Source organism: Melitaea cinxia, chromosome 5 (assembly GCF_905220565.1).
Source record: "Melitaea cinxia chromosome 5, ilMelCinx1.1, whole genome shotgun sequence".
In the NCBI taxonomy this organism is placed as follows: Eukaryota; Metazoa; Arthropoda; class Insecta; order Lepidoptera; family Nymphalidae; genus Melitaea; species Melitaea cinxia.
In genome coordinates, this window is record NC_059398.1 from 11,777,380 (window position 1) to 12,928,494 (window position 1,151,115).

Genomic DNA, 1,151,115 nt, shown 5'->3' on the forward strand with positions numbered 1-1,151,115 from the left:
TAATGCAGCTGTGGCGATTTCAATTTACTTTCTATAATATCGAGGATTTACAATCTTTTTTTATTATTAAATTGATAATAAATTGTTAGCTCGTCCATTTTTAGATTTATAATGTCTGAAACAATATAAAATAATTCAATAGCAATTAAAATAAAATAAAAAAACATATTTTAAAAACATTAAATATTACTTTATTTTTTTTTCCTAAAATTACCTTTTTTATTAAGCAATTTTTGTTGCTACATTTTTAGGCTTTGCTTATCACTTATGACGTAATTATATTCTATACCATTATATTATAAATACGTTTAATTTTAAGTATGTATAATAAGGTTTTAAAAACGCTTGAACTCTTGTGTCAGTAAAGATTACTGAAATGTGTGTTATCGTCATTTGCTATTGAGAGAAGTGGACGAGATTTGGTTTGAGATGAGGGTCTAAGTAGTTTTGCCCATCTTGAAATTATTTTTCTAAGATGTAACTTTAAAAAATGTTTTTATTTGTAATATATCTTTGCATGTAAATGTTACATAAAAAAGTATTTTTATTAATCTGTAATATTTTCGGATATATATTTTGGTACAGTTTACTGACCCTCGTTTCGCTGTGAAGTCTGAGCCAGTGTTCAAGTTTGAGACAATATCTAAGGTTCTATGGTTAGCAACACATTGCTCATACTAATAAAAAAATTGATTAACGTAAAATCTTTGTTTTCCATAGGAGCATTCCCATTCCCTAATCAGAAAACTATTTAGATTCTCTTTTTACTTTATCTATGTGTAATTAAAATATATTGTACAAAATGTATGTTTCGTGACGTGTGGTAATTTAATAAAATTTTTGATCCTCAGTAAATATTTGTTTTTATTTACAACAGTTTCCGAATGCGACTTCGTCAGTGTAAGTAAGTTACGGTCGATTTGAGGTCGGGAAGTGGTAGGGAGAAGAAACGGATTCTCTACAAGTTCTATGGAAAAAAGTTAAATGGCCAAGCTGTATAATATAATAAAAAGATTTACAACTTTTGTATTTACACTTTTTTCACATAACCTCAAAATTCATGTGAAAATTCAATTTAATTTTCAAAAATTAAAGTTCTTTTACAAAAAAAAAAAAAACAAAAACGTAATTTGGTGAAAACTCACCTTTTTATGTCCCAAACACGCTAATTTTTTTTTAAATAAAATATTTATTTTTTCAGTTTTTGTACCTTATTTTGATCTCAATATCGAAAAAGCATGGTCGGTCGGCTTTTTCCTCATTGAAATCTCTACTTTCCGATGGTGTAAAAAAATACATTACTATGGTAAATGTTATGATAAAAATGAAAAGAATATTTAATAAGACATATACAATATTTTGAGAAAGTTATAGAATCTTCTTTAATATCTCTATTATATATTATTCTATTCTCTTCGTTTTACAATGGGTTTCATCCAACTATAATTTTTTTTTGGTTTCAAAAATTATCGGCCTTGGTCTAGTCTACTAGCGAAATAGTTTTAAAACAATCCTGTAGTTTTTGATTTTATTTTATTACAAACATATATCTACTAGCTGTGTCTGCGACTTCGCTCGCGTGGAATCTAACAAAAACGTATTGTTCATTCGCAGTTATAAAATAAATAAGTTTCTAAAATAAAAGTAGCCTGAGTTACTCCATATTCCATCAGCTATCTACCAGTGAAAGTCCTGTCAAAATCGGTCTAGCTGTTTTAGGAATTAGCCGGAACAAACAGACAGACAAAAATTGTAAAAAATGTTATTTTGGTAGATGTACCGTGTATGTGTACCACACGCATTTAGTAAAAAGCAGTTATTTAATATTACAAACAGACACTCCAATTGTATTTATTTGTATAGATAAATGCAACTTATTTATTTTGTGCTCTACAATATAATAATTTATTAAAATAGACGTAAATGTCAATAAAATTAAAAATATCTACTGACTATATTTCAATTGCCCATTGGCGCAGTTTGCTGTTACCACGCTTTCTGCTACAAAGTTCTGGGTTCGATTCAGTCGCCAGCAAGCGAAGTGTTTATGTACTTTAAACAAAAGCATATTCATGTAGGTAATTTTCAAGTTTGTGATTGATAAAACTTAGAATTTTGTAAAAAGCATACTACAGAGTTGCATTGTCGTTTGAGGTGACATTAACATAAATGTTTTGCTTCTTTTGGAAAGGACTCAAAGAACTTTATTAAAAGTAATGCTTGGTAAACCAAGCCTCTACGGTGTACAGTAGGTACTGATAGATGATAGATAGTGATTACCAAGTTCTAACGGCAAGTAATTTCTTTAAATCTAATTTTCCATACACATACACAACAGGCACGAACCCAATATACTTTTTTTTTTTTAATGTCACTATATATGTAATATTTTATATAAGATTTTAGATTAACATGGTTACTTCTATTACTAAAACTATTCAAAAACGGGATATTTACTATGTTTTTTATTTTATTTTGCGGAGATCGATATTTCGACATTGTTGCGAATGTGTTGTTCACGAGTCTCGCAAAATAAAAATAAAAAATATAGTAAATACCCCGTTTTTCAATAGTTTTAATAATATATATGTAGTATTTAAAATAATTGAAATCTCCTTTTGCTTGACGCTATTATTCGCAGCTATTACTAATTACCAGGCCATTCGACTTCAACTCTTCCACTTTGCTCGATCTTGCGTTTCATACGGGGTTAGACAATTGTCTCTCATGTCCTGGTTCACGACGTCTAGTCATTGCCTTCTTAGACGTTCTGGAGGTGTAATTCAAGGGACTGGCATATCAAGGCACTTTTTTTCCAACGTAGTCTTCAGACCGGTGTGCAATAAGGCCATACCACCCCAGACGCTGCTCTTAAAGTTTACCTGTTGTGTCACGCATCACGATATTACCCCGAATGGAGGTTTTGCGTATACGGTAAACCAACGTTACGCTGCAAATTTATCTCAACATTTTTATTGAAATATTTTAAAATACATAGGTGGGAATTTAACAAATGTAAACCTATAGGTATATTATCTAAAACTTTTCAGCATAATTTGTGTTTTGACCTAAAGTAGCATTTAATCATTTAGGTATACCTACCTAATTTATGTAATATGTACTACCTAATATATTTAAGGTCAATCTATAGCATTTCCAGGATTTATCTACATGTTTTATTAAATCAAATCATGTTTTATTGAATTTTGCTTAAGCAATTACGAGTGTAAGTTTACGTTAATGTAGGTAAATACTTTTAATTTTATTTTTTATTTTGGCGGTATAAAATTAGGATAATATGTAGTAGGTGTTGGGTTAAGTTCCATTTGCGCAGGGGTACCTAGCGTACCTATGTTTGTATACATAAGATACGTATAGAAGAAGATATTTAAGTTCAAAATTAGTTTTGTAACTGAGCAGTTCACTGCCTAAATTAAAATATATAAATAATAATTAAAACTTAATAGTTACAGTATCTAATAGATTATTATCCTTAGCAACGACGTCAAATTTGTTATTAATGCTTGTCTATTATCTTGCTTGTTGTGTAAAACAAACTGTTCGGGACAGACTTTTTTTCTAGTGAGGGGCTGTTTCGGCTGTCACTGAGTAGAAAGAGCGCCTTTTGCAGCTAGCCGCCACACCGCAGGGTGTCTCCGCTCCGCAGAATTTCTTAACCTACGTTTTATTTTTTGCGTAATAGTTCCTAAACTTTTATATTTATTGTATTCATAATTTTCTGTAAGGTGATTTTTACGACATTTTAAATTAACTTTATCATAAAATAGCGAATACTTACCAAATAGATTTAAAACAAAATTGTAGACTAACAAGACGTGAAAAATTTATTCCTAATAAAAAATTAAAACGTGTGAAATATAACAACAGCTGGGAATTAACGCGAAATAAGACGTGATGTTTTTAATACCTTTTATAGAAAACGTTACTTTTTCGACTTTTTTTACTAAGAAACGTCATTTTAAGGTCGAAAAGGGAGCAACGTGCGAACCTGTGCTTCATTGTCAAATAACAGGTACTTTGAGTGATCTTGTTACAGGATGACAATAGCAACGAAGCGATCTTCACTCCTTTAGAGATTAGTGAAGCAGAGCGAAGTTCCGATCAGATAACAGACGCCTCCGTTGTGATTGAATAGTTACACAAAATTCATACCTCATACAATTGTTACATCAGGTTTTTTAATATCAATTCTTTCGATTGTTATTGTAAATATCATCTTAAACATTTTTATAAGACGACCAAGACGAATATTACGATATTGTTCTGCACATTATTTTTTGTAAATAATACGTTGAAGATAAGTATATCTACAGTCAATAAACTTACTAAGTTACAAGATTTTTATAAAATATTTTTATTTTGTATGTATTGTATTAATTTTTTGTCATTGTCATGTTTTCAACGTCATATTCAAATACATAACTTTTAAGGCATTTGTCGGTTTGGGTAGTCGTTATTAAGAAATCATTTCAACGCAGCGTGGGTGCGCCGCCACAATGAGTGCAACTTGACACCATTACATCGTGTCGGTACTTTGTGCAAGTCGCCACAAAGCTGTATTCAAGATCCGCCAAAAGACAGGAAGTGGAGGACAACGCACGATAGAACCAATTACCCGCCCCCGATACATGAAACCTGTAATTAGTGTAAAATATCCGCGGAACGAACGGAAGCTAACTGCCCTGCACGATTCTTTCATAACTTCAATATACCTTTGCTTTATTATAATTAGTCTCTGAACCTAAAGTTTGTTATAGATACATATACCTTCATGTCTTGAATCTTCTGGTAACTTTCAATGGTTGAAACCTTACTACTATTGTTTTAATCAACAAAATAGATTTAATATGAACTACCTAGGTGTTTATATTTTAATATTTTTGATATATTAAATAATTATACCATAAGTGTATTGAATATTCCGCTCAAACAGAACACCGAAATAAAAGTAGAAGGTACAAATCTATTGATGTAATTAAATTATTTCTAAGAGTTTTATTCTTAGTTTTATTAAATTTCAAATAAACGGTATTTTAAGTTAGATAAAATATTATAACTTTTTTAGTATCTGTATTACTTGTTCTATTACATTATATTTTAATCCATCATTGGGTTCTTATTTTTAATAGGATTCCCATCTTTTGTGCGTCTTGTAAGTCAACAAAAACACAGTAGCCGTCAAAATTTATGGCGTGAGGAGAACGATCATCACGCATTAGTAGTTACTATTGTCCACTGCAAGGGGCTTTTGTGTTTGACGAACTGCCGCCGAGCAAGACAGAAGCCTGCCAGACGTTTTGTCGTACTTCCTAAAAATATACTTAAAGCGATTTAAAGCATTGGACGAATGAATAGACGTTATTGCTTTAAAGTCGTTGCAGCGCTTATATGATTATCGGGTGTAACTTGTAGTGCTATTGTTCTATGCAGTCGTAAATATGTCGACAGGTTATTGCATTTGTAATCGTAACCATGGGGTGTAAAGTGTTGAATGTCCGAGTTAACAGTAGCCAGTTGCTTCTGAGAAAATGTAATGGATCGTTATTAATTGATGTCTAAAAAAATTGCTACCGTGTTTACAGGTACTCGTGCTTTGTGATTTGAAATAGAACAGAAAATAGAGATTTAAATATCTAAATATGAAATATTTTTAATGATCTGATATAGCATGTTTATATATCAGAATAATTAAAAATATATTTTCATTTTTAACTGACTTCCAGGAGGAGGTTCTCAATTCGATAGTATTTTTTTAATGTATCTTACTTTAGAACTTTTGACTGGGTGGACCGATTTCGACATTTTTTTTTAATCGAAACGTTGTGTGAGTTACTTGGTCCCATTTAAATTTATTTGAAATCTAACAACTACTTTTTGAGTTACATCTAATAATGCGATCTTACTTAACTATTTTTTGTTTTCATTGACCTACGTTGTATTATACCGCTTAACTTTTTACTGGGTATACCGATTTTGATGATTTTTAATTCAATCAAAAGCTGATGTTTATCATGTAATCACAATTAAATTTCATCGAGATCTGATTACAATTTTTTAAGTAATCTTTGATAACGCGTATTTACTTGATTATCTTTTTCGCCTATCTACGTTGCATCACTTGTCGATGTAATTGAAGTCGTTTTTTTTTTCGTTTGCGAGCAAATACAATTATATATCAAACTTTTGAAGTTTTACTGTTAGAATTTTAGTATTTTAGACTAGCCCGTTGGCGCAGTTTGTAGTGACCCTGCTTTCTGCTCCGAAGGTTATGGGTTCGATTCCCACCCCGAGTCTGAGTGTAATACATATATTTATTTATATATTTATACATGTCTTATTTATAAGAACGTACCAATCGGCTATTACCAAGCATTACACAAGCATTAAGTTGCTTAATTTAGGAACAGACGACAGTGTGTGTATTGTGTAGATATTTATTATTATTATTATTATGTGATCGGACGCCACTCCACCCGCTCCATACACGTTCGCTTCAGCATCCTGGCTGCGAGCGAACCGTTCCGGATCCCCAGTTGCCTCAGATGGTGAGCGAGGCTAATTAAACCGTTGGCAGATATTACGATAGGGATTATTTCAGCGGACCCCACACCCACATGTCGACAATCTCGTGCGCCAGATATTTACGTTTTTTCTCAATCTCGGATTTCACAAGGTTCTCGTTATGCGGGACGGTGATGTCCACTAAAAATACCCTCGACCGTGCCCTGTCCATCACCACGATATCAGGCTTGTTCGCCAGTAGATATCGTCCTGTCTGTGGCGATAGGCAGGTCCCAGTAGAGCCGGACTCCGTCGCGTTCGATTACTGGCAACGGTACGGCAACGTACAATACGGCATCCTCTGTTCCAGGAGATCGTACATAAGAGCAAGTTCTTGGTGGAGAATCTTGGCCACTTGGTTGTGTCTGTGGAAGTACTCAGTATTTGCACAGACACAACAACAATTATTATTATTATTATTATTGTAATAAGTATACCTCACTCACTTAAAGCTATCGCAGTCCACAGCTGGAGATAGGCCTCCCCAAGTTCGCCAGATATTAGGTATATCTATCATAGTAAAAATATAATTCTTGACATTTTTGGATTAAATATTTTACATTAATAAGTTAAATTATTTTTAATATATTACTGGTGTCACTTCATCATCATATCATCACTTTAGCCTATCGCAATCCACTGCTGGACACCGGACCTCCACAAGCTCGCGCCAAAAATGGCGTGAACTCATGTGGGTTGCCTATAGTCACAACACTGGGCTGGTGGGTTGGTGACCGCAGGGCTGGCTTTGTCGCACCGAAAACGCTGCTATCCGTCTTCGGCCTGTGTTTTTCAAAGCCAGCAGTTGGATGGTTATCCCGCCATCGGTCAGCCTGTGGTAGTGAAACTGTGTTATCCCTTAATCGCTTCTAATGACACCCACGGGAAAAGAGGGGGTGATTATGTTCTTTACTGCCATAGCCACACAGCAGTATCACATAATTATAATACTTAATCTATGCTAACATTATGAAGAGAAACGTTTTGTATTTTTGAATGTTTGTAAGGGACAAACTCAAAATTGCCGGATTTATTTTAATCTTGGCATGAAGTGACATTGGCTCTATTTCAATTGACAATTCGAAACAGCCAAAAATGTGTACCTAATCCAAGCGGGCGATTGGAGATTGGAGAGATTGGAGAGAGTGGCGAGCGTGGAAAAAGTTAATGCTTATTTGAATGGCAATTTTTTTTAAATGATACTTTAAAAATAATTTGCCATTCGTTATATAGGCAATGAGTTTTTGTTAAAACGCTTGCTTCTGCTCTTCAAGACGAGCTTTATGTTTTTTACCGCATCTTTCTTTTACATAAAATACTAAAAATCATTACAACATTACGGACATGAAATAAAAAGAAGCCTAAGGTCGCTCGAAGAAAAGAAAATTTAGATCTATAAGAGAGCGGTGATCTTAAAAAACAAAAGCAAAGCAAACGATTTAACAAACTGCTATATTTTAACAACGTGTAATTAAAGGTTTGGCTTCGCTCGAATATGCATAAATCATGCGTCTGCCGCGAACTGCCGACCGAAATAGAGAAAAAATTAAAAACATTAAGCGTCTGAGATACAAACCGAAAAATAATAACTATTCAGAACGTGGAGCTGGTTGTGTGGGTATTGGCCGAAGATCTGTTAAACAAAGCGTGGGAAATGTTTCTTTCATTATATATACAAAAAAGGCGATGACTAGGTGATGGTTATCTTTAGATAATTATTAATTAGTCCGAAACCTAGGCAGTTCCTAGATTCCTTTTTTTCTGTATTTGTCTTATTGACGTAGCAAAATTAAGAGAGCGACAGGATAAAAAAAATACAATTAGTTAGGTACAGTTAAATAGGTCAAATATTATACTGTTCATCGATATCATACATAATTATGCCTATACTAAAGCAATTTACCTGAATTGTTTCCGAAGTTGAAGTTACTTTTATTATGTTGAAACAGGGCGGGCTGTCCCACATAAAGGTAATGCTTATTAGTTTTTCCTAATACAAGACGTTAAGAAATTGTATAAACTCATAACTCACGAATAGGGTGGGGTGTGGCAGAGGCTGTGCCGGGGGACGCGGAGGCTGAGGCCGGGGTGCGCGTGCGCCGGTGCCAGCGGGCGGGGGTACGGGGCGAGGTGACAACCGCTCGTTACGTTTATCCTAAGCCAGTTATTAAAAACGTCTCGGCGCGAGCGGTGTGCCGCCCTGTAATTATCCAGTTGAAGGTTCTTTACGCTACGTTGTCACCACCGTCGCCGGAAATGCAATACGTGGATCCGCCTGCACAACAGGTCCGTCCGCCCGCCTACGCCCACTACTATTATTTGAATATTTAACGAATATCTTTAGTCGAACCAGAAGTTTTTTGTTTTTAACGGAACATATAGTTTTTAGAAGTAATTTCGAAAGTATTTAATTGAATAAATAGTTTAAATTAAAATTCAAGTGAAAATTAAATGAAAATTGATTCTTAATATTTTGGTTGTTGCAGATGATGAATGTAATGAGTAGTTACGGTTGCGGCTACGGGCGAAGCGATGCTTTGTCACCAGCATCGGACATGTCGTCCTGCAGCAGCGCTTCATCGAATACTTGGTGTGGGAATACATGGCGAGAATTTCCGCCTTATCCGCAATACCCTGCCTATTGGCCGCCGAGTACTACCACAGAGGATGCTAGAGAACTACAGCGAAGATGTGCAAAATGTCGTTGTCCTAACTGCCTTACAGAAGCAGCTGGTTTTGGACCTAACTACGGAAAAGATGGTGCGAAACGTGAGCATGTTTGCCACGTTCCTGGGTGTGGAAAAGTATACGGAAAGACATCTCATCTAAAAGCTCATCTCCGCTGGCATACCGGAGAACGCCCATTTGTTTGTAATTGGCTTTTTTGCGGTAAACGGTTTACCCGCTCCGACGAATTACAGCGACACTTACGCACTCATACTGGTGAAAAACGGTTTGCATGTCAATTGTGTACAAAACGTTTTATGCGTTCCGATCACCTTGCCAAACATGTAAAAACTCATGCGAATGTATCGAGAAAATCAAAGAAAACAAAAGACGATGATAAAGCCGAATCCCCAAAAACGAATGAAGACAAAAGCGAGCAGTCGAAAACGTCAAATGAGATCATTATTCCACCCGCACCTCCTGCGTCGATTGAAAGCACCAATTACGGAACTGTTCCAGTTACTAACGCGGAACCGAAGCAAATGCTGACTTATGCAACAGTGGCTCCTCACGTTATGCACAACACTCCAACTGCCTACAACGGTAGTTCTATGTTCGGTAGTGGTAGTGTTATGTATGGAAATGGCTGGTGTCCGGAGGTACGTCAAGATGCGCTCTACCCTCGACCACAAACGAGGGATCCCCGGTTTTATCAACAGTACACGCCTCTTGCAGCATATCAGTGCGCCTCCAAGGATAGCTACACAGTGTTTCAAGGACATTATAACTTACAACCTCCTGTAGCTATTGGACAGTAATCAATCAAACTGTCTGTGTGCCTTAAAGTTTTGCATGCAGTGAATAAATTTGTTGTTAGTGAATTAAAATAACTTAGAATATCATATAAGTTTACATAGATAAGTAAAAAATTATAGGTTTTGTTTAAGTTACCATATTAATTGAAATGTGATGATGTGCCTTGATAGGTTAATGTATATTTTTTTTACATTTTTAATAAAATATTTGAAAATAAATTCGACTTTCAAATTCCGCGATTAACATTTTATACGAATCTACTTCATTTCTAAGTATAATTATTTAAAGTAAAACAGTATCTTAAAATTACTTACACAAAGCATTTAATATGTTATTAGAATAAAAATGAATTACTAAATTATGAAAACAATTGTTTCCAAAAATATTTAATTATATTATAACTAGTTAACTACAAGCTACTTCAAGTACAATTAATAAAAAAGTAACGAGCAGTAACTCGTATTGCGGAGCTAACAATTGCCACTCCAGTAAGATGAATGTTTACCTTAGCACCGTATTAATCTATATGTATGTATTGTGAATGAAGACTAGTTAGAGTTTCTTTAAAACAAGCCAGATTTAATTATGTTTTTTTTTTTAAATACGTTCTTAAACGTTCAACAATAAATGAATTTAATATAAACTTGTAGTAATAATTTCTTGAATCACTAATACTACTGAATTGAAATCGCGATCATGTTTATGTTTACTACTCCGTCACGTCTTTCGTTCGTCGTGATAGGATGAAGGATCTATACCTTAATTTATAGTCGAATTTTATTTTAATGGCCAATACCGCAGCAAGAAAAAATTTCTTTTTCTTCCTAAGTATAAAGAACTAGATCTTATTCTACTACGCTGTCCAATTGTGAGTTGGCAAACATAAAACAGACACATAGATTTACACCTGAAAGTTACTCTACGATGACATTCACAGCCGAACCCGAGAAAAATGCATAAACAACGAAAATATTAAAACCTGTTACAGTTATTATTCACCTTTTCTGTTCACTAGATTATATCGAATCATATGTTTCAATTCACTTCACTTCATATATGCTCACTTTATATTCAAATGAATTTTTATTGTATTTCAATGAAATTACATTAAAATTCGGGACATTACTAAAGACTACAAGATTAAAGGTAGGTTAAAAAAGATGATTATATAAAAGAAAATGATCACACATAATTATATTTCTAATGATTTATAGAAAAGATCGCATAAAAAAAGATTTATAAGAAAAAGAGAAGTGAGGGCAATTTTTAAGCAAACCTTTATGATTAAATGAGCTTTTATTCCTTTTACATGTTTTGATATGTCTCAGAGAAAATAAAAATGTCGCTTTCAAAATATTTATTTAGTTGATTAACTACCATCAAATACCTACGACATTTAAACTGTTTTGTTTTAAATGTAAAAAATATCGTAAACGTATTTTCATTGCTCTACGACTCGGCTACGCGATGCTACGATTGAAGATGTAACTGTATATGTAACACGTGTGTGTATTTTATACTTAGAAAGTTTTGTTTATTCTTTATTTATATCATATTTTAATATATTTTAAGTAGATTTGATGCTAATAATATTTACCATAACACATAAATAGATATGTTATGTCGAATTTATGCTAATTATAAATACAAGACTAATATTGACAATAGTAAACACTAATCAATTTTACATAATATATTAATTATTAACCTATATAACATCTGACATATTTAACTTTTTTTTTTGAAATTCTATTGTTACTTTAATAAAAGTAAAGCTGATTTCCTATTAGGTACTCGGTTATTGCTTCTCGTCACGAGATGTCGCTAGGTATCGCAATCGCTAGGATTGAAGCGGGTTTGCGACGGCAGCGCGCGGCCACGACGGTAATTGCACGAGGCTATTATCTGGGCGGCGCTCGGCGCGCATGGCGGCCGGTGCGAGCGGGATGCACTCGATAATACGTAAAACAAAACGAGGGAGTAATGATGGTAAAAAACGAGCAGCACGCAAATTATAGTGAGAAATGAGGCAGCCGGTAGCGGTGGGGGCTCGTGGTGCGGTGGGGGCCGGAGTGCGGCAGTCGCGGTCGCTCGGCGCACGCAGACCGCCCGCGCCGCCTGCGCCGCGCCTCGCGAGTGCTGTGAGTGAGTGACATGCGCCAGCTCCAGCGCCATGAGCGGCAAGGGCTCTTCCTCTCCGGACCTGCTCATGAATGTGAGTTCAGCGTGCTGACAAACGTCACTCACCTACATAAAGCCTTCTACGATTTACACAAACACCACCTCCTACCTCACACTCTGTTTTGACAGCTTAAATGTCAAAAAAAGTTAATATTACGTATCATAAACTGTAAATTATTAATATACCTAATTATATATGAATATCTTAGGTTCTATCTATATAATTTTTGAACTTGTGACCTCTATAACTAAAATGATAATATTAGCTGTAATTTATTCATAATTAATAACATTTAAATAAATAGCGCTCAACCGTGATTTCATGGTTTATAGACTTTAATACTGAGATTAAATCTCGGTTAAAATAGGTGAGCTCATAAAACGGCTTATTAGTCGCAGCGAGCTTTGGGCATTGTCGATTTAGCACGCACCGTAAGCGGCACAAGCCGGTCCCTCGAGCCCTACCCTCTATTACTATTCATAGGTCCTCCCGGGTCGAGTGGCCCCAACGGAGTCATCGTGCTGAAATATTTTATCAGAACTATTTGTACTGTCCTCTTAAATTGTAATGTTCATTTTACATAATCTTTCAGTTTATTGAATCTAAATAGCTTATATTCTTGTTAAAAATCAATGTCAAGTCGTATCTATCAATGTCTAATAAATATTTCTAAACATAAAAACGGTCCAACATATTGAAAAAAGAGTCTATTTTATTAATATTTCTTGTGAAATTAGGTCGATTAAAGAGCTACTTGGAACGGACATTTATTAACACTTAAAGTAATAATTGTGACGTGTATGTTATTGTTATTATCTAGAAATTGGCTATTAATGTTTGTTTCGAACATTACTAGCAGGTCGTAAAAACGACCGAAATGCTAATTCAATTAACCGTAGTCAAATAAATAAAGGTCGAAACGGCTTTCGAGGTCCGTATCCAATTCTTAATGACACATAGAACCTAAATCCATTTTCTACTCAATTTCCTTTTCATATTAGTTTAATCTAGAGGCAGGACTACTGGCGCCAAAAATTATGCGGCGACGACCGTGTCGGGCGCGGCTAATCTGTTTAGTGTTGTATTGTAGAGCGCCCGGCTCCTTTGTGCGGTGAAAAAGGAAGAAATTTATGCGTTTCGGCGTCGTGTGTGAGTTTTTTGTGAGAATGTAATTAATAATTCGGCGGCAAAACTAACAGTGTTTTCGTTGTTACGTCGCAAGTGATTGATGTATGTCGGACGGCACAATTAGATCATCTTGAAACAGACTAATGTACGCTGACCATTACTAAAAAATGGAGAATTGTAAATGACCTTTGTTAAAAAAAGTAGAATATTTAGTAAAAGGTCCTGTACCATTTTAAAGGTTTCTTAACTATAATAATCGTTTCTGTTATGATCTTTTTAAAGTTTTGTCAAAACTTTAGTAAGTAATTATGACATTTGTTTCGAGTAATTCTAAATCTATATAATCTTGTATAGCTCTCATTATATACAATTCTCTATAACTATTTCGTAGCAAGAACAAAATAAATTCTCAGAACTTCGCAAATAGTCCGTACCTTATATTTTTCTTATGTTTAGCGTCGTTTTACCACTTTACTGTTTTCATACTTCAAAACATGTTTTTCCGGAACCGAGCGGTGACCACGAGATGCGTAGGCGCAGGCCTCCCTTGCGTTTTACAAGTCACGATGTTCTCCGTGCTTCAGGTGTAATGGAATAGAAGAATATTTGTTTAGTAATGGCGGCTACCAGAATGACTGGCTTTTAAACAATAGATGGGACGGATACGGGATATGCCTTATCGATTGAGTGTTCTAATTTAAATAAAATAAAGTTGCATAATAATTTTATAAATTGAAATTTTGATTATTCAATAACTTATTTTCTTTTCACGTAAATAATTTTTATATAGGCAATAAATTAAATGTTGTAAAATAAACTGATAGAAAATACTAAGTACCTAATTAAAGAAGTCGTTAGTGTGAGAATTATTAACGTAACCGTTCGTTCTTTCAGTAAGTGCAGCAGTTTGAAAATTTCTTTTAATTCTAGAAAAGTCGAATGTGTCATTTGCTAATAAGGCGTTAGTCGTAGGAACGACATGGTAGTTATTGACGGCGTCAACGGATCGATATCCTTCTACAATTATTTAGATAGCAGGATACGAGCAATTGAAGCGAGGAGAGTTGCCACTTGCCACGTATGGAATACCGTTGAGTTGGCCACTTGCCGGCAGTCGCGCGGCTACATTTTAATTGACCACGCGATGTTGTGCCTCGTCTCGTCCGACTTTTTCTCCACAAATTGCTCTAAAGTGCTTAATGAGCGATGCGTGCAATCGCCGTTTCCCCGTACGTGAGGTTGCTCTTATTTTACATAAATAGTTCAGCTCGAACTAATGCCGATTCTCGGTACTGTAATTGCGTCTGTGACAGGCTTCCGTCGCGTTTCCAGAGGCCGGCGGTTGAACGCTGAACACGCCAAACGTCTGCGTCGCCTAAATTGCTGTTATTTTGCATTAATAGCGTAAACGGTAAGTGCGTGCGCATGCGGTTTTATATCTGTAGCATTTCTATTGCAGATCTAGTCGGCATTCTACTAAACGATACCGAACTTCAAGAAAATTCGCTTCTGGCATTTCATAGTCTCTAAAAGTATAAGAAGATATTTTCAATTCATGTTGGAAAGCTTTTGTATTTACCTTATAAGCAAATATACCTGGCGGAGTCCTTACAAATGAACACAATACCTACAAAAAAGCATAATTAAATATTTTTCGCAAAATACCGTGCAAAAGGATATTAACTATTTTTTAACCGAAAAAAAAGAAGAGGTTACTCAATTATGTATGTGCGGGGATAACTTCGTTGTTTACGAATCGATTTTGATAATTCTTTTTTTGTTGGAAAGTCGGTTAAAAAACAATAGAAAGTACTTCAATAGAGACTCCAGTAGAACTATTCGAAACTATTTTAAAAACACTAAGTTTAATTTATTAGTTCAAGGGTTAAATTTCTAAATACCAAAATTATAAGATAATAAAAATGACATTTTTGAAATTGTGTACTTGATGAAGCACTGCACCAGCTCTGGAAATTTTATCTCCTGTAGACAGTTGAAATTAACTTTGACTTGAAGCTAGGTAAATTGAATACTGTAATTTAAACTTTACTTTATTAATTATATTTTTAATAATTGCTTAATTTATTTTTAAACACAACTTAGTTTAAGCTGAAAGAAGCACAAAAGCACAAAATTTTGTATCCAAACCTTTTATAAGTAATGTTTAATAAAAATTCATACAACTGAATATAATACATAGAATAATGGGGATATAAGAATATAAAGATAGATATATATATTTATTAACAGACAGTCGTTTTTCAAGAAGAAAATAGGAAAAAAAGTGTGAACGTGTTACTACTAGGTAATTGTTACTTCAAAATGATAAAATTATGGACTTTCCAAGATATCTTAGCTTTAAAAATATAGATAGAGATCAAGCAAAAGAGCGTATTAAGATATAAATAAGAATCCTATCATCAGGTGGCTAGTTTACTTTATCAACGTGTATGACTCTTTTTTAAGTTATAACCTTAAATAGTGTTTGGGTTGTCATTGGCTTAACAAAATGACTTAAAAGTATAACATTATGTAGTTTGTATAAAAAATATTATCATTTTTAATTTATTTGTTTTATCAGCTCAAGGGAAATAATATTATAATACGCTCAAATTAAATAACACGGAGAGCACCTAATGAAATAAAAAGGTAAGGCAGGTTTAAAGGAGATAACGATGTCCTGACCAATGGTGAAGGAGCGTGCATTCATTGGTAATGTCAACTAAAACAGGTCCCTTGACGTCACGCGCGATGCGAATAAATAGGTTGACCGTCTACCGTACAAATATTTATATCTATCGCTTCGCTGCATCTTGTTTTAGCATGAGATTTAATTTTAAACCTTAAGGTTTAGTATAAAATTTTAGCAGATTTAGAGAACAAAAAACATATTTTTTTTTAAATAATTGCTTTATAGCTTCTTTAAATATTTAGGATTGTTTGATGTTACAATTTACAGATTTTTATAAGCCATAAACTTCATAATAATAGAGTAATTGTTTTCTCTTTTCTAGCAATTTAGGATCTTAAAGTCATCTTGCACTTTATGCAAGTGAAGTGATTACATCGATGTTTTTCACAACAACTGGCTGTTGCTTTAGCAGTAGTGGAATGATGATGCACATGATCAAACTTTGTACGTATCATACAGATGTTTGACATGGTTTTGACTAGTATTTAACATGCCTTATTTATTTTTTTATTAATATGTTAGATATAAGTTTAATTGTTTATTATTAATAAATTAGATTATAGAGTTTTTGTATAAGTTAGTAATGATAGCCACTGATCAGTAGAAAGCAGCCTCTCACTGTAAAAGCAAAGCACTCAACTGTTCCATATCTCCTGTAGAGCCAGCCTCCCGACCTGTCCAACAGGTTCAACGCATGACCGGAACAGATGTATCTGTCTGAATGAATTCGAGATTTATTTTATATTGTCCATTTAAATTCTCTCGTGTTGCTTTTGCATTTCGACTTTTAAAGTCGATTCGTATTATTATTGGCTTTGGCAATCAATTTCTTAACGAGTAATATATAAAATTAACCTCATATTGAGAAAGCCATATTGATTATTTATTCATTATTGCTGTTGTATAAGACATTTAGGTATATTCCACAAAATGTAGTATATAATCGATTCGTTTTGTAGTTAAGGTGGTTATATTTTTTATTAATTGCAATTATTATAATAATTCTTCAAATGTTTCGTACCACAAAAACAATTTACGTATCAGATGTTCATTAATGTGCTAGTTTTGAATTTTTATTAACTGTCAATGCTATATATTTTAGGTTTTCGGCGACGGTCACGTTAACTTCTAATACTTAATGTCTGCACCTATAACGTTTTTTATAAAGACGGTGGCTTGCAGGAGAAACAGCTTATGCCTGTCATTACAAAGCGCATGTTTTTGCAATCGCAACTATCCGCATAGTTGCGATTTGTCAAGGCATAGAGGCTGCTATTCCCGTAGTGCTTTAGACTTAAGAAGCCTGTCTGATTGACTACCAAAAGTTAAAGTATTTAATATATTTATATAGTCATGAATTGACTTTAGGGAAATATAGGATGCCGATGCACTAGTTACAATTCCGCAATATAATTTCTCATTGTTATTTATTTATCGTTACTTGTTTCTACATCCTTAGTATTAGAAGTTAACCTTAGATTTGTAAATATATGGGGGTTTTAACGTGACATTAATATGTAGTTAGCCTTAAGCTTTTCCAATAATAATATGTTTTATGTAAGCGCGTATTTTGTAATAATTATTTTGCATCAAATAACGTAAATGTTAATCTTTTTTATTATCATAAACCAAATAAATCTTAAAATATATTTACTCAGTATTGATTCAAAAAGACTTAGCTAATAAATTAAACTTGATTTTAGGAATCTTTTTTAAAACAGTGACACCAAAGTACTTCTAAACATTTTTTAATATCATATTTAATAATTCTGAAATTTTTTTAATATCATATCAAAAATCGACCTTTCCAGCGGGGATCGACCCATAGCTTATTTGGCTAGAGCACCGACACGGTCAGTCGGAGATGCAGGTTCGATCCCCGCTGGAACGGTCGATTTTTGATATGATATTAAAAAATGTTTAAAATTTCCTAATTTGTGGGTAACACGAAAATAAAATCGTACAAACCAAAGTACTTATAAATTTTTTAGTAGATATCTATATATTATAAATATTGCGTAATAAATCTTTTAATGTTAGATTATCGTGTCTAATAAATCTTTTTGTACAATAGATACTCTGAAGAAGAAAAAATTTATTGAAACTATTGCAACAAACTTTTTGGGGTAGAAGACTGTTGTCAGAAAAAAATGTTAAAGTGAATAAAAAGAGATGTTCCCTACCCTTTGGAGTGTTCCATTTCCGGGACAAGTCGCTTTGTCGTCAGGCATATTTTATTTTCCCGGGTAAATGGAAGTATTTCCATAAAATTGCAGTTTGTTTTTTTTTGTGTGTGTGTCAAGACGCGTCGCTGCACGTGGCGCTTGTAGTTAATGGAAAGTTTTGACTCGCCATGAAGATTTTGACGTATGGCTTTAGCTATTTCTAATGCCAAAAGTATTTTGTCCTAATTTTCCCTACGGTGAACAATAAACTGTTGGTTTTTGTAAATTTTGTAGATACTTTTATTATTTTTTCGAATGTATTTCATTATATTAGTTATTGATAAATGTATTAAACAAGTTTGTATATATAATTTTCATTAATTTTGTATTATAAATTCGATATGAAATTGTTGATTGTAAAAAAAAAACAAGAAATTCTTAATTATTAATATGTATACATGAAGGTAATTATGTACAATCGAGGAGTGTAATTTAACCCTAACCTATCTAACTTAAGAAGTACAACGTTTAACGACAGTTTCGTTTAACAAAAAAAAAAAAAATATCTCTAACCTATCTAACTTAAAAAGTACAATGTTTAACGACAGTTTCGTTATACAAAAAAAAAAAATAACCCTAACCTATCCATACACTCCCCGATTGTACATAATATCTTACATGAATTATTTCTTTTTGTGAGAATCGGACGCAACAAAGTTTATAAGTCTAAAGGTTTCTTAATTCTATTAGAAATTAGAAAACCACACATTTTTCCTTAAACTGCAAGTAAAACTGAAGTTAACTGTTAACTAACGTATTTCGCGGAACAATCAATCAATAAATTAAATAACCTCAAAAAGCTCAGCTTGAATGGTCTTCAAAAGCTGTTAAACATTCATTGATGTCGGTGATAGCTTCTTATCAATGTGATCTTTTGCGTCTAACGCCATTGCTTAATATATTCATATATAATCTTATATTATTTCAAATATAAAAAGCGTTTGAAAAAACTAAAATTATCTACTATAACAAGTAATACATATGTGTTATTCACATATTTTGGTTAAGGATACAAACTAGACATTAGCACTAAACTGATAGCGACGCTCATTACTAATATTAAGCAATATATCCGTCAACCCGCCATGGAGCAGCGAGGTCGATTAAGCTCTGATTCTTCTCCTACATGGGGAAAGACGCCTATGCCCAGCAGTGGAATATTATAGGCTAAAGCGTACAAACTATAACTTGACATATATTATACATTTATAAATAATATACATCTTATTTTAGATAAGTATATAACAGATATTTTGCTTATTGTAGAATATTTCCTAACAGTAGTCAGGAGGAGGAGGTCCTTCTTGGAGCTAACAATCAAAATGATCACGTGACTTTCAAAATAGGTAAGGGTAATTTCCAAAGTAAGAAAGCATTTTTTTTTAAATTGATCTCGCACGTGGGGGTGAACAAAAGTTAATAAAGTACAATATTTTTATAGTGTACATATGGACCCAAAATACATAATATGCTGTGTGGCTATGGCATCAAAGAACATAGCCACCCTCTCACTTCCCGTGAGTGTCGACTAAGGGATAACACAGTTCCACTACAACCTTGAAACTTATAAAGTCAACCGATGGCGGGATAGCCATCCAACTGCTGGCTTTGAAATACACAGGCCGAAGACGGGCAGCAGCGGCTTCGGCACGACAAAGCCAGCCCTGCGGTCACCAACCCGCCGGCCCAGCGTGGTGACTATAGGTAACACACATAAATTCACGCCATTTTTGGCGCGAAATTGCGGAGGTCTATGTTCAACAGTGGACTACAATAGGCTGAAATAATGATACATACGTATATGGCGCCATCATTTCCAAACTTCTCAATGTTGTTTAGACTTGTAATTTTTTTTAATCTTCAATCTTCAAATTATACTGGCTAAGGTAAACAAGCAAACAAGTACACCTATTTAAAATTTGTCGAGGTTTTACACTCTTTATTAGTTGTGGCCTACGTCAATTTTGAGTAGGTACAGAAGTGGATTTTTAGGATTAATTTACTAGTTTACTGAAGTAAATTATTAAATTCAGCTAGAGAGTTAGTTTTAGAGACACTTATTAATATTTATTACTAGCATATAAATGATCAACATACTTTTTTCTCCATTAATACGTGTGTCACAACATGAATTTTGTCACCCCGAATGTTTCTACACCATTGATCGCGCTATCGTTTCCGTAATGTAGATGTTATTTGTTAGCTACAAATATTTCTCTGTAGCGAATACTGCTTGTATTTCACTATTGTAAAAACGATATCAAATATCTCTAAAATCCTGTATTTGTATGTTTTAACTAAATTGCCTTATGGCTGCATGAAATCTTTATAGGTAAAATGGTGGGCAAAATGTATGTACGCGTATATCTCCCACATTCCGGTGCAATCGACCGCATTGGATACATAGTTCTTTTTTGTTCGTTCGTTCTAAAAAAAAATTAAATAAATACCTACTTTAAAAAATTAGCGATACGAAATTCGCCGGGTCAGCTGTTTTAGTATAAAAATATTTTGAGCTTTAAAAGCTAGAGCTACAAAATAATTCTGTTTGATACCAAAATATTTAAAGGTTTTAAGGTTTAAAGGTTTGATACCAAAATATTTAAAGGTAAAAGTAATTAGAAGTAGATTATACTTTTAATATTAAAAAAAATAAAAAATGAAAGTATGCGTATTTTTACAATATAAGTTCAATGGTGCATCTAGTGTCGAGGATGTCTGCTCACGCGCCGCGCCCCGAGCGCGACGATTATAATTTCGAGCGCCGATCAACATTAAAATGAAGGTCCATAAATTTATTAGACATAGTGTCGGCTGACTCGCCTCGGGCCCGCATTATATAAAATATGTCAAGAATTAACCATTATCATACTAGGAATATATTACTTCGGCTATTCAAGCATCTATGCTAAGATTGCATGGGATTTGAATAAACGTGACTGATTTTATGGCTAATGATAAGAATGTGCTAGAAAAGTATCGTTAAATAATGATATTATTTCGGCAATTAAGGAACCCTGCAGCATAGCTAGCATAAGAATAAGAAAAATTATGTGGTGTCATGGGACACCAGGTAGGAAAGAAGTTGATTTTTTTTAATTTTGTTGATTGGTTTTTATCAAGTACATAAAAGTATTTAGGCAATTTAGTATTTTAGAAAATAACAAATACCGTAAAATAAAATAAATCAAATAAAATAATAATAATTCGAACTATTCGGTGAAATAAAAAACATGTGTCTTTATTTATTTTTGTCGACAGTATAAAATTACAGAATTTTTTTAAAAAAAAGTTTACTAGTAGTATTTTAGTTTTACAAACGTCATATTATACAGTCGTGTGACTGATATTACGTCACTTCCGTTATATATTTTTCTTACGGTTTTAGTATCACATTTTTTTTCAGTTCGGTCGCCCAGCTAAATGTCAAGCCTGCCGTAAGGAACTTTGTTCCAACTGATAGTATTCTCTTACCATACTATTCATTATACAGGTAGATTTAATATCTAAAACAACATACATAATATAACTGATACTTATAATTTTTGATAGGTAAAACAAGTCCCCTTGCACAGATCTTTTCAAAGTCCCATGTGTTTCTTTTATTCATTATTACAGCTATACAGCCTGAAAGATTAAGTCAGCTTTATGTTTAATTATCACTTGTAAATTAGTAAAGTAAATTACTTTCATTTATTTATTGTATTTATTTATCGACTACGCCGAGTTTTATTTGAATTTAGAAAGATTATTTTTATATACAAATTTTTAATAAAATTAGTCAACACAATTTACGCCTTCTACGCAATTTGTTTTTCTAAGTTACGCATTGCGTTTTTCATGTTTTTATCCCATAAACATTTCTAAAAAACATAGCGATGAACTAATATACTGACGTAATAGTAATAATGAATAAATAAGGTTGGTAAATAAATAAGATAATGTAATAAGTAATAAATAAGGCTGGGAAAAAAGTCTTTTCGTATTTTCTTGTAAAAAGTTGCAAAGAAGTTTTTTGGTTGTATTCTTTGTAACTGGCTGGTTTTGATACCATGAAAAGGCGACATTTTTAAATGAAATTAATAAGTAAAAAACAGTTTCAACCCATTTAAATTGTTTTTCATCATGATCATGCTCAACCACATACCTTTTTAGCTACTCAATAAAAATTGAGAGATTTTGACATATATCCCCAATCTTCCACCCTCAGATTTCCATCTGTTTCGGTCTCTTCAGAATTCTTTAGGTAGTGTCGAAACTACTGGTCGCGGTTTTTTAATGAGAAGTCCAAAATTCCTACAGCAACGAAATCCTGTCATTACCTATGAGATAGCGGAAAGTCGTGAAACAAAATGATACTTATATGTCTTATAATTAATTCAAATACATTTTATAAAATCTCACCTTGGATTTCTATTTAATATATGAAGAAACTTTTTCCCTGACCTAATATAATATATTCACACTGGTGAAAAACGCAACCTTCGTTATTCCTTCATGGAAGTCAAGTAAGACTAGATTCGATCGATATATAATATAATGCTTATGGTAATTCTCTAATAATACGTCAGTTATATCGAACAATTGGTACGTAGGTTTGATATAAATTTTCTAAGACATAATTGTTTTATGATCGATTGCTTCAACTGTGATGATGCTTAACAATCATAACGTGTATAATAAATACAGATTTGATGGAGTAGATACATGCGTATATCTACTGTGATTTAAAATCTATTTAATACATTCACAAAGCGTTAGCTCTTTTAAAATTTTCACATTTTTGGAAAAAATAATTGAAAACCTTTCATAAAATGTATTATAGATTCTGAATTTTATATAAGATTAGGGATTTTAAAAAAATCTTAGTCCAGTTAAATTTAAAACTTCGAAAAAAAAAAAACTTTATGCAATTTGCTTTAATTAGCCACTCATATATTGAAGTTCTCAGTACATGCATATAAAATAAACATTAAATAAATATCCAAAACTTTAACGATACAAATCAAATTAATAATGAATTCATTAGTATTAAATCAATGAAGGCGGCATTCTATGACCTGCTCAGTTTCCGATTTTTCAAAGTAAATGACCAGATAATACCTTGATCCTAAACCGAGATATCTCCCGACCCGACTAAGTTTTATAAAATGTAAATTTACTGCGCGATATTTTACATAAATCCAAACTGACCGCTGTATGTCGATGGCCTTACATAACATCACGTAATTATGCCGCGCACAATTATTATAATTTTCGTATAATCGCTTTCATAAGGACGCGCGAAAAAACAATTTTATAACGTATTCACTTGATTTATGGACGTGTTTAAGATTGATGTTGAAAGGATTCTCGTGTATATTTAAACATTGTTTTTAAATAGTCTTTTCAATAGTTTTAATTAAATAAAAGGTTGTCTTTAGATACGTTAGTAGACAGTCAAGATAAATTTGTCAAATAAGTATTTTAAGAGGTTTTTGCCGTTAAAAATTATACTTTAGTCCGTTAGCATTATTTATTTATGGGAAAGATTAGAGATATTTAAATACTTCAGCTATTAAGTCGTTTTGCATTCAAACAGCGTTCCGCTCTAAGCATATGCCGCACACTTATAACATTTTTAGTAATCATAATTTAATGTAATTATTTTAATTCTTTCGAGTCGTGAAAAGATCATTAATTTTGAAAATGGGTAATTATAAGTTAAACATCTGCGTCCACGCGGTCACGGCATCCTTCCTCTCTCATCTAATCATCGGCGATTCATCTAACGAAACAGAGAAATTAATTACAGACTAGCTTCCCAAATCTTACTAGTTCGTGATTTTAATTATAGCCTGCATTTTTTGATTTATCGAACACTTATCTACGCCGTTTATTAATAAAGTTTTACGAATCTCGAGACGGTCATGATGGCGACTATTAACGTCTATTACAATTGTATATATATATTTGAATTGTATTTTTTCACTCTAACTGTAGCAGTTCTCCTTCGAACAATTTACGTAGCGTAGCTATTAATTAAATTGAATTGCAATTATAGTTTGAGATTTTCAAAGCTACCGCGTGCTACGCGTGAAAACGAACACCTTTCCTTTCATAAGTGGTTGTAATTAAATCCACTGGTGTCATTATGTCCTTTGCTCCATTTATTCGATAGCATTATAGTTTTTAATTATAGGCCGTTTCATATTTAAAATTCAGTTAGTAGTAAATAATAAATCGCTGAAGTTCGGTCATTTGGAAAAGTGGAAAGTGAAATTTATAGGGAGTCCGAAATCTCTAATCAAATAGCGCCTCAAATAAGCTTCGTTGGAACATGTTAGAAAATTAATTGGTTAGTAATTACTAGTTAACTACTTTTAGAAACGAATGACTACGGAGTGCGAGAGACTTTTGTTTATTATATTTAGAACTACTCGCGTAACTACACATTTGTGGTGATAATACGAATTTGTTTTCTATAGAAGGCAAATAATTATTCGATTTACGTAATTTTTGTAAACAAAAATTGCAAGGTCTAAATATGAGAACTTAATTAATTAATTTTTAAAATACTTAAAACTACTCGTTTTGTGTCATCCAACACATTTGAAATGTAATTCATTCAAAACAAAAAAATAAAATTTCAAGTACGAACTAGGAGTTATGGGGCCCTCAGTGATACGGGGGCAAATCAACCATATGTTGTGTGACAGCCCCAAAGCTATTGTAAATGACTTCATACATTCATCATATCGCAAACGTTAGCAATTTCGTTTGTTTGTTTTAAATATCATCAATATATTATATTCTCTTCTTCGTGTCATACGATACTATTGTCTTCATCGTCAAAAAACTAGACTTGAATTTTTTTTATTTTATAAATTTATTGTAAATTTTCAGTCATTTTGTAAACTCATTTTTTTGTACTTTAATAATTAATTGCATGAAATCTACTGCAATAGATACTTTATGGATTAAAATGATTGATTTAAAAGAGTACTTAAGGCCACTTCTGCCGACATTACATTCGCTTTTTTAAGACGTAAAATATAATTAGAATTGGGTCGCTTGCGGTCGTAATGATGAGCGAGTAATATTCCCTTTCCGGTCTGCATTAGGTAATGAACCGAATTACTTTATCGACGCTCTTCTCTAAGTGTGAAATATATTACACGCCCTAATGGCGAGTCACTTCCTGTTAAAAATTCTGCAATAAAACATATTTAATGCTGTTTTTGTAGCCTTTTTATAGCCATGTAAGTAAAGGTGGAACTGACCATATTTTACATGTTTATTTATATAAATATAATTTTTAATATGAAAATGAAAATTATATGAATGAATATAAATTGTTTCGCCAACAGCAAGTTTTAATAATCAATGTAGGTTTGCTTTTAGATACTTGTGATAAAAAGTAATTAATTTATGATGTCAAAATAATATCTCAAGTAGAATTAGAGATAGATAGATTATTAAGTCCGTTAGACAATATGTTCGGAAAATGTAACATCTATTTGTTTGAGTTTCAAACTATTTATTCGTTGACGTCACACATTCCCTCGTCGAAACGAGCGCGAATTATTTTCGCTACAATTACCCGCTCGTGTTACTAATTGAGACATCAAAGACTTCGTTCCGTATGTACTGCTTCGATGTCTCCTCGCGTCATTTTAAGTACTTCAGAAATGCAACTTATTAATAGATTTAATAATGATAATTGTTTTCTTTGTTATTTTAAATTACATTTCTGAGAAGATTTAGTCTTTCTATTTATTTTATGATAAACTTTACAAATATGACTTTTTATTGATTTGGCGTAATACTTTATTGTCGTATCTTAAATTTTACAAATTAAACTTATTCGTGATAAATATAAGCAAAGGTCTTATCTGAGTTAGTGATCCGCTGTGTTCGCCGCAGGCTACTAGCACAGTTCGACCGCAAATATGGGGTCACTCGATAATGCCTGCGCAATTACGCCGTATTACCGGCCCACTCCTCAAATACACTCTTGTTATACGATCAAATGTCTCAGACGTGATTGCCAATGCAGTCGATATAAATGCATTATCTTACAATGCAAATTATCCTCAAGCGACCGCTAGGCGCCGGTATCAAGGACGATAGTAACGGTCTTATTGAATATTTATTACCTTTAATTTTTCATTTAATTACCTACATGATTTTAAAAAGATTAAAGTAAATTTGTATTTTTGATGCACCTACTGTACGGTATAAATTAACAGTTACTGCAAATAATTGCGAAAAATGTAAAATATATAAAAGTAATTCAATGGACTTCGATTCGGTTTGAGTAGTTAAAAGGATTTACAGGCACTGAATTTTGTACTAAAAGCAGTAGCATCAACCATTTATTAGAAAACAAATATTCCCTGACAAAAGAAAGATTGTAATCAGTTGGAATCGAGCAGCTAAGTCGTGGCATTTGGAAAGATCTGTGAGATGTTCGAACAATCGATGGGCTGACGCACTACAATTTGCGTAGTGGCAACTGGCAGCTCGTCTTGCAATTTGTGTCCGTCGCCTTCGCCTGCCGTTATCCGGTAAACGCTACTGGAATATCTTGTAGCCTGTGGTTGAGTTCTCAGTTTAAAACGCACAGTCCGGATGAGTGAAATACATGCTAATTATGGGTAATTTTCAAAATCGATCGTCGAGCTTTTGCACTGCTTGTAGCTTTATGCCTTTTGTCGTTCTCAAGCTGATTGATAGTTGGTAAGCTAGGCGATAGACATGTGTGTTTAATTTTTTTTCTATCAGTTTGCATATTTTTTAAGCCATACATAAATTTTGCAAATACTTAACTATATTCTTTATATATATACATGTAGACACGAGACGTAAACATTTAAATGAATTTAATAATAGTAAAAATAATATGCCTTGGCTTCCATTTAATAAGGTATCTTCGAAACAAACTCATTGGCTTGATGTGATGAGTGATTGTGAAATCACAGATGCAGTAGAGCAAATTATGGGACGATCGATAGCCTCTAGATTGTATCTCAATAAAGCTTGTTCGAACCGTAGAACAAGATTGCGAGCGAGCGTGCGCCTAGCTACTATTTGCTCATTATGATGCTTGGTCTAGCTATGCGTTTTGTTACATTTATTTTTGGAACCATTTCGCATGAAGACAAAAGTGACTAAATGTGTCGTACTAATAATGACTTCGGAAAGGATATTAGGTATGCGTCTCTAGTGCCGAGAGCGCACGGTGACCGTCGGGACGCGGTAATTGATGACGTCGCGGGCAAGCGGTGTCCGCCCATTTTCCGTCAATTTTCGTCACTTGAGTGATGGTAGCCGTTACCGCCCATAGAGCCGCTCCCCACGCCCCGCACACCCTCAAGTCCCGCGTATGGCACGCGCCGCGCTAAATTTAAATGGGATGAACTTGTAACGGGCTGCGGCCGACGATGAATGTGAGCGGCATAAAGCGTTAATCATATATTTGTGACAGATACACTCCGAGATGTCGTCGGATGAGCTGTAAAAATTGGCCATTTGGTTAGTTTCTTTGCTTTGTCCTGCACGATGATTATATTTAACCGTCTTTTAATGTGCCTTTCTCGGAAATGTGATATCTTGTCGTGGCGTAAATAATGTGTGCAAAGTTTGATGTCAGTATGGAGAGGTATTTCACATTTGTCGTTTGAGTTTTATGCTAAATATCCAAATTTCTCGGTACTAATAAGAAAGCAATCCGTCGAGATTTCAGCAAAATTGCAAATTCAGCTAAGAACAAAGTGCTACCTTATCTCCCCTACAGCGAACAATAGACCGTTGGGGAATAAATAAGCTTGGGGCACTTAATGAACGCATAAACTTCGTAAGTATAAAACCGGTAGATACTGCGTTGTTGTAAGAATGTCTTAAAAACAGTAAATCCTTCTACAATATCGTAAAAATAGAAAACAACTTCCCGAAACCTATACCAATTTAATTTTATTACTTTTTTGATTTTCTAGTGTAATTGCATTCTACGAATAAACTTTTTACTATGTAGAAAATAAAACTTTAGGTATGTTATGTGTCAAATGGAGTGATAAGAAATTTCATACTCAAACCTTAAGCTAACATACGTTAAATAATTGTTTTCCTTTGTGTTAGTTACAAAACTTGCACTCAAACTGTAAATCTGACGTCACCTAACCTAAAGTTACGTTAGATAAATACTATGAAGTCACAGAGATTTTTCTTTATCAATTACCAACCAAGAACGATTATGGCGTCGAAATCAGGCCGAGAGACCGTTGATGAGCGGGATCATGCGAGCACGTGTTGCTTTTTGTTGCGGTTATTATGTTGTCAGATGATCTTAAAGTTCATTGTCTTGACTGGAGTATTGGCGGTAATGGATCATCCATTGCAATGTGTAATTGTGAGCCTAGAGCTATAAATATTTTTGATACGTTAAAATACTAAATTACCTTAAAATTAAATTTTATACATTTTATTAATGGTCAATAAAAATGAAGTAGAATAAGAAATTCCACTGTATCCGTCTGCCCGTTTGCATCTTAGCTCAGATATGTTACAGGTATATTAAAAGACTTGCAAATCAATCAGCGGGGCTAAAGGAAATCATGGAAAATAATTTTTTTAAAGTACCTCTCTTATTCTATACAAATAAATAAAATTGGAGTGTCTGTTTGTAATATTAAAATAACCGCTTTTTAGTAAATGCATATGGATGGATGTATACATGGTACATGGACCAACATTTTTTACAATAATCGTCTGTCTGTCTGTTCCGGCTAATCTCTGAAATGGCTGGACCGATTTATACGGGACTATCACTGGCAGATAGCTGATGTAGTAAGGAGTAACTTGGGCTACTTTTATTTTAGAAATTTATTTATTTTATAATTCTACGAACTGAACAATAACTTTTTTGTTAATTTCCACGCGGACGAAGTCGCAAGCACAGCTAGTACGATACAAAAAAATAAACCGCCTGAAATATCGGCAATTTCAAAATACTAACCACGGCAACTCCCGTAGAATCCAAAGTGATGTTTTTATGTATATTACACAATCCATTCCATTGCTATCAATTTCATAGGCCTGGACCCCGCACCACCCCTGAGTATCTTCAACAAAACCCTTGCCATCGACATGTCGGGCTTGTAGGTGTGGTACTACCGCATGAGGCATACTGTCATGGACTTGGAGCCTCTCAGTCTTTGTCTGGTTGATGATGACCTCGCAGTAGGATTGTTCTTCTACTTCATGGATGGTTATGACGCCCGATCCTTCGCCGGTCCCGTACCTATCTATTCTAAGGGTGTGGATGGTGGGATTAAACTAGTACATGTTTATGTAAACCTCGCTGATGGTATATATAACATCCATGGGGCTCTGGTATGGTCAAGTAAGGTCTGGGCTTACAGTCCTCATTTCGAACAGCTTTTCCCTGTCTATATATAAGGTACTGGTTGACATCTCCGATGAGAAAGACTTCGTTTGCCCGTGACAGCCGTGCCACTATCACTACGGCGCCAAAATGATTCATATGGGCTTTATCTACCATTAAACGGTTACATTTCGTACCTTCTTTAAAGCCATTTACCAAGATAGAAGTATAGTGCGCAGTCTGGTTTTGACGCCAAAGTGGTGGTCCAGTTTCTCTTTAATATCTCTGGCAGCTTCGACCGTCGTAGTAATTACTACTTCTACATTCCCATTGAGGTTCCAGACTATGTGTGTCGTCTTTCCACATCTAGGTATCCCGCTATACCACGTCAACTTTAGTAACTGCTACCCTACCAGACCCGCATCGACATCAAGGTCTCCTGAAATGGATTTTGTCATCTCGAGTATACCTATCATCCAGCATCACTTCGTTTACTTGATTCAGCTGGGCTTATCGGTCCCGGTTTAAGGAGTCCTTGGGTTAACTGGTTTTCCTGGATGGTTAAACTTAAGGAATTCCTTAATGGTTATAGCCATTTCGGCCAGTCGATATCGAGGGTCTAATTGCAAGGTAGGATTGGACGCCGTTTTTATCAGTGAGACTAATCTATGGATAGAACTGCAATGCCGTCAAACATATAGATACCCAAACTGGCTCTTTATTACTATTAGTCTTGGAAGTTGTGGAGACTGTCGCCGACGCGCCGTGGCAAATCTCTGTGTCGCTAAGTTGTTGTTTAATTGCTATATTAAAATTTTTGTGATTGAAATTATTAAATAAATATTGGTAGATAATTATTGTTACAAAAACATTTTCCATTATACATATTTATAATATAATCATAAATGTTATAACAGAATAAAAACTTAAGAACATTGCAATAAAAAATATAGTGCTCTAATAAAAACAACAAGTAATTAGAATTAAACCTAATATTTTATATCAATTAACTTTTTATATCACATATAAAAACCAGCTTTTTATCATAAACGATTTATATACAACCGCGTAATCGTTGATAGATGATTTCGTGAATTGTTTTTCTTGCTTTTGCAACAATTATAAGTGAACAATTGCAGGTTTTCAATATGTAATTGAAGGTATCGCCTAAGATCCGCGGTATTATCAGTAATAGTATTTGTTTAAACGTTTAGCTCACCTGAGGTGTGATTTATGGTAGATATATCATTTATATTGTGTATTACATGTTATATTTGTAATAAGTTATCTTTTAATTAGGTTTTTTTTTTTATGTCAATAGATCAGCAAACAAGCGTACGGCTCACCTGATGGTAAGCGATTACCGTAGCTTATAGACGCCTGCAACACCAGAAGAATCGCAAGCGCGTTGCCGACCCAATCCCCAATCCCCCCAGGAGCTCTGGTCACCTTACTCACCAACAGGAACACAATACTGCTTGAAAACAGTATTATTTAGCTGTGATCTTCTGTAAGGTCGAGGTACTTCCCCAGTCGGGCTGCTCCATATTTTGAGCAGGAAATTCCTGCTGTGCCCTACCTCAGTGATTAGGTATTTACCCAGGTTGATAGTTTTAATAAAAACGATTACTACATATTTACAGCCAAAAATAAATATCAACATTTTTAAGCGTGATTATGTATGTAAGGACATATTTGTCTGTGTATAGTGTTAGTGCATCATATAAAAACACAATTTGATCTGATTTTAATGTTTGAACTCCAAAATAATTCTATTTTAGTTATCTGTATGTTATTAACATAGCTAATGTACAAGTGGTCTTTTGAGGTGGGGCAAAGCAGGAAATATCTTAATCAAAATCTGGGGCAGCCTGACTCGGGAAGTATCTGACAGAAGATCACAGCTAAATAACACTGTTTTCAAGTAGTTTTGTTCCTGTGGTGACTAAGGTAATAAGAGCTTCGGGAGAGGAACCGGGCTAGAGTCAGCAACGGTTGCAGGCGTCCATAAGATACGGTAACCGCACACAGGCGCAAAGTATGCTTATTTTTAACATTTCTGGTGTAAAAAGTGAAGTTATTCATTGAATCGTAGAAATATTTCATTCTACCAAGTACGCGCATAAAAATTAATGGCACAAAGCTAGTGATTTTTTGTTCTTTAACTAATTTTAGAAAAACTTTGACTCTCCGCTCTCACATAAGGTTTTCGGAGAGAAATTGCTGTAAGCAATAAGACCACGTTTGTGCATTGTACTTATTAATAATAGATTATTTCTCTACCTTCCTTATGTCTATGTAGATCCCTAAATTTTATTTTGAAGTGAAACTTCTTTTGGCTCATTAGGGGTAAAAATTTTACGGATCAAACGCGTCACGGCGACACTGTCATGAATTTTTAAACGTCCATACCACGTTGAATACACCGGTTCTCATCCGATCACCAAAGTTAAGCAACGTTGGGCGCAGTCAGAACTTGGATGGGTGACCGCCTGGGAACACCGCGTGACGTTGGCTTTTTGTGTTTTCTCAATTCTTTGTTTAATCCCTTTTTTTTCAATTAGTTTTCCAAAGAAATAACACTTCAAACATGTTTACTTTTTATGCACGCAATTTTTCTTTATAGGTATGTCCATGCTGCTGTGTGGTTATGGCAGTAAAGAATATAATCTAACTGTTAGCTTTGAAATACGCAGGCCGAAGACGTAATGCAGTGTCGTCGGTGCAATAAAGCCATTCCTGCGGTTACCAACCCGTCTGCCCAGCGTAGTGACTATGGGAAACACATATGAGTTCACGCCATTTTTGGTGTGAACTTGTGGAGGCCTATGTCCAGCAGTGGATAGACGATAGTGCGATAGACTGAAGTGAAGTGATGATTTGTCCATGCCAGATGTTTTGAAATTTGGATTAGATAGGTTTTGATAGGATTTTATTTATAAGATATATTTTGACAGCGAAATAATGAAGGGATAATGTAAATTGACTATTATGATTATGATTGGTCGCAGTCTTGCGTGTTACCGGAACACAGACCAGTGCCGTAGCGTGCCTTTTGAGGAGCCCTGTATCCAATTTAGTTAGGGGGCCCAAAAGAACGGTAAATATTTCAAACAAAAATAAAATAAAAATGCTGGCATTAAATAAAAATAAATATTTATTGACTATAAGTTATCACTTCCTTCTAGAAATTGGGCATCTAATTAAAATAAAGTAAGTTTTGGAAATCCCGGCAAGCACGAAATTAAGTAACATTTTACTATTTTTTTTTTGTTTAAACACGCTACGGGCCCCTGTAGCACGGGGGCCCCGAATCTTTAGACAAATCCATTCTGTCTTTCAGCAAATTTCACGAGAACTAAATACAAAATTACTTATTTATGTAGTAAATATTAATATATAAACTTATATTAAAATTCCGTGTTGTGTAGAGACAACGTGACATCACCGCGGGCTGGTTGACGCAACCCGCGGTGCCGGGGCGGGTCCGATACGCCCGATACCCGTGATTTACCAACCAAATACCACACGAATGAATGCCGTTATAAATATAATTAATAGTATAATATTCCGATATTGATTACCTTCGACGGAATTACTTTTATAAAATTAAAAAAATAATTATTCACCGTATGTTTTATGACAACCAAGCCAAATTTAATTTTTTAAAATATAACAGAATTTTAGCTTTATTTTTTATACAGTTGCCGTCGTCTAGAATTTGTAGAAAAATATAAGAAGTGAGACTAGAGAATTTGGTATACGGACGGCGTCACGCTGCCTACGCACGACGGAAACGTGCCGCTCATGCATTATTCAAAGGCAAAGGCAAATACAAATAAATAGGCACGAAATAAATACAAACAGGCTGAATGGAGCCGCGGCGTTGGGAGGGGCCAAACGACATAAATATCGGTCGCGTCATAGCAACGGATATCTGCCGGGCTATTTTGGCCGCGACTTGCCACTACAGCATTAGCTAGTTTATGAGTTACCAGAGGCCGAGATTGTCTTCGAATATCTCTTCGCGGTCTTCCATAAAATATATATATATAGAATAGGTAGAAATAGGCTTAATTTAAGGTAAAAGTTAGCCTCTATGGTGTTTTTATAATTCATAAGATCATTACGTGTGTGGGAGCAATTTTATAAGTAGAATTTTAAATTAAAATAATAAATGAATAACACATCAAGCATTTAACATAATTCTAAGATTCCCTGATCCTTTTGTTAAAAATATTGAAAGTTTTGATTTTATTGACAACATATAGTGATTTGTAACAACTACAACGTTTGTGACTAAAATTATTATTTCAAAATAAACATAAGCAGATTTAAAACACTGCCGTTTTGTTAAACCAAACTTCATTTAATATAAAATTAAAGTATTCATATTTAGTAATAATAAGTAGTTTAGCATATAATACGTATTATTATGTCATTTATCTTTGGTGCCTGATATTATACGTACGAAACCTGGTCATCGCGGTTACATTATACATGCAATATTTATCTTGGACGCGAGCGTAGTTACGGACATAAAGATCGCTCACCTCTCTCCATTTATATTAAGTGCAATTTATTGCTCAAGGGTCACATTAAATTAACATAAAATAATATGAAAACAATTATTTCATAAATTGTTTAATAAGAATCATTTGTAATGTGCATGCTTTCATAAGTTTAATTGCAGTGTCATTGAACTTAAATTTTATGAACACTGGCGAAATGAGAAAGGGGTGATGTTACATAAAATAGATTTATTGTGTAAATTTTTATTATTTTTGAAATATATTTAAATTTTATTGTTACCTAAATTTATTTAAAAATAATTTCTCACAGGGAAGTTTATAATTTCAATCATCGCAGTAGTTTCCGATTCTAATTTAAGTATAAATAGATTACGGAAAAACTAAAAACATATAATTTTTTGTTATAATAGGAAAAACATAATTAAAAAAGTAATATACTTGTATCGTTTTGTTTAATAGGTATATGATAAAACCAGTTTTAGGTCATACTTATCTATGTTGCACAACTAGCATCAATGTCTTGCATTTTGAAGTATGTTTAAGCCAGTGTATTAAATCCTACGGTTAGTACATAGAAAAGCAAACCTCTTTTAACGCTAACGTCCATAATCAAAGGTGTTAACTTACCCTTGGGTATCACGACGTCTCGTCTGCCATCTCGTTTTCGATAACTGAGAGATATGAGTAATTATAATTAAATAATAACAATAACACTTATTATAATTACTCTATTTTATATTTGGTAGTTTTCTAAACGAACGTAATTTCCAAATATAGGTATCATCACACTAACATTGAATGATGTATGAAGAGAGAAGTTTTGTTTGTCAGTAAACTATAAGTAAACTCTGTAAATTTAATAAAATTTCTTTAAATTTTCTTAAGGAAGGTTATAATATGGGATAAAAAATATCTTGTTATAAATATAAGCAATATTAATGCTAATGAAACGGATGCCCGAGTAGAAATTTTTTCGTCTTCCTTAGAAGGACCGGACCAGGCATGCCTGATCAGGACTAGATATGGCATGTAACGCAGATGATTGGTCTGGACCTGATCAGGATGAGATGAGATTTCCTGATCTGGACCTGTTCAGGAAATCTCATCTCATCCTGATCAGCGGGTTCGGTTCGGTCCTTTTAAAAAACACGAATATATATTTTTGAAAAAATTGTTTAACAAAAAAAAAGCGAATTGATATAAATATGTATTAACATAATTATTATAATATTTATTTCCGTTTATTTTTTCCAATGTATTATTTATTTATGTTTTTACTTTACATATTAATTATTTTTATTTATTTTTATGTTATTAATTAATTATTATTATTAATTAAATTTTATTTATTAACTTCTTATGATTAACTACTAACTACTATTTCCTATTACTTACGACTGCTCCACTGTGTAGAAAATACCCCTGTGTAGAATACTCCCTGCTAGACTGTCCTGATAGCTGTATATATACTAAGTGCGCTTAAAAACATTAATAGCGCGATTCAGGCTCAGTTCGCGTCATTTCTTTCAGGCCATCCTGATCTGGACCGGACCAGGTCCTGATCCAGTATGCCTTACCATACTTGATTATATTTTATATCAGGCTATCCTTGTCTGGACCGGACCTGGTCCTGATAGAGCTTGCCGGATCAGGCATGCCTTATTCCATCCTGATCCGGTCCAGATACATGATCTGGTTGAGCCTGACCTTTTTTCTACTCGGGTGGGTATATGTTTATTTATTATGAGGTTATTTATAATTATTACACATATGTTAGGTCTAATAAAATTTAGAAGAATAAACTCGTAATAAACAAGTGAAGATCATATGATCATTCGCGACTTTTTAATAGGATATAATTGTCAGATAATTTGCGAAACATAAAATTTTAATTGAAACTCTGACTCAATTTCGCTACAGGCCGAGTACAGAGCGTCGCCCACTTGTCTGCTGCTCGTAAATTGACTGCATCGCCATAAATTGCGTAAAATCACCAATTACAAAGATGATGTCGGGAGCGCACATCGCACGAGACGTAGCTCATGGTAACTGCGAAAATATATAATAAACTTACTTTAATTTTATATAATCAAATCGAGCGCGCTAGAGAACATGGATTATCCTTTTCAACGTATATTATTTAATTATTTTGAGCGATCACGTTAAACATCGAGACGAAGTATCATGACTTTATCGATGTTATATAAAACATGGAAGAACAAGGAGTAAGCGGACACCTGCAACACAAAAACGTCTTCAACTGTCTGGCCAATGTGACTACTTTGAATTTTTTTTAGCTCAAGATCGTAAATGTCAATTATCGTTAAACAGGTCTCTTGATCGAAGTTGTTTTATTTATTAATTATTAAATGTTTTAAGCAGTATTTGTTTAATATAATATTCTTTTTTTGTATATGTAGTACATATAATTCTTTGCTTATTACTGTGTTGTTAGGGTTTTGTAGGCTAAGCCATTATGTGTAGTAGTTCCGTGTATTTTTGGAACCTCAAAGATCGTAGGTAGAAACTTAGGTATTTTAGGTAGGTTCTTAGCTCAAATCAAAACATTAAGCTTTTAACGTTTCATTGTGGCACACAAACCCTAATAAAAAATATTAACTAACTAATATTAAATCGGTTTTCTAACGCTTGTATCTTATACAGTATAAAACTACAAAAACAGGAACTCAAATACTTGTATGTGTTGTATTCTATAAATAGTAGAAAGAGTCTTGTACATTAAAGTAGCTAACCCAGTGAAGTTTATACTACCGTATTTTTTTCGTGAAGATATCGATTTTTTTTTTTTAGTTTTCTTTGAAACAACCCTTTTGTTCTGATATTAACGAATATAAAAGAATATATGAAATTTGGAGCAATTTTTGGGATGTATTACATGTTTGTATATGTTTACGAATTGTGTGTAGGTATTTATTTGCTATGTTATATTTCATAGAATGGCTTTCTCAAACGATGAATAGCATTGAATCGTGATCTAGGATAGTCGGGAGCTCTCGGATGCGCTCGGTGACGGCGTAATAGCTGTTTCATGAGCCTCATTACAGCCGTCCGCTGCGCATGCTTGCATGAACCTTACTGCAACTACTACTAGCTTCCATCCCAATCACTTTTATTATATTCCAAACTATCGAAGAAAGCTATCAGTTTAAGTTTATATTATTTATACATTGTTTGTTAAATAAAAGTCTATAATTTCTTTAATGACCTGAATTATGATATATAAATTTTTTGTGTTTAGTCAGGTCATCGACTTATTCCAATCTTTCAGTTTTAATCCAAGACGTTAAATACATAATGACGGCAATTTAGTTTTAAAATTTTAGCACGAAAATCTCATCAACTCTGGAATAATATTGTCCCTTAAAACCGAGTCCTTGCAGACAGGATCGCTCGAATAAAAGGCGGTGTTATTATGTTGGTAAAACAAAATTCCCCGTAATGGGCTCATTATGTGGCGAAAATTGCTTGAGAGATTTTTTGTGGTGGTAATATAAATGTATTTGTAATAGCGTTTTAGAAATATTGCGAAGAAGCGGGTCAGAAATCGAGCGGCGCCTGATTACCGAAACTTAATTTATTTTGAAGTAAAAAAAAGACTTAAAATTGTCCGTAGCGGCGTGGGAAACGACCCTGTCGCCGGCGGCCTTTATTACGTCATTATTTTCTATTAGATTTTATATTAAAACGTAGATTAATTGTAAATCTATACACTACTCAGCCATATTTTATATTTTATTGAGCGTTCCGACAAGAGATAGATATCTTTTAATTTTTATGAAGTCTGCATCGCGAAACGATTTGCAATTTCTTAATAGTGTATTATAATTAGTGCAAAAGTACGTTTAAAGCTATAAACTAAAGTATTTATAATTAGCGACAGCGCGTGTATTTGTCATACTTAACTGGAAAATGGAAACCAGTTACGAGTGAAATGAACGGACAAGTAAAAAATTATCACTTTTATTTTAAATACGTGTTAAAATATTTTTAGAGAAATGATAATAACAAAATAATTTTCTTAATTCATTATTTTCATTCAATGGCCAGTTTTTTATTTACTTTAATTTTCTGCAATATATTGTCTCATATTTTAAAGATAATAAACATTAAAACTAACTATTTTTCACAGATTTAGATACGAGTGTATCTTGCGTATCGTGGTGGTCAAACTACATCACCCATATTTTATTGCCTTTACGGCTGATCAGCATAATAAAATAACTAATCAATACCACGATTACTTTATAAAGGGTCTCCGTGAATTGGTCCTAATAAAGTTTGTGAATGTTAATCAGGCGAACCGTTGAGCAACGTGTCATAAAATGAGCCACTGGTTCGGATGTCGCGGGCGCATCGCTGCGGGGGGCCTAAGGGGGACCTAATTGATTTGAGCCCCAGGCCACAATCAAAACAGATCGTATTTTATAAGACGTATCCTCGATAGAGGGCGAGGGTGGAGAGTTGGATGAATCTCGAAGCGTCTAGCTGGCTGTTTTGTTGACCTTTGATTTTTGAGTACAATTTAAAAATATGTATATCTATTATGTTTTTCGCTTTGGAAAAATTCAATTTATAATAATAATGTTAAATATTTTAGTTTATCTTTATATTTTCATTTTTAAGATTAATTCCATAAATCCAATTATATAGAGATTATTAAAAATGTGATTATAACTAGTAATTATTTAAATTAATTGTAAATTGGTATTCGCATGCTACATTAAATAGTTTATATCATGATACCGAATCATAATCAAATGAAAGACAAAAAATACGACTGTATTTATTTTTAATAAATCCAAAAAGAAAACAAATAAAAAGCTGTCCCGTCTCTATTTCCACTCGTTGCTGTTGCAAATTCTAATGTGTTCAGTGATCAAACACAAGAAAATCAAATGATCATTTGATAAATGGTCCCCAGGGCTGCACCCCGCTTTGTCGCGCTCGTAATGTGGTCAGAGCGCCCTGCCGTACCCCATACGATGGGAACTCGAGTGCGCTATGGGAAATTATAGCCTCCCCATTGATACGCTTTAGCTGAGTGCTTCTGGATTAATATGTAGCAAAACTTGCTCTGTTTATCTTTAAACAAATTGACAAAATTATATGTATTTATATTGACGATTTTTACACGTCTCATAATTATGTTTTGCTTAAGTCTATGCCAGACAAAGTGTGAGGATCGCATAAAGCAAAAGCCGTGATTCTTTTTTTTTTTTGATAACTTTATCTGAGAAATATAGACACAATTTTACAACAACGTTTTATATATACTAGTGGTCACCCAGAGGTCGAAATTCGACCATTACTTATTATACTTATTAACTTCAATTAAAGAAAACCAAAACATAATGATAATAAAAAACTTTTTTTTTTAAATTTTCAATTCGACTACAGGCTTTGACAATCAATAAAAGAGTAATATGCGTGTATGTGTCAAATACACGGTAGTGTGTGTAATGTTTTTTTAAATGATATCATATATTTTTATGCATAATAAAAAAAGTATTAGCATTCTGCACTCCTTCCCTATATAAACTTTAAGTGTACGAAATTCCATACTCCCCCGTTCGCGCATATTTCGTAAACAGGGGTACAAAGTTTTTGCTTCACATATTAATATACCTATAGATGAAATGACGTTTTACATTAAACATTTTAAAAGCTTTTTTATATAAAAACAATATGCATATCATGTATATGCAATATAACATGCATATCTTATGTAGGTTCAAAGCATATTTGTAGAGTTTTTTTTTAGCTTAAACTTGTGTTTTGTTAAAGGTTATACAAGAGTTTTAAAAAACCTTTAATATTGTGACTAAAACGATTAGTTTCAAACTATTATAGGTACAATTTCGCTAAAATATATGGAGCAGCAAATAGATCAGTCCATTAATCACAGCGTGATTCGACTCGAGTCGACTGTGCGAGGGTGAACTGATGCGATAAATCTACCGGCGACTGCATTGCAGTACATACGCGCTGAAAAATTACCGATTGAAATAAACATGCCAAGCTGATCACGCCTACTGATATTTTTGGTGCTGATATTGCCCTCGCTTTAAAGGATGGTGGAATTTTTTCGATTTCAAGAAGAGTTTATAAGAGTTGTAAGAGTTATTGATATTAGTATCCAGTATCTTTTTTGCTTGCTCAACTTCCGACAAGCAAAGTTTGGAGTCGTTCCAGTACGTCGCACATGTTGAAGACTATAATTTTGTAATCATCATTTTGTCATATATTTGATCAGTAGAATAAGGTTTGAATAAGGTGACGTTTAGCAACACAGGTTGTGTTGCTAAACGTCACCTTATTCATTATTACATAATTATATCTTGTGGTAATAATACTCAGATACCCTTAAGTACATTAATATAAAAAAATACAGGTACACGTAACATTTAAATTTTCTAGAAATATATGACTGCCAAAAAGGTGAGGTAGAATATATAGAGGAGGGGTTAATTAAATGAGAAATTTTGTTATTTCGACCCTACCTCTGAGATTTATATACCTGATGTTTCTGCTCAAAGCCGCAGACAATCTCGAAACAAATGAGCTTATATGTCAGTAAATACCCACACTTATTGTTTATTTCTTTATTACAAGCGTACGTCAAAAGAGTGTACAGGATGTATTGTGAAAGAGGATGTTTGAAAGCGAGCTCTGGGCGCTCGGAATGCGCCCACGCATGTCCATTGTATGCAAATTGTGGGTCGCAGGTCGCTATTCGCGTCCCTGATTGTCCTTCTCTTCTTTTGTATGACAGCTGTTGCATATAGTATGTATATCGTATTTACAAGACGACATTTAAAACGGAGAAGTTAAAATTTTTCATCCAATGATTTTCTTGTTCTTTATTATTATAATTTTTTTAAATTGTATTTCGGTCTAATGACTTCAATTTCGTAATTCGTAAACTTAATCGTGATTATTTGATAGTTTACTTTTATTCTTAAATTGTATTTCGTCTCCTCTTAAAATGTCCATCTCACTCCGACATCGTCAATTTAAAATACTAATAACTAATACATAAAATGAAACGGTTAAAATCAGATATTTCACTAGAAACTGAAGAGTGCTTATCGCACTGGCAGTCAACGGCACTCGTATGTGGTGCAAAGAGTATGAATGGCTAGCATTCTGCCGAGTCATGGCGGGAATTCCATTGTGTCTCGAAATCACGACGGAACGACATTACGTGCCACGACATCATTCTGATTGTGAATGAATGGGGGTTAGAGATCGGCGCGTTTCGAGTTTTATAATATTTACCTTGTTATGGATAACACGTAATGTTACATGCTATGATAATTTAAGTACAACTTCAAATTACAATGCCGTATGCTAATTTACAATGTTTTTTTTTTGTATTTATATTTTTAATGTTGCTGTTAATTAATACTGGATATAAATTCACGGTCATATTATTCAAACTTTAAGTATAGTTAGAAAACTATGTATAATTATTAATTTTTTTTTGTGGAGGTAGAGTTTGAAAAGGAACACAATTATGTATCTTTTAATTAAATAGACATGCAATTAATTTGAAATTAGTCAATATTTTTTTCAATTGCAATATTTTTAAATATAATATATTTTATAAAATGTTATTCGATATATGAAGACAGGCGTAAAAAATGGATTTAGTAAGTGAGTAATCCCTTAGGAAAAAAACACAAAATTAAAAAGGGTGTACATGTCTCTGATTTAACGTCATAGTTTAATAAAAGAGCGAGTAGAAAAAAACTTTTATGCGTTTTAATAAAACTTAATCACACTCAACTCACATTACCTCACTTATATGAAAACATAGACTTCCATAACTCCTAGGAAATAAAGATCAAAACTCTTGAAACGTTAGAAAAAACTAAAATCATTAAGATGTACATGAAGATAAAAGATAGAGATGTATAATTAAATGTTCCTTTATCGACATGTTTCTATTCCAGCTGAAATGTTCGAATACGAGAAAAAAAGCATTATTCAAATCTTATTTTACTGATTATAATTTGTAATCACAAGAAATGAAAACAGTTAATTGAATTAAATGAATAATAATTTAACATAATTATTTTTATTTGAAACATTTTGAAAAAGTAGAATTACATTTTGTATTAATCCAAATTTCAAGTTTTATTTCTATGAATTGTACCGTACTACTTAGAAAATGAAGCGATAAGCTTCATATAAACGCTTGACACTAGATAGATAGATAATTGATGTGTCACTGGTACAAAAATAAATGGTATATTTTATCAAAAACACAGCACATCGGTCATGGCTTGACCTATCTATAATAATACCATTAAAAGTATGACACATTAAAACAAATACTTAACTTGGCAATAAAAAGTTTTCAGATGAGCAAATGTAGTACGCTAGCCGTATAGTATCAGATAGAACAATGTGCGGGGCCCTGATCAGGATGCGTCCAGAAATTTACGGACCATAATTACAGGGTAGCCACAGTTAATTGCAGCCCAACCCGCCGCCGCTCCCCACTTTTTTGATTAAATAAAAATTGACTAATATTCATAATAAATAATGAACTCTCCGTTCGATCCGCGAGATTACCGCGTATAGATTTACTCGATTAATTTTTGTGCTAATCAAATGATCTGTATTCTGTACAGCTTCACAGGCAATAGGGGTAAGATTTGAATGTTGATTATATTACTGTAAAAATGTACGCGATGACATTCATCAAAATTCAATCGCACAAGGAGTGCAAAATTTATCTAATACTATTAAACGAGCAATTCTTGTATATATACATCATCTGAATCTCGGAAACGGCTCCAACTATTTTCATGAAATTTAGTATGCAGAGGATTTCGAGGGCGATAAATCAATCTAGCTAGCATTAATTTTTAGAAAATGTCATTTTATCCCTGTTTTTAAGCAATGAAAAAATGGCTACAATGTCGTTAGAATACGAAGGTAAATTCCGCAGATGTCAATTAAGTTATAATAGCTCAGGTGAGAAATCGGCCGGTCGGCGTAGACTGAAAAGACGATGGTTCAAATCCCCAGGCTCCATCCAAATCGATTACTTTTTTTCTATTTTTTTTATCATTGCACTCGCGATTTTTTTATTTAAATAGCCTGTTCATATTTTTTATTCATTTGTATTTAAATATGATTTCCAAAATACACGATTTACTAAAAATACCGCGCTAAGCTCGGTCACCCAGGTACTGTAACATTAATACGTGGAATAAACTTCATTGAGTATTTTATATAATCGAACTGAGATTTGTTATAGACGGAAAAAAATATGTTGATATACAACGTATGCAACCTAATTTAGGAAAGATGCCGATGGACGAAGCAAAAACACGTTGGTTGCATGTTGCTTGTTGTGGCTCGAGGCTCTTCTTATAATTGCAGGGTTTCACCCAAAAGCCCTCAATTATAAAATAATAGCAGATGTGGATCATAGTAATAACAATTATTATCACGCTCCTCCGCTATCATTATTGTTGAAATATGGCCGATGTGCCGCGAGATGTATGCAAACTGAAGTATTCGTAGAATTCTTATCATTTCTCAAACGTTTGCAACTCTTAACGCGTTCTCTGAGTTAAGTTCTAAAAACATTAGCTTCGACCAGTATACATTTTTTTTATTCATAATTAAAAAAATATTTTGACTGAGTTTGTGGCTAATTCTTGAACTACTAAAGTAAGTTTCCGTGTGATTTGATTATAGTCAGCTATAATTAGATGTCGAAACCACTTTGTTGTTCAATAATGTTTAGTTGTAATGCGATTATTCAAATTCTACGAACAAGTGAATGGCTCCGCCTCTTTGCAGTCGCAATCTTAATAAAGACTTCCTAGGTGTACTACAAACGTATTTTATTTTTATGAATAATAGTCTGTGCTTTAATTAAAGTTAACGTTTAATTAAAGAGAATCGTAGGTCAGTTAAACAGCCAGATGAGATGCGAGAACGGCGTATATATGGGCTAATCATAATTACATTTTGATTGTACACGCTCAGTTTAAGCTTTACTCACAGTTTATCTGGTGTATTTAAATAAATATTAAATAAAAACCGACACCCAATTAAAACACTATTTAAGTCAACTTTTTGTGTACACAATTAGTTTTAAATATGATCATTTATTTATATACTTTTTTATGCTATAGGTAAGATTCGTTATTGTAATGTGTATTTTCGTATATTTTCGATTAATTAGCCACTTTTTCTTGACAACTCTAGTCAAAATGGCGAGCTTAAACTAAATGAAGTTTGGAGTAGTATATTGTATGTTGTATGTATTACAAGCTTGCGTATCAATAAAATTAATACAAACTATTATTTTGACTTAATTCATGTATGTAACAACATATATTTTAACATATTATTTTACATGTCTAATATGGTGATATTGAAATAATTTAAAATAATAAATAATCCAATAATAATGAGACCACAATGTAAACTCGTCACAGTGTTTTGAGTTTTCGAGAGCCGCAGTTTAACAGTTTGTAAACTACTAACTACTTGTATATATTGACAAAAAGAAGAAAATATATGTATGCACTAGCATTCTTTTTGGTAACAATGTATGTAGAGTAAGATATACTTTGATTTACGATTTGTCAAGACTAGTTACGGGAGCTTATCAAGTGGAATCTACTAAGTAGATCGATCAGCGCTGCGCTACGAACAATTGTGGCGTGCAGCGCGCTATAGTCCCGTCATTACTCCGGCAGCTATGCGATTAATCATTGTTTCTACCGGATAATTCGGCAGTTGATTTAGTGAAAAGCAACATGTTATTACGGGATAAATCTCTATCTAGAAAAGCTAAGAGGCCTAAGCGCGCGTCTGATTTATGGCGCCTCCGGCCATCGCCGAGTTTCATTTGATTTGTGATTCTCCCAGATCTTCGTTGTTTTCATCTTTAGTTGAATTTTAATAAATAGCTTCAAAATTATACAACACAGTCTATAATTATTGCTTGTAGCGTTTGATTATTGCTTTTATAATGACACATTTCGAATTTATATTTGATAGAGATTGAAATATGAGAGAGAAGAGTTGCTAATACGTTACAGGAATGTCAGTTCGCGTACGATTTATGTTACTTGGATGAATCGAGTAACCGACTTACCGGTGTATAGGCTTAATTGTGTAATTTCTTTGATGCATAATAAGTTTCGTACGAATCCGATAAAGAGCGGCGACTTACCCTTTAGTATCGGCGAGGCAATGCCCACGCAGATAACATCTTGATTTATAACGGCTATCAACCCCTCTACCCCTTCACTTTATTTCGCCGTTTTCTTTTCTTATAAAAAAGAACCAACAATTGAAATGTATTCAAAATTAATGTTTTAGGTCAGGGATATTATTTCATAAGTACCTTGGTTACGGTTATGAGAAAGATACTTTTCCAGGATATATAAACATAACTTATTATGGATATTAAATATTGAATTCCATCCCATGTTTAGTTTGTAAATCAAGTGCAACTTTAGCAACGGTTGCAGCATATTAATACCATTAAAAATATAATAAATTTCAATATATTAAACCGTATAGTGATGGAAGTTTCATTAGTAAGTAATCTAACTAAATGGGTTTTAAATGCTTGTATACTTACCAATTTTTTTAACAAATTAGCGTAAAAAAATTTAATGCGTATCCTTTTCACCACTGAAAGTTCCCTTGCGGTACGTATATAAATAGTCCAATTTTGTACTAACTTAATTGTTAATGAACCTTAACAAATATATTAAGAAAATACAAAACAGTTAAAATGATTAATTAATAATAAATCTATCGGTCATCTCGAGTATTTTGAGGCGTAGTCGTTGTGGAAAATTAATGAAGTCTTCCGCAGAGTTCGCGGTTTAATAGCGGCTATTAATTTTATCTCGATGACGGACTGTTCGCGGCGGCGACGTTACGATATCGTCTAATCTCTAGTTGAAATAAACGTTGAAAATTATGTTTATCTGATCATTTCTGCCATTGGTCGAATTGTTGTGTATATCGTTAATAATTGTGAAAGTGTTCACAATTAACAAATCCAAAAGTTAATTATTGAGATAGTTTTAAATAAAGTCTTTATTAAACTGTTATATTTATACTTACTATTAAATGTCTCTTTCCTTTTATTTCCTGCTCTAATATAATCACATTTTTAAGTAAATATACAAACATAAGCTATCAATTCGTTACGTTACAAATAAATTTAGCATAATCCATGCTTGTGCACCAGAGAAATAATCGACGATAATATCTGCTTACAACAATTTGTTTTAAAATAGGATTGATTATAACGTACGTCAAATATATTTAATTTTACGTGTATAATTTAGGTTGTATTAACAAAAATACAAGTATAATGGAGAAAGTATTCGATAAAGTTTAATTAATTTCTTTATGAATATGTCATGTATACGAACGTCATGGCCCGCTGTATATGGCTGTAATTTATCTTGTATCGAACACCCATAACGAATGCCGATGTAGCCAATAAGATATCAAGTATCCATGTTTCACTTCGTAAGTCTTATATTAAAATACCGAAACGATTTTAATTTCAAGAATTTTTTATAGTCTTGAGATATTAAATCAGCTTTAAATGTACGTATAATAAATAAGACTATCACTTTAATATTTAGCTTTTTTATAACGTGACATGACAAAGAATACAATTTCATTGTGTTAGCTCTTTTTTGTACGGTTAAATTAATAATAATTAATTCCTAAAGGCAATTAGTTCTTTTTGTATGTATTCAAGGGTAGGATACTGACTTCTGCACCGTAGTACTGCTGGTGCAGAAGTCAGGGTAATCTCTTTATTGTATTACAAATTATAATAGTATAGTAATCAGATTGAAATAAAATTTGGATAACTAGTAGTCTAGTATTTACTGCTCTCGCTCTGTGTATTTAATTGATAAAATCATCCGTGTAATAAAAGTTGTGACAACGATTCTATTATCTACATTTTTAATTTAATTTGAAATGGAAAGGAATTTATTTCACGAGTCTAACAATACGATGAAGGCATAAATGGTAAAGGGACTTAAGATCCTCGTTCGACTCAATGAATGAATCTTTAAACTGAGAGTAAGTATTCAATAAAATATTTCGAACCGTAAAACTGCGTTCGGTGCAACGAGCGGCGTTTATTACAAAAAAAAACTGCAAGTAGAAGCTTCGACAAGCTCACAAAAGCTCGTAAAAGCTCTCGACTATTATGTAGTTATTGTTACAGGGTGGAAACACCATTATTACACTGGTTCGCTGGTTTATTTTGTTGTACACATCGTCGACGGCTCGACGCTGGCTGCCGTACCACTGCACTGCCTCGAATTGCGAGCGCATCTTCACCTACGTCATTGCGTGTTTACCGGCGGTTGGGTTATTACTTAATTTGTTCTGTATCACTTCAAACGTTTGCTGTAAAGTGCCAGTTAATTAGATCATCTTGATGATTACCCGTAAGTCTTATCAGTATCTATAAAAATAAATACCACTTTTATATTTAATGAAATTCGCATAATTCGCGCAAAAAAAAGTCGCATTCGGAAATTTTCTTTTAAAACCACTGAAATGAATTGATGCTCATATAAGTATAAAAAAAAAACAATCTAAGCGGATTACCTTGATGCGTTGGCGCAATGGTCACAGCACTGGTTTGTGACAGTTGCCCTGGCGGTAGCGGGTTCGATCCCCGCACTTGACAATCATTTGTATTGGCCATACACATGTTTAGGTTGTGTGGTACCACCTTGGAACTTAAAAAGCCGACCGATGGCGGGATAACCATCCAACTGCTGGCTTTGAAATACACAGACCGAAGGCAGGCAGCAGCGTCTTTGGTGCAACAATGACAGCCCTGCGGTCACCAACCCGCCTGCCCAGCGTGGTGACTATGGGCAAAGCACATGAGTTCACGCCATTTTTAGCGCGGACTTGTGGAGGCCTATGTCCAGCAGTGGACTGCGATAGGCGGATGTGTGTGTGTGTGTGTATACAAATGTTTGCCGTGGTGTAGGTGTTTGTGCAGTGCTTGTGGGTCATCCCACCGTGCCTCGGAGAGCACGTTAAGCCGTCGGTCCCGGTTGTTATCATAAATACGTGATAGCGATCGTTACTCATAGTACAGAACATATCCGCCAACCCACATTAGAGCAGCGTGGTGAATTAAGCTCCAATCCTTTCTTTCCAACCCTTTTCCAAAAAGGTATGCCCAACAGTGGGGATGTTACAGACTGAATGAGTTATGTATATACGCTATAGATTTTCTTTAAAGAATAAGTGTACGTTTATTAAAATTTCTCACGTTATTATGTATAAAATAATCCAAAAATGTTCTGAATATATCAAAACACAATTCCGTTGTTGCTGCTAATCCCATTATGTCTACAAACACTGTCAAGTACTGACGTCTCAATGTCTACGTAAAGTGAACAACTATATCTCGACTTATTGTGTCGACACTTGCATTTAGTTCTGATCGCTCAGCGGAAACATTCAAATGCGCACCTTTATTCCGGGATTAAACGGAATTTTGCATAGGAAACGGTCGTCAAATGTCCCATTGAAGGCATTGAAATATCCAATGAATAGCGCTAAGCGGACTAGGGCAACAATGAACGTATCAAAAAGGAGAAATCACACGTGTTTTGAATGAAATTTAGACAATATTTTGGGTATGTAACAAGGGATTATCCTAGGTTCGTTATCAAATATTAAATCTGAAGATATGACATACTTATAGCAGATTTTTTTTGTAATATTATTCAAATAATTAAATATTTTTTTACTTGTATGATTAAAGAGTATTTTATATAGAACTGTAGCTATAATTTTATGCTTTTCTTTAAACGGAGGCTACATATACATCCTATATTAAGAATATTCAATTTCATTTTTTAAAAATACGAATTTTTATCAAATTATTATGTGTTTTTGTAGGTATTTGTGTACGTGTATATGTGTGTATTTGTGTAGGTGTATTTGTATGTATATGTATGTATATGTGTATGTATGAATATATATAATATATACTTATGTTTATGACTGATAGCACTTATTTTGCGCCCATATCCCCAATAACAATCAATTCTAGTCCTCTGCCCAAAGGTTGCCTGGAAGAAATCGCTGCTTTAGCGATAAGGCCGCCTGTTGCAACTAATGCAAATTTATTATATTTTTTTACCTCATTAAACTTATTTTACTTTTGTGTTGGTGTGCAAAAGTGTAAATAAATAAATAAATAAAATTGACCTAATAGACCAGTACCGATAGTTTTTGAAAACAAAAATAATTATAGTAGGATGAAACCTATTGTAAAATAGAAACCAAAATATAAGGAAAAATAAATTACGGGCGATCTGAGGTCGGGAAGTAGTAGGGAGGGGGTTAAGGGTAAAAAAACGGTTTATCCCGATTTTTGGCTAAACTACAAGTCCTATGGAAAAAAATGGCAAAGTTGTAGGTAATAACAAGATGAACGTCTTTTGTCTTTACACTTTTTTTACATATCCTCAAAATTCATGTGAAAAATTCAAAAATGTTTTTTTTATTTTATTTTAAGTTCTACAATGAGTACCTACTCTTCCTTTTACAATGGGTTTCATCCTACAATTTTTTTTTTCACTTTTTACTATTTTCAAGGCTAAAAGCACTGTCTATAAACATTTTAACCGACTTCCAAAAAAGGAGGAGGTTCTCAATTCGACTGTATTTTTTTTATGTATGTTACTTCAGTACTTTTGACTGGGTGGAGCGATTTCGACAAATTTTCTTTTAATCGAAAGGTGGTGTATGTATGTTTATTTGAGATCTAACAATAACTTTTCGGGTTATATCTAATAATGCGTTTTTACTTGACGCTTTTTTCGTCGATCTACGTTGTATTTATACCTCATAACTTTCTACTGGATGTATCGATTTTGATAATTCTTTTTTTGTTGGAAAGGGGATATCCCTAGTTTGGTACCATGATAAGGAAACGAGGATCTGATGATGGAATCCCAGAGAAATCGAGGGAAACTCTTAAAAATCCGCAATAACTTATTACTGGGTGTACCGATTTTGATAATTTTTAATTTAATCGAAAGGTGATGTTTATCATGTGGTTACATATAAATGTTATCGAGATCTGATAACTACTTTTTGAGTAATCTTTGATAACGCGTAGTTGCTTAACTATTTTTTTTGTCGATCTACGTTGTATTACTCGTCGATGTAATTGAAGTCGGTTTTTTTTTCGTTTGCGAGCAAACACACTTATTTCGTTTGCGAGCAAACATAATCTATTTACTTTTCAGTTAGTATTATCCTACTAATTTCATCACTAATAGTAATGCGTTAAATGCAAGTCTAATACATGAAAACCGAAGATACTACTAACGTTACCCTTTTAATTTTCAATACATTTTTTTTTTCAATGATAATATTGTATAGGTGTCGGAAGTGAGTGTAAAATTGCAACATAATCTTTTGCACCCCATGCGTTGATAGGTGAGTCGTCCACACAATGGTATTGAAAAAGAGACTCCATACCTTGTTCATCTGTGTGTGTGTGTGTGTGTGTTTTGATAAAATATTGTATTACAGACTGAATAGTGTATAATATATCTACATATTAAATTTATAGAATATACTTTTTTTTATTAGTACTTTTTTGTAATGTAAATGCAATTAAACGATGGTATTTTCATTTGATCAGTGTAGTGGAAAAAAATTTAACTCTTTCCCTTTATAGTTATCTTCCAATTAATCTGCTAATTTTTAAAATCTTTCTACCTATAAACTGCTAAATTAGAAATATGAATATTGTTTCTTTATGTAAAACTATCAATAGGATTTATAAGTCCGAGTGTACAAAGAAACTCTTTCGAGTTTATGTTTACACTTTTAGACATAAAACTAATAAAAATGTACAATAATATTATGTGAAAAATGAACAAAAAAGGTAACCGTTACTAAAATTAATAGATAGTGTCTCTTAGACTACTTTGACATTTTTACATCTACAAGCTAAGTTCGTATATTGTAAGATCTTTGTGTGAGTAATACTTCTAATTAGACTAAACGAAGAGTAGAGTATTTCTAATCTATTATACTTTCTTAATATATTGGTTAAAAATGTAAATGGTGAACAATATTACTCTTTATTGTAAACAACAACAATCAACACAATAACATATTACAAATAAAAAACAGTGTACAAAGGCGGTCTTATCGCTAGATTAGCGATCTCTTCCAGACAACCTATGGGCATATAGGACACAGCGTAGTGAAAGCGGTAGGGAAGTGTACACAGAGAAGTGACAATTAGTGTCTCCTTGAACAATATCAACTATCGAGTACAAATACACATACATAAACAGCACGATACATACATACATAGATACCTACATACATCATCACATCAGCCTTTAGCTGTCCACTACTGGACATAGGCCTCCACAAGTTCACGCCAAAAATGGCGTAAATTCATGTGTTTTGCCCATAGTCACCGGTTGGGCTGGGCGGCGTTTGGCAGACTCCGTCGAGGCTTCACTTCGAAGATTCCGCAATGCTTGAAGACAAAAGTTTTCGAGCAATGCGTCCTGCCTGTGTTAACATACGGAGCCGAGACGTGGACACTGACCAAGGGACTGGTCCACAAGTTTAAAGTCGCACAACGTGCAATGGAACGGGCTATGCTTGGGGTCTGTCTCAAAGACAGGATTAGAAATGAGACTATCCGCGAGAGAACGAAAGTAACCGACATAGCCCACAGAATAAGCAAGTTGAAGTGGCAGTGGGCTGGTCATCTGTGTCGCAGGACCGATGGCCGTTGGAGTAGACGGGTCCTAGAGTGGAGACCGCGTCTTGGCAAACGCAGTGTGGGACGTCCTCCGGCCCGTTGGACCGACGATCTACGTAAAATTGCCGGTGTAGGCTGGATGAGGATTGCGGAAGACCGGGATGTGTGGCGCGAACTTGGGGAGGCCTATGTCCAGCAGTGGACTGCGATAGGCTGAAGTGTGTGTGTGTGTGCCCATAGTCACCACGCTGGGCAGGCGGGTTGGTGACCTCAGGGCTGGCTTTGTCGCACCGAAGACGCTGCTGCCCGTCTTCGGCCTGTGTATTTCAAAGCCAGCGGTTGGATGGTTATCCCGCCATCGGTCAGCTTTTTAAGTTCCAAGGTAGTAGTGGAACTGTGTTATCCCTTAGTCACCTCTTACGACACTCACTGGAAGAGAGGGGAGAGGGAGAGGGAGACAAACAAAGGAGAATCTTAAATGAATAAAGAGGCTTATGCCCGTCAGTGGCATGTCGGTGTCGAATCGACTAATCAATCTTATCTCCAAAACATTTAAATAAATAAATTATTTATTTCGAACCAAACACTTTTACATTTTCTTAACACGCCCAGCTCCATTAAGTTGTAAACGAATGTATGAAGTTAAAATTTTACAACAAATAACATTATATGTAATTATATACAATTCTTTAAAAAATAATAACACATTCGTACAAAGGGCTGTAGTAGTAATGTACCTAGCTCTTTGTGACGGTTATTTGAAACCTACAGTTCTCATAGTCCTGGGCGGGACGAGGGCGGTGACACGAAATGCGTGCGCGCAGCGCGTGCTCAATATAAAGCCAAAAATAATTATAATTATTAAGGAAACAGTGGCACAAAGCTTTTGATATTACTTGCAAAATTTTTTTTCAAAGATTATTGCTTATTTATATTTGACTTATTTATTTAACGATACAAATGGATACATATAGTAAAGATAAAGAGCTTGAATTAGCCAATTTCGAACTTTATAATTTGTTTTCTCTTCTTAGGCTGTGCTCTTGGTTAAGAATAAAGATCAGGTGTCCGCTTACGAAACAGTAAATGATTGGACGAGTATCAAACTTTAGCCAGACGAAACCGTGGGAAGCCAGTTGTTGTAAACTGCTATAAAGGAACATTGGTAATAATCTCACATGTAATACACAAATTATTTCCATGATATTAATTAAGTATTATAAAAAATTAAGAATCATATTGCTATGGAATAAGAAATAATTTTGAAAACAATAATGTAATTACCACAAACAGTTAAAAACCAGAATACTACTTATTATTTTAACTGTAGCAAAATCTTTCTGAAGAATTACTAAAATAGTCATAACAATAGAAACAGCAAAGCTCGGCAAGGAACGCGGGAGTGACGCCTGCGCGGGCGCAGATTATTATAATTACGCACACGCGCCGCCCAGAGCGCTCTAATCACTATCATTTGCACATGTTACACATTCTGTGTACTACACAAAATGTACTATCGCGACGACATCTGAGCTTTGTTGTCGAAATGATTAAATAACGGCGCGTGGTTAATGTTCGTAGACTAATAACGATCACATTTATATTTACATTTTATACCAAAAAAAAAACAACACATCATACTAATTTTCATTTCTCATTTATAGTTGTTGTAGAAAAATTTACATACACGTTTAATAATTGCGTCATTTTTTACAATAATATATTTTTTACATACCTTACGAGTATTCGCAATATAAATCGTTGAATTACAATAGGTATAAGATAAGGTGTATATGGATATAGTACCGATAATACCTTTATATTAATATAAACAACAATGGTGAAAAAGTTGTTGATAGAATTCCCAAGCGTCTATAAATGTCTTAATGTCGAATGTAAATAAAATAATTTCTTACGTTTTTTCAATATATTTTTAAGATCTGTGTAAGTCTAGGAAAAATATCACTTTTAATGAAAAACCATTTGATTATTATAAAAATGATTTGACATGTCTTTGGAATATGAGGTACCTAACGATAGTTCCGTTGAATGTTGCCACATGGTAATAAATCTTCTCTCAGTAACAGTAAGTATATTTTGAAATAGGGGTAATAATAAATAAAACATAAACACAATTGAACATTAATGTTAGGTAGCAGTAATAGTAGGTTGGTAAAATTTAATAGTAATATTTTACTAAATATGTCATTGTATAGTTATGACTTGTTATGCCTCTTTTACTTTCGTGGCATTGCGTCATTGGAAAGATAAAACACATTAAGCCATCAAAAAGAATACTTAACCTTTAAACTGTAACAATAATTTTAAATAATTGGAAATAATGACTGCCACGAATACGTTATTAAACCGTTGTTAACACTTGTTAATACTAACTACGATGTAAATAGGATGATTTCTATAAAGTCCAGTATACAGTCAATGAACAAAAAATGTTGAAAAGGAATATTACATCTGTTACTGTATCACATGACTAGATTTCGCGTGATATCAGGAAAGTGCATCCTGTCATACGAGGCGTATCCGCCCCCGCAGAGATTGAGGACGTAAAAAATAGACCAATTTTTATAATAGCGCTGGGGTAACGATGTACTTTATTATAAACCGGAAACATTTATTATTTATGTGAAGAAAAAAAAAAACGATTTTCATGAAACTTTATACTTTAACCCTCGGCTTAGATTAAAATTGTAGCAGCTGACGTGTATTTGTCGTTTAAATACTTGTTTGAGATATTTTACGGGTAGCAATCTAAAGAATAGAAGGTTTTACATGATTGTTTCTAGGTAGGTACTTTAAAAAAATATTTATGAGATTATATTGCGAAATTTAGTTCAACAGTTTACCACTAACATAATTGTTTTAGTACAAATCCGTAAGTAAAAAATTAATATGAAAAAATTACTGTCAATATTCAATAATATATTAATTTGTTTCAATAATGCCATTAACTGCGCAACAATTCGTACTTAGTTTATGAGACAAAGCCTCGAAGCATTCTGGACTAGGATTCTGCCTAGTATGTTCTTATGAACCGACCTCATCTCGTGCATAGTATCTACACATTCAAGATGGAAAAAATGTCAGTCTGGCAAATAGTTTAAATCCAATTTAAGGGAGTAATCAGTGTGTCAAAATTAATTTATGAAAACTCACACGGGAGCAATGTCATCGAGGCACATTTTCATAAAAAGGATATACCCACGTCCTGATAAATCATACCTAAATCAGTGCTTTTACATTTTTATTCATTGTATTTTCACACATTTCTAAATGTAAATGTAGTCTTCAACATATTATATGTACTTTTAGTTAAGTGTATTTTTTAATAAACTATGCTAAATTATTTTGTGATAAGTCACCGATAAACGAATCAATCACGTAGCAAATTAACAGTTTACGCCTCAGGATAATCTCAAATATCGTTTGTATGAGTTACAGCAATGTATCTTTAGTTCGGAAAGCTTCGATTACATCGACAATAAGTAATAAGCGCTTTATCGGTTTGTATTAGTTTTGCGTGAGCCCGCCCTAACCGGCCGCCCTGCGCGACCCGCCCCGCGCGTGAGCAAACACTCGCCCAGCGTCGCGAGTGAAACGAGCTATGTTCGAGCGAGACCGCGCTCGCGTTCAGTCGGCCACCGAAACCTACAATTAGTTGGCGAGATTCGGCCGCGGCATCGATTCGTTACGAGATAATACGTGAATATTTCTTAATAAAATATATAAAGTCGCGTGTGTTGACGTTGCTCTTTGTAGCGAGGAAACGGATGGGCTGATATGAATTGTGCATATTATCACCAACACGGGGGTCCGCACCCCGCGCCTCATAATGTCAACAATAATTACTTCAACGAGGTAATTTTTATTATTGAGTGTTAATTGTTTTATAATATTCTTTTGTCAAATTATTCAAAAAAAAAGTTCTTTGTAATTATTGTATCAACAAAATAAGTTTCTCACAAAAAATATCTATCAGTTTAGTAAAAATCCACAAATATTTTCCTATTCTATTTCCGTTAAACATCTGTAAGCTATTGTAAACTACAATTAAAATTTTAAAGATTTTTAGACAAAATCTTCAAACTTCTTTTTCATTTATTATTAAACTTAAAAGAAATAAGTTTCAGTGGTGTTGAGAACATTGATATTAATTAATTACTTATTTTATATCAGTAGCTAAAAATAATTAGTAAAAAATATTACAAAACGAAGAATTAAAAAAACGATTGTCCTTTAGACCACCCGACTGAAGTAAAATTTCTTTAGCAATAGGCCTGAACAATGGGCCTGCACTACTTATGTGTTAGTTATACGAAACTTTACCGGCTGTGAGAGAAAGAAAATGTGTGCTCGTACCTCTCTCTTTTGCTACGTTCGCCTCGCCTGATCACACTATTCGTAACGCTCTCGTCACGCATTCACCAGCTTACTCACCAAGTCAGGCGTGCGTAAAAAAGTTTACTTCAAAAATGCTACAATATTACAGTAAAAGTTGATTAATGATGGCTGCTCTAATTAGTGTAATTTTTATACAAGTAAACTTCAATACGTTAAGGTTAGGTCCTGCCAATAATGTATTCTTGTCAACTTGACGTATCGATTAGAGTTTTATCGTTACAGGCAATCTATATGACTAATGACTGTAATCTTTGAGTTATTTATGAAAAATAGGTTAATCAGATAAAGGAACTAATTAACCGTAAAATATGACAAAGAAAACATTGACGTATTGGTAAAACAACGACAATGTTGTAACTTATTTATGTAGTAAGCTACAAATTTTACAAAAAACTGTTGTATAAAAAGTTTATCACATTATCATATTAAATAAGAACAACAAAATAATAATACGTTATTATAATAATATTAATTTAAGATATCTTTACGTAATATCGAATGAAAAGTAAATTAGGTAGTTCACGCGAAACCAAATACGAACAAAAGACGTTCACAGAGCGAGTCAACAAAGCGAAGTTAACAAAGGGGCGAATGGGAATAAAAATATTTAATTGGTATGATTATAAGTGATTACAGCACAAACACCTCCCGTCGACTCGTCACACTAGACGAAAAGAGCCGTTCGACTTCTTTTACTCGCCTTTGTGTGCACGGAATGGATATTGTTTTGTTCGATGATTTCGATTAGCTTATAATGGCTTTGTTAGTATATTATTCTTTTTGTGCGTAATAATCAATTGTAATGTAAAAGTGCTTAGATTAATTACTAACAGTTTATTTGAACTTATCATAAAACTCTGAGTAGGTATTTTATAAAAAATAATGAATGTCATTAGAGTTTGACTGTAAATAATTTTATTTTACAACTATAAATCACTTAATAAAATTAAACCTTTTTCCTGTCATATCGTAAAGGGAAATTTGTTTTTCGCACAACTGTTCCATCTAGCGTGATCGAGAGCAAGATCTGCAAGCAGGATGGTAGTTCTAGCGCACGAAAGGTGAACTACAAAAATGTGGTATACAAGGAGGTCCTACATTGTTGTATTATAGTGATTATACACATCTTTACCTCCTCTTTGTAAATAGAGAGGCCACGGGCAACTGCTAGTTCTGTTATTTTAAAATTTGTAAACAACTTTATTTTTAAGTTAAAACAAATGCAAGTTAAATAACAATAATAAAATTAAGAGTAGCATATAACAAAAATGCGTGTTTTGTTACGTTATGAATGAGAAAAAACGAGAACCTTCTCATACTCAAAATAACTTTGATAAACGTATATTTAATACCCACATATTACGGTAACATATGAAATAATTGTAAGCATTAACAAAAGGGATAGATCATAAACAGTAGGCTATTTTTTACTCGCATGGTTACTATCTGAGAGTATAATTATTATAATGTAAAGTTAAAACACTTTTTCGGTGCACGTTAAGCCAGTCATCATAATTAAATGCAATCCTTTTAACCTATCTATGACTAGCAGCAGATTGTGACTCCACCTGCGTTAGATTTTTTTGTAACTTAACTATTAACTATAAAATATAAATCGTAATAGGTAATTTTAGAGTTATTTAAATTCGCATTTGTTTAGATTTGAGATATCATATACCATATGAAACTGTTTAGTAAATTAGGTGAGTTAGGTGAGAAATTAAAAAAAAAAAAGGTAAAAAGGGATTTATAAGCATAATTATGTTCATTGAACGGGATGGTAAAGATGGTTATAGGCATAGGAAGAGAAAATAAACTTTACCAAAGTTTGTGCAAAATCAGTGTACACTGAACAGCTATAATAGACTCTGATTATACGCGTTTTAACAAGTTATAGGAAATAAAAACTAGTAATTAAGGTGTTATATTATTATAGGGTTATAACTAACACAACAAACAATTTAAAAGTATAAGTTGCAATGTGACTCCCTTTATCTTATTTTAGCCGTTATAGAGACAGATGTACAGACATAGGTATTGACAAGTATTAAAAAACTTTTTTAATTTATAACTATAAACATTTCACAAAACACAGTAAATTTTTTTGGTATGCAGAATGTAGTAATTTAATTCTTTTTACTATTTATGTGCTTATTTTTTTTACAACTACGGCTCTAGTATAGTAATGTGAGTAGTCGCCTAAAACACCGACGGTTTGCGGGTTAGATTCTCGCTCGGGATGGATATTTGCATTTGTACAAATATTACTTTCCGGTTTGGATGTCTGTCTTTGTGGGTCCACTCACCGTGCCTCGGAAGCACGTTAAGCCTTCGACCCTGGTCCTTATTATAACTACCTGATAGCGATCTTTACTCACCTACTTTCGTCTTCGATGCGACAAAGCCAGTTCTGCGTTCACCAACCCGCCTTCCCAGCGTGGTGACTGTGGACAAAACACATGAGTTCGCCTCATTTTTAGTGCGAACCTGTGGAGGTCTATGTCCACCAGTGGGCTGCGATAGGCTGATGTGAGTGTGTGTGTGTGTCTTCACTAATAGTACAGAACATATCCGCCAGCCAACACAAAACTGCTTGAAAGCAATATTATTTAACTGCGATATTCTCTAAGGTCGAGGTACTTCCCCAGTTGCTCGGATGGGGGTTGCTCCAGATTTTGAGCAGTATATTTTCTGCTGTACCCTACCTCAGTTAAACTTGTTCCACAACATCCTCTGTCTACCAGTGAAAGTCGCATAAAATCGGTTGAGCCGTTCCAGAGATTAGCCCGAACAAATAGAAAGACAAACAGACAAAAATTTAATAATCTTTTATTTGTGTTTTAGTATCGATTAAATAACTATGTGCACTTGAAAACACAGTTATTTACAAATCACAGACAGACACTTCAATTTAATTTTTATGTATATGTATGTATTGTATGTATAGATAAGACCATTTACAATATGAACACACTGACAATATTATCTATAGTTTAAGTTTGAAATAAAAAGTGTAGAGCTAGCAGTAAAGATAGCGGTTCTATGTGATTCTCTTAAGTGTATATTTTTAACGTAACCATGATGGTGTAATAGAGGTTATTGATCCAAATAATTATGTCAAATGATTTTGTATGGAGCACATTGTATTCATAAATTACTTACACACGGTTAAACATTAAAATTAAATTGATTTATACTTAATAGTTTATTTAAAGTTGATACAGATAAAAATACCTCACGTTCTTTCTAAGTTAAAAACCAAAGGAGGCGGGCGAACGTCCATAGAAAGTTGGGCCTGAACGTTACATTGATGATTTTAGTGTTATTCTATAGAAACTATAGTCCTTTATCAAATACAGAACATTTTGAATAAATCCTTCATGGGAGAAAAAAGTTACAAGATCACTTTGTTTAGTAAAAAAATAACCTCAAATCGTTATAGTCACTCAGTACTTGTGTTATTTAAAGTACAATTACACGATTATGGACACCTAGGTTTAATGATAAAGCATTATTGCAATTGAATCTATGTGTTTGTTATTTTTCATTTGTCAATAATAAAGGGGAGAGTTAAATAAAAAATTGTTAATTATTTTAACATTTATTTATCCATCATCATAAATTATTAGAACGTTATCTATAAATTGTGCAGGTGGTATTAGATTTTCTTGATGTCTTGCCCAGCCTAGGTACCATATTACGGACATTACATGGCAACAGCAACCTACTGTTCGTCTCCCTACAACACAATTACAATAATAAGCTCGGATGGCGTCCCTTCCTCTGCGAGAATTGTCAATTAATATGTAAAAAACGTCGTTGTGTTGTTGTTGTGCTGTTGTTGTTAAGCGTAGCGAAAGTCGTGAAAGAAAACCAAAAGATCAAACGAAATGCATAAAAACACAAAAATATTCACTGCCGCAAGCTGAGAACAAAACAAGTGAATGGCTTTGACACTTGATTTACACCTGACTAAACCTGACAAAACATTAGTTTTTACGCCTTCGATTGCCACCTTAAAAAATAAAGGTAGTCGTTTTATACTTAGAATCTCCTTTTTTTAGATAAAACCATTAGACCCATTGCAAATCACGATAACATTGCATACTCTTATTATGTAATATAAGTACATAATAAAAAACCTTAAAAATAAAGACAAATAAAACAAATCGGTAATCCAATAATTCGTTTTTTTCAGCTAGCAACATTTGAAGTCTCTCTGTAGGACAGAAAAATATACTAGGGCACAGGAAAACAAAAGTGTTTCAATTTATTATTCAATTTACTATCCCATGGTAAAATAACGAATCGTTTCGCCATTGGGAATGAAAAAACTTGAAACGAATATTGATAAATATTTCAATGATGTAACGGACCGTAAAGTTCAGGCCCATTTTCGCCCGTCGCCTTTATAAACCAAGCTCCTTTTCAAACTTCGAATATTTTTTAAGACTTTTGAATCCGGAAAAGCCAAGCCTTTGGAAACGCAAAACCATTTAAGTTAAATGTACCTATTGCTAAATTGTTGTTAACTATTATTATTTATAAACTCCTAGCTGACCTCGCAAACGTTGTTTTGTCATATTTGTTATAAACCCCCTTAATCCCCCCCTTATAACTTACGGGTATGAAAATGACGACGATGACGGCCGATTCTCAAACCTATCCAATATGCACACAAAATTTCATAAAAATCGGTGTAGCCGTTTCGGAGGAGTGTGGTAACTAGCATTGTGACACGAGAATTTTTATATATAAGATATTCAGACACTAAAATTATGCATTCCTGACAAGTCTTAGTCTTCTTCTTCAATATTTGAAAGATGTAAGTTTGTAGCTCTTACTTTTATTATGTATCATTATTATCTTACGAGAATTGGCACTAACACTTGCTTATTAACATACAAAACAGAAATGTTTTTGAAGTTTAATACTTGGTAACAAATAATATATAAAAAAAGGTGTTACGAATTTTAAAGTTGTAAGTATATAACTGAGGTAGGGCATAGCAGGATTTTTCCTGCTCAAAATATGGAGCAGACCGACTGGGGTAGTACTATGTTTCTGCTGGTGAGTAAGGTTACCAGAGTTCCTGGGGGGGGGGGGGGGGTAGGAGATAGGGTCGGCAACGCGCTTGTGATGCTTCTGGTATGTCAGGCGCCTATAAGCTACGTTCGCTTAGATACCATCAGTTAAGCCGTACGCTTGTTTGCTAACCTAGTTATATTAAATATGTATAATATATATATATATAACGCACGATAAATAAAAAGACTGTAAAGACGAAATAATATTAAATTTTAAGATTTAAATATATACTTTTGCACGTAGGTACTAAAACACAACATTCCTAGATAATTTCGAATCACTCAAACACTTTAAAACGTACAGACAAACATCTGTCACTATGTTATTACTGTTATTATTATGCACTCGTAATACAGAAAGATGGCCGGACGAATACATTACGTAGGCCGTGGTGTAATTACAATTTTCTATTCCCCATAAGAAATTACTCGTCCAGGCTATTTTAATTTAATGTGTTATACATTATCACTTCAAATACGGTGCATTTATTTTTTATATTTAAAATAACGTATGTGAATGTTATGGGAAAAATTAATGAAATATAATGTATTTTGTTATTTTAGTTGATTAGCTATACCTACTTCTTTTTTAAATTTAATGATTTATATCTAAAGCTCACGAATGACATAAAATTAATATAAGAACAAAAATAAATGTTATAATGATTCCAAATAACGCTATACTAAAATTGAAATCCTGATATTATAACTGCATGTTCAATAGGTATATTATGTGATACTTTTAGATTAATATAATTATCATACTTTATATAAGACATTTATAACACGAATTTAATCAAAAATTCTAAGATAAGTAGAGCGGAGCATCAAAAAGGGTGCATCCTAATTTCAGTGGCATAATACAAAGCTAGACGGTCGGCGTAGGGACTACGGTCTCGGCCTCGGCCTCGGCCTCGCAATTACTGGCCATAATTACAGGGCTGCCGCCGCTCGGCGCCGAAACTGGCCGACTCCGCTGCCATAATTAAAAACCTTCTAAATTAAATTCGCTCGTGTACCCACGGACTTATGATAACTTTTTAGGGACTTTCTAATTAGTTTCTGTTTTTGTGCTACGTTTGAAATAGAGTCGGGTAACCTTTTGCATATGGTGTAATTTTAAATTCATTGATACATCGTTTGATGTTTGTTCTGCTTTGAATTTTTAATGAATTTCTTATTTTCAATAAACTTTTTTATAATTTTAGAATGTAATCATTACTCGTTTCGTTAAATATAATAGCTACGGATACTATGAAAAATGTAAGCAAATTCTAAAGATGTCATCAACAAAATTTTCTATATTTTGTTTTCAGGTTAGTATCGACCCCGTGTCCGCGGATCCCAAGGACATGAAGATCTTAGTAAGTACTAAACTTCTTACAATTTATGATAATTGTAACAGTACCAATTGTAATAGTCCAACCGGATTCGAGACATCATATTGCGTGAAACATGTGAATCAGTACTAGATATTCGCGGCTTTAAACAAGGCTAGCACCGTCATTTTTTCAAGTACAAGCTTGATATTTATATCGTGAAGAAAAACATCGCGAGTGAACATGCATATTTAAGAAGAAATACCTATAGAGATATTTACCCAATCATATGCTAACCCACAAGTGAAGTACCTAACGTAGCGATTTAAGCTCCAATCCTTCTATTTCATAGGAGTATAGGTTTTTGCCCAGCGTACGACATTTAAAGGCTGTTAAAGTAAAGCACATTACAGTAACGTTAACATGTAAGTGCTAACTAATCTTAAAAATTGTTCCCATAAATTGATGTATGAAATGATCAGTGTTCTACTTTTGTTTAGATACATAATGTATTCTTAACTGTAGCCTATTTTTTATATAATTTAACTTTTAACTATTTATATTCATTTATTCACAACCAAACTTTGTTGTGGTACTTAATAGAACTGGCATCAAATAAAATTAGTAAAAACTTTATTTTTGAAATTAGAATATTCTTCGTACATTTACAGTTTTAGAATAAATGTATTTAAAGTACTGATGTTACAAAGCGACCATTGTCTTCTTTCCGCTATAATAAAATATGTCCAACAATCTATCGCGATTTTCGAGCACGAACCGAGGAAATTATATCGGAACGAATATCGAATGTCGAAATCGGTAATTTGTTTTGATTGGTCGACGATACTGTGAAATGGCCATTGTGCTGAGGTGCAAGTAATTCATTCGTCACGGGCCGCATTACCACGCGACACACGGACAATGAAAACTTCGATCAAACAACTATTATTGTGAATTCTCTAAATGTAAATTCGTTTTGAAACTGTTGCCTTCAACTCTCTACATTAATAGGTAAAGATAAAACGTAATTTAACTTATGAGATCGTGTTTCATACTTTACTTACTATTGAAAATTTGTTAATAAATATTAAACATTGGTTTGTAATACTAGTACCTATTGTTTCACTTTACATCGCAGTAGCAGAATGAGTTCCAAAATTTTTGATATGTGTTATTCTTAAGACTTGAAAGAAGCTTCCACATATCTACGTTACGAAATAATACTAATAAGAATTATTATTAACATTGTACATTAGGAAAGAATATTTATTTTTGACTAGGTTCTACAAACTAATTACGCTGTATGAAAAATAACATAATCTCATAGATATACATACACTATTCAGACGTAGTTACACAATTCTGTGTAAGTACCTTTTAACATAATCCACATTTGATAAGAATAACTTTATTACTAATACCTATTAATTTTTAACAAACCGCATTTGTTTAATTATTATTTACTTGACATGATTCCAAAGAACTCTGTGATTTGTGACTCCCTGTAATAGTCTCACGGACCGTCAGTTTAATGGATACTATATACATGGACTATATATAGAACAAGCTGTGTGGCTACGGCAGTAAAGAATTTAGTCACCCCCTTTCTTCCCGTGGGTGTCGTAAGAGGCGACTAAGAGATATCCTGCTGATAACTGCTGGCTTTGAAATACACAGGCCGAAGACGGGCAGCAGCGTCTTTGGTGTGACAAAGCCAGCCCTGCGGTCACCTATTCTTAAACTATTCTTATGTAGAATTATTAATGTAATAAAATGGGTAACTAAAAGTTACACGCTTACACAATCGCGAGCTTATGTAAGCATACAGTACCCGTAATTATTGTTATGACTAATATTTTAAATATCATAGTGACATTCTTTGTAATTTAATAAAGGTTCTCAATAATACTTGTACAATAATTATAATTTTAATGATTCGTTACAGTATGTTTCATTGAAATACCAATAATAGTGAATCATAAACTGTTATAGATATTAATACAGTTCCTAAGTATCCCAAGTTTTTAGGATCGATGTTGTTTCTTAAAAAAAAAAAAGGAATCGCTATCTCAGGTTTAACTGAAATTTACAACAGTCCTATTATATAATTCGATTTAAAAATAAAACCAACTTTATTCTTCAAAATATAAACTTATGAATCTTATGAGCATAAAACATAACTAAAAACAGGGTTAAAGCCGCGTCAGCAATCTACTTATATACTCGTATAATAAAATGTTTATGTATTTATTATTAAATTGTGACACAAAGAAAATGACAAGAAGTAGGATTAACTTCTTTAACGGATTTTTTTTTAAGCACGATATTTAATTTTCACTCATGATTGATTATCTCATTCGATCGTTCCATATTTAAATAATTCAATTATTTTTACCCGAACACTTTGTATTTAGGTAAAAAAAATATTCACCCCAAGGCGAATGCTTCCTTGCATCATCATTAAGCAAATTGCAAATGCTCACCTTAAGTGTAGATGAGCCCGACTCCTTTCATTTGTTTTATTTAAATATGGAGTACTTAACGTGCTTTATTAGCCGAGTAATGAATCTGGGAGTATTATTAGTGTTTTTTTTTTAAATATATTTCATTTGTAACGTGACTACGTCGTTCTATTCGGTAGATCTATAAAAAATATTTTGATTTAATAATTGTGAAAAACAGTTTAATTGTTTTTCGTTTATTCTTTTTTATATGTATAGTTTGCTTCGTTATAAACCATTTTTATTGATACATGTTTATATACTACAGTAACTGACTATCTACTTATGTACCTACTATCATAAGAATAATATACTATAAATAGTATTTATAAATACTATAACATGCCAGCAAACCGTAACTACAGGTATACAAAATAAAATATATAATTTATTTTTGATTATTATTCTACCTTTGATATTATTCTTGTACATAAATTTGACCTTTTTATTGAGTGAATAAAAAGGTCAAATTTATGTACTTAAAAGGCATTTTAAGTGTAATTCAAACATGGTGCGGATATTCAATTCAAAGGGCCATAACGAATACCTAACAGTGAACGTAAAGGAACAATATCCATATTGGATGCGCAAGCGCTGCAGGCTTACATAGATCGCGTGTGGTCAAATTGTGCTTGTCATGGTTTGAAAATATTATACGTAAATGTAAAAATAGGTATGATATATTTATCCTTAGTTGAAATTTATTATTTATGAGAACATCTTAATCATTGACGATTATTAGCCCAGTGATCACAGCCACTGGCTGTTGAATTAGCGGTCGCGAATTTGATCGCTTTTGACAAATATCTGTATCGACTTGCATATGTTTATTACTACGTCACAACATTAAAACATTTTCTCGAACATTAATTCATTTATTTCACCTTAAACCTAAATGTAGTCTTGTTAATTAAACAAACTAAGGAAAAACTTAATTTTTTTTTTGTGCTGGCAATACATTGAAAAGTTAGAAAAAAATTGTTGATAATTCTCTTATGTGTTCTAGGTATTAACGTTATAAAGTATTTAAAATGGAACGTACAGAGGTTCAGCGGGAAAAGTGGAAGTATTTCATTGACGGGTAAAACCATGAAGGTAGATTGTGTGCATTGTATGCCAAACATTGGACGAGTTTTTGTTTTGATCTTTCTTAGTTTAAAAAAAAAATAAAATTACTTACTTTATGATATCTTTTAAAAAAAAAATCTGATTTTTAATTATACCTAGCACTTACAAACCAACATACAAATCGAAATAGGCTAAAGGAAAAGACAAATAGGTTAAATATAGAATAAAAGTAAACAATATGTTTTTCTAATTGGTACATAAGCAACATCTATAGGCATACAAACAGTACACACTCACACACATATAAAAAGCACTTAACCAAAATTAAAAACGCACACAAAAGTATCTATCTAGCTTAGGTACGAAAACTTTATTCAACATTTCCTTAAGTGAATATCGGAACAAGTGGCCATCCATGACACATACAAAATGCAGAGAAAATTCATGGGTACCTCATCGAGTTACTCAAGAGTGCTTGTACTCTTTACTATATACGTAAATATATGTAATTATCACTGGATCATCGACTTTATTACCATCGGCATAAGAATCACTTAAGTTATAGTGAGATAGTGGAAACATTTAACTTCCAATATGAACTTTATCTTGATAGTGATAAGGTTTAGATTTACTACTTGATAGATAACGCTGTGAGGCTTAAGAGGAAAGGGGAGATGTGGGAGGGTATAGTCACCTTCATAAGGCACTTTATGTCGTCATGTTATATTAAGGAGGAAAATCGACAGAAATATATATAGAATATATTTGTAAGACAAAATATAATGTAACCTATGTAGTCTATATCTATATGATTAGATTTTACGTACATATTTTAAATTTTATAGTTCTCGTGACATGCTTTTGGAGACATCTCTGACCTTTACAAATATCGTCTATAGATTGATGAGTTAATTATTTATAGTCATGTTTTAATCAAATAAAAACTCATTAGTTTCCAAACACGAATTGGAACTTTTTTGACCTATAATTTTAATATCGAGAATTACTAATTGAAACAGTAGTAGACGTATCGGGATCGAATTACAAAATTTTTATAAATCGACAATAATAATAATAACACTTTATTTGATCAAACACTACAATTTCATAATAAATAATATAATTTAATAATAATTTTTGACGATTAAACACTAAGTAAACTTTTTACAATACCTCATTACACAAGTAGATAAATGTAGGCCAAACAAATGTTATGTATTAAATAATAATAGGTACTGTTATATCATTTTAACAAAAAGTATCTATTACTCAATTGAGCTTCAAGCAATGCTTGTTGTCATATTGTTCCATTATAAAATTAAGTATTTAAAACATAAAACGGTCAATTAGCAATATAATCGTTAAGTGACATCAAAACAAAACAGCAGTGGACTCTACATTTATATTATTTTTTTACGTATGTAAATTTTAAAGAAGTTTCGGCGTTGTTATTCTAGACATTGTATATGGACATTTGTTATAAATTGCAAACTTTAGGTACCAGTTAATGTGCTTGGGTATAGATAATGGTTATTGAGAGCGTTTTGCAGACGTCTTGAAGTATTTTTAATTAAACTAGCTGTGCCCACAACTTTGTCCGCGTGTAGGTAATTTAGCAAAAAGGTTATTGTTCAGTTCGCAAAGATATAAAATAAATAAATTTAAAAAATAAAAGTAGCCTAGTAAGTAAGTAAAGTTACGCCTAAGTTACTCCTTATTATATCAGCTATCTATCAGTGAATTTCCCGTCAAAATTAGTCCAGCCGTTTCAGAGATTAGCCGTAATAAACAGACAGACAGACAGACAAAAATTGTAAATTTTGCTATTTTGGTATATGTACCGTGTACTAAATGCATATGGATTTAATAAAAAGCGGTTATTTTATTTATTTCTTATTGGTATATAGCTTAAGCCTATTAGGTATTTACAAATTTGAGTGTCTATTTAATTTCAATTTTATTTTAAGAATTCTATATTGGTATGAACAATTGTCTTTATTGTAAACTGTATTGTACCTGGCAAATAGTTGAAAAATAAAAATGATTGGTTTGACAATTTCTCATATTCTTATATATGCCGTCGCAACCTTGGCGTACCTACAGTCAATTTGTCTAACCAGAGCTAACACAAACTCTTAGTACCTATCGAACGTGTATTACATCTATGATAAACGTGTGATGTCAGTAAGTCGATGATATGCCCTGGCGTCGCTCACTTCCGCCGCTTCCGCCGGTCATTTGTGTCGCCGGTCGCCGCCTAAACTGATCTGTCGATGTATCTGGATAACAGTTTACTGATACACGTCTGGTTATGATATCTTACTGTTTACTGCTTATATTTATTTTACCTGTTTGCACATAATTAAAAAATAGTAACTGTAAGTGACGCCGCGTTGACGCAACGTTTACAGCCATGGATTGTATCTGTTGCGCTGGCGGTTGCGGGTTCGATCCCCGCACATGACAAACATTTGTATTGGCCATACAGGTGTTTGTTGTGGTCTGGGTGTTTCTGCAGTCCTAGTGGGTCTCCCCCCCCGTGCCTCGGAGAGCACGTTAAGCCGTCGGTTCCGGTTGTTATCATGTACACCCGATGGCGATCATTACTCATAGTAGGGAATATATCCGCCAACCCGCATTGGAGCAGCGTGGTGGATTAAGCTCTGATCCTTCTACTACATGGGGAAAGAGGCCTATGCCCAACAGTGGGGATGTTACAGACTGAATGAGTTATGTATATCATTACAGCCTTTACAGTTCACTACTGGACATAGGCCTCCACAAGTTTACGCCAAAAATAGCGTGAACTCATGTGTTTTGCCCATAGTCACCACGCTGGGCAGGCGGGTTGGTGACCGCAGGGCTGGCTTTGTCGCACCGATGACGCTGCTGCCCGTCCTCGGCCTGTGTATTTCAAAGCGTGGTGACTATGGGCAAAACACATGAGTTCACGCCATTTTTGGCTCGAACTTGTGGAGGCCTATGTCCAGTAGTGGACTGCGATAGGCTGATGTGATGATGATGTGATGTTGAGTGTAAGGCGTTTATTTTGTACTGTTGAAAAAAAATTTTAAGCCGTAGCGTTTAGATATTGATATAGATCCATACTAATAAGGCTGTACTTACGTCATAAGATGTAGAAAATGTTATATTTTGGAATAATTACAATAAACATTCATTTAGTTTGATTATTCAAATAAATATTTGGGCACCTCACAAGATTGTGAACTTATATTGTATATGGATATGTTGTGAACTTAAATAATAACTTATTATTTACATTTAAATTATGGTTTAGCATTAATTAACCTTAAGGATAATTACTTAGAAGAAATAATGGGATGTGAGTTGAATATAAGTATAATAACTATACATAAGAACCTAAGTACTGAGTACTGCGTTTGTAAATTTATTTATTTATTTATTTTTAAATTTCACAAAAGGTACGTAGAATAGGTTTAAATTCCCGTTCAGTCAATATACAATATGCTTATGCACTTACTATTATAATTATTTAAACATACATTTTTTAATTAAAACAAAAAATAATTAATCAAGAACAGTACAAATGTATCTAACCCATATTTCTGTACCAAAACATTGTCGAATAAGTAGAAAATATAATATAAGATATCTAAGGATTCCCATTCTCAGTGCGATTCAGTTCATAACGTAATTCTCATTCCAAAATAAAAACATATTTATCTTCATAAGAGATGCATACGAAACGTCCTCATAACTCGATTTCCTTGCCTCGCCGCCCACTCTCGCTGTAATTTTACATCTCAGCGTGAATTTCGTGTTCAAATTAAAATGTTTATTGCGTTAAGCGGAGTTCGCACGGTCGAGCCCCGGGCGTTTTATTTCGTTATCCCGGGCACGCCCCTTTTTTATCAAACTCCCCCCTCGCCCCGTACACCCCGGACACCTAGAGTTTTCCTACCTTTGGGACTCTCCCCTGTCTAATGTCGCTATAATGCTCTGCGACTGTTATTTCCGTTCGATTATGAATGGGATAATAATTCTTATGTTAATGTAATAAGGATGGTTATGCTATGATTCGGATATGAATCCCCGTGTTATGCGTGTCATAAAACTATTAGCCGCTTAAGCTATTCTTAAAGCGACGACATTTCTCTTGGATACATTTAGCGGTTCGATGTAGGTATTATTTGGGGTGCGGAAGGGCGCTATCTCGTTTTTTTTTCATATATCAGGTGGAGTTTCTACCTTTACAGTGTTTTTGTTCCATTATTATTTGGTTGTGTTTATGTGTTCTTTTGTGGGGAGCATTTTTTTATTATCTTTAGCACCTTGTTGGCGTATAAATGAGCAGCGTACACGGGATAGATAAGTGCTTAGAGTTGTATGAAAGACAGATGTTTACAATTACTTGTATTAGAAAAAAAGATAATTTGAATTTTCTCTTTGTATTCTGAATGAACTACTGTGCCCTTCATTCGTAAACGATTGGCAATATGTTCCTCTATCTGTATAAAGAAAAATGAAATAATAGGGGATAGTTATGTACCTATCACTTAAATTGAACTGATATTTGCTATGATTTTTTTCTTGTGTTTCTAAGTTTTGTAGTAAAGTAAAATGTTAAATTCTCCGCCATTTCTACTGTTAGATGGCTATTATCAGTAATCAAAATAGCATAAACAATTTCGTCAGTGTCAAGTAGGATAGAAAAGATACAAAGGAGGTTGATAGATTGTAATAATTAAGTCAATAACCTCTTTTTCATTTATGTAGATATACCTAATGAAATATCTCCAAAACTATATGTGATGTTCAGTTTAATAGTTCAGCTGCTAAATGTTTCCATAACAACAGCTTCTAAATAACTGACAAACAACGCACAAACTGCGTAAATGGATTCAGTTGGGCGTTATTGTAGAGATATGCTATTAAATAAACATTTATACTAATATGGTAGGTATGTGGAAGACTTTGTTGTTACAAAATTAAGTTTGAAAATAATTTATCCAAAACCAATTAAAACTTTTTATATTTCAACTGCAAAGTCTTGCTACAGCTATCTAGAGCAGCAAATCTGTGTAGAGTAAACGCATGTATGTGTTTAAGATAAAAAGGAAATAAAAAGATTCTTGTATTACAATAATAGCGTAAGTTTTTTTTTTTTTTTCTTGAATTTTATGCTCAAATATTTGTATATAATATATATGTGCCTGCGAGTAGTAATAAAAGTAAAAGTAAATTACCAACAAATCTAAAACCTCAGAAGGTATCGTTCCAGACGTATACTTAGTACAAAGTAGGCAATAATCGAGGTCTTATCGACGATTTGAAACAAAAAAGTTTATGCAAATCGAGGGAGCCGAAATAAAATGGAGTCGCGCGTGCGATCGATATACGACCTTGTGGGCGGGGAGTAGTGTGGGCGGGGCCGGATAAGAGGCTGGGATTGGTAGGGCCGCCCACCCCGCCCCGCACGGCGATCTCGCCCGCACTCTACACGTATACTCGCGCGCCGCGACACGAGACGTCATGCCGACGCTCCGAGTGACACGTATCGTGTAGACACGGCGTATACCTTTCCGTCGTCGATTGTCAGCGTTTATCGTCGAGTATCGTTGTTTGTCGTTAACTATTGTTGTGGAATGTGCTTGTGGCAATGATCACCGACATGTACGCGCCGCTGCCGGCGCCGCCGAATAAAACTATTGTGAGTTTGATTATTTTTATGCAATATGTGTACTTATCAAATATCATACGTTGTATATTGAGCTCTTTTTGAATGTTGCTTTCGCATACATCATAATAATAATAAACGTTATTTAAATAAAGTTCCAGATATTTTTGTTCAAAACCTTAAGAGTCACCGTCAGTCATTAATGAAATGAAAAAATAAAATTATTAAAATATAATTTCCTAAGTTAGGTACTTCGATAAGATAGAATATTAAAGAATTATCCTAAGAAAAATTGATATCTGATATCTCAAAAACGAGCATGAGCATTTTAATTGAAGTGTATTTTTTTGATACGTAAGTTAAACGAAAATATCAAATACTTATATTTCTTTTAAGCAAATCTTTTGTGTATTATAAAACAAAGCATTAATAATTTATTACTATATGATAGTAAACAGCCTTTATTTCCTTACAAAAGTTACACAATGTTCAGTGTAAAATAAGAAATAAGTAGATATATGTAATTTTATTCCGTCGGCAGTCGCTTACAAAAACATTGTCATGTTGACATAGAGTCAGCTGTTTTTAATTATTTATTTTAGCTAACGTACCTATATACAATTAAAATTTACTTACTTATATAAATATATCTAATAAATGTATAATATTTAAATGAAAATTTCTTTGCTTGGTTAAAAATAAACGATGTCTTACGATAACACTAGAGTTGAAAGTATGGTGTATTAGGTAGTGTACGTTTAACACATTTTAAATAAATATTTAACACGAGCTAGAATTCTACGTTTTATTGACGTAAAATATCAAGTCGGTACATAACAGAAGGGGTAACATTCAAAAAGCAACAAAAACTCTTATTGGTTTTTCTTTCCTTCTCGACATGAAAAAAAATCCTGTGCCTAAAAGTGAGATGTTACAGATAAAATCAATTGATTAAAAAAATAGCCTTACAGAAATGTATGTTCAAATAAACAAATTTTACAGCTGTGTACCAAATATTTATATAAATCTCACTCACAAAATTTAATCGGGACTGACTGTCACTGTCAAAATCAACAAATGAATTTCGCACGTTTGACACATCATTACATGTCAAATTAGAAAAAAGAATTTCAAAACTAATAGCACAGACAACCAGGCACGTCATTTTGGCGATTATCACCGCCATATCCGTCTTTCTTCCGCCAAAATGTTTGTCACACAGAGGTATTACAAAGTACAGTCGATATCATAAATACAATTTAGATTTTTATTTCTAACAATTGTACCTATTTTATTTAAATGTAAAGAATTTAAGTTATAAATAGCTTAAATATTATTTCTACTTGTCAATGACACAGATAGATGAAGTTTTATGTATTTTATTTTACATTTACATTTAAAAAATATATAATTAAACAAAAAAATTTGAAACTACTCGAGAAAAAAAATATTTAAATAAAGCTTGTCTAATAACCCAATCCATATTAACTTATTAATTACATGATAATTTATAAATTTCACGTTTACTATTACAAATTACAGAACACAGGTTAAAGGATACACAAGTTACAGGATAAACATACCTTTATTTAGAATAATTTGGTACGTTTGACGTACATACGCATAAACACAAACACACACACACACAGCCCCACACACACACACACATACACACACACACAGCCCCACACACACACACACACATACACACACACACACACATACACACACACACACACATACACGCATAGACATAAATACAAAGGCACGCTCTCATGCAAATTCTTTCGTATGCACAGTTATACCTACACATACTCGCACACACTCGCGCATACGCAAACAAAAATAAAATCTCCGTCGATATTATTGATTATTAGAATGCTTAAGATACATTTGTTACCAACTGTATTAATCGGATATCAATTTCTATTTGAAAGCCGGTGTGCCGTTATTAGATTTATGAAGCGTTGAAACGTAGAACAATAAGGTATTGTTCTAACGATTTACAATTGAAAGTAATCTTTCTATTCCACCAATACAAATTTATTTGATAATTTCACGAACAATGGTCGATGTTCGTACATTACGATCGTGATCGATATTGATGTGTGTATCACTTTATCGTTTATACGATTTTCTTTATGAGTATATCACTTATTATACGTTTGTATTTTGTTTGATATGTTTTTTTTTATATTATCTATGTACCACCCAATAATGTATCTCATGTTTAAATGGTAGAGAAGTTCATGGACGGTACCGTACCTACCGTTACCGTACATAATACCCCCCACCCCCCGCCACCGACAGGAGATTAGGAGATACCTAATCTTAGTGGGGTCGTTGAGTATGAGGCGTTAATTACTTATTTATTTATATTTAATAATAAAGCTTTAGCCCTATAAACTTTTAACGGCGCTTTAATATCTTAACTTACTAGAATTCATTAATAAAGTCTCTATTTTACGATTGATAACAATAACGGACAAAACTATGAAACGGTAATATTAAAAAATTACAAAACTATGAAACACTAGTAGGTATAAGAAACCTAGAAAAATCCCTATCAAATCTAGAACTAAATCACATCTAACAGTTAAAAAGGTTTAATAAAATCAATACACAGTCAAGAATAACATTCGTAAATCGATGACGACACGTCGATATATCAAATCCATTATGCGTATCTAATAGATTTTTTTGGCGCTGGCCCATTCACGGCGCTCAGCGTGGAGCCTCGTGAATGGCCATTGTGGCATTGAGCCGAACCGACTGACAAACTTTTATTTGTAATGCCCCTAAATGGCTGTTGTCGGGATTAAGGTGCTTGATGCATTGTCATTCCCGAGTGGAAATCGACAAATCTGAAAGTTACCTTTATATTACCTTAAAACGGTACAAAGGATTCGCAAGATCTGTCACTTCTGATACGAAGTACCCTTTTGTGAGAGATTAAACATTTTAAATAGGAGATTACGGTTATTTGGAGTGTTTGCGTTTGATGCGCTAATGGGAAGCGGTTAGGTTATGTTGATTTTTTTAAAACAGTTTTATGATGTTTTAGAGTAAATATGTCTAAGTTAAGTGGCTATATCTTGGACTATCATTAGTGTCAGCTGCGATTTTGGTTTGTTTTTAATACAATTCATTCATTTTAAATAGAAATACTACTAGGTATTGCAATAAGAAAAAAATTATATAGGTATTTTTTTAAAGACACAATTAGAAGCGGCAATTTCAAAGTAAAAACTTAAGTCAACACCAGAATAAAAAAAAAGACTCGAAATTGTCAACACACTTCATTAAAATTTATCTAATTAAAATATTTGTCTCATGAAGCAATTATGAAAATAATAAATCCGTCCCGGGCACGGTAGCGACGGCACCCCACAATATATCTTTTTTATCGTCGGAACGACGTGTTTAACCCGTTCATTGACAAAAGGTATTTAAATGAAGCTGTCGAGGAAATTATATTTACTGCTCGACGACATACCGTCCGACCGTTAAATACTCACGTGATTTCTGTTACCGTTTTAGATTTGTTGACAATATTTAAGTTACATTTACAACGTTAAACTGAGGCTGTGCGTATGGATCTTAACAGGTACGAAAATAATAATTTTTATTTTGTATTTATGTGCCTATATTGTATTTATTTCGAAGATAGCTCTTTGAACCATTTTGGAACTTGAATATACATGACGGCAGTTATGATATTATATTTCAATTTTTTGTTACAAGTATTGTAGGAAATCAGTTATATTAAAGGGCGAACAATAATTATACAAGTAAATATCATAATTGTTTACAAATAAAATAATAGTAATATTAAGAATTTATTTTATGAATTTATTTAATGATACTGAATACTGGGACAGAAAACCATTGTAATTATTAATAAATGATATCAATGAATTAAAATGAGAGTTTACTTAAACCAGTCCAATTATCATTGTGGTAAATAAGTAGATAATAAATAGTAGTAATATATAATATTAGTAATAAAAGTAATAAGTAAATAATATAATAGTAGTAATAAAAGGTAAAGTAAGTATAAATAAATAATAAATAAATATCTTATGACATACACACACTGTCGTCTGTTCTACTACTTACAAACTTCGCCAATGGTACTAGTCAAATAAAACAAAGAACAGTGAACGTTCATTAGATGTTCTACAAACAAGTAAGTTAAAATTAAGCGTTCGTTAAATCTTCATCGAGTTATTTATGCCAGCATCAGTCAACGAAACGTCTGTCGCGAGACAAATTTAACAATGCCAGGCGACACAATACGTAAAAAAAATTCGGATAATGATGTGCGAATCTGTCAAGATGAGTGTTCTAAGTTATTTATTGAGTAACTCAAGTAATTCATTCTGGTGGAATTTTACACTCAATTTCAACGCAAATTTACTTAATTCGTATATTCAAGGACGTCTTATATTTTTGTTTTTCTATAACATTAAGGAAATATAAACAAATAAAGTTTTATTTATATATATATTTATTATACTTACTAAATTTTAATTTGTAAAATGACGATTTGAAGTTACTTTAGAAGTCTGTTTGAATAAAGCTACTTTGATTTTGAGTTTTACTAAACGAGTATGCTTCAGCTTGTAAATATCCCACAGTTGGGCATAGGCCTCTTTCCTCATGTAGGAGAAGGATCAGAGCTTAATCTACCACGCTGCTCCAATGCGGGTTGGCGGATATATTCCCTACTATGAGTAACGATTGCTATCAGGTGTACATGATAGCGACCGGGACCGACGGCTTAGCGTGCTCTCCGAGGCACGGTGAGGAGACCCACAAGGACTGCACAAATACCCAGATCAAACACCTGTATGGCCAATACAAATGTATATCATGTGCGGGGTTCGAACCCGCAACCGCCAGCGCAACCGGCACTAAACGAGTACCAAGAACAAATACGCGCACACATATACACACAATCACTCACACACACACATACACACACACTTCCCTTATTATTTGCATTTTATGTAAATATGATCGTAGTTATATTGTAATGTCTAAAATAAGCCTATATAAATTCCCTCATTATACTTTTTCGTAATATACTTTTTCGTACCCATATAAACGAATAACATTTTGCTCGAGTACAATCATTGCATGTGAACTTCTCATCGTTACTTTATTAATTAGCATTACAAATGAGTTCTCTAACCTGTATATATATAAACAAAAACTAATAAAGGGTATATATATATACCTATCTATGTATATACATATAAAAGGCATTTTAAAGACTGCACGTTTAACATTTTATATACATACCTATAGCTTAAATTATAAAGCTTTGAAACTTTACGAGAAAATATCTCATAAGTTAATCGCAATAAGAACTAAAAACGCTTAACAGAAAATGATATCAGTAAATGTATTTATTGGCTATAGAATTATAATTTATTCAGGACATGTCTATTGCGGTTTTTAAACGCAGCAAGTAAAAACAACTCAATAGGCTCAACCACAGGGACGCTACGGTTTCCTGCCATTCCCGCAAATGACCTTTTAATATACTCGGTTATACATATTTATGGTTTTTACTCATGAATCGATGATATTGACGCGAAATTATGTTATATAATTATTAAGATTGCAAACAGCTGATGGCTTCAACGGAGAAAGAGTTTGTTGGATATAATATCACTATTAGCATACTAAATAACGATTGTTACTCACGTCAAGAAAATGACATGAAGCTTAACGTAAAATATGTTTATTGTATATTTTTATATTAAGGTGATTACTTTATATTGATGTATTTATGCTGTCAATTTAGTAATAATGTAGGAATTTTAGTAGTAGTAGAAATTAGGAATCAACGTTAAAATTCATTTAAAAACTCTTGAAATATTCATACTCCAATTACTTATAATATTGACTTATATTATCAAAACAGAAAAAAAAAATGTTTGACTGATTCTATTACTGATAGAACTTACTTTAAGTTAGATATAAAGTAATTTTATTTATTTTATGAACAACTACAACATAAGTAAATACATAAATAAAACCAAAATATAGACATACTAGGTACTTAATATTCATTTATATTCTAATTTTCCATAGTAAATGTATGTGTGAACGAATGAACATAATAATAAACAAGAAAAGGGTAAGATGGTGCCGCGACGGTCAATTTCACACTGTGATATGATTCACTGGTTACCAACTGCAGTCAATCATTATAACTTGCGTATCTCGGTGTACCGTCATGTTTAATTTAACCTTTTTCTGCTCTTGTCATGAAATATGCAACATATCGTAATTTTAAATGGCTAACGATTTCTGATTATAACGTTTTTATCCTATTCTGTTTTAATAAAAAATATTTCTACATCCGGAGCTCACACTCAACTTATAAATTATAAATCGATTTCTGACCTTTAAGATTCACCGCAGTTTTTAATACAGACAGCATCACTCAAAAGGTCTTCAATTTCAAAAAGTCTAATATATCTTTAGATCTTTAAAGTGCCTGATTCGGGCGTCATTAATGTCATCAGAATGGGCTGTGGTCGGCTTCTGTGTTTGTACACTAATATTTATTGTTACGGAAAAGTAGAACTTCATTTCAAGGGTGAAGGACGATAATCGTACAATAGGTCGTGTATATTTGCAACTCATTGCATTAGCCGGGCTTGTTAGTGGCGAGGTACGGGCAGTGGTAATGAAGGTAAAACGCAAGTCACGAGGGTAGAGGCGCCGTGCCGTCATCGCGTCCTGTCAATACGTGATGGCTCGACAGCGGAAAAGGTTATTTTCAAAGACGCACCACTAATTAATACCCACTACTCGATAAGATGCGAAGGAGCGGTAACTTCTTTGTTCTACTGTCGACGCGATCTACCAACACGGTTGCCTATTAGTGTCAATGAAGTATCGACGACGCTTTTCATCGGCCGATGACGATGATGATTTAGTTTTTGTAGATGTTATTTCAAGAAAAATATAAGCGCACCAATGTTTTATATTAATACTGACCCCGCAAATGTTGTTTTGCCATATATGTTATTAACCCCCTTAACCCTTTTTTATTTTTATTTTTTTTTTTTACGTGGGGAAAATCCATCATGGATACCCTCCAGCGCGGGGGCGCCAGAGGGTTATGTCAGACTCCTACTGACTAAAAACCACCACGTGTTAGCAGTCATCCGCCTGGGTGGGGCGAGAGGGGTCGCGCTAGCATTCGCCACCTCGCCTCAGCGGTAGGCCCGGACAAAGCTTCCGGACCCCGGCATGATGGTGGGGTGGCCTCGCTCACAACAAGGCCACCCCCAGACGTATGGGGTCGTGTCGTCCGGCCGGCCGAAGTCCCCCGACTATCGACCGCCGACCCCACTATTACGAGGGGGGGGAGGAGGTGGGCAAACCGCCTTCTCCTTGCCCCCGTACGTCTGCGCCGGAGTGGGCCAGCAGAGGCGTCTTCCTCTCTGGCCCGCTCCGCGGTCTCCTTCTGCCTCATTACCTCTTCGCAGAAGGAAACCACCGCCTGCCACGATCTCTCGCTGTCAAGCATGGCCTTTACGACACTCGGCAGCGAGAGATCGCTTCCGATAACCGCTGAAAGCGTGCGCCGCTGCGGTTCCCAAGTGGCGCACGCCTCCAGCGTGTGGAGCGCCGTATCTTCTGGCGCTCCACACTCGTGGCAGGCTGGAGTCGCCTCCCGTCTCGCGATTTGGTGCAGGTACTTACCGAAGCACCCATGTCCGGAAAGCACCTGCACCAGACGGAAGGTCAGCGGCCCGAACCGCCGCCTCACCCACTTCCGAAGGACCGGCTTCACTGCGTCCACCGTCCACTGCCCGGGGACTGGCGAAGCCAAGTCCTTCGTCCACCGCCGCAACAGGGTGTCCTGCGCCAGCCTCTGCATGCGTGCGAGCTCCTCCCACGTAGGAGACTCCCCCCGGGATCTCCTCGCCGCCACAAAATGATATGTTTCGGCGAGGATCTCCGCCTGCAATTCCCAGGGGGGATCGCAGGCCAGCACGCACGCCGCCGTCCAGGACACCGTCCGGTAACCGCGTATCGCCCTCGTCGCGATGACCCGCTGCGGCCGTCGCAGCTGGATTTTGTTGGCGCGACCGAGGGCGTCCGCCCAGAAACCCCCTTAACCCTAACTTAACCTAACCAACCTAACCATAACTTAGGGGTATGAAAAGTAGATGTTGGCCGATTCTCAGACCTACCCGATATGCACAAAAAAAAAATTGATAAAAATCGGGCAACCCGTTTCGGACTAGCAAAATATAAGGAAGATTTATCAATAAATGAAATCTTAGTTAGTAGTAGAAAAGAAATTTATTCAGTATAAATAAGACGTTTAAGGAAGGGGTAAAAGGCACTGTTTTTCTATTAATGAAATCTTTATATGTAAAAATATTTATACCTGTTATGTAACTACGAATAATGTAAGGTAATACAGACAAACGTAAGTATAAACCTTTTTTCTCCAATACTATTCCAAATGTTACTAAAAGTGTTACAATAATTATTAATTTGGCACTTTGATCTCAAAGAAAGGCGGTGGCCCCCCGGAGGCGTCTCCCGCCACGTCTTGTCACTCTAACTAATCCTTCTTATCAAATGACCGGCACAAATCTGATACAAACCAACAGTGACTCGCATATTCAGATATGGACCAGTTTCGATATATTTCACAACGTTTATAAATCAATGTTTTGTAATGTTAAATCTTGTTCATAAATATTACATAAAAACTTTGAAACTACAGAATCATCAAAACTTACATTTCCTAAGATATTATGGTACACTGATATCTCTGGATAAGTCTCAAGAAATCCCAATTTTGGACTTTTATATGAAACGATACGAAAAATGCTTTGTATAAAAGGCTTGTAAATTTTTTATAAGATTGATATAAATAGTTACCTGTAATAAAATTTTATTTTATTTTATGATTCAGAAAAAAATAACGATTGAAAGGATCACATAAATCGGAACAGTACAAAACTATAAAACCATTGCAAATGTTCCATTATCTCCGTTGTAAGTACTATCGGAAATTGCAACTATCAACTGTAGCATCCGGCTTTTAACTGTAAATTTTCCGTTGGCAATTTGTTATTGTGTAAGACTGACGGATTTAAACAAATAGTATTTCCTTGTATCCCAACGACCATTAGCTATAGCCGTATTCGAATAAGCTATTAAAATTTTCGCTCATATTAAAAGGGTTTTTGGTTTAAACAATTGTAAGTCTCAATGTTACATAATGTTTTAAATGTTACCATAAAAGAAACACTAAATAAGTATGAGATGACGTCAAAAGTTTTAAGAACATTAAATTACAAACGATTACTGTGTTCCTTAAACAAGAATTTAAAATATATTTCAATACAACAACCGGAACACCAGGAATATGTGCCACACAATATAGCGTAAAATTAACAAATTGACATTTAAAACGAGACGATCTGAAATCCCTGATATTTAATATTAGAGGGTCGTAATGGTACCATTAGCTCCCTCCGCAGATATTTTATGTCCTCCACGACGCAGACAAACCGCCATGAATACTCTGCACTTCACTCGAGGGCTTTGAATCGCGTCTGTCGTTAATGGTCACAATGTTCACATTGTTGATCTCTAGAAGGGTCCTTAGTTAATTGTTAATATTTAAAAATAAACGAGCGTTAAGTTACGAATTTCTTAGTAATCACGTCTAACGTGCGTATGCACAATTATCTGACATATTAGGCAACCAACAGACAGCGCTGTGGTCGTTGCGGTCACTTCATTCAGTGCGTCCGATGTTACTCATTCATAACCAATCCAAGCCACAACGTTCAACTTGTAGAATAACATTCAGCATATACTTAGTTTAGCACCAATTGCGGTTGCAATTAAAGACCATTTAATCGTTGATTGCATAAAAAGTCAAATGATTTAATAAAGCTTAAAAATTAAGACTGCACTAGGGATTTCTAATCAAAAACGTTTGCGATGACGATAAGACTTATAAAATGAAAACGAAACGAAATGAATGCGATGTACTTAGGTGGTCGCGTGGCTTACACCGCCCGCTGTGACCGACACTGCGCTATGCTAATTCAATTGTGTTATGAGAGCGGATAGCGGCGAGCGATACCATCGACTCCGCCCGCATTATCATAATAATGCGCGAGTCACCTCGCAGACGCGCCTTGACGGTGTCGACATGCTCGATATCCGATCTACAAACGATACATGACTACAGAAATAAAATATGCACAACAACATGTAAGCGACGTCGGTGTATATCTAGTTATGGCGTTGTTCGAGTCGCCGGAGAATATAGTTTAAAGCAATCGTGTTGAGTCACGGAGAGGCACCGTCTAATCGATTCGCAGAAGTGTGAAAAGTGGCGAAAGCCGTTCTCATGGAGCGTCGCCCGCGGGTACTCCGATACTCACAGTTCTTGTCGACAATTACATTCATCTAGCGGGATGCAAATTGAATTATGGGACTTTTTGTGGTCTTTCATTGTTTAATATCACCGCTTTGTTCTTTCGCCGCTCCGTAAGTACGTGACGATCGAACATTCAGCGCCTTGTAATCGTTGGTATCTCCTTTAACCCGTGCGCCGCAATTGTTCTGTTGCACTACGTTCGTGACGGCAAAATGTAGTGCTTTATTTTATTACTTGCCTAATTATTGCTATTATTACAAAGAACTGTATTATTATTTAACCAATCACATTTTATATCATTTTTTAAATAAGTTTGCATTTATTATAGAAGTATCAATGTAGTTTGGCATGCAACAAAAAAGATCTAATTATGTATACAAAATTAATAACGCGTCATTTCATCTCAGTTTGAAAACTGAGGATCTTAAAACAATTTTTTTCTGTTATATAACCCAATACACACGCAGTTCTCACAAGTAATAGAAAACGGAATATATTACTCTGGCAAAATAATCAATACAATTGTACCTACTAGTACATTTTGATGACATGAAACGTCTTTTTAATTGCTTCTGTAGTTGTAGTTTTAATTTGACATATGTCGTTGCGGTTTCATTACATTATCCTATACGACAAAGTTATATTGATCCAGAAATTAAACGGCATATGTAACGTATAAGGCCAGTACCGCATAAAGAAGTCAAGAGCTCACGATAGCGTTTTCGAAAGCCTCCGGCATCGTGTTCGGAACATTTTATTTGTTTGTTACTATCATAAATGGAGCTAATTATTATAATTTCAGCGAAAATTATTGGAATTATCTTGCTACCAAAAAATACGTGAATTTAAATGGAGTTTAACGATGTTTTCTCGGAACTCAAAAGACGCGCGGCCGAAGGCGATGTCGAACCGCACGCAATGTTGTAGGAATTATTTACAACCTTGAACTTACGTCTACTTTCAATTTGAGATCGATACGTGTAAGATAAATGATTTTTAATTACCATATAAATATATTTAAGTCTAGATTTTATATTTGCACAGTACTCCATACTTATAAAGGTGGATAGATATGATTGTAACATATCTAAACATCGCAGCAGTCAACGCAGCCAAGATGTTTCAAAATGTATCTTTAAAGCCTAAACTTTAAATTAGCAATATAAGTATTTTGTGAATTCACAAAAAAGGAAATTTTATATTAACGTACCAAGCAGTGTGTGCAGTGATATTATGTTTGAAACCAAAGATCTATAGAAGGGGATCCCTTGTTTCCATTTCGTTTCTCAGTTTTTACGAAGTTTCAAAACTGGTTTGTCAAATTGGTGTTCCTATTATCTGCACTCCGTCGGTGAAGGTCGACCGACACTTCAAAATTTTTGGAACGGATTCCGTCACGCAAAATATTACTGAACGTTTTTTTTACTGTTAGAATATAAGAGTTATAATAATCTTAAATTACTCCCTCGTAATTAAAATAATGAAATAAACCATTACTTATAATAGTGCAATTAAATTATTAATATGTTAGAGACATATAATAAGTGTTTAATCTCTAAAGAATTTATATATACATTGTAGGTCGGCAAACAAGCGTACGGCTCACCTGATGGTAAGCGATTACCGTACCTTATAAGCAAGCGCATTGCCGACCGATCCCCCAATCTCCTCACTACAGGAGTTTTGATCACCTCACTCACCACAGGAACACAGCACCGCTTGCAAACAGTGTTATTTAGCTGTAACCTTCTGTAAGGTCGAGGTACTTCTCTAGTCAGGCTGCTCCAGATTTTGAGCAGCATATTTCCTGCTGTGCCATACCTCAGTTAGACGTATGATGTATGATATTTTTTTTCAATCAAGTGAATAAATATTTTCGGTAAAAAGTATATCATATTTAACGTCAGTTAAAACGGTCGGTGAGTGAAGGCGTGAAACCGCGCTAGTTATAATGGTCATTAGAGCGCTTCACGCTCCCACATGGCGGTCTCGAATTGTGCCGCAGCAAATTATTTATTTAAATGGAAATTATCGACTTGTGACGTCCGCTTTTCACGCGCATGTGTGTTTAATTCACCGACATATGCGTTAGAGGGCCTAGTTTTTGTATTCGGATTGAAATCGTCACGCTCTATTGACATTGGTTCGCTTTTAGTCCTTTTTGTTTAAAAGGCCATTTCATAATTTTCTGCATAGTCTCAAAATGTATTAAGTAAATAAAAAAGATATACAAGTACATTAATCTTGTTTTGTTTATATCATTAACTACATTTTCTTGTTTTAATGTCTTTAAAATTATACTAAAATTATTAATGATATTTATTAATACAAATAAATATATAAATATCTCTCTAGCTTCGTGCTAATACACACAACACACGTCATCTGTTTCTATAACGTTTAGAGTCCATCGATATTGGTTACGTTTTAAATTTTTCTTTAAGCTGACGTTTCTAGTTCTCGACTGGAAACTAAAAAATGAACTTTGTAATATACCTATAATGATGATATAATAATGTTCATTAAAATACAATAACTTATATGTAATTAAAAAAAAATACCTGTACGTAGTAATTAAGAATAAAATTAGAAGGTACAAAGTAATATGACTTAGGGGCATTCACTTTTAGACAGTCACACGACCAATACCTATATAGAATACATAAAAATAGAATACTCTGCTACGAAATAAGTACAGATGCACAAAAACTTCTTTTGAATTAATTACATCTGTTGGCATACGGCTGACGACACGTTGACACAGCGCTCAGCACTGTCTGTTGCGGGTTTGTGGCGAACATTTTTATAGTCCATACAGGTGTCTATCGTGGTCTAGATGTTTGTTTCAAGGCCGTTGAGCGAGAAGCGTTTATTTTTATTAATACCGGTTCAATTTATTGATATCTCATACAAATAGCTTAACATTATGACCATTAAAGTATGGTTTATTTGTAATTCCACGCTAAAATTGACGTTTGTCGCATATGACAGCACTGAAATTTTTTATGATTTAGTCCATAGATAACACATATTTGATATAGTCTAAGCGCGGGCGTACGTGGTCGGTCGGTCGCGTGTAGTCGGTTAATGCTGAAGTAATGTCTTACAGTCATTATCTTTTACTTAATTCTCAACTACGAGAAGTAGAAGAAAAATACGTAGTTGTATAACTTTTAAAAATCTTTTGTAGTTATTTATGTGTTCTTTAAATAGTGAAAGAATGAGATTGTATGTGTAATTTACAAAATTGTTTTTAATGTTTTATATGGGACGGATGACTGCTGTGGTGTAATCGTGCGTGTGTCGTGTCGACGGCGCCTAAACAATGACGGTCGCAGGTTCGTTTTCGCGTTAGATATTTGTGTTTATACAAATATTTATTTCCTGCCTGGTTCTTAGTCCTTGCGGGTCTCCCACCCGTGCCTCGGAGAGCACATTATGTTGTCAGTCCTCGTTGTTCTCATGGACTAATATATCCGCCTAAGGATTTCTCCTGGCCGCACCCTTCTGGGTCAAATAACAAAGGTCATGCCCTCCTCGCTGCAGAAACTGTTCAGGAATAGAGCCGACCAAAACGCACCTCCGCAACCGACCCACAGCGGGATGAAAAAATCCTCGCTTAGCGAAGGGAACGGAAGCGAAGTAGTGGGAATTAAAACCAGATGCGTGGCTCTGTTCATGGACAGCGAAGTAGAGAGGATGGGAATAAGTTTCTGTCGTTCCGAAGGACGCGATCGGCTGGCGATTTCGCCGGGGCTCGCTTTACTGTTAAAGGGTAGCACGCAAAAGACAAGTATAAAGCGCACTAAAATCACAGCGCTATCGCAAGAACAGAAGGGCGACTCGACCTACCGTCTGGTGCGTTTGAATAACAAATCCATCGTGCTGTTCGAGTGGGGAGAGACGACCCCCTTTGCGCAATCTAGTGTGTGGCTACGCCGGTTGAGCGAGACCCCCGGTGGAATCCCCAAAAGAATTAGCGTGGATTCGATGAGGGTCGGATATGATAGAGGTGACGTATCTGATAGGTACGGTTGCCTAATGGCCTCCAAGTACAGTGAGATCATAGTCTACGAAGACAGGGGGGAGGATCTCGGATATCTAAGACCGAAATCCATAACACCAACACCTCCTGCATCTCCGGCCGTCGACGAGTCCACGCTCTGCGGCTCGGAGCGCCTACAACAACGGATCGAGACCCAGAAGGCAGAGCGAATTAAGGCAAAGACCACACCTGAACCTAAGCTGAGCTCGATGCCATTGGCGACCTTTATCCACGCAACCATCTCCCCAAAACCAGGCAAGCTCCCGCATCACCTCTCTCCCAAAAAGGCTGGACAGGGTGAGCGGCAATCGGCGGCGCTGAGCAGGTTCACCAGAGACAATAGTCCGAGGCACCCGGAGGCGTCACCGGCCGCTCGTACTAAGGCCGACATGGGACATGTAACACCGCCGAGACTTCGACCTGCCTCCACACCGCTACAACATGCGGAGAACGCCCTAATCGAGTTCCTGGCGATAATAAAGGCAAACCGCGAGGTAAGCCTAGCCACCTGCAAAAAGATCATGCAGGCCTACCAGTACGATCACCAAAGATTACTGGAGGTGGAACTCGAGGAAGCCGAAGCGGCCATATACAAGAGTGAAACCCGACAAATACTCAAGGGCAAGATGTCGGGTAGGTATATGGCAGCATATAACAGCACAGCAGGCTTCGTGAGCGCAGTCGAGTCGGAGGGGAATGTCGAGGAGCCACAAACCTTCGAAACACCTGAAGGGGACCCAGTGGTGGTTGTGGCCAGATGCACGAAAGTAATGCTGGGGGACCGGATGCTATGGATGGCGAAAACCATCTCGGGCGACCGGGACGGCTTACCGACCGTGCCCTGGGAACTGCCATCACTGGAGTGGATAAACGGGGTACCGGGATGCGGCAAGACAACTCGCATAGTCGGGGACTTCGATGAGGACACGGAGGTCGTGATTACGACCACAGTCGAGGCGGCCAAAGACTTAAAAGAAAAACTGGCGCACCGCTACGGCAACAAAGCCAAGCAAAAGGTGCGCACTATGGCCTCCGTTCTAGTTAATGGGTTCAACGAGGGCTCAAAAATCAACCGCCTAACGGTGGACGAGGCCCTCATGAACCACTTCGGAGCCATAGTAATGGCCGCCCGACTATCGGGAGCTCAGAAGGTAGTCCTTATCGGAGACATAAACCAGCTGCCGTACATCGACAGGGACAACCTGTTCGAAATGCGGTACTGCAGACCAACCCAGATAACAACCATCTCGTGCGAGTTGTCATGCACGCATCGAAATCCCAAAGACGTCGCCCTTGCCATCAGCGAAGTTTATAAAGACGTATACAGCTCAAGCCCAAAGATCCGATCTTTGCGAGTGGAGAGCCTCACGGGCGCGCGTATTCCTGCAAGAAGAGACCGAACCTTATACCTGGTCTTTACGCAAGAGGAGAAGAGGTTGCTGACTGACCAGGGATACGGATCCGGGGAGGGATCGCGCGTCTTAACCATCCACGAGGCGCAGGGCCAGACCTACGAGGACGTCATTGTCCTCCAGACGAAGGCGAGGAGGCTCAGGATCCACGACAGCGTTTCGCACGCTGTAGTCGCGGTGACTAGACACACCAACACCTGTGTCTATTACACCGACGACCGTGACGACGCAATTGGTCGCTTTGTGGCGAGGGCAGCGGAGACCGCGGATAAGAAAATACTCGAGCACAGTCTCAAGATGGCGATTCATCACAGAGATGCCGCCGTCACTGAGAGTGTGCTTGACATGTTGAAAACTATTGGCGGGTGAAGACACTTGTTTGAATGAATAAATAGTGTGTATATAAACATAAGTACTAAGTGCTAAATTAAATAGGATTAATTATATAAATATAAATACTAATTACTAAATTAAATAGGATTAATTACATATAACATAACGTGTACAAATTATTTATATTTAACATGTGTAACAAATTAACTAAGATTAATTATATAATATTAATTTAAAAAAAAATTACATATATGGTGATAAATATATAAGAATATATATAAAAAAAAGAAACAAAAAACGAAAAAAAAAAATATCTTACTAACAGTAACCTAGGCTAAGTGTATATTGTAAGTAGGCCAGTAGGCCATAAGTGTATATATAAGGTAACTAGGAAATAAGTGTACATATATGATAACTAGCATATAAGTGTAAATATAAACTTAGATAATAAAAATAACAGTATAAATACAAAAATGTCAAGAAATGTACACAGCTTCTACCCCTGGATAATTGTAAGATAAAAGTGAAGAAAAGGAAAAAGTAATAATAAATAGTAGTAATTATATATATAAGTAAATTAAGTTAGCATAACTTTAAATTTTGGTCGGTGGACTCACGTAGGATTAGAGATACTAAGCTTAGTTTAACTAGTCTCTAAGTTGCATATGTAGGTGCCAAGGTAATCGAGAGTAACAAAAAAATAATTGGAATAACAAGAGCACGGGCATTATAAGCCTGTGGATATATATTGTAATAAAAAAAAAAAAAAAAAAAAAAAAAATATATCCGCCATCCCGTAGTTAGTGCAGGGTGGTCGATTAAGCTCTGATCCTTCTCCTACATGGGAAAAGAGGCCTATGCCTAGCAGTGGGATATTACAGGCTGAAGCGAAGAGAAGCAGTGATGAGTTCACATTCATATCACTATTTAATGACATTTTAATATGTAATATGTTTGGGTTGCTAGTGAAAATAGTAATGTCTTTTTTATTTTACAATTATCTCTTTTTCAATAAAATTTACGTTTTATTAATATTATTTAATTAAAATTGCAAACAATATACATAAAAATAAAACATAGAAATAAATAGCTTTTATAAATAAATAAATCCAAAAATATAAATAAACTCTCCCTACCCTAGTCCTCGCGTCTAAAACAGTTCTGTATTTTTCAACAGTAAAAACTCATATTACCTCAAATACAAACTTTTCTAATACATTCGTATTCCTGACACACACGAAATGTGTTTTCGCTACTTCTATTTTCTTCTGCTATTTTCAGCTTTATCAAAATCATCACCAGTTCTTAGTGTATATTAATATCACTGGTACTTGACTAGTTTTATTATCCTAAAATAAAATGTCTATTCTAAACAGTATTTTTTGCAGATAATAAATGGAAATAGTAGAATTTTCTACAATTATGGCTCAAAAAGCGACAATATGCTTACAATATTGTGTCTTAGTATAATCAATACATCCCCTCGAGTGTCGTATTACTGGCGACGGAACTAAACCCCTTGCCTCCTTTCTCGTAATTAGGCAGTATATTATAGAATAGTTTCGAATTATTCCGTAATTTGATGTCACGCTTTAATTGGAAAGTGACAAACTAATAATAATTGTCTTGATATTTTAAATACAAACTAATACATTAATTACAATGAGGTGGTGAGTTTCACTGCTGAATATAGTAATCAATAGGGTACTTAAAAATGTAACTGTTAATTAAATTTAAGTAAGTTTTGACTTCTATTAGTTAAAACAAACCACATAAGTATTATAGCATCAAGTTGATACAGTTAAATATCCAATAGTTTTTAAGATAAGACTTTGGATTAAGCTATATCTTTAAGAATATTACGTTTCAAAATACATTTATAACAACTACTAGCCAACCCGTGCCCACTTAATATTGTAGTTTTCCTCTCGCTCGCATTTCTCCGACTTGATTTACATATACTATTATTTTTCACTAAATTTTTTGTTCGATAACAATAAAATATAGCCTATGTCACTGCTGAATGTTGTAGCTTTCTGTGAGCGAAAGAATTTCATAAGCGGGTTAATATTTGCGAAGATTATCCGCTACAAACAAAGTTAGAAACTTTATAATATTATTATAGATTAAGTGCAAACGGTTAGTATCCAATACTAAATACTAGTCTTTTTAATCACTAAAAAGTTATGAAAAAAAATTATATACACATTTTTATCGATTCAATAATATTTTGTTAAATAGAACAATATTCAACTGATTAAAATCTTCAACGTGTAAATGTATTTCTGTATAATGTATACAATGGGGAAAGCGTCGCGACGGGATGCGAACAGCGTACTGTTTCACCCGGAATTAACTGGATAATACTATAATAGTGCAATTAGCCATTGGCAATTTACTCTCAGATTATCGATTATACCACTCGACTTACTTTGTTCTCTATGTTAAAACAACTACAGCAGTCTTTGTAAGTAAATTATTTTCTAATAAAAACGGAACCAACTACAAACAATTCAATACATACTAAGTAATATTGGATATGAATTAACACGACGACCCCCAGTAGCATGTAAATAATTTATTTGGGGTACAAAAACACACAACACAGTAACATACAACTAAACTATATTTTAAAAAAACGTATTTTTATACGACTAGGGTAGCAAATAATCGTACGACCCACCTGATAGGAAGCGGTTACCTTAGCCTATAGACTTCTAAAACACTAGAAGCATCTCAAGCGCGTTGATGACTTACCCTTTACCCTCCCCAGGAATCGTGGCTACCTTACTTATCACGGTGTTATTTATCTGTGATCTTCTCCTTGTGACTAATACAATCATTTGTCATGTGTGGAAATCAAATCCGCGATTGCTTGTGTGTCAATACATATTTGGGAGAGTGAGGAACGAGGTGTTGAGTTCCTCGTCCGCAATCACAAAGGGACGATCCTCCGACCAGACGGGTGTTTTGTCTGGTGGGCTACTGCCCCCACGGTTGTTGTCGGGATCTTGTATATATACTCAATCACTTTGATAGCGCGATGTAGGTAAGATAAGTCAGTTTTTCTCTAGTTACGTAGTTCGTAGTCGCGCGATGGATGTCGCCACACATATTTTAATACTAAATTGCACTTATTAAGTTAACTACTTACCAAACACTTTTTTTTTTTAATAAAATTATCTCCATGTAATAAATAACCAAGTCAAGTTCAATATGATGTCGATGACTAGTATCATTACATTGAACGGCGTGTTGTCGAAAAAATATTAGGTCATAAGTATAGTTATGAATTTTATGAAATACAATTTCCTCTGTAACGACTTCACGATCATCTTAATAACACGTCGAGGGCTAAGCGTTTCGCTTGAATATTCATTTTGGTTCATCATAATTTTGGTAGATAATTTTAAATTATCCAATCTGAACCGAACCAGCGTCGTATGTGCTCCGGTATTTTTTTTTATTCAAAAGTTATTTATTGCGCTAAGCCGTTATGTTTTTTTTTTTTTTTTTTTTTGATAAACAAACAGTGTTCTTACTTTTGTAAAAAAAAATGATCAGTAAAGTTGACCTAAAAAGTATTCGAATGGTATATATTTAATTTTGAATTGTAAGTAGGTAGGTACCTGTATAGAATATGCACCTACCTCTACAAAAAATATTTACTTTATATAATTTGATTGTTATAAAATTATTAAGCTAATATATCTTTATAATGAATTTTAATTATCGCATTTCTAAATATATATAAGTATGATTATTATTTAGTTTCTGATATCAGCCTATACCGGGTCAGCTTACACCAGCATATAAATTAGCTAAAATGATTTATTTCATTTCCCTGGAAAATGTAACTTTATGTTGTTATTTTAACCAATTTCAACGAACAAGCACTAAAACGATTATTAAAAAAGAATTATAGAATTTAGACATAATAATACAATAAGTGTAACAACTTTATACTGATTTAATATGGTATTTAAAACATGTACCACTAGGTATATTTTTACGCTGATATGTAAAAGATATTTGACTTCATACTATAACTTAAAGATACAATGAAAACAATAATTAGGTAAGTACCTCAGTCATCTTAAAGTATTATAAAATACAAATGTCTTCAATCGTTCACTGTTATTATGTAGTTATAGAAGTACACAAATACGATATAGGATGTATTAAGTGCGCATTGATTAACTTAATAACTCCCGTTTCTAGTTAATAGCGAAGCCTGCCCGCAATTTAGTAATTCGATTTATTGGCCTGTTTAAAACATCCGGCTACCTTTCAAACCACATAATTTGCTTTATTATTTTTCTTATTCAACAACTGCAAATTATATTTTATAATTACAAAAGTCAATGACACATCTGGGGGCACGGTAGTGCCCCCGCCAAGACGAAACAAAAAAAAAAAAAAAAAAAAAAAAACGAAAAGCACTACCTATCTTTTCTCGAAGTGCTTCGTCGTTTTTTTGAACCCTCATAACTTGGGTTTGGATTATACTAGATAAACAAAATTCTGGGGATATGATGTCAATATTGAACTTATTAAACATATAAAGTTTGAATTGCATAGCTCTTATACTTTAGATTTTATTGATATCTAAAAAACCCCGATTTCGTCACTCACTGATGATCATCAAAATTCATAGAGTACTTCCTGAAGTCCCAGAAAGCTGAAACTTGGTATGTAAGCTAGAATTAGTACACAAACAACAAAAAAATTCTAAAACTTGGAACTTTTACCCCCCAACCCCTTAAACTAGGAGATGGAAGTTTGTATGAGACTTCCGCAAATTTTGATGCTAGAGGTCTGAAAATTGATATAGGGACTCCTTGTTATTAATAATAATAATAAAATAAATAAAAAAATAAAAATCGGTTATTAGTTTATGTCGAAAATTTACATTTTGTAATTTTGGTATTTAAGTTTTGGCGGAGATCACCGTTTGCATATCAGTTCAACATAAAATCAAAAACAGCGTGCTTAAACCGAATATGGTGAAGATTGGATGATATTTATGGTATAAAATGTGTCGGAGGTAAAATGCAACTATAATATTGTCATAAGCAACTTACAAAAAGAAGTGAAATCCCACCAAAAACATTTTCATGTAAAATGTTGCCAAGACGAGATCATATGGCTCGCACTGTCAAAAAGTTATCAGATCTCATGTAGAGCCAAGCTTCTAACTCTACACGCCCTAACTCTACAAGCCCTAACTTCACAAACTCTACACCTTAGTCAAAATATGTGGCTTGGCCGTTTCGCTACCGTCACGTGGGTGTAAGGTGAAAAATTTTTTCACTGTTTTTTACTTTTCTGTCATACAATAGTTCTATTAAAGAAAAAATAAAAAGAAGAAGAATAATTGATATACATATAATACAAATAAAAATAAAAAGAGAAAATATATTTATATAAATGAGACAGGAAAGTCGTCATCTACAACATCGGCAGCCGGTAGTAACGAAACGGCCAAGCCACATATTTTGACTAAGGTGTAGAGTTTGTGAAGTTAGGGCTTGTAGAGTTAGGGCGTGTAGAGTTAGAAGCTTGGCTCTACATGAGATCTGATAACTTTTTGACAGTGCGAGCCATATGATCTCGTCTTGGCAACATTTTACATGAAAATGTTTTTGGTGGGATTGATATATATAGAAAGTAATTGATACTACAATTGATATTCAAATCAATACGAACGATAAAGCGCCATTATATACACCTATTACATCACAAGTAGTTCATAAAGTTAAAATTTGAGCGTAGGTATACATTCTGTTGTTCATATTTAGGTATACTTATTTTGTTGTGGGCCTATATTTATAATAATAAATAAAGAAAAACTTTTTATATGTAACGTAAGACCGATTCAATTACCTTAAAATCAAAATCGTGTTAGTTAAAAATGATAAGTAACTATAACCTAAAATTAATGTTAAAAAAAATTAAATCAGCACAGATAAAACCGCACGCAACAGTTACCTACAAATAAATAAATTTAAATAATTGACTTTAAATTATGACTTCGTATTTTTAACAACTCGTTTTGCACTGGTCTTTAGAGGTACCAATAAAATGTCTCGTGATAATTAAAGTTTAAAATCTGGAACATACATAAAGTTGTCCGTAAAAAAAACACACTTAACTCGAGCACATATCGCCGGCCGAGGCACGCTTTATTCTTGACCGTCTTACCTGTTCCAATACTACAATTTCGTGCTCACGTAAGGTGATTTCGTTTTATTCCGGCTCATATTTTTTATGACAATGATCTTCGTCATTTTTGACAAGGAAAAGGCCATCAAGTTTGTAAAGCGACGGATGGCGCCGCTGTGTCGGCTCGGGCTCATCTACGCTTTGATCCAATCTGAGGTTAGTTGAGTCAGTTGACGACCAATTACCTATATCATTCGACCCGCGCCCAAATGGAGTATAATGTTTACTGTAATTATGACTCCAGCTCTCTCACTTCTCACATCGATTTTATATTTACAAATATACAATATAACAGTGAGAATGATTTTAAGAAATTAAATTTTAGTCGTACACAGTTAGGGTAAAAGCCGGATAGTTGTACCACTTAAAAAAACTTTATAAACACTATAATTTAAACCCTAATGCATGCGAACAGAAATTTTACTGTAATCTCAAGCAGTAATAAAAATATACAATAAAGATAAGTTACCAATATAATTTCAAAGCTTATCAAAGTAACTCAGCGAAAGATTTTTACTCACAAGCATAAAATTCGAGCGCCTACTCATCAGGTTTATGAGGCATCAATGCCTACACGGGAGGCACTGCCGATTACGATCAATCGCTAGTCAATTAATAGCCTTACATAGTGCATTCAAAACTGAGGCATGTGTTCCATCGAGGAAACTATCCGGCTTTTAGCCTATATTTGTACAAGTGTACACTATTTGTATAAAAGAGTCACGATAGTCCAGTGGAAAGGATACGAGGACGGATTATTATCAATTTTTTCTATCCGGGTATTTTTTTTTAAAGTGCTTACGAGTCAAAATGCTCAGACGTGTAGTCTGTAATTAGTATCTAAAACATAGTGACGAAGCCTTCGTATTTTGGAAGTAGTTTTGAGAACGATATAATTAATCATTGATCCGCATCGGAACAGCGTGACGGATTAAATTACAGTCGATGTTTCTAAAAAAAGTATTTCTCCAGTAGTGATCCAATGTTTACATTAAACACATATTTTTTATTTGTATTTTTATTAGTTATGTTATACTTACCTATATTTTTTTTTAAGAAAATTCATTTGATTATTATTTAATTTATCATATATGTAGATACCTAAATATAATACTTAAAAAATAAAATAAATCTAAATATATATATTTTATGTAAGTTTTTAAGTGTGTTACGGTTTGTATCAATATGAACTGAACCGATTAAGTCCGTAAACGTCCCACTGCTGGTCAAAGGCCTCTTTCTCTCTTTCTTAGCCATTTAGGAGAAGGGTTGGAGCTAAAACGATTGCTTAAGTTGGATAAAATTATCTACCAACTGTAACGATTGTTGTTTGGTGTCTATGATAACAACAGGTCTCTACGGTGTTCCTGGTTTCTGAGGTTACGGTGCAGATGACGAGGCTATTCATCTACACCAGAAATAAATGATGATATAAAAACCAATATCTGCCTCGAAGGGAGTCGAACATGTTATCGCCAATATTAAGGCTATACACACGACTACACTAAAAATATGGTATGTATCAATATATTGTTGTATCATCATTACAGCCTATACAGCCCACTGCTCGACATAGGCCTCCACAAGTTCGCGCCAAAAATAACGTGAACTCACGTGTTTTGCCTATAGTCACCACGCGAGGCAGGCGGGTTGGTGACCGCAGGGCTGGCTTTGTCGCACCGAAGACGCTGCTGCCCATCTTCGGCCTGTGTATTTCAAAGCCAGCAGTTGGATGGTTATCCCGCCACCGGTCGGCTTTTTAAGTTCCAAGGTGGTAGCGGAACTGTGTTATCCCTTAGTCGCCTCTTACGACACCCACGGGAAGAGAGGGGGTGGCTATATTCTTTAGTACCGTAGCCACACAGTACAGTACAGTATTGTTGTATCGATATGTCTTTATCAAAAGACTATAGGTAATAAATAAATAAATAAATAACACACTCTCAGTAGGATGTATCCTATCTTGTATTTTCACACAAGATTACGGCACCAAACAAAATAAACACAAACTAAAAGTTATTTGCTGTGACGACTACTCCAACCTGTCAACATGAAAATTAAAAAAAAAAACATTAATTGTTGAACACCTACAAAAAAATTCAAAAGTCAGATCATCGGGTACGTAATTAAATAACATTTTTTTTTTTTTAAGTCAAACTTCTTTAAGCACGCTTGACTTGGGGGGTAAGCTGGTGAATGCGTGACGAGAGCATTACGAAAAAGTGTGATCGCGCGAGGCGATCGGAAGTTGAGAGGGTGTCTTCCTCTCTATCTCATTTAAGTTACTGAAGATAGAAAGAGAGAGACATTCGTTTACATTTCGTAAGTTTTACTTCAGGTGTGTGATCTAAAACACACTCGTTTTTTGTTTAATAAGTTTACACGATTAGAAATAAAAAATTAGTAGATAAAGAATGAAAATATTTTATGTTTTCAAAGTAAACACATGGAAACAACAAGTGGAAAGGTATATTTAATAGATAGTTTATGATACTATACCATAGAAGGTTGATAGTTATTTAAGTTAACTACATAGAAGTACCTAATAAAGTTGTATGTGGTCATCAAACAAAAACATTAATATTTCTAATCAACCCACATAGATATAGAAAATAGATATTGATGATCTAGTAGTCTTGTTGTGTTTTATTATTTTTATATGCTAATCATTCTTATCGTGGAGATAATTAAAAAGGTGGTTCCGTTTGTTTTATTTATTTTGCGTATTGTAGTACAAAAACTGTTTGTATGGGAAAAAATTTAATTAATGTTGACTATTAATAGTTACCATAATTGGTTGCCAAAAGACAAATTATGAGCTTTTAGAATGTACACAGGACAGCGTACATATTACATTTAGGAATATAACATATATAGAATTTACATAGATGTGTATCTTTATAGTTTGAGTATTATTTTAATTTATGTGTTGTTGAAGCTAAGAATGAGTGTTTTTATTTCTTAGTTTTTCTATTGGCATGATCTCTCCTTGATCTAAAGTTGACCAACAAATGTAGGTAATCATTACATAGTATAAAAAAGTCACTTCACGCTGTCTGTATGCTTAGATCTTTAAAAATACGCAACGGATTTTGATGCGGTTTTTCTTAGTAAATAGAGTGATTCTAGAGAAAGTTTGATATGTATAATACATGCATAATATAGTAGAGGAACCCTGATAGTTTTTGCAACCATGGGAAGCCATGGCAGGTCGCTAATTAAAGAGCTAAAAAGAGAGATAAAGCTCACTTTAAACTTAAGGTTTTTGGCTCTATGTAAATATATAGAGCCAAAAAACGTTATGTAGTTACATAGTTAGATAAATATGAAGTATATCAAGTACTGTTTTCAATTCTGAGTGTTTTCTAGGATTTGATAAAATCCAGCAGTTGTAAACCCGCGCACATTGCGGCGACAGCTGCGCCAATCACAATGTAATGGGCGTGGCACCGCGCCCCGGCCCGGCGACTCGTGATCCCCGGATTATATTATTGCGTACAATGAAGCTTTTTTATTGAGCCTTTGTCTCATATTAGGGTGAAATATCCGGTCGGATGTTTCTTCTCCGTTCGTTTTATTGTAAGCGAAATGAATACCGATGAAAGGATGGTTCGTGATTTACGCATATATTTTTATCTTTATATTGGCGCCTTTGCATAGAACTGTATATAAATAATAACGCATTGTAATAATAACGGCGATACTGAGGTAGCACCGACCACCGCAGACAGCGTTTATTAATTACGACATCCCGCGGCGTCGAGCGGTAGCGGTCGGGAGCTGTCACCGCTCTGCCTAATTGTAAATACGCTACCTATAAACTCCTTACAATTTATTTATATTGTTTTTAAGCGCCTTAGGCATGAACTGAATGCTCTGCATTAGTTCCCATACACATATATTAGAACATAAATCAGACCCAGACGATTCTCACGGTCCCAAAGTCGACGCTTAATTAAACCTCGATAAAGTGTTCATTCGAAGATATTAATTATTTATTGTCTATCTTTGCAGGAACACCCGAGTCTACGCGGCACGCCTCTGGCGATGCTCGCAGCACAGTGTAACAAACTATCGAGTAAATCGCCACCCCCATTAGCTGATGCGGCAGTCGGCAAAGGATTTCATCCGTGGAAAAAGAGTCCCGGTACACATTCACCGCCTGGTGCTGGCGTTGCCCCACGCTCCCAGGCACAAGCTTGCGCGCCATATGCACGGGCCCCCACATCTTGTGCCGCAGCACCATCATATGGCAATGAACTTTACTTTCCATCATCGGGTGACCAGCTGCTTGGAAAAAGTGAATCAAGTGCTAGTTTAGGGTCTATGTATTCGAGACATCCCTATGAATCGTGGCCGTTTAATGTTGGAAGTGGTGGCAGTAGTGGTGCACTTAAAGCAGCAGAAATGGGTGGCGTCAGTGCCGTGGGTAGTACCTGGTGGGACGTACACAGCGGTTGGCTAGATGTTGGAGGACAGATGGCAAATTACGCTGGACAAGATTATTCCCAACTTACACATTCATTATCTGGTGGAGCACATTTATTGCCTCCTGCACCTCACCTCTTACAAGATGCTTACAAATCTGTACTGCCTACTCAAGGGTCTTTTGGTCTTCATGGTCCCGGTTCACCTGCGCCGCCAGCTCAAGCACCATCGCCTCGATCACAGAGGCGGTACGCCGGTCGAGCTACATGTGACTGTCCCAATTGTCAGGAAGCCGAACGATTGGGTCCCGCAGGAGCACATCTTCGTAAGAAAAACATACACAGTTGCCACATACCAGGATGTGGAAAAGTATACGGCAAAACATCACATTTAAAAGCACATTTACGCTGGCATACCGGTGAGAGACCGTTCGTTTGTAACTGGCTCTTCTGCGGTAAAAGATTTACACGCTCCGACGAATTGCAACGGCACCTGAGAACACACACCGGTGAAAAGAGATTCGCATGCCCGGTATGCAACAAACGTTTTATGCGATCGGACCACCTTGCGAAACACGTGAAAACGCACAACGGTGGTAAGAAAGGAAGCTCAGAATCATGTTCAGATTCAGAAGAAAACAGTCAGGGCGAGACCGGCGGTGGAGGCCGGTCTCCTGAGCACCCCCTAGACGTGAAGCCGGGGGCGCTGGTGTGACGGGGGAGCGCGGCGCTCGCAGTGCCGCACCATACCTCAACGCTCCTGTGATAACGCCGCCGCGAGACTATGACGCTGCCGAGTGCCGCCGCCCTCGTCTGTACATAGCACATATCAAGCACTGTATATTGAAGTGAATTTGTAATTAAAAATAAAGACTCGGCAGTGTGTCACTGCCTCGACAAAGTGTATCTGTGGTGAGACTTGAAAGTGTACAGTATAGATATTATTAAATATTATCTATTACATATTTGCTTAATATTATATCGTAAAATAGAGTAAGTAGAAACGCACTCTTAGTCCAAAATGACAGTTGTAATTTATTTCATTAATTGTTTTTATTGTAAAGATATATCTATAATAATTACCTCAACAAATCACATTAAAGGAAATACATGTATTTATTATTATATTCCTTATTTTAAATAACGTATTTTTTATTTATTTTATAATTTCAATATTACAATCAGATATTTATGAAGGACAAATGGAATGCGTAAAAATATGCAAACTAAAATAATGTTAGTCCGTATTTGTCAATAATTGTATGTCTAATAGTAGAAAACTTTTAAATGTTGACTATGTTTTTCTATACACAAAAGTAAACAAGAATTTTACTGAGCATCTGTACTTATTGTGTAATTTTAATTCAGTAAAATATTATCTATATTAACGTCCATCGACAAGTAACAATGAAACTGGTTTGTGAATGTAGAAATCATACAAAACTTCGGTCGGTAATAAAAAGTGCTATTCTAATAGCTTAATAATTGTATGTGTAAATTAATATTTGTTATATTATGTACAAAATTGTGCGAATAAAATTGCCTGATATGATTTTATAAAAATTGAATATATTTTCCGAGTGGATATTTGTATTTTCATTTCACACTAACCTTTTTGATTTAAAAAAGGAAAAATAATATAATGCCTATATTGATCATTAAACTTATCTCAGTGCTCGTCTCTATATGTGTGCGTGTAGTTGACATTATGTAATTATGATCCGAAGTGTCAGCCATCATCCAAGCGACACGTAGTCTTTGTTTTCGTCGAAATATAAATAATCAATAAAATTTTGATAAATATTCAATTTCGCAAAATAAGTAATTAATATTATTAATATGCATTTTTAACCGACTTCAAAAAAATGAGGAGGTTACTCAATTCGACCATATATATATAGATCTCGATTTTAATGATTTTTAATTTAATCGATCAATGTTTATCATGTGGTCACATTTAAATTTCATCGAGATCTGATTACAACTTATGGAGTAATCTTTGATAATGCGTATTTACTTGACTATTTTTTCGTCTACCTACGTTGTATTACTTGTCTATATAATTGAAGTCGGTTTTTCTTCATTTGCCTGCAAACAATTATACTGTATTCAAGTGTAAAGGACTATGTTGTGACACGCACATGTATTTTTAATGTATGAATTAGGTCCATAAATATTAGAACTTACGACACTGACTTGAATTTTTTTAATGGAGTAAACAACATATATAAAAATGAAGTCAGATATAAAGAAAAAGATTCATTAATTATTAACAGTTTTTGTTCCCTTTAGATAAATCAAATAATCAGATTTCTATTTCGTAATACTTTTGATAGTAGTTAGGTACCTAACTGTATTGAATAATTAATTACTTAGGTACGCCACCTAAGTGTAGGCTAAGCGTCCATTTGTACGCGATATTACTCCCAAGTGGCCTCACAGAGGACTCTATCACATGCTGAGTTGTCATATCCAATACAAGTTTTTTTATACAACCTGACAAACAAGCGTACGGCTCACCTGATGGTAAGCTATTACCGTAGCTTATAGACGCCTGCAACACCAGAAGAGTCACAAGGGCGTGGCCGATCCTACTCCCAATCCTCCTCAGGAGCTCCAGTCACCTAACTCGCCGTAGCAACACAGCGCTGCTAAGTAAGTAAACTAATAATACCTAACTGTGGCGAAAGAAGTAACAAAGGCATCTAAAATTCTTATCACAGTTGAGTATAGAAACATTAGTGTAGGTAAAGCATCTTGGTGGTTAGTCATTAATAAAAATGAGTGCTATAATTAGAGCATAGTAACTAAAATGTTGTCTCTTTTAGTTTGATAGTCTTAGATTAAAATTTTAATTGATGAATTTCATAAATATTAGTGAAGTAGATATAATAGGAAGTGAAAGGTCAAATAAAATTTTGCCAGTACTATATTTATTCAATAAAATTTTGCCAGTACTATATTTATTCAAGTAATACCAATATTATGCAATGAGATAACATTGATTTCGAAGATACCAGTTATAATACACAGTTACGCACGTCTTTTCTTAAGATAAGCAAAATTAATGCTTGTGTAGCCGACTGATGTAGCTAAATATTTTTTTTTTAGATTTAGTAAAATAGATTTAAAAATTAGTGCTGATTGTAGAATAAAGTACTTACACATTCAAAACTGTTGGTAATATATCAGTTTGGTTTTGTAAAATATTTGATATACCTAACTTTGAAACGATACGCTTAATTAAAATTAAATAACTTGAAAGTAGTGTATTACACATAAAATAATTACAAAACTGCTTAGTAATTGAAAAAGAATAACATCAAAAATTAAATCAGTTATAGGAACTTTAGTTATATTTGTAACTGACTCCAAATAAAAGATTTTTCAATTCGACTGTACCTATATGTTTTTATGTGTTACCTCATAACTTTTCACTGGATGGACTGATTTTAATCATTCTTATTTTAATTGAAAGGCGGTGCTTGTGCTTATGGTTCTGCTGTTTTGATCGAGATTTGTACTTTTTGACTAATCTCTAATAAAGCGTATTTACTTGACAATTGTTTTGTCTTCCTACGTTGTTTTATTTGTCGATGTAATTGAAGTTGTTTTTATGTCGTTTGTGAGAAAACACAATTATGTTAAAACTAGCTGTCCCCGCGACTGCGTCCGCGGGGACAGCTAAAATAAAAGTAGCTTAATAAGTTTAGCCTTAGTAGTTAGCAAAACGGTAAAAATCTTTGATAAACTACAAGACTACTTACTATAAGCGATAAACCAGCGTTTTGCCGTCGGCTAGCGACGGCAGGTTACGTCAATGTCGAGGTAGCTTTTATTATAGAATATATACCTAGGTTTTTCCAAAAATTAAATTGAAAAGATAAACGTTACGATACAATATAGTATACTTTTAAGAATACCAACACTACCAATACTTTTTAAGACATTCAACCCTATATTGCAACATTTTCTTTGAAATGTTAAAATGTTAATAAATAATGTTAATAAATAGTAAACTTTTTTTATACATTTTCCTAAGTCTAATAACCGGAAAAATTTAAGGATGACATAACTTTTATACAAACTTCCTAAGAGCAAATTTGTGTAGCTTTTTTTAAATGTATTAAGATTTTAAAAATTATAACGAAGCCGCATCAATACAATTCTTTTTTGTATAAAAAATTGGTTTGCGGTAAGTGCCTCTTTGTTACACAGATAAATTTGTAAAATTATTTGATTTTTGTAGAAGCATAAAATATTGAAATAATAAGAGACATGATATTCAAATTATTAATTTAATAATAAAATTTCATAAAGCTATCCTATATATGTACTTATTACCATACAAAGTAGTAAATAGGTGTAATATTCATTTGTCAAAGCTATTGCATGCTTTTGTGAAATTTTCAAAGAAATAAAATTGAAAAGTTAATCTTATTAAAATTTACCAAGTAAAGTACTTAAAAAAAAAACTTTAAACACAATAAAGTTTCTGATGCGTTTTCGTGTGTTCGACCTTACAGTTTTTAATCCGAAAATTCGGTGCACTCTCACCAAAAAAACAAATTTGCAAGTCGCAAAAGACTTTTATTTAAATTTGAGTCTTACAGTTTTCTAAAAAATGTTGTTTTTCATTAACACCAAAACACGATTATGTCGTTTATATTTAATTTATCGAACGCCGCGAAGAGGGCGACGTTCGACGTAAAAAGCGAATTGAAACCACAAATAATGAGGAGAGGGGAAGTGTCGCCTCCGCGGGTGGGCATCACCTCGTGCTTGAAAAACTGAGTAAAACGGAACTCATCTGCAAACCGCAGACTCCATTACGATCCTCGTGTCGCGGCCTAGCTTAATCTTGCTTTATTAATGACGCGCGCGACGGTGGTCTGACGGTCGACCGCCATTGATATCTCTATTCGCTTGGATGGTAATTTTTTGCTCGGTGCTGAATCTAATGTTTGTTTAGCTTTAAAATAAAATAAATGTCGTCGAAGACGTCCTTTTACGACGAAAAGAAATCTTTATTATGAGCCATCAACTTTAATTTACTTCTAATTCATTGTAGACCAGTGCTTTTAGCCTTTGTAAATAGTAAAAAGCGAAAAAAATTATAGTCTGAAAATATTTACCATAATAATTTATATTTATTTTACACCATTAGAAAGTAGAGATTTCATCAAACAAAAAACCTACAGACTTTTTAAATAAAGATGATATTTTGACATCAGAATTTTCGAATGAAAATTAGGGTCATTTATCGGCACTGGTCTATTGCAAACTATTACAACTAAACCAGAGCGAGTTAATAAAACTATACAGCGGTTATATTATTACATATAAACATAACCCTAAAAAGTAATAATAAATTTATATTAAATATTTCGATAAATTACAGTCTTTGAAAATCTATTAACTTTCGTGAAATAATAATTTTGAATTTGATCTACTGAAGTAGATAACTCAGAAACTGTTTAACAAAGACATAATACGTGTAATTAAATAAGTATTTAATTATAATGCTATCCGTTATAATGAATATCACTCACACACGCATCGGTGAAAATCGAAGGAATAATTAATTTAGTGACCTTTATAATCAAATGAAGTAGAACGATATTACGTCGTTTGGTTATAAAATTAAACCCCATTCCCCACGACTAAACACAGATTTATCACCCCTAACTGAATTACTCGTAAACTGATTGAGCATGAGGGTGTCTTTAGCTCCACATCAGCTCTTTCGTATTCCAGTCATGACGTCTCTCCCACATTTGGCGAGCGAACAGACAGAACTGTAACGTGATGTTTAGACTAAATAACGACAATTTCTGTAAGTTGATTTACATGAACTGAATTATGTTTATAATATAGGTACAATAATTAAAATATTTTTTTGTTGCTTCTACTGTCTATTATGAAATGTTTTTCTTTAGTTTAAAATACGGACTATAGAAAAGATGGTAAGGAAAGACAAGCAATTAACAATCTAGAATTCTATAAAGTGCACTTTTCTTATAACTTTAACAAGTCTCATAAAGAGAGATGCTATGCTAATAAAGAAAATAAATGAACTACATTATTTTTTCATTAAAGATAGTTTCTCGTATCAGAGTAAATGTCTCTTTTAAAGAAATAAATAAATGATGCAATTTCTTATACAATGACTATAGGCTACGGTAACAACGTACTATTATGTGGGCCGTACGCTTGTCTGCTAGACTGGTCGATTTAAATTTTTTTTTCAATAAAGTCTATTACAGCGCTACTTGAAAAGTTACATTAATAATTCATAAAAAACAAATGCAATTTATATTGAGATTTCGCATTTAAAAATAAATAAACAAAACGATTAGAAATACATTGAATTGTTTGAATGTATTTAAGTTATAAGTTTTATTGTATGTAATTTTTAATGTCTAATGTAATATATAAGAGAATAATTGAATAAAAAGCAACTGCACTTTCTTTTATTTTGATAACAATAAAAATATATTCACATACACACACACATCTATAATATATATAAAAGCGAAAGGTCACTCACTCATCACGAAATCTCCGAAACTATAACACCTACAAACTTGAAATTTGGCAGGTAGGGTCTTTATAGGACGTAGACATCCGCTAAGAACGGATTTTACGAAACTCGACCCCTAAGGGGGTAAAACGGGGGGTGCAAGTTTGTATGAAAGTCCTATGTTTTTGAAGTAAGAGACTTGAAATTTAAAATGTATGCTCTATAGATAATGAAAATGTGTCCAAATAATGTATCTTTAGAAATAAACTCCCTTTTGGGGTTAAAACGGGGGATGGTAGGTTGACTCACTCATCACAAAATCTCCAAAACTATAACACCTACAAACTTGAAATTTGACAGGAAGGCTCCTTATAGGATTTAAATATCCGCTAAGAACGGATTTTACGAAATTCGACCCTTAAGGGGGTAAAACGGGGGTTGGAAGTTTGTGTGAAAGTCCCATGTTTTTGAAGTAAGAGACTTGAAATTTAAAATGTATGTTTATAGATGGTGCGAAGGTGTCCCAAAAAATGTATCTTTAGAAATCAACTCCCTTTTGGGGTTAAAACGGGGGATGGTAGGTTGACTCACTCATCACGAAAGCTCCGAAACTATAACAGCTTTAAACTTGAAATTTGGCAAGTACGTTCTTTAAAGGGCTTAAACATTTGCTAAGAACGGATTTTATGAAACTCGACCCCTATAGGGATAAAACGGGGGTTGAAAGTTTGTATGAAAGTCCTATGTTTTTGAAGTAAGAGACTTGAAATTTAAAATGTATGCTTTATAGATGGTGCGAAGAAATCCAAGTAATGTATCTTTAGAAATCAACTTCCTTTTGGGGTTAAAACGGGGGATGGTAGGTTGACTCACTCATCACAAAATCTCCGAAACAATAACGGCTACAAACTTGAAATTTAGCAGATAGGTTCCTTATAGGGCGTAGACATTCGCTAAGAACTGATTTTACGAAAATCGACCCCTAAGGGGATAAAACGGGGATCGGAAGTTTGTATGAAAGTCCTAGGTTTTGGAAGTAAGGGGCTTGGAATTTAAAATATATGCTCTATAGATGTTGAGGAGGTGTCCAAATAATGCATCGTAATCTATATATATATATAAAAGAGAAAGGACACTAACTCACTCATCACGAGAACTCAAAAACCGCTGGAGACTTTAACATTAACATCTGCAGATCTGCATAAATGTTATCTTAGTATCTCTCCTCAGGGTTGATAGAAAAATCCAAAAATATGAAATCATGGATAGAGGTAAGTATAATTACAAACTTTAAAAACTTATTAACAAGGTAAACGATTTCATGAATAAAACCAAACGAAACTATTAATCTTGAAATTAGGTAGCAACATTCTATACAGATGAGAAAATGTGTCAAGCTAAAACAACAAAACTTTATGTTTCCTTCAACGGGTGTTCAGTTAACTGGCAATTGCTAAGCGTAGTAATGTTTCATGCACTTACCTTAAACATCATCCGTCAGCCTTTGAGGTTTGTATTAGACGTGGAAGTCAATATTTCAAATCTTATTACTCATGCACCTTAACTCAATGGAACAGAACATCAAAAGGAACGAACACCAAAGAAGATTCTAACGACAGGTGGGTATTACTCAGGAAAATTTATTGGTGTAATAGATACCTACGTCGTATTTGTGTTATAACTTACATCTAATAGGGTTATGTGTGAATTTTTTTTAATGTATCTAGGCCAAAGAAGACTTTAAGAAGAAAATTTTCGAATTGTTGTAGACCATGATTTTATTTGTAACCGACTTCAAAAATGAAGAGGTACTTAAATAAATTGTATTAGGTATATAAGTGTCCTCATACATTTTTACTGGTTGGACAGATTTTAATGATTCCTTACCGAAGGCTGGTGCTAGTCATTTGGTCCCATTTAAATTTGATTAAGATCTGACGAGTACTTTGTAAGTTGTCTCTGATAACGCGTATTTACTTGACCATTTTTTCGTCTCCCTACGTTGTATTACTAGTTGATATAATTAAAGTCAGTTTTTTTTCGTGTGCAAGCTAACACAATTATAAATGCTATAACTTATAATTGATATAAATCAAATATCTTGTTTATTAGTATTTTTTAATAAATCAGCCGTTATTTGTGACGCACTTGCGCTACTCGTAGATTTGCTTACACAGAAATAGATTATATATACTCGTCTAAACGAGCCATTTATTTATTTCACTACCTTTGTAGTAAAACTCCTTTATCTACATGTCATAATTATTTTATTTCATATCGTATATCGGCAAAATGCTATAAGGGAGACCTAGGAGAATTGCAGCACTTTTAAATTAAGATTCATAGCTTTGAAAATAAACGATACTATGTAACACGTTAAATTAAACCTTGCTTAATTAAGTAACAAATGGATACGACAAATAGTGCCGTTATTTCCTTTGTACGAATAAGAAATCAACTTGAAAGCAATCGGTGACTGTTTCAACTCTCCTACTAGTGAGGTTAGTTGAGACAGTGGTTTAGGAGCATGGAAATATATATTTCATATGATGTCATAGAAGAAAGTTGCTATGAAAAACAAACACTGGCCCGTTGGCGTTGGTTAGCCCGCCTAAGTCTGGGTGTAATATTTGTATATATATATACAAATGTATTATTTCTATGTATATTTATCCAAAAAATATATAAAGTTATAACAGTCATCTGTAACACAAGCATTAAGTTGCTTATCATAGGAATAAACGACCGTGTGTACGTTATAAGACATTTATTTATTTTTTCATTACTTCAAGGATAAACCAAGAACCAGGCTTGTGTGTCCATAGACAGGAACTAATCTCAAACAATTAATCATCTTTATTATCTTTTCAGTACAGTCAATTTAATACACCGCGGTCATTTCATAAGATATTAGTTTTTTAAATATAGCAAGAAGTGTCATATTACACTAATTTAGTTGCATGATTAATAAGGGATCGTAAATTTTGGCGCCTCGGATGAAAAGAAACGCCGCCGAACATGTGCGTATGTTATTCTAAGAACTATCGACATTTTGACCGAATTCGCAGTCTGGATGTTGCTAATTAAAAATGCCATAAAGAAATGCTCTTCTACGTATTTTTGTCATAATTATGAGAGCTTTCGGAATCCTGCTTCGATTATGATGAGTGAAAAATATGTTTCGTTGATATCAATTTTGAATATCTTTATTGAATTATTTTTTTTGGTGGATTATAATTTTTTTTTTTTTGTTGTGCGTTAAAAGTATTACGAAAAAGTCATAAATTGATTAAATCCAGAGTAATAATATTGAAAATATAAAAAACGTCTCTTTTTTGTAATTTTTTTTACCATACATCCATACCTACAAATAAATAAAATTGGAGTGTTATAATATTAAAATATAACCGCTTTTTACTAATTGCATACGGATGTATACGCGATACATATACCAAAATAACATCTTTCAACATTTTGTCTGTCTGTCTGTCTGTCTGTTTGTTCCGGCTAATCTCTGAAATGGCTGGGCCGATTTTGACGGGACTTTCACTGGCTGCTGATATAGTAAGGAGTAACTTAGGCTACTTTTATTTTAGACATTTATTTATATATGCGATAACCCTAACCCTGCGAACTGAACAATAACTTTTTGTTAAATTCCACGCGAACGAAGTCGCGGGAACTTAACAAAAAGTTAGCGGACGTATATGTGACATATAATATGTCAGTCACACGACTGTATGATATGACGTTTGTAAAACTAAAATATTACCTACTAGTAAACTTTTTTAAATTATTTATGTAATTTTATACTGTCGACAAAAATAAATAAAGACACATTTTTTTTATTTCACTTAATAGTTTGAATTATTATTATTATTATTATTATTTTGTTTGATTTATTTTATTTGTTATTTTCTAAAATACTAAATTTCCTAAATACTTTTATGTACTTAATTAAAAACCAATCAACAAAATTTAAAAAAAAGCTCAAGAACTAGAAAATATATATAAAATTCAATTTTTTTTTTTCAAATTGAGTTGCTTCTATACTATCCGAAGGAACTTCGTTTCTACGTGATGTCCTATGACACCGCATAATTTTTTATATATATTTTAGTTACCTTAAATCAACAAAGGACTGATTACTTACAAAAAAGGTGTGGACGAGATAGATTTTAATAAAATCAATGTATCTTTTTTCTAAAGACTTGACTAGCCCGTTGCCGCAGTTTGTAGTGACCCTGCTTTCTTCTCCGAGGGTCGTGGGTTCGATTCCCACACCAAGTCTGGGTTTAATATAAATATTTAGTTATATATTTATATATGTATTATTTATAAGTATTTTAATCGAAAAAAATATGTATTTATGTATCAGTCGGCTGTTACCTATAACACAAGCATTAAAATTCTTACCATAAGAACAGACGACCGTGTGTGTATTTTGTAAAAAAATAATAATAATAAAAGGTCATATCTATTTTTATACTTATGTAAAAAACATAAATAATCCATAAATGTATTACTAAAAATCACAAATATAAATGCTTTTGAAGCAAAATTAGGATGGTAAGGAGATAGCGAAATAAATGTCAAGACATTGTTGCAAAGAACGACGGAAACACAGGCAGTTTACAACTTTTTAACAGCAACCCGGTCGCAGTAAATCACAAGCTTTAGACCCCCCTTCAGAAATTATATTGACTTCTTCGAACACACATTAATCTGCCATTTCTCAATATTCAAAGGGAAGCTACAATATGCAAAAATTTTCGGAACTCGTTTTGTTACAAAAGTAAACTTTTAAAGCTTGCGTATTTGTACCTCTTCTTCTGCTTATAATGAGGGTGAGTTATAAGACGTTCATTTAATTTGTAAAGTAAGATAAAACATTTTGAATTATTTGATTTTTTTTCGTGGACATCCATTGCATCTGTCATCGTGCTTCATAAAACAGAAGCTCTTGTTACAAACATCCCAACTACAGTGACATATTACTATTGGTGGGACAGGGGAACTATGGACTCTACCTGTTTTTATTTTTTTGTTTTAAATTTATACATATCTGAAATCGTTTATATATGCAGGTCAAAGGGTCGTAAAGAATAATAATCTTATTATAAATAAGGTGTATTAGTCTGTTTCTGTTTGTAATATTATCAGCGTGCGTTTGTTTTACAATAATTTTACTCCAGACCAGCAATTCTAAGACTGTCTAGAATCGCTTTTTGCTGATTTTTGCTGTTGTAAACATATTAAATATATACTTAATATATATAATTACATGTCAGTTTTTTATTTAATTTATCGACATATACTCGTATTTATACACGTACATATCTCAAATATATATTACATTAACATGCACTACATTATTATTAATAACTATGTAAGGATCGTAGCAAGTGGAAAGAAGTGGTCTCTGCCTACCCCTACGGGAAAGAGGCGTGATTATATGTATCATCATTACAGCCTATACAGTCCACTGCTGGACATAGGCCTCTACAAGTTTACGCCAAAAATAACGTGAACTCATGTGTTTTGCCCATAGTCACCACGCTGGGCAGGCGGGTTGGTGACCGCAGGATCTGTGTATTTCAAAGCCAGCAGTTGGATGGTTATCCCGCCACCTGTCGGCTTTTTAAGTTCCATGGTGGTAGTGGAACTGTGTTATCCCTTAGTCGCCTCTTACGACACCCACGGGAAGAGAGGGGGTGGCCATATTCTTTAGTACCGTAGTCACACAGTACGTATATGTATGTATGTACATTATTATTACATACAAACATAAAATACCTCATTATTATATATACATATTTACAACTACGTTATTAAATCGTGGTTCTTTATTTCTCCATTGATCCTGCCTCGGCCTTCAACATTCCAAACACAGCTCTTGCGACTGCAGTGTCGTGTTTGTGTATGGACACCTTTAAGCTATCATATGCTTCAGAATGGTTGTCGCTGTGGCATCTATCGGTCAGGCGACGAATCTGCCAATGGTATCGTCACCATTGTCAGCGTAGTAAACACAGATATTCGTGTGCCTGGTTACTGCCACTACCGCATAAAGCACGCTGTGGTGAATCTGGTATGTAATCTTTAACTAAGTATAACTTGTTCGTTTGCTAATCTTAATAACTTTTGATAAACGTATCCCACCAAAAACATTTTCATGTAAAATGTTGCCAAGACGAAATCGTATGGCTCGCACTGTCAAAAAGTTATCAGATCTCATGTAGAGCCAAGCTTCTAACTCTACACGCCCTAACTCTACAAGCCCTAACTTCACAAACCCTACTCCTTAGTCAAAATATGTGGCTTGGCCGTTTCGCTACCGTCACGTGGGCGTAAGGTGAAAAATTTATTCACTTTTTATTACTTTTCTGTTATACAATAGTTCTAATAAAGAAAAAATAAAAAGAAGAAGAATAATTGATATATAATACAAATAAAAATATAAAGAGAATATATAGATTATAAAATAGTTTATTTTTAATACGTAATAATATAAAGATAAATTAATGTTTGTTCAATCTTTAATTATGCAACAACCTGTCAAAACATATATAAAACTAATTTAAATAGAGGTTAGTATCCACGCATTGCAATATTCTCCAAAGGCAAATCCCCGTTAAAACTCGTTCTATATAACCGTGACACGGGCTGTCAAGTTAAAATGTTATAATTTAGTGGCGCGTTCCGTCATAAGGCATATCCGCCACCGCTACTTGACACTCGTTCTCTGAGAGGTGATAAATCTGCAGCTTGGCGGCACTAATCACGGAAATGAAAACAAGCCTTTATTCCTTCTACTGCTACGCATTGTCGACTGTCGAACGGAAATTATTTTCAACATTAAATAGATTCTTGCTGTATTTTGAGACAAATTATATCGAAGTAACTGTTTTCAATACAAATATTAAATTAACGCATCGTACTCGATAATATTAGATTGATTTCGGTTAAGAATTTAAAATAGTTTTACACCGCTTCAGCCTGTAATATCCCCACTGCTGGGCATAGCTCTTTCCCCATGAAAGAGAAGGATCAGAGCTTAATCCACCACGCTGTTCCAATGCGGGTTTGTGGATATATTCCCTACTATGAGTAATAACCGGGACTGACAGCTTAACGTGCTCTCCGAGGCACGGTGGGGAGGACGACACAAGGACTGCATAAACACCCAGACAACGACAAACATCTGTATGGCCAATACAAAATAATGTTTGTCATATGCGGTGATCGAAGCCGCAACCGCCAGCGCAACAGCCACAAACCAGTGCTGTGACCGTGGCGCTAACGCGTCGTCGTCGTAGTTTTACATAATTTATGGAAATTAAAACTCGAGAAGTAACACTTCCAATAAACATTTTTTTATTTTATTAATTAAATGAATTGTAGTAGTAAAAAGTCTTCTTTATATCTGGAACAATGTCAGTGATTAAACAGTGACGAGTTCGTTGGCAGGAAAACAAACAGTTTATCTAGGTATATATCCCTCGCCAGCGCAAAACAAATAGTAGCTAATAAATTCAAGCCGACTCCAATAAAAGCGTGGGGCGTCATGTTTTCACACACACTGTCTGGTAAATTTAAAATTTGTAAATACGCCGACGCAAAACCCGCTCATCTTTTTGTGACGTGATAAAATAATGACAGCAAATTGCCCTGGGGCCGACGCGTCCCCCTTCGCGAATACTTAACTCGAACTTGAATACCGCCAAAATTATCTAAAGAATTTTTGTTGTAAACACATTTTTTCAATTTTGTACACCTGCTTATAATATTCAATTATTTATATTCCCTTTTAGAAATTTTTATCTATTTTTTATTTTTTCTAAAATAATAACTATCTCTTTTCACTAATTAATAAAAAAATTATAGAAAGTAACTGTTATGATCAAGATATTCTTATTGGATAGGATTAAAGCTGTGGGAACTTATGAAAAGGGCTCACAATCAATATAGCCCGTATAAAATGAGGAAAAACAATTGACAATAAAATACAAACAAGAGAAAAGTTTAGTTTGCCCATATTTATATGTAAATAAAAAAATCATTTATCCACACGCGTTTCTCAGAAAATAAAAAGTGAAACATTGCAATAGCTCTTTAACTTTCAAAACTTTAAATTTCGTATATTTATATGCTTCTTTTTAAAACAAATTATCATTTAATTATTTGAAACTTCTACTTAAATAACTGCACCCTCAATTTTATCTGCATGTAATGTGTTTTACTTGTTTATATTTTCAAAAACAAACATAGCCTTAATTATTTCTTATTTTATTATATAAAGGACTAGCTGTGCTCACGACTTCGTCCGCATGGAATTTGAAAAGAGATGTTGTTCAGTTAGAAAATAAACAAAAAATCTAAAATAAAAGTAGCCTAAGTTACGCCTTGTTACATCAGCCAGTGAAAGTCCCGTCAAAATCGGTCCAGCCGTTCCAGAGATTGTCCGGAATAAACAGACAGACAGACAAAAATTGTAAAAAAATGTTATTTTGGTATATGTACTATGTATACATCCATATAAATTTAGCAAAAAGCTGTTATTTTCATATTACAAACAGACACTCCAATTTTATTTATTTGTATAGATAAATCAAAAGAAGGCTTAAGTGTCTAATAAAATAATACAATATTATGATAAATTAATTTTATTTATTAGTATAGAGGCGTTGATAATAATAATAATAAGTAAGCAAATTCTAAACCGTAATTTTGTCAAAGGATGATGCAAATTAGCGCATCTATTGACTAAAATGAAGACCAGGCTCATTTGACGGCTGGGGGAGCGTTTCAATCAGCCCTCGTTTGGGGTTTAAACATTAAAGCAATCTCCTATTGCGTCTCTTTATTAGTTTCTGCTTCATTTTGCTCTTTTTGATGTTTGAAATCACTCGCGTCGCTTTGTGCAAATACGCTTGTTGTTATATTTTTGCTTTCTTTATTCTTGGCGAATAAACTACTATTATAGTATTTATTTATTTACCAATTTTATACGTACGGAATTGTATAAAATATTTGTCATTGAGGCTAACATTTAATGAATAAATTTTAATTAATGAATTCGAAATACTTGTTTTTATTGAGTATATTTTAATACGTATTAATACAATGTAATATACTAATATATTTTTTTCTGTGGTACATTGATGGTGAGAATTATTGATACGAATGGATTTTAACATTAAGATTCATTATGAGAGTGTTAAAGATACACTTATCAACATCAACCATACCAACGACACCAACCATACCACAAACCAATATGACCTTGACCGTCTTTTAATATATTTTCACAATTTATAAATAATAAACATATTTCTACATATGTCGTAACATATGTATTAGAAAGCCAACATGTGACATGATAAAAGAAATTGGTAACCGAACGAACTCATTAGCATAGCATTGGGTATGGAATAGGAATGAGGATGGCGTACGATGTGAATTACAAAGTGGATGCAAATGTTCCTTTGTCGGTGATGTTGCCAATCAAAGGTAACTGACGGATGTGCTGAATATGGTTACGCTTTTACTTGCTATTTCCTGAAACTGTGTCTACAATAAGAATAACTGTAACACATTCATCTTGATATATTCTTTAACATGCAGTCTACGAAGACGACAAAAACAAATTTGATAACTTAATGCCAGAACTTTTTTATTAAGTACATAGAAGCGTTGAGCTAAATGAGCAACAAAATTAGCTTCAAAAGGCCTTTCTATAAGTTCGCAGTAATATTTTGAAGCGTTTTTTAAATTACTATTTATATAAAGTTTTAATGATATTTACAAAATTACTCAGTTTATTTTCGTTAATATTATATAGAATACAAATCGAACTTACGTTACTTTTTCGTAGAGTTAAACTGTTAATGGTTGTCGTGTGTCAAGGCAAAAACTAAACATTTGTCGTGGTTATAATAAATCTCTTCAGTTATGCAACGCGGTGGTTGCGCGAGACCTTTAAATTGTCATGTGAATTCCTTTCACTGAACCCTGCATTCCACAAATTTATTATGAAAAATAGCTGATATCCGGTTTCACTTCACGTGATTGATAGTATGAAGAATCAGTTCTTCCTTCTTTCAGCTTTACCCGCGATAACATTTTTGTCTACCGTCTTAAACAAATCAACACGGTAGAAGTCGACAGAAAAAACTTTTTAAGAGCCTAACAATCTATGTGCACACTTAACCGTACGAGTATATTAATAAATATAATATTCATAGGCTTCATATGTTATGACCGATTTACTATTTACGTATATATTAAACTATTTCTTCTGAATTTGAAGGAATCCATCCCACCTCCAGGTGTAGCGTGTCCGCTTGCCTGTATATTGCTTCTGCGGGACGGGCAGTATCTTCGTCTTAGGGAAAAAAGGACAGAGATAGACCTTAAACAGGTAAAGAGTTAAAGATTTGTCAACAAGAATTTCATAATATAATACCTGTAGCAATTCAAACTCCTTTATAAATTATTTCTTTTGTAAGGTATTGGCGAAATAATAAGGCGTATATAATAAGGCGTATATAATAAGGCGTAATAGTACCACTGAAATACATTAAACCAAATCAATAGCTGTTCGTTCGTTTTTACCAAATGTCTGTTGTAAACCTTTACCTTTTCAACATCCTAACCCAAAGCAACTCATGTTAACGATTACTCTAATTTGGAACTAAAACCACAAATATTACACACTTACGGGTAACTAGGATTTTAACAAATAACGTACCTATGCGTATATACACACATATACCTACTCGTAGTAGGTACGTAAAGAAACAACAATTTCTTGCAAACGTTAAAGAACAAGAAGTTTGTTTTTTAATTTCACATGTGAACGTTAGAGAACAAGATTTTTTTTTAATATTTATACATTTTCTGTAAGCATATGTTCTAATTAATAACATTCTGAGTTAACAAAGATAATAAATATGGTTATTATTGTGATAATAAACCAACCATTTTTCAGCAATTATCATTTGTGATTAATTTTGTACAAAGTTCTGTTAATAAAGGCACCTAAATGAAAAGTACAGATAACGTGCAATTAATTCATGTAATTTATTACTGTAAGTGTTAACTACTTGTAATTAATTTTTGTAATATTAATTTTTTGCGCTATAGGTATCTGATATCAAGTCATGGGCGAGAGGTCATTTGACATCATTAAAAGTGTTGAATTTCATATTTTCTTTGTGCGGTGGGCGTGATGGCAACGTCACGTTGTGCGCACGCGCTTCCGGATGCGGAAGTATGTAATTATGGCGGTATTTTGCAAAAATGTCTCAATCCACGCCCAGCAGATGGCGTAAGACGAGCATTGTTAGAACATTCTTTAAATAGTTTCAATTTAGCCCACGCCCTTTAATACTTTGTATCACATTATGTTATGCAAGCGCATGCTTTCTAGACCCTTAATTGTAACTAAAATTCAGAATCCCAATGCTTCAAAACTCATTACTCTCTATAAATATACAAACATTGTGCAATAAAACTGTATTTGAAAAAGCTTTATTTATTGAAATAAAAACCGAAATTCGTTAAAAATTCGTTAGGACATATATAACCAGATTTATCTACCGATGCTGTATTGAACACTTTTGTTTTCTCAAACCGGTACGTTTGGTGCGAATAAAATATGAATAAAATAATTTATTGAATGTCTTTTTAATAAAGCCCTTATTGTTTTATCGATATAATGGAGGTCCCCGTCCATTGTGTCCCGGCGCCGCCCAGGTTTATTCCACAGCCGGCGCACAAAGAGAAATTAATAAATAGTCGTATTTTGTTTGCGTTTTCTGCGCTTGGTCGCTTCGCCGTTGTTCCATTAATTGGTGGATGAAATAAATTAATTGAATTAGATCGCTTGAGCTGAGAGCGACACGTCGGTTCTTTAACTGTTTGGACACAAAAATTAAATCGGTTTTTAGGTGAACTCAGTTGTTCATGTTTAATTAAAATCTTTGTTTTCTTTCATAAAACGTTTTAATTTTATTTTACAGCTAATGTGATTTAATTATGACGACGCTGGCGATAAACTAATTAGTCACGGTTAATAGAATCCAACACAGTGATGAAATAATTTGTTCTCACGCTAAATAAATACTAGGTAATTGAGAAATAAACTTTTATTACTTTACTGTTATAAAAGAACACTGTTAGTGTAAAGTATGATCCTGCTTTAGTACACACAAATTACAGATGAGTTTAAAAATATTTCTTCACGAAATACATTTAGAAAAGTCTGTTTAATGAACCAGAATTTAAAATAAATATAGTTATATAACTGTGACATAGGGGAACACCGGGCAAGATGGGGTAGTTAAGGTTTAAAGCTCCAGAAATCGTAGGGGTTCATGGTTTCATAATCATATTTATTCTTAATCAGGCTTGTGGTTATCAATCTTACATATTAAATTCAAATCAGGAACACAGCACCATAGAATTGTTAATAATATAACAAAATGTAAAATATGACATATCACCCCATCATGCCCGATAGGTCGGGTAAGATGGGGTGGGCCTAATGGGCAAGATGGGGTATAGCCATTCTCTCGACTATTCAGGAGTGCAGAAATCGCAAATGAATGTTGCTTCGGCATCATTATCATCCACTCCTGCGCAGCCATAATGTAACCATTTACCACAAGAAGAATAAGCAATCCAACCTTTCTTGGAGTCGAAATATAACCCTGTAGAATGTAGGCATGGAGTGTTTTCGGTTTCAACATCACTCTTTTCAGAAGAAGACTGTCTAATACGTTTCTTTGGATTATATTTCTTTGTGGCTTTAGTCTTGAAATAGGTTTTGTTTCTCTTCCTTTTTCTGTTTTCGTTCCTTTTTTTCTCTGTCTGATATGATTTCTGTCACATTTTTTAAAATAAATTCTTTTAACTTAACTCTTAACAACTTCTGTTTATAGGGTGAAGACGTTATGATAATAGTTTTACCGCGTTTTTTCGCAGAGGCAATAGTTGCTTTGGGCTGGCTAATGCACTAAATTAGGCCAATAAGAAAATCTAGAGCTTCCTCTAGATTTTCAAACTCAAATTTAATTAAGTGTTAATTTCAGTTGCACTAGTTGTCACAACTGTTGAAGTAGCAGGATCTGTAACAACAACTGCAGCGCTCGTTGCTGTTGTTGTAAGAGGTGCTGCCACAGTATCTACAGTTAAAAAAAACCGATTTCTATGTCTAGTAAATAATCCATCAAGCTCATCCTCTTCTTCTTTTTGCGAAAATACTGGTACCCAAAGGTACCTTTACATTCTTTTTTAGCCTTTTTTACCTTTCATTCCTATGTAGTTTGTGGGACTAAGAAAAATTTTGCAGCCAACATATATCCCATTTCTCGCTTCAAAACAACTTCTATCGCCTTATTCAGTGCTTCCCTTGACCGTTTTCCTCTTCCTGAGTTTCTTTTATAAACATATATGACTTTTTTAAAATATAAACCATCCTAAAACAATATATAAAAAAATATAAATAATCAAAATCGTGTCAGGCAATATGGGGTATCAGATACCCCATCTTGCCCGTTGATTCGTTTCAAAATTAATATTCAAACAAAAAAAATTGAATAATGTTTCATAACAAAACAAGTTATTACCTCTTACTGCAATGTACTGTAGATAGGATTAACCGAGGTGCCGCTTACAATTCACCAAATACAAGTTTCATGCACTACGAAACGTAAATATAAGAAATTTTAATACGAACAAACGAAATCTACTTTTCGACGATAACTAAAACAAATGAATAGCCGCTGTGTTAGTACTCGTGTGACTAAGAGCTGTCGTGGCGGCCAGTAGCGAGATGGTAGAGCGAATGAGATTGATCAATTTAAATCACCTGAAAAGCCTGATGCCCCGTCTTGCCCACCACCCCGTCTTGCCCGGTGTTCCCCTACTTTTGAACAAATAGCAAGCAAAATACAGAAATTTAAAAACGTATTATATAAACGATTTTATTTGCAGATCATTAATTAAGATTTAAACACAAATATAGAATTATCTATACCTATATGATAGAAGAAAGATCTATACGTATGTATACGTTGCATATTAATTGGCAATATTATAATTGTGTTTGCGAGCAAACGAAAAAAAAACGACTTCAATTACATTGACAAGTAATACAACGTAAGTAGACGAAAAAAAATAACAAACGCGAAATAGTCGCCAATACGATTTTCGAAGGTTCCCCTCGATTTCTCTGGATACCATCATCATATCCTGGTTTCCTTATCATGGTACCACCCTTGGGATACCTCTTTTCAAACAAAAAAGAATCATCAAAATCGGTTCATAAATGACGAAGTTATCCGCGAACACACATAAATATATATATATCGTCGAATTGAGAAACCTCCTCCTTTTGTGAAGTCGATTAAAAATATTATATTTTTAACATAAAACCGTTCGTTGTTTAAATAATTTTAATACAATTACTTTAAAGTCTAAAAATTTTACTTGACTTCTACTGACATCTAGTGTTGAATAGCATTAACTAACCTATTAAACTTTTTTTGAAGAAAACTCATAGAAAACTATTTACTTTTATTTTAGTTAGGGTTTAAAATTGTATTTTTTTTTTTCACTTCAATGCACACAAATTATTATTGATTGTAAATAAGATAAGTCAAACTATCATAATAATTATCATAGTTATTTAAAAATAAAATAGTATATAATAAACATATATTTCTTAAAATTTAAAAATGTAAACTGGAAATGCAGTTACATGCAAATTATGTTTTTATTTATGTTTAAAGTCTAATATATAATTATTTAATGCCAAATTATGTAGCGGTTAGCACCAAACTATCAATTTTACGGCAGTTTGATTTTGACAGGAACTGAAACGGCTTTCTACCCGTTCTGTCTTTGTATTGTGTACTTTCATATTTCTTTATTACGTAATTGGCTTTTAAAATATTAAACGTGTATTAACAAAAGGCAGTAGTTGAGATACGAGCGTTTTGAAAGCATAGGAAGTAATTAGGGCGGCAGATGGCGCTGTACGCAACCGCAAGGCTCCGGTGACCCGCGTTGGATTCACATATGCCGTATTAAAATATCTTTTATACCGCAACGATAAACATTTTGTTTGGTTAAAAAACTTTTTGGTGTATATTGCCAAAAAATTGACCTTTTAAAAATGATAATATAATTATTATAAGTCTGGCGAGCTTTTGTAAATTTAAAATCTATTTCTCTAAAAAATATCTTTTTCTTTTATAATTCTTTATGTAGGAAGATTATATGACACCTTCTACTTTACGATGGTATGGTTTACAGAAAAATAAAAGTAACTAAATTCATTAACTGAAACGTTAAAACTGTTTAGGTTGCCATTGGAAGATTAAAATTATGTCACACTCATTAAAATTAAGTAATAATAAGTGTTGAGTGTATTTAATTTTACAAAAGAAAACTGACATCATAATCACAAATAAACAATAAGTTAATCTAATATCAACAATTAAAAAACTACTACTTATTAACAATTGATACTTAAGTTTAATGATCAGAAATTAACTACGCAGAATTTGCATTACATAAATTACATTAATAAAATTAAAAGTACACAGACCTAAGAATATAAAATCAATCATATTTATAATGGGTCGACAAATAATGGATTGTATTTCGATCAATATTACTTTCAAAAATATGATTTAAAATAACAATAGTCGAATCGTCTATAATGCGACAAAATTACCCTCATTATTGATGGGAATACGAGATCGTGAAGGCGCTTTGTCAGTCATCGGCATCTACGCGGCTAACAGCTGGTGACAAATGCTTCGTTCGCGGACATTCTCTATGCCTTTTTGACTTTGATTTATGTATTTTTTATGCTCCATTCAACCGTCACGCTTACTATAGATATTGTATTTCATTTCAACCATACCAAACTGGTTGTTAAAATAACAATTAAAACTCTAATTGAATGACATAAAGCTCTAAATAGCATACCAAATATTTTTACGACTATTGTAGAACGAAAAATTTCGCGCTTGCGTCCGCGCAGTATATCGCTACATCATCACTTAACAGTAGGGAACGTGGTTTTTATTTTATTTTCATAGTAATTTATTTTTGTATAGACACAATAATGTTATTGTCCCTTTCGATTTTAAAGCAAATAGTTGCGAGTTTTGAGGGAGTGCCGGGGATACGGTTCACACCCTCCTTAACTCTTGCAATTAAGTAACGTAAAATAAATAATCTTCAGTCTTAGAAATCAGAAGTGAAAGAGAATTTTATTTTAAAAAGAATAAGACACGGAGTAACCTTACAAGATTTATTCATTTACATCAACTAATTGTTTATCGACACAAGTACAAGTACGCGTCCTATTAGCACTAGAGAGTACGTCCGTCGCTGCCGCGAGCTCGAAGCAAAGAGAGCGATGCTACCGCATGATGCGACGTGGCGCACGCGGCGTTATTGCCCCGCTCTCCGCGCTCCGTTGCACGACGTCACTGAGTAGAGGAGCCGGGTCGTGGGAAAGTTTCTAACACGGCCTCTCCTGACAGCTGAACGTCCTCGTCAGCTTAACTCCCCTCGGCTTGGCTCTGCTCTTCTTCAGCAGGAGTTCCTCGGGCTTCATCTTCCTTTAACCCCAATCAAACCACCGTCATCTAAAGCAAAAAAAAATCTTTTGGTTGTTGTTTCATACTTTGTTGTCGTTGACAACATCCCATTGTAAAATGATCACAAGTGTGCATTTCAAGTGATCAGATTAAAATAGGTAGCTACAACTCGTATTCACAAACTATAGCCACAATGTCGGGGCTAACAAATACCACAATGTCGGGGTGAAAACAATTGCCACAATGTCGGGGCAAACTATAGCCACAATGTCGGGGCTAACAAACGCCACAATGTCGGGGCGAACAATTGCCACAATGTCGGGGCAAACTACAGCCACAATGTCGGGGCTAACAAACGCCACAATGTCGGGGCGAACAATTGCCACAATGTCGGGGCAAACTATAGCCACAATGTCGGGGCTACAATATTAATCCCTCTGCGAAGCGTCACACGCAGCTCACTCTTCTCTGCCCAGCACTGCAGCACAGGCCCATCAATGCAGCACAGGCCAAGCAATTCACCGCTTATCAGCAGGCTGTACGATGCGACGCTCAACTGAGTGTGTCACGCGTTGCGCACACCCGACGCAGCTCAGGTCGCAGGATGGAACGCTCAGCTGAGTATGTCACGCGCAGCAGTACTCAACGTAGCTCAGGCAGGCAGCACACACTATTCGCACCTCTGGCCACGCTATGCTACACATGAAGTTGGTCGTTAGTGGTCACAGCTGTAACATTTTAAAATAGGCAACAAACATCTAGTCGTACGTAGTCATGTTTAGGCTAAGCTCCAAATCACATCTCATGTCGGTGGTAACAGTATGTAGCACTGTTTTATATTGTCCATCAGTATCACTCAACTTATTTTTTTTTTTTGGTCCAATATCAGATATTACGTGTTGCAATGTGATGCACAAAATATCACTTATTTTCAAAATTCTGGACTCTAAAACAAGTGTCGATGTGTACTACAATTCGTATGGGAGTAACCAAACAGAGAACTCACATTTTTTAATAAAAGCATCAGTTACAGTTTCGTTAGATTAAGATATAGCGCGTCTGAGTTAATTTTTCTTTTCAAAATGAGTGCAATACTTTTATTACGAAAGTATTAAATCAAGAGGAATCTCAACAAAAGCTTCGTCTTTTGTTCGCTCGGTCATACCTGACCTTGACTTATGTTACGTTCAATACTATCTCAGTTGATTAAAAAAAACAGCATTCCTAATGATTGATATTGAAACTCGGAACCAAACCACTGTCTATCAAAAAAACTTTATTCAAATAACCTTCAAAAGCACTATCGAATCGTCATTTTACCAATTAAAATTTTAAAGTGATTATTATTTTTAAAAGTAAAGCTACCACCGATTTGGAAATCGTTACGGCGTTACACCTATTTTTCCACGTCTGTAGCATGACAATCAACCGTACCTAATAGCATCACGTTTACGTGGATTTAACGTACTACTATCGCTTGACGAACGAACAGGATTATTCGCTGAACGCGCGCTCTTAGGCTTTACATATACCGACAGAAATTCGACCATATTATTTAACTGTAACCTAGCGTTCGTTGACACGGCTTTAATCTGAGATCAGAAATGCCTCCGATCACTGAAGCAGTTTTTAATTCACCTCACATGGCCACAACAATCGAAATTCAGTTTTAAAATTCGTATACGTGCAGTCCAGCCATCCAGCCATGCATTAGCATTTAGCATCACACGTAAGCAATTGCCTGTGTCCCAGACATTCTCGATAGTCTCAGTTATTTAATTTCCGAGCGCGATCTAGTTCTGCGCACCACAGGTCAGAATCATGAACACTGGGGTCGAAGTTTGATACATAGTAATGCTTAGATCTTACTTGAATGAAAAACGCGTCAACAATCCTGTCCGCTGTCCCTGCGCTGTCATCGCGAAGCGCCTCGGACGCTTGACCTGTCGCGTGCGACTCCGCATCTTCTACAGAGACCTCGTTGTTTCCTGGTGCGAAAGTTGGGATGCACGCTCGGCGCTAGGATGCGGTATCGTACTTGACGTCAATGACACCGTAGTAGGCAGCCTACTCTCTAGTGCATTTAACCACTTGAGTATTCGATTAAAAGGATCATCACGTCGTACACTATCGCGACGGCCATACGAACTATCGCGGCGCCTATCCCTCGTACTTTCACAGGGAGATTTACTACGATTGTGACAGGAACGAGTTTGTCTATCCAAACGGTCGTAATTACTACTGCGTGAATTACCACGACGTCTACAAGAATTCTGCTTTTTATATCGTTCTTCAGACGGAGTGTGTCAACCCGTAGACCCAGACTCACGATCAGACATTTCTAACTAAATAGCTGAATACCACACATGACACAAATAACGTAACGAACAACACAAAGCTTTCTTTCCTAATAAAACAAAAAATATTACGCAATCACTATTGTTGATTTTAAACAAAATACCACACTCGACACACATTTAACGAGCAACACGAGGTTTTTTTTTCGTATGAAAGAAGAAAAGAAATGTTACACAATCACTATTGTTGATTTATAACAATGGCGAACGGTCGAAACGCGCGTGTATCTATCCCACTTCTGATCTTAGAAATCAGAAGTGAAAGAGAATTTTATTTTAAAAAGAATAAGACACGGAGTAACCTTACAAGATTTATTCATTTACATCAACTAATTGTTTATCGACACAAGTACAAGTACGCGTCCTATTAGCACTAGAGAGTACGTCCGTCGCTGCCGCGAGCTCGAAGCAAAGAGAGCGATGCTACCGCATGATGCGACGTGGCGCACGCGGCGTTATTGCCCCGCTCTCCGCGCTCCGTTGCACGACGTCACTGAGTAGAGGAGCCGGGTCGTGGGAAAGTTTCTAACATCAGTTTATTTTCTATTTCAATAATGTTGTTAGAAAATTGTACAATATGTTTAGGAATTAATTTCGTTGCAATATTTTTAGTCACTTTCATTATTTCGTATTTGTAAGATGTTTGACCTGATGTAAAAGTTCTATGACATCGACGTACGCTAATCATAGCGTTGATTGAGCTTCAACCCTTCACCTTCATAGAGAACAAGATAACTTTGCGAAGTGGGACGCTTACATGATGTATCAGTACAAAACAGAACAACTTATCTACTTCCGACTGTAATACAATGTATCAAGCTGTAGATAATGAGCAAAAAGATCAAGTCTATTAATAAATAATTTTCGAAGCGTATCCTGCGTGCCACACTTCCTGAGAGCAGATTAGCAAATCTATATCGTCACGTTGTTTGTCCGCGATGGACTCCTAAACTACTTAACCAATTTTAATGAAATTGTACACAGATATGTCACAACTTTGTCCAACTTAAAATATAGGCTACATTTTATTTCGATATATATAATTATTATGTACGATGCGTTACAGCGACGGGAGGGAGGTTCGAACAACGCGAATCGAATTATTAATAATGCCTAAAATTGACACACAATTTAATATTAACATCACAATAAATAATAATAATAGGTAACGAATTAAAAAAAATCGTGAGTAAATACAACTATAAATAGGAGATATTGAAAAAGTTATATTTGATTTTATCTTCAATTTTATTTGCCCTAAGGATGATCCTTTTCAAGCTCAAAAATAAAATCCTATAAATCAATATTTATACGATACTAGCCTTAATATTGTAAGTCAAACATGGTCAATTTATCAAATCAAAGAAACCGTCTGTGACCCGCGTGGTACAATAAAAAGCGATTCGCAACATTCCTTACTAGAGGTGAAAATGATACAAACAATTGTTATTGGATAATGTCGCGGCTTTGTACTCGACGATAACAAAAGATTCTCGCGACGGTAGTCGACAATGCGGCGGCAAGCGAGAGGGGCAATTTGTCAGAATCGACAATACTGCTCGACATATTGACCATTATTTATGGAGCTGTAAAATTCGTCGGTTTTATTGCGGGAACGATTGAACATCGTGTATTACACGATGACGTTGCAAATACTCGTACTTTGTTGCGGACATCTTACGACCGTTTGTTATTTTGAGCTTTTTTATACTCTTATCATTTTTAAGTATGAAATATTTTATGACGAGTTATAGGTTTAAAAATGATGCTAACACTACAATGGTCTTTGAAACATCCCTATTTTGTATACCTAATGTTTTAATACTAATGTTATTTTTTATTACAATAATGCAAATATTCAATTTCTATGTAAAGTGTAGAGATTGATATTGTTATTTTTAATATATATTAGCACGGATATTGAATACTCGGTGATAGATTGCGGACCCTTTGGACATCGCGCAGGGTCGCAAACAGAAATTAGTTTTTTTCCAGTACAAAAATAAATAAAATGTAAAACTATCAAGTACCTATTAAATATTTTTATATCTTTGTCAATAAATGCTGTGGTAATTTCTGGTCAGTGCTTAATATCCGTTCTGATATTTATATTTTTTTTTTTTTTTTTTTTTTATTTATAAATTTTGATCCACGGGCTCAAAATGCCCGTGCCATTGTTTATCATGCATGCATTATAATACTACAGGCGATTTTTCTACTTATTATACTACAGATCGACAGTCCTGTGACTGCCTAGTAAAACTAGGACGTGGTCCGACGCAGACGGTTTTTTTTTTTTTTTCCTTACTAAATACTGTTTATGCAGAAGTATACACATAATTGCTTTCTAATTTCTAACATTATTCTTTTCTTATCTATGTCTATATTTACACTTATTTGCCTAGTTATCATATATGTACACTTATTTCCTAGTTACCATATATGTACACTTATGTTCTACTTACAATTTACACTTAACCTATGTTACTGTTAGTAAGGATTTTTTTTTTCTTATATATATATATTATTTTTTATATAGTTATTATTTGTTTATCTATGTATAAGTTATCTATTTCTGTTATTTACTTAAATTTCACTACATAACTATTTATTTATCTATTTTTTTTTTATTTTTTTTTTATAGGTACATCCACAAAATACATATGGAACATTATATATAATTCACTATTACATTTTTATCTAATATGTATCCCATCACGGGGTACACAACATTCCACAATATATTAATGCCGTGTAGCAAGTATAATTAAAATTACTTCGCATAAAAAATTAACAGTAAAGATATTACTTGTTAATAATAAAATTCATTTAAAAAGGTCATCAATCAAATTTATATAAAGTGTAAAGTTGAGATAATATTAATAATCAAACTTAGCTTAACTAAAATTTAAATAAATATTTAAATAAATATATCAGCATGCAAAATAACTGCTATTTGTAACTATTTGATAAACCAAAAGGATATAAGAATTTATATATTTATATATCTACTTTCTTATTACTATATCATGAGCCACGCCTGATCCCAGCATCTTGAGCAGAGCCCTTGCCAACGACATATCACGCTTGTGGATGGTTCTTTTCAGGTTGTGCTCCAAGATTGTTTTTGTCGAGGCACCCAGCGCTCGGCTAACGAACCTGCCGATTGCGTCATCACCGTCGTCAGTGTAGTAGACACAGGTGTTAGTGTGTCTTGTTAACGCTACTACCGCATGAGGCACACTATCGTGGATTTGTAGCCTCTCGGTCTTTGTCTGGACGATGATGACCTCGCTGTAGGTTTGCCCTTGTGCTTCATGAATGGTCATGACGCGCGATCCCTCTCCAGCACCGTATCCCTGGTCCATCAGGAATTTTTTCTCTTTCTGCGTATAGACCAAGTATAGGGTGTCCTTTTGAAATTTTGGTATTGGCGCGCCAGTGTATCCATTCATTCTGAGGGAGTGGATGGTGGGATTTGACGAGTACATGTTTATATATACCTCGCAGATGGCATATACAACGTCCATGGGACTCCGGTATGTGCAGGACAACTCACGTGAGATGTTGATTGTCAGGTAAGGTCTACAGTACCTTATTTCGAACAGATTTTCTCTGTCTATATAAGGCAACTGGTTGACATCTCCGATGAGAACAACTTCGTTTGCCCCCGAAAGCCGAGCCGCCATTACTATAGCTCCAAAATGGTTCATAAGGGCTTCGTCCACCGTTAAACGGTTACATTTCGTGCCCTTTTTGAATCCATTTGTTAAAATGGAGGCCATAGTACGTACCCTAGACCTGATTTTGTCGCCAAAGCGGCGGGCTAGTTTCTCTTTAAGATCTTTGGCAGCTTCGACCGTCGTGGTAACTACTATTTCTACATTCTCATCGAAGTTCCTAACTGTGTGTCGTTTTTCCGCACCCAGGTACCCCGTTTATCCACTCCAGCTTCGGCAATTGCCAGCCCACGAGGCCCGCGTCGACATCAAGATCAACTGAAATGGATTTTGCCATCTCAAGCATCCTGTCATCCAGCATTACTCTCGTGCACTTGGCAACCACCAAAACCGGGTCCCTCGGAGGTGTTAAAAATTTTGGTGACGTGTTTTCCCGCCCCGCAGCCTCGGCCGTGCCCACAAATCCACCCGTGCCGCTATAGGCTGCCATATATTTTCCTGACATGTGTCCTTTGATATTTATATATCCGTTCGGATAATTATTGCAATGTTCAAAAAGTACAAATATATAATTGACGTAGGGAATAGGAGGAAATATCTTGCACAAAATCTGGAGCAGCCTGACTGGAGAAAGTACCTTAACCTGACAAAAGACTATAGCAAAAAACTACTCCCAAGTAGTTTATTCTTGTAGTAAGAGCTCCTGGGTAGGTGGGGGGTCGGCAACACGCTTGCAATACTTGTGGTGTTGTCCATGGGCTACGATCTCCGTTTACCACTAGGCAGACTGTACGCTTGCTTGCCACCCTAGCAATATAAAATCATATTTCAAGAAATTATATTTCAAGAATGAATTTTAAACAGTTCCAAATATGAAAAAACTTTCCTTAAAAACAACTTATACCTCTGAGCAACTTCGTTCTTACTTTTTATCGAGATAATAGTTCAATGTAAGTTTGTAAACACGAAAACAAAACATTTTACAAAAACACAATCCGTTACGAATTGGACAATAATCATTTATATAAAAAGCGTAACAAAATTAATACTTAAGGGGTTTACCGGCATTGTGGCCGCGCGATCTGCAAGGCGGGCCGGTGCCGCCCTGACCGCCCCCTCAGCTGCCGCACAGCTACATGCCAGCACGTGTGTCAGCACAAAAACTGTTACCGCTTTTGTACTACAAACTGAATATCTTTTACACGGCAACTTCTATATTTGACCGTTCTTTGATAAGCGTAAAATCAAGAAGAAAAAAACAAAATAAAAAAACATCAAACTATACCTACGAGTACTTTGTGGTCAAAATGGAATGTTCATTTGACTGTGTTTCTCCTAGTTTACAGATAGAATATATCAAAGTTATTAAAAAGAACTGTAATTAATTTCGTTGACTTATTTAGCTGCTGGTATTTTATTATAAATACCTATATGCAATAAAATGCATTTGGCAGATAAAAAGGCTTATACTTAGTGTTATTGTGTTATATGCGCAAAGTATAATGTGCGTGTATAATGCGCAATAAATTCATATAAAATTAATTATAATATGATATAGGTTTTAAATATTAACAGTAGGCAGACTACTTATTGATATTATCAATCATATCAAAGGTAGCCTTAATATTTCTTAGGTTTTATTACAAGTGTAACATTGTATAAAATACAAAAATTAATTTAACAATGCATCATCAATAATGGCAAAAACTGCAATAAAAACGATGAAATATGAAAAATGAAATAGAAAGTAATACTAACATTAATAAAGAATGTACGTATTTATCAGTGTAACGAAGGCATTATCTATTAATCGCCAATGTTTATGCCTGATGCAAAGGTATCATACAATTTGCAATATAATTAATTCACGAATGCAGTGTAGCTATTAAATATATAAATAAGGTAAAGGTAATAAATAAGGTTGCATATAACACTGGGTATATTACCTAAGTTTTTTTTATTGTTTGACTTTTTGCTACCTTATTTTAAAAATTACCTTATTGTTCTTTTATTATTGTCGAATTTTTTATTTGTTTATTTGTATTATTATTTTTGTAAATGACATTATTTTGACTTTCGTTATGTGTGTGTATCACCTTATAACGAAATAAATGTTTTCATTCCATTTCATTTCAAATGTAACTTTTTATTAAAATACTTCAAAATTGTTTATCGTTACTACTGAAGCATCATCATTATCATCATTACAGCCTATACAGTCCACTGCTGGACATAGGCCTCCACAAGTTTACGTCAAAAATAACGTGAACTCATGTGTTTTGCCCATAGTCACCACGCTGGGCAGGCGGGTTGGTGACCGCAGTACTGGCTTTGTCGTACCGAAGACGCTGCTGCCCGTCTTCGGCCTGTGTATTTCAAAGCCAGCAGTTGGATGGTTATCCCGCCATCGGTCGGCTTCTTAAGTTCCAAGATGGTTGTGGAACCTTGTTATCCCTTAGTCGCCTCTTACGACACCCACGGGAAGAGAGGGGGTGGCTAAATTCTTTAGTGCCGTAGCCACACAGCACACTACTACTGAAGCATATTATTCAGTTAAACACTAGGTACTTAGATGATACCAATGAGTTGGTATTATTCACTTTATATAACATATAAACTAAATATTTCTTCTGATGATCTCAACATAAAATTGAATTATTTATTATAAAAAAATTAATAGATAAAGCGTATTATTCGGTGCAGGATTATATAGATGATAAAGTTGTGATTCATGTAAGATATTACTGATTTTGTACTAAAACACAGTTTATATATTATCTTCAAAAGAGTTACTACGGAGTTTCTTGTCGGTTCTTCTCTGAAGGCTTATAAAAATAATAATGACATGAAAATTTTATTTAGTCTATTTGAATAATATTATTTTTGCTTTTGATTGATTGATTTGATTTTTTTAGACTAAAATATTGTAGATATAAGATTCAAGTCACTTTTAAAGGCTATTTATATACTTAGTTGTTATTGTTTAACGAGAGCTAAAAACAATACTTAGCTCTTTGTTTCTTTAGGTTTTCGATTTATGTCGTGTTTTTCAAATATTTGCACGTTCTTTATAAAAATTAGTTTTTTTTAAACATATAACAAAAACCATTAACAAATTTTTTTTCCGATAAATTGGACGAAGATTCGAAAAATAAAATTGAAAAATAACTTTTTCAAGTTTCAACGATTAATTTGTTTAAAACATAAGTATGAAGAATAACACTGTAAAAATTTTTTTTTACGAAAGTGAAATAAGTGCTGTGTGGCTACAGCACCAAAGAATATCCCCCCTCTCTTCCCGTGGGTGTCGTCAGAGGCGACTAAGGGATAACAAGGTTCCACTACCACCTTGGAACTTAAGAAGCCGACCGATGGCGGGATAACCATCTAACCGCTGGCTTTGAAACACACAAGCCGAAGACGGGCAGCAGCGTCTTAGGTGCGACAAAGCCAGGCCTATGTCCAGCAGTGGACTGCAATAGGCTGGAATGATGATGATGATGATGAATGATGAAAGTGAAAAATTATCAACACTCGTCAAAAATATAACTGTCTTGTACTATGCGTTATAAAAATTTATTAAGAAAATTTATTAGTAGATAGTGTAAAAATTAATCAGATATGCAATTTCTATAGTTTTAATTGAAAAAAAAAGCTCAGTAGAACATTCAAACAAAAACATTAGGCTTCGTTAAAGTTCTAAGCATATAACATTAAATATATCATTGTTTTACTTTATCCCAGTGACAGACAGTCGTAACAAATAAATATACAAGTTACAATGCAAAGAATTTGTATGTTTAAAAAAGTATATCATTTAGTCGTCCTGTTATACTCGTAAACGCCATCTAGCGACAAGTAGTATGAACAATAAAATTTAATTCAGTATACTCGTTACATTTGTATTATAACGTTAGTAAGATGAATTTTGAACTTTTTGTTTGAAACAAGCCCTATGCAAATAATTTAAGAGTCCTATTTTCTACCTTCTACCTTCTTTAGCTGATATTTGTCAACATAATGTATATACTTATGTACAAATATATATTTAGGAGTAGATGTTAATGTATTTACGTCTTAAATATATAATTTCTTGTAATATTGAAAGAGTTAAAATAAATTAATATTTTATTTTAAAACAAAACATGTTGATAGCTTCGTCTATTTTAAAAATTAAAACCACCGTCAGATCAAATATTCTTGTAAGATAGATTATTATTATTAGCTGGTTATTGAAGCCTTAGAGATACATATTTATGTTATTACTATTACAAAACTTAAGGTAAAGATGCGATTACATTAATTTTGTAGTTGATAGCTGAGATTTTAGTAAATGTAACCTACAATACAAGACAAATAAGAGACAATCACAAGATATCGCATAAAAGAGGCAATTTTCCACTCATAATATATACTTATATTTGAGCCTATAGTGTACTGTGTCATGTTGCAGTGTAATACATAACATTCACGAGTGCTGGTTGGTGGATAATATTCCTACCATGGGTAAGAACTGCTATCAAGTGTTTGTGATAACAAACTACAGACTACACCACAAAGACTGTTTAGGTATAATGAAATAATAGCTGACTGAACAGTACATTTGCTTTCTTTTAATTTTCTCTGCACCAAACTTATCCTAGTAATGCCAAAAACATTAAAAAAAAACCAATTTGCCACAATCGTTCGGAACCCAAAAATATATTTTTTTACTAATAGATTGTGCATTCATTTTTTATTTATATAGACATATAATTATAAAATTTATTTTAATGCAATGAATGAAACTCAAAATAAAACCCATCAAAAACCTTTTTGGAAAATACAACTGTGGTATTACAACAAAACAGCGTAGACTCTACGCTCGCCGTAGAGGATTAGGCACTTATGTTCAGAAGTGTGAAGCTTACACAAAGTCCCAGGACATTAAAAATATCTTCAGTCCCCATCATTTAACTATTAATTATAGCACCATATTAATATCTTATAAATAACAATTACTCTCAGGTATTATTTTTTTACGACTTAGTCACAAAATCACCTACGAAGCAACTTATTAACGTTTACTTATATCCAAAAATTTTTTTTATTGCAAAGTGTTTGTATACGCTAAATTCAAGCTACATTTAATCGATGTCCGTAGGGTAACTGTATCACCATTACCTGACAAAATTAGTCTTGAAAATAAGAAACTCATAAATTTTAAACAAAAAAGAGGTAAAACAGATAACAAACCCTTCATTCCTTAGAAACCTTACCTATTTATTTCTTTCTAATATACTAAAATTTTTAGATTTCCAGTTGACAGAAAAGAAGGGTTGATGATGAAAAAGAAATGTAATATATAACTTTTCTATACTAACTTACTATAACTATGTCTACTTTAAGTATCAGATAATTTTATCGCCATCAGGGGAAACAGGCCTTAACAACATTAAACATAGCTAGAAGGCAAGCCGTCGGTCCCTGTAGTTATCATGTACACCTGAGAGCGATCGTTACTCATAGTAGGGAATATATCCGCCAACCCGCATTGGAGCAGCGTGGTGGATTAAGCTCTGATCCTTCTCCTACATAGGGAAAAAGGCCTATACCCAGTAGTGGGTATCCATTAAGCAGATCGGTGAAGATCACGTCTAGTTCGTATCTTAGATTATTAAAGATCAGTTGTTTATGTAAATTGTAAGCCCATAACAAAATCTTAGTACCTACCTATAAACTAAAAATCGTTATCAAGACGTACTAATAGAAACATATGGACAAAAGATTTACTAGGTATTATTAAAAAAGTCACGTCCTTCATAAATTATAATTCTTTTTTATATGGCACGCGTGCTAGTGTTGTACCTAAATATAGTGAGTGCATGCATAGCTAGTAAGTACTTACTTAGATAAAATTGCGTAAGTACTTTTATAGTTGACCTGTTGACCTATGGGGTTTAAAAGTAAGTACCTGGGTGACCGAGCTTAGCTCGGTATTTTTAGTAAATCATGTTTTTTGGAAATCATATTTAAATACGAATTACAAATGTATAAAATATGTATAATATTTTTTTACCGACAATAATAAAAAATATAAATAAATATAAAAAATCAAAAATAAAAAGATAATTTAAAAATAATAGTAATGAAATGTGAATAATATTTTTCGCTTTTACTGACATAAAAATAAAAAATAAGAACTGGCTATTTAAATAAATAATAACGAGTGCAAGTAGAAAAAATAATAATAATAATCGATCTGAATAGTTGAGGATTAGAACTGTGGTCTTTTCGGTCGGTCGCGACCGGCCGATTTCCTACCTGAGCTATTAGAACTTTATTGACAAATGCATAAAGTGTATCCTGCACATAAGTTCCGTATAGACTTTAACAGCACGGTGTAGATTTATAGAATAGACCATTAGGACCTACTTCTCCGTATTCAATAAACTACAAAGTTTTTATTTATATTTGAAAATATAAACGACTCATTATAGTGGAAATCGATGGTAAAAAACAATACTATATTAGAAACTTTTATGTATTGGTACTGTCATCCGTCAAATAGCTTTACCAATAACTGGTGAGACAGGCCTTAAGAGGCTAAAAACTTAAGGCTAAGCCTATCTAGGTACATATTAAATAACGACCTACGAGCAAAGGGAGGGGTCAGAAGCACTGACCCATTGGTTATTACCCCAACTTATTTGTAATAAAAGGACTCTAAAACTATTAAGTAGGGATTGCAATACCGTAATTCAATTCTACGGGATCGAAAAGAGAGAATGATTAATCTTGCGCGGGATACTGCACTCTTAAATTAATATTATAAAACCAAAGGTGTAGTAGTAATTAAAACTACATGTTTTTGTTTATCATATTACATTCATCATCATTACAGCCTATACAGTCCACTGCTGGACACAGGCCTCCACAAGTTTACGTCAAAAATAACGTGAACTCATGTGTTCTGCCCATAGTCACCACGCTGGGCAGGCGGGTTGGTGACCGCAGTACTGGCTTTGTCGCACCAAAGACGCTGCTGCCCGTCTTCGGCCTGTGTATTTCAAAGCCAGCAGTTGGATGGTTATCCCGCCATCGGTCGGCTTCTTAAGTTCCAAGATGGTTGTGGAACCTTGTTATCCCTTAGTCGCCTCTTACGACACCCACGGGAAGAGAGGGGGTGGCTAAATTCTTTAGTGCCGTAGCCACACAGCACCATATTACATTGTACATAATAAATTTTCATTCGACACTTAGGTGCAACAACCATCTTTGACTCATATTCATTTGTAAATACAAGTTGCATCTATGTTACTTTTGCCAATGTCATAATAAGTAGAATAAATTGGTAGACCTTAAGTAGATAGACACAAATCTTTCTCCATATAAGAGAAGGTTTGGAGCTTAATCCATCCAGATTGTTGGATATATTCTGGATAACAACCAGGACCGATAGCTTAATGTGCTCTCCCAGCACGATGGGGAGACTTAAAGGAGCAGATATCCAAACAGGAAAGAAATATTTATACAAATACAAATAAAACTATCCGTCCCGAACGGGAATCGAACCAATTAACGGCTGGTGTTTAGGTGCGTAAATGGCACACGCACCACTAGGTACACCAGAACGGATATTAGTTGGACATAATGGAAATGTTTATTAGTTTGTAATAATTTTATAAGTGTTTTATATAGTTATAAACTTGCCTAACTAAAGTGCAACTAAGTGCTTATAGCACACACACACACACACACACACACACACACACACACACACACATCAGCCTATCGCAGTCCACTGCTGGACATACGCCTCCACAAGTTCGCGCCAAAAATAGCGTGAACTCATGTGTTTTATCCATAGTCACCACGCTGTGCAGGCGGGTTGGTGACCGCACGGCTGGCTTTGTCGCACCGAAGACGCTGCTGCCCCTCTTCGGCCTGTGTATTTGAAAGCCAGAAGTTTGGATGGTTGGTTATCCCGCCATCGGTCGGCATTTTAAGTTCCAAGATGTTAGTGGAACTGTGTTATCCCTTAGTCGCCTCTTACGACACCCACAGGAAGAGAGGAAGTGGCTATATTCTTTACTGTCTTAATCACACAGACAGCTTATAACAATATAGATATAATCGGTTCCCTGAAGGTACAGTTAGGTAAAAGTAGGTAAATCAAAATAATTAAAATATTAAACCTACAAAATAAGATATGAAATTATTATAATGTCTGTGAGTGAATAGTGTAATTTTGTATATAGTGTAATTTAAATTAATTAATTTTTACACAAAAAAAAAAAACAGTGATTATAAACTTAAACTATAAGAGGATGTCGTAGTACCGACGTGACATAAAATCCTAGTTTAACTGTTTTTAATTATTCCTCCTAACTCTTATAACAACACAAAATTTTAATCCTATTTCTTAAACATAAATTATTATTTAAAAATTGTATTCTCTGCTTTCTGAACGATCTTAATTATTATATCATTTCAAACCAGTCGCAATATAAACGTCTATTTAATTTCAAAACTATGTCGATAATGATGCTCCTTTTGACAAATTTGTGTCAATTTAGAGTAATAAAATAGAGTTTAATGTCGCATTTACAGTGATGCGGTCTTCCGTAACGTGTAATTATCAGCAAAAAGGACTCGTTTCATAAGGATATTAGGTCTATTATCTACCTACCCACTACCTATTACGATCCTATCATATTCATTAATGTATTTTTAGAAATAATACGAACGATAATAAATGTTCATATGAACGATATCAATGTATAATTCAAAAGATAAGTTTTAGAAATAAATTAGTTGAAAAAAATAATGCTAAATCGATAGAGATATCTTTGTACGAATTCTAACAAATATTGACTATCTCTATTATTATTGTTTTGTACGTAAATGATGCCGCGCCGCGTTAGCGCAATGGTCACAGCACTGGTTTGTGGCTTATGCGCTGGCGGTTGCGGTTTCGATCCCCGCACATGGCAAATATTTGTATTGGTCATACAGATATTTGCCGTGACCTGGGTGTTTGTGCAATCCTTGTAGGTCTCCCCACCGTGCGGAGATAACGTTAAGCCGTCGGTCCCGGTTCTTATCATACACATCTAATAACGATCCTAACTCATATTAGGGAATATATCCACCAACCTGCCTTGGAGCAGCGTGGTGGATTAAGCTCTGATCCTTTTCCTATATGTGAAAGAGGCCTATGCCCTGCAGTGGGATGTTAGAGGCTGAAGCGCATGAACCGCATGTTAATATTTATTCAATTTAGAGGCATTGTGCCAAAAAGCGACATGTAATAGGTATAAAACTGACGTTTCAACAATATTTAATACATTAAAGATTACAGGTACATGCAAGGGTAGGCATTATTAAAATGTTGTTATGTTAATTTCTCAAACTGATACTTTTTTTTCAAACTGATACTTATTAGGTATGCTGTTTGTTTTCCCGCTTGAACAACTATTTGCAACTATTTTTAAAGCCATAGGTATATATATTCTTTTACCTCCTCAGCAAGTAAATTGGATTTCTTTCGACTTCAATTATAACATTATTGACGATATTATTAAAACTTCGATGTAATTCAAAAGATGTTTTGCTTTGTAATATTACTTCCATTATTTTTCTACCGAGTACGATAACGCAGACGGCAATCAATTCGCATCTTTTGTTAATGCATTCCCGTTACAAGTCCCACGAACACCACTATCACTGCTAGCTCTGTAATCTTGAACGTCTATTATGCATAGAAAACACTAGTTAGGACAATAAAAACTCCCGCTATTACTACGTGGAAAATCAAACGCCATTACAGCCTATTACATGAAGCCGGCTCCTATGCACTCGCAGTAGGAATCGTTGGTTGCATAAGGTAAAAAAATTTGCATTTTTCATAAACAAAAGACTTTTGTTGTGACATTTGTATGTCCAGCGTATAATTTGAAACGGTAATTAGGGATAATTCTCACACAGACATACTTTTACGGTGCCCTTAGCCTAGTATTATTCGTTTTATGTTTGCACACGTACTTGTAATTTATTTTTTTGTAATTACACGGATACTATGCAAATTTATGGGGCTGAAGTTAAGGTAATGAACATCCAATTATAAGTTATTAAATTATATTACAATTTGTTTACTTTAATTATTTATTTAGTTATCTATACCATTTCTTTTAAATAATTAAATTATTTAGAATTGCTTCTTATAACACATTTTTGTCTAAAAACCAGATATTTACATACTGCGTTTATGTGTCCTGGTATAAGGTACCTGAGGGTATTAAGGCCTAGCTAAGGGGTTTCTGTGATAAAATGAAAAATATTCAATATAATCAACAAGTTTTATTATTAATCAGTCATGTAATTAAATTACTCCTGAATTTTAACAAAAAATAGCATCTCCTGCTTAAAACTTAAATAATAATAAACTTTTTTATAAACTCGGTCTGTAGGCCTTATTATACTAGGGTAGGGTAAAAAGGCCTATAGTTAAAACTATCTAAAAAACAACTAAAACTCTGATAATTGGTGTTTTTGAGATCGATAATCATATTATTAAAGCAATAGGAACATAATTGTCTTAGAAAACTAAATAAATAGCTACTTAACAACCATCAGGACACTGAAAGTCATCAGTATCTTCTACCGACAGCCCGACACACTCTTCATGATACCATTTCGAGCATCGCGAGCATTTCCTCATGGCATCATCCATTCTGTCTTCTTCGCAGGCATGACAGTACCAACTCGATTGGTATTGTGTGGTATCTTTGATGGCGGCTGACTTTTTTGCAGATACGATTTTAGCTTTCTTTGGATTTGAAGTCTTTTTAGATTTCTCTTTTTCTGTCCTATATTTCTTCCCTTCACTGAAATTCTCCTCTTGTCTATTTTTCTTTCTTTTGTTACTTGGCTTTCTTTTCTCATCATTGTATTTATCAAACAGATCTTTTGTGACTGCAGTGCCTCGATAATTTATGGCTTTACGCCTGATAGTCGGTATTTTCGTTTGAACTTTAACAGGCGTAGGCAGGAGATCGTAAAAATCATTTCTTTTTAACTGAATGAGTGGCAAATCATCAGATTCCTCTGAACTAGAGCTTGTACCATAAACTGTGCGGTGAAAGTTACAGTGCACAGTTGGATTTCTTGAGATCTGCCCTGTTGATGTTGACCCTATAGCTGGTGATTGCTTAGCTTCTTCTGGACTCGTCGGTTGAACACAATCAACAGGGGTAATATTTCCTCGAGGGATCTCGGGTATTGAAATCTGTGCCAAAGTTGATGGTGAACTATTACCAGATTCTGGGGTCTCCCGTTGATAATACATAGGTGGCACATTTTCTTTGTCAATATCAGGCGTTGAGACTTCCGATAAAATAGACGGTGTTGTATCTCCGGATTCTGGAGCTTGTGTTGGAGGACGATCGAGAGCCGGTACGTTCTCTTGTTCGATATCAGGTGCTGGAGCTTCTGATAAAATTGAAGGAGCAAAAGCTGTTTCTGGTATGGCCTGTGGGTTGAAGGGATACAAGCCCGTTGCCCTTAACCCACTTGTAATATTGCTGTGGGTCATACATTTCGACCAAACGCTTGAAAGAATGATATTAAAGCGTGCTTTGGTGAGTTTTTTGTCTCTATTTTGGTCCATAAATGATAAAACTTCAGCATCCCAATGATGCTCAAACGATCGATATACAGCTTTATCGAGCGGCTGCAGTTCGTGTGTTGTGTTGGAAGGCAAACAGTACAAATTTATACCAAGGGTGTTAGATACATCCACTATAGACAGATCTAAATGACATGCTGCTCCGTCAAATATCAAAAGGCATGGCCCCGCGCTTTTGTACCGAGACAAATGTCCTAAAAATGTTTTAAAAAGTTCATTTGTCATATACCCCTTTGCTGATTTTTCAACCAAAGATCCTGGTGGCAAATTATCGAATAATTCTGGTTTCAAGCGTTTTCCCTTGAATATGACCATAGGTGGTATGGCAGTACCGAGAGCATTAACACATCCTGCAATAGTTACACTTTCAGCATGTTCAGAAGACTGCAAATGAACCCTTTTAGCCCCTTTTTGGGCCAGAACACTTTGCTGGTGGTGGACAGTGAGACGGCATCCTTTCTCGTCCATATTATATATTCTCTCGGGGTGATCATTTAAGTCAAATTTATCATAGATATCTTTCAATTTTTCAAAATGGTCATTGACAACAAATTGGTTGAGTTTTTGGGCTCTAGCTGGGTTCATGAATTGAGCTTTTCTGACCGATATTTCACTGTGTCTTTTCATGAAAGCTTTAAACCAGTCTTTACCTGCAAGTTTGGCAGTATCATTGAAATTGTGCTTTATATTATTTTTTTCACAATATTTATAAACCAATCGACGCAATATTCTCGGTGTCACAGGCAAGCCCATTTCAGAATACCGGATTATCCTTTGCACAAGTTGAGCTTCCTCTTCATCATTTAATATAGGTTTACGTCCTAAAGTTTTCTTTAAATTGCCAGACTGCAGATGATTTCTGATTGTTCTTCTAGGAACTTTATATCTTTCTGCAGCCGTATACGTACTCATAGATCCTCTTTGTACTGCTCGAACAGCTGAGATCAGATCCTCTTCTGACCACAATGCCCGTTTAGGAGGCATCGCCACGGTGATAGCTGAAAAAATAGGAGTATAATAAGCGCTTCAGCCTGTAATATCCCACTGCTGGGCATAGGCCTCTTTCCCCATGTAGGAGAAGGATCGGAGCTTAATCCACCATGCTACTCCAATGCGGGTTGGCGAATACATTCCCTACTATGAGTAACGATCGCTATCAGATGTACATGATAACAACCAGGACCGACGGCTTATCGTGCTTTCCGAGGCACGGTGGTGAGACCCACAAGGACTGCACAAATACTCAGACCACGGCAAACATCTCTATGGCCAATACAAATGTTTGTCATGTGCGGGGTTTGAACCCGCAAGCGCAACAGCCACAAACCAGTGCTGTGACCGCTGCGCTAACGCGGCGAGTATAATAAGGCCTATAGCAACATTTTATAGGCCTTAATATCCGCCGACCACGTGCGCAAAGAAAACGAAATAAATAAAATTTCGATCACGACACATCACTTAATATAGTAAGGTAGGGCAAGCATACACTAATTAATAAGAAGGCAGTCAATACTTGTATGTAAGTATGATATTTCAAAAATTACTTACGTTTTACTTGAGCCAATTTTAATAATTCGTGCAGCGTGAACGCTCCTTAGAATGTTGTCGGCGACACTGGCGCAGAGGGCAGTAACAGAACGCGTCCGCCGCTTCGCAGTGACTTGTATACGTACTATGCATGTGTGAGTGTAACCTTGATCGTCAACTACTATATTTCGTACGTTTTTTGTCACTTAGGCCTTAATAGCCGACAGGCCTTAATACCCGCGGGTACCTTATTTCTTAAATTTTCAGCTATGACGATTGCATTGCTAAATTAAATCCAAATTGCAAAAACAGTTATGCATTTTATGAAAATAAAAAAACGGACCCAGTAGGATTTCCTTCTATATCCCGGATCCAGAAATACACAATACACAAAAGAATAAACGCCCAGACCACGACAAAAACAAAGATTAAAATATATATAACAAATGTTGGTCATGAGCGAGGATCGAGCCTGCAAACTCCAGCATAACAGCCAGTGCTATAAAGTATTCAAAATTATCAGTAACTATCTATATAATATGATATAATTATGTTTGTTCGCAAACGAAAAAAAAATTATATGACATCGACAAGTTATTCAACATAAGTACACGAAATAATAGTCAATTAAATATGCGTTATCAAAGATTACTCAAGAAATATTCATCAAATGTGGATCAAATTTAAATGGGACCATATGACCAGCTTCACGTTTCGATTAAACCAAGAATCATCAAAAATGAAACATCCAGTGAAAAGATATAAGGTATAATACAACGTACGCGTTCTTTCCAACAAAAAAAGAATTGTCAAAATCAGTACACCCAGTAAAAAGTTATTGCGGATTTTCAAGAGTTTTCCTCGATTTCTCTGACATCCCATCATCAGATCCTGGTTTCCTTATCATGGTACTAAACTAGGGATATCTCCTTTCCAACAAAAAAGAATTATCAAAATCGGTACATCCAGTAGAAAGTTATGCGGTATAATACAACGTAGGTCGACGAAAAAAGCGTCAAGTAAAAACGCATTATTAGATATAACTCGAAAAGTAGTTGTTAGATCTCAAATAAATTTAAATGGGACCAATCGACACACACCACCTTTCGATTAAAAAAAAATTGTCGAAATCGGTCCACACGGTCAAATTAAAGTGCTGATGTAACATACATAAAAAAAAATACAGTCGAATTGAGAACCTCCTCCTTTTTTGGAAGTCGGTTAAAACCGATTTCTTATTACCTATGTAAACGTTTTTCTAAATAACTATGTATTTTGAATAAGGATATTTTGAATTTATATTTAGAAAAAATTAAAAATGAAAATCTTTTATGAATATTACAACATTTCCATATTTTTCTCCTTTTATAATAAAAAAAAACCAACAGAAAAGAGAAAATCGAAAGCAGCTAACGGTAATTTAAAATTAGCAGGTTACTCTAAAATCATACTTAAGCAGGTACTTAAATACGAATTCGTAATTGGCGTGTTACTGGCATCAAAACAAAATCGATATCCAACGGTATTCAAAATAGTCAGGTGCACTGAGCGCAGCCCCGAGGATCGAATTGATTTGCAACACTAGCTGGTCCCTGCTTTCCGCCAGCTCCAATCACAGTTATCAGTGCTTGGACCGTCACGCCGCGGGCTTCGATTATGTCATTAGATGGACAATCTCCCATATCGAAACGGTGGAAAATATCAGTCGGGCCATAGCCCACAGCGACGTCCCAATTGTCTTCGATGTCCGCAATGCTTTTTGTTTAGGGAGGTATGGCTAGCGTTTTTGATTAAGAATATGTTATTATGAACGGCCTTATTATTCAAAGGTTTCATTCAATTAAAAATAAATAAATCACATTAAATTTACTTTATTGTGTTCTTCCATTACTCGTCTAAGTTTATTTAAAAATAAAATTCATAATTCTCGGTTGAAAAGTGTTAAATCGAATGAGTGATTCAAGCATGCATAAACTTTATAGAATGTGGGCGTAACGGCGGTCGGCGATTGGAGCACATGGCGCCAATGCGCGCGCGCCGCACAGTAGTCCCCGTGCGTCAGTTATCACACACTGGATACAATCTTTGCATAATTTAATATTAATAACGCTAACATCATTCTTAGTTTAAGGAATTTACGAAATTATCTTGAATTGTTCATAAAGACTATGACCTTAGAACACGTGAGCGGCTCATCATCTGACGAACCCGCTAGTCAGCTTCCTCAAAACGTTTAAAGATCTGGTATTACTAATAATTGAAGGCATCGAGCCAGTAAACTTGCCGGGGCAGATTCTATGTTGATTACTCGTAGTTATCAAGAATTTGAGCATCGACCGACCTATTATGATAATACGAGGACTGCAGGTTCTCTTCGAAATAACGATGATAATGTCAGAGATTATATGATTTGTGCGGAATTTTGTTGGAAATGGCGAAAACATTACAGAAAAGTACAGGGGTCGTAACGACGCCGGGCGGCGCTTGCCCGCGGCGAAAACCCCGCCACCCATATGCAAATTAAACGTAATCAAAATAATCATTCAGTTTGAAACGAACAAAAGTTTGATGATAGCCGATGCTGCTGTCTCATTCTTACTACCGTACTAAAAATGAATAAGAAAAGGATTACCGATTCAACGGGAAATTAAAATATGCAAATCCTTCAATTAAATAAAATTTTGGTAGGTAAAATAACGCGATACTAGCTGAATATGTAATTTGTATGTATAAGTATATAAAGATTTTAAAAAATAGTTAAATGATAGGTATAAGATAGTCCAATTATATACTTCACTTAGTTAGTTTATTCTTATTGGAATAACGATATGACCGACTTATCACAAATATTTTTCGTTGAATATCGCAGATAAGTACCTACACCATAAAAAACAAGTTCACAATATATATATTTTATATACTTATGAAATTCTCGTGCCACAATGCTAGTTAACATACACCTCCGAAACAGCTGGACCGATTTTTATGAAATTTTGTGTGCATATCTGGTAAGAAGGTCTGAGAATCGACCAAGATCTATATTTCCATAAATTTAACTATATATATATATATATATATATATATATACTAGCTGCGCCCGCGACTTCGTCCGCGTGGAATAGTAACTTTGGACATCATTTTTTGGATATATCTTTTCAGACTCAGATCAAAATCAGATTTTTAGAATCAGATCGATAATACACAGATATCAGAATAGCTTTAATATTTTGTCTATTATCGCAAATTTGTAAAATATTCATATTAACCTTAAATATTTCCATACAAACTTTCATCCTCTTTCCATATTATTATGGGGAGGTACCCCTTGAGGGTAAAACTTGAGCTTAACAAACTTTGAATTTCATATTTATTTATATCGAATCAACGGCCTAAAAAAAGTTTCAAGCTTTTAGCTCTAAAAAATGACGATACTTCCATACAACTTTGCATCCCTACCTTTCAATCCCTTACACCCATTTTTTCGCATAAAAAAGTAGCCTATGCCCTTTCTTAGGCTCTACACTATCTGTGTACCAAATTTTATTTAAATCGATTCAGTAGTTTTGGTGCGAAAGTGCGACAGACAGACAGAGCTACTTTCACATTTATAATATTAGTAAGGATATACCTATGAAGCTTAAAGTTAGGGTAAACTGACTCCTGAGTAAGGATCATTTAACGTCATAAAGATATTTACTCAATATATTACTGTAAAAATCAGAAATACAAAGTGAAACATGTTTCACCTTTATCAACAGCAAAAAAAAAATCACCAGAAAAAACTTACGTCGAAATATGTAATTATAAATAATTAGCCTAGAAAAGACAAGGTAATGATACTCGTATCTACAACTTACAAGTGATAAGGTTAAAATAATTTTAATTTGTGTTATTAGGTAGTTTTTATTTTATTTATTATGTAGGTGTTTATATTAGATAATTATACAGTATGTTCTCGAATAAAATTCATTTTCCTGTTTATGCTTCAAGTCATAAAATTTCACTTACCAAAATATGTCGTCTTGTAGATATCTAGTGAGACCTCAAATCCTTTATATATATATGGATATATATATACCTATATCAAGTAGGAAAACGGTAAATGTTCAAGATAGGTTTGATGGATAAATTAAAAATCTTAAAAATCATAAATTCATAAAGTTTATAGTTTGCTGGATCACCGCACCACCTCTTCTTAAACAGGTAGGTAGTATAGGTACTACTGTCATAGCTGCAACGGTCCCTTCAGCTACTGGGCAAGAAAAATAAAGTAAGTATTTTAACTCCTTACATAGGTATCCCTCTCGAAATGGCAGTATCTACTTAAAAAATATTTTATAAATAGGTATACCAACCTACCACCAAGGATAATGCAAAAAAGTACTGAATACTTATTATCTCAACCGATAACCACTAAACTGCATTCTAAAGAGCGTGACACAGCAGAGAAATGTGTTGGTATATTTTACTAGACAGTTAGCAAGCAGTAAAAATCAAAATACAAACTTTAGCTATCACTGAATTTTGTCGGGATCGATTGTAAAGTGTGTCTAGACTTAAATGAATATAATGCCCATAAATCCTATGATACAATACTATGAATAAATCATAGTTACCTATACATATATTATGATCGGTTACAAATATGGCCGCAGTGCGTTTAATTAATGTCACGCTCGGCTTAGTATACAACAGTGGTTAGCTAGTGGTTACCCCCGTCACACAGCACGCAAATTGGTCGTGATTAAAACTAATTTTCATTTCTGATGTCATTCCCGTCGCTATTAACATCGGACATGATGCGAGTAATTTATCTGCAACGCTAGTAATGTATTGATATGATTATATTTGTATGATATAACTGTTACGTATACTATAGTAAAATGTTCTATTGCTCATTATATATAATATATTGAGCAATAGAACATTTTACTATATTAGTTTTCCAATAAAACTTTCTCTTTACTTTCCTCCTCATAATTTTGCAGACGTCTTTTAAAATACTTATCTTTTTTTTGGTTTTTTATATAATAATTTATTCACATTTCATTAACATTGTATAGGATGTATAAATTGTTTAAGTTGAACCAATCGTTAAAGACTTATTTAGTAAATTATTCAAGTGTTACAGAAATCACATTTTTTCCTATAGTTCTAAGCGTTGATTAAAACCATATTTTATCAAGATTTATTAAATCGTTATGAAATCAGTAACACCTAAAACAAAATAGAGCTATGAGGTTCTTTAAAGAAACTCAGATGCAATATATTTATTACTAGCTCTGCCTGCGACTTCGTAAGTGTGGAATTTGACAAAAAAGTTAGTGTCCAGATCGCAGAGTTATAAAAAAATAAATTTCTAAAATAAATGTAGTCTAAGTTACTCCTTATTACATCAGCTATCTGCCAGTGAAAGTCCCGTCAAAATCGGTTCAGTCGTTTGCGAGATCAACCGGAACAAACAGACAGACAGACAGAAAAAAATTGTAAAAATGTTTTTTTGGTACATGTACCGTGTATACATCGATATGCATTGAGTAAAAAGCGGTTATTTTACCCAACAGTTATTTTATAGGTACCAGTCGGCTGTTACCTAAAACACAAGCATTAAGTTGCTTACTTTAGGAACAGATGACAGTGTGTATATGTAGTAAATATTTATTTATTTAATATTTATTATTTTGATATTACAAACAGACACTCCAATTTTATTTATTTGTATAGATTTTTAATATTTACTGTACCTATTTGAAATTATAATAGCTTATTATGTATGTCAGAGTTACATGGCAAAATACCTACACAACGGAGTGAGGTTTCTAAATCCTGATTAGCATACACGCTAATGCTGAAGCGATTCGAGTCATGCTTTTACCGGCAGTTGGCATTATCGGCAGTGCGTTAGATGTGCGCAATTTGCCTCCATTTGCCATAATGACAGGCCGCGGTCTCTCTTCATGGATGCTGCATAATGAGCCGAACCTCACCGATTGATCTAATACGTATACGTACCATGCAAGTACATGCGTTCACAGTTCATGAATGTCTGTGTATATTTAAATATTAACAACAGCTTATATTGTTCTAAACTACTTAGTGAATAAATATTTGTAGTGAGTAGGTAGGTACTTATTTCTGAAAATTTACGCTTAAAAATGCATGTTAATACTTTTTAAATTGACGAATTATGTATATAACAGAGTTTAAATAATAGTAATGTCAAACAGAGCAATAATTACATAAATTACAATAACAGAAAAATTATAACAGTAGATTATAAGGATTCTGAATATGAAAAAAAGCATAGAAAACCCAATTTCAATATATATTTTTACTGTATTAATTTTTAAATTATTTATTTACAGAAAAAAAAGATACAATAATACTTCATAAATAGACATGAACTTAGGTAGGTACATGGTTATGGTGCCATTGGTTGTTTTCAAATTTGGAAGTATTGATTGAAACTTGCAATTTGCGAATATTATCTATTGCATATCTACCTTTCCATATAAAAACTTCGTCTAATAATGTAATCATTATTAATAAAAGAAATATTAAATCAGAGGAACATATTTTTATTGGTAGTTAAGAAAACTCTTAATTTAAAAGTAGCTAAACAAACGAGGCTTGTACGGGACAAAAGTGACCTACTGGATCAAATGAGTAACAAAAGCATATGTTTTGAACGCTAGAGCATAACTTATCATTTACCGCATTACGTGTACAATGATTATAGTAATCTACTCATGAGGGAACAATGGCGAAGTACTAGGCCTGCCACCATGCGTTTGGCTACAGGATGCTTACTTTTATAAAGTTTCTAAACACTCAAATACTCAAAAAGTAAAAAATGAAACTCGAACTTAATTTTTTTTTCGCATTGAATAGTGCGTTCACCAAAAAAATCTATAATGTAAGGACTAATAAGTACCTACTAATCGTAAAGTTACAACTAACATAGTCAGAAAACGTAAGCGCTTAAAATTTAACGCAAAATATTTAGAAATTACGAGGACAACATTCTTAATTTTACATATATAGAAAGTCTTGAAAACTAAATTCGAAATCGAAGAAATTTGGAGCTTTTTTGTATCGAAATAAATCAAAAAATCTCCTTTTTTTAATCAACTTCTAAAAGATGAGGATGTTCTCAGTCTCATATCGACTGTTTTTTTTTGTGTATGTTACCTCAGAACTTTTGACAAGGTAGACCGATTTTGATATTTTTTTTAATCGAGAGGTTGTGTGTGTCATTTAGTCTCATTTAAATTTAATTGAGATCTAGCGAGTACTTTTCGAATTATATCTAATAATGCATGTATTTACTTGACTATTTTTCCGTCGACCTTCGTTGAATTATACCACATATCTTTTCACTGGGTATACCGATTTTGATAATTTCTATTTTAATCGAAAGCTGATACTTGTATAGTAGTATCATTTAAATTTGATCAAGATTTTATTTGTACTTTTTGAGTAAAATTTGATGCCGCGTATTTACTATACTATTTTTTTGCCTACTTACGTTTAAGTATTACTTTTCGATGCAATTGTAGCCGGATTTTTTTTTTTTTCGTTCGCGAGCAAATAATTATTATTAAACCGTAGGAAACAAAAATTGTATACGAAATACTGCATCAAATTTTTAAGTGCAGTAACAATTTCATACAAAAGCTTGTGTTACCTGTTCATGTTAGGTATAAATCTTAGTTAGGTAAATTTACATTTTAAAGTACTTATGTAGGTACATAAAAATGTATCTCCGAATATATTCACCACATAATTATCGAACAGAAAACTGAAATTCGATTACTTTTTTCGGAAGTTTGATTATTTTTTGTTGTGTTTTACCCCGTTTACTCCAATAGTCATATTTTGTTGCACATCAATTAAAATTCCAATAAACAAAAATATCGTTGGTATAGGTTCATTCCTTTAATTTAAAGGATAAGAAACACCATGTATTTTTGAAGCACAAATTTAATAGAAAATATGACCCTTTCACTGTTCCACATAATTAAATAGTGCGCAACAGGACAAAGAGCCGATCGGCTACACGTTGTTAACTATGTTTTATTCGTTCGAATCGGTTAACAATGACGGCGCGAGGGTACCCTTTCTTCGACAATTTGACGACCAGCAGGCGACGGAAGTCGAGCCCTCACCCTGGAATTAGGAATCTTTAGACACTCCAGGATCTCATTGTTGGAGTAAGAACTCCGCCCCCCAAGATTTTAACGCGAGAAGTCAGCGCGTGACACATTTAAAGATTCGTGTTACAGAACCGTTAGACTTATTTTTATGTAATTGTTCGTACAATATATGTAAATTAATTTTATTAGGAGGTTTTCGTTACTCTATTAATGTATTCTTAAATAAAATGTTATGTTAGTTCATAAATAAAACGCACCCAAGTATAACGTAAAACAGATATTTTTAAACCGTGTCTTGTCGATATTTTCGAACATTAGTGTGCGCTCTTTCATGTGCCTGCATTTGGAGTGCTCAATGTGACATATTTTCAAATGTCTCTTTTGAATGTCCTTACAGCGTAGGGACTGGCCAACTTATTCTCGCTTGCCGTTCTGGAGTTTAAAAAAGGAGATGCGTCTCGCCACTAATTCATCGGGCATTCGCAAGAGACCACACCAATGAAGTTGTCTTCTCATTAAATCAGCCTCGATTCCTGTGCACGGCGAAGGACGTCCGTATTCCTTACACGATCTGATCAATGGATATTCAGGATGTAGCGCAAGCACCTCAGGTGGAATCTGTCCAACATATGGTACGCTTGCGATACAGAATCCACGTCTCTGATGCGTACAATAAATTGGGAATTACAAACGCCATTCAGCGTGAAATTTAAGTTTTCAATATGAGAGCGTGGGAACGCAGGATTTTAGAGCTTAGCTTGCCGAAGGCAGCATGTCTCGCCCCAATAGTTTATTCCAAAATCCAGATTATATTTAGTTGTAACTGTGATCCCTAATTACTTGAACTTGTCCACCCGATCAAGTACTTCACCTATAATATTAACCTCTTGTGCTTGGCGGTCGTGGAAGTCGATCATCATTACTTCACTTCTATTACTAATGTTGATTTTTAGACTATATCTACAACAGGCCTCATCGCAACTGCACATGAGGCTTTGGAGTTCTGCCGAGGTACCAGCCCGCTGCTTGACTAAGCGAGTGAAACAGTCCCTCACTAAACAGGGCTGCTTCGTCGCTGATGGTGCTTTTTAAACCACACTGTCACCCTAATGCAGCACAAAAGCGACCACTAAACTAATAGGTATCTACATCTATACATCTATACAAATAAATAAAATTGGAGTGTCTGTTTGTAAGGTGTGGATGAACAGGCATGAACCCTCAGGCCTGATCAGACATGAAAAATGTCCATGCCTGATCAGGCTTGATTATGTCATTTTTCATGTCTTATCAAACCTAAAGCCTCGTACCTGTTCATGTCTGATAAGATCTGATCATTTTTTCTCGGTTTCTCCTTAGCCACCTACGTTCAAACTTTGTACAAAGATGAATTGTATTACAGCTCAACCTCTTTACCGTCAACTATCACTGCATGACTTACCACGCTTGGAGTCCGTAACAAAAGCAGTTAATGACATAGGATATATTTAAGTGCATAAACAGTCGCGCAGTTGTAGGTGCACTCACTCGTCCCAGTGATCAATCCCTTTAAAAATAGTTCGAAATCATTACGTCTTAAGAGAGAATCGTAAATGAGTACACGATTTCTTTCAGTGAGTTCATATGGCATTCATAAATCGAGCTTTTTTGTATAGCCAGCCTTTTTCGGATGGGTCAAAACGGTTTTATGGCCAATACTCAGATCTTCAACTTAATCGTTACTACTCAAATGTCGATGTAGCACCACTTTTTCAAAAATGTCGTCACGTTTATCCGTAACCGCGGCCGACCAGAGCGAAATACATCATAGACATCAACATTTCCTGACGAAAAACTATATTAGGTCCATAAACGTCACAATTTAATTTCGAGGCTTGAATAGCATTTTTTCTTCTTTTTGAAATAAAACTTTAAAATGTACTGAATTTCTTCGTTAGATTCACCTATTTAAGCGAACAGAAAAACAAATAAAAAGTGGCAGGAAACTGTTTTTTTTTTTTAGTTTTTAATTTAATTTTTAATAGCCACCTTTTCGTGGTAACAAAACCAACCAACAATAGGTACAACAAAAAAGATTTTATTGCAGCTTTTTACTAGATAATACGAAGAGAACTTTTTTCCCGACTTATTATTTAGAGTCTAACAAAATATCTAAGAAACGATCGTCACATTAGCGAATCATCTCATTGTAATCCCGACGGTGACCTTGTCCAAACTAAAAGCTCGTAACTAATGATTACCGAATTACTAAATCCTCGTCTATACTTAGTTCTCGTACCCGCTCGCACCGCGATAATTTAAATAATAAATATCTTATCTAAATAGCACCAAAGCATTGTTTTATCCCCTACAAACATGATGGTAATGACCCACATTAAGTCGAATCGCTAATAAAATTAGGCTCGCCACTTAATTCGACTTAATTTTACAACAATCATGTTTGACTCATATTCATATATAAATACAAGTCTCATCTAAATCGCTTTTGCCAATATCATAATAGAGAATAAATTAGCAGTCTCTTAAAAAGATCGTCACGTAAAGTGACATGAAATTAAGAAAATGTTTAATTATTTCTGTCTGACTTCTTGAAATGAGTATCTTCCTTTCTCGAGACAAAATCTTCGTTCATCAATAGTTACGTGATATTTTGTAAGCTATATTCGCAGACGTCTCTCTTTTAATACCAAGAAACCTGTTCAGTTTTTTAACAAAATGGTTAGTTTTAATGACAAGAAAATGAAATACAAAAGACATTTGCAACCGATGGCCTCAATTGAAAGATGTATTCATTTGTAATTGCACTATTAGTCGTGAGCAGAAGCAACCGTGATTAAACTAACAATTAAACTGCCATATTAGTTTGCTGCCCGCCTTTACCCCCGCAACAGGTACGCTTCAATCGAGCTGGATAATTGTAGATGTTCTTTCCGCTCTTCTGTTTTTCAGCCCTCATTAAGATCGATGATTTCCCGGTGTTCATATTTTTTTATATATTACTTACAGAGCCTAATAAAACTAATTGTGATTACGGTCTATTTTAGTCTAGACTTCTACTAATAATGGGCACTTACTATACGCATTAGGTAACGATTAGTTACAAACATGTAATTTATTTTATAATGCGCGTAATTGAGCGAATTTGAGTTTAGTTCAATCTTTAAACTTAATAATATAGGTAACATAAAAAAAGTAAAATTATAAGAAAATTTTTGACATCAATACACTATTTGGTCGATTACTTTTATGAGAGACTTACTTATTACTTTCCCAAGATGTTTTAATACCTTCTAATACATTTCATTTAAAATGTAGAATATTAAAGGTATATGCATACCTATATATACAAGTCTTTCTATAATAAGAATAAACATTTAGGAGAATTATCGTGCAGCAAACTCTCTTCGAATATGGATCTGAAATTGGTAAAAACGCGCTGGCCAATTGCATATGAAATAGCGGCTATTCTTTACCAGATATTGTTCTTCAAAAGGGGAATTATGGTTGGTTTATTGCAGTAAACACGGCTCTTCATGTATACCCACAGAAAAAAGACTGGTAGTGTCAGATCTGAACTTCTGGGTGGCCATGCAATATCACCTCTGCTCGATTTGAGTTTTTTTATAACGTCTCGTTTACGACCGCCTATGAGTACTTAGATGTATAGGTTTAAAGAACTTTATTTCTCATAAGAATTTAACATTCACTTAAAATGAGATACAATGACATTTTTATACATTTGCAAGAATACAGTTTCAACATCTGGGTCGTTGGAAGGCTTTCTTATTTACTATAGTGAGGATATAATATATTTTTTTAGTTTGGTTTTAAATATGTTCATATAATCACAGTTTTATTACATCTGGTAGTTTATTAAACAGCTGTACTCCTTCAAACAGAATTGTTTTTTTACCATAATTAGTTCTTACATTATCAATATGAAGTTTATATTTGTTTCTTAAATTCGAAATATGCGATCTCTCATAAATACTCATTTCCGACTGCACGGAACCTGATTTAATTTTTTTGATTAGAATGCATGTATTGTATATGTAAAGTTGTGATATATTCATTATTTTTGTGTTATTATAAAGTTGTGTCGTTGGAGTAAAATAGTGATAGTTATATAGAATTTTGATTATCCTATTTTGTATTCTTTGTAAAGTATTTAAATTTGAAGTAGTAGCGGATCCCCAAACCTGTATTAGATATTCTAAATGTGATTTTACTAATGAATTATACAAAATGTTTCGGATTCTTTTTGGTAGACAAGTGGAGATCCTGTTGATTGCTCCTAATATTGATTGTAACTTTGTTTTAATATGGTTAATATGTATCTTGAAATTTAGTTTGTCGTCTAACCATAAGCCAAGGTATTTTTCATGATGAGAGCGCTGTAGTATATCATTGTTTATCGTCAGCGGGGTGAAGTCAGGTATCTTTTTATTTTTAGCAGAGAAAATAATAAATGAAGTTTTAGCTATATTGATTGTTAGTAAATTGTGTTTTAGCCATTCATTTATCAAATTGAGATCATTTTGTGAATTGATTATAATTTCATGAATAGATTGATGGAAGTAAAAAAGACAAGTGTCGTCTGCATATAGTGTAAGGTGGCCAGTCAATCCTATCTTTTCTATGTTGTTTATATGAATTAAAAATAATAAAGGTCCCAAAATAGATCCTTGAGGGACACCGTACATGACATTTTGGGAAGCACTAGAAAAGTTATTAATTTTAACTACTTGCTGTCTATTTGTTAGATATGACTTAAACATCGCTAACGCAGTACCGGTTACGCCAATGTTACATAATTTGGATAAAAGCTTTTGATGACTTACTGTGTCAAAGGCCTTTTTTAAGTCAATAAAGATACCTAATGCAATGTTCTTTTTATCAATGTTAGTTTTAATTTTAGTATGGCAAGTTGTACCATCTTTTTTAAACTATGTCGCACAGTTATAAGTTTCAAATTCTTGCATTTGTGGAAAGAAAAAAATCTCCGTTAGAATTCACATAAAGCTTGCGCTTGACGCATCTCAACGTACGTATGCTGAAATGGCCGCCAAAACAGTTATTTACAGCAAATGTAGAGTTTCTGATGTTTTGAATGTGGATTGTAACGACGTTTTTTATACTTCAAAAAAGGAGGAGCTTACTCAATTCGGCCGTATATATATATATATATATATATATATATATTTAATGTATGTTTTGTGATAACTTCGTCTCTTATGAACCGATTTTGATAATTATTTTTTTGTTGGAAAGGAGATATCCCAAGTGTGGTATAATGAAACCAGGATCTGATAATGAATTCCCAGAAAAATCGAAGCAAACTCTCGAAAACCGTAGTGACGACTAGTGCGTTTGTTAATTTTTTTTCGTCTATTTACGTTGTATTACTTATCGATGTAGCTGAAGTCGCTTTATTTTCGTTTGCGAGCAAACACAATAATACATATATAGTAATTACTACTTAGATGGAACTGTCCTTAACCACGCCGTGACAACTTGTAAATAAAACAACACTCAGCAAATTATTGTAAACTTTTTGTAAAATCTGTATTAGTGTATGTTTTGTAAGTTGTCCTAAAAATAAATAAATAGTAAACAATGAATAATATTAAAAATAGTAACAAATGACAACTGACTCGAAGGTATCTACAACTGCGCGTTATTTTTAAATGTGCATGAAAAAATTTAGGCCCATGCTTACACTGCTATTTTTTATACATTAGTCGTCATTTAGTTGGCTTTTTCAAGAAAGATTGTAATTGTTATATTCAATAAATGCTTTATTGTAGAAAATAGAATATTGGTACAAGTAACGTTACTTGTATGTATTACTAAATGTATTACTAAATATATTTTTTTAGGATCGTATCACAAACCTTTTTTTAATGATAAATATTTGTAAGAAGTCCTTTGCCGGCTATTTACCATCGAGTTTAGTTTTTGTGATAATACAATAATTGTTACATTATTTAAAAAATAGAATAATAAAAGCCACGAGGCGTTGCGTGACAGCCACGGGCAATGGGCGTGCGCCGGCTGGCCAATAGTAATCAACTGCGTTCTTCGCAAAAGCCTCCCCAAACTCTATGTTTTTCGTTTTACGCCACTTTTATTAATTGAGTTATTTTGCATAATTTCAACTAAAACACAATGTAGTTTAGGTATTTTTTTCAATCGTAAAAGAATTGTATTAGTGTACCTTATCGAATTCAATAGAGTATGAATATTAAATGCAGTGCATCTAGAAAATCTTTAATATTTTCAAAAGTATCTGATCTAGCTTTATGAAATAAAGACTAAATTTAAAAAAATGGTAGTTATAGAGACTGCCGATAGAATTGAAAACTTAGAAATTTTAATATTAGAATTCGAAATATTCATATGTTTTTGTATGAATTCATAATGTTTGAATACAGATACCTATACTAGTATAAGCCGACGAGATTTCACCCATCCACAAAGCGTCTAACGCGCACAGCATACGGCTGCTGCGCGTACGCATGTCGGTGACACGAACCTATAAGATTTTCCCCTACCAAAAAGTACTCAGCGCGGCTAAAGAAGTTTTCACTTCAGAAATATAATAATATGCTTTAATGAAAATAACAAAATGAATCCAAGTTTTTATTTTTAATAAATATAAGATAAATAAAAAAAGGGGAAGTTTTTCCGGTATTTTTGTAAATTTAGATTAGTTACAGATGTGCTGCTTTCACGCATTTTAGTTTTTCATGCTGCTTCCGCAAGCTCGCAATACTGCTTTTATGCGATTTGGCAAACTTTCTACTAGGATTTTTACGCAATACTGCTGAATAATCTGCTGTTCCTTTATTAGAGCTTCCTTCATTTCACGTAGCGTTATTAGTGGAGGATTCCGCTGACGTACACGTCGTCCAATACCTTGTACTTATTTTTAATGGGGTTTAAGTTGAAAATAGGCAAACACTATCTGAGCTGTATGCGAGCGAGCATTTTCTTGCGTAAAAACGGCATTTTCGTCCACGTTCAAGAAAAATGAACCAACGTAATGATACAGAACTTCAGTGACATATGGACATATCCTTCTGCAATTAAAGTTTCATTTTCTATCACCACTAGCTCAGTGCGGCTTTCGGAAGAGTACCCAGCCCATACGCTAACAGAGCCTCCACAGTATGCTATTTTTTCTACTATACAGGCTTGGTTATAGCGCTATCCCAGTCTTCTATACAAACTTTTCCTCCCATAGTGCTTGTATAAACAGAAGCTAAGGTCGTCTGAATACATATCTCTTGACTAATCAGAAATCAGAATCCAATCATCGTGTTCTCTACCATAACTCAATCTTGAGTTTCTGTGGTGTCTTTCTAGTTTGAGCCGTTTGCAGGTCTACGTGGTTACGGCAGTAAAGAATATAGCTACTCCCCTCTTCGCGTGAGTGTCGTAAGAAGGCACTAAGGGATAACACAGTTTCACTACCTCCATGGAACTGAAAAGGCCGACCGATGCCAGGATAACCATTCAACCGCTGGCTTTGAAATACACAGGCCGAAGACGAGCAGCAGCGTTTTCGGTGCGACAAAGCCAGCCTTCCGGTCACCTAAAACAATAACTGCATTCTCATCCAATTTAAAAGCGTGGTAAAAACATCGCAGGCCTTAGTGGCAAATTTTGTAATTGGAAAACATATTTGAGCGCCGTCAGGTGCCAGCAATATGGCGGAATGGTGAAAACATGCAGCTGTGGGGGTTGTGAGTAAATATTTTACTTTGATTGGAGTAAAATTTTATTCAACGTGGATTCCCGTGAATTTATCGTTTCATTTTTTAATGAACCGATCGAGAGATAACGTTCACAATTTAACATTGACAGTTGTTTTTTCAAATTCCCGCCAGGTTTTAAGGGGCATCCATTAATTATGTGAGCTGATGAGCTCAGAATGGAGGGGAAGGGTCCAATGAAATCTCACCAAATCTCATTTAAACCGAGGGGAGGATACTTGAAAATCTCACATTAACTTCAAAAAATATAAAATATTACAGATATTTAAAAAAATTCGTGTGTTCATTTTGCCCGCTAAAATAAATCTCATGGCTATTAAAATAGTTTAGTTTTGCTTTGAATTTTATTTAATTTAAAAAATTAACTATAGTATACAAAAAGGATTATTATTTCCCATCAATCTCTATTATATTTAGTGTCAATTTCATGTAAGGGAAGGGTGGGTCCAGGTAAATCTTATTAAATCTCACCTAAGGAGGGAGGGGTCTTCCCTAATCGAAAAATAGCTCACGTAATTATTGGATAGCCAACTCTGACCTACGCATATTTTGTGGGTGAAGTGGGCGCGATGGGCGCGTTTATCGTTCCACCTAATAAGACCGGTGGTCATCGTGTCTCGCGAGTCAATGTCATAGGTGACGTTACTGTTCACGACCACATACATTACATACAAACGTTAGTGGAATGGTAGTTTTAGCGGTTGTGGTCGATAGCGTTGTGGCCCTTCTATGACTTTACACTTACAAGTTACAATCGTTGCGATCGCTTAGTGGAACGCACCCCTTAAACGTCACCAGCTCAAATCTAACTTCAACTGATCAATAAACTCTTTGCCATGGAGCTCTTTGCAGCAGTGTTGCCGTTTTAGCCATTTTGTGGCTAGATCTAGCGGATTTTCAACGGTTTTATTCAAAAAAACAATCCATTTTAGCCACTAAAATAAATCTAGCTACTTCTGGCTGCTTTTCAGATTGTTACTGCATACGTATTTTTATTACTATAAAAAGTCCACCGACTAATACATACCACCATACGGTACCAATACTACCAAACTAAAATACATAGTTAATTTTAGGCAGCACCAATAATGTCCGCATTATAACAGGGGGTTTCCCGAATGAATGTTCATCTTTAACGTAATTTAGGTTTGATCGTATGAAAATGGACCGTACTGCTATTGCTGTTGAGCCTAGTTTGTTTTGCATAACGTTAATACTACTCATGTCAAAATGTCAAACGGAGCGCAATGTTGTTATTGTTTACGCATACGCATTTTTTTTAAATCAAAGCGTGTGAAACCGCGGGGCTCAGCTAGTATATTTATAGTTAGTAATTCAAAGTAAAGTAAAGTCGTCGTAGTTTGTTTAGGTGTATTTCAAAACGAATTCAAGTTCCAATTAAGCATCAGCACAATTTAGCATTGTGCTCCACTGAGTCACATTATGCTCTGTAATTGGAAAACTCACACTTTAGCCACTTCTAGCGGAATTTCGAAAGTGATTTATTTACAAAACTGGCAACTTTTTTCTTTGATGTAGCCACAAACAGTATTGTGCTCTGTGCCACAAACTAAATTGTCCTAACGGCAACACTGCTTTGCAGATCAACTCAAGTACCTACTTAGTAGTTACCAAATCTTGAATAGGGATGGGCAAATGAAAAAATATATCGATATATATCGTATCGATATGTTTAAAAATATCGATGTATACTGAATAAAAAATATCGATATTTCGATATTTTTACTACAAATTGTAATTAATATATATACAGGGTGAGTCTGCATAAAGTGCACATATCAAAATCAGGAAAACTACACCCTATTTCATCGATGAAAAAATTATCAAAAAAAATAAAAAAATTATATTTGATTTTTTATGAATATTTTAAAATTTTTAATTGCCGCTGCTAGCGCTATTTAAATAAATCGGTATAACTTTTAAACTAAATGTCCTGTCACGATGGAGTAAATTTTATAATGCTTGCTAATAATAGGCTATGCTCTCTCATTATAAGTTACACCTTATTACCCCAGCTATCTGCTAGTGAAAGTCCCGTCAAAATCAGTCTAGCTTAATGAACATGTACGCACACGTTACACCATAGATTAGCATTAGATTCCTAGATTAGATTCACACTTTGGTCTTTGATCACACTCAAATTTAGTCTAATAAAGGGGCCTACTCAAAGCACTGCATGCAGGGCCTGCTTGCAGTTACTGCCGCAGAGGATGTTGCTCCACAAAGCACTGCAAATCATTTACGCGGCATACGTTGTCGTGTTCACTTGTGTTGTCTTTGTCCTTGCCTAAATTCGTCAGTTTTTATAAATGGCTCCTACATTATTCAAACACCAAAAAATAGCATTGGGTTTGACTGTATTGAGTACTTGTAGCGCTCAAAAGAAAAAAAGGAAGCACTGGTGTAAAAAAGTTTTATATTTTTCATGTAAAAGCGACATAGCCTGCGACCGCATATCTTTGTTATGATAATGATCGTGGTTGGTTTTCCAAAGACATGGCAAATCCCTATACAATTAGATTACGTCCTTCCACACGTCTTTTTCTCGCTGGCTCATTTTTCTTGAAGAAAACAGAGCCAAACAAATAATATAATAAAACTAAACCAACTAACCACCAACTAACTGATTAATTGCTAAATGACAACCACTGACAAGACAAACCCCAGGTCAAATAGAGTAGACAAACGTCGCAATGTACCGACGTAAACAAAATGGTGGTCTAAATCGGCCCGACCGAGCTACACATGTCCCTGATTGCAGTTTACGGAGTGGGGAGATCGTGTGTCGGGCTGGCAGAACGACACTGCGGCCCTGCGACAGGGTGAACAATTAAAATATCGGCCCTGCATGAATACATACAATACGATCGGCAGTGGCACTGCAAGCAGGGCCCTGCAGGCAGTGCTTTGAGTAGGCCCCTTAAAGAAACTATCCATAGACATATTTTTTGGTTGCGTTCACAAACTACAGAGGGATATAGACAGCACTAATACTAAAACTCGAGCGCTCTGTTTTATATTCGTTTACAGATAAAACGGACCATATGTTGCAATAAAAGTAGAATACATAATTCATTTAAAATATAATATAGTTTAAAAAAAATATCGACTTCGATATTCAAAAATAAATATCGATTATCGATATTTTGAAATTAAAAATATCGCCGATATTTATCGATATTTTTTTGAAAATATATCGATATTTCGATATATCAATATTTGATCCCCTTCCCTAATCTTGAAGTGTCATTATAATTAAAATATAGTGTTAATACATTATTTTTAATTAAATATATATTAATTAAAATAGTATTTTCATTCCATGTGCTTTTTTAGACCGCATTTTATAGGAAAGTATATCATACAGTTTTAATTATTTGCGGGCCAGTCTTAAAACCTACAAAGGTAAGTCAATTTCGCGATTTATATTTCATTTATATCCATACTAATTATGTCGTTTCAATTTGTATTTTATAAATAGGGACATAGAATATGCCAACAGATTTATACTAAAATTGACTTTAATATTTAAATGAACTAAAGGTTTTATTATTAGATGCAACTATCAGCGGACCCTAGGCGAGCTGATCGTGAACGTCGCTACAAACCCCCGCCAGCATCATCCGCTCCAGCTGAGGATCTTACTACAGACTACATGAACATTCTTGGTAATATTTAAATTATATATAAACTCTTATATACCTTGACCTACTTAACAATTGTTTAACATTATTTTATTTATGTGTAATCTTCAGAAACGTATAGAAGCAAAAAAAAGCTCATTATTGTTCACATTGCCTTGTAATTTTGTGCTAAGTATATCATTGTTGTGTAAATATCACATAATACTATTTTTTAGTTGACAACAAGGTATTTTACATCAAAGTAATGTTTTTATTGCACATAATTAATTACACAAAATTTCTTCTTACTTTATTTTCTTTTCTTTTACAGGTATGGTATTTTCAATGTGTGGTCTTATGATGCGCTTAAAGTGGTGCGCTTGGACTGCTGTATTCTGCTCAAGCATTAGTTTTGCCAATTCTAGAGTGTCAGATGATACAAAACAGGTGACTTATTCATTATTAATTATTATACATGTAAAATATAACATGATAAGTAAAACATTATGTTATTACTATTTATTTATTTTTAAAATAATTATCTACCTTGATATATTCATTTTTAAACTACAAATGTCTGATTATGACGTTAACTGTAAAATAATGTTACAATTACTTTTCAGATTGTCAGCTCCTTCATGCTTTCAATATCAGCTGTAGTCATGTCTTATCTGCAAAATCCTGCACCAATGTCTCCACCCTGGGCATCACTAACTTCATAAGTCATAAATAAATAAAAATAATATATTTAATTTATTATATTCTACTTGTGTTCTTTATTCCAAATCAAAAATGTCCTTTTCCAAGTAGGGTTCAAAAGCACATTTGTATTGGCATTTTTCAATTTATAATTATTTTAGTTTTGATGAGTTAAACTTAACTTCATATTTAACTACCAATTTGGTATTTAGATTCAGATTTATATATGTTATGTTGCTAAAAAGTGGTAAGAGTAAATATTTTAATAAGATGTGTAACTAGATATAGGTAATAAGATGTGTAACTAGATATAGGTAATTATATAGATTTTCTGGTACCTCTGGCTTTTCTATTATCTTAGTAAATTGTAAATTATTAGCTACAAACACATATATTATAAGTAGATTGAACGTAGAATGGAAGATTGTTGATATAAATTGAAAATACCAACCTGATTTGTATCTAAGACTGACCTATGAAATATCCTTTTAGGTTCTTTCTCAGGTCCTTTCAAGTTTAGGGTAGGAAGAGGGACAAAATTTTGTGATATCACATTTCTAAATATAACGGGTATTTGTTAACTAACATGTTACTTAAAATTACATTAAAACTAAGATTTTTGTTATTTTTACAAAAAAATTAAGATTTGTCATGACCAAGTACCTCCCAATCCCTCCCAAAATATTAGCTAAACTATAATCTGACAAATTTTAACATCTGTGCTCATTTGGCACTATTAAAAGCCATTAATCAAAAAGAAGAAGAAGACAAATTTTAAGGTGGGAGGAAATTACTAAAAAAACTTTTTTTCTTCAGGCGTGGGAGGCTGCCGCTGCCAGCCCCACCAACGGATTTGCAGCCGACGGTCGCGAATATTCATAATATAAATCCCTACTGCATTTTCCGAAGTTTCGCACGAGAAGAAATAATTGACCGAATTTTGGTACCGGGCTCCCGGACCATTAATACAATTAAAATACTTTGTAATAATATTTGTACACTTCCCTATCGCTTCTCATTTTATATGCCCTGTCCTATAAAGGTTATTGTTATTTATAAGGTTGTCTGGAAGAAATCGCTCTTAGCGATAAGACCGCCTTTGTACATCTTTCTTCGTATGTATCCCTTTTTGTAACATTTCTTTGTAGTGTACAATAAAGAATATTTATTATTATTATCTATAATATAAAAATGAGTCGCTGAATGTGTTGCTAAGCGCAAAACTCGAGAACGGTTGGACCGATTTCGCTAATTCTTTTTTTAAAATATTCCTTGAAGTACGAGGATGGTTCTTACGGAGAGAAAAATTCTAAAAAAATTAATAAAATAAAGAATCGACTGTTAGGCGATACGAAGTTCGCCGGGTCAGCTAGTTATTAATACTAATTTACCCTTATCGTTCCGTATCACGGTGTTTTGTTGACTTTAGCTGACAATTCATTATAATTGAATAATTTTGACATAAGCTTATTTAATCTGTAGATAAGGTAAACCCGTATACGAGTACCGCATCGTGGGTTCGCATACGATTTTATTCAAATTTATTTAATTATTGTAAAATTTACTAACAGTTAAGTGAGTGATAGCTTTTAATTTTATACTTTAACATCTTATAATAACTTATTATTTTCATAACTCTATCTGGTATGAAAGTAGAGGTTATAAGTAAAATTATATTTATTCCAATATTTTCGATTAAATATTATTCCACGTGTATACCCTTTAAAATCAAATTAGTAGAATATATTATTTAAAAAAAAAAAACAAAGTTATTTATTGTTTGCGGCATAATTAATGGTGTCGTGACGATAACAGTTTTCTTTTTATACACATAATTTCATAAGTGTACTCATTGTAATTTAATACGATAAAAGCAGTTAACAACAATTAAAATATTGGTTTTAAAATAACCATATTATGATTTCTTTTTGTCTCTTTCTTATTATGTCTTATGATAAAACAATGAAGCTTTTTCTTTTACAGTAAAAGTAAATTCTTTCTGCTTTTCAGAATGCCTCCTAAAAAAGTAGAGGAGCCCGAAAAGAAACCTCTTATTGGAAGAGTGGGTACGAATTTAAAAGTGGGAATAGTTGGTGTCCCAAATGTGGGGAAGTCTACATTTTTCAATGTTTTAACTAAAAGTCAAGCAGCTGCAGAAAATTTCCCTTTCTGTACAATTGATCCTAATGAAAATAAGTATCACCTTTTTTAATACACTTTCATTTACATGTGCTATTTAAATGTAAAAAAAATGTAGTAAGTAATTTAAATGTTAAACACTTGTGCGTGTGTGTGTTTACTATCTAGAAGTTCTAAAACTACTGAGCCAATTTTGTTAATTATATCTCTGTTGTATAAAAGTAAACTCATAGATATCTAAGATCAATATAAGTATATCCAACAATGATTTCTACTTTAAATATGTGTGTTTGCTTACAATTACAAAATAAAAACTGACTTCAATTTACGTTGACAAGTAAGAAGTCAAATATGTATTATAAGGGATAACTCAAAAAGTACTTGTCAGATCTCAATCAAATGGGACTGGGAAATGGGAACACAGAAAAGCACAGCAGCAAAGCTTTTGATAAAAAAATAAATCATAAAATCGCTACATCCAGTAAAAAGTTATGACGTAATAAACATTATAAAATACAATCAAATTGAGAATCTCCATCTTTTTTTAAGTCAGTTAATAAAATAGAATCAAGCTACAGACTAGCTCATATTTAAACAGCCGTAACAAATTATTTTCATTGAAATGAAAGTCTAGTGAATGATAAAGATAAAATATTTTCTTAAATTGATAATTATTTTTCTTTGGAGCTGTTATTATTTTCATTGAAATAAATATTTTATCTAATATATAAAATTCTCGTGTCGCTGTGTTTGTAGTTAAACTCCTCTGAAACGGCTTGACCGATTCTCACAAAATTTTGTGTGCATATTGGGTAGGTCTGAGAATCGAACAACATCTAATTTTCATCCCCCTAATGTTAAGGGTAGTCCATCCCTAAATGTTTTTAATTTGTAGATAAATTATTTATTTTTTTATGATACAACATTAAAAAATACATAGAACCCTAAATTTACAACCATCTATGATCAACACCTATTTTTAAACAGCGTTTAGCGGCAAGACAACGTTTTCCGAGTCAGCTAGTAATGTTTAGATATAAATCCTTTTTTCTCTATAATTTGAACAATGAGTATTGGCAAGATAGGTTTTTTAATTGTCTCAAATGACACTTGATAGATCATTTATTTTTTCTTATAATAAATATAAATTCATAATGCTTTATGAAGAAAATAGTTATATTAAATGGGAAGATAATTTCAGATTACACAAAAATAATGTTAATCGAAATGTTATATACAATGGTGATTGTGGCATATTTAGTAAAACCAACTATGAAGAGGAAGATCTTCGCCAGAGACCTTTAGCCGCTGCTGTTCTAGGCATAAACAATACTGATATTCCTTTGCCAGATGATTTAGAATTCCATAATATTTGGACTGATATGGATGCACAACAAGCATATTTAAAAGAAAAGCCTAAAACATATGTAATACTAGGCAAAAATGGATCTGGAAGTTATAATCTAGGAGAAGCTTTGTCTAAAAAAATTAATTGTATTCATTTATGCCCCAAAAATGTCTTGATAGATGAAATAGAGCAAAAGAGTTCAGCTGGTAAATGCTTAGAGTTTAACATGCGACATAATAAAGTGTGCAAGTTTGACATAATAATGTCCATTATAAAGGAAAAATTAAAATCTCCTGTTATATCACACAGAGGATTTGTTATATCAGGGATACCCCTAGTATTATCTAGTAAAAATGATTTAAATTTCTTTAGTTCTTTGTACACTGAAGAATCATTTATGGTAGTTGAAAGCATATTGTTTCATTTATTATACAACTTTAAAAAGAAAAAATCTAAAATTAATAAGTCACTATCTAACTCGTCTATGAGCATTGAACATGAGATAAGTGCTGAAGAAGAAGAAGAAAAAAGTGATGAACAAGAAACAGATGTAGAAGATAATGCAGACCAAATAGCAGAATTGCCTAAATTTTTGTTAGAACCTTGCAGTAACCTTGTATTTCATATAGATCCATATTATGAAACAACAAAAATATTACATTTGAGGCAAATGAAGGAATTATTTAGTTTAAATCCAGATATTATAATTTTTATTACATGTCCCAGTACAGATGTAGTAACAAAAAGAAGTCATAAATATATTAACTATCCTAATAATTCAAGCACTTTTGTTCAATTTCCAACAAACATAGAAAATGGATCAAGATGGCCTGCTAATTACTACCTAACAAATTTCAAAAGACCATATGATAGCCATATTTTTAACCCTAAATACTACTGCAAGCAACCAATCAATTTCAAACACAAAGCTATAGATCAACTTTGTAACTATTCACATACAATAAGACCTTTTATTGAATTAAAGTTAAATGATTTTGACCCTCATGCTGTTATCAAAGTAGACGGACGAACTTCTACACATCAAATGATATATATAACAATGGAGAAAATTCTACAAATGACAATAAAAACAGTAATTATTCCAGAACCATTATATCTCGAGGATCCGCCTAGTGATTTTGACGAGTTTTGGAATTTAGTTGAAGAATTAAATGTAATCAGGAGTGGTGACGTGCAATTTAATAGATATGCCTCACTTTGGTATAACAGATGTCCAGTTGAACTTAAGAAGCGAAAGTCTGTACAAGGAAAGCCAAAATTTGCAGTTACATTTTTTAAACATGTATATTTACTGTCTTCATTAGATGCGATGGTGAAATTTTGCAGAAATCCTCGACCTTTCCTTAAACTTGAATATCTTGAACCAACTTGTCGCATAATAATTATAGGCACAAAATCGAGCGGAAAAACTATGATTGCTGAATGCTTGTCTTGGCTTTTTGATACACCTATAATTTGTTTTTCTACATTTTTAGAAAAAGAAAAACAAAAGAAGTACAAAGCATACTCTAAAAGTATTTTTTCTGAAATAGTATCGTCAATCGAAGACTCTCGTATTTCTAGATGGCAAAGTTTAGAAATAGATAGAATATCTAAATTAAATACGTGGTTTAATACCCAATCCAGTATTTTAAACGCTTATGTTCCTTTACTAAGAAAAACATTGATGTATTCTGATGGAGAACATTCTGAAGAGCATCAAAGTTATTTAAATAAGTTTCATAACCTTAGGAAGCAACTTTCCTTTTTACCTATAGATGATTTAAATGAATGTGAACATTTGTTAAAAGATAATAATTTAATTAAATTTGCCCCAGTTGATTTAACTGCAGAAATAATCAAACCTTCTGTACCTAATTTAGGTGATGAAGATGTTACTGAAGCAATATTTGCTTATATAAAGTCCAATGAATTAGAAAAAGAAATTGAACCAACCCCTGAAGAAGTTATGGCTGAAATAATTACAATTTTAAGAAACACAGACTCAGAATCTTTAAACAGAAGTGGTCCTGATCAAAGTTTTGGAAAATTTATAATTGACGGATTTTCTTCTAACCCTGAATATTGGAAATATCTTACTGAAAGTAACTTACTACCTGATTACACAATAGCTGTGCTAGAAAATAGAGAGGTTGACTTTGACCTTTTTCAATATTACCTTACAATAGAAAAATGCAGAAAAAACTATCAAGAAAGGTATCTACTATCGAATGATAACATGGTTAAAATAAAACTACGTCTTTATAAACCTCCTGATGCTACGAAAACTGATGTCCAAATTATACTTGGAAAATTTCTCGATGAAGTATTTGATATTTTAACTACTGTAGAAACCGATACAGATATAGAAAATGATAACAATTTACTAACATCATTTACAGAAAGTATAGAAAAGTTTCGTGAAGATTGGGACACATTGAAACAAAATATAGAAGAAACTTCGAGAATATTTATTGAAGTAGAACTCGAAAATAAAAGTGATATTGAGATTATTGATGAGGTCTTGTTAAAATTACGTAAAGGTTATTTAAAAACTCCTTTAAATGTGGACGATATTTCTGAAAATCAAGATGATGAAAATGAATTAGTAAAAGGATACCTTATTCACAACGATTCGAACTATTTGGGAGAAACAAATATTTACTGCCCTATTGCATTTTATGACCACGGTGTCTTGTGGAAAGGCAAATCAGAGTTCTCAACTAAATATGATAATAAAATTTATTACACGTCTAATGAAGAATGTAATCAAAAACTGCAATACGATATTACGAAATATCAGTCGTACAACAAGCCTTTCAAAAATATTCCTCCTTTCCGTATATGTGTAATAGGCGGTATAGGAAGTGGTAAATCAACAATATCTAAAATAATAGCCAAAGAACTAGGCTTACTGCATATTGATTTTTCAAATTTCATTAATGAATTTTTAATTCCAAAACATTTTAAAAAATGTGGATGGCAGTACGAAAATAGTTTTACCGATGCTAACATAGAGGAGGAAGATGTTGTCGAGTTTCAAATGGATGAAGAAAATGTAAACATATTTGACGTTGTATCAAATGAGAAAGAATTACGACGCGTAATTTACAATTATTTGGAACATGGATCACCTTTACCTTCTATCTTAAATCAATCCATGCTTAAAAAGCTTTGGTTCGAAAGCCCTTATGTAAATACTGGAATTGTAATAGATGGTTTTCCTAAAATGACTAGTGATGTGGAAGACATGACAATATGCTTTTGCATACCCGATTTAGTAATATTTCTTGAAAGCAACTCTGAAATAACTCTTGAACGATTATCGTCGAAATTGTTAAATAAGTGGAAGACGCAACTAATTGAAGCTAAAACAAAAGCTTTCCAGAAATTAGAAGCAGAACGAAGACATTGGAAAAATTTTATAACAAAGACAGCAGTAGTTCAACTTATAATTGACGAAATTTTAGATGAAATAATTCCTGATATCGAAGTCCCTTTAAAAAGTTCATCCGTTCAGAGCACAATAATAGATGCGGATCCAACAGGATCGTCTAATGTAGATGTCAAATTATTTACTGTCTATAATAAACTAATAGAAGAATATCCTGAACCAACGGATCAAAACGAATGGGAAAATGTAGATGATGCTCTTGAAAAGATAAATAATAGATTGGAAAACATTTTTGACATAGATGATGCGAATATTCAGACAGTAATGGATATTTTGGAAGAACAACAAATTAAAACGGTACGTTTAGACGCCAAAAAAACATTAATCAAAGTAACACGTAATACGATTTACAATTTGTCTGATTTGAGAAAGAGATGTGAATCATTTTTGGAGCAAACCTTTATAATAAATTGTGATATAGCTGAAATGCTTTTGTTGGAAGGATTCTTTTTATTAAGTAAATTTCACAGAATGTGCCCAGTCTTTATTTTGGAAAATCCTTTTACATTAATTAATTCTTATAATTTAAATCGTCGAAGAAATAAAATTTTCCCAGTCATTCATCGATCTTTTATATACTTTATTTCCTCAGAGGAAAATGTAGAAAAATTTAGAAAAAATCCTTTAAAATATGTCCAAGATGATACTATTAAATTTTTCCAAGGGTATCCCTTGAGAATCGGTGTAATTGGACCACCAAAATCTGGTAAAAGCAAGTTAGCTGCCAAACTTGCCAAGGAATATGGATTAATGTGTATCTCAAAAGGAGCGGCAATTCGACATATTATAGAGAATATGAATTGGACTATGTTAGGAGAAAATATTGTATCACAATTACGTGTAGGAAAGTGCATCGATAACGAATTAATTATAAAAGCTGTCGTTACCGTTGCGATTGACAGTCGAATAATGACTAACGGCTTTGTCTTAGATGGATTTCCGGAATCTCCATATGAAGTTTGTGAATTGTCAAAAGTCGGTCTTTTTCCACTTGTAATGTTCGATTTAAATACTGATAAAGGGATCGTATTAAAAAACTCACAACGTGAAATTTACTACAACATATTTAAAAGGGTACCTACATATTCTGGTCCTTTCGTAGAGTACAAATATAATAAATGGTGTGAAAAAAGTTCAAACGTCAGACATTGGATTAATCAAGACACACAGAATGTTTATACTATTAATGGAAACAATTCACAATGGCAGTGTCATGCTGATGCTTTAACGACAATTGAAAGTATAATACCAAAAATACATTACTATTTAACTCATGTAAAACTAGGCGTAGTACGTGCGGATATTATGTGTATATCTAACGAAATATTTCAGCAAAGAATGTCATGCTTTAAAAATCTTTGCCCGGTTTGTTTAAGTAGAAATATTTTACGTCACAGTGGTTACCCTGTTGATAAAAACGGAATCGTCCAGTACAAAGGATTATTTTACTGGATTTGTTCTGAACATTTGAACATAGTGTTAAATTCTCCGGAAATATTTTTATCGGCGACAACAATTAATATACCCGAAATTCCCGTACCAGTGAAAAATGTAAACACTTCTGTCGTTTACGAAAATGGTACATGTATAGTAACTTATGCCGAAAATTTACCTGCTCAAATAGTAATTAAAGGAAATAAAAAGTATGCCGCTGTTTATAGGACAAAAACATATTTTTTCTGTACTCCCCAGTGCCACAAAAAGTTTTTGGCAAAACCTCATTTGTATTATAATATTAAGGTTTTTAAAGAAACCAACATTTTTCCTGAACTTGAATTGAAAAACATTCCTAACTTAGGTTTCTTGGAACAAAGTCTTGGAAATATTCTAACACAAGCATGTTGTGCAGTTAATGTCAATAGGCCAAAATATCCTGGATTAGATCAACGTCATTCAGCTATTTTATACATAGCATTGTACTTAAAAACGCATAATAAATTACTGGACAAAGCCACGTTATCGACCTACATAAAAGTTTTGAAAACCTTTGAAGCCAGGTGTAAGTTAGTCAGAGACATAAGATTACAACTACGATCAATAGATAATCCTTTTGCAATGTATCCAAATTGTTGTCGAAAACTAGGTAATATCAGCCAAGCAGACTCTAATACTGTAAGAAAACCTTCGACACATATTACTACTAATACAAGCCTTTTTTAGTATCTAAAAATAGTTTATTATCTAATTAGTATTGGTTTTAAATATATTTTAATAATTGTACTCTATACCATTACAATAAATATATAATAACAATGTGCTATTGTTTTATTTAATTATAATATTCATTGAAACTGGTAAATAATATTTATTTTTAATTACTTGCAATATTTTTGATATAACAACAAAGTTAACAAATATATTTTTTTCAGCAAGTAGGGTACCAGTACCGGATGAGAGGTTTGACTACCTTGTCGCCTTCCATAAACCAGTTAGGTAATTCCTATCGTCAATATTAACATAAAACTGCTCTTAAATTCTATTATACGTGTTTTGCTAATTTGCAAAATGTTTTACAATTTTAGTAAAGTACCTGCATTTTTGAACGTTGTGGATATCGCTGGTCTTGTCCGAGGTGCCGCTGAGGGACAGGGTCTTGGAAATGCATTCCTATCCCATATTAAAGCGTGTGACGCAATTTTCCATCTCTGCAGTATGTATAAAATGACAATACTTATTATTTTTGTTTGTAATATTTCAGATGTTAAGTAACATTCTTCTTTTAATTCTAGGAGCATTTGATGACGAAGATGTAATTCACGTAGACGGTGATGTTAATCCTATTCGAGACTTAGAAACCATTGGAGAAGAGCTGCGGCTTAAAGATGAAGAGCAACTCATGCAAAACATCGAAAAATTAGACAGGACTGTCAATCGTGGCGGTGATAAAAAACTGAAACCCGAATATGTAAATATATTTTCTTTCCAAAAAAGGGATGCTCTACATTTTATGTGTTTTAAAGTCTAAATACAAGTAAATGAAACTAGCAAATGCTAATTTTGAAAATATTGCTAATAATCATCGTCATAACCTTTTATAAAAGCAAGCAACTTGTTATTTTTCAGGAAGCCTTGACAAAAATAAAAACAGTTTTAGTAGATGAAAAAAAACATATTCGATTTGGCGACTGGAGCGCAGCCGAAGTATGTATTGCATTTGGACATATTTATTAAAACTAGTGGTCGCCCAGAGGTCGAAATTCGACATTAATTAAAAATTTAAATAAAAGAAAACCAAAAAAAAAAGGAAATTAAGGACCTTTTTTAAAATTTTCAATTTGACTACAGAATTAGACAACAAAAGAGTATATGCGTACAGGGTAGTGTGTGTAATGTTTTTTAATCGATTTAATATTTGTTTATGCATAATTAAAAAAAAAAATGTTAGCATTCTGTACTCCTTCTTTATATATACTATAAAGTGTACGAAATTTCATACTCCTCCGTCCGCGCAAATTTCGTAAAAAGGGGTACCTACAAAGTTTTTGCTTCGCGTATTAATATATAGATTTATAGGTCAGTAAGTGAATAAATAATGTACTGGATGTTTCCTAATATTTCAGATAGAGGTTCTCAATAAATACCTGTTCTTGACATCAAAACCCGCACTTTATCTTGTGAACTTATCGGAAAAAGATTATATCAGGAAAAAGAACAAATGGTAAGGACTATTTAAAAAAATTCGTCATAGAACTGTTATCATACAAATAAATATCAAATAATGTTTTTTTTATATTTATTGTAGGTTACCAAAACTTAAAGAATGGATCGACAAAAACGACCCTGGAGCCCCTCTTATACCATTCTCTGGTGTATTGGAGAGCAAATTATTAGATATGGAGCCCGATGAAAGGCAAAAATTTCTTAAAGATAATAACATCACAAGGTATTTAAACTCAGTTATAATCAATATTTATAGATCAAAAATAATGGAAACCAAATTATGTATAGAAACGTATTTATTATAATCTGTAATATTGACCAGAACCAACGGCTTTACATGCTTTCGGAGGCATGGTAAACAGATCTGCAAGGACATACACCCAAATAAAAATAAACATATTAATGATATTAGCTTTGAACGGAAATAAAACATAGACTGACTCAGGCTATGTTAAGGCAACTAATAATTAAGAATAATAACAAATCATAACTGCAGAACCAGCATCGTCTATAAGGAAAAGACAGATAATGTTAAAAAATTTAATACTTTAAAATATGTACTTTTACAAATAATAAATTTATATGCTATGTATGTATTTCAGCCAGGGATATTCCGGTATGGGTTATTTACCTTTATAAAACGGTACTTATCGAATCAAAATAACGGTAAGAGAATCATTCGGTAACCGAATCATATCGGTAATACAGTATCGAAATAAACCGGTAGTAGGCATAACGTTCGTGTCGTAAGTTTAAGCGGGCAATTCCCGTTCTTGTAGCTGCGCTGCGCTAGCTCGGATTGCGGTCCGAACGTACACCATATCTCTATCTCATTCGCTCCCGTGTGTTGCGTGATTTTACTTAAAACTTATTTATTTGTGATAGACGACAGGCCCCGGGCGTGGTGCGAGCAAAATTTCATCTCTTTTTAATGTTTACATTGCATATAACGAATAATTCAAAACAAAAAACTTAATTACTTTCATAGTTAAAGAAGCCAGTCTTATGAAAACCCAAGCATTATCAATAAAAGCAAAGGAACATTACAGACTCTTCATTTTAAACGATGGCTCACAGATTTTGTCACCCTCTGGTACTTCTCCGAATCATTTAAAACCGAAATACATAACGTTATATTTCGGTATTACAGTTTAATCGGTAACCGTTTTATTACGGTTTTGGAACCGAAATAAAACGGTAACCTTTTCAATCGGTAACCGATTCATATGGTAACCGTTTCAAACGGTTACCTTTATGAATCGGTTTGGCGAACCCTGATTTCAGCGCATTAGATAAAATAATTGTCCAAGGCTACAAGGCGCTTCAGTTGGAATACTTCTTTACTGCGGGTCCAGATGAAGTCAAAGCCTGGACTATCCAGGTAAATAAATATATCTCTATTAATAGATCTCTATTAATCAAACTTTATTGTGTTATATTATATGATATTACGCAAATAAAAATCATCTTGTGTGTAGTAATCAGAAAAATATGGCTAATGGAATATTAAAATTTCAACTTCAGCCATCATATTATAACTAGTGTACCATACGCTGTAATAGTCAAATATGTACAGTTGTTAGTAAGTACAATCTAGCCCAAAAGAGTATTATAAATATTTAAGTATCTATTGTTGCAACAAATACGATTGGAAACCCTGAAATCTGCTAGAAATAGTGTCTACCAAATTAAAAGCAATTTTTAGAAATAAATATTTTAATCTCTTTAATATAGAAAGGCACTAAAGCACCTCAAGCTGCGGGAAGGATTCACACGGATTTCGAGAAAGGTTTCATTATGGCAGAAGTTATGCATTATAAGGATTTTAAAGAAGAAGGCTCAGAAGCAGCTTGTAAATCGGCTGGGAAATATAGACAACAAGGTAAATACATTTTATTCATAATATTATGTTGATAACTAGCTGTCCGGACAGACTTCGTTCTGTCAAAAGCTATTACTAACACGGAAAGTTTTAATAAAAAAAACTTTTTTTTATTAAAACCTTCCGTGGGCCTTAAGGAACATACAAAAAAATAAATTAGCCGAATTGGTAGAGCCATTCTCGAGTTACGCGCTTAGAACATTCATTTTTATGTATATAGATTATAAAAAAAAAATATGGATCCCCCAGTTTTCATCACAAATGTCCCTATACTATGAAATTTCAGAAATGTACGCTTCAGCCTGTAATATCCCACTACTGGGCATAGGCCTCTTTCCCCGTGTAGGAGAAGGATCAGAACTTAATCCACCACGCTGCTCCAATGCGGATTGGCGGATATATTCCCTACTATGAGTAACGATCGCTATCAGGTGTACATGATAACAACCGGGACCGACGGCTTAACGTGCTCTCCGAGGCACGGTGGGGAGACCTACAAGGACTGCTCAAACACCCAGACCACGGCAAACACCTGTATGGCCAATACAAATGTTTGTCATGTGCGGGGATCGAACCCGCAACCGCCAGCGCAACGAGTACAATCCATGGCTGTAACCGTTGCGCCAACGCGGCGTCCAGAAATGTATATGTATATATATATATATATATATATATATATATATATATATATATATATATATTGACTCTTATTCCATATTGAGTTTTATGGCGTCTGTGATCGTGTATTGTTTGTGCTTCTGTATCATCGACTCAGGAGATAATCCTACTGGGAGTCATTGAGTGTGAAGTGTTTGTTTATTTATCCCAATTGATTTCATACTCTTTATTTAAAACAGTAAAAGACACCCTTACATCATTACATCTTCATCAGTAAGAGAGTACTGCCAGCCAAATATATCAAATAGTTTTACAGAATAATTCTAAAACTTGAGAAATAAGAAATAAAACAAACAGAAGGAATAAGAAGTATTTTACGAGTAGAAGTTATTTAAATCTATTACTGTATTATGTACCTGAAATGAAAATGTATTTGTTAGATTGTCATAAAAAAAGCAGCTAAGTAAACAATAAATAGTCAATACGATAGATAAAGAAATAAAAAGCAATTAAAACGGGCGCTTGTGGGGCTCAACCTATGCTGACACACTTGCTCCACCTCATGTCAGGGAACATGCTTTTATAGCCAGCTTATATATAAAACTAGGTCGGCAAACAAGTGTAGGGCTCACCTGATCGTAAGCGATTACTGTAGCTTATAGACGTCTGCAACACTAGAAGCATTGCAAGCGCGTTGCCGACCCTATCGCTAATCCCCCCCCCCCCCCCCCCCGAACTCTGGTCACCTTATTCACCAACAGGAACATAATACTGCTTGAAAAAAGTATTTTTAGCTGTGGTTTTCTGTAAGGTCGAGGTACAACCCCAGTCGGGCTACTCCATATTTTGAGCAGGAAATATCCTGCTATGCCCTACTTCAATGACTGCAGAGAAAGCTGAACCGACGAAACGGCACAAATTTCAAATTACATCTTTGTGTCGTTTGCAGTCATAGCACTTGGATCTTAGAGTAGCAGTGCCAAAAGTTTTTTAAAAGATTTCAACTCCTTATTGCCTCCACTGGTGACAAGAGGGCTGGTGCATTTTTGGCCCGAAAATCGGCATAGCAATTCAACGGGGAAATGCTGCCAGCACTCTTGGCACCATTTCACGCGGTCATAATTTATACCGCAACTATCTAAATATTAAGTTCTTAAAGTGTGAAACGTAAATAACAATGTATGTACATATATAATTTAATTAAATAACAATGTATTGATGTTATTAAAAACTATGTATAATTTGAAAAAAAAATTAAACTCCAAGTACAGTTTGGTTGTATAACATTAATTTTTTCATTTCCAGGGCGTAATTACGTGGTAGAGGATGGTGATATCATTTTCTTCAAGTTCAACGCTGGCGCTGGACTCAAGGACGCTAAGAAGAAATGACGCGACAAAGTTCTTTTACTCTTAGTACACATGCTGTACCTCAACCTCGCGTTATACACGCTATTACACGTTGCTTGAAATGCAGACATTTTTATACCATAATAAATTATTATATAGGTGGGCCAGAAAGTTATGTATATTTCAAAAATTCGTAATCAAAGCAAAATTAGTGTATAAACAAGTATTTATATAATAAGAATAAACATTTAGGAGAATTATCACGCATCAAACTTTCGTCGAATGTGGATCTCAAGTTGGTAAAAACGCGTCCGTTAGAATTCACATAAAGCTTGCGCTTGACGATTCTCAAAGAAATATATGGACCAATGAATCCGTATGCTGAAATGGGCGCCAAAACGGTTACCTACGGCAAATGTAATGTTTCTGATGTTTTAGATGTGGATTGTTAACGGCCTAGTAACGGCGATTTTGTTTATTTATGTTTCTATCTAAGTGAAAATGGGCTTCATCAGAAAACAATATTGTAAAACTTTAAAAGCCATCAATCATTAATTCGACCAAACCACGGCGTAAATCGTGATAATTTGGGTTAAGAGCTTGCACTAAATAAGTTTTATACGGGATCGATTTAGATCTTTCGTCAAAAATGTTCTGGATACAGCAAGTTCCGCTGATTGCTTGCGAGTTGAAAGTCCTGGAGTACGCTCTACAAAAGTTCTAAATTAGTTAATTGTTTCTTCTGTTCTGATGACCTTGGACGTCCTGCAGGTTTCTGGTTAAGAGTCGAACTACTAGATTCATGTTTTCTAACCTAAGACCCAATTACACTCTTACTGGGACACAGACTTAGGTCATGTAATCTGAACTCAAAACGAAATAAGCGACGAAAAACAATACAAGAATCGTTATTTTTGTAATATTTTTTTAGACAGAACGTTCATGCTCACTTTGGAAATTCTCCATAGTGGTTAATTACTGAGACTTGAGTTACTTAGCCCAACGACCCGCGTACTTCTCTCGCATTCCATACTAACGCAATGGAGTTTTTAGAATAATACGTCTTTCTGTCCCAGTCTATATGCCTTATATACTAATAAAATAAAGTTGTTATTGTTTGTATGACTAAGTTTATTAGGAGCTTTTGTAAATCAACCTTGTAATAAGTAATAATTAAATAACTTCAACAAATTCTTCTGTTCGTATTATGTTACTTGTGACTTCTTGATCTTGACTGTCAGTTAATAGTTTTTCAAATATTATACGCAACTGTTTTAAAAGTTTTTTTAAATTCGTTTGAGATAATATATCTTGATCGGTGACAGGTGCAAGTTTCTCTTTGTCTTTTTCTGATTTTTTGAAAAGTTTATTGAGAATGTACGACAGACCTTGTGCAACATTTTCCTCCCATTCCTAGAAAAAAATTCTTATAGGCAAGTAAAGTATAAATTTAAAGAAAAAATAATTAATCATTGTATCTTACTTGAAATTGTTCATTAAGAGTATTTAGAGAAAGCATTTCTTCAATAAGTTTCACTTTGAACTCATCCTTTACATTTTCCCTTAGTATATGAACAATGATGTTGCAAACCCTTCTCAAAATATTACCCATTCTAAAAAAAATCACATTTTTCCAGGAATAGAAGTCGATTATTATAATTTTTGATAATAAGCAATAAATATATTTGTAATTTGACGACGCGTTGGCGCAGCGGTCACAGTACTGACTGTTGCGCTGGCGATCGCGGGTTCGATCCCGCACACGACAGATATTTGTATTGACCATATAGACGTTTGTCGTGGTATGTATATTCCAACGAAGGAATCAGGATTTATCTGTGGTCGGTCTTGGAAGAGTCTAACAAAATTTAAACAGACAAAACTAAAACAAATTTTATCCAAGAAATGTCTTAACTTTATGGGTCTATGAAATACATTAAATACGTACCTAAACACGTATTGCTTACTCTGCATTATTTCGAATGCAACTGTCTTAATTCGTTCGTGAGTATCGTTCATTAGAAATTGTAAAGCATCGCAATTACCCGGAGGTAGCGATCCATACTGTACTAACAGCCTTTTCTGCACTATAGTAAACTGTCTTTGAAGTACAGCGAGGTTCTCCTAAAATGTTGGTATAATCAATTAAATATAATTCAAATTTTATTGCAGAGTAATAAACGATTTTAAAATTTAATTGTAGGTACCTAATATTTTATTGAAAATATTGTATAAATAAAAAAATTGAGTATATTTTTTTTTGTTTTTTTTTTAAATACTTCCATATAAGTAAAATGTACAAAGAAACTTACCTCCAAACTCTTCATTTTGATTCTTTCTTTAGAATGATTTTCTATACTTTTCAAAAATGTATGCAAAACGAGTTTAATTGAGTCTCCGTTTAAGATAAAATTCATTTTGAAATCTTTTATACCACTTTCAGTGTAGTAGGTTTTTAAATTCAATACAATATATTCTAATAAAGGTGACATAACAGAAAACTCGTTCGCTTCTATTGTGTAGATATCTTCACTTTTAAATGTCACTGTTTTATTTAACGTTCGATACTTAAAAGTTAGCGTATTTTTAGATGAAAATTGAGCTAACTCTTCTTTTGCAATATCTATAAAATTGAATGAAAAGTAATTTAAATTTATTTGGGATTCTATAAAATGGTAGGTACCTAACTTAAACTTAATTTTATCATCTTAAATAATCAAGTCATACTAACCATTAAATATTTCGGGAAGTTCTAAACACGGTTTATTAGTTCTAATACTTATTTTAAAGCTATTTTCCGATTCGTTTTCTACTGGTACGCAGTACAAAGTAAGTGGTAGCAATGCCCTTTTAGACAATATTTTAATTTTCCCATTTAAATCGACAACAGTTATAAATATACTTATACCGCAATCTGATATATCTGCGTCACCCGATAGAAGAACTTGTGTTTCTACAATTTCTGTACCGTTTATATTATCTAAGCACAGTGTCGTGTCTGTGCAAATAATAGGAGGAACGCAGTCGTAAGTTATTTGTATGCTTTGAACAAAATCAGGGTTATCGCAAGTTAAAATAACCACCATTGAACATGTTTGTAAAATTTCCATACCGTTTGATGGATAGTTTGTAATAGGATCGTCATTAGGTTTACCAATACTGACTTTAACATTTACTAGTTGATCGACTTCCGGGTCAATATCTTCAAATTCTGTAAATGAAGGAATACGATTTTACAATTAGGTACATATATATCTTATTGTAAAAGAAATTTTTAATTCCGCCTTTACCAGTTTTTCTAGCGTCCATAACTTTTTGTAACGAATTTTCGACGACAACCAATTCGTCTTGAATTTGATCAGGATTGACTATATCATTCATTGGTTTTCCGTTCGCGTTTAAATCTGGTTCAGTGCCCAAATAACTGATATTTACAACACCATTAGTAGAAAGTGTTACAATACCACCTGGTAGGGAATTTAGGTAACATCGAGCTATTGATATTGGTCTATGCGTTAAGTCGCAAGACCACAAAAGTGAAGTGCCTTCATATATATTTAGTTTGGAATCTTCAGAGGCTACCATAACCAGAAGTCGCGAATTAGGTTCTGTAAAAAATTAAATTGTTGAACATTAAAATAAAAAACTAGTAAATTAACAACGTAATAAAATTTTGTAAAAAAAAGTGTGCCCTAATATTTATGTAAGGCATTAAAAACTTACCGTAGTACCATCCAATTAAATAGGCGTGAAAACAAATTGGCATGTAATCAAACCTAATCATAAATTTCATTAATCCGTTATCCTGAAAGCAATAGAGGTGTCTCTCACCTATCGCTACTATACTGGAAAAACTGCTACTTGTCTGAAATGAAGACGGGTTTAAAAACTTCATTTAAAACACAGTTTACCCAAGATAATGCGGTTTAGGGACCAAGATTGAAGCGGTAACAACTACTAAAGTTCAATAACTTGAAATAAAAGAGAACCCGTATATTGTGACTTTATAACAAATGTTTGATGGTGTTAGTGTATAGTTAGCAATTATATCATTAAAAGATACTTTCAATTTTAGTTTTTAGATTACTTACTCGTATCACTTGAATAGATATAATTTCTTCCCCGGCATTATAAATCCATTGTGGAATATTCTTTTTATTCGCTCGCACACTCAATTCGCTAAATTCGATCATCTGTTGATAACTAGAAAATTTGAATTGTATTATTAACAGTATTAAATTCTGTTTTTCTCGTATAGTTTTAAATTTACCTAAATATTTCCATTATCCATGTCGATTTGCAAACTATAAAATGGTCGCTGTTTGCTATAAAATGTACAGGACCCGGTATTACAATATCGTTGAACACACACATAAATAAAAACGTGTCCTGGTCAAAAAAACTTAACGTTCCATCTAAAGCTTGAATACATATAAGATCTCTTTTGGAATTACCAAAAGGACCACAAGTTGTGCTAAATGCTCGTCTATTAAACGAGTGACTTATAGCAGTAGAAATTACATTTTGTTCTCCTAAAAAAAGAATAATTTAATAATTGGATATTGCACCAAGAAATTTGAACCATTAAAAATGAACATACCAACATCGGTTTGTCCTTCAGTTCTTTCTAAAAGATAAATAATATAAGTTGTCGGGTGTAATATTAATATTTGACGATCGGCGCAATTTCTACAAAAAAAAAAAAAAAATAGCTTAAAAATATTGTTACAATTTAACTAGTTATCGATGGAGAAACAGAAACTCACGCTAAAAATTTTCCTGTTTCAATTTGTAGTATCACATCATTTAATTGCGATTCTAAGATTGAATGAGTATCATTTTCTAAGTTTGGTTTGTAAATTTGCAATACGGAACCCTGACCAATTATAATGCAATCGCTATCATTGTGTGAATTAAATCTATCTATTTTAATACACTTGCTATTTTGAGTACCATCATCACAATCCTCAGTTATGAATTTTTCATTAGACCACCATTGTTTTACTTTAAAAATTGACATTTTCTTTAAATTTATAATTAATAATAAATGAAATGTATTTGCAGCAAGGTATTATGTGTTTGTTGTTGTCGATTCTTATTCACCATGGTAACGATAATTTTATGGGAGTCACTGATTTTACAGTAGACATCGACTTATTTCCCCGGATACGTTTGTTTACTTCCTACAAATAACCCTATAGTTATATCGCTATCCTTTTTCTCATTCTATTAATCTTTAAAAAAATAATAATTTATTTTTGTGGCATTACACATTTTCTTAACAATATTTTAGTTCGCATTTTGTCCTATGACGTCACTTATTTCGATTCGTAATATCGCAGTATATTAAGAAGAAAAAGTAAACATTTTGAAAAATTAGTTAAAATAATAATTATAGGGTAATATACTTCCCTATTGTTATTTTATGTAGGTGATTTAGGAAGAAGATGTTAGATAATTAGACACAGGATATTATATAACTTTCACAGACATCTTTTTGTTATAAGTGTAAGGAATTAAAAATTAAAATACTATCCAAATTTACAGTAATTACATGACTCTTACGTCGTTAAAAATCTAGGCATTATACTTTGTGTCTTGAGAACCTCAGATGTATGCACCTGTAGATTGCGAAATTTTATACCAATATCAACTAAAATTTTTGTTGTTTAACCTATTCTTTTGTTATTTGTTTGGTTTCTCGTTATTCTTAAGAGGTTCTCAATAAACTTTAATTAACAACACAACGCAGCGGTGAACGCGCAAACACAAGTTTGCGCGTTCACCGCTAAGAAGACCCCCTTTTCTGTAGCGCCTAGTTTTCAGAACACATCCCTAAATATCACTAAAAGTATTGGGATCCTTGGGGTTGACATTACGAACGAGGTCCAATTCCGGGGTCATTTGGAGAGCAAAGCTAAATTGGCTGCAAAAAAGCTCGGGGTTCTGAACAAGGCGGGCCGGTACTTCACATCGGGACATCGATTACTGCTCTATAAAGCTCAGGTCCGTCCCCATGTGGAGTATTGCTCGCACCTTTGGGCAGGTGCCCCTCAATACCAACTTCACCCATTTGACTCCATCCAACGCCGGACAATTCGCATTGTCGACGATCCCAAACTCACGGACGATTTAGAACCTCTAAGCATAAGGAGAGACGTTGGCTCTCTGTGTGTTTTTTATCGTCTGTACAACGGTGAGTGTTCTGACGAACTATTTGATATGGTACCGCCGTCACGATTTTACCATCGTACCCTTCGCCGAAGGACTAAGTTCCATCCACACCATTTGGATGCATGGTTTGCGGCCAATGTGCGAGCTTCACGCGCATTCTTTCCGCGCACCTGCAAACTGTGGAATGACCTTCCTCCTGAGGTTTTCCCTGAGCGCTATAATTTGGGGGTTTTCAAGCGTCGAGTGTATAGGCATCTTTTTCCTAAAGGCCGGCAACGCACCTGCAACTCCTCTTATGTTGCAGATGTCCATGGGCGACGGTAGCTGTTTAACATCAGATGGCTTCGTATGCTCGTTTGCCCCCATTCTCACTAAAAAAAAAAAAAAAAAAAAAAAAAATTAAAATCTTTGTACACGTTCAACACACGAGCTATCCCGTTGGTGTACAGTTCGCAGTAACTCTGCTTTCCGTGAAGTAGTTTGTGGGGGTCATAAATTCAATTCCCGTTTTAAGTCTCTCAATTGTGTCATTTTATTTACATTTATAAAAAAAAATCTATATCAGCCGGCTGTTATCGAAAACACAAACATTAAATTAACCTATGGAACAAACGAGCGTGTGTATTAAAGATATCTATATACAGAGTGTCCGGTAATTAATGGATAACCGCGAAGGTCTAAATAATAATAAATAATAAATAAGGAATAGTCTGCACAAAAAATAATTGTGTTTGCTCTCAAACGAAAAAAAAACCGACTTCAATTACATCGACGAGTAATACAACGTAGATCGACGAAAAAATAGTCAAGTAACTACGCGTTATCAAAGATTACTCAAAAAGTAGTTATCAGATCTCAATAAAATGTATATGTGACCACATGACAAACATCAGCTTTCGATTAAATTAAAAATTATTAAAATCGGTACACCCAGTAAAAAATTATTGCGGATTTTCAAGAGTTTCCCTCGATTTCTCTGGGATCCCATTATCAGATCCTGGTTTCCTTATCATAGTACTAAATTAGGGATATCTCTTTTCCAACAAAAAAAGAATTATCAAAATCAGTACATCCAGTAGAAAGTTATGCGGTATAATACAACGTAGGTCGACGAAAAAAGCGTCAAGTAAAAACGCATTATTAGATATAACTCGAAAAGTAGTTGTTAGATCTCAAATAAATTTAAATGGGACCAATTGACACATACCACCTTTCGATTAAAAAAATTGTCGAAATCGGTCCACACGGTCAAAAGTTCTGATGTAACATACATAAAAAAAATACAGTCGAATTGAGAACCTCCTCCTTTTTTGGAAGTCGGTTAAAAAGAAGGTGCTTGTGGAGGGCATGGGGCCAACTCAGAAAAAAATAAAAAATTAATCTATATGCAGCGGTCTAGGATTTTTTTATTTTTTTTAGTAATTTATATTATATTATTATTAATATTATATTATAATTGTGTAAATTTTGTAGTAAGTACGATATTTGATACCTTTGTTCAAACTTTTCGGCATTACGGCTGCAAATTCAATAATAACGGATTGATTTTTTCTGGAAATAATCTTGGTTAATCGGCCTTGCTATCGCGCAATGCAAAATATTTCTAACCACAACTGTTTCTTTTTTTCAAATACTTAGGTGGTTCAAATACTTTAGGTAGCAAACAATCTGAACATCTATCTATACATATAATAAAATGGTAGGAAAGTTAAATTTGTACATTGAATATTTTTTTAAAAGAATACTTGGGGTGTGATCTACAATCGACACCGAAGCCAAAAATATAGTTTTTAGAATTTTTGTCTGTTTGTCTGCCTGTGTGTCCGGGATAAACTCAAAAAGTACCGCATAGATTTACTTCAAATTTAGCACGAATATTATTAAGAAGTCGGGTCAACATATAGGCTATATATTATTATGCTATCACCTACCGGGAACGAGCAGTGAACCTTTATTTCCTCAACGCATTCTGTAACAACGTGTAATCTAATGACGCAAATTTGAATGTTGTTGTTATTATGTTAATAACCATGCTATATAAGCTAAAAAATCACACAATATAAGTAACTATGCCGATAAACATGATTAAATGAATATAAGTAGACAAGACAATTTTAAAGCAGCGCCATCAATGAGATTTTTCTGTAGATATGAAATGTAAAGAAGAAACAGGTAAATGAACTTTATTTAAAAAGGTACTAGCGACCCGCCCCGGCTTCCCATGGGTGCAATGCTGATACTAAATATACTACAGAATGTCTTTATTTATAGTGTGAAGCTAGCTTATGACATGGTTATTAACATAATAACAACAAAATTCAAATATGCGTCGTTAGATTACACGTAGTTACAGAATGCGTTGAAGAAATAAAGGTTCACTGCTCGTTCCCCGTAGGTGATAGTGTGATAATTTATGTAGCCTATATATTGACCCGACTTCTAAATAATATTGGTGCCAAATTTGAGGTAACCCCATGCAGTACTTTTTGAGTTTATCCCGGACATACATACAGATAAACAGACAAACAGACAAAAATTCTAAAAACTATATTTTTGGCTTCGGTATCGATTGTAGATCACACCCCAAGTATTCTTTTAAAAAAATATTCAATGTACAGTTTTAACTTTCCTACCATTTTATTATATGTATAGATAGATTAATAGCCTAGTGGTTTGGACTGTGGCTTCCTATTTGGGCGGTCGCAGTTCGATCCCGAGCATGCACCTCTGACTTTTCGAAGTTAAGTGCGTTTATGTAATTAAATAACACTTGCTTCAACGGTGAAGGAAAACATCGTGAGGAAACTTGCACACCTGAGAGTTCCCCATTATGTTATCGAAGGTATGTGAAGTCCTTCAATTCGCATTGGGCCAGCGTGATAAACTATGGCCCATAACCTTATTCTAAGAGGAGACCTGCGCTCATTAGTGAGCCATTGATAGGTGGCTGATAATGATGATGATCTTTATCTAAAAATCTTTTTAAATTGTTTTAAGAATCTTTGAATCTTAGTGTACAGTGCAAATTTCATCAAGATCGGTTCATTGGTTTAAAAGAAATGGACCATAATGTTACACAAAGTCATTTTTCATTGTAACTTTTGTTACATCAGTTTACCTTTTCAATTCACTCTTGGATGTTTCTAAAAACACAAAATGATCTAATTATTTATTATGTTAGGTGTCATTCATGTGCATTAAATACTCAAACTGTGCGCGCCATAAAAATAAAACAGCTAATTGGTATAAGTCTGTTTATCAACACTAAACTATACTGAGCGAGAACATATTGTCCACCAGGGGGTGGACCAGGGGTGTGAAACTCTCATACAATATCGTAATTCAAAAATATTCATACAAACTAACGCCATCTTTTAGAGGAGGAGGGTGAGTTCGGGGTGATAGATTAATGTGCCAAAAATAGATGGCAGTAGCAGCAGTAGAGTCTAGAATTTTTGTAAATATAATTAATTTAAATAATCAATCAAACATGTTTTGTACGATTCATAGGTATAAAAAAATATATTATAAAATATAAGTATATTTTAATTTATCTCCAATATTTTTTGCCGTGGCAATATTATTGAGGCCCATCGTGCATTAGTCGGCCATATTTGAATTTTGAATCACTCGTTTATTTGTGTTTGTTCAGTGTTCGTTGTGATTTTAATTTTATTGTGTTATTCCCTACGTTTTGGCTTGTTTACGGACTTTTTGATCTTCTACGTGTTACGACATCACCTGGATTGTTATTTGGACCCCGGACTGATTGCATGACTGTTAACTTGGCTCTTTATTACACGGATTACAATTTTTGCAATTTTGATTAAGTATTTTAAAATGCCGAAATCAGCTGAATTAAAATGTTATTTCAAATGTGATATTGATGGTGAGTATTCAAATTATTTAAAGAAACGTTTCAAAGCAGTATTTAGACATTAAGTATTATACCAAGATTACTCTTTTCTTCTCTATTCGACTTAGTAAAAAAAAAATTATAAAAGAAGTAATTAATTTGTATGCCATTTTAAAATTTGGTTAGCAAGAAAAACAGCCTATAAATCATTTGGCAAGCATACAAGGATTTTTTCAGTAATAATAAAATGAGGCTGCAAAATTTTTTTCTTTATAAAATCATAATAATAGTTAGTAATTCAAACATAAGCAAGCAGCTTGTCTTATTATATATCTACAAAAAAAAAAACAGTCATACTGCAAAATAATTATTTTTTCGGAGCAAGATTGATTGGCATTCATATTTAAATTTTGGTTAGCAATAAAAATAGATTACGTTTTTTTTTCAAAATCAGCAGTGTTCGTTAAAAGTGGGTGGAAAATAAAGCTATATATATGACACTATCCCAATATTACTAAATAGGGATCCCTTTCTTTCGAATTTTTGTTTTTCTAATTTAATTTTGCAGTTAGGTATTTTTTGGCATACTATTTCAGTAGGCATAATTATCTTAAAGGCTTATATTACCAGCACATGGGTCACTCATTGCTGCTTTTACATATATTCAGCCACAAAAAAAAAATACTATAACTGTTCAGAGACAATACAAATTGCAGACGGATTTAGAAATATTTGCTGACTATATGTTGTTGCCCAATTGTACTAGCTAATCAGTAATATTTTTTTGCTAACAATGATACAAATACTTTGCAAACTGTTTAAATCACACCCTTAATAAAATAGAAGTAATAATTAACTCTTTTTATTCCTTTCATTGCATTTAGAATTCATTATTATGGCTCTTTAGTATCACTTTTATATATAAAGCAATATTTTAAGAATATTAAAAATTTTCAGGACCCTTACATCGCTTTCCCAAATGGGAATATCCTCATACAGAGAAGTTAAACCAATGAAAATTTTGAAATTTTGATAGGAATGATCATGTTAAAAAACAAGCATCCAATTATTATAATAAAAGATGAAAATAAACAACAGTTTTATAAATTCTATATGGTACTGGTGTTTTATTTTTAAACCCTCGATTATCTGTTAATATTAGGTAAAATAGAATTAATTTGAAATCAAATTTTTAATACTTAACACAAAAAAAAAATAGAAAATATTCTTAATGTACATACTTGTTACTTTTTGATTAAAGTTAATGATAAATATGAAATACTTTTCACACTATTTCCACCAATTTATTAATACGAACTGTTTGTATTAATAAATAAGTGGAAAAAGTGTGAAAAGTACATACAGTATATTATTTAAATAATAATCAATCTGGTAAAAAATAAATAAACAGCGCCACCTGTAGTATTATTATAGAAATAAAATTGTATGTGCACGCCATCTGTTAGTGGGGGAGGTCGTGATACATCAATTTTAATTTCTGAGTGGCGTATCTATACCAGTATATAAGTGTATAATCTATGGGGTGGACACTTGCATAGTAACCACCTACCCCACCCCAGCCTGCAAAATAATGATATTTGTAATAAAAAAAAATACTAATTGATAGATTTTGAATTGCTCAATTCAACTACGTTGTCCTTTTAAATTGCTCACCTCAAATTATATAATTAAAAATCAAAATTTAAAAAAAAATTCAAATATTTTCAAACTCCTATATCTTTTGATGTATACAATATTTTAAATTGCTCAAAGTGTTAAAAAACTGCTCAAGTTGCATTTATAATTGCTCAAGTATAGTTTAGAACAGATCCACTTCCCTAAATTTTTAAATAAATATAAATAGTTTGAACAAATAAAATATTGATACTTGTAAAAAAAAAAAAATACTAATCGATACATTTTCAATAGCTCAATTCGACTACGTTGTCCTTTTAAATCGCTCACCTCAAATTATTTAATTATAAATTAAAAAAGTCGTTGAAAAATATTCTTTTATCAATATTTTCAAACTCCTATATCTTTTGATGTATACAATATTTTAAATTGCTCAACGTGTTAAAACCCTGCTCAAGTTGCATTTATAATTGCTCAAGTACAGATTTGAACAGCTCCACTTTCCTTAATTTTTAAATAAATATATAAAGTTGGAACAAATTTAACGTTTATATCGATAAAGTGAGCGCTGCAGATGCGCATAGACAATGATGCGAAGCCAAAAAAATTGCGGATATTCGTAATAAAAAGATGCTAATCGTTCGATTTTCAATAGCTCAATTCAACTACGTTGTCCTTTTAAATTGCTCACTTCAAATTATTTAATAAAAATCAAAAAAGTCGTTGAAAAATATTCTTTTATCAATATTTTCAAACTCCTATATCTTTTGATGTATACAATATTTTAAATTGCTCAATGTGTTAAAGAACTGCTCAAGTTGCATTTATAATTGCTCAAGTACCGTTTGGAACAGCTCCACTTTCCTTAATTTTTAAATATATATAAATTGTTTGAACAAATAAAATAATGATATTTATAAAAAAAAAAAATACTAATCGATACATTTTCAATAGCTCAATTCAACTACGTTATCCTTTTAAATTGCTCACCTCAAATTATTTAATTATAAATCAAAAAAGTCGTTGAAAAATATTCTTTTATCAATATTTTCAAACTCCTATATCTTTTGATGTATACAATATTTTAAATTGCTCAATGTGTTAAAGAACTGCTCAAGTTGCATTTATAATTGCTCAAGTACCGTTTGGAACAGCTCCACTTTCCTTAATTTTTAAATATATATAAATTGTTTGAACAAATAAAATAATGATATTTGTAAAAAAAAAAATACTAATCGATACATTTTCAATAGCTCAATTCAACTACGTTATCCTTTTAAATTGCTCACCTCAAATTATTTAATTATAAATCAAAAAAGTCGTTGAAAAATATTCTTTTATCAATATTTTCAAACTCCTATATCTTTTGATGTATACAATATTTTAAATTGCTCAAAGTGTTAAAGAACTGCTCAAATTGCATTTATAATTGCTCAAGTACAGTTTTGAACAGCTCCACTTTCCTTAATTTTTAAATAAATATAAATAGTTTGAACAAATTTAACGTTTATATCATAAAGCAGGTGTACGCTGCGCGTGCGCATAGACAATGATGCGAAGCCAAAAAATTGCGGATATTCGTAATAAAAAAGATACTAATCGATAGATTTTCAATAGCTCAATTCAACTACGTTGTCCTTTTAAATTGCTCACCTCAAATTATTTAATTAAAAATCAAAAAAGTCGTTGAAAAATATTCTTTTATCAATATTTTCAAACTCCTATATCTTTTGATGTATACAATACTTTAAATTGCTCAACGTGTTAAAGAACTGCTCAAGTTGCATTTATAATTGCTCATGTACAGTTTTGAACGGCTCCACTTTCCTTAATCTTATTATATATATATATATATATATATATATATATATATATATATATATATATATAAATCAATTGCTGTTCTTTAGTCTCGCTAAAACTCGAGAACGGCTGAACGGATTTATCTTATCTTGGTCTTGAAATGTTCGTGGAGGTCTAGGGAAGGTTTAAAAGGTGAGAAAAATTCGAATAATTTCCGGGAATACCCTAAAAACAGCCCTTTTCTTTTTCCCATACAAACGTTTTCTAAGTAAAATGTAGAGTCAATTTGAACTTTATTGCTAGTCAATAAAGTTCATGTTAAATAATATATTAGGGCGCATTTTACGTAAGTTATTAATGATTAAATTGATCTTAATCGTAGACCGCATTTTACATACTGTAAAAATTGTATTAACTAGCTATTTCACATTACTAATTATATTCTTGCGGGGGCGTTAACAATGGAAAATTCCCATTTTTAAATTATATCTCCTATCGACTCCAAATTTGGTATGAATCTCCTATATATGTGATCATAGAAATGATCAATGAGCGGATTTTAGGATAACTCATCCCCAATAAGGATTTCAGTGGTGGTCGTTAACTAAACGTACGTAACTCCGAAACCACTGAACCAATTTTTATCATATTTTTGCACGCATCTATAATTTGGTCCAAGTTGGGAGATCGGGTTATTTTTTATCTCAGTCGGACCCGGTAGGTGGCGCTACTATCGGTAAATAAGCTATCAAATTTGGTAGCTGTTTTCCGGGCAGGATTATATTTATTTAAAAATTAAGGGAAGTGGATCTGTTCCAAACTATACTTGAGCAATTATAAATGCAACGCGAACAGTTTTTTTACACTTTGAGCAATTTAAAATATTGTATACATCAAAAGATATAGGAGTTTGAAAATATTGATAAAATAATATTTTTCAACGACTTTTTTGATTTGTAATCAAATAATTTGAGGTGAGCAATTTAAAAGGATAACGATATAACGAGGTTGAATTGAGCTATTGAAAATCTATCGATTAGTATCTTTTTTATTACAGATATCCGCAATTTTTTGGCTTCGCATCATTGTCTATGCGCACGCACAGCGTACACATGTCTTATGATATAAACGTTAAATTTGTTCAAACTATTTATATTTATTTAAAAATTAAGAAAAGTGGAGCTGTTCCAAACGGTACTTGAGCAATTATAAATGCAACTTGAGCAGTTCTTTAACACATTGAGCAATTTAAAATATTGTATACATCAAAAGATATAGGAGTTTGAAAATATTGATAAAAGAATATTTTTCAACGACTTTTTTGATTTTTAATTAAATAATTTGAAGTGAGCAATTTAAAAGGACAACGTAGTTGAATTGAGCTATTGAAAATCGAACGATTAGCATCTTTTTATTACGAATATCCGCAATTTTTTTGGCTTCGCATCATTGTCTATGCGCATCTGCAGCGCTCACTTTATCGATATAAACGTTAAATTTGTTCCAACTTTATATATTTATTTAAAAATTAAGGAAAGTGGAGCTGTTCAAATCTGTACTTGAGCAATTATAAATGCAACTTGAGCAGGGTTTTAACACGTTGAGCAATTTAAAATATTGTATACATCAAAAGATATAGGAGTTTGAAAATATTGATAAAAGAATATTTTTCAACGACTTTTTTAATTTATAATTAAATAATTTGAGGTGAGCGATTTAAAAGGACAACGTAGTCGAATTGAGCTATTGAAAATGTATCGATTAGTATTTTTTTTTTTTTACAAGTATCAATATTTTATTTGTTCAAACTATTTATATTTATTTAAAAATTTAGGGAAGTGGATCTGTTCTAAACTATACTTGAGCAATTATAAATGCAACTTGAGCAGTTTTTTAACACTTTGAGCAATTTAAAATATTGTATACATCAAAAGATATAGGAGTTTGAAAATATTTGAATTTTTTTTTTAAATTTTGATTTTTAATTATATAATTTGAGGTGAGCAATTTAAAAGGACAACGTAGTTGAATTGAGCAATTCAAAATCTATCAATTAGTTTTTTTTTCATTACAAATATCATTATTTTGCAGGCTGGGGTTGGGTAGGTATAGTAACCTTCATTTTCATATATAGTGGTGCCATCTGTTTAATGATTCCGATAAAATGTGAACAGATAATAAAAACAGTTAATAAATACAGATAATAATTTAAATCAAAATCAAATCTTAGCCGTTAATAATCAAAGAGTAGATTAACTTGCCTATGAATTTAATTTTTACAAAATGGCGAGAACTCATTGCGTGTAATCGTGGTTATTTGTGCTCGTTCAATTTTGTGGCTTTTTGGTTGTGAATACTAGTTTTTACGTTGAGTTGAGTTTCGTATTCCTCCGTAAAACTACTAGGACTTCGCCCCGATTCGAGATTCCAATTCGCTGCCTGTACTAACAGAGTGGCCGGTATAATATTTTAAGTTTCAAAAGACATTAATAAAAGAACGTGTTTGTTTTGCGAAAAGGACGCTATAATATTCTCTTGTGTTGTTTTGTGCTAGGATTATATCAAGATGCCGAGACGTTGTGAATTAGGATGTGAACCTTCTGGTAAGTTGAAACGAAATCATGGGGTCATATCTAACTTTCTTTTTAGATATCTTCCCTATTTACCAGTATCAGTAAATAAACAACTTCTAATATAAATGTAAATTTCAATTTCAGGTGCTCCACTCCATGTTTTCCCGGATCCGGCCAAATATCCTAAGCGGTTTAGGGCATGGGTAACTATTGTTGGTGGAAAATTGGAAACACGTCATGATTATGAAGATTATAGAAAGAGGAAACTTTGTGACATTCATTTTACAAATAAAGACCGAAATCGTAATCATCGGTTAAATGCATTAGCAGTTCCATCTTTACATTTACCTAGTAAGTTAGATTTTTTGGTCATTCGTTAGTTAAGTGGGCTCCGATTTATGGGGTGAAATGGGGGTGGGGGGGTAAAGGGTGGTGGGGAGGGTGGGTTTTTTAGCCCCCCGTAGTGTGCTTTTCGCGTAAACCCCGTGGTTTCGAAGATATCGTGTTTGAAGTTTTGGGGTTAACTTTACGTGATTCAGAGATATTACAATACCTTAGAGCTCCGCGTCGACTCCACCTTAACTCCGGTGCAGCGGGAAGTGCACTCATATACTCCATTCACCAACTTTCACACTGTATTTTCGAACAAATTTACGTAAAAACGATCTCGATTGCAAGACCAACAAACGATACGAACTGACGCTTAACGACTGACAAATCGACACTTTTAAACAAAATAACGCGTCAGACATAATATTCTAATAAAATTAGTAACATTGCGTGCTAGAATATAGGTTTAGAAATTCGAAAAATACCCAAAACCGAATCGGAGCACCCCACTGTCCACGTGGTCTTGGTCTGTCCTACCCCTAGAGTGTTTTTTTTGTGCCGCGGAGGCGCGGAGGGAGGGCAGCCCTCGCCCGCCGTGCGAAAGCGCGCGAACGAATGCGGAGAGGAGCGGCTGAGGCTGGTCGCCGAAGGCGACCAGCCTCCGCTGCGGAACGGAGCATGAGTGAGCGTGCTTTCGCACGCAAGGGCGGAAGGGCTGCACTTCCCGCAGCGCCGGAGCCAAGCGTTCCTCTAACTTTCGAAATTCTTCTTCTAACCTCAAAACTTTAACCATGGATATCTACATAACCATGGGGTTCTGAGGTGTGACAGTGGTACCAGGGGTAGCGCCCCCCCCCCTTCCCCCCACGGTCCCGAAATTCGGTTTTTCCTAATCTAAAGCTTTGTGTTTTAAAGGAAATGCTAAGTGACGCCTTATTTTGGTCAACGGTGTCTATTTGTTAGTCGTTAAACGTCAGTTCGTATCGTTTGTTGATCTTGCAATCGAGATCGTTTTTACGTAAATTTGTTCGAAAATAAAGTGTGAAAGTTGGTGAACAGAGCATATGAGTGCACTTCCCGCAGCACCGGAGTTAAGGTGGAGTCAGACGCGGAGCTCTAAGGTATTGTAATATCTCTGAATCACGTAAAGTTAACCTCAAAACTTCAAACACGATATCTTCGAAACCACGGGGTTTACGCGAAAAGCACACTACGAGGGGGGTAAAAAACCCACCCTCTCCCCTCCCTTCACCCCCTCTTCCCCCAGGACCCCATAAATTGGAGCCCACTTAACTAAAGGTTTACCGCTGTATGTTTGTACATTAATGAATACCATTATGATACAACAGAATAAAACCTGCATTTATAAATGTTATTGTTTTTCAGGTAGGATTCTTGCTATTGCACAGCAAGAAACAAATATAAGCTCTGTTTCTGAAAGCTTATCTACTGGGCCTTCAACTTCTTTCACAGGTAATTTTTGTTAAAAATGTATACTTATTTGTTTTTATATATATATTTAGTGTAAAGAATATTCTGGTTCTCGGTTCTTTAAAATATGTAGCATTATTTACTATTATAAATATTTACTATTTATTACAATCTTAAAATTAGGCAGCGGTAGTTAATAGTTAGTAGACGTACCTTATAAAAGGATTATGTGACAGGACTGGTTTAAGGTGGGTTTAAGGCTTATGTGAGTCTGTCGGAAACTCACTTAAGGTGAGCCATAAATGAGATCATAAATTATTGTAATGAAGCTGTGGGCAACTATTAGTACCTGTAGAATATATATTTTTAAGTATCTATGTTTTAAAAACTATTCTGAAAGGAGTAATAATTTTAACATTAAATAATGTCATTACTGATAAGAATATTCTTTCATTTCAGTCAATGCAACCTGTTATGAGGCTGAAGCTGCCATGCTGGAGCATGATTACTGTATCACATATGATAAACCATCTGAAAAACGTAAATATGACTAATCCATAACATATTTTACATATAAAAATAATAGAAACGTAAAGGACAATGTTAAATTATCCATAAAATGTAATTATAATACTATTGATGAAGTTCATCGTGACTTAACATTTTTAGAAATACTTATTGGTAATATAATTATTGTCAACTAGTAAATGCAATGAAAGGTTGAATGCGGTGACTTAGATACTAGGTTGTCTAAGAAATTACCATTTTTTTCTATATCTACTATATAGACATGTCAAAGTCTGCCAACCCTCATGGGCTATATCCCCTTCATTGTGAAAAGAAACCCATGCCTAAATGTGGGTGATATAAAAAGTTTATAAATATAAACTTTCCTTTCATTCAACAATGATAGTATGACTAATTGTTGTTTTTCTGTTTACAGGTACGAAAAAAGGTGTAAAATCTTCAACAGATAATAAAATTTGTAGTTTGCGATCTGAAATTTCAAGACTGCGAAAAAAAGGGACAAATCTTAAAGCAAGATTAAATAATGCTGTGAAGCTGTCCAAAAATCCTTTGTTCTACAAATTTACCAAGGACATGACAAGGCCTGCCAAACTTTTTACACAGATGCAAGTGTATCAAACGTCCAAAAAACCAAAAGGTAGACGTTATACTACTGATGAAAAAATACTGTGCTTATCAATGTACAAAAAAAGTCCCAAATGTTATAATGTTTTATCCAAATTCTTTACTTTGCCATCAGCAAAAGCCATGAAACGCTTGTTGGCAAAAATAAAAATTAAATCTGGTATCAATACCATATTATTTGAAAAAATTAAGAAAACTGTTGCTGATAAAGACATCTCTGATTGTTTATGTTCATTAATTTTTGATGAAATGGCAATAACACCACAAATTCATTATAATACACAAAAGGATGTATTGCAAGGTTTTGATGAGGAAGGAAAAAAGTTTGCCAATCATGTCCTTGTATTTATGATTAAAGGTATAAAAGAAAACTTCAAACAGCCAGTAGCATACTATTTTACGAATAGCTTAAACACTTATGAACTAAAAAAAATCATTAAAATAGTCATTCGAAATGTTCAGGATACAGGACTTATTATTTTGAACACTGTGTGCGACCAAAGCACTGTTAATGTAAGCGCAATTACAAGCTTAATAAATGATACAAAAAAAATTTATTTCAAAAAAGGTAAAGAGTGGCGCCATGATGTCATACAAATAAATAAACAAAGCTTGATACCTTTGTATGACGTTCCCCACCTAATAAAGGGAATAAGAAATAATCTAATAACTAAAAATTTGAAATACAAAATTAATAATGAGGAAAAAATAATGAAATGGGAGTATTTGGAAATGCTTTATGCTGCTGATAAATCATATGGAGAACTGCGACTTCTGCAAAAAATTACTGAGGAGCACGTGAATCCAGAAAAAATGAGCAAAATGCGAGTAAAAACAGCAGTACAAACATTTAGCCATAGTGTTGCTGTGGCTACAGAACATTTGACAGGGCGGGGTGACCTATCTATAGAATGTCGCCAAATGATAGACATCGTTATTCTGTTGGATAATTTATTTGACTCCATGAACTCGAGTACCTTTCATATCCCTAATGGCAAAATATACAAAGGTCCTATCAGAAGGAATTCACCTCACCATCAGCTCTGGTTACAAGCTAAAAATGTTTTAAAAACTGTTAAATTTGTAAAAAAAACTAAAAATGGATTTGTAGACACAACAGTTCCATCCGTAAAGAACTTTATAAAAACAATTGAGGGCATGGAAGCATTATGGACAGTTCTTTCTAGAAAGTATTCATTTGACGCTGTGCTAACTAGACATTTCAACCAAGACCCAATAGAAAATTTTTTTGGGAACATCAGAAGTTATGGGGTGAGAAATAATGCACCAAATAGTATTTCGTTTGAAGACGCTTATAAAGCATTGTTAATTAATAATTACAATTCACCCCATTCATTGAAATCCAATTGTGAGGAAGATGCAAATGCATACTTACAAAATTTAGATTTTTTTTTAAAAGATAAAAATATAAATTGTAATTCTGATGTTCCCAAAGGCGAAGAAATAATTATTAACGAAAGTTTATTTGAAGATCATGTTGTAGCTGATGTAGGTCAAAGCAATTATGTATGCGGATGGGTTTTGACGAAATGTCTTCAAAGTGTGGTTAAAAATTGTAATAATTGCAAAGCGTCATTGATAGCTACTAAAGATAACAAAAATAATTCTTACATACGATTAAGAGAATATAATAAAAATAAAAAATGGCTTTGTTACCCATCGGATGAACTAACCAAATGCTTCCAAAATATTCAAAATATTGTTACATCGACATTGTCAAAAAATGTTCAGATTTGTTATGTAAAACAAAACATGGTTCTACTGACAGATACTCTTGTGGTCTTCCCATTTAATTGTAAAATACATAAAGACAAATTAAAAAATTTTTTTGTAGATACAACGATAAAATTACTAATTTATAGTTGGTGTCGTTCGGTAAATAGAATTTTAGCAGGGAGAATTAGATATGATGGTGAGGATGAGACCAAAATTGCTGCAAAATTGTATTATGAAAAACATAAACATAATAAAAATAAAAAATAAACAAACTGAACATGTTTAATTAACTACCAATTTTCCCCTATCGAGTATTAATATATTTACAGATATATTTTACTAGTTAACAAACAATATTTATTTCAAAGAATATAATAGGTAATAGGTAGGTAAAATTATTAGCAATTTTCATTTGTTACTCATTTTGTGTACATATTCATAGAAAACGTATATTTAAATCAATAATCTATTATATTGTTCTATACTATTATTTTATTGTATTCGTAAAATTCTGCTTTATAACATGTTGAATAATGCGTTTTTTATGAATATTTACAAAAGTGAGTAATACCAATACGAATACATAATTTGAACATTTATAGGTGTATATATATATATATATTTACAATTGACGGAATCATTTTGCAGAGGGCGCTAGTGTTCACAGTTAACAATAAAACCTGCAAGAGGGCACTCTTTTGTATAAGCAAGTTACTTTACTCTTTGTTGTCCACTGATTTTTTATGTTACGCATCGGCCTACGAGTGACAGTAAATTGCAACGTTGCCACATCCACTACATGGCTCACTACAGGAGATAAAGACGGATATGCCTGCGTGGATTGGGCTGAGATCAAACTAATCGCAAATATTACGATAGGGTCCATCAAGTAACAACGCATCTTCGTCATCACGTTTTTTAGCCTACCAAATTTGATGGATCTAATTATCACTTTAGTTTGAAGATTCCTTATTTCTAGCGCATCATAATCTACCGAAATAATCTTCAAAATGAAGCTAGAAACGATAAAAATATCAGCTCAAATAGTTAACGTTTTTTGATAGATTCTTACCATTATCGTCCATAGGGACGCCGCTGTCCCTTTTCATTTTTGCGAGCTAACAGAATAAAGAAGTCTTGTGAATCCTTGACAAAATTTTTAAATAGTATGGATCCTGAACTTAGGATCAACGTGGACACCCTACAGAAAGAGATAAAGAATATACGTGACGTAATTCAAGGTCAAATTTTTGTCTTCAAAGCATTGTTTACGATGCACTCTCCAGTGTTTTTTATAAGCTTCTTGGATTTCGCCAATGTCACGTAGAATGGAGAAGACACGAAGGAGATTAATCGGTGCGGTTGAGAATACGGCATCAATAGACTATTGAAGGTCGTAGTAATAGTAGGTATTTAATAGTTAGCCCGTAACCTAAAACGACACAAACATACAGAGTACAACAAACACATCCAAACATTGTTAGTAATCTATGTACAGTTAATTTACAGTTTAATTTTATATTGTTTAATATATTTACATAAGAAAGGACAAAAAGGACTAAACACGAGCATTAGCAGGCATTCAATATTTATAGGACGGGGGATTTTACAAGGAAGGACATCATAGATGGGACAAACGAGTTTTGGACAGTTGAAAAGGATATGGGATGCTGTACCTTCGTGTAGACCACATTCACACAGGGAATGATCCCGCACCCTAATCTTAGCCAGATGAACTGGAGTGCACGAATGTCCAAGACGCAAACGACAGATTTATTGATAAGAAAAAGATGGCCATCCACGTAGTGTTCGTAAGAGAAAGGCGATCAAAGCAGTAAGGGAAAGAATTCGAAGAAACCCTGTCCCAAAGCAAAAGATTTTACCTCGGGAGATGAAGATAGCACCAGTGATAGCACAAATTTTTGCCGATTGTAGATGTTACCCAGCGGTCTGCATGTCTATGAAAAAAGGGCATCTTGGAATAGAAGGTTGGATGGAGGCATAATGTTTACCCTTGATCAATTTTGACTCAGCCCACGATGCCGCAGGTCTAAACATGTGTTATAAAAATGGTCTAAGGAGCCAAGTTGGATTGCTAATTTGGCACAAGAGTCAGCAGTCTCGTTACCTGGAATACCGGAGTGACCTGGGATCCATACTAAGACAACTTATAAACCATTTTGATAGCATGAGAGTAGAGCCTCCCTGATCTTAAAAATGATGGAAATTCTAAATTTACTACGGAAGGGTTATTTTTAATTGCTAACAAACGACTTAAGGAATCACTGCAAATAATTGTTTTCAAAATGTTATGAGAAATATAATTATTATATATAGATAATACGTATAACGAATTGCTTCTAACAGAGCAACGGCTTTTCCTGTGAATACAGAAGTTAGAGGGGGACATTTGTACAGAAGTATAATTTTATATTTAGGTATCCAGCAGGCAGCACCGACACAGCTATCTGGGGAGAGCTTAGATGCATCTGTATAGATGTGGAGGAAGTCTGACCAATTTTGATGGACCACATGTTGGAAGTTTATTTTTGTTTCAGATGCACCTTTGACTAGACCAAGATCTGTGATAACAGGTGGGATATAAACTAGGGCTTGGAAAGGAGTGCAGAAAAGAGGATTTAAAGGGAATGATGTTATGGGATGGGGAAGACTGGTGAATTCAAGAAAGCTGTCTAAAAGGAGAGAGGAGGATCTATTCATGTGATTGGGGCAAAGAGAGGATAATTCGATAAGACAGTTATCGTGAGTATCGAATAACGAGTCGTATGGTTACTTCACCATTTACTTTCCGATGACAAATGTCAAAACGGGCCTATTATTTTGTGACGAATATAATTAATGGAAAGTCGGTTTTTCGTTCGGTTATACCGCGAAAATTACTGATACTGAACCGATCGGAATAATACTTATATAAGATGCACCGTATTTCGGGGTATGTTTTAGTATATGATATGTTGCTGATTACTTATCAGTTATCGTATAAAAAAAATTGGACGTATAGAGGTCTCTAGTTTTTTATATTCCTATTTATCGGGCTGTGTATTTTTATTTTATTTAAGTGTTAAAATTTATTTCTTTTTTCTAAAATTTGGTAAATGTAATAAGCATGTAAGTATTGTAAACTGTTGTAAACACTTTCTTTCTGTTCTCAGTTCTGACTTTTCGTTTGTTGTTTCTATATTATTAGTCTGTATCCTTATATACTCTTTCTTAGTCTGTGGGCACTAGGCAGTCTATGAGTCTAGTCTGGGCACAATAAATTATAGAATTGTTTCGTTGTCTGATGTAACGCGTGTTTTTTTTCTTTCAATTAAAGACGAGAGCGCTCTTGAAATAGTAACGGTTCTACATATATCGACGTTCTTCTATATCTCAAGAGAATTTTCATCTTCCTAAAGGAGCCAAAATGTCTGATTCAAACAATCAAGATAATGGTGGTGTTGAAAATGAAACGGAACAAAGACCCAACGGTGGAGGAGATGAAGGCGACGCATGGGGAAGTCACGATTCTTCATCAGTACGGCGCTACGCAAAAATGCCTGTAGATAGGAATGCACCATTTTATAATATGAACCATAAGCACCGCGGAATGGCAATCATATTTAACCACGAGCATTTCGATATACACAGTTTGAAATCGCGTACAGGAACAAATGTTGATAGTGATAACTTGTCGAAAGTACTGAAAGGTTTAGGATTCCGTGTTACTGTTCTGCACAATTTAAAATCTGGTGAGGTAAACAAATATTTACAACAAACGGCTGAAATGGATCACACTGACAATGACTGCTTACTTATTACGGTGCTGACTCATGGGGAAATGGGAATGTTATACGCCAAAGATACCCATTACAAAGCAGATAATCTTTGGTACTATTTCACTGCTGATAAATGTCCAACTTTGGCAGGAAAGCCTAAAATCTTCTTCATTCAAGCTTGCCAGGGTGATAAATTAGATGGCGGAATAACCCTTTCCAACAGAACTGAAACAGATGGCTCCTCAAGTGCCACATACAGAATTCCGATTCATGCTGACTTTTTGATAGTGTTTTCTACAGTTCCAGGTTATTTTTCTTGGAGAAACACAACCCGTGGTTCTTGGTTTATGCAAGCCATGTGTGAGGAGCTCCGTTACTCAGGTACTGATCGGGACATCCTAACATTATTAACATTTGTAGCTCAAAAGGTGGCACTTGATTTTGAATCAAATACACCCGATATGTTGCCTATGCACCAACAAAAACAAGTGCCTTGCATCACCAGTATGCTTACAAGATTACTTGTATTTGGCAAGAAGCAATGAACTACCAAAAATGATAGAACTATTGATTCTTTATATTACCAGTATTAGTGTGATTGTAGGAATCTTTTTAATATTTTTTAACGTAATATCTAGTTTAAATTTTACGGCATTTATCTCTAAATGTGTTTTGTTTTTGTAAACTTAGAACAAACAGCAATGGTTCTAATTTATTTACAATGATTTTCTTAGATCTTGTAATTACTTTACTAATTTTAGTATCTATTTTTTATTCATAAATATTTTGAAAATAGTAATGTTGTCATAATAAAAATATAAATAAAAAAAATGCAGTTTATAATTAATATGCATTTAAGACATTCATTTATGTGCTCAAATATAATATGTATGTAGTGTATAATGCATGCACAAAGTTTTTATAAAATTATCTAATAGTTTTTAACAATTTACTATGATAATATAAAGTATGTACTTAAGAATGCTGCCATTTTTATTAAACAATAACATTAAGAATGATTCGAAAATTAATGAAGTTATTTTAAATACCAATTACAATTTTTCGTATTATGAAAATGTATACACAAAATATGGTATTTAAGCTTTTTAAAATTATATAAATGTTTAGTACATATCACTTATTGGGCTCTAATTTATGAGTTTCGATATCACATGATACTAAGATATTTTCCCATTTCAATACATTTTTTGTATAACTTACCTCTATTCAATTTATATTTATGTAGAGATTGAGTTTTTTCTGCTTTTTGAACAATATTGTTATATTTGTATATAATTATACTGTCAATTTTTTTTTTCATTAACATAATGTTAGACTAATTTTTCTTATATATCGAGGCTTGAAAGGCAATAATTACTAAGCGACATGTTGGCAACTTTACACTAGAGCATTTCAAAGTTTTTTTTTTTAAATTCGTCAAAAATCGCCTATTAGTCATTGTTACTCGATTCTAACGGATTTTAAATGTAGTTTGAAAGCTTTGTAAGCTGATATTAAAGGATTATTAATTTTCTCAATATTTTAAGAAATAGTGTCAATATCGCCCAAAATGTCGCTTGGTAATTATTGCCTTTCAAGCGTCGATATCGATATATATATATAATTTTTTTTTTCTTTTTTTTGAGAAATTGCCATTTGTTATGTTTTGCAATTAATACTTTCTAATAATTAAAATAAGTTAGATTAATAGGGAGTATAAAATAAGAGTAATACATTTCCATTACAGAAAATATTGAATAATTTTAGTAAAATCACTTTACCTCAATGAAATTGGATTGATGTGATAAAAGTGTTCTGACTGATGTTAGGGTATGGTAAGATTAAGTAAAATGTCTGTGAGGAGATCATTTATAGTATTTGTCCCTTCAAAATTGTGCCTTTCAAAGACACTGAAAATTTTATAGTAGTATATTATTATAGTACAGAATATTGAAAATATAAAACACAATGAATCTCTTCATAGATGTGAAATGGAACAAAATGATGTATTTTGTTAAACTTATTTTTATATTTTGTGTAAGCAATAAATTCTTCAAGTTTAACAAATTTTCTTATTTTATTTTAAAAACACCTTGATTTGTTTACACAATCTTGCTTTGGCTGTCAAGGTCGGATAACTAAGTAACTAACAATGTGTTAATCAAAGGAACATGTTTTGACTAAAGCAAAATCTAGCAAGATTGCATAACAACAAATAGAGTAGGTAATAGCCTTTTTTACCATATGAAATGATATTATATTACTATACATGAATCCATAATTATGAAGATAGTAAACGATTAAAGACTTTTTTAAATTGTTTATAGGGATACCTTTATTTTTTTCTACTCTTGTTTTTTAATAACTCACTGTTATACTGACCACGGTTATAGCAATTACAGTTGTTTTTTTTTACAAATAAAAAACAATATGAAATATAAAATTTTAATAAAAATCTATAGACATTTAAAAACATTTGATTCCTTTAGCTTTCTCTCGAATTTCCCAGCACTGATCCCAAAACTGGCTCAACCTTTGTTCATGATTGGCACAAAAATGTTTAAAATCGCGTAACATACGCATCTGGAAATTTTCATCTCCTACAGCTGGAGTCTGAGGCCATTTCCATTTCTTCGATATCATATGATTCCATGACCATAAAAAGCCCATCTGAAATTGAGTCCTGTTAATTATAATTTCGTAATAGAAGTGAGTTTTTTTAAAAGAGTAATTGCGGAGTTTCTTGTCGATTCTTTTGTGCTAATCTACTTTCCGAATCAGTGGTAGTAAAGTCAAAGGTTTTTGAGTTGGTACGACCAAAAAAAAAGGGGAGCAACGTGCGCAGGGTACAGCTAGTATAATATGATAAATATATAAATGAAAATAATAATAAAGTCATACCCGCCGACTATTATCGTAATCGTCTTTATTTTTCCCACTGACGTGTCTTGTTATGTAACCTTCATGTGGACTCGGAGCAGCCTCATGTACAGGATATCTGTAATCCAAAATCCTTAGTAACATTTGAAGTGCAGACGAGTTTACTGTTCTGATTGTTTTTTAAGACTAATTAATTAAACAAACTAGATAACGTTTTTTTTAGTTGCAACGCTGACTAGCAGGGTGATATTAAAAATCAACCCTAAATTCAGCATTAAAATTTATATATTTATACATATGGTAGGTAGTGATTAGGTGGAGAGTTTTTTAAAAATCATCGATCAGATAGTTGATAAGAAATGGTTTTAAAATAAAACTATTCCTAGCTTTAACAATGATAGAGCTCAAGTAAAAACTTTTAAGTTTCATTTTAAATTTTTTTCCCTCGTAGTTATTAGGTTATATAATTAATTGTGTTTGCTCGCAAACGAAAAAAATTAACAAACGCACTAGTCATCACTACGATTTTCGAGGGTTTCCCTCGATTTATCTGGGATTCCATCATCATGTCCTGATTACCTTATCATTGTACCACACCTGGGATATCTTCTTTCCAACAAAAGTATTATCAAAATCGGTTCATAAACCAAGTTATCCCCGAACACACACACACACACACGTGTGTTGTACGGTCGAATTCAGATACCTCCTCCTTTTTTGAAATCGGTTAAAAAGCGATGATATGCCAAGAAGTTTTTCTTTTGGTGCTGTGATTAATTAACTTTTGCCGCCAGTGAATTGATATTTGATATCCGCTTGTTCATAGAATATTTCTCAGTTTAAAAATAGGTTTATAGGAGAACTCTACTTATGGCAAAGTAATGCGGCACATTTACAATAAATCATGTACATGATCATGACCATTAGCAGGTAGGTACTACCTAAAAAGGTCTAACACTTACTAGTTACTTTTAAACCATTTGGTTGTTTGATTTATTAAATAATAGATAAAAAAAGACCAATGCTTGGGTACCATTTACAGTATTAACATCTTACACTGTTGTCTTCTTTATTATTATTATTATTGTCATAAGACTTAAGATTATTTTAGCAATATAGGTTAATATAGGTACTATTTAAAGCACAGCGGGAAACCCATTTGATTGTGCTAGGGTTTATGTTAGAATTTGTACATACTATCAAAAATACATGATGTTATAGTTCTCAATATTTCGTACTTGGTTTTGAAATTGCATCATAGTCTTTACGCCTAACTTTAGGTTTTTACATATTTTTATTAAAACTTCGGAAACCCACCAAGTTTTTGTAAGTTTGTGCTTTCCAACCTCTTTTGATAATCAATATTTAAAAAATGGGATTTCAGCAAATTATTTTTTCCTTGAATATATAATATATCTAGTTTTATATTCCAAAATATTTCAAGTTCATTGAACAGGGGCGACGGTCATTGGTCGGACGTTCTCCTATACGTAGATCAGTGAACTTAATTTACTGCATTGCGTCATATTTCTACGTATATTGTGGTCAGTTTATCAAAGTAGACCATTTTGTATTTTATTGTCGGAGTAATGCAAAGTGCTTTTGTCAGATATGGTATCCGCAGTGGTTACAATACATCAAAATATAATGGATTTTCAATTAAAACCTATATTTTGATGTAATTATATTATGACGTTAATCTATATTTCCTCCCTTTTTTTTCTTCTTTATTTGAATTTTACTGGTAATCGATTTTGCACAACCTACAAACGTCTGTTCTTGTACGTCCTAAGGTTGGCTGGTAGAGAATGCTTTTAGCATTAAGTCCGCCTTTTGTATAATTCTATAATGTATTGTGCAATAAAGTATTAATAAAAAAATAAAACCTGTTCTGTAAGATAGCTTATTAAGATACGGTGGGTTTGACATGCCGAAGGAAAAAAATAATAGATATAAATAAAAAGTAGACCATAAGATAGTTAAGTTGTTAAAAATATTACTCTTGTGGATGAAAGCTTTATCGGGATATTAAAAATCTACAATTTACAATAGAGCTATTTTGTTTTGAATACGAACACAAATTTTGGGACCATTTAAGATATAAAATCCTTACTGTAGAATTTAATTTTGTAATTATAAAGAATACCTAATAATAATAAATATTTAGAAGAATATACAAACACGGTCATCTGTTCCTAAAGTAAGCAACTTAATGCTTGTTTTATGTAACAGCCGACTGGTAATAGTTACATAATTTCTTTTTTTCGATATGTATATTACACTCAGACTCGGGGTGGGAATCGAACCCACAACCCCTAGAGCAGAAAGCGGGGTACTACTGTACAAACTACGCCAACGACTCACAATATTTTTCTACTATTTAATTTTATCTTTTAACCATAATTATATTGATAATGAATAACAGATGATTTGTACATGGGAACTGTTAGAAATTCATATCAACTAAATTAATTTATGGTAATTCTCGGCTATTGTAATAGTCTTATTATACTTAGTTGGTAATCAATACGCTCTCTCCCTTCTACTAAGTTAAAATTCTTCCCCATGTTTCTTCTACTTTATACACGATATCTATTTAAGAGGACGGTTACAATATGAAATTTATTCAAAAGATAACAAACAGATACACCAAAAAAAAAATACAAAACAATATACAGAAAATACACAACTAGCACGAATTACAACTGTAAATATATAAATTAAAAAAAAGGTGTACGAGACAAATTAAAAAGATTTACATTATACGTCGTTTTGTAACATATATATGTACATATATCACATCTTACCTGCTAGAATTAAGAGGCTTGTTAACCGGCTTCGTCTTTAGTCCCTTCTGCTCCGACTTGACCGTAGTCGGGATGAGTATGAACATGTTACCGGTCACGTGGACATAGAGATGGTCACCCACGCCCGCCGCGTGAGACGTACTCTCTACCGTACATTTAATAAACCCGAAACGACCTACTATCGCCTCTTGGAAGAGAAATAATCGTTCCAGCCACGTTTCTTCAGGGAAACCTAGAAAAACTAGCGAAGTTAAACGACGTCTATACTTTCAAGCCATATCATAATAACTCTTTATATTTACATATATTCATCATTATAGCCTATACAGTCCACTGCTGGACACAGGCCTCCACAAGTTTACGCCAAAAATAACGTGAACTCATGTGTTTTGCCCATAGTCACCACGCTGGGCAGGCGGGTTGGTGACCGCAGTACTGGCTTTGTCGCACCGAAGACGCTGCTGCCCGTCTTCGGCCTGTGTATTTCAAAGCCAGCAGTTGGATGGTTATCCCGCCATCGGTCGGCTTCTTAAGTTCCAAGGTGGTTGTGGAACCTTGTTATCCCTTAGTCGCCTCTTACGACACCCACGGGAAGAGATGGGGTGGCTAAATTCTTTAGTGCCGTAGCCACACAGCACATTTACATATATTCGCATTGTATAAAACCAAGAATAAACGGCAAGTAGGTATGAGTTATTTGTAAGATAAAATGTAAACAGCCGTAAAATAATAATGTACACCATAGCGTGATTGCTTAATTACTTATTACTCATTAGCTTGACCTACCCTAATATCGTTTCTTAGAAAGGCAATCATTTACGTTACGTTTTTTCAGGGAAACCTATCAGAAAATCTTAGCCAAGCATTGTATGAATTTAGTGAAATAATTTGTTTACTCTGAAATAAACTTATCAGAAAAACTTCTAGCTCCTTTATAATTAAGGCATAAATGATGCAACAATCATATTATACTAATCTTAAAGTTTTGTCTTCAAAACTGTAAGTATAACAGGATGAAATAAATTTTTAAGCATTGTCATATAGTCATGTTAATCGTAATATTACAACTATTTTTATGCGACTATAATTACAAGATTACTTTAACGTAGCCCAACTTTTGTTTCTAGGAAATAGAATAAAATATATTATATTGTAGAATACAAAATATTTAAATAATTTTTTAGATTATTATCGTCGTAATCTTTAAGTATAGTAAAACACGCAGTAAAATGTAAAAGTATTAAAACAATGAAACATATTTTTCTTGATTTATGTTAACAAAAATATAAGAACCTTTACGTGATTACTTTCTTTTCACTCTATTCGTGCTTGTTTAATTCATGATTTTCATGAATGAAGCTTAAATATTATTCTAATTGTACGTAATTTCTTAATTTTACCTTCGAACAATGCCGTTTTGCCTCTTAACAAAGGTTCTTCATTTAAGGGCACATATATGGGGCCTCTTAATGGATCAGATTTTTCAGTAAAGGGTAGTGCTAAAGGATCCGCTGGGATTGGAACCATTTGAAGGCGACAACTTGGAGCTTTACGAGCCCAACCAATTATCTAAAATAAAGGAAAAAAATCAATATACATTAGTGTCTATCATCAAACTTAAAATGTTTGCCTTGTAACGTTGTGCTGGAACGTTACTCTAATAAATAAGATCTTGTAGTAAAAGTTAAGTTTTTTCACTTTATTTTTATCATGCTTCTACTTGTGGCGCCATCTATCGGCATGTTTCAACACTTCGTGACTATTGGTGTTTCATATCGGCGTTTTTTCTCTAACGGACTTGATAGATGCCGCTGATGTTTTTTGGTAATTATTGATCTTTCTTTAATAAAATCAATTTAATTGTAATTAGAAATTCTAAATTTAATATTCCTGTCTACTCCTTAAATTATAAAATAATTTAATATCTAAATTTAAACTTAATAATTTATAAAAATACAGACTATGCTTAACGCATAGACTTTTGCTTGTCAATATTCCCTTGCTCGCGTGTCTTTTTTTCTTTTTCTTTGCACTTCGTTGCCGCCGAACCTCGAGACCTAACCTCGACCCTAACTCGGCTTAAATCCCGCTGGGGTGAGTTCTCATGATATCTATTATAATTACATATTGCTGGTGTTCTTAACTTAACGAGAAAATTGTAATTATTTATTATTTTGCTAATTGTGACACTGGTTTCTGAATTGTTCTTTTCCTGACTCGGAACTTTCTTCGTTCCAGGATTTTTACTTTAAGATTTATATCTTTAATTATACTTTGCTACAAATCGAGTCACTGCCCTCGATTAATAACGGGCTGACTGATTACCGGCATTTACACCGGTGGAGATCTCCGCCGGTCATCGGACGAAGACGGAACTGAAGACCATCATCGCCGGGAATTAGTCAGGCCAGTGTCCTTCCATATTACTTCTAAGGTACGTTGTCGCGGCGTGGGCCAGCTAAGGAAATAAAGGCTGAAAATCAGGTGCCTAACGCGCCTGATTCCGAACCTACCCCCTGTTTTCTGACCGCGTGCTATTAAAATTCATAACTTTAAAAACTAGTATACAATTCTATTTCTACAACTACTCAACCCACAAAGCGCGGCAGTGGCGCCCTTAACGTGTAATTTCTAAGGCCTGCTCACGTTGTGATAGCGTATTTTTTCGTATTTTGTGTAAATCTAATCTACCTACACTTGCTGCATTGTGAACGTGAGGTGACCTATCGCCGAGCGAACTGGTACGTACTTATTTATTTGCTTAATTATTGTTTAATTGTCACTATATTTCCTATAATTGTATAATTGTTTCGTATGTTATAATTTGCTACAATATTTTGTTATTTCGAATCGGCCGTGCTATACGTCAAAATTTTTAAGTAGTTATTTAACATATCGCTTTAAAACTATAAAATTACTACAAAACTCTAATAATTGTTGTAATACGTGTTAGTTCGCGGAGCTATAGTAATAACTATTAAATTCAATTTATTTTTACAAAATTTTTTTCAACTACCTACAATTAGTTTCATTTCCGAATTCATTAATTTTCTATCGTTGTTTTTACATTTTATTTGTCACTAAGCGTAATTCTGTGTAGGTAATAGGTAGCATACTTTGTAAAGAACACCATTTAACTATACTTACATGTAAACAGCTGATCTATTATTCGACAATCTTAACTATTTGCGATTTGTATAACTTCTATAACTTTTAAAATTTTAACTATTTAAGATTTCTGTAACCTACGTTATCTTATTGTTTTGTTTAACTTAATAGTAATCGTTTTGTTCGCTAGATATCATGGAAACATACCCCATTAAATTCTTTTTGCTAAACAAAAATGAATTAAACTATGAAGTATTAATCAGAGGCGAGGAATCTGCTTCAACCGTACTAGGGTTGCGTAGACAGATTAGGGTACAGACAGACTAGGGTACCCATATAGACTACAATGGACCCCCATTTATACTAAGACTAAATACTGCTGTCAACTTTAATATTTTTAACATCTACTACCTAAATTATGCTGTATTAAATAAACTAAATAATACTATTTAATACTCTTAACTAGCTTATTGAGTGAACAACATAGTGCTGCAGTTGTTTACTCTGTGTGTAAGGATCTTTGTGTCGCTACCTACTACTGACTAAAAGATTATTATGAGAGGTGAAAGAGTGTATGTGATGTGATGTATGCAATGTGATATATGGATATGATGTATGTGATGTGATGTATGTATAGAATGGAAGTGTAGTAAGTTTAGTTGTTATGCATAGTTGGTGTGTAGGACTGCAATTAAGTATTTTGTCTTGCAGTGAGTTTAGTAGTTAGTTCAGTCGGATTTTGCTCTAGTAGGCAAAATCCTACGCTTTTTGGCGGGGTACTGTAACGTTGTGCTGGAACGTTACTCTAATAAATAAGATCTTGTAGTAAAAGTTAAGTTTTTTCACTTTATTTTTATCATGCTTCTACTTGTGGCGCCATCTATCGGCATGTTTCAACACTTCGTGACTATTGGTGTTTCATATCGGCGTTTTTTCTCTAACGGACTTGATAGATGCCGCTGATGTTTTTTGGTAATTATTGATCTTTCTTTAATAAAATCAATTTAATTGTAATTAGAAATTCTAAATTTAATATTCCTGTCTAAAAATAATTTAATATCTAAATTTAAACTTAATAATTTATAAAAATACAGACTATGCTTAATGCATAGACTTTTGCTTGTCAATATTCCCTTGCTCGCGTGTCTTTTTTTCTTTTTCTTTGCACTTCGTTGCCGCCGAACCTCGAGACCTAACCTCGACCCTAACTCGGCTTAAATCCCGCTGGGGTGAGTTCTCATGATATCTATTATAATTACATATTGCTGGTGTTCTTAACTTAACGAGAAAATTGTAATTATTTATTATTTTGCTAATTGTGACACTGGTTTCTGAATTGTTCTTTTCCTGACTCGGAACTTTCTTCGTTCCAGGATTTTTACTTTAAGATTTATATCTTTAATTATACTTTGCTACAAATCGAGTCACTGCCCTCGATTAATAACGGGCTGACTGATTACCGGCATTTACACCGGTGGAGATCTCCGCCGGTCATCGGACGAAGACGGAACTGAAGACCATCATCGCCGGGAATTAGTCAGGCCAGTGTCCTTCCATATTACTTCTAAGGTACGTTGTCGCGGCGTGGGCCAGCTAAGGAAATAAAGGCTGAAAATCAGGTGCCTAACGCGCCTGATTCCGAACCTACCCCCTGTTTTCTGACCGCGTGCTATTAAAATTCATAACTTTAAAAACTAGTATACAATTCTATTTCTACAACTACTCAATCCACAAAGCGCGGCAGCCTAATTTATTTATTTTGTTTTATTCGCTAAGTTGGAATGGTTCAGGAAGAAGGTGTAATAGCAAAATCTAGTAAATATGTTTAATTGGTATGAAGTTTACTGGGAAATTTGTGTAATGGACTTTAAATTCCAAAACTGTCTCCTATATAATTGTGTTTGCAGGCAAACGAAAATAAACCTACTTCAATTATATCGACAAGTAATACAACGTAGGTAGACGAAAAAATAGTCAAGTGAATACGTATTATCAAAGATTACTCCGAAAGTTGTAATCAGATCTCGATGAAATTCAAATGTGACCACATAATAAACATCGGCTTTCGATTAAATTAAAAATCATCAAAATCGGTACACACAGTAAAAAGTTATTCGGATTTTCGAGAGTTTCCCTCGATTTCTCTGGGATCCCATCATCAGATCCTGATTTCCTTATCATGGTACCAAACTAGGGATATCTCCTTTCCAACAAAAAAAGAATTATCAAAATCGGTCCATAAACGACGGTAAGCCAGAATTATAGACGCATTTGCAGATATTTAGTTTAGTTTTCACTTAATATTTGGATAGATTAACTAAATATAATTAATATAAATATATACCAATTCAGCAACAATATTGCCACTGGCGATAGCCCACTGAATGCACATTTCGAAAGCCTGGTCCGGTCTGAAGGTAGCTTGATAACGCGCGTGACCCCATTCTATGCGATCACTCTTATTGTTCACATCTATATCGAGATGAGTGTTCTTATACAAAGGCACTAAAAAATATATACAATCAAATATAACATAAGAATAATACATATAATAAGTCTGTAATATTGCACAGTTGGGCACAGGTTTCTTTCCCCATCTAGGAGAAGGATCAGGGCTTAATCCACCACGCTGCTCCAATGCGGGTTGGCGGATACATTCCCTACTATGAGTAACAATCGCTATCAGGTGTACATGATAACAACCGGGCCCGACGGCTTAACGTGCTCTCCGAGGCACGGTTGGGAGACCCACAAGGACTAACAACCAGACCGGAAATACATATAGACACCCGATAACTCTCCGACTGTTCTCCTACATAGAGAAAGAGGCCTAGGTCCAGCAGTGAAATGTTACAGTCTGAATCTTAAATTATTTGGATCAATAGGAGCTTTTTGTATTTATCGTTTTGTCTAAGATATTACTTTGTAAACTTATTAATCACAGATTTTTTAATTTATATATCTTGTAGTTGTAAAATCAATATATACCAGTATATGTTATTGATTATTCTTTTTGATGAATTGCAAACTATGACGCATGAAAGATAACAGTGAAGGTCGACACGGACAAGTGTTCTAGTGATATCGATTAAAAATATAAATAGATTTCATTTATTAAGTCCTCGCCCGAACAGTGACCTGTTAACCTTTCCGACCTCTACGTTAACAAGAACGCATTCATAGGTCAAACGTAAATGTCTAGTTCCGATAACATTTCATTTACTTTGAACGAAATGTAACAAAAGAAAATGGGCTATAGGTACGGACGAGAGGGAAATAGTTTGAACAAACCATCATCATTATTTACTATAGTAGGTATTATTAAACACAAGTTTATATTATTAATGCAAGTTTCAGATTCTAAGAACAGATCTATTGAGAAGATCGTATTGTGTTTGGCTACTACGTTCATAATAAAGAATTTAAATAAACTTTAGCAAACTTACAGTCATCATTTTCCATATCCATATAATTAGGATCAATATTATCACAAAGAAAAGCCGGCATATCAGAGTCATCGGTTACTGAATTTCCAGAAATATCTATAGCTCCCATGACTTCAGAGGACAGTAAAGGTGATCTTGGTCCTAAAACTTCGACTTCCATCCATTCGTTTTCAAAGCTTTGTAAGTCTCCCAAAGGTTTCACGTAGTCCGTCAATTCTTTAATTAATAAATGTTTTTAGTAACACAGGGTATAAAAAAAAATGGTTTTCATATAGGCAAAGTTAGTCACCTTTGTCTTTCTTCTGTGGCAAGATGTGATACATATAATAACCGACTATAAATCGTTTAACTGTATCACCGGACGCGTGACATATCATTTTTTCACGTAAAAGTCTCTGAAAAATACCTTTATTAGCTATCCAGAATAAATTAAAAAAATATTTTGGTATTTTTAATATAATTGGGAATGATACCATAAAACCTCTTTTTATTAATATACCTACCTCCATACAACTTGTAGCCTTTTCGTATGTCATGTTTTCCATATTGGCCTGAAGCCAGTGAATCGCATAAATTGAAACAAATGTATGCGAAGGCAAACTGACGGTCTGTTGAAGAAAGCCTACACCTATACTTGGACTACGCATTCTGTCAACGATCTCTATTAGTGTTGCATTTGCTTTCAACTTTGGTTCTATTACTCTAAAAAAGAAAATGGGTTAGATTTTTGGACATAATTGATGAAAATTGTACATTCATTTTCATAATTTAACCAACCCATCATCATATGTATCATCGCATTCATTTGATTGCGATTGCGACCTTTCTAAAACTGTTTTATTTGCTGCAGCTCTGAAATGTTTTTTGTAAATCTTAGTACAGAAAATTTAATTTTCTAAAGAATCTGTAGATGTATGTATAGGTATAAGTTACGATAAATATAATGCCATGCGCTTAAGCATATCAAGCTAAGAATTTTATTATAGAGAAGGAAATTCATTAATAAAACTGGAATAGATTCTTCTATTTCAATCGCGTTGTAATGGTCGATCAGTTACATGAATAATAATAATAATTTTTTGTTATGTATATATTATGTAGATTAACGAAGCACTATGATAGCTGAAACATTAGTGAGCCAAATCTGTAAAAAATAATCATTCTCCTGTAAGAACGTCAAGAGACTGACTGACTGATCTTACCATTACGACGATTGTAGTAGTAGAATTTGAATTTAGGGTTTGAGTAACTGAAGGCTTATTAGTCAATATCGGAAGAATTGACAAGAAAACGTTGGTGGAATGATGTTTAGCTTTCGATCTTTAGTTACTCCTTAATGTTATATGAGCGATGAGAGCTGATAGCTACTTACTTGATCCCGTGACTAGTATTTAGTGACTTAGTGGGTGATACTTGCTGCAATGAAACAGTTGATAAATGTAAGAAAAACAAGCAATTATAAACCGCAAGCATTTAAATTATAAGAAACTGTAAAAGAATTCATTAATTAGAAAGCTTCTTGAATTAAGATCATGGTATTCTTTTTAGTGAAAAGGTGCAAATATAATAAAGCTACAAAAATAGAGGCTGGCCACCAAATATCAACAAAATAAAAAAGAAAGCAGTAACACAATGATCATCATGAAAAGATAAATGAAAAAAAGAAATTCTGTGGAGAAACGAAGCCAAAAGCCCACTGCCATGCAATAAGCAAGCACATATTGAAGAACGAAGCATAAACTAGAAAATATATTTAGGTACGTACAAAAAGTCTAATACACACAAAAGAAGAGACACCTTGAATTAGCAGAAAACAAATAAATTCTAAGCTGAACTTATCATTCCAATAGAGATAAGAAATTTTATTATCACAATGAACGCCATCGATTTTATAACTCTTACCTCTGAGATCGAATTTAATTTGTAAGTTAGAAAAGCCTTTTATATTAATTTTTATGTTATAATTTTAATCGGTCTCTTAGTTACATTAATATACACATATATTTTAATTCTTTAGGCGAAAATTTTAATTTTCTAGTAATCATGTTAAAAATTGTATATTAAATTTATGTCTCGGACTAAATGGCGCTTAAAGTGTTACACATTTTGAATAGGGACGTAGCTACCGCCCGGGCGCACTACCAGCCATATCAATCGAGGCTCCAATCTTTAGGAAGCCCGTATTGGATAGACTTAAAAATGCATAACCCTTCGAAATATAACCTGGCTAAAATAGGTTTGCCAATTTTTTTTAAACAAATAAATAAAATTTAATAAGCTTGTTCTTAATAGACCTATTAAAAACTAGCTACGCCACGTATTTAGTAGCGTTTCATACAAGAGATACTGACATAGCTTCGATCCGAAGCCGAGGACGATCGGGTAACCGAGTGCTGCCGACGCGCTCTCTGAAGGGAGAGCTGGACATCCCGCCCTGCTACATCACACATACTTTAACTTTACAATACTACGAACAATGAATGGTTAGAGAATTTTTATCCGAAAAATAGACTAATCTAATTATTTATTTTTAAGTAAACCACGATTAAACCTGATTTGATAGCAAATGTAAAAGTTTATCGGATAACAATTCTACTAAAATAAAAACAATAATACTTTAAAAATATGTCGTACAAAATTATGGTAGATATTTGTACGCATATTTCACGAACAATAATCAAACTTGTACAAACAAGAGGTATCACTGTTTTTCGGACGAAAAAAATAGTACTTTTATTAATTAATTAAATTTAACTGCACCATAAAAAATCCATCGTCTGAAGAACAGATGTTTCCTTCACTGATCTGAGTGAACTCGATCTTCAAATAAACAAAAGAAGCCAGCCAAAGTAAATACAGTTTGTGTAGCAATCCGTGCATCGATTTATGTACATACATGATTTTATAAGCAGTGCTATATGTACGCATATAACATTCAATCGGATTACTTTGAAATTATGGTATAAGAAGCAATTTGTTACTATGAATATGGTATCAACTCAATGTTTTTACTTCTATTATTTTTGAAGAATTGCGGTGCGACCTCGGAATGCACTATTACTTTGTTTGTGATATATTATTATAGAAGATTACTACGTAAAATTGTTATGATTAGTTTTGACTGAAGCTATTTAATACCAACTTCCAAACCAGCTGATTGTTAAGTTTTTAAAACCCTAATTTATAAATTTAGGACCTATTTTAGACGATTGTTGAACTGAAATTAAGGGTACATTTTTTTTTCTAAAAATATTCAAATTCCGTTATAATAGAAAAACAAGGAACGATTAAGGACGAATGAAATTCGGAAGAACAATATTTTTTTTTGACATATTGAATAACAAAACTAAAACAGAGGTCATGAAGATGAAAACAAAAAAACTAAAACATACTTAATATGCAAAAAATAACAAATAAAATAAAAAAGTGACAATATCCTAAATTGTATCTATAACGAGGCTAGATATTCGTAGGCGTCTTACTAGCTAGGTAACGTGTGATTTTCTAAAAAGCGACCAATTTTCGAGTTACCTTACACGACATGTAAACCAACTTTAGCATCTCTGGTCTTTTTTTGTTATCTAAATAGTCCCACCATTGGTGACTTTGCTTTTATTAATTTTTTTTGCCCTTTATTTGTTTTTTTGCGATAACGTCTGAGATATTAATTTAAATTACCCACTTACATAGTGAAGAAGCATCATAAAGCACGTGAAATAATTAAGGTAACTAATGTTTTTAAATTTGTAAAGATTATAACTAGGTATACCCGTTGATACAATATATTAACATACAACGCAGATTGCAAGCTATCCTTAAAAGCATAATAGGTGGAAAGGTATATCGTTGTGAACTTTTCAGTACACCTATTTGAACCCTATGGAAAAAATCTCATAAAACACGGACAAATGCAGACCAAATTCTCATACCGAGTTATGAGAGTCTACGAGATCTCTTATGCTCTCATAACTCGGTATGAGAATTAGGGAAGGAATAATTCCACTATATATTGTTTTATCTAACAGGGCTATGATCTCTGTTATTCCGACATTTTCAACAATTGTTGTTTTGTATAAATTATTTACACAAAACCTTCACAAATTATACACCTAACCCTTCCTCGTCGCAAACGAGTTGTCGACCCTATTAACCCCACGACCCCCCCCCCCCCCCCAGGAAGCTATGCTCACCTTACTCATCAACAGAAACACAATATTGCTTGAAAACAAAGATTATTTATCGTGGTCTTCTATAAGGTGAAGGTACTACCCCAGTCGTTACACTGTCTCTTGATGAAAAACATAACAGACAAATAGACAAGCAGACAAAGCGACAAGGCTGGTAATCTAATTATATATAATGTAGTGGTATCTGAAGCTGAAATTCTATTTTTTTTTTTTATAAAAAAATATTATAGGTACATTACATTGGACCAGAAATGCGAAAGAATATGGTTGAACGTGTCAGTGGTATTGCTAGAATCAGGCGCGAATCCAAGTTAATACGATGGGGTAATTGCTTATTTTCTTAAGATTTTACACAGACTAAAATATTGAAAAGAAAATGAAGTAAATTGAAATATCTTATTATGTTACTTAGTAAAAAAATCTTGGAATAAGATCTTATGAAAATTAATCGCGATTTTTCACGATATACTAAATTGCCTATTTTACTAAAAGTGAAACGAAAAAATAGTGAAATATTACAATTTACTGTGTTTCATAACAAAAGAAGTTGACAAAAAAGATTAACAAAGTCATAACAAAAATAAAATATAAATATCAATAAAAAAAAAATTGAAATACGACAAAATGAGGGTAGTTTTTATCCCGTAATAGTCTATAGTAAATCTTGGATCAACGCCTGAATAATCCGTGTACCTGCGCGTTCCGAGTGAGGTTTGAGGTGGAGTGCCGCCGCCTTGTTAGCGCCGTCTCTGAAGAACCGCAAGTCGTCGCCACCTGTGCAGCCGAGTTGTATTTCTATCCTGCCCTACCCTATCTCTGATCCGGCCCCACTTATATCCGTACCCTAAGCATTTCGCCTATACACTAAACATCAAAAACGTGACACTTTAGCAAGGCCTTTTGACATATTTCCCTTATTTAGGTTTGGGTTCTGTGGAGAGATTGGTCTAGTGGCGAATCTACTATTACTATCGTAATCAATCAGGTCAGTTATTGGTACGTTATAATGACTACATTATATAATTGAATAAATGTTATAAAATTGAATTTAGTTATGTTGTATGTCTGATCCCAAAGAATAACGATGAAAATCATCAATCACTGAATACAACAACAAATCTTAACGCTAACAGTTGTCCAAATTAAGGTTTTAAAGATGCATGATGACAGAACACGTAAATCTAAATCAGCATTTCAATAATTTTCGCAACATAGTAAAGGGAATGTAAAATATTATGTCAAAATAAGCCTAGCTAAAAGCACGTGCCGACCGTCGATTTTAGGCCACTAAGAAATAATAAGAAATAATAAAATAAAATATTGTTGTTCACGAATTATGATACAAGTTATATGAGTTAAAAGAAAAGAAAGAAAGAAATAATTAAAAAGCAATTTAACTTTTTATCTATTTTAGATTTATTTACATTTTAAAGCTGATCCAAACCGTTGTAGTTAATAATTTCATTTCAATTTCAAAATTACCGATTTTTTTACGACGCTGTGATAGTATTTTCAAGACTTCAATTTTTTTTTTGTAGGGCCGGTTTTGATTATATTGCCTCTGTGGATCGGACATTCAAACAAATAATTTGACGGCCCGGGTTTGTGAGGCGTAAGAGAAATAATTATGATGAAAAAGAAACGTTTTATTTTAAACTTAATAATTATTAGAACTGTATGTCAAAATAAGTACTAATTTAAGTATTAGCTTTTATAATGCACTATTAATTTGATTATTATTTCAGGCATGCAACTATACTCAAACAGGAAATTGAACATATCACGGGTGTAGCAAATAAAAATATATACATAAACTATACACACATGCAGACAAAATGTTTTATACATTACGGCAGTATAATTGTGGCAGTGTTGAAAATAAAAATTTCGAATAAAATATATTTAATCCAAAATAATGTGACTATTGTGTCAGAATAGTACGTGACATATCATTCAATAAAATTTGTGTTGTTATCGAACTAAAAATTTCGTGTTTGAGTTATATATTTTCGCTAGTGACTATTAACATCGTCGGAACTGCAAAATCGAATTTTTTTTGTTTATTTCATAAAACGTTCCCAAATAACCAAGTCTATCATCAGCTGAAGAGATTTTTTTTATTTTATACATATATTATTTAGTTGTGGTCATCATTACAGCCTAAACAGTCCACTGCTGGACATAGGCCTCCACAAGTTTACGCCAAAAATAACGTGAACTCATGTGTTTTGCCCATAGTCACCACGCTGGGCAGGCGGGTTGGTGACCGCAGTACTGGCTTTGTCGCACCTAAGACGCTGCTGCCCGTCTTCGGCCTGTGTATTTCAAAGCCAGCAGTTGGATGGTTATCCCGCCACCGGTCAGCTTCTTAAGTTCCAAGGTGGTTGTGGAACCTTGTTATCCCTTAGTCGCCTCTTACGACACCCACGGGAAGAGAGGGGGTGGCTAAATTCTTTAGTGCCGTAGCCACACAGCACGTTAGTTGTGGTACTTCTGTGGCGACATCTATCGCGCGAAATACGAACGACTACAAACTACGTAATTAGAGAATAACTGACGTATGCTACATCGCGCTATCAGAGTTTTCAAAGTGATTAAGTATATATACAAGATCCCGACAACAACCGTGGGGGCCAGTAGCCCGCCAGACACAACACCCGTCTGGTGGAGGATCCTCCCTTTTCATTGGTTGATGAGGAATTCCATCACCATGTTCCTCACACTTCCAAACTGGTGACCCCGAGCATGAACGTCAGCGCAGCCTTCGCAAGTTACGTCATCGTGACGTCATCATCACCTGACGCATGAACATCAGCGCAACCTTCATCGTCATCATCACTTGCTCAAGTTTTCGAGCAGCGAGTAGCAACCAGCATCTACGGCTTCAGCCAGCCAGCATCTACGGCTACTACGGGTATCCTGACCACCAGCATGCAGCGGACGCGCATTCCTGGTCATCGCCCACAGCCTTCTCAGCGACTTTGGCACAGCACACTGCACTTCGGCCGGTCAGCAAGCAGAGACGCACTTCTCTCCTGGTCGACGCAGCAGCAGCCACTACGCAGCACTGCACCACTCCGACTCACTGGAGCATATGCAGCATCACCGCAGACAGTTCCGACTCACCGTGAACTATGCGGCATCTGGTTCCGACTCACTGGAACATTCCACTGGCCCGGCAAGCATCACAAGATAAATGGAAGACTTAACCTGCTATCGACCTCCGGTCTCGGAGGGGAGTGATGTGGCGACATCTATCGCGCGAAATACGAACGACTACAAACTACGTAATTAGAGAATAACTGACGTATGCTACATCGCGCTATCAGAGTTTTCAAAGTGATTAAGTATATATACAAGATCCCGACAACAACCGTGGGGGCCAGTAGCCCGCCAGACACAACACCCGTCTGGTGGAGGATCCTCCCTTTTCGATGGCGGACGCGATTCTTCACACTACGTTTCACACGCATCGCCAAACTTCTGACAAATCAGTATCTATTAGTCTTTACCTGTTAAAAATGTAACAAGTGACTTGTCTCATATTTACAAATTAAATACCGGCTAGTAATAATATTAAACATAGATAGCCTGTACAGCATTACTTTCAAATTTCATGATCCTGCTTAAAATAAGTAAAAAGATACACGCAATTTACACTTTGAATCGCTCTCCTGTAAAGTTGCTGTTTTTCACATCCGACGTTTTTAATAGTCATGAGCGTTTTATGTAAAATTATAGAAAAAAAATATCGATTATATTATGAATGTGTAATAAATTAATTCAGCAAAAGTGCTTTTATTTACTAAAATCGCATGCAGTGCTATATTCTTTTACATATGCATTCAGGTGCATTTAATATTCATGCCCAAAGCACCGTTAGATTGTAAACTACGATAGGAATTTAAATGAAATATTTACAAGGCTCTCTCCTCTATGTAGAGCATTCCCTCCATATAGGAGAAGATCAAGAACAGTTCAATATTTAACGACTTTTTTGTATAATAATTCATTTCTATATTTTTTGATTTGTAATGTCTTAATTAGAACGATGCAATTTTCTTACCCTCTGCTTGTTCGGTCTTTTGACTTTATTAAAATAAGATTCCGTCATTTTTAGGAATCCTTCAGTGAGTTGATCCAAGTCCTGTCTTGTTGGCGTCGGATAAATGTCACAGTGGGTCGATTCGTCCTCCAGAATAGTTTTAGTGGCCGGGTTGATCAGCGGTAAGAGGAGTGTACGGAACCGCCAATATTTAAGAGGCTAAAATTTTACACAGTTTTGTTTTGTTGCTTAAGCCTATTGTATTCTAAATTTTCAAGTATATTGAACATCAATACAGTGCCGTGGTCGCAGACCATAACTTACATGGCTAACTAACGTTAATTTAACTTAAAATTATAAAGTATTCAAAGCCATTGTTACGTGGTTATAATACCAGTAGAAGTATAAATCTTCTGTGTCCAAATATTTTTTTGTATTAAATCTGAAATTTCACTCTAATATCCATTAGTATAAAGTTATTATGTTTATTTTTGACAATCTTCTCTTCTACAGATACATTAGACTATTTCCTAGATTATTAACTTCGAGTGAAGTTAGACCATGAGTTACGTTATAATATAAGTGTTGCAAACGTACCTCGACGAGAGCAAAGTCAGTATCGCCTCGTGTACATATGTAGTGGTCCATGTAGTTCCAGTTGTAATTTTCAAGCTTCTCAGTAGAGAAGGAAACCCACGACACTTCGTAGGTGTCATGGTTGGGTGCGTGGAAACGATATCTGTAGTGGATATTGAAAGGCGGATAGGGATGTCTGAAAATATACAAAAGAATAATAATAATAATAATTGTAATACTTAAATTCTTAAAAAATTGCAAGACATCAGAAAAAATTGAAATCAAAGTATTGATAATTTTGAACGACGTTCGAGGCACTGATTATTGATACACTGCAAAAAAACCCTCAAGTTCAGTTACATATAGTTCAAGATTTTTTACGGAAGATTGCGTTTGTTGAACGTGTAAAAATTTAAGGATTGGCTTTCTTTCTCTTCTCGTGACTCAAACTCAAAAATTATTATTAATAACATAAGCATCGAATGGAAAATTTAACAAGAAAATGGATAACAGCTCAGTAACAGTAGAACTGTATTATCTGTTATTTTAGAGATAAAATATTGGTGTAAAATATATTAAATAATTTCGGATGCTGCCGAAAAAATACCCGAAACGTTTGTAATAGTTTATCATATGGTGCTACAGCCATTCATAAAATTCATTAAACCAATTTATTTCTGCTGTGTGGTTAAGGCAGTAAAGAATATAGCCACCCCCTCTCTTCCCGTGGGTGTCGTAAGACGCGACTAAGGGATAACACATTTCCACTACCACCTTGGAACGCACCGATGAAGGGATAACCGTCTTCGGTGCGGCAAAGCCAGCCCTGTTTGTCACCACGCTGAGCAGGCGGGTTGGTGACCGCAGGGCTGGCTTTGTCGCACCGAAGACGCTGCTGCCCCTCTTCGGCCTGTGTATTTCAAAGCCAGCAGTTGGATGGTTATCCCGCCATCGGTCGGCTTTTTAAGTTCCAAGGTAGTGGAACTGGTGGCTATATTCTTTAATGCCGTAACCATACAGCAAAAAAATATTGAATAGGAAAAAAAAAAAACGTTCGTCTCGGGACGCTCGACAAAAGCTTATACTAATCTAAGAAACAAGCGTCTGTCCGAAATACGGCTACGGTTAGAGTGAGAGGGGAGGAGCCCGCCTACCGCTGCCGTATGCGTGAAAGAAAGGGAAGCCAGTCAGGCTGGCTGGTAACCCGTAACGCGGTACCCTTTTAACTGAGGTAGGGCACAGCAGGAATTTCCTGCTCAAAATATGGAGCAGCCCGACTGGGGTAGTACCTCGACCTTACAGAAGATCACAGCAAAATAATACTGTTTTCAAGCAGTATTGTGTTCCTGTCGGTGAGTAAGGTGACCAGAGCTCCTGGGGGGATTGGGTCGGCAACGCGCTTGTGATGCTTCTGGTGTTGCAGGTGTCTATAAGCTACGGTAATCGCTTACCATCAGGTGAGCCGTACGCTTGTTTGCCGACCTAGTGACATAAAAAAAAAAAAAAAACATGACGAAGCGGTTGACCCCCCCACAAGAAGTTATCGGCGACGCGGCAGTGACCTCGGGCGGTAGCGCGTGACGGTGATGGTGGAGCCCACGAGCGACAGCTTGTGGAAGACGCGGCCGATGGACAGCAGGTGGCGGCGCGCCGCGGCGGCGGGCGGGCAGCGCGGCGGCGGGAAGTGCGCCTCCGTCACCTCGCTCTCGTTCACGCCCACTATCAACTGGAATCCCTGGATAACAGATAACAAATATAAATCTCTAATATTTCCTTTCCTTTATAATTTTCTAATGGCTCCTGCGACCAGAACTAATTTTGCACGAAATTTATTTATCAATAGAAGTTGTAATAGGTACAAAAAGTTGTTTCTGGACTGTGATATATTTAATCTTTCATTGACCATATTTAATTCTCATATTAGAGATATTTTGTCTAAAGGTAATCGTATTTAAAATGATTTAAAATTATAATTATAATTATTACTATCATTTTTTATCATTTTTAATTTAGATTTTAAATTTTAGTTGACATTCTTATTGATCGACACAATTGTTTTATTTATGGTATTTTTGATGTAATCTGTAAATTGGATAGTTTCACACTCTCTTTAATCTCATTGACTCATGTAAGTTTGCTTTGTTTTGTGGCGCATCTACGCAACGTACTTGTTATGTGTTATTAGTCGTTGGAAACTGTTCTGGTGATGATTTTGAAAATATGTGCTAATTTGTAAAAAATATTGTATACTGTTTGTTTCCACTGAAAATAAATAAATAAAAAATAAAATAAATAAATAAAAAATAAAATAAATAAATAAAAAATAAAATAAAATAATAAAAAATAAAATAAAATATATAAAATTCTCGGCTCGACCGATTTTAATAAAATTTTGTGGGCATATCGGGTAGGTCTGAGAATCGGCAAACATCTATTTTTCATACCCCTAAGTTATAAGGGGGTGGGGGGGGGATTAAGCGGGTTAATAACATATATGGCAAAGAAACGTTTGTGAGGTCAGCTAGTATCCTATAAGATTCATAAACGGTCGGTTCATAAGGTAAGCCACTTAATGCTTGTGTTATGGGTACCAGTAGACTAGCTATTTTTTTTTTTTGATTAATATACATAGAAATAATAAATATTATATAAATACAAATATTACAGACTTGGGCGGGAATCGAACCGACACCGACGAACTAGTAAAAAAACTAATTATTGATATATTTTCTTATTTATTAATATCCAGACTTATTAGTTTCGCTTTTGGGCGATGTGTCAAAATCAACTTATTTTTTTTTATGTTTTTAATCTGAAATCAGTCCTTGGACTATAAGCGGATAGTGCGATAGTTGGTGTGATGAGTGAGCCCTCTATCGAGAGCACTTCTCGGGTTATAAGGGTGCTACACCCTCTCGTGCAGCTGTAGTACATGCCTCTTTAGGCGCCTAAGATGTTTTTCGCTTTTCAGCTGGGTTGCCAATTGATTAGGGTGTAGGGCAAGCCGTTTTTGGTATATTTTTGAAGCAGGTCTAATTTCCTCCTTCATTGTGGTCATTTGCAAGGTGGCATGGATTTCACCGTTTGTGAAGAACCAAGTAACATTGGAAATGCTGGGCAATATGATATTTTGTGATCTTTGTATCATAGCAATATTTGAGTTACTGGCACTTCCCCAGAGCTGTATCCCACACGTCCACACTGGTTTCAGGAGCATATTGTAGATTAGGAGTTTATGTCCGTTGACAATTTGCTGTTTCGTCTTAGCAGCCAGAGTATGGTTTTATATTGTATGTTCAACTCGAAAGAGATCTTTTGAATTTAATATTATTTTTCCAAGTTAGTCTGCGGTGTACTGAAGGGCAATCTTCTTTTTTCAGAATGAATGTTATGTGAGTCCATTTGGATGCACTTGCTTTAATTTTCCATTTATTCAACCACTTATTTATTTTGTTTAGCCCCTCTTGAAACGGGTGAGATGCAATAGCCGGATTTTTGCTGCTAACTAATAGTGCAGTATCATTAGCGAAAGTAGCTGTGGTGACTCCCGTCACTACTGGGAGATCTGTCGTGAAGATTGTGTACAACACTGGGTCCAACACTGATCCCTGTGGAACACCCACTTTGATATCACGGAAGTTTGACGTTTCTCCTGATTCCTGAACTTGGAAAATACTGTCCGATAGATATGATTGCATCAACATGCAGTAGCTGTGGAATGTGGAAGATATTTCTTGATCTTATAAAGAAGTCCTTCATGCCACACTTTGTCGAATGCCTGCTGTATATCAAGAAATGCCGAAGAACAATACTCTTTATTTTCTAGGGATTCTCTTATTGTATAGGTTACTCTATGGACTTGTTCGACTGGTGAGTGGGATTGTCGAAACCCAAATTGATGGTCAGGCAGTATTTTGTCTTCAGTCAGAACAGGCAGTAGTCTTTGCAAGTCCATTTTTTCGAAGACCGAACTATAGGACTGATCAAACATAGAAGGGAAGTATTGTACTCTCGAAATTCTGTTATATAGGTGGTCAAGTATACCACTACCTTTTTTGGTAGTTGTTGTAGTATTTCTTTTGTTATCAGGTCGTATCTTATTTAGTTTTAGTTCAAATTTTAGTTTTATGAAAAAATCTAAAATTGCACAGGCTACAATTTTAGAACTCTATCATCCTAATTATACTAACTACAAATACAAAAAATTACCTGCGCCAATCGTTGCGACACCAACTCTTTAAAAACCTCCATCGTGGTAAGTGGTTCTTTATAAATAGCTCTGTTCTTAGCGAAATCCGCATTCACATCGTCGGGCAAGAGATTGTAGTCCGATACTAGATAATCATTTTGGAGTGACCTTTTATCCGGAAAATAATCAGTTGTTATTGGTAGACACGCCGGGATAGTTAGTGACTTCCAATCCACGCCTGGAGAGAAAAAATATTTTTTTAATTGTGTATTGGTATTTTTTTTTTTTTTTTTTTATATATATATTAAGGCGCTTAATGAAAGTGGTAAAATTCACAAAAATGGAAATTTCTATTGCAAAATAACAAAATCACGCTTTTTTTCATACTTTGGTAACGTAGGTCAGCTAATTATATATCTTTATTCTTATTTCAATATATACGAACAATGATTTAGCTTTTATTCAACGATACAGTTTTTCTGTCTTCTGAGCGTAGAGTTACAAGGTCTGATAGACTTGATTAGGCTAACCCATAACGTAAAAACACAAAAATAAAATTTTATGAATTGGATTTTAATAAAATTATTTCCACGTATTATTACTTATTTTGTAATTCATATTTGCATTTTTGTGAATTAAATTATACTGATAAGGAAGTAGCTCGACATTAAAGCGACAGTTAGGAAAAGCGATAACCAAAAATTAATAATTTATTATTAATAAGCTAAGCATCGAACGGAAAATTTAATGAGAAAATGGATAATAGCTCAGTAACAGTTCTAATTATCTGGTATTTTAGAAATGAAATATTGGTGTAACAAAATTATTAAATATATTCGAATGCTGCCGAAAAAAGACCCGAAGCGTTTGTAATAATTTATCATATAGTGCTACAGCCATTCATAAAATTAATTAAACCAATTTATTTATTCTATTCCGTTTATTGTAAGAATTTATTAAACACGAAAAAAAGAATTTGCAACATTAAACTAAATTGTGAGTGTGGTGTCAGTAATATTAATTTTAAAAGATGTGACATGCATTTATTGAATTAATTTAACATAATAAATTATTATCACAATTTATGTCAACTCACTACTGACGTGGTTTTAAGCACATTTTAATCATATTTGCGATTGATCACAAGTTTATTTTAGTACCAAGTAGCATATACGATTGACAAATTAAATAGCAAAATTAAATGGGAGACTTAGTAGAAAAGATACGTACAATTAATTTGTTAGATCTCGGATCGGAGATTAATATGATTAAAATAATAGTATGATAAAACTTGTGACCTATTGCCAACGAACAAACCAGCTCAACTTTTAATATACCCAGGCTAGTTCGTTCCATACGAATAGCGTATGGATTTGCTACTGAAATACTAAAAAGCATATTACATGTAGTGGAAAAATATCCCCAAAACGTAAATAAATTATGTTTTAATTCATATAAAAGGGTTTGCGGCAACTACTTGATGCAAATCCAATAAATATCAAACCTATGGCTCGGTTCGCTTTGGGCCGCATTCGATCCGAATTTGAAGATTTCAATTCGACGATATCATGAAAAATTAAAAATGACATGAAGATTTAGTAATGGTTATAAATGAGGCGTAACATCCTACGTTAATAGAGCACATTATGATACATTGTAGCACTATTCGGGTTTTCAGTGACAAACTATTTCTTTCGTAAAAACAGACCTTTAACAATCCCTTATCCTTTCCCTCAAAAATTTATGTCATATATCCTCATATAAAATTCTGTTCACAATTATTTAAAAAAAAGAAAACTATCTACATATATAGCCTTTAGAAAGAGAGCCTTACTCCAGAATTGAAGTTGACCTTATCAGAATAAAAAAAAAATATCTATTCCACATATTATATTAAGTTGTCAATCAAAACAATTCATATTATAAATTGATATACGTACTAAACCATTTTGATACGATTTGATATAAAGATAACAGGACATTCACAAATAACACTGCTGCTACTTTTTATATAAAAATGCTCACATAATTGGGAATGTAAGTAAAACTGAAAACTAGAACTAGTATAACAATAAATACCGGTAGTTAAAGCCGGCGTCCACTCCTGTTCTCCTGTAGCTCCCCATAGTAACGCGAGCGATGCGTTGTTCGTTGTGGATGGCGTACTTAACGCAGCTCCTAGAATACTTAATGCTCCAGAAGTACTTATCATACGTTTGCGACCTATAATATTGCCTGAAAATAATTAATTATGATATATGAAAAAAAAATTAAGATAAAAAAACTTTATACAATATTTTGGACACGCAGTTACAACTTTCAAGAATTCATATTTAACTACATTTATATTTTTGTGTTACCACACATTAGGAAATCCTAAACATTTTTTTTAACATCATATCAAAAATCGACCGTTCCAGCGGGGATCGAACCTGCATCTCCGACTGACCGTGTCGGTGCTCTAGCCAATTAAGCTATGGAACGATGTATCCGCTAGATCGAAATTTTTGATATGATCATTTTTATATTCGGTCTAAGCGACGGTAGATTTTTGATATGATATAAAAAAATGTATTGTTATTTTTGTCTTATGTTTTTTTGTCTTATTAACACAATTTGACAATAATTACTTAACTCAAGTAGGCTTCAAAAGTACAACTGAATCATCATTTTGTAAATTAAAATTATATTAGTCTTTAATAAATTAATTATTACAGTTAACGTGAAGCTACCACCAAGAAAGAGAAGAATTGGAAAGAATCTCCTCAGTGTTACATACCTACTTATTGTTTTAAGCTCATATTTTCTGATATTTAATCATATAAAGATAACAATTTCTATAGATCACGTCAATTTATATAAACAGTGTTGAAACAACTATTATTTAGAAAAACAAATATGGTTACTTACCATCAACTTGATAAACAGGGTGGTTATTACTAATAGAACCATTTTCCTTGCTCATAATGTTTTCACGATTTACGTCCGTCTTTGAAGTCGGTTCACCCGCCGGCCTCGCTTGATAGTGATGTTGTTGTATTAGCACTCCAGTTGGACCTTAAACGTAATTTAAAAATATATTATTGCCGAATTCATTTTATATAACATAACGACCGCTCTGGTGCGTATGCCGGCGGTATGTAGGCGGCACAACGGCGGTTGCGGGTTCAATTACTTCTCGGAATGGACATTTGTATTAGTTCAAATATTAAAAATATCTTTATTTATTAATATATTTATTTCCGGCAGAAGGCCTTGTGGATCCCCCCGCCGTGCCTCAGAGAGCACGGTAAGCTGTCGGTCCCGATTGTTATCATATACACCTCATAGCGATCGTTATTCATAGTACTAATAGGGAATATATCCGCTAACCCGCAGTAGAACAGCGTGTCAGGTTAAGTCCTGACCCTTCTCCTACGTGGAGACAGAAGCCACCAAGACGAGTAACATCCCATTGCTCGACATACTGAGCAGTATAGTAAATATACCAGCTTCATTAAATACTTATGTTATTTGTATGTTTTATTAACATGTTATGTAACAGTTATATTACATGATATTAAAACATTCATAACATCCATGAAATAAAAATATTTAAAACGATTAAATTAAGAATTTTGATTGACCTTTAGGAAATATATGAGTCCAACGTCGTCGATTGCTAGTCAGTTTGACGGTAACATGTGAAGGGTCGAAGGGATTTATAAGCGCCCTTCCAGTTCTTTTCACAGGTTTGTTTGATACGGAACTACGAGGTGAGAGACGGTTTAATGATACTGGAGAGTCGGTGACGTCACTACCCGCTTCGTTGAAATAAGGCTTGCCTGGAACGTAAAATTATATTTAAAATATGATAATCTATACCTCGTTCATCTTTGTCCCACATAGTCTTTTATTTTTTAGGTTTTTCTATTTATATTTTTTTATTACTGGTATAGAGGTAAATATAAAAAAAATATATATTGATATAGTTATCATCGAGTCTACAAAACAAGAGAAGGATAATTATTTCTCAGATATAACAAGACATAATACAAATACTTTTGCATAGCAAACGTCCGTACATCAATAGTACTACTTTAGAAGTTATACTTACTGTTTCAAAACTAATATATTAAAAAAAATTAAATTTACTGTCTTACAGAGTAAAAACTGTCAACGTATGTTAAACTATACATGTTGTACTCCTTACGATTTTATCCAGCCTATCGGAGATAAGAGAAACTGTACATGATTAAATACACTTACTACTTGATAGAATGTCTGACCCAAGACTGTGGTGTATATCAGGATCGGACATCTTTCTATGATGGATGGTAGAGGGACTTCGTATACCTTCTAAGCCTGCTTCTGATGTCTTTTTAGTACGAGTCACTTTCTCTACACTAAATAGAGAACATACAGATCTTAAAAATGCTTATTACTTTAATAAAATATTAGAGAATACAACTTTACTTAAATTCTAATTGTTTCCTTATTTCTAATAAAATAATACTACAGACAAAAAAAAAAAACCCAAATAATAATTAAAATACGAACCAAGTACTATGTGCTGGGGGTAATTGGAAAATTTCCGCATCATATGCATCATAATCAAACATTGAATTGTGCATATTATAGTCATCTTCCTTTACCAATTTCCTCCCTTTATATTCATCCTCATACATTTTCTTCAAAGGCTCTTGACTTTTCCGTGGTGGTAGTTTAATCCTTGGAATAAAGTTCGAATATGCTACCTTTTTATTTGTCGAATAGAAAGATAAATTTATCCAATGTGGCATGGAATAATCATCTATTGAGTTCATATTATTATCTTTATTGTGGAATTTTAGTAAAGGTACTGCATGCAAGGGTTGTTCTCCTACACAGACAAGGTCGCTTCCAACTCCATTGTCTATGATTCTTTGTTTTGTTACATTTGTCAGTTCTCTGTCTACTTCAAATACACCTACCCCTGGTGTTATCACTACACTCAATTGACCAGTACGATCAAAACATCTGTCCAAGTAATGTTTTTCAAACACTGAAAGCCCACATGGTTAAAATAATATTATACTATAGATAAATTACTTATGTACTATAGGTAATAAACTTTACCATAATACACATTCATAACAGACGGTTTAGAAATGTGTACAAAAGTAAAGTGTGAAAATTCACTCTGTCTCTCTTATTCTTGGCGAACATTAAGACATAACAGAATAATTACAAGATATAAATCAATGTCTTTAGCTGTTTTTTTTTTAAAGCAACGGTAATGAAGTATCAAATGAGGTCGAGTTAATGGTCGAGTATTGTGAATTTTATTCATTCAATTAAGTCAGAAAAATAGTAAAATTACGTACCATTTAAACTCATATTAAGAACTTCTAGGAAGTTTCCTTGAGCTGCGGTTGAATTTATAGCTGTTGGTATTTCTATGTTAGGCCTCTCATGATACTGCAATACAATCTTTTGGTAATCAGTGAAGAGCCGTCTCAGTTGGAGTAGTACGTTAGACCAGTCCTCATATCTCTCGTTTTGTACTGCAACCCTTAAAAATTAGAATTAATGTAGTTTTTACTTTTGTGGGTCATGGTATATGGTATTGAGTTGACTGGAAGAAATGTTTAATTAGCAATAACATATCATAATAAAGTTTTATTTCAATAAACATTTTTAACAAGTAGTTATTACAAATTTTACTTATGCAAATGGTTGAATTACAAAAAAAAAAAAATTGAGTTCGGAATGAATATCTTAAATGGATTATTAGTATAATCTCTGTTAAAGATGATCACCCAACTTTCTCCATGATACAATATATATTTTGGGACAAGTTCTTATATGGAGAGATAGACATCTTAACAACAAAATCAATCATTAAAAAAAAATCAAGCATATGAGGTACTGTATATGCATTTGAGTATATGGGTTTATTTGTGTACGTATGCGTGTATGTGTGTGCACTATTAAGTCTGTCCATTGTACTACACAATCTCTTATCTTTAAGTAATTAACAATGTATGTACAATTAAGTATAAACAAAGAAAAAATCAAATAAAAAAGACACTAATATAATATTACAAAGAGGAAGATTTGAATTTCTGTTTACTTGTAATAGATAAAGTAAACACTACTAGAAATTTTAAAATTCTGTTACCAGGAGAATGTTACGTTATCATTAAGTGACAATAGCTATATTTTATGGGGAGAAATTGAAACAGTCAAAATAGTCAACGTGGCTAAGTTGGAAGTAAGAACCTAGTTACCTATAAAAATCTTCATAAAACCTGCCCCTGTAATCTTTTTGCAAACATTCTTTCATGTGTTGTGGAAATTCTTCCAAAGTTTTAGCTTTGTAAAATGTTCTAGAAAATAACACAATGGTTACTTCGTGATTACTACCATTTTTCTGAAAATAGAACAAAAAATGAGTGCATCACTATGTAGTCAGATGTTGGTAATATTAATCTAAACTAATGATTGTTTGCTATACCTTCCATTTAGCAAAAAGATCTGCAAGGAATCCATTTACAGCCTTTTCAAAGTATAGATCTCCATGAATATCAAAATCCCACATTTCGGATGACATTTGTATGAACAGATAGACCATTGATGTGGACGATCTAAATACAATTTTCGTATCTTCTGTTATAACACCACAGGCAACCCTGTCTCCTTGAGACCACATTTCATACACTTGACATCTTACGGCTCCACCACAATACTCAATCTTTTTATTGAGATAGACACAAGAGCTCACCTAGAGGCAGTAATTTTTATCCTAGTAATACCATTTTTAAGCTTTTCTGTCACTATCAACACTTTTACTTATATGAAATCAGTCATTAGTGACTATATAACAGGAGTTTCATTATGAAAAGTGTGCTAAGTCCCATATAAGTAAAAGTTTAAATACACTAGAACTGTAGCTTTATTTTTGTAATTAATAAATAGAGCTTAAATAAATAAGAGCAAATTTTTAAATAGTTTCAATAATTTCATAGTATAAGTAAGTAACAAAATCTTACTAAGTGGTTTTTTATTCTCCACATTTCAGACCTTCCCAAGTACTGATCTTTGAATGTTAATTCTACTGAATCCAAAGCCACGTCTGCCACATTTACAATATTTACATAAACATCGGCAAAGGTTCTTAACTGAAATGTTGTTGCGATGCTTTGTTCCACACTAATTGTATCTGTAATTTTTTTATAAATAAAAATATTATGTAGCAAAAATTTATTTGCAAATAAAATAATGTATTTAAATTATTATATTAATATATAAGCTTGCAAATTTATTTTACTTCATGCCACAAAATGGGACAATTGTATAAAAAATTATAAAAAATGTGTTTCACAATTATTTTCTAAATATGAACAATGAAAAATTTTTTATAATCAAATTAAATAATATTTACAATTTGTAACATATAACACAGTCAAAAATATTTATTAAAAAAACAAGATCCTATTCTTAGAAGATGAGTTTTTACTTATTAACTATATATATCTTTGTATATTACATTATCTTACCTCTTCCTCGACCTGGAGCATCCACTTTAGTAACTTGTAATAGAAGTCGTGGGTAATCATTTTCGGGGTGATAAATTTCTATAATATCCTTTTCTTTCAATCCAGGATAATCCTTAAGATTGATTATAAGGTCTTCCGCTAAACAGTATTTAAACATTAGTTTAAGATATTTACAAAAAAAAAATCATACATATAATAACAAATAATACCTACATAAACACATTAACGTTATAATTAAATTAATAATACTTACTACTAAAACTAGATTGATGAACGATTAATTTAAAGGACTTCATCGTTTATAATTAATTTGTGTAACACTTATAAGATAAACAACACATCGTTGTGAACTGAAATAAAAAATAAATTCTTGTATGGTACATTTATTTCTAAAATTTCATTAAACGAGATAATGGCAAATATTTAAATGTTGAGTTTACAAACACGTAACTAGTTAATAAACAAATTAACTTAATAAAACACTTTCGTGTACCTATATCGTAAACAATTAAAGCAATTTTTTTTTACTTTTGACATTGACAAATTAATAAGAATGTTGTTGTTGTTGTTGTTGAAGACGATTAGGAGACGAAATAGAAGAGTACGATAACTATATTCTCTATTACAAAGGTGTGAAACAAGGATTGTATGGCGTAGGGTTCATAGTTAGAAAACAACTCAAAAACAAAATAGAAAGTTTCCATGGCATATCAGATCGGGTTGCGATATTAAATATAAAACTAGCAGGATATGACAAGCCCTGGTCTATAATACAGGTTTATGGCCCTACAGAAACATCGGATGAGAGTTTAAAAGATCAGTTCTATGAAGATCTTAACTCTGCACTACAACAAACACACAAGAATATAATTGTCATGGGTGATTTCAACAGCCAAATAGGAAAACGAAGACAAGGTGAAGAAAATATCATAGGTAACTATAGCACTGGGAAGAGGAATAAAAATGGACATCGTCTGGTTAATTTCTCTTTAGAAAATAATCTCACCATATTAAATACTTTATTCAAGAAAAAGTTAAAAAACAGGTGGACCTGGATCTCACCATGTGGGAAATACCGAAACGAAATAGATTATATATTGACAAACAAACCAAAATATTTTATAAATACAGAAATACTTAGCGTCAACTTTAATACCAACCACCGAATGGTAAGAGCAACCCTATATGGCAAGACACCAAAGCAAGGACGAAAACATATAAAGCCACCCATGCAGGTTATAAACTTACCAATACCGGATAGGATACTAGAGAAGCTAAAAACTGCCTTGGCTGGTGTTCACGAACAAAAGTCTGTGCAAGATAAATACGATAAGCTCGTGTATGAATTACAACATATTATCAGTGAATTATCGACCTCCAGTAAAGTAAAAGATAAATTAGGTACGAGAGCCGTCACTCTGATAAAAGAACGTAGAAACATGTTACTTGATAGGAAAAATAAAGAAAAAGAAATAGTAGAAATAAGCAAAAAGATAAGACATGCAATTAGAGAACACAAAAACAAAAACTTGACGAGAACTTTCATGTATCATATACAAAGAACGGGTGGTATTAAAAAAGGCCTAAGAGAACTGAGAGAAAAAACTAATTGGATACCAAACATTTCAGTTAAGAATCTTAAAATAACAGCAGAAAGACCGAAAATAATGAAAGTCGCTACTGAGTTTTATCGTCACCTATATTCAGAAGAAGATAATGCCCCTCAATCTCAATCTGATAATGAACTGCAACAATATACATGCGAAGAAGAAATGGTACCGGAAATATTGGAAAGTGAAATAAGATACGCTATTAAAACCCAAAGAAATGACAAAGCTCCAGGTGAAGATGGAATTAGAAATGAGTTATTAAAGGGTACTTTGGAAGCTATCACAGAAATACTAGTACACCTTTTCAACCTGATACTAATCAGGGAAACAATACCTGTACAATGGACCCAATCGACCATCATACTTTTGCACAAAAAAGGAGACAAATCAAACATCGAAAATTACAGACCAATAAGTCTATTGTCCAACCTCTATAAGATATTTGCCAAAGTTATCCTTAACAGAATTTCATTAGTCTTGGAAGAAAACCAACCGCGAGAACAGGCAGGTTTTCGCAGCAACTTCTCAACTGTAGACCACATACACGTTGTCAAGCAACTTTTAGAGAAATGCAAAGAATATAATAAAAGCTATTACATAAGTTTTGTTGACTACAACAAAGCATTTGATTCCTTAAAACATAAAGCGATCTGGGAGACACTAAAAAGTCAAGGTGTTCACTGCAAGTACATCAACTTAATTAAAAACATTTACAAAAACAGTACCTCGAGAATACGCCTAGAGAGTACAGGAGAATGGTTTAAAATAAACAAAGGTGTAAGACAGGGTGACCCACTTTCTCCAAAATTATTTGCAGCCACACTAGAGAGTGTCTTCAAAAATTTACACTGGGAATCCTTTGGCATCAACATAAATGGCGTGAAACTCAACAATTTAAGATTTGCCGACGACCTAGTCATTTTTGCAGAGGATGCTCAGACCTTAGAACTGATGTTACAGCAATTAGCAATTGAAAGTGGGAAAGTTGGTCTTACCATGAATACAACTAAAACAAAAATTATGAGTAACAGAAATAGAGAAAAAATCTATGTAAACCAGTTAGAAATAGAATATATTAACGAATATGTCTATCTAGGCCAAATCATATCACCAAATGATCAAACCAACAAAGAAGTGGATCGACGAGTCTGCAACACGTGGAAAAAGTTTTGGGCTCTTAAGGATATAATGAAAAATAGGGACATTCCAATGACTGCCAAGACTAAATTACACGATACATGTATCTTGCCATGTATGATATATGGATGCCAAACGTGGGCTCTGACTAAAAGGAATATGGAAAAACTAGAAACATGCCAACACGGTATAGAAAGAAGTATATTGCATATAAAGAGGAAAGACAGACAGCGATTAGTCACAATTAGAGCCAAAACAAAAATATATGATGTTAAAATGAAAATTAGAGAACAGAAATGGCGATGGTGCGGCCACATGGCAAGAAACAAGTTTCGGAAATGGACCAATGATATCACGGATTGGTACCCAAGGGATGGAAAACGGAAAAGAGGACGGCAACATCTCAGATGGGTAGATGACATCGAATCCTTGGCAGGAACTACATGGCAGCGAAAGGTCATAGACAGAAAAATATGGAAGGGAATGGAGGAGGCCTATGTCAGGAGACACACTGGGGATTGAGAACGGCTACCGACGACGGGTGCTTATATTATCCTTCAGTAAATAAAGGCTTATTATTATTATTATTATTATTATTAAGAATGTTGCACTCACATCAATAACATTTTGATTTAATAGTTATTTTATTTAACGATAGTTTGTAATAAAAGTACATGGGCATTTTATTTTTTGACATAATTAGAAACATAAAATTAGGTATTTTGTTTCTATTTTATATTTTCCTACAAATCACAATACTAGTGTTGAATATTATTACTCAAAGAGCAACACGACAACGACAACGGGAGAGTAGCCATAGGGTTTTTTACCGATACAAAACTGTCTGTCAGTTATCGCTGGGGGAAATCACACACACACGCACACTTTATTTAATTCCCACACAAAAATAATCGTCTGTCACTACGAAACTCAATACATACTAAATTAAAAAAACACTTACATTTTTAATACACACATAGATACATTCTGTGTCATTACAGTATAATGACATGCCGCAACTACGCTGGCAAGTAGCTTACAGCCGTGGTTGTAACAACTGTCGATACGCACTATCGATAAATTCCAGTAATCGGTTAGGGAAACTAGGTTTTTAAAATGATACAAAGGTGCTGTGTGGCTACGGCACTAAAGAATTTAGCCACCCCCTCTCTTTCCGTGGGTGTCGTAAGAGGCGACTAAGGGATAACAAGGTTCCACAATCACCTTGGAACTTAAGAAACCGACCGATGGCGGGATAACCATCCAACTGCTGGCTTTGAAATAAACAGGCCGAAGACAGGCAGCACCGTCTTCGGTGCGACAAAGCCAATACTGCGGTCACCAACCCGCCTGCCCAGCGTGGTGACTATGGGCAAAACACATGAGTTCACGTTATTTTTGGCGTAAACTTGTGGAGGCCTATGTCCAGCAGTGGACTGTATAGGCTGTAATGATGATGATGATGACCTTTTCCATAAATTTGCAAAGCATGGAGGTGGTGGCGTTTGGTCGGTAGTTGCAGGGATTCACTCGCCTACCCTTTTTGGGCACTGGCTGCACATTAGCCAGCTTCCAAGATTTTAGCACCGTTCTAGTTTGAAGAGAAGGGCGGTACAGGCGCGTGAGAACAGGAGACAACTCAGGTGCATAGACCTTTAGGACACGCGCAGGTATACCGTCAGGTGCAATAGTTTTATTCACGTCGAGATTCAGCAAAACTCAACGAACCTCTTTGTTGTGGATCGTGATCTCTTGCATAGAAGAGTCACATCGAGGCAAAGATGGTGGCTGTGTAGAACCAGCATCAAGACGCGAATTGCTCGCAAAGAGAGATGTAAACAATTTTGCCTTTTCCACTGCGGAGTGAGCCAGCGAACCATCAGGCTTTTGCAGAGGAGGCAATGTAGGGCGGCAGAAATTGGACTCTACTGCATTCGACAGACACCAGAATTTTCTACTACCAGGGGGGTAGGAGGTATACTATGTATGTTAAAATAAAGCTCGCAATATTATATTATAAATAAATCAGAATCTCAAATATATCTTCTTCTTCCTTTGACTCTGTCGTTTTTATCGATAACTATCTACAAAAAAACCGGTAACAACACTATCGCTCGGCGACAGCAACTTCTCGGAAATAGACTTGGATCAGTCACTCGACCAATCCACATATTGTATGAGGGCGAGCAGCCTGTGTTGGTAAACAAATCCGAAACAATACGACCGATAACATTTGTAATTTTTAAGTTTAAAAAAGGTTTAAAAGAAGTATACAGTAATAATGTGATTAAAAAATACGTATATATGAAAGGTAACGCCATCTTTTAGTTAATTTGACGTGGCAGATCTCTTTTTGCAGCAAAAAACAGAACAATTCGGCATTTTTTGAAGGACGTTGATTCGATCGCGCAACTAGATTTGGTCTAGTTATCAGTGCGGCTGCAACTAGTTTTATTGTACGCGTAGGACCATTTGGGTTTATACCTTGACAGAGAGGAACGCCTGTGCATGGCTACTCCCCTCTGTGTTGCTTTATGTTATTAAACTCTATTTAAATATTATTTAATCACTTTTGATATTACTTAATAACCAGTTTTATCAAATAGAAAGTATTAAATATATTAAGGGAAATAATTTTGGGCACCATAAAATAGATTATGCCTTAATATGGCATAAGACATAATCTATTTTTAATCTAAAGAGATTGAAAGAGATAATTAGCTGTGCGTTGTGATAGTCTTGCCAGCTTGCCTTGCACGTCAATGTAGTCAACGTCAGTCAACGTATAATTGTTTACATGCAATGTTGTGCTATTTAAAATCAGCGTTTGTGCTAAGAATTTACAATAAATTTGAATTTATAAACTAATTACATAAATATAAAATGTACTTATCAGATTTAAAGGAACTTGTGGCAAGTTTGGCTGTTATAACTACAATTTTACAATTTTTATCCGGCACGTACGTGTTATTTCTGAAAAAAATATATAATAATACTATAGCAATATTCGTAATTTTTAATTAAGTTTGATATAATATTAATTTTAGGCTTGTGTGCCGACAATATGTCATTAATGGGACAACATCAGAATCGTCACCACTTCCATTCATATGTGGATTTATATCGTAAGTTATTACGATGGAAAAAAAAATAAGAAAATTATTTATGATTCCTATAATAACAATATAAACGTTTCTTACAGATCAGGCCTTTGGTTTTTATACGGATTGACAAAACAGGATAATAAAATAATTTTAGTCAATATAGTTGGTATAATATTAATGTTATCATATATTATCGTATTTTATAGTTATACCTTCAAGAAATCCTCTGTTTTAAAACAATTATTAGTTTCTCTCACTGTATATGCCTTTACAATTGGTTACATGTCTGTGGAAGAAGACAATGAGAGGCTTCTTGGTAGATTAGGTTTGTATATTTAATTTTTCATATTTTCGTTTGAATAGTTATTTAATTTAGTCTTCATAATATGATAAACAAATAGTCAACAAGTAACAACATAAATAGATACTTATTATGAAATGTAAAGGTGGCCTTTCGCGCTGTTCAACACAACAGTGTCACGATCTGACGCGGTACCTATAAGGGCTATAAGTAAACAATAGCTGCCTCTTTCCAACTTTAATAACTTGACTAACCATCCTCAATCGTATAATCGAAAAGCTAAAAAAATCTTTTTAAGAGTTATTATAAAAAGAATGTGTATTGTGCTAAAGCTTTGTTGCAGAGTGTTTATACATAATATACCATAATGTACACATAAATGCACCTAATAATTTAAAAATAATGGGTAAATATGTTACTAGTCTTTAAATTGTTGAAAAATTAAGTTTTAGTACTCAAATAATAAATAGAAATTAAATAAAATATAATAGAATGTATAAACATATTTATCTAGAACTTTTCCACTGTCATCACTCAAAGAACTATCGAAAACTTTTAATGTGAGAGACAGAGTATAAATTAAATAATTATAAACTTTTTTCAGGTTTTTCAGCTTGCTCCTTTACCTTGTTAACAGTTGCTGCACCAATGAGCAAACTTTTATATATTATTAGAACAAAATGTACAGACTGTCTTCCTTTTCCGATGATATTCATGTCATTAATTGTATCAAGCCTTTGGTTTCTCTATGGTGTAATAGAAGAAGATATATATTTATCGGTAAGTTTTGTTACACCATAAGGGTAAATACATAAATTATATTGTAGATGTATGTATTTCATTTCTTGTATTTTTTCAGGTACCTAATTTTATTGCCGGTGCACTAGCCTGTGCACAACTTTCTTTGTTTGTGATATATCCTAGTGCTCCACCATCTCCACTTCTATCAAAAACAACTTTAGCTTAATGCGATAAACAAATATAAAATAATTTTTAACAAATGATTGAGTGTTAAAAAGAGCATTAGAAGCTTCAGTCAGTCAGTTCAGCCTATTGCAGTCCACTGCTGGACATAAGCCTCCACCAGTTTGCACCAAACATCCCGGTTTTCCGCAATCCCCATCTAGCCTACACCGGCAATCTTACGTAGATCGTCGATCCATGGAATATAGAAGCTTAGCACTTTTTTAAAATGTGTTTACTATGCAAAGCAACTGTTATATATAAAACAACCAATCGTAGCCTAATTTTTTATTTTTATTTTATCTACTTATAAACTTGTTTGCAATTCCTATTACTATATAACACTAATTATAAATTATTTATTGTTAGTTAATGAAGTGCTATCTTTAAAGATCTATTCTAATAACAAATTATTTTTATGAATGTATATCATTAATTATATGATAGTTTGTAATCATAATAGCTATATCAGTTGCAAATTATTCCTAAGCCATTGAGTGAATTTTTAAAAATAACATTGTCTAGTCATCTAGAAAAACATACTTCAGAACCATTTCAAAAGGTAGACAATTTCTTTTTAATCAAATATTGTAAGATGATTTTAGTTTAATACATGAAAAGTTCAAAGTATTTATTTTAGTTAGCATAAGATCTATGTACAAATAGAATTTCTATGGTATTTTGAAGTAAAAATAAGTAATTTGATTGACAGGTATATACTAGCTATAGAATAATTAATTTTAGTTAAGTAGAATATAAAATATAGGATAGTAACAATACTATCTACTATAATGTATCTGTTCTAAAAAGCTATTAGCATGAGTTATTTGTAAATTGCTTGTACAGCTGTGACCGTATTTAAAATGTTTGTAGGTACTACAGAAAGTTAATGTATTGTTTGTCTGTGTTTGAAAAAAAACTAAGTTTGATAGAATATTAGAGATTGGCCACATCGCCATAGTGTGGCTCCGTTGTCGTTCCAATGCGGCGTTTTGATAGACTACGTTGACGTGATACCATAATTATTAAACATTTTTGAATATCATATCAAAAATTGACCGCTCCAGCGGGGATCGTACCCGCGTCTCCGACTGACTGTGTCGCCGCTCTAGCCAATTAAGCTATGGAACGATGTACCCGCCAGATCGAAATTTTTGATATGATGATTTTTATTTTCGGTTTAAGCGTTGTTCAAACTTATTGCCATGTCTTATAAAAATAATGATATGCTGCGAAGCAATAAGCATTTATATGCTACACTTTTTTTCTGACGCCGCAACTTATCACATCAACGGCGCTGCCTTCTGATGATGCGACCAAACCACCTAAATTAATAGCGAAATAAAATTTCGTTAACACAGGAATATTATATTAGTACGATATGAATTATGGGAACGTACCCATAGTATGCGAACCATTTTTTAATTTTTCAATTACCTTTGTCCCCTTCGGTGACCACCTTTAGTATTCGCTAAGCCCCTCAAGTTTTATCTTAGTAGTTTGAAAAGCGCTATACGCTGCGGCTGCGCGCTATATTTGAATAATATGTACCTTGTTCGAAAATGTGACGATAACCTAAAACCATGTCCAAGCGTGATGTTTTAAGATAGTATCCGACGATATTTTTTTTTTTATATTCATTCTTTTTTACCAAAGAATTCTACTTATGAGATATTTTTATTTGCATATATTAATGTAAAATTGTAGTTTATTAATTGAGGAGAAACAGGTCCTACTAGCCTATTCTACCTCCCGCTGTCAATGTCTATTTGTAATTTGTATATACCTAAGACCGTGATTTCTATCGTCATCCGTCATATAGCGTTATTCACAATTGGTGAAAAAGGCCCGAACATTACATTCACTAGGATTTTCCCGTCCCTCTGAACGGATTAAGTAGTATGGGTACGTTCATCATCTAGATAATTATGGTGCTTTAGTCAATGTAAAATTGATTACTTCCTTCTTACAAGGTTGTGTTTGTTTTAAATTATTAGAAGAGTTTTTACTTTAGTGATAAAAAGTATTTTGAAAAATAAAAACAGTAAAATAATTTCAGTGTTTAATTTTACATTTTGCTATTTTTGTACAAACACAATATGAACGATGATTTGGTTCAATGACGCAGCTACCTCTGACGTTATAAGGCGATATGGTGTATGTTGGATTTATAATATCAAATTTGCCATTACGTTTGACAATTGTTGCTTCATAAGCAACATCTGCAGGACTCATTACAATTGCCAGGACATAATACGTACTATTAAAGGTTTCGTCGTGATATGTGTGAATTCGTAAAACTTTTTTTAAATTTAATACAATACATTTCATACACGGAATCGTTTTTATATTTCTCATTTTATCTTGCAAATATTTAACAACTAATTCTATAGTTCCATTTGCATCAACGTGTTTTTGATCAATACTGGTCATTTCATGGCATGTACACCATTTTTCATCCACATTGGCGCCAGTGCAAGTCCTGTGCGTATTGATTTCTTTAAAAATACTCTCACAATATGGACAGTCATCTAAATTAGTTTTATTAACGAGTATTTTTGACTTCAAAATAATATCCCAAAATGTGGCGTGTAAGTCATATGGGGTAAGTAATCGATTTTGATTAACAATTAAGTTTTTATATTCATTTTCGTATATTTTACGAAAATCATAGGGAACCCATAAAAATAACATTGGAAGACGTTCTTCATAGTATGACTCAAAAAGTTTCCTCGAATCACCGTAACGCAGGCCATGATCGCTTAAGAAAAATATGAAAGTTTTATTCATGATACCGGAATCGTGGAGATTGCTATAGAATTTGACAATATCGTGATCGATAAGTTGTGGCACATTTATTAAATTGTGAGTGTAGGAATTAAACCAAAACATTCCAAAGAATTTGTCGTCTTTATAACTTTCTGCAAACGAAGTTGCATAATCGAGTATATGATTTGTTGACGGCATCTTTTTTGTGCATACAAGGTTTCCGTGTGAATTTTCTCCTGTTAAAAATAGTTGTCGAAGGTAGTGATCCGTAGGTGACGATTTATATCCCAATTTGCCAAAAGTGTCCGGTAGACTTAAGTAATCTTCACCAGTAGCTGTTACGTATCCTGCTTTTTTAAAATCTGACCATATTATCATATGATTACAACTATCCATTGTCGGAACGCAGGCCTTGTACACTTTTGATACGTGTTTGCCCGTCAATAGAGACATGACATTCGGAAACGTATTATATCCTACCTGAAACGTAATAAATAACATACAACATAATAATTACAAAAGATTATTCTACTATTAAAATTAAAATGATACTTGTTATACAATAAATTAATTCGGTTAGCTTATTGATAAACTAATTGTAAATGTGTGTTTCTGCTGGAGGAGGCCACTTTGAAAACGTATTGTAAATTTTTTCTTCTTTCTTCTTCTTACTTAAAACTTTCCTTATCCAACCCACACGATAGGTTTCCAGCATTCTCTAATCATCATTTAGCCCCAGGAATGATAATTTTTTTAAACCAGTTTGTTAATTTTAAGAATTTTCCACCTTGCTGTCTGAAGACCGATTTTAGCCAAATTCCCTCATTTAGTACCACTTTTCTTTTATTACTATGAAAGCTGAGAAAGTGTCGCATTTTTAAAACTAACTAAGAAGTCATAAGGTCGCCTGTTTAGATTTTTAATTTAAAGTTGAAAATTTAAGTCATAATTCACGGAACGTAAATTTTTGACTTCAGACCAACATTTTCATAACTTTCATCAAAGCTACGAAGTTGATTATTTTATGCAAAAAAGTACAACTTATGCGAATTCAGTTGCCAACAAATAAAACTTTTTAGGATGGTCATGTCGAAGTTCCTCAAAAAATCGAAAAAAAAAAAATTCATAACGCCTAAACTATAAAAAGTCGTGGAACAAACACGGTGGTGATTCGGATAATCCATAACATATCGGACCTAAATTTTTTGTGACGTCAATTGACCGGCCACTCTGTAAAATAACAAGTGCAAAATGTTGTCACCGTGTTTGTGAGACGTTAATTTATAATTGTAATGTTGTGTTAATTTATAGTTAATAAAATATGTATTGCTATTTATATCAGAAATTCATAATACCTACCCCTCAAGATCTTGGGAAAAATGATCAAAAACTGAAGGAATTATAAGGGTAAACTAGTACAAAATTGACTTATTTAATCATTTAAGTAGGTACCCACATACAAAAAGAAAAAAAAAGATATTTGCTATAAAACTAGAAATCGTGATGAATACCTACTGTGTAACTAGTATAATAATGCCGTGGCATTATTTTAGATGTGAATCTACGAGTATAGCTGTGTCCATTATAATTTCATTTAATTAGTACCAAAACTTATAAAGATTAAAAAGCAATCTTTTGATTAGATACCCCTCATTTTTCTTTTGACAATAACACATAATTTGAATCCACAATAAATTTCAGCACAAATAATAAAGGAATATTTATTATTATATTAGCTGACTCGGCAAACGTTGTCTTGCCGCTAAAAGTTATTAAAAAATAGGGGTTGGTGGTAGAAGGGTGAAAATTTAGGGTTGTATGTATTTTTCAACGCCAAATCATAATAAAATAAAAAATAAATAATTTATCTAAAAATTAAAAAAATGCGATGGACTACCCTTATCATTTAGGGGGATGAAAAATAGATGTTGTTTGATTCTCAGACCTACCCAATATGCACACGAAATTTCATGAGAATCGGTCAAGCCGTTTCGGAGGAGTTTAACTACAAACACCGCGACACGAGAACTTTATATATTAGAAGATTTATGACAACCACTATGTTCCAGTGGTCTGTGTGAACTGGTACCTAAAATCGGCCGTCGTGGGCGCGACTCCCTCTCGGAGTGGATATTTGTGTTTACACATATATCTATTTCCGATCTGGTATTCTGTCCTTATCGGTCCTCCACAATGCTTCGGAGAACACGTAAAGCTGTTTGTCCCGGTTGTTACCATAAGCATCTGATAGCAAACTAATAGGGAATATATCCAGCAATCGCAGTGGAGCATCGTGGAAGATTAAGCCCCGACCCTTATCTTATTCGGGGGAAGAGGCTCAGTCCCAGCAGTGGGATGTTACAGTCTGAATTAATAATTTATATATGTGTGGTATGTGTGGTTTGGGTATGTTGTGTTTAGTGTATTACTTACCTTTTGGTATCCTCTATAATCTAACCAATCGTGTTTTAACATATAGTCAGTTGTTTTTGGGATGCTATTATAAGCGCGTGCTCTTGACATCGTATCCATTCCTAATATTATTACGTTCCATGATTTTTCGTTTTTCTTTACATCATTCCTTTTTATTTTCTTTAGTATCGCATATGCATCTTTGTATATAACTGAGCTCTTAGCGGCAGTGCACGTTACTGTTATGATTTCCTCTTTCAACTCCGCTTTCGTGCCATTTTTAAAATCTTCACATTTTGAGTATCTAAAGAAACAATAAAATTTACTAGAAATTATTGTATCAGTTACTATTATGTGTATTTAATAACAAATGGGACCTTCTAGGAGCGGTGGGTATATACCACAAGGGCATACTCAGAAACAAATATTTGTATTTTTACTCATATCTGCTCTCGCAAGTAATGTTTCGCGTCACTGTCGGTACTAACAATATGTTTACCGGAATGGTGATAAATTAGGCACTTAAATGATACCAACTTGTTGTAAGAGTTAAAGAGTAAATATTTAGGACTATTATATAGTAAGACTAGCTGACCTGGCGAACTTCGTATCACCTTATTTTTTTCTGAAATATAATAATAACATAATATATCAAAATAAAATATAGCCTATCTTTTAAGTTGGATCAAACTGCACACGGTGTGCGAATTTGATTAAAATCGGTTAAGTAGTTTAGGAGTCCATTGAGGACAAACATTGTGACACGAGATTTATATATATTAAGATATGTCATAACGTTTCATTCTTTCATTTCATATGAATAAAATGTGACATAGTAAGAATCATGTACGATGGAAACGAGAACTTCTATGCAACAAACGATAAATAGTACCGCGACACTAATATCTAGGGCAGGGGTTTCCAAACTTATTTTGTCTACTGCCCACTTAGAGAATAAATTATTTTATAGCGCCCCCTTTGAGCTATCTTATAATTAATATTAGTTGATGTTCACAAGTTGTAGTAGAGAGTCCTTATAGATTAAATGACAAATCGCCCCTCAAGCGCCACCATTCCATCTACACAACGCCACCATTTTTTTTACTACCTACCTTACCGCCCCTTTTTAGTACTGCAGCGCCCACAAGGGGGCGTTCTCGCCCACTTAGAAAAAGGCTGATCTAGGGCATATTATAAAATTAATTAAATTGATTTTTGAATATCATATCAAAAATTGACCGTTCCAGCGGGGATCGAACCTGCGTCTCCGACTGACCGTGTCGGCGCTCTAGCCAATTAAGCTATGGAACGATGTACCTGTTAGATCGAAATTTTTGATATGATGACTTTTATTTTCGGTTTAAGCGAACCTACACATAGATTAATTGGCTAGCATGGTGTCGTCTCCTGTCAAAAATTTTCATTGTAATATGAAACTTTGAATAGTTACGGGTTTCTGTAAAGAACTCACTATAAACGTTTTTAACTGAGGTAGGGCACAGCAGGAATTTCGTGCTCAAAATATGGAGCAGCCCGACTGGGGTAGTACCTCGACTTTACAGAAGATCACAGCTAAATAATACTGTTTTCAAGCAGTATTGTGTTTCTGTTGGTGAGTAAGGTGACCAGAGCTCCTGGGGGGGATTGGGGATTGGGTCGGCAACGCGCTTGCGATGCTTCTGGTGTTGCAGGCGTCTATAAGCTACGGTAGTCTCTTACCATCAGGTGAGCCGTACGCTTGTTTGCCGAACTAGAGAAATTAAAAAAAAAAGACGGCGCCACGGTTCGCTTAAACCGAAAATAAAAAATCATCATATCAAAAATTTCGATCTAGCGGGTACATCGTTCCATAGCTTAATTGGCTAGAGCGCCGACACGGTCAGTCGGAGACGCGGGTTCGAACCCCGCTGGAGCGATCAATTTTTGATATGATATTAAAAAATGTTTTGATATGATATTCAAAAATGTTTAGAATTCCTAATGTGTGGGTAACCCAAAAATAAAATCGTACATAATTAAAATGATATTTCTTTGCTACCTTGATGTTTAAAATGCTTACCTCAACGAAGTATAATCTTTCTTCCCTAAAATAATAGACGGACTAACAAACTGATAACAGCATGAGTATTTCTTTTTTGTATAATACTTAATTTTATTCTTGTCTATTATAAATAATATTTCACTATCGAATACTTTTTTAATAAACACTGCTCTTACGCCGCAGGTTTTATTCATCACATTTGCTTCTTTGAATTTCATTGTTTTTTCATAATTAGGTATGTAGCATCCAGGATTGTTAATTAAATAATCTTCGGTACCTGTATTTAGTAAAATAATTAGTTAAAACTTGAGAATTAATTTACAGAAGTATCTTTCTACAATTAATTAGTACACGCGGCTAGTTGTTAGGCTGTATATGCTGTATATCTCTGACTGATTGAAACAGAACAGTTGGAGCATATTTAGCCACGCTGTTCCATTGCGGATCAACAATTGTACCTACATATCTAAAAATTTCTTCTGAAATAAATAGTTTACTTCCTTTTACTTAAGACAAAGCTTAAGGACAAAATATGGTTACAATTGCTATTTGTTTTTTTTTTTTTTTTTAATTTATATACACCTAGGTTGGTAATAAAGTTTACGGTTCATCTAATGGTAAGCGATTAGCGTAGCTTATATATCCTTACAGGAACACAGCACTGCTTGAGAGTAGTGCTATTTAGCTGTGATCTTCTGTAAGCTTAGGGTACTTCCCCTGTCGGTTTGCTCCAGATTTTGAGCTGGGTAGTTCCTTCGGTGCTCTATGTATGTTACCTCAGAACTTTTTACTGAGTGGACCGATTTCGATGATTCTTTTTTTATCAAAAGGTTGTTATTGTCTGGTGGTCTGATTAAAATTTAATCGAGATCTGACAAAAAACTCTTTTCGATTTATATCTAATAACGCGTATTTACTTGACAATTTTTTCGTCAACTTATGTTGTATTATAAACTCATAACTTTTTATTAGCTGTACCGATGATTCTTTTTTCAGTTGAAAGCTAATGTTTGTCTTATGGTCCAATTCAATCGAAATCTGATCACTACTTTTTGTGTAATCTTTGATAACCCGTATTTATTTGACTATTTTTTCATCTACCTACGCTGTGTCACTTATCGATAAATATTTTTTCAATTGTGAGTAAACACAATTATGTTCCATTCAACTAATAATTTTATCAGAAATAACAAGATTTCGTTAATTCTATTTACTTACCTAATTTGTCTTGATTGTATTTTATAAGTTCATTATCACCATAATATACATTAGGATATATTTTGTATACGGTCAAAACCAAGAAAAAAGCCATTAAAAACGACTTTAATATTTTCGAACTGTACATGATTGTGTCGTCTGATCAGCTCTGAAATAGGACATATGTTAATTATTAATTTTTAATAAAGACATTTTACTTACTGTAGTAACATTTTTACAATGCAAACATATTTTACTTCATTGACATTCACTCTCTTACGCTATTATACAATTATAACATAACTAGAGGTTGCTCTCAGCTTAGCTCGCATAGAAATTGATAGATTTAAAGGAAGGAGTAAAGTAGTACCTATTATATTACAATATCTTAGGACCTCTTTGTTATACCACATTTATGATTCGACTTACGACCGCTAGAATTACCAAACAGCTCGCAGAACTCGCTTTCGATTTGGCTTCATATAACATTCGCGCGAAAAACAGTAACAGTAAAAAGTAATTTCAGTAATGCGAATTAAGCTCTTATTTTACTCTTCAATAATAATTTATTTAATAGGCAGACGACCGCTCTCTTATTGTGGTACGCATGCCGCGTCGACGCCTATACCAGTGGTTGCGGGTTGGTTCCCCGCTAGAAGTAAATATTCGTATATGTACAAATATTCTAGTATTTCCAGTCTGGGTGTCAGTATTGTTGGATCTCTCCACCGTGCTTCGAAGAGCACGTTAAACTGCTGGTCCCGGTTACTATCATAGACACCTAATAGCGATCGTTACCTACTCTTCGTAAGGAATAATTATATTGACCAACACGCAGTTAATCAGCATGAGTGATTAAGCTTCGATCCTTCTCCTACGTGGAGAAAAGAATCTATAATACAGTTAAAAACCTAAAAGTACAATTTCATGCTTCTATCTTCTCAAGTGATAGGCAAAGTTTTGAGATGTGAGGCGTGAAAATGCCGTTTAGACTGAGGACTTACTTATTTACTTATAATTTGTAATCAGTGCCTAACCGGATCCAAGAATAAAAGTAGGTATTTATAATATTGAAAGCAGCCCAAAAATAGTTTTAGACTACCCTCTATACCCATAAATGAAGTGCATTTTCTGGTACAAATACTCGTATAATCTGATTAAATTTTGGAAAATTAAGCGTCGTGATAAATACTTAAATATGACGATAAATAGATATGTGATATTCAGATAAATATTAAGGTTACAAAGTGTTTGTTGGTTGTTTATTTGGTCTAAAAATTTTACGTTGAAAGAAAAATAAATATACGTGATATCTCATTAGAGCCCTCCCCCGATCATTTTGATGTTTCGCGATATATTCTTTTGATCTCCTCTCTCTATTGGACCTTTACGTGATTAATTCACTATTCCTAACCCCAAAAATGAATGACTTACGACTTTACGAATTACACCCCCTCTGGAATAAAATTTTGTTACACACTGAACACATATTTACTAATTTTAAAGCCAAAAAAAAACAAACAAAGTTTCATACCTCTGACATTTAAAAATTGGACGCTTTGAACAAACACTTGTAAGGTTAAAGATCATTTATTTTTCAAAAGAATACATTTCATTTACATGAGGCACACTAAAATTAAACAATTATTTATATGTTGGGTACAAGACAAGACACAAGAGACAAGAAACAAACAATATGTAGGGTAGATTTACAGTATCTATACACAAGTTAATAAAAACATGCGCAACTGTGTCATTGTTAGGGATTTATTTTGTTTCATTAAGTAACAAAAATACATATTTTTTTTTTCTCTAAAGTACCAACGTATTAGTGGTTTTGCTATATTATACGTATATACTTTTAGTATTATATGTATATAATTTTTGTATTATATGTATATAATTTTAGTATTATATGTATATAATTTTAACCATTATATCACCCCTTTAATGCTAAAATTTCCTCAAACGCTGGAATTTATTTACTAATTTTTGGATCAGCAAAAAGGATCTTTAGTCACAAAATTCTTTCTTAGAAGATGTCTACTAACTAATAACTTTCTCTCAAATTTCAAGCAATTTAGGAACAAAAAATGAAGGACTTTTATTCAAACTTGTAAGAATCCTTAGACCCCTTTAATCGGGCCCTACCGAAAAATCTGTTTAGCGGACGTTTACTAACTATAAAGTACCACAAATTCCAACTTTAATTTTTTATTTTTTACTTTAATTTCGTGATGAGGCAATGACCTATCAATTTTTATATATATAGATAACAGTTCTTTTACTGACTACTATTAATTCCTAAAAAACTGTTGCACTTCATTTTTTATAATTTAATTTACATGGTTAACAGCCAGTTTTGCAGGTTAACATTTCGCGTTTCAGGTTATCATTTACACAAACTGCTCATATTATTTTATATACTAGCTGTATCCCGCAGTTTCATTCGCAGTCATAAAATATAGCCTATATTTTAAGTTCTAATAAATACTAAAATAATCTGTGCAAAATTTCACTTATGAGGCGACTAAGTGATAACACAGTTCCACTACCACCTTGGAACTTATAAAGCCGACCGATGGCGGGATAACCATCTAACTGCTTGCTTTGAAATACATAGGCCGAAGACGGGCAGCAGCGTCTTAGGTGCGACAAAGCCAGTCCTGCGGTCACCAACCCGCCTGCCCAGTGTGGTGACTATGGGCAACACACATGAGTTCACGCCATTTTTGGCGCGAACTTGTGGAGGCCTATGTCCAGCAGTGGTTTGCAATAGGTTGATGTGATGATCAAGATGATGATATGGGAGGTTAGACTTTATTATCATTGACCTTATTTGTCGAAAAATTTTATTTGGAAAACATGCAATGATTGATTTTTTAACCCGTTGATTGCAGTTTTTCTACTTTTTCATCTATCCTATGGTTTTCTATTCCATTCGATAATTTTCCATATCGGTAACCTTTACAACTTTTTTTTGTAATATTTAATGTTGGTGTGTATGTGTTGGTATGGGGTTGGTATCTCTATCCTAATATTTCATACTTATTTAATTAAGCAGTCAAATATTTGCGTGTTCTGATATATTAAGTTAGATTTGATACTTTAAATTTGTATTGAAAGTAGGTATACATCTGCTATCTAATTGTACTTATAGAAATATGCTGTGCCACAAAAAGTTCATGCAATAGTTATCATGCAATTATACAACTCATACATGCTTGAATTTATATTTAATTAAAATATAATTTAAGTATAGAATTCTTAATCGTACATTAACAATATTATTTTACAATGTTTAAAACCAAATATGTTACGGGATTGGATTCTGTAACAATATAATAATAATAATGTATAATTTATTTGTATAATAATAATGTATATGTAATTTAATAAGAAAGTAAAGAAAATGTTCTTCAAAACAAACCCACACACTTACTGTGACACTACCATTTGATTAGCGTAAGATATCATTCCCGCGCATCCGCCCAATCCTTGCATCATCGGCGTCAGTGCAGTCAGTGCCTTTAGAGTGTGTCTGTTAATTATTCTAGTTTTGTAGTCATTGTTTGAAATTAATGCTGTACAATTTATGCGATAGAAATACCACTATTAATGCCGGATGTGATAAACTATGATAAAAAATGCGTACATATAAATATATTGTATTATTATCTGTGACAGGACTTCCTAAATCAACTACAAAACTAGACTATAAAGCAAATTTTCAATGGGGGAACGCGAAACAAGTGATTATACACATTCTTTAAAAGGTTTCTTTCAGTACCTATGATCAAGGCACGGAGGCACCACCAGCACCTACTTTACAGTTGCTTACAGTCCCTTATCAGGCTCTAGGCTATCTGTGTACCAAATTTTATTTAAATCTGTGTACCCAATTTTATTAAATCGGTTCAGCAGTTTTGGTGTGAAAGCGCGACAGATAGAGTTACTTTCGCATTTATAATAATATATTTCGCAATTAGTAAGGATGTTATTATTTGCATTTAAAATAAATCTCTTAAATATTTTAACAACTGCTTTGGTGTAGTGACGCGTGTGTCATTTACCGTCATGTACCAACGCGCCTATACACCGGCCGTATTACGGGCTCGATAACTTAAATAAAAGTTTTTAATCAATAGGTTACGTTTGACACATACAACGCATACATTTAAATAAAATTTTATCGTGATAATTTTAGCTAGTCCAGAGAAAAACAATATAAACTTATTTTAATTTATTAAAAAAGTTAAAAATTAAAAACTAGTTTTGACAGAAACATATTCTTTTACGTTTTTACTGTTTTAATTACTCAAATCATGCTATGTGCGTCGCATACCTACTGTAGACTATAAATAGTTAATTTTAAACGTAGGTAGATCATGAGTCACTTATGGGAGTGTTATAGGAGTCTCTTCGTAAAGGACTAGAATGAGTATAGAACATTGTTTTTTTTGAAATTAGAAGTCTTTTTCTTCAAAAAAGGAGGCGGTTACTCAATTCGACCGTATATATATATATTATGTATGTTCGGGGATAACTCCGTCGTTTATGCACCGATTTTGATAATTCTTTTTTTGTTGGGAAGGACATATCCCTAGTTTGGTACCATGATTAGGAAACCAGGATCTGATGATGGGATCCCATAAAAATCGAGAGAAACTCGAAAATCCGCATAACTTTTTACTGGCTGTACCGATTTTATTTATTTTTAATTTAATCAAAAGCCGATGTTTATCATGTGGTCACATTTAAATTTCATCGAGATCTGATTACAACTTCTGGAGTGATCTTTGATAATGCGTATTTACTAGACAATTTTTTCGTCTAACCATCTAACTGCTGGCTTTGAAATACACAGGCCTAAGACAGGCAGCAGCGTCTTCGGTGCGACAAAGCCAGCCCCGCGGTCACCAACCCGCCTGTCCAGTGTGGTGACTATGGGCAAAACACATGAGTTCACCCCATTTTTGGCGTGAACTTGTTGAGGCCTATGTCCAGTAGTGGACTGCGGAAGGCTGCTGTGATGATGATGATGGTGATGAAATGGGTTGGAAAATTTTAATAGAAAAATTCTCATATTAATTTTTTTATTCGGTTATTTGGTTTCTGGTTGCCTCATTTCTAGATTTACATTAGAAAACTGTCCTGCATTGTGACTGATGGTAGTAAACAGGACATAATATTGATCATTTGGATGACCGTCATTTTCAGCTTTAATTTGCGTCAAAGATCTTCTGTATACGCAGTATTTGCTATTGTTTTACTATACAACATAAAATCGTTTCATTGGTTTTAAAAAATATCGGCCAAGTACGAGTCAAACTCGCGCACCGAGGGTTCCGTACAAAAATTATTTTTTTTTTATTATATGAAGTAATTAAAAATTTATGATTTTCTCAATTTTTCCTTTATCTGTGCTATAATACGTTGCTTCGTACCAAATTTTAAGATTCTGAGTCTACGGGAAATATCCTGTAGGTTTTGATTCCCTTGCGAGTGTCAAAAATTTGCAGTATAAACGGCTGTACCTTTCGATTGCTTTTTTAAAAGTTTGATTAATTCACAGCTCCAAGGGACATTAAACCTGAGTATTTGATGTGAATTTCAGCTTCCTATAAGGGTTCCGTTTTTTCTTTTGAGGTAAGGAACCCTAAAAAGGTTAAAAATTTAATTTTAACTCGTGTGAAATAGCCGGGCACAGCTAGAGAACCGGTGAAACAGTAAATCAATTAGATTTTATGAATTTTTGTCTCTTAAGTTACGTATCGATATTAATCTTACTCAATACCCACGTATTTAGGATTCATCATTACAGCCTATACAGTCCACTGTTGGACATAGGCCTCCACAAGTTTACGCCAAAAATAACGTGAACTCATGTGTTTTGCCCATATTCACCACGCTGGGCAGGCGGGTTGGTGACCGCAGGGCTGGCTTGTCGCACTGAAGACGCTGCTGCCCGTCTTCGGCCTGTGAATTTCAAAGTGGTACAAACTAAATCGATAAATTCTTGTGCGAGATTTAGTTTAGTTAATTATTAAAATAATAGAGCTAATTAATATTGAGAACTATATGTATTTATTATACTGATGTAAAGGTGACACACATGTTACATAACACGTTCTGAAAAGTAAAAATTTACATAAATAAATATACCTAACTATTGAATAGTAACGACATCCATTGAAAATATTCATAAACATTTATGAGTATATATAATGCATATCCATATTTTAAATCGATTGTACTTAGAAGGCTATGTGCTAGGTTATACATCAATTATAATAGGTTTTTATGAATAGTCGTTGCACAAGGTCGAACAGTTGAAACAATCCATAATATATAAATTTACTTAAAAATTTGACCACGTCAAACAAAAAAATAGTAACTTAACAAAATTTGCTCGATTTATATACTTACGATTTAAATTTTATATTAGTTGTTAAAATAATACATATAGGGCGTCCGACTCCTAATTGCGTTCCTTAAAATGGAGGGTTCTTTGGGTGTAATAGATTACGATCCACGAGGAAAAAATCCTAGCCCATTTATCAATGAAAAATATTATATGAGAAAAAGAGTTCGTTTTCTTACGCGTTTCTTTTATTGTATGCAGCATTTAGTATTAGTATATCACTTTATCGACTTTTGCCAGATAGCTCTTATGTTAAGACAAAGTATTTGTTTGTTGTTGTTGTATCTTTGAAATAGAATATATAATAAAATATAATTAAAAAAAAATCCAAAAATTCCTAGTCGTAACGTGACTAAACGTGATCTACAACACCTACAGAATTTTAAAGAAATTTTAAAGGAATGGAGTAAGAAGTCGAATAGCATATACATATATGCTATTCGACTTCTTACTCCATATACCTACTGCTTTTTTACATTTATGGCAAATGTTCTGATCCTACTGTTATTATCCTTCGTTACCTGGATTATTTAATAGTATGAGTATAGATATAGGAATGAGGAAACAATTAAAATTTTCCTCTTTATAATGAAATTAAAGAAAAGGCTTGAAAAAAAATTATCTAAGTATATGAAAATAAAATAATTTTTGAATTCTGTTTGTTTCTTTTCTTTTCTGAGTCACTTAGATTATTTACTGTAAAGTATGTAGGTATGGTAATGTTCGACGGCCGCTGCGTTTTATCGCTCTGCGAGCCGCAAGGGCGTAGTAACCTTGCACAGTGTCCTACATGGCATCGTGCCTACTTGCCAGCAGCCCTCCGTGGGTGCTAGAAGCTGATGTCCTCGTATCGGTCTTCTGGCGTACGATCGAGGCGCACCTCGAAGGGGAAATCGCCTTTTCCGCAAGATGTCGTGCGATAGAAGAGAGCAGCTTGGCGACATCACCATCATAAAAAAAATGATCATAGGGCCGAAACTTTCACTGCTGGATTTAATTCGGGCCACGGTTGGCAGTCCCCGGACTAGTCCCAGGACTCTTACTTACTCTCAGAGTAGCCATATTCTGCAGCGACCTCATGCTGCAGATGGAAGCGACAGAACCCGAGCGAGAACAAGATCCAAATTTACTCTCAAGTCATCGCAGAAGGCGCGGTCGACGACGCAGGGCATCTGGCCAAATTGCCGCCGTAATACCGGACCGGCGGACGATAGAGCATTGAGCTGCGAGCCTTAGGAATTGCTAATTGCGACAGGCCCTTAGGGCGAACGCTGGTGGGATCGCAGGAGTGCAATAGCGTCTCCGTGATTCCGCCCAGGCGTGTCGAAGGATCACCCCAGGGGTTTTTTTAGTTGGTGCAAGTTCGACATACCCTCCATCTCCCGCGAGCTGAAGGCTGGAGGCATCCATAATAGATTTTTTAGATATATATGTAATAAAAAAATTCCCTTTTATTTTTGAAATAGATTTAAAAATATATAAATATGATTAAATTTATGTTATATTAAAAATAAGCCGTTTTTTTTTCAATTTTTATGTTCGGGCGTATCAGTCCATTTCAAGAAAGTAAATTATATTTAAAAATTGAAATCCCTGAAATAAAATTAATATTAAGAAAAATATGTTATATACGTAGGTAATTAAATAATTAAATGCGATACGATTCAGTCTGTAACATTTCACTGCTGGGCATAGGCCTCTAAGATTTTTATAATAATTTTCGTAATAGGCCTCTTTCTTCGTGTAGGAGAAGGATTAGAGTTTAATCCACTACTCTGCTCCATTGCGGGTTGACGGATATGTTCTCTACTATAATTAACGATTGTTATTAGGTATTTATGGTAACAACCCGGACTGATAGCTTAGAGTGATCTCCGGGGTTTTTGGTTAGACCCACAAGGACAGTCATCCAAACCGGAAAGAAATCAATAAATCCCGAGCGGGAATCGAACCTGCAAACCTTGATGTTGTAGGCGATACGCACTACTACACTAGAGCGATTGTTGACATTGATAATGTGAAATTAGATTCCTACCTGCTAATGGACTACCGACCGTGATCGATTACAATAAAAATTAAATACGATAGATGGTTTTACCTGTTACTATTATTTTAATTATAAAACAGACTATTTATTACTTATTACTTTAAAAAAAATCGAAAAAAAAATCGCCAAAAAGGGTGTTTAAATAAAATGTTTCTTGATATTAATAACTAGCTATGTCCCGCGTTATGATACTTGCGTTACTTTAAGGAAAAAAGTAGCGCATATAGCCTTCATCTATAAATGGGATATCCAAACTGATAATTATTTTTTCAATTTTATAATATTTATATATTTTAGCTTTATAATATAAATTGCACATTGTTATCACCGTCACCATTTTCATCACCAATGTTACTTACATTACAAATGTACAACGTCGGAAAATTTTTGCGATTTATCTTATTTTAGTTATAATATATTTGTTTAAGGGTAACTGTGAAGTTTCTTGACTATTCTTCTCTGCAGGATCTACATTTGAAATCGGCGGTTGATTCACTTTAACTATTGAATAATTCATTTTAATATGTGTGTCAAATGATGATTCAAAATTGCTTATGAAGCCTACTTGAGCAAAGTAATTTAAACAAAATGTAATTAGATTAATTATAATATTTGCTTTCTCAACCTAGTAAATAATATACACGTGTATCAAGTTTCATATCGTATTCAAAACTCAAAAGCTTATTTATTATTATTTTTTGTTAAAAATGTTCTTTACCTGCGTTGTAAGTGTGATATTTTATGACGATATAGCTGAAATTTACAGCGCGTCTAGTAATTAGCATAGAGTTTCATTATACTAATGAAACGTGTTAAGCGTTTGTAATCAATACGCCTGTTATTAACATGTAACTTTATCGTGTAATGTGTATATTTTATTAAAAAAAATTTATTTAGAAAAAAATACTTTTTTTATTTTAGGATATATCAGATAAATATCGAAAGTTCGATAATTAATGTTGGTTGGGCTTGAATTATGAAATTAGTAATTAAAAATTTTCCTTACCTTATAAACAAAATAAAAAAATATGCTTATTATCTAGTGCAAAATAATTCACTTATATAAGTTCACATATTATTGATAATAGTGAGAAAACGAAATTGTTTTAAATATGATATTTGTTTAGCATTATTCATGGCATTAATCAGAACATTATACACTTTTTTACACTGTAATTTAAATATTCATATTTAAAATTGTTATCGGCCTTTGTTTACTAATTTTTCATTTTATCAATTACGTAAAAACAGTACGTCCGTCAGTACTGATACATGACGGTGAACTGGGATGAGTAGGTAGTAGGTACCTATATGAGGCAGATATGATGTAGTGAATTAGAAATAATTGTTAATTTTCCCTCTACGTATGGATATGAGGCATCCCCGTACTCACATAAAGTTGATTGTCTTTATTGACAGTTATTATATCATAATTTTGTTTTGAGGAGTACTTATAATTAAACGCGAATATTAAGAGATACACTATCGAGAGATATACAGAGATAAAACTACTTTAAAAGTATGTAAAAATAATTTATTATGAAGAAAGAAAATTGAATCATTAATAGAAAATATTTCTGAAAGATAAAGATATAATGTTATCACAGCTTTATAAAAGATTTTTGTAACTTATTAAGCAACAACCTGTAACTTATACTAAAATTATTAAATCATAATATTTTTTATATATGACAATTAGTTATTTTTCGGCATACGCAGAAGATTTTGTCTTCATAATCAATTGTGCAATCTCCAAAACCTTTATAAGGAGATATAATGCTGACAGGTCCAACAACAGTCATATTTGTATCCTGTTTCAACACAGTAGCTTCATAGAAAATATTTTTCGGTATCATAGAAAACGCCACTACATAATATAAATTTACTTTTTCGTTATCATAATAGAAATGTATTCTGCTTATATTTTTTACAGTTAGATCTAAACAAGTCCAACATTGTTTGGTGTTTATAGTTTTTATTTTAGTTTTAATCTTTGCTGCTACGAAATATACGCTCTTAATTCCTTCCGCATCTTCGATGTCAAGGGGATACAATTTGTGGCAACTACACCACTTATCATGAATGCCAACGTCCTGGCAAGTGCGATTTACACTTATAACGCTGAATATACTTTGATGTCCAGAGGAAGACTCATTTGTTTTGTGTACAGCGCCAGACAACATGTTTATATCGTACAAAGTGTCAAATATATCATAGGGCGTTACCAGTCGAAATTGGTTAATTAAAATAGATTTAACTTTTTCTGGATATTTATATTTAAACAATTCAGGTATCCTTAAAAATAAGAAAGGCAATCGATCGTCATAATACGATTCTACATTGTGTCGATATTCCCCAAATCGAACGCCGTGATCGCTTAATAAGAATATAAATGTCTTTTCTAAAGCTGTTGTATAAATGAGACGATTTAAGAAATTTTCGAAAATTTTATCGCCTTCTTGTGGCCGGTTGTTTATGTTATGACTAAAGGAGTTCACCCAAAAAAATCCAAGGAATGGGTCTTCTCTGTACGTCATAATGAAGTCGTATGCGTAATCTAATAGCTGTTGACCAGACGGTACTTTTCCAGTACACAATAAAGAATGATTGTTTTTTTCTTGTTCCCCATTTAGAAAGAAAGGTCTTAAATAGTGGTCAGTAGGTGATTCGTGAAATATATAGTCTCTACTAAAAATATCAGGAAGCCGCAAATAATCTTCTCCATAAGCAGTCACGTAACCAGCTTTCTTGAAAATACTCCAAATAATTAGTTTATTGCATTTGTCCATCTTTTTGGCACATTTTTTAATATTGTTTGATATATTCTGACCAGTTAACGCTGCCATCAAGTTGGGAAATGTGTTGTCACCTACCTAAAATCATCAATCATGAAGAAATGTAACTAAATACTATACACGAGTAAAAAAGTTATGTAATTTGATAATAAATAGGATTAGAAAAGACAATAAGTAATTATACACAATGTGACAATTTATATACCTACGAGAAACGCATCCTCGTTTAAAATAGAAAATTACATACAAATTTGATGAACAAAAATAAATTTACACATTCAAATAAAATAAATTAACATACCTAAGATAGATGATGGTACCTAATAGAATAGGCATGTTTAAAATATTACTAATCTTTACCTTATGGTATCCTCTAAAGCCAGGCCAGAAGTTATTTTTTAAAAAGGTCACAGTTCTAGTCATGGTTTGAACAAATCGAGACAGAGACATTGAATCTATTCCCAAAATGAGGACGTTATATTTTTCTTTGCGGTTCTTCGTACTATGTTTTACATTTGTGGTATTTACTTTTTTACAGAAAGCGTACATGTCTTGATAAACGAGGTGCGATTTATTATAAGCATTGACTTCGGAGCACTGTACATTAATAAAGTCACTCTCTAGCGAGAATATTTGTTCGTTTTTCAAACTTTTACATTCTGAAAATCTAAAAGAAATTGGTTACACATAAGTAGTTTTAAATAGATTTTAAATAAAGATATATTTTTAAACATATACATATATACGTATTCTAATTAAACCACCTAGAACATCCTATGTTGGGGATTTACCGTTTTTTATGAAATACGTATTAACTTCTGTGCCTCCTGTGACAAATGATACAACTCAAAAATCATTTTAAGGAGAGCAAAATCGATTTAAGAAATTCTTGTTCGTGATTTAATGGGCTATGTTGTATGTGTGATAATTGTGTGATAAGCGATACTTGTACAGTTAAATTACTTTACACCTATAACTTGTCATTGTTTAAGTTCTAAAATAATGATGCATACGGAATGCTCCTCAAATAAAGGATAAAAAATATAACCCTTAAGATTTAATGTTTTGTTTTTTTTGATATCAGTCTATAGGAGACATAATTTATCAAAATTTTACCAGCTTACAAAATTGTCAAGGGATATAACTCTAGATAGATCAGTAATTACAAATAATTAGTGAAAAATAAATGTGAAATTAAATATAATCGGATTTAAATCACAAAGCGCGAAAACTTATGCCTGAGTGATTACTGAAAAAGGGGTACCACTTGACAATTATCCACGATTTTTTTTAAACAGTTATATCACTTTGTACAAAAAATTCTTTCCGTAACTATAGCAGATAGAACTACGTGAGTTAGACCTAAAAAAGTCTTTTTTTTTTCTGATGGGCACTATCACATCACGAAAGATATAACTCGACTTATATCACTCATCATATGAAGAAAAGGTCATCAAATAAGGTTTCTTTACACTTTATTGAAATATACGTTTCAGTAAAAATAGTGCAAAACTATTCCCAGTATTGAATCATCGTACTTTTTAAATAAATGTCCACAGTAAATTAATTATATAGCTACAGTTAACATTTTTAAATTTAGTACTGAATGATACTCTTAGTGTCGATAACAATTTAAAATAAACTCACCGAAGTTTTCTGTGCTTAAAGCCTGTGCCTCTTAATCTTTTCAAGTATCTATAGCAACATACATATTTAGATGACTTCCTTAAATATTTTCTCATAGCTTTCTCCTTTATTGAAACTTTAATTTTATTTTCATAAACTTTTTTTAAATAAACTGCACGATTTCCACACGATCCTCTTTTCAAATTTTTTATTGATGAATAGTTAACCATCGCAACCGGGATACGACAGCCTGGTGTATCTATCATATAAACTGAAAAACATTTTCAATAAAAAAAAAAATAATGAGTATTTTTTTCACAACGAGGTACTTTACATCGCGTTACGAGTATTAGTTGTTATTTGAAGTTAAATATTTGATATATTTATGCAAACAATCAAATTTTTTTTTTACTTTTATGTAAGAACCTATATAGGTCAGTATATACTGATAAATAAGAAACTTCTGAAAATTTTCTTTATTATACTTTATTATAATCTTCGTTTTTCAAGGTTAATAAAGTCGTTAAGTTATACAGTTTTTTTTTCTATTTTATTTGGATAACAACATCGAGTTGTACAACTATCGATATCCGACTTTGGGCGGATGAATTGAGACTTCCGCTTGTACGATAACAACAATAATTAATAACAATGATGTCGATGTTATGAAATACTACAAATACTTTATTCGATAAGTCAAACGGAAATTCTTATTATTTTTAGTCCAAAAACATATTGTATCGAATGTGTAGTATTGTGACAAATTTAGTTTTTTATAATTTCTTAAGGTTTTCTATTATGAAAGGTCACAAACTTTTCACTATATTATTTATACATCTTATTTCTTTTACGTAGTTGTAATATAAATAACATTATAATTAATAAGAGCACCTTGTTTTGTCTCTTCTAATTCAATGGAAAAATCCTGGTTATGGTCGGGAATGTCTTTGTAAATCTCATTTAACGGTACATGCTTCATGGGTGTGTCGATTCGTTTCGTACTCGATGATAGTTGAACAATAGCATAGTCATTTGTTTTGTAAAATGAAAAATGATAAAGATGGTATAGTACCAATGTGAAGATAAATAAACAAATTATTAACGTCCATAATGAAATTTTTATTGATCTCATACTCAGTTTTCTCTTTAGCTTTTTTAACCTGGAATTAAAATATTTGAAAATTTATTTAAATATTAGGAATTAAACGAGCGAAACAAGCGATTTCGAAACGAAAAGGAAAGAAGTTATCAGTGAGCCTTTATTTTTGAGAATCACGTGTGAGTATTTTTAATAGTGTGTTTAATTAATTCTCGATTTTGAAGCGAAGAAGAAAAAAGTTGTCTGTGAGCCTTTAATGTGAAATATCAAATGTGACTATTTTGAATGGTGTGTTTAATTAATTCTAATGGTTTTTTTTCTTTCTTTTAATTGTAATTTCCTTAACCTTCAAGCAGTCGCGCGACGTTGAATCGATGCCTTCTATATACTTTTGGCCGTAAACAAAATATCGCGCGACCGCTTGAAGGTTAAATAATTTTTTTCTTTGTCTCAACGTACCCCACGTTTACGTAGCAATATATTTGTCTATAAAATGTTTATTTAATTTATATTTTACAGAATACAATACCTAGGCGTAAAAGAGGAGAGATCTTGCCAGTACTGCAGCGAAACGGCAGAAACAAAAAGAATATCGAAGAAATTAAACGGAAGAAGAGCACGAAGCACGTTTACAAAATCAACGAACCAGAATGAGCACCCTGAGAAGCAGAAAAAGCGAAGAAATAAAAGAAAAGAAAAGTATTGAAGAATAACTACCACGTAATCTCGTCATCTCATATCAACTCCCGAGCGAAGCCGGGTATCATAGCTAGTAGTTTAAAAAACAATACAACGAAAATACAGTCGAATACGTACTTATCTAGAAATTTATTAGGTCCATTGCTGTCACAAAAATTTTCTGAACTAAATGGAGATAATCTTTTAGTCGTGTAAACATACTACTTTACAAAATTAACATTTCTCGTTTAGTTAAGAAAAAAAAGTAAGCAACTCTGCAGTTTATGCAATAATAATAATAATAATAACACTTTATTGTACACTAAACAAAAAAATAAATAAATAAACAATATTAACAACAATTGGTAGAAAAATGTACAAAAAGAAATAGAAAGCAATCTCTTCCAGGCAACCTTAGGGCAAAGGAGTTGATATATTGAATAGAAAATAATGTGAAACAACTCAATAAATAAACATACATACATATATATAGATTGTTTACATATATAATTCATATTACATAAATGAGAAGTTGCAACTTGAATTAAATCACAAATAAACATGAAGGTTGGGATATTAATAGTTTTTAGATGGTGAGTGATGCCACTAACCTTGATCCGGGAGTAAGATAACATTTTAAAATTTTGACACACGCAATTAAATGTTTTAATCGCTCCATAGAATTTTTACGAATGATTGTTTATACGTGTTGTATTGATTTCGTTGGTGATGATTTATGTTATCAATATGTCTTATAAACAACATCAGTTTTGTTGATACAGATATTTATTATTGAGAAAACCAGAAAGATAAACACAGTTCTGTATGTACCTACTTATATTTATGTGCAGGTATAGATGACATGTTTAAAAAATAAATTTTAGCCAAGCTATAATCTGCATATTTAAGTTGCGTATTGCATTCAGCCTGCAACATCCCAATGTTGGGCATAGGTTTTTTTTCCATAGGAGAAATATTAAAGCTTAATCCACTACTGTAACGATCCCTATCAGGTATTTATGATAAAAGGGACCGATGGCTTAACGTGCTCTCCGAAGCACGGTGGGGAGACCCACAAAGTATCCAAACCTGAAAGAAATATTTGTACAAATACAAATATCAATCCCGAGCTGGAATCGATCCCGCAAACCATCGGTGTTTTAAGTGACTACTCGCACCACTACATCAGAGCGGTTGTTGCGTATTGTAACAAACAAATATTTTAATTGAATTAAGAATAATTATGCTGTCAAGGTAAATCGAATAAAATTACTCATATTATTTGATGTGTATGGATTGCGTGAGAAATATTGTATCTTAATATCTCACGTCTATCAAAACGATCCTTAGGAGTCACGAACTATGAATATCTCTGATTTTAAATAATTTTATTTGAATAGACTAAGCGGTGTTGCTACATACGTTCGTATTTTTATTTATTTATTTATAGTATACATACATAAAAATAACGCTTGATTTCAGCTAATATTTGTACCTATTTGTATGAAAAAAATTTTCGGTCATCTGTCTTATGTTGTGGATTGGCCCACTGTGTCTAGGAGAGCAAGTTAAGATTAGTTACATAAAGAAAAAAAATATGTGGAGAAAAAAGCCTATGCTCAACAGTGGGATGGTACCGGTTAGCATAGACAGCAATATTCCGAGGCCGATTATATCTCGGGTGGTAATGGTAGGACAGATTACAATTCATTTTTGAAATCGAGACCTCCTTGGAGCATGTGTCCGAATGAGGTAGGCATAGTCTCTTTCGTCTAATTTAACCCCTCGTTGACAACATTTGCGCGTTTCTTATTAAGGAGGCTCTTTCTATTGTAGTGCCGAGTTTTCCGAATGTTTTATTTAACATTTATAAAAGTATAGGGATCCTTGGGGTGGATAATGAATGAAGTACAATACTGGGATCACTCGGAGAGCAAATACAAAGGGTGCAAACCATGGGCGTCCCCACGGTGGGAGAAGGTGGGTTTGCCCCACCCTGACTTCAAATGTAATAATTGATATTTTAGTTTTTAATATGAAAATTTTGGGTCATCATCATCATCATTTCAGCCGATCACAGTCCACTGCTGGACATAGGCCTCCATAAGTTCACGCCAAAAATGGCGTGAACTCGTGTGTTTTGCCCATAGTCACCACGCTGGGCAGGCAGGTTAGTGACCGCAGGGCTGGCTTTGTTGCATTGAAAACGCTGCTGTCCGTCTTCGACCTGTGTATTTCAAAGCCAGCAGTTGGATGGTTATCCCGCCATCGGCCGGCTTTGTAAGTTCCAAGGTGGTAGTTGAACTGTGTTATCCCTTAGTCGCCACTTACGACACCCACGGGAAGAGAGGGGGTGGCAATATTCTTTACTACCGTAGCCACACAGTAGTAATTTTAGTTAAATTTAACTAAAATCTCCGCAAGCTGTTATTGTAGTAGTGTTGATAGTGAAACTGAATGAGAAGTTGCATTAAATGAAAATAATTTAATTTTCTACTACTTATCTAGTTTTAAATTTATTTGTTTTTGCCCCGACTTTCCAAAATTCTGGGTACGCCCATGGCTGCAAAAATGATAAGAATTTTGAGCAAGGTGGGACCATACTTCACATCGGAACATCGGCCTCTGCATAACAAAGTTCAAGTTAGTTCCCGTGTACTGAAACGTGTATACGTGTATACATACAAAAAATTTTGACAGGAGCTTCCCTATAACAACTCCAGCAATTTGAGTCCACTCAATTCACACCCAGTTTGCATTGTCGACGATCCAAAACTTCAAGTATAAGCAGAGACTTTGCCTCCTGTATGTTTTATACCGATTGTGTTATGGGTTTTCCCATTTGTTTTTCTTTGTTTACCCATTTGTTTTGAAGAACCGTCCATCACGTTTTTACAATAGCATCCTTCGCTACGTGACTAGATATCATGCACACCGACTGAATCTTCTCCCTCATTTTTTCCACGTAGTTACAAACTGTGAATTGACCATTTTCCTGAGCTTTTCCATGAGACATATAATATTTTGTTTAAAGTCCGGCGATTCACTCGTGCATCTTATAAATTTGCAGATATTCATAAGCGATGGTAATTATTTACCGTCAGAGTGTACCGGTCGTTCGTCAACCCCCTTATTATTAAATATCAACAATGGGTCACTCAACTTATCTTGGCTCGAATATATTTGGTTCAAACATGACCTATACAAAATTTCATACTTTTCTGAAAAGTCAACATTCACACTCGGATTCGCATTCGCGAATGTGATAAATCCAACATTCGTTACATCACTAGTACATACATATGTCTATTTTAAACACATCCTAAACAGTTCTGGTTTTTATCACTACCGATAATATATTCGAACTAATTTAATTATAAAAGTAGCGTAACGTTAGTTTACTTGGAGCAGATTGTTTAAATTGTAAATGATAAGTAATGATTTAATTGACATTATATTTTTATTGATGTTTAAAATAATTGAGAATGTTTTACTAAAAGCATGTATAGTGGTCTAAGGTTTTGAATAAAGTTACTGAGATTTAATTTGATTTAATGCAAACTGTTATAAATCTTTATAATTATACATTTTAAATTATACAAATTTCATTTATATATTTGTATTTATTGTTTACGACTTTTTACTCTAACATATGCTTATCATATTAGTAAATATTAATATGCCGCAGCGTTGGCGCAATGGTTACAGCCATGGATTGTACCTGTTGCGCTGGCGGTTGCGGGTTCGATCCCCGCACATGACAAACATTTGTATTGGCCATACAGGTGTTTGCCGTGGTCTGGGTGTTTGTGCAATCCTTGTGGATCTCCCTACCGTGCCTCGGAGAGCACGTTAAGCCGTTGGTCCCGGTTGTTATCATGTACACCTGATAGCGATCGTTACTCATAGTAGGGAATATATCCGCCAACCCGCATTGGAGCAGCGTTGTGGATTAAGCTCTGATCCTTCTCCTACATGGGGAAAGAGGCCTATGCCCAGTAGTGGGATATTACAGGCTGAAGCGAATATGTCATTATATATTTTTTTTCTGAGGTAGGGCACAGCAGGAAATTTCCTGCTCAATATATGGAACAGCCCTACTGGGGTAGTACCTCGACCTTACATAAGATCACAGCTTCTGGGGGTATAGGGGATAGGGTCGGCAACGCGCTTCCGATGCTTATGGTGTTGCAGACGTCCATAAGCTACGGTAATCTCTTGCCATCGGGTGAGCCCTACGCTTGATTGCCGACCTAGTTATATATTATATATGATGGTTGTCGCAACTATTGTTGACTGTTACACCCATACTCCCTTGAACTCCAATTAAAAAATCGTGATTGTTTAATGACGATTCAATTTTATAATCACTATGTTGATACTACTTTCTGTTACTCATCATTACAGCCTATACAGTCCACTGCTGGACATAGGCCTCCACAAGTTTACGCCAAAAATAGCGTGAACTCATGTGTGTTGCCCTTTCTGTTACTATTGTAACTTTTTTCTACTGTTATATATTGTGAATTCATGAAACTCTATTTAAAGTCTACATTAATAAATATGTACTATTTGTAATGATATGATAACGCTTATATACAAATTATAGCTAAATATTTTTAAATTCTGCCGAACAGTGCAAAATAAAATCACGTTCAATCACTATATTGCTATCTACTCAAGGTGCCAAAACAATATACCTACTAAAAGTTCACAAAAATGCACTGTACTCACCCATTTTCACCCACAACTGAAATCGTTCAAACTTAATTTATATTAACGTTCAGACAGTTATTTTTCCAATCATTTTTGACAGGAGTTTGTTTTTGGATAGACTTTGTTTTTGTTATTTGTCTCGGTGGAGATTTACCGGAGATGATTCTGTCGAGTTTTCATTGACTTTTTTCTTAAAGGAGGCTACTGCGCATGCTCACAGAACTTATTGACATCTCAGTGAGCTAGCTGTACACATGCTATACTTTTTCACTAATAAATATTGTGTATACTTATCACAATTTTAGACGTATGAATATATGTATACGAATAAAGTTATTTTTACACATTTTTGAATTAAGAATTGTAATTAATAGCGCACACGCGTAAATGAAAAATGACAACTAAATATATTAAAGATTCATAAAAAACTATAAAACCTCTAGGCATAAATTAACTACCTCTAAAGAAATGGCGCCACATAGGTCAAAGTTTGTCATGGAGTAATTGGTAAAAATTTTTTTTGCAAAAAACCATTAAAAGGAGTTGCTTGAAAAATTCATCACCGCGTACGCTATCCTGAAAACACATAATACGTAATTTGGATACTTATTTCTTCTTGTGAAATTGACGTTCACTAAGAAGTCATGTTTCGTTATTCGACTCCAAAGGTCGGACTTTTATGAAACACGGGCTGCAAAGTCTGTGTGGGGAAAAACTTTGTTTATTGATGTCAAACTTAGTAGCAAACATTATCAATAATGTTTGCCTACCTACCTGTTAGTTTTAATGCAGTAGTGTCATGGCCTATAGGTCTAATCAAGTATGATTGTTAAGGAAAATATTCGTAAAACAACAATGCAAAATAGGCGTAGATCGTCTACGAGAACAGTATAGTCTTAAAACAAGTAAGGGGGCATCCATAAATTACGTGACGTGTTTTTTTTAAATTTCCTGTCCCTCCCTCCCCCCCTGATGAGAAGTCGTGAAATTATATTCAACCCCCTCCTCCAGCCCCCAATCTCACGTGAGATTTTTCAAAATGTGGGTTTCATACGTAAACGCGTTGGATTGTTATTGTAAAAAGAAAAAAAAATGCTTCGTGCTTTTATTTACGACCATTAAGACTAGTAATCAGACACAATCAACAAATCAGACAGTCAGTAGATGTATAACATCAAAGTATGAATAAAATTATTTTCTTTCGAACGAATTAGTGAATGATCTTAATCGTATTACGATTACGCTTCAGATTAAATCTTAAGGATGTACAATCTGGATTAAATGGACCACAATAGTATATATTTTTTTTGTTTCAATCAGAAAAAAAATTGCGTGATATTTTCCGAGCCCCTCCCCTCTCTCCAACGTAAGATTAGATGAGATTTGCCTCGACCCCCTCCCCCCCTTAAACATCGCACGTATTTTATGAACTCCCCCTAATTATCACACAAGTTTTAAAGTTTCTGGTTAAAGTGTACATTATTGTGGTGTTTGTAACTACGTTTGTGCGGCTTCGCTGTGGCGTTTGTACCTTAGATTATGCATAAGTTTTAATGTATTTTTGTTCAGTTATTTTTCCTTTTGAAGTAGAAACTACCCTCCTTTCCAGATTTCTTACACCAGTCCTCTTCCCGAAGATTGCCTGGATTAGATCGCTGTATTAGCAACAATGCTCAATTGCTTAAAAGCTTGAGGAGCCCGTCTGCGGAAATTCCTCCACCTTACAAAAAACGCAGATATTATTTGTACTACAGGCGTGGAAAGCAAGCGTAAGGCCCTCCTGATGGTAAGCGACTACCGTAACCCATACACACTTAAAACACTAGAAGTATCGCAGTGGGTTGTCATCCTTACCCCTGACTTTCCTTACTCGCTTCAGGAATACAACACAGTTTGAGAGCAGTGTTATTACGCAATTGCTGGATCTCACATTAGATACGGTCTAAGTAGCTACGGACGGACTTATAAAACATACACTGAAAGAATCTTGAAACTTCAAATAAAAATAATTAAAGCTATTTTAAATTTTAAGGATAGACATAAACACTGTGATGATGACCTAAATTTTTTTAAACATTGTAATATCTTACCAATTAATATTCAATTTAAGCATATAATGTTAAAGGAAAATTATTCAAATCAAAAATTTTGGCAACATATTAAACACCCTACTTACACCCGTGCTATCGCAAAAAACCGATTATGGACTACTAGGCGCATACACAACACATATGGTGAGCGAACTACCGCTTATTTAGTGCCTAGACTAATAAATGACTTACCATCAAAATTGATTGAAAGTATTACACCAATTAACTTAAAAAATAAACTTAAAAATTACTTTCTTGATACTATTGTGACTTGACATATTTAGTGGTGTGCATCTTTTTATTTGAGTTTGCCAGCTTGCTTCTAATAGGAGGGTGGATAATTATGTAATTATTTTATATATATATTTAGTTCATTGGGTACTAAATAGCATTGTCATAAACCTGCGTGGTTTTTAATGCTATTTATATTAAATATGTACAATATTGTTTATTTGATAAATAAATTAAATTAATTAAAAAAAAAGCTATGATCTTCTGTAACGTTGAGGTAATTCCCCAGACTAGAGCTATACCAAATTTTTGCAGAATATTCCCTGCTGCGCGCTATCTCAATAAATATCATTTGAAACATTTTTTAAATATCTTGTTAACAAAATAAAAATAAATGTAACACGATTATGTTTTAATGAATTATTATTATAAATAAGGTTTTTTTCCGGAAATATAGCAAAATATTAAATAAAAGGCAGGTATTTTATTTATTATAAATATAATTGATTTACATTCACACACATCAACACACTATAATACAATAAGTTACATTCATTTTCACAACGCTAATTGTAAGATCTACTAGTAGTTGATTTTAACACAATTATTATAAGGGTATAATATTTTATATTAGATTTTAGACTATTTTTCAAAATATAGTAGAAAAAATACTAAGAATTAATTTGATATCGCTTATACAACAAGTAATATGATAAATAGGAAAAATAAATAATTTGAAATCAGTCTATCGGTGTTGACCGACGTGAGTTAATTGTTTCGTTCTATCTTTGTATAAGTAGTCAAAATCTGTATATGGTACGTACACAACGTCAGTTATAGAATAATATGAGAAGTCTTAAATATGTTTTATTGAAAACTTTCTTGGTTTAACTATTCGGTGACTTTAAATTTTAGAAATAGCCGATTAATTGGTGTTTTTTATTGTAACAGTAAGTTATTGAAATCTGCAAGATTTCTCCCTAAAATACTTTTTCTATTAATGTGTAATTTTGTAAAAACATACTTAATTTATATGTACACTGCGTAAGAATGCTACTAAAATATATGTGCGATAGAAGGCGGGGATAACTTTCTAATTTTAATACTTTCTAACTTAAACAATGAACTTAAATCAAAAACATCGTTGTTTTTTTTTAAAGAAACTACTAAGAAGAGAAATGTAAAAGCAAGCAATTAATCTTTATTCTCCATTTACACTAGTATCATAAATTTATTTTAATTTCTATAAAAATTAATAGAGAGAAGCGTTTGTTTATCTTACAGCTAACAGCTTAAAGTCTAAGCTTTTTAGAATTGGAATAAACAAGATGGTGGTTACAATTGAACAGTTCGTGTGCTAATTTTACTAACTCACGAATTTTGTAAAATTTAATACTTGTATCGCAAGAATATTGTGTTTTATCGTGAAGTCGATTGTAGCTTTTTAATTTGATCTGATATTTCTTTTGAATTCCAATGGCCTTACCTTTTCAGTCTTATGGGATGTGGCTTATGAGTAGGTATTATAAAAAGGCAAATAAGTATTATATTCATGTTTACCACGTATTTTGTAGGATTTTGTTTTTATTCTTAATTACGTAAAATAATCTGCAGTAAGAAAAAGTTAGGTGATTTAAAATTAAATATTAAATTTTTTAATGTAGATATAAAAAATATATATGTTCACTAAATTCTTACAATTTTATTTCACTAAAAGCCCAGCGGTCTGATTGACAATCAGCTAATTACAGTTACTTTATAAAAAACCTGACTACTCATTTGACTTATAATACAATAGTAAAATAATCGCAAATTAAAATATACAAACTCTTTGTTTGATCTAATTTAATGACTGCTTTTCAGTCAGGCTGATTGAACGCTTTTAATAAAAATATTAAGTAACTGATTGAGTGGTCAAAGTAAGCTATAGAATAAATTCATAATGCCTATTATAGGTGCATAAAGTTAAATGAGATTAAGTTAATTATATGATCATATTATATTTTCCTAGTGCTGTGTGGCTACGGCACTAAAGAATTTAGCCACCCCCTCTCTTCCCGTGGGTGTCGTAAGAGGCGACTAAGGGATAACAAGGTTCCACAACCACCTTGGAACTTAAGAAGCCGACCGATGGCGGGATAACCATCCAACTGCTGGCTTTGAAATACACAGGCCGAAGACGGGCAGCAGCGTTTTCGGTGCGACAAAGCCAGTACTGCGGTCACCAACCCGCCTGCCCAGCGTGGTGACTATGGGCAAAACACATGAGTTCACGTTATTTTTGGCGTCAGCTTGTGGAGGTCTATGTCCAGCAGTGGACTGTATAGGCTGTAATGATGATTATATTTTCCTAAAATGGAATGTCAAAATAGTGAATAATACGTAATAAATTGCTTGCATCTGGCGTCTGGTGGTATGTATGAGGCAAGCTATCAAAGTTATGTATTTACAAGATACGCAAAATGCTGTGATGTGCTAAGTTCAGTTAGGTCTATATTAAATTTCATGTGCGTAATGTTAAGCATAGATTGACATTTTGAACAATTAAATTTTTATTTCTAATTCCTGTTTTTAAATATTTTAATATGTTATAAAAAATATCATGCTATAAATACGACATTAGTATTTAATCTCAATTATGAGTGGTAGTATATCTTAAAATATTTTTAGTCGTTATTTGATTTAAAAAAAATCCAACTGTTGAGATCTGCCGGAGATTAAATAATTGGATCGTAGTCTTCGTCTCTTCAAGGTTGCGGAGGAGCTGCACATTCTGGAAATATATAAGTTTAATATCGTTAGTATATTTTTTTATATTAATTTTATTTAAATAATAGTAGTTTTTTAAATAGTAGTAATCTTACTTTTATTGTTCTATTATTTTTTTTTAAGATTCATCATATGTTTGTGATAATATAGATATGGTCTGTTATAGAAATAATTTAATATGATCATATACATTATAAAATATCAAATTATATTACGTCTATATTTTATACTAAATATTTACTATTAATTTGTCTGGAAGACATCGCTACTAATCGATACAGACCACCTTTGTACATTAATATATCTATGTGCAAATAACATATGATGAATCTTAAAAAAAAAAATATTATTCTGTTATTTTTTTTTTAAGATTCATCATATGTTTGTGATAATATAGATATTGTCTGGCATAGAAATAATTTAATATGATCATATTACATTATAATATATCAAATTATATTACGTCTATATTTTATACTAAATATTTACTATTAAGTTGTCTGGAAGACATCGCTACTAATCGATAAGACCGCCTTTGTACATTACTATATCTATGTGCAAATAAGTGTTTTATGTAAGTCTTTTCTGAGTGGTGTGCAATAAAGTACATTCTATCTATCTATCAATGAAGAGAAAAGATTACATTTTTATTAGTTTGGAATGGATAAACTCAAAAACTACTAGGGTGATTTTAAAAATTTAATGATGAAAGCACCAGCGAGCGAAAAGCTAGTATAGGTACGTAATAATGAGTTTACTAAAAAAATTGTATAGGACATTTTAAAAGGTCATCTAACCAATATTTTACAAGTACACACGACTTTTCATTTAAAATGTAATGTACGTAGCACGACTACTTAAATAACGGCAAATATCGTGAAGAATCAGATATTTTGGACTTCAAAAGTATTTAGGGCATATTTAACTAGGTGTTATCTACACGCATATTTATGCAGACCTTTTAAAATTTGTATTCAATGTTGTCACTTCACATTGTCACTACCGTGCCTCTAAGCATAATAATATGGTTAATTTCCAACATGAGGTATTAGATGAAGGTTTGTAATAGTTTATGAGCGGTATTTATTCTACGAATGAAAACATTAGATACACGTGAATACCAGACAAAATCACTAACATTTTTAACTAATTGGTTCAGTTGAGCAATTCATAGAGGTCCTTTAAGAATAAGATAAGATTTTTTACGGAATTCTACAAAGAGGTCATTCAAATATTAACTTTCTCTCAAGTATTAACTTTCCCTTGTCAGCAAAAGTCAGCAAAACACCACCCCTCCTCCCCTATGCTTACGTAATCATTGGTGTATATATATTTTTAATTTGTTCAGAAATAATAAATCCACCCCCTAATGTCATCTAATGTCAAAAATAACCAAACAAACCCCCCCCCCCCATCAGTGTTTACGTAATACTTGAATGACCCCAAACCCGTTTGACATAAAGAACTTTCATTTCATTTTAATTTGTTATTTTATTTTATGTTTTGTAATTAATCTCTATATAGTTAAAAGTTTAAAGCTTTCTTCATGAACATAAAAACTAAATATAAATTTTTATTTAATAGATTCATACATTTAGTCCGTATAAAAGTTACTATCATCCTTGTTAATGTTAACATGGTACAGTTTATGTTTTACAATGATTTGGTTTTAATAAACTACAGTTACATTATTTTATTGGCATTAGACTAGCAAGGTTTGATATGTTTAGGTTTTGTTGTTTATCGTCTTTAATCTAGATACATATAATAAAATGGTAGGAAAGTCAGAACTGTGTATTGAATATTTTTTTATATGAATACTTGAGGTGTGGTCTACAATCGATACCGAAGCCAAAAATTAGTTTTTAGAATTTTTGTCTGTTTGTCTGTATGTACGTCCGGGTTAAACTCAAAAAGTACTGCATGGATTTATTTCGAATTTGGCACGAATATTATTAAGAAGTCGGCTCAACATATAGGCTACATACATATTATCACGCTATCCACCTACGGGGAACGAGCAGTGAACCTTTATTTCTTCAACGCATTCTGTAACAACGTGTAATCTAAGGACGCATATTGGAATGTTGTTGTTATTATGTTAATAACCATGCTATAAGCTAGCTTCACACTATAAATAATGTAAATGTAAAGTAATATAATCTGTAGCATATTAAGTGTCAGCATTGCACCCGTGCAAAGCTGGGGTTGGTCGCTAGTTATTAATAATAGCTTTCTTGCTTAAAGTTAAGTTATGATAAGACGATATGAACGACTTCGACTATGATGATTTTTATATCAGAAGGATATTTTTTAATTGTGCAGAGAAAATAACATCAACATTATTGGAAGCAATAATATACTTTATTTACAAAAATTTCTATGTTAATAATATTGTTTTCTAATATTTACGCGAATTTCACTCTTTACAATGTTATAGCTTTTTCGAATTTTATCGCGGTTTATTAAGTTTTTTAAATGCCCGACCTTTCGGATACTTTGCAGCAATAATGGTCACGGGAGGTTCATTGTCATAGGAGGTTGGTTGTAATAATGTTATTTTAACAAGCGTCACTGAATGCGTATTTAGTTGTTTCGTAAAAGTTTGTACAAAAATAAATGCATCTAAAAAGCTTTTTTACTTTACTTGTAAGTCCTTAAAGTGTCTAAGAAATAAAACTAAGAAGACCGCATCAAAATCTATTCAGTTTTGTGATGACACGTGTACAATTCCAAGAGTCTATACGTTCATTATTTTATAGATTTACGAGTAAATTTCACTATAAGCGTTATCTATATATTATATTTATATGTATTAATGCGTGAAGCAAAAACTTTGTAACCCTTTTTACGAAAATTGCGCGGACGGAGGAGTACATTATTTTGCACACTTATAGTTTATACAGAGAAAGAGTCAGTCAACCAGTTCAGCCTATTATAGTCCACTGCTGGACAAAGGCCTCCCAGTTCCCCTTCCCAAGTCGTGCCAGACATCCCGGTTTTTCGCAATCCTCATCCAGCCTGTACCGGCAATCTTACGTAGATCGTCGGTCCAACGGGCCGAAGGTCGTCCCACACTGCGTTTGCCAAGACGCGGTCTCCACTTCAGGACCCGTCTACTCCAACGGCCATCGGTTCTGCGACACAGATGACCAACCCACTGCCACTTCAACTTGCTAATTCTGTGGGCTATGTCGGTTACTTTCGTTCTCTCGCGGATAGTCTCATTTCTAATCCTATCTTTGAGAGAAACCATAATCATAGCCCGTTCCATTGCACGTTGAGCGACTTTAAACTTGTGGACCAGTCCCTTCGTCAGTGTCCACGCCTAGGCTCCGTATGTTAACACAGGCAGGACGCATTGCTCGAAGATTTTTGTCTTCAAGCATTGTTCAATCTTCGAAGTGAAGACTTGACGAGGCCTGCCAAACGCCGCCCAGCCCAACCAAATCCTCCTATCGGCCTACTTCTCGAAGTGGTTGCGGCCTAGTTGGATAGTAACCTAGTGACCTAGGTAAATATAATCCTGAACAACTCCGAGAAGGACTACAGAATTCTAATATTTTTTTACAATTATGTATAAAAAATACATCAAATCAAAAAAAAAAAAAAAACATTACACATACCATGTATTTGACACACACACGCATTACTCTTGTGACTTTTATAATTCAAATTAATTATGGTTGAATTTCGACCGCTGAGCGACCTCTAGTAGATTTAAATAATCGTAAATTCCAATTTCATTGTATATTTAGTATCAATAAAACTGTGTGTAATAAATAAATGTCAATTTTAAAGAATAGAGCAATCAGCTTGATATAATTCACGCTGTGAATTAATACTTTCTTGTTACTCCATCTCATTATTTTTATTATTATTGCTTACAAATTACTTGCCTTGAACAAACGACCATAATAAATAAACGTAGAGGTATTTTTCTAGATCATTATTCTTAAAATATCTATTCCGAGCAGATATTATGTTATTAAAATATTTTCTGTTATAAACTATTAACTAACGTCTTGTCACATTATCTCTATAACGTGTTGCTTTGCGTTTGGTCGCTATTTTTATGAACAGTAAGCATATTTCACGTGTCTTTGTCATAATACATTTACTAAGGGCCTATTTCACCTGTTTTGGACAAAGTTATTCCCATAAATAAGTTACGATTAGACTTTAAAAACAGGAGGTAGATTAGGCTACTAGAACTTTTTTAACTTCTATCAATAAACTATAACTATTAGATTCATTTTTGCAATAGAAATATCTCATAAATACAGTGAAATTTGATGGTGAAAATGAATAACACATTAAAAACTTTTACCTGTTAGATATCGTCATCCTTCAATATATAGACAGCGTGATCTAAATAGGCCCTAAGTGTGTGTTTGAGCATTAGTTACCTACTGACTGAATGGCTCCCTAGTCGTTGTATGAGATAATTATCACTTTATTAGGTCCATCATCTCTATTCTAACCGTCTCGACTTTCCATTATAAATAGTGCAATTGTCTATGTAGTGTGTATGAGCGTGAGTACTTTGTCTTTTATTAGTAGGTAACATAGCTTAATGTTAAGCTATTATTATATTATATTATATTATCGTGTATTTTTTTTTAATTGTAAAGATTTATTAATAAATACTCTCTATTGTACACTATAAAGAAACGTTACAAAAAAGTAAACACGAAGAAAGATGTACAAAGGCGGTTTTATCGCTAAGAGCGATTTCTTCCAGGCAACCTTAGGGTATTGGACAGGGCGTATAAAATGAGTAGTGATTTATTTTGTATTTGATATATAGTCGTGATTTTTCTAGAGGTATTATGACTTTATCGTGGCTAATGCATAATAATGTATACTTACTGCAAACGGTACAAGCTATCTCATCACTGTTGTCTCCGCACCCGTCTCGTCCCGAACACGCAACTGCTGTACTTCGGCAGCGACCATTGCCGCATCTTAGAGGACAGAAATCTGCTGCTCGCCAACTGAAAATAATCCAAGTGTTATAAATATATACTCGTGATTATTTGAACAATTTTATTAACGTCATTTTCTTTGATTATGTTTTCCTGACAGGTATAATCGGAGTATTTAACGTCGAATATGTAATGTAATGGGCCCTGTAAATGATAAAACCTAATTAACCAATCTTTCACGCCAATGTCCACTTTAATTTAATAATAGTATGTGTGGTTAAACCGAATATAACAAATTTAACGAATATATTTTTTTTCTTGTTACTGTTGCAGTATGTCATCTAAATATGGAGTTCATTAGTCACAGTTTTTGTTTGACAAACAATGTAGTACTTGCTGCTAAAACAAAATTTTCATCAAACAAATCCAATACGTAGACTTTGTGACAAACACGTTAGTAAAACTTCATATTATCTCACGTTTTATTAGCTACATAAATTATGAAAAACGGTTAGGTCAGTTACGAAGCTCTACTTTTTACATTTCCCGTTGGAGGTTCACTTTAAATAGTCACAACTCACAACCTTCACTCAAAATGACCAAAGTTCAATAAATAACTTGTGTATATGGTTATATTATGTAGTTGTATTTACCGTGATTGTTCGTTGCATAGATGTGGGGGTTCATCTGAAGCGTCCTTGCAGGATATTATAGCATTGCAGAACTCGTATTCCGGTAAGCACTCGCCCGACCCGCAGCGGAATGTGTGTCGCGGACAACTGGAAAAACAAGAACGTACTGTTACACAACTTTTTACTATCAACCTGTTGTGTACATTCCTACAATCTAATACTTTTCACGACATTTTCTAGTTAGCCTTGAAAAAATAGACTATCATGATAATAGTTTGCTTCCATATTCCATTGAGACTGATCATTAGCAAACTGGTCTAGGTGATATAATTCACATATATTTTAATATATATTATATCCTTATTGTATTTATTTCCTTCTCCTTCATGGGGAAAGAGGCTTATGCCTAGCAGTGGGATATTACAGACTGAAGCGTAAAGTATCCCCGGAGAAAATTTTTTTTTGTAAATAAATGTGCTGCTTGATATATAAGATCGCTAAAGAAGAAGAAGGGGAGCGAGGAGATATATAACGATGTATTATCAGAAGCTTGATAAAATTAAACGTATTTTTAAATATTATATGTACTTATGCAAAATATTTGGTTTTTTGCTTTCAATTGCTTAAAACAAAGCAGGCACGCAAGTTTAGTTTGTACTCGTATTATTTCGTCTATTATGAAATCATTCATAATCTTAATTTACCAACCGATTATTCCAAGAATCTCAAACGAGTATTATTTTAAGTTGTATAGAATTACTTACCCTCTTCTCTTTGTAGCACGACAGTTTCTTTCGTCTTCTCCACCTGGACATTGCACAGTACCATCACATCTGGATGCTCGCGAAACGCACGGCGAACCAGGACCTCCACACCGAAAAGCGTGCATTGGACATCGCTCTCCAGTGCCGTCTGGAAGAAAATTTTGAAATCCATAAAATATAATGAACATCCTTTAATTAAATTACTATATAAAGTTGGTCTCGGCTCTTCCAGGTTTCCTTTAATTATAAACAACGTGGTATGCTTCTATCGTCAAGATGTTTTTTTTTTAATAAGACAAAATTAATATTTTTTTGTGACTGCTTTAAAACCATAACCTTAATTTAGCACTGAATTTGCTGGTCTAATTAGCGCCTAACATTAATTTCCAGCAAAAACGGTAAAGTAAAATATTGTTAGTTACTTTTATTAGCCACCTTTCGATTTTAGTTATGTGGGAATAGAAATAGTTGGATATTGATAGAGGACTTATAGGTTTGAATAATGTTATTTCATTAGATTTTGGATAAGAAATAGACGTGCAAGGAAAGAAACCCGTGCATAGATATTTACCTCTACCAGTACCTTGACATTTTTCGTCCGAACCATCTGGACAGTCCTTACGACCGTCACAAACAAAGTACCAACTTATGCAAGAGCCAGTTGTACGACACTGAAATGCAATGAAAGAAAATTAACAATTTTTTAAGTTTTATTTGTATATAAAGATAGTTGAAATGGACTTACTTGGAATGTTCCTGGTAAACATCCTCTATTACGAGCCGAACAAGCTGAAGTAGAATTTGTGCGGTATGTGCAATCGCATCGCTTATTAACGCATCGTGTGTTAGGATCTACCAATTGACACTGACTATCAATATAACAGGGCATTCCAAGAGATGCTGGGCCAACGTCAAATGGTACTGTTTCGGTGCGAACACGATTTTTATCTATAAAACAATATAGAGTATAGATGGCATAAATTCAACAATATAATCTATGTTATATACTGTATGATATATTATACTAGCAAACCTTTTAAAGACGACTTTTTCTGATGACCAATTTTATTTGACTTATTACTGTTTTGTTCCTTCGAAGTTCCCTTTTTGTTTGATTTTTTTTCAGCTGATGGCTGAGTTACAACTCTATAAATTGGTTGATCGTTGGCATGCAAATTAGCCGTCATTTCATCAATTCTTATTAATTCGTTCGGATCACCGTTTTTTCTATTAGTTACAGGCAGTTTACTAGGTTCTACAGTTGGTAATTTTAGGACAGTTTGCATCAGAGGACTGTCCTCTTGTGTACTAAGTACATCATTTTTACTCGTAAACATAGGTAAGTTACTTGGTTTAACATCCTCTTTAATGACCATCAACTTATTTTTTCCAATTACGTCAACTGGATTAGGATTCTTTTGAACTTCAGAGATTTTATCATATAATTGTTGGGTAGATGGTGTTCCTTTTAAAGAGGCAGTTACCATATCTTGTTCAAGTATCACTGCTTCTGTTGCATAAGAATATTGTTTTTGAGCAATACATTTATCTCCTGTTTGCTTGAAAAATGCATTACAAGAACATCTTCCGAAAAGATTTGGAATGACAAATTCACAATGACTTTCTTTATCCCACAAACGGCAATGTTCGTTACTGTAACAGACGTGTCCTGGTGGTGCAGCTAAAAAAAATATCAGTTATATCAGCAAACAATAAATCATGGATCATAACTGACAAACCGTAGTAAACTTGTCAACCGTAAAGTCATTACTAGTGAGAGGGTACTATTAAGCGTAGTTAGCAATTTACTTGACAGTGAATAAACGATTCCTCATTGTACGCTCTAATAACCACTTTCATAAATAAATATAACCTAACCTAACCTATAATTTACGTTAAAACTATCATTAAACATTTTCAACTGAATAAGGAGTGTATTAAGTCATTGGAAACTGAATCGTTGAGTTTACTTGACGTAACGGATTGAAATTAATAAATTGAAAGTTAATTTTTGACTAAAATTTAATTTTTGATTGAAATAAAAAACTTTAGTGATAGATTCAATTTATGAGTCACGATCAGTTTTAGTAATTCGTCTATTTTGGATTTTGCTAAATTTAATACAATTTTGAGAAAATTCGTATCAAATTTATGTCAAGATATAAATATAATTACCTACTCTAGTAAACAACAACAAGAGATCAATAGCTTATTATTGAAATAGGTCGTTACTAGGTTTTACATTTACCAGCTCAACTAAAATGATTAAATAGTACTATGTTAATTTAAAAAGAAAAGAAAATGGTCAAGTCCAAGTGCTACTTTCCACATGGACAGTTTCTAACTCTATGAAATGGTGACCATTGTATATATTTTTAAGTAACTTCGAAATAAGCTGTGTGGCTACGGAAATAAAGAATATAGCCACCCCCTCTCTTCCCGTGGGTGTCGTAAGATACGACTAAGGGATAACACAGTTCTACTACCACCTTGGAACTTGTAAAGCCGACCGATGGCGGATAATGGTTTCAAATACACAATCCGAAGACGAGCAGCAGCGTCTTCGGTGCGACAAAGCCAGCACTACGGTCACCAACCCGCCTGCCCAGCGTAGTTATTATGGGCAAGACACATGAGTTCACGCCATTTTTGGTGCGAACTTGTGGAGGTCTATGTCCAGCAGTGGACTGCAATAGGCTAAAGTGATGACGAGTGATGATGATGATGAACTTCGAAATAATACATTTTGTATATGAAGAATTTTCAGGGATAGCTTTATGACAGACATACTGTTAGACAGCGGAGTCTTAGTGACATAATTCTGCCGGCACCCATTGGGTATAGAGTTTTAAAAAATTACTACCTGTGGTATATTCAATAATAACTATGTATTGTAGCCGATAATTATCAATGTTCTAGTTCTACTTTAGGCGTAACATAATTCTCACACCTCATAAGAATTACGACAAATAATAAAAGATGCTATTATAAAAATTGGTTTGACAGAACAATCACGGTGCTTTCTCACAGAATATATAGGATATGGAAATGATTACTATGTAAGTAACAGGCACTTATTAAAATTGGTTTGTGCGTAATATGTAGTTTTCGGAAACTTAATTACAATCGTTATACTTACTACACCATCTGCAGTTATAGTCAATTCGTTTTATTGATTAGATAACAATATCTCAACTTTCATCTGCCCGAGTTATAATAGAATTACACGGTGGCGTGTCTGCGTCAAAAGCGACAAGTTATTTCCCGTGACGTGACTGATTTGGCGTAAGTTCACTATCAAATAGCGGTAATGAAATCGAAAGTACAACTAAACAAGTTGCTGTTGACTTACTTTATAGTGCATTAAGGAAAATTTGTATAAGACTACCCCAATGACTATTAATTTAATTATTGAACAAATTTACTCTAAACAAAGTAGAGTCTATTAGCCTTTCAATAAAGACCTTTTAGGGTTTTAAAAGTATAAATCTTACTTACACGTATATCTACTCATAATATACTTATTTTATTTATTTATTTGTTTGTTTATTAGGGATGGCACACAGTACAGAAAAAGTTATGAATAAAACAAGAATAAAATATAATCATAAAGGCTAATTTACGGCCATCCATTAGCTTAAAATAAATTAACAAACGTGAAAATAAGAAATATAATAAAAATATATAAATAGGAAAATAATGAAAACACAAAAAAAACCAAGATGATAAAACCGAACAAAATAAAAACAAACTTATTTTCTTATTAAAATAAAGCTATTTTCCTGAATATTTTGAGCTTAAAAGTTTTAGATTTAAAGTGATATAGCTCTAGATAGGTATATCGGTATTCACGAAGAATGTACTGAAAAATAAATGTGATATTAAATACAAATGCATTTAAATCACAAAGCACGAAAATTGTATTGAATACTAAATACTGATTAATTACTGAACAACCTGACAAATATTAATATTCATGAATTTTTAACACAGTCATATCACTTTCTACTAAAAAATATTTCCATAACTATAGTACGTGATCACAAAAGGGGTTAGCTCGACTTATATCACTTATCACCGGAAGCACAGAAATATAAAACTTGATTTAAGGAGGTTAGTAAAGACTTTTCATGTCAGAAGTAATTAAGTAAATTAATTTTAAAATACGTTGCTGTCCTGCGAAACCGGAAACTACGTCTTATTATCGTCATAGCTAATCGTTGCTCATTGTATTTATACAAAATTACTTACTATTTCTCCTTAAGAAATTTATATTTTATAGAAACAGTACATGTTTTTGGAAATTTATTACATGCTAACTGTAAATTTTGAAGTATTTACTTTAAGTTTACCGAAAGAATTACTTCGAAGAGCTTACTAGCTTAAACCACTTCTTTAATAAAATTTGTGTCAATGCCAGCATTACCCTAGTATTTTATACAGTATTACACCGTAAGACATGAGGCTCATAAAGTTGCTACAATAAACATATGAGCTATATTGATGTCAGTTTTGTTTTACTTAATATTATCGTATTTATTGCCGACTTGAGTCTTACCGCAAGAAGATGTTACTAATAACTGTTTACTGTATAATCTTAATTTAATATACTAAAGAGTTTAGGCGTTATATTTAAACAAAATTAAAACTTATATATTAAAAATAAAAAATACTTACGAGAAAGACAGGTATGCTTCCTAAACTGTAAATGGCCATCTGAACATCGACAAACTCCATCTAAACAGGCGCTGTAGGCAACTTTTAGGGTGCACTGTTCTGACACCGTGCACTCGGAACCCAACAGAGTTGCTGTAAAGCAATTTTATTATTAGAGGCTGAGCTCACTTATTTTGTTAAAGAACTTGTAGACAAATACAATATCACGGACATGTTTCCGATACCGATTGGTGATAAAGTTATCTGACGTATAACGGTATCCATCATACAAAAGTTTATGATCTATTTTTCTTTTTCCTCATCAAACTGGTTTATCTATATACTATTTTATATATTACTTTTCTAAAATCTATTTATTAGAAACGAATTTAAAATGAAACTAAAAAGAGTTTTTTTTTTTTACAATTGACTGACAACGTTATACTTGTATAAAAATGTTTAAGGACTTATAAAACATTACTTGTAATATTATAGCGAACGTAGCAAAAAATTAAATTAATGTTGACATCCATGTCATGTGCAGTTAAGATGACTATCACGTGATAGAAAAAAAATGTGTTCGGAGCAATTTACACGCTAGAAGCTAGACCATTGAGAGTGATGTGTTTGTATTATAATTTATTTGTAATGCCATTTTGCCATTTGCATATATTCGCTGCTATGAGTAAGGATCGCTATCAGGTGTACATAACAACCAGGATCAACTGCTTAACGTGCTCTCCGAAGCACGGTAGAGAGACCTACAAGAACTGCACAAACACCGAGATAAACGACTTTATGTACGTACACATGTGTCTATAAAACGTTTAAAAAGTATATACGAATATACGAAATACATAGTTAGAATGGTCAAATTAACATTAAATATAATTTATTATTTAATTTAATTATATAATTTAGTTTATTACATAGAAGAACTAGAATACAGTTTTAAATAGTTGAATATACTAGTTGAAGATACTAGACTAGATTTTAAAGCACTGGGCGTCTACCGACAGATTCTTCGAAGCGTATGAATGAAGGTGGACAAGAAAATTGAGTGACGAGGTCATGACACTGCACAAACGCGACCCTATTACATGGTTCAAGTTCACGATTGGTTTATACTGGATCAATTCGTATGCGATGGGTTTGTATGTGTTTTTTTGACATTATTTATATGTATTTGAATTGATATTTTATTATTACACACACGTATGCGATCCCGTTAAGCAACAAACTTAGAATTCGTTTAAATGTAGCACAACAGTTTTTCGTAAGCATATTTATTCATTGCAACGTGTTGTCATAAGGATATAACGATAGTCTCACTTTAATCACAATGTTAGTTTTTGAAATAATTTTGCTAAATTCGAGCGATTTGTGTTCGATACTAAAGTCAAAATAAATATTTGTATAATTTAAATAAACACCACACACTCAAGTAAGATTACAATATTTGTCTTTATTTATTTTTATATATATTTTTTTAAATTAATCAATAATAATAATTTCTTAAACGCAAAATATTTGATTTTAATTCTATTTCGTTTATGAGCACAAAATAACTTATTTCAGTAGTTAAAGATAAACATGCAAGTATACACGCTACATGCTTCAGTCTTTTTTATATTCATATTTCTTGCTGTTTGTTATTTGAATTATTTTTTAATATTTCTAAATTATGTAATCATTACTTTTATAAGGCGGCAATGTCGCATAGTATTCTGTAATTTTAAAAGTATGGTCGAGCGATTATTGTAAAAAATGAACAAATAGTTTTTTTTTTTAAAGAAGCATTAATGCATTTATCAATCATGTTTGCATGTGTCAACACGGTGTAATTTATAGTAAGTAATTTGAAGGTATTTTCTAATAACATTAATTTATTTTAATTATAGTGTTGGTATGACTTTCCGCTTCTGTGGGCACATAGCTGACACTTTCAAACGATTGCCGGATTATGCAACTGTCGCATAAATAATTTCAAATGTTGGCGGAATTTTTGAATTGATAATTTTCCGATAAAGTCATTTACGTATGTGTTTAAATAATTTTATCCTTCCTTTTTAATTATGTTAATTAAATACCTTTACTTACTGACTTGTATGAAATTCTTGTGATTAAATTAGTTTAATCTCTACTTAAATTTTAATTTTGTTTCGTGCAACTCGGCGTAAGTCTAGTGAACATTCCGCATTTTACAAAGAAGTGAAATAAATACATTTATAAGTACGTTTTACGTTCTCGTTTACTGGAAAAGTATTTACTTTGTTTTTTTTTTTAGTAATAGATTTTGTTAAAGTTTAAAGATTCTTCAATATCATTCTTCATTGTAGATACTACATATACTTTTTTATTTTCGTGAGTAGGTACTTACTATAAGTATGATTTTTTGGTATAATATGATTAGTATAAGAAAACATTAATTATTTAGTTTTTTATTAAAAAATACCTGACCGCATAACAATTTTGACGTCAAAATATTCTAGCCAACTCAGAGCCTGTTTCGATATCTTAATATACATAAATTACGCGTCACGTTGTTTGCCCCCGATGGACTCCTAAACTAATTAACTGATTTTAATCAAATTTGCACACCGTGTGCAGTTTTGATCCAACTTGAAAGATAGGTTATATTTTATTTTGATATATGTAATTATTATATTTAAGAAAAAAAAATAAGGCGGAACTAAGTTCGCCTGGTCAGCTAGTAATTATATATACGATACAAAATAATACAAATGGTCTTTGACAGCGGGAGATAGAACAGACCAGTAGCACCTGCTTTCCTCCTCATTTAATAAACTGCAGCTTTAAGATTAGAATAGAAATATAATATCTAAATAAATAGATTCTACTATATTTATGAGAATAAATATTGTAATAAATGATGTATTTGATGGTAAAAAAGAATAATGAATCAAAAACATTTTACCGTCGGGTAGGACAGTCATCCGTCAAATAGCGCTATCCACTAGTGGTGAAACAGGCCCTTAGGAGACTTTCATTTGTTTAAAATCTTAGATAAAATAATGACACAAATTTCCAAACAAAACTAGCAACGATGAATTTGCATTAATAGTAGGTATTGTTCATAGTTGGATAGCCGTAAAAAATTTATTTGCGTGACGTTACGATTTCCAGTCAAAACATTTAGTCTTTGACCTAATTTATTAGAGCGTCTTACTGATCGCGATTCATAGACTTAAAACAATTTTTTGTACCGTAGAAATCAGCATAACGTTGTATCAAGCTGACGTGTAAAGTAAAATTACACTTCGAGTTGTTATATTTTTACATAGATTATTACATATATGAGTTTGAAGCGAGATTATTATTTAGTATCAGTTATAGAATTATGAAATATATAATACAGTAAAGATAATAATCATTTAGAGGACCCTGTTAAGGTATCATTTTCTCAAGTATGTCCTTTGTGTAAAGAAAATCACACAGGAAACTTACGAGAACTTTGCGCGAACAAAAGTATTTTTTCACAGTCATACTCTTACAGTCAGTCAGTCGTGTAATACTACGTGTTTTTTCTTCCATCAGCTTGAAACTTAAACAAGACAACAAGATTTAGTTAATAATTGTGTTTGCAGGTAAACGAAGAAAAACCGACTTCAATTATATCGACAAGTAATACAACGTAGGTAGACGAAAAAATAGTCAAGTAAATACGCATTATCAAAGATTACTCCAAAAGATAACATGATAAACATCGGCTTTCGAAATCATCAAAATCGGTACACCCTGTAAAAAGTTAATCGATAAAGTCGAGTTTCTCTCGATTTCTCTGGGATCCCATCATCAGATCCTGGTTTCCTTATCATGATATCACACCTGGTGTCGGATGTCTCCTTTCCAACAAAAAAAGAATTATCAAAATCGGTTCATAAACGACGGAGTTATCCCCGAACACACATAAAATAAAAATAAATATACGGTCGAATTGAGTAACCTCCTCCTTGAAGTCGGTTAAAAAGCAGTGAAAAGTTTTCCTTTACACACCCTAACAACTTGGGGATACGCATATGGGTCAATAAAGTGCCTTAGAATATAGTTATTTTCTTTTTTTTTTAAATTTATTACGACATGACAACTTCTTAATGTAATTACTTAAAGATTTATATAACATATTTATATGGTAACTACTTCAGAGCAATGTTTATTCCAATCAAGTGTGGATCCAGGGGGAGAGGGGGTCATGGGGGTCATGATCTCCTCCTGGGCTGGGTCCAGGACCTAGGTGGACCACTAATTAAAATTGTTAAAGAATATTTTTATATATTTTTTGTCACAATATAGATATTTTTTAAGTACTTACATACAATACAAATACAATACAAATATACTTTATTGTACAACCAAAAACAATACAAATAACATAAAAGAAAAAGAAACAAGCGAGAAATAATAATAATAACAAAAAAGGAATGTACAAAAGGCGGTCTTATCGCTAAAGAGCGATCTCTTCCAGACAACCTTTAGAAAAAGGACATGAATAAGAATAAAGCGGCATAGAGGTGTACTTTAAAATAATATATGTAAACACATATAATTATATAACTATACATACACTTGAATAGATATAATTACAGGCATGAAACTACATATAAGAGTACATACATAAACATACATATACATACATACATACATACATACATACATAGATTCATATCACACACATATATATTAATATACACATATATATTAATAAAATACCCACTTTTTACCTGTATCTATTATTATCAAAATTAAATTACAACTTCTTGTGACTTGACCACGACTATGTGACCCCTGTCGCCAAAGCTGGATCGGCTCTTGATTATAATTGTCTTTTTGGCCAATAATTAAAAGTTAAGTTTAGTGTTTTCACTGAATCGATAAACCTTAATAAGTTCAATCGAGACGTTTAAATCTCGTATATTACGTCCCTATAAAAGTAATATCGGTATTATTGATTCAATGCTATTACCCTCATAAAAGTTGAAAACATTCCGTTTTTACTATAAATAAACCAGTTCACAATCTGCATTAATGTAAGGTGTATCAACAATTTAACCCACTCTATCGTATTCTTTTAGAGTTTTACCGTTTTAGGTGATTTACTGTTGTTTTTATATTCAATGTCTTTGTTAAGTTAATAAAATGTGACAATAAAATTTGGAAATGAGTACAGTGATTTATTTCTATTATATATTTGTTGGTTGAAAAAAATATGTGTTTTATAACTCATAATTTAATTATATTTTTATTAGTTGTATTGTTTATTTGTCAAATTCTGTTTAGTGTCGTTTTATAAACGCGTTTTATTGATGCCTTCTTGTTTTATTTTTATTTGTATTACTCTAGACCTGCAATATTCTAGTGCGAACTGGTCACAACCGCAGCATACTTCTTTTGTTATAACGTCGTCGTTCAAGTATTCTAATACCTAATGTAATAACCGTCAACAAACATAAACTAAACATCTCTTTTTCTTTATCAAACTTTATTTAATAAAACAGTTATCCGCTATTTATTTTATATACCTAAATACTAGACAAACATTTATTTCAAAATATGCTTACGCATAGATTCACATGAAATTTGATTCAAAATTAAATTCGAACAAGTTAGCGGTGCATCATGTGGTACAGTTAAACGTTGTGCATAATTGATATTTAGATGTTTGATTGACTACTATTGTGGGTTTAGCCATTTAGTTAAATGGTTATTTTAAGCAATTGGCTGTAATGTTCATAACAAAACATATATTGAACAGTTTAAAAATGAGAGAACTGTATCTTGGAATTGGTTAGTAATGTAATAAGCGTGTCTATAAAGGCGAGTGAATCGTAAGCGTAACTGATTTTAAGACCCCGACTTTTAATGTAGATTTATTGGATATGGTGTCATTGGGTAATAAGTCTTTGACTGCATATTGGAAGTACTTTCGCGTTACTAAATGCAGAGAGACGAGCGTATAAAATTATTTTTTGCGTATTCCCTTAGGTTGAATAAAATTTAAAAGAGAGACAAGGCAATTTTTTTTGTATCGCATTATTGTATTAAACTTGCACTAAATGATTTAAAAATAATAAACATCTTATACTTAACGATCCCTAGCAAGATATGAATCTTGTGACGGGAAATCGAAATCACACACAACACACAAGCATAAATGCACAAACAGAAATATTTATTAAATCTGGGGATCGAACCTGCGACCACTGTTGCGTCAGTCAGTTGCTGAGACGTCAAAAAAAAAATTAACTTAAAATACGTATACGTATACGTATGGGACGCCGCGTTGGCGCAACGATTACAGCCATGGATTGTACCTGTTGCGCTGGCGGTTGCTGGTTCGAACCCCGCACACGACAAACATTTGTATTGGCCATACAGGTGTTTGCCGTGGTTTGAGTGTTTGAGCAGTCCTTGTGAGTCTCCCCACCGTGCCTCGGAGAGCACGTTAAGCCGTCGGTCCCGGTTCTTATCATGTACACCTGTTAGCGATCGTTACTCATAGTAGGGAATATATCTGCCAACCCGCATTGGAGCAGTGTGGTGGATTAAGCTCTGATCCTTCATGAAGAAAGAGGCCTATGCCCACTAGTGGGATAGGACATGAGGAAAGAGGCCTATGCCCACTAGTGGGATATTATAGGCTGAAGCGATACGTGTGGGTAACTTATTTTAATTATTGATAAAATTAAATATTAAATAACAGACATAATTACTACACAGATCATTAAAAAACTTAAGTATACATTTCTTGTTGAATCGTTATAATGAATAAATAAAAAAAATAATCGCTTCAGCCTGTAGTAGCCAACTGCTGGGCATATATGCCTCTTTCCCAATGTAGGAGAAGGATCAGAGCTTAATCCATCACGCTGCTCCAATACGGGTTGGCGGATAAAAAATAATATTTTAATAAAAAATGATGTTGTAATAATTTGATTATGATTAGTATGTCGATGTTGAAGATTGTTTGATACGATCAATAAACAAGTTTCAGAGTTATCCAAATTATTTTTAATTGTCTTTTATGTAACTGTCTATGACAAAATATGAAGTAGGTATAGTGTGTTGGTTTTTACTTCTATGTTGCTTTTGTTCAATTTTATTAAATTATACGAGTACATAAAAAAATAATCTTAAATGACGTTAAAGTTATTTCCGTGCTTATTAAATACTAGCGACCCGCCCCGGCTTCGCACGGTTGAAAAAACTATCAGTGTCCCTCTACTATATTATGCATGTATTATACATATAAACCTTACTCTAGAATCCCTCTATTACCTGAAGAAAACCGCATCAAACTCCGTTGCGTAGTCTTAAAGATCTAAGCATACAGACATCGGGAAGAGACCTTATTTTATACTATGTAATTAGTGGACAATCAAATCAAAATAGGACAAAATCAATCACATGCCACATATAATTTAATTATATAGATTAAAAACACATTTCATCGTTATATTTACGTTATCAATAAGTCAAGAAATAAAAGTTTTTTTATTATTCTGACAACAGTACATTACAAAAATTACCAAATAAAATATATCATAAAATTTTAGTAGGTTTTTTTAATTAATACGACTGTCGAAATCCTCTATATAATAATGATTAATTATTAATGTAATTGATTTAACGAATATAACCACCTTATAAAACACTTTTTGTGCCCTAATAGAATAAACAACCTGTCATTCTGTCAATTCAAAAGTTGTTTAATTTTTTTATTTTAAAATTAGGTCGGCAAACAGCCGTAGACTAATCTGATGGTAAGCGATTGCGTATAGTTTATAGATGCTTGCAACACCAGAAGCATCTCAAGCGCGTTGCCGATCCTACCTCTAATCGCCCGCAGGGTCGCTGGTCAATTTACTACAGGAATACAACAATGCTTCCAGCAATATTATTAAGCTGAGATCTTCCAGAAGGTCGAAGTGCTTCCCCAGTCGGGCTGCTACAGATTGAGGCTGGATATTTCCTGCTATGCTTTACCTCAGTTAACTCACTACTTCGATAAATGAAAGTACATAATGTTAGTATATAGACTGTTATAAATTATTATATTATAATTATGAAGAAAAAAAAAACAATTTATTGTGTGTATATTACATATATACAATAGGATATAAGTAAACAGATATCTTATATATAAAATTCTCGTGTCACAATGTTAGTTATAATACTCCTCCGAAACGGCTGGACCGATTTTTGTGAAATTTTGTGTGCATATCGGGTAGGTCTAAGAATCGGCCAACATCTATTTTTCATGCTCCTAACTTATAAAGGTGGGGGGGAGATTGAGGGGGTTAATAACATATATGGCAAAGTAATGTTTGCGGGGTCAGCTAGTAATATTAAATTAATAAATGTAAATAATTCGCCAAAATGAATATACCTACTTGCTTACCGAGCGACCGCACCGCATTAGATAATTCTATTTTTTGTGCTCGTTTTTGTCAAGACAAGGTGTATATACAAAAATAATAAACAAATGTGATTATTTACAAAAAAAAAAAAAAAAAATATGGCGTCACGAAAATAGGCCGCGCCAGTAAGTTAATTATAATGAAAAATTTTAATGTGTATACATATATGTGATTAAAGTAATCACTGAAATCTAGAAATATGTTGGTTAGATAACAATATTATAAAGTTTTAATTTAGTTTTTGAGTAGTGTTGATGGAGACACTTATAGAGCGTATGGCGTTCAGGTACATTGATGTACCTAAAAGAAAATGAAAACACTCATTTAACGTCACTTACACTTTCTAAGTAATTATTACAATTAAAATATCAACGGATTGCTAGAAAACAACTCTTTCACGCGAAGGCTTGACAAGTGAAATGTTGAAGATATAATTTAAATAAGTGGCAATTATTTATTAGTTTGTATTATAATTTACACCAATGTCCTATTATTCGTAAAGGTATAATTTTGTCTATAAAATGCTTTTTTATTATAATCAAATTAGAAAAACCATGTACTCTGTTTCAAAACAACGACTTTAAAACTGGATTATATTGTACATAAACGGTATATAACTGGTATTCGAATAAAAAATTATAACGCGCCTAATAAGAGAAAATATTACTAAGGCTTGACAAAAACTCGGTTGTTAAAGCTAAAAATAGACAAAACAAGGAGACTTAATAAGACAATGGAACGTAAACAAGAATGGAACATAAATCAGATTATAGAAACCATATTTCTAAGACATTGTATTTTTGTTTTTATTTACCAACTATTAAAAATACTGATTGGTTGTATTTTATATTTGGTGTATAGGTTTTCATATAAAACAGCTCAGGAGAACGAATACACAACTTATTATTGAAGTGATACTTCTTTAAGCGCATGAGGGTAAAATTTTTACGGATGAAACAGCAACGTTTTTGTCGATGGCGCTGGAACGGAAATTTAAAGCTTTAATAGGTTTGTATAAATTTAAACGAGACTTAAAAATTAGTTTGCCAAAGAAGTTTCACTTCTTACATGTGTAATATGTACGCACGTACTTTTTTTAAATTTAATAACGTATTTTAATTAATTTCTTACTCTGGTCTGTCTTTTTAATAATTAATTTTAAATTTTAATCACGTTTTGTACAGACACAAATATTCGAAACTTCTGTTTTTCTTAAACTAGTACGTCTTTTGAAATTCCATTTGAGTCAAAGTAGTAGGAAATTTTATTATTTATAAATTGCCATCATGATCATCTTCCAAGTTAATTTCCTGCGTTGAAAAGAGCCGAAGTTTATTGGTCGTTTCACGTTTGAATCAACTCACCGCACTTCAATTATCTAACAGCAATCACATTTAGTAATACATAATCTATTATGTGTTTAGCATATACAGCGATTGTGATAGGTAAGTAATAAAATATTATTAGTTACCTATCCTAATCGTTGTTTGTCATGATTAAACTTAATCTCTAGATGACTTAGGCGCAGGTTACACTGAGTATATAATAAACAAGTAGTTCTGTCTATAAAAAAAATACTAAAAGAGGGTAAAAATATATTACTATATACATTATGTATATACATAATATCACTACTTATTGCGGACAAAATAGACATTTCAAATTACAAAAACTCTGACAGAACTGGTTATACCATAAATCTTGGGCATACCAGTAGAATTGAGGTATCAAAAGTCCCCATCGAAAATCCCCATGTGTGCTAAAAGCTATTCAAAGTCAAAAGTGAAAATTTTCGGTTTTATGAATTTTTCTCCAAGTTTTATCAAAAATATGGCCAAAAAAATTGTAGATCATAATCTTTATCAGGTACAAAGATGGTGGTAGTATGGTAGTTGTTTCCTAACAAAAAATAAAAAGAAATAAAAAATATAAAACGAGTTTTGTAGATAATTTTATGATTTACAATTTTTTTCTGGGCCATATTTTTGATAAAATTTATCATTTTCGAGAAAAAAAAAACCGAACGAAACCTTTGAACTTGAATTACCTTTTTTAGCACTCATGGAATCTAAGGAAACTCTTGGCATATAATTTCTACGCTGGGTACCAAGGTCTCTAACAAAATTCAGTTTTTCGAAGTTTTTGTTCTTTGAAATTCGTTTGTATAAATGCGATGTTGTAAAGAAAACTGTTTTTATTCATACTTTACGATTTTGAAATTCCTGGATATCTTTTATTTTGTTTATTACATTAATTACATATTTAATTTTTTTAGTGAATATTGTACGATAAAGCTTATAATTATGCACAGTAAGAGGCAATAAAAAGAGGTAAATAACTTACATTCCAAACATGTAGAGGAGTCAACCTGCGCGTAGTACGGCTGACATGCACATATGCCTCTCGTGCAGTGTGCGTTCGTAACACTACACTCGGAATTCGATCTGCAACTTGATCCTAAAGATGATCCTTCAGCCTGCCAGACCTGAAACATTGTTAGTTAAATAAAAAAAAAGTTAATATTCACAGCAATCAATTTACATGAAATAATACACGAGTAAATTATTCTACCCTTATTAAAGATACCTACTCAACTTATATATTACATGTATAATTGTATATAAAGAGAAAACATTGTATTATGAGATAAACAAAGTTCCTTCTCTATAATTTTATAGCAATAAATCCATAATAGTCTTTGGTTCCTTTTTTGTTACAAAAGAATAGATATAGGTTTATGGTTGTTTTTGAGTCTCTTATAGCGCTATAATACAATATTTGGAAACATGCAGAGTCATGTTGATTACTGGTGATAGAGTATATCTATATCTAGCGTAGTGTATGGCCGAAAGTTTCCCAAATATCACATAAAAGTAACAAATCGTATAGACTAAAGGGCATCGTAAAACTACGAGATGAAAGAGGGATGAGATTCCCTCTGTCCTGCGAATGTCTGGTAATAATGAAGCTACATTAATCTCAGAAATTGAGTGAACGCTGGAGACTAAAGATAGGCCCAACTTTATAGAGGTATATAAAATTAGACAAAAAGAAACCTACGTAAAAATAAATAGGTATTGTGTTAGGGGTTCGCAACATATAACACAAGCACTAAATTCTCACTTACGACAAACACCTACACTTATTCAATTTATATGTTACCTATGAACGAGATTTTATAAGTGGTACAGGTTTATAATGCGATTGTTCATTATTATTCAGTTTTGCATATTACATCATAGTTTTAAATTGCTGTGACAATCTTAGTTAGTAACGTGTCTCTCTGAATATGAGGATATCCTTCGTGCCTACGCTTGTGATGTATCCAGTATACGTATAATTATCTTATAGCGAAAATATAGTATGTATATAATGAAGGCAAATTAAATGCAAAAATACTTTGTAAGACTCTATTAAGTTTTTTTAAGACTAATTAAGTGAAATGTTTGGAATATTATAGACAAATATATAAGCTAACTCCTTCTCTTTAGATGCAGACCCACACTGTATTTTCACAAGTTTTGAAATTTTGTAAATAGCGAAATAATAAATAAATAATAATGAATACGTCTGTCTTATCTTTTCTGTTCTCGGTATAAAATACGAGGTAATACGGGTGATACTATGTCTAAATAACAGCAACGCTGGCTTCTATAAAAATAGAAGGCTCTACAAACCATTGGGACACTTTTTACCCTTTTAATTTTGTTTTCTTCAGTTCTGGACGACGACTACTAGAGTTATGTAAATCTGTCTTTGCGCTTCGTAGTTGGAAATCACATTATGTTTTTCGCCTATCCCTGGTATTGTTGATCCATTAAATTTTTTAAGCCATAACTTTAAGCATTCCTGTATTTAAAAAGCTATATTAATTTAAAACATTAAATTTCTGTAAAAAGAGTAATAACAATAAATAACAAGAGATATTTTTATTGCTTTTCAAAAAACCTACGAAATTGGATACTCATATACATAAATAATGCGCTTGGAGTTCCCTCACGACAAAAATTAAATTTAAAGAGAATCGTTCAGAAACGTATCTATAAGTTATTCAAGCTACGGAATATGAAATTATTCAGAAAGGAAGTAGGGTCGACATGTTACGCTATTTCATAATTTACGAGTAACTTGCTTTTGTGAGGCATAAAGTCTTTGATATAAGAATTTGTTACACTTTGAATAAATAAGAGGGTACACTCAGAGTACGTGTACGATAAAAGAAGCATTACCGTTTTTTGTTTGGAAAATATCTTTCTGAGTTTCTGAGAACATCTAGTTCTTTTTATATGTTGGTTTTGTATATTATCTGAAATTTTTATCATACAACTCGCTCTCTTACTCAAAAATATTATTATTAACGGTATTATATGCCTACTTATATAAATAGCTCTTTCTGTTACTTTGATTTGCACTGTGTACCTACACGTGTTAACGACAATGTCATTGGTGGCGGAAAGTAAATCTTTACGCCATCAAGATGTAATATTAGTCACAAAAAGATTTATACAGCTATTTGACGCATTACCTACTTATATAATGAAAGGCGTAGAGCCGTAGAAGATACGTTATAGTATGATCAAATGTAATACAATTTTTTTATCGTTTACAAAACTAATCAAGTCATTATTTTTTGCGAGCGGAAATCAACACAAATAATTGATAAAAAACACACTTTTTATTAATCTGATAATAAAATTATCTATCGATTATTCTTGCACTGTATGCTAATAGTTAAGATTGTTTAAACCAATCCGTCGACCTATTTTGACCAATTTCACAAACCGTAAGGTATTATTAAATTGTACGTAATTAGCCTAAGAGTGAGATGAAAACTTAGATAAAATGAAAAAGGAATTTTACTATTAATGAACCCATGAGAGCGTAACCAAGTATTATGAATCTCTCGGTCACCTCCCATGACTAAGTCCAGGAAAAGGATGTATTAAGTATCAGGATACACTTTCAAAGACAACAAAAACTTTATTACTTACATACTTATATTTCCAAGCAATATCCTGAACTATCATTATCATGGTAGATCTTTGCAAATTTTCCCTTTTCCATCGTCAACGCGAGGTTAATAAAAAACCTAACATCTCTCGTCATATTTTTCTTACAATGCTGTAACATTAAAGTATAACAATATTTGTATATTAACTACTTGCTAAAATCATAATATTATGTTTGATAAAAAAGAAAGCACAAATTTAAAATGTTGCTTTTGTTTTATTTGTTCCATAAATCACGTCGGAATTACAGACTTTTTAAGTGGTCGCAGTGTTACTACTTTTTTTTTTAAATTCCCATCAAGGCATAACATTAATGAGTTAACATATATCTCTATCATATATTATATACTGATTGGTTATTATTATTTACTGCTTGACGTATTTTACTCGTATCATCCGAAACATCAATGGTCATAGAAAAATTTAGCAGTTACATTTATGGTTTTTAATTTCCAAGATCTAAAATTGTTCGATATTTCTTTGCGTGCTAGGAAGTGTAGAAAAACGTCTTAATGATAATTGTGGAATAAGTAACAGCAACGGGGTTCAGCTCCGGATTAGAGCTTTTAAAAAACACCGATGACACGGTGGTTCCCGCACGATATTTTCTATTTGAACATTCCAATTTTTCTCCATAAAAGGAGAAAAAGCCACTGTCTTATAGTGGGTCATTTAAGGGCTTTTCCATTATACTTTATTACAGAGGACTTGTTCAAAGTTCTGTTTTCTGAATAGACGAATATGAGAGCCACTTGTGCTTTTGCGCAGAATTTGTAGGAATCATATTAATCTATGCTAATATTATAAAACTGAAGAGTTTGTTTGTTTGAACGCGCTAATCTCAGAAATTACTGATCCGATTTGAAAAACTCTTTTAGTGTTGATAGCCCATATATCGAGGAAGGCTACAGGCTATACATTATTACACTAAAACCAATAGAAGCGGATTCAACGAGGAAAAAAGTCGCGGGCTGTATTAAAAAAATATGCTTAATAAAAACTTATTAACAAAAAATTAAACCGCCGAAAAAAGTGAAAAGCAAAAATAATAAACCTGTTTTAATTAACCTTAATAACTAACTACCTTCTTAAAGTAATGAAACTATATCTAAGTATATATTTTTGTAAATATTTGAGTTTTTAATTAACTTTAATAACTTAAACTAATGTAAGTATAGATAAGTAATTTTGAGCCGGCGCAAACAATCCAACAAGTATAGGAGAGTACAGAATGCTACTTTTTTTTTATATGTATAAAAATACCTACTCAAAATCAATAAAAAAAAATATACACACTGCCATATATTTGACACACACACACACGCTCTTTATACTCTTTTATATACTTTTTTGTTTATTGTTATAGAAGTATAGTTTTTGACAACAGAATATTAATAATGACCAAACTTAGAATTTAAATTATTTATGGTCGAATTTCGACTACTAATAATAAATACCTTATAGATAATTACAGAAAAACGTGAATACGTTTATCGTGTTATGGTACAATAAGTGTTACTTATTTTAAAGTTTATGTGATTTATCATACACTTAATAAATATATAAAATACCAGATACAATATTCAGCTTAACAAAAACTTAACTGTACCTTTATGAGTCTTGAGAAAATCTACGATGCGGCGTCTATTCACACATGACAAGAGAACAGTAAAATGATGTAATAAATAAACCTGCGGTGTAAATTATGAACTCGAGGATTGATAGACACAGTTACTTAAAACTATGTACAATACTTTGCTGACATTAACCACTTTGATAGCAACTTGGAAAATTTCTACCACAGATTTTTTAATGCTACAAATATGAATTTATTATTTTAAGTAGGGGAAAGTGGTCACCATTCGTACGCGGGGCACATTCGTACAGTTAGTATAACAGAAAAACTAAAATGCACACAAACACGCCTTTGCTTGTGTGCATAGACATACCAACCGCCATGTTGCTAGCGGAGTGTCGCACCAGTCACACTACGGTGTATCACTTGACAAGACGTAACGTGTTTTCGCGCGCGGTGAGTAAATTTTTTTACCTAAGTTTAGTTCGTAATTATAAGTAGAATTGTTATGTTTTTGACAAAATGGTGATGTTAGATTAATGTTAATATTGTTAATTTTGAGCTTTAATTGTTATATTTCTCAAACTAAATTAGAATTTGTATAAAGTTGTATTTTAATTTTGTGCAAGGCATGGGGTGCATTCGGACAGCAAGACAGAGGGCACATTCGTACGCGTACGAATGCTCCCCTTTAGATTTCATTAACCACCAGTACATCAAAATTCGATTTTTTTATATATAAAATATAGTATTCCCTTTTAAAATTATCGTGCAGACAGCACAATAACATATTTTTCCTTTTATGAATTATTCTACTTCTAACAAAATGAAATATTTTTATTAAGTAAACCTTATAATTAAAATTTTTATTGCAGAATCATGGTGCGAAAATATAAAAAAAAGGGTACGAGAACTCAAGAAGTGGATGAAGAGTCCATGAAATTAGCAATTAATGATGTAATACAAGGACGGTTGTCGTATAGAAAAGCCGCGTCAAAATACAACATCAAGACATCAACGTTGGAAAGCAGAGTCAAGAAATTTAAAGGTGGCTCCAACGCCGATGTACCCTCACGAACTTTTCATTCAAAATTCACGAGTCTACAAGTCTTCTCCTTGGAAGAAGAGGCACGCTTAAATGACTACATCATTAATTGCTGCAAAATGCACTATGGGCTAACGATAGTACAAATTCGGAAGCTTGCCTACGAATACGCGAAAGCGTTGAATTTAAAATATCCAGCGAAATGGGACGAAAATCAAATGGCCGGCTTAGAGTGGATGCGTAAATACAGGGAACGAAACCCCAACCTCAGTCTGCGAAAGCCAGAAAACACTAGCGCTACTCGATCGTTCGCGTTTAATAAGACTGCAGTCCAAGAGTTCTATAATAATTTGGCTGATGTGTTACAGCGACATAATTTTGCTGCCAACAGGATATTGAACTTTGACGAGTCCGGCGTGTCTACTGTTTTAGAAACGCCTAAAATTTTGGCTCCCAAATCACAGAAACAAGTAGGACAAATCGTGTCAGCGGAAAGAGGTGAAATGATAACATTTGGCGCTATTATTTCTGCAAGCGGAAATACTATCCCTCCGCTATTTGTATTTCCACGTGTGCACTATAAAGACCATTTTCTTGAAGGTGCGCCAGAAGGAAGCCTCGGAGCTGTTAATAGAAGTGGGTGGATAAATGCTGACATATTTGTTTCAGTATTAAAGCACATTCAGAAACACACACTGAGCTCTAAAGAGCATCCAATTTTACTGTTATGTGATAATCACGAAAGCCACATCAGCTTACAGGCTATAACATATGCTCGAGATAATGGCATAATTTTTGTGTCTTTTCCCCCGCACACAAGTCATCGATTGCAACCTTTAGACGTTGGCGTGTTCGGCCCATTCAAGGCAAAGCTAAAAATAGCGTTCAATAATTGGCATATGTCGAACCCTGGCAAAACAATCAATATTTATAATATTCCTAAACTGGTAAAACTTGCATATTTCGAATCTTTTACCGCAAAAAATATTACAAGTGGATTTGAAAAGCCAGGCATATGGCCGTTCAATGAAATGGCCTTCAGCGATGAAGATTTCGCTCCCATTGACGTGTATACTTCAAATAATTCAGTAAATGTGCCACCTAATCCGGAAAAAAGTACTGTCACTCTAGAACCACAACCTTCCACCAGCATGCCATCGACTGTTATTAATGAGTCAAATATTCGTGAGCAGTCGCCTTCTTTGCTTCAAAATCCTCAAGACATTGTTACTGGAACTGGCGAACCTTGCACTTCTGCGACTGAGACACAATCTGAACCAAGTGCTTATCTTCCCATAACACCAGAAGTCATAAGACCTTATCCTACAGCTGTTAGAAACAGAAAAACCAATAAAGGAAGAAAACGGGGTAAATCTCGCATATATACAGATACACCTGAAAAAAATGAACTAGAAGAGAGATATAGACGGAAAGAATTGAAAAAAATAGAACAGGAAAGGAAAGTTAGAGCCAAAGCAGTGAAACGTAGTTTGAAGGAACTAAATTCAAGACAAAAGAAAAAGAAAGCTAAGAAAATAGAAAGTGATGAAGATTCAGAGGAATCTGAAGGAACACAATTAAGCTTGCGGGAGAGTTCAACATCTTCAGTTGATTTAGAAACGGACGAAGAGACTGATGATTGTAGTATCAATAATAATTTAAATGTGATACCAGAGAAAATCAAAGACAATTGTTATGTTTTGGTAAAGTTTGAAAGAAAGACTTCTGTTGTTTATTACGTAGGAAAAGTTCTCAGTCATTATTCGAGTACAGAGCTGAAAATATCTTATCTTCGGAAGAAACCAGGATTATCATGGTCATTTTTTTTCCCTGATATAGAAGACATACACACCCTGTATATCCGCGATGTCGCCATGATCCTCCCTGATCCTGAACCACGAGTGGGCTGTACAGCTAGAATGGCTAGACTTTTCACTTTTGCAGTTAATTTAAATAATTATAATGTGCAATAAGTTCCAAAGGAACAACCAAATGTATAATTATCTAATTTACGTTTAAATTGTCAAAGACTGTACAACGATCTCATACAAAGTAATTGTTAACATTTCATTTACTCTGATTGTAAAGCTTAGAAAAGAATTATCAATAAGTAATTTAAGATGATCGATTATCGATCGATTTTATTTTTTGTTATATTTCTAAAGGAAGATTTATCGACTCAAGTCAAGTCAAATGTTATTAAGTTAGTTTTTTGATAAATAAATATTTTTATAATTTAATTAATAAAAATTTAACGACTTTAATAGGCTTTTTAAGTAACCTGTATGAATCTACCCCATGGCGTACGAAAGTACCCCACCTACTGTACGAACGTACCCCATACGTGGGGTACGTTCGTACAAATATCTTATCGTAGAAAAATGGCTTTAACTCTTTAACCTTTTGACATAATAGTTTAGGACTTTTTTGTCACAAACTACAATATATTTCTTACACTTAGGTACATAAACTAGATAAATTTGACAATTAATCATAAAGTAAAAAAATAAAAACCAAAAAGTGTACGAAGGGTAACCACTTTCCCCTACATATCTAATTTTCCTGACAACTGTATGGACCTTATTAAGCACATATTATACGATCTAATAATAATCATGCAGAAACTAAGATCATGCATCTTCATCAGTTGAATAAGTTATATAGCATTTGTTAAATACTCTGCAGGTGTTCTTAGTCAAAATTCCGCTCATGAGTTTGCCTAGTGCAGAGTGCTGACCAATTAACATTTAAGAGTCATTCTAGATGAGTATGTTTAAATATTGTTGTATGCACACAATGTAAGTGACGATCCGAATATATCTCAAAGTGTGTTTTAGTTACTTGCGTTAAGAAATATTATGCTTTGATTAAATAAACCTGTTGCTGTGTGACCGGAAACTAACATGCGTGCGAACGCCCCGAGGTTTTATAATGAATCAAGCAATATCGTCTCACTCGTTGGCGCCCGTGACTTTTAACAATGGAGTTTGTTATTGACTGTCAATTTGTAGTAATTGGCGATGTCAATGTTTATGAAAGTACCTATAAATTAGTGTTGATGTAAGCTGTTTGCAAGTAATTTTAATTTAGGCATATATTTTTTTATGAAATAAAGGATTTAACTTTGAAATCGAAAAAGGCATTTTAATTATAAATAAAATCAGTTTTTTTTGTTAGGTATGAAGCAAAAACGGTGCAAACAAATTTATATTAACAATGAGAGGAATTGAATTAATGAATGAATTCGTTTCATCTTAAAATAACAACAAATAAAGATAGCAAGAAAGACGCTGCTTTGATGTGTAAATCAGATAAATATAATTAAGTTCCTATTAAATAATTCGTAATGCTTCATAAACTTTTAACAACCATTTGTACGGTACAAATATAGTTAAACATTTTCCCATCAAACGGATAGAACTGTACGTGGATGTTGTGGTAGTTGCAACGTTGTTGGAATGTCATTAACATAACGCCTGAGGGTTCATGCCGTCGATTGTATAAGGTAATAAATACAAAGACAACTCGTACTTACAAGACAGTAGGTAAGAATTTTAAGTAATTCACGCAACTTCGACTCGCTTATAAAAAGATTGATGAGGCGCGCTTGAATGTGAATAGAAGAAATGACTTTGAGGAATTCGCTTCTGCGGTTTAATTCGTTTATAGCTATCAGTAAGTTAAGATTAGATTGTAAAAGTGTGGCGTTGCTCATGGCTCGTGCGACTTCTATGAGATTGCGATGAATGGTCGTTGACCGCGCACGCGCCCTACGTTACCATAATTTAAGCCTAGATGTAGGAATAGCTGATTGTTTATGGGGTAACTTCTTTTTAGGTGAGGAGTGAATAATTTTGTTTTATTTAAAAAATATATCAATTTAATATAGTATTAATGCAATTTTTATGATGCGCTTTGTTTTAGTAAGTTAATGCGACAGTATCTAATTTTATACAGGATTAAAACATCCCTTCGTCTCTAATCACTATTTACTAATATTCGTTATTAATAAAGAATAATGTACAGTAAATATACAAATTATTAAAATATATTATATATAAGCGTAACAAAGTAATACCTACGTTTCTTAATAAATTTTATATCAAATTTAAATTTTTAAGAAATACGTAATACGTTATTAAGACAGAGTACCTTAACCTTATTAGTTTATGTAGGTGTCGGTGACACTGAGATTAAGGTACGCATAGAGAAAAGTTGCGTTACTCACGATGCGCGTGCGCCCGTGTGACTTCCCGCTTGCAATAAATGGTCGTTGACCGCACACGCGCCCTGCTCCATCCTCCTCAAATTTATACTACGAATCTAGCTTTATTATCTAACTGATAACATCTTACTAAGAAACTTTAAATAAATGTCATAATAAACATACTTTTTGTGTGGTGTAAGTTTTTTTGCTGTATTTACAGTCTTGGATAAAAAAATAATGTACCAGATAGTAACAACCCATTTTTTTATTTTTACAATATACCTATACAGTAGAGCAAAATGACAACCAAAAACTGATCACTATTATGAGTGGATATAAAAATAAAATTATCAAATTATTTTTATTTTAACTTTTTTAATAATAACAATAATTTTCTAAATATCTTACGAAAAAAGTTCTAATTTCAGAAAATAGGCACCATTTTTAGTTTTTTTTTTCCTAATGTCAGCCTTCCAAAAAAACATAATAGGCTCCATTGAATAGAAATGGAAACCTAATCTCAATTAAACATGTTTTTTTTTCATCGTAAATTCGTAACAATGTTGTTCGTGCTCTGACACAGCACTTAGTATTGTTATGAAAGGTGCGAACTTTTGCATTAAGTGTGTCAAAGTTCAGCTTGACCGTTAGATGTGCAGTCGAGTTCCCAGAAGATGAAATCAATCTTCAATAGATGAAATAACATTAAAAATAACTCATAGATATTTTGATTCGTTATTTCAATTAAATTTTAGACCGATTTGTCATTATAACTAATAACAAAAGTAGAAACAACACATGAAAACAACAAAAAAATTATATATTCTGGTTATTGCTCTTCACAACTAACTTAAATTTTTACTAACATTTTCGCAACATAAAAATTTTAACAAAAACTAAATCTATTAATACTTTTTTGTTTAAATTTGTGGTGTTCATTGCAAATATTTAACATATTATATTTTTTTTCTTTGGAATAGGTAAATATTTAAAAACGTGTTGTTCTTTCAGTTTTCACTAAACACGTTTCTGTCTACTAAATAAAAATAGTGTTATAAATATTGATAAATCTTAATATAGTCTGAACATGGTCTAAACATTGACTCTGCCAGTGTTCGTATACCATCCTGACAACGCCTTCTTTTCTAAAAGCAATTATTAACAAAAAATATATTAAAACTAATTACTTATATAAAAGAAAATTCTCTTTCGTGCGTCATTAGACAGCGGTTGCTTTCCATTAGTTACGGTGATTTACTTTTTCTTTATATTATTAGGTTCGTCTCGACACAACTGATTGGCTCGTGCTGTGAAAATTACAGCAGCTTTCTCGTTCTTTGATAACAGCATAATAAGTTGTGCCACTATTGAAGAAAAGTCGGTATTATCAAAGTTTTTGATGATATAATTTAATAATGTGGTTTAATAAAATTTTATTCTTATAAAAGATTTATTTAATAACTTTGTACAAAATAAATATTGTTATTATTTTAATAATTATTTTTATATAGACAATTAATTGAGTTCTTACTATACTTATTTTTTTTATACCACAAGGTTGACACTACCCCCAATGCCCATCGGAACTTTGGTCACCCTACTCACCACAGGAACACAACACTGCTTGAAAGCAGTATTATTTTGTTGAGATCTTCTGTGAGGTCGAGGTACTTCCCCGGCTGGGCTGTTCCAGATATTGAACAGGATATTTATTGCTGTGCCCTACCTTAGTTAAAATTTATATTTCTCTCTCTTCTCTGTTATATTTAAATTAGTATTACAATTACGCATTTTTTGAATTTTAAGAGGACATAAATAAACTAACTTAATTATTATAGCTGTTTTATTTTACATTCAAAAGGCTTTTTATAAGACAAAGTCAACTTACTCTCCAAATGAAATAAAATTAGTGGTAAAACAATAAATCTTGAGATATTTTTGTTCGTTGGTTACAAAAATAAAACTGTTATCTTAATCTGTAGTCTCCAGTTAATACCGTATTAAAATCGCTTGTCCCGGGAGCCACCCGCGTCTACCCCGTCTAGACTACCCGTATCAACTTATCTAATTTTAACCGTTCGCAAACGAGGTGACGGTCGTTAGCAAACATTTTTCAAAGGACATTTAAAATTGTCCGCTTTCACTGTCTATTCTACGTGAATTTTCTTTTTTACGAAAACGTCTATGAGAACATTTTCTAACTTTCACTCTAAAAATATATTTGATTTTGATTCGTTATTTCAATTCGAATTCAATTGTTCGAAATAAGAGAAATGACTATTGTTGTAACAACAAAAGATTTTGCCTATCATTCATTATTGTTAGGGTGAATTTGTCAACTTATACAGTAGTAAGTTATTTGTTTGAATAATTTTCAATGCATTTTCCAGAAATGTGAACAATATTTCGCAATATTCAAGTTTGTAATATACGTAAAAAAAAAATGGAAACACGGGCTATATTATTGCGTGATCATCAAATTCAAAAGGGTCGAGTTAGGTAGTATTTGTGTGCGTATTATGGACACAACCATTTTATTCAATTCTTAAAGATCCTGACCGGTCAATGTTATGAAATGTCAATGGGGTTCGTCTCCTCACCGTTGGAAACTAATCTTCCTCCCGACCCAAGTGACGATTTAGTGTGCACTCTATAATTGGGTATTACGGTTAATACATTCCTATTATAATCATCTTTTAATAAATTTTTATAAAAGTTATAATGACTACATAATGTTTATGTTAAAATATATAATGTTAAATTATATTTTTATTAATATTTAAACAGTGCCAAAAGATTTTATTTAAGTGGTGCTGTTCAAATAATCTTAGAGTTAAACAAAAAATGATGTAAGGCACCATACCAGAAAGATTTTCTTTAATCTAATACTATTATTAAACGAGCAATTCTTGTATATATATTATAATCTGAATCTCGGAAATGGCTCCAACGATTTTCATGAAATTTAGTATATAGAACGTTTCGGGGGGATAAATCCATCTGGCTAAGATTCATTTTTAGAAAATGTCGTTTTTGTCGTTGTTTTTAGGCAATGAAAAAATGGCTACAATAGAAGAAATAGAATAGTTAGAACACGAAGGTAAATTTCGCAGTAGTCAATAAAGTTGTAATAGCTCAGGTGGGAAATCGGCTGGTCGGGATCGACAAAGAAGAACACGGTTCAAATCCCCACGTCTCCGGGTCGATTATTTTTTTTTTTTTCTAATTGCATTCATGATTTTTTATTTAAATAAGCAGTTCATATTTTTTTTTTTAATTAAAATATTAAAGCTGGCTACGGCATTAAAATATATAGCCATCCCCTCTCTTCCCGTGGGTGTCGTAAGAGGTGACTAAGGGATAATACAGTTCCACTACCACCTTGGAACTTAAAAAGCCGACCGATGGCGGGATAGCCATCCAACTGCTGGCTTTGAAATACACAGGTCGAAGACGGGCAGCAGCGTCTTAGGTGTGACAAAATCAGCCCTGCGGTCACCAACCCGCCTGCCCAGCGTGGTGACTATGGGTAACACACATGAGTTCGCACCATTTTTGGCGCGAACTTATGGAGGCCTATGTCTAGCAGAGGACTGCAATAGGCTGAAATGATGATGATGATGAACGATGATTTTTCATTATTGTCGGTAAAATCGAAAAATATTATTCATATTTTCTAAATATGTAATTCGTATTTTAATATAATTTCCAAAAAACACGATTTACTAAAAATACCGAGCTAAGCTCGGTCACCCAGGTACTTAAATTAATATTGTTCCGCATATTGAAGGCATGGTTGGAAGAGCTTCCAAGCTGTTAGGTTTTGTTATCAGAAACGTCAGGGCATTTAAGCGCTCATCAACCAAAATAGCTCTCTATAAGAGAATTGTGAAATCAGTTCTTGAATATGGTAGCGTGGTATGGCGTCCACATTATGCTTGTCACATATTACGTATAGAACGTATTCAAAAGCGGCTGGTTCGGCATTTAGTTTACAATCATTACAGAGACAAGAAGTCACTCTCGTATAATGATATTTTAGAGTCACTGAAAATGCAAAGTTTAAACAGCCGACGTGACTTACTTGATCTCCGTTTTTTCTATAAAATTATGAGAAATTATCTAAGTTGCCCAGCTCTTTTGGAAAAAATTATGTTTAGAATCCCTCTTCGGATGCCTCGCAAGCCGGTTGAGCCACTCTTTCGTCCACTTCGTAGAACATTTTTGGGTGCAAACTCGCCAATCTCACGAATTTGTATGCTCTATAATAGGTGTGGGGGATCGATTAACGTACACTGCATGTCTCTAACTGGATTTAAAACAGAAATTGCCAATAGGCTGACTTAGTGGTTATTGTAATAATAATAATAATTATTTTTTGATTATTAGTCTTGGTGTTTAACACATAATTTAGTTTCTAAGAAATTTTCTTTTGTATACATAATATAAAAAGCATGTGGAGTATACCTGTAACTGGTTGTGCAATTAGCATAAATAAATTAAATATTATACTATAGATGTAAGTAACATTGTAACACTCGTTGGTGTACCAAATAAATAAATAAATAAATAAATAAATACAAGAAACGTTTTTAAATACCGTAAGGGTTAAGGGTAATGTTTTATGGCATAAAACTTATTAATCAGGCACTATAAAAAAATGTATAATATTTACAATCAGCACATATTACATTCATTTTAATTTTATTTTTAACAACAGAACGACCCAAGAATCGAGATCAATTTGTCGTAATAATTAATTTGCAATGTCAACGTCGAGTGTAACAATTGTCCCCATAAACGTACGCGTGTTCGACCATCGGGATTATTTGCTAAGTTATAGAAATTCTGAGAGTATTCCGGACAGTGATTTATAAAGGGGGTTATGCCACCCTCGCAAGGGGCCCACACTGTCCACCGCAATATAACGAACATTGATTTCAGAAATCGAAAGAAAATTTATCCAAAACACGTTAGCAATTACGTTTGTGTTTAACAAATAAAATGTTTAAACGAAATTAAAGTTATTAGAAAAATACTTTTTATAATTCTCCATATGATGTTAGAAAGCTTTTTAGTTTCATGCATCATTTTTATTTCTCTTATGGTTAATAGAATATAACCATCAAATTTCTTGACTAAGCAATTCTCCTATCTTGTCATACACTAACGGAATCGTACGAGTAAACAACAAAACTGTCCGTTATGCTTTTATTCATGCTTGCACCTTCTTTTGTCTGAGAACTAACTGTGTTAAATAATGTCGGCTATCCTGATTAGTTTTTCTCTTGTCCAGAGTAACTGGGTCGTTTGTTGATCAGATGGTAAGGCGGATAAGGTGCTTGCGATTGACTGTAACGAGTTTTTTTTGTAAGCTGTCTTTCTGTTTCTACGACATGCTGACATCTCTTGTCATTTTTTAATTGAATTAATCGCTGATATAGCAAAAAAGATGTAAGTACCAATTAACATTTGCAAACATTCCTGTATTAATTTAATTTGAATATCTTTTAATGGATAATTTCTTCTGACAAGTGGGACGGCATACGAATCAACTGAATAATATTAATTGAGAACGTATTTTCAGGACAAGCCGTTATAAATATAATTAAAAAAATTAACAATATGTTATAATTAACAATGTAAAAAAAATGTTGGCAAATAATTAATGATATTTGTATGTGGTAGGTACCTAAGTATATTGCAATGAATAATGTACTAACTAAGACTTATTACTTTTTATTTGTAGAAAAAAAAACTACACGTTATTTAACCCTTAATTGAAAATCCATATCATTGACTTAGTATTAAAAAATAATAATAATGCAATGGACTATAAATACTTTTTGTTTTTACTATTAACATTTTACAAAATGTTTATATTTGTATGAATACTAAACACAACGAAAGTGTTAAAAAAAGTAAATGTACGTAAAATTGACAATAAAATTATAAAGTAGCATATTCATTTTTTTTTAATTAAAGGCGGTTTAGTTCATCGCAATTTTGTTCATTGAAAGAGATATATATGTATGTAAAGGTACGGAATGACGTCGACTCTTAATTTAAAACACAAGAGATGCTCAAATGTATGTAATACAATCAATAATTACCGTTATTTTCATTATAATACTACTATTGAAGTTTTTATTCAATTATTCTTATTTTTTGAAGATTTGATGTTATAATAACAGCGCTTGTAATTATTTATACCTTCAATCACCCACATTAAAGTTTACAGTTTTGTTTATCGAAGAAAAAAAACATATATTAGTCAACTAGTGCCTATAACACAGTCCTTAAGTTGCCTGCCTTAGAATTACTTCTATAACTGTATGTTTATCTTAAACAACATAATAAAGAGGAACTCATACTTGGGTGATAATAAAAGCATAGCTAGTAAAGCGCTTAACAGTAACATTAAGTTACACATATTAATACGTCACCTATTTCCTATGTTTCGTTATAAATATTTACATATCCGGACGTATATGATAATTAATACAAGCATTTAAACGAACTTATGTTCCTCTTCTAAATCCTTAAGGCAAGTAATACAGTATTAATTATGTTTATTTAAATAATAGGTATAAACAAACAATGTTATTTGTATCCGTACAAAATCAGACGAGCGACTAGTACTGTAGAGAAATGAAAATTTTAAATAATTGAATGAATTGTCTTCTGTTTAAAATAAAATGCATTATTCCTATTTAAAAATTCCATAATATCATTTGACTTAAAGATAATTATCACAACAAATAAGTTAACCAATCGATAGTTGGAAGTTCCAGGCGGCTCATATATGGATCGATAGGGCAAACAGGGTCGCAGGCACACCTACTTGACCACGCAACGGTACTGCTATGACCAGCCGATTCACCAACATACCAAGACTTGATTTAATGCTTCTAAACCTAAGATCAACTAGCCTTAAAGGTGCCTGGATTTACTGGATTTAATGAACCATATGACGTTTCGGCATTTACATGGTAAATTTACATAAGTATGAATATGTACATATTATTTTGCTATTGTAAATGGAGTAGATGTTTTAAGTGATACCTATATGTCATTATATAAAGTGACCAAAAAAGGTAATAAAAATATTTTTATACGAAATCAATATTAAAGGTATTAAAATATATTTAAAAAATTATAATATATAAAGATTTTCATTATAAAACCATCCAACACAAAATGCTAACAATTACACAATAGTAGCAAACGTAACAGACTTTTTTATCTGTACGAAAAAAAAAAAACAGACACTGAAGCTATTTTGGAACCATCTAGTTTTCAAAAAGTCTGTCTATCGATTGGACGAAAGTGACTGACATATATATGAAGGAGATTAATTATATGATATCACCGAGAAAAATTTTTTTCGGTGATATCATATAATTAATCCGGTTTTGAATATCTATTAAACCTTATTACGGATAACTCAAAAAGATAAATGTTATGATAAATCGATCAAAATGTGAAGTGAATAATGAATATACAAGCCATTGTGATTTGAATTCAATTTATTGCGTGTAACGTTTTCTTTTATTGAGGTGTAATGGAATTGGATCAACAATTACAATATCTTTGTATAGCGTATCGAGTATAGCTGACTTACACAATTAACTTATTCAAAGATAAAAATATAAAACCTTTAAGCCGTTATAATGTTTTCGAATTTGATTATTATCTATATAAAACTTTAGAACAGCTTAGAACCTAAAAATACTTATTACATATAGTAACTACAAAATAATTTTAAGTTTCGAAAACTAATTGTTACAAATGAACGTCAAAAAATTTTTACGAGTAAGAAAAGCTCGAAAAGAAATTCGAACATACATAGGTATTTATAAAAATGGAACCAATGTGATCTGGTGTTCATTTTAGAGACAAAACCATAAAAAACTCTGTTAATTTCAAACTGATAAATTAATGTGAAAAAAATATTTAGCGTCCAATGACTCCTGTTTCTATTAATCTTTTTATGTGTTGTTTGATAAGTATTACGCCTTTATTTCAAGCTACATCTGTAGCTGAAATTAGCGTGAATGTATTTCTAATTTTTTATAAAATTAATTAGCAAATATTAAGGAAAAGTTAAATATTTTAGTTACTCTCTTATTTAAATTGAATATAATAATAGCTTAGAAAAATCATGCAAACCTATGATTAAAAATTCAAAGTCATTTAAAACCATTCAGAGATTGATGCAAAAAACTGTTGCAGAGATGAATATCGACAAGGAGTCACGATCTTCGTCATATAATCTCGACTTTCACGGAGTATATTTTTCAACAGTTCTGATACAGCCCGAAAAGAACTTTTAATCTTTTCATAATAGTCGTCCGACTAGAAAGGCATCATGATACCAATAGTTCTTAGTTCAATGGTACAAAGTTTTACTGGCACAAATCCCACTGATGTAATTTTGTAAAAATAAAGATATAAAAAGTAATTTAAAACTATTTTTATATAAAAATAAAAAGAAATATAACAAACTTTTAATAGGTATCTATTATTTAACATTTTTCATGTCAAGTAAAGCAAATCGTTAATCTTAGTATTTTATATATTCTATCATTATTTTATGATTTTATGCCATTATATATTATTCTGCTATTTATAATTTTTATTAATTTGTAAAATATTAAAAATATTTTAATCTTTAAATTTATTTTTATGTACTAGTTCGCATTGTAAGCTATTTTAATAACGCGTTAAGTATTTTTCATATAGGTATCCCAAACAATGTAAACCAACTGCCACAAGGATGTCTGTTATTAGCTGAATAAAAAAAACAACTTGACTAATCTATCGTAAAAAAAAAACTGTATCCCGCCGATGTATACTTATGCAAAGTAAATGACAGTCAAGTGGGAAACTTAATACGGATCTCAGTGTGAGAAAATAGTTTTCATACGTGCGTTTACACTTAAGAGTGAGTTAAAAAAAAAACAATCGTTCAAGTAAAATCTATTAGCTTTAGTAATGGACCTTTCTCAGTAAACATTCATACAGTATACAAACATTACGTGTAAGACAATCACAAGCTTCAATAACAAAAATAATACGGTGCGTTGTTAACCACAATAATGTTTACTAAAGTCTGAGTTTATACGTGGTCAATATAAAACTGATGTATAGTGTATACATAGCTTATACGAACACATGCAATAAATTATATTAATTATTTTAAATAACAAAAGACTAAAAATGTATATAGGTACGGGTAACTAATGTTAGATTATTTTGTAATACCTACTGGAATTATGTGTTATGAAGCTTCACATTATTTTTTTTCAACTTATTGTTTTTTTTAAAGTATATCTTGAATTTACTGTCACAATGTCATTCTATAAATATTCTTTAAATACTTAAAAAATATATTTAAATGATTTGTCTTTATAGAATATGATAGACGTTTAACATCAATAAAATCAAAAGAAACAACATGAAGCATTTGAAGGCTGATCTAATGGAGATGCTTTCAAAGCATCAAAGAGTATTGCAATAATAATTGTGTTTGCTCGCAAACGAAAAAAAAAACCGACTTCAATTACATCGACGAGTAATACAACGTAGATCGACGACAAAATAGTCAAGTAACTACGCGTTATCAAAGATTACTCAAAAAGTAGTTATCAGATCTCAATAAAATTTATACGTGACCACATGACAAACATCAGCTTTCGATTAAATTAAAAATTATTAAAATCGGTACACCCAGTAAAAAGTTATAGCGGATTTTCAAGAGTTTCCCTCGATTTCTCTGAGATCCCATCATCAGATCCTGGTTTCCTTATCATGGTATCAAACTACAGATATCCCCTTTCCAACAAAAAAAGAATTATCAAAATCAGTACATCCAGTAGAAAGTTATTGCGGATTTTCGAGAGTTTCCCACGATTTCTCTGGGATCCCATCATCAGATCCTAGTTTCGTTATCATGGTACCAAACTAGGGATATCCTCTTTCCAACAAAAAAAGAATTATCAAAATCGGTACATCCAGTAGAAAGTTATGCGGTATAATACAACGTAGGTCGACGAAAAAAGCGTCAAGTAAAAACGCATTATTAGATATAACTCGAAAAGTAGTTGTTAGATCTCAAATAAATTTAAATGGGACCAATTGGCACACAAAACCTTTCGATTAAAACAAAATTTGTCGAAATCGGTCCACACGGGCAAAAGTTCTGATGTAACATACATAAAAAAAAAAAAAAAAAAAAAAAAAAAAAAAAATACAGTCGAATTGAGAACCTCCTCCTTTTTTGGAAGTCGGTTAAAAACAGATCGCGTAGGTAATTGAGCACCCTCCCGACATTCCCTGATTGCACGCTCAACAATTCCCACGCGTTAGTTTCGTTCTCCTAGCGCAGTTCTTATGAAATTTTAATCAAAATTGCGTAAAGTAGGTACTAGGTGGGCTATTATATCATCGATAATGACTTAGAAGATAATGTAATTACTATATCGATTGGACGCGAAGCTGCCTATTGTGTCGGTATAATATGAAATTTTACGGAATTTTTATGCTTCATTGTGTTGTCATTTGTTACTACTGAACCTTCTATAAGAGCACCACTGTTTAGTTCGTACTTTTTCGTGTAGAAATTCTAATAATAATTAAATAATATGTATGTATATGTTAACATAAAACATGATGATATACCTTAGTATTAGCGATCGTGTTCTGTTTTGTGAAATAATCGTCCAGAAAAAAGGAAACTTATTTGGAAGACACTTTTTTGTAAAGATTTGTTTTTCCATAGTATACTTAAGCTGTGTATTTCTACTACTATTTTTAGAAAATTATATATTTTTTGGCATTTACGTGATTGATCAACCTTGAATAAAGAGATTTCGTTTTATATTTTTTATGAAACACCTAACAAAGGCTGTAACGTGATGCAAAAAGTTTTGTTTGTAAAAAGAACAAACACTACAAACAGACGTCGGGTAAAACATAGATTCCGAGAGGGCACTAAATGTAAGTTTGAAGTAACTCCTTGAGCGAGCTCGCGTGCTCGAGGATTCTTCCCGTAATCTTACGGTTATGAATAGGAATCATGTGAAGCAGAGCTAGTAATTGGGTGCACCCGAGCGGCGCTAGTAATTGATATGGCAGCCTAGCGGTTCTTCAGCGTCGTGTGCATTTATCTACGCCCTTAGATATAGATATAGCAATCCGATGTTTAAGACTATTATTAAATCAATTGACTTCTGAGCAGAAGTTAATAATTTTTAAAAAAAATTGCGAGCGAAATTTAGATCGAAGTTTTCTTATAAGTTATGAAATTGAAACGCCTTTTTCTTATAAATGAAATCTGTTGAATACATTATTTAATATTATTATACTGTATGCACATGCAGTTTTAAATAAATGTTTTGTTGGATAAATTATTTCAGTAAAAAAAATTAAAATTTTCCGCCCGATTCGCGTAATAAATACAAATAAATAATAAAAATCAAAACTAATATTATACAGACAATCTATGATTATGTTTGTTTGTAATAATGAATAATAACTTTGTAACTACTGAACCGCTTTTAATAATCATTTTACCTTTGGAATAATTTGTAACATAGGCTTTAAAACATTACTCTATGATTTATTGCGGGGTAATAGTAGTTAACTATAAATGTCAACTCGGATGAATATTCTACTAATAAAAATTTATTGTACATTAGCGCATTTTTTTTATTGTATTTTGTTTTGTATTTGTTAACCGTACAGGCAAAACTAAATTCAAATAAAATTTTGGTTTTCCTTCATGTCTCCAAATATTGCTTAATGAAAAATATAAATTAATTATCAGTAATAGTAAATTCCTTATTGTTATCGTTATGAAATTATTATTATTCTTATTTTGATGGTTTAATATTTTGGTTAAGATATCTATGTGTCTTTTAGTAACTTACCAAAATATTCATTACGATGAGCCATTTTAAAACCATGAGTTTTCTAGAATTTACATGCATCGTTCACGAGTAACACTAAAGTTCAAATGAGTGGTTCTTTTATGTTATGGTTTACGAATCGCGATCGTTGTTCCCGCCAACAGTTATGAGCCGGGTGTACACAAGTTTATTGTGACGGCTAGCCCGCTAAACTGAAGGAGTAAGCAGCGTGAGAGCTTCGCGAACCGTCTCTGAATGGCCCACTCTACGGAGGGAGAAATGGCGGGAGGGACGTTCTTGTAGGGGAAACCGCGCCAACCGCCTCCGGTAATTCACTAAGAAAAGTTATTTTTTGATTGCCTCAAAGGGTCTCCTTGTACCTATAGAAAGCGAAAACATTTTTTTTGCAGCGTTTTGTATAACTACAGCATAGTTTAGCAAAATGTAAAAGATTTCTTATATTTTGTTATGTAAAAGTAGTGAAAATATCTTAATTAATATAAGGTTACTGTTAAATCTAATACAGCAATAGTACTTTTATAATACTCATATTTCTAAACAGTCATTTCAGCTGTATTGCTAATAATTTTCACTAAGGAAAATGATAGCTACGGTTATAGATTAATCCCCTTATACCTAGTTAGTATTCGTGTGTAGTGAACTTTTAAAGTGCTATTATTACACACACAATAATAAAACCTTACTGTAGGGCTCACGATTAGTCAACGATGACGTTTAGTTTACTATTGGGCAAAATGTAGGTAAAAAAATTCAAATAAATGCAAATAAATAATAAACAATAATGCATTTCACGTTATATCTTTTTTTATTTAAGTAAACAAATAATTCGGAATTTCGGAAAAGGATATGGGTATTAATAAGCACTACTTCATAACGGTCACGGTATCGTCTACGGACACGAAATAATTTTCGATGATCGCATAGATTCGGTTAAACATATGTTTTTAGGTATAATGGAAAAAATGATGAAAGCAAATAGCAAGGTGTTGGTATATTCGCAGTATAAACTTCTCGATAATTTGTTACAGCTACAGTGGTGATTATAACTATACATTTTTAAGGACATTATGTATAAGTAAAATTTATTCGGAAGGACGACTAAATCTATATTTATAAAATAAATATATATTTCGTGTCACGATGTTTGTTAGCGATAAACTCTGAAACTACTGAACCAATTTTTATCAAATTTTGTAAGCATCTGTAATTTAGTCCAACTTGGGAGATAGGGTAGTTTTTATCTCAATTATTGATCTCAATATTTATTATTGGAAATTAAATGTTTAACATACGACTTTGTGTATTTATCGGTTAGTTCTATAAAATCCTAATAGATGGCGATTTGGCATCTAAATTACACAGATATCCCGTAGATGGTGCCGTATTTCTATTTCTAGATTATAGATGAGAAAACTGCTAGCTTATTATTAAGCTAACATTGTACTGCTAGTTGTAACACTCATAGTGCTAAGCAGAACTAAGTGTTACCATTAATAATTTAGTGCTCATTGAGTTCTGAAAATACTGGTAAAAGACAATTTTTTTTCGGTTTTGAGTATCATTTCAGAAAACTTTTTATCAAGCTCGCATTGTACTGTCGGCGATAGTACTAATGGCGATAAACAGCCCTAAATGTGAGTAATATTAGTTATGCGCTCACTGAGTACTATCAATGCAGGTACATGATGTGTAGTTTTTTTTTCGATCTTGAAAACCATATCCTTCAAACTTTCTAACAACCATATTCTAGCTTTACAGACGTCGTTGGCGCAGCGGTCACAGCACTAGATTCGATCTCCACTCACGACAGACATTTGTATAGGCCATATAGATGTTTGTTGTTCTGTGGTTTAGGCGTTTTTGTGTTTCCGAATCCTCGGCACAGGAGAAAATCCTACTGGGGTTTATTTAATAATTCGGACATAATATAAGGTGGCGGATATTAAGATTGTTCAAGTAATATCTTAAAGGAAAATTTACCGTAAGATCCTAGGACCAACTAAAGGGCAAGATGGCAGCTGGCGAATAAAAACCAATGCTGAAATTGCAAACCTGGTGTCTGAGCCAAACATCATTGGAGTTACCAAATCCCATCGGTTGCGGTGGCTCGGTCATGTCGAACGCATGGGGGAGGATCGAGCAGTTAAGAGAGCGTATCTGGGTCGACCAACTGGACGTAGACCGGTGGGTCGCCCCAGGTACCGCTGGAGGGACATGGTTGAAGCAGACTTGAGTGAGATCCAAGCCAATAATTGGCGGGAAATCGCGCAAGATCGTGCAAAGTGGAGAAATCTTGTTTCGGAGGCCAAGACTCACTTCGGGTCACTGAGCCAGTTGAGTTAGTTTAGTTAGTCAAGTAATATCTTAATAAAATATTATCAATTAATAAATATTGAAAATAACTTGAACTAATACTTATCCTTAACTTGAATACTTATTTGATTTTATAAGCTGTGTGAACTTGTGGAGGGCTATATCCAGCAGTGGACTGCGATAGGCTGAAGTGACGGATCATCATGTCGAGGGCAAAAGAAATGCCTTATAAATGTTAATAACAAGATAAAATTAATAATATCGTAAGCTTACAATTTTAGCGACTGATGTTTGAACCTGAAAGATATGTAAGAAAAACGTATTTAGGTCAGTTTATGAGAGCAATAGTGATCAATACAAATATACCTACTACGTAAATTTTATCTGTTTTTCTCTACCTATATTTTTTCCAGGAAGGCTCAAAATTTGTTGTACGAAATTCACAGCAGTTTTCACAGATGCAATACTGAAGGTGGTCTAAATTTAAATATGTCGAAGGTTACGACTTAATAAAACTAAAAGTGGAGATATTACTCTATAAATAATCATAATCGCATACATATTATCTACCACGCAGTGATTTAAGACGCAGAGCAACGCATAGCTAATTAGGAATATTTTTACAATTTCTTCCTTAGATGATACGTAACATGTGCTGGTAAACAGGCGCTCAATGACTAAACATATTATAAGGTATACAACTGTTTTTTTTGTTTGTTTGTTTGATCTAGTATAAAAAAAAATTATTTTTAATATGTTACCTATAAAACACTGTCTTTTTGTGAATTTATCTTTACTAATTCACTTATTTGTTTTAAATCTAGGTAGTTAAAGAAGCCGTTCAAAGAGACAAGCAGTTTTCACGGTGATAACTACGAGTAGGTATAGGCATGTAGAAAAAAGCTTTATAAAAGCTTGTAGCTTAGACGATTTTCAAGTTAATGTACGTAGATATCAAAGGAGAGCAAATTTATCTGTCAATATGATATTATTATTAAAATATTAAATTAACTAGTCTTTTTTAAAAAAAATACTGTGTATTTCTAAAACCCTACCAAAGGATCATCTTCTGCTCGCCGGTCTCCAAGATGATCCTAAACTTTGTAGGTATACCTACTAAATGTAATTTTTAAATTATATTATATTATTTAAAAAATCTCCTTTTCTTTGATCAACATTATTTTAATGAGCTTCTTAGTAGCCAGAGTCTATATTACATAAAATAGATCATTCATTTAACATCTTTCCAACTAAACTATTCCAAAAGATTTTTTCCGTGAACAACATTTGAAATAAATAAATCCGTAAATCTTCTCTAAACTCCGAAATTTATAAAACAAAACAACATAGAAAGTTTCAAAAAGTAAAACAAGTTTTAATTTTGTGAACCTTTAAAAAGTAAACGTTTTCTCCTGGTTACAATAAACAAATCACCAGAGAATTCGTAATTATCATCATATAATCCATCCCTGCACACGCTACATTTTTTTATCCATCTTTCATGCCTATTGTCTTTGGAAAATGTTATCGACCAATAAATGGATTTTCTATCATCATTTTCATCAGATGTATTAGATTCGGGGATATAAGTTTTCTTCTTCCTATTTGTTTTCCCCATATCCTTTCTATTTCATTTTAGGAATTACTTTTTTAACTCGAATTTCTTTTCGGATTCATTTGTGTTCTTTTTCATTCTTTTTACATATCTGTTATTTCAAATAAACTTTCTCTTACCTATGTGTACGCTTCAAAATTACTTACTTCTTCCACCTACAATCATTGGTAGTTATTGAATCTGTGCCGGCAAGATATCAAAATTACGTTGTTGAATATCATCAGAATGGTATCAAGTTTTGTTTTAGAAAAAATGGACAGGGTGGGACAGGTTGACGTGATCTATACTGATTTTGAGAAGGCTTTTGATCGTGTGCACCACGTGATCCTGTTACATATATTACAAATTCTGGGTATTCACGGGGACTTCCTTCGGTGGGTAAAGTCATATTTGACTAATCTTTCTCAGGCGGTAGTCATGGCTGGATATCCATTTTTTCCACAAGGCTCACATTTAGGACCACTCTTTTACAATGCATACTTGTATGATATTGGTTCAAGTTTGAAGCACTGTAACTATCTTATGTACGCTGATGACAAAAAGATTTTTTATGTAATGAATACCATGCAGGATTGTTTGTCGTTGCAATGCAATCTTAATAATTTATTTAACTTTTATACAGAAAACAATATAACAATCAGCGCTGGCAAATGTGAATGCATCTGATTAACGCGAAACCAAAGCCTATTCTATATAGCTACCATTTCAATGGCGAACAAATTAACAGAAAACAAAGTTTGAGAGATTTGGCTGACCACTTTGATCAAAAAATGATACTTTCAGATCATATAGAAAATATACTAATGAAAGCATATAAAAACCTGGGATTTATTCTTTGCGTGTGTAAACCGTTTACAAATATATCAGCTATTAAGTGTGTTTATTTTGCCTATGTACGGAGCATTTTAGAGTATGCTGGCCCTATATGGTCACCTCAATACCGCATTTATCAGAACCGCCTAGAACATATGCAAAAAAAAATCATTAAACATTTAAACTTTCGATGTCGTAAATTTTGTGAGAATTATGAAGATGGTTGCGCGGAACATGAAATACTTTCGTTGGAGCAGAGACGTATTCTTTTGAATATGGGTCTGCTCTATGACATAATAAATAGTAAGATTGATTGCCTACACCTAGTATCTAAAATAGGTTTTCGAACTCCTAAATATCGTACCCGTAATATATCTATGTTAGAAGTTCCTCAACATTATTCGAATTATTTAAAAAACTCGCTGTTACCGAGACTCCCTCATACGTATAACACATTATTTAAAAATGTCGACATCTTCACAGTCTAAAAGGATATTCAAAACCAATATAATAAAAATACCATCTGAGTCACCGTAACAATTTATAAACTATAAGTATATATTATGTATCTGCATAGGTATGATGTGTAGTTATTTATATATGCCTCTTTTACCATGTTGTGTGTGTATGTGTATTGCTAAGTGTTAGTTAACTGTGTCTCAACATCAAAATTCTCTTATAAGGATTTTTTGTGTATCGGAATGTACTGATTGTGACTGTTGTTTTCTTTTTCTTTTTTGTCAACGATTTCTCCATAATACCAATTTGTTAACTTTAGGAAAACCCGTTATTGGCTATATTATTTGTTGTGTGCTTTATGATGAAAATAGTATGCATAAGCTGTTGGTTTTCTGAATAAATAAATAAATAAATAAATAAATTGACTGCCTAAAACAGAAGCTACTTAGCCTACCTATCTAACCTTGGAATCGAACTTACCTTATAATTAGTTAAAACCGCATAATTTAGATTTTTTTTCACCAAAATACACTCGTCACTCACACCGGCGCCACCATTACAAATTGACTGGATATCTAGATATATATTATAGTTTCGCTGCAATTGAAATCTTACCTTATAGGATCATCTTGTACACCTTTAGTCTAAAATTGGACCGGCTGGTTTTAAGTAGCTTGACGTAGGAGAAGTTGGCCTTAAGCGGGTAGACTAAGGTTAAATGACTGAAGCTAAATAGCGCTTTTATCTAAATCCCTTACAAAAATAATTTTTGTTATAGAGTGAGATGATCAAACTTTGAAATAAAATAGTCAAATATAACCAAATCCTGGTTATTAATTTTTTTTTCCATGAAAAAGTAAGTCTCCGAAAACCCGCTTTGCCCATATGATGGGCTTAAAGAAGGTATACTTTTGTGCATAACAGGTAAGGTTATTCTGCAAAGCAAAATTTATTTGATTACGAACGGGCAGAACAACATTTTTACTAACAACAAAATTAAATAAAACAAAGTACTAATTTATTTATCACATTGAGATCAGAACATAATCAGATGTATTTATTCATTTTACATTTCACAAAATCGAACAGGCAAAAAAATCATCAAAGTATTTATTCATCCATGGGTCAGTTTCATATTCACTATATGAGGCTTGATTAGTTTGCATCTTGTACTTGTTCACAATTTAAAAGAATTCCAAAAACTCCGAGGCATGGTGGGGAGACCCATAGACTGCACAAACACCCAGACTATGGCGAACATCTGTAACACTCACTTCACCCTATCGCAGTCCACTGTTGGATATAAGCCTCCACAAGTTCGCGCCATTGGCGTGAATTCATATGTTTTGCCTATAGTCACCATGCTGGGCAGATGGGTTGGTGACTGCAGGACGGGCGTTGTCGCACCGAAGATGCTGCTGCCCGTATTCCGCCTGTGTATTTCAAAACCAGCAGTTGGATGGTAGCCGCCATCGGTCAGTGGAACTGTGTTATCCCTTAGTCGCCTTTTACGACACCCACGGGAAGAGAGCGGGTGGCTATATTCTTTACTGCCGCAACCACACAGCCAAAATAAACTACATAAAAACAAAAAAGGCTGTGTGTGTTTTGGTGAAAAAGGGTGAAATATTGGGTAATAATGAGGTCCAGGGTTTTACTGCCTAGTAATATTTAAAAAAGATATGATTGACTGATTATTTGATCCAGTCTCTATTCTACACAGGTGGGCAGTCTTTTTAGTTCTCTAAATATGAGAAGGGTCGGAACTTAATCCAACGCGCTATTACACTGCGGGTTGGCGGAAAGATTCATGCCTAATTATTAGTAATAATCGCAATTAGGTTTCTAGTTCCGGAAAAGGTACCTTTAGGTACTTTTTGAGACACTGTGGGAAGCCTCCTACAGCTACAGGACATACACCACACATACTAAAAACTAATTTTTCAAATACTGCACCTAGCGGGAATTTAATCCGCTAACACCTCACCACTACACCAGAACGGTTAACGAAACGAATTTAGATCACAAACAAAGAATCTCCCAATCGTAAATTTGAATAATATTCATGTATCGCTGAATTAAATTATATAATTGATTATTAGATACCATTTATAACTAATAATGAAACTCAAATTAAAATAGACTTCTAATAATTGTGATAGCTCGCTAACGAAAAAAACCGACTTCAATTACATTGACAAATAACGAAGACGAAAAAATAGTCAAGTAAATACGCGTTATGAAAGATTATTCAAAACTACTTATTATATTCCGATAGATGGCGTCGTAGTAACAAAGTATTGAACATGACCACAGGCACATCCCTGCACCATCATGTAAATACGCGTCATCGAAGATTACGCAAAAAGTACTCATTATATCACGATCATATTTAAATGGAACCACATGACAAGTATTAGCTTTTTATTTATACAATAAACATAAGATCGGTGCACCCAGTAAAGTTATGCGATATATTACAACGTAGGATGACGAAAAAACTGTCAAGTAAATATGCATTATTAGATATAACTCGAAAACTATTCATTAGATCGCAATTAAATTTAAAGGGGACTACATGACACATAACACCATTCGATTAAAACAAAAATCATCGAAATCCGTACACCCAGTCAAAAGTTCTGAGACAACATTATGTACATTTAAAAAAATACAAATGAATTATGAACCTCCTAATTTTTTACAACTCGGTTAAAAACAAGATAGCAGTGATATGATAGATGATAAGGGATTTTTAATACAGATAAGAGTGCATATGCTGTAAAATCATATTTGTCGAATATTAGACATTGGTACATAACATTTTTAACCGACTTCATAAAAGGAGGAGGTTACTCAATTCGACCGTAAATAATTTTTTTTAATGTATGTTCGGGGACTGTAACTGCGTCGATAATGAACCGATCGTCCGTGGATTTTGATAATTCTTTTTTTGTTGGAAAGAAGACATCCGACACCAGGTGTGGTATCATGATAAGGAAACCAGGATCTGATGATGGAATCCCAGAGAAATCGAGAGAAACTCGAAAATCGACTTTATCGATTAACTTTTTACAGGGTGTACCGATTTTGATGATTTCGAAAGCCGATGTTTATCATGTGGTCATATTTAAATTTCATCGAGATCTGATTACAACTTTTGGAGTAATCTTTGATAATGCGTATTTACTAGACTATTTTTACGTCTACCTACGTTGTGTTACTTGTCGATATAATTGAATTCGTTTTTTTTTTTTCGTTTGCGTGCAAACACAATTATTATAATTTGTTTTTTCTTCGTTCGATTTGTTTTAATCTGCATATTCTTGACCTCACAGAATCCATATCGAACTTCCATATCTCATTATCTTGTTAACAATTGTCAATCTATATAGATAAATGAATAAATCCCTATTTTTCTTGGTCATGCTATCACGCGTGAACGGCTAGACCGATTTCACTAATTCTTTTTTGTTGTTTGTTATTGTCAGATGAAAGAAAAAATTAAGAAAATTAGAAAACTTAAGTATAGGTACTTAACCACCATACAAAATTATTTCTAATCTAACCTTAGTATTTTTGACAATATAAACTTTTTTTAATGTAACCTTATGACGTTTGACATAGAATTGACAGGAGATTGGTTATAACTTTTTAACCAACTTCAAATAAGGAGGAGGTTACTAAATTCAACCGTATATATATATATATATATATATATATATATATATATATATATATATATATATATATATATATATATATATATATTTTATGTATGTTCGGGGATAACTCCGTCGTTTATGAACCGATTTTGATAATTTTTTTTCTTGGATCGGAGATATCCCTACTTTCGTACCATGATAAGGAAACTAGGATCTGATGATGGGATCCCAGAGAAATCGAGGGAAACTCTCGAAAATCCGCATAACTTTTTACTAGGTGTACCGATTTTGATGATTTTTAATTTAATCGAATGCCGATGTTTATCATGTGGTCACATTTAAATTTCATCCAAATCTGATTACAACTTTTGGAGTAAACTTTGTTAATACGTATTTACTTGACTATTTTTTCGTCTACCTACGTTCTATTACTTTTCGAAATAATTGAAGTCGGTTTTTCTTCGTTTGCCTGCAAACAATTATTTATTATTAATTATAACAATTGAAATTCAATATTCATAGTTAAGACAGGACAACGTCAGTCGGATCAGCTAGTAAGTGATAAAAAACAATTTTTACATTAAGTTTGTGATAAGAAATGAGACTAATAACGGATAAGTCTATTACTACACAATAAAATTGTCGTTGGAATAATTCACATAAAAATCATTCCGAAATAAGCATAAACTTCTTATCAATGAAATAAGTTACGTTGTGCTGTAACAATGGTTGCAAATGTCTCGCTGTTGAGCAGAGGCTTCAACGGTGGCAAAGATTTGGTTCAAATTTGCAACACTAGCCAGTAGCCTCGTGAATGGTTAATGACGCTCCTGTGTAACATAAAAGTTAATAATAAATTTGCTTAACGTAAAATAAATATTTTTTCAGAATAAAACACTAATGTTACTTTATAATTTATTACACCGTATAAAGTTTTAATATATTCTTTTACCCATAAATAATTAATATATTAATTATAAAAACAAAAATGTTAATAAGCATTACAAGTTACTCAATTGTTTCACTGTGTATAGTCATTTCCCCAAACTTTTTCGTAAATTTTCAGCCAGTTTATCCATAAATTCAAATGTTTCATAATAATCTGATCTCTTTACATTGTTCATACCTTTGATACATATAGCAAGATCTTTAGTCATAATTCCTGACTCAATTGTGTTAATACAAACACTTTCAAGTGTTTCAGCAAACTTCTGAAGTTCGGAGTTGTTGTCTAGCTTAGCACGGTGCAAAAGTCCTTTGGTCCATGCAAAGATAGAAGCAATTGGGTTTGTAGAGGTTTCTTTTCCTTGTTGATAGAAGCGGTAGTGTCTGGTGACGGTTCCATGAGCTGCTTCAGCCTCTACAGTTTTTCCATCTGGACAGATCAATACTGATGTCATCAATCCCAATGACCCGTATCCCTGAGCCACCGAATCGGATTGAACATCACCGTCGTAGTTCTTACAAGCCCAAACGAAACCTCCTTCAGACTTCATAGCATAAGCGACCATATCGTCGATCAAACGATGTTCATACCAGATACCGGCGGCTTCAAATTGACTCTTATAATCTTTTTCATAAATTTCTTGGAAAATATCCTTGAAACGACCGTCATATTTTTTGAGAATAGTGTTCTTAGTGCTTAAGTAAAGTGGGTATTTCCTATCCAATGCATATTTGAATGAAGAATGAGCAAAGTCAATAATAGAGGCATCTGTATTGAACATACCAAGAGCGACACCGGGACCTTTGTATTCATTTACAACGTACTTTACTGGTTCACCAGACGGCGGAGTGAACACGAGTTCAAGTTTGCCTTCGCCAGGAACGACAAAGTCAGTAGCCTTATATTGATCAGCGTGTGCATGACGTCCGATTATAATGGGCTTCTCCCATCCCGTAACTAGACGAGGAATATTCTTACAGATGATTGCCTCTCGGAAAACAGTTCCTCCAAGGATATTACGGATTGTTCCATTAGGACTTCTCCACATCTTTTTCAAATTAAATTCTTCTACTCTTTTTTCATCTGGCGTAATAGTAGCGCACTTAATACCAACATTGTATTTCTTGATAGCGTTAGCACAATCGATTGTCACCTGGTCATCCGTTTTGTCACGGTATTCCATTCCCAAATCGTAAGTATGTAATTCAATATCCAAAAATGGTAAGATTAATTTATCCTTGATAAGATCCCAGATGATACGAGTCATCTCATCGCCGAGGATGTCAACAACAGGTCCAGCCTTTATTTTCGACATGGTTACTTGATACTGCAAAAAATAAAAATACATTTTTATGCTTTTAACCAATTTCAATATTAAGAAAATCAACACATGTTAATGTTTAAAAAATTTTTGAGCGTATTTCTTCGGCACAGAAATGTGTAATTAAAACTGGTTGTATTATTACTGATTGGGTATATAATATATTCATGCAGTTTTTTAGCGATGAAATTAAGTTCTCACAATCTTGTTTATTTATAACCGGTGCTGAGTAACTCATTTTCTTATTATATATATATAAATTATTATATTGACTAATACAATAACTGAAATCAGAAAAGTTTCTACTATTAGCATGAAATGGTTATTTACTAACTTTTTAATAGTTATTAAAGTTTACGCGAATTTTACTCATTTAATGAAACAACTTTTTTTCGGATTTTACCGCGATAAAATCCGAAAAAAGTTGTTTCATTAAATGAGTTACCTGCTATATGTAAAATATTAAATATTTACTTCCCATATTTATCACTAAATATTATACCTTAAACCAGTTTTTTAATAAAACGAGAGAAAAAAACAGTAATTATTAAAGGCTTATAAACAATGTATGGCGGAATTATTCTTCTTTTATAGGTCTACAAGAATGGCATCTATTTTAATTATGATTTGCTATAACCATTCTAAAATTAAAAAAAAAAATGTTCCTTAACAATTCAGTAGGCTATTGGAAAGCTATTTACAATGTTAATCCTTATCAACTTAAATAAACAAGTTACTTTAAGCATTTTATATAACATTAAAATTATTCTTTACATCATTTTGTTTAAAGAAATACCACGAGTTATCATCAAATAAAAAAAAAAACCGCGTGACAATAAATCCAGACGCAGGCCTCATGTCAAAATTTGCTTGATCCGGAACATCTGGAAGTGTACAGACGCGCCTCTCGCTGTTGTTAAGAGCATAATAATAGTCATACAGGTAGGGCGAGTTACTTAGTATAAGTATAATAGAGTAATAAATAGCTTTTGCCGAAAATTTTAATGAATGTAAATAAACGTTTGTTAAGATGTACGAAGTTCCGTGAGCTAGGTTTTATAAATAAGCGTTGGTTGTTTGAAAGAGTAATTTAATGTATGTTTTTGAAAATAATATTAGAGTTGTCACATGGTTGTCACTTGATGTCACTAGCCGCGATAAGATCGTTCATATGTAATAAATATTAAAGCAAATATTATAGTAATTGCCTGCGGTTTTATATATTAATTAGGTTGTACTAACTGGGTTAAATAATTTTATGTATTATTTAAAAACATTATTTTATAGTGGACAAATAAACAATTCAAAATTTTGAATTAGAATAGGTATAATGTACAATTATTTCTTAGCTTAAACAAGTATTCATTTCGAAGTACATAAAATTTTAAAATCTGACACTATTTTTTACAGAAAATTATGCATGTATTTTGTATACTCTAGTATGGAAAGTAGTGCAAAGAGTAAAATATAGAAGAATGTTTAATAAAAAGTAAACGATAATTTGAGGAACATTTTTAATGTTTTATTTTAACATACCTGAAATTCTTTCATGACTTTAGAAGAATGTTTAATAAAAAGTAAACGACAATTTGAGGAACATTTTTAACGTTTTATTTTAACATACCTGAAATTCTTTCATGACTTTATATAACTTAAAAAAAATTAAAAAATATTCTAAAAAATATAACGCAAAAGTGTTCGTCTACCCTTGTCACTCACGCAAAATAGTTCGTCTACCACTTAGTTGTGTCGCCTTTGCTCTCAATGACAGATTTAATGCGAAGAGGCATGGTTGCAACCAGCGCTGCACACTTCTCAGGCTAATTGACTCCCAGACAGCCAAGAGTTTAGCCTTTAAGTGGCTCTTCCATCTTGATGGATTTTAGGGAGAACTTTTTTATTTTCCACCATAGCGTTTCAATCGGCGACAAGTCCGGGCAGTTAGATGGCCATTCGATTGTAAGGATGCCTTTCGCCAGTAGCCACGTCTTTGTTGTCCTTGCAGTACGGCAGGAAGCACCATCCTGTTGAAAAATGAAGGAATCTTGATGTTTGAGTGACGGAATAGAGGGCAGTAAATTTTCTTCCAAAAGGTTTTGATACCGTGCAGAATTGATAGAACCATCCACAAACTTCATACCACCAACACCTTGTGCAGACATGCAGCCCTATATCACAAGAGACGCCGAAAACTTCACTTTGCGTTTGAGACAATCAGTATGAAATGCCTCATTTTTGTTCCGAATCACTTTTTTTCCTTTTTTCGCCGACTGTCACTTCAAATTTGGACTCGTCCCTCCAAATGATACTACGCCACTGACCGGAAGTCCAATTAAAAGGATCACGAGCAAACTTCAACCTCTTTTTCTTTTGTACAGCAGTCAACAGTGGTTTCTCCTTAACGGCGTAAAATTCGTAACCCATGGTTTTTAGGGCTCTTTTATAAATATCAACTGAGACGTCTTTGTGAATCACGTCCTTCCATTGCACCGTGAGTTCTCCAGCTCGAGCACGATTATTTTTGATAATTTTCTTCAGGAATCTGTTTTCTGCTGCACTTGTGATGCGTGGTCTACCAGTTTTCTTCAAGCAAGAAGTCGTTCCATTCTTTTTATAGTGCTGAATGCTAGATTGAACTGTAGACCTGGGAAGTATCAAGTCTTTAGATATTTGGTAACTTGATTTGCCAGCATCGAACCCACAAACTATTCGCTTTCGAAGCACTTCACACACGGGTATGCCACGACCCATTTTTATTTGAAAACTAATGAAAAAAACTGAAATTTTCAGAATTTATACTGGTTCACTTGACAAATGACACAGAAATACTTTTATAAATTTAAATTATGCAACATAATTGTACAAAGAAGGAATAATCACCGATAGACGAACTCTTGCATCGATTAAAAATTAGACGAACTATTTTGCTTATAACTTCTTCGAATTTAAAACAGGATATGTATAAATTTAAAGAGCTAAAATATAGTTTATTTGTTCAGTTAAAAAAAAAAATGGCGTAAGTAACGCGATATGCGATAGTTGCTTCAAATTTCAACCACTTATTTATTTCGTCTAGCCCTTTTTGAAGCGTGTGAGATGCAATAGCTGGATTTTTGCTGCTAGCTAATAGTGCAGTATCATTAGCGAACGTAGCTGTGGTGACTCCTGTTACTACTGGCAGATCTGCCGTGAAGATTGTGTACAACACTGGGCCCAACACTGATCCCTGCGGGACACCCGTTTTGATATCACGGAAGTCAGACGTTTCTCCTGATTCCTGAACTTGGAAAATCCTGTCCGATAGATATGATTGCATCAACATGCAGTAGCTATGTGGAAGATATTTCTTGATCTTATAAAGAAGTCCTTCATGCCACACTTTGTCGAATGCCTGCTGTATATCAAGAAATGCCGAAGACCATACTCTTTTTTTTCTAGGGATTCTCTTATTGTATAAGTTACTCTATGGACTTGTTCGACTGTTGAGTGGGTTTGTCGAAACCCAAATTGATGGTCAGGCAGTATTTTGTCTTCAGTCAGAACAGGCAGTCTTTGCCATACAAATTTTTCGAAGACCTTGGACAGAATTGGTAGGAGACTGATCGGACGATAGGATTCAACTTCATTTGGTGGTTTACCAACTTTGTGGATCATTATTATTTTAGAGACTTTCCACAGTGCCGGAAAGTATTGTACTCTCAAAATTCCGTTATATAGGTGGTCAAGTAAACTACGGCCTTTTCGGTAGCTGTTGTAGTATTTCTTTTGTTATCAGATCGTATCCTGGAGCCTTTCGGTATTTGAGGCCATTTATCGTTCGTCACACTTCGATTAACTTTACTGGGTGTGGTGGTAATGCCATCTGATACGGTTGATCTAAAAAGCGTTCCACATTTTTTTGTGCGTCAATATCGTCTTTTTCGTTGGGTGAGAAAACAGCAGCCAGATGATTAGCAAACACGTTAGCCTTTTCCTGAGCGGTTTTAGCCCAGCTATCATTGCTCTTCCTTATGGGTGGTTTGGCTAGCTGAGGTTTGTTGTAGAACTTGGTGAATTTCCATAAGGAGTAGTTACTTGATGCGGTAGGCGTAAGAGACGCTAGCTTAGCTTCGAGTGTAGTATCGTGCCATTCAGTGAAGAATATTCTTAGCTCTCGTATAGCTTTATATGAACATATGAAATTGGCGTTTTGTCGTACTAGCCACTTTGATCCCAAACATTTCCTCTTTGGTTAAGAATACCAAATTCAAATTTAAACAGCTATTTACTCGTGCATTTGCGTTTCGAAAACTGTTATTCATTTCCTTTTTTTTTTCCTCTTTTGTTTTTCATCTTTGCGTAACTCAGTTTAAAAAATGGAAAACTTGAAATATCGTGTCTTGTCGAAAACTTTAATTACGGGTTCCATCGTGGCACCAGTGATGCAGAAACGGCTCTTAGCATTAATGATGTGTATGGCTGCGGTGTCGCAAAAGAAAAGACAGTGCGTTTTTGTTTCCAACGTTTTCCTTCTGGAAATTTCGACCTGCAGAACAAGATCCGTGGACGGCCGGAGTCCAAAGTTGATAATGAAGAATTGAAGACAATTATGGAAGCGGATCCATCACAAACAACGTCCGAGTTAGCGGCAGGCTGTGGTGTTAGTGATAAAACTGTTTTAATCCACTTGAAGCAAATTGGGAAGGTAAAAAAGTTTGAAAGATGGGCACCTCGTCAATTGAGTGAAGCAAACCGACAAACGCGCTAAGACTGCTGCGTTACATTACTAAACCGGCACAATAATTAAGGAATTTTAAAGCGAATCATTAGATTACGGGAGTTGTCTATTGTCAGCAATTGCCAACCGTGATGGAAAAGCTAACTGCTAAACAACCGAGGCTAGTCAGTCGCTCTAGGCCACTACTGCTTCAGGACAACGCTAGACCACACACTGCACAACAGACAGCTACCAAATTAGAGGAGCTTCAATTCATTCTTCAATTCAAGACATTCTATGTCTAAGACATTCACCGTACTCCCCGGACCTTGTTCCAACATCATCATCACTTCAGCCTATTGCAGTCCGCTGCTGGACATAGGTCTCCACAAGTTCGCACCAAAAATGGGGTGAACTCATGTGTGTTGCCCATAGTCACCACGCTAGGCAGGCGGGTTAGTAACAGCAGGGCTGGCTTTGTTACACCGAAGACATAGCTGCCCGTCTTTGGCCTGTGTATTTCAAAGCCAGCAGTTGGATGGTTATCCCGCCATCGATCGGCTTAATAAGTTCCTAAATGAAGTAAGTTTACTTTGGGTATGGTTAGTTCATTAAAATTTCTTAGTTTTCTAAGAAAAATATCGCTTTAAAAATTGTACTTATTTGAACAATAGTTATTTGTAATTTTAAAATGTCATTATGGACTAACTGAGATACAAATGGAAAAAAATCTAAATAATGTATCATCAAAAACATAAATATTCCACATATTACTATATTTTTTTATACAGTTTTTAGAGGTTATTGAAAAATAGGACTTTAAATTATACATTTCGACCGTTTTAGCTAAGGAGCGACTAATGAAAAAGTTAATAATTTTGTACACAAAATATTAATCGAAATTCTGGTTCATTATGTTACTATAACAAAGCTTGCTCTGTTACATTTCGAAAATAAAAATTATATGATTGCATGCACTGAGATTAACGACGTCAAAATGTTACAATTCGCAGATTGTTACTGACTTTTGTGAAATGCCTCTTAATATCAGTGTATACTATTGATATTATTTTGTACTAGCTGTGCCCGCGACTTTGTCTGCGTGGAATTTAACAAATAATTTATTGTTCAGTTCGCAGTCATAAAATAAATAAATTTCTAAAATAAAATTAGCCTAAGTTATCTGGAACAAACAGACAGATGACAAAAAGTGTAAAAAAATGTTATTTTGGCACACGTACCATGTATACATCCACATGCGTTTATAAAAAGCAGTTATTTTAATATTACAAACAGACACTACAATTTTATTTATTTGTATAGATTAAACAACTTTGAAAATTTCTTTTAGTCTTATAGTTATGGTTAATACGTCATTAAAGTCAATTGTCTGATAAGACAGATCAAAAATTGGAAACTTAAATATTAATAAATATTTAACAAACCTTATCTTTTTTTATAAACAATTTTGCTATCAACAAAACCAGCTGAAATATGTAAACACAATATGTAAATGTTTCATTTATAGCATTAAAAGTAAATTTCATAAATTATTACAAGATTCTAGAAAAAAAAGTCTTAATTTCCATCAAGCATTGTAAACAATTGTTCATTTTAAACATGAGAATTGTGACATATATATGATGTATATTAAAGTACAGTAATAAATATTCTTAGTGGCCGATAATATGGAACAATGTAATTTCTAAAATTATATTAATACCTATTTATAATGTATCTAATACCTTTATCCTTTAGAATAAGGAACAGTGACTCAAAAATTACACCAAAAGATCTGATTTAATTAAAGTGTAACTTCAATTTGATTACACTTTCAAAATTTTGGAATAATAACAACTAATCTAATTTTATCATTTTTATGTAACTGTTTTCAATATCTGTACCTACATTGCATGCAATACTAATATTAGTATGAATATCAACATAATGTTGATAAAACATTGAAAGAAACTTATATATTTTTTTTAATTTCACCTCTTTTTATTTTCTGTGCATCAAAAATACTCTTATATATTTTTAAATAAAACTAGATCTGTCTAGACTAATGCTATCTTAATTTGTTATAAAATAAAATTAAAATCAAAAATTTCTTTATTCAAATAGGCTTAAAAAGCAGTCTTGAATCATGATTTCACAAACTATAAAAATATTTAACCAATGTGGTATAAGAGAAAGTATTATGTATGTTAACTTTCATTTTTCTACTGATGCTTTTAAAAATCCAAGTAAAAGCTGTTTAAAGTTATTAATAAAAATTAAATATTATTCAAAATGATATCTGTTTACAGAAGGGAATGGTAAATTCCAGTTAACTAATAATAATATTAACATTTTAACTGAATTTATTTTAAAGTTAGTTATTTAAGCCGTTCGAAAATTACGTCTTAAAATAGTTCTACCTTGAACACGAATTTTCCAGGTACAAAGTTCAGGCATTAGGCTAAACAGTTAAATCAAATGCATATTTGAAATCTTCTGAAAAGTTTTTGTATACATATTAATTTAAATTTTTGCTCCTCTTTTCACTTACCAAGAATTACAACACCTGTATGTGATATGATAAGGTATTGATACTTATTATTAGTAAAAAGAAACTAATGCAACATCCTATCTATACGATAGCGTTCAGTGAACTAGTGAGCAAGATGGAATGTTCGTCCCTCACTGCTAACTTTTAGCCGACACAAACAGGCGTCTATTGATTAGAATACATTGACTTAATCAACGAATTATTCATTAGCTTTAATAAATTATACAATTTAAAAAATACATAAAACTAGTACCTTGCTTAGAAAAACAATAAAAATGATTTCACACAAAAATAGACTATAATGCTTGTTCCGCGTAATTCGTTAACAACTTAAATCAAGCACAGCTCGCGTAAATATATAACAAAATATTTCTTATACACATACAAAATAAACCAACAAAGTAAATTTTAAAAATATAATTACCAAAAAGAGAAAGGCCGATAACTCCCTTGGTCAACAGTCTGATATGATTATCAGACTTCAAACCACAGACGTGTCAATTGAGGACGAATTCATAGACATTTGGTGCGTTCCACCAAGCGACCGCAACGATATCTGTACTCTTTTGACTGTAAACTTCGAGATTGATGCGAGAGTCACCGTTATTTCGAGTACTGACTCTGCTTAATGGTGTATTGGCGTAGGATCCATCTCTAGACTTTTTTCAACCTACCCCACCCCAGCCTGCAAAATAATGATATTTGTAATCAAAAAAATACTAATTGATAGATTTTGAATTGCTCAATTCAACTACGTTGTCCTTTTAAATTGCTCACCTCAAATTATTTAATTAAAAATCAAAATTTTTTTAAAAAAATCAAATATTTTCAAACTCCTATATCTTTTGATGTATACAATATTTTAAATTGCTCATAGTGTTAAAAAACTGCTCAAGTTGCATTTATAATTGCTCAAGTATAGTTTGGAACAGATCCACTTCCCTTAATTTTTAAATAAATATAAATAGTTTGAACAAATAAAATAATGATATTTGTAAAAAAAAAATGCTAATCGATACATTTTCAATAGCTTAATTCAACTAAGTTGTCCTTTTAAATTGCTCACCTCAAATTATTTAATTAAAAATCAAAAAAGTCGTTGAAAAATATTCTTTTATCAATATTTTAAAACTCCTATATGTTTTGATGTATACAATATTTTAAATTGCTCAATGTGTTAAATAACTGCTCAAGTTACATTTATAATTGCTCGAGTTTAGTTTGGAACAGCTCCACTTTCCTTAATTTTTAAATAAATATATAAAGTTCGAACAAATTTAACGTTTATATCGATAAAGTGAGCGCTACGGATGCGCATAGACAATGGTGGGAAGCCAAAAAAAAGCGGATATTCTTAATAAAAAAGATGCTAATCGTTCAATTTTCAATAGCTCAATTCAACCTCGTTGTCCTTTTAAATTGCTCACCTCAAATTATTTAATTAAAAATCAATTTTTTTTTAAAAAAATCAAATATTTTCAAACTCCTATATCTTTTGATGTATACAATATTTTAAATTGCTCATAGTGTTAAAAAACTGCTCAAGTTGCATTTATAATTGCTCAAGTATAGTTTGGAACAGATCCACTTCCCTTAATTTTTAAATAAATATAAATAGTTTGAACAAATAAAATAATGATATTTGTAAAAAAAAAAATGCTAATCGATACATTTTCAATAGCTTAATTCAACTTCGTTGCCTTTTTAATTGCTCACCTCAAATTATTTAATTAAAAGAATATTTTTCAACGAGTTTTTTGATTTTTAATCAAATAATTTGAGGTGAGCAATTAAAAAGGCAACGAAGTTGAATTGAGCTATTGAAAATCTATCGATTAGTATCTTTTTTATTACGAATATCCGCAATTTTTTGCATTGCATCATTGTCTATGCGCACGCGCAGCGTACACCTGTCTTATGATATAAACGTTAAATTTGTTTAAACTATTTATATTTATTTAAAAATTAAGGAAAGTGGAGCTGTTCCAAACTGTACTTGAGCAATTATAAATGCAATTTGAGCAGTTCTTGAACACTTTGAGCAATTTAAAATATTGTATACATCAAAAGATATAGGAGTTTGAAAATATTGATAAAAGAATATTTTCAACGACTTTTTTGATTTTTAATTAAATAATTTGAAGTGAGCAATTTAAAAGGCCAACGTTGTTGAATTGAGCTATTGAAAATCGAACGATTAGCATCTTTTTATTACAAATATCCGCAATTTTTTTGGCTTCCCATCATTGTCTATGCGCATCTGCAGCGCTCACTTTATCGATATAAACGTTAAATTTGTTCCAACTTTATATATTTATTAAAAAATTAAGGAAAGTGGAGCTGTTCAAATCTGTACTTGAGCAATTATAAATGCAACTTGAGCAGGGTTTTAACACGTTGAGCAATTTAAAATATTGTATACATCAAAAGATATAGGAGTTTGAAAATATTGATAAAATAATATTTTTCAACAACTTTTTTGATTTATAATTAAATAATTTGAGGTGAGCAATTTAAAAGGACAACGTAGTTCAATTGAGCTATTGAAAATGTATCGATTAGTATTTTTTTTTTTTTACAAATATCAATATTTTATTTGTTCAAATTATTTATATTTATTTAAAAATTAAGGGAAGTGGATCTGTTCCTAACTATACTTGAGCAATTATAAATGCAACTTAAGCAGTTTTTTAACACTTTGAGCAATTTAAAATATTGTATACATCAAAAGATATAGGAGTTTGAAAATATTTGATTTTTTAAAAAAAAAATTGATTTTTAATTAAATAATTTGAGGTGAGCAATTTAAAAGGACAACGTAGTTGAATTGAGCAATTCAAAATCTATCAGTTAGTATTTTTTTGATTACAAATATCATTATTTTGCAGGCTGGGGTGGGGTAGGTCTTTTTTCAACCTCTGCTGTATTTCGCAGAGCGGTAAAGCGGTATATTGAGACCAAAGTTTGATATAAATCAAATTTTGTAAACGCATTAGATTATTAAAATCTGTAATGTTTACAATAATATTACGTGTAAATAAATAAATAAATAATCTATCTTCATTCCTCTGGCGGCCGTAAATTGAAAAGAAAAACGCAACTATTAAGCCATATTCACACTACTGTTTTTGTACGACCTGTGTAGAAGACCGTGATTGCGAAACATAGCTGACACCTGACAGCACTCAAATATGGGTTCCCTCTATGCTCCATGGGTTCCACCATGGAGCATACCATGGCGTTCCACTATCCACATAATTGGTTCCACTTATAAAACCACCATATAAGGCTCCCCACCCCATACATTCCTATTAATTGTATTTTCAATATATGAAAGTTCTATCTTAAAAAGTGGGGCCAGAAAGAGCTACAAGAGGCTAAAAAAGAAATACTTCTTTTTTGAAAGTAAATTTTAATCACACAGTCTCAGATTAATAAAGTTTTGTTTATTAATCTGAGCACACAGTGAAAACACTGGCAAATTTAATGCCACAAGGTGTTCAATATTTTATTTATCAACTCAATAAATATGGCAAGAGAGATTTTTGTGTGATGTTTAAAAAAATATTTATTTTACTAGAAAAATTATAATAATAATGTGAAGAAGCAAAGTAATTGTATTTTGCACTAACTTTTTACATCGATTTAAGATTTGTACCGAAATGCGTAGAAAGAAACAGTTGAAACGAGAAAATTGATTGACTTGACATTGTTGATTGTAGACAGACATTTTAAAAGTTGGTATAATCAAGATCAAGCTTCTTCAACCCATGAACCCAGCCTACTTGGAATTGAACTTTACAAATATGAAATGGGACTTGATATACTTTCTGTGCAATATCGATAATATATGAAGTTTTTTAATGAAATTTTTATAAACTTCTAATCGAAATGGTTATTCAAAAGAATAGTAATAATATAGATGCTAACAAAAACATAGCAGTAATTGATAATAATACTGCAAGTACATGGAATTTTCAAGCGCCTGCTAAAATAATTAATATCCGTACAAGTACAACAACAAATATGCAAGCGGTATGATAAATAAGAAGAAAAAAAAATACTTATATGTTTATTTATTTATTTATAGTAATGTAATGTTTGGTTTTGTTCGTATGATTTTAGAAACAACCCATTACTCGTCAAATAGCAATCAGTACGTTGGCGGCTATGCATAGAAGGTTTAGCTTACCAGGCCCTGTGCAGCCACATTCAAGGCCAATTGCAGAATTTCGCGCCAGTGCCAATAAATCTCTAGATATGTTGAGACAGACCATTCAATCTGCAGTGACTCGTGAAATTGATCAAGTTATTAAGAAATATTTAGAAGTAAGTATGTCATATATATTTAATTTGAACTAATAAAATCTCTAACAATGAACACGATTTTTTTTATTGAAGTTTTACTTTCAAATAAACTTCAAGTGGAGTTATCGTGTTATTAATGTATTACCATGAAATCTGCACTTCTGCATTAATCTGTAAGATTTTTTTTTTTGTAATTATCAAAAATACATTTTTTGTAATATTTAATATATATGTTTCATTAAAAATATATTAATAACAATTTATTACATTTATAAATAGAAAAAATAATATGATAATAAATAATAAATGCTTCACACACAACGACCCCCAGAAAATAACAAAAATCAATAGACAATTACAGATCATTAATAAATATATCTAACACAAAAAATTAAATGAATAAATTTTATTTCATCCTAGTAATAGTTTATTTGTATTTATAGAAATTCTTTGTCCCTGCTGTGAACAACATTCGATTGAACTTAGGCGATGAATCCGTGAGCGAAGATCAGGTAAGAAAATTGTTTTTAATGAAATACTTTTTTTTTTAATACCACAAGGGAGGCAAACATATATGGTCCCCTTGATAGTAAGCAGTTACAGTATTATACCCTATGGGTGTTTATACTTTGTAACTGTAACTTTATTGAATGTATTAATAAATATTAACATTTGTAAACCATTTGCAATAGGATTAATTTATGATAGATATTTTTGAAATTAATTTATACTTTTGTTACAGGTTCGAGCAGTTTGTCGAGCCATGTTGGATGCTACTAGACTTTTATATTCGACACCGTCTCGTACAACACAGCCAGGTTCTGAAGCAAGTGAAGATAGCAACACTGATAATAAACTGACAAAGCAAACGGTAAGTAAAATAGGTATACATAAAAAATGAATGTTTAAGTAGATACAGTAATTTGAAAGAATAGCAAATAGCAAAAATGCAAATATTAAAGCTGATAGATAAAAATAAATAAATAAAAATAAATAAATACCTACACATTATTACATATATTTAGATTAAAAAAAAAAATACTACAAATTGACTTTGATGATTGACGACTTGCATTGCTTTTTTTGGTAATATAATTTTTCTTCATTTATTATCACATCAAACTTCAATGTCACTTGAACTTTGGATCTCATCATTAACTTTTAACAAATTTTTTACTTCATTGGTGAAAGAAAATTGCTTGCCACAAAAATATTCTGAGAAATTAATACCTACTCACTCCTATTGGAGTACTCTAACGAAGCTCCAAACTCAACTAAAATGAAGTCCTTGGCTTAGTCTTGGAATATTAACAACCTGATACGAATACTGAACATTCTTTACTATTTTAATTGTAATAATTATATTATTTACGTTAATAGCTTCAGAGTTCAATGCAAACTAAGAGGAAGGAAACTGAAATTGATATAGATTTCATAAGAGCTAAGAAAATTAAACAAGAGGAGCCATCAGATGGTTGTTCATCACCAGTACCATTACCAGCCATTCGAGATCCAGAAAAGTGGAACCCCGCGAGACTTACACAAGATACACTATTCATAATGGGATCTCATGCTCATAAAGTAAGTATATTTGTGCAATATTTCTATACAAATATTTATCATCATTCCAGCCGTCCGTATTGCAGTCCACTGCTGGACATAGGCCTCCACAAGTTCGCGCCAAAAGGCGTGAACACATGTGTTTTGCCCATAGTCACCACGCTGGGCAGACGGGTTAGTGACCGCAGGGCTGGCTTTGTTGCACCTAAGACGCTGCTGCCCGTCTTCGGCTTGTGTGTTTCAAAGCCAGCGATTAGATGGTTATCCCGCCATCGGTCGGCTTCTTAAATTCCCAGGTGGTAGTGGAACCTTGTTATCCCTTAGTCGCCTCTTACGACACCCAGGGAAAGAGAGGGGGTGGCTATATTCTTTGGTGCCGTAGCCACACAGCAAATAAATAAATATTTATACGCGTGTATATAATACATATTACGTTATACATATACCATATACTGATAAACCAACTATATCAGCGTAATGATATATAAGGTAATTAATATTACATTAATGAATTACATCTCAAATGAACACAGAACTTGGCACCTATACAGATCTCAATTTTTTTTACCGACTTTCAAATAAGGAGGAGGTTCTCAATTCAACTGTATTTTTTATTTATGTTACCTCAGAACTTTTGACTGGGTGGACAGATTACAATGATTTTTTTTTAAATCGAAAGGTGGAATTTGATTGAGATTTGACAAGTACTTTTCTAGTTAAATCTAGGCATATTTACTGGACTATTTTTTCTTCTACCTATGTTGTATTATACCTCATAACTTTTTACTGGGTCAACCGATTTTGATGATTCTTGTTTTAATCGAAAGCTGATGCTTGTCTTGTGTTTCTATATAATTTGATCGAGATATGATTATTACTTTTTGAGTAATCTTTGATAACGCGCGTATTTACTTTGACTATTTTTTCGTCGGTACGTTGTACTACATGTCGAAGTAATTGAAGTCAGTTTGTTTTTTGATTTGTGAGAACGATGCAATATTCCATGTTGAATTTGGCTATCATTTTACATTTATGGTTTTATTTTATTTTACATAAATCTTTATTATAACTTTTAAATTAATCAGGACTTCTTTAAAGTAAAAACATACATATTTATTCAAAAACGATCCCGTTTGTGGAGCTCGTTATTTCGACATTAGCTACGAATGTCTTGTTCAGTCTCGTGAAAATGAAAATAAAAAACATGGTACAACAAACAAACAACAAATATCCCGTTTTTGAATTATTTTAGCAATAAGAATAACTATGTTAATTTAAAATTGTTTATAAAAACATACGTACCTTAAGAGCAACATTTATTAATCAAATTAAAAATATTTCATTAATGATTAAATAAAGAACTCATAGGGATTTTGCCCATAGTTACCCAACTGACTGATAAAATAAAGTTATTTGTTATGATAGATTAACGCTTAGCCCTTTATTTGCAGGTATTGGGTCTTGGCAATTCTCGAGGCCGTTTATATACAAGACATGCAGGTCTGTTAAGATACCCAGCTGATAGTGCAGACAAAGAGTGGATTGCCAGTCACAACTTGGTTAATGCTGTTGGGGGTAAAACTTATATTATGGTAAGAATATTTTAATATCTTTATTATTTTCTTACAGAATTCGATTTCTTAATGGTCTTATAGTGTTTTCCTGATTTTGTTTGTGAGATCGGAAAATTTCAGCAGATTTGCCTTTTTTTGTCACAACCTTTTGCACAAAATAAATTTAATTCATAAATAAATAAATAATAATAACTAAACGCTGCAACTCAATAAAATAAAAAAAATTAAAAAACTTTTTTTTACAAAGAAAAAGGATAGAACGGCGACTGCTAGCGTTATGGTCTGTTCTGCTGTGCTTAGGGAAAAGGCAGTAAAGTATAAATATTGACATCTGAGAAAATTGGGTTCAAAGTTTTGGATTTATCGGAACTTAGTAAATGGTATTATAATATTAATAAAGTCTAATTTACTATGTATGTTTTTTACAATTGTAACCATAAAATGAATTTAATGGCGTAATTTTTTTTTTAAGGCCTTTAGCTAAGCACAGCAGTTGTTTTGATCAAACCCTGTGCAAAGTCGCTGGTTAATTTTTTTTCGCTAACCCATTGGCAGGAAGAATAATAACGATATACCTTATTGTACATTAATTATTTATTAGTTTTTATTTTGAGTTTTAAAAATTGCGCGTTTTGGGATGTAGCATATATAATCTTGTTTTTGACGTGACAACGTCTAATAAATCAATGAACGCCGACTGCATGAACGAAAAAGGATGACTAATTGTTAATGTAATCCCGTTACGCTCATTGTCCCGTTACGCCATTGTACGCTTGCACCGCATCTATCTCTTCCTTTCGATTGGCCCATGCGTCCGAGGAGATGTTTTGTTATGACGTTGTCACATTAAACTATCGTCCGTAAACCAACTTTACAGACAACCAATTTTTTTAAAATAAATTTCTTTTTGGTATTCTACTTGGTATGGAAGGATGTCATTAACATAACATTATAAATCAGATTTTCCTTAATCTTCTCTAATTATAGAAAATCTTATCTAATTTCCTAAATTACATGTGATTGATACGTTCAAAAAACACACAGACATAGGAACAGATTGCTTACTTATGGACCTGTACTATTTGTTTCCTTTTATTTGAAGAGACATTAAAGTTTTGATTTTATTTTGTGTACAGATTAGTATATATTTTATCTCATTTAAGGTAAAATTAAAATTTAAATGAAACAACTTGTGATATCATGAAAGTTATTCATTACATCACACGTTTCGTTTCGAATAACTTTGTAACGTTAGGACGTCTGACACCTCGGACCTCCCGTGACCATGGTTGCTGTATCCGAAACGTCGGGAATTTAAAAAGTTAATAAACCGCGATAAAATCCGAAAAAGTTGTTTCATTTAAATTAGTGAAATTCGCGTAAACATTAGAAAATTAAACAATATAAAATTAAAATTCTCAATTTACTTTACAAACCGAAACTTTGATATTAACTTGCATAAAATGTGAAAATAAGATAAATTAAAATTAAAATATTTTTAGGTATTAGAAGATATTGAAGAACTTGCTACAAGTGATACATACAAACATAGCTCATTGCCTTTACTGGGTGAATTGACTGGATTTAAAGTACCACCGTTTATGTTGCGTAAAATAAAAGCTTACGTTTTAAGAAGATCTCTTAGCGGTGATCTTAATGCAGATAGCCCTCAACCATCCACAAGCGTCGCTCAAGAAGACAAATTCAAAATTGAAGATATAAAATTAGAAGCACATGATGATTTCGACTCAGCAAATTTTAATGCAAGTCAGTATATGACAAATTCCGATAATTCTAGAGCATTTGCAGAGGTACCAATGATGAAGGAGGACACTGATTTCGCTGATATCAAAGTAGAAGACATAGACGACATAAAAGTTGACGCCATAAAAATGGAAGTTTTGGATGAAATAAAAGTTGATGGGATAAAAGTTGAAGATTTAGAAGCGAATGGAATTAAATTCGAGAATATTGATGATATTAATGTTGATGCTAATAATGTCGAAGATATTAAATTAGAAAGTGACGATGCTTTCGATCTTTGCAAGCAAGCTGATGATGAACAGAGCAATTTAGTTGATGGTCTCATAGAAGCTGATATAGAATTTTTGAGTCGCAATTTGGGTAACATTGAAAGTGATGCCGATGCAAGAAAAACTATTGAAAAATTAACTGGAGCTTACCCTGATACTATTACATTAGTTGGAGATGAATTTGATTTAGGAACGACTCTTAATACACACAATGTGAGCATAAGCCTTATAATATTTTTTAATAAGCGATAATATAACTTTATTTAATAAAGATGATTGAAATAGTCCTGGCCTGTGTTGCTATGTTGTATGCGTCAAATTTAATTTATTTTTGTACATACAATTACTTTGTATTACTTTGCATTTGGATTGTGTTGTCATTGACTACTCGCAATATATAAAGACCAAAACTTATGTTGCTTAAGTAAAGACAGATGTCTGCTACGTGATAAATAACACGGCATGCATACAACGATAACACGCATTTAGCAGCGCGCGCTATGAAAATCTGAGCCATTTTACCATTTTATAAATTGCTGAATTTTTTTCTTTAGTTTTCAGGCAGTCAAGGTACTAAGTGTATAACGGTGGCCTCAACAACCAGTGGAATGGTGCATAGTGTACCAGTGGCACATATAGCTCCACCACGTATTACTGGCAGTACCGTCCATTATTACACCAGTAGTGGTGTTCAACCAAGCGGACAAAGAACTATACACCATTTGCCACAAGCGACTGTGACTATACAGAGTATCCCTGGATCTAATTCACAATTGATACGGGGGTTAGTAATTTAGGTTTTTTTTTCAATTTTTTTTTTATTCAATTAAATATCGATTTTATATACAGTACATATTGACTTTATATGTAATATTTTTTCTAATACAAATCCTCAGATAGTATACTTGTTTGCGTGAATATGAATAGTACCCTCAATATTTCATTTCTTTATCGTAAGTTTTCTATCGAAGGAAGAACTGGTTATAATACATGTGTTATTTTGTTACAGAATACCTATAAACGCGAAATCTGGTACAATAAGCACAGTCATGTCTCAAGGTACGGGCAGCACGATTATCGGCTTTGGCACACGAACATCAAATGCAACCATTATAGGAACACCTCAGTATGTGAATGTTTCATCTAAATCTTTTCCAACTGGGAACATTTTACACAACGCCATTGTTTCGAAGAACATCGTCAATCGCAACTTGGGTGCCAGTTCCCCTGCAATGTCATTCAACGTGACAACAGTAAGACCTACACACACAACTCAAAAAAGCACGATTACAGACTTCGATAATATTTCCACCACAAAAGATATGATCGATAACGCTTGTAACTCGTCTGTTATGTTGAAAAAAGTTTTAACCTTGGGCAGTGCAGCTTCAAAGTCCTTTATGATGCATAATACACAAAAGGTACTTTCAACTGGCTTTGCTAATGGTGTGAGTGCGCCGCCAAACGTCACTATTGTTAGTTCAGGTACAAGTGGGGGTATACCATCAATGATGAATAACTCTAATTTACCCAGTGGGTCAAATATTGGAATACCGACTTCTGGCAATTTAAGTGCGACACACGCTACACTATCTGCCTTACTAGCTTCTAATGCAGAAAATGCGAAAGGTAATAACTTTTATAAGAAAAATGAACCGACTTCCTCGATCAAGCACATTAATGATTAATTAAAATTTCACTAACTTCATTCTGTGGTTTAATCTGTAATTCTGTAATTTTTTTGAAAACGTTTTATAGATTAAACTTTCACAGAACAAAAATTGGAACATGAAACTTATCTAAATTTAACCAGTAGAGTTAAAACTGTAGGACTTTTTTGATGTTCAATCAAAAATAATTAAGTACACATTCCTGTTTACGATTTAGTAGTTTGTGAATTGATCTCGTTAATGTTTGTATCGTTTTATTGCATACTTATTGTTACTTCGTACTTAATGCACATGCGTTTTTTAAATAGTTTTGCACTGATTATGTTTAAATATGATCTAAATAGATCTCTAAAATTTGTGATAAATATCTCTACTGAGTAATTTTATCTACCTCCTAAGTTACCTGAAGATTAGTTTAGTGGTTGTGCCAAAGTATAACATTATATCAGTATTAATAAATGTGAATTTATTCTTCTCTCGTAGGTTGAAAAAAAATCAGTGTTCAGTGTGTTTTAATTAAGTACATATAATTAAATATACTATTAACTATATAAGGTACATTATACTTGGAGAAAAGTTTTAAAGTGTATAAATAAGTACCTATATGTATATTTTTGCTTTATTAGAAAACTATTCCAATGCATCAAACAATTTTATAGATTATAAATTTGGATGATTTAAAACATCCATAGATAAGAATTTTGCCGTTCTATAAATAATATTATATCATAATTGTATGGTACGCCAACATATAGGAAATATGCTTAGTTCTGTTGGTCAAATATCTCTATGTTTTGTGCTAGTTTTCACATTTATTAAAAAGTTAAATAATATCACTATTTTAATATTATCTGAGGATAATTTATTTTGGTATTTCTTTACATTACTTGCTGATTAACAAAGTAATAATTACACCTATGCTAGATGAAATCTATTAATTTATTAAATTACTCGATATAATTGTATGTTAGTCGTAAACTTTAAAGAAGTAAATAAGAAATCTTAGTTTTATCATACTTTCTAGCATATGTTGTAAATGCTGTGAAAACTATATGTTTTTAGTAAAATAGTTTCTTTTATCATTGACTTAAATGATATCATTTATATGTAAGCACTTGCTCTAAATTATTAAGTTAAAAAAGGCGAATTTCTCACATTTCAGTATTAAAATATTCGAAAGGCTGTGTTTTGATGATATTGCTTTATTTCACGATCATATATGTATATTTTTGTAAATATTTTTAAGTACTTATTATTAATTGAACCGCGTTATTTTACACTCTCTGATTAGATCGTTTCATTATCTATTGTAAGTTTTAAATTGTTTATAGTACGAGAAATATGTTTTTCGAACTAAATGTTATACTGAGTTGATAGAAAATCAAAGATTTTTTTATTAATCAAGGTACGAAATGACTAATATTTTTTACAATTATTGTTGCTTTTATGTTAGGTTGCTTGTATGCTTTGTTTGTGGCAATATTTATGCTTTAATTTTCCAAAGAAAAGACTGCATTATTTATTCGTGATACTGCTTCAGCAGCTTTCCGTGCAATTGTGCTTTATTATTATAAAAATTTTGGTAACTGCTTTTTTATTTATATCTATTTTAAAATTTTATCTGTGGAATTGAATGTTTAATGATAAATTTTAGCTTAGCTTTAAAATATATTGTATTAATCTATTAGATATACATATGAATAGTGTGGCTTTGCAGTTAATGATTGATGTTGTACTAAAGCTGCTTCTATCATGTATTTTCATACGTTTTTACTATACGACAATCGTGAAATGAACAAAATAGGTGTAAAATAACATTCCATAACCCTAATAGTTGTAATTTTGTAATCAACAATATAATGTTCGTCTGGAATAGTGCGAACTCTCATAGATATAATATTATTTTTATTGTTTACTCTAAGTAGCCTTTGAAATAAGGTTTAGGTATTTTAAGTAGCTTGTTCGCGCGTTTTTGTACTATTCTCGACGACAGATTAAAAATGTCAATAATATTTCAAAATACATTAAATAATACTTTTACAAAAATAAAAAAATCCACCCCTTTCATTTATGTTTGTCGTTATAGTAAAAATGGTTGTTATAGGAAAGTTAATTTCAACATTGTTTAAAATTGTGGTTGTGAATTTGAAATATAATTTATTTTAAGATTAAATATTTCGACAATATTTTTGTGAATGTCGGTATAACGGATTTTTATTTCATAATATGTTGAGTTTTAAGTTTTTTTCTCAATCTCCGTTAAAGTTTAAAATTGTGAATTTATATATGACAAGTGCAACAATGATTTACTCCGTCGATTCATACCTCTGTGTTACACTCTCTCTGTTCAACACTTCTGTGTTGTCATAGCTCTCTATACTATTACTATATCTCTCTAAAATAATCCTTTTGTGTTCAGTTTTATGTAAGTTAACATTACGATGAAATAAAGTCAGTTCTTCTATGACAAACTGAGATAAATATCAGCATAATGATTATGAATATTCATATTTTTTTATCAAGATCGTTTCGTCAACCCATATGACAGAAATTTAGTTACAGTGACAAACATTATTAGAGGTTTGCCAAAGAATTACTGATGATCAGAATAAAGTGAAATATGTCATATGAAGTTACATAATTCCTTAGAATAAGATAATGTACCTATATCTTTTAAAATTGCGACAAATGTATGGATTAGGTAAAATAATTTTTTGAGAACGATTTCAAGCTTTTTTTCGTCGTGGAATATAAATGTAGATTTTTTTTGTATTCATAGTCACTGCTCAAACTTCTAACACTGATATCCAGAAGATCTAAGACGTTTTGGGAACTATTTAACTTTTCGAAGCTGACAACTCATGACTTGTCTTACGGAATTTCTTTTTATCACGAAATTAATTATATAAGGTCAAAATTAAATTACGAGCTTATCATCGCGAAAGATATTTATTTTTACTACAGTATTTTAGTTTTGAAGCGTTAGTTGGCAACGCTTACACATTCACAGTACCGATAGCCGTCACGAACTCACGAAAGCATAACTCGTACATCGCGGAGTAAATCACTTTTGCGTTCCATTGCATTGAATAATTACTGTTTATTTTTTTTTGTATCATTGTTTAGTACTTATATTTGTGTATTGTTATTTTTAATGAATGTTTTTTAAGCACGCTCTATTAATTCACTACTATATAATGTATACGTAAGTCGTTTTAAATATTGTGGCTGTGTAATAAATTATAAGATGATCAAATCTTTAAATGTTTCTTATTAGTAAATCTTTTTATCATAGAATATTTAATACTTATCTATAAAATATACTAATTTAAATTTTAACGTAGTCGTGCTACTAGTGGTCTTAATCTACGTCTACGAAAGACCCTACACCTTGCAGTGTATAGAACCTAATATAAACGGGAAGTTTCGATAAACATTTACTAAGTCATGTTAATTACATCATTTTCATTTGAGTACCACTAACAACAATTTGAGTTAGGAACGTTTATTGAAAAATGAATGTGTTATACTTCTTCTCGTAATTATAAAGATATTCGCACGTTATAATTGTATGTTTTTACGGAACTATTATGTCAAACCTACGATTATGTCGAAAGATTTTTGTTTTGAAATGAGAAAAATTTATTTAATGAACGAATATTTTTAAAATATTTATACTTACCTTGATTATATGTAATTATATATGATTATCAGTAGTTGGTTATATATTTAATATCTACGCTTCGCTGTGTCACCCGCGTACAATCCCGTGGGAATGATGGGATAAAAAATAGCCTATGTATTAAACTGGATCTCTCTAGGTATCAACGTAGCAAGTTTCATTTCAATTACTTCAACACTTCTTTATATAGCTGTGGTTGCCTAGTGGTCGAAATTCGACCATAACTAAAATTTCAAATTAAAGAAAAAAAAAGTATTTTTTAGTAGAAATGACTAAAAAAACTTTTTTTCTTAACGGAGTCGCAGCTGACGGTCGCGAATATTCATAATATAAATCCCTAATGCATTTTACGAAGTTTCGATTGGGAGGAAATTGGTCATGAAAATCTGCCACTGGCTCCCTGACCATATACCTAGCCTTTGACAACAGAACCTTACCTTAATTTTCGAACCTGTAATTTAAATTAATTGTGGTCGAATTTCGACCACTGTGCGACCACTGGTATATATTAATACGCTAAGGATTAAGATGTTTGCCTCCCTTTTTAGAAAAAGCCTCACAATTACTCCACATAAATTATATATCATTTTATAGATAATTGCTTGGTCTACCGGCGACAACAACAAAAAAATTTGTTATTGTTTTTTTGTAAATTAATTATTTATAAAATTATATATATACCAACTGTGCCCGCGCTTTCGTCCGTGTGGAATTTAACATATATATATATATATATATATATATATTGTTCAGTTTGCAGAGTTATAAAATAAATAAATTTCTAAAATAAAAGTAGCCTAAGTTACTATTTACTATATCAACTATCTGCCAGTGAAAGACCCGTCAAAATCGATCTAGCCGTTTCAGAGATTAGCTGGAACAAACAGACAGACAGATAGACAAAAATTGTAAAAAGCGGTTATTTCAATAATACAAATATACACTAATTTTATTTATTTGTATAGATGACTGCTTTAATTTTGAAACAACGTCAACATGATTGACGGTAAATTTTTTGTTAAATTGCAATCTAACTCACATGTAAATACTTTTTTGTGATTTTGTAAGATGATAATTATTATACCTTTTTGATGCGAATTATTCGCACGGGTATAGCTAGTATGGTTTTATTTAAAAAATACTACAACAAAAACGATTTTAAAATTTTGACAGTCTGTCTTTTTGTTTGTCCGGGCTAATCTTCGCAATAGCTGAACCGATTTTTATGGTACTTTCACTGATGAATAGACGAGGGGATTCACGCGAAAAAAACCGTGTTTAACACGTGCGAATATCTACCTACCGGAAAGATAGATATGAAATAGCCTAACAATTTTCTATTAAATTTGACAATTTTTGCGAGCAAAACCAACTAAAATCTTAAAATAAGATAAAGGGGGTCACACTCCAATATATAACTACTTTTTATCCCATAATTCCCTCGGGATCAGGGTCGCGCATTTAAAAAAATAATGAGTACCTAAATCAATTTACCAAGCAAACGAAGTGGCGGGTGCAGTAAGTAGTAAATAAAAATAAAAAGTGATAATTAGTGACAAATTTAATATTGCAGTAGATTCATCAATTCTTAGTAGTGTGACGTCTTTCTTAATTCCAGGTTGCGACTGAAATTCTACCAATGTAGAAGAATTTGGCAACGCTCTTAATTTTCTAGGTTACCTACCGTGGAGATCACTCTATCCACTTTTATCTCTATGCTTCTCCAACGACCATGACGGGATTTTTAGCAGGAGTTATTTGCCGGTTTTAACGTACTGTTAACTGCTTAGAAAATAAGAGCATCGATTTAGGTTAGTAATATTATAAAATGGCTTGTATATATATTGGTCGTATGTATTGTTCTTAATATGAAGGTACTAAAGACATCGCAACGCGCCATTTGAGGTGACGCAAAATTTTCAAGTACTCTATTGTACTCACCTGTACTGTCTTACGATGTCTCATCTCTCACGTCTGTGAAGTGCTATGTGAGAACTTGTTCTCTCACTCCTTAACGTTTTTATTGCTTATCTAGAAAAAAAAAACGAGTTTTACATTTATTATGGTTATGTTTGACTTTCAGTATAGATTAACAATATTAATCTATAATCTATTCTAAAGTGCAGGCCGCTTCTCGAGACATGCCGCACTTAACGATATCATACGCCGGTCCCTTGCCACCGTAAACGTGCCAAGTCTACTTGAGCCGACTGGTATTGCAAGAGACGATGGCAAGAGACCGGACGGTATGAGTTTGATTCCATGGAAGATGGGTCGGGTGCTGGTATGGGATGCAACCTGTTCAGACACGCTAGCCCCTTCCCATCTACATGGAACAAACAACAGAGCTGGTGCGGCTTGTGAAGCGGCTGAAAAAACAAAAGTAGACAAATACAGGGGTCTAGGCTCCGAATATGATTTTGTCCCATTCGGTGTCGAGACCCTTGGTCCGTGGGGTCCTAGTGCTATAACACTATTTAAGGAAATAGCAAAAAGGTTAGTCGACGTCACAGGAGACCGAAGAGCTGGCAGCTACTTCGGACAAAGAATTAGTCTAGCTATTCAAAGGGGGAACGCTGCCAGTATCTTCGGAACCTTGCCTAAAGGGACTCCTTTTAATAATATTTTTTAGTTATTATATTATGTGTATATATATACTTAAGGTTTTTTTTTTTTTTTTTTTTTCTTTTTTTTAGTTTAATGTAATTTATCTGTTAAATATAGATTATTTTATTTGTTAATTATATACCTAATATTAATATTGACTATGTTTTATGTTGTATTAATAATTCTATAATGTATTTTGCAATAAAGTATTAATTTATGTATCACATTTACATCTATTCTCAATTTGATGTCAGACTTACAATATACAAAAGATTATATATGCGCGTGTGTGTGTGTCAAATGTGTTAGTTTTGTTATTAATTTAATTTATATTTTATGTGTATTTAAAAAAAAATATTAGCATTGCACTTCTTCGCTATATAAACTATAAGTGTGCGAAATTTCATACTCCTCCGTCCACGCAAATTCCGTAAAAAGGGGTAGGTACAAAGTTTTTGGTTCTCGTAATAACATAAATATTAACGAGATAAAGTTGATAGATAGAAGTCGAAGTGCAGTCCGGTCAAGCTTTTCGTGTTTTTATGAAGTTGAAATCATTTGGATCTTTTAGGACGAAATTAGAATAGCTACAGATATTTATTATATATAATTATGTATAAAACAATTGTAGCGCACTATAAATCTACCTATATGTTATTTGTGATGATCATGACCTGATATCCCGTGAGAATTTTAGATACTTGTATAAATACGTATCCGTCAATCGTGATGAATTAAGCCATTTGATAGGGAGTTTCTACGAGCCTAGGAATCATTGAATAGTCTACTCTAATTTATTAGCCCTTTTAACCGACTTCAAAAAAGCAGGAGGTTACTCAATTCGACCATATATATATAGATCTCGATTTTAATGATTTTTAATTTAATCGAACGCCGATGTTTATCATGTGGTCACATTTAAATTTCATCGAGATTTGATTACAACTTTTGGAGTAATCTTTGATAATGCGTATTTACTTGACTATTTTTTCGTCTACCTACGTTGTACGTACTACGACAAGTAGTACAAGTAATGCGTATTAACTTGTCGACATAATTGAAGTCGGTTTTTCTTCGTTTGCCTGCAAACACAATCATTTATTTTACTTGTCGATATAATTGACGTCGGTTTTTTTCGTTTACCTGTAAACACAATTATTCTTTTTTAATTTCTACTATTATGTTATATTTTAATATGGTAGCCAAAAAATATGAAATTTTCAATTTTATTTTATGTAAGCGAGTCATAACATAATCCTAAGTTATTGCGATTCCGTTGAATTCAGACGAAAAGTGTGATGTTGGCCTAGCCATGTGTTACGAAGAAAAATTATGTGTGGAATTTCCATTGGATTTTTGCAGTATTTAAATTTTTTCATTTCATGAGTGAATTGTTATTTGACCACTTGTGAAAAATTTACAGAAAAGCGAACAGATTTTCCGAATTATATATTATCATATTAAAATAGCAAAAAAAAACTTAATTTCCGACTTCAAAAAAGGAGGAGGTTACTCAATTCGACCGTATAAATAAATATATCTATATCAGTCAGTCAGCTCAGCCTATTGCAGTCCACTGCTGGACATAGGCCTCCCCAAGTTCGCGCCAAACATCCCGGTTTTCCGCAATCCTCATCCAGCCTACACCGGCAATCTTACGTAGATCGTCGGTCCAACGGGCCGGAGGACGTCCCACACTGCGTTTGCCAAGACGCGGTCTCCACTCCAGGACCCGTCTGCTCCAACGACCATCGGTCCTGCGACACAGATGGCCAGCCCACTGCCACTTCAACTTGCTAATTCTGTGGGCTATGTCAATTACTTTCGTTCTCTCGCGGACAGTCTCATTTCTAATCCTATCTTTGAGAGAGACCCCAAGCATAGCCCGTTCCATTGCACCTTGTGGACCAGTTATATCTATATATATAATGTATGTTCGGGGACAACTTCGTCGTTTATGAACCGATTTGGATAATTCTTTTTTTGTTGGAAAGGAGATATCCCAAGTGTGGTACCATGATAAGGAAACCAGGATCTGATGGTGGAATCCCAGAGAAATCTAACGAAACCCCCGAAAATCATAGTGACGACTAATGCGTTTGTTAATTTGTTTCGCCTATTTACGTTGCATTACTTGTCGATGTAATTGAAGCCGGTTTTTTTCGTTTGCGAGCACACAGAATTATACTATAAGTTTTGATTTTTTCTCCTGTAAATTATTTCTTGCTTCTCTACACTAAGTAGCTTAAGAACTACTTACTGTATGTTATGGAAATAGTTTTTATATTTGGTCAGCATATTAATATAAAAAAAATTACAAGTAATAAAGCTTATGGTTATTTGTGTTAACGTACCAAAATAAGAAAAAAAAAAATATTGAGTACTATTAACTGCATTTGTGCTCCTGGTAGAATATGATTCATCTAAATGTGCGCTTGTGTTATAACTATTAAAATATTATATCGTCTATAACTATTTTTGTCAAATTTAAATTTTATACTTTCATACTACGCTGTTGTCTTTTTTATAAAACTGCGCGTGTATAGGTAACTCTGTCGTTTACTATGAAGCGTTTGGCAGCGTGAAGTAAATCGGATTTCCGCGCTATGTACTCTATTTCATAATACTTTGTTGTCGAACTGTTTTGTGCCGTCTTTTCTGACGCAACTGAAACCTTATAATACTTGGATGCAGTTCTCTCAAAAATGTTGTTTTCAGTCGTTACAGTGGTAAGTAGTGTGGAAAATATAATAATTGAAAAGTTTATTTAATTTGTTTATCAATATTAAATTATAGAAGGTAAAGTTTCGAAGTTCGCCGGTAGCGTGGGGGTGGCTTGTCGGCAGTGGGTGCGCGGTGGGCGTGCTCGCGGGGGCGGCCGCTCGGCGCCGCGTGCTGGCGCGCAGCGGCGCGGCGGGGGGCGAGCACGTGTCGCGCGCTCACGTGGTGGTGACGAGCGCGTTCGCGTCCATCGTGCGGCCCGTATGAATAATTGTGTATGAAGTGAATGAATCGATGCGGCGGCGGCGCGAGAGCGGTGGGGCGGCGGGCGGCGGCGGCCGCTGCGTGGAGGGGTGCGCCGCGGCGCGGCAGTCTCGTGCCGGTAGTCGGTAGTGCAACCGAGCGACTCCGGGAGCCGTTCCCACCGCGCCGTCGCTCGCTCGTAGTCGTAGTGCCTCCGCCGGCCCGCCCCACGCCGCCGGCGTTCAAGTCCATGGAAACCCAGAACCAGGATGTGGCCCATAGCCCCGCCGAGGTGCCTAACGACCCGGGGTACGTGTGAACTCAACTCACGTGCGTGCAAAAACAGCTCGCACCGGTTTCAGGATCTAATCTTCATGTTTATATTGCAGGAAGATGTTCGTCGGAGGTCTCAGCTGGCAGACTAGTCCAGGTACGCAAGTCGAAAGCCGGCCGTGCCCTGTGCGCGCCGCCGACGGAAGTGCATCCGATGCACTCGACAGTGATATCTGATCGTCTAGTTAGATTACGTGAGATCGGAGACTCAATAGTTACAAACTTTACGGAAAACGCGGGTAAATTTCAGTGACAAATTTCACTTCCGAAATATAAACATCGGTAAAAGTTTGGTAATCAGCTGATTTGTTGTGTTGCGAAGTTTTCGTTATCGATGGAAATCATGTTGCGTATGTAATTATTTTGACTTGAGATAGCTACTGAAGATGATTAAGTTAAGGGACATGTTAATATAGATAGGTGCTGTAATTCAGTTAAGATGTCAAGGTGTATTGGCAGTCAGGTGTGCGGTGGCGGCCATGCCGGTTGCGCGCGCAGTTTCATCCGTTGCTTTGACATTTTCCTCGCATAAGCGAAAATCGTTCTTAAGGTAACAAAATTTAGTATGAAATTCGGTTACGATTCTTTAGCCGGCTTTTATCCTAAACAGTTATCACAATATAACCTCAATTTTAAGAACATACTGATGTATACACGAAACGTTGAGCTCGGGACCGGAACTTTACACAAATATGTATTTATTATATTAACAATTGGCATTAACTATATCTGTAAATAAAAAAGCTGTTTTTTTCTAAATACAAAACAAAATAAAAAATTGTTTTATTCCGATCCTGAAAATTATTATTTAAATTTACAATTTTTTCTTACATACACATTTTTTATAATTTAGTCGTTGCTAAAATGGGTCCAACTCGCAGAAATTCAATAGTTAAAACGAATTAGTTTGATCATTTTTAATTTCTCGCTGTCACGTATTTTTTTAAAATGAAATTGTGTGTATGCTAATTAAAAAGGTCCGGTGCGCGTGCGCAAGTGATGTGCCGCTTGTGGTATTGGGTCGTTCGCCCACGCTGCACTTTGATCCCTATATCTATGCCAACTTTGTTCTTCTTTGGAAATATCTAGCGCGATATATCTGCTATGACTCTAAATTAATTAAATATTATATGTTCTATCTGCCAAAAGATGTAGAGTCGCTAATATCACCAACAATTTTTATTAGCTACATATTTGTTTATTTTTGTATTGGAAAGTAGAATTCTCCACAAGGAATGTTTACTTTCTATGACCTAAAATAATTCTTGAGATTTTTTTACTTATTTTCATGAAGACGATTTTTGCATCATTCAACTTATGGCTAGATGCCAAATGTGCTTTATGGAGAGACAATTGATGCTTTGGGAGAAAATAAAAAGGAGAAACTTTTATGTTTGAAACTGTGGTTTGAAACAACGTACCTTTGAAAAAATCTAAATAATGCATTTTCTGATAACTGACTCGTTTGTTTTAAGTAAGTTTATTCTTCCCGAAGTTTGTTTGTTGAATATGTTTGTACCGTAGAGTCTTATAGATAAGATAATTTTTAAAATTAATATCACGATACTCGGTTATCGTTAGATAAGAATTGAATGTTAGTCGTCTTAACCTAATCTCGTGCGTGAATATCATCGTGTTTTGTACAATATTTGCTCAAGTTTTTCACTCAAATGACTTACACCTTCAATACCAAAAATTAATTAAAAATACTTTCTACAATGCAAACAAGCTTAGAAAACCTTAACATTTTAAAGGTTGTGACAAGATTTCGACGATAACTTTATTGTACCTTTAATGACAGTTTTATGATTTACTTTTGCAACATCCTTAACGAACAATTTTTCTGAAGTAAATTCCGTCACATTTCTATTTTAATAATTAAACGTTCTGTCATCTAAATTGGTTTTTTGCATAATAGGACAAGGTTTCTAACCTTTGTAACAAGGTTAACTTTCTAACTTTGTTCTAACTTTGTTTGTTAAAGAGAATCTCATTATTGTAGCATTACAAGTGTAAGCCATGTCCCGCAGATATTATTCGTAGACAAAAGGTTGAGTTTCGTTATCTGGCTCACTTCGCGCGCCTGGCATATCATCGACACGGCGACTCAAAGATTTACACTGCTGACTTTAACAGAAATAAACGCAGTAGGTATAATATGCATACCGTCGAGTTAATTTAACAAGAGTCCTTCGTCCGAGCGTTATGTCATTATATTAATAGGCCATTTGAGTAACGCATCTGCGTAACGACAGTATTTACATTTGTATTTAATGCACAAATGCCTCTACAAAACTGTCCAATAAATCAATCGTTGAAGTAAACAAAATTATACAGAATTTGCTTATGGAGCGCGAGTAGGTATACAATAAAACTGATATTAAAAAAAAATCTTAATCTAATTTTTTAAATTAAATTGTGATTAAATTATTAAGCTTTCATGAATCTACACAAGCTAACAACAGAGATAACTAACATTCCTTTATTAGACGGTTTTAAAGTAAATTTTCGTAATGGAATAGATATGATACGGATAGCGGTAAAGTGGCATTCAATTGAAGACGAATTTTCTTTGAGTTTATACAAACCGAGGCAGCTTTAGGTCGTTGCGTGGTCGGCTGGACTCAACACAATACAGATGAGAACGAGATCGACGTTGAACTCGTTACGGTTATTACCACGACGATTGTTTGCAGGGATCGTGTTCGCGCGACGCGCGCTTTGCATCTACCAACGTCTTACTCAACTGTTTTGTTACACAAATTCTTTTAACTATTTTATGAGGCTTGACAGATTCAATAGTTTTGCAGACGTGACCAAGAAAATTCTAATAATTGTAAATAATATATATGTTTTTTTTTATGATCTAGTTTTACTATATATATATTTATGTCTGTTACTACTATGGCGTAATGATTTTATCGTTACATGCGTATCATTACATGTAGTGGTATCAATTTTTTAAATTCTGTCTGTAGCGGTAAAAAAATCAATTTAAGTGTATTTTTCAAACTTAATTTAAAAAAAAAAAAAACATAATGGTCTTGATTTTAATGTTTTTTAAAAGCTACTTTATCAACTATATTAATTTAATGAGATTATCAATTATTCTAGAAATGTTACTATTTTGTACTTTGAGGTTATCTAAATCTTTAAAATATTACTTTAAGCACTGGGAGCAAAAAATGATTTACTTACCTATTTTTAAGAATTTTTCATCTATTGGACAACTTTTAAAATCAAAATTCACATCCATTACCGATTACTTGGGAAGACACTTTTGCAATCCTCTTATATTGGTTTCGGTAAAAAGACTTAGCCTTCGTTGAATAATACAGAGTCTTACATATGGAACAGACTATTTAGTTTTCACATACTGATTTTAATACATTTGAAAAAGTAACGTATTAAATATAAAAAAAAAAACCATCATTATCCGAAATTTAGTTTATCTAAAACAAAAGCTCAGCGATCTTTAAATTATAATAGTTGTGACAATCGTAAAGTGGAATTACGTGCGAACAGCAATAAATTTTACTGACTTGTAGACTGTAGTCCGTTAAAGACTGTGAACTTGGATCACAATCATTCTAGGGCTGATGATGAATTAGGGCTTGCAAGTTAAATGTGCTTGGTTCTTTAACTAATTATTGAAGTAAAACTTCTTTATGCTCGTGTTAAGAAAAAGAAAGATAAATGTAAATAAGATAAAAAAATAAAAGCAATTTATTTAATCATCATTTCAGCCTATCACAGTCCACTGCTGGACATAGGCCCCCACAAGTTCACGCCAAAAATGGTGTGAACTCATGTGTGTTACCCATAGTCACCACGCTGGGTAGGCGGGTTGGTGACCGCAGGGCTGGTTTTGTCGCACCGAAGACGCTGCTGCCCGTCTATGGTACTATTATTACTTACTACTATTTATTTAATATTCATACTTTATTAATTTAAGAATATAATCTGAACAGTGAAATCAAATACTTTTATTTTTAAGAAGCGTATAATTAATTAAATATCTCTTAACAATTTACGTCCCTATCGCTTATCTTTTCTTTTCCCGAGAGCTCAGCACCGGTCGATGTCTCAAACAAGAATGCCCAATCGAGTCGGAACACTTGTTTTATAGACGATGAGAAACAAGTATGGCTCCTACCCACTTGTTATATTATCAAATATTACATTTATTTATTGACGTGACAACGTCTTATAAATTGGTTTGCCGGGTGACACTTCAAGAAACTGCGTTACGCTCCGCTCACGTTATGCGCTCACAATGAGAGCGAGTGAGAGGCACGCGTCCCTTCCACTCGGGCATGGTTAGCCCGCCTAAGAGCGAGAGAGACAGACATAAAAAGTGAATGAAATTCAGTGCGAGATTCTTTGTATAAATTAATGTTTTAAATATAATTCTTTGTATAAATAAATGTTTTAAATTGTTACTATTATTTCATCCTTCTTCCTACTATACGAATGAATATTCACATTAAAATTATTTTACCACTCAAAGTCGTTGTCACGTAAAACTTTCGCCCGTATACAGACTTTACAGGCAACCAATTTTTTTATTTACACTTTATTGTACACCAAATAAGAAATAAAATAAACAAGCAACATTAACAATAATTAGTAGAAAAAAAAATGTACAAAAGGCGGCCATATTGCTTAAAAGCAATCTCTTCCAGGCAAGCTTAGGGCAAAGGAGATGATAATTATATTGACGGTGTAGGTGTACAGTTTAATTTTATAAAAAAATAATGTTAAACAACTCAATAAATAGACATACATTATAAATTAACTATTTCTTTACCTAATATAAAATAATCTGACACACGCTTGACTTGGAGAGTAAGCTGTTGAATGCGTGACGAGAGCGTTGCGAAAAGTGTGATCGGGTGAGCGACGTTACTAAGACGCTTAAATACAATTAATAAAAAACGAGTGTGCTTTAGGCCACACGACTGAAGTAAAACTACTTTAGCTCCATCTAACTTATATCTCCCTCTCAACTTCCGTTCGCCTCGGCCGATTACAATTTTCGTAACGCTCTAGTCACGCATTCACCAACTTACTCCCCTAGTCAAGCGTGCATAAAGAAGTTTTACTCCAAATATCACCGATATGAGAGAAACTTTCAACTTAGAAAGGTTTCTTATATTCATAGTCGAGCAAACATAAATAAAGCAAGTTTACCGTCCATAGAATGTCATAACACGTCGCAACAAATTATTTCTCTAATTTCTCATTTCTCCAGGCTTACATAACATCCAATATACATCCAGACGCACATCTGTGATCGTTCGGTACAGGCGACACACGCCACTGCGTTGTTGTCATTACTCATATGTCGCGCACACGACTTCACGTTGCCGATCCGCCACCGCATCCGTGAAATGTCACATGTCATAAACGCCGTCACTGATACTCAACTTTAAAACGCAAAACGCAGGGAATACTTCTGAATCCAACGGTTCATCTCTTGTCCCATTTCTAAATCCCGATGAAAGAGAGCAGCCCATCTTCAAACGACATGCTAATTGACGGCGGCGTGAAGCGAGAACTAAAAGCTGAGACTATTTTTTAGTTTTTAGTCACGTCCTAGCGTTTGTTCTCAAATAATAATTTTATGACGAAAATTTGAAACTGCAGAATTGCTTCTTGTTAAAATTCATTTTTTGTTAGTTGTAGTAATTGAGTTTTTTTTTGTAATTGTCGTTGATTGATATTTTTTCTTATACACAAATATGTACTGACAATAATTTACGATAGCGCTACACTGCGCGACACTTCGCGGGACCACATGATATAAAAATCATCACCCAGTTCGACCCAGTCAAAAGTTCTTAGGTAACATACATAAAGGGGCTGATAGACGTGCGAACTTAAAGTACGCGGTTTTTAAGATCGCGAACTTACTCGGCTCGACGTCGGTGACACACGTGAAGCTTACTCATTCTATATTGCGATGTCGTCGACAGAAGAAGCTTTGTGTTATTTAGAAATTGTATGGTATTACATCTTAAAAATCAAAAAAAAAAGACGAAGTTCGGAAATCATTCATTCTGAGTATTTTCTCAGTCAATAGTAACAAAAATTACAAATACCAATACTACAAGCGTTGCGCGTCCACGAACTGACGAAACATAATTTTGTCAACAAGTAATATATCGTAGGCAGACAAAAAAAAAAAAACAGTCAAGTAAACACCTTATTAGATAACACATTATTAGATATAACCCAAAAACTACTAGTTAGATCGCAATCTAATTTAAATGGGACCACACGACATACACCAACCACCTTTTGATTAAAACAGAAATTATGGAAAGCGGTCCACCCAGTCAAAAGTTTTGAGGTAACATATTACATATACAATCGAATTGAGAACTTCCTCCTTTTTTGGAAGTCGGTTAAAAATGGCGGCTCGCGGCTCGTAGTGCTGCCACACGTACGAACGGGTTACAAGCAAAATTTCAAACTTGTCGTATCGCCAACGGACTTACTCGGCGGTTTTAAAGTACGTACTTAGGGTGACACACTAGCGAAAAAGGTCGTCGAGCCACAAGTTCGCGAACTTACTCGCACATCTATCACCCCCTTAATAAAATACAACCGAATTGAGAACCTCCTCCTTTTTTGGAAGTCGGTTATAAAATAAGAAGTTTAGTGCTTTTTTAAATAGGTTTTTTTTTGAGAATTAGTAAAAAGTCGTTCCCTTTTTAACTACTGTAATATTTATTAGGTACTGTAGGTAATAATTTGATTGATTTTTTATTAGTTGGGAAACACTTTTAATGAAAGTAAAGAAAAAATTAATAAAATGTCAAGCCTGCCGTAAGGAACTTCGTTCCAATAAAAGAGGTGAAAAAAACTCTTAAGTAGATTTGTGAAATAAATATTTTCCTTAAACGAAATAAAAATGACATGTTATATTCTTACCTTAAACACCCATGTCATTTGGAAAAATTGTCCTTGTGCGAGTCAATTGGCTGATCAGCTTAGCTCTATAAGGATTTACAAACATAAAAGTACGCAAAACGACATAAGTAATTAGCACACTTATAGGCACAAGTATTTATATGGCTCTACTCATATTTGATATCAAACTACAATACACCAGTAATTTATTATCATGATTTATACGCGTCAATCTATTTGGTTCGACGCTAGTGTGTTTTCGGGACGGATCCTGTCGACCACACATTCAGTTTGTTACTTTACATTCTGGCATATCTATACATCAATCTATTTCGATATTGATAAAATAACAGTTCGTTAACAGAGTGATTGATTTATTTTTCTAATTGCTCTGACATATAACAATCATCTAGACAATTCAAAATCAAAGCTTTATAACGCAATTTTTTCATACACCTAAATCTGTAATTCACACATCACAACAAGTCTACTTACATAAGTCATCCGTTTGCGTCGGAATACAATTTGTAATGATTGACTTTGTTAATATTTACACGAATGTAGCGGAAAAGATTCGAGGGATATTCAACGTTAAAACAGTATTTTGAGTGTACTATAAACGGCGACTCACATTGTTTAGTGTTTATGGACTTTTTAACCGCTTGATTTGTACAGATACGGAATAAAGATGTAGAAATGAGACGGGCTCTACTCATTCTCTACTAAAATTTTTTTTTTGTCTCAAAGAACTTTCGCAATCGAATGTTTACTTTTTGAGTAATTAATTCTGTATTATTTTACTTATATTTAAAAAACGCAATGTCATTATGTTAAAGAAACGTTATATTAAAGAAATATTTTTGTAAAAACATCTGGCCGTTTCTATTTTATTTATGAATCGCCATCGTTTCTTTAAGTTTCTGACCTTGACTCGGAATCAGACTAACTGATATCTTGTTGTTTGTGATTTATATTCACAGATATCGAAGCGATATTTTCGTTTCATTTATATTTATTTACTATACATTATCCGATATCCTTTGGATGAAAATCTATTTGATTTACGGCAACTAACAGCCGCTCTGGATATTTTTGCTGTAATGGTTTCCATTAATAGAATTGTAGCGCTATATTCCTCAAAAATTTAAGTAAACACATGCAAAAATATTTTAGTATTATTAATCTGATATGAAAGATCCACATTGTTACGTCGATGCAAAGGGCTTCAATATTAATATTAAAAATGTAATCTATTAAAATAAATCGAATATAGGTACATTTTATTTCACGGAATCTGAGTTTTATTTGATAATAACAATAATCATCAGATCGTTGATATGTCGCGCAATATTAATTAAAAGTTTATTGAATTCGATGCAGGCGAAAGTAATTATCTCAGCTAAAACTTATTTTACGAATATCCTCTGTTATGACAGAACATATTAGCGTTGCGTCTGTCGAGTGTGTGTGGTGTGTGTGTGGTGTGTGTGTGGCGTGTGTGTGTGTGTGTGTGTGTGTGTGTGTGTGTGTGTGTTTTTTTTTTTTTTTTTTTTTTTTTTTTTTTTTTTTTTTTTTTCCAGAGGTATGAAAGAAACCTCTGGCGTCAACTTCCTCTTCCCCCACGGAACCGCCGCTAGGCATTACTTCGTGGAGGGAGGCTCTAGCTACTGCTCTTCCGTCATGCTGATGTCACGGGTTTTGTTTTCCGACCGCTTTCTTTCCAACCGACGGAGCTCCTGAAGAACTTCCGTCGCGAAAGCGCTTGTCGCCTGCCATGCTGCCTCCGACGATAGCATAGCTTCTATCAGAGACTCTGGCTGAATTTTCTTCGTAAGGACCTCTGACCAGGTACTACGTAACAGGTCGAAACGAGGACATGCAAAGAACACGTGCTCCGCATCTTCACTGACTCCTGGGCAGGATGGGCATATCGGAGACATATCCCGCTTATATTTATAGAGGTATTCCCGATAGCACCCATGTCCTGAGATCATTTGTGTCAGGTAGTAATTGACCTCACCATGATTACGGTTTAACCAGACATCAACCTTTGGAATAAGACGGTAGGTCCATCTGCCTTTTGTACTGGTATCCCACTTCAATTGCCATCGTCGTATGCTATTTAGTCGTTCCTCCTTGCCAAGTTCTCCAGGGCTCAGTGTGGTCGTTACTTTACGGTGGTATAGGGCTTTCCGTTCTTCGGCTAGTACTTCAATTGGCAGCATCCCAGCAATAACGTTCACAGCATCGTCAGACACTGTGCGAAAAGCACTGGCAATTTTTAAAGCGCTCAGCCGATATACTGGTGCAATTTTTCTTCGTGCTTCCTGTATTTTAAGCGCATCGGCCCAGATGGGGATTCCATACGTGAGTACAGATGTTACTACAGACGTCAGTAACGCCCTCCTTCTCTGCTTCGGGCCTCCTATGTTGGGCATTAGCCTTGATAATGTCGCTCTGACCACCGACGCTCTGGCACCCACGTGCTGCGCCTGCTGCTTGAAGTTGAGTCGGGCATCAATCATAACGCCCAAATACCGAAGAGACGGCTGGGATGTGATTTCATGAGCTCCGACTTGCAGTGTGATGGTTTCTAGCCGCTTCCTGCTAGTGATGAGTACTGCCTCAGTCTTGTGCTCCGCTAACTGCAGTCCAACTGTGTTCATCCAGTGGCTAATTTTTTCGATGGTAGCGTCAAAAGCGAAGGTGATTTCTTCGAGATGCTTTGCAACGACCACTACGGCCACATCATCTGCATATGCCACGAGTTTGGCTTCTTTTGGAAGTTGTAGTTTTAATAACCCGTCATACATGATATTCCATAAAAGTGGGCCTAATACTGAGCCCTGGGGCACTCCTCCAGTGACTTTGTATGTTTTCGGACCAGTCTTTGTATCATATTTTAGGATCCTGTCGGAAAAGTAGCTTGCAACCATCCTTCGTAAGTATCCTGGTACCTTCATTTCGTAAAGAGCTTTCATAATGCAATCCCACTTGACGGAATTGAAGGCATTTTTTATGTCTAACGTTGCTACTAGGCAGTACTTCTTAGTACCTCCCTTCCATCTGGTTCCAGCGATTGCGTCCTTAGCTGTATTGACGACGACGCTAATTGCGTCCAAGGTAGAGCGTCCTTTCCGAAAGCCGTATTGGTTGCTGGCAAGTAGCGGTTCGACTGCTGCTTCAATCCTCCTGTGTATTATGCGTTCGAGTATTTTGCCAGCAGTATCCAACATGCAGAGCGGACGATAGGATGTTGGTTCTTCCGGAGGTTTCTTTCCTTTGGGGAGGAGAACTAGCCTCTGTTGTTTCCACATAGTTGGGAATGTACCTTCTGTAAGGCAGTTGTTATAGACGTCAAGAAATATTGCAGGCACTGCTTTGATGGCAGCTTTTAGTGCAATATTTGGAATTCCACCTAGACCCGGAGCTTTCGTATTCCCTACTCTAGACCACGCTTCGAACAGCTCATTTTCTGTAATGGGTGGAAATTCTTCTGTTTCATATTGCTCTATCTGACGATGTAGTTGCATTTGGTGAGGAAACAGCGTGGCAACGATCTTGCCTAGGAGTTTGGGACAAGTGGGCGATGGCATTGGCTGGCTCTTCAGACGAGTCATGACCACCTTATACGGCCTGCCCCATGGGTGTGTGTGTGTGTGTGTGTGTGTGTGTGTGTGTGTGTGTGTGTGTGTGTGTGTGTGTGTGTGTGTGTGTGTGTGTGTGTGTGAGCGAGACAGAGGGGTGATTCGGAAGAAGTACAACGAATCAGAAATTTATGCGCTTTTATTAGGTAATAGCATAAGATATTTAATGAAGCAGCAGTCAATGAAGTTTCTACTTTAATACTAAAACTAAAAAATTGACTGAACTACTTTTCGAATTTCAATATCACTTTTATAAATGTCATATCCACAAGAAGGGTTAAATTAGTCTGGGGGCCTAGGCTGTGATTTTGCGCCACGAGTAGTTTCAAATCTTTGTCTAAAATGCTAAGAAGCATGCGACTATTAAATTCAAATGACATAGTACTGTAGTCGTTTGACGGTCGATAGTAGACTTTGTTTTACCTTATCTTATATGTAACCGGTTTTAATTTTTAGTTAAATACCCATATTTATACCACGTTAAATAAAAGTTAGTTTGTTTTATAGTACACGTTCAACTCAGGAAAGTTGCTAAAATTGGTCATCTTAAGAAGTTCTATTGAAATTCTAAACTTAACCTTGTTATGAGGATAACGTATCAACATTTATTCTAGTATAACAGTAAGGCAAACTTGGTTTCTAATTGAAATAAGACATTACAAGACATCAAATAACTGTCCGAAAGTAAAGACTATTATTATTGTCGGAGTAAATCCATGGCCAGAGTCACTAGTCCGTTGACATAGTTTTTAGTGGCCTTGGTTTCTGCTCCGGAGGTTGTGGGTTCGATTTACACCGGCGTCTGGGCGTATTCTTTATATTTATTTCTATACGTATTATTTCTATGTATATTTATAAATATATATACACGAACATATTTAACAGTCCATGTTACCTATAACATAAGCATTACGTCGATTATCATAGGAACTTATGTTCCTATAAGATATTTATTTATTTAATTTATCGTAGTACCTAATTGGCAAAAATTGCTTTACATCAGATGACAGGTGAAGCGGGCTGTTAAACTTATTTCGGACATTGAAAATCCCTTGACGGGATTGGTTTGTACAAAGAAATTAGATAATTTTATTTTTTCCGGTATAAATAATTTGTTATAGTTTACTGCAAAAATGTACTAAGAGTGTTGATAATTACAGATATAGAATAATTAAAAAATATTAGCTTTCTTTAAAACAACTCGAATTCATTTACTCGAGGTAAACAAAGCAACAATGAAGTACCTAGTTGTTTGTATTTATCGTTGCTATTCGTTTTATTCAAATGCAGCTATAATACTGACTGTGTGTATAATGTTAACAGTTTATTATTTTGGCCTTCACTTATTTCATCGGAATATGCATCACAATATGAAGTAACGCATGCGTTAATCCTTGGCAATTGTAACTGTTGAGGAATTTACTGAGCTATGCTTGAAAACTTCTTATATACAGTAGCACAAATTACAGAGCATGTAGTGAAATTTAAAGTTATTTAGTAAAATTAGTGACGACGAATATCAAACAAGCGTGAAAATCGTATCAGGTAGCTGTCACACCTAATAGTGATAATGGTAAAGGTAGATGTTTAATTTCACCCATTTATTTTCGCCTTAGATTATATTTTTAAGACAAATCGTAGGTTTGAAGACAACTAAGTTAATTATAGAGCTAGTGGTTTAACATGCGTAAATCACACCGGCGAATATTAACATTTAAAGTAAGTAGATACTTCTTTCAACTAACAGATTTTTTTGCAGACCTAGATTTGAAAAATCATATAAGTACTTTCATAAGTGTATACAAAATTGCTGACTATAATGATAATAATTTAATTAATTATAAAATATTTTCTTTTGTTTTGTTAGTTTCTAAATATAAATAATTTTTATTCTCTTCTCTCTTAGATAAACCTTTTTAAGCTTCAATAGCAATAAAACTAAAATGGTTGTAAGACACAATCTGACTAGAACAATTAAAAGTCCCAAGAAGAAAACAATAATTTTTATTAAAAAATTACATCAAAATACCTTTTATTATTCTTTTCTATTAAAAAGTTTATGCAACTTTTTCTCTAGATTCTCATTTAGAATATTAAAACTAGCTCTATGACAAAGTAGCGACCTTTTAGTATTAATTAATCTATAGAAATTCCATTTACTATCAACAATTTCTAAGGAAATGTTTACGTCAAGTAACTGACGTAAAATTAAACAGTGACGGTGCTACGTAGTACGTACGTCTGTCGATAGTCAATAAATACATTAGATCACTGCGGATTTCATGCCACATATATCACTAATAACGTCTCTTCTATTAGGTTCACTTCTTGCTAATGGCAAGATACAAGAAATAAACGAACTTGATTTATCGTTGTTCCGTACATTTAACTTAATTTTAAACACTGGTGAGTGAGTGAGTAAGGAGTGTAATTTAACTGTTTGAATATTTTTGTTTTGTTCTCAAGAACTACACTGATCTATTTTCAGATTAGTTTAAGTATAAGTTCGTATGTATGTGAATAATTAAATCGAATACACGTAATCGACCACAACTTTATTTCTGATTTTCAAGACTAATTTCAGGTTTAAGAGGTTTTTTAAAAATCTTTTTTAATAATTATGTAAAACCGAAATATAAATATTTTTCATTGGTAACACTAATTTAAACTTCTGCTATGGAACCTTTAGAAGCGAGAAATTAAAGAATTCGAAACCTGTGTGTTGTTTATATATATATATATATATATATATATATACTTAAGTATTTGAAAGAAATGACACAAATTATATGTAGTTTAAAGAATTTATTACTTACTACTATTCGGATTTTTTTTTTGTTATTTATGTAGCTTTAAAGTAATCTGAATAGAGGTACACAGTTTTATTAAGAGAGTTCTGATTTAAGAGAAAGTTCTTGGAATAATGCCAAAACACGTGTCTTACCGCTACGATAACATTATGAACGTAGTGGAATAAACACGTTTACTCAATCCGTGCCTGACGTAAATTAACATCGTAAAACTATTAGCAAACGCTTTTTGCGGCTTAAATGATTAAGTACACGCTAATTGATAAGTGACCATAGCGTATTCGGTGAAAGATAGTGCCTTATAATTCACAGTTGTATGTTCAATTATTATTAGATTACCTCACGTTGTGTACCGAGCTTAAATTTTAATTTAATATCTCTATTGCTACCTGTTTAGAAACACATTACAATAAAATATGATGCTACAACTATGCATTATATACGAATAGAATTAAAACGTTTTTCCGTACATTTACCGTAATTGTTAAATTTGCTGCACCATACTTACTAGCCGCTTATTGTGCCGGATCTTCAAAAATGTATATCCGCGGATACGGATCCGGATACGGATATTTAGTCTGAAGATCCGCGGATACGGATACGGATCTTTATTTACTCACTCAATCGGTGTCGGCACGTGACCTTGAAACGACAATCTTCAAAAGTGGAAATAAGAACGAGGTGAAAAGCTAAAGACCGATTTCTAAATTATGTATTTTCGCAAAAATACTCGATAGAATAGTTCATACCCAGGTGTACAGCTTTTTCTCATCTTTGTTTATCCCCGAGCAACATATATTTGTTAAAAGCTGCTCAACAGTTTCCAATTTGTTACTTTTGACAGACTATACTACTTTTAGCATGGACTCGAGTGCGCAGGTTTACATTCGCTGATTACTGTAAATATTTTGATCGTATTGATCATACGATACTCCTGAAAAAGCTCCTTGATGCTGGAATTCACGGGAATTTATACAGGTGGTTTAAAGCTTACGTTGAAATGAGATCTCAAGCTGTTGTTCTCAATAGCTATATATCCTCATGCAACTGAGTAGCTTCTGGAGTCCCACAAAGCTCACTACTAAGACCCTTGCTGTTTAATATTTTCATAAATGAATGTAGTCTCATGCTTCAAGCATTCGAAATTCCTACTTTATGCTGATGAGATGAAGATCTTTCAAAGTGTACGTAGTGAAAAGGATTTTCATCTTCTACAGGAGGATCTCTTATTCGAAAATTATTTTTACATAAATAAATTAGATATTAATGTCGCGAAATGCTTTTAGAAATAATCGCGTAATATTAATAATACCAAATTTAAATATCTATTAAGACAGCAGGAGCTTAAATTAATAATTGAAATACGAGACTTAGGCGTTACTCATAACTCTAAACTGACGTGTGAGAAACATATAAACAATATTGTAAAAAAAGCGAATAAGTCCATAGGTCATTCTACGCCAAAGTACTAAATTTAATAGTATTAAACTTGTTAAGACCCTTTATTGCTTATATGTGCGTAGCATACTCGAACACTGTTCGCATCATTTGGAATCATCCATATGTTGTTTATATCAATAGGTTAGAAAAAATCCAGCGTAAATTTATGCAGCGTAATATATATATCTTCAGTTCAAGTCTAACAAGTGTGACGAATGTTATGAAAATAGATGTAAAAGACATCATATATTACCGTTGCATGAAAGGTATAAAATATCAGACATTACATTGTTGACCAGGATAACGCAAAATGAATTAGATTATTCCGATTTTCTCAGTAAAATTTACCTAAAGGCGTCTAAAAGATCCTTAAGACAACCCCTCAACTAATAATAAATGTTTACAATTATAGATGCCAAATAATTATTAATTATTCTACTTAATCACACAATCTAAGTTATTATGCAGCATTTTATCGTTTCAATTGAATTTGAAAGTTAATAAAAGATCTGCAAAAGATCCGCGAGAAAAGTGACGGATACGGATACAGATACGGACCTCATTTTTCCCGCGGATGTCCGCGGATACGGATAAGGATATCCGGAACATCACTAATACCTACATACATATATACCACCGCATCATAACTTACCTAATTTAAAAGTGGACATAAAGCATTAGTTGTCAATTATCTGACTAACTATAAAATTCATTCTCATTTATTGAAAATTTGTACTAAAGTAAGATAGACTTCTTAATAAATTATTTGCGTAGGCTCATCAAATATACTAGACAGAAATAAAAATAGTCTCTCGCAGGAGTGCACGGGCGGAATTTCGCGTGAGTGTGACATTCAGCTTCACGTTTTGCTGGATTTCGATGCGGTACGCTATTTTAATTTAAGATATGCTATGCATTAGTCGGTGGGCAATTCCTATTTCTGTCGCGAGTGAATGACAGCTAGCTGAGAGTAGTCATGTCGATTGCAAACGCGACCTTTGCGCTGAGCGCACGCACTGCACTGCTGGCCTATGATAGCCCTATGCACTAATCCACTTATATTCTGATACTAGCTCACATCGACATGGTTTCTTGTCACGCCATTGAACTTTGTCATTCTATTTGTACTTATCATTATCCAATGCTAGATTATAACAACTTAATTGATAAAATTACCACTAGCGTTGTTAAATAGTCTTATATAGTCGTATGTCGTTAGTCTTATATATAAAATTCTCGTGTCACAATGATAGTTACCATACTCCTTCGAAACGGCTGGACCGATTTTTATGAAATTTTGTGTGCATATCGGGTAAGTCTGAGAATCGGCCAACATCTATTTTTCATACCTCTAAGTTATAAGGGGGATTAAGGGGGTTTATAACAACGCAACCGCAAAACAACGTTTGCGGGGTCAGCTTAGCATTTTATATAATGATAATTTTTCTCGCTCCGTTGGCATATGCATACGGACGTATGCAGAAATAAACAAACAGAAGTTTAGTCCATTCACTCTGTACTGACATTTCACAGAACATTTCGTGCCAATCCCAACCAATTGTATAGAACTTACTTTAGTCTTAATTATTACCTCTCTGTTTCCTTGTGAAAATTTTATTAAATAAATCGATCTTGTATCTTAGATAAATTAAATAATTTATGAAGAATTTACATGTTTGATACGATATTGAGATGAGGGAAGTAATAAAATCTGTATTATTTATGTGACTCTCATTTCAATAGAAATTTTGGCTTGATATTGCTAGCTAAATATACTTTCAGTTTTGCTGCGTAGTCTTCTAATCCGATTACTGAATTTAAATGTCCGACCTTCAGGATTAAAAAGTTGATTAAGTGAGCCTAAATAAACAGTAAAAACTGTGGTAAAATGATTACATTATAGTATAAAAATAATATATATATTTTTTTAGAATTTATTGAACTTCAGTAATTTTGACATACTCAATTAAATAAAATATTCATTGGGTTAAGCGTTTGTAGAGCAGAAAGAAGACCGAGACATGGAATGCGTGTTTTAAAAGAAAATTCTAACGGACTGTTCACAAAAACGGTCAGGAACCCTTTTGAAGAAACGTTTAAACTTTTATAAAACGGTTCTCAATAAAATTAAGTAGAAAAAGGCGTGTACCGGTATAATGGTGTGCTTGAGACCATCTCATACAAAATTTACTATAATAATACAAGCAATTTTGTGAGCTATGTAGTTACCTACGAGCGTTTTGACCTATTTTTCAAGTAAGTTTGTTTTTCCTTAGAGCATTTATGTGAATAATACTTGTGGAAATGCGGAAAATATTTTTTGATCCTATTTATACTTTCATGAAATATATTTAACGACGTATTAAAATTTGAAATAAATGAAAAGAAAAATACAAATAATAATATGCTATAATACTATCATGGAATCTAATGCTTGTATTTTTGGTACCTACCCACTAATATTCACTAATATTGTAAAAAATTACTAATTAATTAGTACACGTCATTCGACGATAATCCTTTAAAGTTCACGTATTTGTGTAATGTGTAGTATTTTGAAAAAAAAAATTAAAATACGGGTTTCAAAATAGTAAATAATTGTACTGTAACCAGTTGTAGAAATATATTTATTTGTTTTTTTTTTAATCGTTTGGTTGAATGTGTTTTTTCGTCAACTTAATAAGATCATTAAAATAGGCATAGCCAAAAAAAATGCGATTGAATTAGTTTCGAAAAGTCGTTGTTTTATATTTATTTTATTTTATTTAACGACGGGCATAAATATATAGAGCACGCGACGCCGCAGGCACAGGTACATATTATTATAAAAATTAATTGTGGTCACTGACCTTTCCTTTGGAAATGATAACATATATTCCTATTTTTATTTTTTATTTATTGTTTCATGACCTTTCCTTTTGAAATGATAACATATATTTCTAATTTTATTTTAGTTGTTGTTTTAAAGCCATGAAAGTCTATGTTATTTTAATTAAGTACTATGTCGTCGACTAGTATTTATGAATAAAACGAGTTATGTTAATTTATCAGAAACGTTTTAATTGCTAATCACAAAATTCCAATTTTGGAACGAAAAATATTTTCATTTAAATTATTTAAGGTGACATTAAAGAATATTTATTAAACATATCACGCAAAGTCTTTAATCTGCAATTTTAGAAATTCATCACGCGGCTGTTTTACTTTGAGGCGTCATATTTAGAATCTATGTATGAATCTATACATCTAACTCTGATAATTTGTGGCCATGGACGTATATTTTGAAATTATTAAAAAGAAACACGTTTATTTTCAATGTTATCGAAATGAATTAAAGTTAAGCGATTCAATGAAATTTTTAAACTTTACTTTTTGTTTCGTCATCAATTTTTCTGTTATAAAACTATACAAAAAATGTGACAATTTTTGATCATTCTGTTGATCAAGAAAAAAAAAATGGCAACTACGATCAATGTTTTATTTCACGCTTGGAAGAAGTTGTACTATTAAAATTTGACGATAAGTTTTAGACTCAATTTCAATTTAAACACATTGTTATCTGTGATATTATTTCCTACTTATTTATTACCTAGTTTTGTATTCGATTTTCTTTTTCACATTAAAAAACATTATTTAAATTTGTACGATTTTATTTTTGTGTACCCACACATTTAATTGGCTAGAGCGCCGACACGGTCAGTCGGAGACGCGGGTTCGAATCCCGCTGGAGCGGTCAATTTTTGATATGATATTCAAAAAAAAAAAAAAAAAATATTTAAATTGTATATAACTCATGTGTCAGTAAAATCTGTTTAAATTGTAGGTTAATATAATGAATATAGACATATTGCTACATTCTTTAGCAAGATCAAGGCGTGATCAACAAATATTAAATGCCACCTTTAATCCTTTGAAGATTTAATGAACTACCATGCGTATTCTATAAATTTTACCAACTTAATATATTATCCATATAACTACTTACAAGCGGTTGACTGTAATTTGTGTCTTGTTGAAATAAATAACTGATGTTTCGCCGAAGCTAGAACGATATTTCAAGGCGACTAAAAGCTTAAACAATATTCGTCATATTGTGATTCTATATATAAATGTGAAGAGAGCCGAACCACTTCAAAAATAGCCGTATGTGTGACACCGTAAATCTTAGTTACGATGAAAGTTAGCGTGTAAATCAGCAGCCCGAGCGGCTAAATAATACATTGAGTTTTATTGCATTTTCAATTGTCTATTTTCCCCCCTAAAACGAAAATGCATCTTAAACGAAAAGTGCATGTTTAATACATTAAAATAATGTTCTTGAATATTTTTTATTATTATTTCACAATGTAGAAGATAATTGTTTGAAGTAGAGAACCAAGTTGTTTTATAAAATCAAATATGTTTGGTATGATAAAAAACTCTTTTTAAAAACCAACAAAATGTTTTTTCCCGAATGGAATTAGCACTCGGAAGGTATTTATTATTATAACTTATTTTAATATCGACAAACTAAATATAGGAAAATATGAAATGAAGCAATAAAAAAATTTATAATTAATCTTCCAACGCTTATTTAAAAATTATTAAATATTCAATAACATACAATTTTTCAAATTCTTTAAGGGAGAATTCATATAAAATCACTCTCGGCAGGCTAACATAAATAAACAACAACATATTTTCAATAAAAAACCTATTGAATGTATTGTGATAAATACGATATTACAAAAACAATACTTTACCTCGTTGTCATCGTTGAAAATAATCTAGTAAACTTGACAAATCTTCAGAAGTTTCATTAGTCCCACGTGCACAGCAACGAATGACTTGTAAAGTTCGTAATTACAAATTATATTGCATATAATATATTTCTATAAAAACCCATCTGTTTCATATTATAAATTAATTCCTATGGAGCCTAAACTATTACTGAACAATATTTTACACTGTAGGTAAACATGAATGTATGTTTAGCGTTACCGTAATTTAATACAATTGCACTTTTGGCGTATTTAGAGTAACTGTATAAATCGTGAGCCAGCAGATAGTTTCCGATGAATGGGTCAGTAATCATCTGCATTTGTGACCATTATCTCAATTGGCGACTCAATGAGCGGCCTCCAGCGCCGGACACCGCACCCGCGCGTTACCCCACAATGTTCGTTTGTTTGCTTCATAATGTGCTTTTCGCTACATATGTGACTAGCTTTTGTCTGTGTCTTTGTTTGATCGTATTTAATTTTGATATAAATAAAATGGCTATAGGCTTTATTATTAACATAGTTGTTGGAATCGATTTATAACTTATAATCATCCCGTTGCAAAATAAATAAAAGTATCTACTGTCAAGTTGTCTCTATTAAGTTGCAAACTGCCAATTTTGCCTTGCACTGTAATACTCAATTAACATGTGTATGTGTGCTATCATCAAATAAACTACACGCGTCATACATTGTTTTGACGAGTCAAGAACGCGTTATCTTCTGCAGTGCGTAGTAATTAATTATTTGTCTGATTGCCAAAGATAACAAATACTGCGGCATCTGATACTATAAACTGCCTAATTTAATTACGAAATTTCAGTTAACTAACCCTAAAATACCTGAAGTTATTTAGCAGAATGGTTCTGTAAATTCGCGTTCTTAATTTTATGACCATTTTGTTTATAATAAAAAAAAAGTCGTTTATGTTTCAGTATTTTAATATCGTGTATAATTTTTATCATCTATACACTAATAGTTGTGATAAATTTAAACAACCTTGTCATATTTTTATGCATATATCTTAAACTTTTTTATAATTTTTCAAATAAAAAAAAATGATGTTATGAAAAACTATCAGGTTCAAATTAAAGGCTATGAGTATTTATTTAATTTACAATTTTTTACTAACGACATTTTCCCAAAATGTATAGTTTTTTTATTGTTTAAATTTGAATTTTAATCTATACTTCTCTTCAGCCTGTAATATCCCAATGCTGGACATAGGCCTCTTTCCCCATGTAGGAGAAGGGTCAGAGCGTGATCCACTATGCTGCCCCAATGCGTACATCGTACAGCGTAATCAGGTGTACATGATAACAACGGGGACCGACGGCTTAACGTGCTCTCCGAGGCACGCTTCTGAGACCCACAAAGACTGCACAATCACCCAGACTACAGCAAACATTTGTATAGCCAATATAATTGTTCGTCATGTGCGGGGATCGAACCCGCAACCGCTAGCGCAACAGCCACAAATCAATGCTGTGACCGTTGCGCCAACGCGTCGTCGCGCGCGTTATTCTATATTTTAATGGTAAAATTTTTGATTAACGTGCCAAAATATAAAATAAAAAGTTATAAATAATAATGTTTTAAGACGTATTTGTAATAAAATATATTTTAAAGTGTTTTTTTCGTTCGAATGTTTCACAAAATGTTTAAAAAAATGCCCGATTATAATAAAAATGAATAATAATGTGACTAAATTTTTTACAGGTGAATACAGTATAGCGTACTCCTTTAGATTTTATGATGGTAATATCGATCATACATAAGATATCAATTCACTTTTTTGTATTTAGTAGAGTAATCGAGTTTTCTCTATTTTTCTTACTTGTGTTTAAGATTAATTTATTGTTTTATTAAAAATAACATTGTCTGGTAACAAGATGTGTGTTAGAAAATGTATTCATAAATAGATATAACAATATTTTGTATTAGTGTTATAGACTTTATTTTCTAGTAAACACCGACTAGCGGTATTTAGTATGTTTATTTTGAATTTTTTACATTGATTTAGATTATACCAATGCAGTTTTCCTTTTAAGTAATGAAACACTAAACTGTATTAAAAACCACTTATAGTAAAACCCTTGAAACGGATACAACTCCCAGTATTCACTAATTTCCAGCGAAATGAAGCATGTTAGTTATAAGATACACCGTAAGCAAATGTTTCACGGAGTAATGTGGACATGCCATGTTATTATGTTATAAGATCAATCACTGTAATAAGAATAAATTACACGTTAGATTCACGGAAAAATATTTTTCCCAGGGTTACGCAAGCGGTAATTGTGGTGGAGCACCTTAGTTGCCATCCTCCGAAGTTTGGTAAGTGAGGCACTCCATTTTTACACAGTCTGCCCGACGTGATTCCGGAGAGAAATATTTTGTTGATTGTACCGCTCGTGACCTGTAACACAGCTCTTGACACGAACATAACCAGTGCGGAACATAACGCATAAATAGATCTTTCCCGGGAACCACCGGAAGCATATTTCACACGTAGAGTAGCCGCTTGAGACCTAGTCAGTGCTTAATAGTTAGCTTAGCGTCTAACGGTCGGTGTCACGCTATGCATGATTATGATAAGAGCACGATTAGTTTCTTCTAATACCATAGTTAATTACTTCACCTTTTTGTGATATTTTAAATTTTATTGCACCTTTTTTATTCATTTTTACTTTCTACGACACTTTTTTATTATCTAATAAAATATTAAAATGTACTATATAAGTGAGATAATTGATCACATTTTTGTTAAAGCAAAAACTGGCGAAATTCAAAGGAAGCCATCGATGTAATCTTAGAAGATCCAGGAAGGGTTTAAGCCAGTGAACCTGAGCGCAAGACAACTGATCCGTGTAATGGAAGTCTGCGAATTTAGGCCCATCATTTTCCTTTGTCCCTCTTTCTTTATGCATATGGTAACGTCTATATTTGAGTGAGTACGATCTACTTTTATACCTAATCTCTTTATACGTGAGTATATTTCTCGTGTATTTCGGTATTCGCACAGTCATGTCAATTGAAACGTTTGAACGAAACGAGAATTGTTTGAAAGAAATCCTTTAAAAGTGTGACGGTTGTATTTTTATACTGTTATAAACAGTAGGAAGTATATCTGACTGAAATGTATTTATATGCGGACGTCGTACAAGGCGCATACGCCGGCAGACGACACTCGTGTAATCCGATTACGTGTAACAAAATGCTACGCGCACCGCGGCTAGTCTCGCCGGCAACCACCCCTCTCGTTTGTTCAGTATATGTTACCATGTAATAACTCTCTACAAATTTGACTTGGAAGATTTATAGAATACGATGACATCAAAGAGAACGACAAAGGTTTTTTAAACAGCGGTAAAATATATTTTGTATTTTGATTATTTTTTTTTGCAATTTTGGTTTTGAGGTGTAGTTTAACGTAGATATTTTTTATAGTCACTCTCGAGAAATTGTGCCTTTTATTTTAAGTTTAGCGTTACATTATTGACTAAAAAGAAACAAATATATGGAAGTGATCAAGTTCAATATGCAATATACAACGAAAAAACAGCATCCTATAAAATAATAAGAAAATGTACTTCGCACTTATAGTTTTATAAATTGTGCTATTTAAAAAGACTTATACGCCAGTGCGCTACTGTACTACCACCAGTGTACTACTTTATAAATTATATTCTTATAAATTAAATTAAAATTGACTTTTGCTTAAGCTGGTTAAAAGAAAAAACAAGCCACGTCCAAATGTAGAGAGAGTTCTCGGTCCTCGTGTAATCCGATTACGTGACAAAATGTTGTCACTCCATGACCTCCCGAATCTACCAACATTTTTATACAATTTATATGCCTTATTTAAAAGGACATTAAGTTATCATCGCTTTAATGTCATTGCGGTATATTATACGCGATGAACGTTGAGTTCTTAATTTTTAATAATATTATTTAATATTTTAAAGAATAATGTTATTTTAATAAAAATATTTGATTTAGTATTGGGAAATTATTCTAAATAAGTGCCAATGTTGTATTTCATACGCGACACATAACATCTAAGTTATTTTAACTATTTATTTAGCAATTTAAAAACTAGCTATCTCAAGTGATTTTATATGCGTCTTCCTATGTAATTGTTGCTTCGCATGTGCATATGAGTTTCAATTATGTCTGTTAATTGTTTAGCAAGCCCTTCAAAAACGACCATAATGCTTTGATTAATTATTGATCTGAACAAGTTATCTGTTACAATTTAAACATTAGACAGCCCCGGTGTATAAGCTACCTTGATGCTTAATTTCTCCGAATCCCAAAGATGAATGTTACAATTATGACTCATGTTTATCTCACTTTTTTATACACATGTAGCCTATACCTATAGCGTATATAAAAATTTACCTATCATATGAACTCGTACATTAATTCCATATTCTAATAATATAAAACTTATTTGAATGCTTTAATCATATTACGATGTTAAATAAACTATAAATATAATGGTGATGATAAGCTCAGCAAAAGTTGTCGCGATCACGCGTTTCCTATTGGACTTTAAAATGCGTGAGAAGATTTTTTTTCACTGTAATATGGATGTCAACAGCCTTTACATAAAATATCACCATTATAAAAAAAAATGTCACGAAACCATTACAACATTGAATGTATGAGATAAAGTTACAGTATAGGTTATTGAATTGCAAATATTTTATAGATAAAAGAATTGCAATAAAAGAACTATTACTACATGCTGCGACAGATAGAAAAAAGAATAAATTGTTATATTATAGACTAGTTGAGACCGCGACTTCGTCCGCGTGGAATTAAAAAAAAATATTGTTCAGCTCGCGGAGTTACAAAATAAAAATATACCTTAATAAAAATAAACGTAGCCTAAGTTGCTCCTTATTACATCAGCTATCTGCCAGTGAAAGTCTCGTCAAAATCGGTCTAGCCGTTTCAGAAATCAGCCGGAACTATGGTCGGTATATGTACCCCGTGTATACATACATCCAAATGTATTTAGTAAAAAGCGGTTATTTTAAAATTACAAACAGACACTCCAATTTTATTTATTTGTATAGATGTACCTACGATGATTTCTACGGCGACTTATACCTCGAATATTATAATTATTATAATATTATAAGGCCGAAGACTTTGTTTGTCGATTTTCTATTAAATTAAGCTTACCTATTATTTATTAATACCATAATTTTAATAATTAAATTAAGCAAAAAAATAAATAAACGTCAAATCATTACTATTTACAGGTAGAATGTAGTTGAAAAATTTCGCTTAATGACCGTGACAAATTTTATTCTTCCAATTACCGTGATTGACTTGAACTGTGAAGTTTTCGGTAATAGTCAGTACTGGTTTACTCGCGTTTAGACGTTTAGTAACTGTCGAAAACTGGTGACAACTGAATTACAGTGTCAACATTCGCTTCCTCGACCGGATAGCAACACTAAACTTGAATATTGTAGATGCTGTTTAGTCAGCGCAGACATAAGTCAGCTTCATTGCTGTTACTAAAACGAATTACTTAACTTTAGTCAATAAATTGAAGAAGGTTTCTCTCTTTACAGTTTCACCTGATTTTAAAATAAGTGGTAATAGGAAAGGCCTTATTTTTTCCATACGGAATTTTCATGATAACACTTTCAATACCAGTAACAATATTTAACAAAATTAAAAAGAAAGGCTTATCTTAAAAGTGTAATAAAAGTAAAGGGTTTACTGTTTCATTTGTTCCAAAGCGCTATTGTCAAAAGTTATCAGTTTGATTTGTATTTTTTTTTTTTTGGAAAACAACGACTAACCTGATATAAATCTCCGAGAGATATCCGACTACGAAAAGTAAACGTCTCCTTTTTGGGTTATGGTATTAGCGTGTATAATAAAATCCCACAAACGATTTTGAAATTATATTAGAGTAATTTAAAGTTTTTATTAAAAATAAATTAATACCTAAAGCTTATTATTCGGTGCAAGTTACAAAAATAATAAAGAAGTGTGGACTTAGTGACGCTGCCTTTCATGCAAGATATAACCAAATTTGCGAAAAGTTTATTTTTGGTTCTTCTCTGTAGAATCTGCATTCCGAATCGGTGGTAGCGTTACTTTAAAAAATAATTAAGAATTTTAAAATGACGATTGGAGGGTGTGGATGAATATAGTTATTTTTGATTTTGATTGGAGAATTAGACATAACAGAGCCATGTACTATTTAACGGTTAAACGTTCTTAAGTAATTCTTTACATTTGTAACAATTACGTTCTTCATTATATATTTTTTTACATTGAACTTATTTTCGTTTGTTGCCATTGTAAACCGTGTCCGTAACCGTTGTCCGTAAACTAATCACCTAAAGTAGAAAATTAAAATTGATCTTAGGGTTATTTAATTTAATTTTTGTCTTTACGAATGTTTGCGCAAGAACTCTAGGCGTAGCATAATTTGTTATGCGTCATACTTAATATCAATTCGTCTTCGTTATCTCGATTCAAGATGTAACTGAAAGTGACAGAGTTTGCTGAACAACTACACATTTATGGGTGAAATATTGCTCAAAATATTCTAATTTTTACTTAAAATTGCTACTTCCTTGCTATCAATAATTCTTATAGGCTTAAAACTTTATGTATCGTTTTTTTAATTTGTGTTTTGCGTATGATGTCTTAAAACATTTGACAAGTCAATTTAAAGAGATTAAATCGTATCGTGATTATTAACTTAAAATGCGGGTATGAATTTCATATTTAGATAATGAGTGACGTAAAATGTGAGAGTCACATTACAATTTCATCACAATGGAAACATTGGGTGTGTTGTAAAATACCTGGCCTAAAATATCTAGCGTCAAGACGACACAGTTCATCGTCTTCTTGATAATGTTTGAGCAGTAGATAAGATTTGTTGACTCAACTTCACTAAATCTGTGGGTAAAAATCAGGATGTGGTTGCGATAAAGAATTTTATCAACTTATATATTTTTTTTATTGATTTAAACTAGATAGTGTGTAAAAAGATTAAAATAAAATATAAAGAGATTACACATGAATTGTATGTGTATCAGAGTATCAGATAACACAGTTCCACTAACACCTTTGAACTTATAAAGCCGACCGATGGCGGTATAACCATCCAACTGCTTTCTTTGAAATATACAGGCCGAAGACGGGCAGCAGCGTCTTCGGTGCGACATAACCAGCCCTGCGGTCACCAACCCGCCTGCCCAGCGTGGTGATTACGGGCAACACACATGAGTTCGCGCCATTTTCGGCGCGATCTTGTGAAGCAGTAGTAGCTATGTCCAGCAGTGGACTGTGATAGGCTGAAATGATGATGATGATGATTTAATTAAATGCTATTTATATTTCAATTATATAACAAAAAAATAATATTATCCTTTATATAAATTCAAAAACTATCGAATTAAGAAGAACGAGCGTAGTTTGCGAAATTCCGAAGCGCTTTCTTGGCAATGCCAGGATGTTATACTTGCCTTATTATAAGACTCATAATAAGCGCAAAGTCTAAGAAAGAAATGGATGCAGGGGTCAGTGCAGCTGGCATGTGTTATTCAAATGTAGGGAGTATGAATAAATAAGATGCAGTATCAATGCCAGATAACGGCAGTAATTGCCCTATAAAGACGCGAAACGATGTCACAACGCTTAGAAACGCAATTACGCTCACGAACATGCCTTCGCGAACGTATTACTTGCTATAAATATTTTTTCCGCCTTTATTGCTGTCTCTAAGATGTTTGGGAAACTCGAGTCAGTTTTAAGCTTGGTCCCTTATTTTACGATATAATCAATTTATATTTATTTTTGCTATTTAAATAAAACAATATAAATTGTTAGTATAAGAAACTAGCTGTGCCGGCGCCTTCGTCCGCGTGGAATAGTGTATTTGGGTAGAATTTTTAATTAATTAGGCTAATTATTTTCGAAATAAGACACATACGTACAAATACTTTAATAAGCTATGTGCAGTGTTTCACTGCAAAAAGCTTATTAATTCGGGTAAGTACACTTAGGGATTTTTCCAAACCTACACCGTGCTGTACCACGCCGCGCTCCCCCCCGCCGGACGGCTGCACAGATCTCATTGTGTACGGCGAGGTGCTTGGCAAGTTTCTTACTAATTTTTTAAGTTCAGTTCCACATTTTGTAATTACTCCGTAAATGTTACATCAGAATAGCTCTAATATTACGTCTCTTGTCGCAAACTTATAAAACATTCGTATAAAACCTTATATATATTTCCATACGAACTTTCATCCTCTATTCCCTATTGTTATTTTACACCCTTGAGGGTAAAACTTTTACAAACTTTGAATGTCATGTTTATATATATCGAGTTGACATCCTAAAAAAAGTTTAAAGCTTCTAGCTCTAAGAATGACGATAGTTCCATACAACTTTTCATCCCCACCTTTTACGCCTTACGCCATTTTTTTTGCATTAAAAAGTAGCCTCCGTATGTCCTTTCACGGGCTCTAGAATATATGCGTACCAAATTTCATTTAAATCGGCTCAGTAGTTTTGGCGTGAAAGCGCGACATACAGACAGAGTTACTTTCCCATTTATAATATTGGTAAGGATTATTACAGCTTGTCACTCACAAATTTCCGTCATCATTGCTAAGCGTAGTTAAGTTATTCTAGCCTGAAATAGGCGTTCTGTTTTATACGCGACTATCGGATTGGATTGTTCATATCGAGTATTGAGACCGTTCGATTCTATAAACGGTATCTACTAACTTATAAAGTATTTTTATTCACGTTCCTACAATTCTGTAATGGTTGGTCGTGAGTCATCACGTTTCGAATAATCCGGAAGCAATTCTTGCAGCCAAATGGATGGCAAAATGGATTCGCAAAGGCGTTTTCAGAAAATAGGATATGATATCATAAACTGTCTCACTTCATATGGGTATAAGTTAAAAATTTGGCTGAGCAGTCCATAGCGGGTACAAATGGAAGTGCTCAGAGTAATATGGTCTACAATGTTCGTCGGATTTAGGGTATTTCGGAAGCTCTAAGAATAAATACGACGTGAGTTCGCGCTCTCTGGCTATTTTACAATGCTTCTTTGAGTTTTGTAACTTCAAACGTTATGATAATGTATTCTTAGCACGTGCGCTGTATAGATACATTCGAACTTTTGTGCAGAACTAATAAAATCTAGATCGAAAATGCGTTGTTTGTGAGACTAATTAAATTATTGCAAATAAATTACAGTCCTAATTTTAACATAACGTAAATTTATCAACTTTCAATAAGCTGATAAACTGTTATAACTTTAGGCTAAAAGTATTCCACTTTTGTTTATTTTTAATATTAGAAATATATAACTTTAGTATCTCAAAATCAGTTCGTGAATAGCGAGCGTTAATCTGGCAAACAGACTTGTCCCAAAGAGGAACTGTCAAGTTTATTCTCTGTCACGCTAGAAACCGAACCAAGGAATTCGAAGTAGAGCACATTGAAATTTAGCAACTGTCTGTCGAGCCGCATTACGGAGTTCGCTACCGTATTTATAAATATTCCGTCGGCGATTTGAGCACGTTGAGTTATAGGTCAGGATATTTAGAGCTTCAATTCAAAAATAAAGACAAACAAACCAATTTTTCATAAACTCGAAATAATGACTTGACATTCCAATGTCGGACACGAATTCTTTTGTGACTTGATACTATAAGTGCTTTTCTTTTACGTCTGTGCGAGTGACTAACGATAATTGAGTAATTGTTTGTTTTGAAAATGCTTCTTTTGTCCGGTTTTTATTATGATATAAAATTTTCATTCGCTTAATGAGATAAACCTTTTTATATAATAATTTTTTTTGTACAAATTAATATTTTACAAAATAAAATGCGATTGTAAATGTAGTTCTTCTGTTCATAGCGTCTTATTTTTATATATTGATATTGTCGAATTTTTTTCGATAAAGTTGTAAATGAGTTTTTACAGCAGTTTTTAGACTATATCAGCAATATTACAGCTGCTAGTTGCTTTTATTTTAATTCGTAGATAAGTGTATTGAATTCAAACATAGCTTTTGTAAGAAATGAAAGAACGTATACCTTCGGACACACTATTTTTAATTTTATTTAAAAATTATATTGATAATACAACTTATCGACAACTAACTAAAATACTCTAAAATGTAGGAAAATGTTTTGAAGCTGTAATATTTTTTGTTAGAAGTGGAAACGATTAATAATGTGAAGATACCAAAGTATTAAGAAAAGTCCACAGTAATGAAATGTATTTAAAATTAAAAATACCCATAAATTAATTAGTTTCTCTTTGTGTTCACAAATTATAAAGAACAAAACAAGACGTAGAATGTTAATTTTAAATGACGTTGAATGTTATTATGCAGTGCTGTGTATTTGTTGCTGTAGCGTCCTCTTTGAAAACTATTCAATAGAAATAATGCAAAGAAAAGATACGGTTTAAGCTGACATATGCGAGCATAAGCCGTCATTAAAATCAAATTTTGGCACAGATCCAGGCCTTAGGAGATATTGTTTGCCATCCTTGTAGAAAGGATGGTAATAATAATGAACTTTATTGTCAGACAAAGCACATAGATTGTTGGTTTATATCTTATAAATACAAATATGATGAGTGGATTGTATCACTTGGCAACAGTAAATCGCCTTATTTATTCCTAAATCGAATATTAAAAGAGAGACAATTTCGTCTTACTTCTAAATGTTCAATAGAAAGTTCTATATAGATTTTACTGTAATTCCTTATAATAAATTACGTTTCATACGAAAGAAATATTTCAATTGTACCGTCTTATGCTTTATCTAAATTGAAATGATATTAAGTATAATTTGAAAATTTATTTAGGTACGTGAACAGCTAAAAAGTAATTAATCATATATTTTGTCTTAGATTCGTCAACAAGATTAAGAGGAAAGGTTAAGAACGGTGAGCATTTACAGTATTTTTTATGGCCTAATTTATTATCATAAAATTTCTTATTGCTCTGATAAACGGATAATTGTTTACAGATTTATTTCATCCAATAGAATATTATTTACAAATTTATGTTTGTCTATATTGAGTATAAAACATTTATACACGAATACGTTATCTATACATATAATAAAACGGTAGGAAAGTCAAGACTGTACATTGAATATTTTTTTAAAGGAATACTTGGGTTGTGATCTACAATCGATACCGAAGCCAAAAATATAGTTTTTAGAATTTTTGTCTGTATGTATGTCCGCGATAAACTCAAAAAGTACTGCATGGATTTACTTCAAATTTGGCACGAATATTATTAAGAAGTCGGGTCAATATATAGGCTACGTATTTTCACGCTATCACCTACGGGAAACGAACAGTGAACCTTTATTTCTTCAACGCATTCTGTAACAACGTGTAATCTAACGACGCATATTTGAATGTTGTTGTTATTATGTTAATAACCAGGCTATAAGCTAGATTCACACTATAAATAAAGACATTCTGTAGTATATTTAGTATCAGCATGCACCCGTGCAAAGCAGGGGTGGGTCGCTAGTAATATAATAAGATAATATAAATATAATAAGAGTGTTTTGCATTTCAATTTATGCCATTATTTTTCACATTATTAGCTGTACGTTTCTTGTACTAATATTTTGTGTTCTAAATCTTCAACTTAAATTCATATTCAAATAATGAATCTAGTTTCCTTGTTACTATCCTTATATATTTAAATCGTTAACGAAATTTTACATGAATGCTTCCAGACTTGTTAAGAAATTAAAAGTAAAACAAAACCTTTCACTTATGAATAACAAGAAGAAATTTTAGTTATAGGTTAATAAACATCAGACCTATGTTGGCCAAACATCTGTCGCTTGTAAAACATAGAAATAATGTAAAATTTAAAATAGGATACCATATATTAAACGAAGTTTTATAGCTCTACAAAACGAAAGACATAACAATTGAAATTAATTTTGATTGTAATATTAAATATAAATAGGAACGTATAGTAGTATACTATAGTATTAAATATAGTTTTGGTCTGAACAATTCTAAAGTCTCCGATTCGTTGTTACAAACGGACAAAAAATAAAAAAATACTTATAAATGATTGATGTTCAGTTTCATTCATACTCGTCCAATCTGGCAATCGAGGATTATAAGTGTGAAGCGACAAGCGCACTATTATTTTCAATTCTTTGGAATACGACACTCGGAGACAAGTTACAGAGTTAGTGAAGGTACGACGTTTTGTAGTTAAAGTAGCGACATAGTTAAAATAATTGCTATTGAGTTACTTTAGTCTAACTATATTTTCTTTTAACCATACTTTTTTCTAATACTTATGACGTTTATTCAAGTGTTTATTTAAAAGTGTGTCTAGGAACAAGTTTTATTTGATATTTTCGCGCAGGTTATTGAGTTAGACGGCTTGCGCAGGAGGCTGGGACGCAATCTCCGGTGGCTGCGATTCTCCCTAGTTTTGACACCCTGCGGGCGCGTTCAACCCTGCTCGTACCTCGTGCCGACCCAAGCTATCGCACATTCAATTCTTGTACCTGTGACAACTAAATCGATGTTTTATAGAGTTACTGAAATCATTTTGAACAATGAAATAAAATTCCTCATATAAAGAACTATTCGCGTGTACTTAAAATCATGTTCTGCTAAAAAAATCTTAGTGATCTAAATGAATCATACATAATTGTCACTATTTTTAAAATACTTTACGTAAAAGGGATTGCAATAAAATATAGTGCTACTAAGACATCAAATTCATCATTCTTAGAAAACATAAGAAAGAGGGAAGATAATTAGTATTTTGTAAAAAATCAGCGTAGAATATAATAAAATGTCTGTCATTTTAAATGAATTTATAATAATAATAAATAAATAAATGTAATTTTTGTCTTAAAGGAAATTCGGAGAATATTTTCTGATCACAGCAAGGATCTAGTTTCCGCTGTAGCACGATAAGCGAGTTACTGTCAGAGGACTGCGAGGGGGAAAGTGGGGCGGGATGGGGGACAACTCACCCGTGTAATTAATAAACGAAGCGAAGAGAAATTCGAATGGATTCAATGATTTGCGAAAGTGTTTTGAGACAAGATACATAAGATGCGAGTAACTCAGTGTGTCGTTAGCAGCACGTTGTTTACTCGTTATATTTAATCTGATTTACACACTTATTACTGTGAGTGAGAACGTGTCAAATGTCGGCGACCGCCCTGCTGCGGCTGCAATAGAATGTAATGTAGACCGTTGAAATCGACCGGACCTGTTTGCTTGTCTGTCTTTTTTTCGCAGCAAATGGAACTTTATTATCTCTTCATAGGAGTGACAAACGTTTGCTATCGACGTTTCTAGACATCCTTCAGTAAGCACTAAGCAACAGTTCATTTGTTTCCGTTAGTATTTCGCTTCTACTTCACGAGTTCTCCAAAGTATCAGATGTTAGATTCTCGGTGATTAGAGAGGCACGACTTTAGCGTCAACCGTTCGGATGGGTGACCGACTAAGCAAACATCGTCTTAGGTAAATTTTACAGAAACCTCGCTATCTTTTTTACAAATATTAAATATTCGAGTCAACTTTGTACTTTATAAAGCGCTAAACATTTTGTCACGTCGCAACTTTTTAGTGAAAGTATTATTATTAGTCATTATACGTCATGTTAATGTAAAAAATAAATAATTAAAAATAGTTATATAGTCTTCTTTTTAACAACTAGACGAGTATTAAACGCAATATTTTATTAAACGTTATTTTGTAAGTAAAACAAATTTTTCTATTTTTAATTACTAGCAAAAAAATGTCGACAATCGACATGTGTTTTGGCAAAACTATACAAAAATAATTTAACTTAAAGAAATGACATGTGATGTTTACATACACGTGACTTCTAATAATAATTTAAATTGAAGAACCGCTGAGTTCGTTAAGCGTTTTCTAATAAGTAGTGGTTTAACGATATGACAGCATCATGAGCAAACCTGCCTATGTCGGAAGGAAACATGTTTATCCGCTTAGCTGCTATGACACAGATTATATAATCCTGTTCTTTAACAGGAGAGTAGATTTTATCCGAGAGTAAGACAAGTACAGAAAATTCCCTTAATCAGCTTAAAATAAAATGCAGAACATTAAATTGCGTTCTCTGTTAATATTTTATGTTAATAATGCCAGGAAAAGAAAATTGGTTGAATCTGCAAAAAAAACTTCTAATTGCATAGAATTATGCTCACAATAAAAATAAATAATAACTTATGATTAAAAATTAAAATCTAAACGTAGTATGAGCATATTATTTATATTTTTATTTGACTAGCCCGTTGGCGCAGTTTGTTGTGACCCTGCTTTCTGCTCCGAGGGTTGTGGGTTCGATTCCCATTATATATATATATGAAATAAATATACTAGTTTTGTCTTTGTTGATGTAAAATAAATGTCAGCGGGAATCATTGAAAAACAAAATAGGAAGGAGAGCAAGGACATTTGCAAGTTGTTATAAAACAAAAAATATTATAATTAAAATTAAAGCACTCATTGATAATATTTATGTAACCATTGCGGTTCGGTTTTTCTCTGAAAATACAAAAACCATTACAACAGTTTGAAGAGATCTTACCAGGGGATTAGGTTCCATTCCCAGCCGAGATAATAACTGTAAAGCTTATGTATTTTCGAGTGTTTGTTCAGGACTCTGGCTCGTTATTTCGGTTTCAAATAGACAATCCTGGCAAAACAATGTGTTTGTATGGAATACCATGTTTTCGTGGTTGTTTAATGTTTACGTTGCTTCCAAAATCTGATTTATCAGTTTTTTATTGACACAATTTAAATAGAAAATTCATGTGCTTAATGCGACAAGGGTGATTGAAAATTTTCTTTATCATCATGAATTAAATAAAGGGTTTGTTTATGACGACAATTTTGATTGATTTTATATTTGTAAATGTTATAAAAAAATATTATTACTCTATATTTAATAATTCAAAATCAAAATAGCTTTATACAAATAGGCTTCAAAACACCTTTGAATGACGATCTTACAAATTAAAATTTGAATTATTGTTAAAAGTGTAACTATCACCGATTCAAAATGTAGATTCTGCAGAGATAACCAACAAGAAACTCCGCAACTACCCTTAAAAAAAACTATGTCTTAATCCAAATTTGGTAATATCTTGCGTGAAATACAGCGTCACGAAATCCAAACATCTTTGTCATTTATGTAATCCTGCGCCGAATAACAAGCTATTAATTTCTTTTTAATAGAAACATAAAATTTATTCTTAGACAACTGCAAAATCGTTCGTGGACTTTTATTATACAAGCGAATACCCTACGATATACGTTTACTTTGCGCAATCGGAAAGTTGGAGTTACAATTTTATTATTCCTTCTCGTGTTTATACTGTGATTATTACTATTTATGTCAAAACAATCGATATTCTTGTGAATATACACAATATTGTTAGTAATATATCGTGACGCAATTATTATTATGTCTACCTTATGAGAAACATTCCGCAGGGTGACTCGAGCTCCAAGATCCTATGATATATTTTTAAAATTCAGTTACTGTACAAGTAACCCACTGTTAAGAGGTTTTCATTTAAAGAATAATATGAATAATGTACTTATCTATTTCAAATTCAAACATGTTTTTATCACCAAATATCTGTCACTTGAAGATTAAAGACTAGTAAAATTTGTAAAGGTTTATTTGTGGATAAATCATTGTTATGGAAATATAAGGAAATAATTTATTATTATTTCTATAAGAAACAAAGTACATTATTCAAGTTAATTTTAAATACAGTCGCAATTTATTTTCCATTGCAATTTCTTTGTTATTTTAGAACGCTAATATTTTATGATTCAGATATCAGCTGAGAAAATCAGTCAAGTCAAATTTAGAATTATCAGAATAGATTAGATTTTTTTTATTATTAATAAAGGTAAGAATATATTAAAGCGAAACGGTAACCATAAGTGTCAACGAATAAAATACGCATCGAAAACAAACATGCTTCTAATTTAGTGATAAGACGATACGATCGCCCTCATACTGACTTGTTATGATCAGAATATTCTTGGTTGATAATTTGTAACAATTGGTTAGGTAAATATGTCACCCGCATGTGTTCCAAGTAAGTATTTCAATTTTAGTTTTCGGAGAAAGGTTTAGATTCTAAATCTATTACACTTAATGCATATTTAATATACACGTTACTAAGTATAATATGACAAATTATGTTTTCAAATAATGTAATTTATATGCATAATGTATACAACGTATTTTAAAACTGGTTTCCTTCAATTTAACTGCGATATCAGAATCGATATAATAACCTAGATATGCATCTTACTTGCACTAACGCTTTAGTAAAAATAATTAAATTAGTTATACCAATTATAAACAATAAAACTACCGTTGTGTGTACGTTAGTGTCGTGTCAATGATCGAGTCAACTGAGTTTTACAGTTAAGTCGGTTATTTATAGCAAATTTTTCCATGTATTCACAACATTTTTTTTCCAATTTTGTCGATTTTAAAGATAAGTAGTTATGTTCTGTACTTATTACTGCTTCATTTTTTTCACGTATAATTTCGGCAATTGTTTGCGGCCATGTATTTCTATATAGTCCTCAACGGAAGGACGGCAGTTTAATAACACGTTGTATATCTATCGAAAGACAAAGATAATTTTAAATTAAAACTGGTGTAAATAATTACTTACAGAAAATATTTTAAAAAGTTATTACAAGCTGAAATCATTTTTGTATTTTGAAGACACTTGAGATTAAATCTGTTTAACTCTAAAACCGTAGAAAAACGCAATTTATCGATAATATTACCTATTAACTTATAAAAGTGTGTAATAAGTAGAAAACATTGTAGTCCCTACTTAAAGATTCTTTTTGCATGAGATAATAAATCGGTACAAGTTGACAGTGATTTTGCAAGAAAACGAACGACAAGGCTTTTTAATCGTTGTTTATTATATTCTCACGCTTGCGGCTATTTGTTGCGGTCGTCCCAGAATCCTATCTTGCGGGCAAATCGATTTTATTATTGAGTTTAAGGTTTATCGTTATGATGTGCGAACTACAAGCGCTTATTTTATGACGTTCCAACGATGCTGCAATATGCAAATTCAATGCATCTCCTTGTACTTCTAAAATAAAATTACTTCGCATCTCAATAAAGTTTTAAATCATAATTCTCATTGAATATTAAAATTAAAATATTGTTTACCTTAAACGCAATAGACGATTGGAATATGGTAGTCTATCACTCCAATCCGTCTTACACTGACATACACGTAAATCGCTTTTCCACAGATTTTCTGACTCCAGCTCCACTGAAGATGTTTGCATAAGCTAAGGTCTTCTGAACAATCGATCACTGTCATAGAAATGTACTCGCTTGTATTATCATCAAGGAACGTTGACCTCTTTAGTTAGTTCTCTATATTTCGTAGCTCGGCTCACAAGAACGCCACCAAACCTCATACAATGTGATAACGTCACACATGCGTAATTCCTAGCGACCCGTTATCTAGTTTGTTTTGTAGTTGTAATGATAACATAATCCCTCTTTGGTAACAAGTTGTTTTACGTCGTATTAGAACTACTTTTTATTAATATAAAAAAAACTTTTCCTAATTTTACATACTTTATAAGTGTTATAGTATTTAAATGTTCATTTTATTGAATATTTTAGTATAAGAAATTACGGCATAGGGATATATATCGTATAAAAATGACGTCGTATTATTAAAGTTGTCCCATTTATATTCATGAAATTTTGACTTCATATAAAACAGCAGAAATTCCAATCGCAGTAAAAATATTATTGTATTTACTCGCAATAAACACATACTTAACAAACACATCGTTCGATGTTCCCCAATATTACGCACGTGTGTATGTGCCTGACGAAATGTAATTTCAACAAAAACACTTTCTAGGAAACATAATTAAAGTTTTTCTATGCCATTTATAAAGACTCTCCTTTACACAAGCGCTTGAAATATATTTAAGCCTTAAAGCAATTCTGTGTCGTCTTGTCGCATTGCACTTAGGTACTGAATATGGTAATGAGGTGATAAATGACAAGTTAACAGGCAGCTACCGAGTTATCTGTGCGATGTGAGATCTGAAACTACTCCGCTAAGATGTCGTATGTAATCTTTAGTAAAGTAATGTCACTACGATATATTTCTTTACATTTTTTTCTATAATGCTGTTTAGTTATAGTTGGTTGATAAACTGACATGCTTATTTTTACTCATCTATAGTTTAAATATTGCTAAATAATTCGAAATAATATTATAAATCGTTGAAAGGAAATAGGCCTAGATCTAATATAAATTATCTTTAAAAATACATACAAAAAAGGCAAATTGTGCTCCGAAACTGTATAAACCCCAGTTTTAAGGAAATATAGATTGTGTGAATTTCATATATTTATTTTAATTACTTGATTTAAAGAGATTATATCAGTATTTCTGACTGTCAACAATTAAGCTTAGAGTCGTCAGTTGGGAATTCGCTAACTGTAAATATCGGTTTAAACTGTTATGTATGTGCCTACGTCAATTTATTAAACAAATAGCTGTGCTCCGCCGTTTCGTCCGCGTTAATTTGAGAAAAAGGTACTAAAATATTATATAGCCTTATACCCTTACTCGGAAAGAGGACTATGTAGTGTTCTTGAGATTTGCGCGTTTAAACAAACAGACGCTTCAGCTTTATTGGTAATTGGTAACGGTTTGGATGTCGGTTCTCGTGGGTCTCCCCATCATGTCTCGGAGAGCACATTACCGGGACCGATAAGGTCCCGGTTGTTATCATATATGCGTGAAGCCGATCATTACTCATAGTAGGGAATATATCCACCAACCCGCAGCGTAGTTGATTATGCTCCGATTCTTCGTCTACGTGAGAAAAGAAGCGGTAAAATGTTATAGGTTGAATCATTAAACGTAAGGTGATGAAAGTTTTTTTACTGTAGGAAATAACAGTGCTTATTATTTAGCTGAGGTAGGGTACTGCAGGGAATTTCCTGTTCAGGTGGCGAACGTTAGCGCGACCCCATCTCGCTCCACGCGGGTGGATGACTGCTCACACGTGGTGGTTTTTGGTCAGTAAAAGTCTGACATAACTTTTCTGGTGCCTGGCGCTGGAGGGGTGACCAGTGATGAGGATTTTCCCCACATAAAAAGAAAAGAAAAGGGCACAGCAGGAAATATCCTGCTCAAAATATGGAGCAGCCCGATTGGGGTAGTACCTTAACCTTACAGAAGAACTTCACTGACTTCAATCTATCGCAGTTCACCGCTGGACATAGGCCTCCCCAAGTTCGTGCCAAAAATGGCGTGAACTCATGTGTTTTGCCCATAGTCACCACGCTGGGCAGGCGAGTTGGTAACCTTAGGGCGGCGTCGCACCGAAGACGCTGCTGCCCGTCTTCGGCCTGTGTATTTGGAAGCCAGCAGTTGGATTACCCCGCTATCGGTCGACTTTAACAGTTCCAATTAAGGTGGTAGTATGTTATCCCTTAGTCGCTTCTTTCGACACCCACGGGAAGAGAGGAGGTGGCTATATTTTTTATAATATAAATAATAATGTTTTCAAGCGGTAGTATGTTCCTGTTGGTGAGTAAGGTAACCAGCTCCTGGGGGGAATTGGGAATAGGGTCGGCAACGTGCTTGCGATACTTCTAGTGTTGCAAACGTCTATAAGCTACGGTAATCGTTTATTATCAGGTGAGCCGTATGCTTGTTTGCCGATCTAGTTATATAAAAAAATGCTAGAAACAACAAAAACACACAAAAACAATTAATAACTAGCCAGGTATGTATTAAGTTTACCTTTTGAAAACATTCATAGAGTTTTAATCTAATCTAACATATATGAAATTCTTACGGTAGTGAAATGCGTTTATTAAAAGCGGAGTAAAGATAAATAAAACGAACATTTATCTACCCTATTGTAGATACAAAAAATACAGAATTGTTTAAATCTTAGATAAAAGCTATAAATAAACTTAAGAACAAAATCTGTGCTATATCTGTGGTATCTCTTTTATAGATAAACATTTTGTGTTCTTAATAAAAAATATGTAAGTATTGGCATTATAGTCAAAAAAAGGTCCAATTGCCCTCATCCCACGTATGTAGTATCCTTTTTAACCGATTGCCAAAAAGGAGGAGGTTTTCAATTCAATCGAATTGTATTTTTTATGTATTTCACTTCAGAAGTTTTGAATGGGTGGACCGATTTCGATTAAAAAAAAATATCGAAAGATAGTGCGTGTTATTTGGTCCCATTTAAATTTATTTGAAATCTAACAACTACTTTTCGAGTTATATTTAATAATGCGTTTTTATTTGACTATTTTTTCATCGAACTACGTTGTATTATACTGCATAGCTTTTTACTAGATGTACCTATTTGGATGATTTTTAATTTAATCGAAAGCTGGTGTTTATTATGTGGTAAAATTTAAATTTCATCGAGATCTGATTACAACTTTTTAAGTAATCTTTGATAACGCGTATTACTTGACTATTTTTTCGTCGACCTACGTCTACCTACTACTTGTCGATGTAATGGAAGTCGGTTTTTTTCGTTTGCGAGAAACACAATTATTTGAGACTTGGTTGAAGGAATCTTAATCTGTCGCTTCATTTGTATAGAAAAATGTGTTCAACTGAAATATATTCTTTCTAATATTGAAGATTTTTTCCCTTACATTGAGTTTTGTAACCACACGTGGTAATGGTGTTCATTCAATTTATTTGTGTGAAATGTGAAAGTGGTCAAGTCCTATTAGTGTTCACCCTTAAATCGTTTTTGTCCACCCCTGAATATACTGTTTATTTATTTTGGTTAGTAGATTTGTGCTTTAAAATGTTTTAAATTTTTAATCAAAGTGGTCACATGAGTGTTTCCAAAACTTTTATTATGGAGGTCTAAATGTACCTTTTCTACATCCGATGAATAATTTACGTAAGCGTTCATTTTTTACATTTTTCGTTATCATTAAAATCCTTAGTTTCGTCCTGCAAGTGCAAACCAAACGATGTACATCTTTCCTCTCTTCTTCCTCCGGAAGTGTAAAGAATTTTTTTATGACGAAGTAGATTCTACTAATTCTGGTTCATGTTTTCTGGAAAGTCAAAGAAATTAAGTCCCGGAAGTTTTGCACAACAAAATCAACAGTATTGTTAATGATGGAATGAAGAATATCTGTCATAGTTAAATTTCCGCGAAATTCTCGTTTAGGCAAGCAGCCAATGACTTTTTGCAGAATTATATTTTAGTAAGCTTATCCCAATACAAAACTATAGTAATTACACCGATAGACATCATTAAAATGCGTAAGTAAAAGTAACACTAAGAGGTTTGATGAGCATTCTTTTGTACTTAAAAAAAAAAATAGCGCTGTCTATCGTGGGATCATACTCATCTAAAGTATTTGTAATAAAAACGTATTATACATACATAAAAATAAATCTACATAATTATTGGACTGTTCTGGACACTCAATAAAAAAATAGTGCTTCAGATTTTTATACGACGGACGAAATTCACAAAATTGGTATCTCTTATGACAGAAAAGTAGGTACCACGTGATGCAAAAACTTGAATGTGGATGGACATGTGTTAGGTATAACAAGTAAATCTAATTTTAGTTAGTAGTATCTTTTTCAATACAATTTATTCTATTTCAACAATTTGATACTCTCCAGTTACTATAGAAATTCTAACATCAGAATACTCATAAAGGATCTTTTCCGTTCCGACTAAAGCTAGCTTTAATAAATTTATAAAAAAAATATGTCCTCGTCATAACTAGTTTAGGCGATAAATAAATTAAGTAATGTCGGAGTCAGTCATTAATACGAAACGAAAAAGGAAAGTTTGGCGCGCGTTCTAAGGATGGCGGCACTGTCAGGCTATTCCTTTGGGTTGAAAAAACGTTCTCTTCGACATGTATAACAATAATTGTCACAATTTTACCAAGTAACAAATGTTGATTTATAATGAACGGAACCAAGATGAGTAGTTTCATGAAACCGGTCTAAAATGTACATCCTCTTCTTTTGTCATGTTAACTGGGTACTATAAAACAATATGTTATCTTAGGACAAAATATGTTATTGTACAAGACTGAAGTGAGAGTTCAGTTCAGTAGCTTTAGTTTAACATGTATAAGTAGTTGATACAAGCGGCATTAAACTAAACCATGTCGATTTTAAAGATAAGTAGTTATGTTCTGTACTTATTACTGCTTCATTTTTTTCACGTATAATTTCGGCAATTGTTTGCGGCCATGTATTTCTATATAGTCCTCAACGGAAGGACGGCAGTTTAATAACACGTTGTATATCTATCGAAAGACAAAGATAATTTTAAATTAAAACTGGTGTAAATAATTACTTACAGAAAATATTTTAAAAAGTTATTACAAGCTGAAATCATTTTTGTATTTTGAAGACACTTGAGATTAAATCTGTTTAACTCTAAAACCGTAGAAAAACGCAATTTATCGATAATATTACCTATTAACTTATAAAAGTGTGTAATAAGTAGAAAACATTGTAGTCCCTACTTAAAGATTCTTTTTGCATGAGATAATAAATCGGTACAAGTTGACAGTGATTTTGCAAGAAAACGAACGACAAGGCTTTTTAATCGTTGTTTATTATATTCTCACGCTTGCGGCTATTTGTTGCGGTCGTCCCAGAATCCTATCTTGCGGGCAAATCGATTTTATTATTGAGTTTAAGGTTTATCGTTATGATGTGCGAACTACAAGCGCTTATTTTATGACGTTCCAACGATGCTGCAATATGCAAATTCAATGCATCTCCTTGTACTTCTAAAATAAAATTACTTCGCATCTCAATAAAGTTTTAAATCATAATTCTCATTGAATATTAAAATTAAAATATTGTTTACCTTAAACGCAATAGACGATTGGAATATGGTAGTCTATCACTCCAATCCGTCTTACACTGACATACACGTAAATCGCTTTTCCACAGATTTTCTGACTCCAGCTCCACTGAAGATGTTTGCATAAGCTAAGGTCTTCTGAACAATCGATCACTGTCATAGAAATGTACTCGCTTGTATTATCATCAAGGAACGTTGACCTCTTTAGTTAGTTCTCTATATTTCGTAGCTCGGCTCACAAGAACGCCACCAAACCTCATACAATGTGATAACGTCACACATGCGTAATTCCTAGCGACCCGTTATCTAGTTTGTTTTGTAGTTGTAATGATAACATAATCCCTCTTTGGTAACAAGTTGTTTTACGTCGTATTAGAACTACTTTTTATTAATATAAAAAAAACTTTTCCTAATTTTACATACTTTATAAGTGTTATAGTATTTAAATGTTCATTTTATTGAATATTTTAGTATAAGAAATTACGGCATAGGGATATATATCGTATAAAAATGACGTCGTATTATTAAAGTTGTCCCATTTATATTCATGAAATTTTGACTTCATATAAAACAGCAGAAATTCCAATCGCAGTAAAAATATTATTGTATTTACTCGCAATAAACACATACTTAACAAACACATCGTTCGATGTTCCCCAATATTACGCACGTGTGTATGTGCCTGACGAAATGTAATTTCAACAAAAACACTTTCTAGGAAACATAATTAAAGTTTTTCTATGCCATTTATAAAGACTCTCCTTTACACAAGCGCTTGAAATATATTTAAGCCTTAAAGCAATTCTGTGTCGTCTTGTCGCATTGCACTTAGGTACTGAATATGGTAATGAGGTGATAAATGACAAGTTAACAGGCAGCTACCGAGTTATCTGTGCGATGTGAGATCTGAAACTACTCCGCTAAGATGTCGTATGTAATCTTTAGTAAAGTAATGTCACTACGATATATTTCTTTACATTTTTTTCTATAATGCTGTTTAGTTATAGTTGGTTGATAAACTGACATGCTTATTTTTACTCATCTATAGTTTAAATATTGCTAAATAATTCGAAATAATATTATAAATCGTTGAAAGGAAATAGGCCTAGATCTAATATAAATTATCTTTAAAAATACATACAAAAAAGGCAAATTGTGCTCCGAAACTGTATAAACCCCAGTTTTAAGGAAATATAGATTGTGTGAATTTCATATATTTATTTTAATTACTTGATTTAAAGAGATTATATCAGTATTTCTGACTGTCAACAATTAAGCTTAGAGTCGTCAGTTGGGAATTCGCTAACTGTAAATATCGGTTTAAACTGTTATGTATGTGCCTACGTCAATTTATTAAACAAATAGCTGTGCTCCGCCGTTTCGTCCGCGTTAATTTGAGAAAAAGGTACTAAAATATTATATAGCCTTATACCCTTACTCGGAAAGAGGACTATGTAGTGTTCTTGAGATTTGCGCGTTTAAACAAACAGACGCTTCAGCTTTATTGGTAATTGGTAACGGTTTGGATGTCGGTTCTCGTGGGTCTCCCCATCATGTCTCGGAGAGCACATTACCGGGACCGATAAGGTCCCGGTTGTTATCATATATGCGTGAAGCCGATCATTACTCATAGTAGGGAATATATCCACCAACCCGCAGCGTAGTTGATTATGCTCCGATTCTTCGTCTACGTGAGAAAAGAAGCGGTAAAATGTTATAGGTTGAATCATTAAACGTAAGGTGATGAAAGTTTTTTTACTGTAGGAAATAACAGTGCTTATTATTTAGCTGAGGTAGGGTACTGCAGGGAATTTCCTGTTCAGGTGGCGAACGTTAGCGCGACCCCATCTCGCTCCACGCTGGTGGATGACTGCTCACACGTGGTGGTTTTTGGTCAGTAAAAGTCTGACATAACTTTTCTGGTGCCTGGCGCTGGAGGGGTGACCAGTGATGAGGATTTTCCCCACATAAAAAGAAAAGAAAAGGGCACAGCAGGAAATATCCTGCTCAAAATATGGAGCAGCCCGATTGGGGTAGTACCTTAACCTTACAGAAGAACTTCACTGACTTCAATCTATCGCAGTTCACCGCTGGACATAGGCCTCCCCAAGTTCGTGCCAAAAATGGCGTGAACTCATGTGTTTTGCCCATAGTCACCACGCTGGGCAGGCGAGTTGGTAACCTTAGGGCGGCGTCGCACCGAAGACGCTGCTGCCCGTCTTCGGCCTGTGTATTTGGAAGCCAGCAGTTGGATTACCCCGCTATCGGTCGACTTTAACAGTTCCAATTAAGGTGGTAGTATGTTATCCCTTAGTCGCTTCTTTCGACACCCACGGGAAGAGACGAGGTGGCTATATTTTTTATAATATAAATAATAATGTTTTCAAGCGGTAGTATGTTCCTGTTGGTGAGTAAGGTAACCAGATCCTGGGGGGAATTGGGAATAGGGTCGGCAACGTGCTTGCGATACTTCTGGTGTTGCAAACGTCTATAAGCTACGGTAATCGTTTATTATCAGGTGAGCCGTATGCTTGTTTGCCGATCTAGTTATATAAAAAAATGCTAGAAACAACAAAAACACACAAAAACAATTAATAACTAGCCAGGTATGTATTAAGTTTACCTTTTGAAAACATTCATAGAGTTTTAATCTAATCTAACATATATGAAATTCTTACGGTAGTGAAATGCGTTTATTAAAAGCGGAGTAAAGATAAATAAAACGAACATTTATCTACCCTATTGTAGATACAAAAAATACAGAATTGTTTAAATCTTAGATAAAAGCTATAAATAAACTTAAGAACAAAATCTGTGCTATATCTGTGGTATCTCTTTTATAGATAAACATTTTGTGTTCTTAATAAAAAATATGTAAGTATTGGCATTATAGTCAAAAAAAGGTCCAATTGCCCTCATCCCACGTATGTAGTATCCTTTTTAACCGATTGCCAAAAAGGAGGAGGTTTTCAATTCAATCGAATTGTATTTTTTATGTATTTCACTTCAGAAGTTTTGAATGGGTGGACCGATTTCGATTAAAAAAAAATATCGAAAGATAGTGCGTGTTATTTGGTCCCATTTAAATTTATTTGAAATCTAACAACTACTTTTCGAGTTATATTTAATAATGCGTTTTTATTTGACTATTTTTTCATCGAACTACGTTGTATTATACTGCATAGCTTTTTACTAGATGTACCTATTTGGATGATTTTTAATTTAATCGAAAGCTGGTGTTTATTATGTGCTAAAATTTAAATTTCATCGAGATCTGATTACAACTTTTTAAGTAATCTTTGATAACGCGTATTACTTGACTATTTTTTCGTCGACCTACGTCTACCTACTACTTGTCGATGTAATGGAAGTCGGTTTTTTTCGTTTGCGAGAAACACAATTATTTGAGACTTGGTTGAAGGAATCTTAATCTGTCGCTTCATTTGTATAGAAAAATGTGTTCAACTGAAATATATTCTTTCTAATATTGAAGATTTTTTCCCTTACATTGAGTTTTGTAACCACACGTGGTAATGGTGTTCATTCAATTTATTTGTGTGAAATGTGAAAGTGGTCAAGTCCTATTAGTGTTCACCCTTAAATCGTTTTTGTCCACCCCTGAATATACTGTTTATTTATTTTGGTTAGTAGATTTGTGCTTTAAAATGTTTTAAATTTTTAATCAAAGTGGTCACATGAGTGTTTCCAAAACTTTTATTATGGAGGTCTAAATGTACCTTTTCTACATCCGATGAATAATTTACGTAAGCGTTCATTTTTTACATTTTTCGTTATCATTAAAATCCTTAGTTTCGTCCTGCAAGTGCAAACCAAACGATGTACATCTTTCCTCTCTTCTTCCTCCGGAAGTGTAAAGAATTTTTTTATGACGAAGTAGATTCTACTAATTCTGGTTCATGTTTTCTGGAAAGTCAAAGAAATTAAGTCCCGGAAGTTTTGCACAACAAAATCAACAGTATTGTTAATGATGGAATGAAGAATATCTGTCATAGTTAAATTTCCGCGAAATTCTCGTTTAGGCAAGCAGCCAATGACTTTTTGCAGAATTATATTTTAGTAAGCTTATCCCAATACAAAACTATAGTAATTACACCGATAGACATCATTAAAATGCGTAAGTAAAAGTAACACTAAGAGGTTTGATGAGCATTCTTTTGTACTTAAAAAAAAAATAGCGCTGTCTATCGTGGGATCATACTCATCTAAAGTATTTGTAATAAAAACGTATTATACATACATAAAAATAAATCTACATAATTATTGGACTGTTCTGGACACTCAATAAAAAAATAGTGCTTCAGATTTTTATACGACGGACGAAATTCACAAAATTGGTATCTCTTATGACAGAAAAGTAGGTACCACGTGATGCAAAAACTTGAATGTGGATGGACATGTGTTAGGTATAACAAGTAAATCTAATTTTAGTTAGTAGTATCTTTTTCAATACAATTTATTCTATTTCAACAATTTGATACTCTCCAGTTACTATAGAAATTCTAACATCAGAATACTCATAAAGGATCTTTTCCGTTCCGACTAAAGCTAGCTTTAATAAATTTATAAAAAAAATATGTCCTCGTCATAACTAGTTTAGGCGATAAATAAATTAAGTAATGTCGGAGTCAGTCATTAATACGAAACGAAAAAGGAAAGTTTGGCGCGCGTTCTAAGGATGGCGGCACTGTCAGGCTATTCCTTTGGGTTGAAAAAAACGTTCTCTTCGACATGTATAACAATAATTGTCACAATTTTACCAAGTAACAAATGTTGATTTATAATGAACGGAACCAAGATGAGTAGTTTCATGAAACCGGTCTAAAATGTACATCCTCTTCTTTTGTCATGTTAACTGGGTACTATAAAACAATATGTTATCTTAGGACAAAATATGTTATTGTACAAGACTGAAGTGAGAGTTCAGTTCAGTAGCTTTAGTTTAACATGTATAAGTAGTTGATACAAGCGGCATTAAACTAAACCATGTATATAGATAGACACTACATACCGTTTTTGCGTTTACCTAGTAAAAATCTAAAACATATCGCAAAACTAAAAACCGATCTCGTGTCCAATTACTGCTCATATTTTTTTGGTTTATGAATAAAGCATTATTATTAATTATATATGTATTATTTAAAAAAAGCATTGTAATTATTAAAAAAAAATAACAGATTTTTTGCACATGGCTTATAATTATACAGTATGTATTATATGAGGTTTAATGCAATATCCCTAGTTTGTATCCGACCTGTATGTTCTTGTCTAATGATGCTAAGACGAAGAGGTTAGACGTTTGTTATACGTGTAAACACTCAGATGATTGTACAAAATGTAGAAAGGTACGGGTATAATACATACTTCTAAACAAATAACGCGGTGCTATATTCAATAAATCCTGTTAATGTTAGTTGAAGCTTATAGCTAGTTTTCATTTCATTTTCAGATCATGAGACAACCGTTATATAAGTATTTTTTTTTATATTTTTGAGGTCTAGAATTATACCATTTTTTTTTATTTCAAAGATTGTTTCAAGTGGAATATGTTTTATTTTTCTTTTTATGATCATGATTATGTCAAATTAGACTTATTTTGAAAAAAAAAAATATGAAAATGATGACACAATATACACGATATACTTATAAAAGTGACATTAAAGTTAGAGATATATTATCACTTCACGTAAAACCAGCTCCAGTAAGACGTGAATCTCGTGTCGGAGCTTTGGAAACACACACAATACCAACACAAACGCTCAGACCACGACAAACATATAAACATATAAAGTTATAAACACAGGCTTTACAAATATTTGTCAAAACCAAAACGCCAACCCATCAAACATATTGTATAATTTTAATGAAACGTATAGACACGAAGTACTTACTGTTTATTTAAAAATCACGATGCTCGCGTGGTTATTATGTTGTTTTACATTTGATGGCGGCCAGAGACGTGCTGTAAACATATCATACGATGTTTATACAGACATCATCTTTTAAAACGTAACCCGCGTTTTAAATGAGATGCCCGCGTTGAAATACAAGTGCTGTATATTTTTCTCCTCATTTTGAGTCTTAGGCTCGCTGAGAAAATTATGCAAAGTTTGTTCCTAAGATAGTTTAAGTGAAGAGCCTCAGGAGAAAATAATCTTACATTTTCCTTAAAATATCCGTAAAGCTAGCTCGGGCATTCAATAGAAAGGAGCTATGTATTGTCCGGTAGTCAGTCTGACAGTCATTATAGTAGAAAATAGGGTAGTGGGCTCCGGCTGTACCCGTAACTGAATACCTATTGTTGTATTTACGTTGATAATGAAACAATTATTTTCTCAATTTATTTTTTGTTGGTATTAAATTTAATGAGGTTTTAGTATACTAGTTACAATAATCACATTTTCTCGTAATTTTTTTCTTTAATAAGATTTCTACGTGTTATGATCATTGTATGAAATTATTACGTTAGTTGAATAACTAATTTGTAAATTTTAATTGTCAGCTATAATTTACTAGTCAAAAAGCCATTTATATTCATTCATTGATTATTTTGTAGTGAATTAGTTATTATTTAACAAATTATAAATAGTTTGGGATGTAAAATTATGTATTGGAATTTTGAATCATTGCATTGCAACATCACTCGACTCTACTATGTATAATAGGTACGTCTCCACAGATTTATGGTAAAATTGAACATCAGTTTCCAACCATTTCTAGACCTTTTTGCTTTTTTTATAATTTAAGCCAGTAAAGTTAATTCTTTAAATATCGACTTTGTGTAGATGCATCTACAATAAAATTTAACTGATATTTCTGACAATAATATATAACACAAAAAAAAATTAAAAATTATATATATAAATGTATATCTGAGATCTTGCAATTGACCTGAGAGGGGTTAGGTGATAGTCAAATTTTACGGTCCTACGTAGCTTCACTGCACGTAACAACAGGAGTCTGAAAATCTGAAGATAGCTGCTGGAAATTTCCCATGACTACTAAAATAGAAAAGCTAATGTGTGTGTGTGTGTGTGCTCTCTATCTGTTTGTTCTATTTAATAGTCTTTCCTTAATCAGGGTTTAAATATATAAAAAACATCTGAAACTATCTGTTGTGTTAAGAGCTCGTGTACTAAGTTTTTATGAGTAGATTGTCTTTTCTTAATAATTTCGAGTTTAAATTTATGAATACAATGGTAGGGTAATCAATACTATTGTTGGTTCAATCATGAGTTAATAATTTGTCATTATGTTAATGACAGAATATGGAGAAAGCACAAAAAAAACAGACACATTTTGCAGATACACATTTTGCAGTCAATTCGTATAGCTTAAATTTCATTGTTAATCTCCAATATATATTTTATTATTATTAGAAACTTTTGGAAAATTGTGAATTTAATTGTAAGTTCCATGTATCTAAAAGAGAAGATGGTACTTGAGATGTCTCACTACGTTTTTAAGGTTCTTACTGCATTGGCCTTTAAGTCTCTTGATCTTTTACTCTTCGGGCATAGACCAACTTTATCCATTTTTATCTCTTAGTGCCTGTCATATATCCTGCTCAATAGGTTCTTAGTATTTTTTCATTATTTCATATAGAATATTAGTGATGAGACGTAATCGATGGTCGAGAATCCCGTTCAAAATCTGCTCGTTTCTTCCATTCATTCTTCTTTATAAAAGGTTTAGGTTGTAGGCTTATTCTGGCAAACTTGTCTATAGTAAAAATCATTGTGTAAGGCAGGTTGGACGGAAGTTATTAAAATCTTTTTATTTTAATTTTCTCAAAGAGATTATAGACACTGGGTAGTTATTTGATAAACTGATCACTCACTGTACTTTTCAGAATACATTTTTTTTTTTATATTACTAGGTTGGTAAACAAGCGTACAGCTCACATAATGGTAAGCGATTATCGTAGCTTATAGACATGTACAACACCAGAAGTATCGCAAGCACGTTGCCGACCCTATTCCCCAATTCGCTCCAGGAGCTCTGGTCACCTTACTCACTATTGGAACACAATACTGCTTGAAAGCAGCATTATTTAGCTTTGATCTTCTGTAAGGTCGAGGTACTACCCCCGTCGGGCTGCTCCATATTTTGAGCAAGACATTTTCTGCTGTACCCTACCCCAGTTTTATTTTTTAATTTAATTTTTTTTACTAGACCTCCGATATGGTCGGAGCCTGTATTTACGTTGTACTTTTTCATTCCAGTTCTATCAATTATGCCTCTCGTACTTTCATGCCTCATACTAATTTCTTTCTCGCATCCATCATTTTTCATACTCAGGGTGGGTTTCCAAACTATATGCTTTCTAAGCTACTCTATTGTACCTTATTTTTAAGCTTTTATTTAACAGGATAATAAAACAAGACTTTTACTGGTTGGTTGCTTTTTACAATTTATGAGCTTCACGATTTATCGGAGTTACTTTTTTTTTTGAGACCCTACCCCAGTTACAGTATACATGGTAACACTTCTTACATTTGAGGTACAGAGGTGAGTTAAAATATGTCTGGTGACGTGTAAAGAATTGCAACAGTCCTTGCGAAGTTACAGAAGTTTATACGAATTTAACTCATTATAATGAAACAACTTTTTCGGATTTTATCGCGGTTTATTAAGTTTTTTTTTACATACCGACGTTTCGGATACTTTACAGCAACTATGGTCACGGGAGGACGGAGCCTATATTATATATACATTGAATCTTACCGTTATTTCAATAACACTGTTTTAAATTTTTTTTTTAAGAGGTAACTATTTATGTACGTGTTTTTCCATATCCAAGACTTATTAAATGGTTATGATTCAAGGTATTATTGGTTATATTATGCTGAAAAAATATTGTTGAAAGTAATATCGATGAATGAATGAACAATGAAAACAATTTTTTAAATCAGATTAATATCCACCAAACGGATTTATGGATATTTCTTTCAGAATATTTAATAACGTACGCTTCGCGAAAAACTTACAAACCGATATAAAATATATATAAAACACTAGAAAAGGGTGAAACAATGTGTTAAGTCATTATGTATTACGAACAGCAAGAAGATGTGCAGGATGATTATGAGAAGTAGCGTATAGGACCTGTCACGTGAGTTGGTTTTTAATCGACCAAAATCTGTTATGAATTTTCAAAATGGCAAGCCAAATAGTTTTTACACCTATATGGTGTGTATATCAAATGAGAGTTTGCTCAAAGAAATTATAGAAACAAAAAAAAGAAGTGTGCTTGGCTGAAGTAAAACTTCTGCACTATAATGCAATAGGCCTGCACTGTGTCTTCGATATACGAAACATTATTGGCTATGAGAGAAAGAAAGTAAGAAAATGTGTGCTCGCACCTCGCTCTCTTACTCCAGTTGTTTCGCCCGATCACATTTTTCGTAACGCTCTTGTCACGCATTCACCAGCTTACTCTCCAAGTCAAGCGTGCGTAAAGAAGTTTTACTTCAAAAAAAAAGAAACAGGAAATATTTTTTTAAATATTATATTGTTTGTAGAAACTGTTTAACTCTTGTTTCTTATTAAGAGTTATATCTATTTAAGCATTAATAATAATCTATACGAGTAATAAAGTGTTAATGCTTTATAGTACATAATTAAATTACCATTTTTAACGCAGTTGCAAAAAAAGAAGTATATTAAACTTTGACTTAGACACAAAGATTTATATGAACCATACCACCAAAGTACAAAGCTGTCGTAATAGAGATGCTATGAGATAACTGATGTTCAACCCTTTACCCCAATAGATGGTGCTAAACAAATGATGTTCATTTCCCGATTGCTATGTCAAAATTCGCTCACCCTACTGCTACTGAATGACAAGGCATCTTGAATTTCGGTATACCTATCATGTTTGTTCAGGTATACTAAATTATCTTACATGTTCGATGAATGTTGTTTGCAATATGCTTGTTATGTATTGTTATCGTCCGAATTCTCAATTCAATGGTTTTGTATTTCAGTCGATCGATGTTTTAATTACTGTAATATAGTATCGATGTTTTCTATCATTGTATCGATTTGTATTTGTAAGTTTAACATCCTATCACCCACGTGTAAAAGATGTAAATATCGATTCAAATTCGTCTTTAACGAATCAAAAACGAGTCAAATTAAATGGACTCTAACATATAACTTATAATTTTTTATATCACATACATACATACATACATATAATCACGCCTCTTTCCCGTAGGGGTAGGCAGATACCACTTCTTTCCACTTGCTACGATCCTTACATACTTCTTTCGCTTCGTCCACTTTCATTATTCCCTTCATACACGCTCTTCGGTTTAGGGTACTCTTGACCTGGCCTTTTTTCAAGACGTCCCTTATTCGGTCTCGAAACGTCCGCCTAGGTCTACCCTTTCCAACCCTTCCATCCACACTCGCCTTATACACTTTTTTCGTCAATCGTTCTTCACTCATTCTCTCAACATGACATACCTGAGCCATCCCATCTGAGCATACCTTTCTCAATTTTTGTCACTATATCTTCTTTCAGACCACAACGTTTCCTTATCTCACTATTTCTTATCTTGTCATTCAGTTTAACTCCTATCATACTTCTTAACGCTCTCATCTCAACTGCATTTATTCTGCTTTCATGTTTCTTCTGCCATACCTAACTTTCACTTCCGTACATGAGTGTCAGAACCAACACTTCCTCATGCACTGCCAAACGAGCCTTGTTAGAAACCTTCTAACTGCTCATAAAGGAGTGCATAGCTCCATTCACCCTGATTCCTGTATACACTTTTTTTCCAATATCACTCTCACACTTTCCATCTCTTGTAAACTTTGAACCCAGATACACAAACTCATTCACCCGTTCAATTTATTCATCTCCAATCACGATATTGCAGTCTGTCACTGCCTCATCTTTATCAAACACCATCACTTTCGTCTTCTTTACATCCATCTTCATTTCCTTTCTTACAAAAGCTCCACTCATATCAGTTACCATCTCCTGCAACTCCTCGGGCGAAGACGCAAGTAATACTTGATCATCAGCATAAAGAAGACATTTGACGAGTAACTCATTCATTCTCAACCGATTTTCATTCTCTTTTAAATCTGTCAAACAATTGTCCATGAATAGATTAAACAGCCACGGTGACGCTTCACATCCCTGTCTAACACCTTTTTCGATATTAAACCATACAGTGTATGCCCCATTTATCCTCATACAAGCACTAGAATCCCTATAAAGAGATTGCAATGCTCGTATGAGGACGCTGCTCACACAATTCACGGACAATGCTGATCACAATTCATTTCTCATCACTCTATCTTTTTACTCACGTTTTTCGCCAAACACTTTTCGGTTATGCACCGTAAAGAAAATACCTGATTCGTACATCCCATTCCCTTTCTAAATCCCATTTGTGCATCCCATACTTTATCGTCTGTTTCATTCATAACCCTCTCAATCAACACTTTTGCATACAATTTACCGACGACGCTGAAGAGCCTTATACCGTGGTAATTCCTGCAGTCCTGCCGTGACCCTTTTCCCTTGTACAATGGGATGATGCACAAATTGAAAAACAGCTACGGCTTTGCACCAGTCTCCCCGATACTAGCCCATTTCACCAGCACAAATTGAAAAGGCGGTACAGCTGGCTAGCCACTATGCCATAACCAGACTTATATCACTAAGGTAATTATAATAATAAATAATAAATGCTTCACACTCAACGGCCCCCAGTGGGATTTTCTCCTATGTGGGGGGTCCGGAAACACACACAATACACAAACACAACGCCCAGACCACGACAAACATGTAAATGGTCGATACAAATGTCTGTCGTGAGCGGGAATCGAACCCGCGACCGCCTTCGTAACAGTCAGTGCTATGACCGCTGCGCCAACTTGTCGTCAAGGGTGGCAAACTAGTGTACAATCTACCTTATGGTATGCCCGTAGCCAATAGATACTTTAACGGCATGAGCATTGCAAACGCGTCTCTACCTCACTCACCACAGGAATACATCACTTGAGAGCAGTGTTCTTTTTGAGCAAGATACTTCCTGCAATGTCTTACCTCAATATAATCAATTAAAGAATAATATTATTGTCAATCATATTCTATAACTAAATTTTAAGTTAATTTTGGAAACACGAATGGTGATTTATTTATAAACTGATAATAAATTGAATAGCGCGGACAGAGCCAGAGTTATACGAGTGCAACACTGGTAATTTAATTTTAGCAATCCACAGCTCTAATCTTAAAGTATATTTTACATACGACTTTTATTAAGAAGTAAGAGGTAAGCCCTCTTTTAAAACCTCAATAAAAGTTATTTTAGTCACTGACGATGTTCTGTGGTTTTATTTATTACACAGCGTTATAAAATTGCGAAACTCGTGTATAAAATGTATAATTGTTAATTAAACTACAGTTTAACATTTTAAAATTTTGTATTATTGTCAACATTATAAATATTAAAATATTGTTATATATTAAGATAGTAAGTTTTTTCTCATTATATCTTCCTTATTTACAACTTCAAGGTCTCAGTAAATAACCTCTAGTAATGTGTTTTTGCGTCGCGTTGGCGCAACGGTTACAGACATGGATTGTATCTGTTACGCTGGCGGTTGCGGGTTCGATCCCCGGACATGACAAGCATTTGTATTGGTCATACAGGTGTTTGCCGTGGTCTGGGTGTTTGTGCAGTCCTTGTGGGTCTCCCCACCGTGCCTCGGAGAGCACGTTAAGCCGTCGGTCCCGGTTGTTATCATGTACGCCTGATAGCGATCGTCACTCATAGTAGGGAATATATCCGCCAACCCGCATTGGAGCAGCGTGGTGGATTAAGCTCTGATCCTTCTCCTACATGAAGAAAGAGGCCTATGCCCAGTAGTGGGATATTACAGGCTGAAGCGTAATGTGTTTTTAAGCAAGCGGTTGGGAAGAGAGCCGGCCACCCGCTTGTGATGCCTCTGATGCAGGCGTCTGTGAGTTACGAAAACCGTTTATATGATAGGCCGGCTGTACGCTTTTCTGCAATCCTAACAATTACACAAAAATGAAAACTTGACGGTGAGCTTAAATATGTTTAAACTATCACTTAGACCGCAAGACTCAGATTGAATAACGTTAAGATACATAGTGCTCATTTTTGTCTTTTTCAATAAATTCGATTTTGAAAAAGAAATATGCAAATTTAGTACCCAATATAATGTACATAATATAATTGGCATTTACCATAGAGTTGAGTCATGGGAATTTTTTCAGGTATTGTTTTAAAATTTAAAGTAACGTGTATCTAAAAATAAGGAGCCATACATAAATTACGCCATACGGATTTCATGATTTAAACCCCTCCCCGTCCTTGTTTATGGTCACATTTCTGAAACCCTCTAGGGAGGGTTCCCTACATTTTTGTTATTTTTATTTGTCTCACAATTAGAGACTATATTTTGAAATATGATGTCACTAAATTTTGGACCTTGTCACACAATAACACACTTCGTCGACCCCCCTTCACGTTAGGCATAATTAATAGATGGCCCCTAATCTGGCGAACAAATATTTTACAAGAGAAATTTGATCGTTCCTGTTTCGTGTCCTGTCAGTTGCTATGAGATACGAAACCATTAAAGGGATTCGCGAGTTCAAATCTAGAGACCTGGGTTATCAAACCCAGGTCTCACTGGGTAACCAAATTGTTTTCTACATTCTAAAAATACATCAAACATTCAGCATTATTGCGTTTATTATTACTAGTGTTCGCCCAGAGGTCGAAATACGACCACAATTAAAAATTTAAATTAAAGAAAATCAAAAAATAATGAAAAAAACAACCTTTTTTAAAATTTGACAATCAAGAAAAGAGTTATAATATGCGTGTGTGTCAAATACATGGTAGTATGTGTAATGTTTTTTTTTTTATTGATTGAATAATCTGAATCACGGAAACGGCTCCAACAATTTTTATGAAATTTAGTGTGCACGGAATTTCGCGGGCGAGAAATCGATCTAGTTAGGATTCATTTTTAGAAAATGTCGTTTTATCCCTGTTTTTAGGCAATGAAAAAATGGCTACAATATCATTAGAATATGAAGGTAAATTTCGCAATTGTCTATAAAGTTGTGATAGCTCAGGTTCCCCGGTTCAAATTATTTATTTATTTTATTCTTTATTGTACACCACAAATATATTACAAACGAAGCATAAAGATACTTAGTTACAGACAGTGAAGTACAATGGGCGGACTTATGGCTAATTAGCCATTTCTTCCAGTCAACCCTCAAATTACTCATGTCTCCAGGTCGATTATTCTTTTCTCATTTTTTCTAAATGCACTCGTGATTTTTTTTTAAATAACCAATTCATATTTTTTATTATTATGTCGTTAAGATCAAAAAATATTATTCATATTTTATCAATATGTAATTCGTATTTATTAGATATGATTTTTATAAAACACGATTTCCTAAAAATACTGAGCTAAGCTCGGTAAGCCAGGTACTTTATATAAACGCAGTAACATACAAACACACAGTGAGTTACACCATATTACACTCATACTACCCACAAACACACACACACACACACACACAAACACACACACTCACATATCCTAGGGACGTAAAAAAATATTAATTTATATAATAATCGATTAAGTGTTTTGTATAATCGATTTTAATAATAGATAATCGACGAAGCTTTGGCGCATTGTAGGCGCAACTAATGCATCTATTTTGACCCAACTCCGGACAAAAACTCGATTTGTCGACTATATGTAAACAACGCATATTCTCATATTTTGTACATACAATGCGCAGAGACTAAGAAAACCCGGAAAATCTGACTTTCGTAGGGAACACCGTGGGCAAAAGATCGCTCAGCAGTTCACCAGCGAGGTGGACCGATCAAATCAAACGACTCGGTGTCCAATCTCTACACTATCGGTAAAGACGCGCTGGGCAGGTACCGGTGTAAACAGATCATCCGATGATGCAACCCTGATGGTGCCCAAGATTCTTAGATATAAGGGACCGGCTCCAGAGAGAGAGAGAGAGAAAGAAAGAGAGAGAGAGAAAGAGAGAGAGAGAGTCATAATGAATCAATTTTAAAATTTATTTGGTGACATATTAGCCTTATGTCTGAAAGATAATTCTAAGTAACTTATTATTGTTTATATTTATATATATGAGTATATGTGTATGTATGTATGTATGTATTATTATTATTATTATCTTTAAAATTTATTACTATTTGCTCGAATTTGATTAAATTATTTATCACTTGGAGTACCTTTATAAATTAAGCGTTTATCATCTTTGCTGTGTAATACTAAAGAAATATAGTCTTTATAATAGAGACATAAACACTGCAAATGTAACATGCGAAGCTGCAGGTAGCGATTATTTAAGTAAGATAAAACTTGCTAAACCGGGATATTTATTTAACAAGTTACAGCCGGCTGTGTTTACCTGAGATAAATATTATGCGCCGCAAATTATATAGAACATTTTCATTATTTATTATATAAATAAACAAGTAGTTTATGTACTAAAACTTTTTACAGTATATTTCATGTAATATCAAAATAAACACTTACTTTTAAGAAGGTACAACAAGATTTTGTTAACAAATGGTTTCTAAAGTAAATTTTATCGAAAAGTACAAAAAAAGTGTCAAAAGGAATAGTTATTTATTAAGTAATTTGTGAATTATAAACAAAGACCTTATACATAAAAACCTATTTATGTTGAATTTGCATAATTCTTGTGCAGATAGTGTAAACTTTTCCTATTTATTTTTTTACACGATTAAATTATATTGCTGAAGATTTAAAATTTCTTAATTGCTAACAACAAAATAAAATAATAAGTGTATGCGATCCTATATTTAAATGGTAAATGTTTTTAATTCGAGCAAAGCGCGTTATAAATGAAACAATGTGAGACCAATTCTTCCAGAAAAGCAGGGCTCATTTAAAAACTTGAATAGTGAATGTGAAGCCGTCTGCACTCGGCGATAGTGCCTAAGCCCGCGCTCTCTATGCCGCGTTTGAGCCAACTATCGTTGCACCATCCACTTTGCACGCTCTCTGCTTCTTGCGTTATGTGGCGTTCGGCTTGCTACTGCAATATCAAATTAAACCAAGTATCAAGTTAAGCCTACTGTCATACGCATTCAAACGCCATGAGTGTGTTTGAGTGTCGGTGTAAGTGCTTGTGTAAGTCAAATATATCTAATAACATGTGACTGTATAACCTTAGACATTGTTAGGTTGTGGCTGTGATTGTTTCTATTACATTTGTCGCATTTCATTGGAAGCGTGCTGAGACGTAGAAATTTATCACGCAAACTTCTAACTTCCTCTATTCTGTTGTAGTTTTAGAACGTCTTGCTGTTTCACGATTTCAATCATCCACTATGGTATTCAGTGAATTTCGCAGTGCCAGAATGTTATTTAGAGCCCATTGTGTGGTAGCTTTGGAACGGAAGTTAGATATGCGACAGGTATTACCAACATAATGCTGGGCAACCATTTTGAACTCTACCGACAGTTTGCGTTTGCACTAATACATTCTCGTAACTGACCAAAAGATTGATGCTTTTTGCTCTGTAAGAATTATAATAAACAAAGATATACATCGCTGCAAATCAAAATGCTAATAAAAATTCAATTTATTATACTGAAATATCCGAATATGTGCCCGTAGCAAAATCCTATTAGATGCATATCATGTCCCAAATTAATCCTATAAATGATTAATGTATTCGAACAGTGCTTAAAATACGACCAAACTAACGGCTTATTCGGGAACTGTCAGGGCGATTAGGTCAAAAGTGAGAGGTTTATATTTAAAAACAAATGACACGATGGGTCCATTAAAGTTGCAGCGCTGGCGGCAGGTAGCTCGGTAACCAGGTCGCTTAAACTTGGAACGATCGAAACGTGCTATTATTGGATTGTTTCGGCCGAATGCTTCGGAAATTCAACTGCCTTTTTCTGTCCGAGTCATAATGTCATAGCGTCAGTTGATTAAATGCCGAGTAATTATTGCTCTTTCTGTTTTCGGATCCTCACTGGCTTTTTTTAAATTAATGTGATCTTACTTAGCGTTGCAGAATTTTATGAATCTTTATTTGAAGCGTATTTATTCCCAGTTTTTATGCCTCAAGATTAAAATGATTCCTTTAAAAAGGTTTCCTTTTAAATGCGATCGTTTAAAATAATTTGTTTATTAAAGTTTCAATATAAATTTTCTTCTTAATATAACAAATAAAAAAAAAATATAGATGAAATGAACATCTGGTAATTTATTTACGTTCATCAATACTTTTCTCACTAATTTTAGGTATTGTATATGATTCACAGTCTTTTTAATTTTAACCTTGAACTAATACATTTTTTTCTTGTTTCAGGTAGAATTATGCAATAAATTGCAAGAAGTTCTGTGATTCGATTGCACATGATATAAACGAGGAAGAAACGTAAGTTATTAAGATTAAGATGTTAAGTCTTGAGACATGAGTGTCATAGTATTTACTTCAGAAATACTCGAAAATATTTCTTATGTTAGTGTTTTCAAATAATTTTAAGTAATGGTCTAGTCGCATAATGTAAAAAAAATATTTGAGATTATTAATTACAGAATTATTTGAGTGCATGTATGAGTGTGAGCGTGTGTATGAGTATATATAAAAAAATAAGCTATAAAAACAGTTTCCGCCTATAGTATTAGGCTATATGCAAATTAAAAAAAATGTACGCTTCAGCCTGTAATATCCCATTACTGGGCGTAGGCCTCTTTCCCCGTGTAGGAGAAGGATCAGAGCTTAATCCACCACGCTGCTCCAATGTGGGTTGGCGGATATATTCCCTACTATGAGTAACGATCGCTATCAGGTGTACATGATAACAACCGGGACCGACGGCTTAACGTGCTCTCCGAGGCACGGTGGGGAGACCCACAAAGACTGCACAAACACCCAGACCACGGCAAACACCTGTATGGCCAATACAAATGTTTGTCGTGTGCGGGGATCGAACCCGCAACCGCCAGCGCAACAGGTACAATCCATGGCTGTAACCGTTGCGCCAACGCGGCGTCAACATGAAAAAAATGTACCTACAGTTAATTTTTTTTTAAATGTAACGGAAAAATTTCGTCAGCGTCGGACCACGTCCTAGCTTTACTAGGCAGTCACAGGACTGTCGATCTGTAGTCTTAAGTAATAAATAGTTTGTAGGATAAGCATAATAAATTATAATGCATGATGAATGAATAAATTATAATGCATAAATAATAAATGATGATGAATAAATTATAATGCATAATAAAAGGCATGGACATTTAGAGCCTTTGGATGTTAATTTTAAATAAAATAAAAAATGCAGTACTATTTAAAGAAAATGGTTCAAGTCGGCTGATCTAGTGGCGAATGTGTGGTCTTGATTCTAACTCAAAAGATATAATTTTGTTTTTGCTGGCAAATGATTCGTAACTTAGCAGATAAACATAGTGTATAAAACAAGGAAATTAACATTAAAAGAAATCACAAATAAATACTAATTCAACTAGAATTTCACATATTAAATGAAAGCGGGTCTAATTAGCAATATTATGGCACGATATCAGATTTATAAAATTTTAGTTAAATTCAACGTTAACGATTTGAACAAAAAAATCTCATTACTAGCTTTAAACGCTCGTGGAGGGGCCGTGTTATAATAGGGCATAATATATTCAGGGTGAGTCAAATAAAATTAGCACGGTGAAAAATGTAAACGGGCCTTTTACGGTCTTGAGGACGTGTAAGTATTACACTGCCCGCCTTATTTTGTACGTGAATTACCTATTTGAATTTCCCTCTAACTGGTCGGACTGTAGTATGATTGTTTTTTAATATTTCAACACTTATATGTTTTAAACATTTGTCAAAGTAAGAAAGTAAATGTAATCTGAACTTTTTAGATAGAGTTTTTATATAATATATGCGTATTTTTAAATAAATACTTGTTCGGTAATAAATGCTTGAAGTGATGTTATTATTAATATAATGAGTGGTTCTAATTCCCGATGATATCGATACACCATTTAAAGATCGATGCATGTAACAAATATTAATTGCTTATTATCGGTAGGCATTACTGGTGCATTTATTAATCGAAATGCATTCGGCACTCACCGCTAATGGAGATGTCAGAACTTGATGCGACATTTGAATAATTTTCGACGGTTTGAATTTACCAATTGAGTTCTGAATATTACAGGTATATTAGATGGTTATAAGATTTATTTTCCTTAAATCGGTAATGAAAAATTTAATGAAGACTTTATTGATACGCTGGGATTATTACATTTTCTTCATAAAGTATATGTTTTTTTTTTACTTTGGTGTATGTCAGACCATATTTTAGGGTGTTTTAATGTACTTGGGTAAAACTATTGCTTATACTATATACTACTGTACAAACTATACCAGTTTTGTTTTAAAGCGCTACAATTATTAACTTTTCTGTTTTCTTAACTTAGTAGAAAAAAAACCTTTTTATTATCAAAATAATGCTACACTGCAACTACTTACGATACAATACTTTCTTTACAACACTTTCTTTACTAGTTTATTTGAAAAATATTTATATACAAATGATTTCTTGCAAATTAATTAACCACGCATAACGAACGAATAAATAAATAAAACAAATAAGATGGTTGTCAAAGATCTTTTTATAGATGACATTTAAATAGCAGTGTCGTGATGAACATTGATCTAAATGAGCAATGAAATAAGGCTGATAAAAATTCTCAGAGAGGCATATATGAATGAAGTTAATTGGACTCATTGAGGCGGGCTGATACAGTTTGGCCGGCGCAGGCGTCTCGCTTGCCAATTGGCGGCACCTATTGCCAGTTTGGAGGCCTATGTCCAGCAGTAGACTGTAATGATGATGATGATGATGATGATGATGATGATGATGATGATGATGATGATGATGATGATGATGATGATTGCCAGTTTGGGGAAGTATTTTCAAAACGTAACGGTATTGCATTTATTTTAAGAATTTTTTGAATAATTGTTATTTTTTCGTGGTAACGTTCGTCGACTTGTTAAATTCTTCGTTTTTTTAATCAGTATGTCTAAAGACCAGAGACGAGCTTCACGGTTATTACTCCATTTGTAGATAATTCAATTGTTATGATAATTGATATTCTATAAGTTACCTGCAATGGGATGTTACTGTATTTTTATATGTTAGTTGCCATGTGTATATTCCCTTTCTGAAGTGTCTGAGTAATGAAACAAAATATTTTTTTTTAAATCACGGACAGCAACATATGCTTCTCTTCCGTTGTCTTTTCTAATGGCTTAAGAATAGCGTCTCCCGTCGACAAATTTTTCCGTGGTCGTGCTCTGCAGGGTGCCGCTAAGTGTTGATTAAAACTTCCATGTGCTGGCAATGATATAGATATAGATGCTACATCCCTAACGACATTGCTTTTGTTGTCTTCAGTATTTATCTTGTCATATTAAGTTTTATATAAAACTTGACGGTGAGGGGAATCTCCGTATCATCCTCATTTCAAAGGTATTAGATGAAATTAAAAAAAAAAAACATGACTGTTTTCAAAGATAAGATGAAACTCGAGTGTATTTACTTTATTTCTGCGTATTATTTTGAAGTCCAATAAGTCATTTGGCTTATTGTTGTGAATATGACTTTGGCTATTGCTTTTCTATAAAAATACAATATGTATATTTTGGTAGTCGAGCATTGAAAAAATACGGACATTTCAGGAAAAATACAATGCGTATCTAACACGCTAGGAAATGGGACAGAGCTCATTTGTTTCAGGGAATAAAAAGTATGGCCAGAAAAGAAATAAAGAATGCTCGAAGCATAACATTTCGAGTATAATCTATACGAAAGGCAATATAAAAAAATGTAACTGTCTCATTTTTGTACATTCAAGTAAATAAAGAAAAAAAAATTCTAATCTTTTACTCCTATCTCTCGGCTATAAAGCCTTATTATTAGTTGCGATTTTAAGTTTTGTAATGCTTAAGATATAGTTGTGGAGCGTTTTTTCAATTAAGAAAAAGGGTCTTCTGCATAGATTCAGTGATATTAGAAGATTTAATTTGTTTTTGTTATGTCGCGAGCTAAATTTTATATATTAGTTTATGATGCTGTGAAAAGTCATTCATCAATTTCTATTTTAATCAGATTTTTTCTTAAATTTATTATTGTTCATTTAAAGATCCACTTTGTTTAAATTTTTTAAGATTGTAGTTTAATATTTTGGTATTTAATACGTTCAGTCAAACGTTCCATTATATCCTACGTGGTACTTGACTGTTCGTGTTGACAGATCTACTTAAATAAGAAAGATTTAGACATCGACCGCTTGCCCGCCCTCTGGTGATATTAAAATTCTCACTACACATTTAATATTAGTCTGATATGTTCCGTTGTTTTTGTCAACTACAGTTGAAAAAAAAGGCTAATAAGACAGTAATATGTACTAATTATAATAAATAATAATAGACATATTAATATATGCAGGTACATGAAGCCAACGGTGATTATATCTGTGACTGTCTCTGTTTGAAATGCTCCTTTGATGTCGAGACTTGGTCATTGATTTATTTCATTTTCTAATATTTTATTGTTTCTTTTTTATTGTTCGAAAGAAAAGGAAAATTATATTCAGCTACATTTAATGTTGCCTTAGTCATCAAATTTATTTTGATGGTTTATAGAAATTTTTTGAGCTGGTCTAACATATAAAGATATCGCGTCACGGTGTTTCAGGTTCTACTAAACGTATATATCATACCATATATCATACATAGAAGACTAGTTTGTCACTATCCAGAATCTTTTTTTTTTCTATTTAAACTTTATGCGTGTTACAGATGCAAGACAGAACAACGTCTGTCGGCTTAGCTACTTTTGTTCATAAATACGAGTATACTCGTAATATGCCTTGTCCACGGAAAATTAAAATAATGTTGCAGAAACAATTTTAATCTTATTTTAATCTTAATAATATATGAAGTGCATGAATCAAACAAGTTGTGCAGTTATAAGTTATTCTGTACCAATTTAAAGAAATAATAAACTGATTGTTGTAAATCATCTCTGACGAGCAACGAGCGTAACTATCTAGAATAACTCACAATTTATGAACTGCTGAATCAAATAGTGAATAATTATTTTCACTAAATTTATATCAAAACTGCAAAATGGGTTGATTTACTTTTAAAAATTAAAACGTCAGTCAAAAAACAACTTTGAATAAAGTTTTTAGATTAAATTTTTTTCCTATTTTAATGCATACATAAACCAAAAATATATAATATTAGTAACATTTATTAACCAACTAACGTGTAAAGTTATATAAATTTCACAAACCTTTTCTTTTAAAGTTGCCCATTTAAGATAGGTAAATTAACAGTTGAACGTTAGAAATGATACTACTTATGTGATTTAAGTTAAACGCAAAAAATACCTGTTGTTTTTGCAAATGATAAGAATAATAACCTTTACCCCGATAGATCTCAATAATAAACGGCGCCTTTTGTACTTATCTCCTGATTTTATTTTTGTAATTTTGCTCACTCTTGGTGTACAACAAAGAGTTTTTATTATTATTGTACTGAATGTCACTCCGCCCGCCCAATACATAATAGATACATATATTATAATAACTACTTATATAAATAATATAGTAAATTTACTTATACTTACATATATAAATATAAGCGGGTGGAGGAATACGCCCCGGCAGGGAGATCAAACGGCCGGGGGTTAGGGCTGTAGGCTGAGAAAACGGCGGACAATCCTAGCCGAGTCAAGTAACACCGCCTTCTGCATCCTGGCTGCGAGCGAACCGTCCCGGATCCCCAGTTGCCTCAGATGGTGAGCGAGGCTAACCGGGATCAAACCGTTGGCAGATATTACGATAGGGATTATTTCAGCAGACCCCACACCCCACATGTCAACAATCTCGTGCGCCAGATCCAGATATTTACGTTTTTTCTCAGTCTCGGCTTTCACGAGGTTCTCGTCATGCGGGACGGTGATGTCCACTAAAAATACCCTCGACCGTGCCCTGTCCATCACCACGATATCAGGCTTGTTCGCCAGTATCGTCCTGTCTGTGGCGATAGGCAGGTCCCAGTAGAGCCGGACTCCGTCGCGTTCGAGTACTGGCACCGGTGAGTATTGGTAATACGGCATCCTCTGTTCCAGGAGACCGTACATAAGAGCAAGCTCTTGGTGGAGAATCTTGGCCACTTGGTTGTGTCTGTGCAAGTACTCAGTATTAGCAAGCACGGAACAACCCGAAAGCACATGCCTGAGTGACTCACCGGGATGACGACAGGCTCGACAGAAGTCGGGAGTGCCATCCTTCAGGACGTGCTTTCGGTAGTTGTTCGTCTTGACCACCTGATCTTGTATTGCACAGACAAAACCTTCGGTTTCCCCAAAGAGGTCGCCGAATCGCAGCCACTGCACGGAGGCCTTACTGTCCACGTGTGGTGCGTGAAGCGCCTTGTAGAACCGTCCATGCAGTTCCTTCTCCATCCATACGGTCTCCCGGTCAGAGGTGCTCAGTACAACCGGTTTCTGCCAGTTCTCTTTGGCCAAGGCTAGGGGGGTTAGTCCTTTGTCACACATTGAAACGTCACCATGCAAAGCGCTGTCCCGTCTCGTTTCAAAGTAGGCCCTGAGGCTGCACACCTCGCGGTTATGCATAGTCTTAGCGCTTAACATGCCTCGACCACCACACTTCCGCGGGATGTACAGTCTCATGACCGACGACTTAGGGTGGTGCATGCGATGGTGCGTCATAGTTGTGCGGACTCTTCTGTCCAGGGCGTCAAGTTCGGTCTGAGTCCATCTGAGTATGCCAAAGGTGTACAAGAGAGTGGGCATGACCCAAGCGTTATAGGCTCGGACCTTGTTGGCTCCAGATAAGTAGCTCCGAAGAACTTTTGTCAGCCGTCCAAAAAAGATTTCACAAACTGCCTGTTTCATGTCCACTTCCTTCACCCCTATGCATTGTGACATACCCAGATACCGGTAAGATTCAGCTTCGGAAAGGGTCTTGAATGATGTTAATTCGAGACTAAGCTGCGACGATTGAGTCACCTGACCCCTGTCCACATGCACGACCGCACACTTATCTACTCCAAGCTGCATCCTGATGGAACTGCTGAACTCCGTAGTGATTTTCAGCAGTTCCTGCAGGCGTGCAGCGTTAGGTGCCAGCAATTTGAGGTCGTCCATGTAGAGAAGGTGGGAGACTTTAGTACCTCCTCTCCGAAACTGAAAGCCTGTCCCCGAACGCTCCAGCAGGGTGCTTAGAGGGTTCAAGGACAAGCAGAACCATAGTGAACTCAGGCAATCACCCTGGAAAATACCCCTCCGTATCCTGATTGGGTCATCCGCACCCGTCAGTCGCTCGCCCTGGAGACATAGGATCGTGCTCCATTGCCCCAAACATACTCCGAGGAAGTCTCGAACTGCCTGGTCAACCTTGTACAGCTCGAGGACCCTCAGGAGCCATGAATGAGGTACCGAGTCGAAAGCCTTTTTGTAGTCGATCCAGGCGGCCGAAAAGTTCCGACGGTTGCGTCTGACAAGCTGGCCCGCCACAGAGTCGATGAGAAGGAGCTCCTTTGTACCGCGACCGCCTCCACGACATCCGTTCTGAGCTGCAGACAAGATATTAAACTCACCAATATGTCGTGAGATCTTACAGCTCAGAACAGACGTCAGTGTCTTGTAGATGGAGGTCAGACACGTTATGGGGCGGTAGTTGGTGAGATCTGCGGTGTTGGTGGACTTAGGAGCTAAGTGAGTGATCCCGGTAGTGAAAAGGTTCGGGAGTGTCTTCCGATCTATTGCCTCTTGGTATTGTCGAGCCAAGGTCGCATGGCAGACCGAGAGCCCTTTCAGCCAGTAGTGATGCAGACCGTCGGCCCCCGGACTTTTCCAGTTCGGAGCCCGCCGGACCGCACCACTGACGTCCTCCGTAGAGATGGCGATTGGGTTCATCGGTTCGATTTTAGCACATGCGTCCTGAACCGCCGCAATCCAAGGGCCCTCCTCGTGCTCCACCTCCCCTGACCATATGTTGCGCCAGAAGGCGACGAGGTCAACCGTACTCGGTTTTAGGGAAGCAGAGCTCGATATCGGGTTCTCCAGCTTTCTATAGAACCTTTTCTGATCACTCACGAAGAGGCGATTTTGTCGAAAGCGCTCAACTCTCTCAGAGTACCTGCGAATGCGCTTTCCCCATGCCGCGATTCTCTGCTTCAGGCCGTCGATGCGCTCCGTTAGTTTATCGGCTATGTCAGGCTGATCGAGGCTGATGCCTAGCCCGTTGAAGGCCATTCTAACAGAGCGCACAATCCTTGGCCTTGTGTTGCCCGACCTGAAAGCTAGCAGCCTACCAATGAGGGCCCTGGCCAGGTTGATACGGCGTTCTATTCTCCTCTTCCAGGCTGGTACGTCGCTATTCTTATGAGTAGCGCGTCCAGACTCCTGGGTCTTGGCTCCGACAAGGCGGTGCACCGCTAGAGCGGCGCCGAAGAGAATAGAACCCGTATCCTCCAAGCTGAGGCTGCCTTCCAAATAGGGCGGCAACAGTCTGTTGGCTGTCTCAATGGCATTCCGCGTCGCGGCATTGAGGGGGAGGCGAGAGAGTCGCGGTCTCATTTCCAGAGGAGCGCCTCGAGTCTCGGAAATCGCCTCTTGCAAGATCCCTCTCATCTGTTCTACTTTTTGGGCGACTGCTCCCTCAGTGATCACCTCCACAGGCGCTTCGCTACGAACGCCTTCTTGTTGCGTTGACACTTCGTTGCGCACCGTGGACACGGGTTCGACTTCAGGAGCAGCCTCACGTCGAAATCGTTCGAGCTCGGCGGCGTCAAATATGCCCTTTCGTTGGATGTACCGAGCTCGATCTGCCAGGTTCTGTTCCGTAACAGTTAGCGTAGGCTCAAGCAGTAGGAACTCGCGGTGCATTACTGCCCGGTAGCCAGTCCGCCCGGTTTCACGTCCTACAGCCCTATAGTACGCACGCATGACACTCTCGTTCATTTTCGGTGTCCATCTCATGCGACGTACTCCACTCCGGGCAACGAATGCTGAGTCCCTTGGGACTCTGTCGTCGCCAAGCCAACTGGCGGGGATGGTGGATAACCCGACCGGTCAGGTGGTGGTGCCGGTCGGCGGGGTTGGCTGGCGGCCCGCATGCTGCCACGTCCAGCGCCAGCTCCAGACGCGCCCTGGCGTCCCCCAGGCAGCGGCCCTATGCGCCTTTGTAAATCATCCTCCATCATAGTATTTTTTTGAGTGCTAATATACTCACTTGGAGAGGCACTCACGCTCTCCAAGGAGGCTGCGCGGGTGTTATGCAGCTTTTGTTGCCCTTAGTCGCCTTTTACGACACTCTAGGCGTAGGAAGGGGTGGTCCTATTCTACTCTGCCGGGAACCGCACGGCATATTATTATTATTATTATAAACTAAATTTGAAGTTTTATGTTCTGTAAGCTTTCGTCAAAAAATTATAAGATTAAAAATTATATTACAATTTAATTGTCCAAACATTAATACATCGGTTACTGTGGATATTTATGGAAATATGTTCACAACTGAGAGACCTAGACTAGTTGAGATTTACTAGACCGACTTTAAATATGCAGAGCGTTGAATTGTATTGAAAACATTTACGTATACATATTTTTATTTATACTAGAGTAACATTTTCACGTGTAGGAGTATAAATCGTTTTGTTCTTGTTCAGACGCAGCGAAGTCAAAAACTAGAATACGAGACTTAGACATCCTGTCACCTTTCTTGAAAATGTCATTGCATTTTAAACTGTATATTATTAGAATGAAAGTTCATTTTTAATGGATCTTCGTCTTCACTGAACATGGCTTGTAATTTGTTGGAAGTTATAAAATAGAAATAAATTACGTACGAGTCGTGATTTATAGTTGTTACAATGATATATGGCGACTAAATTTTTAATGTAGGTATAGCAAAATGACTAACTGAAAATCGGTTTTGTATACGAATATTCGTAAAGCACTTCAATAGCGTACGTTAAAATCTACTTTTTTGTCTCTTCTTTTTCTGTGTCAATTCTATTTCACTGTTGTTAATATTTATAGTGCAATAAATTATTTTTCAATGTTCTTAACATTTTTATTAAATTTTAAAAGTAAGATAATGTTTGATTTAGTATAATCTCCTTTATTACTATACTAGCTGACCTATGCACTTTTTGCTTGTAAATCACTTTTAAAATTTTTGATACAAATATATGTAATACTGATAACCTATCAGGGTTGGATGATAAATGGTTTGAGGACTTCTTTTTCTATTTACTAAAGACTAATCTCTTGACGACTTTGATACTAACTTTTAGAGACTAATCACTGTATTAATTTATCAATAATATAGCAACATTTTTTTTATTAATATTTTAAATTTTAATCTGTGTTTGTGTGTGCACAAAAAACATGAAGTTCAAGTATATCTGGAACGTCTCAAGTGATGGTTAATTTGAATTACGTTACATTCAACTGACTGAGTAGGCCGAGTTCAAACGTAAATATCCTTTCATCAAAAATGCACTCTTTTATGATGCACTAAGCCGTTACTTTAATGGACACAAAATAACATTCAAACCGCTGTCAGTCAAATAAAGCTTCGAAATTTTTGGACAAAAAAGGACAATTACTACGAGTATACATACTAAATTAATGACAATACTCGCATTATTGTTTTGTTAACGGTTAGATATGTTTATGTAATTTAAATTTAGAATGTCTTTTCTTAAAAATAAAACTGAATATTATAACATTTATATTCAGTGTCCAGTAATAACATTTATTCAGTTGTCGTTATATAAGTTTATAAACGGTCGAGGCGTATTTTTCTTTCTGACACGCTACTCGTAGTATTGACATGTTTCGATCGGAAAATGCAGTCAACTGGTGTTACTGAAACAAATATTATGAAGTTCGCTATTTGTGTAAATGCAGTTGTGATATTTTACGCGTTCGTTTTTAGGGTTCGTTGGGTAAAGAATGCAAACATTTCCTTTGTGTATATATTATACTATATTTATAATTTTATTTAGGTAGGATACACAGGATATATCTTGCTTATAATCTGGAGCAACTTTGATTAATTTATTTTGCTGTTTTAGCTCGTTTTTTTACAAATATACAACCGTTATTATTGTGTGACAGAAAAGTCTTGGTGTTTAAATTAGACTAGCACTTGGTTTTTATTTCTATTATTTTCATTTTAAATATTTAGATCAGTTATACTTTTGAGTATCCTTGCTCGTAAAATTATCTCAAATCATACAAGGTTTCATTCATATTTATTAAGTAATTTTGGCGTGATGCGCGGCCAGATTACTGATAGAGATAAGTACATTTTTGGCTTCATATGATTTATGGATAGGCTCTATATATAGAAAGTAGTTTAAAGTTTATTTATTTTAAAAAGGTTTAGTGTATCAAAACTCTTTGAAACTAAAACATTATTATAAGCATAGATTACCAAATTATTTATTAGTTGATTTAGAATGCATTCCATTATGTTTCAAATTTTTTAAAATTGTATTTCCTTTTTGTTAATTGACACATATAACGTAGAAACGTAGGAGCTAGTGAGTTATGCGTTAGATCTGGTTTGTCAGCAGTAACGTTAAATGAAGCAATTTCCGTCACTTAAATTGATTCCGTTCTCCCTCTCGCTTACTTCATGCAGCATCCTATTAGAGCTATTAGTTCAATGAGTTGTTAGGTTAATCACAAACTCTCTACAGGTTATATAACCTTTACATTAAAAAGCAATTTTTGGCAAAGCTTCACTTTATCTCTGTAACTCAATTAGTATCAAATTATTTTGGTCACGTTTTATTACGCTGTGGTTTTCTATTACGTCTGTTTCCGAAATGTTGTTCATTAGTATATTAGTATAGCGCCGTTACACTTTATTCTTAACATCCATTAGAGGGCGATTAAGTCGTAAAATAACGCATGAAATGTATGCGCGGTACTAATTACTCTCAGTTGGATACAGTTCTAATTTCCTACGTAATAACTGGATCATGTAACCCGATCTTCAGTGTCATTATGCAGAGATAAGTGCTGGGGGCAGACCATGGCTATAATTCATAAGGTTCCCCCCTCCCTCAGAGAAAACCCCTCTCCTAGGGTCTGTTGTCACGTCTCCGACAAGCCGTATTTTGTAGCAGACAAGAGGCTCTCCATTAAAGATAATTGTACTTCTGATATACCGTTTTTTGATACTGTACATTTGGGACCGATTATATAAAAATGAGAGTGACAAGTAATATTGTAAAGTATTATGTATACTTGTCTCTAGTTTAGATTGTCGCTAAAATGCGATGCATACAAAAAGCTCTTTAGCGTTTCGTGTATATATGTATACCCATGTACATATGTACGTGTGCAGCAACTGAGAAACATTGTATCGTCTATGCTTTTAGTTAATTGTCTCCTGGGCATAATTACCATACAAATTATGCCGCTTTAATTCGTCCAGAAAGAGAGGGTTGGATTTAAGTGTACACCAGCCATTAAGCGAAGCTGTCTCGATTTCGCATGGCCATTAATTTAAAAGCGCGTTTTCTTTGCAACTACCTTGCCTATTAAACGACTTCTAGAGGCGATTAATTTAAACACAGTTCCACAATCACGCAGTTAGTGCGGCCGCCGGTTAAGTATTAAATAAACAGAAAATAATATCAGAAATAAGATCACAAATTCAGTAATGGATATTAAACTATACATTAAATGATTTTATTAATTAATTCCGTTTTATAACAAAATACTTATGTATTTCTAATAATACTTAATATTTCTATTATAAAAATTTAAATATTATTGCAAAATAACGAAATGAAAATTAATTTATGTTGAATAAATACAAATATTTAATATATAATAGATTGTAATTTTTTTTTTTTTTGTATAGAATAGGAAAACAGCCAGTTTGCTCACCTGGTGTTAAGTGAAATCAAATAATCAGAAGAAAAAAAATATTGTTTTTATAAATTTTAACGCGGCCTTTAAGTAGATAAGAAGAACTAATAAATAAATTGACATTAGCTGGAATTGTCGACATTTATACCAAACACTGATGCACTTATATCATACATAGACTAATATTTATATCCCAAAAATTTTCACATGAAAGCTATCCCATGCAAAAATATTTTCTTTTATTGAACTGTCTATTCTAAGACTAACGCTTTGAATAAATCAACTCTTCAGATTTTTTGTAGTTTCGATTTATGAATATGGAAGCTGCTAATACTGATTTCTTAAAATTTTCCAACACATCCAATGTAGGTCTAAATTATCACATTTATAAATTACTGGTTTTTACCTGAAACGGGCGCTTAAATAAAGCGTCTCATTTATAATCAATATAGCTACGACACCTTCTAAAACCCTTTCGAATCCCTTTTAGTATCGCAGTAATTGAGGGACCCATAACTTCATGTACCTAATTATGTTCAAGACGTAAAACGATTGAATTACGTGTAGTCATTAATAATAATGATTAAAATTAGCGAATTTATTTTACATTTATTATCATTATTACGTTTTCATAATTGGTTAAATTATAATGATATTTTAGCTAAGAAAAGTCGTTCATTCGGAAACATTAATATGAAATAATATAATTGTATGTTTGCAACAATCTCGAAACTCTATGTATGTATGTATTTATATTAATAATATTTTATGCATATGTACAAGTACTTATTTCAAAGTTTTCCATAATAATTAATATAATAAAATTCTCTTGTGTTAAATTGATTGTGTAAATTAAATAAGTTGACGCTTTAGTTCTTAATTACAGAGGCTTGGAGCAGTTTCGTTTGCTGTTAAATTGTAGTGTCGTTCTGCTTTCCTTTTGAACGCGAATAATATTTTATATCAATTTTATACGCTGTATAAACAAAGCCGTGCATTTTTTAAAATATGATTTTGTATCATATTGGGTTCTTGTTGATACTACGCTAGGCAAAAGTAAAATTGTATGTAATATAAAAAAGACATAAAAGGAAATTAAATGTGTTGCCTTTTCATGGTGAATACAATAATTAGTTTCATTTTGTTTCACTCGTTTTAAAAGTTTTTATATTCATTTATATTTAACATTTTACGTATTTTTAATTTTACATATACTAGTTGAAGTCGTATAAATTACATATATAGTAGTATACGTAGTATAATCTGGATTCCATAACTACTATGATGAATTGATAAATTTAACCACATATTACCTCATTTGATCGTTCATTCATCGTTCAATAGTTCAAGTTAATATTTTATTTTATTTTTACAAGTTATGCTTAGTATAAATTAAAGAATTTTTGATATGATATTAAAAATGTTTATAAATTAAAGAACTTAATAAAAGTAGTTTAAAGAAAGCGAACGAATCAATTTTTTTTTTAATTTTGACGTCAGTAACACTTGAGTTCGTTTATTTGAAATATAAATACATAAAGCTAACGGAAATATGTTTTAAAATACGTGCGTGAAATAGAGACAGCTATGTTATATTATAGATTTGGGATGTTTCGTAAATAAACTATGGCAACGGATTATTAAATTTCAATGAAGTAAGACGAGTTCTTTTATCTTGAAAGAGATGTCACGTTTAGTTTCCTTTGAAATTATATACATATGTAACACACTGAATTAAAAATGTATATTCTAAGGGCGTGTTTTAAATAGAGCTAGCTATACAATTTATAAAATATATTCTTAATACAAATGAATGTTGTAATTCTCGTAAAACTACATCTGCATTAATTGGGCTTTATTAATTCTACTGCCGGGCAAAGACGTATATTTTGACAAAGGAAATGGTTAATATAAGTTACAACACTACTTGACATTTTTAGATAATTGTTATAAGGTAAATCTTAGTGATGTTTTCTATAGTCTTATTATGTTATATGAAATATTTTATCAATATTAAATGCAAAGATAATTATGTGTGCATAATGTGTGAACATCCTAAGTATTTCCAACGAGCATTGTCCTCTTTTTATACCATCCGCCAATATTGTTGCGAACATAATGAACATGCATTCCCACGCCCTTCTTACTTCCTGTTATAGTTTCCTACCCATAAATCTCACTTTATTGCTGTTAGTTTTAAAGACTGATGTTTTGAATAATTGATTAACTATTATTAATAAATAAGTTTCTGCATAACGTATTTTTTTTTAAAAATCAACTCATATCATTTGATAAGTATTATTTTCAAAAGTTTTAATAGTTTATTTTTATGCAATTTTCAAAGAAAAGTTTTTATATTTTTAGGGAGAATTTTTCTAACAAAACTAAAGGTATAGGTGATAGTATATAAAGTTCGTTATTCTTACTGGAATATGAAACTATTAATAGACTATTAGACTATGCCTGAAAAAACCCATATCGTAAACGTTTTGTGGTTCATATTTTGGAACGAGTTACAGAAGATCAAAAGACTATAAGGCGTCACTTGATGTGACTGTATATTTGAATTTTATAAATTGATTGTAGTTACTGATAAATTTTCAATTATGGTTTAAAAAAATGTATATAATATAATGATCGTTGATGGAGGAAAGCTACTTATATCAATCTTCATATTTCGAGGGAAATTTTGTATTATGCATATGTTTTCTTGTACAGAAGAATAATCCTTTCTGTTTATTAATTGGTAGATTGGTAGATTGATAGCTAAGGTCCAAAAATATTGGTCGTGAATGCGTTAAGTAAGATGGTCAGGAAGTTTCATTAGTATGAACTTTAGTAGCGTTAGAGTGGTAAATATAACGTAACATATATTTAAAGGTTGAATAGGATTTATTCCATTAATCAGCAATTTGACGTTTTAATATTTACAAATTGATGTCTTACTAACTTTCCACGCATTAACTAAATGGCGTCGAAAACGGTTTTAAATGTAGGTTGTTAAATACCTGATATATGTAGGACAGTTTAACTTTTGCTTGGTTAAAACATTCAATATTTCTGTATTTATTTTTTATTAATAGTGTCTTCAACAGTATTTTCTCAGACTTTTGTGACAAACACAGTTAATTGCTTTAAGAACTTATATACTTAGGTACGAAATAATAAACTGATATTCAAAATAGATAGCCTTAGATCGAACAATTTAAAGTATTTTGAAACAAGTGTTTTTTGTTAGTAATTCAGTACTTTCCTTTCTTTTTTTCTTATATCATGTTAAACATGTCGCACCTTTGGTGCAACAAAGTCACAACAGCTCATTTCTTAATTTTACAGGAGAGGAATTTTAATATTTTTTTCGTATTTATTTCCTCATTTTTGGATTACTATTTATGGTAGGTTTGAAATCTTTATAAAATTAATAGTTTATTTTCTTTGCTACAGTTTGTCGTTAAAAATCTTATATTGAATTATCAAAACGTCCTAATAAAAGACATAACAAAAAAAAGTGTCCTAAATTGTGACTTTGTTGCACCGAAGGTGCGATGTACTCTGTATCTATAATCAGAAACTGTAACTACTTTATAAAATTAATTTTATAATATTGTACAATGAATAGCGTAGTAAATATAATCTATTATATTATTATATTTTGAGTTGTCGATCTATATTGAAATGCGCATCTACTGAGTATTCTTCACTGTAATTGTATTTATCGGGACGATTTGCTGTCATCAAATAAGAAATTCTGTTTACTGGGTTCCTATTTCATTGAATTTCGCTCTTCTGTTCTCTTTATAGAACAATGAAAAGGAATAAAATACATTAAAAGACTTGTTAAAGTTAGGCGATGTCGATATTAAAATTCGTGTCAACATAGAATTTTACAAACAAGCGGTACGAAATCAATTTAGAGTCTCATTTTTGTAAGTCAGCTTTGAGTTAGCACAAGAAGGAAAAAAATAAATTAGCTTAATACAAATAGCTTGATTGTTTATGATATTTATTATGCAGGTATAATTCATCGTCCATCACTACCTACATCGTACAATTTTAAATGATAAATATGCAGTTATGTGGATTTTATATACTTATTAAAATCCATTATTGATTATCCGGCTTCTAGAAAGCCTGTGAAATCATGATATTGGACCCTCAAACTCCAGTTCGACCCTGAATTTAAGCATCCTGGCTATGAATACGATAGATACGTGTTATGTTAAATTATTATAACAATCGACTAACTTGTAGATGATTCGGCTTGTTACCAAATTATACGTATCGACATGAATGCCAAGTTCTGGTACAGAATTGCCAAGTCCTGGAATAAAGCACCCTGGCATCGTACAACAACAACACCCGATATCGTTTCTCACCAATAAAGCAGGTGTCTTACTAGAGGGCGTTACTATGTTCCACTAAATAAAAAAAAAGTAGAGAGTCGCTAGCACTTTATTTAATTTGAAAAACTATAAAATTCGAAGAAATTTGGATTAAAAACTGCATTGTGCTGTACTTTAAATACTTAATAAGATCACCATAACGATTCTGATAACGAAATATATGTTTAGTTTTTTTCAAGTTGCATACTCGATACTGTAATTAGTAATGTTTCATATCGTATTATTTTGAGGGAAGAAATTATTAAACAACACAAACATCATAATCCTGACGAGATGGTAGTTAGAGTTACATTAGTAGAATTATCGCATTTATGTGCGACAAGTGCTTTACTGTAATGCCTTCACAGTGCTTCGGTATGATGCAATGCAGTAAGCAAAATACTCGCGATATTGTACTCGTAATGAGTTACCTCATTCAGACGATTTTCAAAAAACATATCTTTTGTTACTCATTTTAAATTGCTTAGGGTATACCATTTTACTATATTTTAAAGTGCTGAAATAATTTTACAACAAAAGTTACCGAGCACTGTCAGTTGGTGACCTGTTTTATTTGATTAAAAAAAAAAATTGATTAAACTACTTACAACATACAATAACTGTTTCAGATTGTATTGAATAAATGGATTATCGATATCGGTTTTATATTGAACGGGTATTTCTACTATTTCATTTCAGGCTTAACAAAAAACTGAATACTACACTAAAGGATTTTCTTCGATATATTATTCAGCATGCGATTTATTCAAGAATGAGATTGTCGTAAAATAATGTAACAAGATATTGAAATAAATAATCTCCAATCTTAATAAATTCTTATTTTCCTGGCCTTTGAACTTTCTCCTGGTATCGGTGTCAGCAATCTGTGGGGGGAAATTTGAATAATTTGACTTTTAACCATCAAAGGATTTTATTACAACGCAACAAGCCTGCGGTATTTCAAGAAATCTCAATTTGAATTTTGGATAAAGATTTTGATGGACCAATTGAATTTTTTTTATACAGCTATGATTTTATAGTTCGAATTCAATATATTATAAATAAATAACGAGATACTGATTCACGTTGTCACGTACGAAGTGAAAATTTTAAAATATGAATAATTTAATCTCATTTCATTAACGAGTATAAAATTGCAATATCGAGCGTGTTAAGCGATCTTCAATGTCTCGTGCAGTACTCGCTAATGAATTTGATTAAAATCGCAATTCGAAATGACCAAAATTCTGTAAAACATTTCAATACTTGGCATTTAATTCAGTGTACTGGGATAACGTCGGATATAGCGGGCCACGTGACGGCTTCCGGCGCCGGTCGCTTGGTCACGTGACACCGATCTCTTCATTGTGTCGCTGAATGTTGATGGGTAGCCGCATTCATGTTAATTCGTGCACTTTATTAAACAATGCAAGTTTTATCCTAAAGATACATGTATTTTAAGTTTCTTTACCATTATATTTGCGTGAATGTAGGTATGTCTTAAGACACTTTACATTACTTATCCTTATTAAGATTTGCGCGCTATAAAATTTTAAGCTATGCCGATTAATAATACGACGTGTCAGAAACACAACAATAATAAATTTGCAATGCAGGTAAGATATAAAGGTATTTTTATAATATTTACATCCAAGTATTTAGAGTAAAAGAAAATATCTGAAATCGAGAAAAATCAAAGTTCTTTTATTTGTAAAATTTCGACAGGAATATTCCAGACTGGCGAGCTACCAGTCTGTATTATTTTAACCTCGTAAGTCCTGTGTTTTATTAACACCAGTAGTCATATCTGCCGGCTGTACTATACCAAGTACAAACTAAGAATAATGCTTCAGACCGAGACAAAATTATGTCGATTTTAGGCAATTTTTGAAGTGAGGGTTCGTTGTGTGTATTTTTTACGGTATGTTTGTGATGTATAGCACCTTCTTAAAAAGGAAATAAATAAAAATATTTTGTACTTGTGGGAGTACATTAGGTTTTAACACAGTATAATAACACAATATAAAAAAGTTATAAGGTTTTATTTCGTATCAAAATTAAATATTATTTTTGTTCTAAAAATCACTTAGTAGTATATATTTTATTTTATTACAACATAAACAATATTTTTCTTCTAGAAACATTTATAAAATACTCCCTCAAAGACAATATTAGCATAATTTACTTTTATAAACCAGAGGATAACAGTATCACTATTCTTAATTATCGAAATAGGATAGAAGACATAACAATCTTCCTTACTTGCTAGTTTAATTGATATCTTATTTCAAAATCACTTTTTATTTCTTATTATTAATTCTCTTGTCGATGAAAGGCCCTGCAACAATTTCTGGTTGAGTTTAGGCAAATAGCTACATTACAGTCAGAGCATTTAAATAAACTCCTTTTGTCACACCCAGAGAGATGGCCTCGTTGTTGTTTGTCTAGATGTTCCGGTAAGTGGATATTGCCATATAAGCGTCGCATTTTTGATGGTACAGGCACTATGCCCGATATGTCGTGCCCTTGTACTTGTACTTCTACCACGGCCACGTCCAACTCGGTGGTCACGAGCACTTTGAGTACGACGAGTAGATCCACCTCCACTTACAGCGATTTCTGTTTCTCCACCTTCAGATTCCGAGGACAGGTTTAGGTTAGGTCAGGGAGGTCAGGTCAGGCACATCTTCATCATCCGAGTCTTCGAACTCCGAATTATTAAGAAGTTCTGCTATTTGTATTTCGTCGAAAGCTACAAATACGAAAAAAAAAACAGTAGTTATATAGACCGAATGTACCACCTCAAGTACAAATTATAAACAGTTATTTATGTAACAAACGCCTAACGTACCATGTCAAGTACAAATTATTTTGACTGATCAGGAACCATTTTAAATATATAGTTTTCTTACAAATATTGCTTGTTTTACAATATTCATAATTTAAAAGCACTATTTCATTTCAAAAACAATAGAAAAAACAAATGATTTAATTGATATAAACAGACAATCTTACCTCGTGTTAGCCGATGAGCCGACCGCATGGTCATCTTGCTAAAAAGTGACACTAACACTGACAGTTGACGTAATCTGTCTAACATGACGGAATTGACTACAGAGTAAAGAATTATAATAACAGTAGCAATGTTGGCGATGTAAAAAAACTACCCGGTAAATGAGCAATCCCTCATTTGTACTTGGGTAAGTACATTAGGCAGTTACTCCATCTATGTACTACAAATCTCAGGTCTGAACTGTTATCGTTAATTTGTACTTGTACAAGTACGTGGGGACTTACGAGGTTAATATAAGTTTTATTATAAATTGTAAATGCAGAAACTCTAGTTCCATCTGGCTAAGTTTCCCGATAAGATACAGATGTGGCCATACCACACGTGAATGTCGCGTGACCGACCAACATGTATTGTCGTCAAATGACAGCTATCTTTTATTACGAATACGATAGTGAACAGTGTAGTATTCTCAGAGTAGCTATGTATTTAGCACTTCAGACAGCATGTATTTTAGACGCTGTACGTCTTCATAATTCACACTACTTAAAATTATTAAGCTTATTTAGATAACTAATTGCCTTTTGATACTATTTAGTACTAAATATTATTCGTGCATTTTCATAAATATTCTGCGCTGTTTTCACAGAATGAGCCATTATTATTTGTTAAGTTCAGTCGAGTAAGCACATTGTATTTAGTTTGAAATAATTGTAAATTCTGTGGGATAATAATGTTTATTCTTAGTATTGTTGTGATGTTAAATTATTTTTACTGAGTTGTTAAATCTGGAGTAAATACATACTTTAATGAACTTTTAGTATTTATGTACTGAAAGGGGCATTATTGAAATGTTATGCCTTCATTATAATTGTATGATACATTTATTAAAAGAAGTTTTTAAAGTTTTTAATGTAACTATTTTGCAATGTGTTGAAGCGGAGGTTACGGTAGGTATCTATTGGCTGTTGCGTTGTCGTTCGCTGGTTCAAACGACGTTCATGCTAAACATTTGTATTGGCCATATAGTTGTTCGTTTGTGCTTGGGTGTTGTTTTTCCGGGTCTCCGAGATAATAGTAAGTTCTAGTGAGAGGCCGTTGATTGTGAGACGTTTACTTATTTTTTTTTCATGGAGTTTAATGAAATGTTTAGAAAATGTTGTATTTTTATGGTATTATTCTATTCAGTTAAATTACAAAATGAGTCATATACAAACAATACAAGTCACAATTTGTGAATATATATATGTGTACCCAGATATGCATATATATTCATGTTAGTGTATTTATAATAAAGTTTTTAAATTATCTAACAATGGCTTTAACTTTCAATCGAATTTAATATTGATATAGTGAAATTCTTTAGAAATAACTCATGTTAATAGATTATAAATAAAAATGTTCAGTCGAAATTGGAGCGAAACTTATTTCTGTAATGTGGCTGTCAGAGCGCTCATCGGCTAGAAACCGGACGTTTCGGATAAGGTTTGTTTTTCTAGTATATATTTTTGGTTTGAAGTGATGTGGATAAACAAATAAAAAACCGTGATTTTTTAATCAAAGAGTGTAATTATTAACTTTGGTTTCTGTTTATAGATTGTAACATTTTTAATTCATCAAATATCTTACGATTTTTTATCCTTGCCTAGACCGTTTAACTAGACATCCCATGTGACTTCAATAGCTTTAAATATGATTACTTGTAAGATTGTTGAAATTTTTGTTATTATCCTACAGAATAGTAACAGTTACAGTGTATTATATATACAGAAAAACACGAGTAGCTTTTTTAAGCTACTGATTCATATTCAGATTAATTTTCTTAAAAAAATTCGACGATTCGAAACCCATTGTATAAGAAACCCTACCTACCGGGTAGTAGCTATTGTTACATAAAAAAACATAATCCAAAAACCCACATTAATACATTTTATATATATTTTATAGAGGATAAAAGTTATTTATGTACAAACTATAGTAATGTAATCGTCTTAGTGCCTTGAAAGTTTAGGGCAATACATAATTCTTTGCGTGATTCGTAGAGTCATAAAATTATACTCTTTCGTTCGCTTGCTTGAAATGATAGTACATTTCTAAAATCAATATAGGCGCGAACAGTATTTTTAATATTAGCGTAGAACGGGAGAAAGAACTGGAAAATATTACATTGGAGGGAAAAAGGTCTTTCATTGGGTACAATGAAAACTATAAAAAGTTGCTTGCGTCAGCTCTTCGATTTGGTTTATTGAGTTATTAGTTGGAAAAAAATGGGTTAAGATTTTACTCAAAACGTTCTATAATTTGGAATGTCCTTCCAGCTTCCGTTTTTCCAACTAATTATAACTTGAAGATACCCTTAAATCAAGAGTGAATAGGAATCTTCTAGGCAAGGGCGCACCATCTTAGGCTACATCTTCACTTACCATCAGGGGCGATCGCAGTTAAGCGCTAGTCTATCTATTAAAAAAAATCTTAATCTGTGTTTTATATCATCATCATCACTACAGCCTATTGCAGTCCACTGTTGGACATAGGCCTCCACAAGTTCGCGCCAAAAATGGCATGAACTTATGTGTGTTGCCCATAGTCACCACGCTGGGCAGGCGGGTTGGTGACCGCAGGGCTGGCTTTGTCGCACCGAAGACGCTGCTGCTCGTCTTCGGCCTGGGTATTTCAAGGCCAACCGTGGGATGGTTATCCCGCTATCGGTCGGCTTTTTAAGTTCCGAGGTGGTAGTGGAACTGTATTATCCTTTAGTCGCCTCTTACGACACCCACGGGAAGAGAGGAGGTGGCTATATTCTTTGATGCCGTAGCCAAACAGCTAAATGTTTTATATATTAAACTTTTATTAATATATAGTGTCCTGAGTATAGGGTGAAATTTAGTCAAAGAGATTTTATAATCAGGTGTTTTCAACACATATATTTTTCAAATTCTTTAATTTAAAGCAGGAAGTAAGGAATGGAAGTGTGTACGAGAGTTTATTTTTCATTAGAAATAAAAAAATATATGTACTCTTTAGGGGTAGGGTAGAACAGGAAATGAAAGTTAGTATAGAAGTTCTGCTATTTTGTGCTGTAAAAATTTATTTTCTGCTAGTAAATTAAAAAATAAAATGTTTTAATTCTACCGGAGTAAATTTACTAATAACTATTATGAGTCGATGACAATGTGGATGACTATTGTGCTATTTTTAAGTTTGATTTAAGTTGAACATATACATACATACATACATACATATAATCACGCCTCTTTCCCGTAGGGATAGGCAGAGACCACTTCTTTCCACTTGCTACGATCCTTACATACTTCTTTCGCTTCGTCCACTTTCATTATTCCCTTCATACATGCTCTTCGGTAGGGTAATTATATTATTTAAGTTAAATAATATAATTTAGTCATTTAATTAGCGAGTAATAAATGCACGTTTTAGCTTTCTTTTATTCAAATGTTATGTTACGTACGTTTAAAAAGGTACGCAAGTAGTAAAGTAAAGTAATTTTTAACCGACCGACCGACATTTTAACCGACTTCCAAAATAGGAGTATTTTATCATGTATGTTAACCTTAGAACTTTTTACTGGGTGGAAAGGTGGTATTTGTCATATTTTATTAAAATTTAAATGAAACCTAATATGTACTTTTCGAGTTATATCTAATAATATGTATTTACTTAACATATTTTTTGTTGCATATTTAAATTAATATGTTGATGAAAATCTCAATCATCTCAATCACAATTTCATAAAAAATTTTGATGATGCTTGTTTTGTGGTTCTATTAAAATCCGATCTAGATCTGAAAACTACTTTTTAGTAAACACAATTATTAATACTACAAATATACATTGAAATAAAAAAATAAAAAAAGTGTATAGGAAGTACATGTCATTAACTTTAAAATAACAGAGGTGGATAATTTCGGATCTCATAGATGACCTTCTCTCGTGAGGACCGATCTATTATAGGGATTAGGACGCGCTTATCACTCCCCATATCACTTTATATACAACTGTCTGATCATTTTATCTTCAAACGGGGTAAAGGATTAAAACCTCAGATTGAATAATAGTTTAATTTAGATACCCTCATAGGCTTATTCTCTATAGACATGATATTTGGTTTTTATTTTTGCATCAATTTTTCGTCAACCTACGTTGTATTATAATAACGCATACCTTTTTACTGGATGTACCGATTTTGATGATTTTTAATTTAATCAAAAGCTGATGTTTATTATGTGGTCACATTTAAATTTCATCGAGATCTGCTAACTACTTTTTGAGTAATCTTTGATAACGCGTATTACTTGACTATTTTTTCGTCGACCTACGTTGTATTACTTGTCGATATAATTGAAGTCGTTTTTTTTCGTTTGTGTGGACACTGACGAAGGGACTGGTCCACAAATTTAAAGTCACTCAACGTGCAATGAAACGGGTATTGCTTGGGGTCTCTCTCAAAGATAGAATTAGAAATGAGACTATCCGCGAGAGAACGAAAGAAACATAGCCCACAAATACAATCATTTAAGAATAATTTAGAAAAAATATTAGCATTCGGCATTCCTTCTCTATATAAACTTTAAGTGTGCGTAATTTCATACTAATACACAAGCCGAAGACGGGCAGCAGTGTCTTAGGTGCGACAAAGCCAGCCCTGCAGTCACCAACCCGCCTACCCAGCGTGGTGACTATGAGTGGTGAGTTCGCGTTTTGGCGCGAACTTGTAGAGGCCTATGTCCAGCAGTGGACTGCAATAGGCTGTAATGATGATGATGAATGATGAATTTCATACTCCTCCGTCTGCGCAATTTTCGTAAAAAGGGGAACAAAGTTTTTATTCACTTTTATCTCAGCATTGAATATACTCTTTAAACTTTTAAACGAGCGTCGCATATTAAAATAATTAAAAATTCTATAAGTAATATATTTACACAGAATTTATCTAATGTACATTTGTATCGTTTGATAAGTTTCACGTTTCGCGTGATCACGTGGCGCTCCACGTTTCTGAACTGAGCGTGTTTCTGAAACCCTCCCTTTCGAACTAATTTCAATTCTCATCTCAATGTGAATTTTCGATTGATTATTATTCGGATAGTGCGTTTTATTGTTCAATTTTGTATTAAAGATAAATTAGTAGATTTTAATTATAAGATATTGCATCAAATCTATTTTATATAGTTTTGGTTGTAGAGTCTAGATTTATGTCACGAATTTGTATATAGCTAACTCGGCGGACTTAGCAGTGTCTTCTACACTTAAATATATAGGAAATATCGTTGGAGTTAATGTTATATCTACGTTGCGTCATTGGAAGAGATCTAGATTTAAAAGGTATAAAAAAAGACATTAAACTAAATTTCATTTGATTCTATTTTTTCTTTAGTTTTTTTTTTAGCTGTTTGTCTGTTTTAAGAAAATATATCTGAAGAGTTCATATGAACGTCAAACATGTTTAAATTCTAGTAGTTTATAACTACTGATTTGCGAATGAACTTTTGCGTCCAATAGCATTCACAATTAAAAGGTTTTTAATAAGAATGCTACGTTTAATATATAACAACCGCTTACCATATAAGACAAACAATCTAATAATTTAGGAGAAATCATATGCAGTTGAAGCAGCAAGGTGTCTTTCTTCTTCAGCCCATCGCAGTCCACTGCTGGACATAGGCCTCCCCAAGTTCGCGCGTCAAGGTGTCTTTACATTATTACAATAACAAATTCAAACAGGATACAACCAGCTTAACATTTTTTTGAATTACGGCTTATTATAACTTTTTAATTGAGGCTTATAAGTTTTCGAAGTTTTCTTCGCCGATAATAATTAATTATTCGTTTGTTTATGTTTAAATAAGTAGTCTTTAAGTTAAGATATAACATAATTAATAGCTCTTAAGCGTAAAAAAGAAAAATTTTAAAAGTAAATATAGGCCTCTGTTAATATATAGCATACGAAAGTACGAAAAAAAATCCGTTAAATAATAATTACTACTACATAGTTATTAAATCGTTTTTGACCTTTTTAATTATCCGTAATATAAAAGTGTCGTAAACTTTCTTAGTTTTTAAATAACAGACTTGTCACTGAAGGTCGGTTAGTGTTATACAAATTATTAAAATACAAGTATTATGATTCCATCTTTACAAATTTACAAATGTAAAGGTTACTAGGGGCAAGATATTTCATCATTTACATAAGCGGTTGCATATTGAATGGGCGAAGATTTTAGCTTGACACGGCAGGTTAATGACTCCGCAGAGGTCGACTATTGTTGTGCTAAACAATGCGCCGACCAAGCCGTCAATCCTTCCAGTTATTTGCCTCACTAGGTGACGTACGACCCTTTCAACGCTCGTGAAAAATCTCGAGTAATCGTGTTTCAAGAACTTAATTAAATGATACTCTGGTAAAGCGGGGTTTCCTTATTTTTGTTGAAATATTTAAAGCTTAGAATTTTTTTGTTACTTTTTCTCGTCTTAATATTACGTCTAAATGGGAAACGTCTAAAAGAGTAAACAAATGTTTGTAATCGATGGCTGAAAACGTAGTGCTTTCCATAATTTATCATACTACAAAAGCAAAAATATTGCTATAACTACTCGTACTCTTATTGCTGTCTAGTTTAAGTTCCGAATTAGAATATCAAGTGAATTAGACACACGCAGCATCCGGTTAAAACCTGCTAAAACCAATTTTGTTATTTTTTTTAAAGTTATGATTACTTAATTTTTAGGATAGTAATTCTTTCCGTTTACAACCATACCATACCATACCATAGTTCCACTACTACCTTGGAACTTAAAAAGCCAGTCCAGTGGTAGACTGCGTAAGGCTGCTGTTAGGTTGAACACAAGGAAAGATAAAACTTATGAATTACATATATATGTGTGTGTATTTACATATACATATTGTACTCAATCTAAAGTATTTCTGTTAAAAATAGCCACTTAAAGAATATGACCGTCTTTGTACGTGAGTTTTTGTGTTAAAATTACTTATATATGTAAATTTCTTCAAAAATTACGTACAATAAATACTGAATAATCTGTGTCATGAGGCTGAAATATTGTTTATTTGTTTTTCTTAGGATTTACTAGTTTAAATTTACAATTTGTTTATGTAATGTAATTTAAAGAAAGCTTATTTTTCTTATTGGTAAAGGTTAGAGATACGAAAGTCGCGTCGTGATTTATAGAAATGGGGAAAGATACACGGGGAAGAATACAATGCGGGTAAAACCGCAAATCTTCTCTAGCATAAAATATGTAAAATCGTTTTAAAGTTATATAAATTATTAATTTTATGCATATTTTGTAATATAAGAAATGTTGTGGTTATACACAGGGGTTTATTATAAAAAAAAAAAATTTGAATGTGACAAAGGCATCTTCTGAGTATCGAGCTGAACAAACAAGCCTTATACAAATAGCTTCTTATATCGACGTAGTGGTAGAATTAATGTATCGTACGAACTATAATTAGGTTAATCCTTTGATGAAACGAAATAAATAAAATAAACTTCAATCTCATTCCCTCGCTCTTATTGCAATACTTAGTACAAGGAAACTGTACAACAGAAGAAATTTAACTTTGATCAAACGATGACTTTGAACGTTAGAATACATTTGCACAGGATTAAATGGCGTATTGACATTAAATCTCTTTAAAGTCAACAAGGCAATTAAGATTTGATTTATGTGTTCGAACGAGATGAACGGAGTTTGGCTTATTATTATTAGTGGTTATTATGGAATGTGGAATCTCAATCGAAAGTTGAGTTCAAAATTGATTGTATTCGATGTTGGCAAATAGTTAAGAAAAATTTGCCTCTATAGTAGAGTTCCGAATGTACAGTCGTAAGAAATTCTGAGAATGGTACGTCTGCCTTTCCTCATTAGAGTACTGTTGTGAATTTCTCCCAATCCTTCTAGTTAATAGGCTTAGTTCAGCATTGGACTAACAGTAAAGAGATAAGATAGAAATATATAAAAAGTAATGAATTTATTGTATAACATATTCGCAACTACGCTTAAGATTTCATAAAGTTAACTAGAAATTGCTAGAAAGGTTTTTATTGCTAGTAAGATTAGTTTATATTTATGTCACAGCTAAAAACGTAAATAAATGAAAATAAATATTAAGAACGATTATGATTTTTTTTTTAATTAGTAGTAAATGATAATAGTTAAGTGCTAAGATACTATTAAGAGTGATTTTGTCTGACTATTAAAAAACGAAACTTGTATTCACTTAGCTCGTAATTATTTATTTTAGGTTTTAATCAACGAATAATATATAAACCCTGGTAAGCGAGCATCGAAACGGAAAAAAATGAGCTCGCGGATAATTAATGACTTCATTTATGTTTCTGCTTTTGAGAGCCGTGATTGTGCTGACCGTTTTTTTATTTTCTTTTTTCATAGCCAGCTTTTCACGCGTTAAAATCATTATTGTTCGAGCAAAACCAAATGGAAAATTGTAAGAGTTTGGAAATCTTTAACGAATCGACCTCGTTGCGGAGTAACTTAAATCGAATTTTAACTACGATTTTACTCTTTAATTAGACGCGATTGTTTCGAAACTCGGAATAAATGTTGTATTTTTTTATAACGAAACCTTAGATTTAAATTTGAAAAGTAATATAAGGATTCATTGTTACAAATATATTTAATTATAAAAGTGGTTTAACTGCGGCCATGAAAGATTTTTATAAGACTGTGTTTTTGTGATTTATGTGTAGTAAAATTTTTATTTTTGACAAATTTCTGTTACCATATATATACTTATAGAAATATAGTCTACAATAGTCTCCGCACCGTGCATCGGAGAGCACTTTAAGCTGTCGATCCCGGTTGTTATCATATCTGATAGCAATCGTTATTTATAGTAGAACATAACCGCCAATCCTCAGGATTAAGCTAGCAGAAAGAGGCCTCTTCCCAGCAATGGAATGTCACAGACTGAATTCATTATCTTAAATGGAATAACCATTTTCAATATTTTTTGATGTAATGTTGTTTTACTGTGTAATAAAATATACTTACAATATTTATTCGAGTTTTTAAACTAAAATTTTGAGATATTAAAGTAAAAGTAACATCATCCTTATTTCTGCACGCTTTAAAACATTAAACTCGACTTACAATTCTCCACGACCTACTTTTTGACAAATCATAATTATGCTGAAAACGTTTTTATTAAAAGCAAAGCAAAGTTATTTATCATGTAAAATGTTTAGATTGTTTTCTGTTCATAAGGTGCATTCTATTATGCAAATTCGTCATCGGATCCTAGCCCAGAGTATTGTCATTCGGGCCACGATCGTCCCGATTACGTTTGCCAGCCCTGACCCTTTGAACTCAATCGGGAAATGTCACCAGGACGTTTCCCCTACTTTTTGTTTTCTTCGAATTTATAAGTATGTTATGAAATATAGCAATTTATAGAATTTTCTGTTAATGTTCATGAGACAGACACTTTATTTTGTATTTAGTATATTTTAATGATGAATTATGATATTTTTAAAACGGTAATTATTGACAAAATACTGCTGCTTCATTTCTATGCAAAAAGTAATTATGTGTTGTAACAACTTTTAATGTAATTCATTTTAACATGGAAACAGGAAAAATATTTTAAAAAATATTTTCTAGCATTGTAAGTTACCAGAAAAAATATATTACTAGTCAGATTGTGAGAGTGGAGACGCAAGTAATGTTCAGATGTATTTCACGCTATTATTTATACACTGTGATGCCGCAATGTTATTGAAATCATCGAAATCAAATTAAAAAATTAAACAAGGAAAAGTTATTATTTAAACTATATTTTACACGTTGTTGTATTTTTCACTTTATAAAATTGCTTTAGTTTTAAACACATTAAAATGTTGATACATTTATTGTTGCCAAAACCAGAAAAAATTATGTGTACTACATTTATTTGTTGTTGGGCACCAGCGTCTTTGGTGTGACAAAGTCAGCCCTGTGGTCACTAAGCCTAGTTGGTGACTATGAAAAAAACATATGAGTACATGCCATTTTTGGCGCGAACTTGGGGAGGCCTATGTCTGTCTAACAGTGCGATAGGCTGAAGTGAATGTATGAAGTGACATTTATTTGTTTCAAGATTGAACTCTTCACTACAGCACATACATTTTATTAATTCTTTCCTCATTAGGAAACTAAAAAAATTGAAGTAACAATTGTCATTAATATTACGCTGTAGCGAAAAAGCGTTTAGTGCTGTGTGGCTACGGCACTAAAGAATTTAGCCACCCCCTCTCTTCCCGTGGGTGTCGTAAGAGGCGACTAAGGGATAACAAGGTTCCACAACCACCTTGGAACTTAAGAAGCCGACCGATGGCGGGATAACCATCAAACTGCTGGCTTTGAAATACACAGGCCGAAGACGGGCAGCAGCGTCTTCGGTGCGACAAAGCCAGTACTGCGGTCACCAACCCGCCTGCCCAGCGTGGTGACTATGGGCAAAACACATGAGTTCACGTTATTTTTGGCGTAAACTTGTGGAGGCCTATGTCCAGCAGTGGACTGTATAGGCTGTAATGATGTAGCGAAATAAATGCCACAATTGTCAACGCTGATTATACGTAATATGGTGGATATAGGATAATTTGTAAGCTTTTTGAAGTAGAACTTCTTTACGCACACTTGACTTGGGAGTAAGCTGGTGAATGCGTGACGAGAGCGTTACGAAAACTGTGATCGGGCGCGGCAAAAAGAAGCTGTTAGATGGAGCTAAAGAAGTTTTACTTCGGACGTGTGGTCTAAAGCACACTCTTTTTTTAAAGTTTTTATTAACTTACAATCTATATAACAATGTATGTTTATTAGGGTAAAATCTTACAACTCAATTTTAAAGCTATATCTTTAACCCATTGAGCTGAATTTTGTATACACGATTAGTTTGGATGACAATGAGTGGTTAGCTGAGTGACGTCATTCTAAATCTACAGACCACGTCTGAGGACTAGTTATTTTATGTACTCTTACAATATGGGTATCTAATTTAAGGACTTTCTGAGAATAGCTCGAAAAATAAGGAGATTTCACTGTAAATACAATATGACGAACTTCTAAAGATGGGGGTTAGTTTTTTATGCTTTCCTACTATATGAGAGTCAAATGAAAGGATTTGCTGTGGATACTAGACTGAGTAAGCCGTCTAGTGATATCTAAACAGTAAAAATAAATAAAACTATTTTTTTTAAACAAGCATGTATTCAAATGCGCTAAAAATTATAAAGTAAACTTTTCCTTTAAAAATTTTACTATTATCTACATTTACCGTCATTATACAATTCATATGATATTAAAACTCGTCGTGAGATTTTATTATAAACAAAATTCAATAACATGATATGACTGATTTTAATATTTAAAATTTTGAAACTTAGTAAATATCAATATTTAAATCTCGTATTTATTTTTTGGCAGTTAGCGGTATATTTATTAGTTAACAGCTGTTATTATTAAGTGGTTTTACATTATAATTTAATAGGAAGCCAGTGTTATTTTGATAGCGCAGTTTAACTTGTGAGGGTAAAGTTCCCTGTTTACTGCACAAAAAGCATTGTTTTTCGTAATTACAAGAAATAAGAAACTTAGTTGCGCTATTGAAAATTTTCAATGAGAACTTTGTTATTAAAGTTTACGTAATTGTTTACGTGCGCTAAGCTTTAATCCCATTAAAATTGATAGACGCCGTTGTACCTATTTTTTGCTGTTCTTCCGATAAATTCTTTAAGTGCAAGTTTCAATAAAAACAATTAAAAGAATGTACAGTGTAAGTTTATAAGGGATTTTTGTCTTGTTCCTTTTTAAATAAAATGTGCTCTCTTAAAATATTTCAATCATGCAATGAAAAAAAAAATCTTCAAGGATGTAAGTATATCTCCGCTTTGACGTGGATAATAAATCTTTTTTCAAATTTTTTCAGAGCCTTTTACCTATTTCAAATAGTCGGTCAATGGGTACGTCCTTAATTAGAATAGATACAGAGAGAAATTGAGGCTTCTCTTCTGTTTTAATGAGAAGGTAATCGTGTGATCCCTTTCGCACAATTTTGACTCCGCCTACCGGGCGGTGAAAATCAATAACGTACTCCAGAAGTGCGTTTGGTGTCCTACCACACGACGTTGGTTGCGGACCGACGTTGGAGCTGCTTACAGTGATGACAGTTGTACGTTCACGTTGCCGGCTAAATTGATTATTATTCGGACGCTATACTTAAAAATAATAAACATTTTTTCTATTTGTTATTGATACTTTTTAAATCGAGTAATATATTAGAACTTTAATAAAGCTCCAATTTAATTTATAAGATAACATTGTAACTAGTTGAGACATTACTATAAATTAAATTGTCTTTCAAAATCAAAATGTTAATTGGAACATTAAAGAATATAGAAACGTTTTAAGTGTTAAAGATGATAAAAATAACTTAATTAACGAGTGGACGTACATTAATCAAATAACTGTACAGTTGGCATTCCATTTATCTTCATTCTCTCATAGATTTTTTTAAAAACATATTTGAGTTTAAAATGTTTTTGTGTAGCTATTGTTTCAGATAGGATAATTAAAAGACATCGCATTATATCTATATTAAAGAAAATAAGATAAATATCTATAACACACACACGGTTTCGTTTGTTCCTACAGTAAGTAACTTAATGTTAGTGTTCAGATAGCTGTCGACTGGTAAAGCTATATTTTTTTCTATAAACATACATATGAATAATACATATATATATATATTACACCAAGTCTCGGGATAGAAATCGAACCCACAACCTCGGAGCAGAAAGCTACAAACTGCGCCAACGGGCTAGTCAAAAATTATATTGATAGATTGTATAAAATCGTTAAAATTCTATTAATATAAAGAAATTTTCACGTTCTGTTTATTAAATTTTATTTTCCAAGCGGTTCATTTACTCGAGAGCGAGAGATAATTAAATTCTTCAAAATCTTCATTTCATTAGAAAAATGTTTGAGGGCTTTTAGTGGATTTACTTATTATATAATAATGTCCACTGTAGAGTGTGATAGATAGTGAGTATTCGATAATTGTGGACGGTCCTCGCCTCAGCGGCATCGCGCACCTGCATTAATTACAAGATTTAACGTCATCCTTCCATTTAAAAGGTAAAAGCCCACTCCACTTTCTTTGTTCGCCTTTGTGTACTTATTAAAACGAAAGATTAATTACGATAACGAATTTTAAGAATTCGCAACATTGTTGACTCGGCGGTATTCAGAATTTAATTTAAAAATTCCGAAGTTTAACGAGACAGGTGAACCAAACTGCTAAGCGCGTTATGAATTTCGCTCCACTGTAGTTTCGTGAATTTTTCCCGCGGACTCTGCGAACTTTATGGCTTATCCTTCGAGCGTATTCGTATAGAATTTTTTAAATCTAGATAAAAATTTTACACGGCTTTTTCACTCTTATACATTAAAATTCAAAATTCCAGCTGACCGGCAATCTTTGTTATGAAACGGTTGCATCGTTTTGAAAAGCTCGACTCTTTTTCAGTAAAACGCGTATTATCAATGCGAATATTAATGTTCAATATTTTGCTTTTATGAAAATTTTCACAGCTAGCTTGTATCAGCACAATCTGTTTTATTTTCCAATTACCATTAAGCGAAACAGTGCTTTATTATTTTATGAGAACGATAAAAATTGGATATGAACTCAATTTGTTAGAGAGCTTGCGTTAATTCAGCTACTTAAATAGATTTATCGATGACATTAGTTTCCAAAAATAAATCCAGTATAAATTTATTGTATCTGCATACATGCTTAATCCACGTAGGCCAACGCTCCTGTCGTTTCTGCTTTAATTAAGAGACTTAACCTCTTCGTTAATGATGGCGGGTCGGACATTACAGATAATAACTTTGCTTAGACCTCAATTAGGCAACTGTAACCACCCATAATGTACTTACAATACGTGGAAGGAGAGTAAAGTGTACATGTAAACTTTTCTTGAATTCAAAGTGCGAGTATAATATTATCAATAATATTATTTTAATAATTAAATGCAGGTAGTATTAGAAATTTCTGATAAAGAAGTAAATCAGTGATTTTATCGTATTTTTGACTCCGGATCAAAAGACCGGGTTGCACAGCTTTAGCTGAGTAAAGGATAAACCGTAATGAGCATTTACCTATGCAATAAACTGGCATTACATTTCTAAAGAACTGCAATAAACAAGCTGACTACGTGTATATGAACTCATTTCATGCGAAATTAAAAATGAATATGCGGTGCTATTTTAAATACTACTTTGACAGTGTACAAAATTACACAATAATATTTTAAAAGATATTCATCGAATCATATTCTACACTTTCAGTAGGTACTTGTCATTGGCAAAATCATCGGCGAAAAGCTGATGGAGCCATAGTCTTTAAAGAAGAAGAAGAAGAATCATATTCATTCAAGTTAATATTAACGTCTCTGTTAAACCTTAAAGGTCAATTGTATTTTTGTTTAAAGTATATTTGTAATTTATAAAAAAAACAAAAAAAAAAATAGGCATTTTAGTCTTTGGAGTCTACAAACTCCCCGTTACGAATCTGTACCATACAAATGCGGTCGAAGTGTAAGTTTTATGAGGAAATTGTGTCAGTGACGTTAAAAACTTTATAAATTTAATATTATAACTATCAACACTTTGTCAAAAAATCATACCCAAGATTTATGTAGAAAACGTTAGAAAGTTATATTCAGATATACTCTTCTTAGCGAAATTTTGTAATGAAATTCTGCTCTAGGTTTCTTATTTAATAGTTACTTATAATAAAACATATAATAGCAAAAAAAAAATGCAATAATTATTAAATGAACATATAAATTATATTTCACAATCAAACGACGATTTTTAAGTTTATATTGAATTATTTATATATTTATAGTTATTAATACGTTTGAATGATTTAAATGGAAATAAATCTTGACCAAAATGGCTTGTTAAATAAAATACTCTGACGCTGGCTTGATAAATAAAATCATCTAAAAGACAGAATGATTTATTATTTTTCATTCTTGACAGATAGAAGTAACTATGAGAGTTTTTTTTTTTTCATACAAGTTAAGTATCGGAACAAGCCACCATCAAAGTTAAAAGCGGTCATTAAAACAGCAGTAAATCTCGCTAACAGGCCACTTTGTTGCAATATTACTACTAATTTAAATTTTGTTAATTATCGACTATAAAGTTTACATTGTATCCGGTAAGTTTAAGTCGGTCAAAAAGTTAATTTTACTTGTATTATATATTTATCGAAATATATTATTTATATTTAATTTAATAGTAATACTTTCATTCTTAGTTGAAAATTGTTTTTTTATTTATTTTTTCAATATTATTAATGTAAATGTATAATTAATTAATGATTATTTAATTTTTATTTTAATATTAGAGTTTTACCGACATATTTAGGTAGAAATAAGGATTCAGATAGAGAGCATTTTTGCTTATTGAATCCAGCTGTACGATACTCCTTCTTTAGCCATACTTTATTTATAATGTGCTAATTACAGAAAATACCGGTTGGCATCAATAAATTCTTTTAGTGTTTGATAGACCCTTTAACGAGGAAAGCTATGGGCTATTTTTTCCTTAAATTAACACAATAATTTAGCTAATTTTTTTGGTTAATATACTAGGGACTGACGCCGCGTTGGCGCAACGGTAACAGCCATGGATTGTACCTGTTGCGCTGGCGGTTGCTGGTTTGATCCCCGCACATGACAAACATTTGTATTGGCCATACAGGTGTTTACCGTTGTCTGGGTGTTTGTCCAGTCCTTGTGAGTCTCCTCACCGTGCCTCGGGGAGCACGTTAACGGTCGGTTCACGGTCGGTCCCGGTTGTTATCATGTACACCTGATAGCGATCGTTACTCATAGTAGGGTTCGTATATCCGCCAACCCTCATTACAGCAGCGTGGTGGATTAAGCTCTGATCCTTCTCCTACATGGAAAGAGGCCTATGTCCAGTAGTGGGATATTACAGCCTGAAGCTTAAACTACTAGGGAAAAATCCTTGTAATTATATAATAGAAATAGACTATTGTGACATAAACATTAGATCAGTCAGTAAATCTTAAGTTATCTTCCGTTGACACTACAACACGACAGCTTCTCTCCATAACGATTAATGTGTCAGTATTTAGAACTCTATATATGATTATTAGTGGTATTGATTTTCTTGTTATTTATGTACAAAATATTTCTGCTAATGTAAAAAAAGACATAAGAAAAAAAATGCTACCTAAAATACATATTTGACTATAATTTTGCCTAATTCTTTAAGTATTATGTAGTATACACGTTTACTGTCAAAATACGAATTCCAACATGGAAAATATGTTAATTTGTTTTTGACAAATACTGAATACAGTTACTTAGTATATTTTTCCAATATTATATCAAACACTAGTGATATAGCAACAGTATATAATAAAAAAACAATATGAAATATTCAAGAGTTCAAACTATTCCGGTTTGAATAACACAATTCAAGATCATATTGACTGACAGAATTACCAATTCCGATATTTTTGAAAATTATACAGTTCATCGACGATTACTGAGATGTTGTAGAAATAATCAATTTAATCGGAAGGAAATGTCCAACGTTCATTTAATATAATTGTGTAAATGAATAAAATATTGCAAGAGCAGGAGAAATAAAAAACTACACAAATTAACATATTGAAATTTATAGCAAGTGAAAACGTGAATGAGTTCTAGTATTACGATAACAACATTCGAATTATTAGATAATATTTTATCTAAAAACAATAATTAACTCGGTACAGAACTTAGTCGTAACAAGAAAGCATTCTAAACACACAATGTGCAAATTGTTGAATTTATCAATACATAAAACCTCGTACAATATCGTATATTTTCAGGGATATGACATGCTTTGTTGGGGTTTTAGGAGGTATTATGTTCTGATAGGATTAAATCCCAATCTCTTTTTGTTACCTTCACAAAGATAATTGTAGTGGCTTCCTATGCCCGTTTCATAAATGATTACTCGAAATAAATATTCATTATACATTATATTGTATAACGATCAATTGTTTGTGTAAAATGATTTCTATATTGTGGTACTTTTTTGTAATTTTCCCAATCTAGAAAAATCTTGTATTTATGTATTCTTTGTTCTATATCTTAGGATATAGTCATATATTTTATACTATACCTTCACTATGTACTTAGACGTCTGTTACGGTTTCCAGTCATTTGATTTTATTTATAGTTATTGTCACTCTACTACTATCACGATTCGTAGTGAGATGTTTGACAGCTTTTGTAACATTTTTTTTATACAACTCAGCAAACAAGCGTACGATTTACCTGATTGTAAGCGATTAAAGATTAAGCGTCTTCGGTGCGACAAAGCCAGCCCTGCGGTCACCAACCCGCCTGCCCAGCGTGGTGACTATGGGCAAAACACAGGAGTTCACGTTATTTTTGGCGTAAACTCGCGGAGGCCTATGTCTAACAGTGGACTGTATAGGCTGTAATGATGATAATGATGAAGCGATTACTGTAGCTTATAGACACCTGCAACACCAGAAGCATCTTAAGCGCGTTGCCGAACTAACCCCCCCCCCCCCCCTCAGGAGCTCTGGTCACCTTACTCACTATCACATTTAGATGATGCATATTACAATAAGTCGAAGTAAATATTAAACTGAAATTAGTACCTAGTTTACGAGTTCAAATCAATGTCTTTTCTCTTCAAATTGTTGTAAGATTTTAATTAGATATAGACGGTTGCTAAGACCAAAGGACGTTAGATTATTTTGTTTGTCTTTAAATTAATGCGCAGTAGTGTACTAAAATTAATAACTACATTGTATTTTTCATCTATAGATTCTATAGAAGTCTATACATTCCGTGATTTAACTTACAAGTAATCTCAAATACATAAATAGTGTTACACTTTTATTTAAAGTTTTTATCTGAAAAACCCTTTCCTATTAATTGTTAAACTACTAAAATGGTTTGGTGGTAGTGAATGTTATTTTTGTGCCAATTTACAGTTTTGATTTTAGCTCAGAGGAGATTATTAACAATATCTATTTTTGGTCTAGATGTTTATGCTAGTTCTACCGTGTCGTAGAGTGAAGTCGGCTGCAATTGTTATTAAAACATCTGACGATAACAATAATAGTCTTTGTTCTTGCTGTTAAATTATCTGTTAACTTTCAAATAATTAGCGTAGAGGGCCAAGCCCCTAATCCTTCTTATATACGGAGAAATGTCCTTTGCCCAGCAATGGGAAGTTTGTAAACCGTATCAGTTCAGTTTAATCACATACATGATCAATTAATTCAAATTTAAGGCCTCGTCGTAAATAAACATTCCTTAAAAGATAATCCCTGAAATTCTCAATTAATTACTATTATTACCGTATAAATTTAGTTTGCCTGTTTTAGTTTTACTCAAATTCGTTTAAGTGTAAAATATTTAATATTTTTTTTCATATTTTTTTAATATATTTTATTAATTCCACGCGATTTTTTTTAAATAAAATATTTTATTTAGTACCAACACTAAAGTTCTTCGGATAATTTACAGATTTAAAATTCAGTTCTATTTTCAGTTTATCCCTCTGCACATCACTGGCCTATTGAAAAAAAAACAGTTATCGTAAAACGAACTCGGTTTAATTAAAACAGTATTCGTAATTATCAAAATACGAGTAATCGACAGCACTATCAAGCATTACCTGTAAATTAAAATTGGTGTTTAAACTTTTTAATGTAGTTGTGCATTTTATTTAAATAAATAAATTTTTAATTTTTAACATACCTACTTACACATTTGTCTATTTTTGAAGTAGTTAAAGTAATAGTTCAAAGAATGGACAAAAATAAAAATAAAAGATTGTTTTTTTTTTCTTTTTAAGAATGGACAAAATTTTTGAAAGTCAAAATATAATTAAGATTTATAGATCATTAAAGCGATATCAAATAAAATTATATTGATTTAATCTGTATAGATAAAAAACAAATCACTCAATTGTATGTACGCGTACTTTTAACTTCCGATAAAATGTTGTTTTTTTTTTGTTTTCGTTATTGTTCAGACCAAATTGTTAAATTCACAAAAAAAAAATTGATAATGGCAGTACGAAGATGGGTATCTTTGTACTGCTGTATTATATATATTTTTTAGCATCAGGTAGTTAATTACAAATAAGTCTTACAGTAATAAGTACGTTTAAGATAGTTAGTAGTTAGTAAGTTACGTTTTTGATATCGTCATACTATTTATAATAAATAAATTTCCAATCTAATAGTATGTTTTTAAAGATTTATTAAATAAAAATTGACAATCAAACCAACAATCGTTTCGAACTTACTATATTTTTACCCTTTATTTTACTCTACGTTTTATTTAATGTTTTTTATTTGTTACTTATTTAAAGGTTAACTTTACATCTTTATGCATTAAAATATTACCTTTAAGGCAATTTAAATGCCCACACATAAGATAAGTTGAAACTTAGAATTAATATCATTATAAATTATAATTTGAAGAGCCAGTTGTCACAGTTCGCAGTGTCCTTGCTTTCTGCTTCTAGGGTTGCCGGTTCGATACTCGGTTCGAGTCTAGTTGTGGTATACGCATTTACTTATTATATGTATTACTACTATGTATGTATTTATATATCATTATTATCATGTATTTATAGAAAAAAATGTAGTTATATCAGCTGGCTATTACCTACAACACAAGCAATTAGTTACTTACCTTATAAATTGACCAACCGTGTCTGTATTTTATAGATATTTAATAGATACTAGTGGTCATCCAGTGGTCGAAATTCGACTATAATTAATTTAAATTATAAGTCTGAACATTATTAAGGTTTTAATGAATTTGTTATGGTTATATTTGACAATCAGGAAAGACAAACAATATATATCTAGAATTTATTTTCAATTTGACTACAGACTTTAACCATAAACAAAAGAGTATATATGCGTATGTATGTCAAATACATTATTTATACATATTTAAAAATAATATTACCATTCTGCACTCCTTCCTTATATGAACTATAAGTGTACGAAATTTCATACTCCTCCGTCCGCGTAATTTTTGTAAAAAGGGATATAAAGTTTTTGCTTCACATTCATATATAGATAATTATTAATAATCAACATAAATATGTCACTAGAGTATCGGGGACGAAAATATGCTCGGCGAATGCGATGAGTATTTTAAATATAAACTATGCATGATTTAGTGGTTCAACCACGTTATGTGCACGACGCTGCGAAATGTTGTGTCGAAATCTTTAGTGATTTATTTGATAAAACGATTGTTGGGAACGTATCCGTCACCACTTGTTCGTCAATATATGCGTGTCATGCATCACGCATTGGTCGTACCCGCGGTCGCGTCATACTCTTGTGACCAAACCTTTATCATGTCTGATAATTGTAATTATGTAATAGTGTGAAAGTAATGACTTTTAAATGTCCCATTATTATATTGAAGAATATTTCACGCTCTTAAAAAAGTTTTTGGTTTATATCCCGTTATGTTATTTATTTCATATAAATTCATGAAAGTAACAGTTTGCCATTTTGATATAATTATGCTAACACAGATGTTTTAAATACGTTAAAACTTTGAAATTCTAACTAATGGGATATTGTTTTGGTTTATTTAAATTTGTTTTTCTCGTCTATTGCGTCAGCGGGCAATAGCCTAGTTGGCCGACGCGATCGTCATGTGACTGATGCTAATTCCCGCTATACTCCAATGTCTAAAACTGATCTGTACTGACTTTATTTTTAAATTAACTTGCACGTACTACGTACAAAGTGGCCGTTTTCATCGGTTATTATAAAAGCGTTGTTGTAATTTGAAATGTAAACATCAATTTATTTTACACGGTATTTACGCGTCTGTCCCAGTAATAACAATCTTCTAAGCTCGACCGACCGCTTCTTAACTTCGGGAAATTTTTGAAGTTTTTAACTAATATGCACTCTATTGTATTCTAGGAAACGTCATTATTGCGTACACGGTTTTGCAGAAATGGTAGTAAAAGCTTCGTGCCTTGTTGCGCTCAATGTTTTCATAACAGATGTTAGTGGTTCAACTCCTCGTTAAAATGACCTCGATAAACACTGCTAAATGAATTAGCTGATAAATATATAGCACTACTATAACTACTTTGAGGAAAAATTAAATTGACAATATAACAAACTCTCTCATATAAAATATTAGAACTACAAATACTAAAAGACAAAACAGTTTGTTTTACCGATCTTTTTTGATTTTATTACTTAGGTAATATTTTATCTTTTGTCTAATATTTATTTCCCTTGTTCAAAAGAAATTATGCGGTCTAAAATAATAATAATGGATTCGAAGTATTTCGGGTGTATGGGGAATGGTTAAGATGCGTCTCATTACGTCGGGCGTTTGATAAATGAGCCTATTGGAAAACGCCTTGGCACGCCTCTGCCGTCACGATGACAGTTTATAAATGAGTTTTATATTGTCTATTCGCACCTAAGCTTCATCTGATAACCGATCAGGAATACGGCTTAAAACGTCAACTCGTTTCATTCATTTTGCGACTAGACCAACTTAGACGGCTGGTTGAAATGTTTGGCAAATGTCCAGCGTCGTAAATTAACGCAATTGTTTTTTATTTTCAGGTAAATCGCCGAAAGATACGGAGACAAGCGGTTCCTTAAGATTTGTTGGCCGCTTTTCACCATCGCGTGACATCTGATACATCTAATGCTTTATTTGGCGAATTTATTTCTGTTTTCGCATGGATTTGAATTGAAAATAGAATTTGTTTACAAAATGTCTGATTATTCTAGAGATAAAAGTTGTAAACGTAGTTTTTTTTTTATAGCAAATGTCAATATAATTACAATAGTATTCGATGAAAATTTTATATTGATTTAAGATTTGTACAATAGTAAATACATTTGAATTTAATGATATAATCATGCAATAAAAATATAACCCTGTTCCTAGCGATAACGATATTTATTATATCTGACGCCTTTATGAATAAAGTAATTTAATTTGTCATAAAAAGATGCATATTTTATCCAGTATAAATACGATATAATTCAATCCAACACGTTTATGTGATTATGAAATAAAAACTCATAACATGTTTAATTATTTTTGTATACCTTTCTCCCTCTACATTTAGTTACAAACTTTTCAATCAAGTTCTAATCTAATTTAAACTAAGTACCGAATTTCTTCAATGAAATTACTTAACCGTTAAAACTAGTTGTGACCACAAAGCAAGTACGCAACCTGGCTTTAAATGACTATTGCCAAACTCGGCACTCAACGTTGCCGTTGTCTGAAGTGGTTTTGGCAGTCGAGCCAACGTCTGTTCGACTTAATCACGCTACACCTTAACCAGGTTTCAGTTCAAGCAAAACTCATAATGAGTTGGAAACGATGTAAGCTTCAACATCGTTTTACCTAACGTAAGTTTTATGCTTGATAGAAGTGTAGTTTTACAAACACCGCTGTCTCTTGTGACGCCGTAATTATAACATCACTGAAGTTATCCACATCAATAAAACTTTGTTTTAATAATGTAGATTCTTAGAACCAGTAGTGTCACAGATTTGTTAGTGCTTGACGTTTAATTTAGATACTGAACTAGTTTTTAGTTAGTACTCAGTTAGTAGTAGACAAATTGTTGGCAATATTTAAAAAAAATATTTCTATTTATTTGAAAAAAAATTATAAGATTTTTAGTATAGCAATACCTACAAAGGAAATTATCCACTAATTTAAAGTTGACAGTGAAAAAAATTAATCGAAATTCTTTGTAGCGAACATGTTATGTTGAATAAAGGTACAGTGATATTGCTATTAAATATGACATAAATATTAAAAATATTTTTTACCCAGTAATCAAAAGGAATCAAAATTTAAAAACTATAGTAAAAGCAATAAATTTGTTGAGCTGTCCCTGCCAAGTGGCGACCATTCGCGATTGTAGATTGATTCGTTGATTGAAGAGTTCCATTCGTTTCAGCCTGTACGAACTGCTAGTCTTAATTACTATCCGAGGTTGGTGTATTGAACCTAGGATATGCTTTGCAGATTTATGAATCGTTCTACCTTCCACCTACGCCGTAATACGTTTGCCGTGTACTGCACTGCACCGATTGACTATAATGACTGATATTAATTTAGTTACATACTACGAGTATACGTATTTAAATCAGAAACTAGCAGTGTTAAATCACTTTATCTTTATTGTCATATATTGATAAGTAGACGCTATAAGCAGGAATTTCATATTATACTAGATGTTTGTTTTACACTGAGGGTTGTAACAAAAAAAGGTAAAAATCGGATAATTGTATCGATTGAAATTTAAAAAAGGTACAACAGCATTTATTCAAAATATTTAACAGTAATTTAAGTTAGAAATATGAATTTCCATTATTCTATCATGATTTTAGTATTGTAATAAATAATCTATACAAATAAATAAAATTGGAGTGTCTGTTTGTAATATGTAAATAACTGCTTTTAGTAAGTGCATAAGGATGTATACAGAGTACCAAAATAACACTTTTTACAATTTTTGTCTGTCTGTCTGTTTGTTCCGGCTAATCTCTGAAACGGCTGGACCGATTTTGACGGGACCTTCACTGACAGATAGCTGATATTTAGAAAAATAGCTGATATATAGAGAGATTTTATTTTTGAAATTAATTTATTTTATAGCTATGCGAACTGAACGCAGACGAAGTCGCGGGCACAGCTAGTTTGACAATAAATATTGGTGTTATATTACTAAAAAGAAGACACCAACTTACGAATCTGTTCGTAACAGTTTGTATTTTACGTCACTGAAATTGTTAACTATGCAAAATATTCTTAAGCTATTGTAATCTCCTATGTAAAAGTTTTTCATATTTAATCAATACTTATAAATTTTTCTTCAAAAGTCCTGTACTGCATGAAAGTAGTAAAAAAATCACATCATTTCTTCACATCTATTTTTATAGCATTTGCAATACCAATTCACTGTAATTCATTCTTTGCATTCAGTCTGTATCATCCCACTGCTGGGAATGGGCCCGTTTCTCCACGAAGGAGAAGGATTGGATCGTAATCCACCACTCTGTTTTACAATGGGTTGGCGGATATGTTCTCTACTATGAGTGACGATCGCTATCACGTATTTGAGATAACAACCGGGACCGATGGCTTAACGTGCTTTCCGAGGCTCGGTGGGATGATCCACAAGTACAGACATCCAAACCGGAAAGGAATATTTGTAAAAATGCAAATATCCATCCCGAGCGGGATTTGAACTCGCAAACCGTCGGTGTTTTAGGCGAGTACTCCTACCACTACACCAGAGCGGTTGTTTTTATTTCATCATTCTCTATAAATATTTTCGAGCTAGACTGAAGTTAGAGAGCTTTTCATAAAGCCTTTCTATCAAGTAAAAGAAAATCCATTGATAGAAACTATCCAACATTTGATACAAAAGATAATTTCAATATTTTATTATTATTTTTAATTTATTAATATCGTACTTATTTTATAAATTGACATGTTTACTTTTTTCTGATTCACATTTAAATTTTTAATCTGTTTAATAAAGTAAGAAAATATTTTTTAAATATCTAAACTATCAGATAATGTTACAATGTATCACAACGCAAATAATTCCAGTCAATGTGTTTTCTTACACGCGATATCCATCGTAAGGCGATGTCAAGAAGTGCACGAAGCTTTAGTGTGACAAGGAGTGCTTCGCTAGGGATTGTACCACTCGACCCGACCCAGTTTTACAACTCCTTCGATTCTTTAAGAACAGTCTATATTTATATATACAAATTTTACACTTACTTTATATCTACATTGTACCATAAAATGTTAAATATACGTGTTGTTATATAATTACGTAATTTACATTGATATATAATATACGTATTCATAGTATAATTACTATACTTATATTTTAAACGGTTATAGTTTCCAAATATTTCTTATATTTGGAAACTATAACCCTAAAAAAATTTCGGTTACCAAAATTTAATTTTAAAATGACAATCGCAATCGATTAATGACAATTCGAAATAGTCTCTTTCTTTTGTCGTTCATTAAATCTTTTTATTAATTTAATTAAAGTTATGAAATTATTTGGTTGTAGCAGTAAACTGTTAAATAATTCAAGTTTAAACGCTGGCAATTTTGTTCGCTTTTTTTCTGTACGAAAATACAGTATTTGGTAATCCCCTGCGAGGGTTTTCATTTCACGGGATATAAGGTCATACATATGTTGACCTATTGTATAAGTTACTATTCTGAGTTTTATTAAAATCTATCTAGTTTTATATTTGTAAAATGTATAAACTTATATAGGAATGTTTTTAATATAATATGTTTTTCACTCTAACGTTTTAGACAAGTAGGTTTTAAAAAATTAACGACGGATTGTCTTATAATTTTATTAGCTGTAAAAAAGCAAAACAGGACAAGCAGTATTCTATTTTGCAACTATGCATGCTCGTAGGATAAGTTTTAAGTTCGAACAGCATGACAAAAGGGAAAAAATCCTTACACTTCAGTATGAGAACTGCTTCGTGTGCAAGTGGCAGCCGTGCAGCTATTCACAGTTCGAAGACACTTAAAAAATCTTTGACAGGCACTTAGACCGAGCATTGGCTTTACCATACTCCCTGCCTCATTTGCTCACTTTAAACCTCCTTGTTTCCTTTTTCTACTTTAGATTCTCAACATAACCACTTAGGTTTTTGTGGCAAACAAACTGTTTAGCACTGACAAATATTTTTCAGTCTTCGAAGAATGTATTTATGTTTTCAATTATTATTTTATATAAGGCTATCTTAATTTTATGACAGTGTTGATAAATTTGAGAATAAGTAAATATTAAATGTTTGCATGACGACGTCTATTAAATCAGAAGAAGAATAAAAATACCTTTTGGCAAAATAGAGCAACTTTTGATATCGTATATAGCCCTATTCATTATCATAATTGTTGCATCCAAATAAACTTTATCTAAATATCGTTTATAATTGCACGCCACTAAGGTGTTTTTAAGACACAGTTCGAAGACAGGCAGCAGCGTCTTCGGTGCGACAAAGCCAGCCCCGCGGTCACCAACCCGCCTGCTCAGTGTGGTGACTATGGGATAACATGCACACACGAGTTCACGCCATTTTTGGCGCGAACGTGGAGGCCTACGTCCAGCTGTGGACTGCGATAGGCTGAAGTGATGATGAGGAAGGTGTTTTTAATTAATATATAACCTTATAGAATTAATCAATGTTCTTAAATATGACTCTTAATCATCTATCACTACAGGGTCAGGAGTATTTATGTTGTTGGTTGCATAATTAATTTATACGCTCACAAGAAGGCGAGTTGTGATGTAATTTTTCAGTAGGTACTGAGTAGTTGTTATGATTTTAATTAGTGATTGCATTACGTTATTTGAGATAATGTATTAATTAAATTTTATGCTATACCATATTTATTCATAACATGTATTTTATCGATTTCACAGTCCTTTCTTTGGATATTAATATTAATCTTTATTAATCTCAATATTATTAAGGTAGTTGAACTTTATTTAGTTTTACCAACATTAAATCATTCTAAAAATTTTGATTTAAGCGTTTTTTATTTATTATACGACAACTAAACAAACTCACAGGTTAGTAATGAGTCGTAAATGTTTATCGTTTTTATATGTAGTTTGATTTTCGTATGCTATTCCTGTTTGATGCAGTATTCATATGTAATCAGTGGAATCACATCCAATATTGCATTTGCTTGTATTCACTTTGATAGTCGATATATCTGTATCAAACAACATTTATTTCGGAACACCACATTGTAAAGTCGTATTATAGCCGGCTTATTTATAGGACTATAGTGATTGACGAATACGCTTGTAGATCAAATGAATGAATATGAACTGAGCACACGGTACGTCATTTGAACTCTTTCTCTCCCTGTAACAAAATATTAGTCATAGATATTTATGATATAATCTTCAATCCATTGTGAATGATGAGAAGATGAATACATGAGCATGTAATTCTATTTTATCTTGAAATGGTCAGTAAAAAAAAATCTTAATACTTATATGACTGTTTTAGCAATGAAATAAAAGCTGTAAAGCATACAAAGAACTTTAAAAGCATACGCCACTGGACGTGGAAAAAATATACCTTTACAAATTATATCGCAATTTGTATATACATGTATTTTTAAGATACTAGATATAAATTCGGGATAAGAAATATTTGTTGTAGACGTGGGCTCCTCTCTACTAGAATTTAAATACTTTGTCGGAGACCCAGAAATAATTACAACACGTAAGCATAAATGCCCAAACCATGACCAACATCTATATGGCCTGATATTGTGGTATTTATTAATTAAAATGTCTCCTATTTTTGTTCTTTTAAGGTTCAATCTTCAATGAAATACAATCTATATTATTAAGACTCTAATGTCCATCCGTCATGTGGCGCAAGTAGGTCACTAAAGTCCTGGAAAAAAATTCAATCGAGAGATGTAATCATCTCGAGGCTACTTACTTATACCTGGGAAGTCTAAGATTTTTTTTTGTACTGAAACGGATTTGGCATCAATATCAATAATGAATACACCACTGAATTTGGAATTGCTAACGATGTAGTGATTAAGGATGAGATTGAAAGGCCGCAATGATGATAATGATCTTACTTGAATTTCATTGATATCTATCAATGAAAGTAAACGAAATTTTTTATTTTTAGTAAAAGAAATTTTTTATTTCTCATGTTCTACACCTTACAATCTACAACCTTGGGTTTTCAAAATTGTCACCTAATTTATGTACTTGGGATACACGGTCGTATTAAGTATGTAAAAGTCAAGTTGAGAAAGGAGTAAACCACAGATTCTAACTCGACTAGCCAGCTTTCAGAATTTCCGGATGCTTGGTCAACGTAACTACTCTATAGTTAGTCATTATTTCCACAACAGTAGACATAATTTAATAAAAATATATTTACAAATATATTGGCCTTAATGAAAATAATAAAACTTACGTTGCAATATGTTAACGACTATGAAGTTTATTATACTCTATTTTTCAGTAGTTGAGATTTGATTTACAACTAATGTTTATGAATATGGCACTGTTATCAAAATCAGTGTTAAAATACTTGACAGCAGTAATCAGTCATTATGATAACGTGGTGTGTAAAATTTATCGACTTCAAGACTTTTAGTTGATAACAAAAATGGTTAAAAATTAGTAAATTTGATTTGATTTTATTTTATACTTTAATAATTATTTGATAACTCGTGATAATATTTATTGCTACTGTAATAAAATGTATAAAGTTATATTACATTATTTATCAGGTAAAGCAATGATTGGATTGTAAATTTTTTCTCATTTAACGTAAGTTAATTTTGTGGCTTATTGTTTTTAGTTAATGTTTTAAACTAAAAAGTAATAAGTATATTTCATAATATAAGCAATTTATTGCTTAAGTTAAACTCTTTTGCATTATCTTAAATTCGATGAAACTGTAGTTTTATTGTACATTTTATTTTATTGAATAGACGTCTATTATTCATTTATAAAAAATAATTGAAAAATACGTTAAAAGTATATAATTATAGTAGGTAGGTACCTAAAAAAAAGTCAGATTGCAGGATAACTCGTTCATAAGACAATAAAAAAATCATAGGTAATCTGACCATAAACATTTTTTTGCCGACGCTGCCAAGTATTTTTTAAATCGGGAGAATGTAATATATTTTCATCACGAATGCATCAACAGCGTGTCTTCTGTGGTATATTAACAAGTTTCACTGATTGCTGGATAGATGGCGCTGTAAAGAAAATGTTGAATATTTTTTCACCTTGCGACCAGTACAATATATTTCTTGTCTAGATGTACATTTTAAAATAATATCAGATATTTTTTTTTAATACCCGGGAGTATTTTATTGAAATGCATACGGATTTTTTACGTAACTGTTAGTGTTCGCAATCTAAAAACTTAAGGTATGTTTACTGTTTGGTCTCAAGTTCGGCAAATACTTTTTCTCATATGGAAGCAAATTCTAAATTAGCCCTTTAGTAAAAAATGAGCTTTTCGATATTACAATGTAGTTCTATATACATTACGTTCAAACTGATTAGACCTTGTTTTAGTAGTATGCTGTCACAAATCATCGAATTCACAAATGCATTATCAGAATCGGACCCATGTAGGTAGATAGCTTATATATAATGTAACATAGTTATTAGAATTTATTTTGTATAACATAAAATATTTATAGAACAAAAATATTTTCTATCATAAATTGTAAATCGTAGTACTTACAACTTAAGCGAAAGCACTTGCGATGCATTAATAATAGAGGAATTAGAAGTCGTTAATTATTATATTATATAGATATCATTCATTATTTTTTATTATAATATGTTTTATGTAATAACTTAATAAATTTTATTAATAAAAGAAATACTACAATTGAAACAAAGATTTAAATAATTGATTTTCGTTTAATAACTGAGTTTTAAAGGTTAGAATACGTACACGCTGTTGATAAATTATAACTTTTTACTTCATTGCTTGTGAACGGTAAACACATGAGCATAGATAATGCATATACTTCAATGAATACAAAATACTTCAAATCCGTACATGTCAAATAAACTTTTAATTTTTTTTAAGGAAAGAATTATTATAAAATATATATAATATTTATTACAAAACAACAAAAATTTGTAATTAATTTGTTGTTTCATAACTACAACATTCCGTTGATGCTATTCTTAATTGTAATTGTTACGTGAAAATTGAAAATTTTAAGTCAGCGAGGAAGTTCGCTATGTATTCATTAAAGTAGTATCAAAATTCAAAAGTTACTTCAATCCCATGGCTTAATTACTCTGGAGTCATCGTTTCCTTCATTATTAACTTGATACATTGCGGTTCGTGAAATGAGTTGGTTCTGTTTAAATTGCATAAGTATTGTTTCTTTAAAACTTTATTATATTTTATTAGGATGGCTTACACATTTTTATCATCATTATATAATCTATAGTTTTATTCGCAACATACAAAAAGAATATAAATCACCCATAAATTGCCCCAAAGAAAAATCGAATTAAAAATATTAAAATGTAAGTAAGATAAGCGAAAATTGCGAGAAAATTTTGATTTTTCAATTCCCTTATGATAATATTGCCTTTTATTAATTTGTGAGACTTTGTGAGATTGGTAAAGACGCTAGATATTTTCATAAAACAACAAATTTAATAAAGTGGACGTCAACGTTGAATAATTCAGGTGCGGTGGGACCTAGTACATTATTTATGATGATGGCATGTCGTAAGAGACATACATCTACCTTTGCTGCGGTTTTGCATCTCGGGCACGTATTTGTAATATCGGAGACTTGGTGCAGTCTTAAGATTGCATCGTCAGGTAAAAGGAGCGATGTTTTGTCATCGTTCGTTGGGAACAAACATTGTTTTTCTTGATTAGGTCCTTTAAAGTTTGAAAAGAGTTTTCACTTTTCTTATGTTTTGTTTAGTCCATCCACTCCACATCCACTGTTCATATAATATTACAATTATTCAAGGTTTAATAATAATTGAGTACGATATAAAAAACGAAATCTTATTTACAATTTGACATTAAAGGCGGCACGTAAATAACAACCCAAATAATTATGTTCCAATAAATTCTAGACTCTGAAACCATTAAAACTTCGTACGCAGAGAAAGATTACTTGTTATTATAATAAGCTGTCATATTTAATTTTATTAGTTAGCAGGTACATTATGTATTTAGTAATTGAAATAAACATAGCGTGTCACTGGCACGTTTATTTTAAGCAGTCGAGATTGTAAGATGTGAATTTTAGTACTAAGCGTACGCAGGCACATCTATACAAATCATTAAAATTGGAGTGTCTGTTTGTAATATTAAAATAAACGCTTTTCGCTAAATGCATAAGGCTGTATACAGGGTATATATACCAAAATAACATTTTAACACTTTTTGTTTGTTGTCTGTCTGTTTGTTCCGGCTAATCTCTGAAACGGCTAGACTGATTTTGACGGGCCTTTCACTGCCAGATAGCTGATGTAATACGGAGTAGCTTAGGCTTCTTTTATTTTAGAAATTTATATATTTTTATTAATATAAAATATCGAACGACGATATTTTTATTAATATAAAGTATCGAATGATGAAGTCACGGAAACAATAACTCGTTTTGGTTAACTAACTAAGTAGTACAAATTTTATTTATATTATTTTATCTAATTGCTTTTCGATATTATAGGAACGTAAAATAACCAAAAAGGTGAAATTGTTAAAAGATATTTAAAAATAAAAAATAAAAATTATAGGATATCCGAATTAGAAATGAATTTCAGCCATCTGCATGTATAAAAATTATTTTACATTTATTTTAGTATATTAGAAAAAAATCGCGAAAGAGTTGACTGAGAAATTACTGGCCAGGCTATATTTAATTAAAAATTAAAAAATTTATTCTTAAAAATGCACCTACGAGTTTAAATATCAACCGACAGTATGAAGAAGCTCGTAGAAAATTCAAATGTCGAGTTGTCTATTATTTTCCTGGTTTAACCACTGCGGTGTGGTATAAACAGATTTATTAATATATTTTATCCTAGTTTCTTTCACCCTCATGTTTAAAAAATAAATTTTATATAAAAATGAGCGCTATTTCATCGCGTATACGATGACATAGAGTTGTCTGCTAAAAGTTTGGTTTGAATGGCGAATATAATGTTGCCTGGCCAGGTATTTTCTAGCTTGATTTTTCGTGATTTATTTTTAACGTACTAAAGAAGATAATTTATTAAAGTTTAATCCATTCAGCAGATGGGCGATAATAACGTCTAGTTCGTATCTTAGACTAAGAATATTCATTCCTTTGTGATTCCAAATGTGATTTATTACACAAATAAAATGTATATCAATGTTCGGATGAGAATACGAATAGTGTTGTTTACTGGAGCTACATAAATTACCTGTAATATAAATAAAAATATGTATATTTCTTAGAATAGCGCTTTTTAGATTTTGTATCTTTATATTTCTTTTCTTTGTTTATTAACAAAATTTAAATATTACGATAAGCATTATTACAAGCAATTATAGTTATTAAAAAGCTATTAATTAGCGTCTTCGGTGCGACAAAGCCAGCCCTGCGGTCACCAACCCGTCTGCCCAGCGTGGTGAGTATGGGCAAATCACATGATTTCATGCCGTTTTTGGTGTGAACTTCTTGAGGCTTAAGTCCAGCAGTGGACTGCGGTAGGCTGAAGTGATGATGAAGTGATAATTATGAAAAATATTTTAATAATTTTTTAAGGCATTTAAAAATAATTAAATATTAATTTTGTTTTAGTATATATAATCACAAATAACTCACTCGGTAATAATCACCAATATCTCGACACAAACACAACAAATACTTAGATAATTACACTGACAACTAAGACACAGCGTGTAGTCAGTGTTTGCTCAGAGCGAAATATCACCATCTGTAGTAGTTTCCAGAAATCAACCCATATAATAAACACGGCAGTAACACGGTTTAGCAATTTAGTTAAATTGAGTGAATTTATTTTCCAACAATCGAAGCACCTACCATTTGTAGTTACTTATTTACAAAGCGTTGTTGAAATCGATGCGGCTTTATTATTTATTGCGTACACGATATACCAATTTCTTGCTAGATATTGGTAATAGTTCAAAGGGCGCGGCTGTTATTTATTTCATGAGGTTGTATTTTCCGAAGCGCTTCGAGTCTGCGGTACTGACATTTTCTTTATTTAACAAATTGTATGTTTCTATATTTGATATGATCTGCAATTTCGTTGAGGGTTAAAAATGATTTAAATTATGGGTGTTATTACTAGAATTAAACGTCTATTTGTAACAAAAATATATGAAACATGGCTTAGTCTACGTTTATGGTAACAGCTCATCTCTTTGAGTCGTTGACTTGATATTATATAGTCTGTATCAATAAAAGTAAATCGTCGAAATATACGTATGCACATAAGTTCTGAACAACTGCATTAAACTGGATAAATTTTGACGACGCGTTGGCGCAACGGTCACAGCACTGTATGTGGCGCTAGCGGTCGATGGTTCTATCCTCGCACACAACAAACATTTGTATATGCCATATAGATGTTTGTCGTCTGGGCATTTTGAACATACTTGTGTATTTCCGGACCTTTGACACAGGAGAAAATCCTACATTGGGCCGTTAAGTGTGAAACGTTTATAATAAATAAATTAAAAAAAATCGATATTCCTTTTCCTAAGAAACAATATTGCCCCAATAAAATATACCTACACACCTTACCTCGTCCTATTACATAAGTACAAAAAAAAAAACCAGCAAAGCTGACAAATAACGAGAACGTATACACAATAATTAAATCACATTCTAAAATTAAAAAAAGAAAATAAGTAAATTTAGAGGTCGCAGTAAAAGTTAGTAAAAATAAATTAATGATAATAATTATAGACAGTTTATTTGAAATGACTATACTCGATGATGACTTTCTTTCTTTGTAATGGTAAAAAATATTAAATGTTCTATAATTTTATTCGTAGTAAAATACTAAAATGAAAGTTTTATTTTAATTTATTATAAGCTCGGTGCAGTTATTGTGACAATACAGACTTGATATATGAACGGCAAATGTTTTAAATATTATATTTAGTAGTTTTAAAATATCCCACTTTAAAATGGACAGCTGCTGTAACCGGGAACTTTATAAATTGAAACTTTAACTTCCAACATTTTTAATGGACGTTTTTGTGTCTGTACCCGATAAATACTTTTTTATAAATAGATATTTTAAGTTTTATCTAGAGTGTAGTCGTAAAATTTATGAAACAACTATACGATGTTGGATTTTTTTTTATGGTTATCATGATTTTATTAGTTTCTACATTTGTATTGAAATACAGTTAACTAACTGTAATAATGTGAATTTTATCTTTGTTTCTTTAAAAGGTTGATTACAGAGAAACTGTTTTATTAAGTTTTGTTTTATATACAAACATAGTTTGGACTTTTTAGGTTATATGATGTAAAGGAACAAAGTTTCTATTAATTAGCTACTCCATAACAGAAAAGTGTTTTTTTTTTTTTTTATGTCACTAGGTCGGCAAACAAGCGTACGGCTCACCTGATGGTAAGCGATTACCGTAGCTTATAGACACCTGCAACACCAGAAGCATCGCAAGCGCGTTGCCGACCCAATCTCCAATCCCTCCAGGAGCTCTGGTCACCTTACTCACCAACAGGAACACAATACTGCTTGAAAACAGTATTATTTTGCTGTGATCTTCTGTAAGGTCGAGGTACTACCCCAGTCGGGCTGCTCCATATTTTGAGCAGGAAATTCCTGCTGTGCCCTACCTCAGTTGATATATAGACGACAAAAATTAAGGGGTCTAATATTATTATATATATATTATATACATATCAATACATAGTATAAAACAAAGTCAATTCCTGCTGTTTGTATGCTTACATCTTTAAAACTACGCAACGGTTTTGATGCAGTTTAATAATAGAGTGATTCTAGAGGAAGGTTTATATATAATACATGCATAATATAGTAGAGGAATACTTATAGTTTTTGCAACTGTGCGAAGCCGGGGCGGGTCGCTAGTATATGTATATACGTACCTACAGTACACACATTAATTAAATTATTTGAAATGTACTTCGTAATATTTTAGCATTTGACCAATATTTACATTTGGAGAGGTACATGAGTTAATAGAGATCATATAATATATATGACCATAATTCAATTTATGTGTAGGTAATATAGAGTTACCTTCATTAGCGTGCAAAATTCATTAACCGGCGTATTTTCAGGGCATTTCAGGAAGGAGAATTTAGCCTCAGGATCTTACTATATTTAATATTTACATTTTAATTTTATATCAATTAATGATGCATAAGTAACTATTTGATTTAAAAAAGATGTAGAATATTAATATAAATATGGTTTCGTCCGTTAAATATTCTCTTAATTTTAAACTAAATACAAATTTAAAAAGGTATCATAGAGATAATTTCAATAGTAAATAAATATCAGGAACTATTAGGCACTTATATTTTTAACCGACTTAAAAAAAGTATGAGGTTACTCAATTCTACCGTATATATATATATATATATATATATATATATATATATATATATATATATATTTTTATGCATGTGCGGGGATAACTTCATCGTTTATGAACCGATTTTGATAATTCTTTTTTTTGTTGGAAAGGAGATATCCCATGAGTGGTACCATCATAAGGAAATCAGGATCTGATGCGAGCAAAGACAATTATATAAAAATAAAATCTGTTAAGATTTGCCTAAGTGTGAAGAAAATTTTAATCACTTATTCTCGTTATAGTAGTTACGTCATGTTATTATTGGGGATTATTATTTTGAGGTAAGTTCTTCTGACGTATAATACGATGATATGAAATTTCTGTTATTATCCTGTTCGTGACATGTTAGAAATTTTCTTTTGATACACGAACTAGATACGTGCCTTTATAATTTAAGATAAATGGCGTCTTTTGCTTTGTATGACTAATCGTTTATCAATAAAGATTTAAACCTTCTACTGTAATATTGGAGTAACATTACTTTGCTTAACAGCGGGTGTTTATACATAATGTACTAGGAATAATTTCTAAGTATGGTAATAGTTAATCATCTCAGACATTTTTTTATTCGTAACGATTAGGACGCAAGTTTAGGCTTATATGAAAACAGTAAATTAAAATCAGCCTATCGTGCAAGAAATGTTTATATAAATATAACAATGCTACAATAAAAGGACTGATAGGCAACTTTACGTAAACACGAATAATTCCTTCTTCATGCAATTCTTACTAATCGGATTAATTAATTGATTAATTTAATTTATTTATTTATGGCCAAAGCCTTTAGCAAAATTTTGTAACATCATCAATTATACGTCAACTGTTTAATTTTACAATAATAACGTAGACTAACGTTTAGTGAATAGAAACATGTTGAAGTCTTGTCTATAACGCCTAAATTTATATTAAACTGACGTATGTTTGTGACGCACCAGTGACGAGGATGCGCGCTCTATTGCGGGATGTTATACGTAATTACATAGTTATAAATAATCTTAGAACAGTCAGCTGAACTCGGCCTGTAACCAATCGGATTGTCGCGCCAAGATAAATGATGGCTCGGTTTCGTTTTAACTAATCGTTGCATTTGTAATTTCTTAATCGAGAACTGACTGAGACGAAATACTCCGACATGGTCCATGACATTATTTCCCTTTGAATTATAGTGCTGTAATGAGGGGCTAAGATGGGCTTTTATTAAAGAAAAATTTTTTTTTTAAATGTAACAGTTTCATTGGCTTTTAAACTTTTTTGCGTATTTTAAATTATTATATCTATAATATAAAAATGAGTCACTGAATGTTGCTAAGCGCAAAACTCGAGAACGGTTGGACCGATTTCGCTAATTCTTTTTTTAAAATATTCCTTGAAGTACGAGGATGGTTCTTACGGAGAGAAAAATTCTAAAAAAAAATTTAAATTTCCTGAAGAAGTCTAAAACACTTTTCTATACTCCCATACAAAAGATTTGTGATAATACTTAAAAGTCAATTTGAGCTTTAATACCACACGATAAAGTTTGTGTTAGGCGATACAAAGTTCGCCGGGTCAGCTAGTTTGGAATAAAAAATCATCTCTTAACACGAATAATAAGTATAAGTAGTGTACAGTTTGTTATTTGAATTCAGCTACAAAACTAAAGAGAAGATTTCGTTGTAAATAATAAGTTAAACGCTTCTTTGTGCCACTGAAGTTATATGTTAAGGCTTTCTCTGAAATATAGCTAACAAAACGCAACCGACATTGCGACCGACTTTGACCGCTGCAAATGCAATTGCTCTGCAACTGCCGATATTAAAACTTATAATTAATAGTGGTCTCTTGCGAATTAGTCACAATGCAAAATGCGGTGAACGTTGAAACGTAACGTAATTAACAATAGAGCAATTAAGTTTGGCGGGCAACGCAGTTCGGTCGAAAACGAATGCCATTTCGCGGCGGATGGCCGCAGCCGCGCTTCGTTCCGCTCGGCCGACGGACAATACATTTTACTGATTCTGCTGACGCCGATTGCTGATTCCCACCTTTATAGTCAACGCGAGATAGTTAGAAAGATCGTACAACTATTTTACTTTCAAGTGTACACGAATACGCTTTCTATGAATATCGATTGTCGATAACGCCTCGATTTACAGGCTGCTATCTAAAATTGAATTTTAAAGAAGGAAAATGGATTTATTCAGGTGCGCTTCGGCACTTAACTCAAAGGATTCTGTCGTTACTGAAAAGGAATTTTCAAACCGCCTTATAACATGTAACTACTAAACCTAATATCCCGACGACATTATTTATATTCTGTTTTTTATAAAGAGGAAAGGATATTAGATGTGCTACAGCCTTAATGTGTATCAGCTGTTGTTGGAGTCGATGTTCCGTAAAGCCGAGTAGTTCTCGTCAGTTCGCATAGATCGGTAGGTCGGGACTATGATGTATGTTTCTATCGACTCAACCAACTATTTATGGATGTAGCTTATTGAAGCACTAACGATGTGCGGCATTCGAGTCCCCGTCGTATTTACACACGATTAGGGCAACTCAAATACATTATTGTTTCACATGTAAGCCCATTCCCTACACACGACACGTGGCATTTATTGTTAATGTAGGGTTGCCACGGTGCGCTTAAAATTAATATTAACGATGATATAGCTAGACAAGTTTCTATTGAAAACCAAAGATTTTTAATCAGGATTTAAATCTAATCATTGTAAATATATTAATAAAAAAAAAAACAAAAAAAACAGATCACATCACTAAAATGCTAATGCGATGCAAATTTTGGTTTTCGTATCATGACTAAAGTATAACAAAGATCTTTATTACTTACTAACGAATACATAATTTTCAAATTAATAGACTAATCATTGAGAACCAGAAATATCCTGAAATCGAAGGTGACATGGTTATCCTACAACAATGCCATAGCCCTAACCACATTCCGCTAATAAAAACTAACGTTGTAATTACACGCGCCTTTTATTACGTGCTTATCAATAAACAATCACAAATTGTATTACACTAAGTTACGACACTTTAAGCCCTAATTTGACACTTAACGGCTTTTATATGATACGAGAATACTTTGTGCCACTTTATTAAATGTGTAATTAATGTTAAGAAAATAAGTAATCCAGACGTGGTAAAGTAAACAATACTATGGGGGTAATAAAATATTTTGAGAGATATCGCGTTAAGTATAAGTATTATATTCGCAAAATTGTTTTGGCGAAATTTATTTGCTTATAAATATATTAAAAATCCTACTTTTTGTAATACAACTAGGATGACAAACTAGTTTTCACTCGACGGTAAGTAGTTATCCAGTAACAATATCAGAAGCATTACAAACATTGCTAGCCTATCTCCACTGTAAATGCAAATAGTAGGTACTCAGGAGCTCTGGCTGCCTCAATCACCACAGAAATACAGCGCTATTTGAGAGCTACTTATGATTTGGCTGCGATCTTCTGTAAGGTTGGTGGAGTTCCGCTCTCGGCTGCTCCATATTTTGAACAAGATATTTCCGGTTGAGCCCTACCTCAATTGAACTAAATATAACATGGTATATAACTGCCTACTATGAAATTTAGAGGCGAGATAAGAAGTCCCAACTAGTAAAAGTATAATTTCACGATGAATAATTATATAATTTAGAAGATGAATGATTCATATAATTGTACATTGATTTTGTATGAAGTGGCTTCGAGCTAATTACATATTTTCCGTTTTATATATATTTAGAAAACAGCTTATGATTATTTACTTGCAACACTTTTAACAATACATATTTACTTGTGATGAGACTGAAGTATTGTTCCTCGTTTTGTTTCCTACTTTGTATCGATTACGAAAAGCTAGGTTTTTTTCTAGACGAAATTTCACCCAGCTTAACAATTTGATTTCAGAAATAATTATTTAATATTTATCAGCTAAGTTTCGTTATTTCAACCAATAGATAATTTTGTAAGTCAACTACCGGAAAAGATTTAGCTTTATTATTAAAATGAAAGCTTGGAAGATCCACAACTCTGTTGTTTTCATTTGAATTGACATTTAATATTACAGCTTTGCTACAAGTTTCAACTTCTTAAATAAAAGGAAATTTAAAATTCAAAATAAAAAAAAGAATTACATTCGGACTAAGAAATTATCGCTTTTAAAAATGAGACAAAAAGGAATAGATTTTGTTGCAAATTACAGAGAATATATTTATATAATTTGTACGTATAGTACCTATAAGTAGGTAGTGAAATTCTCACTTTAAAATATTACAAATTAACATTCATAGCAAAAGTAATTAAAAAATACATGTGATATAAAATATCATATTTTGTTCAATTCAACAGTGGCGCGACGAGCGAGTACAGGAAAAAAAAATTAAAAATTTTCAATAAACAAACTTAGCCTACATATTACATGTACACCACTCGAGACCGGTGAAACAAATTGAAAAACAAATAAAGGCTTTACGTTAAAAACGACGGGAACTTTTTCAATTACAAACTTGCGTGGTGCGCGCATAATATCTTGTATGCTAGGTTATTTACCATACATATAATGCAATATTATAAGAAATATGTTTCTCTACAAATTGATTACGAATTTTCGAATTATTTAAAAGTATGCTCCACTCACATCCAACTAAATGTTGAAAACATCTCCGATATTATGCAATAATATTCTAATGAAAACAATATGTACTGCAAAACTCTATTTTTAAAGTTGCGTATAATCTAAATATCATACAAGAATTTAAACCTGTTTAAGTTAAGGAGTAAAATAGGTTTTTTAATTGTAGCTAGTTCCATTATCGGCCCGGATAGGATATTCGCGCAAATTAAATCTCTATTAAAATTTAAGAAAGGGCCGAAACTTTTATCAGTTATGAACTTTCGTGACATTTCTCGAAGAATTATTATCGTCTTATCTTCGACGCAGTTCTCTGCAAAGCGACTTCTACTCGGGTGTTCTACTTTCAATTAAAGATACTTAGTACATTTTTAGGTACAGTATAGTTTGTTAAACGACGGAAATTTTTAAATGAAATTTTCGGAAAGTTAAAAACATCGTTCTAAACAAAAAAGCTGGACGTGGAAAAAAAATCAAACTGAAAAGTGAGTGAAACCGCGCGTAAATTAGTCAGCATTGTGTTACACCCTTGCCTCCCATCCCACATGTCTCACAAACGTGCGGCGGACGGTATAAGTTAATTAAATAAAAATACCCACTGAATCCCCTCCCGCGGAGGTGTCAAACAGCAATTAACAAATAAAGAACCGCCAATAAGTTAGCGAGCTATTCACAGAATCGGAAAGGTTTTGATTCATTGTCACGTCTCGTTTTGATTGGACGTGCTTTGATAGCGATAGCGGGGATTGCGACCATTCGAAATTTTAATATTTTTTTTCATTCCTCCCTCATATTCGATTCTATCCTGCTGCGGTTTGGCAATATTTATGACGAGTTGTTTTGCTTTGGAGAGACTCGGTTTGGCGGTTAGATATAACTGTATTTGCATTCGTTTATCGTGTTTTTGATTCTATGTTTTGCTGAATTAATTGTTTGGTTTATGGATTTCCATTTCGAAAGTTTATTAATTACTGTTTTTATGTATATTAAAGTATTATAGCATGTGGTTTGATACAGTAATATTAGTTTTCATTTGTACACGTATTTAAAGTTATGATACATAAACAATAGCAAGTTGAGACGTTTTTCTTAGGTCTAGATAAAGGCACAGATGACACTTCTTGCGATCTTTTATTATTTTCATAATTGGAAAGACACTCCCGTGTCCCTCTTGACCGGTTTCTGCTTGCAACTTAACTTGGAGCTGCCAAGAGACTTCTAGATAGCTATCAGTATATTGTCTTTTGTCTTAAAAATCTATTGTCTGTAAAAATATGAACTTAAAACGTACTGGTTATCCGAAGTAAGAAAGGATGCTATTTACTACCAACTTTCATGTTATCTACAATTAACACTGTAAATATAATTGTTATATTTGTGTAAATATATAACACATACATACATATAGATGTATATTCCATAGTGAGGAGTATGTTTTTAATTAATGTCTGTTACAGACTTAAAAGAAAGTAACGAAACTGTTTTCATTACCAAAAAATAGTATTTGAACGAAATGAATTAATGAAACTACTTACAATGAGACCGCCTCAATGTCATGTAGGTACTTCATTATTTTTTCTTTTACTCTTTTCTGTGCTAACTTTCATCTGAGAATTTGAAATAAAGTATTTGTATATTTTAACATTTTACCTATTAACAAGAAAATCAAGTTTTTTTTTCAGTAATTATCAACGTACTTGATGCTTTACTTTTACAACATTATTTCTTATGTAGTTTACGGAAATACAAAATTAAGAGTTGATAGATACAGCTAGCTATAGTATTTATATATTACATCGTGGGCAAAACAAATATTTTGAAATAGTCACAGTTTAAATGAACAAAGTTTGTTATACGGAAATTGCACCGTGCAATTTTGGTAAAAAAAAATATGTGGCCCTATATCCAGTTTTATGTATTTCTTTGTGATATTTCTTCATATTAGTTATTAAATAATACTAAATAGTTTTTATTTACGAACACATGTAATTTAACACGTTTTTAGACAGGAACAACGTTAAAGAGTATAGCAGTATAAGCATGGGTCAGATGCCTCTGGGGAAATTTATGTCAAAATTTTGATAACGTAATCACCGTCTTAAGAGGTACATTTTCCTAAGTTACCACACCTGCGAACGCGCTAGTTTTTAAAAATTTTAAAATTTTGAATTTGTGATATTCCGATATATCAATTACTGCGAAGACTTCAAAAGTACCTTATTTAATGCTTCTTTAGTGTATCTAGCGATTGTTAAAAAAATTACAAATAAATATTGTATTGCAAGAGAAAAAAAAAATTTCAAAATTTGAAAAAAAAAAAAAATTAAATGTAGCGCGTTCCGAGGTGTGGTAACTTAGGAAAATGTTCCTCTTAAGATGGTGATTACGTTATCAAAATTTTGACATAAATTTCCCCAGGGGCATCTGACCCATGCTTATACTGCTATACTCTTTATTCGTAATGTTTGTGTTAAGTGTTTATTTATAGCTTTAGCTATCATTAAACTTCATTGCAAGTTGGCGGATAGTTGCCCTATCATGAGTAACATAGCTATCAAGTGACTATGTATAATGACCAGAAAGCCGCAAGAACCTACACCTAGGAGGAGAAAAAATATTACACGAAGTAATCAGTAATTACCAATATTTATATAATAAAAACTTTGTTTGTGCGCAGTAAAGGACGGAATATATCAGGCATAGTTATTTGAATTATTGTAAGTGGTATGAAACATGAAATACACCAGATACGTCAATTCGGATAAAATCGCGTTGGTCGTCTATCTTAATATGACATCGACACTAAAATACCAACGGTATAAGATTATTCTTTACGTGGCGACGCAGCGGTGACGTTTCATTCATTATAGTACTGAATGCGATGTTGGATAAAGCGTACTAATTATTTCCGTGCCTTCTCTGAAACGTAGGCGCGTTGACTAGGATGGTGTATTGATCGGATATATAATTTTTAGAACAAAAAATGAAAGTATTTAATCTGCCACGGTCACTATTATCCGCCAACCCGCAGTGGAGCAGCGTGGTGGATTAAGCTTCAATCCTTCTCCTACACGGAGAAGGAGGCCCAGCAGTGGGATGATACAGGCTGGATGGGGTTACTATTATCATATTACCAATATTTCTAAATTAGAAAAAAGACAATATTATTAATATGTCCATAATTTCCTCTATTAACATTTTATTCTAAAAAAATTGTTGCTTTATGTAAAACGTCGTAAACGTCTACCAAATAAGATCAGTACTAAACTAAAATAATCATGAAAATTTAATGTTACGTTCGAAACTCATTCGTTAAAAGATAGTTCATTTAACAGCGTTACTGTATTTTTGATATAGTAACATTAATACAGTACATCGTACTCATATACGATATTTGCGTTGCAGACAGATATACAAATCTTCATAATCCAGACCCAAAATAATGACTTTATGCATGTCATGTGGATCAAACAGCAGATCATAAATAAGTAGAGAACAGGTGCATCGCAAGAGAATGTATGCATTACAATCGCATCCACATCATTTCAACATAAGTAACATTTTTTATCTGTTTTAAACACGAGAAAAAATGTTAAATCTTTATAAGACAAATCAGAGATTTAGTGAAACCGAGTGTGCCTTCTAAATACGAAGTAGGTCTTACAGCTTGCGTCTTTGTGAGTTTTTCCTTTGTCTTATCTCGAGAACCACTCAACAGATTGTCGCGAAATATTCAGCTCATGATTCTAGATTTTTTATTAAAAAAAAAAAAAACATTTCGTATTCTTTAAAAGTTTTTTAAGCGAACAGGATGCTTCATTTCCGAGTTTTCTTTTGCATACATAACTTAATTTAAAAATTTCCTCATTACGATTTTATGCGTATGAAAAAATGTATGAATTTGTTTATGTCAGAGTTCATTCCAAACATTTATTACTTGCTATTGGCAAGAGAGTCTCGCGCGAAAATTTATCGAGCATATGCAATGCACAACATTTGGTGAATTGGCGCTGCGACGCTGAAGTCGGCAGTCGGCTGTATTTGTTGAGTGTATATAATTTTGCTTCAACCAGCCATCGCCTACACGCGACACGCTCGTTTTGTTTCAGACTCCAATAAGAGTAAGCAAATCGATGATGTCGATAGCATTACATATTCATTGTTCAACATTTTTATTTGTTTTAAAGTAAAAGTAGTTTTATAAGTAAATTACTTAAATAAGTAGACCAACAAAATTGTTTCCAATTTCATTTATAAAATGATAATATCTTCGAAAATCACAACCGTATCAATTGCCGGAAAATGTAATTGTTACACAGGAAAATGTCGTAAGCAAATTAAATTAAAAATATTGATTTCGAAAACCTTCCGCGTAAAGAGCGAAAGCAATTTTCGACAACATAAAAGTGACCATAGCAAAGCAAAACCTTACAAAGTATCGCCACTAGCACAAAGCGGCTTGAATCTGAACCCTCGTTGTTTAAGCGCAATTTGTTTGAGCCTATTTAATTTTCACCCAACGACGTTTCATACTTTAATTAACCAGAAGGTTGTTTGTTCGCTCTAACGTTCAGTCGAAGCGGTCGAGATTTGCAAGAAATTAATACAAATAAAACTGCTATTATACTTTTGCTATGAAACCTAATATTATTTGTGTCTTTTTAATTGCTTGCGGAGTCGAAAGTAACTTTCGTGGCGTACTTGACGATAGTATAACACCTTATAAAGTAACGACTTTATAGATAAACAGTTTTTTCTTCTGTAAAATATTCTATATTTTGTATTTGTAGAAATATTTCTTTCCGGTTTGGATGTCTGTCTTTGTGGGTCTCCCCGCTGTGCCTAAGCTGTCGTTTCCGGTTGTTATTATAAATACCTGATAGCGATCGTTACACATATCCGCCAACCTGCAGTGGAGCTGAGTGGTGGATTAAGCTCCAATCCTGCTCCTACGTGGAGAAAGAGGCCTATGCCCAGTAGTTGGATGTTACAGACTGAATCATGTTTTACATTTTACATAAAATTTTATATTTTATACTGTGGAGTTACAGCTAGGTAAAGATTTTTATCAATTAAGAAAAAGAATTGGAGCATAAACCATGCTATATTTACTGCTACAGATTAGCGGATGTGCATGACATGTTTTTGACAGGGATAATACTTTCAACGTCAAACGAGATATGAATGATTGATTTCAACTAAATTTAACACTCGAAAAATCACCATTGTACTGATTTAACAATAATATTTAGAGATAAAGTTGATTTAATAATAATATTTACAGACTATAGCTATCAAGTAGAATAATAATACAACAGATAAACATGTAATTTCAGACACAATAAAAAAAAAACACTTTGTTATCATCAAACACACTTATAACACTTTTGTTATCAGATAAAAAAAGATGATCCACAAGTTTAGAGTAGAGAGTAACGTTTACGTTCCAAAGTTTCTTATAATTTTTTTTATTCTTTAAATAAATAGGAGGTTTTTATCACACAGTGACCACGTCACCTTCATCGTTCATATATAAATCAACAACGTTTCTTTAAATATATTAGGACTAATTTATAAAAATTTCTAGCCTCTTCAGAAGTTGTTGAAGCCAAGATACTGTTGAATACCCCCACATTATTTACATTTTCTTCTAGTTGAATCTACGTATATAAGCGGTGATTGAAGATGCTTTGCTGAGGAGAAATAGTTTAAACATCTTGATTCAATTGATTACATTATTAAATGCAGCTATAGATTTAACTTTTCATCAGTGATTATTATAATGGACATTATTATCTCTCTGAATGATGAGTTTTGTTATACACTTGGTATAGATCGTTTTGTTGGCGTTTGAATACTTCTCAGATTGACGTCTGTGGTTACCGTATAGCCCTATAATGTCCTATCAATATAATAATGAATTTTTTATTTGTTAATTATATACTTATATTATTTATAAATAAATAAACAAACCACTCCACGCTCCCCAGTAGGATTATCTCCTGTGTCGGGGGCCTGGAAACACACGCAATACACAAGCACAAATGCCCAGACCACTACAAACATCTACATATATGACTAATATAACTGTTTGTCATGTGCGGAGATCGAATCTGCGACCGCTAGCGCAAAAGCCAATGCTGTGACAGCTGCGCCAACGCGTCGTCAAATATTTATGATAATATAAAATTGAACAGCAATTTCAAGGTACCTTTATACAAACTTTTTACTTTTTTTTCTCCGTTTCAAAATATCAAATTATTGTATGTTAAGAATTTAGCAGTAAACTTTTTTATAAATCGAACTTATAAATTTCCGTAAAACATTAAATTTGTATGTAGGTGGGCGCTTTACACGAAATAAAGTGTGTTTATTGGAACTAATAAAAATTCATTTTCGTCTAGCAAATCGCCATTTATTGCGCCTTGAAGTTTCTAGATATGATTTAAAAAATTCAAAGACACAACTTGTTTATAAGTTCAAAATTATTTATAAAGTTTTGAATTTTTAAATACTTAAACAAAAAAGAAAGTTTTTAATTAGTAATTGATGTGTTCATAATTTATTAATATTTCTCCTGTATGAGTAGTAATAGTAATATACATAACACTTAAGCAAAAATAAATGAAAATAAATGTTTTAATTAGTTATCAATGTGTTCATAATTTATTAATATTACTCCTGTCTGAGTAGTAATAGTATAAGTGAGTTATGTGATATAAAATAAAATGCAATGATAGTCACTTCAATTAAAATAGGTTTCACAAATCAAAATGGAAAAATGGCAAACGCCGTGAGGGACGTCCTCCGGCCCGCTGGACCGACGATCTACATAAGATTGTCGGTGTAAGCTGGATGAGGATTGCGGAAAACCAGGATGTCTGGCGCAAACTTGGAGAGGTCTATATCTAGTAGTGGACTACAATAGGCTGAATTGACACACAAAAATGTCGAGTTGTATATTTATAATCAAACAACAAAAACACTAAAATAAAGATTACCGTTTTAAATGAAGGATATCAAAAAACTAAAATAGATATTATTGAATCGTTAAATATACCAACTCTGTAAGCTCTATATGAAATTACGGTACACGTAGAAAAAGAAATCATAGCGAACCTTATATTCTAACATCGCGATAAACAAATCATCGACTATATTTCATATTCTCGTAGCTACAGATTGCGCCATGGAACAGTGATAAAAATTTGTTCTTTTCCGAGTAGTTCTGATCGCGCCATTTATTGCATCTTGGAATAGTACAAGTTTCCGCTGTGAGTTCTAAGGCTGGCTTCTTTTATAACTTTTAAAACGCCTTACGAACTACGCTTTGAATTTCTTTTAATATAAAACGATATTCATATTAAAATTGCCGCAGTAAGAGTTCGTTCCTAATTGCATTAACGTTTTGTATTACCTGACTACAATAAAGTCGAAGAGCACTTACTTAGTGTAATGAAAATAGCTTCTTTTGGATCTTATGGAGTGTGCAAATGTATTTAATTTATTATGCGAACGACGAGATATATTTTCAGATAGGTTATTAAGTACATACTAGTTTTATGTTTGCAAATTTACTAACGACAACGCGGTGGCGCAACGGTCGCAGAATTGGTTTGTGGCTGTTGCGATGGTGGTAGCGGGTTCGATTCCCGCACATGACAAACATTTGTATTGGCCATACCGATGTTTGCCGTGGTTAGATTGTTTGTGTAGTCCTTGTGAGTCTGTGGAAAGCAACCATTCCCCAGAGAGCACCGGTTGTTATCATGTACACTTAACAGCGATCGTTACGCATTGGACCAGCGTGGTGGATTAAGCTCTAATCCTTCTCCTACACGAGGAAAGAGGCCTATGACCAGCAGTGGGATATTACAGGCTGAAGCCTCAAGTAGTGTAAATTTACTAACAAGTTTATCATACAATAAAAATATCTTAATAGTTTGTTAAACTTCTACAAAATAGTATACTGTGTCTAAAAGAAGAATCTTAAAGATATATCGTTGGTGATTACTAATTTCAATAAAAAACAGTTTGTGATTGAAGTAATTATACTAATGTATAAAATTAATATATTGAATTTAAGGTTATTACGATGGAGATATAAAGTCTTTCCTTAGATATATTCGTGGAATAGACGATTTACTTTAGTAATAAATGTAAAATACTCATCAGTTCTGTGTATAAAAGTAAGTTAAATTTATATTCTTATATAGCTTTTATTTTTTTTCACATATCAGTTTTGAAATCGGACACAAGACATGCATATTACACGAATCCGAGTCGACCTTTTTGTAACGAAAACAACATTTAATAAAACCGCGGTATATTGTGGGTAGTTTCGAGGTAGATTCGATTTAGTCAGCATTCAAGCAACCTGCGACCCAGTATTAGACTTCTATTGTATGTATAGTTTAACTTCAGCGTTATATGATGTATTTTCTATATATTGCCCTTACTAACAAATTTTTGAAAAGTCTTTTCCCATAAGCAATATTGATTTTCTTCAGATTTAATATTTTCTAAAATATTGAGTTAATACATCGCATTTGAAATTCCATTCATAAGATATAATTATGTTTTAGATGTTGTTTTCATTCTATAAAGGAATAATTGAAATCACATTATCGTTTCAAAGTGCTTAATATGAAACGTACAACGTACATAAATTTTGCCTATCGACATCACTATTCACGCGATTAATTCGAAGCGATGCTATCGTTACTTGCTGAATCTCGTGAACTGATTATCATTACGTACTAAAGCCGAATTCATATTGTCTAGGTAACAAACTTTAATAATACTAAACAACCATATAAACTTAATATCCGAACATCTCCAAACAAAGTAGAACCAAATCCCGCTACACAGTGATATCCTTAACTATTCGATTCTAAAACAAAACAACGATTCCCGAATAGCCAGAACAAAACACGTAATGACCGTGTTCAACTTCCGTTGTTACATATATACTAACGAAACAAAAGGTTTAACCTACACAATTAGTTCCATCTCTGTTTAACATTGAGCATTTAATCTTTTTTTAACGCATCATTACTGGTATATGTCTAGTGATTAGTGACGAGTATATTGAACAAAGGGAGTTAAAAATTACTTTAAATGGCTTTTAGTGTGCTGACTAAAGTGTGATTGTAAGGGCTGACTACACGCACCAATTTGGTTGTGAATTCCGATTTGTGTAATAAATCAGAAATTACAATACATACATTTTATATTTTAATGAATGTATTGGTTTGATCGCGTAAAAAAACTGGTAAGGACTCTAGTGTAGTGGTATGAAAGTTCCGATAACGTATTGACGTTTTAATTTTCAGAATCATTGGATTCTATTTCCGTTTAAAGCAGATTTTGGTATTTATGCTAGCATGGTGTTAAATAAGTATTTATTTTGATCAAGGTTTTGACCTTTTTGGTATCTTTATCGTGCTAAACAACTACCACAGCATATAAATTCAGTCTAGATTATTATCATAAAAACCTGATAAGGATTGTTGGCAGGAAATTTATATACCAACGCAGTAGAGCGTAGCAGCGTAGCGTAGTATTGAAACTTTTGTCTAGCAGAAGTATGTTTACATATTTGTTTCAGTTTAGTGATTAGTAATCGTCATAAAGTTAAAAAGTGCGTGGTCTAAGCCAATTCATATTCAACTACATATATACATAAATATTGTATAATCTGTTTTGAGTATATGCGAGAGTGTTTTAAACGCACACGCTTAACGGTGCAAACAGTTTGCACAATTAAGCGCGAAGTTATATTTGAATATGTAGGTAGAGCTGCTTTTAATTTGATTGCATTGAGATAATACCAGAGAATTATTTATTTAATACCTTAAAAGGTTCGGTAAGAATTTTTTACAGACATTTAAAATTAAAACCGAAATATGGTATAGATTTGGTTATATACCAAAATCTTTGCAATAGTTTTTAGTCTGTGAAATTATGTTTAGTAAAACGTAAATATTTGCTTTTTAGCGTATAAAATGTTACTAATTTAATAGTCATATAAAAAAAGTTCAGTAATTTAATTATCAATACTTTTTTTTTACAATTATTGAAGCTTTTTTAATGTGACTTAATATTTTATTGTTTTTTGTATATGAATTTTTATTACTGTACCTAAGTCTTACCTACTTATTTTACGAAATACAACTTGTATATTATTTCAATTCAATGAACTACCCGAAAAAAGTTTGATTTCTTGAGTATAAATGCTTTATACATTTTTCATGCTATTTTTAATCAGAGCCGTGAAAGAACAAAGCGGTTACTGATTTGTGGCCGTAGATGTTGCATTCATTGTCTCATTCCTAGTGAGAATGGTCAGATCGTACATAGACAGTAAGTACAATAGGTTTTATATGGAGCAAAAAGAACAAATTGGCGTGTGCCCAACCAACTGTACAGCGGCTTGTTTCATACGTCACATTAATTAAGCATTAGATATAATCTTAGTATGCGAGCTCCGATATGTGTGCGATAACTTTTGAACGTAGTAAACAAGATATTTTGATGTCACACACCTGTCCAGGTGTTTCTCGATTATGAAACTAGTTTAAACATAAAATCTTTTATTAGCTAAGTTATTTATAAAATATATGACGTAATGAAATCCTTATCTTCGTATCTTTTTGATCTTACTCCGCAGTTGCATCATTACGAAGTTCAGAAGAGCTTTGCCATTCCAGAGAAATTTTTCTACATTTATATATTCTACTTAAAAGATACAAAAGTCGACTTGAAATCATAGAGAATAATGGTTCGCTCGGTTAGTTACGAGAAGAATTAAAAGTGCATTTAGAAAACTTACCAAGTTTAGTTTGATTAAAAAAAATCTTAAAAAAAAACACGTAACGGTACTGTTGTTTGACATTGTCCGAAGAATAAGAATGCAAATCATTATTTACATACGACAGTGGCGTGGGGACAACCTTAGTATCTACTATCTATTTGATTTACCGGTCTATTCAATTGTTAGCAGGCCTCGTAACACAAGCCGCTACAGACAAATGGCACTAGCTATATATCACTTAGTAGATATATTTATGTATGATAAAGCAGATTAATTTTGCCTCTCGATTTGTAATCAATAGTTCTATATAAGTATTCATATTTATAAATATAATAAAAGAAAATATGTATTTGAAATAAAAAATATTTAATGTCTAACACTTTAGTGTAACTAAATCTCAATAGTTAATTTATAATAAATAGTTATTTTTTAATAAAATGTTTAAGCGTAAAGTAAACGCATAGCTTCTTTATGTGCTTACTCTCCTCTAAAAAGTAAAACTTTTTCAAAAATTGATCAGACGCACACAGCAAATTCTCAATAGGTTGAACGTTTTGAAAATTTTCGTACGGAACATTGAAAACGGTTTCTTTCAAGCCGTCTCCCGGTTAACAAGGCTGCGTTTTCTTTGACGTCCTCGGGAGTCTCGACGTAGGTAAACAGCAAGGTACGATTTATGCGCAGTTTCAGCGGCTTTTCCTCTTTGTCTCATGTAATGACCCTGCTTTCATCTCGGCTTCAATGGGCGCTCGCAAAGAGTACAGATACTGGTCTTCGTGAGACCGTCTCAAGATTAATACTTATATACATAATATATAGCTATCGAAAATGTTAAGGAATATTCTTTTTATAAATAAATCACGATTTCAAAATGGTAAGGTTAATTTAATTACCGCGTAAAACAAAGTGTTCTTTAAAGTAAGAGTCGTGTTCAAATTAAAATTGTAATAAATAATGTAGAGCAAATCTTTTATGAATAGATATTATGTTTAGGTAGTAATGATATACAATAAAACATTATTAACTACAAGCTTTCCGTCCGCGATTTCTAGTTTTGCTTTCACAAAAATACAGCCTTTGTCACTCAGTGATAATTTAACAATCTTCTGGCAATATAATTGATAAAATGAGTGCAATAATTTTTGAGTTTATACATAACAAATAAACAAATCAAATCTATTCTCCTTACACAACTAAATATTATTCATAATAATAAAAAACCCCAGGCCAATAATTATAATCTTGAAATTATAAGAATAGCGTTTTTAAATAAAAAATATAGAAAAATACACAATTACACAATTTCTACAATGTTTGTTCGCGATTTTACAACTGATATAAAATTAGATCACGAAAGACTAATTCATCCTATAAGTCAGACTGTAGTGTACACAGTACGTGAGAGATAGGAGCGGCTTGTAACGTCACTCTGCCCGTTCCAACTGTAATGACCCTATAACGGTCCGCATTATTATTTATGTTGTGTAGCTGAGAACGGCATAATAGTACCATAAGAATGAAATAAATTCTCACAAACTTTGAGCTCTTAGCCTCGCTTGAAAACCGCGATAGCACTTATTGTTCCACATTTGAGAATTCGAGGCAATATATAGAATGTTCTCTTGTAATTACCGTCGATTCATTCGGTGTACTATTTTGATATGACTACTTAATATTGTACTTACATCAGCTCCTACATAATGTAATATTATTAAGTTTTAACCTTTAATGATAGATTACAGTTCTAGTACTTAAAAAAATATAATAAGTTTTCAATAATTTTAAAAGATAAATACAAAATTATGCTATCTCGTTTTGAAGCTTCACTTCACATTGAAACAATTACATGCTGACTTAACTTTATCACTACAAACAATAGATTTAGGTCGATAGGTCTTTTTATTCGTTCGGTCAGATGGCGTAGGCAAGTGACGTTGCTTTATCGGTGGCCAGTGACCGATTCGGTCGATCGATCTCATGTTCGTTCGTCCACCGCAAATAGGGTCCTTGGACTAGAATACACGGTTTAGGCAAAGCACTCGCTTTTTCGTGCACTCGTATTTTTGTTTTAGATTAGTTTACGAACTTCTGTTTTCATTATTCAAGCACTTTTGGTTGTATTTTTTTAAACGACTTACAAAAAAGTCGAACAAGTACACTGTTCTTGTGTCTGTTAACATGAAGCCCAGTTAATAGTTTACCTCCGCACGAGTATCTTTTTATATTTTTTATTCTTTTCCTGGTTGTGCGCGTGACGATAACACCTAAATATTTAATCCTAAATGTATTTTGTACAAATAATTTTCCTCAGTTATTTCGATAGAGCAATCGGTAAATAACTTTTATTTGAAACACGTGGAGCTAAAGCCTCAAGAAATACTCATAACGCTATGAATATCAGATGAACCTTGGTCTTCACAATATTGCCAGGCCGCTTCATTATCACTCGTTATTGGAAACTCAATAAGGATGGTATAAATGCGTTTTTTTTCTTTTACCTCCTATTCCCAAAGGAGGGGTTTCTGCTTGGTTGTCTGCTTATTCTATTCCGAGGTTGGATAAATATTGAGCCACGGAGTAATGCTATTTGATTATATTAACATCGCAAACTGTTATTGTTTTGACGGATGAATAAAATAAATGTGGATAGCAGTTTCTTTTGTTACAGGGAAATACGTACAAATATAAATAATAGAATACCAACTTTTCTTATAGACTTTGTGTATTATTCACAAGTAAATGGAACAAGTTTTTATTACATTATTTTGGTTATATTTTTATAACAAATATTGCCTAGAGGTAAATTTATGTGCTTATTCCACAGTGACGGCTTGATTTTTGTAAAGAATAATATACAGAATTATATTTTTTATTACAGAAAAGGTTCATTTCAAAATACCTAAGCTGTCTGGTTGAACGATTACAAAACCGTTTGATTAAAACTTTGATGTTAACAACCTCTGTAGTTTTATTCGAGTTACACGTCAATTGGTTTCTAAAGCGATAACAAGGAATTGTAGAATAAAAAATCCTTAAGGCTCTTTGCACCGATAACTTTCGTATAGAGAAAATTAAAGAGAAATTTTAATATGAAGTAAAAATGAGGTAAAAAGGCAAGCGAACCATTAGGGACCCTAACTACTTCGATTAGATGAATAAATGATTGAATTTTCAATTAAGATTAGAGAGAATCGAGGCAGAAACTTTGTTGACAATCGTCGGTCTTAGCGGTGGGTAGGAGTGGGAAGCGCTTTATCGGTTTCTAAGAATATTGCACATAAAGGGATAATTAAAAAAAAATCGATGTATAGAAAAAAATGCAACACTGCTAATGGACTAAAATGTTACATAAATTTTTAAAGCAGTTATGCCTCGAGTCACGTGCGTTGTCGGAAACAAATGTTTCTTGAAATGTGTTTAAGATATTTAAATTTCAACTCTTTTTAAATATCAGACATTATTTTACTAAAGTTGTAATTGAAAAAGAAATTTTGTATTTTTCAGTGTTGGTAATTTTTAACATTAAAAGATGTGATAAATAACGTAGATTATTATTAATAATTTGAATTATAGGTATATACTTACTTTTAATAAAATTATTAATTATTTGTGATAAATGTTAATGAAACGTATATAAATGACGAGTTTACGGAGAAGACCAATTTGGTATTGTTCTATCGGTTGTAGGTTCGATTCTTTTATTTTGATTTATACAATCAAAAACACTTCCGTTAATTTTATGTTTGTGTGTGTTCTCAGACCTCAGATAACAACCATTCGTCTGACTGAGATCCCATATAATTAATAATTGTTAAGAAATGTCATTAATTACAAATTGAAATGTTAAATGTTAAATAAGAATATGGAATATCAATTAAATTTAATCAAAACATAATTTTCACTGGCAAACAGTGGCTTGTTATATAAAGTCCGTCACTATAAAATCATCAATCAAAAAATAAAAACAAATAATTGCGTATAAATAAAACATGAAATAGCTTTATCGGATGGTGTGAATCATCTGTGTCGTTTTTAACTGATATCTCTTGGAATATTACTTAATTTGTCAACATTATTTTAAACGTTATATATTAAACTGAGCTAACTGAGGTAGGACACAGCAGGAATTTCCTGCTCAAAATATGGAGCAGCCCGACTGGGGTAGTACCTCGACCTTACAGAAGATCACAGCTAAATAATACTGTTTTCAAGCAGTATTGTGTTCCTGTTGGTGAGTAAGGTGACCAGAGTTCCTGAGGGGATTGGGGTCGGCAACGCGTTTGCGATGCTTCTTGTGTTGCAGGTGTCTGTCTATAAGCTACGGTAATCGCTTACCATCAGGTGAGCCGCACGCTTGTTTGCCGACCTAGTGACATAAAAAAAAATACACTGCATTACTATAATCAATTACTTCAGCGTTCAATGATTATTTTTAAAAGTCCACACTTTGTCCAGTCTGATTAATGATTTTTGTTATGATTATTTAAGTTCGTAGAAATATATTTTTATTATCGCTTATAATTTGTTTAGGTGTTCTGTGTAAGAAAACTGTGTAGATAAAATAAAAATAAATCCCTTGTGTATTTATTATTAGTGTTCCCTAGCGACATTGTCTACATCGATTTTTAATTTCGCGGATATGCCGTCGTTAGTTATTCTTATACTAGCATACATGCTATGTTCATTCGCAATTTTCCTCAATATCCGTTTCTGCAATTGCTCCGATAGACAAAGTTACTTTTTCCATAATAGTACTTTTATGAATGTATGACCTCTATTTTCTTATTACAGTAATGACTATTAATCCTTTACTGGATGAATTTAAAATTAATCGTAATAAAAAAAAAATGTCTTTTTAGGCTTTCATTGCAAATAAAAAAGAAAAGAAACATGAAAAGAAAAATCACGCCCTGAAACTGAAAAAAAATTAAGACCATATATGGCTTCGTATGGATCCGTGGGTTTCTTTAACAGAACCACATATGGTTTCGTATGCATTCGGACACTGTACGTAATATGCAAGGCATCGTGTTTGCTTGCCTCTAGAAGAATGAATGATCTAACTCAATTCTATGCTTCTAATAAGTATGTCAATCTTCTCGCTGGTAATGATTCTCTAAAGTGATGATGAATACAGCTTGAGTATAGACATGTATGCTCTTATATTACTTGATTATGATATATGATATGTATGTGTATGTATGTATGTATGTGTAATATGTGTATATGTTTTTATGTAAGTATATTTGGACATTTACGTCTTACTTTTAATGTTATATCACAATTTGTACATCTACACCGACATAATACCATCTCCGCCCCTAGGTTGCCTGGTATAGATCGGTTTTCAGCGATAAGGATGCCCTTTGTACCTTATGGTACTTTATTAAAATCAATTCGCTTTATATTGTTTTTATTTTGGTGTACAATAAAGCGTATTGTTAGATTAATATATGTTGTTATTTTGGAGTTACGGTAGACTTAAAGAGAAAGAAAATATCGGTTGTTTCCAATGATTGTTTTTGCGCTTTACACAAGAAAAAAATACACAATTTGAGGAAGCATGCGATAAAGAGTTAAGTTTATTTTAAATTGGTATTTAATTAAGTAAAAAAAGTTATTTAGTAATTATAGATATTTTCAATAAAATTAACTCAACTTATACTTGTATTGTACGAAATATAAAGTTATCCATTGTAATATAGGAAAGCCGAGAAGCATAACTTAATATTTATTTGCACTAATTTCTGATTATTATATTCCAATTTTAATTTTTTGCATTTAAAATAAATTTTATTGTATATGTTTAGGCTACAACGCATAGGCAAAAAACAATAATTAGTATGGTATGCGATACTAATATGTACCTTTGATCTTACAATTACAACTACGTCTTTAATCGTCTACCTGTTTGCCGCAAATAGAAAATGTTTATCGACTTCGCTAGGCGAAGCTAATAAAAGATATCGTTCTTATAAATGTTGGAAGTACCTACCATACATGAGATACACGCCCAGCTTTGTTCTTCAGTATAATTATTCGTAATTGTATGAATTTTTTTTTATAATCCAAGTTGATAGATATTTAAAATTGGACAAAGTTATAGTTAACACGTAATGCGACTTTATATTTTATTTTTAATTTTTAAATACTCGTCTCATAATAATCATAGTGAACAGATAAAACAATGTACAAAAATAAATATTTCAAAATATCCTCTGACTAGTGCATGTGTTTTCATTAGTTCTAATATACTTCATTATTTTGTTTTTGGTCTAAGTTTAACCGAAGAACCGATGATTGACAGGGTTCTAACGAGATATGAACGGAGCCAGACGGTGAAAGATGAATCGCTTAATTTTTTTACACGTCCTTTTTGTTTCGTGTTGATGAAACTAACGCTTCACGTGTACGACACGTGTTTACATTAGACGTATTTATATAATTATCGCTATGGTTCACATAAATATTAAATTGAATAATGTATTTCCGAGTTAGTAAACTGTTCGTTAACAAACATGTTATTGCTAGTCTAGACAAAACGCAACTTAGGTACATATTTTTTATATATAATATTACCTTACTGAAATAGATAAATTATCATATTCCAATGTGATTCGCAACATCTTAACATATTATGTATATAATTCTTTTGTACGTGTGTTCGTCATCTAACTTCTAAACGGCTGGACAAATTTGGTTTAAATTTCGTGTATACATTTCAATGGGTTCATGGATGGTTTAAAAACACAATTGCACCTTGTAGGTAGCGCTGCTTTCGGCATGTCAGCAATCAAATTTGGTAACTGTTATTCCGGTCAGGATTTTGAAGTAAAACTTCTTTACGTACGCTTGACTTGGGGAATAAGCTGGTGAATGCATGACGAGAGCGTTACAAAAAGTGTGATCGGGTGAGGCGGACGAAAGTTGAAAGGGATATATAAGTTAGTGAAGTTAGAAAGACAGAGTGTTATGTTTCGTATATTACTATAGGAGTAACTAAAGAAGTTTTACTTCAATCGTGTGGTCGAAAGAACACTCGTTTTTTTTTTTTAATTTGATGGAATGATTGATTGAGACAGCTTTAAATATTTTTAACAACAACACACGTATTATTTTATTTACATTAAAAGTCATATGCTAAACATTTCATTTGTAATGTTTTTAATTTATCTTAAAAACTCGTTTCACGCTTAGCTTTATTGGAAAACTTTGATCGTGAAGAAACTTTCATAATTTGGAAAACAATTTAAGACATTAAGGCATGCAGGTCGCCCCTTATAAAAATCCTTTTTTGGCCTTTCCTTAGCATATTATGCGAATTTTAATCATAATCAATCAATCAATGTCACAATCGTACCCAAAGTTAACATAATATAAGTACATATAAATAAATATATAAACCTTTCAATAATTGTTTGGTATTAAATTAATAAATATTAAAATTTAGATAAGATATAACGTTTATGGGCTCGTATATAAACCCTATCATCGCTGTTCATCTCTCTATCTGTCAGAGAAGCGTGTCCGAGATGAGCAGACTTTTAAAATATTCTCATAACAAATGAATAATATAAATGTTGTAATCGCCTTAAAGATAAAATAAAATAAGTAAAAATAATTTATTAGTTTAAAAAAGTATTAAAATCCGTCTCGCTCTTGACCGGTTTCTTATCATTTTAAACTTTAAACGAAATAAGTTTTCCATAGCGGCATCTATTAGTGAACTGAGTGCAAACATTCCATCCCGCTTGACATTTAACTTTCGTTGTAGCGCCATCTAGTTTTATAGAAATAATTTACTTTGTTCGGTTGCAACGACTTGTGGTGCATTCATTACGTCGCGACGGCATTACGAGAATGAAAAATGTTACGTTTATGATAAACGTTGATGAGTTTTATGTCATAAACATTTTTCCGCTTGTTTATAGTTTACTTTTACAGAAGTATAAACTGTATAATATTGTTTTCAATTTTGATTTATTTATAATAAAACATTTTACACTATAAAACACTGAATCCAAAATTAAAAATAATTTCAATTATTTTTAATGAATAATTAAGTTTATTACTGTATTTTAAAAATTGGAATGTGTAATTATGTCTGTAGATCTACATTAATAAACTTAGTCTTTACTCTAAAAATGAATTCCTTAACTCAGTAAGAGATTTAGGGTTGTTTTCTCCGGTTATGGTGTTTGTCCTGCAAATAAGCTACGAATAAATTTTATCAGTAAGAGCCATAAGGATCTATTTCTCCTAACTTAATAAACTACAACTTTTTGTTTCACATTTGCGAATAGAAACATGTCATCTAATATATAAAATTCTCTTCTAGATCTAGATCTCTGTTAGATACCGTCATTAGACAAATAGCGTTATCCAAAACCGACGAAAGTTGAAATAACTAATGATTACCTTTAATCGTTAGTCCAGTAAAAGGAAAAAAGAGTTTATAGTATTGGATAGATTAAACAGAAAAATGTTTTTCAAATGATTGAAGGTAAGCTGATTATGGTACTTCACATTTGGGACGCGGCTTCTATTTCTAACGTGGTATGACCGGCCTATTTTGTCGCTGCATAGTACTCGATAATTATGTTGTCAACTGACTAAAGCAAACGGGCTATACAAAGCGGATCTGGGCCGGATCAGTCACTTTTTGTACACGACAAAGGCCATTACGCGATACGTTTCCGAGCGTAAAGTCAACACTGTTATGAAGTTTTCATTGAGTTTTCGCGTAAAATCGGTTAACGTGGGAATGTTACGATTGCGATTTGAATGGATAATGAGAGTCGGCGTATTCGTTAATTGAGTCGATATGTAAATAAACAAATGGTATCGAAGCGCCCCGTTCAATCATTCCTGGACTCAAAGGCTAGTCCATTTTATTGTTTCTGATTGTTTACCGCCTGTGTAATTTTGACCAATTTGATTAAAGCTAGTTTCGCTTAATTAACTGTTTGGCTATCCGATGCGCTGATATACAATATAATTTCACAAACAATAGAGTTAATGTGAACTGTTGTTTTATCCTCTATATAGGTAATGTTAGTCAATAGCTACACAGAGTTTTTGTCAATACACAGATATGATGACATATTATTTTGTTTTATTTAAACTACACAAAAATAGCGAAAAAAAAATATAAGCATGACTTATTAAATAATATCATCATTACAGCCTATACAGTCCACTGCTGGACATAGGCCTCCACAAGTTTACGCCTAAAATAACGTGAACTCATGTGTTTTGCCCATAGTCACCACGCTGGGCAGGCGGGTTGGTGACCGCAATACTGGCTTTGTCGCACCGAAGACGCTGCTGCCCGTCTTCGGCCTGTGTATTTCAAAGCCAGCAGTTGGATGGTTATCCCGCCATCGGTCGGCTTCTTAAGTTCCAAGGTGGTTGTGGAACCTTGTTATCCCTTAGTCGCCTTTTACGACACCCACGGGAAGAGAAGGGGTGGCTAAATTCTTTAGCGCCGTAGCCACACAGCACATTAAATAATATAATAATGACTTATTAATGTACGTACACAATACGATGAATATTAACTTCACGTGCACATTACAGTAAATATCAACAAAACTAATTAAAGAAGTATTTCATAAATAGCTAACTATAAAATATCAGTTATATGTACACCTATGTATAGATTGGACGTGGTATCAATTTAGTAAAGAGCAAATTTAAATGTTGATTTCAAAGTAGACCACTTAACTTTATTGTTAGTCAGCTATGACAGGATTTCACATTCGAGAAGAATATTTTATTCGAATATTGATACATCAAATGGATTTAAACTCTAAAATATATTCCGATCCGTAGTTAGTCGGTATTTCAACGTGAAAAGCGATGTGATACATTTCTGACACGTTTCGGGAGCGATTTGTAAAAATAATGCCTCTCCTATTTTGAACCTCTTTTTTCGAGCAGATAATTTATATATTTTGCGACCGTTTAGAAACAAAAATGTCATTAATTCTAACGGAACGAGTGGGCATATAGATTAATGTTAAAATGATATTTATTGCGTAGCATATGTTCTTTCATATTGTCTGAATAATTCTGTTTGTTTTTATTTTATAATTGTAAAAGAAATGCAGATGTGATATTAAAATACATTGGCCTAACTTTAACAAAACAGAGGCTCTAGGATGACTTTCTTGTATCATTGTTGGTAAGATATTGACTTGTAGTGTAACATAAAACCAAGTTAGATCGTCTGCACAGCAACTGGTTGTCGATGTAATTTCTTTGAAGGCTAGCATGTGCGCTCGGGTGTTCGCAGTTAATACTGAACGGTATCAATTAAAACTGTCCTGTCTGATTTATTTTATTGGTTCGGCAATTGATTACATTACGCCAAATTGACCGCAATGGATGGTAGTCTCACGACGCGTCGCACTGCGTTTAAAAATCTATGAGATTTTATTAAATTTTCCAATTTTCTTTTATCGAGCCTGGTAGGCATTAGACTGTGGAGTTTTTCTGTGTGTAAACTTTGAAATAAAATTAATTGTATTTCTGTTATTTCAGTTTAACGTAGAAACAAACAACGTTTTCACAACAATGATATTCTTTTATTTTTATAAAATATTATCTGTACAAGTGACTTTGTCCGCGTGGAATTTGACAAAAAATTTATTGTTCGATTGGCAGTTACAAAATAAATAAATTTCTAAAATGAAGTAGCCTAAGTTACTCCTTATTAAACTAGCTATCTGCCAATGAAAATCCCGTCAAATACGGTCTAGCCGTTTCAGAGATTAACCGGAACAAACAGACAGACAGACACTCAGACAAAAATGGTAAAAAATGTTATTTTGGTATATGTATCGTGTATAGATCATATGAATTTATTAAATAGCGGTTATTTTAATATTACAAACAGACACTCCAATTTTATTTATTTGTATAGATTGTTATTTTTGAAATACTGTTATTATTGTTATTTTTTAATGACGACGCGTTGGCGCACCGGTTTGAAGCTGTTGCACTGGCGGTTGCGGGTGCGATCCCCGCACATGACAGACATTTGTATTGGCCATACAGATGTTTCTCGTGGTCTGGGTGTTTGTCCAGTCCTTGTGGATCTCCCCACCGTACCTCGGAAAGCACGTTAAGCCGTTGGTCCCGGTTGTTATCATGTACACCTGATAGCGATTGTCACTCATAGTAGGGAATATATCCGCCAACCCGCATTGAAACAGCTCCCTCTCCTACATGGGGAAAGAGGCCTATGCTCAGCATATTACAGGCTGAAGCGTAAATCAATGAAAGAAGAAAACCGAGAAGGTAAAAATATAGGTAGTGAATATTTTCCAGTCTGAAAACAATTCTCTAAAATTATTCATCATTATCATCATTACAGCCTATACAGTCCACTGCTGGACATAGACCTCCACAAGTTTACGCCAAAAATAACGTGAACTCATGTGTTTTGCCCATAGTCACCACGCTGGGCAGGCGGGTTGGTGACCGCAGTACTGGCTTTGTCGCACCGAAGACGCTGCTGCCCGTCTTCGGCCTGTGTATTTCAAAGCCAGCAGTTTGATGGTTATCCCGCCATCGGTCGGCTTCTTAAGTTCCAAGGTGGATGTGGAACCTTGTTATCCCTTAGTCGCCTCTTACGACACCCACTAAAATTATTGTTATATATATATATATATATATATATATATATATATATATACCTATAAGATACTTATTTAATAATAATATTTAATTACGTTAAAAAAATATAATATTAAAACATGAAGCAACATTCACCCTGTGGTAATATTCCATGTTGTTTGTTTAATACCGAATGAAACATATTCACTAAGGTATTATTAGTCAAAAATATTGGTCATTAAGATTGAAATATGTTTGAGTTAATGTTATAATAAAAACATTTTTAATAATTTCTTATGTAAAGTTTACTGAAGCCCTGTATTTTTTTACTAACAAGGAGTTTTTACAAACAAGGAGTTCACCGTAAGACGACTTGTCTATCCTATCATAGGAATCCAGTTAAGTCATGTTGCAGGGGTGTAAATACCGAATTATAAGGGTCTTTTTTTACTCACCACAGGAACACAACACTATTTGAGATTAGTATTATTTGCTGTGAGCTTCTGTGAGGTTGAGGTACTTCCTCAGTAAGGCAATTTTGAGCAGGTTAAATCCAGTTGTACCCTGGCTCAATTATTTGTAAGACGAAATTAAGTGATTTCTAGAAATTATATAGTAAATACAATATTCAATAACAAACGCCTAGTACTTATCGATGACAACTGCGCTTCCATTTTATAACCCCCTATTTTGTGTCGAAACTATCAATCATTTTGTAAATTCCGTTATTTATCTATGGCCATTACGATATCGCGTTGTCATTCGCTCATGTAATTTTATTAAGTGGTCTCTTCGTGCATATATTGCCCAGTTATTATTTAGCTTAGTCATTATTTAATTCTTAATGTGATTAATAATATAACGCGTACTTTTTTTGTTTAATTTTTGTCCAAAACAATGTTACCAGTCTTTAAAACTATTCTTTTAGGTAACATTGATATATATTGTTTTGTGCATGGACTCTCAAGTAAAATTACAAAAAAGTTTATTAAATACTAGTTGTGCCCGTGACTTTGTCCGCGTGGAATTTAACAAAAAATGTTATTTTTCAGTTCGCTGAGTTATAAAATAAATAACATTCTAAAATAAAAGTAGCCTAAGTTACTCCTTATTACATCAGCTGCCAGTGAAAGTCTAGTCGGTAAAATCGGTTCAGCCGTTTGAGAGATTAGCCGGTACAAACAGACAGACAGATAGACAAAAATTGTAAAAAATGTTATTTTGGTATATGTACCCTTTACACATACATATGAATTTAGTAAAAAGCGATTATTTTAATATTACAAACAGACACTTCAATTTTATATATTTGTATTGATTATTATTTTTTTGGATACAAATAAACATGACGAGCGACATTATTTAGAATTTCAAATCAACCGTTAATATTGGCGAGATATTTATATTCAACTAAACTATATTTAACAATAAGAGTGATTGACTAACAGCTCAGCTTTGGTCTAATTTATGGCGCGATCGTTATTGTCGCACATTAATTTCACACCAACTATAACAGACCGATCTTCTATCTGTTGTTAATTATAGTTTACACGGAAGCCGTCATGGATCGAGACAAAGAAATATTATAGCTTCGGATTTTCATTCAAAAATAAGTAACTGCGATTAGTTAGATTAATTACCTATTTATTTATTAAATGTCGTTCTATAATTTCTGTGTTATGTAACACTCATTTTAGTTATTACCAAGGAATATATATAACATAACTTTTTATATAGTCCCAAATAAAAGATTCAAGGATTATTCTTGAAATACTACGACTTACCAAAACTCAACAATTCAATACGAGTACTTAGAGGAAAAGTTGTTCGTCTCTCGACTTTCACTAAGGTTTTTTACTAAACTTTATTGAATAATTTACTCGGAAAACAAATAACAAGCATGTCGTCATAACCATCCGAGTAAACTTTGTATAATTACATCTAGGGATCTACTCCAGAAAAGGGTCTGAATCGAGTAAGATTTTTAATCTAACAATTTAAAGTCTTGAATTCGTCACAAGAACTTTAGCCAATATCTGAAAGAGTGATGTGAGTAGTGACCAAGCTAACTAATTCCAAGAATGTTCAGTGCACTTCGAAATAATTTGTCTAGTTTGCCGAATGTATAAGCAAATGAAATGGCTCAAGCATCTGGGAACTCATTAACCCACTAGTTTCAAACGTCCAGTCGGACTCCAGTTGACTTAGTATTATTTTAAAGTGTAATAAATCTTACAACTGATTTGCCGCTTTGAACGTTAACATCATAGAATGTATTCAAATAGTACTTATTTTAACCGACTTCAAAAAGGATGAGTTTATCAATTCGGTTGATATTTTTTATGTACACATGTACACCGATTACGCCGAGATTTCTGATTTGAATTACGTGATTATTACGTGATTTTAGTCCCATAAAAATTTAATTTAGTTTAGCAAAGTAGTTTTTATTTTATTAGCGTTTTTGTTAATTTAGATATCATTTTTCAACTTTAAACCAGCCAGTAGCAAGCACATATAAATAATAGTATTTTATTAATGGTAGTAAATAAGTACGTAGGTTTTCATAAAAAGACGTATTTCAAATTAAAGCTTTATTAAGATTTTTTTTGCTTTTTAAATTTTGAAGACGAATTTTTAAACGTAGTTTTTTTATGTATTGGTAGTAATGATATGTAAAATCAAAGTAGTTAAAAAAGTTTTATTTTTATCATCATTTAATTGTGATAATGTAAGTGTTTTTGGTCTTAATGTAAGTTTCTTATTTGCGATAAAGTAGTATATATTTTTTTTATGTCACTAGGTCGGCAAACAAGCGTGCGGCTCACCTGATGGTAAGAGATTACCGTAGCTTAAAGACGCCTGCAACACCAGAAGCATCGCAAGCGCGTTGCCGACCCAATCCCCGATCCCCCCCCAGGAGCTCTGGTCACCTTACTCACCAATAGGAACACAATACTGCTTGAGAACAGTAGGCTGCTCCAGATTTTGAGCAGGAAATTCCCGCTGTGCCCTACCTCAGTTAAAAATAAGTATAATAATTTTGTAAAGCAGATTTTTTCGTTTCTAACTTTAACTAATACCTATGTATATGTAATATATGATATTTTACTAGATGTAATAATTTTATATTTAGATCTGTAAAGATTATTTGGAGGAATGTAAAAATATAGTAATTAATTTAGCTACCGCACAAACAGAAAAAAAAACCTACAATATCATTATGTTTAGGTTTTTAAACTTGTTTTATGTACTTTTTCTTAATGCCAAGCAAAGCTACAAGATTAATAAAAGCTACGAAAGTACTAAATCTCAGTAAGTTTTTCGAGTATTTTAATAATATTTTAAAAATAAAATATAGTAGAGTGTAAGCCTATTCTTGCCGAGTCGTAAGCATATTAAGTTATACCTGTGGTATCTTCTCTAGTAGTTCTTTATGTAAAGTTATTTTACTAAATTATTGTATACCTAGATTTAAAAGATTTCCTTATTGTATAAAATTACGAAGAGTCGAACAAGGTTGACAAAGAATTTTTATACCGGCGTCATCAAGTATAACTTTTTATGAAAAAAGCTTTGGTAGACGAAATTTTCTATTCATATATGAAGACACTTACATATACCTACGCATTTTAATTAATGTTTATTAATGTATAAAACATAATACACAAGTTTCGTATTGTAGTTTTTATTTATTAATTATTTTAATTTATTCGAATAAAGTTTAGAATATTATTTATCGGTTCTCTTCCCCTTGTAAAAGAATATTTTATCATCCGCAAAGTACGCAATAAATTACGAAATGCTCAAAAAACTTTTATTACACACCTGGATGACATTTTTTCGTTCAGAAATACTGTAATAAGGATTTACAAGTTTTATGGTTCGGTAAGATAATAAATAATTATAAGATTATAAAGTTAGACTGTAAAAAAAATTGTTTTTGTTTTTAAAGCAAATATTTGACAAATTTACGTTATGTTGCCATAAAACAATAATGTTAACAGCGTTTATCACATAATTAGAAAGTGTAACACTGCGAACGATTCACCCAACAATTATAATAAATTATTAGGACGAAACGAAATTGAATTTTATTCTTTTTTAAAAATTATTTTGATTTTAATAATGAAGAGTGAATAAAAGACAACAATGTAAATTTGTAATAAGACGGTGTAAATGTTACAAATACAGTTAAATGTTAGCAGTATTTTCGTGAAGCTGAGGAGGGTTGGTGGCCAGCCCGGCCGACTTGCGAATTCTGGCGATTGTGATGATATATGGGGGCGCATTATTTTCTTATCTTTACTCTTCCTAACTCCACCACCCATACTTCATTCTCGTCCGTATTATAAACGTTTTAATTTTCATATCTCGCTAAAAGTGCTCCGGGCTCAGTGCTAGCGTTACGAAAATTTTTGGTAGTTTATCGTAGGTTCGTCTTTATTTTAATTTTTAATTTTATTATTTTAGAGACTTTAGTGATTGTTGTTTTAAAAGCGATAGAAATTACTCTTTGTCTGATTTTGCCTCGAAATAAATTATTTTTCGAATATTATACCGTCGGGATGATGTTATCGCGCCGAACGATGCGACAGTTATTTTCTTAGTATAAGGAGAAGACGTAATCTTTTAATTTATTTGATTCAGAAATCATTATACGAGTATAACTTAATTTATAACGAGGAAAATGTAAAGTGTTTGATAGGATTACAAAGTCATTTTGTTAAGGTTTTTATTTTTGTGTTTTAGCTTTTCCTCACTTTTTCCTTAAGGGGAGTGGGTACTTGGAGGCGGCTCGGTTTTCGTAGTAAACTTTTTATCTTTTTTTTTTTGATAGAGTGTTTTCATTTTTACATGAATAAAGTACCTAAGTTTCCTCGAGTTATTTACTGGATTTTATATTTTAAACAGAATCGTGTTTAAATATGTAATCTTTATGAAAGAAAAATATGAATAAAATTTGTGCTGAATACATTTTCAAAATGCATTCAACGAATAAATTCCAAATATACAAACAGAAGTTATACGAATGATATAAAACTAAAGATTTTAATTGATTAAGTATATAGTTACGATTTACTATTAAAATCTGGAAAAAATTGATTTATGTTAGTTAAGGCAGACTACAGACAGTAACAAATAAAGTCACAGTTTATCGTTTATAAACAATGAAAAACGTTGAATACTTTAATCAAAATATAAATAAAATAAACGTAAGTAAAATCACAACGAATGCCTAAACGAAGAGTATTTATAACAAAAATATGAAAAATGAATTGAATCAACAAAATATATGACTAGCCCGTTGGCGCAGTTTGTACTGGCCTTGTGTGCTTTTTGTTCCGCGGGTTGCGGGTTCGAATCCCGCTTAAGTCTGGGTGTAATATTTGAATTTATATATATATATATATATATATATATATATATATATATATATATATATATATATATATATATATATATATATGTATGTATATTAAAAAAATAGTTCTAGCAGTCGGATGTAACCCGTAACACAAGTATTAAGTTGCTTATCATCGGAACAGACGACCAAATATATGCATTTATTTATCAATTTGATATTCAAACAAACATCATAAAATATTCCTAAACTAGTAAGCTACATAGTGTGAATAAAAACATTGTTGATATTGTACGAGCAAAGCGGTTGTTACGTCAAAAGGTATATTCAAATACTTATTACATATAATACGTTGTTACTATTGCTTTAATCTATTTTATTCAACTATATAACTCCTGTTATAAACAAAGTTCGAGCGCTGGGATTTGTGTTCATTACTTAATCATCTTTAGTCGTTATCTTGCAACGTGTATTTAATTATTTACTTATGATGTGCATACTCAAACAGTACTGTAAATACTTTTTTTTTGTTGATTAAGTAAGGTATATTTATCACGTGTATTACTTTATTGAAATATTTTTACACCCGTGTTGCTCTTTGTTTTACACGTACAAAATATATATTAAATTTAAGCTCGTTCGAATAAAATAGACATATAAAATCGTACGATATCGTTCATTTCACGATTGATTGATATTAATTAAATTAGTAAAAATGAAAGAAATTAAAGTCTTTTTTTAACACTTATATACCTATTACTAATTTATTGTTATCGTGAAATTCGATTTGAATATACGAAACAATGATTCTGTTAAGAAGAATCTGTAAGAAAGTCTGTAACTAATCTTTAAAAATGGCAGTACATAAGTTAGTACTTATAATGGCATGTATAAAAGCTTTCGTAAACTTCCAAATCTTTTTCATTAATTTAATATACAAGAAGCATGTTTAATAGTGTAATTTATTAATGCACTCACGAACATTAGACATTATATTGTAATTAAAATTTACAACAAAATGAAAACATGAAGTATCTCTAGATGACATAATTTTATATTTTAAATATGTTGCTTACCAAACATAATACTTCTGTGATCATGTATTTGTTATTTTAACAGAACCTGTGCCTACGTGGTTCCCTATATAATTGGTGTTTCTAAGTTGAAAATTCAGGCGGATATACTTCAATCAATTATAATATTTATTAAAATAATAGACAATACAATAGAACGATTATATAAATGTAATACTAAAATCAAGGGTTTATCAATGTATTGGCTTTTATAGTGACATATTTACTAGGAGTCTCTCGTGGCTTGACCTACCTTGATATTTATAGCCACTGTACCGTTACTATGACTCGCAATGCCAGAGTTTAACTTAAATTACTTATGTATACGATGAAGATGCGTTGGCACAATGGTCACAGCATGGTTTGTGGCTGTTGCGCTGGCAGTTGCGGGTTCGATCCGCGCATATTACAAACATTCGTATTAGCCATACAGAAACAACATGCCGTGGTCTGGGTGTTAGTGCAGTCCTTGTGGGTCTCCCCAACGTTCCTCCTAGAACACGTTAAGCCGTCGGTCCCTATTGTTATCATGTACACTTGATAGCGATCGTTACTCATAGTAGCGAATATCCGCCAACCCGCATTGGAGCAATGTGGTGGATTAAGCTCTAATCCTTCTCCTAAATAGGGAAAGGGGCCTGTGCCCAGTAGTAGGATGTTACAGGGTGAAGTGAGCGACTTATGGATAAACTAATGGTGAAATAGATATTAAAATTGGTTAAGTAGATTTATATTTGAACGGCTGTATAGAAATCTAATCTTACCAGATTACAAAAGGAGTATTATTACGTAATTTTATAAGTAGAATATCCGCCTTATTTCGATTAATAAAAAACCATTGACGTAAATCTTTGAAACATTCGAAGATTGACAACTATAGATCTACATATCTTAAAATTCAGGAATAAAATATGAGATCGTATGGATGTAAACAACTTGACCTTGTTCCTCCTTCATCTATATCATGACTGTTCACACTTATAGAAATATAACATCATTTAGTGTCACTGCGATTAGATTGTTATATCTTGTACTGAAATTTTAATTTTATTAATCTGTTTTATTAAAGCAAAAAATATTCTTACGTAGGATAAAGGTTTACGGTAATGTAGGATGTTGATTATTAGAAATTCTTAAATAATGTGGTTCGCATATATATCGTTGCAATAGTATTGCTGTCGTCGATACTTTTTATTTAAAAATAGCTTAGCAATCATAAACGTCAAACGCAAAACCAAAAACTTTCATTTGTTTGTATCCTCTGCTGTCGCCCGGTGTGCAAAAGATTTACTTGAAGATCCGCATGTGCTGAGTGACGTAAATCGTTTGTTTTCAGTATTGAATTTTTATTTGGTATTCGTGTGAACAGTAGCTCCTTAAAGCAAAAACTACATATTAGTTTTATCAAATTTCAATTTATTTAAGAACTAGATTTAAACATCAATACGGTTCGTAATTTTTTAAAATCCCCTTTAAGCCTTTTGTTAGGTTTTTGATAACATTTCTTTGGGATTTTTAACGTATTTTTGTAAATCTAATCTTTGAACACAGTTAAAAAAAAAGAAAAAAAAAAACAGGAATATCTTACTCGACGAAAATAATAATATTTTTTATATGTGTATTTTATTTTTGATGTTTTGTAATGTATATTTATTTTCTAAGCATATTTTACGAAACGAAGTGAATCTTATAGTTAATTTTACTTTTATAATCTATGACGTAAATGTGGATGGAAGCAAACGTCTAGAAAATTTGTCGTTTGGTGATCAAAGCTTAATTGCATTGACCGCGCTTCGGCGACGGACGTCCGGCGGTCTTAGACAACAATGAAACTGGATTGAAATTAAAAAAAGACACATTGAAGTTTACTCATGTAGCACTAATAGCTGTGACATTTGAACACTTGTTTTTAACGTATAGCAAGAACGTTTTTGAAACAATATATCGTAGAACACGTTACAAGATGATTTTGAAAAAAAAAAAACTGTTATTACTTTTTGTTCCGCATAATAAAAAAGAAACACAATTCCCAAAAAAGCTTAAATCCAAGCTACTTGCGACTTTGCGTCGAATGACATCACAATGGGTTAATTTGATAGCTATGTTTTTTGTAGCTAATCCACTTGGCGTATATAGGATATTTACAACAAGCGAATGTCCCGATCGCGTACCCAGGAAGCCACGACAGAAAATAAAATTGATATCGCTCCGCCGCGGGCGACCCGAGAAAAAGCATTTCGAAATAAATGACTTTTTAAATTTCATCGTTGCACACAGTTTCTCTATCAATTGGCGAGGCTCGCTACGTAACTGGATTTTGCGACAGGCATTTATTGTGTGCGACGTACAAGATCACGACTTTTATATCGCGAACATTGATAAATAAAGGCCGTAGACATGTTTTAAATTGTATTGTTGGACAGTCGTATTGCCAATCAGCTTGCTCGTTTCTCGACAGTGAGAGCGCTTGAGTTGTCGTGTATTCCGAAATATATTGTTACACGACGTTCTCGAGGTATACGATGACGCATTGTTAAAAATTTTCATGTTCGGATAATTACATTATAATAGCACGATTTTCCATTATATAACGTAATTATCTACAATGAAATATTTATATCAGGCTCAATTTTTAAGTGAAGTTTTGGATATGTAAAAACTTTTTATTTCGTTAATTGAAAAAAAATAACAATATTAATTACTCGTACGAAAACAATGAGTACAATTAAGTACAACAATGTTCTTGTAAATTATTTCGTAACTAAAACGCTACCAACGCAACGGAGCGAAGTTATTTAGCGATATAATTACTAAGCGTAGTTTCTGAGGTGTTGAAGGAACATACCGTTATTACTGAGGCTGACATGTACTCTAACCCGGTAAGAACTTTCATACACATGTTGCGAACACTTAACGTGATATAAATTACGCAACAAGTGAAAAGGATCCGTTCAAAGATTACGCAACATCGAACAGGTTTCAGACGGCTACAAAACGCAGTTTTGAATTCAATTTCATGAACCAGTAGCACGATGAAACAAATAGATTTAGCGTGGATTCCATGAATTTTTTTTTTTTTATGAAAAAGTCAAAAGTTTTCAATGTTTTATTTTCTCTAGAGTTTTATTTCCATTTTACAGTCATATGGGATTATATACTTCGTTAATTTTTTTAGTTAATACAATAGTTTGTTTTATTTTTATTTAAATTCAATGCAAAATAAGTTATATGTCAAAAATTGTGAATTTATTAAAACTCTCGGTATTAATATTATGTGTTTAATTCGTAAATTTATAAACAAGAATTAATATTAATTATATAATCGGAATTTGGTTTTAAAACAGATTAATTTGTGCACGATTCTAATATATGAAAAGTTATTCAATATTTGTTTTATTTAAAAATATATTTAGTTGTGCCTTATAATAATGAAAAGGAATAGAAAGATGGTTGGTTTTATTTCGGGTACGACATACCTTTCGTACGCGACTAGAGTGTCTCACAGCTCGTTAAATAGACACTTCGCTATTATGATCAACAATAATAGTTAACCTTAGGTAAAAATAATTCATAACCTTGTATGCGACGAGTGATCTGTTTTTCAGGGCATATGAAGGTCGTTTTATAGTTGTTTTATGTACTGTTTTACAAAATGTATCTTTTATGGAAATTGTTCAATTGATGGTTAGCATTGCTACCTATAATCGTTATCTTGCTAAATTAATATAAGGGTAAAATGTGAGCCGGCACATGATGGCTGGCAGATGTGAAACATTTAATAAACATTTATTTTCTTAATATACAAAAATTTATAGTTGATAAATTTCTTTAAAATTGCGAAAACTCAAATATTATATAGTATAGTATACTCGTAGTACACATATTCCATCATATAGCGTGGCAACGCGTCTCTACGGTCTGTATGATCACACTAACAATCAAGTTTACCCTCGCCTATAAATGTTTCACACCAATAAGAAAAATGGAAGAAGAAAAGAAAAAGATAAAAGATGTTCAGTTATAATATTTAAAAATAAAATAAAATGGACAGTAAAAAACGAATATAACTTTACAATTGAATAGGCTGATCAAGCATTGCTTATATTTTGTGGTAAGCGGATATTAAGGATTAATTCGAGCGAGCTGTAGCATTGATTTTCGGTAAAGCCTAAGGATCTAAGGTTAAGCATGCCCGGCAGCCGGGGAAGCGACCAGGGTACTCCTGGACGCCAAACTACCCATTAAAACCACACGGTGTCCACCTTAATTGCCTGTGCCGCGGCCGCAGGAATTCAGATTCTTCTGCAAAATAAGGACCTAAGGTTTTCTTTCTTTTGTAATAAGTATATTGGTTAATTTTTCCTTTGAAAAATTTTAGATGGCTTAAAATACATTTTTATTTATTTATTTATTTTAGGTTGTTTGCACGCGTTTTTTTACTATGTATAATTTCCAGAGCATCACGCATTCGCTTTAGTGCTTTGCAAATAAAAATTGAATTGACATCCGTTAATCTATTTCGGTAGCAATTATCATCAGACAATACTAAACACACTGCTCTTCCATCCATAACTGACTCGTCTGTACAGTAGATCTTAAAATGAATATGAATGAATCTACTCGTACTATTTACTTCATTAAATAAGGCGATAATATATATATTTGAGTATTTTATCTTTTTAGTATTTAGCTAGTTCAAGGTTCATAGGGAAATCAAAATACTCCCATGGTCCCAAGGTAAGTAATTTTTTCTGGGAATGATTCTGATATTTTTCAGACTTAATTCGCTCAAATATTTGTTTTCTCTTGTTTTTAGGGGCTGTAATAGGTCAAGTTGCAGGTCATATTCTATATCTACAGCTGTAATTTTAGTATAATAATTGTAAGTTGGATTGTTAGGTTGGGGTTAAACATTTATAGCATATGTAATAAGGAGTTCCTTTCTACTAAATTCTTATGCCATTTCTTCAGCTTCAGCTAGTATGCTCTTGACTCGACTTGTCTTAAAAGCTCAAATGGCAAGTCGATGAGCGGTATTTTGTATAGTTTCCAATGAATTAAGAGTTTCTTTTTCTTGCTGAATCATAAATGCCTAAACCATAATGTATTTGTTATCTTATTATAGCAAGATACATATTCAACAAACATTTCCTATGGGATACCCTTGTAGTTGACGATAAAGCTTTTATTATATTCAACCTTTTATAACAATCTGATTTAAGTTTATTAATATGTAAGTTCAGAGTCATTTTCATCAAATATTAATCACTAAAATTTTTAAGCTATTTACTTCGTTAATATTATGATTATTTAGGTTTAATTTTATATTGCTAATTTAATTATCTTTTTTTTTGACAAAATCATATATTCAGTTTTTGTTTTTGATAATTTAAATTCAACTTTCTGAACAAGTTTTAATGTTTGTTTAAGTGTCCTCCCAGTACAACTTCATTTATAACCAGAATATTGAATAATAAAAATATCACATAATATTAATATATAATAAAATACACTAACATTTATAAGAAACTTTTTATCACATAGAACAATAAAAGTAGGAATAAACGATACAATGTTTAACCCTGTTTCCACAGAAAATGGTCTACCTCAAGGTTCGGTATTCAGTGTAAAATGTATTATTAACGTCGATTGTAAAATTATATTGTATTTTAAACAATACATTACTTAATGATTAACATAGTTTCAATGAGAATGTATAAGCATTACTATTGAGAATAATAATTACTCTTGTTTAACTTTTGTTGTTGTTATTTGAAGTAATGAACAAAATTGAGTATTGTAAATCTGAACTGTTACAATGAAGGTTTTATTGTATAGTTCAAATATGTAGAAATTCAAGATAATTAAAATTAAAAAAAATTAAAAAAAAAATGAGTTCAGACCTAAACTGCGTTATTTTGATTAGGAAGTTCAAATACTGTGTGTTAGGTATATTAAGTAATTTCTCTTCAGGCCTCTTAGATCATTTTCTGTTGAATTCAATATTTATAGCTTTACGCATTCAATTTGTAACATTTTTCATTCGAATCATCTTTTCTTTCTGAATACATCTATTTTAATTTTACTTCCGTAAGCTGCTCCTTCTGCCGTCAAAAAGTTGAAACTTTCATCTCGTTGTCATTTCTTCTTTTCTTATTGTCTTGTTTTTATTAAAAAAATAATAATTTAAATACTCTAATAAACTTTTTTCCTTTTACTTCCGCCAAATCGCCACTTTATTTTATTTTATTTTTTTGCAGTCAAAGTTGGCAGCCGTTCGTAAACCATGTAATAATAACTTTACTTTTAACTGATTTAAGTAGTTAATTTAATTTTGTATATTAAATTGCTTATTTTTTAATTTTGTCTTTTTTATTCTTTTTTTGATAGCTCGAAGCGCTCCGTTCAGTAGTATTTGTGTTATATGGTATTGTTTAAAAGATAACTGGAAGAAATTATTGCGTCATGTAAATGTATATACATATATTTGTTATCACAACTTTGTACCTATTATTTTAGCCCTTATTTGTTACATCCATGTTATATATTAAATCGCATTTTTATTAACTGTAAAATATAAAATTCTTGTTCTTCAAATTTTTAGCGTTACGTTAATTTTAAAACTTTCATTAGTGACTTCTGTTAATAGTTATCAAATCTAGTTCTATAGTATTTTCTCACAATAAAAACATTTAATACGAAATGTGAGTGATATTTGAATCTCACTTAAACTTAAAAATAAGCAATATAGATGTTTTTAAAAAAGGAACCGGGAATTACGATCCGTCGATGTTGTACTTTAAATTGAGAAAGAAACTACATTTAAAAAAAAGTGCCAATAGTATCTTGACATAGACATAGACAATCTGCATCCGATCTTAAACTGTTTCGCTCCCAATCGAAGTTTAAAAAGATGTATCTTTTACCACCATCGAAAAAAAAAATCTAGAACAAGTCGTAATGCCTGACAATATTCTTGATATTGATTTATTTTCCTTTTACAGACAGTATAACAAAATAAAATGCCAAACATTAAATTATGACATATTTCTATGACTTTACCGTACATACACACCAAGCTGATAAAGGCCAGTTGTCTACTAACGAAATATTAAGAGTATCTTTAAGTAATTTCTCTTCATTGTTAATTATATAACTGTCACATCAGATAGTTTACAAAATGTCAAGGTTTTGTTATGAGTTCTGATACGACTAAGATTGGTGTAACAGTAACAATTAGTAGTAATTTTTTGTTTTGTTATTTACAAGCGACCCGCCCCGGCTTCGCACGGTTGCGTAAACTATCAATGTTCCTCGACTATATTTTGCATGTATTATACATATATGCTGTGTGGCTACGGCACTAAAGAATTTAGCCACCCCCTCTCTTCCCGTGGGTGTCGTAAGAGGCGACTAAGGGATAACAAGGTTCCACAACCACCTTGGAACTTATGAAGCCGACCGATGGCGGGATAACCATCCAACTGCTGGCTTTGAAATACACAGGCCGAAGACGGGCAGCAGCGTCTTCGGTGCGACAAAGCCAGTACTGCGGTCACCAACCCGCCTGCCCAGCGTGGTGACTATGGGCAAAACACATGAGTTCACGTTATTTTTGGCGTAAACTTGTGGAGGCCTATGTCCAGCAGTGGACGGTATAGGCTGTAATGATGATACATATAAACCTTCCTCTGGAATCACTCTATTTACTAAAGAAAACCGCATCAAAATCCGTTGCGTAGTTTTAAAGATCTAAGCATACAGACAGCAGGAAGCGACATTGTTTTACACTATGTAATGCTATACAAATTTAACAAAGCAAAAGCCATACGAGAAAGGTTGTTATAGTTTTTATCACAACTTTATTCAGGTTATTAAATAAAATATGTTTAACATAAAAACTCGTAATTATAACATCACACCGGTTTATCTATTACTAGCGACCCGCCCCGGCTTCGCACGGTTGCAAAATCTACCAGTATTCCTCTCCTATATCATGCATATATTATACATATAAACCTTTCTCTTCAATCACTCTATCTATTAAAAAAAACCGCATTAAAATCCGTTGCGTAGTTTTAAAGATTTAAGCATACATAGGGACAGAGAAAGCGACTTTGTTTTATACTACGTAATGATTGGCACCTAATGTAATCAATATTACTATAATATTAAAGAGAGAGAGTGATTTTGATTTTTGTTCACTTGTAAAATATAAAATCCAACCTACTACTTATTTTAAGAATTCTTTTACTAGGAGAATGCTACTTTAGAAAACCAAAATCGTTTAATCTAACTTCCAGGGCATGCCACGATCAATATACTACTATAAAAAAAGATACTAAAATTTCTACCCATTTATTCAAACTTATAATCGAGCAATCTATTTAAAATAGGCCTTATTAGTTTTAATTAAATGATTGTATATACTTCGATCCTTTACCCTTTAATAGTCAATTAATGTCTAGCGAAATTGATAGCAGTTATTGATAAAGCGATCTATGGTATTATTTTAATATCGTACGCTATAATAAAAATAACAATCCGTTATGTTCCCGAGTAAATATGTATGCAAGCGATGCATAAACAATTTACTCGCACATCTCATTAATGTCACTCATAGCAGCTACGACGGTGACTCTATTTGTAACGTCTAACGTCAGGTGTAAGGTTTCACTTACCTAGTTATGCTTGTAAAGCATTCGCTAATAATATTGCCTCAATTCTGTTTAATTTACCATGACTTACTTGTTCGGTCGAGATGAAAACAGTTTTACCAATTTCATCAAATAGGAAATATTAAACAAAAACGTAGTTCAAATCTGGGCTTGAAATAATAAATTTTACAGTGCATAATTTACATATAAACTCATGTTATAAAACAAGTACATTTTAAGAAAATTACGATCGATACATACAAATTTTCAATAATATATGTTACCACCAAAATACTATAAAGCGTCCATCCATCAAAACCATCAAAATTTATTAAGCGTCGTACATTTAATGTATATGTTTGTTTGTAAAAGGAGTAGCGGTCTTTGCCCAAGAGTGGGAAGTTCAATATCTATTAAATTACAGTACCTATTTCTTGTTTTGATATTCAAGGATTATTTTGTTGACACTTTGATTAAGCAAATCTTCAACAAAATTTGTAATTTCAAATATGTGTAAGGTTGAATGTGTGGATGTGAAAGTGAATAAAGAACGTTGCCAAGTCTATTAGGTCGCGTAGGACGCAGATTTGCGTTCAAATTGTAAGCATTCGAAACATTTTATTTCTCCACAAACATCTTTATCGACGGTTAGTTGAAGTTTAAATTCTGTTGCCGAATAGATTTTGTTTTGATTGTTATATTTGTGATACATTTTTCTATTTATAGATAAATATATATATATAAATTAGATACATGATTTTGTCTAATAGGTACTGCATATTAAAAATATTAAATATAAATCTACATTAAGAATATACAAACCTGACTACATCGTTACTTTATGCACGAGATATGTACGTAGATTTGTAGTAGGAATATATACATACATCCATAAATTAAACATCTCAATTCTTTGCAATATAATTATATATCGTAATAATTCATTAATCAACAACTATGACTAATATCAATCCAATTTCAACCAACTGCATTATGCGACTTAGCTTTAACATACTATGTTAAATTCTATGGTGGATAGATATATTACACGAAGGATAAAATTACAAAGCCGCTAGATGACAATAATCGAATAAAGTGTAATCTAATTGGGTTTTATTGGAACGTAATTTGACGGTAGGTATTCTGATTTTTCTTAAACGCACTCAATACTGTAAGTACGTAATGAAGCGAATGGATACTAGGAGGGCCGTACAAGGAGGCAGTGATGCGATCAGCTCATGGGCCGCATCAGGAATCAATTAGGAACGGCTGGCGGCCACGACGTGCCTGCCGCATGAATTATTGACGATGCTGCTCGTCCGCGCGAGCTTATATACCACGCAATCTCGATCTAAAGTCGATTACCAATTTCAGAATGAGATAATCAACTATTTACGTAATCAGGAGAGCTGATAATATCGAATGATTTATGGTTTCTTTGATATACGATTTTTTGGTTAAAATGTTCTTTTCATTCATTTAATACTCTATTTTTTTAAATAAAATATGTTGTACCGATTTTAAATTGACAGCGTATTGTGTAATGCATTTCCGAATATTTTGCAAAATTACATCTATGTTCCAATTTACATTTATTTTCTTGCGTAAAAAAAAAAAAAAACATTTTGATGTAGTGAAAACAAAACAGAAAATAAAAAACGAATCACTCAACGTGACTGACAACCGTACGTTCGATGTGTAACTACGAGTATATCGCTTTGCAGTTAGCGTTCTATATCATTTTCTACTTGGAATTGGACAAAATTTTGCTCATAGTTTTGTGGAGAAGACAATTGGAGGTTATCTCGATGCTCTATTATTGAGAAACTCGATTTCCTAGTAGATGATCGTGTCTATCTAATTCTCTATCTCTATTAACTGATGATAAAATTATGTCTATAAAGCTAATAAACATTCAAAATTCAGAACTAAATACAGTTATTTAAATGATACAAATTTTTCTTAATTATTAAAATAGCTTTAGTAAAGTCTTAATTTAGTCGTAACATAAAATGATAATGAAAATACATCTCAAACAATGCTTTAAATAAACAATTTAATTTAATGAGGAGTCATGAAAGAGCTTCAAAAGTTTTAAAAGTGAGTCAACAGTTTGTATTTTAAATTCTTTTGTAGTAAAATAATAATACCATTTACATATTTTCTGTCCGGCAAGCAAAAGTGTCAAGAAAGAGCGGGAGCGTTGTATGTATTTAGTAGCATCGCTTCGTCTGCTCCAGAGTGAAATGTACGTTTCATTATTGTAATACTGCACTCAAGTCGCCTGGGCTAGTAGAGAAAGGCGTGAGACGTCAAAGTTACAATTTTATTGTCTAAATGCGAGACTTAGTTTTATTTTGAAATAGTGTATCTGCGACTGACAAAATTTAAACTTAGATCTTAGAGGATTTTGTAGTTCGTATTTTGGTTCGAGTAAAGTTGCTGATGTTATTTACAGGCGCGAAGTAAAACATTAAGTAAATAAATATATGTACTTTTTTGTTAATATTGGCTACATTGGCAACGTAGGTCTTCGTTCTAGTGTTTTTATATTACGATGTTTGTCTTATATCAGTTTGGGAAATAGAAAAATTAACAGAATAAAAACAAATAGAATTCTAATAATACCTAAAAAATAAAATAGCCTCAAATAAAAAAAAAATCTCAAATAATTAAAATGAAAATACACAAGGTCGAAAATGTTTTATCAATTTACGCATTGATATAAAGCTCATGTTAAAATCAGTGTTATTTTATCACCGAATTTTCATATTAACGAACCTTATGCATATAAATGCCAATTTTGATAGTCCTACACTGGACCTACATTGGATATTATTCCCTCCGCGTGCATTACTGAAAGTTAGATGGGCACTTATTATATACCGAATTTTATTATTCAATTATTGGCATTGTAGTTCAATACAATTGTTCCTGTAATAGACATAATTCTGTCAATGAATTTTGTTGCACGATATTCATACCACGATATCAAAATGTCATCATGAATTTATATCGATGAGTTGGATAAGCAACTAAATGGTCTGATTATAAGCATTTGGCTTTTTATTAACGCACCAAAAGTTTATCTCTCGAATATTAATGTTTATTGTAATTGAAGTATATCAATAAAAAGCATAATCGACATTAAATAATAATAATAAAATAATTTTATTAGTTTTCTTAATATGTCTGATTTTTAATTATAATTTTGCTTTTAAATTACAAAGAGCAGTTGTGTGTATTTATATTATAAATTTTTAAAACGAAATAGTTTTAATCATAATATCAAATCCTCTACATGACTGTGTTGTACGAAGCGCGCATAGTATGAAATAATTTCAACTTGTGAAATAAAACAAAACGTACATATGTAAGTAAATAAAATGTAAGTTTAAATTTTCAAATAACACAGCAACTCACGACAAGTGATGTGAAAACTGCGAGTTGCTCTTCACTGTGTGCGATCCTTAGTTCTGAGGTGAGCCGAGCTCGTGACAGCACATACTAATCTACACGCGAAATGAGACAACCGCATGACAAATACGCTCAGAACTTATGACGATGAATATTAATTGAATCCAGTTTTAATTACCATTTTATTTAAAATAAATAACTTTCGAAAACGTGTTTTTTATTTTTAACGTTCACGAAAAATGTTAACGTATAGATATTCAACTTGGGACAAAAAGATTCGCCGGATTTTCTTTCATAAAGTGCTTTTTGTGAAGAACCAAGTTTTTGTCTACATATATAGTTGGGACGCACAAACATCTTGGAAAATGTTACCATTTATCACAGGGTTGTCGCTAAGTACTTATATAGCATTGTATAGGTATGATATAATAGAACTCTTTTTTATAAAAGGATACTATTTAGAAAAACTGTGTGATACCTTAGTAGTTATACCACGAATAAGTATATTTATTTGTTATTTTATGAAATAAAAAATAAAATCTTTGTATTTTAAAAACTAGTGACTTTTCCAGAAATTGTTAGTTGTAGTTTTTAGTGAGTTATAAGAAGATGTAGTTTATTCTCTCTGCTTATACAGAATTAACAAACAAGGGCTATAAAACATTTTTTTTATAAATAAAAATTATCTAAATTTTACCTATTTAATACTTCAAATTGCGTTATCGCAACTATGTAGTAACACACTTACAAAATATATTTTGTCAGCGTCGCAAAAAAAAAAATGTCCAGCCGGCCTCTATAGCCAGAAATATGATACACTAGCCTTCTAAGGAGAAAATGTACTTTGTATTTACTGTGTTAACGTCGATTCGATAAAGATTTTTCTGATATAAGTTTTATTATTGGTACAAATTAAGATTTTATTTGTTGTGAGGGTGATTTTACTGACACAAAAAATAATGCTTACCAAAAAAAAAAAAACAAATATTAAAATTCGCTACGAAAATTATCTTTTATAAGGAACTGGTTAAAGTGTTTGCATCTGTATTAAAATAATACTAGGACAACAAAAATAGTCGATTAATTTTAATCTCACTCTTTCGACTTACATATACTTACTTTCACACGTGATGTGATTTCTAGTAGGTATTTGTTTAAAGGACAACCCTGTGCCTAACCTTTAGGCTTTGCGTCCGAAAGAAACGAATATGCGAGACGGTACTCCGATAAGTTTCCTCCAATTCTTTAACTTATAGGTACATACTTATGTAGGAAATCGCTTCATAATATATTGGTATTTGAGATTGAAGTTGACTGTGAAATATAGCTTATTGGTAAAGTTTTATAGCACACGTCACAGATGTGGTCGGTTCGGGGAATTGTTTGAGTAATAAAAAATTCTTTATTTTAACTGAAACTAATATGTTTCATGAATTTTGAATATTTACAAACTATCGTGTGTATAAGTTTCTCAACTGTGTTATACTTGACTTAGTTCCGTGTCTCTCGATGTTGCACAAGTGTCTAAAATATAACACAAAATCTTTTGGTCTTGATCTTCGCGTTTGATTTTACTCCAGATTTTTCAGTGACTTTCTTTTTTATATCTTATTTATATTTATTAAACCAAATCCATGAAAATCACAAATGTTGCTTTAAGTAACATATATTTTATGATTTCATTCGATTTCATAAAATGTTCATTACTTTATTACGAAAAAATATAAAAGTTGAAACAATAGTAGTGAAAGTCCATTTAAAATTTTATAAATTCACACAAGCAGTGTACTTATTGTAAGGAGTTACGCAGACACAAACCGTGATATTTTCAATTTCACGAAACAATTATTCCGCCATGTCATCAATCGGATTCCCGCTTTGATTGCGCGGCAAATTCGTTTTGTTTGGATACAAAAATTGCAATATAAAGAGCTGCCACATCATTCCCTTTTGGTTTAACGTAGATTGTTTCAAAAATGTAATATTGTTTGCAATTCATTTTGAACGATTGGCCAATTTTAGTCCAACTATATTTATTATTTTTACTCGTTATAAATTTAATATTTTGTGAGATTCTTTAAACAAATTCAACCAGGGAAAAAAACTATGCAATCCAATTGAAATAATTTAATTGAACAGAGAACTCCTTTGAGAGAATTGTAAAGAAAGTTGTAGAAGCTGCGAGTGGGTAAGCGTCGAGGGCACAACATAATATTATAATACTGTAGATGGAACAAATACGCCTTCACCTTGTTACAACTTCTTTGCCGCGGCCGCTCTAACGACACTGGTTTTATGTTTAATGGAGAAAAACAACGTTTGAACGAACTATTGCGTAGGTACTCAAATTTTATATCCGCTTGTAGTGTTTAAAAGAAAAGCTTATTAATCCCGTCTTATTTATCCGCTGGTAAAACCTTATTTGCATATAATTGAAGTCGTCGGATTTATGAGGTTGAAAGAAGAAGTTTGTCTCTTTAAAATAGGATTTACAAAATGTTCTTCTTAGAATCGGAGGAGGCTGCGAGCTCTCTTTACGTGGCGAAGTAATCAGACTGCAGCCTCGAGCTAATCTTGATGTACTATTCCTAGACTCCACTATGTTTGTAGTATTATATCTTTTCAGGTTTCTGTTATTATATACACGAGTATATATATATATATATATATATATATATATATATATATATATATACGTTACATTTTATAATTTTTTTCCGAATGGAATAAAAACTACACGTTATTTATTCACATCAAAATTACATTTATAAATATTTATTTTATGCTTTTGTGCTTTTATGAGTCTTTTATTTGGTTGTTTAATTTTTATATAAAAAAATTATTTTACAGTTTCGTTTAAGCGGTTATTCACAGATATTATAATTGTAAATGTATTGAAAATAGGAGTTAAAAAATCCTGTTATCTGTTTTATTTTGCTAATTTGAATAATTTGTTTCATTTGGGTCCTATTTCAATAGTTGCTGCTAAAGTTCATCTTCCACACAAATTACTTATAGGCTTTATGGGCAGTGTATAAGTAATGATAGAGCTATAAGGCCTACTCTACGTTAGCTAATTAACTAAAGCTTTTGGATCTTTTGGTTGTGAATTAAAATTTCAGATAGACAAAGTATCGTTCGAAGGAGAAAGAGAAAAGTATAAAAATTATTAGTATTATCAAATTAAAACTCACAAAATTACACATACACTTCCACACATTATTGACCTTGGATATTTTACATTTTATATATTTCTCATTTTATTGTAAGTGAGTTTTACTACCTCAACTCAACTTTGTCCATCTTAACAGTGTAATTTAAATAATGTGAAAGCCGAAATTGACTTTTGTGTGGATGTTCTGTATTGGTTTAAGAAACATAAAATGTGGCTGTGGATTTTATACAAATAAATAAATAAATAAATACATAAATACATAAATAAATAAATAAATAAATAGATAAATACATAAATAAATAATAAATAAATAAATAAATAGTTAACTTTAGTCAGTGGGTTAACTCGGTTTCCTGAAGAGTGTCCTAGGCGACACAGTGTCTGACACTGTCTAAATCGTCAGCAATAGACAGATTAAGGCCAATGATGATAAGTCAGTGGGTTACCGTTTTACGTCAGATAATTTTATCATTAATCGACGAACATGTCGTTGGCGTAGTAATTTATCAAACAGAAATATGGGACTAAGATATCCATATCTGGTTTACGGAGGCTACTATATCATTCCATGCATTTAAGTTATAACTAACACTGCTATTTTTAATAAAATGTTATAATAAATTGCAAGCTCAGTCATTCATACTACGCGTTATTAAATTTTCTTTTCCGCGGGCTAACTTTACAGAGCTGTCCGCGTTGTTGTCAAGTTTGGAGTCATAAATAAAGTGCGAGCGCTTTACCCGGATGAAGTTAGCTGTGTGCGGGGGATGAGAGTTAGAAAGCGGTGCAATTCATGCAGCGCAGGTGACCGGCGGTTATCAGGGCGGCGCACACCGCGATCCTCAGAGGAGAGGACTTTAAAAGTGGCACGTGTATTAATTACGACGTTCAATGTAAACATTCAAATTGAGAAAAAAAAGATGCAGAATATTTTGAAATTAATCGCTTGGTGTATAATGTTGCGCCAGATGTGTTGATCGAAATCGATCTTCAATGTAACAATATTTTGTTTTCACAGTTTTGATTATCAAAGAAAAAAGAAAAAAGCAGCAGGGCAGCGCTAGTCTTACATATAAAATTCTCGTGTCACAACGTAATGTACCACACTCCTCCGAAACGGCTAGCACGATTTTTATGAAATTATGTGTGCATATCGAGTAGATCTGAGAATCGGCTAACATCTATTTTTCATACCCCTAGGTTATGTGGGGGGGAGGGGGTGGTTAGAGTGGTTAATAAGACATATGGCAAAACAAAGTTTGCGGGGTCAGCTAGTATTATATAAATTTGATATCGTTTCATAATCATAGACATGTAAACAAAAACTCAATTCACTGATGCATTTAAACAAAAACTATTCATTTAATGGTTTACTTATTCACAGTTTCGCACAACAATAGAAAGTTTTAACAATATGACAAATGACAATATAACAATATAAGAGAATACAAGTTGCTTCAGTTGCAACACGCGGCCTTATCGCTAATACAGCGATCTCTTCGATCTCTGCAATTTTGGGATGGGGAGCAAAAATTTTATGTTATAGGATTGTATAGATATAAAAATAGAAACAAATAAACATATACATATTATGCTCATATACATACATATACATCATACGTACGTACATATACATATAATATAAATACATACAAACATATATATCTATATTAACAAATATATTTATATCGAAAATATATTTTTATTTGTTTTTTATTATCTATAAACAACTTGATTAATAAATAACAACAGATGTAAGCATTTTATTTCGTTTATTTACCCAGTAAAATTATTGACGATGCGATGGTGCAGCCGTCACAGAACTGGCTGTTGCGCCAACGGTCGTGGGTTCGATCCCGCACATGACAAACATTTCTATTGGCCATAATTATAGATGTTTGGCGTCGTTTGGACGTTTGTGCTTGTGTATTGTGTGTTTCCGAACCCCCGACACAGGAGACAATCCTACTAGGTGTTGTTGAGTGTGAAGCGTTTATTATTATTTTTTATTATTCAACAAAATATTGATATATATTATATATATAAATATTAATTTTTTTTCATGCCTTTATAATTTAGGCGTTATCTGTTTTTTTAGTTAAAGCCTAATGCCTAAAATATATTTAAGTCCGGCTGTGCAGGTTTGCATTCGCCGGAACCGTGGATACGTTATCGTGAACAAACCGCGTCGTGGATAATCGTCTCATTTATAAAGTTTAGCGGCACAAAGCTGTGCGAGTTTTTGATTGAAAACAAACTTAGAAGGGACAGCCTCATTTGAATAAGTATTCTGAGAATAAAGTGTGGCTTCATGTTTTCCTTTAGGTGTTTTTTTCTCTTTGTTATGCAAAACAATGTTCCACCTTGTTTAGGTACTACGACACGCTTAATTTCTGAGTGAAAGACTCTTTTGAAGTTAAGCTTTATAAATTATTTTATTTTCATTAAGCCCCTATAAAATATTTTATTTTTACTGTATTGTTTGCAGAAAGAGTCTTTTGTAATTTAATGGTTGCCGTGATTTTTCACCGTGAATATTTAGTTTTTCATCAACTGAATTCGCTACTAGTGGCTTGACGACAAATAATTTTAACAAAGCGTATTTTACCTTTACAATTAGATATGATACTCAATCTGATAATATATTTTGTTGATTTCATTTGAATTATATACTGTTTGTTTGAGTTAACATCATAATTATGTTATTTATTCCGAGAAAAAAGGTACAAGAAATTTGATATTTATTATTTTAATATTAAATTCGTACAAGTGTCCTATAAAATTACATATAGGGTTTGTATATAGTTAAATACGAAGCATATTTGCCAATACACAATTATTTAATGTATTTTTTAAATTTTAATTTATAACTTTTTTTAATTGTATAAAATTAATTTTATATAAGGTGGTTGTGAGGAACATTCCATTAACGAGAGGTAAACCGTGGGTTCGTACCCCGCTCGTAGCAAACTTTTGTATTCGTGCTCTTATTTTCAGTCTGGGTGTTTGTCCTTGCTTGGGGGGGGGGGGGGGGGCAGTGGGTGTTGGTCTAAAAATTATGTTAAATACGAGAAAGCGAAAGAGAAAATGAAAATCATTAACATGACAATTTTCCTTACTTTTGGTAGAGAAATTGCCAATAGCCGTAGTAGTCAAGTGTGGTCGAGCAATATGGTATGTATACTCATTAAATTTTCATTTATTTGTATTTATATGTATTATTTATATTTACCAAAAAAAAAAAATAGTTATAACAGTCGGCAGTTACCTGCAACACAAGCGTTAAGTTGTTTACCTACCATTGGAATAGACGATCGTGTGTGTATGTTATAAGATATTTATTTATTATCTATTTATTATTATTATTTCATTAATCAGAAAAAAAAATCATTGGCAGAAGTACAAAGTAGACGGTTACTCTAACCAACAATTATATGGGCTGTGCTTAAGATGATAAATGTTATCAGCAAGTAATTGTAAACATTTTAAACATCGATAATGGTTTTACTTCTGTTTTGTTTCAAAGTTATGATTACTGTTATTCTACTTTGGTAACATATATGACTTCTGAATAACGTAAGGTATGTTTGAAATAGGTTTGAAAACCTTACTGAATAATCTATTGACAATTGTTCTGTTGAATACATTTTTATTGACAAGCAAAGAAGTATTTAGTTATGTTGGACCAAAGCATGAGAACAATACAAGTAAATGCTTAATCAGCGGAATAGGAATAACAAATGATTTCTCACGTTGTCTCATGCTTTGGGATCATATGTCTTGAGAAACTTTTATTAGAATTAAATCGGCGATTAATCCAGAGCATGTAATTCTGTTCGGACGTGTCCACTGTAATTTTAATAATTTTTAATTAAATAGTTTTAGTTTAATTAATGTAATATTTTTTTAAAAAGCCCTTTCGCGCTCCCGTAAACTTGTCTGGCGCAGCCGGTAGGATTGTTTCAAAATAATTACAGCCTTCGTTCTTAAGAATTCGTCTTCAAAATCAGCGAATAATTGGGCTTTCGAAGGTCTGTAAGAAACAATCCCGAACCAAATAAATAAGACAGTGATCGAGGAGTCCAGGAGCTGGCGATGCTGGTGACCGGTTGGTGAGTAGAACTTTTCACCTTCCTTCTGTCTCTTGTTATTTTGGGATAAGACTTCTCCTATTATAACGTTTTCTGGTTTTCTTATGTATTTTTGTTAGTTATTAATTTAAATATTAAAAATTGTACTTTTGATAAAAAGAATTTAAAAAAAAATTTGTTTAATATATTATTAATTTAATATTTCAATTCAAAATCATTGAAATATTATTAACATAATTTGTGTGTAAAATTAATAATTATAATTTTAAAACTTTTATTTTACAAAAATAAAATGGAACAAATAACTCTGATTCCAAACGAAATATTAAAATTAATTCCTCTTTTTGGTGGCGATAAACGTCAATTAAACTTATTTATAAGAAAATGTGAATATGTAATTAATAAATTTCAAGGCAGTGATGTACAAAATGTCTATATTATGCATAGCATAACGAGTCGCTTAGTCGATGACGCTGCCGCGCTTATCAGTGAACGTGAGGATATTGTTTCATGGAGTGAATTTAAAGATTTATTAATACAACATTTTGGAGATCCGCGAAGCGAAGAATGTATCGCAATAGAATTAGAAAATTTAAAAATAAAATCGGGAGAAAGTTACCTTGATTTTTGTAATAGAATCCAATCAGTGCGTTCTGTTTTATTATCTAAGGTTAATCAAATATTAAACGAGGATATTAGGCAAAGTAAAATAGTTATTTACAATAATACATCCCTTAACGTTTTTCTTTATAATTTACCCGAAAATATGGTTAGAATAGTTAGATTAAAATCAGCGACATCATTAGAATCTGCGTTGAGCATTGTTTTAGAAGAATTAAACTTTTACGAACAGTATAATCAACGTAATAAATTTTCAAATTTATTAAATTCAAAATTAAATTTTGCTACTAAACCTAATATACCAATTCCATTTAATTCATACAATCAACAATCTCAATATAAATTTGGAATACCTCAAGGAAATCAAAAGGCACATATGCCTATGCTTACAGGCTTTAGTCCGAATTTTTCGCAATTTAAAGATGAAATTCCGAAAGGACCACAAATACCAGCACCAAGAGTTAATCCTCAGTACGGACATCGTCCTGTACAACAATTAGGGTATCGTCCTTCATTTAATAATAATCATTATAAACCCCCGACACAATTTGGTTATAAGTCTAATTTTAGAACAGACGGACAAGGACAAAATGACGTTTCAATGAGAACGGTAACTAATAATAAACCTAGTTTCCCGATTAATAAAACATATATTCATGATTATAACTACAACAATTATGACGTAACAGACTATATAGAACAAACAGACGAGCAGACTGACGAAGGAAATTCTAGTGACCTTGATAATGATGATCAGGAAGAAAATTTTTCCATACGTGTAAAATTAAATGCAATAGGGTCAGATGATAATACTTCTTTGTCAGTAAATGTTGATGATAGAGAATTTCAACTCCAAGAACACTTACGTGACATGACAGAGACAGATAAAATTTTAGAGTTATCCCCAAAATGTAAAACAGACGATTCTAGAACCTTAACTGTAACTGACTCGGAGGCAACAATATCAGCAAGTCCTAGAGATTTATCTGAAATCGAATCTCCAGATCATTCTGATTCTAGCACTAGTATTGAGACAGTCCACTCAAATGTAGAACATGATTCTTCTAGTATTCCAATTTCACACGATGCTATCAATACGAAGCCTAATCAGATATTAGTATTTTCGTGGCTTAAAAACGAAATTCAGGTTAAAGATTTAACAAGGTCAAAACAGAAAATCCTTGAAGTTTTCTTACCCTTAAATAATTTTCAATTAATAAAACAATTCCTTAAAGAGTATATCCGCCCCAAAATTAAATATTTTATATATTTTGAGCACCAGGAACATAGGAAAGATTTCGCAAATATAATCATTTCCTTATTTAAGAAAGGCACTATTAATATAAAAGAATGTATCAAAAGTATAATTAATCGTAATTTAGTGCCTGTAAAGATTAGAAAGAGGAGAACTAAGGTTCCATTAAAAAATATAAAACGACCTCCACAGGTGATGCTTAATCGCCCTGGCGATGATGAAGGAGACCCAATCCCTTCAACTTCAAAAGATTGAAGGTAACCCAGGCCTGTTGCCTGTCAAACAAGGTCAGGCCTATAAACAAGAAATAAGTGGTTAATTATAAAAGTATTAGATTTAAGTTCTATATTTGTCGATTTAGAGTTTAATATAAATAAGTATAGTGATTTTAATAGAGTAATTAATATAAGTAGATAAACCTTATATGTATGAATTTAGTAATATAAAAATGCAAGTAGAATATTTAAAAGATATAACTATAGAAAAGGCAAAACAGATACTTAGCACCAACAAAAAGATTTCGAAGAGGTTTGCTTAATCCCGTAGGTTCTATTATAAAATCGATAACTGGTAACTTAGATCACGAAGACGCGCTTTACTATGATAATCTTATTAACAAATTATATAACAAACAAAATTTAATCGATAATAAAATTACCCTGGTTTCCAAAATGTTGGATTATTCTATTAATAGTACAGAAATTTTATATGACAATTCTTTAATTATTAATGAACGTTTAAACCGCGTAGAAAGTATGTTGAAAGACATGGTGACAAAAGAAGAAAACTCAATATATTCCACTTATGTTTTGAGTACATAGTACGTTTATTAATAATTTCCGTTTAATATATATAACACTCAGTGAAATTGAGACAGCCTTAGCCTTTAGTAAAATTTCTGTGCTACATCAATCAATAATTAATTCTACTGAATTGTTTTACATATTTTCTTCTATAGAAAAATATCATAGTTTAGTGTATCCTGTAACAGAAAGTAATATAATTAAAATAGAGCTGACATTGTCTGTTAAGGCGTATGTAAAAGGAAACCAGATAACATTTATAATAGAAGTTCCTCTTACAGATAATAATACGTATAATTATTATAAAGTTTATTCATTGCCTATTTTTGATCAAATTAAAAACAAAACTTTCATTATTATTCCCGAATATCCCTTCCTTATGGTGAAAGGTTCGAAGTACTTGCCGGTCGCGTCTCCGTGTCAACATGTGTTCGGCGATAATCAGTACATATGCACTGAACATAATTTTATCCCTTACTCAACGATAACGTGTATGGAACAATTGATGCAATTTCACAATGACTTAACTCAATGTCATAGACGAGTAGTTAATATCGAAGAAGTTAAAGCACAACGTCTTTCTTCTGCCCGTTGGATAATATATTCACGAAATAAGGAAGTAATGTCCTACAAATGTGGAAATGATATAACAAAAACATCTATGATGGGAACATATCTCGTTCAAATAGATCCTGGCTGCGAGATTCTACTTAATGATCTTCATTTATATTATCTTCAACACACATTGAAAAAATTGGAATACAAGGTGGCGCCTATTATTAACTTACCTCAGCCAAAGAAGGAAATCCCTATTCCTGTCGATCCGATTGATATTAAGGGAATTAATTTGGATGACATAAAGTATCTATCTGCGGCCTTAAAAATGAAAAGTTCAAGTGAAAGTGAAAGTGAAATTAAATCTATAATAAAAGTTAACAGTGTCAGTGTAGGAACTCTAATTTTATATCTTATATTAATTACTATCTGTTTAATTTTAGTTATAAAAAGTGTTAAGAATAAAATTTTAAGCAAGGGTCGAAACCTTCAGAAGTCAAATTCTTCCGACGGTTTCGAACTTAAGGGGGGAAGAGTTATGTTGGACCAAAGCATGAGAACAATACAAGTAAATGCTTAATCAGCGGAATAGGAATAACAAATGATTTCTCACGTTGTCTCATGCTTTGGGATCATATGTCTTGAGAAACTTTTATTAGAATTAAATCGGCGATTAATCCAGAGCATGTAATTCTGTTCGGACGTGTCCACTGTAATTTTAATAATTTTTAATTAAATAGTTTTAGTTTAATTAATGTAATATTTTTTTAAAAAGCCCTTTCGCGCTCCCGTAAACTTGTCTATTTATATTCTAATCTTATTTATTTATTTATATTTTATTTTATCCCTCATATTCATTAACAAGCATAATTTTAAGATAGCCATTGTATAGTTACGATGTTCGGACTTATTATTAAAAACTATTTCTTCCTGACAACTCAGAATATATATACATATTCTTATTTCTTTGTACAAAGTTAGTATAGTTGTATTGATGTGTTAATGGTTAAAACTAAATTATCAGTCCCTTAACGCTAGTACGTTAATACGTCCAGCTTTGCTAACATATTCATTTAACTGATGCACGTGAATTTTGCCTAATCAACAGTCTGACATTTTACGTAACGCGATAATTGTGTGTGTCTAAGCGATTACTGACGGATATATTGCTTGAATACAAACCTAACATTATTAGTTGACAAATGCGTTTCGGTCATCAATGGTGTGTGTGTATGATTAACTACTGTTTACGGTTGTTTGCAAAGGATATATGTAATTTAAATTTATAATGCTCACTTGTACGTAGTATAATAATTGCTAACTCTACTTTAATAGCTAATACTGAACCATAACTACTTATTTTGTTGGTTAATATAAGAACTTTTATGACCGATTTTAATCATTATTTTCATGTTAAATACATAGTCTATCGATGAATATATATATATAAGAAGTTTTAAATGTATTATGACTCAAAAATGGGAATAATAATCATAAAAATCAACAAATTTTAAAAATATTCCAACTCGACGCGGGAAAGGAAACGAAAGGGACTTCTAACATTATATATGTATGTTTGGCTATCCTTTGGGAAAACTGATATTTTCCGGGACAAAAACACCTATATCTTAACCCAGGCACTATGCCCTTACATTAAAATTCATCCTGTAGTTTCCCCCCGGTGCGTTCATTCTAAAAAATGTGAATAAAAATAACATGTATCTACTCGATTTTTGGACTGATTTTATTATTGATAAGACTTTCAAATTAACGATTTCTGTAACAGTTTTAGTGCTGAGTACTTAATAATTACTTCGTAACAGATAAACCGTTTGATAATTGTTGTTGTTTTTGAAAGGTACAGTTTTAATCGTCTACTGTAATATAAAAATAAAAAATAAAAACTAAAAAAATTAAGGGATTCCAGGGTCTAGAGTGTCAGTTACTACCCATGGTTATTCATTGTTTACAGCTATAATAATAATAATAATAATTTCTTTATTTCAGGCAACAATTGACCAATAAAACAATTCCTCTTAAACAATTCTTATAACAACTAGAAAAATTAATGAATGTCACGACAATTTGTAAAATACAATAATAAAATAATAAAATCACATTAATAATAAACAATACCTAATACAAATAAATAATTTTAACAATAATTTCATTATATTAAAACTAAAACAACTAATTACAGCAACACAATGTCAAATATGATATTTAATAAAATAGATGTGCATACATATAACGGACACGTAAATTTTACTATTTAAAAATAAAAACATGTACCCAATAAAAAGATATAATATAAATCTAATGTATTGTTCACTTCGATATCTAAGGCAAATACAACTTAAATAAAATAAAATTAATAAATGTCACGACAATTTGAAAAATACAATTACAATAATAAAATGAAACTAATTACAATCACACAATGTCCAATATGAATAATAATAATAATTAATATTTAAAGCTTTCGCTCCGGCATTTGTATCGCAAGGTGTCTATCGCAGCAATGCCGGAGGTAGAAGCAGTCAAAACGCTCCGCGATCATCTTCAGCACACTGTTTTGGCTACCCCTTACTCTACGCACAAAAGATGCGCATCGCTTACGCATGGTGGTGTGGAAGCAGTCGGTTCTTGCGTCTGCAAACATGCCTGAGGCACTGCAGCATCGGGGCAGCCCCAACAGTATCCTGAATGCATTATTGTAGCTACACATATAAAACGAGGTACAATATGCTCTAAAAAGTGTTATCTTTACTTGGGCTGAGCAACGAGCAAACCTTCGAGCTAACATGTTCGCTCTAACTGACAGTGCCCTCCGCTCCCTCTCAATGTCTGCATCATCCTTGAGACAAGTAGTAACTATATGCCCTAGATACTTAAATTGCTCCACCATTTTTAAGGGTATACCAGAGAGAAGCACGGGTGGGCTATTCGGGGGGCATTTTCTTCCGATAGCCTCAAAGACCATGCATTTGCTTTTTAAAACGTTATATTTTAAGCCATGATAACACGCGTAATCCTCACATGTCTGTACCAGCTGTCTCATTCCACTGATTGACGCACTCAGCAGTACCAAGCCAGCTATACGTAATGTTAAACTATTTATATAAAATCAATAAGTTTTCTTGAATGTTCTTCAATTTTATTTGGAGTATTTTTTGCTTACAATAAGGAATGTCCTCTATATTTCCCAATCCTTATAAATAAATAAATATCTATAACATACACACGCGGTCATCTGTCCCTAAGGTAAGTAATTTAATGCTAGTGTTATAGGTAAAAGCCGACTGATATATTAGTAGGCTGTTATCTATAATACCCATAATGGCTATCTATATTACCTTTAATGGTTACATTTTTCCGTGGCAGAAACAAAGTGGTAAAGCAAAGAACTTTTCAAAACCGTTACCTTACATCTTGATATTAGCATATTCGTATAAATAAAACAAATTAGTCACTTTAACAGCATACTTGTATGTTATTTAAATAACTGACTTACTACTTAATTAAAATAAAAATAAAAAACTACATTAAAAATAAAAAGTGACCTCTAATTATTTATTTACCTTTGTTCTAATGCGGTCAGTATAGATAAAAAGACGAAACCAATAAAAGACGTCGATTCTTACAGACATGTTACTTACAGGCGCTTTTAAGTAATATTTAATGAAGGGGCCGTCGGTCGACACTCGCTCTAACACAATTAGAAAAGATCAATACCGATTCTGTTATTTATTTAAAAGTCTTGAGGTTTGCGGGAGGTTGATGAGTATAACTGTAGTAAAACCGTGTCAATGCAATGTGTGTCTGGCAGAATACGTCGTGTCAGGATTGTAATTTAACTTTGCGAAGTCTCAACGTCGTAGTTGAATATGTAAATTAAGCAGATATTGCTACATAGAAACTGTTATTTCATATATATTTTAATTAATCGCTTTCCCAATCACTTGAATATATAAAATAAATTTAATTCATTAATTGATTAAAATACAATAATAGTCTAAAAATATATAATTTTTTTACAATTAATTTGTGTTATGCCAAAATATAGTAACATATACAAATATAAATAACATATAGTAGCATATTAATAATCTTAAATTTTATTTCCGTACTTCATTTATGTTCAAGCAGGTAATATTATTATTATTTGAATTCCGACAATTTCTGGTTGAGGTCTATGATAATATAATACAGCTAGTAGTCAAGTAAATGGTAAAATATTGAGAAGATATCATCTTTGCAGTTTTCGGTAAATAATATACGGTCGGAAAATCACAAAACGTTAGGTTATGTTCGGTTTCACGACGACACCCATAAAACAACTCTTTTATTGTTGTTACTATCCACCTGACCCGGAAGATTGTAGCTCCTATCAAATCTGAAGTAAATTTGATCGATCCTATATCGTTAAAATATAAAATTGATACAAAGTTATTGACGTTGTCATATGGGACATAAAATATATAGCCTTTTTTGTCCATTATGTACCGATATAACACAATATATTTATATAGGTATGAGTAGATATGAGATGGGCGATAATGAATCAAATAACTTTCTCATAAATTTTACTTAAAAGTTAAGCTTAAGCACCTAAATCATCGATAGTCGCGAAAATCCAATTATCACTTGCACAATGGGTCACGAAACAATCTGAACTAAGAAAATTAATCTTCTGAGTCCAGAGAGCACTGTCTGTGCAAACTTAGACAATGAATTTATAGTTCATCGATTTTGGGCCATCGGAAGCCGACCGTGACCGTATTATACCTCCTTTCTGCAGAATAGATATAAGAATAGCATTACACGAGAACATTCTATTACATTGTTACCAAGCAGTTTACTGACGTGTTATCGCTAATCAAACTTTGGCTTTTTTATATTTTTCTTCTTAACAGTTTGTCTTTCAGTAAAAAAAAAAGATTGTCATCATAGCGATATCAGTTGAATTTTTATTTAAATCTTCTACAAAGAAATTTAATTTGATTTCATTAAATTTTATTACAAAAAAAATTATTATCATTGACTGTTAAATGTTAAAAACGTTTATAGGAGGAACGTACATAAACATGTACGTTCCTATAAACGTTTAAAATTTAATAATTTTTTTTAAATACATAAAAAATATCATGGAAAAATTTATTACAAGCATTTGAGTAATAAAATCATATCAGTCCGAATAAGTGAATTTTGGTTGAATCAATTTTATATAAGCTTTACCAAACAGGTTGGCAGGAATCTTTGCACGTATGTGGGTTAAAGTACTATTAAAATGTAAATGATTTAGATATTTTGTTTTATAGAGAAAATTGAAAAACAAAACCCTCTAGCAAAAAGGGGTTTTCACTTTGTTAGAATGCGGTTTACGCAATATTTTGTTAGAGCTTACCTCAAAACACCTTTTTATTGATTCTTTATTTGTACTTTGAAAACACTTATCTGAAGGTGAAAGAAAAGATATAAATGAAAATGCAAAGGAAGAAATCAATTTTAAACTATTGAAAACATTCAGCGCAATCGCTTCTACTGAGCAATTAAAACGAGTGTAACCTTAAAAATCAACGTTATTGTATGCTAGGGCACGTTCATTCGTAAAATTGTTTGGTTTCTGCTGGTTGTGTTCGTATCATAAATGTTTCGCGATTTCCAATGTTAAAGCTCGTCCAATGTGATTTTCACATATTGATGATGTCCCTTCACAGTGACCAAACAACGTGGCGTAAACTCAATTGTTTGATTGGTACACACAAAAAAAAATCACTGCAAATAATAAAAATGATCACGTTTAAAAAATCTGGTTCCCGTTAGTTTATGTTCGGTTTACTTTGGTTGGTAAGAAACTTTATAAATCAATTAAAACAATTAATTACCTTTGTTTAAAAGTCACCACAATTTGATACTTTTTGAGTATTTTCGTGACCGTCGAATATAGCCCATTTTATTTTAAATTCACATCACATTTTTTTTACAAAGACACATTTTAAGTAAATTATGTGAATTCAATCTTAAATATATATATATATATATATATATTATATTATTATTTTTCATTATATATATATATATATATATATATATATATATATATATATATATATATATAATAAAATATATATAAATATAAAATGAGGGACAAAACGGATAAAGCTTAAATCTAATGCAGGAACAATATTCAAGGATTGAATAATTTAATATTACGTCGTTCTCAGAACTGAATATTTGTAGCTAATAAATATTAGATGCGGTAAATTACAAAAACATGATCCATTTTGATGTATAACGCAAATATCAAATTAGTGGCTCGCTGTCCCGCCGTATCCCGTCATACCGGCACGTATAATATTTTAAGTATTCGACTCACGCCCCGTCTTCAACAGCCGTCCTGATTGCCGTTAAATTGAACTAAAAACTTCTACAATGCTCCTAAAACGTTTCAATTATATTCGACTAAATATCCGGCGTTAATACAAAAGATTGTTCCTGTATTAATTTGATTTAAATGCCGTTGGCACTGTTTTGTTCCTCTATAAGATATTTCAGCCGGTGTGACGTGAAATCACTTTAAAAACAAATTCTACCCCAAAAGTAACGGAGGTCGTAATTCGGAAGCGTTTTGCATTTGCAGATTAAATAAGTTTATACGTTGAGTAGTTCGCCCGGTAATAATTTTGTAAAACAATTTATTACCCGACGTGTAGAAGTACGAACAGCGTTAAGATGTTTTCAATAGAACGCCAACAACGGGATGTAAAGTTTTGCAATAGTGCGCTACCGGATCGTGCAATTATTGCCAACCGAGTCCTGATTGAATTCTTAGGTCAAGTTTGTGTTGAAAGTTTGCATAAAAGACCCCTAGCAAATTAACAAATTTCTTTGTTAGGGATTTTTGTTTTATGTATTTTCGAATTTCTCTAATTAAAAGAAAACTAGAAAGGTTTCGACTTGAAAGCGTCGAACTTTGTCCGACGGATCCATTAGGGTGGGTACGATTTAATTTGTTACGAAATTCAACGTAAACTCTGTAAAATTTCCGATGAAATTGACGAAGCGCCAACATTTCGTTAACACGCATGTCATGTCTGGAAGTTCCGTCGGTGTTTTCGGTACTATTCAGAATTTAAAATGGATTCGTTTATAAAGGCATTTACTAGGGTCCGCATTTTCGATGAGGGAGAGACGGCAGGTGAGTGACTTGTTTGCCGGTGGCTCGCGCACTGCAACACGAGCAAAACGGGACAGTTTAGTAGACGCCGACGCCGCCAACACCGTCCATGTAGCCTCTATAAATCAGCTTCTGATTGACGCTTCCCTACAGGGAGTGATCTATTTCACCGCTTGGATCATACACCTCTCTTGCTAAGATTTTTCATTAAATTGCAGTAGTTGAGTTACGTGAAATAAAAAATAAAAATAAAAAGTAACGTGAGCTATTTTTAATTGTTTTTATTTAATTTTTAGATTACACGTCAAAATAAGGTGTTAAAAATTTAAAAAATCTGATAAATAGTTTAAACAGTACTTGTATTTACAGGCATATTTAAATAAGGAGTCCTGCGTTTGACTCATTACGCTATCGTTTTGACAACTGCGTCAAAAAAAAATTAATGTACTTCCGACGTTACGCATTTGTACTTTTTTACAAAACAAATTTTCTTTAAATGTTATAGTAAAAATTAGTTGAACATTTTTTAGTTGATACGTCTACGTCCTACGTCTTATACAACAACCGCTCTGGCAGTTGGTGCGTGCGCCATGTACGCGCCTACCATCGGTTTGCGGGTTCGATTCCCGCTTGGGATGGACATTTGTGTTTGTAGAAATATTTCTTTCCATTTTGGATGTATGTTCTTGTGGGTCTCCCCACTATGCTTCGGAGAGTAGATTATGACCTCGGTCCTGGTTTTTATCATGTACACCTGATAGCGATTTTTACTCATATTATGGAATATATCCGCCAACCCACCTTGAAGCAGCGTGGTGGATTAAGCTCTGATCCTTCTCCTACATGAGGATGTAGTATACAGGATACCCTTTCTCGCAAGAGAAGTTTTAAAGAAAGAGTTTATTTAATTCTTATTTCATTTAAAAATATATATTTTTTAATAATTTTTCTATACTTCAATCGCTGGACAGGTTTCTTAGTCTCATTTGGCACTCATATTGAAAGAAAACATAAAAAAAAACTTAGCCCGGTATCTTACTCTCAGCAAGCCCTTTCATTTGATACCCATTTTTGACTAGCCCGTTGGCGCAGTTTGTAGTGACCCTGCTTTCTGCTCCGAGGGTTGTGGGTTCGATTCCCACCACGAGTCTGGGTGTAATATAAATATTTATTTATATATTTATATATCTATTATTTATAAGTGTTTATCGAAAAAAAAATATGTAGCTATATACCAGTCGGCTGTAACCTATAACACAAGCATTAAGTTGCTTACTTTAGTAACAGACGACCGTGTGTGTATTGTGTAAATATTTATTTATTTATTTATTTATTTTTTATTTATTTTGTAAGAAGGCATAAAAAACTTAGTCTGCCATCTTTAAAAGTTCTCCATATATTTATCATTAAAAAAAAGTATTGTTATAAGATAAAATATTAAATTTACAGTGACATCACTTTATTTTTCGAGTTATTCTCAGTAAAGCAAGCTGCAAGAGTTATCGATATTAACAAACAAACAATTGGAATAACAAAAGCACGGGCATTATAAGCCTGTGGATATATATCTATTTTTATATAAAAAAAAGCAAGCTGCAAGATGGTTATCTCCCTATCTGTAGGCTTCAATAGGTCTAAGGTGGTAATGGAACTTTGTCGTCACTTAGTTGCATCTTTCAACACCCAAGGGAAGAGAAGAGGAATGAGAGAAGGTGACTTCCGTAATCAAACAGCAACGGCTTCTAGGACGTCCTCTAGCCCGCTGGACCGATGATCTACGTAAGATTGTCAGTGTAGGCTGGATGAGGCTTGCGGAAACCGGGATGTCTGGCGCGAACTTGGGGAGGCCTACGTCCAGCAGCAGACTGCAATAGGTTGAACTAATGGTATTTATGCACGTACATATCTGAAATGAATATTACATTTACATGCAATTATTATTATATACATATATAAATTACAACATTATATATATGTATTTACTACAGCACTATTAAACTGGAATTATTTGATTTTCCGTTGACCCTGTTTCAACATTCCGAGCACAGCTCTTGCGACCATAGTGTCGCGTTTGTGTATGGACCTTTAACCTATGATCCAGAATGGTTGTCGTTGTGGCATCTCAAATCATCAAAATTGAATAATAAGAAATCACCTTAACAAACATACATTCTTATATATATATTGCAAGTTAAATAAAAGATTTAAAAACAATTATAATCGTCAAAATATGCGGATTAATGAACTTATACTGTTTTGAAACTGAAGTTATGAAATTTTTTTGCTATGACACTTTTTAATTAATCACTAGTTTTTTACTTTTCATAATTCAAAAATTTCGTACTTTAATACTAAATAAAGTCTTGTAACTAGTTATGTTATAAACCTAAGGTAAATTTTAACAATGTATATTATAAATTGTAACGCGTCAAAACTTAATAAAAGTACTGAGTTAAAACGACTATGATAAAGAACTAGAAATGAAAAATATCAGTGCTTTATATCAATTTACATTAACTTGATTTTTAATAAACATCATAATTCTTGCAACCTGAAGACTTATTTTCACATTTCCCTTACGAATATGTGATAGAGGATAGAAATAAAAATCTTATAGGTACTATTTTGGATTAATCTAAATTTATCTAATTAATCGAAGAAAAGTATTTGCAATAAGAAGTTAGTACGTTATACGAGTATACATTTGAAAATCTTATACTAAACGCATTAATACGCAATATATAGAACTACGTTAAATGGATTTTAGGATTTTTTTACTTAAGAAATATTAAAACATCTGCATAAAGTATCACGAAAAAGTGAGGCCTATGCGTATTTCACTAGATTATAATATACTTCCAGCGTGTAAATTGAATATTCAGCCTTACAAGCTGAGGTTGATGAACCTTAAGGATCTTGTGAATATTAATACTCACTGAAGGACCTGGAAGCCTGACCCTGAATAATGGAGGACTTTCTTGAAAAAATAAGATGGGCGCAGTAACAATGAGAACGTGTCGGAGTATTTGTGCGAAAGGATATTAAATTATTATGTAAACGATACACAAGTTAACATGATAATAGACGGATTTTCCGCTTTTGTTATATTTTTCAATCGTATAATTCATTGATAATGTTCTATAAAAGATATTTTGAAGCGTTCAAAAACAAAACGCTTCAAAAATGTTTGTTTTATCAAGTGAGAAATTGATTACATATTGTAAATGCTTATATCTTTTTAGGATATATAGTTTTTTGTCGAATAAAGTACAGATATTCGTTTAAATTTATTTACGTGTAATGTAGGGGCCTCGTCGTTCGCGGCTACATTTAATATTTTACAAAGTCGCCTCACGCGCCGTCTTCAACGGGCCCTGATTGCCGTCCGATCGAAATTATATTTCTCTACATTCAAAGCTCACTGGACAAGATTGCTTTACGTCGTCATAAAGGACTTGTTAAATATTTGATTTCGTAAAATGTTATCACGTAACATTGTTATTACATGGGACGAAATTTACTTTACTAACATTGATTTGCCTAGCAAATAAGAAGTATATTAAAGAGTAATAATTTTTTTACAATGATTTTGAAAATAAAAATAAAATTAAGTTGCATTTAAAAAATAAACAACAATTAGGTGTTTATTTTTTTCTGTTTGAAAAAAGTTTTAAAATACTTCCTTTATATGGTATAAAATTGTAATTGTATTTGTCTAAAATTTAACGATAAAGATGTTTAAGCAAGCACTGACTAAAAATAAAATTAATGTTATTACACCAGGAAATATACTGCCTTGTTATACGTTAATTTACTTTATAAATATATTTTTTCTTGAGAGGGTGGTATCGCGTGACAGCTCTCCATATCTTAGTACGTAGAGAAAGAGTAACCGAGCTATTTGTTAATCTTACTTTCATTATACAAAATTCAGTTTTCTTAAACGAACCTCCACCGCCTGACGTGGAACGCTTGTCAAGCTAACAATGGAAATTTTGCACATGCGGCTCTCCGTGTTTTATTTTATGCTTGTATTAACATATTCTTCACAAATTTTGTACATATAATAAAAACCAGATGATCCTCTTATTCACATTTAGAGTTACCAGCATATTTTCAGTGAAATGAAGTGTTTCCCACTAAAATGTATAAAAATAGAGTAGGCGTCAAGAGGTTTAGTATTTATGGATGGAGCAAAATTTAAGTTCTTTCTTTCTGTTATTATCTCACACGCATAAAATAATATGTGGACAAGTTAGAACAGTGGTCATAGCAACTGGCGTAAATATTAAATATAGCGAGTTTGACCTCCACTTATGACAAATGTGTGTAGAGTATATGAATATATATATATATATATATATATGTATTTCGAAGCTTTGATGTGTGTGTCTCTATTTTGTGTTTTCATACCCTCGACATAGAATTCTCATCCTATGTGCAAATGGAGCTGGTGATAGTGGGGTGATTATTTATTTGTATTAAGTATGTCAAGACTGTCTAATTAAAATTTAGATTATTATAAATGTAACTATGATGAACGCAAGCAAAACCCTAGACAACGGTTATCTATCTCAGTTACTTTTATTTGAGTTACAACACAGGAGAATATGTCTTACTTGAAATTTGGAGCAGCCTAACTGGGGAATTAAACTTTACATAAAAATTATAGCTAAATAATACCACAAGTAGTGTTACGTTTCTGTGGTGAATAAGGAAGACAGAATTTGTACGATTTTTTATTTTTGTGTTACCCACACATCCGGTTTAAGCGATTTTTGATGCGAGATTTAATGTGATATTAAAAAATGTTTGGAATTTCCTAATGTGTGGGTAACACAAAAATAAAAATCGTACAAATTAAAAATAGCATGGTGTCGTCTCCTGTCAAAGATTTTCATTGTAATATGAAACTTTGAATAGTTACGGGTTTCTGTAAAGAACTCACTATAGACGGCGCCACGGTTCGCTCAAACCGAATATAAAATCATCATATCAAAAATTTCGATCTAACGGGTACGTCCTTCCATAGCTTAATTGTCTAGAGCACCGACACGGCCAGTCGGAGATGCAGGTTCGATCCCCGCTGGAACGGTCGATTTTTGATATGATATTAAAAAATGTTACGGAAGACAGAATTCATGAGGATGCGTTGTGCTAATACTGACCTCTGATGCTCGTGGTGTTGCATATGTCAATAGACTACGGTAATTCATCAGGTAGACCGTACACTTGTTTGTGAGACTAATGGTATAAATATTTTTTTTTTATTATTATATATAACTAGGTCAGCAAAGAAGCGTACAGTTTACCTGATGGTAAGCGATTACCGTAGCTTATAGACGTCTGCAACACCAAAAGCATCCCAAGCGCGTGATTGACCCTACCCTTAATTCCCCCAAGAGCTCTGGCTACCTTACTCACCAACAAGAACGCAACACTGCTTGAAAACAGTACTGTTTAGCTGTGATCCTCTGCAAGGTCTAGGTACTGCCCCAGCTGGGCAGAAAGGTAATATCAAATCTAGATATGACTATATTAATTACTAGCTGAAACGGCAAACTTCGTACTGATGTATTTTTTTTTTCTTGTGAATATATCGATTTTGTTTTAGTTTTCTATTCATAGAACTTGTCCTGGCAATAAGGAACACATAACAAATAGAATTATCCAATTTGGTGCAGTCGTGCGAAAGTTACACGCGTACATACGTTTCGCCAGTTCATTTTTATAGATATACAATTAACTTATTATATTTATTAGTAGAAGTCAAAGATATTTTTTCTAAATAGTCAAAAAATGTATAAGAAAATTATGAAATTATCTATACGCATGCGTTATAATTGTATTTTATACGCATATATTTATTACACATTTGTATTTTTACTGACGCTTTATGTAGCAAACATAGCTTAGCGAATAATCTCCGAAAAATATGGCATTCCCTACGTCTAAATCAAATAAAAACACTCAAACGTCACGATTATGAAGAACAGCAAAAAATGCCGGTTTGCATTCCTGTTACGTATGCGTTATAACTTACAAGAGTTTAGATTGGGTACATTGGAAGTTCTACTGCCAATTTATTGACGACATTATCGGCAAAGGCATCCCTATAGAGTAGGAGTCGGAAACTTTAACATATGGGAACATTCTGTACCTAATAATGTACTCTCAGAACACTCTTGTTGATATAAATCTATTGTATGGTAATTATGCAAAACAAAACGCTCTGCTTTTACAATTATTGCAATAACAAAATTAAACAGGTGCACTGTTATGTGCTTGAACTCTTTATATGACAAAAAAACTTCTTAGTTGTTTTTACTTTGTCTTTTACAATTTATATCTTAATAAATATATTATTTGTTTTAAAACTATTTCCCGATATTTAATTAACCGGCTACATTATCATCGAATTTGATATAATTTTGTGACTATGAAAACAAGCAAATTAATAATAAAAAAAGTAAATATATATATATATATATATATATATATATACATAGAGTATATTTATATATATTTTAAGCCCCTGGCGTAAGAAGAGGTTCTATGAATTCGGGTCTGTCTATGGAATTAATTACGGCATTGAATGTAAATAATAAATGCCAACATTTATTAAACAATTATTTGAGCAAATATCAATTATGAATTGTAGAAAGTAACTCCGAAATTATTCAAATACATTTAGTAATCATTTTAATACTGGTTCCTCTCTCAAATTTTTATATATTACTCTTTTATTTAAGCTTTTTAAAATAATTTAATTCAATATTGTGTGAAACTTTCTTAAGAATAACACGTCAATGTTATTTAAGTATTTTCCAATCAAAGATAATATTTTCCAATGTCCTACACAAAGAAATACGGTAATCTTTAAAAAGTTACTTAGTAGTTACACAAAATTAAGTATAGAAATTATTACATTTTATCTCCATACATAAGCACCGCAGTGTTAATTATTGTTAAAAAAGTTAAGTAAAACATCATCAAATCCTATTCCTGTCTTATGATATTTGATAATTTATTGGTCACAATCCAGACTGATTATATCCATAAAAAGGCGTCTATTAATGCATAATTTTACTTTCTAAAATCACATACAAAATACACATAATGGTATTATAACTAAGACGTCGCGAGTGCTATTTAATTGCTATTATTTATATAATAGCTTTATTTAACAGTTATTAACAAAGCGTTGATGGTATTTCGGTATATATTTTCGGTTCGATATGTCTTTCTCAACTCTGTCTAGTTTTTATAAGCATCAAATATGTTTAAACGGCAACGTGTAGTCAAGTAAAAATGCCTTATTAAATATAACTCAAAAAGTAGCTGCTAGATCTCAAATAAATTTAAATTTGACCAAATGACACGCACCACCTTTCGATTAATTTTTTTTATCAAAATCGGTCCACCCAGTCAAAAGTTCTGAAGTAACATACATAAAAAAAAATACAATCGAAATAAGAACCTCCTCCTTTGTCGAAGTCGTTTAAAAAGACGTAGAATATTTTAATTGTAAATAATTGTTTATCAAAACTGATGCTATTTACGTTGATGTTATGTACTTTGTTTTATTTACAATTGTTTTGATTTGAAATAAAAGCTTTTAGTAATTCATTAATTAGCAACATGTTTTGTTTTTAAAAGTTTTGCAATTTTATTTTTTATGGAGTGAAATTTTATCCGAGTTTTTACAAAATATGATTTCGTGTGAATGTGAAATATAGTCCGGACTTTTAGTACATAACTAGGACTATTAGTAACGAAAATATACGTAATTATTGTTTTTCATTTTTTTTTAGATTTTTTAATAGGATTTTGAACACACACATGCAAAAATAATGTCTAATTATGTACATTTTTTCCTTCTCCTACATAGGGAAAGAAGCCTATGCCCAGCAGTGGTTGAAGCATGTACATTTTTTTTTGTTTAATAATAGCTTGGTTTTAGGAACATAATTGTAATGGTGTATTTTGTTCTGCTAGTGAATCACATTTTTTTGCTATGTAACATGTATATAAACTGTTTTTTTAATGGAAGGTACTTCTTTATTTTATAGTTTTTTTTTTATATTAATAACTAACTGTGCCCGCGATTTCACCCGCGTGGAACTAAAAAAAGTTATTGTTTAGTTCGCAGAGTTAAGAAATAAATAAATTTCTGAAATAAAAGTATATAAAGCTATCGGCCAGTGAAAGGCCCGTCAAAATCGGTCCAGCCGTTTCAGAGATTACCGGAAACAAACAGACAGACAGAGAAAATTTGTAAAAAAAGTTATTTTTTGTTTATATACCGTGTATAAATCTATAATTATGCATTTACTAAAAAGCGGTTATTTTATTATTACACTCCAATTTTATTCATTTGTATAGATTACTAATGACATGCGTTCACCTAATTAAACACAATTAGTGATCCTATTCATATAAATTTGCTGTAAGTGTGTATAGAAAGACCAGAAAATATTATCTATTAATATATGTCAATAGCTCACGTGTAATAAATGTTTAATTAATGTTTAATACATATAGCCAACATTACTACCAAAAAATGCTATAAAATTAAAGCAATTGTAATCAAAAGTCCTCACAAATCAGTATTCAATGATATACGTCCAATGTTATTTGCTCTCTAAAGCAAACTAACGCCCGATCAGAGATTCAGTGGTTTCATCCGAGACAGCCTCAAGTAATCCCAGCTGGCGTCGTTCGACGAATTAAAGTGACTTCAGAGTAGTTGACTCTGAAAGTGCTATAAACAGATATAGGTACCGACTGATAGTGCTGCGTTCGAATCACTCGCTTCTAAATGCTTTAAATGAGATTATCTCTTTCCTGAGTTTATTTTAAAGTGATTTAAAATATATCATTAAATTTTTTGTTTAAATAAAAAAATATATACGAGTAAAGTAAGCTTTATTGAATGTTATGATTGTAAGTATCATTATAGAGATCATGTAAAGAAATGTACCGCTACATGATGTCATATAATAGTTTCTTATGCTTTTGAGTTTATAAAAGTAGATGGTTTTGTGAAATTTATCTTCATTGGTACACTGTAAAAATTTTTTGTAAAATTATCATTTTTTTACTCAACATGAGATGGCTAAATTACTAATCAGTGTGTATGAATTCAAATTATAACACATTTTGAGTAATTTTCCAAGACATATGAGAAAATTTGCTAAGATGCGCTTTAATTTTACAATCTTAGAGTATAAATCTTACTTGTATTGTAATTTCACGGAACAGTTTATTAAATTTTAATAACAAACTTTGAAGATTTACCAAAATTTTTAGTAATTTGAGATACTATATTTTTTTGTAAAATTACCAAATATTTTATAATTCGAATTACTGTGAAGTGTTTAGAAATTTACAAATTTTGTTATTATTTTTACAATTTGAACTGTAAAATTACACAATACATTGTAAAATTACTAAAAAATACTATTTGTCTGTTGCCATGTATAATTTTACTAAACAGGTTATCAATTTTCGATACCAAGCTCCTTAAATTTACTAACATTGTTTGTGTTTTGAATTACTAATTTTGTTGTAAATTTACAAAACAATATTGTAATTTAAACTACAATCAAAGTATTGAAAATTCAAAAAATTTTTTTGGTATTTTTACTATTCTTATTGTAAAATTACACAATGTATTGTAAAATTACTAAAAAATACTATTTTTCTTTAGCCTTGTTTAATTTTACTAAACACGCTGTCGACTTTCGTTTCCAAGCTTCGTAAATTTACAAACATTGTGCGTATTTTAATTTAATCTGTGGTCTAGTAAGATTGTGAAACAATAGTTAAATTCGAATTCTAATGAATTCATTGGAAATTCAATAATCTTCTCATTAATTTTATTATTTTGACTGTAAAATTATACAGTGTTTTGTATAATTAACAGTATAATAGGGTAACTACTTTTTTAGATGAACCAAAATTGTTAGTATTTCGGTTTACCATAGTTTCTTGAAAGATTACAAAAAAAAATGTTTATTTACATATTATTGAAATTATTAAAAATTTATCAATATTTTTATATCATATTTATATGTAAAATTTTGATTTGAAAAATATATATAGTAAAGTTATGATTAATAAAGCATTTTTAACTTCCCTCTAAAAAAATTAAAAAAATTTTTAAAAATCGGGAAGTTATTGGTTTTACCCCGTTTTTCGAAAGTCGAGTTTTCATCATATCTCGACGTTTAAAGGCCCTAGAAAGCTTCCCTGACTATTTTTACGAGGGTGTCTGTATGTCTGTGTGGATGTGTGTGTGTACGCATGTAAACCTCTTATAACTTTTGAACGGCTTGACCGATCGAAACGAGACTCGTGGCATTCGAAAGGGTTCCACTCAACTTAGACTTCCTGAAAATTTGAAGTGAATCGATTCGGTAGATTTTGAGAAATTTAAAAAAAAACCGCGAAAAAAAATTTTCGAAAATGATGTTTTTTTAGAATAACTTTTTGGCTATTGCACCGATCAATTCCATAACCTAATCAGCTCTTAAGCTCAAAAAACGACGTCGAATGCCGTTTTGCAAATCAAAATCGGTTCATTCGTTCGTGAGATATCGAAAACCAAAAAAATCGAAAAAATTAAAAAACAAGCGTTTCTTAGAATAACTTAGTGACTTTACGTCTCATCGGTTTCGCTCTCATTGTAACATTTTTACGCCTCAAAAAACTGCGTCGATTGCCGTCTTGAACATCGAAATCAAACCACGCGTTTTGCAGTTATGGCATTTCAAAAATTCCAAAAAAAACGTTTTTTCAAGATAACTTTGAAATTTTGAGACTTATCGATTTTGTTCTCTTCACAACATTTTTAGTACTCGAGAAACTGCGTCGAATAGCATTCAGAAAGTTAAAATCGGTCAATTGATGCGTAAGATATCGTTGTTGCAAAAGTTCTAAAAAAAATTTTTGAGCTCGAAGAGCTCAAAAATCATTAATGTTGAAGTGTTGATGAGCTCGCAGAGCTCAACAAAGCACTCCTGAACTTACTTCGGCGCGCTTCGAGTGTAGATAGCGGGAAGTTGCAAGGATGGCCTTCAGGGTCATCCTCTTTTCGAATTTTTTTTTTAACAAGTTATAAAGTTAGAAAATGTTGGTGAATTAGCTGGTTAGAAAATGAATTATCGAATACTTAATTTTTTTCCATTCAATCTTAATATATGTATTTAATTTTTTTCTTGCAGTTAAAAGTAATGATTTTTTTTCTCAGTTAAAGTTCTAATATAAGGAGAATAATTATGTATAAATATTTTTGTGTACAGTACACAATAAATAACACAATATTTCTCCATAAAGCTTTGAATTTTTATAATACAATTATTGAATAAGTTTTTGTTTATTTCATTTAGGTATTCAAAATACATATATTATGACTAACCCGTTGGCGCAGTTTGTAGTGGCCTTGCTTTCTGTCCTGCGGGTTGCGGGTTCGATTCCCGCCTGAGTCTGGGTGTAATATATTATTTGTATCTATATATTTATATATGTATTATTTCTATGTTATATTGTTCATATGACTATTATTAAATCTATAAAGTTTAATACTATAGACGCTGGTTACGTTGAAGATTGATAAACTATCTGTCAGTATACAGCAAAAAAGGCTGGCCAGTTCAAAAGAGTACAGAGAATAATGAACGAAAAAAAATTAACAAGTTTTGGCCATATAATACAAAAAAAAAAAAATTTATTAACGTAAACAATATGTAATAATTTTTATTTATATTTTAATTTTAAATTAATCAATTAAGTCCTATATTTTTAACGTTTAAATTATTTAAATTAACGACTTCCAGGATATTAGGAAGTATCAAAAATAAAATAACAGCAACAATAATAAGTTGGTAAAATAACATCAGATGTCTCTAGTTTTAAAAATCTCAATTGAAATCAATTGTACAGTACAATAAGAAAGCTACATAGTAAATTTACTAAACATTTTTATGATCAATTATTGATTAAAATTACAAAACTGTATAGTAAAATTACTAATCAAATTTTCTGTAACTGCTTGGCAAATTTCCAAAAATATTTTGTAATTTTATCAAACCCAATTCAAATGAATTGGTTGGTGTAGTTACGAAACTGCGTAGTAAATTTACTAAACATTTTTATGATCAATTATTGAATAAAATTACAAAACTGTATAGTAAAATTACTAATCAAATTTTCTGTAACCGCTTGGTAAATCTCCAAAAATATTTTGCAATTTTATCAAACTCAATTCAAGTGAATTAAGTAGTATAGTTACAAAACAGCATAGTAAATTTACTAAGCATTTTCATGATACATTCTTGAGTAAAATTACAAAACTGTATGATAAAATTACTATTTAAATCTTCTGGAACTGCTTGGTAAATTTCCAAAAACATTTTGTAATTTTCTCAAATTGAGTTGAAGCATTCTGTTTAGTAAATTTACTAAATTGTTTTGCGTTAAAACTTCCCACACATTTTTAGTAAGTTTACCAAAGAAATTTTTAACAGTGTATCTAAGTATTATAAATATTTAAAAAAACTGCAGTTCAGGTATATTTCTGTTTACAATAAATAATTAGTAACTATCGCTTACATACTATACTACTACTAAGTAAATACTGCTTACCCGTTATGTTTTTTAAACATTAATAAAAATAAAAAATTAAAATCATTTGATAGAACATTTACCACCCAGTTTATATCACAATACATATTCGATTAAGTAACAATACATGTAAATATGTTTATATTTTATGTGTTCTGTGTAATAAATTAAGAAGTTTTGAAAGCCTTGCTACGCATTAAACATACCATAAAATAATTCAGTCACAAACTTCTTAAATTATCTTTACATCACGACGAATATCCATATCTATATAATTACATAAACAACTTCTCAACTTGAAGCGTACGAGCCCGTCAACATAACACCCCAGGCATCATATAAACAACTCCAAGTTAATAATATAGACCACATCAACAGTTTATTCATGTCACCAGGTGAAGAAAGACAGTCTAACACTTCAAGTTACAATATAATACGCGAGTAATATGATATTCAGGCACATTACACTCAAGTTTACGACTGAAACTGAGGTGAAAAGCTTATGTTTATGAATCTTTAAGCACCTTAAAATTCCAACCATGGTAGGCTTGATATCAACAGACTATACACAGCCGGATAACACTTATCGATTTTATGTGATTTTTATTTTAGCAACGAGCTGAGATTTATTCATTTTTACTGTAATACATTTGATTGTATATTTACTGCGGATATAAAAGATGTTAGGATTTGGATATAAAGTGTTACTTTTTATTATAAAATAGCTGCGTAATAAAAATTAATACCTTTTTTGACGCAACGCATTACAGCGTTTTGTTATTGAACGACTATGCATTTTTATGACGAAGTTTTCAAGTAATATTGTTGAATATTTTTCTTTTGGATATAGTATTTGTATTTATTTTAAATGTAATTGTTTAAGTGTAATTCAATCTACATAATTTCAATTAAATAATAATTATTATTATATTTATAATTATTAATATTATAATTATTAATAATTCTATCTATTATTTCTTTATTTGCAGAAATAACCAACAACAAGTAAAAATCCCAGCTGTTCAAACTAATTATTTTGCATTACAAACAATGAAACTCATTTGACTTTTGTTGCTTTGATCTGTCGTCACATTTAAAATTCGGCGGTATAAACAGCAAGCGATAACGGTTGTCGTAATTTATATTCGCGGTTAATTGTCATTCTATTTTCAAATGCAGTTTATAGAATAATTTATGAAGCGTGCCGTGGCTCCTACTTCCTGCCGAGATTGTCTGATCTCATTCAGCTCCGAGATGTCTAAATGAATGGATGCTGCAAAATTAGCTATGTATCGCTTGCCAGCGATATGCCACATATCTCACATGAGACAGCGGCAGTTGTTGACAGAGATCAAGACAATTACTCCATATTACCTGATAATATATTATCCCGTGCAACAATCTCCTTAATCATCGCAAACGTCAAGTTAAATGATATGGGCAGAGTTACCATTAGCATAAACGCTATAAAATTACATCGTTAATGTGTATGAAATTGTTGGTGTAATATTATAATATTTATGTTTATATCAGCTATTTATAAGTGTTTAATGTTACGAAATTAATTTGTGAATTACGAATATTATAAAAAAATTTAAATATATTTTAAAGTGAATCGTTAGAATTTCTTTTAAAAAGGTATACAAAAAGTCTAATTTATTTATTTATTTATTATTTATTAATGGAAGCAACCGAAACATTAAACCGACGACCGTTCTGATTTTGCGGTGCAAAAATTATATTAACGCTGGGGCTGTCGTTTCGACTCTCGGTTGGAGTGGATATTCGTTTTTGAGCAATTATTTGTTTTTGGTGTGGGACATGGTCACAAGATTCCACAAACGTGAATCCGGCACCACAGAAAGTCATCAATCCCTATTGTAATCGAAAGTATTAAAGCTACCCCAGTGGAGCAGCGTTACCGATCACGTTCTATCATTTCTCAAACATGAAGAAGCTTTTTCCTAAGCTAGTTTAGATCATTTGTTTCATTTCAGTTCAGCTCAATTCAAATATTAAAACGATAAAATGATATGAATAAAGTATGCTTAATATTATGCCATTAATTAAATATGCTAATGAGATTACAAATTAATCTATTTGTATAATTATTAATTTACGTAAATAATTATTATTATCAATAAAAAGCATAACAATATATTCGCTTGGTTAAGTATTAAACGACAGAATGAATGAAACGACACAATTATTACATAGCAATCGTTTTCTATAAACTGAATATTACTAAATTAATTCTCTTGTGGTTACAGACACAACCTTTATTACGTGTACGAAGTTTGTTTAAATTATACATATATACAATAAACAATTGTTTTGACGTTTGTTGTACCGCTCGTTCACATATAGTGGTTAAATCTGTATAAATTATTAGATTTCATGGACGACTTTACTAACAAGTGAAGACATCATTTGTATACAATATTAGGAGTAATAAGGAGTCTGTGTTGTCGACCGTACACATGCTCGTCGCTGGCGGTTAGAAGATTAGTTGACAATGTCAGGAGGAACAAAGTTCCCCAAAGTTCATCTCGGATAGAACTTCCGGCGCTGTGTGCCCTTAAATTGAAACTGTACGACATCTGCAGTGCCTTGATAGTTATTGAGAATAAATTACCCATCATCTTCTGTGGCTAGGAATATATTTGTAAAGTTTGGCGCACGTCAATTTCATGCAACGCCATCTGTAATATAACACAGGTGGAACTTCTACCGGCAATTTAGTATTACGCAAGAGAAGTATAGTTATTTGCTTCCAATATTGATATAGGTGATTTATTTTTAAAATATTATTGTGTATTAAATGAATTTTAAAATTCGAAAATGGAATTACTGGCGCCAAATAATGACAATTTAAAATCGTTGAAAAACAATATATAATGATCGTGTATATTATGAGAGAATCTGAATGTGTCAGTGCGTAATTTATCGTGGTACGTGTTTTTTGTGGAGGCTCTCTTGACCTCATAAAAAACAGGCGGGTGCGGGCCTGCGGGGCTGAAATCAGAGGCAAGGACACTCGAGATTTCGCTTCGCGCCTATCAAAGTGGGAAAAACAAGCGATCGCCACTCGACTGAGACGGGCGGATGACACTTCACACGTTGTCGTGATTTTTACAATGTTTCCTCTCCGCCATGCTTCTGCAATCACTTTGATGTGTGGCTTGTTTCCAGCTATTGCGTACGTCGAGAGTAAATTTCAGTATTTTCTTTTATATTTGAAGTACTTATTTTAAGAAAAGAACAGCCATTGGAAAAAGAATCTGTTATTACATTTGATCTCAAAAATTTATTACATTTCAAGTGTGCACGCACTTTTCCTCGTCAAAAACGTAAATAAAAGAATAAATTCAAGACTGTTTTATTTATATTTGCACCGATATTATAACGAGGAAATTTTTGTTTATTGTGCACATAAATCTATACGTAAAGTTTCTCGCAGGTCAAATTTGCCATATTTTAGTGTTGAACTCTTTAAACAATTTTTAATATCATATCAAAAATCGACCGTTCCAGCGGGGATCGAACCTACATCTCCGACTTACCGTGTCGGTGCTTTAGCCAATTAAGCCATGGAACGATGTAACCGCTAGATCGAAATTTTCGATTTGATGATTTTATATTCGGTCTAAGCGACCGTGGCGCTGTCTATAGTTGAACTCTTTCTTTAACTAGATTTAACGTAACACTCTGGTACATATGTGTTCCGAAACTACATCCGTGTTTAGACAGCGATTATTCAGTGTTGATACGTTGAAATCATCCAAAATGAGCGTAGAGCGAGAGAGATTCACAGATTCGGACGTGTGCCTGTACGTGTTTGGCGCCTCGCCAACCACAATACACATTTAATGGCTCGATTTTATACGCAGGACACAATTTTAAAGTAGTGTACAAACGTTAAAAGTATCATTAAGTTAGTACATATTTATTAACATAAATATATAGCAATAGATACACGTTCTATGTGAAAATTTATATATGTGCCATTTGATCACATTCACTTGCCAAGTAAACTGTCATACAAGGCAAGCAATCGGCAAGGAGTTCAGTGATATTTATTCAAATTCCTAATTATTGAAAAAAAATATTTAGACTAATATTACACACACCGGCATATTTAGCGGAACATAGAATAAAGGTTTGATATCAGTAGCATATAAGGTTTCTGGCTAGTTTATACGTCATTTAATTTAAAAAGAAATATTTTCAAATTAAGAAAACAACTGAACATCACAATTTATGCAATTGTTTTAATTTTATTCAAATACACCTTATCTGGAGCGAACTTCGAGTATTTCTTCCTTCTGAGTTTGAATTAAAATTTCATTGAAATACTGTTTTTTGATAGTTTTTTTTAATCACGTATCTTTTTAGAGTTGAGGACTGAATTATGCCTAATTTAGCCCCAACGGAGATTGCCAGGGCATTCGAAATGCGAAGAAATGGTCAAACCTACAGAGTGATATCCAGAGATCTTCGTTGACCAGTTTCAACGATCCATCGCAGTATCCAACGGTTCAGGGAGACCGGTACTTATGTGAGAAGAGCAGGACAAGGTAGTGTTGCCCAAATGCAAGAACAAGACGAGACTTAGCCAGTCTTGGTCTTGGTCTTGCGCCAATACACTTGGTCTTGGTCTTGGTCTTGGTCTTGCGCTCCCAGTCTTGGTCTTGGTCTTGGTCTTGCAGCAAGAGTCTTGCAAGTCTTGCAATTACCTATTAGTCTATTACTATTTATTAAAGTTTACTTTAAATCTTAGAAAAACGTATTAGAATTGGAACATTGTGAGCTTGAATTAACATAGCCATAGTAAAGATCAAGCAGATTAATAAATAACTGAAGATTTGATAAGAAATTCGAAAAATCAACTGACCTATATGTCGTTTTCCATGGAAGTAACTGTTTCTTAATAAACATTTATGATTTATAAGCTTACATTTGCTAAAACATGTAAAAAAACAAATTAATTACAATAACTTGACTGTATTTTAAAGAACAATACTTATCTGTCTAGAAAGAGATTGAACCCTCAACTTATAAGAAATTTAATAAAAGAGTTTTACGATTTATCATTTATTTGAATAAAAAATAAAATACAACACAAATCAACAGCTTTATCATTAGGTTATGATACTTTATATCAATTTTTTTGACCATGAATTAATATGACATCTACTACCTATCCTTACCATTTTATCCTAATCATAATACTACTTGCGTGATCAGTATAATGTATTCATTTTCATTCTAAGCACTCTGAAACTTATTTATTCTTTGGAACACCTGTAGGTACTCTTAAAATTCGAAATTATTTTGCATGAGTATACCTACGCCCTATGGCGGCAATCAAATAGTGTCAAATGTTATGATTTCGGCGTGGCGGCAACGATTGTTTTAGATTTCAAAAGAAGCCGCCGGCGCGTGTATCATAACCATGTACTTCCGAAAAGCGGCAAATTTCTTTGAGAAGTAAGTACAAAACCTTTGATGCCGCATTATCAAAGTGCCGATGGTTAAAACATAACTATGCATGCACTCAGTTTGATTTTAATAGATATTTTTTTTTTTTATGTATTAGTCGTAATGCGCATAGGTCCAGTTTTTCATATTCTTTGATACAGTTTTTTGCGTCTCATAGAATTCCTAAGCGTACCTACCTATACACCGAACTGTTACACCTAACTACTCAGTGAAATAGCGCTAAGTCCTAGCTGCAAGACGCAAGAGTCTTGCAGGCTATGTCTTGTTCTTGCTCAAGTCTTGCACGGTCAGTCTTGGTCTTGGTCTTGCTAAAAATACGCGGTCTTGTTCTTGGTCTTGGTCTTGCAAAAACGCAAGAACAAGACCAAGACTGCAAGACCAAGACTGAATTTGGGCAACACTAGGACAAGGCAGAAAAAGACGCACTTCGAGTAGGGATGATCGTTTCATTCGGCTTCGTGTACGTAGGAACCCCCGTTTGACAGCCGTCCAAGCCCGACATGAGTTAGAAGCAGTGAGGGTGTAACCGTAATTGAGCGTACGGTACGAAGAAGGTTTGAAGAAGCTGGTTTGGGTTCATTTGTGCCCGCCAAGGCTCCAAGGTTCGAGGCAAATCATCGTAGAAACAGGTTAACTTTTGCTCAGGAACATCGGCTTTGAAACGCGGACCAATGGAGTAAGGTTTTGTTTACTGATGAGTGCAGAATTCTCTTAAATCAAATTGACGGCAGGCAAAGAACATACAGAAGTAAAGGAGAATGATACATTCAGACAAATTTTGAAACTACAGTTGCATACGGTGGTGGATCAATAACGGTTTGGGCGGGCATTTGTTTGGGAGCTCGCACAGACTTGGTAGTGATTGAGGGAGTCTGACTGCAGACCGCTATATCAGAGAAATTTTAGAAGAAAATGTCGTACCGTTTGCCCCATTTATCGGTGACGATTTTGTTTTTATGCAGGATAATGCTCGGCCGCATACTGCTCGGGTAACTCAAACTTATCTTAATGATATGAATATCACTGTTATGGAGTGGCCGGCGAGATCAACAGATATGAACCCAATAGAGCACGTTTGGGACTTGCTGAAAAGAAAAGTTAAGTCCAGAATTCCAGCTCCTGCCAACGTGGGTGAACTGCGAATCGCCGTAGTTGAGGAATGGCGGTGACTATCCCAGGAGACCATCGATAACATCATTCTCAGTATGCCTAGACGGGTAGAAACTTTAATAAGAGCACGTGGAGGAAATACGCGATATTAAACACCATTTTTCTAATTTAATTAATTGTTATTTTAATATTAATTTTCACTTTTCCCGGTTACATGAAAAGTTCAAAAATGTACAATTTTTCACAAATAGCCTTTACTCGCAAAATCTGTTCTTAATGTGATCTCATTTTAAGAAAAACAAATGAAACTTTAAATAACAAAAGAAGTGTAGTAAGTAGATTTTAAAATAAAACCATATTGTATGCCGGTGTGTTTATTATAAGATAGTGCACTTAATAACCGTTTTGTATTATAAAATCAGATATTCCAACAACAGGGCCACTGCTCTTGAATATATATAACGATAACAATCAGTTCATCATCATCATCACTTCAGCCTATCGCAGTCCACTGCTGGACATAGGCCTCCACAAGTTCGCGTCAAAAATGGCGTGAACTCATGTGTGTTACCCATAGTCACCACGCTGAGCAGGCGGAATGGTGACCGCTGGCTGGCTTGCACCTGGTTGCAGCGAAGACGCCGCTGCCCATCTTCGGCCTGTGTATTTCAAAGCCAGCAGTTGGATTGTTATCCCGCCATCGGTCGGCTTCATAAGTTCCATGGTGTTAGTAGAACTATGTTATCCTTTAGTCGTCTCTTACGATACCTACGGGAAGAGAGGGGGTGGCTATATTTTTTACTGCTGTAGGCACATAGTCAGTTGATATTCATCTTTTATATAACAAACGCTCTAGTAAAACAACCGCCCACTTCAGAGTGATGCGAGTAGTCGCCTAAAACTTCGATGGTTTGCGGGTTCGATTCCCGCTCGGGATGGATATTTGTATTTGTATATACCTGATAGCGACACTTACTTATAGTGGAGCTGCGTGGTGGATTAAGCTCCAATTCTTCTCCTATATGGAGAAAAGAGCCTATGCTCAGTATTGGAATGTTACAGGCTGAATGTGAGGCGATACAGTTGATATTCTATACAAATAATTAATATTTCCAAAATTTAGTTTTGCCCACGTAACTATTACTTTTTTTGCAGAGCGAATTTATTTGCTGACAGCACTGAAAATTTTTGTCAGGCTAAGTGCCAAATTTATAACATTGGACTATATTGCGAAAGGTTTTTCGCTAATTGGTTCGGTTAGGCTAGGATTGTTAAAGATAAAATATGCGATGCGGAATTTCGTATACATGCCGATTGATTGCTTCATTACAACTGCAATATTGATGGAGGTGGCACTGACGTCAGTGAATTTTACTAGACTACACGATACCGTATCGCATAACTTACTCCTATAATGAAAAAGCATAAACTTGGCGTACGTCGCGCTGCTCCCAAGCGACTTGACTAGTGTAATGTATCCTTTGGAATATTGTTAACACTATACAATTTCCTTCGTAATTTTCTTACATAATATATGATAAAAATGTAAACATTTTATTTTCAAGGGAAAAGTAAGTTCAAGGGAATTGTAATATAGACAATTGGAAATGGAGGATAAAAAGTATACAGTGTCCTAACTTGTAGTGGAGACCGAAATAATACAAAATTTATTGACATTCATTCACTAGTATCTTTAGACAAAGAGAGAGGCAGATATATAAACAAACAAACAGCCTGCCATAGTGGCAGAGAGACAAACAGACAAACATATATACAATATGGACAAAAAGATGGTTTTGTTTTCAGTATTGTATTAATCTGGATCAGCTCGTCTGAGGAAGTGCCCCGACAACTTTTACAAGATCACAGCTGAATGATACAGCTATCAAAAATAGCCGTATACTTCTTTACCGTCCTGGTTTTATAAAAATAATTGTGTTTGCTCGCAAACGAAAAAAAACCGACTTCAATTACATCGACGAGTAATACAACGTAGATCGACGAAAAAATAGTCAAGTAACTACGCGTTATCAAAGATTACTCAAAAAGTAGTTATCAGATCTCAATAAAATTTATATGTGACCACATGACAAACATCAGCTTTCGATTAAATTAAAAATTATTAAAATCGGTACACTCAGTAAAAAGTTATTGCGGATTTTCAAGAAGTTCCCTCGATTTCTCTGGGATTCCATCATCAGATCCTGGTTTCCTTATCATGGTACTAAACTAAGGATATCTTCTTTTCAACAAAAAAAGAATTATCAAAATCGGTACACCCAGTAAAAAGTTATTGCGGATTTTCAAGAGTTTCCCTCGATTTCTCTGGGATTCCATCATCAGATCCTGGTTTCCTTATCATGGTACTAAACTTGGGATATCTCTTTTCCAACAAAAAAAAATATCAAAATCGGTACATCCAATAGAAAGTTATGCGGTATAATACAACGTAGGTCGACGAAAAAAGCGTCAAGTAAAAACGCGTTATTAGATATAATTCGAAAAGTGGTTGTTAGATCTCAAATAAATTTAAGTGGGACCAATTAACACACACCACCTTTCGATTAAAAAATTTTTGTCGAAATCGGTATACACGGGCCAAAGGTATGATGTAACATACATAAAAAAAAAATAAAAAAATAAAAATACAGTCGAATTGAGAACCTCCTCCGATTTTGGAAGTCGGTTAAAAAGTAAAATATATATTCATACAGTTCAGTCAAATGATTATAGCTGTTGCAGTTTTATTTTGTTTTCATTAAAAATGAAATGATTTCTTATGAATGTTGATTACAGTAAAAAGTACACAAATGGATGCAAGGAGGAAAAAGTATGAGTTGAACGACTGCATTGAAAAACATTTTATTTTATTGTTGTTTCTAAAATGAAGTACTGGGTGATGACAATTTTTTTTTTACTAAGCCACACGTTATTCCGAACGGATTTTTAGCGGACTAGTTTCCAATTTTATGGTGGTTAAGCAGCTGTCGTTGCAAAAGGTTCCATTCTGGTCTATGCAGGTACAATGTATGAAATCGATTGGTTCAAAATTTTATACTGAATGGTGACTTGCTTGCGGCTAAACACATCATAATTGACTTTTCTTCTTTTGCTTCGAACCTTTGCTTAAAATATTATATGAAAATAAACATATATTTATTACTTAAATACACAAATATTCTTAAAGAAGCTTACTGAAAAAAAAATAAACTTAAAAAGTACACGATACGATACGATATTTTCATGATTATGTTTTTAACTAAACGAAAATGTCAAAGCAGCAAAATCATGTCAGTTGTTCGAGCGTCTCCCCCATCTCAATCTCAAAAGAATAACAAAACGACGCTTGTTTACATAATTATCGCACAATGCTGTTTCGAAATACGATTTAATTAAAATAACCGTTCCGATCCTCATAATTTGCTGAAATACATTTATAAATTCTCAGTTTGACGGTTTTGATTCGTTTTACCACCGACCACGACAAGTTGGTGCCTACTTTTGCTGAATTCCGCACAAAAGTTAGTAGATTAAAACTGCCAATTAGGGAGCATTTGAAGTCCAAGTTGTTTCAGAATTTCCGTAATTATTCTTCGATGAACAATAACTAAAAGTACGAGAATGAATATTTGACAATATTTTATTCAAATTAACTTTTTTATAACAACTTTCATTGTACTTATCTAAAACCGACTTTTATTTAATACGTCTTATTACTTAGGAGACGTGCCAAAAATATTAATTAAGTATTTCACGCTCCAGACACTTTTATAATTGATTTAGAAGATTTGAAAGACGGTAAAATGTATACAGAAAAGTTTGCTATTTTTTCCTAGTTATCGTAGGCGTATTTTCAGTACACTACTTTCTTTTAATATGTGTGATATAACTGATAAAACTCCAGTTTTTGACTTCTTAAATTCCAATAAATTATGAAAAGTCTACAGAATTATACACTATATTTCTTCCTATTTACACATTTAGATTAAAAAATATTCCTTCTATTGACTACAATAGACTTGAATATTAAAGATCTATTTGTTATGTTATCGAATGCAATAATCAATATTTATCTCTATTTTATATGACTACAAACTTCTCATAAATACTATTAAGTTGTTTTTCTGTAAAGAAATATCGAAAACATTGAAAAAATAACTGACAAAGACTGAAAAGCAAGGAGAGAGTGAGACAGAAAGGGTTTCTTAGAAACAAATGAAAGAAAAAGGACAAAAAAACTAAGATAACATCTTATAATTCGTTATGCTAAACGAAAATTAATTAAGGATATACAGACAATTTCTATATAGGCTCATGTATTAATCATGTAATAAGACTCCTATCTCTGTCAAAAGGGGAGGGATGCAGCATTTGTCATGCTCATCCAACATTAAATTGAAACTTACCGCTTTTACTGAACAAAATGCAACTGAATTACGTAATAAAATATTCTTATTTTTACAGTATATTTAAAATGTTGATTTCGTTCGATCTCCGAAAATGTTAATATGACAAAAAGCCATTAGCATTACTAATTAAAGCACAGACTAAACAAAAATATATCGTTTTACATGATAACGAAGAATAACGACTGATTTAAGGGACTTTACAAACTTATCCAAAAGCACCTATCTCTTTATTTGTAGGAATACTACAAATGTTGTAATTTGTGAGAATTAATTTTAATTCTACTTTTATGCTACATCCATTAAGTTATAGACAATGGACTTAGTATTTGCATAAATAATTGGATTAGACATAATTCACTTTCACTTTCAAATTCCCACGAATTTAGGGCTTAATAAAAAATAAAATAAAAATGTAGCGTATTTTGTATCAACGCGCGTATAAGAAAATAACTTTATAATTTTTAGTACTAAGTACAGATTAGATAATGGCATAGTATTCATGAGTAGGTTCAGCTAATAACATTCGTAATTATTAAATCATTATTGTGACAGAAAAATAAATACATAATATTGAATGCTATGTCTCTATTTATTATGGAAACTTTAGTACATGCTTAGCAATTGATATCTAGGAACAGCAAATAACTAACGTTATTAATACTCATTAATAACGTTACATACGTGTTTATATATAAATACCGTTTTGCATACAATCCCGCTAGTTGGCAGTTTCTTCTATTAAGAAGGAGAAATAGATCTTGAATGATTTTACAGATACCGTTACACTTAAGTTATAAGATTTAGGTGACAAATCTGGATCTTAAGAACGTCCAAATAATTCAGGTGACTACTTGTATTCGGCTGAAAATGCTACTCGCTAGCCAAATGCTAATTTTATGGTGGTTGAACAACTGTGTCGAATCCACCCGCACTGTCCTTCACAGTATAGTTTTGTAGGCGTAATCCGGTGTATAAACAGGCAAATTCAAAAGTCTGTTGCGTTATTTTATATTTACTTATAAATTTAATAATTTTGTAAGCCTTCCGTAGACTTTGGTTGGAACAGCTGGGGCTACTGAAAAAAGAGCATATTATATGTAGTTGAGCATAGCAGGAAAAATTAGTACCTTACAGAAGATCACAGGTAAATAATACTGCTTTCAATCAGTGTTGTTTTCCTGTGGTGAGTAAGGTGATTTAACCTCCCATTGGGGGTAGGGTCGGGAACGCGCTTGCGTTGCTTGTTGTGTAGCAGGCGTCTATAGGCTACGGTAATTATGCTTACCATCAGGTAAGTTGTAATATTTCTTGTAAAAATACTAATCTGTGATAGACCTAGCAAATCTGTCAGTTACAAATAGAGTTAAGATTAGATAAGTCTTCTTTAATAAAATGAGTGAGTGGGTGAGTGTGCGTTATTCTTAAAATATAAGAGATAGGTTGTTTTAATTCTGTGTACAATATGCAATACAATAATTGTTTGAAATATCTCAATATTTCTTCTATAATTGAGTCCCTATATCTACTAACATTTTCACTATTTGTTGAAATTAGCTGGTCGGCGAAATTTGACCTGCCTTATTTGTTTTTGAGAATAAAATAAATATTTTTTTTATATTGAAATGAAATACAACCTATCTTTCAAGTTGGATCACACTGCAGACGGTGTGCAAATTTGAGCATAAAATGTTTATCTTTTTAGTTTATCTCATTATGATATTTTAATAGTAATCAAATTTGTTTTAAAATAATGCATTATTTGGGAGGTTTTATAAACATGATATAAATTATTATCCAATTAAATAAAATTGTCATCGGCATAATTTGATTTCAATGAATAGTTTTGAAATAGCATTGCAACAATTTAATGATCATAAAAAATGTAAAGGTGATTTTATTGCATCACTTTTAGCCAAATATATGAATCCTTGCGAATGAAAAATATTTTATCGACAAAATTTTTTTATGAAGATAAACTTTGTCTTTTATGGCATTTAATTTGGACGCATATTTTAGGAGATAATGTAAAATCAAATGAAACGACGACGCTGCGTCGCGCCGCGCGCCTGTGTAAGTCGCCTGAGTCCCACAGTAATGCTTTAAAAAATATTTCATTAGGTTTTTTCCACAAATTAACGCGGTTGAAACTCTAATAGAAAGACAAAAATAAAATTAAAGGCATAAATTTGAAGAGATAATACAACAGAACGATGATAATAGTGATAAGCCCTAAAATTTTGGACGAATCTTGTACCCATACGAAACTAATGAAAACGATAGATTACATCTTCATCATCATCATTATCATCAATCCAGCCTATTGCAGTCCACTGCTGGACATAGGCCTCCACAAGTTCGCGCCAAAAATGCGTGAACTCATGTGTGTTGCCCATAGTCACCACGCTGGGCAGATTACATACACCACAAAATTAATATCCTTTGATTTTACTAAGCGAATGATATTAATTTTGTGGTGTATATTTTACTAGTAATTTAATACTCTAAATATAGTTATATTTAATATAAAAATTAAACAACCTATATAAGTCCTCGAAAGACATTTAGTATTGGTAAAAACAGCCACATATTATATACACATCTCGACGCTGTCATGTTATTAGAAACTATGAAGTTTACCGATATAAAATATTTGTGTTCTATATTATTTATATAAAAAAAATCTTTTAACGGCTATAATTAACAATTGAAAGATAATTCTTTAACGTAGAACCATTTAAAAAGAAAACTAAAAGGGGCAAAGTATCCGGTTTCTTCATACACGACGGAGCTGATTAATGGAGAAGTGGACATGCAATCGTTACTTTTCATTACTGTTCCGAAGTGCGGTACTGAAGCCGGAGTCTGGTCAGATTAGAAAAGTTCACTACGAAACAAGTCGAAAATCGACTTTAAAAGCAGAGCCCAACATTTGGTTTTAGAAGCGCTGTACTCTCAAATTGAAGGCAAGTTTAAATTGGAATGTATCCCACATTAAGCCTCTTGTGATTGGACTGTTTTTCCTTAATTAGAATTAATCGAAAACCCTCATAGAGTAAAAATAAACTAAATATGCTTTAAAATGTTGCCAGGATCGTAGATTAAATACATACAGAGTGTTTCAAAGTTATGGATGTAGAGCATGTATGGATGCATTTTCAGATACCTCTTTTATATGATACGACTTATCTGATGGAGAGGCTGTACCTTAGCAAGCGTGTTGTCGACCCTACCTCAACTGTCAACATATCCATCCAGGGGAACTGCGGCTACCCTACTCACCACAGAAAAACAATATTATTTCAGAACAATATCATTTGGCTGTAATTTTTATTAAGATTGAGTGAGGTACTTGGCCAGGCAGGCTGTAGGGTGTAAACTAATATATTTAATGATATACTCTCATTCAGTTCGTAATTTCCCATTCAACAAATATCGGTCTTGACAATTAACTGAGTGTTTCAAACAGTTCTACTCTGGGATAGCATTACTGAATATTAAATTACTTAACTTGTTTGAACATTGGATTTATTAGGCTGTAAAGGAATACGTCGTGACAAATCCTGCATATTACTTTCTTTCTTTCTCTCTTCATTCCTAAAAATTTATACATCTATTAAACGGAAATAGTTTCCTTACCTCTGACCCTTAAAATGGCCAACATACTGAAAATAATGGAAATGAGTTTTGAGTTTGGTGAATAATAAAGATATCTCCCTTGTAACGACTATAAAATTGAAACGGTCCGTGGTGCGGTGTTAAAACAAACATTGTTGGTAGGAGTAGACGTGATTAATTAGTCTTGATATTTTGTTGCTGAATTTATCTATGGTTATTTGAAATCAATCTCACGGTTTATGAAGGTTTTATGAAGCACTTTATAGACATATACATAAACAATATCGACATAAAATTACTACACAATACTACACATTATGGCTTTTACTAGTTTCAAGATTGCAAAGATGGTTTTGCTAATGTTACGTAGAAGTGAGAAGGCACTAAGGAGAGTGGTCAGTATGACTACACGACAAAGACTAACTTCTTTTGACTCAACTAAAACCATAAATTCTGCGATAAAGGTCGCTATTTTAATTGTAACACATAAATGTGAACGTCAAGACAACGGTGTTTATATTATATTCAAAAAGTTCGCTTGTTTGCTTCAGCCTGTAATATCCCACTACTGGACGTAGGCCTCTTTCCCCATGTAGGAGAAGGATCAGAGCTTAATGCACCACGCTGCTCCAATGCGGGTTGGCGTATCCTTACTATGAGTAACGATCGCTATCAGATGTACATGATAACAACCGGGACCGACGGCTTAACGTGCTCTCCGAGGCACGGTGGGGAGACCCACAAGGACTGCACAAACACCCAGACCATGGCAAACACCTGTATGGCCAATAGCAATGTTTGTCATGTGTGGGGATTGAACCCGCAACCGCCAGCGCAACAGGCACAATCCATGGCTGTGTGTGACCCTTGCGCCAACGAGGCATATTCAAAAAGTAATAATATCCAACTAAAAAGTTATGTAAACTAAAATTTAAAGTTTTCAGATAACTATTATGAAACAAAGATTGTCAATTTAATAATTTTTAATTAGATCGCTTGATTTAGGGATTATCCAACTTGGCACTAGTTTAAATGTATTAATACTTTTGTCAATATAGTTGATAAGCATAAACGAATATACATAAATATCTTGACTTACCTATTTTGTAGAAAATGAACTATTTCCAATAAATTATAAGCGTTTACGTTAAAAGCGTTAAGCGTTTAGGTAAGACTACGTTTATCAAAATAATATACATAATATAATAAAAATAAGTAGCTTGAACTAAAAAAATTGACTGATTTGTATAATGTAAATTTAAGCAAAAGGCAATAGGGAACAAATATAGTAAGATTCTGTTGAATATGAATTAAGTTCAGTTCGTGTTTTGAATTGGTGTTGTAACAGTAAGTCAGCTCAATCCTGATTTTTGCACTTTGACCCTACTACGAGTATAAAAAGTATTTGATTTTCCATTTCGTTGAAGTCAGAATTTAAACCATATTTCTCAATCAGCTATCAATGAAAACATATTCAATTATATATTTAAAATAAAACTATGAAGTGACAATCTAAAATACGTCTTTTGTATGTAGTCAAATATCGTAAATAAATCTTTTCTTTTTTGTTAATAAATTGGATCAATTCTATTAATTGAAATATCTGTTACGTTAAGGAAAGCAAATTAATTATATATTATTTAAATTTTGTTTCAATATTAAAATAATAAATATTTAAAATATATATTACGTAAGAGCATCTTAAATAAAGGTAAAACATATATACCTTAATGTACTCTTAATGACAAAGCTAGGAAAGGAGATTTAAAAATAACTTTTTTAATAAAAAATAATTACGAGCTCTTTTTAGTCGCCTCTGGCTATAAATGTTGTTTATATTTGTTAGTGTGTCGATGTATTTATTCAAAATAATGCATCAGTTACTGACCGGAAATTATGTAAAATAAGCCTAAAATACGAACGTAGGGAATCAGCATATTCATTTTAAAGGGAGACTCCCCACCCTATCCATTAGTGAGTAATACGCTGACCGCAAATCCCAACTTAGATGTTTCTTGCATGTGTTTAGAAGCAGATATTCGAGATGTTTTAACCAGCCAATGTCAATACAAAAACACATTAAACCTACGTGGCGTGAACCGAATAGCTCGTATTATAAACTCTCATCTAGAGTTTATAATACGAGCTATTCTAAATTAAGTCACGAAATTTTCCTTACAACACTCATACTCTTTAGAAGATTTAGAGGTCAATCCATCATGTTACTCTACTGCGGATTGTCGTATAAATCTAAACCTTTCACAATTTATTTTAAAACATGCTCATTACTTTAAAAATTACCCAGTCTGTCTTGAATTTATGCTCAACACTTTTCAGTTAAGATTTATATGTGTGTTGTTAGAATCAATGGGACATCTCTAGTCCTTCTTTCAGACAGAACTGTAATTGACTGGTAGAGTGAGGTGATTATGTTCACAAAATGTTATCTGTTGTTAATATTATAAAAAAAATCATGACATGTTTTAGACGTAGCGAGGTCTTTTTATTAGTAAGAATAAAGTTTAAAGTATTATTGTAGTATTTTAAAGTATTTTTTTTTATTGAATTTTCTCAATTTATGCCAGAAATGTTAAATATTTAATTCTACGTAAATTATAATTAATGTTTCTAAGAATTTCGCAAAACAAAACTATATAATTATGTTGTCAGGTGAAATGTAATAATTTTCAACAAAATTTATTACACGTTTGATAATTATAAATATTAATTGTGTTATATTTCTATTTTTTACAGAAAGTCTTCGAGACTACTTCAACAAATTCGGTGAAATCACAGAGGTTATGGTTATGAAAGATCCCACAACGAGACGATCGAGGTACGTCATTTTAGCAATTTATCATACTTATTTTAAGCAAAATTTTAAAAATTCCTTAATGTAAACATGTGAAACGTTTTCTGAGAAAATTCTTAAGGTACTAATAGGGTGGTTATCATGATGTTATGAAACTAGAATACTCTGCTGAGCTCTTTTTTTAATCAGTAACATAAAAACAAATAGACGTTCCATTATTTACATTAAAAACAATTCTACTACGACTCTTGTGAAAAATATTTAAGTACCTTTTTACTTTGCCCCAGTTTGTTTAAAATATTGGTTTAAAGGGTTTAAGGATATATTGCGTTGTTTCAATGAAAGTTTTGAGCCAACAATGATCCCTATCCAATATAGGATGCTTTATAACAAAATCTAAAAAGGAATGCCTTTATACATAGTTTGTTAGCGTGGTTGCTCAACCTACGTTGGCGTGAACTGACCAGTTCGGGTCAAAAGTTATCGGTTTGTAAATAAGTTTTGTTCTGTACAAGCATACTCGTTTCGAAATTTGCGGTTACCTTTGAATTGTAAGCAGTCAAATGTCGGACTTCAAATTTAGTAACTTAACAATGGAACTGGGAATTATTCCAACTGAATTAAGCATCTGGACGAGTTGAATGAGAGGAGATTTCGGTATCAACTTTACAGGTTGTTAAACTAAATTCCTTTAATAACTGTGTGGATTTGGGCATCGCTTGGATGCTTCGTACCGTACTGCCGAGATTCTATTTGGATTGGTAGTTGTATATGTAGTTTACAAATATGTAAGATTTTTCATTATAAATATTATTACAATATAGTACTATGCAAGTCTATTTGGAAATCTCATCTCGATTCAAAATTTTAATAACTATCTCTATCGTCGTTAACAGCAATCAAACCGCTATATAAACAAGCGAAGTGGCTTAGCAAGTCGAGACAAGAAATAAGTTGTCAAAGTGTCGAGGTAAAGTTGCTCTGTTAACAGCGTCTCCTCTTAGGTAAATCGTCGGTTTCACAACTCAATATTACCCGCGTCCCTCCACCCTGAAATAATATCCCCAGCACCGATATTGAAGCGGCTCAGCTGAGTATCTCAATGCAACCTGCCACCTATTACATGCCTTGCCTCTCAGCCAAATGTAACGTAAACGTCTTTTGTTTATACTTATTGGTATATCGGGTAACAGTTGGCTGTTATCGGTCTGTTAATTAAATGGCTTAGCTCAATCGTAGTGATTGTCTGATTGAGTTTAAGTGAAATTAGATTAATTGAGAAGTGCAATTTTCAGTAGTTCGAGTGCAGCTACTCAGACGTATAGAGCATATTAACAATTCGGTATTAAGATATTAATCGATTTATCTTGGTTACCACATTGGGATGTACCACACCAAGCTTATGCTCGTCGGGTAAAGGCTTATGTTGTAAAATTGCGGAAAATCATATCTTGCGTTTAGGCAAATAAACGTTTATCTATGTTTAAAACATGTAATTCTTATACTGTTTTCTTTTAAAGCAAAAGTAACGTACGTTTTAGTAGATAATAAAGAGTAGAATTAAAGATATGAATTGTGCGTAAGCAACATAAATCACGTACCAAACCCAACTGATAACGATGAATCGGTAGACCGTGAGATATTTTGTGGAAACGAAAAAAGGAAAGATAAATATTTTGTGTAGTTTTTCGGTTTTAAATCTTCCAAGACAATGTTCCGCGTCTCGGGATAGAAAGAAACTTTTTAGGTCGACACCTTATCGTAACCGTAAATCAAGTGGACATCGGTAAAGGCGAAATGTACCGTGGTGCCCTGAAAGTGATAACAGTTAAGAAGTTACCGTCGTAAACAACGATATTAAGTGACAACATATTTGTTATGTCAAAGATGGAAAGCCTCCAATTTGTCCATTTTATATATTCATATGTAATAAATAGCTATGATTTTTGTAAATGTTATATTTGTAAGTTAAATAATATATTATAAAACTAATCAAATAGCCAAGACTTTTTTTATGTAGACTTTTTTTAAAAGAAGTAAGATTATTAATTATTTTAAAACTCTAAGACTCTAAGTGAGTTTAGTTTAGTTTTTAGTCTACCATTAACTAGCTTTATTATATTACGGACAGTATAAACTTAGTTCTAAAGTAAAATACTGAAGCAAACACATACCGCTCTAAAGAGAGACAAAAGTCAAGAAACAGCATCCATTATAGACTACCCTTAACAATCGTAAATGTGCAAGGTGTCGCTAGTTAGTAAAGTTCTGCGCCGAGAAGTGTCCGCACGCACGAACTTTACCTTTAATTCTTCAAGTCAAAGGCCGTTAGTTTACTCGTGGACTATACCCAACTACAGCTTATGCAAGCAAAGTAAATCAATATCCAAAGTCAATGAATCAAGAGTAATATATTCGGGTACATAATAAATGTGCGCTACCTGAAGGCAATATCTGAAAAATTTGCCTGCTCGATATTGCTTACAAGGGAGTTTCCTTTCTCCCCAAAATTTAATGCGTCGTTCGCATTTTTATAAAAGAAGTAGGTAAGTGAAATAATTTGCGGTCGGTTCTTTATTTCCTTTTATTTATTTTAATGGTAGGTCGTTGTTTCTTTTCTTTTGGACTTAAAGGAAACGAGGGTTTCTGTAAGAGAAACGTGTTGAATTCTATTTTATCGTTAAAAACGATGAATATATACATAGCCAAAAACAAGACTAATTAGTATCGTTTTGATTACTTACTTAAATTACTTTCTTAATTAATTTGAGCATTTCGCGTTATAACATCACTTTCTCGATTTAATTTTCTTTAAAACAATATTATTCGTGATTTCATAGGCGTTAAGTGTTTAAACGTGACTTACAGTAAATTATTTTACTCGTAAAGACAAAACCCTTTATCATAATTTTATGGGCCAAGTTTTAAAACGTAAGACGCCCGTTTCCTGTAAGAGGGTCGAGCGGATAATATGATTAATAGATTGCTATATTTTTCTAATTCATTTAAGAGTTTATTTTTATTTCATCGCGAATAGCGCATACATTAACGAATTACAGAGCTTACTCTACACACATGTGTGTAACTTTAGGGTTTATGATATGTGCCCCTCTGAATAGAAGTTTATATCATCGTTGAGGCTTACATCGGCTTACATAGAGCGCGTCTCCATTCACGCCGGTTTCATTCGTTTCGTTTTCCACTAAAAATCTAAAATCAATAAAGGATCACTGTATAAATGCAAAGATTACTGGGCCCGCTTTAGCGTAGCATGAAAAATGTACGCCCCATTACATGAGCCGTCCAAAATAAAAACGTGAATCACTATGAGAGTATATAAGTAGCACCATAAAAGGAGGATCCTCCGTTGGAATTGCTTCGGCATACACCTACAGAAAAGCGGAGTGGTGTTAAATGAGAGGGATTGCCAGCTTCCCCCGCAACCCGCACAGACGTTGCCTACTCGCGATTTACAAGTATATCTTAACAGATGCGAGACGGGCTAAAGTACTTAATTCATGTTCGAGAATACGAAACGCAATTCAATGAGTTCTGATAGTTGAATTTATGTCTTCTTATCCTTAATAAAATCTTAAATGTGAATGTAAGTTTGTTTGGAGGTCTTGAAGGTTTTAGAAGTAACACAGGACACTTTTTATTTAAAAAAAAATCAATGCGAGCGGAGCCGCGGGTAAAAGCAGTAATCAAATAAAAATAAGTATAATAAATTTTGGTGAGATTTATGTAGTTTTTTTTTTTTGTTGGTTGGTTGGTTGTAAAACATTATTTAGTAATTTCACATTCGGTGCGTCGAACAATCTGAATATCACTTGCAGACATATTATATATATTCGCCCAGCCTAACTGCGCATTATGCTGAGTGATTTGCACAGTTATATAGCTACTATAATGGGACGGCGGTGCCACCAAAATGTGTAATAAATTCTTACAAAATAACTTGTGCGAAAAATGTACAAAGCAGATAACGACGTTGTTTTCAAGTATGTGATTTAGACGGAAGGTCAAAAGAAACTGCCATGCTACATTAGAAAGAGATATAACAAGGAACTATAACTACTTTATTCAATCGACTTTGAAAATGAGGGGGGTATTCTTCCATTTACTTACATAGCTTTTTTTGTATCATCTCGTAGATTTTATTGGTTAATTCCAAGATTTACCACCTCTCTCTTATATAAATAGCAGTGATCTTCATTTCAAAGTTTTAGCAGCATTTACTCGACCAGTATTCTGTTTTTTGGGAATAGTAAAAGGTGGTATACCTTTTACTTTTCTTAAAATGTTTTTTATAAGCTATGTAGCGTGTAGAGGATGGATGCCTACACTTTGTTACGCTAAGGCATACAGGCTTCTTATCCTTTATTGCTTTATACCTTAAAAGTCTTTTCACTGAGATTGATCACGGAAAGTTTTTCATAAGATACATTTACTAACTCTTTTGGCGTACCAAGGGCGAACTAAATTTTAGTGATTGAAGCTCGGAAAATCTAGTTATTATAGAATATCAATATTTACCTATACGTGTTCTTATTTTCAAGTTTTAAATTTAAACTCTAAAAATTATAATTGTATTATACAGATTGATTAAAAGCTCTTTTGTTATAATTTTAATAGTCTAATCTTGTTTTTTCTCTCTCTCTAATCTTCGTTGTGATTGTGATATTGATTAACATAGTCAAATAAGTAACATGGGAATTAAAATGCTTAAAGTATACTCGTACACACACATAAGTAACCTTTTATTAATCAATATTTTTATCTTTTCAAGTAGGTTTAATTTTAGTGTCAAAATTTCACATAGTTGAGATTGGATTTAAAATAAAGTCTTTTAGATACTCTAAGAATGTAAAGCTATTGCGGAGAGATAAGCGCTTAAAACTTTAGGGATAAAAATTAGTAAAATCAGAGTACTCTAAAAAGTTGCTAAATTTTGTATGCGGTAGCGTTCATTACTAGTTCGATAATCGGTCGGAAGTGTGCGATGCATAATCAAGTAGTCGGGCCGGGTCGTGGTGGAGGGGGGTGAGTCGTAAAACTATTACGGCAACGTACTGGGGAGTACGCCGGCTTCATTAATCGGCCATCGTATAAAGCTATCCACGTTATTATGATATGACGGTAGGCCGCATCGCTACGTGTCGTATCGTGTTACGTACGACCTTAAATACATCCTTTTAAACTCAAATTAAACTTTGACGTGCAGGGGAGAAGTAGGTATTCAAAATAATATATAGTTTATTAACAAAAAATTCTATCGAAATTTTAACCAAATTTAAAAGGATTTGAGGTTTCTTTAATTTCGTTCCTTCGTTTAGTTTTGCGACGCATTTTCACGCATTCATTTTCCTAGTTGATATATAGCTAAAGGATGTAAATGGTTTATGGGAAATGTGCAACATGGTGTACGAGACTGAGTGCTTTTAAAAATAGTCCTTTTCCCATCTGTGAAATGGTTGTTTAAGAAAAAAGATAAAAATATGAAGTAAACGCCTCAAAAATTTACATACAATATTTTCAAAATTCCAGTTAAAAAAATCGGACGTAACATTAACTATGGCTTCATTTAACCATAGCGAATAGCGTTTGGGCACACTATTATAATATGCTATTTTATTAATTTAGTTTAATCAGACTTACACAACATGGTACGTAAAATATAGCGATCAGTTAATAATAATCCATTTCTTACATATTTTTATAGAAACTGTTATTTTATTAATTAAGATAATAATTAATCATTTAAATTAATTCGTTCGCTTCAGCCTGTAATATCCCACTGCTGGGTATATGCCTCTTTCCCCATGTAGGATAAGGATCAGAGCTTAATCCATCACGCTGCTCTAATGCGGGTTGGCGGATATGTTCTCTACTATGAGTAACGATCGCTATCAGGTGAGTATGATAACAACCGGCACCGACGGTTTCGTGTGCTCTCCGAGGCATATACACACAGACCACGGAAAACATCTGTATTGACAATACAAATGTTTGTCATGTGTGGGGATCGAACCCGCAACCGCCAGCGCAACAGGTACAATCCATGGCTGTGACCGTTGCGCCAATGCGTCGATTTGATAAAATAGTTTAATAATAATATTTGTGCATAGCAATTAATTTTATTAAATTAATTATTATTAAACAATTATTAGTAAATTAAATTTTAATTCATTATTCTTTTTTACCAGTAGTGAGTAAATAATTTAGGCACGTTTAGTGTATTCTTTAGAATGATTTAAAGTGTTTTTAGAAGTATTTAAAAGTAATGACACGCTTTTTAAATATTTTAACCGACTTTCAAAAAAAGAGGTTCTCAATTTGATTGTACTCTTTTTTATATCTTTTATTATTTTATTCCTTCTTCTTCTTCTTCTGTTACCAGAACTTGTTAACTGGGTGGACCAATTTGTTTTTAATTTAAGGTTCGTACGTGTCATGCCCCATTAAAATTTAAATGAAATCTAATTAGTATTTTTCGTGTTATATCTAATAATAATGCGTATTTGATTAACTATTTTTTGTCAACCTACATCGTATTATACCGCATAAATTTTCACATGTGTACCATTTTTGTTGATTTTTGTTTTAATCGAAAGCTGATACTTGTTATATAGTTCCATTTAAATTTGATCGAGATGTGATGACAACTTTTTGAATACACTTTGATAACGCGTATTTACTTGACTATTTTGTTCGTGTCGTTGTATTACTTGTTGATGTAATTGAAGTCGGCTATTTTTTGTTTGCGAGTAAACATAATTGCACTATTATGTGTTAGGTCAATGAACTTTAAAAGCTTAAAAATATCTGCTGAAATATTTAAGGCTTTTATTTTAATAAACTTATTTAATGAAGATGCTTTATTGAATTGATAGCTTTCGTAATATTAAGATACTGATATGTATTATATGTACATCAAAGTTCTGCTTATGTTTTAATATTGCGTGAGCCTCTTCTTCTATTAAGAGAAGGTTCCGTGTAGTGGTACAACATTTATCCCATTTCCATCGCATACAATATTTTCGTATATTTGTAAGACATTTTTAAAGCGAATCCTGATATTGAAACGTCTCAATTATATTTCAATATTGGGTATACATTGAGAGATCGAGTTATATTCAGGCGATGGGAGAGCAATCTTCATGAGTGCTAAAGTTGTTGGAGCGATCAGGGCGGGCGAGCTAACAATACTGTTCCTGGTGCGTCACTGCGCTCTGCTTGCTAAGGTTGCGGCCACATCGATTATAATAGACGTGTACAATTTAATTGGTTTCGCTTAGTTTTCGTTATATTTTGGAAACATGTTTGTATATTTTATGATACACTCAATTAGTAATTTGATATTATGGTATATATATACTTTATTGTACTCAAAAATACATGTAAAAACAACATAATAACAATGTTTATGGCAAAGGTGGACTTATCTCTAAAAGAGATTTCTTCCAGTCAACCCATGGTCATGAGTAAGTGTTTAATATAGCGAGGCAAACAGTGCAAGAAGATTTACTAAGAACAAGAAGAAAAAAAAACGTCAAAAAAAGAAAAGATGATAAATTTGATAAATCTATACCTATATATTCAGATATACACATGTATATATATATATATATATATATATACACATACATAAACACATATATACATATATACACATACATATACATACACACATATATATATACATATACATACACATACACGTATACACACACACATATACACACATATATATCTATAATACATACATACACTACATATTAATGGATTATTAAATAAAATTTGTAATTTTGAATAAAATTGAATATCACTGTAACTATAAATGTGACATTAGTCGGTTATATTAGACATATATAAGAAACTTAGTTCCGTATGCTGTTTTAAATCACTCTACAAAACTATAAAAATGATTTATGTATAATAAATATTTAAAATAATTTTAGGTTGGAGAAGGTAGTAGTATGCATGTATCTTTGTTTGAGTGTTATATCATAGATTGCCTTAGCCTAACAGGGCTGCCTACGCACTACGCGCTGTAGTCCACTGTTTTACAGATTTGATTAAAATTACTTTGATTTTGTCATAAAAATTTGCCTTAATATCATCCTTATTAACATTACCTCCATAACAGTGTCATCAGCGATTTTTTGTGGGTCATAAAAAAATAAGTAGATAAGTAATAACAATAATTACAACATAGTATTTAATTCTTTAAATCGACAGTTTTGGATGAACAAACTAAACTCGGTTGGAATTCAAATGAAAAGTGATAAAAACCCCACTCCCGTACCGTCATTAGAATAACAGCTGATAAACATACACAACATAGTAAATACCATAACAATCAAATATATATAATACATATTTAAATTGCTTTTTTCTTTCCCGAGATATATAGGTAATATGTTATTTTAAGCCTGCCTAATAGTTTGATTGTGATATTGTGTTAATCTTGTATTGTATTAGCATGTCCATAGTGCGTTCATATTCTTATCGAAGACTAAAGCTTGACTGTACAATAGAATCTATGATTTTTTTCTTTTATGTTCAAGCTACTAGATAATTTGTTCTATACGCATTATTTAGTTTGAAGGTATAAATTACAGAGTAAATAACTAGATAGATAGCTTTAAAGAAACATTTTTAACTATAAAAATGTTCGCGGAAAAGTGAACCTCAAAGCAAAGAAGTTTTAGCTTATAGCTAGCCATTTGATATCAAGCTTTGATTACGATAAAACCGGTCTGGATAAATAGGTTTCGCTTATCAATTTATTTTCATTTTGCATTTTTTTAGAGACTGGTCTTGGCTATACCTAGTCATAATAACGATGACAAGAATAAATATGATAGCCACATATGCAATATTGTAATTGAGCCGACACCGAACTTAGGAATCGATTTCACATGAATGTGGTTGATCAAATGATCAAAATACAAGCTAAAGCAACGTCTAAAAGCAATCCTATCTAAAACGTCTTCTGAAAAATATTTTAATATGATTGGAAATAAAATGCAAAAAAAAAAATTGTCCGTAAAATTGGTTTACGGACGATAGTTTAACGTGACAGTCATAACAAAACATCTCCTTGGACGCTTAAGCCAATCGAGTGGAAGAGAGATAGATGCAGCACAAGCTTACAATGAGCGTAACGGGATAATGAGAGTAACGCTATAATGAGCGTCACGCTGACACAATGAGTCATCGTTTTTCGCGCATGCAGCCGGTGCTTATCGATTTATTAGACGTTGTCACGTCAAAAATATTTTATATTAGTAAACTCATTAGAAGCATAAAAACTGATAAATAATCTTTTTAATTTGAATTTTCATCATAGTATTTTTAATTTTAATTCGTCTGGCAAACGAGTCAATTTTTTTTGCCATTTTTTATACATATTTTAGTATAGAAAAAGTTCATGTCATGTGCACGAATTTTTTAAAGTATTTTTATTCAGTTTGGATGGACATTGTGTACATAGCTTTAGAGTAGCTTTTCTCTGCAGATTGAAATCGCAAAGACAAGACAGCTTCTGCGTTCTCATACTGCATTACCCGCAAACAATAATGTGTACACCCTTAAAAGCGAATGCCTTAAATAAAGTTAAGCTGGTTAATGCTTTTATAATTAGGTCAATAGTTCGTTCCTTAATACGGTTGAAAGTAAGTTAGGTTACATAAAAAAGGACTTATGTTTCTAGGATATCAAAATAATAAAAGGGGGAACGATCATTTAGTACAAAACAACAAACAAAAGTTTATCGAGTAGAAAGAAACAAATATTATTTCCCTAAAAAGCAACTTAGCAAAGGCCTGTTTATTAAAGAGTAATCTGAAAAAAAAAAAGCTTTTTCAAATTATCAAATATTAAGAAAAAACTGTTGTTTAATTTTTATTTTTAATTCAAAGAATTAATTTCAATTTAGTTTAAACAAATCCAACATAATAAGTGATAAATAATTCTGTGACATTTTATTTAGTCAAAGTGAAATTGTGTACACAGCTTTACAGCGACATTGCGCTGCAGATTGGTTCGGAGCAACAAGACCATGTACAGTGCGTTGCAACCCGCTAGTCTCATTGCCTATTTGGTGTAATTTACCACCGAATTTAGTGTAAGTGGACTGTAAGTATACCACAAATTTTGTAATATTACCTATCTAAAGTCGGACCTAAAGCTGAACCATGATTTACCGTACAATTTATTCAGCAAAAGTAAATTACTATTTCGTACACATATATAATATATGTTTCAAATAAAACTATATATTTTAATGGATATTGCTGGAGACATACTGTTAAAACTAGACGCATGAAACTTGACCTGTAAGATATCCTGTAAGATCTTTAATAACGTTAAACTTGTTAAGTGACTTTTGAAAAGTTTACCTCAAGAGAGTTTCAAAAAATGAATATTACCTATATTTCCAAATAATGGTCTTATAATTTGAGATTTTAATTAGTTCATAAAATGTCATCCTTTGCGCATATAAATAATATTGCAATGACAAAAATATTTTTGAAGTATGTCTCATAATTAATTATATCTAAGCTTCCGTTTTCTTAGAAATTATGTGATATGAAAGTCAATAAGCTAATTGCTATCAAGAATTCGTGTGTGGATGCGACAGTCGTGTGCCTGCATGCAAGAGGCCCTCGATCACGGATTATTTTATACGGACATGCCGTTCGCGGCTTGCCAAGGATTACCGTTGCAATTCTGGACGTGGACAAATAGGCACCATTACACATCAGTGCCTGATTGATTCTAGCGTCAAAACGCGCCATTCAGCTTCTACTTGTCACTGATTTTCGTAACAATATGTAGCACAGGACTATTTGATTAAAATACCAAGTGGACATTATCTATTACCAGCACTTGACGTCGACATATACGAATACACTTATCATATTTTAGATACATTAGCTTTAATACTACGTAACTCGTTTAAATTCCGCAGACAACTTTTGATTTAACTGTATTTATACGATTACCTTTTTATTTTAACAATATAAGTGTATTGGAGAAATGCCAATAAAAACTTGTTAATTTCACTAGTGGCTCGCACAAAATGAAAGCCCGGACTTATATTTCCAACTCATGTATTATGTATGGGAGTGTATATAAGCAATCCCACTATTCGAAGTCTAGACGCAGTGTGAATGAGATGAAATGAAATATCGACTCAATACAAACTAGTTTTCAGATTTTTATTGGATATTTTAAGGCGCATTCTTTTGAATATAAGATGACGCGTCTCACTCAATTGAAATTTGTTTATCGTTTTGTAAAACAATTTAAAAAAATATCGTATATTTTTTTTAGTGTCCGATTTAAAATATTTTGTTTAATGGGTTCATTTACTAGTTGTCAATACTAATTACAAAAATAAACTGAAAAACAAATTACATAATCTAATGAAAAAAAAATGGATGGAAAACATAAAAAAAAAACAGGAGCTATCGCGAAGGTTTGTAAAAGTTAGGATCTTTCTTAAAACTGCGGACGGTAGATTGCCGTAAATATATCACTCGCTGTCACCGCGCAGGTACGTGCTCACCTTGCCGCCACGATACGCGTATCGCCCTATCAGTAACACTGAAACAAAACAGGCTTACAGCTTTCATTATATTTGGCGAATGTGATAAATTCAACGTTAAAAGAAAAGTTTTACAGACAATCTGCTATCGTAAGAAAGATATTCTTAGAAGGTTTTCTAATCAACTTCACATTTTTTCCTCTATCGTAATACAAGGTCACTAATAAATACGGGTGGAAGCACAAAAACATGATAACATAAAATAAAACCGATATTTTTTTATACGCATACAATAAGAAAATAATAATTTAATAAAATGCTACCACTGTCGAAAAAATTCTCGAGTAGAATATACGATTACGTGTCATAAGTTTTATGCCCAGAAAGTTTGAAAGTAAATTCAAACATCCATCGATAAATCTTGGTGACGCTCAGAACGATTTCATTTTCGAATTTCAGGAGCGATTGCCTCCACTGTTAAAGTTTGCCTGAAAAATGTTCGCGGACGATTGACTTGGTATAAACGAAAATAAAAAGTTTTGTGTTAGAGCAATGGCGTTGTACATTGCGCATATAAAGTAAAGAGAGAGCTCCAAAGAGGATCACAATTTGAAACGTTGCTGGATTTTCACAGACTTAAAATGTGACCAACTTTTTGCACCAGCCGGCTATTGTAAAAGTTCTCCCCGGCGATGCAGTTGCATTCATCTTAACAGCGTTTAAAACTAACTTTGCATTTATAATCCCATTAACAGATAAAGTACATAGCGCTGCGGTTAACATGAATTCAATGAAAAGAGTACGTTAGTTTGAAAACAAACTAATTTGCTATGGCAATAAGCATAAACACGAAATTCATGGTGCACAAGTTTAATTCAGTTAGGCTAGTGTGGCGTGAGCTGCGTTCCGTATTATCATTACTAAACAGCTTTTATTATTCCACGATATTTGGCTAGAGGGGCCTCACACGCGCGCTAATGGAATAAAAAGTAAGGTTACAAAGTAAAAAGATAGCACCAGCAGAGCACCACCCGCGGCGGCGCTTCGTACAAATTTCAACTGAAAATTTTATACGTTCAATCTATTTGGACCGCCTTTATTTTGTGTCTCGCGATCTCGCCTTTGAGTAAAAGAGTTTCGTTTTCAATTATTGCCCACTTGTAGAACGGGACTCGACGGAAAAACAAAAACTTGAGCTAGAAATGATATTATAGACGAGCCGCTTTATTCGATGTTTACTGCACCTCGATTTGTTCTCGTCGAGATCTGTAGATGTTCAAAGAAAATTATTGACGGAACGTGCCGGGATAGAGTTGCTTTCTGGAAAATGAGAGAATACAGCACAAAAGCCCTTGGGTAAATCTTTGTTGGTAATTGTAGAATTGCTTTTAATGCCCTGTGAATATTCAAGTAATTCTGTGTCAAATCTTCTCATTACTAATTACACTTTTTGCGGACTTTAAAATTATATCGCGCCTCATTACGTTAATTCGTACTAAGCTTTAGGGAAATTAAAATTTTAGAGACGAAATGAGGTCTGCTAGATAAAAGTATTAGCTTAACGTCCGTCAACAAAATTAGCTCTCAAATTCCTCTGTACACTAAAATGAAACTTTTATTTAAAATTACTTTTCCTGGACGTACTCGTATATTTAATGAAATGTTGTTTTTTACATTTAGTTGAGGAATCAAACATTTTTTTTGCTTTTGACCAAAATTAAAATAAAACATTTTAACACGTTTTTGTTTTTAAATTAAAATAATTTTTTTTTAAGCATTGCTTACCTTGTTAAAAATTTAAAAAGTTATTTTAAATTTTTGTAGCTAAGTATGGACATGTGCTAAATTTGTAAGCTGCAATATTTTAACAAAATATGGAAATAGTTCGAATGCCGCGTGGAAATGCGGCCCGCGACGCCGTGGACGTGAACTCTTAACCGTAATAACAGTATTTTCATTTTTAAATTATGAAATACAAATACCTACATGAAATTTTCATAAATTAACCTTATCGCGTGTAATGTTTATGTTTTATACTATCGCTACCTAATATTTATGTTAATGCAGCAACCCTTTAGCGTAAATTATGTTAAGCGTTTGTTAGTTAGTCATTTATAAGGTTAAAAAAATACATGCATACATTACAAAAATGTTTCTTCGAATTTTAATATGAAGTTATTTTTACCTATTATCGTCAATAAATTCGAAATTTTTATCATTAGACAAGGTAAAAAAGGGTATTTGTGCTTGTAAATATGCTATGCATATGAAATTTACTTTAAAATAAAAAGTTCAATATCGTGTTATAAAGTATTGTGTAGTTAAAAAATATTTTCGTAACATATTTTGTCAGCTATTGTGCTACATATTGTTATGTATATAAAACGCGGAAAACCGCAAATACCGTGCGGCTGGTTTGAGCGCATACGATTGTTCATTTTTATCCTATTCGCCTATCGCACGAACAAAGAGTGCAAGTTAAGCTGAAAAACAGCCCGCAGACTCACAAAGCTTTGAATGGAAGGTGCGGGTCCAAGTACGGACGCGATTCCTGTGTCCTGTAATTTCGAGTTGACAACGTTCGGTGTTACGTCACGAGTTTAGTCGACTGTTGGAAACGCCGCCAACGCTATTTTTGTTGCGAACTTCTCACAAGTTAAACGAAAAAACTATTTGCGCACATTTTCGAAGATAACCACCTACAACCTCCTACAAGTTAAAGTTTGTCTAGGTAGTCTCTGAGTAAAAAATCATTCGATGTTATTGCGACAAGAAATAGATCTTTTTACGTTCATTTTATTCGGATATTGAACGTTATTAGTAATTATATATTAGTAAGTACTATTGCTCTTACAGTACGGTTATGGTACGGTTACGGTACGTTTACGGTAATTTCTCTCGACCAATTTCAATAAGTTTTTATCACTACATTTAAATTTAAATTTAATATTTAAAACTACGTTTGGCTAGTGCATTTATTTCGTGACATGGTGAAATATTTAATAGATTGTCAATATTGATACATCGTCGGATGACAGATACGTCATAGATGAAAACGGTGATATCGATTGTATGCGTAGCGGGAATCGAACCCGAGCTACACCGCGCCGCGCCATCGATCAATGCAATACGTGTACATATTGCATAATTGATGTCCCATTCACGGCAACGGAGTATTTATTCATATTCATGAATTTTACAAATTTTTCAATTTGTTTCGGTAGGAAGTGTATTTACAGTATTGCGACGTCGTATTTGCTCTGATACAATCTGTGTAAAAGCTGGACTGAGCCATCCGAGCGCAGACCAGCGTTAAAGGTGGCCACTATTACGATATTTTTGATGCAACTGCTCCCTCACTAGCCGTTATTGCTCTACATAAAACACACTTTTAGTTTTGAGGACAAATCTTGTACTATCATATACTACTTTCCTTCAATGAAATAGTATCTAATTTCTCATCGTAAAATAAAATACGATTTGTTACCACTGTGACGTAGAAATCGTTCAAAGGGAAAGAATAAAAAAACTGTAACGAATCTGATTCCCAGTAGCGCCGATGCCTCGGAGGTAATGGGAGATTATAAAAGAGGCAATAAAAGCTTAGTATTGTGTGTGAGATCCGTTGGGGAGCCTTCGTATTGTATTCGGTCCGCGGAGGCCCCCAAGAATCGTCTGACCACGGACGCGGTCAAATTGTACAGAAATGAAATTATCAAGGTACGCTACCGATTTTCCGAACCAATGAATCAAGATCCAATTCCCTTTTGTAATAGAACATCGTCACGAAACGCGCCCATGGAGTTACACTAACCACTCAGTGGACGCTTAGACACACTTTATATCACTTTATATATTACAGCCCTTTTAGTTCAGACGACTGCCTAGGACTATGCGAGTAAATGGGTTTTGTATCTCTATTTTCTTAGGTTTCGCCAGTGGGCGTTTAATCGTTCCAGGTTCTGCAATACATACACTTACTTTTATTTAAATATGTACACAAAAGTCAAATGGCGGCCAACTAGGCTTCAATATTTAGTTACTAACCTTGAATAACACAGTAAAAGTAATATATTAAATGATATAATGTTTTATTTCATATGACATTGAATAAGTAACCATATTATAATATACCATATTATAAAGGCTTAATATGAATGTTTTATAGAAAAGCACATATTCATAATAATATAGATTTTGATGTGAATATGAAAGGCTCGGACATCGTTATTCATGAAAGCACCATTTCAGAATAAATACGATCTACTTTAACAGCCTTATTGACAATATTTTTATGTTTCATTAACTTAATCTTAAATTTTAATATTTAAAATTGTATTTAAACATGATATTCATTTACATTATTTAGTGAAATTATGTTTTTGTTATATATACCATTATATTATAAATACTATATTGCACTTGTAAATAAATAAATAATAAAAAAAAATGTTTATTACGAGCATTGCAAACAAAATTAGTATTTATATACATTTTCTATAAAAGTTTAGACAAAATTCTTAATTTAATGACAAAGCATAGTTGAAAAACATAAATTGGATATATATAGTGTTGTGGTAAGTAAAGTGACCAGAGCTAATGGGTTGATTGGGGGTAAGATCGGCAACGCTTTTGAGATGTTTCTGTTGTGGCAGGCGTCAATAAGCTAGGGTAATCCCATACCATCAGATGAGCCGTACGCTTGTTTGTCAACTTAGTTATATATAAAATAAGAAGAGATAGATTGAAGTATTCAATACATAGGTATATTCCTTCTTGTTCTCCTAAATGTAACGAATTCAAATAAGTTTGTGAATCAAAAGTTGAACCGAAATTACATATTTTGTTCATATCTACGATTTGTCTGAAAATATTCGTATTTTAGTAAGATTTCATTCAGTCGCTCCGTAATCTGCGTCAAATTGACTTTTCCGGCGAAGAGCTGACGAGTCTCCGACTGTAATATGCCATAAACGACCCAAACGTATTGGACCCAATGCCTGAAGGTTGATAAATTTCGTTGATATTTGAATGCGTTATGCTCCTTTCAGGTTATAGTCGGCCGTCTCACGTCAATAAATATTTCGAAGGGGAGTTATTCCTCAGTCCCCAGTAATCTTCTATTAATGAAAAACTTTATAACGAATACTACCTACTTACACGTGTATAGAAAAAGTAAAGCTATGTAGATTTATATATATATATATATATATATATATATATATATATATAAGAAGATATGAAAAGAACAAGTATTCAATAAAAAAAATTCTTTGAAAGTTTGACACAGTGACTATATAATTTAATATTAATAGTGGTATAACACAAACAAAACAAGTAAGAAAATTGAAATTTGTTTTATTCAAGTACTTTTATATTTCTTTCCATAGAAAAATTGAGGGCAATTGAAAGTCAATTTTATTTCGACTCAAAAAAAAAATTTTCCATCGAAGTTGTAAACCTATGTGATTTCCATATCTCCGCTAAGTAAGTATAAAAAGTACTTTTGACGGGTTTGAGATAAATTTAACGTCATTTCCTTACTTTTAGGAACTCCGTTATCATCAGATATCGACTTAAGACCATTAAAAATTATTGAATAATGTTATCTGATAACGATTCAAGAAAGTTTAATTAAAATTACCTTCTTGACACTTCTGCCGAGTTGCTAATAACGCGAAAATTAAATTTTAAACGAAAAAGTTTGAAACAAAAAATGTATTTTTTAATCACAAGATACTGTAATTTATTAGGCCCGTAAACTAATATTTTGACTTTTAATGTACTGTTCTTATGTAATATTTTTTTTTTCTTACTAACGGATCTAGACAGTTCTTCTATACACGAAGAATTTTCACTTTTAGTAGTAATTAATTCAGTGTCAGTCTAAAGGTTTTTACTCTAAAAGACCGTGCCTCTTAATTTGTTTTAGTAGCAGAAGTACGACAGGTGGTCCCAAGGTTGTGTCGATTCCGTTATCTACAAGTCAGTTGTCAACAATGTTGTCACAGTCCAATGTGTGTCGAGTAGGACAGTGTGTGTCAGTGTGACTCATACTCAGAGTGATACTTTGCTGTTTGTTGCAAGGTTACACATACCATCAATATCGTAAATTTCTGTAAAGACATGTAAAGGTACTTATACGTTTAACAGTTGTAAAGTTAGAGAGAAAAAAAAACAATTTTACAGAAGTATATAATCGTATAATATATAATCGTACTACCAACATGTACACATACTTATATGTTGGACACAAACACAATCTAAACGTGTACACAAAATTTCAGCTCAATCGTTTTCAAACTATCACACATACTATTATCACACATACTATTATCGCACATATATACATACATTGATAGTTAAAATAAAAGTTTTAAAATTAGTAAAATTATCAATGTTTGGAAAGCGAAATTTTTTTATTATAGAATAGTTAGATAAATTATTCTTTAGTAAATGTTTTATATTTTTTGTAGCCGCTTAGAAATGAAATGGTTTGGTTTCGTCTAAAACTAAGCCGCTGATCTTTATATAACATAAAATATTGTTAAAAATAAGTTCAAACTTCTTTTATGAAGGAAAATATTCGAAGAATTGACGTATTCCAAATTTTGAGGAGGAGAAAATTCTATCTTAAAGTTTTCTTTTTCTGCTCCAGAAGAATTTTTAAAACAAATATACCACTATAATATTAGTGGTGCCAGCTCGGATTTTTAAACCTGCAACAATTTTACATGTTTCATTCAATAGGCCATCTCGATTCGATCAACGTCCATACTCCAGATTTTCTTGTTTATTTTCGTATTTGATTGACGGAAGTTGAATATTTGCACAATAGTCCAAGTATTTTTTACAGCTTCAGCATTTTACAAAGGAAACTCTGTATGCAGGAATAAAAGCCAATAGCAATAAAGAATTTACATCAAAAATAGTAAAACATTCGGGAAATCGCGATAAGTTCATTCAAAGAATGAAGAATCGTGAGCTTTGTTCATCTTTGAGTCAGTCAAATAAATGGTTATACACATGCAAAACACAACGTTGCTATTCGTAAGATAGATAAAGAAAATATACTTATCGTGGAAAGTAAACCTTAAATGTTTCTTAGTTTTATAATTTAAAGATAAATGATACAATACATTTATCGTTTGATTAAAAACTATAGTTTAGAACAAAAATACAAAAACAGTTACAATTTTTGCTTGTTTTAACCGACTTCAAAAAAAGAAGGAGGTTCTAAATTCGATTGTATTTAAAAAAAATGTATATTACCTCAGAACTCTTGACTGGGTGGACAGATTTCGAAATTTTTTTAAAATCGAAATATGGTGCGTATAATTTGGTCCCATTTAAATTAAATTGAGATTTGACAAGTACTTTTCGATCTATATGTAATAACGCGTATTTGACTATTCTTTCATCGATTTTAGTTGTATTATACTCATACATTTATTATTATTATGGCCTAATTAAAATTTGATCGAGATCGTATTACTACTTACTACTTTTACTACTTACTACGTACTACTTTTTGAGTAATATTTGATAACGCGTATTTATTTGACTATCATTTCGTCTACCTATTTGTTGAGGTAATTGAAGTCGGTTTTTTTCGCATCCACATTTTGATTTCATAATAAAAAAATAATTTACATTTATATTGTAAGGATAGCAAATAAATTGTAATTTTTATGTGTAAAAAAATAAAAATATAAACGTTTTTTATATTTACATAGCATCATACGCGAACTATTATGCAATATTTACCATAACCGTGTATGAAAAAAAAATACGTCATGAACGCGGAAGGGTGGTGTCGCGGTAATTGCTGGCAATTTGTAATGGCCGTGTGATTGCCGGGCGGAACGTCGAGTCTAAACTGCGCTATTAATTTCGTACATTTGATTAACGAAACTACTTGTTATGGTAATGAACGCAGGGAAAGAATGCACGCCAACGCGCTAACGCGACGCCTTGTCGACACGTTGTCGAGCTTGCAATATTTTCACTTCGCTAGTAATTACTGCCACGGTGTTTTAAAATTTTAAATATTGTTTACCTATGGTGAGCTGGTTCGAATATTTATAATTTTTTTTTTATTGAATTATGCTTTTACTTGATATTGTCATTAAAATCAACGAAATGATGATGAATTCTTAGTTTTTTTTTTTTTTTTTAATTCAATTTAGAGTAAATGAAAAAAAAGCTAATTGTAGCTATTTTACATAATGTTGATAAAGAGGCGTAAATGAAATATCGTGTTTTCGTGGATACTTGACAGTCCTATACAATATATATTAAAACGTGAAGCAAAAGTTTTGTACCCCTTTTTACGAAAATTGCGCGGACCGAAAGGAGTGCGGAAAATATTTTTTTTTAATTATGCATAAAAAAAAGTAAAGTAAAGTGCTGTGTGGCTACGGCACTAAAGAATTTAGCCACCCCCTCTCTTCCCGTGGGTGTCGTAAGAGGCGACTAAGGAATAACAAGGTTCCACAACCACCTTGGAACTTAAGAAGCCGACCGATAGCGGGATAACCATCCAACTGCTGGCTTTGACATACACAGGCCGAAGACCGGCAGGAGCATCTTCGGTGCGACAAAGCCAGTACTGCGGTCACCAACCCGCCTGCCCAGCGTGGTGACTATGGGCAAAGCACATGAGTTCACGCTATTTTTGGCGTCAACTTGTGGAGGCCTATGTCCAGCAGTGGACTGTATAGGCTGTAATGATGCATAAAAATCAATAAAATAAAAAAAAATCCATACACTACCATGTATTTGACAGATACACGCATATATACTCTTTTGTTTATTATTATAGAAGTATAATCTTTGAAAACAGAACCTAAATAATGTTCAAAAATATGATTTCAATTAATTATGGTCGAATTTTGATTACTGGGCCCTAGGCTACTAGTAAATATAAATCATTATTGAACTAGCCCGATGGAGCAGTTTGTAGTGTAGGGATCGATTCACGCCTGAGTCTGGGTGCAATATATGTATTTATAAATTTATATGTGTATTATTTCTATGTATATTTATCAAAAAAAAAGTTATAACAGTCGGCTGTTATCACACATTACACACAAGCATTAAGTTACTTACTATAGGAACAGACGACCATGTGTGTATGTTATAGGATATTTATTTATTTATTTACTATACTAAATAGCATAAATTAAAAAAAAATACTTATTTAATTTCAGTGCAACATTGAAATATACCGTTTATATAATTCTACCTTATCGTTTCTAAAATCTTTGGAATAGATAGTATTATTTATATTGCAAAGTAATAAGTATCGTAAGTAAACGAGGGGTCATTATACGTTACCAAGGGGTGTATTCATGTTGCAGTAAAATTCGTGACTTGTCAATTCTGTTCCGATATCGATTATATCTCAGACAGACTGAAAAGTTTCGACACGGAAGCATCGTTTACGACACGCACGCGAACTTACATGGAAATTTGGATAGTAAAAGAATATAAAGCACGGAATTTAACATTGAAATCCTTCTTCTATTCATTAATGGAAACCATTTTGGGACTTTGGTCTTTTTCAATCTATCATATAATGTTTATTTCAGGACGACATAACATAACCCAATATGCAGTAGAACCAAAATAATAAATTACATTGAAAAATCAAAATTTAATATTGATATAATTTTTTACTAAATATGTAAATTTTACTAACAAAACAGTATATTTGAAGACCTTAGTCAAAGCTATACTTGACCGCATTTATTTCTTTCAAAAAATGTCTCTGCAAAAAGTATTTTCTAATTTAATGAAAGAGATTTTACAAGTCTGCGTTTAAATTAAGGTAACTAATTATTCTTTCATTTACTCGAAGGGTCTCGTTCAGTGGTACCAAAGTGATTTTATGCATTAATCAAGACCACAGATCGAGATTTACAATTAGAAGGCCTCCTATAAACAAACTTGATTGCTTTACAAAAACTCAAATAACTAAGACAGTGTCTCAAGTAGAGGTTCATTTGAATATCAAAGACGAAATTCAAATTACGGCGTTTACAATAAAGGCTCAGCCGGTTCGGTATTACGAGCTGATGTAAATTTCCGATACTCATTTTGAGGATAGAGTTCTGATGTCTTTGTCGCGGATCGCGATCCTTCAATTGCACCAGATTTATGGGCTAATTTAAAATTTCAACGTGGAAATTTTCTTGTAACCTCGTTTATTAACTAACTAAATGTCTATTATGAAATTATGACTCATTAGTTTTTTTAAGCGTTATTAGGTGCAACACTGTTTTGTTAGCTTTTTGATTTGTTATGTCAACCTAATATTAATCTTATACATTGTCTTTATTTAACGCAAAATAAAATTTTAATAACTGCATATATTAATCAACAGTTAGAGAAATCAATATGTGCTTGTATTTTAATCATAGCAATATTAGTGCTTAGTCCAAAGATACTCAACATTCACATTAATATTTGTGTAATCTATACTAATATTATAAAGAGGTAAAGTTTCTAATTTTGTTTGTTTGTAGGGGGTTATCTTCGCAAATACTGATTCGATCATGAAAATTTTTTTACTAGCAGAATGATACACTATCCAGGAGTGATATAGGCTATACTTTATTGTTATTGAACAAGAAAATCAGTGAAAAATAATAGTATATGTAAATCAAGTCGGAGAAATGCGATGACAACTTTACTTCCCGTGGGTGTCGTAAGAGGCGACTAAGGGATGACAAGGTTCCGCAACCACCTTGGAACTTAAGAAGCCGAACGATGGCGGGATAACCATCCAACTGCTGGCTTTGAAATACACAGGCCGAAGACGGGCAGCAGCGTCTTCGGTGCGACAAAGCCAGCACTGCGGTCACCAACCCGCCTGCCCAGCGTGGTGACTATGGGCAAAACACATGGGTTTACGTTATTTTTGGCGTAAACTTGTGGAGGCCTATGTCCAGCAGTGGACTGTTTAGGCTGTAATGATGAATGATGATGAAGTTGGCACGGGTCGGTTAGTACCTATAATATTATAACTGTGTAATTTGTATTATTCGTGCAATAACAAAATGCAATAACATTTAGCACATAAAGAAAAGTCAATATTGTTTGTGTTCTGTCATCGGAGGGTGAAAGTTTACTACTTAGCAGCCATTCTCACGATATCCCTTTTTAAGATGTCGACAAACTGTCTAAATTTTACATAAAAATTGCGGCTGGAACGTGATATCACAAATTAATGTCATGGAATAAATATAGAAGTCCTCACAAAATAGTCTTAAAACAATATCAGATTTGGGTAGTGTAGAGTTCAGTTGTTATGACTTCGAAGGCTATATTAGTAAATAAGTATTTTAAATATAAGGAAAAGTGACTCCCAAAGTAGGTTTATTTCTCTTTGTTAAACTCTAATCAAAATACTTGGTTTCAAACCTTGTGTTATTATAAAGCCTATACAAACATATGGCTTCATCTAAGAAAAAAAAAAAAACAACAAATATTTTTCGTAAGGTGTTTATAACGTAAATATGTTTTAAACACATCGAAATGAAAATGGATATATAAACATTCGTAATAAAAAAAAATTAGGGAGCATATATTTAGTTATTATTTTTAAAACGTTCGAATTTTTATATGATTAATATATTTATTTTGTCCTATGTGTGGATATATAATAACCAAACAAATATACAAAAATGAAAATTAAACTATGCAAATAAACTAGAGTTATTACACTTCTTCAAAAACGTTAATAACTAATGTAACAAAACTATACTACAAAACATTATGTGGCATACTAAAGTAAGAGAGTACTGTGGTATATTAGACCAAAAGCAGTGTGGTAGCTTAAGCTTCGTATCTGACTTCGCAGGAGAAGTTTTTGTCCTTCTGTAGGTAAATTACAAACTACTAAATACCTTTGCTATTTATCTCTATTATTTAAGTAGACTTTCAATGCAGACTTAGTATTCAGTACAACACAACAGTATAAAAAAATCTGGCGGCTTCTTTCTGTGGATAAAAGAAAAATAGAAATATTGTTACGAACTTATAAAATGAAGTGATGTAATATTGTAAAAAGTAATACTATCTTAAGAAGTTTGCGAAAATTGCTGTGTTTTTAACCGACTTCCAAAAAAGGAGGAGGTTCTCAATTCGACTGTATTTTTTTTTTTTTTTTTTTATGTATGTTACATCAGAACTTTCGACTGGGTGGACCGATTTCGACAAATTTTGTTTTAATCGAAAGGTGGTGTGTGCCAATTGGTCCCATTTAAATTTATTTGAGATCTAACAACTACTTTTCGAGTTATATCTAATAATGCGTTTTTACTTGACGCTTTTTTCGTCGACCTACGTTGTATTATACCGCATAACTTTCTACTGGATGTACCGATTTTGATTATTCTTTTTTTGTTGGAAAGGGGATATCCCTAGTTTGGTACCGTGATAAGGAAACCAGGATCTGATGATGGAATCCTAGAGAAATCGAGGGAAACTCTCGAGAATCCGTAATAAATTTTTACTGGGTGTACCGATTTTGATAATTTTTAATTTAATCGAAAGCTGGTGTTTATCATGTGGTCACATATAAATTTTATTGAGATCTGATAACTACTTTTTGAGTAATCTTTGATAACGCGTAGTTGCTTGACCATTTTTTCGTCGATCTACGTTGTATTACTTGTCGATGTAATTGAAGTCGGTTTTTTTTTTCGTTTGCGAGCAAACACAATTATGTTGAAAACGTTTGTTTTTCATATCTATCTGGGCGGTAGGTACTCGAGCGCGGAAAACACGGTTTCCCCGTGTAAATCCCGATCTTGCGGGAATTTAGAGACATTAGCCTTTATGTTGTTCCACACGCTCCTTTATCTTCTAGTGAAAGTCATATAAAAATCAGTTCAGCCGTTTCGAAGAATAGACCGGACAAACAGAAAGACAGACAGACAGATAAAAATTATATAAATATATGCACTTAAGAACACAGTTATTTTGAAATCACAGACATACACTTCAGTTTGATTCATATATAGATAACAATAATTTTCGTGACAACATGTTTTGTATTTATTACACATACTGATTTATCATTGTGACTAAAATTCATTCATAAATATTTTAAGGAATCGGATATGGAAAATGGTAAAATAGATCATTAAAATAAGAATTATGGTCCGGTATTCATATAATTAAAATTATCGTTTAAACGTTCATCAACGTTTTTGGAAATTTTGAGTTGATTTGACAGATAATAATTAATATCTAAGAAAAATTTTGATTACTTTGCTTAGTGTTGTCGACTTTCCTTTTTTATAATAAACTAGCGACCTGCCCCGGCTTCGCAAGGGTGCAATGCTGATACTGAATATACTACAGAATGTTTATATTTATAGTATGAAGCTAGCTTATAGCGTGGTTATTAACATAATAACAACATTCAAATATGCGTCGTTAGATTACACGTCGTTACAGAATGCGTTGAAGAAATAAAGGTTCACTGCTCGTTCCCCGTAGATGATAGCGTGACAATTTGTAGCCTATATGTTGACCCGACTTCTTAATAATATTCGTGCCAAATTTGAAATAAATCCATGCCTTACTTTTTGAGTTTATCCCGGACATAAATACAGACAAACAGAAAAACAGACAAAAATTCTAAAAACTATATTTTTGGCTTCGGTATCGATTGTAGATCACACGCCAAGTATTATTGAAAAAAAATATTCAATGTACAGTTTTGACTTTCCTACCATTTTATTATATGCATAGATAGTATTAATAAATAGTATTAAATGCAAAAAAAAAACAAATTAAGTAGAATTCCGTAAAAAGTAAAGTAACTAAATCAACAAACAACATTCAACTTAATGCATAATTGTCAATTACGAGCAATACTTTTACTATGTTGGTGAGAACAGATTTGTATAAGTGTGGCGCTTAAGTGTATCAATACAGCTCAAGCACCGTGTTTAGTTATTTTCACTGCAACATGTCATGTGGTATTACTCCAGGGTTATACCACTAACATAGACACAATTTTCATAGCACAAAAAAAATTATTCGAGCTATTTACAAACTTGGAGATAGAGAATTCCTTCGGGATGTTTTTAAGCGAATAGGTATACTCGCAGTTGCGTCACATCCTCTTTACCACGATATATTATACATTTACCATAACATCAATAAATTTAAAAGACAATGTGATGAACAATGTATAAATATACTGAACGTAACGTTTTCTTTAAGCGCAATACCTATTTTCTGATTACGTAGAAGCTGATTTGTTTTTGTAGAACCAAGTATGTAATAATACGTTTTAGAAATTAAGATTAATTGGGTTGTTTGGAAGAAATGGCTAAATAGCCATAAGTCCGCCCATTGTATTTCACAGTCTGTAAATGTTTTTTTTTAATGTGTTTATTGTTTAAAATGTAGTTGATGTGTACAATAAAGTATAAATAAATCAATAAATTAATTAATTAATATTGAAAGCTTTCATTGATATGTTTATTAATAGTGTAAGATTGTATGAAAGATACTCGTAAACCAGTATGGAATTAACACACGTTGTTCACAACGAAAACTTTAAAAGAGTAACTGGTGACTCGTTTACTCAAGATTTTGAAACCGAATGGAAGATTACAAGTATACCTGAAATTATAGATTTTAATATTACATTTGTGTCGACTCACGTATTGTTTGATTGGATTCGTTACCCCAAATTAAAAAAAAAAATATTTTTTTTCTTATAAAAAGATTCTGATATCGTTTTTACTCTAATTTCATGATTGTATATATCTAAATTATCCAGATGGGCCGAAAAACTTTAATATCAGATCGGAATATAACAGAAGTAAAAAATATATTTCAACTTTATCCACATTTTACATTGCGGCCTTATCAACGATTATGAATAAAAAAAAAATGTATCAGTAGCTTTCATACGCTATAGCTATTCAGTACAATGTATCAAAAGGTTCTTACATTGACCTTTTTGAAAAGCTATATGTTTTATGAGTATGAATTATTAACTAGATACAGGTTTCTTTTATTCCGCTTTAAGTAATAATATTTGAAGTAAATATACATCGTAAGTCCCAAAAATATCAGGGATTTTGTAATTAAAAAGCTTTTATAAGGTCGAGACATAAAATAAATGGTAAGCTGATATCTGAAATGACTCTTCGAATATACTAAATATTAAGAAATTAAACACAAACGATTGCCTATTTTCAATAATTAATTACTTGTTTATTTTTACGAAATTAAAAGCGCAAATCCGGTCTCTTTATATTTTTAAGTAATTACGTTATTAAGTTAATTTAAGCATAAAACATCATTAAAATGTATACGTAATTTAAAATTGTGTTACAATTTAATATTTGTAATTAGTGAGGTAAAGGTTATATAAAAGGACCTATAATAATTTAATGTGAAACATTTACTATTTATACAGGTATAATTACACAAACCGGCATGGCTTCGCACAATTAACGTTTTTTGACAACAAAATTTATTTAAAATATGGTAATAAGCAAATATGTTAATTGATTATACTGAAACAACAAGTAACCGTTGTAGTATATAAATAAAAATGCCTTGATAGACTAAAAAAGTCATCTTGAGATGTACGTAATTGATTTTTTTTAAGGTTAGCGGTTTTAGGCGGTTAGGTGATCCATAATAAGTCGCTACCTCTACAAATACCATTGAATTCAAGTAGAAGAACGAAGACAAGCAGAGTTAAATTTGGTAAATGCATACAACACACTACAGGCGTAACTATGAGCACTTACTCTTCTACATGTTTTTAGCACTATTAAACAAAACGAACGACCGCTCTAATTTAACGGTGAGTGTGCGGTGTCAGCGGCGCCTAAACACCGACCGGTCGCGAGTTCGATTTTTTTTATAAATAGATCGGCAAACAAGCGTGCGGCTTACCTAATTGTATAAGCTATTACCGAAGCTTATAGAAGTTTGCAACACCAGAAGCATCGCAAACGCGTTTCCGACCCTATCCCCAATTCCCCCGAGGAGCTCGGTTCGCCTTACTCACCAACAGGAACACAACACTGCTTGAAAGCAGTATTATTCAGCAGTGATCTTCTGTAAGATCGAGGTATATTACTACAGTCGGGCTGCTCTATATTTTGTGCCCTATGTCAGTTAAAATTCCCGCTCGGAACCGATATTTGTGTTTATACAAATATTTATTTTCTGTCTCATTGTTAGTCCTTGTGGGTCTCCCTATCGTGCTTCGGAGAGCATGTTAAGCGAGCACCTGATAGCGATCGATATTCTTAGTAGGCAATATATCCGCCAACCCGCATTGGAGCAGCGTGGTGAATTAAGCTCCGACCCTTCCTCCTTCTCCAACGCGGAGAAAGAGGCCTATGCCCAGCAGTTGATATTACAGGCTGAAGCGTTAAACAAAGCGAATATCGCGTTACAGCATTGATGCTCCAAAAGTACATGTAAGCAGCTGATGTATAAGACACATGCATGTCTTCGATACATATGAGGAGTGTATGACAGTTATACGTAAATTTTAATTATTATGAGTATAATTTTATCATTCCAAGCAATGATCACAATTAAAACAGTTGAATAATTTGTTTTTTAAAGTAATCGTAATTGTAAAGTAAGGCTCTTTGCCTTTAAAGGCGACTAGGGTTTTTAAGTGATTTTAGAAGCTTATTTAAGTCTCTAAAATCACTTATTACTGTCATTTTAGGAAATAATGTACATACATTTCTAATGAATAGTTATTTTAATAATGACTAAGTTCGTTTCATTTATTTATTTTGTTCGCGATTGGTAATTGATTTTTTGTGTTATCGGGTGTTCTATTTATTTTTTTAAGTTATTTCTTCTTTTCTCGAATAATTTGCCCGCCTATTTTATTTACTTTGAGGTTTTATTTGTGTTTTTTCTTGGGACGGCTTTTAAGATTTGATAACTATTAGACTTAACGTAAAATAAAATTAATTTTTGATAAATAAAAGGACTCAAATTTTAATCTGAAAAATTACTTAATTTTGCCCTGTTTACATTGACCATGTTTTTCTGCTCCGGGGATTCCGGGTTCGATTCCAACCACTAGTCTTAATGCAAAATACGTATTCGTGTGTATGGTTTGCGTGTTCATGCATACATATGTATGTGTACATATAAATATGTTTATTTATATAGTTCATATCTCTCTGAACTGGTTGGCCTGTCTATTCTATCCTGTCCTGTCGCCAATAAGCATTTAATGTGTACCTACTCACATTATCAACGAGATTAATGTCCGGTAAAACTTGAATTATATATTCTTTCTTTAATGTACAGTTAATAAGTAAATAGCCTAAAATCAAGAGAATAACCTTTTTACCTTATTATCAATAAGATTTCAAACAAAGAAAAGAACGAGAAACACATAATATAAAAGAGTAACAATAAGATAAGCAAACAATTCCCTGGAATTGTATTTTTAAAGTCGATAACTTTCACAATGATTGAGTATAAAACGCCTGGATTAACATAATGGCAAAAAACAGTTCCTGAAAGAAAATTCGAGACATTCCATTTAAATTAAAATAATCTCGTTTCTTGTATCTAGTCAATATTCGACAGATAACCTTCAAGAAGTAGCTGAGGAGACTCCTCTTTATCTGTCCCTTCTGACCTACAATTTACTCGATGCCTTTACGGTTGACTTAAATGCCAAAGCAAGGCACTTTATTCGCAAATAAAGACAATGCTCGTATTTTTTATAGAAAATAATGTATAATGTAATACTAGCGTTCTATTCAAAGTTATTTTAATTTGTCAAAGTTGTGACGTTTGCCTAACGCAATTGAACAATAGGAAAACAATAAGAGGTAACACAATAAAGAGGTTTTCAAACAAAGGTTGCTATGTCATATCCGCGTCAGTAAGTACCAAGTAACAATTTAAAGTGCTCATTTGTGCTTGTAAATCAAATGTTTTGTGATGAATGAAAACTTCTCGGAGAATCGTCACGAGATATTATTTATTATCAATTTTCGCCTAACTGGTGAAGAATACAAAAAGCGTATTCAGTTCATTTTCTGTTTAATTTGTTATCGGCTTCATTTATTGTCTTGAGTTTGATGCTTTTTTTACAAAAGCAATTGATATCAATTCCATTTTATTTCCATTCAAAATCAAAAATCAAAATGAAAAATGACTTTATTCAAACAACCTCCAAAAGCACTTTCGAATCGTCATTTTTCAAATTTAAATTTTTAAAGTGAATATTATTTTTAAAAATGAAGCTACCACCAATTTCGGAATTTAGATTCCGCAGAAAAGAATCAGCAAAAACATCGCAGTTCCATTTTTAAAAATAATATATAAACTGTGTTTTAGTACAATATTAGTAATATCTTGCATGAAATATAGCGTCACTAAGTCCACACATCTTTATCATCTGTATAATCCTGCACCGAATAATATACGCTTTTTCTAATAATTCCTTTTAAAAAACACTTTAAATTTATCAACTTGAAAGATAAAAATAATTTTTATATAAAAATCAAATGAAATGAAATATTTTTATCAAAGCAATACATAATGCAAAGATAGCCATTGCATGAATAAGCAAGAATCAATCATATAGTAATCGGAATTAATCTTTCAAATAGACCGACGACTTCTTTCCATAGATAATGTGAACTTATTACGTAGTACTAACGGTCACAGGCTTTACTTTTATTATTCTTTCCGTCGGTTCCTGTTGCTTCTTTTTCTTTGAAAATATTCCGCTAATTAAGGAAGGAAAGGAGGAGTGGAGGCTGAAGATTTCCTGGTCTAGCAGATTACGGTATCTCTGAGAAAATTTTACTCATAGTCAGAATTCTTTTTTGTGGCCATCTTTTATCCGCTGTTTTATAAAATTTTCAATTTAACGTTTATGCTAAATACTGTGCCTTACATTTTACCAGCGCTAAATTTATTCTTTTGCCTAGGAAGCGATATAAATTTACTGTAAAGTGTGTGTGAGATGTTATTTTTAATAAAAAATTGTTTTATATACTTTAAACAAACCATTATTTAGTCATGATAAAGGATGAATAACGCTTTTTTTAAAATACTATGTATACTAATATATACATATACATATATATATATCCCATATAATAAATATAGTGCTTCGTTTTACTTCTATATTTTATACTAGTTTCTGCCTGTACTTTGTCCGCGTGGAATAAGAACAATTCTGTTACACAAGATTTTTGCAAAACTTTTACTGCTTACGCAGGGCACGCAGCGGAAGCTCTCAAAAGAAAAAAAAACCGATTATGAAACATTCTTCATTGGTGCTTCGCTCCTATTGGTCTTAGCGTTATGATATATAGCCTATAGCATCCCTCGATAAATGGGCTATCTAACACTGAAATAACCTTCTTCGATAATTGGGCTATCTAACACTGAAAAAAAAATTACAAACCGGACCAGTAGTTGCTGAGGTTAGCACGTTCAAACAAACAAACTCTTCAGCTTTATAATATTTGTATACATGAATTAAGTCACATCATATAACATCGTTAAAAGGTATTCTGTAATCGTATTTGTTTAAAACAACAAATTATATCGCACTGACTAAAAATCTAAAATTACTTTTAAATTAACGAAACGATTCACTTTCCAATACTGCGATAATGCATTTAACTAATTAACGTATTTTGTTAAATCAATATAAAGCGATATAGTTCAGGATCATGGTTAATGCAGACATTTAATCAATTACTGTCAGTAACGTAGCTCGAATCGGTTCGGAGATAACATCTCCAACCGACAATAGGGTCGTTATGTAAGTAGCTTCATCAGCTTTGAGGGGAAGTGTATTGCAGAATAACACCACGATTTCACTACTGGTGTACGAAGTGAAATGTTCTATCCATGTTTTTGAATGTCAAGTGCTATTTCCAAAATATTTATTGAATTAGTTTAAAACGGTATATACTTTAAATGAAAATTTGATATCTATAGAAAATAAGACGACAACTCTTTTAAAAGACGATCAAAATTATTGTTTCATTTGTTGTCCGTCCTAACTTTGTACAAGGTATTAAAACATAGCTTAAGAAAACTTATTGAAATCCGATAAGTAGTTTCAAAGATTACTCCTGTAAATTAATAATTTCACAGACTTTATAATATTTACAAGACGTGACTCATAATTTCATTTCAGTTTTAGCACTTGTTAGTTAGTGTCTGTCTCTGCCAGTTTGTCCTTGATAGTCATTGTTTAGCCTTCATAAATGAAGTGACTGTTTATATTGAGTTGAACTTAACAATCCAACGGTCACACTGCTTGGTAAAAGCCACCTTAGGATAGAGGAAAGGGGTTGGTGTTTATTTCGTGACTCAGCTTAACTGCAGGTTGACGTACTAAGAGTAAGGATCGATATATGGTTAAAACAAAATATCGCAACAGAAATCTACGGATAATGTAGTATATGAGGTATTGTATGGTGTCCGATAAGGACAAATAAATGAATAAGGTAAAAATAAAACCTATAAAAATACAAATATCTCGTTTGAGTAAATATTGTACTCGTGACCATCAGCGGATCTTCCTACTAAAATCAAATGGTTCTTGAACCGGGGTTTATATGCATGAATTTAATTGCCCTACTTGAGGGACTATGTAAAACTAAAAAGAAATTAAAATAGCTAACATTAGACAGAAAGATATAAATAAATGAATTCGGTGACTTGAAAACATTATGAGCAATATAAATTTGTCCATGGGATTTGCATATACAAAATAATAAAAAACAAATGAAACTTAAATGGCTATAGCAGGATGCTTGTTTTCGAAGATCAGATAGGTCGAGTGGCTAGCAACTTGAACGTCAAGAGTACTTATCCCGCGGCAAGCTTGCATGAAGAATGTCGAATATAGAAGATGTGAAAGAGGCAAGATCTTTCACGACTTTTATTTTTTATGAAAGCGATAAAAGTATCGCATGCATGTTTAAGTCGAACTAACTTTTCTTTGAAAACTACTAAACGCTTTTTAGTTCCGAAATTATGCGCAAAAATCTTACCAAAATAGTGAATTTTTTATTTAATTTTTACTAACCAATATTTAATCATCTTTATTATTATTTTATTAGTATATTTTGTTATCTTTATCTTTCCACGTAGGAAAAGTGTGGATACTTAATCTGCCATAATGTTGAAAATGTAGGTATTTGTAATACAATGGATTGGACTTTACTCGTGCTCTACAAGGTACTGTGCGGAGGCTTACAAGGAAATACATTGAACAATAAATTTATATTTGGAGAAATAAAATTAGCTGGCTTTAAGACTACTTTTTCAAAACTTTGAAATATTAAATTAAAATTATTTTTAAGTTGTTGATTCTTAAATACAAAAAAAAACCTGCCGAGTTTAGCGTCCATTTTAATTTGCTATCCAGCTACTGCGCTGGAGATACACGAGCGCTCATCGTACAAGGTAGGTAGGTATAAATGAAATTCGGCCTATTGTTATGCAAATACTCTGTTCGGTTTGCTAGCGTTGGTATAAAGACAAAGCGACGTTGACGACCAACATCGGCTGTAGCTATCAAGTCAACATCCCATGCTTGGATTTCCTACTAATTTCGCTCCTGTTTCTTCATAAGTAAGAACTGCGCGCTTATTTGTTACGATTTTCGCTTCTACATTACTATTAAATTTGGTATAGTACATATTTTCAAATATTATCTTCATTCGTTGTACGAAATGCAAATATTTGTTTAAGTCAGTGGTGAATATTTATGATATAATGTATTCGAAAATAAATGAAAACTGTGGAATAAAAATGTTAATCAGATAAAGCGATATCATTTATCAGCATCGTGTAAAAATGTGAAAGCGTGTACGTGTAGGTGAGACTCACGCAGGTAACTAAAGGCCATAGAATTACAAATAGCCTTTTCATTTTTTCTCTGGGGGCATCTCGGTATCAGTCGGATGCATGCCTTGAGATGCAAAGTGTGAACCGAACGAGAGCTTTTTATATTTGCGGCAGCCACGCTCGGATTTGCATAATATTGCTTCCTTAACATTTGTACTGTATCATGCTGTGCAGAATTTTTTACCAACATAGTTTCGAGAGGTAATTTTTCTGTTAAAAAGGAAACGTAGACAACGCCATAATTACGAAAAGTCTATGTCTAGTCACGTGAGATCATAATGACAAACGAGTTAGTTAATAATAACTCTTCATTTCCTTAAGTGTCAATATAAAAAACACATATTTTTTTTTAAATATTAATTTAATTATACACGCCTTACACTTATTGGCTCCCAATATGATTATGTCCTGTATCGGGGGTTAGAAAACACACACAATACACAAGCACAAACGCCCAGACCACGACAAGCATCTGTATGGCCAATACAAAATTTTGATATGTGCGGGGATCAAACCCGCAACCGCCAGCGCAACTGCTACAAGCCAGTGCTGTGAACATTGCGTCAACGCGTCGTCAAAATAATAATTTCTTGATAGTAGTACATAATCGTCGCCGCGTCGTACATAGATTTTAGTACTTCGATATATCGCCAATCGATATGACATCTCTGCAGAGAGTCCAGGACAGCCCAGGTCTCGACGGAGTCGAAGGCTTTCTCGTAGTCCACAAATGCCATACACAGCGGTTGATTATATTCTTCCGTCTTTTGGATAATCTGCCGAACAGTATGGATGTGGTCCACGGTGCTGTAGCCATTTCGAAACCCAGCCTGCTCTGGTGGTTGGAATTCGTCGAGTCTTCTGGCGAGACGATTCGTAATAACCCTCGAAAACAGCTTATAGACGTGGCTCAGAAGTGAGATCGGTCTGTAATTCTTTAACAGAGACTTATCGCCTCTCTTAAAGAACAGCACCACCACACTCCTGGACCACGCCTCCGGCGTGGTACCTCGGTGGATGACGGCGTTAAATAGTCTTGCCAAGGCTTTCAGGACAGGTCGCCCTGCGGCTTTAAGGAGTTCAGTGGTAACTCCGTCATCCCCCGGGGCCCTTCCGTTTTTAAGCTGCCCGAGCGCTGCACCAATCTCATCCTCTTCGAAGTCCGGGATACACTCCGAATAATGGCGCAACAATGGTGCCCGTGGATCTTCGGTGTCCCAAGTCGCAGGTTTGCGTGCGCTCGACGAGTACAGCTGTCCATAAAAATTCTCAACCTCTTCTCGGACCTGAGGGCGAGAGCAGACGGTTCTGCCATCTGCTGTTTTAAGCTTCGCAAGAAGGCTTCTCCCCAATGGTCTTTGGAAAACTTTGGACCCCCTATTCTGCTCAATCAGAGTAGCAACCTCTCTCGTATTTGAGCAGCGGAGGTCTCGGCGAATAATTTTCCGTACCCTCTTGGAAAGAGCCCTCTGTTCTGGCGAAGCAGCCGGCAACTCGCGCCTCTGCCGCATCAGATCCAAGGCTTCGGGAGAAAGTTTGGACTGCTTCGTTGGCTTTGTTGGTGGAAAGTGCCTGCGACCCAGTGTACACACCGTCTTCACCACGTTGTCGGTTATCTCGTCCACGTCGCTAGTAGTTTCCAGCGAATCGAATCGGTTTTGGAGTTCCAACTGAAACTGCTCGGAGCCACATAGTATTTGGGGCAGCGTAGGTCGGAGAGTAGATTTCATCAAGCGGGTCCGCTCCTTTCGGAGACATATATTCAGAGTGCCCCGTACTAGCCGGTGGTCGCTGCCGGTGTTAAACCTGTTAACCACTGAGACATCTCTGAATATATGCCTTTTATCCGCTATGATGAAATCTATCTCGTTCCTCGTCACAGTATCGGGGCTTTGCCATGTCCACCTCCTTTGGGGCTTCTTCTCAAAAAATGAGTTCATCAAGAAGAGCCCCTCCGATTCGAGGAAGTTGACAAGCGTCTGCCCCCTGTGATTCCTGTGCCCCAATCCGTGTGGTCCGATGCTCGATCCGTCGCGGCCTTGTACTCCCACTTTAGCGTTGAAGTCTCCCATAACAACGCTGTAGAAGGTCGAAGTAGTGCCATGTATGGCCCTTGTAATATCTTCATACAAGGCTTCGACTTCATCGTCAGAGTGTGCCGAGGTCGGCGCATATACCTGTATCACTTTCAGGGAGTACCTGTCGGTGAGCTTAAGTACAAGGTACGCTACCCGGGTCGACACACTACTGACTTCCACAACGTTGTTAGTGAGAGTCTTGTGAACCAGAAAACCGACGCCACCTTGGGAAAGCCCATCACCTTCACGGAAGTAGAACAAGTGCCCGGAGTCCAGGATCATCGTGTCCTCTCCCTCTCTTCGGACTTCAGACAACCCCAGTATGCTCCACTTAATGTGACTAAGTTCTACCTCAAGTTCGGTGAGGTGATGGTCCAACCGTAGCGTGCGTCCATTATACGTAGCCAGGAATATTTTTCTATGGCAGCCTCCCGTACCCCGGTGATTCTTAGCACCCTCTACCCCACCGTTACCACGGCCGCTGCCGTAGCCGGGAATAGTGGGGCTGCCGGGAACTAAGGGCCTTATTTTTAGGTTCGAACTCATGGGGGTTTTTGCCCATAGTCACCACGCTGGGCAGGCGGGTTGGTGACCGCAGGGCTGACTTTGTCGCACCGAAGACGCTGCTGCCCGTCCTCGGTCTGTGCATTTAAAAAGCCAGCAGTTGGATGGCTATCCCGCCATCGGTCGGCCTTTTAAGTTCCAAGGTGGTAGTGGAACTGTGCTATCCCTTAGTCGCCTCTTACGACACCCACGGGAAGAGATGGGGTGGCTAAATTCTTTAGTGCCGTAACCACACAGCGTTCATGTCAATGACCAAAGAACAAGACCTATTTCCCTCCGGCGCGGGGTAAGACAGGGGGATGTAATATCACCGAAACTGTTTACCACTGCGCTAGAGGATGTTTTTAAGACCTTGGATTGGGGGGAACGGGGCATCAACGTCAACGGTGAATTCATCTCTCACCTTCGTTTCGCCGACGATATTGTCATCTTTGCGGAGACGCTGGATGAGTTAGGCCAAATGCTGGCCGGCCTAAACGAGTCCTCCCGACGTGTCGGTCTCTGTATGAACTTGGATAAGACGAAAGTTATGTTTAACAACCAAGTCATACCGATACCGGTATCGGTCGATGGTACCCTTCTCGAAGTTGTTCAGGATTATATTTACCTAGGCCATACTATCCAACTAGGCCGCAACAACTTCGAGAAGGAGGCCGATAGGAGGATTCGGTTGGGCTGGGCGGCGTTTGGCAGACTCCGTCGAGTCTTCACTTCGAAGATTCCGCAATGCTTGAAGACAAAAGTTTTCGAGCAATGCGTCCTGCCTGTGTTAACATACGGAGCCGAGACGTGGACACTGACCAAGGGACTGGTCCACAAGTTTAAAGTCGCACAACGTGCAATGGAACGGGCTATGCTTGGGGTCTCTCTCAAAGACAGGATTAGAAATGAGACTGTCCGCGAGAGAACGAAAGTAACCGACATAGCCCACAGAATTAGCAAGTTGAAGTGGCAGTGGGCTGGTCATCTGTGTCGCAGGACCGATGGCCGTTGGAGTAGACGGGTCCTAGAGTGGAGACCGCGTCTTGGCAAACGCAGTGTGGGACGTCCTCCGGCCCGTTGGACCGACGATCTACGTAAAATTGCCGGTGTAGGCTGGATGAGGATTGCGGAAGACCGGGATGTGTGGCGCGAACTTGGGGAGGCCTATGTCCAGCAGTGGACTGCGATAGGCTGAAGTGAAGTACATAATACTTTTTTTAAATACATTACTGTGAACACAAAAAGCATAAGAAAAAGAAATATGTGTTTTATTCTTATTTTACTCTGGCTGGAGGTTTGGCACAATTAAAAAAAAAAAAAAGAATAATAATTTAAATTGATTGAACCTATTCGATTGAGTTTGGCAACAATATGATTTTGAAAAATCTAAGGCTAATACTGAGTCACTATTCAATCTGCATAATATTGCTTCCTTAATATGCCAACCACAGTGAAGGGAGACGTGAAATTGCTTTTTTCTCAGTACGGGAAGTCAATGAATTTAAGTCAATGGTAGATAGTGGGGTCGGAATGTTTACCTAGTCAAATGTGATGGAACGGGGCCGGGATGCGAGCGTTGATCGACTTTGAGACCCTAGAAACGTTTTTACCTCAGTACTATGTGAAAGAGTTAATTCGATTGAAGACTTTATCATATTATGTATATGTATGCGGTGTAAATAATACATATTCATCTATGCAAATAAATAAAATTAGAGTGTCTGTTTGTAATATTAAAATAACTACTTTTTATTAAATGCATATAGCTAGTCTACGATAAAAATACTAATATGGAATAAAGTGAGACGGACATTTTGTGAAATGCTAATAACTTATAAACTCGACAGTTTAAGTTTACTAAAAAAATAGGAACAAGAGTTTTATAATTTTTGTTTCGGCTTCTTCTAATATAAATATTATCTTAACTCGAAATAATTTCCATCTTGGGGTAAACCTAAAACTGTTTTTCTGCTAAATATTAATATAGCAAAAGTAGATTAAAGTGTGCTGTGTGGCTACGGCAATAAAGAATATATCCACACCCTCTCTTCGCGTGGGTGTCGTAAGAGGCGACTAAGGGATAATACGGTTCCACTACCACCTTGGAACTACCATCCAACTGCTGGCTTTGAAATACACAGGCCGAGGACGGGCAGCAGCGCCTTCGGTGCGACAAAGCCAGCCCTGCGGTCACCAACCCGCCTGCCCAGCGTGGTGACTATAGGCAAAACACATGAGTTCACTTTATTTTTGGCATAAACTTGTGGAGGCCTATGTCCAGCAGTGGTCTGTATAGGCTGTAATGATGATGATGATTACTAGCTATGCCCGCGACTTCGTCCGTGTGGGATTTAACAAAAAAGTTTTTGTTCAGTTCGCAGAGTTATAAAATAGATAAATTTTTAAAATAAAAGTAGCCTAAGTTACTCCTTATTACATCAGCTATCTACCAGTGAAAATTCTGTCAAAATTGGTCCAGAAGTTTCGGAGACTAGCCGAAACAAACAGACAGACAGACATACAGAATTGTAAAAAATGTTATTTTGGTATAATATGTTACCGTGTATACATCCATATGCATTTAGAAAAAAGCGTTTATTTTAATATGACAAACAGATACTTCAATTTTATATAATTGTATAGAATAAAGATTAAATATACTTTTAATGACAGTAACATGTTTTATCTATTTTTTCTTAATGTAATGTCTATTACGCTTAACAAAAGTTGTAGTAGGAATTTATCAAAATAAAACCTTGGATTCTTCAGAGCTTGCATGTCAAAGTGTAAAACATAAAATATAAGCCTATTTTTTGTGTTATGGATTGACAGAAATAGTAAAACAATATCATACATAAAAATTTATTAATAGATTGAAATTTGCTGTCGTAGAATATGTCACACAGTGCTCCCTTCAGTGACAGTCGGCGCATATGAAGTCGATGCCGTTATTTGTTCGAAGTTTATTTATTCCCGCTCCAGATGAGCAGTGTCCACTCCTAGCCTGTCACAGCATTGTTCGACCCTTTATTTTCACTTGACAAGAATATTTGAAACGTCCTCTTGATATTACGTTCCGATACGACTTTCTGTTCGTGATACATTTTTTTTCCAATTGTCTCCGTTGCGAGCCTCCACAGCGAGAACTAACGGAATAGAATTTTGAAACAGTTTTGATTGATAAAGGTAGACAGGTTTTCGTTTTCTTTGTTTGTGAAATTAGATTCGGGAGGTACCGTCCAGTTCGGCTTGCTTCAGTTCCACTTGATTAATGATGATTCGTGGGGGATCCGGGAAAAAAAGAAACTATTTTAGGTTGCTCGATTTTCTATAGAAAACGAATTAGAAATCGAATCGTTTTCGGTAGGTTAATTTCTATCTTGAAACGAGTGTGCTTAGATTTGATGCAATAGCGCGATATTATCCAATTTTCCGAAACAACGCTCGTGCTCTGTTAATATTTGATATGTTCTCGACTTTTCTCGAATTTAACGCGCCGATTAAACAGCGCAGGGCGAAGGATTATATGTGAATATTTAAAATGCTATATCGGTTCTAATTCAATGGAAAAGCAATAATTTTTATTAAACGAAATAATACCAATAATCTTTAACTATTAAATCACAACGTGGTGGAACAGTAAAATAGAAAAATTAAGATTTTAAAGTAACGAAAATGAGTAATAGAATTATTATAACAGTAAATTAAAGAATCTAGTCAAATAAGACATAGTTGCATATTGCAGGAAGCTATTAAAATAGAAGGATTCCTTTTATGGCCCAGTTGGCCGCTTGAGATAATATCGGTTTATTTTATGGTTGCAATAAAGGATTTTCGATTTTAGCCAGTCGTCTGTATAGCCCAAATTTAATTCTAATGGAAATTATAGTTTAGTATTTAAGATAACGTTCTTCGTTATTTGATATATTATTGAATTTTAGTAAATAATTAGAAATCTTAATAATAAGAAGTTATATACTCTTTAGCAACTCTGATTGTTCTTGAAATTGAAAATGTATAAATACGTTTTTAAATTAGAAATTTATGAAAAATGCTTATTACACTTAAATTAATTAAACGTTCGAAACGCACAAAAGATTCCCTTCGCAGGGTAAGGGCTTCTCAAAGTTTACATTCACATAATCAGAAAGTGGGTTAATGAGATTCGTTCAAGAAAAACATCTCGTTACGGCATACATTATTCAAGCTTTCTCAAAGTTATTCCGCGTTCACGCGTTCATTAGATACGAACAAACTTGCGATTCCCGTAAAGCGTCCGGACCTGACATATCTACTTATCACCCCGCCAACTATTCCCAAGTATTCGGGGACGCCGAAATATACTCGCGCCTTGTTATTTAAATTTATCACTCAACTTTTATCCTCTAAATTCATTGTAACAGGTAATATTTCACAGGTTATTAATTACGCAGTGCCGGCATCCTCGGTGTAACTCTTATTACATTATGTCAGTTGCAAATTGAAAAATTCCCGGGGCGTGTGTCCCGTCTCTCCGAAGTATTTTGGTAAAATTATTCTCATTCATTAAGTCGAGAAGTGGAGGGCGCGCGAGATTGTCGACGTACCATTCAGTCGTGAGTAACGAGGTGACTTCCTGTTATTAGTTATGTCGCTATATTGTTTTTCTTGAGATTCGTAAACTGGTCGTTGGCATTTTCCACGACATTCCAAACAAAATAACAATATTAACGTTTTAAAAACACAAATTTTTAGACTGAGAATATCCTGCTTAAAATATGGTGCAGCCCGACTGGGGCAGTACCTCGCCTCGACCTTACAGATGCGATGTTCCTGTTGGCGAGTAAGTTGACCTCATGGCTCAATTGGGGGTAGGGTCAGCAACGCGCTTGCAATATAAAATGTAATTCTGGTGTTGCAGGCGTCTATAAAATACGGTTATCGCTTACCATCAGGTAAGTCGTACGCTTATTTGCCGACCTAGTTGTATATAAAAATTACATAAATTGGCTAGAGACATAAGTTAATTAACTGTAATTACTAATTTATTTAATCCCGTGACGTATCACCAAAATAACATTCGAATCTCTACGCAGTACTCACGTCTCGTAATACCAATCCATTAATTAAAACTTATTTTGTTTCAAATACGACACCTCCTCGTCGACAAATAACGTTCGCATGCGTAATCCAAACTTAAACTTAGTTATTGTTTATGGAACATTCTATATGAGATTATTTTAATACCAAACAAGGGAGATATGAGTATGATATATTCTTCTAATTGAAGTAATATCGAAATGGGTACAGCGAATACTTGGAAACAATAAATTCTATCATAATAACAAGTTGAAAAGCACTGCAAAATGACGCAGTCTTGAATTTCGATCAAATACAAATCGAGTTTGGAATTTGAGTTGTGGAGGATGAAAAATCCCTCAATAGGGTGCGTTTAACGCGAGACAAAAAGTGATTTAGATCTCTCTGGCAAGGCCTTTTCACGGGCCACTATTTACTTCCCTCGCGGGGATCTTCCAGTCCGTGCGTCCAAATCTTTTGCTTTGTACGTAGTAGCTGCCTTTACAGGTGTAAATTTCTTTCAGTTTTAAATGTTTCTCTGTAAAATTTTGAAATTGATCTAAAAAGTCCCCTTTTCATATGTATTTAGGTAAGAATACATTAGAGTGCGTGTTAGAAATGAAATACATAAAAGTTGTAAAGGTTTTTCTAAAAGTTTCAAACAAGTTTAAGTAAGAAAGATATATTAATATCTTTAAGTTACATTTTTCTCTTAATGGTAAGTTTTTAATTATACTGAAGCAGATCATTTTCAGAATATTAAAAACGCAACTAAATTGTCCAATTTTATTTCAATCTCTACGAAAACTTGACGAAAGTTTTACGCCATATAATAGCACACTTGAGAAAGTGAACAGCTTTAAACTAGGGCCATAACCGTTCATAGACGTGTCGCTGTTAGCCGAAGATAATTCCATCATATAATTACGAATGCTTAACTCGGTATATAGTTTATTCCTTGTTACTTCTCTCCTTCGTAACGAAAGCTAGGAATGTAATCAGTTTCCAGAGCCCCTCGCGTATGGAAATGCCTCGTTGGAGACGCAGTTAGTTATTTGATTGCTAGCCTCTCTTTTCGAATTAAACAGAGTTGGAGGTCGCCCATAGCGAGAAAATTAAGGGAACATCTAATTTTCAGCGATGGCACTTCACAGTTAATATTATTATGATCGTGATTGTTCTGGCAACTGTGCGTACTTGTTTAAGTTAATCAAATGGACTCCTGACAAGGTGTAAGAATCGTTGCAGGAAATTGTTGAAATGAAATTCTTAATGAGATAGTTTAATACGGCGTGGTTTATGTAGATAATATTAGCCTAGAAAACAAATAGTTCAGCAGCAGTTCTTGTATATATATATAGAATCTGGATCTAGGAAACGGCTCCAACGCTTTTCATAAAATTTAGTATATAGGGGGTTTCGGGGGAGATAAATCTATCCAGCTAGGATTCATTTTCAGAAAATGTCGTATTATCCCTGTTTTTAGGGAGTGAAAAAAATATCGTTAGAATAAGAAGGTAAATTTCGGATTTGTTAATTTAGTTGCAATAGCTCGGTGTGAAATCGGTCGGTCGGGATGAACCGAGAAGATCATGGTTCAAATCCCCATGTCCCTGATCAATTAATTTTTCTTTTTCTTTTTCTAGTTGCCTCTCGTTATTTTTTATTTAAATAGGCTGTTCTTTTTTTTATTATTGTGTCGGTAAAATCGAAAAATATTATTCATATTTTATCATTATTATTTTTCAATTATTTTTTATTTTTGATTTTTTATATTTATTTATATTTTTTATTATTTTCGGTAAAAAAAAAATATTATTCATATTTTATAAATATGTAATTCGTATTAAAATATGATTTTCAGAAAAAAAAAAACGATTTGTTGGAGCGCCTGTCGGTTTTTGAGAAGCAATTACTCTCAATCTTTTAATTGTGTGTGACACGCGTTGGCGCAACGGTTACGCCATGGATTGTACCTGTTGCGCTGGCGGTTGTGGGTTCGATCCCCGCACGTGACAAACATTTGTATTGGCCATACAGGTGTTTGCCGTAGTCTGGGTGTTTGTGCAGTCGTTGTGGGTCTCCCCACCGTGCCTCGGAGAGCACGTTAAACCGTCGGCCCCAGTTGTTATCATGTACACTTGATAGTGATCGTTACTCGCTTAGTAGGGAATATATCCGCCAACCCGCATTGGAGCAGCGTGGTTGATTAAGCTCTGATCTCTCTCCTACATGGAGAAAGAGGCCAATGCCCAGTATTGGGATATTACAGGCTGAAGCGTTGTAATTGTGTATTTTGTATCAAATTTTTAATTTATCGTTATTTTTTATTTTTATTTTGCGTTAATTAATTACTAATAATTGTGTTTGCAGGCAAACGAAAAAAAAAACGACTTCAATTATATCGACAAGTAATACAACATAGGTATACGAAAAAATAGTAAAGAAATACTCATTATGAAAGATTACTCCAAAAGTTGTAATCAGATCTCGATGAAATATGACCACATTATAAACATCGGCTTTCGATTAAGTTAAAAATCATCAAAATCAGTACACCCAGTAATATGTTAAGTATTATGTAGTTAATGTAAAGTTATGCGGATTTTCGAGAGTTTCCCTCAATTTCTCAAGGATCCCATCATCAGATCCTGGTTTCCTTATCATGCTACCACAACTGGGATATCTCTTTTCCAGCAAAAAAGAATTATCAAAATCTTTTCATAAACGACGAAGTTATCCCGGAACATACATTAATATATATATATATATATATACTAGCGACCCGCTCCGGCTTCGCACGGGTATAAAATATAATTATAGCTTATGTCATTCACTGAAAAATGATTAAAATCGATCCAGTAGTTTTGATTTATTCATTACTGCCCGTGGCCCGCACGCGTTAACTTTAGAGTAAAAGCCGGCCGGAACTGCCACAAACGCTACGTAACGAAATCTATAATATCTTCAAATATATTCATTTAAATCATATGCTGTAAAGGGCCATATAGATGTATATTAAATCAACAATGTATTTAAGGTATTTAATTAGATAAGGATTAATGCTGTACTTATTGGTTAAAATCGCTTTAAAAATTAGCCATTATTTTTCGTAAAAAGTAAATGACAAAAAAATGTTATTGTGGGATATCCATAAGAGATAGATATATACCATAGCGGAGTTTTCTGTAGAATTTTTTAATGTGTATTATACTTAGTACATTATTTTGATAAATCTCGTAGGGTTCAGGCTGCGTTTGCAATGTAAGCGAAAAAAATGTAATTATATACGACATCACATTAGAAACCTCAAAAATAACAGTATTTCTCCACTATTTAATGGATGTTATTATACATATAAACCTTTCTCTTCAATCACTCTATCTAATAAAAAAAACCACATCAAAATCCGTTGCGTAGTTTTAAAGATTTAAGCATACATAGGGACATAAGGACATAAGGACATAGGGACAGAGAAAGCGACTTTGTTTTATTCTATGTAGTGATTGATATATATATATATTGAGTTTCCTTCAGCCGAATCGAGTAACCTCCTCCTTTTTTGAAGTCGGTTAAAAAAGACTTCATTCAAACCGGCAGCGAATCATTTTAACTCTCTCTTCTACTAGTAATCCTTCACGATTTACTAAAAATACCGAGCTGAGCTCGGTCACCCAGGTACTAATAAATTATAGTACCAAGGTAAGACTCATGCGAGATAAATCTCAATATAAAGGCAGTAAGTTTAATTATGGATTATTAAAACTCTGGATTGATAATTTCTAAATTTATTTTGAAATAATATAGTCCTAGATATAGGAAAACATCTTTAAAATGTCCATGTCTGTTGCATGTTTACTTCCTATAATTATTCTTAATTGTAGAAGAAACATCGCGTGAAATTTACATGTTGTCTAGTAGCGCGTAACTATAAATATTATGTTTAGGCTGTAGTGCACCACTATACAGCGTTCATTGAACGCGTCCACCCATGTTATTATTTCGCGCTGCCTTACCGCTGACGCTTTATTTTAAGAAGGGTGCAAATGAAATTTGTTTCAAGTTTGCTGATTTTGTTATACTATTGGTAAGATTTTCTTTTGTTGTTTACTACTTTAAGAAAAAAAAAGAATCTATTAAGTCATACTAAGCAGTTGATAGTAAGTATACTATTTAAATGTATTAGAAATTCGCTTAAATTATTTGATTCAGCCTGTAATATCCCCCTGCTGGGCATAGGCTTCGTTTCCCATGTAGGAGAAGAATCAGTGCTTAATCCACCATGCTGCTCCAATGCGGGTCGGCGGATATATTCTCTACTATACTCATAACAGCCATAAACCAGTGCTGTGACCGTTGCGCCAACGCGTCCTTTAATTTTGTAGTACATTAAAAAAAACAGATAAAAAATAATAACCTAGGCTAAAAAAATATATTGATTTTTATGAACCTCTTAAGTTTCCATTTAGTTTTATGTTTCGAATGTTAATAACTGCAGCTTGCGTACTATGTAATCTATATAAATAAATAAAATTCTAGAGTCTGTTTGTAAAAATAAAATAACCGCTTTTTACTAAATGCATATGGGTGTATATATACAAGGTCAATATACCAAAACAACATTTTTTTAAAAAAAAATTCTGCCTGTCTGTCTGTTTGTTCCAGCTAATCTTTGAAAGGGCTGGATCGATTTGACGGGACTTTCACTGGCAGATAGCTGATGTAATAAGATGTAATTTAGGCCACGTTTATTGTAAAAAAATATTTATTTTGTAACTCCGCGAACTGAACAATATATTTTTTTTAAATTCCACGCGGACAAAGTCGCGGTTACAGCTAGTAACTTACTGAACGTATTGAATGCGTTAATAATTATAATTAGAATAACTAAAGTAGTTTTGATAGCTTTCCATTATTGAACAAATGTTCCTTAGTGCTGATAAAAAAGTTATACTAAAACACCCAAATAAAACAAAATCTTCTTCATCTTAATTTTTAAACTAAAGCTTAGGAAAACATTTTATATGATTTAGAATACGTTTTGACAATCTCTCTATACAATATGCAAGAAGAAAGTTAAAAAGACTATTATCACTTAAAGTTTTAGGAGTGTTTAGGCGAATTCTAACTTTCCAGTTCAACGTATTATATCGTAGTCTATACAAATAAATAAAATTGGAGTATCTGTTTGTTATATTAAAATAACCGCTTTTTACTAAACGCATAGGTACGGATGTACTACACTGTACATATTATACCAAAATGATTTTTTTTTACAATTTTTGTCTGTCTGTCTGTTTGTTCCGGCTAATCTCTAAAATGGCTGGATCAATTTTGACGGGAATTTCATTAGTAGATAGTTGATGGAGTATGAAGTAATTTAGGCTACTTTTATTTTAGAAATTTATTTATTTTATAACTCTGCGAACAGAACAATAACTTTTTTGTTAAATTCCAATTTCGTTAAATCCTACACGGACGAAGTCGTGGGCACAACTATTATTAGATATATGTAATAAAAATAAGCTATAAACATTATACGCCCATAGTATTTAGGCTATATGCAAAAAAAAATTACAGATACAACTAAGATATTGTATCAAAAAATACGGTCAGCGTCGGATCACGTTCTAGGTTTATGCAGTCACAGGGCTGCTGATCTGTTGTCTGTAGGATAAGTAAATTTTAATGCAAGATGTTTAATAAAAGGCGTTGGCATTTTAGAGCCTGTTCCTGTTCGTAAAAGACGTATTCTATCCACTGCACTACGTTGAGACAGCAGCGTTATTAAAATGATTAAAACTATGTCGAAAGTAATTATTATCCTTTAAACAGTTTCAGACTTCAAACTTTAGCGATATAATTGTTTGAACTCACAAAAGACATTGAAAGGGCAGCGTACAAACACACAACAATAAAGTTGGTCGGATCTGCTGACCATTGCAAAAAGCACATCGTTCTCGGCATCCTGAGCACAATACAAACTTAAATTGTTCGTGAAAGCGTTATGCACTCGACGGTTTCAATTTCCTCGCGAACTAGCCATTGCAGATGTTCCGACAAACCATAAATATGATTTGAGAATCGTTTTATGTATAACTCATAAAGTTTTATCATCACTATCATTGAGGTTCACGGCATAAATGGTTCTAGTTAGCTGTTATTCCCCTACACAATGGCTGCAGACGTTTTAATATTAGACGGTCTAGTAGCACCTATCTGCCAGTGTAAATTTCGTTAGGGCGAAACTGCTATCGTGCACGCCACCTTTGGTTGGTCAAATAATAACAACCCAATGGCTGACTATTGCCTAATGTATTTTAGCTAAATGGAATAGTGTTGGCGAACAGCACTTCCTGTCCCGAGCAGGTTACGATTTAGATCGTATAAAGTGTGCCAGACGGAAGTAACGCCATCTATTATTTTAACTTTATTAAATGGGTTCGTTTTTATTGTTTTAAACGAGAATTTGTGCTGAGTAATTGTACAACCGTACACATTTATAAGATTTATTTAGTAGTTTAACGTATGTACTTAATGTATATTGTTTTTAATTTATACTGTTAGCAGTAAAGAATTTTACTGTTTCTTTTCGTTCATGTTAATAATATTTGTGTGATTGCTTATTAAATCAAATATTAAATTAAATTTTACATTTACAACCCACACCTGTAACTTAATTTACTTAGCGAAACATGCAATCGAATAGAATTAACTTAATTTGCCTTAACTATTAGCTCAATGCATAAAGCTTGTATTACTTCAAACGCTTAGTGATCTGGATTATATCTTTTATACATACTCATGACATAGTGTAGATTTCATTCATTTTGTAACTGACATTTTCTGTTTGTACGAGATTGTTGTAAATTATTAGGTTGCATTTTACTAAACTTCTGCTTATGCCTGAATATGTAAAGATGAAGACAAATGAAACCAAAATATATAAAGTAATAGGTTAAACATTTGGATGAAGTAAGTAGTACGTAAACGAACTAAAAAGTGTGACAATATGACAAATTATGTGTGTTACTACACACAAAATACCAAACACAGTGCTATTACACAAGTTTTTTTTTTTACATTGTAGCTACACGTGTAAAAATAATCCATAGTACCAATCTTAGACAAATAATCACTTCGAATAATTTCACTAAATCAATAATTATTTACTATTCAACCTCATGAGAAAAATCTAATTATTCCTTGCGTTCGCTACTTATATTTTGTTAAACAACATAATTATAATTAATTAGTATTGTTTGTTTTATCTTATCAAAACAATGTAAATCCTACAATCAAATTACCCCTTTATTAGAATTCTTAATTCCACGCAAACTTGTATTTACAGGCGTATTCAAATAAGGAGCCCAACGTTTGACTCATTACACGATCGTTTATAACATCTGCGTCAAAAAAATTCAAATGTACTTCCGACGTTACGTATTTATACTTTTTTATCATATGAATTTGCTTTGAATGTTATAGTGAAAATAGTTCGAACTTTTTTAGTTCATGCATCTAGGTTCTACGCCTTGTACAACAAGCGGGTGCGCCATGTACGCGCCTAAACATCGACGGTTTGCGGGTTCAATTCCCGTTTGGGATGGACCTGTGTTTCTACGAATATTTCTTTCGTCTTTTTGTATGTTCTTGTGGGTGTTCCCACTGTGCTTCGGAGAGCAGGAGGACCTCAGTTCCAGTTGTTATCAAATATACCCGATAGCGATCGTTATTCATAGTAGGCAATATATCTGCTAACCTGCAAAGGAGAAGCGTGGTGGATTAAGCTGTAATTTTTCCCCTACATGGAGAAAGAGGCCTATGCTCAGAAGTGGGATATTACAGGCTGAATGGAATGTCTAATACGAGACTTCTTAGTTGTTACGATTTCGTCCGCACTAATTTGTGATACTTGATACATTGTTTGACTTATGTGGTGATCTTATCCCATGTATCATGTTTGACAATAAATTTAACAGCCTAATATTACATTCTTTAATGCCAATTTTGTCTATCACAAAAGATTTTTCCCGCATTTTTTTTTTTATATTATGCAAAGTAATAGTAGCGACTTATCTTATAAATTTTTGGTCCTGTTCACTGCACTACAACTTACTAATTATTATAAAACTAAAGACTATTAAACTTAAAACTTGTAGTTTTTTCATGAAATAATATTCCCAATATTGAGGTTTGTTTAACCGGTTACTGATAAAGTTTACCCTTCAGATAATTTAATAATAGGTTTTATCAACAGAAGGTAAAACAGACTTTTAGCTCCTATTTCACCACAGCTAATAAGGAACAACCTTTACATAAATAATTTACAGCCAGTAATATCCGACAGATAAACAGTTTGAAGGTCGTAAAGAAATAGACATACACAAATAAAATAGAGATTAATTCTGAGGATGAGGAATATAACATAAATTTCTGTTTATTGAATTTTCGTTATTAGAAATCGGAAAACAGGTCCTAAATATATGAGCAAAGGATACACATGAAGCTAATTATGTCTCACATTCGTTTTTTTATATGTACATATAATAACAAGACATTACCATAGCTTAAAGACGCCTGTAACACAAGAAGTATCGCGATTGCGTTGCCGACAAAAGGTGATCTGGTCACCTTACTCACTACAGGAACACAATACTGCTTGAAATCAGTATTATCAGTTGTGATCTTTTGTAAGGTTGCGAGGTATATTCCCAGTCGGGCTGCTCCAGATTTTGAGCAGAATACTTTCTGCTGTGCCCTACCTCAGTTAGTAGTCGTTTGTACCGTTAGCTCGTTTGTTTGAATATTTGGTTTTGACAAAAACAGTATGCAACGAATTAGACAACAGGTGAACTAATTTTACATATTATACATAATTTAGACAAAGCCGCGAGCACAGCTGGTGATTAAATTAAATACTCCAATTGAGTACGGCATGCGTTTGCAATACACAAACCATTAATCTACTACGGAAGGGCTTTCAGTTACGGACCACAAATTAATTACATTACACAACTACGAGATTATGTAATGAATCAACCTTTTTTTGTATAAAAGATTAATCAGCTCGATTGAAAAAAAAAAAACAATTTATGTTTTTACAAAAAAAAAAATATTGTTATGTAATATCGTTGAATGACAAATCAAATGATAAACTGCGAGTTATTATTTATTTATAATTGTAATGGTTTTGCGTCTGCCTTGATTTTTATTTACCTTTAGCTACTGGAAGATATTTTCATATTTTCGTTGTACTATAATAATGTTTCGAACAGCCTAAGCATAACGATTTGAAACAAAAACTTTTCATTTTGTAAGGAATAATATGTTTAGAGTGATTCACTATAAATTGGGTTATATATAAGAAATTCAGAGAAGAATTTCAGCCTTAATGTCATTCCTAATTTGAAGCCTCAGCGCTAGAAGTGAAATGCACGTGTTGCATTCTCTATACCACTATTCTATTCATCGATTATTTATTTAAGGAACGTTGAAAGGAAAAAAAAAACATTTAAAGATTTCAAACAAAACCGACGGTCTTTAGTTTTCTTTATGTATGTTTAAATAGTATTTAAGAAAACAGAATAGCAATACTTACACTATTGTTTAGTTTCATAAATTTAAATTAATTTTAACATGTAACAATTTTTTTTTTGTTCTGGAAAAAAATATTTTTTTATTATTATTGTTTGTTAATTCCTTTTATATTGTTATTTCTTACACAGTATATATAAAAATATTACATCATTAGGTGTTGAATAGGTATTAAGCGACTAAATATGAACATCATATAATTTTCAACTTTAGAGAATTTACATATGTGAATAGTCAATTAATAGGACACTTTATTCATCTAAGCAATGCTACTAATTTTTTAATCTTAACAAAAGGGCACATAATTTTTATCAATAAATAAATAATTTTGTTTTAAATGAGTTATGATAGGTTATATACATGGACCATCCATAACGCAAATGACAATTTATTAACCTAATGCATGAACTAACATTAATGAGATACAAAACACTGCATTGTTTATTTATAATTTATTATTAACGATCTATTATAACAAATGACCAGCAATTGTTATAGCGAAAACGCGATTTCGTTTGTATTCAAAACAAAAATTAACAATGCACTAGCGAATAGATGACAATAATTTGTAACACATTCAAATTTGAATAGCACATTTCGAAAATTGTTTGTCATGAGTCGGGCGTCACGAAATAATTACGTAGAGTTACATAAATATTGAATAGGTAATGCACAGAGGATATTTCAATTAATAACATTTGCCGTTCACGTGAGGGTATTTGTTTTGCGGTTCAATTATAATGAAGTTACTGATAACAAACTGTCTGTGATAGCAATAAGCTAAATAGGTAATAACAAACAGAGAATAATAGTACAATTAGACGGACAGAAATTTATGAATCTAATTTATATTTTGCCCTATTATTCAGAGATAGCGATGAGGTTCTAGCGAGGAAAAAATCTTAGTATCAATCATATTTAACGTTTTTAGCATTCGTGAGAAAATTAATGGTGGGGAATTTATGCGGTCAAATCACCTCCGCCGTTTTCAAACATTTTCTTTGTTTTCTTTGAATGTGTCGAGATTATATTTTATAGCCGAATATAAAACTTTTTCTTTTCTTCCAAACTGAATTTATTGCGTGATACTGAATTAACAATTATACAACAGACTTGCGGTTTTTTTTTGTTGTTTTTTTTTATTACTTTTGATTTCATAAACAATGCTAAAACATATATCATATCAAATAAACATAGCCTTCAATATTCAAATAGCTTGTATCAATCAATTAATTTTTAGTGAATAATGTGTAATTACTATCGTTAATTCTATTTAATAACGTAGAAATAGTTAAATTATTATTAGAAAGAGCTATAAGAATAATTTGTAATTGCTTTGAATACAAATAAAATGAACACATATTTTCTAATATTGCTTATTGTATATCTCTTAGCTGGTGTCAGGATTTTGCATGGGGTTAATTTTTGTGTTAGTAGTTTATAAATCTAATGACAGTCAGTTACATTTTGCTAGTATTCTGCTGAGCTTCATCCGCATAGACAATAAGATTTTGACTTTTCTGTTGCATTCCGGTAAAACATAACCTACTCAATGTTAACGTGTTATCCTGGTGGAGGAATTTTTAGAATCGGTTGTACTTTTTAATCGACTACAAAAAAGGAGGATGTTACTCAATTCGAACGTATATATTTTTTAATTTTATCCATTACTTAAAAAAATAAATAAAATAAAATTATGTTTTTTTATTATCTAACATCTTTATTATTAGTATAGACAAGTCTTACATTTATCGCATCAGCTGATATCTCGATATCAGGTAAATTTAAATCTTATATATAAAATTCTCGTATCACAATGTTAGTTACCATATTCCTCCGAAACGGCTATACCGATTTTTCTGAAATTTCGTGTGCATATTGGGTAGGTCTGAGAATCGGCCACAACATTTATTTTTCGTACCCCATGGGGGGGGGGGTATCAAGGAGGTTAACAACATATATGACAAAACAACGTTTGCGGGGTCAGCTAGTTATTCTATAAAATATGATTAGTGCTGGAAATAGATTTTCAAATATAATATCCCCAAAAATGTCAAGAGAGAAAATAAAATACATACTTTGAGGTCTTAAAGACATATATATATCTTTTTCTTACGTTTGTCCTATTTATTACTAAGTGTGTATTCTGGCTTTCAGCCAAAATTCACCTTGACCACACCACCATTTATTGAATCAACTCTTTTCTTTTGACTGTACTCTGCTATCAGTTCCTTCAAAGATCTTATATATATGTTTATTTGGATAATTCTATATTGATTATAATCTGTGTGCAAGTAGTATTTAATTATAACTAGCTGCCCAGACAGACTTCGTTCTCTCAAAAGTTAATAGTAATTTTTATTTTTATGTATATTAAAACCTTTCGGAACATAAAAAAAGAAATCTGCCGAATTAATCGAGTCATTTGATTCAGCCATCGAGTTATGCGCTTAGCAACATTCTTTTTATTTATAAATTTTTTTATTTACATAGATTATTGTTCATTACGTATATACATTAGCGTTTTAACATGTTAATTACATATTAAGTGTTATTACGGAAAACTTAAATTATTCAGTATATGTCATAAGCATATATGAAACCAATTTCGTGTAGAAATATTTTAACATACCTTAAAAAAATAAAAATATATAAATTTATAAATATTTCATTTTAATTGTTAGTAGTTCGGTAAGACATATATTTATTAAAAATATAATAGTAAAAAGGTAAAGTATCATATGCCATAAAAACTATTGCATTATTTTAAAAGCAACTCTCGGTGAATAATTATCACATAATGGTAATCAATAATATTGAATATCGACATGGATTGTAATTATTAACTAAGTACACATTGGCCTCTATCGCGGTATCCTTGTTCTCATTTGGTAAACAATTCCCGATGCAGACGGTAAACAAATAATAACATACAATGAATTATTGAGCTTGTTATACTGACAAATGTGAATATATGCGTAATTAGTTTCGAAGTTAATTGTATATTACGTTATCATATGAAGATATGAAGCGCATGTGACAGGGAAGTCAGAGGAAGTATGACGTCAATGCTTATACTAACCTTAGAACAAGAAAAGCAATAGAAGTTCGTAAAAAATAAAAACACCCATGACATGACATGACATGACCCATGACAAATTTTATTTCTATAGATAAATAACCAAGTACCGTCTCGTTAAATACTTTTGTATAATGTGATTGAGATTACCTATACCTATACATTAGAATTATTATAAATGGTAATATTATTAATATTAAATGATGACTATGTCAATCCTGATGTAGTATTTCCAATGTGTTTTATGTTCTGAGACGGAGCCAAACTTCCATCTAATACAGACACAAGTTGCGTTTCTATACTTCGATAGTTAGTTGGTAATAAACAAACATGGTGTGTGTTGAAGCCGATAAGCGCCTGTCGCAACATGCAACTACAGTCGAATCTCCGTTTCTCATGCTACGTTTGGGCCTATTATACAAGTACAGCGTTGTATATTATATACATATAACTTTATTGTTATAGAATTATAAGATTATTTTAAAATCATTGTTTTTTGCCGTACGTACTTACGATAATATTATCATTTTAAGAGTGTAATAATATTTCTGTTAACATTTTTTTTGTACATTAATGTAATAGAATAAAAAAAAAAAAAAAAACTAAATTGTTTCCGTGTAAAACAAATTTTATCCAAGCAATTTTTGTTCCCGTGGTTATTATGTTATAATAACTTCTTGGGCGGTGACTGATGATAACGTGAGTAGATTGTACCCTATTACAGAAGGCTTGGCTATTGTCTTTTGTTTATGTCAGGTCACAAAATGCAGTGAGGCGGAGCAACGATGAGATTAGGCCATCTAAATTCGGGCTTAAATTTTAATCGGTGTTTAAGGCTTACCTAACGGAGACACTATATCGCTGCTTTATGTACCAGTTTTGGCAGTAGTATCTTACTTGCGCGCCAGGGCTTTACCACGGAAGGGCTTTATCATACCATCTCTTAAACTATCCAATCATCGCATTGTGAGAAAATAATAAACTTAATTTATTTTCTGTCCCTCTCTTGCACATGAATATTATTTAAGGGGTTTACGAATACTTGTTGCTTATTACTGATCAATGAAACGCCCAGCAGTGTCTTCGGTGCGACAATGCCAGCCCTGCAGTCACCAACCCGCCTGCTGAGTTTGGTAACTATGGGCAACGCACACGAGTTCACGCCATTTTTGCCCGAAATTGTCGAGCTCTATGTCCAGCAGTGGACTGCTATAGGCTGAAGTGATGAAGCAGTCACTTCATTCTTTTTCTTTTTTTAGTCGTTTCTGCTGTCTTTTAGTCCAGCTGATATTGTATTCTCACAATATGATGGTTAATATTATAGAGTGTAACTTGTTTTGCTGCATTTATTTAAAAACTAATGAGTATCCTAGCCAAAAAAATCATATGTGACCTTTGTGTTTATTTCGTCGTACATGTTATTTGCGAAATTTAACACACAATTGGCGTAAATAAAAGTTAGTGAATCTAAAAGTAATTGAACTGAAAATGTACAGAAAGTCTAATACAATATCAAGTTCTATTTAATTCAATGCCAAGAAAGTTATTGGTTGCAGTTAGTTTTAATATAAAAATCGAACACCACTCTACTTTTATACAATTTTAATAGAGAAATGAGAGAAATTGTGTTTTAAAAATGCTAACAGGAATCGTGATGAGCTAGACGCGTTATTTTTCACTTGGCTTTATTTTTACGCGAAGCTACATCGACGGCCAGCATCGAACGGGATTCTAATCAATTTAATTTATCAGGGTTCCCCGGAGGCGGCCATTCACTTCATTTAATGCGCGTATTTTGCGGCAGGGCTGATTGTTTTGAACCATTCAGCTGTACGGTCCATTTAGATTAATTATGGGATTACTTAATTTCGTTGTGAATTATGTATTAAGTTATCGCGTTACCGAGATGAAACATCATAATTCTGTTTTAAAAAAATTAAAAAAACGATACGGGTGATCTGTTAATTATTTTATTTTTGTTTTTGAAACTTAATATATTTGCTGAGACAATTTTTTGAGAGCGCATGAATCAAAAATTAAAGATAAGTAAAAAGCTTATTAAAAATGTTTATAGAAATCAAAATCTTAAGGATTCGACGAAATAATTTAATAATGTGTGTTAAGTGTATGTGTATGGTTATTATTACAGCCTATACAGTCCACTGCTGGACACAGGCCTCCACAAATTCGTGCCAAAAATGGCGTAAACTCATGTGTTTTGCCCATAGTCACCACGCTGGGCAGGCGGGTTGGTGACCGCAGTACTGGCTTTGTCGCACCGAAGACGCTGCTGCCCGTCTTCGGCCTGTGTATTTCAAAGCCAGCAGTTGGATGGTTATCCCGCCATCGGTCGGTTTCTTAAGTTCCAAGGTGGTTGTGGAACCTTGTTATCCCTTAGTCGCCTCTTACGACACCCACGGGAAGAGAGGGGGTGGCTAAATTCTTTAGTGCCGTAGCCACACAGCACAGTATTATATTACAGTGTATGGTTAATTGTTTTAATATTTATTATAAATTTATTGTAACTTCTAGACCTATGCTGACGCTAGACCATTTCCTTTGCCCTAAGGTTTCCTGGAGGAGATCGATTTTTAGCGATAATGGCGCCCTTTGTATTTAATGATATATTGTTAAAATATTTCTAACTTTGCTATGTGCTATTTCTGTTTTTGGTGTACAATAAAGTTTATTTTTATTATTATTATTATTATTAAATTATTCATTTACTTATTATACCTTTTCCTTTTGTAATTTGAACAGAAATAAGCATTTTTAATAATTGAAGACAATTTCAGCTTCCGTTAGTTATTTCATTGTTTATTAAAAATACTATCAATCCTAGTAGGATGTTTGTCGTCTTAGATTATTTTTCGAAGTAATAGGTTGGAGAAAAGTGTTTTCATATTTTCTAGTAAAAGTTTCTTTTTGGTTATATTATTCGTAACCGACTGGTTTTGATACCATGAAAAAGTGACATTTTAAAAATGACTTTAGAAAGTTTAAAACATTTTAACGCCACTTTTCAACTGTTTTTCTGTTCGCCTAAATGAGTGAATCCAATGAAGAAATGCGACTCAAGCGCCATAAAAAATAGTGACGTTTATAGACCTCTTGACCTATTTTAAAAATAGCACAAAATTGGTTAAAGATACATTTCACTCTCGTTGCCCAGTTAGTGATAAACGCGACGACATTTTTGAAAAAGTGGAGCTAGAGCGATATTTGAGTAGTTATGACATAGCTGAAGATAATTGACGATAAAACAGTTTGACTCATTTGAAAAAGATACAAAAAAAGTCGATATATAAGTGTCATATGAACTCACTGAAAGAAATCTGAGGACCGTATACTCATTTGCGATTCCCTCTTAAGACGTATTGACATTGAACCATTTTTAAAGAGATTGGTCATTGGTGAAGAAAAGTGGATCACCTACGATAAGAATGTACGAAAAATATCGTAGTCAAAGGTCGGTCAAGCTGCACAGACTATCGTCAAACCCAGGTTGACACGCAATAAGGTGATGTTGAATGTATGGTGGGATTGGTAAGGCATCATTCATTATGAGCTTTTACTGCAAGGCAAAACAATCGATTCGGATTTTTACTGTCAACAGCTGATGAGACATAAGGAAGAAATTGAGAATAAGAGGCCACAATCGATCAACAGAAAAGGTGTGGTCTTTCATCACGACAACGCCTGACCACATTCGTCTTAGCCACTCAACAAAAATTGAGTTAGTTTGACTGGGAAATCTTAAATGAATCCACCTTATGGCCACGATCTTGCATCCTCAGATTGCTGTTTGTTTCGATCTCTTTAGAATTCTTTAGGTAGGGTAAAGTTAACATCAAGAGGGGACTGTCAAAACTACTTATTTTCACTTTTTAACCGACTTCCAAAAAAGGAGGAGGTTCTCAATTCGGCTGTATTTTTTTTATGTATGTTACATCAGAACTTTTGACCGGGTGGACCGATTTCGACAATTTTTTTTTATCGAAAGGTGGTGTGTGTCAATTGGACCCATTTAAATTTATTTGAGATCTAGCAACTACTTTTCGAGTTATATCTAATAATGCGTTTTTACTTAACGCTTGTTTCGTCGACCTACGTTGTATTAAACCGCATAACTTTCTACTGGATGTACCGATTTTGATTATTCTTTTTTTGTTGGAAAGGGGATATCCCTAGTTTGGTACCATGATAAGAAAACCAGGATCTGATGATGGAATCCCAGAGAAATCGAGAGAACTCTCGAAAATTCGCAATAACTTTTTACTGGGTGTACCGTTTTTGATAATTTTTAATTTAATCAAAAGCTGATGTTTATCATGTGGTCACCTTTAAACTTTATCGAGATCTGATTACTACTTTTTGAGTAATCTTTGATAACACGTAGTTACTTGACTATTTTTTCGTCGATCTACGTTGTATTACTTGTCGATGTAATTGAAGTCGGTTTTTTTTTCGTTTGTCTGCAAACACAATTATTTAATGAGAAGTCCCAAAATTTGTACAGAACGGAATCCACTACCTTCCAGATGGCGGCAAGTTATCGAACATAATGGTACATAATACATATTTTTAATTAATGTAAATAAATTTTGTAAAATCTTACCTTGAATTTCTATACAAAAAAGGAAAAAAATCCCCGACTTAATAAGTATTATTTATAAAATTGATCAAAACCTCAAACACGAACAAAAAATATAAATACATAAAAACAAATATGTCACCCTTCAAGCTGAGCCACGGTCATAAGAAATATTAATTATCATCATCAAGATTAAATAAGAAAGATGGCAATCGAAGACCGAAGAGAGGGTAGAATTACGACAGCAGCAGCATTTGTCTCAGCAACTAATAAAGGAGACAATATTGCATTCGATACGTATAAATGTGCGAGCAACATTTGGGGCGTGATATTAATTCCGCCAGTAATTGCTATCGGTTTCCACCCGGGGCTGCAGCCATGAGCCATGAATACAGGAGTTACCGCTATTTGTTCCTGACGTTGCGGTTTAGGGTACCTCGACCCCGTCCTATATTTATTTTCTTCGAGTTTTGTCCAAACGGAATAGCCCTGTGGGTTATAAGGATGATTTCAATAGTTCCAGTTGGATTATTGATAACCCTTATAGGTAATTAAACCGTTGTGGTGTTGGCGTAACATACACACGCTTTCTATAATGAAACATGTCGGGCTCAGAGATTATTTATTTATTAAATGTGTCAGAAATATCCTAATTTTATATCAACAACTAAATAATCAAAAATCGCACATATGCAAGTTTGATTTACACATTCAGATAGTTTACTATAGTCACTAAGGAAATATGTTATACGCAAAAGTCTAGTTTTACCGTCTCTACTTCGACGTTTGAATCGTTTAATCTTAGTGATTTTTTTAACAGATAGTATATAATGTATATTACCGTTTAGAATTTAAAAAAAGATACGGTATTTTATTATACTTTCTCGATCTTCTTTTAATGGAGTAACTTTTTAAACGTACTGCTGATAATGATGAGAAAGAATGTTTTTGTAACCACTTCGTGTCACGTTTCACAGAAAATTAGTATTTTTTATATTTAATGATAAAATGTTTGGCAATACTCGTACCAAAAAGACCAATTTAACGACATTCTGACAGCATTAATTTATATATTTAGGAGTAAACACAGAACTGGACAGTAACGATGTTGACGAGGTTAAAACCACTGGTCTCTTTAACTGTCTGCAGCCAAGTCTGAATAAATAAAGAAAAACATGAAATACGGGAAGAACGATAGATGAAAGGAAAACTCCTTGAAAATTAATAAATAAAATAAATAAATTATAAATAAAGTTATATACATATATTAATTTGTGTTTATACAAACATTTATTTCCGAACTGCTTGTTAGTCCTCCTCCTCACCATGCCTCGGAAAGCACGTTAAGCTGTCGATCCCGTCGTTATCATGTACACCGGTTAGCGATCATTACTCATAGTAGGGAATATCTCCGCCAACCCGCATTGGAGCAGCGTGGTGGATTAAGCTCTAATTCTTCTCCTACATGGGTTAAGAAGCCTATGCCCAGCAGTGGAATATTACAGGCTGAAGCACATAGCGTTGGTTGTATTTTTTGTTGCTTGACGTAGATAATTACATTCTCGTGCTGTTTAATAACCGTAGAAGACTGAAAAACTACAAATTTTGTTTTAACTATTTCAACAATATCATTTTAAAGTGATATAATTATGATATGCCATGTTGCTACGGCATCAAATAAACCCCCTCTCTTCCCTTGGGTGTCGTACGAGGGGACTAAGGGAAAACACAGTTCCACTAGCACCTTGGAACTTAAAAAGCCGACCGATGGCGGGATAACCATCCAACTGCTGGCTTTGAAATACATAGGCCGAAGACGGGCAGCAGCGTCTTAGGTGCGACAAAGCCAGCGCTGCAGTCACCAACCCGCCTGCCCAGCGTGGTGACTACGGGCAACACATATGAGTTCGCACCATTTTTGGCGCAAAGTTGTGGAGGCCTATGTCTAGCAGTGGACTGCAATAGGCTGAAATAATGATGATGATGAATTATGATACAACATTAAAAACAAAGTGAAATTAATCGATGTAATGAAATAATTGTCGTTCATAAAAATAAAATCAGTTCAAATTTTCTCGAAGTTCTACTTCTTCTCTGTTATACAACTCTAGAACTTTCGAAGCAAAATTACGTCAAGTTATTCAAGTCCATATAAAGTAGCCGTTGTAAGCGGAATACTTCCACGTACAAATTTTAACACATGAATTTTGCTGGTATAGAGCCAAGAGATAGGCATAATATCCGCATTTTTAGATAGCAACGTGAACTGCACGTCGAATTTTTTTGTCCAATTAGGAATACAAAATTCGCCTCATATATTCAGGCTATTAAAAAAATTAAATGAAAAGGAGTATTATCGACTAATGTTTTTTTTTATTAAAAAAAAAAATAAAACTAAAATTCTTATACATTACACAAGGCGTCTTAAATATACCTACTGTATTTTCAAACGTTAAATAAGATATAAAGGTTACTAAATGGTAAATGTAAAACTGGAAAATTGAAAATAGATTTGAGGTACGTCCTAAAAATATGGGCCAGAACAACCAATGAATGAGCTTTTTTTCCCAGTTGCGCCTTACAGAAGAGCATAGCTAAATAATACAACATTCAAGTAGTATCAAGTTTCTGTGGTGTGTTATGCTGTCGGAGATTTTTTGGGTAGGCTGTGGTGACAGTAGAGGTAGGGTAGATAATGCTCTAGTGATACACCTAAAGTTATAGGCCCTGGCGACCATTAATATACCTAATAGACCGTAAATTGTTTGCCTACCTGGTTAATAACCACAAAAAAATTACAAGTTTTGTCAGATTAATTTGTTTCTAACCGACAAAGAAAAAGTCAATCAAAATTTAGAAGACAAAGAAGATTGTAACATTCGTATTGACAACAAAAAATCAATTTACTACTTATCAATAGCATTTGCCTCATTACAAAATTTATGTTCAGAAATATGCTAATAATGTTTTTAACCAACAAGAAGTTGGGTACTATCAACTTTCTTTCGGCCTACATCTACATATTTTTCATCTACACTTAGAAATAAGTATCAATTACCTATTTACGGTTTCAATTTTGTAGTAAAACATAAAAAGTAAACGATTTTTTTAACACAAAGTAACTTTTCTAGTCAAACAAATTCTACACTTACAAGCCATTTTCCCTGTTTTGTTAGAAAACTTAGTTGTTTCGTGCAGGAATAAAATAAGGCATCGTCTCCTTAAAGATAAGTAGGACGTAACTCCATTCGGCAAAAGGCCTCTCAACATCACGGTAGTGTAGTGCTACCAAGTTGAAGAGACCTGCCACGTTTCTTGTATCGGCAAAAGATTGGAAGAAATAGGGGTTAGCAAGAGGATGCGGTGGGTCGATTATTAGTGGTCGTGTTATACACAGTCAGCTCGATGTGTGAACGGAGGTCCTCGTTATTTTCAATTTCCATATACGAGCGCCCATACTATAGTACGTTCTCGTCTACAAGTATGAGGGTGTATTAAGCCATGAATCTTATAAAGACTCGAGTAGATTTAATACGCTTAGGAAAATATATTTTTTTACTTATTTTTCGAGCATCATTTAAATTTCTGTATAGGAATAATTGTAAACGACGCTGTATTTATAATAAAGCAGGAAAAGAAAATTGAATTATGTGTTATATTTTTAAAAAGGTTAGATCATAAAAAGCATAATAAGCCACACCAATAATCCTATTACGAAATTCATTTTTATTTCATGTTGTATTAAATTTATAATGGAAGATGGTGTTATTATAACACGTTTCTGGCAGTATCGTCGGCACGGCACTTACCGCGAGGTAGCGGGGGTAGGATACAACGAGAAAATTGTATTTCCATTTTTACAATTTCAATTTAGTATTAATTCGAGTCCAGAGCCGAGTCGGGCGCGCCGCCACATGTAAAATATGGATCGGCTAAGTGAAATTAAAATGCTCTATAAATTGTGATTTTTGCAAGTCCTAAAGTGGAGATGGCTTTTTATTATTTATCGCCAAGCGCCTGTCGGCCGACGTCGACTTACTGAAAATCACTGTTATTATTCAATTTACTTGTTTAAAGTTTTACTTTGACACTAGTTTTCATTTTTAAGACTATAAAGAACTTCCACGTCTTTCGCGAAAAAAAAAGGTCTCGAGAAAGGATGAGCATTTTATATAACATTGCTATTTTAGTAAGTCCGAAAGTATTAATAACTTTTTCGATGTTATATTAAGAACGAAATTAAAATAGCGTAGCTATTTTGTTTAAATAACACTTATATTGTTAATTATCTTATATATACTTTTGTAACAACGATTACTGAGTAACCGTAATATTTAATTAACCTTAACAATTAATTTATAGAACCTACTAAAAACGGATTTAGAAAACAGAAGTAAGAAGTCAGTTATTACACTGCAGCTGGAGTATGCGATGGCCTTATGGAATCCGCTTACTTTAATAGATCTATTGAGAAAGTACAAAAAAAAAAATGGCGAATTCACTTTAGATGTTATCGTAAACATAGTAAAGTAAATATAAGCTGCTAAGTCTAGGCGGGTGCAGCTTGAGGTTATGCGTTTTGACATTTGTATTAACAAATATTTATGACTGTGTAGATTTGGTAAAAAAAAAACATGTGTACCGTTACGGGTCCATATGCGTCCATTACGCTTTAAGGCTTTATTTATAATTCTAAGAGATCAAACTAACGCAGGAACTCAATACCATTTATATCGCATGCTTGAAACTTATTATAAAACATTTTATTTTCTAACGTTTATAGGAAGCAGTTCAGTTTATATCTAATATATAAAATTCTCGTGTAGCGGTGTTCGTAGTTAAACTCCTCCGAAACAAATTTTGAAATAAATTTTGTGTGCATATTAGGTAGGTCTGAGAATCGAACAACATCTATTTTTCATTCCCTTAAATATTAAGGGTAGTCCACCCCTATTTTTTTTTTAATTTTTAGATAAATTATTAATTTTTTATTTTATTATGATTTGGCATTGAAAAATACATACAACCTTAAATTTTCACCCTTCTACCACAAACCATACATATTTTTAAATAGCGCTTAGTGGCAAGACAACGTTTGCCGAGTCAGCTAGTATATATCTATATAGAACATGTAGTTAATATTCTTTCTAAAAATTAAATAAACAAAATAAACATTTAATGAGAATCCTTTGTAAGTTGAGGCATTCTACCATATCCTATTTTGCATGAATTTATCTTTAAAATTATTAATATCTTATTTTGTTATTTCTGCTGTGTGTTTACGACAGTATAGAATATAGCCACCCCCTCTCTTCCCGTGGGTGCCGTAAGAAGCGACTAAGGGATAACATACTTCCACTACCACCTTGGAACTTAAAAAGCCGAACGCGCGAACTTGTGGAGGCCTATGTCAAGCAGTAAACTGCGAAAGGCTGAACAGATTTTGTTATTTCGTATTATATTATGTACTCAACAACATTAAATATGTATGAAGTGCACACTAACTAAATTAATAACAAATCAACTTGTCACCAGTCACACGCAACCGAAACGGGTTTCACACGGTTGCAACGGGTTTCACAACTATCGTAACATGCTTTTGATTAATAAGTAACCGTATAGCGTAGTAATTATATAGCGTTTTTTAGATCCACTGTATATTACAACTTTGTTAAAGTGGTAGTAATGTTAAATTATAAAAAAAAAGTATAAAACGTGAATATTATTCATGACTACTTTTTAAAATAGTGAATTAGATGGTTTATGAGTACTTATTATTCATTTGTAGTAAAATTTAATAAATTTTCTGGATATTTTTTTTTTTAAATTAATATTATTATATTTAATCCGTGTGTTATAAAATAGTTTTACACATCGATATCAATGTTTTTAAAATTCCAAGAGAGCAAACTAACGCAGTCAATAATGTCAATATAACAAACCTGAAACTTGTGTGGTACTAGCCGCACCTCGGTTTACCCTTATTGGACACTGCTTCACTTGTTTGTATCAAAGCGTGATATTTTATACCCTATAACCTTCCGCAATAAGATGAATTAGTAAGGAATTCATTTATTATTATCATGCAGTATTTCAACAATATAATATTAAAAGTGCAATTAACTTATGAAACAGTTTGGGTTATAACAAAAATTATAGAGTCCGTAAGCAACAACGTCGTTTTTATTGTTCCTAACTTTTCTAATGTTGGCTTTATGAACAAATAAGCAAATAATTGCTTTATGATTTTAGTACATATCAGAAAAAATTAATACTCTATATTTTATATACTTTATATGATTTAATAATGTATTTACAAAACTACAATTATATAAGGCGCAGATCCAACTCCTTCCATTTGATCGTGTTCAACGCCGAGTGGCTCGAATCGTCGGCGACAAGATTCTCTCCGATCTGCTCGATTCTTAGGCGTGCTGGGCTCTGTGTAGAGATGTCGGATCACTCTGCATCTTCTACCGTATCTACCCCGGGGAGTGTTCTGAGGAATTGTTCGGACTAATACCTACAGCGGAATTCCACCACCGGACATCGCGTCAAAATTCCAAATTTCACCTACATCACCACGATGTCCGGAGGTCTACGACAGCTCGATTTTTGCGCCATTTCCTGCCATGTACGACCACTTATGGAACCAGCTGCGCCTACGGTATTTCCGATCTGATACGACCTAGGGACCTTCAAAAAAGAGTATATTCCTATTTGAAAGGCCGGCAACGCGCCTGCTAATTTTCTGATTTAGCGGGTGTCTGTGGATGTTGTTTTCACTTACCACCAGGTGAGTCAACTGTCCGTTTGTCCCCTATTCTATAAAAAAAAAAAAAAAAAAAACTACTAAACAAACTACAAATTTCACTATAGTTTAGCTATCCGCTTCATATTTTTCTCTACTATTACAATTATATTATAATATATAAGCTGCGCACATATTACGAAGAATCGAACTTCAAATTAATAACTATCGTAGCACTGGCCGAAGTACGTATTACTTAACTTAATTGAGAATCTAAAGAGCGATCTTATATGGAGGCCAGAGACAATCAATGTGTCCAACATCGACGGACTACTTTGTTATCTTATAAATTGTCTGGTCTTATATCGAATAAAGCGCTTAATGTTAATTATCAGTTAAGAGGAAGAGAAAACCGATTAGTTAGCTTACGTACAACTGCTAGTAATATATTTGGTTCAATAAAAGGGTATATAGTATAGGGTATATAGTACAGAACATAAATGAGAAAAGGTTTCTTTTCGTATGTATTTATGGATTATGGGTGAAAAAATCCCCCCTTAATGAATCAAAGATTTACTGAAGTCGGTTTTAATAACGGAAACAAGTTTCGTCGATAGTAGTTTGTTTTATGATATTTGCAAGAAATATATTTGTTTGTTTTCTGTCCTTATTATAAGATGTCGGTGTATAAAGAATATTTTATAAAATGTATGTAATTCTGTAACTTGAAATTGAAAATTCTTCTTGTTCCAGGGGCTTTGGGTTTATCACATTCGGCGACCCCGCTAGCGTAGACAAAGTTTTAGCGCAAGCAACACACGAATTAGATGGTAAAAAGGTAAGAACTTTTCATATCTTGTTTCGCTTAACACAAAATCTTTTGCTAAGTTAAAATAAGTTTTAAGGCAATATTACATAGATACATATATTTGAGACGAAGGTAAAATTTTAACAGAAATCTTGTTATACCGCGTAAGAATCAAATCAAATATAAATACCAAGTTTGGAACTAGAAATTTCATTAAAGGTCTGATAAGAACGCAAGCTCTGTGTTACTAGGTAGTTATATGATACTAGGGAATGGTTGCAGCTACGCTCGCGTATAAGTTCATTACATTTACAAAATGGGGTAAAGTAATACTTACTTTTATATAACAATAATTTAGGTCCTTTTCATATACCAAATTTCTAATTCAACATTTGAACGCTAGAATCATCAGAATGCTTGCAGAGATTGCTTTCGATTAGACTTTATTTCGTTTATTTTATTATTAATATTATTCTCCCGTTCGTACTTTCAAACCATTCAATATAACTATCTATCACTAATATGGTGTCACCATCGTGCCTCGGAGAGCACGTTAAGTTGTCGGTCCCGGTTGATATCATATACACGTGATAGCGATCGTTACTCATGGTAGGGAATATATTCGCCAACCCGCAGTGGAGCAGTGTAGTGGATGAAGATACGAACCTTATCCTACATAGAGAAACAGGGCTATGCCCAGCAGCGGGATATTACAAGCTGAATCGAAAAAAAAAAAAATTGAGTTCACCCCCATGACGTAGTATATCTACTCATATAATGTCAAATTTCAAGCTCGTAGAACAAAAAATGAAGGATATTCGTAAAAACTTGTGAGAGCTCTTTAGATCTTTTTAATCTGGCACTATAAAAAAACCGGTCTTCTTGGACGTTTACTAACTATTAACTACTTTTCTGTCATGTTTCAAGTTCATAGTACAAAGCATGAAGGACTTTTATTAAAACATTTAAGAGCCCTTATATGTCTCCTAATTGCAGCCTTGTCGCGAAATCCGTTCATGGTGGTTGTCTACTAACTATTAACTATATATACCTATCCCTGCTAAATTTCAAGTTTGTAGCAAAAAAAAAGGAAGGACGCTTGTACAAACTTGTAGACATATTTAGTGCGGCTTTAACGCAAAATACGTTTTTAGAGGACTTTTACTAACTTTTAACTATCTTATCATCAAATTTCGAGTTTATAGTACCAAACATGAAGGACTTTCATAACAAATTGTAAGAGCCTTAAAATCCCTCTAATCCGACCCTATCTAAAAATCCATTTTTAGTGGACGTTTGCTAACTAACTCTAAACTACCTCCTTGTCAAATTTCATCTTTATGCGTCCAGCGGTTTTTGATATTTCCTGATGAGAAAATGACCTCACGATTTTATATATATATACTAACTGTGCTCGCTACTTAACCCACGTGGAATAGTGACTTTACGTGTTCAACGTGATTCTTTAAATTGCCATAACTTTTTTTATTTTAGAGCCAATTGACATGAAACAAACACTTATGTTTTTATATCACTAGGTCGGCAAACAAGCGTACGGCTTACCTGATGGTAAGAGATTACCGTAGCTTATAGACGTCTGCAACACCAGAAGCATCGCAAGCGCGTTGCTGACCCAATCCCCAATCCCCCCCAGGAGCTCTGGTCACCTTACTCACCAACAGAACACAATACTGCTTGAAAACAGTATTATTTAGCTGTGATCTTCTGTAAGGTCGAGGTACAACCCCAGTCGGGCTGCTCCAGATTTTGAGCAGGAAATTCCTGCTGTGCCTCAGTTAAGTTAATATGATGTTAAGCTAAGCTTGCCACAATATATCAGAAAAACCACATCTAAATCGGGTAAACCGTTTCTAAGATTAGCGTTCTCAAACTCTCAGACAAACAGATAAAATTCTGACAATCATTGTTTTGGGTTCTATTTGCGTTTATAAAGGTCCCAATAATGTTTTTTCTCACATATCATAAATCTACAGACAGCGACCCGTTACATTTTTATTATATGTATTGCTATATATAGATGTGAAAACGGAATCTGGGAAAAATAGAAATATTATTTAAAAAAATATTTTTTTTTGATCTTCGCAAGGGATCATAAGCCTTTACATACATCCAATGTATAGTTAATATTAACCGTGTAACTATTGTGTATCTTTTGTAACACATGTTTTATACGCTCACTACACTTGTGTGAGTATAATCTAATGGATCATATAATAGCAGTGTATGACTCAAATATCATACGTGCTATGTCGAATCATATAAAATTAAACAACTCAAAAACATGTCTTGATTTTCAAAGCGTTATGACTGCAGGGAATAAGTTCTGATTTCTTGAGAGTTTATTGTCACATTCAGAGTGACATAAATTCTATGTCCTCGGGCAAATGGCCTCTGCAGCCATCATAAACCATTAAATCACGATTGCCTAACGTTTTTATAAACGTATTTATTTTTTTGAGTTTATTTTACATTCATGTTGTTCGTTACAGTTAGGCTCAAAATTTTTAATTTATACCTATTTTTATATCAGACTGTATCGTAAAGTAATTTAATAATTATTTATTCATTGATGTCGTTAATAGATAGTTGATTATTGATAAATAATAATTTATTAAAGAATAAATTTTAGCCAAAACGTTATTATTTCATCGTTTGTACATTTATCTTAGTTTGAAATGTATTACGTTAACCGGCCAATAGGTTAACTGTTACGGCTATTTTGTTATAGAACGAAACCATTATTTCAATATGCCGAATAGTTGGTCCAATTCTGCAATGAAAATACAAAGCAGACTGTTATTTATCCAATGTGTACTAATTTATGTAGATAATAATCATCTTTGTCTCGGGATTTGAGACACATTACGAGCTCTGCTCGTATTCCTCTTATAGATAGAGAAAAAAGTCGTTTTCAATAGCTCGCCACGAAATAATCTAGACAAATTACGCCGCTGTCGTTGTTTACTTTGATTAAATTGTAGTCGACTGGAGGAAGATTAGCTGAAGCCTCGCAAATCGAGCGAGAAGAGCGTTTTCTCAATTTACATAAAACGAACGCGGGTAATAGCGATAGTATTTATATTAATTGTTGTTTAAATAATTAAATACATTTGGTTAAAGGGACCGTGATGATTTAATGATTTGGTATTTATTTAAAATAATCTTACTGTAAAATAAATTACGATTTGTATAAATATTAAATATAAATTGTAAATTGTCTATAAAATGTTAAAAAAAAAACTAAATTTAATAAACCGACTTTATGAATTAAAAATCAAAAAATATCTTAATAAAGACTTAATTTGAAACACGTCTTCTTATGTAATCCTACTTACTCACTTCAGCCTATCGCAGTCCACTGCTGGACATAGGCCTCTCCAAGTTCATGCCAAATATCATAGGGTGAACTCATGTGTTTTGTCCATAGTCACCACCCTGGACAGGCGGGTTGGTGACCGCAGAGCTGGCTTTATCGCACCAAAGACGCTGCTGTCTATCTTTGGCGTGTGTATTTAAAAGCCAGCAGTTGGATGATTATCCCGCCATCGGTCTGCTTTATAAGTTTCAGGGTGGTAGTGGAACTGTGTTATCCCTTAGTCGCCTCTTACGACACCCACGGGAAGAGCTGGGTGGGTGGTTACATTATTTACTGGCGTAACCGCATAGCAAACCTACGTACTACCATTTTTTTTAGGTTTGAAGCCGGTGCCAGACCCTAAACAAAATAAAGATTGACATCATTAACAGCTTAAATGAATACTGGTAAATTACTGAAATGAATTTATTACTGCTCGTCATAAGAACGAACTCCTAAATCAAGAGCCCAGGAACTTTTAGGTTGTATGTCATACACAAAAAGTACAAAAACATGACAAACATTTGTATGACCAATACATACGTTCATTATGAAGAGGGGGCTATTATCCACGTTGATTTGCGCAGCATCCAATTGTTGTGACTATTCTGCTAACCTTTCATCATTATAGTCGTTGTCAGTTATTGAAATTAAAGGATCATATTAATGTTGAGGAGTTTCAAAGATTACCGATCATAAACAATTAATATTGCCTTATTGTTCGACAATAGTTGTAATTTAAATGACTCAAATTTGTAACATCTTATTTAGAATTATTTAATAATATTAGGTACTTCTCGTAATATCTTAAAATATTTAAATGCGGAGCAAAGTAAAATATTTGCAATTTCAGAAAAAAATATTTTTCATATAAAAATAATATTTTAGATATACTGTTTTAATTTTTTTTTTATTATTATACCTAAATAATATTGCATCAGGGATTCGTTAAGAAAACTTAGCTAATAAAATAAATATAATTGACTTTGTACTCGACATAAAATTTCACATAATATCTCTTGGGACGATTCCCCGTTTAATTCGATCTCTAAATATAAACTCATCTATATTTTACTAAGAAATTTTTAAACTTCATTTCTTCTGTTAAGTTCGTTCAGCACACATTGACTAGAAATTGCTTCAAGCGAATACACATAAGTTATCGCATAAGAAAGTTTTATTTACTCAAATTAACGAACGAATACGTTCGGGTAACGTTAGTTTGGGATTACAATTTTGAATACTTATTTTTGTTATATATTTTATTTATGAAATTTATTCTTGTTATTTCGTTAAGTAATAAGTTTCTTTCAAAAGGTTTCGTTTTTTCATCAGTATTATATGCATTGAGGACGCGTTGGCGCAGGGGTCACATCACTGGCTGTTGCGCTGGCTGTTGCGGGTTCGATTACAACAGATATTTGTATTGGCCATATACATGTTTGTCGTGGTCTGGGTATTTGTGCTTGTGTATTGTGTGTATTTCCGGACCCCCGGCACAGGAGAAAATCCTACTGAGGGCTTTTGAGTGCCATGCGTTTATTTATTTATAATTATTTATTATGTTTATTTATTGTTACAAAATAAATAGGCTACCTCAGGTTTAAACACTGAAATAATTTCTAACAGGTTCAGTTGAAAATTAAGCGTGTTTAAACAAACAAGGTGCTGTGTGGCTACGGCACTAAAGAATTTAGCCACCCCCTCTCTTCCTGTGGGTGTCGTAAGAGGCGACTAAGGGAGAACAAGGTTCCACAACCACCTTGGAACTTAAGAAGCCGACCGATGGCGGGATAACCATCGAACTGCTGGCTTTGAAATACACAGTCCGAAGATGGGCAGCAGCGTCTTCGGTGCGACAAAGCCAAGCGGTCACCAACCCGCCTGCCCAGCGTGGTGACTGTGGGCAAAACACATGAGTTCACGTTATTTTTGGCGTAAACTTGTGGAGGCCTATGTCCAGCAGTGGACTGCATAGGCTGTAATGATGAAACAAACAAGTTCTATAGCATCTACGAGTAAAAAGATGGTTAATGTAAAATAAGCTTAGTATTGAGTATACACGTTCAAAATAATGTGCGGTTTCCGCATCGATATTCCTGAAATAAAAGTCTTAGGAGTAAAAGTATAATTTTCATTCGTAATTGCCTTTTTACTAATTTGCTCTTTATACTACAATGTAATTTTAATCATTGTCATCTAAATTTATCATCATTACATAGTGTAAAACAAAGTTGCTTCCCGCTCCGTTTGCTTAGATCTTTAAAACTACGCAACGGGTTTTTAATGCTGTTTTCTTTAGTAAATAGAGTGATTCTAGAGGAAGGTTTATGTGTATAATACATGCATAAACGTATAAAGCCGGGACGGGTCACTAGTTATGTATTAAACAAAGTTAATGTTGAAAACCCCTAACTTAAATGGTAACTAACCAATAACTTAAATGGTGTAGTATGAAGTAAAATTAATTTCTTTTAGGGTTTGAGATAAATAACGGAATTTCAATGTCAGCGATCAAATTTGTCAAATATATCAAACTATTTGCATAAAATATATTTTTGACCATTGAACTTAATGGTAATAATCACAGATATTATATATTTCGTAAGAATATTTCTGTCAAAAATGTCCTCGTTATCTTTTTATCCTGCAGCATTGTAAGATATTAGATGGGACGATAAAAGATCATTGACGTATCTTGAATATGACACAAATACCTTCCATCTTGGTTAAATGGCATTTACGATCCGGCATTAATAAATCATGTCGACTTTTAAAATATGTAGCGACGGAATTTTGCGAAAAATTAAAATTTTCCTTTACGCTGGAAACTTTCGATATTTTACGTGGTTTCATATTGGCACTGTTTAAAAATGTGATGTACTTTATACTTTACGGTCCGGTTGTTGCGAGATTCAGATGTATGTGATATTAATAATGAACACGTAATTAATTTAAAACTTTTTAAACATAAATCTTCAATTTTTTGCTTGAATTTTTCTTTTTTTATCAAAATGTGTTGTATGTTTTAAGTGATTTTCAATATTGTAAATATTTTGTTTAATGGTGTTTTTTTGTTAAGCTACCATACAATATTCCTGGGGGGATTGGGGATTGGGTCGGCAACGCGCTTGCGATGCTTCTGGTGTTGCAGGTGTCTATAAGCTACGGTAATCGCTTACCATCAGGTGAGCCGTACGCTTGTTTGCCGACCTATTGACATAAAAAAAAAAAATATTTCTTCAATTATTATGTATGTATATAATTTATTTATTTAATTACTTTTAGTTCTATTAAACTTAAATACTTTTTATCACACTCCACAATTAACGTTGTCATAAAATATTATATTTGTTTCTCACTAATAAGAGTCTAGCCATAAATCTGTTAAATTCACATGCAGTGTAGACCAAAACTAATGAAGTTGTAGAAATAATTTCGATATGAACTAACAATTAAATTAAACACTATGTTAAATATATCAATTGTAATTGTCAACATGTCGTAATATATTGCGCATCGCAACCCTACAGCTTATTTGTTTGGTAAAAGTTTTATTTGTACAAGCTAATTATAAAAACGATTTTACTTAAGAAAAGACTCGATTTTAATAAGTCAGCAACAAACAGTGTCGTGAAAAAAGATTACCATTCGTTAGTTGTATGGACTATTATTTCGAGGCCAATTAAAAATCCCTTTTCCTCTCTTTTTGCCCGCTCTTCGTAGATCTTCGTGACTCTCTTTTGTGAAACAGCCACTCTGAGATGACTCTTAAATTTCATCTGCTAAGACCTAACGAGACAACATAAAAGTTACTATAATGAATCGCATTCTTTTATTTAAAAACAAAGGTTTAATTTTTTCATTAAAATGTGTTTTGTGAATACCTTTGCGGCTAGATGTAAGTTTAATTTTGAATCAGAAAAAAACTAATCTTTTGAACGAAGTATTACATATAGCGATAAGGCCGCCTTTGTACGTTATGATACTCTGTTAAAATCAATCTGATATGTATTATTTCTATTTTGGTGAACAATAAAGTTTATTGTTATTTTATGTTATGTTGTTATTATTTTTGTGGAATTCAAAAATATAATGAGAATATTTTGTCATGTAGCTACGGCTATAAAATATTAGCAATTTTAAATAGAATTATTTTTCTTTACGTCTGAATTCGAAAAATCGCTTTTTTCGGGAGTGATTTTGATGTTTAAACTTTTATATGTAGAAAAAAAATGACCAACTCAAGAACGATTTAATGTTTGCCTTGAAAAAATATAAAAATTCCAACAGTCCGATGCCTATGAAATTTAATATTTACACGTACGTGTGTGATTAAAAAAAGCGACGCGACTGTACATCGTAAGTACTCAGCCACGCGGCGAAACCCGCATTGGGCAGTCAAGTGTAAAAAGCGCTTAATTAAATTCCGATGCGTATTTCGCCGAATCACGTTCGACTTTAACGCATTTAATTTGCCATGATCATAAATTCATATTGCCACCTAACACGTTTCGCGTTCTCTGCCTGAATTCGAAAATATGAGCTAGGTAGGTAGTAGTCGCCGACGTCCATGAAAATAAAATGCTTTTCAATGCAGCCATTGAAGTATGTTACCGTGCAGCTGCATAAATTTGCTGTAGTACATATTTGAATTATTGCATAACTTGTAAACACGTCGGAGACCAGCGCTCGCTACGCAGATGCCTTAATTTTTTCTCTCTTATCGACTTATTTAAATTATTCCGTGCTTAAAAAAATCAAGGTTGGAAATTGTTTTTAAAAAAGCTTTTTTTTTAAATTTCGTAAATAAAATTTGAATCATTTGAAATAAACAAATAATAAAAAAAAGTTGGTAAATATTCCATTACTGACAAGAGATTAATCGTTCATAATTTTCCATACTGGATGGATGGCGCATACAAGTGTACTGAAATTTCGCCTAACATCTAAGTTGCACTACGTTGTTTGCCTTTACCTCAAAACACTATATGAATTACAAACACAAACGAAGCACTTAAAAACTAAAAGTCCTCTGGATTTAAATCTCGTGACTCTAGTTAGGATCACGCGCTCTACACAATATTAACATTTTATTAAATATACTTTATAAATTTGTTTATTACATTTTTTTTAAATTATTCTTTATTTAAAATTAAAAAATAAAATTAAAAAGCCTAGTCGTTAAAAACAAATCCAATCCAATGTTAAGTTTAGTTAAGTTTAGTTGCATGTGAGGCGTTTATTTATAAAATAGAAAGGAAAGAATATTAAATAAATAAATAAACTTTTCTCCTGTGACGGGGATCCGGAAACACACAATACACAAGCACAAACGCCCAGACCACGATAAACATCTATATGGCCAATACAAATGTTTGTAGTGAGCGGGGATCTACCCGCGACTGCTAGCGCAACAGTTAGTGCTGTGGCCGCTGCGCCAACGCGTCGAAATTATCTACATTTGGCGCTTTAATTGCCAAATATACGTTGTGTGCATACATATTACTCGCATCGGTGACTTTCGTCTGTTCTGGTATTTACTAACCTACATTCCATAGCTGGTGGTTAAGTCTAGGGGTTATTACGAAAACACTAAGTGATTTTTATCGTCCGACAATTACGTCCGGGCAATATAGTAAACAACACACATTTGTGGTACCACTACATAATGTAGACTAGACGTGTTTTTACGCTGGATTACCCGTGTAAATAAACCGAGCGGCCGGAACACCAAATAAAGGGAAACACTAACCGACGCCCGCGTTATTCTTCCAAAATTAACTCATAACGCCAAGAGCTGTTGATTTTTTTTCGGGCGTAATCTGCTTTAACGGGCACGGGGCCAGTAGCTTTCGTAAATCGGCCGCACGCGACTACCGCGAAATGGGAATCTTTAAATGGTATACGTACATTTTTAATGTCGTTTTAATGCCATGCCTCGGCTGATTTTGGCAACAATTAACGTTATAACGAGTTCATTAATGATGAACATTTCAAAGCGGAGTTTAACGAACATTCTTTTAAAAAATAAATTGTTGTTTGAGTTGTATTTTGCCATAAAACACAATTGATGAATATTACTTTAACTTAAAAAATAAAAAACCTCTTTTGTGTATTTTTTTTTTATAAAATATTAAATTTAAAAAAGTAAGCACAGCTTGCAAGAAATTTAATAAAGGAATGAAATATTTGTATATTAGAAGATGTAGAAGAAAAACAAATGCTTTGCATACAGCCCCAAAATAATATGTTGAAGTTGAGCGTATGTCCCGCGCCCACCTGAAGAGATTGGGGGACAGGAATGCTTAATATAGAGTCCTTTACTACCAAGGAGTCTCCCAATAACATCGCAGCGTTCTCAAACGCAGACAAGTTTTGATTGCGTCTGCTTTTATATCACACACTTGTAACAATAAAGATGTAAATCTACGAACAAATGTCAATTTTTGTTATTTAGAAGTGCGGCTTAAAACATATGCACTTTTCATCTTATGTTACATAAATTAATATTAAACAAGACTAGTTTGTCTATTTTCAATAGAATCTAAATTTAAATTTACAAGTAGGTAGTAATACAAATAAAGGCTGAAAAAATTGACACCATAAAATGAAATTGCTAATGAATCTGACTTTTTACAAAAAAAAGTTTTTACAAAAAAAAAAAGAAATACACAGTCAGGTCATATTAAAACGTTTCTGGGACTCTAAACATACAATACAAAAAGAAAAATTCAGTAAAAAGATGTGATAGAATATTGAAAAACACTGAAATATTATTAAAAGTAACGTTGCTCTATATATATATATGCATGTACATAAACGTAATTTAAACATCAATGTTTTAATATACGATAAGATACATCGAATGCATCAGACACATCTCTTTCGATGTATCGAAATAGTGCATGGCTGTGGTCTTTCTGTTTAAATTTGAGAATACTTAAAACTATTTTCGCTATATAAATATACACATTTTTTAAAATCTTGTTGACACGTTAAAAGTTTAACAAAAAATGTTTAAACGATTAATTCAAAACGAATCAATCTTCGCCGTATTTTGTCCATCTTCTATCTCATAAAATGTAAAAATTTAAATAATGTTCTATTTTTAAAAATGATTTTCTAATTTTATACGTATTTATCTTTAACACAATTATTTTTGATGTTTGATTTATCGAAAGCAAAGTTATTTACCTCTATTATTATCTCTATTTTATAGTATTTTGTTAAACATCAGTCAAATAATTCGATTTGTCTCATCCAAAAAAAAAAAAAAAAACTTTATCATTCCTATTTTGAATACATAATGAAAATTAGTTTTGTCATGTCCTCCACACTCCACGCAACTGTAAAAATATTCGCATGTTCGTTAGACAACTGTAGGAAAAGATAATGTTTAATGTGGTTAAGTAATAAAACTCATTCATTATACAGCTGAAATATAATATATTATTTTTATTTACACATTATTAACTATTTTCCCTCAATGTCTACGTTTGGGTGACAGACGTATTCATTCTATGCACGAAAAGTTTCTCATAGTCGTTTGGAGCAAACTTCCCGAGCTCGGACATCAGAAACCGGCGTGGATACAGTTGCACAATGGAATAAAGTAACATCGGAAGCTCGTTGGAGTTAATAAATAATACAGAAACGGAGTGACATGCGCAGAGTGCACGAAGCGCCCTAAGTCTGTTTTGACTGCAAATATCTGCGCCGGATGTCTGACCGTACTTCTAGTCGTGGATCACGAACATTTGCTAGATAGGATAAGCAAATAGTAATTTTTCAAAGTGAAGGCGACTAATGAATTGCCGTGGAATCCGTATCCGTTACTATCTATTTAGAAATATTTACATTTATTAGTACCTACTACGATATTCTTATCAAATCAGATTCAAATCCTTTATTGTTTCTTTTTATTTATAGAATTTCTTTTATTTGATAAATTGTATTAAATATTTTTATTCAGTCGCGTTGAAGTTTAGTAAAATAAAACATCAAGTATTATATTTGCGAAAATGCCCAAATATCTGATTCGTGAATAGAGTTTGTCGATTTGTTGTTTATGCAAATGTTGCCGTACTAAATATTTCGTGTAAGGAACTGATGACGGAAGTCTTGCATGATATACCGCTATTCAAATTATGGTATTTATTCATAACGTTTCAAATGTATGGATATATAAAGTTGATCTAAATTCAGTTTATGTTTAAGCTACAAATACTACAATATTAACATAAATAAATCACTTTTCGTATATACATAATATGTTATTGTAATTTGGTCCTATTAAACAAAAATAAATAAATATACGCCTCCCACTCAACGGCCAAAAAAAATAATATTTGTTTTGAATACAAAGTTCCTTTTTTGATTTTATGTACATTTGTTACTACTTCCTATGCAAACGTTGTCTTGCCACTAAACGCTATTAAAAAATAGGGATTGGTGGTAAAAAGATGTAAATTTAGAATTGTGTGTATTTTTTAATGCCAAATCAAAATAATATAAAAATAAAAAAATGACAATTAAATAAAAAAAAATATTTAAGGGTCGGTCACCCTTATTTAGGAGTTTGAAAAATAAACGTTGGTCGATTCTAAGACCTACCCGATACGTACAAAAAATTTCATAAAATTGTTCCTACCCTTTCGGAGGAGTTTCCTAACAAACACAGCGACACGAGAATTTTATATTTTAGAAAAAATGTATACGATATCAAAAGCTAATAAAAATAATCTTTTAAAGTCCTACATTCTTGTACTTACGTCGTTTCTTTATTTGGCAAATTATTTGCCGGTACCCATCTCTGTCGTTTGTCAACTACACAACTTTATATACTCGTATATTACACAGTAACTAAAACATGAATTTTGATCAATATAAAACTTTATATAGTCTGCAAATGACATAATTATTCATTAAACTTTATCTTATTAATATGTCAGTTTTGGTAAATTGTAAGGTTATTTTTATGCCAGTTTGTATTTTTTTTATACTGGTCTAGTATATTATAAAATTATTAGCGATATTTGAAAAGAAACTATTATAGTAATTTGATTCCTCAATTCAAAAGATATGCAGCACTAATATTAATTTACAACAGTAATAGTTATTTAGTTCTTTATTTTGTATGTATTTTTTGTTTAAATCCTGAATGTTCAAATTTTTTTGAATAGGCAGACTTAATTGTCTAAAGCGCTCGCTGTAACTACATTTAAGAGGAATTATATGTATATATAATACCTTGGCATAACTGATTGTAATTTTTTTAAGCATGCAATTCTGTTGGTGGTTCTTATCTACAAAATAAATGAAATTGCAGTGTCTTTTTATAATATTAAAATAACCACTTTTTACTAAATGCATATGTATGGATGTATACAAGGTACATATACCAAAATAACATTTTTTACAATTTTTGTCTGTCTGTCTGTCTGTTTGTTCCGGCTAATCTGAGCTGATATAATAAGAAATAACTTAGGCTACTTTTATTTTAGCTTTTTCTTATTTTACAACTCTGCGAACTGAATAATAACTATTTAAATTCCACGCAGACGAAATCACGGGCTTAGAGCTAGTTAAATAAATAAATGTTATTATATATTGATTTTTTCGACTCATATTTCATAGTCATAACGAGATTCATTTCCAGATTTACTTTAACGCCAGGTGAAGTTATAATTCGATCTATAACTTGTAACTAGAAGCTTGGTTTCTTACCAACTAGTGATGAATATGGAGATTGTTAAAATATTCTCGGAAACTGGATTACTTTGTATTACAACACTTTCTATGAGAAGACTTGAGCCTAAAGTTAATCAGGTATAAAGTTATTATATCTTAAATGTTTTGGGATTATCTAATACCAAATTAATTATAATTATTACTGTTTTTAGTCATGAAGTTAAACAGATTCTGTCCTCCATCATTTCCTGCATCATAGACTATCAATAACAATAACAACAATAACAATACACTTTATTGTACACCAAAAACAGAAAAAATACATAGCAAAGAAAGAAAAAATATCAACAATATATTCATTAGTTACAAAGGGCGGACTTTCAATTTTATATCTAAGAATTCTTCTTTTGGTGTGTACTAATATCTACGTTGCTTATTATAGTTGTGATTGATTGTCTTACTTTTTTTATCTAATATATTTTTTTAATCTTATTTAGATTATATCTTATATTATTATTCTTATTATTCTTATTTCCTCACAACCTTTCTACTAAATACGAGTAAAAATGAAAGTCTGCCATAAGATGTATCTAATCAAAATTCTAAATATAATATTACATACAACAAGGGTAAGAAATAAGATGATATATTAATATTCAAGCTAACAGAAGAATCGAGGTTTTATTACTCCGGTCAGAGATTAACAGACTACGCTATAAACGTTTCAGTCTAATAGTTAGGCTATAGAGAACAAACAGTACGTAACCATTGTCTCATGAGACTGCTTGCCACAATGTACCACCAGCGTTTGTGCAATCAGAATCTCTATATTTAACTTCGAAACTTGATTTATCCCGTAAATTCTTTAGTCTATTATAAATGATATAAAGCTTCAAAATAAATTTTTGGTTTTTGTTCGTCTTCTCCAAATAAAAAAAAAAACGAAAAAAACCAACTTCAATTACATCGACAAGTAATACAACGTAGGTAGACGAAAAAATAGTCAAGTAAATACGCGTTACCAAAGATTACTCAAAAAGTTGTTACCAGATCTCGATGAAATTTAAATGTTACCACATGATAAACATCAGCTTTCGATTAAATTAAAAATCATCAAAATCAGTACACCCAGTAAAAAGTTATGCGGTATAATACACGGTCGACGAAAAAATAGTTAATTAAAAACGCATTATTAGGTATAACTCGAAAAGTAGTTGTTAGATCTCAAATGAATTTAAGTGGGACTAAATGACACATACCACCTTTCTATTAAAAAAGCCTTTCTTGAAATCGGTCCATCTCTTGTTGGTTGGTCATGAAGTAAAAAGTTCATAAGTAACATTCATAAAAAAAAATACATTTACATACATTTCCTTTTTTGGAAGTTGGTTATAAAAGAACTAAAATCACTAAAGTATAACATTTCATGTGTGAATAAGGGTTTTGGGTAACATTTTATTCCACTATTTGGAATTTTGGCAATACAATTAAGGGAAAAGCAATATCTTACAAAGTGAAGGAAACATCTTTCGGCTGCACTTAGGTGAGAGGTAGGCCTGAGAAGGGGCAGTGTGTTGGTTCCCACGCGATCGTCTGTCCCGCATTACACAGTAGAGATTCCCTTTTTTTCACAGAGAATTATACGAACGATAAAATTCTTGCGACGTCGCATGAAAATGTGCGTTACCTGCCTTGCATATTTATGCGTGCCCTAGTAATGACGTTTGTCGAGCCTCCCAAGCGAGGTTTCATTATGGCATTTCTCCGTGGGCGTAAAAGCAAACCCTACTTTATAAACAATCTGTGTCAAGTGTTTTCCGATCGTGTCGCAGTTTGTTTGCATATTTCTTTATTGAATGTCAAAAAGCTGTAGCAATTAAAATAAGAGTATTTCGATTATATTTTGTCTTTATTTCACGGTATTCTCTCGAGAACAGCACTTGAAGTATAATTGCTTTTTAAGAAGCGCTTAAATTAAGGCAAAGCTAACGTTAAACATCTACCAACTTATTCTAAGAATGTGTATACATAAGTCGCCACTAAACATTAACTCTAGCTTAACTACGCAATTTCATATATCTTAGCAAAGGAGAGTAAATATTGTTCTTAATTTAATTCTAGTTATAGCGAGTGCACACGTTGATGCTGGCGGGAGTAAAACCGAGTGGTGCAGAGCCGCAAGTCGCGCGTTGCACATCAAATATTTCAGTCGAAACGGTCCAAATATACTTGCAATAGCTCGCTCCTAATCTTGAGCCAACTCTAGTATTGCACCGTGCACCTGCAGCCAAATTCGTTCCAATTAGGAGAGTTAGAGACCGCGTCGCCGACTGAACAGCAAATGATGCGGTGCCCACTTAACGCGGCGTGACACTTAGGTGTATGCACGTAAATAAATTCAGTTACAATATTAAGTGGATTTCATAAAACTTTCTTAACCCTATATCGGCGTGAGGGTACTTGTAAATAATTTTCAATTAAAATTTCATCAATACCGAAATTTATTGAACAACAAAAAATTTATCCTTTTTGTCTTTGTTATCAAAATGGAACAATATATTTAAAATAGGATGCAATATAAATAATAATATTTTAGTCAGACAATCTTTTCTGCCGATCGCCAAGCTTCACGTTACTCGATATTAATCTTAAATATCATAAATAGTATATATTTGAAATAAGAATTTATTCGACCGGACACTCCGATGTTGTTATCGGTTACTTGATTGAGAATCTCTATTATATAAAGCGTACTGGGATCAAGTGGCGTCCATACGCGCATCTACAAGATCATTGAATCCATTTGTGCCGTGTTCAAATGCTTAGGTGTAACTGAATCGACACCGAGGTTCAGATAGTAATCCTACTCGCTGTTACAATGGGCATTATCCAGATATCTCTTCGAAATAGTGACTGCATGTTTCTTTACTCCATACTAAATAATTTTAAGCTATGCATTCGTATAAATTTTACTTATTATGAAAACTTACATAAAAAGGTCAATCGAATACCTGTAAGTAAGCTATAGTGAGCGAGATTATATATATAATCTGAATCTCGGAAACGGCTTAAACGATTTTCATGAAATTTAGTACGCAGGGGGTTTTTGGGGCGATAAATCGATCTAGCTATGATTCATTTTTAGAAAAAGTCGTTTAATTGTTTTTTCAAGCAATGAAAAACTACTGAATTATCATTAGAATACGAAGGTAAATTTCGACACCATCTACAAGGTTATAATAGGTCAGGTGGGAAATTGGACGGTCCCGAAACCAGAAAACTCCGGTTCGAGTCCAAATATCTCCACTCCGATTATTTTTTTCCTTTTCCTTTTTAAATTCGTATAATAGTATATTTAAAATACTAGGCCATTTAAAATCACATATAATTAGGCATTTTATTATTCTATGCTATACTGCTATACAGAGAAAAGTTATATTTGTTTTTTTTTTCTTAAAATTTTAAGGTACAAAGATGGAATATATGACCTCATTCAAATAATATTATAATATTTACAAAGTCAAAAGAATTTTTTTCATTAATCCCTCTGCAAGCACCAAAACGTTATTATCTTAAAAATACATTGAACAATGCATGGAACTACAGAAGACATTGTATATTGTCGTGTATTAGACTATTTACTCAATATAAAATTTAACGTAATCGACTTTACGTCAAAGCGATCGCACGAGTATATAAACCTACACGTTCTTTTTCAACCAACAGTGATATCCCACTAATGTGCTTTCTCCTGCAATCTTTTCTTGCGATGACACGCTAAAAATTTCTCGGGGAAACTAGTTTGTAATGCGTAAGAATTAAGGTACGATTTTCATTACTGCTTCAAACTTGTCTTAGGATAATTTGAAACTTAAAGCGACGATGTCAATCTTTATCGCAAGGGAAGTTGTAGGAAGGGGGAGACCGACTAAGGAGGGTGCGCCACTGCGTCGATTGTAATCACGCAAATGGTCCCATATCAAAATGTCACATTCGTATGATATCGACGTTTCGCTGTCAGTTTTACGTGGCTTTGGTTTTTTGACTAGGTTGTTTTTAAATATCACTTGAATTAAAATATGAAATTTTTTCATGGTAAGCTGCATTTTAATAACCAATATATATCAAAAACAAATTGTTTAATAATGTACAAATATTTACTTAAAAACAACACCAGTTTTTGTTTCTTAATAAAATGTTTTCTGTCAATGTTTAAGTTGTTTAATGTTAATATTGTTAGCATCAACTTTGGAGAAGTATCTTAAAATAAAAGTGCTTGAAATCACGGACGGAGCAGTCTTTCGGTGGTTTGTTTTATTTTTCTATCGACAGAGGCTGCCGGACTGGCCACTGACTGCGATCGCTTCCATTAAAATAACTCGTTAAAATTTATCATCGACCCGCTTAATCGCTTTAGCGCCACCATCTGGGGTTTTATGATTTTTCTGCTTGCTCTGTATACTTTCGTGGTCATTTTATAACATTTACAAAATTGCTTGCGTGAGAAGCTTAAAAGGTTACAAATAGTTTTACTTTATTATAAAGAGCATAAAAGAATTACTTCGCCGGACCCAAGTGTAGAACCGTTCGTTATCCTTCTTCATGCCTAATTACAATATCGTTATAAAAATGAATATTCTCCCGGGTGAAAATCCAATTTAATCAAATTATACTGGATTTTCTGCAGCTGCGTTATTCCGTAGCGCACTCAAAAGATAATTAAATAATTAAGAATGTATGAATGACGCTGTAAAGCCGTTTCTCTGATATTGTAATAATGCAATCCTCTTGGGCAAAATCTTTTAAATTATTCTCTCACGCTTGGTTCGCAATTACGCAGACGTGGATGCCAACGGCTCTGCATCCAATACGAATACGTTTAAGTGTTTTGGAAAACTTGTTAGACAACAATCTCGTTACCATTCGTTTGTCGTATACCAAAGCTATGCAGACGCAGGCAGATGTATGTAGTTTCACTGTTACGTCATAATATCTGCGAACACTAGTTAAAATCATACCTTCTACGGTCTTTGTCGAATTTCATCATATTGATCATTAAATCTATGTCTTCCTGCTGCATTGAGGTGTGAACGTATATACCCATTTTGTAAATTTATCATTCTTATATATGTCTTCATTATGCCTTGTTTTAAAATATTGTGTATTTTAGATGGAATTGTAAAATATTTTTGGAGTGCACAAAAAGCTGTTTAAACAACTTTATAATTAAAATTATCGTTTAACTTATGAATTAAAGCCTAGCTAATTGAGTTATTTATGTTTTGTAATATAATACCCAGATTTAGGCTTCAGACTTCTTTTAAGGTCATAAGACTTCACGTTATAATAAATAATAAACAGGTTTTATCCTGAAATATAGTCGTTTATACATGTGTGGTGATAAAATAATGTAACATTTTATATATATATTTATTTAAAATACAAAATTTGTATATACTTAGGAGTAAACTAATACGCTATATATAAAATAACACAGGTATCACAACGTTTTGATCGCATATTAACACTAGCAACAACAAAAAAAGTTTAGAAACCGGACTGCAAAATGGCTAGTATAAGTGGAAATGAAACGTTTTACCTCTAAAAATGTCAAAGGTAGCTTCTTTGGGTTTATATTTTGCGTTTATAACGGTCAACGGCGCGTCGAGATATGAGAAAAAAGACCAAAGCGACAGTTCGTTGCCGGAGAAAATCTGAGGGCTTAAACAGTGCCACGTATGAAATAGTGGCGCTCGGTTACATGAAAAAGACGAGAGGAGAAATCGGGTGACAGGACCACGGTGGAGGATTTTCAGTCCGATACTTTTTTGCTGGCGGGATTTTAGGAATGGACAGTGCAGCCGCACAGGCGATGCGAATTTATCGCGCGCTCTTCCCGCCCGGACGTGCGGCCATGATTAGTTGGGGGCGGAAACGCCTGAGTGATTTTTTTCGTGCTCGAGTTATTAACTTAAAATTAACTAGCCGGCCCCTTAGTGCTGTTGACGTGGTTAAATTATTTTCATAGGTAGCTTATTACGTATTGAAACTCCTTTTAGATGCTAATGAATTTTTTTCTTTTATACTATTCTATAGAATAATCTACTGTCTTGTTAAATTTTAAGTAATAAATTTTTAAGCATTAAACAACTAATAAATTGGTTCAATATTAATTATTTGATTTTTTGATAATTAATATTTTTTATAAAAATTTTAAGCTCTTAACGTTAACGAGTTAATATTACATTAAGTAAATTTGTGATAACCCTATGAACAATAAGTGAAATTAAGAAATTACATATAAATACATTTTCAGTATTAGACAAATAGAATTACATTACAAAAACAAATTAACATGAGTTTAAATCGGTATATCAATGTTAATATTAAGTTTCTAATGATACATTTTGTTTTCCAGATTGACCCCAAAGTGGCCTTTCCCAGAAGAGCACATCCAAAGGTAAGCCTTTGATAACAATCCGTCAGATTGCGGTCGAACATAAATTGAAAATTAAACCTTGCTTTATTGAGTCCATTCAAACATTAAATTGCCGCAAGGGCACCCCGTAACGGTGAACTTACTACATATTGTGATTATAAAACATCGTGGTCGGACGCCGCTTGTTTATTTTCAAACATTTACACAAAATATTATTTTAGGTTGGACATAACTCTCGCTTGCTATTAAGATGTTGGCTCATGATGCATAAATAACTAAGGTCTAATAATTTAGTATGCAGGCTATGATCTTGAGACCGTCCGTACTCTATCGCGCTCTGATTGAAACGCGTTACTACATATTCACTCCATTTCTATCTCGTTATATTAACAAATCTCAAATAGCATTTTATTCGTATTGTTAAAATAAATGTACATTTTATTTGGCTTTTCTTATCGCTTATATCCTGTGCACTTAAAATCCTGTCCCAAGTAAAGCTTAGAAATAAATCTGATTATCAAAAAGTCATCAGAAAAAAAAATCAATAAAAAAAAACATAATCTTATAACTTATAAATATTTAATAAAAAGTTTTTTATAAAATGCGATCGCAATTAAAAGGAAAAAAAGTATAACTAGTTTAGAAACGGATTCCAAGACTCTTTTACCAAGGAAGTAGTATTTTAAAGTTTATAGAAAGCTGGACAGTTCTTAAACGAATAAAATAAATGTATGAAAGTAGAAATAGAGACAAAGTTTGATAGTAACGCACGGCTTCTCGACTACAGGATCAAAGCTTCAAAATGTTCTATTTATTTAATAAAATTCATATCTTATATTTTATAACTTTTATTACGCCATTGCGAATTTAGATCAAGTACTTTCGCTGTTTTTTTTATTTAATATGGAAGACAAGACTTTATCCAAGTTACAAAAATGCTTGTAGTATACAATTTTCACAAACTCTGGTTTTAGTTGGAAATAATTAATTTGGTACATCCCAAAAGAGTCACACAAGATACAAAGAGACACGGTCAATTGCCGTGTAACCATTAACTTTACCCGTATTGTAGAAAAAAATATCGTCCTGAAGATCGATATCACCCAGTGGATAGAAAACGTGAATTAACACCACACGGTTTACGGGATGCATTCCACAGTCCACTGCTCAACTCGCTCCAACTAAATACGTTCTATTTCATAAAAAAGAAAAAAAAAACTTGGCCTACAATTATCCTATCTGATATATTGTGCTGATTTATCAGTTTTAATACATTAGTATATTTTGTTTAAACAATAAGTTGGAAAATGAATTCAATAGTTTTTAAGTGTAGTCAATTTATTTAATACTTATATTAATTTTTATTATAATTTTTACTACATATTAATTTTATATAAAAATGCCTTTTTTTGTATCGAATTGGTTTATATAAGTGTTTTTATTTAAATCTACACTGATTATTTACATGGTAGTTGTTTATTCTTGCATCAATTTTCAAACGTATTTTAATCGAAATTCGTAGGTTTCCTCGACGGTGTGCACAATTTCCGTTGCAGACAATCAAGTTTTGACGAATTTCCTACTTCAAAATAATCAATATTAGGTTTTGCGAGTCGAGGAAATACTTTGTTTGTAATGAATTTTGATATTTCAATGATGGTTATACTTGGGTAGACGAGTTAGTATCTCCGGACGTCAGGTCTAATTATGATTGAACTACACATGCAGTTCAGTTTGTCTAGTCATCAATTACATTCCAAACTTCAGCCTCGAGAATGAGTAGTTATAATTGAAATAGTTATGTATTACAAAAGACCCAAACAATAATGATTGGTGAAGGTGGTAAGAAACAACAATTATTTATATACAATTATTGAGGAATAGTAATAATATAATAGTATATAATTTATGTTAGGGTATTAAATATGTCGTTTAAATAATTTACATAAACACATTACGAAACATTTATAGTTAGATCTGCATTTAAAAAAATAAATACACTGTGAATGTAGGGGGTTCCCATCGATAAACATAAAAACTTGAAGATCAATAAATAATAATTCACTTTATTTTTAGCCAAGCTAGATAAAAACACGGTCAGTTTTGAGATAGCATAATCTGGTTTTGTAGATTTAAGCAAATGTGAGATATTACTAGAAGAGCCAACCGCATTTAATTTAAATCGGTTTCAGACGCGCGTCGCTAGCGCGGCTAGTTTTTCACATTCAAGTAGCGGTACTTGGACTTTTATTCGAACTGGTGCGGTTAGAATATTCCTCTTTTGTATGTTTGGCATTGAGTGCAGCCAATTGATAACAAATTTGAGTACATTATGGAGAATGTTTGCAATGCTAACTTTATTTAAAACGAAATACGTATAATTTCCTACATTGAGGGCTACGATATCATGTACGGTCGATATTTACGAGAATATATTATTAACATGGCGTTATTAAATGAAAGTTATAAAGGAAATATTAACGAAATTACTTAATTACTATTGCTCGAAATGTTATAAATCTATAAAAACGGCGGAAAGAGACGGCACACTAGTAACTTCTTTTATATGGACATTAAACGTGATGGATGGTTTTAAAACATGACGTTATATTACTCTATCCGAGCAAGCCATGCGGTGTTGCGTGGCCGGTCAAAGGGGATGCCGGCTATGCGAATTACATGAATACATTAAGGGAGCACTGCCTCATACATGTTAGGTACACTATAATGCTCACGAATAAATTTGGAGCATGTTCCTTTATCATAGTATTACCAAACGGCAACTATCTATGTAAATTCATACGTTCTATAGATCCTCCGATGATAACGAAATGGCTATCGATTGTCAACTACGATACAGACTTCGTCCGCCGTCTGAAGACACTCCGACAAGACACCTTTTGCAGAAGTTAAATTACGATAGAGAAATAAATGCAAAAGTTTGTTCGAAGCAGCGCGGACAGTTGAATGAAGTAAACAGTATTCTTAAGGATGGAAAAGATAACTTTTTCTTTGCCTAATTATACGCCATAATAAACGATGCGCAAAATCGGATGATTCCGTCAGTACTCGCCGACCGAAATTCAAATTTCTGATTATCGTTTGCCGCCGCTTCTGGTTCCCTTCCTACGCAAACAATAGAAAAAAGGGGACACCTCTCCCCAGGCGCAAGCTAAGAACAAAACAAACGAATTTTTAATATCGTCCTTATCGATAATTGAGACTCTCGCGAAAACCTCTCATTTTGAAAACTTTTAGAGACTGTGAAAGAAGAATCGTGAATGAAAATGGAATTGAGAGAAAAAACTTTTTTCATCTTCTTTATTTGACATTGACAGCCACTAAACTTTTTATTTTCGCAGTGAATCTATTTAATTTAGGATCGATTCACAGAATTTAATTGTCCGACATCTGGTAGAATTCTACGTGATATTAAATTTTATTTTTATTAGAAATTCCACTTCATCGTTAGCAAATGTATTCGAATCAATAACTTTGTGCTGTTACGCCACACAAATTTCAAATATTTATGGCATAGCATTGGTAGCTAGTCGTTTAAAATATTTTTATTTTATAGAGATTTATTACCGCACGCGGAATTTCTTACAAATTTTATTGGTAGTTATAGGTAGAGGGTGAAGTAAACCGGGAACAAAGACTAATATGTCATTTCGGCCAAGTTAATTGACGCGGTTTCCGCACCGACGCGGCAGAATGCAGGCGTCAGCGTTTCCTTCGCTTACATATTTATTTGAAACGATTACTGACTCGTATGCTCGAAGTTTTCATTTCAAATTTTACATAATTAAAATTAATTACCTATTATCATTGTAGTAAAATAATTTAATTATTTTTTTAATAATTTTTACTGTGCAGAAATTGATATGAAATTAATAAGCGCAATATAACTTTTGCAGAAGAAAGCAATTTTAAAGTTTTCATAGAGTATAAAAGTTTTCATAGCATATAAAATAAATAATTTAAATGTTATTCCTAATGCGTGGTGAGCACTCACATACGCTTATATATCGCGTGTCCGGTATACCCTTTACAGTCTCGACCGACGGTAATATTATAGTTTAATAGAGCTTGGCCTTCTTGATCGATCTGTCTATAGAGTACCGGTCCGTATCTATAAATAAAATGAATCAAAGTCACTATAAAATTAAACATCTACCTAAGACAGTATCGAAACACTTGTATTATTGACATTTAGTTTTACTTTGTAAGTGATATAAAAGATTCTAAGAAGGTAGTGTATAAAATTTAAATGGTTTTTAAAACCGGTTTCGTAGTGTAGCTCGTTATAGGCATTGAAATAAATATTTCTACGTAACCGTATAACTAAAACACGCAAAGTAGTCAAAGGGTCTCTTAATTAAAAAATTATGTCCGTTCAAAGTTTATCCGAGGAGGTTTCAATTAAAAAGCTCTAATCGACCCCAAAACGGTCGCCGAAAATCGGTAGCATTTGTAATCACCATAGCGTGAGTTTATATTATTTAATGGACTTTGCTGAAGTAGTTCCAACTCTCCTTACGGGTAAGATATTTGAGTAAAAACTAGTAGCTACCGCAGAAATCGTAGTTTGGAAGTAAGGCGGTGAGCGGGTAGCGTGGCGGGCCCAGGCGGGCCCACTTGGCGCGATTTAACGTGTTTCATTAAACGTTTTGTCGGTGTAATCGCAAGTAATTTAAGTGAAGAGAGCCCGGCTTCCGACTTTGTAAGTATTTTGTGTTTTCTTTTTTAATTACTTCGTTTTAACTTTGTTGTCGGGTTTTAAAAGCTGACTGACAGCCAAATAACAAAGTTCTTTGTAACTATTTAGGGTGGATTTAATGAAATTGTAGGCTTTTTATAGGGCAGCACCTCGCGGAATAGGTGATTTGTATGTCTGGTTACACGAAATCGCACTCGTAGCGTTTTTATTGTAGTTTTTATAACTTTCAACACGCCTGTTGTTGTTATTTCTAATTTTCAGTTGAATCCAAAATAAAATATTATTTGACGAAATTGGCATCGGTCGTATTCAAAATTATTTGATAAACATACAGCATTTATTTAAGATATTAATGTAACGCAAGAAAGGTTGACGGTAAAAACCTATTAAAACTTACAAAGTGCTAAAATGGCGCTTCATCTAAGTCCAATGGTACGTCGTTAATTAAAGGTAAAATACGACATATAACATAGCCGTGAATAACGAGGGGCGGCTGCAGCTTCACTCTGCGGTCGCGGGACTTATGCGCCGCTGGACGCTAGTTATGAGCTTCGTCCCGCTCATAAGTCACATGCTACATCTGTTTCATCATTCTCTGAAGTTACCTTCATTACAAAGCAGCATTTTAGGTGATTTCCCTCTTCGATAGCACACTAGTTGAGTAGTCAGGTTGAGAAAAATGCGAACAGCGCGCGCAGCTGTGCCCAATACATACAAAACTTTGATTTTATATTGGATAAAGAAGAAAATAATAAAGCGCTTCACTTTGTAATTTACTTTTATCGAAAGCGTAGCGTATTAATTTAAACTTTTGAAAACTTTCAAAACGTTATATTGATTATGTTAGTTTTAATTATGTTTCTGTATTCTGTGATTAATGAAACTAAGGCTCAATACAAATACTAATATTAGGCGTTAGACAGAATGATAAAATCGATTAAATTCCGCTGTGTGTTGAGGTTTTTATTCAATAACAAAATATGTATTTCGAAAAGTAGCAGTTACTATCTGCTTAAATTTTTTGAAGGTCTAGGATAAAAAAAAAATGAAAAGTGACTCTGATGCACGAATGGAATTTACTCCTTCAGATTGACAGTGTAAATAGGCACAAAAAGGGTTTACTAGTCTAAGACCAGCCATTACCATTTAGTACCATACCAAACGGTAAATAAACGAATCAAGGGTTCCGATAGATGGCGGTACGAGAAACGTAACGAGGCCATACATTCAGTAGATTTTACTTTCGTTTCTTACGGAGTAAACTACAAAAATATTCATAATTTATATTCGCATCGTATCTAATTTAGCCTATCTCATCCCACTGCTGAGCATAAGCCTCTTTCGCAACGTAGGAAAAGGATTGGAGCTTAATCCACCACGCTACTCCACTGCGGGATGGTGGATATTTCCCTAATATGAGTAACCACCGCTATCAGGTATTTACGGTAACAACCGAGACCGACGGCTTAACTTGCTCTTAGAGACATGGTGGGGAACAGATCCGGAAAGGAATATTAATACAAATATCCATTCCGAGCAGGAGTCGAACCCGCAAACTGTCGATGTTTTAGACGACTACTCGCACCACTACACCAGAGTGGTTGTGACTTTATATTACTTGCACCAAACATAGCATGAGTTTTAGAGAAAGGTCTTGAAAGGAAAAGTTCAACATACGAGTACATCGGAAGCATACTTTGTAAAGAAATTGCATTTAATCATGTTGGAACCTCCTCATAACTTGTGCTTTCACTCTTATATTTTATGAATTCCTACATACTTCTTGTCAACAATTATTTTATTAATTTCGAAGTCATGTAAGGTTTCGTACCCCTTGAATTATTTTAATAAATTAATTTCAAAGTTTTATTCAAAAATAATTATTTTAGGTGAATAATTCTTTTTTACGAAATTACTAGTTTTTTTTAAAGATAGTATGTATTTGTATGCATCTGTAACGAAAGACAAAATAATATAGTTGGGTGACTGACATCTGGCAAAGCAAAGGGCGTGTAATATAAAAACGGATCCACCGAAGTTGTGGGGTAGTTCTCGATTAGCAGTGTTGTCGAGAAGTTGAGCTGAGTTGTGTTGAACTACTTAATATATTTTATATTTTTTTTTATAAAAAAAGTGTTTTACTTTACACATTTATAAAAATCTGTTTGAACAAAAAATAATAAAACTTACAAGTGAATATTCAATACGCTATTTTTAAATAGGAACTTGTAAGCACTGTCGCAACACAAAAATTCACGGTAATTTCAGCTTTACGTGAAGACCGACGGCTTGGAATCTAGCTCGTTGGCGCAATTAGTAATGACCCTGCTTTCCGCTCCAAGGGTCACGGGGTCATGGGTCCCCAGACCCGAGTCTAAGTATAGCATTTATATATGTAATATTATATATTGGTGGGTAATTATATATTTTTCGTATTTACATATGTAATAAAATCAGAAAGATGGTATCAACAATTTATTATTAATTGAGGATTTTCACAATAATTTTTAGTGTACCTATTTACGTAATAACACCCAAAAGGTTGCTTTAGCTCCGAGATTGTAAAAAGTAGTCACGTCATTTTACCACTTTAACTAATACTTTAGTTTAATGTGTTTAGAAAACTTGCATTAACTTTTCTAATGATCCGCCGTCATCTTGAGTATATTTTTAGTTTATGAATATGAACTGGTTGTACTAAAATGTCTTCGAGAGTAATCCAACCCACGACTGCCGTATTAAATACAAGTTATGTGAAACTATATTATTACGATCTTATGTAGTTCTTACTAATTATGTATAAAATGCCAATTTATTAAATTTTTTAATTCACTTTTTATTCATCACTCATCATCACTTCAGCCTATCGCAGTCCACTGCTGGACATAGGCCTCCCCAAGTTCGCGCCACACATCCCGGTCTTCCGCAATCCTCATCCAGCCTCCACCGGCAATCTTACGTAGATCGTCAGTCCAACGGGCCGGAGGACGTCCCACACTGCGTTTGCCAAGACGCGGTCTCCACTCTAGGACCCGTCTACTCCAACGGCCATCGGTCCTGCGACACAGATGACCAGCCCACTGCCACTTCAACTTGCTAATTCTGTGGGCTATGTCGGTTACTTTCGTTCTCTCGCGGATAGTCTCATTTCTAATCCTATCTTTGAGAGAGACCCCAAGCATAGCCCGTTCCATTGCACGTTGAGCGACTTTAAACTTGTGGACCAGTCCCTTCGTCAGTGTCCACGTCTCGGCTCCGTATGTTAACACAGGCAGGACGCATTGCTCGAAAACTTTTGTCTTCAAGCATTGCGGAATCTTCGAAGTGAAGACTCGACGGAGCCTGCCAAACGCCACCCAGCCCAACCGAATCCTCCTATTGGCCTCCTTCTCGAAGTTGTTGCGGCCTAGTTGGATAGTATGGCCTAGGTAAATATAATCCTGAACAACTTCGAGAAGGGTACCATCGACCGATACCGGTATCGGTATGACTTGGTTGTTAAACATAACTTTTGTCTTATCCAAGTTCATACAGAGACCGACACGTCGGGAGGACTCGTTTAGGCCGGACAGCATTTGGCCTAACTCATCCAGCGTCTCCGCAAAGATGACAATATCGTCGGCGAAACGAAGGTGAGAGATGAATTCACCGTTGACATTGATGCCCCGTTCCCCCCAATCTAAGGTCTTAAAAACATCCTCTAGCGCAGTGGTAAACAGTTTCGGTGATATTACATCCCCCTGTCTTACCCCGCGCCGGAGGGAAATAGGTCTTGTTCTTTGGTCATTGACATGAACGGTCATCGTCGCCGCGTCGTACATAGATTTTAGTACCTCGATATATCGCCAGTCGATATGACATCTCTGCAGAGAGTCCAGGACAGCCCAGGTCTCCACTTTTTATTATCTATTTGTAATTAAAAAAAAAAACGATTTCTCACTGACGTCTAAAATTAAATATATTATATTCTCCTTTCTACAATAACTGTACACAATACTATGTAGAAATTCCTTGTAAATAGTTGTACGCATTTTATATTTTAAATTAAGATAGTGACTTTTCCAACTATTGCTCTAACTCGATATTCCACAATTTCTTGTTCAAAAGAAATTAAAACGGAATGCAATCGCGGCGCTACACAGATGTTATTCCCTGGTGTACACTTGCATTGCATTGACAGTCGAATCAAGTATTTTTGCTTCGTTACATAGCTTAGATCCTGTTTAATTATTAGTTTTTTTTTTTTACTTTAAATTTATTGATATTTTAACATACGTTTCTGATTTATTAAAAAGTTATCTAATCTTAAAAGGAAACAAATCTTACGCTTATCTTAATATGTAAAAACATTAAAAAATTGTCAGAGGCCAGAGGCAATAAATGTGTTTTCAGTAATTTAAAAATACTATCGTTAAACAAGTCTTTTAAAATCAATAACAGATTTCTATTATTTTTATTTATTTTAAGTCGCTGCAGAAATATAGAGCTTCAAAGTTTGTTCCAATGCTATATTTTACACTTACATTATTAACATTGAAATGCAAATTATTTTTGTTTATTCTTAATGCGTATAGAATGGGTTCCAATTATTAATGTTAACTCGACCTCTTGATTAACGTCATTTATTTATTTATTTATTTATTTATTTATTTATTTATTTATTCGTTTACAAGCAGTCATTACACTAAAACATTCATTACAAAACGGAACATACATTATACTTAATCTAAGTGCACAACTCATGTAGGTAAACACCGTATACATATATCATCATCATCATTATCTTCGTCATCTTAATTATCAGTATTTACTTAGTTAAGGCTAGTTCCTATCTATCAGATATCTTTTTCTATATATCGTATGATTTTGTCTACTGGAGGTAAGAGGACGTAACTCGTACGGACTTCATGTCAAATATATACGAATAATATTAAGACATTAGCTACAATACTCAAAGAGAAAACTAGATTATAGGAACGAACTAACTCAAATAACATCAAATACCTTATCACCAATTTGTTTATAAAAAAACTGACTTCAATTCAGGTTGTCATTAACATTTTTAGCTGTGCTACTTTTATAAGTAGCATTCAAAACATATTAAGATATTAAATAAAATATTTATGTAATTTTATTTCAAGCTAAGGGCTTTGCAAGATATCACTAAGTGTGCCGTCTATCTAGTTATATAAATAAAATAGATATGCCAGGGCTCTATATAAACAGACGCGAACTCTCTGATCTGAAAATAAAAAAAATTACAAATGGCACTAAAAAATTACAAAAAAAATTATGTAGTGTCATGGGACACCAGGTAGGAACGAAATTCCTTCGGATAGTATAGAAGCAACACTATTAAAAAAAGTTGAATTTTATATATATATTTTCTAGTTCTTGATTTTTTAAATTTTGTTGATTGGTTTTTAATTAAGTACATAAAAGTATTTAGGAAATTTAGTATTTTAGAAAAATAAAAAATACCGTAAAATAAAATAAATCAAACAAAATAATAATAATAATTCAAACTATTAAGTGAAATAAAAAAAAATGTGTTATTTTTTTTTCGACAGTACAAAATTACATAAATAATTTTAAAAAAAGTTTACTAGTAATATTTTAGTTTTACAAACATCATATTATACAGTCGTGTGACTGATATTACGTCACTTCCGTTATATATTTTTCTTACGGTTTTAGTATAACATTTTTTTCAGTTCGGTCGCCCAGCCAAATGTCAAGCCTGCCTGAATTAAGGAGCTTCGTTCAATAATTTATTGATAAACTCAAAATCGGTACTAACTATGACATTGCTAATCAATATAACAATATTGTATAAAGAAAAAAAGGGTCTCTGAATGAATACAATTTATAAGGAATCCTTTAACTCGCTTTGAAATTAATCGCAATCACGTAGGTACATCGATAGTGTCGTATCATCATGTCCGCTCAGCCACATGTGACACGGAATGTATAATTTGCTAAAATAATAGCAATATTAATTAATAACTTGAAAGTCAACACCCTCACCCTGTCATTAGTTTGAACAGAGACGTATGAGTATATCAATCATCACAACGTTATCGCTTTCGCACACGACATGCCTTCAAGTAACTTTGTCGTGTCTTGTTTGGGTTATTTTTTCAAATTTTGAATAACCCCGTGTCAAACTATTAATTTAAAATGTTAAAATCTATTTCGTTACTCTTAGTTGATATGATAACACCTTCCTGAATTGATTAATTGTTAAAGATTATTAGTATATCCAAATCCTATTAATATGAGTTCGTCTTATCGTATTTCGCTATGTAGAGCGTCAACCTTGGAACACTAATAGTTATGTATTTGAAAACTTCACTGAATAAACGTTAAATATGTTTTTTAACCTCTCATTCCTTTTCCTCATAATACAAGAAATTATTTTTAGAGATATTCCAAATGCTCTTCAAAAATATAAATATAAATAAATAATATATATATATATATATATATATATATATATATATATATATATATATATATATATATATATATATATATGTATACACATTTGTATGTGTATATACTTAATTTATATTTTTATATAAAAAGTAATCTAAAGAAGTGATCTTATTAATTGTAATGCACAATTATATATCAATATATTTTTAATTGTAATGCACAATTTTTGTTTAAACGTTATTCAAAAGGCCTGGTAATTTATTCAGTGACATTTTTCAAAGTAAAAATTTTAATGTATAAACACAAAATATTCCAACATGGCTGCCCGCAATCAGGCGCGGGTAATTATAGCCGTAATAAAAGTTACATATATTTGTTTACAGTCCGGATGTGGGCACGAGTTTGAAACGGGTATAGGACGCAGACCCAAGCTTATCCAGGTCGAAATTCCGGACGAATTTAATATTTAAACTCACCCTCTCCTAGAACATTTACCGGTCTCATACCCCATCCGTGGAGCCGCATCGGTTCGGCACAGTTTTTTTAATCGTTCGGACAAACACTTGACGTAGTCGTGATGGATGATGATACGGGCTGGGTCATGGTTTGTCATTATATTATTGCCAAAATTGGCACACGGTGACTTGGTTTAAACGCGAAAAGAAATCATCCTTCTTCATTAGGCCTTAGATTTTTACATGTTTATGTCAGTGAAAATATTTTTAATATAGGACGTGCAAGTTTTCACAAAAAAGTATTTGTGAAAAAATAAATTACATTCTTAACATATAAAATGTTTGACAAAGCGTTTTCATTTATTACATTTTACCATAGCTCGGTAATGTTTCACGTGATCCTAATAACATTTCAAATAAACGTTTGAAAGTAATCTTTGTTCGTAACTCGTATTGTATGTACCTAACTGTTGTAATAACCATCAAAACATTTTAGCCGAGTAAGTCAGCGACTCGACCGTGGGTTAATGGGGTGTCATCGTATGATAGGTCGTCCGCACAAGTTACTTACTCATCAAGACGACGCTGCACGACACTTATTGACGCGAGCTTTACAAGAAATAAATTTAAAGTGATTTTAAAGACGATAATTATTAATGGTATGATAATAATGTAAATTTTCTATATAGTTAATAAGATTCCACATAATTTTCATTATTTTTACATACTTCAAAAATGATGAACTTTCTTGTTTTATGTTAATTCTTGATATTGCTTTATGTAACTTTTCGATACATGTAGTTTAAAATAACATAATTCACGTATATAACGGAAAGTTAATTCGTATACCGCAGCAAAGAGCACTATATTTATTAAGAGCTCTGAATCGACATAGCAATATTCAACTCTGGTTATTATAAAAGGAAGCTACTTACGTCACTATGCTACTACTTTTAATTACGATTTATTTGAAATTTGTACATTTTAAAAGGGTTACAGTAAAAATAATGGACACTATACTCTAAAGGTAAGATGTAATTATGTATCTTACCAGAACAATGTTTTTATAATAAAGTCAAATAAAATGTAAATGTATATTTAAGAAATTTCCTCTTCGAATCTTTATTATTAAATATGATCAGTACAGTCTGTAAGACTTATTATTTTATTCTTTTTTTTTAATTCATTTGACTATACAGTTTATTCGTTAACGCTACACGTTCTTAGTTGAGTTAGAGTTATTCATATTTATGTAAAAATTATGTAAATTCAGGTTTGGTTTCTTGAAGTAGTACTATATGGACAAGCGGAGATACAAGCGATCAAAAGTTTCAATAAATCTTTTTATACAGCAAGCACACTAATTTAACAATCATCTATGATTAAGAACTTAGTATTCTTTCATGTCATAAATGGTAGCGAGAATTTCATACGGAGGAAAATTCCTCAATAAAAAATTGTTTGCTGTATAAATTTATAAAAATGCAAGGCGGGAAGTCCGTGCGTTTTTGTTTCATTCCTTTAACACAATTTAGTTAAAGACTTTAAGATTTGGCAAGGGGCCGATTGTGTATATAAAGTTGTTCTGGCGTTGTGTGCTGGATTTAATTTAATATTTTTAACTGTTTTAAGAAAGTTTTTAGTTTTATGATTTATTGGAGATCATAATTATATTTTTCATCAATAAAATATAGGCGATTGGCAGTGAGGTGATTTGAGTATTTTTATATCATTTATAGATGTTAAACAGTGATTAAGTTCTTAAGTCTTAGATAAATAGCCAATTATATTAACATGATTAAGGCTTAAACAGTAGACTTATTAAATTGAGTTATTTTATAAAAGTTAAATATTATTATAATTAGACACCCTCTTACTGTTCATTTAATTATATTGAAAACAGAAAATTCTTACATAAAATATTATGCTGAGCTTCATATTTGTTTTCAAAATAACAACTTTTAAATCTTGCAAACAGAACAAACACAATTCCACGGAAGGCGGTGTGCGACTTAAATCAAATAACTGTTTTGCTTTTAGCTTTGTAAGCATCGAGTGCAATAGAATCTGTGTCGGTTGTTCTTGCTCCGTGTCTTGTCTGTACTCTATGATATTGCTCCACGCCCTTTACGTGTTGCGCGGGTCTTAAGGCGACGCAGCACGCACGCAGCATGCGACAAGGCCGTATTGCTCGCCTCTCCTTTTCCCTCTCGTTATATCGCATCAGTGACGCCCAACCTAACCGCTCCAGTTTATCCCTTTAATTACCTTTTTTCTGCAGAGTGGCTTTAAGATTCCGCCATATCTCCTCACGTCGCAATTACGGAGACGTCTTATGATAAATCTGGCGTAATTTGCATGAGATAGCATACGCTCTCAACTTTCACGTGAAGCTTTCTACTTTTGTCGCTTATTAAGTAAGGGAACGTTTCCAAGAATGAAAATGACTTATTTAACTACTAAGAACCTACTTTGACTTCCAATGGTCTAATTATTGCACCGTATATTTTGCAATATCAATCTAAGTTACCATTTTGTTTTAGCTGGTAGCAAACTAATTTACTGTGTATAAATGAAAAAAAAATTAAATAAAGCAAATAGTTGTAATATTTGAAACAATTTTCGAAAGAAATTTGTTCCCTAGACAAATTTTCTGGGCGGAAATAAGATTCTAAGAGGTAAACGAAACAGACAGTACAATCTGCACATTGCAACGCGGCGAAACGGCGGTCGACACCCCAAGGTTCCGCAATCCTGTTCTCCAATCTCGACATTTTTTTAGATACCGGTGCTTCGTTGAGCAGCAAAAATTGTAACGTCAGCAGACCGCCCTGCGGACTGCGACGGGGGCTATTTGTCGAACGATGCGCCAAAACATCGCATTGCAATCACACGGAAAAATTATTCCCCGCTAGATTGCTAGTCTTCGCTTTTTGAAGCTACATTTACGTTAGCGGGTTTTATATTGTGCGGCGTATGAGATAGAATTCGTATTATCTTGTTGGCAAGCACTTCAATACCGATTTTAGTTTCAATTCGAACAGAGATTTGATATAAAAATTGAGTCGAAGAAATTAGAGTAAAACAATTAATCCGCTGAATGAACAGATATACAAAATATAATGGTATAAATAATAGGAAATATAGAACATAGGACTTGGATTTAATTTTACATCGAATAAAAATTTAAAAGAAATCACAAATACAAAATCATTATGGAATAATATCGTTGTTTCATGAAATGTATTATTTGGGTTTCACTAGCGATTTGCTCAACTAAAAGCTTTAACATTTAATATATAAACAAAGATCGGTCATAATCAAACGACAAGTCCATCAAAATAATCATTTGCTTTATGAGAACACCATCGACATGTGACATTCGGTGTGGTAATTAATGCAAATCAATGGTGGGACGTGCGATTGATTCTGGTCTAGCGGAAAACCGATCAATTACGTTAATGAGTCCCGAGGATCCGTATCGCTGACGTTTCAATATTATGCAAATACTTATGCTTATTTCTAAGTAATAACGGCGAGAGTTCAATTCAACGCACAGAACTCAAGTTACTGATTACGTTGCAAACTTATGTTTCGAAGTAAACCTTTCGAGAAAGATTTTTAAATTAAATGAACATCTGAAAAGTAAATACTGTAATAGCCTCTTTATAGGTACTATTGAATCCTATCAGTAAATTCACTTCTATAAGCTAAGTTTTTGTTGAAAAATTGACTATTAATCGGAATTTTAATTCAATTAAAGTATGCACAGTTACAATTCATAAACCTTATTCAAAGTTGTTTAAGAAGGAAAAAAATTAAATATATCTAAAACCGAGATAATAATATATAAATACTCATGTACCAATAAATTTGTATAAAATGGTATACAAAAAGTAAGTCATTCGTTTTATACTTTAATCCGATTTGTAGCATATATATTACGAAACAGTGTTTTATCAAACTACCCGTCAAATTAATCTTTTGAAACTTCTTTTTTTTCCTGATAATTTCATATATGTTTAACGAATAAAAATATTTTTATATAATATTAAAAAAAATAAGGGTACTACGTAGGATAAAGTTACTTCATACTTTTTTAAGTTATTTCGATTTCATCATTATCACGAACTGTTAACAATAACAACCGGGACCGGCGGCTTAACGTGCTCTTGGAGGCACGGTGAGGAGAGCAAGGACAGCATAAGCACCCAGACCACGACAAACATCTTTATACAAATGTTTGTCATGTGCGGGGATCGAACCCGCAACCGCCAGCGTAACAGCCACATACCAGTGCTGTGACCGTTGCCAACGCGTAGTCGTTGAATAAATAAAAATGAATAATTAACCGACTTAAAAAAAGGAGGAGGTTATTCAATTCGACCGTGTATATATATATTATGTATGTTCGGGGATAACTCCGTCGTTTATGAACCGATTTTGATAATTATTTTTTTGTTGGCAAGGAGATATCCCTAGTTTGATACCATGATAAGGAAACTAGGATCTGATGGTGGGATCCCAGAGAAATCAAGGGAAACTCTCGAAAATCCGCATAACTTTTTACTGGGTGTACCGATTTTAATGATTTTTTAATTTAATCGAAAGTCGATGTTTATCATGTGGTCACATTTAAATTTCATCGAGATCTGATTACAACTTTTGGAGTAATCTTTGATAATGCGTATTTACTTGACTGTTTTTTCGTCTACCTAAGTAGTATTATTTGTCGAAATGATTGAAGTCGGGTTTTCTTCATTTGCCTGCAAACACAATTATACTTTACTATATTTTCTTCTTCCCTGTAACAATTTAGGTCATTCTTTTAAAATTTATTTACGTATGGTTTAACTATTAAAGGTAAACGTTGGTATAAATTATCACAACACAATATTATTGCGATATGATCGTATCTCTATGCTTAGAGTATAATGGTATTGATGATATTCATTGCCGTAACGAGATCATGTAGCTGATGATGACGAGGTATAGCGAAATGGTTTCAGAATTATGCAAATGCTATCAGCAGTGGCCGGAAAGCATCTGTCGGACATCACCGTTATCGATATAGAACAAAGACCTCCTCAATGCGATAGGTCTCATGTTTAAACAGATTATTAGGATTATAGAGCGTTGAGATGTATTTACATGAAATACATTGTTCAGAGTATCGATAGCTTGAAAGCGAGCACTGCGTGTATACTTATTAGACAGGTATTGTTATCCTTTTAGAAGTTGTATATGTTGCATTATATTAATTTGATCGACGGATTTCTTTACGGAACTATAAAATATTATATTATTTCACGTATAACAATATTAAGTAGGATATTACCTCAATACTAAAACTAAAAGGCGGGGCACCATTATTATGAGTAATAACAAGGCACCTACAGAAATGAACGAAGAAAAGATCGGACATTTTTCAAGATAGCGCTAGGAAAAATTCGACGATGTCATATACGTCCTCGAATGGAAACTTAGTGAACAATACTCCACTTATGTGCAATAAACTGTATCAAACAAATAAATAACTACCGTATGAGCTTTTTTAAGACGAAATATCACGTTAGTAGTTATAAAAAATTAAGCGAATAGTGTAAACAAGGGTAGGGTTGGTAAGACATAACCGCAATGCACCAAAGTAAGTGACGTAGCTCCTTGTAGGGCGACACTGACGAGATCGTTTATCAAAGTCAATATCGACTGTCGACACTCAGCCACTCATATTATAGCAAGTACCTATTACTTGCACACGCGTGAATGTCGTAGGCCGACTTCGCGGAATTCGGATTAAAGTTTACTGAGCTGATGGTTCATGAAATAATTTATGACGTTTGACTGTGTTACGGTACGTTTTCCTGTTGTTTGTTTGTGTCTGGGTTTGAACGTATTATTTTATGTTTACATTCGCAACTATGGTTTAGTGTAAGACACGTAACCGTATTAAATTAGTTTGTGAGTTTGTTTGCTTGAATAATAACTGCGTAGATAATCGATTACCATGTAAATTTTAATAGTGCCTATCGACTATATCTGACTATTGAGTATTGTTATTGTTTTCTTTTGAAACTCATAAAAATAAAAGTCAAGCTATTTCGTAAAACGAAAATAGTTTTAAAATGACATGGACGAAATATAAAATTAATAAATTTTGTTCAGCAAAATGTTTCTGTAGTGCATGCCTATAACGCGAGGAAGGCTTTTGACAAAAACAGAATAACAAAAACAGAAAACAGAGGAAACAATACAACGAGCAATACTGACATAAATCAAATTTTTGTATTCGTACCGACGCGATGTTTGTAATATTAAAATGCGAGTCAATGCAGGTCCCGCATCTTATAAGATCGCCGCCTGTAGTGGCGGCAACTATTTAAAATAGAGAAACTCGGCACCGTATTACAGTTGTCATATTTTACGGTTTGGTCGATGTATAAACACGTTCTCCGTTCAATCATCCGACGATAGGCGGCGCCAGTATACGAATAAATCAAGCGTCTCACTTTTTCACCTGCCATACACAAAAGCCTTCACACTGAAACTTGTTCGAGTTATTTCTGACGAAATATCAGCTCATTTGTTATACTATTGATATAAGAGAACGTGTGCTGCGTAAGTTTGTACTCGTTTAGGAGAAAGATTGAGTAAAAATTACTTTACAGAGATGTATGGGAATTTGTCGTTAAGAGACACACGTGCATAAACCATAGAAATGCCTCTGTTGATGTGACGGTGTCGATGAACCCTAATTTTATATTTATTCTTCAGTGTGTATCAATATTCCTTAAGTGATTTTCAAATATGAACGTCATCAAAATTTTACGCTATCATAAATATTGTCGCGATTACCTTCACCGAGAGTGAGTAATAATTCAATTACGGCGTAAAAGCGCGTCATATCGACGGTGATAGTACAATCTGTAAGCACGATCGAGCTAAGGAAGCTGTGAGGCATCTCATTGCGCTGTCGGTAAGTGCCTATTTGAGGCTACGTAGCCACTTACGTACGACGCGGGCCGATAGCGTAATCCGAATCGACATGTATTGTGCGTTGCGATACTGCCAACGGAATATGGCTGTGCATCGAACTATTCCGAATCTATAATCGCTATAAATGGATTTAATGCAAATTTAGCTTTGGTCGTTGCAACGTACGTTTGATTAAAATTTTCGAAATTGTGCTTAAAAGAACGTCCCGTATTTATAGTTTGTATTTCGAAACATTATTTGGATATTATTTTATAAATTTAGTTGAAGTAGCTTTGGTGTAAGAATAAAATATTCTTTCTCTTATAGTTTTTTTTTTCTTCAATTAGACAGAGATCTCTCTTTTATGACTGAATTAAAAAATTGTCTCAGTTTATTATAATTAGGATTAACATATAAATGATTTCAAGTAAATAATGTTATGCTTAATATCACTAAAATAATTTCTAAGTAATGTGTAAATAATGTAATGTAAAAAATATAATTTAAAAAATATTGTTCCCTAAAACTTATGACAATGTAAGTTAAACTACGTTACCAGCGAAGCCAACTATAGTTGTGCCTATTAGTCTGAGGAAGGTTTAATATCTGAATTGAAATCTACATAAACAGAATAGTGACTTGAGGCTGTTATCATTCAATTAAACAAGATTTGCGATACTGAGAATACACCTGTTTAACAAACTCTCTGTGCCCCTTTTGACACAATTTATTTTAAAGCCGTGTATTCTATGAATGGGGAGGATAAGCAATAATTTTGAATAAACAGCGGTAAGAGGTTAACAATCGAATGATATGGTGCCTTCAGTTTGACTTGTTAGTTAAAATTTAATGAGATAGAATTCTAAACGTATTACTGTTAAATTAAGTATTATTGTTATTTTAATTTTACTTTAAAGTTGCTCAACGTGCAATGGAACGTGCTATGCTTGCGGTTTCTCTAAAATATAGGATTAGAAATGAGACTATCCGCGAAAGTGAAAGTAATCGACATAGCCCACAGAATTAGCAATTAGATTTAGAATGGCAGTGGGCTGGTTATCTGTGTCGCTGGACTGATGACCATTGGGAAAGACGTGTCCTGGATTGGAGACCGTATCTTAGCAAACGCAGTTGGAACGTCCGCCGGCCAGTTGGACCGACGATGGACGTAAGATTGTCGGTGTAGGCTGGATGAGCATCGCGAAAAACCTAAATAGACTGACTGGTAAATTCTTATTTGTACCTCAATCATTATTTATACTTTAAATTATCTTCTGTTTTTTTTTACGTTATCAAAAAATAGATTTTGACTGTTGTGTGAATTCGTAACATTGGCATTCATAATTTAAGAATTATTTTGATGGGGTTTCACAATATTAATAGATATGATACAGGCATACGTCAGTAAAATTAACAACATTAGCGAAACTGTAATAGTTAATATTGATATTGGACATGTCACTGAATATTCGAATATAATGTAAAATCAGTTTTCCATCTATTAATACGGATTCTAATTTGCACTTTAAATATCACGTGTAATATCAACCACCTATTAAAATGCATATTAGTCAACCGATTCGACATCGCTATGGTAATGAATATAATATTTAGTAATATTATTTTTATATGGAAGCATTGAAATTATAATCACACATAACTCAACAAAAAGTTCTTAACGAGGTGTTCAATACAATATTTTATCGAGAATGGTGTATTTTTCCTGCTATAAAATTCTATTGTACGTTGTTAGGTGGTCTTGAGAGTTTACAGACGATTTGATATGCCTCTAATATTCAATACACGTTTACACTCGGCAAAGTATCTATGTTCATACTTTGTAAACATCTATGCTATGATACACGCTACTTCAATTATTGATACACGCGAAAGTAAGACCGACGGAAGCCTAATCACCCCCTATTTACTAAGCTAGAAATGACGTCTAAAATGACTGCAGGTATTTTCGTGCCAATATTCGAAATGAATATGGAATATCACCTTGGAAGTTCGTTCTTGGCCGCGACCGCAGACAGGCACTCCATCAGTCCATTTTATCAATGATAAGATGCAAATAATAATCCAAAGACGCAAATAGCGATCGCATGATTCATCTGATGAACGATCCTACCACTATTTACCTTATCTATTCACAATAGAAGCTTTAAACCTAGTAGTTGGATGGAATTTGAATACAGTCGATGTAGTGAAGGGTGCACAGTGGTACGCCTCTAGTCCTATGTACGAGCACGTGTTTGCAATTCGTAAATAGAAGTATTCCGGGACCAAATTACGACTAGGCCCCACTATACGCACTTACGGTCCATAGTGAAATGAATCGCAACAACATGAAATAGTAACGTGCAGGCTCGCTTGTAAGACCCGAGAAACATTTTCGGGTACGCAATCGCTAATAAATTCCGTTTGTAATGTACGAGATTTCGACAAACTGATTTTATGTTGACTCTAACAATAAATACATTTAGTGTTAACGGATTTACTTTATTGAATCCTTTAAATCAGCGTCGAACGTGCAAGCGTAGGTAAAATATACAGAGTAAGACAAGTAAGTGCAGCAACGAGGACGTAGAGAGCCAATCAGTTCTATTTGCATTTCTGTAGTCGCCATTATAGCGAAACCCTCCCCGCATTTGATGCTACTGATTGTGAATTAAATTTCCTCAAAATGAATTTAAAGAGTATATTAAAAGCATATCAAACGAGATGAGGTTTGAATAATGAAACATTCGGTGTTTACTCTAAACCGTTATTTTCATTTTGTGATGCATTTCCAACAATTTATTATGACCATAATTTGCTGTGTAAATAAGTGGTGATGCTTTTAATAAAACGTATTTAGCGGTGACATTTAAATGAAGAAGTAAAATTAATATTGTCCTATTAGAGAGAAGAGGACAATAGAGTTCCAAGGCGGGATACTAATACTGAAAACTGTGCATAAATATCGCGAGTAATTACAATAAGAAGCGGGATCGTGGAAAATCACTGGGAGCCGCAATTAACGGGCGAACACCCAACGGAAATAAATAAGGATATTACTTTCACTGCTGCTGAGCCGAGTGGGGATAAAAACTATATTAACGTATTGAGACTACTGCCACAACCTATTCGGTTAACAGTAATTTGTACTTTCCCATCTGCGTCCCCGAATTGTTCTTTATTCTATTGGGTCTTTTCATAATATAATTACACTATGTTCTACCAAATAGGTAAGTAGACATAAAACAAATATCTACTCGTATAATAGTGATGGTGAATTTTCTAATAATCAGATGATTTTTTTTTTGTACATTTTTCTCAAAACTTTAACCTTAATTTTATGCAATATAAAAAATCGATATTAATTTACCGCTATTAATAATGCATACGTAAGTTTGCCGGTGTACGCTGATTGAGGATTGCGGTTAACCCGAATGTCTAGCGCGAATGTGGCTAGGCCTATGTCCAGCAGTGGACTGCAATAGGTTGTACTGACTGACTGTCTGATTGACATGATGTATAAATTACCTAATACATAATTTAAGGCAATAAATGTAATTAGAGCTTTATACGCACTCAACATATTAAGCGTAAGAATTTTGTTATTGAAATTGATATTTTCCTTACAGTGGTAAAAAACAAACAGATGTAATTTACAAATAATAATAAATTTAAGATCATAGTTAGGTTGTTTTTTTATCTGTGATAATAATAATATAATTTGCAATGATAATAATAATATCTGTGATAATATAAATAGAATTAAACATTCAAATTTAATTAGATTTTTTGACTATTGCATCCAACAAGATGCAAAACCTAATTTCAAGGTATTGAAATAAGCTACAAGTTTCCTCCGAACATTTTACTACCTTCACTAATTCGATCTTGAAGAACTTAATTATAACTTAATTTAAATAGTGAATTTACGATATTTAAGAAAAATTTTCAAGGAAAGGACGTTTGCATTAAGTATGGCCGTCGACCTGATTTCACGATGCGGAAAAAAAAGACAGAGGCAAAATTTTAAAAATTCTGCATGGTGAAAAGCTGACATGAATATTTTTTTCAAAAACCGATTTTTAAACATATTTAGAAAAAAATTACTCTAAAATTACTTACTCATACTCAACTTAATTAATTATTTTCTTATTATGATCTTGTATTTTTTTTTACTAATATCCAAAAAGAAGGAGGTTGTTTACCTCAGAACTTTTGACTGGGTGCATCGATTTCGAAAAAAAATAAAATAATCGAAAGGTGTTGCGTGTCATGTAGTCCCATTTCAATTGAATTGAAATCTGACAAGTATTATATTACTGTGTGGCTACGGTACTAAAGAATATAGCCACCCCCTCTCTTCTCGTGGGTGTCGTAAGAGGCAACTAAGGGATAAAACAGTTCCACTACCACCTTGGAACTTACAAAGCCGACCGATGGCGGGATAACCATCCAACTGCTGGCTTTGAAATACACAGGCCGAAGACGGGCGGCAGCGTCTTCGGTGCGACAAAGCCAGCCCTGCGGTCACTAACCCGCCTGCCCAGCGTGGTGACTATGGGCGAAACATATGAGTTCACGTTATTTTTGGCGTAAACTTGTGGAGGCCTATGTCCAGCAGTGGACTGTATAGGCTGTAATGATGAAGTATTTATTGAGTTATACCTAATAATGCGTATTTACTTGACTATTTTTTTCTTCGACCTACGTTGTACTGCATAACTTTTCACTGGGCTTACCGATTTTGATAAATCTAAAGCTAATACTTGTCATGTAGTTTCGGTTAACTTTGATTGAGATCTATTACCACTTTTTGAGTTATCTTTGACAACGCTTATTTGACTGTTTTTCGTCACCCTACGTTGTATTATACTCGTAACTTTTTACCGGGTGTTCCGATTTTGATATTTCTCTTATAAATCAAAATATAACACGTGTTATGTAATAATATTAAAATATGATCGAGATATAACGAGTACTTTTGAGTAAGTTTTGATGACGCGTATTTATGAGACGTTGACGAGACTTTGTCACAACGCCTCTATTGGAATCCAGTAAAACTACTTCGGTGACTCGATCAAATGATGTTACATGGCCAAATCTACTGTGTACGATCTGTATTTCTACTAGGGCGGGGAGCAGTTCTTGTCTTGACCAAAAGCTGATGCCTGTCTTATGGTCCCATTTAAATTTGATCGAGATCTTATGACTACATTTTGAGTAGTATTTGATGACGCGTATGTATGAGATGGTGCGTACTTTGTCACAACGCCATCTATCGGGACCCGGTATAACTACTTCGGTGAATATCAGTCAAATGCTGTTACATGGCTACTTCTACTATAAGTTAGTGAACTATACTATCCACTATGTTAGCAGTTTATTCTTTATAAATAATTTTGATTATTCTTGTTATAATCGAAAGCTGATGCTTGTCTTGTGGTTCCATTTGAATTTGATTGAAATCTGATTACTACCTTTTGAGTAATCTTAATAACACTTATTTACTATATATTACATTTTTTGTCTACTTACGTTGTTATACTTGTCGATGTAATTGTAGACGATCTTTTTTTTGCAAGCAAACACAATATAGTGTAAGTATAGCTTTAAAAATTAAGTAGAACAGCCACAAAAATCGACATTGGGCTAATGAAATATTATGTATTAATTGGTTTCGAAAAAGTTCATACATTAAAATAATAAGACATACTTAAAAGCTTTATACAATATGTATATAAAACAAAATAATAATAGTATGTACATATAAACAAAGAAAAAGTCCGTTAATGACGGTTTTATTGGAGCAATCAAGATAAGCAGACAGATGGCACTGGGAATCAGATCATTATTTGTTCAGGGACTGTTCTAACGTCTACTGGGAGTATATAGTTGAGAAAAATATAATATCGGCGATTGCTTTTACTAACCGCTACGCAAAATAATATACTACTCGTTTATTTAATCTATCTATATGAATAAAAATGAATCGTTGAAATGTATACATATATGCGTATAACTACCGAACGACTTAAGTTAAATGTGCATTTGAACATATTCTCTCGTATAATTTTATTTTATTTTGACTGTTGCAATACATGTATAGTGTTATGTACATTATGCTATTTTTATTAACAACAATATAGCAAAAAAATACTCAAATAATCTATATCATAACTAAATCCTACTCGAGAACGGTTGTATTATCATATAATTAATTATTTCGAATGCTATTAAATATAATCTAAATACTAAATTTTTTATTATGACCAAGGTGACATAACTTTCTATTATTTATATATTTAAAATAAATAATATAGTTAGGTATTTTACAATATCAAAATGAAGTAAAATTATTCCAACATTTATTCACTGTTTAATTTGAAAAAATGTTTGGAAGTGATTGGTCGGAAATATTAAAAAGAGCCAACAAATTACTCAGCATCTTCGCCAACTTATTCGCTGGTGATGTAGCGTAGGCACTCAAATTTTACTACTCATACTTTAGTAAGGTAACCATTATTACTGTGCAGTGCTCCCATTTTATTCAACAGTTCGGTCTCTGACGCTGCTACTCGCTAAAACCGATTCCTTGTTACTTGATTTCTGCATTTCGAAAAAGCGTAAATATTTTCCTCTTGGGCGCTTTAACGGCGATGAGAAATTCAATAGACGCTTCGCAGTTGTGCATTTTTAATTATAAAATGTAAGAGATAATCTGATATATAAACCACGCTTCAAATTCCTATAAGTTTTATTGCTACTGGATGATACTCGTCTGATATTACGATATGTGCAATTCTTTTGACAGTGACCTATGCTGGATGATAAACAACAAAAAAGGTATGGGTTGGATATATTCCAACAATTGATAAAAATATTTTTAAAAATATGTTGTAGTGACAATGACAAACAGTTTAAAGTATTTTGTCATTCGCATTTGTGAGTTGCTACTTTGTGTTTAATTAACTTAGGATAAATAGAATTCGTATCTTTGGTAGATTTATTACTAAATACTGCCTAATTACAAGAATAATTTTAATGTTTTGTGTACAACGCTTCAGTCTGTAATATCCCATTGCTGGGCATAAGCCTCTTTCCCCACGTAGGAGAAGGATCCGAGTTTAATCCACCACGCTGATCAAATGCAGGTTGGCGGATATATTTCCTACTATGAGTAACGATCTCTATCAGGCGTAAATGATAACAACCGGGACCGATGGCTTAACTAGATCTTTAAGTACATATTGAAATGTAATAAATCTGTATATATTATTTTTATTAGAATAAAGAGAATGAATAAAATTCATCAAATTAATAATAATATAAATAAATAAATGCTTTACACTCAACGGCCCCCAGTAGGATTATCTCCTGCATCGGGGGTCCGAAAACACACACAGTACACAAACATAAACGCCCAGACCACGAAAAACATCTGTATGGCCAATACAACCTATTGCCTAGTGATTAATTCTTAGTACGATAGTTTAACTTTTATATTGATGAGATCTTAATAATAAATGTGTATTTTATTAATTATTTATTATGACAATTTTTTTTCGTGAACCATTCATTTTTTTATGCATTGTAAATAAATATATATATATATATATATATATATATATATATATATATATATATATATATATATTCTTTATTGCATTTAAAAAATTTATATACGTATATACAAGTTTATTAGTACTAAATTTCAAAAACAAAAAATGTTAAGTAGGTATACATATTTATTAAAAAAAGAAGTCTATGGAAATATTCAAAAAATTATTATATACAAAACTTAAGTTAATTTTTTCTTATTGCTCAAAAATATATTAAGCCAATGTTACAAAACGATCCATTTACAAACTGCGCATACAATTTTACATTACGAAACAAACCAAACACAAAACTACGTGTGTTTTTTTCCTTTAATTCATCCACAAGCCATGTAAAACTAAAACCGTTTCTATTTTTCTTTTTTTTAACAAAATGCATAGAGATTGAAACATACATATTTCGATTCCTGTTAAAAGCTAAATACGTTTGGGGTTTTTTCTGTTATTTTTTTCTTTTGTAGGAGATTGCGCTAAGTGATCACATTTCGATATTAAGCCATTTGCCGAAGGCCGGTGCCGGCTACGTATTTCATTTTACTGAGTGTCTGACGTAAGTTTTGGAGACTTGCTTTTTATTGGAATTATTTTCCAATTTCTTTATTACGTATAGTGTCATTTATTTTATTTTTTTCCTGTTTACATTTTTATGATAAATATCACATTATTACGGATACTGCGATATAAATTTGTACACGCTACGAAAAAAAATACTTATCAACTGTATTTTTACTTAATTAGTTTATAAGTTCAATATAAAATTCAACAAAATTGTCAATTGTTTAATAAAAGATAAAATAAATGATCTTATGTGTAAGTTCCTATTTTAAAATATTCAAGAATTAAAATGCTGTATTAATAGAGCTTTTTAGAGAATAGTAATTTTTGTAATGATGCTCACAACAAATATAATCAAATTCTTTTGTTCATACTAGAGAAATTTACACATTTCCTTGCTTTTCAAAAACAATTTTGTTGCTTTTGTAGTTGTTGTTGCTGTCTCCATCCGCTCCTGTCTTGTGCCTTTCCTCATCCCTCTAACTAAGCCCGGCTGCTTCAAAAACAATATACAACGTTATTCAATTTATATTATTCATTAATTTATATCATTCAATAATCTATATTATTATATTATTCAATAACCGTCAAATACATAATTGCTCCATTAATAATTTTTTAAATATCCATTTCACTTAAAGTTATCTTATAAAAGTTTAAAACGACGTAAAATAATTTCAAAGAAAATGTTACTGAAGTTTGGTCCACTGTAAAATAGAGAGCCAATCTTAAGACTGCCGTAAGAGCACGAAATGTTATTTTATGCAAACACGAAAATTAAATCAAAGGTAACATTTATGGATCGGCAAATTGAAATAGTTTTTCCATGGTAGAGTGTGGATTTTTGCCACTGCAATAATTACGCTCATTAGACTAACGTTGAGAATTTCTGCTGCGCAGTTCTTACAAGTCACAGATAAATATTCGTACATGACATAACAATATATTAAGGAAGATTTTATTAATAACATATATTGTTCAAGGAAGGAAAGTGTATTTTTACCCGACTGCAGAGGGAAGATTAGTCGAGTACAGCCTATACTTGCTTGTAAGACTTTATCCTTTGGGTGCTGTTAAATTTGTTTTGATGGCCTGAGAGGGGTATCATATTTAAAAAACATGATTAGGTGATTCCAAGTATATATTATATTGTTACTCTGAAATCCAAATGGCGGTCACAATCCTACGTGGCACTCTCCAATGATCAAAAATACTTTTGAGTATAAAAAAAAAACATTTTGTCTTACGCTATCACTGCTTAATTTAAAGCAATAAAAAATCACAAAAATTATATATGATATAAATAAATTATAAGTTTTTTTTTTAATTCATACATATTATTAAAAAAAATTATTAACTATCTCGACTAGGATTCGAACCCAAGTCACGCGAACTGCGTGAGAGTGAAAAGCTCCAACGTCTACGGAAACTTAACTCAATGAGCGTCTGAACTTTCCACATTGCTTTGCTTAGAAAACAAACATAGGTTCCGGAAAGGGACTTTTTTATCACGGACAATTTAAAAAGTCTATAATAATATTTATTTAACGTTAAATATACAATTTAATATATAAAATTCTCGTGTCGTGGTGTTTGTAGTTAAACTCCTCCGAAACAGCTTGACCGATTCTCATGAAATTTTGTGTGCATATTGAGTAGGTCTGAGAATCGAACAAGACAACGTTTGCCGAGTCAGCTAGTTATACATATAAATCATCACTTCAGCCTATTACAGTCGGTAAATTGCTGGACATAGGCCTCCCCTGATTCGTGTCAAAAATGGCGCGAACTCATGTGTTTTGCCCATAGTCACTACGCTGAGCAGGTGGATTGGTTGTCTGGCTTTGTCGCACCGAAGACGCTGCTGCCCGTTTTGTTTATTTTAAAGCTAGCACTTGGATGGTTATCCCGCCATCGATCGACTTTTTAAGTTCTAAGAAGGTAGTGGAACTGTGTTATCCCTTAGTTGCCTCTTACGACACCCACGGGAAGAGAGGGGGTGGCTATATTCTTTACTGCTGTAATACAGCATAAATAAAGCACACAAATTTTACATACATTATTACACCCAGTGTGGTGGCAGGGATCGAACCCACAACGCTCTGACAGGTTAGTTATATTTTATAATAAGTTTTCAAGTTGAACTTTATCAAAAAGTGCCCAAAGTTTATTTGTGGATTAATACGAAAACCGATTGTTAACAGAGTATCAAACATCTTTATTATTATTACCAAATTTTTATCAAAGTTTTTATCGACTTAAATACGAAAAACTTAAATTCATGAATATTAAGGCGTATTTGTTTTATGATGTATTAATTATGTTTTCGGGAAGTTTTTCGAACGTTGCCACGGTATTGTAACAGGATTCTGGAATTGAAACAATTGCGATGCTTTAGTGAAGTTTCTTTCGCTATACAACTTCCAGTTTCTTCACTCATTAAGTTCATTAACAATACCCGAGATCACTATTTTTGATGTTCTCAGCTCGTTTTTAATATTTTCTATTCGCTTAATTCACTTTATATTGAGTCTGACGTCTGCGTCGGCGGAAATATTTGAGAAACGCTCTGAATTTCAATGTTTTATGTTTGAGGCAAATAATTTAAGCACTTGTGAAAACTTCCTTCTCTTGATTAACAGAGCTCAATTAGGTAATTCGAGTTTAACATTTTCAACGGCGCTTCGTATTACCGTTTGTCATTGCTTACTGCAAATACAAGATAGAAACTAATAACCTCCTCCTATTCGAAGTCGGATAAAATGAGAACTAATATTACTCCATAATATGAAATTATCATTTTTAGGTAAAATTAGGAAAGTAATGAAATTAATCTTAAAGAAAATCTTTAGAATGACTTAGTAAATACAATAAACGACTAAGACTCAAATTTCGCAGATTTTAAATATTACAGTGTACTTCGTCGAACTGCAGTGCGGGCTCGGTAAATCCCATTTAGCTAAATAGCTTTTGAGAGAGATAAGAATCTAGCCATACAATACTTCCTTGCTTCGAGCGAAGAAACTAAGAAAATTGAAAAGAGAGTCGCATAGTATGACTGCGATGTCGATGGTCCGATTTCGTGAAACCTGAGATTTCGAATTACTAACGTCGTAAAAATTTAAAGGCGATAAACACTCGAGTGGAAGTTCAAATGTTCGGGCAAAGTTTTTCCATCGTACAATCCCTTCGGTCTTGCAATTTTGGTTTTAATAAGTATATAACGTTCCCAAGATGTACCTGTGAGAAGGAGATTTACATAATCATTACCATATCTGGCGCACTGGCGCGCGTATTATGCCCGGGAGGTTAATAATGCTATTTTCTCGCCACGTTTTCACGTTGCTATTTCACGTTATCGACCCACTTTATCTGCCTCGTCATTGTAACTAGCCACTCAAGGAGAGACTTCACCTTGCCCTATCGTACATACGCTATAATTTTATATTACTTTCACTAAGTCATAAAACTTAGCAGCTTCATATTTATGTTGACTGAGCACATACACTTCTTGCGAACTATTTTCTTTTGTCATGGCTACGAAATATATTTGACATGGTTATTCTGACGTGGCTTTAACAATATGCCCTCGACGTAAGAAGCAATCAAATTTAAATATGTAAATTGGAAAAAACGTTATGCTCTTACGGTATTTGAGCAATTTCATTTGTCCTTAATTTATTTTCGTAAGCAACATATCGTGACGTGACGGGTGGGACGTGCACACATGCGCGGAAGTCAGCTTTACTTGCTAAGTCTTATTTAACGGATCACGGAATCCGTTTCTTCAAAACCTACTTTATAATTCTTTAACAAATAGTACATACATTTTTATTAAGCTTTTGAAATCTAGATATTCATTTTACTCCGACCTATTTCGAGAGCATAGTAATGCTTTTTACTACACAGTTACTTTGTAACATATTAAAATTAAAATTTTAAAGTTAGAGATAGATTAAATCAACAAAAGGCTAAGAATTATAATAATTGAGCTTATATAAAAAACCGACTTGAATTTGCACAGACAACACAAATTTGTCTAGTATTCAAGCACATGGCTTCTATTTTTAAATTTCATTCAAAATTTGAAATAATAGTGAAAACATAATATGAAATCTTCTCTACCATTGAGCCAAACGGTAAACATAATTATCAAAACATAATTATCAAGACATTCTTATCAAATCTTAAAGATCCTTGCAAAAAGTCATTGTTCAATTCTAAAAATCCTTATACAATGTGATATTCATAATTTTAATACGAGTTAAGTACACTGGCAATCTGTTCATCAAATTTAAATTTTCATGGTGGAGTGAATGACAAAATTGAACTGACAGGGGCAATTCATTGTAGATTATAAATGTGACAGTTTCAGATGCACGTAATTCATTTAAATAAATATCACGCACGATGAAATTCAACATAGTATGTAATAAATAGATTTTTTTAATATAAAATAGCTGAATATTTACGTATAATATTATTGAAATCTTCGATTAGCTACCTAAGATCATTGTAAAATTTAAGCAATGTGCCTTGGGGACAAGTTGTGGCTAAGACCATGTTATTAATGTGAAGTATGATTGACACAAAAGATGGCGACGAAGTTTCCAACAATACACATTAAAATGTCTATCAAAATTAATTTTACTGCGATAAAATCTCAATATTATCTATTTATAAATCGGCAGAACTCTGAAATTATGTAAAGATATTTTAGTTTCTTTGTAAGAAGCTCAAGTGAAAATATTATTACATAAAAATACTCTGAATTTTTTAAATGTATCTTAGATATAGCCGAGTGTGTATGTGTGTATCTTTTAATGCATTGGCGATGCTAGCGTCAATAACAGGGACTGTTCCTAAAATCTTAAGCTTTAATATGTCAACAAAAGGGTAGCCCCCTCCCCACTTCTTAAAATTTATCAAATCATTCTGTATCTATATAAGGAGTGTTTTTACAGACCTCAGATTTATAATAATAACAAATAATATTAACTAGGTTTAATTTTCAACTATACATGACAAACAGTTAGTTGGATTATTTTCCTAGGAGGCATTTATAAAACGTGTTTTACGTTTTACAATGATGAAAATTTGGTACAACTAATTTAAATGTAGGTATTTATTTACGGTTTTAATGTGTTTGCTTGATATCAAATATTTTACTATACAGAAGCAGATTCCTATTTTAATCTAATAATGACTTCTAGACGCATTGCTCGAATACTTTTTCCTACCTCTTGTGTCATACGGTGCCGAGACACGGACACTGACGGAGGGGCAACAGGTTTAAAGTTGCTCAACATACAACGGGCTATGCTTGGGATCTCTCTCAAAGACAGGATCAGAAATTATACTATCCACGAGAAAAAAGGGTAACCGACATTGCCTGTAGAATAATAAAGTTTAAGTGGCAGTGGGCTGGTCGGCTCTGTCGCAGGACCGATGGCTGTTGGGGCAGACGTGTCCTAGAGCGAATGACCGCATGTTGTTAAACGCAGTTTGCGACGCTATCCGGCCCACTGGATTGATGATCTACGTAAGATTACCAGTGGGGGCTGGATGAAGACTGCGAAGAACCAGGAAGTTTGTTACAAGCTTGCGGAGGCCTACGTTCAGCCGTGGAATATGGTGAAGCAAGCGAATGACATTAACAATCAATAGCAAAAGTATTTTCAGCTAGTAAAAGATATTTTATGATTAAATTGCGGCATTTTCGACATACAATAAAAATGATTCATTATAATTCTAGGCAAACATTGTATACAATACAAACAATGTTTGCCTTGAAAAACTAATTGTAATTATTTTTTAGTAGTTGATTTTAATTAATAAATTAAATAGTATTGTCTATAGTTCCAATCATATAATCTTAAGAATATTAGTCAAAAAGTAGACCATATGAGCACACACTTAGAGGCTCGACATCAAAATAGTACGTGTATGAACGTAAACAATAATATTTTCTTGTACTTCGGGTGTTTGCTTTTGAAGTCAGTCAAGAGTCTAATATAACGTTATAGCGTAAAATGGAATACAAATATTTATTATTTATATATTCTATAATTATTGCTCACATTATTAAATTATCGCCGTATCCTATGGCGGTACCGTGACAGAGCACATTTTTAAACTAAAAATAATTGCGAGATTTGTTTTAGAAAACTTTAAGATGTTGATTATGTGTTAATATTTATGTAATTTTCTAAATCTTCCTATGATCCTATATCTTCCTATATTATATATTTACTAGCTGACTCGGCAAACGTTGTCTTGCCGCTAAACGCTATGTAAAAATAGGAGTTGGTGGTAGAAGGGTGAAAATTTAGGGTTGTATGTATTTTTTAACGCCAAATCATAATAAAATAAAAAATATATGATTTATCTAAAAATTAAAAAAAAAAATATTTAGGGGTAGACTACCCTTAACATTTAGGAGGATGAAAAATAGATGTTATTTGATTCTCAGACCTACCCAATATGCACACAAAATTTCATGAGAATCGCTCAAGCCGTTTCGGAGGAGTTTAACTACAAACATCGCGACACGAGAATTTTATATATTAGATTTGGTAGCTGTGCCAGCGACTTCGTCCACGGAATTTGACATAAAAGTTATTTTTAACCGACTTCCAAAAAAGGAGGAGGTTCTCAATTCAACTGTATTTTTTTTTAATGTATGTTACATCAGAACTTTTGACCGTGTGGACCGATTTCGACAAATTTTATTTTAATCGAAAGGTGGTGTGTGCCAATTGGTCCCATTTAAATTTATTTGAGATCTAACAACTACTTTTCGAGTTATATCTAATAATGCGTTTTTACTTGACGCTTTTTTCGTCGACCTACGTTGTATTATACCGCATAACTTTCTACTGGATGTACCAATTTTGATAATTCTTTTTTTGTTGGAAAGAAAATATCCCAAATTTAGTACCATGATAAGGAAACCAGGATCTGATGATGGAATCCTAGAGAAATCGAGGGAAACTCTTGAAAATCCGCAATAACTTTTTACTGGGTGTACCGATTTTGATAATTCTTTTTTTGTTGGATAGAAGATATTTCTAGTTTAGTACCATAATAAGGAAACCAGGATCTGATGATGGGATCCCAGAGAAATCGAGGGAACTTCTTGAAAATCCGCAATAACTTTTTACTGGGTGTACCGATTTTGATAATTTTCATCGATAATATTAATTATATTTAATCGATAGCTGATGTTTGTCATGTGGTCACTTATAAATTTTATTGAGATCTGATAACTACTTTTTGAGTAATCTTTGATAACGCGTAGTTACTTGACTATTTTTGCGTCGATCTACGTTGTATTACTCGTCGATGTAATTGAAGTCGGTTTTTTTTTTCGTTTGCGAGCAAACACAATTATTTAGTTCGCAGAGTTATAAAATAATTAAATTTCTAAAATAGAAGTTGCTTAAGTTACTCTACATCAGCTATCTGCCGGTCAAAGTCCCAAATCGGTCTAGCCGTTTCAGAGATTAGCCAGAACAAACAGACAGACAAAAATTGTAATATGCATTTAGTAAAAAGCGATATATAGGCAATATTTTAGTATTACAAACAGACACTCCAATTTTATTTATTTGTATAAATAATTCCTGTCAAACAATTTAAAATATGATCCTTTTATTAATAAAAAATATTCAAAATCAGTTGACAAATGTCAAAGATAGGAGATAATTCAAGAACAAAAGAAAAACACATAAACATGAAAATGAAATGTTCTATTTTAGTTATTAATGTGTTGAATTTGTTACTTTTTATAAGATAAATAACAAAATTAAAGTATGATAAAATAGTATTTTAATACAAATCTACAAAACAATAATGTGTATCGTGGAATACGGGGTTTGAAAATCTTTCAGCAATTGTTCAATTTCGTCATTCACGGGGTAATAACGCCAGAGGCACAGTATAGGAGCATGGTGGTTCTGTTATTCAAAAAATATCACAATACATTTCTGAAGCCCCTGACTCGTTGATTCATATCTGCGAGCTGTTTTTGAGAGTTATTGTGAATTGTCTTGCTTGTAAGTTCGATGATATCCGACCTATATAACAAATTTTAACATATTACCAAAAATTAAATATACTTATGTAGTATCACTGACTTCCGTTCTTACAAAAGTGGGGACGAGTATTCTATTAGTGCGCAATCACATCTACGATTTCTTTTCACAGCTGGTTTTTGTATATATAGAGATATTTCAGTCAAACCGATCACGTTTATTATATCTTTACATTTCAGTTTATTTATATCACAATACAGTATATTTTAACTAACATTGGGCACAGCAGCAAATTTCCTGCTCAAAATATGGAGCAGCCCGACTGAGGTACCTCGACATTATAGAAGATCACAGGTAAATTATACCATTTTCAAGCAGTCTTGTGTTCCTGTGCTGAGTAAGGTAACCAGAGCTCCTGGGGAGAATTGGGATTAGGGTCGGCAACGCGCTTACGATGCTTCCAGTATTGCAGAAGTGTATAAGCTACGATAATCTCTTACCATCGGGTGAGCCGTACGTTTGTTTGACGACCTAGTGATATAAAAAAAAATATACCCGTCTGGAGGCCCTTCCACGATGCTCCAAGAGGAGCACTCGCCACCTACCGTGATAGCGGAATTGTCGTGGTAGGGTGACAGAACTTAAATTAAAATTAAAAAAAAAAACAATTACAGCAAACATTACTTATTTAACCTAATAATTAACATTTTTAATTACAAAGCAAAGATTTTTTATACTACGGTATGAAAGTTGAAGGTAGACAAAAAATATTAACTGTTAAAATCATGAAATATTAAGCCAAATAAACTAAAGTATAGCTTGATAATTATTATTTAAAACTCTTATAAGCTGTACAGAATGGCTAAACAAAGCATTCACAAAATAAAATGGTTTTAAAGGGAACAGTTAGGTGTGATATTAAAATTTACCCTAAGACGGGGATTTCTCCAATGTATTTCCAACTGATTATTATAATGATTATTATTGATGCAGGATCCAGTTAATATTATTAACGTGTTTAGGAAAGAAATCAATCAATAGTATGGTAATCGATGGCTCGCGGTCAGACACAATGAAAATTAAGTACGTAGTAGCAAAAGCTTCGCATTCAAGCGCCGAATGACGAATCCTGCGCCGCCTCGGCAACGCTCGTGAGAACCGGTTATCAAACTATATACATAATTATATCTAAGATTTTTATTTTTGTGTTACCCACATTAGGAATTCTAAACATTTTTGAATATCATATCAAAAATTGACCGCTCCAGCGGGGTTCGAACCCGAGTCTCCGACTTACCGTGTCGGCGCTCTAGCCAATTAAGCTATGGAACGATGAACCCGCCCGAGCGAAATCTTCGATATGATAATTTTTAATTTCGAAAATATATCGAAAGCAAGTCGAACGTTCGCCTTAACTTTTCTCAGTGAGGTATATTTTATTGATATGATTATGTGGTTAAGATGAAAATTTATAATTACAATATTTGTAACTAAGATTTTTACATGATTATTGTTAGTAAATTAGTTTTGTAAACAAAGATTTGATTTTGTAAATATACTTCTAATTAATCAGTTTAAAATTTAATTTTTGTAAATGACGATTCGAAAGTGCTTTTGGGGCCTATTTGAATAAAGTTATTTTTGATTCTGATTTTGATTTTTATAATATCGATAAAATAATAATTAGTGTGAATAAACACGAAGTCATGTAACGTTCCGTTACAATGCACTAGTCAAATTGTCAGGCACTATAATTAAAGTCACAACGAATAAGACGAATCTAAACTCGATGAAGTCCTTTCTATTCTTACGGATTTCACACAGGAATTTTTCAGGTTTATCCTCTGACCTTTTCTGTGTAATAAGAATTTACATTGATGGACGATCGACATATACAAAACTTTACAAAACACAGTAAAACTTTAGCTCGATCTCCTCTCTTGAAACTGGAAACTAGTAAGACTTGATCACAGACAAACACCACGACTAACACTGAATGCATGTGTAGACTATGAATTAATAATCGTAACAAATTACTATAATTACTAGTATAAAACTACGAGGAAAATGCACTGTCTCGAACTGTATTAAAATAGTTTATTGTCACCTAATGCTTATATATTAGAACTAGCTGACCCTGCAAACGTTGTTTAGCCATATATTTAATTAACCTTCTCAATCCCCCCCCCCCTATAACTTAGGGAAATGAAAAATAGATGTTGTTCGATTCTCAGACCTACCCGATATGCACAAAAAATTTCATGAGAATCGGTCAAGCCGTTTCGGAGGAGTTTAACTACAAACACCGCGACACGAGAATTTTTAATATTAGATTATGAAAAACAAGAAGAAGTCGTAAGGATTAAAATGAGTTAGTTATTCCGAATTAAATAGATTTGTTTTGTTTTCTAAGTCTACATTAGGATGTCTATCAATATGATTAAGAGTAACTAAAAAGTGCTGAACCAGATGTGTAGTAGCCAATAAACTGAAATAATGGAAAAGTAATTTTTGTCTATGTCTTCATATCTTGTCTCTTGAGTCTAGTTTATTTTCTACGTCAAAAATATGTTCGATCATAAATGTTATAAGTAATTATATATATTTTTGTACCCAAGAAATAAAGTAAGAAATATAAAATTCTTCTTACATCTGACTTGCTTATCTTTGAAAATAATACTTCCTCAAATGGCAATACAGCGACTACCTGGGGGTCTAATTATACAACGGCAAACTCTACCCGCCAGTTAAATTTATGCACCGAATTTTAAGAAACCACGTGGCATTCCTGAAATTTATATTTAATGACATTTATATCAGATTTTTATTTTACATCTTTTACGGCGCATTTGCTACACAAGCGTTTTTGTTTAAAAAATTCAAAACACAAAAGGAAGAAAGTTTTGCATCTTCATCATCAAAAACAGGACGTATTTAAAGGAGCGCAGTATAAATTTAAGACGAAAAAAGTATAAATTAGAAAGTATATGAATTTAAATTATACTTTAAGTATAAGTTTATACATATAGTCGCTTTGAAAAATTATATTAAAACAAAAAAAAAAAAGAATTGAAAAAAGAAGTCTCTAGAAGAACTAGAAATAGAAGTTTATCTAGAAAGATGTAACTAAAAAACACTAATAATAAATTAATATTCTATTTTAAGTTTGCGCTAATCGAATGTTATGTCGATAATAACCTAGAGGGCCAGACTTGACATATAACAATAAAATAAAAAAACCAGTGATCATAATAAAGGTAAAAAAAAGAAAAGAAATAAGTCCTTATCTGAAAGCAATTTACACAAAAATTGTGTGGGTTTAGTTACTACTACGAGAACTTCAAAAAATTACCAACGGTCTCATAACAACCATTAAAAACGTAAAACTACAAAAACTTGACAATTTTTATATAGGTTTTTTTTTTTTAAATAATAACATACATGTATTACAAATAAAATTATAGAGTAAATACTGTTGTATTAATTGTGTCCAATGATAAAATATTTCACTAAGCCGGACTTAATAATTTAAAGATAAGTTTCCATTATATCCGCAAGGACTAAACTGAATAAACAGCAAATCCCCTAAAATTTTCACTTAGGCGGCTAAGAGAGCGCTTTGTCACGAAAATAGGAGTTTTTCAGTAAAACAGTTACCTTTATAAGGACTTAACGTCGCAGGAAACGGCCGAATAAGTATACGAGTGGGGTCCCCTCCCTGCTGATAACGGAATTATCCGAATGGTCCATCTATCTTTTAAATGTTCACCTTACTTTTGTTACTACGGGTTGCGATGTATATGGCGTGTACGTACTACTATTGACAATTTTTATCAGAAATAATATACGTAGGTAGATAGTTCGGCTCATCTTAGGCGGATTGGTGTGTGTGTGTTCTAGTAAATATACACTTCGGATTTGCTTGACAGTGATGTGGCAGACGTCGTTCAAGCAACTCGTGCTTTAAACACTTTATTTACCAATAAAATCAGTAAATAATATATGTCGATGTGGAAATTTTGTTATAATTCAAAATATATGTTTATTTAATGTAAAAGAAATACTATTTCGATAAATTCAACAAGTAATTCGCATTGGATTAAAAAAATAAAATTAAAACAAGGCAATTACGCACTATATGTTATTCACTATAGGTACCCCGCAGTTTGTACCGCGTTAAAGAAATATGAATGGTCCAATACAACAATAGATTTACTTTATGTTGTTTTGTTATTTTTATGTTTTTGATTTGTAACGACAATAAACAAGCAACAAGTATATGTACTACGATTCATAGCGGGCCAACGAGTTGAAGAGTCATAAGCTACGCTCCTCTACTATGGTGGTACATATAAATCTACTTAAATTAAATGACATAAATAAATTACGTTACTGTATTAAGGTAATAATCTACAGGTAAAGCTGTCCTAATATTTTTTTAATAAAACGGCATGGTAAATATAATCTTTCCGTCAATACAATAAAATTAACCACGATAAATTTTCAAATTAAAAATGTCGACTCTGAATTTCTATATAAATATCAATGCGTAAACATATATCTTAACACAAAACATTAATTTACGTAATGAATTTATTCAATCGTTTAAAAATTGAGCAATCACGGGCATATTAATGATATATTATTATTATTTGTAATTTACACGAAACCGCAAGGCGTTGCAATTTAATTTGTATCAATATTTATGCACACACAGTTTCCGTCCGGTTTGCAGGTTAACCGCATAATGCATTAACTGATTACTCCCGCTATCCATCTTCCAATGCGTCCGACGTGCACCGCCCAATGTCTTCTAAGACACGTTTACATGCAACTCGAGCTTTAGAGTATTATTTATTATTTAATATTCTAATTTCTAATTTTACTGCATATACAGATTATTTTATTGCACAAAATTCTCTGCTTTTACTAAAAATATCTTTAAAAAATTGCTGAAACGATTTACGGTACATTTATAGTAGCGTAAAATCAATCCGGAACTAGAAGAAAATATACTATAATTAACAAAAACATTGTCATATTGTAACCAACTTCAATATATAAGGTAATATACGTCATTCTAAATCCAACATAGCGGGACATTTTATGTGTAACAAAACGTACTGTAAAAATGGAATAGGTATGTGCAATTAATGGATACAACAATATGTACAAATAAAAATAATATTCTAATATATACTGACTTCAGTGAATGAAAAAAATTAATGAAAATAATAATGATGTTAACTCGTCGTCGTCTTCACAATATGTAAATGACAAGTACGCACACACGCGTCGTGTTGTGTATTCGAGTAAATTCTATCGCGATAGCTGGTTTGAATTTAAATTAAATTACTCGATGATCTCTCATTTAGATCTGGTGCGTTAGCGTAATTTATTTAAGGGATTTCAAATAAAGAACTAAGTCATAACAAAAGCGAGCCAAAATTATTTTTCTTTATAAATATTAAAACAGATTCTGCAACTAGTCTAAATTTATGGTAAATGGTAGGTAGTATTTTATATACAATTGTAAAAAAATTTTAAGTGGCTCGCTTCAGTTCCCTTGTGACGTATTAGTAAAAAAAAATATATATAATCCGTTAATGAGTTCAAATAAATATTATATATTGTTTACAAATTTTGAATTTGTAATCTTACAATTTGTAATCTTAATTATATTAAGCTAAAGACGTGGCGCTATATATTAGATCAAGTAAAATAATAAGTATGGCTCTGGACCTTATTTTGACGGCTATGAAAATGGTAAGACACATCGTTACCAACAATTGAATGATGTGTGGTGTGTGTAAGAGTTCCTAGAAATGTGTTAAGATGGTATTTTGTACCTTAACCTGAATGTAGGTTCTTTATCGGTTTACTTATTTATGTGTAAACAGCAGCGTTATAATTTTATTCAGGGAGAGTGAATTAGTAAAACATTTCACTTTTATCAATAGCTGCCTCATAAACGAAATCTCAAAAAAAAACTGTACTTAAAAAGTAACGGAATAAATATTGAATACCAGTTACACGCCTAAAAATACTTAAACAGATCGCTTTATGCTGCAATAGTTACAAAAATTGCGTCCGGTCAACAATATCTATAAAATATTAGTGCATATCTAAAATAATTTTTGTAACCATAACAAATACTATTTACTTGAAAATAGTAAAGGCAGCATGGCGTTATAGTACACGGGGCAACATGCCTGTACCTTTACGACCCTTATTACATCTATCATAAAGCTCGAATTGGAACAAACGCGTATACCGAACAGAGGCCGACTGTACTTATACGATAACGACCGTGATAGTTATACAACGGAAGATAGGTGCTTCCATAATAACTTTAACGTGAGTTTAATTCGAACACTGGATAATTATGTGGGAGCGGTATTAATGACAATCGTGATATATTGCTGTGGTGTACAATTTTATATTCTTGAATTGACAGTAATTTATTGAGACCACATGACATCCTGTTAAATGAAGCAATTATTATATTTTTAAACGAAAATTTTACAATTTATTCGTTCATTTGTTTTACACGTCAAATTAAACTTGAGTGAATTTTAATGATGGCGCTCCTTTACATGTCAGCAATATTTTGTACACTACGTTATTTATTGTTCCAAGAAAAAATATTTAAACAGCAAACAAGTTAAGACGAACGTGTAAAACATATATCGACGCAGCTCTGTTGTTACGACACATTTGCTACGCACCAATGAACAAACGTTTTTACAATTTAAAGAAAAACTGGGAGTGTAAAAACATTAAGTGTCGTACATTTTGTGTTCCATTAAAAGTCATAAAAATAACGTTTAATAAAGAAACGTTTGTTATGGTTCACTGATAAAATGTGTTGGTGCCCATCTTTTGCTCTAATGAAAACGAGCTGTGGTTGCAATAAATTGAAATTTATTTTCATTGATAAACGCACATATACACTATGCTCATGCATATTTATTACTTGCTAAGTCAGCGGCAATTGAAACGATTTCTACAACTTATTCAAATGAAATTTATTATACAGAAATCGAAAAACCTTTTAGGCCGTGACGCTAATAACATTATACGGGCAATCAAAGATGTCTTATTTAAGAAAGTTTTGGATTGAGTAAATCCAATCGTATTAATGAATGATCCCAGAGCGCAACACAAAAGTTCTACAGAGGTTTACTTACATTTAATAAAATGACTGGTGTTTGTCGAACTTTTCTAGCTCACAAATTATAAGTAGGAAACACAAATAATAATAGTTGACGCAGGGCTTGGGGCAAACGACGTATACGGGCGGAGGTTGAAGACGGGAGGAAGGGACGAAGGCAGTAATCAGTCCGGACAGTAATTCGGGGAGCCTTAAGGGTGTGATCGGTTAGCGCAGACAAGGGTTCCACCACTAGTATCCTTAGAGAGAAGAAATACTTTAGTTCAACATTTCCAATGTGGTTTTGTTTTGTAGCTCTTCGAGATTAGGCAATTTCTCAATAAACATGCGACTGCTGGGCAGCTGCTATTGCTTACTTTGTGAGACGTCTCCCGAGAAATTAATGTGATGTCGGATATAAGTTAAAGTATCATAATAAGATTTGTTTAGTTATTCTCATAAGATACCAAGGCAAGATTAATAAGTATATGCACTCATTTGTTTGAACGAAATTGAGTGTCTGTATAAGTACTTGTATCTAAAATAAAATCAAGAAGTGAAAAAATTTAAAAAGTTTTACTTAGCTTTGTTGAAACGTAAAATAAATTTCACCCAATTAATATTTTTCTGAATCTTTGATCACAAAAAACAGGGGAATAATAGCGCCTACGCAACACTCATCGGTTTTGAGTATATAGCCGACCACTGAAGGGCTCTCCAAGCTCCCCTAGTCGGCAGACTTCGGATATCTTTGCACCTTAATTACACTTAGCTCAGTAGAAGTACGACACGTATAGTCTCAATCGCTGTATCCAAAAAGGGAGTGAAAAAATTTGAAGATCAAGCCTCTTTGCGTGTAACTAAAGTACTCCTCGAGGGAATCGTGTGATATTCTTGATTTAAAACTGATTACAAACATTGATTGATTTCTTATCTTTTTCATGCAAAATACTAAATATTTTTTTTACAAAATTAATTTAAACGTCTCGATAAAATATAATTTGCTTTGTCTTCTTATTTATAACTTTCAAGGAAAAATATATTTCTTAATATAAATTATTGTTAAGAAAATATACTTTTAAAAGCGATAAAGCGACGCCAACAGCGTCTGAGATAATCGAAATTGATAGCGAGTGTAATCGAAAGCAGCGCTTGCTACTAAGAGGATAATAATTGAAACAATAAAAAATATAATCACTCAGAGATTAAAACAAAATAATATAAATCACTGTTTGCTTTATTTCTTTTAAAATTTTATTATATTGTGACGTAAATGCTGTAACCCTAATAAATTTGCTGTCTGATAGAAGCGAGGCGGGGTACGAGGCAAGCAGAGAAATATATATGTGCTATATATGATAGTGATGTGTAACGGTGCAGTCATTGTGTTCGAAAAATGATTTCAAACGCAAATGTCTAGGCAACCTATGTATCTGCTCGTCTTGTTAAACGCAATCGTTTTTAAATGAGATATATAAACATTGTGGCACTTTTTGTAAAAATACCAATTGATGTTTTTGTTATTTTTTAGATACACCTTGTCTTGATAATTTTTAAATATCGATTTAAAAAAGTAACCTATTTGATACGGTTGTTCTGAAGTTATATGCATACATACATTTCGAAGACGAATTCTTGTATGTGTATATATATATACATATATTATATATATATATAATAGATAGAGACATTGTTAATGTTCTTTAAATATTTTAAATACAATTTTATTCACTATCTATTTTTTTTTAACTGGACACATTCATATTTAATAAATTAACATGTATTTTATATTAACATGTTTGTTACATTAACAACTACATGTATTTTGCATTTTAATAATCTGAATGTGTAACAATTTTACAATATTTTTTGAACCGCGTACATGTGTAAATTTCCCTCTTGTGTTCAAATATAATGAAACAAAATCCAAAATAATACAAACCGTCACATGTGTATGGAAGTTATGATAACATTAAAGTATAACACTCATATAAGCTCGCTTGTATTCGTTGCAGAGCGCGAAGCCCAGTAAAGCCTCTCTTATCTGACAACTTCTACATTATCTGCCGAACTCTCCCATAAATTCTAGCCCTTGAGTCTACTTACGCTTATCAAGTCAAAACTACCAAAGTGTATATTTATTTGTTTCTATTTTCTGCCTGATTGACTCCGTAACTTTTACGAAGGAGACTCGAACGGCATGGGTTAGCCTACCTTCCGAACTTTTGCGCCCCTGATTCAAAATCAGTTAATGCAAAAGTTTATTTTTATAAGTAAGATTACACGAAGACTTCAGATGAAACTTTTTCCAAGCAGCTTTCTTTCGGAAATCCTACAAGTTATGGAAACATTACTTTGGAAATTCGTAGATTAATACCGAGTTTAAAATAATTTCGTTTCGTCTTTTCACATGCTGAAATACTAAGTAAAGAAACTATTGCATTAAGAGAGGCTGTATACAAAATTTCTTGATTTAAATTTTTATGTAACCTTTGATATAAGGCAGTGGAAATATTTTATTTCTTCTTAATTCAACGCCTCTTTTGAGGTTTTGTAAATCTATAATATAATATATAAAAGCGAAAGGTCACTCACTCATCACGAAATCTCCGAAACTATAACACCTACAAACTTGAAATTTGGCAGGTAGGCTCCTTATAGGACGTTGACATCCGCTAAGAACGGATTTTACGAAACTCGACCCCTAAGGGGGTGAAATGGGGGTTGGAAGTTTGTATGAAAGTCCTATGTTTTTGAAGTAAGAGACCTGAAATTTAAAATGTATGCTCTATAGATGGTAAAAAAGTGTCCAAATAATGTATCTTTAGAAATCAACCCCTTTTTGGGGTTGAAACGGGGGATGGTACGTTGACTCACTGATCACGAAATCTCCGAAACTATAACACCTACAAACTTGAAATTTGGCAGGTAGGCTCCTTATAGGACGTAAACATCCGCTAAGAACGGATTTTACGAAACTCGACCCCTAAGGGGGTGAAATAAGGGTTGGAAGTTTGTATGAAAGTCCTATGTTTTTGAAGTAAGAGACCTGAAATTTAAAATGTATGCTCTATAGATGGTAAAAAAGTGTCCAAATAATGTATCTTTAGAAATCAACCCCTTTTTGGGGTTGAAACGGGGGATGGTACGTTGACTCACTGTTCACGAAATCTCCGAAACTATAACACCTACAAACTTGAAATTTGGCAGAAAGGCTCCTTATAGGGCGTAGACATCCGCTAAGAACGGATTTTACGAAACTCGACCCCTAAGGAGGTAAAACGGGGGGTTGGAAGTTTGTATGAAAGTCCTATGTTTTAGAAGTAAAAGACTTGAAATTTAAAATGTATGCTCTATAGATGATGAGAAGGCGTCCAAATAATGTATCTTTAGAAATACACCCCTTTTTGGGGTTGAAACGGGGATGGTAGGTTGACTCACTGATCACGAAATCTCCGAAACTATAACACTTAAAAACTTGAAATTTGGCATGTAGGCTCCTTATAAGACGTAGACATCCGCTAAGAACGGATTTTAAGAGAAACGACCCCTAAGGGGGTAAAACGGGGGTTGGAAGTTTGTGTGAAAGTCCTATGTTTTTTGAAGTAAGAGACTTGAAATTTCAAATGTAAGTTCTATAGATGGTGAAAAGGTGTCCAAATAATGTATCTTTAGAAATCAACCCGTTTTTGGGGTTAAAACGGGGGATAGTAGGTTGGCTCACTGGTCACGAAATCTCCGAAACTATAACACCTACAAACTTGAAATTCGGCAGAAAGGCTCCTTATAGAGCGTAGACATCCGCTAAGAACGAATTTTATGAAATTCGACCCTTAAGGGGGTAAAACGGGGGTTGGAAGTTTGTATGAAAGTCCTATGTTTTTGCAGTAAGAGACTTGAAATTTAAAATGTAAGCTCTATAGATGATGAAAAGGTGTCCAAATAATGTATCTTTAGAAATCAACTCCTTTTTGGGGCTAAAACGGGGGATAGTAGGTTGACTCACTTATCGCGAAACCTCCGAAACTATGACACCTAAAAACTTGAAATTTGGCAAATAGGCTCATTATAGGTCGTAGACATCCGCTAAGAACGGATTTTATGAAATTCGATCCCTAAGGGGATAAAACGGGGGTTGGAAATTTGTATGAAAGTCCCATGTTTTTGAAGTAAGAGACTTGAAATTTAAAACGTGTGCTCTATAGATGATGAGAAAGAGTCTAAATAATGTATCTTTAGAAATCAACTCCCTTATGGGGTTAAAACGGGGGATGATAGGTTGACTCGCTCATCACGAAATCTCCGGAACTATAACAGCTACAAACTTGAAATTTGATAGATAATTTCCTTATAGAGTGTAGACATCTTTTAAGAACGAATTTTACGAAACTCGACCCCTAAAGGGGTAAAACGGGGGTTGGAAATTTGTATGAAAGTCCTATGTTTTTGAAGTAAGATACTTGAAATTTAAAATTTATGCTCTATAGATGGTAAAAAGGTGACCAAATAATGTATCTTTAGAAAGTAACTCCCTTTTGGGGTTAAAACGGGGGATGGTAGATTAACTCACTCATCACGAAATCTCGGGAACTATAACACCTACAAACTTGAAATTTGGCAGGTAGGTTTCTTATAGAGTGTAAACAGCTACGAATTAATTTTACGAAAATCGACCCCTAAGGGGGGATCGATCCAAAAAACGGGGGTCGAAAGTTTGTATGAAAGTCTTATGTTTTTGAAGTAAGAGACTTGAAATGTACAATATATGCTCTATAGATGGTGAGGAGGTGTCCAAAAAATGCATCGTAATCTATATATATATAAAAGAGAAAGGTCACTAACTCACTCATCACGAGAACTGAAAAACCGCTGGATGGTCTATCCATCCAGGTTGGACAAAGATAAAATTTGGCAGGGAGGTATAGTCAGCAGACGTCCGCTAAGAACGGATTTTACGATATTCCACCGCTAAGGAGGTTTAATTGGGGTTGATAGTTTGTATGAAACTTAAACAGCCTGAAAATAAAACTAAAAATGTGGTGTATAGAGGTTTTATAAAAATAACTATTAAATTATACTAAATTGTGCCTTTTAAAAAGTTACTCAGTTTGATAAGCGTTTCGATAAGTGACTGAAATAAAAAAATAATTTGCGTTAAACATTTTAATAGTAATGCATATCTTCATAACCACGCGGACGTAGTCGCGGGTAACAGTTAGTGTATTATAAAACAAAGTCCCCAAAAGTGTATGTGATCGATTCGCTCAAAATCTACTAACGGATTTTCACGCGGTTTCACCATTCGAGAAAGGGCTCCACCATTGGCAAGAGGAAGGTTTACGGAACGGCTAAGCCGATTTTGATGAGAGTTTCACTGGAAGTTTGCCGGGAAAACTTTGTGATACACTAATTTCAACGCGGGCGAAGCCGCGGGCACAGCTAGTTTGTTATAAAAATATTATCTACAAAAATTATAATGAATACAAATTAACTAGGTTATTACTGCTCAACGATTACATTTACATTCAATGCTTGGAATTTATGTACGCTTTCCTATGGAGCTCATAAACACTGTAAACTTCCGGCAGATGGCGGGCAATACCCGATTATTTCGCTGCCGCCTGGACCCTGTAACTATGACATGAACGTTGGTATGTTATCACGTGCAAAATTAAAAAGTCTTATTTGCTCATCGAAACTCAAAACGAATGGTATAAACATTTAGGCTTAATATTTAGGCAAAAATGGTCATTATATACTAAATATACGATCACGTAACGATAAAAAATAATAATGTTTCAATTGTGGGTCTAAAAAATTTACATCGTTTGAAACTTTAAAGGGCTACCATAATTTTTAGTACGACACCTACTCCGTCATAATACGCCATTAACGCTTGAGCGACGTGGCCTCTAATTCACGTTTAAAAGCCTGCACTCGAGTCAAAGTCAGCTGTAATTTCGTCTAAGCCAGCGATTCCTAGCAAAAATCTAATTTGTCAAGAATTATATTGTGGCCACTGGAACAGTGGGCTAGGAAAATTTGATCATTTCAAAAGGTAAAGATTTGAAGGAATCAATTTTAACAGTTTTAGATAAAAATAACGTTAGTGACAACATCTATTAATGAAATAAACAAGTATTAAAATTAATCTTATTATAATTTAAAAAATAAAAAAAAATTAAGTTCGACGCTAATACACGAAAAATACGAGCTGTCTTACATGTAGCTACGAGTAAATACATAAAAAAATTATGAAAATTTTAAATTTGCGTTCTGAAATATATACTGGAAAATAATAATTTCACTGAAAGGTATACTAATAATTTTATAAATAATTTAATTTGTTTTTATTACTTTCGAAATGGAAAGGTAATATATATTTCAAGGTTCATAATATAATTATTACAAACCTCCGTTGTGTTAGATGTATCTGATTGTAATTAATTTATAGCACAAATATTAAAATACTTTAAAAATTCACTCCAGCAAGAAATACGATTCTGACAGCGAGCACCATTTAACAAAGAGATGCAAACTAATTCGTATTAGTTACGATTAGTTCCCTAGCTTGTCAGAAGCAGTCGTGGGTCGTTTTACGGGCCCTTCCGGATCGCTGCACTGGCCTTAAGGGCACACCCGTATATTGAGCAAAGTATACAATTGTTTAGATTAACGTCTTGAACGTAACAAGTACCTAGTGCTAATCTAAATCAATCCTTAGAATAATCATATTTAAAAAAAAATGTACACAAATTACACAGTCATCAAAATAACGCATCAAGCACATAAGTCTACACGAATTATAAGTAAATTTAAATAATTTTTGCATACAAATTGCATAAAAATATTTATAAGTTATGATGATTTTTTTATTATTAAGTAGTTGTTATCTCTTCAATATTTTTGTCATCTTAGCTACCACACATTGCTATTGACGAAATACTATAAATAAGTAAGAAATGTAACATAATAAATGATAAACTTATAATATTTAATTAAAAAAAAAATATTTTTTTATCTCAAATTTAATCAAGAGTAGTAAACATTTCAAAATCATCCATAATTAAAATACAATCTCACTTAAATGCTGAACGTTGAAATTTAAATATGTAGGCGTCACATATTATGTCGGTTAGATTCTCATTACAATTACATTATGTAAATGGAACTTTGTTTAACCAAATACCTTCGCCATGCTTGCCGGGCGCTCTTTCTATTAACAAATTTCGCTGACTTAACCGTTACGTCAAAATGAGTTGAATACGAAAAATCTTGAATTCTTTCCACTGTATTCAAACGATGTGAAAAATATTTTACCTCAATGAAAACTTCTATGATATATTTAAATTACGCTAAGCATTTTTATGATAGATTTTACCGATCTGAAGTCAGATAATTTCTTTGTTATAAAACGGCGCTCTCATTCTAATAAACGCATCCCCCGCTTGACAAAGTCTTTATTCGTAAGAATTATATCATTCATCCTTAAAATGGATTCCAAAGGAGGGAGCAATTTCATTTGCGAGAACCTGCTCCTGCTTATAATCCGTCCGAGGTAATAACATTTCATATTCGTAATAGAATCATTCTGCGTCGCCCGGAAACTTTATAGTCTCATTTTCATTGAAAACGTTTAGTAGACATAAACTTGTAGAATAATTTGATGCACAACTCTCAAATGGAAGGCACAATCTCCGGAGTCCCTTGCTTAGCTAATCAACACTGCCATTTTTGAAACTAAAATTACTTTATCATCGTGTAAATAAATGATTTAATGCTTTTTACCAATGACAGCAATCATAAATCTTAGAATTCCTTTTACATTTGTCAGATATTTTGATATTTAATTTTGTTGAAATATTTATTATGATCTCCATATTATATTTCATGCATCATTTCTGTGAATCTACCTTTAAACTGTCCCGACGCTAATAAATGAGTTATCAAATGATTTGGCACATGAGTGACATATAGCGTCGAGTTAAATTATTGAGCTTACATTAGAAGCTGTTTTATTTGATATAAAATTTTTAAATTATAACATATCTGAAATTTAACAGAAATATTTTAAGACGTGTTTCCTTTTAATAAAACATTAAAAACAGTTATTCTCAGTTCGTAAAGCTATAAAATAAATAAATATCTAAAATAAAAGTAGCAGTTATTCCTTATTAACTCAGCTGTCTGTCAGTGAAAGTCCCGTCAAAATTGGTTCAGCCGTCTCAGAGATTAAACTGAATAAACAGATAGACAGACAGATAGAAAGACAGACTAAAATTGTAAAAAATGTTATTTTGTTATATGTACCGTGTATACGTGTGTTAATATTACAAACAGACACTCCAATTTTATTTATTAGTATAGATAGATAACACGAATTCATAGCATTATACAATAACCCGTCGGTGTTTCACTTGTAGTTGATGTACAATACGCATAAAAGTTTCGTGTAGGAGGCAAGAATATCAAATAAATTGTAGATATATTTCAAACAAGCACTCGTTACCAACTAAAAATGTTGTCATGTATTTCAAAACTGTCATTATAGTTTTGATCTACATTAGAATTATATTTATACTCGTTTTTAAGTATTCTTGATGTATTACATACTGAGCACAGGAATAAAACTTTATTGAATTAATCCTCGCAGAGTTACTGCCACAGACGTCGTAGAAAATCACTAATTAAACAAAGAAGGATAAGGAAAAAGCAGTTTACATTCATAAAAGTTATACTGCATACAGAGTAAGCTAGATTTTGTTTTCACCATTAGAATATTCAATTTTCATTATCATATGTTTATTCAAAAATGTACAATTAAAATTCTTTAAAGTTAAGTAAACGATATATTAAAACAAATAATACAATTGCTGTTTTCGTAAGTAGCATATTATTACATTATGTTGATGTAAATTAAAAGTAATTTTCTTCATTATTTTGCACCATTAGAAATGAAAGATTGTCGTTACTTTGGGTAGGTGTAATTTGTTGTGTCGAATTTCTCGACGCAGGGAGTGCGTAGTCACCTCAAGAGGTAAGCGGCGCCGCCCAAGTTCTCGCCGGGACAAGATTTATATTGGGACTTTTGTTTGTACGAGTAGTTAAGCATAAGCAGGGGTGGAAAGTCTCATCAACATTCGCTTTTAGTCACGCCAGATATCTAACAATGTACTGAGAGTCCCTCCTTTTGTCTATTTTCTCGCATCCGCTACAGCTTTCTTTACGAAGGAGAAAAAATGCCCCGTTTTAAAATTCGACGGGTTTGTATCTACGTACGTATAAGATACTTGTTTTTTGCAATTTCTCGCCATATACATATCATCTGGTGTGGATGAGTTTTTGTTGGAACGTAGGAAGTCCCTTTGTTTTCGCTATGAAAGTCAGAACTGTTGTAAGGAACATCCAACTCTCGGGAGAGTCGTGTGTGGGTATTGTTTTAAGAAAAAATCTACACTCAGACTTTTATAAAGCTTCACGTCTGCTTGAGCAACACGTGGCTGCAGCTCTAAGTAATGATATCGAGGCTTTAATTATAAAATTTTCGTGATATCATAAAATAAATGATTTCGAATTTAAACTACATTTTTATTACCTTCATTTTATAAAACTAATTATTATTTATTTTTCATCGCTAGACCGCTCAGCATGAGACACATAACAGGTAAATCTAAACAGTGAAATTATTTCAGTTCTAGACTGGCGCTGTAATAAAAATAATGCCACTAACCAGAAAAAAATTAAGGCATGTCTATGCCAACCCTCAGAAAAACGGAATGGTCAATTAAGCTCTAACCCTTCTATTTTACAGAGAAGATGTCTAGGTGCAGCAAGTAGAACACTTACATCGCTTTTTTTTTTCGCTTCAGCCTGTAATATCCCACTACTGGGCATAGGCCTTTTTCCCCGTGTAGGAGAGAAGGGTACTGTGTGGCTACGGTACTATAGAATATAGCCACCCCCTCTCTTCCCGTGGGTGTCATAAGAGGCGACTATGGGATAACATAGTTCCGCTACCACCTTGGAACTTGAAAAGCCGACCGGTGGCGGGATAACCATCCAACTGCTGGTTTTGAAATATACAGGTCGAAGACGGGCAGCAGCGTCTTCGGTGCGAAAAAGCCAGCCCTGCGGTCACCAACCCGCCTGCCCAGCGTGGTGACTATGGGCAAAACACATGAGTTCACGTTATTATTGGCGTAGACTTGTGGAGGCCTATGTCCAGTAGTGGACTGTAAAGGCTGTAATGATGAGGAGAGAAGGATCAGAGCGTAACCCACCACGCTGCTCCAATGCGGGTTGGCGGATATAATTCATACTATCAGTAAAGATCGCTATAAGGTGTTCATGGTAACAACCGGAACCGACGGTTTAACGTCTCTCCGAGGCACAGTGGGGAGACCCACAAGGACTGCAGAAACACCCAGACCACGGAAAATATCTGTATGGCCAATACAAATGTTTGTCATATGCGGGGATCGCCAGTACTGTGACCGTTGTGCCAACGCGTCGTCACATCACTTTTATACCCAATGACCAATTTTTTCAAAAAGTTAGACTTTTACTGATGATTCTGTTTCTATCTGGCATTTCATTCAACATATCAATAAAGCGATTATCGAACCTACTTAGCTTTTAAAAATGACACCACGAGGAATATTAAGTGGTTCTTAAGTGGTGTACATCAGGCATAATTTTGACAATCAACTTGAATGAATAGACTGTATGAAAACAAATCTGAAAATCAGTATTTAACTTTCAACAAGTACTAAGGGCTTTTATTTATTATTTATTTTTTCGTGTTGTTGTGTTTTGTCTCCTTTTGTGGTATACAATAAAATATATTTGTATTAGTATTTCTAAAGCCGTACAGAGTAAAATCTGCTCTTCTAATTTGCACGTAATTAGTATGTTTTATTTAAAGACCTAAGTTGCCTGTAGCATAATATTTCCGAATCACGTAATCTGATCTCTTAAGTAACAGAAGTAATTTCTTTTTTGCCTAATGTTGTTTATCTGCATAATGCTTACTTAACGTCTGAACGTAAACAACGTCCTATTCATATCAATATAGACAAATGTTGCATAAATTAGATATTGTATGTGTAACATGTTTTTGATTAAATTTTATTCAAATTTCATTTAAATACCACAAGTGTAATTATAGTAACATAGTTTTAATGATTCGTCGAATTCAGATAATAAAGCTTATGAATGTTTAACTCGTCAAATACTAAAATATTATACTTGTTTGTGAAAGAGTAACGCATATATTATTACTACAACTGTGACCCTTCGCTGTTATATTTTATAAAGGTCTAAATAATGCAAAGGCCAGGGTAAAATTTATAGCGGTTAAAAGCGAAAATAAATTTGAAATGTAGGTAAAACGCTTTTGTCATAGCTAGGGATACCGCCCATTTAGATTTCTTGTTAACGAGTTATTTAATGAGGTGAAGTGGTAGGGGTTTAGCAATAAAATATTTACCCTTAAACTTGAAAAATAGATCAAGACAGCGAAATTATGTTCGACAAAGTATAATTTTCTTTTCATAAAAGTTAAAAGTGCCACTACATTGCTATGTGCTTTATTATTTTTTTTAGAAGTTGATAAAAATTAAACACGATTTAATGCATGCAAGTTTAAGTAATGTTATTAAATAAAAGTAGACAATCCTAAAAACTTAAACAATTTCATCCTAAAGTGAAAATATCGTAATAATTGTAATTCTAATAAACGATTACACCTAAATAAGCTATTTTCATAATATATACGTATTACATTATTTCATTTCTCGAACAAAAGTAACTCAAGCTTCGGAGATCCTATTATGAAGTTACAAAACATAGTTAAATAATATTTCAATCAATATTACTAAGACCTAATAGTATATCACTAAAACTTTCTAAAGGAATAAAAGCACCGACCAAGTTTAGCGTGTCTTTGTCCCGTAAGAATTCAACGTACCTAGCATAATAATCATATTATTGCCTCAATTAATCATAACTTTGTATTAGTGAAATTTCTCTGGTGGGTAGACCATTGGTGCATGGGTTCATGAAGGCATGAAATTGGATCGTGAAACCTTAACGTTCGCCGCTTTCGAAATTAGAACGAACTTGATTTTGATATTATAACGCTGAACCTAATTTCACAGATAAATGAAATATTAATTAGTGAAAATGATTATGCACATACTTTTATTGAAATTTACGTTATTAAAATACCGTTAAATGTTTATTTAATATAATCGATAGAGTGTAATAATATGCTTATGAGGACACTTAAACTTCTTAACACAATTTTCTGTTCCAATTATTTTCTGCTTATTTTATATAAGTGTATACTAGACTAAGTGCCTATAAACGAAATACAAGCGAGTCATGACAAAATGTGAACGTTGAAATTATGATAATAGTTTTAAAGAGTTTAGAAGCACCGAATTATAGTACAAGATACAACTGACGCTACGGATGTACCTTCGTAGAGCTACGCTAGATACTACATCGCTACGCCGTAGTCACATCTTTATTTATGCGCTTGCATAATTTAGCATAGTTTTTGTTGGCACGTTTATTATCTAGATATTTCAGTTAAGGCGTCAAGTAAACAAATTATAGCTCTATAATTAATTCTATGCAGTAGATTTGCTCAGACATTGTTAAAAAGGTATATAATTGAATAGATTTTTGATAAATTTATTCAATTGAAGTGGAAAGCTTAATTTTATATACCTATTATGAAATCTGCATATTAACGCGTTACCCCGCCAAATTTCGTTTTGAAATGGCCCCGCTCGTCCACCCTGCGTTCCGAAGAGTCTCTCTTCGGACGCTTGGTAAAATTTGAAATTCGCGCGTCGATGCATCGAATAAGTACATCACAGAATAGAATAAAGATGCAATGGAGCCGCTATACATTAGCTGCATCACATGGTTTGTCAAGATGATTTATATTAGGCTCATAAACTGCCTATGCATACGCCTATGTCTCAACGCCATTTTAAATTGATTATGTAATATTTTTTAAATACTTATATAATTATTTCTATTAAAGTTATATTTAATATTTAAATTTCACATAATAATAGATTTGTACTACGGTTGTCATTCCAAAACTGATAAGACATAAGAAAAGTTTAACAGACATCCTTTTTTAGATTCTCTGTAATATCTCATAACTGCATTATTTATTTATTTATTTATTTAATTAATTAGAACCACTTACTGAATTGCATGTTTAAAAAAATTACAATTAGTTATATGCAAAGGTACTAAATATGTACATATAATTCCTCTTAAAGGTAGTTTTACAGCATGCGCTTTAGACAATTGAGTCATCAGCATCAAAGATTTTAAACATATAGGATTTAAATTTAAAAAAAAAAAAATACATTCAAAATAAAGAACTAAATACTATACTATAACTATTACTATTGTAAATTAAGATAAGTTAATATTACATATTCAAAAAATGAGAATAAATTATGTACAGTGTTTTTATAATTAGAGAAAAAAAAACACAATGTGCTAAATTACCTACTTATTTTACAAAAAACTGTGAAGTTTGTATTTAATTACCCCTACCTAAATAATTTTAATTGTATATGCAAAGATCAAGATTAGCTAAATGCATTTTTATTAAACTCAATCTTAGTATCAAGTATTAGTCCATTTGACTAAAAAGGAAGCCTAAGAAGAAGCCAGAAAGTCGTCTATTCTATAATATAAAAATGAGTCGCTGAATGTGTTGCTAAGCGCAAAACTCGAGAACGGTTGGACCAATTTCCCTAATTCTTTTTTTTAAATATTCCTTGAAGTACGAGGATGGTTCTTACGGAGAGAAAAATTCTAAAAAAAAAAAATTAAATTTCCTGAAAAAGTCTAAAAACAACACTTTTCTATACTCCCATACAAAAGATTTGTGATAATACTTAAAAGTCAATTTGAACTTTAATACCATACGATAAAGTTTGTGTTAGGCGATACGAAGTTCGCCGGGTCAGCTAGTTATATAATATTGTTGATATTAATCTGAAAACTAATTACGAAGACATAAAACAACATATTCAAAAAATGAGAATAAAAAAGAATATTATAAATACAATAATAAAATAATTGAGATATTCTAATCGAACATTATGTACGATATATTTTTGAAACATACAGCAGTAGTAATTTCATTGCGTTTTGCTGGAAATACGAGTAGGTTGTATAAAAAATAAAACATACAAAAAGTAAGCTCGTAACTTTCAAGTAGTAGGTGCGCTGCAATTAATTGGGATTAGTGTGTGAGGTCGTGCGTTCCATTCCCAGTTATTTTTCACGTCACGAAAGTCCGGCTGGCCCGGCGCGAGCGCCGTCGGATTATTGAATTAAAGTTGATAAGTGTATTAGCCAATGTTGTTGCTCCATTCTCCTGATTAATGGGTGACCGTTGCTTTTTCTCTCTCATTTATATGATAATGAGTCAGCAGCCGGGACCGAACACAATTATTAAGTGTAAATGAATGTAGTTGGAAGCGAAATCGGTTTTTGAAAAATGACCGAGTGAATTCGAAATGATCGACCAGCGTCCACGACTGCTGAACTGTCTGAATTTTAAAACGGAATGTTAAAGTTTATACAAAATTAACTTTGCTTATTTCCAAACCGGATTATGTTAATTAAGCAGCTGCCGTTTCGGTTGAAATCGTAATCGAAAACGCCTGTAATGTTGATTTACCTAATCAGTTTGTTTTGTATCTCGCACATATTGTAAACCGATTTAAATTGAATAAAATTTAATTGTAAAGCTTACCGTAATACACTATTATTAAAAACGTAATTTGGAACATTATGACTTTGGTTTGGCAGACTTATCACGGGGAACAAATAACCAAAATTTAAATCGAGAGATTTCTAAGACGGCCATATTTCTTATTACGCTACTAAAAATAAATCACACGTGGCACCAGCGCTTTCTGTACGAGGTGGAACAAAGTGTTACTCGAGTTGGTCACGGCTCGATTCGCTGTGCTGTCTGCTACTTAATTCCCCTTTGCTTAATACAATCTACGGGTATTGCTGGGATTAAAGTGGCGCAAACTTCACACAGGACAATTTCATCAAAATGGCTTCAAAGATGGAATATTGGTAATTTACTCAAACTATCATCAATAAAGCTTAACCTCAAAGTAATGACTGTATCGTTGAATATTTTATACATGACATTTTCATAGTAAAGAGACAGAAGACAGCATCTACGACCTAGCATTCAAATAACTACACTCCATAAAGGTTTAAATAGTGTTTGCTTCGTCGATATATTATAGTAAGTCGATCGAAGCTTTAGGGTTAGCAGACCAAAAAAAAAAAACGTTGGTATTATGAAATATATTAATATAATAACTAGTCTGATTAACTGTAATCATAAAAATAAATTTACTAATATAAAAATATTTAGACTGAACTATAATTATATATTTTATTATAATTACCGACTAAACAATAATTGTTCCTATTGTTGTATCGGTCAAAGGTCTATTAGAAATAGTTTCAACCAATACCTTAAGAAACTCTCGCTTGACTGTTGAATCAAGGGTCGAATTCAAAAGGCAGTGTTGCTTGAAATGGCCCGCATTATGAGGAGGTTCCTCAGCCTGGAACCTTAACTACCGGCGCCCTGGGCCTCAACCTGCCACCGGAGGAGAACTATTTTTATATTTTTAGATATTTTCATTTTCCTTTTTTTTTATAAATATATTTAGAAATGTAATAATAAGTATGTATGTTGAATAAAAGTATACTACTAATATTATTTAAATAAATACGTATATTATTTTATTACAACTAGTTGTCGCCCAGTGGTCGAAATTCGACTATAATTGATTTAAATTATAAGTTTAAGCATTTAGTAACTATATTTCTATAATAATTAACAAAAGAGAAATCCCCTGCATGCTAAATTTCGTGAAAATCGTTGGAGCCGTTTCCGAGAATTTTTATTATTAGGACTGTAAGATCGAAAAATATTAGTCATATTTCATCAGTATGTAATTCGCATTTAAATAATTTAAAAAAAACATGATTTACCAAAAACAAAACCGAGGTCGTCCAGGTACTATACTTATTTATATATATTAAGGAAAAAATTATTAGAATGATAAGTAAAAAATAACTCTTATAATAATCTTAAAGGTTTTGATAAATTTGCAAAGGAGTTCTTAAATTTATCTTATTAGTTAAGTCTCAAAACGAACGAGAAGATATTTGATTTTTGTTTGACAAGAGCTGTCGATTTTCTTTACAAGTACTGCTGCCGTCAATGGCCTTTGGTTCAATAGAAACTTGACGTTAGTTTAAAACTAGACAGTTTTTAATTTTAAAGTCAAATTATAAATATGATGTTATTAAACATTTTAAAACTTATAATTCAAAATAATAATAATAATTTAAAAACTTACAAAACTTCCATTGCTGTTCCATAATTAAAAATGTAGCGTTATTGGTGCAAAAAAACCTGGCTTAGTGTGAGTCCGTACAAAAATTATTAAAAATATTTTTAGTATATGATGTAGCTAAAATTTGTGCTTTTCGCAATTTTTCTTTATCTGTGTTATAAGACGTTGCTTCGTACCAAATTTTAAGATTCTGTGAGTTCACGGGGAATACCCTGTAGGTTTATATTTTGATTGCGTTGACTAAGAAGTTTGGTTTTTTCCCGATCGAACCCGCAACCACCAGCGCAACAGTCACAAACTAGTGCTGTGACCGTTGCGCCAACGCATCGTCAGTCGTATAGGTAATAGCCACCTGTTATAGTTAAATAGTATTTTTGAAATCAATATGATAGACACCATCAAGAAAATATAATAAAGCATCTATTGTAATATAAAGTACATTTATTTTAGCTGTATTAACTTCGAGAATTGCTAAAGTAAACTAAAGTCCAAAAATAATATTAAAGCAAGCTCTGCCATTCTGTCAAATACTATCAAACTTCCTTTAACCGAGAACTAAGAAAAAGGTAAAACACGCCAAAAAGTCGCGCCGATACAATAGCAAAGTTTATTTGGTGGATCGGAAAAAACGTTACAAAAAAATATGATGTATGAAAAATTACACGCATTCACAAATCATGCGGGCCGTTCTTTTGTGAAAAGTTTGTAAGCTTTCAAAGGAGTTTAACTCGCCCTTAAGCCCTCAAATTTCTTCCCTATCCTTGTCTATACTTCTATTTTCTGTTTGTTCTTTACAAATAATGTTAAGGTAAATAGAATCAACTGAAAAACAAAGATTCCGTAGCTATAACTACGATTAATTTTGGCATAACGAAAGTCTCATAGTAACCTGTAGTTATTAGATGTATTATAAAAAATCAAACAATCGACCATAATGCTAGGCTTAAAAACGTAATAATCATTTTGCGTTTTTACATTTTTTTTTGTCCTTGAAGGCTTATCAGATAATACAATTAGGATAAATATCAAGAACAGAATTGGAAAATTGTAAATCTATATTAAGGCAAACTAAAATGTTATAGAAACAATCATATTACATTATCTTTCTGTTCATGAAACAATGTATATTATTTAGAAAAAAAAACCAATGAATTTTATTAATATATTTCTGTCAAATAGGTACATACTGATTTTCATTATAACATACAGCTTAATTTTACGACGTATAACAAAATCAAATAGAAAAAGTTAATTTTATTGCTGTAATATACCTACCTATTGCAATAACAAAAATAGACGTTTATATTTCTGTTTTAATGTCATACATTTACAAATAATTTCAGAGACATTTTATCGAGAGTGAAAAATAGTATAGTTGTACATGGCATCGATATGCGACGTCACCGGTCTGAATCGAGGCCGGATTAATCGAAGACTACAGTGACGATTAGTTGATGATTAATACTCGCACGGCAGCGCCATCTGCCGAATTAATTGCTTCATTTCCTCTAGACGGGTCCAAATGGAATTTTGTACTTCGATTCGAACGCTCATCGTTTTTGTCTAAACCTATACGTTCGTTTACGTGTCATAGATTTTACGATTTCGCAGTATTTTACACCTGGATTTTGTTTTTTCGATAGGTCTTTTATTTTAGTCAAAATTGAACTGACGACCAGTTTGTAATGAACTGACGATCCATAACGCTAAGAGCTTTCAGGAAAGTTATTTGTTTTTTCATTTATGCTATCAAATTGTTGGAGCGATTTAATATATTTTGTACAATTGGGCAACAAAAATTGTTTGGCTTTTTTGCGAAATAAAAATGTGTTGAACAAGCAATTTTTAAAGCTCTCAACTTCGTTATGGTGGTCATACATACGTTCGTTGTTGTGTTTTAAATTGTATTATATATATGAAACCTACTGACTAGATTTTATAATAGAATCAGAATCATAATTTACAAATATTGAGTGTCGTATGTACCTATAAACTTAAGAATTCCATGACTAACCATGTTCTCTGACTTTAAACGTCTTAAGTTGTAGTATAGCGTTCTAGTTACTCATGTACTCAACCAGGCGTTTTGATTAGATCTAACGACATTTTAGACTAAATATGGTGGCTGAAAGTTTAAAGTGTTTATACTAATATTATACGCGCTAATCTTAGGAACAAATGGTTCGAAATAAGAAATGATTTTTGTGATGAATAGTCCATTTCCGAGCAAGGCTATATAAGCTATATAAAATTTTAGTTCGTTAATTTCCTCAAATTAACGCAAATTAAGCCGCAAGGCACAACTTGTGTATTTGCATTTTATTTTTGTTTGTTGCATAAACATAAAGTACAAAAAAAATAACAGAAATGGTTTTCTGTCAATGATATAACATAATCTCACGAATTGGCATATCGTCAGAGATCGTATCGATTAGAATTGCGGTCGTAACATGCAGATTTACTCACGAAAATATTTTGTATCACTGAATTTGAGGCAAACTATGCATGGAAATGAAACAAATAAAATTTACTTAATAATTTTAAAATTTACTTGTTCATTTTATTAACACATCTCAGCTCGTCTCACCAGAAGGCTAGACGAATCCCAACCACCAGAGCAGGCTGGGTTTCGAAATGGCTAAAGCACTGTAGACCACATCCATACTGTTCGGCAGATTATTCAAAAGACAGAAGAATATAATCAACCGCTGTGTATGGCATTTGTGGACTACGAGAAAGCCTTCGACTCTATCGAAACCTGGGCTGTCCTGGACTATCTGCAGAGATGTCATATCGACTGGCGATATATTGAGATACTGAAATGTATGTACGACGCGGCGACGATGACCGTTGATGTCCAGGACCAGAAAACAAGACCTATTTCCCTCCGGCGTGGGGTATGACAGGAATATGTAATATCACCGAAACTGTTCAGCGCTGCGCTGGAGGATATCTTTAAGACCTTGGATTGGGGGGAACGAGGCATCAACGTCAACGGTGAATTCATCTCTCACTTTCGTTTCGCAGACGATATTGTCATCTTTGCGGAGACGTTGGATGAGTTAGGTCAAATGCTGGCCGGCCTAAACGAGTCCTCCCAGCGTGTCGGTCTCTGTATAAACTTAGACAAAACGAAAGTTATGTTTAACAACCAAGTCATACCGAGACCGGTATCGGTCGATGGTCCCCTTCTCGAAGTTGTTCAGGATTATATTTACCTAGGCCATACTATCCAACTAGGCCGCAAATAATTTGAGAAGGAGGCCGACAGGAGGATTCAGTTGGGCTGGGCGGCATTTGGAAGGGTTCGTCGAGTCTTCACTTCGAAGATTCCGCAATGCTTGAAGACAAAAGTCTTCGAGCAATGCGTCCTACCTGTGTTAACATACGGAGCCGAGATGTACACACTGACGAAAGGACTGGTCCACAAATTTAAAGTCGCTCAACGTGCAATCTCTCTCAAAGATAGGATTAGAAATGAGACTATCCACGAGAGAACGAAAGTAATCGTCATAGCCCACATAATTAGCAAGTTGAAGTGGCAGTGGGCTGGCCATCTGTGTCGCACTACCGATGGCCGTTGGAGTAGACGGATCCTAGAGTGGAGACCGCGTCTTGACAAACGCAGTGTGGGACGTCCTCCGGCCCGTTGGACCGATGATCTACGGCCGGTGTAGGCTGGATGAGGATTGCGGGAAACCGGGATGTCTGGCGCGAACTTGGGGAGGCCTATGTCCAACAGTGGACTGCAATAGGCTGAGCTGATCTCAGCTCTAAAGTAACAGTCACAACAAATACGTTTTTTAACTTTAAAATTATCTTTTGTAAATTGCATGTAATATTGTAACCTTAACTTTACGTAATTTAATCAGATTAATAATAATAACAAGAAGAACCGAACTTCTACTGATTCACAGTATGTTCCGTTTTCAACGTTAATATGTCGTTTCAACTTGTGCACGCTTGTGTATTTGCCCAATGAGAGCGCTCTAATCACCGGCGCGCATGCGTAATCGAACCTCACGAAGAAAGCAGCGCCCGCGACGGCCAACAATTACAACCGCTACCATCTAACCGCACGCGTCGCCATTGCGGCCGTTGAAACCGAAAATTAAATCTGACTGTTAAATATAACTCCGTCTTGAGTAAAGTTTGTGTGGCGTGATTAGTGGACTATTCGTACATAAAACGTGGCCGGCCGGCATATATCCTAAAAGTCGCAACAATCTTATCAAGAACCCCTCCGTCTTCCGTTCCTGAAGGCATGGTGAGTTGTGAATGATATATCTAGTTCATCTATTCAAGTCGTGTACCGTTTATTTACCGGCGAGTGTATATTTACGCTCGATCCGGAATGTACGCAGATTGACATTACATTATTATAAAAGAACCGCATTCTTTTGCGTACGCAGTATTTTCTACAAACTCTGATAAGCGTTCTACATTCTGAAGAAAAAGTCGTCTGAGATAATAAATATAAAAATAGCTTACCATAAACATAGCAACTCACCCGAAAATTGTCTTAAGTCGTTATTAAATAAATACAAAGACGATAAAATGAGTTATCATTGCGGTTTTGAAACGTGTTTTATAATTAATTTTGTTCAAAGTTTCATAATATCAGAGGGCAATTAAAAATGGATTATACGTAAAAATGTAGCAAGTGGCTCTTTTGAGAGGAATCAAACCAAGAGTGGGTAGATTAAGGCACTGGTCCAAGGGATTATAGTAGGAGCAAGTGGTAATGAAATTTGCCCGGAGGAAATGGCGAGTGAGGCCTAGCTTAAGCCCTGTCCAGGCGACCACTGATTGTATTTGATGAGAGTTTTATCTGTTACTCACTATCGGTCTCACCGATCATCCTCTAATCATACCGATTAAAGTTAGAAACTCGCTTAATTACTTGAATTATTTAGGCTTCAAAGTTATTTATTTATTCGCGGAAACATATTGTTTAATTAATTTTCATTGAATTAGTCACAATAAACATTAATAACACCGTATTTTTAATCAATTATTGTTTACTATTATTGACGTCATTAAATTATGTCAAAGTATTTAACGCTACTAATATTATAAATGTTAATATAAGTTTGTTTGTTACGCTTTCACGTGAAAACTACTTGATCGATCATCATGAAACTTTGTACACATATTTTTGTAGGTATTAGAAGTAACACAGGATACTTTTTTTTGAAAAAAAAAATTAATGCAAGCGAAGCCACAGGTAAAAACTAGTTAGATATATTTTTCCTGATATTTGAAATAAAAAAGGCATTCATAAAAAAGAAAAAAAAAATCCACCTTATAAATGTTTAAAAGTTTGTATGTATATATGTTTTTTTTTTTGGTGCCTCGATCGCAGACTTTCTTAATCGATTTTCAAACACGTTTTTTATTAAGTTTATAGGACTTCCTTCGATTTAAATGAATAAGAAAAACACATTGACAGCTCTCATTTAATTTTTTTACCTACTGAAAATAAAAAAGTTTATATATAAAACAAACTGTCAAAACTCGTAAACTATGACATTTAAAAACAATTTTAAATTAAATTTAGACCTTTGAAACTTATAGAAATGACCATGATCAAACCAGATATGATTAAACTGACTATTTTACTAAAAAAATTCAATCTCCATTTCGAAACAACGTTTGACTTTTCAAAATCTAGTTTCTAACCATCAGAGTAGAATATCTCAAAGATAGACCAAAGGACAGCACGATGCATTGTCCCTAAGGGTTGCCAGCCAAAGCCTGTCGTTACATCAGTGGCTTGTGATTCGATTAGGAATTGCTATGTGACCGCTTACGTCCTTAACGAGTCGGAACATCCGTACAATAGACAGCTTTAAACTGTTAAATGTCATTTAAATGTATTTTTATTTCAAACATTTAAATTTTGTCGTTATATTTGATGTTAGAATTTATCATTAATTTAATTTATTTGTTTAACATTTTGTTGGATAAATAAAAGTTACGTGGTTTTAATGACGAGATCGTGTATTAATATTACAAAAATATATTAAACATACAATACACACTTCCTTCAACTAATTATTATTTTAATATGTGTAAAAAATTATTATATATTATCATATAGAATACATTTAACGCAAGAAGATTTTATAAGTTTTTTTTGTTTGCAAAATATCTGCAAATGACGAGTTCTGATATTCTTGTGTACATCAGGAAACCGTCGTTGTCTCTACACGCAGCGCATAATTAATCATGGCTGCTATACAAACAAAAGGCGTTTCAGTTCTCTAGTACTATCACGTAAGATTCCAGCCCTACGTAATCCTAAGCCCGTATATTCTGACCCGGTCGCAGGTAGATGCGCCTTTAGGTAGCACACACATTATTCAATACAATCTAAAGACAATATTTCTTATCGGCTCTTCTTGGTAGAATCTACATTCAAAACCAGACTGTAACTTCACGTAGATTGACTTGAAGGATCTGTAAGACATTTCTAAAGTTGTGAAAATAAAGGTTAGTTTTGTTTTCACGATAAAAGATATTTATTCTAAGTTGAAAAATAAACAGTAATGAGCGGGAGAATAGAACAAGTAGATCTTAATAAAATATATATGTTTAAATTCAGGCAAACCCTACTAATATATCTATTGCTTAAGTAGTGTAACAAATCGTCATTTGCTCATCTATAATCAAATCATGGTAAGGATATATGCATGTCACAGTATATAAGACCTCTGAAGACTGATTAAAATATTTTTCGACTATTACAATAAAGAAAAAACTTTACGATCGTGTAATGTTACTCTTTTCAACATTAAAAAACGTATACTTAATAAAATACATAAAATAGCTAACATAAATTAATTTGTGTAGGTGTAGGCTTATAAAAATGACATAATATACATACATTAATAGCTTTAATAGAACGCCGGTTGTTGTAGTGTGTATGTGTTTAGGATAGAGTTATTGATATATACTCATATTACAAAAAAATTGCTGTCATTTTTGGAATTGTTTTGTCTCGTGTCTGTGCTCACCCTTATTTTTCATATCTCTGTTTTCGTGCCGCGTACCGGTGATTATTTTTAATTTCTACCGCTCCGCTGTCGGAAAGCATGTTGTAAAACAAACCGTTTTGTGGGCTTTTTTAATGAACGCCGCCCAGTTACGACTTTGACGTTTGCTTTGACATTACGTTGGAGCTATCAACATATGTTACTGCCACTATAGCACTCAGTGTCAAATAAAAGTGTTATTATTATTTCTTAATTTACTATCTCTCAGACTGGACACCACAGCCCCTTTTTTATTGTCCCTTGGGGAGATGGACGAGGTTATGTTTAACAGATAAAATATATATTTCAAACACAATTTTAAATATTTACCCTTAGAGATTAAAAGTTAATAAATATAACTACATATTTCATTTAAAGTTTTATTTTAAAACTAGCTGTGCCCGCGAATTCGTCCTCGTGGAATTAAAAAAAAATATTGTTCATTTTGCAGAGTTACAGAATAAATAAATTTCTTAAATAACAGTAGTCTAAGTTACTCATTATTACATCAGCTATCGGCTAGTAAAAGCCCTGTCAGGATCGGTCCTGCCGTTCCAGAGATTAGTTGGAACAAATAGGCAGACAGACAGACAGAAAGACTGACAAAAATTGTAAAATATGTTATTTTGGATATATTTAACGTGTATAGAAATCCATATGCATTTAGTAAAAAAGGGTTTTTTTAAAAACACAAACAGACACTCTGATGCTATTATTTTTTGCATAAAATGAAAAATTTTAATTTTTATTACATTATAAAAATTCATGTAAGAGATATTTGATGGACTTATAATAATAAATATCATTTTAACTGTGTAAATCACAAGATATCTTTTTTTATAATTTTCTACACAGTTTTAATTAGATAAATAAATATTATACTATTAAACGTATTAAAAAGCAGTTTTGTAGAGATATCAAAACAATCAGTTATATAGTAATCGGATCTACACTTAAAAGACTACTACGGCAAAAACGTACAAAAAATTTGCAGGTAGACGATTTTCTCTGTAACTGAGTTTTCTATTTAGTGTCACTTGTCTCGCTTAGAATTTAACGACCTCGCAAAGATAGCTCGAACTGAAATCTCGGTCTGTCAGCGCACGGGGACTTATAGGCAATTTTTTACATAAAACTGAAGAATCTTTTTTGAGCTTATTACTGTTAATTTCACGAGATACTGTTGATAAATAAAATTTAATTTATAATTTTCAATTTGTTCTTAATATTAAGAATCACTAAACTTTCATACAATTTGGTGAATAAATGAAAACAATTAGAACAGATTAACGGCCAGGCTTCGCTACTGGTTGGTATATCCTTAAATTAAATAACAAAAACTGTATCCTATAAGGTTTTATGAAAAATATATCATAAATGTATGTCATCTAAAATATTATATAGAAAAGAACATGATTTATTTAGAAACTATTAAAGTTTTACAATTTTATGCCAAGTCTATATTGCATTCGTCACTGTCTTAAAACTTTTATTGTAACATATGCAATAGCTACTCACAATACAATCTCGACAGCATAGCTCTCCGTAAAACTAAAACGAAACCGCATACCATCAAAACAATTTCAAAATAGAACAAGGGTGCCTCATACTTTGCATGAAAATGCCGAGACGTCAACGTTTACAAATAACTTCTTGCTCCCGACCAGCCACTTTTTGTTTTCCTCTTTACCAAAATTATGACACAAATATGAAAACATTAAAATTGAATCGCGGCCAAATATGTTAGTTGTTGAGAAGATGCAAGCGGCCGAGTGGCCGGCGCATACCAATCAGTAGAAACGCTAGACCGATGTGCAGCGAAGGCACCAAGCTACGCCGTAGGCAGGTGCTACGCCTAACATATGCCGTTCGTTACGTGAATAAAAATGACAGAGTCTACACGTCAAATTTCATTTTGAGTAATTTATATGAAAAGAAGCCGGTTTTATTTATCTAAAGTATTAATTTATTTGTCTGCTAATGTAAGCATTGATAATAATTTTTACAACCGCATCGCAAAATTGCATCGCAATGAAGCACTTTCATATGAAACATGGTATAAACTTATAAATTTTATATTAACTTTAATTACGTACAAGTTTTTTTCTAATTACTAATAATTTATTAAATTATATAAGTTCGTAAAACTTTCTTTCTGTAAGTCATGAGCATTTATTATTTTTGGAAGGGAATTTAAATCGTCTTAATGTAGTAAGATATTATTATATCTTACTTTCGTCATTATCTGGCTTATAATTTCGATAAATTAGTGCTAATTGGAGGTAAGAGTTCGTCAGTCGATTCCATCCCAAGAATATTTCAGACCCGCCGCGGTGATAAATCAAACTCAAAACCGTAATGAAAGCGAACGGATCGCGTCGCAAGGAGAGGGAGGAAAAAATATCACGGAAAAAATCAGGTGCGTCCCCCGGTCGGTGCCGAGAGAAAAACAGTCGGGCGTCGCGGCGCTGGGCTGGGGGGGCGGTGGCGTAGCGGTGGGGTGGGGGTGGCGGTCGATGCGGGGCGGGCCGTGCGCGCGCTGGCTGGCGCGTGGGGCGCGTGGGGCGCGTGGGGACTCTCCGCTCGCGCTCACTCGGCCGCGCCGCTCCTCTCGCGCCGACGCCGGCCGCGCCGCGCGCTCTCATCACGTGTCCGCTCCGACTTTACATGTCCAAAGTGCTCAAGTCAGTGCTCCCGATCGCAACCGCGCGAGTGCTCCCGCAGCCGATCTCCGAGCCGGACCCGACCCGCACACCGCTCAGGGTTAGTAAGCCAGAGCGTCTTCGCGTTTGTGATTTGCTTTTTCGTCGTGATCAATAGCGCGCGTTGCGAAAAGTTTATTTCGGGAGCGTAAAGTTTGTCGAGTGGAGTGCGCGCCTCGGATGCACTTCGCGGGGCCACGAGTGGCCGCCGTCGGCCGCGCGGCGCCGTCGTGTCGCTCTCCGTTCGCCGCTTTCGACCCTCGATAAAAACAACAAACAGATTAATCGACCTGACCGTGCAAAAGATTTCTGTGCAAAATTTGCTCGATTACTTTTCTTCAAACGGATCAGAATTCGGCGTAGTACGGCCGTAATGTTTTGTATTAATGTACGAAAATTTCGATAAGATAAGAGTTGCTACACTAATAGCTAGAAATGAAATTGTAGGATTGCATGTAACGGTGATATTAACTGTGAATAGTTCAAGTTTACCTATATTTTTCTTAAACACGTCCGTAGACTGTTTTATGAAAATGAATTTTTTTAGGGCCAAGTAATTGACATGTTTCCGTCAGTGTGAGCGTGAAAAGTTATTTTTTTAAAAATATAAAATTATTTGAGTGACAATCATTTAAATTATTTACTCAGGTAAAATAATAGCAATATTAAGAATGTGTTTCAATAAGTTTTCTAATAAAACAGGTATGTACGAGTAACATTTCCCCAAAAAAAAAACAATATTTGCTGAAATACTTAAACTTTTTAAAGCAATATCGTAATAACTAATAATTAAGACATATTCTTATTAAATAAAAATTATAGTTATTTAATTCTGTAAAAATAATTTCACCTTATTATAGAAATTAATTAATAACACCTGTAGCTGGTGCATTTGTTTCTTTCACGCTCATACAGCCGGTCTAGTGATACTAACCGCATCACTTAAATACGCGCCAAGAAATTTCTGTTACGAAAATATTTTTAGCCAAGTGTTGTTCTTGATTTATCGCACAAGCGTTCGATTAATATTAATACATGCACAATCCATTTCGGATATGTTTCGTCATAATGGACGTAGTCGTTGCATAAAAAGTTAATTCAATCCGCGCTTACGAAAATACGACGAAACGTTTTTACCGCTTCAATAAATATTTAATCTCAAAAAAATTTGGACGCCATTTTAATATATTTTTTTACTACTTGCTGAAACTTTTTTATATAAAACCTCATTAAAAATTGAGTGTGCGACTCGATCATAAAATTAAAAAATATTTTATATTTTTCCCCATAGTGCATATAAAAATTAAATGTCTCTTCAATAAAACGTAACTGTAAAAAAATCATAATCCATAAATGTACCTAATTCATGTTTATAGCTTTTAATATTTGTTTTGCGTGACTTCCCGTAAACAGTCAATCAGAGTTATTGTGAATTATCCACGAGACCTATTGTGTCAGAAAACATACGATTTTACGGATAGCGTTATTTGTAACGTTTTATATTAAAAGCGTGCAATCCTCAAGTAAAAAACGTGACTGAACATTCTATAAGTTTGAGCTATAGATATTTAATATCGACAGTTTCTTTTATCGTACTTTAATGTTTGCAGCAAATTCGTTAAATTATTTAATTTATATTATTCTATTTTTTAATAATATAAACGTATTACATAAATAATAAAGTTATTTGTGTGAATCGTAAGAACATTTTCTTTGCAAACAATATAACAAAACCTCAAACATTTTGCAATAGTGCACTCTCAAAGAACAATAAGTTACGGAAAAGCAGTATGAAGTTTTAAAGTTTTATACGAATTCAAAATACTCGAATCTCTTACTAAATTGTTTTATTCTTCATGAAACAAAAACAGTTTTGGATTCAAAAACAGACAAAATTCTAATTGTCTACATACATTTTTATGTTCCTTATGCTTTACAAACAAGTATGTATTACTTTTGTTAATTTGTTTGCTATATTAAAGACTATGTATGTTACAAATGAATTACTTAAGTTTTTTTCTATACCAAATAAATTAAAATAATTGTAAGCTATTAAATTAAAATTTCTGGAAATGGCGATGATAACAAGATTACTGATTATAACAAATTAATTTATTTCGTATTCGGGTGGTGTTACATATACTCTTTAATTTCAATATAGCAATTACACGCCGCTTTCCAAGATTTTTCTGTATGGAAAAACTTACATGCTACTAACGTCAAAAATTACAAAATTCCCGTTTAAAAACCAACTTTGAACACTCATTTTAATATATAGCCCTATTAGTAATAAAATTCCTATAATTTCCTCCTTATCATTATGCTGAGTAGGGAAAAGACAAAATGGTGGCCAATTTTCATTTGCAATAGTTTACGCTATGCGAAAATAAATCAATCATTTATTATAACATTCGCATTATAATTAAATTAAAATAACTAGAAAACTATAAATTGAATAATATTTTCTTCCTATTAAAGACATGATTATATACAAGCATTACACATATACTTGTAAAACTGAAACTAATATAATAAAACAGATATCGTTGAACATGAAAAATCCAAAATAGATCTTAACTTGCTACGAATAGAGAACAAAATTTGACCAACCGTATCTGTGGCACGTTATACCTACCTGGAAAAAGTTTGGTGAAGCCTAACAGCAATACGATGTTTCTGTCTTCTGTCTGAGTGGGAAGCAAACATCACTAATGATCGAGTGGTGACAATGATGATAGATGAAACTTAAATATAACACGCAATTGTGATGGAACGTGATATGTGGAGACCAATGGAAAATGTTTCCCTCTTCCGATGCGTACAAACTTGCCCATCTAAGTTTCTGCTGCCAACTATACATTGATTGGTTTCACCGCAACAATTTATTTAATGGTCGTCAGCGGAAAAAACAAATGAGTATAGAAAATATTTGGATGCAACAAAAAAAATTACATACAAACGTAAATGTTTTTTAAAAGTATGATCAGGTTCAGATTGAAAATAATCTGACCGAACCATAGTTAATGTAACTATTAATATAATATAGTACGCCAAACTGAATTTCAAATAACAAATAAACTTAAATAAGCTTTTCAGTATAATCCAGTTATAATCGCGTTTACAGTAGTTTCGCGACACTAAAATTGTTTCATTATATATTTAATCTACTTATGGTAATCAAGCGTAAATCGTTAAGAATATTTACATACGTGATTTTCATTCCTTTTTATATATTTTAGTAGATTTGTAGATTTTTTAGAATTTTCGATATTTTATTTTGATGAATCTATATCTGATACTAATCTAAATACCAAAAAAAAATATATATATCCGAGTAATAAATACTTATAAAAATATTTTTAAATCGTAAATTTTACCTCCTATTACATATTATTTTAATATACGTCTTCAGGTGTAAAAACAAAAAACAAATGAAATTGATCTTAAACCAAACCCAAGTAAAAAAAATATTAGAAATTTTGTTTATAGCACAATAAGTAGTCAAATAATAAATACAATGTGTAGGATAAAACAAAAATTTTGTGTATGAAAAAAAAATATTTACAATAATTTGACTACGAATGTAGTCAAATTATACTATACTACACTATTAGAAATGATACAAAGGTAATATGCTAAAGCGATATATTTTTTTAGCAGTAGCGACGCGACAGCTTTAAAATTTTACTTAGCAACTTAAGAAATCTAAATGCAACGATTTTTATAATAATAAATGAGTCCAAAACCAAGTTAACATATCATAGTTAAAATATCTTACACACTAGACGCTGTAATCTTTGGTTTAATAAGAAAAAAATATTGATGAGAATACTGAACAGAAAAATGTTGTTCATTCGTTTAAAATTCGGGCAAAAATAAATAATCCTTCTTACATGAATGTTATAGAATCAATTTTTTAAGAATATTAAAAAAAATATAACCAATACTTTTAATAAGTAATAAGTGAAGTCCTAAGTAATATATTTTGTAAAATTAACAGAATATAGCTTTCCGTAAATCTTTAACTGAACTCAAGCGATAGATAATTACTTATTGTTATCAACTTTTAACCGAAATATGTACCGTCGTAATTTTAAAAACTGTTGCCTAGTGTTTTAATTGGCCACATGTATATACGCAGCTAGCCAGCTATCTAAGGATAGCTAGCTAGCTAAGAATATAAATGTGGCTAGTGAGTGAGCTAGCTATAAAAGCTAGCTAATTATAAAGTCATTGTATCATACTGTTCAAAACATATTAATAATATAACACATATTTTTATAAAATGCATTGATTGACTTTGATTATAATCTTAATTTAAATTGTATGTATTTGAGATGCATTACAAGTATTATAGCGACGTTTTATTGGGCACGAAAGCAGATTTTGATAATATGCTATGTAGGCAGAGACTTTGCCTATCTCCATGTGGATCACATGTCAAGTGTCCTCTACTTCAAATATGATTCATTAGTGGTTACGTCCAAACTTTAGGATGGCGACTGAAATGGAAATTATTTTATTTGTTGTTATAAACATTATTTCTATGAAATATAGTGGCTATCTATTTTTTTACAATTTAAAATATGTCATTTTAAATATGTGGTTTAATTGTACTATAAAAATTTTAATGGAGTAATTATGTACAGGCTGAAAAAGATAGGGAACTATTTATAGGCGTTCAAAAATTTGGTAATTGCTATTAAAATTAATTGCGTATCGTGCGTGACTGACAAATGTGAATTTTATTTTTTTTAACATAAGACGGGTTCTTGAATTTTACTTAGTTTTAAACTCATTTTATATTTATTATTTTCTTATTATATAGTTTTCTTGGTATAGTAAAAAAAAAAACTATCTAATCTCTATTCTATGTCCACTTAATACGCGTAAAAAAAGTACGACTCACATATTAAATAAAAATAATTATTTTACAAATATTGTACAACATAATTCTGTTATAATTACAGCTTACTTATAGTAAGGTAATAAATAATTGAATCAATTGAATATATATATATATATATATATATATATATACCCAATTTATTTTAATGAAAATGAATTAAGTAGACAAAATAATAAAACAGCTTTATCGGATTTTATCGCGGTTTATTAAGTTTTTTTAAATAAACCGCGATGAAATCCGAAAGATTTGTTTCATTATAATGAGTGAAATTCGCGTACATATTAGAAAACAATAGAGAAAATAATGTTTATATTGAAAGCGATAATCTCGCGGAGGACATGAAATAAATGATAAAATAATATGTCGTTCGAATAAGTTAATTATGGCATTTCAACTAAACGGATCATTTGAACCGGGGCTCACTCGTGGTATTTGCTGTCTAATTGACCGCTCTGTATAATTGAATATAAAACAAGACCGCCATCGACTTAAGTTGTTTGACGGGGTAATAGTTGTTCTTGTTCTAATTACTTGTAGTTTGTTTAGAAGCTTATTATTACAGCGGCCACTAATTCCCTAGAGAGCAAAGGGTTGCCGCTCTCTTTACTTATTCAGCGATTACCATGTAGTCTAATCCGATACATTCGCCTCGTAGAATTTGTAATATCAACTGGGCTTTTATATTCGCCTACCTACGCGTCCACGGAATATCAACCTACAATTTCTCAGGACAAACATATAATATTCATACATTAAATTTCAACTTTTATTTATGTGAATCTCATAGAAGTCGAATACTTAAATATATAATTTGTAGTCATATTATTCAATATAATCAATTTTTGTGTAAACTAGTTGCCAACAAAAACACTGCAAGATATCAATTAAATAATGTCATTGAATCATATTCAATTTTAAAATCATTGAAGATTTATTTTGCGACTGCCTGACTATTTTTTTCCTGACTGTAATAATCAATGTAGCTTACAATCTCAACCACACTGATCATTCTCCTTCGTGTCTTTCTATCCCACGTGACATTGGCAAAATCAACAGTGCCCCCTGGCACAACTGAAAGCCATTAAGCCCAAGAGTAAGACTTATTGTAGATTTTATTTATTATCAAATATTTCTGTTTGTTCAATGGAAATGAGGTTTTTACATTTCGTTTGTTTTACTACTGATGGCTATGATGGCATAAAGATCATAACGACATAAACGACTGATAGCTTTCCTAGTCTTTGGTATTGCCAACGCAAAAAAAAACAATTTTTAGAAATAATAGTGACTTACCTTAGCAACAGAAACTCGACACTGCTTGAAAAGAGTATTATTTAGCTGTGGTCTTCTGTAAGGTCGAAGTTCTACCCCAGTCAGGCTGATCCATATTTTGAATAGTAAATTTCGTGCTGTGCCCTACATCAGTTATTATATAAAAGGATTTGTATCAAATTGAGTTAAAATGACTTTATACTAATTTCAATAAAAACATGTCAAAGATAAGAGCGTTATATTTTGACAAAAATTTGATTGCTTTCAATATTAATTTCTGGCTTAAAATATTAAAATAAATAAATTTTCTCGTCAATCACATTAATCAATTGTTCTTCACGTCAATAAAACGTACTCGTGGGAATAGAGTGGTGTTTGTGTTTAAAAAACAGTCTGTTGTTTTATTAAATAAAGCAATCTATTTCAAATTGTTTTGAACGTTAAAATTGTAATTGTCGAAATAAAAACTTTACAAATGGAGCTTTGGCTATTATATATTAGAAAAAATAAATGCATCGTACTTCAAAAATCATAAAAAAATTAAAAATATTATCCCTGTAATATTGCTTAAATACTCGTATATCTGATGGAAAAAAAATCTTTTCACTAATATTAAATTCGACAACAAAGTAATTAATATCAGTTTATCTACACATAAATTAAAATTCGAACATTATTACCGACGCTTCAATAATTCAAGTTTAAGAGCGTAGATTAAGTATTCAAAGTTACTCGAAGGTAAAATGTAGCCATATTAAAAGTTTGCTCCGAGCTCGACCACACTATTCAAATATTTCCTTGATCACATATAATTAATCGTATTAACATATTTTAACTCGTATTAGAGTTGAACTCGAGCACTCTCACCTCAGAGCAAACTTTCATACTTATGTAGTTTCAATACAGTTGTAAACTTTCTCTATGATCGTAGCACATTAATTACGAAATGTTGGCGGGAGAGAAGCCAAATAGGACGCTGTATGAAATTTAAACGTGTAGATTTACGATCAACCCTTTCATTAAACAGGTATTAAGGAGACAGATAAGTCTATACATTACACATTTACTCATATAACTTTGGGGTATTTGTATGAAAACATTATACACACAATTGTAATGGCCAATCCCATCGTATTGTAAATATTGCGAATTCATCCAATTTAACTTGAATTACAATATTATGAACTATTTCTGACTGACCTAAAATTTTGTATTATTTTTAAATTAAATATAAAATCGTATAAGTAATAAAATAGCATTCAAAGGCTTAAAGCGTTAATAAATAACGTTTGCTTTTGGTGAATTAGGTTAAGTTTATAATTTTGATCCATTAAATAAAAATAAAATAGTCTTGTAATATGGTTAAATTAACGTTGCACATTAGACGGTAGACCTTTGTTTTGCTTTACACTTACAAAGAGCAATCGATTTTAAAGCTCGCTGAATTGAAAATTATATGAGAGCCTTAGAAAGACGGGTGCGGGCGCGGTCGTGAGCCACCAATGCGCTTGTCTTTCGGTTCAGTGGGCTTTCTTTAAATTGGCGGCGGCTCCACTGGTCGCACCGCTTATTGCATCTCCTGCCCGCAGCGTCGCGACGTCCACGATATTGCCTCCATTCGACCTTTAAGCAAATAAAATTTCAGTCTGTAAATAAGATAGGTACCTACCTTATTTCGTTCAAAATGTTGCTGTGATTTTGATTTAAGACCAACATATTTCTTGTGGTCTAACGAAGTAAGGAGTGTATTGTATTCAAAAGCTTTTGTAGAAATTAGTGAGTGATAAAAACTAATCCTTCAGCGCTTGTCAGGAGATATCGCTTTATTTATTTTCATGTTGGGAATTGGAGTCGATTGTGGATAATAGAATATCATATAATGTAGTTTTTATTTTGACAAGTGTAAGCCAAGAAAGTTGCGTGACGTTTGAATTTAGATCATGAGACCTTTCAAATAATAAGGTCGTCCTGTTCGATATAGTGGCCTGATCTATTCCGCAGTAATCGAGGACGATTCTTTTGTACTTTTTCATGATACATATTATTGTAATAAAAGGAATTTTATGGTCATATATATTAACATCAGACACAATCAAATTAATAAAAATAATCTTCATAGTTATTTAAATTTAAAATTGATTTGTGTTAAGAAAAAACGTATTTTAAATAAATAATAAAAATAAAAATTTGTTTATTATGGGCAATTTAATAATTATTTATTATTTATTTGATATTATTTGAGTAGGTGTTAATGCCTTTATCATAGTTGTATATGGTACGTAATAAATTTGTTTATTGTAATAAAAATCAAAGGGACCACAATTATTTAACTCTGGATAAAATTGTCTACATACATGTAATTCTCGTATATCGCCGAGATGTTACTCTTAATGGGTGTTCACTGTTCACATCTGCAATACTAGTGCGACCGGCCTAAGCCTATTGTCGCGGTGTGAAGAGGCATCACAAATTCTGCCCACGAACTACTTCAGAGTTTATTGTAATTTACAAAACTGACGGCGGCTTTGCTACTATCATTCCCGTGCACGTTTATTTTGCTATTTTATCTTTCACTAGATTTTCGGATTATATCTGTGTTTCGAATTAATAATAGATTCCATTTAGGAATTATATTTTTAGAATCCATCAAGGTATGCCTTTTGTGTGTATTATTTTGTATACGGGAAATTTTGAATAGAATCCAATGTACGTTGACTTATCTATATATATTATTATAAAAGATATATTAGTGTTATCGATAAGGTTGCACTAATGGCATAAATTGTAGAACGAGAACAGAAACGATCACAGAATTTTACATAGCTATTTGAAATTCAGTTTCTCACAGTCCACGACTAACGAAGATTCGAGCGTTCGTTGTTTCTAAAATTAGTAGAAATTTCGTAGTACAAAAAGCGAAGATTAGAATTTTGGAACAAAATTCGATATTTGATTTCTTAATTTTTAACACAATATTTCATTTTCTAATGTGAACGCAAATTTTACTCATTATGATTAAACAAATTTTTCGGCTTTTTTTTTGCGGAGGATTGTCCTCCCGTGACCATGGTTGCTGGGAAGTATCCAAAACGTCGGGCATATAAAAAAATTAATAAACCGCGATAAAAACTGCAAAAAAAATATTTAATTATAAAAATACCACAAGTAAATGGCGTTTCTATGTACATTTATTACTTATAACAACTTTTTTAGTTACTCAAGTAGTCATTTTTTACCACGATTAAAGAAAATATACTTTTGTCGTTTTTCTAAATACAAAAAAATACATATTAATAGATTAATTTGAGCAATATAATTATTTTAGACAGTATATAATATGTAAACGACACTCAGTGTATAGATAAGTTCGTTATATTTGTAGATACGGTTGAGGTTATTACAAATGCATTGAGCAGTCCAGGCGAGTGACAGGATCGCGGAAGAGGGGAGAGGTTCGTTATAGCGTCATATCAATCACTATTGCCGTGAAGCAGATCCCTTGGCACTTGGCCTAGATTCAAAATTACACAAATTTACGTAGTGGGCCTAACCGCCGGCAACCAAGCCCCGGGATTAGGTGAGCAGCTTACATCGGATACGCCGACCTATACTACGCTCAAGCGATCCGATCCGTGAAAGATTTTCCATACTATTTCTTTCGGTTCTTTCTCAAACTCTTAGTATACTTTATAATGCTTGTCAACGCTACCGTAAGAAAACCGTTAATAGGCAAGTTAATAAGTAGAAAAGTTTGAATAAACTTTACTCGGCTCTTCAATGTGGCAGCCTTCAAAAGCGAGTGTCTACTTTAATGAAAGTTCCTTACTAAGTAGGATTTGTGTTAAGACTTACGCTCCTCGAAAGGGATTATAGAAATATCATATTGACAACATATTCAGTGTAAGTAATTAGGTGCTTCAAATTGGTGGTACATTATTTAATAATGAGTAAGTCTCTTTTGTTTAAAATTCATCACAAAATATAAATACAAATATAGATTTAAACTCAACTTATTCAAATTCAAATGAGAATATTATATGTAATAGGACTATTCGTACAAGTATGTATAAAGATTCAATTATATTATGTTGCTATTATACAAAATGTTACAAGTAACAAACAAATAATTCCTATATAACTTGAAACAGTGAAAGCGGAAAATCTCGTTAGTTAGCTGTAAAAGAAAAATTTGTTCCGCTGCCAAAAAGACATTTAAGGATACAAGTGAACCAGATCGTATTACTGTATTTTGTTGCAAATTTGTCTTTTCAAAGAAAATAATATTAGAACTTGGTCGAAATATCACAGTACTAGAAATATAACTAGTACGAGAAAAGGGGAACGGCTGATTAAAGATTAATAAGTGACTATTGCTGTTTAATCTATTTCGATAATAATGCGTAATACCCATTCATTTATAACTCCCGGCGCGGTTCTTGATACAGGCTTGTCCCTAATTCCAACTTAATTAGTGTCACGCAAGTTCCGTAATCCTAGGCTTGAGGATACGCCCGTTCTTAAAATGGAGATTACTCGGAATATCTCGAATTATTAATCCACTACTACACTATAAATGCTAACAGATTGCTTTTCACTATAAAATTCTGTTTATTTAAAATTAATAGTAATATTAAATTTATAGGGATACGTCGTAATAACGTTCAAATTTTGTCAGCAAAGACGTACAAAGGAATGATGTTGATATTTGTCTTCTTATCTTTTAACATTTCGAAGTATGGTAATATTTATGAGCTTATACAGCCGCATACATGCTCGCACGAAAAGTCAACTGCTACTAGGAATTTTAACAGAACTGTACATAAACATCGTATTTTGTGAACGGAACTCTTTCCGTGGTCGTGTAGTACGACGGATATGCAGAGAAACGCTTGCATACTGAGTAGGCGTGCCTAAAAGACACTACGGACTTCACTTTTATTACAGCGGATTACACGAAACTTAAACATGCCACCTTAATCTGCTACAAATCGTACGAGCCAAAACATTTGTCTGACGGCTTTTAGGCTTAATGCTATGTTGAATAAACACCGAAGCTTTTTGGAACTAGTCAACCCTGCGTATACTTAAACTTGTCACCGGAACCCAACAAGAATGTCGTAATCACGGAAGAAAATAATCAAACAATATTCCTAGAAAAAAAAAAGAAAAACAACTTCTGACGCCTTCTAACCCACCGCTCTCGTTTAATTCCTTCTTAATCTCATTAAAATTTTAATCACGATTTTCTACCGTATCCGACGTCAGAAAATTATTTCTAGACTGGCCCCTGACATGTCTCTCGTCAAATTAGTCGAGTTAAGATTTATTCTTGTCAATTTACGAGCGATTTTATTTTTAACGAGACATCAAACATTATCGAGGGCCTCGATAGAAGTTGCTCAAGCGCCTGTTTACAAATAAGAAACGCCGAGGAGACGAGTGCGTAATAAATTTTATAACACGGGATCGATTCGGATTCGTACGTAATAATAATATATTGGTTCGAATATTGGAATGTTTCGGTGCGCTCGGCCCGCATCTCAAAATAGACCCTCATCAAAGACAAGCAGTTTTGCAGCTGTAAATCCATTTCAGTGTTGCTTGTCCGCATTATAAATTGGAGCGCAGTGTGTACACGCACAAGTTTGTCGGAATAGTATTTATACAGAGCAGGCGTCGCGCGAAACGTCCTGTGACCCCGCGTCCATATCATTCACATTCGTTTGTGTTTTCTATTAACGTGTCCGAGATACTATTAGCCCGACTGAGATGGACGTTGTAATTTGATTGTATACATTTGCCAAATTAGAGATGAACGAAATACACGAACTGAAGTGAAATTCTACCTTATTTCAGTGTTGCGATTATGCATTTTATTTTTATTTAAAAAATATACTACTAACAAAATTTTATGTATGGTAATTTTATATTAGGTATTTTTGACAAAAAGATGATTAAATTAAAGGTTTATTGCCTAACAAGATAAAATGAAACTTGTGATAAAAAATAATCCAGGGAGATATCTGCCTGGATTATTGTCAAATGTATTAATTTAATAATTTCCTCATCATAACTTTTAATACTTATGCAACTGGATTTTTATTTGACAATGCCGGTCGCTTTACTAAGTTCTTGTATATGATAATTCGAGTCAGATTGCATTTGAGGAAATGCGGTGAGCGGCTTCGCTAAGCACTAGACGGCCGCACTGCATAGATTTGCATTTTACGGTTTTGATACGTGAGCGAATATTCAGTACGGCGTAGGTATCTTTTCAATTCGACGCGGCGGGCGCCGAGTGGCCGGTGGAGAGCGCTTGACTAGCGGCGCGTGCTCGAGTGCCCGGCCCGATGCGCCTGCGCACTGCCACCTACCACCCCCACCGCCCCAAACTCCCCCTCTCGTCAGAAGGTTATTACAATTAACTGCAACCCGACTTAAGCCTCAATTTGGCACTAGCTCCAGATTTAGTGAATATGAAATTGTGTTTTTAAACAAAAACAAAAATATTTCCTCTTCAAATTAAAATCAAATTATACGAACAACTAGTCTCAACGTTTTATAAAAGTATATATAATATATCTTTTAGATATATATAGTACATATATATAGTATATGTAATATATCTTTTACGTAACCGCTCAAACTAAAGTTGTACTGTAATATGTTATAAAATGTTTGGCTCAAATTTTATGGAATTTTGTTTTGAATTTTTTACTTTAGCCATACAACTAATTTTCATGGTATCCCTCCGACATTTAGAAGTATGATACTTCATGTGTATTGTTTAATGGTTGACAATGCACAGTCTCAAGTACTCCGCTTAACTAGTTTTACGTCTCACCACTTGTAAAACTCGCGTCTCATGCGCCCTGCCAGCGGCCAGATTTAAAATTTACTTTTTCTGTTAGTTGAACTTAGGTTCAATTAATTTTAGTCTCGTTAACAAGATTTTATTGTTTACTGACTTTAAGCGTGACTTACGAAATAAATATTACTTCCTTTTAACTCAATTTATTCCTCTTGCTAAAGCAAATCGGACACAAATCATTTCATAACAGCTCAATACAACATAAACTAGTTTGAAATAAACAAAATCCACGAAAACTAGCATAAGACACAAAACCCTAATAAATAACAAAAGCCTTTAAAGAAAAAAATCTAAGCTATATTTCAATCTCATAGCTTGAGTGGTAGCTTAACAATAGAAATTTCAATATATAACCTTAAAACCGGTTCGACCAACAAGCCATTTTTTTTTTATTAACTTGTAGATTTTAAATAAACCCTGTAACTAATTTAAAAATGTTAATACAACTACGATAATTGTCAACATACTAGTAAAGCATTCTTTTAACAAAATTAATAGAACGCGACAGCATAAGAAATAAATAATGCATCAAACGCATAACCAAGGGTCGAGGGTGAATCTGTCATCGGACAAGAAGGATCAACATGCTCTAGATCATAATAAATATATTAAATCGTCCAACAGTGTATTGAATGAAATAACTGGCGTATAGGCCATAGTGGTTACCACAAAAGCATTTTCTTTAGCAACATTTTATTTCAGAAATATAAAAAAAAAAAAACCGATTCAAAACTTCGCAGATTATTTCCGTTTTTTTACTATAATGTCGGCCGATTACTTAATGTTTAATCTTAAAGTTAATTGTCGACATAATGACATATGACGTCGATGTTTTAATGCATAAAGAAAAAGCGTTCTCGTAAGACCACATTATTAAATTTCGTTGGAGATTATGATCCAGTAATCTTGAAATATAAGGTTTTATTTCATTCACCAAGCTCGTTCTAGGGGAACGCTTAAAATTTATCGACTTCGGTCTTCTCTTGCTATAAAAGTGCAAAACTTTTTCACGGAACGCACAATTTACTACATTTCTGGCTAGTACAAACTAGTTTAATAACACGAAGAACATACACATACGAGACATTAACGAATATAATTATATTGTGAAAGTTTAATTCTGCAATGCGCCATCGGCGACAGTTGAAAGGAACTCTCAAAACGTTACACGATTCTTTTAATCCTTTGGACTATTTCTAAGTACTAAGCTTAAGTGCATTTTTCTTGAGCGTTAATAATTAAGTATGCTCGTATTATCATCGCCCGGTGTCACTTTCTACATGTCTAATTTGAAATTCTATTTACCGTACAGTTCTGTTAAGGATAATTAACTAATTTCCAACTTATGTGACAGAGAAACAGCACATTTTCGCAAGTGGTGCGCGAGTACATACCTTTTGTATAATTAAACTGCGGGCAAACCCAGTTTAAGTTTAATCCTATAGCCTCTTGACACCACACTCCCACCCGAAGGGGAGCTTATTTTGTTCGTCAACACTATCGACCGATGCGGAGACGAAAATGCTCAACCCACGCTACAAGTGTCATACGAAATATCACTGTTTGTTAGACGTAGGATGATCCATTTTACAATGTCTTTCTTTGTTAAGATGTCATTGTTTTGAATAGGGATTTATGGAGATATGATTTTATTAAATGTAATGTCAGACGGCCATCATTGATGGAATATATTCACGATCATCATATTATTATTCACGTTTTTAGTTTCATTTATTTTTTAATTTCTTTACGAAGTACTTAAGTTTTTGTCTCAAAGAGTTTTTTTTCCATTGTGTTTAAATATTTCTGCCACATAAATTCGCGTCTATATTTTTTAAGAGTGAGGTCGCTTAAAACATATCCGATTGTCCAGACCCTTAAAGTACAAATGAATACTCTTAGCAACCTTGTGACGGTTTACAACATTTTGGCCCTAATTACGCATTCTCGACATTTGCTTAATGTATGAAAATTTGAAAGAACGAACCATGTTGATGGTACTCGAAACAAAATAATTGCTACGGTCGCGTGGTCCCGGATTCGGCCTCCGCATTCATTATTCACTTTTTATTTCACCCTCCCCTCGGCTTATAATTTGACTCAAAACATAAAATCAAGTTTTATTGGATTATGTGTAGAAAATAGAAAAAAATCTGACCTTCACATGAAATATGAGATAAGTCTCAACAACCACCGAAAAATAATGATAACTTTCTGAGAGTTTTCACAGGGAAAAAAGTTTCGTAACATACTTTTCTTTTGTATCCTACTTTTCTGTTGTACCTTTTTTACTTGATGTAAGAAAATTTCAACATTTCACCATATTTTAAGACAAAGACTCAGTGACGTCAGACGACAATGGCGAAAGCTTCATACTAGTATAGTTTTTGCATTCGGTAAGAAGGGGGAACGCGACAAGCCATCGTAGCATCTCGCTTTCATCCACTCACTAGGCGCGGTTGCATAAAAGAAATAAGTAGTATACGTACCATTCTATATGAATGCAACCCTTGTGTATATGGAGTCGCTCCGATGTGTTTCGAATGGCTTTCGATGACAAGTGCAGCAAGCTATTTCTCTTTTTAGGTGGCTAAATGCGTCTATTGTTTCGTGAGCGCTCGTGTAAGCATTTCTGAAGTAGAACAGCTTGGTATGCATCTGCGCGTTTTTTCTCTCGCTAAAATAAATTAATCTACGATATATGTTAGCCCTTGTTGTTCCATTTTTACATCTGTCAATTGACAATTACACTAATTCTGTAATATTAGTAAAACCAATAATCTTGAGTATGTACTCTAATTACATTAAGTAAGTAGGTAGGTAGACACCCAATATATCCATATCTCATCGTAAAATAAATTACTTAAAAAATTTGCACACCCTTATCAAAACATCGATCAGCAGTTGTTTATTCGGCTCACGTAGTATTACTGAGAAGTTTGTTCATTTACATGCATTCGTTTTTTTTCCTTCGTATTTACTTGTTTGTGCTTGCTTTATTGAATATTGAATGAAAATACAGTAATGCAAACGAAGTACAGTTTTGTTTATTTCATTGTAATTAAATTTCAATTAAGCGTTTCTTACAAAAAATTATAACTTCAATTTAATCTTTCGAAAAATTTTGTTATTGGGTCTGAGCTTGATATAATCGAATTTATTAACTGACAAGTAGAATAATTTATTTTGGATTTACACTTAAATAACGACATCCAAAGGAGCCAAGTTTAGATGTTCCTTGAATTATCTAGTCTGCGACACGACAAACGTCGAGCATGAGAACGAGACAGATTAATACTGTGCAAGTGTTGGTGAAGCGGAGAAGCAATAACGTTTCGTTAATGTCTGCCATTTAGAACGTACACGGTTACTGTCTTGCGTCGTTTGCTGTCTGATGTCGAGAACCGCAGCCGAGTAGGTACTTATTTTACGTCGCGTCCCAAGTCTCCAACTGAACTAACGAGACTGGCATCCTAAGCCTCAGAGTCACCATCTGCGCGGTCTCTGTATTGTTACAAATGGCATAGATTCGCTGGCAGACGGCGTGCGAGACCTAATGAGCTGTGAAGCAGATAAGGTGTACGATACGAGGAGATGGGTATCATCCTCCTATCTTAGTGGAATGCTCACTGCGCGTAAGCGAGCAGAGATTATTTATGCCTCGTCGAGGGCAATAAGATAAATTTAAATATCTTAAACTATTACTGAAGTTCCGTTGGCTTCGAGAACTCGTTAGAGCGTGCTTATGTGCAATGTAAACATTTACAAGCTTTTATGTTTACTTTATTACAAATATTTTGAATAATATAAAATTATATTGGTATTGTTGACTGCAAACTTTGTACGATAAAAGAATTATATCAATACGAAAAAAACACAATGCAATAACAGTTTGAGATACATTTATCTGTAAACAAAGAGTTTATACACACATAGACACACATACTCCAAACACGAAGTCTTTATGCATCTGTTATATGGTATCCTCAGAATTCCATCGGTTTCGGTCTCTTCAGAATTTTTTAGATATAGTAAAGTTAACATCAACAGAAGAAGACTGTCTAAACTACTTGTCGCGGTTTTTTTAAAATGATGTCCCAAAATTACTACAGCAAGGAAATTCTGTCACTACCTTTCGTGGTGGCGGCTAGATATCGAACAAAATGATACAAATATTATAATTAATGTAAATAAATTTTGTAAAATCTTATCTTTAATTTCTATATAAAATACGAAGACACTTTTTCCCTGACCTAATTTTTAGTTAAAATCTAAAACTACAATTATTGCCTTTGCCGTGCCTTCGTAATAGATAACCAAAATAGTAAATTATATCTCATTAATACAATCTTCACTTCTTTTTTTTAACACGCTTCAGCATGTGATATCTCTTTCCCCATACAGGAGAAGTATCAGAGCTTTTCCCACCATGCTGTTGCTATTGGAGCGGGTTGGCGGATATATTCCCTACTATGAGTATCGATCGCTATCAGATGTACATGACCGGGACCGACGGCTTAACGTATTCTCCGAGGCACGGTGGGGAGAGCCACAAGGACTGCACAAACACCTACACCACGGCAAACATCTGTATGGCCAATACAAATGTTTGTCATGTGCGGGGATCGCACCCACAACCGCCAGTGCAACAGGCACGAACCAATGCTGTGACCGTTGCGCCAACGCGTCCTAACATAATATTATTTTGTACTACTAAAAATTATATTCGATTTTATAAAATAGACAGATCATATTAATATTTGTTTTACTTTATATGAGTTCAGTTATGTAAAGAAATCTTAAAATAGTATAATTATTTAGTTGTTACTTTATACGGCAACGAAAACTTTAAGTTAGAGATAAAACATTTTCACCTCAAAACTGGTATAGGGAGATCAGTCTGATATGTTGTATTGTTTGAGATGAAAATTTGTACACGGTATATGGGTGAGATGTAAAAAATTCAATGCTGCACTGTCAGTGGCATGTTATGAATTGAGTTAGAGCAACTTGCGCGCCTGTACACTAGCAAAAGGACAGGCGGCCGCTGTACTCCGTAATTGATGTGTGTAGCTTTTCATCGCTGTGACCATTCAGTATTTTCAGTTACCCGTGGTAAAGTTAGCCTAAATTAAATTGTTATATTTTTCACAACAAAATGATTGCGAGTAGTCGAGTCCATTTAACGAGGGGGAGGTTATGTCATTTGTCCGAGCGTAGGTCGCACTGTTTTCTAAAACACGTTCGAATATTATTCTGTAACTGCTAGTTGTTTAAACGTTTGTTATAAGTACTATGCACAATATCTACGTCTTTAAAATATTTTTTTGGTTGTGTGTCTATTACACTACTTAAAATATAAAAATTGATACACAAATTTGGTGATCTTTTTATTATAATGAAATTATTGCAAAATAAAATCATAGTTTAATTTAAAATTGAAATTTCTAAAGCGATTATACTAAGTCCCACCGCAATAACGAATCTAGGCAATAAAGTAGCCGATTCCAATTTAGAGCGAAGCAAAAATTGGATATGCGGCGAATAATAATTGTCCCAATGGAATGAACTGCGTTGTCCACATTTAAGGTAATTGCTAACAGTTTCAGCTGACGTGGCCAACGGCAAACCTGACACTCGGTCTCTAGAGGCTACCCTTTACAATCTAATTAATGAATGCCTCTTATTCAGTTTTTATTTACTGTTTTATTCGCATCTTCTTTGAAAATCATTTTCATTTTAAAATTGTGGAACACATATCAATTAGAAAAAACTAATTTATACTAAAGTATGCAAAACTTATCTTGAATTGGTTTTAAATAAACATGTTAATTTAAGATATATATGTTATATGTATAGCGAATAATTAAGCGAACAGAAAACACCTTGAAATGGAGGGCCAACGTGACTGAGGGAGGTTGGGGGATGTTGTCACACTCAAGATTTGCAGGAAAAGGCGTGCTTGTGGGGAAAGATCTGCCACTTGGACACGTTCAGCGGAAAACACATATATTAATATTATCTTTCAAATTTAGACCCTATTACGAATACATAGAAGCTATTTTCGACTAAATATATTGACAATAAAATCTACTTGCTCACTACATCACGTTACTACGTATGTTTCATTGAATGAGGTTTCGTTTGATATCATCACTTTCCTTATACGAATCGAATGAGGCTAAATCGCATAACGAAAATTCTTTTATCTCGTAATTCTGACGGTTTGCTGTTAATATCAATAGATTTCAGCAGACCAGTTGTGACTTCTTCATTTTATAGAAAAACAAAATCTTACAAATATGTACCTGAAGTAAAATAATGATTTTAACCAATTAAGAAATTAATACCTATCATCTTTTGATGTACAGTACCCATAATCTATACATCTATACAAATAAATATAACTAGAGTGTCTGCTTGTAATATTGAAATAACAGCTTTTTACTACACATACACATGAGTTCACGCCATTTTTTGGCGTGAACTTGTAGAGGCCTATGTCCATTAGTGGACTGCGAAAGGCTGCTGTGATGACGAATATGATGAGCTTTTTACTAAATGCATATGGATGTATACACAGTACATATACCAAAATAACATTTTTTACAATTTTTGTCTGTCGGTCTGTCTTTCTATCTGTCTGTTTGTTTCGTCCGATCTCTGAAACAGCTGAACCAATTTTGACATAACTTTCACTAGCAGAAAGCTGATCTAATAAGGAGTAACTCAGGCTACTTTTATTTTTGAAATTTATTTATTTTATATGTCTGCGAACAGAATAATAACTTTTTTTGTTAAATTCCACGCGGACGAAGTCGCGGGCACGCTAGTTAATAATACACTTAGATACGTTTTATCTTTAAGTTATCTTCCTTTAGGGTTGCTTTAAATGGATTTATTTTTTATTTTCATTAGCCGAAAAATAAATTTCGTTAAAACTATGGTTGAAGGTATGCTTACTTATAAATATCACTCTAATAAAACAGCTTGTCAATGTCCTCTTGTATGATTCCTGTCTGAATTATTCTTGTTGAAAAATTGTGGACAAGATTTGATGCCTAATCCGCCACGTTTTGCCATTTTGGGTTGGTTAATGACACATAATGATTTGTCACTGACATTGACATGACAACCGTCGTTAAGTATTTTTATCATTTCAGAGAATGACTTAAAATTGACGAACAAAGAAAGCGTCTTTCTTCTATTGCTTGAAAACAGAAAAGAAATACAAGTTCACGGCCATAGTGTTGTTTATTTGTTACTAATTTGAAACTTTCTTACGTAAAGACACAAAAATAAAAAAAATATTTATAATTAAAGCGAATATCTTAAGACTTACAAGAAGATAAATAAAACATATTTATATTATATTATATATATGAATACCACCTAATTATATCTATGATTGAAACTTAGGGCTTAATTTCATCACTTCATCACTTGAGCTTATCGCAGTCCACTGCTGGACATAGGCCTGGACAAGCTCGAGCCAAAAATGGCGTGAACTCATGTGTGATGCCCATAGGAACCACGCTGGGCAGGGTTAGTGACCACAGGGCTGGTTTTGTCGCACCGAAGACGCTGCTGCCCGTCTTCGGCCTGTGCATTTCAAAGCTAGCAGTTGGATGGTTATCCCACCATCGGTCGGCTTTTTAAGCTCCAAGGTGGTAATAAAAATGTGTTTTCCCTTAATCGCCTCTTACTGGCTATTATATTCTTTGATACCTTAGCCACACAGCATATATTACCATTGTTATAGTATTGTTTATTTGTTACTACTTTGTAATTTTCTTACATAAAGACAAAAAGAAAAAAAAAATATTATTAAAACGAATATCTTTTAGGCACGGATTTACTTATATTATTTCATATCAGTTACAATTACTTATTATATGAATACCGTCTACTCATATCTATGATTGAAACTTAGGGCTTAATTTATCACAAAAAAAGGTTTTATGTAAAGTTAAAGCAAATAATGTTAGAAACGATTTGCTTACTTTAGTCGGTGTTAAATATTAACGGCTTCGTGACTTATTTTAATATTTACGACTTCGATTATCGTTATCATAATCTTATAAATATTGTTTAAAGAGAAAAATATTTCATCATTTCTCTTATTTAAGGTTTATAAATCAGATTTTTAAAAAAATGTTTGCGGCAGAAGTCTATTTATTAAGGGAGGATATTGAGAATGTAAAGATACAAAATTACGCCTTGAGAGAAGATGAGTATGCCATATTTTGAGCTATTAAAACCTCGTGGTTTATTTAATATCATTGGTATGTTTTAAATTAAAATAACTAACATAATATTCTTATTAAACCTAATTTAAAACTTTTTTTATTCGCTTTGGCTATATTTGTTATAATAAAAAATACTTTTAGCATAAAATTTTTGTTCAAGATGTAATTTATTTTGAAGAGGATAAAAAAATGTTTCTTATTTTATATAAGTGCTTTACTCTGCTGTACCTATATTTTGTAAGGCATAAGCCAACGGGCTCCCGTCTAAGATGTTTTAAGTCGTTATACCTGCACTTATTTTTGTTCAGCCTTTTCAAATGTACAGATGTAAAATATGTTTATAACTATACTAATATATTATATGTTATTATCCCTACTAATATTATAAATGTGAATGTAAGTTTATTTGTTACGCTTTCATGCAAAAACTACTTAACCGATCATCGTGAAACTTTTTACACATATTCTTGGAGGTATTAGAAGAAACATAGGCTACTTTTTATTTAAAAAAACCAATGCGAGCGAAGCCGCGAGTAAAAGATAGTATGTAGATAAAGCGGGTTTACAATAAAACATGTTCGAGAAAGGGTACGGTATATATATGGGGAAATTCTCTAAAATATTCATATTATTTCAGATGGTGACCAGAACAAAGAAAATCTTCGTAGGAGGTCTATCAGCACCCACAACGCTGGAGGATGTAAAGAATTACTTTGAACAATTTGGACCGGTAAGTTTTAATATATTTTTTTATTATTATTATAGCCTGTTTTCTCAGTGGATTATTCATCTAAAAATAGTTTAACTTCCTATGAATCCGCTTGGATAGTCAATTGATTTCGTAAAAGCGCTTGCAGTACATTTTATTGATGCTTTAAATGATGATTGTACAAAACAGGCAATTTAAATTATTGTGTCTCAAATTTTCTAAAAGCACACTTAATATTTATACCAAATATAGATAATTAAAAATTAGCCTACATATTAGTACATAATCTATATAAACTCGTAATTGATTTAACTCATTTAATAAATTAAATGTTAAAACAAAAAAAAACCGCACTCAAATCCATCAGTAATTACATTTAAAGATTTAAAATGAGAGAAAGCGTTCTCTTTATTATTTCTTCATCGATCGACATTGAATAAGAATCGTGTTATAGCCGATGTAACGTCTGGATTTATTTACAGGAATAAACAAAAAAGATCTTTATTTGGATACCTTAAGGTATCAATTCGTTTAACGGAATATCGACGCCTGTAAGGCTGCGATAACTCGACTCTTTGTCTGGCATCCGCGTCTCAGAACAGGTGTCTATCTATAAAAGTTTTGCTGTAATTAGCCCCGTATCTAGCATGGATTCTGACTAAGAAACTTTTCGGAATTCACCATTGGCTACAGGCGGCAGTCATTGTGCCAGCTCTCAAAGTAATCGGCCCAAGCCAGCCGCCCACGACGATCAAAACCTTCATTACCTATTATGAGAGTTTAGAATAAAGCCAACGAGTTTTTCGGAGTGAATGTGATTGATGCCGAGCGGAGGAAATATCCCGGGAGAGATAAAAGGAATTTAATGAAGAGTCTTTAAGAATAATGATTAAGGGAATGGTTATTCCTTTTGGTCGGCGGCGTAATGATGGAGTCTTTTGAATTACTTTTTGGGACTATGTTACGTTGTGTAAACGCGACCAATTTTATTTGAAATAGTATTTATTTTTTGTCGAGTAAAAATAATTTGAAAATGTTTATATATTATGAAATACTATGGCACTATAAGTATATTTATAATCAACCGGTATATTGTTTCAAACCCAAAATAATTTTTATTTAAAGTTATCAAACCAAACTATAACAAACATAATTACTACAATGTATCGAGATTCTATACTTTATAGGATAATCAAAGCGCGTAATATCACATAAAAGCCTAAAATGTATTCCCAACTAAGATAAATAAATGAAGGCCATTATTGAATCTACTTAGAGCGTACACCGAGAATTCTGAGTACAAATTAATTCAATAACATTCAAGCCGTGCACTGTGCTCTCGAGTCGACATCATTTCGTAAGGGTGTCACATTTTGAGCAAGTTTAATTAACAATCTAGTCGCTTTTGTAGGTACTACCTTCATTAGTGTATTTGTGGATAAACAATGCGCAAACTCGGAGCAATCCGCGATACGCCCGTGTGCGTGGACCCACGATGTCGTACGTCGCACCAAATCGTACGTCCGAATCCGGTGCGTCACGCGCGTCCATATTCAAGCTTGGCTATTGCGACTAGTGTAAAGGTAAGCCGGCACCGACAGCAATGTGTGCGTGACTTCGATATCTCGATAGTAACCTGGTCCCTACGTACGAGCTTTCCAAATGCAAACTGTCTCGGAATATCAAATGAGCCACTTAAATACTGAACACAATGACTACGCCCACCTGAAGCAAAGGCCGCGGGGACGCATGCACGCAACGCCGTCGTAAACGAAGGCCCGTCGGGTCGGAGCCGAAGGGTGGGTGAGGTTGAACCCCGGTAACGATTTCCTTCAGATAATGGAGAATTTTCTGATGAAAGCTGCTCAACAGTGCCCTTTCAAGGATTTAGGAAACGCCGGATTTATAGCCCGAACGGTTGGCGCAAATTTTGTTCGTCACTACACGACGGTCCCTGTCGCATAAATAAACCCATACGTGAGGCAGTCCCTAAGTATTCTACCATTGAATTTGTTCTATTTGCGAACTTTGAAGTGCCGGTACGTCGCATCGTACGTGTACTGCTAATGATTTAACGAGATCACAAATTTTGTGTATTTAAGTACGCTTTGACAAATTTGAAATAAAAATATTTTAAGGATAATTTTGCAGAAATTATTTTCTTAAGCGTCTGTTCAGAGAAAATTATTTTTTCTAAATAAATAACTTTTATAATATTTAGTTCTTTTTTCATAGCTCTTATAAAAGTATACTTTTAATCAAGATTAAACTTAAAACAAATTAGCCTAGATATAATTTATACATTAAATAAAAATCCGTAAAAAATAGTTATTCAATCTATAGCAAAATATAAATGCAAATTGGTTTAAATACTGCGTAGCAAATGATACCGTACAAAATAATAATAACATGTAAATTATAGTCTACTTGAAAGTCGAATGTTGGGTGCCGGCATTGAGACGTTGACTTAAAAATTAATTAGCCGAACGACCGGTGTAATCTCGAAAGCCTACACCGATTACGGAATCGTTGCTTTCTAAAATTCATTCAAACACGTAGAGAGCAAGTGACATTTTAAACATTCACCATGATCGTTTATGACCTTTCGGTTACGAGATTCATTCGAGTAAGCTTCGTCTCCGCCGACGAAATGTACAGTTGGCCCTCAGTGTCGCCACAAATCGCTAAAATTTTATTTTTTTCTGTTTTGTTCTCTCATGAAAATGTATGCCTCTTTATCTCTCTATCCTGCTTAACTAAGACGATCTTATATATAATTTCAAGCGGATAATTTTATGTCTAAAGAATTCCTACAGACATATTCAAGTATATATTTTTTTCTTTTTGTAAATATCATTTCTACATTTGTAAACGAGGGAAATATATTAATCACTTTATTTGCCTTATTTTATTCCTTATATTTTTTTACGACGCAATGTTTTAAATAAAATCTGATAAAAAATTGATAGTTTTTTTCAATGTGTTTAGGGATGCGAATTTCGCAGATTATGGCTAGATATCCTTAAATAAATAAAAGAGACTAACGACAAAGTTTCCCAACCAATATAATGTTAGCGTCGTTCGCAAAGCGCCACACGCACAAGTAGGTTTCTTTGACAAAGTTCCGTTGCATGCTTGATTCGCTATTGTTTTAGCTATCGAGCGAGCCAAAACTCTGACCGTTTCCCAGTTCCGTCGATAACTAGTACGCAAGACGTGTACTGCCTTCCGCTGCAACTTGCATGATTACTTGTTATTATCTTGGTGTTTGTTCTCAACTTCGAATCGAATATCGACATTTAATATTAAATGAGGCTGGAAATGCTTAAACGTTGAATATTACATCCGATAATATCCACTTCACATAAAATCACGAAAACGTGTATTGTTGTTTTCATGTGTAATTCGTAAAATATAACAGATTGTTGTTTTTTCTATCGATTTAAAGGCATTAAACAAAATCATTTCACGCCTCACAAAGTCATCGCTTATTAGGAAACCACCAGTCTATATATTTAATTATGTGAACTAAATTACATTCGCTACAGCTTTTAAACATAATTAAATTGTACCATTAACAAAGTCAGTTTGATTTCGCTAATAGCCCTAGTATAATTTTAATAACACTAATAATAAGACTAAATATGTTTACTCAACTATGATTTCTCAGTAAACAACCAACTGATAAGTACTGTCATTAATGTCTATCAAACGTTTCGCTAGCGATAGCAAAACGACTCTTAAGCGCTTGCATCAGTAACTAAACATCGCTTACTGTCAGTGGCACTCGTACTGTAACTGAAGCGGGTCCGGAATTTGGCTTAACTACACTATAGATACGGTATCATCGGAGACCGTATATCAATCAGTTGTTACAACGATCCACGATTGTCGTTTATCTTCGGAACCGCTCGGATCTATCTGTCCAGATTCGTGCATTGTTCCGACATTAACCAGTGCCGCCGAAACGTTGGATGTCTAAAATGCCAGTGAAACCGTTCCCGTTGCACGGCGCAACGGGCTCCCGATAGCGTTTCCAATTTCCTGACTTAAATTGCTCTAATTTGGTTATGCGCTGACGACTGATCGAAAGTTCCTAAAGCGCTGGCCACCATTCGACTGCGGTTCGTAATTTTTGCTAAATTTCGCTGTACATTTCCATGTCTGTTTTTTATTTCCAACCTCGCGGAATATTGACTCATTATTTTGCAAGTTTACATAAATTCCTTTCAATGTTGTATGCTCAATGATAAAAAAGGAAACTTTTATAAAAATATTTTCGATACCTTTTTTTTCAATGAATATTAATAATAACGTATTACCAGTAATACCAATTTTAAGTAAGTATATTTCTTTAAATCTCTGAATTCGTAATTTTATCACGTTATTCGTTGGCTAATAGCAATCTCAAATAAAGTTTCGAGCTAAATGCGCTTTCAATATTAGAAACTCTAATATCGAGCTCATAATAAATTTACAACTTGTATTTTTCAAATTAAGACTTACATTTTTTGTTTGTTCTTGAATGGTACTAGCAGCTCTGGAGTGCCAACATATTAGGCTAATGGCGAACTAATTACGCTCTCGAAGCGTTTTCAGGGCCACATAAGTACCAACCTACCACTCAAGAAGCAGCACTGCTTTTTCCATTTCATTTGTAGTCTTCTTTATATTTTACTTAAAGAAATATTTTTTCCGGAGTACTCATTTGTAACAAAATATTTTCCTTCGGTATATAATAAATATAAAAATGAATGTACATAATTTTCTTCAAATAAATCTTTCATCGATGTTTTAAGGAGAATAATTTGACTAATATAGAACCGAGAGCCGAATTTATTTCGAAACAGATTTACATATACGAGTACGTCTTATTACTTTGTGTTTAAGGGCTGTTTTCGAAATAAAAGAAAATCGTTATAGTAATAGTTTTCTCGATAACACGGGGGGTACTTCAGATAAACGTATCCCGGAGCGAGCGATTTGTATTAAGCCGCCTAGTACTACACTCGTAATTTTCGACGCTTGAGGCAACGACTCTTTGTATCATGGATGTAAATAAGTAAAATAAAAAAAGGTTTATTACATTCTATGAATAATTTTCAGATATATCATAATAATAAATATCCGAAAAAAAATCAATATATAAAGTAAGGAAAGATTTTAAGTGTTAATTAAAAATGTAGTAAGATAAAACAATTGTGTGATAGAAATAATCGAATTATTTGAAATTTCTTCGTACATAACTTGTATTTGTATTAAAAATATAGTCTTATTTCGTAAATTTTGCGATCAATATTCCAATAAAAACAAAGTCAATTGATATTCTATGAACACGTATTCACCTCGAGTAGGTAATCTTGTTACAATGGAATCGATGAGACGATATAAGCCGATCATTTAAAAACAGCGACAAATTATTTATCTAAGCTTAACTCGAGTAAAATTAATGCGTACTTAATATTATTACTAAAACTTATTGAATATTTATGTTATATATTTTTTAAAATAATGTTACAATATTTTTGCAACAATCAAAGGACACTAAAACTAGTTTATACGGTGGAACTAGTTTTAATATAAAATATTTAAATGCTTTTAAAGACTTTTAACAATAAAACAATGTCGCCTCGACTCATAAGTTTAAAATCGATTCAAAAGCAGGGCAATTATTTTCCACCGCTACTTTCTTCTTGTGTTTAATTGAAATATTTAAATATTTCATCTTACATAAGATATTTTTGCGTTAACTTTCCCTATTTAAGAACACAACTTTTCATGTGGTTCGGCTCGTTAATATATTCCTAAATTTTGATTGCCTCATGGTAAATTTAAGATACTGGGGGGAAGACTTTATTCTATTTTTTTTTTGTTCAAATTTCAAATGACAATTAGGTATGGTAATGCGGTTCTCTGTTTTGTTAAAAATTATTCTAAAACGTCAGTGTCCGGATACTGATGGAAGCGAGGTGGCATAGGAAGGGGGAGAAAAGGGGGAAAAGTTGACGTCTCGTATGGTACCGTAGTTGTAATTAATGGATTTTGATTCGTGCGTTGCCCCTACGAGTATACCTAACTTTGCCTCGTAAGATTTAACTCTTACTACAATAAACTAAAATATATGTTTTAATGATTATTGAGTTAATTTGTACAGATATTTAAACAGAAAAAAAATAAGCTAAGTTTTTACAAAAATAATTACACAGATCTGCGTTCGGGCATATATTTTTAAAATAAAAAATCGAATGAAATGTACAGAAAAGATTAACAGATTCCTTAAGTTTATTGCGAGTTCAAATGAATTTGCGCTATAGTAGAATGAAGAAAAGGGAAAAGGGGACGAGAATGGACACAGTAAACATAATTAGGTGTTCGGGCAAGCGGCCACCTTGATTAAACGAGACACTGACGTTTCCCGAAGACGAAAATAATCTTAAAGGAATGCAAGTCAAATACTAAGCATTTATCGTCCGTCGTTTTTATAACAGCATTGCACTACTACAAAAGTAGTTTAAACTTAACTTAAATTTTACTACAAAGAATATACGCTTTGAAATGTTTTACTTCTCTCCTATTTTCTGGTTAATTTTATTACCCACGCATTGTTCCGTGAGATTTTGTAGGAAAAATAACAACAGAAACAAGCGCTAGTGACAATTCAAACTGTCAAATAATTCAAGGTACGGTGCGACGTATCTCACAATCAGTAAGATCTACAGTCGGTGTTACCGAGACTATACTTTTTTCCATTCGGTTTCTTTATATCCCGGTTTTCTTCATTCGTTTTCTATATATAAGAGTTTGGCATCTTTGCACGAATTCCCCAGATAAAAAGCTATTTTCACACGTATATCCATCGGTGAGTGTTATTTCGCATCGTAGCTCAAGCGATATACAGTTGTAATTTTTTTTATTTTTTTGACGTTTCCAATAAATTCAACTATCTCATGTTTATCGTTGTTTTAACGTTAATTAAAATTTCTTATCATTCTAAGTGGAAAGCAATTAAAAATATAAACAAAATGCTTTATTAAAAATCTCTAAAGAAAATTTCAATGGATATTTTTTAAGACTGATAAGAGTAGCATTCTTTATTGCATGCACCATATAGAATTTCATCTTTTTAAAGAATCAACCGCAATCTTTTTCACGACAAAATGTCGTAACGTGCTGTTTTATACCGCAAAAGAAAACAAAAGAAAGCGCGCTCGAAGTAATAAAGCAGCTCGATTTCCGCTATTTAGAGTGGCGAAGAGAATTAAAGTTCCTTTTGAGGGAAGTTCACTACAATATAAACAAAATGTATCTGAAGTGGGTGAGTAATAAGAATTCCGTAGCGTGGCGGATAAAGGCTGTTATTTGACGAAAAAACGATGATGAAGCACGATCATGTCGCGAACCGCTGACTGATAAATTGTCGAACATTTCTTTGCAAAAAATTCTTTCCTTAGAAACCAATTATTGAGGCTTGCCGATAGAGCTCCGACATAGTATAAGATGTACCCAGTGTTGGGTTTCCTTGCTACGTTATATCAAAATACAATTATAAGAATCACTGCAACGATACTGTACTTTCATAATTATGTTTTAGTAAATTAAATTTTGTTATTTAAAAGTTACTTTAATTTCTTTTATTTATTTTTATTTTATTTATTTTATTTAAGATGACTTATAAACATACGCTGATAAATGATTTACAAACGTGTTTTACAATATTTTGATGAGTGCTGCTTATTTTTACAAGTTGTCACAGCATGGAATAAATACAGAAATGTATGTATATACATTTAAAAAATATGTATATACATAAAAAGAACTTTAATAAAAACACAATTCACAAAATAAGAATCGATTGCATTTCAGTTTCGACATATATCATTATTGTATTTTCCATGGCTGTTAACATAAACATTGAAAACAAACTGGGGCCAAATCGACCGCACTCTAAACGGCACACACTAACTCGATACAAACTGTGATAAAGGTTCGATTGTATGCAGTAAATAAAATATGACTTGGCCATATTTCCACTTTCGTTTCTTTTCGTTTTATGTCCTTTTTCTCTGGGCTCCCTGAAAAACCATTCATATAAAATACCTTTTCGATATTACCCAACTTTATTAGCATCGGGCGCGTGTCTTTATATAAAAAATTTTTTTTTTTCACTTTACGGCAATTCTTCGTATTACGTAAATACTGAACTACATTGATATAATTCAAAGGAAAATTTACTCTTCTTAACGACGTTGCTGAAAATAGGTAATTTAATTTAATTCTACCTTAAAGTAATAAAAAGTTAAACGCTGATAAAAAATTCGTTACATTTTCATTAAAAGGGCTATGTTAAAAATTTATTCGAAGCTAAATGTGGAACAGCGGAAATATTATTTGAGATACAACTTGATCCATAATTTAAGCTGCGTAGCCCCAAGTCGAGCCGCGGATTCGGCTTACGGAGCAAATAAATAGCTTCTTTGAAAGCTATCGTGAAAGCAAATTAGAATAATGTTCTGCGATTTGGCGTTTCAACAAACGAGAACGTAGAATGGGCCTCAGTGGATTATTTGGGTGTTCGGGTGGACCCGGGTAAATTTGGCTATAAATGGAAGTGTTGCGACTGTAACAGAGGTAACCTATTAACTGAAAAAGAAACCATTTCTAGACAGATTTAAGTTCATATATTTGGAGAACTCGCATTACATTCTCTCTATGGACACATTATTTCCTTTTAAGCGTTTTTATGTTCACGATACACATTCTCATCAATCGGGAAACGACTAATCCATTAAAGTAAATTCTGCAGTATTTAATAATAGCACATTTTCAAATAAAATAGCTTATCACGAGCCAATAAAAGTGGATATTATAAAGCGATAGGACAGCGAATATTAAAACCCGCAATCGTTTTCAGATAAAAATTGTATAACGCAACGTTAATAGTAATTTTATAACGCATTAAAAATTCGATTAAAAGCCGTAATCTATATTTTTAAAAACATATAATTTTACGTTTTTTTTAACAGTTAAATTATGAACGACTCCACCAGTCTACATCCATCCAGAAGTTACCAAACTCTAGTAAATACTGGGAAAGCCACAAAATGAAACCTTGTAGTATATTTTGCAAAGTTTTTATATTAAAAAAAGTTTAATATTATCATTACAGCCTATACAGTCCACTGCTGGACATAGGCCTCCACAAGTTTACGCCAAAAATAACGTGAACTTATCTGTTTTGCCCATAGTCACCACGCTGGGCAGGCGGGTTGGTGACCGCAGTACTGGCTTTGTCGCACCGAAGACGCTGCTGCCCGTTTTCGGCCTGTGTATTTCAAAGCCAGCAGTTGGATGGTTATCCTGCCACCGGTCGGCTTTTTAAGTTGCAAGGTGGTAGTGAAACTGTGATATCCCTTAGTCGCCTCTTACGACACCCACGGGAAGAGAGGGGGTGGCTAAATTCTTTAGTACCGTAGCCACACAGTACTTTAATTAAATATAATATTATATTAATAATAATTACCTGCCTGAAAGCACCTGTATCATTTAGACCTTAAAAATATATCATATAAATCACACTTAAATTGTAGGCTTTTCATATTCGTTTGTTGTATTAAAAACTGAATCATCATACTCGCATTACCGAATATCGTTATAAAACAAAAGAACGTAAATCAAAAAATACCGATAAATAAGCTCAATAAACTATCCCATCAAGCAGAAACTGAGCTCACTTTTGAATTATTGGATGCTGGATCTCATACCGTGCGCAACATGTGTTTTATATCATCTGAACCCTATATTCTGTAACATCAAGTTCGGTATAAGTATATAACAGATTGAATACGAAATATTATAGGAATTTTAATATAACGAAATGTACGGAATAGGAGGTGCACTCGTATTCATACAAGTGTTAAAAAGTAGTAATAGGTTTTCGAATCCAATTCCAATCGTTTGCATTTTTTATTACATTTCTGTGTACCTGGGGATTTGCAACAATAGTCATATTTTTTTTTTTCACTCATCTATTATTTCGCTGGTTTGGAACAACGATACGAGTATATCTATTATATTAATAATTAATAGACTGTATATTTCGTTTTCGGACATTGTTGTGAGTATTTTTATACACCATACACTCGGATTTATGCGTCAATATTTTAAATAATTCTTAGTTTAATAATAATAGATATGTACTCGTATGTGAATACAAACAATAGTATTTTGTCGAAGATAATTTTTTTGAAGTCAGATTTTTGAAAACCCTATTAATAGTTTTAAATACCATCGTTTTAAATACTCTTATTTTCATTATTAAGAAGAATTTTTTACAAAAAACTGTATTCATATATGCCAATGAAAAATCATATTTCGTTACGTTGCATTTTAAAACTGTCAGTTATACAAATATAATCGTTTTATTTGTCTCTACTTAATTCTGAAGAAATAATTTTCGTTAAATGTGGATTTAAATTAATTCATAAAAGGTGTTAGTATATTTACCTAAAATATCCGGTAGTCCATTAATTATACATTCAGCAAAATTATTTTATGCAAAGAACTTATTGTGACACGTTTACGGAACGTTTTTGGAAGTTGAAAATCACAAATAAAAATAAATTTATTTATTATTACTTCATACAGAAATATGTTTGTGCAGGCTGGCTAGAATTTTCCCGTGATTTTGTCTGTCATGGAATTCCCTTATGAAATCCGTTCTCAAACCATTGAATATTATATTACATGGTTGACTATCTTGGTTGTAAAGGCGTGACTGACAGATAGGCAGACTAACAGACACACAGAGTTTATATTACATCTATAATATTATATGTAACACTTGAAAAACAAGAGACATCTAAGTACTTATTTTCAGAACTCGTAAACATTTAAACTTTGTAATAGAAAATTACATTGAATACAAATTATATATTTTATTTTTTATTTTTTACGGAACGAATTTCGTGAGCTCTTATATATTGTCAATTAACTGTCGAACATTAAAGTTTTTTATGTGTTTAAGGGCCTTAAATGCTTTTAAATTTCTTCTTTAAAATAAATAAAAGGTCTACTTTCATCAGCGTTTCAGTAATAAAACATGGTTTACTGTGATCCAAGGCAATAAAAATGGATAGGGTGTTTTAATTTCCTCACCATTTTTACAATTTCAACAATAAGACTTATTTCTCCAATTTTTGACTCCATTTATTACATTATTTTAAACAATAAAGGCTTAAAAAGTATATATAACATTATACGTATAAAAGTATATATACATATAACATTTATTAATTAATACGTTTCGCTTAAAATATATAAATAACAAATTATATTTATTGTAAGTTGTTATTTATACATTTATCTTTATGACTAGCCCGTTGGCGCTGTTTGTACTGACCCAGCTTTCTGCTCCGGGGGTCGTGGGTTCGATTCCCACCCCGAGTCTGGGTGAAATATATATATATATATATATATTTTATTTATATATTTATATATGTATTATTTATAAGTATGTTTATCGAAAAAAAAAATATGTAGCTATACCAGTCGGCTGTTAACTATAACACAAGCAAGTTGCAAGCAAGCTGCAACACAATTAAGTTGCTTACTTTAGGAACAGACGACCGTGTGTGTATTGTGTAGATATTTATATTACATTTATATTATTTATGTCGATATATTTACATGATATAAAAGAAAAATTTTAAGGATTTATTTATGTCAAGAAATAGTAATTAATAACATTTAGTCTTAACGTCATTTTGTGAAGATGAGTCGCCGTAAAAAAAAATGATTGATTTGCTTCTTAAATCCTTTGTTGAAAATAGACAATACGTAATAGACAATTAATTATCGATTACATTACTAGAAGTTTCGGTAAGTCTAAAAATTTAAAAGAATACAGAGAATCCCGTTATGTGGGTAAAACCACGAGGTACTCCAGTACTGCTTGATAAATAAAAAACGTCATCTTTAGCATATCCATTTTCCAGAGGTATACCTAAATCTACGCTCGATAACACAATATCGTTACATTTTAAAGAATGACAAAGGTCATATCCAACTAACAAAATTAGAGAGTTCAAAGTTAGACGCTATATTATTATTTCGCGTATTTGGTTCAAAGATTTGAGGAACTGAATAAAACCCACCATTAATATGTATGTACATGTTTAACTACTATTTATGCCTATTATTTACAAATAAATTCAAAGTTACAATAACTTACAACAAATGTATAGCTAATTAATTAAGTAAATAAAAATCGATTACCTACTTTTTTGCAAGTAAAATTATCATACGAAAATCAAATGAATGTGAGTCACTTAAAACCTACTAATAAGATAAACATGGCTTGTTTTTAGTTCTCTTTTAGCTCAAACTGACATTTTCCGACACATAATTCTCCAGCAAAATTATTACCTTTATGCAAAAATTTCCCCATGTAAATGCAAATTTTAATTGAATTAAATTAATCTTTGCTGTTAAACTCTCGACAGTGGCATTACGGACGATTGTAGTAATTACATTTAACAAATTTTAATTTTATAAGAGCACTGGAAATGATTTAATAGACGTAAAAAATTAGTTATCCTTACTTACTCGTCCCAGTGTTGTCATAAAACTACGACACTGAAGCTATCAAAGGCGCTCTAATAAAAGCAGAGTAACAAAGCGGAATACAACAGTACAGAAGGCTTACATACATTCGATTATAGCTCTTTTGTACTTGAATACAAAGACTAAAGTAGGATAAAAACGTTATAACACATCGTGACCTGTACGGGACGTAACTTTGTATCCGACGTTATGTTTTCATTGATGACTTTCTCTTTTAATTCACCTCTCACATGCAAATATATTTCATTATCTTTTTTTTATAACTTTTGAATATAATTGTGTAAAAGATACATATAAGTATAATCTATTTGCCTAAAGACTAATTAATATATTATATATTGCATCGACATTACAATAGTACGTCCACTCAAAACCTTGCGATTGGTTCTAGCTGTAACTGATTGAATACAGAAAGTGCAAGTGTAGGCTATTTTGACACCAATAAGTTTCCCAGCGTTAGATTTAACCAGATAGATAAAATAACCCACAATATTTAACAAGAGACTATTATATTATATTATTTCTTAAATTTACCATCCTCTCATAAACTTTTGACAAGGTAAGATAATTAGTACCTCTCTACTACAGACTACTACCACTACTAATAATACTAATATTTAACAGGTTTTATATGAATCGAATCGTAATTCGCATATATGAAACCAAAAGCTGTGATCATTTTAATTTTCTTCACGAACACTTATTTAATAATCAAAACATCGACATTAAAACTATTCTTTCACATACCTTCATTACTGGTTTTTTTATTGCTTTATAACAGTAACATATTGTTAGTTTTATTTTATAATCATTCTTTATGAGCTGAAATACCGAAGACGGTGTAATGGATGTTTTCAATGAGCGACTCAATGCAACGCCGCAATGTTAATTGCTCAAATCTCTAAATACTCGCCAGACAGACTCAGTTTTTTACTCTCGCCCTCTGTCAACCATAATTAGTTTTTTCCCCCGAAGTAATCGCTGTCGGTACAAACATGCAACGCTCTTAATGAAAACACTCGCAAGCGGTTGTGTTTAATGTTTATTTACTTCCAGTTCGTTTTAAGATGTTTCCTCAAACGATCTTGGAAAACGATGAGCGCCCTTGTTATAAGCCACGTCGAGACATTCCGTAACATTCGGTGATAACTGTTGTTATAATTACGAGGTTTCTGTTTACTTAGCAAAAACTTTTAAGTATATGCATTATTTCTTATATGTTAGTTTAATTTAATATTTAAATATTATAAAAACAATTATTTTAATTTTATTATTTTAGCATTGCTATTAATAATAAATAATCAATTATTAAATACTGTGTTTTGTATTTGTTTACGTCATTTTATTTTGTAATGTTTATAATGTTGTGTTTTAATAGTATTGTTTTAGTGAAATATACATATATGAAATGAGAATAAGAGGAAATGTTATTATTTTTTGATATGTAATATTTAAAAAATGGTCAAATGTAACTACAATAGAAAGAATGTGAAAATTCAAATCTTCGTCTTCTAATTTTTCTTTGACATTATGTAAACGTACACATGAAGTAAAAGTACAATACTAAAAAGAGTTTTCTTCTACTTTGCTTTAGTTTTAAAAATGTAGACTTTTTATAAGTTTTCTTTAAGAGTTATGTTCCCAAGATTTTGAAATTTGCTATTTGAAAATATTAAGAAAGAAGCGATGCAAACGCAATATTTCGTCGCTTAGGGTATGAGATAACGCCGTCGTGTTTAGACGTTAAGTAAATCTCAGGCAGCTGTTGATACGACGTATATCTTCGTTATGCGTTGGAAGAAAACAATATAAATCAGTTACCTAATTCTCTTTACCTACCGTTTATTAAGCCGTAGTAAAATTAATACAACAATCTCGTAAATACATTTTACGAGAATTAACAACAATGTGTCGCTCGCCTAAGATAAATTGAGGTATAAGTCACAAAATTGCATAGGCGTATTCGAATCGTAAATAACTCGCAAATTAAAGGAAAATTTTGTATATAATTATAGTTATATGAATTATAATAGATGTCAACACCTCTACAGTTAAACTGGCGCCGTCTTCGCGTAGGGTGCGGTGAGTGGCAAAAAATGAGAGGCCATTTTACCTCTCGCCGCAAAATAAGCAAATTTTACCTTCCAGTTCCATAAGGCCAGAAAGGAGAGGCCTTTTAGCTTTTTAGGTTGGTTATATTATTACAAAAATGAATGTCACTCGTCGAAACAAGACCAAACGTAAACATGATTCCCTCTAAAGAAAAGTTTTTACTTTATAAAAACCTCTTTTTAAAGATTTTTTGATGTCTTAATATTTTATTATTAAATAGGCAGTAGTTTTTTTTTTTACTTTTATCACATTAAACGTAAACAAAACAACTACAATTTAGTCTTAAAATATTTTGAATGATATACTAATAGCTAATGTAACGATAATATTAGACAAAGCAATAAAGTAACGGCTAGAAAACGTATTCATCTTTCTTGTTTCTTACGATTTTTTGATGTCTTAATATTTTATTATTAAATAGGCAGTAGTTTTTTTTACTTTTATCACATTAAATGTAAACAAAACAACTACAATTTAGTCTTAAAATATTTTGAATGATATACTAATAGCTAATGTAACGATAATATTAGACAAAGAAATAAAGTAACGGCTAGAAAACGTATTCATCTTTCTTATTTCTTACGATTTTTTGATGTCTTAATATTTTATTATTAAATAGGCAGTAGTTTTTTTTACTTTTATCACATTAAATGTAAACAAAACAACTACAATTTAGTCTTAAAATATTTTGAATGATATACTAATAGCTAATGTAACGATAATATTAGACAAAGAAATAAAGTAACGGCTAGAAAACGTATTCATCTTTCTTATTTCTTACGATTTTTTGATGTCTTAATATTTTATTATTAAATAGGCAGTAGTTTTTTTTACTTTTATCACATTAAATGTAAACAAAACAACTACAATTTAGTCTTAAAATATTTTGAATGATATACTAATAGCTAATGTAACGATAATATTAGACAAAGTAATAAAGTAACGGCTAGAAAACGTATTCATCTTTCTTATTTCTTACGTACTTATAATGTACCGTGACCACTTCTTGTTTTAATTTTGTCTAAGGATAAACACATTTTCCATCGGCACCGCGTCTATCGCCCCTATTTTGCCGCGAGCCTAATGTCGCGAGGCGACGAAATTTATCGCGACGGTTGTAATTCTGCCCCATAGCTACCCCTCGTCCCCCAACCCTCACCCTTTCAGTCGACACACTTACATATAACGTTTTCTAATGAAATTGTCCACAAAATCAGCTCGCCAAAACCCCCGGGCCCGTTGACGCCGAAAGTACCTCTCGTTACTAATAGCTTCATTTATCTTAGTCACTAGCACTAACACGCCACGACGAAGTTTTATATTTAATTTCTCTTTTTGTTGACTAAATTACAAGGGTATCGGACACTATAATATAAAAAACAAGTCTTAAATTATTGTACAATGTTTAGACGACATATTGGATTAATTTATTAAAGGTCATATGATAAGTTATATTGATCTCTCAAAGGTCAGATGTAACGAGTCCCAACTGACCAAATACACTAAAAGTTTTAACATATTTCTTACATTCGGTTTTCGTAGAATACTTACGTTGATGTATTTAAATATTCACCAAACAAGAAACTCACTAGGATATAGAATTATAAATTTACATTAAGATTTCATAGTGTTATAGCGTATAAAAGCGAAATTGAATTATATCAGCAGAAAAGGATAAAGACTTCTTGAAGCACTACGTTGTTTGAACAATGATTTTCCGTGGTGTTCGTTTTATACCTCAGCTCGTTCCAAGCTCATGTAACGCTACTTATCCTACAGGTTTACGACAAACGATAAACGTATCCTGCCGATGACTGCAACCCTTATATTTGCGCATACGTATTTCTCGAGACTCTGTAGGCTTATCTTAGGAATTATTTCCTTAAAATACGAGGGCTATTCTTCTTCAGCTTAAATAAGAAATATAAAGAGTTATATTCTGAGGTTTGTGTTTAGTGTAACATTAATTTTTAAATATAAAAAATGTAAGCATTAAATTAGTACTGTTTTTTTTTTTATATATAAAGATTATTCCCGTAAATTGGACGAGATTAAAGTAACCCACATTTAAAAGTGAATTGTGTAATTTGGCAACTGAACAGTGATTAGCTAGTGCTTTGGCGTTGTTAAGATAATGAGAATAGTTTTTTAAACTACCCTCATAATATAATCTACATTTACTTCATAGATATACATATATTTTTGTTCTTTTAACATATTAACATAAATTTTATTACTTTCTGAGAAACTTTTTATATTCACATACGTGAAACAAGGAAAAAATATTGCTTATTTAAGAAAATTAAACCTACATTTTCATTTAGCTTCGTTATAAGTGTATATAGTGGAGTCATTAATTTTGTTTGTTCTAACACTTGATTTTCTATTTATCGTTGAAGTTGAACATACACTAAATTCCGGATAAACGATGCAGAATATTATAATGAAATATTATCCAAAAACAACAATATCTATTGTACACCATTCTAGAACGTAAATTCCAATGATTTAGATCGACCCGACAGCGATGGACAATAACGTGAATATTTTACACATAGCAATGTAAAACTATTCGTGCAAAAGTAAATAACATTTGCCATCTTAACTCGTTGCCACGGTTTGGCGAGCCTCACTATTTCGGAAGCCGTGTAAATCGTAGTCGGCCACGGCAAACTTCCTAGATATCTCGCCAAAGGACAAGACGCTAATATATGCGCAACCCTGCATTCTACGTATTGTTGCTTAATGCAGCAAGTTCCACGACTGTTTCTGTTTATGCTATCCAACTTGCAGATTTGTTAATTTCGCCTCGTTATAAGTGATGTTTGTTCTGTTTCCATAATACGTTTGACAAACTACGTTATGAAAAGGGGAAATGAGGAAAACGGAATATAAAAAGAGTTTGTAGATACGAATACTCTGATTTAGTTTCTCGATTTCTATTTTTATGATTATCCGTAATAGTTATTTAGATTTATTACAGACCGAATTAAATATTTATTATTTTTTTAAAATAATAAATGTAAAAATTAATGTATTTGTTTTATTGTATGTAACACATCCTGCCGGTAACATCCCACTGCCGGGCATAAGTCTCTTTCTTCATGCAGGAGAAAGGTTGGAGCTTAATCTACTACACTGCTCCACTATAGGTTGGCGGATATGTTCCTTACAACAAGTAACGATCGCTATCAGGTATTTATGATAACAACTGGAACTCTCCGAGGCACGGTGGCTAGAACTACAAGGACAGACCTCCAAACTGGAAAGAAATATTTGTACAAATACAAATATGCATCCCGAGCGGGAATCAAACCCGCAACCCATAGATGTTTCAGGTGACTACTGGCACCGCTACATCAGGGCGGTTGTTTATTGAATGTATCCTTTACATATTAAACGGGTGGAATGACATTTAGTAAAATAATAATAATATAAAATTTATCTTACAACATCACAATATTGTGCTGATACACTATGTACCTGATACTTTACAGATAGAAACGCGAGGTTCCCATCGTAACCTGGCAATTCCTTAGACCCTTTTATCTCAGTTAATTTAAATTAATTTATTCCCCGTCCCAAATTTATGCTCATTGTAGCACTTTGATCTGAAGTTAATACAGTATCTTTAAGAATATATAGAAATAACACTTATTTCTCTTTGCAACCCCTTGAGCTTTCTTGACTTTCCTATGTAAATACTCGCGGATTTTCCTTACAAAACCCACTGCATCGTAGTTGACTGAAGGATGCTATTTGTATTTCATTACCAACAAAAGCTTTGTTGAAAAGATGATACTCAACAAATTCAAGTAACATCTAACTGTACATACCGCACTAACGGCGCCCGGGCGAAGATATTTCGCAGTCGTATTTACTCAGGCGTGCCAAAATTGTTTGCTTACATGTTTGACGCGGCGCACGCAACGCTCATTACGGCGAATGGGCTTTGTTCAGACTTAGAAAATATATCGTTACACCCGATAGAGCATGTTCTTTTTACGTTTTATTTATTATTTCAGGTAAGTTACAAGATCCCTTGTTGGACTATAATGGTTGCGGTTAGGCGAGGATATCTCTTTGAACGATTTGTTAGTTCATGAAAGATAAAAATGATTAACACCTATTTCTCTAAGAGATAGTCCCTTTTAGTTACTCAACAAGTGAGTGCATAGACCGTAAACAATAGATGGAGATTCGGCAACGATGTATGGATTAAGCAAAGCATTTACCAACACTAAATATTCATTACGTTTCTTCCCGTTCGGGTTAAGTCGGTATACTTAATTGTTCATACAACAAGCCTGTTGGGAATTGGCTCTAAATGCTTCGTGTCTGGGACATAGCTATACCACAAACGCTATGCGATAATCGTCCGGAACTTAAAATATAGTGTTCGCTAAAACAGACCTAATTTTGCTTGTACTATGTGTGATTTTCGCACTAAACCACATTGGCCGGTGATGGAAGGCGCAATAGACGGCCATTTACACCTGCGATTCTTCTTCATCTTCCCTAAAACGGCGCACCGCTTTGTCTAAAGTAATTATGCTACATAACATATTAGTCTTTTGGGAGCGAACACGTGTTTGAAACGCTTAATCACTTACTTTACATTTGCGTACGCAAATAATCCGTTAATTTAATTTTGGCGCGGTATTTATGACGTTTATTTAATTTATTATTATATCAAAGTGTAGGCTTTATTTAGCTGATTTTGTGTGCGTGTGAATAAACATTAATTATATAATCATGTTTAACCATACACGAGGGAAAAATTTTAACGATTTCATAATGGTTACTGCTAAATGAATCGTCTTTTTTAATGCGAAGTTATTCAAACAATGGCAGCTTAATATTCATATTTTAATTTCTAGCTTTAATGATACCGTATTTAATAGGCGTCGACAATTAAATCCTTATAATGCTAAGTTTTCGTTTAAGTAATAGAATTACATAATTTTCTCCTTTTTAAAGAGGTTGTAAAATTTAATACAAATTCATGTCGTTCTACTTTGTGTATGTTGTAAAGAAAACATTCGCTTATTGAAGGAATATGACATTGATCACATCCGAATCTCTGTATTATAGACCATAAAATGCATGACAGTTTATGTATCCCGGGACGAGCCCTTCTCAACTTTGATATTTATGCGTTTTCAGGCTTCTTTTCGGGGATTACTTTGTTTTGAAAACTTTTATTTTTGGTAAAATTGGTGTTTTTTTTTTTCGCGAAAAACATAAAGCAATTGTTAGCGATCTCTGGCAGTTATTTATTGCTATGGTGAGAGAACGTTGCTCAGTCTGAAAATAGTTTTCTTATGAAGAGCAGTGCTTCCGTTAAATCGACTCCTAAGGAAAGACGAGTCTATTGAGATCTCCATACCGTTAAATAAAATCTAGAATATATGACTTCCCACGAAATTTCTTAATTGCAACCCAAAGAATTTCAACGGAGTTCTTTAGAAAAGACTAATACTATAGACAGATACTAAACGCAAAACTATTTCTTAAGAAACGTTATAGATAGATATTTGAAATATTGATTAAATATACAGTAGTATACTTGTATTACTTTATTCGTTTTGTACAATATTAAAAAAAAAAGTTTTCAATTAACTTTGTATTAACAATTTTGGAATAACTTTTTAACATAAAATAAGTCAGTAATTTAAAATGAATTATATTGATATATAAATTTAACACAATTGTTGATTTTTTTAATTATAGACTTTAAAAATAAAGGAAAATTAAACACGAAGTGCTGTAATAAATATTCTTAAATATAAATAATATATAGAGTATCACAAAATACTATCTGTTCTCCGTAATTTATCTCTATCGTTTGATTCTTTGTCATGAGTGTGAATATGGCCTGTATAGAAAGCAAAGTTTTACTGTGTCTCAACGAAAATAAGATTAATTGTGATGTATTAATACTATATCCCCAGAAATAACTTTATATTCAATTAGTTACTTCTTACAGAAAAACAGGGGTGTAGTAAGTTTATCTGGAAAAGTTAGGAAACTAACTGACATTGATACTGCTTTTGTTACGAAGGCATGAACGGAAATAGACTTGGTACATATTATTTTCGACTTATATAGTAGTGTATTATTTAACTATAATATAAAACATTCAGGTACTATATACACCTAAAATTGTTTAAAAATCTTTAGTATAACTAGTACATAATATGGAACAAAAAAGTTTTAATCTACGTGTATCGCCACGTCGTTATCGTTCTTTTATTGAACTGTTCCTTTTTCTACAACAACGGATAAAGGTTTTAATGATTTCAGTTTTCTTCTTTTATGGATAATTTGATGGTGAATTTCGATATATATTCTAATCGAAATCAAGTTGAGTCGAATTCCAATAGTCTAATTGCCTAACCTATGACAAACAACTTTCAGGCAACATTCACCTAAAGGTGAATACCGTCTAAGACATACTCGATGTTTTGACATTTATTACTAAAATATCGTATACTAAAACGAGATACAAAAGCCATTTTATCTGAAAAGACTTTGTTTGAAATCATAATAAATAGCCCTTTAGAAAACCGCATCCCGACCCGAACTGTCCTTCGGAAGGGCGAACCCCTTTACACATTACAAATCTTTGCCGCAGAGTGAGCACAGTTAAGAGGCTGTCAATGAAATTTCTATTCTCCGACTATTCGTTATGTGTCTTAATGGATTACATGGAATAAAGTATCCATCGACGAAACAAAGGCTGAAAATCTGACCACATAGTTTGTAAGCTAAAACAAAATTTATTACGTTTGACCTTAGTAATTCTTGTCGAAGGCTTCAACTTGAACCATATAGGTAGTTCTAGCTTTAAAGGGAAAGTTTGTTTGTTGCGGTTATATATATCCAAATATTTTATCACCCACGAAATAGTTAATACCAAATGTATTTTGAAGGAATCGAAATTTATTTTTATGTATGTGTTTAATAAAAAGCCTTAATACATATACAGAATATTGGAAACATCTATTCAGGCTTTCCGCTGCGCAATGCCCATCATATTAAAACTTATTTCTGCACCGGTCGTCGCGATAACCTGCCCATAGCCCGCTCGTTTGTTCGTTATTCGAATGCATTTTACTTTGAACGTGCTCATTTTACGCCCTTTGATGGCTTATTTAGACATTTGATTTCAACTCTTTTCCCATTATTCTCTCCTAGTAGCAAGCGCTAGCTTTGAATTGAGAAACAAATGAGGAGCTGCACGAAAAGAGTTTTTAATTCGCCTAATGCACACTGTCTCTTCGTCTCTTCCTACTAAGAGTGTAATTTTTCTATGGACTCGTCGCTTCCTATTGGTAGGTAGCTTACTGTCACATCAACTTTTGTGAAGACAGTTTATTTTAGCTCAACGCTGAATACGTAACATTTTGCTTTAGATGAAAATTTTTAAGTCTCCGCTTTCTAAAGTTACTATTTATTACTACAGAAACTAGTAAGTGTAAATTTAAATTAAATTTGAAATGACTCTTGAAAAATTTATATTAAAGATTAAATTACATTCCACTAAATAAATCCGAAGTATTTCTCGGCGAGATTGGACAAAGAAGATATTACAAATGCGATTTGCTAGGTGCTTAATCAGACTTAATGATTACTATGATTTCCATCTCTCGCCCGACGAAACGAGAAACTTAATGAAAAGTCAAGCAAACTTAGTCGAATACAAATTTTAGCATTAGTATGCAAGAGGAAAGTTTTTATTCAATATAACTTGCATTGCTTAATCCTTCGTTTGTTTTTTTGGCATCAACAATACACGAATTATTGTTACTTGCAATAGCGTTAAATGAAGCGATTAAGATGGTTGTTTTTATTTCGAGTGCATCGTTTGCCTTTTAATTTCAATCCTTTGTCGTGATAACATTGTTTCCAAGTTTATATTAATGTAAGTGCTTTCATAGAAACCGTAAATTGCTTATGAGTAGACAAAACTATTGAAATTGATTTTCAATGGTTTTAATACTTTATATAATATTAATATGAGGAAACCCCAAAAAGTGGTATCATATATCCCTAATTTTAGTTAGAAACTGAACATTTCTTTACAGACCTGATATTAATTAATAAAGCATATTGTAAGAAAATTAGGTTAGCTATTCGATGATAATATTAATAAATAGTTGTATTAAATAGAGAACTAATTTTAGAAAGCAAATTTTTAAGCTTTAGTAAAATTAAATATACAGAGGCCACCTTACGGAAACCAGACAATTCTATACAGAATATATTATATCGTAAAATTCACATAATATTTAATTTTCATAGCTGCAGAACCTCGAACTTACGTAGTTGAATACAGAATTGACCAGTTATTTCCTTTATTCATATGAAATTCTGCTATGTCGAGTACAATATTTCTTTCCTTAGGATGTTGAGTTATTAAAATGGCCTAATGAGAAAATAATCTTAATAATGTAGTTTCATATCAACGGAACAGAAGCCACCTCCAACCGCTACCTAATTCTGATATGAATATTAAATTGTATGTAAATGTCAGCAAAATGTACGTACAACTTGACAACTCAACAGCATTGTAAATATAAGGAAACGTTGCATTAAGTGTACCAAAACATGCGAGTTATCGAGTTTTTAGTTTATGAGTAACCGTACCTATAAATTGTTTTGACATCCACCATAATATTCTCAATACGATATGAGCTATCATAATTTACTTGAAAGTTACAAATATTCTGCCAGTCTAAAAAACTATTCTCAGTTAAACATTGTGTAAAAGATTAATCAGATTCGTTAATCTCATTTTAACTTATGCACACACCAATATTGTAAAGTTGAAATTATCTTTGACTAGATATTTTGTTATATTATTATCAATTTCATTTTGCTCGCAGTGGCGGAATCCATACAAGCACTCATACCGCAATTGTCTAACGAGTGCAATATCACCTAACTATGTTCACTAGAAATACCTTGTGTTTTAAACTAGAAACCATTTACGACCGGGAACTCTACAATTGCGCATTTTCTCGTGAGAATCGTGCCACAAAGTTAAGTTTTACCACTTGCCATAATTACCAATAAACCATGTTTTCGTTGATAGCATGTCAACGAGGCTCGCATCAGAATTATGTTGTTAGCATTTCGCTCCGTGACACCGAGTTACTGCTGACGTTTCACTCTGATTATCTTTAATTAAAAAGTTGGTTTAGGCGTCCGCAAAATTTCAAGATATTAAAAGAAATTGCTAGCGGCGCGGCAAAGTGGTAACTCAGTGAATTGTCATAATTAGATTAAAAGTGGTTAGAAAGTTTACTTAAAATATTCGTCAGGGATTTTAAATTTATAATAAAATATTTTATCTTTGTTTCCGCGTTACTAAAAAGGTTTTATGCATAGTATGCTTAAAGAATATTGACAGATATGATCACTTCTCGATTGGAGCTCGGCCAACGAACGTCTAGATTTTCTGTACGATTTGTAACTCGATACTATTTTAGCTTCCGTTTGGAATAGATATGCCATTTTAGAGTGTTGCATCTTTCTCATATTCGACATGCTTCAGTAGATATTTATGGCCATTGCAGTTCAAGTTTTCGTTATTTGCTTAAATTACTGTAGTATAGGCATAAAATAAATGTATTGATGAACCTGAACCTGAAATTGGGTAATTTTACAGTCAAATTTGATGACAAAACATAGGTTATATTGCTAAATTTATAAGAAACAAAGGGGGCGATAGCAACATCGATACACGCAAAGGCAGGTGGGTCGAGTGACAGCGCTCGCACAATATGATTCCTTTTATTTATTTTAATTAAATCTGCCAGCTGTTGTTTTGATGCGGTGAGGTTTGCTGTAGCGGCAGTTTTGTGTGCTCTATATTCGCCCATGAATTCCGGTGTACGGAGCTGCGGGTAGATGAATATTTTAACATTTTACATATCCGACGAATGAATTCGTTTTCGCAACGGATATTTTTTTTCATTTTATTCAGTTATTTGATACGTTTATGTTTGTGTTGCTAGGTACATACCTTTTATTTTAAATATCACCATCATCCGGAGATTGGTAGAAATAATAAATTTTTCAGGATCTATTTTTATGCATTGGCAGTGAATGAATACAAAGAATATAAAGAGGAGATTTAACTTTTGTGGTTTACTTTTTTTAAACTAATTGGGCGCAACGGCCCTATTGGTATTCTTGTTATATATAAACGTAATTCTTTCAAATAAAATAACATTAAAAAGTTACTTTGTTACACAATTGTTTGTTATAATAATGTAATTGAGAATTATATAAATGAATATTTTGCAAAGAGTTCATTCAAATTATGATACTAATAATACGTATTCATAACAGAAAAAGACAATACTGTAGAGCAAATTAATCCAGAATCATGCTATGAGGAATTATTATTATCGGTCAAAGCTCACAGCGGGATGAAAATCTCCACGTCGTATTTCTTTTATCTAATTGATTTCACTATCCTTTGTGGAAAGGCCAGTGCGTGCCTGCGGTCTAATTGTGCAGAAGCAATCAATGCTTATGACGCAATGTACACACAAAGCGGAACATGCAAGAGAAAAATATTTTTATCTGTCGTGAAAAATAGCATTGTTTCTATACAGCATTATTTATGTGTTAAAGCAGTAAATATGGAAAAATATTTACTAGTATTCCATTTATACTTTTAAAATTAGCAATAACAGCTTTACACTTTACCCACCAGTTGTATTGAATTAGAAAAGAATTTTTAGTTTTCCTACGTTTCGCGGTCTGTGCGCGACGGCCGAGAGACGCATCTGCACCCCGGGGCCGAGGGGACAGTAATCATTTAAAAGTGCGCATTCAGTGTAAAACGCGTATCTGCGATTGCCGCTTACGTTCTACAATCAGATCCTCCCATATCGACTTTTTCCACTTCGTTTATTGCGCCCGGTTCGGGAATAGTTTTTGTTTCTACCGTACTAATCAACGCCTGTACATGGTCATTCGAGTGAGATTTTCCATTTTGCGATTCTCAATAAAATGTTTCCCTATATTGTTGGTCCAATTCCCAGTTATGCCAGATAGTAGTGCTAAAAGTAGATTGCACTATTTAAACTTTTAGTATTAATTACATCAATAAAAAAAATCACAACAATTTTTCAATGTCATTATACGTTAAGCAGTCGAAAATCTCAAGAACGTTGATCCAGAAATATGTGTAATAAGCGAATAGTAGGGCAAAAACAAGACGATTAAACGATAATAGGAATATAATAAATTCGTCAGAATCTTTGCATAACTGCCGTCGACGATAGCCCGTAGGCCACTAATTACAATTGCGGTGATTTCTAGACCCTTCAGTTACAATTCCGCTCATTCTTCGAATGATTCAGGCTGCTGCGGCTATGCGGTGCGAATATCGATTTACATGCCACTGTATAATTCAAAGTTTGAATAATGTATCGCCTTTCATTAGCACATTGGGCAGTCCCGAACGTATTTGCACATAAATTCGGGAACCCACTCCTGAGAAGGCTTACGTGTGAATGATTACACTTTGACAGAAACTTGGATCTGTCGTTCGACGGGATGAGATAAAGTGATCTGTTAACGTTATCCATCAGAATATTAAACATACCGCGAGTAAATAAACGTTTCACAAGTGCACCGTAAAACAGAAGTTACTTCAAATTATTAAAAAAAAATACTCAATATTTGTTATTAAATAAAGGTCACGTAAATGTGAAACATATTTTGCGATTGCCAACGCAAGTTCTGCTTATAATCGTATATCACGCTAGCTCATCTTATACATTTGTATTCATATAAATACGATAACAACAAACTTTGGGCAAACTCCACAACTTTATTCCAAGCAATAACACAATACGATATTACAAGATTAGATACGCAGACTTGAATCGAAACCAATTACTAAAGGTAAAATATAACTATTATAATTAAGTCCAATAATAATTGTAAGTGCCATTATATCCTTTTCTTATTAACATTTATTGAGTTTAGATGCACGACCTCTTCATAATCGCGTCCTAAAACAGGAATAGGAATATTAAATTTAATCTACAAGCTAAAAGCGACTTACCTAAAATTCACGATCTTAAATACTTAAATTTTGTGAGTAATTTATTAACAGAGATTCGGAATGATTTAGAATAGACCCAGTAAAGAAAATACAAAACTGTCTGTTTTATTTATCGTTCAAACCTATTCCGAAGACTATATCGAACAATAAAAATGCAACCAATCTGTATGTGGCGGAAAATGCCTGAAGATTTTCGATAGATCATTGTTAGAATTTTTTTAATTTTATGAATATTATATATTTACCGGCCCACAATATTTCTCTCGTTAGTTATAGTATGACCTTTTAAGATCTATATTTATATTACTAACACTTTAAATAAGCTTGAATACTTTACTGTTCTAGTGTAGTGGTGCGTTTTGACACCTAAAATACCGAATGTTGCGGGTTCGATTTCCACTTGAGATGGGTATTTGTATTTGTACAATTTTTTTTCAGTTTGGATGTCTGTCCTTGTGAATCTCCATTCGTGTCTCAGAGAGCATATTAAGCCTTCGGTCCCGTTGTTATCATAAATCCCTGATAGCGATCGTTACTCATGGAGAACGTATCCGCCAACCCGCAGATGACCAGCATATTATATATACTCCAATATTTTTCCTACATGGAGAAAGAGACATATGTGGTATGACACCAGTGGGATTTCACAGGCTGAATCGTCGTCGTCAACGTTACTGTTTGGCAATAGGTTAAATAAAATAATAAACAAATTATAAACTAGCTATTAGCAATAGGAAATGTGAAGTGGCGACAAATAATTCAAAAAACGTACGGAATTTGAAACAATCCTAAACAATAAAAAATATTTTTATTTAAATAATTTTCATTAATGTCATCTAAACAAGATTAAATTATTCGAACCGTAAACAAGCTTATGAACCCACATAGCATTTCACCTTTTGATTCTACTTTTCTTTCTAACTCCACATTTTTTGATAACCGACTTTAGAACTAGTTATCGAATAGTACAACTTAAAAACTATTTTCAATCACACCTGCAGACTTTTAAACAATTACTTCTCGATGCGCGCCATGTAATCTTAGCCGATATTTGCAACAAGGGCTCAAATAGGCCAACCCCTCTTTTAATTGTGCATCCGTTTGCAATCAGTAGGAAAAGCAGCGTGATCAACGTAAATAACAAAGGGTATTAGACTGATCAATATATATTTGTCGAGTTGTTTTAGTTTTAATTAAGCTTCAGGCCGTTAAGCCGAACTACGCAACAAAACCAGCTACGCAGCGCGTGCGCGCTAATAAGCCTCGCGATTTTAACTCCAAACGTGGACAATAAATGAGAATTGCCGATAAATCGGTGATTATAATAAACATTAACTTGATTGTTTCCCGTTAAGCATCCCTCCCGTCACAGGTGTGGCCGCAACAATGCGCCTGGAATCTCAACGACTTCCATTATTAAGTGTTTACCAAAACCAAAACCCTTTTGGTTCCTCAAGGGGCCGGCTTGTCCATTTTGTTAGTGATAACGCCGCATGGTACGCCTATAAAATACATAAGCTGGTACTTCAAATAAACTGCTACACTCTTCTCTCTTTCTCTCCGAGAGCATCGAGTCTCCTCTAAACAATCTGTATCTATTTTTTTAATGTCACAATCTCTTTAAAATAAATTAAATGTTATATTTTGTATAGTACTTTAATGTTAGAAATGTGCAAGTTTGTAAGGATGAATGTTATTATGTTTGTTACTCTTTCGCGCAAAATACTGAACCGATGCTAATAAAACTTGGTACGTAGTTAGCTGGAGACTTAAAATAAAACTTAAGCTACTTCCCACGAGATCGGGAATCATTCGGATAAAACCGCGTGGTGCAGCTTGTTACATATATACGTATAAAATTAATTGCGAAAGTTTAATTCTATCAAAAAATTGATAAAAAAATTCAGTGGCTCTTTTTCGTTGCAAGAATTAAATAAATCATGAGACATGTCACGGTGGCGTAGGCAACACGTCGCTCAGACCGTACCGATTAGATGTATGCTAGCAAGGGAACGCCTAATCCAATTGAGGGCTTGCATAATTCGCACGAACTGCCTACTGCGCTTCGTATTGTAGTGCATTGAACTAAACGCTTATACCTTATCCAACAGGCTAGAACATTTGGGCAGAATAAGCCGAGCTCGCTCCTTAATCAGCCAAACGCTTATGTCATTATAACACCTAGCAACATTTATTTAGAGTAATAAAATTTTATTCTCATTTAACAAACAATAAAATTAATAGTAATGGACTCAGTTGAATGTCTTATCGGTATTTAAGGTTTACGCATGCACATCACGTTGTCACTAATCTCGACTCTTAGCGCAATCTCTAGCAATTCCAATGAAACAACAATACCACCTTTCGCAGAGAACAAAGACGAAATAACAAAAGAATGGACTAGACGAATCGGTACACAGCACATTATCGCCCCCAGGCCAGCAACACACATGCGACTGGCGCTGACCGGCTTTTAAAGAGAGAACTTAAAAAATAAACTGAAAGTGCCATTCAATTCGAACTATGTGGCATTACTAGTAGATTAAAAAGAAAAATAACATAGATACAATATCTTATATTATACGACACAGCATTCACATTTAGCCTGTCTCACATTTCACTGTTGGGCATAGACCTCTTTCTCCATGTAGGAGAAGGAGGCCTTAGCTTAATCCACTACGCTAATACATAGACAGACATTCAAACTGGTAACAAAAATAATTGTAGATATACAAATAACCATGCCAAGCGGGAATCGAACCCGCATATCGTCGGTGTTTTAGGTGACTACACGCAACACTACACCAAAGAGCTTTACACGACACGAGAGGGTTTTATTTTTACCTCAACCTGCATCTCTCGAACCTCATAAATATTAAGTTTACATTTATTGTAGACCCAAGCTAAACATGGAGCTAGCCACTCGAATTTTACTGATTTTTTGTTTTATGATTGACAGAACACGAGCCGTGTTCGGTCGCGCGTTCCATGCTCAGTGGGCCGTGATTCACTGCTAAGAGACCTACCTATCTACTGCATGTGGTGCCCACACTGTCACACGTTGCATTACAATTCACTAAATCCACATGAACTGAGAATATTTTTCATTTTTCGTGACTGTTAAAATTCACATCAGCTATGTCTAAAACAATTCTGATCTTTACTGCCCTTACATTATGTAGTGAGATATATAGGAAAATTGAGTTAGTTATATGAATGAAAGACACACGCTCATTTTAGTCTAAATGCATAAGAAAATATGTGTTCATCTCGTTAAAACTTTCGTCTACAAATATAAAATTCAATTTCTGAATGAGCACAAAAAATCTCTTACCCTGGTTTTCGCGTTCATTTTGCATCAACTGACGTAGAATCCTAATTATCTTTCCCAGTTAAGCTTAAGTGAATTATTCTAGCTGCCCACTGTAGCTTACAAACAAAACGGCCCGGAGTTCACAACCTCAGTCGAAAATACTAAAACATTAAAGAGAATTCCCGGCACACGTATAATATCCGCTAAGCAGTATATATGCGGTGTATAAGCCCACTATCTTAACGAAGGTAACAGAGTTGCGCTTCAGTCAGCTCAACTTTTAATAACTCCCACAAAATCATCTAATTAATCTGATTACGGCCGGATCCACACACTAACGTAAGACTCAACGCTAATTTCTACTTCTGAGCATTAAACAAACTTATTTGTCCCGTATAGCGCTTTATAGATAAGCCAGATAGGACATGGCTTATGTGCCAATATGAGCATTAACTGAAGTATCGTGAAAATTCTGTAATTCCGCATAATTGATTTTAACAAATTAACTAATAATATACGTCTTTTTCGACTGAAGTCTATGCTTTCACATAAAAATTGGCAATAAAAAACCAACATATTATCATTTCCGACGGTAAATTAGAATTTTGAAGCTAATAGTACATCCCTTTTCTTCTTTGCTCTTATTTCCGTTTGTTTCTTTAGCATTTGTGCTTTTTTGCTGTTAAAGTGTTTTTGTGCTGCGTTTACCACTTATTCTTTTGCTAGCATTAGCACAAGTCTGTTTGAACATAAAAGCACCTATTAAACATTAGTAACGTGAAATTTATAACTTAATATAACTATATGGTTATATTTTTTTTTACAAACTCTTTTTTACTTTTGTTTATCAAAAAGCAAAACATTATGGTAATTATTTACTTTCAAATATTGACTTTTAGTTATAAATAAATATTCAGTTTCAAAAGTTTATTTGTAGGCACCCTTATCAATGTAATTACCTACCATGAACTGGCCCTTCAGCCGACGCACACGATGAATGAGTTTTACATGTAATGGCGATCTTATCTTAGTCCCGAGATGAAGGTGGCTTTAACAATATAAAGTAGGTTACGTATGTATAATACGAGACTTATCTCAACCGAATAGGACAGCCCTGTCCAGATCATAAATAAAGACTGGCTTTGATTTCTGTAGGTGACCCTCGCTTTTACGGTTCTTAGGGTCGTAAGGTCCCTTTTAATAGTTTGTAAGGATATCTCCCTTAATTCGCGTAATGAACATGTGATTACATTTAATGCCCAAATAAACCTTTGTAAATAAGTTCTGCAACGTTATGAGGACCCCATTAACGGAATTTAAGTCTTAAACTCTGTTTTCTGTGAGTATTAATTTCTTGACAATTACTCGTTAATCCGTTTTCTTCAGAAATTAAATATTTTAAAGCCACAATTTAGGATGTTTCCGTTCGCCTCGCGGTATAAAGGAGGTCCGTTCGGTGAAAGTAATATTTTGAATTATATCGTTACGACGCTTTTGGATCATGTAACAATTATCTCTGCTTTAATTTAAACAGTATTTTGATAGAATTTAATTTTAAGCGTTTCATAATTTTTGATAAGAAGTATTTCTTTGTACTAACATTAATATCTCTTGTTTTTATTGGATATTAAAAATATGTTTTAATAATCTAAACAAATAAATAAAATTAGAATGTCTGTTTGTAATATTAAAATAACCATTTTTTAATAAATGGATATGGATGTATACACGGTACATATACCAAAATAACAAATTTTAAAATTTTTACCTGTCTGTCTGTCTGTCTGTTTGTTCCGGCTAATGTCTGAAACGGCTAGACCGATTTTGACAGGATTTTCACTGGCAGATAGCTGACGTAATAAGGAGTAAATTAGGCTACTTTTATTTTAGGAATTTATTTATTTTATAACTCAGCGAACTGAACAATAACTTTTTTGACGAAGTCGTGAGCACAGCTAATATCTATATAATTCTTAAAACTTCTATAAATCATATACGCAATAAATTTAAAATAAATGCAAAAGTTAATATTTTTCGAAAGGAGTTCCGAAACAAAACTTCAATTAATCGGAATGCTTTTGTCACAGTAAATGATGAAGATTTCCAAAAAAATACCGATCTCAATAAAAGGCAAAGCCCATTGACGGTGCGATCTAACGGCAAAATACTGAAAGAGGTTGGCGGGAGAGCGCAGATAGGCAGATTGAGCGACACGAAAGCGACATTTCAATTTGAGTATATATTATTCATGGTAATGCGTTAAAAGCAGCGCACACTTGCTCTCAACGAACAAGCGAGTAAACGCGGCGTACGTGCAAATTCTAGATACGTAATATGTATATTCAATGCTGTGCTTTAAAATTGTCGTTTCGTGCCATTTGCAACGGCGTTCGGCCCGATGTGCTTCGCTTACAAAGTAACACTACGAAATGTGGGCCCAGTTTTTATTTATCGTAAAAAAACCGACGCTTTTTACTTATTACGAGAATTTCCCGTTGAAAACGCGTTCCCATTCAAATCAGATACCTAAAAATTTGACTGATGTTTTTCAATAATGTGATTGCTACGAAATTTTAACGTACTCGTAACGTGATTCCAAAAAAGGTAATACAATTTTTTAAGCAGAAATATGAATACGAGCAAATTGAAAAATTGTTCGTTAATTTACCGAAAATCCATAATATTGTCTACACACGTACCTACCTACACATTCATTCGTTTTATCTTTTAGGAATTTTTGTCTCTCTTGGTGAAATTAACTTTATTTATTATATTGGTACTTTGGAAAGTTTAAAAGGAATTTCGAAAGGAATGAACTGAAACATAAATCAGGAATAATTCTTTTTTCACTGTTTTTTTTTTTTTTGTTGTAAGACAAAATTCATTTCTTTTTGACTTACTTTTAAAAATATTAGGAGCAAGAGCTAAGCTGACAATCATGTCGTTTACTTAATGTATTTTTTTATATGAATGTAATTTTTGTTTTATTTAATACTAATTTCGAAATTTGAGATTTTTGTTAATTCTTTGGGCAGTTTAAAAAAAATCTATACTTGTGTAAATTACCTTACAAATTTTATAAAATTTTTGAAATAATATTTAAAGATTTATTTAATTTGAATTAAAAACTTTAGTTTTTAAGTTTCAAAAACTCTTTTACAACGAGGCTAAACTTAAAATAAATTTCCAGTAAGTAGCCCAATCTTATCTTTTTATTATGATTGAGAAACTAGTACTAAAAATTTAAAACGTCCATTAATTTCAGAGACATACTCCTATTAATATTCGTACCATTAATTATTGTTATCATTCTATAGTCCATTGACGCCCACGATTGTCATTAAATAGTGTATTTGAAAGTAAATGTAAAATATTCGGAAAAACATACAAACTATAAGTAGTAGATAACATAAATTAAATTTGATCATACAACTAAGTAACATAAGAACTAAACACAAAACTATTTAAATATATTTTTTAGATTGGCTATCTATTATTCATTTTTGAAAATATTACAAAGAATTCTGTGGCAGTGACTTGAGTTATTTTTACCATGTTTATTGTATTTACTATCAATGTATTTATTACCTTTCACAGACGTATTTATATTGACTACATAGATGTGTAAAATTTGTACAAAATATGTTAAAATATAGATATATATAATAACTTTATAATATAATACTATGTGTTGTCAATTAAATATAGTTTGAGGCTATAGTCAACTCGTTATTAATTAAAATTAAACTTTTTTTAAGTGGTTTTGATAATAGTATTTCTTTAAACGTATTACTGAACAATGTATTTATACGTATTTAATCATATTTAAATTAAATATACGATATGTTTTTTTTTTTTTTTTTTAATATATCGCTATCCTTACTTGACGCTTGCAATAGAAACTACTACAAATATCAGGTATTTATAAGTACCATAATAATAAAAAAGAGCGTTACACAAACACATATAGTACGAAAACTTTTCAATGTTACAGTCCCATTACATTTTTTCTTGGTGTAGCTTACGTATATGTTAGAAGCGAATATGTATATAAACTAACAAGCTACAGAGCAATTCTATGGTGATCATTCATATAGCTCTGTTTATAGACCCGCTGCATCGTGCACACGCATATCGCATGCGAAGCTGCTTCAATTCATGATGGATAGTAATCGATATCGTAATGAACTTGGGATTCACTGTATCGCAAACATCTAAGCCATCTAATAATGCGACAAACATTTTAAAACATTCTCTGTTTTTTATCTGAAACTGACTACAAATGTTGTGAAAAATTTTTAGTTTGGAAACTGGTGTAAATTCAATAACTCACTTCCTTTCTTTTTCATTAGTATAGTTTATTCCAGTTTAGTTTTTATTATATAAAAAATACATTAAACGTACTTTAATATCATCATCATCATCATCATCCCAGCCTATTGCAGGTGACTGCTGGACATAGGCCTCCACAAGTTCGCGCCAAAAATGCGTGAACTCATGTGTGTTGCCCATAGTCACCACGCTGGGCAGGCGGGTTGGTGACCGCAGGGCTGCCTTTGTCGCACCTAAAACGCTGCTGCCCGTCCTCGGCCTGTGTGTTTCAAAGCCAGCGGTTAGATGGTTATCCCGCCATCGGTTGGTTTCTTAAGTTCCAAGGTGGTAGTGGAACCTTGTTATCCCTTAGTCGCCTCTTACGACACCCACGGGAAGAGAGGCTATATTCTTTGGTGCCGTAGCCACACAGCACGCCATACTTTAACAAGTTCTATAATTTGATAAGTTCTACTGTATATCTTATGCGTATATACATACTGTCTATTACTGGATAAAAAAACTCTTTTCAAGTAAAGGAAAAGGGTTCGAGCTCAATTTGTTATACTTTTATGCTGCGGATAGTGAATGAACATGTCTAAAAATAAAAAAAAATTAAAGGTTTTCTCTAACGCTGAACGTAAAGCGATATTCATCAATGAATTGTACGTCCCGAAAATTACACAGATAGGCGCTTTGTTCACTCTACTTTATATGTAATTTAAATGTAGTTTTCACTATAATAATCTTATAGGTAAATTCTTGTGTCACAGTGTTAGTTATCATACTCCTCCGAAACGACTGAACCGATTTTTATGAAATTTTGTGTGCATATTGGGTATGTCTGAGAATCGGTAAACATCTATTTTTCATACCCCTAAGTTATAAGAAGGGGGGGTAAGGGGGTTAACAACATATATGACAAAACAAGGTTTGCAGGGTCAGCTAGTAAAATATAAAAATGTTAATCAATATTACACTAATATGTTATTCAATTTAGGTTTCCATAAAGGATATTATTCGTATAAAAAATGACGTGAATTTTTTCCATAACATTCTTCGTACTGTATCTTTGATATAACATACTGTATTATTAAACTGAACACGCTTCATGAATGTAACGTATAAAATCTTTATTCGTTAATTTTGAATCTTTAAAGAGTTCAGCAACATTTTCCAATTTATTTACCCTACTCTAAATTGATATTGTTTTTATTTATAAGTATATAATGATTTTAATTGAAGTCATTAAAGTTTCAAAATAAAATTAGAAGCAAGCTTAAGATATTCCTTAAAAACCCTTTTTAAGCAAAACGTAATAGTATACATATTTTTGGGATTTACTGTAAATTTTATGGTGCGAAAATAATTCTAACAATAAAATAAACCTATTATTGTTTTCCTTGAAGAGAAATAGACTATTAGCGCAGTATCTAACTTAAATATAACTTTAGTAGGTATACTCTACAAATGAACTAGCGGATTCTTGTCTACTTCGAGTTACATCTACAAAGCTAAATACTTAGTAGTAGTCACATCGAATGTGTTTTATAAAAATTGCTATACGTTTTATATTTTATATTAAAAACATTACAATAATAAACAATATTATGATATAAGTATTTGCAATCACCGTAATATCTAACACAATCAAACACATAAATTACAAAATCACTATGTACATAAATTTATTTATGGTGAATTCTTACAGAATAATGACGAAAAAATTTAAGGCACTAAGTAAGATGGGTAATAAAAATTCCGGCAGTCACCTGTGCAAGCTCCATTTTATCGGTCGCCCAAGACATAAATTGCAAATGAAAGTAATTGTTGAAACTTTTGTAAAGTAGGAGGGGATTCCAGGAGCTTGGAATTCGTTTCGAATCACCTGCCACCAGTTTTAAGACTTCTAATTTATCAGTGGAGGCACCCAACGCGATAGACCGAAGGTCGGCAAAGCCGGACGGAAAATAGGCTGTCTCATCTCATTACATTGAGGATCTGCTAGGAATTTCTTCAATAGATTTAATGAATCTCCCAATCCTCAGTTATCACAAGCAATAACTTTCTTAACTGCCAATATTCAAAGGGATTGAAATATATATTGTTGTTGAATTCTCAGCATTAAAGGAAAATTATGTTTCTCATTCGAATTTGTCTCATGTATTTTTTCTCTGATACATTAAGAAGTACGAGTAAGTTAAGAAAATAAATTAGAACTTATATCATTGTCATTAAATGAGGCTTAAAATATTTTTTTCCTCATCCAGTCAGCTTATTGTAACTTTCCAGTGATAGATAAGAAGATGATTGTAAAAAATACAAAAAAAAAAAAAACTAAATTGTATTTGTGTCATTTTAAATGCGGATAATACCAGTTTACCGATCACAAATTCTCATAACAAAAACATTTGCTAAAATGTCAGGTCGGTTTTGTGCGTATATTATAATGGTATCGCGCAAAAAGGCGGGTTTTGATTGACGCCGGCAATCGGCTTGATGTAACCTCGAGGCAAGTTTTGCGCGGCGCACAAACGACTGGTTAAATTCAGAGGTCGACGTGAAGCGACGCAATCTCTCACACGTCACACAGAAGGAGCTTTCCATATAATTCATTTTCTTATTCATATTTGTCTTAGACGTTGATTCCTTCGCTGTGTTAGAAAGAAAAAAAAAACACTAAAAAGGATTACGGTGTAAAATGACATAATATTTTATGGCTCGAGTATTATTGTAAAAGTTTTAGGTAAAAACATTCCCATCTTACTTCGTCTTTCATACGAATAAAATGGAGTCCCTTATATTTAACTGGAACTATGCTCGCTGTATGGTTTATATTCGTCGTTAGAGATTACGTGACTGGAAATAGTAAAATCGGATGATGATGTTGATAATGTAGGTCGTAATGGGCCATTGCCAATAAAACCTTATAGGTAAGCGATGGATTAAAAGGAACTAGGTCAGAGCAAGGCCCGTGCCCTATGAAAATAACGCAGTTTTTGAAGGCAGCGCTAGTATACGCCGTCGAAAGCATTGTGTTATCAATATTATGTTACCACGCCTACAGTTCGAGTGCTCTGAATAAATATTCACCTACATTCATTATTTTGAGGTGTCGTTTTATGACACGTGAAATTTTTTTTATGTAATTATTAATACGTGTTGTATAAAAATATATGAAGGTATTTTTATTTAGAGAATTAAAACTGCACCTACTAAACAACACCTCGCACACCTTTAGTTACGAACTTTCAATCGCATAAGCACTTAAAAGGCTTTATACTTTAACGTCATGCCGCTTAAAAAGTTTCCTTAGAAAAATATCGATGAAAAAGTTGCTCTCTGTCTATTTGATGCTATCATACACTGTCTCGTTCTTGTCGGTAGAGAAATAATTTCTAAAAATGAAAAATTTGTTCCTTTATTTCAAGATTTTCTTTACTATAAATTTGTCTAACATAATTTATCATTAAATCAGACGGTATACTATATTTTAAAAGTTTTGTAAACTCTTTTGGATTATTTTTCTTGTATTTTTATATGTTTTTATACCGTAACAATAAATACGTAACAAAACATTGCAAATGATTATATTTTACGCTTTCTAGTACTATATTTTTGACCGAAACCCTAGCAATAACTCAAAGTTGTGTTTAATAAGATCATTCATGCCTGTCATTTCCAAAGTTACATGTTAGCATCGTTAGCGGGGTCTTTTCATTTCCACCCTCAGCTTTAGGTAACAGACCGTATGTTTCTGAATTTGTAACAATGGACTATATTTAATATCCCTTAGCCAAATAATTCGGAAACCTGTCAAAACTCAACAAACTAATGATATTCTATGCAACTAAGTACCTGCGATCCTTCAAAAGATAACGTAGATCAATATCATAACTTTTGCCCGCAAACTTACTGTCCGCAACGTCTAAAACTTTCATGTGGCTGATAATTTACATAATAGAAGATGGTAGGTCTATCTACTATCGGGGTCATCTGAACTTCTGGATTGGGGCTTTCATCGGCAGGGCTTATCGGATTTTGAGCGAATTTCGGTAGGTATACTTGCGATAGTGACGTCATTACGGGTACTCGATTTATATGCAGATTGAAATTGAAGTAGCGACGCCGGCATGCAGGCACGCGCCGGCGACCGCGCTCGCAAGATGCGCCGCCCACTTCAAAATAATAAATATATACCGTCTAGCAGCACACGTTGAGTTCTCATTTCACTTGGTATTCAATAACGAAACTGTATCAGACGATATCAATTTATTTCATAGCAAAGTTTATATGATATACGACCGACTATAACTATTATGAAAACAAGTTAGTTATCCGATAGTATTAGGCTCGTACGATGTTTAATTTCCTCTCGGATAGCTCAGAAGCAAAGTAATACAAATTATTTTATTATGTATAATGTGTATAGATTCTTTGTCACTTTTGGAGCTGAGAAACTTGTTCAACTTTTCCGCTCTCGACCCAGCGAAGACACTCTCTATTGTTAAGATTTAACAATATCTTGCGGCCCGTTGCATTTCATACAGTAATAATAAAATATCACAATGGATGTCAACTCTATTCATGATAAGTGCCTAAGATGGAGTGTGTCAGTCGCATAATTCACGAAATCAGATGATGACTGAATAATTTCAATGAAAGGGGTGGTTTGAACTTGTAACATTGTTACAGACGTCTTTTGTTAGAGTCTTGGTATGATTGTTTAACCTTGAAAAGTGTTATTGAATTGACATCTAGAACCTTCCTTTAATACATTTTAATAATCCCATCAAGACAATTTTAAATATTAAAAAATATAAATAAGTTAATAGTTAATACACTATTATCTAGTTGCTTTACTCGACATAATAATACAATAAAAAAAAGTTATAGAATAATTTATACAACACTAACATAAATTTTATTGACTTACAAACTACTAATAGAAGTCGATTTATAAATCTTAAGTAAATAAGTTTCCTCCTGTGTTTAATAGGAAAAAATAGCTCAGTTCTGGATATTTTACGGGCTATTTCATTTATCTCAATATCGAATACCAAAACATATTGGCCGGGACGTTTAGCACCTGAGCCAATTAACCATCGCAGTGAATTTCACTATACATTCGATTTCCCTTCGTTTTATTAATGACCAGTCTATGGAAGGTTTCATCGTGTTGAAAACACGCATCACATCAATCTTGCGATTGTTTAAAGATAAAAGAAAAGAGTTTTTAGTTGTCGAGTTTCCTTCATCGTTGCGTGGCTAATCCAAGGTAAAGCTTGTGAGGAATAATATTTTAAATTCATAACGGAAATTAAAAGTAGACTCAGAAAAAAAGGAATGACCTAGACAAGCTTCAACATTTTTATACAGTTCTTTTAAAATGTGCTGGTTAAATAAATATCGTTTTGAAGCTAAAATTAAATAGATAAGAAAGAAAGGAAGAAAATTAATAAATGAATAGCCAATCTAGATGATTCATCTCTTTCAGTGCCGCACAGAGGAATACAATATCCATGGAAGGCCGAACCCCTTTGCATGTTTTATACAAGCCAGCTGTCAAATTCAAGTTGTTTTTGTTCGTCTATTTTCCACGAAACTTTCGGCGAAAAAGTGTAATGAAAAACCCAACACATCATTCATCTTTCACCCGCGCTGTCTATTATGAATTGCAGTTTTTAAAAAGTTGGTAATTAACATCGGGCCACAGTTCAGGCCAGGTCCCAAGTTTTAAGTGGTGTGAAGTTTGAAAATGCCCTAATCATTAAAAGCGATGGGCTTACTTCAGTGATAAGTTTATGCGGGTCACGTGATGGTAACTAATCAAATTAAACGCTGCTCTAACAGCGATATATAATTTTTGAAATTATTTAAAATACATACTCGCCTAGTTCAAGAATACATTAACGCCATAATGAATTATGTACAATTACTTAAATACATTATCAAATCGCAAATAATAATCGTAATTTAGCACGAGGAATAATTTGTTTGTTTTCTTATTTAATTATGAAATTCTAAATCTATTATAGTCTGGGAAGATTATTTTTTCCCCGAAGATTTCGCTTTGTGTCGCGTACTAAAGCACAGGTTAATAAGTAATGAAGCGGATTCCGAGTTTTGTTTGTTAAAGTGATTATTCAAATACGTAAAACGTTTTCGGCTTTTCCTAAACTTCTTTCATATTTTATTCATCGATCCTTCACGGTTCGAGACATTCGTAATCGCTGATAAGATTTAAACCGTATACTCCAATGTTTTGAATATATTTTTGCGTGGCTCCTCGATTTATACTTTTAAAAGATTATTTAAATTCCATATCAATGTTATATGGAATTCATAAAGGAAATATTTTTCTTTAAATTAATTTTTAAATATAACCTTTAAATAACTCGTAGATGTTAATGGCTACGGTTTTGTAATGTAATACATATATCAGATGTAAAAATTATTGCAGAGAACAGAGAGAGATAGAACATAATATTTATGAGTTAGTAAGATTGGTTCACGCTTCTCACGAACTTCCAAAGAAAACTAATCCTATTCCGATATTATTCCGGTTCTCAATCAATTCGCCTATAAAAACAGAGGGATAAAATGCTGCTATCCTTTCCTGAGAGTTCTCTCCTTGGAGAATCATTACGTAAATACGACAAAATTGTACAGTCTATCCTCGGGAAGGGGTGTTATTTATTGAGGACAGAGGGCGGAGTGTATCCGACTGGCTGTATTAGCTCAACTAATATTTTCTTCTTCGAGTTAATTGTTATGTCGTCTTTAAAACCAGGTGGTTTGTCCCATTAGACCGCCGCGGGCGACTTAATGCCGGCTCGGAACTCGGGGAGCCACTGGGAACTCCCGCGGAAATATTTAAACAAATTAAAACTTTTTCTTTATGCCATTTCCCGAAGTCTCCTTATTCTGATTCGTTTTTATTGAGTTTTCTCCCACTTTCAACTGACTTGCCGAAAATAAGACCGTAATTCAATTTGTGTGTATAATGTTGTGTGTCCACGCGTATCCAACAAATGGAAGTTTGCCCTTGTTTACGGTGGATTTGATTATTTTGTGAAGGTTTTACTAGATAACTTTCTAGAGAAAATAGATCTGATTATTTACTCTGTAATGCATCCTTTTGTAATGTGAAACTTACTAAATATCGCAAGAGTGTCTTCTGCCCGTGTGTGCATCAGGAAGCTGAGATTTTGATATTTCAGCTCTTAGCTACCGTAACGCAACCTGTTGATTCCACCGCTATAACATGAAAATAAGAACATTTTAAACAAGGAAGAAACTTAAGTAACTTCGTTCTCTAGACAAAAGTAATAATAAAAATTTTACTTAAATTGCATTGTATAAATACACTTTTCTAAAGTTTCAACTTTATTTTGCGATTTAAATATTAAAAATGGTCCTTTTGTATCGTAAATCCGAAGTTATTCAATTAAAAAGTTGCCAACTCGACTAGTAAACCTATTTGTGAGCCGCTTTTCTAAAGGTTTATCGTAGCGGGTCCGCAAGAACTATCCTTCGTCAGATTTTATGTACCTATGTCAAAGAGCTTAAAATTCGATCTGACAAACCTTGTTGGAACACTGAGAAGACGTTTTTTGTTAGGTTTCTCGATGGATTAGTTAGCCTTAGCTAGCATCATTATATTTATAATGTATATAAAAATTGCTTAAAAATATTAAAAAAGTAAATAACTTTTATGTTTTAATTTATTCCCATTTATTTGAACTGAAGAAATCCCATGGATGAATTTTGGCATCCTAATATATTACATTGAAAAATACTTCACAGAATTACGTAAAAGCTTCTTTGTATTTCAATTAAATTTGCAAGATGTGTAGCAAATATTTGATATATTATGTGTTTGAAATGATTTTTTTTTTTCATTATTTATTCGAGTAATTTTTCTGTAATCTTCTATCAAAGGCAAAATAGTTCACAAATTTTTCTCAAATATCGTGAACACAAAAAATATAAAACAATTGACAATAAAACGCCTACTCACCAAGTTCCACAACTACTAACATTTACGAATCAAAATCAATATATTCAAGAAGACTAAACTCGCTAGACGCATTATTCCTGAAATTGTTGGTATTTGATGAACGAGAACTGACCATTACGAACGGACTGTTTCCGAACTGCCAAAGTAACCGCAAAAGTGACCAAAGTCAGAAAACAATCGTACTGTTAGAGAATTTCTAGAAACAACTGACAATTCTAATTTAGCAGGATGAGTAATTGTAATTATTGGATGCATTGTTCCCAACTACGAGTACTAACTTTGTTGGCATTACCTTAAGTGTTGTGTTGTTTTGTATTATGCATAGGCAGTGGTTATATTGAAGTAGATTTTCTATAAACTATATTATTTATTTAATTTTTATTATTTATTTAATGTTAATATTCTTCATTGAGTAAACAATTGTTCTATGATATTAAGGAATTCGATTGATTATTTCATTATTTTATATAACTGCTTACTTGACGCCAAAATTACTGAATTTATTTTAGTTATATATGTTTAACTTACACATAGAGTATTCCTATCATCCACAGTCTACGACGAAAAACATGACAGCATTATAAAAGAATTGTTGCGTTTGACTCTTACAAGTGAAAAAATATTACAAAATATTCTATGTTTAATAAAATAACGTCGATCTATATGTTGAAAAAGTAACTCACACGGAGGAGCGTCGCAGTATAAACCTTGTACGTAAAAAAATCATTTGCAATATTATATATTTCGTACAGTGAAGTGACAATCCCATAGACGGTGCGTATCACGTATTTATAACCTCGCACTACTGTTCAATAAAATAACGCTCCCTTCGTATGCTCGCAGTTGAACCTTGAATGTGGAAGAAATTCTACAATCTAATACTGAAGTAAAAACCTACAAATATATTTACATCATGAGTTCACAGGAGTATATCGCGGCTTTCAATAAAAAATAATTATTGTTCTAAGAAGATAAAACCATTTATGTTTTTGAACGATAATTTCCTAATGTACTTCACTAATAATTACATAATTACTTTTACAATAGTACAAAAATAAAATATACAAAGGTAGTTCGCGTAGTCATACGATAACATATATGATATACATGAATGTAAAAGTCGAGATATCAGTACACTGATATATACAAACTTTACAGGTACCTACAAAAAAATTAATTCGTTCTTGTTAAATTATTTGTTCCTGTCATGTAAGCTATTGGAAGCCATTTCATCAAAAAATAGAAGAAAAACTATAGAATTATTTGTTCACTGAACAAGCGTAGCGTAACAACAAGACAGTATGTATTTATTCACTGTGTATAGCTAATAATCTCGTACAGGAAAGTCGACATAAACCGTACTGCGAATATAACCTAATAAGATTGAATCGATGTCGACCTAATTCGGATATGCATTAAATACGTTTTATTAGGCTCTAGGGAGCGGTGACACACTGTATCAACGCTATAGCTAAATAAAGCAGGCTGTTTACAAAACAATGTGTCACTGCGTTCGTATAGACGTGCACACAGACAAACAATACGACAAACATAGTGATTGTGCAGATACTGGCTCTGACAAATGCTATGTTCACAAATAGCGATATCGCATGCCTGCTTTGATGAATCGCGCTACCGAATGTAATGCTCGTAATTCAACAATTGTTGTGTACGCCTTCGTAATGCCGTGGCAGGTTCAGGTTTTCGTTTCAGTAGACGAACTTTCCTATTTTCATGCTACCCACCTAATTTGTATACTTTTTAGAACCATTTTATGATTAAATTCGTATAACATCATAAGATTTAAGCTGCTTATTTTTGTTATTTACAACACTTGTTTCGTAAGTTTTATTAACTTTCAAACACTATACTTGTATTGAGGCAAAAGTGAAAACAACGAAGTACTGAACTGTATAATGCAAAATTAAAAATATCTCGCCAAAATTTAAAAATCTCCTTAAGGAAAAAATATCAGTAGGTTTAAAACTACAAGAGTGTAGTAAATCTCGTAAACAACAAAGGAGAAAAAATTAAGATTTAGAAACACCCTTAACATGCCTACGTCGCAAATTAATGCGACAGGTATCTCTGGGGACCCGAGCGGATGTCTCCCCCTTAAATAAAATACCTAATAATAGAGGCACAGCTTAGTACGAGTGAGAAACATTAGAGAAAATTGTTACAAGTGTGAATTCATTGATATCGCTCTTAAAGTGAGACTGACTGTATAATATATGATTCGGAAATTTATTTATTTCCCTCAAATAATCCGCAACAAAATCCTATTATAAAAAAATCTTATGAAACTATACAAAATTTTGTACAACTTAAACAAAAGACAGCACAAATTATGGTGTTGTAAACAATAAGTAAAACTCGTTTTGTTCTACGATGGCCGAGCTAAGTCATAAAAATTCCGAGCGTATACACCGTACATTGTCTCCAATTTCGCTCACTCATCCGGGCGACTATGAAAAATATTTCAGCAAGAGTAGAATTAGCAAAGTTCTAGAGAATTCCATACGAGGACGCCACACATTGCCCGAATATTAAAAGGCGAATTAGACTGGCCAAGCCGCGACGTGGTCATAAATGTTCATATTAGGGGTCCACTTGTAACGGAGCACTTGAGGGTACGTGACTCCTGTCGCTTCAAACTTAGCTTTTCACTAGCATTGAGGGACCATCTATTTTACGTCATGTTACATCTCTACCATCAGATGCTACAAATAATAAACCGCGGTCCACTTTCGCTAACACGACGTTCATAACTTCGCCATAAACCAAGCAAAATGTAGACGAGACACTAAACAAAAGCTTAGATTAAATATAAACTCGCAAAGTACTTAAGTTGGAGTTAAAATAATGCACGTTGTTTAAAATATAACAACGCGCGAACTTGTTCGTGTGTTAACATAATAAACATGACCTTCTATCAAAATATTTTTAAGTTGGGAAATTACAAATTATTATTTTCCTTTAATATTAACGAGCAGTTCATATCACATTATATTTAGAATTAGAGGTTGTAACAATTTGTTAATTTAAAAACAGAATAGGAAATTAAAATCAGTATATTTTACCAAAAGTATTTTTTCATGTTTTTAAACAGTTTATCTGATTATAAATTAAAAAAAATCAACCCTGTTCTAATTAAAATTTATATCAGATTATAAAGTTTGTTTGTTTGTGGGTATTTCTTAAAAAAGTGATGTTCTTATTCGAAAGCTAAACAGGTATAGCCTATGCGCCTATTATCAATTATAGTAATTTATCGTTTGCTATTAAAGATTCCTTTAGCTTGTCTATATTAATTACAATCTATCCATCAAAGAAAAAAACTACTCATTCCTAAGAAAATTATTTCAAATAGATTAAAAAATATTTCATAATTATACACCTAATACTACACTCGTATTTCATATTGTTTTATTTTATTTTTTATTTTTTCTTTAAAATAAATACATATAAAAGTTCAAGACACTTTCATTGTGTCTAAATAAAAGAGGCCAGAATCAAAACCAGCTAATGACGCCCGAGGGAATCAATCGATCACGAACGCAAAGTTTGGTAGCGTAACATCACCCCCGAGACTACACCCGGTCAATGCCAAGACTCGACTCTGTTATAACTAAACAAAAATATTTCACTCATTCCACGTGTGACTAACGTTTTGTATATCTCCGTCTTGTGGTTAGTAGATGAACAATTAGTAACATAATGACTTGTAAGTTAAAAAAATAAAAGTATTCTAGTAGTAAAATTGTTTTGAAACGTCAAATATACGTAAGCGTATTTATTTGTACTAATACTTTTCGACAACGCTTAGGTTAAAAAAAATATTATCAAATGATAAGAAAGTAACATCTGAGAATGATAATCAATTTTAGTAATGATTTCGTTATTAATGAAATTGCTCTATCAATAAATTATTACTAGTTACTAAGCTTTCATCAACGGTATTTGAAATGGTCGCGTTAATATCAGAAAGTGATTATCAAAGTACAACTTATTGAAATACCCACATCTGAAACAATTAATTTTGTATGTAATCAGCAAAATTGTTTTCATATTATTAAAGATTAATATTGAAAATGACTCCTTTGACATTAATAATTATTTCTCTTAAAAAGATTTTATCAAGTGAGAAATCTATCTTAGTAAAAGTCCTCTTGTAACTTAATTTATTGTAAAATGAGATAAATGCTTAATGTAGGTTTTATTAAGAAATAAACTAATTCATATTAACCGTATATAATATATAAGCTATAATTCAAAACTTGTAACAGAATTAATCCCCAAACACTACCAACCCCATAGTATCAAACTTTTGATATATTAACCACAAAAAAAGTTGTTAGCGTCCCTTTCTAAACAAAAACATCGCAATTCCCGGTTAAACAAATCACCTCTAAACGAATGTTTCTACAGGTAAGAATAATTCAGCAAAAGGTCACCTGTAACGGGTATTCAACATCGATCATGGGGAGTGCGTTGTTCCAAGGTTCCTGCATAATGGCGCCCGGGGGAGCGACCGACGCTGACGACTCCGGCGACTCAGACAAAACCCCAGAGCCCTACTGTCATACTAAACTTACCCAAATTTTTCAATCTAATTGTACATTTTTTCCGTACATACAATTTGACCGAAGGCCTTTCGCAGATCCGCTGGGTACTGACACAGTTAACGTCTCTGAAAGATTGAGTAGGTTCTTATAATTGCGTTTTAACATTTTTTTCATTTTTTATCGAGTATACGGTTGTTATATGAATATTAGATCACAATTTTGTGACAACAAAGACTGTATCGCAGTTTTGTAAGCGTAGAGGGAGATTTAAAAAGGTAACAATGAGCCGAATTTGGCCGTGGTATTCGAGAGCCCAGGCGGTGACAGCGCATCTCTGCTCGCGTGTATTGTTCGTGTCCTAACCGCCGACTTTCCATTTATTTCTCTATGAATACGTTATTACCTGCTCGCCCTCGCTTATCAAAGTTTATTTGCAGCGTGTGGTTTACTCTGTACCGGTGCTTATTCGTTATTACAGCGTCGGAGTGTTTTATTGCTAGGGCGGGGCTCAAATCGCGCACGACGCCCTTGTTTTTCGCTATTTTTGTTCACCGTATTTTATAAGAATTTGAAATTTATTTTATATGTTTTATCTCTTGTTACAGATCGAGGACGCCATGTTAATGTTTGACAAACAAACCAATAGGCACAGAGGTGAGTGAAATTTAAATAATTAAAATTATGATAAACGTATGCATCCTTATCTTAAAAATCTATAACACAACTATCATAAATTTAAAGCAATATTATAAAATATTAAAACAGCAAGATTCATATTTATTATTTTGAGATTAACTAACTCATTAAATATTTTAAAAATGATTCACAATTTGACTATATGACGACGTTTACATGACACGTAAGAAAACAGTAATATCATTTTCATGTGATATTCGCCCCATTTCACTGGTCTACTCACCATAGTCAATGTATAAATAGCAACAGATAAATACAGGCGCCATCGCTCAATGAATCTTATCCAGTATATGAAAACACGTCTATACCTTCCCGTGACCCTTATAATCAACACTTGTCAATAAAGTACAAAAGATATGGAAGTTCAAGTAAAAATGGTGGAAGTACAACAGTAGTGTAGTGAAGCAGAACGTAATAGTTTGTAGGCAGAGTCGTCACTATAGGTTCACCGTTATCGATATTGTATTCTCTCCCTCGTGTTACAACTATTACCGACTAATAAATAATAAATCGACGCCCGGAAAATATATCGTTACTTTTACAAGATTTACTGTATTGAATCAAAATCGAAAACATATCTTATTCCAGTAAAAAAAAACGTCAAAATTTCGTCATTTAAAAAGTATTTAATTTTTTATTAGTAAATCTTGAGAAGGACGTGTGTTCCGATTTTTTTTTTTATATATCTAGTACATTGCACTGCATACGTTAAGCCGTTGGTCCCGATTAACTGATAGCGATCGTTACTCATAGTAGGAACATATCCGCCAACCCGCAGTGAAACAGTGTGGCGGATTAAGCTCCAACTTTCTACAGGGAGAAAGAGACATATTATACGTGCAATGGGATGTTACAGGCTGAATCATATCGTAGTGGCATAGTATCGTTGTTTTTTCTACACAACAACCAAAATTTTAAAACATTTATATTCTTACTGAATAAGGCACAGCTGATAAAGCGCCTTTAATAACCCAACATTTTTTTTTTATTAGCTGCCTAGTACTAACTGCCTAGAAGTGTTAATTTGATAGTTATATAATAATAGTTTGTGGGTGCCTTAAAATGTCTCCCAAACACCTTAAAAAATGACAATATTGTTGCACTAACTTTCATCAACGTTATGCAATTTAACGAAAAAAATGTCAAAGATATATTTTTAATTGTTATCATTTGCTTAAATATAAATTTATAAGTCCACACATAACAAAGTTATACACAAACTTTAATCCACCTTCTTATCTCTTGCGAAGGAGTTGCCTATAATAATAATTTCTTAGATGACTTTTCCTACTCTTAATACACCTCAGTGTCAAACTTCAACTTCATAGATCTATAGAGTTAGATCTAGTATCATAGGTTGAGATTGTGAGATTAGATACTGAATGAGAAAATGATTTTTCCCTATTATATAAATTTTCCTTTATATGTAGCTACATAAATTACTCGTAGTTTTTTATCCACTTTACACTAATTAAGTACCGTCACTTCCGAACTATACGGATATATAAAAACAATATATGTAAATAAAAACAAATAAATAAAAAATGAACAAATAAAAAAATTGCATAAGTAAAAATGTCAGTGTTTGAAGCTACATAATCGGGCAAACCTTAGCCTATTCATGTTTCTTAGTGCAAATGTTTAATGCTAACTCAAAAAAAAAGAAAGTTTATGTTGGCTACTTAATAATATATTTGTCAATATTGTAATGAAGTTATACGATTACTTTGCCAAAAGATTTCAATGTTGTTTCGACTGCGCTAATTAAATTTTTGATAATCCAATGGTGAACAAAATAGAGAAAAATATTTCATCAGAGTAAAAACTTACGCATCAAACGAAAAATATTTATGCTTCCATTAAATTCGTTCAACGGAACTTAACATTTTCTGCTTTGCATTTTAACAAAATTTCGTAACTATTAACAAACAAATTGTTCGTAAATACAACAATACTTGTATATTGCAGAATCTGTTGCTTTCATTATGCGTAAGACTCGTAAGATTTTAATTAAAATCCACGAATTCGTATCAAGGGCGGCAATCTTTTGTCGGCTACGAAGGTTCCATTGTAACTGTTACAACAAATATAATGTTAAATTTACTTTTGTAATCCTCATTACACAAAAACAGGTTGACCTAAATATTCAGCTCAGTGAGATATCGCTGTGATGTCATTTATGCAAGTTCGCAAAAACGAATCCTATTTCATTATAAGACAAGGCAAAAGCGACATTGTTACGATCTCGGTAAGAGATGAAACGTCTTGTACCCGCCCTTAGTTTCACGCCCTCTGCGTGTCATTTGGATGATATTTAAGGTCCCTCACTTTGTAATTAGACAAACAAAGAAATAAAATATCTTGTCATACTATTTTTGCAACTTCTGCTTGTTTTAATCCATATATATTATTTTATCTTCTGATATCTCGGATCTGCTTATTATCGTCGTGACTTATATATCTTTCAAGATACTTGTTTCGACATAAAACTTTAACTTTGTTGGCGTATTTTAATAACATTATCTGTGTTAGGTTGTTTTTGTATGGTTTATTTCTTCTCATAATAATTATTAATATATATTATTATTTTTTTACATTACAATTAGATAGAGATATATGTTATATAAAGTAATTTATGTTTAAAAATGATTCCCATATTTTTAATAGATTATTCTCACAATCGCTTAATAAAAAAGTCCAGAGCCTGTCTCTGATACCAATTTCGGTTATTATCTCAAGAAAGTAATCAGTAGGGTCGGGTTATCCTTGCGAGTAATGTAAAAATATCCCCTGTTTATTTGTATCAAAGTTCGGCTAGAGGCAACCCAAACGCATATTCCGTCTGAATATGAATGCAAACTGCCCCGGCGAACGGCCGGAATGGCGAAAATCAAATTAGGTATGGCTTGAATACTTTACGGCGACGTCGGAAAAAAAAATTGAAATCAAATATTCATTGACTTTCAACCGGATAAGCCGGCCCGCAGCCATTTCAATACATTTTATTATCTATTTTTCGCGGCCTCTGCCTTCGTGACCCCAAGACGATTTGAATTATTAATTCCGAAAATCAAATCATGTAGGCGCGGAATGTTATTGTACTCCTGTTTAGCTGTTTCGCATTCCCCTCTCATCGGAATATATTTGTGAGTTGTGTCTCTTTCACAATAATTATTTAAGGTACTTGACAGCAAAAAAATACACATTTATTTATATTTAATGAACTTGTTATAAATCTGAGTATTTATTGCGATTACGCAAACTTAATCCACCAGGAGGTAAGGTATTTAACTAACAGTTAAAATATTGGCTAAAATAATTTCTAATATTTTGATCAGATAATGCTCATCGTATAAACGCTGTATTGAATATAAGCTTAAATGGCAATTTTTATATAAAGCTGTTGAAAAATAAAAAACCTTTTAGCCTTTCCAGTACATTAAATATGCGCGAATAATGCGTTTAATAGCACCCTTTACTTTTATTTACGACCTTTCCCTGTTGAAAAAAAATAATTAACGATGTCCCCTTGCAAAGTTTCCTATTGTTTTGCTTTTAATATTTATTTTACAGTCAAAATTTTAAATACCTGTAAGCGCACTGTTCTTTATAATTATAATAACCCCTTTAGAAATCAGTTGTGAACGTAACAAACGCTCTTGTGTAGTGGTCGAGTAGACGCCCAAAAAACCCCGACGGCTTCGAGTTTGATTCCCACTGGATGGATACTTGTATTTATACATATATTTATTTCCGGTTTGGATGTCTGTCCATGTGGGTCTTCCCACCATGCCTCGGAGAGCACGTCAAGCCGTCGGTACCAGTTGTTATCATAAATACCTGATAGCGATCCTTACGTATGATGACGCGTTGACGCAACGGAACACGTTGGCGCAACGGTCACAGTACTGGTTTGTGGCTGTTGCGCTGCCGTTTGCGGGTTCGATCCCCGCACATGACAAACATTTGTATTAGCCATAAAGATGTTTGCCGTGGTCTGGGTGTTTTTGTACAGTTCTTGCGGGTCTTCTCCCCACCGTGCCTCGGAGAGCACGTTAAGCCATCGGTCCCGGTTGTTAATTATGTACTCCTGATAGCGATCGTTACTCATAGTAGGATATATATCCGCCAACCCACATTGGAGCAATGTGATGGATTAATCTTTGATCCTTCTCCTACATGGAGAAAGAGGCCTATGCGCAGCAATGAAATGTTACAGGCTGAATGTATTATAGTAAAACTGTTATCGAGGTTAGAAGCAAATGTCATAACACAAAACTAAAATAAAACGTGAGACTTCATAAATATTAAGGAAAAAAAAACACTAGTGGAACCAATCTCGGTAGGGTAGGTTTTCATCTACGTTTCCTTTAGTGGTCACGCACGCCGGGACGTATTTCATGTGCGTGCCTAACACCGTGTAAATTTTTGTTGCATAAGAATTTTATCCATATCTCGTTTCGTTTTCGTGATGTGTAAAGACGCCCATCGCGTGATTCATGAACAGATATCGTTTTCGTCGAGCCCATAAAATATTCGATACATACATTTGTCTTTCTATAAATATTTATCAGATAATATATCGTCAGTATGAACATTATATAAAATATAGATACTTTTATTAAATTTTACTTAATTTTGTAATAAAATACTTTCGGAACATAAGTCTAAAGATAAATTTTATTCGTATATCAAAAAAAACTCATTGCAACGTACAATGAAACTTTGTTTATGATTAAACACTTCTGTATCAGAAGGGAAAATAATTTTTAACTTCTTTAACAACTTGAAATTTTAAAATACGATTCAATCTACAAAACACTTCAATTCGCTATTTTTGTACATGTCGAGGCAATTCTTATACTCTAAAGCTTCCAGATACTCAGGCGATCTCCGCGCTTGTGAGACAGAGGAATTTGGTCTTTATTCTTTTGTGATAAGCTTTGTTATTAGAATTTTATAAAATTCTAAATGTACTCGCCGAGTGCTAAGTGGCAGCACGTGGCAGGCTCCTCCGAGAGCGTCGAGTGTACGGACTTAGATGCATCTTGTGGGGAACAACCCTTGTTAATATTACGTCTCACTATTAATTTAGTTTAAAACAATATTAAGTTTGAGTACGCCGTGTAAATTTCTCTGACGTTGGAGCCTTAAAGTTTAGCTTTATTAATTTATTATTTAATATTAAATTTTGTTTCGTTAACATGCTATGAACGTAAATCTCAATATAGACATTGCACAAAAAATCTTGAACATAAAAAAGCATCAAAAATTGTTTAGGTTAATGAAATATTTTTTAAACGTAACGGCGTTTAACAAGGGATGATATAAATAAAATCAAAACTGCACTCTCAGTATTATATTCATAGGCAATAACGTGTTACGGTTACACTTCTATAACGGAACTATGAGTACAAAGTTGTTTGCATCGATACGATATCCACTTCCGTTCAAGCGGGTCGCCCAAGGGACGCGGCGGTTGCAACTACAACGTACCGTATGTTCTCTGTATAAGATAAACTAGATTCGAAAACTCGCGGGACTATATCGTAATCAGTGTTTTAAACGCATACACAAAGTTTTACTGTATCTATTATGGATCGAAAGATATTTTTACATTGTTATTAAACACAGTAGTAAAATCAAGTTAAAGTGAAATTAACAAAAGCTACTAATTTGTAATCGCAATTTTGCAATACTTATAGTTACTTAAAAATCATAAAAAAATGGATTGAGAAAAGATTCCAACTCAACGAAACTCCTCATCAGTTGCACAGATGACCTTAAGTGACCCTCTATCATTGTCGCTGATTCATAATTCGATGATTTCTGGCAAGGCAGCACTTTTTATACCCGTGAAGCGGACATTCATTGGTTTACAATGAAGAGTTCACTGTCGAAGACGTCAATACGCTTTAATTTATGAAAAGAAAAAAAAATATTAGAATCTCATTTTCACGTTCATTTACAAATACCTTGTTAGTAGTTATCGTTACGTTTATATCGAAATTATGTATAAAAAATATTTTATTTATAGATTTACAAGAATAAAAGGCATATATATAATAATTTATATGGCCCATGGTCACAAACCTGCCTGCTCAGCTTGGTGACTATGGGCAAAACACACTAGTTTATGTCATTTTTGTCATGAACTAGTGGAGGCCTATGTCCAGCAGTGGACTGCAACTGGCCGAAGTGATGGTTATAGGGCTGTGGTTATATGGTATTATATATATATATATATATATATATATATATATATATATATATATATATATATATATTAATTTATCCATCCATACATATATTATTCGTTAGCTGTTTTATAATATAAGATGCATAACTCTTTGGCTATTGTAATCATATTTCACTGCCATAGTTTATATTTTTATTATATAATTATAGAATAGTAAAAATATACACCGAGATACAGTTTATTAGTGATCCAATTTATTATAATCTTTCATTTTTTTATTTGACGTCCTTGCCTGCCATCGATACAAAATTACATTAATATTAAAAAATGCACCATAAAACATTTATTGCTTTGTAATATTTTTAACAGTTTTATTATTCTTAAACAGAATGTATTAATATGATCAAATTATAAAAAAGTGAATATCATAAAAAACCGTAATACTTTAATAATAGCCGGAATATTCGAAATAATTTGTTGAGATACTAAAGTTGTCATTTTTAACGGACACGATAAGCTAAAATTAATGGCACGATGCCGGGCTGTTCGTTAATTTCGCACTGAAAACTCATCGCGTATTAAAAGACTACTCAATTAATAAAATACAAAAAGGCCTTCATTTGTTTACACATCTCATAAAATTTACAGTCTGGTTCACTAAACTACGCCCTCGATTGTGATATTTCTGTTCTCTTGTCTAATCTTTAATTTTACAAGAGTATTCAATGAATGACTTCATTTCATCCGAAACTAATTTTTAAATCAACTGCTAAATCATCATTCTTCCGAGTAGTCATCGATATACGAAACAAAATCTACAAATTTTAAGTTTGAATGTCATTGAATTTCACTTTTACCTAAAGTGTCGCGTACTTTTACAAATTATTCAACATCCTTTAAGTTCAGGTTATAGTCTTTTGAAACATTGCCCTCAAAAATATAAAGCTTTATTAAATATACACTCTTATATACATACACCCATATACACAAATATTTATCGATTAATATTAAAGGATTTAAATAGCAAAGTAACATACTATTTCTTATTCTTGCTATAAGTATTGGTACACTTCAGTGGGAGATTCAAGTCCCCGGAGACAGTTGCGAGAAGTGGTATAGAAAATACAGAAAAGCATTTTAACACATCTCTGTTTTCTTTTACTGTCTACTACGAAAATGTCCTCTTGTATATAGTATTACCGCTGGGCTTCGTAGGCGGCTTTGGGTTTGTAATCCTTGCACACAGTGGAATGTTGGAATCTCAAACGATGTTAGTATCGACAGTAATGTTGGTAATAATAGATTGGTATTAACATATTGATTATAACATACAGTGTAAAGTACTTGGGTTACCGAGCTTAGCGCGGTATTTTTAGTAAATCGTGTTTTTTGGAAATCATATTTAAGTACGAATTACATATTTCGCTTCAGCCTGTAATATCCCACTACTGGGCATAGGCCTTTTTTCCCATGTAGGAGAAGGATCAGAGCTTAATCTACCACGCTGTTTCAATGCGGGTTGGTAGATATATTCCCTACTATGAGTAACGATCGCTATCAGGTGTACATGATAACAACCGGGACCGACGGCTTAACGTGCTCTCCGAGGCACGGTGGGAAGACCCACAAGGACTGCACAAACACCCAGACCACGGCAAACACCTGTATGGTCAATACAAATGTTTTTCATGTGCGGGGATCGAACCCGCAACCGCCAGCGTAACAGATACAACCCATGTCTGTAACCGTTGCGCCAACGCGGCGTGTACTAATTACATATTTATTAAATATGAATAATATTTTTCGATTTTACCGACAATATAAAAAATATGAACTGGTTATTTCAATAAAAAATCACGAGTGCAAGTAGATAATTGTATTTGCTCGCAAACGAAAAAAAACCGACTTCAATTACATCGACAAGTAATACAACGTAGGTAGACGAAAAAATAGTTAAGTAAACACGAGTTATCAAAGATTACTCAAAAAGTTGTTATCAAATCTCTATGAAATTTAAATGTGATCACATGATAAACATCAGCTTTCGATTAAATTAAAAATAATCAAAATCGATACATCCAGTAAAAAGTTATGCGGTATAATACAACGTAGGTCGACGAAAAGATAGTCAAGTAAAAACGCATTATTAGATATAACTCAAAAAGTGGTTGTTAGATCTCAAATAAATTTAAATGGGACCAAATGACACACACCATCTTCTGAAGTAACATACATAAAAAAAAGAAAAAATACAGTCGAATTGAGAACCTCCTCCTTTTTTGGAAGTCAGTTAAAAAGAACAAACTTATCGACCTAGACACGGGGATTCGAACCGTGTTTTTCTGACCTGAGCTACTACAACTTTATTGACAATTGCGAAATTTACCATCGTATTCTAACGACATTGTAGCCATTTTTTCATTGCCTAAAAACAGGGATAAAACGACATTTTCTAAAAATAAGTCCTAGCTATATTGATTTATAGCCCCCAAAATTCCCTGCATACTAAATTTCATGAAAATCGTTGGAGCCGTTTCCGAGATTCAGATTGTATATATACAAGAATTGCTCGTTTAATAGTATTAGATGTATAATATTAAATTGAAGATTAAATAAAAATTTAATTTTTCTCTTTACAATTTTCTTACAAAATTATCACTTATTTTATACATTTAAAACAAAAAACTAAGTCTTGATAGTCTTTACCTACTTACGTCATTATGTGATGTAAAGTAATAGAATTAATATCATTTAGTATGAGCTGACATTCATAAAGCCATTCTCATATAACAATGCCTCTTTAAGAAAGGATGGCAATAAATCGAATTGAACATCAATGATGTGTTAAAAAGCCAACACTTTCACAATATACATTAAGAGTGTGTTTCATCAAATCACTTCCTTTAGGACTTAGACACGAATAAAGAAATGGTTAAAAAAATAGTGAGTGCTGGAAATGACACAGTAAAAATCCATTCACAACCTCCTTGCTCAGTAAATAGAGTGGCAACAATTGAAAAGTCATCCATTCTTAGACCGGGGAATATTGAGTGCAGCCTTTACATTGTCAGGTTTCCGAACAATAAACTGAGCACTCGCCCAACAAATAAGTCCATGGTGTTGTAATTATGGAGGCAATGGTTCGCGTTAGCTTTGTGCCGTTTAACGACTTCTTTCATTGTTATTACTTACATGGTTTGGGCGTGCACCCGATAATAACTTCGTTGATTCGCAATGATTTTACAATAAAGGTAATATTGGCATGAAAAGAGTGTTTTGTAGTTTTTAATCTACTAACTTCATTATGAAACTCAAACCAATTAAGTATCTAATGAATCCTTCTCTGGGATTGTTTACATATAAAAATAAATAAAACTTTTATTATAGGTTTTATTAAAAAGGATATATTTAATTAAACTTCACCTATCTGTCGAGCAATGTAACAGAAACAGCTCTATTACAGCCATATTTTTATACATAAAATTCTCGTGTCACAATGTTAGTTAACATACTCCTCCTAAACGGCTGGACAGTTTTTTTATGAAATTTTGTGTGCATATCGGGAAGGTCTGAGAATCGGCAAACATCTATTAGACTTCTAACTTATGGTAATAAAAGGAAAAATAATTTACGGGCGATGAGGTTGGGAAGTGGGGAGGGGGTGGAGATTTTAAGATTGAAAACGGCATATCAAGATTTTCAGCAAAACTAAAACAATCACATTTTTAGATAAAATCCACTTAAAATATTTTCTGTAATACTTCAAAATTTACTAGTTTTGCGCGTTTTTTGCAATCTTTATGTTTAATGGATTTGCATTTTTTTGTTTATTAACGTTACATGGAAACTTACATTTTATGAGTAATTAATGTGTAAATTCTAATAATATTTAGACCAAATTTTACATAGTCATTAAAACAAAGTTTAAAAATAATAAATTATTTTTAGTTAAAACAAATATAAAATATAAATTAAAACAATATTTCTTATCGTTAATAATAACAAACATTAAATAATATCGTTCAATGTAAATCACCCCGTGTGTATTCACAAGCTACTGCGACTGTATTATTTTGTGATTGGTTGATTTGTAAAACTTGGAGGGTAGTTGTGTAAAAATATTTATCGTATTGTTACTGTTAAGTTGTTATAATTATGCTATTGATTTATTTTTGATATTGTGGGCGTAGGGTGTCGAACGCCTTTTTTACTTTTGATATGGGTTTCATCCTGTTCTACTTTTTTTTACCTTTCAAAAATTATCGACCCTGATTTATCTGATCAGCACACAGCTAAATGTTTAATATTGATATAACAAAATTAAAAAAATTTAAACAAACAAAACTGGTATAACCGCTTGAAATGGAGAGACATGTTTAAATTCTAACATCACTCTTTTTTGTCGAAAATTAAAAATTGCATTAAATTTCGCTGTAAGAAGTTCAACTTTAAATCCACTAAAATCTACACCACGAATTAACTTACACGCCTGTTTGGTTTATATTAAAGGATTCCTAGCATTATTATCTCAGAGCATCTTACCACGCACCCATTTATTAACCATCTTAATTGCTAAGGCCAAGTTAATTATTCTCGGTAAAACTTAGCGCCTTAGGAGCGTTATCCGTTAATTTAGTATAAATTCAACGTCGTGAAAATCCCTTTACGTCATTCCTGTACAGAATCATTCTAGCGGTAACTTTACCCTGTAAAATCATTCCCCTGTGGATTATCGTTAAAGTTGGTCGTAGATTTCGAATACTACTTCTAACAATGTCCTCAACTTTTTCATAATAAAATTATGGAAAAATCTCCTGCTACTTGGGACAATTACTTTTATTTATGGCTTCAATAATTTACTGTCGGAAGCATTGTCGTTACATGGGATAAGGATATTGTCATCCTTATTGGATTTTCGTATAATCTATTGGAAACTTTAAATAACTTCATAACTCTGGTGTGAACTTTAGGCTAGCGGTAATGTTTATCCAGGCTTACTTTTTTGACAGATTCAATTTATTCTTAAGATAATAATGATAAGTAAACACATTCTAATTTATTCCTGCCACAAAATGTCGTACTGCAAAAGAAGCCAATTTAATTAAATTTAGATTTTAAAATCGACGCAAAACCTTCAGTATAATTAATAAAGAAGCATAAGAACATATCAGAAAACCCGCTCATACTGCGGTAGCTGTAAGCGACAGCGAGTAAGCTTTATAAAATGAACCTAGGTAGTTTCCTCTTTGCAATACAAACAAAATTAATATACAGCCACGGGAACAATTCATAGACTTTACTTAATCTCTTGAGCTAACACAAAAAAAAATAACAGCATACGTTCCGAATGAGATATGAACAATCATTTATTCTTTGTAAAAGTACATTTCCATTCGTGATATACCTAGGTGTAAAAACAGGTAATAAAAATATCAAGGTCATATACATTCGAGAAATATTTACTATCAACATAATTATATATATATTACATAATCACATGAATATAAAATTTTGCTTCATTTTCAAATTATATCACTATTAATTTTTATAACATATTGAGATCAACATATATATTTATTTTCATAGACGTAGTTCATCTCGAGAAACGTGCTTTGTTGCTTAGACAATGAAATGCAGGTGATTACAGGCCCATCTCATTACTGCACTGACCGCATCTAAGCAATAGTACCATGTGCGCATCTGTTCAACACGTATTACGTTTTATTACATAGACACTACTACATCTCCAGACGCCAGCGGATGTCGAACACACTACAAATTACGTATTCAAATTATTTTATTAGTATGATCGAATGTGCGTCATTAAGTTTATATTTATTTAAATGTCACTGTCATTTATAATTATGCTGCTCCATAATAAAATTTGCATACTTTTTTTATTTAGAGGAAACATAGGTTAAATTGTAGTGTATATAGCTTCGGCAAATTATTTAACACGCATTAATGCGGGTACCGCTGTCATTGCGGTTATGAATTAATCGAACCCCTTTTAAATTGGCATTCCATTGCAGCGTTACATGGCGCTCCAATCGGGTGGCGATGTGGTGCCTACAGTACAATTGCAATCAGTCTAATATGTTGAACAGTAGGTCCATCTCATTACCATGGGCGACCACAGGTGAATGATGGCGTGGCGTGAGTCCGCTGCCCGTTTTGTTTGCGGTCGATTTAACGCTCACGACAAATTGCGTGTTTGCCGCCGCAACCGAGAGATCATTCCAGAGCTGAGAGGAATAAATCGACTGATTACTTTTGCGCAATTTGGAATATAAAGTGAATTGTTCCGCGCACCGGTGGCTCGCTTGTATAATTCGGACCACAACTGCGAGTAATAGTTTCTTTTCAGCATTTTTTTATGACAGCTCTGTAATGACTCTAGAGTGTTATTCTTTTAAGCGCAATAATTACAGAAGTTGTTTCATGCAACAACAGTTGCGTGAAACAACTCTTTTTTGCACAATTTGTTTTGTTTTTTTAAATGTAAATAGACATTTTTTTTATTTTAATTATGCCATAACATAAAAAATTTATAACTTAAAAATAGTGTATGAATTTATATAAACTTGACTCAAGCTTAAAAATGAATGTAAAACTTGATATAAAATAAGAAAAACATTCACAGTTATTTAATGAAAACGAACTCTTGTTTTTATCCTTTTAACAAGAAAATAATCTGTCTAGCTCGGTCGCGATAACAGGATTTTTGTGTTACAAACTCGACTCGCGCCTACCCTCACCTAGCCCGGGGCTCTCTTAAGAAATCCCTGCATTGTCAGCTTCTAAGGATTCGGCGTAATAAACATTTTCCCGTATTGGAAATTACTACTGTATTTTGCTCGTGTACCATAAAATCGACATAAAGGCAACGCGGCAACGCCCGGATGAAATCCTATAGCTTTTATTTAGTTGATTCCAATGTAACAATCCACTGAAAGTTTTACTGTCGACTATTCCGCCGCGGTTGCCGTTTCATAAGCCGAGCACCGTAAAGTGTAACAGGGTTAACGCAGTGCACCTCGTCTCGAGACAGATTCGTCTGCCACGTAATATAGAACTATCTACGCTTACTTGACATTAAAGTACAAACAGACGGAAAAACTTTTAAAGGATTTAAGACGTTCGTATCTCACTAAAACTTTCTTTGTACCGACCGTCTAACTTATCCGAGATATTCTATTTTTAAACGGGAAATATATAGTTCAGACAACAAAATTATTTCGAATCAATATCCTTCGCTAACAATCAAATAAAGCAATACAAGTCATTCAATATGTAGTCGTCGAATGCGATGAACTCTTCATTTATTTGAGATACTGATATCGGCTGGAGATACGTACAAAGTTCATAGGATTTATAGAAGGTTTTCAATTAAAAACGCTCCAAACTTTAAACTTATATAATATAACTCATGCTTATGACATAATGATTGTTACATGAATTACAAAAATAATAATAATATTCTTTATTCAAGTAACCGGTGACTCATTTTGGTTCATCATCATTACAGCCTATACAGTCCACTGCTGGACATAGACCTCCACAAGTTTGCGCCAAAAATAGCGTGAACTCATGTGTGTTGCCCATAGTCACCACGCTGGGCAGGCGGGTTGGTGACCGCAGTACTGGCTTTGTCGCACCGAAGACGCTGCTGCCCGTCTTCGGCCTGGGTATTTCAAAGCCAGCAGTTGGATGGTTATCCCGCCACCGGTCGGCTTTTTAAGTTCCAAGGTGGTAGTGGAACTGTGTTATCCCTTAGTCGCCTCTTACGACACCCACGGGAAGAGAGGGGGTGGCTATATTCTTTAGTACCGTAGCCACACAGTAGTACAGTCATTTTGGTTAGTAAGCAATATTTCTTACACAGTATGTTAGTTGCGTTATTACATTTTTTTTAACAAATGCTAAAATACACACGAATCACCGGTGCACCATTCCGTTTGCAACGGCACAGTCTATTGTATTCCATGCCCACAATTTTGTTGGCACTACCCCGTACTCTACGCATCAGAAACCCACATCTTTTTCTCATGGGGCGTCAAAACAGTCAACACGTGCTTCAGCGAACATCCATGAGGCGCTGCAGTATGGAGGCAGTCTCAACAGCACCCTGAACGCGTTATTGTATTGCACGCGGAGAGCACTATAAGATTTAATAATATTTATAAGAATAAATAATATTCAAAAAATAACTTACAATTTTGCACTATACACAACAAAGAGTTTTAGTTACTGTGTCTTGCATAGCATTAATCGTCTGCGATTTGTTCATATGGATTTTCCGTGAAACCGAACCTCAAGAATACATCGACAATGTCAAAACAAAAATAGCTTCCGTCGAGTTCAAATTATTTAATAATCTATGTGACTATAAAATCTAGTCCAGGTATATCCGAAAAAAATATATTTTCAGTTTCTTGGGTCTCGGTGTATATTACATATACTTATTTACTGAGATGTAAAAAATGCATTGAACAATAAAAATGAGTCCATTTAATAGAACGACATCTTAAAAACCTGTAACTAAATAATTTGCACGTTCAAAGTTCAACCGATGCTATTGGACAACTACATAGAGTTTTTTTAACCTGTATATTTTATATAGTCCAATAAACATGTCTAAACCGTAGATTACAAAAAAGAGCTTATGTTTGTATAACTATTAACAAGCAATTAATAAAAATGGTAAAAACGTTATTACTCTAGATATGTTTTTCAACGTAAACATTCTAAATACTCAAGGGAGATATTACCGTGTCAAAGTGTATTTAACTTAATTTGTGTCGTTGTAATATTGGTTAACCGACTAAAATTATACACAAGTGTCGCTTAAGGCGGGCCTGAACACGTATGGTACTAAATTTTAGTTAAAGTCATTGCAGGCAACAGGTGCATGGGATGAGCATGCTCGGAACTCGTAATTATCATGACCTCTCCTGCTTTATAAATGTTAAATAAGAATTCGTCCGACGGAAACTTTAAATAGGAAATCTGACCACTTAATGATTCCATTAAAATTTTATTTACCTCATAAAATATTGATCCGACGACCGGACTATATTAATTTATCCATTGCGTAAAGTACATTTTCATAAACCGGTTTAATTCAAATATTTTAGGATAATACGATTTACAAGTGAGAAATGTGATTATTTAATTTTTTTATATGTCCAGTGATTGCTGTCATTAACGTCAAAACATGGCCACGGAAATATTTCGGCGTTAACATCGCTACATTTACACTTTTCTACTCGCTTGTCAATTAAATATCACACGCGATTCGTTGCGAATTTACTCAGTCGCTCGCGAATATCAACGGGGTAAATGAAATTTACATAAAAAACACATAGTTTTACCACGGCGCTGTCGCGTGTAGGGTTCAGGATAAAAATGTAACTCTCTCTTTTAATACACCTGAATTTTTCCACTGAAATAAAGCTTTAGTGAGAAACGCTCAATTAAGCTTAACTTTATTTTATAACTCACTCGAGGTTCAATTGACTTAATCAAACATTGGACGTCCGGCGCATAACCAAAATAATTATAAAAAAAATCAGATGCTATGCAAATGTGTTGCAATAATATAATAACAAATGCTTTTATGGCGACGTGTTGGCGAAACGGTCACAGCACTGGTTTGTGGCTGTTGCGCTAGTGGTTGCGGGTTCGATCCCCACACATGACAAACATTTGTATTGGCCATACAGATGTTTGCCGTGGTCTGGGCGTTTGTGCGGTCCTTGTAGTCCCCCCGGGCCTCGGAGAGCACGTTAAGCCGTCGGTCCCGGTTGTTATTAAGTGCACCTGATAGCGATCATTACGCATAGTAGGGAATATATCCGCTAACTCGCATTGGAGCAGCGTAATGGATTAAGCACTGATTCTTCTCCTACATGGGGAAAGAGACCTGTACCCAGTAGTGGGATATTAGAAGCTGAAGCGTAAGCGCAAGCGTAAATGCGTTTAATAAATGATGTATTGTTTTTTTTACGTTTATATTGTTTACCTTTTATATTTATTATAATAATGTGTTTATATATTAGAGGTATATTTTATACATCAAAATAATAATATAGATAATATTATAAATAAAATATATATATATTTTTAATTTTATAATAAATGTAATTTTTAATTTACTTTTTAATTTAAAATGGTTTAATAATTCTATGAATTTTAAAGGAAACACTTGCAAATTATGCATACATTTCCTATTTAAAATTTCAACAAAGTTCTGATTAGTATATTTGACGTAGATCGTTATGAAATAGGCCCTGAGGGTATTTAAAAATCACAGCATTGGCGAGATGTGATGTATCAATCGAGAATTAATTTAAACTTTGCTGGCCAAAGCGAGCAGCGTACAGCCCTAGGGACCAAACGGGCATCAAATCGAATAGAAGGTTATAATTGACTAGCATCAAACGAATAACGGCCAAAACACCACTTAAGTGTCAATCAAACATAGCCTTTAAAATACTTAAGTTACAAACTAATTTTGTTTGTAAAGAGACTGTTCAGAGCCTAAAACTCTTTTCAGTAGCGCCTCTGTCGTTACCGCTGTAACAGACACTTAAAGAATGTTAAACAAAAGTAATTTGCAATGTGGGTGACCGATCGCTTAGGCCCAACTAAATTTACATATGTGATTAACATTTAAAATAATTATCGTTGGGTGCAAAACAGGCCGTGGTAGGCTAGTAAGTGAATTTATTAACGGTAGGACGTGAACATAGTCATACATTCATGATAATGGTTTTGTAAATTAAACCCGTTATGGGACATGGTCGGACGTTATTGTTATATTGGTGACGAGTGGAGGCGTTAATTTTACCGTTTACCGTTTTTGTTTTCATTACCATGGTGTTTCTCTGACAGATGTATTACCAGCTCCCCGTGATAAAATATGTACGATACTATGTCACGTCAAATAGCTTTACAACCTCGCTCAGGGCTATTATTTATTTCGTATTATATTTTTATGTGCCCTGTATTGTAACTAGCAGAGGCAACAAAAATTTTGCTTCGTATTTCTGTATTGTAAGAAATCAAAATATTAGTATAAAGTTTTCTTTCATAATAGTGTTAGTGTATTTCGTTATAACTATATACTAAATATATTTACAAACTATATTATATATTTACAAAAAACGATTAGTTTTGCAAAATGTCCCTTCGATAGCTTGAAATAAAAATATTTCACGAATTTTTACGATGAATTTTGTATTGTGTCGCTTGGCCGGCAAACTAACATGTCTCATTTTTTATGTGCTATATTCAAATGTAAAATATTCATTAAATAACAGTAAAAAAACACTGAAGATACTAAAAAAGGAAAGCAATCAATTTAAAGAATTTAGAGTCAGATATAAAAGTGGTTTCATTTAAAACATAAAATTAATTTGAAATCAAAATTTATTACCACTGATTTAACAATCGAAGTTTCAATTTATATTTAATTTTAATAAAGTTTATATTGAAATATCAACGTTCAGGTAAAGAGGCGAACAATTCCGAACATTTGTTAAGCCCCGAGGATCTGACCGTTTCCTGTCTACCAGTGACAGAGTCAGGCGCCTAGTCTCAACCCTACGAAAGCCTAAAGGAAAATTAAAACCGTCAATCAGAACCAACAACTGCTACTAAGCTATTACTGATCAATCACCAACTTCATTATTTGCGCCCATTAACTACTCGTACATTCGCCGTAATTGCGTTTCTTTGAGAACACATGACTGCTAAGCCGACTTCCTTCCTTTGAGGGATATTCTTTCATTTCTAATGATAGCCAAATTCATAACAACTCTAATCAAAAAACAAAGAGAATTCTTTAAACAATAAAATATAAAAAGAAAAAATAAAGTGTTAATGGCGTTTCAAAAGACTTTTCCCTAAGAAAAAGAAACAAAAATATAATACTTCAAAGTGTATACTGAATAGACGTTTCTGTAATAAAAATTAACATTTGCCTTAAAAAAACATTATTGTAATCATCCCTAACAATGGCCTGAGATTGTATTGATGTCCGCAAAAGCCTCTCGATTAATTTCATTTTAAGTAAGAAAAATATTAAAAAATGCACACAAAGATATCCTATTCAGAAAAAAGGTTCTGAGTTTTAAATAAGAAACAGATGTTTTGATGCATAACAACACACAATCATTATGTTCTCTCCACATTAAAGGTAAAATTTTACCGTCATACACCGACCTTTTTCTTTTATTGTTATTTTTTATAGTACTTCCCCTATTCAATATTCAATTTTACTTTTAATCTTATAATCCTAACATTTTATTAAACTTCTTGTCAAGTGCTTATTTTTAAGTTGATATATTTTCTTAATCGAAAAAAAAAATACAGGTAATTTTATCACTATCATATAAGAAATTGAGCTACTTTTTATCATACACCTAAAGAACGTACTTGAATAACCTTATATATTAACTGATTTATGTTCATTACTCAAATGAGGTTAAAGTTTAGAGATTAAGAAAACAAATTAAAAAAGTTCAGTCATTTTAATGGGCAATTGGTTCTTAACGTACATTTGTATTTGCCTGTTCCGGAATGCTTTATAGCGTTTCTTTTAAGTGCTCAACAGTTCACGACCTCAAGTAGCTATATCCGTAACGGTTAAAGTCATCAGTTTAAAATCAGATCGTAAGGTGCACAAGCGCTCCAAGTGGCTTTTGCCATTAAACATTTACGCCTTTAGATAACGCCTGCTTTTTGTGTACTACATCTACTTGATTTTATGGCTCTTTTATTGTTCCCCGATCTGATCGGACCATACATCTAGTTACCAAGTTATTTTACAAACAAAGCCGATTAAAACATTTGATCGCTATTACAAACTTTTCTTAACAGACGTCTGTTATAACACGGTTAAGAAATTTATTGATGTTTTAAGTTAACAGCTATAACAAAAGATTTCTTGTCTGCTTATTACTTTGTTTATGTTGAAATTTAAATAAATATATTAACTTGGCTGTAGTTTCACTTTTCAGTTCGATATTTTCAAAACAAAATATTTTTGTTACACATTTTATATGATTATTCCGAGGCTTAGTGGCCAGTAGATATCTGAGAACACAAAGGGAGAAATAATGAATAGTCCAGAAAAATGGTGCGGCTCTCGTTATGAGCTACATGCATAAATGATACGACGAATCTGACAAATGGTACGGGAGAATATAACAATGGTGGTGCTTCCAAGTGGCCGTTCAATTATGCAAATAGGAGGAGCGATGTTCGTCCGGCAATATCAAAACTGTTTAACAGCTGACAAACGTCACCCGTCCATGTTACATTTTTGTATTCAGTCACTCAAGCAATAAAATGGAAACAGGTACATCATCCGTATGACGACATGTCCACCTTTTATATTAAATTAGACCGCTCCTGGCTATCTCCTTTATTTTTATTTGAATCCCATGAAAATATGGAACGTGTTTGCTCGTTCACATTTGGAAGTACGAAGCGCCGCCGTTTTATGCGAGAGTCAATGTTTATGAATTTGTCAATAAACACCCGGACCGACGTAGTTACCTTAGCAATTTAGCTGCCGCAATATTTGTGACAATTTTTTTGTTCGTTTGCTATATTTTAAATATTACTTCTATTTGCCGCTAGCGAAAAAGACTTGCTACGTAAGTACGTAACAAAAATAAAGATCAGTCTGATAGTAATTTTGATAAAACAGTCCCTTTTACGACCTTTCAAGTCCTCGATTAGACTAGGCATTGTAGTTTTAAGAGAGGTTAGCATGCAAGAAACGTATAAAATCCACATCCAAGCGTGTGTGTCACATAACTAAATGTAATAGTAACGTCATTATCATTTACAGGAGACCTCGACCTATGTATGTATAAATATTTTAATTTACAAATTAAGTGTGATTAATGTCTATGATATTTTCAAAGTTTATAATATTAAGGTATGACTAAAATTATGAGAGAGATAATTACTAGGCAATTAATGGCAGGCGCTAATAATGGAAATGAGATTATAAATTAATCAGAAGCAATTTTTCGTTCGTAACTCCTCATTAAACTGATCCAGCGCTCTGGGTGCTTTATCACTCAGTCAAATTGCGTTTCGCTTAATTTTCTTTCGCCGGCAGGTGTGTTCGACAGAGCAATTATTTACACCGTCAGCCATGACGTCAGTTCCTAACGCTTACTCTTTGTGAGATTCCTTCACTAAAACGTTGTCTAGATAGTTTCTAAGTTACTTGTAGTTTTTGACGTCGGTTTCATTAAATGTATTTTTGAGTATGTGCTAATTATTTATCAATAAAAATTATTTAAAAAATTGTTAAATCTGAAAACAGTTTACTGTTAATATAATATAAAGTGGTACTGAAACAATAGTATAGTGTCACTAAAATTTAATGAATTGTCATATTAATTTTCCACTCAAGTCTCTGATTGTAAAGCGTCGTATCCCTCAACCACAATAGCTTGATAATATATAATAGGAGTGACAGCCCTTCTGCTTACTCAACATTAGAACCAAGGTCGCTGGAATGTTTGCTAAATATCGCATCCATTTATTTGTTCCCTCCGTATTTAGAAATGTCAGTGTGCCTGATATGCCTATGGCTTAGCGTCACTAATTTGACACTGAAATATAGGATTAAATTAGAATTTAATGCCGACGGTACTTCAAATGGATCTGTGTCGAATGTGAGTCTATATTTATGTTAGAAAATGGCCAGACTTTATTTACGTAGAACAAATTCACCTTAACTGAGATTACGCAGATCTTCAATCGCCTAAAATATTAATAAATTATTTTAAATGGAAAATATTAATTCTCACTATCTGACAGCCAAAATAAATAGAGTGCCATCCAATGTTCTTCATAGAAGGACACTTTTGTGAAGTATTGTCGACATACGAGTATGAAGCGTCAGTTTTCAGTGTAAAATTCGTTATTTTTTGTGTAAATCTAGGGGATTTTCGAAAGGATTATATTTTTATTGGTATTTTAATATATTCATCCTCCCCTTCGATAAGTCTATCTAAATCTTAAGTTAATTTAAGATCCAATGGTCAGTTACAATTAAAGTCCATGTATGAGGTATAATATGTATATTTTTATTTACGTGACATCAATATAATGCCTCTGAGAATTTATTAACTGACATTTACGCAGGTGAGGACTTGACATTTAGTTTTCCTTGTCCTTATGGTAAAATTTAGTGAAGAAACACAACAACAATCAACCACATAACCTTTAACTATAACAAAAAAATATCCAGGTCTTCATTGTCGTCACGCGATTCTTGAAAATATTTCACGTCCGATTTTTCTTCGATATATGATGGGATTTCGTATTACATGAAAAATGTCATATTTCCGATATTTTATATGCTTTACTGTAAGACTTGGTTGGAGCCTAATACTCTACGCTGCTGCACTGTGATTCAGCAAATACAGCTAAGTTTAGTAATCTTGATACCCACAGGTACAAATACAAAATTATTTTTTAGAACAAAATCTTGGTGAAAATATGAATTGAACAAGTATATTTTTACGACAATATTAACTTTACAAAACATTTTTGACGTTACAATGTCTAATAAATCGATGAACACCGACTGCAAGCACGAAAAAGGATGACTCATTGTAGCGTTACGCTCATTGTAGCGTTACCCGTTTCGCTGATTTGTACGCTTGCGCCACATTTACCTCTCTTCAACTCGATTGGCCTATGCGTCCCAGGAGATGTTTTGCTATAACATTTTCACGTTAAACTAGAGTCCGTAAACCAACTTTACAAACAGACAATTTTTTATTTGCCATCAATCATCATCATGAATCTATTTAAAAATAATCAAAACAAGTACCCCACGCAGTCGATTGTACAGAAGAATCGATACAAATTACGCGAAATAACTTCGCTCAATGTCTAATAAACTGAACAATTTCAATTCAATAAAGTCCACAGCGTTATAAACGAGGAAACAACATAAATATCTTGCCGCGGCAACCGCATCGATAACATTCTGAATACACCGGTGCATTTTAAAGCCTCGGACGAAACCGTTTTATAATAAATTCTCCCTTCCAGTACCCTGTGGGATTAATCGTCTTACTTTTCTCTCTCGGCTGGTAATCCTCACAGGGAATTGTGTGGCCAAGATGTATGATAGCAGCTACTATGTATTTCATACTCACTGCTGATTCGAAACGAACTACGAGTATAACACTCTTTTTAAACAAATAATAATATAAATATTATGTCTGAGACATCTGTTTGTTAAAACTAAATGAATTTTACTTTTCCTTTCATTTAATTATAATATTCTATTTTCAAATTTACAGCAGTTAATATTTCTAAAAAATACTAAAATTGCTTATCTCTGTGAATCCAACTCACGGCGAAAACGAAGCCTTACTTTATCTCACTCCAAAATTGCTACTTTCGTATTTTATTTCTTTACTTTCCTCGTCTCTCCTTAAAGAGATTGGTGTCTAGTGGTACGGGATTAAATTTCGAAGATGTATGAAAGGATAGTTGTGAAGTGTACTCATAGGATTTACTGCATCACTAGTTGGACTCAGATAACTATCGTCAATACGTTTTAACTTATGAAATGGTCTCTTTGTGCTCTTCCATGTCATTGTTGACTGAATGCGAATAATTGCGTTCATTCTGTTAGGGTTATGGATCACGTAACTTTAATGGAATAGCGCAGTTTGTATTCCTAGCTAATGGCTTCGGAAAGTGACGTCGTTTCTATGTAATAAAAACCAAGTTACACATTGATACGTAGACGTCTTTTGCACAAACAACGCTATTTTTATGCCTAACTTCAGATAAAAATATGCATTGTCTATCAAATACAATCCTATAAACCGAATAGAATTAACCGACCCAGTCTGCGCTTGGACAATATTAGATTGGGCAGTTCGCACCTGATGGGTTTACTGATGGCAACAGGGTTTAGTTCATGTCACAATCGGTCGCCATTGCCGCAGCGGTATTAACCGCCGCCGCCGGCTCGCTCTAAATGTCAGTCTTATTATCATCTGACACTCCGGGATTACTTCGGATAAATTGTTTTAACATTTTCGAGACGGCCTTTTCACTGGATGACGACGAGTGTTATCCTTTGAAATTAAAACTAGTCGTCAAATTGAGCCGGACTTCACTTTTAACCTTTTTAAGATAAACTAGTTTACAATTCATTCAGTCTGTTTGACCTCGCCAATTAAGCTTTTGATTGCTTGCAACAATCACTTACATGCGACACTGTCGACTCTGTCATACGAATGAAGTTTCACAGGAGAACGGGCGGCAGTTCGTCTGCTAATACCATTTTCCGTTTGGCTAATAAGTTTAGCATGGGCTATCACCAATCGGTCGTCGAGCTTTACGCTTGTTAAACTACTATAACATATTCATCAATTCGTCGAACGTTTTGATTTTCTAAATGACACCTACTCCATACTTACATAAACATTTGATATTCAAATTATTAATTACAAACGGTACAGCTATAAACCGTACATATATAACTATATTTTGATAAACGTATACGTAATACTTTTAATGGCAAAATAAATATAAGATAAACCAAAGACTAGTAAAATGTTCCATCTTTCAATTGTTATCGATACAAAATCGCAATATGTAAATGACGGGTCGAACTCTCGACGGTACAGGCGGGTCCAAAGGTCTTGGCGAGGGTGTCATCGAGTTCATTTAACATTCGAATCACGAGCGCCCCGAACGATGTCCCATCTCAGCTCGCTTGCGCCGATTGCATTAATTTAACCATTTTATAAACGATTTAATAGACAGTCATCTGATTCAGCTATTAGGTAACCACCGCAAGTAGAAACGAGAAAAACGTGCTATTTAATATACATCTATTCGCTTTGAAAAACGCTTTAATCGTTTTGGTAGTCGGAAATATATAAGAAAATGGCTATACGAGTACAGACATATAAAAAATCACTGAAAACTCAAGAGTTTTTTTTCACGTTAATTTTTTTTTTGGTTCCGATATAAATCGGGTAATAAAGTGAGGTTTCTCAGTTGACGTGAGACACCTCCGATATATCCTCGGGAGTATTCAAATAAATCTCTTAACATTTTCAATTTATTTCAGTGTCCTTATCTGTAACAGCCTCAGCGTTGAATTAATCTGAGCGGACTCCCCCCTCGCCCCATGCCGCTTCTCACCGGAAATTAAACGAATTAACGCCATCCAAATGTACATTTTTCACTTTGGAAGTCGCGCTTTCTATCGATAAATCTCATTCTTTTTCATCGAAAGCGATCATCGGATATGTTTATCTGTCTTCGCTTAGATGGAACAATTGATACGTCGGTGATGTACGTTAAATTGTAAATTGAATTCACGATATTGATTCGTCTACGCTCCATTTATTCGAAAAGCGATTTGATTAAATGTAGCGACACGGTTATATCTCTACTAAGCGAGGGTTGTATATAATATTGCTAATTGTGAAATAGGCATGTAATATTAAATTTTATTATCGATATTAATTTTGGTTTACCTAACGTTTGAATAATAAGTATTCATTCGTCTTGTGTCATGGCTACATATATATGTGTAAACTTGAATTGTGGTCAATCGCTCAAGCGTACCAACCTCATGTATTTCGATACGTAATGGGGTTGTAAAGCCTAGCGCACACCTGCCACTGCATACTTCGTACGATAGCCGCTAATTAATTTACTAGCACTATTACAACGAATCCAATACCTACGATTATTGTGTAGTGTTTAATATATATAAATATGTATGTACTTAAAATTTATTTTATTCTTAATAAACATACTAATCTAACAGTAATAAAATTGTAGACGATCGATGTAGTTAATCCGCACCTATTATAATAATCGAATGTTATTTTTAGCATTTATTATTTTAAAATTCCAATTGATAAAATATTTTATAGAATATACTCTTAGGTTTGCGTTAAATGGGATACACGCACATAATTTATACGGAGGGCTTTAGCGCTCATCCTCTTAACGAGTTTACACTGTTCAATAAATTACTTGAAACTATGTATGTTGATTTTGATTAATAAAATAGATTATATCTTTCGCTTAAGCTGAAATTTAAATAACCATCAAGTTGTTTATAACGCACAAGTTTATAAATAATTGCCTCTCACGAAATCAGCTGATTAGATTAGAATGTACTCGTAGTGGTTTAAACGAACGCGCAACATGTAATAAAGTTGTACGGATTGAACTTGTGTTTCAATTTACCGCAACTCGAAGCTTACGCGGAGTTCTGCAGAGCACCTTAAGTGTTATCGTGGTCGGGAACAGCTGCTTCTCTAACTAACCGTGATTGCCGCCCCGCGCTCCGCTCCCGCCGTCCTCAGTTCCGTCGTATATCATTTTTTTTTCAACCCTCTCGAGAAAACCGGCTCATCGTCGTCTTGAAATTGCGATACTTAGCATTAAATTGTTAGGCACTTAAAGGGCATTCCACCAGGATTACTGTGGTTAAGGCCTTTTTTTTTTCATTTTACTCTCGTAGATTGCTCCCGCTTAGCTGTTTTGTAAATATCTTAAAAGTATCGGTTCTCATAAAATGCTTCCAAATCCGCGTTGACGTTAATGAAACCATCCCTTTCGTTATCTCGGTGACGTACGGTTATAGTGAGGGCACCCGAGCTCCTAGGGAATTATTACGCTCCGCAAGATTCTTTTGACTTTTAGTTTTTTACAAAGTCCCATTAAGTGATTTCAGTGCTTTTAATAGGGTATCCAACTTCATATTCGACAACATAATGCTCTCTCATCAAGTAAATTATGACTTTAATCTCATAGAAAGTTCCGCTATGAGTATACCCGATTTTACTTTTAAACTTCTCCCTCACTGCTATTCAACGTTCGGTGATTTATGGAAACTAGAAAATTCTAAAGTGTATAAAGTATTTTTCATTGCTTCAGCAAACTTTGTTGTCTAGATGTTTAAAGATTCGACTATTTAAAACATAAATTTTAAGATTCACGTATGAAATATTGGTGTTATAAATTGCGCAAAGGAATTCACATAAATAAACCTTGATTTATTATTAGCAGCCGAGACGGTTATGTCAATATGAAGAACTGTTGGGTTGGATAACTTCTGAATCCGTTTCAAAATTGAAATATCATGTAGCGAATCTTTCGAAAAAAAATCTTTGTTATACATACATTCATTTATTTGCAGATACAAATCGAACTCCGATTTATTTCGATAAGCCGGTCATATATCCCTTAACTTGTTATAAAGAAGCATTTGCTCAGCAATAAAATCTGCATACATTTATCTTAAATTAGTATAAAATATATAATAAATGACGACACGTTGGCGCGACGGTCACAACACTGGTTTGTGGCTGCTGCGCTGGCGGTTGCGGATTCGATCCCCGCACATGACTAACCTTTGTATTGGCCATACAGATGTTTGCTGTGGTCTGGGCGTGTGTACAGTCCTTGTGTCCCGCAGTGCCTCGGGGAGCACGTGAAACCGTCGGTCCTGGTTGTTATCATGTACACCTGATAGCGATCGTTACTCATAGTAGGGAATATATCCGCCAACCCGCATTGGAGCAGTAATATGGATTAAGCTCTGATCCTTAATGGGGAAAGAGGCCTATGCCCAGCAGTGGGATATTACAGACTGAAGCGTAATATAATATATTATTTATTTATATTAAACGAGAAGATTAAGAGAAGTTGCATAAAAAAAAACAATTAACAAATGAATGTTTGCGGAAATTTTAAATATCATAACTATTGCATTAACTTTCTAGCAAAGAATATATTAATACTGTCAAAGTTGATATCATTATACAGTAAAAGTAACGTTAGTAATCTTACTCGACCAATAATATATCAGTATACATTAGTTATCTTCCTCAATCCTCCGAAGACAGATAGCATGGTAGACACGCAAGCAGCGATTGATTAGATAGGCCCACTCTTCCCTGACGGGTTAATAAAACCTCATAGCCTTCTGATTGCCTAGTGATACCCATTCTATTCTCCGCCGAAAACTATCAGTCATTCGTTGCATAACATGAAAACGTTTTTATTGTTTAGATTTGCAGTATATTTTTCATTCATGCACTATAAATTTACAATATGTAATCTACGTGCATATTTTATATATACGTATTTATATGCTGAATATATGTTTGTGTATAATATATATATTTTAGTAGTCGATAGAAATAATCATAATGAAACATCTTTATTAGACTACCAGGTATATTCAAGGCAAGAAGTGACCCTTATTTTACCCGTGGGTTTAAGATACTGCACCTGGGCATCACATTAGAATATACACTCAAATTATAAAGTCACAACACCTGGTACCACATTTGTTCAGTCTAATTAGTATGGAATGTAAATATATTTTATTAAGGATAACAATACTTTGTTATCTTCAGTTGAATTCAGTAAAAAGCTTTTATTTTTGTAAGAAACAGCGTTGTAGAAAGATGTAAAAACAGCAAAAGAAACGACTTCTTAAAAGCAATATTGAATTAAATAGTAATAACTGGCAACTGAGCTGCAATATTCATGATATCATCAGAGATAAAAAGCGCTACCATCTGTCCATTGCGTTATGCCAATTTTTGCGAAGTATGCCAAATTGACTACTTGGCTACACTTCTTGCATAAAAATGACCCTTATTATGTACCATATTCTACATGTTTGCCGCAATATAATTCGTAACAAACAAATATATTAGTAGAATTTTCATCGCATTAACATACAGTTAATTAATAGTGTTTCGTTCTAAATCTTGTAAAACCGCTTCTTTTTAATGAAACGATCGTAGTACTGCTCGTTATTATTCAAAATCTATTAATAAATGTTTATTGAACAACGCTTTGTGTTAAGATGAAGAACCAATTTAAATTTAATAATTGTGTCTTGTTCCGTAACGATGCAACATTTCAAAATAGGAATATAAAGCAAAGTACGAGTATAAAAGGAGTTGCAGATAGATAGGTCATCTATATTTTAAGTGTGCGCACAAAGTCACAAACTGATTGAATATTTAATAAATAGTGAATAAAAGTTCATATACTTATAAAATATAATTTATTATTTAGATACATAATTAACAATCATAACATAAAATCATTATAGCAATACCATATACTATTTTAAACCTACATAACAATGTACTTTATAACAATTAAAACTATGTTTATAAATTGGGAACAAAAGATCCGATTATATACTTACCAACTCTTATGAAGCTTCAGTATTAGGATTATCCTATTTGTACCACGATAACATTTTAGCATACGAAAGTTCGGTACTCTGTGGTACGATTTAATCAAAGTGTTTTGTTATTATAAAACCAGTAAAGTAACCAAGACAAGTTTCGGATACGGATTGAAATAGGGTGCTCGCGGTTGCAACCAGGTCTAGTGAACATGGTATACGTTTCACAAACTTATCCACTGGAATTACAAAGTCAGTCTACCAAACAAATCTGGATTTACTTCGCCTCGTGGAAATGTCATTTCGAACTTCTAAGTCCCAGTTTCGCTGGACGCAAAAGCGGGTTAACCGCAGTCAACTTCAGAATCGGATTACGTTATATAATTGTGCGTAAATACTTTTCTAGAATACGAGACGCCCTTCGACAGCGTCACCTCACGCCATGCGAAGCGAGCTTTGCCTAATTGTTTCATGAAAATAAATGACAGCAAGAATTAAATTGAACATGATTTTCGCGTTTCCATTAACTTCTGACGTTATTTTGTTGTCAACGTTTACAAAAATGCAAATTAATTGTAAATTAACGAATGTGTACTTTACGATTTCAATTTTATACCACTTATTATAAATTATCACTGCAATACAAAAGAATCGTAGCAGTAATAAACGTAATTGTTACCTACATTGAAATAAAAACTTAATTACGGTCACGATTTGATGTATCGTCCTGTTTAATTTAATGCGACACGCATGCGAAACGTGTAGTTGAATTGTAAATTAAATATAAAACAAACTTTGAATGAACCTTAATAGACAAACATAGAAAATAATTAACTTGTATTATGTGTAAACATGAGCCCATCAAGAAGATTGTTAGCACGCACGTCAGTGGGGCACGAATGTGGGTCAGAAATACCACAAGTGCAAGGTTGTTACACCTACAAGTTAATGACTTCACAATTATTTTTAGTCACACCCTTAAACCTGCGATGCAGGTGATAGCAATTAGTCTAAAAATCTCTTTTGTGGGCACATTTTTTTTACTATTTCACTGGAAAAAATGGCGTCAGCCACGAGCATCCTGAATTCTTCCTACAGCTTTTATGATAATCTGCATGCAAGATTTCCACAAGACATAAGAGCACTTCTCGACGAAGTCGGAAGCCACTTGACCTGATCTTCGAAAATAAGCCTAGATTTTCCTATCTTTCTCTACTTTTTTTATACAGACTGTATTGTGTGTAAAGTGATGATTCAATAAAGTTAAAGATTTCTTTGAATAAGCGTACACGGGAATAAGTTCGCATGTGTATATAATATGACGTTTATTTTGAAAAATATATAATAATACATGTAAAATGGACCGGTAAGCCTCGAAATCCTTCAGAAATTCATGAAGCTTACTCCATTAAATTATCACACAATTCAGGAAAACCATTAAGATATTATGCTGCGCCAACATTTTTTACTTAACATGAACAACAATAAAATTTCACGCTCGCGATAAAAAAAGAATTATTTCGAATGTTTTTGTTTGGAGTGTAAAAGATTCTTGACTTTTTAAAAAAGTTGTAAAAAGTTTTATTTTTTATTTTTAATAAAAAATTATAACCTTCAAAGGACCCTTCATGGTATAAAGCAATTTTTTTTCATATTTTAGATTTTGTATAGAGCTTTAAAATAACGTACGTGTACCTATTAAATTGAAATTTATCTTAAAGCACTCACATTTATGCTGATGGGAATATCAACTTCGTTCAATGTAACTTATAGAAAGCATGGAGTTTTCATACGATGTATAATGTATCAGGTATCCTGAGAATTTAATTTTCATTCAAACAGTTTAGTAAATTTAGTCAATATTTTATGTAGGAAATATAGTTCAAGTTAGAATAAAATAATAAAGTTACATTCAAATATTAAAAAAAAATTGTAACCTTCGTACGAATTTTATTTATAAAATTCCATTAATATTGTGACAACGAAACCAATGATAGTGTAATAACGAAACAATAATATCAACTATTTAATTTTTTCCGCTTAGATAAAGCATTAATTTGAAGAGACTGCTAAATCAGACAAATATAAAATGAATTTGCAGTCGTAATCGTCTCGGCTCAGTGTCGCAATATTTATCGAACCGGTCGTCACCGACCAACAAGGTAGCGAGCCACGCAAGGTTAATCCATCTTCATTTCCTATCTATAAGAATCACAGTCGAGCCCAGTGGAACGAAGTGGTAAAACATTAGCTACTATCAGGCGACTGTGTTCGTGAAAAATGATTTTATACCACACCTTAACTTTATACAATCTTTCACTGTTTACTTTGTATTTTAGGAAATTTATCTTTTGTTTGTGATGGCTCGCGTGTCCCGCTTACGTGTAATCAGTATTGTGTATTTATCAAGCTTTTCTTTAATTTTAGGTATGTATATAGGGAGATAGCATAGGTAGGCGGTGATATACTGAGGCTCGCTGACAGCTCCGCACGAGTGATCACCTCTACAAACGCAACATTGGTTGGTCGAACTGTTATAATTGCAACTAAACGATTTTCCTATCTACTTTATACATAATACACTTCATTTTTGATAAAAAAAAAATGAATGTGTAGTATAAAAATCTTCAGCTTTCAATTAAATATTCAATAGACACCTGAAAACCTTGTAAAATATACTAAAAATAATTGAAGTTCACGTGAACAACGACATGCTGAACAATAGCGTGGTTATCTCCGGCTTTGGTACGTTGGATGATGCGAGTTTTAATTACATTTTTACGATACTAAACCAGAGGTACTTAAGTATGTATGAAGGGCAGGCAGCCCTCATTTGAACTAACGCTTCCGGCACGAGCATATAAAAACAACACAACCCTTGCTGACTTCGAAAGCCTCATTCAGAGGGATATTGTCGGCGTACACTATCTATTTTCTGCTTCTATTTATATGAAAATCGTAGCAGTAATAGCGTATTTGTTGCGTGAAATAAAGTAATATTCTGTAACGAATTCAACGAAATATTTTGTTACATCATAGAAGAGATTTATCAAACATATGCCTAATTAAAAGCAAAAAACAGTTTTGCACATAACAAAACGTTAAATTTGAACGTTAATCGTACATAAATTATACTTCCATTCAAATATATATAAAACATTAGAAGATTTGGCTAAAAGAAATTCAGCGGGATTATATATATTACGAAGAAGCCTGAAGGCGATTGTTTTATTTTTATTACCTATCGTGTTTATACAAAGTTCCTTTGTTGTTTTATTGTAACCAAAACGCGTATTGAATATAGGTAATAAATATTTTTGTTGTATACACCTAATATTTTATGAGGTTATAAATTTTACTCATACATTCATATTTATATATATTACTAGACTTCGACTATGACTTTTACTCCGCGTGTTTGCTTTAACAGCATTTAATTTTAACTAACTTAACAATTTGGAAATCCTAGAATCGGTGAAATTATAAAAATACAGTAAATTTAGCTTTATATTTTTAAGTCTAAAAACACAGATTAAATGAATCAGCCTAACCTACGAGTACTTTTGTTAGAATTTTCAACAATCTTATTCTGTACAACATTGTAAACGATACAAAATTGCCCCATCAATCTTTATATTCCATTCAATCAATTCGTCAAATATAACATATTATTTTACAAGCGTAAATAGTACTTCGTTTTTCTTACAATTTTACTTCTGACCGCTTACTCACACAAATATAACGGCATCGCAATGCAAATAGGCGGTATATTCTACTAAATCACGTTTACGGTATAACGGTGGCAAATGGGCATTACCCTTCTTTACATAACGCAAAACAACCACATTTCTTTAGTACGCATTAGTCTTCCTTAGCACGTGATCTATATCATCTTAACGTACGTGAAGTGCCCACTGTGCTCTGCATAAATCACATCACCGGAACACAGCGCCTCAGAAGGGAGACCAAAAAACAAATGATTTTGTATGCTTCAGCGATCACGAAAATAGCATAAACAGAAAAAAAAATTAAACGTTAAAATGAAAACCGACAACAACAATGAAATGGCTTTCCATAAATAACGGAGCAGGCTTTCGTTACGGATATGGGTAGATTTTGAGAGTTTATACAGCGGCCAAAGCGCGGCCGGTAAACAACAGGAGAAATTTGAATTATGAGATTTAACGCTGATATTACTCGCGTCTGTTTTATCGTGAATAGATTTCAACCGTTTGAATTACGGACGAGCTAACGCCCCGCGTCGGTTACGATATATTGGCTAAGACAAATTAGTATGCTGGCCGCACAGCTGTTTTTACTTGGTAAATTTTTGTAAAAAGGAAATAATGATATTGTCAAGCGGAGATCAGCCTAAGCGTGCCGTACTGCTTATCACGTCGCAGCGAGATTTTTCCAGTGGCAGTTTGATGAGTTTATTAAAATATTAACATATTTCATCCTCGCTTTGAAGTATTTTACATTCATCTGTTACATTTTAATGATAATCAAAACGAAAATGTTTTCTTCAAAATTTATGCGTAAATAGAAGTGCGCGTAATCGCCGGGACCACTTACTAAACATTAGGCGCTTTGCATGAGGATGACAATGGCTTTATGAATTTTTAGCACGTAATCGGTTTACCTTGAGTTCTGGCAGACAATGAAGGCTCATAGAGTATGCGTACGACCGGATGCGCCTCGCACGGAGAGAACCGGTCCTTCATACATAGTTAAGTAAAACACCCTCACAGCAAAATTTAAAATTCACCCTATAATGACGGTAAAATGAACTCTGTTGTTAGGATCATCAAAATGATTCTGTAGCTACGTTGATAAAATCTTAGTTTTATTTTATTTTGTATATCGGCCAAATCGCATCTTATCTAGCGAAAGTTCGCTATTACGTTTCTTATAGACCTCTTTATGGGTCTCCGTCGGGCAGTAATAATCTGCATTGTCATTTACATGGACAGTATTTTTTTCATTCCTCACAAAAACACTGGGTACGAGCAGTTTGCCGTTGGCGGTAGAGTTTGATACGGCGCGTTATTACAAATAAATTTTTTTGAAACACACGATATGTTCTGGGAATTGTTGCAATGCGCTTATATTATCTTCTTTGATTTATTGGACGTATTTATACTAGTAGTTAGTATATTTAGTTTTAGTCGATGTGGAAAAGTTGTTCTATTGGTTATGAAATATATTTTGTTGATTTTAACGCAATTATTTGACCATAACTAATGCCGTAACGGGTGTCTCGATCTAATTATTAATGGTCTGGGTCTAACTCATTTTCAACCGCTGAAAATTAGTCTTTTAATAACGTTCCTTACGCTTCAATACCAAATTTTTTTCACGGTACACTTAGCGCAATAATATGAATTAACATAGCTCATTATTCGCATCTAAAACGGTAATACTTCCGGCATTATGTCATCTCGTCGTATGTGTATATCTCAGTTAATAGAATAAATGTAACAGTAAATCGATAAGATAAAAAGTATGGTATGATTACGAAAGATGTATTCGATCGTGACAAGGCCAGCACAGGGGTGATCTAGAGATAGCCACAACATAATATGACTGCTATACTCGTACCCGAGCTCTTATCTTTTGTGCAGCGCTGCATTTGATCCAATTTGCCAATACAATCGGATCTCGGTATTGCAATGGCATTATCTCCGTCGTGGGCCACGCGGTCTCTAATGCGATCGAGGCTAAGGATGAGTACAGATATTCAAGACATTTCAGAGTATACGTTCCCAGATATCTATCTGTGTAATCCGTATTTTATAGAATACTCCGACACTTATACAATCTATTAATCTTTCAGAAATGTATGAGATTTGATTTAGTCCATTTATTCACCTAGGCGTTCTTCACAATACCCTGATCAATTGAGATATTGAGTATGATCAAAATTATCAAAAACTATTACTTAATTTGCAAACGTTTTACTTAGCTAACTAAGTACAGAATGTAAATTGAATAAATATAATCCTATATTTATGTCTTAAAAACAATCAAACAATCATCACACCCCATTCGAATATTCTGTGTCCAATGTTCGACTTGCCTTTCATTTATGAATATTATACATGTCTATTATACTAGAATGAGGTTAAGATTATACTAAGTGACTGATTATTCTAAATTATTGACTAAATTATAGCCTGTGCCGATAATAAATACATAACCATGCAGCCTTCATACTATTGCAAGTTTAAAGAATCAAGTAACAATGAAATAGCTTATGACAGAGTACTGTATTTCTATCAATGTTGTCTTATTTATTTATATATTCTGTATAACAATCATAATAACATCGAAAGATCCATTTTTTAATTGCAAACAAACAAAACCGTAGAACAGTGCTATATTATCAAATAAACAGTCACTTAAACAAATCATTCAAAGTTTTAAAACATTTAAAAATATATCAAGTAACGTAAGAACGTTTAAAACGTTATCGTAATTAAAATTAAGCCGAAGTTTAATACCGAGTTAATTTTATGAAATTTAAGTCTGTTAAAGTGATTAAATTAATGTAATAAATAATTGTAACGTGAACTCTGATTTTTATCTCACAATACAATTTATTTTCTTCCATAAATGTAGTAAAATTATTTATGTTTGTGTTAGTTATGTAATCGTATGTTCTGTGTACGTTGTTGTTTGCATCAATACTGCATGTGACCGTATGGTTCTTATACAATCCCTTGAGGATTCTTTGATTTCTCGGAACAGTAATTAATTATAATTGCACAAATTAGTTCATTGTGTAAGCTGTTACACACCTCATGTTATTAGATGTATTCTCAATATATTTTAATATCCACAATATTTTTTCTAATCAATGTGTCAATCGATATCAAAAGAACAGATATAAAGTCTGTTGTATATTTTGTTATAAAAACCATTAAGATAAAAGACATTAAATATTTAATTGTTCTCACTCAAAATTGTTTAAAACGTTATTAGAAAACGATCGACAGAGCCTTAGAAAATTGTTACAGGCGAAAAGATGCCGGACATTGGAAAATCTCTCTCCCTCTCTCGCTGATAAGATTGTCCAGGGCAACTCCCAAAACGCAGAGGGATTGAAAAGTTCTACCGAAACGAAACCGAACACAGTATCCTGAGGGATCAATACATTGTGAAATATTATATCTGGATAGTTTCCCCCCGTGGTCTCGACTTGCCATTTCTTTGTATGTTATCTTAATGTGTTTGAACTATTTCTAGTAAATAAAAAATTACTTACGTTCTCTACGTGTATTTCATTTACAAATTGTGAGTAATGTTATATTGTACAAATTTAACTGCGGTATTGAAACGATACACTCTTTGTAGTTTTGTATTAACTAGGTAAATATAAAACAATGTCATGTTGTTGCTTGTACCTTAGGGACACAAAAATAAGTGGCTTGGCAAATTTTTCCTTGTAAACTTGAGTGACTGTTTGTTCTGAAAGTGAAGTCGTTTACTTTGGGAGTGGATCGCTAACGTAATTAGTATAGTCTGTCTACACCGTTCATCGTTGTGTTGGCCTTAAGAGTGAAAGAGACTCCTGGTGGATTAATGTAAACAATATACGATTTGAAATTTTTTGTTTCGTAGAAAACCTAACGACGAATTTACATAATTTCCGTGATTAATATGAAATTAATTTATAATGAAAACAATAAAATAGTACTGTTGCGTAAATAATTTCATATGTATTTCCCATATTACAAGATAATAATAAATAAAGTATTGTAGAACACTCAAAAGACTCATGATAAAAAGCGCTACATTTACCAAAAAGGTGTTGATTTTCAAAGATAAGTTTAATATGACAGGACAATAACTTTTTTCGGTTCATAAAATGCCGTTCAATGTCTTTTCATGAAGGACATTAAGTAACATCCTTCATCATTTCTAATTTCCTGGTCTTCGGGTGTGGTTTACGCAATTTCCTGAAGGATACCTGAGAAGGACTTTCGCCTTCAATCATAATTATTACTACTATTACATTTACTATACGAAAAAAAATCCTTTCGTGTTTGACATTAAAAGGAAACGATATTAATAATCGATAACAGTAGTACTATCAGTCTTATTGAGATAAATTTTACAATATATGAAATGTAAAATTCATAAATACATACAGTTTCAATCTATAGGATTGTTCTATGCACGTGTCTAAACTAACTTTAAATTTACCTTTTAAAAATTTAATAAATAATGTAATTCTATAGAAATATTAACATCAAATTTTTATAAAGGTTTCTCAAAATTTTAACTACTTAACAAGTCTAAATTCTTATCTGAAGCAATTCAATAAAGTTAAATCCAATAATAGAGAAAAACAAAAACAATTTTTATTTTCTTAGAGCGTCTTCTAAAAATAACTTGCAAGGAAAAAAGTCTTTATTCCAACATTCCTGAGACTCGAATATTGACATTGCCAGGGTAAGAATAAAAAAAGATAAATATTTGACTATTCGCAGTTGGGATATTTTGCCTCAGTGAATGATTGACAATATCTTCGAGTGTTTCGACGATTTCGGCTGTAAATCTTCAACGTCATATTAAAAGAAATAGATAAATTATCCCTTCCCGCATTTTTCACATAGTATCTTATACAATCATGATAAATTTAACTGACAGCTTATTTTAAGTTCGTAAATGATTCATTATGTTTACTATGCATTATAACAATTAATATATAAAAAAAATTAAGTTAATTCACGATAATTCTTTCCAACTTTAGCATTACATTCACGTTGCAGAACAACAATAACGAACTTAGATCTCTTAAACCTCTCAAAAATTTTAAACGAAGAAATATGATATCGTATCGCAGATACAGTTCCGTGTCTTGGAAGGGTTTAATTTTGAAATTCACCAGACTCAATCGACGCTCCGCGAATCGTCGCCATTTATCATTAGTCTCATTTATTTTTGCGCCTCGGAGATATGATTTATCACACCAAGACTACGAGCGTAGGTTTGTTTTTGCTGCAAAGATATTAATCGTTATCGTACGCGTGCCACCCGTCGTTTGTTTTCGTTACGCTGGCACCACCCATTAATTATCAATGAACGTCCGGCCACGCTATGATGAAGGTAGCGTTATGTCCCGAGCCTTTCGAGGTGACAAGGCTATTGCCATCAACCCTTTTTAAGCCGCCGCATTTAACGCGGAGTGTCCGATGTCATAAAAGTGTCCGATCTGGATATCTACGTGTGCGAACACTAACGCTAGCGATTAACTTGTTTCTCTGACCGGTATTAAAAATAAATAAAGGCTTTTATCCAATTTACACGTTAATTTTTAAAACTGTGAAATGCGAAACCAAGCAATGTTGGACTGATATATTTTTTTACAGGGATAAAAGTGTTCTAAACGTTTGTGACTATCTATAGTATCGTTTTCAATTATTTTAAAAACTACAGAAGGAAATATAATCGCTATAAAATATTGCGTGACATATTTCTCCGCAACGCTTTTAAATCGATTGCGTTATATTTTGTTGATGCAACAAATAGATATTTCATTTTTACTCAACAGATAGTGTTGGTCGACTTGAAACGTAAGAAGATTCTGCAGTTTTGAAATGAAGTTTCTTTAGAATCATTGGGATTTAAAACTCGATAAAAAGAAAATACGTCACGATAAAAAACAGACACATGAATGTATGATAGCATGCGCTGGAATACATTACTTCTCAAAATGCGTAAGTTGCGCGTTTTGCATAGCGCTTATATTAAGCGCTTTTTGACGAGACCGTAATCATTATCAATAGAACAAATCGCAACTGCCTACCTTCCTACGAATTTTCAGATGTTTCACTTCTGCCGTGTGTGAATTGCACACACACACTTTTTCTTTTTTTTTAGAAAATAAGAAGATTAAGCTTAAATTTCATTTTATAGTAAAAAATAAATAAAAGGCGCTTGGCTTATATTTTTTTTAAAAATATTAATTTCACGGGAGATATTTAAAAATTCCTATAACAGAAGTTAGTGAAAATTGAATTTTAATATCTCCCGCTGCTGCCATCTGGCGTGACGCGCCCGGACGTATTGATAGATGGTATTAGTCAGCCGGCTGATTGATCGCTGACGTCTCCGCAAGTCCATCTCGCATCGTATCATCCAAATATTGAACGAGCTTCTATTTAGTACAAAAAATATTAAATTTTCATTTAGTTGACACATATATTTTTCACATTTTGTGACATTCTTAACAGCGTCAGTCGCACTGATATAATTTATTATTTCTGGAGCTCAAAATACAATTGACATAATTATAATATTGTCACATTTGAAATCTGATAAACAAATTCACTTCAAATGGTTTGATTTATATGTCAAACACGATTGCAGTTCATTTAACTCTAAATACTGTTCGAAAAACCGCATAATTGATCAAACTCGTACGTCCAAAATTTAAATTGGAGATATCCTAATAGGAGATCGTCGGGTAGGTAAGTTAGACCACGAGAACGCAATTTTAGCGATTAATGGAGCGAGTATAATCCACCTAAGCAAGCGACGGAAGACATCGTGGACTTAATATTAATTATATTCCTTATAGAACACCATACCTAGTATAAACGAACAACTAATTATGCAATAACAGATGTACAAAGGCGGTCTTATTGCTAAAAGAACAATTTCTTCCAAACAACCTTTGGACATAGGAGATAGGGGATAGCCATGGATCAGGAAGATACTTAACACGTACTGGTCGAATAGGAGCGTGGCAATCAAATAATTGCAGACCACAGGTAAATAATACTACGTTCAAGCAGTGTCGTATTCCTGTTAGTGAGTAAGGTGACCAGAGCTCCTGGAAGGAATTGGAGGTAGGATCACCAACGCGCTATCAATGCTTCTTGTGTTGCAGACGTCTGTCTATAAGCTACGGTTATCACTTATCATCAGATGAACTGTACGCTTGTTTGCTGACCTACATATATAAAAAAAAATCCTTGACTTTGCTTTGACTTATCCACAAATATACATCTAATCAACTCCATCCTGTCTTAATTCGATATACGTGGTGAAGATTTATTTATTATTAATATTTCTTTTACGTAACGAGTGAAAAACAGTGTTACTTACTTATATATTGATTTGGAGCAGTTAAATAATTTGAAATAAACTTTTATCTATCAATTATAAATGTAAAAATGTATTTCTTATAGAAGTAAAGATAAAAAACAATTTGTTTTTCTTTTTATCACTAAAAAACAATGTATAAGGGAATTTATATATATAACTTGATATACAACACTTGTAATGCATAGTATTCATAGTATTTTTACATCAATATAATTTTAAATTCAAAAAATCTTAGTTTAATATTACTCAATGGAAGGAAGATAATTGAAACGGCAAAATTGATACTTTCCGAAGAACTCTTGTAAAATGTCGTGAGGAAATTAGAAATTTTGTAAAGATTCTTCTACAGATAACGCAACGGTCGTTTTAAGTTGAATAGATACGTCCTATCAATCCTTGACAATAATTGGGTTACATACCTTTACACACAATGATGTAATACAAACTTTGTGACAAATATACAAATGATTAATAAATAGTACGCCCCTAAAACTACATCCTTATTTTTTCATTAAAACTCATATTATTAATTGAGACAATTGTCATTTTATTATTAATATTTTGATGTTAATTTTCAATTGAATATTTCTGTTAATTTAATTATGAATTCGTCATTTCTCTTACTTTCTCTTAAATTTTTATCAGTTTATTTTGTTTATTTGTTTTTTCTACATAAATACATCTACGTTTCTTTTTTTTTTTTTTGTTATTGCTTATTATTCAGCGGCAACTGTTTTATTAATTATTTTTAAATGTTAGCTAGAAATGAAATTCACAATACATGTACTGTTTGTATCCAAAAAAAAAGACGAATAAAAAAAATCTATAGCTACGCTATTTAAAAGAAACTTAATCTTAATATTATAAAGCCGACAGACACATTTCACATTTATCAAAACGTAGTGATGTCACAATTCAATTTAAATATCATAAATCGATCAAACTAATCGAGACAGGAAAGCGAACCGAGTTATCTCAGCGTCGTGGGATACGCCGGTTCATTAGCCAAGCATATTATCTGCTTTAATGATTTCACGCTTGCTCAACATTCATTTCGACAACTTTGATGGCAAGGGTTCCTGTAATCATATCGTGAATTACGATTAAACTTTCGGTTTTATCTTTCGTGCTTGTTGATTACTCGAGTAGAAGTTTCATTCGAGTGTTGTGTTTAATCGATACGTAACATCTAATCTTCAGAAATTAGTTTAACTTTGATTACACGCCGCACAATTTGCGAGTATATATTGCGAAATCTGTACTTCAAAACAACTACATTTTTATATATATATATAATATATAGGACATAAGATGAGTGGTTATAATTTCAAAGTTCTATTTAAAAAAAAAATACAATACTTTTTAAAATTTAAATAATAAGTTTTTAATTGCACTAAAACGTACTAGCGTTTAAATGTCATTTGAAGAAATAATTTGATATAAATGTAAATGACGACGCGTTTGCGCAACGGTCACTGCACTGGCTTGTGGCCGTTGCGCTAGCGGTTGCGGGTTCAATCCTCGCACATGGCAAACATTCGAATTGGTTATAAAGATGTTTGTCGTGGTCTGAGTGTTTGTGCAGTCTTTGTGGCTCTCCCCACCGTGCCTCGGAGAGCATGTTAAGCCGTCGGTCCCGGTTGTTATCATGTACACCTGATAGCGATCGTTACTCATAGTAGAGAATATCCGTCAAACCGCATTGGAGTAGTGTGGTGGGTTTAGCTCTGATCTTTCTCCTACATAGGGAAAGAAGCCTATGCCCAGCATTGGGATATTACAGGCTGATGCGTTATAAGAAATGAGAATGCCATGCGGTTCATGTTAGTTACATACCGAAATTAACAAGTACCTAAAAACTAATACTAGACTACTAAAAACTACATAATACATCAAATTTTATCACATAATCCGATTACCGAGTGAAAAAACACGACGTACTCGAAAACACAATACATCCCATTGTTTTACAGAGTTATATAAACGTGAAGATTACATTTAAAGCAGACTTAGTAACCAAAATAGCTACTTTATGAACAAAAGTAAATTAACGTATATAGAAAATGGAAACGTTGAAGCGCGTGGGAATGGAAACTGAGCGCCAGGTGATTCTTCCATATTACTTTATTTGCTTACTCCCAAGATACTACAATCCCCATACGAAGCAATGTACCGTGCAACGTTTACGTCGAATAAGCCTTTATTTTATCCTGATATCGCGAAATAAGTCCTCTCATAGTAATCCTTGGGATAAAGATTTTGCTAATGTTCTGTTTATGTCAATTGTACTGTGAATATATGTGTTCTCGGCTTTGCAAAACGTCTCTTGTGCGTATTTTAGACTTTGGTATTGTATAGTATGTGATGTGTAACTTTTTTTTTTTTTCTTTTCATCGACAAGGCAATTAATTGATTTTTGTAGCTGAATGAAACGTATTTAAATTAAGAAATTGAATGTGATTACCTATATATTTAATTTTTGTAACATTTAAAAAACAATATGTAAAGGTGTAAAGGGTGTTGTAATAATGATCGAAGGTTTAAAGGTTAGGTGAAACTAATTGGTTAGTAAAATAAACTGTTTTCATAGTTTTCTTTTTATAATTTAGTAATAGCCATCTTGTGCATGTGTGCTTATAATATAAACTGAGCATGTTCCCTGATATAATGTTTATTTTTCTATTCTTGTTAAGTTTAGAGCTCCGTTGTAGAACACACAAAGCTGTATTCCTGTGTTACTAGAATTTTATTTCATCAAGATTTATTAGATTACTATTTTAAAAAATATATATGTATATTAAAAAAAGATGATGGCTGCATTGCTACATTATTTGCTACATATAGAAAACGAGTTTTACGTATGTATATTTAAACTTTGTCAAAATAGTAACGTTATATTATTTAGTATTTACGGAAGTTACGAAATAACGATATTGTATGAGTTATCATTGTTAAATTTATTTAATATTATTTATTAATGCACTTTAGACGCTACATTGACATTATGTATACACGCTACGACGTAGCAAGCTGGATCTACGAGGTACAAACTGTAGTATCATAGCTGTAGCACAAGCCGCACTGCGTTCTCTACGGTTTGATATAAATCTCTTCGGATTAACTGGTTTACTCATCAGTCTTAGTACCTCCTTAGATATTATTAAGAACTAGACATAATCCACAATTTATTCTTCATACAAATACTATTTCAATAAGTGCTTCAGTGATTTTGTTACAATTAGAATTTTATAAGAAATAAATTACACAGATAAATTATAGAAATAATAACCAATCTATTAATAATTGATTAATAAATAATATTGATTATTTCACTGCTGCATCTAGTGTGTCACTCTGTGCATATTTCATCTATCGAAAGGTTGTCTGGAAGAGATCGCTACTTAGCGATAAGACCACCTTTATACATTACAACCTTTTTTTTATGATATTAAACCACTAATAAAACAGTTTACTAAAAAATCTTTGACATGTTTTTTCTTTTAAATTATGTTAAAAAATCATAAATATAATTAAAATTCAGCATTGCAAATGATACCCATTCTAATCTGAAATTATAGTTAATCGATGATTATTAATTATTTATTCTTAAAAGCTCAAGCTATCATTCTTTTATTTTTTTATGCAATTTTGGCAATATAAGCGTGGCATGGTATGGATTGCTTATTAATTTCTCAGCGATGGTGCTTCCTTCAATGGACTTGGTTATTATCAAAAACATCTTTAACCGTTACAATTTATGTAACATTTCACTGTTGATAAAATAAACAGTACCTTATACGAAAATATTACTATAACTGTATAGATTCGCTTGGTAAAATTGTATTTCATGGATAACGTTTGGTTGTTTTTTGGTTCTTTTTTTCATATCTATCTGAACGGCAGGTACCCGCGCGCGGTAAGAACGGGGTTTTCCCGCGTAAATCCCGATTTCGCTGGTATTCCTTGATAAATTATATGTTTCTCCACAATCTTATCTATTACCTAGTGAAAGTCCCATAGAAATCGGTTCAGCCGTCCCGAAGATTAGCCTGGAAAACTAGAAAGACAGACAGACAGAAAAAAATTAAATCTTTTTTGGTTAGTATCGTGTATAGAAATAAATGCACTCAAAAAACACAGTTATTTTGAAATCACAGACAGACACTTAAGTTTTATTAAATAAACTATTTTTGATAATTGTAACCCAACTGATATAATACTGATGGAAAATCGAAGATTTTGCCAGTTAATTATTTTTATTATCACTAAAACTAGTACAATATTACCAATTAAATAGCGTAGAAGTAGATCTGTCCGAATTACAAAATCCACTTACCATTGCACATAAATAAAGACGGGGTTTTCGTTGGGATTACACCGTTATTTAGCGAAAGGTCTGAATTCGAAGTTTCCGCCATAATTCCGGGTCTGAATGTAATAGTTCGTGTTCAATTACTGATAAAGCCCTCCAGATACGAGTAAAAGGAGCATACAAAGTGTTATTATTGTCATTAATTAGACGATCGAGTTCTTAACTGGACTAATTTAGACTGACCGAATAAATACAGATGTGACAAGAATTTTTCTGATAAAATTTTGCTGTCAGAGAATTACTGCTTTAAAGTTGTTTTAAAAATATTTGACTAAATTGACGGTATTTACTTATTGATGTTTACATATCACATTGCGTTTGGAGCGGATAACATCATGCTAAATGTTTGAAAGTTATTGGTATTAGTTATAGGTTTTTTTTTTTTAGTACTAGCATTACTAACGTTTCGGTCTATGATTAATAGCCATTATATAACCTATAACTAAGAGACTTTAATTAATTGCTACGACCTCTATCATGGTGGGAAGAGGAGCCTCTCTCCTTCTCTCTACGTTATTATCCGCTGTGGAGCTGGCCAAAGACGAAACAATTACGGGTACTACCTACTTATCAAAGAAATGTATTCAGAAATTTGACATGATGTTTTTTGGTGAAGCGTGAAAAGTACTTAAAACAAATATTATTTGTTTCAGAGCCAACGGTATCACGTTGAATTAGCATCCGCAACCGACACAAAAACTCAAACAATAGATACTAATGAAATTGTAATATTTCGCTAGACAAGTATACACTTAAGAAAGTTTACTTCAACATTGAAGCTAATATCATTAACATGAGTGCAGTGCGGTATATTACGTTAAGCAAATATAACCATAGAAGTTGTTACAGAAAAGATAAGCGTCGTTTGAACAATACACACAACTTTGTTAAAGAGATCTTGAAACTACGTTCGTAATGCGAGCTCTAAATTTTATAGTCACATTAGTTAGAAATTTTGGTTGTGCTGATTAAAGATTTAAAGTCGACTAAGAACGACAAAAAGGTTGAAAGTGATATGATTTTTCAAATAGCAAGAAAGTTAAAATAAATAATCGTTAAATAAATTCTCTTTTTAAAAATTTACAAAACTCTGTCTAGTTTTAATCGTTGTCTGAATATTTTACGTTTATTACCAATTTACGTGTCTCTTCCAAAGTTGCCCATGTTATAAGGTTCTAACCGTGAGATTATTTATTCTTCCCGCCCCACACTCAGCTAGAGCTCAGAACAACGAGGCGCCGATTTGTTTATGCTAAACAACCTGCAACCGAACTCCGACATCGCACACTCAAAAATCATTTGCATATTTAAATAAAGCACGATTTGCCAATGCCATCTAATGTTCAAACCTCGTATTGGTATATTGTTTGAAAATTGTAAGATTAAAATAATTTAAAAAATCCGATATTAGAAGATATTAGTAAATATTAATTTTTTACTGTAAATAAAACAACGGTACTCTCGTAATAACGATGTTTATTGCAGATTTTATAACAGTGACGCGTTCTTATTAATAGCTCGAGACGAAAGAGTTAACTGCATTCCGGCACGATGCTTACTAAACCAGCGGAATTTTAATTCGTCAAGGAGTTTATTAAATGCGTAAAGTTACGGTGGATCTCAAGCGAGCGGCAAATTAAGTGAATTTGCTCTTAGGCTTGAGGGGAGGACTACATTTTCAATCTGATCATCGTCATTAAAACTGTTTTAATTGAACCATCTTTAATCGCCATTTACATAAAGTTCATTAATTTGTATTTTTTTTTTTTTTGTTTTAGGTAAGTGAGGCTTCCAATTTTATTCTGCATTTTTTAACACTCGAATGGACTACTTTACATCGAAAATAAGGTTCCGCATAAAAAGGTAGGTAGTAAAATGAAGTAAAATGAGCGGGTCCCGTAAAACTCTTTTCATACAATATTCAATAGAAAATATTTTATTATGCTGAGATTTCCACAATTTCTCGATAAATTCATGCTATATCTCCAGTTTTATATCCTTCTATAGGGCAAATTTGTTTCTTTTTCACGTGATTCAGTTATAAATCTAGAGCAACGCGTACGCTTCTTTGGTTACGAAACTATTTTATGACCACATACGCCGAAGGTTAACCAATAAAACCTTTTAACAGCCGTAACTATTTCGTTATAAGATCTGAGTACGCAATAAAAACAGGAAACAGAAATAAATCTAGGGGCACAATGGTCGCTGGGTGGCTACGCCCGTAGCGCTACGAGAAGCATCTCTCGCAGAAATCAATCACGAAGGGCGCACGCTTTAATCGCTTCAATTTAAGTTTTTCCTCTCTCGATTGAACAAATTGATGGAAATAGTTGAAGGTTAAATATTGCTATTTGTCAAACCCGGATACAAACTTCCTTCTACGTGCCTTTATAGAAGTAATAAATCTCTACAACCTTGTTTCGGCGCTCCCCCAAAAAATATTCAGCCATAAATGGCACGCGCTCTATTTATCTCTATTTTTGTAACTACCTACAAGTGAAAAAGATGTTGTTGACAACGATCTATATCCCTTCCCTTTTAGTTCCGAATGATACAGGTAGATATTGTTCATATTAAGCAACGGCGCCATCATTTCGCCCGGGTACCGCACAACTTTGCGAGTCATCGTTTGTATTCAGTTATTCACACACAGCGCTTTATCTTCCCTTCGAAAACACGTCCCTGAATTAGAAATAAGCCTTCGTCCGCGCGGTACTGTCGGAGACAAGCTTCTTCTAAACTAACCCGAAGATAAATTATTCCGGCACATTTCTCATCACGATCCATTCTTTTCTCCCTCGACAAAGCGTCGGTGAATCCCTGGGCCGTACGAGCGTTCTTATCCACAAAATAAAATGACGTCTGGTGGCGCATTCACTAAGTAACACGGTCACACACTTACAGTCTATGTGTGCGGGTCGTGTTCCGCCGCTGTGTATACGACGTTAGTATGAATCAGAGCTGATAAGCAAAGTGCGCAGATTTGCAGGATGGTGCGACCGCTTGGTTGCTGCCAAGTTTCTTGTGGCACGCCTACACATTTGCATGTTATGAACGGATGCTAGTGTTATTGCGTTTTAATGTGTGCATCTTTCAAATGAGTATTATAAAGAAAATTTCGAATGTATTCTTATTCTTTCCATTCGTTCGGCGCTGCTTACTTTTTAACTTAAGAACGATCTTATAAGATTTTTAATTTAATTATTGTAACTACAACATTCGAGAAAATGATATATTTTTATAAAACTAATAATATAAATGATACAGTAAGAAATAAAATCAGCACTAGAACAGAGTGAAGCGATAAATCAGCGTTTATTGCGAGTAAACAACCGCAGCTCTCTGCGTTCAATCATTACTCAAAATACAGAGTGCAACAAAAAACGAACTAATTGCGTTCTTGAAGGACAAGGGCTACTACTACGCTCTGTCGCAAATCTACTTAGTCACGTTTAATAGTTTTTCCTTCTTCAGCGATTTTTATTGCATTTACAACAATTTATATCAATTATTTGTATCTTATAACGAAGGTTAGTTATTTTTATGGCTGTAAATGGATTGAGATTAAGCTTCTTGAGTAAATAAGTATAAAAATGATCATTATTTACCAATATCAAAATTTGAAATATAAACTTTTTCCGAAGAACTTATATGCTAGCATTTTTCACTGTCGTCTTATTTTAAAATTAAAATTTCAAGTAGTTCTCTCTACATTTCCGTGTAGCACTTTCCATAAGTAAACAGTTCACAAGTTACCCTTTTTGTTGGTTGTAAGGAATTGATTTTTTAACTGGGAACAAGTTGCTTCGAAAAACTTTCAAAACATGAAAAAACTATTCTAACACAAAGTTGGAAATGAAATTAGTTTAAGCGACAGGTTCATTTCAGTTTTTTTAAAGGCAACCAGGTTCTGCAATTGCTAGGAGATTCCACTGAAGTTTTCCAGTGCAGATTTTGATTACACACGCTCCTTCAGGAAACTTGCTGTTGGATAGGAATATTAAATCTTATTTAAGTTTGACATCCGCAGCGGTTCTCGTTGTTATTTCGAATAAGGCGCTTTATAAACTCTGAGAGCGCCGCTGTATTTTCCAACATTTTATTTAACCTCTGAATATATCTTACTCGAAAATATTGTATAATTTCATATAAACACATCCTATACAAAACAAAAAAAGGAAAACTACTTCTAAAATAAACTATGACTTTCGAATATTTACAATATCCTATATTTTTCTTATTTACACCCATTTAGGCAGTTTGTTACGCTTCGTTGAGATGAAATAGAACTGCACAATCTTCAGAACAATTTTAGGACCGGTTAAATTTTAATTCTGTTGTAAAAGTACGGTTATTCCGGGGAAAAATACTGTAGTGAAGCGGATTCAATGCCTCGCTCCTGCAGACTCACGTTAGTTGCTGCATTTGCCTAATTACAGCTGAGTTCACTGGTGTGACAATTTCTGAACACTGAAATAGTTATTTCAAGAGATCCCTGCTATCTCCTAGATAAAATTTAACTAAAATTACATACTTATCTCATGCTAACTTCCATAATACTTACCTTAGTTATAACACTTATAATGTCTCAAAGTAAAAATTAATATCTGAAGAAAGCAGATCGGTAGTGAAGATTGCCATTTCGAATCATTTTAAGATTTTATATTATTACCTCATATCTCTGAAAGTTATATTTTACAAGTTTTAAAGTTTTTATAAGTCGGACAAACTGGCAGGGTGGCAAGACACAAAATTGAGATAGTGCAGTAGCCGGGTAGTATTAACAAATGGCGCCAAGGTGGCGTGAGGGCCGCAAACCGCGGCTTGTATATTTTCGAAAACATCGAAAAGTTTGATACCCTCCGTTGCATTCCACAGCCAGACATGATATCTTGTGGCACTTGGAAATCGTGCCCACTCACTTTACTAACTTAATGTGACAACCGTGCGATGTCTATGTCTGGATTAAACTTTGAAATTGATTTATTCGAAACAAATATAGAAAGTGTTCTGGTTCTTGTAACTTATAATATACAGAAAAATACACGGTCGCCAAAAATTCAGTCATGTTGTTGTTTATAACGTATCAACTATTAGATGTGTTGAATGATAATTTAATGTATTATAGGTTTACTTTTTAATAAATGGTTTTATTTATAATAGATAGACAATTATTTACAAGACGTTAGGGTAAATAAAACAAAAAAAAATAAATAACTTGAAATGCTTTATTTTTTTACAACAATTACTTGTTACTTTACATATAAAAACGATCAACTGTATTTTATTCTCAGACTATGTTTATAATTGATTAGAAGGCTTTTTTGATGAGAATCATGAAAATTAGAATCGAGGCACTGTTGCAGAGCCAATGTAAACATTTAGAGGCTCTCGTCGAACTCGGACGTTTTAATTTTGTTAAACATCACGCAGTGCCGGAGATAAAGTAGATTTCTTTTGCTGCCAAGTAAGAATTTCGACTCGTATAATAATTTAGATTACGTAGCAAGCAGTGAACGTTCATTATCGTTCTTTTGTACCTGATTTCGTAGAGATCTCATTCGGATAGAGGCATGCCGCGGCGCCGGCGCTCTCTTGAAATGGAAAGTGCGAAAATGAAATTATAAAACCCCGCGATAAAAATAAATTAAATCCGATTTCACGTTTCCAGTAGCCAGGGATGAAGAACATTTTGTAGTCTGCGAATTCTTTACGCTCTTATAATATTTATTTTAACAGTTGATTTGCATAATGAGAAAATTCTCACTACGTTCATTTTTCCCTTACTTAAGAAATTTTTACTTTAAATTATGTCTAGTCTTTAATTTTCATTCCTCGTGTATGCATTCCGATAATTCGTAGAGGAACCTCTTTATATAGTAGAAAATCGTTCTATTCTCACCTACGATTATTCAAATTAGGAAGCAGTACGACAAAGACGAATGGTACTAATATCGCTCCACGAGATCGTCGGCGCGATAGTATGCGGTACGTGCCCTACACGCGCGCTATAGATTCCGTCCAGCGATAAACCTGATTGATCTCTCTGATATGCTTTTTGCGTAAATACCTTCCTCGACTAATTTTATACAGGAGATATTGTTAGAAATACAAATAGCCACCCGTTTCAATAAGAGAAATAACTAAACATTTTGGCCAATCCATCTTCGTTTTCCTAACTTTTTTATTCGAACTTACAAGGACAAAATATTCATTTTTATAGAACGTCGGATAAAAACTCGATTAATATAGTGTTTAAAGTAATACTAACCTGAAATCATGTGTAAATAATTAAATAAAACAAAGATCAAATAAAACTTCTATAATATGTAATTAAAAAGAAACAATTAAATTAAACACAAGAACGAACAGAGCATCATTAACGATTCTAGGAAAGTTTAATTCTATTTTCGCTATCCTTCTTCATTTAAAACGAAACAATGTAGATAATTATTATTTTTATTGCTCATTCTATGTCCAGTAAATCGGGTCTGTGATCCTCAGGGATGTTTCACTGAGCCAACCCCACTTAATAGGCCGGCTAGGAAGGGGTCAACACGACTATTTTTAAATGTATTGTATTTTGTGTTTCAATGAGTTTAAATTATTAAATTTTGAACAAGGAGTTTATATTTTAGGATATGTTTTTAAAAATATTAAGTCATTAATATTTTTGCAATAAAATACGTATTTGAATTATTATAATGTATTATTTAAAAAATTTCAATAAAATCTTAATTTTTTTTTGTCTACGTGAATTCGCGCACCTACGGTTGTCTATTCCTAAGCTAAGCAATTAAATGCTTGTGTTATATACATACTTTACACACACACATTGAACATGTTTGATTATTTTGATAAAAATAAACTAACATAAAAACGTAAACATTTTTTCAAGAAAATATCTATTCTAAAATGTATTAAACAATTTTGTCAGTCCCATCCGTTTCCGTGATTTTAAAAATAACTTTGTACCGATTTATGAATTGAAACTATCTACCTGTATACTGCACTCAAAAGTGCATTACCAAATTGCTTACCAACCGCTTTCACAGACGAAAGAGTAATTTTACGGTAGAGACACCTTAGTTTTGGCACAAGATTTGTAACGAGATGGTGTCGCCGACGAATCTAACGAGACACATCAGAAAGGCGAGTTTCAAGATTTTAAAACTAAACAATAAATACGGATGTCAAATCTTAAAAAGGTTACACTTATTTCGTGTCAATGGATTTCTTCGAACATTTTATTTATTAAAAAATTAAGAATATTTATTAAATATAAAATTAGTTTTATAGTTGAATAATTTTTCACATATGTGTACATAGATATTTCATCAAATTAGAATTTCAGAGTGTGAAATATCGACATAAGGGTGTCAATGCTACACAGGTGTCTACCCTCGCCCCCATCTCTTACAACCCCTGTCGCAAATCATGATTTTCACTCGCTGAATTCAACGACGAGAATCTAAAATATATGTTTTCATAAACATATTATTTTATCTTACTTTATTTTAATACATACATATTTATATACTACGAGGGTATTAAATTTATATTGTATATTGTCAAAATTTCACTAAAACAAAACGATAATTACAAGACAGCTGTACTGAAATTTGGCTTCAGCCTTTAATATCGACCGACGGCTTAACGTGCTCTCCGAGGAACGGTGGGGTGACCCACAAAGACTGCAACAAACACCCAGATCACGGGAAATCTTTATGGCTAATACAAAGGCTTGTCTTGTGCGGGGATCGAAGCCGCGACCGCAAGCGCAACAGCCACAAAAGAGGGCGCGGAGTCTACTGAAATTGATTTACTAAAATTGTATACAAAGCAATTTGTATAAGTATTCAAAATATATATGCATATGTCGATATTACTCTTTTAGACAATAAAAAAATGTTATTTAAAAAAATAAGCAAAGAAAAAATCTCAGCGATTAGGTAAAAATGGTTTATTCATAAAACTCGTTGCATTTCTCGCAACGTAACTTAGGCCTTAATTCCAAATTTAGCGCAAGTAGAATGGAGACTCAGACGCGACTAAGAAAACGTGTCTCTTTAATCTTGTCACAAAAGCCTTACCTGAATCAGCGGGGACACGAGCACTCTCCGAAGTACAAACGTGGAGGAATGAAGCGGAAGAGTGCCCGGCACTCTGAATTACTTCCTAATGAAAAGAGCTGAGGAGTAGGACAGAGTGGGATGGAGAGCGTTCATCGCGCGGTCGCTAACGAATGCGGTGGGCCACTCGACTCACTCGAGAGCCCTATCTAAGTATACGCTATGTCGCATACGATTTCGTGGCTTATTAGTATTGTTAGGTAGGCTTGCACGTTTTGTCGAACGTTCTCACCGCAAACTAAACCGACTTTTGACGTCATATTACGTGCTAATGACTCATAAATGTGAATTTCAAAACAAATTACACATCGTAATTTCATTTAGAATTATGCGAACTATTTGAATTCGTAATTTAATTGTTCGTCACAGTAAATAAATAATATTATCTCTTACATCTCTTTTTTGAAATGTTTAATTTAATAAATAATTGACCAAATCTTTAATGTATATTGTTTTTGTAATTTTTACTTTTCTTATCAATCATCGCAAACAATTACGAGATCTGACGATAATAATAGGACTGTTGTAGAACAATACGAAAAGCAATTAAAATTCACGCAATTTTACGCTTACGGTAAATACTTGGCTCAATTTATGAAAATACCCGAAACCGAATTATTCCCCCATAAAGTTATATAAAAATTATTACAAATTTTATTATTGTAACGTCGTGAAACTAAAAAAAAAACGGGTTCAGTAATAATAATTATACCTATTTAAATATTTAATATTAATATAAAATGGTGCATCAAAATCGTCTTCTTCGTTCGCTATTTGAAGGGGATTTTTTTTTTCTGTGCAATCCTGAAAAATACATTTTATTCAGCTTTAACAAATTAACCATAACAAAAACGTCAAAATTCCATTCAAAACTTGTCAATTTTCGAAGACAATGAACGAGTTCCAAGCTCCGGAACAATATACATTTTTGACATTTATCATCATTACATAGTGTAAAACAAAGTCGCTTCCCGCCGTCTGTATGCTTAGATCTTTAAAACTACGCAACGGATTTTGATGCGGTTTTGTTTAGTAAACAGAGTGATTCCAGAGGAAGGTTTATATGTGTAATGCATGCATAATATAGTAGAGGAACACTGATAGTTTTTGCAACCGTGCGAAGCCGGGGCGGGTCGCTGGTATATAATAAAAAAAACCGAAGCTGCGAAAATGCTTGTTAGTAGCTTGAAACCAACCATAACCGGCGAAGCTGTGGACCGATTGTAATCATTCGAATATCGTCCAATTGTATATCCATTGCAAGATCAAACATTTTTATTTGTTTGCCCACTCAACCGCATGACTGAAACTAATGAAGAGAAGTTTCGATTAAATTAATACTGGTTTTATTTTCGTTTCGCATTTGCTGTTCGACGCGAAAAGTTTTTTCGGTGCACGATTCGTCTGTTATCGATACAACGGACGGTGATTGGTAAAATGCAGTCTATCAATTTGACTTAACATTATTTTCTTTCGTTCAATTTAAATGCTTATTGTATTTCTTTTTTGGCTTGTTTATTTATTTATTTATTTTTTGTAAATAAAAAATAAATAAATAAACAAGCCAAATGCCAATGTTTACTTGCTTCTAATATTTGTAAAACAATGTAAGTTAACTTTAAATAAAAATAAAAATGTATCTGAAGACATAATAAGTACCATGCGTTACAATTGGCTATATTTTCTGTCTTTTAAACGAAAATTCGCCTACTTTAAACAAAATAAATTATTATTTTTTAGAATAATGTATCTATGCTTTACTATCTTAGAGCTTATTACTAATGAAAGTATATTATTACTAAAATAAGATTACTTAACCATACCAAAAAAAAATTAGAATACCACCAAAATGCTTATTCGTAAATTATCGACAATTGTACGCGAGCAATACAGAAGTCAGATTCTGAACAAGAATAGGCACTATAAAAATAGAACACATAAATTCAATTCGTTCAATAAATTGTATACACTTATGCCAATTTTTAATAAATCGATAATGTTTATCAAAATTATACAGTTAGGTACAAAGTTCGATAAGCTGCGACCGCAAAGGCGATTTCGTGTTGAGAGCCTAACGAGTCTGGTTTACGCCAAGCTTTAATAAAATGCTTATAGTTTGACAAGATAATTGATTCGTGATTGCATTTACGTGTTACAACGTGTTAAAAATCGCGTTTTTGTTAATTTAATACTGTTATATGCCATTTATAAGCGACATTTGCGTTATAATTAGCATTTTAACGAGTTAATTAATTATGTCAAAGTAGCTTAATTTATAACATTTTTTCTTTTCAAATTATCGCTATTTTTATTGCGGGTATTTCTATTTTATTTATTTTTATTGCTTAATGTAACGCAAATCTACAATACTATCCTATTTTAAACAGTTTGAAAAAAATGCCTTGTCGCCTATAAAGTCAAGTGTTTAGAACTTAAACCGTCACACTGCTCTTCTGCAAGGTTGGCGGTCATGCATATCAGAGATTTTCTAGGAGTTACGTTTTTTGTTAAGATGCTAACCTTTAAGACCAAGCTTAAAAAATATTAAATACAAATTAACGAGGTAAATAGTCAACAGAACTATTCTAAGTTTGAATCCGCGACCGCGACTAAATACTCTCGATACTACAACGCATTGGCAAAATGGCTTATTTATTGCTAATAATATGAAATTATACATTATTAGTATTTTAATTAAAATATAAAACTTATCAACTTTTTTTAATTCAACAAACAGAAATGCAAAAACAAAATGAACATTCAATTATAAAATAATAAAATGTTGCAAAAAAAATATTCAAAAACTCATTATCGTTGCATTTTATTAATATGATAAAAAAAGGAAATTATTGTCAACTGCATTAAACTGAATCGAAAACTCGTAAAATTTTATTTACACCACTCCTACAACAATAATGTATAAAATCAAATAAAACGTGCCATATCAGTAAACATGTACGCCAATTCCTTTCTCAATTAAAAATAACAAGCCGCAATACTAACACTTCAAACATTTAATATGTATTTAATTAAACTCAAAAAAAATATATATCTCGAATTACACTCTAAGAAAATTTTCTGAATCGATCGTTAAGTAGCGTAATTAGCTCTGCAGATCTCATTAAATACAAGTTTCACCTAGAGTTATCAATTCCGTCCTCACTTTTAAATGATTCAATCGAAAACCGTGATATAAAATTAAAATTCCCCGATCCTTTGTTTGATGAAATTTCACGGCGCACAGACGAACGATCGTACAGCGTACGAAGACAAATCGATAGAATCCAACGAAACTCCCTGCAAATCGAACAGTCGTTAATGAAACTTCCCGTGCGCAATTAGGTAACCATCTTGGTTTTATTAAATTTAATCAAGAACTTGTGTAATATTACACAGATTGGGCCAATCGAGCCGTGTACATGTTCCGATAACGTTGTAGTTGCGAACTAATTTCCGAAATAAGCGGAGCTATCTCAGTTTCTGCACGATCGCCTTATAAAAAGAGGATCAGTGTTTAACGAGACGAGTTGATAAATGGCGTTTTGATAGGAAGCTCAGAGGCTCTTGCACGGATTCATATTATGCGTAGCTATATAAATCTATTACTTCATAAGCTCTTAATTTTCACATAATATAATAGGTTGCGATAAAATTAAAATTACACAAATTGACTTTACTAAAGCTAAATTTAGACGTGGATATGCGCTCGTAACGTACAAAACTGCTAGCTGGTCTATGTAGAACGCGTTATCGACAGTGATAAGCCAGTCCGGAAGCCCGTCATCGTCTGCCCGCTGTTGGCTATATCTGAGTTACATTACACCCGCTTCGCTTCAAAATCATTTCGGTTATACACTTTATTTTCTTTTCCATCTTTTATGAAATAACTTTTCGACATTTTATAAAAACAGCATTATTTTTTAAATTACACTGTAAACAAAAAATAAGTACTCTTAATTAGTATTAAAACCGACAGTTCCGTGATACATTGCGACCCAAATAAAGATTGCAAAAGGAACTTTTTGCCATTATATAAGACACCTGAAAACCACAAGCGCAGTTTCCAAATAATTATTGTACAATTTTAAAACTGTATATGGGATACAGCAGGACTATCATAAACTGTGGGTTTATGAAGCGTAAAATTGGTTTTTTGAACTTTTACAATGTTATCACTATAAGGACTAAAGATAGAATTGAAAAAGATTGCATAGAGACGGCATACATTCCCGAATATGTAATCACATTCCCAGCTAAAGTTCGGTTAGTTGATGGAGAGCGGAGTCACCCTTGCACTGTTTGCAAAGCTTGCGCAGAACTTCGCTCTGAGTGCAAGATTAGAAGTATTTACGTAACTCAAGTTAAAACCCGCGAACGTGCTTTTTAGCAATTCTACGACTTCTTCAAAAGATACAGGATAGCTATCAAGTACTCTTTAAAACTCGTTACTGTGCATATGATGCTAAAATAAAACGTTACATGTTGAGCTCTAAGTCGTTCCGAGAGTTCAACCTACTGTTGTGACTTAATTTGAAGACTACCTGAAAAGACAATTTGCATTTTTATTTTACTGTGAATGTTGTATAAAATTTAATTGAATTTTATATTCCAGGCTTCTTTTGTAAGATTAGTGTGTGTCATATATTTTTCTTATCTTTCCGATTTGCTGTGAATAGCTTTATATGTTGAATATTTTGTAACGTATAAATATTTATAAAATTTTAAGTGATTCCACGCATGAAACACCGGAAGTACGTGGTTCCGTTTAAATGCTGGGAAGGTGTGCGTTAACATATATTTCGTTTCGTCCGACTTCACCAATTATTAGTACGTGTTCCACGGCAATAACAGTTAACCCTTCCGAGACTCATAGATTAAAGATAAAAATCCAAACAATAAAACAAAGTCTATAATTGAAGTTTTGATAAATCATCGATGCGGCTATTAGGTACCTGTCATCAATTTACACGTTAATGAAAGTGTTAAAATTATTTTCGTTAGTATTTAACATTTTAATAATGATACTGGTAGAGTTTTATATATTTTTTTTAATTTAAATATGATTTATCATAATATTAAATTACGAGTATTGTTAAATTTAATTTTGATTTTCAAAATTAACAAGAACATTCGAGCTATTATAGAAACAAAATATTATTCCAATACATTAGTGTTGATAAATATAATTATTATTTACAATATTAATATCCACGGTAGAAAATATTAATTTCATTTGCGTTCATTGATCTTAAAATAGGCCCGACCTCCGCCTTTCAATTAGGGGAGAATAATTATTTTCATAAATAGAACCAAAAATTGATAATAACGCTGCATGTATATTTACTGAAGACATCGTTTGTATTAAGTGGACCATTACGGTAATTGCTTTACAGCACTGGATGGCAATAATTAAGTCGAGATTACAGTTACGATTCCTTGAGGACTTTATACATAATAAGAACTTTAAATCATTTGAGACACATAGAGATTTAACTTTTTTTAGTATCGTATTTATTTTATTTTTTGTCACATAAACGTAACTGTAGTAAATATTTTTCGATAGGTGTTTTATTTATGGTCTACCTTTTGATATATAATAAAAACATGAAATAGAAGAAACGCGTACTAGAAAAATAAAAAGAAAATTCTTAAAGTTTATGATAATACCGATGTCTCCGTGTCGCTAGTAAATATTATTAGAACATAAACAGTATTAGTGGAGGAAAATAAATTGGGTTTACTTAAAAAACATTGGAATATTCGAAGCTAGCGAATAGTGAAATATATTTCAATCTGTTACCCAGATAAGGATATTTATTCAGTGTGTAAGCGGTACAAATTGTTTGCTCCGAAGCTCTCTTTACCTGAGTCGAGTTTTCATAAGCGCGTAGCCGCGGGCGCCAGACGACAGATTGTAAGTCGTCGCTCACTGCCGTAGATTTGCTGACTGGCTTGTATACATATTCTTCCCTTACGATGCTGATGTTTCAACTTCCAAATACTGAACCATGTTATCCTTACAAATTCACTATTTTTTAAACTTTTTTTTATTGGCATCTCTCATCTATAATCCATAAATTTAAATCGCAAAGCATTATTTACGTGTGTGAACCACAAATGATTTTCTTTCTCGCAGAAACCACATCTGCTCACTAATAGGCAAAGTCTGAACTATGAAAACATTCGGACCAATCTCGGGAGTGAAATTAAGTTGTGTGGATTAAATATTAATATCGCGATACTCGACATGTGACGTTGAGACACCAAGTGATGTGTTCCTCGCTTCCGTCACATATTGTCTACAATAATCAAGCCTTTAATTCAATAATGATATAAACGATATTGTTATATAGACGCTGGCGGTTGCGGGTTCGATCTCCGCACATGAAAAACATTTGTATTGGCCATACAGGTGTTTACCGTGTCTGGGTGTTTGCGCAGTCTTTGTGGGTCTCCCCACCGAGCCTCGGAGAGCACATTAAGCCGTCGGTCCCGGTTGTTATCATGTACACCTGATCGTTACTCACAGTAGGGAATATATCTCCCCACCCGTATTGGAGCAGCGTGGTGGATTAAGCTCTGATCCTTCTCCTACATGGGGAAAGAGGCCTATGCCCAGTAGTGGGATATTACAGGCTGAAGCGTATATACGATATTACTATTATAGTTCAATGATCAAATTTACAAGTGGCAAGACACAGTAGGTTTTACTATGAAAAAGGTTTTGATTCTGCTTCGGAATTTCAAATTTCAACTTAAATTGTGAAAACAACCAGAATTTTCGAGACTTTGTAGAAATTTTTCGACACCGTGCCATATTTTGCACTGTTTCTTCATCGTTCCTGTGTTTAGTTTATAGAAAACATTTAGTCAGCACGGATGTGATACACATACTAAAACAGAGATGTCGTAAAATTTAAAAGTGCATAAGTAAACTTTGGCAATATAATGACGAGAATTGCAATTTATATATAAACAAAAAATAACGATATGTTTGTGCCAATTGAGGTAGGGTCTAGCTGGGAATATCTTTCGCAAAACAGGAGCACTGGAATTGGGAAAATACCAAAACCGTAGGGTAAAAGTTACGTCCAAAAAATTATGTTCTCAAATAATGTTATATTCCTTTGGGGAGTACGGTGGCTCTTGAAGATGCCACAACATTATGGCCACAACGGAAGCAGTGACAGTAACACCACAATTGCATGATGCTCCTGGTGTAGTAAACGTCTATAACCTACGATAACCGCTTGCCACCAGGCAGACCACATGCTTGCTCGACAGTTGCCACCTAAGTACTATAAAAAAATAGTTTACCATATGAGCTGCCACTAACCAAATACAAGACATGTCTCATTTTTTTTTTTTTTTTGATTTATATATTAATCTTGAGGTACTAAGAGTTCTTTTTCGTTATACCATCGAATCCCAAATATAAATTATTTAATTTATTCTTTTCGTGTCTATACTTCTTACTTAACTTTGATTTATACTCAACTACAATGATCGAGAGTAGACCCTACTTTACAAGTTGAATAAAAAATGCTAAAAAACGATAATTCACCTAGAACTTTGCGAATTGTTAGCGAATTTCACAACTTTTTACGATGTTTGCTTCTACTCCGGGCGAAGGATCAGTAAGATTCGTCGCATCTGCGTACCGTTTGAGCGATCATTTTTTATCTTATGATAAATCCTTATATTTATATTTAACAAAGTAAAAATTCTCACATTATCCGTCGTTATTACAAACAATATAGTAAAAATGTACCTTAATTTTAATAATTAAAATGTATTTACTAGCTTTATATTACATAATCAATGTATATACATACTAATATTAAATTAACTTTACTAATACGTTACTTCGTTCTTATATTATATAATTGTATTTGCTAGCAAACTAAAAAAACCGACTTCAATCACATCGACGAATAATACAACGTAAGTAGGCGGAAAATTTTCCAAACGCACTAGTCGTCACTTTCGAGGGTTTCCATCGATTTCTCTGGGATTCCATCACCAGATCCTGGTTTCCTTATCAGTACTACTCTTGAGATATTCTCCTTCCAACAAAAAAAGAATTATTAGTATCGGTTCATAAATGAAGTTATCCCCGAACATACATTAAAAAAAATATATATACGATCAAATTGAGTCACCTCCTACTTTTTTGAAGTTAGTTAAAAATGTTCAAAAGGATAAACACAAAATGTTGATCTGCAACAAATAAAAGCATCTTTTATTCATACAATAATCTTCCAAACTTGTGTTTGACTGAAAAATATTTACATAAGCATACACACATCTAGAGATTATTTAAATAGTTCTTAACAACGGTTCCAACAAGACAGTACTACGATCACGGGGGACTTCATTAGGGGTACCCGTCGCAAGAAGGGCGACGTGGGGCAGACCAGGGGGAGCGCTAGTCAAAACTAGAAGTATTTTGGGAAAATGTATTATTAAACATTGTGAGCTAAAATTATTATACTTTGAAACAGAAATCGAAGACTTTTACATATTAAGAATTTTGTAGTCACAAACATAAGGTTTAGTCAACAGTATAAAAATATACACAAAATAGAAGCAGTACCTTTTATGTATAAATAAACTTTAAATAACGTCGTGTTATAATAACATACATCATAACTACTTATACTAATAACGTATCATTATACCCATTTCTATTATTAACTATTCAGTAGTTGAAACTATATTTTTTAACCGACTTCCAAAAAAGGAGGAGGTTCTCAATTCGAGTGTATTTTTTTATGTACGTTACCGACCGATTACCGTGGACCGATTTCGACAATTTTTTTTTTAATCGAAAGGTGGTGTATGTCAATTGGTCCCATTTAAATTTATTTGACATCTAACTACTACTTTTCGAGTTATATCTAATAATGCGTTTTTACTTGACGCTTTTTTTGTCGACCTATGTTGTATTATACCGCATAACTTTCTACTGGATGCACCGATTTTGAGAATTCTTTTTTTGTTGGAAAGAGGATATCCCTAGTTTGGTACCATAATAAGGAAACATCATCACAGGATCTGATGATGGGATCCCAGAGAAATCAAGGGAAACTCTCGAAAATCCGCAATTACTTTTTACTGGGTGTACCGATTTTGATAATTTTTAATTTAATCGAAAGCTGATGTTTGTCATGTAGTCACATTTTATCGAAATCTGATAACTACTGTTTGACTAATCTTTGATAACGCGTAGTTACTTGACTATTTTTTCGTCGATCTACGTTGTATTACTATTCGATGTAATTGAAGTCGGTTTTTTTTCGTTTGCGAGCAAACACAATTATTATAGCAGTGACTATATTTATTTCTAGTAGTTTGTTCCGTCGTAATGCTAACTAAAAATATTTTTTTTTTAGAATGGCTTAGGTTAAGGTTTAAGCTATAAACTGTCACGACATGAATAACAGAGCTAGATTGGTGGTCATGAATGATGATAATGGTTGACACTATTTTGTTTGTAATCGACTAAACCTCAAACTACTAAACCAGCTTTAATATGTATTTAATACTAGTTGCCCGGACAGACTTCGTACTGTCAAAAGTTAATAGTAAAAATTAATTTTTTTTTTTTTAATTTTAATTTTATGGCCGAGCCATTCTCGAATTATGCGCTTAGCAACGTTCATTTTATTTTTATAGATTTAAGAGCTACATTATCTAAAAGTAAGATTGTATACAAACTCACAAGGTACATTTTAGCGGAACAGTAGTTACACATGTATAGAAACGATGATATAAACTTTTAAAACGTCATATATTTTAGTAATTAAGTAAGTTATGGTATTACAAATTTTAAATTAATTATTGAAAGCTATAACAAAACCGACAAAGCAAAGATAAACATTAAAACTTTCGCGACTGGTGGTATCTTAAAACATGTGTATTTATTTTTTGTAAAGCATCCTTACCATTTAGACAGCTTTACTACACAGTCAAAGTTAACTACTTTAAGTTGAAAAGTTTTATTGTAAATACTTCCACACAAATGAGTACCAAGTCTGCATAATGAATGTAGTTGAGGTACGAAGTTTGTACTTCATTACGTGTTAATTTCGTGTAATTGAAGATTCTTTGAGTTCTATTCTAAGTTTGAACGATAGACATAATTTTGTACTAGATTATATTACAATAATAAATTGATTAAATAACAAATTAGTGACGTCGCCTAATATTCACTGACAGTGGTGATTTATTTTGTTATTAATTAGTTATATTCTATAAATAAATAACTTATTTTAATATATGTAACACTAAAGAGCCACTTAGAAACTGGATTTAGTAAACTGTGTTATTTTATTATAACTAATCAATAGTTCATAATTTTGTCTTATGAGAAAATGTTCAGATATATTAAAATTGTTGTGTGAAACCATTTGATCCTCTTTAGTTGTACGGTAAACAATACATAAAATTCCTAAACTTTAGAGAAACTTAAATCACATTATGATATTCAAAAAAAATTTTTTATATAAATTACTTGGTGCACTTATTCGATAGTATCTTGTAAGCTGATATAATAATGCGTGTCCGCGCATGAAAAAATTTACAACAGTAGATAAAACTACACCTTAAATTTAAGCTTGCATTTTGCTAGACACATCATTATGGAAGCAAGGGGTTGTGGCGAGGACAAGGCGGGCGAGATAAGGGTTAGGTACAAAAGAATACCGTTTTATACCTACACATTGTGTGCACCGAGCCTAATATAATGGTACGGAGAGCACGTACAAGCCATTCGCTTATTCCTCCTCGTTCAAAAGGCTTATTTTATGTCAAGAAAATATTGAAGTAGATTTATAATATGCCTTTTGATTTATTCACGAGTATTTTACAGAGGGTGCTATTGACGCAACAGTTGTCTAGAAAAACGAGTTGATTTTTAAGACACATTGTAGTGAAACAAATATGAATCTGACGCAACCCTTTTTCTTCGTGGTTATTTTCTTTTGGTGTATGTATAATGAAGTACAAATAGATGAACTTAGAGAAGTTTTGAGTGATACAGTGAACGCTATATCTTTAATGAATTGTTTATTGTGTTTTATCATATCAAATGAAAAGCACCAAAATTTTCAATGTATAATTTAAAAAAAACTTATAAAAAAATATTTTGTAATTTTATGTGTGAAGTACATTAAATAATTTACAAATGTATCCTAAATACTAATTCAGTCATAATATTACGGAGTTCGAAACTCTACATTTTTTTTCGCAATCATTAAAATGTAACGAGCTATTGCGCTCGCGAGATGCCTATTTACCTCTTCATAATTCAACGAAGAACTCAAAATCATAGCGAACGTTACGTATTATATTATTAATATCCGCAAATCAAGTCCGTACGACTTGAAATGTAAGGAGAGGGAAGCCTTAATGACGATCTACAAACATGCTCTTGAAATGCAACATATATTTATGGGGAATAATTTAATTGACATTTGCGCGAGTGACTTTACACGGGGGGTAATTACTTCTATTATTGTATTAAAGGATTGTTTTTTTTTAAATAGTGTTGTATTTTTAATATCAAATACTAACCATCGAGTTGTTGCTGAAATAGCTAATGACTATTCGATTGATATCGATAATGACATTTGCGTTCCAAATTCCAAAATCTACATACTACTACGTTGAAAGTATCATAGCGTGAGACTGCCACATTCTCCAGGATTAGCTTCGTATCTCGAACCGTAGGCGAAGACGATAGGGAATATCAATCTGAGCCAGATCATTATCGTAAATGTTAATGACCACGACAATTACTACTAGCTTCGGAGCTTCATCGAGAGTCATCGAATTGAATATTCCCAATACACCCCCCGATCGATTTGTCCCTCTATAAACTCCTTCCGATCGAGTGACCTTAATTAAAATAGTTTCACAAGAAAAAATTTGTACGAGAACGACCTCACCCGCTCGTGACCTTACTGATTTTAGTCAATTTTCCCAAAAGAAGGCACCGATCCAATCAGTGCCTAATTTTTATCGCGTAATTTTAAAAGGCTAATTGTGATTGGCTCCCGAAAATCTTTTACAGAATTTCATTAACTTCACATTTTTTTTCAAATGCCTAATGATCCATTGTTAATACGCTCCTTTTTACAGATCATCTCTTTTAACCTTTTCATCCAATAAGTATTCAAGATAACTGATAATAAAACGTTACAAAACGAAAATAAAATATTTTCATAGTATACAAATAATTCACACGTATTACGTCTATTCTATTCAAAAACGTAATGATTAATTTATGTTACCCAACCAATAGAAAATATTATTTATATAAGCTACGTTGTACATGTATTATCAGATTTACTTTTTTTGGAAAAAGCCAAGCCGCTCGACTGATATTGAAATCATTTATTTTCCTATTGAATGCTTCTCATTTCTCTGCTTAGGAATATAAAATGGAAAAGAAAGCTTATCCGTATTTTCTGATATTTTTAAAAACTAGAAAGATTTTAATATCTTGTTGATAGATTGTTGTGTATACAGTTGAATGCCCAGTAAGTAAACTTATGATAAGCTAAATCTAAATTTATTTCGGAATAATATTGATTTATTTGTCATATTCGTTTTTAAACGTACAAAGACTATTTATATTTATTAATACTCAATTGCTTCTGCATAGGTAGGAGTTTGTACATCATTTAATTTTTTTTTAATAATTAGATCTGAATTTTTTTTCCCTTATGACTTGATAAATATTTACATTAAAGTTAACGCTTATTTAAACAAAAATATATTGCCGAACATAATATTACTTGTCAGGCGAGAGGTGGTCACTCTTAAAAATTACACAACACAATATAAGATCATCGTAAAACGTATATAACGAATTAAAATGGTCGTGTTTGCTTGCATATGATAAAAACCGACTTCAATTACCTACATTGGCAAGTAATACGTAATCCAACGTAGGTAGACGAAAAAATAGTCAAGTGAATACGCGCTATCAAAGATAACTTTGAAAAGTCGTCATCAGATCTCAATTAAATTTAAAATAAACCACAAAAAAATATATCAGCTTTCGTTTAAAATAAGAATTATCATAATCAGTATAGCCTGTGAAAAGTTATGCGGTATAATACAAAGTAGGTCGACGAAAAAATAGTGAATTGAATATGCATTATTAGAATAACTCGAAAAGTACTTGTGGGATCTCAATCAAATTTAAATGGGACCACTTAAAATACACCACCTTTCGATTAAAAAAATAACATAGAAATCGATCCACCCAATCAAAAGTTCTGAGGTAACATATATAAAAAACGAGTGTGCTTTAGACCACACGACGACCTTAAAACTTACGAAACGTAACTTTCTCTCTCTTTCTATCTTCACTAACTTAAATATATCCCACTTAAATTCCGTTTACCTTGCCCAATCACATTTTTCGTAACGCTCTCGTCACACATTCACTAGCTTACTCCCCAAGTCAAGCATGCGTAAAGAAGCTTTACTTCAAAAATACAATTTAATAATTTAATAATTGATAACCTCCTCCGTTTCTTGGAAGTCAACATTTATAGTTTATAACTTATGACTAGGTTATAAATATTAATTAAATATATAATTATATATCATCATTTCAGCCTATTGCAGTCCACTGCTGGACATAGGCCTCCACAAGTTCGCACCAAAAATCCCGTGAACTCATGTGTGTTGCCCATAGTCTCCACGCTGGGCAGGGTTGGTGACCGAGGGGCTGGCTTTGTCGCACCGAAGACGCAGCTGCCCGTCTTCGGCCTGTGTATTTCAAAGCCAGCAGTTGGATGGTTATCCCGCCATCGGTAGGCTTTATAAGTTCCAAGGTGGTAGCGGAACTTTGTTATCCCTTAGTCGCATTTTACGACACCCACGGGAAGAGAGGGGGTGGCTATATGCCTTAATGCCGTAGCCACATTGCTTATATATACTCGTTTAATAAATTACATTTTATTCAAACATTTTTTTACGAAATATAATCCTATCGTAAAACACAATCTTTATGTGACAAAAATGTAATTACATAAAATTTTCTCACAACTTTTTGTTTGTTGTTACAAATCTTTAAATATTTTAAAAATTCATTTCATGCGGGGCGAGATTTGTCTTCAGCGACGATCATTAGTTAAAAGGCGGGAGTACAATTTGTATAAACTTGAAATTAGATTTTACTCAGGGTTGTTTTCTTAAGGAGGTATGAAATTATTAATATATCACAAAGCGTGAAGAAAACCTCGCAGCTGAGAATTTATTTTGACTAATGGTTTTTGTTCTTCATTCTAACTTACGATTATAAAGAATATTCATTTTTAACCTTAACAAGTAGCAATGTTTTATTTTAACTCAAGCTACTAAAGCCATGGTTAAAAAATAATGCCCTTCCAAAGACGTTCTTAGTTGTTTAATATTTGTGACTACTATGCAGTGTTTTGAGTGTGGAGTCTAAACAATTTTTAAATTTAGTAATAACTGTTAAAATGCTCTTTAGTCATATTAATTATAAAATAAAAGAATATTTTATCTGACTTTAGAAAAGGAAGAAGTTTTATGTTCTATATTTTTTTTCTATGTTTTCACAGATACATGAAATATGAAAAATTGAACGAAAATGTTCGAATTTAAGAAATTCGAACATTTTCGTTCAATTTTAATTTCATAATTTTTCGATTTTTATTTTTTATTTTTATGTATCGAAAATCACCATGATGCCTTTAAATATTTTTAAAACACTAAATAGCCTATGCTAAAATATTTTCATTAAAAAGTTTCGTTAATGAAATGAAGCAAGAAATAAACACAAGTTTTTTTTTTTTTTTTTTAATTACACAGAGAAGTATCGTACATGTTTATTAAGTAATTATGCCCCGTTCTAAATAAATAAGTAGGCTGTATTATTTTTTAGGAAAATTGATACTTAATATTGATCATTAATTTTATACTCGCACATACTTCTAATAAAATATTACTTATTACTATGGTAATACTTTATTACCGTAATACAATTGCTATTTTTTCATTATGAGTAACGTACACCTAATTTAAGCAAAACATTTAATTTAATGTTATATTTTTGTTGTAATTACTACTGTTTGTTTATATTTTGGTGTACAATAAAGAATATATTATTATTATTATTATTGACTGTTTATTTTTCTTGAACTTTACTTTAGACAGTAATCCAGAAAAAGAAAGTACAAATTATATAGACTTGTTAAAAGTATAACATTTATATTTATAGCTATAAATTGTATACAAAAACTATAAAGATTATATATTATCAAAAGATATATTTTGTGTGATATCATCTACGTATTACATCAGCAGACTCATAAAAAAAGGAAACCGAATTTCATTTCTGTACAAAGTTTAATCTTTTCATGTTGAGGTATTTGCCATTAAGTTGTTTTAAAATTAAATACAGGAAATATATCAAGACTTTTTGAATAAAATGACAGCTTTTTATACATAGGAAAATAAGCAAAAACTTTACCTTTATTGTAATTAAACATTAAAATATATCACAGGAACGTAAACAAACAATTATTATCGAAACTTTTCATTTAACCTCCTTAGTAACATCATAATTATCATACAGATTAAACAGACCTCATTAAAAATAAATACAAAAAAATGTAAAGTCAAAAGAAACAATATCGGCAAGAGCCAATACAGTATTAAGGAAAAGTTGTACTAAAGGAAATGAGTAGTTCATTTCCGTAGAGAAGTCGACGTATAATATACAAAGGCGACCACTCGAGAGACAATGGAGTCGACGTAACTTTCAATATTAATGATGCGCCAACGATGCACAGAGGCTGGAGTTTCAAAAGCCCCATTGATACTCATTAACTATTGATTCATAAGTAATGCTTTCGACGTCACAGCGTCGAATGCTCCGGACAATTTTTCAAATTTAAATGTGAGGGGCATTATAATTTTGAATCCGACGTTTAGCATTCGCTCCAGCTCCGCTGTTATAGGTTTTATTCAAACATTAAATAAGCCATACTCCTCAATCAAACGATTGTTATTTGACAATGGTATAAATATAATTTTAAGAGTACTTTTATCGGAACTAGTCACGTATTTTTCTTATTTTTGGTTGGAAAAAAAAATTATATTTAAATTTAAAAAATAAAACAAAATATGCGAAATAAACAGAAACATTTTATTTCTTAGTTAAAATTATTAAATATGCACAGTCCACAAAAACCTGTTACCTCTAAACATAAAGCAAACGTAAAAATATCAGATGCCGCACATTATTTATTTAGATTTTTTAAAATTCTAGTGAAACCTAAGCTCAAACAAAACATTGTAGTTCAATTCAAAAAAGTTTTCACGTAAATACTCTACATGAAATACGTCACTGGCTTTGCTTTACGTTTCACGAATGTGTCCGAAAATTTTAAGCTATTTCACCATTTTCGTTGGTTAGCCGCACTAACGTAAAGAATTTAACAATTTTAGCAATACTTTTGTTAAATCCGTTAAAATACTGCATGAATAATTAAACTTGATTTAAAACCAAAAATAAAGTTATTCGTTTTATAGTTCAAAAAATTTAAAAGTCTTATCTCACAAATCACCCATTACCATAACAGTTTACAGATTATTTGCAAATAATAACATATCATAAAATATTAATATAGGCCTAGTAAAATTAAAAAAAAAATGAAATAAGTATAATATATAAGGCCTCCACAAGTCACACACATGTGGAGGCCTATGTCCAACAGTGGACTGCGATAGGCTGAACTGATGATGATGATGAACTAATGATGATAATATATAATGAAATAAGTAAAATAAGTATAGTATAAGTTTAGGAATGTTACAAAACATAGGAACATAATTTTGATATATATTATATAAAATTCGTTCAGCTAAATCATTTTTACGAAATTAGACTGATTTTGATAAAACTTTATAGAAAATGTAGTAAATTGAATCGAATTGATAATTATTGATTTTGTCTTGAGATTATGCGCCTAAAACATAATTTAAGTAAAATATGATGGATAATAAATTATACACCCGAAGCGGAAATAGAACGGCATTAAGGCGGTTTCATGTACCACGGTTGATTCGATCCCCGCTCATGACATACATTAATATTGGCCTTACAGAAGATCACAGCTAAATAATACTTTTTTCAAGCAGCGAGCAGTGTCTTATACTTAAATTGTTAAAATTTATTAAAAGATGATACTTTCAGATTTCGTCATTCAAAAAAATGTTACTCATAGACAATAAAAGTCACTGCATAGGTAATGTGCACAGAATGTATGGCATCAATTGATTGTCGATTTTATTATTTTATAACTAAAACTACAGCTGGTAAGGTCAAATATAATTAAATTTAGTAACAAATAAAAATAAATTTGCCCAAAACTTATTAGCTTTTGACGTAAAATATTATTTAAACGTGGAACGTATTCACATATAAGATCGTTTTAATAGCGATGTTTAGAAGTTTTTTTTTTTCGTGTGTTATCGTCGACCTCGTTGAACACTCCCTCTCGTTGTAAAACGTCCTTACAAATAAATTTATTAAATGATAACGGATCAAACACTTAGTTGAATAAAGAGTAACATCATAGTTATATAATAAATAAATAAATAAAGCCGTTATTCATTGTCCATTTTGTTAAAATTTAATTATTATAATAGTAAAATGGATATAAAGTAAATACAAAACCACCATAGTTATACTTTTATGCAAATAAATAATTTAGATAGTAATGATATTTCTCGATCCTTTAACACACACCGCTGAGTATCAGGAGAGCATAATTATTATAGAGATCACCAAAGGGATACACTTGTACAAGTAACAACTCGACACAATACCCGTGTGACTCTTTCAGTTTTATTGTTCAAACATCTGTTGTGATATGCAAAGTCGGACTCGTAAAACGACTCCAGCCTACGATTACTTCGAGCAGTTAACTCTCTCTTATAGCAATCTTCAAAGAGACCTGTACACTTGCAATCTGATTAAAAACACTTGATTACCGCGTACCGGGCATTTTAATAGCCTTAAAGACTTGTGATAATTATTTTATTACTGATTCTTCTTGTGAGTATACCTAAATTATTCAATTTAGATACAATTAATTTGAATTACCATTTCAGTCTACGCCTACAGTCAACTTTAGAATTTAATTTATAAGGAGAGTTTGTTTCTTGTTTTGCATGTTCACAATTTTTAAATTTCTAAATTATCTCAGTTGTAAGAGAAGACAAAAATCGATTAAAAAAGGAATAACGCATCCATTATTCATTCTACGTGAATATATTCTCCAAACACGAGGATTTTCCAATTAAAAATTGTAAAAAAGAACTATGTTACCGGGAACTCATAACACGTTCTATAGGTATTGTGACAGATTTGTCGCATACTGTACAATCACTCATCGCTCGATCTCGCCTAGCGAGCGATGCGTAATCGCGCTGCGTAAATACATTCTGCACTTATTGTGCACCACTCGTTTCAGGTGCTTGTGTGCACAAGCCCTTACGAGTGTGTGAGAACAAAGCGGCGGATAGAACGGTATTGTATAGAGAATCGACTTAAAAGGCCGCTCCAGCTTTTTAATAAAACTCCGTTGTGTTGGCATATTTAAGAGCCTCCCGGCTGGTGTACTCAGTGGCCACATCTCTTATAGCTTCTTATTAGTTTATGCCGTTGGCGTTTGACGACATTTCTCTAAAGCTGAATATATTTTTTCTTAATAGAACCGTTAAATTTTCGTGTTCTTATAATTTAAAATTCGTTTGAAAAATATAACAGATTATTTACCAAACCATAAATATTAACTTATTTGCTATTTACATACATACAGGATGGTAATAAAAATAATTATAATTTTAATTACTATGTATATACGTTCGATCCCCGCACATGACAAACATTTGTATTGGCCATACAGGTTTTTGCCGTGGTCTGGGTGTTTGTGCAGTCCTTGTGGATCTCCCCACTGTGCCTCGGAGAGCACGTTAAGCCGTCGGTCCCGATTGTTATCATGTACACCTGATAGCGATCGTTACTCATAGTAGGGAATATATCCGACAACCCGCATTGGAGCAGCATGGTGGATTAAGCTCTGATCCTTCTCCTATATGGCGAAAGAGGCCTATGCCCAGAATTGGGATATTACAGGCTGAAGCGTATGTATATATGTATATTTATTTGTAATCCAAAAAAACGTCTCAAAAAGGCTACATAAAAATCAAACTACAATATTGCCCAAATCAGTGCAGAAACATTTTTGTAGTGGTCGGCAAATAAGCGTGGTAGCAATAAACCGTCTCGCTGCAGACTGGTCACTCGAGAACTCGGCAGAGGACAACTCGAAATGCGACCTCGTAAAAACTTTAAGATGGCTCTTTTTCGATTGCAAAGTTTTGTATTTCGAATGTAATAGTAAATATTTGAGTTTCTCGCTGTGGTCTTCCCGGCAAGTGAACCGTGGCGTACGTGCGAGTACCACCTTCATTGTCAATCTGCGCAAGTCCTCCGTTCGCAGCCGGCATCGCAATCCGTCTCCCTCATGCCTTACGCAATTAAAATGAAATTATCAGATCCATGCACTCCACCACAACTTTCATATTATAAGAGTTTTCCCAGACATCGAATAAATTTAATATCGGCACTCGTAACATTTATGAGCGAACAATCTTTATTAAAACGCTTTCGTGTTTCGAGATTATCGTAGAATTATGAAATAGCCGCCCGGGGAAGGTACGTAATACGTAGGCCGTTATTAATAACTATTATAGAGGTCGGGGCTACTAAAATATCTAGCAGTGTGTTAGTTTCCGATATTGATTTTCGTACTCCTATGTAGTACTTCTTAATCAGTGGTACCCGAAGAATAGCATCGATTGTACGAGTTGCATTGTAACCACGACAAGGGTATTCTAGTATAGTGTCCGATGATCCCACAAATCCCTGGCCACGCCTCTCGGGCACGTCTTTCCGGTGGGATTACGCGCCTCACGCGGCGATCTCGAACGATCTCGACTCGCCGCAACAATCATACTGGGCAATATCTATCTACATAATCATTTTACCTCCTAAGCGTTATACAACGCTGATACAAGATGTTTTGACGGTGAAGAGATTTCAACTAAATAAAAAAATAAAAATTTACAGATACATATATATATAAACATATACATATTCAATAGATTTAATTACACGTTTCAAAGAACTTTTCATCAACAAAATAAGCCTCTGGTTTTGTAAGGTTCTTTATAAATTTTACTAATTAGTTACATCTCAATCTCTAAGTATTTTTCGTGTTAGGATCTTCAAACAAAACTTAAGAGATGTTTTGAATTTACGCTAAACTAAATTAATGTGTATATGTTTTCGTCTTTATATAAAACGAAAATATAATAAATACACATATCTTTTTTCACATACGTAATATTTTATATATATACAAACGTATTAATCTATATAAATAAATAAAATTGGAGTTTTTAAAATTTTTGTCTGTCTGTCTATTTATCTGTCTGTCTGCCTGTTCCGGCTAATCTCTGAAAGGACTGGGCTGATATTGACGGGACTTTCACTGGCAGATAGCTGATGTAATAAGAAGTAACTTAGGCTTCTTTTATTTTAGAAATTTATTTATCTTATACTCTGTGAACTGAGCAATATTTCTTTTTTGATTCCGTGCGGACGAAGTCGTTGGCACAGCTAGTATGTTATATACGAAAGCACCTCAAAGCATGTCGCCCACGTGTTTACCGAGATGAGAAGATAACACGCTTAATTGCACTAATTAGCAACAACCGATACCATCAGATGTCCTTTCGTCCGTGTAACTGTATAGAACTGATTAATGTGTACAGTATAATATCATATGTTTCCGTTTATTATTAATTTGTAAATAAATTCCTAATTTATGTATAAAATTCTATTTGAAGAAAAGAAAGCTGTCGTTAGTTTTGATGCGTTTAAAAAATAGGTTTATTTTTTCTAACAATTTAAATAATACTTACTAATAAATTACTAATAAATAATTTTATGCTATTTTATATTTCGTAAATTAAGGATTACAATCATAAAATAATAATAAGAAATAATTAGATAATTCGAATTAAGTAATACAATTTCTAAATACTAATATCAAAACAATTTTAACAGACTTGTTATAGAGAAAAGACATCAGAAGGTATCATTAACAGTATATTATCAATACTTTACAGGCATAACAAAGAATTAACGGAAGTATTTTAGTCGAACAAATAATTTAAGTTACCATTAGCTTTAGTTACAGGGTCTATATAGTCCTAAACTAACATGAGACGGCTCAAGCCTCTTCGACGGAAATTACCGTCGCGAAACAACTCGAAAGTACCACATTAGACTAACAATCTTAATTCACGCTTTCTCATAACTCAAAGCCCTTTTCAGTAACAACCCATAAAGTATTACAAATACCCTCAACATATAAATTATTTCTAATTTAATTTTCTTTTTCGGGTAATAAGCGCTCGTAGAACCCCCGAAGTATACTTCCTCGGGGGAAGTTTTGCAGAAAACTCATTTATTAATGTCACTTCTTCATCAAGGGCCTGAATGTAAGTTTACGTTAAGGTAAAAACTACGAAGAAATTTGATAAATATACCGAACTAAATCAAATTCAAATTTATAACGCTTTAGCTAAAATTCAGGACTAAATTCTTAGTAAAGATTTATAAGTTCATTTTCATTTGATAGTTATTATTATTTAACATAAATACCCTGCCCACCAAGCCGCCTGCCCAGCGTGGTGACTATGGGCAACACACATGACTTCACGCCATTTTTGGCGCGAACTTTTTGAGGCCTATGTCCAGCAGTGGACTGCAATAGGCTGAAATGATGATGATGATGAACATAAATATACACTCCCACCTCTCTTTTTGTAAGTGTTTATGAGAATTATGTATAGAATGTTGTTCTGACAAAACATTTACGAACATTTTATGAAAATACGATATACCGAGGTTTTAAGGTGTAATGGATTTTACGGACGTTTTACTGCAAATGTCGATAGTAAAAAAATAATGCGCACACGCTGCTCTAGGTCAATGGTCGCTATTGCGAGCAAAAGTGTGTCATAAAACAAGAGTCACGAATAAAAGGGACAGAATCTTATTAAAGCAAATATTTATGGCATTGCCATCAAGCGAATTAGGAATTAGGAATTCGGACGAGGGTTGAGTCGCCCTTGATAAATTACTCAACCGGTTGCGGCCTAACAGCTACTCTATCAAACATTTCTACTACGACGTATCGCTCTAAAATTTGATTTATACTGTAATTTTTTTCTTATCCTCGAGTACATTAGTATGATTTTATACGGCAAGCGTCGGAAGAAAAGGAATGTTTTAACTTCATAAAAACAATAAGATTGTAGGAGACGAATTTAAAAGTTGAGCAAGCCGACGCAGAAAGTAGCGGGCCAATTGTGTTTCTACTTTATTTACCTGAATGTAGACAATAAGGGTGTCTCCACACAATCAACTCCACGAGAAAGTTGATTGTTTGTGTTCCATTCAACTTCACAATAGAGAAAATGAAGAGGAGCCAATTCTTTTTGTAACAGCTTTTATCCGCCATTTTCTACGCTTGCCGAAAGTTTGCATTTAGAATACCTCGCTTGGAATGCATTAGCCTCTCGTCACATATTTGTCTTGGAATCAGGCGTGTGTATTGTTCTCGGGAACGGCAATAGCGTTAAACTGTTTGCAAATATTCCTAGACATGTTCAATACTTTTTGCGCTATTATTTGACGAAAGGCTGAACCGGAGCCTTGAGAAAATTTTTACACAGATAAACATTTACTATTTAGAAAAAAAATAGCTTCGATTTTTCTTTTGACTATTGAAAATCATTTTACAAATATTTAACAAATTCATATAATTTTTCATTTTTATTTTTTACTTCCATTTACGTTTACAAGTTTATGCGATATGTTAAGAAATGAATGAATTAATGGGTTTCCAATAGCATCGTTCGCCGTCTATCGAATGTGTGGTCTGTTTCTCTTTTCAATACGAAGTCCATTCTAGTAGATGATCTAGCCAAAGCAATCCGGCAATTATTTATGGAGTTGATATTGTATCACGACAACAGTACGTTGATAAAACTTTCATCAAACTATTACATGAAATGGGACAATTCCCTAGCATCTCTTAATTACGACGCTGCGTATTTCGTATTACAATAATGAAGCGAAACAATAACAAAAGTTTGAACGTCGGAGCGCGGCCAGCGGACAACTTCTCCGCTGCTCAGCTGAGTGCTTGTTGAGCTCACTTCTAATGAAAACTTGCTTGTTACCGCGAATGTAGAACGTTACTTTTATTTCATACAGAACAAGGGAAAAAATAGTCCCCGCTAATTCTGTTAATTCACTTCGTAGTTTTCATTTCTTCGTTTATTGTTTATTAGCTAGACTGGCGTTTTATGTACACGGATAGAGCTAGAAACTTAGTAGGGAATATGTATAAAAAGGAACACAGAGTGTGTCACGAAGTAAAGGTCTAGGATTGTATGGAGTCAGTTATCGACGCCTACAATAAGTCGCGTTTTATACGGTTATTATAGCCTCATAAACGCCACCGGCCGGTGTTTCATACAGTGCGGGACAGATTATACTGCCTGCCCTGATTCAGGCGGGGCCCGCCCACTGTCAGCCCCACGTGCCGCCCGACAGATGTGTCGAGATAGATATTCGATATTGGCAGACACATTCATAATCTTCGCTTTAACTTCTCGGTGTAATATTAAAGTAACAAACGTGTCCAAGGTGGAAGTCGTGATATCGTATACTTTATTAAATATTTTTCTTGGAAATTTTTAAGAAAATATTGATGATTTGTAAGACCCATAATTTAAAACTTCATTTATACGTTTTTTTTTATATAATATATATTTGAATTTTAATTCATAAAACATCTATTAGGCCGCTGGGGTATTAGTAAACAATATTTAAAATAACAATTAACAATATATAGGCGATTTATTACTTGTAGTACCGCTTCAGGGGACAATTTAATTGCTAGCAATCTGTACAATTTTAATCCATTCGCCTCTAAATATTGAAGACGCTGTGCCGCGATTTAAATTGAAAAAAGTTAATTCTTCTTCAAACGTTTCTAAGAAAGTTTCATTAGAAAACATCCAGAGTAACAATTGCGAGTTTAAATAATTATGTTTACGAAATCCTTTCTTACGCAGAGATTATTTATCTTCTCCATTGTTACGAGAAGTGACGCGGACGAATTTCACGAAAATGCCCCATTTATCTACAGCGAACACACAAAGGCAACGTGAAACCTAAAACTTTTTACGTGGTCAGTGACAATGCCATTTCTTTCTATTCTCTTTAAGTTTCATTTCCAACTCTTGCGAATATTGTATTACACTCATTGTTAAGATGGCGGAGAAATAACTTGATTGTAACATGAATTAGATACTTATTCTTAAAGTTTTTACTACTACTAGTTTGTTTTCAGTTGACGGTCTGATTTAATATTTGCAGAAGCGTTCTGCCCGCAGATAACTTTGCTCGCCGGACGCCGATGCTGCTTACTTCCTACTTTATTCCGTTTACATGCCCGCATAAATAACGGATGAAATCGGCTTTACCCTCATTTCGACAGCGTAACTGTCTTAAATCTATGTTTTACTTATATACTTTCCAAACTTTCCTCTTTCTATATCTTTATTCAGCAATCGAGAATTTAGGGACTGACAGTTCGTACTTGACACACGTAAATTTTCTTTAAATTTAAATATTTTTTCTTTAAACTTTGGGATAGTAATATAAACAAACTCTTTTTCCTGTTTACTAAATATGCTGTAGCGATGTTATAACGCATAAAGAAAATATGACGATCTATGGAACTCAACTAAACCCCTATTTGGCTTTTTAGGGCGTTACTATCCTTGTCTCCATTCGTACGCAAAGCCACCCGCCCGCGCGTGAAATACCAAGTGCGCCCTAGTTTCGATGAAGAGGTCGAATTATTTGTTTAGGCTTTCTTATGAGTTTCATAGAAAACGAGTAATTCAGTATTATGTAAAGACTAACTAATCAATTAATTTTGTGATTTTGAAACGTAATCCGAGTAACATATTTAAAATTAAGTATCATTTTCGATATTATAGCCAAAAATTAAGGTCGGCCTAGTTCGAAAATATTCACAAGTCGTTTATTTTAACTTTTCCAAAATGTATTATTCGTACTTGTTTCGCACTAAATCGCAGTTATATTCGTATTAACAGGTATGAAACGTTCATTTTGGTCAGACATTTTTATATTGTAGCATCTGTCGTCAATCCGTCTGACGCAGCTCAACACATAAATATGAACCATACAAATCGTTGAACATGAGACAAACAAGTTAAAGTTTTCAAGTGAACACGAGGAATCGCCACCCGTTTTACAACGTCGATACAAATGCGCGTCAGGGCATCCACTGTTTACAGAAGGGCTCGCTAATGCTATTTGCCGTCGTGGGTGGACACGTCACGTCAGTCGTGTGTATCTTAATTGTTAGTGTATAGAAACACGCTTGCGCATCGCCTCGGATTGTTTGTCACTTTAAGCAAAACTTCGTAGTCAGGCGATTGCGTGATTTCGGTAACAGTTCGACCTATTACAAAGCTAATGGATTATATGTGACACGCTACAAGCTCCCAGAGTTGTTGTTTGGAATTTTGTAAATATCGGAAAATGGTTCTGAGTTTCAAATGCGTAATTCCAATTTGTTACTCACGAATTGTATGTGGAAAACTTGAGCGAGCTTTAACGTTAGAATGGGAACGAATCGGCGAAGTTGCTCCTTGCTACGGCCACGTGAATGTCTTGTAACCTTTAACCGAAGAAATATTGCAACGATTTCCACCAATATCTTCTCGGATTATTAAATTTTTGAAAAATGTTTAAGTGATATCTTCTGACTCCATCTGCAATATTACAATACCTTCGTTGTTCGAATCGTGGCGTCTTTTAATATAACAAGAAGACAATTCATAATTAAAAGATGTAGACATCGTTTTAACTAACGAAGTAACTTCTCGAGATCGACAATTAATTTTTGAAGTGTCGCTTTATTAAAACAATTTCGATTGCTATAGACAAATAAACTTTTATCGAGTTTTACAAGATTTTAGGGGATGAATATTTATCGTGCCACAGAAATATTTTTATGTGCCTCGGTGTGGTTTACGTACTTGTGTGTATTTTTCGTGATACTAATGAAACATTTTGTAACGTAACTTTTTTTGTTTCAGGTTTCGGTTTCGTCACATTTCAAAGCGAAGATATAGTAGATAAAGTGTGCGAAATCCATTTTCACGAAATCAACAACAAAATGGTGAGTTCGAAAAAAAATAATTAAAAAAAAGTTAGTCGGCTCTTTTAAATAAAAAATATTTTATCTATATATCTATAAATATCATAAAAACATACGTCTAGTTTACTGAAAAGCTATCCAACATATTCTATTTAAAAATTGTTTTTAGGTCCGAAACAAGGTTGGTGAGCTTTTCATTTAAGTGACAGTGTAACAATGAACTTTAACAAATTTTGTAGCACTTTATGCGAGCTATTCAATAGTCACTCATGTTGCTATGTCGAGTTATTTCTTCTTTATTAAAAATACTTTACAGTGAAATATTTAAAAAAACAAAACGTTTATAGTTTAAAATAAAATCAATTCTCACTTATAAATAACAAATTTTTTTTTTGTAAATGCGACACACTTCTAAGATTTATTTATATCAACGAAAACTTACTTTATGAGTCAGCAATTAATATTATTAATTAATATTTATACCTTTATTTGCCTGAATCATAAAAAAGTTATTTGAATTTTAAGCAATATACAATGTTACATCTACAATAATTATATAAAACTGGTAAGATACACTATAGCGTGATAATTTCGAAATTGAAGAAGACTATACGTGATTCGGTGACTCAGAGGCTGTAAAACAACATATTATAACGAACATCAGTCAGTCTGTGGAGTTTCTTGCCTCTTCTTGTCTCCATAATCTACATTTGGAATCGGTGGTAGCTTCAATTTTAACGATTAAAATTTAAAAAACACGATTTAGAAGAGCTTTTCCTACTTAAGAATCGTACTTCAAAAAAATCAAATGTTGATTTTTATTTTGATCAGGGAGGTTGATGTCAACTAATCTCGGAAATGCCATTCAAAAGAAAAACATTAACATTCGTTAAAAGTAATTTATGTTTTTACATTTATATGTAGCTATAAGTTTTTTGGTTAAATTGAGTGAATACGTATTTAATGTTAACATTATCGGGCAGATATCAATTAGAGTAAGGAGTGAGCTGGCGACGGTCCAAACAGGGTCAATAAAACGCCACTAAAGCTGACTTTACCGTGTTTAGATTTTTCTCCGCAGGGAAACTAGAGACATGATTATTCGAAATTTTGCCATAATTTTATTTATTATGTCGAACTGAATTTAAAAGAAAACTTAAGTTAAATTAAAGGTATAATAAAGATTTTTTTTTGTTTTTTTACTTTTTCAATTCATTACATAGTGGTTTCTAAATAATCGATTTCAAAAAGGTTCTGTTGTCAAAGACTATCTTCTATAATAATAAACAAAATAGTATATATGCGTGTGTGTCAAATAGATGGTAGTGTGTGTATTTTTTTTTTATTGATTTAATGTGTTTTTTATCCGTAATTTTTAAAACATATTGGCATTCTGCACTCTTTCTCTATATAAACTAAAAGTGTGCGAAATTTCATACTCTTCCGTCGGCGCAATTTTCACATAAAGAGGTACAAAGTTTTTGCCTCGCGTACTAATATCTAGATACCATGCAGACCAGCCAGAATATTATGTATTAACATATATAACGTATGTGTAGAATTTGTAAGTCTTTGATTAATTACCAAACGTTTTTCTCGTCATAACAAATTCAGAAGTAGATCATTCTTTATTTTGAAAATATGAACACATGATTATACCAGTATTCGTAACTTTTACTGTCTTGTAATATTATTAGAACACATTACATCACAATAATTTAAAAATATTTAACAATAACGCCTAATTTCGTATAATTCAACATATAAGTAGCTGTTAGTCACACAAAGTAATGTCAGACCGCTAGTAAGTTATAGCATAATACCGTCCATATGTCGCAATACATTACAAGCCGTTCTAAACGAGACTATTACAATCATATGCTACTACCATGTCTCATATTGACTTGTCAACACACGAATATAGTAGACTTTTAATACGAGATAGATATCTTTGTTTGTGTTTAAATAAGTGATAATGTTGAACGGTGACAAGAGGAGGTAAAGATTTATAATTTTATAGTAATACTAGCTGACCCCGCAAACGTTGTTTTACCATATATGTTATTAACCCCTCTTTATACCTCTATATATAAAGATAACTTAGAGGTATGAAAAATAGATGTTGGCCGATTCTCAGACTTACCCGATATGCACACAAAATTTCATAAAAATTTGTCCAGCCGTTTCGGAGGAATATGGTAACTAACATTGTTACACGAGAATTTAATATATAAGATCATATAATATCATGTATAATATGCATACGCATCTACATGTAGGGTAACAAAATTATTAATTTTACAATCAAGTCATTCGTTATGACTCAGCACAATACGCACGTATGAGACTTGATATGGATTTAATGGTCGTGTAAGTACATATAATTAAATGTGCCTTTAATATGATGTGAAATTTGCTTTATAAATTATTTGAAAATACGATTTATATTTATAAAATTTATTCTCAGGCAACACCATCAAACCAAAATCCAATGTACATATAACTTAACCCATCAGAATATACTTTAATATTAAGATGTGCCTGAAAATAGATCTCTACAGGGATTTGTATATAATAGAGAATAGAATACGAGCATTGCATTAAAACACAGACTATTACCAGAGGTGTTTCGCGATAGTGCCCCGCTAATGCAACAAATGTAATCACGCCGCCCTGAAATAATAATCACTTTTAAACAACTAACATTATAAGCCTGTAATACGCGGGTTACCATGCTCATATGATAATAATAACGTTATTGCATAATTCTAATATCGTTTGTAGTTAGAATATTATAACCTATTTAATTGTTATCATCCACAATATTTGATAGCATCAATAAAAGTAAATAGAGTATAATGCCACGGCAATTAACAGAGTATTACAAAGTTGGTTATTAACTCTATTTGTTATAAGCCCATTTTAGTAAAATTAAATGCTAACTTTAATATCATTTCGGCGTGACAAACGGTGTTACGAAAGTAATTTTATATGTAAAAGCGGGTGTACGTCTCGAATATTTCTCGTATGATTTTATTGTAGTTATTCTGTGTTTAATATATGCCTGAATTTATTATATTAAATCAGGCTTTATTAGTGTAATTTATAATGTCATAACATTTGTAAGTCAAAACAATTCCTTCTACGTATAAATTCGGAACCTTGTTTATATAATCAATAATATTTTCATTCAAAGAACGACTAGTATGTTGTAAGATATGTCTAATGACAGAAAATACAATTTTACTAAAAACTAAATCACTTCATGCGTGGATGACATTTAATTATAAGAAACCTTCTCGTGAAGATCTTCTAAGTATAATAAGCTTGCGGCGATAGTATGGTATACGAAACAATAGAACCTATTATAATATTTATAATGTTACATGCTTTGAATATAATTATGCTACTTTTAACTGATTCTTTTTCAATATGATTCAAATAAATAAGCAATTAATAACTACAACTAGGACCCCCAAAAATAGCAAATTAACAAAAAACTATGTATAAAATTCTCGATCCAAATCCTTCAATTGGCACCACATACCTATAGGTGTTCAGAAGAGCCATTATCTACATAGTCACTTAAAGTTCCCTTCGCCATTCTATCGGTCTGAAAAGCCTGGGGAACAGATATATCCCGGCGTTGTCGATGCATATTCCTGATTATTAATGCTTGTTTTTTGCCTCACCCCATTGTTTCGTGCCATAATGGCTGTACGAATCTCGCTGCATGCGTTGGATAGAAGGAATCGGGGGTGATGTTCGCCCTAAGTGGAGCAAACAACGAACAAAGACATCAAACAAATGGGTAGTGTTTTAGAGTAATTACGGTTCGCTTCCGTGCGAAACGAGAGGTGTGTAAAGAGCGAACGATACGCCAGCGTAATGTATTTGTCGCAGTCTTTAATAAAAACCAGTCATTAATTTTCACGTCTAATCCAGAAGACTAATTAGGAAAGGAATCGAAACTCTAAATGCGTAATGTTGCCAGTTTTTCATAAAGTTACCTACATGTTCATTTATTATTTATAATTCAAGTTTGTTTTTCATACCGAATTATATTAATTACGGGCTTTGTCGAAAAATATCTTTAGCGTGTACAGGACAAGTCTAATCTCCTTCTACCTTTTCTTGCGTGCCAGTCCAAATATGTTACGGTAAACTCCATTTTTACAGTGTTTTCGTAAACAATTTGTGGCACAAAGTTACTATGGAGTTTCAAAGTAAGTACATTGTTTTAAATGTCACGCAAAATTTATGTGGAATATTTTGACACTGAGATGGATATTAGCGTAGCTCACATAATATTATAGTGTAAACGTGACTTGTAAACAACACCAGCCATTAAAAATTTGTGTTAGCATATCATAAAGACATCTAATAGTTATATTTACGTAGGCAATAAAGAAGATAGAGGCGTCACGTCAGCGCCGATGTTTACGCTACGAGTAGCTGCCCTCGTAAATTTAATACGTCATCTTTTATATTAAAATGGTCGTTAAGCTAATAGCTGCTCCGCCTTTCCGAACGGAGTGATATGGTGATGTCGTGCTTTACTTCGAAAGCGAATAAATTTCCTTCACAAAAAAAGAACATATTAAGCCAATTAAAACGAGGAACGATTTGTGTACATACATTTGTAAAAATACTGGTCATATTACTATTTTATATCAATTAATATTACATACATGTATTTATTTTTATGCATACAACGAATTATAATTGAATAAAAATAATACAACTGAGATATCCGACACAAGTTTAAACACAGAAGCGTGAAGCTTCATTTCGCAACATAAATACGGGCCCCATTAAAACGCTGCAACAAATTCTCTTCAGTCCATTACGTCCTTATACATTACTCTCTTAATTGCTTCACTTTAGTATGAATTTTAGCAACAAAGCGCGCGATGTTCCACAAAATGTGTAAAATACAGTGCAGTTTGAATTTCGCCCCTTACATCAATTTCTATTTGCCGGATTTAAGCAGCCAAGTCTGACACCTGAACCTTTTCTTTACCTGCTACGCACGAAATTTCATAATAATACCTCGGTCATCCCTTTTGTGTGATACGTGTAAAGTTATGTATATACGGAACAACGAGAATAAATAAAAAATAAGAAATATTCTATTGTGTTTGTTTCACGTTTATGGAATTATGAGAAACTGAGAATTAATTTCCCACGTGTTATTATATAATCGATTCAACTATTTCGAATAATTTTATACAATTTAATAGTCAATTATCTCTAATTTTACATTTAATGTGTAAGAAAAATAAAAACTCGCCTTCAAAACGTGGCGAAGTGAGCATGATATAAGAGTGCACTTGCCTTCAAGCAATCACATAAACACTTTTGCGAAACCATTTTAGGTATTGCGTACATTTTTCTTCCCGATCGTACATGAGGCAAACAAATGGTTTCCGTTTAGGAAATAACACTAAAAGTAGGCACATTTGAAACTGCCACTTAAATCTTGAGATCCTCGATCGCCATTTCTCTTAACATCTTAACAGGCTAGTGTGAGGTCGTATAACGCACCCTTGTCGTTACTGCGATTAAAGAATAGTCTCACCCATAGGCATCGCATCCGTTTCGATAAGGGAGGAGATTGCACGGTCGACGGGGCGAGTACCATTAACCTTTGCAGTATTAGTGGCAGATTTCATTTATGTTGCTCGTTAGCTAAGTCTCAGTATATTTCAAAACGACACCACTCGAGTGATCCTTAGTTTCCTGCGGCCTCTCGTTCCACCCTACTGCGACTCTCGTCGAACAATCAATCACGTGTTCCTCCTCGAGCGTGATTACCATAAACTTCCCGTTTTAACAGGATCCAGACACTTCTCCTTAAGCTTTATCGATTCGTCCAAGCCGATTTTTATTCCTTCTATATATCAAGCGCTTTACAGTACCACTTTATTGAAACTTGCAATTTGTTACCCGTATGAAATTAAAAGTTTACTGCAATTTTTTTTTGAAGAAAGTGACATGAAAATAATGTAGTATACATTAACATAATGTGATAAATCAATGCAGATGAAACCTGCAATTCAATTTAACCAGGTTTTGAACTTTGGCCCCTTTTCATCGCCTAATTCTGATTTCATATTTTCGACATCATAAAAATTTGATTTAAAGAAATAAAAGGTTGTTTAAGTGTTGAAAAAACTCACTATGAAAATGAATTATTAGGTTTTGTTATCTAATTACTTGTAAAAACTCGTGCTATACAATTTGAACTAATTACTTCTAGGCTTTTAAAGAAAATTTTATAAGTTCGATTATAATCGGACTTCAATCAGTATTCGAACAACCACCTAATTTCCTATGTACGTACGCTATATAAATTTAATGGCTATAATGCACACACGGCACGCAATTCCCAAGTGACGCAACTAACTTAAGGCGAGCGCAAAGACGTAAATTATAGCTCAACAGGCCTTTCCGGCTGTTAACGATTTTGACTCAAACTTAAATTCGGAGCGTGAAAGAAAATTAATTAATCACAGGTGGTTCACGGCAAGCCATGGCTCGCAGCTCCTATCGACTGAATTAAACTACTCCGTACTGTACAATAATGCATTGTAACAGCTTGTAAGCCTCCCACTTCTGGGCTTAAGCCTCTGTTCAATTAAGGAGTAGCTACACAGGGCAGCTTAGAAACTACGCGTCTTACGATTTCGTCCAAAATATGGTATAAAATCAAGATATTTTAATGAGATTTAATGATTCTTGAGAATGTCAAAGACAAAATTAGTTCTGGAAATATCGATGTTATGAATTTAATTATAATTTCTAAAAATATCCTTTTTGATTTCATCGAATGTATAATGTTAACCCCAATTTATTTTCACACGTAACATAGAGTTGAAATCGAAGAAACATACAGCTAAATTTATAAATATTAGTGAAGTAGTTTATAAATATTAGTGAGTATTCTATTCTATGTGTCACCCGTGGTACAAGGAAAATAATTCCTGTGAACCACACCATATGTCAAGGTGCCAGGCGACACGATTCAACTGTGTTATTTTTAAAAGCGGACCTTTTTGTTAAAGTATGACTGCGTAAGAAACCAATAATAGCGAAAGAGAATATCATCAATAAAGGCAATACGTTAGAGCAGCCCGGTTCATTACTGTGCTTCGTGGGTCGTTTCCACATTCCCATTAAGGGGAGTTAGGAGACGCTTGTAGCGATAAATAGCGGCCAAGGAGCCCTGCTTTATTTCTTTATTTCTTGTGCACAACTTAATTTACATAAGAGGTGCTGAAGCGAGTTTACTCTCGGGAGTCATATGAAAGTCGCGTACAGATTCATGCAAAACAAGTTACGAGCGACGGGGCCACGTGCCGCAAACCTTAATCTAGTCCGTGGCGGTCTGACAAGGCGCCGCAGCCGCTCTACGCTCCAACCCACTTAATTGCTACTAATTGCTATAGCTTATAATATGTACATACTTGTATCATAAACTCACTCGACAACTAGTGTCGACAACAATTTCAAACATCGGCTCATTAATATTTACCATTTCTACAACTTAATAAAGTAAATATTCGGTTTAAAAAGGTAATCCGGATAATAACGTTGACCAATAAGATTGGACTCGCTTTTATATCATTCGTCCGTGATGTAAACTTGACCAATGAATTTTCATTACCTAATGAAAGCTGAGGGCGTTTGACAGAGAAAAGAGATGCTACATAGCCTGCCGTAGAAACATCCAATTTTGCAAATTGAAGCTGCATTAACGCATACGTAACAGATGCCGACATTTTACAATTATACACTTAAATGCAAATCGCTCTAATAACTACAGACTTAGGTCTTTAATACTACTTGTCCAGATTCAGTAAATCGTTTGCATTTTCATTTGGAAGTAGCTGGGAATTCATTCTTCGAGCGTTTTAATTCTAACATGGAAACACTTTTATAGAGGTTTCGCTTGGCGTCTCCATCTAATATTATACAAATTTCATTATAGCACGTTTCAATTGACTAAACGATGCAGTCACCATCTCCGCTAGCCATTCACAACCGTTTTATTCTTTTCTAGAACATTCAAGTACCTCTTAAGCTTGATACGAATTAGTTAAGCAATGAGTCCACGGTAATCGCGTTTGCTTACAATTGCAAACGTTTGCTAACACTGTTGAGTAGTTGCCAATACGCATTTTGTTTGTTTTATTCTCGTTTTAACTATTCATATTGAATTTCATATAAATATGTATAGTTTTCCAAGTGCAATTATTGTCTGTCATATTAATTAATTTTCGTAGTCATTCTTTGAATTTATATAGAAGCTTCAATTAAAATGTTCTTTCTACTCTTTAATAAACTAAAATAGCTAACAAAAACAAGGTAATTAAAAAGAAAATATTATAAGAAATTAAAATTTCAAACGTTACGAAACGTAATGAAAGAAATACGAAGCACAAATGCTACTATTTAAAGCCTATTATAAAATATACTAGCTCATAAGTACGCTGAACAAACATTTGTTGAAGAACTACATAACTGATTCGATCGATTCACTAGAAATAGCTGTTGGCGTTCTACCGTGATAAATGTTGCAGAACCGTATACCAGCGCCACACGGCCTCTTAATATTTAATGCCTAACTAACATTTCTATAACGGTAACTGTACTAAGATAATTTTAAATTCAACACTGTTACATGTCAATGCAATTGTTGGTTTTCGAATCGCTTTATTATAAATTTCTGTTGACTAGGTTTTTCTTCGACGTACATAATGTAGGAAAGATAATACATTAGATTTCGTAAATTACATTGGAAAAGCCTCTTCCGATCAAGGTTTTGCAAAGTCACGAACCTTACCATCTAAAAAGAATATTGATTGTGCCTTCTTTAAGGTCGCATCTTAAAGAATGTCTAAAGTATAAAATATAATATTCCTAGAAATAATGTTCAAGATGGGTGTCGTAAATTTTACGAAAAAAAAAATCTTTGTGATATATTGTATGGATTTTTGGAAGAATAATTTTATGGGGTGACGTTTGCGACCACCAAGGAATTTATTTCTAACGTTTCAATATAACGGAACGCGAAATACACGAGTGGCTGGAGGGCTATCTGTGAAACGTTGCAGGTAACGTTACCGCTTATCGACAACGGGCGACGACTCGATCGTATATCTGATTTGAATTTCGGGCATTATAGCCCATCACACCTGGGCCCTGTCCTCACCCTTTAAGTAAACACTCGAACCTATGAGTAGCTTCACTGAAATCCAACATTCATTCGACAAAACGTCGACTGTCGCTTACCTTATTTCTTCGAACTACGGTTACGTAAATATGGAGAGAGATCCCGGGATGCGGCAGAGTGTTTCATTATCCGTGACCTGTTGAGCGCAAGATTTGTGACTCATCTTTTTTACGTAACATCGCGCACTCCAAGTAGATTTTTTCGGTCATCAAAATTTTATGAAAGAACTCGAGCTGTTGCGCTTAAAGAGTCATTTTTCAATGAGCCGTTCTAAGAAATTCGAGCTATACTCTGCAAAATTAAATTGTGGAAAGCAAAAATCTTTTATATCTCTTTATCTCTCTTATATCATAACACAACTTGTTTTATAAACTTTTGTTCATATAAAATAATTTATCATTATGAAAAAAAATTTGAAAATTTTTTATGTAGTCATATTTGTAGAGCTTTTACCTAGCCTCCGGTTCCCACGCTTCGCCTTCCGTTTGACGGCAATCACGGCCGAGCTAGCGACGTTATATAGCGTTTGTATTGACATACGAAGCCGAGAAGTTTCCCTGATAAACTTATCTCACTCCCCCCTCCCGCTCCCACTGCGTCTTCGTTTATCTCTCACGTACGTAAGCGTGTTCTTACAATACCAGCACTATGTATCACATGTGTACAACAATGTAGTATAAATCGTTATAAAATCGAAATACTTTGAAAGTTGTTATTACAGTATTGCCTGAAAAAATACACGTTAATAATAATTTATTTTTATCAAGTATCGTACTTATATTTTACTTTCTTTAAAAAGTTTTCTCGTTGGCCGCTTGCCCACCGTCAACCAAAAGAATTTGAGTAAAACAGTGCAACCAAAAAAAAATGCAAAATCTTTGCAGTTAATGTCAACATGTATAGGAACTTGCTCAGTAAACTTATACGGTTCTTACGGAAACTCGCTTTATTTCGTAGTGTCTTACCTGCTTCCACGCTCGAAAGACACTTGAAAAACTACGTACGTACAGTAATACTAACGCTAAAACTTTCCACATCTAATAATTTTATTATAGCGATAAAAAAACCATTTTTATACGCTCTCTATTGAATTATTTTTGACGAAAGATTCGTTCACAAGTTTATTACTTACTGCGAATAAAACTGAATACGATTTACCTGATAAAATTTACAGTCGATATAAATCCCATTACATAAACATTTTAAAAAATGAATTCTTAAATTAAAAAGGTAATAATAGTAAAATAATATTGTACGAGTATATTTTCATAATAGAAATACAAATCTTAATATTAAAAAATAGCTGCTGTGCATATTTCTCTGAATATATTGACGAAGTAAAAAAAAAAAAATACAAACAACAAAAGTTATTTCCGATTGTGTCAAAATATTCTTGATTATTTGTGACACAAATTTAACAATAAAACGAAATCACATTTGAACGTCAGTACGTGTTATTCCGTACTGACATTTAAATTTATTGACTTTTACATGCGAATGTATTTTACGTTAAAAAAGAAATTGGTCAAAATCAATGGAGTAAAAATTTAATGGCTGTTTTTTTTATATTTACATTAACGCGTTTCCAGTCCCGAGTAATCAGCGAAGGTGGCGAAGTATAAAACGGGGTCTTTTCCAGCGAAACAATTAAATTTCGCACACATCGATGAGATTAGGGGCAAAATTTGTGGGTGGTAAGGCTCAAGTTCAAGCGGCAGAAAGCTTCAGCCTATAGGATCTTAAGTCCGCTCCGTTAAACCGAGATCTTTGCGTCGATGTCGAATACTACTCGATGGAATTCGATCAATATATAAACTCGGGGGCGCGTCTACCTAGCGGGGCTAAATACAATTTACCTTTGTTATTTTTCGTGTCATTAAACTGCGTCGCGATTTCGAACGCTTGATCGGAATTGCGAACTCCGATGCGAATTGTTTGTGACCTTTTGTTTCCCACTCCGCTCGCCAGCGACGCGACATCAATTAACGTCGCATCTCAACTGAATTTTCTTCAGGAGTGATCGTATTATTGTAGATAGACACGTATAAATTGGAGTTAAAGAATTCAATTGTCGTTTTTCATTTCGTGAGAATTTACGCATAAGATAGAATTCGGAGGAATTATAGAATTTTTTGTCGCAATGCAAGACAAACTGGGGCATATTTATTTTATTTGTATGCAATAAGAAATTGTGATATTTATTAAGCGTGGTAAGTTCGTTGTTCGCGTGTTGATGGTCAGAATGATCACGGCGCTAGCGTAGGTTCTGATTCATTTGTAAAACGTTATCGGTAATGACAAATTGCGACTCACTACTTTTATGTAGCCTGATCAAAAGATGACGAATGTATTATGAAAAGCTTTTAAACCAGTATTCTAAATGATGCGACATGAACGGTACAATCGTTGTATAAAGGCGCTTTTTTCTTATACTTTTCTTTTTTATAGAAACGAAAATTATAAAAATGAGGCTACAAAAAGATTCCGTATATAAAAAAAACTTGTGTCAGTTTTTCTTGTATAATCTAAGCTTTCTAGCTCAACATCACATGTTGATTATTCAGACTCATCTAGGCATAAAACTTGGTAGAAAGACACTCCACATGATGGAGTCTTACTCTCACTTCCCCGCGTTAATGCAAAAGCACGTAGTTCCATGTCGGCGTTGAAAGTTGAGCAAAGTGCACAAAGTGCGCGAACGCCGCGGCAAAGCTTTCATTTGTCGGCTCGTGACGTAAGCGTGACAAATGTGGACGGGACTTTATGTACCGTACCTACAACGAGAACGCGTCGCGATTATGTACGCCGATGAAAAATGTAACTGCGAGTTTTAGTCCGTCTGCCAAGCGGTTTTAAACGTAACAATTTGTCATGAGATATCCATGTCTGTATTCGTAAAAATGTACTCATTTTAAGACGTTTCTTCAAACAATAACTTTAGTACGAAAAAATTGAAAATAAAATATTTATCGTAAAGAAAGATGTGAATAAAACAAATATATCCTTTTCAACGACGTTAACATAATTTAAGCCTATATACTTTTCTGTGTGGATTTCACTTGGTAGCGAAATTTCTATTGCTAGAGGTTTGGGTTAGCGTAGATTGGGTAATTTATACTTGCCTCCAGCCTCCCCGCTCGGGTGGGGAAGGAGATACAAGCTGAAGAGAACCATGCCGTTCGTTAAAATTGCTTAATGGATCGATTAAACGTAGAGTTTAATTATAAGATACATTAATATGTCTTAGTAGATGTTATTTTTATTCTTATTGGTCTTTTTTCTTTTAATTAGTAATAGAATGTTATTGAGTAATTAAGGACGATAAATAATACCATTTATACATACGTTTATATTATATAATGTAATAATTTATCATAAATATGCGAAATTAGTTCAAAGATTTTAAAAATTTGTCCTCCTGTACAATAAGCATTCAGTGGTGAGCTCTTTGACTTAATAAAGTATATCAAAATTCAATTTGTGACTCGAACCGTGAAGCGTAACGGATTGTCGACTGATTTTGTCACCCCCTTTCATCCATAATTTTGCGACTCACCCAATTTCGTGATGATATTTACTTAATGCTGTCGAGTACAATAATAGCAATTAATTCTTAAACAATTAATGCCTTTCCGCAAAACTCTCGCGCTCGTTGAACAAACGAGAACATTAACAAAGTTATCATCAATTTCGGTTCCCTTAGATTGTTTATGTTATGGAATTCTACAATAATTTTCTTTTTTACAGGTGGAATGCAAAAAAGCACAACCAAAAGAAGTTATGCTACCAGCTAACTTGGCAAAGACGAGAGCTGCTGGACGGGGCGCCTACGGTGAGTTGTTAAGTAGCGCCGTGGCAGCCAGCGGCGTTCGGTACGCTCCCTACCCCATACACGCGCCGGCGCAATTGCTGGTAACGGGCGCCGGAGTGGGTGCAGGGTCTACCAGTGCTGCTACCATGTACCGCCGTGCACTCGCAGCCCTGCGCCCAACCCCACGTCCCACTCGACCTACCCTTGCACCCATCACTATACCCCCCTTGGCCTACTCAGTTTCTGAACTCCTCGGAGCTCACGCACTCGATATCCCAACAATATACTCTCCTCTGACCCACTCGACATTGCCGACTCCATTGCCCCTTTGATCCGCAATACTCTTCCAACAACATCCTCATCAAACCTTCTAAATATCTTCTAAGTTTGATAAATTATCATTCTCCGACAATCCGAGATTTTTATATAGTTTTAGCGCTGCGCCGGTGTACTTCCCTGTCCATTCCCACCTATTTCTTACATTCCTTTGATCTATTGTATCCTTGAAGCGTTTGAATTAATGTATCTAAGGAAACAGATGATATCCAAAGTGTCTTATTTTAGTAATTGCCATTAGTAAATCAGTTAGATAGCAGATTTTCGAAATATGTACCAGCATAAATTAGAAGATCTATAGAAACAGTTGTATACAAAGGTTTATAAAAGTTACATTTTTATCAGATAGTAGAAATGAATCCAATCCAGTTCCAGAGAACAATTTTATGTAGGGTAATAGAGAGTAATATTTTTCTACCAGGTAGTAGGCGCTTAAAATCATTTGATTTATTAATAGATAGAAAAAATAGCATTAAGCCTGGTATTTTTCTGATTTTTATGTAGTTTATATGAAATAATGAATAAGAGTCATACAGCTCTGCTGATTCTTGCCAGTTTTACTACATTTCCATCCATGATAAACAACTAATGCAGCTTAGAAAAGAAATTCTAGATACAATGTTACATGCGGTTGATTCGATGAAATTTTTTTGGAAATAATATTTTTTTAAATCATATTATATTCTTTAGCTTTTTATTATAAATAGCTTTGCAACTTGATGTCGGCTTTTCAAAAAAAATGTTATCGTTGGAAGAAAAGAGGTACCTATGAACAGTCGATGTTACTTATGAGTTTTGTGATTTTTAGTAAATATATTTTATATTTATTTAAATTTTAAATTTTATCCATTTATTAGATTAGGTTACCTGTTCAGATGAGAACTGTGTTATAGTACTTTTAGATTCTACTATTTAAATATTTATATTTATAATATTCTATTGTGCATAGCATATTTTATAAAGAAGTATGTATGTTCTCTATTAGTTTTTATAAGTTTGTTTTTATTTTATTTTCTTTTTAGATGATATTTTGTTAATAACCATAAGTTGTTAATAATATATTCAACTATGTACTATCAAAAGTAGATCTCGTATAAACTAATAAATAGTATTAATTGTATTAACTTACTAAGTAGGAAACCAATCGGTAGTATTTAGTTTAATAAATATCATTTCTAAAATATTTAAAAACGTCTGTTTGTTTAACATGTTTAGCTATAGACTAACAATGTGTAGATTAGATTAACGATTTAAGTCAATATATTATCATCTCGATGATAGAAAACTAACATACCCCATTAAAGTCATTGTAGTTAATATATTAAATGGTAGTCAATTTTAGACATTTGAAATACTGTTACAATTAAATGTAATGTAAGTACTTATACTATCACATATATGTTTGTTGTTACAATCCACACGAACATTTCTCGCCAAGCAAAATAGTGTCTCACGGTACACTTTATTATACAAATTTTACTATGCGAATAATTAATGTTTTAATTAGTACACAAAATTATATAAACTAATGTCTAAGGATCGATCAATTTATGTAAATGTTTTTACATTTCTAGATTTCATGTGGTCGTTGGGTGCGCTTCCTGACGGTAAGTTTACAACTCATATTATATTATTAAAATCAAACCATATCTTTTGTACCCGCATATCCAGATCATTATATTTTGGAATGTGTATCCCCAATGCTTATGAAGTTACAATAAAACCCTAAAGACCCTTATTCGTAATTTTTATGTACCAAAACGGATCATAATAGCAAGTGACTTACTATTTTATATACTATCAATAGATACAACGATAAACATAATTAATGCATTATGAGTAAGCGTGTCGAGGTGTGCTTCCATCAGCCGTAATGGATCACGTGGCCTGACAGATACACTATTTTGATTGGCAATAAATATGATAAACGATCCGGTGTGGTAATCATATCAGCCTCCGTAGACGGTCCGGCCATCAATCATTTACATTTTTACACTGGACGCGATGTTCACAAAGGAGATTGTAAACACATTGTTTTATATGTAACTTTTAGAACTTTTAGCTGTAATAGCAGATTAGTCCACGAGTTTCCACTTTTCTAGAATAGCACTAGTTTATTCTTTTGTATAATGAGTTTGTTAATGAAATACTGTGCAAACGTTTGTTAATTGAATAAAACTATCGTTAGTTCACTCGACGTGCACTCACTACATTTAACGATGTTTACAAATTGTCTCCTGGATAATGTCCAAAGCGATGTCGTACCGAGCGTGTACGATATACTTTACCAATCTTTTATTGTGACGAGTCTATTTTCAAACGGGGCCAATGGGACACGTGCAACGAATCAAAATTTTGTACGGTCTAAATCATACTACCGTAAACGTCAACAGTAACGTCTGGTTACCTACGAACACGTTCGTCAAGATTAAATTGCTAATATGTGCCATGGTGTACTAATTGATGGTATTGAAACAATTAACACGAGTTTGTTTGTTACACAGGTTTCCCCGCAGCGTACGCCGCCTACGCGGCAGGACGTAGCTATTCGGGCTATCCTAGCTTCGGGCTGCCATACCCCGCAGGTAATCCCCTGGCGAGCTTGCACCACCAACTGTCCGGCAATCACTACCACCACTTGGCGACACTCCTGCCATATCACCCACTCGAGCTCAGTGGGGTTTACAATGTACACGCCATGCATCTGTGAACTCGCTCCAACGACAATGCATTCCACTAACTGCTAACGATTCGCAACCGACACTAACCCGCTAACCGCCTAACTCGTCAACCATAAGTAACTCTACGATCCATATGGCTTCTCGTAATCTATATTGTGGTGATTTTGCTCTAACTACTATTTCAAGTAACTTGCGCGAAAGCAACGGGAAGAGTTCGTGTAAACTAACACCAACAACTTCACTAACTACATAACACCTGTAACAATGACTGAGCCATCTAGATAAATCTGCCGTCAATTACAAAACGTCCAAGTTTTGAGAAATGCTATTTATTCTTTATCTCCGGAATTTTGTAGAGATAATCCGACCAAATGCGAGCTCCTCGTTCTATGTTTACAAACGATCCTCCCTAACGATTCTCAAATGCTACGCGTCAAGCAAACACTCCAGCGCAAATACCGCGTTAGCGTCGCCTTTCCTCATAGCCGCCGCTAGTAGCCTCGCGCCTGATTCGTCTCCGCCTAGTATTACGTTACCCTACTCCTCATTAACAACGAAAGCTTTTAGACAGATGGAAACAGATTTAAACAAATACTTTAAAACGTGACGTCCTACGTATAACGGAAAATTGTATGTAAATTTTGTTTGACGAAAAAAAATTATTGAACAAGAAAGTTTCCAAACGACCCTTAAGAACGAGTAATAATGTAGTAAAATTCGTTATTGGTTCTATATAATTCAACTATTACCTCTTTGAAGTAGATAATAAGCTATCCGATCTTCTACGGTCACGTAAACTACCTAATTGCTATGTGCGGGAGATAAGCGCAGCTGTTCAAATAGACTCAGTCACTATTTATTTAACACAGTATAATTTTCTCGTTTTACCTACATTTGCACCACTAGTCCTACGGATTTATTTAGAATAATCGGACGAGTAAAAGTTACGTTCATAAATTTTAAGAAATGCTCATTAATTTTTAATCAGTTCACTTAGCATGTTGATTTTTTAATATATAGTCACCGCGTTTAACTGCGTTTTTCAGTCATGTTAGTCAAACAAATAGTTTTGCGCTAATTACTTGTAAGCTACCAATTAACTGCACGCGAAACAGGCGTTTTAAGCTAACTGCTTACAAAAATTGTAACTGTGCGATTATGCTATTGAAAAAAAAAAACTAGAATTCTAATTTTATTGATAGTAATTATAATTGTTATTGCAAAATTATCAAATATTGCTTCAGGATTTTTTAAGAATTAACGCTTTTGCATGCTAGTTTCATATACAATTGATAATGTCTGAAATAAATACGATTGCAATTTACAAATACCATAATGATTTATAATTTTGCGAAGTTAGTATATAACTTTTCATAAAATACTAAAATATACCATATATATAAGAAAGTATCATTTAGAAACGTGTACTATTACACTGTAATACAAATTACACGCAAATATTTCTAAAAACTAACATCGTACAACGTTAAGTAACTCGGAACTCGGTGAATATTTTGTTAAAAATTCCAAGTCACGAGAGTATATAGTTGAGGCAGTTTGCACCACCTCGCTGAATAAATCTGCAATATTTCTTAACCCGCGATCCATTGTAAGCCGGGGACGAAATAAAAACGAATGCCGTAGACAACATTCATATACAATTAGACGGCTCGGATGGCCGAGACCAAGGCATTAAACCTTGCTGGATCAACTGTAAATGTAATCTGCATATTTATTGAAAATTTTAGTCTAGACGATTATTATTCATCATGTAGCAAGTAATGCTTGGACTTTGTAGGTGAATTGAGCTGTTTATCTTTTTAGATGTAATCTATAGAGTTTTTAATGCACTATTAAACGTATTTAACTTCAATAGCATGCCGTAGTGCTTAGAATTTTTATCTAGAGTTTAAATGAGACTGAACACAACTTGTTAATTTTTTCTTAAACATTTAAATTATGTATTGTTTTTATCACTTTGTGATACGGATGTAAAACTATAGGTTTACAGTACATTATTATGGATCATTATTTTGTCAACAACTTAATATTCATAAAAATGTAATGGAATGAATTGATAAAATACTTTGAATTAACATTTTCATTTCCTTAATGACGATTTGTGTTACAATAGTGTTATTATAATATCTCAATATATTGTTTAAACATTATTATAAATACATATATTATATATACGTTTTCCTGTTTACATTATTTCAGTGTAACTTGCATTTTTTATTTTACGGTTATTATTGTCAATATAGTTGTTTCTCTGGTAGAAATAATGAGTAATATTGTTGTAATTGTTGTGTTCAGTCGATATTAATACAGTTCTATATCTAAACGACTTCTACAGTATAAGGAGACAGTTAAGACATGTAGACAATTAGATAAATAGGAATTAATTTCAAAAATTACTAAGTTTAGAGGATGAGTAGGAAAATACTTCAAAATTAGACTTTCATTTGCGTAGTTCATTAATAGAGTTAGTTTAGATTTATTTTATCATACAAAAATATAATCGAGCTTGGAAAACATTATTTTATTACCTAATTGAATATTTGCTATAATTATAATGTATACTTATGTAGATAAATACCTACTTTGTGTTTCAAAGTTATTTCTCTATTATATTTTATATATTTACACTGCTTAAGCGATAATGTTATTAATAATAATATTTATTGTTGTTGTTGTGTAATATTTTTGGATGCAAGTATTTTATGCAACCTCCTTCGTGTTAATGTTATAATAAAAGGTTCAGTGTTTTAAAAATACGAAATAATTATAAAATCGTCCTCCAAATAATCTGTCGATGAGATTATCGACGTTTCATGGCAAAGCCTTTGCTTCATCACCGCGCCTCGCATTTCTTTCATCAAAATTAAGGTTTTTATCAAAATTTATTACGTAAAATATATAAGTTAATTCGATCATGAAATCGCTACGTGTGCGACCGTCCTTATCGCCATCCTCTAAACTAGTCATGTATTAAATAAGCTTGAATAATATATCGTACGATGTAATTATATTATACTTACTGTGTGGCTACCGGTTATAAGCGAAACCCATTACTAAGTAGTATCGTTGATTTCGTCATTAAAATAATAGCTTCGCATTAAGAACGTAGTATCCTTGGAAAAAAACGAATTTGTGATCAGCATTACACACCTCGGGCATCAGATTGAGTTACCCCAAGCTATTGATCTATTTGCGTGTTTAGATCCACTAATAGCAAGTAAATTATAATTCACTGATTGAACACCGTTGTTTTGAAAATATTTGGTGTTCAATTCGATATATATTGTAATATGTAATGATCCCCTTCCCTGCATTTTGGTTGTGCGTGATACAATTCGAGATTACCTTAATACCAAACACATGAAAAGTTCATCATAATATTGTGCGTGTCAGAATTTCCTAAACGTGGAATCACAAGCTATTAATACTAAGTTTATCCATAAAACGTAAATAAAAACAATTTTATCGTTTATGTTCGCGTTTAATTTTTATTAGATATTTTATCATTTTAGAAATTAAAATTAATTTACATGCCTTATATGGATTCTGAATAACATAGTTATTTTTTAATATTATTTTATTTTATTTAAGCGCCGCGGTTCTGTCGGAGCCCTTCTCAGTTCCGTGGCGGGCTTTGTAGCTTTTTTTTATTTTGTTGCCGCAGGTGTAGTGGGAGTTATACCGCCGGAAAGTCGTCTGTTGGTCGGTGTGGAGTATATAAACCCGGGTGGGCTCGGGCAGGGCTCGTAGGCCGCCGCCACCGCCCGCTCCGCGCCGCCCGCCCGCTACACGCCACAACCTAAACCACTCTCTTACCCGGAACAACCGTTAACGGCTCCCGGAATATCTTACGAAAACAAATAAATCTTTTCTCAAGCGAATTTCTCTTTGGTATCACGCCCTCCATTCTCCCCCGAATCGCAGCTAAGGAATGCAATGTCGCAAGCACGTAATTATAACAATGGTAACGCGATTTCGCAGATGCGTACGTGAACAAATCGCCCGACTAGGTTGCCCCTATAGCTCGATACGAAATAACTAAAAAATAATGCGGTTTCCATCAGGAAGTTTACCCACATTCTAGATAAATAATAATTTAGATATCGTTAATTGCTAAATTCTTCATATTGTAATGTAACCTATGTGTCAAATTTTTAATGTATTCAATGTATTATGTAAGTCACTAGTATTGTTCTTATCACTGTTTTGACATATCGTCTTAATTTTAATCGTAAGTTTAATGGTATTGTGAAGCCAATATATTTTAAAATAAAGGAATTTTCCGCTATATAAGCAAAACGTTTATCGTTTACTGTCCGACCGATTGCTTGACAATCGAGGTCAATCATAGCCCGCTTATTTAACATTCGTTCGCCTATCGATTGCGACCAAAATAAACTAAAAGAAATAGCATGTAGCGTGGAGTTGGTTAGCGTGCGGTGAAGTTTGATAATTTCTTATTATGACCGAACTTTATGCCTTTGGGGTTCAAATGAATTTTAACTTTGATTTTTCGTTCTCTGACTCATCCAATGCGGTTCATGCAGCGTGGTGTCCGCGGCGCGCCCCCCCTCAGCAGAATGGTAAGCACATGCATGTGCGTCACGCGGGGGAAGGTAGTACCTTGTAACGTTAAAGCGGTCTGTCGCGATATCGTGTGCTCTCGCTCCGCTGGTAGCTGGCACATGCGACCGCGGTCTCGTCTACGCATCTTCGGCATACCTCGCATTCTACACGTTCGCCCTCAGAATGCAGCCCGCGGATCAGGCCCACACAACTATTTTACATAGTTCGATGCTATTTTCCTGCACTCACTTGCTGAGAATGTAGATTTGTTCTCAACGAAGAACACAAATCTGATCAAAGTTAATATACTATTTTAAGGGGGGCAGTCATAGGCTATTGAAACACTTATATGGCAATGGCGACGAGTGACCGCGTGTCGTTGATAGTGCTAACTCCATTTTTTAATTTAAAATATTTGACTGTTAACTATATTAGTAAGTGTTATGTTTAGTGCTTGTTACTTAGGTTAGAGCGCGGTAAGGTCTCGCTCCATATTCTTTCTAACTCTGTTCCTTTATCTCTTCAAGTATCTATACATTAGATTCTCTTTATATACTAGAACTAGCAACTGATAGCGTGGGCGAGTAATCATCGCTCATAGAAAAAGAGTGCTGTGTTTGGATGGGTCAGAATTTTTATTTTATAGATTATAGATTTTATTTATTGAATGTCAATAGATATTATTACTTACGCGTAAATGCGTTAGTCTAGCAAACTTCATCGCCCGTACATTATTTCGTAGAAATTCATCGATGGAATGTCGACTCAGTAAATTTTATACCAATTCTATTAGCGTCCCAGCCCTTTTGAATCAAATAAAGCATTAATCAAATTAAGCCAATATGATTTCTGACGAAGAAAACCTTTTTTTATCCTATATGGAAATATATAACTTGAGAATGGTAATGCCTGAGCATTTATTAGATAATCATTTTTGAATATAAAAACGAAGATGACAAACTTTTTTCACTGAAAATCAAGTGCCGTTACACGTACTATCAATTTCGACTAAAATGAAAATAATAGTGTTAACCAAAACAAGAAAACAGCAGTATGGTGAAGGAGTGCGCAGTCAACATCAACAATAGGGCGAGTAATATTTATGTTTGAAGTTTGAACTAAAGTTTGACCAGTATTTTAATCTATTGGAAATATAGAATAGTGTAGGTAAAATTATGCGTAAGCTGAATTTCTGTTCAAAAATTTTAATAAAACGTGTGGTAGCTGTATAGAAATTACAAATTATGAAGTAAATTAGCGAAGCTTAGACCCTAAATTATAGATTATAGTATAGAAGGTGAATTAGAAGACCAAAAGTCAAGTTTATGTAAGCAAAATCTGTAGACTCGATCTGGCCATTTATAAGATTTAACTAGCGGAGTTTCTGAATAGTCTAGACTTAGTAATTTTATGACGGGCGATTTCCTTCCTATTGTAAATTAGTGAAGCTTAAAAAATTAGCGTGGAAAGGTTTTTCGTTCCGAAGTTGTAAAAAAAAAAATAAGAAAATGCTTTATATTGAACATTTTAGCGGGTAGTTAAGTAAGCGTTCGGGTAGATATTTGTCGGTAATAATAATGTGATGGTGGTGCAAACTCATTTTATAGAGGTATTTTTTTTAATTTAGTATAAGACATAGAATAGTACCTACTAAATGTATTACTAAATTGTTGTGCCTTAGGCAAATGGTATATTTAGACTCAATATGTAAAAAATAAGAAATGTTTAACGCAATTAGACTATGTAGTCCTATTTCTAATTTAACATAATATATAGAATAGAGAAAAGGTATTACTTTTCTGCTGTAGCCTTAAATGTAGCTGTAAGCGGTATTTTTCCGCAAGTATTTTATTATTTGACTACATGGGTAGACGGTAATCGTAAAATTTTGTAAAAGTAGAATAATTTTAAAGATTTCTTCTCTATTTTTATAAAGTGTGGATTTTATAATTCGCGGTTAAGTTTTAGCTTTTTTATATCGCTTTTAATGTTTTAATGATCTATGACTGAATCATAAACTAGCTCTAAACTAAACTAGCTAATAAGCTCTTCGCGACCCTGTGAACAACCTAACAGGATGCAATAAATGATATTATAGTGAGATTTAAAGAAAGGACATACGCATGCTTATATGAATTACAAATGGCGTAGGGTGGCGCATGCAAGGCGCGCTACGTAGCAAACCTGCTACGTAGCATAGAAATTCCATTAATTTGCAATTGAAATAAGTCTCAGCTAAACCATCGAAAATCCCTAAAGCGTATCATTTTCGAAGGGAGTTATTGATGGCGGCTATTAAAAATACGTTTACGGTTCGATCTATGTGAGGCCAAACTCACGTACACGTGGAAATAAAACATTTCAATCGTCCAAATTTGGAAAAGAAATGTTTTTTTTTTTTTTGTTATATTTGATATGATTACGCGATTTTGAATATACAAAACTCTCACTTAACGCCGTTTAGGTATTATTAAGCTACTAAACACTTGCAAACTTTTAACACGATTTGAATTAAAAACATTACATACATCGTCATTTAAAACGAAGTAGGGTATGGGTTTCACTATTTAGTAGAGAGAATAATAGATTATATTTATATCTAAGAACCCTTTACTCTATTTAGACATAAAAACCAAAGCTTATGACGGTTTCAAGAGTAAGTCTTACAGCGGAGTACGCTCCGTGAATATTTTGCACGGCCGTCATGCTACTTCTGAAGAAGAATTATTAAGTTTCTTCGAACTTCGCAATTATGAAAGTTCGAATAGCACTCGCAAGACGGGCTCTGAATTTATAGATGAATGTGTGCTTCCCGAGAGGTGCGAGGCTTACTTGGGGTGCGAATAACCTTACCTCTATAAAGTCCCTACGACTTCGCAGCTAAGCCAATAAAATTGGAAATTGCCTGGTGCTAACTTGTAAAGTCATTTTGTATTTCTATTACCTTATTAGAACGCTTTCCAAAACACTTTATCGATAAACGTAAGATCCACAATGGCGTTCCCTTATAAACTTCTAAAATGGTATAAGCTAAAGTATACAATGATTCGTATTTAAATAAGTAGTAGCGAGGAGCTGCAAGAAACTTAGGCGATTACGCACAAATTACATCTCAAACATATGTTACAATGTAAAGCGCGAAGTTATCGTCCGCCTCAGCTGATATGGACCGAGTAGATAACTACAAACTTCCTTCACACCATTTGACGGTAAAGAGAACTGTTTAAGTTGTAAATTATTTGAGGTCAAAATACGCCTTGAAATCAAATTTAATTGACTCCGTTTTCTGACTTTGTTACTCGTGATACGAGTCATGAGTCTCAGTCGAAGCGTTAAACGTCCGTGTACATTTGAAGATTTACAATATATAAACAAAAGCTGAAATCTTTACGTTAAATGTGTATGAGTAACATAATTCTTTTTCGCTATCATGGTACACGACAGACTATAAATATAGGTGCTGTCATGTAATGGGAAAAGAATGAGCTACGTGGGATCGACACGTTAACGATCGGTAGACGTGTCTGCGCTACTACTCGAATTCTTATTTATTACCCAGCAACCTCAAATAAATAGCCTCTTACATCGCACCGTAATATTATTAAAATGTGTCAGCATTTTAGTGAGGGCCGGTGAGCGCGGACGAGGCGGGCGCGAGTGCGGGCCGGTCGTCCGCCGCGCCATCTATCATTCATCCTCCATTACTTATATTGTAATTTTTTTTGCAAAGTCACTTGCAAGCCGGTAATCACCTGGTGCGGCCGCGAACCTTCATTTTTCACACTAAATCATAACTCGCTCATCTAACAAAAATAAAATTTGTCGTACAAGCCAATAGGACTAATGGTGATATTATGAGCAGGCAAAAACTGAATATCCGTTCATTTTGGTCTACTCGTGAACAAAGTGTGCCACAATGAAAAGTAGCACTTCAAAACATTGCGGGCACTTATTTCATTCAAAAACAATCGAGTTTTGTAAATATATTTTGATAGTAGGTGTTAACACAAAGAAGAACTACCATTAATAGGCATATATTGTATAAATCAAATTAATTTTTCATTAAAAATAAATTTTAATTAAGTTAAGCCGATAATAACACAAGTTTGACAAACATTAAAAATGTTTTCTCATTATACCTGCAAACTAGTTAACATGCTGTCAAAAGAATTTTGTATTGAACGCTACAAACACACAAACTGAGAAACGTACCAAAACGAAACCGCATCTATCACCGTCAGAGGTTAATCAAACATGTAAACTTTGACAAACGCCTAAATCACTTTATGTAAATTAACATTTTAGTAGCAATCGAGGCTTATTTAAAATTCGAAGACATTAAAAGCTGTTAAAATTCTGCGAGAAAATAGTAACTAGGACGAAAGGTAAGGCATAGCGAGTAGCGGGTTTCCGCGCGCGAGCGGCGTCAAGCCGCTGCTACGTGCACCGTATGCTAATGCCACTCCCTATTCAATAAGCAGACCGCCGCCTGCCACCGAGAACTCGCGTCAGATAATTTACTGGATATTTTGTAAAAGTTTTTTCGTCCTCTGTGATTTATGCGCGCGAAACTTCGAGCTCTCTTTTTCATTTGAATGCACGTGACATACGTTATATTTTTTGTTCCAACATAATCTTAGCCCGGGGAGTCTTATCTGTCCTCATTCGTCAGCATGGTATCTATCTTCAACGACTAAAGTATTCATGCGTTTACGCGCTTCTACTTCTAGTTTTTTCGCGTTTCACGCCTTTAATATACTTATTGCGAAATAAAAAATTAAATGAAATGGTCGTCCGAACTAAGTATACTTAAAACACAAACGATGGTTCAGTCATAGATGTGTGTGTTGACAATATGCGAGTGTGTGCGTCACTCGTGTACGTGGAGCGAATGCGAACCGTGTGTATGTTTGCAGTGGACCTGACCAACGGCCAACTCACACCGAATAACAACACACCGCTGCTCGCGCAGGCGCTCTCAGGTGAGGTCGCCTTCATGCCATCCTTACATGTAAAGATTCATACATGTGCTTTTCATCATCCTTGAGCTGTAACAATAATAACTCCGTCATAATAACAAACATCATTACATTTTTCTCATTACATACATAACCAGCTTGATATTATTAATTACTATAAACAACAATTTATGAAAACCCTCACTAATATAAAACCTTGACAAACGGAAATTGAATTAAAATATGGAATTCAAAACGTTATTCTTGCAGAGAAATTGTCTTCAGCAATGTGACTGTGACCTACCTAGAATACCTAGTGCAAACTGTAGTTTTAACCGGTTATATTTCCACAGTGATGAACAACTATCAGGCCGCTGCAGCCGGCTTCGGACCACCTGCCTCGCCGCACACGGCTGGAGGTCGGGCGGGATTCCCAGCCGCTAGCTCACCGGGGCCCGCACTCGATGTGTATGGCTCTGCAGCGGACAGCGTCGGTTACGTGCAGGCAGCTAGCCCTCAGCCCTCCGGATTCCCTGCCATCGCAGTCAGCCGTGCCCCCCTCAATTACACCCCAGTGAGTCTAATTTCATACCATTATGAAAATGCGCTTTGACGGTTCCACGGTTTGAAAAGGCTTACATTATTTTTGATGGAATAACTTACGAAGAATGAACAAATATAATAAATATTAAAAAAATAACCGTTTTCATCCCACAAAAAAATCAAAAAAAATTTAATATCGTAAATTCAATAATTAGGCAATCGGATAAAATATCAAATCGTAAGTACGACATATTTTATTGCAATAATAAGTTGAAAAAAAAAACATAATATCTTATTTCGTGATAAATGAGATAAAGTTATTAACTTTCGATTCCAACTTTTTTCATTTGTTACGTCATGCTCAAAAATGCCTATTTCAGTAAGATTCAAATGAAGGCAATTCAGAAAATTGTCCCTGTTCGAGAAGTTTCAACTGTCACGGAATTCAAATTAATGTTGGTTCTGTTTTGTTTTTCTTCCGACCTCTTGATTTGTGCTTCTAAGACATTTAAATTCATTTAATTCTGTATTTAAACTACTTCTTGACAGACAAATACGAGCTTCAATTAATTTTAAATCTAAGGTTGTGAAGCGACGTGTGACAGGCACCACAGATGCAATTAGCAGTCGACGACACTCTAAAATTTTAGCGAGACCGTCCAATCTCATTACGGAACCGATCTTCCTCGTCGCTCTTACGGCATAATCACCATAAGTTAGCGAGCAAGTGAAGCGTGAGAGATGCGATTATAAAGTGCTCCGAAATATGAGAACGGCGGGCGATGGCGGCGGCAATCTACGCGGTGCACTGCCGCGGGTAATGGCTTTTTAAAACTGCGACCGTGTTCCATAACCTCTTTCCTGAGGCGCCATCAGTCTTCATTGCTTGTCGACACCCGCGAGAACCGCCACCGCCGAGATCTTAACTCCTCACGTCATTGTGTCTCTTAGACATTTTTCAAAAGTATTTTCAATGCTTTTAGTTTTCTATATCAATAAATATATACAATTAAAGAGATAGAGTACATGCACTCGACGGATATTAGATTCTGTGACGAAACTGTAATATCTTTATAAATGATATCGAGCGAAAAAGCCTGATAGTTGCACCACTTTTCTAAAAAGTTCTGCTATCAAAAATGTGTACTTATTATTTTTGTGTTCATAATGTACATATTAATATAAGTCATACAACACGCGATACATCTCCTATAACAGCTCGTTTTTTTTTTAATATAAATATAAAGAGGGTTACTTGCCTACTATGGCGGATAGTAGCTTAACTTTAAATATGCTTCATGGGATACTTCTATGGAATACTTAATATGCTTCATGGGATAAACGCCTGTCTGTAGTTTTTTTTTCGCAACATTTATTATTTAATTGTCAAAATACCATCCGAAAATAATCTGTCTTTGCCTGTTAAACAATTTATAGTTGCCGTAAGAGTTACTCTAGTGGCAACTAACCACAGAAATCAATTGGGCAACTATCCTTTTTGATAAAGACTAGAACTATTTAACAATAAAACATTATAAACAGTATAATTTAAGACCGAATGCATGCAAAAAAACACAAATTTTACTGAAATCTCAAACAGTAATAAAAATATTCAACAGAGATTTATAATTTTAACGCTCGTCAAAGTAACGCCGCGGAATACTTTTGCTCACAACGACAAAACACGAGCACCTACTCTAATGACCTATGTGGCATCAAGAGCTGCAGGAAGGGGCACTTCTGATTATGATGAAACACTAACATAGTCAACAAGCCTATTATAGTGCATTCAAACTGATATGTCGAAATGAAGATATTATTGGTAAAAATTAGTAGTCCAGCTTCCGTGTGACTCTGAGCGTGGCTCATGTGGTTCCCGGATGTAAACGGTCTTATTAGGTAACAGGAATGCCCCCACGGGCTATAACCGTAAATCAAGGCGAACAAGCGGTGTAATTACCGTTGCCGAGCGGTTGCGCGCCGCTCTAACTCATCCACTGGCTGTTTTTATTTCGTTGGCCACAGAATTCGCTACCACTCTATCGACTTAAAGCGACTATCAAAAAGACTTTAAAAATCAATCGCTATAAATTTTTCTAACACCGGTATTTGCAATTATAACTGATATAGTATAGTATTATTTCCTTAGTCCTTTTATCGATAGCATATTAGGTTATTGTATCCATAATTCAAAACTAAAATGAGAATGGCCCAAATTTCACCTTTTCAATTTTTTTATTACAGGGACCCTTGATTCCTGCGGCTTTCACCAACGGTTATCATTGAAAGTGTTATAGCACAAATATTTAACGTGAGTATTATTTTTTATTGTGTATTCTCGCCATGCACAATTAAAATGTCATTATGTAGGACGACGCTTTAAAACACTAGTATGTGTAATTATTGTTGTTGAAAATATGAACACCTGTGTGATTATAGTTTGTATAAATGTTTCAAATAATCTTGGCGCGCGGTACTATATACTTCAAAATTGAATGTGTATATTAACTATGAGATTAAGTTTATTTTGTATATGAAATATATGATGAAGTCTTTTCTTATTTTACCTAATACATGCATACACGAAACAAGCATACCATTGCGTGCCTTTGTCTATGTTCAAATGTCGTGTTTGTGTAAACAAGGGTTGTCATATGCAGGTGGCGAGCGGCGTGGCGGCGCGTGATATGCAACGCAACCCTTACAACCCCAGCGCGACTCACCAGCCGGCCGCCCGCGCCCTCCGCCAGCCCGACTCCCGCGCACGCCGCGCCACGCGCCGCATCGGCGACGGTCGTCTAATCCGTCCGGCCACCGCGCGGACCGATCCGTCGACCGCGGCATCTCAACCTCACCGTACCCTCCACAAGATCCTAACCACCCCGACCCTACCACCCGACCTCACTCTCCCCTACCCCGACACCTTGTCTATTGTAAATAATGATAATACTTTTTGTCGTGTAAACGAGAGATAGTCTATTGATTAAACAGGTATTTTTTCAAATTATTCTCGCTTCGACTGTACTGTAGATGTGTTGTCAATAAATGATTAAACTTAAAAAAAACGATTCGTAATATATAAAAGCATCTAGACGATTTCATTGCAGGGAGGTATATCTTAAAATATTTTATTATTCATAGTTAAATACAGTTTAAGATGTAACTTGCATGTCTACTTTTTCATTCGCCTATTTTTTACGTTATCGATAGGGGATCGGTTTCGTGGCATACAAGAATCGCAACCGATATTCAAGAGTTTCGCGTACTAAGATTTTTCGGTAGTAAGCTTTTATATTTAAGAGTTTTAAGAGTCAGTAGGAGCAGAGTATCGGGCCGAGATGTATTTGCAATAAGCTTGTCCCTCCCTCGTGTTCCGCGTGTATAGAGTTGAGCTCGTCGGTAGCGTATAGGTTGGTAGGGGCCGGGCCGGCGACCAGGCCGGAGACAATAACGCGGTTTTCGACCGCGCGTTCGCCGCGCGCTATCACGCTCGTCCACCAACACATATTTTATTCTATCTATTTTTAATATTAATGTCAAATATTAACATAATTAATATTCTAATACATATTGCGCATATTTTATCTATGAATGTAATTATTTTCGCCTAATTCGAATTGTATAAAATCACCTCGGCTATTCTGTTTCTGTAGAAGAAATTTCTGGATTACTTCCTTATAAGACTACGTTAGTTACACGTATACATACTTTCTAATAATAATATATATTATGATATAAAATTTTATCCTAAGGATAACATGATCATATTTACGATTCATAAGGACATTTGAAAAACTAAGTCGGAACATTTCAGAATAATTATCTCTCATCGCATTAAGATAATAATTCGTTTCTATCTTGTACCTTTGAAAGTAGGTATTGTAATTATAATAAATAACAATTTTGTGCATTACGTAATGAATAATTCATTGTTTCTTACGATTGTATTTACCTTAATGTAAGACCACTGTTAAAAATATATACGGCTCCACTAGAAACGCGGAGTCACACAGTACTTAGTCGTATTTAAAGTTTTAATCAAATAATAATTGTAAACAATTCAATTTTCGTGCAGAATAGACCGTGAAATCACACAATTCGACTTCAATAAACCAAAGACAGGGATATATAAAAAGTCACACCAAAGTGCGCAGGTTTGAGGTAATAGAGTAAAATATAAAGTCAATTCATTAATCATATTCGTTAGGTACTGGAAAATTTTCGAAAACCACCTTGTCTAGTTTGCAACAGTAAGCAGTAAGACACGCAAGTGAAGCGCGCCGACGACAGTCGCCCGACGGTCGCTCGACGGTAGCCCGCGCGCGGCCTGCGCTTAGCCTGCGTCTCTCACTACACACGTGCACTCGATTGCAATCATTCGTTATTTACTATTATTATTACTCATTACAGACATCAATTAAACATTAATATTATAAATCTAGGTATTAAATTTAGGTAATAATAATGAACAATCTTTTAAATGCTATTATTATATAAATACGTTATAAATATAAATGTTTCCTGTTACAAAAATATTGAAAAGATACGAAGTAAATCAATATTCTTTTTAAAGGTAATTTATTACTTACGAGTATGTAGTTAATTGAATAATGGAGTGTTAAAAGGAGCGTGCCAGTCGCCGGGCGGTACGCTCGCTTCGCGTTTTTTGTTCATTCGTGCCGAAACATCGTTCGCTACGTGAGCACGGCTCGCGGCCGGCCGCGCCGCGCTTGCGAGCCCGCACATCCCGCAGGAGACGCGACCGCTATTATGTTGTTAAACGTTAGCTAGGAAATTGATAATAAAATCGAAGGTGTGAGTCTGTAAAAGACGGTCGGAATATCATACCTAACAAATTAACGTAATTATTTGTTTTATATTTACGGTGTTATAGGTATTTAAGACATTTTTCTTAGAATATTTAATTATTACGATGAAATGTTATAATTGTTAGGCCCAAGTTGACGGCGGGGCGACGCGCGCGCGCCGTGCCGCCGTCGACTGTCTCATTCACTCATACATCCTCACTATAATTATATTTTCTTACCGACCTTTTTAAAGTAGGAAAAGCGTACACGGCCGCTTATCCCCGTGCGAGTTCGAGTACAAACAAACATACATAATATAGTGAGAGATTCGTTTCGCTCGTTCGTGAGAAGCCATCGGTTCGCCGCGACTGCACCGAGACGACACATAATGACAAATACTATTGTATATACATAGTTAGCCGCATGTAAAAAGACGTATTAATCGATACTTGATACCATCTGATCGATACTATTAGACTCAATCGAGCTACAATCAGGATTAGCTTTACAAAGATTAGGTTCATTGTTGTTGTTATAGTTTGTTGATACGATTTGTGAGCTTATTTTGTTATTAGAACTTTCATGCGGGTCATCATATGGTATAATAAATGCTTCGAAAATTAAATAAATTTTACAATATACTTCAAAGAAGTGCGTAAATATTTAATTTTTAATTGCCTAGCAAAATGCAATAATTTAGTCTTATTTAATTTTTGACCAAAAGTACTTTAAAAGTAAAATAGTTAGTATTAATTCGCTTTCACTTATAATGGCCCGCGTGTAAAGTTACCTGCGGTCGGTGATTGTTAGGAATAAAAGTAACTGCACATCTCATTTAAAATGACCGCTTCGTAATAACTTATGGTTTTTACTCGACGGAAATATGTTACGTGATAACTCGCATTTAATAACTAACAGAAATTTTTGGGCAATTTATTTCAACAGTTCAAGCAGTACACTTGTAAAAGTACGCAAGCAGTCAATTGTTGAGTAAGGTGTGCGAGAGCTAAGTTTCGATAAAAATCATGATTTGTTAACATGTTCGCAAGAGATAAAACGAGCAGCACCGCCGCAGCCGCCTTGTTCTCGCTTGTTTGTTTAATGCATTAGTTAATTTCAGTCGCCATTTTAGAAATGTTCTTATATCAAATTAAAGACTACGTAATAATATTAATAAGCGAGATCTCAAATTTATGTTAAAAATTCGTTATGTGATCATAATATTGCGATTTATCGTATAATATCTATCTAAGTAAAGATTTAAAAAATTATTTATTATATTTTGTATAATAACATTCTACATTACTTTACACTATCTACTTTATATCGTTAATAAAGATAATAATTAATTTTAATCTAATAAAGTGACAGACTGGTAAAGTTCGTAGAGTCGCCCAGGCGGCTTAGATCAGTAGCTTTGCATATTCGGCAATGGCCAACTTAATGTTTCAAGGACCAAAGGTATAGTTATTCGCGTAGAACCGGACGCGCATTGGCTCCACACGAACCGACTTCAACCGATCGGTTGTATCAAGCAGCATCAGAGCGTGTCTGTGAGAGTAGCGTTTGAGAATCAGAGGCGGGCAGAGGCCGGCGCTCGCGACTCGCTCCCACTTCGACGGCATCCCTCCCGCCCGCGCAACCGCCCGCTTGGTTTCGTTCTCGCGGTTACTTCTCGATTACGTGCTTCGCGTGCTGACTGATTTTCTATAGCAATAAAAATCAATTACCTAAGATTTTACATTAAAATAAATTTGGATTTATATACGTTCGAATTTGGTGTCATGTACATTTAAAATATTAGAGAAAGGAGATAATGATAGGCGAACGATCCGCGACGTAGCTCGTCGCGGGGTCGGCGCATTATTTTCGTCATTTCTTCGTGTATGATGTTACATGAATCTGTATACAATATGGATATAAATCGTATTGATTAATAAATTAGTTTTTACGTCATCTCTTTATTAAAATAATGATAATATCAAACATTTTGTAAAAAAAGCGGCGAGTATGCCCGCCGCCCCGATTTCGTGCACCAGTGCACTTTAACTTATTGGAATATTACATTATTATAACGTACATAATACTATGAGATATATAATCATACAGCCTCTTGGGGCGCGCGTGTATGGCGATGTATGTATACACATTGTGCAATGTACATATACCTATTATAATACAATGATTTAAGACAAGGTTCACATCGTGCCGTGTGTAAGTGGTAATAAATATAATATGGACATTGTTCAAACAATAACCAGTTGTTTTCTTTCATTTCCGAAACCTATCCTTTAGTCTATTAAGTAATCATATTTTGTAAAACTATAGAACTACGAAATTTATAAATAAATTCATGATGCTCTAGTACGGATTAATCTTCAATTTTCAAATACAACCTCTAGAAATAAAAAGTAAAATGATGAAAAGAAAGCTATACTTAATTTCATGAACAGTAAAATTTCTCACTTGTCAATACTATAGTATAATATTATTCAGAACATTTAGGGGAAAGTAATCTATGAGACAGTATAGAAGTGATTTATTTCAAAGTGCAAATTAATTTCTACTATTCTGCGTCAACTAATCCCATAACTGAATGCAGTCACTTAACCTGTCTAAAGATGTTCGCTTTGTGGAATACAATCAAAGCTATTACTCAATTAAACAACATAACACCTGGATCATCATCATTACAGCCTATACAGTCCACTGCTGGACATAGGCCTCCACAAGTTTACGCCAAAAATAACGTGAACTCATGTGTTTTGCCCATAGTCACCACGCTGGGCAGGCGGGTTGGTGACCGCAGTACTGGCTTTGTCGCACCGAAGACGCTGCTGCCCGTCTTCGCCCTGTGTATTTCAAAGCCAGCAGTTGGATGGTTATCCCGCCATCGGTCGGCTTCTTAAGCTCCAAGGTGGTTGTGGAACCTTGTTATCCCTTAGTCGCCTCTTACGACACCCACAGGAAGAGAGGGGGTGGCTAAATTCTTTAGTGCTGTAGCCACACAACACCTGGATGACCGAGCTTAACTCAGTTTTTTTTTTTGGTAAATCGTGTTTTAGGAAACCTTATTTAAACACGAATTTCAAAGGTACATTTTGTCACCATGTACAAATTCTAATGAGACGCCGCGTTGGCGCAAAGGTCACAGCCATGGATTGTACCTGTTGTGCTGGCGGTTACGGGTTCGATCCCCGCTCATGACAAAAATTTGTATTGGCCATACAGGTGTTTACTGTGGTCTGGGTGTTTGTGCAGTCTTTGTGGGTCTCCCCACCGTGCCTCGGAGAGCACGTTAAGCCGTCGGTCCCGGTTGTCATCATGCATTTCAAAAGAGTAACTGCGGAGTTTCTTGCCGATTCTTCTCTGCAGAATCTACATTCCGAATCTGTGGTAGCTTTACTTCTACAAATATAATAATTAATTTTTAAAGTTTTAATTTGTAAAATGACGATTCGAAAGTGCTTTTGGAGCCTATTTGAATAAAGCTGTTTTTTATTTTGATTTTGATTTCATACCTGGTAGCGATCGTTACTCATAGTAGGGAATATATCCGCCAACCCGCATTGGAGCAGCGTGGTAGATTAAGCTCTGATCCTTCTCCTGCATGGGGAAATAGGCCTATGCCCAGTAGTGGGATATTACAGGCTGAAGCGATTCTAATGATATTATAGCAGTTTTTCATTGCCTGAAAACACGGATAAAACGACATTTTCTGATAACGGATCCTAGCTAGATCAATTTATCACCCCCTAAACCATACTAAATTTCATGAAAATCGTTGGATCCATTTCCGAGATTCATATTATAATATATAATCTCAGAATTGCTCGTATAAAGTTATTAGATATGCAAAAATATTAAATATATATATATATATATATATTATAAAAGAGTAAATATTTAATTTACATGAGAAACATATTAAAAAACACTCTGATATTAAGTAATCATAAATATAGTAAATTTACATCAAACTCAAATAATTGCTTATTAAATAAAAGTTGTTTTATTATTATTTTTTACATGAAAAAAGTTAAATGTAATTAAATGTTAATTACACTGTTTTTAACTATTGAGAAATCTAACAGAGGTAATAAAATAAAGAAAGATTAATATTTCTATATATATATATAATATTATAGAATTCAAATAACCAGTAATAACACAGACAGCTTATTTCCGTAATAAATCCTTAACTTTTACCCACACTTTTTTTGTACAATCGTGTAAGCTATTGGGCAAAGATTTATAAATTTAACACGTTAGAAATCCACTTAAGAAGATGGGACAAACTGTAAGAAAATTAACAGGCGTAGTAGCAGTAATGTCTTCAAGTACGTAATCCGTAAGTATATGACATGAGTATTATGACTTGTATAAAAAAATTGGTTGTCTGTGAAGTTGGTTTACGGGCGATGGTTTAGTGTGACAACGTCATAACAAAACATCTCCTTGGACGTATAGGCCAACCAAGTGATAGGATATGGAATATAGAGAGATGCGGCTATCACTGAGCGCTGAGCGACTATCACTGAGCGTAACGGGACAATGAGCGTAACGCAACGAGTCATCATTTTTCGTGCATGCCACCGGCGTCATCGATTTATTAGACATTGTCACGTCAAAAAATGATTCATTATTAAACAAAAGATAAATTACGAAATAAGTTACACTTTTTTCTTTCAAGATGAGTTTATTATGTAATATTATAAATGTAGAAATAATGTTATTTTCGATAAAATATCTAATTTCTTGAACACTACGAAAATAAAAATAAACGAATGCCTATATTATACAAAAAGCGGTAGCTAAGCTACAATACGCCGATGTAAAATTCAGGTCCCAAGCTAGCTTAAAGGCAATCTTGGCTACAACCTTTATTCAGGTCCGCATTGGGCAGTGAAAGTCGTCCCGCCTATAATATGGTACCATCTTATACGGTACGTGACTCTATTTGCCTCTGAGGGGTTCTCTCCCACAATTTACTTTTACCTTGAAACGAATCTGTTGCATTGTAACATAACAATAGGAGAGAAAACCTTTGATTTGACCTTATTACAAATATTGAATAGTTCTTTAGGCGAAAAGGTTGTCATTACTTCGACACTGAATATTTACAAAATTAACAAAAACGATGGGCGGACGAGATAATATCGATGACAGGGAAAAACTGGATACAAATAGCACAGGACAGAAAAAAATTTAAAAAAAAAATGGAGTATCCCTACTCAGGGGGTTCCTAAAGTACAAAATAAAATAAAAACTGACATTAGTACACTTAACAGCTACTAAAATAGAAGTTAAGAAAATGTAAATTTTGTAGGTAGGTAGGTTTAAGATTTATAGGAAATTAAGTCTTTATAATTATTATTTACAAAAATCTGCAAACTGTGTTATGTGAAAAATGAATTTATTTTTAATTTTTTATTTATTCTATTATGAAAATTGTTTTCATAATAGAATTTTACTTCGATAATAGCTCAGCCAAAATCCTATATACAAATCCACATACACCATCAGAGGTCTAAAACTAAAAATTGACATACAATTTATATAACCTAGACACCGCTTTAGTGTAGTAGTGCGAGTGGCGTATATGTGCTTAAGCATCAGTGGTTTGCGTGTTCGATTCCCGCTCGGGACGAATATTTTTATTTGTTAGACATTTGTTTCTGGTTTGGCTGTCTGTCTTTGTTGGTCTTCCCACCGTGCCTAAGAGAACATGCTAAGCTGTCGGCCCCGGTTGTTACCATATACGTCTGATAACAATCGTTACTTATAGTGAGAATATACCAACCCGCAGTGGAGTAGCGTGATGAATCAAGCTCCGATCCTTTTCCTACATGAATTAAAAGCCTATGCCCAGCTGTGGGATGTTACGAACTAAATTATGCTGTTCACTAAACATATCTGTTGCCCATTTGTAAGAACATTTGTTCCACCTTTTTAGAGTCGAAAAGAAGTCAAATTAGAAATAATCTATAGGACACAACTTATTTACTTTATTACTTAAAAAATCTATTTAAGAAATCTTCTTCTATATATTAATACGAGAAGCAAAAACTTTGTACCCGTTTTTACGAAAATTACGCGGGCTGAGAAGTATGAAATTTAGCACACTTATAGTTTATATAGTGAAGCAGTCAAGAATGCTAATATTTATTTAAAATGATGCATAAAAAATACATTAAATCAATAAAAAAACATTAGACATACTACCATGTATTTGACACACATTATTATGTAAGTATATTTGACAACAGAACACAATTTGGAAAAATAGTTTTTTTACAAATACTCAAAGAATCTAGATCCGAATAAATATCAAATCTATCTGATCGATTTTATATTTCAATAGTCGCTTCTTTTGTTTTGAAAGCAGTATAACACAAAACAAAATGATTAAATTTTTACACAGTTATTTTTGACCTTCTTGTTTTGTAACTATAAGTATCTACAAGTTCCTACCACGTATATAGCTCATTATAATCGTCACAGGCATGTGTCATTGGCACATAATAAAATCAAAATTTAATAATCTCTATTTATAGTACAATTGAGTTACTACCCATTAAGGATGATGTAATATCATATCATTTAAAAAACGTTCTATGTCTTCTATAGATAATTGTTAACTTTTCGTAATAAAAAGATTATTTCTTTTTTTATAACATGAAGGATTTAGAAATAAAATGAAATGAACAAGGCAATTTGCAATAATAAAAAACTTTATTTAAAAAAAATCTAAATCAGTTGTAAACTTTTTTTGATCACAGCAACTGATTGAAATGCTAGCTGTCTAGGCCGCAGGTTCGAACCTCGTACATGACAAACACATAATGTTTGTAGTATCTGGCTTAAACAGCGTCGGCTGCGTTGGTTGAGGCATGTGCACCGGAAGAACCCTCTCGACGTCCGCGGCAGATCAAGCTTGGCGCAGTTGCGAATGCAAGGAGGGATGTTGGGAGGCCTCTGCTCCGTTTTAAAGACAGCGCCAAGCGCGCTATAGTGGCTTTTAAGATAAACCACAACACACACACACACACACACACACACACACACACTTCAGCCTATCGCAGTCCACTGCTGGACAAAGGCCTCCCCAAGTTCGCGCCACACATCCCGGTCTTCCGCAATCCTCATCCAGCCTACACCGGCAATCTTACGTAGATCGTCGGTCCAACGGGCCGGAGGACGTCCCACACTGCGTTTGCCAAGACGCGGTCTCCACTCTAGGACCCGTCTACTCCAAAGCCAACGAAGCAGTCCAAACTTTCTCCCGAAGCCTTGGATCTGATGCGGCAGAGGCGCGAGTTGCCGGCTGCTTCGCCAGAACAGAGGGCTCTTTCTAAGAGGATACGGAAACTTATTCGCCGAGACCTCCGCTGCTCAAATACGAGAGAGGTTACTACTCTGATTGAGCAGAATAGGGGGTCCAAAGTTTTCCAAAGACCATTGGGGAGAAGCCTTCTTGCGAAGCTTAAAACAGCAGATGGCAGAACCGTCTGCTCTCGCCCTCAGATCCGAGAAGAGGTTGAGAATTTTTATGGACAGCTGTACTCGTCGAGCGCACGCAAGCCTGCGACTTGGGACATCGAAGATCCACGGGCACCATTGTTGCGCCATTATCCGGAGTGCATCCCGGACTTCGAAGAGGATGAGATTGGTGCAGCGTTGGGGCAGCTTAAAAACGGGAGGGGCCCCGGGGGATGACGGAGTTACCACTGAACTCCTTAAAGCCGCAGGGCGACCTGTCCTGAAAGCCTTGGCAAGACTATTTAACGCCGTCAACCACCGAGGAACCACGCTGGAGGCGTGGTCCAGGAGAGTGTGGGGTAAGACAGGGGGATGTAATATCACCGAAACTGTTTACCACTGCGCTAGAGGATGTTTTTAAGACCTTGGATTGGGGGGAACGAGGCATCAACGTCAACGGTGAATTCATCTCTCACCTTCGTTTCGCCGACGATATTGTCATCTTTGCGGAGACGCTGGATGAGTTAGGCCAAATGCTGGCCGGCCTAAACGAGTCCTCCCGACGTGTCGGTCTCTGTATGAACTTGGATAAGACGAAAGTTATGTTTAATAACCAAGTCATACCGATACTGGTATCGGTCGATGGTACCCTTCTCAAAGTTGCTCAGGATTATATTTACCTAGACCATACTATCCAACTAGGCCGCAAAAACTTCGAGAAGGAGGCCGATAGGAGGATTCGGTTGGGCTGGGCGGCGTTTGGCAGACTCCGTCGAGTCTTCACTTCGAAGATTCCGCAATAACGGAAAGACAAAAGTTTTCGAGCAATGCGTCCTGCCTGTGTTAAACCACAACAGCTGGGAAAAATTAGCCGAGAACAGAGACCAATGGCGTAAGAGCGTGAACGATGGTCAACAATATCATGATGAAACCTGGTTTGGACTCTTATCGCACAGGAGAAACAAAAAACTTCATTTTCCCTGTTCGGTGTGTGGTAGTCTGCCGCTCCCGTATCGGCTTGTACAGCCATCAGAAAAATGCTCTTCAGGCACCGTTTAAGTCGTCTGGAACAGACGTAAAGTTTCTGATGTAAAGGCCTATGATGACGATCTTTACCATGGTCTGAGCGTCTATGATTGTAATGTTTCATTTCTTGACTAGAAATATGATTAATTACTGACATAGATTCCTGATATAGTATTCATATTCTACTGGAGGCTGTAATACGCTTATTGATTTTATAATCCCAAGTTGATTTTCTAGCTTATTAACCTATATCAATAAACAGAGATATTACAAACAAATTATTATTTATTATTAAATAGACGACTTTTTGCAGTATATAGTACGTATTTCCTAGAAAATTTATTTTATTATAGTTTAAAATAAAAATAACATAACAACCGACCCTAATAGGATACAGATTACAAATGCCACAGAAGGAACTCTAGTTCTTTGTGACTATAAATTATTTGCATAACAATTTTACTCTATAACATTATTTCATAGGACATAATGATATTTTATTTTTAATAAACTAAATATTTTCATTCGTCAAATTGTTTATTTAAATGATAATACCACGATATGAATTACATCTGAACGAGACTTAAATAACAATAAATATTTATCAAAGCAGTAAATGGTCCACAAGAAACCCTTATTCTAGAAAGTTTTATTACTTTATAAATCAAACTATCTTGTTAAGTGGGAACGCTTTACAATTTAGTTTAAATGAAAACGACACGTTTAATATTATGGACGTGCGGGCGCAGGCAAAACGATGTTCATACCTGTGAAACAAGTTAACAAGTGAGAATTCCCTCGGGTGGCGAGTAAACTTATACGCGTAAGACACGTACCACCATTTACCGGGTCACGATGCTGGATATTATATGTATATATAATTGATTTGTATATTTAGTTTCGCCTTTCATAATATTACCTAAAATCTTTATCGCTATCCCTTAGTTATCGTTATGCAGAATAATTTAAACATTTTAAAAACATTCAATAAGTATTCAGCGTAAGCTTTTATGTTTATATCTTGAATAATAATTATAACAAGGATTTAATGTTTCGTTTTATGGGATATTTTTAATAAAAATCAACATTTATATGAAAATTTCGGTAGCATTACAAATAAATGGGCGAATTAAGCGTAATAAGCGATCCAAAGGATTAGTGTTTAGCGGTTAATGTGTGTGAACATTTTTCGTAAGATTGCTGATTATTTAATATTATCGCCTGTACATAACGGTTGCCGAGAGTAGGCACTCAGTAAAGGAGATAAATTTCGATATAAAATTTTATAATAGTCTGTTAACTGCCAGGCTGAGACCTTCGCCCGTTTTATGTTCTATGCCGAATAATATGAAAAATAATAATTATTCAAATTACATTGTTTATTTGAAATGAATCAATTAAAATATAGGATTTTGCTAATGAAATTTCCTGTTTGATGCCAATATGTAATTGGATAATATTAATCGGTGTTATAATTCACATGCACGACTAATATATTCAGGTGCATGATATACGTATATAATATTGTAATCCGGAGTATCTTCATAAAGGAATGGTCCCGCACATAACGCTGGATATTGATTGATTGCATTATCCCGATGTTCAATAGAAGGTACCTACTTCCTTTCTGCATAATTTGTCGATTCAATTAAAACGATTCCTAATCTCAAATAAATAATGGTGTTTGCTCGCAAACGACCAAAAATTACTTCAATTACATCGACTAGTAATACAACGTAGATAGACGAAATATATTCAAGTAAATACGCATTATCAAAGATTACTCAAAAAGTTCAATCAAATCACGGTAAAATCTAGCTCTTAAGCTTTCGATTTACACAAGAATCATTAAAATCAGTATATCCAGTGAAAAGTTATACGGTATAATACAACGTCTGTCGACGAAAAATTAGGCAAGTAAATACGCATTATTTATTACATACACATAACTCAAAAAGTACACACATGACAGGCACCAGCTTCAATTTAAAAAAAGAATCATCAATACCGGTATAACCAGTAAGAAGTTCTGAGGTAGAATAGATTAAAAACGGACACAAGCGAGAAACATTAACATACCTACATATATATATTTCTAAGGTAATAAAATTAGTGAGATACGCGTATATATATTAATTTCCAATGGTTTTAGTTTTGCGATATATTTTTAGATATCTCTTAAATGTTTTATCGTAAACTATTAATATGAATCAATAAAAATAATTTTTATTTCAATAATTTAAATATATTATTACATTGTTACCAACTTCAAAAAAGGATAAAAATATCAATTCGGCTAAATTTTTTTACGTGTGTTATCAAGTAACTTTTTACTAGATCTATCGATTTTGATTATTCTTACTTTAATAGAAAGCTGATGCTTGTCGTGTGGTCCCATTTAAATCTGACCGAGATCTTGCTAAACTTGACAAATTTTTAAGTTCTCTAATAATGCGTATTTAGTTGATAATTTGTCTATTGAAGTTTGTTTTTTTTAGTTTGTGAGCAAACATACTTACATATTTAATGTAAGCGCCTGATGCTCAGAAGAATGTTAATTTATTGTTTGTGTGAGGTCTGGGAAATCACCACAATACAGAAACATAAACCCTATACTAAGACCTCTACCTATGGCCTCTACAAATATTTTTTATGTGTAGGGATTGAATCAGCTACCGCTAGTCCATCAATCAGTTGCTGTACCACTGTGCCAATGCGTTACCATCAAAATTTCAATTTCATGAGAAAACTTAAGAAACCAGCATGCGTCGGAGAAAAGGTATGTAGGTTATTTCCGGAAGGGAAAAATGGGCGAAGCTTGGAATATTTATAAGCTGTTGCTAGAATTTAAACAATACCCTGTCTTTGTTGTTAACGCCTTTATAATTATTTTCGTCAAGTCATGATAATATCTGCATATACGTTACTAAATTGTGATAGAGAGAGAGTGAAGTTTTCAACAGATTAATGTGAACAATGAACAAATTTTAGATTATGATTAATAATTAACGAGCTTCTATTGACAACGTTTCTGACTGAATTGTTTTAGGTTAATTACAATTATGATTATTAATAAGCCTCCAATTTTAATATTAATACGAAAATTACTTTGTTTTGAAATTAATCGCTAATAACATACTTTGCCAGATGAGTTGATGACGAATGTAATAAATCATTAGTATTATTGAAAAACTTCGTTGTATTTTATTGTGCACAATATAAAAAATAAAAATAAATAATAAATGTAAATAATAACTAGTGTTTTGGTACTCTGTAAGAATAAACATAACCTTTTTTTATACAGTACCCCATCGTAGAAAACTTTATCATTTTTACAATTGCGGTATATATATATTAAATATCTAATTCGTGAATGATTCGTAACTTGTTATGCACTTAAAAATTTTATTATATTGCAAGTACCTTCGCACGACAGGAAATTAATTTTCAACACCTAAAGAGTTTCAGCTTTGTAATCGAAAACTAGGTTATTGCAAGACCAGCTTTACCTTTATGCCTAGCGATAACGTAAATTGCACCGCGCGCATTCGCACCGCAGACGATTTTATCAATTTCATTCATGATCTGTTCGCATTCAATAAAGTAATCTGATTTCGCGCTTCGCATTGTCGGCATGTGCCCGCCTATTTAAAATCAATGTGATCTGAATTTGGCAGCGAAATAATCTTCACACGCGACTGGGCGTAGCGGATAATTAAAGCGATCGGTTCGACGACATAAGTTGGCAATTACTGTACAATAATGCGACGGTGTAGGCCTGGCTTAAGGTAGGCTGATGTTGACAATGTGTTCAACTTCGCATATGTAAGTACAAAATGCTATCAATTCGTGGGGCTCAATTTCACGACCTATATGCCTAGCTCTGCGTGAGTCTGCGCTATAATATTATTACAACGAATTTAGAAATGTAAGTAATATTTTTGTTATATGAGCATTAATAACGTCACAATGAAAAAATCGTACTCACACATTATTTATTTACTAGAAAATCTTGAAAAACTAACATACACATTTGCAAAATTTTGGTTATTTTCAACGTTCAAAAAAAATTCTCTAAACAATGCAAACGGGTCAATACATTTCACACACCAAAACTTTCGATCGTAAATGGTAAAACCCCCTTTTCAATAAGTCAACGGAACTTCAAGTTATAAATGAACAGCCGGACAAATAATGCAGTTTTTAGTCTAATGAACAGAAAACACCCATAAAACTTTTAACATTAATAGCCCTTTTACGTAATACATAAATAATATTTTGAATACAGAATCCAAAATTAACAATAAGAGAACATTTGTTTAACAAAGTAATGGGCAAGCGATCGAAATCTATCGGACGTGAAAATAGGCTTTCCCTAATACCAGAACAAAATTTTATCATTATTAGAAATCTAAAACGGAACATTATTCGAATAACAGAATTACTCCTAGTATTTCAAATCGGATTCAAATAGCATTAACGTGCGCTGTGTAATCCTATAAAACCAGTTAGGATTTGAGAGTGGGTACACAAAATGTATGTGAACTTTATAATATAAGTAGGTAATATAATTTTGCGGGAGTTAAATCGATTGTGCTTTTATCTATTGGACGGACTAAATTGTTTCGCTAAATCCAAGATAATCTCCTTCCTGTATCGTCGACTTCTGTATTATCCTTTTAAAACAAAATGCTTTTGCAATAATAACCGAATGAGCCTGCATTAGGTTATTTTGTTCATTTTCGCGTAATCCTCGGACGAGGAGGATATTTAAGAATTGTTTATTTATTTCACTATTTTCATAAACCCTGATCTAATAATTTAGACATATCTAATCTTTTTTTAATAGCTCTGTGAATAGATGTTATCGGAATGATCGCAAAATCTGAGTCTAAACAAGTGCGTTGCTGAATTTTTAGAACGAAATAATTCATATTCCACGGTTTTGGATGTAAACAAAAAAAACATAACTAGAGACGCATTTTGTCCACTTATTATTTATATAGCAGAACACAATATTACTTCTTTAAAATAGACAAATTGTATAATATATACTATTTTAGTACAAAACAGTAACGTCTAGTTTGATTTATATAGAATCTTTCGGAAGATAATAAAAAAAAGTAATATATATAATTTTAAAAAGCGAATAGTGTGTATGGTGTATAAATCAAGATGATAATAAAAATAAATTAAAATCGCAAAAGGTAAACAGCTTTTATCTAAGGCTCGAAAACTTTGCAGATTTATGTTATATATCGTTGTCAATACATAACGCGTTGTTCAAGACTTATTTGTTTGTGAAGAAAATATAGAGGCGCGTTGCTATTGTCAATGTTATTTAGAATTTTATCTACAAAACGATTTAATCTTCCAAATACTGAAGATATTGTGGATCTATTATAAGAACATTCAACATATCACGACAGACTGCTGCCGCAACCGAAGGATAGCATAAAAGTACAGTACAGGTCATTTACCACACTCTTAATATTAAATCAGGAATAATTAAGTAACTACTATAGTTGTGTTTCTTGCGGGGCCTACGTAAATACCTGCTTCGATTTCACCCAGCTCACCCCACATGTTCATTTGTTCTAGAAAACCTAAAGGACGATTGTATGAAAAAGTTAAAGTGACTAGCTATTCGTTTTTGCTGACGTCAAACCAACAATTATTGAGAATCTGACATCGTCTGATGCTAGAATATTAAAGCAGAATATGTGATAAAAATATGCTATCGTAAATTGCCCCTTGTTTCCCGCTGAACGAGAAATCCAACAAGTATTTTTTCCATAGCCCATTTATTCTAGAAGATAGGTACTCGTAAGAGCCGCAGAAGCTCTGTTACTGATCTCATGAAAGAAACCCTAACAACTATTTAAAATTTTTACAAAATGAAAGACCATCGTGTCTAAAGTATACGTCGGAAAAAATAGAGTTTGAAGCAAAACGGCGTACCTAGTCGAAGACGGTGTGAATTGTGATACAAAAAGTCATATCATTATCTGCGAGAGTCGCAAGATTTTTTGATAAGGTTGCATACTTTTGCCTACGATTCTAGCAAGGCCTTTATTATAATTTTGCGGTAGTTAAAAATCTTATTTCAAAAATCTTATTTAATATTTGTTTACACTTGAGATAAGAAGTAACATCGATCATATTTTATTCTTATAATACTATTATATCATTTTCTACACGTCAAAAATAAATACCGGTATATTGTACTGGAAACGTATATAAAGTTACATGAGTTAAACTTCCGATTTGAGTTTGACTCGGCAACTTTAACGCAAGCCGTACGTGCGATACTATCTCCAAATAGCGTAATTTATTTGGATATCACTCGTTACCACTTGTTCGGCGCTCAAACTTGAACGAGAGAGCTTCGTGTTAGTTACTTGATAATTTTGTATCAATATACATTGAGCAGATTCATATAAGTCGACGTAGACATTAATGTAATAATTAGTTTGTGTTTTCCATTTGAACATAAATTAAAAGTTAATTTTAATAATAAAGTTTTTAAATATTTTACGTAAATTTAAGAGCTTCGACAAAACTTTAACAAAAATTAAATATATATTAAAATATTAAATATAAATATATAAAAGATTTGTGCAACTTTCCATTGCAGAAATCATGGAGCTTTTTCAAATTGTTGAAATATGTTGAAGTAATAGGTTTTTTTAGGTTTCCGTACCCAAAGGAAGGCAACTTACCCTTATTACTGATTCCGTTTTTCTTCCGTTTGTCCATCTCCAACAGGTATGAACTTTAGAATCGTTACCACTCGTCACTTATTTACCATAGCAGCTATAATATTAAACAATAAAATTATGTCCATTTTTTTCTTGCTATCGCAGGGGAACCCATTTACGCGTGATATCCAGGACCTCCGGATAGGCAGTCCTAGACCGTATGTTGGCTTCAGCACTTGGGGGTGCAATACCGACCAAACCCCTGCGGGAGCCTTCAGCCGCTTTAATTGGAAAGTCCCGGATCTGCAGGCAGTAGGATCCCTCAAGCGACAGACTGGCCTCGGCGAAAAGGCCTGACTTCTCCTCCATGGAGACTGTCCGGCTCACCTCTGAACAGTCCCGACCGCGCCATGTCTAGCAGGACCGGGTTCCCATCTCGGCCCGACATGGGCACAGGGGCGTTACTGGAGGCGCATTTTAAGTAGCGCCTCCTACGCACCCCCGTTCGTCGCCTGCGGACAGAGGCCTCGTCGGCGGCCTCCTCTCCCATCCATTATATATTAATCTTGCATTAGTAATGCTTAATAGCAGTCCACATTGGTGTACTTAATTTGTGTTTTTGCTATCTATAATTTAAAAAATATATATAGTTAATTTCGCATATTATAGTGATGTGTGTCTTATCAGCGTACAGTGGGTACGACAAAAATTGTGATCACAATTGAGTCTCCTACGGTTCATAAGGAGATTACTAAATAGTATTAAATAAGCACTTTGGTTGCTTAAGAGAAATTACCGAACCCAGTTATACCGTTCGTGAATTCTAAAATAAGTGGCTGAGTTGTTAGAATGGTATTGTGTGGAATTTACCAACTAAATGTTTAATCCCGGGACCAATTTATTCTGTATTCGCCCGTGAGTTTAAAGGAACAACTTTAAATTGTCACACGGAACGACGGAATTGGCGATCTATAAACCGTTATGGCTTCTCTTGTAAGACTTCGCTTTTGTAAAAACTATATTTGCATAATAAAGTAACAAGTTTTACAGCATTTTAAAGCAATGCAAGCGGAGGCTAGGTCTAGTCGGCGTTGCGAGCATTCGACTGGATTAATGAACTTCCTTACAGTTTTCCCGAGACGAACTTAAAATTCTGACATCAGTTTCGGGCATTAAGGGATTGTTCACTTCATAAATTTATGAACACTGCTTATTCTAACTTAATCTTGTTTATTAAGAGCCACAACTCTATTACTTATTTATAGCTTGTAATTCGTGTATAAGGTATTCTCTTTTGAGTCACATTTCATTATGAACCTCGAGATTGACGCGTAATTTTATAAGGTGAACGAGCACCGTGATTACATTAAATTTTGATCCCTCATTTGCACTACAGAAATATTAAGCTATAACTATAACTTATCGAAAAACTTGTTTACTACAAAGAGTTTCATTTCCTACTTTACACAGTAAAAAAACGTTTGATTACATCTTATTACGTGTATTATCATAACATTTCATATTTTATGAAAATACACGTAATAAGATGTAATATATCATAGCTATATATATATATATATATATATATGTGTGTGTGTGTGTGTGTGTGTGTGCGCGCGCGCGCGTGTGTATATATATAATTAATAATTCAAAATTCAGAATTTCTCCAAAAAGGAGCAGAGCTACCTAATTACATATGTATGTAATATCATATATGTTGGTGACCGCAGTGCTGGCTTTGTCGCACCGAAGACGCTGCTGCCCGTCTTCGGCCTGTGTATTTCAAAGCCAGCAGTTGGATGATTATCCCGCCACCGGTCGGCTTTTTAAATTCCAAGGTGGTAGCGGAACTGTGTTATCCCTTGGTCGCCTCTTTGGGGAGAGAGGGGGTGGCTATATTGTTTAGTACCATGTAGCCACACAGTAGCGTGTAGTAGCATGGTGACTATGGGCAAAACACATGAGTTCACGTTATTTTTGGCGTAAACTTGTGGAGGCCTATGTCCAGCAGTAGACTGTATAGGCTGTAATGATGATGATGTTCATATATGTACACACTTCGTGGCGTAACAATAAATATGTTTAAGCAGCTAATAAAATAATTTCTCATTGCTCTTTTAAGAGTGCATTACTTGTTTTCATTCCTAGCTCTGAAAGTAATGTAAATAAATGAATGAATTAAAGTATAGCTTCTAGCTACTTTATGGTTGGAAAATAAGCAAAAAAATCAACTTCATTTGTATAATGTTAATGGCGCAGACACATTTTACGACACCGAATATTTTCCGTCAAAGGAGTTTATTTAACATTAAGAAGCTTAACTTTTTGTCTGTGTGTTTATTCAATCGGTATATACATGTATAATAAAATGTTTCTGTTCATTTATAGCAAAACAATGTTGTAACTACATTTTATTCTACACTGACAATAAAACTGTATAAACCTGCAAACGTCTTACTGTTGGGCGCTTTTTCTTCAAATAGAAGAAGAGTTGGAGCCTAATCCACTATGCTGCTTTACGGACTAACGATCACTACTATGTGGTGTATCTGGTGTCTATCGTAAAAACCAGATCCGATGGCTTTTCATGCTCTCCAAAGTAAAGTATATTTGGATTTTCAATATTTTAATTACATTGAATAAAACATAAAATTGTTTGTATTATCGATACAATGCAATGTGTTGCGATGCAATTCAAACCGAGAACAATACATCATTCGTTATGGTCGACACGAAGTATTTAGTATACGCCCAAATTTTGTTGGAGTCCAAATAAAAGTACGGTGAAACTATTTTTCTTTTTTGTTTTGATATTTGTCAAAAACTCGACAGTCAGAAAACCACGTGCCTCAAATTTTGTTGAAACCTGGTTCCTGCCACTTTACCTTTAACGTTGTATGCTGTAAATACCTGTACGAAATAGTACGTACGTTACATATGCTCGTCTTGAAATATTTTATTCGTTCAATTTGAAATACATTTCTTAAGGATATCGTTATATTATATTCAGCGATGTATATTACATAAATTTGCAATGCAAATTTTATTTAAGTTCAATGACGTGTATGATTTGAAATTTGGTTTATATTACACTGAATTTCCTTGACGTACCTACGTCAAGGAAATTAATATATGCTAATTTTTGTTTAAAATATTTAAAAAAATTATATCAAAATACTTTTTATATAAATTTTATACATCATAAAAATATTGCTCCGCGTTGGCGCAGCGGTCACAGTCATGGATTGTATCTGTTGCGCTGGCGGTTGCGGGTTCGATCCCCACACATGACAAATATTTGTATTGGCCATACATTGGCAGGTTGGTGACCATTGGTCACCAACCCGCCTGCCCAGCGTGGTGACTATGGGCAAAACACATGAGTTCACGTTATTTTTGGCGTAAACTTGTGGAGGCCTATGTCCAGCAGTGGACTGTATAGGTTGTAATGAAATACAGGTGTTTGCCATGGTTTAGGTGTTTGTGCAGTCCTAGTGGGTCTCCTCACCGTGCCTCGGAGAGCACGTTAAGCCGTCGGTCCCGGTTGTTATCATGTACACCTGATAGCGATCGTTACTCATAGTAGGGAATATATCCGCCAACCCGCATTGAAGCAGCGTGGTGGATTAAGCTCTGATCCTTCTCCTACATGGGGAAAGAGGCCTATGCCCAGTAGTGGTATATTACAGGCTGAAGCGAAAAATATAACGACACTATTACGATTAACGATATACGATAGAAAAATACTGTAACATCCCACTGCTGTGCATAGGCCTCTTTCTCCATATAGGAGAAGGGTCGGAACTTAATCCCCCACACTGCTCCACTGCGGGTTGGCAGATAAAGAAATATATATATAAAACAAAATATACGAAACACAAATATAATTAGCATTAATAGTAAACAAATTTGTGAAAAAAAAATATAAGAACTCTTTCAGATTCTCGCGGGCAATATTTATGTTGAAAATGGAGTTTCAAATCTATTAGAAGTACAACTAATTTCTCTGAAAACCCGCGTGGGGTGAACGTAAGCCTGTAAGGTCCTGTACATCATGCGGGCGCTTGCCCTGACACATGGCTTTAGAATATGATGAAGCACCTGTTCTCGTATTTTATCGTCTACACATTGAACCGAAACGTATTGTTCGTTCTACAGCGTTATATCGAATACTACATAAAATATGTGAGTAATAATTTTTACCCCACGAAAACTTTGCTTAGAAATTACCTCTTAAAATTTTATACATATTTTCTTAAGGTATCTGATTTCACGAAACATGTGTGCATTTCTTTAGATATCTCGATACTTTGTCCCAATAAACAGAGTAGCAAGAAAAATACGAATACAAAACTAAGCGAAAAAGTTACGAAGCTCGCAAAACAGTCTGTTCCTCGAAGATAAAAAGAAATGTCAGTAAAAGCGTCGGTAAGAACAATGGTCGTCAAAGATGCGTTACGAGGTAATCAATTAAAGGTAATCTATACAAATACTAATACGTCATATTAACAACTACAACTAATTATAATTTAATTATAAAACTATATTATTAGCACTGAAAGATTAATTATCGTATCTTTAATAACATGTAATAAATGAAAATAATTAATATTAAATAGAGATTTAAACTGCTCAGAATATCATAAAAATTTACTGTACTATTCTTTGGACTATTTTTTAGTAAAAATACATCTATTTTAATTATACCTCCCGTGACCATGGTTGCTTGATGTAAAAAACAACCTAATAAACCGCGATAAAATCCTAAAAAGTTGTTTCATTCTCTATTTCAATCGTAGCTGCGTAATTACAAGAGAATCTGAAAAATATTTGTTACTTTTTTAATCCATGTTCCCACAATTTTTGCATCTGCATTACATTGTAACAAACTGTATAATGTACAAAAACTACTCTCGTTTATACCTATCGCACGAATTTGTTACCTTATAATAAAGATATTTTCTTAGTAAGCTGAAGTTCAAGGTTTTCAAGATGTGCTGAAATATTCGACTCCCATATATTAGGAGCAGTTGTCCAAAAGTTTATGTTTCTAAGCCCAATGTTTTATATCAATCAGATGAAATTAATTAATCGATCTGCTAATGCAACTCAGATCCGTCTTATGTAATAGTTATTCAACTCCTAAAATATTTTTTTTACGTCGGTCTAACGGTCTCTCGGTCGTTAGTACAGCAGTTTTAAAATTATTTATAAATATTTATTTTCTATGATTTTTATTACTTTAGATGAAATTAGAAAAAAAGATATCCTATTTAAAAATGAAAGTTCTTGGGCAACGGTTTTGTAAATAAACTTACCTATTTTCCTGCTTAGTATAGCGCTATATTTACAAAGCATTTTATTTTTAATACAAAAAAAGATGAAAAAGGCAAAATAAACTTTGAATATTATTCAAATGAAAAGATTTAGAAATAAACTTGGTGTGTAATGAAACCGCCAGTACGAACTATCATTTCTTAGTCAGTTAAAAAATAATATAGCAGTAATTAGTAGTTAGGTATAGTAAAGTAATCATATTTGTAGCTACACAAGTACACGCGTACTATGAAATTTGGCAGAAAAAAAAAACATAACTCGTTGTAAACAATTTTAATGGTACTTCATAATATAAAAAGGACAGAAATTAAAAAATTATATAATAGAAGTAAAATTTAAAAAGTGAGATATTCAGAATATGGACGACAGAGTTTAAATGCCAAAGATCACCTGGCGCTTTAATTTGTAACCCGTGCACAAACGTTCCATTTCAATATTTTACACAAAATACAGTAACACCTGCGTTTAAATCTTCCGTTTCTACACCACTGGACCTAACGAATTGTATGCCATTATGCAATATTTCGCTATCTTGAACTTACTCTTGAGAAGTTTTTACGCTCCGTTTCAAAATGGAAAATTTCGCATTTTCTATACGAATGTATACGAATGTATTTTGTAACGTTTAATGTTATATAATATCGCTTTTTTGTTGTGAGTCACTTCTCAAAAATGTAACGTCGTATTAGACAAATCTAATTACTGATATTTTTATTATTTTAAACAGAAATAAGTCAGTTCAATTAATAAAATTCATCTTTTGTCTGTCCTAGTTTTGATAATTTTCGAAAAGTAGTTCAGAGAATCACTTCTGCGTTTTACCTGTACGACAAGATAATAGGTATATTAAAGATATTGTGGTTCGTGAAAAACCATACAAATTATTTGTTATTTTATATGTTACAAAGAAATACCGTGACCTACATTCGCGTAAATATATAAATAACGTTTGACACTCTGTTTTATTTTTATTTATTCCACTTCCAACATTTTATTTTGTTCATTAGCTAATTAAAATACATACTTTTTTAAACGTAACTAACACGGACTGTTACACAAACGACAGACTAACAAAAATGGGTTTTCTTATGAAATAAATTTGAGAAATTTAATTAAATTTAAAAATGAAACATACAAATAAATATATGCGATTTCAACAATTTTAAATTTCAATATTTGTCACAGTAGTTGTAGTTGAATTTAGAAATTATATTCTTTTTTAGTTGAACAAATGAGCTGTATCGTAAAATTAGCGTTTTCAATAAATAATCTAACACTTTATCATAATATAATTGGTGTACATAAGCCACTTATTTAATTCAAATAAGCCATAAGCTCTTTTCAAAAGATACTTATGACTTGTGTTTATTCTCTTTCTCCTTACTAGAAATAATACCCGATCAATAGTAATAATAATGTCTCTTTGAACAGCAGTTAGACTATAAAGTGGAGCGCTAACAGAATAAGATTGTATAAAATTCGCCAGCAAAATTGAAATATACTGACAGAGCTTTAAGAAAGCCGGCGTTTTATTCTTGATAACTGTTATTTTAAAATAATGTTACATTACAATTTATCTAGCACTATATATAACAAGCAATTTAAAACATTTGTTAAGTCGGACTTATAGATAATACAATAAGGATTAAAATTTGTTTGTTAACTGTCACACATCAGCGTTGCATATTTACAAGCTTAAACTATTTTAAACTATTTATAAGAATGTTTTTTTGCTTTCCTTCTCATCGTAACATTGAATTAAATTACTCTATTCGAAATGTTCTCACCTCTAGAACAGGGACCATGTTTCAACTCTTAATTGAGAGGTCGTACGCATACTTGTCTTTAATATGGACATCGTAAATCAGTAGTAGCAGCGAAATTAAAACCAGGTCGTATGGGCACGAATTAATTTGCAGGAGTCGAGCCACCGGCGCATGAATGAGACAGATTCATGAGCCATACCTCCCGAAGCTTACTTGTGATTATTGTATTATGTAAGTGAAATATTATGTGTGATCAACCGTCATTATTCATATATTAATATTATGAGTGAGAAATTTATTTATGTAATTATAACATTATGTTAAAACTGATTAATAATTTTAATTAATGAAAGCGTGTGATGGAATTTAAGTTATGTACATAATTTATTCACGTTTAACGGATAATCTCTTAATGGTTTTATTGTCTGAGAAGCTTAGCTATTTACATATACTATGAAATTCGCATGATTTAAAATATTCAGATCAACTTTGCTCTCAACTAAAACGAACATACATAAAGAAAACAAGATTTATAGGCATACAAAATTGTATGCAAGATATATGAACGACAAATATTTCTAACTATTTTATAACAAGATATATAACTGTAAAATATTCACTTATTCTTTGAATATTTAAATGTATAAAAGTGGCATGTAATTTATTTACTCACTGCTACGACGTAGGTCTACGTACTCTACGACAACAGTTACAAATTGCTACGCGCTTAATAAGATGTAAAGTAATAGTCTACTAATGTTTCATAACTAATTATACGCTTAACTGTAATAATTACTGTACATATTACAAATCTGTATAAATTTTTTGAAGAAGCGTTGACGCAGCGATCACACACATACATATACACATCACATAATATATAGATATTATATATTATTAGTATATATTTCCAGATCGACAACGTAGGAGAAAATCCTACTGGAGGCATACTGGAGTGAGCTAATGTAAATATTATATATACAAGAATTAAATTGGCATTATGCATTAAAATACCAGAGAGAAAATGAACTTGTTATTTACTGTTTGTTTTATAACACGTGGTAATATTTTTGTATTTATATAAATCTAGAAATAATTATTTGATACTCATGGCGCTGGTATGAACTTCTGAAGCATGTTGTATCTAAGTTACGTTGGCGTTTGTGGGGTTCTTCAAATTGTTATGAGAAGGCCCGTAATTTATTCAACATTTACTTATTTATTTATTGCCATAAATATACTATCACTACAGGTTTGTGACTGCTTTGTGCTTGCTTTGTGACTGTTTCAAAACATAGATCGATAAATCTTAAGAAAACGTTACACTAGTTGTCTTTTGCTTTTCGTAATATTTTCGTAGTAAATAAAAAAACCACGAAGGAATATGACTGTCTCAAAAACTTTTGAAAGATTTGTTTCCGCCTGTGGAGAGACTAGTGGCAGAGTGACAGACTTAGATCTAATCCTTCTCTCTGAAATACTTACTGTAATAATTTTTACAATATAAAATACATAATTAAAAATTTAATTTTAATTTTTATTTATAAATTTATTTAATAAAAAAGCTTACACTGGTCGTTGATTGGATAAAATTATTGCATTTGTGACAACGTTATGTGTATTTAATTACAATAATTTCTATTAATCTATATTCCAATATCAATTGCTGCATAAACACCACCCATCATCATTCAATCTGTTTAAGTCCTCCTCTGTTGGTGTCCATTTCTCAAATGGATGGCTTTATTCAACAGCCCACAGGTGCCCGATAAGCGGGATCACTCTACACTTGATGAAATTGTCGTCTTGCATAATACCCTCTGTATATGTGGGCTTCCACATACTGAACACAAATTTGTGTAAATTCGTTTGAAGTTATTGTTTTATCATGCGTAATTTTGGTGACGTTGATATTATAATATCCTGTATATACCAGATGTTATATACGCTTATATATATATAGCTTTCGATTAAATTAAAAATTATCAAAATCAGTACATCCAGTAAAAATTTATGCGGTATAATACAACGTACGCTGACGAAGAAATAGTCAACTAAAAACGCATTATTAGATATAACTCAAAAAGTAGTTCTTAGGTCTCAAATATGTAAATTTAAATGGGACCAAATGACATGCACCAACTTTCAATAAATAAAAATGTATCGAAACCCAGTCAAAAGTTCTGAAGTAACATACATAAAAAAAATACAATCGAATTGAGCACCTCCTCCTTTTTTGGAAATCGGTTAACAATACGCTTAAACGTTACACTTTGCCGAGAGGACTCAATTTTTTAAGGATAACGTCATCATTACAGCCTATACAGTCCACTGCTGGACATAGGCCTCCACAAGTTTACGCCAAAAATAACGTGAACTCATGTGTTTTGCCCATAGTCACCACGCTGGGCAGGCGGGTTGGTGACCGCAGTACTGGCTTTGTCGCACCGAAGACGCTGCTGCCCGTCTTTGGCCTGTGTATTTCAAAGCCAGCAGTTGGATGGTTATCCCGCCATCGGTCGGCTTCTCAAGTTCCAAGGTGGTAGCAGAACTGTGTTATCCCTTAGTCGCCTCTTACGACACCCACGGGAAGAGAGGGGGTGGCTAAATTCTTTAGTGCCGTAGCCACATAGCAAGGATAACGTAATTAAACAAAATATTGACAGAGCTCTCGCCAAGATGGAAGCACGTATATTTCTAAGTAAAATCTAAATATAAATGTACCCATTTTTGCCCTGAAAGTAGCAGAACTTATATTAAAATTTAAATCTTCTTATTCAATCCTTCAAGGGTCCAGTCCAAAAAGATTAAGTCATATAACAACATTTTTGTAGTAACTTAAAAAAGATTTTTCTCTTAGTTTTAAAATAACAGAAATCCAAATCCAATTCCAGTTTTTTCCCTGCTTCAAGCTTTTAATTACTATTTTTACAATTTCCAAAATACCTGACACGAATAATTAGAAGCATTTTAGCATTTATTTCTGATTACAAATATATCGTTACATTACACACTTTGATACAACGTTTTTATCCACCATTAAACTCCCTTAAATATAAAATTCTAAACTTGTTTCTTCACTTTTTAAAAGAAAATTCATATTTTGCATTTTTCTATTTTAACACCAGCAATCACAAATCTGTAAGATACTCAGAACAGGCTATTTTTAAATCTTGTTGCAAATAAGTGTAATATGTCTTACTAACTGTAGCATCATAGCTCTTAAACAACTGTGAGTTTAAAAGTAGATAAGTATATTTTGTATCATCATCATGAAACATTCTCAAGTAAAATAAATAAGTTTGGGGTTCACGAAATGCTCTAAATTATTAAATTGGATTATTTTGCCTGACCAAAAGATTTTCATTCAAGTGTCCTTAAAGCTTAAAATTTACTATCACAAATTAAACATTTTTTCATACGTAAATGTTAATATATATATACTAGCTGACCCCGCAAACGTTGTTTTGCTATATATGTTATTAACACCCTTAATCCCCCCCCTATATATTAGAAAGAAGATATATATATATATATATATATATATATATATATATATATAATTGAAGTCGTGTTTTTTCGTTTGCAAGCAAACACAATTATTGTATTACTTTTTTAACAACAAAAAATACTAAATAGTTTATACACTGTTTTTATATTTTGTACTTAAAGTAATACCCGTAGATAATTGATTGTGACCGGCCATTGAACATAATTAATAATGATACGTCAAAGTTAAGTTATGAATATATCCATTATTGTGGCATTAAAAGATTACATTAACTGTTTCAGATAAATACTATACAATAATTATATTAATGCTACATAAATAGTCATGTATTCATAAAAATTAATAGTATATTAATTAATAATTATATTAATTATAGCAATAAGGAATTAACTTGCATTATCCGTAAATCATTAATCATATGTTTAGTCATGTATGTATTTAGTTCAATACGTGTTCGGTCTAAGACAATATTGTCATTCAATGCGTTATAATGTATTGCGGGATTAATTAGGGAATCCCAGTTATTACGTTTAATGCGTATCGATGTAATTGGCTTCTGTTTCTCGTGGGTAATAAGTGCATTTCTTGTAGAAGTTTTAATTAACCACCTCCCCTTCTGCGTTGACGTCGTGACAGCAACAATCACGCAAGTAAAATGTGATTAAGGAGACCAATACGTAATTCCCGATTACGTAACCGAAAGACATTAAGAATATCTATTTTATTTTATTTTTTCCTCCAAAGAATATCATTTTCGTTATTATCTATTGATCCTTACTAGTCTATGAACAGTAAAATATAACAACAATAAGTAAATGTCTTTTTTTAATTAAATTGCATTTAATTTGCTAATTTATTTAATATATATTTTAATTTAAAATGTTGTAATAATTGTTTTATAACTAGAGCGCCTAAAGTATTTAGACATGATATATATCATGTTAAAAGTGAGATGACACGGTTCTAAAATGTGGCTTAAAATATAAAACGCTATATGTCAGATAGACCGAGTGCTCTCGACTCTATTGCTGAGATTCTCACATATTTTATTTCCAACAACGATACCATCGTGTTGATGATAAGTGTGCGCGGTAGACGCGAAGAGTGACAGAAGTAATGAGAAGAAATTTTCATTCACTACAAACGCTACAACATTTTACTGTAGAATGTGGTTTATTAAGTGATGCAAAGAAGTGTTTAGTTAATTTAGTTTAATTTTATATGAGATTTCTTCTGTGTAATGAAAGCGTAGCGGAGAAAAATCTTTTACACCCCTTTTAGATGATTTTCATTAGAATAAAAAGACCTCTTTCAGGTCGGGGACAAAGAGAAACTAAGTAGGCTTTGTGATAATTCCTAGCTTTCATTTTGTTATGTTTCAATGGATACTATTACGGATAAAGAGGCTACGCAATAAAGTTGACAGTAACTGTACTATTTATTTATTCAAACTAACCATATATCTTCCTATTTCAATGTATTTTTAATCACTATTTCTTTTTTAATCTAAGGGAGATACATAATTAATTATTATTAGTCTAAGATGTATTATATTACAAATGATAGAAATTAAAGAAAGCGACTAGTTCATCATCGATGGTAATTAAGGAAATAGGCACCGACACGTAATCGAGTACCTGTCTATGATTAATACCGGTCAGCCGGGTGACTCGTGCTCAATCGCCATCTGCCCTTATTAATTGCCTTGTCAGCTGTAATCGTGTGTCCTTCGTTTTACTATCCTACGCTTGTATTACTTTCTTTCTTATTCTTATCCTTTTAATATTAATATAAACTATTTTTAACTACTAGCTCCTTCGGATATCGAATAATTTTCTATGTATAAGTTACTTTTTATATTTTAATTAAAATCATTTTAACGTATAATAGTGATATACTTACGTACGTAATATCCAATAATCTGCTAGTAACATAATATTACTTACACTTTTTTACCATAAAGTAGGGTTTGTAGAGAAAGGTTTGATTGAGCACTTGCAGAATAGGGTTAAGGTCATTTATTAGAAAGCGTAATTATTACTTTACGTCTCTTGGCATCTTGCTTCTAATTAAATACTCCAGATAAACCTATACTATACATATCGCTGTTAAATTAACGGGAATGAACAATTTCATTTAACAACATAAATACATAAAAATTATATTCTATGTGTTACTGTTCACTTTTATGATTTGTTTTTTTTTATATACAATATAACAAAAATTATAATTATTTATTTTTAAACCATAAAAATCCATAGTTATTAGAAAAAAAGACTTAAAATTGTCTTAGTAACATTTCAACTAAAAACAACATTATCTTTTATATATATTTTTCGTGCTGGAAACGGATAGTGCTGTTTATTAATTATATAATCATTACATTTAAAAATCGATTAACTTTATTATAATAAGGGTAAAATAATCAATAATAATATTATAAAATATTGCTAGCAGCAATTATCGACGTGACTGTATTAATATGATCGCAATGTGTAACCATAATCAATACCGCGTAGCGAAACTGCGTTAATCACTTTCTAGATTGCAGATTTGACTCATTAGTGCATAATTAAATTAGGTAATGTCCGTATACGGTAGGTTTTGACTAATGACTTGTGTAAGAGCAACGCGATCAACAGATGACAAGCAATTAATTCAATTAATTGCTAGTCATACGAGCGAAGCCTCGATTGAGTGCTATCGACTCAACTCCTGGAACGAACATCGCAAGATTTATGGGAAAATATTTCGAGTTTTATAATCACTAATTGATATATACATGTATCTGGTCAATATGATTTAATAACTGCTACGTTTAATGTTATTTTTAATGAAGTGTATTAAAGTAGATAATTACTCAAATAAAATATATATAAACCAAGCCAATTTAAATACAATCTAAAAATATGTATAAAACTAAACGATATAATTATAATAGAAAAACGGCCTTAGGCGAGAATAAGTGAACATAAGTTTTTAAGTTCCCGTATAATTTAAATTTCAAATAAATAATAAATATGTTAATAAGTATGTATTTAGTTCATTATATGCATATTTTATATATATAATTAACAGTTAAGCCCTACAGCTACGATTCTCCTGTATTAAAATCACTTATTTTATATCTTAACTAGCTGACTCGGCAAACGTTGTCTTGCCGCTAAACGCTATTTAAAAATAGGGGTTGGTGGTAGAATGGTGAAAATTTAGGATTGTATGTATTTTTCAACGCCAAATCATAGTAAAATAAAAAATAAATAATTTATAAAAAATAGATGTTGGCGGATTCTCAGACCTATCCAGCCGTTTCGGAGGAGTTTGTTAACTAACACACATATATATATACCTATGTGTATTTATGTTTGATTATATGTTTATATATGTATGTACACCTCCATGCCATCTTAAATCATCATAAATCATCTTTCACATAAGACAATCAAAGTAAACCAAAGCAATTTTCTTTAGAAATTGTTTCACGTTACATTTACCACAAATAGATTAAACCAAATCATTCATGAATCTGAAATCCTTTCACACATTGTGTTGATACATACACGTGTACAAACAAGGTCACGTTTAATGAACATTTTAAACATATTTATATTTCCGTTTAGCGTGTTCATATTATCCTAAATAAGCCTTCATTGTAGCTCTAAATGAATATTTTCCGAACTGCTAAACATTCTCTCACGCTAACAACTTGATTCGTGATTTTTAAATACTTTCATCTTGTCTATGTTCTGAAACCTTTTCTGTTTAATGTTAATTCTTAAAAACTTGTTTTATTAGCCCAAAAAAAATATCTTTAGGGATATAATAGGGATCATATGTATATGTGATTTTGCATAATTTCAAACAAATATAATTTTACTCATCTTGATGTACAACCTTATTTTTAACCGACTTCCAAAAAAGGAGGAGATTCTCAATTCGATTGTATTTTTTTATGTATGTGACATCAGAAATTTTGACTGGGTGGACCGATTTCGACAAAAAAATTTTTAATCGATAGGTGGTGTGTGTCATATGGTTCCATTTAAATTTATTTGAGATCTAACAACTACTTTTCGAGTTATATCTAATAATGCGTTTTTACTTGACGCTTTTTTCGTCGACCTACGTTGTATTATACCACATAACTTTTTACTGAATGAACCGATTTTGATAATTCTTTTTTTTTTGTTGGAGAGGAGATATCCCTAGTTTGGTATCATGATAAGGAAACCAGGATTTGATGATGGGATCCCAGAGAAATCGAGGGAAACTCTCGAAAATTCGCATATCTTTTTACTGGGTGTACCCAGTAAAAAGATAGTGTATTTTGATAATTTTTAATTTAATCAAAAGCTGATGTTTATCATGTGGTCCATTTAAATTTTATCGAGATCTGATACCTACTTTTTGAGTAATCTTTGATAACACGTAGTTACTTGAGTATTTTTTCGTCGATCTACGTTGTATTACTTGTCGATTATTATGTCGGCACGTTTAGACTGCACATATTTGACTTAATAAAAGGAAGTAATTAAAAATAAATAAAGAAAAACAATCCACAGATTCTTCAAAAATAAGAATGACATGACATTACGTACTACGCGGAAGGATAACAATTAAAAGACCATGGCTGTATCGTAACAAGCGCTGGTGTCGTTTATTGAAATAATAATGGACTATCACCCTCAACCTGAGCAATTGAGATAATGGCAGATGTCAACGTTTTCCATTAGCGTAACAAGTAAACAACTATGATTGTAGTCCCACAATGGCCCTTTGTTCCTGAAAAGGCTTTAAATTGCTTAGATACTTAGATGTTTGAATGGAAACTTAATTTGATTTACAAGAAGTTTTATTTAACTAACAAAGAAAAATTATAAAATTCAATACACCGTTTAAATTATTATATAAAAAAATCGTGTTAAAAATACATAGCTCTTTTCCTACACAAGAGTGGAAATGAGTTTGCTCAGCAGTGGGATATAATAGGTTGAATCAATTAAAACCTATACTGGTACTAAACGGTACTAAATAATATCAGAAAAACAATACAATGGTAAGGTTAAACAATCAATCAATCAATGTACTTATTTGATTATTTTTGTTATACGTTAACTTACTTTTTTTTAATAATGCAACAAAAAAAATATAAGCATAAAAAATATTTTGACGTATACTCGTATAAATTAATTAAAATATACAAATATTATTCGTAAAAAATATAATTTTAATTATAAATGAAAAATGTGGTAATTTGTGTTTATTTTTGTATACTTTAAATATTATATAGTATTGGAAGATACCAAACAAATTTGTGGTTCTGTACCTGATTTTAAAACAATGTTAACTAGTGAAAATCAATGAAACATATTTCTTCGTTTTATTATTTCTGTCGAGAATGCAAGACAATTAATCTACTCGTATGTTAATAAAAATGAATATTGCTGAGCGCATAACTCGAGAATAACTCGACAAATTCGGCTAATATATTTTTTATATATTTTCTTAAACTTAATGGAAGGTTTTAATACAAAAACAATATAATTAAATAAAATTTTAAAAAATATGATTTTACTATTACATTTTGATAGGACGAAGTCTGTCCGGGCAGCTAGTTGTAATTATTTCTGATGTTTCTGTTCTCATAGCTTGGAGATGAAGGTTTTTGTATGTCATATAAAAAGTGTATCATATAAATGAGTTCAAAAGTCGAAGTGCAATTTCTCAAGCAATTCAATCAAATAATAAAAATCTAAAAAAATACTACAGTGAGTTATATTGTACATAAAAACTATTTAAAACCATTATTTAGTTTTAAATAAAATGTGATGATATAAAAAATAGTTATAAGATTAGACTTGAGCGCTAGAGATTTCATAAAATTATATAGAATAAAGACATCATAAAAGCAGCCAACGAAATTATTTCAACTCTAAGAAACACGAGAATAGAAGTAAGTCTGCATATTTAAAACACCTACAATCTGCGATTTAAATCAAGTTTATCATCTGAGAAGGCAACAAAGCGTGTGTACGATCCGTCCAAGTTTTCCGTCGCGTCACACCTGCTACTTTCCCACAAATTGTAACCAGTTCAAACTCGCAAGTCGTCCGTTCCGACGCCAACTTGGCCTCCACTTCATAATTAATTCTTTATTCGAAACAACTTGGACAGAAACGAGCCGCGTAAGCACTTAAATAGTCCAAATTGTGCTGAAGACGCGCCCATTTTTAATTAGTTCAGAAGTGCGATTCAATTGTTAATGGCCCTATTGTAACTTTGTTAAATGGGATTAAATAAATTGGTAATAAATCAGTACTAAATTGCTTGGAATTTTACAATTTCAAATAAATGCTTTATGCTCGCTCTTAGATACAGACAAAACAAAACAACATCATAGTTTCAAAAATAAACATAATCGACAAATAAAATGGCGCATGTATGATAGTGGTAATTTAGCTACAAAGCCTTTTTATTTTATTCTTAGAACGTAGGTCGTACTTACGATTCACATATATATGAATAATACATTAAAATGGACTTTCCCCCTAAATAAACAAAACTCGAGATATTTTTTTTAAATTAAATAAAATTTCCTTGATCGTTCCAATCTGTGACACATACGTTTGATAGCTTTTAGAACGTAGCGATTTTATCAATCGAACACGTAACAAATATGTAGCTATCGACTATTAGCTATCGCATTTATTTCCAGTACATCGTGTAATGTGTTTGACAATCAATCCGCTAGCCTGTGCCAACGACAGGCTTGTTTGTACACCAGTCACCATTGTTCACGTTTATATGTGCGTTGACAGATGGATTCCATGAAAACCCTTGTTTGAGTTGATAACGAGACGTAATCTGAACCAATTTACGGAATCGAACTAAAATTTAACTTTAGTTTGTCCCTCCCTACAATTTAAATGTTTTACAGTAATTATAACACATATAAAAGAAAAAGATTATTAAAGTTTGCAGTTCAAATAAATCTGAGCAACACATTGATAATGTGACATGTTGCTAAACATGTAATTGTCAAAATCCTTTATTAATTTAATAGCGTTTTTACTATGTGTACAATAATATATATAATAAAATAATAATTAAAAATAAACAAAAAACCCGCCTGCGTGAAGAACAACTAATAGAAAATCAACTGAAAAAGCTGGAACAAGATAAAAATTCAATATGCACACAAAGTCAGCGAAATAAATAGAAACAATATCAAACATTTTGTGCTGTACATTTAAAATATATTAATACGGTAGTCCTTCGAAACTTTATGCAACGTCGTACATAACATGCAGTCGGAGACATGCACAAAGAGAGAATGATTTGACTTATCCTTCAATTTCATGCCTCCAATTTGCCCAATATGCCCTTCAATTTGATATCCATATTGTAGTATTCGAGAAAAAAAAATTTTTTTCATTAACTACAATGGCTTCGCGCAGCCGCCATGTTTGATTTTTTTTAATGCCACCTATCTAAGAACACTTGGACAGCTAAGACGAACCTAACGATACCTCAATTATGTAAATCCGTTCAGTGGTTCTGGAAATATGAGGTAGAAAAGAATATTACATACAAATATACATACATACAAGATACGCGCGAAAAACATAACCCTTCCTTGGCAGTCGGGTAATAATGTGTAAATAAGGTATACTTTTGTCATAACTAGAATTACTTTATTAAAACAATGGTTTATTTTTGTACAGTATATTTAGATCTTAGATAAAAATAATTTCACCATCAGTTAAAACTAACTCTACATTTAGGAGTAAGTAATTTAGTTATATTCAAATAAACATTTAAGACGTCAAAAGCATTTTAATTGATAACTTTAACTTTTATTTAAAAAATTCAGTTATATTAGAAATTATTTTATATATTAACACTATAATTCACTTATAAACACGACATCATCATAAAATCTATAAAGACTTTCTGTTTTATACAATGTGTAAAAATATGTGACCCGTACGCTTGGTTGACAACCAAGTTGTATAAAATAAGCAACAAAATACACTTCAACTATTTGACTTTTTTTAATTTGCAATTAATCATTATTTAAACGTCTCAAAAGAATGTCACACCATACTATGCACAACAACAATCTGGTGTTGTAAAGCTTTAAAAAATTAATTAAATATTTCAATTATTAAAATAATGTGCAAATTAAAATAAACACGAACAAGTTGGCCTTAAAACATATATGGGCACATCAATTTACGTATAATTGTTTATTGGTCATCATATCTTACGAAAAGAATTTTATCATTAATTGTAATTAGTAATTTTAGCATATAAAGTAACGAAATTGTGATCCACTTTTCTGTCAAAATAGATGCTTTTCTGTTACTAACCTTCTTTTATAAATCAATAAATGACCTTTTGAATTTGACGTCACAGGCTATATCCATATACATACTAATTAAATGTTTAACATACGTGTTTGAAAACTTCTAGTAAGTAATTAACAATAAAAACTTGTCTATATTTAGTCTAAGGTGTATCATTACTATTATAAGACGTATTACATTATAATACGTATTAGCGACTTCAAGTCATAACAATTTATCGGCATAATATAAGTATTGTCATGTTTACCATTACGGCAATTGTTATTTTCTTACGGATTAATAATAATACTTTTTATTGCAACAAAATTATAGCATTAAAATTAGAAAGTTTATCAATAACTATTGGAGTTTCTCGTCACATCTTAGAGCAATATTACAGTAAATTACTCATTCTACCTACAAATACATGCTGCTGTAGTTATTTTTACTAGTCAAAGCTTACTCTATTTTTAAGCGACAACATTTTTTTTTTGGGATAACTTCGTCGTTTATGAACCGATTTTGATAATTCTTTTTTTGTTAGAATGAGATCACAGATATGGTACCATGATAAGGAAACCAGGATTTGATAATGGAATCCCAGAGAAATAGAGGGAAACCCTCGAAAATCGTAGTGACGACTAGTGCGTTTTTTCATTTTTTTCGTCTACTTACGTTGTATTTCTTGTCGATATAATTGAAGTCGGTTTTTTTTCGTTTGCGAGCAAACACAAAATTGGTGGCGAGAGAGCCATCCAACTGCTGGCTTTGAAATACACAGGCCGAAGACGGGCAGCAGCGTCTTCGGTGCGACAAAGCCAGCCCTGCGATCACCAACCCGCCTGCCCAGCATGGTGACTATGGGCAAAACACATGAGTTCACGTTATTTTTAGCGTAAACTTATGGAGGCCTATTTCCAGCAGTGGACTGTATAGGCTGTAATGATGCTAATGATGAGCAAACACAATTATTATTTTTTCAATACAATACATTTTGGTCGATCAATACTGACTCAAATTTGGTAATTGAAGAAAAACATGGTTAAAAAATTCGGTGACTGGTATATCATTAGCAGTCTTCTAGATATATAATTTAATCAGATACCTTCAATATAAGTATGTATGTATATAAATGGTACCGCTAAAATTTTTTTTTTAATATTTTAGATTTAAAAATATAATATTTAAAACATTTTGACCTATCCTAATTGATTATAGTTAGCATTGTTATACGTAAAACATAATACGAATAAAACCTCAACTGAAACCTAATCCTGAATTTGTCTTAGCCCAATTCTTATCTGATCATAAAGTAAACTACACTGTAACATGATACAAAACGTAAACCCTTACATAATTAGAGCAACGACGTAAGCTTACTGATGTAATAAATACTATATTTACGAGTACATTGTACATCAAGAGGCGAGTCAATTAAAACTATAAATTTTTCTCTCGGTTTGTTATTACGAATAACTTTTATTTTTTAATTAAAGAGCTCTCAAACGGCACTAGTGCAATACTTGACTGCGACAACATTGCTCGTAATCACATCATTTCACTTCATGTGCATAATTCTCTCGGTCGCTCCACAATGGAACATCGGTATAGACCGCGCATATTAATCAGCTATTTCAATGGCTTTAATTAGGCCTGACACTGACAGAGTTACAGTAAACGGTGAACATTATACGCAATATCTAAGGGGAAATACATATACGATTAAATCGTTTCTCCAAAATGGACCAACTAGCGCTTTGCCATATCGGACGTGACGGTCGGCTATTTCGACTCAATTTTGTGTTGTTCCCAAACATATAATTTGAAACACGCTCAATTCAAAATGTGACACATAATCTGTTTTTAGCTATATTATGTTCTAAGTGATATTAAAGTGTTCTCATCATTGAAAATAAAAAACAGGCTTTAAATAAGATAAATATCTCAAATGTAAATAATGCAAAATTAAGTCTATTTAGATATAGATAAATATAGAAACTTGTGGATACGAAAGAACTCTAAAGAGTTATTTAAACAGTATTACGTATAAATATTTATTAGTAAGGAAAATATAAAATATGAATAAGTCTATTTCAACGACTCCTAAACTATTAAACGCTACATTGACGATTTGGTATATTAGTGTTGTTACAAATACTATTAACATTAACACAGAATCGTTTCTCTACCTTCAACTTTATTTTTTGATTACATATAATGTTGAACTCGGGTACCTATTTTAATATTATTGTGGTTTCGGCTTATACCTACAAACATTAGTGTTTAACTGTTTTCATTATCCACCAATTTGACGTTGGTCTCACAAAAAAGCAAGATTTTTTTAAGTTTTCTTACTTAAATTATGAAGTAGGTATAGTTTTTTAGACGGGTCCGAACTATTCAACATTTGTGAAAATATGAAAAATTTTGAGGTTAAGAGGACGCAAAGGATTTTAAATATCTTTAACAACCTGAATAAAGTTGTCTAAAAGAAGTGCTAAGCTAAAAGTAATTACTATAACTTAGTCTGAAGATCTGAGGTTTAAGGAAACAAGCAAACAAGTTCGCTTTATACTTTCATTACAAATATATATATGATCAGTTAATTGTATATAGCCCTTTATATTATTGTCAACACGTTAACATATGAATTAGACTCTATTAGTTAATTTGAACTATGTTATAGAGTAATCTGCAGACGCAGTAGGTACGAGGGCTGCTCATTTTTATTGAACAACATTGAACGAAAATTATTTTAGGTTGAATTTTTAAATTGTTTTGACATTTTTAAATAAACAGGGTTAATTTATTCGCAAAAGATTTTATGACGAAAAACAAACATAATATAATAATGCAATTTTTTATAGTAGCCTCTATGAGTAGCTTTGTTTTTGTTTAAGCACTTACGCGCTATCATCAAAAGGATTTTAAAGAAAATCAAAAGGAAGTCGTTCCAATTAACATCGATGCAAAGAAAATGCTAACTTCGTTTCTCAGCCAATCTTTCATTTTATTTATATCACAAAATGGACAGCGCAATTAGTAAGATTGGTTGCGTTTGAAATTATTTCAAAATAAACGCAATATCTACGTTGTAATTAACTTTAACATACATTATACCGTATCCACACAGTATGAATATTTTAGGGAATTAGCAGTTTTACAGCTTTGCAACACGCTACGAGCACGTTACTATTTGTACATTCATTTCAAATTTATATCGAACACTAAATTTTATGTTAAATACGAAGTAAAATCTAATTATATACAAATTTACAGATGCAAAATTTTGATAATTGAATATTTAAATATTTTATTTGAGTCGGAAATTAATAATTCCTAGACTACCTAAACTTTACTGCTCAGAACGGCCATTGTTAATCTTAAGCAGAGAAGACGTCGTCGAGGTTTATCTCATAATAACTTCTAGCTATTCTTAGCTCTTGAAAAATACATTTTAAATAAACATTTTTATATTAATGAGGCTTTTTAGTGATAATATCTTAATCATTTATGGTTTTTACCATTATTTATACAGATGAGAAGAAACTATACACGGAAAAATCAAGACGCAAAATATTGAATGATTAAGGTTGACTTGTTTATTTATTAATACTATACTGCACACTTACATTTAAAAAAAAAAAAAACAAACAAACAAAAAAACGTAATAAAGTGCAAAGGTGGTTTTATCACTGATAGTGATGATGTTGACTTTTCCGTTTACTTTTAAATTTAATTCTCAAACGACAAAAGTGGAACTTCTGTAAAGTCGTAGGAAAGTAGGTTGTTGCAATTTGTTCTATCGACGATGATCTCGGTCTTGTGAAAAAGGTCGTTAGCGCCATACAAAACACGCGTGCCTTAAACAAACATTTAATCAATTTTCTATTCGATTTTCTATTCAATTGAAAATCGATTTTCTATTCGATTGAAAAATAGAAAATCGTATATAAAATCAATTTTTAATCAAATAGAAAATCGAATAGAAAACCGATTTTAATCGAATAGAAAATCAAATTTCAATCGAATGGAAAATCGAATAGATAAACGATTTTCAATCGAATAGACAATCGAACAATTTATTTACTTATTTTTTTTTTCTCCTTTTTAACTTCTCTCACGCGTTGGTTGTACGGTTCACAAAAATCACAGACCAAGTCTGCCACCTACATACTGGACTGTAACTAAATCTGTCATATAAGTGTTGTTGTTTCTCATGCAAATGACTGTATGGTTTTGGAGAAAAATAAAGATCTGTAACCTTGACAGAAAATCGAATAGAATAGAACAGAATGGAAGAGAACGAAATGGAGCAGTTATAAAATAAATAAATTGAAATTGAATTACTATTGGAAGTCCCATTAAAATCGATCCAGTCGTTTCAGAGATTAGATGAAACAAACATGCAGACAGACGGACAAAAATTGTAAAAAATTTAAACCTTTTTTAATATCATATCAAAAATCGACCGTTCCAACGGGGATCGAACCTGCATCTTCGACTGACCGTTTCGGTGCTCTAGCCAATTAGCCACGGTCGCTTAGACCGAATATAAAATCATCATATCAAAAATTTCGATCTAGTAGATACATCGTTCCATAGCGACGTTTAGAATTTCCTAATGTGTGGGTAACATAAAAATAAAATTGTAACAAAGTAAAAAATGTTATTTTGGTATATATACCGTGTAAACATCAATATGCATTTAGTAAAAGCTTTTACTTTAATATAACAAACAAACACTCCAATTTTATTTATTTATATAGATTTAATATTTACAATCTCTGAGAAAACCGATTTGAATAATTCTGCTTTTAAAAATATTTATTGAGTTAAAATTCACCTACCCGCATTAGAACAGCGTGGTGGATTAAGCTCTGATCCTTCTCCTAAATGGGGAAAGAGGCCTTTGCCCAGTAGTGGGATATTTACAGGCTGAAGCGACTTAAAATAAATTCTTCAACAAAAGGGTAAACGATTTATTTTATCCTTAAATAAAAAATGAATAAATGACTAGTTAAGTACTTTTACTACTGAAAACTGCTTAAGTAATATCGCTAAAGGTCATATAATAAAATCACGAATCTTACATAGTGCCGCATTCAAAGACGCTTACATTTGTTAAAAATCTTTTTCCAAAACATCAAGCTGATATTCAAATGTAGTCGTTTGTGATTCTAGGCATAATGCAAAGAGACATTATGCTTACTGACACATCTCTCACTTTTAGCTAGTTAGTGACAGTACCATATCCTCTGATTAATATCTCAGCTTTTTCATTTCGTTTCAGTCTCAAATGGGTTAGAAATGCTCTAAGAAGATTAAAGAATGTACTTATCTCTTTTACTACACAGGTCGTTTTATTATTATAACTCAAAAAGGTCGCTGACACACTGGTGCTATATTTATAATATTTCAAAACACTAACATAATATTTATATGTGAAATTTATTAACTGTATTTGAAAGTTATAAAGTTATATGTACATGTTGTTATAACTATGTCATTATACTTCAAAAGTTCTTCCAATTCAACAGGAAAAACTACCTAATGACAAAAAAGATTAATTTTAAAAATCTATAAAACTTAATATATTGTATAAAAAAGCAGTAGATATTCTTTAATAAAGTCTGTAAATAAGTCTAAGTCAGCACTCCTACGACTTCGTTTTCGTTAATTAATTTTTTCTCTTTATTTTAAATTTCAATTATTGAAAATTGTTAAGATTTTAAATCGCTTCTTTCGTAATATTTATTACATTTTTGCATTTGTATTTTGTACTTCTCGTATAAAAAATAAAACGAAATATGTCGTTTCGAAATACATGATATCATGCTACAAGAAATAAAAATTGAAAATGTCTTCGTAGTATGCCAGTCAGTCAGTATTTTTCACTATATTATTAGCTTGTATGTAAGTTTAAGAATATCCAGAACTTTAAATTTAAAACATCTTAAAATCTATTAAAGCTTGAAGTAAATTATATAGGAAAAAGTACAGATTTCTAAATTTTGATACTCACAGGAAGTGCATGAAACTGTGATATATTTACTTATAATTTACTGTTACATTACTAAACATAGTTTTAGTTTATGTTTATGTTCCATATTGTGTAGTACAGTCGACGAACTTATGGCTAATTAACCATGTCTTCCAGACAACCCATTTTCTGTGTGACTGTGTGATTGTGTGCTATGTTTAAGAAACGTTCAGTTTGACATTGAAATAAGTAAACATCTATTATCTTAGTACGAGTATGGAGAGAAAATTGACCATACTACTCTTTATCTGTCTTATCTCTACTGGTAATCAATTGCTTTACCGTATAATGCTCTCGGTCGTCTGCTTTTATTTCTTTCGAAAGTACGCGTGGTGTGCTTACTTCCCGAGATTGGATTGTGAGGTTGGATTTTTTTAGATTTCGATTTGCCTTATTAGGTTCTTTTTCATTATTTTTTTTTTTATTTATCTTTTAATATTTCAACTACCTATCCATTATCGAACACACGCGAAGTGTTTTTATTGATCAACCTAAACCGAAAATACTGGATGTACGGACATCAGAACGAGTCTTTTTAAGAGCCTAAAATGCGATTTTACGAAAAACAAACAGTGAGGCGTAAAGGCAAAAATGGTATTCGGAAATTTAAAAAAAAACACGCAACGTTTGACATTTAGCGAAACAAAAACAAATAATTCGAACGTTTTTAAATATTCTTTTTTAGGAATGGTGTTTGAAAGCTGTTGAAACCGCGGGAATCGATTAGTGACATATATAATATTTATTTTATATATTTTTTATTGCACTTAAAAAAAAAAGAAACAAGTAAATATCATATTTACAAAGAAAGTTGGCAAGGGCGAACTTATCTCTAGAAGAGATCTCTACCAGTCTACCCATGGTGGTGAGAATTGTGGTTATCGCGGGATACAGAAGTGCAAGAGTGATTAATAATAATGATTATAAATCTATAAACTTATTCAGAATTAATAATATAAAATACATGTATACTTGACTACATACACACTTACATGAACATGTACATACATACATAAAATAGATACATACATAAAATACACACACACTTACACACACACTTCAGCCTATCGCAGTCCACTGCTGGACATAGGCCTCCCTAAGTTCGCGCCAGACATCCCGGTCTTCCGCAATCCTCATCCAGCCTACACTGGCAATCTTACATAGGTCGTCGGTCCAACGGGCCGGATGACGTCCCACACTTGCCAAGACGCGGTCTCCATTCTAGGACCCGTCTACTCCAACGGCCATCGGTCCTGCGACACAGATGACCAGCCCACTGCCACTTCAACTTGCTAACTCTGTGGGTTATGTCGATTACTTTCGTTCTCTCGCGGATAGTCTCATTTCTAATCCTATCTTTGAGAGAGACCCCAAGCATAGCCATCCACAAGTTTAAAGTCGCTCAACGTGCAATGGAACACCATTGCACGTTGAGCGACTTTAAACTTGTGGACCAGTCTCTTCGTCAGTGTCCACGTCTCGGCTCCGTATGTTAACACAGGCAGGACGCATTGCTCGAAAACTTTTGCCTTCATAAAATACATATATTCTTCATTCGACATAAAATACATACATACATAATTAAATATAAATAAATTAACTGCAATATGACTGACGTTTATACGCACTGCTAACAATTTTATAAATATTCAGAATATACACTAAATATACAATAAATTACGTATGAAGTCAATAAATCATACTAAATTACTACTGTTTATATTTCAAAAACCAAAAACACAAACGTACAACACGTAAATAAGCGTAACCCGTAAACGAAACACAAAGTCCGTGTGAACAAACTCCCCATTTTAATAAGACAAAACGTAATTTTAGTGTACATTTCGAACCGCTAAACAGTCAATAGTACCGAACAGTCTGTGCACAAAGCGGTATCACAATACAAGGGAGACAATAAGCACACAAACACAGCCCGTCACTGTCAGACCTAATTAGCGCCGACTTTGAGATTGTCTGATTAATATGCGCATTGCCTCCTTTCATCGCGCGCTCAACTTGCCTACTGCAATATCGATTTTTATTTAAAAATGTCTCGTAATGCATTACTTCGGTCTTGCTGTTATAATGTCTCTTTTCCTGAATTTGATAACTTATTAGCTATTACTTTTCTTATCGTTACATTTTTAATGTAATTTTATGTCAATGAAAAACAAAGTACTGTTATTGGTAAATCAATATCAGGTAAATTCTAAAAACATACGAAACTTAACAAAAACTTATATCAGCGTTTTTAAATTGGTTATTACTTAATTTATTTTCTTTTTTTATTTCAGCTAATATAATTTTTAATGATGGCTAATGTATATAAAATTTAAACGTTAAACACATATTTAAATTCAATAATATAAAATGAACGAAAAAAACTGGTGTTTCATTATATTACTTATTTTTCGCCATATAAATAGAATTATAATTTAAGTTAAACATCTTAAAAATTTATTTAGAAATAAAAAACCTAAAACTAACTTCTCATTCGTTTATTTAAATTATTTTTATAAATTACAAAAAAAATTACCGAAATTCCGTTAAATTTTCCTTCTATGATTTTAATATGCTCGAGTTCATTAAGATGAACAAACACATCTAGACAGCACTATTTTACTTAAACCTAGAAAGTATTTAACAAAAGCAGTTACGAGAAATCAGTGAAATGGAGGACTTACTCCATCCATTAATGAAATTGAAAATTCAATAAAACTTTTAATGTCTAATGATTCAAAATTTCAGCCAAAACTTATTTCAGTTTCATCATCATAAATTGTAAATCACAAGTAACTTCAACGTAATGATCGCCGTAACTGTATTCGAGAAAGACATTGGCACAATCTCCTACTTTTTGATGATAAATGTATCCGGCCAGTTGCTGTTTATGTGCCATTAACTTGAAATACTTAATAATAATGAGTAATTTGTTATAATTACTATTACTATATCTTGTACGTGCGCACGGTTAGAATTACGTATGCTGGCACATTAGTTTCCCACACCCGGCGCCAATGTTATTGAGATATGAATAACGAAATTTCGCCAACAGATAAAGAAAAATATAATTTTATTCTCACTACATACAAGAGGAAGAATATCAGACATGTGTTTATTTCTAATATTAACAATTAGATTATATTTTATTTATTTTTAGAATATAATTGTCATTATAAAAACAATTATAATAAAAAAAAACAGTAAAAAACAATCAAAAAACATGTTCTTTATTTTAATGAAAGAATCCCTAAATTGAAATAAATATTTAAACAAAACGAAAACCAATTAAAACTCCGCCGTAAAATAAATATAACGACAAAAAGATTTACAGATAATTTACAATACACTGCTGGGCCGAACCTTTTCCTATTAATTAAAAATAAAAATGATATGTCTTTTATGAAAATGGGAGGGCCAGGTAAAATTTATAAAGTATAGTTTAGTTATGTTAAGTATCCGTACCGTAAATACATTCTTCGATCGTTTGATTAAGTACATATATAATTAATAAATATAAATGCAATTTTGAGAGAGTGGAATCTAACATTCATAAGATTTAAAGCAGATTTTTGAGTTTTACATGTTCTGTAAATGTAATCTTATTGTATACTAGCTGCTGCCCGCGACGTCGTCTGCGTGAACGCTATACAGCACTAAAAATACCTACGATTATACCTTTTAAAATAACATTCATTTACCTGTTTCTTCTTTACATTTATTATCTACAGAAAAATCTCATAGATGGTGCTGCTTTAAAATTGTCTTGTCTACTTATATTCATTTAATTATGTTTATCGGCTTAGTTACTAATATTGCGTGATTTTTATAGTGTGTAGCTAGCTTATATAGCATGGTTATTAGCATAATAACAACAACATTCAAATATGCGTCGTTAGATTACACGTTGTTACAGAATGCGTTGAGGAAATAAAGGTTTACTGCTCGTTCGCGGTAGGTGATAGCATGATAATATGTAGCCTATATGTTGACCCGACTTCTTAATAATATTCGTGCCAAATTTGAAGTAAATCCATGCGGTACTTTTTGAGTTTATCCTGGACATACATAAAGACAAACAGACAAACAGACAAACAGTCAAAAATTCTAAAAACTATATTTTTGGCATCGGTATCGATGGTAGATCACACCCCAAGTAGGTATTCTTTTAAAAAAATATTCAATGTACAGTTTTGACTTTCCTACCATTTTATTATATGTATAGATATATTTATATACTAATAAACATGCTACATAAATTTTATTAATATTATGAAAATTAGTTTTAATTAGTACAAATTTAATATATTTAATCAATGCGCTGTGAAATACAGATAAAATACAAAAGGAAAACCGCAAATTGTATATACATAGCAAAAATAATCCGCAACGCAACGTTTAGCGTTTTAAATTTAAATTACAAAGTATTTGATTTTAGTTATTAACTTTTTAACCGACTTCGAAAAAGGAGGAGGTTACTCAATTCGACCGATATATATTATGTATGTTCGGCTATAACTTCGTCATTTATGAACCGATTTTGATAATTCTTTTTTTGTTTGAAAGAAGATATCAAAGGTGCGGTACCATGATAATGAAACAAGGATCTAATGATGGGATCCCAGAGAAATCGAGGGAAACCCTCGTAAATCGTAGTGACGACTAGCGCGTTTGTTAATTTTTTCATCTCCTTACGTTGTATACTTGTTGATGTAATTTTATTGAAGACGGTTTTTTTTTTTCGTTTGCGAACAAACAGAATTATACATTATTAATTAATGTACAATTAGTAAAGACTGGGTAGTACAGTTTCGTTTGGTCAGTCTATTTAATTCTTTAATTAAATGATTGTTGCCATCATTTAAATATATATTTTTAAAAAAACATTGAAAGAAATAGATTTTATCATTTATATTTTTTTTTGACAAAAAAATTTGGAACAGGATGAAACCCATAAGTAAGTAATTATAACAAAAATTAAATAAAAAATAATATATGGGCGATTTGAGGACGAGAAGGGGCGGGTGGTAGATTTTAAGGTTGAAAACGTTTTACCACGATTTCCGGCAAAACTACGAGTCCTATTGAAAAAAAATTAAATGCCAAAGTTGTAGGTGATAAAAAATGTACAACTTTTGTGTTTACACTTTTTTTCACATAACCCCAAAATTTATGCAAAAATTCAATAAACCAACTTTAAGTTTGTTTTTTTATCTCCTCCGATCAAAAAAATATTTTTGTTCAAGAAATTTAATGAAAACTTACCTTTTTATGTCCTAAAAAACTGAATTTTCGTTGGCAATTTTTTTATTTTTATTTTACTCCCTTATTAGGATTTACTATTTAAATTACCACCATCATTTTCAATCGAAAATTCTCTTATCAAAATATCTGCCGCTTTTTCAAAAATATCGATGCACGTTTTTTTTTTTTCATTAAAATATCTACTTTCTTTCTGGTGGTATGCAATACACAGTATTATTTGTATATAAAATTTTGATCTATATTTTAAAATTTACTTTCATTACTCGAAAAGTGTAAGTTTTTCTGTTACAACAAAATAATAAATGACATAATCGTAAATCGAAATATACTGCTGTGATTAACAACCAAAAAATTTAATAACTTATACTTTGTTTTGTGATCTCAAATCACCCGTAAATTATTTTTCCTTTTAGTTTCATTATATTTTTTTACTTTTGCAATGGTTTTCATCCTGATCTATTTTTTTTTTACTTTTACCATTTTCAAAGGCTTCGGCACTGGTCTAATAATAGTCAACATAGATGAAATCTCCTTTTACTAAGGACGATCAAATCTTTTAAATATTGAAATATTTTTATTAGACTCCAATTAAATTTGTTTTGTGTTTTTTAACATGTATGGTAATGAAAAATTAAAAATCGAATATATTATGTGTAAGAAACATAAGTTTTTTCATCGTATGTAAAATAATGGTATATTTTTATATTCGATTTTAGCGTCTATTTTCATTGTTGCGTCAGCATCTGGTCTATTTTTATTTATATAGTTTCGGTCAAAACTTATTACAAAACGCAATTCATTTTGCCAATCTTTTTTAATTCTTTTTTTATACATTTCTCAATCGCAATAGTCAGTGACTTAATTATCAAATAATTTTCCGACCATTGATTTGTGATACAGAAAACCATTGAATGTCTAATATTAAAATTGATACATTGTTACTAAGTGTTGTCAATTAATTATTAGTGCATAGATCTGTATAATCTGACGACTATACTCGTATAAAATGTATACTATAGCACTGTAGACTTTAAGTGATCTATAACCGGTTCGGAAATTCCCCTCAGAAGCTACTTTTCATGAAGTATAGTTAAAACTTTGCAGTTCAAGACTTGTAAGAGATATTACGTAACGTTATGATTTACGCAGCATTTTCTTCGATATTGCTCGGCTTTTCATTTCGTAATAATAAATTTTGCTTTCATATTGGCAGAGCTCCTAATATTGATTTTCGACTACGTTCGTAGTAAAATTAATGAATCAATAGTCTCCCTAAATATCGAGGTATTGTTAGTAAATTCCTAAGGGTAATTATTATAAGCAATTAATTGTACGACTTTACAAAGTTCTGCCATTTATTATATGTCGCCGTAAAGCGTCCCTATACCACGTTTAATGTAAAATATTTTAGTCCATAATCAATATTTAGTAAATACGATATATTAAATTAATGTTTTATATGCAAATCAATTAATGTTTATTTTTTTAAGTGATAACAATATTTTATTTAACATTATACATATTGACAATTCACAACTTAAGAACTAAATATTTACAGATAGTTTTGGTATAAATCATGTCCGCGTGGAATCGTACCAAGAATGCTGACAGCATTTCCCCGTTGAATCGCTATGTCGATTATCTGGGCAAAAAATGCACCAGCCCTCTTGTTACCAGTGAAGGCAATATGGCGAGGAGTTATCTCATTTAAAAAATTTTAGCACTGCTACTCCAAGGTCCAAGTGTTTCGACTGCAAACAGCACAAAGGTGTAATTTGGTATTAGTGACAAATATTTGTGTCGTTTAGTCGTTTCAGATTTTTCCGCTGCGGCTCCCGCTTTTTTCCCACTATGTTAAATGAATATTTTGATAAATTATTTGACAATTGACAGTTTACACATCTATATATAGTACCTGGGTAACCGAGCTTAACTCGGTATTTTTAGTAAATCGTGAAGGATTAGTAGTAGAGAGTGAGTTAAAATGATTTACTGCCGGTTTGGATGAAGTATTTTTTAACCGACTTCAAAAAAGACGACAATTCGGCTAACTTTTTACTGGGTGTACCGATTTTGATAATTTTTAAGTTAATCGAAAGCTGATATTTATCATGTGGTTACATTTCATCGAGATCTGATTACAACTTTAGGAGTAATCTTTGATAATGCGTATTTCTTGACTATTTTTTCGTATACCTACGTTGTATTACTTGTCGATATAATTGAAGTCGGTTTTTTTTTTCGTTTGCCTGCAAACACAATTATTAATAATGAATTAACGCATGATGTGTAACAAAGGCAATGTATAAAATAAAAATAAAAAATGACGGTAAAATAAAAATAAAAAATGACGGTAAATTAAAAATTGATACAAATTACAAAATTACAAGAATGAGAGTAATTGCTTCTCAAAAACTGATAGGCGCTCCAACAAATCGTGTTTTTTGGAAATCATATTTAAATACGAATTACATATTTATAAAACATGAATAACATTTTTTTTACCGACGATAATTAAAAATATAAAAAATAAATATAAAAAATCAAAAATAAAAAATAATTAAAAAATAATAATGATAAAATATGAATAATATTTTCGATTTTACTGACATAATAATAAAAAATAAGAAATGGCTATTTAAATAAAAAATAACGAGTGCAATTAGAAAAAATAATAATAATAATCGATCCGAAAATTTGAGGATTTGAACCGTGATCTTATCGGTTGATCGCGACCGGCCGATTTCCCACCTGAACTATTACAATTTTATTGACAAGTATTCTAACGATATTGTAGCCATTTTTTCAATGTCTAAAAACTGGGATAAAACGACATTTTCTAAAAATGAATCCTAGCTAGATTTATTTATCTCCCCCGAAATCCCCGGCATACTAAATGTCATGAAAATCGTTGGAGCCGTTCCCGAGATTCAGATTCTCAATATATATACAAGAATTGCTCGTTTAATAGTATTAGATAAAATCGTTAGGCCGTCGTCACGTAATATCAAAAACCGCTGAACAGATAAAGGTGAAATTCGGTATGTAGGTAGTTTATAGTTTGTAGACCTCGGCTTAAAACGATTTTTTTGATAGGGCCGGAAAAATAAATAAATTAATAAATAATTAATTAATATATTTTTTTTTAATCTTGGTGTAATTTTTACGCCATAATATATCTTTAACGTTTTTCTGTCATATTGAAAGTAGAAATTTTACGTTTACTTTACGGAAATTCTGTATGCTTAAATAAGAGATCAATTGGTATTACTGAAATGACCTACGAATCGCCTGCAAAACCTAAGGAAGGCTGTTTTTAGCAAGGCTGTTTCCTATAACAGAAGCATTAAGTTGCTTATCACAGGAAAAGACGACCATGTGTGTGTGTGTATAAAATAACATACTAAGAAAAAGATACACTACTTTAGTCCCTCTTTCTAAATATTATCAATTTCTACGCGAACGAAGCCACGGACAACTGCTAGTTTATTATAATTCTGTTTATAGGTATCCACAAAAAGATTGTTTTTATCGTTATTTTTTTAAATATACTTTACGGATATTTAACCACACAGAAGCAACAAACTCTTAAGACTTATTGATTTATTTACAAAAATATTGAAAACTACATAAATTATTATATTATACAGAAGACTGAACTTCGTTACTCTTAATAATAATAACAATGTAAGTATAAAATAGAAATATATTTCTTTCAATACCTTAATGGAACGCTATTTGTATAAAATTAAGTTGCTCGGTAGCTTAAATAAAAACTTTATTTAAACACAAAGCAATAATAATGTAAATAGTGGAGCAGAGTTTAAAAATATCAACAAAGCCCTGCCACGCCACCCCTAGACAGAATGTCGTTTAATTAGTAGCTTCAGTACTATAAAATTCCGTTGACTTTATAGTGAAACTAATTAAGGGAGAATATACTCACAGGCAACAAACCAAAAGTGACAAAGACAGGCTTGAAGTCGTTCCGTGACTTTTATGTCTTAAAATTCAAATTATTTATTTATAATCCTTATAATAATTTTACACAAAATCGTAAACTTATAAAAAAATCATCAACGAAACGTCTATTAATTAATGTATTAGTATTATGTTAATAATATTGTACTTCAAAATCTAACAACGGAAACAAATGTTTAAAAAAAAGTTGGTCACATTTGTCGTCTATAGGTACGGGAACGAAAAAGTACAGGACTTTAATTTTTTTTAATTATAATTTTATTTTATGTACTCGTATTTTTCTTCTTTTCTTTTCGTTTTGTGTAAATCGTAAACTAAAGTTATTTTATACCTTCCCCATAACATACTTTACCTCGCTCGTCGCTCGCTTTAGCCTGTACTATCGCACTCCTAGGAATTTGCCTCTAACCCCATCCAGGAGAAGGATCAGAGCTTAATCCACCACGCTGCTCCAATACGTTTTGGCGGATATATTCTCTACTATGAGTAACAATCGCTATTAGGTGTACATGATAATAAACGGGTCCGACGACTCAACGTGTTGACGTGCTTGCGTGGCACGGTGGGGATTACCACAAGAACTGCACAAACACCCAAACTACGGCAAATATAAATGTCTGTAGGCTAATATAAATGCTTGTCATGTGCTAGGATCGAACCCGCAACCGTCAGCGCAACAGTCACAAACCAGTGCTGTGACCGTTGCGCCAACGCGTTGTCACTAAACTGCTTATAATGTCATAAAAATTTTCTATACCATTCTTTAGCAAAAATGCAGCTATTCCAATCATAATGTTGTCCTCCCGTGAAAATGTTTGCACCAACGCGTCGTCTACCTTTACCTAAGAACTTTAAAACCAGATAAGTATGTCCTGCGATCACCATTTACAAAGGTGATAAACACTTCAACTTTGCATTAAAATATATAATCATTAGACGAACTAAAATAAACATTGAATAAGACAAATTATAATCTTAAGCTGTAATAGGATCTCTTGCTAGAGTTTGACGTAGCGAGTAAAGTCGCGCTTAGTCAAAAGTTTAATGTAATCCACAAGTTACGAAATGGCTAAGTTCTAGATCGCAATTACACCGAGCTAATGGCGTTCCATTCTAGTTAATAATACTCCAAAGGACTTCTATGGGGATTGTTTCTATAATATTATAGCCCCGTCTACTTAGTTTGATGTCAAACGCCGATGCCGATTAAAAGCGTCTTTTCAAGTTCTAAATAAAACATAACTGTTTAATTAGTCCCCTTTATAGCACATTATTTAACGCTTAATAAGTTCCAACCCTTCTTCCTTATAAAAGAAGAGCTCTGTAATTATATTACTTATTAGGTCGCTTTATTTCTAAACTGTAGACAAGCAACTTTTTACTCCATTTTAGCGCAATTTAATAATATTTACATATTTCCGCATTATTTCTATGCCTATTTTGAATTAATTTTAAATAAAGTTAAGTTAAAAATGTGTCGATTACAGAATATTATATATTGTTATAATTATGTATAATGTGCATCTCCCAACCCGCAGTGGAGCAGCATGGTAGATTAAACTTCTCGACCCTCCTCTACATGCAGGAACAAAAAGTGGGATGTTACATGCTGAATCATAATATTTCTTGATGGTGAATAGACTTTTGGTTCAAAAAATTTCTAACACAATAATACTTTTTAATATAGAGTATGTTTATATCTCCACAAACCTATATATCAAAACGTTCGTTACTACCGGCTGCCGATGTTGTTGATGACGACTGCTGGTGAGGTGGACTACTGCTGGTGGCGATTCTGCCCCCTGCCTCTTCATTTTGGCCCCGTCGCGGGAAAATATAAATATATTCTCTTTTTATTTTTATTTGTATTATATATCAGTTATTATTATTCTTTTTATTTTTTCTTTAATAGAACTATTGTATAACAGTAAAGTAATAAACAGTGAATACATTTTTCACCTTACGCCCACGTGACGGTAGCGAAACGGCCAAGCCACATATTTTGACTAAGGTGTAAAGTTTGTGAAGTTAGGGCTTGTAGAGTTAGGGCTTGTAGAGTTAGGGCGTGTAGAGTTAGAAGCTTGGCTCTACATGAGATCTGATAACTTTTTGACAGTGCGAGCCATATGATCTCGTCTTGGCAACATTTTACATGAAAATGTTTTTGTTGGGATTTCACATCTTTTTGTAAGTTGCTTATGAGAATATTTTGTTATTTTGTTCATTTTTTCTTTCTTTTTTTGGGGTGCATTTCTTGCAAATTAGAGGTGCCTTTTTTCATAGATCACTCTCTGTCTTTGCCTTTTTTCTTTTTTGGTTTACTGTTTATTATACGCGATAGATCATGGCGATATTTGGCTTTTAGCTGATTATATTCGACTATAGCTGCCTGTTGTGCTTTAATACTACTAATGTCAATATTTATCTAATAACCGATTTTTATTTTTTATATATTTTATTATTATTATTTATAACAAGGAGTAACAAGGAGTCCCTATATCAATTTTCAGACCTCTAGCATCAAAATTTGCGGAAGTCTCATACAAACTTCCATCCCCTAGTTTAAGGGGTTGGGGGGTAAAAGTTTCAAGTTTTAGAATTTTTTTATTGTTTGTGTACTAATACTAGCTTACATACCAAATTTCAGCTTTCTGGGATTTCAGGAAGTACTCTTAGAATTTTGATGATTATCAATGAGTGACGAAATCGGGGTTTTTTAGATATCAGTAAAATCTAAAGTATAAAAGCTATGCAATTGAAACTTTATATAGTTAATAAATCCACTATTGTCATCATATCCCGAGAATTTTGTTTATCTAGTATAATCCGAACCCAAGTTATGAGGGTTCAAAAAAACGACGAGGCGCTTCGAGAAAAGATAGGTAGTGCTTTTCTTTTTTTTTGGCTCGTCTTGGCGGGGGCACTACCGTGCCCCCAGATACGTGGTCCGAACAATTTGACAGTTATAAGTTTATACTGTAATTTTATTACACAAACGCTCCCTGTTAAATTGTTTTCGTTTTTGCGATCTACAAAATTTTCTCTTCATATAACTATACTGTTGCTTCTCTGTAAGTCACACCACTAAGATGTTCATACTGTTGCTTCTCTGTATGTCTCACCACTTAGATGAGACACACGCAGATGAAAAATTCAAGACCTTGTGTATCAAAAATAAATAATACTTTTTTACCGCATGTATTGCGTCGTTGATCTTGAATTTAATTCCAACGTGACTCCGACAAGTCATGGTCCTTATAAATATTTTTGTACTAAATTTTTCTTTTTATTATCTATCATAAAAATGCTTGAAAAATACTGCTGTGCACATTTGGCGTTTATAGTAATGTTCAATAAAAAGCAATCAGTTTATGTTACCAATAAGAACTTTACTAACTCCAGCGATGTGTGTTGCTAACATTATGCACTCAAAGAAGTACATAAACACCGTATCTATTAGGATGCATTCCAACTTCAGTCTTCCTCAGACAGCAGTTTTCTAGTACAAATATCACTGTACGGACTTATATTACTTTTAAGACTTTGATAATATTAGCTAGTCTTTCCTTCCTAACTATGGCCGCCCGTTTTGTGTTTGTAATATTCAAACTTGTCAATTTCTTATCTGGAAACTGAGTTGACAGGATCATCTATCGTCATCATCTTACATTCAACTATAATCAAGCTTTCTGGCGCAGTCATAATTTTTTTATTACCAGTGCTTTTACTTTTGTCCTGCTCTAGAACCATAAAACGCCTAAGCAATCAGAAGTCCATCATTGCGACATCGTAAGATCAGTATGCTTTTTCGATAATTTGATAAACTTTAGTCCTATGATAAGCTTTTTGGATTTTTCCATTTCAGGAGCTCGGTAACTTAGATTTCCAGATCTAATTCGATTTTTGTTAAGTGGTATGAAATGTTGTTCTAGTTTTATCGAATATTTATTTGCTCCAATTGCTTTTAAGTGTTGTAATATGTCCGTTCCCTATAGATTGAGCGGTCTTTAAATGCTTATTACAGGATTTATATTTTATTTATATAATGACTGTGAATACGTCAATTATGGTAACGAGTAATATTTATTGATTAGTTCTTTTTACTGGATAATTGCTTTTTTAAAAATATAAAAAAGCAAATAAATATATAAACATATGTCAGTATAGTCAATATATGTCAATATATGTCACTATATGTCAGTTATAGTCATGGTCAGAAAATGATACTTCTACCTTAATTGAAAATGCAATAAAGTATTGAAAAATACTATTTGTCTTTTTTCGCGTTAACAAATTTACCATGATCACGTATAGATTAATTTGTTTATGAAAAAGGTTCCGTGGTGCCTATAAAACATTGGTAAACTAACGAACATTTAGCTAGCAAATTAATTAAATTAATTAATTAATTTAAACATTTAGTTAGTATGTACGTTCTGAGCTTCAAAATTCTTCTAAAAAGACGGCCTCTAAAAAGTCATCAACTATTAAAAAAAAAGATTTTAACATAATCTGCAGGTGTTTCATAACTTTCTATAAAGATGCCTACTTTTTTGACTGCCTTATAGATTTACCGTAGCGCTATTTTCACCACATATTTATCTAAGTTCTAATACGTTCCAAGATTAACTAATTAAAATTTAAAAAATCCTTATATTGCGTGTATCCTACACACATCTTGTGTGTGAGCCTTAAATGTGTATAATAATATCGCCATAAGAAAATTGCTATTAAAATATTTATTAACAGGGGAAGATTATTTGCCTCGAATGTAGAGCGTGTTCTTAGAACTGCAGACAAAGCATGTTCCGCTCTCATTTACATGTTAATGGCACGCGTTAGCAAAGATGGCAGTTGAGACGACCCCAACCTAACCCGATAGTGCAGACGTGTTTTATTCAAGAACACTTTATTTCAAGACAACACTAATACATTATTAACATGAGATAAATATAGATGCAACAAAATATGATTGATATTTAAAATAGTTTAAGAGTTTTAGCTTATGATAAATTTTGTAAGAAATTTTGTGTTATGCGATTCATCATCATTATCATCATCATCATAATCATCGTCACTTCAGCCTATCGCAGTCCACTGCTGGACATAGGCCTCCATAAGTTCGCGCAAAAAAATTGCGTAAACTCATGTGTTTTGCCCAAAGTCACCACGCTGGTTTTGTCGTACCGAAAACGCTGCTGCTCGTCTTCGGCCTGTGTATTTCAAAGCCTCAGTTGGATGGTTATCCCGCCAAAAGTCGGCTTTGTAAATACCTAGGTGGTAGTGGAACTGTGTTATCCCTTAGTCGCCTCTTACGACACCCACGGGAAGAGAAGGGCTTATTTTAAACATAGACAACAGATCTTATAGAAATAAAATTATGACTATTTAATTAAACGATTTCTTTTTAGTGTTTTTCCTTGTTTCTGTATGATTTGGTGTCTCCTGATAACATCAAAAATGCTCCAAAAATTTGGATCCTTGAATTGGACAATCCAGCTTCCAATATATTTTTATTGATAGCATATTAATTACTTTAGACTCGATATAACTCGTACACACACATACACACAAATATTCACAAATACACATAAAAAACTCCACTTTAGCCATCCGATAAAATAATTATCATCTCTTATAATTCCGAACAAAGTATACAGAATAAATATTTAATGTTTATGAATTATTATAAAGAACCATTGGTTAACCAAATAAATTACTTAATAAATAAGTTACCTAAACTTTAAGATATCCTCGACTATCTAATCAGTAAAGCCACTATAAGCGGATTTAAATGTCAGTTCGTCAGTCAGCCATCAGTAATCTGAAATTATTATGCATGCGATTGTAACACCTCAGATCAATATCAGTGTTGTTATATGTATAATACCATTGTGTGTTTTTGAGAATAGAAAATGAAACGTATTTGACATTTACGACGAAATTATATCGAAGTCTAATTAATAAACAAACTATGCGCCAGTTTACGCCCATATTCAGTATTATTTTGTTTAAATTATGGAATATATTAAGTTATTTGCGTGTGTTAAATTTACTTATTAGTGACTTATCTTAACTGCGTAACTAAAGAATATAACCACCCCCTCTCTTCCCGTGGGTGTCGTAAGAGGCGACTAAGGGATAACACAGTTCCACTACCACCTTGGAACTTAAAAAGCCGACGGGTAGCGGAATAACCACCCAACTGCTGGCTTTGAAATACACAGGCCGAAGACGGGCAACGGCACCTTCAGTGCGACAAAGCCAGTACTGCGGTCACCAACCCGCCTGCCCAGCGTGGTGACTATGGGCAAAACACATGAGTTCACGTTATTTTTGGCGTAAACTTGTGGAGGCCTATGTCCAGCAGTGGATTGTATAGGCTGTAATGATGATGATAATGATGATAAGATATACTTTATTGTTATTGAACATAAAATTCAGTGAAAAATAATAGTATACGTAAATCAAGTCGGGGTTGCGAGCAAGATGAAAACTACTACGAGTATATATTTGCATCACAAAAATAATTAACGCCCAACGAAGTGGGCACTGGTCAGCTAGTTATTTATAAAACTATATTACCAATACATCTAGACATTACTATAAATACACTGAAGAATTCGTTTAGTATACTTAAAACGACAAAGTAAAAAATAAGTCGACAAACCATTGAATAGCAATTTATGAATCAAATTTTCCATTCCATGATAAACAGACTGTGGATAACAAGTAATTTGAACTATTACTCTAAATGAACCGAAATATGATCTAATTCTAGATGATATTTCAGATGTATATTTGCTACTAGGAATCCCTTATGTAAATATATGTATATATTCAAATAGAACATATGACATAAAAGTCCCTCAATTATTCCTAAAGCTATAATATAATCTTAATGTGAACTCTACAGAGATTTCCCGGCAAGAAACTAGTCAGTTAACTTTTTACAACGTAGTATCTCTTCGCTACAGCTGTACTAATGTAGTAAAGATTCATCATTTTGCGTTATATAGCCTTTAATTGAGAAGCTTAAGGACTTAAAGTAATCAAGCTGCCACTTCTTAAATGTGTCAATAAAGTCATACAATATGATAAGTATCGACACAACCTGCATATGCTAAAAGTAACATATTTCAGCTTAAAAAGGTTACTTATATGAGGTGCTTACGTCCTGTTTTACATAAGAGACTAAAAATATATATAGAAATGACAAAAAATTCACAAAACGAATAAACCCTTATAGTCAGAAGCTATTTATTACCAAATAGATTAGATTAGTTAGATTTTTGCTTTGCCATATAATATACATCCAAAAGTCCTCAACTATATATAATCAATTATAATTCAATATCTTCAATATCATTAAACTCCTTAATATATTGTTACGTGTTAGGGTTCGAAGGATTTGGAGAGAAAGACCTGCTGACTCTTTAGGAGACTTTATTCACTAGCACTAAGTCCAACACAAAGCACTAGGTTCAAACACTAAGCACTAACAATGTCCTAAGTCGTAGCCAATGTCGTAGGTTTCGCTGGTACCACTCTTGATCACTAGTTTTCACTTTGAAGTCGCCTCGAAGATCGCTCAAACTGAACTGCACTCGCTCGCCTACCTGCGGCTATTTATATCGGCCGATACGAGGCCCAGACCTTTCTCGAAAGCTCGCGCATGTACCCGGTTTTCGAGACTATTCTCCTATATAGTTCCACCGTAGTTCCTCTAACGCCATCTAGTATTGAGTAGAGGGTTTCATGCTGTCTCTGTCTTTGTGTGGTTTCAATGGTTGCCGCTAGGTGGCACTAGTTTCTTTGTATGTTCTTAACACTACTCCCCTCTTAGAGATGCTCGTCCCGAGCATCGTTGTTACTGCCATGGTAACGCGCCAGACGGTCTATGTGTATCACTTCTCTACCGTAATTGACATACGCCGGAGTAGCTTTTATGCTCTCATGCTCCGCGGTTCGGTACGACAGAAGGAAAAGCGGTATATACTTGTCCCAATCCTTTTGTTTGTCGTCTACCAATTTCGCCAAATGCCTCTCAAGGGTCTGGTTAAATCTGTCATCCATTCCATCATACTGTGGATGGTACGCAGTGATCCTCGTCTTATGCATGCCCAAAACACTGCACACTTCCGGAATACTTGCGATTCGAAGTTCCTGCCCTGATCAGAATGAATTTCTAGAGGCACACCAAAGCGACATATCACTTCTTCGACTAACTTAGAAGCGATTGTTGTAGCTTCTTGGTTTGCTATGGCGAATACTTCGGGCCATTTGATGAAGTAGTCCATGACGACCATAAAATACTTGTTTCCAGATTCCGTTGCAGAAAATGGCCCCGCTACGTCAACTGCAATTCATTCCCACGGTGCGCCGACGTTATACAACCGCAGATTCCCACGGCTCCTGGTCTGTGGTCCTTTTACAGCAGCGCAAGTAGTACATTTGCGGAACCAATCCTGTACATCACCTCGACAATGCAATCAACCATTAGAAGCATTCTCGCACTTTTGTTAACGTCTTCTTGACACCTAGATGACCTCCTGATACGCCATCATGTATTTCACGGAGAACATCTGGTACTCTCGTTCTTGGGACAATTATCTGAAGGTGGAACTCTCTGCCGTTAGTCTTCTCCCATTTCGGGTAGAGTATTCCGTTTTGAAGTATCAAACTGTCCCATTGAGCCCAGTATGCCTTAGTGATAGCGCCAGTGGGTACAACCTCACTCCAGATTGGTTTTACGTCACCCCGTTTCTTCCATGTGATGATGTGCCGAAGGTCGTCATCTCTTTCTTGAGCTTCCCTCATAGCATCATTCTCCCAGGTACCCAAAGGACTTGTTCTTGTTAGCTTTAATGTTACTTCATTAGATTCTTGCTTATCACAATGTTTGCAGTCTTCCGAACACGGCCTTCGTGAGAGTGCGTCGGCATTCCCATGCATTTTTCCGCTGCGGTGTTCCGCCTTGAAGTCGTACTCCTAAAGCTGCTCAATCCATCGAGCTACTTGACCTTCTGGGTTCTTGAATTGCAGTAGCCACTTCAAGGCCGCGTGATCAGTTTGCAGTAAAAACTGTCTGCCGATGAGATATTTGTTGAAATGTTGTAGCGTCTTTACAACAGCCAAAAGTTCTCTTCTTGTCACACAGTAGTTTCTCTCTGGCTTGGATAAGGATTTGCTGAAATATGCAATAACTACTTCTCTTTTACCCTGTTTTTGAGATAACACCCCTCCAATGGCCGTGTTGCTTGCATCCGTGTCGACTATAAACCGACCTTCGGTTTGTGGATATCCCAGGATTGGTGTTTCACACAGATGTTTTTTCAGTTTCTGAAAAGAATCTTCACAAGTCCCATCACAACTAAATTGTCGTTTATCTTCTGTCAGCCGATGTAATGGCCTGGCTGTCTCTGAGAATCCTTTAACAAAACGCCTGTTGTAGTATGAGCAGAGGAATGCCCGCACTTCGGTTTTGTCCTTAGGGGTAGGCCATTTTTGGACTGCTTCTAGTTTCTCCGGGTCTGTCTGGATTCCATCACTGGAGATAACATGGCCGAGATAACTGAGCTTATTCCTGAATAAACGACACTTTTTCGGGTTCAACTTTAATTTGGACCCCTCTATTTTAGCGAAAACTCGCTCCAAGTTTTGCAAATGGTCCTCGAAGTCACGGCCGACAATGATGACGTCGTCTAAGTAGACTAAGAAAGCCTCTCCAACTAAGCCTGCCAGTACACACTCCATGAGTCGCTCGAATGTGGCAGGTGCGTTGCACAATCCAAAGGGCATGACTTTAAACTGCCATAAACCTTTACCGGTCGAGAAAGCTGTCTTCTCCTTGTCTTTTGGATGAATTTCCACCTGCCAGTATCCAGATTTTAGATCTAGGGTCGAGAACCATTTCATGCCACTCAAGATATCCAAAGTGTCGTCGATTCGAGGTAACGGGTAACTGTCCTTCTTAGAGACATCATTAAGACGCCTATAGTCCACACAAAATCTCGTGCTACCATCTTTCTTTTTCACTAATACAACAGGTGAGCACCACGGACTTACAGAAGGTTCAATAATCTTATTCCTTCTCATGTCCTCCAAAAGGCCTTCAACTTCTTTTTCCTTTGCAATTGGTATCCGTCTTGAATTGGTCTCTCACTTCCTGTATCTATCCTGTGCTAGACCACTGATGTTCTTCCAAGGTCCCCTTCGTGACTGGAGAAGATATGCGCGTAGCGCTGTAAAAACTTCTTGGCTTTCATGCTCTGCGAATAAGAGAGATTACTCTTGCAGTCATCGAGTAGCTCAGTCACTAATCCGTAGTTGTTGCTCTTTGTCAGGTCTGCGCCTGTCATCGAACTACACTTCTTCATCCAGACAACTTCTTCGCACTTTCCAATGACATCACCTTTGTTCAAGCAGATCTCGCGATCATCAAGATTCAAAACCTTGACCACAGCGTTACTGCTTCCACTAACAAGGGTTCTCGCCGTCATCAGTTTTTGCGCCGATGTCTTGGTAGGTGTGACTTCGATCAACACGCATCTGTTTGACTTTTTCTTTCCAGTTGTCGGTAGTTTCACCAACACCCGAGCTTCCGCTCTTCCAGGTATAATAACTTTCTTTACACATACGACTTTCCCGCAAGCACTACCAAGAATGGAGATTTCTTCTTCACCACACTTGAAAACTCCGTCAGTGATATTAATTCTGCAGTTGTGTTTCTTCATGAAATCCAAACCCAAGATGCAATCATCCATAATCTCAGCCACGATAACGTTATGAGAGTATGAGGACCCCCCTACATACATCGTAACTGATATTTCTCCCAGGACGGGTATTGACTGACCGGAGGCCGTAAGAAGCCGACAGTTAATTCTCCTCTTGTGTTCCCTTGCGGCTTTTACTAGCTTCGGGTTCACTATTGCTCTAGAGGCGCCTGTGTCTAGAGTCATTTTGCAATCCGTCCCGTTAATAGTTCCCTGAATCGCAAGACTATTCCCGCTGCATGCCTGGGAGATAACAGTTATTGGGGCTTCCTCCGCGTCAGCCAGTACTCGCCCGTTAGTCCTGGCTTTTATTCGTTTCCCTGCTCCCGTGCAAGGGACGAAGCCCCTTGTTTCTTCAGCTCCTCTATTTGTTCCTCGATCCTTTTCATCCTTGCTATCTGGGTCTCCTTCTGCGGGCAGTTGAGCTGAAGATGACCTCTTTCGCCGCACTTGTAGCACATAACTGCAGAACTTTTCTTCGTAGGAGCCTTAAACTCCCTGACTTCCTCAGAGACCTCGCGGATCTTATGGATCTGCCGTATTTCATGGCGAACAGCCTCGACCTCCAAAGCATGCGCCAATGCTTCCTTTAACGATGTATGGTGACGAAGCCTCACTGCAGCTCTGACCTCCAAGTCTTTGATTCCGTCGACAAATGCTTGAACAGTATTCGTGTCTACCATCTTGGTGTCTGCTCCTGGGTGTGCCTTCCTGACGAATTTCTCAATTTTCAACGCCCATTGTTGTAGTCCTTCTCCTAAGCGTTGGACTCTGTCACGCAGTAGGGCACGGAACACGTGCTCCAGGTGTCGCTCCCCGTATCCGGATTCAAGTGCCTCCATCAAGTCTTGGAACACGTTTCCTGTATGTGGCAGTGCTTCCAGAACCGACAAAGCTTGCCCTCTGAGCGCAACAGTGAGAGCGGTCAGGCATTACTCTTCCGTCCATCCGTTGGGAGTAGCAACCATCTGGAATTGTTGACGATAAGCGTTCTACGGAGTTGTACCGTCGTATGGAGGCACTTTCACTCTTGGTCCTTGCGCCACTCCGGTACTTCCACTAGACATCGCGGCTCCCATGGTTTCAAGGTGCACTACTTTCTTCTGTAATTCAGTGAGGCTGGTTTTCACATTTTCAACATCCAATCCTAGCCCGGTAACTCGTTCTTCCACTACGTCGACATCTTTTCGAAGCTTAGTCACCGCGTCACTAACATCTTTTACAGCCCAAAGCGTTTTTTCTTGGAGCTGTTTTTGTTGCTCTTGTAATTCTTGCAAAGCACCACGGATTTTAGCCTTTTGTTGCTCCTGTGATTCTTGCAATTTGAAACTTGTTTGCTCTTGTAATTCTTGCAAAGCACCACGAATTTCAGCCTTTTGTTGCTCTTGTGATTCTTGCAATTTGAAACTTGTTTGCTCTTGTGATTCTTGCAAAGCACGAATTTCAGCCCTTTGCAGCTCCATTAATTTAATTAAACTTCCTAACTGAAGAGCCACTCGAGAGCCTGTAGAAGCTACGGTGTCGCTGGTGGGCGTGGTAAGGTGGGCGGATCCACTGAGCGGGGCTTGAGACAAAGTGGGTGGGGCCTGAGCCTGAGTAGGCGGGGCCTGAGCCTGGGTGGGCGGGACCTGAGCCCGAGTGGGCGGGGCCTGAACCCGAGTGGGTGGGGCCTGAGCCCGAGTGGGCGGGGGCTGAGTTCGAGTAGGCGGGGCCTGAGTTCGAGTAGGCGGGGCTTGGGGGCGTGGTCAGTGGGCGGGGCATAATAGACGGAGTCAGTGGGCGGGGCTTGGCCCACGGTGGGTGGAGCTTGGTCCCCAGTAGGTGTGACCTCCGCAGCTCGTTGTGCCCTTGTCCTAACGCCCTTGAAGCCCTTGAAGTCTTCTCTCGGAGTCAATGGCATCTCCAAATCTCACTTCCGACACCAGTTGTTACGTGTTAGGGTTCGAAGGATTTGGAGAGAAAGACCTGCTGACTCTTTAGGAGACTTTATTCACTAGCACTAAGTCCAACACAAAGCACTAGGTTCAAACACTAAGCACTAACAATGTCCTAAGTCGTAGCCAATGTCGTAGGTTTCGCTGGTACCACTCTTGATCACTAGTTTTCACTTTGAAGTCGCCTCGAAGATCGCTCAAACTGAACTGCACTCGCTCGCCTACCTGCGGCTATTTATATCAGCCGACACGAGGCCCAGACCATTCTGAAAAGCTCGCGCATGTACCCGGTTTTCGAGACTATACTTCTATATAGTTCCACAGTAGTTCCTCTAACGCCATCTAGCATTGAGTAGAGAGTTTCATGCTATCGCTGTCTTTGCGTGGTTTCAATGGTTGCCGCTAGGTGGCACTAGTTTCTTTGTGTGTTCGTAACAATATATAACACATTAAACGAACGGTTGAAACGGGATTACGCTACAGTATGATAAACATTGTGCAAAAAAATTAAAATGATGATAATTTGTACCCGACAGTAATGTAAAACATTTGTATGAGGAATCTTACATATATTTTAAAATAAATAAGGAGACGTAGTCGCCAACCCGACTTGCGCTAACGTAGCGAAATCAGCTCTAATTGTTTTCCTTAACCCAACATTAAGATACTTATAGACTGTTTTTAAATAGTACAGTAAACATTTGTTTTTTTACAGTAAATGATTTAAATCCTTATTTATTCAAGTGTTTAGTTATTCATTATTTAAGTTTCGTGTTTACAAGCAATACAAAAATAATCATTTTAATCAAAACAACATAATGAAAATCTTATTACAAAATTTAAATCGTCTAATATACTTTTAAGTCGCAAAGCAAAATGTAACAGTGTTATGAAAATTAAATATTGAGTTAGGTTTGCGCGAATGTTTTGCGCTGATAATTCATTTTTATTGTACCTATCTCACGCCCTTTGCCGTATTTATTGCCCGACTTTACTAGAACTGTAAAGCACTAATAGGTATACATACTCTGGGCTAATATAGCCTCTATGCTGATTGTAATAGAAACGGAAAACAGTTTGGAACTAGACCTAATGTCTTAAAAATAGCGGTGTGAGGAAAAAGTCGTTGTTTACTATAATATGTATCAATTTAATACTTATTACCACATAATCACTCGTAGTAAGGGGGTAGTTTAAAATATTTGTAATAAAAATTATTTCTACAACTCCCGCTACTGTTTATTATCTTGGGTCGAAATCGATACGCAACGCAGTGGACATTACATTTACGACATATCCAATGAGTAACAATATAAAAATCGACTTTACTTCACTCAAAATGAAGTTCATTTTTACTCACAATAACAAACATGGGCAGGTAGTGTGGCTAAGATACGTTTTCCTCCTCTCGAGTCTTTAAATCAAAGGTATACGATTGTTTTTACCGTGGCTGGTTTTGAGTTGAAACGTTTGAAGCAATTGAGACGACGACCGTTCCGTTCGGAAAGAGCAAGTGCGTCTGACAGTGTAGGTCATTCAGGACGCCGGCGTTGGCGTTGCTTCGCACTGACAGTGCTATAAAACTAAGCTTAGTATTTCTTAACACACTCAAATAAGCTATATTCTCTCTAAAATAGAAATGTAAGAATACACTATTCGTAAGGAATCATCCGCAATGAAGTACTGTCGTATAAAAATAAAACATTTTTTTTTTAAGTTTCTAACTCTGCTGTATAATTTCTTAACAATGGATGTGGTAATTTAATTATTCCTCTCTCTGACAGAAATTTATTTAAATGCATAAGAAAATTGAATTAAATAAAACTGAGAATTTATTAAACTACCTATTTTATTGATAATAAATTCAAGGCATTAAAAATGAGACATAACGATACAAGTAAATAAAAAAAGTGTCTGTTTGTAATATAAAAATAACCGCTTTTTACTAAATGCATATGGATGTATACACGGTACATAATTATACCAAAATAACATTTTTCACAATTTTTGTCTGTCTGTCTGTCTGTTTGTTCCGACTAATCTTTGGAACGGCTGGCCCGATTTTGACGGGACTTTCACTAGCAGATAGTTGATGTAATAAGGACTAACTAAGGCTACTTTTATTTTAGAACTTTATTTATTTTGTAACTCTACGAACTGAACAATATATTTTTTTAATTCCACGCGGAAAAGTCGCGCGCACAGCTAGATTGAAATAAAAAACATGAATTAGGTATATACAGTATATATATTTCCTCGCATCGCATATTTGAAAATAAGTCTGTCCCAGTCGTACCTTACGTACCTAATTTAATATATTATTTGTTAGTAGGGAATGAAAGTGCATTTCTATTAAAGATAATTTCAATTGGTTTAACGTCACGTCTCAAGTAAATTAATTATCTGGGTTGAAAATAATCTTTTATCGCATTACTATACGTCCATCTTTCTAAATCGCTTTATTTATATAAAGTTACAATTTACTACACACACTCTTAAGAAGATTCAAATACTACATGTACTCTTAATAGACAAACTTTAAAAACTTAAATATTACTGACAGAAATTGAAAAAAATAGTTAAATACTAGTATATCGTTTACACATGAAAATCAAAAAATACATAATATCTTAACGCCGGACACCGGGACACAGCCATGATTGAAAGCAGAGATGAAGTCTCGGGTAGAGTAGGCTTGCTATAAAATTGCTCAATCTTCTTTTGAAGTTGGATGTGATACCACAGGTGATTTAAGATTCAGAGTCATTATTACCATAATGAAACCTTAGCGCCACAATAGTGAAAAGATTTTCATATGTCATATAGGTATGCATATATTTCATAATTGTATTGAAATAGTTTATAAAAACTACTGGTTAAAGGCCATTATCTTGTGAAAACAAGATATTAGAGTTTAATCTGAAATATTACTCCACAACGCAGATATAAAAACATATCGTGGGATTTCTATAAAAAACTTTATTTATTTTTTTCATTCAATTAGTATCATTTATGTTTTTGGAATTTGGAATTTGAAGGATTCCTAACTGTTACACCAATCAGCAGCACCAACACTGATTTGAACTCACGACCGGGTGGTCATTTTTCACATTTGCTATTGAACTGGGTATTATACTGGATATTAGGTAAAATACGAATATCAGGTTAATTACGAAAATTAATCATCCGAAACATTAACGATACAATTAGATACGATACGGTAGATTTTAAACGAGCTACATGTGAGTGTGAGTACTGTGTGGCTACGGTACTAAAGAATATAGCCATCCCCTCTCTTCCCGTGGGTGTCGTAAGAGGCGACTAAGGGATAACACACCGCTACCACCTTGGAACTTAAAAAGCCGACCGATGACGGGATAACCATCCAACTACTGGCTTTAAAATACACAGGCCGAAGACGGGCAGCAGCGTCTTCGATGCGACAAAGCCAGCACTGCGGTCACCAACCCGCCTGCCCAGCGTGGTGACTATTTATTTATTTATATAGGAAGCCAACGTAGTATACAGTGTTTTCTATCATACGTATATAGTTAAACAGATTATCTTACACTACTGGTGACTATGGGCAAAACACATGAGTTCACGCTATTTTTGGCGTAAACTTGTGGAGGCCTATATCCAGCAGTGGACTGTATAGGCTGTAATGGTGATGATGATACAATATTAGAAAACTTACAAAGGCGATTTAAACTATAATTTTAACTACAAGTACAACAAGATACTTTGCAACTAAACGTACCTGTTGAGCAAATAATAATAAAAGTATCCTTTACAGAGGCCATGTTGGGCGACGTTTTACGTTTTACGCGCTATAACAGTCATTGAAAGAGTGTAATTAAAGTCACTACGACTCATATAAAATGTTGCAACTTTTCAATAATGTTCTTGTCTTTACATTGTGACTGATTCTAATGTATCAAACCGATTTCGATTTTGTTGCAGTTTTTGCCGAGTGGGATATATTACATACACACTCACTTACACACACACACACACACACACACACACACTCACACACACACTCACTCACTTACATACACACACTCACACACACACTCACTCACTTACACACACACACACATACACACACACACACACATACACACACACATACACACACACATACACACACACACATACACACACACACACACACACACACACACATTGAAGTAAAAATACACATTTTTACTACATAATATACATTTACATTTTTTACAGTAAAGTTACATATATTTGTAAATCCTAGATTTAAAGAGCTCCGTAGCCATAAAAGTGAATTTACTATCTACAAAACCTCAATAGTAACTAAATCTTTCATGCTTCCACTTTATTGTCATTACAATTGTGACATGTCTCAAATTATGTTTATTTTTGCATTCTTTTTAATCTGACACACACATTCTCAGTGACTAAGATGTTTATTTAATTTAAATGCATTTATGTACTCTAATAAAAGTAACAAACTAACAATCGCATGAAATTAACTATATAATTATGTGTGTAATTGTATTTTTTCAAGGTAATCATGAAAGGGAAGAATCAAATGAGCATTATTAGGGATAATTCAAAAATTACTCGTTCAATCAAATTACAATGGAGTCACGTGACAAGAACCAGCTTTCAATAAAAAAAAATAAAGAAAAGGAGATAACACACATGAAAAAAAAACATTTGAAATGAGAACCTGTTCCTTTTTTGAAGTCGGTTGACAAAATGGAAATATTTTAACTATTTTATTACTTATATGTAAATATTGTTATTGGAAAATTGTTTTTGTGACTGCAATATTTTAAAAGTACCTCTATACATTATATTTGTTTCATTTACAGCACCTGAGAGACAACGCGGGACGTCCATACCATAAATAAAGGATTTCAATATCATATATTATTATAATGTCAAATTATTTATTCTTCCTCTTTAATTAATTAATTTATAACGAACAATTTATTATTGACTGACTTAAATTTATTTTTAACGACACGGTAACGCAGTTGTCACAAAAACTTAGTGATACACTAACGGTTGTGAGTTCGATCACTCTACTTGGCAAACGTTTGTAAAAGGCAACATAGATATTTATTACGGTATTGGCGTTTATGATTTAGTTATTTTTTTAATCCCTGATAAAAAATTCTCATCATACTGGGAACCGTTAAATGTAAAGCTTTTATTTATTTTCTTCTTCATATATTCAACTATGTACTTTAAGACAGGTCGATAAGGTGTTAAGCGTAAATCTCATTCGGATGCACTCATTAAAGTTTTAGTGTTATCTGTACATTATGGGCGTTAATACAATTATTGTATTGTATTATTAGATTTAAGCTGTACGGAAGAATAAAATATTTAAAATATGAATAGATGAGCTTACAGTTCAAATTCAAGACGAGTAAAAGAAATTCAGACGATTTAGACAGTGTCAGACAGACACTGTGTCGCCTAGGATACTCTTCAGGAAAACGCAGAGTTACCTAAGCTCTGTGCCACCCTCTCGACCTTACTGGCTAGGTCCACGAGAACGAGGAATCGATACGTGTGGAGCTAATTCAGCTGCAGAAGTCTTTCGCATTTAGAGCTATGCCACGAATGCTTGACGAAGACCCTTTTCCGAGTTTCAAATGAAGTTTTCCTTCTCCAGGACCCTGCTGATTTTGAGCCAGGTTTATCCCTGTCGCCTTTTACGACCCCCACGGGAAGAAAGGGGGTGGTGCTATTCTACTCGGCTGACACCACACGTCATAGATATACATAATTGTTTAACACTCGGTATATATTACAAACCTACGTGGTATTCGGTGGTAGTATTACCGCTTCTCTTGTTGTCTGGAAGAAATCGCTCTAAGCGATAAGACCGCCTTTGTACATCTTTCTTTTCATGTATCACTTTTGTTGTAATGTTTCTTTGTAGTGTACAATGAAGAGTATTTATTATTATTATCCTGAATGTCACTCCGCCCGCCCAATACATAATAGATACATATATTATAATAACTACTTATATAAATAATATAGTAAATTTACTTATACTTACATATATAAATATAAGCGGGTGAAGGAATACGCCCCGGCAGGGAGATCAAAGGCCGGGGGTTAGGGCTGTAGGCTGAGAAACTGGCGGACAATCCTAGCCGAGTCAAGTAACACCGCCTTCTGCATCCTGGCTGCGAGCGAACCGTCCCGGATCCCCAGTTGCCTCAGATGGTGAGCGAGGCTAACCGGGATCAAACCGTTGGCAGATATTACGATAGGGATTATTTCAGCAGACCCCACACCCCACATGTCGACAATCTCGTGCGCCAGATCCAGATATTTACGTTTTTTCTCAGTCTCGGCTTTCACGAGGTTCTCGTCATGCGGGACGGTGATGTCCACTAAAAATACCCTCGACCGTGCCCTGTCCATCACCACGATATCAGGCTTGTTCGCCAGTATCGTCCTGTCTGTGGCGATAGGCAGGTCCCAGTAGAGCCGGACTCCGTCGCGTTCGAGTACTGGCACCGGTGAGTATTGGTAGTACGGCATCCTTTTGTTTTATTATTATTGTTATTATTATTAATAATTTTTAGTAAATTCTCTTTTAAATGAAAAAATAAATAAATATGGATTACTTAAGTCATCCATCAATTAATTGTTTGTTTGGTTTTTAGCATTTGCTTTACCTTTAAATTCATTTACAAATAAACGTCATCAAACTTTTATCAACAATGCCAGTTCAAGTTTAAAATAGAGTAACACGTAGTGACTGACTCTACGACTTTTCTCTCTCTCTCTCTATCTCTCTCTCTCTCTATCTATCTCTATCTCTCTCTCTCTCTCTCTCTATCGCTCTCTCTCTCTCTTTCCTTTTCTTATCCTCCTGTCAGTTATCTTCCGTGTTGAAGTTTATTTTATATTTTATCATCAATCGTGTCTATTTTATATTTGGTAATCATAGGGTATCATATCAGTATCATATCAGTACTTAAGTATTTTAAAACTTTTTTAAAAAACATATGATAATTTGAATCGTAGGTCTTTTGCTTGACCACGAAATTGTCGCAGTAGCTACAGGTTTATTGTTTATATATACTTACAAGAAAAGCTCATTCAATAAGGATTGCACTATTTCGTTTCTAACAATTACTTTTGAACGAACTTACCAAACGTACGCTGATCGAAAATTTATCTTAATCTGATAGATCTGAAAAATGTACGCTCCAAGCACACGTATCGCTGATGCGACATTTCTGCTGTACAGTCGATAACAGTCACCTCTCTAACTAATCAACGAGGGTCCAATCTTAATCACGTTCCACCAATAAATCGTGGAAAGCTTATTTCAGTACAATTTGTTGAAGTAGCCTATTATATTTACATGAGAAGTTTATTAAAATAATTGTAAGCTTAATATGTACTATAAAACATGGACGAACAGTCTTGAAAAAATTGTTTGTTAAAAAAAATATGAATTGATATTGTAAATGTTACTTAACATATTATTATATTTATTTCCGTTTATTTTTTCCGATGTATTATTTATTTTTGTTTTTACTTTAAATACCAATTATCTTTGTTTATTTTTATATTATTAATTAATTATTATTATTTATTAAATTTTATTTATTAACTTCTATTAATTAACTACTTCCTACTACTTGCGACTGCTCCACTGTGTAGAAACAGATTCCCTGCTAGACTGTTCTGATAACTGTATACATATATACTGAGTGCGTTTAGAAACATCGATAGCGCGATTCAGGCTCAGTTCGCGTAATTTCGATATTTTATTTTATTCATTTTTTTATTTTAATATTAATTCTCGTATTATAAGAACAGATTATAAATTTTATTAAACGTATATTTGGCATAAAACCAAATAGGATTTAATATTTACAAACAAATTAATTTTATGTAATATATAACATAACAATTAATAAAACAACAAATGACTTTATACCTAAGTATTCTATACATAAACCCACCAATGTATTTAAAATACTATATATTTAAGTATAGGATAGGATAAGGATAGGATAAGGATGTTTTATTTTAGTCATTTTTTTATTTTAATATTAATTCTCGTATTATAAGAACAGATTATAAATTTTATTAAACGTATATTTGGCATAAAACCAAATAGGATTTAATATTTACAAACAAATTAATTTTATGTAATATATAACATAACAATTAATAAAACAACAAATGACTTTATACCTAAGTATTCTATACATAAACCCACCAATGTAATTAAAAAACTATATATTTAAGGATAAGCAAGTCGCTCATCTTTCCATTCAAAAGTAGAACAGTAACTACTACAATGTTTGGCGTTGACCATTCAAAATTAAGGCTTATATTAACTGATCTTGTCATTATCTACATATTTATGTGCATGTACCTAGAACCGTAAAAAAAGTTAACATTTAAATATAATATACTACAACTATTATAATTTACTACAACTAATATAATTGACAAGTAATATAATATACTACAACTAATTTAATTGACAAATAATCTATCATGAAAGAGATCGCTATTTAGTGATAAGATCGCCCATTGCACTATATGTCTCTAGAATTAAGGTTTGCTATGTATACTATCTTTAGTTGCAATAAAGTGGTTTCTTATTATTATTATTATTATCTACTACAGCTAATATAATCTACAACAACGAATATAATTGACAACTAATATAATCGACAACTAATAAATTCTACTACAACTAATACAATCAAGAACTTACATAATCTACTACAACTAATATAATCTACTACAACTAATATAATCGACAACTAATATAATCTACTACAACTAATATAATCTACTACAAAAGTCCGTTGCGTAGTTTTAAAGATCTAAGCATGTATAAGGACAGGCAGACAGCGCGAAGTGACTTTGTTTTATTAACCGACTTCAAAAAAGGAGGAAGTTACTCAAGTCGACCGTATATATATACGTACGTAGTAAAGGTTATATATATATATATATATATATATATATATATATGTTTTCTTTCAATTTTTACATCAGGCTATCTTTAGCTGGACCAGACCTGGATCTGATACTGCTTGCCAGATCTGACATGCTTCATTCTATCCTAATCCGGTCCAGATACATAATTTGCTTGATCCTGACTTGTTTTCTAGTCGGGTGATTGCTTGTTTGATTGACTCTTGAGAAGCTTTATAAGAAACGGGTTTTGAAGGGGCATAATATAGTTTAATAAATAAAAATATAAAACCCGTTCAACCCGTGCGAAATTAGGAGTAAAACTTATAAATATTGTAAATTAATAAATAATAATTCATCAATAACATAGTTCATGCCCGATTGGCAAATCACACAATTATTAATTTTATTATTTCGCTTAAGAGAATGCTTTTATAGCATTATTTAGATGTAATATAATTGAAAGGTGTATCAATTTAAATTAAATGGCTTACACTATTAGGTACATTAAAACAACTATTATATTTTGTTTAAAAGACAAACTAGGCTTACGATTAAACAAAAAATGAAAGTATAACCAATATCTATTGCATTTTTGTTTTTAAATTTTTGATTTCTATACTTAATGTGATACTTTTATAAAATATTGCACTAATTAATTACTTTGCTTGCACTAGTTGTAAAAAAAAGCTCAATTGTTCGAAAAGATTTATGAGAATATAAATTGTTTCGTTCTTCATTACGCCGAGGAAACCAATTACAGTGTGTGTGACGCAGTGGCAATATCGAACAGCCATTTGTCAAATACGTAAACCCACGTTAATGAACGGAACACATTGTTCTTCAGTTAAATATAAATAAAATACATAAAACGTAAAATGGTTACAATGTTATCGGACTGTGAAACTAATTTACGGTATTCGTGATTCAATTATAACGTAGTTATAGTCCAATAGAGGAGGGAGACTTGTCTACGAGTACAATGTCGTGAATTAGGCGCATTAGGCGACTGCTCCCGTAATACACTGTGACAATGCGTTTATCTGTGATAATGTCCTAGACTTGACATTTATTCGAACGATCTTCAACCTTAACTCGGTGGAATAGATTTTGAAATCGTACGTAAATAAATCGTTCTTTAGGGCAATTCCGGAGTGACCGAACCTTTAGTATTTGTAGCAAGAGATAACAGCATACGAGCCGGTAGCGAACCTGTTGATGATAAGCGCCGTCGTCGATAAGGCTTCTGCTGATGGACTGGCCGAGACAGAATTTCGGCGAATGCATATTTCATGAGTTGATTAAATAGTTCACGCTTTGAATGTAGCCGTACCACGGTATGTATGACCGCCTGCCGTGCGATAACCTCTTCGTTCCGTAATAATTTTAGGAAGGTTTCATGTCTATTTCTGTTTTTAGGATATCTCGAAACTGTGCTATCTTTAATTTAAATTTAAGTACGTAAACCTTTCATAATATATATCTGCTACTGATCTAACGAATTCTAATTACTAAATAATAATAAACATGTAATAATTGTCAAATTTTTATTTTTATTTTGTATGTTTACGTATAATGGTTTATATTTTGATAATAACTGGCGGCTTAGTATTATTGGTTATGAAAACAAAGAAATCAAAGTTACAATCTTTTACCGGACAATTAACTATTACTATGAAATCCAACTTGCCCACTTTTCATTAAACGAGAGAAGTTAAAACCGTGTCATAAGTACAATTACTACGAGAGTGAAAAAATAGGCATATTAGTCACAAATTACGAGAACACTAAAAGTTCTAAAAAAGAAATATATTCTCAGTCAAACGGGCGATTGTTACGAGGCTTACTATGAGTTCCAGGATTTTAAAAATCTCGACGAAAAATTGAGAGACTGAACTACTGTGATAGAGGATATTGAGCTTGCATAAAACCACTTCTTTTCTATTATTTTAATATATATGAGCTGTATTTGATTTGTCTTTAGTATTTTTTTGACACACATACTTATTGCTTTATCATCACTTGTGTCGTTTTCATTTTAATATTTTGGAACTAATTAGATTTAAAAAATATTCTATATATATTTTGTTAAAAATCTGTTAGTTTTATAACGTGTTCGGTTTTTCAATTGAAATAAAGAAAGAACCAACAATAAACAAAATATACTAAGAAATTAAATACTATATATTCTAATAAAGACGAACGAGAAAAATATTAAAATGGATAAATAAGACTTTTATAATTATTGCAATATTCGGAGCAGCATACTGTGCAAGCTTGTAGGTACCAGTAACATTTAAAAAACACTATAATAAACTAAGATCACTAAAGTTATTTTATTATAATAAAAGTTAAACTTCTTTACGCACGCTCGACTTGGAGAGTAAGCTGGTGAATGCGTGACGAGAGCATTGCAAAAAGTGTGATCGGGCGAGGCGAACGAAAGTTGAGAAGGAGATATAAGTTAGTGAAGATAGAAAGAGAGAGAGAGTTACGTTTCGTAAATACTTCGGTCGTGTGTTTCGTTTGTCTGTCATTTTTTTCTTATTAAACAAGATAATAATATGTATAATACACGTAAGGATCAATAAATATTTTAAAACTAACATCATGTATATACATAATTTGTACTGTGTGGCTACGATACTAAAGAATATAGCCACCCCCCCTCCCCTCTTCCCGTGAGGTCGTAAGAGGCGACTAAGGGATAACACAGTTCCGTTACCACCTTGGAACCCGACCGGTGGCAGGATAATCATCCAACTACTGTGGCTTTGAAATACACAGGCTGAAGACGGGTAGTAGCGTCTTCGCTGCGACAAAGCCAGTACTGCGGTCACCAACCCGCCTGCCTAGCGTGGTGACTATGGGCAAAACACATGAGTTCACATTATGTTTGGCGTAAACTTGTGGCGGCCTATGTCCAGCAGTGGACTGTATAGGCTGTAATGATGATGATATACATAATTATATATATCGGATTGAGGTCGATCTCTCTCGCTCATCGTCTCAGAGTACTCGGTCTACTGTGGGCTTCAGTGGTCAATATTGGCACAAGTAAACACAATTTATGATATCACCAATTTATTATAACACAGGAATCACTTAGCAAAAAGGTAATTATTTTAGTAGAAAGGTACGCAGCACGGAACGAGGGATAGTTATAAGTTAACGGGGTGGAGACGAACTTCTTAGCTTTCGATGAATTCACCGTGCGGGTGCCGGTCCATCGTGTGGCAGAGGGAGAAACTTAGAGCAGTTCCTAGGGCTTGCGACCTAGGTGTAGGTTTAAGGAGATCCCCTTTGAGATGTATATCATCGCTCACCTTCACTGCTGGAGTTGTCCGCCCTGCCTAGCCAAATTATAGATCGTTGTGTAACAATTAATTCGTTTGCAGAGTCTAGGTTAAGCTACTATCAGGATATACAATAAGTGCATCGTACCAATCCAGAGCCAAGACTGCCTTAGCCACGGTTGCACCGTTCGTTTTATACACGTCAGAATAACTCGAGTAATATAATGAGTGAGGGTAGGTGACTATCGAACGGTGGACTAGGTGGCGTGCTCGGTGCATCTGTTGTTTATAAATTCCTTGCTAACTGCGTATGACAGCGCAAGTGCCGACATATATATAAATTCATATACTTATAAAGAAATAAATAAATAAATGCAAATTACAAGAAATATATGAATAAATACTACTTCTGTTATGTATTTGTTTAGCTATAAATTTATGTGTTTTTCTGAACGTAACTATAAAGTAATAACATGAGGGATTAATTTAGACTTTTAACTTGAAAGCAACCAGCTGATGATTTTTGATTTTGCTTTGTTAACCAAGTCCAGTTTCATGTCACATGAAGTGGCTGGACTATGGCTGAATGGACTAAAATTCCTAGCTAGTCTAGGATCTTTTGACTTTAGGTAGGTCGACTCTGTATACACGGTGTGTATAATTGGGTTTTGTGTGGACAGAACAGAAAAGTAATTTGAACGAAACAAAGCCTTTCGTGTCAGCCAGTAATAAATACCACAAAAGTTTATTTACAAAAATATTTATATTTCATAAAAATAAGACATTAAAATAAATATGACGGCAGCCACCTTATTTAACAGTTTTGAGAGACGGCGGCTAGATGGCGCTAGTGGAACGTGCACCGGACGCACCATTATCGACAGTACAATATTGTAACGGTTCTCCCCGCCAAGCGATCGCCTTTATAAGGAGCCGCGCTTTTGAGTCGACACGCATTTCAAACGGATGCGTCTTGGTGCACGGACCACTGTCTCTCGACAGTCAGTACTGCACGATTATTGGACGTTGGAACGTTGTATAATTAGTACTGTCCTTATTGCGGTGGGTGCGTGGAACCCTGTCTCTGACAGTCAGTACAGCCCTATGTGACCGCCCTCACTGTCATATTGTGTAATTGTTAATCTATTATATTTCATTTCTGTATTTCTAGATTTAAGATAACCGATTGTTCGACTGAAATAAATTTGTATAATACCTTATCTGAGTTTTCCTTCTGATGTCTGGGCCAAATCCGACATCAGAAGTGGGATTGGATTTTCCGCCCACGTCTGACACCTCGTCACAAAATATGCAAGAAAATATTCCGCTACCCTCAAATAGTTTAGAAGCATTTCTTTCAAAATTAACTGATGCATTACTACCCCGTTCTAATGCACCACCACATCCTGTCACGGTATTGGTGCCGTTTGATCCTGATGACCCGAATTCTGACATAGAGGGATGGTGTCGCCTGTCAGACGCCATAATTAGTAGCAAAAATTTGAAAGGCGTAGATTTAATCATGACGCTGACCCATTGTCTACGAGGCCGTGCAGCCACGTTATTGACCAAAATACCTCCCAGTCAATATAAATGGGAAGATATACAGGAGACTTTAAAAGCTCAGTTCTCTCGTCCTATGCTGATTCAGGATCACTTTGACAGTATCCTTAAATTTCAAATTAACACTAATGAGACCCCCGCTCAAGCATGTTTACGACTTTGGCAATTAATTGAAAACATCCCGGATGCAAGTTTATCTGAAAAGGTTGTGACGGGCTTTGCCATTTCCGTATTATCTCAGTGCGATGTTCAAATACGTCGTGAACTGAACTCGACTGTTGTAAATGATAAATCCCACCTATTTCGAGTACTACGGGGTATTTCCTTGAAAAGAAAGTCCGAATTGTCAGAGTTAAATGACCCTGATGTCAAACGCCCTCGCGCCACGTTCAGCTTTCGAGGCAGCTGCAACATATGTGGCAGGATTGGGCATCGTGGAGCTGATTGCCGTGACAGAAACAAACCACAAGATAAACGTATCAACCAGAAGCCACACCCTACCTGCTACGTCTGCGGGGAGCCAGGCCACGTCGTCTCCACCTGCCCAAAAAGGATTGACAATACGAAGAAGGAACAAGTCGTTACTGGAAGCAAAGAAGTCAACGCGTGCTCGAAGATTGTTCGAGGTATTATGGACTGTAGTGGTATGAAATTTCCTTTTATTTTCGATTCCGGTTCTGAGTGTAGTTTAATTAAGAAAAGCTTTTCACACCTTGTTATCGGCGAAAGATTGCATGACCTTATCAACATGACTGGTATTGGAAAGAGTATCATTAGTAGCACAGAGCAAATCGTTTGTAACATAAATATTCAGAGCGTCGAGATTCGCGTCACTCTTCATGTAGTCCCGGATGATTGCCTACGAGACGCTATTTTATTAGGTAGAGATATACTTGAGCGTGATATTTTTGTTGAAATTTCCGAGACCGGCTTAATATTTAAGCGATGTAGGGAGTCTAATGTGTGTACCAAAACCAAACCGATATTTGACATTGATTCAATTAATACCGACCTGACGGGATCTGATAGAGTAAAACTTTTTGACATATTAACGCAATATGCTGATAATTTTATTGAACATTTTCCCACAACTAGAATTAAAACCGGGCAGTTGAAAATTGATTTGATAGATCCCCATAAAGTAGTACATAGGAGACCATATAGGTTATCCCCTCAGGAGTCTAAGGTAGTTGATGAGACGATTGAGCAATTGTTGGCGGCGAATATTATTAGAGAAAGTTCATCCCCATTTGCGAGCCCTATCATTCTTGTAGATAAAAAGAACGGTGGAACACGCATGTGTGTTGACTATAGGGAATTGAATAATAATACTCAACCAATTCATTACCCTTTGCCTCTGATTAGTGAACAAATCGACAAGCTTAATGGCGCTCATTATTTTAGTAGTATTGATATGGCATCTGGTTTTCACCAACTACTTGTACATGAAAATTCCATAGAAAAAACTGCATTTGTAACTCCAAAAGGGCAGTTTGAATATTTGGCTATGCCCTTTGGATTACGCAATGCCCCTTCCATTTTTCAAAAGGCTATTAATACTGCCTTAAAGCCCATGAATGATGAAAAGATTTTAGTTTTCATGGATGATGTACTTTCAATTTCAAAGGATATTGATGAGGGGCTTAACCGCTTAGACAAATTACTTAAAACACTGTCCAATGCAGGGTTCTCATTTAATTTAAAGAAGTGTTCGTTTCTAAAAGTTCAAACCGAATACCTTGGGTATATAGTTTCAGCTGGGGAAATTAGACCGAATCCAAAAAAAATTCAAGCCTTAGTTAATGTCCCCACTCCAAAAACTGTTACTCAAGTTAGGCAGCTCATAGGGCTGGCAACGTATTTTAGGCAGTTTATTCCTAACTTTTCCCAAATAATTCGGCCCTTGTATCCCCTAACCAAAGGAAAAGGTAATGTTAAGTGGACCCCAGAGCATGACCAAATACACAAAAAAATTATCCACATTTTAACGTCCGAACTGGTTTTAAAAGTTTTTGATCCTGCTCTGCCCATTGAACTCCATACCGATGCAAGTAGTGAGGGATATGGGGCAATTCTTATCCAAAAATATAATGATGCCCCTCATGTAGTAGCCTATTATAGTAGGAAGACCATAGATGCAGAGACACGTTATCACTCTTATGAGTTAGAGACCCTTGCAGTAGTAAAAGCAATCGAACATTTTCGTCATTACTTACATGGACGAAAATTCACTGTATTTACTGATTGTAACTCCCTTAAAGCTTCTCACTCAAAGCGTGAGTTAACTCCAAGGGTTCACCGTTGGTGGGCTATATTGCAGGCTTACGATTTTGATATCGTGTACAAAGAAGGTCGCAAGATGGCCCATGCAGATTACTTGTCTCGAAATCTAGCAAACACTAATTATTCTGAACCCCGTAAGGTAAATTTTCTTGAGTTAGATAAAGGTTGGTTAGTTGTAGAACAAGAACGCGATTTGGAACTTTCTGAAATAATATCAAAAGTCCGTAATAATCAACTACCTGAAGAGATATTGCATACGTATGATTTAAGACAAAGAATACTGTATAGAAAGATAGAACGTAGAGGAGTTTCTACTTGGCTTCCTATTGTGCCCCGTTCTTTGGTTTGGTCCCTCATTAGTCATGTCCATAATGAAATAAAACATTTAGGTTTTGACAAGACTTTAGACAAACTTTACGAATTTTATTGGTTTCCTGATATGGCTAAATTTGTAAAAAAGTTTATTAATAGCTGTGTGGTATGTAAAACTTCTAAAGGCCCTTCAGGTGCACAGCAAATGCAGTTGCATCCAATCCCCAAACATCCAGTCCCTTGGCATACAATTCATTTAGATCTAACAGGAAAACTTTCAGGAAAAAGTGATAGAAAAGAATATTGCTCAGTTTTAATAGATGCCTTTACAAAGTTTGTATTACTTGAATATACTCCGGCCTTAAGTTCTTCATACGCTGTAAGAGCAATTAAAAATGCTGTAAACTTATTTGGTGCTCCGAAGCGCATTATCGCAGATAGAGGACGTTGTTATGACTGCAACGAGTTTAAAAACTTTTGTAACGATAATAGAATAGAGCTCCATTTAATAGCAACTGGTTCTAGTAGAGCCAACGGGCAGGTTGAGAGGGTCATGCAAACTTTAAAGAACATTTTTACTATTGTCGAATGTAATACTAATAAAGCTTGGAAGGATGAACTAGGAGAGATTCAGCTTGCTCTTAATAGTACACGTTCCAGGACCACAGGTTTTACGCCTATAGAACTGATGTTTGGCATTCAAGGTTCCTCACTTAATCTAGCTAAGATAGCTCCTAGTTCTTCTGAACCCACTGTAATTAATGTTGAAACGGCTCGTTCATCTGCATCAGAAAATATTCAAAAAGTGGCTAATGCTGACACTATACGATTTAATAAAAGAAAAGCTCGGATTCAACCTTTTGCAGTAGGTCAATTTGTTTTTGTAAAATGCGAAGAAAGACATCAAACTAAGTTGGACAATAAATTTAAGGGACCTTATAAAATAATCACTGTATTAGATAATGACCGTTATGAACTTAGACATATAAACGGTTCTAACAGAATTTATAAAGTTGCCCATGAAAATTTAAGGGAAGTACCTAAAGGGCAAGAAGGTTACTTACAAATTTACGAAAATTATAGTGATGATGATGATGAACGAACCGTGACGGCAGATAATGAGTTCAACATACCTGTTGTGTCTGTAAGCAATAGTAATGTTACCTCAGATTCTGAAGAAACCCTTACTGTAAGCTCTCGAACATTGACTGCGGATGATTCAGAGGAAACACTTTCTGTAAACTCTCGCACCTTAAGTGCAAATGATTCTGAGGAAACTTTATCTCTTAGCTCTAGAACATTAAGTGTAGATAATTCCGAAGCTGTAATAGAATCTTTAGAGTGATCAATGAATATAGTCTCTTCTGCTATTGTGGGAGATGATCTGTGATGCGCTGAAGGAATCTCACCTGCTTCAGTGGGTGACGATTTAGACCAGCCTATTTAATTTGCTATGGTAATGATCTATGATGCGCTGAAGGAATCTCACCTGCTTTAGTGGGTGACGATTTAGACCAGCCCGTTAACTTGCTATGGCGATGATCAGTGATGCGCTGCAGGAATCTCACCTGCTCTAGTGGGTGACGATTTAGACCAGCATGTTTGAACTGTAGGGGTTTTCCTATTGTAAACCTAGACCAGTCATACTTGCCATATTGATATGTAATGATGATGACGATGGAAATTAATGAGTTCTTATCTTTTTAGATTAATGAATACACTCGAGGACGACTGATTTATCAGAATGGCCGTGACGGCAGCCACCTTATTTAACAGTTTTGAGAGACGGCGGCTAGATGGCGCTAGTGGAACGTGCACCGGACGCACCATTATCGACAGTACAATATTGTAACGGTTCTCCCCGCCAAGCGATCGCCTTTATAAGGAGCCGCGCTTTTGAGTCGACACGCATTTCAAACGGATGCGTCTTGGTGCACGGACCACTGTCTCTCGACAGTCAGTACTGCACGATTATTGGACGTTGGAACGTTGTATAATTAGTACTGTCCTTATTGCGGTGGGTGCGTGGAACCCTGTCTCTGACAGTCAGTACAGCCCTATGTGACCGCCCTCACTGTCATATTGTGTAATTGTTAATCTATTATATTTCATTTCTGTATTTCTAGATTTAAGATAACCGATTGTTCGACTGAAATAAATTTGTATAATACCTTATCTGAGTTTTCCTTCTGATGTCTGGGCCAAATCCGACAAATACTTTTAATAAAGTAGTGCGAACATTGCTGCTAGCAATATTCAATGTTTTACAAAAAGTGACTTCTAAAAGTTTGCTTTTACAAGTTGAGATACGCCCGGGGCATTCACGCGTGTCGCGTATCTTATTATCGGAAATCCGGATAGAGTTCGCATTTTTATATAAAACTTATCCTCTTGGAAAACATGTATTAAATCCGTATATATTACTCTGATTTTGTTTACAATCGATGTGGCTAGACTGAAATTATCATTTCATAAGATTTTATTCAGGTTTATCTGAAAATTATTATAGTAATACAATATTCGTTTTCATAATTATTCATATTTTTAACCAACTTCAAAAAAGGAGGAGGTTACTCAATTCGACCTAATATATATTTTTTTATGTATGTTCGGGGATAACTCCGTCGTTTATGAACAGATTTTGATAATTATTTTTTTGTTGGAAAGGAGATATCCCTAGTTTGGTACCATGATAAGGGAACCAGGATCTGATGATGGGATCCCAAAGAAATCGAGGGAAGCTCTCGAAAATCTGCATAACTTTTTACTGGGTGTACCGATTTTAATGATTTTTAATTTAATCGAAAGCAGATATTTATATATGATATTTATCATGTGGTCATTTAAATTTCATCAAGATCTGATTACAACTTTTTGAGTAATCTTTGATATTGCGTATTTACTAGACAATTTTTTTGTCTACCTACGTTGTATTACTTGTCGATATAATTGAAGTCGGTTTTTCTTCGTTTGCCTGCAAACACAATTATTCTCTTCTTCAGTTGTATCGTCTTTCGACACTACTGTCTCTCACCAGTAGCTTATCTTAAGTTTATAATGCACAGATATGCTGCTACGAAAATTAAAGATCAGGAAATTTATTACAAACACGTCTTCTTATCTCATTTCCTTACATTTCAGGAATATTATCGTTTTTTTTTTTATAATAATAACAAAAAAAAACAAACAACTATTTCTAAACTAAACCAATAACTTGTTCGTCAATTACTACACTAACCAACTAAAATCTACTAAAAAGTATATAATTTCGACAACATTGAAACCAGTGGTAACAGCCAGTCATCATAGAAGCGTGTGTGCAATAGGTAAGCAATGAATAAACGGGCGGGCGAGTGCGAGCGATAAAAATGATATATGCGCCCCGACGTGGACATAGTACTACAACTTTATTTGTACCAATACGCCGCATTCCGACCGTGAGCTTTTTATATTGGCGTTTATTGCCGACAAAATTGGCCCTCGGTCTCTATTCTGTATCTTATCACGCCGCGAGGAGTTATTGTTCAATGTCATCTCGGTTGTGACTTATTTTTAAAGTTTATTATTTGGACATTTATATTTTATTGCGTCGTCCCCGTTTCCGTTGTTAAGATTATTCGTGCACGTGTAAGCGAGTGACTCGTGTCGATAATTTATGGAGAAACTGTTTTTCTTGTTTTCGAATAGCTATATGTTCTGTGAACTTTTGTTTAATATTAACTTTTTACGGTTTTGGAATAGAGCACGAAATTTATACTAAAATGTATGTCTTGAATTAAATTAAATGCAATAAATTTTTCCACTTAAAATATTAGAGAATGATATTCAAAAATGTTTTAAGTAACATTTTGGATAAAATATTTTTTCAAAGCATAGTGAAAAAAAATATAGAAAATTTTAGCTTTTCACCCACTCTTTGTACGATCAGCGTGACGTGAGCATAGCATTTTTTCCGTTTCTCGAGAGTAATCGTTCATTTTTTGCCTAATGACTCTCTCGTCGGAAAGGACTCCGCTAAAGTACCCTGCGGGTGAGCTCGAATGTTTAAGGTTTTTCAGAACTTGCTTTACACAGGATAGTCTAAAAGTTAAGAGAACCGTATAACGATTATCTATTTGTAAAAAGTTAAAAATGTAATCTATTTTTTTATATTTGCAACCTTAAGTAAATATAAAATATGACGCAATGTTGCTATCAATATGTATATCATATTATGTACACTTTATAAAAAGAAACAAATATTAGTGTTTCTAAATTACTACTCAATATACAATAAATTAAAAGAGAACTATAAATACAACACGGCAGAGTGCGAAAGTAAAATTTATACTAAGTGTGCAGTAAAATTCTTTGCAAATATCTGCATATATTTTATTTTAAGCGGAATACCGGCCATATGTTTCGCTTATCGCCTCTCCTGGCCCGTTAACCACGTGCGAACAATTGATTCTAACGCTTCTGCCCAAGATTTCGAGATATAAACAGCCATTTTGAATATAACAATTCTTTATCGTGTCAATTACAAAGGTAAATGCGTGACGTAACTTTGTTACGAAAACCACGCTCTCCATATTCTGGTGCACATGTTGTCGTGAAAAATGAAATGAAATTAAAACAAATATTAAACAATTAGCGGTCGGTTATTGCTTTGGCGATGTGGGCGTTTCGTATTTTTCAATCTCATTTTAAATAATATTTTATTTTATGTATAAAAAATATTTTAGTTTTTGCATTTGTAAGAATTTAACAAACAAACGAAACTTATAATAACATAACCTAAATGTTAGTATTGTAAATTAAACTATCCAAATGTGAACACGATTAAACCGAAAGTTGGTTCATTTTGTAATCGAGCTTAAGAAAATATTCGGTATATTATTTATTTCGATAGTGAATGAAGACAAACAAAAGACTATTTTGTATGTAACGACCTAGCAATCATAACACACGCTTATATTAAGTTACTTTAACCTTTCAATAACAAAGGGACCATTTTCGGAGGCGTAAAATTTGCAAATAACGGTTTACACGTGTAAAAACACTCGAATGACGACATAAAAACTTGTTGCAGATTATCCGTTTCACCTATATTCTGAAGGAGTTTCGGAAATGGGTGAGCCCATGAAAAATATGTTAGCGAGGAACGGAAACGCGGCTATAAGCCTTTTATGAAAACGTTAATGATCGTGAGGATGTTAGGGTTTTTTAAGTGTTTCGCATTCTCTTGCTAGTGGAGTCGAGTTGAGCCGAGTCGTTTGAATGTATCGATTCGAAGATTAGGCCATTATACGCTCATCACGCATGGATGGATGAAATCATTCTGTGGAATTGGTCATTACAGGATTTAGGTCTGTGTCCGGTTGTTGATTGGATATGTATGGACGTGGAATTAAAATTATTGGAATATTAATACATTAAGCATTCAATATACTCGTAAATACATTGTTCGAAATAGTATGCAAGCTTTAATACCTCAATTAAGAAGTACAACTATTTCTCTGTCAACGTATCGATGTCTAAGCTTTGAAACGAACGTTTTATCGCGTTTAAAACAGTAATAGTAGCCTCTAAAAATCAACAGAAATTATACAAAAATGTTTCATTCCTATTGTTGGTTTAATTGGCTCAAAATTTCGGCAGTGTTCGACTTGTCGAAGTGAGCAACTGACAGCTTGAGTTGGTAAACAAGGTTTTAAAAGTACAATAGTTTCGAGCGTAATTTAGCTGCATTTCAAAAATGTTAAAGTGTTGGCTCAAATTATTTCGCATTGTAACGTAATACGGTTGACCCAGAAAACATATTTTAAGCACTGGAATAAGATTAATTTTTATCGCGACGTGTCGGACGCGACGTCACCAATCCCATTACGACCCTAAATAAAATAACGTACAGCGAAATAAACACAAGTTCGTTTTTAATTTTACTTAAAATAAATTTACTGCTAACGCGTTTTAAGAACACCTGTTTATCACAATGTTATGTATCTAAGTTTTTTTTTTTTTTATGTCACTAGGTCGGCAAACAAGCGTACGGCTCACCTGATGGTAAGCGATTACCGTAGCTTATAGACGCCTGCAACACCAGAAGCATCGCAAGCGCGTTGCCGACCCAATCCCCAATCCCCCCAGGAGTAAAGTAACCCCTAAGTAATACACGATAACATACATGTACTTAAAAGAACATTAAGGGTATAACGTTTTTATTTTATTACGTTTATTTATTTATTAAGATGTAATTAATGAGAAACATATCTAAGCGTTGTTGTATATTTGTTCGTTTAAAATAAAAATAATAATAATATGCTCGGTCTAGTCAGGTCCGTACTTGACATTCGCAAGTTTTAATTGCCACACTCAGCTCCACTCCTGCGGTCGGAGTGGGCAACCGTTACCGCGACAACTAAGGACGTGCGCACACACTAGTCAAGACTGTTAGCTGCTTTGAACACTAATAATACCCTTAAACGTGGTATAATTTGTGATTATAAAATAACATGCTCTGACTCACTCATTATCGCCGGTCCTTTAGTACTAGAAACAACAGGTCAATGACATTCTTTAACAACGGAAAACTATTTGAAAATTAGTAGATGAACTTGTGCCCGAGGATTTGAAATTTTATATTGACATTCGTAATCCTAGAAATTTAGTACTAAACTAAAATGTTTGAGCTTTTATTTAGAAACAAAGGGACATGATTTTCCTAGAAGAAAATAAAAAAGGAGATCAAATGAGATTTAAGGCTTATCTATCTATATATAGACAAATATTCATTTATATATGATAAATGTAATATCATGGTAAATGAAATTTGTCTGTATGTCCTTTATAGAATCATAAACTATCCATTTGATCATGTCATGATTTTCAGCAGATTCATGATCCCACAAAGGTTTCTGAGTTAGTACGACCAAAAAATAATAATAATAAAAGCGTAGCAACGCGTGCAGGGTACCGCTAATTTGAAATAAAATGGCTTTAATTTTGAGATTTTTTTTTATTAAAAAAAAAAAAAAAACAAAATGTCTTGTCTTGTCAGTCTTGTTAAAAATTACACATACAAGCTTACATTTTTACACCTGAAATGGAGAAATAAATTAAGAAATTTTTATTTTAACTCAGGCTATTTTCAATTTATATTCGACCTACTTCTATGACAGCAAACTTCACAGGCCCTTGTATACTTATATCATGACTCACTCAATTTTTGCCCTAAAGCTAAAATTGTTTAACAATTTTCTGTCTACATATGTACCGAGACTGAACACTGGATTGACTGACATCAACAGTAATGCCTTCATAAAATACTATCTAGAGAGTACATTTACAACTTGTAAACACGCTATTCGTTGCTATGTACCTCCTCTAGTTACCCTAATGAAGGCCTCGTGCAACGCAAAAACTCTTTGTGCTCCCCGCGTCGCTGTCATCGAATTGTTGAGAAATAGTTTTACGGTGTTATTTTTTTATAACAAAAATGTAGAATCATTAGTATAAAATTTGCATTATAAACAAAATAATGTAAATAAATTAATATAAAATAACAATGTAATAATGTTATAATTATTTTTTTAAATATATTATTGTCAATAATTTGGTCTGTTTCAATTTAAAATCATACTCTTAAATTCATATTTGTACACATTTACTTCAAATATTTATTCGCTCGACATATATTTTTTTTATAATATTGCATTAAATTGTAATTTAAATACTACATATGTCACGTATGTCAAGTGTATTATATGACAACTTAATATCAATGAGAAATTACTGCATTGATCTACATTACACATTATGTAAAAAAAAACTTTAGAAATAAATCTCTAAAATGTAAATTTAAAGCGACTCAGTAACATAAAACTTAAGTACTAGTTTTTCAAATAAAAAATGTCATTTGTAAGTTTTAAATATATCTACTGTAAAAAAAAGCGTTACTAAATAAATAGTTTCAGGAAGTAGTATTTAGTAAGTACGTAACCATATCATTCATTGATTTTCGTGTAATCATTTTATCTACATACGGTCCTCGTGAACTAGTAAAACCCGTTGAAACGAAAAGAACTCTCAGTTTATTACACTCTGTATATTTGGCGCATATATTGCGAAACGTCGATATAAAAACAACAATATTAAATGATACGATATCGGAGCGAGTAGTAAATGTCAACTGTCGATATCGCGAACCACGCTTCACTTCACCAGAGCACATCATCTATTTAGTCTAATGAAGGCGTCGCGCTCACAATGTTCTGTTTGCTTTGATTACGATATTGTCGACATTATACCGAGATGTTATCATACAAAACAGCACTAGAACGTATGAAAATACTAATTACGATTTCTCATTAGCCGATCAAAGAATATTTCGACTACTAATTAAAATAAAATTGAATTTTAACCGTCATATCCATTTATTGCGTACAACTTTCATTTATATAACATTAAAATATCTCATATAACAAATGAAAATGTGAAACAAAATAATTATTTATTATAAAAGCCAAGTGATAATACAATTTTATCATGACCTTTTAACATAAAATATACTCGTATATTAAGGTGGGATAAATTTGTGTGTTCAATAAATTAACATCTAGTATTAAATAAAACGTATTATATTTTTGTACGTAAACATAAAATCAATATTTAAAAAGTAGAATTTACTTATATGTCGAGGTTCAGGAAATACAACACACAAGCACAAACGCCTAGACAACGACAAACATCTATTTGGCCAATACAAACGCCCGTCGTGAGCGGGGATCGAACCCGCAACCGCCAACGCAAAAGCCAGTGCTGTGACCACTGCGGCAACGCGTCGTCACTTCTATTTTAATAAAGCAGTTGAGAGAAAAACATGTTAAGATTTTTTTCCCAAACCGTATATTTAAATATAGGCCAGTAAATATGTCTTTCTCAAACACGTAGCCAGCACAGGGCACTATATCAACTTTAATTGACCAATCCGTTGACCGTACCTCCTGCACTTGCGCAAGTACTTAATTGAACACAGCACCGAAACGGCCCAATAAAAGTAGCATACAATTCGTTATCACTGTCACTTGGAGCAAAATAAACTATGCCGAAGAAAATAAAAGTTACTTCGAACCGTCGATGTAGCGTGCTCGTGGGTCCGAGAGTCGAGGCACGCATTTAAAAAAATGGCTGAGCTTATGGACCGGCGAGGGAACGGGCGCGGGCGGGGCGGGCGAGATCCGTAGTTTATGGACCGAACTGATACCGGGACCCAGGAAAGTGTTCCCAGCTTACAGGCAGGATTTGTATTTGCGAGGTTTTTACATGCTATACGTTCTTGATATCATATTACTTGGAAATTTATTTCGTGCGAATTATGTGATGCTGTGATACTATTATTTATATTTTCACTGTTTACTTTTTCGTGTAACATAAAAACAAACGTAATAAAAAGTGGGTAAATGTACTTAACTTAAAAACAGATGTTTACACTATTTTAAGACAAATATGTCGTTTATATTAAAAACCACGTTTAAAAATTATGTATTTTTAGTCTTTCTCAATTTTTTCTTTATAACATTTTAACATAAAAACCTAAAACATAAAAAATAAGGAAACTAAATTATTTCGATTTTCTCAAATATATTTACAAATATGATTTTCGAATCTGAATTTCAGTTAATTCGCTTTATTTTATTCTATTCCCGGACAAACCAATGTGTTATTTACTCAAATAGTTAAAAACAATATATACGCAGTACTTCTTATTGAAGTAATAGTTGGAAGTTTCCCTATTATATAAAAATACATTACATGTATTTTCTCAATCATTTGCAATGACAACTGCGGTTTTTAACTGGTCGTTGATCATACTTAGAGATGTCTAGTAGGTCGGGTAATGGGCCGCCATCGCCTGCCGCCTGCCGCCTGCCGCCTAGCGGGGTGGTCTGCGGTAGACATGACTTATTACTGCCAGGATACAACCCTATTTCGTCCCTAATGACGATGCTCGTATAGAGCCCTTAATTTCGATGCTCTACCATTTTTATTAACCGATTTTGGGATACCAGTTTGTAATGAAAATTTTTCTTTTCCACGTAATTACGTGTAAGAAAAAAATTTCACCGTTTACGCTGACATTTCCAAAGTAACGTTTGTTCATACACGGTGGTTTTAGGTGGAATCAGTTCGACGCATATACCATTAAGCTAGTAAATGTCGAATAAATGTTAGTCGAATTATGACCCATTTCGAAATATTACTTTATATTGAAACCCTTCATAAAGGGCAAAGGGAGGGCGGCGTTATTCCCTTTCTTTGTAATTTGAGCTCCGTTACGGTACTAAATCGTTTATGATGCGGCTCTTAGAAAAGTTAAAGTGGCTAGAACGGGCTATACGAAAAATTATAATAAGGGCAGTAAAACGATGGCGGGCATAAAAGAATTTTATACATCAATCCCTACAACTACAAAGTGAGTTATCACGTAAAGGTTCCCCGAGATTAAAAAAGAACCGCTTCCAGAGATAAGAAAATCGAAAAGTATAAAACGTGAGTTTTATTTGTGAAATTCGTTTAAAAACATTTTGTTGTTCACATTTCATTTTACTATCTCGACATATTGACGGTAATCGCAGTCGGATAACAGGCGTAACCTTTAACCTGAAGTTAAGTGTTGCATGATTTTGTAAGATAAATAAATACGTCGACGAATTTTAATTTTTTACTTTAACTTTAATTACTATTGTATATATTACACTTAATATATACTAATTGCATCTAATTTATCTATTACATGACTTCTATTCGTAAACTTTTCATACTTTTTAGCTGACAATATTGGTCTTTTTTAAAAGTGTTTTTCTTTTTTAATGTATGTATATAATATTTTTAAAGTATTTTTAAAAAAACATAAAAGTATTTAAACATTATGTTTACTTAATTTAAGCGCCAACACTCAACAAAATTTTCGCCAGCTGCATATTATAGCGCCTGTAATTAAATTTTCTGTATATTTATAAAAGCACCGAAAATACATATAACATCTATGTTACAAAATAGGCTTTCCTCGTAAAATATATTATTATAATAATAATTTAATGAATAAAGTTAAACCTTTTATAGCAATGTTACACTATTTAAACACATAAAGCCATTGATTTACGTCCAAAGCTTACACAACAGTATTTCATTTAAGTTACTAACAATATTACGATGAAAACTTTATATATATTTTATGCAACGAACAATTTTTCTTCAAAGACAATATGCAGAAGTTGTAGAAGTAAAACAGTGTCGAACCAATATTCATAAATCTTCTACTCATCTGAAAGTTGGTCTGCAACGAGCGCCGCATTGAATATTCTCGGACGTTCCGATCCACGCTCACATAATTACCGCAAGTGCTTCGATGATGAACCGTTAATCCGGTAACTAGAATAAATTTGCATTTATTAACCGCGTTTGCACGCATTCGCCATGCAAGTGCATTCGCCTAATCTAGCTGACAGCGCTGCGTATAATGTATCGCGACGAAGCCATGCGAAATAAAATGCTGATAGCTGACGAACGTTATTTAAAAAAACCTCTGTTAAGTTTAATAGCTCGCGACAACAGTGTAAAAGAATTATCGTAAATTTAAAACAACGCTGCATTTTTATTCGTAAGCATCGAGCTGTTTAAATAATTGTTCATTATTTTTACACCGTTTCGGTATTAATAGACATGTATATATACATAAATTTGATATTATTATTGACTGTAAGTACATAATGCTAGTTCAATAATATTTTCGTACATTCTAAAACAAAATTTAATTATCTGGGATCACAATACAACAGTAACCTAGTTGCGTGTCCTTAAGTACCTATAAAGGATTCTCTTTTCATCCGCCTCGGATTTACCCTTCGACTTCCTTGATCGTCCTTATCACCCTTTACTATCTGTCCCAACTACGAACGCTCACAAAATACTTGTATTAGCGTATAACTTCACATTATAGCTTCAATTTTTATGGCGACCGTAATAACCTTTACAAACTGACATATATACTTCGAAATTGAAGTTTGACCTCTATAACTTTATGTTAATGTCTCTGAAAGGCTTTTTGTTCATCCTTAATATTTTGTTTGGAAATTAATCCTTAATAGAGGAATTTAAGATATTGCCGGGCTATTTTACAGTTAATAAAAACGTTCTTAATCACTATTAACCACTTAGGATTATTTATTTTAATATATCCAATGCGGTATAAATTATTTTAGAACCACTACATTAATACAGGAATATACTATGATGCAAATTTATAGCTATCATTTTTTATTCTAAATAATTAAATAAACAAGTGCTGTTAATGGCGACAAGGGATATTAGGATTGAATGCTATGCATTTAATGCTATACATTCCTGTCAAACAATAATAAATTATAATTTTGTCCCTATTTTTGTCTATCATTTTATAGATAATTATATTTTAATTATTAAAACCTTATAATTATTAATAAAAATTCAGCCAAGAGCTTCACCTACAGAAGTCAATACGAATCCACTATAAATTTAAGAAAATCAGTAATTTAAAAATCAAGCCAAAATCTATATAAATCCAAAATACATGCGTAGCATTCCATTTAATATTTAATTCCATCATTTTTGTTATTTCTTAATTCTCTTGCATTTATTTTTCATGGCAGCCGTCATACATTTTCTGTTTACATTTCAATATTTTGTTTTAATTAATTTATAGACATACTTACGACGTTTTTACTGGTTGAGACATCCTTGTGTCTAAAAGACGAACAGTAGCCAGGAAAAGCAGTTTTCAAAAACGTTAAAATAGTCTCTTTTTTTAATTTGAAGTACTGAATTATGCATTACGTATCGTCTACACAGCCTAAGCATATATACATACATACATTATACCCGTAATACTGTTGACATTTTGTCCGTCAACAACAAGGGGATCTCTATAGAATCTCGTTTGTCACATATTATGTACCTATTGAATTTTTTATAAACTATTACCAAGTGTATGTAACTGACGCTATGAGCTTTTTTTCTCATTCTCACGTATTTATGAAAACAACCGGGACCGACGGCTTAACGTGTTCTCCGAGCTACGGTGGGGAGACCCTCAAGGACAAACATCCAAACCAGAAATAAATATTTGTACAAATACAAATGTCCATCCTGAGCGGTAATTGAACCCACAAACACCAGACACCAGAGCGGTTGTTGTTAATTTCTTAATCTATCATAATCCAATTTTAAAATTAAAAACAAATTTTACAATAATTTTAAACAATATTTAAATTAGTAATATATATATATTTATTTGTGGGATGATTTTCATAAAAATGAAAATCATCATTACTATTTTAAAAAATTAATAATAATGTAAACTTATGCACAAAGCGCTTAAAAAATACAGAAAGCAGGAGTGTGCTATCTCTTATTATATTAACGTCATAAAAAAGACAACATATTATCTTATAAAAGGTTGAAAGAACATAAACGAAGTAGGACACTGAAATAGCCTCCTGATAATATGTAGCTTTAACTGAAAATTCGTAAGTTATAATATGGACTAGTAGAGCCGAATTTCGAAGTGGAAAACTTCTTCAAAATTGTATGTATCAGCTCCGATACGCGACTGGAGCTTACTCTTTAAAATGAATACCGTGACATTTAAATATACAGTTTTCTCTTTCTCGCAACAGACGTTTCACGGTCATATCTAAGGCGGGCAGCGTTACTAATTTACACTTCATATTTTTTTTATATCATAGGATATATATCGTTTCTAAAGGAGTAAACTTCAATTATGCTAGTCAGGTAATTAACTCGTCGTGATAAAACCTGCATCTTTTCTACAATATAGCATAGGGGGTGAAACACTAATCCTTTTTAATTAGTATAAATTGATAGAACTATCCTTTGCGCATCATAACATTAAAATGGAGCTATAGTACACTAAAATGAATCAAATTTTGAATCTTAAACAAATATCGATTTTTCATGATTAAACAACGCACATATTCACAAGCTATCTATTGGCGTGTCTGTACGCGATGGAATCAGAAATGAGAAAATCCGTCAACAAGAGCCCCACTTGTGACATAATGACCCCTTTATTTTACGAAGAGTACTCTCCGTAACGCCAGTGGTTGCAAGTTGGACACAGCTTAGGGGCAGATATTTGTGTTTATACATTTGTTTCCGGTTTCGTTCTACGTCCTTGTGAATATGTCTCGTCCTCACTACATCTCGGAGAGCGGGTAAAGCTGACGGTCTTGGTTGCTATCACAAACACCTAATAGCGTTTATTGATCATAGTATTATAGTTATCCCCCAACATGCAGCTGAACAGGGTAGTGGATTAAGCTTCTAACTCTCCTAACCAATAAGTAGTTCACAGAAATAACATTTCAATATATGTGTATTTATATTTCCATTTTTATAATGTGTATCTTAGTATATTACAATTTTCAATATAATGTATTCCAGATATGTCTTCTCCCTTTTATTAATTTTGCCATCGCATATGTGACATGTTTTGAAATTGAGATTTGGGCTGAGGAACCGTGTCCAATCGATGAAAATAAGGAAATCGATTTCAATACAAATCATACAGCCAAGTTAAAACATATATGTATTTATTTACTGGGTGTACCGATTTTAATGATTTTTGTCAAATCCAAAGCTATTGCTTGTCGCGTGATTCTATTTATATCGATCGATATATGAAGAGTACTGTATGTGTATATCCTAATAATGTATTACTTGTCGATGTAAATCAAAACAGTTTTTTTTTTGTGTGCGAGATAACACAATTATTTAAACATTTTTTTGAATATCATATCAAAAATTGACCGCTCCAGCGGGGTTCGAACCCGCGTCTCCAACTGGCCATGTCGGCGTTCTAGCCAATTAAGCTATGGAACGATGTACACGCTAGATCGAAATTTTTGATATTATGATGATTTTTTTTATATTCGGTTTAAGCGAACCGTGGCGCCGTCTATAGTAAGCTCTTAACAGAAATCCGTAACTATTCAAAGTTTCATATTACAATGAAAATCTTTGACAGGAGACGACACCGTGCTATTCTGTAATATCTACGATTTTATTTTTGTGTTACCCACACATTAGGAATTCTAAAGAGTTTTTTGAATATCATATCAAAAATTGACCGCTCCAGTGGAGTTCGAACCCGCGTCTCCAACTTACCGTGTCGGCGCTCTAGCCAATTAAGCTATAGAACGATGTACCCGCTAGATCGAAATTTTGGATATGATGATTTTTATATTCGGTTTAAGCGAAACCGAATATTATTAATAATATTAAACCGAATATATATTGATATATTTGATATGATATTCAAAAAAATGTTTAGAATTCCTAATGTATGGGTAACACAAAAATAAAATCGTAGATATTACAATTATTTAATTTATACTTAAAGTTAGCGGTAGCTAATTTTAAAATGTAAACATCTGTTATGTGAAAACACTGACACATACAATAAACCTTTTTCGTGTGTAAAATTTATTCTCATAAGTATTTGAAAGAAGCATTAAAAAAAACATTTTGCATTTACATAATAGGAAAAATTACATCTTAGAATCCGTATTCTCAAAACGAAGAGAACTAGACACTCGTTTGGATTACTTGTCCCCAACAAGGTCGACCTTTCAAAAACTTTATAAGTTTCATATCGAATTGCATGCGAGCTCTCGACTGAACTTATGCCAAATTTTCTTAGATTTTGTGCATTAAATATGAAATATATTGAATAACTTTTAATATTTACATTAATTATGCTTTCTTCCCATTTTAAAGTTTTTATGTACTTGTGTACATTTTAAGAACTTATGGAAGTGTAGGAGATTCATTTTATATACTCAACTAGACTATAGATCTTTAAAATGCGCTTTGATGCTTTTTGCGATCTTGTTGCGAATGAATTTATAGGTTAAAAAATGTTTTGTTTCTCTTACTATTAACACTTGTGTATGGTATAGGTATACGACATTTTTTAAAGTATAGAAATTTCAAATTAAAAAAAAAAACAATTTCAATACATTATTAAAGAAAACGTAATAATTTCGTTAAGATAAACCAATACATATAAAGTTATTAGTGAAATCGATTAACAACAGGTAATAATAACCCACTGAAGTGAGTGAACAGTCAATCTTTCACTATTTTCTTATCTCCAGTATCAGATTCTTGTTAAACTTTAAAAAAAATATTTCTATATAAATATCCGATCCAACAAGGTTATCTGTGAAGATATATAAATATATTTTTATATGTATTACCTACTTTTATTTTTAAAAATCAATAACAATAATTTTTATATATATTGTTTTCCAAAATGATATGCTACTAGCGGCTGATAGCGGACCCGGCAGACGTTGTCCTGCCCGGAAAACAGCTACCAAATTTGATTGTTTACATACCGATAGCAGCGCCACCTACCGGGTCCAATTGAGATAAAAACTACCCAATCTCCCAAGTTGGACCAAATTACAAATGCTTACAAAATTTGATAAAAATTGGTTCAGTAGTTTCGGAGTTTATCGCCCACATACACGTGACACGAAATTTTTATATATATATAAGATATAGATGTATCATCATTACAGCCTATACAGTCCACTGCTGGACATCGGCCTCCACAAGTTAACGCCAAAAATAACGTGAACTCATGTGTTTTGCCCATAGTCACCACGCTGGGCAGGCGGGTTGGTGACCGCAGTACTGGCTTTGTCGCACCGAAGACGCTGCTGCCCGTCTTCCGCCTGTGTATTTCAAAGCCAGCAGTTGGATGGTTATCCCGCCACCGGTCGGCTTTTAAAGTTCCAAGGTGGTAGTGGAACTGTGTTATCCCTTAGTCGCCTCTTACGACACCCACGGGAAGAGAGGGGGTGGCTATATTCTTTAGTACCGTAGCCACACAGTACCACACAGTAAGATATAGATGTATAGACACGAGTAATTTTATAATAATTTAAATGTAATTAATGTAACACTAGATATTTAAAACATTGCACAATATTGAACAGAATACTATCTGCACAAAATCCAATATCTTCCACGGGTTAAATTAATAAGTGTGACAATGACATTTATTCTATTGTATCACAATAAAAATTAAGCTAAATTTATACAATCAGAATAATTTGGCGCAAACAAAAATCATAAATTCTTCTTTAATCACAACGTTCTTTTTGTTAGTTCTTCTTTATTTTAAACTTAAATTACATATAGACTTTAGACAAACGTTGCGTTCAAAACGCATAAAATACTTTTAACACACTCAGTGTCGCTTAATCAATCAAATTAATAGGTTTCAAGTAAATTCTCCGCCCTCCGGTACCCGAACGTTAGCGACGTTATACATCACACCGAACACCCGACGAGTAATTTTGCTTTTCTTTACTATTATAACTTTTCTCTTTCTGAACAAAATTATGAAGTATAAAGATTTTCTCATTTTTTTTCCGTTTCTCCGGAGAGAAACGATAGTTTTATAGGTATTCTTATGATGGGTTTGTTATTCTTTTATTTTAGGGTATTTGTAGTATATTGTTGTATTTGTATGTAACGTGTAGATGATGACCAATATATGTTCCATGTAAAATAGTTTATTATATAAATATGATATGATGACTATAGATAATCTATAGAAAATAAAATATATCCATGCAATGTACTGACATTAAAATTCAACGAAATATAATAAATGGGATTTTCTAACTAAATAAACCTAACAAAGTATATACGATTTGCATTATCATAAGTACTTATATAATTTTTTGTATTAAAAAACTAAATAAATTCAAAACTATCCCTAATGTGTAGGAAACACAAAAATAAATTCATACAAATTAAAAAGAGCATGGTGTTGTCTCCTGTCAAAGATTTTCATTGTAATATGAAACTTTGAATAGTTACGGGTTTCTGTAAAGAACTCACTATAGACGGCGCCACGGTCGCTTAGACCGAATATAAAATCATCATTAAAAAATTTCAATCTAGCGGGTACATCGTTCCATAGCTTAATTGGCTCTAGCCGACACGGTCAGTCGGAGATGCAGGTTCGATCCCCGTTGGAACGGTCGATTTTTGATATGATATTAAAAAATGTTTAAATACAAAACTGTTTAGATTTCTGAAGCCAAATAACACAATAGTTCATTTCGATAATTTTTAAAACGTTTTGTTTTACTACTTTATTTATCTGTACTAATATACTACTACTACTATACATATACTATATGCATTGCTTTTTATGATAATCAAACGTTAAAGCAAATTGAAGTTACTGTGAAATAGGTATCAGTATAAACAGTTCGTTTTTAGAATTATAAATGCAGACTTTGCGATTTATAAATATTGAGATCGCAGCCGAAAATACAACTTTTAACTATCCAGCGGAGTGAGTGTACACACAATTTGCATCAATAGACAAACGGCCCTAGTTATTTATCTATCGACTTACATTTACAATGCAAATCCTCGATATTCCACTAAAGAGTTTCTTATTTATACATTCTTTATTTATTGTACTGATCGTTGTTTACACTTTGTAAATTAATTCTATCGATTGCTGCGATACTACGATACGATTTATCGGATAGATGAATTCTCTAAAAGTTATATATACAACTGATTTTACTTTTGATTACGATAAGCGTCTTTAAGCCGATAAGATAAAATACGCACGCCAGTTTAAATGACCTGTATCTTCAAAGATTTAAGTATAGTCCGGGTATTACGTCAACATAACCGTCTGAGGTTTGTTAAGTCTGTAATTTCTGTATTAAAAAACTCATTCAAAAGACATTTTTGTGAAACATTCTTAAAGATAACTCCTTTAATGAAAAAAAGAGTGAAAATATCGAATCTCACGTTGCTGTCACATGTTGTTTTACATACAACCTAGTTAGTAGTTAAATAGACTTTCAGATTTTTTAACGTTACCTGTATGCGTTCAATATACAGGTTAACAAATAAAAATTAAAAACACATATAATTATATTCTTTCAGCGTCGATTATAATATTGTGCAATAAATTTTTCGAAATAACCATACATATATACTCTACAGGATCAACTATAATTGTTATAAATGTATAAGTAGGTAAAGTAAGTTAAGAAATATTATTTCGTCATGGAATTTTATAAAATCCTTTGTATTTCTTTCGTTTCTGGTTTATTACAAACTAACACCAAAGTATAGTCTCTTCAGTTATTTACCTAATAGACCAATATGTATATACGTCCCGACCCTAGAGTACCTTTTTCACAATACAACACGTATCAATTAGTCTAATCGAAATGTTGCCGTACACATACCGACTATCTATTGATCAGTAATTAATTACGAATTTGCATTAGGTGCCTATACTGATGTTCAATTCATCTTTTCGGTATTTTTTGCTATTAAAAAACCTAATTATATTCTCTTACTAGTCTCATACTAATCCGAAAGCTATGGTAGTAAAAATAGTTATAGCTACTTAACCTCACTTCAGCTTATGGCAGTCCACTGCAGGACATAAGCATCCCCAAATTCAGTACATAAGTTCTTAACCTAAGTGTAAAAATATACGAGTATTAACATTACGATATTTAATCGCTTCATAAGTGTGGTACAGTAAAGAAATAAATTTTTAAAAATCTTAAACGAAAACACTGCAGTATATCGCAATAATAAGTTCGCAACGGAATTCCGAAGGCCTCGCCAAACTAAGCGGCCTGACCACAAATCTTCATTAAGAGAAGTGCAAAGAAAGGCGTGCGTCGCGTAGCAATGGTTTAATTGTGAGTGTTTATCGCTACGATTACTCTTTGGGCCCGGCTTAAATAGCGCTCATACGTCACAGGCGGCATGTAATTATTTTCCACGTGAAACAATCCAAAAACGTTACGCTGCAAGCACCTCGGAACGAGATCAGTTAGTTACTTTATGTCTGCCCCATAATTTGTCTATCGGTTTACCTTCGAGTTTCTCATGCATTTAAAATGAAGACACGCAATACCGTAATTGCTCACTTATTCATTTTCAAAATAAAACGAGGATACTTACACAAAAAAATTACACGGTTATATTTATAAATTACATTTACTTAAAATAATTTTCTTAAATGTAATTGTAATATTTGAAATAAAAATAAAATGTTAAGTTACATTATTTCAACTATTCTCAACCGTTCAAAAACGAAAGAACACATTTAAAAAAATAAAAAACGTTAAAGATAATGTAAACTAATATTACTTTGGTATTATATTATTTATAAAAATGAAAAGTATTTTTCCTTAGGAGAAAAAGTTTTAAATGGAAGCGTGGTATTATTAAATAAACTAGTACGTGTGAAAATAATAGCGATGACACATTGCTACCAAATTAGGTTAAATATATATTGATATTGTTGAAGAATATCTACTAAAATTTGTTTTTGTATCTTCATATATACTAGGCAATATTCGCGGCTCCACTACGAATTAATTTTGACGTTTGTCAGATTGAACTGTTAAGTTTTACTGTTTGCGAAAATTTTATTGAGTTAATCGAATGTACTCGTACTGTGATGAAATTGACAAGTAAATCATAGAAAAAAATGTTTTATGCAGTGTTCAGAACAGTTTTGTTTTCTATATCTGTAAAAAATTGCAGGTCATTCAATCCAGTATAAAAGAGTTCCTGATAAAAAGCACAGTTAATTTAATACTATCGATCTGAACAGTAAAATATAAGAATTACAAAACCGTATGGTACTTTGGTTAAAAAAAAATACTTACCAACCGATTTTAGAACTCAATTGGTTGAATAAAATAATAATAAAAAATTAAAAAAAAAGGATAAAATCACCTTTGTGTAAATTTTTCAAATAAATCTGTACATATTTCTTGAACTAGTAGAACGAGTGGAATCGGAACAAAGTTTAAAGTAGTATAAATAACCACGACTTATGTACATGGGCCATTATACTCGAGAACTCTTTACTTCTTAACAGTCGATACTCGTTGGCTTTATTGCGAAACTTTCGCAAGCATTCCTCTTTTATTACTCCAATTTTGTACGACTAAGCCTACCCTGCTGGGGGCTGCCTCGCGATCTTTATTATTTAGATTTCGATCGCTCGTTCTGACGTCGACGAGAGAATACGTGTAACACAATACGAACGTTCGACGAGCTGGTGAAATCACTCCGCCATATTCAAGCAATTCACTGAACTTCGAACGCCATGTGCAAACTTTAGTAATGTCAAACCTAATGATCCATGCAAATTGACATAATCGATCCGTTAGCTACCTTCGCCACATTCGCGGAACTGAATTACCAAGTAGCCTTCATTTACCTCCACACAACAGCCGAAATGGCGATCTAGCAGGTTTAATTTAAATTCAGTTAATTTATATTCTAAAACAGAATCGCTGTTGGAGCGTATTGAAACTCGTATGCGGGTAGTTAGTCTATGTCAGCATAGGTCCGGTTAACCATTATCGGAGTAATATAGAGGAGCGACACAGTTACCGGCGTTCTAGGTCGAAGATTGCAGTACTCGGTCGGGCATCAAATCCCAAATCGAGCATATTAGATCAGGGATGTCGACCGACAGAAGCTATTTAGTAACTACCTACTTGAATCCGCCTTGCCACCGTAATGGAAGAAACTATTTATTTGCATGAGTTAGGTTCACAACAGATTGAATATATTCGCTGAAGGAAATCATAAATTAAATACATATTGTTTTATCATTCTATGAATCGCTAAAGCTGAAATACGAACATTTAACTTATTGGATTTCCATTTTATAGCTTTGAATACGATATACCTGTGAGTGCTAATGTTATATCAATTTAAAATGTATTCACTTTACTATTCGTACTTATGCTGCTTTTTAAATATTTTCATAGTTCATAAGAAAAATGAAATTTCATAGTTTTTATTCATAATTTCAAAAATTATCATATTTATAAGTCTGTCTTGAAAACATTTGCTTTAGTAATAAGGTTTTCATAGAGTTATCTAATATTTATTACAGCTTAATGCACTAGATTCATAACAAATTTGTTATGAGGTAACATTGGTCTTCAAATATGTACAATTGTAATATCTGAACAAGAAATAAGTGCTTATGAAGACCATTTTCTTACGAAAGAAAACTCGTACGATTCGATAATTCAGTTTAGATAACGTTGCGCAATATCTCATAAAGTTTTACTGTTGCACGACAAGGCTATGAAGCGGAAGACGATATGACATCTCGTATCATTTGCAACGCTGAACTCTGTTTCTTGAGCGTCATTTTCGTTACATTTTCCTCGCTGCAACGCATTTCGCGAATACACGAAATGTCCGCATTGTCCGAAGGCATGTGACATTTCCTCCATAGTGCGGAGACAGTGACATGGGTTGTGAACACCGGCCCCCTCCACCCAGCGCTTGATTATGATAAACGACTTATGAAATTAAAACGGTCGAGTACAACAAGTTGCCATTCAAATGAATAAGCCCTTTGTTGAAATTCATTCCCTTGACAAATCGCTCCTCTGCACTCTATGTATACATTGTCCGTTAAATTAAATGGGTCGTCCATAGAAATCATTTCGTGGAAGGCTATTTTCAGACAAAACGATAACGCGTCAATCGTGTTCGCGTGTCCGTTCAATTCAAGTCGAAAGAGGTCGGTGAATTTACAATGCCTGCTGTATCGATCCGAGCTACCTTTAGAAAATCTTGAAGACATGTGTACTTTAATGATATGTTACTACGATGTTCGACTTCATGTTTCTTTTTATTTGAACTGAAAGGCTTTATGTTGTTGTTTCCTATTAGTAAAAGTAATGTATAATAATTTATAATAAAAAAATATAACTTTAGGTAATGTAACTGTTTAAGTATTTTAAATATAATTATAATCAAAATATGAACCTAAATAAATATTCGTAATAAACACAAAGGTTCAGTAAATAAAAATAAAATCTCGAATCGTATATGACACCATCGGACTTCAACGAAAAAGACAAGCGAAATTTCAAGTTATCACTTCGCAATAGTCGCGCTAGGTGTAGCTGTAAAATAATATAATTTTACTGGCACCAGCGATAGCAGCGGTGACGAGGTGCAGGTAGATAGATATCCGTCGCGGACGATCTCTGACACCGTTCCAATAAGTTTGACGGCCGCGCTATCTTGCGCCCCCTCCCCATTCCTCGCCCTCACAAATTTTCGGCCGAACCGAACTGTAGTTTGTTTTCTTTGTGTCATTTCCTTATCGCTTTGCCAAAATACGTTTCATGACCGTTACGTCAGACGTAACATACTTCAGGTAAAAAATATAGCGCGCTCGAAAGGTTTTGACTCTCGCAATTTCTAGGTCTCCCTTTCGGACAATAGTGTACGTAATGTAAACGTAAATAGAACGGAAACACTATAATTATATATTGTGCACAAAATGAATTGTCGAGGTAGAAATAAAATTGTCCTCTACTTTGCAATTTTCACGAACAAAAACCACGACACGATTCTTTTAACGTTGAAATACACGCACATTAAAAACTGGAATACAGTACAAAAGCAATTATTTATAAAAATCTCTTTGAAAATACCGCACAACTGCTTGTCACAGGTAACCGCAATATTACCAGAAATATTTAATGTTGTTACGAACCCATTGCACTTTTCCCACACGTTTTATATATGCCATTTTACAGCGAATAAAAATATATTTCTGACCTTAAATTAAATTTTCTGCGTGTTTTTATTGTGATACGTCCACGCAAATTAAGGCCATTAAAATATTTCCCCGAGTCCTTTGATATAAACTTGTTTATTTTTAGGTTTCTAGTTTTTGCGTTTTCATCTTGATTTTATTAAAAGTTCTCGTTGAAAGCAAGCAGGAGAAATTATATTTTTGTTCACCTCTTTAAAAAATTAAACATAGCATTTTTTAAAGTATAATCTTGAAGAAATACACATAGCTACGAGTATATACGTTTTTAGTTGCTTCGTCGTTAATCCACAGCTAGATTAATGAAAAAACATATTAATAGATATAGCCAGTGACCCATTGTAACATTGTTAACGGTGTGTACATACATTGTGTGTAATCTCGGCTAGAATCATAATTTCTCAGCTCAAGTGTCAAGATGTTGACACCATTTGTCGACGCTTGCATATGTTGTACGACACAGCCATGCAACGAAACAACATCTATTTGATTCTTATCTCCCCCCTCCACCCTAACCGCTACTGCCTTCACAAACATCCAAAATACAAAAAGGTAAAATGTTTTCTTTGTAAAGCAAAACTCCATTTCATAAATAAAATCGTCTATCTAAATCTTGTTTTGAATACGTAAAAGGACTGAAAGTCGAATAGGCAACGATTCTGTTTTACCTATATTCACTGTGGTATTCTAATGACATTAAGGGTCACCTTCACCGCATGTTATTCTGATAACCCGTAAATGTTTATTATTTATAGCCATAGTTATGTCCCAACCTTTCGGATTATTTAAGCTTTAATCTAACAGTTACGTAGGTAAATTTGTAATATTAAATGTTTGTTACATACACATTATTTATAAGAACACAAAATCAAAATAGTGATTGAATACGTTGATATTTTAATAAAAACATTATTTTTTTAGATGGAATTAAGGTAATTGAATGTACAAACATCTTATAACACTCCCAATAAAATTTAACCTGTAGACATATATAAACTGCGAGAATTGCTCCGAACTAGCTGAATAAATTGCGAATTTTATAGAAGTCATCTCGAAAAATGTTTCCAAAATCATAGCGTACAATAAAACTTTTATTGGCTCGCTATTGTCTCTGGGGAGGGCATAGGTGAGTGCGGGGAAGTCGGCGCCCCTCTCCAGCTTCTTCACTCACTGCCCACTAAAAAGTTGTGTAATTCTCACAACAAACGTTGCACTACAAGTGGACAACCTTTTCCCGCAGACTTCCACATCCGACTTAAAGAATATCGCCCATATCCTTCTATTTTCACGTTCGTTCCCGATAACTAAGTGAACCAAACGCAACACAAAGCGGACTCAACAAAGGCGTGAAAGATAAAGACTTCATACGAAATCTTTAACCGAGAGTATTTTGTGTAGATTTTATATTCCTTTTCTGCTTCTAATAAATTTATAAGGAAAACAAAACAACTTTTAACCGCTATGGTACCACTATGCAAATAAACCTCACTTTGCTCCAGTTCTATAAAATAAAAAACGTTTAAGAGTATCCTTTTTTCGGTCTTTTTTATTTCTTGTGGTAGACCCGCTGCAGTGAAAATAATGTGGGTACTGAAATGAAGCTACCTGTATTACACAATTGCGCGATGTCCACCGCCGGCGTCGCACGATGCACTTTACTTTAGTGATGACATTATTATTATATGTACGATATTAAAAACACATTTAAAATTTATTTTGTGTACGAAACGTTTTCTATAATAGTTATAAACTATATTTTTAAAAAATTTTGCTGATAAAATATTTGCATTAAAAAAGTTTTGTATTTCTTTTTTATTTGGCATTTTAGTAGTTTACAAGTTCAGTAGTTTGAAAGGTGTTTTTCAGTTCATTTACCGAAACAAATGATCTGTTATTGTAGCGCTGCAACAGACTTTTTTACGCGATGCAAAGTCAGCGACACACTAGAAATGGCGTGGCGGTTGCCACCTGCTCGAAATGAAAGCTGGAAAATGTCGAAATGGACTTGTTTGTTGCTGTGACAAAACGCGCCATTTCGCGAACCTCAGAAAAAGTGGAATGGAAAATCATTTCCCTTCTTACTATTGTTGCATGGTGTAACAAAGCAAAAGGCACTCTTGCGTTATTCCTTTTAGCCGGACTTTGTAGTTAAACATCTACCTCTGTGTCTTTTTTTGTACACCTTGTAGATTTCTTGGTATAATTTTCCTTTATTTCAACGATAACGTTCACTTCGAATGGATTCGCCCTATTGACATTGCTAATGATTATTATTAGTAAATCAGCCACCAATTAAACCATCTAGAAATGTTAACAAAGTGTATGGTAAGTTTTATTAAACAATATTTTATTATCCACAGATTTTTTTAGAAACTATTTTAGGTTCTAGCGAAGACCCGTGTAGTTGGGCAACTAGTGACATATAGCGTGGCACCTGCGGCTTTGTGGCGCGACGCAACGCGACAAATTCCGCAGGACAGCCTTGCGGCTTAGTTAGCTCGGTTAGTAGCTTCTGAAGAGTCACCGCTCCGTAGTTCAAGTTCAGTTGTAGAAATTACTGCAAACGATTACTGATACATTAATAATAAAACAACAGAGCAGTTATTTGAGGAATATTTATTTTATTTCAGTAATATAATTTTACAATATTTATTTGAATTTATTTTCCCAGTTAAATTTATAAGTAAAAGAAAAAATATTTTTATATATTTAAAATTGAAAATGTCTAACTTAAAATATAAATCTGTCTATACTTCAAAGTAATATTAATTTTAACGTTAATTCATTGTTATCATAATCATTCATCTAATTTTAAAATTTACATTTTAAAGAACAGGATAAGCATTTACGTAAGTACTAAATAAATGAATAACTCTACGAGCTTTTATGTTTATAAATATTAGATGGAACGAATTGGCTCCCAGCATGAACCTACGCAAAATTAGTCCCCAACATTAAGTAAGTCCATTACACTGCGTCACCAACGATAAATTTTCGATCGGCGATAATCTATACAATTTGGCTTGTGCCCCACCTACATTAATATTCCTGCCAAAAAATTATACGGGATCCAAATTACGGTGTCATAACCGTATCTCAACATTGCTTTTCTTGCGGAGCTGTTACATGAAGTGGGCATAAATATCGTATAATTACTCGCGGACCCTAATCCGTCGCTGAAACATCGCTTGCATCCGATACAAGTATGCTGTAGTGGCTCTCGAGCAGGCATTGTTGGCAGTGGAACAAAGCGAAGAGCTCTCCGCGGCCGGCGTGACCTCGCAGCGCCCCCTAGCTTACTCGCACGATTCTCTTTGTGACAGCACGTTTTTAGGCCGACCTCACGCTGATTTGACCCTAGTATTACCAAAATTACCCTACTCTCGTTATTTCGCTTTCACTTTTACCACAATACGTCTCCCATTGTCACTGTGTTCTGTACAATTTCATTAAATTTATATTTAAAACGAAACATGAAGTATGTAGTCAAGAGACTTAATATAATAATTATTTTTTTTTAATATCTGTCTGTTCGTTTGCTTCAACACGAATAAATGCTGAAGAAATTTAACTTTTAAATGTGCAATACATTAAGCACAACATTCTAACGATAAGTTACGTTTAGTAATTATAAAAATCGTTTTATTTTACAAAGCGTATGTGATAACAATTCTAATAACTTCGTGAATTATCAGTAAGAGAAGCAGAGAATGTAACATGACGTAAAATAATGTTATATAGCATACATATTATGAATAGATCAAATAATAAAAGTGCAAACAGATTAAAAAAATTAAATATATTTTACAAAAAGACTAACTAATAATCTAACGCAAGTAACGTTCAATATTTTAGTAACAGATAGCGTACTGCCTTAAAAGACTTCTAATATCGATAGATAGCGCTTACTTTTCTACGTTATTTTTTTTTAATCGCGATGAAATGGAACGAAATGGCGTTATGAGTTTAAGTACTTCCTAACCTACAAAATTATCTAATTTATTCGATTAAATAGAATTTTACTTCAGCTATGGTATGGTGGTAGATTGCTTAATTTTTTGATAAGCGCGGAAACTACCCCCATGTTTATTTGAACTTACAAACATGACAATGTGTTATAGAAAAAGTTATGCTAGAGCAGGGGTTCCCAAACTTATTTTGTCTACTGCCCACTAAGAGAATAAATTATATTATAGTGCCGCCTTTGAGAAATCTTTCAATGAATATTAGTTGATGTTCACAAGTTGTAGTCGAGAGTCCTTGAGAAGCCTCTACACAACGGCACCATTTTTTTTTCTAGGTCTGTTACCGCTCTTTAGTACTGTAGCGCCCACAAGAGGACGTTATCGCCCACTTTGGGAAACACTGCTCTAGGGCAGTGCTAGGCTAAGAATAAATATTGAACTCAATAAAATAAGAAGTTGAAAAAAAGCAAAAATTCTGTGTTAAAAAATATATGGGTATGTAACATTGTTTTCTGCGTGACATTGGCGAAATCAACTGTGTCTTTCTGACACAAAAGAACATTATACCCAATATTCAATTAAATCTAGTATTGTGATTTTCTAATTTAAGGTACTATTAGTATATATTTTAAAAGACAATGCATAAATATATCTGACACGTCAAACACATATAAAATTTTTAATACATGTAAAATATTCCTATACAACTAGCATTATTACTAGAGTTATGAAAAAAAAATTCAAATATCACTACAATTTACGTGTTCCAATTGTATGTTTTTAAAACCGCGTGAATAAATAGATGCGGTGACAACACATACTTTGCACGCCGCCACTCCAGCCTCTAGCACCTTCAACTTACCTCGAGCGAAATTCTTGCTTCTTTTAGAAAAATAGAAAAGAAAATGGTGACACATTTTTCTTTTAAATATACCATAGGTTTCAAAGCTCTTCTAACATTAAATCCGGATTTTAAGATAAAATGCTTATTAAAATTGATTATAATAAAGTATTTTACATTTCGCTGCAAATAACAAATTCAAAAATCAAATGGGAAATCAAACATTGATGATGAAGTTGATCATTTAATATTTATATTTATAAAATATTTTTTTATTATTTTATAAATTAATTACTTACTGTACCTTATAATTATATAACACTACTATAAGGACAGGCAATAATTATTTAATTTAATTTTATAATAAATATATATTAGCAATTGATTCAGCAAAGCAAAGTTGCGCTAACGATATTATGAAAAGACATTCATCCGACCCTTCACCAAGATTGCAGACACTATGCAGCAAAGTTAAACCGTCGCCTGGACAAAGAATCTTAATTATTTTAAGCTGAACAAGGTCTCTAGTAATTTGTAGTTTAGTCCCTGGGTATTTATTTTATTGTATCACCGAGGAACCGGCTTTACTAGCACCGGGTATAATTTTACAGATTTTCGCAGCATCATCACATCTCGAGAGCGGGAGCTATCGTGCCTGCCTTTAAGACCCATTCTTTTTTAAGTGCTCTCAATCGGAATTAAGTTATTCCGTCCAATGTCGCTTGTTTCGCAAAACTTGAGCTCAAAAGGAAGATGCTCAAGTGTAGCCATTGAAATTCTTTACGTTTGCGACTAACTTTGTAATAAGTACGTTTTAAAATCATCTATATTTCTTATATTTTATTATAATGAAATAAAAATAATACACAATTTATCGCATTATTTAATTTTGCTATCATTATACGAAACAGCGTACCGTGTAGTGTTACACAAATACAGGTAATAAGTTTGGACAACGCTACATTCGAGTGAAAATAAGAACTTGAAGGAGAAGATAGTTGTGTCAACTTCAAACAAAGCAACAATAGAAAATTCGTTCATCCAAATCTCAAAAGCAAACATGTCGAACGTAAAAGAATAAAGCAAAACAAGATTGCTAAAAGTTTCACAGCATTTATCAAAGTCGCTTGAGGATATTTCCTAGTCAAAATAATATCGAAATAACTTTTAGTAGTCTCGAATTTTCTATACACATTACTCTTTAGATTGGTTGTTTTAATAGGATTTAACGAAATAAATTATTTATGTAATTGTTTTTTTTTTTATCATTCAAAATCAGAAAAATATTGGACTGTTTATACGATTACGATAGATAACGTATCTGGTTGTGTGCAATTTAATAACTAAACTACTAAAACTAATCTTGCAACCGATTATAAAATTATAAAGAATATAATTATGATTACTTTATTATCTTATATTCAGTATTTTATTGAGTCAACCAAAAAAAAAATGTTAGGTTAGTATGACATTAAAAGCCTGCTTGTCTGCAGCGAAGTGATTATTCCCTGAGAGCGGTGGGCTCGTTGCAATAACAAATACTAGATTTACAAAATTATTTAAAGGAAAAAGCGAAGACAAATATAATATTTGGATGTGTTTATTGGCCACACATGTGAAACATTTATTTATTTTCTTTATATACAAAAATTTCATCATTTTACGCCAAAAATAACGTGAACCCATGTGTTCCGCCCATAGTCACCACTCTGGGCAGGCGGGTTGGTGACCGCAGGGCTGACTTGTCGCACCAAAGACGCTGCTGTTTTGACAAAAATTTATAATTGCTAAATTTCTTTAAAATCGCGACAACTCAATTATTATATAGTATAGTATAGTACATATATTGCATCATATAGCATGGCGATGCGTCACCACGGCCTGTATTGCCACGCCAACAATCTAGTTTGCTTCTCGCCTATAGATATTTCACATCAATAGTTCTAACTTTGTATTAAAACCTTCATAAGAAATACGTTGAAAATTGAAACAAAAGAAAAAATTTAACTTGTTAACATAAAACAAATAAGTAAACAGTTTCATAAATGAAGTACAATTCCGTTCATTACGTGATATAACGAGAGATGTAAACACACCAAGTTAAGTGTGAGTGCCACCGGCTAAGAGCCCAGGTAGTTGTGCGACCTCCGCAACTCGTCTGCACAACCTCACCGACTATATGACCAGCTTAACCACTTAGCCAAGAATTCATAATATAAAGTTAACTAGTATTAGAAGGCACTTAGTTTTTACATGGTAGCTGTTGCAGCTCCATTCATGAAACGTTCTATGTAAATGAAAATTAAAAGACTATATAATTTTGTTGCCCGGAAAAAGAGTCGTTACAATTTCAACAATGAAATTACTACGAATTTACGTAGCATGACCCGTGTGCAATTTATCCTACCATAAAATATAATGAGTATTATTTTAAGGTATTACAAAAATGTTTTTGAAACATTCAAGGTATAAAATAATAAAGTAAAATTTCAAAAAAAAAATCAAAGATACAATTTTCTCGATCTTTAAACATCAAAAGCATTCGTATATTTTAATCCCTTACGCAAATGGGAAATATTTATATTTCGATACACCTATAAATTGTATGATGCGAGGATGAGTAAAGACCGCCGATTCGATTCCCAATGCAAAGCGATAAAGCGTTTGAAAGATTCATCACGGCCCTCGAGGGACCGATTCCTCTTAAAAGTTGTTGCCGACCTTCCCGCACTCTTACCTACTTGTATCATATTTTTCAAAATTTCTCTCAACTTTGCTTATTGATTCAAACTTTCATCAATGAATTTATTTCAAGAGATGCTATTTAAAAAGAAATTCATAAAAATTATATTTTTTGACATATTATCAGTTTAACTACATTACTATTTTCTCGTGATACTTGATCGGATAGGAATTTTTTATCTAAGACAAGGAGTTTAATTAAGAATTAATTTTTAACTACAAGATCTAGTTGAAATTGATAAGAAACAACTTTATACGACCCATACCTAAGAAAGTGAAAATCTACAATTACTTTTATTATTGCTGCAATCAACAACAACCACTCTGGTGTAGTGGTGCGAGAAGTTTTCTAAAACACCAACAGTATACGGGTTTGATTCACACTCGGGGTGGATAATTTTATTTCTACAAATATTTCTTTCCGGATGTCTGTCCTTGTGGGTCTCCCCACCGAGCCTCGGAGAGCACATTAAGACGTCAGTCCCCGATATTGTCACATTCACCTGATAGGAATGTACCATACGTTATACGAAAATTACGATTTTCGAAGGAAAGTTTTGTTGACTATCGAATTATTTAATCGCTTAATTGTTTAATTTTATCTCCAGGTAGCGTGAGCACTCACCTCCGAATTAGTCGAGAAGTTAATCATAATATAATTGCATCAAAATGGGACACTTTTACAGAATCAATATTTTATATTGATATATTAACAATTTTACTATAATTAAACAACTTTTTCCGACGGGTCGACTCCCGTGACCATGGTTGCTGTAAAGTATCCAAAACGTCGGGCATCTAAAAAACATAATAAACCGCGTGAGAATCCGTAAATGGTGTTTCATTATAATCAGTGAAATTCGCGTAAACATTAGAAAAATAATTAACATTTTAGTTTAAGTAATCACAACATCGTTTAAAATATGTATATGTACAATAAAACACAAATATTATTCATTGCACAACAAAAGCAATAAAAATGTAATAAAGGAGGTAAGAAAATAGAAATGAAGATTAAAAATGTAAAGCGAATATAGTATTCAGTTATCAATGAATCTGTATAAGAAAATGATAGACATAATAATAATATATTAGTAAAATACACACGAATATAAATACATATAATAATTTGAAAGTGTGCTTTTTATGCAACTTTTTATGTACTCATTATGCAAACATTGTGCTCTTTCCGTATGATTTTAAATATTGTGCTTAAGCTTATTAATAATTTTTTTTTTTTTATCTTATGTATAAAATTCTCGTGTCACAGTGCTAGTTACCATACTCGTCCGAAACCGATCCGTACCGATTTTTAAAAAAAATTGTGTGCATATCGGGTAGGACTGAGAATTGGCCAACATCTATTAATCATATCTTTAAGGTATAAGGGGGGGGGGGATATATGCCAAAGCAAAGTTTGCGGAGTCAGCTAGTTTTATATGGTAGGTAGTCTGTCTATGATAACTAATTTATTTAAACACTTTATTCATAAACAAGTTAAAGTAAGACTGTTACAATAAAAATCACAGCAAAGCAATATAATATATATAGGTCGGCAAACAATCCTACGGCTTAACTAATAAGCGATTATCATAGCTTATAGATGTCCGCACACCAGAAGCATCACAAGTGCGTTGCCGACCCTATCCCCAATTCCTCCCAGGAGCTCTTTTCACCTTACTCACCAACAGGAGATCTTAAGAAGGTCATAGAAATAGAGTACGGAATTAATTTATTAACAAAAATAATAAAAATCATGTACGTAACATCTTACAGAACAATATCACTCAATGTCTATGAGAGACAATAGTCTCTCATAGACGTATAAAGTTAAAATTTATTAAACTGCAACTGCAATTAATAACTACAAACACCTAGAGTCATACAAGTATCCACATAGTATATATAAATAAAAAATATTATAATCAGAAAACCGAGCAATGTCATGTGTAAGACGTGTTTTATTTTGTAAATGTAAAATCATCAATTTTATAAGCAGAAATTCCAAGGCATCACCTATTATACCCTGTTAAGGTACTCGAAATTAAATATGTACATTTTAAATTTTAATTAAAACAGAAGGGTTATGAAATGTTCGCACTTCATGGAAATCATGCGAATGTCCAAATTTAACATCTAATATACATCTTGCCGAGTAAGGTCTGTTTTAGGGATAAACAGAATCTAATATTCTATAATATTTAGCTCATGATCTGTATGTAATTATGCTACCAGAGCCGGGAATCTAAACTTGAAATGAGGCTATGACAGGCCCCAGTAGAGTGCCGTTCACTCCACTATTCTGATTGTTCATAACGTACTTTATGCACTTTGAAATTTGTATCCATCATATTAACAAATTTTTAAAATTAAAATGCACTCCAAATCGATGTTTTTTTTTTATATTTACTGACATGAATAAAATATTGTTTTCTTTTATTATATAACAGTTAATGGATGAAAAAGTAAAACCAATAGTTTTTTTTTTTAATTTGTTTTTTATCCATTGTTCTAGCTTAAACAGCACAAATGTTCGTCGTTCGTTTTTCCAAATTATTTCGCTTTTTGTAGTCAAAATCCATGTATATTTTAACCAAGGGCGAAAAATCTAAAAGATTAACTTCAATACACTTATCGCATTCGGCTGGTTTGATTTTTTCTTGTCTTCATTTTTTATTTCAATCTAGCTGTGCCCGCGACTTCGTCCGCGTGAAATTTAACAAAAAAGTTATTATTCAGTTCGCAGAGTTATAAAATAAATAAATTTCTAAAATAAAAGTAGCCCAAGTTATTCCTTATTACATCACATATCTACCAGTGAAAGTCTTGTCAAAATCGGTCCAGGTGTTTCAGAGATTAGCTGGAAGAAACAGACAGACAGAAAATTATTTTAGTATATGTACCGTGTATACATCCATATGCATTAAGTAAAAAGTGGCTATTTTAATATTACAAACAGACACTCCAATTTTATTTATTTGTATAGATATACAAGTTTCACCTTTGATCTCCTATATAATCGTCAAGACCTCGTAATTAAATATATATATAATAGAAGTATTTTCAATAGAGTAAGCATACAAGGTGCTTAATTTTTGTTTCCTCGTTTACTTTGCGGATGACACGTGTTTAGTGGTAGCTCAAAAACAGTCAAACATGCCCAGGAAAAATTACAACATAATTTTAATCAATTATGTAAATGGACACACGATGTAGGTTTGATGATAAACGCACAAAAAACGAAGATTGTATATAAATATGTGTATAATCTTCGTTATTTGTACGTTGTTTATATAAATGATTACTCGTCGCACAACCAGACAGACATCAGTCCTACCATCGTGGCTCACAAACACTCTTGTTTGCACTCCTCATGCAGTCTGAATTGTTCGTGTGAAAATATTGAACAAGTGAAAACACATATGTACATAGGCAAAAAAAACTGATTGTAAGTGTGAGCATCAATTTTTTCATGTCGTTTGTTGTCATTTTAAAATATCGTCGCGTATATCGTATCGTATCTTCTGAAAAAATACCAACCATGTCACACCCATCCTTTGTCATAAGTCCTACCACAGTAAATTTAATTATGTCTGCTGGAAAATGTTCAGGTATACGAGTACAAAGAATACATGGCACATAAACATCATTGTAATTGGGTCTTCATGATGCGCTGTAACTGAACTGATCCTCTTACGACCTATTCTGTATGTAATAGTGACATTCATAATTCAAGTAATACGTAGAAAACGGTAGCTTTATTTACTTTACATTTTAAGTAATACATTTTTTCTTTTAATTTGTAAAACATCAGGCTACAATAAACTATTGATTATTTCTATTCTTACCGAATCTTTTGTGGTAGCTCATAAAATGTCAACATGTCAAAAGTTATCTAGTTGAGGACAAAATAAAAAGTTTTTCTAAGCTATTGTATCTCTAATCAGGGAAAAAAATCATTATTTAATTTTTGACTATTCCGCTGGCGCAGTTTTTAGCGGCCCTACTTCCTGCTCCAGGGGTTGTAGGTTCGCTTTACTCCCGAGTCTGGCTGTAATATTTATATTTATTTATACATCTATTATTTCTATGTATATTTATCTAAATAAATTTTTTGCCATATTAGTCGGCTGATACCTATAACACATTAAATTGCTTATCATAGGAGCGAACGATCGTGTGTTCATGTTGAAGATGATTATTTATTATTATTATTATAATTTGCTAGTTACCGGCATTCAATAATCGCTCAATGCTGGTCATAATCTTTTGAATGCCTCTTCGTTTCGTCGTTTCGTTTAATCGTTTGGAATCTATAGCTGCACATTTTTTATTTTGATATCTTAGAGTCAGGTCGAGTTTAACTTTCTCCACGGTTTCCATACATTGAGCTTTTCATGGGGCAAATAATGAGCGGCCATATTTTGAAACAATAAATCACCATTCACAGCACGTACTGTTGGGACAGACTATATACGCCTCATGTTCCACCGATTTGATGAACTTTTCATAATTCACAAACCCTTATCAAAAAATTGAGGCAGACAGGTAGAAAGTTGTTTATCTGTCTAATCGAATCGCACAAAACCTATTTTGTACTGCACAATAACACCTTTTCAAAGCAATGCTTCTTCTACTAGAAGAAAGATTAGAACTTAATCAGCGACACTGTTATACTGTGGATTTCAGTTTGTAACTTTTATATTTTGTTACCAAGAAGATTCACTAAAAATGCCAAACTTATATAAATTTCCATGTTGCAGTTTCGGTGGAAGTTTGTAACTATTTATACATATAAACAACGTTTTACTTATAATATGTTATATATTCGTTATTAATAAACATAATAATCATATTAGAATAGAACACCAAGAATAATTTACAATGGTACAAAGAATTCGGAAATATTTCTTCAGGATAAAAGGTGTGGAACATCCGTTTCTTTCCTTTGTATTTTACTGGTAATTCAGTAAAGCGTTTTCGGAACGGTGCCATAAAACAAACGATCTTTACGGGTTTATACGGATGACTAGGAATGCAGGTACGTTACAGAGGTACTTAATAGTGTCACAGCGTTTAATCCGACGAATGACCGCCGGCGATAAGAGTTCAAATATAGCGGATTTAGTTTTTTAACTTAATCCTTTATTTTTAACGTTAGCATTTTTTAATGTGATAAACGGATTTACATTTAAAACTGACGTGCTAATGAAATTTAAAGAAAATCTAGCTAGAGATAGTTTTTTTGTAAACATTAAAATTTTCATGCCTAAACTTTTCCCACCTTACGTTTAGTTTTAATTTTATAATGCAACCTTTTATTAAAATTTGACATTTGACATTAATCAAAGTTTTTACCCTTTAATAATAAATTTTTCATTTTAATAATAATTCATGAATCGCGTCTGTTAGTAGAAATCACTACTACGAATTTCGTTACCATTGCTGATCACGATTCGAATCGCAGAATTAATTCAAAGAGACAATCATCGGTCGCAATATACGTTGGAGTACATTGTAAGCGACGAAGTGGTTAGGCGGTCAGTCAAATTGCTCCTTCTTGATTATAATTAACTGACAACCCTAGTAAGTCATAGCCGACGGCAGACGCTGCCGACTAAGGATCATCATATGAATTTAGGGCAAACTCAACAATCTTCTGTATTCAGGGTTGTGCTACGAAGATGAATCGGGTCGTCTTGACACCGAGAATTGATACTTTTATGTATGTGCATTCTCAGCTTGAAAACAATAGCTAGATATAAGTATGTGTTATACGTTTCGTATTGGCATAATTTCGACAGCTTATACCACAAAAAAGGTTGTAACAACTTTAATAAAAACTTTTTATACAAATTGAAAAAATATTCAGTATTTTGGAATATAGCATAAAAATCATACTCACCTTTGGATTTATTTTCATAGAATATCTTATTTCATTGAAAAGTTTGAGTTCATAAAATTATTTTGTATTTTTTTAATAACCCTAGAACACAAATAAGGGACTCTCCCACAATCACAGTCAAGCTAATGTAGGAAATCTAACGTAATCCCTTACTAAATACGTAGGTGCCGCAGCCGGCAGTAAATAATCAAATCAGTTTGATTTATTAGTTCAAGCATGGTATGCTTATTAAACTGTGCATCAGGACAGCGATTAGATTGTGTGCGCTTCTGTGGCGGCGTCTAATCAGACGCGATGCGAACGACGACGTACTGTGATTCTGTATAATATTACGATCAGAATCAAATGTTACATGTATTGTACAATATATATTGATTTTCGAAGTAATATACTTCATTCTCTTTCTTCTAGAATCTAGTTTTGTAATTTGATAGCATATACCTAGTCGATCCCAGATACTAAACTATTTTCAATCTGTAGGACTGATTTAAAGGATCTGATATACTAGAAAAATTTAAATGTACAAAAAAATTACAAATATATTAATTGTCTTGTATCTATGGTCGTTTATTATTTAATACATTCAAGGACAATTTGATTAATTAAAAAATATTAAAATTTAAAATTTGTATACCGAAATTTTTTTACAAATTTATATCATCGTGATGATGATGATGATGATGATACCGAAAGTTGTAGAATAAGCTTTTCACACATTTTTTCTCACACCTCTAATCTTTCTTAACAAAAAATATATTTTTTTTTTATTTGATTTCATTTCAAAAAAAAATATATTTTTTTTTTAATTTGATTTCATATCAATAGGTAGTAATATATTAAAATTAGTTGTATAATACAGTACTTTACAAATTAGTGATAATTTTATATTTATAATATTTTCCAACGACGACCGCTCCGGTGTAGTGATGCATGTAGTTGCCTAAAACAACGACGGTTTGTGAGTTCGATTCCCGTTCGGGATGTATTTGTACAAATATTTCTCTACGGTTTGGATTTTAGTCCTCGTGAGTCTCCCCATCGTGGCTCGGAGAGCACTTTAAGCTGTCGGTATCGTTTGTTATATATAAGAAATATATCCGCCAACCCGCAGTGAAGCAGCGTAGTGGATTAAGCTTCAATCCTTCTCCTACATGAAGAAGCAGGCCTTTGCCCAGCAGTGGGATGTTACAGGCTAAATTGTATCGTATCGAATCGAAATATTTGGCATAAATATACATACAAAGAACGTTTTGAGTTATCTGCAAGATAAAGTACTTTTCGCTAACAATCCCTCGCGAATAAATGTAAAAACTATACATACGAAAGTTATATAAAAAGAACGCTGTATTTTATTTTAAGCCACGTCTACCGCAACTTTGAAAGCAAAACAACACTTGTGTGCCTGACCTACATATAGGTAAGTTGCAGTGTAAAACAAAATGAAAATAGATTAAAACCGAGTCGTACCTACGTATAAGTAAATTAGCCATGACGTTTGCGTACGAGGACGAAATCAACTGAAAGTCTGCAGCAAAGGTGACAGGAAGCGGTGTGCAGCCGAGCGCGGTGAGCGGAGCTGACTCAGGATACTGGGGACGATACCCTTGCAACTCGATTTAAACTCGAACTTGAATTTTTATTATCACTTAAGAGAAAATCATTATCGTTTTATTTATTTGTAATTCTTTAGAAACTTAAAAAAAAATCAATTGAAGATACATTGTAAAACCGTGAATAGTCAATAAACAGTATCAAATTACAAGCTTAAACATAGCTTCTGAAAACAATATCAAATTTAATAATTTTAATGTAAAAAGATCGTTTATTATCAAAAATGCGAGCAAAAATCCTCCCAATTTTTTTTACGGTACGGTATATTACAACTTTAAGCCTGTTAATTAAGGTAGATCACTATATGACTAATTTCAATTACAATGTATCATAAAAATAACCTTTAATATGTGATATAAAATATAATTAAAGGCTATCAAGCGGTAGAGGCCACAGAGGCGCGAGTAAGCGATTTGGCATTGCGCTTGGAGCGAGGCGAGCCGCGGTATAATTACGTACCTACGAAATGTGAACTCTCGTTTAAATCTTGCACTGCTTAAATTTGAAGCGAACATCACTGGGCTGCATTAATTTAATTTTCACTGCTGTTGTAACGCACGGTTTTAATGTTAAAGGTAAAACGTAGACATTTATTAGGTACACTCCTAAACGTTAAAAGTAATATAATTTCTAAATTTAACCTTTGTTTTATGAAAGAAATATAACGATATTAATGTTTATAATTTATTCTTTGTTAAACTTCACCGAAATGAAATTACGCCCATATTTTAGACGTAAGTGTCTTTCACCGGTTATTAAGGATTTTCTTAATGATATTGCTTTTACAAATTATTAGATAAAAATATGTGTGTTTCAGCTCCGAAACGCGACTGGAGTTTACTCCTAAAGATGATTCCGTGACGTTTAAAAATTAAAATCTGCCATTATAATATTAAATTATAATCAAATTACAATGAATTAAAATAATGAAACTCTAAAATCAAAACCTAAATTGACGTTTGATATGCGTATCAGTGCAGTAAATGCTGATATACTATTATGCCTGTGTCTTACATAAATACCTAAAAGCGGTGTAAAGCGTCATACTCAGAGTCACTGAGTGTGTTTCAGGGCGCGTCAGGGTCAGTTGCTTCACACGATTTCACTCTTCTCGTCTTTTGAAGTTTACTCCTTAAGACACGATTTTCATATAAGGCCCCCGATATGAAAAAAATATAATTAATAAAATCTACTGAACGAATGACCTCATTACGTTTCTCGTAACGCTATCTATCGGAACACAATAGAGTTCCAATAGATGATGACGTTTATCGAAACCCTGATAGACAACGCCATCTATCGGAATCCAATGGAGTTCCGATAGATATTTATTTGATTCGTTTATTTACCATTTGATATGGTAATATTTTTTTCACATTTAGACAGCTGATCTGAAGGAGTAAACTCCAGTCGTGCGTTGGAGCTGAAACACACACTTTTTTTATGCCGCGGGCGTATATCGTTTCTTAAGGAGTAAACTCTAATAATTTTGTCTTCTGTCATAAAAATCGAAACTATAGTGGAATAGAGTAGTAAAAGAAAGTCCAAACCGTTTTCTTTATAAAGGAAAGCTTGTTTTCCAAGTAGTGAGACCTGGGTTGCTACTATAAAGTACCGTTCAGTCAAAATAGTAATCAAAAAGTCTTCTAAGTATTTTTATTCTTTTTTCGCTTCAGCCTGTAATATCCCACTACTGAGCATAGGCCTCTTTCCCCATGTAGGAGAAGGATCAGAGCTTAATCCACCACGCTACTCCAATGCGGGTTGGTGGATATATTCCCTACTATGAATAACGATCGCTATCATGTGTACATGATAACAACCGGGACCGACGGCTTTAGGTGCTCTCCGAGGTACGGTGGGGAGACCCACAAGGACTGCACAAACACCCAGACCACGGCAAACACCTGTATGGCCAATACAAATGTTTGTCATGTGCGGGGATCGAACCCGCAACCGCCAGCGCAACAGGTATATGGCTGTAACCGTTGCGCCAACGTGGCGTTTTATTCTTTAGTAACGACATATTTAGCTGTAATAGTATTTGGTATACTAATTATTATTTACAGATTAACAAATAGAGAAGTTCAATCGCATATATTGTTTTTAAGGCTTCGTTAGATTTACGCTAATTAAACACGACAGGGGCAGAAGATTATATAGGAATCATTATAACCATTCAACCTCATAACAAAGCAAATAATTTGTATCTACTCTACCCTTAATTTTCAATATAATCCTAAAACCGACATCAAGATGGCATAAGTACAGTAAATCACCGTAAAGTAGCTTCGTATTCAATGAAAAAAAAAAAGACGTTAGAAGTGCCCTTTATTTTCCAGCATTACACAGGGCTCTATTCTCGTTCGCATTAGACTACCAAAGCTGAACAATTTAATGACGATTGACTATTCATACCACATTCGAGCGGTTGACCGCTTTGCTACACTTGATTTAAAGTGTAATTATAGTGAGATCTCAGCCGTGGCGGACGGCAGCCGAGTACGTAATGAGAGCGACGGCGCGGAGGGCGAGATGCAAAATGTTGCAATTGCATTCCCCCCGTCAGAAAAACAGCTTACACTGGCAAAAATAATTAAGAGCATTAGTGGAGTCGGGGAGCGGAGTGTCGCGCAGTAAATAGTCTGTTAAATACCCACCTACATTTATTGGCGCTGGGTCTCTGAAAAGGCCAGTGTATTAGCGGAAATAATTCTGTCTTTTTAAATAGTATAGGGCGTTTTTATTTACAAATTATTTCACGGTTGTATTGAAACGAGACCGTGCACAAAGGACACCCAGTTTGTTTTAATTTAAATATGCCTTGTGATTTTCTATAAGCTTCCTTACAAGAATTTGCTGACTAGCATTGAATCTGTTACGATTTAACGATGATTGCCTTTTTATGGTTAAGATTTTTTTTTCGATTTTACGTTAGGATTTTGTAATTTTTTTTCAAAAAATAACGTAGTGATAATAAAATAACGGTAATATCAAAAAATATCGTCGTGAGTATTTTTCTTTAAAAAAATATTTTAAAAAATCTTTTCAAATCTAACGTATCTGTTTGACTTTCAGTAACTGACAATGCATTATAAAATAATTTCACTAGACAAAAATTTCAGCTTAATAATACTATCCCACAGTGTCGATGTCAACTTTGATATTCTATTTATACAATTTTAATATTATAATAATTTCTATTCGTAAAATACTTTTTTTTAGTTGCATTAAATATATCTTTTCTTAAAAGTTATATTTATAATTTATTTAATGTGTTCAGATTACATAACCTTTCTTCCTCGATATATTAATAGTTAATACAATGACTACTAAAAAATGAAATTTTAACAATTCAAATCGTGTTGCCATATCCACACTAAATATAGAGTAGATAATAGAGAGTAGTACCTATATATAATAGAGAGTACTATAAGTGGTCGCATGAAGCCATTAATAACTTTGTACTTGCAATTGATGGTAATTATCAAAGTAAATTGTATGCGTAATATACTATAGGCTATAATTGTAAGTAAGAAATAAAAATAATACCTATAGTGCCAATGGCACCCAGATTACATGAAATATATATCAAGATTAAAATATTACACAAAGGTTTGAAAATAATTAGATAACAAATATAATCTGGAAATTTTTTTTTTGTTATCCTATTCTTGGGGAACCACCATTAGAACAATAGTATTAGAAGTAGTAAGTATGTTCACGTTTTCAAAATTAAGATATATACGGTTTTGCATGAGGATTAAAGTTTATTATTAACATTCTCATTTGAATATATTTCCTGAAAATCTTGAAGATTATAGCGAGGTGCAGGGTGAGAGGTTTCACTAGGGAGTACGAATAATGGAAGAACCATCATACTAAGCAAAATAGGACACCCACATGAAAGCCGCGATCCACGTCGAAACACAAAGCAAACCCACTCAAGAAAATTCTAAAAATATAGTAATATTTTATACGGATTAATATTTACTGTATTATATATTTGAATGTGAGTAATAAATAATATAAAAATAGAAAGCTGTAGATTTTGTTGGTCGTAAATTGTGATGTAAGTATAACCAGAAATATGAGAAAAGGTGGACGCATAACAAATTTGTTTCCAAAAACAGTATGCCTTTAATAAATAAATAAAAACACTATAAAACAGCAAAATTAATTATAGCTCGTTAAAAATGTAAGCCCATCTTTCTTACCAGCTATCGCTACAGCTTAAAACCAATGACAGCAAAATTCAGAGTCACAGCTTCGACAAAACTTAGAATCAATAACCCTTTTCGACGCCATCTCTAAATGCATCATTTGTTCCATGTCAATGTGGCACTTGACGACGGTATTTGGTCCCTAATGGAAAAAGTGATCCTCCAATTTAATTGAACCACTATCCGTAAAATTATTTACCGTTTGAAATAGGACTCGTACATAATAAATGGTGTATTCACATCTTTAATGGAACCCTTTGAGTATAATGCGCTTACCCTTTCCAAAGGTTCAAGCGAAAAAAATAAGAAAGTTCTATGGAAACGGTTTTTTAATATAGGAGATTAGTTGATCCATACTAACACTTAAATATACTTATGTACATAATAGGGTACCATATCAATAAATACCCTAATGGGTATCTCCACTTCATATAGTTTATAGCATAATTATTTTGCGTAAATAAACTATATAAATGAAGGCATAAATCACCATGATTTTCTCAATTGACAATTTTTTCTATTCCAAATCGCGTCCGCTTTACGTCCGTAACTCACATAAAAAAAACATTAGAATTTAGGACCTTCTCCTTTATTAAAATCAGTTAATGAACGTAATGAAAATTGTGTTTGCAACTAATGTATTAAATATATTTGGTAGAAAAAAATTAATAGGTAGGGGCTGCAATTTTCGGTGAGCCCCGGGTGGCAAAAAATCCATGCTACGCAACTGTGCTTTCCTATCACATCCTTATTCAGTACCCCCACCGTCAACACAGCGTATACTCAAGCACTGTAGCTATGTTACCCACCACAAGAACACAACACTATTTAAGAGCAATATTATTTGACTGTGATCATCTGTAAAATTAAGATATTTTCCTAGTCGTGTTGCTCCAGACTTTGAACAAGACATTTCTCGCTGTACCACAATAATAATCTACTTCAATTTGACTAAACTAGACAACAGAAATAACAATTTATAAAATTTTTAACTAAATGTTTTAGATATAGTGACAGGTTAGAACAAATAGCCCTCGGTGCTGTATGATTGGCATATACGTACGAAGTATTATAAAGTTTTTTATGGGAATATTTTTGGAAGAGAAATAAAAATGCATCCTCCCACTGAAAACCCAATCACGTTTTTGCTGTGTATTAAAAGTTTATTAAAATAATATACATATATTTGTAAATAAAAGAAACATTTTAAAAATAATTTTTACTTATTTATATAATAGACAAATGCATGATGTATAAATCAATAACGCGTTTATATGCCTAGTTTTGTTGTATTTTAATTTATACTTATGAATTTTAAGTAGATACTTAACGTGTATCATACTGAAATTGTTATAAGTATATTATTTATCATATTTATATTAGCCGTTACGCTAATATAAGATATATAGTTACCCTACGATACGCTATGTTTACGATGTCACTTCTTGACAATTTCCATTTGATTAAACGATGCCATAGGAAAAAAATAAAAAAAACTTCTATTTTAAACCGAAATGTTTGAAACAGCTCTCTTCGTATTGGTTTAATGTCACACTAGATAGCACATTTGAAATTATTACTGGTTATCCTAAGCTAACAATACTATCAGGCATTAGGTACTCTTCAGCGGGAAACACGCCGCCTGAGATTCTGAAATGAGCGCGAATCGGATAATTGCACCCAATATATTATAACTTAAAAGCCGTAATATTTGTTCCTTATATTTAACCATGTCATTATATACAAACAACCTCGTAAGGGCTTGAATTGTCGTGTTCTGTGAGTAAAATTGTTAATCGATGCCATAGTCTGATTACTTGATAGTGAGAGAACGAGAGAAAGTAGATGCCGAAAGGCATACAACATACATAACATGATTGCTATGTCCTAAATGTACCTATGTACTAATTTATCCACTGTGTATACCAAGTGCACCATGGAAAATTTATGTATAGTCAAGGCATTCTGAAAACGCAGTAATTGTGCTAGTTCAGAATTGAGGAAATAAATCATTTGTGAAAATGTACGTGGCATATAATTGTATTTGTTCTTAAACAAACAAAAAACGCCTTCAATTTACATCGACACGTAATATGTATTATTTTTTGTTTTTAAGGCTTTTTTTAATATTAATTAAAATTTATATGAGGCTACGTCAGTAACAAGACCTACCTTACAAAAAAAAAACATCAAAGTCCATTCACATTTGGCAGAGTTTGTGTTGGCAGAATTGTTTAGCAAATATGCAAAAAACATACTATCGATTTGAGAGTCTCCGTTTTAAAGACGGTTAAAAAAGTAGATTATTGAATATAAACGAGCGTATTTTTAAATTATTTCAACGATTTAAATGATTTAAAAGCTAAATTTGTTTTTATATCTCCTTCAGCAGATTTAATACAATTTTTATTACTACGAACTATATACATTTAATTAGGTATAGTTTCAGTTTAGTGCGCTTCCAGTGAATTCAATAAATGCTGGTACGAACTTTGAAGAGCGAGCCCGACCGGTTCGTTAATAACGAGAATGGAGTTATAGATAGTAATGACGTTTATCTAATTAAATGAAAATGTTTTATACCTTTATTACTTATGACAGCTACATTTAGTCTTACATAATATAACTTACCTATATTTAGTTAATCACCCTTATTTTAGAATTTTGTTTGATATATTATAAACATTTCGTTTCACAAATGCCTTTGTTGTGATCTTAATTTAATATTAAATAAAGCAGGGAGGATTTTAATAACGAGTTGTTCAAAATAATAAAGTATTCGCAATGTTCTCCTTACCATAAAGAACATTTTATTCTGTATCCGACGGTAAGACTGATTTTAGTTCTTTTTTTTTTTCGTAGACGATTTATCAAGTTGCTAGAAACGTGTGTCTCCAGTTATCCGGACAGAGTTACACGACAATAGCGGTGGGATCCGTGGGAAAGATCTACCAGCGCGTCAGCAAACCCGTTCAAATTGCGCGGAACTTGAATTAATGTTATTTGAATTCGGTTTATCCGTACATAATTTTGTTGATAAAACGTGTAAATATTTTACTAAAAGGGAATGGAAAAGCAAATTTATTAATGTACCTTATAAAACGTGATAATACATCTTTGCACTCACACGAAAGAAAAGAAAAAATAATAAAATAAAATTAAGTACATGTGTTGGACAAAGTCTCAATCTAATATATATAAAATTGTCGTGTCCCGGTGTTTGTAGTTAAACTCCTCCGAAACGACTTGACCGATTCTCGTGAAATTTTGTGTCATATTGGGTAGGTCTGAGAATCGAACAACATCTATTTTTCATCCCCCTAAATGTTAAGGGTAGTCCATCCCAATTTTTTTTTTTTTTAATTTTTAGAGAAATTATTTATTTTTTATTTTATTATAATTTGGCGTTGAAAAATACATACAACACTAAATTTTCATACTTCTACCACCAACCCCTATTTTTAAATAGGCGTAATACAATATTAATAACGTTTAGCGGCAAGACAACGTTTGCCGAGTCAGCTAGTAGTTCTATAAAGTAGTAAAACATTTTTTTAATCATGTCATAACTATTGCAAAGTAGGTATTTACTACTATTACTTTTTAATATATGTAATTTAAACGTGTCATTCGTTGTTAATATATTAAAAGAGTTTTAAATAACAGAACAAAAATGTTAACATGTATTTCAATATCATTAAAACATGTATTTATTTAAGTACCTTACCTACTAATTAAACGTCTTGTGAACGAGCGTACAGTTTGTTATTTAAGCTGAAAAGGAATAAAGTGCTGCCGTATATTTTATAAAAAAACTAATTCAAGTAGCTCGTATGTTTTTAGTAGAGTATTACACGATTTTTACACAAGTACATGTACTTTTATAATTTTTATATCTTATATATAAAATTCTCGTGTAACAATGTTAGTAAAAATACTCCTCCAAAACGATTGGACCAATTTTAATGAAATTTTGTATGTATACCGGGTTGTTCTGAGAATCGACAAACATCTTTTTTTAATACCCTAAGTTATATGGGTGGGGGGGTAATATGGTTAGTAACATATATGACAAACAACGTTTACGGGGTCGGCTAGTACTTTTATAATTTTTATTTTATTTATAATTTATAATAATTTTTATTTTGTTTATAACAAAATTTTATCTTGACTCTTTACTTTTTATTTTTATATTATTTACAAATTGTTACGTCACTCTTATTCATTATTTATTTCATATTTGTTTAGTTTTCTTTTTTAGTAATTTGTAATTTAAAATTACTTTTAAAGAAAAGTCAAACATGTTTATAATTATTTATGATGCATGTATTGTATAATAATCAATTTGTTCTTTTAACCAAAAAATGAGGCCCTTAATCCATCATTTTATTATACAAAAAATCTTTAAGCATAGATACTAAAATTGTATATTTGACTAGCCCGTTGGCGTCGTTTGTAGTAACCTTGGTTTCTTCTCCGGGGGTTGTGGGTTCGATTCCCACCCCGAGTCTGGGTGTAATATATATTTATTTGTATATGTAGTATTTATATGTAGGTTTATAGAATATATATATATGTGTGTGGCTATTACCTATGACACAAGCATTAACTTGCTTACTTTAGGAACAGACGACCGTGTGTGTGTGTGTGTGTTGTAGATATTTATTTATTTATATGGATACATCTATAATTATAAATACACTTCCAGATTCATGCATACGCATAGAATGTTTTATTTTATATATATTTTTTTCTGATACAATTTACACATGTAATAGCATAATATTGTCAATTTAAAACGATACCTAAACCATAGACATTATCAAGAGTATCTTCCACGACGTAGATCGCTGGCTGCCGCCCAACCCTTCAAACCGAGCGACACAAAGTGATCGCGCGTTTACCGCCTTCATTTGGCAATCTTTTGCTGCATAATGCGCCTTCAATCCAACTTATCGTTCACCTCTTGAATTATTTAATTTTGGACGATTTAACTTAAAAACTTATCCAGAAGAGTTAAATACGATAGATTAGGTAGAAAAATTAAACTATTTAAATGGAGAAAAATAATTATTTGACAGTCGATTTCATAACAATTTTCTTTAAAACTGCTCTTTGTTAATGATTTTAAATTTAAATGTTTTAATTTCGTCCATCAGAGTGTTAAGCTGTGGATGAATGTTTGTCTGCGAATTGTAGATTTTTTTATTGAAATTAGAGCTAAAACCAAAAAAAATGTTGAATTTTTTTGCAAGATAACTACAATTACCTACATGTATCACAGCGTTTACATGAAACCACTACTGTCATTTCCCAAGATTATCCCCCTTTCCATACATCTCAAACATTTTTTTTAGTAATTAAATTATAAAATTATTTGGTGGTGGTACCTAACTTTTGAACTAGCTTAAACAGGTTCAATTCTTGTGCATAGTTATAGTCTGGGCATTTGTGCTTGTGCATTGTTTCAGGGTGCCCGATAAAGGATTCAAAAAACAGTAGAAAACCCTTCTGCCCAGCAGAGGAGTGATTACAGTAACCTCGGAGCTAAGGAGGAAATAGCCAGTTTTTATTCTTAAATAATGATGTCGTAAAATTGTATGTTAAAAATAAATTTGAAATTCGGTGTTTTATCTTTTTACACTGATGACTCTTTTGCACGGTATTACAAGAAAACATCTAAAATCTTATATTTGCCCTGTAACTGGATGATCAGTAACATTTTATTATATCTTTAATTTTATTGTTTTTTTAACGGTGCTAGAGATCTCACTAACCATAAACTATATTACAAAAATTTAGTCGCAAACATATCCAAATCTACAATAAAAATTCATCATTCATCATTCATTTCATCGTAATTATACGTAATTTATCTTATAACACCTTAGAAACGTATTAATGTTCGTAGCGCAAAAAATCCGAAAGTTAATAATAAAAAGTATATCTGTCACAGAAACTGCCCAATACATAATTTGTTTTGATTTTGATAAAGTTAACGAAGGCTTGTTTTTATCGCCTCGTTTTTTTTTTATCTTGATGATAAAGACATAAAAATTTAGAGTTTTCACGTCTCTTAAAATCCTTGCACGTTTTTGATCACCAAACTACATTCTAAAACAGTCCACATATCAATCAAACACTAAATAACTCCATTCTGAAGTATTTTATTTAAACAGAGTGAGGGGAGATAAATAAGAAATTAACATATTTTAATTGAAATTTTATTATCAATTAAACACTTAAACGTAGCACAATAAATATTCTCTCAATTTCAATTGGAATGTAATAAATTATTTGCTATTACAGTTAACAATGGATAATTAAACTCTATTAAAATCTGTTGGAATTTTTAATTTTATAATATTAGACCTAAGCAAATTCTGTGTAAAGAACAACTCTCGTAAATACAACCTGTAGAAATCTTAGAAAATTCCTCAACATAAATGAAAAATGAAATATAAATTATTACTTTTAAAAATTGTTCATCTTTTGATGGTAAATTTTAAACGATTAAATTTTTTAAATTAATAATTTAATCACTTATTTTTTATTTTATTTTATTTTTTATTAAAATTTGCTTTAGCAATTACCATTTTATAACTAACAATATACGTTAAAAATTACAAAACAAAAAATTATTTTTTAATAAATAACTCAAATAATAGACAAATATTTATTAATGTTAACATTTTATGATCATTTCATGGTACTCATATAAAAATGATATTCATTCATATGGGCACATCGGTTATATATTGTTTTATTTTATTGCTGTAGATCACATCATTTAAAGTTTTTATAATAAATTACGCACGCTGATGTCAAGATCACAATCGAGGGAGTGCTTTCAAATCATATCAACAATTTTATTCATACAAAGGTACAACTAATTTATTTTATAATATTGCTATGTATTGTGACAAAATTTATAAAGTTTAATAAAAAAATTATCTATTTAAATGTTAAATATTTTATTTGTATTATTTTCAAAACTGTGAACATTTTAATAATAGATTATTTATCAATCCTTGGGGGAATTGGGGTAGGGTCGGCAACGCCCTTGCGATGCTTCTGGTGTTGCAGACGTAATCGTATATAAGCAACGGTAATCGCTTACCATTAGGCGAGCCATACGCTTGTTTGCCGACCTAGTTTTATAAAAAAAGGGAATTTTGACTGAATACATTCATAGTTTCAGCAGTGTTGTCACAATGATAACTTAAGTAATTTTTTTTGAACTTTTATTAAACTATTTATTGTTCAAAAAAACTGTACAATTTCAGTTTTCATAATAAGTCACAAAAATAAATAACACAATTATTGTAAATAGATTAATTTCCATGTTTAGTATGCGGTTTAGCTAAATATTCGCTACAATTTACAAATATACACTAACATTTTGACTCGGTTTAATTCACAAGGCAAACAGACACACATTCAAAGATATGATTCAAATATGAATTATACAAACATTAACAATATAATTTCAGATGTAATACAACAATTAGATATTTTGGCCTCTACTTTACATACACGATAGCACTAAGTTATATAAAAATTAAATTTAGGTACAAAATATCACAACAAGTATTTTAATCCATATTTATATTTATTTCAACTAGCTACAAAATAAAAATATAAAAACTCTCTACGCAATAATTCAATTTTATGTCGATAATGAATATTTTGAAAAAGTGATGATACCTTTACAACTCCTGGATTACTTACATTTTTTACCATACATTTTTTACCATACCATACATTAAACATAGCTAACAACCAACGCAATAATACTCGGATTCACGTTAAAAACCGCATCAAAACGGCCCGTCCATTCGAGAGCTACGATGCCACAGACACATTGACGTTAGACTTACAATCGTCAGGGGTTAATCGGAACGAACATTACAATCGTTTAAGTTTACAAAAGGCGTCATTCTATAATACTCCTTCGACAATGATTTACAATAAACTTTTAAAAATAATACTACATAGGTAAGTACCTACCTTAAGAACACATTTGAATTATGCATTTGGTCAAATTTTCAAAATTGACAATTATTTAAATAACTTATTAAAATATACAACACTAAATATATTTACTAAAATACATTTACGGGTTTTTTACGACCGGCACTCGCGTTGAATTCAAATACAGTTTCTTGAACATCTCCTGGATATTATTGTCAGGGAAGAGATTACACAGCGTCACTGTAAGAAAATTTATATTTTGTTAAGAATTATAATAATAAAAAAATATGTTTGTGACCTTCACTAGCTTCCTCCAACCTAAAAATTAAAACCTTTCGACTTTTTTAGGTTTATCCTTCTCAGTATATGCATAAATTACGTCACAGGCAAAGGCCCTCCCCTTTCGACGAAGTGTGACAATTAGTTCCTTGGCGAACCTTTTATTTTGATAATTTTCTATAACTTTTCATAACTATGTTTGATTGATGTTGATCGTATTGAAAAATAATTTAAATATAAATAAAAATAGTGTCGTACAAACACACTCGAAACTCGAAAAGATTCGAAAAATCGTAAAATTCGTATAACTTGATTTATGAATGGACCCTTATCAGTCCAGTAAAGCAAAGAAAAATAAAATAAAAATTAGTATTAAAATTGCCACTTAATGATGATAATAGTTTTAGACAAACTTACAAAAAATAACGAGTCATCGTCTAAAAAAACGAGTTTGCTTTAGACCACTGCGACTGAAGTTCTTTAGCTTTGGCCTGCACAATAGACCTGCACTGTGTCTTAGATACACAAAACCTAAACTAACTGGTAACTGGCTATGAGAGAAAGAGAGAAAGAAAATGTGTGCTTGCACCACTCTCTCTCTCTGGCCCTGTTCGCCTCGCCCGATCACCCTTTTCGTAACGCTCCGTCTCGCATTTACCAGCTTACTCCCCGATTCAAGCGTGCGTAAAGAAGTTTTACTTCAAAAAGCGCGTTTCAACTCCGATACGCGACTGGCGTTTACTTCTTAAAAACGATGTGATATTTAAAGATATATTCATCTCTTTCTCGCAAAACACGTTCCGCCGGAAAACGTCACCCTATCAGCAAGTCAGCGTTTCACAAGATTTCACTTCCCATATCCCTCAATTATACAATTACTGAAATAATATCAAAACATAATGCGCATAACGTCAACAAATAAAAAGTTAAATAAATAATTTACCTTCAAGTAACACAAAGAGTAACCGTTTATTTATTTCTTGAGTTTGGAACATATCAAAGACAGTTAAGAGGCCTCTTCTAGCTGCATCAGTGCCCACTATGTGTCTGAGATCGTCTGAAACAATTGAAATTATTTTATACTAGCTGTGCCCACACCTTCGTCCGCGTGGAATAGTGACTTTGAAAAGCATTTTTTGGATATATCTTTTGGTTTATTTTGGATTATAAACACTATCGTTTTGGGTATTTACATGTTCAACGTGATTCTTTAAATTGGCATAGCTTTTTTATTAATGAACCGATTGACATGAAACAAACACTAAATGTTAAGTGAAGTCACAATATATTAGTGGATAAGCCGTTTCTGAGATTAGCGTGCACAAATATATTACATTTACTGATGATATTATATGTATTGATGATTAAAAAAATTATATTCTATAAATTAATTTATGATAAACTAGCTGACCAATCTTCGCATTCCTTAACAACCTTGCACAAATTATTGGAAAATCTTTAAAAAAAAAAAAATTAGCCGAATTGGTCCAACTGATCTCAAGTTCAAGTTTTGCGCTTAGCATCGCATTTAGAAGTTCAATTTTCTTATTAAATTAGCTGTGTCGCGCGGTTTTACACGCATTAATTTGAGGAAAAAATGCCCTTCCTCGGTAAATGGACTATCCTACACTCAAAGAATTGTTCACGCTATTAAACAAACAAACTTACCAACCTTGTGATATTAGTATAGATATTCTGTCTGGACTAAATTTTTAGTTCATTTTTAAAAATTAGTCTTTCATTTAAAACTTACTCAGGGCCATTAGGAAAACTAAAATAAACATTGTTAATCGTTTCAACGATTAAGTTACATCGGCTTAATTGTAATAACGTAGATAATAAATGATACCATCTAAACCCAAGATTTTCTAAAAGGATCCTATGAAAATAAAATTATAAAATAATTAATAGACTAACTATATACCTACTTGAGAATACTCGTAACTCTGTCTGCGTTGCTTATTACATTTCTTCAAAACGACATAAGTGATACAGTACCTAATATATATTTTTTTCGTATCAAAATGAAACCTACATCGTCATACATTAAGGTAAACTTCCAAGATCACAAACTATAATAACTGAATCTAATTTCACGTATCATTTCATTGCGTAATGGCGAAACAAACATTCACAGGACAGACAAAAATTTAAAAAAATAATGTTTGGCTTCTATTGTTCTCATATGGACCTGTATATTTTTTCCTAAATATCTCTCAAGCATATACATCTATCGCTTACAATTTTATTAATCATAATATCAGACATGATATTATAATTATGCCATATATAGTATATTTTTTTAATCCGGAATACATTCCGCAAAATTAAACAATGTCCATGAATAGAATTTTTTCAGTATGATCTGCATAAAATTTAACGTATGGAGTTTTATTTGTTTGGTAGGCGCTGACGTTCTTTCAAGACCTTCTTAAAGAAAAAATTAAGTTGTTTGACTAGATTTTCCGTTCCAATGGTTTTCCAATGGACTCGATTCCCGATTCGAGTCAGAGTATAACAATAATGTGTGTATATTAATCAAATTAAAAAATATCATGTTAATTATGTATTAAAGTATTGTTCTATATCAATTTCTGGATAATTATATCAATTTTAAAACATCAGCTATGATATTAAAATATACAATAATTAACCTACAAACAAATTCATAAACAAACAAAGACAAAACAAAAAAAATACATTAATTATCAATTAACTTTTCAATAAACGAGCTAATTGGCAATCATTATGAAAATAAATTCAACCGCACACAGTTATATCGCGGGACCGACAAAAATATTTTCAACACATACCAATATCGTGGCCAATATTTTAAAAACATAGTAAATTAGTATCAACCGCACAATAGCGTGTCTCATATCGCATTGATAAAGCCTGAAACATTTGGCCGTTCGCCAAATTAAGAATCGCGTAACTCAACCATGGTTTAACCTCAAAATTCTATATTCAGTGTTTTCATTGAATTAACGAAATGAACTTTTGTACTTCATCTTTATATTCTGTTAACGGATTTTATCTTCGAGTTGAAAATTACACTGATTTTGATATATTTTTAACGTCGAATTGAACATTGAAATATTACTGTAACGTCTACATGTCGAAATCAAATATTACTATGGCAAATTAAGAGTATAATTTGTAGCTAGCTATCTCGACAAATTTGGTTCCGTCATATTTTAATTTTCATAAACATATCGGTTTTTTTTAGACCACAATAACGAACGCAAAAAAAATCCAATTTGTTGCAGTTGTGCTGAAGTTCTGTGCCACATAAGATAAATATAACATACAGCGTTGTTATATAAAAATTATGTTTACAAATATAATAAAAAATCCTAAAAATCTTTAATATGTGTAATCTTTACACAAAATCGCGTATTGTCACAATACAGATAATACAATAGATTATGTTTAATTTTTCTATAAATTTCATAGAGGATTGTGAATATCGCTGCTGTTGTGAAACGGCAATAAAATATTTTATGAAACGTTTTGCGTTATGTTCGAAACGATACCATTATAAGCTTCAACCCTCCAAATAAAGAATTTTTAATTATTTTTTATTTGTACGTTAATTTTTAAAATTAAAAATTTTTTTCGATAGCAACGTGTTAAATAATATTAACACTATTTCAAGTGCCTAATCTATATATTAATACGTGCCACAAAAACTTTATACCCCTTTTACGAAAATTACGCGGACGGAGAAGTATGAAATTTCGCACACTTATAGTTTATATGGAGAAGAAGTGCAGAATGCTCATTTTTTTAATTATGCATAAAAAGTACATTAAATCAATAAAAAAACACATTACACACACTACCATGTATTTGACACACACACGCATATTACACTTTTTTTTTGATTGTCAGTCTGTAGTCAAATTGAATTTTTTTTAAAAAGGTTCTTTATTTTCATTATTTTTGGTTTTCTTTAATTTAAATTTTTAATTATGGTCGAATTTCGACCTCTCGGCGACCACTAAAAAATATTAAAAGGTATTATATTTTATGAAATATTTGATTATAATCGCTTCATAACCAATAGATACCATTGCTAAAATATAGAAGCCGCGCTTAAATTTGCAATAGATCTTCTGACTTCCTATTTAGCGATAAGATCGCCTTTGTACATCTTGTATTGTATCTTTCTTTATATGTGTCTGTATTTTGGTGTACATTAAGAATAAATAAATAAATAAATAAATAAGACTTCCTCGTCTTACTTTAACATTAAAAAATATTTATTGATTTAATTCTTGAAATACCTGCAAATTATTGTTCTAACGATAACTATATGAAGGAAATTCCTCTATCATACATAACAAAAAATAACATACTATTTTTTACAGTTTTTAAAATATAAATATTACCTGAAGCGGCTGACAATAAAGCAACTTTAGCGGCAACTCTCGTCCTGGCCTTTGTAGCTGAATCTCTAGCCACTGCGCTCGGATTATCTCGGTTTGTCAACCACTGTCTAAAGAAATTATTATTTTATACACAATTGAATTTAAAAATATATATATTGATTTGTTATAATATACTATATCTGAGCCACGCTGTTTTACGTTATTCTGAAAGTGTTTGTAGATCGATGGGAGAGTCCTATGCGGCGACATTGGATAAAGCTCCATGTAATATGAATAGTATAATAATGTAATAGAATGTAAATATAAAAAATGTTGTTATTTTAAATTTTCTGTACTAACACTAGGTTATAAGAAACATTGTTACTAACACTATATGGGCTAGTCCTGAAATAAATGTTATTATTATTATTATTTACCTGCTTCATTTCCGCTCTTAAAAATTTTGTTACAAAATGTAGGATATGTGTTATTCTGACTATCCAGATACGTAACAATCTGTTCAGTAGTTATTGAGTGAAAGAACAACAAACATACATTTTATCCATCGTCACAAACTTTTGCATTTACAATATCAACTTTGAAAGGTCTAAAGATATGTCAACTTACTTGAACGTTTTCAAATATTGTACTACATTCCGCGGTGATGTCAACGATGATACAAATTCTAAAACTTTTCTGCAAACAAACCAACATAATTATATCTTATTATATGTTCGTAGAATAAACGCGACGTGTAAATTAAATGAAATATAATCATAATTTAAAAAACTAAAATTTTAGGACAGTCTTATGTTAGTAGTAAAATGTGGCGTTACCTTAACGTTAGTAGTCAATGATATATTTAAACTGACTCAAATTAGAAAATTTTATCAACAATAAGCTCTTAATATCCTAAACTGAAGTTAACTTCCAATAAATATTAAAGGCATTGTAGGTATTTTTTATTTCTGTGTATTTATAAGTACATACTTGTTAACTCTGTCTGCGATTATAGTCCTCAACGGCGCCAGAAGACGCCGTCTCAACCATAAGCCCCGAATACCCAAAACTTCCTCCAATAGTCTTAAAGGCACGCTTTCATCACTATCCTATTAAAACACCAAAAACAAATTCTATCAAAATTTCATACCAGCATTTAAATAAACCCATCTCCAACATAGAAAAAGAGGTTTATGCCCAGCAGTGGGATTTTACGGGATTAATCAATCAATCAATACAATTATTAAGCCAAAAGTACAATTCGATGTGGAAATCATTTTTCAAAAACTTTTATTAAAAAAAAAAACATATTTTATACCCTGATTTAAGACATGCTTTATAAAATATACTCAAGAACTTTCTAGATCGATCTTCTCAAAATTTATTCGATATTTTTTACATTTTTATATAAAGCACTAGGAGTCCAGAGCACAATCTTTATGAAATTACAAGTAACTACTACACAGACTACAATACCGCTTCTTCGCAACTTACATCTTGTACTTCGTTGGAATGTGCTGGCTTCACGTTATCATAGTTTTCACCACTCTTCCCTTGAAAAACTTTTGATATACCTGTGCAATAATAAACATTAATTATTTTGTGGCTACGGTACTAAAGGATATAGCCACCCCCTCTCTTCCCGTGGGTGTCGTAAGAAGCGACTAAGGGATAACACACCGCTACCACCTTGGAACTTAAAAAGCCGACCGGTGGCGGGATAACCATCCAACTGCTGGCTTTGAAATACACAGGCCGAAGACGGGCAGCAGCGTCTTCGGCCTGTGTATTTCAAAGCCAGCAGTTGGATGGTTATCCCGCCATCGGTCGGCTTCTTAAGTTCCAAGATGGTTGTGGAACCTTGTTATCCCTCCATCCATCTTATTTTCCATCCATCCATCTATCCATCAGCCCTTAACAGTCCACTGCTAGACAGAGGCTTCCCCTATACTACTAAATTTAATCAAGCCTAATTTAGCAAATGTAGTGTGCATTTGCTATTTATCATATAAGAAAAGGAAATACAAAAAGAACTATAAAACCAAAGTTTTGGTTTTACAAAAAAGCCTAATAACCAAGCAATTTATTCGGTACAAGATTATTTTTACGAAGATTGGGTATTTTACCGCTGGCTTTTATTATATATTTGCTTTTTTTTAAACGCAATTATTAAGTAGCTTCACATCAACTACAATATTTTTTTATCTTGTACGAAATTTATAGCAGTCCATCTGGGGATGTAACTGGACCTTTCAGAAGATCACAGCTAAATAATAATACTCTTAAGTGGTATTGTGTTCCTGCTGTGAGTAAGGTGACCAGAGCTTCTGGAGGAGGGGTCGGTGGAGGGGGGGTCGACAACGCGCTTGTAATACTTCTGGTGTTGCAGGCTTTAATAGTCTATGATATCCGTTTATTGATAGACAAACCATACGCTTTTTTGATACTATAGTGGTATTAAAAAAAAATACAAAAAAAAAATTACCGTCCATAACTCCGTCCACAGTGTTGGCGAACTGATCCGGCATACTTTTCAAAGTCCTCATACCGGCCTTTATAGAATTAACCAGAAGCGCATCGATCTAAAAACATTTCATTTTGAATATATTATTTAATATTATACAGTATGAAAATACTGGATACAAATATTTACTCGTACAAAAGATACACATTATAAAAGATTCAAGGTGTCATACCAAAATTAACCCTTCACAAATAACCACTCAGATACATAAAGTCCTCTCATCACATTTATTTTAGAATATAATATAAACAACAGAAAAATCAAGTTTCAATTTTGCAGTAATCCCATTCAAAATAAACTCTTATTTTTTTGCAAAAGTTTAATACGTTTTTAATGAACTAAAACTTCACAATTTCCCCATAATCCATTGTATATTTGCTATAAGAAAATAGTGAGTCATGATTGTCACTCAACTAAGCCACGACCCTTGACCAATTAGATCACAGTAAATTAGTGTTGTGTTTAAATTGACCAACAGACAAACCAGACAAGTTTTTGTCAATTTTTCAAAATGAAATTCCTTATCATAAATAAAAGTAGGTTAACAATCGACGATATTAATGGTTTAACATTCACCACAGTGTGAATACGCCTTTAGCTTGCCATTGCATTGATAAGCCACTATTTTCTTAACACCAAACCCAATCAGTTATAGGCACAATATCAAAACTTAATACATCACATGTATGTCTTACCGAATTACCATGTCTCTCTGTCTGTATCTCTGGACTGAGGAAACCTCCTAAATACTGCGATGACAGAAGGGCCATATATCTAGGATCTCTTGAAATACTTGTTAAACTTTGTAAGTAACTATTGAGCACTCGCTTTCGACTCTCTAGTACACTTCTCGATGTATTCTGAAATGTCTTCTTCGCTGGAAACTGTAGTGTGGCTAATTCTGGCCACTGCAAATAATTTTCAATTAAAAAAAGTTTAATTGTTTGTTTTAATAATAATTCAATGAAAACTTTATTTTGTTTTATTAGAAAAAAATGGTTTAGTTAGTGAAAAGAAAGAGCGGTCCAATCCACAAAATTTAAACATTAAAAATAGTTTTATCAAAAGGCGTTTTTATAAAAAAATTTTCGTGATGAGAACTCTGTTCAAATTTTTGTGGATTCGACTCACCTGGGTGGCTAAAATAATTGCTTATTGTTTTTACCTTATCTTTAATAGAAGCGTGTAAGTCATAAAAGTCGCTATATCGCCTGTATATGTGCCATACTTCATTATCAGAAGCTCTAGTTACCGCAATCGCATATATTCCAAACGTTCTACCTTTATCTTGGACTAGAGCTAAAATTTCATATCGTAAATCAATATTAAAACATTGAAAAGTGTTAGAATTAGAAAAATAAATACAATTATGGGATATTATCATACCTGTTTCTATAATATAAGCCGATAGTGGCGACATCATATTCTTTGCACTTTGGCTAATAGCTGAGTGGGATAGAGATAAGTTGCTTTTGTTAGCCGATTTTAGATTTGATGGACCTAAAAATATAGATATTAAATAAAGACTGAAAAAAAATTAGAATAAATATAAATCATTTAGGATACCTTGAAAATACATAAGATATTAGCATACGCGATTTAATGCTTTTATTTTGAATTTTTATATAAAAATAAATTGCTGTGTTGCTACGTGCTAAAGTCAAGAACGGCTGAATTAACTAGCAGATTTTTTTAAAGATTTCTAATACTTTGTGGAAGTTCCTTAAGAAAAGTTAAGAAAATTGCGCCATAATGTTGGAAAACGTCCGAAAAAAGTAAAGATTTACTTATAACTTAGGGGTCTGAAAAATAGATGTTGGCCGATTCTCAAACCTACCCGATATGCACACAAAATTTCATAAAAATCGGTCCAGCTGTTTCGGAGGAGTATTGTAACTAACATTGTGACACGAGAACTTTATATATAAGATTAATATTACTATTTTTCGATTATCTAAGATTAAGTTTAGATCCTTCAACTCACCTGCACTTTCGTGTACGATTTTCTGAGCAAAACTACCAACAATATCAGATCTTGATCGGTTATGCCTCGCTCCCGAAACCGGTAAAACTACATCACCTGTGGGTATAATGAAAACGCATGAAATAAACGACTCCATCTTTTCGGCCGTCCATACATTTCAAAACCACTGAACTCTCTAACTGTCCCTACTTCAAAACATCTGCGGCCCAAATTTTATTTTGAAAGATAGATTTTTTTTTTGTATTACTTAAAACTTTTGTTCTTTTCTTTGGTAATTTTTGGGAAAAATATCAATCGAGTAAAAATAAAAACGTATAGACAACCTCAAATCGTACCAAACTAAGTAAATAATAGCTACATCAGCCCTACGAAATAGGGAATAGGTGTTTTTGTTTTACAATCAACAGCATATGTTTCCATGCAAACTGAGGAAGCACGCCAATATCGTGCAAAGGAGCAAAATATAAAGAAAACTCTAGCGGTTATACTAATATATTGAACTTCTACCCACAATTACATTTGGGTATCGTATGATTCCTGTTACTCGGAACTCTTCGGGTCAAGGAGCGGGGAAAGGTTGAGGACTTGTTTGTATAATTATATTTATACTTCGTTTTGTTAAATAATTTTGGCAACTGGCTGAGACATGTCTTCATTATTCTCTTGCACTTCTCTGTTGATAATATTGATAAGATAAATAACGTTAAAAAAAAATAATAAAAATAAATAATGATACAATTCTACTTTTTAGTGTGTTTTATTTTTATTAAATTATTCCTAAAACCGACCCTATGCAAAAACTAAAAGGATTACAAAACTCACCGCTATATTTATGGTTATCCACTTTGCTATCTCGTCCGAATTCACTAGAAAAATTAAAAGGAACTTTAATGATAAATATTTTATATGTTAGAAATTCGTATTTGAGAAAAGTTCAGCCTGTATTGTTCCACTGCTGGGCATATACCACTTTCTCCACGTAGGAAAAGAATTGGAACATAATCCACCACACTGCTCCACTGCAGGTGCTACTATGGGTAACGATCGCTATCAGGTTTTTATTATAACAACCGGGACCGACGGCTTAACGTGCTCTGCGAGGCACGGTGGGGAGAACAAAAAGGACAGACAACCTAACCAGAAAGGAATATTTTTAAAAATACAAATATCCATCATGAGCGGGATTCGAACCCGCAATCCGTCGGTGTTTTAGGCAACTACTCGCACCACTACATCAGAACGGTTGTATTTGATAATCACCTATTAATTTTATCTGGCGTATCTCTGTCACTGTCCATCATAAAATCGGCTTGCCACGATGGATCATCCTAGAAACAAAGAATTACATATGATTTTTGCATTTAGAAATTTTACAACCTAATTATAATTGGGTTATAACAACATATTCGCTTAAATATTTAGACCTTTCTGACACTCATATCCAAGGCATCAAGGGTAGAGAAGCCTCCAAACATTGGAATGGAAAATAAGATGATGATTTAATTTATATCTTACGAACACAAACCCACAATAATACCTCCACATCTTTCCTGTTACCTCCCAAATATCAATTACTTACATGTTACACACATGTAGTACTGGATCCAATCGAAAGATAAAATACATACATACATACATACATATAATCACGCCTCTTTCCCGTAGGGGTAAGCAGAGACCACTTCTTTCCAATTGCTACGATCCTTACATACTTCTTTCGCTTCGTCCACTTTCATTACTCCCTTCATACATGCTCTTCGGTTTCGGCTTTTTTCAAGACGTCCCTTATTTGGTCTCGGAACGTCCGCCTAGGTCTACCCCTTCCAACCCTTCCATCCACACTCGCCTTATACACTTTTTTCGTCAATCGTTCTTCACTCATTCTCTCGACATGACCAAACCATCTGAGCATACCTTTCTCAATTTTTGTCACAACATCTTCTTTCAGACCACAAAGTTTCCTTATCTCACTATTTCTAATCCTGTCACTCAGTCTAACTCCTATCATACTTCTTAACGCTCTCATCTCAACTGCATTTATTCTGCTTTCATGTTTCTTCTGCCATACCCAACTTTCACTTCCGTACATGAGTGTCGGAACCAACACCCCCTCACGCACAGCCAAACGAGCCTTGTTAGATACCTCCTGACTGCTCATAAAGGAGTGCAAAGCTCCATTCAGCCTGTTTTCTGCATTCACTCTTCTTTCAATATCACTTTCACACTTTCCATCTCTTGTAAACATAATATACATAATAATACATAAAATATTACCAACTTTTTTCCCTCTATCTCTATAATATCTAAGATCTATTTTCATATTTAAATTTATATTTGTTCGGGTGGCTTACCAGGTTTATTGTTTTGTTGAGGTCCCGATGTTTTAATCGCCATGATGAATGACGTACGGTACTTGGAGAAGGCGACAGATCAGAAAAATCTGTATACCCTCTTCCTTCTTAGATTCTTAGATAGATAGAACAATAAACGTGATAAACACTCAAGCAAATATAAATTTAAATATGAAAAATGACCGTGTTAGCTTAAAACAATATAAGATCTATTTTTCTTTTCGTTTCTCGGTTACGCGAGTCTCTGTCACCGATTCTGACACTGTATCTCCGATAAATTATCCTTTAAAATAAAGGCATCAGTACACTTACTATTCACGTTCATCACATCACACACACACACACTCTTTTAAATCTCATCAAAGCAGTTACCAGTTGAGCGTGACAATTCAAGAGACATAACCAACCGAACACGTCCACATATATCTCACCCCTCACCAATATCATAATTTTACCTAATAACTCACCTCCAAGGCATCACACACACACTTCTGAATCTCATCGAAGCATATCACCGGATTGTTGCTGAACTCCTCACCCTCAGTGGTGATCTTCCTCACCAGCTCAGCGTGACAGTTCTTCGCCCCCATCACCCCAGCACGGCTTGGTGCTAAGTACATGTCGCATAGTTCTAGGGCTGACGATCTTAAGTTGTCGATCACCGCTTTCGACGTTTGGGGTGCGTCTGAAGAACGATTGATTTCAGGATAATGGTAAGTGTTTTTAGTTTTTTAATATTTTGAATTAATTGATGTTTAGACGTTATGAGATATTGTTATAATGATAATATTGATAGCGTTAGTATTAGCTACATAATGTGTCCAGGAGTTCCTTCTGAGATGTGCGGGCTTCAGCACAGTATTTTTCTTTCAACACGGAGCCCAAAATTAATTCAAAACAGTAACAAAACGTCAAAACAGTAATAATCAATAAAGATAAAATACAATCATTCTTACTTACATCATACACCTAATGCTATAATTTACGATTTTTATTGTCATATCATTTTACTTCTTTCACCCAATTTATATATCACAATATACTTTCTATTTATTCAAAAATAATTTTTTTAGCTATGAAGAGATTTTAAAAAATATATATGATAATAAATAGGTTCGCTCTAAATTTCTATTTCTGATTGTTATTATGTAGCGAATGGAAACAAAATTACCTGCTTCATTTAATTCAATCTCGAGCAAATATTGTGCATTCGATTTCCAAGCAGCTACAGCCCTCAAAAACTTTAATGTTCTCATTACTTCCTCTGAAACTTTTTCTGTACTACTATTGTTTGAAGCGCCTAAAAAATTATATAATTATAATACTTTTATAAATTAAAATTAAGACAGATTACACTATTTCATTGTTAATTTCTTAATTTGTAAATTGTCGTAAACAGATCCCTGAATTAAACATACACTAGCAAAACCTGGGCGAATAATTCGCACTTAATAAGTAATACTAATAAGTAAAAGTAAAACTTCTTTATAAACAATATTCGCAGTGTAGATCGACCGTCAATAATGTTGACGTTGTTTCAAAATTAAAACCGTCAGATAGCATTGCTGTATTGTGTCTCAATGTATATCTATATATATGTGGCGACATCTATCGCGCGAAATACGAACGACTACAAACTACGTAATTAGAGAAAACTGACGTATGCTACATCGCGCTATCAGAGTTTTCAAAGTCATTAAGTATATATACAAGATCCCCACAACAACCGTCGGGCCAGTAGCCCACCAGACACAACACCCGTCTGGTTGGAGGATCCTCCCTTTTCTTCACACTACCAAATATATAATTTTAATAATTAATTAATTTACAAAAACAAAAGCAATACATAATAGTTTTTTTAGTTGTGGATGCCGGTAGAGCAAGCAGTTATCTATAAAATGATATATAATTTATGTGGAGTATTTGTGAGGTTTTTTCTAAAAAGGGAGGCATACATCTTAACCTTAGCATATAAATATATATGATGATATCAATCATACACAAATATATAATATACAATACCAAATTATGAATACATAAGTATGGTTCAGAAGTGAGTGTGTGGTTCCTTGAAGGTGAGTTTTGATGGCACACTAATTACTAGTATACTTTACCTTCTTGAGGTCCAAGTGTAGCTCTTCTGGCTTGAATAATTCTAGCCACGTATTGCAAGGACGATAACTTTTGGCGATCTTGTAATTCCCATTCTCCGGCGCTGTCTCTAGAATGCTATAAAAATTTATCTTATATATATTTTTTTATTGACCAGTTGAAGTAGGCTATTTAGATAAGCGACTATAGACACTTACCAATTTCTGTATATCTTTCTGAACTAGTTCAAGTGTTGCGTCTAACTCTTCAGCGTCGCTGCAGGATCTTATAACCAAAAGAAACAATTCCGAAGACAAACAGGAATCACGACAGCACTGTTAAAACAATACATATTTATGTATTATGTTCAAAATAACTAGTTTCCAAACAAATCTATGGATTGTTTTAAATGAAACTTAGTTTTACAAAATTACTAATATAATAAAAATAATGTATTGTGTAATTTATACTAAATTTTTATTGTTAGGATGTGTATGAGAATTTTTTAAATTTACTTACAGATCTTATAATAGTTCTATTAATATTGTCGGGATCACTTAACAAGTTAATCAATGGCTTCAAAACAATTGATGATATTAAATCTATAAGTATTAATTTTAATGCATGACATTTCCAAGCTTCTTCCGGTGCAATAAGGTATAATACCGCTTCTGACACTTCACAGAGTAATGCTGAAATTTATCATTAGGGATTATTAATTAAATTGGGTACTTCTTTAGGTAATCATTCTCCTACACAGAGAAAGAGGCATATGCCCTGATGTGGGATTTTACTGACTGAATCGTGAAATTAGGTACAAAAATAGAACAAAATATTTATTAGTTACAAAAACAACTGCGACGGGAACTGCTTGCTTCAGCCTGTTATAGCCCACTACTGGGCATAGGCCTCTTTCCCCATGTAGGAGAAGGATCAGAGCTTAATCCACCATGCTGCTCCAATGCGGGTTGACGATTTATTCCTTACTATAAGTAATGGTATACTTCTTTAAATGACATATTAATCATAAACTATTTACTTTGTATGTATATTATTAATAGTAAGTTGTTCCAGTAGCATTATAATATAATTAAATAGATACATTTTAAAATTTTTACCATTTTCCTTCTCGGGATCACTGCAAAATATATCTCGACATATTTGCTTATTCTCCATTGAACACTCCAAATCAAAGAAAAGATCTCTTATGTTACTACTGCTTATATTCTCTGAACTACTGTAGAATTTCGATTTTCCAAATGTTTGTGTATCTGAAAATCGAGAAAACTTACAATGGACATTGGAAATGTAAAAAAAAACAACCCCTAACTTAGAACTATAATTCTTAATGCATATAATCTTGTGACAAAATCAGAACCAAAATTTATTTAGGATTGAATTTGAATTTTTAATTTATGTACAGTATTATAATTTTCTCACTTTCACTTATCCTGCTTTATATCAATGAGTATAACTCTATAAAAGTGAGTGAGATTATGAAATTTCTCTGAAGCAACACTCATACAATTTTTGCTCTGTTCCTTCACATTTGATGATGGATGTGGTGTAATATACAAACTAAGGAGCACAGAATCTGAGACCTAGTTTACACACTTCCACAGAAATATTTAAAAGTTCAATTTTTCTTTTATACTAACATATTAAATTTAAACTACTACAAATTGATAGATCAAAAATTTCCCTTGAAGTTAAGTCAAACTATGTTCTCCTATAACTTTGTTATTCAATGTTTTAGGTTTTTTTTTAAACATACAATTATTTTTTACATAAAATAATAAATCTATCTACTCCTACAGATATATTTTTATCTGAGAAAAATCACAATTATTTCAAAAACATGCATATATGGTTTACCCGGTGGCCATGACAAATCAGTTTCACTTTTATTTCTCCTGTGGGTTTTTTTCTCTTCCTGTTTCTTGGGACTCAGTTTTGACGAACCATTGACCTCTTTGGCATTCACCAATTGTATATGTTTCAACCGCACCCTAGACTGCTTGTATAACTTTAAATGTAGAGTTAACTCTTCAGGAAATCTCGTAGACAGCATGTGTATCCAATCTACACTTTTTACTCTAGAATCACGGGAAATGTATGCTAGTTAAGCATTTGAATAACTGTAAATTAGTAAAATATAAAAGTTCTTTAAATATTTGAGTTAATAGTAGAAGATTACATTTTTTCGAAAATTTTAAACTTCCTACAAATATTTCTATAAAAGTAAGTTCTCTTGTATATTTTGTTTCTGGGAAGTAGCCTGTATTAATTATTAAAGCTCCACCTTACTTACCGGCTTATTAAAATAAATATACAATTTTGTTCATATCAATTACTTCGTATAAAATATATATATATATAATATTTTAATCAAGTATAATGACGTAAATTATATATTAAGATGGAATAAAATAGTCACTGAATTATTGACACATAATAAACATATTGTTTACTTCGTAAATTATAAAGTGTTAACTATCAACTATGTCAATAACATTTTTTCTATTTATCTTAATGTTTATAAATATAATTTATACTTGAGAAATTGCAATATCAGTCATAATTTAATTAATCACCGATTTGAGACATTGGCTCCTGCTGCAACTACAAGTTTTCTTATTGCATGTGAAGTAAACTCTTGATCGTCCGTAATAAGTTCATACCATGGAGTGACATAATCATTAATTATAATTGATATAATTTCGTTTAAGAACGAATCGACTGTTTCACTGCCTGTTATACGACAATCAAATTTAGGTAAAGGTTTTTCGTTCTGAAACAGTTCTAAAATCTGAAATTCAAAACACTAATATTATTCATAGATGTTGCTGGTGAAAGTTACTATAACTTTAAATATGAAATAATATACTGACATTACAAAATTATGTTAACTATTAAAAAAAAAACATTAAATACTTCTTACACGTGTTATAATCAAAATAAATACCTTAGGAGATTGTATAGAGAAGTTTGTTTGCTGTAATGGATCATCTAAGCAATCAATATCTGCAGAGAACACTTTCTTGTTATCATAACTCAAATGCAAAATTGTCAAGGCACTGTAAATTAAATTAAATAGTAAATAATTTAAACAAAATTATGGTTGATAATATACAACTGAAATTTTATTAAATTACTTACCCAAATAGAAATGATACAAAAAATGTAAGCAAAGCGAGATACAACTCAAAACCAAGTAAGGCAATCATTATGATCGATATCAAACCTAACCATCCTAGAAATCTTAGTAACGACGTCATTATACGTGAGTCAAGATTACACTGCAATTTAAAATATTAAAAATTAGTAAATATAAATTAATTCAAATAAAAGTGTAAGCGACAAACACCACAAAAATAAATCACAAATATGTCAAGATGACGTTTGACATATGACTTACGAGAACAAGAGAGCGTTCTGAATCATCTTTAAGCATTATGTATGACCTCCATTCATGTCGAACTCATTATTTGGTGTATTATGTAAATTATACATACAAAGTGATCTTACATCTTTGCACAATTTCAATACGGATCAACTAATTTTCAAGTTTATATGCTTCCGTTATTTAATTAACGAGTACATATGTACAGGAAGTCCCAAAATTCAACGATAAGCCGAGACCGTAGAATAGACCTGCCCATGACTACTTGGGAAAACAAAAGGAAAAAATATCTCTTTTTTTTTAAGTTACAAAAAATAACGAAATTCTTTTCAAAAATTTAGACCTCTGATGATAGTTTTCACTACCATGGCCACGAATTTTTAAATAGTTGTGGTTTTTTTTTTTATATGCAACCTTAGGCAATTATTAGTTATTAAAGAAGTATTGGACCAGTTTTATTTGCACACTTAACGAATTAAACTACCACTAGTTCCAAATAACTACATTTTATTTAAATTACTTCTTAAATTGTTTATTTTCAACAACTCCCATTATTTGTCTTCTGTGGTAAAACAAGAATATTTACATACAATCAAAAACTCAATGTTATATTCGTGTTAAATGATAAAGGTTCATTAAAATCCTAAAATAATAAAATAAAACACATTTATAACAGCATTCAATTTATTTAAATACAACACGACCACAAGAATTGTTATGCAATATTATATTTTTGCTACTTATTATAATATTACTACATTATTATGTTATTGTCAAACATGTCAAATAAATACATTTATTTTAGGGACCCTTAATTTTTGTAAGACAGTTCAAATACATTTTACGATAATTGATCTTTGAACTAAATACATCACAAAAAAGTTGTTAATACAACATATTGCAGATAATAAATAACTACGAAACACAATGTACTATTTCAAAATAATTACTTTTTAAAAACTACTAATTAAATACACACATACATCTACATACACATACATACACAGTTATATCAGTTACATGTCAGATAGTGCTTGAACAATTTTAATTATTAGTTATTAGAAGTGCTTGAAATATTTATATATTTCCAATTCCATAATTCGATAGCTTAATTATTGAAAGATATAATCATATAATAAATTTAATAGCTTAAAAAGCACATCGACATGCAGGCATTTATAGGACACTGTCCATCATATAATTAAAATCCAGTCATGTATCGACAATATAAGGGACACACAATAAAGTACGCATCACTTATAAATATTATCACATTTTTATCCACCATCATAATTATAAAAATGCAATATTCAAATGTTTGATACTAGATATTAAAATAGAACCATTGCTCGTTTATAGGACGTACATTACATAAACACAGCAACCAAAGTAATAGAATGATTCTTAGAAAGAGTTAAAATCGTTATAAACTATTATGATGCTGAGAAACCAAATAACATTATTTATTATGATTTAAATTACTATCAAAATTATGTTTTGAATGATATTAAAGAAGACTTTTTTTTTACTTTATTTATAAATACTTTACAGTTTTTAAATATTTCGTTATATAGCCAGCCTCACTGTAAATGTTATATACAATAATTGTAAAAATATTTTTATATATCTTTTGACGTCAGTTATTAGTTAAAAATTAACTGCAAAATGGAATGTCTGCGTTAGACAATTACGTTAACGTCATTAGTTATTAAATAATTTAGTTGCACACTTTATTAGCCTGCTCTTCGCTTGGCAACTGTTATTGTAACAATTAAGGGATAGTACGAACAATTTTATTTTGATACAGATATTTCAAGTTACTCTGGCGGTGCCACTTCAAGTGTATTTTAGTGAAACACAAATGCTTGTTTCATTGTTTCGAAATCTTGAATTTCCAAATGAGATTCGAAATATCTAATGATAAATGCCTTATTCAGCTGACTATCGCACTACCGTTACAAAATAGCATTTTTAATTTTTATACAAGCGCAAACAAAGTTCAGTGTTAATATGAGTGGATTTTTTAAATTAATATTAATATTTAATTTTTAATCGAATTTATTGGATCTCATGTATCGATTAAATGTCTAGATCATTAACAATATTTGTGACATTAAGCAACATAACGTTAATTAAACTACCACAACTTATTAGTACTTTTAGGCATACATTTTCTACTTTTCCATAAATTTTATTAAAAATAAAATAGTACAAATTCAAAGGTCGTTTTGATGTTAAAGTGTCAAATAGGTTTTATGTACAATTTAAATAAATTATAAAACATTAAACTCATCCGTTAAGAAAGAAGATATAATTAATGTTTGAAATTAGTTTTATACTGTATAATTCGTATGAAAAATGTTCATTAACTGTGTGAAAAATCAATTTTTATTTTCAGATCTTGTAAATTCAACGCATTCGGAACACAATATGTGTGAGATGTGTTACAATTGCAATCAAAATAATCAAAAATAGTTACCAGGTATCTTAAAAACTAGCCTCTAGTCTAATGAATAAATATATTAGTACTTAGAAATTTATGCAAATTCTATGCATTTCGGTTTGCTAACTAAAAAATTAATGTTGTGAATTGTTTATTATTATTGACATTTACAAATAATTAAAGAACCTATACTATTAGTTAAATTTAAGGATGTATGTAAGGTCAAATCCGCAGTACATCTATTTATTTTTTAATGTTAATTTAAAAAAAAAGCCAAAAGCGAGCCGGACTCGCGCACCGAGGGTTCCGTACAAAAAAAAATTATAAGCAATATTTTTATTATAATATGATGTAGGTAACTAAAAATTTATACTTTTCAAAATTTTTCCTTTATCTGTGCTATAAGACGTTGCTTCGTACCAAATTTCAAGATTATGAGTTCAAGGGAAGTACCCTGTATGTTTTGATTCCCTTGCGAGTGTCGAAAATTTGCAGCATAAGCGGCTGTATCTTTTGATTGCGTTAGCTAAGAAGATTTATTTTTTCACGGCTTTAAGGGACAGTATACGTGAGTATACGATTTGAGTTTGAGCTGGATACCTCCACTTGTTCCTTATAAAGAGGGTTTTGGCAGACAGACGGACAACAAAGTATATATTAGGATCTATAAGGGTTCCGTTTTTTCCTTTTGAGGTACGGAACCCTAATTATGTCATCAGCTAAGTGCCTTTTTCTTTTTTTCAATCGATGCAGCGTAATCAACCCTATTATATATTCCAAATTTATAGAAAGTTAGACAATTAAATATAGTTTACATACATCCTTAAATAAAATTGCCATCAAAAATTTTTAAATAACTAAAAAACTAAAAAAAAATATACGACAATAATGATTTGGAATTCATATATATTTTACAATAAAAAAGATTTGGTTATAATTTTACATGCAGTTCTCTTTCTATTCTTATGTTATATTTTATTATAAATATACATTATGGTACAAATATTACAACAAAGTCAACAAGAATATCAACAATGGACTCGATAACTATAGTTAAATGAATACACTTTTACACCTATCAACAAAGTAATTCAGTACAGTAGAAGTAGTTTATTCGGCTTTATCATTTTTTAATGTTAAAGATAATTGAATGAGAAGTTTTTGTAGTTTATTTTTCTCCTTATTTTTAAGCGTAACTATGTTGATAAGAGTAAAAAATTGTTTAAATTTATTTAGTTTAATATCATAGAAGCAGATCTTGATCCAACAGTGAAATCTTTATATTGAGAGAAGACACAGAGCTGAAAAGATAAATTTTATTATTATTTACTTTGATACATATTTCTAAATAAAATTAACATAACCACAATAAATATTACTTGAACACGCAGTTCGAAATTTTTAAGAAGTTTTACCCTAAAAAATTTCAAAAGTTCAATTTAAAAATAAGCATCAGATGGAAGTACCATAACATTATATAAAAATTCTTCATTCTATGCAGGTTTATACAAGAACTTATATATATTAAGTAGACAATGAAAGGTGTAACTTAGTCTAGTCTAGTAAGTGCATATTATTGAATACCAAGATTTTGATGGTAGATTATTTAGAGGTTAGTATAGAGGATATTTATCATTAATAATAATAATTTGAATTATAATAATGAAGTAATAATTTATGGTATACAAGTAATAAAATACATACAACAACAAAACATTAATGTAATTGAAATATTTTATCGATTAAAATCGATATCGATTGATATCGATTTTAGATTAAGGAATGTATTTTTGCAATAAACTTAAAAAACTAATATTTATTTTAACATCAAGTCATAAATTGGCTGAGTATTATTGTCAGAAATAAGAACTTTAACATGTTATCTAATAGTACATACTTCTATAATAGTAGAACATACATTCATTTTATTAGCATCTATATATAAAGACCACTAGATAAACAGATGGCTAGCTGACCCCTCTTAAGTTTGAAATTTTATTAAATTGTTATTACATACTGAACGGATAATTTATATAAGATAGCATTGCAACTATGATAGATAAACGACTAGAATAGATTTATAACAGAAAATAACTTTAACATAGAAGTAAAACTTTCATTTGCTCTATATTTCATTGGCTAAATAAATATCATACCTTTTTTATACACATAGATAACTATAATAGCGCCCCACGACTTGACGCCATTGTTATGTTTTGTTAGAAAATGGTATATTGTAATAAACATGTGAGTCATCATTTTATAAATGATTGTATTAACTATAATATATATATGTTAGGACGATTTAGCCTGTAACATCCCACTGCTGGGCATGTGTCTCTTCCTCCATGTAAAATCATTGGAGCTTAATCCACCACACTACTCCACTGCGGGTAGGTGCATATATTTCCTATGAGTAACGATCGCTATCAAGTGTATATGATAACAACCGGGATTCACAGCTTAACGTACTTTTCGACACACGGTGAGGAAACCCACCATCAGGACAGACATCTAAACCGGAAATCAATATTTGTACAAATAGCCATCCCGAGCGGGAATTGAACCTTGCGGGAAAACGGCGGTTTACCGCCTGGTTCATGGTACGCGCACATAGTACACTTACCACTACACCAAAACGTTTTTTTAAATTATATACATACAATTACATTCTAATACATATTACAAAAAAAAATAGTAACGTGTTTCTATACGAAGTTAATCTAACAATATTTAATCACACTTATCATTAAGTATTTTGTCTCAAGGGAAATGTATAAAATATTTACCGCGTTAATGAGGTTACAAACGAGGGCAACTAAATTCAAGGTGAAATATGCTTCTGTTGCAAAATTGTTTTTGTACCTAATTCTACGCTCAAGTTGTAAATTATCGATAATCAATATCATGTATTAGGGTATACGTCACCGACCTAATTATCTGATTAAGGTTAATGTCAAAATAACACGTTAACTTATTAGATATAAATTTATCAAAAATCCGATTCTTATCAACAGTCACCATCGGCTGTTTGGGGCCATCCATAAATTACGTCATACGTTAAGAGGGGGGTGTGTGACATCACATTTCCAAATATAATAATATCAAAACATAAGTACAAAAACATGATATTTCAACTACCTATCAATAAGTAACTTAAAAAATTAAAGTTTTATTTGTTTTAATAAAATGAAAATAAAAATATTATCGAAAATGTCATTATTTGCTCATGTCATCATCATGGGTCTCATAAATGCGACTACCTGTGACTAGGACGGGGAAGAGGTCGAAAAATCAAGAAATTTGTGTGACGTAATTTATAGTTGGCCCCTTTTCAACTAACATGCAATTAGAATTAAAAAAAAAAACATTATACAATTCCTTGACAAGACACTGATAACACTATCAGTCTATCAGTTAATAAATAATATGATTAACTTTCGTCTTTTTTTAGCTATCGGTAGTTACTCAGAATATGATTGTAGTGGAAGTTTCACGAGGTTTATATCAAGGGTTTAGGATAATTTAGCTTTATTTAAATTAGTTTTCTAATTTAAAAAAATGTAAATTCAATGACGACATGATCATTAAACATTATTATTATTTATTAAAAAGCCTTAGTACACAATTTTATTTAGACTGAGCACTAATTTATTGTAAAAATCATAATAACACAGAATAATTCAAATAATATGATGATTGTATAAAATAAAAGTTTTTTTTTATATATATATATTCCATTCAAGTAATGTATTTTTCCTAACACAAACTAAATATTAACAAATTTACAAATTTTAATCTTTAAATATAAATAAATCAAACAGTTCCTATTGTGTTTGCTAAACTGTATCCACTTGCACTTGACTGAAATTTGTAAAATAGGCTAAACACATACCTTATCTTTTAGCTGCTGACACATATGCAAGGCCGCTGTCAACATGAATAGCACATCACTGAGCCAGGGTACTGCACAATCTGCTTGACATGAGTCTATACGCATAGTGCCATGCACAGAACTCAGTTGATACGCAACGAATATCAACTTATGGGACTGTATATAGAATGATATTGCCAAGTCTTCTGGTAAATTTGGTGATAGAGCCTTCTGAAAGAATAAAAATTTTGTACAAATAGATAACTCTTGTAAATTTTCCTGTTACACTCACTGTTCCACTGCATCTATTTCGCAAGCATGTGTATAGTCCAAACAGATGTTGAGTTTGGTCTGGGAGTTTGTATTTGGGTTTTATATATTTCTGGACCCCCGACACATATGAGTAAATGCAAGTGAAGACAATTGGTTTGAGACTTATTATTTCTCTAGTTTTATTTACAATAGTTGTAAATCGTGACCGATGCATATATGCAATCAACAAATATTTGTCAGATTTCTTGATAAAGTGATAATTTATAGCCTTAAAATTAATATGCTTTATAGCAGATTTCTGTCAGCGTAATTAATCCCTAATAAAAAACAACTATCGATTTTAAAATAGACTAACACTCTGCATTACTTTATTATATTAGTATAACATTATAGATAAACAATAAACACGTTCCATAATAATTTTTTAAGTTTATTGAAAGAAAAGAGATCTTACCATATTCCTACTCTTCATAAGCTCATCAATAGCTTTTTTCTTAGGTAAAACTAGCGCAGTCCTAGCTCTTTGTAGTGAACCTAGCAGACATTGTATAATGTGTAATACTTCTTCTGATGATCTGCAATCACAAAATTATGTTTTCATTGTCACATACCAAACACATGTTTATAATTATTCGATAACAGATATAAAATCAATTAATGGATAGTTAAGTTAGTAGTGAGATACAAAATATAAATATTCCTTAAAGTAAACTGTTATTTTCCATTTTTGTAAAATTATTATTATGACTAAAACCTATTTAAGAATAATACAGGGGGGTCATTCAAATATTACATAAGCAGAATTTGAGCAATTCTTAAACCCGTCCTCCCCTTGTAAACAAAAGTCAGCAAATTGTTAAATATAATTTTTCTTAACCTATTTTGGTTTTTTAATTGTTATTCGTGTGAGTTTATAGCACAATTAATATTCCAATATTTATTGAAGAAAATTGTATACATTCATAAACATATTATAATTCTTTGGTAAATTCAAATTAATTGTTCTTTGTCCAGGCACTTGATTCCGTGAGTCCAAGTTTTTGATGACATTTGATGTTTGGTGTTCCGTGTTGTGTTTGCATTTATGTCTTTACAGGTTTCGACATCGTCCTTTTCGAACCATTTAACTTCTTAGTATTCGTATGAAGTTTGTATTATGCACATCAATTGCTTAGCAGGACAAGCAGCCAGTCACTTTTATTATTGTATTTACTTGAATTAAAACCTACTAAAATTTGAAAAACAAAAATAAAATAACTCTGGCTTGCTGTCATGTCATCAAAAAAAAAAATGTGGTGTCAGGGGACACCAGGTAGGAACAAAGTTCCTTCGGATAGTATAGAAGCAACACAATTTGAAAAAAAAATGTTGAATTTTATATATATTTTCTATTTTTTGATTTTTTTTTTAATTTTGTTGATTGGTTTTTAATTAAGTACATAAAAGTATTTAGGAAATTTAGTATTTTAGAAAATACCAAATACCGTAAAATAAAATAAATCAAACAAAATAATAATAGTACAAACTATTAAGTGAAATAAAAAAACATGTCTTTATTTATTTTTGTTGACAGTATAAAATTACATAAATAATTTAAAAAAAGTTTACTAGTAATATTTTAGTTTTACAAACATCATATTATACAGTCGTGTGACTGATATTACGTCACTTCCGTTATATATTTTTCTTACGGTTTTAGTATCACATTTTTTTCAGTTCGGTTGCTCAGCCAAATATCAAGTCTGCCGTAAGGAACTTCGTTCCAATAAGCAAAACTTAGACACCCCACCCCTACTTGAATACTTACGTAGCACTTGAATGACCACCCACATTTAAAAAGACCAACAACAACCATATAGGCCATTTAATATTTATTTTTATTATTAGTAACTTTTTAAAATTAAAATACGTAAAACCACGGGGCACAGCTAGTAATAATATATATATTTTTTTTAAATGTCAAAAAACACTCAGTAGATACTGAAATAGACCTACCTGAACACATAGTGCTTATCTACATTATCGATATAGCCAATGGCCTGCTGGAGATGGTTAGCAGCATCCTGTATCTGTTGAAGCTTCCACGGTCCATCCTGATTGATTGATGTTCGACATATTGTATGCATCTGCCTCAGCACTTTAAAACTAATATCCTTCAAAACAATACATTAATAATCAAAACTAGGAGCTATTGTTTTTATATTTATTTATTTCAGGAAATTTGCAATAAAACTATGTTACATAATAAATAGATATTTAATTATCATAATTCTCTATTATACCAGATTCTTTTTTTTTTTATTTTATATAAGTGATAAAAAAACTTTTTAAGCTTTACATTAACTTTATCTAACATGTCCCTAACAGGATATGTATATACATTAGTGTTAAGAAATTATATCTACAATTTCAAACTTATGAAGATACTTATAAAACAACGAATATACATGAATTCATACTAATTATTGTGAGGCCTTTTTATGAATATTAAAGCTACAATATTTTAGGCTTATGTGACACTTATGACTGTATTTAAAATTACTTACTGCATGTGTAATACTGTCACCTGTTAGAGTAACAATACATTTTAGTTGTTCAGGCTGCGATGTTAGGATGAATTTGTCTTGTTTCTGACCTTCATTTCCATATAATGGTACTGGAAACCTGTGTGCACATTCCTAACAAAGTAAAAAATGCATTGAATATTATTTGACTGATATGGATGAGCCAATATATGTTCCATTGTAATAGTTCTCATCGTAATAAATTATTATATATGTAACAATGAAGAATAAAGTAAGATCTTTACAAATTATAGTAAAAACTGGAACTAGAACAATATAATTTTTGAATGAATTACTAACCACTAACACTGAATGGAGCTGATGTAATATAGCGTGAACTTCCTCACGAAGAACCCATTCAAACTCCTCTTTCTAAAATAAATTAATGCATTGAGTAAGTGTACATAATTCAGCAGGACGTGACACTGTATTGTTAGTATAAATAAAGGATTCACACCAAATTTGCAGCTTCTTCTCTTTCGTTGTCATTCATTTCAATATATTTTTAAGTATTACAGGGGTTTAACTATACAATATATATATTATTTTTTTATATTAAAAGTAATTTAATTCTGTCACCAGGGTATCGTCAATTCTTTCGTGTTCTGTCGTCTTTCTACTCTAATAAAGAGTTGCAATAAACAAAAAACTGTCACGATTAAACAAAATAGTAGTGTCTTTTAATAAAAATATTTTTAGTTTACATTATTCATTACTTTTATAAAACCAACCACTGCAAAGTATGATTTACACTAATTAAAATATCTATACATAATTGTTGAAATTTTTTCCTTTCTTTCATACTTTATTTAATTACAAGTTTAAAGTTTTGAATACTGGTAACTTTTTATTTTATTATATTGCAGATGTTGCTGCTATTAAAAAGTATACTTTGTGTGTCAATTTGTCAAAGACTACCGTTAACAAAATTATTTTCATTTTTATAAAATATAATTATCTTTGTCATTTAATTTCTTTATACAATATTAACATTTATATATATTTTTTAATTTTAACTTTTTGGTGTTATCTCAACTATTTTATAACAACCTGATGCTGAGCATAGGAAGGGAAGAAATTTTGCAATAATTACACTGCGTCAACAAAAAAGTCCCGTATAAGGAGAATAATTGAAATTTAGGCAGCCAAGGCTGAAAAAGCTGGTTTTTAATTAATACAAAATAGTTGAAATTAGAAAATTAATTTTTAATTTAATTAACCCCCCTTCCCACCACAACTTGTCTGTTCGTAAAAAACTACTGAACAGATTTTCAAGTCATTTTAAGAACAGACAGAGTCATTTATTCAAAGAGATTCATTGTAATTATATCGACTAATTTGTTAAGGTTTTGGGATAATTTATTTAAATATGACGATAATTACCTATTGGTAATGCTAGATTCAACCAAGTGTTCTGGGAGTTTCAACTATAAGCACTGCTTATTTCATAAAGATATGCATGATACAACATTATACAAATTAATTATGTCTGTATTACAGGCTCTCAAAAAAATCCGCAATGGTATATCTTTTAGATGTATCTGATTTTACCTCAGTAATGCTAAACAATACATACATAGGATTATTATACATTTAAAAAGTGTGCTTTAATAAGACCGAAGTAAAACTTACGAAACGTAACTCTCTCTCTCTTTCTATCTTCACTAAAATATCTCCCTCTCAACTTCCGTTCGCCACACCCTATCACACTATTCATCAGTTTGCTACACAAGTCAAGCGTGTGTAAAGAAGTTTTACTTCAAAAACTAGCGTGCGTAAAAATAAATAGTTACCAAATCTGACTCCGATTATGAATACCGGTAGGTAAGACAATACCTTTATTGTCCTTACCTGCACGTACTTGGGACGGATCTTTATTAGTTAATATAGAAAAGTTTGCAGTTACTCAACCTTTTTCCTCAACAATTTTTATTTCTTCTATAGTGACATTATCAGTCAATATCAGGTCATGACGAAAGATTAAATTATAGATGTAGCATCATAGATCTGAGTATTTATCAGTGGTTTCAAGGTTAAGTTAATATTATTTTATTACTCATTTTTATAATGGTGTTCCCAAAGCAATTGCAAGCATTTTACGATAAGCTAGAGGAAAAGTGTCGTAACGCGGGAATTATAGCTGGGTAGGTATTTACTTTCAAAACTTATGTTTAAAATATTTTCCACTAGCTGTGCCCGCGACTTCGTCCGCGTGGAATTTAACCGAAAAGTTATTTTCAGTTTGCAGAGTTATAAAATAAATTAATTTCTGAAATAAAAGTAGCCCAAGTTACTTCTCAGTAGTCTTTAGATTAAGAGCCATCGAATTATCTAAGCTCAAAATTTGACCGTTTATCGGCATAATTTAGTAACAAAAAAAAAAAATACCCTTATCTATCTAACTTCAAAATTAGACCATTTCTCGACATAATTTTGTTACAAAAAAATAATAACCCTAACTTATCTAACTTCAAAATGACGGCCCTTAATCTAAAGAATAGCCTACTCCTCATTACATCAGCTATCTGCCAGTGAAAGTCACGTGAAGATCGGTTTCAGATATTAGCCAGAGACGGACAACTGACGGAGGGCACAGCAGGAATTTCCTGCTCAAATTATGCAGCAGCCTGACTGGGGTAGTACCTCGACCTTACAGAAGATCACAGCAAAATAATACTGTTTTTAAGCAGTATTGTGTTCCTGTTGGTGAGTAAGGTGACCAGAGCTCCTGCGGGGATTGGGGATTGGGTCGGCAACGCGCTTGCGATGTTTTTGTTGTTGCAGCCGTCTATAAGCTACGGTAAACACTTACCATCAGGTGAGCTGTACGCTTGTTTGCCGACCTAGTGATATAAAAAAAATTGTAAAAAAATGTTATTTTGGTATATATACCGTGTATTCTACATCCGTATGCATTTAGTAAAAAGCGGCTATTTTAATATTACAAACATACACCCCAATTTTATTTAGTTGTGTAGATAATATCAGAAAGTTGGTAAAATAATCAAAACCAAATCAAAACGAAGTATCATATTAATCGAAGTTGCAGCCGATGTTTATTTTTTGTTCATATTCATATCTTTTTAACATTATTCTTCAAGTAACCATAGTATAACTTTATTTTTTGATATGCCTGTCAAATATAATGTACCTATCTAATCGTTTGAGCGATTTACAATTAAATTTCTGTTAATAATTTCATCCTAAATATAAAAAAGTATTTGAATGAACTCAACTGCTTAATTTAAAAACTTAATGTATAAAAATTCATTTCAGAAAATCTGGGCGTCACATGAAATTTCCATATACTATGTCTGCTAAAATTGCTCAATTTCCATATTTCTTTTACATGAAAAATAATAATATTTGGATGTATTATCCGCTGGGATGCTTAGTATCGTTATATTTTATTATAAAAATCCACGTTGTAGTAAATTCAGAAGAAAATGTAAAATCTTGGGCTGAATCACAACGTAGAGCTGCTGAAAAAGAACATCATTAATATGAACACGTAGAGCTGCTGAAAAAGAACATTAATAATATGAATATACTATACACAATAAAAACACCAAAATGACTAAATAATATATACATATGTAGTTTCATTTTATATTTTGCATAATTATTTTGTCGTTTGAACCTTAACAATACCGTAGTCAGAAGAAATATGCTCGTTATTTGTAGATGAAACCATGATATAATATTGAGAAAAGTTCTCAGTAGTTAGTTGCTACAATCAAAATTGATACCTACTACTCTTACTAGATTGTTTAGCGTGTGATCGCAAAATCAGTTGGATTGTTGGAAAGTGATTGGTAATACTGGTAATACAAAAACAATTTGTCAAATGTCAAATGTACATTCAGCTTCGTCCACCATTCATCACTGTATATTTTAGTGTATACCATCTGTATCTAGGATCTGTCTGTATACATAACTACATAAGTGACGTTATTGTCATATAACAATCCTTCGAGTTTGTTGGTGTTTATTTCGTTCACAAAATATTTCGAAACGATAAAAATATCAAATATCCTTAGCATGCTTAGCTATGCTTGGTTTTTATACGTTTAAAAACATTAAACATGTGGGTAAAACCTCAAGAAGTGTTTTTGAAAACTCCTCTGTGGTAATAAGATTGTTTTATTTATTTGTTGCTTATCTTTCGTGTCCACTGATTGGCTTTGTAGTGTTTTCTATTTAAACGTATTTAAAGTGCGTTTCTTTTTCAATAGGGATAATGATGAAGTCACTCTATATTTTGTTCTGCAAAGAAGAAAAGGGCATGGAAAATCAAAAGGTCTTTCGTCCCTTCTAGTGGGTACATTAGACAGCGTACGAGATACGAAACCTGCACCTTATCGAATTTTACATCAAACTCCTAACTCTGAAATATACTATGGTGGGTATATCAAGCTATTATAATTATTTTATGTCATTAACTATTATAATTCTATTTTATTTTATTGCTAATTTCATTAGTAAACATAATTTGTCAACAAATTAAAATAAAAACGAAAGTGAAATATGAAATGCTAAGAAATATCTATAGTGAGTTGAAGTGTATAATTATGTAGACAAATTATTATAATTTTTTTTTCCAGTTATTGCAACAGCTTTAACTGAACAGGAGATCCGCCAAGACTGGCAGTGGCTTTTCGATAATGTTAGCCCAACTTTACATTCTTTTGATTCTGAGGAAGAAATTACAGAATTTGTCTGTTGCAAAATTAACTCAATTATTGCAACAGAACAAGAAAACTTTACTGAAGGTTCTTAAACATTTTTTTTTGTATTTTTTTATTTAGAAAATAAATTTATGTAGTAGAAAATTAATTAATAAAAAAAATATGTTAAGTATATGTCCTAATTATAAGAAATATTTCTTATAGATGAAGATACCATCACATATAAAAATGTTGATTATGAATTTCACCAAAGATTTTTGATGCCAAAAGATGAAAAGTTGGTCTGCTATTATTCCTGCAGGTAATTTCATATTTTATTTGTAATTTATAAAAAAATTATTGTTAAAAGAAATGTAGTGATTACTGACAATTTAAAATTATTGTTCATATCTTAATCTTTGTTTATCTTCTATCACTTTAATACAATCCTTTTATTTTTTAAATCAATCATTGACTTCTCATTTTATTTTCAAATTTATTTGCAAAACTGTAAAATGATATAAAAAATAATAAAAAAAAAAAGTATTAAGGCAGATTTATATTAGGCTGACGTGTCGTGTCGCATCAGAACAGAATCGGTATCATACATTTTGTATAACAATGTTTACATTGATGTGTTGTGACATGTTGTGATGGTTTCTGATGTGTCGCATTAGAACCGATCCCGGTTCGCGTCAGATAAGCGGGTTTCGGGGGGTGCTGAAACAGCGCCATCATAACACGTCAGATTAAAGGCGGACTTACAACACGTCACCGTCCCTTGTTTATTTACGTAAATTTGTAAAATAATAGTTTATTTGGCTCTAAAAATGGATGACTTAATTGTAATTGTCGGACAATATATTATTATTTATTATTTGTAATATAAAACATAAACAATATAACATATTTGTCTATTGATTGGATGAATCCAAGATCTCCTTCTCTTTCTTTCTTTTTTTAAAAGAGTTGCCAGCTTTAATATTTGAATATCTTCTTCAAAATCTAAATCAGAATCCAATGACTCAACATTTCAAACGTGTGACCTTTTCTAGAGTTGCAGATGTATTGATTCAAAATATTGTCCTGATGCGTTAGAACATGACATAATAATGTAAACGCTAGCCATTCACGTCATGACACGACACTATACGACACGTCAGTCAAATATAAATCCGCCTTTAGTTTTATTTCTATGGTGTAACAATGAAAGTCTGACTATTTTGCCTGTTTTCAAAATTAAATTGAGACTGTTATCTCAACTGCACCGATCAATCAATCTCCTACGTGTGTTCTCCACTCTACGTGACATTGACGGAATCAACCGTGCTTCTCTGGCACAACTGAAAGCCATTAAACCAATCAATCAATCAATTAGTTTTATTTGTTCCGTTCATGTGATAGATTTGTTTCGTAATGAAACATTTTTTTACAGTTACTGGAAAGGTAAAATGCCACGCCAGGGTTGGATGTATTTTTCTGTTCACTACATGTGCTTCTACTCTTATATATTTGGACATAAAACCAGTTTGAAGATAAGATGGGCAGACGTCACCGAACTTGCCAAAACAAACAGCCTATTGTTTCCCGATTCCATCAAAGTAGTAACCCGAGATGGGGAATACTACTTTACAATGTTTTTAAGGAAAAATGAAACTTTTGCTCTTATGCAACAATTGGCAAATATTGCTATGAAACAGTAAGTACTCATAAATTAAAATTTTCTTTATCAATCTCATGTAAGGATAATCAAATTTCATAGCAATTTAATGTTCCCTTTCTTAGGTTAATTGACGATAAGTCTGCTACATTTAATCTCGATAAAGATTTATTGACAAAACTAAGCAAAAATGTTCCTAAGAAGGCATCTTTTCTCAAGCGGGATTTGGATGCAAGGAAACAGTCAAATTCATATACATTGAGATTTCGATTACCTCAAACTGAAAAATTAGATGGCAGTGAGGAATGTACGCTATGGACACCGTACAATAAGAGGCATAATTGGGGAAGATTGTATTTGTCACAGAATTTCATTTGTTTTGATAGTCGGGTAAGTAAATAATTAATCGTCATCATCATTATATGAATTCTTTTTATTTTTATTAATAGAGAACACCATTAAGATAATAGATTACATAATTTAAAATGAAATGGTTTTTTCTAAATTAACAATAATACCAAATTATGAAATTAATGTTAAATTTTTGTTTTAATTAGATGTTTTTAATTAATGTATGTAATTTTAAATTATAAATACATATTTGTATACGTGCCATGAATCATTTAAACAAAATTGATTAAACAATCTTATATTAACATAATTTTTTATAAAGAAACTGTTTTTTCTTAATAATCTCGTTTGATTAAAAAATGGTAATTAGAAATTTATAATCCATTAGGAATCAAGTAACCTGAGGTATTTTAATACAAAATTAAAATGCATTCAAATTAAGAAACTCGTCCATTTAATTTCAATTAAAATTAATGATAAAACAATAAAACAATATGATATTTTCTTAAATAAATAAATTAATAACTACTACAAATTATATGAAATAGAATAATTTATAAGCATGAAATACAGAACTAAACTAATTAACAACATTAATACATAATATGCTAATCTAAAATATGCAAATATGACATGTTATCAGTATAGTTTTATGAGTGATAACAAAACAGACATATTCTATTGTATTTCTATTCTAGTATGAAAATTGAATAATTCATACATTGAAGGTGCAATATTTATTTACACGAGATAGTCTCACAAGAGAAGGACACATAGTGGGCAACGAACTTTGGGATGAAACTTTATGTAGATATAGTACTTGTTTACGGCGACGGCGAAAATTTTCACACACACACATATATATATATATATATATATATATATATATATATATATATATACATAATAAATAGCCTAGTGGTGTTACAATTAATGTAACCGCCTACCGCAATATCTTTCTGGGTTCAAATCTTACATCGATTTTTTTGCTCAATGTGGAATTTGTCTCATTCCATGGTCCGTTTTTCAACTCTTGCCCTTTCTTTTGTCAGATCTTTTTTATTTCAACAGTTATTTTTGGATTTACCCTAGTAATCTTTACCGATTATTTTTGTTTGTTTATACCCATACTTACGAATACAGAGTAAAATAGTAAGCAACTACATAGTATATTGTAAGATTTTTAAAAATCTGGGGGCACGGTAGTGCCCCCGCCAAGACGAGCCAACAAAAAAAAAAAAAAAAAAAAAAAAAAAACGAAAAGCACTACCTATCTTTTCTCGAAGTGCTTCGTCGTTTTTTTGAACCCCCATAACTTGGGTTTGGATTATACTAGATAAACAAAATTCTCGGAATATAATGTCAATAGTGAACTTATTAAATATATAAAGTTTCAATTACATAGCTCTTATACTTTAGATTTTATTGATGTCTAAAAAACCCCGATTTCGTCACTCACTGATGATCATCAAAATTCTTAGAGTACTTCCTGAAGTCCCAGAAAGCTGAAATTTAGTATGTAAGCTAGTATTAGTACACAAACAAGAAAACAATTCTAAAACTTGGAACTTTTACCCCCCAACCCCTTAAACTAGGGGATGAAAGTTTGTATGAGACTTACGCAAATTTTGATGCTAGAGGTCTGAAAATTGATATAGGGACTCCTAGTTACTCCTTGTTATAATAATAATAATAAAATACATAAAAAATAAAAATCGGTTATTAGTTTAGGTCGAAAATTTACATTGTGTAATTTTGGTATTTAAGTTTTGGCGGAGGTCCGTTTGCATATCAGTTCAACATAAAATCAAAAACAGCGTGCTTAAACCGAATATGGTGAAGATTGGGTGATATTTATGGTATAAAATGTGTCGGAGGTAAAATGCAGCTATAATATTGTCATACGCAACTTACAAAAAGAAGTGAAATCCCACCAAAAACATTTTCATGTAAAATGTTGCCAAGACGAGATCATATGGCTCGCACAGTCAAAAAGTTATCAGATCTCATGTAGAGCCAAGCTTCTAACTCTACACGTCCTAACTCTACAAGCCCTAACTTCACAAACTCTACACCTTAGTCAAAATATGTGGCTTGGCCGTTTCGTTACTACCGGCTGCCGATGTTGTAGATGACGACTTTCCTGTCTCATTTATATATATATATATTTTCTCTTTTTATTTTTATTTGTATTATATGTATATCAATTATTCTTCTTCTTTTTATTTTTTCTTTAGTAGAACTATTGTATAACAGAAAAGTAATAAACAGTGAATACATTTTTCACCTTACGCCCACGTAAAGGTAGCGAAACGGCCAAGCCACATATTTTGACTAAGGTGTAGAGTTTGTGAAGTTAGGGCTTGTAGAGTTAGGACGTGTAGAGTTAGAAGCTTGGCTCTACATGAGATCTGATAACTTTTTGACTGTGCGAGCCATATGATCTCGTCTTGGCAACATTTTACATGAAAATGTTTTTGGTGGGATAACACATTTTTGGACATACAAATGTATCTTGATCTTGAGATTAATATGAGTCAAGTGTCACGCGATTTCTAGCTTGTATAATCGCTGTAGATCTTTAATACAATGAATAATTTATGTATTTATTTTTTAAATAAATTTAGCCTATCCCATTCTATTGCTGTGTCAAGTTCGCATCCCGGTTTTTCGTAATACTCATCCATCCTCCATCGGAAATTTTACATAGATCCTACATATATCCTATCCTAGATATAGTAGATATATACCGTGAAAAGATTTAAAAAAATGGTTAGGTGGCATCCATAAATTACGTGAGGTGTTTTGTTAAATTTTCTGTCCCTCCCTCACTCCTTGGTGAGATGTCGTGAAATTTTATTTAATCCCGTCCCCATCCCCCAATCTGACGTGTGATTTTTCAAAATGTGGGTTTCTTATCTAATCTTTTCTTATCTCTCTTTTTCTAATCGTGGGCCTTGGATTGTTATTGTAAAAAGAAAAAAAAAATGCTTCGTGCTTTTATTTACGACTACTTAAGACTAGTAATCAGACACAATCAACAAATCAGACAGTCAGTAGATGTATAACGTCGAATTATGAATGAAATAATTTTCTTTCGAACGAATTAGTGAATTATCTTAATCGTATAACGATTACGCTTAAGATTAAATCTTAAGCATGTACAATCTGGATTAAATGGACCAAAATAGTATAATTTTTTTTTGCTTTAATCAGAAAAAAAAATTGCGTGATATTTGCCCCCACTCTCCAACGTAAGATTAGATGAGATTTGACTCGACCCCCTCCCACCCTTAAAATTCTCATGTATTTTATGAACGCCCCCTTATATTAACCAAACAATTTTTTATAATCAGGTACGTCATCTCGTCCGTTTAATAATACCTCTTCGTAACGTGCATCAAGTGGAGCGCGCGGACTCCGGAGGAACGGGTAGTTCAGGAGATTCGGGCAGCATCCTTATTACTACTGCACACCACACCAGCTTTCTCTTTGGAAACATATCTGATAGAGATTTCCTGGTTCACAAGATGTCCGAACTACTAGCGAAATTGCCCAAGTAAGTCGAATTGATATTTTGGGTTTTGGTTCGGGTAGTTTCCCTTGTCAATTGAAGATTAAATTTTGGTTCGGTAGTTAGTTTTTATCTATGTACATAATTATATTTAATTGGTTCTTTGGGTTTTAGTTTGGGTAGTTATGCATGTAAATTGGTTCGGGCGTCTTGGTTTTGGTTCATCTTAAATCGAATAGATTTTTTGGGTTTTCTTTTGGGTAACTATATGAAGTAAATTTAGTCATGGTCGTCGTGGTTCGAGTTACCAATATAAATCTAATTTACAGTGTAGGTTTTAATTAGGGTAGTACTAGCACTAGTTAGAAATAATTGCTTAGGTTCGGATAGATGACAATATGTAAGCAAAAGTTAAATTTGAGCTGCATCAAATTACATGCAAATGGTAATTGACAAATAATGTAATAATCAGAAAATTGATTGATTGAATTGATGTTAATAAGGGCAATAGAATATGAATAAATGCCAAAGGGATATAAACCTAAATTACACTTGACGAAGAAAAATTGTCCCTTTTTTATTCTTATTATATTCTTATATTTTTATTAGAAAACTTTTTGGATAACAATATTTTTATTTTCGAAGAATTCGGTTACATTACTAAACGACACTAACGACTAACGATGCATACTTTGTCGTCATTATTCACAAATTAATTTTTTTTTTTTGAATATTTTGATGTACCAGACAGGTCTTATTCATCATTAACTAATTATTACAAATTCTAAAAAAAAAAATATTTCACGGCTGTCTTTGATTTAAGAGTATCGTTATTAAGATCTTAATTGTTATTCTAATAAAAATAATTTTAACAAATCTTAGCATATTCCATTGATTAAAAAAAACTTTTGCTCACAAACCACGTTCAATTTCGAACACGACATCTTCTAAATTTAACGGTTCGTAAGCAAACCGAATCGTTTTCTTATTATACCCACATTATATTACACTAAAAGTGAGCCTTCATAAATCTCTGTTTAGGCCGGTTAGTAGTACAAAACTGCATGGTAATTCTTGCATGGTTGTATATTTATTTTTCATGGCGTTTATATCTACATTAAAATTCAGGCATGAATTTCATTTTTAGATATATTAATTTTTATTACTTTTTAGAACATTAACCTACCATTTCTAGTGCAGGACATCAGGACATCAATTAACCCGGAATCCTCATCAAGGAACACTAACCATCTTGGGCCTTAATTTCGATATTGTGTTTTTGTATAAAAATTCTAAATTTTTCCTTGAATGACAGTGATATGTACAGGGAGAAGCCGACACAAACGAACAGACAGGAAGGAGACGATTGGACACCTCAACCGCCTCTCATGATACTATTCCGAACTCACCAAACTTCAACTATCAAACAGATACAGCAGAAGAAAGTGAGTTTGTGTTACTTGTTTGACATTAAAAATTGCTATTTTTTTTTTTACCTAAGTATACATAATTTTTTTTGCTTTTGTAATACGAAAAGTATTTGCTAGTAAATTAACCGCATTGGTAAACAGTTTTTGAAACCATGTCAATAAATACGTGTTCGTTTATGTGAACACATATGCTAATACGTAAATTAACTTAATTATTACTAATTACTTCACTCTAAGTCGCAATAAACAGCGTGTTTTTAAATCTCACGTATGGCATTTAATAATTTTAAAACATAGCTTATTCACGTTGAAAAAATGGTGAATCATTGCTGACACTTAGCCTTGCCACGAACAATGAAAAGTACCAAATTGGTACGCCTTTCTGGATGGTTTAATTCAACTGATCACTGGCCAGATTACTTCACTGATCAATTACCACGTATTTCCTTCTTATTTATGCATCAAATAAAAATGCCAAACTTTGCAACTTTCAAAAATACCAACGCAATTTGCAAACTTATAAGAAAAAAATGACTGATTCTTCAGGAGAAACAATGGGAAGATCATATGGCTGAAGTAGGCCGTGGTGTCAGTATGTATCGAACCACCGAGGGCAGTGAACTTGTAGTAAACGGTATACCGGAAGCACTTCGTGGTGAGCTGTGGAGTGTGTTTTCCGGTTCTATACTACAAAAGGCCCAAAACAAAGGCCTGTATGAAAAATTGGTGAATGAAGCTTTGTCTTCGAAAAATCAAGCGAATGATGAAATTGAGAGGGATTTGCACCGGTCTCTGCCCGAACATCCAGCTTTTCAGAATGATGTTGGTATGTATTCTTATCAGTCTACTGCAGAAATTGAATATTTAAATGGAAAAACGTTTGTTTGCTTTTTAAGATTGTTATATGTTGATGTAGACTTATTAAATAAATAATGTTATTTTGAGCGAGTCTTATTGAACTAATAAGGGTTGAATATTACCAAAATATATTTACTACAAACAAAAAATATATTTAACTGCCCTTTGAAATTTCTTCTTTTAATTTATCATTACTATATAAAAAAAATAAAGGTAAAAATATTAACAGGTATATCCGCATTACGTCGTGTACTATGTGCATATGCACTTAAAAACCCAACCATTGGTTACTGTCAAGCAATGAATATTGTAGCGTCCGTGTTATTGATCTACTGCCCAGAAGAACAGGCGTTCTGGCTACTGGCTACGATATGTGAAACGTTACTGCCTGATTACTATAACACTAGGGTCGTGGGAGCTTTGGTGAGTATACAAATGATCTACTTGAATAATAATAATTAATTATATTCTAACTCTGGAGTGCCACAGGGATCTCATCTCGGTCCAATTCTTTTTAACATCTTTGTGAATGACCTTCCCCACTTCATAAAGCATTCTGTCCCTTCCTTATATGCTGATGACCTTAAGTTGTGGAAGGTTATTGACACAGAAGAAGATGTCTCCCTTCTACAAAGTGACCTCAATGCTCTTGTGCGCTGGTGCGGAAGAAATGGTATGGAGCTCAATATCAAGAAATGCAATCACATAAAATTCACGAGAAAATTGTTTCCCATCTCATCGGTCTACTTTATTAACGGTGTGAGTCTAGAAGAAGTTGACGTAGTAAAAGATTTGGGAGTATTTTTGGATGGCAAAATGACTTTTGTTCCGCATATTGAGGGCATGGTTGGGAGAGCTTCCAAGCTGTTAGGTTTCGTTATCAGAAACGTCAGGGCATTTAAGCGCTCATCAACCAAAATAGCTCTCTATAATAGTATTGTGAGATCAGTTCTTGAATATGGTAGCGTGGTATGGCGTCCACATTATGCTTGTCACATATTACGTATAGAACGAATTCAAAAGCGGCTGGTTCGGCATTTAGTTTTCAATCATTACAGAGACAAGAAGTCACTCTCGTATAATGATATTTTAGAGTCACTGAAAATGCAAAGTTTAAACAGCCGACGTGACTTACTTGATCTCTGTTTTTTCTATAAAATTATGAGAAATTATCTAAGTTGCCCAGCTCTTTTGGAAAAATTTATGTTTAGAGTCCCTCTTCGGATACCTCGCAAGCCGGTTGAGCCACTCTTTCGTCCACTTCGTAGAACAGTTTTGGGTGCAAACTCGCCAATTTCACGAATTTGTACGCTCTATAATAGGTGTGGGGGATCGATTGACGTACACTGCATGTCTCTAACTAGATTTAAAACAGAAATTGCCAATAGGCTGACTTAGTGGTTATTGTAATTATTATTATTATTATTATTTTTTTTTTTTTTTTGATTATTAGTCTTGGTGTTTAGCACATAATTTAGTTTCTAAGAAATTTTCTATTGTGTACATAATATAAAAAGCATGTGGAGTATACCTGTAACTGGTTGTGCAATTAGCACAAATAAATTAAATATTATACTGTAGATGTAAGTAACATTGTAACAATCGTTGGTGTACCAAATAAATAAATAAATAAATAAATTATAAAAAAATAATGAAATAAATTTCTTATGACATCCAGATATATACATATATTACTTTATTCTTATTTATACTGATGAAAATATGTAACAATGCATACTAGAATATTTACAATACCTATGTTAAACAGTTGCAAAGCTAAATATAGAATTTAAAATTAACAGCTTATTAGCGCTATAAATTGACTGGTACACTCAAAATATCTAAAACAAATGCTCGTCTACACAGGTGGATCAAGGAGTACTAGAAGAACTAACAAAGGCCCACTTGCCCGAACTCCACGCAAAGTTGGATGAACTTGGGATGATGAAGATGATATCTCTATCCTGGTTCCTGACACTTTTTATAAGCGTGATGCCTTACGAGTGTGCCGTTAATGTGATGGATTGTTTTTTTTATGATGGCGCTAAAGTTATTTTCCAGGTGAGAAATAATCTCTATTCTATTTCTTCTCTAGAAGTGTGACGTGTCGGTCTCGGTATGAACTTGGACAAAACGAAAGCTATGTTTAACAACCAACTCATACCGAGACCGGTATCGGTCGATGGTACCCTTCTCCGAAGCTGTTGCCGCTCTTGCCGCAACAACTTCGAAAAGGAGGCCGATAGGAGGATTCGGTTGGGCTGGGCGGCGTTTGGCAGGCTTCGTCGTGTCTTCACTTCGAATATAAAAGTTAAAAAATTTTCAGCGCATGCTTACAACACAACCATGACCAACTATAAAGTTTGAGTCATAAGTTCCAACTAACTTCGTCATTTCAAAAAGCGTAATTCTTTAATATTTTGTTCGAAGTAATGTTAAGAATCACTTCAATCATTGCTAGACACTTTGCATAGTGGAAACCCATAGCCAGACAACCCTGAACTTTTGTAACTTACGTTAATTTGAACTCTGCAACCCACTAGGGTTACGGTAAACAAGTACAGGGTAGAGTGACATCTTATGTCATTATTAATTGTACTATAACATTTTTAATTAACATATTTTGGACTACCAAGAAATATGCTTATATGTTTGTTTTCTAATGTTTACGCGAATTTCACTCATTATAATGAAACAGCTTTTTCAGATTTTATCACGGTTTATTAAGTTTATTAAATTCCCGAAGTTTCGGATACAGCAACCATGGTCAAGGGAGGATGATCACTTGATCAATATATTATTATGCTTATATATATAATAATTTTTTTCCTTAATTTTTTTAAAAGCAATTTAAACATTTTTTAAATAGCAATTTAAAATAATTTTTATTTGATTATAATTAAAGGTAACCCTAACTATTCTGGATATAAATCGAGAGAAGCTACTGAAGTGCACAGAAGATGGACAAGCGATGCAGGTCTTAAACGAGTATCTCGAAGGCATTTACAATGATGAAGCAATGGCTTTGTCTACTGAACCTCGAACTGCGGAAAAAGTGAGTTGAAATACATAGTAACCTCTTGTAGAGTGCTATATGTAGTTATTTTTAAGGATATTTTAAATACACATAATTATATGGGAAGATAATATTAAAAATTTAATTTTACTAGTTGTATTATTTAATAGATAGATTGGGGTAGAACATAGAAGGATATATTCTGCTCAAAATCTGTAGCAGCCCATCTCGGCAAGTACCTCAACCTTACAGAAGATCACAGCTATATAATATTGCTCTAAAATAGTGTTGTTGTATCGAGTAAGGTAGTCAGTGCTCCTGGGGAAGGTTAGAGCTAGGGTTGGCAACGCGCTAGCGTATCTCTTGGCGTTACAGGCGTCTATAGACTACGCCTTCTATCAGGTGGGCTTGTTTGCCGACTTAATGGTGTGTAAAAAATTAAAAATCTTTACAGACGATCAAAATTCAAGAACTGGTGTACCAGTCATACCGCTCGTACGGGGCGCTTGTCAGCGGCGAAAACATTGAGCACCTGCGACTGCGACACCGCCTACGCGTCGTGCGCCAGCTCGAGGACAGCCTCGAGCGGAACACGCTGCGCGCGCTACAGCTGGACCGCCTGCTGCTGCCCGACGAGCTGCAGGTGGGCTCTGTGCTCCGTGCTCTGTGCTCTAGCTCCGTCACGTCGCGCTCTACGCCGCGAACACTCGTGCGCCAGTTCGAAAATATACTCGTGTATTTCGCTAAACGTCACGTTGTATGCTACAACTACTATCTGATGAAATGATCGTTTCATTAAAACAAATAAAGACCTGTTTTAAATCCACTAGGTTATGGAAACCTTCAGAAAATGTAATAAAATTAATAATTAAATAATTCTTTTCAGGAACTTCTGAGTGTGATCCGTGAAGAATTGTTTTGGGCTAAACGTGTTCCGTGCGAGCGTCTGGAAGCTCCATATGAAGCATACAGACTCGACTACGGGCAGTTCAAGACGCTTTTTACTGCTCTCTCGCCCTGGGCAAAAGGAGATTACGCTGAGGCAATAACCGCAAGGATGTTTAAGGTTTATTATTTGTAATGTTACTATAATTTTATAGTTTTGAATAAATTATCTAATACGGAAGTTGTTGATGTTCATAGACTTAGGTAACACTGGTTGTGTAACTGTTTTTATAAGAATAAATTTAAAATTTAACTGAAACTACGTCAAATTATAGTATGTCGATGTACTAAATTGTCGATGTATGAATGTGTACCGCAGCTGATGGACCACGACGGCGACGGGCTGGTGAGCGCGCGCGGGCTGAGCGTGGCGCTGGGCCTGAGCGCGCGCGCCGACGCGCAGCGGCGCCTGCGCGCGCTGTTCTGTGCGCACGCGCCGCCGCTGCTGTCGCCGCTGGAGCTGCGGCCCGCCAGCTACACCGACACCGGCGAGGAGCTGGCCGCCGACGCCATCTCCTTCTTCGACTGGTACGTACCCGTACTGTACCGCTACTGTTCTGTTGTCTTCGTTATTTCCATTATGACTAATATTACATTATAATATAAATTGACATCATAATTTATGTTTATGTAATGTCTTTTATTAATATAGTGTAGAAAATCCAGCGACGCCGGAGCCGGCAATGCAGCGGTCCATTAGCGAAGTGTGTGGTGAAGGGAATCCAATGGACAAATCAACGGACAGCGCTTATAGTCAATGTGGTAAATACCCTTAATATATCTATATAAAATAAAATATTTATTTTTAATTAAAAAGCTTCACACAATTTTGTAATAATGAGAAATACTTTACGTACGCTCCTAAGAATTAATCATAAGCTGTAATCGCTCGTGCCGTGTAGAGTCCGGGTCGAGCGCGGAGTGGGTGCGCGCGTGCGCGTTGGCGGGGATCGGCGCGGCGGGCACCCCGGGCACGCCGGGCGTGGCGGGCGCGCCGGGAGCGCCGGGCACGCCGGGCGCGTCGGGCGTGTCGGGCTCGCCGCCCGCCGCGCGCTCGCCGCCGCCGCTGCCGCGCGCGCACTTCCTGCGCCTGCTGGCCGCGCTGCACGACCTCACGCACCACAGCACGCCGCTCTACGAGGCCGTCGCGCGCGCCGGTGAGACCCGCGCACACACACACACACACACACACACACATTCACACGCACACTCGCTCTCATACTACTATAACACACATTCGTTTTCTCTCACAACAACACACACAGATGCTCACACATTCTGGAACATTTTAATAATGACAAGCATAAAGTAATGATGAATAACCGTTATAATACGAATGCGCAAATTCGTTGAAATATCTGTAAATAATTATTATGGCAAAAGGAAGAATCAGTATTTGGTACCTAAAATATTTAATAACCTAGTTTGGCTTCGAAAATTATCTTGTGATGAAAAAATAAGTAAGTTGACTCTACAAAATAAATTGAAAAATGAATTACTAGCCGAGTTCACAAAGAGCATGGATTTTTAAGTTTAAGATAAGTTTTATTTTTAAAATTATTTAAGTTTAGTTTTAGTTACTTAGTTAAGTTTTATTTTTAAAATTATTTAATTATGTCAAAGATGTTAGATTAATTTATAGATGGATATAGATTATTTTATGATAAATATATGTATTAAAAAAAAGAATATTGTATGATAATTATATGTTGACAAATAAATAACTAAATAAATATCTTAGTTTGTTCAACGAGAAGAGATACCAAACGTAAACAAACCAAATGCGAGATCATTCATCTATGCAGGGTTTTGTAACCTTTTTTTACTTCACAAATTTTTAAAATGTAAAATATATTTATATTTTGACAATTACTTAATTTAATCTATCACCTAAAACAATTCAGTCAATACTCCAGCTACTAAATCAACAATCCTAGTTTGCCTAAGGTAATGTTGTAAACAATTTGTATCAAAGTTTTATTAAAAAGAAATAGTTATTTTAAATTTTTAATACATTTTCCAGGCACACTGCTGTTGCAATTAGGCGAGCTGACCCATCGACCAGCCTTAGACCGGGAGGTGTCTCAAGACAGTCTCTTCTTAGCCGCTGCGGCGCAACCTATTATTGAGGTCTATATTCGATTTTTACACTATCTTACCAACTGTAATTTTTTTTTCATTACTAAGGGGTTGTCCATTAGTCACTTGAGGCTCTAAGGGGGTCTGAAAAGACATCACGAAGTGAAGAGGGTTATATTGAGATATCACATGTACCACTACCACCCTGGAATGTTGATGGCTGTTTAGAAATTTGTAACTTGATGCTTAACATGTTGAATGCCATAGGGGTCATCAGTTGGGCCTCACTTATTTAGCCCAGGCGGCCAGTTTAAAAGCGCTTATTTACAAAATTTTAATGATGTGTCTGTTGCACTACCATACCCATTCTTAAATAATTTACTTATTTTCCATACACTGTCTGACATATTTTTCTAAGTCATATATTTAAGTTGACTCTGGCTCGCAGTCATGTGGTGTAACCCCACGGCATCAACGGAACAATTGAAAAATTGTCAACTTTTGTTACTTTAACCACGCCTTCGTAACCATGCCCATAAACTAAGGCACATGCTTTGACATAATAAAAATCCGATACCCAAAAGATATATTTTCGTATGTCATAAAATTTCATTGAACGTTGAAATTATTTTTAATATTTTGAAATATATATAAATTTTGTAAATTATTATGCATGAATGAATGCGTACAATAGTATATAGTAGGCACTTTGTCACTAAAGCTACATTATTTTCCAGGTCGATTCGAATGGCAACACCACAGAAATACCCCCTGAAAGAGAAATTCAGCCATCCCCATCAAGAGACAGCGATCCTTCAGATGAGGGCGCGTGGTCCATAACATTGGAACAATTTCTAGCCACAATGTTAGCGGAACCATTGCTAGAGGAATTCTTCAATAAACAAGTGCCTCTAATGCCGGCTTTAGAGGCACTTAGACAACGAGATAGGCTTCATTCAGTCTCATAGTTATCGACAGTTAATTAACTGAAGCTGGTAAAACACATTTACATATTGCTCTTTTGTAGTATCTGTGAGCAAGCGTGGATCGCATATTATGTTAAATAAAAAAAATCATTCTGTCGTGTGCACGCGGGCGATATAATGAAGATGATGACATAGACAGATAATGTTTGGTCGGACTATGTTCAGTTGACAATGTATTTATACAAGATTCTAACCGATGATGATGATGATGACTTCGTTACGATTTCACAATAATTGTTTTCAGGGTAATTAAAGTTACATCACTTTTATAAATTATACAATATACCGAGATGAAATATGTAAAAAGTTTTCAGTTAGACAAGTTGATACTGTTATGATTAATTCGCAACCGCATATTATGTGGTATGAATGTGTCAGTTTCAGATAATTGATTTATACTTATGTATGTATGTATTTTGCATGGTCTTAAGACCAATGTAACAAAGTATGCAGAGCTTTTTGTAATTTTTAATATACAAAATTGTTCTTACTTAGGACTTAGCATAGACAGCTAGTAAGTGATTAAAGTGAATTGCGACATTTAAAACAAAAGACAAAAAAATTGTTTCCGTCACGACTTTTTACAAAGTAGGAGAGCTCTTAATTCTACGTATATGTTAAAATGCGATCGCATTAGAAATGCCTTACAAAAATTTGCAATAATTCAATTTTAAAATATCTTTCCTATAATTGTTAAAAAAGCTTAACGTTGTGCCGCATTTACACATATTTGTAACTTTTAGCTTTCTATTTCTAGAGAAAATTTTATAATGAAATTAATACGCTACATGTTGGTTATTAATTTTTAGTAATCCTTATTTGGGAGTATATTTTGTCGAAGATATGTTTATATCTCTTTTTTGTTTTTGTATTTTATTATACCTAAACCTATTTTCATTTTATAATTAACTAATAACCTAATAAGTATGTGTATTATGTACTATAATTTAATATTTTTTTTGTGTGTTATTATTTTAAGTATACTATTTAACACTTAAATAACTACCGTATTATTTTCAAATGAAACATTCCAAAAATGCGTTTTTCGTATTGTCTTAAGTTCGCATTGTTTTTTTTTTTTTTTTTTGGAAATGTAGACACAAAAATTAATACCCATAAATTATCTTCATACAGTTAAGCATAGCCATATTAACATATAAGTTACTTGAAAAAATATGTAGCACATTAATATTAATTAATTAACCAAATGAATTATTCGTCATAATTTGCAAATATACGTATAAGAATGTTTGTAATATAATAGTAGGAGTAAATTAGTTACACTCGATGTATTTTGAATTAATGTAAATTAGTACAAAAACTAAATAAACTATATAAAAGAACAGTTGTACGCATCTCTACTCATAGGGCTTCATGTACGTAAATAATGGTGCTTTTCAATAAATTATGCTTTTCCAAATAATAAACCACGATTATTAGAAAAATAACGTAAACAAAAATGCTATAGCATACTGTAATCGCAGGAAGATACTTTATATATATTTTTATATGCTTGAATTTTTATACTAGTATACCATTAATTGTAGGTGTACTGTTAAACAACGCAACTGCAAATTAAAAGAAAATAATGGCTTCCAACTTGTAACGAAATAGAAATAAAATGTAATGTAATCTTATTATTAGATACTTTGAAGTTTGCATACCTATACCTTTAATTAGCAATACTTGTGGCTTTCGGTATTTCAAATATTGTGCTTTGCCATTTAACAACTAATTTACGGGTCCATTGCATAAACAAAAATAAATTGGATTCGGATATTTAAAAAATAAATGAATAATTAATCTCCAATGTATAGTTATTAAACATTCAAGTGCAAAATGTCGAAGCCCTTAATCGTGTTTATTTATTTTTTATCTCCCATTACACTGTAATCTGTCGCCACACGAATATTTGTCAGTGGATAGGTTGGAGTTCTATTTGGCATGCTCGGTACGGGACCTGTGTCACATCCTACATTACTTTACAACTTAACTTGGGGTATCTTCCATTTCAATCAACGAGTTGCAGTGTTTTCCTCCATCAAAATATTGGCCACGCTGTTTGGATGGTGGTTCTTTTCTTGCACATATTTGTATGGAAGAGTATTTCCTGTTTGACTGTTGTCATGTGCAAGTTGTGATGTAGTTGCTCTCTTGTCACGAAGTAGGCGGCACCAGTTATCATTCTCAATATTTTGTTTTGGGATTGTTACAGGTTTTTAATGTTGGATTGGGAAGCTGTCCCCCAGAGTTGTATTTCGTAGGTACAAATTAGTTTAAGGATCGTTTTGTAGAGATGAAACTTGCTGATTAGCGACAGTTGTGACCGGCGACCCTTCAACCAATAGAGCACACGTAGTTGTAGCCCTTTTTGTTTTTCTTAATTGTTGAAAATATTATTATATTTTGATCCATAGTGAAGTTTATTCAACCTTCTGTTAAATGTTTAAATTATTGTACGAAAGTACTCTATGTAAATCGATATATTGATCTAATTGTAAGCCACAAATAAAGTTAAACAAATCAAAATCAAAGCAATCTTGTGTGTTAACCTGTATGTATAGTTTTTTTTTTCTTTATCCTATGTATCATAATCCTTTCGCACAATTGAATGTTGTATTTCAGCAATTGTACACCTAAATGTTATGTACTTTAATAAAACACAATTTATTCAAAAACATGTATTTTTAATTTCACTAGTATAAATTGACTATTTTCATATCGCTACTTAGATTTGTGTGAATTTCAAAGACCAAGCATTTTTTGATCTAACAGTGGCTTTATCGGGTAGCGTTATAAAAGCTGCGCCGCTACTTATTTTCCACTGAAAAATGAAATGTATTTCAAAATTTAAGGTTTATTTTGTAACAATGTCAAAACTCATTAAAGTAATAAGGAATTCTAATCAATATATTAAAACAAATGAAATTTAATACAATCTTATTGACACTACTCTTAACATTGCAATACTATTTATTTATTGAAAATACTTGACCTAAATTACTCACCTTCAAATATTCTTGATTACCGAGCATCTTGACTTTATAAATGCCTGAATGAAGATAAGGTGCTATATTGGCTACTTTTAATATATTATTTTCAGGCCATTGAAGGAATATAGCATAAATTGCTTTTATGGTATCAAATCTATGTGGTACAGAAGATGTTCGATGAGCATTGTATTCAGCTTTGGTGCAAGTGTACCATACATTGTCATTGATAGTATCGTTTTGATGGTTCCAAGGAGAAGTTCCATATATGGCCTCTCCGTTAACGTCCAACCACTCACCGAGAGCTAATAGTCTCTCTTGAAATATTGGTGCAATTGTACCTTCTTTTGTTGGTCCTATGTTTATGAGAGCGTTACCTGAAATTATTTTTAAAGAAATATAACTATATCTTTTAAAGTTACTTAAAATTTTGTTTTAGAGTTTGACAATAATTGTTATAAAAAAACCATGGCATAAGGTTCCTATACTTTTAGTTAATAATGATTTTATCACATAATTCAAGAAAAAAAATTACATGTAACAAATAATAATTCTATGTAACAAATAATAATTACTACATTGAAATAATTTGTAGTTAAAAGTTCAAACTCACTTAGATTAGTAGTATATTAGTATTGTTTAGTTTTGGCTTATCAGTAAATAATTGAATGGTTCAGACAAATAATATTTGTGGTCATTGACCAAACTGTATGTTTAATTTATTTATCTCAAAAATATTATCTTGCCTCTAAATGTAAAAACAATAAACTGAACTGCTTTATTTATATACATACAAGTATTACATTTTTTTGTGATGTATAAATACTTGTATGTGTATGTATATATAAGTATATATATTGGTATGGATTACCTGATTATTTGTATTTTATTTTATTATCTCTATTATATTATAAACCTTATTTTGACCATCTACTTAAAAAAAGTTCTGAACCTAATATTGGCTGGTATATAAGACTGTATATCTTTAAGGCTTTCCCCCTTTAACTTAATTAATATATTTTACAAAGTTGTGCAATAAATCTATAATATAAAAATGAGTCGCTGAATGTGTTGCTAAGCGCAAAACTCGAAAACGGTTGGACCGATTTCGCTAATTCTTTTTTTAAAATATTCCTTGAAGTACGAGGATGGTTCTTACGGAGAGAAAAATTCTAAAAAAAAAAAATTAATTTCCTGAAAAAGTCTAAAAACAACACTTTTCTATACTCCCATACAAAAAATTTGTGATAATACTTAAAAGTCAATTTGAACTTTAATACCATACGATAAAGTTTGTGTTAGGCGATACGAAGTTCGCAGGGTCAGCTAGTATGAAATAAATTTTACCTCCACAACTGACTGTAGACACCACTTCTTTTAGCAACTGGTTGACAGAGAGTATTTCATTCAATGCCATGTTTCTCCTGTAACCCCATGACTTTGAATCGATAGTAAAAGCATTCTCCCACTTGTGGTTTTGCAATTTGCCTACAATTCATAATTATATAGTCATTAACAATTATTTTTAAGAGTGTTGTTATTAAATATTCAGTCAAGTTTATACTTGCCAGGATTATATCTATCAGCGCAATTATAAAAGTCTCCATGGTGGCAAGGAATTCCAATACCCCATCTATCATTGACAACAACTTCATCCTTTACTGGGCTATCGTTATACAGCCAAGCAAGCAAATCGGTTGAGTTCCAGTACACATCTAAAGCCTCCCAATCCCCATCAGACCAAATTACAGAAGGTTCATAATCATAAATAATCTGTTTCAAATCAGGCCACAGTTTTATCTTTGGATACTCTTTGGTTAAAAATGCATTTTTCTTGTCTTCTAAGTATATGGGATTAAACCATTCATATAGTGAGTGATATACACCAAACTTCATATCATTTTTGCGCACAGCTTGGGCCAGTTCTCCAACTATATCACGTTTCGGACCAACCTCCTTAGCATTCCAACTAAAGGAGCGATGGGAAGGAAATAATGTAAATCCTTCATGATGTTTGCTTGTTAGGACAACATATCTAAAATAATATATTATTAAATAAACATAATAGAATAAAGATAGTAAAACAAGGAAAAAAATTGTCATCAAAGAATTACTAACTTGGCACCAGCTTTTTGAAATAAAGACGCCCAAGCATCAGGGTCGAAGAACTCTGCTGTGAACATTGGAGCAAATTCTTGATATGTAAATCCAGGTGGATAATTTTTATTCATAAAAGCTACTGTGTTATTGTTGCCCGCTAGAACAAAATATTAATATTACTACACTTAAAGTTATTGTAAAACACACTCCAGGATAGATTGTGTATATCCAATATATATTTTTAAATTTTTATTACTTACCTTTCCAGTTACTCCAGAACCATTCTGATCCGAAACTCGGTACTGAATATACTCCCCAATGTAAAAAGATTCCAATTTTAGCTGTGTCGTACCATTCAGGCAAGGGACGAGTATCCAAGTCTTTCCATGTGGGTGCATATCTCTTTGTTATTTTAGATTCAGTATAATCAAAATCATTTTGATCGAATTTTTTAGCAGTCGTTATACTTATTATAAAAAATAACATAAACATACTCATTTTGTTTTCAACCCAAGGTACTAAGAATAATTATGTTACATGGGAAAAACTAAATACTTCCATTAAATTTTCAGCATAAACTGCGAAATAAATAATATAACAATAAATATTATATTTAATTTAAAGCGCGAAAAGCTCGGACTATGATTCTTAGTCCGAGGCGAAAGGCTGATTTTATTTGGACATGGTAATTGACCAATGGTACAAGATTATAGTGAACCATAGAGTAGAATAAATATTAAAAGGAATACTGAACAATATATAGGTAATACATTAAGAAATTGAAAGTTTGTAATTATTCTAATTGAAATTTAAATATATTTTATTACTATAACACATTGCGTTATATTTTTTCGTTAAAGTAATTTAGCGCAATATAAATATAGGTCTCTACATGTGTACTGACCTATCTACCTAATATATATATGCAAGTTTCGGGCCACTCGGCTTTTTCAATATACCTAATTGATGGATTTTTTTTCTTTCACTGGTTCGTTATTTGAGTTGAGATTATAAAAAAAAATATGTAAAAAAATTGGCGTTCGACGAGTTCGTGTATTGCAGTAGCGCCAGTAGCCCAATACGTATTGCACACCGCCGAAAATCATTTTCTTAGGTATAAATAAAATATGCCGAAAAAATATATATAATATACAATATATATATATATATATATATATATATATATATATATATATTGTTTGATATTGAATGATAATTGAGTAAAGGAATAAAATAATTTATCAATTAAATATATGGATAAAACACGGTCGCCCAAAACTTTTGCATGCCACCGTACCAATATAAGATACCACGTCAATATACAAAAGTCTTTATTTTCTTTTTAATAATAACTAAAGCCTTGTAGTGATAAAATTACTAAAGGCTATTATAAATTTATTAATGAATGTCTTTGTATTTACCTACAATTTACATGTTTGTGTTGTATATCAACCATAACAATAAATTTAAGATAAAAGGGGCATTTATAATTTAAAACATCACTGTAGAATGGGTCCGACAATCAATGGAATTGTTACTAAACTTAATACAAAGAAACTAAAACTTTAATAAATTTAAAACTTACGTGTTTGGACAAGTGATTATACAATATTATAATGCGTTTGTGAAAAATAATATATAGGTAGGTACTTACTACAATTACGTTATTAAAGTGACTTCGAAAAATAAGGTCAACGTTATCACTCGTTATGAAGTAGAAGAGGTACTGAGTAAAATACAACAACAACAGTATCTTATAGGTTTAAATAGTGTAGATAACTAAATAAAACGCTTTTTATAGAATCAGCGATCATATAATTTTATTACGCAAAACTATAATTAAATGAATACGGTTGATTGCACTAATTTTTAAAATAACGAACGTGAAAATTTTAATAATAATATTTAATGTTACGGTATGTTGTGTGAATTTTGTGATACTTTCAACGTTTTTCTTTTTTTGACTAACAAAGTATACCTATTTCTATAAAAAAATTGTTAACTAGATTAATGTGCGAAAATTTAAGTGTATCGCATATTTTTTTAAAATAATATAACTATTCTAATTACTTCTTATTCAAATATACAGGTGAGTCTTCATAAAGTGCACATATCAAAATCGGAAAAAACTACACCCTATTTCATCGATGAAAAAAATTTCAAAAAAAATAAAAAAAGTATATTTGATTTTTAATGAATATTTTAAAAAATTTAGTAGCAGCTGCTAGTCCTATTTAAATAAATCGGTGTAACTTTTAAACTAAATGTCTTATCACAATGGAGTAAATTTTATAATGTTTGCTAACAATAAATAGGCTATGCTCATGAAGTAAAAATATCCTAGAAAATTAGTGCTATAAATTTAGAATAATGAAGAATTTGATGAAAATCTGTTTTTTTTTCTCGTCATTTTTACAATAATGTTAAAAAAATTTAAAACATCGTCCTAATTACCCTACTTTTTTTTAATTTTGAGTTATTATAAATGGTATTAACATTCTTAAAGTAAAAATTGCACAATCATTACTCAGATACAAAATTTTAAATCAGCGTTTAAAAAAAGCAGTTAACACAGTTAAACACCGGCGTAGGAATAAAACAAAAGTATGTATCTACATAAATCATTTATTATTCTTAGGAAATTAACATCAAATAGCCTTGCCATTAAGCTTATCATTTTGACCTAATGCATCAATTGTCCAAAATGACCACCCCGTTGTTGCAAACACATTGTAGCGCGAAGCACACTTTGCTGCGTTGCCCTACGAATCATTTCGGGATCATTTCTGATTTCTTTGCAACACGCAAAACTCTTCTTTGATCCTCCAAATGGATGGATGTCCTGCCTATTATGCGCTGATTGTCAGGTCTTTTCTAAATGAAAATTATCCGCACCGCTGGATCAGTCGACAAGGACTTGTTGGGTGGCCGGCGCGTTCCTCCGATCTTACCCCTTTACATTATTTTTTTATGGGGAAAAATGAAGCAAATGGAAATTAAAAATCTTAATCCACCACGCTGCTTCAATGTGGGTTGGCGGATATATTCCCTACTATTAGTAACGATTACTATCAGGTGTACATGATAACAACCGAGACCGACGGCTTAACGTGCTCTCCGAAGCACAGTGGGCAGACCCACAAGGACTGCACAAACACCCAGACTATGGCAAACACCTGTATGGCCAATACAAATGTGTGTCATGTGCGGGGATCGAACCCGCAACCGCCAGCGCAACCGGCACAATCCATGGCTGGCGGCGGCCTACGTGAATAATTACGTGAATTTCGAAATTTATTGTTTTCAAATTACTCGTTAGATCTTAAAACAACGAAGCAAGTAAATTTTTGGGCGAGGTCATCTATCTCATTTTTTATAATATGAGATATGTGTGGTGTAGACCGCTCTTTATGGTGCGTGTGCCGTGTCGGCAGCGCCTAAACACCCCCCCGACTATCGGGAGCTGAGAAGTTAGTTCTCATCGGAGACATAAACCATCTGCCGTACATCGACAGGGATAACCTGTTCGAAATGCGGTATTGTAGACCAACCCTTATAACGACTATTTCGTGCGAGTTGTCGTGCACGCATCGTAACCCCAAAGACATCGCCTTTGCCATCAGTGAGGTTTACAAGACCGTGTACAGCTCAAGCACAAAGATCCGATCTGTAGCCGAAGTATGTATCCGAGCTGTATCCGAGCTGTAGGAAGGGACCGAACCCTATACCTGGTATTTACGCAAGAGGAGAAGATATTGCTGACTGACCAGGGATACGGGTCCGGTAAGGGATCGTGCGTCTTAACCATCTATGAGGCGCAGGGCCAGACCTATGAAGACGTCATCGTCCTCCAGGCAAATACAAGGAGGCTCAAGATCCACGACAGCGTTTCGCAAGCTGTAGTCGCGGTGACTAGATACACCAACACCTGTGTCTATTACACCGACGACCGTAACGACGCAATTGGTCGCTTTGTGGCGAGGGCAGCGGAGACGACGGACAAGAAAATCCTTGAGCAAAGTCTCAAGATGGCCATTCACCATAGATATGCCGCCGTCATTGAGAGTGTGCTCGAAATGTTGAAAAATGTAGTGGTGTGAAGACATCATAATATTGTAAATATAAATTGTGCGTAGATCAAATTGTAATGTATGTAATAGAAACAATAAATGTAATAGTATAGGTATATGATAATGTAATTATAATGATAAGGCTTTATATATGTACTTAATAAGATAGGATGTTATAAATTAAAAAAAAAAGAGAAAATGGATAAAAAGACTTTCTAAGTACACAAAAAAGTGTCTGCTAAGAACAACATAGGTTAAGTGTACATTGTAAGTAGCAAATAAGTGTACATATATTGTAGTTAGCAAATAAGTGTAAATGTAATAAAAATAATAACTATAAAAAATTATGTGGTGTCATGCGACACCAGGTAGGAACGAAGTTCCTTCGGATAGTATAGAAGCAACACAATTTGAAAAAAAAATGTTGAATTTTATATATATTTTATAGTTTTTTAGATTTTTTATGTTTTGTTGTTTGGTTTTTAATTAAGTACATAAAAATATTTAGGAAATTTACGCCGAGTTGCACGAAAATAAATTAAAATTTAAGTAGTAATTAAACTAATTTAATCGCAAGAATTGTATGAAATTCTTGCGATACCCTGTCATACCCTGTTGTGCGTTAAAATAAAACAAAATCATACGCTAATAACTGTTTATGGCACACTTACAACTAAACAATTCAAAAATGTAAAAATGAGATAAAATGAGATCTTTTATTTGCTTAGATACATGTTACGCACTAAACGCCGACGATTTGGGGGTTCGATTCCCGCTCGGGTTGGGTATTTTCATTTGTACAAATATTTCTTTTCGGTTTAGATGTTTGTCCTTGTGGATCTCCCCACCGTACCTCGGAGAGCACCATAAGTTGTCATATATTGATTGTTATCATATACAGCTGATAGCGATCGTTACTCGAAGTAGGGAATATATCCGGCAACCCGCAGTAGAGTAGCGTGTGGATTAAGCTCCGAGAGAGCTTTTTCCTACATAGAGTAAGAGGCCTATGGCCAGCTGTGGGACGTTACAAGCGGATTCGGGATATGTTCCGCAATTTAATGGGTTGTATTTCTATCATAAGGTGATTCTGGGTTGAAAAGTATGTTTTATTTCTTGTCTCAACCTATCCACAAACCAAAAGTACATCATGATTAGTTTATTGATTATTTTTTGATGAATAAAACATCTATCTATACAAGCATCAGCGAAAACATTAACATTTTAACTGATTTGTCCGAACGGGTTATTTTAGATTATACATATAATTCCTTATTATAAGAAAAAAATCTTATTTTAATACACGCCTTAAAGTTTTAAACAAAAAAAAAACTATTCTGTGTGACAATTTAAATATGAATGACATATTTGTGTAATGAAAATTATAACACAAAGTAATAAAGTACTGACTATACAAAGTTAATAATACACAACAATAAAGTTAACATAGTAAAATATAAAAAAAAATATTATCTAAATATGATATGGATAGGTATCACAAATTTCAATACAGTGTAAAATATAATTAAATATTCAAGTAACAGCAATATAGCATGTGAACTAATGAATACGTTTTTAGTCATGATAAATAATTAATTCATACAAAACCACAAATATCAACATGACTCACAGCTGTTATTTATTGTCAGTTATATATGTTGCTGTCAAAACTCTTAACCAGTCAAAAGCACTATTGACTAGCAAAATCAGTCAGAAGTACTTTTGACCGTTTGCATTAGTCAATAATACTTTTGACTACAATAACAGTTTAAAAGTACTTTTGACTAAATGATTCCATCAAAAATGGTTTTGACTGGTTGTATCAGTCAAAACTCTTAAAAATTTAAAGTGGTCGATAAAAATAACGACAAACGCACATATAAACTTTTATATTACTCATTATTAGTGGAGAACGTGCTGATATTAGAACAAAAATGAGTGACTACGAAAAGAAAGAAGGCTTTTTGCAAAGAATTTTAGCAATTGAAGATATGAAAGATAGTAATTTCAATGTGATGACAAAAGAAAAATTTAAAAAGTTTGCAATGGATGTGGAAGACGCGAAATTTAATGAAAACGAATCACCATTACAGTACAGTAGACTACAACGCTTTAACACATTGAAGTTTGTGGTATAAAATTACAAACACAGAACCTGTCAAATATTTTTGCCGGCTGAGGAAATCTACGACATTATTGATGCTGCTCATATTTCTAAAGGGCATGGTGATCGCGATAGACTTAAGAATGAAACGGTAAAAAAGTACGCTAATATTACAAAAGAAATGATTAATATATATTTATCAATGTGCGAAGTATGCCAAAGGAAGAATAGCAAGAAAAGAATGGGTCAGGTTTAGAAACCGATCCTGCACACTGAAATGAACAGCCGCTGCCAAATCGATCTGATTGACATGCAGTCGCAAGAAGATTGTGGGCATAAATTTATTATGGTTTATCAGGATCATTTGACTAAATTTATTCACATCTAACGAGTTAATAGTGCTTTTGACTGACGCTTTTTTGCAGTTAAAAATACTTTTGACGGAGAGCGTCAGTCAAAAGTATTTTAACCGCGAATTTGCAGTCAAAAGTACTAATAACCAATAATTTTCAGTCAAAACCACTTTTGACCAACTTGTCCAGTCAAAAGTACTGTTGACTGATTTCGCTAGTCAATAGTACTTTTGACGGTTAAGAGTTCTGACTGCAACATATATATTATAAGCTAGCGACCTCTGTCTGTCCATATTTTTTTACATAAGTAATCACCAATGTATCACCAATGTATAAGTATTATTCCGATTGGTTCAGTAGTTTTCGCAGTATAACTGAACAAAAAATAAACCAGCTCTCCATTTATTTGTGTAGATATTTTAAAATCAATTGTCATAAAAAATTAAAATGTAAAAGAACATAAAATAAAAATGGTATGTATTTAATTTACACAATTAAAATAATAATATCTAACTGACAGTTTTTAAAAAAAAGTTCACATATTATTATATATATTTTGGCAGTTAACAATCAATAAATTTTGTTTATTAATTGTTATCTGTCGAACTACAGGCTGGAGCAACAACAGGGTTGTTTGAGTCCTTATTCTATTTCTTACATGGAAAGAAGGCAACTCACCAGCAGTCAAATGTTTAAAATCAAATATAATATTATAATAATGAAACATGGTACAAATAATGTTCATTATTAAAGATTGTATTTTGTTGGTAGTATTCTATCATTTTCAATTACTTCTAAGTTAAAGATATTATATACAACAAAAACTAATGAATATACTTACTCTTTACAGCATTACACAATTTAAAATATTATTTACAATACATACTGTATAAGTTTTCAATAATATTTTAAAGAACAAATGTGATACAATGTTTTTCTTCACACTTTGTACACTATTTTACATTTTTAAATGATTAATAAATAATATCATTATGATAAAATAAAAAATACTACAAGATTTATAAACAATCTTAAAGTTGACTAGAAATACTAAATAAAAAGTAGTAAGATTTTAAGTGTAATATTTAAATAAATAAAACTATAAATGATAGTTTATATGGCACAAATTATAAATATTTTAATACAATTTACACATTTTATTCACATCCCTGGAACATCAGTCGTACAGTTTGTTTAATTTGTAATGTTATAATTGTCACTTTTGTCCACTTCCACTGGAAGTGGCTGACACTGCTATTGTTCATCAACTTTGAAAGTAGAGTAATGGCAAGCTCCACTGATAATTATCTCACTTATACCAGTTGTTGGAGGAGTTTGCGGTGTAGACAAAGGTTCTATACTAGCAATCGTGCTCATAATAGGAGTTGTGTATAACTTTCCATTGTGTATTGTCGAGGAATGTGATTGACTTGTAGGCGTAGTAAAAACTGTACATGTAGAACCCTGCTCCGATCGAAGTTCATTGATTAAGCCCATTTTAACTTCAAATATTGCATCCTGTATTTTTTTCTTTGCAACTAGCAAATTTTTCTCCCCTTTAAGCGATCTTAGTTCATTAGCTACATATTCACCAAAGACTGTAAATTCATCTCTGTTCAAGGCTGTAGTAGGATAAACGATCTCAGGCTTGAAGGAGTGCAGAAGTTCAGTACGGGCAATTTTAGGCTGTGGAGAAAAATTATCAAGTTTACAATCATTGACTGAGTTTTCAGCATTTGTTTGAAAAGAGCCATTAATTTCTGACTGGTCTTCCTGAAATTGAGAAAAATAATATTAAGGTAATAAATTCGATTGGTACACAAATTTATTTACTTTCAAGTATAAATTCTGTTTTTATTCCTATTTCTACTTAAAGAGTTACAAAGGCTTACCGATTGTAGCACTCTATATGGTTTGTTTGAGTCTTTCATAAAGTGCAAATATTCATAGGCGTACCAATTGCTAACGTATCTATTGTTGGGTCCTTCTGAATTAGCCCGAGCTTCTCGAGCCGACTCTCTGTTGTATTGAGTGCGTAAATGTTGTATCTTTTTGGTCGCGTCGAAAACTGATATCCTTAATATTTCAGCAATACCACGCAATTCCTCTTTTCGTTTTTGTTTATCTCTGCGAGTATCACAGAGCGAAGGATTCCATAAATTAGCATTTACTTGAAGTAGTTCAATCAGTTTCAGTGTCTTGTCCTTAGACCACTCATAGTTATTGTACTCCTTTGACCACTCCATGCCAAAACTCAAAAAACTTTTCGACCAATGAGACAACAATTCCATATAAACATTGGATTTAAAGCAAAACCGAAAGCAGCATTTGACGATCAATCGTTAGATTATACAGTAAACTACGTGTTGTCAATCCGATATGCGACGCCGACTCGTCACTCGACGCACCGTTTGTCGATTGATTAGTTGAGCCATAGTTGAATTAGTTGAGCATTCGATTTAGTGTTGCCACTTGAATAAATCGCTGAAAATTATGAATCTATTCGCGTTAAGAAAATAGTAGCTCATCGCTCATCAAAACTTCAGATATTTGTTAACTGTAAATTTTTAAATGTTTACTTTTTGCCTTTATAATTAGAATAATTTTTGATCTTAAATTACGTCACACGAATTTCTCGATTTTTGGGACCCTCTCCAGTCCTCGTCACAAATGGTCAGATATAAGAGGCCAGAGACCTAGTATGACGTTACATAGTTTTGAAGTTTACAACAACGATAAGTTCTTATTTATTGTGTGATGAAAGTATTTCTGGGTCGTAGGTGAAGAAGTTTAATTAGGTGTTTCAAAAACAGACCATGCATTGTTTGTTGGTAATTGACCTATATTTGTACTATTTATAATCTTAATTTAGGAGCTGTGCTCTAGTTGGTCGAGCTCATTTCATTTTTTCCTGTTATTTATATGGAACTTAACCACTCTAGTGACACGACATCTGCCTTCTCCTTTATTTACTCTGTTCATGGTCTTCTCAATCTACCAAGCGCTTTTCTTATTCTTATCTTTCAACAAATTGTCTGGTCTTATTAAGTGACCAAACATTTTGTCTATCATCTCTGTTCGGTCAATTACCGAGCATTTAGATGTTGCTCAGCAAAACAACATCGCACACGCATGGCGCGCGCTAAATAATATAAGCCAATAGGCAACTTGCATATTTTACCGTGTCTTTAATCGGATCCGCTCATTAACATTCATAACATTAACATCAATAACATTTAAATTTAATAAACATTTTGAACCTATTGTTCTTTTGGAACTAAGTTCCTTACGGCAAGCTTAACATTTGGCTGGGCGAGCGAACAGAAAAAAATGTGATACTAAAACCGTAAGAAAAATATATAACGGAAGTGACGTAATATCAGTCACACGACTGTATAATATGACGTTTGTAAAACTAAAATATTACTAGTAAACTTTTTTTAAATTATTTATGTATTTTTATACTGTCGACAAAAATAAATAGACATGGTTTTTTATTTCACTTAATAGTTTGAATTATTATTATTATTATAATTTTGTTTGATTTATTTTATATTACGGTATTTGTTATTTTCTAAAATACTAAATTTTCTAAATACTTTTATGTTCTTAATTCAAAACCAATCAACAAAATTAAAAAAAAAAATCAAGAACTAGAAAATACTTATAAAATTAAACATTTTTTTTTTCAAATTTTACTATCCGAAGGTACTTCGTTCCGACCTGGTGTCCCATGACTCCACATAATTTTTAATTTAACATTTAAACATAAAACATTTCGCTGAGGCTCAGGTACCCTACACTATTACTGAGCTATCTAGCTATCTGATCTATACTATTACTAAGCGTAACGGGACAATGAGTGTAACGCAATGAGTCATCCTTTTTCGTGCATGCCGCCGGCTTTCATCGATTTATTAGACGTTGTCACGTCAAAATAGTTGACAAATTGGAACAGGTGTAAGTTCGTTAAGATGTTAGACAGGGTTATCCTTTATTACAACCTTTAGTACTTACATACAAACCATGGAGTATTTAGCGTTGTTGGTGAAAAAATATTTTTAAACGATACGCAGATGACATTGCAGCCTTACCTTCTAACGTAAAATAAAGTCCAATTCGAAAAAAAATTTAGTCCATAAAAGAACTCAATGAAAATTGTTTATTATGTGTGTTAAATTAATAAAAAAAAAAAAAAAAAAAAAAATGGTAGGGGCAGCAACGCTACACCTCTGGCTATATGAGTTTGTAGTCAGAGGTTGGTCAAGGAGGAAAGTGATTCTTTGGCTGCTTATAAGAGGTAGAGCTAGTATGACTTCCCGTACTTGCCTTTCCTAAGTACATACTTATCCGGACTAATATTTTATTTATTTATTTTATTTTATACTTTATTGTACACCACAAATATATTACAAACAAAGCATAAAGATAGTTACAGACAGTGAAGTACAATGGGCGGACTTATGGCTAATTAGCCATTTCTTCCAGGCAACCCATATTTTGCTCTAACCTTGGCCTTATCAAGATTAACTTTATCTTGTATAACTTGTATTAAGCTTTCTAATGCTTGCTTTGTTTAAGTTTCGCTGTTTTATACATTAATTGAATCAGCTCAAATAATTCATTGAATTAGGGTCGCAAACGGCAAATCGAATAATAGTAATAATAAGCGCTTCACACTCAACAGCCCCCAGAGAATTTTCTTCTGTGTCGGGGGTCTGGAAACACAATACACAAGTACAAACGCCCAGACCACTACAAACATCTGTATGGCCAATACAAATGTTTGTCATTAGTGGAGATCAAACCCGCGAGCGCAAGAGCAACAGACAAAGCCGTGACCGCTGCGCCAACGCGTCGTCAATTAAGTGTATAGTCGTATTATCTGGTCCTGCAGTTTTTTTTTCAATATTGACTTTTCCTATTGTCAGTATGAGAAGAATTGTTATTGTCAATAAATTTCTCATTCCAGTTCTTCTAGCCTTTCCCCTAAAACCACATTGAAAGACTTCAATGATATGTGTATCACACTACATACTATCACATTATAATTAATTCCCTTTACTGTAGATAATATTGTATCTTAACATCTATAATTTAACCAGCAACTGGCAAAATAGGCCTTAACAATTGTTACTGATAGGAAAAGTATATTAATGCTTTGGATATGCAGTTTTTTTTTTACTTTATCCCGAAAACTCGTGAAAGTTATAAAACTACAATTTAAACTACAACTAGTTGTAATGTGGTAAATAAAAAATGCTAAATATCAACTCATAGTCATTTATTTACAGGCTACAATGTGTCAAGACTACCACATTATAAAACAAGTGCTCTATCATAATAAAATATTTACAATATTTACAACTTTTACTACTAAAATGCATTATACAACTCAAAAATACTTTAAATAAAACAATTTTATGGTTTTATTATGTCAATTAATACTTTTATAATAGGTAAAAAATATTTTAAAATATGTATAAAATGTATTATTAAGGAAAATTTATTCTATTGTAAAATTCCAGTCTTGGACTACTTTTAAGTCATATTTTTTTTTTTTTTTATATAAAATTGCTAAAATTGTTTTATAAAGTAATCCTTTACATCTTAAATATTAAGAGTTCACGTCTCCACTTTACTAAATAAGAGGAACTAAATAATAGTTTAACAATAGACATTAAATAATACATTATAATATTTTGAACCAATAAGAAATATTGAAAAGGATTACCAATTGTTTAAATTAGTAATTATTAAAAAAATATTATAATGTTAAAACAAAATTTTTTAATATTTGTTTTTTATGTATGCGATGATACATTGTATATTCGGGTAACCCTGATCATTTAATAAAAAAAAAGTATATCTATGTACACAAACAACAATTGATTCATTTTATTAACAGTTTTGCTTTTAATAAATTAAATAATAATTCCGCTATTGCCTATGAACCTGATTAGTTTAAAAATATTAAAAAGTATTATTAAGACAATTTATCAGCATTAAAGACAACATAACCCAAGGATCACATAAGTAAAATGGAACATTTCAAATGAAACTCGCATCACAAATAACAATAACAAAAATGAAACAAATTTAAATATTTGTTGTTGTTTGAACTACAAATGAAATTAAGTTACATACATACATTCCCTATTGTTAATAATAAACGTCGAGCGAGATTCGATTATTAATTTTAATATTGTTAAATTTAACTTCAATGACCTAAATTATATTTTAAAATACACGCAAAAATTTATTGGTAATAGAAATTGATATTACATGGTTTTAACAAAATTAAGCTTCAGTTACATGAACCATAGTTATATCGGATGTTCTCATATAAAAGTTTAAGTTAAAGCTATTAAACTAATGTACAATACAGTAATGTAGTATACTGGGAGGTACAAGAACCTGTCATTATTATTATTATTATTATGATTATCAATAAGTCAACAAATAATAGACATTCTATTTTTAACAATTGACAGTAATTTGTCTATTTGTTTACAAATTGGTGGTTATATCGCCCCCTCACGCGGGGAGTTTTATCATTACTTTACGATTCATTGAGGCAACAAAGAATCAAATATATCACTCGATGGTCTACTCACCATACATTCAATGCTACAACTAAATAAATACTAGCTACCTATCTGTACAATGTTCATATAATAATTTGTACACGCAAATAGTAGAACTTTACGTTATGTCGAGCGGCCGGTTCTCGCGCGACCTGAAGAATCCCTTTTCGGTGCGACACTCCCTGATCGTGACCGTTTGTAGGTTGACGGTGACATCTGTGATAAAGATTTGATCGGCCACGGGGGAGCGAGCTAGCCAGTAGGCGGCCCCGCGGCGCGGCGGCTGTGGCGGTGGGTTCGGTGCGGCGACGGGTGCTTCACCCCAGGAGTCTTCATCTTCCGGTTGAAGCGCGGGTGGAGGCGGCCGGGCGCCCTTGGGCTCCGCTGGCGCTGTAGCTGTAGGTTGGGTATCGGTCCGCCGTTCTCTTTCGGGGGGCGTGTGCGCGTCGGCCTCTTCCGGCGAGTGAGGCGCTCTCCTGGGCCCTGTCCGGGGCGCGGCAGCCTCTGCAGCTGGAGAAGCCGGAGCGGCAGCTCCACCGGGGGGCGCCGCGGGCGGCGGGGGCTGTGTGTGTGTCCTGCCACCGTTCACTTTAGTAGAATCGTGCCGCTTCGCAGGCGGACTCATGGTAATCGTTACGCCAATTTTGCCAGATTCCTTCGAGAGTACTTCTGCTTTGCGTTTCCCGGGCGGTGGGTGACGTTCTTCGGATCCACTGCGCGCCCGCTCGACGGGCGAGTGCTCCCTCTCCCTCTTCCGGCCCTGGCGCCGCAGCTCCTCGCCCCGCTCGAAGCTCTGTATGAGTCGAGGATCGAGGATGTTCTCCTCCGGCTCCCAAGTGTTGTGCTTCGGCTTCCACCCTTTCCATTTCACGTAGTACTCCACTTTGCTCTGTAAAATAAATAAGTTCGTGGTTAGTCGTTGGACATTGTAACGCGGGCGCGCCGGAGCGCTGGCATGGCGTGACTGGTCGGTGGCGTGCACCGACTGGAGGGTTGCACATAGCCTCGCTGATTATTCGCGATTCCTACATTTAAAAAGGGTTAAAAAGTTTTATGCGATCGCATTAACTTTTCCTATTTTCGTACAGTTTGAGGTGATATTGTAAAAACTTTGTTGTGACTTTTACTTCCTTCCATCTACTTTTGTTTTGTTTTTTTTTTGTATTCGGAACTGCCTTAAAAACTTTATCATGCAATTGACTACTGATCGTGTTTGGAAAGTAGGTAAATATTAATTAACTTGTAGATTCTGACATCGGTTTTAAGTATTGACTACGATTTTGACGCAATAAGATAAAAAAAAAACATGTTACGGTAAATATCAAATAAGGAAAAAATATAAAAAAACAGACACAGGTCGATCTCGGTTGCAGTTTCGGGGCGCACCTGCTCGGAACAGCTGTCGGCTATCTCCCCCGGGATCGAACCCGAAACGTACCCCGCGACACAAACATGCCGTTATATTTAACCATTGGTTATATCATGCAATAATGTACACTAAATTAGGAAGTATATGAACTACTTTTACTAAGCAACCTGTACTAAACCTTCCATGTACCTACTTATATATAAAGGTTAGTCCATATATAAATAATTCAAATAATTTTTTTAAAATTCATTCTTCATAAGTCAGTCATCCTGAGAAACAGATGCGAGTATGTGTATTTCATTTTAATGATTTTTAGTACCTACAAAAGTGTTTAACAAGAAATTTTATGATTAACCACGGTATAGATATATCATCGTAATCGTAACTTTTTGACGAGTAGGTAGGTACCTAACATTTCAAAAGTTCTTTATTCTTGATGTAATGTTAGATAGCGTAACCAATGTTACTAAAGCATTACGTCTGACCAATTGTTGGAAGAGTCGAAAAATTGTAACTTGATAAAAGTTATTACAGCAAAATTTTGTTAGCTATAACACGTTTGTAACCGTTATTTTTTAAACGCAAACTCAATGAGCAATATTAAACTTATGCCAGAGTCGTAAATGTTAGATAATATTACGCTATGTTACTCAGCTAAATGTAACTAACTAACTGAAAGTGGCGCACCATTGAGTATATTCTAATTTTTTACAATTTGAAAACATTTCGAACCAAAATTAGATAATTTACGATTCCATTGAATTAAAGACTATAAAGTGTACGTTTTAGTATCGAGTTTGACCGACAACCAAGAATTTACGCACCGCTAATGATGCGTTTTGGTTCTAGGTAGGTAAAGGACGGGGCCCTATCTTGCAATCTATAAAGCCACGCACCGATAGCTTTTTTAATATGCCTAGGTATTATGGTAATAAATAGTTTTATGAACCCAATTAGGCCCGCGATAAATCGAACTAACAGGTGACAATTAGTAAGCTTTTCTTTTAATTTGTACCTAATTAGTTTTTTTTTATACAACGAGGCAAGCAAACAAGCGTACGGCTCACCTCATATTAAGCGATTACCGTCGCAGAAGCCTTGCTGACCTACCCTTAATCACCCCAGGAACTCTGGTCGCTTCACTCACCACAAGAATACAATACTGCTTGAAACGGTATTATTTAGCTGTAATCTTCTGTTATTTCGAGGTACTTCCCCAGTCGGGGTGCTCCAAATTTTGAGCAGGATATTTCCTGCCTTTACTACTTCACTTAAAGTATTATCTCTTACTTATTTACTACTTTTCATATTGAGGTAACTTTAACTTTACCGAACAACATTACCGTGGGTGTCGTTAGAGGCAACTTAGGGATAACACAGTTCCACTATCACATTGGAACTTAAAAAGCCGACCAATAGCGGGATAACCATCCAATTGCGGGCTTTGAAATACACAGGTCGAAGACGGGCAGTAGCGTCTGCGGCGTGACAAAGCCAGCCCTGCGGTCACCAACCCGTCTGCCCAGTGTGGTGACTATGGGCAAAACACACGAGTTCACGCCATTTTTGGTGCGAACTTGTAGAGGCCTATGTCCAGCAGTGGACTGCGATAGGTTGAAGTTAGTGACAGTGAGTGAACAATATTAAAATTCGTAGTGCTTTAAAATAATTAACCTTTGGCATTATAAATTAATTTTTTTAGGTAATATTTAAAACCATAAACAAATTGGATTCTTTAAAGTATAAAAAATAATTTATCCATACAAGTCGGTCGATAAGGACGAGACATATAAGGTATATACGATAAGTATGATTGATCGGATCATTATAATTGATGGAAAAGTTGTATTAAAACAATGTTATTTGTCAGTCCATTTTATACATAATACTATACTCTAATTGACATACACTTATAACTATTACAATTTACTTCTCTGTACGTAAGGAAGTAGTCGCTGAAAGATAAAATATTTTTTTACAAATGAGGAGAATATTATAGAGAAGACATACTGTTTTTTTTCTACAAATTATTGCTAATGTTGCTTGCTTATTTTATTTATATGGTGTACAATAAAGTGTTAAATAAATAATAAATAAATACTGTCTTTACATTAGGTATTTAAATATTGATGAATGTCAAGATCTTTATTTTTAATGTGTAATGTTGGAAAAGAATACATAATTAGGAGTGTTTTTCTAACATTTCCAAGAATACTGGCCTACACTTAATAACCCCTATAATAACTGACACTGCTTAATCAACTTTCGTAATATCTGTTAATGATACGATATTACGTTTAATTAGCAATGACAGACAACCGATCGCATATCGAACACCTGTGGCGACACAAATTACTGACACGATCTAATATAAAACCCAATGTTTATTAGGGACCTTTCTCTTTGAACCATTCTTCACAAACAAATAATATAGAACCTTATTACTTTGTTTTAGAGTCTATATTAGCTCGAAGCGTTAGACTAATACGACGTTTTGTCATTCGATGGTATTGTGAACCCTCGCGTCTTATTGGTTTTAGTAATGAAGGGTGAGCTGAGCCGTGGAGCACGTTGTGACTTTGTAAAAACGTTTATATTAAAGAAATATTTACTTTTTTTATTTGTTTGAAAGTTAATGTAGTACAAATTGTGTTTTTTTAATGGTGATAGTTTAGCCTGTGGTTATGTAAATTAGTTATCTAAGTAGTAATTACGTAGTGAAAAAGTTATTATTTATTACACTTTTAAAAGAGTAGTAATAAAGGCATAATCTTGTTCATATTTGTCATAGTAAAATTTTAAATAAAATTAGTTAGTTTATTTAGTTAGTTTTAATGTTAAATACAATTAATGTTATTCCCTATGCCTTTTTGCGACTTTATTTATGTTATATATTTATTATTTTTTATGTTGTCCTTTTTTGGTAAACACAAAATTTTTACTTAATTTTACAATAAATAAAAAGATAAACTGGTAAAGAAATGTATTGGATTTGCATATTTTAAAAGACAAAAGAAGAGAATTACGTTTACCTACACGTGTGTACAGGTATGGTTACTAATTTACTTTCAAAGATCCTTGTCATCAATGAACAAAGGTTTTAAAGGAAAAAAGTATTGTTTAAATCTTGAAGTTGGCGTATTAGAACAAACGGTCCAGCTTCTACCTGTAAATAGTTACTTTTTAAAAACAACTTTATACCTATTTTCTTTATACAACCCGTTTTTGAAATAATCAATTTTAGCTTCCTTTAGTATGTAATTTAGTATGTAATTAATAATGAAAAAAATTTAAAATAAAAATGAAACAACATCACCATAACCTAGTAGTGGATAAGACTTTTAATGGAGAACTCGTGTTACTAGGATTTTTTAGGGAAATACCTACCAATAACTAGCCTATTCATTCTTGTTAGACGCTTTTGAACGCTCTACGTCCTTTTTCTTTTACGTCTTTGAATTGGAATCCGTTAGATTCTTGAAGATAATTAATTCATCTACTTACATAATAAGTACATTTTTTCTTTTAAAATATTTCAACAAGTTTAATACATTATATTTTTTAAGTTTAAAGAAAAGAAATATTTTTTTAAAAAAGTAAGAAATATTTTTTTAAATAATTTTGCTCGGACGTCAAATTTAGAACTTATGTTAAACGAATTCATATAAGGGATCACATTCATATTTGTTATCCACGTCTGTTTGTTATTCCTTTACTCATACTTTTTATATGTAAAACGAAAAGTAAAAACAAATGAATGCATTTATTGGTGACTATTACTTGTTATCTTATTATTATATTGTAATTTAAATTAAGCACGCAAGATCCATTTCATTGCTACCACTCCGTATCCATCAAACGAAATTGCTTTGAAATAATTATATCAATCGACTCGAAGCTAAAAATCGTAAAAAAGAGAAACCATAACATTTATGTCATACATTCATCACTACTAAGGCCAACAACTCAAAAACTAAACAAAAACACATCGCGTTATAGAAAAAATAAAAAGGATCATTGGGACGTACGAGCAAGGTGAAGTCGTACGGCTGGACGGCGATTGGACGGCGGGCGGGGCGAAGGGAGAGGGGCTCCGCCCCCGCTCCGTCTGCCCCCACCCCCGCAACGCCTGACTCAAACCCACCACGGTACCTATGCGTCCCGCCTACCGCTAATGCCATGGAGATAAAGTAGATTTTCCTCCAAACTGGGCGTATATGTAAAATGGCCCAGTCGATGGTTGTAGTATCGCCATGGGCGGACCACGTCTCGGGATCATAGACGCCAATTAGATTCGATCGTAGTAATTAATGAGTTAATTAACAATTATAAATACGATGCTCGGCTGATGAATTAATTGCAAACTCGAGCCTTTACAGATTTCCTTGTTTGCAAAACTTTATATGGAAGTCAATAACGATGGTTGTTGATTAGTTTAAACGAGTTTTTCTGGCCATTACATTGTAATTTAACAAGTTTTCTAGGAATTTTATTAAAACTATTTACTAAGACTTCTTGAAAACTACTATTTATTAAATATCTAATGTAATTTTATACGTGAATAGGTTCCTATCTCGGAATGAAATGATCCTAAGAGGAGGAGACATTAATAGAAATTCATAATTGCGTACGAGTTTCTTGTATTCTGCAAATCAATCGGTTACTTTTTTTTGAAAAATTACTTCGTCCAATATTTACAATGTTCATTTTGAAACTTCCTAAACACGACTCATTTTCATTTTCTAAGAAAATTCCGTTTTGTAGATTATTTTCGTCTTATATGTATATGCTATTTTAGCTTAGAAGTTTCATAAACGTAATTTATTCTCATTCTTTTAGCACATCTCTAAATTTCTTGTTTGCGTCTGTTCACTTGATTTTATTCGATCACACATATCAGCTTATTGTAGTCCACTGCAGGACATAGTCCTCCACAAATTCGCGCCAAAAATGGCGTGAACTCATGTGTTTTGCCCGTAGTCACCACGCTGGGCTGGTGTGTTGGTGACCGCAGGGCTAGCTTTGTCGCACCAAAGACGCTGCTGCCCGTCTTCGGTCTGTGTATTTCAAAGCCAGCAGTTGGAGGATTATCCCGCCATCGGTCGGCTTTGTAAGTTCCAAGGTGGTAGTGGAACTGTGTTATCCCTTAGTCGCCTCTTACGACACCCACGGGAAGAGACGGGATGGCTATATTCTTTGCTGCTGTAACCACACAGCCTGTAATCGATCACTTGATGTCATTTGATTATTTTGTTACAGTATTAATAGGAATAGGATAAAATCCACCCTAATGCTTGTTTTCTACGAGATACATTTTAGAAATTAGCGACCAAAACTAACTACAGTAGGTACCTACGCATATTACTTGTATTTAATACGAGTCTATTTCTGGAAGTACTCCTAAATATTATATGCAGTGTTTACTTCAAGTGATCAATATGAACACAGCGTTCTAATTTACTTCTATTTAATCGGTAAAGGGGCGCAAAATAAGTTTCCGTTTTTGTTTAACATATCTACGAAAGATTTTTTGCTTGCTAAGTAACTGTTGGGTAAAAAACTTGTAAATCTTTTATAAGGCATAGATAACAATAACAAACAATAGACACCGAGAGAAAGTTTCTCTTTCAAAGACTTTAAAAGAAGCCGCAGTTTTGTTTTTTCTATTTATTTTTTTCGATTTCGATGATTCGTTTTTGTTTAAAGGATGAATTCTGGAGATGGATCTATCGTTTGTAAATTAGAAACTGACGATAGAATGTCAAGAATTCGAGGGATGTGATTTGAAATTAACCAAATTGGTGCGATTTTGTAAATAATAGTTCGGAGGAAAAGTCCTTCGTATTTTTTTACTAAAAGTTGCAATAAAATCTCTTTGGTTGTATTGTTCGTAGCTGGTTTTGATACCATGAAAAGGTGACATTTTGAAAATTGAAAATAAAAAGTTTAAAACAAGTCCCGCCACTTTTGATTTGTTGTCCTGTCTGCCAAAATAAGTGAATCCAACGAAGAAATTTAGTACACTTTCAAGTTTTACTTTAAAGAAGGGAAAAATGCGAATTAAGCCGCTAAAAAAAAATTGTGATGTTTATGAACCTAATGCAGTGTCAGTAAGAGTAGCACAAAATTGGTTTATCCAAGGTTTTATAATTAGGTTAGGAAGAAATAAATTATAAATAAAAAAAAAATATGTAAAGGTAATATATAAGATTCTATTTGTGATTGTTGTGTGGACATTATCAGTCTTTTATAGTTTTATATGTACATATATGATTGATGTTTTAGATGCAGTTCAATAGTAAAGTTCTGAGAATTTGATGCCTTGAAATTGTACAAACCAAAAAAACTTAACTTAAAATTGTGCATATTGTTACCTATTTAAATTTAAATGTTTTAGTATAAATTTTCAAAATTCATATAATACAGCTTTAAACGTGACTTAGAAATAATATATAATGCATTTGGATTTAGAATCTTACATAATGAAAGAACTTTATGAAGAGATGTCGATTGACTGCTACATGTAAAGGTACTAATAGTTTGGTTTTCTTTGGTTTGTTGTTGTATGGATTAATTAGTTGTACAGCTTTCTTCAATGTTTGTATGTATTTTAAATGCCCGATGATGGTCCAATAAAGGATCGAAACGTCGGATGAATTTGCAATTAGTGGTTTGATTGGCACCTTATGTCCACTTTCCTGCGAACCGTCAAAGAGTAACTAGTTTTATACTAATTTTTAACCGACTTCCAAAAAAGGAAGAGGTTCTCAATTCGACTGTATTTTTTTTTAATGTATGTTACTTCAGAACTTTTGACTGGGTGGAGCGATTTGGAAAGGGGATATCCCTAGTTTGGTACCATGATAAGGAAACCAGGATTTGATGATGGAATCCCAGAGAAATCGAGGGAAACTCTCGAAAATTCGCAATAACTTTTAACTGGGTGTACCGATTTTGATAATTTTTAATTTAATCAAAAGCTGATGTTTATCATGTGGTTACATATAAATTTTATCGAGATCTGATAACTACTTTTTGAGTAATCTTTGATAACGCGTAGTTACTTGGCTATTTTTTTGTCGATCTACGTTGTATTCGGTACTCGTCGATGTAATTGAAGTTGGTTTTTTTTCGTTTGCGAGCAAACACAATTATTTTAATAATGTTTAAGGCAATAATACTGTCTTTTGAGGTTTTTACATTTTATACTACCCATGTATTTTAACCGACTTTAAAAAAGGAGAAGGTTCTCAATTCGACTAAATTTTTTTGCCTCATAACTTTTTACTGGGTAGTTCGATTTCAACAATTTTTTTTTTAATTCAAAAGGTGATGCTTGTCATGTGGTACAATTTAAATTTAATCGAGATCTGACGAGTACTTTTTGAGTTATCTTTTTTTTTTATATCACTAGATCGGCAAACAAGCGCACGGCTTACCGATGGTAACTGATTACCGTAGCTTATAGACGCCTGCAACACCAGAAGCATCGCAAGCGCTTTGCCGACCCAATCTCCATTCCTCCCCAGGAGCTCTGGTCACCTTACTCACCAACAGGAACACAATACTGCTTGAAAGCAGTATTATTTAGCTGTGATCTTCTGTAAGGTCGAGGTACTACCCCAGTCGGGCTGCTCCACATTTTGAGGAGGAAATTCCTGCTGTGCCCTACCTTAGTTAAATATTAATCTCTAATAATGCGTATTTAGTACTTGACTATATTTTCGTTGACATACATTGTATTACTTGTCGATGTGATTGAAGTAGATTTTTTTCTAGTTTTGCGAGCAAACACAATTGTTTTTTATTTTAGTGTGTGCATAAATAGAATTTTAATCAATTAGTCAATTAGTGGTCTGTCTAAATAGATAACCTTTTCTTTTGTGTTTGACTTACCTAACCCTTTTGACAGAACTCAATTGAAGTTATTTAGAGTTCCATTCACGACAACGGACAACAAATCATCGTTTTAACATACGTAAGAAGCTCGTTAGAGAGCCCGCATATTTAAACAGTTAGTCTAATCCGTACTGAGCGATTGACGAGATAAATCAGTTGACGCCTACTTGAGATCAGATTTTTAGCTTTTAATACTACCGAGATGTTTAAATAGACAGTTATGTAAATCTAAAATGTACCTTGTAATCAAGTTAATTGAGTAACGTAAAATTGAAGTTTTTACTTATAAAATCTTTTGTTCTCAATTGCTGTATTCCAGAGACGTAGTCAAGTAGTCATAATATACGTATGTTGTCTAGTCAAACAATACATTTCTTTTTGTTTTTAAAATAAAGCCTTGTCGAATTTCCTTTTTTAATGACAATATTTTTTGTATTTTTGTGTATAGAACAAAGATAAAGTCAATTTTAAGTCCAAATTCGGTGAAATGGGGCACTCGTGAGCATTTGTCCGTGAAGGATTGTGACGTCAGAACGCGACACGTAGCTTTTGTCTGCTCATTGTTTCGTTTGGTCTGTTATCGTGAAGCACATTTTTGTCTCATTCATATCTGAGATGGTTGAAGTTTTAATCTTTTTGTATACAGATTCGTAAACTAAATAGGCACGCGAATAAATATTAACGTTAATTGTTGAAAAAAATATTAAATTTAATACTTATACAAGTCCCCAACTTAACGATTTACAAGGTCCGATTTTGAAAACTGACATTATACCTATCTATATCCGTTTGAGCGACGCGTCGCCTACTCTCGTACTTAAGACCCCTTATTGGGAAAACGCATTAGCGATTCTCAGCGCGATAGTCAGATATGCGTAGACCGTTATGAAATGCTTTTAATGACTACGTACGGCATTCTTTTCCATACACCAATTATGAAGTTGAAATAACTTATAGTGATGGAAATTTGATTATCCTACACAGCGTTGCGTTGGACGTGTGCCAGACCTTCTAATGAGAGGATTTCTGAACAATGAAATAATATTATTTGTTTATTTAATACGAAAATGTTGGTAAATCTATTATTAGTGTTTGTGGTAGATAAAAAGGTATAGGTGTCAAGTCCATAGATAAAATAGATAATTAAAGAGCATCGCTGGCCGGCTGCCAGACACATAATAAATTGATTGCCGCTGCAGAGATCGCAATGCATGGCTTTTATTAGTTAGATCTGGTTAGTGTTAAATGAGGAATTAACGTAACGAGACATATTTAAGTGTTCCTAATACTTTTATTTCCCATTTAATTTATGTTATTTTTTCTAACAGTGTTTACCTATGCTATACATTTTTTATTTTACGCAAATATAAAACTGTATTTTATCTACAGACCTCATTTTATCGTAACGGTCACATTTCGTCGTCTGTCATGTCACAAATTGCTGGCCGACTTTAGCTGCGGTAGCGAAGTAGGGTGGTAGGAGGGTGCAGGGTGAGAGGGAGGGAGTAAGATTAATGGCCGGGAGCGGCCCACGGGGACCGATCACGCGTTTAAACATGAATCCTCTCAAATTGCTCGAGTCACGGCTGTGAAATGTCCGTGAAAGTGTTTGTTTTGGTACTGATACTCGGAATAGGTGCGCATTACGTAATTTATCGGCAATAGATTTTTACCGAAGTGTTGTAGGTATTTCAGATTTATTGTAACAGTGTATTTAAATAACAATAAGTCCTATGTGTATTGCACCTATATAGCTTTGCGTATGTTTTTGTACATATTACGTTATTGATTCGAAAACCTTATTTGTACTAATTCTATAAATTCTATTAGATACTTCTAAAATGAAATATATATATATATATATATATATATATATATATATATATATATATATATATACATCCAGATACATTTTTGGCGTCAAGCATGAACTGCGTTATTACGACGTCCCTCAGTTATGCTTACATTTTATATGTTTTTTCTGCGAATGTTGCTTATTTTTTTCATTTTAAATTCCGTGGGTTATATCAATTTCTTTAAATTTCTTTTTTGAGAATATTCTGCTTACAGTTGTGCCCAACCATTTATGAACCCCTTTCATGATACTTATGTTATTGCTTCCTCCATATATCCATATAGCCTCACTTAATGCACCGATTATTTAGCGTCCTATATAAGTAATGATGAAATGAGTGAGAAGTAAGCTGAAATGCGACGTTGCCAGTTTTCTAGTAGGTGTGATCATCTATCGTTAACTTAAGAAATAATTCTATTACGCTCGTTGAAATTTTAACATGTAACGGTCATAGGAACACCTCCAATTTTTTATCTTATAATAGCTCTCTTAATAAGCTGCAACATATATTTTATTTAGGCTTTTAACATTTTAATTATTGACGACGTAGCACATCATCAGAATAATAATATAATAAATAATTATTTATCGTTGTGTCCATTTGTTATAAGTATTCTTTGACTCAAAGAATAATAATAAATAATGTTCCCTTATCCTGCCACGGATACTTTCTGTACATTGAAGATATTTAAAAAAAGTGATACGGTCTATGAATACAGGTTACTGAATCGAACATTTTTTTATATGTTTGTATGTGTCGTTGTGTTTTCATCACGCCAAAACAGCTAAACGGATTTCAAGTAATTTTAGAACATGGGTAACTGGGTATCCAAGAATACGAGGATATTATTTTTTCTTCTTCGCTGACGAATCTTATAGGTTAATTAAGTTTTATAGCCACAAATAGTTGTGCCACCTGCTTTTACAAACAACATATTATTATCATTTTCAATATAAAAATGTCTCATGGCTAAAATATTTTTTATACAGACTAAATAGTCTACTTAACTCTGTTTCACTAGAATGATTTACCTAAGTCGTCGTCTGGCAAATTTAAACGTCGTCAAACAATATTTACTTATAAAATATAAAGTATATCTTTTAAGTAGGTTTCTAATTTTTTTTTAAGTGGATAACAATAGTTTATTAAACATTATACATATTTACAATTCACAACTTAAGAACTAAATATTTACAGATAGTTTTGTTATAAATCATGTCCGCGTGGAATCGTGTCAAGAATGCTGACAGCATTTTCTCGTTGAATCGCTATGCCGATTCTCTGGGCAAAAAAAATGCACCAGCCCTCTTGTCACCAGTGGAGGCAATAAGGCGAGGAGTTATCTCATTTAAAAAAAATTTAGCACTGCTACTCCAAGGTCCAAGTGTTTCGACTGCAAATGGCACAAAGATGTAATTTGAAATTAATGACGAATACTTGTGCCGTTTAGTCGTTTCAGCTTTTTCCGCTGTGGCTCCCGCTTTTAAGGCTGTTTCCCTGAAATGAGAAGGAGCAAGTGTGTCATCGCAGGTTGCGTCCCACAAAAGCGCCCGTCCCCTTTCCCAGGGAACCAACGTCAATCCATCAGGTCTCTTGCCATCATTGCGACTAATTCCAGTAGGCTCGATAAGAGCAGGAACGTCGATGGTGGCAAGAGCTTTTTTATGGTATCGTTTAGGGAACCGTGGCGGGAAAACCTACCTGAACTCTTGTTACAGGAAAGGCCGTGTAGTCCGAAAGAATCGACCTCTTTTCCGCACGGAGATCTGTGTTCAAAGCACAGTGGAGCTCCCAACCGGAGACCAAGAGCAATTCTAAAACTTTCATTGTCTAAAAGTGTCCCAAAGTTTTTTGACGGCATTGCGTGTAGCCTGGATTGGGTCAAAAGCCAGAACAGCTGCAAAAAAAAACTTCGTATCCTTAATAACAGTATCAAACTAACGTCCGTATATGTGTTACGTATTGCGTAGCCCTTACCTTATATACGGACGTCGTAAACCTGTATACCTACTATTCGAACCACTACATATTCGACGTCCATGACCAAACCGTCACTAAACAAAAAACACAAATTTTCAGTAGGGGCGCTCAGTAACCAAATAAAAAATCATTGCAAAAATGTATTAAATGTAACAGAACCTTTATTTTTTCAAATTCAAAGACTGCTACCCAGCCTGGCTTCCATGTACATGCAAAAAAGTATAGATAATGTATATTAACTTATAGAAATATTTTTATTTTTATGACAAAATAGTCTCACTTTTCCGTTTAATATGTAAATTCAATTCGTAAATTCGTTAAAGCCTCATTTTTTCCTTTTAAGTGTACTTTTATTTTATTTTACTACTTAAGCAGTATATTGCAACCGAGCGTCAAATAAGCAGCGACACGTGCGTAGCAACTTCGGCAAACTGTTTTTAAATGATTTGTTTTGACTTAATTGAATATTTCAAAACCTTCAAATACAGTCAGTTTGGCAACGTCGCAATAGGACGTCAAATAATCGGTTGTATCGGAAGAGTTTTAGCAGAGTATACGCTCTGTCGATATACGCGCTAGACTAGCGCTGCACCGTTGGTGCGGAATTTCGCGGAAGTTTTAGTTATACAAATGCAAATATCTCAACGATTTTTTGCCTTCCGGCGATTTTTGTTGTACAGGTAGCTAGAGCCAAAAGGACTAATGGGACATCGATTAAAAAAGTGGCGTCCGATATGCGGACGTCTAAAGGAGGTGGACGCCAGTTTAGATGCATTTCGGCCCATGTGGGACGCCTAATTATTAGCAGGATGTATATATATATATTTCATTTTAGAATTTTTATATATATATATATATATATATATATATATATATATATATATATATATATATATAAATAAGAATGTTTATCTGCATGTCCTCTAAAGAATCGTAAACTATTTGATCATGTCTGCTGATGATCTTCAGCAAAGTATTGTGCATGAGGCTACAAAGGTTTCTGAGTTGGTACGATCAAAAAAAAAAAAAAAAAAAATTCATAGCAACGCGCGCAGTGTAGTAACTTTATTTTTTTCAAATAAAACATCAATTCTATAATCACATTATACGTTTATACATTAAATCAGGTTTTATATTAGTTTCATTAAAGCGATTTCATATGAACAGCTCTTTAACGAGACAATTTCGTGATCGTTTATATTATAACGTACCTACCGGTGATAAGACGCATGACCGTGTCGAAACACATAGCGATGAAAGCACGGTTGCAAAGACACTTCAGCCGTCAATTAACAGTAATATTATTTTGCCTCTCTAAATACTCATAAGATGGGACTCTGATTGTTTCTTATTAGTTAACATTTACAGAAGTAAATTATCTTTTTTTATGATTAAATTAACGTTTTGCATTACTTACATTATTATAGATATTTAGTTTTGACATAAATTATCTATACAAATAAATAAAATTGCAGTGTCTGTTTGTAATATTAAAATAACCGCTTTTTACTAAATGCATATAGATGTATGTATATACGGTACGTATACCAAAATAACATTTTTTACAATTTTTGTCTGCCTGTCTGTTTGTTCCAGCTAATCTCTGAAACGGATGGACCGATTTTGACGTACTTTCAATGGCAGATAGCTAATGTAATAAGGAGTAACTTAAACAAGTTTTATTTTAAAAATTATTTTGTAACTCTGCGAACTGAACAATATTTTTTTTTTAATACCACGCGGACGAAGTCACGGGCACAGCTAGTTTAGAGGTAAAACAAGTACCTAACTGACTACATTAAATACTATTATGGATTACACTTTAAAAAAAAAATTAAATTAACGCCTAAATTATCACTTTCTTCTACATTTACATTACAAATACAATTTTAGACAAAATGTTAAATATAATTTCTCGTTCAATAATGGGACAGTTTGTATGTTTCAAACGATAGTGCTCCTAACCTCTCTACAAATACGGTATAAATTTGAATAGAATTGAATTTTTCTGTTTAATTTCGTACTCTCCGGTGGCGCTAAAAGGATGTAGATGCGGGGGTGGAAAACGGATAAATCTCAGCCCTGAGGCAATTGAAGTAATGATCGCGTGATTAATATTCCATTTCATTTGACAATTTTTTACGACGGTTTATATAATTGACGACAGAGGGGTAGTACGCGACTTATGGATGTTCAAAAGATAGGTATGCTGTACTTAGACTTGTAATTTATGTTATTTTAATACGGTGTACAATTTTTTATATAATGATATTTTTGTATCTATCACGCGGGAAAATAAACATTCTGTCATCAAGGATACTCAAATGTGTTGAATATATTTTGAAAAATATATTCAACACATTTGATTTAGATTAGTAATTACGTGTCACGAAGTTTCGAAACATTCGGGTTGTGCAGGTTGCAAGCTTTTTAACCGACTTCAAAAAAGGAGGAGGTTCTCAATTCAACTCTTTTTTTATTTGCCTCAGAACTTTTGACTGGGTGGACACATTTCGATGTTTTTTTTTAAATCGAAAGGTGGTGCGTGTCATTTAAATTTAATTGAGATCGGAAAAGCAACTTTGCAGGTATCTCTAATAATGCGCACTTACTAGACTATTGTATCGTCTACCTATGTTGTAATACTGGTCCATGTAATGGATTTTTTTTTTTCGTTTGCAAGCAAACAATATTTATAGACTACAGTAAATAACAAAGATGTACAGATATTTATTCCGCATTTAAGTTGAACTAAGGCCGAGTTATATGTACATTCTGCGCACGTACCACGGACCTCCATGTCGACGTACGTGATGTCTATCTGCACCTTTGTTATTTCATTCACAGCTACGGGTATCGGTATGTTGTGTTCACACAAAAACTCTAAAGCGAATTAGGAATTACTTAGTAGAAAAAAATTGTATAGCCTAAATTAGTTGCATATTAAATATAAAATATATACCTACGACTTTATGATAGTTGTATAAATTACTTGAATTAAATATGCTATCGTAATTATGCTATTAAACATAGTAAATATAATATAGGTATGACTTATTCCTGATACCTACCTTATCTACTAGTCAGAACATTATGAATATTTATGAAATTATAAATATATTTTTTGGCTAAGTGATTGATAAAAAATAGAAAAATAGAAATCTTTTTTTATCGAGGCCAGTATACGCGTATTCTTTTGTAACATAAGTACTAGGAGCGTAGAACGAGTGAGGAGCTGTCGCGTTCGCAAGCACGCTGTGTGTGCAAGAGAAAATTGATATGTCAGACAAGGTAAGCAAGTTTGTGGAACGGCGAGGCAGACACGATTTGGCATTTCGCAGACGGCGCATGCCGCGAACGTCAGTCGTTACCCAGCTATCACCAGGAGAGCATGTCTCACACTATTATTTTTATCGTTTTTCAAAGAATTCATACCTTAATGATGATTACACAGCGACGTGAATTAAATTTACGTATTAAACACGTGTTAAAACTAATGCGACGTCTTTTTAATAGCAAATTAAATTTGTATAAAGATGTTTACGTTTTTCAGCATCCTGATCATTATAGGTACGAGAGTTATTGACCAAATCTTAAAATATTTTTAACCGTGTTTAAGATTCTGTTTTTTATTTGATTAGTTAGTGTTTAGTAGATAAGTAGTAAGCGTAATGATAAGGAACAGTGTCGAGTCGTTTCGGTGCGATGAGTGCAGTTAGCGGTCCACGGTCATCGACTCGGCGACAATTAAATCAATGCACTGTCAAGCGACGCGCTTCGCTGATAGCTACTCGAGTTACTGAACTTATGGGAACTGTATTGAACGAGATTATTTAGAGAATATAAGAAACTGTTTCCGTTATTTCATTGGTCTTTTTTGTCGATAAAAACGATAGGGTAACAAAAAACAGTCTTACTAGACTTATAAAATACTCTTTGGGGGATATCCATTAATTACGTGAGCTCAGAATGGGGGGGTCAATCACCAAATCTCATTTAAACCGAGGGGGGGAGGGAATAGGGGGATAATCGAAAATCTCACATCAACTTCAAAAAAAATATATAAAATATTACTTTGCCCGCTAAAATAAATGTCATGGCTATTAAAATCATTTCTTTTTTGCTCTGAATTTTATTTAATTTGAAATAAATTGAGTATAGTATATTCGAACAGTTTATTGTTTCCCGTCAATCACTCCAGACAAATCTCACTTAAGGGGGGAAGGTGTCTAAGCTGATCGAAAAATAGCCAACGTAATTAATAGATGCCTCCTTTGAACAAGAATCGATTACTTATACATAACACTCTTGTGTCACAATGTTAGTTACCATACTCCTCCGAAACGGCTCGACCGATTTTTATGAAATTTTGTGTACATATCGGGTACGTCAGAGAATTGGCCAAAATCTATGCCAAGCCGCGCGTACGATTGAATCCAGTTTACTTCTTTTCGATCTTTCCATTATGCCCTTTCATTTCAATCTCATGTCATTTGGTGGTTTTGTGAGTTATACGGGGTTACTTGTAGTATATCATGATCCCTTTAAGAGGTTGTCAGGAGGGGTATGGGCAATCACAGAAAAATATTTTAAAAAATCCTTGTTCACTTATTTTAGATTTTTTTTTAATTTAATTATTATTGGTGAAAAATCCCCGAATCTATTACTTTAAAGGGCATTAAAAACAAATTAATTGACCTCCTTTAAGTGCTTTTTGCGACACTTGTTCGTAAAGTTTGAGTGATTTGTTCAGCAGCATTAATAATGTGAGCATTCAATATTTCAATGTTCGGAACAGGTGACACATCATACACTATACTCTTCATGTGACCCCAAACAAACTTCAGCCGACAACGATCAGTAGGCTGGTACATAACACAGTATTAGTTACTATAAAGAAATTCATTAGAGAGGGTATTTATTCAATGAAGGGGGGATCCTGCTATAGAAGGCTGAAAAAATCGATTATATTCCTTCTGTATCTAAGAATGTTAAGCAAAGTTCGGAATATTTTCAAAGATACAGCACTGAACGCTGTGGGGTACCAAGCAGGTATACGAGCGCTCGAGCATTTGGGGCGCCAAATAATTGCTAACTATGTACCTCTAAAGGTTCACCGATCGTTCCAAGCAATATTTTGAATTCGTAGACTTGCTGTATACCTCAGCAGTAAACCTTAGGATGATTTATGATTATACTATTCCTTTCTGTTTAAGTACGCAGCTGCCTCTAGCGTCCAGGGTTAGTCTTGCTTTGAATCTTATCGTGTTACAGAACGCTAAAATATCATGTTTAGTTGTCCCAACGGTGATAAATTGAGAAGTCATCGTTGTGCGAAACCATGAAAACGCAGGTTTCTCGGATAACGACGACGTACAACGGATCGAGAGGGAAAATGGCGTTCGTTTTTATCCCAGCAAAGAAGCAAGAATGAGCATAAATATCGGTTGCATATTTCTATGTTCAAATATGCAATAAAAATTCGATATCGATACTTTATTTCATCGATGCTGTGTGGTTACGGCAGTAAGAATATAGCCACCCCACTCTTCCCGTGGGTGTCGTAAGAGGGACGTTAAGGGATAACACAGTTCCACTACCACTTTGGAACTTAAAAAGCCGACCGATAGCGGGATAACCATCCAACTTCTGGCTTTGAAAAACACAGGCCGAAACGTCTTCGGTGCGACAAAGCCAGCTCCTGCGGTCACCAACACACCTGCCCAGCGTGGTGACTATGGGCAAAACATACGAGTTCACGCCATTTTTAGCGTGAACTTGTGGAGGCCTATGCCCAGCAGTGGATTGCGATAGGCTGTTATGTGTGATCGAATAAAATCAACTGAACAGACGCAAACAAGAAATTTAGAGGATTTGCTAAAAGAATGAGATTAAATTACGTTTATGAACGAACTTTTGGAGGTCTATGTCCAGCAGTGGATTGTATTAGGCTGAAGTAATGATGATGATGATGATTTCATCGATCGATAGACTTGCTTATTTCTTTATCCCAAAAATCTCCAAAAATTCATTATTTTGGGCAGGAAAAGGATTAACTTTTTGAGAAGAGTATCCTATTGAGCTGTCTTCCTATTTCAAAACAATGGGAACTTGAGGAATTAGCCTTTGAAAAATACTTATTTGACGCCACTTTACCCCTACCCTAGAATTATGTCGCATAATAAATCTATAAATTTAGCCTCAAATCATTATGCTTCATATGATCCAGACACAAATACGTCACTAATAACTCAATTAAGAGGATCAAGTCCCGGGCGATGAGTCGCCGGGTCGGGCCCGGGCAGATAAGAAAAAAACATAATACCAAACGGGTGGATACGACACGAGGGATGGGGAGATTATAACAAATATTTCCCGATACCCTGACCCTAATTTCAACCCTTCGTACCATTCTGATTACATTCCATTGTTATTTAATACGCAATACACAACATTTCGGTAACGACTGACGTTATTGGAATTCTAAAAAAAAAAAAACAGAATTTGGAGCAATTAAAAATTATTTCGCCGTTACCACGCGTGACGTGGGAACTTCTCACCTCCGATGCCTTCCCAGTAAAACCCACTAATTACAATCTTTATCTAAATCAGATAAGATCGGATACAAAAAAGTAACTATACATTTTTTATATTTACATAATACTGCATAATGACCGCCCGCGCCGGCGAGCTGGCAGACGCATCGCTATAATACCGCCGAGCCAGCGGGTGCTTAGTTTTTATGACGGTGCACTCCTCCGACAATATTTTTCTGATCTGAGTTTAAAAAAGTCAAGATCGGTGTCGGTAATAAAGGTGTCATATTCCGAATGCGTTATATCGATACTTCTATTGCGAAATTCATTTTTAATCCGAGTGTGTAAGGGTTAAATTGGCGCGAAACTGATGATCCGATCGTTAGTTCTCATCGTCTGTTCGGTAACGGAACGCGGCACTGGTGTGCGTGACAGACAATGCCGTCTATGCTTTTATTGTGCGGGGATTGCAATATGACGTTTCACCATTCACTATTTTATTATTCGGAACGTACACGTATGCGATTAAGTATGCTTTCTAAATATAGGGGGATCCCTTCATATAGAGAGTTTTTGTATCGGGAGGGGTTGCGAGCAAATGTACATAACGTACATAAGATCCCTATTAGAATTTATCAGACGAGGTAGAACATGGGAATCATTGGAGTAAGATTAGTTGTATTTAAATCATAATATTAAATTTACAACAAATAAAAATTCAAATGATAAAATCTCAAATAAGTACAATATTTATAATCTTCATCGTCATATTTCATAAAACCACCACTTATGGTGTTAATTGAAAGCTATTATCCTATTAATTCTACCACAGTAATAACCTATGATTGACAAAACGAGCAATCTTCTGATATGCAAATTGATTGTTCTATTCATATTGGTTTAAAAATCTAAATCATAAAAAAAAGCGCAATTGTTTCATAAAATCAGTTATCAAAAACGTTTTTTAATGCGCACTATTAGATTAATGTCGTGAGCAATCTGTGAGTATATATCAGTGTATACACAGGTCGGGCAACTACAATGGTGGGGGTAATAGTTTACAACCGCTAGACGCATGACGATCGATGGTCTTCCACGTCACGCATTTATGTTTTAAATAACAAATAACAATGAAACGTCACTCAATTTAACCAATTAGAGTGAAGCATAACTCAACCGGCGTGCGCAGTGCGCACTGCGCACCGCACCATGTGACCGCAAAATGACCAATGATATATAGGCAGTGACGTACAGCGGCGTTGACGAGAACGAAAAGTTATGACATTATCGTACTCTCACCATTGAAATTGAACTTAGTCTCCTGACATAAGACCGTAGCGTCAAGTCGCGAAGTTCTAGTCAACGACTAATCTGATCGTTAAATGTTATCATTTAACTATAACTAAACCTGTCTGTAAACGTCAAAAATGGGATGTGACCTTTTCTATAAAGAAAAAGGTTTGCAGCTTAACACGAAATTATTCTCTATTGCAAGTTAGTAGATATACATTTCCAAAACATGCTGTTTTCCGCGATGTATATTTACCGCTGACCTGGAGATAAATTTTAAAAACAAATTTTGCATTTGTTCTACTGTTGTCTGATCGCGTTCAAGTCTGGATGACATAATACCTATTGATATGTGTTCTACCTTAAAAACCATCGCGACCTCTTATATTAAATTACGTTTTTAAACTAACATTAAAGGGTTTTATAGATAAATTACCAATATTTTCAAATAAAACTATGTCCTGTTAACAACAATCATCAAATTGTTGGTATAGAAAAAATTATATTTATTTTATTCACCGATAGTTTATCAACTAACTAAATAAAACAACGTACTTACAAACAAAATTTCGTCTACTCAATTCATAGGTATTTACTAAAAATAAAGTCAATACAATATTGGCGCTACTCCACAGATACCTTTTTTCTGTTCGACCTTTTTTTTATTACAGTACGATATAAAGATGGATAAAATTACAACAGACATTGTCAGTCAGGCGATTATTTATAAAAAAAAAATGGTCCTTTTTTGTTGCTTCCGAGTGCAGTTATTTGTTTCAAATTGTTGATTTCCCTTTTGTATGTCAGTGTCTTTCTTTTGTATGTCATAATACATACTATTACGACTTACTTAGTATTACGAAAAATATTGTCTTTCAACAAGTATTGTAAGAAATAAAAAGTTATATTTTAATAAGTTTGATCGAATATTGAGTTGATTTTTCAGAGTTCCTGAAAAATATTTCTAGGCTGATTTCCAAAATTTTTTTATTACTAGCCAAGTGAATGTCTTCCGAAAGAGAAATAATCGAGATTTTGAACAAATCGATAAAATACCAGGTTCAATGGAAAATTGTTTAATAGCGCCATCTAACCAACAATCACTGAATTATTTCGTATGCTTATTCGTTTTTGTGGAATAAAATTGCAAAAATAAAAAACAAGACAGAATTGTTAAAAAGTCTCGAATTATTTTATAGTTCATTATATTTCATATCTACAAATCGTTCAAGGAAACATTTTTATATTCTAAACTGTGGTAATGAATTAAGTAATGTAGTTGAGGCGCATTTTTGCTTAGCACAATCTGCTCGACGTTCATTGGCCGACGATAATGGCGGGGAGCATGCGCGCTCGACGTGGGTTCGGTCAGTGCCGAATACTGGCGCGTTTACTTCGAGATACCAGGGCTACAGCACTGTGAAGGAGTTTCTATACTAGGATCATGCCTGTATTCAATTTTAGACTTTATTTCAATGACATGAGAAAGAAATTCTAAATGCAATAAATTTACATTTATGTTAAGCCATTCTGACAGATAACGAGGAGTTCGATTAACGTTGTGAAGTAGACTCTATTTCAGAAGTGATAAGTGTAAATTTAGCTTGTGTTAAAAAACAGGGCTATTAAGTAGTTTCGTAAATTTGACACGGCGCTAGGGAAGCCACTGGAAATTTTGGCAATGGATAAATCCATAAAGAAAACCAGCAATGAAGGCACTATAAAATGGTTTAATGTTTGCGTATATCTGTATTGTGGACTCTTTGGAGTTAAACTTCTTCCTGACGAGAGCGTTACGAAAAGTATAATTGGGCGAGGCGAACGGGAGAGAGATGTTAAATGGAGCTAAAGTAGTTTTACTTCAGTCGTGTGGTCTAAAGCACACTCGTTTTATGGGTAAGATAACTGGTGAGATATTATGATTAATTAAACAATGTATATAACGTTTTAATTTAATAATCTTTAATTATTAAAAATATATTATTATGTGTTTGTTACTAGGTATCTAGTCAAATAAGGACATTTCTATAAAATTGTATAAAAAGTAAAGTAAGTATTGTAAAACTTTGTACTTATGTTAGTTTGTATGTTAGTGGATATACATATAACAGGACAAATACTTTTTTTTTAAATATGTTATTGTCAACTTATTTTTGTGTCGTGAAGCTTTGTTGTAGTTTGTATTCGATAGATGGCGCTACTAACATGTCAACGATAAGTAATTCGTATTAGCTTTTAACTGGGGGTTTTAAAAAAATATAATAAAAGTTTTTACTAAGTAGGTATGTATTATTTATAGTGCATTATTTCCTTTTATTGTTTGTTATCACATATGCGAATATATTTATACTTCATCTCAAAACTGTGTTGCATCCAATTAGCATGTAGTGGTGGTCTTATAAGATCAAATAAGAAATGAATGAAGAAATTACACGATTACTAGACATACAAACTTAAAATTCCACGAAGAAACCATTGTAAGATGTAAAATGATTGAATGTTGTAAAATCATATTTACTCCTAAGTAACATATCATTAAAAACAAAAGAATATCTAGTGTATACTTTTCGATGATCTTAGACTTTAATGTCTTTAACTTACCTTTTGAAAAAGATAAAAAGGATCGACAATTTTTAATACAGCGAAAATACATTAAAATTAAAAAAGCCCAAGTTACTTGTTATTACATCAGCTATCTGCCAGTGTAAGTCCCGTTAAAATCGGTCCAGCCGTTTCAGAGATTCCGGAACAGATAGACAGACAAAAATTGTAAAAAATGTTGTTTTGTTTGGTATACATAACATGTATACATCCTTATGCATTTAGTAAAAAGCGGTTATTTTAATATTACAAACAGACATTCCAATTTTATTTATTTGTATAGATATGGAAATAAATCTGAATATAAAGTAATGTGAAAAGTTGTCAATCCTTTTTATTCTATCAGCTCCCAGTAGAACTGCAAGAAGCCCACAAGTTACACTGTAATACCAGGCAAAACATGCAAAAAGTTTTCTACAGGTTACATTTATTTTAATTTTAATATATCTGGTTAGTAACAAAGCGCAAAAACTCAAGACTACAGTGACGAGTCTTCCCTAGACCAGTCTTAAATGCTTCAAACTTGTTTACTGTCAAAACTTAATATGATCTCAAGAAGGGCACCATTCATAAGAAGCATTGCGTTTCTCACTGCCCTCAGATTTCGAATATAAGCGTAAGGGGAGCCCTGATAATAATAAGGGACGAAACGGCGCTTTAAAAAGGAACACGAAAACCCTTGCGATCACTTCCAAACAGCTGCTCCCGAGATCACAATTGCTCGGATTAAATACACAAAATCTAAATTAAAATACGAATTCATGCATATTTTTTTAACTACAAAGCGTTTCCATCGAAATAATTTTGATGCAAGCGAAGCGGGCAAGTGTTAGTTGCGAAACGACGGTTCACAATAAAGCGTACCAAATACATAAGGCTGGTGATATGTGATCTCGGGTGTGAGTTTCGCAAGCGCTGAATATAATGCTGTGTTCGCTTTCGCAAAAGAAATAAGCTCACCTTTCTAATTCTCTTCTTCATGATACGCTCAGCAGCGTACACGCTGTCGCCGAGCTCCATCTTGTGCATCCCCAGTTTGGAAGGTGATTAAATATATTAATCCAAATCCAAAAATCACTGTAATCCAGTTAGCGTGATCCGATCACTGCATCCGATTTGTAGTGCACCGCAATCCGAAACACATTTCTCTATCACAATTCACTCCGTGCACTGTCACTGTTCAAAGTTGCCGCGCGAACGCTTTCGGTATCGCTTTGCACAGCGGCACAACCTCTCTCTCTAAACTCGCAGCGCTAACTGAAGTAGGGGGAGGAAGCCCCCGCCCCGCACGTCTCGCGACCTCACGCTGCTAAACCCCGATAGAGTGCGCCACGCGTTCACAACACCCGCTCGATATCTGTAAACAAGTTTTATTTTCATCTGTGTTTTGAGTTTTCAGAGCTCACGGATATTATATTGTATTGTCGTGTACTTAAGCATTTTCAGCTCTTTATATTTGTATAATAGTGTAATAGTTTCTAATTTATATATAGATACATATATGTACTGTGTATAATGTAAGTACATAACAGGTCTGTATTTACATAGGGCTCGTTAATCATAATAATGTATTGGTCATTAGTAATCCAATTTACGAATACTTATAAGTACGTACGGTCTAGTTAAATTGGCAAAATGACAAACGACGTCGTCATTGAACTTCGTTTAGGTGTAGTAGGTATATTGCGTCGGTGAATGCGTCTCGCTCGAGTCGTCGAGGAGCGCGGCAGGCGATTCCCCACGGTGTCGCGGTGTGGCGCAGAGCGGTGGAGGCACGGTCGCGCACAAATGCGGCGTTGCCGCTTTGCGCCAGCTGCGAGAGAAAGACCGAGCGCCTACCCTATTATTTACACGCGGCGTTGCCAAACCGTCCGGCCTACGTTGATTACGAGGACACCGCTTTTACGTTCGATCATCCGGCACTAAAACGCTCGAGTATATCTAGAGTTTTTAACGTTAGTTGGAAGTAGATCGTTGTGTATCTTACTTTTCTATGATAATATAGATTATTACTTAGTTATCTTATGCATTACCTGAACAGATGATTGGACGAGTTACTATTCCAGCAAGTCACACAAATATGGCTACGTAAACAATCACTGAATCCATAAGTAGTAGCAACCGGTGAATTTTTTTTTAGAAAGAGCCGCGAAAACGTCCAGTCTATGCTACGCACGTTTCGTAACTAAGGCATTTTCGGTCGTATCGAATCGGTTCGGCATTCGTAAAAGGTCGTCGTTTTGGTGTTCGCGGGGTGCGGGAGGAGATCGAAGCGAGCGAATAGGATTGGGCGGTGAGCTCAGGCGGCGGGCGCCAAGCATTTATAGCCAATGCAAACGCGCTGAGCCGCGCCCCGTCCGCACGGACCGGCTGACAAATATTCCCCTCTCGCTCTTTTCGAGCGCTACGCTCGATCTGCGCTTTGTTTTTTGTGACGGCACGACTCACATAGAAAAATAAACGGACATTTTGAATTACGTGCGACGTGAAGGGTCTCCGGATGCGGGCACGACGCACACGTTTATTTATTCTGTCGGTATAACGTTATAGGGAGACATAGTGCGATAAATATACGCGGCTTGCAATGCGTCGCGTCCCCGATTCCGGAGCCCTTGCGCTTTGTAAACGCTACGTCTGATTATGGTATTGTATCGCTTTGTGTGTTGTTTTGTTTAATAAAAATATATGTGACCTAAAAACTTTTAGTGTTACGCGACAATGTACTTACATATATTTATTATTTTTGATAAGTATAAACTTTCCAGATAGTGTTTTAATTACTTATATTATTAGCACTAAACGAAATATGTTTTTCACGTCAATATGTAAAAACTGGTCCAGGACCAGGGTCTTAGGTACCGTAAAGTTGTTCACTTCAGCCTATCGCAGTCGACTGCTGGACATAGGCCTTCCCAAAATTCACACAAAACATGCCGTGAACTCATGTGTTTTGCCCATAATCACCACGGTGAGCAGACGGGTTGGTGACCGCAGGGCTGGCTTTGTCGCACCGAATACGCCACTGCACGTCTTCGGTCTGTGTATTTTAAAGGCAGTAGTTGGATGGTTATCCCGCCATGAGCCGGCTTTTTAAATTCCAAGATGATAGTAGAATTGTAATATCCCTTAGTCGCCTATTATGACACCCACGGGAAGATATGGGGTGGTTGTATTCTGTACTGCCGTAATCACACCGCACTTCTTAACCTAACCGCGGCAATGGCGGTATCTTGTTATTTTTGGCCACCATCCAAATACATATTAACTGTATCTTTTGAAATTAGTTCGAAAGTAAGTCTCTACTTATTTACTAATATTTTATTACTCTGCTTCGAATAAAATGGGCACGATATCCAATTCCAAAGCATGAACAGCATAGAATTGTACGTCGGATTTTTCAATAAATACTGCATTTAGATGGACTCTACATTAGCTAAAGCTAATCTTATTTATTAGGTAGGTGGATAAAGAGACAGACATTTTAGTGAAAAAATTTAGGTAGCAACTGGAGCCATATACCTTGTTATAGGGGGAAAAAGATGATCTTCAATCTGTTACGGACAGTAGTTATACGGTAATAATATATTTTATATCTCTGAATTCGCTTATTACAGATTAGAGTTCAGAATCGGGCAATCAAATTTCACTCCCGGTTCTCTCGGGAATCTTATTTTAATTTGCAGTCTCGAGTAAAGTATTAACAAGTGAAGAAGTGCATATAGTAAACTCAACTATGAAGAACATTGAAAGTACAATACGCATTCAGCTTTTAACGAGAATATAAACTTACGAAAACTTTTCATCCCCAAATCCAGTAGGAAAGTGAATCATATTGTGTAGGGAGTCCAGAGGCACATACAACACAATCACAAACGTCCAGACCCCAACAAATATCTGTATAGCCTAGGTATAAACATTCACCACGGCGACCAATATATGTAGATCATTAATCAGTTGCTCTGACTACTGCACCAACGCGATATCAACCTCGAGTTAATTTCTTGGAGAGTTCGAGACTTTAGCTCTAATTGAATTATATTTCTGTTAACAGATAATGACAGAGACAGTTGAAGGATAAAACATTTTAAAATCTTGGATTATGACTCAATTATTTATCATTACTCGTAGAACAAGCGTTCCTGAACATGTTTATGAATATGCGCTTATTGCTCACATTACATTAGTATCACTTTTTTTTTTTAAATATAACTAGGTCGGCGAACAAGCGTACGGCTCACACGATGGTAAGCGTAGCTTATGGACGTTGCAACACTCCAACACCATAAATAGGTATCGCAAGCACGTTGCCGACCCTTTCTCCAATTCCCCCCAGGAGCTCTGGTTACCTTACTCACCAACGGGAACACAACGCTGCTTGAAGAGTATTATTTAGCTGTGAGCTTCTGTAAGGTCGAGGCAATGCCCCAGTCGGGCTGCTCCATATTTTGAGCAGGTAATCAATCAGATATATTCATACATCTTTCTATTATTCTACTACGTCAGCTTATCGCAGTCCATTGCATATACAGATCGTCGAGAGAGCCGGAGGACATCCTACGCTCCGTTGGCCAACACGTGCTCTCCACTCCAAAACACGTTTCCTGCCGCGGCGGGATATATTACTTTCATTCTCTCGTGGACTATCTGCGCATTTCTGATCCTATCTTTGAAAAAGACTCCAAAGCACAATCTATTCCATAGTACGTTGAGTAACTAAGTTTTTGGACTAATCCCTTCTCAGTGTCTAAGTCTCGGAAGCGTATGTCAAGACAGGCATCGTTCGAAGATTTTATGTCTGAATATAGGCATCTTTCTATACTAACACATATTTAGAAGAGTGTTTGAAGAATTTATTCGATTTTCTTCTTCTCGTAGGCATCGTACCTAAAGGTCGGCATATTTTGCAGGCCTCTGTGCCTATGATTATAAATCTAGAAATGACCGATAATGAGTATCGTTTGCATTTTAAGCGAAAATATGACATCGCCTAAGCATAACACGAACTTAAAAACTGTAGAATTGTTGGCAAAAAAATCTAACCTCGTTTCATAACTTTAAAATTATCACTAATAATGTAGCAGTCAGCAATAAAGCGGCTAAAGGTATTTTTTTAAACAAAAAATGGCCGTCCTTTGTGATCGTTCATCAGAAAGATTGTTATCTCTCGGACCCTTGCTTTAACGTATTCTTGAGAATTAATGGCTTAGAAAATTTGTAACGACTGTTTTGACGTATCTAATGGAACACTAGCGAGATTTTATTTAGGTAATTTTAGTGTTGCCCAAATGCAAGAACAAGACGAGACTTAGCCAGTCTTGGTCTTGGTCTTGCGCCAATACACCTGGTCTTGGTCTTGGTCTTGGTCTTGCGCTCCCAGTCTTGGTCTTGGTCTTGGTCTTGCAGCAAGAGTCTTGCAAGTCTTGCAATTACCTATTAGTCTATTACTATTTATTAAAGTTTACTTTAAATCTTAGAAAAACGTATTAGAATTGGAACATTGTGAGCTTGAATTAACATAGCCATAGTAAAGATCAAGCAGATTAATAAATAACTGAAGATTTGATAAGAAATTCGAAAAATCAACTGACCTATTTGTCGTTTTCCATGGAAGTAACTGTTTCTTAATAAACATTTATGATTTATAAGCTTACATTTGCTAAAACATGTAAAAAAACAAATTAATTACAATAACTTGACTGTATTTTAAAGAACAATACTTATCTGTCTAGAAAGAGATTGAACCCTCAACTTGTAAGCACACACACTTCACTTCAGCCTATCGCAGTCCACTGCTGGACATAGGCCTCCCCAAGTTCGCGCCACACATCCCGGTCTTCCGCAATCCTCATCCAGCCTACACCGGCAATCTTACGTAGATCGTCGGTCCAACGGGCCGGAGGACGTCCCACACTGCGTTTGCCAAGACGCGGTCTCCACTCTAGGACCCGTCTACTCCAACGGCCATCGGTCCTGCGACACAGATGACCAGCCCACTGCTACTTCGACTTGCTAATTCTGTGGGCTATGTCGGTTACTTTCGTTCTCCCGCGGATAGTCTCATTTCTAATCCTGTCTTTGAGAGAGACCCCAAGCATAGCCCGTTCCATTGCACGTTGAGCGACTTTAAACTTGTGGACCAGTCCCTTGGTCAGTGTCCACGTCTCGGCTCCGTATGTTAACACAGGCAGGACGCATTGCTCGAAAACTTTTGTCTTCAAGCATTGCGGAATCTTCGAAGTGAAGACTCGACGGAGTCTGCCAAACGCCGCCCAGCCCAACCGAATCCTCCTATCGGCCTCCTTCTCGAAGTTGTTGCGGCCTAGTTGGATAGTATGGCCTAGGTAAATATAATCCTGAACAACTTCGAGAAGGGTACCATCGACCGATACCGGTATCGGTATGACTTGGTTGTTAAACATAACTTTCGTCTTATCCAAGTTCATACAGAGACCGACACGTCGGGAGGGCTCGTTTAGGCCGGCCAGCATTTGGCCTAACTCATTCAGCGTCTCCGCAAAGATGACAATATCGTCGGCGAAACGAAGGTGAGAGATGAATTCACCGTTGACGTTGATGCCCCGTTCCCCCCAATCCAAGGTCTTAAAAACATCCTCTAGCGCAGTGGTAAACAGTTTCGGTGATATTACATCCCCCTGTCTTACCCCGCGCCGGAGGGAAATAGGTCTTGTTCTTTGGTCATTGACATGAACGGTCATCGTCGCCGCGTCGTACATAGATTTTAGTACCTCGATATATCGCCAGTCGATATGACATCTCTGCAGAGAGTCCAGGACAGCCCAGGTCTCGACGGGGTCGAAGGCTTTCTCGTAGTCCACAAATGCCATACACAGCGGTTGATTATATTCTTCCGTCTTTTGGATAATCTGCCGAACAGTATGGATGTGGTCCACGGTGCTGTAGCCATTTCGAAACCCAGCCTGCTCTGGTGGTTGGAATTCGTCGAGTCTTCTGGCGAGACGATCCGTAACAACCCTCGAAAACAGCTTATAGACGTGGCTCAGAAGTGAGATCGGTCTGTAATTCTTTAACAGAGACTTATCGCCTCTCTTAAAGAACAGCACCACCACACTCCTGGACCACGCCTCCGGCGTGGTACCTCGGTGGATGACGGCGTTAAATAGTCTTGCCAAGGCTTTCAGGACAGGTCGCCCTGCGGCTTTAAGGAGTTCAGTGGTAACTCCGTCATCCCCCCGGGGCCCTTCCATTTTTAAGCTGCCCGAGCGCTGCACCAATCTCATCCTCTTCGAAGTCCGGGATACACTCCGAATAATGGCGCAACAATGGTGCCCGTGGATCTTCGGTGTCCCAAGTCGCAGGCTTGCGTGTGCTCGACGAGTACAGCTGTCCATAAAAATTCTCAACCTCTTCTCGGACCTGAGGGCGAGAGCAGACGGTTCTGCCATCTGCTGTTTTAAGCTTCGCAAGAAGGCTTCTCCCCAATGGTCTTTGGAAAACTTTGGACCCCCTATTCTGCTCAATCAGAGTAGCAACCTCTCTCGTATTTGAGCAGCGGAGGTCTCGGCGAATAATTTTCCGTACCCTCTTGGAAAGAGCCCTCTGTTCTGGCGAAGCAGCCGGCAACTCGCGCCTCTGCCACATCAGATCCAAGGCTTCGGGAGAAAGTTTGGACTGCTTCGTTGGCTTTAATGGTGGAAAGTGCCTGCGACCCAGTGTACACACCGTCTTCACCACGTTGTCGGTTATCTCGTCCACGTCGCTAGTAGTTTCCAGCGAATCGAATCGGTTTTGGAGTTCCAACTGAAACTGCTCGGAGCCACATAGTATTTGGGGCAGCGTAGGTCGGAGAGTAGATTTCATCAAGCGGGTCCGCTCCTTTCGGAGACATATATTCAGAGTGCCCCGTACTAGCCGGTGGTCGCTGCCGGTGTTAAACCTGTTAACCACTGAGACATCTCTGAATATATGCCTTTTATCCGCTATGATGAAATCTATCTCGTTCCTCGTCACAGTATCGGGGCTTTGCCATGTCCACCTCCTTTGGGGCTTCTTCTCAAAAAATGAGTTCATCAAGAAGAGCCCCTCCGATTCGAGGAAGTTGACAAGCGTCTGCCCCCTGTGATTCCTGTGCCCCAATCCGTGTGGTCCGATGCTCGATCCGTCGCGGCCTTGTACTCCCACTTTAGCGTTGAAGTCTCCCATAACAACGCTGTAGAAGGTCGAAGTAGTGCCATGTATGGCCCTTGTGATATCTTCATACAAGGCTTCGACTTCATCGTCAGAGTGTGCCGAGGTCGGCGCATATACCTGTATCACTTTCAGGGAGTACCTGTCGGTGAGCTTAAGTACAAGGTACGCTACCCGGGTCGGCACACTACTGACTTCCACAACGTTGTTAGTGAGAGTCTTGTGAACCAGAAAACCGACGCCACCTTGGGAAAGCCCATCACCTTCACGGAAGTAGAACAAGTGCCCGGAGTCCAGGATCATCGTGTCCTCTCCCTCTCTTCGGACTTCAGACAACCCCAGTATGCTCCACTTAATGTGACTAAGTTCTACCTCAAGTTCGGTGAGGTGATGGTCCAACCGTAGCGTGCGTCCATTATACGTAGCCAGGAATATTTTTCTATGGCAGCCTCCCGTACCCCGGTGATTCTTAGCACCCTCTACCCCACCGTTACCACGGCCGCTGCCGTAGCCGGGAATAGTGGGGCTGCCGGGAACTGAGGGCCTTATTTTTAGGTTCGAACTCATGGGGGTTTTTGCCCATAGTCACCACGCTGGGCAGGCGGGTTGGTGACCGCAGGGCTGACTTTGTCGCACCGAAGACGCTGCTGCCCGTCCTCGGTCTGTGCATTTAAAAAGCCAGCAGTTGGATGGCTATCCCGCCATCGGTCGGCCTTTCAAGTTCCAAGGTGGTAGTGGAACTGTACTATCCCTTAGTCGCCTCTTACGACACCCACGGGAAGAGATGGGGTGGCTAAATTCTTTAGTGCCGTAACCACACAGCACCAGCAACTTGTAAGAAATTTAATAAAAGAGTTTTACGATTTATCATTTATTTGAATAAAAAATAAAATACAACACAAATCAACAGCTTTATCATTAGGTTATGATACTTTATATCAATTTTTTTGACCAAGAATTAATTCAAAGTAACCATCTGGCTGACTCATCACTTAACCTATTTCTATGTTTTCTAATTACTAATGATGCTTTAGAAAATAACCTCTCAGCAGGTACTGAAGTTGCAGGTATTGAGAGAAAATCACGGGCCATTTTCGATAAAATCGGATACTCTGTCTCATGCGTCCTCCACCAATCTAAAATGTCTTCCGAGCTGGCAGTTCTTGGTTTCCTCAGGTACTCCTCCAACTCGTCTATCACTAAGCCTTGAAGACAAGATCCAGATGACGTCGAGGGACATTCATAGAGTTTATCAAAGTCTATTACGTCTTCATCTTCATCACATACTTTATTTTCTTTTTCTGGTAATTCCAGAGATTTGTTCAGTGAGTGTAGACTTTTATATTCTTCATAAAGTTCATTGAACTTGCACAGACTTTCTGTTTTAAGTTGCTTCCCCCACATTGTCAGGTCAAAAGTCTGAGCCTTATGCCTTGGGTCTAAAATTAAAGAAGTACAATAAATCCAGTTGCTCTTTTTGTAATGTTTAAGCATTTTGTCTCGAGCTGCTTGGAAAGCTAGAATTAGCCTTTCATCCACTTCAGATCGATTAGGTTCCTCATCTAACTGTTTTACCATGGATTCAATTTTATCTAGCAAGAGATTGAATGATACAATGACTAGCGGTAATGTAACATATTTGTCTCCACCAAGTTTTGTACTTAAAAGTTTAAAGTTTATTAGAAATTTATGTAATTTTTCGAGTACCTGCCATTCATTAGCTGTGATTTGAAAATCATTTAATTCGGTGACAGAACTGCACAATATGTCAATGCCCGCTCTCACTTTTAAACCAAATCCAATCATATCATGTGTGGAATTCCATCTCGTTGGACAGTCAAGAATGGCATTTAGATTTGATGGCACGCCAGCTGCTTCACAAGCAGACTGAAACTTCTTCTTCACTATCTCACTTCTTTTTATTTTACTGGAAATACTGCGTAACTTTGTTACAGATGTACGCGAGTCAGCAATATTTGGTGCAGATTCTTCATCTTCCTCATCCTCAGTTTCGTCTGCATAGTCTTCGTACTGCTGATCTTGCGCGTTAGTGTCAGACTCACAGTGTAATGCTAAGGTCTTTAATAAATCTTGTACACCAAGGTTTAAAATGTGAGCAAAGCACCAGAAATGTTGATTGTCTGAATCAAAGTGTGGCGGCAGCTGTTTGCCCAGTTCATACATAAATTTGGTATTTGCAGTTGCGTTGTCGACCGTGATACCTTGTATTTTATCAATTATGCCATATTCCAATAAACATTCATGGAAAATCGTTGCAATATCTTCCCCAGTATGTCGACCGCGTGATGGTATAAAATCAAGAACTACAGATTGATACTTCCATTCGTTGTCTATATAATGAATAGTAACCCCGTAGTAACTCCTACCAGCAATTGACGTCCACCCATCAATGGTAAAAGACATTTTAGATGATAATTGTTGAAGTCGTTCCTTGAGATTCAATTGGAGCTCTTCAAATCGCTCTTTGACTTTCCTTCTAAGTGTAGACCTTTTAGGAAACACCATATTAGGGCAAATACATCGAAAATATACTTGTGTAGCTTCGTCATCGAAAAATGAGAAGGGAAGATATTTTTTCACCACCCAATCAACTGTAGCTGTCGTGATGTTGTCACTGCTGTTTTCCGACTGAAACAAAACAATAAATCTTGTGTTATTATTTAAAACATACTAGGTTTGAGCGTATAAGAGGAGGAGGTTTGTTGTTGTTAAATCGAGAAAATCGTTAAATTGATATTTGTTATATTAAGGTTGCACTGTACTGTAATTTACCAAAATAAAGTACTTAGTTGTTACTGGCCGATTAAATGAAAATATGGGTGTTTATAAAAAATATTTAAGACGATAATTACATACTTAATATGTCGCACCCCTAGATGAAAACACCACTAACTCAAAAATACTTACGTAAGTTAATGGCGTTTTTGAAAGTATCGCATGAATAGCTACGCAGAGTTAAAATTCTTTTAACTGTTAAAAAAATATTCTTACCTGTCCACTTCTTCCAGCGGTTACTAAAAAGCTTGTGATATCTCCACTTAATTTTGGTTTAACAGGAAGAAATATTTCTGATTCCTTTTTGTGGAAAGATATTAGATGTTTCCATAAGCCTGAAGTGTTTCTGTTTTTCATTTTTATTTCAATCTTTTTATGTTGGCACAATTTACAGAAGGCAGTTTGGGATGCATGAATTATTTCGAAAAACTCCTCAAATTTGCTTTTGGGTCTTTTAGATCTGTGACTCAAACTCTCGTTACTCGGACTAGAATAATTTGAATCTTCGTCACTCATATTAAATTGTACACGTGATACGTTTTTAGAAAACAACGAGAATTAGTAAAAACAATTATTAAGTTAGACTCGAAGCACAGCTCAATTGGAAATGACTGGAATTAAAATAATTCCTTTATTTATAGTACGTTTCCTTGCTTTCTACCGCGCCGCCTCGCCACGTGCCGGCTCTATGAAAAGGATGCCGCCGCAGATCAAACAATGCCGCGTGCGGCGTACAAACACACACTAAATATTACCTACTTGTACAGACGCGACGCGTGAATAAAATATATGTAAAGAATTAGTGCCAATCACTATTCTTTACATATAAGTGATTGTTTTAGCGTAAATCTATACTAATATTATAAAGCTGAAGAGTTCGTTTGTATGTTTGATGACAGAAGTTTTAAAATAAATAAATAAGTCCTGAACGTCACTATACCTCCAAAGCTACTATTCCTCGTGGACGAAGTCGCGGGCACAGCTAGTAAATACTTACTCTCATCATCTCTCTCAGAGATATTCGGGCTGGTAAGTAATACAAAACTCTTATCGCAGGCTTTTTATTTTATTAGTAGGTAAGTACCTACGCTTTTTATATTATTTTATTAGTTTTGTAGAATTTTTTTACACGTTTCAAGTATATTTAAAAGTGGCTACAATATTTATTAAACGGGTGATATTTGAACACTTTTTGCTATTTTTTCTTGTAAAAACTTAAGAAATATAATGACTAAATGTACAATAATAGTACCTAAGTAATTAGTTTAAAACCATATAAGTAATCAATATTATAATATATACTTACTAGAATGAATTAATATGACATCTACTACCTATCCTTACCATTTTATCCTAATCATAATACTACTTGCGTGATCAGTATAATGTATTCATTTTCATTCTAAGCACTCTGAAACTTATTTATTCTTTGGAACACCTGTAGGTACTCTTAAAATTCGAAATTATTTTGCATGAGTATACCTACGCCCTATGGCGGCAATCAAATAGTGTCAAATGTTATGATTTCGGCGTGGCGGCAACGATTGTTTTAGATTTCAAAAGAAGCCGCCGGCGCGTGTATCATAACCATGTACTTCCGAAAAGCGGCAAACTTTGAGAAGTAAGTACAAAACCTTTGATGCCGCATTATCAAAGTGCCGATGGTTAAAACATAACTATGCATGCACTCAGTTTGATTTTAATAGATATTTTTTTATTCGCTATGTTTATGGTATTAGTCGTAATGCGCATAGGTCCAGTTTTTCATATTCTTTGATACAGTTATTTGCGTCTCATAGAATTCCTAAGCGTACCTACCTATACACCGAACTGTTACGCCTAACTACTCAGTGAAATAGCGCTAAGTCCTAGCTGCAAGACGCAAGAGTCTTGCAGGCTATGTCTTGTTCTTGCTCAAGTCTTGCACGGTCAGTCTTGGTCTTGGTCTTGCTAAAAATACGCGGTCTTGTTCTTGGTCTTGGTCTTGCAAAAACGCAAGAACAAGACCAAGACTGCAAGACCAAGAATGAATTTGGGCAACACTAGGTAATTTGCATTGTTATGTTTGAGCAAATATTCCAATCAGTTAAATACAAATACCTATATATATATTTTATGTACCTACTTGTTATAATTTAGTTTTTTTTTGTTTAATAAATTTATACATAACATTCTTATTATTTTTTAACCGACTTCAAAAAAAGGAGGTTGGTTACTCAATTCGACCGTACATATTTTTTTATGTATGTTCGGGGATAACTCCGTCTTTTATGGACCGATTTTGATAAAAAAAAATTTGTTGGAAAGGAGATATCCCTAGTTTGGTACCATGATAAGGAAACCAGGATCTGATGATGGGATCCCAGATAAATCGAGGGAAATTCTCGAAAATCCGCATAACTTTTTACTGGGTGTATCGATTTTAATAAAGCCGATATTTATAATGTGGTCACATTTAAATTTCATCGAGATCTGATAACAACTTTTGGAGTAATCTTTGATAATGCGTATTTACTTGACTATTTTTTCGTCTACCTACGTTGTATTACTTGTCGATATAACTGAAGTCGGTTTATCTTCGTTTGCCTGCAAACACAATTATGTTATAAAAACTTATTATATATTATTAATGTGTATAGGTATATTATTTGTATTAGTAGATATATATTTTTTACTACAATTAGGTGTTATCATCAGTACATAATTACCTACCTAATTATTAAAAAATAGTAACGTTATATATGACAACGCGTTAGCGCAACGGTCACAGCACTGGTTTGTGGCCCGCACAAGACAAACATATGTATTGGCCATACAGATGTTTACCGTGGTCTGGATGTTTGTGCAGTCCTTGTGGGCCTCCCCACCGTGCCTCGGAGAGCACGTTAAGCCGTCGGTCCCGGTTGTTATCATGTACACCTGATAGCGATCGTTACTCATAGTAGCAGCTGGTGGATTGTTACACATTGGAGCAGCTGGTGGATTGAGCTCTGATTCTTCTTCTACTTGGCGAAAGAGGTCTATGCCCAGCAGTGGAATATTACAGGCTAGAGCTTAACGCTATAATTAATATAATTATGTACTTTAAGAGGATTAGTTAACACACGGAGCTCAGGGTGTAAATTGTCTTAACTAAAAACTGCGTAAATAGAGGTGCACATCCCAGTTGATAACTTAAACAGGCATAGGCAGACATATAAAATATTTCGTTTTTACGAGTATACTGGACAATCGCTGGAGTTTTGAAAAGCACTTCCAACGTTAAGCTCTCCAAATCGATATGGTATAGTAAGAGTACTAATGGTCGATTGTACTTAAAATATGGCGTCCGTTAGATTGTTGATCGTCGACCGCTGCAAAACCTTACAGTGTGTAAGTACGTGCATATCCAGGGCCATATTTAAACTTAATTCCGCTCTTAGGCACTGAAAAAAATCCACCTCAATACTAAAATTTTACTTAAGCTTATTCTATTTAAATTTTATTTTTCAAAATTAAATTAACTAATTTATTGCAGAAACTTTATTATATTCCAAAAACATAAATAAATGTTTTTTGAAGTTTATGTTTTGAAAAATGCAAAAAATAATTCCGAAATTTTTTGAATTTAAAAAAAAATTACTAATTAAATTTCTTTAATTCCAGAAAATAGAAAAATCGATTATTATTTTAAATCTCCAAGGAAATAAATTGATAAAATCATTTCGAAAATTAATTTTTACTAAAAGTGCCAAAATTATAATTCACAAAAAATGGATGAATTGAATTCCTTAAATTATCAATTGAACAGAAAATTATAAGTTAATGGAATTAATTAATTATATTGAGCAATCTTGATATGATTAACATTTTTTTTTCAAAATTCAAAATTTTGCCGAACTTAAAAATTTGCCGCCCTGGGCATTGCTGACTGCCCCTAGTATAAATCCACAGCTGTGTATACCTATCGTACGATATGGAGTACGGGTACGATAATTTGAAGTTCGGGTAAATATGGAAACCATAATCAACGATTGCGTTCAAAGCGCTAAAATCATCACCAGGACAGAATCTATCGATCTATTGATCGATTAGATTCGATCTTCGATAGGTGCTCGTTAATTTTCCGCTATAAGCTTCATCGATATTGGTTCGTTGACGTTGCGTGTGGTTGGCTGTAAGCTCCTATGAAAAAAAGACGCTAAGAGTGATTGGAAGACAGTTGATTAGGCTTCCTGAGAAGACGACGGTATCGTTGCTTCGGTTTTAGTCTCCTCCAACGTCCGAAATACAAAAAATAAAACAAATCTAAAATAAAATAAAAATACAATTGCAACAATTACCCATAAACTTGCACATTATTGGCAAACACAGTGTGAGACGACCTCTGGCCCGCTGGACCAACGATCTACGTAAGATTGCCGGTTTAGGCTGGATGAGGACTGCGGAAAACCGTGATGTCTGGCACAAACTTGGGGAGGTCTATGTCCAGCAGTGGACTGTGATAGGTGGAAGTGTTGCACGTTATTGAAGTAAAATTTCTTTAGGCGCATGAGGGTAAGTTTTTTTACGGATGAAACGTCATGAAGATGTGCTACGTTTTAATGTGCAACGTTTTTTAGTTATGATACAGCCTACTTCGTCCGGTACAGGCGTCACGCCCCTAGTTGAAAACTAAGGTGAAAGCCCCCTGTCACCTTAGTTTGCAAGCATGCAAGCATGTCCATTTCACCTAAGTTTTCAACTAGCTTTTAAATATATTTTTTCAATTAGTTTTCCAAAGAAGTTCCACTTCTGACATGTGTACTTTCTACACACGCACTTTTTCATCAAACTACCACGAACATACGAACCATATTATAATTACTTGAAATTGGTAATAATAGGTACTCGTATTAAACAAATGAATTAACTTGATTGTTTATTGCTACCATTCCTGTTTTTGAGTCATTACCTATCTAAATACATGCGGTCGAACTATTTGTTACATATCTATACTTATGCTCATAAGTGTACCTACTGTTATGTTCTTGAGGATATAAAACTCTTTAAACGTATCGTTAACACCAGTGATTCGTGTTTTAGTTTTCATACAATCCTAAAAAGGATCGTAACCGGAATAGCCTTATGCTGCCGGATCACCGGAGACTGTTATTTCACCCCCTTGAGTCGAGTTCCGCGAGCCATGAGCGGAGCGAGACATGTAATGGATGTGGAGCATTTTTGCGTCGCATTACTTCATTTGTAGCTTGATTAAGACCAAGCAGATACAATAGACCAACGGATGAAATACAAATTCAAGGAGATAAGAATAGTCATATTTATATTATTCCTATAAAAAGCTGTGTGGCTACGGCAATGAAGAATCCCCTCTCTTCCCGTGGGCGTCGTAAGAGGCGTCTAAGGGATAACACACTTCCACAACCACCTTGAAATTTAAGCCGACCGAAAGTGGGATAACCCTCCAACTGCTGGCTTTGAAATACACAGACCGAAGACGGGCAGCAGCGTCTTCAGTGTGACAAACCTAGCCCTGCGATGGCTGAAGTGTGTGAAGTGTGTATAAAAATTCGTTTAATCCGAAAAACTGTTTTTGAGCGATTTCAAAATAAGGAGGAGACAATTCGATTGTACCTATTTTTTTAATGTATGTTACCTAAGAACTTTTTACTGGGTGGACCGATTTCGATAATTATTTTTTTAATCAAAAGGTGGTGCGTGTTATGTAGTCTGATTAAAAAATAATGGAGATCGAGAAGTGCTTTTCGAGCTTTATCTAATAATGCGTATTTAGGTAGGTTTACTGTTTTTTCGTCGACCTACGTTATATTATAACCTCATAACTTTTGACTGGGTGTAACGATTTCAATGATTCTTGTTTTAATCGATTCTCGTTTACAAGAAAATACAATTATTTTACTTTTTTTTTTTTTTTCATAAGACAAAGGTTAAAAAAATCAATCAATAATTCTAGCGAGCTTTACTTTAAATATTTGCTTAAAAGCTCTGTTAAGGGTGAAAAATGTACTGTAATAAATAGCTCATAAGTATAAGTAGAACATCGTTGCACAATTATCTTTATTGTCTGTAGCATTACATGAATAAAGAAACAAACAACATTACGGAAGTGCGCGCATGCCTTTGAAGGTTACAATACTTACAACTCATTCAATTTAAAGTATAAAATATGAGTAAGGAATTTATTTACCTTTTTATTGCTTCTTCAGTAAGTATGTAAGGCAAACATACCATTAATACTTGTATACGTACCTATCTATGTATAGTGTTATAACTAACTTTTTAATACGGTTGCTTAAAAAGTGGCGTATTGCAGGGACGTATAGCGTTCGGGATGTGGGCTATTACATACTCGTGCTTTTTTTTATCTTTCCCGAACTCGTGCGTTCTCTTTCCCAACTGTCAAAACCAACCATGAAGTTTTTACTAAAAAAATTCGTGGAAGTTTTTATGATTCATGCAAATTTGTTTCAATATCAGATTTAATGATTTGATTGAAAGAGTTTGGTTAGGTTTCATTTCATTTCATCTCATTAAATTTCATTTTCATTTCATATCAATAAAAAAACTTCTACTGAAGACTTGGCTGTATGGGCATAGTTAGTTCGCTTTGCCTACCAGAATGTGTGAAGAAAAAAAACTCTGCTTATATTCTACGGTTGGCGCCATTTTTCAGAAATTTTCTTTTTATTATTTTATTAAATTGTTTAATTTTTTCGCAACTGTATTAAAAATAGTCGTTCAGTCCACGTGCGGAACCGTCATTGCAACTTGTTCCGACTGTCAACCCTCGCCTTCGGCTGCGCCTCGGCTCCGGTATACATTTGTCGGAACTCTTTGCAATGACAGCCTTTCCACACTTGTAATGAAATATACTATTGTAACTAATGTTTTCTTAGATCATATTGTTTTAAAACGTTTAACTTAATGCCAGACATGAGACGAAGGAATAGTCAATATTGAGAAATATATTTTTATATTAGGTGTGCTAACGACTTCGTCTGCGTGGAATAATGACTTTTCATGTTCAACGTGATTCTTCAAATTGGCACAACTTTTTTTATATATGAACCGATTGATATGAAACAAACACTAAATGTTAACCTAAGCTTGCCAAAATATATTAGTAAGAACCAAATCTAAATCGGATAAGCCATTTCTGAGATTAGCGTGCACCAACGCACACAAACAGACAAAAATTCTGACAATCATTGTTTTGGTTGCTATCGGCATTGATAAAGGTCCTGAAAATATTTTTTCTCATATATCTTAAATGTGCAAACAGCGACCCGTTACATTGTTATTATATGTAAATATGTATATTGATTGCGTAAGTAAATGCTACTATGTATATGAAGATGTGTACATTTGGTCTTTTTTCCTTTTGCTTTTTGTCCTTTTGCCCATTGTAAATGGAGCAAAATAGAATGTCTAAAACAGTTATTTTAAAGAAATTGCTTTTTTGGTAAATACAGATGATAGCGAAGACAAAAATATATTAAAGGAGAACCACGAATAACAGTAATAAAGATTACTTTTCAATTGCATTGAACTATTTTTTAAACCACTAGGTCAGTAAATATGCTTACGGCCCACATGATGGATGGTAAGCGCTTAGCGTAGCCTATAGACGCCTGCAAGACTAGAAGCTTTAAAGTACGTTGCCAACCTACCACCGACCTTCCCCAAAGAGTTCGGCCACCTTACTCACCATAAGAACACAACAATACTTTAGAGCTGAGAGCTTAATTAGCTGTGATCTTCTGTAAGGTTGAGATACGGTAGTCGAGCTGTTACAGACTTTGAGTAGAATATATCCTTTCGTTCCCTACCACAATAAATGTCAAAAACTTTATATAGACTAGGGATAAATATTTTCCTTTCAAATTTACAACTCACAACTTAAGAACTAAATATTTACACATAGTTTTGGTACAAATCATGTCCGCGTGGAATTGTGCCAAGAATGCTGGCAGCATTTCCCCGTTGAATCACTGTGCCGATTCTCTGGGCAAAAAAAAAAACCGTTTCAAACCCGAATAATTAAAAGATTTATTAATCTTAATTAATAGTCAATTTATATAATGGAGAAAGAAAGAGTTTGGAATAACGCTTGGCGTTTGAAGCCAAAATTAAGTATCGACAGTTTTATTAGACTCAAAAGTTTTATTAGACTCTTTAGATGGCATGGTATCCAAAAATATTCAATAAACAGGTTCCATACGTTCGACTCCGATGATGGGTAACACCAAGACAGCGCGTTAGCGAGGATAGGCTTAAGATGGAACACTTAGAATAGGAAGATCTTTAATCACCAGTAATTGTAAACAGTACCTAACATTTTTATAAATGTTAGGTGTTGAAGAGAAACTTCTATAGAATCGTTGTGATTTGAAATTCGATGAAACGAAAATGCATCACGATAAAGAAACAAACACACAAATGTATAGAAGGAAATGAGATAGAATACATTCGGAATATTTTATAATCTCGGTGAAAAAAAGTTTCATACAACCTATTGTTTTTAGATTTTGACTGAGAAATCAGTTTAGAACTTTTGAGGATGATTTAATTTAGTTTTGGTTGATGCAAACTCAGAAAAGAAAATTCGGAAAAGAACTTTAGGGCAAACAAGTCTTAGAACAAAGCGATTTGTTTTATAATAGTTCTACTATATTTAGTTCAGCTTAAGACTTTTTTTTAGTCTGTATTGAATCCGCATCTACAGATTAAACGTTGTTGCATTTTAGTATCAAAAATACTTGGCTAACTTCACGTCTTGTAGCGACAAATTGAAGGCTAAAGGCTGCTTCTACTGCATGCTTCCGAGATGATGACAACACAACAAAGACACACAAAGGGGATAACTGACAAGTAGAGGCTGAAACTTCAGTCATTTTTAACACTTAAAACGATTTATATAAAAATAGATAAATTATTTACTTCGACTGGTTATCGAAATATTTATGATTTATGAACGATGTTAATCATGTTTGTTAATTATTTTAAGTTGCGGATATTACCCAATTGTTGTAAAATATACTTTATTGCACACATATAATAATAGTGTCAATTACATTTATATAACATTAAAGAAAAACTTATATCGTAATATTTACTGTTTTTTTTAAAGTGATTGTAATTTTATATTTTTAAATGAAGTAAGTCGACTAATAAAGTGATCTTATTTGTTTCGGAAAAAATTTAAAAGTTCGTTCAAAAACTTGAATCAAAACGGATAGCAGGTATTTAGTAAGTTTTGATTACTTCCACTAATATATTGTTGCTCGAGTGTGCGAAATTAATAACTAAAAAATACGAACGGGTCTAAAACTCTTATTATATATATTACTAGCTTCTGCGCGCGACTTCGTCGGCGTGTAACAGAGGCGCGCGCAATACTTGATCATTATTTTGCTGCAATGTTATTTTAAAACTGCGATATCTCCTGAGATACTCATTGCAATCGAATTATGTAAAAGGCTATTTTGTTTTAAATTAAATACTTGTAATGAATAACGTATTTATTTAGATAAGGATTAATATCATGTTTATAAAAACATCTTCGCAAATAATGCATTATTTTAGAACAAATTTGGTTAGCATAAAAAAGGTTCTAGTGAGCCAACCTAAAAAGATAGATATATGCTGTCGCGGACTCTTTTTTAGAACTTTTAAAAAGCATCAATTCTGTCATACATGATTCTTGGGAAACTTTAACTGTTTTCACAGGGCACGCAGCGGAAGCTCTCAAAAGGAAAAAAGAACCCCCGATTTTGAAACATTCTTCATTGGTGCTCCGCTTCTTTTGGTCTTAGCGTGATGATATATAGCCTATAACCTTCTCGATAAATGGGCTATCTAACACAAAAATAATTTTTCAAATCGGACCAGTAGTTTCTGAGATTGGCACATTCAAACAAACAAAAAAACAAACAAAGAAACAAACAAACAAACTCTTCAGCTTTATAATATTAGTATAGATAAAATAACAATTTTTGTTATATTATTTAGACGACCCCACAATGTTAATTAGTAGTAATTTTGCAATATTATAAATAAAGTATGTGATCACAAAAGTCATAAATCGTAAAGAATATTTCCTTTGTCTATGAGGGTGGACAAGGAATGGACGATAAAAAACGTGGCGTTGTAATTCAAATATCTAACCTGTACTCGCCTTCAATGTCAAAAACTAGAAAGAAAGGTTTAAGTAACAATGAAAATGAAAAGCACCCTGTCGGCTAACGGGCTCCATTCTCTTATTACAGTTTTCAAGCAGAAAGTGCTTCACATATGTCCTCGCGCTTGCTTTATAAACTCGCGTTTGCTTTAAGTTCTGCAGCGCGTTTTTGTACGAACAGCTCCGTCGGAGCCCGAGCAAATAACCGAGGGTTTAGTATCCCGCATGGTCGAATCATTCGAATGAAATAGAACTCTAAACGTATGCACAATTTGAGTTCAAAATAGTTTGTAACTTTGTATCTTTTGTATTAGCCCAGGCTTACATAGGGGATACGAGTTGAACAAAATTGTCCGCTGTAATGACGCTGACAATAGGCGTTCTGAGAATGAGCCGGTTTTTGCAATGCCTGTGCAAATTTCTCAACGTCGAAAACTACCATGTGGTTTTAAGGCGCAGCACAATGCATAATTAATTCTGGTGTCAGTTTAAGTTATTTGAAATATGTAAAATGAAATTATTCAATGTAAGAAATGTGCTCTACGAAGCAGCTGGTGGTATCCGGAAAAAAATGTTAACTAAAACAAGTATTTTGTATATCTTTTTTTTTGTTCAACGAAATATGTGTAATTAGCAACTTAAATAACCTAATTAACTGTTGCATTAAAATAGCAGTAATAATTATTGGATGTGGACTATCGCTATCTAGTAGGTACAGTACTTGATGTACTAGTAATTTCGGGCAAACAGTTTAGCAGGAAATGCGTATTTTCTAATATTCCATAAGAACATTCACTTACGCCAAAGGCCTATTTATATACCTAAGTAAAGCCTTCAAATTATTTTATTAGCTTTGGACAAGGTTCAATATGTTTGACCAATGAACGAAGAATATTACATATTAAATACATCAAGAAAAGAAATAAAGTTTACTTGGTAAAGTAAATTTAAAATAGGTAGAGTTACAGATTTGTTACCGTCACTATATTATTTAATGTGTAAGAAATTTACTATGTACTTAAACAAGTACATTTAATATCTTTAACACCGTTTTTTTAACTATTTACATACTCTACAATGTCCTTAAATCTCACACACTACACGACAGTACACTTCGAGAACTAATAACAAACATGAGTTCATCGTGCATTTGTTCTACGTAACTAAATAATAAGTAAAATACATAACATATACTAGTATCATTCTATGTTAATCTTAGCTATCAATAAATTATGCTACTTCTTTCAGATATTATTGAGCCTTAGTACTAAAACATAAAGGAGACCAAGTATAAAAGCACAGTCTTGACATGTAATATTACAAAACTATCGCTAATGACTTCTGAGGTACTTACCTACATATATTTTACATTTCGCTAGCCGACACGGCGAACATTATACCGCCATAAATATCAATTATTTCGTGAATATATTGGTTACTTTTCAATTATCTTTTATTAAACCATTACCTGCCAATAACGAAAAAACGGAATTTTAAATTCTATCGATAGATGAGACATTATTTTTCATAGACAAGTAAAAGACATAGGCATTTAAAATTGGTAGGTTCTACATAAACGTAATAAAACATTAAATTCAAAGTAGATATAAATGTTTTTGTTTACGTGATCTATTCGAAATTTTTAATAATATTCTTATTACCGTATTCCGCCTCTGTAACACATTGTATCTTTCTATACATAAATGTATTTTTAGTTGTTTTTCTTCTGATTTGGCGCATTTTCATACTTTTAAATCTGTTGTCAAATATTTAATGTTTTCAGTCACGTCATAACTCTTGGTCGTAATTAATAACAGATTTCTAAAACGAGGTTTTATATAATTTTTAGGTTATCGTAATAAAATTTTACTCAATCTACATATTAATCGTTGTTAAAAAACACACGATGTAAAGCACGTGATACAGATATGTTAAGAAGCATTTTGATAAAATTCATATTGAATAAATTTGCATTTAGACATCATCAACAAATTAGGCTTTTTAAAATTTGATATTGCCATAAGTACCATAGATTTAATACCATAGATTATGTACCTACTTACTTCCTATATAAGAAGTTCCTTAAGCTTAGTTATAAAATTTCTGTTATAAAGTTTAATAGAAAATATTCTAAATTACACTTTCCACGACAGCTTCTCGACGCACGCTATTTTGATAATTAGAGATGGTGGCTTCAGCTGGAGACAATGACAATTTACTATGTCGCTCTAGCTGATTCTTAGTTCTTTGTATGATCCATAAGACATCTATTCGACCTATGTCGCAGTAGAATACTGGAAAAGAAGTATTCGAGTATCTTCTAAAGATATATAAGAATATCTAAAACTGGGTGCACAATCATACACGTGATAAAAGTTGTATCATAGGTATTTCGTCAAATAACTAACACTTTTACTGAATGACATGCCACAATAACGTCTGCAAATTTTAGAACACTTTTAGATAATAAACGAAGGAAAGATTTCGAATCATTGTAGAACACCTATTGGCTAAAAGGTGGATAATATCTGACAATATCTACCTACACAGCCATTCTTACAACAAAAAATTAGGTACGTTTCTCACTCTATGTTCCGCACATCATCATGTTTTTCTTATTGAGCCTACTGAGTAATGATGGACACAGCATGTCAGGACATGACATATCAGGGAAACAGGAATAAAAGTGAAAGTTGTTGCAGAAAAAGCTGCAACAGCACGCTTTTTTTTTTTCATTTATCCCAACCCTCATGCTGTAAGCGGATCTTGGACTAGCAAAGTTAAACGCTTTTCGCCCAAACAATCAGAATTGCGGTTTAATGGGGATAACACCACATTTATGTATAAATTATTATATTATTTATCGATACGTATGTATTATATCTCACTGCGAAATGTGTTTCGATATATTCTTATATATTTTAGTATAAACTTCAACAAAAAATGTTAGATATTACTTAAAGTCGGCCGCTGCCCTGTAATAAAAACCCAATCAAAATATATTTTTTAATGAATTTTTTAGCTGGCGGATATTTAATGCCTATATAAAACATTTTATAAGATTACTTGAACTACAAAAACCAAAAATTTTATAAAATTAACAAAAAAAGAAAAAGAATATTAAGAAGAATAAGAACAAAACAGTAGTTTATAATCTTACGCTGCAGCATGTAATGTCTCATTGCTGGACATAGGTATTGGGAGAAGGATCAGAACTTAATCCACCACGCTGCTCTAATGCGGGTTGGCGGATATATTCCGTTATATGAGTAACGATTGCCATCAGTTGTACATGGTAACAACCGGGACCGACGGCTTAACGTACTCTCCGAGTCACGGTGGGACGAGACCCACAAAGACTGCACAAACACCTAGACCGCGGCAAATATCTATATGGCTAATACAAATGTTTGTCAAGTGCAGGGATCGAACCCGCAACCGCCAGCGCAACAGCCACAAACCAGTGTTGTGACCGTTACGCCAACGCGTCGTCATTTATAATATTGTCATCTTATTTTTCTTTTCAAAATTAACATGTAAATAAATTTAAAAGAAGTAAAATGTGTTTGCAATATGTATGCAAAAGAGTTTACTAGGGTATCAGCAAAATATGTAAAAAAGTTAACAAGAGCGTAGCTGGGAGTAGAAAGCGAAGAAAAAACTTCAAACCCCTTTTCAAATTTCGAAATGGAATGCAACGGACTCGAACGGAGAGATAAAAATTCAGAGCGAGTCACGGGTTGTCTTTTAATAAAATTACCCTGTGAAGAGCGAGGGGCGGTGTGGGGAACGGAAATTGAAAAGCCAGCGGCTTCATAAATCCACCCTCGCTTATCTGCGGAACACGCACTCTTATGGGTTCAATGAAGTGCGGCTGTGATTCATGGCCAGCGAGTTTCCATGTTTGAACGCGTAATTGGTATACGCTGCTAATTAAACGCCATCGTAAACGGTGCTCCATATTAATTAGTCGAACACACTTCGTTTTGAGCGTCTGCTTTAGCTTTTTTCCAGCCCGATACAAAAAAAAACCTCAACTACTATTATTATTTCAAGCAATCTCATAATGTTAACGTCATATTTCACTACGTCACTAGCATTGTCTAATACTTAATAAAAAATTTGAACGTACGCGCTTATCTCTCTGTGAAGCTAATTATAATTTATTAAATATGATTTCTGCAATTTTAGATAAGGTTATTTTTAAAAATCTTAGTAGGTACGATAAAATCATTAGCCTATTATCATAAGTTATGTCATTTTCACGGAACAAACAGATATACAATATCACTGATAATCAATAGTCACGTGTATTGAACGCATTTATCGCAATATTAAGTACCTACCTATTTTACTAGTAGTATTATGTTTTTATGTTTTTAATCATCTAATACGCATTTGTATGACCGCTCTGATAGAATGTTGTGTATGCCGTGTCGGCAGCGCCTTAACACTGCCGGTCGCAGGTTCGATTTCCGCTCAGAGTGGTATCTGTGTTTGTACAAATATTTATTTCCGGTCTGGTTGTTGGTCCTTCTGGGTCTCCCCAGCGCGAGTCGTCAACAACCAGAGCACGTGAGAGCACAATACTTTCGGTCCCGGTCGTAATCATATACACCTGTAAGCGATCGTTGGGAATATATACGCTAACCCACATTGCAGCGTGGTGCATTAAGCTCTGATCCTTTTCCTACATGGGGAAAGAGGGCTAAGCTCAGCAGTGGGGTAATACAGGCTGAAGCTCAGAAGGCTGAAGCGTAATACGCAGTGTACCTTAATTGTTTGTAAAATGTGAAAATAAAATGTGATTGAATATGGAATGTTGTGTTATTTGTCTGATCTTAGGAATTAGTTTGTAGGTTATTCCAAAACGATACCTTAGAATAAATTTTTGTTTTCCGTATTCGATGACCATTGATAGAAATTATTTACGGACTTCAAGTTTCATGGTTTTAGGCTACCAGAAACCAGTGTTACTCTCCAAGTATTTTAATGTAGTCTGCCTTAATTTGTTGTCAAATTTAAATACGTGAATTCTGTAGATATAGTAATATAAAAATTATATCTACGTTAGAAGGAAGAAAACAAAGACTTTTATTAGCACACCACAAGGTAGAAAGAAAAAGTGAACTGTCCTTCATTATCATTTTGCTCAATAATTGTGATGACAGTTGTGAATATATTGTAATACTAGCTATGCCCGCGATTTCATCCACGTGGAATTTAACAAAATAATAATTGTTTAGTTCGCAGTTAAAAAAAAAACTAAAATTAAAGTTGTAAGTTACTCCTTATTACATCAGCTCAGCCAGTGGAAGTCCCGTCAAAATCAGTCCAGCCGTTTCAGAGATTAGTCGGAAGAAATAGACAGAAAGACAGACAAACAGACAGACAAAAATTATAAAAATTGTTATTTTGGTATATTTACCGTGTACACATACATAATATGTATATGAATTTAGTTAAAAGCGGTTATTTTAATATTACAAACAGACACTCCAATTGTATTTATTTGTATAGATTGTATTATGTACAATAATAGCGTTATATTCATATTTATTACGTCTTAGCAAACGCAGTGTGGGACGTCTTTCGGCCCGCTGCTGGACCGATGATCTATACGTAAGATTGCCGGTGTAGGCTGGATGAGAATTGTGGAAAACCAGGATGCCTGGCGCGAACTTAGGGAGGCCTATATCCAGCAGTGTACTGCGATAGGCTGAAGTGAAGTGATGTATTATCCATTTGTTTTAAAAGGGTTTCCTCGAATCCTACAATTACACTAAGTATAAACTAAGTTCATAAGATAGGCGTAAGAACTATAGTCGCGAAAAGCAGGAAAAATCCGCCCTAAATACGATAGTAAACCCTACCCATTATCTAATTTATTACATCTACATTTTTCGAGTATAGTATGTATTATTTTGTATTCAAAAAGGTGATATGATTATTCCCACACGCAAACTATGTCATAAGATAGAGAAGTCAAAGTGAAACGCTTTCACCGCGCGGCGGGTCTTTGTATCAGAAACAAATGATATGTGACGACTGACGACCGTCTCATGACCTTAATACATTTTATCATTTGCTTGTTGGATTTTTTCAAAAATAAAAAAGAACTATCTCTAAATCTAAATTACATTTTTAGTACCTACTGATTTAGTTTTTTATTTGTATAATAATATGTTATTTAGATATTACGAGTACAATAGAATAAAAAGATAGATTAGATTAGAATTAGATATTAGAATTAGTATCTATATAAAGTAAATTAATTTAAATAAGAATGATGTTTTTTTATCAGGTTCGAAATATCAATTGGCGTAATTACACATGACTTAGAACTTTATAGAGTTTATTTTTTAAATGTTGCATTGTAAAAAGTTTTATTGGCCTACATAAACTATGTAAACGAAACAATTCAGGATAATATCTATAATATAAAAATGAGTCGCTGAATGTGTTGCTAAGCGCAAAACTCGAGAACGGTTGGACCGATTTCGCTAATTCTTTTTTTAAAATATTCCTTGAAGTACGAGGATGGTTCTTACGGAGAGAAAAATTCTAAAAATAAATAAATAATAAAATTAAAGAACCGACTGTTAGGCGATACGAAGTTCGCCGGGTCAGCTAGTTTTATATATTTTTTAACAATTCAGTATAATCTGTTTAATGTGATACGTTTAAGAGACATTCTAACTTGGTAGTCTAAGCGCGTAACTTCCGAACTTTTGAAAATGTCGGGATGGAACTACGTTTCATATATTCTAAACTATCTCCGTATCAAGTTTCATTAAAATCAGTTTAGTAGTGTGTTTGTAAAAGGGTAACAATAATCCATCCATCCTCATAAACTTTCGCAGTTATAAAACTAGCTGCTCTTTGAGGTTTCATCCGTGTAATTTCCTATCCCGCGGGAGTATCGGGATAAAAAATAGCTGATGTGTCATTTCATCTACGTATGTACCAAATTAAATTACAGTTACTTCAGTAGTTTTTTTCGTAGAAGAGTACAAAACGTCCATTCATCCTCACAAACTTTTGGACTCTTAATATTTGATAGCATCGCTGCGGGAGCGTCGCGTCACAGTTTATCAAATAAATCGACAATTATGACAGCTCGGGCGGCTACTCCTACATACATTACAATATACGAATGAGCGAGTGTAGTTCGAGAAAAATAAAGTATATTGCTAGCTAGACATTTCTTAATAAAGTAACCAGTTTTTACGTAATCATGAAGCTTAAACCTCTATAAAAAATACGAAAAAAAAGAGTAAATAAAACTAAAAAAGAATAATAGTAGACACCAAACTCCTATCCTAACTTGTGTGTCGAAGGCATAGTATATTAAAAAAAAAAAAAAAGTCTATAAAGTAGATTTCGTGTTACTCGGTCGAGATTAATATTTTATTTAGGTATATTAAGTAAATTATTTGTTCGTAAAGAGTGAATATGTCTCCTAAGATGTGTTTAATGAATGGTTTGATAACTTATTTTAATTTTAACTTTAACTAATTATGTTACATTGAAATTTTTATGCTGTGTGGTTACGGCATCAAAGAATATAGCCACTCTCTTCCTGTGGGTGTTGTAAGAGGCGACTAAGGGATAACACAGTTCCACTACTACCATGGAACTTAAAAAGCCAACCGATGGCGGGATAACCATCCAACTGCTGGCTTTGAAAATACACAGGCCGAAGACGGGCAGCAGCGTCTTCGGTGCGACAAAGCCAGCCCTGCGGTCACCAACCCGCCTGCCCACAGCGTGGTGACTGTGGGCAAAACACACGAGTTCACGCCATTTTTGGCGTGAACTTGTGGAGGCCTATGTCCAGTAGTGGACTGTGAAAGGTTGCTGTGATGATATTTTTAAGAAGTATTAAATAAAAATCATTTTCCTTTTTTATACGAGTGATTTATATTTATAATTTCTAATATAGCAGTATAATTATCATTTAATTGGCAATAAAACCTGATGAAAAAACAATACATCTCGATGATAACGTTAAATATAATGGGAATAAAGGAAGGTTACACCCACGATAGGTTATCGCTTGCGCCACATTCGCTACAACAGACAGCACAATGCGAGGGGTCGTGATTAGGGCTACCAACATTTAAATGTCTAAGTTGAATAAAACCTTTTGAAATTCCAGTCATTCAAGCAAAAGAGAGCTTTTTAAAAGAACACTACTGATAAAATAATTTCAGAAATAAATATTGGTGTAATTTATATAATTATATTTCATTAAATTGGTCTTTGCTTGACCCAAAAATATTTTTTATATAGTTCTCCGTATTGCTATAAAGTATTCTATATGTCGGTCATGTAAAAAACCTAATAAACTGCGATAAAATCTGAAATAATTGTTTCATTATAATTAGTGAATGTTTACGACATTAGAAAATAAAAATATTTGGTTTAATTTGAATACTTTATAAGAACTCATAAAAAATTACATATTGTTTTCTAATGTTTACGCGAATTCCACTCATTATAATGAAACAACTCTGACTTTTGGTGACGATGGTTGGTGTAAAGTAGCCAAAACGTCGGGCATCGAAAAACATAATAAATCGCGGTAAATTCCGAAAAAAAGACTAGCCCGTTGGCGCAGTTTGTAGTGACCCTGCTTTCTGCTCCGAGGGTTGTGGGTTCGATTCCCACCCCGAGTCTGGGTGTAATATAAATATTTATTTATATATTTATATATGTATTATTTATAAGTATGTTTATCGAAAAAAAAAATGTAGCTATATACCAGTCGGCTGTTACCTATAACACAAGCATTAAGTTGCTTACTTTAGGAACAGACGCCCGTGTGTGTATTGTGTAGATAAAAAAAAGAAATGTTTCATTATAACTCATAAGACATTTTTCATAGTATGACAAGTATAGGGAAATTATAATGGATGGCAGCCCTATGTGGGATCCATCATGTGACCATTGAAATATCGCGGAGGCAGGGCGTCGCGTCTGTGATTGTGTTCTGATTGAGGCGATTTTTTTATATCCTCATAGCAAAATGACGAGAATTTAATTAGTTATTAAAACAGGATGTCGTAAAATGAGTTCTTAAATGGAGCAAAATAATATCACTTTAAATTCCACTAAAAGGGTATCGTTTTAATAAAGTTTAATATAATAAAAATAAGTGTGTCAGCTACGTTATCTAATTGGATAGCAGATATGTAATTTTTAGATTAAAAACTAAATATGTAATATAATTAATTATATTTCGTGTCTACAAACTTCATGTGTAACTTTTTTTTTGATAAATGGTGAAAAATGTGTTTATTTTAATACTTGGTCGTTTTTATTATCTATTTGTAAAATTTTATAGCGACAAAATAAATAAAAGAAAAAATAAAAAATAAAAAATAAACAATCTTTAAATAAATGTTAGGGCGCTTACAATTTAAGTGGTTGGATTGGACTGTTGCTGGCTGCTGTGTTTGATACACGGTACATATTTTGCAGCAGAACAATAAAAGTATGACTTACATGTTTGGTTAATGAGATGTTATATGTATTTATTGATTGCCAACAATGCTAAATTTCAATACATTCGGCGGATTTATCGCTAGTATAATGTTTTAAATGGTAGAGTGCTACTGAGTCATTAGTAAACAATGAAAATGGTGGCATACGGGATATTATTGTATTGTATAAGTATTGTTGTAACCGGCGTGAATTTAATTGTCTTAACTCAGCTGCTCTACAAAATTTGTTCGAATAGCGTACATGATGTTATTATAACAGCTATTATCATTGGACAAAATTTACCAATCTAAAAATAAGTACCTGGTCGTACCGAAAATTATCATATAGCAGTGGATACGAATTATAATTATATTATTAAATACAGTAAACATTTACTGAGCTATCCTTGAAAAATTAAAATAAATTACAAAAAGCTAGAACTGTATGCACGTTTATTAAGGTTGCATTATAAAAAAAACACACGTTATAATAATATATATAATAAGGAAGTATACGTCCTACAAAACATATGTAAGTTTTTAATTATTGTTATATTAACAACATCTATGGAGTCTTAATTGCCCACACACACACACACATATAACAGCCTATCGCAGTCCACTGCTGGACACAGACCTCCACAAGTTCTCATGTGTTTTGCCCGTAGTCACCACGTTGGGCAGGCGGGTTGGTGACCGCAGAGCTGGCTTTGTCGCACCGAAGATGCTGCTGCCCGTCTTCGGTCAGTGTATTTCAAAGCCAGCAGTTGGATGGTTATCCCACCATCGGTAGCCCTTTTAAGTTCCATGGTGGTCGTGGAACTGTGTTATCCCTTTGTCGCCTCTTAAGACACGCAAGGGAAGAAAGGGTATTGCTATATTCTTTGCTGCCGTAACCATACAGCTAACCCATGCCATTTGTACTACATACATATAATATTTGTTTTATTATAGGTTTACGTTTTTTTACAACTTCAGACCAGCACCTGCCCTAAAACTGTCTAGAATTGCTAGGATGGTCCGACACTGGCAGCTTTTTGTTGTTATAAAGATATTAAATATATAATAATATATATTTGTTTTTTTATTTATTTATGGAAAATACACGTACATATCTCAAATATATATTACATTCACATGCACTATATTATTATCATATACATACACAATACTTACAATTTATAACTGACATTCATTCTTCCAACTAATAATAACATTTTGTACTTGCGGATAAACCAAGTGGTGATATTTTAGTAATGCTGGGTAAATTAAAACGGTAATTTTCTCTAATAAGATTTTTTTATGTAATTTTGTTTTATAACGTAAAACCACATGCGCATAATACCACAATAAAACAGTTATTTATCTTTATGAAATAAAAAAATATCGAGGTACAAAGTTCGGTGGTCAGCTAGTTTGTCATAAACATTTTAATTTTGTATTTTGTAAAACAAATAACTTCTCGAAAATTTGTTTTATCTTGATATTCAATAATTGTGTTTGCTCGAAAACGAAAAAACCGACTTCATTTACATTGACAAGTAATACAACGTAAGTAGAAGAAAATAATTAACAAAATGCACTAGTCGTCACTGCGAGTTTCGAGGGTTTTCCTCGATTTCTCAGGGATTCCATCATCAGATCCTGGTTTCCTTATCAGGTACCATACTCTGAATCTCAAAAATCTCCTTACCAAAAAAAAAGAATTATAAAAATTGGTTCATAAACAAAATACGTAAATATACATAATAATACATAAATATATATGTATACGATCGAAATAAAATGTACCTAACAGTTTATTACGATTAAATTCGGTTACATTGTTGTACATTTAGTAGAAGAATATTTACTAGAAGGTAAAGTGCAAGTCCCCGGGGATACGAATGTTATTATTTCGCCATAAACGGTGATATTAGCCACCATATGCCAGCCATGTGGCGTGTGCCGTACAACTCGATGCCTCCACAATAATTGTCTATGCACCACTGCTTCGGATTAATCGTCTGCGGTCGAGGATGGGCCATTGTGCTGAACAGGAAACCGTGAAAACTGAACTAACGCACATTTTGGAAATAATACCTATTTAATAGTAAACGATGTTTATTATGACTTAAATGGTATAATAGGAATTTAGACGTATAATATAGACTAGTAACACAATGGGTGGCAAATTGTATTTTTTGTAATGATGTGTCTAAGAACAAAATTTTGTAAATATTTAATGTCGAGTAGTTCCTAGATAGCTATATTTGTTTTAATGATGAAATGAAGTCTTAGACAGATGATATTATTGAGAGAGTCTTTGACACTAAACTAATATTTCAAAATAGAAGTGTTTTTTAACTTGCACGCATGTCGCTATTTCTATAGCGAAATTTTAATGCATGTAGTATCTATGCCTCTTTACTGACGTTGACTACAGACTATATACCATCAAGGTATGATAGATAGGAGCAGAGCAAGGATCAAAAACGTTAAACGTCGGATGAGTTCAAAGGTAATGCTTGCTGTGTCTAGCATTTTCACCCTCAATAATTTAAAAAAAAAGAAGACTAATATAAAAGTACTATATATAAGCACATCTGCCTTTCTTGGTAAAATAACTATCAAACACACAAATACTTTTTCAAACGAACCAGGAGTTCCTGAGATTAGCAGGTTAAAACAAGCTCTTCAGCTTTATAATCTTAATACAGATTTTTAGTCGTAATCGTTAACATATTTATTTCAGAGTAGTTGTGTTTGCTCGCAAACGAAAAAAACCGACTTCAATTACATCGACAAGTAACACAACGTAAGTAGACGAAAAAAATTAACAAACGCACTAGTCGTCACTACGATTTTCGAGGGTTTCCCTCGATTTCTCTGGGATCCCATCATCAGATCCTGGTTTCCTTATCATGGTACCACACTTGGGATATCTCCTTTCCAACAAAAAAAGAATTATCAAAATCAGTTCATAAACGACGAAGTTGTCCTCAAACATACATATACATACCTATACGGTTGAATTGAGTAACCTCCTCCTTTTTTGAAGTCGGTTAAAAATGATTAAATATTCTAATTTTTTTATAGGTTAAGATTAAAATAATATTAATCATTTGCTTTAATAAAAGTGAAAGATTTCAGTGGTAATTAAACGTGGTAGGCCTATAAAGTTTTTATTGATCGAGGCAAGGTGATAATGATGATCAATGCTGACGGCGGCGACACGTCCTGACGCTCAGATTTCTTTGATGTGAGTGATAAGATCAGCTCATAGTGAAGAACATTCCGTGTTTAGTGTACACATGATTTATTAATGTCTTGTCATTAACGGGAATTGTTACATTGTTTTTTTTTTTTACTGGAATTCGTTTGGTATAACAATCTTTCTTGATATAGCGATGACAAAATACTTTAATGAGTGTTCGCATGCTCTATTAATTTCTGATTTCTGTACGCGTATTTAACACTGTATATTGAGAAACACCTAGGTATACTAAAACCGACATGATCGATGAAGTGTAACCCGTAATGAATCCTTATTTATATTTTATTATGTTATAATTTACGTAAAAAGTATTATATTAGAAGTCAAAGTAGTTCTATTCAAATGCTAAATTTCGAAACTTATAAAATGTGTAGTCGCGAAAGTTAATGAAATGTTATTGGGTAGCCAGACGCCATAATTGTGTATAGTTAGTTGCTTTTTATAGCTACAAAGAATGAAAACAAAGTCAAGTATCGTGTATCGAGTTGAATTTTAAATCAATCGAAGTTTAATAGTTCGTAACAAAAATAGCCGTTTTCGTTGGGCACATAGCTATTATAAACCGGGTTGAGTGTTCGCCTCTAGCATTAAAACTTTATCTCAAACTAGTCTGCTTACGGCCCTGTTCACTAAAGTATCCTTTATTTCGTTTTATACATAATTTCGTTACTAAAATCGTATTTTTAAATAACACTTTTTTATATTTAATCCATCTTTTTTGACGTCTTTAAAAGTATTTATTGTATTATCAAAGTAAATAGGTATATAAGCTTTATCATGCGTGTACTCTTATCACTTAAGTGCACTCGCCTTGACTTTTATATACTTATAGGTATAGGTAGCCACTTCAGAACTCACGTTTTTTTACCGAAATTGATAAGAGAACGATAAAGATAATATTGCTGAGATAGTGTAAACTAATTCTGTTTAAAAAAATATATTTATGGATTGTGAGTGAAGTCGGGCGTGGCAGTTGTGTTTCAATCAATTGAAGGCCGAGCGGTACTATGACAAGTATTTCTAAATTGGTCCGCACATATGGTTATAACTAAATACGCAGCCTGACCGCTGACCGACTGGTTGTTTGTGGAGCGGAGCAGGATTCCGGCGACTCGTTAACGAGTTGAGCACACGCACTGAGAACGATTCGTAGAAATTGGATTATCGAAACAGTTCACTCTTGACTTGTGCGTTACCTTGTCCGTCTACATCAGACAACTCCTGATGACTGCTTCTGATGAAAATGTTACGCTGATCGAAAACTACGATTTCTTATTTTAAATATCTTTTTAGTTTATGTAACCCTAGTTTATTTGTTACACAAATATCATATTTTATTATTATATTACCTTAATAGTTTTTGAATGACAAAGTTGCTTTCTAAATTTACTATAGACAAAAAACATTGTTTTCGAAGCAAATTCAGACATTCAATGAAAGTGTGTATGTGAGGTAGGATATCTACAAAACCGTTTTTGTAGTTACTCTTTTATCATTAAAATGTGCTGTGTGGCTACGGCACTAAAGAATTTAGCCACCCCCTCTCTTCCCGTGGGTGTCGTAAGAGGCGACTAAGGGATAACAAGGTTCCACAACCACCTTGGAACTTAAGAAGCCGACCGATGGCGGGATAACCATCCAACTGCTGGCTTTGAAATACACAGGCCGAAGACGGGCAGCAGCGTCTTCGGTGCGACAAAGCCAGTACTGCGGTCACCAACCCGCCTGCCCAGCGTGGTGACTATGGGCAAAACACATGAGTTCACGTTATTTTTGGCGTCAACTTATGGAGGCCTATGTCCAGCAGTGGACTGTATAGGCTGTAATGCATTAAAATGTAAAAAAAGTTAAATGATAATAAATAGAATAACGCCGCGTTGGCGCAGCGGTCACAGCCATGGATTGTACCTGTTGCGCTGGCGGTTGCGGGTTCGATCCCCGCACATGATAAACATTTATATTGGCCATACAGGTGTTTGCCGTGGTCTGGGTGTTTGTGCAGTCCTAGTGGGTCTCCTCACCGTGCCTCGGAGAGCACGTTAAGCCGTCGGTCCCGGTTGTTATCATGTACACCTGGTAGCGATCGTTACTCATAGTAGGGAATATATCCGCTAACCCGTATTGGAGCAGTGTGGTGGATTAAGCTCTGATCCTTCTCCTACATGGAGAAAGAGGCCTATGCCCAGTAGTGGGATATTACAGGCTGAAGCGAAATAGAATAAATACCCATAATTCAATATGATACACATACATAGTTAGTGTGTGCATCAAAGTTAGTTAGTTATTTAATTCTTAGAATCATCATCATCATCATTACAGGCTATATAGTCCACTGCTGGACACAGGCCTCCACAAGTTTACGCCAAAAATAATGTGAATTCATGTGTTTTGCCCATAGTCACCACGCTGGGCAGGCGGGTTGGTGACCGCAGTACTGGTTTTGTCGCACCAAAGACGCTGCTGCCCGTCTTCGGCCTGTGTATTTCAAAGCCAGCAGTTGGATGGTTATCCCGCCATCGGTTGGCTTCCCAAGTTCCAAGTTCCCTTAGTCGCCTCTTACGACACCCACGGATTCCACGGATTCACCAATTCTTAGAATGTTATACGAAAATTATTGAAAACTAAACTAAATTACTCTTCATTATCATTACTTCAGTCTATCGCAGTCCACTGCTGGACATAAGCCTCCCCAAGTTCGCGCCAGAAATCTCGGTTTTCTGCAATCCTCATCCAGCCAACATCGGCAATTTTACGCAGATCGTCGGTCCAGCGAGCCGGAGGCCGCTCCACACTGCGTTTGCCAAGTAGCGGTCTCCACTCCAGGACACGTCTGCTCCAACGGCCATCGGTCCTGCAAAACAGGTGACCAGCCCACTGCCACTTCAACTTGCTAATTCTGTGGGCTATGTCGGTTACTTTCGTTCTCTCGCGGATAGTCTCATTTCTAATCCTATCTTTGAGAGAAACCCGCACCATAGCCCGTTCGATTGTACGTAGAGCGACTTAAAACTTGTAGATCAGTCCCTTCGTCAGTGTCCACGTCTCGGCGCCATATGATAACACAGGCAGGACGCATTGCTCGAAGACTTTTGTCTTCAAGCATTAAATTACTAGTGGTCTACTATATAAC

At 33.1% G+C, this 1,151,115-nt stretch overlaps 22 protein-coding genes, 4 long non-coding RNA genes and 1 pseudogene across 30 annotated transcripts; 14 read left to right on the top strand and 13 right to left on the bottom strand.

Moving 5' to 3' along the window:
* Nucleotides 1-8,838: 8,838 nt before the first annotated feature.
* On the top strand, nt 8,839-10,067 carry LOC123654054 (transcription factor Sp9-like). Its single transcript, XM_045590014.1, has 2 exons — nt 8,839-8,868; nt 9,069-10,067. The coding sequence occupies exons 1-2, from the start codon at nt 8,839-8,841 to the stop codon at nt 10,065-10,067; spliced, it is 1,029 nt and encodes a 342-aa protein (XP_045445970.1).
* Nucleotides 10,068-32,055: 21,988 nt separating this feature from the next.
* On the top strand, nt 32,056-32,174 carry LOC123654125 (annotated as a pseudogene).
* Nucleotides 32,175-71,758: 39,584 nt separating this feature from the next.
* Nucleotides 71,759-99,667, top strand: LOC123654053 (transcription factor Sp9). Its single transcript, XM_045590013.1, is given in 6 exon segments — nt 71,759-71,779; nt 71,782-71,836; nt 71,839-71,880; nt 71,883-71,933; nt 98,253-98,326; nt 98,540-99,667. Coding segments are annotated over 6 exon segments (1,371 nt in total).
* Nucleotides 99,668-160,519: 60,852 nt separating this feature from the next.
* On the top strand, nt 160,520-161,946 carry LOC123653611 (protein Asterix). The gene is made up of 4 exons (XM_045589606.1): nt 160,520-160,692; nt 160,844-160,955; nt 161,242-161,357; nt 161,534-161,946. Exons 2-4 carry the CDS (start codon nt 160,844-160,846, stop codon nt 161,630-161,632), a joined length of 327 nt encoding a protein of 108 aa, XP_045445562.1. The 5' UTR covers nt 160,520-160,692; the 3' UTR covers nt 161,633-161,946.
* Nucleotides 161,947-163,027: 1,081 nt separating this feature from the next.
* Nucleotides 163,028-177,250, top strand: LOC123653612 (obg-like ATPase 1). Its single transcript, XM_045589607.1, has 11 exons — nt 163,028-163,184; nt 163,620-163,805; nt 170,927-170,983; nt 171,073-171,200; nt 171,280-171,455; nt 171,614-171,691; nt 172,111-172,208; nt 172,293-172,433; nt 173,495-173,591; nt 173,945-174,092; nt 176,016-177,250. The coding sequence occupies exons 2-11, from the start codon at nt 163,621-163,623 to the stop codon at nt 176,099-176,101; spliced, it is 1,194 nt and encodes a 397-aa protein (XP_045445563.1). The 5' UTR covers nt 163,028-163,184; nt 163,620; the 3' UTR covers nt 176,102-177,250.
* On the bottom strand, nt 177,173-181,079 carry LOC123653610 (protein PTHB1). The gene is made up of 11 exons (XM_045589605.1): nt 180,826-181,079; nt 180,660-180,748; nt 180,330-180,591; nt 180,151-180,262; nt 179,783-179,924; nt 179,350-179,667; nt 178,791-179,270; nt 178,372-178,682; nt 178,008-178,183; nt 177,543-177,672; nt 177,173-177,472 (listed from the first exon to the last, which is right to left on the bottom strand). The coding sequence occupies exons 1-11, from the start codon at nt 181,077-181,079 to the stop codon at nt 177,233-177,235; spliced, it is 2,514 nt and encodes an 837-aa protein (XP_045445561.1). The 3' UTR covers nt 177,173-177,232.
* A 4,653-nt stretch (nt 181,080-185,732) lies between these two features.
* Nucleotides 185,733-187,201, top strand: LOC123653613. Its single transcript, XR_006743129.1, has 2 exons — nt 185,733-186,122; nt 187,047-187,201. It is a non-coding gene; the product is annotated as an uncharacterized LOC123653613 (long non-coding RNA).
* A 4,853-nt stretch (nt 187,202-192,054) lies between these two features.
* On the top strand, nt 192,055-196,481 carry LOC123653850. Its single transcript, XM_045589829.1, has 6 exons — nt 192,055-192,130; nt 192,245-192,451; nt 193,817-193,903; nt 194,303-194,401; nt 194,805-195,841; nt 196,470-196,481. The coding sequence occupies exons 1-6, from the start codon at nt 192,094-192,096 to the stop codon at nt 196,479-196,481; spliced, it is 1,479 nt and encodes a 492-aa protein (XP_045445785.1). The 5' UTR covers nt 192,055-192,093.
* A 3,696-nt stretch (nt 196,482-200,177) lies between these two features.
* Nucleotides 200,178-201,511, top strand: LOC123654055 (caspase-1-like). Its single transcript, XM_045590016.1, has one exon. The coding sequence runs from the start codon at nt 200,178-200,180 to the stop codon at nt 201,072-201,074; it is 897 nt and encodes a 298-aa protein (XP_045445972.1). The 3' UTR covers nt 201,075-201,511.
* Nucleotides 201,512-202,960: 1,449 nt separating this feature from the next.
* Nucleotides 202,961-233,790, bottom strand: LOC123653614 (GATOR complex protein Iml1). Its single transcript, XM_045589608.1, has 28 exons — nt 233,739-233,790; nt 233,541-233,637; nt 233,288-233,425; nt 232,781-232,950; nt 232,246-232,512; nt 232,019-232,161; nt 231,113-231,300; nt 230,307-230,790; nt 230,016-230,152; nt 229,394-229,591; nt 228,678-228,824; nt 227,847-228,002; nt 227,272-227,286; nt 225,788-226,005; nt 223,141-223,313; nt 221,600-221,774; nt 221,024-221,221; nt 217,651-217,731; nt 215,122-215,204; nt 213,548-213,622; nt 213,274-213,472; nt 213,060-213,165; nt 212,771-212,986; nt 211,669-211,829; nt 207,617-207,785; nt 206,235-206,448; nt 203,431-203,542; nt 202,961-203,199 (listed from the first exon to the last, which is right to left on the bottom strand). Exons 2-28 carry the CDS (start codon nt 233,581-233,583, stop codon nt 202,996-202,998), a joined length of 4,470 nt encoding a protein of 1,489 aa, XP_045445564.1. The 5' UTR covers nt 233,584-233,637; nt 233,739-233,790; the 3' UTR covers nt 202,961-202,995.
* A 5,127-nt stretch (nt 233,791-238,917) lies between these two features.
* Nucleotides 238,918-241,029, top strand: LOC123654056 (sugar transporter SWEET1). Its single transcript, XM_045590017.1, has 5 exons — nt 238,918-238,994; nt 239,082-239,159; nt 239,237-239,463; nt 240,044-240,219; nt 240,299-241,029. The coding sequence occupies exons 1-5, from the start codon at nt 238,918-238,920 to the stop codon at nt 240,404-240,406; spliced, it is 666 nt and encodes a 221-aa protein (XP_045445973.1). The 3' UTR covers nt 240,407-241,029.
* A 1,422-nt stretch (nt 241,030-242,451) lies between these two features.
* LOC123653616 lies at nt 242,452-258,424 on the bottom strand. The gene is made up of 5 exons (XM_045589610.1): nt 258,299-258,424; nt 248,843-248,990; nt 247,643-247,901; nt 245,605-245,887; nt 242,452-243,651 (listed from the first exon to the last, which is right to left on the bottom strand). The coding sequence occupies exons 2-5, from the start codon at nt 248,967-248,969 to the stop codon at nt 242,458-242,460; spliced, it is 1,863 nt and encodes a 620-aa protein (XP_045445566.1). The 5' UTR covers nt 248,970-248,990; nt 258,299-258,424; the 3' UTR covers nt 242,452-242,457.
* Nucleotides 258,425-258,812: 388 nt separating this feature from the next.
* Nucleotides 258,813-266,506, bottom strand: LOC123653851. The gene is made up of 5 exons (XM_045589830.1): nt 266,387-266,506; nt 262,786-262,873; nt 261,735-261,984; nt 260,448-260,754; nt 258,813-260,165 (listed from the first exon to the last, which is right to left on the bottom strand). Exons 1-5 carry the CDS (start codon nt 266,504-266,506, stop codon nt 258,975-258,977), a joined length of 1,956 nt encoding a protein of 651 aa, XP_045445786.1. The 3' UTR covers nt 258,813-258,974.
* Nucleotides 266,507-273,089: 6,583 nt separating this feature from the next.
* LOC123653852 lies at nt 273,090-295,208 on the bottom strand. The gene is made up of 9 exons (XM_045589831.1): nt 295,058-295,208; nt 284,298-284,429; nt 280,654-281,301; nt 280,366-280,568; nt 280,192-280,291; nt 279,621-279,768; nt 278,878-279,003; nt 278,169-278,293; nt 273,090-273,300 (listed from the first exon to the last, which is right to left on the bottom strand). Exons 1-9 carry the CDS (start codon nt 295,206-295,208, stop codon nt 273,275-273,277), a joined length of 1,659 nt encoding a protein of 552 aa, XP_045445787.1. The 3' UTR covers nt 273,090-273,274.
* A 4,970-nt stretch (nt 295,209-300,178) lies between these two features.
* Nucleotides 300,179-302,317, top strand: LOC123653853. Its single transcript, XM_045589832.1, has one exon. The coding sequence runs from the start codon at nt 300,179-300,181 to the stop codon at nt 302,315-302,317; it is 2,139 nt and encodes a 712-aa protein (XP_045445788.1).
* Nucleotides 302,318-314,359: 12,042 nt separating this feature from the next.
* Nucleotides 314,360-321,479, bottom strand: LOC123654057. Its single transcript, XR_006743183.1, has 3 exons — nt 321,403-321,479; nt 314,701-314,705; nt 314,360-314,375 (listed from the first exon to the last, which is right to left on the bottom strand). It is a non-coding gene; the product is annotated as an uncharacterized LOC123654057 (long non-coding RNA).
* A 4,778-nt stretch (nt 321,480-326,257) lies between these two features.
* Nucleotides 326,258-335,377, bottom strand: LOC123653618 (isocitrate dehydrogenase [NADP] cytoplasmic). Its single transcript, XM_045589612.1, has 2 exons — nt 335,288-335,377; nt 326,258-327,622 (listed from the first exon to the last, which is right to left on the bottom strand). Exon 2 carries the CDS (start codon nt 327,608-327,610, stop codon nt 326,384-326,386), a length of 1,227 nt encoding a protein of 408 aa, XP_045445568.1. The 5' UTR covers nt 327,611-327,622; nt 335,288-335,377; the 3' UTR covers nt 326,258-326,383.
* Nucleotides 335,378-338,578: 3,201 nt separating this feature from the next.
* LOC123654058 lies at nt 338,579-346,104 on the top strand. The gene is made up of 9 exons (XM_045590018.1): nt 338,579-338,898; nt 338,989-339,192; nt 339,615-339,683; nt 339,914-340,042; nt 340,552-340,752; nt 342,183-342,323; nt 343,808-344,551; nt 344,893-345,122; nt 345,348-346,104. The coding sequence occupies exons 1-9, from the start codon at nt 338,755-338,757 to the stop codon at nt 346,024-346,026; spliced, it is 2,541 nt and encodes an 846-aa protein (XP_045445974.1). The 5' UTR covers nt 338,579-338,754; the 3' UTR covers nt 346,027-346,104.
* Nucleotides 346,105-355,284: 9,180 nt separating this feature from the next.
* Nucleotides 355,285-895,389, top strand: LOC123653619 (RNA-binding protein Musashi homolog Rbp6). 4 transcript variants are annotated; one of them, XM_045589616.1, is made up of 15 exons: nt 355,348-355,570; nt 355,651-355,691; nt 564,264-564,345; nt 630,259-630,343; nt 649,801-649,842; nt 739,889-739,981; nt 787,608-787,656; nt 866,109-866,191; nt 879,156-879,240; nt 881,130-881,162; nt 882,060-882,140; nt 891,740-891,805; nt 892,135-892,355; nt 894,569-894,635; nt 894,985-895,389. In XM_045589616.1, the coding sequence occupies exons 1-14, from the start codon at nt 355,512-355,514 to the stop codon at nt 894,608-894,610; spliced, it is 1,062 nt and encodes a 353-aa protein (XP_045445572.1). In that variant the 5' UTR covers nt 355,348-355,511; the 3' UTR covers nt 894,611-894,635; nt 894,985-895,389. The 4 variants fall into 4 exon arrangements, with proteins under 4 accessions (XP_045445570.1, XP_045445572.1, XP_045445569.1 ...); XM_045589613.1 differs by lacking the exons at nt 891,740-891,805; nt 892,135-892,355; nt 894,569-894,635; nt 894,985-895,389 and adding an exon at nt 885,922-886,138 and having other exon boundaries at nt 355,361-355,570; XM_045589614.1 differs by lacking the exons at nt 881,130-881,162; nt 891,740-891,805; nt 892,135-892,355; nt 894,569-894,635; nt 894,985-895,389 and adding an exon at nt 885,922-886,138 and having other exon boundaries at nt 355,285-355,570.
* On the top strand, nt 396,309-457,585 carry LOC123653621. Of its 2 annotated transcripts, XR_006743130.1 has the most exons (4): nt 396,309-396,321; nt 399,175-399,177; nt 415,616-415,680; nt 457,395-457,585. It is a non-coding gene; the product is annotated as an uncharacterized LOC123653621 (long non-coding RNA). The 2 variants fall into 2 exon arrangements; XR_006743131.1 differs by lacking the exons at nt 396,309-396,321; nt 399,175-399,177 and adding an exon at nt 410,103-410,114 and having other exon boundaries at nt 415,612-415,680.
* Nucleotides 434,790-435,695, bottom strand: LOC123653622. The gene is made up of 2 exons (XR_006743132.1): nt 435,646-435,695; nt 434,790-435,382 (listed from the first exon to the last, which is right to left on the bottom strand). It is a non-coding gene; the product is annotated as an uncharacterized LOC123653622 (long non-coding RNA).
* A 131,452-nt stretch (nt 895,390-1,026,841) lies between the features above and the next one.
* Nucleotides 1,026,842-1,043,660, bottom strand: LOC123653855 (sorting nexin-13-like). The gene is made up of 24 exons (XM_045589833.1): nt 1,043,461-1,043,660; nt 1,043,267-1,043,378; nt 1,042,896-1,043,110; nt 1,042,177-1,042,397; nt 1,041,420-1,041,572; nt 1,040,821-1,040,993; nt 1,040,520-1,040,636; nt 1,040,325-1,040,439; nt 1,039,382-1,039,510; nt 1,038,678-1,038,895; nt 1,037,120-1,037,187; nt 1,036,682-1,036,725; nt 1,036,377-1,036,532; nt 1,035,860-1,035,955; nt 1,035,262-1,035,375; nt 1,035,041-1,035,174; nt 1,034,571-1,034,783; nt 1,033,837-1,033,933; nt 1,032,846-1,032,925; nt 1,032,342-1,032,460; nt 1,031,979-1,032,047; nt 1,031,373-1,031,479; nt 1,027,922-1,028,035; nt 1,026,842-1,026,939 (listed from the first exon to the last, which is right to left on the bottom strand). The coding sequence occupies exons 1-24, from the start codon at nt 1,043,577-1,043,579 to the stop codon at nt 1,026,842-1,026,844; spliced, it is 3,081 nt and encodes a 1,026-aa protein (XP_045445789.1). The 5' UTR covers nt 1,043,580-1,043,660.
* A 3,373-nt stretch (nt 1,043,661-1,047,033) lies between these two features.
* On the bottom strand, nt 1,047,034-1,053,479 carry LOC123654060 (protein rogdi). The gene is made up of 7 exons (XM_045590019.1): nt 1,053,316-1,053,479; nt 1,053,159-1,053,230; nt 1,052,841-1,052,972; nt 1,052,290-1,052,447; nt 1,050,749-1,050,869; nt 1,050,043-1,050,252; nt 1,047,034-1,047,448 (listed from the first exon to the last, which is right to left on the bottom strand). The coding sequence occupies exons 1-7, from the start codon at nt 1,053,349-1,053,351 to the stop codon at nt 1,047,380-1,047,382; spliced, it is 798 nt and encodes a 265-aa protein (XP_045445975.1). The 5' UTR covers nt 1,053,352-1,053,479; the 3' UTR covers nt 1,047,034-1,047,379.
* A 3,263-nt stretch (nt 1,053,480-1,056,742) lies between these two features.
* LOC123654061 (TBC1 domain family member 9) lies at nt 1,056,743-1,072,920 on the top strand. Its single transcript, XM_045590020.1, has 19 exons — nt 1,056,743-1,056,987; nt 1,057,094-1,057,260; nt 1,057,463-1,057,630; nt 1,057,751-1,057,847; nt 1,058,961-1,059,224; nt 1,059,311-1,059,575; nt 1,062,893-1,063,095; nt 1,064,366-1,064,495; nt 1,065,027-1,065,306; nt 1,065,568-1,065,761; nt 1,067,205-1,067,399; nt 1,068,244-1,068,393; nt 1,068,809-1,068,997; nt 1,069,241-1,069,420; nt 1,069,619-1,069,827; nt 1,069,952-1,070,061; nt 1,070,202-1,070,456; nt 1,071,323-1,071,429; nt 1,072,116-1,072,920. The coding sequence occupies exons 1-19, from the start codon at nt 1,056,944-1,056,946 to the stop codon at nt 1,072,344-1,072,346; spliced, it is 3,438 nt and encodes a 1,145-aa protein (XP_045445976.1). The 5' UTR covers nt 1,056,743-1,056,943; the 3' UTR covers nt 1,072,347-1,072,920.
* Nucleotides 1,072,921-1,075,030: 2,110 nt separating this feature from the next.
* LOC123653624 (tissue alpha-L-fucosidase) lies at nt 1,075,031-1,077,967 on the bottom strand. Its single transcript, XM_045589619.1, has 6 exons — nt 1,077,715-1,077,967; nt 1,077,473-1,077,611; nt 1,076,923-1,077,389; nt 1,076,702-1,076,842; nt 1,075,373-1,075,731; nt 1,075,031-1,075,188 (listed from the first exon to the last, which is right to left on the bottom strand). The coding sequence occupies exons 1-6, from the start codon at nt 1,077,950-1,077,952 to the stop codon at nt 1,075,093-1,075,095; spliced, it is 1,440 nt and encodes a 479-aa protein (XP_045445575.1). The 5' UTR covers nt 1,077,953-1,077,967; the 3' UTR covers nt 1,075,031-1,075,092.
* Nucleotides 1,077,968-1,085,087: 7,120 nt separating this feature from the next.
* Nucleotides 1,085,088-1,086,396, bottom strand: LOC123654062. The gene is made up of 2 exons (XM_045590021.1): nt 1,085,848-1,086,396; nt 1,085,088-1,085,725 (listed from the first exon to the last, which is right to left on the bottom strand). The coding sequence occupies exons 1-2, from the start codon at nt 1,086,270-1,086,272 to the stop codon at nt 1,085,236-1,085,238; spliced, it is 915 nt and encodes a 304-aa protein (XP_045445977.1). The 5' UTR covers nt 1,086,273-1,086,396; the 3' UTR covers nt 1,085,088-1,085,235.
* Nucleotides 1,086,397-1,090,686: 4,290 nt separating this feature from the next.
* On the bottom strand, nt 1,090,687-1,115,168 carry LOC123654063 (polycomb group protein Pc). Its single transcript, XM_045590023.1, has 2 exons — nt 1,115,060-1,115,168; nt 1,090,687-1,091,457 (listed from the first exon to the last, which is right to left on the bottom strand). Exons 1-2 carry the CDS (start codon nt 1,115,126-1,115,128, stop codon nt 1,090,687-1,090,689), a joined length of 840 nt encoding a protein of 279 aa, XP_045445979.1. The 5' UTR covers nt 1,115,129-1,115,168.
* Nucleotides 1,115,169-1,151,115: the final 35,947 nt, after the last annotated feature.

Coding starts and splice junctions, on each gene's coding strand:
- LOC123653619 (XM_045589616.1), top strand. CDS start 355,512: ATGGAAACCCAGAACCAGGATGTGGCCCATAGCCCCGCCGAGGTGCCT. Junction 355,571..355,650: donor GAGGTGCCTAACGACCCGGG/GTACGTGTGAAC, acceptor TTTATATTGCAG/GAAGATGTTCGTCGGAGGTC. Junction 879,241..881,129: donor TGCTGGACGGGGCGCCTACG/GTGAGTTGTTAA, acceptor TTACATTTCTAG/ATTTCATGTGGTCGTTGGGT.
- LOC123654062 (XM_045590021.1), bottom strand. CDS start 1,086,272: ATGGAATTGTTGTCTCATTGGTCGAAAAGTTTTTTGAGTTTTGGCATG. Junction 1,085,726..1,085,847: donor CTTTGTAACTCTTTAAGTAG/AAATAGGAATAA, acceptor TAATGGCTCTTT/TCAAACAAATGCTGAAAACT.
- LOC123653624 (XM_045589619.1), bottom strand. CDS start 1,077,952: ATGAGTATGTTTATGTTATTTTTTATAATAAGTATAACGACTGCTAAA. Junction 1,077,612..1,077,714: donor GTTCTGGAGTAACTGGAAAG/GTAAGTAATAAA, acceptor ATTTTGTTCTAG/CGGGCAACAATAACACAGTA. Junction 1,076,843..1,076,922: donor CGCTGATAGATATAATCCTG/GCAAGTATAAAC, acceptor TATGAATTGTAG/GCAAATTGCAAAACCACAAG.
- LOC123653612 (XM_045589607.1), top strand. CDS start 163,621: ATGCCTCCTAAAAAAGTAGAGGAGCCCGAAAAGAAACCTCTTATTGGA. Junction 171,201..171,279: donor CGCAATTTTCCATCTCTGCA/GTATGTATAAAA, acceptor TTTTAATTCTAG/GAGCATTTGATGACGAAGAT. Junction 171,692..172,110: donor GCGACTGGAGCGCAGCCGAA/GTATGTATTGCA, acceptor CTAATATTTCAG/ATAGAGGTTCTCAATAAATA.
- LOC123654063 (XM_045590023.1), bottom strand. CDS start 1,115,128: ATGCACAAGATGGAGCTCGGCGACAGCGTGTACGCTGCTGAGCGTATC. Junction 1,091,458..1,115,059: donor TGAAGAAGAGAATTAGAAAG/GTGAGCTTATTT, acceptor TTTATTTTACAG/AGCAAAGTGGAGTACTACGT.
- LOC123653614 (XM_045589608.1), bottom strand. CDS start 233,583: ATGAAGTCCTTTAAATTAATCGTTCATCAATCTAGTTTTAGTA. Junction 230,791..231,112: donor TCTTAATATGAGTTTAAATG/GTACGTAATTTT, acceptor GTGGGCTTTCAG/TGTTTGAAAAACATTACTTG. Junction 203,543..206,234: donor AAGACGAAGCCGGTTAACAA/GCCTCTTAATTC, acceptor AATGTTACTAAG/GATTTTGGATTACAGATATC.
- LOC123653616 (XM_045589610.1), bottom strand. CDS start 248,969: ATGTACAGTTCGAAAATATTAAAGTCGTTTTTAATGGCTTTTTTCTTG. Junction 247,902..248,842: donor ATACAATCAAGACAAATTAG/GTAAGTAAATAG, acceptor TACTAAATACAG/GTACCGAAGATTATTTAATT. Junction 245,888..247,642: donor AAAGATTATACTTCGTTGAG/GTAAGCATTTTA, acceptor TTGTTTCTTTAG/ATACTCAAAATGTGAAGATT.
- LOC123653618 (XM_045589612.1), bottom strand. CDS start 327,610: ATGTCGAAAATAAAGGCTGGACCTGTTGTTGACATCCTCGGCGATGAG.
- LOC123653851 (XM_045589830.1), bottom strand. CDS start 266,506: ATGTCTCATGGAAAAGCTCAGGAAAATGGTCAATTCACAGTTTGTAAC. Junction 262,874..266,386: donor ACGTAGCGAAGGATGCTATT/GTAAAAACGTGA, acceptor TTTTAATTCCAG/GTTAAAAAAGCTAAAGAGAA. Junction 260,755..261,734: donor TTTAAGCACAGAAAACTTCG/GTGAGTTTATTT, acceptor AATTTCTTTTAG/ATTTTCAGAATGTAAAAGTT.
- LOC123654061 (XM_045590020.1), top strand. CDS start 1,056,944: ATGTGGGTAAAACCTCAAGAAGTGTTTTTGAAAACTCCTCTGTG. Junction 1,065,307..1,065,567: donor AGCTTTTCAGAATGATGTTG/GTATGTATTCTT, acceptor AAATATTAACAG/GTATATCCGCATTACGTCGT. Junction 1,068,998..1,069,240: donor TGCTGCCCGACGAGCTGCAG/GTGGGCTCTGTG, acceptor AATTCTTTTCAG/GAACTTCTGAGTGTGATCCG.
- LOC123654058 (XM_045590018.1), top strand. CDS start 338,755: ATGGTTATTCAAAAGAATAGTAATAATATAGATGCTAACAAAAACATA. Junction 339,684..339,913: donor AATCCGTGAGCGAAGATCAG/GTAAGAAAATTG, acceptor CTTTTGTTACAG/GTTCGAGCAGTTTGTCGAGC. Junction 340,753..342,182: donor TGGGATCTCATGCTCATAAA/GTAAGTATATTT, acceptor CTTTATTTGCAG/GTATTGGGTCTTGGCAATTC.
- LOC123654055 (XM_045590016.1), top strand. CDS start 200,178: ATGTCTGATTCAAACAATCAAGATAATGGTGGTGTTGAAAATGAAACG.
- LOC123654054 (XM_045590014.1), top strand. CDS start 8,839: ATGCAATACGTGGATCCGCCTGCACAACAG. Junction 8,869..9,068: donor TGGATCCGCCTGCACAACAG/GTCCGTCCGCCC, acceptor TGGTTGTTGCAG/ATGATGAATGTAATGAGTAG.
- LOC123653853 (XM_045589832.1), top strand. CDS start 300,179: ATGGTGCGAAAATATAAAAAAAAGGGTACGAGAACTCAAGAAGTGGAT.
- LOC123653611 (XM_045589606.1), top strand. CDS start 160,844: ATGCAACTATCAGCGGACCCTAGGCGAGCTGATCGTGAACGTCGCTAC. Junction 160,956..161,241: donor AGACTACATGAACATTCTTG/GTAATATTTAAA, acceptor TTTCTTTTACAG/GTATGGTATTTTCAATGTGT. Junction 161,358..161,533: donor TGTCAGATGATACAAAACAG/GTGACTTATTCA, acceptor ATTACTTTTCAG/ATTGTCAGCTCCTTCATGCT.
- LOC123654060 (XM_045590019.1), bottom strand. CDS start 1,053,351: ATGAATGACAACGAAAGAGAAGAAGCTGCAAATTTG. Junction 1,053,231..1,053,315: donor GAGAAGAAGCTGCAAATTTG/GTGTGAATCCTT, acceptor AATTTATTTTAG/AAAGAGGAGTTTGAATGGGT. Junction 1,052,448..1,052,840: donor GTGACAGTATTACACATGCA/GTAAGTAATTTT, acceptor ATTGTTTTGAAG/GATATTAGTTTTAAAGTGCT.
- LOC123653610 (XM_045589605.1), bottom strand. CDS start 181,079: ATGTCAATTTTTAAAGTAAAACAATGGTGGTCTAATGAAAAATTCATA. Junction 180,749..180,825: donor GAAACAGGAAAATTTTTAGC/GTGAGTTTCTGT, acceptor TTTTTTTTGTAG/AAATTGCGCCGATCGTCAAA. Junction 178,683..178,790: donor ACTTCCCGAAATATTTAATG/GTTAGTATGACT, acceptor TCAATTTTATAG/ATATTGCAAAAGAAGAGTTA.
- LOC123653852 (XM_045589831.1), bottom strand. CDS start 295,208: ATGTTTCAGGTCTGGCAGGCTGAAGGATCATCTTTAGGATCAAGTTGC. Junction 284,430..295,057: donor CTCCTCTACATGTTTGGAAT/GTAAGTTATTTA, acceptor ATTGCTTTACAG/CAACTCTGTTGGGTTCCGAG. Junction 281,302..284,297: donor GAAGCATACCTGTCTTTCTC/GTAAGTATTTTT, acceptor TATTTTTTTTAG/CTGCACCACCAGGACACGTC.
- LOC123654056 (XM_045590017.1), top strand. CDS start 238,918: ATGTACTTATCAGATTTAAAGGAACTTGTGGCAAGTTTGGCTGTTATA. Junction 238,995..239,081: donor TTACAATTTTTATCCGGCAC/GTACGTGTTATT, acceptor TATTAATTTTAG/GCTTGTGTGCCGACAATATG. Junction 239,160..239,236: donor TTCATATGTGGATTTATATC/GTAAGTTATTAC, acceptor CGTTTCTTACAG/ATCAGGCCTTTGGTTTTTAT.
- LOC123653855 (XM_045589833.1), bottom strand. CDS start 1,043,579: ATGACGTCGTTACTAAGATTTCTAGGATGGTTAGGTTTGATATCGATC. Junction 1,040,637..1,040,820: donor ATAGAACTATTATAAGATCT/GTAAGTAAATTT, acceptor TTGTTTTAACAG/TGCTGTCGTGATTCCTGTTT. Junction 1,031,480..1,031,978: donor CAATATTTGAAAACGTTCAA/GTAAGTTGACAT, acceptor TAATTTCTTTAG/ACAGTGGTTGACAAACCGAG.
- LOC123653850 (XM_045589829.1), top strand. CDS start 192,094: ATGCCGAGACGTTGTGAATTAGGATGTGAACCTTCTG. Junction 192,452..193,816: donor TCCATCTTTACATTTACCTA/GTAAGTTAGATT, acceptor ATTGTTTTTCAG/GTAGGATTCTTGCTATTGCA. Junction 194,402..194,804: donor TGATAAACCATCTGAAAAAC/GTAAATATGACT, acceptor TTCTGTTTACAG/GTACGAAAAAAGGTGTAAAA.